Source organism: Lissotriton helveticus, chromosome 2_1, assembly GCF_964261635.1.
Source record: "Lissotriton helveticus chromosome 2_1, aLisHel1.1, whole genome shotgun sequence".
Taxonomy (NCBI): domain Eukaryota; kingdom Metazoa; phylum Chordata; class Amphibia; order Caudata; family Salamandridae; genus Lissotriton; species Lissotriton helveticus.
Genome location: NC_136059.1, coordinates 504,767,790 through 505,920,178, shown reverse-complemented (window position 1 = coordinate 505,920,178; position 1,152,389 = coordinate 504,767,790). Strand labels below are relative to the sequence as shown.

The 1,152,389-nt window shown below is 46.5% G+C and overlaps 1 protein-coding gene and 1 long non-coding RNA gene across 3 annotated transcripts; one reads left to right on the top strand and one right to left on the bottom strand.

The window, feature by feature from the left end:
- Positions 1-180,812: 180,812 nt before the first annotated feature.
- On the bottom strand, positions 180,813-312,617 carry LOC144818092 (uncharacterized). Its single transcript, XR_013607041.1, has 3 exons — positions 312,499-312,617; positions 252,762-252,823; positions 180,813-181,196 (listed from the first exon to the last, which is right to left on the bottom strand). It is a non-coding gene; the product is annotated as an uncharacterized LOC144818092 (long non-coding RNA).
- On the top strand, positions 312,221-1,112,082 carry LOC144818091 (mannosylglucosyl-3-phosphoglycerate phosphatase-like). Of its 2 annotated transcripts, none has more exons than XM_078675141.1 (8): positions 312,221-312,363; positions 374,115-374,266; positions 571,624-572,204; positions 582,040-582,187; positions 751,248-751,413; positions 894,730-894,877; positions 957,741-957,924; positions 1,111,695-1,112,082. In XM_078675141.1, the coding sequence occupies exons 2-8, from the start codon at positions 374,221-374,223 to the stop codon at positions 1,111,901-1,111,903; spliced, it is 1,482 nt and encodes a 493-aa protein (XP_078531267.1). In that variant the 5' UTR covers positions 312,221-312,363; positions 374,115-374,220; the 3' UTR covers positions 1,111,904-1,112,082. The 2 variants fall into 2 exon arrangements, with proteins under 2 accessions (XP_078531267.1, XP_078531268.1); XM_078675142.1 differs by lacking the exon at positions 312,221-312,363 and adding an exon at positions 312,587-312,956.
- The last annotated feature ends 40,307 nt before the right edge of the window (positions 1,112,083-1,152,389 follow it).

The window sequence follows — 1,152,389 nt, the reverse complement described above, 5'->3', positions numbered from 1 at the left end:
CGTTCGGGAACCAAAGAACATGCAATTACCGGCATCAATTAATTACCAACAACAGGTAGGGAATGATATAGGACTTGTACCGACCATCCCTACCGATATGTCTAAAATCATGGCCAACCCCCGACAAGAGTAAAGTTGACACTGACCTTAACGTCTTGAGCTGGAACGTAGCAGGTCTTGAATCAAGGCTAAGCGATGAGAATTGGCTGCGCACGGTATCCATCCAAGATGTTATAATGTTTCAAGAAACATGGGCTACACATGACCTACAAATAGAAGGTTTTCATTGTTTTAGTTTACCTGCACCTAAGCCCAAATTTGGTCATGCATCTGGGGGTTTATTTATTGGGATTAGTAGAGCCTCTGGAGGGAGTATCAAGGTTATACCGACTGACAGTTGCAACATCCAAATACTGAGATATAAAAGGAGAGTCCCTTTCTATTTGATTAACTTTTATAATAACGATTTTTATTCCATTCCGAATAGGAATTTTATTGAGCTTTTTACCAATATTTCCAATTTAGTCAGACAGCAAGGTTCAGATGGGGCTATTGGTATCCTTCTAGGTGGGGATTTTAATGCTAAATTTGCATCCAAACCGTATGGTGCGGATACATTATATGCGGATCACGCCTTACGCAGGGGCGCGGAACTGGATATTTTCCTGAGTCAACACATCCTTATTAACATTATGAACGTCATGGGCATTACATCTGTTCCTTCCCCTACAAATCAGTAGGTACCCACATTTAGAGGAAGGAATTGCGCCTCAACTATTGATTTTATTTTTGTCTCCCCTTGCCTTGCAGCCGTCTATTGGCTGCTAAGGTTTGTGCTACAGATTACGGGGATCATAACCCCCTCAAAATAACCTTGAGATTAGCATCCCGCCCTGTGTATACCACTCAATGCAGGGCAAGGGACATAACACCTACAACCGATAAACTAAGATTAAAATGGAGGGGGGTTGCCAGTGGTAAATTACTTCAGATATTAGTAGAGGGGCACATGCATCTAATCATCTTTTGTTTATCGACCGAAGGACCACACTCAAGGGTGATTGAGGATTTTACTAAACTCTGTTTGACAATTAAATCCCTCTTGTTAGTACCAAATTCCCAGGTAGAAAAAGAACCAAGGTGGTTTGACCATGAGTGTTTGGAGGCTAACAGGAATTTATGTAAGGTCTTAACTTTTGAACCCAGGTGCATCGCAGATGTAAGAACAGCTAGGAGGAGGTATAATATCGCGATAAGCGAGCGCAAGGGTGTTCTCCTTAATAATCGCTGGGAAGTATTTTCCGAGACAGCCGGCACAAAGAAGGGAAATATATTTTGTTCTGCTGTTAGGGATTTGCGTAATATGGGTCAGCTACTAACACCGGTTAGCTGTACCATCTCTAGAAAGTCATGGGAGAGTCATTTTTCCAAAATTCATGCCACTCTCCCACATGGATCAGATCAATACAAACCTGGTCAATTATCCAGCTTGCAAATTACTTTGTCAGAGGTGGAAGAGGCAATTGAACAGAGCCTGGACAACAAGGCTCCTGGCCCAGATGGGTATCCTATAGATTTAATCAAATGGAAACCAGAGTTCTGGGCCCAACTCCTCCTAAATGTTTGTAATAATTTACCCTATGCTCCTATGCCAAGTACCTGGGCTACGAGCATCATTGTCCCAATTTTTAAAAAAGGGGACAGAACAGAACCTATTAGCTATAGACCCATTTCTTTGCTCGATAATACCTTAAAGATATTGGGTCGAGTCATATACAATAGGGTCTTAAAATGGACAGAAGAAAGCTGTATATTAGAGCAATATCAACTGGGCTTCTGTAGTAAGGTTGGGACGACCGAACAGTGTTTTGCCCGATCTTCCCCAGTTTAGTTGGCTTTTATGGATTTATCAACTGCCTTTGATTTAGTTTATAGGGACAAACTCTGGTCTATTTTATTGGATTATGGATTGGATGAGCCATTGGTACATTTCTTGGCACATCTCCATACAGATCTTAAGGCTCAGGTTAGGATTTGCGGTGGTGGCGACGTTTCGGGAGCTATTGGGGTGGGTAGGGAAGTTAGACAGGGGTGTATTTTAGCACCCCTGCTTTTTATCATTTATATTAACGGACTGAGTAATTCCCTGAAACTGTCAACTCCAGACGTCCCTATAATCAATGGCAAATTGCTACCAGTACTTTTATACACAGATGATGCGGTCCTCATAGGCCGCACACCAAACTCTCTGCGTATTTTGGTTAAGACCTTTGTTGATTATATGGAAAGTGTGGACCTACGTGTTAATTAAAAAAAATCTTTTATTATGTCATGCGGACCAGGGAGACGTCAGCTTAACTCTATATCTGTAGGGAATGATAAACTAACATCCACCTGCACTTTTCCCTATCTTGGGATGGTCTTTGCTGCGAACGGCTCGTGGACTGGGCATTTGGCCCACTCCACGAGCAAGTTCTCAAAGGCCATCAATTCCATCCTTAGTCTCCCCCGGCCAAAGAAAACAGGTGCTATTTTAGCCATTTAATTTGTTTTTTAAACTACAATGCATTCCAGTAGCTACGTATGGGGCTGAGATATGGGGGACTGCGAACAGTGATTGCATCTAGCAGGAAGAAAATAGGTTTTGTAGAAAGCTGCTGGGTGTTCCAATTTCTACCTCCCAATATATCTGCCATAAGGAACTTAACTAACATTTTATTAGCGATTTTATTAACGCTCACCCTGCTCTATTTTGGCTTTCAGTCTGGAGGAATGAATCTGCGTTCCTATCAAGAGAAATCATAAGTGACTGTCTTAAATGTGAGAGAGGAATGGATATTCCTTGGCTCTCAGGGGTCTATCAGAGTCTATGTAGTATAGACAAAGGTAGCCTCTTTTTAGACTCGAGTACAGCCGACAAATTTCATAAAAATGAGTTGAAAAATGCTTTTTATACACTCAATAACTCTGAAAGGATTAGTATGGAATCTAAGAAATCCTCCGTACTAAGTTATGTGAGTTCTGAACTGCCCAGGCATCCCCTACCAATTTATCCTACTTTGGTTATGACTTATTGGGAAAGGAGTCTTTTATTTCGCCTGAGAGCAGGGACTGTAAAATTCTTGTTATGCTGCCCTCTTGGCTATCAGCCCAACCTTGAATATACACTATGCCCCTGTAATGGGGTGAGCGTACTGACTGATTTGCATTTCTTGTTTTTTTTGTAATTATTACCTAAAGTATGTAAAGTGGTTTTTAACTCCATTTAAAAAAAAAACAGAGACCCATTCTCTTGGACAAAGCCCATCAGATGCTGCTTTCTTTAGAAAATGAAGAATTTGTTTTTCGCACTTGCACTTTTTTAAATTCGCCACTTGAGCTCGTAAGATGATGTCCAACCCTTGAACTTTTAACTTTGTATGGAAACCTTGCCAAACTTTGTATGAAAACCTTGCTAAATCGATTGATGAATTGTTAATGGTGTATCAAATGAACTGTCTAACACTTTCTTTTTTATATGGATTCTACTACCTTGTTGGAAAATTGTTTGTTTGTGCTTTTATGGATACTTGGAATCCGAATGAAGTTATTCTGAACTGAACTATGGACACTTTGCTTTTTTATCAGCTGTGCGCCATCTGCAAGGAGTTGCATTCAACGTTTACCCAGCCCCCTCCATTAATGCCTGCCCTCGATTTTATATATACATCCTCCTCTCCTTGTAAATTGGTGACTAAATTATATGCCCTCACGTTATCATCCACCTCCATCTCTACTGACTGAGCACGCTTGGCTTAGGGGGAAGACTTGGGCATCGATATTGCCCAGGCAGACTGGCTCTATTGCTGCAACCAGACGAAGAAATTATCACCTAATTATCGTCTTCATCTAATACATTTTAAATACTTGCATAGGCTATACCGCACTCCTGCTCAGCTCCATAAACTGGGACCCATACCTAACGATAGTTGCATGCACAGCGTTGCCCCTGCTACAGATTTTGCACATCTGGCATGGTTGTGCCCAAAAGTGTCGGAGTGTCGGAGTTATGGCTGGCGATCTGTGCCACCATTTCTGAGATTGTCTCTGATCGGTACAACCGGACCCACCGTTGTGCCTGCTGGGCTTTGTCAAATTTTTCCGGACTCTTCTCAAAGCCTAATTGCAATGCTGCTTGTTCTGGCTAGGCGCAGGGTGGCTATGTGTTGGGGCCATAGACGGGCGCCTCAGTTCTCCCATTGGCTTCATGACGCCTCGAGATGTCAGACCTTGTTATCAGAATTTTGGGACTTATTGTCTGCGCGATCCCGCCCAAAAGACGTATGGGGCCTCCTGGTGACATACCTCCTCCCCCGACTCCACTTGAGCCGTGCCACCTCCTCCGTGCTCCCCACAGGCACTTCGTCCATGGCGGCCACCGGTGTTGTTCAGTGACTGCTCCCCCTCATGTCCCTACATCCCCCTGAGGCAGTGCCTGCCGCTATCTTTACAGTGGTGTTGTAGTCTCCTTTAGTATTGTGATCTTTGTGGTGCCCTTTCCATGCTGCACAGAACTAGGCTTGATACTCTGTCAATGACCTGCTGAGCACAATGTTCTGATTTGATACTGTGCAATTTGTATATGTAAACTTTGTCAATAAAGGTTTTTGAAAATCAAAAAAAAATGATATGCAGTTGTACATGTAAAGGCACACAGGAGCGTTAGCCTTTTGATAGTAAAGTAATAAGCAATATGGCACTGCTATGTTTATATTTGCTTTTTCAGGGACCATCTTTTATCAGTATGTTATGTAACACATATTGATACCAAATGGATTCCAATGCTATTGCAGTTACATCGTTTTTTGGACATAATAGATACTAGTCACAACTACAAACTTCCACAAAGCCTCAAGGGTGTAGCCAGAAACATAAAGTACCCCTCACTTTGAAATATATGGCAGCCACTGAATGAGTGAGCAAAACGTGCAATCCTGAGCCTTTCAAAGAAGATCCCTAGGTATTGTTTCTTCAGATAAAGTTTCCTTACATCTTTCTTCCTTTTCTTTTCTCCTTTCCATTTTTTAGGTCGAGCTTGGGCAGCACTTGCGCTGCTGTGAGGCATCCAATAGTAAAGTGTATGGCTTTGAAGTCCCACCCACTCTCCACCCATATTTTTAATTGGCTTGTGTCATTGCCCTTTGTAAACGCTGGCTTCCAAGTCGTTATTAGGCTTGTTAGTCCATCCTTGGTACCACCTTGCCTGCATTTGTTACCTCCCATAACGACTGGAGCTTTTACAGGTGTTGTTACATGGTCTGTTTTAAAAGTTGGTGAGCACTATTTTATTTAATTCTCTTCCCCTCACTTTTATTTTAATTTTCACTAGTGGTGGTCCGCTTTATCCATAGCGGACGCATTTTTTATTTATCTATTTTAGCAGCGCAGTCCGCATTTAGCGGCTGCGCTTACTTATTTATTTTGTTTACTAGCGCCCATGCGGCACTTTCACATTCATAGCGGCCGCGCCCCTTTCTTTACACAAACGGCGTCTAAAGAAAGGTACGCAGCCGATGGGCGCTTTTACCCAAAAACAACATCTGTTTGCCAACTTGACAATCAGCCGCTTTTTTCTGTCAAAGCCCCAATGTGGCAGTTTCACTTTAATGTCAGACGCACCCCTTTCTTTAGACACAACTTGTTTAAAGAAAGGGGCGCGGCCTTCATGGATATGAAAGGGCTGCATAGGCGCTAGTAAAAAAAAGATATTTGCAATGCAATAGGTCTTGCATTTGGGAGAGTTTAAGCTATTGCATTGCCAATAGCTTAAGCTATTGCATTGCCAATAGCTTAAACTCTCGTTAATGCGAGACGTATTGCATTGCAAATGCTTGTTTTCTAGGGCCATTATTGTTTTTCAGGCCTTTTCAGGCCATTTCAGGCGCTTATAATCTATTGTATAGATCACTTTAATTGATGGGGCTGGTGTACCCATGTGTACCTCTATTCTTTGAGAAACATGATCACTTTCACATCTTTGCTGATTTTAATATGATGTTGGGTACGTAAAGAAGGAGAGGGATGTATTTATAAGTTATTATTGTATTTATTGTGCCTGAGTAATGGGTTAATGCTGGAAGAATATCAGTTTGGAATTTCCCATTTGCTATTCTTTTTTGATAATCAAGTGTATTGATTCTGAAAACAAACCACAAATTTACATTGGCAGCGAAATGAAGCACGGTATCTAGATAATATACAGTCGTACGATAGAAGACAGAACCTAGTACATCATTCTTCAGGTTAGAGTCTTGCAGGAGGTTATCATTAATCATAAAAAACACACACACCTCCTTTAGGATACTAGGTTAAACTATTTACCCCAAATCTTTGTAAAAGGTCAGGACATCCCCGGGCTTCAAAGAGGGATTCCTCTTGAGTTCCGCACCAGTACCAGTCAAACCCACATCTCCATTTCCGTATATTAGGGGACTTGGCCTGAGACCAGAGTGCTGTTATATCTCGCCACCGCTGTTCCAAGGAAGCGCTTATCAGCCCGGGAGCCGTCCAGGCCATCAAACACACCCAAAATCAAGCGCAACGGGTCATGGGGTACCGTCCACCCCAGGGTCAGCGTGAGTTCCAGCTCCACTTCCACCCAGAATGGTGCAACGACAGGGCATTGCCAAAATGTGGTAAAAGTCTGCAGGGGCGTGATCGCATTGCGTGCAGGTCAGGGAGGGCCGCAATCGGGCGCTGTAGAGACGCGCATAGGCGAGGTATGCTGTATGTTAGTAATAGAGTTGGACTAGCCGCAACTTGGAGGAGGTCGTCAGTGTCTTGGTGGCCATGAGAGCGTCCCTCCAATCCGCATCTTCTAGGGAGCCCAGCCAACCATCCCAGTGGTCACGCAGCGAGTCTATGGATGCAGGGCCATTGTTCACGAGGGAGCGATAGATCCGTGACACCCCACCTCTACCCAGATTCCCCATCATCACTTGGGCCTCGAGGGAACTAAATTCAGGGAGGGAGGTGGGGGACGGAATGTGCACTCGAAGGGCATGTCTAAGTTGTAAATATTTGAAAAAGTGGAGGGAATAGAGCTGTTGCAAGTCCGCAAAGGTTCTGATAGGATCCTCAACCCAGACGTCTCCAAGAAGCGAGATTCCAATGTGATCCCATCGACGAAAGTCCAGGAGAGACAAGGCCTCTCTCAGCCATGTGCCACACCACAAGGGCGTCAGTTTGGTAAGTTTCCTGTCCCATTTCGTGTGGCGCAGCGCAGTACGCCAGGCCAAGAGAGTCGTGTTAGTGATGGGAGGGAGGCCCTGCCGTATGGGGACCCTGTACAAGTAGGCTTGGAGTTGCGGGAAGTCCATCGATCGAAGTTCCACCCAATACGCTGGGTCAGACCAGCCACCCGCAAACCAGTCGTGGACCACAATGAGTCTCGTGGCCAGGTAGTAGAGGTGAAGGTTGGTTACTCCCATGCCCCCATCATAAGGAGGTATGCGGCAGTGTGCCAGAGACATTTGCGGTATCCTACTCCCCCATAAAAAACGGTCGAGGATATCGTCAATCTCACGAAACCAACACCCCAGGAGGTGAAAGGTAACATTTTGTAGAATATATTAAAAGAGGGGGAGCGCCATCATTTTGAAAAGGGCATTCCCTTCAAGGGGGGTTGAGAGGGAGGGATTGCCATCTCTTGAGGTCCCCTCTGGCCTTGGTTACCAGGGGTGTAATATTCAGGTCCCATTTGTGTTCTGGAAGCAGGGCGATCCAAACCCCCAGATACTTGAAAGATTGCCTGCGCTGGGGAATGGTCATCTGCCAATCAAAGCAGGCACAGGACGGGTGGAGAGGAACCAGAGTGCACTTCACCGGATTGAGCCGAAGGCCCAAGACCCGTTCAACGGCAGACAGGGCGTCCAGGCACTGCGGGCCGGAGCTCTCGGGGTCCGCCAGAAAAAGGAGTACCTCATCAGCGTAAAGGGCGACCTTGTCAACCTGAAAGGGGTCCCAAGCCCAACCGCGGATGCCGGGAGAGAGGCCAGGGGTGACATTGCTAGCGCAAATAAGAGTGGCGAGAGTGGACAGCTTTGGCGAGTGCCCCTCCGAATGGTTAACCCCGTTAACTAAGACCTTCGCTGTAAGACTGGAATGTAGAACACGGATGAGGCGCCGGAATGGAAGGCTGAATCCCAACACTTCCAGCACATCCTCCAGATAGCTCCAGTCAACCGTATCAAACGCTTTTTCAAAATCAATGAAAAGCAAGGCCAGATACGGAGTGAGACGCAGAGCCAAGACAGTGGCAAAGATTTTCACCTCGGTGTTGATGAGGGAAATGGGGCGGTAGTCCGCGGAGGCAAGGGAGGGCAGTTGTGTCTTTGGGAGAACCACAATGGTGGCTATGTCTGTTTCAGGGGGAAAGGACCCCGTGTCCACCACATGTTGGAACAACATCACTAAACGTGGGACCAATTTGTTTGCAGTAAGTCGCATAGTATTCCTGGGGTTAGCCATCTGGCCCTGACGTCTTACCAGAATGTAGGAGCGAAATAACCCCATGTATCTCCTCCTCTGGGGAGAGGGGGGGTCCAGAGTCTCTGAGGCCCCCTGGGGAAGTCAGGGCAGTTGGGTCCCGGCGGGCCTCCAGTTGTGCAAGGCCGGCGGCCTGAGTCGAGTATTTTGCGTGGACTAAGCCCCTAGCCACCCCTCGATAGTGGCCTTGGCGGCCTCCCACAACGTACCCGGCGAGGAGACCGATCCTGTATTGATCAGAAAATATAGCCTTAGTTCATGCTCGAGGGATTCAACGAACTCCTTATCTTGCACAAACCAAGCGTTCACATGTCACAAGTGGCACAAACGCCATCCGAAGGAATCCCGAAGCGGAGGGAGACTGGGGAGTGGTCCGAGATACCTTGGGGCAGGATAGTAACCCCGGACACCAACTGACAATCGGGGGCCGGCAACAGGAGCAGATCGATACGGGAGTGAGTATGGTGGGCCGCCGCAGTGTGGGTGTATTAGTCCTGATGGGGATGCCACATCCTCCAAGCATCGCAGAGGATCAATCAGAAAGAAGCTTAGCAGAGGCAAGACGGGATGCAGAGGGGAGCGCCTGTTGTGTCGCGTGGCAGTTGCATAACGGCGTTGAAGTCGCCCCCAATAACCGCCAGACCCTGAGGGAAAGTGGAGATTACGTTCGTGAGGTGCCGAAGGGTAGAGGGCAATGTGGCAGGGGGTATATACACACAGGAGATTAATAGGATGCCCCTCGCTCCTGCCGGTCAGGGCCCCATAGCGGCCTTGTGTGTCCGTCTCGGCCTGTGTCAAGGAAAAGGGGAGACCCTTACGAATCAGTATGGCCACATCCTGGGAGCCCCGTGTGAAACCAGAATGCAAGACCCTGTTGAACGCATAGCGGACGAGGAAGGTGCATTGGGTACCCAAAAGATGCATCTCCTGTAGAAAAAGAATATCCGGTGCTTGGCATTGGGCACTGCGAAAAACAGCAGTTCGCTTAATGCGGTCTAAGGTCATTGACGTTCCAAGACAGGATATGGAGGGGTCTACTAAAGGTGAACATCATTGGAACGGGTAGTGTGTGCAAGGGACAGTGCAGGGAGACCCGGGTCACAAGGGAGGTAACGTCCCATTACCGGAGCACGGGGTTGTAGTACATACCGCGTGGTAAGGCTCATGTCGTCATCGGTGGAATATGTGCACCGAAAGCTGCCAGGAGTAACAAAGAACAGCGGCGCATAGGCAGCCAAAAACAATAAACAATCGGGAGACAACGGTCCGCCCGCCGTCCCATGCCCACCAACACCCCACCCTACACTACTGAAAATGAAGTATCTGTCGCCCTGAAAAAGAAACAACAACGAAAACACCAACATAAAGGAATCTGAGTGCTAAACTAAACCGGTTAGTGGAACATGAGCGTGGCAGAGTTGGACCCCCTCGATGTAGGCGGATGTGAGAATCGTTATCACCTGTAAGAAAAATTAGAACAAATAAACAACAGAGGAAGACAAAGAAGTCTAGGCATTTAGGTAAAGCAGTCAACAGAACACGGTCCCTGCAGAGATGAACCTTTCCGCATGCGTGGAAAATATAGCGACCCCAGCTGTAGAAGCATTGTGAGGAACAATATATGAATCTCATGTCTGAGGGCCCCGAGTTCAGACCCCCTTGTCGTCCCCAGTTCCATGAAGCGCAGGGCTCCTTGACCCCATTTGGTATTCTTAGTCCCAGCTGGGCTACCTATGTACTGGCCTAAAAAAATTATTAAAATGTTACTAGAACTGCAGTTCTAGGACCTTGAATAATCTAATCAACCTAACTGTAATGTACTTGACCCATAAAATGGTCTTATTATGTTACCCTAGGCAAATGTCTTATTTTACAAATCCACCTTTTTCTTCATAATCACATGAGAGCACCTTCCAATACGTGAGTTCAACATTCCTGCTGTACAATTTTTTTTATTTGGTTTGATTTAATAGACTATGATTCTATTTTATTTATTACGTTTTTGGCTCTCAAAAGAGGGCCACATAAAAGTGTACAAACTTCTACACACAGCAAATACATTTACAAAAAGGAAGAGAGAAGCAAGCACAAAACATATACCGTTTAAAAAAACCTAGGATAAATACAATACTGACATGTGAACAAAAACTACACAAAGTCGGAACGTCAAAACATCTCCCGGAACATATTAATAAATAACTAGGAAGCCTTTAAAAAAATTTAAAATATGAAAGCAGAACATTTCATTGGGAGGACAATAAAGTGCAGAGAGGAAGCCATTCAATGTGACAATGCCCAGACGAAGACAGATAGTTTTTAACCATCTGAAGCGCAATTTACGAAGCGCAGGGCAGATCAGTAACACATGCATACAGTCCTGAATATTCACTTTACATAAATTGCACAGAGGAGATGAACCATTCCATTTAGATAACAATCGATTAAGAGGTATTAAATCGTAGCGTAGAAGAAACCAAAATCTACGTATACCATGCGGTAGGGACCATAAAACATAGGGTTGAGGTTGTTTCAACTGATAAGAATCAAGGAGAAGATCTACATTCCTTTTTTCACAAATTGATTTTTTATCAGATAGAAAACATAGGTCCCATGAGGCTGCTTTCAACACCGACTTTAACTGTAATGAAGAGTACAGGAAAAGAGTAGTTTCATCTAGATTTAACAAAGTTACAGCTTTTCTGAAATTACAAACAAGTTGAGAGAACTCATTAAAATTACCCAACAATTCATTTCGGAGGAGAGCTCTCATTGTCCCTACTTCAGCTCTAGCAAGGCAAGCCACCCATCTTACAAGGGCACATAATCCCTGGACCCAACTACTCCTAAGACCAAAGTCGAGCCTACAGGCTGCCAGCGAGCACGCAGAATTTAAGGAAGTGAGAGATCTTAGGAGCTTCCCCTCAATCTTATGGCAAAAGTCCCATTTTTTCACCTCAATAAGTTCGATACCATACAGTATTGTAGCGGGGATTTTGGATCTATATACTTCCAATAAGCTCGGAAAGTGCCGTTTCCCCGTTGCATGGTATAGGGAATTTAAACCTTTGCCATGGGCAATAGCTTTGCGTGTACAATGCTCTATATGGAGCTTCTCACTCAAGTTAGCTGTAACAATTTTCCCTAAAAAAGTATAGGACTTTACCACCTCTAGTTTTTGATCCCCAATAAACCAACCATAATCTACAGATCGGCACCTCTTCCTGCCAGCTATACACATGACTTTACTTTTGGTAATGTTAATCTTCATGGCATGGGCTGCCGCAAAAGAATGCAAAGCATGAAGCCGATTCGCTAATCCCTTAGGAGTTAAGTCAAGGATGAGGACATCATCGGCATACATCATGCAGGAGATCGGTGCCCCCCCCACCACCGGGGCAATGCCCTCACCGGCAGCCAAGGCGGCAGGTAAGTCTGCCGTATATAAGGAGAACAAAAGGGGAGCCAATAAACAGCCTTGTTTAAGGCCATTCGAAGTTAAAATTGTATCAGATAACCCCCTTTCGCCCCCCAACAAGACCCTGCACCAGGTCTCTGTGTGTAAAGCCTTCACCAACTCCAACAAATAGAGTGGGAGCCCAAGCACTGCCAATTTTCTCCACAGCGTTCCACGATCAACTTTGTCGAACGCTGTGGAAAAATCAATAAAGGCGGCATACACAAACCCTCCTCTCACCTGCACATACTTATCTGTAACCACATGAAGGGCTGTAAGGTTATCTAACGTACCGTGGTTCCTACGGAAACCGGTCTGTTCTATTGGCAGAATATTGTTTTCCTCAACCCACTCGGAGAGGGATGTTAAAATACATTTCGCAAATACCTTTCCGATAGAGTCGAGGAGCGCAATCAGACGGTAGTTACTAGGACTATCCCTAGTACCCTTCTTAAAAATAGGGACCAAGATACTTCCCCTCCAAGAGGCAGGTACCATTTTAGACAAAAAACAGGCTCTATACAGCGGATACAAGATTTTACTCCACCTTGCAGGATCAGATTTCAAAACCGTCATTGGGAGTTCATCAGGGCCCATTGCCCCTGAGACACGCATGGTTTTTATAGCCATCTCGATTTCTTTTTCAGCGGGGTAATTAATAAGACCCACTGAAGTGGCACCGCTGTCAGTATCATTACCAATGGTAGCACCGTTGGTAATATCATCAATTAAACTCCCATTCCCTGAGTAGAGATCCCGAATATAGGTAGTCCATACCTCTTCCGCTATAGGGATAGGAGATGGGCTTACTCTAGAGCCACACCCCCTGCCGATTATTGCCCAAAATTCTCTGATCCTGCCGTGAACAACTGCTTCCCTCAGGCTAATCCATACCTTATCCTCCCGTTCCTTTTTTATTTTTTGCCGGAGTCTACTTCTCTTTCTTTTTAGCCTGGAAATTTCTTTTCCGCGTTCCATGACTCTGTCGAGATATTGTTCACGGACTAATTTGTTTATTTCCCCATTCAGGCTACGCAAAATACTGGGGACCACCACTCCGTTTTTGGGTCGGGGAGTTTTTTTTGCATAAGAAGTAATTTTTCGCATAAATTCTACAAAGTAAACCATTTAATTCCCACGCCACTCATCTAAAACTAATAGGGTATCGGATAAAAAATCCTGCACCCCATTAATGGCTGAAGGATTCCAAAAGCACCTTCCAGAAGAAACATGGAAGGCCACATCACTGCCGTGCATAGACCAAGGTGCAATTGTCAAAGGATTTAAAGAAATGGTTACACACAATATGCTATGATCACTCATAGAGGTAGCTATGACCTTAAGGTCCAGAATAGAAGGAAACAAACCATAGTCTGTGATTACATAATCTAGGATAGAAGACCCAAAGGGAGACTTGTGAGTAAATTTAGCAGGCACATCCGACGGAAATCTCCCATTTAATATGAGTCCGTCGACGACCGCTAGTTCATTTAGCAAAATCTTCCCACGTTTATTTGTCACTAATTTATCAGGGAAGAGTGATTGAGGAATAAAATAAGCCTCTTCCTTAGGTTTATTCCTAAAGTGTTCCAAACTAACATTGGAGATTTTGCAATTCAAGTCTCCCACCAGCATAATTTCCGGAGGAGATGGGACATTCTTGATTGAAACAATATATTGAAATACCTGCTTTAAAATCACATTAAAACACTCCTCAGGAGGAATATAAACATTCAAAATCACAATAGGGGACTTTATGCCGTTATTAAACAAATTATCAATGGTTATAGCATGGAACAATTTGCTTGGATCAATATAATGGGAAAATCTCCATTGCATTTTGTTTGATAGTAAACACGCAATACCCCCCCTAGCATGACCTTTCTTGGAAGGGACAGCAGGCACTTCCAGGGCATAATAGTCCTTAGAAACCTTCAACGTATTAATACACCACGTTTCCTGTAAACAGATCACGTCAGCTCCCAGGGAATATAAAAAATCAAATTTCTCTGGGCTACTGTGAATCCCTGCCGCGTTCCAGGAAATGATATTTAATGAGGTGTTAAAGATGTTGAAACAGTCTGGGATTATCTTTAGTTCTTGTAGATAAGGCACTTTGCAGCCAGTTCCACCGATTATTGTCCTCTAAAATAGAGGAATTCTGAGTCAGCGGAAGTGGCTTCACTTGGGAGACCGAGCGTTTTCCCTTGGATACCCAAATCCTCAGGTCTCTAAGGGGAGAGGCTGCACCATTTTGCTCCTCTCCTCTGAATACCTCCCCAGAAAACAGGTTTGTATTACCAAACTTGAAAATCGGAAGAATATCAATACCTGTACGTTGAAAGTGCTCAGCTTGCTGCAATATCAAATTTACAATGATAGGTGAATAGAATTTAACCCTTATACTCGTTACCTTAACTTCACCAAATAGGGAAACTAACTCAATGTCCCTAGTTTGGATATGACGGAGACTTTCTATCTCACTAAAACGTTTAAGGAGCCAAGCTCTATTTAAGGGCAAGTCCCCGTCAAAAAGAGGTAAGAAGTCTAACTCAAGAGTTTCCACTGGAGCTTTTAAAGCTGTTACGGGGCGATCCGGAAAATGGCGATCACCCCTCTCAGCAACTACTAAGAAAGGAGAGGCCAAAGGATTAAGAGCCCCCGATTGATATTGAATTGAACCTCCAGTCGCTGTCGGCAGAAAGAGACTAGGGAGGGGGCCCCCCCTTTGTGGGATACCATCCAAAGATGTTGACGGACACAATTCACTTTCTACCTTAAAAAAGTAGAAATGGGGGGGTTCACTTCCATATCAATATCCGCATTTGCGGGTATAGAAGAAGGATCTGAAACTATCACTTCATTCTCCAGTGTGGTCAGAGAATTTTGAAAAATTATCCGACGCTGCCTTTTCTTCTTGTATTTTCTTAAAGGTTTCTTTTTATTCCCCTTATTCTTTCTGAGTTTACCATTTTTTTCCTTTATCTCCTGTTTATCATTGATAGGTTCTTTGTTATTTTCAGACATGAAGATGGGAAAAAGATCTTGAGCTGCTTTAAGGCCAGATGTGGATTTATCTTCCACCACAATCTCAAGAACTGAGTTGTTAATACAGTTGGGCACTGCAGTTTGGGGCATAGCTACAGTGTGTGATATCAAGACCGGTGTCCCCACTTTCCTGTCAGGATCCACTGGAGCCACATTTATTTCCCTCAATGACACACCATGTTTAATCATAGTGGGGGGGACACTTCTCGTTTCAGATGACTTTTGTAACAAGGACTTCAGTATTTGGGTGACAGACTCCAAAATACAATCCGAGTTACCAACAAATTTCCCTAAAAGAGATAAAATAGAGGCTAGTAATTGTTCCAAAGCAATCATAGATTCAGAAATTGGTTTTTCACATGCTACCCCTGGCCGGCAAATACCTGATAGGTCAAGACCCGGGGGCCCAGAAGCGATTAACAAATCGGACATATCCTGACCATTCGACGAGGGGGTACTACTATACAACAATAGTCCGGATGGAGTAGCACCCCCCGAGGATTTGATAGGGGCCAGAGACTCCACTTTCCCTGTACTTACATAACGGCCGCAAAGATCAAAGTCAATGGATAGTGGTGACGAATCTCCACCCAACTGATCCTTCGGCGGGGTTTGGGACGCAGATGGTAAATTAGATGGTAAATGAGTGAGTTCCCTGTCAAGTACTGGGAAGGCGAACTCACTCTCATCATTCCCTTCCGAAAGGACACGGGGAGGTGACACCACTGGCACAGACTGTTGTAGTACAGGCTGCACGCGAGAGGGCAGCGGGGATGTAGTGGCTTGACTATGGACCCCTAAAGCCATGGCACAGGCACCTTTTTTTGCAGATAAATTAGCGGTCTTGGGGGAGGGCAAATCCCAAAACTCGAAGAGTTGGCATTGGCCCTTCAAAGGGGGGTTATTTACAGATTTATTTCTGGTGCGATTAATATCTTTGTTCACAACAGATATACCACCCACTTCCCTACCAGACCGCAATTTCTTAGACATCTTCTAAACAAATATATCCACAAAATAATCTTATAAGAATAAAATTACTCCTGAAGGGTAAAACACACAATGATATGGTCCTCCTAAAATAAAAAATATAGTCCAGGAGATGCAAAAATGACTGCCCGACGATGAAGGCCGAGAAAGTTACAGAACAGTCTCAATAAAAAGTTACTTTCTCCAACAGACAGGCGTATTTCCCATAGGCGAATGAACACAGAATGTAAATCACTATCGATGAAAATAACTGGGCCCAGCCCGGCCTACCTCGGCCACTGAGGGCCACAGAGGGCCCGCCCTTGTCCCGGGCTTCTCCCGGCGCCCTCCCGCGCGCTCCCGCGCAGCGGGGCCCTTCGACTTCTGATAAGCTATTAGAGCTAAGGGGGAAGGAGCCGGCAGGGAGAGCGCCCCAGCTGGTGTCGATTTAATAGACTAAACATTTGCTCCATGAAGAGAATCTAGCCCACATCTAGGGTACCCATGACTTCTGACTTGCCTCTTAGTTCACTAATAGCATTGCCATCAGGGCAGGGCAGGAATGATTCTCAGTTCATCTTAAAAAACTAATTTTGAATAACTATATTACTAAAACATGAGATGGCAGTGCGCTGTCATTTACAGACAGCACTTTCTCCATTGAAATGGCTAAAACATTCCCACTAGCATGCAGTTTTACTTATAAAACGATATAGTGTATGAACAACCTGTGGAAATTGGGTTTCAGCAAACATATTTATCACTTTGCATCACCAAGTAAAGTGCTCTGATTTGTTTTCATCCTATTAAAATATTTTTTTCATCACCTACAATTATAAAACAAGGGCTTTCATAACTACTGAAATGTATTTTGAAATGTTTGAACAGTTCACTTTTTAGCTATTTAAATGTGTTAGAATAAAACATGAAATCCTACAAGCGTTTATTTCACACTTTGTGCATAGCATGTTTGTCAGACAGTTCACTTAACAAAATCCTCAAACTTTGCAGTCCGAGAAAGAAAATTAATTGCAGATGTAAACTGACTTTTGTCTTCTGTCTCTGAACACAGAATAAATGAGACAAGATAAAAACAAGAGTTAAAGGCATCTTTAATACTCCTCTACTTTGTAAGTGAGCAGAACACCTGTTGTTTGTCAGCTCCCCAGAAGGGTCGTGTAGGCCCTAAATGTATCTCGCCCTGATAAAATCTGACTTGCCATAGAGAGTGGGTGAGTTGATTTGTTGAGTCTTGCAGCGACAAGGTTCATCCCTTTTTTGTCAGCTTGGATTTGACGTTACTTTTACTCTCCCAGTGGTTGGACTGTCCACATTTGGTCTATGATTAGTTGCTGTTATTCTGACTGTGACATAGTTCCTTCTCCTGTCCCTATGTCTGCTGCTTTTAATGGAAGAGGTTTATCCTCTATTATTGATTTTATTTTGGTTTCATTCACATTTACCTCAAGTTTGTTATCTTTCGATGTAGGGACTGTTGTTTTGAGTGACCACTACCCGCTTTGCCTTAAGTTTCATCTGCAAGCTTTTGGGTCTTTGAGGAATAAAAACGTTAAAAGTACGGTGGGCCCATTAGAATTGAACAGAATCAATGGATATGCCATCCGCTGGTCGAACGTAGATCCCCAGGTATTGACCATGCGGCTTATTTCTTCCCATAAAATTGGTTTTTGATATCTGCCTCAGTGAGTCCTCTATCCCGGAAGAAATAACTCCCTCTTTCAATAAGATAACTAATGAGGTTAAGAAGTTACTGTCCGCCCAATGTGGTTCTGCCCCTAAAACATCTGGTTGGTTTAACAGCGCCTGTTCTAAAGCGTATTCCAATCTTAAACTGGAACTTCATATACGGAACGCAGTGGCACGAATTACAGAGGCGGAATCTAGAATTTCGGTGGTGGAGGACGATGTCGGTTCCCTGAAAAAGAAAATGGCGGCAATGGAAAATATTCAGAGGGGCCTGGCACTCCGCGTGGAAGATGCAGAAGGGCGCGCACGCAGAAATAACCTCCGCTTTATTGGCTTTCCGGAGAGATGTGAGAAGGGGAATATGGAACAGTTTCTCTCACAGTGGCTGGAGAGCTGGCTGCCCCCGGGGGTTCTCTCTAACTGTTTTGTCATTGAGCGTGCCCATCGAGCCCTAACACAGAGGCCACCGGAGGGTGAGCGGCCCAGGGCAGTGATAGCTAGACTTTTGAATTATCATGATCGGGACGCCATTTTGAAGGAAGCGAGGACCAGGGATTCCATTTTGTTTGAAAATCAAAAGATCATGATTTTTCCAGATTATACTAGGCTTGTGCAGCAACAGCGCCATTCCTTCATAGCCGCCAAGGCAAAGCTGCGAGGCTTGAAAATCCAGTATTCCCTGCTGTATCCGGCCCGCCCGCGGGTGGTTTTCCAATCGCGTACGCTCTTCTTTGACACCCCGGAGGATGTGTTTAAATGGACGGACGAAACTGTGAGACTCAGGCCGAATGCCCAACCGGGACTAAACTCCGGCTCTTCCAGAGGATCATCGCAGGAACGTGGTGACCAGACAGCCAGGAGCAGGAGGAACCGGAGGTCCAGATCACGGAAGCGATCTGCTTCTGTCAATGGGACACAAGAAAGTAGGACAGTGGACTCGTATCAATCTGGAAAGGATCATTGAAGGCCTTGGGAGTACTCTGCTTCTCAGTTGCCGATACAAGCTCCTCTTAATGGGAGCTGCATGGCCGGGTTCTATAGTTTGGATGCATGACCAAGGCCTCTGTTGTTGATGGAGAATGACTTATTGAACATGTGTGGGATTGTGGGGTGGGGTTCGGGTGGCTGCTTATTAGGGGCTGCCATTCTCCTACTAGTGTGGGAGTTGTCTTGGGGGGGGGGATGTTTCTACTGTTTTCCGGGGAGTTGGGATCCATTGGCATGGTTGGTCTTGGGTCCTCTGTTTTGGGCCCGAGGCTGCCCATGCCGCGACAGGTACTTCAGAGTTCTATGAGGTATAGGGGAGGGGGGCGTGGGGTGAAGATGGAGAAGAAAAGGGGGGTAGAGTTGGGGTTGGGTGGGGTCAAAGTGGGTGGGGGGTCTGTTGCTGTGGGGGGGACGTGAGGTAGGTGGGGGGGACAACACTTGAGTCTTTCTGATATGTTGGTGTCGTTGCTAGGTGTGTGGGTGTGGCGTAGAGGGCCTGATTGGGTGGTACCCCTTGATTATGGCTGAAGCGTCCTCAAGGCTCCCTAGTGAGTCCATGCGCGTAGTTACTTGGAATGTCAGGGGGATGCTCGATAAGATCAAACGTGGAGCGATCTTGCGATGGGGGAAGAGGGAAGCTGTGGATGTGCTATTATTGCAAGAAACGCACATGATGGGGACGAAAGTGCTCAGTTTACAGCGGTTTGGCTACCAACAAGTCTATCATGCCGGATTTGCCAGGGGGTCTAGGGGGGTGGCCGTCTTGGTGCACCGCAGGTTGGCCTATGTCCACGAGAAACAATGGGCGGATCCACAGGGTCGTTACATCTTTATCAAAGGTATGGTGGGTACAGAACCGGTGGTCTTTGGCAGTGTATACGCCCCCCCCTATGCAGTGGTCCTTGTCTGAGTGGCTGTTTACTGTGTGGGACGATATTCCAGAGTCCATGGCAGTGGTGGGAGGTGATTGGAACGAGGTGATGGATGTAAGCATGGATCGCCTGCGACTGCGGGAGACGATAGTGACTGCCCCCCCTTCCCGATTGAATGCGATGGTGGATGGGATGGGCTGGGTGGATGTGTGGCGCCATATGCATCCTAAGGTGCGAGAATACACGTATGTTTCCGCGGTGCATGGCTCCTTCTCGAGGCTGGATTATGTGTTTGTACCCGGTGTGTACCTGAACAGAGTGCGGGAGGCCGAAATTTTGCCGAGAGGGCTATCTGACCACTCCCCATTGGGGGTCAGAGTTGATATGCTTAAAAAACGACAGCCTTTCAGGTGGAGGATGTCCTCGTGGCACCTCCAGCAGCAGGACTACGTCCAGCATCTACGTGGTGCGATTGCCCACTATTGGGAAGAAAACCTAGTGAATGACATAGACGCGGTGGTGGTTTGGGAGGCAATGAAGCCCACCATACGGGGCATTGACATTGCGTGGTGTGCGGCAGCCCGCAGACGACACCGAGAAACCATTGCTGAGGCGGCCGCGCTTGTGGAGTCCTTGGAACAGCGGTGCCAGAGAGGGGGCGATGAAATAGCGGTGAGATTGCTCCTGCAGGCACAACAGACTTATGCGTCGGTGCTGTTGGACGAGGCTCGACAGGCATGGCTGGCCACGCGGAGTAGAGTATATCAATGGGGAGATAAGTCCTGCACGATGCTTCATAGGCTGTGTCAGCGTACCTTCCAGCCACTTACACTGCCGGGCCTCACTGCTGAAGACGGGACAGCGATTACTGACCCGGGTGAGCTGGCGGCGAGCTTTGCCCACTATTTCGAGGTGCAATATACACCGCAGGATAGTCTGACTGCGGAGGAGGTCACCAAATTCATCGACAACTTACCGCCGAGGGCGGTCTCGGATGAGACCAAGGTAGCACTGGATCTTCCCCTTACGGCGGAGGAGCTGGGCGACGCACTGGGGCAGCTCAACACTGGGAAGGCACCTGGGCCAAGTGGCTTCCCGAGCGAATTTTATAAGAAATTCCACCTCCAACTAGGGTCCCATTTCCGAAATGCGTTGGAAGCGGTGCGCACACGAGGTAGGCTGCCCCCTGACTGGCGTCATGCAGAAGTGGTGGTTTTTCAGAAACCAGGCAGACCTCCGGACAGTCACGACTCCTATCGTCCGATCTCATTGCTCAACATAGAGGCCAAAATACTTGCCAAGGCGTTGGCGAACCGCCTGCTCCCGTATGTGATGGATCTGGTGCACCCCAACCAGGCCGGCTTCATGCCACATAGGGCGTCCACACCACTTGGAGTCAAGCTAGCCGGGCTGAAGAGAGGTGTTACCTCGAAACCGGTCCGGTCCTCGGATGCTTGATTCCGGTCTGGGAAAGATATGGCTGTTGTAGTTCGGACTGGACTGTTCCCATGGGGCAACAGGGTCAGAGCTGATTTGCATAAAGCCATTATCTGACCCAGGGTGGTGTGGAGTGCAAAAAAACGATGGATTTGGGCCCAGATCTTTTGACTGGGGGAGTGTGTGACATTGATCCACATTCAGTCCATCACTTGTTGTTTTTTACATAGGGCGACGCGGCATAACATCAGACGGGCGCAGGCAGCGGTTGATGCTATGGGTGCCACGGGTGAACGGGCAGCGTTGCTGCTGGCGGACATTGACAGAGCGTTCGACTCAGTTAGCTGGGCGTATCTATTTGCACTTCTGCCCCGTCTCAATCTGGGCCCGGTGTTTGTTTCCTACGTCAAATTACTATATACAGATATCACTGCTTCGGTGCGGGTCTCCGGGGCGGTCTCCAAAAAATTTCCAATTGGCCGGGGGACCCGACAAGGGTGTCCACTCTCCCCATACCTCTTTGCTCTAGCTATGGAGCCTCTGGCCTCTTGGGTGCGCATTGACGCCCAGATGCGGGGCTTTGAGTGGGGTGGGAACCTTACTGATAGAATCGCGCTATACGCAGACGACGTCCTATTCTTTCTTACGGATCTCCCTAGGTCGGGACCCCGAGTCTTGGACATCATGCGTATTTTTGGGGAGGTATCGGGCCTTCATTTGAACCCACGCAAGTCTACTCTGTGGGTGTTGGGTGGTGGTGCTGCAGCAGGTCCCTGGGCGTCGGCCTTGCAGATGGCGGCCGGGGGGTTAAAATACCTAGGAGTGTTCCTCTCTGAATCAGTGGATATTGTATGGGAACGGAACATAGTGCCAGTATGGGAAAAGGTCCAGACGGATGTGAAAACATGGTCGCGGATGCCCCTAACCATTTTCGGTAGGTCGGCGATATTCAAAATGGTTGCGCTTCCGCGCCTCCTCTGTCAGCTGCAAAGCTACCCACATCCAATTAACCCCCGGTGGTTTCGACAGGTCAACTCAGTTCTGGGCCGCTTCCTCTGGGCTGGAGGGGCGGCCAGGGTAGCGCTGCGAACATGCTTCCTGTCTACGTACTGTGGTGGATTAGCCACGTCAGACCTCTTATCCTACTATCAGGCCTCCCAGCTGCTGGTACTCAATGACTGGTGGTATGGAGACAGGGGAGACCCGGCGTATGCCCTGGAGCATTTGCTAATGGGGAATAACACCCTCCATACGATCTTATACTCGGCTAGGCTAAGGCGGGCATTGCCGTGTGCTACGCGAGTTGTCTTTGAGGTGTGGCGACAGGCACTGCGTCGTATGGGCTGGTGGAGTCGATTAACGGCAGAGACTCCGTTATGGCACAATGGGCGACTGCCCGCACTGGCTACATTGACGGGATTTGATGGCTGGGATGCAATCGGGATCTCGTCGTTGGGCCACGTCATGACAGGGGTTACCCTCAAGTCGTTCCAGGAGCTCAGTAAAGAGTTCCACATGCCCAAGACCCAATTCTTCCGATACCTTCAATTTCGCCATGCGCTGACGCCTACCCTTACGAACCTGGAGTCACTCCCGGAATTCAGCCCAATCGAAGCGAAGGTATTCATGGGAGACCTTGGAGATAAGAAAGTGTCCCGAATTTATCAAACACTGGTTACTCACTGCTCAACCAACCTACTCTCACTCAAGGAGGCCTGGGAGGAAGATGTTGGTCTCCTAGATGACGATGATTGGAGGGAGGCCCTGGAGTCCCCGCGTGAGGCCGCCATCGCCATACGGCTCCAGCTCATTCAGTTCAAGTACTTACACAGGGCGTACTACACCCGAGAGAGGCTGTGGAAGGCGGGATTGATTGGGTCACCAGAGTGTCTGCGCTGCGGAGCTGAGAAAGGTACGCTATTGCATACAGTATGGTCGTGTGCTGGATTGGTCAGGTTCTGGAGGGGCGTTTGGAGTTGCCTGTCAGAGGTATTAGGATGGGATCTTCCCCGCACTCCTAGATTAGGGCTGCTCCATGTATTGGAGGGAGTCGGTGGAAATATATATAAACGCCATTTATTGTTGTTGGGGCTTGTGGTTGCCAAAAGGGACCTAGCGCGAGCGTGGAAGGGACAGCGAGCCCCCCCCCTGTGTGCGTGGAAAGCTGGATTAGATTACTTCATAGGACTGGAACGCCCGGTGTTTGAGGCGAGAGGGTGCCCCCGGAAGCACTTTAAGATCTGGAAGCGATGGGCGGAGTATAGGGGATTGCTACTGGATCCCCCATGGGAACGAGAGGCCGAAATACAGGTAGAGGATGCGGTACAGGCCTAGGCGGTGCGTCATGCCTATCACAAAGCGACCGAATACAGATTGTCTGGTATACTCACGTGTTAGGGGTTAGGGAGGGATAAGGGGTGGGTAGTAGGGGGGTTGGGTGGTTGGGGTTTGTGGGTGGAGGAGGGGGAGGGGGGTGTTCTGTTATTCGGCTTTTCTTGCGTGAAATATGCATTACAGATAAAAATGTGTCATGATGCTTGGTGGTGATCTCCAGACTGTGGGGAGCCACGTATTTCTTTTTTACCTACCTGCTCAATAAATTTTGTTGTGAAAAAAAAAACTGGAACTTCATAAACAACCCAGATCCCAAAGGGAGGTAAGGAGGGCTAGAGCCATCTATAGGAAGGCAATGGCTGACAGAAAGAGATCATTGGGGGAGGAAACGTGGGGGAAGTTACATGAGGCCGCCCAAAAAAAGGACTCTGCGGCTTTTTGGAAAATCTTAAGAACTCCACCCTTGATAGGGGACGGGAGACCTACCATTGAACTGGCTATTTCAGAAACGCACTGGATAAGCCATTACTCTGCCTTATATAATGGTCCACCCCTTAACAAGTATTCACTTCCGCAGTCTCCGTGTACATATAAGGGCAACCTACACGTTACCCTGGATGAAACAATTTTAGCCCTTGAGCAAAGCAAGGAGGGCAAGGCCCCTGGTCCCGATGGGGTCCCAGTTGACCTGTTTAAGTCAAACGTTTTGTTATGGGCCCCTCATTTAACACAGCTGATTATTGCCAGTGACTGTTCCACCTTTCCTAAAACGTGGTCTGAATCAATCATTGTGCCAATTTTCAAGAAGGGAGAACGTCAAGATCCTGTATGCTATAGACCAATCTCCCTTCTTGATTCTATGGTAAAGGTGGTAGGTCGTGTCATCTTGCAACGGCTACAGGATTGGGCAACAGAATCCAATGTTCTATCTGACCTGCAGTATGGGTTCCGGGAGGGCCTGGGTACCCTTGAACAAAGTCTTAACCTGGCTATGATCACCGGGAAATATACGCGAGCAAAAAACGGGAAACTTTATTTAGTTTTCGTTGACTTGACTGCAGTCTTCGATTCTGTTGTCCATGTGAGGCTATGGGAGACACTCGTTGATCTTGGAGTGGATCATGGCTTAATCGCTTTCCTGCTTGCTTCTATGAGAGAGCTTCAGCTAGCGTTAGATTTGGGACGAAGGGGCAATGTACTTCGGGATTTCCTGTCAGAAGAGGGGTCCGCCAGGGCTGTGTGTTGGCCCCTTTTCTTTTTAATTTATATATAAATGGTATGGCTGACGCACTTCTTAAGGGTGGCTCGGATTTTCCACAAGTTGGTGGGAGAGGAATTCCTGCTCTCCTTTATGCTGACGATGCGGTTCTTATGGCGCGAACAGGTAATGGTCTACAAAAAGCTCTGACCAATTTTAGTGCTTTTATGGGAATCTCTCCAAGACCTTCACAATGAACTGTGTTTCTGGGTCCCGGAGCACCACTGGTCGAAACATATTTTTGGAAGGAAGTAAGCTAGCTACCACAAGGACCTTCTCATATCTTGGTGTCCTTTTCAGTAAAAACGATACTTAGACCCAAGCAATCGCCCAGAAAATAATTTCTTTTAATAGGTCCACCAGTGCCTTGGCTACCTTTACTAAGAGATTAGGGAGGAAGCCCCCCAATTAACTTATACATATATACAAGGCATAGTGTATTTCTGCTGCGGTATATGGGGATGGGGTCTGGGGCATTTCCAATCCCTCATCTTTGCAAACAGTAGAAAATTCCTTTCTTCGTTATATTCTTAATGTTCCACCTGGTACGTCTTCTTTTGTTTGCCATGAGGATTTGGGCCTTTCGTATATTACGGATCTTATTAAACTTGAGCCCATACTTCTCTGGCACAGAAATTGGGTTAGCGAACAGACCCAATTAAATCGTGACATCCTGCATGATTGCATGAAGCTAGATGGAGCATTGAAAATTCCTTGGCTCAGGTATATATTTCAATTTGTTAAAGACCTGGTCATCCTGAGTATTATTTAAACCCGAATGTAATGTCCCAAATTTCAAGGAAATCTCTGAAGAAAGACTGTTTGGATATACTGGGATCTGCTAGATTGGCGGTTGAAGTCCCCAAACCCACAGTCATTTATCATCAGCTAAGGCTTACAACCTTTGCCATGGAACCGTATCTAAATTTTGTTCCTAAAGGCCATGATAGAATGTTATTAACAAGATTTCGACTAGGAATAGTCCATAGAATTTTGTCTATTCCGTTAATGAATGATTGGTCATGAGAACGCCCTCGGTGTTTTTGTGACTTTACATCGGAACAGTCTCCCATCCACTTCCTTTTCTTTTGTAAGTTTTTTTAATTAACTAAGGAAATTTTGGATACTTCCCATTTTAAGATTCTTTGGCCGAAGGCAATGCCGTCCAGCCCTCGTGCGGCTGCAATACCTAGAGAATGAATTTGTGGCTTGGACGGTTTCCAGTTTCCTGAAGAAAGCTGTGTGGCTGAGGAAAAGTATGTCTTTTGAACCCTGATGGGTTTTTTCTCCTTTTAAATTTATTTGTATAAATATTTTAAAATGTATTGTTTTATCATCCTTTTTCGACCTGTATCTTTATACTGTGACTTATTTATTTTTTAGAATTTGATGTCTGCTTTTATGATTATATGTATATGATCGAATAAAGCTTGATTTGATTTAGTTAGTGGACTGTGAGTGGTGGGGTTAATTCATATTGAAGACCCCTGTGATTACAAGATGAATCGTGCCCGGGTGTTTTTTTAATTCCATTATTAGTGCTACTAGTTTATCTGATACATTTTGCTTTGAAGAAGATTTAGGTGTAGATATATATTTATCTTTGCAAAGGTTGTTCCTTATTGCCGATTCCAGTTTTCCATTAGTACCGCCAATATTCCAGGATCTTCAGACTGAATAGTTTGGCTAATGTGAGTTACCAGCCCTCCTTTCGGGTGTCCTTTCCATAGTGATTTTTGTACGGGGTTTGTAATTTCTATGAAGCCAGGGAGTGGAATAGGCCCTGCTGACCATGTTTATTGCATCATAATTATGTGAAACCCTTTCCAATAATTTACTACATCCATGTTATGGATTTTGTTTGGTTGAAGTCCAATATTCCATGAGCACATTAGGGGTTGCTTATGGGTGTTCATCAAATCAATTAGCTACACTACCTCGTTTTAAACCTTGAATGGTTGAAGCACATATGGAGCCATAATCACTTGTGTCAGGGTTTTTAGATTCAAGGGGAAACTGGGCGCTCTGCTCTATATTTAGCGCAAATGTATTGGTGAACAGTTGTTGGATAGTGGTGCAATTGGGTGAGGGGATAAGCCCTATAACCCCCCCAAAAATTGTATGTCGTATAAGCAACACACAAGGAAATGAAACAGATACAAGGAAATGGCACGGGAATATACAACAAAGGTAAAAAGGTTACATGTTCGCAGTGCGACATCGTTTCAATGGTGCCAACAACACAATGCACACCGTGAACGTGTAATAGGGCCATGGAGTGTGGAAACAAAAAGGTGGACCTGATCACTTAAGAGAAAACAGAAGGTTGTTGGGAAAACACTGTGCTAAGGTGCTTGTGATAATCACGCCTGCAAAGAAGAGGGATACTGTGCAAATGACTAGGAAATCATCAGAAAGAGTGTTTCATAGAAGAGATTAAACATGATGGTAACCATGGTCTCGTGCAGACAACATGTAACAGTCCATAATCCATGCACTGTGTGGCGTGAACAGAAATTCAAAAACATGCTAGTGCTACATATTCCAGGTATTTGTCAGAGTGGAAAAAGAAAAATACACGTCATACCTGTATGGTTTAAAAAACAAGATAATGAGGTGTAAAAATTGAAAAGGGAAAAAGAGAGGAAAACGGGACAAGGATCAGAAAGAGAAGGTAACAGGATAAAAAGTATAGAGCCAGAACGAGGAAAGGGGGGAAGGAAAAAGGCGCTCACTGTTTAGCCGGTGATACTTCTGACCCGGCCAGGCTCGGGACCAAGGTGGGTGTCCGTGGACTGTGGTTGGGACACTCTCGTCTGTTTCAAAAGAATCAAAAATTGAAAAAAGGGGGGGCGGGAGATGATGAGGGGGGATCAGTAAATGAAATGAAAACAAAAAAGTGTAACAGGGAAGGCAAAGGGAGGTAAGTGGGTGAGTGAAATCTCACCAAAAGGAGAAACCCGGGTAAGAGTTTCTTGTAGTCTCAATCCTTGTAGAAAGAATCAGCGCAGGGGTCCCGGTAGGCCTTTCAGTATCAATACAACGCTGTGGAGTTAAAAAAGGACAAAGCCATGGTTCTTAGGAAAATTGAACCAGATATGCAGCCCCCCACTCGTTAGAGAGAGTGACAGAGGTGATTAAAATTAAGGAAATTACCAGTCAGTAAGCTTGTGGTAGAGGAAGTCCCGTAGGTTGGAACCGAAATGTGGGGAGAGTGAGTAAACTGTGGGGCGCGCCACCCTGGGGGGGCGTGGATGGGTTCCCAGGGGGGCGCAAAGGCCTCTGCCAGCACATGTAAATGAAGACGCCTGGAAGTGCAGCCAGCGATGTTTATTTGTTGCATTTCCAGGCTGTCTTCATTTACTCCGAAGCCTTAGAGTGCCGTGGGGCCAGAGGTCAGTGGGTTTTCTGCTGTGGATCGCTCGGCAGTGTCTGGAGTCTTAAGATTCCAGCACAGCCGAGTTTTTCACAGGTCTTTAAAGACCATTTGCATTCATTTGGAAACTGGTTACCTAAGCTTAGTGTTTTTTTTCTTTTTCCAGTACCCCCTGGGCCCTGACTCTGCCTATTCCTTAAATTTGCATTTTAAACTTACTGCTGTAGTGTGAAAATGCATTTCATGAAAAGGAATACAAAAAGGGTTGCCAATAGAACAAAATGCCAGCCATGTATGTTTAAAGAGCCTGCAAAGACCTTGCTTTGACACTAAATAGGGTCTTAAATAAAAAAAAGTATGTATTCATTTGTAATGTGACTTTCTGTCTGTTCCTTTTATTTTCAGTCATGAATCATTCAGGCAGCCCTAGAACACATTTAAAAGTACTTTATATTTGCTTTTCAAAGTACGCACAGATAAGTGCTGAAAATAGGGCTTTAGGTGACTGTTAATTTTTGTGCCGTCTGCAACATCAAAATAATGAGCTGGCAACCCTAATCATAAGACTGGAAGTTTGTTGCAGGATCAGCACATTATTTATTTCCTTCACCCTCGATTCCCTGATTAATTCCATAATAGCAATAGTTTAACTTATATCTGAATCCCTGCGTCCCGAAAATAACATGCTGATTAACTTCAAGTGTCTGGGAATTCACCATGCATTCAGACAACTCCTTCCTCATTCTCACCCTTCACTTTCACGCTCACCCTGCACATAGTTATGGTTTTCCCACATTTGCCACATAATCCATCGTCTGCTGCATAATTTGCAGATTAAAAAATACAGCAACACATGTTACCTTACAGTGGAAGTCCCTTTCTAAAGGTTGACTGGTCACCTTTCTGTTGCTTATTGCTATATGTGGGTCTTAATGTGATACTTATGAGGGGCAATAAAGGCCAGCCAATGTTAACAAGTGTAAAAATAGCAAAATAGTGCAGTAATGCTATCACAAAATATGCAGCATAATTCACCTTTGCTTGCTGCAGAATTTAGTCAACCATGCTGCATAATTTGTCTTTCTCCTGCCGCATAATCCCAATGGCCCTGTTTATAGTGCTATGAAGTCCCAGCCTGTGGCAGAAAGCACTGTTAATATGTAAGTCGTTATTTTAAAACAGTATTTACATACTCTAAGCTAGACTGCTGCAAAATGATACATTGATTGAGATAAAACAAGTTCTTACAAAATATACTTTTTAGTAATAAGTAATCAAACTGTATCCAATGCAGACATTTTTGTAAGTGTCTCCACTATTCCAGATCCCAGCTGATAACTATGTTACATTACATCTTAAAAAGAATAGATCTTTGCCACCATAAAGCTTTAAGCAGATCCACTGGAATTATTCAGCAGAAAAGAACAAAATTATGCAGCAAGTTTGACTAAATTATCCAGCAAGAAAAGGTAAATTATGCGGCACAATGCACCACATTTTGTATTTAGCATTACTTCATTATTTTGTCATTTTAACTCACGGTAACGCTGTCAGGGGAAATATTTCACCTCATTAGTACCAGTTTAACACCCAAATACAGCAGTAAGCAAATACAAGATTACCAGTCTTTGCAGGGCCTTCCACTGCTCCGGAACACTTTGTCACGCTTTAAGTAACTTTTGTTCCGTTTGAGCTAGAATCAAGTTTTTTGTCATTGAAATCTGGAGATTATGTGGCAAATGCAGTAAACTGTATGTGGAAAGCGCTGCTGCTGCAGAAACTCATAATTCCAGTGACCCTGGCTTTAAGTGACTCAATCAATTAATGGCTGGTAAGAAGACCGGTTTCTTTCTTAACTTTCTACACTACCACCACCCACTTCCATTTCAGACACAGGCATGTCGAAGTCCGTATTAACCATTCAGTGGAAGTTTTTTGTCTGAACGCTGAGTCCATGGGGTGGCTGGTAGAAGGCCAGCAGGGTTGCATTCAGATGCAGAGCCCTAATCCACTCGATCCTTGGGGCCTCACAGAAATGGTCTAGGAGACAGGGGAAAGGATCGAGATTCATAGATATTGTCAAAGAGAAGGCCCAGAATAGTGAGCACTCTATGCAAACTCATTTTCAGGTTTACAAATGGCCAGAGACCGCTTCTTTAGAGAGCTACCCCAAAGAAGGGGACGATATACGTTTTTTTTTTTTTTAAAGGGACATTAGTGAAGCTGGTACTGCTGCCAAGTGTGTAAGTGGCCACTGCTGGTTATCGTAAAGGAGTAGATACAGATGCAGAAGGACTTGGGCCCAGGAATTTGGGGGGCCCACTGCATCACAATTATGACTGACTACCTTTAACAAAAGGGGCATCCAAGCGTATTGTCCTTTCAAGCATTAGGACAGAGGTGATGATCCATCATGGTGGGGAAGAGGTAAAAGAGACAGAGGAGATAGCCTGCTACTCAGGACTGCAGTTATCATTAGTGCAGCAAGTATAGTTGCATTGGGGTCAAAGAGTGTGAGGGGCTCACAACACCCCAATTATGGGGAGCAGTTTGTTTGGGATATCTGTTTTTGTTTGATGCATTTGCCGTTTTATAAGTTTCATTTTTGATGCGGTTCATAAGCTATAGAAAAAGTATTCCTGAAATCATCTCATAAGCCCCGCTCCCTGCACGCAGCCATGTCCCTCCCGCTCCCCCAATCCTAGCCATAAAGTTTTGGAGGGGGGCCCGACCTCCAAACATATTTCTTAGGGGGGGCTCAGAGTAAAAAAGTTTGAAGACCTCTGTGGTAGAGGAAGTCCCGCAGGTCGGAACCGAAATGTGGGGAGAGTGAGTAAACTCTCAATCCTCGAAATTCCTACGATAAAATCAGAGAGAGGACCATGTCAATATCGATCGTATTCGGTATGAGCCTCGGTGAAATATCCGAAAATTACATCTAGTGCATCGTGGCGGTATGTGAAACTTACTAGGTCTGAAGAGTGTGTGGTCTTGTTCGTCCTGCGGGTAGCCGTCTTCGAGTGTGGATACGTGACTCAGGACCCGAAGCGCTTAAGTAGTGCTGCCGGTATTTCAAAGAGCAAGGGGAAGAAAAGACTAGAGCGCGTATGCTCAATGTCTGCGTGAAGTTACGGTGAACTCCGCGGCGTGTGTATACAGCTAGTAGTACATGTCCTCGATCATGGAGGACGTAAAACTAACCCTGAACCTTTCTCTCGTACGTGCGTTCGAAAAAGATTTAGATGCAGAATTGAGGACAGAAGCATGAAAAGATGTGAAGAAAGAACGTTCATAAGATTGTATAGAACCGTGCGTGTGGCAAACCCATATTGTGATTCATAGTACCATGTTGCGACATAGAACATAAACTTGCGGTACATTCTTTGGATAACCATGAGTACAAAAAACAATTGTGCAGTCAATAGTTATGTCGCCAGGAGATACGATGACTAGCATAATAGTCATCCTCGCAACAGTAGTTAGTGATCATAACGTTGAGTAAACTTTGAAGCAACTGCCATTTGGCCAGAAAGCATGGTAACTGAAAAGGGGACCTCCTCATTTTGATAGTAAAATCATAAGTTGAGCATAAGAGGGAAGTGTTTATTGATCCTTTTGCGGAACCAGCTTGTAATGTCGAGGATATGCATTAAACAAATCTATCAGTAATTGTGAAGCCCGATACAAACGACTGTTCAGGCTCTAAACACCACATACCTTGTAGAGAAATGATACAATTCGTGAAGTTCATAGAAATTATAATACAGAAAACAAGCATTAAAACACTGCAAATTACCTATATCTCAGGAAAAATAATGTCTTAACTAATAACACACTCATGCAAGTGATATGCGTCTGTGTAAGCGCACATCCCTAATGCCTGAATTATCTCTGACGTGGACACTGGTTGTTGGAAAACACAGGAGAGGGAGATCCGTGCATAGTTAATACTGGAACTAATCTCCCAAAAAATACTGAAGCTCCTGATCAAAATTGAGACCCTGTTCCACCATACAGAGACGCATTACCCCCATGGCTTCTAGGCGTCTAAGCCTAAGCTCCCTGTTGCCACCCCGTACGTTAGGTGGTGCGGTGTCAATTCCAAAGAAAACAACCCTTTTATCCATATTCTGTTCATGGAATGCAGCGGCATGAAAAGCAACAGGATATTTGGGGTCTTGTTTATGGATAGCCCTCATGTGTTCCGCTATCCTATCCATGAGTGGCCGGATTGTGCTACCCACGTAGGACTTGCCACAAATGCATTCTATAATGTAGACCACAAATCGTGTTGTGCAGTTGATGTTAGTTCTAATCACATATAGGTCCCCATTGGCACTATAGAATTGTTTGGTGCTATGTTTAGCCCATCTGCACATAGAGCAGAAACCACATTTGTAGAAACCCAAGTTGTGTGGTGTAAGCCAGGTAGTGGTCGTGGCACTGTGTGGAATGGTGGAGCTGAGTCTATTCTCAAGGTTCTCCCTCTCCTGTACGTGATCTGTGGGTGTTCTGTAATGTATTCTTGAATGCTCTTGTCTGCTCGTAAGATGCCCCAATGTCTGGTGAAGCTCTTATGGATGGAATGATGTAGACTGTTAAAGTCAGTAATCATCCGCACTGTTTTGTCTTCTTGTTGTATTTTGACATGTGAATTGAGTGTGTCTGACCTCCTGAATGGTCCCTGTTTGCCATTGTAGGTCAGAAAGTGTGCTAAGTATGTGCTTCGTATCTTGAATGTATGACGGAAGGTTACGTACCAGGGGCCCCAGGAAGAGATCCACGTATTCTGCAAGTCTCTCCCTGGGTCCACCCATGCCTGATATGATCGGCCTACCCGGGGGAAAGGGCAGATGTTTATGCACCTTAGGCAGTGTGTACAACCATGGGTATGCAGGTCTAAAAACTTTTAAGTAGAAAAATTCTTCTTCACTAAGTAGACCTGCCTCCTTCCATAGACCCGATTTCTTGTGAATGTCAATAGTGAGCGTGCCCATGGGGTTGTGATCAAGACGTTCATACCACATGGTGTCACCTAGTTGGTCAAAATCTCACCATGGTAGTCCCTTTTGTTCATGACCACCATGTTGCCACCCTTATCAGCTTCTCATTATTATGTCATGATCTTTACTCAGTAAGCTGAGCGCCACCTGTTCACCCTGTGTAAGATTGTCCTTATACTTGAAAGTATTATGGTCTTTTTTGTTATCCAGTCTCTCAATGTTTTCTAAGATCCGTTTGTGGAAATTGTCGATTGCATTGCCTCCGGGTAAAGTTGGAATCCACTTGGATTTAGACCTGAGCCCACTAACAATACTGTAGTCTGACTCTATATTGAGTTCCTCCAAGAGTCTCTCCATGTCTTGTGGTGTTTGTTCTAGATAGGTAAGTGAAAGTAGTAACTGTGTAGCGTGTATGTCATTAATTGAAAGAACATCAGATTCGAGATGCTTAGGGATGTTTTTAGATGCTTTATTGATGCGACTACTGCATGCAAAGTGTTTCTTCAGTTTAAAATTACGAATGAACTTAAACACATCAATCTTGAGTTTACAAATATCGGTAATAGCATAGGGATTGAAATTGAGTCCCTTACTAAGGAGAGTAGTCATGTCAGGGGTGAGGGTTTTAGAGGAGAGGATGATGACCTGTACCTCACTCTAATGTGTGCTTGTTAGATCTTAATGGCCCCAGATCTGAGTTTCCTCTTGTATTCTTCTGTCCTTACCCCTCCTGCCCCTGCGGGTTTTGGATCTGGGTTTCTGTTGCCTCTTCTGATGCGTTGGATTTCGCATAAAAAAGAGGATTTTTCTTGTCCTGTATTCTCTGATAAGTCAGTCTCGCTGCCACTAACGCTGATTGCGCTAATTGAGGTGTTGCTGGAAGAGATAGAAGACGGTCCCACTTCCATCATTTTATTTTTGTCTGTCTGGGATGGTTTACGGACCATATAGTCATACTTTGAAGCATAGGTGAAGACCCTACCCTCTTTATAAACAGTTTCATCTCTTTTTAACTGCCTAGCTTTGCAATTTTTGATTTCGTTCTGATGTTTAAGTAAAATCTCATCAAGAATGGTGTAATTCTTCACAGTGGCCTCAGGAAGATTTAACTCTTTAATTTCCTGTTCAAGTGTTAAGATGTCTGATTGCAGTTTTGTAACTTTGCGATCTGCACATTCTATGAGGATGTCCATAAGAGTGTTTGAATTGTTAATGAGTGCCTCCTCCCATTTTCCTAATAGATCAACGTCTAGATCATCATAGGTAGAAAACATTTGGGCTCTGAGCCCTCTAGGTATGCGTTTGAGTCTCATATATTGTTTCAATGTGGTGCCGTCCCACCACTTGGAGTTCTCTTGTTTTTTTAGTTTCTCTAGTTTAACAAATTTATCTTTACGTCCTTCCTTTTTTGGTGGGTTCCCACTAGTGGTTGCATTTTGTGTAGACATGCCCTTGGCTAGATTTTTGAACATTTCCTCTGCGGCCTTGTCTCTATTCATATTAGGCGGAGGTTAGGAGTGCCTCACCCCGTGTTGTCAAGAAAATTGCGCAGCGGCTGCCCCCGCTTGTTAACAAACAGAATTACTTGTGTCAGGGTTTTTAGATTCAAGGGGAAACTTGGCGCTCTGCTCTATATTTAGCACAAAAGTATTGGTGAACAGTTGTTGGCTAGTGGTGCAATTGGGCGAGGGGATAAGCCCTATAATCCCCCCAAAAATTGTATGTCGTATAAACAACACACGAGGAAATGAAACAGCGTAATGCCCACTGCACACAACACAAAGAATAAAGCAAATTAGTGTCCCGGTGGACACTTCAGCATTCAGATAATAGCTGTCAGACAAGAACCACAATGTCTTTAGAAGTATAAAGCCTTCATTTAATTCTCTTGGAGAGCCAGCCGACACGTGTTTCGTCGCAAAGGAATGTCAATTCCGCAACTCCTCAGGGCTGGAAAAGATACAAGGAAATGGCAATGGAATATACAACAAAGGTAAAAATGCAAAAGGCTTCATGTTCGCAGTGCGACATCGTTTCAATGGTGCCAACAACACCATGCACACCTTGAACGTGTACTAGGGCCATGGAGTGTGGAAACAAAAAGGTGGACCTGATCATTTAAGAGAAAACAGAAGGTGGTAGGGAAACCCCAGTCCACGGACACCCACCTTGGTCCCGAGCCCGGCCGGGTCGGAAGTATCACCGGCTAAGCGGTGATCACCTTTTTCCTTCCCCCCTTTCCTCGTTCTGGCTCTATACTTTTTATCCTGTTACCTTCTCTTTCTGATCCTTGTCCCGTTTTCCTCTCTTTTTCCCTTTTCAATTTTTAGACCTCATTATCTTGTTTTTTAAACCATACAGGTATGACGTGTATTTTTCTTTTTCCACTCTGACAAATACCTGGAATATGTAGCTCTAGCATGTTTTTGAATTTCAGTTCACGCCACACAGTCCATGGATTATGGACTGTTACATGTTGTCTGCACGAGACCATGGTTACCATCATGTTTAATCTCTTATATGAAACACTTTTTCCGACGATTTCCTAGTCATTTGTACAGTATCCCTCTTCTTTGCAGGCGTGATTATCACAAGCACCTTAGCACAGTGTTTTCCCTACCACCTTCTGTTTTCTCTTAAATGATCAGGTCCACCTTTTTGTTTCCACACTCCATGGCCCTAGTACACGTTCACGGTGTGCATGGTGTTGTTGGCACCATTGAAACAATGTCGCACTGCGAACATGTAACTTTTTGAATTTTTACCTTTGTTGTATATGCCATTGCCATTTCCTTGTATCTTTTCCAGCCCTGAGGAGTCGCGGAATTGATATTCCTTTGCGACGAAACACGTGTCGGCTGGCTCTCCAAGAGAATTAAATGAAGGCTTTATACTTCCAAAGACATTGTGGTTCTTGTCTGACCGCTATTATCTGATTGCTGAAGTGTCCACCGGGACACTAATTTGCTTTATTCTTTGTGTTGTGTGCAGTGGGCATTAAGCTGTTTCACATATGGAGCCATACCCAGTGTGAAGTGTTTGCATTGTTTTCATCACTTATTGCACTTGAGGCCTCTTGGTGTATTTGGCTTTTTGCAGGGATTGGTTTTCCCACTGCGTTCCAAAGTACTGAATAGACCATCCTCTCTTTGGGGTGTATGGATTTCTCTTCAAGTACTGACCAGTCTTCTAATAAGAGGGAGTAACCTGGTACTACATACCAGTTAATTTTATGCCCCATGGTTTACTTTTTTTCCCTACTGCCAGGATCTCTCTGGCCATCCTTGCTAATGCCCGGGTTCCTAGGGTCACGAATTACTGTATATCTGCCTGTGGTGGCTGAAACTCTATCGTTACTATATCGCTCGAAGAAATATTTATTGATATTTCTTTAATTGCAGAAGTCTTAGAATGTTTCCACGGTTTATGAATTCATGCATACCCCTTGACTGATATTCCGGGATTAGTCTGCCTCCCTGACACTTTTTTGTGTGGTACTGCCAGAACCCAGCCCGGTATGGCTTATCAGTTTCTACAAACTTTTGCATCCTATTATGTTGTTTTTGCCCTTCTTGACATTCAGTGGCGATGGGGGAGACTTCCATCTCATTCCTCGGTTCTCAGGTCAGCTGGGGTTGTCTTCCTCACCCATCCTCGTGCTGGTCTGCGAACAGCTAGTTGTCCTGGACCGTTTGACTATTCGTTCCCATCAGGGGCATTGTGCTTGTTGTGGTGTAACTGCCTTCTGGGCCCTGTGCCGCTGGGTCCTGTGTGTCTTCTTGTCCTTCCGGAAGTGGTACTCCCTCCTGTCAGTGGTTATCTGTTTTTTCTTTAATCGGGCATTCAGCCCTTAAATGGGCTGCTCCTGTTGTTGGTATTCTTTTAAACTTTCCAGCGTGGCTGCTGTTTTCTTTTCTTCTTCTCTATCGCTGTCTCTTTCAGAGCTTTCTACTTCTTCAAAAATTGGCAACATTTTTCTTGCCTGCTATTTGCTTACAGCATAATTTGTTTTCTTGTGTCAGACTTTCCTTTGCCTCTTTCGCTGTCTTTTTGTCATGTCCTTGGCATAAGTCTCCCATTGGCGAGTCCTCTCTGAGCTCGTATGTGTAATATCTTACGTTTTTAAATTCAAACTACTTTCGCTTTAAGTTACGCAGTGGTGAATGTCCGCTTTATATGCTGTAGTCTTATTCCATTTTTTGCATTTGTGATTTTACTGGTAATTTGTGCATCACGGGAGGTTCTAAATCAAGTTTGTCAGGTCCATTAGTGTGGTCTGCGGTAGTTGTGAGTCCTGCTATGTATCCGGGTGCTGCTGTGTACTCAGGGTCAAATTCTGTCCAGGGCCTGTTCTCACAAGCCTAGCAAGTCCTGGCCCCGTCTGTTTTTGTTTTTAGAACTGCTGAAAAGCTACAGAGTTTGTCTATTATTGGTGAGCACTGGCAGTTTACTTTCTGGTACTCATTTTACCATGTTAATCAGGTTGTCCAATTTACTGTCTATCTCTGAAGCAAATACTGCCAGTATATTTAGCAGATCTGCTTTGCAGATCTAGGTTTTTTGATTAGTAGGTAGTCCACCGCTGATTGGAAGCTTTTTAATAGGACTGCCCATGTGTCTGCATTACCATTCCCTATTTTATTCACCTGTCCAGAAGTGATAGTATACTCACATTCAAATTGTGCTCTGCCTGGGTCTTATATTGCGGCAGTTGGATTGTTCAGAGGTTTATCTGTACGTTCCCATTCCTGGCTGAGTCAGGACTCCTTTCCTGACTGTTCCAACTTTCCATCCAGTTTCGACCTCGACCTGCCCTGCCCTTGTTAGTAGTAGTTCCTTGAGGTTATAGATGCCTTCGTGTCCATCACCTCTTTGTTCTCTTCCTTGGAGGTCTGCTAAGCTCTGTCTGCCAGTTTATTTCCTAGGTTGACATCATCCGTGGCCTTGTATAATTCCACTGTGTGGTCTGATCGATCTGCTATATACAAGGTCTCTCCTCTATGGGGGTTATTTGTGCTTGAATACTTTACTTCTGGCGTTAGCAGGTGTGCTGCATCAGTTGTAGTGAGCCCCTGGTTCAATCGGGTAAAGGTGATTTGTGTGCAAGATTGCTGTCTTTCATCAAATCATCACTGCTGTTGAGTGACTGCTCGCTCTCTCGATGTCCCGTTGGAGTATTGTACCTTGCCCCATCTTTGAGAGTTCTAATACTGCTTTGAGTTGGAGTCACTGGCGATGAGAGGCATACTCTTTGAGACTGTAATGAGAAGGCAAGATCCTTGTCCATGTTGAAACTCTTATTGTTTCTTGAACATTTGGAGCAGCGAGGGTATTGGTTACAGCACTTCTTCTGTCCATGTTCGCTGCTCATCGTTCTTCATACCCCAGCTTGTTTCCATCTGTTCTCTTTTCTGTTTGGTTAGACTTAGTTTGGGTGTTACTCTGGTCTTCTCTGACCTAATTTTCTACTGCTTTTCTGATGTCTTTAAAAGTTTTTGAAGTTGCTGGTGAGGATTATTCAAGTTGCGGCACTGCAGGGTATTAAGTTGAGTGAGCTTGCTTGTGCTGTTAAATTGGTGAGCTGTCTCTAACTGATTTTCTTGTGGCAGCAGGAGAGCAGCAGGATAGGCGGTGGACATAGGTGGTGGTGGGGTAGCAGATGGATGCGGCAGCTTGCAACTCTGCTCACGGTGGTCCACGGTGGCGCACTGAAGTACTGGGTTTTTCAGAACCGGTACTGAACCGGTAACCCAGCGGTGCCAGGGACAACACCCTAAGACTTCGGGTCCTTCCTGTTTCAGACTACAGAAACACAGAGTCTTCTAGGTGAAGTCAAGGATCGAATTTATTGGCTGCAACCAAGTAACAGGTATCCTAGAAGTACAACACGGTGTATATTCTCAGGAGACTGCTCAAACTTACAAAGCCAGCCTTCTCTTTTTATACAAAATATTACGCTTTAGGCAAACATTCTTTGTTTTACAGTTGATCATTCACATATTTCCACTACAAAGAAAAAGCAGAGTCATGATGACAAGCCCATATTTCAGTTTGTTCAGCCCACAATCAATTACCCGGCAAGGCCCAGTATTTTCATTAGATATCGACGGATCCCCAATAAAAACGGGCACCTCCTCCTCGTAAAGCAAGTCATAAAGTAGGAAACAGGGACAGGTGTGTGCAAGATTAGAAAGGGCTTGTGTGCGATGAAAGGTTTATGACATGTTGTGCCCTGATACTATCTCGTTCGGCCACTGGGAGAGGAACTGACCGAACAGGTTTGGCCTTGGGCAGTGGAGTCAGCTTGCCCAGGTCGTAGAGAAGTCAGGAAAGGTGTTCGTGTCCTTCAGGATCGGGTTTGGCCTTAATCATTGGCCTATATGAGGGTAACCCACAAAATGGCTGACGTACACAAAATGGAACCCGAGGGTTCAGGACGAAAACTGCAATTTCAAGGTGAAATCGTCACTCGAATATGACTAAAATGCTTGTGCATAGTGTACTAGCCATTCTCGGTCTTCTGATATCAAAATCGTCATGATACGATGATGTTTATAACATGGGTCCAGAATTTCAAGTACTACAGACCCTCCTTTTGCCCTTACATAGGCAATAACCTATACTCATGCTAATCTGAGTCCAGGTCTATATTCGTAAAGTCATTGAGATGTTGCTGTAGCATCATCCTATTACTTAGCTCGTCCCTCGATACAGGCTTCCTTACACAGGATGTAGCACAGAGGCCACATATAGCAGGAGCACACTGTACGCACAGACAGAACAGGAAAATGATGGCTAAGACCATCCCAATGACCATCAGAATTTTCCATCCCCAGCCGGATACCAGTTCCCAGAACCATCCCATTAACGACCAATCTCCTTTGTCTACATGAATAGATTCGGAAATCTTATGCAGTTTGGAGATGGCCTGGTACACTGTTGGAGCGTTATCTGGAATGAAAACACAGCAACTCGATTGGATCACTCTACATACCCCACCTCGGTCTGCAAGGATGACGTCTAACGCGACCCTGTTCTGAAGGGTCATAAGATGATCCGACAGGAGCTCAGCAGTCAAGTTACTAAGGGCACCGGCAGTTTCAACTACGGTGGACTCAACCACCCTTGTCAATTGCCTTATGTTCCTGCTGTTAACCATGGGTCCCCAGAATGGCAGAAAACCCCTCACGAAGTCTCCAAATTCTTGTTCTGCAGTGTCCTCTTCACTGAAGACACCTCTAACTATCCTTGTCTTATGGTAATCTGCCGCAGCTGTGTAGGTGAGAGGCAACAGGAACGAAACAAAGCATGTGCCCGAAAAGTGAGGGGGCAACCATGTATAGGCTCTATCATGGCAGATGAAATAGGTACCTCTAGCTGCTAGGAACGAAGGGGAAGTCTGGGACGCAAAAACATACGTCTCAGTACAGATACTCTTCCCTAACTGAGCTCTGGGATTCTTACCAATACCCTGCAGACATAAGTGACCCTGATGGGGTACAATCCAAATCGGGGAAGATCTCTTAGCTTGCTGTTTCTCACTCAGAGTAACTCTATATCCGGTCACGTTCCATCCTATATATACTAGTGTCTCATCTCTCGGGATAGTCTCATAGGAGATATCTTCCTTAATCATATCTACTATACCCTTGACTAGAGCACTATTCTTAGGATTGTCTGTCACAGAACGTAGGGGGTAGGTCTCATGTGCGTAGATGAACATTGTTCTGTATGCCCACACAGAACCATTATGGCTGAAAGGCAGAACCAGATAAGGGATACCTTTATCCGTTGTGTGAGGCATAAGACCACACACCCAACAGTTAGTCGTGTTCATTACTAGTTGGTGTTGGTGCAAAAGCTGAATGAAGGAGTTATTAATAAACTCTAATCTCCTAGCGGATTCATGTTCAGGAAGAGGTTGAAAAGAATGTGAGGAAATAGTAGTAGGAGGAGGTATGGGCGATGAAGTGGGTGCAAATGTCACTCGAAAAGAGAATAAAACATATCCTATAAAAAACATCATTACACTGAACAACATGAAAATACATAATATCAAAAAACGCTTCTTGGTCATCATTCTGCAAATTGTAGTCTTAAAGTTCATTTGTTTGGCAGGTCTCTCCATCTCGAAAAACTCCATCCTCTCTAAAATGCTGCTCGCAATGGTAGGGTGTTCTATGCTAAAGGGTGCTTCTGTCAGTCCAGGGCAACTCCCTTAGACCAACCAGAACTGTCGACCTAACGTCTTCAGCTGCACCCCAAAGACTTGGGCAACCGTGACCCTAAAGCTGAACCCGGATGGTGGTTCGAAAAACAAAAATAAAAAAGTTTCTCAGATGAGAGAGCTGCACTTTCAAAATTTAGCAAAGAAAAGGAATTTTTTTTTTATTTGTTCATAGTTCTCGGCCTCAGATTATAACGTTTCTTCCCAGGTACTGTCTGGTCTTGAAACAGGAGTTCAGGCTCTGTAGTGTCCAATCGATTTGATGGTGGCACAGCTTCTTGCAAGAGATTGTCACTTTCTTTTTCAGTAATTGTTCCTTTTACACGTGCATCACTGAAAGGCAGAAATCGAGGCACAGTTTCAGTCTCTGAGTCAGCGACACCCTCCTGGACCCACCGGTCGTACGGTAGAGGCAGAGGCACCCTCTTGCAGTATACACCGTGGATCCAGTGCTTCTTCCCTTCCACTCGGACGGCTGATCTCGTTGAGAGAAGGACTAGGTGAGGGCCGGTCCACCGGGGCTGGTCATTCTTTGTTCGCTGGAAATTCTTGACCAGCATCCAGGATCGATCAGATGTCCTGGAGCTTCAGAGACCTGAGGCAGAGTATCGTGAACCTGTTGGTGTAAAACACGCAATTTAGCCATCAATTCATACAAGTAGTTAAGCAGTACAGGGTGTTCGATCTCACTGAATTTTGTTGGCCTTGGCACTCCCCATATGTTGGCCGGACGGCCAAACACTATTTCGTACGGACTAAGTCCCACTCGCGAGTGCACAGTCATTCTGGTTGATAGGAGTGCTAAAGGCAGAGCGTCAGGCCATTTAAGACCAGAGCTCGCTTGAATTTTGGCCAATTTTAGCTTTAACGTGCCATTGTAACATTCTACTAGTCCAGCTGATTGGGGGTGATTTGCAGCGTGAAATTTTTGTTGGATGCCTAGCCCTTCACATACTTTCTTCATCACTCGACCCACAAATTCCCTCCCATTGTCACTCCAGACCATTCCCGGCATTCCAAACCTAGGGAAAAATTCCTTGACAAGGGCTTTAGCTGTGGATAAGGCAGTGTTGTCCTTTAGGGGATACGCTTCTACCCATCTTGAAAAGGCACAAACAACAACGAGTACGTATTTCAGATTGTTGCACCTTTCCATGTGGATGAAATCTAGCTGCAAAACCTCGAACGGATACGTAGGAGGCGCAAAATGACCAGCTGGAGTTGGGGTTCCCCTACCAGGATTGTATTTCAGACACACCATGCAATTCCTGACCACATTCTCTGCACACCTAGGAATTCCAGCATTTTGCCATACTGGAGCCAACAACTTACAAATCCCTTTCACACTGATGTGAGCCATTCCATGAGCCATTGTAACAACTGCAGGCACATACGCATCGGGTAACAACCATCTCTGATGTTCTGACAATTCAACCCAACAACCATTCACATCCAATTTACCCGTCCTTTCTCTCCACACACTCAATTCTTTCTCTGTAGCTTCAGCTTGAATAGACTTCACACTCTCTATCGTGTCTTCACACATTCCCACGTCACCAATCCATCTTGCAGGGCCTGCAACATACATTCGACTCATCACATCCCTCGCTGTTTCTTTTGCGACTTCGTCAGCAAATGCATTTCCACGACCAACATCATCAGTCACCTTCTTGTGTGCACTGCATTTTACAATTGCGACTTGCAACGGCAAGGTAAGTGATTCAAGGAGCTCATTCACCAATTGACCATGCTGAATCTTACTTCCATGCGAAGTCAGGAACCCACGTTCTTTCCACAATCGTCCAAAATTGTGAGCCACACCGAATGCATACTGGCTGTCAGTATATATGTTCACTTTCATTCCTTTCGACAACACACACGCTCTTGTAAGTGCAATCAACTCTGCTGCTTGAGCTGAACTATGTGGGATACGTGCAGCTTCAACAATCGTATGCAAAGTCGTAAAAGCATATGCCGCAGTCGTATCTCCATTCGGAAGCTTGAAGCATGAACCATCCACCCATAAGGTACCATCACACTTTGCAAGAGGAGTGTCACTAAGATCTATTCTCCCTTTCGTTTCTTCTTCTGTTCTGAGAAAACAATCATGCTGTTCAGAAGTATCTAACTCTGTTTCAATCGGCAACAACGTAGCTGGATTCAACGTGTTGCATCTTTTTATGTGCACATGACTCGCTAACAGTGTTAACTCGTAACCTGACAATCGAGCACTAGTTAAGTGCTGTGTCTTGGTCCTGTTTAACAAAGTGTCCACTGCATGTGGAACCATCACAATCAATGTATTATTAATCACTAAACCAGCAGACTGTCGAATAGAAACAGCTGCTGCCGCTGTGGCTCTTAAGCAACTCGGCAACGCTTTAGCTACCGGGTCTAAAGTCGACGAAAAATACGCACATGGACGCTGCCTGTTTCCGAACAACTGTGTCAACACTGATAATGCACAACCTTCTTTCTCATGGACATACAATGTAAAGGGCTTACTGTAGTCGGGGGTACCCAACACAGGAGCCGAACATAATGCATTGCGCAATTCGGAAAAACTTTTCTGACACTCTTCAGACCATGGAAGGGGATTCGGTGTGTCTTTACAAGTTAATGCTACCAAAGGTTTGGCCAACAAAGAAAAATTCGGTATCCATTGTCTGCAATATGATGTAATACCCAAGAAAGCACGCACTTCTCTCTGTGTCTTTGGCACACTCAGTTTTGCAATTGCCTGAATTCTTTCTGGGGTCAGTTTCCTTCCCTCTTTCGATAAGAGATGACCTAAGTAGGTCACTTCTTGTCGACAATATTGCAATTTCGAAAGGGACACTTTGTGATGTAAATCAGACAAATGACGCAACAATGACAACTGCAGCAACAAGCAGATCATCAACGTACTGAATAAGGGTAGCGCCATCAGGTAAAACAATCATATCAAGTTGTGTTTTCAGAGCCTGACTATATATTGATGGACTTTCACAGTAGCCCTGGGGAGCGCGTTTGAAGCGGAAGCTTCAACCTCCTAAACTGAAGCCGAAAATATCCCTACTCTCTTCGGCAATCGGGATGCTGAAGAACGCATTCTTCAAGTCAATCACCGAGAACCAAGTCGCGGAAGCTGGAATCATAGTCAATAGGGCAGTGATATCAGGAACAACTGGAAATTGTGGCACAACGATTTTATTCACCTCTCTAAGATCAATCACAAATCTGTAAACAGGTGGCTGAGAAGGATCAGTACGCTTTAAAACAGGCAGAACAGGACTATTGCAAACGTTGCCTCTTGTCTCTTCAATTACATCTTTTTCAATCAAATCGTAAATGATCGCTAGCAACGCTTTTTCACCTTCACTAGAAATCTTATATTGGGGAATGCGTGGCATTTTAACATTGGCTTTCAATGTCACAACATATGGCGGTATTTCCAAAAGACCCACATCATTAGGACCAGTAGCCCAAAGAATATCAGGAAGAAGCGACAACTCTGTCGGAAGTTTTTCCTTTGACAAATACATTGGGGAGACCACTTTCTTACCTAGTGTAAGTTGCACTCCTGAAGGAGAACAATACAATGTTGCATACAATCTTTTCAACAGATCCAATCCTAACAAATGTTCACCACAACCTGTTGTCAGAATAAGGGGTGCTTCGAATTCGCAAGGTCCAACAGAAAGGTACATAGGACTAGAAATTGGGTTCCTAACCGGGGCACCAGAAAAACCTACTGAAACATTCATTTTGCCAGACAAAGGTGCGTCAGGGAGTTTAGAGTACATAATAGAACTCTTTGTAGCACCAGTATCCGACAGAAAAGGCTTTGACACACCTGATGTAATCACCTCAACATAAGGTCCACTCCGATCTACTGGAACTGAAACAACTCCCTCTCTTTGTCTATGGCTGTCCTAGCAATCATTACCTTCCATATGCTCATCTTCTGCATAGTAGTCATCAGCATAGTACTGAGCTGTCCTACTAGACGCGTTATTCTGCTGATCAAACCTATTCATTGAATTTTGAGGCGGAAAGGAACGCGCGTTCTGGGTGAAATTTCCACGTCCTCTACCTCTAGGTGCTTGTGAAATACCTCGACCTCTTACGCTAGAAACACCATTCATACGCTGTAATAAAGCAGGGCAGCTACTTTTAAAATGGCCCTCCTCTTTACAATATGCACACTGATTAGGGCCTACAGGAAAATGTTGTTGAGGATATTCGGTCCTTTGCGTGTTTCTCTGAAACTGCTGAGGCTGCTGATAGTTACTCTGACCACCACGAGGCGGGTACGCCTGCTGTAAAAGAACCTTTGTTTTTAACTCTTTCGTTTTCTTGTCTGCTCTATCTTTCTCATCTTTATCTCTATTTTCATAATACTGTGAAGTAGCCAATATCTGTGCTGAAGAGGAAACGGCCCAAGAACTCTCTGAATCTTTCAATTTCTTTTTTTTTTTTTTTTAATATTTTTATCCAGTTTTTCTCCCCCCCAACAAATTTTCTGTAAAATCCATTACACTTTTTTCCATTGCAATTTTTTCCCCCCAGTACAGTTTTTTCTCCCCAGTACAGATTTGTTTTTACCAAATTATACATATAACAAAGACAAAAATAAGGAAGATAGATCAACTCAAACACTGATGTAGCCCAAAAATAAAAGAAAACAGAAAAACGTACTGTTAATTCCTTCTGCTCTTCCATTGTTCAATGGGAAGCCAGATCCTACACCCCAAGGCCCTTGCCCTTCTACCTTTTCTATCATAAATGGCTTTCTCTAAGTTGTGTGTGGAAAGTAGCCTTGCTATCCAGGTCTGAAACGTCGGTGCAGATTTCTCCTTCCAGGCTTTTGCAACAATTATCCTAAACACTGCTATAGCCATAAACAAAAATTCTGAATGCATGTTATTGTCTCCTATACTTATACCTAATATTATCAATTCATCAGTTAGTTTAGTTTTTAACCCCAACGATTTTTCCAAGAACTCCTCTATTGCCAATTTTAAAGTATACAATTGCGGGCATTGTGAAAACATATGGGTAATGTTGGCACCTGTTGAATTGCATCGTGGACAAGTTATTCCAGTGCTACCCCCCCCATTGGGCAATTCTAGCAGGTGTATGATATAACGAATAGACTGTTTTGTAATGTTGGGTTTGTAGAGTGGCTGAGCACAGGATAGTTCGACCAAAGTCTAATGAGGCTTGCAGGGCTTCAGGATGAGCTCTCACCTGTTCCACCCATTTGTTGCCATATCTTTCTCTGTCATCTGTTTTGTATACCTGTAACTCTGCATACAACTGCCTAATTGAACACAATATATTACTCCCCAAATAATCCATTATCCTACAGCTTGTCATTCCTCCTACTCCCCCTTGTTTTGTATAAAAGTAACTCCTCACTTGTAAGTATTTAAAAAAATTATTCCCAGCTATTTTAAATCTGTATTGTATATCTTGGAACAGTAAGAACCTTCCTTCTGTGTCCAATAAATCTCCTAGTTTCTTAATCCCGCTGCCGTCCCACTCTTTCATGACTGCATCCCTAAAAATCTCTGCTGGGAGATCATCATTCATGTATAGTCTCAGATATCTATTATATCTACCCAGTCCTAATTTTTTCTTAATTGCCCTCCAAATTTTGTATATTGCGCTCAGGGTCTTGAACCTTGTGTGTTTAAAATAGGCATAGTCTACAGTTGTGACTAGGGCATTCTCTGCCGCCTTTCCCAAGAGTGCTTCATAGACGTTCGCTGGGCATGCTCTCTCATCCTGCTGATCGCTTCCTCCTAATAGCCCTTTAGAATATTGTAGAACTGTCGCCCAATAGTAAGTTTTAAAATCCGGTGCCCCCCAGCCCCCCCTCTCTCTTGATAATGTCAAAAAGCGGTATGCCCTACGTGTCTTCCCCTGTGCCCAAATTAATTTATTCACTGTTGATTCTATTCTGTTGAACCATGTACCTTCAAAGTATAGGGGGATTGCTCTAAACAAATATAAAAATTTTGGGAAAGTGACCATTTTGATAAAATTAATACGGCCCATTAGTGTCAAATGCAAATTGTTAACCCTCCCCATGTTTCTTTTGACCTTTCCTAATAGTGGTTCCATGTTAATCTCCACTAGTTTCTCTAAATCCGCAGTCACCCTGACTCCCAAGTATCTTGTTTCTGGGACTATTCTTGTGTCTACAAATGTTGTGTATCTATTCTGTATTACTTGCGTCTTTCCTCTGTTTATTAGGTACCCTGACACTACACCGAAATTCCTTGCCTCCTGTTCTATTTCGATCAATGAGCCCTCTGGTGTCGGTGTTATAATGGCCACATCGTCTGCATAAGCGAATAATTTGTAGTCCTTCTCATGCAGTGTGACTGGAGGAATCTTGATATTTTGTGTAAGTCTTCTTAAAAACGGATCCAAATATATGGCAAACAATAGAGGTGAGGCTGGGCATCCCTGCCTAGTCCCCCGTCTAATCTGTACCGCATTTGAATAAGATTTATTGATTCTTATCCTAGCAGTGGGATGTTTATAAAGCGCCTGAATTGCAGTTATATATCCCCTACCTATGCCTGCCCACTCCATGGCCTTCCATAAGTATGCCCAGGAGACCCTGTCAAAAGCCTTCTCGGCATCCAGAAAAATAGCAGCGACAGGGTCTCCTGAAACCTCTGCTGCATCTATGATGGTAATCAGCTGTCGAGTATGTTGGGTAGTCCCTTTGCCAGGTATGAAGCCGTGTTGTGCTCGGGAAACCACCCTTTCTATTACCTTACTCAGTCTGTTAGCCAGCGATTTGGAAAATATCTTTGCGTCGGCATTTAACAATGTAATCGGCCTATAGGAGCCTGGTTCTGTTGGAGGTTTATCTTTTTTCAGGATCACTATTATATCCGCACCAGCCCAAGATTGTGGGACTATTCTGCCCCCCTGTGCCAAACAACAAATTGCCCAAATATCCTTAGCTAACACATCCCAAAAGGTTTTGTAGAACTCTACAGGTATCTGGTCTTGTCCTGTTGCTTTGCCAGCTGGTAGACTAAATACCGCATCTCTTATCTCCTGGACTGTTAGTTGCCCATCTAGCTTGTCCCTCTCTTCTGTACTCAACCCTACCTGTGGCCCTTGTAAGAGATATTCCATACTTTCTGCCTCTATATTTCCGTTATTTATATCTTGTTCATATAGAACCTCGTAGAACCTTCTAAACACCTCCTGTACCTCCTCCACCTTGTTGACAATTGCCCCAGTATTATCCTTGATTTCTTTTATCTCTCCTGCTGCTAAAGTTTGTCTGGTCCTGACTGCGAGCAAGTGACCAACCCTCTCATTAAATTCGTAGCATTTCTCTTTTTTTGCTAAATAATTCCTTGCTGTTTTCTGCGCCAGTGTAACGCCAGTTTCTGCCTTCTGTACTTCCAGAGCCACTAGGATCTGTTTGATGGGTTCTTGTCTACCTATTGCATCCACTAGCATCTCTTCTAGTCCCACTATAGTTCTGATCTCCTCTTCCACCTTCTCCTTTTCCTTTTTACTTCTTACCAGAGTGTAGCTTAATGTCTCTCCCCTAACTCCTGCTTTAAAGCTATCCCACACCATATCCGCTGAAGCTGAGTACCTATTCATGTCCCAAAATTGAGTTATCCATTCTTGCATTCTTATAATGTACTCCTCCTCTCTCAGCAACCCTCTTTCAAATGTCCATGTAGATCTTATCCTTTCCAACTTTTGGGGCACTGATAAGCTTAAGACCAGTGGACTGTGGTCTGACATTATTCGGGGAAGACATTCTATTCTGGCTCTGCTTACGAGTGCGCTAGATATAAAGAAATAATCCAATCTGGCTATTGTTTTATGTGGAGCAGAGTAAAAAGTGCTACCTGTACCTAACGGATTCAGTTCCGCCCACATATCCACCAACGCATTATGTTGAACAAGGTTTTGTACAGCTTTAAATATCTTTTTTTTCCTCCCTTGATATCTGCCCCCCTTCTTGTCTATTAGGCCGTCCAAGCCATTGATGTTAAAGTCCCCACAGCATATCACAGGTTCTGGCCACAATGCTAATTCATCATCAATGAGTTCAATTAATTCAGGTTCATCCTCATTTGGGCCATACAGTGAGGTCAGTGTACATCTTCCTGCGGCAGTTTCTATATCTAGCATTACCCATCTCCCATCGTGATCCTCCTTTTTCTTTTTAATTTCTACAGTACCTTTTCTAGCCAAAACTGCCACCCCCTTGTTTCTCCCTTCCTGTCCCGTGTAAGCAAGAACCTCAAATCCCATTTGATCCAACATAAACTTATCTTTAACTGCTACATGCGTTTCCTGTAAACAAATTATATCAATTCTCCAAAATCGTAACAATGCAGAAAGCTTCTGTCTTTTCTCCCCATTGTTTAAACCACAAATATTCATCGTAATTATCCTAACTGTCATGACTCCAGTTTTATTCTTACCATCTTTTCAACTACCCTCTTGACTTTATCTGTACATTTTCTTTCTTCTTCCTTATATATTTTACAAATCTGTACTGTATTGCAACACCAACCTTCACCAGTGCCTCTGTCCCTCCCGCCACCCCCCCTATTTATCCCCCCCCTCCCAAGCTGCTGACCCACCCCCCCTGTGACAGGCAAATAGGTCACTCCTGACCTATGCGTGTCCACTGAGCGTTGCAGCGTCGCACCCCTCTCCTCCCCTCAGCAAATCTGCCTAACTGTCAGGCTCAATACGTTAACCATCTTTTCTCATTTATACTTTCATTATATAGTTTCTTTTTCTTTTTTGCTTCCTATTTCCTTCTAGCTCCCCCTTGCTCTGTTAGCTCTGCCAGAAACTCTCCTGCTTTTATCTCGGAGAAAAACATTCTTGTTCGACCTGCAGAAATAACCTTTAGCTTTGCTGGGAACATTAAATAAGCCTCTGCTCCTTGGGTCTGAAATGCAGTAATCAATTGTCTGAGTCTCCATCGCCGTTCCACAGTTACATGGCAAAAGTCTGGCCTAGCAAAGAATGTTATTCCTTCGACCGTCTTTCTAGAATCAGGTCTGGCTTTCTCCATCAGTTCTTGTCTCGCTAAGAAGTTTCCAAAGAATACTAAAATAGCCCTTGGCAATATACCTGTACCCTCATCTCTTCTTTTCTTTACAGTGAGCGGGAACCTGTGGGCTCTCTGTACTTCTTGCTCCCAAAGCCATGGTACCTCCGGGACTAGGGAGGCAAGATGGCCGCTGAAGCATTGTAGGTGCTAGTCGCATTTCGACCCCTCTCCAACCCATGGTTAGCACCAGGCACCTGATGGGCTTTTGAAGACAGTATGCTGCTGAGTCTTTGGAACCAACTTGAGTGCGATAATAGGCTGAGATCAAAGAAACAAAGCGGCGGTTTCTACACCTTTAAACGTGTTTTTACAAAAGCGAAGTCTCTGATCGCCACATTCCTAAAGGTCATTGAGGCAGAGATGGCAAATCGCGGGAAGGATAAACAGCCCACGCTTAGCGGCTTAACTAAAGAAACAAGCCAGAAGGATTTGGGGAGGACCGGCACCATTCCGAAAATAAAAATGCCACCCCCCGGCAAACGTTCAACACCTACAATATCTACGGCGTCTAAAGCCCAGCAGCGGAAAATGGAGAAAGCCAGCGAGAAAGACAAAGAGCTCAAGTTGAGCAAAGACACTTGTAGCGGCAACAACAATCAAGCGGGAAGAGATTTTCCGGATAAAAAGAAAAATGATCCCACTTACCGTCAGCCCTCAATGTCAGAAGTCTTCAGCGCCAAGGCATCCCCGGGGGCTTTAGGAGCTGGCACGGCAATCCTGAAAAACACAGCAACCCCTCCACCCGACGGTACCGGCAGCAGCGTCCTCGAGGACGCAAGCGGAGGCGTTGCTAGGCAACCAGGCCAAACAGCTCTAACGCTTCCCGCGGAGCGCCCGTCGGCAAGCTGGTCGAATGCCGCTGGGAGAGATCCGGAGCAGGGGGGCCAGGGGAGCTACGAAGCGCGCTCAGATGCAGGAAAAGAGGTGAGAGAGACCGCTGGCGGGGCTGGAATGACGGAGGCTTTGTGCACTGGGCAAATGTTAGAAGCTCTTCAAGAGGTGGAGGCTGAGATCTTAGAGGGGCAAGCCCAACTCGTAAGAGATATACAAAGAGACAGCGCTATGAGTCCCAGACCACAGAGAGGGCAAAATGAGCTGGCAGATCCTGACTTTACAGAGGGAGCTGAGGGAGATAGGTTTTTCTCTGTCCCCGAAGAGTCAGAATCCATGATGACAAGCAGCAAAGAGGAAAGAGTTTCATCAGACTCATGTTCAAGCTCCGGCAAAACTGGTGGCTCCAAGGGGAGAGGTACGCAAAAAAGGCGCAAGTTGACATCTAGGAAAACAGGCTCCCCTCTGAGCTCATTTAAGCATACTCATAAAAAACTGCTATGGGACTATTCTGCTACCTCCAATATGTACAAAGAAGATGGGCAAGATGTTCAAAGTGAAGGTGGGAAGCTGGATATAATGTTTGCTACACTAAAGCAAATGCAAACAGAAGCCAGAGCTGAAAGTCGGAGGGCTAGGCACGACACCCAAAAAATTCAAGCATCAATCAGGAAAATAAACAAAAAGTTTGAGGAAGTGGACGAGAGAGTCATAGGTGTTGAAGAGAGAACGGGCAGACTAGAGGATGAAGTTACAGACTGGCAGACAACTAGAGATGAGCAGACGAAGATCGTCGAGGATCTACAATTGAAGGTGGAGGATCTGGAGAATCGCCAGAGGCGCAATAACGCTAGACTCCTTGGAATTGAGGAAGGGGCAGAGGGGCAAGACCCCAGAGGCTTCGTCATTAAGTTGCTAAAAGGAATCTTTCAATTTCTTGCACAATTCGGGAAGCAAATTGTGTACAAACTTGTCAACGAACAACCGTTGACCACCTTCTGTACTCATATCTTGACCGCTGTGGTCGACAAACGTCTCTTCAAACCTAGTGAAGAAATCAGACACTGTTTCATCTTTCTTCTGCTTACACGCAGACAACTTGTCCCAATTCACTCGCATCGCAGGCATTAAAGTCTTCATGTAATTAATGATCCTACCAGGGAGATCTGCTACTAAAGGCTCGGGTTTAGCACCACCAACTTGTCGGTCATTTGCAGCACTAATATTAGCCCATGAGTCACCTAACTATTGATCATGATCCGCATGACGAATCTTTCCCCATAAAGGCTGTGGAACAACATCTCCAAACAACATGTCTATGTCGGCTAAATTCATAATACAGGAGCCTGCAGTCTGTGACAATTCCTTGTAATATCCTGCAGGATTTTTACGGGGATCAGGCAATGTCTGCTTAAGGGCCAATACTTCAGCTCTTTTCCATGGAACATGTACCCAAACACGCTGAAAATGTGGCGGAATGGCTGGATTAGCATTTGGGTCCCCTTCTCTCCATTGTGGGGGAACTTCTCTCATGGGATATTGTCTCACCTTCTTTCTAACAGACAAATCAGGCTCGAACAACTGCTGGGAAATAGCTTCGCTACTAAATGATAATAATGTCGCAACCGCTTTCTCAACATCAGAACCCACAATCGTGCCCTTTGCAAACTCGAACCGTACACGGCACAACTCAGGCGGATTAGGCTCTAAATCATTTTCCTCTAAATCCTCACAAAGAAAAGTACACATTTTCTCAAAAACATATCTCTGCTTCGGTGCTTCCCATTGTCGGAAGACATCCATAACAGATTCTAACTCATATCTTGTCGGGTCGGTAACCCATTTACGCGCGATACGGTCAAACATTTCTCTTTCTCGAGAATCAGGCAGTTGACTACGCAACTGTTTACGCTCCGAATCAGGGGTCACGCCAGATGACCCAAAGAGAGGAAATATAAGACTAGCAACGGTGTCAGTCATTCTGTCGAACAGAAGGAGAAGTCGACCGGACGGGAGATAAAGCAGACTGAGAAAAGGTCAACGTAGGAACAGTAGCAGAGGTAGTAAGAACAGGTGGAGAAGTTACAGAAGCTGAAGGCGGAGCAGGTAGCGGAGCAGGTAGCGAAGTCAGTGGCCCTTGAGAAGGCTGGGCCAGAAGAGTAGGAGCCAACTGAAGGGGTGCTGGCGGTTGTGGAGGAGCAGGAGGCACAACAACTGGGGTTTGCGCAGCTAAAGGTTGCGGAGGTGCTGTAGCACTCTGCGCATAGGGGGGTGGCGAACTCAATAAATGTGACATGAGGGGATCTTTTTCAAGTTCTTTTGCTGCATCTTGCTGAAGAGGCGGCAAAACTGGATAACATTTATCGATTACCATTTTACGTTGCCTGTGCAATGCTCGCTCATCTGTTCTTCTTCGTTATCTTTAAACTGCATAGCAGCTTGCATTATCGAGATACCCTTTTCTTTCTTATTTCTCTTCTCTAATTTAATTTCCTTCAGTTTGGCTTCCTTTCGCCATAGGCGGAAAGAGTCAAACATCGCCGGACGGGCTTTCTTCTTAAAAAGTTTCACCTCGAGATTATCTAAAACCTCCGTGTCAAAGCTACCATATTGGGGCCATTTTAAAACACCATCCTTTCTGGTGTATTTGATCCATACTTCATTATATGTGATGGGGCCTACTCAATGTTTCACATACAGTTCATAGGTTGGAGTTCCAACCGGAGGAACCGGACACGAGTCCTCCAATCGGGAATCCCTAACTATTACAACCAAGACAACACAAATTTCCAAGTCTGCTAAGACCAGGCATCTTCGCTCTCTAGTCTAGCTTCAAACTTCAAAGGATTATCGATTACGATAGTCTCGTGAATACACGAGTCCCTCGGCTTTGGTACTTGCAAGTTCCAAATCAAAGATCCCAAGGGGATACCTAAACTAAGGACTGGGAGACGCTCCACTTATACTTAACTGAGGTATCGATGACGTCACCAGAAGACTCGTCTATCGTTTCGCTCTACCAATCATCAAGGGTCCAAAACAGGGAGATAGTCAGGGCAGCAGTCCTTCATAGCCGTCGGTAAGCGGGGAATCTCGCAGCAAAGACTTTCGGACCACGTCGACATGCAGGGGTCGATGAAGTGGCGGCCTTCCTCCAGAATTTTCACACGAAGCTCCTCACGAACCTCTGGGCGCCAACTGAAGTACTGGGTTTTTCAGAACCGGTACTGAACCGGTAACCCAGCGGTGCCAGGGACAGCACCCTAAGACTTCGGGTCCTTCCTGTTTCAGACTACAGAAACACAGAGTCTTCTAGGTGAAGTCAAGGATCGAATTTATTGGCTGCAACCAAGTAACAGGTATCCTAGAAGTACAACACGGTGTATATTCTCAGGAGACTGCTCAAACTTACAAAGCCAGCCTTCTCTTTTTATACAAAATATTACGCTTTAGGCAAACATTCTTTGTTTTACAGTTGATCATTCACATATTTCCACTACAAAGAAAAAGCAGAGTCATGATGACAAGCCCATATTTCAGTTTGTTCAGCCCACAATCAATTACCCGGCAAGGCCCAGTATTTTCATCAGATATCGACGGATCCCCAATAAAAACGGGCACCTCCTCCTCGTAAAGCAAGTCATAAAGTAGGAAACAGGGACAGGTGTGTGCAAGATTAGAAAGGGCTTGTGTGCGATGAAAGGTTTATGACATGTTGTGCCCTGATACTATCTCGTTCGGCCACTGGGAGAGGAACTGACCGAACAGGTTTGGCCTTGGGCAGTGGAGTCAGCTTGCCCAGGTCGTAGAGAAGTCAGAAAAGGTGTTCGTGTCCTTCAGGATCGGGTTTGGCCTTAATCATTGGCCTATGTGAGGGCAACTCACAAAATGGCTGCCGTACACAAAATGGAACCCGAGGGTTCAGGACGAAAACTGCGATTTCAAGGTGAAATCGTCACTCGAATATGACGAAAATGCTTGTGCATAGTGTACTAGCCATTCTCGGTCTTCTGATATCAAAATCGTCATGATACGATGATGTTTATAACATGGGTCCAGAATTTCAAGTACTACAGAACTCTCGGCATACTCTTACAGCGCTTGCTCGCGGCTCAATTGGTCGGTAGCAGATTGGCTGGGATTGCCTCCTTCACACGGTCGTGCTTTCCGAATTCCAATACGTTGCCCTGGATTAGTCTCAGTTCGCGGCCTGGCAATGACGTCATAGAGGCCAAATGTGATTTAGGTTCTGGGTCTAAGACGTTTGAGCTGGGGGTCTGATCCTTTTGAAGTGCCCACTCCTCATTTCTGCCCTTCCTCCAGAGAACAGTCTGTCACATCAGGAGCGACTCTAAATCAAATAGACCCACAACACAGGCTATTAGAGTGACTAGAGGTTCACACCTAGATGTCAGCCACAGTGTTATGGGCATCAAAAGATTCCCCCTAAGTCCCAGCTTTACTCTTCTAATTCTATTTTCAGACCCAACTTTTTCCTAAGATGTGCCCAAACAACTTTTTAGTGACCTCTTTCAGAATCAAAGAGCACATTTTGAAGTGTACCAAAGAGCCTGATTCTTCCTTCCTCCTGGGTGTGTCCACCCAGCTCTCAGGAAAGCATCAAACAAAAAATGTGGTCCTCCTCCTTTGAGGAGTAGTGGGAGAGTGTTGATTGGTAAGCGAGGCAAGAAGGACCCATTTATGAGGCCTGGGGCTGCCCTCGGAAGCACAAGAAGATATGGTGGGGATGGTGTACCCACTATGGGCTGTCTCTGTAAGGCTATAATTTGGTTGGAGGACTGTCGGTGTTCAACAATCAGATCCCGGGGAATGATATTCTTTGAGTGTATTTAAATGTGTTTGAAGCTTAGTATTACTAAATTCAATAAAATGTGGCATTGGCTGTGTCATAACGCTTTTTTTCCTTTTTTTAATAAACACCTTAACCCATGTTGCACAGCAGCTCACGAGCTGGGGTCGTATGAGTGTTAGGTTTTATAATACAAAGATTTCCCCAATATTTCTCACTTCCAGTCATTAAAAGCGTGTTTCAGTAATGAAAAGATCACCACCTCACCTGACATAAACTTCAAGTTAGTGTTTACTGCACTCCTCATATTTAGCCTAGATGCCTTTATTTATATAACTGGCTTAGGACATCGGCACCACAGCTCTTTGCTGATTCTTCTAGGCACTCTCATCCACGGACACTCAAGCACATGCCTCACAACCAACATGCTACACACACATTTCAATTGAACACACAAACGCTTTTCGCTGATTTGCATATGGCCATGTCTGAACTGGGGTGGTGTGGAGTGCAAAAACCCGATGGATTTAGGCCCAGATCTCTGTACTGGGGTGAATGTATGACATTGTTCTGCATTCTGTCCACCAACTGTTGGTTTTGCATTGGTCACCCCGAGTGGGATGGGTATGCTCAGACGTGAGTCCCATGCTCTCCACACCACTGGAGTCAAGCTATCCTGGCTGAAGACGGCTGATAGCCAGGAACCGGTCCTAGGATGCTTGATTCCGGTCCAGAAAAGACATGACTTGGCAGTTCGGGCTGGACTGTTCCCATGAGGCACAGGGTCTAGGCTGATTTGCATATGGCCATGTCTGAACTGGGGTGGTGTGGAGTGCAAAAAAACGATGGATTTAGGCCCAGATCTCTGTACTGGGGTGAATGTATGACATTGTTCTGCATTCTGTCCATCAACTGTTGGTTTTGCATTGGTCACCTTGAGTGGGATGGGTATGCTCAGACGTGAGTCCCATGCTCTCCATACCACTGGAGTCAAGCTATCCTGGCTGAAGACGGCTGATAGCCAGAAACCGGTCCTAGGATGCTTGATTCCGGTCCAGGAAAGACATGACTTGGCAGTTCGGGCTGGACTGTTCCCATGAGGCACAGGGTCTAGGCTGATTTGCATATGGCCATGTCTGAACTGGGGTGGTGCGGAGTGCAAAAAACGATGGATTTAGACCCAGATCTCTGTACTGGGGTGAATGTTTGACATTGTTCTGCATTCTGTCCATCAACTGTTGGTTTTGCATTGGTCACCCCGAGTGGGATGGGTATCCTCAAATGTGAGTCCCATGCTCTCCACACCACTGGAGTCAAGCTATTCGGGCTGAAGATGGCTGATAGCCAGAAACCGGTCCTAGGATGCTTGATTCCGGTCCAGGAAAGACATGACTTGGCAGTTCGGGCTGGACTGTTCCCATGAGGCACAGGATTAAGGCTGATTTGCATATGGCCATGTCTGAACTGGGGTGGTGTGGAGTGCAAAAAAACGATGGATTTATACCCAGATCTCTGTACTGGGGTGAATGTATGACATTGTTCTGCATTCTGTCCATCAACTGTTGGTTTTGCATTGGTCACCCCGAGTGGGATGGGTATGCTCAGACGTGAGTCCCATGCTCTCCATACCACTGGAGTCAAGCTATCCTGGCTGAAGACGGCTGATAGCCAGGAACCGGTCCTCAGATGCTTGATTCCGGTCCAGGAAAGACATGACTTGGCAGTTCGGGCTGGACTGTTCCCATGAGGCACAGGGTCTAGGCTGATTTGCATATGGCCATGTCTGAACTGGGGTGGTGTGGAGTGCAAAAAAACGATGGATTTAGGCCCAGATCTCTGTACTGGGGTGAATGTATGACATTGTTCTGCATTCTGTCCATCAACTGTTGGTTTTGCATTGGTCACCTCGAGTGGGATGGGTATGCTCAGACGTGAGTCCCATGCTCTCCATACCACTGGAGTCAAGCTATCCTGGCTGAAGACGGCTGATAGCCAGAAACCGGTCCTAGGATGCTTGATTCCGGTCCAGGAAAGACATGACTTGGCAGTTCGGGCTGGACTGTTCCCATGAGGCACAGGGTCTAGGCTGATTTGCATATGGCCATGTCTGAACTGGGGTGGTGCGGAGTACAAAAAACGATGGATTTAGACCCAGATCTCTGTACTGGGGTGAATGTTTGACATTGTTCTGCATTCTGTCCATCAACTGTTGGTTTTGCATTGGTCACCCCGAGTGGGATGGGTATCCTCAAATGTGAGTCCCATGCTCTCCACACCACTGGAGTCAAGCTATTCGGGCTGAAGATGGCTGATAGCCAGAAACCGGTCCTAGGATGCTTGATTCCGGTCCAGGAAAGACATGACTTGGTAGTTAGGGCTGGACTGTTCCCATGAGGCACAGGGTGTCATGATTCCCGTTCCTCACTAGCCTTACATGCACATATATGCAGGCGTAGTTTTCCCACTCTAAAAACCCACCCCTGTCCCGTGCAACCAGCACGCCAGTGATATTTTAGTGTATGATTGTGTAACACTCTAAATGTGTATTGTTACAGTGATTTGTGCTCTTAATGATATATTTGTATTTTCATGGTTTCATTTGTTTTTACCAAGTGCTTGTTGGAATCATTGCCGAGTTTATAGAATTATGAGCCAAGCAGAGATGTACAATATGGCCTGAGAGTTGTAGGTAAGAATGCAGAGAAAGTCAGCAGACTTGTGGTCGAGACGGGAGAGAGCTCAGAAAGAGACCGGAGATGCCGGTTCAGCGCGCACGCTGGAAAAAACGGCACGCATGTATTTGGCGCGCGATGCGCCAACCTTCCTTGGGTGTGGCTGGGTGTGGCTTCACTATAAAGGCCACACCCAACGTAAACCGGCGCTTTGCCTTCTGCCTTCGCCGCCCTTCAGAGGTGTCCCCTGGAGGATCCTAGAATCCAAAGACGACGGCCTACACTTCGGAGTTCGAAGGTCTTCATCCTTCGCGCGCACCACCTGAAAAGAAGAAGAGAGACTTTTAAAAGCTAAGTTACAGTTATCTTCTTGTTTGTATTATCTGGCGCCCAACGCAAGCAAGCTACCAGTGAATTATCGAACTAAAGACTTACCTGGAAAGAATTCAAGTTTTTGAACTCTGTAGAAATTTTAAAGGAAAAGAGCAAAGTTACAAGGACTTCTGGAAAAGGGATTTAGAGACTTTGAGAATTATCAAAGAGAAAGAGTAAATGTTATTGTTGTTTGCCAAATTGTCTTTTTGTTTTAACATTGTACATACTAGGGAGTGAAGGCGAAGAACGGCATGGTGAGAAGTCAGAGTAAGTGAAAGATAGTTTAAGGGGAGGCATTGAGTAATGCAAACAATATAGCAAGACAGTAACTCATCATTCCTCTTTAAATAATTGTTTTACAGAGAACAAACACTGATCAAGCAATCTTCTGCATCATCACTGACCTTGCCCAGCCTACCCCCTTCACGACGACAACACGGACGCGACGCCACATCTTAACCAGTCGCAGGTAGGACTCTTCTAAAGCACAGTTAAACCTTTAGAAACCTGATAGGGGTAAATAGACAGTATTAGAAATCAGTTTTTACAAAAGTTCTCCTTATTGCTTCGCAGGTCGACAATCAAGGAAGCAGGTAGCGTCCACGATCCGGCCTACCTCCCTGATTTCTATTTAATTACCTCAGTGTTATAAAACAGTCACTAGGTGTTGCCTAGAATTTGGGGAAGTTGGTCCATAACGTCTCTGCGAAACCTTCTACAAGCAACCTACAGGTAAGGGTGCTTGTAACCTTGTCAGAAGGCAAAGCCCACGACGATATTTTCGCCCAGACGTTATGGATCCTTCCATCACAAGTTCCTTGCAAGACATAACAACCTTGTTAATGGCTATTCAAGCCGAAAACGCAGCCCTTCGTAGGGATATCACAGATATTCAGAGTAATATGCAATCTAGTTCAAGCCAGTGGGGCTTTCCCCCAACACAAAAATCAGTACTGAAACCAGCTAGGTTTCAGCCAGGGTTTCAAACCTTGCACTCTGGTCCCAGTTCTTCCACCACTCCAACTCAAATTCAGGTAGTGACTCCAGTGACAGTACCTTTAGCACCTCCCGAACGCTTTTTGGGAGATAGTAATAAGTTCTCGATCTTCTTAAATCAATGCCATTTGCATTTTATAGCTAAGCCAGCAGCATTCCCAGATGACTCCTCTAAGGTAGCCTTTATTCTGTCATACCTAGGGGGGGACGCAGCCCTTTGGTCTGTGCCAATTGTAGAGCGCGATGACCCGATGCTATATAACCTTAGACTTTTTAACAACACGATGAAAAAGTTATTTGCCAAGCACGTTTTTGTCCAGTCCGCAGACCATGAATTATTACATCTCAAACAAGGGTCTTCGGATTTATTACATTACATTTCCCAATTCAATAGACTCGTTATTGAGTCCCGCTGGCCTGAAGAAAAAAGAGTTTCCCTTTTTTACAAGGGGCTTAGAGACGAGCTAAAAGACATGGTCACACAGATCTTAGACCCACCAGACGCCATCGAAGATTTCATTGACTTAGTAGTTAAGTTAAATCATCGGCTTTTAGAACGCAGAGGAGAAAAAGGTAAAACAGAAATTAAAGTGTTCTCTTTTAAGGAAAGATACAACAGTGTTAAGCCTGAAAGCTCGTCAAAATTGGATTCTGCAGTAGAACCTATGCAAATAGGCACAATTAAAGGGCCCCTGAGTAAGGAGGAGAGGGACAAGAGAAGAAAATTGAATCAGTGTTTATATTGCGGCAAATCAGGTCATTTCGTCAAGGAATGTCCAGTTCGCCCAAATAAACCTAAAAGTAAGAATTCTGAGGTATCTTTAGTACAGCAGTCGGAAAACTAACAGGCTCGACTAATCAGGAGGTCAGATTGTCGAGTGAGTTATCTAGCTTGGCCTCAATAACCCCTGAGATAGCTTCCCATCATCTTAGTATAACTGTTACTTTGCAATCTGGAACAGAAAAGGGGAAGGAATGGACTGTTGATGCTTTGGTTGATTCAGGAGCTACAGGCAATTTCATAGATACCATGTTTTTGAAGAGGTTAGAGTTTAAAACCAAGGCCAAACAACACCCAGAAGTGGTCAAAGCAGTAGATGGTAAGGAGTTATCATCGGGACTGATCCAATTTCACACCGAAACTCTGTTAATGACCTGTTTACATAAACACAAGGAGGACATAACCTTTGACGTCATAGATGCCCCTCAATTCCGCTTAATTTTAGGCATACCTTGGTTAGTCAAGCATAATCCTAAGATAGATTGGGTGGAAAGAACTCTGTTATTTGACTCAGAGCATTGTGTATCTTCTTGTCTGACGACACCAGATTCCAAAGTGTTGATCCTAGGAAATAATTTTCCCCTGACTTCAAAGAGCATACTTTTGCTGGAAGGAATTCCAGAAGAATATTCTGATCTCCATGATGTGTTTGACAAAAAAAAAGGCCAACACTCTACCCCCTCACCGGGATTTCGATTGTCGAATAGATTTGGTACTGGGGGCTACATTGCCATGTAGTAGAATTTATGCTCTCACCGAGAAAGAAAACGAGCACCTAAGAGAGTACTTAGATGAATATCTGGCCAATGGATTTATCCGACATTCGAAATCTCCAGTATCCTCCCCCCTCTTTTTTATTCCAAAAAAGGGAGGTGAGTTGAGGACATGCATCGACTATAGAGCCTTAAACAATGTTACCATCAAAAATAGATATCCTCTTCCTTTGATCCCGACACTTTTGGACCAATTAAAAGATGCCACGATATACACTAAATTGGATTTGCGAGGAGCTTATCATTTGGTTAGAGTTCGCAGTGGAGACGAATGGAAGACGGCATTTCGTACTAAATTTGGTTTATATGAATACCAGGTCATGCCATTCGGGCTCTGTAACGCTCCCGCAGCTTTTCAATTTTTTATAAACGAGGTTTTGAGAGACTTTTTGGATATCTGTTGCATAGTGTACATAGATGACATTCTCATCTATTCTAAAAACACCACAGAACATGTACAACAAGTAAGAGCTATTCTTCGAAAACTACTCGACAACTCCTTGTACATTAAGCTGGAAAAGAGTGTCTTTCACACCACCAAAGTGGACTTCTTAGGATATGTCCTGAGCCCAGATGGTATAGAGATGGATCCTAAGAAAATTCAGGCAGTTTTAGATTGGACCAGCCCTTCTTCAGTCAAACAGGTACAAAGTTTCTTGGGGTTTGCTAACTTTTATAGACGCTTTATATGTAATTTTTCGCAATTGGTAACCCCAATCACTAAGTTGTTGAAGAAGAACACAAAATTTGACTGGAATAGTGATGCTGAAGAAGCCTTTCAAAATTTAAAGAATCATTTCACTTCGGCACCTGTATTAATGCACCCTGACCCTTCCAATCCATTCATTGTAGAGGCGGATGCTTCACAGTTTGCTATTGGAGGCATTTTGTCTCAAAGACACAAAGAAACTGGTCAAATGCATCCAATCGCATACTACTCAAGGAAGCTAACTCCTACTGAACAGAATTATGCCATAGCTGACAAGGAATTGTTAGCCATAAAAGCAGTCTTCGAAGAATGGCGCCATTACTTGTTAGGGGCAAGACATCCAATAACAATTTATACAGACCACAGGAATCTACAATTTTTACGTTCAGTGAAAGCTCTCACTGCTAGACAGTTAAGGTGGACAATGTTCTTCAATGATTACAATTTTGTAATTACTTATCGTCCCGGAAGGGAAAATCTAAAGGCAGATGCATTGCCACGTTTGGGGTCTGTAGAGGAGAAGGAGAGTTCTCTTAAAGAAGTTCGACCTGTATTACCTGAGGCTTGTTTCAAGGTGGGAGTGGTGGTTACTGATGTAGTAGAAGACATTAAACAAAGAGTTCAGGAAAAGACTTTTCAAGAATGGAAAATTTTGTATCCTTTAATGCAAGTTAAAGAAGGTTTAATGTATTTGAATGAACAAATTGTTGTACCAATGCTGGAACTGCAAAAAAAGGTGATACAATTACATCATGATCCTCTTATGTGTGCACATCCAGGAGTTGCTAAAACCAGTCAGTTAATCAAAAGAAAATTTTGGTGGCCTACCTTGTTGAATGATGTAAAAGATTATATTGAGACTTGTGTGGTTTGCATTCAACATAAAACACAACATCAAGCACCTAGTGGTCTTTTACTTCCCCTCCCAATTTCGCCCCAGCCTTGGCACACGATATCGCTGGACTTTATCGTGGAACTTCCTGAGACCAAAGAGGGGTATAACACTATTTTGACAGTGGTAGACCATTTTTCTCGAATGGCTCATTTTATTCCGTTAAAAAACATCCCTTCTGCAAGAGATTTGACTCAAATCTTCTCTAAAGAAATAATTAGGTTGCATGGAATTCCCTCTGTAATTATTTCTGACAGAGGTCCACAATTTGTCTCTCACTTTTGGCAAAATTTAGGAGAAACTTTGAACATGGACATTCGCATGTCCTCAGGTTACCATCCTCAGACGGATGGTTTAACTGAAAGAACGAATCAAACCATAGAACAGTTTCTTAGGTGTGCTTTGGCAGAAGATGAAAGAGAGTGGTCGGATATTTTGTGGGTTTTAGAATTCGCTTTCAATAACTTAGACAATTCCTCCACCAGTCTGTTACCTTTCTTTTGTACTTATGGTTTCCACCCTAAAAATGTCCCAGAAAAAGTATGTATCCCTTCAGTCATACCATCATTGGAGGAACACATTACTAGATTGGTTCATGTTCAGAAGCAGGCTCAATATCACTTAGCTCAAGCGAAAGAAAGCCAAAAAGAATCAGCAGATTTACATAGAAAACCATCACCAGAATATTCAATCGGAGATAAAGTTTGGTTATCTACAAAGAATTTGAGAATGACTATTTGTAAAAAATTACGTCCCAAATTCATTGGCCCATTTGTGGTAAAAAAGATAATAAATCCTGTCAGTATTAAACTCACCTTACCCAGTAGGTATAAGTTTCATCCGGTGTTTCATGTGTCATTGATCAAACCTTGTAATCCAATGACTAGATTTAAAAAAAATCCACCACCCATTCTTATTGATGGTGTCCCTGAATTTGAAGTTCAAAAGATTGTAGATGCAAAGAGAGTCCGAGGGAAATTGTTTTACTTAATACATTGGAAAGGTTATGGTCCTGAAGAACGAACATGGGAACCTCTTTCCAACGTCCAAAATTCTGCTCGATTGATCAGAAATTTTCATCTTCGTTATCCAAATAAACCGAAACCTGTTCCACAGATTTTGGGAGGGATCTTGAGAGGGGAGTACTGTCATGATTCCCGTTCCTCACTAGCCTTACATGCACATATATGCAGGCGTAGTTTTCCCACTCTAAAAACCCACCCCTGTCCCGTGCAACCAGCACGCCAGTGATATTTTAGTGTATGATTGTGTAACACTCTAAATGTGTATTGTTACAGTGATTTGTGCTCTTAATGATATATTTGTATTTTCATGGTTTCATTTGTTTTTACCAAGTGCTTGTTGGAATCATTGCCGAGTTTATAGAATTATGAGCCAAGCAGAGATGTACAATATGGCCTGAGAGTTGTAGGTAAGAATGCAGAGAAAGTCAGCAGACTTGTGGTCGAGACGGGAGAGAGCTCAGAAAGAGACCGGAGATGCCGGTTCAGCGCGCACGCTGGAAAAAACGGCACGCATGTATTTGGCGCGCGATGCGCCAACCTTCCTTGGGTGTGGCTGGGTGTGGCTTCACTATAAAGGCCACACCCAACATAAACCGGCGCTTTGCCTTCTGCCTTCGCCGCCCTTCAGAGGTGTCCCCTGGAGGATCCTAGAATCCAAAGACGACGGCCTACACTTCGGAGTTCGAAGGTCTTCATCCTTCGCGCGCACCACCTGAAAAGAAGAAGAGAGACTTTTAAAAGCTAAGTTACAGTTATCTTCTTGTTTGTATTATCTGGCGCCCAACGCAAGCAAGCTACCAGTGAATTATCGAACTAAAGACTTACCTGGAAAGAATTCAAGTTTTTGAACTCTGTAGAAATTTTAAAGGAAAAGAGCAAAGTTACAAGGAATTCTGGAAAAGGGATTTAGAGACTTTGAGAATTATCAAAGAGAAAGAGTAAATGTTATTGTTGTTTGCCAAATTGTCTTTTTGTTTTAACATTGTACATACTAGGGAGTGAAGGCGAAGAACGGCATGGTGAGAAGTCAGAGTAAGTGAAAGATAGTTTAAGGGGAGGCATTGAGTAATGCAAACAATATAGCAAGACAGTAACTCATCATTCCTCTTTAAATAATTGTTTTACAGAGAACAAACACTGATCAAGCAATCTTCTGCATCATCACTGACCTTGCCCAGCCTACCCCCTTCACGACGACAACACGGACGCGACGCCACATCTTAACCAGTCGCAGGTAGGACTCTTCTAAAGCACAGTTAAACCTTTAGAAACCTGATAGGGGTAAATAGACAGTATTAGAAATCAGTTTTTACAAAAGTTCTCCTTATCGCTTCGCAGGTCGACAATCAAGGAAGCAGGTAGCGTCCACGATCCGGCCTACCTCCCTGATTTCTATTTAATTACCTCAGTGTTATAAAACAGTCACTAGGTGTTGCCTAGAATTTGGGGAAGTTGGTCCATAACGTCTCTGCGAAACCTTCTACAAGCAACCTACAGGTAAGGGTGCTTGTAACCTTGTCACAGGGTCTAGGCTGATTTGCATATGGCCATGTCTGAACTGGGGTGGTGTGGAGTGCAAAAAAAAGATGGATTTAGGCCCAGATCTCTGTACTGGGGTGAATGTATGACATTGTTCTGCATTCTGTCCATCAACTATTGGTTTTGCATTGGTCACCCCGAGTTGGATGGGTATGCTTAGACGTGAGTCCCATGCTCTCCACACCACTGGAGTCAAGCTATCCTGGCTGAAGACGGCTCATAGCCAGAAACCGGTCCTAGGATGCTTGATTCCAGTCCAGGAAAGACATGACTTGGCAGTTCGGGCTGGACTGTTCCCATGAGGCACAGGGTCCAGGCTGATTTGCATATGGCCATGTCTGAACCGGGGTGGTGTGGAGTGCAAAAAAACGATGGATTTAGGCCCAGATCTCTGTACTGTGGTGAATGTATGACATTGTTCTGCATTCTGTCCATCAACTGTTGGTTTTGCATTGGTCACTCCGAGTGGGATGGGTATGCTCAGACGTGAGTCCCATGCTCTCCACACCACTGGAGTCAAGCTATCCTGGCTGAAGACGGCTGATAGCCGGAAACCGGTCCTAGGATGCTTGATTCCGGTCCAGGAAAGACATGACTTGGCAGTTCGGGCTGGACTGTTCCCATGAGGCACAGGATTAAGGCTGATTTGCATATGGCCATGTCTGAACTGGGGTGGTGTGGAGTGCAAAAAAACGATGGATTTATACCCAGATCTCTGTACTGGGGTGAATGTATGACATTGTTCTGCATTCTGTCCATTAACTGTTGGTTTTGCATTGCTCACCCCGAGTGGGATGGGTATGCTCAGACGTGAGTCCCATGCTCTCCACACCACTGGAGTCAAACTATCCTGGCTGAAGGCGGCTGATAGCCAGAAACCGTCCCTAGGGTGCTTGATTCCGGTCCAGGAAAGACATGACTTGGCAGTTCGGGCTGGACTGTTCCCATGAGGCACAGGGTCTAGGCTGATTTGCATATGGCCATGTCTGAACTGGGGTGGTGTGGAGTGCAAAAAAACGATGGATTTAGGCCCAGATCTCTGCACTGGGGTGAATGTATGACATTGTTCTGCATTCTGTCCATCAACTGTTGGTTTTGCATTGGTCACCCCGAGTGGGATGGGTATGCTCAGACGTGAGTCCCATGCTCTCCACACCACTGGAGTCAAGCTATCCTGGCTGAAGACGGCTGATAGCCAGAAACCGGTCCTAGGATGCTTGATTCCGGTCCAGAAAAGACATGACTTGGCAGTTCGGGCTGGACTGTTCCCATGAGGCACAGGGTCTAGGCTGATTTGCATATGGCCATGTCTGAACTGGGGTGGTGTGGAGTGCAAAAAAACGATGGATTTAGGCCCAGATCTCTGTACTGGGGTGAATGTATGACATTGTTCTGCATTCTGTCCATCAACTGTTGGTTTTGCATTGGTCACCCCGAGTGGGATGGGTATGCTCAGACGTGAGTCCCATGCTCTCCACACCACTGGAGTCAAGCTATCCTGGCTGAAGGCGGCTGATAGCCAGAAACCGTCCCTAGGATGCTTGATTCCGGTCCAGGAAAGACATGACTTGGCAGTTCGGGCTGGACTGTTCCCATGAGGCACAGGGTCTAGGCTGATTTGCATATGGCCATGTCTGAACTGGGGTGGTGTGGAGTGCAAAAAAACGATGGATTTAGGCCCAGATCTCTGCACTGGGGTGAATGTATGACATTGTTCTGCATTCTGTCCATCAACTGTTGGTTTTGCATTGGTCACCCCGAGTGGGATGGGTATGCTCAGACGTGAGTCCCATGCTCTCCACACCACTGGAGTCAAGCTATCCTGGCTGAAGACGGCTGATAGCCAGAAACCGGTCCTAGGATGCTTGATTCCGGTCCAGAAAAGACATGACTTGGCAGTTCGGGCTGGACTGTTCCCATGAGGCACAGGGTCTAGGCTGATTTGCATATGGCCATGTCTGAACTGGGGTGGTGTGGAGTGCAAGAAAACGATAGATTTAGGCCCAGATCTCTGTACTGGGGTGAATGTATGACATTGTTCTGCATTCTGTCCATCAACTGTTGGTTTTGCATTGGTCACCCCGAGTGGGATGGGTATGCTCAGACGTGAGTCCCATGCTCTCCACACCACTGGAGTCAAGCTGTCCTGGCATGAAGACGGCTGGTAGCCAGAAACCGGTCCTAGGATGCTTGATTCCGGTCCAGGAAAGACATGACTTGGCATTTCGGGCTGGACTGTTCCCATGAGGCAGAGGGTCCATGCTGATTTGCATATGGCCATGTCTGAACTGGGATGGTGTGGAGTGCAATAAAATGATGGATTTTGGCCCAGATCTCTGTACTGGGGTGAATGTATGACATTGTTCTGCATTCTGTCCATTAACTGTTGGTTTTGCATTGGTCACCCCGAGAGGGATGGGTATGCTCAGACGTGAGTCCCATGCTCTCCACACCACTGGAGTCAAGCTATCCTGGCTGAAGACGGCTGATAGCCAGAAACCGGTCCTAGGATGCTTGATTCCGGTCCAGGAAAGACATGACTTGGCAGTTCGGGCTGGACTGTTCCCATGAGGCACAGGGTCTAGGCTGATTTGCATATGGCCATGTCTGAACTGGGATGGTGCGGAGTGCAAAAAAACGATGGATTTAGACCCAGATCTCTGCACTGTGGTGAATGTATGACATTGTTCTGCATTCTGTCCATCAACTGTTGGTTTTGCATTGGTCACCCCGAGTTGGATGGGTATGCTTAGACGTGAGTCCCATGCTCTCCACACCACTGGAGTCACGCTATCCTGGCTGAAGACGGCTGATAGCCAGAAACCGGTCCTAGGATGCTCGATTCCGGTCCAGGAAAGACATGACTTGGCAGTTCGGGCTGGACTGTTCCCATGAGGCACAGGGTCCAGGCAGATTTGCATATGGCCATGTCTGAACCCGGGTGGTGTGGAGTGCAAAAAAACGATGGTTTTAGGCCCAGATCTCTGTAGTGTGGTGAATGTATGACATTGTTCTGCATTCTGTCCATCAACTGTTGGTTTTGCATTGGTCACCCCGAGTGGGATGGGTATGCTCAGACGTGAGTCCCATGCTCTCCACACCACTGGAGGCAAGCTATCCTGGCTGAAGACGGCTGATAGCCAGAAACCGGTCCTAGGATGCTTGATTCCGGTCCAGGAAAGACATGACTTGGCAGTCGGGCTGGACTGTTCCCATGAGGCACAGGATCAAGGCTGATTTGCATATGGCCATGTCTGAACTGGGGTGGTGTGGAGTGCAAAAAAACGATGGATTTATACCCAGATCTCTGTACTGGGGTGAATGTATGACATTGTTCTGCATTCTGTCCATCAACTGTTGGTTTTGCATTGGTCACCCCGAGTGGGATGGGTATGCTCAGACGTGAGTCCCATGCTCTCCACACCACTGGAGTCAAGCTATCCTGGCTGAAGACGGCTGATAGCCAGAAACCGGTCCTAGGATGCTTGATTCCAGTCCAGGAAAGACGTGACTTGGCAGTTCGGGCTGGACTGTTCCCATGAGGCACAGGGTCTAGGCTGATTTGCACATGGCCATGTCTGAACTGGGGTGGTGTGGAGTGCAACAAAATGATGGATTTAGGCCCAGATCTCTGTACTGGGGTGAATATATGACATTGTTCTGCATTCTGTCCATCAACTGTTGGTTTTGCATTGGTCACCCCGAGTTGGATGGGTATGCTCAGACGTGAGTCCCATGCTCTCCACACCACTGGAGTCAAGCTATCCTGGCTGAAGACGGCTGATAGCCAGAAACCGGTCCTAGGATGCTTGATTCCGGCAGAGGAAAGACATGACTTGGCAGTTCGGGATGGACTGTTCCCATGAGCCACAGGGTCTAGGCTGATTTGCCTATGGCCATGTCTGAACTGGGGTGGTGTGGAGTGCAAAAAAAAATGATGGATTTAGGCCCGGATCTCTGTACTGGGGTGAATGTATGACATTGTTCTGCATTCTGTCCATCAACTGTTGGTTTTGCATTGGTCACCCCGAGTGGGATAGGTATGCTCAGACGTGAGTTCCATGCTTTCCACACCACTGGAGTCAAGCTATCCTGGCTGAAGACGGCTGATAGCCAGAAACCGGTCCTAGGATGCTTGATTCCGGTCCAGGAAAGACATGACTTGGCAGTTCGGGCTGGACTGTTCCCATGAGGCACAGGGTCTAGGCTGATTTGCATATGGCCATGTCTGAACTGTGGTGGTGTGGAGTGCAAAAAAACGATGGATTTAGGCCCAGATCTCTGTACTGGGGTGAATGTATGACATTGTTCTGCATTCTGTCCATCAACTGTTGGTTTTGCATTGGTCACCTCGAGTGGGATGGGTATGCTCAGACGTGAGTCCCATGCTCTCCACACCACTGGAGTCAAGCTATCCTGGCTGAAGACGGCTGATAGCCAGAAACCGGTCCTAGGATGCTTGATTCTGGTCCAGGAAAGACATGACTTGGCAGTTCTGGCTGGACTGTTCCCATGAGGCACAGGGTCAAGGCTGATTTGCATATGGCCATGTCTGAACTGGGGTGGTGTGGAGTGCAAAAAAACGATGGATTTAGGCCCAGATCTCTGTACTGGGGTGAATGTATGACATTGTTCTGCATTCTGTCCATCAACTGTTGGTTTTGCATTGGTCACCCCGAGTGGGATAGGTATACTCAGACGTGAGTCCCATGCTCTCCACACCACTGGAGTCAAGCTATCCTGGCTAAAGACGGCTGATAGCCAGAAACCGGTCCTAGGATACTTGATTCCGGTCCAGGAAAGACATGACTTGGCAGTTCCGGCTGGACTGTTCCCATGAGGCACAGGGTCTAGGCTGATTTGAATATGCCCATGTCTGAACTGGGAAGGTGTGGAGTGCAAAAAAAGATAGATTTAGGCCCAGATCTCTGTTTTGGGGTGAATGTATGACATTGTTCTGCATTCTGCCAATCAACTGTTGGTTTTGCACACAAACACTTGACACATGATATCAAGTTCCTACCCATTTGTAGGTTTACATGCGTAAGCCAATAAGCACTGGGGTGTTGAGTAAAACTGAAACCAAGCTCTAACAGACCTAGCCAATTATGGAAAAGTAGAAGGAATAAGTAGCTTTTCAGCCAGTTAAGAGTGGCGCTGCTCATCTATACTGTGAAATGGTTCATTATAACTGACAAATAGGTGTTCTCTTTTAGAGGTACTATAAGGCTGTTATTAGTTCTGGAATGCATCCATTAAATGGAGACCTATAAAAAAAGGTTCCTACTAGGCGCAGTATGATTGCTTCTTACAAAAAATAAAACATTTTAAAGCTCTGTAAGCACTTAAACACTGAATTCTTTTGCATATTTTGCGTCAATTTATCTTTTACTATCTTATAAAGGGTGTAATACATTTCTACTGTTTATGGCTATATGACCACTCTTAGTGAAAAGGATGTTTAACTCTGTCTCACAGCTTGTGGCATGTTTCATCATTGATTGTTCTTCTATGCTGAAATAAGCATGTAGTAAAATGTCATGTTGGTTTAAAAGATGGATAATTTCAAAAAGGGAAAAATGGAGAATATTACTAAAGCAAACCTTAATTACCCCAATGCAAAATAAAAATCCCGAAACACAGAACAAGGAGTGCTTGATGTGAGCTAGATTATTACAGCAGCCATATGAGATAAATGTGGGTGAACTGTAATCATAGGACGTTGTGAAAACCCAGGATGGCCAGCGCAATCTTGGACTTCCACTGGTCTCCCCACACTTTACATTTTCCCGTTGTCTCTTCAGTTGATTTTGCCGGCTTAAGATGAAAATGTTGTAGTGAGGTTTACACATTGTAGGAAAGTGGATTTTTGAGGCAGTACTCCCCCCCCACCACACATACGTTTTGTCTGGCTTGTGATGCAACTTTGACTGGACTGGGACTGGACTGGATTGGGTCCCTGCTAATGAGGTTCCGAGTGCCAGTGTTCTTTCCCCAAAACTGTACAATTGTTACCACAATTTGCACACAACTGGCTCACAAATAAGTCTCTTGTGAAAGGTACTCATGGTACCAAGGGCCTTGTGACCAGATAGGGTCTTTAAGGGCAGCAGCACGTATTATGCCACCCTAAGCGACCATCACCAAACACAGGCATACTGCCACAGCACCTTGTGTGTTTTGGTGCAGATGTAAGTGAGGAGTCGACCAGGCACACATCCCTGTGTGCCAGGCCTACCAGCACTGCAAGAGGCATAGGTAAGTGACCACTACAGCAGGCCTTACAGCCCTAATGCAGGGTGCCCTATACCTCCTGTGAGGTCATAACTGCATGAGCAGATATGCCCCTATAGTGTCTAAGTTCATTCTTAGACAATATAAGCACACAGTGAAGCCATATTGAGTACATGGGCTCGGAGCTTGTCATTATGAGTTCCACAGCTACCTTGATGGCTTCACCAAATTCCACGATGTTTAGTACCAAACATCTCAGCTTAATAAATCCACACTGGTGCCAGTGTTGGATTTATTAAGAAATGCACCTACAGGGCACCTCAGATGTGCCCCCTGAAATCCTACTAGCTGGCTAGTGTGTCCTCACCAGCCTGCTACCTCTAGACATATTTCTGACCCCTGAGCTGGGAGCCTTTTGTTCTCATGAGTCAGAAACAAAGCATAGAAAGGTAGTTAAACTTAAAGGCTTCCCATCCTTTGTTATGCTGACCAGGGTCTCTCCAGCTAGTGGATATCCTCGTCCTCTGACCAAGACACATTTTTTGCAGCAAGGTCAGCAGGAAAATTATTAAGCAAGAAAGGTGTGTCCCCTCTCGACCAGAGCCACCGCTAACGTGCCCTGAGCTGAAGTGACCCCCTCCCTGCAGAATTCTCCATATGGTTTTGGAGGACTCTAACCAATAGGGTTAGGAATATGCCCTCCCCCAGAAGGAGTTGACATACAAAGGGTCTAGTCACCCTAAAGGTAAGGAGCCCATTGGCTACTACCTTCTGACCCCTGTAACACCCCTAAAAGTTAGTATTTAGGGGCACCCCTGAGCCTTACTCCTCAGAATACCGACAACCTACGAGGAAAAGGACAAAGAAGAGCCATGCAGAATCGATAACTGAAGACATCAACTGACTTGGCCCTAGTCCTACCGGCCTTTCAGCAACCCTCAAAGACCCTGCTAAAGAAGATAAACTCATCTCGCAGACCAATGACCTCCAGAACCCTGAGAGGGCTGCCTGCCTTACTAAATAGACCTATTCCCCCGCAGACAGCGGATCTGTCCAGAAGAAAATCAACTTTAAAGACAAAGTTCTCTGCCTGCAAATCGCAAGACCAACCACATCTGCACCCAATGCCCACAGCCTGAGTCCAAGTGGCCCACTGGTCCAGCAAACGTTCCCCAATGCTCCTGAGCAGGAGTCCACTACAAGGGAACCCTTGCCAGACTCCACGTAAATGTCTGCAGCCTCTGCATGATGATCCCCCCCAAAAGCGGCGCTCCTGAGCAAGACTCCACTGCTGGTGAACCCTTGCCAGACTCCACGTTAACATCTGCAGCCTCTGCACGATGATCCCCTCAACTGCAACCTGCACAGGTAAGCTGTTTTCCGACATCAAAGGACACCCCTTCACCCGGAGCCCCTGGGCTTTGGAGATATCAACCGACTGTGTCCCAATGCTCCAGCACATCCCAGCAGACTTGTGCAGCTGTAAGTTTCAATCGATAGGCCTCCTGGCCTGAACCTTCAGCCTTGTCCAAGTTTGAGATTCTCCATTGGTTTGCATTGGCCGCGTTACACTGTGTTGGCACTCTGCACCCGGCCTCCCCTGTGCCGCTGGAGGTGTAAGTTTGGTGCTGTCTTGTGGCCCCCGGTGCTTACATTAACCGCTAGTGTTTGGGTTACCAAAAAGTGCTACTTTCCTGCAAGTAGTACAAATTCGATTGCCCCTTTCTCCATTAGGTATCATTAGCACCAAATCCTGAGTTTGACTTCTGCACCCGGCCGCCCTAGCGCCACGAGTGGTGCAGTTTTATCACTTACCTGAACCTTACCTGATACTGATTCTTCATCCAGAAACTCAATATCGTAAATCGTTTACTTACCTGCATATTGCTGACTGTTTTTCTCCCATTGGATTGTAGTATGGCCTAAGGCCTGCTTTGCGCGCATGTTATGTTAGCATGGCTTATTAGAAGTTTAAACGCCATTTTACCTTTTTGCTGCTTTTGCACATGACACTGCATAGCTGTTTTTGTAAGTCAGCCTTCACAAAGGTCTACACATGAGAAAAGGTTTTGTTTTCGACATCATTAGACTTACATCGTGCCCTTAGTCTGCACAGTGAGTGCTGAAGCCGTCAAGGTTATCAAAATACGTTAGCTGTTATTCGACTTGTTCGAGTAACGCTTTCTAGACACAACAGTTTGGCAGCTGTGAGCCAACTAAGATTCTGGTGCCCTTATTATCACACACTTGCCATGATTTCACACACTTGGAAGATTTTCTGTTTCCAGGGATACAGAGAGCTTTGGCTGATCCGAATATGATTTACTCTTACTGAGCGGAAAGGTAATGGGGTCCCCCTAACAAGCCTAAGAGACCTTCTTTAGTTTATAATACATAGTTCCTATATAGGGAGGTTGTTGAAACTAGGTGCTATTAGACCTGTTTTCACCATCATTGTAATATGATTTCTCCTTTTGTATTTTATGAAATTGTAACAATGCCGACCATGTTAGTTTTAATCATGTGTCTGCTTATGTTGGCTAAGATACTGCATTTGAGATCACGTCGTTAAAATAAATATTTTAACCTTACCCGTGTCTCTACTTTACTCCTGTTGTGGACTGGTATGAGAGTGTAACGAAAGAGTGTTCTCACTTCCCACCATTCCTGCCTTTGTACTAAGTCGCATGTTCTAGGTTGTCTAATCATTGGTTACTTTGCTATAGGACGAAGAGCTAATGTGACACTGATGCTAGCTGGTTGGGGGTTTTCTAGGTTCTGAGGTGAGTTTCTGGTACAACACAATTCACTTATGTCCTAGGTCTCTGTGCACAGTTCTGTGTATGAGCAGGATCCTTGCAACATGGTGCCACCAACAATGTGGTCTTATTGTGAGACTCTTAAGTAGTGCTTGTATCAGTCCACGACCCCCTCACTATTGTTTCCGGTTGGCAGTGGTGATGGATAAAATCTACCTATAGTTACATAGGTCTTTTCAAGCTTGATAATATAAAAACGAGTTTCTATTCAATTACTACCCAGTTGTGCTTTTTATATTGCATTGTACTTATCTTTCACTGGGTCGATATGACTGCGTCTGATATCTGTTGGAAAGCGGGTTATTGGTAGGGACCAATGTAGGTCTGCCACTTGCAATAAGGCCACTAACACATGATAGGACTCAGCATAGGTCTTAGAAAATTATTCCTTTGCTCAACCCTTGGTAAAGTATCTACAAAATCTTGTACGTCCCTATCGCCCATCTCGGACCCTTCGATCAGCAACGGCTAATCATTTTGTAATCCCTAAAATTAAGATGTAGCGCATGGGTGGCAAATCCTTTTAGTTTCTTGGACCCTCACTCTGGAACACTCTACCACACACATTACGGAATGAGACGAGTTACATGAAATTCAGGAAAGCCTTAAAAACCTGGCTGTTCAACATCTAAAAGACCTGCTTCAAATCAAACTACTGGATCCTTAGCGCCAGGAAACCCTTTGTTGGGTAGCTGTTGCGCTATATAAATGAACTAAATAAATAAATACTAGGTACTTCAGCACCCTGTCAATGGCCGTCCTGCCCTCCCTCATTAAGCGTGTTCAGGATGAACACGGGCCGGAGGCGGCTGTGGAATTGGGAATGCGACTCGTGGGAGCGTTTGACATGGTTCGCGATCTCGTCCTTGCAAATGTTAAGGGGGATGCGGTAAGTTTCCAGGTGTCTAATGCTTTGCGCGATGTCCCCGATGCCAACAAACCCCGTCAGTTACAGAGAATTATTACTAAGGCTTATAAGACCGTTGCCATCATAGTTTGGGTGTTAAGCCATTTGCTAAAAAACAAACACAGCAGCAAACTCAGCAGGCGTCATCTGATAAAGATGCCCGCCCAAAAGTATCAGAAACAAAAGTGGAAACAGCAATAGAAACAGGGTTCCTGTCCGGCTTCACCTACACCTGCCTCTACTGAGCGTACATATGAGTTGCGCAACCGCACTACAATTAAGTCACCTGATAGATTTTAAGTTCCTGAACAACGTTCTCCTCGCTCTTTGCAGGAAACATCGGTCTCACCCACCGGTGGAGGAAGCGGCGGCAGAGGTCGAAGTGCCCAGGAGAGCCGTGAGCAGCCTCGCAAGGCTGATGGAAAAGGCAGGCAAGACGAGTCACCGCGACAAATACCCCAGTTTCAAAAGAAGAAAGTTTCTGCGGTAACAGCGAGATATGCCACAGATATTGAGAACGCAGCTGAGAAATCAGACATGGTCGCTGACACTGTTGGACAGCGCGGCGGAGATTACCATAGTGCGAGAGGCCCTGCGTCCAATACCGAAGGTGACAGCGACTGACACCTTTGTTGTCGTTGAGACAGCTGACACTAGAGTGGCACACCCTGACAGGCTTTATCAATCAATCAATCACAACATTTGTAAAGCGCACTACTCACCAGTGAGGGTCTCAAGGCGCTGGGGTGGGGAATGCTGCTACTGCTCGAAAAGCCAGGTCTTGAGGAGTTTTCTGAAGGTCAGCAGGTCTTGGGTCTGCCATAGGTGGATGGGGAGGGTGTTCCAGGTCTTGGCGGCAAGGTGGGAGAACAATCTGCCACCGGAGGTCGCTCTTCGGAAGCAGGGGACTGTGGCGAGGGCGAGGTCGGCGGAGCAGAGCTGGTGGGTGGGGGTGTAGAAGGTGAGTCGTCTGTTGAGGTACGTTGGTCCGGTGTTGTGGCGTGCCTTGAGTGCATGGGTGAGGAGTTTGAAGGTTATCCTCTTGTTGACCGAGAGCCAGTGCAGGTCTCTCAGGTGGGGTGTGATGTGGCTGTGGTGAGGTATGTCGAGGATCAGGCATGCAGAGGTGTTCTGGATGCGTTGGAGCCGTCTCAGGAGTTTGGCTGAGGCTCCTGCGTAGAGAGCGTTTCCGTAGTCCAACCTGATGCTGACGAGGGCCTCTGTGACCGTTCTTCTCGTTTCAGTGGGGATCAACTTGTAGATCCTGCAGAGCATGCGGAGGGTGTTGAAGCAGGAGGAGGAGACAGCGGTGACCTGTTTAGTCATGGAGAGGGTTGAGTCGAGGATGACCCCTAGGTTGCGTGCGTTGTTGGTGGGTGTGGATCGATTCCCAGTGCAGTCGGCCACCAGGAGTCATCCCAGACCGAAGGGGTGGATCCGAGGATGAGGACCTCCGTCTTGTCCGAGTTCAGCTTCAGTCGGCTGTTCCTCATCCATTCAGCGACGGCCTTCATTCCTTCGTGAAGGTTGGTTTTGGCAGTGTAGGGGTCCTTGGTGAGGGACAGGACCAGCCGGGTGTCATCAGCATAGAAGATGATGTTGAGGTTGTGCCGACGGGTGACGTGGGCGAGCGATGCCATGTAGATGTTAAATAGAGTTGGGCTGAGGGATGAGCCCTGGGGTACGCCGCAGATGATCTCGTGGCTTCAGAGAAGAAGGGGGAAGGCAAATGCTCTGTGTTCTGCCGGAGAGGAAGGAGGTGGTCCAGTCCAGGGCCTTCTCTTGAATCCTGGCGTTGTGGAGGCGTGTTCGTAGTGTGTGGTGGCAGACCGTGTCAAAGGCGGCTGACAGGTCCAGGAGGATGAGGGCCGCCGTTTCTCCGTTGTCCAGCAGGGACTTGATGTTATCGGTGTCGTCGATGAGGGCAGTCTCGAAGCTGTGGTTGCTGCGGAACCCAGACTGGGAAGGGGCCAGGATGTTGTTCTCCTCGAGGTAGCGGGTCAGTTGTTCGTTGAAGGTCTTCTCGATGACCTTTGCCGGGAACGGGAGCAGGGAGATGGGCCGGAAGTTCTTGAGGCACTTGGGGTCTGCCTTGGGGTTCTTGAGTAAGGCGGTGATCTCGGCGTTCTTCCAGCTCTCCGGGAGGTTGATGTCTTGATGGAGGTGTTGATGACTTTCCGGAGATGGGGATGCGATGGATGTGCTGGCTTTGTTGAAGATGTGGTGTGGGCACGGGTCTGATGGAGATCCGGAGTGGATGGTGTTCATGATCTTGATGGTGTCGTCGTCATTGATGTTGGTCCAGGAGAGCAGGCGGTTGGTGTGGATGGTAGTCGTGGGGGTGGAGGTCTCAGTGGTTGTCGGGTTGGTCGTGGCGTTGAAGCTGTTGTGGATGTCTGCAATCTTGCGGTGAAAGAAGGTGGCCAGCGAATAGCCCAGGTCTTGCGAGGGTGGGACGTCGTTGGTGTTGGAGCTGGGGTTGGAGAGTTCCTTCACGATGTTGAAGAGCTCTTTGCTGTTGTGCGCGTTGTTGTCTAGGCGGTCTTTGAAGGAGGCCCTTTTGGCGGATCTGATGAGGTGATGGTGTCTGCGGGTGGCGTTCTTGTGGGCTGCGTGGCTCTACGGTGTTCGTTCACGGAGCCAGATCTTCTCCAGCTTTCGGCAGGTTTGCTTGGAGGCCTGGAGGTCTTTAGTGAACCAGCTGGCTTTCTTGTTGGTGTGACTGTTGGAGGGTTTCTTGATCAGGGCGAGGGTGTTGGCGCAGTCATTGATCCACTGTCTGAGATTGCGGGCGGCGGTGTCGGTGGGGTCGGCTGGTGGGCTTTGGGCAAGGGTGGTGGTTAGCTGGTCTTCGGTGACTTTGCTCCAGCAGCGGCGAGGCTTCTGTTGGGTGCGGTGGTGCATGGTGGGTTTCTTGAAGGTGAAGTGAATGCAGCGATGGTCAGTCCAGTGGAGGTCGGTGGTGACGAGTTGTCTGAGTCTGAGGTTGTCTAGGTTGTCGATCAGGGTGGTGGAGTTGGTGTTGTTGTTGTTCTCAAGGTGGAATATCAGGTCCCCGAGGAGGATGTAGTTCGTGGAGGCGAGGGCGTGTGTGCTGACGAAGTCGGCGACGGAGTCGCTGAACTGTGGTCAGGGTCCGGGGGGTCTGTAGATAAGGGTTCCTCTGAGAGTGATGTTGGGGTCGGTGTGGATCTGGAAGTGCAGGTGTTCGACGGTGCTGAGGGTGCCGTCGGTGTTGGTCGAGACTCTGAGAGTGTTCCTGTGGACGATGGCGATTCCTCCTCCTGCTCCGTTGGTGCGGTCCCTGCGGGTGATCTTGTAGCCTTCCGGGACGGCTATGGCTATGTCGGGTGCCGAGGTGGGGTTCAGCCAGGTCTCCTTCAGGAAGGCTATGTCTGGGGAGGTTGAGTTGAGTAGGTCCCAGAGTTCAACGGCGTGCTTGCGGGCGGAGCGGGTGTTGAGAAGGATGCATCTGAGGTGGTTGAGTTCTTTGCTAGTTGGCAGCATGGTGGGGCGAATGCTTGTGAAGCTGCAGTTCCAGCAGGTGAAAGTTCCGTGGGTGTACTTCGGGGCGGCCAGGAAGCAGGTGTGTGATGGTCCAGTGTTGAGTGCGTGGAGGGTTCTGGCATTGTAGCGGTGTCGGGCGTCGTGGCGTTCGGGGGGGTCTAGGGGTCCTGGCGCGGTCCAGGCACGGACAGGTGCAGACGGGCTTGCCTTAGGTGTGCCTTCAGGCTTTCCAGCGGTGCACCCACTGCGCGCAGCCGCTGCGCGGCCTCCATATGAGAGGATGTGGGTGGGAGGAGCAGCTGGGAGGCGGGAGCGGGGCGTAGAATGGGATTGCAGGGGAGCGGGGCTGCAGGGACGCAGCGGCAGGAAAAAAACGGGCGGGCCGCGGGATAACTGGGTACAGGAAGGAAAAACAAGTTTAGGCAAGAAAACAAGTACAGGCACAGGGGAATAAAAACAAGTCTGGTCAAGAAAGCTAGTACAGGCACAGTGAAATAAAAACAAGTCTGGGCAAGAAAGCAAGTACAGGCACAGGGGAGTAAAAACAAGTTTGGGCAAGAAAGCAAGTATAGGCACAGGGGAATAAAAACAAGTCTGGGCAAGAAAGCAAGTTAGGCACAGGTGAAAAATAAAAGATTAGGCAAAAACAATGCAGGCAGAGCCATGCAGCAGCGTGGGTAGCAACCTGCCTGCGAGCAGGGTCAGAGGTCATTGTCCTTATAAGTGAAGGTGACATAGAACGTACCATAAAAGGTTTTTTGGGGAAAATCTAACTACTAACTATGATATTTTGTTGGCGGAGGTCGACCAGCCCCCACCCTTTGTCTTAGCTGCTCCCCAAGGGGAGGAGGTCATCCTCCCTAGTTTCGCGCACACAGTGCCGAAAGAGCAGGTGCTGTATTTTGCAGAAGATTGGGCTAAGGCGCTTGTGCCGGCTTTGTACCGTACTCACTGTGGGTGGGACAAATTTTCCCCTGGACATGAGATTCCTTTGCGATCAATGCCACAGCCTCAACCCCAATACCCCATGCGGCGAGAAGCAAAAGCTTCCGTTGCGGAAATCCTTGAACAAATGGAATATCAAGGTGTAATTGAAACGTCTGTGTCTCCGATGAATGACCCTCTTTTTACTGTGACCAAGCAAGATGGCTCGTGCCATTTGGTATTGGATTACCGCCACTTAAATTCACATTGTCGTATGTGCGCGGTGCAGAATACTCACAGTTCTGCTCTTGTGGATAGTCTTGTGCGTGAAAGGTTGAAAACCACACTTGACATTTCCAATGTTTTTTTTGCCCACAATCTGTCCCCTCTTAGTAGTCAATGGACAGCTCTTACCAGTGGTGGCAAACAGCACCAATTTTGCCATTTGGCTATGGGCTATAAGAACAGTCCTGGCGTCTTTGCCGCCCGCGTTGTCTCTCTCTTGGAGGGGATCGACACAGATGCATGTTCGTATTTGGATGATATCTATCTCACAGATGACGAATTATGGCTGCATCTGTGCCGCATAATTTGCAATTTTGCGGATTTTGGCTACAAATTTAACTTTGCAAAATCTCACATTGCAGAGTACACAGTGTTGTTCCTGGGCTACGAGGTCAACAATGAAGGTAGAGCTTTGGCTCCTCACTTCCTGGAGAAATGCGCACTTTCGCGAGCCCCCACAACACTGAAAAAACTACACTCTTTACTGGGCTTTTTGAATTTCGGACGTACCTACATTCCCGAATATGCCCAGCGTATCAAGCCTCTTTACGCCTTGATACAACCTTCTTTTTCCAAATCGTACTGGCTGCCTGAACACTCAGCCATCTTACAATCCTTGCAGGCTGATCTTCTTGAATCTAAATTCTTGTTGACCCGTGATAACCACACCAACCTGGTGATAAGAATCGGGCCAGGGGCGGTGGGTTTCACGTACCTCACTTTTAATGAGGGTGACACAGTCCCTATCGCTTACAAGTCACACTTCTACACTTCGGCTGAGTTGCGGTTTTCCACTTTGGAAAAAGTTTCGACAGCAGTGCAAATGGCGATTCTTAAGAAACGTGCACTGTTCGAGGGAAAGCGCATTTTGGTTGTTACTACGTATCCTGCCTTGGAGGCAGTGACGAAAGCCAGTGTACCAAATTTGAAAGCTTTGCACCCGCTGTGGATACAATGGGCCACGTCCTTGACATCTCTGGATGTCACGTTCATTTTTGATTCCTCACTGCAGACTCAAGAGTTCTTGCAGTATGAATTTGTTCATCCTGCTCCTCTGACTATGCGCCCACTTGAGGATTTCCGTTGTATCATTTACACTGAATCAAGCGCACAAGCGGCTACGGGTTCAAAGCACGCATATTCTTCGGCCTGCGCAATTGTGGTTGGTACTATGGTGGATGGTGAATTTAAGTCCGATGTCGTCCATACACAGACATTAGGGGACTGTACCGCCCAATTGGCAGAGCTCCATGCTCTGATGCTTGCATTGGAGTACACGGACCCCAGTGTGACTACTCTTATTGTAAGTGACTCTTACACTGTGTTCAATCATATAATGACAATCTCCCCTTTTGGACTCAAAATGATTACTGTGACTCCAAGGGTCGCACTATAAACATAAAATGATCTGGGTTCGAGTGGCTGAGCTTAAAGAAAGGCTGCCACTTGTCTTTGTAATTCATACTCTGGATCACCAGCGTGTTGGAGTTCACGCTGTTGGCAACTGTCTCGCGGATGAAGCTGCGAAGACAGCAGTTGCAACATATGCAGTGGCAGTAGTTACACGTTCCAAAAGTAAGATTGATGATGACTTCTTAGCAGCTATTGCCACAACAGAGTAGGGAGGTAATTACCCTAGAGGTTTCACTTCTAAATACTCTTATCATTTAAGTCCTGATAAAGTTCCTTATGTGAGAATTAACAGCGTTGGTGACAGGTTAATACCCAACGCGGACCGTAGGCAGACTTTGATTACAGCAGCCCATGCTGGGATGGCCTCATCACATGCCGGCGTGTCAGCTACTGTTTCTCTTCTCCTGCAACGATATTGGTGGCGGGGTTTGTACAAACAAACGCGTGAATATGTCCTTCAATGTGGCATTTGTCAGCAAATTAAACCTTCTACTGCTGCACGCCAGCTCCAAACTCAGTTGTACATATCTAATAAACCACTTGCGTTTGTTTATTTGGATCACTGCGGTCCTTTCTCATCAGATACTGCATATAAGTACATCTTAGTAGCAGTTGACTCTTGCACGTGCTTTGTGTGGTTGTGGCCTCAAAGGAGTGCTGATTCCAGAACTGTTGTAAGGGATTTGCGTGTCTTTGTGGGAATTTTTGCGTGTGGTGCCTTCCATTCGGACCAGGGTCCAGCGTTTGCCTCTAAGGCATACAAGGATGCCATGGCTTCATTGGAGGTCCAGGTCAAATTTTCGTCTCCATACCGACCTGATGGTAATAGTGTTGTGGAGAGGATGAACCGTGACTTAAAGCAATCCTTGACAGCTAAGGTATTAGGTACTGGCAGAGACTGGCTTAACCACCTCAATAGCGTACAGCGTGCAATAAATAATCTCCCTAGAAGGTCCCTGGGTGGGCGGACCCCATACGAAACGCTCTTTGGCATCAAAATGATTGTCCCGGACCTTGATGGTCTAGACATGGCGGCGGTAGCCACATCCTTTGACGTAGATGAAAATTCTAATGTTTTACAGAACCTACAAAAGACCAGAGACAGTCTTGCAAAGGAACACTTGCCCTCCACATCAGATGCTGTGTTGCAGATTCCGGTAGTCGGCTGGCTACCCCAAGTTGGAGAACTGGTCCGAGAGAAGATTGAGAACAAGAAGGAATTTGGTCCCTCCTATCGAGCTCCAGTTCCTGTGCTTGGCGTGCAGGGTACAAGAACAGTCATTATACCTCCTCTTCCTGGGCAAAAGGGGAACAGGTACATCTCCATTGACAATGTCAAACTACACAGGGTGGCCGATTCTTCATAGTATGACTCTTGCCGGTTTGTGTCCAGCAATGGTGCGACACTCTGTTTTGGTCCCGTATCCTGCCTGATATTGCCATTGAGATGAATACAGTTGCGAATCCTTTATTGAATTCAACTGCTGGTGATCCTCTTAATGATACTGAATATACTTACCCCACTGACTTGTCTATGCCTGATTTGGAGACTCGTGTGACTAATCAATCCCTTTTTTCATTTGACACTGGCTCTACAACATCTAATGCCCCTTCAAAAGTTTCGATTTTTGCTACCTGGTTTAAAAAACATTTTTTGATTCCCCCTTGGACTTACATTTGGCTGGTGTTTTAAAAAAAATTTTTTTTCATATCCATCGGATTTGTGGTGTATTTTTTTTGTTTTATTAATGGACACTACGTTCAGAAAAGAACTTCAATTAGACTCATTGATGGAACTTTGGCCCCCCACTCCTCGTCGCACATCATGAAGAGGGACCAGACATTTGTGAATATAACTGCTTGGCCCGTTTTAGATGGGATTGTAAGGGATGCTGATGCCCACAGAGGTTATTAATGTTCCGCGGGGCTCGGGTATTTTCGCTGTCCCGCCTGAAGATTAGCGTCCCAGTTCCGGTTTTGCCGCTAGTTCCTCCCCCAGCTCACATATAACCACCGATGCAATGACCGCGCAGCGGTCAAAGGCAAGCCCGTCTGTGCCCGTCAGTGCCCGGACTGCGCCATGTGCCAGAACCCCTGGTCATTGTCAAAGGATTACATACGCGAAAAATGGCCTTTTAAAATTAAATACAGGTATGTGTGTCCGTCATAATATCTTGTTACCCGCTGGGTCCTGCTGCTGTAAATCCTGCGATTGGGCAACTACGGAGGGGCACAACAACATGTCCCGGTCACCAAAGGGTCACCCAACGCAGAACAGTGATATACAACGTCAATGATAACAGTGAGATCTTCAACTGCATGCTTCTTAACGTTCGATCCATGGCCAAACACAAATACCAACTAGAAGGCTTAATACAGACCGAAGACCTGGACGCACTATTCTTAAAAGAGACATGGGCTAATGACAGCAGCGACCCTGACTGGAACACCGCTATCCTTCTGGATACACGGTTGCTAATGTCAACCGAGCGGAAGGAAGGGGTAGAGGCTTAGCTATAATCTATAGATCCTCTCTTACCCTCCGGACGATGGCAGAGACTCTCGAGGGCGCTGAAGCAATGAGATGTACCCTGAAATCTAACAACATTTCTTCTTTTTCTGGCCTATTATTATATAGACCTCCTAGTGCTAGACCTCCTTTCTCAGCTGCTATTCAAACTTATTTAGAGACATGATTTGAGTATGACTATTATACTGTATTAGGAGACTTTAATTACCATCTTGAGGATAAAAATAACCAGGATACGGCTAATCTTCTAGATGTATTTACGTGTCATAATCTGGAGCAAATTGTCAGGGAACCGACACATAAGGCAGGCCATACTTTGGATGGCATTTGCTCTAACCATCCCAACATTGCACTAAGCAAAATTACACCTATCCCATGGTCTGACCACTGCGCAGTGTATTCCTCCATTACACTTAGTACTATCACTCACAGAAGGAGACTTAGGTCCCCCCTCAGGAAATACCGCGCCTGGAAGTCAGTTACAAGGTCTAACCTGATTGGGGCTCTTGAGGACAGTTTAACGGCTTGGACTGATGCAAACCAGGCTGCCATGGCTCTGCAAGACAGTCTTAATAGAACTGCTAATAAAGTAGCGCCGGAATGATCATTTAAACTGTGGCAAAAAAGGGTGTCTTTATTCAGCAGAATTAAAAACGGCTAAAATCAATTGTAGACAGAAAGAGCGTGCCTGGAGAGCACACTATGATGTAGCACACAAGAAGACTTACTGTGCGGCACTTGAGGATTACAAGAATCTAATAATTCAAGCCAAAACTATCTATTACTCAAGGAAGATACAGGACGCCCCGAACTCTGGCAGAGAACTGTTTTCTACAGTTAATGCCCTGCTTAACTGCCCACGTGACGCTAACTTTATACCTGACCAAGCTTTTACGGATAAGTTGGCCTCCTACTGTCAAGTTAAAGTACAATCCGTCTATAATGACCTGGCAATTGCAGCCAACTACACAGAGAGTATGCAAGATAGGCAAGCTGCTATAAGCAGCACCCAGGGAAGTCTATCTCAGTTTTCTCTACTTGCTGAGAAACTGTGGCAGATCCGCTGCTAAAAACCAAGTCTGGCTCACCCATGGATCCATGCCCTTCCCATGTACTGCATCTGGGGCCTACAGAGATCAGTGCTCTAGTATTGCCGGTTTTGAATCAAGCCCTGATCTCAGGAGTTTTTCCACTAGTATGGAAAAAGGCGTGCATCCTGCTGCTACTAAAAAAGACAAACCTTGACCCCACGGATGAAAAAAACTATCACCCTATCTCCCCTTGCCATCTAAATTACTGGAGAAAGCCATGAACCTGGAGCTATTATCCCATCTCGAGACGAACAACATCCTCGATAACACCCAACATGGCTTCCGTGCTAAACATTCCATGGAAACAGCACTAATAATGGCTGCAGAGGAGATAAGAAAGGGCATGGACGAGGGAAGTAGAGTCACTTTGGTCTTGCAGGATCTAACTGCGGCCTTAGACACCGTAAACCACGAGGTTCTCATTTAAAGGCTCAGGGACTCGGGTGTCAAGGGCATATCACTGGATCTTCTGACCTCCTTCTTGTCCGATAGAGAACAAGTTATCTTCTGGAATGGGTATCAATCAGAAAAATGTACCCTCCCTGGAGGAGTTCCTCAGGGATCCGCGTTGTCGGCCACCTTGTTTAATATCTATGTGGCCCCCCTGGCGAAATTAATTAAAGAACAAGGCTTTAAGCTGGTGTCATATGCAGATGACACTCAGCGGATCGTGTCAGTCTCCCATTCTGTGGAATCCAAGGCAGCCGACTTTTCCCTCTGTATGTTGAAGGTCATGCTGTGGATGAACCAGAACTTCTTAAAGCTAAATGCGGGAAAAACGGAAGTGCTTGAGTTCGGCTAAAAAACATCTATCTGGAATCAGCTCTGGTGGCCCACCTCAGCAGGGGCCTGTCCGGCCCCAGTGGTCAAAGTTAAGAACCTCGGTATAATGTTTGTTAAAGACATGTCCTGGAGGCCACAGATTAACCAAGTGGTCTCAGCATGCTTTTTCACGCTTAAAGGGCTGAGAAAGATCTTGCCGTTTATCCCTTTCTGCCTCAGAAAAACTGTTATAATTGCTACTATCTTCTCCAGAATTGACTACGGCAATGCCATCTATCTTGGAGCTGGCATTGCACAAATGGCGAAGCTGCAATCAGTCCAAAACGCAGCTGCGAGACTGCTTCTTAATCTGCCTAAGTACCACCCCACCTCTCGTTCAATTAGGCAGTTACACTGGCTCCCAGTGCAACGGCGGGTGGACTTTAAAGCATTATGCTTGGTCCACAAGGCACTGTCCGGAGATGGTGCCTCCTACCCTATTTATTTATTTATTTATTTGTGGGTTTATACCGCGCTAGAATCGACTCCCGAAGGAGTATCTCTGCGCCCAAACACCAGTAGCAGTTGGAAGAGAGCAATCATTTTAGAGATGGGCTAATTCTGGACCAGGAAAGTTTTCAGCTTTTTCCTGAAAGTATGGTGGTCCGAACACTGCCTGAGCATAAGAGGAAGATTATTCCATAGTACAGGGCCAACCACTGACAGAGCTTTGCTGCCCTGTCTTGTCTTTTTTACAATAGGCACTCGGAGGAAGAGCTGGTTGCTAGACCTAAGGGTATGGACTGGATTATATGGCACATTCTTAAGAAACGTGCACTGTTCGAGGGAAAGCGCATTTTGGTTGTTACTATGTATCCTGCCTTGGAGGCAGTGACGAAAGCCAGTGTACCAAATTTGAAAGCTTTGCACCCGCTGTGGATACAATGGGCCACGTCCTTGACATCTCTGGATGTCACGTTCATTTTTGATTCCTCACTGCAGACTCAAGAGTTCTTGCAGTATGAATTTGTTCATCCTGCTCCTCTGACTATGCGCCCACTTGAGGATTTCCGTTGTATCATTTACACTGAATCAAGCGCACAAGCGGCTACGGGTTCAAAGCACGCATATTCTTCGGCCTGCGCAATTGTGGTTGGTACTATGGTGGATGGTGAATTTAAGTCCGATGTCGTCCATACACAGACATTAGGGGACTGTACCGCCCAATTGGCAGAGCTCCATGCTCTGATGCTTGCATTGGAGTACACGGACCCCAGTGTGACTACTCTTATTGTAAGTGACTCTTACACTGTGTTCAATCATATAATGACAATCTACCCTTTTGGACTCAAAATGATTACTGTGACTCCAAGGGTCGCACTATAAACATAAAATGATCTGGGTTCGAGTGGCTGAGCTTAAAGAAAGGCTGCCACTTGTCTTTGTAATTCATACTCTGGATCACCAGCGTGTTGGAGTTCACGCTGTTGGCAACTGTCTCGCGGATGAAGCTGCGAAGACAGCAGTTGCAACATATGCAGTGGCAGTAGTTACACGTTCCAAAAGTAAGATTGATGATGACTTCTTAGCAGCTATTGCCACAACAGAGTAGGGAGGTAATTACCCTAGAGGTTTCACTTCTAAATACTCTTATCATTTAAGTCCTGATAAAGTTCCTTATGTGAGAATTAACAGCGTTGGTGACAGGTTAATACCCAACGCGGACCGTAGGCAGACTTTGATTACAACAGCCCATGCTGGGATGGCCTCATCACATGCCGGCGTGTCAGCTACTGTTTCTCTTCTCCAGCAACGATATTGGTGGCGGGATTTGTACAAACAAACGCGTGAATATGTCCTTCAATGTGGCATTTGTCAGCAAATTAAACCTTCTACTGCTGCACGCCAGCTCCAAACTCAGTTGTACATATCTAATAAACCACTTGCGTTTGTTTATTTGGATCACTGCGGTCCTTTCTCATCAGATACTGCATATAAGTACATCTTAGTAGCAGTTGACTCTTGCACGTGCTTTGTGTGGTTGTGGCCTCAAAGGAGTGCTGATTCCAGAACTGTTGTAAGGGATTTGCGTGTCTTTGTGGGAATTTTTGTGTGTGGTGCCTTCCATTCGGACCAGGGTCCAGCGTTTGCCTCTAAGGCATACGAGGATGCCATGGCTTCATTGGAGGTCCAGGTCAAATTTTCGTCTCCATACCGACCTGATGGTAATAGTGTTGTGGAGAGGATGAACCGTGACTTAAAGCAATCCTTGACAGCTAAGGTATTAGGTACTGGCAGAGACTGGCTTAACCACCTCAATAGCGTACAGCGTGCAATAAATAATCTCCCTAGAAGGTCCCTGGGTGGGCGGACCCCATACGAAACGCTCTTTGGCATCAAAATGTTTGTCCCGGACCTTGATGGTCTAGACATGGCGGCGGCAGCCACATCCTTTGACGTAGATGAACATTCTAATGTTTTACAGAACCTACAAAAGACCAGAGACAGTCTTGCAAAGGAACACTTGCCCTCCACATCAGATGCTGTGTTGCAGATTCCGGTAGTCGGCTGGCTACCCCAAGTTGGAGAACTGGTCCGAGAGAAGATTGAGAACAAGAAGGAATTTGGTCCCTCCTATCGAGCTCCAGTTCCTGTGCTTGGCGTGCAGGGTACAAGAACAGTCATTATACCTCCTCTTCCTGGGCAAAAGGGGAACAGGTACATCTCCATTGACAATGTCAAACTACACAGGGTGGCCGATTCTTCATAGTATGACTCTTGCCGGTTTGTGTCCAGCAATGGTGCGACACTCTGTTTTGGTCCCGTATCCTGCCTGATATTGCCATTGAGATGAATACAGTTGCGAATCCTTTATTGAATTCAACTGCTTGTGATCCTCTTAATGATACTGAATATACTTACCCCACTGACTTGTCTATGCCTGATTTGGAGACTCGTGTGACTAATCAATCCCTTTTTTCATTTGACACTGGCTCTACAACATCTAATGCCCCTTCAAAAGTTTCGATTTTTGCTACCTGGTTTAAAAAACATTTTTTGATTCCCCCTTGGACTTACATTTGGCTGGTGTTTTAAAAAAAAAATTTTTTCATGTCCATCGGATTTGTGGTGTATTTTTTTTGTTTTATTAATGGACACTACGTTCAGAAAAGAACTTCAATTAGACTCATTGATGGAACTTTGGCCCCCCACTCCTCTTCGCACATCATGAAGAGGGACCAGACATTTGTGAATATAACTGCTTGGCCCGTTTTAGATGGGATGCCCATAACTCCATTTACTCCTACCTTCCATGGAAGAGGTGCTGAAACATTAATAGACTATATTTTAGTGTTCAATAACAAAGCCTCGCGCATAAAGTCCTTCGAAGTGGACGATATTCCACTCAGCGACCACTTCCCACTAAGACTGACGGATCTAGAACCCGACCACCGCAACGATACAGCTAAGGCTTATCCTGGTCTGCTCCAACAGGAAGCCTGAACATTAGATAGATTAAATGGTTATACTCTTAGATGGGGCAACGTAGATCAAGAAGCAACCACGGCAACAATAATTAAAAAATGTAGAACTGAAATCGATAAATGTTTGGACTCTCTATCAACTCCTACAGAGGTAATGAAAAGCTATCAGGCAATAGTGAAAGCCATAAGTAACGAACTAACTAAATGTAGTAAACGAAACAATGTACGACAAAAGGGATGGTTTGACACTAACTGCACAAAGGCATGCTCTGAACTCAAGAAAGCCCTAGCACAAAAAGAAAGAAACAGAGAAGAGGTAACTAAACTTAGAAAATCCTACACACTGGCAATCAAACAAAGAAAAACGGAGTTACGAGCTAACCTTTGGACCCAATTGTTAAATAGCAGCACCCTAAGAGACAGCACTGCCTTTTGGAAAACAGTCAAGAGCCCCTTTCTAACAGAAAACAACGATGGACCTTCTCTGGATGTAGCCATAAATGCGGAGGACTGGGTGCAACATTTTTCAGGGGTCTTTGGAGACCTTGAATCAGGGACATCAACTCCACCTATCCCCCTTCCATTGGTGAAATATCCTATAGAAATCCAGTTTACCATCAAAGAAACAGAGAAAGCAATAAAAATCGCAAAAAACGGCAAAGCACCTGGACCAGACTCAGTCCCTATGGACTTCTACAAATACTTACCAGACTTATGGTCCCCTCTTTTAACAAATGTACTAAACGCAGCAAAGGAGACCGAACTTCCTAATTCCTGGTCAACATCGATCCTAGTGCCCATTTTTAAAAAGGGCTGTAGAGACAATCCCTCCTACTATCGTCCTATCTCCCTTCTGGACTCAGTCGGAAAGATGGCAGGGAGGATATTACTTGATCGACTCCAGGAATGGTCAAAGGAACACGGAGTATTATCAGACCTACAATACGGGTTCAGGGAAGGCCTGAGCACCGTAGATCAAGTCTTAAATTTAACATTACTGGCTGGTAAATATGTTACAGTAAAAAAAACTGGCCTACACATGGTTTACGTCGACCTCTCTGCAGCATTCGACTGTGTGGACCACTCGAAACTCTGGGCAATAATGCTGCAAATGGGGATCGAAACCCCAATAATCGACTTTCTGCGAGAATTATACACCGGAGCCAAGGGGAAAGTGCGATTCGGGACAGCCGGACAATTAACAAACAGCTTTCCAATACAGAAGGGGGTCAGACAAGGGTGCGTGCTGGCCCCTTTTTTATTTACGCTTTAAACTAATGGCCTTGAAGCCGCAATGTTACAGGGCTTAAAAGATCTCCCAGAAGTTGGCCGCCGTCAGATCCCAGCATTATTATACGCTGACGATGCGGTAATTCTCGCACGAACCCCGGTCCAGCTTCAGCGGGCATTAAATAATTACTGTACCTTTATGACAAATTTAAACCTAAAAGTGAACATAAAAAAAACCTTTGTGATGCATGCTGGCTGTAAGGGAAGTAAAGTGAAGAAAATGTATGTGGACAACCTACCCCTCGAAAGATCTAAAACGTATCCCTATCTAGGGATTACCATCGACGAGGCTTTTAAATGGAATGATGCACTCACATCCCGAAAGTTATCTCTGTTAAGAACAGTTGGTGCTCTAAAAGCCTTCTCGCTCCGGCTTGGCAAAAAAAAACCCATGGAGATGATTAAAATCTATAATGCAAAATGCATTAGCACAGCTACCTTCAGTGCGGGAGTATGGGGAACAACAAACGTCGATCAATTGCAGATAGTTGAAAACGCTTTTCTAAAATTCCTGCTGGCAGTTCCAAAGAGTACAACAACATTCGGATGCCATCTAGAACTTGGGCTGGACCACATTGCTGATATCATCAAGATCCAGCACATCATGCTATGGCGCAGAATATGGGTTACGGACGAATGCCAGCTCACAAGAGCAATAATCCAGGACTGCATGAAACTAGAGAATATGTTAAAGATACGATGGCTGGGATACGTACAATCTTTCCTTTCAGATATTGGTCTCCAAAGATTCTTTGATGAACCACTGTCAGTGACAGATATAACTAAAAAAGAACTAAAAACTCTCTGTCTGTCACATCTTTCCCAACTGCGGATGCTGAATGAAATCGGAAAGCCAACAGTCCAACACTGTCTATTAATACAGCAGGTTCCAACTATTCAACCGTATCTGCAATACGACTTGTCACAATTTGAAAAACTACTCCTTACTCACCTCAGGTTTAACATCTATCACTATATGGTTTTATTTCCCACCCAGAATGTCTGGTCACACACTGTACCAGTATGTCCCTGCGACTCAACTTCGTCACAGTCCACACTGCATGTTCTTTTTTTCTGCAAATTTTATGACTCACTACGCAGTAGGTGGATACTACCTGTATTGAAAGTCCTGAAAGTTCGTAGATGCCGCCCTGCCTATTTGGCATTACAACTCCTGGAAAATAATCTAATGACAAAATCAGTGGCACAGTATTTAAAACAATGTCTTAGACATCGCTCGAACTTACAAAATAATAACGATTTTGCAGTGTAAAATGCATTCTTTCTGCAAAACGTTTTACTTTTAACTAAGATTTTAGTAATGGACCGAACTTAATGTTTTTCTTTAAATGTTTATTGTATTTTGCTCTTTTATGGTTTTTCTAAAAACTTGAAACCGAATAAAGATGATTTGAATTTGAATTTGAAATGGGATTGTAAGGGATGCTGATGCCCACAGAGGTTATTAATGTTCCGCGGGGCTCGGGTATTTTCGCTGTCCCGCCTGAAGATTAGCGTCCCAGTTCCGGTTTTGCCGCTAGTTCCTCCCCCAGCTCACATATAACCACCGATGCAATGACCGCGCAGCGGTCAAAGGCAAGCTCGTCTGTGCCCGTCAGTGCCCGGACTGCGCCATGTGCCAGAACCCCTGGTCATTGTAAAAGGATTACATACGCGAAAAATGGTCTTTTAAAATTAAATACAGGTATGTGTGTCCGTCATAATATCTTGTTACCCGCTGGGTCCTGCTGCTGTAAATCCTGCGATTGGGCAACTACGGAGGGGCACAACAACATGTCCCGGTCACCAAAGGGTCACCCAACGCAGAACAGTGATATACAACGTCAATGATAACAGTGAGATCTTCAACTGCATGCTTCTTAACGTTCGATCCATGGCCAAACACAAATACCAACTAGAAGGCTTAATACAGACCGAAGACCTGGACGCACTATTCTTAACAGAGACATGGGCTAATGACAGCAGCGACCCTGACTGGAACACCGCTATCCTTCTGGATACACGGTTGCTAATGTCAACCGAGCGGAAGGAAGGGGTAGAGGCTTAGCTATAATCTATAGATCCTCTCTTACCCTCCGGACGATGGTAGAGACTCTCGAGGGCGCTGAAGCAATGAGATGTACCCTGAAATCTAACAACATTTCTTCTTTTTCTGGCCTATTATTATATAGACCTCCTAGTGCTAGACCTCCTATCTCAGCTGCTATTCAAACTTATTTAGAGACATGCTTTGAGTATGACTATTATACTGTGTTAGGAGACTTTAATTACCATCTTGAGGATAAAAATAACCAGGATACGGCTAATCTTCTAGATGTATTTACGTGTCATAATCTGGAGCAAATTGTCAGGGAACCGACACATAAGGCAGGCCATACTTTGGATGGCATTTGCTCTAACCATCCCAACATTGCACTAAGCAAAATTACACCTATCCCATGGTCTGACCACTGCGCAGTGTATTCCTCCATTACACTTAGTACTATCACTCACAGAAGGAGACTTAGGTCCCCCCTCAGGAAATACCGCGCCTGGAAGTCAGTTACAAGGTCTAACCTGATTGGGGCTCTTGAGGACAGTTTAACGGCTTGGACTGATGCAAACCAGGCTGCCATGGCTCTGCAAGACAGTCTTAATAGAACTGCTAATAAAGTAGCGCCGGAATGATCATTTAAACTGTGGCAAAAAAGGGTGTCTTTATTCAGCAGAATTAAAAACGGCTAAAATCAATTGTAGACAGAAAGAGCGTGCCTGGAGAGCACACTATGATGTAGCACACAAGAAGACTTACTGTGCGGCACTTGAGGATTACAAGAATCTAATAATTCAAGCCAAAACTATCTATTACTCAAGGAAGATACAGGACGCCGCGAACTCTGGCAGAGAACTGTTTTCTACAGTTAATGCCCTGCTTAACTGCCCACGTGACGCTAACTTTATACCTGACCAAGCTTTTACGGATAAGTTGGCCTCCTACTGTCAAGTTTAAGTACAATCCGTCTATAATGACCTGGCAATTGCAGCCAACTACACAGAGAGTATGCAAGATAGGCAAGCTGCTATAAGCAGCACCCAGGGAAGTCTATCTCAGTTTTCTCTACTTGCTGAGAAACTGTGGCAGATCCGCTGCTAAAAACCAAGTCTGGCTCACCCATGGATCAATGCCCTTCCCATGTACTGCATCTGGCGCCTACAGAGATCAGTGCTCTAGTATTGCCGGTTTTGAATCAAGCCCTGATCTCAGGAGTTTTTCCACTAGTATGGAAAAAGGCGTGCATCCTGCTGCTACTAAAAAAGACAAACCTTGACCCTACGGATGAAAAAAACTATCACCCTATCTCCTGTCTGCCCTTGCCATCTAAATTACTGGAGAAAGCCATGAACCTGGAGCTATTATCCCATCTCGAGACGAACAACATCCTCGATAACACCCAACATGGCTTCCGTGCTAAACATTCCATGGAAACAGCACTAATAATGGCTGCAGAGGAGATAAGAAAGGGCATGGACGAGGAAAGTAGAGTCACTTTGGTCTTGCTGGATCTAACTGCCGCCTTTGACACCGTAAACCACAAGGTTCTCATTTAAAGGCTCAGGGACTCGGGTGTCAAGGGCATATCACTGGATCTCCTGACCTCCTTCTTGTCCGATAGAGAACAAGTTATCTTCTGGAATGGGTATCAATCAGAAAAATTTACCCTCCCTGGAGGAGTTCCTCAGGGATCTGCGTTGTCGCCCACCTTGTTTAATATCTATGTGGCACCCCTGGCGAAATTAATTAAAGAACAAGGCTTTAAGCTGGTGTCATATGCAGATGACACTCAGCGGATCGTGTCAGTCTCCCATTCTGTGGAATCCAAGGCAGCCGACTTTTCCCTCTGTATGTTGAAGGTCATGCTGTGGATGAACCAGAACTTCTTAAAGCTAAATACGGGAAAAACGGAAGTGCTTGAGTTCGGCCAAAAAGCATCTATCTGGAATCAGCTCTGGTGGCCCACCTCAGCAGGGGCCTGTCCAGCCCCAGTGGTCAAAGTTAAGAACCTCGGTATAATGTTTGTTAAAGACATGTCCTGGAGGCCACAGATTAACCAAGTGGTCTCAGCATGCTTTTTCACGCTTAAAGGGCTGAGAAAGATCTTGCCGTTTATCCCTTTCTGCCTCAGAAAAACTGTTATAATTGCTACTATCTTCTCCAGAATTGACTACGGCAATGCCATCTATCTTGGAGCTGGCATTGCACAAATGGCGAAGCTGCAATCAGTCCAAAACGCAGCCGCGAGACTGCTTCTTAATCTGCCTAAGTACCACCCCACCTCTCGTTCAATTAGGCAGTTACACTGGCTCCCAGTGCAACGGCGGGTGGACTTTAAAGCATTATGCTTGGTCCACAAGGCACTGTCCGGAGATGGTGCCTCCTACCCTATTTATTTATTTATTTATTTGTGGGTTTATACCGAGCTAGAATCGACTCCCGAAGGAGTATCTCTGCGCCCAAACACCAGTAGCAGTTGGAAGAGAGCAATCATTTTAGAGATGGGCTAATTCTGGACCAGGAAAGTTTTCAGCTTTTTCCTGAAAGTATGGTGGTCCGAACACTGCCTGAGCATAAGAGGAAGATTATTCCATAGTACAGGGCCAACCACTGACAGAGCTTTGCTGCCCTGTCTTGTCTTTTTTACAATAGGCACTCGGAGGAAGAGCTGGTTGCTAGACCTAAGGGTATGGACTGGATTATATGGCACATTCTTAAGAAACGTGCACTGTTCGAGGGAAAGCGCATTTTGGTTGTTACTACGTATCCTGCCTTGGAGGCAGTGACGAAAGCCAGTGTACCAAATTTGAAAGCTTTGCACCCGCTGTGGATACAATGGGCCACGTCCTTGACATCTCTGGATGTCACGTTCATTTTTGATTCCTCACTGCAGACTCAAGAGTTCTTGCAGTATGAATTTGTTCATCCTGCTCCTCTGACTATGCGCCCACTTGAGGATTTCCGTTGTATCATTTACACTGAATCAAGCGCACAAGCGGCTACGGGTTCAAAGCACGCATATTCTTCGGCCTGCGCAATTGTGGTTGGTACTATGGTGGATGGTGAATTTAGGTCCGATGTCGTCCATACACAGACATTAGGGGACTGTACCGCCCAATTGGCAGAGCTCCATGCTCTGATGCTTGCATTGGAGTACACGGACCCCAGTGTGACTACTCTTATTGTAAGTGACTCTTACACTGTGTTCAATCATATAATGACAATCTACCCTTTTGGACTCAAAATGATTACTGTGACTCCAAGGGTCGCACTATAAACATAAAATGATCTGGGTTCGAGTGGCTGAGCTTAAAGAAAGGCTGCCACTTGTCTTTGTAATTCATACTCTGGATCACCAGCGTGTTGGAGTTCACGCTGTTGGCAACTGTCTCGCGGATGAAGCTGCGAAGACAGCAGTTGCAACATATGCAGTGGCAGTAGTTACACGTTCCAAAAGTAAGATTGATGATGACTTCTTAGCAGCTATTGCCACAACAGAGTAGGGAGGTAATTACCCTAGAGGTTTCACTTCTAAATACTCTTATCATTTAAGTCCTGATAAAGTTCCTTATGTGAGAATTAACAGCGTTGGTGACAAGTTAATACCCAACGCGGACCGTAGGCAGACTTTGATTACAGCAGCCCATGCTGGGATGGCCTCATCACATGCCGGCGTGTCAGCTACTGTTTCTCTTCTCCAGCAACGATATTGGTGGCGGGGTTTGTACAAACAAACGCGTGAATATGTCCTTCAATGTGGCATTTGTCAGCAAATTAAACCTTCTACTGCTGCACGCCAGCTCCAAACTCAGTTGTACATATCTAATAAACCACTTGCGTTTGTTTATTTGGATCACTGCGGTCCTTTCCCATCAGATACTGCATATAAGTACATCTTAGTAGCAGTTGACTCTTGCACGTGCTTTGTGTGGTTGTGGCCTCAAAGGAGTGCTGATTCCAGAACTGTTGTAAGGGATTTGCGTGTCTTTGTGGGAATTTTTGCGTGTGGTGCCTTCCATTCGGACCAGGGTCCAGCGTTTGCCTCTAAGGCATACGAGGATGCCATGGCTTCATTGGAGGTCCAGGTCAAATTTTCGTCTCCATACCGACCTGATGGTAATAGTGTTGTGGAGAGGATGAACCGTGACTTAAAGCAATCCTTGACAGCTAAGGTATTAGGTACTGGCAGAGACTGGCTTAACCACCTCAATACCGTACAGCGTGCAATAAATAATCTCCCTAGAAGGTCCCTGGGTGGGCGGACCCCATACGAAACGCTCTTTGGCATCAAAATGTTTGTCCCGGACCTTGATGGTCTAGACATGGCGGCGGCAGCCACATCCTTTGACGTAGATGAACATTCTAATGTTTTACAGAACCTACAAAAGACCAGAGACAGTCTTGCAAAGGAACACTTGCCCTCCACATCAGATGCTGTGTTGCAGATTCCGGTAGTCGGCTGGCTACCCCAAGTTGGAGAACTGGTCCGAGAGAAGATTGAGAACAAGAAGGAATTTGGTCCCTCCTATCGAGCTCCAGTTCCTGTGCTTGGCGTGCAGGGTACAAGAACAGTCATTATACCTCCTCTTCCTGGGCAAAAGGGGAACAGGTACATCTCCATTGACAATGTCAAACTACACAGGGTGGCCGATTCTTCATAGTATGACTCTTGCCGGTTTGTGTCCAGCAATGGTGCGACACTCTGTTTTGGTCCCGTATCCTGCCTGATATTGCCATTGAGATGAATACAGTTGCGAATCCTTTATTGAATTCAACTGCTGGTGATCCTCTTAATGATACTGAATATACTTACCCCACTGACTTGTCTATGCCTGATTTGGAGACTCGTGTGACTAATCAATCCCTTTTTTCATTTGACACTGGCTCTACAACATCTAATGCCCCTTCAAAAGTTTCGATTTTTGCTACCTGGTTTAAAAAACATTTTTTGATTCCCCCTTGGACTTACATTTGGCTGGTGTTTTAAAAAAAAAAAATTTTCATGTCCATCGGATTTGTGGTGTATTTTTTTTGTTTTATTAATGGACACTACGTTCAGAAAAGAACTTCAATTAGACTCATTGATGGAACTTTGGCCCCCCACTCCTCTTCGCACATCATGAAGAGGGACCAGACATTTGTGAATATAACTGCTTGGCCCGTTTTAGATGGGATTGTAAGGGATGCTGATGCCCGCAGAGGTTATTAATGTTCCGCGGGGCTCGGGTATTTTCGCTGTCCCGCCTGAAGATTAGTGTCCCAGTTCCGGTTTTGCCGCTAGTTCCTCCCCCAGCTCACATATAACCACCGATGCAATGACCGCGCAGCGGTCAAAGGCAAGCCCGTCTGTGCCCGCCAGTGCCCGGACTGCGCCATGTGCCAGAACCCCTGGTCATTGTAAAAGGATTACATACGCGAAAAATGGTCTTTTAAAATTAAATACAGGTATGTGTGTCCGTCATAATATCTTGTTACCCGCTGGGTTCTGCTGCTGTAAATCCTGCGATTGCGCAACTACGGAGGGGCACAACAACATGTCCCGGTCACCAAAGGGTCACCCAACGCAGAACAGTGATATACAATGTCAATGATAACAGTGAGATCTTCAACTGCATGCTTCTTAACGTTCGATCCATGGCCAAACACAAATACCAACTAGAAGGCTTAATACAGACCGAAGACCTGGACGCACTATTCTTAACAGAGACATGGGCTAATGACAGCAGCGACCCTGACTGGAACACCGCTATCCTTCTGGATACACGGTTGCTAATGTCAACCGAGCGGAAGGAAGGGGTAGAGGCTTAGCTATAATCTATAGATCCTCTCTTACCCTCCGGACGATGGCAGAGACTCTCGAGGGCGCTGAAGCAATGAGATGTACCCTGAAATCTAACAACATTTCTTCTTTTTCTGGCCTATTATTATATAGACCTCCTAGTGCTAGACCTCCTTTCTCAGCTGCTATTCAAACTTATTTAGAGACATGCTTTGAGTATGACTATTATACTGTTTAGGAGACTTTAATTACCATCTTGAGGATAAAAATAACCAGGATACGGCTAATCTTCTAGATGTATTTACGTGTCATAATCTGGAGCAAATTGTCAGGGAACCGACACATAAGGCAGGCCATACTTTGGATGGCATTTGCTCTAACCATCCCAACATTGCACTAAGCAAAATTACACCTATCCCATGGTCTGACCACTGCGCAGTGTATTCCTCCATTACACTTAGTACTATCACTCACAGAAGGAGACTTAGGTCCCCCCTCAGGAAATACCTCGCCTGGAAGTCAGTTACAAGGTCTAACCTGATTGGGGCTCTTGAGGACAGTTTAACGGCTTGGACTGATGCAAACCAGGCTGCCATGGCTCTGCAAGACAGTCTTAATAGAACTGCTAATAAAGTAGCGCCGGAACGATCATTTAAACTGTGGCAAAAAAGGGTGTCTTTATTCAGCAGAATTAAAAACGGCTAAAATCAATTGTAGACAGAAAGAGCGTGCCTAGAGAGCACACTATGATGTAGCACACAAGAAGACTTACTGTGCGGCTCTTGAGGATTACAAGAATCTAATAATTCAAGCCAAAACTATCTATTACTCAAGGAAGATACAGGACGCCGCGAACTCTGGCAGAGAACTGTTTTCTACAGTTAATGCCCTGCTTAATTGCCCACGTGACGCTAACTTTATACCTGACCAAGCTTTTACGGATAAGTTGGCCTCCTACTGTCAAGTTAAAGTACAATCCGTCTATAATGACCTGGCAATTGCAGCCAACTACACAGAGAGTATGCAAGATAGGCAAGCTGCTATAAGCAGCACCCAGGGAAGTCTATCTCAGTTTTCTCTACTTGCTGAGAAACTGTGGCAGATCCGCTGCTAAAAACCAAGTCTGGCTCACCCATGGATCCATGCCCTTCCCATGTACTGCATCTGGCGCCTACAGAGATCAGTGCTCTAGTATTGCCGGTTTTGAATCAAGCCCTGATCTCAGGAGTTTTTCCACTAGTATGGAAAAAGGCGTGCATCCTGCTGCTACTAAAAAAGACAAACCTTGACCCCACGGATGAAAAAAACTATCACCCTATCTCCTGTCTGCCCTTGCCATCTAAATTACTGGAGAAAGCCATGAACCTGGAGCTATTATCCCATCTCGAGACGAACAACATCCTCGATAACACCCAACATGGCTTCCGTGAAAAACATTCCATGGAAACAGCACTAATAATGGCTGCAGAGGAGATAAGAAAGGGCATGGACGAGGGAAGTAGAGTCACTTTGGTCTTGCTGGATCTAACTGCGGCCTTTGACACCGTAAACCACGAGGTTCTCATTTAAAGGCTCAGGGACTCCAGTGTCAAGGGCATATCACTGGATCTCCTGACCTCCTTCTTGTCCGATAGAGAACAAGTTATCTTCTGGAATGGGTATCAATCAGAAAAATTTACCCTCCCTGGAGGAGTTCCTCAGGGATCTGCGTTGTCGCCCACCTTGTTTAATATCTATGTGGCACCCCTGGGGAAATTAATTAAAGAACAAGGCTTTAAGCTGGTGTCATATGCAGATGACACTCAGCGGATCGTGTCAGTCTCCCATTCTGTGGAATCCAAGGCAGCCGACTTTTCCCTCTGTATGTTGAAGGTCATGCTGTGGATGAACCAGAACTTCTTAAAGCTAAATACGGGAAAAACGGAAGTGCTTGAGTTCGGCCAAAAAGCATCTATCTGGAATCAGCTCTGGTGGCCCACCTCAGCAGGGGCCTGTCCGGCCCCAGTGGTCAAAGTTAAGAACCTCGGTATAATGTTTGTTAAAGACATGTCCTGGAGGCCACAGATTAACCAAGTGGTCTCAGCATGCTTTTTCACGCTTAAAGGGCTGAGAAAGATCTTGCCGTTTATCCCTTTCTGCCTCAGAAAAACTGTTATAATTGCTACTATCTTCTCCAGAATTGACTACGGCAATGCCATCTATCTTGGAGCTGGCATTGCACAAATGGCGAAGCTGCAATCAGTCCAAAACGCAGCCGTGAGACTGCTTCTTAATCTGCCTAAGTACCACCCCACCTCTCGTTCAATTAGGCAGTTACACTGGCTCCCAGTGCAACGGCGGGTGGACTTTAAAGCATTATGCTTGGTCCACAAGGCACTGTCCGGAGATGGTGCCTCCTACCTTATTTATTTATTTATTTATTTGTGGGTTTATACCGCGCTAGAATCGACTCCCGAAGGAGTATCTCTGCGCCCAAACACCAGTAGCAGTGGGAAGAGAGCAATCATTTTAGAGATGGGCTCATTCTGGAACAGGAAAGTTTTCAGCTTTTTCCTGAAAGTATGGTGGTCCGAACACTGCCTGAGCATAAGAGGAAGATTATTCCATAGTACAGGGCCAACCACTGACAGAGCTTTGCTGCCCTGTCTTGTCTTTTTTACAATAGGCACTCGGAGGAAGAGCTGGTTGCTAGACCTAAGGGTATGGACTGGATTATATGGCACATTCTTAAGAAACGTGCACTGTTCGAGGGAAAGCGATTTTGGTTGTTACTACGTATCCTGCCTTGGAGGAAGTGACGAAAGCCAGTGTACCATATTTGAAAGCTTTGCACCCGCTGTGGATACAATGGGCCACGTCCTTGACATCTCTGGATGTCACGTTCATTTTTGATTCCTCACTGCAGACTCAAGAGTTCTTGCAGTATGAATTTGTTCATCCTGCTCCTCTGACTATGCGCCCACTTGAGGATTTCCGTTGTATCATTTACACTGAATCAAGCGCACAAGCGGCTACGGGTTCAAAGCACGCATATTCTTCGGCAAGCGCAATTGTGGTTGGTACTATGGTGGATGGTGAATTTAAGTCCGATGTCGTCCATACACAGACATTAGGGGACTGTACCGCCCAATTGGCAGAGCTCCATGCTCTGATGCTAGCATTGGAGTACACGGACCCCAGTGTGACTACTCTTATTGTAAGTGACTCTTACACTGTGTTCAATCATATAATGACAATCTACCCTTTTGGACTCAAAATGATTACTGTGACTCCAAGGGTCGCACTATAAACATAAAATGATCTGGGTTCGAGTGGCTGAGCTTAAAGAAAGGCTGCCACTTGTCTTTGTAATTCATACTCTGGATCACCAGCGTGTTGGAGTTCACGCTGTTGGCAACTGTCTCGCGGATGAAGCTGCGAAGACAGCAGTTGCAACATATGCAGTGGCAGTAGTTACACGTTCCAAAAGTAAGATTGATGATGACTTCTTAGCAGCTATTGCCACAACAAAGTAGGGAGGTAATTACCCTAGAGGTTTCACTTCTAAATACTCTTATCATTTAAGTCCTGATAAAGTTCCTTATGTGAGAATTAACAGCGTTGGTGACAAGTTAATTCCCAACGCGGACCGTAGGCAGACTTTGATTACAGCAGCCCATGCTGGGATGGCCTCATCACATGCCGGCGTGTCAGCTACTGTTTCTCTTCTCCAGCAACGATATTGGTGGCGGGGTTTGTACAAACAAACGCGTGAATATGTCCTTCAATGTGGCATTTGTCAGCAAATTAAACCTTCTACTGCTGCACGCCAGCTCCAAACTCAGTTGTACATATCTAATAAACCACTTGCGTTTGTTTATTTGGATCACTGCGGTCCTTTCTCATCAGATACTGCATATAAGTACATCTTAGTAGCAGTTGACTCTTGCACGTGCTTTGTGTGGTTGTGGCCTCAAAGGAGTACTGATTCCAGAACTGTTGTAAGGGATTTGTGTGTCTTTGTGGGAATTTTTGCGTGTGGTGCCTTCCATTCGGACCAGGGTCCAGCGTTTGCCTCTAAGGCATACGAGGATGCCATGGCTTCATTGGAGGTCCAGGTCAAATTTTCGTCTCCATACCGACCTGATGGTAATAGTGTTGTGGAGAGGATGAACCGTGACTTAAAGCAATCCTTGACAGCTAAGGTATTAGGTACTGGCAGAGACTGGCTTAACCACCTCAATAGCGTACAGCGTGCAATAAATAATCTCCCTAGAAGGTCCCTGGGTGGGCGGACCCCATACGAAACGCTCTTTGGCATCAAAATGTTTGTCCCGGACCTTGATGGTCTAGACATGGCGGCGGCAGCCACATCCTTTGACGTAGATGAACATTCTAATGTTTTACAGAACCTACAAAAGACCAGAGACAGTCTTGCAAAGGAACACTTGCCCTCCACATCAGATGCTGTGTTGCAGATTCCGGTAGTCGGCTGGCTACCCCAAGTTGGAGAACTGGTCCGAGAGAAGATTGAGAACAAGAAGGAATTTGGTCCCTCCTATCGAGCTCCAGTTCCTGTGCTTGGCGTGCAGGGTACAAGAACAGTCATTATATCTCCTCTTCCTGGGCAAAAGGGGAACAGGTACATCTCCATTGACAATGTCAAACTACACAGGGTGGCCGATTCTTCATAGTATGACTCTTGCCGGTTTGTGTCCAGCAATGGTGCGACACTCTGTTTTGGTCCCGTATCCTGCCTGATATTGCCATTGAGATGAATACAGTTGCGAATCCTTTATTGAATTCAACTGCTGGTGATCCTCTTAATGATACTGAATATACTTACCCCACTGACTTGTCTATGCCTGATTTGGAGACTCGTGTGACTAATCAATCCCTTTTTTCATTTGACACTGGCTCTACAACATCTAATGCCCCTTCAAAAGTTTCGATTTTTGCTACCTGGTTTAAAAAAAATTTTTTGATCCCCCCTTGGACTTACATTTGGCTGGTGTTTTAAAAAAAAAAAAAATTCATGTCCATCGGATTTGTGGTGTATTGTTTTTGTTTTATTAATGGACACTACGTTCAGAAAAGAACTTCAATTAGACTCATTGATGGAACTTTGGCCCCCCACTCCTCTTTGCACATCATGAAGAGGGACCAGACATTTGTGAATATAACTGCTTGGCCCGTTTTAGATGGGATTGTAAGGGATGCTGATGCCCACAGAGGTTATTAATGTTCCGCGGGGCTCGGGTATTTTCGCTGTCCCGCCTGAAGATTAGCGTCCCAGTTCCGGTTTTGCCGCTAGTTCCTCCCCCAGCTCACATATAACCACCGATGCAATGACCGCGCAGCGGTCAAAGGCAAACCCGTCTGTGCCCGTCAGTGCCCGGACTGCGCCATGTGCCAGAACCCCTGGTCATTGTAAAAGGATTACATACGCGAAAAATGGTCTTTTAAAATTAAATACAGGTATGTGTGTCCGTCATAATATCTTGTTACCCGCTGGGTCCTGCTGCTGTAAATCCTGCGATTGGGCAACTACGGAGGGGCACAACAACATGTCCCGGTCACCAAAGGGTCACCCAACGCAGAACAGTGATATACAACGTCAATGATAACAGTGAGATCTTCAACTGCATGCTTCTTAAGGTTCGATCCATGGCCAAACACAAATACCAACTAGAAGGCTTAATACAGACCGAAGACCTGGACGCACTATTCTTAACAGAGACATGGGCTAATGACAGCAGCGACCCTGACTGGAACACCGCTATCCTTCTGGATACACGGTTGCTAATGTCAACCGAGCGGAAGGAAGGGGTAGAGGCTTAGCTATAATCTATAGATCCTCTCTTACCCTCCGGACGATGGTAGAGACTCTCGAGGGCGCTGAAGCAATGAGATGTACCCTGAAATCTAACAACATTTCTTCTTTTTCTGGCCTATTATTATATAGACCTCCTAGTGCTAGACCTCCTTTCTCAGCTGCTATTCAAACTTATTTAGAGACATGCTTTGAGTATGACTATTATACTGTGTTAGGAGACTTTAATTACCATCTTGAGGATAAAAATAACCAGGATACGGCTAATCTTCTAGATGTATTTACGTGTCATAATCTGGAGCAAATTGTCAGGGAACCGACACATAAGGCAGGCCATACTTTGGATGGCATTTGCTCTAACCATCCCAACATTGCACTAAGCAAAATTACACCTATCCCATGGTCTGACCACTGCGCAGTGTATTCCTCCATTACACTTAGTACTATCACTCACAGAAGGAGACTTAGGTCCCCCCTCAGGAAATACCGCGCCTGGAAGTCAGTTACAAGGTCTAACCTGATTGGGGCTCTTGAGGACAGTTTAACGGCTTGGACTGATGCAAACCAGGCTGCCATGGCTCTGCAAGACAGTCTTAATAGAACTGCTAATAAAGTAGCGCCGGAATGATCATTTAAACTGTGGCAAAAAAGGGTGTCTTTATTCAGCAGAATTAAAAACGGCTAAAATCAATTGTAGACAGAAAGAGCGTGCCTGGAGAGCACACTATGATGTAGCACACAAGAAGACTTACTGTGCGGCACTTGAGGATTACAAGAATCTAATAATTCAAGCCAAAACTATCTATTACTCAAGGAAGATACAGGACGCTGCGAACTCTGGCAGAGAACTGTTTTCTACAGTTAATGCCCTGCTTAACTGCCCACGTGACGCTAACTTTATACCTGACCAAGCTTTTACGGATAAGTTGGCCTCCTACTGTCAAGTTTAAGTACAATCCGTCTATAATGACCTGGCAATTGCAGCCAACTACACAGAGAGTATGCAAGATAGGCAAGCTGCTATAAGCAGCACCCAGGGAAGTCTATCTCAGTTTTCTCTACTTGCTGAGAAACTGTGGCAGATCCGCTGCTAAAAACCAAGTCTGGCTCACCCATGGATCCAAGCCCTTCCCATGTACTGCATCTGGCGCCTACAGAGATCAGTGCTCTAGTATTGCCGGTTTTGAATCAAGCCCTGATCTCAGGAGTTTTTCCACTAGTATGGAAAAAGGCGTGCATCCTGCTGCTACTAAAAAAGACAAACCTTGACCCCACGGATGAAAAAAACTATCACCCTATCTCCTGTCTGCCCTTGCCATCTAAATTACTGGAGAAAGCCATGAACCTGGAGCTATTATCCCATCTCGAGACGAACAACATCCTCGATAACACCCAACATGGCTTCCGTGCTAAACATTCCATGGAAACAGCACTAATAATGGCTGCAGAGGAGATAAGAAAGGGCATGGACGAGGGAAGTAGAGTCACTTTGGTCTTGCTGGATCTAACTGCGGCCTTTGACACCGTAAACCACGAGGTTCTCATTTAAAGGCTCAGGGACTCGGGTGTCAAGGGCATATCACTGGATCTCCTGACCTCCTTCTTGTCCGATAGAGAACAAGTTATCTTCTGGAATGGGTATCAATCAGAAAAATTTACCCTCCCTGGAGGAGTTCCTCAGGGATCTGCGTTGTCGCCCACCTTGTTTAATATCTATGTGGCACCCCTGGCGAAATTAATTAAAGAACAAGGCTTTAAGCTGGTGTCATATACAGATGACACTCAGCGGATCGTGTCAGTCTCCCATTCTGTGGAATCCAAGGCAGCCGACTTTTCCCTCTGTATGTTGAAGGTCATGCTGTGGATGAACCAGAACTTCTTAAAGCTAAATACGGGAAAAACGGAAGTGCTTGAGTTCGGCCAAAAAGCATCTATCTGGAATCAGCTCTGGTGGCCCACCTCAGCAGGGGCCTGTCCGGCCCCAGTGGTCAAAGTTAAGAACCTCGGTATAATGTTTGTTAAAGACATGTCCTGGAGGCCACAGATTAACCAAGTGGTCTCAGCATGCTTTTTCACGCTTAAAGGGCTGAGAAAGATCTTGCCGTTTATCCCTTTCTGCCTCAGAAAAACTGTTATAATTGCTACTATCTTCTCCAGAATTGACTACGGCAATGCCATCTATCTTGGAGCTGGCATTGCACAAATGGCGAAGCTGCAATCAGTCCAAAACGCAGCCGCGAGACTGCTTCTTAATCTGCCTAAGTACCACCCCACCTCTCGTTCAATTAGGCAGTTACACTGGCTCCCAGTGCAACGGCGGGTGGACTTTAAAGCATTATGCTTGGTCCACAAGGCACTGTCCGGAGATGGTGCCTCCTACCTTATTTATTTATTTATTTATTTGTGGGTTTATACCGCGCTAGAATCGACTCCCGAAGGAGTATCTCTGCGCCCAAACACCAGTAGCAGTGGGAAGAGAGCAATCATTTTAGAGATGGGCTCATTCTGGAACAGGAAAGTTTTCAGCTTTTTCCTGAAAGTATGGTGGTCCGAACACTGCCTGAGCATAAGAGGAAGATTATTCCATAGTACAGGGCCAACCACTGACAGAGCTTTGCTGCCCTGTCTGGTCTTTTTTACAATAGGCACTCGGAGGAAGAGCTGGTTGCTAGACCTAAGGGTATGGACTGGATTATATGGCACATTCTTAAGAAACGTGCACTGTTCGAGGGAAAGCGCATTTTGGTTGTTACTACGTATCCTGCCTTGGAGGCAGTGACGAAAGCCAGTGTACCAAATTTGAAAGCTTTGCACCCGCTGTGGATACAATGGGCCACGTCCTTGACATCTCTGGATGTCACGTTCATTTTTGATTCCTCACTGCAGACTCAAGAGTTCTTGCAGTATGAATTTGTTCATCCTGCTCCTCTGACTATGCGCCCACTTGAGGATTTCCGTTGTATCATTTACACTGAATCAAGCGCACAAGCGGCTACGGGTTCAAAGCACGCATATTCTTCGGCCTGCGCAATTGTGGTTGGTACTATGGTGGATGGTGAATTTAAGTCCGATGTCGTCCATACACAGACATTAGGGGACTGTACCGCCCAATTGGCAGAGCTCCATGCTCTGATGCTTGCATTGGAGTACACGGACCCCAGTGTGACTACTCTTATTGTAAGTGACTCTTACACTGTGTTCAATCATATAATGACAATCTACCCTTTTGGACTCAAAATGATTACTGTGACTCCAAGGGTCGCACTATAAACATAAAATGATCTGGGTTCGAGTGGCTGAGCTTAAAGAAAGGCTGCCACTTGTCTTTGTAATTCATACTCTGGATCACCAGCGTGTTGGAGTTCACGCTGTTGGCAACTGTCTCGCGGATGAAGCTGCGAAGACAGCAGTTGCAACATATGCAGTGGCAGTAGTTACACGTTCCAAAAGTAAGATTGATGATGACTTCTTAGCAGCTATTGCCACAACAGAGTAGGGAGGTAATTACCCTAGAGGTTTCACTTCTAAATACTCTTATCATTTAAGTCCTGATAAAGTTCCTTATGTGAGAATTAACAGCGTTGGTGACAAGTTAATACCCAACGCGGACCGTAGGCAGACTTTGATTACAGCAGCCCATGCTGGGATGGCCTCATCACATGCCGGCGTGTCAGCTACTGTTTCTCTTCTCCAGCAACGATATTGGTGGCGGGGTTTGTACAAACAAACACGTGAATATGTCCTTCAATGTGGCATTTGTCAGCAAATTAAACCTTCTACTGCTGCACGCCAGCTCCAAACTCAGTTGTACATATCTAATAAACCACTTGCGTTTGTTTATTTGGATCACTGCGGTCCTTTCTCATCAGATACTGCATATAAGTACATCTTAGTAGCAGTTGACTCTTGCACGTGCTTTGTGTGGTTGTGGCCTCAAAGGAGTGCTGATTCCAGAACTGTTGTAAGGGATTTGCGTGTCTTTGTGGGAATTTTTGCGTGTGGTGACTTCCATTCGGACCAGGGTCCAGCGTTTGCCTCTAAGGCATACGAGGATGCCATGGCTTCATTGGAGGTCCAGGTCAAATTTTCGTCTCCATACCGACCTGATGGTAATAGTGTTGTGGAGAGGATGAACCGTGACTTAAAGCAATCCTTGACAGCTAAGGTATTAGGTACTGGCAGAGACTGGCTTAACCACCTCAATAGCGTACAGCGTGCAATAAATAATCTCCCTAGAAGGTCCCTGGGTGGGCGGACCCCATACGAAACGCTCTTTGGCATCAAAATGTTTGTCCCGGACCTTGATGGTTTAGACATGGCGGCGGCAGCCACATCCTTTGACGTAGATGAACATTCTAATGTTTTACAGAACCTACAAAAAACCAGAGACAGTCTTGCAAAGGAACACTTGCCCTCCACATCAGATGCTGTGTTGCAGATTCCGATAGTCGGCTGGCTACCCCAAGTTGGAGAACTGGTCTGAGAGAAGATTGAGAACAAGAAGGAATTTGGTCCCTCCTATCGAGCTCCAGTTCCTGTGCTTGGCGTGCAGGGTACAAGAACAGTCATTATACCTCCTCTTCCTGGGCAAAAGGGGAACAGGTACATCTCCATTGACAATGTCAAACTACACAGGGTGGCCGATTCTTCATAGTATGACTCTTGCCGGTTTGTGTCCAGCAATGGTGCGACACTCTGTTTTGGTCCCGTATCCTGCCTGATATTGCCATTGAGATGAATACAGTTGCGAATCCTTTATTGAATTCAACTGCTGGTGATCCTCTTAATGATACTGAATATACTTACCCCACTGACTTGTCTATGCCTGATTTGGAGACTCGTGTGACTAATCAATCCCTTTTTTCATTTGACACTGGCTCTACAACATCTAATGCCCCTTCAAAAGTTTCGATTTTTGCCACCTGGTTTAAAAAACATTTTTTGATTCCCCCTTGGACTTACATTTGGCTGGTGTTTTAAAAAAAGTTTTTTTTCATGTCCATCGGATTTGTGGTGTATTTTTTTTGTTTTATTAATGGACACTACGTTCAGAAAAGAACTTCAATTAGACTCATTGATGGAACTTTGTGTAAAGGATACACGAAGATTCTGCAGGAGCGTCAGGAATCCGAAGTATAATCCACAGCCTTCCCCTGCAGCCTTCCGGCTCTATCAAGCACTAGAGCACAGGAGGCCAAAACAGGGGAAAACAGGGGGAGAAAACAAGGAAAGGTTGGGGGTAACACGTGGGTGTTGAGGATCTTCAGACTGGTCGTCTCAACCTTCTTGTGGGCTTGGCAATCAAGAGAGACTGTAATGAAAAGGATTATATTCTTATATCTGCAGAGGACAATCACATTCCCAATTATACAACATAACCTTTCATACCTAGCTACATGTATGTGAATGTTCCTGAATGGATATGAGAGGACCTCTGGACAGGGATACAACTGGAGCTGCAGTGAAGAAAACAATACCTTCATAAGTTGAAGGACCTCAAGTATACTCGTATATGGCGTGAAAAACAAGATATACTGCTCACTCTGATCTTCAGTCTAAACTGCCACGAAGCACACCCCAAAGGATTACTTGAATCATAAGAATTCGGTTGTCATATCCTGGGTAGTGGAAACAACATCTACAACAAACAAAACAGGGAATCATACACTGCAATACTGTAGTACTAATACCAATTACAAAGGGCAGCGCAAGAATGCGCTGTTACCGTGTTTCTGGAACATGTAGCTGTAGCCCATTCCTCTCTGGTCCACGCAAGATGTCAAGTCCAAAAAAGGTGAAGAAAGCACCAGAGCTGAATTACCCACAAAGTAATATGTGATGGAAGAGAATGAAGCCCTAACTAACTAAGGGCAGCACACCTGTAGTAACCCGGCTGCCAACGGAGCAGAACCCGGCCGGCAGCGGGGCAAATCTGGTGTGGTAGGAAGGAGGAAAGGTGAAGGAGTGCCCGGCCCGTCAGCGGAGCTAAACCCGGCTGACCAGCGGAGCGGGAAATGAGGCCAATGACAAGGAGAGGACGCCCGGCCCGTCAGCGGAGCAAAACCCGGCTGACCGGCGGAGCGGCAAGGAAGCAAAGGTAGGGAGAGGAGATCCCGCCGGAATGGCGGAGTCAAACCCGGCCGCCGGGCGGGACTCCAGAACACTGCACAGCAGCAGAAAATAGGAAAAAGACACGGAACGTGTCAAATTGCACAAGCGCGGTGGGGAGGCGCTTTGTGCACAAGAGAGACGGCCCGCAAAGATTCTTAAACCGAACCACAGAGCCGAGGTCACTCTCACAGCGAGAGAACGCCAGGACGAAGAAGAAACCGGAAGTCAGGCACAGGAAGTCAGGCACAGAAACGAACCCAACGGAGCTAGACGCTAGAACGTGAAGCGTCGCTCCCTGGGTCACGAATACCTATATAGCGCAGAATTAAAGGGCTAGCGCACCGGGGAGGGGGCTTGAGGCATGACAGTACACTCCCCCCACAACACCCCCACCTGGTCTTGGCTTGTCAGGGTATCTGTTATGGAATGCCTTTAACAGTCTGGGAGCATGGATATTGGAAAAGGGTTCCCATGTACGCTCTTCCACACCGTATCCCTTCCAATGGACCAAATACTGGACCGTACCCCTCACTCTACGGGAATCTAGGATAGTCTCTACCTCGTATTCCTCCGAGTCCTGCAGAGTGAACGGAGTAGGTCTTGCTGGCAGTGTAGTCCCAGGCTCAACCGGCTTTATTAGGGAAACATGAAAGACCGGATGAATCCTGAATGAAGGCGGAAGTTGCAATCTTATGGCAACGGGATTGATGATTTTGTCCACCTTATAGGGACCTATGTATTTGGGATTGAACTTGCGTGGACCTCCAAGAGTAATGTATTTGGTGGAAAGCCAAACCTCATCCCCTGGTGTGTATATGGGTTCCAATCTTCTGTGTAGATTCGCCCCCTCTGTGTACCTCACCTTGGCCATCTCTAGACTCTCCAATGCCTTCTTCTGTATTTCAAGCAACGTCCTAACTCTATCTGCAGCAGCAGGGGTTGGACAGTCCACATCACAAACAGAGGGCAACAACTTAGGGTGATATCCATACAAACAAAAGAATGGAGAGACCTTGATAGAGGAATGTGTGCTGTTGTTATATGAGATTTCTGCTACCCAAACCAATTCATCCCAGTCCACTGGAGACTGCAACACCTGATTCCTTATGTATTGTTCAAAACACTGATTGACTCTCTCCGTCTGTCCATCTGACTGTGGATGGTGACTTGAGGACAGACGGACGTCTATCTGGAGCAAAGAACACAAACTCTTCCAGAACCGTGACACAAATTGGGCTCCTCTGTCGGAGACCAAAGCAGAAGGGAAACCATGAAGTCTCACTATGTGTTGCATATATATGGAGGCTAATTCAACCGCTGTGGGTAGACGTTGTAACGGTACAAAATGAGCCATTTTGGTGAACATATCCACCACCACCAGCAACGTATTGTTCTTTGCCTTGGTGAGCGGCAGTTCTACTATAAAATCAAGGGACACCGTATGCCAGGGACCAGGAGGAGAAGGCAATGGCATGAGAAGGCCTACAGGGTTGAGGCGAGAAACCTTAGTTTGTGCACACACATAGCAGGTCTTAACAAAGTGTTCTATGTCTGCTAACATAGTAGGCCACCAATAACGGTCACGCACAGTGCTAATGGTTTTCTTAATCCCTGGATGACCCGCTATGGGATGTGTATGATACCACTGCATGACCTGATCTTGGAGGTTCTTTGTCGGTATAACCACTCCTCCTTGTACACACACGAGGTCTCCCTTCTTGGACGTGTCTTGTGAACCCACTATAGCCTGCATGTCTGCTGACGCTTGACTACACTTGACCTGTGTCAGGAATACATCCTCTGATCTAGTTCCTCCTACAATATTCATTCTAGGGATGATTGGTGTAGGCTCAATGGGATCAATAGGCGTATCGAAACCCAACCGCGACAGGGCATCTGCCTTTCCATTACGTCTGCCTGGTCTGTACTGGACAGTGAAGTCGAACTCACTAAAGAACTGAGCCCAACGCAGTTGCCTCATGGAAAGTGCCTTTGCAGACTTAAGATATTGGAGGTTGCGATGATCGGTGTATACAACCGCGGGATGTCTAGCACCTAGGAGATACTGCCGCCACTCTTCGAATGCCTTCTTGATAGCCAGGAGTTCCTTGTCCCCTACCGCATAATTGTATTCCGCAGGGGAGAGTTTATGAGAGTAATATGCCACTGGATGACTCTCACCGGACACTGCATCCGCCTGAGATAGAACACCTCCCACTGCCACTTGTGAGGCGTCTACCTCCACCACAAAGGGCAGAGCAGGGTCGGGATGATGTAGCACCGGGGCACTGGTGAAAGCATTCTTTAGCTTCCGGAAGGAATGCTCTGCCTCACTGGACCAGACGAAAGGAACCCCCTTCTTCAACAAAGAAGTAATGGGCGATACCAAGTCCGAGAAATTGCGAATGAATCTCCTATAGAAATTGGCCAGCCCTATAAAACTCTGGACCTCCTTGATGGTCCGCAGAGCCGGCCATGCCAAAACAGCCTCCACCTTGGAGGGATCCATGCGCAGGCCACTAGGGGAAACGATGTATCCCAGGAAAGGAACCTCCTGCGTGTGGAAAGTACATTTTTCCAACTTGCAATACAATTGATTGTTAAGTAACCGCTCTAACACGTGACGGACATGCTGTTGGTGTATCTCCAAAGTAGATGAAAAGATCAGCAGGTCATCAATGTAGGCGATTACGTAATCATCAAGAATGTCTTTCAAAACTTCATTTATGAAGAATTGAAACGCCGCTGGGGCATTACAGAGCCCAAAGGGCATTACAAGGTACTCGAAGAGACCATACTTAGTGCAGAATGCCGTCTTCCACTCGTCTCCCTCCTTGACTCGTACCAGGTGATAAGCGCCCCGCAAGTCCAACTTGGTGAAATATTGGGCATTGCGAATTCTGTCAAGGAGAGAGGCTATGAGAGGAAGAGGATAACGGTTTTTGATGGTCACTTCATTGAGCTTCCTGTAATCGATACAACATCGCAGGCCCCCTTCCCGTTTAGGAATAAAAAACAAGGACGAAGAGGCTGGGGATCGCGATGGTCTGATGAATCCCTTCTCGAGCATAGAGTCGAGATATTCTCGTAAATATACATTCTCCTTCTCAGTGAGTGCATACACTCTGCTACAGGGTATTCTGGCTCCTGCCTCGAGATCAATACGGCAGTCATAGACGCGGTGCGGCGGAAGAACTTCCGCTTCATGTACATCAAAGACTGCTTGCAATTCACGGTAACAGGATGGTAGAACAGGACAGACCTCCTTATCTTCCGTGGCTGTGTGTGCCTCTCTATTAGAAACCCCTACAACAGGCCCCAGAGCCACCGGAGGAAAGGATATAGTGGATGTTTCCCAATTGATGACAGGATTTTGCGTTCTTAACCATGGAATACCCAGAAGCACCGGGAACTGTGGGGAACTGATTAAATCAAACCTTAAATCCTCATGATGATCAGGTGCTATAACCATGTGCATCAGGTTGGTGTGATGAGTAACTGGACCAGAAAGAAGGGGACTGCCATCGATGGTAGTGACATTACTGGCAATCTCCTTTTTAGTGTCAGTTATCATATTCTCCCTAGCCCATTCTCTGTCCATGTAATTTCCAGAAGCCCCAGAGTCTACCATTATCAAAACGTGCAAACCAAGAGTGCCTTGTGTGAGATGTGCTGATATGTACAAATGGTTAGTAGGAGCGTACGTGTAATCGGAAGAAGAGACTGTTAGCCCGGACCTACCTGAGTTCCTCGTCTCACAAGAACTCAGGCTGACTAGTTTCCCGACACCTTGGACTGAGCGGGTTTAACTGGGCATTCTCTTAGGAAATGACCCGCTTTCCCACAATACAAACATAACCGAAGAGTTCTTCTTCTCTGTCTTTCCTCGGACGTCAGAGGGCCTCGGACTATGCCTATCTGCATGGGTTCACTATCTTCCGTGGCTTTTTCTGGGGCACTCTTTTTCTCCTTCAGAGCAACATACCGATATTCATGTTTCCCTTTCTCTTTCTTTCGTTCATGCAAACGATGGTCTATCTTCACTACCAAATCTATGAGAGCATTACAGGAGGTAGGAAGATCGACTATCTGGGACAAGGCGTCTTTCAGTTCTTCCCTCAATCCCCTGTAAAACATGGTACTTCGTTTTTCTTCCGGCCAGTCAGACTCAATCACCAACCGGCGAAATTTGGTAATATAGACCACCAGATCCTGAGTGCCCTGTCTCAATTCTAACAATTCGGTATCGGCAGAATGTGTATACATGTGTCGATCGAAGAGTTTACGGAATTCCCGTCGAAATGCTGCATAATTATGTAGTAGGGGGTCATCTCTGTCTACTAAGGGAATAGCCCAATCAGCCGCAGAACCACTGAGGTAAGATATTACAAACGCAACCTTAGCCTGATCAGAGGGGAAACATTGAGCCTTGCAAGAGAAGTGTAGTTGGCACTGACTAAGGAAAGCCGCGCACCGCGCTGTTTCTCCTGCAAAACGCTCAGGGGGTGCCAGAGGTATTGAATGTGGAGTGGTCACCTGCACAACCGAGGTCCCTCCTCCTGTAGCACCAGAAGCCTGCTGTCTCTGCAGGGTGTCCATTCTGGCCATCAATGTCTGAGTCTCAACCTGCAGGTTACCTAACATACCTGCCACATCCGCCAATGTGACCGCTTCGAGATCCATGACGCTCGGGCAGAACGAACCTCTTGGGCTTCACGTTCTGTAAAGGATACACGAAGATTCTGCAGGAGCGTCAGGAATCCGAAGTATAATCCACAGCCTTCCCCTGCAGCCTTCCGGCTCTATCAAGCACTAGAGCACAGGAGGCCAAAACAGGGGAAAACAGGGGGAGAAAACAAGGAAAGGTTGGGGGTAACAAGTGGGTGTTGAGGATCTTCAGACTGGTCGTCTCAACCTTCTTGTGGGCTTGGCAATCAAGAGAGACTGTAATGAAAAGGATTATATTCTTATATCTGCAGAGGACAATCACATTCCCAATTATACAACATAACCTTTCATACCTAGCTACATGTATGTGAATGTTCCTGAATGGATATGAGAGGACCTCTGGACAGGGATACAACTGGAGCTGCAGTGAAGAAAACAATACCTTCATAAGTTGAAGGACCTCAAGTATACTCGTATATGGCGTGAAAAACAAGATATACTGCTCACTCTGATCTTCAGTCTAAACTGCCACGAAGCACACCCCAAAGGATTACTTGAATCATAAGAATTCGGTTGTCATATCCTGGGTAGTGGAAACAACATCTACAACAAACAAAACAGGGAATCATACACTGCAATACTGTAGTACTAATACCAATTACAAAGGGCAGCGCAAGAATGCGCTGTTACCGTGTTTCTGGAACATGTAGCTGTAGCCCATTCCTCTCTGGTCCACGCAAGATGTCAAGTCCAAAAAAGGTGAAGAAAGCACCAGAGCTGAATTACCCACAAAGTAATATGTGATGGAAGAGAATGAAGCCCTAACTAACTAAGGGCAGCACACCTGTAGTAACCCGGCTGCCAACGGAGCAGAACCCGGCCGGCAGCGGGGCAAATCTGGTGTGGTAGGAAGGAGGAAAGGTGAAGGAGTGCCCGGCCCGTCAGCGGAGCTAAACCCGGCTGACCAGCGGAGCGGGAAATGAGGCCAATGACAAGGAGAGGACGCCCGGCCCGTCAGCGGAGCAAAACCCGGCTGACCGGCGGAGCGGCAAGGAAGCAAAGGTAGGGAGAGGAGATCCCGCCGGAATGGCGGAGTCAAACCCGGCCGCCGGGCGGGACTCCAGAACACTGCACAGCAGCAGAAAATAGGAAAAAGACACGGAACGTGTCAAATTGCACAAGCGCGGTGGGGAGGCGCTTTGTGCACAAGAGAGACGGCCCGCAAAGATTCTTAAACCGAACCACAGAGCCGAGGTCACTCTCACAGTGAGAGAACGCCAGGACGAAGAAGAAACCGGAAGTCAGGCACAGGAAGTCAGGCACAGAAACGAACCCAACGGAGCTAGACGCTAGAACGTGAAGCGTCGCTCCCTGGGTCACGAATACCTATATAGCGCAGAATTAAAGGGCTAGCGCACCGGGGAGGGGGCTTGAGGCATGACACTTTGGCCCCCCACTCCTCTTCGCACATCATGAAGAGGGACCAGACATTTGTGAATATAACTGCTTGGCCCGTTTTAGATGGGATTGTAAGGGATGCTGATGCCCACAGAGGTTATTAATGTTCCGCGGGGCTCGGGTATTTTCGCTGTCCCGCCTGAAGATTAGCGTCCCAGTTCCGGTTTTGCCGCTAGTTCCTCTCCCAGCTCACATATAACCACCGATGCAATGACCGCGCAGCGGTCAAAGGCAAGCCCGTCTGTGCCCGTCAGTGCCCGGACTGCGCCATGTGCCAGAACCCCTGGTCATTGTAAAAGGATTACATACGCGAAAAATGGTCTTTTAAAATTAAATACAGGTATGTGTGTCCGTCATAATATCTTGTTACCCGCTGGGTCCTGCTGCTGTAAATCCTGCGATTGGGCAACTACGGAGGGGCACAACAACATGTCCCGGTCACCAAAGGGTCACCCAACGCAGAACAGTGATATACAACGTCAATGATAACAGTGAGATCTTCAACTGCATGCTTCTTAACGTTCGATCCATGGCCAAACACAAATACCAACTAGAAGGCTTAATACAGACCGAAGACCTGGACGCACTATTCTTAACAGAGACATGGGCTAATGACAGCAGCAACCCTGACTGGAACACCGCTATCCTTCTGGATACACGGTTGCTAATGTCAACCGAGCGGAAGGAAGGGGTAGAGGCTTAGCTATAATCTATAGATCCTCTCTTACCCTCCGGACGATGGCAGAGACTCTCGAGGGCGCTGAAGCAATGAGATGTACCCTGAAATCTAACAACATTTCTTCTTTTTCTGGCCTATTATTATATAGACCTCCTAGTGCTAGACCTCCTTTCTCAGCTGCTATTCAAACTTATTTAGAGACATGCTTTGAGTATGACTATTATACTGTGTTAGGAGACTTTAATTACCATCTTGAGGATAAAAATAACCAGGATACGGCTAATCTTCTAGATGTATTTACGTGTCATAATCTGGAGCAAATTGTCAGGGAACCGACACATAAGGCAGGCCATACTTTGGATGGCATTTGCTCTAACCATCCCAACATTGCACTAAGCAAAATTACACCTATCCCATGGTCTGACCACTGCGCAGTGTATTCCTCCATTACACTTAGTACTATCACTCACAGAAGGAGACTTAGGTCCCCCCTCAGGAAATACCGCGCCTGGAAGTCAGTTACAAGGTCTAACCTGATTGGGGCTCTTGAGGACAGTTTAACGGCTTGGACTGATGCAAACCAGGCTGCCATGGCTCTGCAAGACAGTCTTAATAGAACTGCTAATAAAGTAGCGCCGGAATGATCATTTAAACTGTGGCAAAAAAGGGTGTCTTTATTCAGCAGAATTAAAAACGGCTAAAATCAATTGTAGACAGAAAGAGCGTGCCTGGAGAGCACACTATGATGTAGCACACAAGAAGACTTACTGTGCGGCACTTGAGGATTACAAGAATCTAATAATTCAAGCCAAAACTATCTATTACTCAAGGAAGATACAGGACGCCGCGAACTCTGGCAGAGAACTGTTTTCTACAGTTAATGCCCTGCTTAACTGCCCACGTGACGCTAACTTTATACCTGACCAAGCTTTTACGGATAAATTGGCCTCCTACTGTCAAGTTAAAGTACAATCCGTCTATAATGACCTGGCAATTGCAGCCAACTACACAGAGAGTATGCAAGATAGGGAAGCTGCTATAAGCAGCACCCAGGGAAGTCTATCTCAGTTTTCTCTACTTGCTGAGAAACTGTGGCAGATCCGCTGCTAAAAACCAAGTCTGGCTCACCCATGGATCCATGCCCTTCCCATGTACTGCATCTGGCGCCTACAGAGATCAGTGCTCTAGTATTGCCGGTTTTGAATCAAGCCCTGATCTCAGGAGTTTTTCCACTAGTATGGAAAAAGGCATGCATCCTGCTGCTACTAAAAAAGACAAACCTTGACCCCACGGATGAAAAAAACTATCACCCTATCTCCTGTCTGACCTTGCCATCTAAATTACTGGAGAAAGCCATGAACCTGGAGCTATTATCCCATCTCGAGACTAACAACATCCTCGATAACACCCAACATGGCTTCCGTGCTAAACATTCCATGCAAACCGCACTAATAATGGCTGCAGAGGAGATAAGAAAGGGCATGGACGAGGGAAGTAGAGTCACTTTGGTCTTGCTGGATCTAACTGCGGCCTTTGACATCGTAAACCACGAGGTTCTCATTTAAAGGCTCAGGGACTCGGGTGTCAAGGGCATATCACTGGATCTCCTGACCTCCTTCTTGTCCGATAGAGAACAAGTTATCTTCTGGAATGGGTATCAATCAGAAAAATTTACCCTCCCTGGAGGAGTTCCTCAGGGATCTGCGTTGTCGCCCACCTTGTTTAATATCTATGTGGCCCCCCTGGCGAAATTAATTAAAGAACAAGGCTTTAAGCTGGTGTCATATGCAGATGACACTCAGTGGATCGTGTCAGTCTCCCATTCTGTGGAATCCAAGGCAGCCGACTTTTCCCTCTGTATGTTGAAGGTCATGCTGTGGATGAACCAGAACTTCTTAAAGCTAAATACGGGAAAAACGGAAGTGCTTGAGTTCGGCCAAAAAGCATCTATCTGGAATCAGCTCTGGTGTCCCACCTCAGCAGGGGCCTGTCCGGCCCCAGTGGTCAAAGTTAAGAACCTCGGTATAATGTTTGTTAAAGACATGACCTGGAGGCCACAGATTAACCAAGTGGTCTCAGCATGCTTTTTCACGCTTAAAGGGCTGAGAAAGATCTTGCCGTTTATCCCTTTCTGCCTCAGAAAAACTGTTATAATTGCTACTATCTTCTCCAGAATTGACTACGGCAATGCCATCTATCTTGGAGCTGGCATTGCACAAATGGCGAAGCTGCAATCAGTCCAAAACGCAGCCGCGAGACTGCTTCTTAATCTGCCTAAGTACCACCCCACCTCTCGTTCAATTAGGCAGTTACACTGGCTCCCAGTGCAACGGCGGGTGGACTTTAAAGCATTATGCTTGGTCCACAAGGCACTGTCCGGAGATGGTGCCTCCTACCTTATTTATTTATTTATTTATTTGTGGGTTTATACCGCGCTAGAATCGACTCCCGAAGGAGTATCTCTGCGCCCAAACACCAGTAGCAGTTGGAAGAGAGCAATCATTTTAGAGATGGGCTAATTCTGGAACAGGAAAGTTTTCAGCTTTTTCCTGAAAGTATGGTGGTCCGAACACTGCCTGAGCATAAGAGGAAGATTATTCCATAGTACAGGGCCAACCACTGACAGAGCTTTGCTGCCCTGTCTTGTCTTTTTTACAATAGGCACTCGGAAGAAGAGCTGGTTGCTAGACCTAAGGGTATGGACTTGTCATGTTCCCGGTTTGCGAACTACATATCCCGGCATGCTCCGGGGAAAAAACTACTGTTCCCATGATCCTCTGCGACGCGCTGCATTCCCGCGAGGATCTCGTTTAAAAGAATGGCAGCCGGGGGATCGGTGTCGGGAATTCCTGTCCGGATACGTCTCAGAGGTGGATTCTTCGTTCTGGTGCGGTAAGGGTGCCTGGCACCACGGGGCTTCTTAGCCGTATGCTACTCTCGACTGGTGTTCCTGTTTAGCTTCTCTAGAATGCGATACTGGGCTATCGTGTGTCAGGAGCTGTGCTTTAAGTAACTTTGGATTTGGCTCGGTTGGTATTGTCGGCCAACGGTGGTGGTTTTGTGTGTGCTATCAGACATTGGATAGCATATGTCCCAGTTCTGTTTATTTTGCCTTGAGGAATTGGATTAAGTCAGTTAACCAACTAAGAATTATTAGCTGGTGTATTGAACTTCAGGAGTTCCTGTGGAGCCTTGTGGGGGAACATAATGTGTGGAGAAACACTGTTTGATTGAATTGGATTAAGGTGTTAACTGTATATTGGCTCTTCTATTAACAGGGGTTCTGGAGGTGTGGTCTACACTCTTCCCCTGTGAGGTTTAGTGGAGTCACTTATTAGGTATGTCCTATGTCATGTATGGTTGGATTGATATGTGAAAGCCAGAATTCCATTCCCTGGGATCTCTCATATGCTTTGTATTTTGTACCTTCTTTAGTTACACCGTACCAAACCCCTATGTGGCCTCTACACATCTACAAGGCATTATTCTTCTTTTTTCAGGTATAGCTTGTTATAGTATTGTTTAGAGCTGCATCATGTTTCTAACATAGCAACTAGTCTTATGTGTGTATTCTGGTTGTGTCTTTCAGATCTCCCTCCCTGCTGTCCCCTTCCTTTCCTTCCTTTCCTTCCCGTTCTTTTCTTTTATCCCCTCACTTAATCCAGTCAACGCTCTGTGCCATTACGGCTATTCAAGCATTGGCTGGATTTAGAGGTGGGCTTACCTATCAACAAACCGATCCTGAGGACTGATTTGTAACAGGACTGGATTATATGGCAAAACTTTTTCTGCCAGATATGAAGGTCCTAGTCCGTGTAGACTCTTATGGATAACGCAACAGGTCTTAAATTTTACCCTTTGGCTAACTGACAGCCAATGTAGTTTATCCACAAGAGGTTTTGAGGGAGATCTGGGAGGGGCATTTAGGACCAACCTAGCAGCGGTGTTTTGTACCACTTGGAGTTTAGTTAATACTCTGTCGTTGGCCGATGCCAACAGCCCGTTGCAATAGTCGAGGCGACTAAGCACCAGGGCCTGCACCAAGGTTTTTCTGGTGAAATCGGGGAGTAGGGTGAACACTTTACGGAGGAGACCTATAACATGATAACAAGATCCCACTATGTTGTTTCCATGCTGCTTTAGGGATAGCTCCTGGTCCAATCGTACCCCCAGATTCTTCACCACCTCTTTGGGGTCGGGAACCGGGCCTAGGTCTGGCGGCCACCAATCAGGGGTCCATAAGATTTTGGCCTCCCCGAAGAGCATGACCTCAGTCTTACCTACATTACATTGTAGGAAGTTCGAGGACATCCACTGGGCGACTGCCTTCATGCCTTCGGAGAAGGATGTTTTAACCTCGGGGTAAGAGATTTAAACGGAAAAAGGAGCTGTGTGTCATCCGCGTATGACACCGGGATGAAACCAAAAGCTCTCATGATCCTAGCCAGGGGGCAACATAGATATTAACAAGAGTGGGGCTCAAACAAGAGCCCTGTGGCACCCCCATTGTGATCTCTACCTCCGCTGAACGGAACACACCCATGTTAACACATTGAGTGCGATCGGATAGGAAGCTCCTCAACCAGGCCAGTGCCATACTCTCAAGGCCGATCTCTGCAAGACGTCCGAGCAAGATGTTATGAGATATAGTATAGAACGCAGACGATAGATCTAACAGTACCAGAACCACCGAGTGACCCTTGTCCTGGTACATGTGAAGGTCGTCCATAACTGACAGCAATGCTGACTCAGTACTGTAATTCGGCCTGAAGGCGGACTGAGAGTAGTCCTGGCTACCAGATTGTATGATAAAATTCGAAAGATGTTTAGTCACATGCTTCTCTGTGATTTTTCCCAAGTATGGAAGCAAAGATATAGGTCTGAGGTTGGACAAATCCATCCAAGGAATAGAGGGGTTTTTCCAAATAGGTCTTACCAATGTCTTTTTCCACTCCAGTGGGACACGGCCTTCGGCAAGCGAGAGATTGACAAGGCACTGGATCCCAGGACCGAGCGCCTTGCCAACCACCGGCATGATTCTGGCTGGAATAAGGTCAGATAGACAGCCACTCTTGATTTGGCTTGCTAGGTCTTCTACCTCTTTTAAAGAGATGGCAGGAAACATAGTAAGAACCCCGGAGTTCACTCCCTTCACTCCCTTCACGACCTGGGGCAGTACTACAGGCCGACTTATAGATAGATTGGAGTTGGTAATTTTCTCATAGATCCTATCTATCTTGTTTGTAAAGTAAAGGGAAATATTGTCACTCTCGCAGGCTGCTGGTTTTACGAAGGTCTACAGAATCTGATACAAAACCTTAGGAGCATTACCGGCTGCTGAAAGTTGGGAAGCAATGTAATTCTTGCGGGCTGCTCTGATAGCTTTATGATAGATGGTTAGGGCCATCCAGTAGCAGTTCCTGTCAGCATCCAAATGGGATGATCTCCACACCTTTTCAAGCTTCCTGCAAGCTTGTTTAAGAGACCGTAAATGCTCAGAGAACCATACGTCCTGCTTTTGTGCAGGGCGTGGTTTATAAAGTTTCAGAGGAGCAATGGTGTCTACCGCTGTATGGATTGCCAGTTTATATTTGGTTAAAGCCACCTCAATATTCTCGACGGGAGCGATGTAAGGCTCTACAAACCTCTCCTTAAAAACCTCTTGGGTCATATTATGCCATTGTCTCCGCCTGATAGGTAGCAACAATGGTTGGTGGGGTGGCTTGCGAGAATTAGGTATAGTAAATTCCAAAATAAAATGGTCTGTCCAGTTAACCTGCCTGGGAGGAAGACATTCGATTGTGGGAAAGTTGGAAAAGATTAAGTCCAAAGTATGCCCTGCCTGATGGGTGGGGCCGATGTTTTGCTGTGTTAGACCTAATAATGAGAGATCTGTCAGTAAAGACTGGGCCTCCACACAATCCTGCAATTCACTGTGGACATTAAAATCTCCAAGGAGTATGAAATCACTGCCTGCGTTAACATGTGGGACCAGCGCCTCCACTAAAGAAATGGAACCATTCGCACAATGGCCAGGGGGGCGGTACACCAGAGCCCCTTTCCAGCTGACCCTTGCTGAAATATTGATCTTAAAGATCAATAGTTCCAGATCCGAGGTACAACATTGGTCTAATATGGAGATAGCTATACCACTCCTATGTACTATAGCTATACCACTTCCTGTCTTAATGGGACGATCTAATCTGACTATTTTATATCCATCAGGGATCCCTAGAGTGATGGCGGGAACCGAGTGGGGTTTAAGCCATGTTTCTGTTAAGAAACATAGGTCAGGTTGTAGAGATGAAATAAGGTCCCAAACCTCTGTATAATGCTTAGGCAATGATCTAATATTACAGAGCAAGTTTTTCCATCCTAGTTGCGTGTTAGGGCCAGCCCCCGGTGAGGATGCTTGATGGTAAGAAGCATGATCATCGTATTGTGCCTGGAACTGACAATGACGACATGAAAATGGCCCCTCGGGAGAGACTCCACCTCCCTCATACAACCCGACTGAGGAGTTCTCTGTAAATCTAAAAGAGCTTACGGAGAATAGCTTATCCATTTAATAGGATGACAGCCTATATTAGCAGTGGTTAGGGCCATGGCCCCATGCCTCGTCCGGTACCGGACGGGCGCAGACGGGCTTCTCTTTGGCTTGTCTTAGGCACGTCCTTAGGCGTTCCCCTGCACGGGACCGCTGTGCGCTCAGTGCGACGAGATGGCTAAGTAGCCCTTCCTGTCAGAGAGCTAGAGCGCTAACCGCTCGTGTAGGCGAAAGTGCCTGGCTCTTCCTGTCCCGCCCTCCGCTCAACGGTACTGGTTACCGAGTCACACCGGGGCGGGCAGGCTGTAAGATCGAGCACAGGCTTCCCTGAGTGAGAATGAGCCCCGAATTCCCCTTGTGGCACCAGGAATATTAAGTGGCCAACAGTGAAGTGAGTACAATTAAAATTAGATCGGCAATAGAGTTAAAATCCAGCAACTTTGTAATAATTATTCTGGGCTTCAAAGCATCCAAAACACATCAATGCAATGTATTGCGCTCACAAATTAGCTTACTAGGCGCCAAGCGGGTCGGGGAGACTCTGCCACCGTCCTCCCCACCGCAATCAGCCCGCAGCTCCTCGCCGCCTAAGTAGCCCTTCCTGTCGAAGAGCTAGAGTGCTAACCGCTCGTGTAGGCGGAAGTGCCTGGCTCTTCCTGTCCCGCCCTCCGCTCAACGGTACTGGTTACCGAGTCGGACCGGGGCGGGCAGGCTGTAAGATCGAGCACAGGCTTCCCTGTGTGAGAATGAGCCCTAAATTCCCCTTGTGGCACCAGGAATGTTAAGTGGCCAACAGTGAAGTGAGTACAATTAAAATTAGATCGGCGATAGGGTTAAAATCCAGCAACTTTGTAAAAATTATTCTGGGCTTCAAAGCATCCAAAATACATCAATGCAATGTATTGTGCTCACAAATTAGCTTACTAGGTGCCAAGCGGGTAGGGGAGACTCTGCCAGCGTCCTCCCTACCGCAATCAGCCCGCAGCTCCTCGCCGCCTAAGTAGCCCTTCCTGTCGGAGAGCTAGAGCGCTAACCGCTCGTGTAGGCGGAAGTGCCTGGCTCTTTCTGCCCCGCCCTCCGCTCAACGGTACTGGTTACCGAGTCGGACCGGGACGGGCAGGCTGTAAGATCGAGCACAGGCTTCCCTGAGTGAGAATGAGCCCCAAATTCCCCTTGTGGCACCAGGAATGTTAAGTGGCCAACAGTGAAGTGAGTACAATTAAAATTAGATCGGCGATAGAGTTAAAATTCAGCAACTTTGTAAAACAATTTCTGGGCTTCAAAGCATCCAAAACACATCAATGCAATGTATTGCGCTCACAAATTAGCTTACTAGGCGCCAACCGGGTCGGGGAGACTCTGCCACCGTCCTCCCTACCGCAATCAGCCCGCAGCTCCTCGCCGCCTAAGTAGTCCTTCCTGTCGGAGAGCTAGAGCGCTAACCGCTCGTGTAGGCGGAAGTTCCTGGCTCTTCCTGTCCCGCCCTCCGCTCAACGGTACTGGTTACCGAGTCGGACCGGGCGGGCAGGCTGTAAGATCGAGCACAGGCTTCCCTGAGTGAGAATGAGCCCCAAATTCCCCTTGTGGCACCAGGAATGTTAAGTGGCCAACAGTGAAGTGAGTACAATTAAAATTAGATCGGCGATAGAGTTAAAATCCAGCAACTTTATAAAAATTATTCTGGGCTTCTATTCACTATATATCATCCAACGCGCCTTCCTAGGTCTGCTATGCAGGGCTTGGTCACTGTCCCTAAGTTCAAAAGACAACGTTGGGGAGGCAAGGGTTTTTCCCATCTGGCCTCGAGGTTATGGAACTCAATCCCATCACAGCTTACACAGTTCTCCAACCGGAGGTTGTTCAGGAAGGAAATCAAGACATGGCTTTTTACACAATGATATATTGGCTAGTCCTTGCTCAGTTATCTTACACAGCGCAAAGACGCCTCGGCAATAGTGCGCTTTAGAAATACCATCAGTCAGTCAGTCAATGTACTCCGTGTTTCTATGGGTGATGTGGTTAAACAAAATATTCGCTCTGATGATTGGGATGTGCAGGCCGTAGAGGCTTTATTTTCTGATTTGACACATTATGCTGCCTTCGATGCTGAAGATTTATATTTAGGGTCTGCAAACTATGGTGATTTGTACTGTTACCAGCATTTTGGCAATCACTTTCTACATAAGACTAATTCATTTAGAAATGTGTTTAACTACACACAGTGGGAACACTGCCCCGCACCTGTTGAAGGCAGCTCCAAAACACTTTTGAAAAAGTTTTCTTACTATACTGATTTTAATCAATCAAACCCTAATGCATTTTATTTTAAGATGACTGAGAAGTCCTCTTCCAAGGTTACACTTACTCACACAAAATTACTGTATTCAAAGTGCTTTATTGACCAGTTGGCAGTTGAGGGCTATGAGCTGTGGAAAGATACCATTGATCTTAAATCTATTTGGGGTTCTAAAAGTTGGCAAGTGCAAGGCACAGAGGCTTTGCATCGTGCATGTCTCATCCTGAACCATATGTTGTTTCTGAATGCCATTATTTCACAAACCACCTGCTTTGGATTGGCTACTTCTAAAAAATTAAATGCTCCTTCATTTCCTGATTAGGGTGAATAGCCCCATTGGAATAATTACACCGGTAATTCCCTTAGTGATTTACAAGCTCTGTTGTGTAATTTCTCTTTTATTGTTTCCAACATTAATCACAAAGACTGTTTGCTATGGCAAAAAAGTGCAGATTCCTACCAACACCGTTTTCTGGGCCTGACCCCTGGCTATACAGAGGTTAAAGTAGATCCCCGTTTTCAGAGTCAACATTCAGTCACTACCTATTCTGTAGGCAAATTGTGTCAGAATTGGCTCAGACACTGAACCTTAGCGTCAGTTAAGTTGCATTTGTCCAAACTAACTGATGCAGTTGATTTGAATGATTTTGTAAAAGGTCCTGCTGCAGGCAGATCGAAAAGATGGATATATGCTGCTTAGAACAAAGTTTGGAAACTGTCCCAGATTGAAGCTGCTTCTAGGCTTAGAGCTATTGATCAGGCCAATTTAGAAAAAGTGCTTGCTGTTGTAGATAATAGCATTAACACCCTTTCTTCCCGTATTTACACATTGGATAATATTGTTTCGTCTGTTGTTGATATTGTACAAGATGATGTTGCAGTTCTGTACCATGGACAAAATCAATTGCGTTCTATAATGCAGTTTGCTTTGACTCTTCAAACGTTAAAATCTGGGAAGAAGCCTTGGGATTACATGAACACGACAACGTTATTCTTGCCTTTTTTATTTGACTGTTAAACAATAATTTATGTCAATGAAAGATGCCATGTTTTCACTGTTGAATATTGAAAAATTGGAACGGTTATCGTTGTCAGTGGCTGAGTCGAATTTTGCAGTTTGGCTCATCCATGGGTTAATAACTCTACCTTTCCCCCTGTTTACATTTGAGTCATGCATGAAGCACTATGCCATAGGCAGATTTGAACCTTTAGATAGTGCCTTTTATACATGAAGTGTGCAATCTCCCATTTACATATAGGTGCTTGAGGGAGGAAAAAGAGGTTTATCTAAAAGGTGAAGATTGCACTTCCACACCAGTACACTCTTTAGTCTGTAGAAACCTGCAATTGCACGGTTCTTGTAATGTTACAGCACTGAATCATGCGTGTGTTTTGAAAGGCACCCCCACCCTGGGTATTACATCAACTTTCGCATTACTTGCAAAAGGTAGTTATTTGTTATTAAATAATGAAGATTGCTGTGGTATGCTTGCTGGTATTCCATATATTGTTAGGGTTTCCCAACGTGTAGTTTGCTGTAAGAATGTCCTGTTCCTTCCTCCCCATGGGAGGCTAGATGTTTTCATCTGACCTTCTATTCCGACCTTGAAAGCAGAGTTCAACAAGATGAGTTGAATAAGAGCTCTTTTGTCCCAGAAGGAGGTCCCCCTTAAATCTGCGCGTGAGACATTCCCCCTTCACATTGCAAATACTCTTACTGAGGTGAATGCCTTATTAAACACAGACCTGCCTCTGCATTTTGGTGCTTTGATTCACACAATCTTTAATGCCTCGTCAACCACAGGCCTGGCACACTTTTTTAAAGTAGTAAGTTCAGGCCTTGTGACCTCGTTTTAAACTATATATGGTGTGATCCCAGCATTTTTTCATTTGATTTTTTGAGTGTCTTCGACGTTTTCCCGTTAATTCTCGCTTTAGGAGTGGGTGTGCTGCTGTTAATTTGTTTACTTCAGAATGGATGCGCATTCTGTGCCCCACGACGATCTGTCCCGGCTGCTCCAGCTTTGTAACCGGATGCTAGAATACTATGGATCGCTACCTCTGGCGACTCTGATTGTGGCGTATGGTTTAACTTCCTGGTTTTCCTACTTTACTTGCTTGCTGCCTGTTTTCCATTGCCTGGATTGTGGATTTGAATGGGCCCTGTATTTGTGTCTCTGCAACACGGTGTCTCCTGACCTGAATTTTAATCTACTAATGAGTCCCTTAGTTGTTCATGAAATAGATTGTTCTGGTTTCGGGATTATGGCCTGCGCAGCGGCTCATAGCGGCTTCTAGGCAATTGGAACATATTGGCTGCGGCCAATGACTTTCTGGCACGCAGTTAATTAGAGGAAACCCTGAGTTGTTCTCTGATGGTACTAGAGGCCCCGGTGGTTGAGGAGCATGTATATTTATTTCCGTTACTTAATTGGATGGCTGAAACGTTCATGGATGATGACAACAACTTCCTATTGGAGGCGGTTGCAATGTACAGTGCATATACGCTGTTGGATTGAAGTGCGATTTTTTCTGCTTCATAGACACGTATTGAACTGAGAATTTTTTTTTCTATAATGCCTTGATGTTTTTCTTAGTTTTTGAGGTCTTTTTCACACCATGGCCACCCGTGATTGTTTTCACTGACTTGGTTCATTTTTAATTCAGATTTTTACTCCCAATTGTCAAGTTTGGCAAAATTCCACAAACTTGGTTCTGTCTCATTCGAACTTGAACTCTGAATTCTATAAATCTTGCCCCCTTTATTGTGCGTTACCCAATCAAGGGAGGGTGTAGTACGACCTAAGGCCTGCTTTGCGTGCATGTTATGTTAGCATGGCTTATTAGAAGTTTAAACGCCATTTTACCTTTTTGCTGCTTTTGCACACAACAGTGCTTAGCTGTTTTTGTAAGTTAGCCTTCACGAAGGTCTACACATGAGAAAAGGTTTGGTTTTCGACATCACTAGACTTACATCGTGCCCTTAGTCTGCACAGTGAGTGCTGAAGCCGTCAAGGTTATCAAAACATGTTAGCTGTTATTCGACATGTTTGAGTAACGTTTTCTAGACACAACAATTTGGCAGCTGTGAGCCAACTAAGATTCTGGCGCCCTTATTATCACACACTTGCCATGATTTCACACACTTGGAAGATTTTCCGTTTCCAGGGACGCAGAGAGCTTTGGCTGATCCGAATGTGATTTACTCTTACTGAGCGAAAAGCCTAAGAGACCTTCTTTAGTTTATAATACATAGTTCCTATATAGGGAGGGTGTTAAAACTAGGCGCTATAAGACCTGATTTCACCATCATTGTAATATGATTTCTCCTTTTGTATTTTATGGAATTGTAACAATGCTGACCATATTATTTTTAATCATATGTCTGCTTGTGTTGGCTAAGATACTGCATTTGAGATCACGTCGTTAAAATAAATATTTTAACCTTACCCGTGTCTCTAATTTACTCCTGTTTTGGACTGGTATGAGAGTATAACAAAAGAGTGTTCTCACTTCCCACCATTCCTGAGTTTGTACTAAGTCACATGTTCTAGGTTGTCTAATCATTGGTTACTTTGCTATAGGACGAAGAGCTAATGTGACACTGATGCTAGCTGGTTGGGGTTTTTCTAGGTATTGAGGTGAGTTTCTGGTACACCACAATTCACTGATGCCCTAGGTCTCTGTGCACAGTTCTGTGTATGAGCAGGATCCTTGCAACAGGATAACATTGTACTGTTGAAAAATGTACTGTGTCCACTTTTTACACTGAAAAGCATTGATATTGAAAAACGTATTTACATACATAAAAGTATCTTTGGCTCTATAAAATAAAAATACTAAAAGTAATATCTTTACAAACTACTGGTCTTGGATTTAGTTATTGAGTGTGTGTATACATTTATTGCCTGTGTGTGTACAACAAATGCTTAGCACTGCCCTCTGATGAGCCTAACTGCTCACCCACACTAATACAAAAAAGAGAGTGCTATCTATAGCCTCTGAGGATCCACTGGACTCTGTGCACACTATACCGTACTTTGCTACATCATATACAGTGTCAGCTTCCTAAACCCATTTCGATCCCACCATCTTTCCCGGAGTGCAGTCAGTGTCTCACATTTATTTTTTCTGGAGCACCACACAAGAGGATGTAATGTATAAAAAAAAATTTAAAAAAAATGTATAAAGCGCAACTTACACCCAGCGGTTTCTTGGCACTAAAGCAAAGGAAAGACAGACAGTCCGTAGGGCGAGAAGCATTAGTTGTAGGCATTACAAAACAAGTGGGTTTTATGGATGGTATTAAGGATGGTTTTGATGAAATCATTGCATTTTTAATACTGAACGATTTTTTCTCCTTGCAGCTCTTTTACAGGTGTTACCCACTGTTGTGCTTTCAACTGCTGAGCAGAAAGTTTATCATAAAGATTACCGGCCCTCCCCGAGACTAAGAAGTGCCCTCCTGGGCCAGCAGTGTGATTACTACAGCAGGAATACCGAGGATGCTGCTGATGGCCTCCCTGGGAGGTGGTTAAGTCTAGAAATAACTCCCTTTGGGGTATTATATCTGCATATCAACCATACATCCACCATACACATGCCACTCAAACATCCACGGGTCCATTTATCAGTTGCCAGTAAGTCAATTCTTAATCCAGTTTTTTTTTTTAAATAGACGTTTTAATTTTATTGAGTTGGTTCAAGAAGTAATATATAAAAACACCTATTCACATTAGGAGTAATGCATCATAATGCACATTAAAAACACATGAAATAAAAAAAATATAATAAAATATAATTTGCACAGAGTCCAAAAATCCAAGTTCATAAGAACAAGACCACAATAATGTACAATAGTGCATTCAACACTGCATCTTTAAATTTTGTCACACAATACAAAAGAACATATATAAGTAGGTCAAGAACAAGTGGCGAGTTTCGGAGGGTTTACACTGGTCCAACCTCCTTCTTCAGGCTTCTCAATACTAGGTTATGTTGGCAGTATCTATATACAAAAAAATATTTTTTACGAATGCTACAATATTATTACATAAACCATTATAAAACATGGACCAACCATCTGATATCATCCTATATATTTCCATTATTTTTGCAAAATATTATTATAACAGTCCTAGATAGTTTAAAAAAATACCCATAAACAAACATCAATCATTGAGTTGCTGGCACTGTACATTCTTAAAGACACTTCATACATCCTGCTAATTGAATCCAATTCACATGGAACCATCTAGTTCACTCCACATTGCTCACAAAAATCCTATCACTCACTGGATAAAAACAATTCAATTTTATGCTGGATGGGCTAATTACACTCCATCCTGACTGCCTACAGACCCTTATGTGGGACAGGCATATCCATGCACCTATTTGCCTAGAAAGTGCTGCTGAGTAGAATCTATTCAGTACAACTAAGGATGCTACCTTAACATTCCATAGTGGAAGTTCGTACAGACCAGTTTATGACTACATGCTCTTGAATACATAATATACTTCTCTCTCACTAAATCAAAGAAAAGTAATCTAATAAGGTACGGTGGGCTAGGTGTGGCCAGCCAGCTATCATGGCGGACGTGAGTCTTTAGTGCTCCGTCTGTTAACCCCTGATTATCCTGTCAATTCTCCTGCTGAAGTGCGCTCAAATCCTGTAGCGAGCGGGACCGGCATGGGGACACAGTGGAGAGCCGATGTAGCCCAGTAGCTCCCCACGCATGCAGTGCTTAGTGGAGATCTGAGGCCCGGAGGCAGCGCGGCGCAGGGGTTGAAAAGTGCACAAACTGCTCCGGAGGATAATGGCCGCTGTTGGGGCCCGAGACGCAGTTGCGGAACTGCCGGGGGAGCCCATACGATCTGCCCTTGTGCTGCTCTGTGCAATACGGCACTTCAGTGGGACTATGCCAGATGTTAGCCGCCGCGATCTGCCAAGCATCTGAGTCCCCTGCTGCCTGCCGCCGCCAGTGGACCCTGCGGCGAGAAGTGGAAGCGGGCCTGTGGTGGTGCGCCCTGAGACACTGGCTGCGGACGTCCCTGCAAGAGGCGGGCACTTGCGGTCCAAGACAACGCTATCAGCCGGACATAAAGGGGAAGCGACAGGCAGGGTGAGCAAAGAGGCCCAGGAATGAAAACTGTGCCCTGGGCCCTGGACAGCAACAACTGCTCCCGCGGCCTGTAATTGTGGTGAGAGACTGCTGGAGCCGGGAAGAGGGATCAAGCCCTGGGTCAGCCTTGTGCTGCATGAGGACCCTGGAGTGTCTGTGCGAGTGGCGGGATCCTGAGGCCCACGATGATCTGAAGGCCGTGGGGGTTAGCGCAGCCATTGGGCGGTGTGACAAAAAGCGGGACCTTACCACACCACAGGCCTGGGACAGCAGTAGAGTGCCTGCCCTATGCCGTGGGGGAAATACTGCTGTGGACACTGTCAGGAGCAGCGAGCACCTACCGGCAGCCCCCGCGAAGAGCGGACTGGTGCGCTGGGAGTGGGACATTGACAACGGAGTGAGCAGTCGTGACATCCCGCCAGCAAGTAAGTGGGGGATCCCTTGCGCCGGGCAGGATAACTTAGTAGCAGTCACCCAGTGTGAGGGGCACCGAGAGCGGCTGTACCTGGAGTGCCCAGAGGAGTGGGAAGCTGCAATGATCAGGACCGGGAATGTCCGCCGCCAGGGCCTAGGACGTTGCGAGCTGGTGAATTAGGGAGCGAGAGCCATTTTGGGGGCAGCGCCATTTTGCGTGAGACGGTGACAAGAGTGTTGTGCCCTGGGCACAAAGGCCACGTCTGGCATAGGGAAGGCCTCGGACGATAAGAGGTCTCGCAGGGAGGCTGTGCCCCAAGGCCCCTGTGAGCTCAAAGTGAACGCCTGACAGGAGTGCCTGTAGGGGCCGTGCCAAGTCTGCCGGAAGGGTGCGGGCAGTGGTGTGGCGCCTTGGGCAGGTGGGATGAAACCCGGGCACCCTTATGCTGTAAAGGGCAGACGAACTACATGGAGGTACCGGTAGCCAACGCAGGAAGGCTGGCCTCCCCGACAACGGGGGCAGGAAGTCGGACTATCACAGACCAGACTGTGGGCACTGGGTTGACACCTGCAGAGGGGAGCCCCCCTGCTGACAGTTCTGATAACGGGGTGTCGCGGCTGACTCTTCAACTGGCAGCAAGAAGAGGTCCGGGCACTGGTGGCCTGCATGCCCGCTCACACGGAGGACCGCCTGCGGATGCCAACGGCACAGCAGCTAGCGATGGGCCGGTTGCAGGACAAGTCGCAGCATAGACAGTCGAGGACGGAAGGCCGAGACCCTTTGCAAGGGCACCAGAGTGGAAGTATCGAACCGCAGGCGGCGGCCCTCGCTGCCAAAATGGACACTGTGCTCGGGGCGGTGGAGAGGATTGGCACCACCCTGGAGCAAACCAAGGAGTCCCTAGAGGTGCGGATCGACAAGGTCATGTTGGATTTCACTCTCCTCCACGTGGACCACCGTAAGTTAGCCGAGCAGGTTGCAACGCATAGTCAAACATTTCAAGAGACTCAGCCTGTTGTTCAAAACCACACTATAGCACTACAGGACATGATCGACCGGGTCCATGCTCTTGAAGACCGAATAGAAGATGCAGAAGGGTGCTCCAGGCGCAACAATGATTGCTTGGTGAGTCTTCCGGAGGGCGAAGAGGGCAGAAGTCCGGAGCAGTACGTAGAGCGCTGGCTACGAGATCTCCTGCCTCAAGGGGCACTGTCACAGCAGTTTGTTGTGGCAAGAGCGCACAGAGTGCCAGCACAGAAGCCCAGGCCGGGAGCTAGACCCCGCCCGTTCCTCTTTAAAATTCTTAATTAACGCGACAGAGATGTGGTGCTGCGTGAAACCAGAAAATCAGGCGACTTCCCGTGCAGAGACAGAGAAGCAACTATATAGAAGTGAAGCATCAACTAAGGGAGCTGGAGTTGCCCTACTCTCTGCTGTTCCCGTCCCATCTAAGAGTGGTCACGAAGGAGGAAGCTCGTTTCTTCGACTCCCCGTCGGAAGTATGGGACTGGCTGGAGGAGTCGGGACAGTGGACTGGAACAAGGCTCCCAGGCTCGGAGGATGATGGCCAGCCGGAGAGGAGGTCTAGACGGCGTAGACGGCGGGGGGTACACCACACTGCGAGGCTGGGCCCAGTTGCACCCAGCCCGGAGAAAATCATGATGGAATGCCAGGAAGCCCTCGAAGCGGTGGCCACCCTTGGAACAGTGCACCACAACGGCCGCATGGAGACCCACTAATGCAGTGAACCGGGCAGCAGTGGCCCGTCATCCCCATCCACCATGATCTCCGAAGACTCGAACCTGCCTGTGGTTACGCCCCAGACTTCTGACCAGCTTATGTGATACCACAATGTTATGTTGCTTCTCCACATGGCTTACTAACATATACTCGCTGCAAACCGTTTTGTCCTATCTGTGTCCCCGCTTATGTTGTTACACTGTGCAGTGCATTGAAGACGTTCTTGAAAGTTAGCGAGGCGCATGCGCACGACCAGGGGACGGCCTGCTGCGCGGGGGCAGGACACACAGTGCAGATATTGTATTTGCAAGCTCCACATCGCTGTGACTCGCACTGGGACAGCGCGTTAAGATAGACCGTGACATACTGCGCACCTCCCGCATGTACAGGAGGCCTAAGAAAGGGAAAAGCACAGACAAGTCATTGTCACTACACACACACACCCCACCAGGCACTGCACAGGAATAGCTCACCACTACCTGTGTGTCTTTTCTTTGAGGTTTGAACAAATGCCCCTTTGGGGATCCGCCCCATTAGTTATATCGTTCATAGTTGTTATCTTGTTTGAAAAGCAGCACACCGATATGATCCTCTCGGACCTAGACCCAAACCCCCCCTCTGGTGAGGTCCCTTTGTCCGGTGATGCAATAAACTACCCAGATACATGATAACACATATTAACATAGTGACCTGGAACATACGTGGTATGCACAGCCCGTCAAATCATTACTCCATTTTCTCCTATCTGCAGCGGCACTCTGTTGGGGTTGCCCTTCTGCAGGAAACTCACATGACCCAGACAGAGCTTGACAAGCTTCACAGGTGTTGGAGGGGGCAAATTTATGGTACTGTCTTCTCGGCGCACGCGCGGGTAACATTGATCTGGGTGCGGGCGGGAACTCCCTTTATTTGTGAAGAAGTGAAGGTGGATAGTGAGGGCAGGTATAAACTTGTGAGGGGGAAATTGAACGGTCAGGTAATGCTGCTGGGATCATTGTATGCCCCCAACGTGGACCAGCTGTCCTTTTTAGCGCAGCTGACTCAGGTCCTCCACCCCTATGCCGGGCTCCCCTGGTTACTCGGGGGGATTTTAATATGGTACTAGACGTTCAGCTAGACAGGTCCTTTCCCCCCCTGCGCGCAGCAGTGGTGGCAACCAATGCGCAGGGACTTCAGGACTGGCTTTTGCACTGGGCGCTACAGGACCTGTGGCGCATACTACACCTAGCAGACAGAATTTACTCCTACCTCCGCAGTCCATGACTGGCATATCCGGTTAGACAGGATAGTGGATTCCCTGTCTTTGCTCCCGCTTCTTACACAATCAGAGTACCTGGGGAAGACTCATTCTGATCACAACCCCCTGTGGTTTCAGATCAGTTGGGCGGCGTATGGCCCACCTGTGCCCACGTGGCGACTTCAGCCTAGTGCGCTAGAAGACTCCGAGTTTTGCTCGTCCCTAGGCATGGCTGTCCTCGCGTTTTTTTATATTAACGAAGGGATGGCGAGTAATGCCATGATAGAGTGGGACACCCATAAAGTAGCAGTCCGGGGGCATTGCTTGGGGGCCACGTGGAACATAGGCAAGATGCTCTCCATCTCCCTTACACGCCTAGAAGCTGAACTACTACATTATGAGCGAGAAGGAGAGGGAACAGGTAGGCATTCACGCAGGTTGGGGGACCTTCGCACCCAACATGCGGAGCGATTGAGATGCCACAACTATGCGGCGCACACGGCCAGAACGCACGCCAAGGCAGATAGAGCGGCCTGCCTACTGGCCTGGTTGATATGACAGGAGGAGCGGTGTGCCCCGATAGGAGCGCTCCGCACAGAAAGTGGAACGTTGGTGAATACGCAGCGTGAAATCCATTGTGCCCTAACAGACCATTGCAAGCAGTTATATAGGACCAAGGGTATTGGCCCTGGACACCTCCTAGTCGAGTTCCTGGACTCTATCCGTCTGCCCACGGCCTCTCAGGAGCAGAAGGAGTCGCTTAACGTGCCTCTTTCATTAGAGGAAATTGGGGAGGCGATCCAGTCTATGGCCTCTGGGAAAACTCCGGGACTGGATGGCTTGCCCACCGAGTACTATAAAGCTTACAGTGAATCCCTGGCGCCACTACTTCATAGATTATACTCTGCGGCGATGGAGGAAGGTTCATTGCCCCCTTCTATGTTGGAGGCGTTCCTGGTCTCCCTGCCTAAACCTGACAGGGACCCCATGGCACTAGGCTCATATAGACCCCTGGCAATGCTTAACGTGGACTACAAGATCTTCGCAAAGATGCTGGCGGAATGGCTGGTGCCGGTGGTCCCCCAGCTAGTCCACGCTGACCAGAATGGGTTCATCTCTGCGAGATCCCCGTCATTGAATCTCAGGAGGTATTTTAGGGTGGCAGCTGGACCTGGAGAAGGCGTTTGATTGCCTTGAATGGGGCTACCTGTCGGCAGTGCTGTTGCGCTATGGGCTGGACATGGGATTCCTCCATATGGTCGACCTCCTATACAAGAAGCCCACAGTCTGGGTGCGGCTGGGCCCCTACATCTCTGAAGCAGTGGCGGTGAGCAGGGGCACCCGACAGGGGTGTCCCCTGTCCCCGTTGGCAATCGAGCCCGTAGACGTGGCTATACGGGAGACACTTGGTGATCGGATAACAATGGGAGACGCGGTCCACCAAGTATGCTGATGACCTTCTGGTGTTTGTGAGGGACATGGAACACATACCCAAGCAACTGACCCAGCTGCTACATGCCTTTGCCGATATCTCAGGGATCGGCGTGAATGCTGGTAAATTCTGCCTTTACGCTTTCAGTGCAGGGAACGCGGTCCTGGGATACTGTATCGGGGGCACACGGGTCCAGTGAAAAGGAGACACCTTCCGATATCTGGGGGTACAGATCTACCGCCACCCAGCCGATCTGTTTGATGGGAATCTGGGGAGGGCAGTTGCGGCGCTTAGGTCACAGGTACGCTTCGAGTGCACACTCCCATTGACGACCACGGGTAGAGTGGCGCTTGCCAAAGTGGTCATGCTTCCCTGCCTCCTGTACTACTTTGTCAATATGCCAGTTTTTATTCCGGCCCCCTTTTTTACCATGCTCAATAAGATACTATGGGGCACCTCTAGACACAGGCTGGCGCTGGCGAAGCTATATCTACCGACAGACCAGGGAGGCCTGGCTGCTCCTTGTTTTGATCACAACTACCCAGCCCCTCAGATGCAATGGGTTGCTCGTTGCTTGGCCTATAGAGGTAGGGACGACACAGCCACAACGCTGCCGCCATATTCACTAGAGCAGATAACCAGACTCTTCCATCCCATTGCTGCGATTGTGCGCCCAACACCACTCCTCCTAGCAGTGGCATACAAGTGCTATCGAAGGGCTCCCTTATGCGCCGGCCATACCACTGGAGGGCTCTCCTGGTGGCGGAGGGGTACTCGCGGCTTCTATGCTCACGGAATGGTGGGATGCTGACATTCATACGCTCGGAGACTTATACTGGGATGGGCAGCTCTCGACATATGAGATCTTAGTAACAGAGGAGGGGATTCCACCAGGGCGGTTTTTAATGCACCGTTCCCTGATAGCGAAGCTGACAGCGAGGTGGGGAGATGTGACCACAGAGCCTAGCCAGCACTTAACTATGCAGTACTTGCAAGTAATGGGGAGAGGCAGACATCTGGTTCGCTGGTTTGCGGCATCACTGAGGGAGCATGCGGCTGTTAGCTTGGGCCCACTTAGGTGTAAATGGGAACTAGATCTGGGGCGGCCACTAGGGGACAAGGAGTGGGAAAGGGTACTTAAAAGCCCCGTGGCGCATCCCCAGAAACATGCGCTTCCGCCAAATCCAGCTCTTCATTGTTCACAGAGCTTCATTATTGTTCTAACTGTGATGTAGAAAAAGTTACTTGTGTGCCCTGTGTTGAAAGTTATATGAGAGGAAGCGCACACCTTTTTTAACAGTGGTATTCAATTATCTAACAAAATAAAACTATACAATACAATGGTGCCACAGTGGAACCCTTGCTGTCTGGCAAGAGTGGTACAATAAAGTTTTTTAAACGCTGCAACACTGTGCACTGTGCAGTATGGTCGCCAATGGACCCTTATAATATCTCAGCAGAATCAACGTTGCATATCGAAAGAATGCAAAACATAAACACAGGTATACTTGTAAATATAATTTGACACAGAATATGTTTTTTAATATAGTTTTTTTTTTAATTGAACTTTTTATTGAAAGAAGGAAAAACGAAGTACAAGGCAAAAAGAAAACAGTATACATGGACATGTGTTCACATAGGAGGACACCTAGGCACGATATTACACAACAGATCAATAGTACATATTGTGGGGAGGGGGCCAGCGGGGAAACAAATTTAAGGATAACAAAAAGCACACAAGACATGGAATGCCGGATCAGGGGGACAGAGGGACTTCGGGGTTGTCCACAAACGGAGGCGCACATAGATTTCCACGGTACACGTTCCATTGGCTCCAGATACTATTCCATTTTCTGGGTTTGCCCCGCGCCACATACACAGTCTTCTCTCTGAACATACACCAGTCCATATTCTCCTTGCACACCGATACCGTGGGCGGGCGCTGGGAACCCCACAACTGCGCTACATCTCTTTTGACAATCATATTCCCCAGGGTCGCCCACTGCGTCTGGGCCACACTATAATCATTCGGCTTCAACACATTCAACAGGCACCGCCTGGCTTCGGGCTGCAGCACCACCCCCGTGACTCTACCCATCACTGCATGCACATTATTCCAGAACTGCACCACCTCCGGACACTCCCAAAGTATATGGAGGAAAGTACCAAGCATCCCACAACCACGCTTACATAACCCGTCCGAGGAATAACCCATGCGAATCAAGTGCGGACCAGTGATATATACACGATGTAAGATCTTGAGCTGAACGAAACGGAGACAGGCAGGGATCGCGACTTCCTTAGGCGAGGATAATGCAGCTTGCCAATCCTCGTCGTCCAGCTCCAAACCATCGCCGGTCCAGACCTCCCTAAGACGCATTAACAGATCCACTCGGGTGTTGATCAACTTCTTATATATCAGGGAAATGGTACTATCGGGGACGTGGCCGTCAAGGAGCCTATCTTCAAGGGGGGAGGACTCGGGGACGACAGTACCTGCAGGGAGAACCAAACTCAAGGCATGGTGAATCTGTGTGTATCGGAAGAATTCCCTGTCACTCAATTCATATTCTGACTGTAGTCTTGATTTTGCCCTTGACCCAAAGATCGCCCACGCAGCTAATACCAATCATATCCCATTTTTCAAACCCTTTCGTTTTACAGAGACATCCCAACCTTTCAGAAGCATACAAGGGGGTCGCACGAGTCAATCGATCTTCCCAACCCACAGACGCATTCGCAGCACGCCACACTCGTACAGCAACCTTGGTAGGTCCAGATAAATCCTTGCCCGCCGCCTTGGAGTAGAGTGCCCTCCTGTAGTCCCCGCCCGGTAGCAAATACTTATCCATCTCAAACGCCGGGTTAGGAGCAGGCGCGTATGTCGCATGATTGATCGCACTCAGTTGCGAGGCCCAATAGTAACGCCTAATATCCGGCAACGCTATACCCCCATCATACCAGGGAAGAGTGAGTTTAGCGAGGGAAATACGCGAACGTCCATCCCAAATTAACCGTCTCTGCAGGCTCTCAACCTCCCTAAAGTAGCTCGCCGGAATAATATCGAACGTATTCTGCAGCGCGTACAAAAACCTCGGCAGGGCCATCATTTTAAAAAGGGCTGCGCGCCCGAGCGGCGAAAGCGGCAACCCGCGCCAGCGCTCAACGTCAAGTCTCAATCGTTGAAGGGGGGGGGAGCAGATTATGTGCGTAGCGTGCCGCAGGGTCTAAAGTTATAAAGATCCCCAGGTATTTGAAGCCCGTCGGAGAGACCCGAATGGGGCATCTGCGAGGCAGGGGAGGGGGACCGCCCGAGAGCACGTATACACAGGATTTAGCCCAGTTGATAACAAGGCCCGAATGTTTCCCAAACGAAGTGAGCACATCGAACAAAACATTAAGAGATTTTCGAGGGGACGTAAGGTACAATAAAATATCATCCGCATAAAGCGAGACGCGATCCTCAAAGTCCGGGGACAACCGGATCCCCTTAAGCGAGGGCTCCCAGCGCAACCAGACAGCCAGCGGCTCAAGGGGGAGAGCGAAAAGCAGTGGTGACAATGGGCAGCCCTGTCGCGTGCCCCTCCCGAGAACAAAAGACGCTGAGACCCGACCATTCACAACCACCTGCGCCAGCGGCTCCGCATACAAAAGTTTCACCCAGCCGATGAACCCGGGGCCGAATCCGAATTTCACAAGAGCGGCCAGAGATAAGGCCACTCAAGAGTATCAAAAGCCATCGTAGCATCCAAAGAAGCAAAGATGGCCGGTTCATGGAGTGACGCCACCCTCGCGAGAACACCGTGCAAGCGCCGCAGGTTAAGCGCCGTATTGCGGTGCGGGATAAAACCGGACTGATCCGGATGGACCAGGTCGCTGATAACATTCGTCAGGCGGTTAGCTAATACCTTAGCCAGAATTTTCGGTTCAGCGTTTAGAAGCGAGATCGGTCTATAAGAAGAACAGCAATCCCGTGGCTTCCCTTCCTTGTGGATCACTACGATAGTAGCGAGATGCTGGTCACGTGTAAGGGAGCCAGAGTCACGGGACTCTAGAAACATATCACGAAGATATGGAGCCAGTTTGTCTGGGCACAGTTTATACAGTTCAATGGGCAGACCATTAGGGCCCAAGGCCTTGCCAGAGCGGATTGAACGAATGGCAGTAGCCACCTCATCAGCCGACAGCACCGCGTCCATCAGGTCTCTGTCAGCCGCAGACAGGCAGGGCAAAGTAATATCGCGAAGCAACAAATGAGAGTCAGCCTCCGGTCTGTCAGAGACCGGAGCATACACGGTTCGGAAGTGTTCCGCAAAGCATTCAACAATCGCAGCCGGGTCAGTCACGCACACTCCATCAAGATTCTCAATCACAGGAACTACACGACTCGCCCTTTCTTTCTTGTCCAGCCACGCAATCAATTCACGTATCACAGTCTTAAACGCCTCCCACAACGATACAGAAGATGACACAGATCCCACATTTTCTACAAAATAATGATCAAGGGATATCACCAATTCGGAACGGGTCTTGGGATTGCGAAGAAACCAGGGGTTTATAGGTGCGACCCGACCCTCATTACTCATGGTAGTATCCATGCTAAGCCAGACTGGGGAGTGGTCGGATATGCCCCGGGCGAGGTGCCTCACCTCCCCAACGGAGGAGGACAGCGCCGCCGGCAACAGAATATAGTCGAGTCTGGACATACTGCCATGGGCTCCAGAGTGAAAGGTGTATTGCGCCTGATTCGGGTGCAGCAACCTCCAACAGTCCACCAGACCAGGGGCCAGATGTAGGTAGGCTTTTACCGGTCTGTAACAGCCGAAAATACCGATTTTCGGACGTTACCGACCGGTATTGAGGTATCGGTATGTAGGTGAAAGAAAATAGGCCGAATCTGTAAATTTACCAAATCGGTAAACTTACCGATCGGTAAAATACCGAATTGGAAAAATTACCGATCGGTAAACGTACCGATCGGTAAACTTACCGATCGGTAAAATACCGAATCGGTAATTAAGAATAGTTAAAGTTGAAGATTGAGATGTAGGGAGGCTCTGAAATACCGAATTTGCACCAAAATCGGTATTTAAGAGTCGGTATTTACCATGGATTCAAATCAGGTGGTAACCAGGTGCAGCCTATAAAAATGGACCCAAAATGCAATTCTGTTTGCACAATGGCGGCATTTTATGTCATTGCAAGACGGCTACGGCTACAGGAGGAAGGAGAGAGGGAATGGCTGAGACAGGAGCAGGTTTACAGGCAGAGGGTGACCCTGTTCATGCTCACAGAGGAAGAGATACTGCAAAGGTACAGGTTGGCTCCAGACACCATCTTGGAGCTCATCAGGGGCCTAAAACCACTGTTGGAGCACCCCACCCCAAGGGCACATGCAATCCCAACACATGTACAGGTGCTGTGCAGCATCCACCTGCTGGCGTCAGGGAGCTACCAGAGCGTGGTTGCTGCGGTGGGAGGGGTGAGCCAGAGCAGCCTCTCAAGGTTTTTTCACAATTTCCTTGACGCCAATGTTGCATAGGATGGAGCATTACATTTCTTTTCCATCCACCCATGCTGAACTGGTCCAAACCAAATCTGACTTCTACCAGATGGCAAGACTTCCCCATATCATCGGATGCATTGATGGCACGCACATCCCCATTTGTACCCCTGCTGCCACAGAATACATTTACCGCAATAGGAAGTCAAGCCACACCATCAACGTGCAGGTGATTTGCAATGCAAAGAACTTCATCACAGACCTTGTTGCAAAATTCCCGGGAAGTACCCACAACTCATATATATTTCAAAACAGTGGCATCTATGCATGCCTGACTGCAGGGGAATTTGGTGAAGGCTACCTCCTAGGTAAGAGACAGTGTGCAACACCTATTACACCTATTGCAATAAGCAGTACATGTATGCATGTGAGTAAATAATTCCCTTTTCATTTTAGGAGAAAGTGCATATGCCCTCCGCTCATTCATACTCACCCCCTACCTCAACCCCTCAACATCCAGCCAAAGGAGATTCAACCGGGCACACAAGAGCACATGCAATGTTGTTGAGAGAACATTTGGTATCTGGAAAAGCAGGTTTAGATGCTTGCACAAGAGCGGCGGTGCAAGGCAGTATACCCCCATCACCTGCTGTAAGATCATTGCTGCCTGTGCTATGTTGCACAATCTGGCTGTTAAGAAGGGGACTGAGGTGGAGTTATCTGACTATGAGGATCATGACGACAACATTGCTGTGCCTGAAAGACAACCTGCTGGAGTGTCAACACCAAGTGATGGCAGATACAGACGTGATGACATAACACGCAATTATTTCTGAGTAAGTGAAGACACTGAGCTATAGTGAAAGCACAAGCTTCTGTTTAATTAGATTTTTTAAAGATATGTTAAAGAACAAAAGTGCAACAGTAAGCATTTGACAGCAATGCTCACAGTGAGCAAACACACTCAGACAGGTGTTGAATCCACCCACCGTAGTTGTACATTGTCACTAGGCAGGTTGAAATGGCACAAATGTGCAAATGAAGCTTTATTAACTATGAATCAAATGTCCAATGGCAGTAGGCCATAGTTACAACTGTTTATTTTCGGCCACGCTTTGCACTGGCAGGTGTCTGTGGCTCAGCCTGTTCACTGGGCGTTTGGCCTGTAGCCTCACCCTGTCGCCTGCTGCTCCTCCTTGGCTCTACGCCATGGGGGCTTGCTGTGCTGCTCCTACTGGTGCTAGCTTCAGTGTCCGGCACGTCAATAGCAGAACTTTGTGCACTTTGTGCATTGAGCAGGGCCTCCAGCGCACCGGTCATTCCAGCTATGCCCCTTGTCAACTGGTTGCTATTATGAGTCAGGACTTCCTGACTATTGATGCTACGCCTGCATAGCAGGGATGTGGCTGTTGCCAGGCGGTGTATGGATTTCTCTGTTCTCTCTGCGCGCTGCTTGTCCCTGCGCCTTGCAGTAATTTGAGAGTCAAGTTTAGTGCACAGTTGCTGTATGCCTGTTGCCATGCTCTTGTTCACTTCCACCAGCTCTTTTATGCCCTTGCCAATTTCATGCATGTTGATGTTCAGGTTTCGCATTTGTCTTTGACAGGCCATGATGCCCTTGCCCTGCATCCTCTGAATCCTGACCATGGATCCCTCCAGGCCTTGGAAGACACTGGACCCCTCCCCACGTGCACCTACACCCCTTCCTTGTACTGTGTGCCTTCTAGTGGTACTTGGTACAGGCTCTGTGCTGGGCTGCAGTGTGGCAGTGATGTCAGCTTGAGACAAGTTCTGTGAGTCTTCACCCACCATTTCATCAGCACCTGTCTCCATTTCCAGCAGTGGGGAAACGACATGCCTCCTGCTAGGGTGTGCAACAGGTGTTACTACTACAAGGGATGCAGGCATTTCTGGTGATGAGACCAATAGTGGTGACTGTGAAGGAATTGGAGAGCCCTGCATTTCTTCATTGATGTCAGTTTCTTGGGAGAGTGGCTGCCCACTCGGAACACCTGTGTCCTGGGATGCACTGGGCCCTGGCTCCTGACTGTCATCCCTCTGGGGTGCCGTGCCTTCTGCCTCCTCGGACTGCCTTCTGGATGTGTGACCTGTGGACATATGAGCACATATCAGCTAGGTGCAAATGTGTCACAGCCACTACAATTAAACATATGACATTGCACTTTGTACATGCTGCCTGCCCTTCATTTTGTCTGCATTCATTTAAATAACTTGTTGGTTACAGTGCTGTGTGACATGGTCTTTCAATAACTGACTACGTGTACCATGATGCATTGCTACAGTTTTGCACAAACACCATGGGACTGGGGTAACTTAGCTGCAAGGGGTGAGGGATGGATGGGGGTGGGAGGGGGATTGCTGTGCATGCATCTTACCTTTTTTTTTTGAAGATTGCGCCGAGCTGTCCACTTCTCCCAGTCCATGGACACTTTCAGCCTCCAGGGTTGTGGCTACCAGCTCCTCCAGGTCGGTGAGGGGGGGTGCAGTGTTCTTTCCTCCACCTGTTTTCTGTGACTGTTTGTGGCGGTCAGCCAATTTTTTCTTTGTGAGGCTCCTTAGGTCATAGAACCTCTTCTTTAAATCTTCAGTGACTCTGGTGGTCTCTCCCACTGCATTAACTTTATCTAAGATTTCCAGCCATATTTTCCTTTTTGTTGATTCTGGCACAGTGAGGGACTGCTTTCCAAAAAGTCTGTGGTGTACCTTTACCACCTCCTCAACAAGGACCTGTAGCTCCATACTACTGAATTTAAGCTTTCTTTTCCTGTCAGCCTGCTCAGTGTCCCTGCTGCTTTCCATGTTCAAGTTTTCAAAAATCACAAGCTCTGTCTGCTGCTGCTGCTGCTCCCAGTCTCTCTGCTCCAACTGCCTTTCCAGAACCTTCTAATTAGTTGCAGCTGCCTGTGTACCCACTTCCTGGTAGGAAGGGGGAGGGTGGTTGCACCTGATTGGCTGTTGTGTTAAGTTTCACTTTTGTTTGCTGTCCGATTCGGAAAATACCGATTCGGTATTTACTGATCGGTATTTACCGATCGGTATTTACCGATCGGTATTTCCAATGCATTCCTATGGGTCTTTTGGCCCATAGGAATGCATTGGACATACCGATCGGTAAATACCGATTCGGTAAATACCGAATCGGTATTTTCCGAAACTCAGAAACCGATTTTTACCGATTCGGTAATAAATAACGATTTTTCCTCTACATCTCAATTACCGATTTTTAAATACCGAATCGGTAAAATTCGGTATTTAAGAATCGGTAAAATCTGATTACCTACATCTAGCCCCAAGTGTCTCCAGGAACCCACTTAGCCAGGATTGCGACTTGGGGAGAACCCTGGGGGGGGTAGCGATCTATGTCACCGGAGACTACCGAATTGAAGTCTCCGCCTATCACCAAAATGCCCTCAGGGAGCCCCAGCACTACACGCCCAAGATCAGCAAAAGTCGAGGCCTGTAGACCCGGTGGAACATAGACAGTGACAAGTGAGACCGTCCTCCCCTCCCACCTACCAGTGAGAGAGGCATAGCGCCCCCTATCGTCAAGAAGCACAGCATCAATTGCCAAGGGGAGGGAGGACCTGACGAGGATACCCACACCCCTAGAACCAGAGGTGAAGCCAGAATGTGCCACCAGACGATACCCTCTCTGATTCATGGCATGGCACGTGTTCCCAACCAGATGCGTTTCCTGCAACAACACAATATCGGGGGAGGGGCGCCGCAGTAGCTGCAACACCACACCCCGTTTTATCCTATCCCCCAACCCATTGACATTCCAACACATTAGTTTCAACCCACTAACCCCATCCCAAAAAGATGTGTAGAGTCCACCCCACAACGAACACAATGACCTAATCAAGCAGAAATACGATACGTTGCCTTGAAAAAACGCCACAAACACCCAAGAACCCCCCGCCGTCTCCCAACGAGAACCCGTTACAACGCCCCCCACCCTGCACCCCTGTGTTAGACTCAAAAGCCACCCCAACTTGCAGTGTGCCTGTCGCCCCATCATTAAACTAGTCTACGAAAAGAAACCCCTGAGGAGGAAAGAGTCCCACTCCCCCCGCCACCCCCGGGTACATAGCAATAGGACATAGTAATAGAAGAAATATCGAACCCAGCCGAATAGTACGTGAATGTTCAGAAATCAGGCAACATAATGTCACTCTCGTTCCGATACGCCGCCCTCGGCTCCATCCGGATGCCCGGTTGAGTCAGTCTGTTTGGGGAGGGTATCCAGCCAGTCACTAACTCCGTCAGGACGATCAAAGAAGAAAGTCCGGTCTTCATATTCGACACGCAGCCTGGTTGGAAAGAGCATTGCGTATTTCAGGCCCAAGTCTCTCAGCCTTCGTTTCACTCCCTGAAACCCCATCCTTTGTCTCTGAACAAGCTGCGTGAAGTCCGGGTAGAAACTCACCGTCGTGTTCTCAAATTTGACGGGGCCACTTACTCTCGAGGCCTGTAGGATGGTGTCTCTGTCCCTAAAATTGAAGATCCTGGCGATGATAGGTCTCGGCGTGGCGCCTGACTTCGGCTTTCCGCCCGGCACTCGACGGGCACGCTCCACAGCAAAGAATTTACTCAGGCCTGTGGGGGCCAGATGATTCACGACGATGTCCTCCACGAGAAGATCAGTTGCCGAAGCACCAGAGGTTTCAGGGACCCTGACAAGGCGTATGTTGTTGTGCCGGGCCCTATTTTCAAAATCCTCCAGGCGATGGACCATGAGATCGTTGGAGGAGCGCAAACGTCCCACTTCCGTCTGCAGATCAGAGACATCGGTCGTGAGGCTAGAAGTCTTCAGGTCCAGAGACTTGACCCTTTCATTGGTCTTCGACAAATCAGCTCTGATCAAAGTAACATCAACTGCTACAGTGTCTATTTTGAGAGCGAGAGCCTCATATTGCTGACCAATGGAAGTCTGCATGTTGGCAATGGCGCCCATGACGTCCTGCAAAGTCAATTCGGCCATCGTAGGCGGATCATCAGTGGGGCCCTCAAAAGCTCGACTGGCACCACCGGGGGACCCCTTGGGTTGGGTATAGCGATCCATGACGTTGGTTTGAATCGGTCCCCCGCGTAGAGGCGTCTTAGTCTTCCGCTTCTCGTTGTCAGGCCTGGTGGTCATGTTGAATGGTGAGCCCCGAGGGGGCCCGCGAGACCTGGTGAAAATGGCCGCTCACCCACCGACCACTGCAAATAACGAAGGTGGGCTGAAAGGGCAGAAGCAGCAGCTCAGCCCAACACCCGGACCCTCAGAACAGTTGGCGTATAGTCAGGCAGCAAAGTTAGGCTGGACCCCGATGGAGGAGCGAGGCAATCACGCAGTCGGAGAAGGCAGCGGCCCAGAAACTAAACCGAAAGTCAACTCAGGGCAACAGGGGAAACCCCTCAGGCCGCTGTTGTTCAATTACTCCCCAGCGTCTTGGTGTGCCAGCTCCCGGTGTTGCCATGGGGCGGGCCTCCAAAACTCCGGTCGGCGTATCTGCGGTTCCCGAAGTCCAAATGAAATTTTGAAAACAGCTTAGGTATCAGCTGAGGTACATCTGCAAGAACCCGTAGTCAATGTCAGGATATCTTTCAGGATATATGCGGAGGGCAGCGAGGGACTCGGGAGCCCTGTGCCTAAGCGGCCATCCTGGATGCGCGCGTAGCTCCTCCTCTCAACATAGGGTTTTTTAAACGCTGCCGAACACGGCAGCAACACTGTGCACTGTGCAGTATGGTCGCCAATGGACCCTTATAATATCTCAGCAGAATCAACGTTGTATATCGAAAGAATGCAAAACATAAACACAGGTATACTTGTAAATATATAGCTTTACAGGTACTTGTAAGCAAACGAAACACAAGTGATTAAGTGCATAACAAACATATTTCCATGTGTTTTCAGAAGCCAAATAGTGTCATTACAATATGACCTTGCTATAATTCATATGTATAAATCCAATCACATGTTAACAAAAATTCTTGTAACAGCCCAATGTATTTCGGGACTAATGTGTCCCTTCTTCAGGGGCCATTCTGTAGAGAAAAAAGGATAATGCATATTTAACTGATAAATCTATGTTGTCACAGCAGACACACACTAGTGGTAAATCATAAAAATATTTTTATGATTTACCACTGTGTTAAAAAACATTCTGTGTCAAATTAGATTTAACAGGGCACATAAACATGTGCATGACTCATTACAATCTACACAAATAAAAATCTAATCCCCGGGAGGCACCATGATGCTATTACGCCACATCCTCTCCTGCATTTGCATTTCTATACAGTGATGATGTTTATGTCAGACGTCAGAATAGTGTCTTTACACTGTCCCTATTTCACATCCACTTATTTGGGCTCGTTCAATTTTATGCTAATCTGTTTCTCTAGAACATCATCAGTGGGACAGTTCCTGAGCCTTACAGACACAAATCAGAGACACCACTCTCCTCCCTCCAACTGCTAGAATGGCAGAAGCAGCAGATGGGCACTTTTGTCACTGTCACAATGCATTTTATGACTGCCAAATGGCTGAATTACAGGATATCTTGGCATGGGAATAACATGGAGTCCATCAAACTTCATGTTCGAAGGTAGGTGTAATGCAAATGAGAGAATGCAACCCTGTTATCTATGCACATCTGTTCACTGCGCCACAGGCTACTCTTTATGGCTCCTCAGGGTGCCGGGGCACACAGATTGGGAACGCTGGTTATGTGCATTATATTTTCCATTGGTTTAAATGCAAGTGTAAGGCCAATCAAACAATTGTAGAATATTCAGCTCTTTTTGACATACACCTCTGACCCCACTCCAACTGGACCCGGCCACAGTTTACATATTTTTGTTATGCACTTCGAAGGCTGTGCTTAAAATCTTCTCCTCTCTAACATGTTTCAAAGAGTTTACTACTGGCATACGGAGTAGTGTGAAACTTGGTGAGGGAGAGAAGCACATCAGTGATGATGATAGGAAACGTGGGAAAAGTGAGAATGAAAAACAGTGAAAGAGAGTGAACCCACGTAGGTGTATCTAGCTTAGTACACTGCCACAGTGGCTCGGTGCTGACTCTTCTAGGCGCTCTCATTATTATTATTATTATTATTGAGTGCTTATATAGCAACTGTGGAGAATGTTACAGTTAAACCCCGCATTTCACAACGGAGATGAGGTTTTATATGGGTTAGTGCGTTCAAAATGTCTTTTCGTGCATGTGGGAGCGACTTGCTGGGCACTTGCCCATGAGATTTTCAGGACTGTTCACGGGCGCCACAAGATTTGCTAGCCGGCTACATGCTCCATCGAGATTTTACTGTGGCCAGCATGTCATTCGGGTGCACCAGCGGCTTCCGTGTGATGTTTTCTGCCATACACAATTCTCTCCTCAAGAAATATCAAAATCTTCCCAAAATGACAATTTGGAGTTCAAACCTCCTCAAATTTACGCCTTTATGCCTGCTGCATATCTCATTGGATTTAAGGGCTTTGTATTTGAGATTTTACAAGTAAGTTGAAAAAACTGGTGGTATTTGTTTGATTGGGACCATGTACCTGTATTTATTTGTACTTTTAATGGATTTTTTAAATTTACTGTGGTGGGTTTCCAGTTGATTCAGTAGGGGTCTAGTGATTTCTTTACATTTCATTTTTCTTCTTTTCTGAAGGAAAATTGTTTCATAGTTTACAAAATGTTCACCATTTTTAAATACATTTGCAATATTGATTTAATTCACTATGTGGCCTACCCTTCCAATTTACCTCCAGCATGTAGGCCCAGAGCTAGTAATGGGTGCATGAAACAACAGTTTCTGTGGTGTTTGTTGAATTTGAAACAGCATTTAGGCTATGGTTTTGGATTGAAATATGTGGGGCCAGATGTAGGTAATCCCAATTTACCTATTCTTAAATACCAAATTTTACCGATTCGGTATTTAAGAATAGGTAAATGGGATGTAGATACATTTTCGGTAAAAATTACCGAATCGGTAAGATTTGGTATTTACCGAATTGGTATTTACCGATTCTGTAAAATGGGGGACACATTCAAGGGTGCCAGGGTGTCACTCTGACACCTTGTTGCACCCCTGAATCGTGCTTGTGTGCAGATGTGACACACATACATGCCGTAAGGGCATGTATGTCTGCCACATGGCACAGTTGAAAATGCACAGATTTGCATTTTCAAAGGTATTCCTTATTTACCACCAACTTATAGTAATTTACCGATTCCTTAAAATACCGAATTGGTAAATTACCGAATTTGCAATTTAGGCCACCTACTTCCCAAATGCCCAATACCGGCCGGTAACGGATGACATTCTGTAATTTCGTCCATTACCAACCGGTATTGGACCACCTACATCTGGCCCAAAATGTGGTATTTCACATTTTTTTCCCTGCAAACAGTGTATAGGACTAGGTGGGGTGATGCCTTTGAAGGATGTGTGTTGTTGTAAACATATTTATTTTAGCCCTGTTAATTTTTGTTTTTGGTATTGCTGAATTAATGCTGTGTTCTCTCTTTTACCATGCCACCTTTGTCTGGCCATTGTGGGTGTGTGTGTTTGCCATATGCCACCATTTGCCTTTGTTCCACATGCCACAAGCCATTTTGTATAGTCGGTGGACTGTACATAGGCCTGAATGTGCTCTTTATTTTACATGGCTTCTGCCTCATGTTGTGAGTGACCATGTGGCTGGTGATCATTTTGTGTATCCAGCCAGTGCCAGTGTATTTATTTATTTATTTAGTGCGCTTTTGCCATAGGCCTGCCTGTCTTCTTTGTTGTGGTCATGCTTTCTTGCTGGTTGTTGTGACCACATGGCTGGCAGCCATTTTGTGTAGGCAGCCAGTGTGCTTTTGCCATAGTCCTGCATGCGTTCTTTGTTTTCTAAACCTCCTGTAGCTTGTGACCATGTGGCTGGTGGCCATTTTGCATATACAGTCAGTGTGTGTTTGCCATAACCTTGCATTCGTTTTTTGTTTGTGGCCATACCTCCTTGCTGGTTGATGTTGTTATGCATGTAATTTTTCCTACTGTATTCAGGAAAAATGGTACACAGTTTAGTACATTTTCTCCATGTTTCCCAATACATGTGCAATATTTTTTTAGTTTAATTCACTATGTGGCCTAGTCTGCCAATGGGCTTTCTAGCCTCTAGGCCCAGTACTAGTCATCGGTGCATGAAGCAACTGTTTCTGCGTTGTCTGTTGGATGAAATAGCGTTTTTAGGCCACAGATGGATTTGGATTGAAATACAAAATGTGTTTTTTTCTGTGGTATTTCATGTTTTTTCCCATGCACACGCTTTATAGGTGGGGTAATTAATTTGGAGGATGTGTGTTGTAAACACGTTTAGCCCTGTTTATTTTTGTTTGTGGCATTGCTGACTTAATGCTTTTTTCTCTGTTTTACCATGCCTCCTTTGTCTGGCCAGTGTATATATGTGTGTGTATTTGTCATAGGCTTCTATTTACCTTTGTTCCACATGTCATGTGGCCAGGGGCCACTTTTTACAGTCAGCGTCCATCAGCCTGCATGTGTTCTTTGTTTTCCAGGCCTTGCCCTCCTGTCTCTTGTTTTTGTGACCATGTGCCTGGCGGCCATTTTATGTTGCCACTAGCCAGCCAGTGTGATTTTCCCATAGACCAGCATGTGTTCTCTTGTGACCATGTGGTCGGGGGCTATTTAGTGTTGGCAGCCAGTGTGCTTTCCCTATAGGATGCACAGCTTCTCTTTGTTCCCAATGCCTTCCAGCTCAGTGTTGTTTTTGATGACAATGTGGCACTGGCTGGCAGCCATTTTATGTGTCCAGCCAGTGTGGCCCTTGCCATAGACTGCATAGATTGTTGAGCAATGAGATAGCAGTTTAATAAATTATTATTATATCTCTGAGGATAACTTCACTTACGTTTAATTTTTTTAATTTCTTCAATTTTTTTATTAATTGTTATATCATATTTTTTTCATATCATTTTCCACTACATCTAGCATCAATCAACCCCATGTCTGCTTAAGGTGCACAACAGCATTCATTGTCTAGGGATTATTCCTTCCATTCTCATTTGTCAGCTGCACATCACACGAGTGAAGTCATGTGACACACATAAAGCAAACAGTTTCATCTGTATGTTGTTGTTTTTGCTCTCTCCTATCCTTCCTGAGTGTAGAGTCAGTCACTATGAAAGTTTATGTTGGTGTGGTTTTCCGTTTTATGGAAACACTATATTGTTAAATATTTATAATAGGGAGTAACCAGTGACCACACTAAATTATATTGTGTTTGTTTGTACTACTAATTGAACTGCAACAATGCCATGTTTCACTGATATCTTTCTTTACTTTTAGGTGCACAAGAGACAACATCACCCACATTACTGCCAGAAAGAAGGCCTGTGCATAGTGTGACGTGTGAGTGACCCACACATCATAGACATCCCTTCAACTTGTGAAGCTTCAAGATGGCCCAAAGAAAGGTGCTACCTAGAAGGTGGCCAGTGAGAAGAGGAAGGAGTTTACCACCACCACCACTGGTATGTCGCCCCAGATCTTTTTTGGAGAAAAAGACTGTGCCTCCCGCACCAACCTCAGTGGACCCACCCCAATCTAGGCGCAAGCCCATGTCGTTCACAGAGGCAGCCAGTCCAATCATGGCAACGCTGATGAGCAATGATGTTGAAATTGCCTTATCGCAGAGAAGTACCCAATCATTGCAGGAAACTCAGAGAAGTGGACAACAACATCAGCCACAACCACCAATAGCAGTTCCTCCCGAAGTAGGAGCAGTTCAAGAGATTGAGCTTCATGCTGAGGAAATAGGGCAATCTGCTCTTTCAGAAGATTCACTGTATTCCATATCTCTAGCTAGAAAAAGGAGGATTGGTGGTGCATCATCTTCTTCTTCAAGCCCCCCTTCTGATGATCTAGACACCACTTGGATCTCGCCTCAGTCCGAGAGTGAGACACGCCACGAGACGAGGCTAGGAAAAAGGAAGGATCCAGATAGCCTTAGAGTTATGGAGACAGATGTAGAAGAGGATGACGATGAGCCAGTCATCATAGATGTTAGCCCAGCCCCAGTGGAGAACGACGTTACCACATCCCAACTTCCTGGGGGTGGAAGGTGAAGAGGAAGTTGTCTTTGTTACGCAAAGCAGCCCTCTCCCCAGCAGTGCAGTAGTATTGCCCACATCAGCAACATCGTAATGGCACATGACTCAGGTTGAGATACCAAGGCAACAGAGGACAGTGACTGCTCCTTTGAAAAGCACATTGAGCCTACCACCGCCTGCTCTCAAGAAGTGACCTGCATCAGTGTCATCAGGAAAGAAAACAATCCAGGCTACTATTCCTGCCATGGTTAGGCTGGATGGGCAGTGTGAGCACAACCTCCAAACGGCACATTTGTGATACGCAAAGCTGGCTAAAATGGTAGCAATGGACCTCCCCCCTTTTCCTTTTGTGGAAGGGGTGGGCTTTCCTGAATTTGTGGCAGCCTGAAATGGAAGGTTCCCAGCCATTCCTATTTTGCCAGAGTGACTGTTACAGCACTACATGACGATATGCTGGAATTGCCTGAACAAGCTTTGCAGCAGAGTGCTGTTCACAGTATCGACCTGACAACAGACGTGCCACTAATTACATGTGCATCAATGTACACGGGATCTCTTTTTTTTGTTGTCAAATCTGTTTTTATTTCACCCCCATGTCTGGGAGCGGCAATAAGGTGACTAGTAAACAGCGTTAAGCCTACAACCCATCAGGGCAAGCCGCGTGGTGGCATAAGAAAGTGAAGCAACATTGACAATGCTTGACCAGGGTTTTATACACAGCGTTTCACCTACGACCCAACAGGGCCGGTCGCGTTATATTCAAGCAACAGTCTCTGTGTAGTCACCGCTTAAGATGATCTGGTCTCAGGACCATCTGTAACAACAAAACCAGTAAGGTAAAACCCACAGGAACAGGCGGGTCAAAACCTTAATAGGATGACAGGAGAGGAGACAGTAGAGTAAAGAGGACAGTAGGAATAGGCAAAGGAGGAGTCCATAAGAGGGAAGGGCCATAGAGCACCGAGGAGGGGACAGAGGGGGTAAAAAAGGGACAGGCACCGCACCCCGCGCCAGCCAGCTGAGCGGTTTATCTCTTCAACATTATGCAAGGGCTCGCAAACCTAAGTCTCACGCCAACAGTCTATCTGGGTTAGGGGGAACCACTGCATCCTCCACCAAGCGCAGCGCCCGGAGTTTGGGGGGCATGTGACGCGCGCGTTCTACTGCGCATAGATACTTCAACAAGGGTTGCCACACTGTTTTGAAGCGCGCATCTCGGGCCTGTAGCCGAGCTGTGAGGAGTTCCATCGTCAGAACATGCCAGAGGCGCACAAACCACGCAGCTATGGGCCGGGCTTCCGGCTTCTTCCAGTACAGAGCATTAAGCTGCCTAGCAGCTCCCAGCATTTGAAGTGTCAGCATCCAGTCACTCCGGGTGAGGGCCCTCAATCCTACAGGCTTAATACCCAGTAGCAGTGTGCAGGTGGCATCAGGCAGAGGAAACCCCAGTACCCCCCTGATGTGGCTCAAGACCTCCTTCCAGAAGAGGGTTAGCAAGAGACAGGTCCACCATATGTGCAGGAAATCCCCAGTCGCTGATCGGCACCTCCAACACATGGGGGACGTGGTCGGAAACATTTTGTGTAGCCGCTGCGGCGTATAGTACCACTGTGTCATTATTTTATATGCATTCTCTTGTTGCGAAATACTATGATAGATTCGGGGTATATCACGCCACAGTCTGGACCACTGCGCCGGAGTGATATCTACACCCGAAAGGGAGTGCCAGCGTTGCTGATATGTCTGGGAGGGCGGGGTGTGTGGGTGCTGTAGAATCTGATACATTTTCGAGATCAGTCCCTTCGTTTCGGTGAAGGAGCGAGCTAGTCGCTCAAACGGGGTAAAGGCGCGTGTAGCCGCCTGATATGTGTCGTCTGCCAGCAACCAATGTTTCAGTTGAGCATATTGTAATCCGGCCTCAGGCGGCACTCGAAATTCCTCACTGCAGTCCTGGAAGTTCTTAAGCGCGCCTCCATCGAATAGATCCGCAAGTACCCTACAGTTGCCCTGAGGCCACCTACGGAAGGTCCCGGTCCGATGCGCCGGAGGAAAACTCGGATTCCCTACAATAGGGGTGTGTGGGGACGGAAAGGTCGTAAGGCCCTTGCGCACCGCTATTCTGTCCGAAATCTCTAGCACCGTTTTCGTAGGCACCGCCAAGTATGCGCTCGGAGACCGCCCCGCCCTAGGTTTTCACGCCAGGTCCCATATGGTGCGCCCAGTCACGGCTCTGTCCATGTGGAGCCATCCCTTCTCGCTCTCCGTCACACCCCATTCCACTACATACCTAAGGTGTGCCGCCCAATAGTACTCTACCAGGTTGGGACAGCCCAGAACCACCCAATCCCGAGGCGCCATCAGGAGAGCCTGAGAGAAGCGGGGCCGCTTCCCCCCCCATATGAAGTTGGTGAGGTTGCGCTGTAGGCCATGTATGTTGTGCAGCGGCATAGAGGTAGGAAGACACTGAAACAAGTACAGGATCTTAGGCAGGATGGACATCTTGGCGGCATTGATTCTGCCCAACCAGGATGGCACAAGTGGTCTCCACCGCCGCAAGTCCTCGAGGATCGATCGCCGACACTCCCTCCAGTTGGCTTGCGTCCAACCATCTAACGAGGGGGTCAGTTGCAGGCCCAGGTATCGGATGTGTTGGGTCGACCATTTATAGGGAGCGAGCCGCTCCAAGTCGGGGATTTCAGAGTGCGGGATAGTGAGGTTGAGTGCCCAGGACTTACTATGATTAATTTTCAGGCCATAAGCACGTTCGAAAAGGCATAACGCTTTATGCACTGCCGGCAGGGACTCCTGGGGCTTTGCAAGCGCAAGGATGAGGTCGTCTGCAAAGAGCGCTACTTTGTTGTACTGGCCGCCTAGAGGGATGCCATGAATATTGGGGTCCCTCCGTATCATATCCGCTAGGGGCTCCACTGCCAGCGCAAATAAAAGGGGCGAAAGCGGGCAGCCCTGCCTGGTTCCCCTCCCGATGGGAATCGGTTCCGTAAGCTGTTCATTGACACGTATCCTGGCTCGCGGCACAAGGTACGGGGCCATGATCCTAGTGACCATCAGCGGGCCGAGTCCCACCCTGTACAGCACTGACCGCAGGAAGGACCAGTCCACCCGATCGAACGCCTTCTCTGCGTCCAGCGAGAGAAGGCAGGCAGGGATCTTCCAGTGGTGGGCTTTCCCCACAAGGTGAGCAATCCTGCGGATATTGTCTGCCCCCTGACGATCGTGGATGAAGCCCACTTGATCGGGGTCTATCAGGCCCGGCATGTTAGGACCCAATCGCTGCGCTAGCAGCTTGGTGTAGATTTTAAAATCTGTATTCAGTAGGGCGATCGGGCGATATGACGCGCACCGTGTCAGGTCCTTCCCGGGTTTCGGAATTAAGGCAATTTCGGCCAGCCCCATGTCAGGGAACGGTCCCACCTCCTCTGTAAAGGAGTTAAACAGGCGCAAGAGGTAAGGGCCGAGCTGCGTCTGAAACATGCGATGGAAGGATAGAGGGAGCCCATCCGGCCCCGGCGTTTTCCCCAGGGGAAGCTCTCGGATCGCCGACGCTATCTCCTCCTGCACTATCGGTTCCTCCAGTTCCTTCGCATAGTGAGGGTGCAATGTCGCTCCCCCGTAACGCCCCAGCACCTCCTCTACCAGCTCCGGAGGGGGCTTCTCCTCCGTGTACAGAGCCGTATAATAGTCTCTAAAGGCCCGACACTTATCCTTAGCCGCCATGACCCTGGACCCATCCGGCAGTTGAACATTCGCTATATGTGCTTTCGCAGCACGGGCTCTTAGTCTTCTTGCCAGCAACTTTCCAACCTTGCCTCCCCCTTCAAAATACTGTTGCTTCAGTGCCAGGAGGGACTTCTCTGCCCTATTTGCGCGCGGTTCGCAAGTTGTCGCCGCGATCTCCGAGTAGAGCAACCCTGGTCTTGCCTTTCTGCCGTCTTTAGGTCTCCCGTAAGCCTGCCCTCCAGTGCTCGTGCCTCGCGTGCCCGTGCAATTGAGAGGGAGGTGATATGCCCCCGTATGGTGGCTTTGAAGGCGTCCCAGACCACCAGAAAGGGTGTTTCAGGAAGATCGTTATTCTCAAAATAAGAGACAATGGCCCCCCTAATGTTCTCAACATCCACCGCATCCCGAAGGATACTCGGCGGGAGGCACCATCTCCGTTCCCGGGCAGGGCATGCAGCCGGATCCTGCAGCAGCAGCTCAACGTGGGCGTGGTCAGAGAGAGAGATGTCAGATAACTCAACCCCTAATGTGTCGCGGAGAAGGTCATTGGAGGCAAACAAATAATCTATGCGAGAGTAGGACCGGTGAACATGCGAGTAGTACGAATACTCCCTCTTGTCCGGAGAGAAGTACCTCCAGGCACGAACAGCCCAAGGTCAGCCAATTGCTTGCATAAGGCCGCTGACATTTCCCCCGCACCGCTGGAAGAGTTCACACTTCGGTCCATCACCGGATCCCATACCAGGTTAAAGTCTCCCACCACGATGAGCGATGAGCCGTCCTGCGGCACCCGCCCTCCTAGGAGGTCTCGAAGGTAGCGATCCTGCACTTGGTTAGGGGCATATACATTGCACAGCGTGATACGACGTCGCCCGATCTCCCCACCCACTCGAAGGAAGCGTCCGTCACCACCCCAGAAGGGCCTGTCGTTCCCCCACCCGATGCCAGCTCTGCACAAGATCGCCACTCCTGCTGTCTTGGTGTCCGCTGCAGACCAAAATTGAAGCGGGTAGCTAGGATGTGCCATGCGCGCAGTGTCAGTCTGTAAGAGGTGAGTTTCTTGGAGAAATATGATGTCGGGGTGCTGTCGAAGAAGGTAGTGCCATACCTGCTTACGTTTGTTGGGCGAATTAAGGCCCTTCACGTTAAGCGTCAGGATCCTCAAGGGACTAGGTGTGTTTACTGCCATATCAAGATCTTATCGCTGACCAGCCATACTCTCGCCATACACACTCCGTATATCCCATGCGCACCCCAGTCACTCAGTTTCTCAATCGCATCCCAAGCCCCCAACCGGTGCCCCCGCCCCACACCCTCCGGGAAAGGGAGAAGAGGGAAGGCAGTGAGTAGCAAGAAACAAGAAAAGTAGGAAAAGGGAAAAGAAGGAAGGTGCAGCCAGTGGGGCCACTCATCGGTAAACAACAACTGCGGCCAACAGGGCCTCGGTACACTGTCCCCGGTACAGAGCATCCTACGCCCGCAGGTTTGGACGCGCTCTGGGATGTAACTCCCTGAGGGACAGACTAAGGGGGGTTGTGACGGTCGTAGAAAGTCAATACCCAAGGAGCTCCCGCAGCCACTCTACCCTGCGCGTCAGGAGCCAGGGTAGTGTGAAAGGAGCCGCTGATCCTAGGTGTGGGACCCCATATTGCATGAGGAGAAGGGGGAACAGATAATGCCCCGTAGTTCAGGGTGTCGGGGAGCGTCCGTCGTGACCTTCTTTGTCACCCTCGAGGGAGCGAATATGGGCAATGATGTCCTACTTAGCCTGTGAGGGTGAACGTTCAGCATCAGACGATGTGCGGTGTTGCCGGCGCACTGTAGTTCAGGACGGCGCGGCCACTTTCCTTTCCCATCTAGTCGACAGGGTTGGGCTCGCCGGTGGGGTCGTCTGCAGTCGGATGAGTTGCGCTGCTTTCGTGTACGTCCGTATGACTCTACGCTTGGATTCCCACTGAAATATGAGTGCAAACGGGTGACCCCATTGGTATGCGATTCCCATACTGCGCAGTTTTTCGGTTACCGGCCGGAACGGCCGTCTCCTCTTCAGGGTATTTGGTGCCAAGTCTTGAAAGATCTGGATGTTGTGACCTTTGTAGCGGAGGTCCGGCTTTTCCCGCGCGGCTTTCCAGATTGCCTCTTTCTCGGTAAAGAACTGGACCCTCGTCAGGATGTCCGGCAGGAGTCTTGGGCGGCCCGCCAGGCCAGGCACGCGGTGCGCCCTATCTAAAGCCGGAGGCAAAGCGTTTTCGTCCCCCCAGACTTCATGAAGAAGCTTCGTCACATATCCCATGATGTCTTCCCCCTCTTCTCCAAGAGGAATTCCTCGAATTCGGAGGTTGTTGCGACGACTTCTGTTCTCCAAATCGTCTTGCTTTACCTGGAGTTCAATGTTTTGTTCCTCCAGAGCAGCCAGGCGTTGCCATAGGAGTTCCTGGTCTTCCGTGCGCACATCCATCGTTTTCTCTAGCCCATCAACACGGTCCCCGAGCTCCGTGACCTCCCTCCGTAGTTCCTTCACGCACGTGTGCACTTCAGTCCGCTGCAAACCTATCTCCGTTTTCAATTCGGACATGAATGCCTGAGTGACCGGCGGGGATTCCTCAACAGTCCGCGAGGAGCCTTCCACGGCAGCCGATGCCCCCATCTTCCCCCACATCGCCACGACAGTATTATCCTTGGGGGCCGCAGACGACTCGGCTTTGTTCCCTTTGTTGGAGCATGTCATTGCAAAATATAGCCGCTCTCAGCTGAGAGACATAGGTAGTTCCCACTGCGTCGCGGAGGTCAGGTGGAAGCACAGAAGGCCGTGGGGAGGTTGAGGCAAGGGTCCGCACCCGCTCCCTCTACTGCACACCAGTCCGTTAAATCCTCCCCTCCATCCGCAAGGCACAAATCCACAACACACAGACACCAGTGCCACACTTCGGGGTCTAGGGGGAACAGAGTCAAAGGAGGGGCCCGGTCAATCACCACCCCAGCAGGGAAAGTCACGAGCAATATCCCCTACAAGGGTCGTCCTGGCAGTGGGTGTCACCCGCCTATGTCTGCCCCGGAGGCCCTGCCGCTACGCCTCCAGGCGCTCCAGTGTCCAGCGCCCCAGGCTCCCCACTGGCCAGCCACCCACCTATAGGGCCAGAGTCCTGCGAGCAGAGGGCGGGGGACAATCAGGCGCTGAACACCTCCACTCAACCCCCGGGCCCACACTGCTCACCTCGCTGGTCAGTGTCGCCTCAGGCCGTGCCCAGTGGTTATGACCTGGCCCCTCCGCAGTCGTCGCTCGCCGCTGCAGGCCTCTCCACCTCCGTTTAGGGCCCCACGGAGCCGTACACTCTGCAGGCCTCCCAGGAGTCCTACGGCTTGCTGAGCAACTGCCACTCCAGTCACCAGGCCCCACCAGCAGAGGCCCACATCGCAGGGTATCCAAACTGCGCCCTCAACAGCTCCGCTGCCGCCAGCTCCCCATATCACGCCTCAGCATCGCCTCCAGACTTCGCCACAGTACAGGGGAGAGTGCCTTAATCACCACAAAGCCCCAGGTGTGCAGGCTCGCACCACACGTGTGTAGGGTCACGAAATGGCAGACCGCGACACCCGCTCCCGTTCATACACCACAGCAAGAGGTTCCAGACCTCAGGGCCAGGATCGGACCTCCGCCAGCAAGGAGGTTCCACAGTCAGTCCAGAGCCTCCGCTCCACTCCGCCGCTCAGAGGAGAGCTCCACTTCCCTCAGGCCTCCACTCCTCACCTGACTCACAAAATGGCGGGTCGCGGCCCTGCCGTCCCCCTCACCAGCCAGCCTCTCAGCCCCAGTCCGGAGGAACCACCGCGCAGCCGCGCCACTCGGGGCTGCCTCACAGTCACCACCTCCGCACCTCCACGACCTGCAGGGCGGGGGGGAAGCCGGTCGGGTAGGCTCTCTCACTCCGGACCGACAGGGAAGGGTCTCAGGCCGGAGCTCCAGGTGCCGCTCCGCTCCGTCTCATAGGGCAAACGTCAGCAGAGACCCCAGAGGCGCTTCAGCAGGAGTCACGCCTCTGCAAGTAATCCCTGGGCACACTACCCGCAAGCAGCCCCTCGAGTCGTCTCAACAGGCAGGGGCCAGTATAGTCTGGAGGCGGGAGAAATGGCGGGCTCCGCTCCGAGCCGCAGGACAACCCCGGCCAGGCAGCTACCACACCGCGGGGGGCGCTAGGTCTTCTTGCCTCCCCGCCGCAGGGTCTCCACTCCGGGCCCTCACCTCTGGGTCGCACACCAGTGTCTGGCGGGCCAGCCACTCGTCTCCTCTGCACTGGACCAAGAGGGCTTAAGATTGGATTTGTTGCCATGGACTATAAAGGTAATATAGTTAAGGCCATGGCCGTAGGTGGCTATTTCAGGGTCCTGTGATTGACCCAAGGCATCAACATCATTGTACAGGACATTGTAAAGGACTTTTAAAAAAAAAACAGCAGGAAATTAGAGGCCCACTCCTCCATGGCAGCCTTCAAGTTCAGAGCCTGAGGGCAGTGCTGTTGGCTCACAGCAGCCAAAACCAACATGAACACAATCAACATTAAGAACAGGAGCAATGACACCCAAAATCTACAACTGAGTGGTTTCTACTGGCAGGGCTTAAGTTCAGTGCAGAAGCCAAGTCAAGAGATCAAGCAAAATGGCGCACCAGAAATGAACATAGAGGAATGGTCCAGGCCTATCTGGATGACGCAACAGAGTTCTACCTTGATCAAAACCCATTGGATTATTGGTATGGGAAGAGGTGCCAGTGCTCAGCCGTCTGGCAATAAACTGTCTAGCTTTCCCAGAGCCAGTGTCTCCTCTGAGTGTGCTTTCAGTGCTGCTGGTACCGTTGTCACAGTGAGAAGGACCAGTCTCACCCCAAAGCGTGCAGATATTAACCATGATCAAAATGATTCAGAACTTTACACTATTGATTACTACATACCTGAAGTACCAGAGGAGGAAGATGAGGAAGATTCAGGTCATGGACGTAGTGTTTTTGATGACCTTTTGAGGATGAGCTCTACTTCCCTGACTGATAATAATTCTGACTACTAGACCTGGGCCAACAACAACCATAGAACTGTCTCGCTCAGTCGCTAGTCTAGCGCTGATCTGCTTTCTTTCTTTGACGCCCAAAAGAAAAGATATAGCTACAATGGAACATTATTATTTACTTTATTATTTGTTTGTGTCTGGTTGACTAATTCATCCCCACGTCTTATTCTTAGACACATTTTATTATCTGATTGGAGTTGCAACTGTGTGCAATGAAGAAGACCCAATTCCCCCCCACACCCATTTCTCTCAAGGGCATTGGTTGGGGAATACAAATGTGTGCCTGCCTCCGACCCTCGGCCATGACTATCTATCCTTTCCTACGTTAGAGGAACTGCACAACTTGTGACATTATATTTTGATTTACACTGGCCATTCTCTGCTTCATGAACAAATGGATCTGCATTCTGTACCACAAATTATTCACATTGAGCAAACCGGAAGCACAGGTAAATGGCATGCATTGCATGCTGAGTGATTGTTTTTTGTTGTGGACTTGTGATGCATGTTGAGAGATGATTCATGTGGTGACAGGCAGTGGGACCCTGGGTGTTTATCTATAACTAATACACTTAAAATGTGCTTGTGATGATTTACTGTATTGGTGGCCTACCAATGGCTGATCAATTTTCCCCTGTAGTTCAGTTATTTTCCTTTCCTTTCCTTTTAAGAGACAACAAGATTCCTTTACCGGGTCCACTCCACAGTCTACACTGCTTTATTTTATTGTTCTCTACGTTATACTCCTCAAAGAGTTATACACCACCAGTCCTTTAGATAATGCAAATAGTCTACCCAAAAAATTATTAAATCTTTCCTCTCTTGTTGCGCCACAACAAAATTGTATTATAGGCTGAACTACTGCAATTGAGTTGAGACTCTGAACACAGGTGGTAAGGAGTTGGACACCATACTTGGAGTCAGACTCAGAAGGATCAGAGATGATGGAATGACTCAGGGCGTGGGAGTGACTACTTCGAGAACTGCCACAAGAAGAAGATGGACGTTTTCAAATTCACTGAAACCAACCAATTTGGTGATGACTTTGAAATGGCCTAGAGATGAACAACAGACCTACACAACTCTATGAAGTGGTGGTGAGTGACAGTGGTGCGTTGATTTTACTTGATTGGGAAAATGTTATGTTGCTGGGTGTGTGTGCGTGCTCAGTGCTGTCTGGCTCAATTTCAAAGATAGGCGGGGTTTGGGTGAGGGCCTGTTGTTGAAGGTAACTGGAAACAGACAGTTAGCCATGCTGCCTCTGAGACTTCTCAGTTCACTCCTTATGCAGTTTTTATTTTCACCTTGATTCTTCAATATCCTTTTTGTTTTTCAATCTACAAGCCCTATTCCCCTGCGCCATGCTGGAAAAACAATATAAAATCCTCAAACTTACCTTACCGAACCACATCCACGAGACACCCAAGATTAACAGACAGTCTAAGAAGAATGCAGTTGCAATTCCCAATTTGGCAATACAGAATAATTCTCTTCTTTTTAAACATTAGAACTGTGTGTGTTGTTTTTGTTTACTTGACTCCTACAGATATGTTCTGTTAGACGGCGACCTCAGGGGCGAACAGGAAGTGTACCTGACCACCCTGGGGCCCCCCTTTCCTAAGTACAAAGACGAGCACTGGCGGGAGACTTCTCAGGGGGAGAGTCTCGAATCTAGGATCGTACACACTATACCAGCACCACACGACAAAGAGACACCACACCGTAGCTTCTTAAGAACGTTTCCTTTATCTCGTGATTCAAAAGGATCTTTATGATCGGCAAAGGCAGGTAGTTACAAACAGGGCAAGGGCCCATAGAGTCTCGGTCAGGGTAGGGGTAGCGGGACAGTCTTATGGGTCAATGTCAATATCGGTGCGTATCCGGCGCACAGCTCTCAATCCTCGAGCCGGGGGATACGATGCGATCTTTGGGGTCCAGCCGGACCAGGAGAGTCAGAGAGCCGCGAGTCACTCAGCAGGGCTCAAGCAAGGGCGGAGGTCTTACGATCTTCAGGGGAGCCGCGAGTCAGCAGGGCTCAGACAAGGTCGGAGGTCTTACGATCTTCAGGGGACCCGCGAGTCACTCCGCAGGGCTCAGAGGTTCCAAAGTTGCAGGGGAGCCGCGAGTCACTCAGCAGGGCTCAGGTGGTTCCAGCAGAAGTCCTTCTCTGCCAGGCCAGCCGCGACCACGTCAGCAGGGCTCTCGTCGTTCCAGAGTCGAATCTGCCGATAGTCCCGGAGCATCCCCAGTTATAGGACTGCTCCTCTTTGATCTCCGGAGTTCTGGTATCCCGGGGTCTTGGCACCTGGGGGCCGCTTGTTGGGGTTTCCTGCCACGCGGCCCTTTGATCCATTCATGTCAGGTTCGGGGGGAGTCCCAGACACACAGCAGGCGTGGAGCCAGCCCTCAGGGTGGCCGGAGGGGCGATCGAAACCCATCTCTCGAGGGGAGGTCGGAGGTGTGAGAGAAACTGCTCCTCCCTCTCTCACTCAAGGGGAGCGCACTGTCCTCCAGCCAGGGTGGCGCCTCTCGGCCTAGGCCACACCGGATCGGGCGGCCATCTTAGATGCCGGAAAGTGGGCACACAGGGCCTGCGGGCCGGGAAGATGGAGGCGCGGACGGGGCAGCCCGGGGACGGGTGTGTGTGACATGGAGGGAAGGGTTGGCTAAGGGTCAGGGAGGACAACGCCACGAGGCCGGGTCTAACATGCGTCCCCCCCAGCTGAAAGTCGGGGAGAACTACCCATCCTCTTGGGGGTTCTCTTCGCTGAGGCGGAAAAACCTGGAGAGGCCGTCAGCGTTGGCGTGGTTGGTACCAGGTCGATGCTCTACAGTGAAATCCATCCCCTGGAGGGAGATCGACCATCGCACTAGTTTGGGGTTCTCGCCCCTCATCTGCATCAACCACCGCAATGGTCGATGATCCGTCTGGGCTCGGAAATGGGTTCCGAACAAGTAGGGCCGTAACTTCTTTAGGGCCCAGACTACTGCGAACGCTTCTCGTTCGATGGTGCTCCACCTCTGCTCTCTGGGGAGTAGCCGCCGGCTAATGAAGGCTATCGGTTGGTCTAGACCTTCCTCATTCATTTGGGATAGTACGGCCCCAATGCCGTGTTCCGAAGCATCAGTCTGTACCACAAATTCTTTGGAGTAGTCAGGGGCTCGTAGCACGGGGGCAGTACACATGGCTTTCTTGAGGGCGTCAAACGCCCCTTGGCAGGCTGGGGTCCACTGCACCTTCTTGGGCTGCTTTTTGAACGTTAGTTCTGTGAGGGGACCTACGAGGCTGCCGTAACTCCTGATGAACCTCCGGTAGTAGCCGGTGAGGCCCAGGAAGGCTCGGACCTCGGTTTGGGTGGTTGGTGGTTCCCAGGCTAAGATGGCGTCGATCTTAGGCTGTAAAGGGGTGACTTGCCCGCTTCCGACCTGGTGTCCCAGGTAGACCACCGATCCTTGCCCAATCTGGCATTTGCTAGCTTTCACTGTGAGGCCTGCCTGGCGCAGGGCCATCAGCACCCTCCGGAGGTGCTGGAGGAGCTCACTCCATGCCAAACTGAAAACCGCGATATCGTCCAGATATGCGGCACTGAACTCTTCCAACCCGGCCAGGACTCTGTTTACCAGTCTCTGAAAAGTGGCCGGGGCATTTTTCATCCCGAAGGGCATCACGCGAAAGCGATAGTGCACATCCGGGGTGGAGAAGGCGGACCGCTCCATGGCTCCCTCTGTGAGCGCAATTTGCCAGTATCCGCAGGTCAAGTCAAGGGTGCTGAGGAAATGAGCAGACCCGAGACGAGCGTCGGCTCGGGTGATGGCATTGAGCCCCCGGTAGTCCACGCAGAACCTCAGTTCAGGGGCGACACCCGGGGCAGCGGCTTTCGGGACCAGCACCACTGGGCTGGCCCAGGGGCTGTCTGAGGGTTCGACCACCCCCAAGGACAACATCTTCGAGACCTCGGCCTGGATGCAGGACCGGACTCGATCGGGGACTCGGTAGGCTCGGTGTCGCACCGGCTGGCTGTCTCCTTTGTCCACGTCATGGACACACCAGTCGGTGACTTTGGGGATGAGGGAAAACAGGTCAGAGAACTGCCCCAAGAGCTGGCGGCAGTCTTCTCGTTGTCGGAGGGTGAGGGAGGGAGAGAGGTTCACTCCGTCCACGGGCCATCTTTCTCTTTGGTGCACAGGAGGTCAGGGAGAGGCTCTGTTTCCTCTTCCGCCCCGTCATCTGTGGCCAACAGTAAACTCAGCTCCGTCCGCACGAAGTGAGACTTGAGGTGGTTCACGTGTAGGACCCGCAGGGGGTTCCGGGGGGACTGGACGTCCACCAAGTACGTGACTTGGCTTTTCCGCTCGATCACCTTGAAGGGCCCCGTCCACTTATCTTGGAGGGTGCAAGGTTTTCCTGGGGCCATGACCCATACCTGCTGGCCCGGCTGGAACTCGACCAGAGTGGCATTCTGGTCGTACCAGCGCTTCATTTCTTCTTGGCTCGCTGCCAGGGTGGCCTCGGCCAGCTCCCGGAACTTCCGAGTCTGGTTTCGGAGGGTCAGAATGTACCGGAACACCTCCTGAGGGGGGTCTCGGGGTGCCGTCTCCCAACCTTCTCTGACTAAGCTGAGGGGCCCCCGGACAGGGTGTCCGTACAGTAATTCAAACGGGCTGAACCCCAAGGATTTCTGGGGGATTTCCCGGTAGGCGAACAAGAGGCAGGGGAGCAGGACGTCCCACTTACGCCGGAGGGGCTCCTCTAGGCCCATGATCATCCCCTTTAGAGTCCGGTTAAACCGCTCTACTAGGCCATTTCCTTGGGGGTGGTACGGAGTGGTGAACCGATAGGACACTCCGTATTGCTGCCAAAGAGACGTCATGTATCGGGAGATAAAGTTCGTCCCGCGGTCACTCACAACTTCTCCGGGAAATCCTACACGGGAAAAGATTCCCATCAGCGCCCGGCCCACCACGGGGGCCGTGACGGTGCGTAGGGGTATGGCTTTAGGGCGTCGAGTGGCATGGTCCACTAGGACGAGGATGAAGCGGTGACCTTGAGAGGTCTTGGGGTCCAGTGGCCCCACAATGTCGATTCCCACCCTCTCAAAGGGGGTACTTACGATGGGGAAGGGTTGGAGAGGAGCCTTGTGCTTTCCTCCGCTTATTCCACTCGCCTGACATGTGGGACAGGACTTGCAGTGGGCCTCTACGTTCGCTTTTATCTTGGGCCAATAGAAGTGTGTGACCAGGCGGCTATACGTCTTATTTTGGCCCAAGTGGCCGGCTAGGGGTACATCGTGGGCCAAGCCCAGGAGGAAGTCTCGGAAGCGTAGGGGTACCACCAGCACTCGGGCTGACCCTAGCTCCGCTGACTTCTGTTCGCTGTAAAGGAGGTAATTCTCCCAGTACAGCCAATGTGTTCGGATTGGTCGCCCGCGGCCTGGGCTTGGGCCTGTTGCCTGGGTATGACCAGGGAAGGACAGGTAGCTTGCTCCCGGCAGAACTCCTCTCGGGAGGGGCCCCCCTCGTGGCGCCACTGCGCCAATTCGGGCAGATAACCCAGCTCGGTGATCTGTGCGGGATCGGGGTGTATGGGTTCGTTATCAGCGACATCTTCTCCTCGTGGGGAGAGGTCGGAGGTCTCGGCTGGATCGGCCCTGTCGTCATCCACACGGGGGAGGCTGGCAGTTTCGTCCTCGACTTCCCCGTCGGGGGGCAGTCAGGCTGCCATAGATCGGGTGGTGGCGCACAACCACTCGGGGAGACCCATTATCCTGAGGTGGGTTCGTTGCTCGCCTGCTTCCATGGAGAACTTTCGAGGTCGTTCCCCAGGAGGCAGTCGACCGGCTGGGAGGTCCGTACTGCTACTTTCAATTTACCTGCTACTCCTTCCCACTCGAATGGTATCAGGGCTACCTTACACAAGCTCTCAACGTTATCTGCTGAAATTGCAGGGCACAGGACGTGGGGAGGATCTGGTCTTTTCGTACTAAATGGCTAAGGACACCTGTGAAGCTGGCTCCGGTGTCTCGGAGGGCCTCCACTCGGTGGCCATTCACTGTTACTAACTGGCGGTACTTCTTGGTGTTTGTAGGGAGGGCATTCCCGGGGACCATCTCCCTATCTCCCAGGGATACTAGGGTCATGGCAGTAGGTTCCCATCCCTCGGTGTCCTCAAGTTCCTCCCCTAGTGCTACATTCGCTATCTGCCTAGCCGGGGGAGTTGTGGTCGGGATACGTGGGGTCATGGGGCACTGGGGATCGCTGGCGTAGTGCCCGGGCTTTTGACATCTCCAACATGTGATGGTCACTCGGTGCTGTCTCCCTGGGGGACCGGCAGCAGCTGGTGGAGGTGCGTGGAAACTCGGCGGTGGGTTTCTCGGGGGGCTACGCTGGGGACCGGACTGGGCGTCCCTGGGTCCTCCTGGGTTTCCCCCCCCTCTCTGGCGGGGTGGTCCTTGATTGTTGCGGGAGTAGTCACCTACGGGGCCCCGGGTGACCCAGGTGTTCACCCAGCGATCCGCCTCGACGGCCAGCTTCCCCGGATCTGCGAGCTTGCTGTCGAGCAGATGCTGGCGTAGCTCCACAAAACAATTTGTGGCCGCTCGTGTGAGAGACGCTGCTGTTGTCCTGCTCGCATCGCCCTCGCTACAGGAGTAGCTCAACATTCTCTCTTTGTGCTGCTGGACCGGGTAGGAAGTCTACCGAACACCTCGTGGCCGCAGAGGAGGGAGAGGCGCTGGCCCCGGGACTGCGAGGACCAGCATACTACACCTTCAGCTGGTCCTCTTCCCGCGTGAGCTGCGCCCCCTCCCAGTGCCACGCCCCCAGCCAAGCCCAATAACTTCTCCCGCCCCCCGCTTCGCGGGAGCCGCTCGTGTGAGAGACGCTGCTGTTGTCCTGCTCGCATCGCCCTCGCTACAGGAGTAGCTCATCATTCTCTCTTTGTGCTGCTGGACCGGGTAGGAAGTCTACCGAACACCTTGTGGCCGCAGAGGAGGGAGAGGCGCTGGCCCCGGGACTGCGAGGACCAGCATACTACACCTTCAGCTGGTCCTCTTCCCGTGTGAGCCGCGCCCCCTCCCAGTGCCACGCCCCCAGCCAAGCCCAATAACTTCTCGCGCCCCCCGCTTCGCGGGAGCCGCTCGTGTGAGAGACGCTGCTGTTGTCCTGCTCGCATCGCCCTCGCTACAGGAGTAGCTCATCATTCTCTCTTTGTGCTGCTGGACCGGGTAGGAAGTCTACCGAACACCTCGTGGCCGCAGAGGAGGGAGAGGCGCTGGCCCCGGGACTGCGAGGACCAGCATACTACACCTTCAGCTGGTCCTCTTCCCGCGTGAGCCGTGCCCCCTCCCAGTGCCACGCCCCCAGCCAAGCCCAATAACTTTTCGCGGCCCCCGCTTCGCGGGAGCCGCTCGTGTGAGAGACGCTGCTGTTGTCCTGCTCGCATCGCCCTCGCTACAGGAGTAGCTCATCATTCTCTCTTTGTGCTGCTGGACCGGGTAGGAAGTCTACCGAACACCTTGTGGCCGCAGAGGAGGGAGAGGCGCTGGCCCCGGGACTGCGAGGACCAGCATACTACACCTTCAGCTGGTCCTCTTCCCGCGTGAGCCGCGCCCCCTCCCAGTGCCACGCCCCCAGCCAAGCCCAATAACTTCTCCCGCCCCCCGCTTCGCGGGTGCCGCTCGTGTGAGAGACGCTGCTGTTGTCCTGCTCGCATCGCCCTCGCTACAGGAGTAGCTCATCATTCTCTCTTTGTGCTGCTGGACCGGGTAGGAAGTCTACCGAACACCTTGTGGCCGCAGAGGAGGGAGAGGCGCTGGCCCCGGGACTGCGAGGACCAGCATACTACACCTTCAGCTGGTCCTCTTCCCGCGTGAGCCGCGCCCCCTCCCAGTGCCACGCCCCCAGCCAAGCCCAATAACTTCTCCCGCCCCCCGCTTCGCGGGTGCCGCTCGTGTGAGAGACGCTGCTGTTGTCCTGCTCGCATCGCCCTCGCTACAGGAGTAGCTCATCATTCTCTCTTTGTGCTGCTGGACCGGGTAGGAAGTCTACCGAACACCTCGTGGCCTCAGAGGAGGGAGAGGCGCTGGCCCCGGGACTGCGAGGACCAGCATACTACACCTTCAGCTGGTCCTCTTCCCGCGTGAGCCGCGCCCCCTCCCAGTGCCACGCCCCCAGCCAAGCACAATAACTTCTCGCGGCCCCCGCTTCGCGGGAGCCGCTCGTGTGAGAGACGCTGCTGTTGTCCTGCTCGCATCGCCCTCGCTACAGGAGTAGCTCATCATTCTCTCTTTGTGCTGCTGGACCGGGTAGGAAGTCTACCGAACACCTCGTGGCCGCAGAGGAGGGAGAGGCGCTGGCCCCGGGACTGCGAGGACCAGCATACTACACCTTCAGCTGGTCCTCTTCCCGCGTGAGCCGCGCCCCCTCCCAGTGCCACGCCCCCAGCCAAGCCCAATAACTTCTCCCGCCCCCCGCTTCGCGGGTGCCGCTCGTGTGAGAGACGCTGCTGTTGTCCTGCTCGCATCACCCTCGCTACAGGAGTAGCTCATCATTCTCTCTTTGTGCTGCTGGACCGGGTAGGAAGTCTACCGAACACCTCGTGGCCGCAGAGGAGGGAGAGGCGCTGGCCCCGGGACTGCGAGGACCAGCATACTACACCTTCAGCTGGTCCTCTTCCCGCGTGAGCCGCGCCCCCTCCCAGTGCCACGCCCCCAGCCAAGCCCAATAACTTCTCGCGGCCCCCGCTTCGCGGGAGCCGCTCGTGTGAGAGACGCTGCTGTTGTCCTGCTCGCATCGCCCTCGCTACAGGAGTAGCTCATCATTCTCTCTTTGTGCTGCTGGACCGGGTAGGAAGTCTACCGAACACCTCGTGGCCGCAGAGGAGGGAGAGGCGCTGGCCCCGGGACTGCGAGGACCAGCATACTACACCTTCAGCTGGTCCCCTTCCCGCGTGAGCCGCGCCCCCTCCCAGTGCCACGCCCCTACAACCGGTCACACTATTTAATCAAACCGCGGGACGCGCGCGGGTCGGAGCACGGGGCGAAGACCATGCAAAGAGCGGGCCGTTTGAGGCCGTTCGAGGACCTGAGAGACTGGACTGGGCCACTCCCTTTGTAAGTAACCATTTAATCTCCCCATACACCCGTCATTATAACATTGTTGTAGTCCTAGTACCATCTACACTATTTTGATCTCCAACTCTGTACTATGGTAGTCACAAGAGGAAAAAAGACACTGGCTCCGGGGAGCGTTGGAAACCTATTGGGCCCCATGGACGACTTTATTACAAAAGCAAACTCGTTCATTGACCAAAGTATTTCCCTAATGGAGAACAGGGTCTCACTGGACTTAGACTTCGCTAAAAGATCATCTCTGGGAAATCTTGCTGAAGCAAGAACACCTGTCCAGAATACCAACAAAGAAGCACTAAGACCTGTGGGCGAGGGTAGACGTAGCCTCCCAAATAATGTAGATCTGTCTGTATCCGAGCTCGTTGATTCTCCCTTAGGCTCAGAACTAGAAAAAACTCCTGAGCTACCCCCTCAATCTCCCACTCAAACAATACCCACGGAGGATACCCAAGCTAGAGGAAGGAGGGAAGGAGCAATTAGCAAAAACAAGATTACCCAAATAAACCCTAACATACCTAAAATTGTTCCCCCTCCCAACGCTCCACACATCCCACTGCTAAGACTAGACCAACAAGTCGCCACTGTATTGGTACATCATGACCACCAGGAAGGCGCTACCCCCATACTACTGGACTCACCAATCCAAATATCTACAGGTAAGGCCCAGATAGACCAAGACAATCCTATTACGCTAAATAACCTAGCCGAACTCTTTAAACAATTTCTACAACCCGTAGAACAAAAACTAGCAAAGTTGGAGACCCAGATTTTGAAGCTCATTACTATGTCACAACACAACCAGGGGCTTGCTCCACAGAAAAAAGGGGCCATAAATCCTCTCCATATCTCTCTCCCGAATCCTTTGGGTGCCATTGCAAAATCCACAACTCCCCAAACAATCACCCCAAAGACAGGAGTATCAATAGTATCGTCCCCTATCCCAACACCCCCAGTTACGTCTATCTTAAACACATTAAGTCCTACTACCACTGCACCAACCACATCAAAACAAGGTAACATTGTGGCATCAACAACTACCTCGTCACAACCAGCACCAAGAAAAACTGCACCCCCTAAGACCTCGGCACATAATTCCTTTTTCCAACCAACCCAAAGAAATACATCAAGAGGGCCTGGAGATGTTAGAGCTCATTTTGAGCTACCCCCCGAGGCTGCCCCATATGTAGCGGTTATGACTGGCGTACCTGAGCTAGCTCCCAACACGGTGGAACCCCCCTGGTCCTTAAAAAATAAAGTACACCATTGGTTACAGACAAATCGTCCCATGCCACCAAATTGCCACGGAAGGATTTCCTCACTACGTAGGACCCCCTGGGTGGGAAAAGGTAGCAAACAGTTTTCAGGGGACTGTATTGTCATCACCTTTGAGGATTTCTGGGTGGCAGACTACATCAGCTCCTGGGATCAATCTAATGTAAACGGAGGAATCAGAATCAAACCACTTTCCTTCTTTTATCCCATTATTCAAACTAACAATAACAATTTTTTTGAGGACCCTGTTCTTCCCTGGGTTGAACCACCCTTTTGCCAGGCTACATTTTATGATAACAGACAATACGGAGCCCCTCATTTCCGAGAGCAGGAGAACCCTTGGCATATAGTAAAACCACACCATCAGGGAGCGAATTGGGGGGAATGGGGACATCAACAGCAGAGGATGGTCCATAGAGAACCCCCCCGATGGGACCCCTGGTATAACATCCCACTAGCAAATAGACACAGTGCCTTAGAAATGGTCGATTGACCACCAAGGGATATAGAACATCCTAACTCTAACTCGCTACATTCCCCTCCCCTAAGTGATCATATGACGAAGGCTCCACTAACATTAGTCCCAAAAGCTAACACTCAAATTGTACCTCTTCTATTCTGGAACGTGGCAGGTCTACGAACAAAGATCGAAGACCCTGTGGCAGTGAACTTTTTAGAACAAGGCGAAATAATCTGCCTTCAAGAGACCTGGGCAACATCAGAGCTTCATCTTCTGGGGTATAAAACCTATTCATCCCCAGCTACTTGTAGCTCAATAGGTAGACCCAAAGGAGGGCTAACAACTTATATTGCTAATACCCTATCCCTCTTAAAAGTGTCTAATCTATTCACTGACCCTAACTGCCAGATATTATCTCTCTCCTTTGCAAATAAAGACATTATTATTTTAGTTAACTCATACAACAATCTAGTGGAAAACGATTTTTTGATCTTCGTTGGTAACATGCAGGAGAGATTGAGAAGCCTACTGCAGCGGGAGGACAACTCCAGAATGACTCATCTCCTATGGGGAGGCGACTTCAATCTTCACCCATGCCCTATGATAGATTCTCAACACTGTGGGTTTGTGGACGAATACGAGGTTCCACTAGCCCACTTCGTCCACAACAAATCCAGTATGAACAACATACTATCAGATTTCGACTTAGTAATCGCTAATTCCCCAAAGGCGGAGAAAAATCTGTTTAACCCAACCTATGTGGGCAGAGGCCACCAAACAACAGTGGACTACATTCTGCTGTCTCCAGGACTACCTACGATGGCCAAAGATTATCAAGTTATGGTTAACACACTAAGCGATCACTTTGCACTAAAGATGGAACTTCATATGCCAGAAACTAAATCTAAGGCCACTGATATAGTAAATGCCCTCAACCAAGACAGACTAGCAATAGGAAAACACAATGGTTTCTCTATAAAATGGGGAAAGATTGACCCGCAAAAACTCACAAAAAAACTAGTGAACCAGACTTACCCAAACATAATTAACTGCCTGGATCCAGCGCTAAATCATGCAGAGGTACTGACTAACTTTGTACAAATCTTGGAAGTAGCTAAGGGACTGCTTACAGGGAAAACAACAAACAAACATCCAGCGAGGAAAGGATGGTTCGACCACAATTGCACGAGAGCCCTAACAGACCTAAAATCTGCCCTTCATAACAAGCCAAGAGATGCGGGCCTTATTCAACTCCTGAGACGAAAATACATAAAGGAACGTAAGCTAAGAGTACAACAAATGAAAGAGAAACTCTGGGAAGATCTAGAGAAGAGCTCTCTCTCGAAAAACAGTAAGGACTTTTGGAGAATGGTCAGATCCCCATTTCTCACAGATAATAATTCCCCCAAGATAGAGGTGGCCATAGATGAGGATACTTGGGTAGCCCACTTCGAAAACATCTTCAAAAACCAAGGGACTGCAGACCATCCATTGAACACTCACAATGAGGTACAATACCCAATTCCACTGTCTTTTGACATCTCTGAAATCTTGGTGGCTTTGGAAAAAAGCAAGACAGGAAAAGCCCCCGGTCCAGACGGCGTCCCTGTTGACCTCTTCAAATTTAACCAGGATCTCTGGGCACCTATTCTCACAAGAGTATGTGCAGCTGCAGCCAGTGAGGGTATTTTAGATTCCTGGACTAGATCAATTATGGTCCCCATTTTCAAGAAAGGGGACCGCCAGGATGTGAAATGCTACCGCCCCATCTCACTCCTGGACTCGCTCGGCAAAGTGGTGGGGAGGGTCATTTTGGAGAGACTTCAACAGTGGAGCGAGGAAAGAGCCATTATCTCGGACCTACAATTTGGGTTCCGAGAAGGCTTTGGGACAGTAGAGCAGGCACTCAACCTTAGTCTAATAATGGCCAAATATATGCATGCAAAGAAAAGCACGGTATACATGGTCTATGTGGACCTGTCTGCCGCATTTGACTGTGTCTCACACTCCAAACTCTGGACTGTCCTAAGACAAATGGACGTGGACCCCTCCCTGCTAGATCTTCTGAGAGAGTTGTATTCAGGGGCTTCGGCGAAAGTCCGCTTCGGAAAGAATGGCGAGATGACGGCGTTATTCGGAGTGGAGCGGGGAGTCAGGCAGGGCTGCGTCCTGGCCCCCTTTCTCTTCTCACTCTATACCAACGGCCTGGAGGGGGAGATGTTGAGGGGGGCCCAGGACCTCCCAAAAGTAAAGCAGCGACCGATTCCAGCACTGCTTTATGCGGATGACGCTGTCATCCTGGCCCGAACTCCGCGCGAACTCCAGTACTCGCTAAATAGATACACGACTTTCATGAACGCCTTGGATTTAAAGGTTAATGTAAAAAAAACGTTTGTCATGATCACGGGGGGGGCGAAGAAAGGCACAAAAAACATCTTTCTCGATAAACAAGCACTTTAGATCACCACACAATATCCATACCTCGGGATCATGGTAGACGATAGGCTAACATGGAAACCAGCAGTGGAAACGAGATGCCATCTATTTAAGCGATCGATAGCGGCCTTGCAGACTTTCTCACGGAAACTGGGGAGGAGGCCTCCAGTAGAGCTGCTGAAAATCTACAACGCCAAGTGCCAGGCCATTGCTCTTTACGGAGCAGGAGTGTGGGGGTACACAGACGTTGGAGCCCTACAGATAATTGAAAATACATTTATAAGATTCCTTCTCCTACACCAAAAGGTTCATCAACTTACGCCTCCCACATGGAACTGGGAATTCCCTACCTACAGGATCTTCTTAAAATCCAGCCATTGATGTTGTGGAGGCGTATCTGGACATCCGACAAGAACACACTAACACAGTCGATAGTGGCTGATACAATGTCACTTGACCACTCCATTAGACTGAAGTGGCTCCGCTATATTAGAAATTTTCTCACCGATCTTGGTCTTGAGAAATACTATCTCCAACCTGAGACGATAGTCGGCCTGTCAAAAAAGGAGCTCAAGGAACTAGCCCTACGACACCTGGAAACATTAAGATTGTCAACTGATGCTGCAAAACCCTCAGTTATTCAAGCGAATATAGTCCAGCTAACATTTGGTATTCAACCATATCTTACCCTGCAGACTAAAATATATGAGAGGATGCTGTTGACTAGGCTTAGACTGGACCTTTTTTTCAGACTGGTTGTTTTCCCAATGAATAAGGCCTGGGAATCAAGCATGCTCCCATGTCCCTGTGACGGGAAATCAACACAATCTAATATGCACGTGATTATGTTTTGTAAATTTTACCATCCCCACAGAAAACGTTGGATTCTTCCGATATGTAGGCGGTGGGGCCTTAGACAGTGCCGACCGGCCTTTTACCGACTGCAATCTCTAGAGTCTGAAGAAGTGTGCTACTTAGTCCTAAATTTTTTGAAGTGCATCATGAACCACAGAAGAAATCTTTAGTAATGTATTCACGAAAAAATAATGATTCTCTAAATGTAATACTTTTTTCTTATAATATGTTCGTTTTTTATTCATCGTATAAAGCCTTTTATGAAATGGTTTTTTTTTCTCATAAGCTGTATGGATTTCGCTTCTGACTGTGTCTTTTATGGTTTTCTTTGTGATAAACCGAATAAAGAATTATTATTATTAATTTGTGGACAAATGTTCCCACAGCATGAGGTCAGTCAGTTCTTCCATGGGGGTCACTTTGCTGCCCTTGACCCACCCTTCGAATGCTCTGCTAAAAAAGTTAACGTATTGCACCCAGGTGGTGCCTGGAATCTTTTTGCAATCCCGGAACCTGGGGTGAGGCCGTATCTCGTCAGGAGGGCCTCCTTCATGTGGCTGTAGGAAGTCTGCTCGGAGGATGGGAGATCGAGCAGGGTGTCTCTCCCTTCGCTCAGGAATCGACCCCACAATCCGGCCCCCCAATCTTTCTGTGGGACTCGGTGGGAGGTCATGGCAACTTCGTAGGCCTTGAACCATTGCAGGATGTCGTCATTTTTGTAGTATTCTTTGACCACCTCTTTGGGGATGTGGACCATCGTCTCTGCCGGGAGTCCGGTCTCTCGGTTCCCCGGGGGCCGGTTCTCTTCGTTCCTCGCCTTGAGCTCGAGCTCCTTCAAGCTTCGCTTGTGCTCCAGCTGAAGTCTCTTCCCTTCATGCTCCCGCTGGAGTTTCTTCTCCTCCAATTCTCCTTGTACTTTCATTTGCTCGATCGCAAGCTTCTTTTCTGCCAATTTTATTTCGCCTTCGATCTTCAGTTTGGCCATCTCAAGCTCATGGTGGCGACTTCTTTCTCGATCCGCAAGCGCTTCCGGGGAAAGGCCCCCGTCTGGCACGATGCTTTGTACCTGGCTGCTGCTTTCTGTCAGGGGGAGTCCCGGTTCGTCTGGCTGCGCCGCCGCTCCTTCTGTGCGGGGGACTCCGGACTCCACCCAAGCTTTCAATGCTTTCTGCATGTCTTCCTTTGTTTTGAGGCCAGTGGTAGCGATTCCCAGTTCTTTGCAAAATTCCTTTAGTTCTTTGTGCGAGTACTTCTCCAGTTGTTCTACACGGAATGCGGTACTCGCGTCGACTTCAATGGTACTCATGATGGTTTCTTCTGCCATCTTTGCTCGGTAGTGCGTTAGTCGTGTACTGTACGATCTCTAGATTGTGGCTCGTATCCCGTCGCTTGCCACCAATGTTAGACGGCGACCTCAGGGGCAAACAGGAAGTGTACCTGACCACCCTGGGGCCCCCCTTTCCTAAGTACAAAGACGAGCACTGGCGGGAGACTTCTCAGGGGTAGAGTCTTGAATCTAGGATCGTACACACTATACCAGCACCACACGACAAAGAGACAGCACACCGTAGCTTCTTAAGAACGTTTCCTTTATCTCGTGATTCAAAAGGATCTTTATGATCGGCAAAGGCAGGTAGTTACAAACAGGGCAAGGGCCCATAGAGTCTCGGTCAGGGTAGGGGTAGCGGGACAGTCTTATGGGTCAATGTCAATATCGGTGTGTATCCGGCACACAGCTCTCAATCCTTGAGCCGGGGGATACGATGCGATCTTTGGGGTCCAGCCGGACCAGGAGAGTCAGGGAGCCGCGAGTCACTCAGCAGGGCTCAAGCAAGGTCGGAGGTCTTACGATCTTCAGGGGAGCCGCGAGTCACTCAGCAGGGCTCAGAAAAGGTCAGAGGTCTTACGATCTTCAGGGGAGCCGCGAGTCACTCAGCAGGGCTCAGAGGTTCCCAAGTTGCAGGGGAGCCGCGAGTCACTCAGCAGGGCTCAGGTGGTTCCAGCAGAAGTCCTTCTCTGCCAGGCGAGCCGCGACCACGTCAGCAGGGCTCTCGTCGTTCCAGAGTCGAATCTGCAGATAGTCCCGGAGCATCCCCAGTTATAGGACTGCTCCTCTTTGATCTCCGGAGTTCTGGTATGCCGGGGTCTTGGCACCTGGGGGCCGCTTGTTGGGGTTTCCTGCCACGCGGCCCTTTGATCCATTCATGTCAGGTTCGGGGGAAGTCCCAGACACACAGCAGGAGTGGAGCCAGCCCTTAGGGTGGCCGGAGGGGGGATCGAAACCCATCTCTCGAGGGGAGGTCGGAGGTGTGAGAGAAACTGCTCCTCCCTCTCTCACTCAAGGGGAGCGCGCTGTCCTCCAGCCAGGGTGGCGCCTCTCGGCCTAGGCCACACCGGATCGGGCGGCCATCTTAAATGCCAGAAAGTGGGCACACAGGGCCTGCGGGCCGGGAAGATGGAGGCGCGGACGGGGCAGCCCGGGGACGGGTGTGTGTGACATGGAGGGAAGGGTTGGCTAAGGGTCAGGGAGGACCACGCCACGAGGCCGGGTCTAACATGTTCATTTTATTTGCTAAACTTTCAAAGCTCGGTGATACAGAACATAATGTAACTTGAGTCTCTCTGGGGGCAGACAGACAATTAGATTTAGCTCACCTGTCCTACTCATCATCATTCCTCCATTTTGTTTTCCTCCCATAACAGATTTATGTTGGGCAGCTGCCAAGATGAACGTTCTCCTTGTGTAGTGTTTGTCTTTATCAAACCTTTCCCTCAAATCCCTCTTTCCATCCATTCATTGAAACCCTATTCCTCTTCCTGTGCGCTGTGTGATTTATTGAGGTGTGACTGCATTACATTTTCACCATTAATTGATCACACAGTTGGTGTAGTGGATGTGATGAAAGCTACACCAGTGCAGGGCGAGGAGCTTCTTCAGCACTAAGTAGTATAGCCCACACTGGCAATATTATATTTAGATTAGCCACACACATACAGTATTCAATATTTAACATTTTTTTCAGAGGAACATAACTGTCAACATCATCTTTCAGGTACTGTATTGCGTGAAAGGTTACGCTTGTCCACATCGACGCTTGAGTCGACTTCATTTTGTAACTTTAACTAGCTCACCATTCTGATTTTTTTAATTTAGGATTGCATATCATATTTATTCTATTGTCTCTCTTTTTCTTGTGTACTAGTAGTCTAGTCGCTGGTGACTGTCTAATTTTGTTGTAAAGCTTGCTCACAATAACGGCATTAGCTCTGTTTTTATTTCAAATTTAATTAGTTCCCTGCAATGAATATTCCTTATCCTACAGTTTGAGTTCGGCTAGGAGGGAGTGGGACCACGCTTCTGGATCTGGTGCTTTCACTGTTCGACTAGTGCGCTAGCATGTTGCTACTACAACCAACATAGCACCTTGGGAAACCATGCAGCCATCGCTTCACCTAATCAGGTAAGAGAAGAACTGTGGAGAATTCATTGCTGAACTGCAATAATCTATACACAATGGAAATTCCCCCCCCCCCGCCGAGTCCTTAGGGGTTAATATAGATGCCGATACTAGGAGAAGAGAATAATAGGACAAGTGAGGGTACTGCATAACTATTTTGTTGTTGTTACATTATCAACCAATTTTAAAAACTGGCTGCGGGCCTGCGGCAAGGCAGCCATGCAAAGTAAAGCAGTAACCTGCCAAAAAAGATTTAAATCATATGTACAACTATAAAAAAAATATTTCCCTAACAAATATAAACATACTAAACCCACTACAATGGGACCCTCCCCTGTCCCTAACCCCAACCAATATCCAAAGTAAAAGTCCAAAAACAAAAGTGTTGATAATAAGAAAACCCCCAAATTGCCCCAACTCCCACACTCCCACCCTTCCCTTTTTCCAACAAGTCCTACCCACCAAAAAAAAGATTAAAAATGGGCCAAAAGCGGCAGGCTAGGAGCTTCCTCTCCAAGGTGTCCAGACGCTCCTCCATCCTAGCTTCCATGTGTGCCAGCTTCTGCAGAATGGGGCACTGAAAGGCTCTAAAATAGGGGGAGCAGCAGTGGTGCATGAGCAGCAGTGGTGCATTTGCAGCAGGCGGCTGCCTTGTGACCGCAGCGACGGACTACTGGAGGCACTTGGACTTGGCTATGAGCACGGGGCATTTGAAGCTTCTGCTGCCTCCTCTTCCTTGACCACCAGCCGCTGGTATTCGGCCCTGATGGCCTCCAGCTTCCTTTGCCAGGTCCTGCCTGCTACCTCCTGCATGTTGGGTTGTGTCGGATTGGCAGGGGTAGCTATATCAAGAAAGAAAAAAAAGACAAATTGTAACCAATACTCTTAGCAAAACATATAAAATTATATAGTGACATAGAAGTACTAGCAATTTTTGCTGGTATCCTCGGGCCATTTGATTTTTCTGTGATTAGAGTTTCCGGCATTTTGCACTATGGAGTATACAAGTATTCTTCTCTCTCTTGTTGAGCTAAATGTATGTAGGCAGGCCAGCTCAGCTTGCGCCCTAGACAGACATAAGTGTGTCATGTTACTTTGCTACTGTCTGCAAGTTGGGCAGCTGTACTACACAATTATCTTTTTTCTTATCATGGCCAAGCTCTCTTAAATGCCTTTATTTCACCCTGACTTCAACAAGGCAGATGAATAGTTACTATGAATGATATACATAACGTAAGGTACTACAAACTAGGTATAAAGAAGACAAGTATGCATCTGCCTGTCTAACCATGGGAAAAGCAATACACTCCACTCCAGGGAAAAGATTAAGGAACATATTGTATTTGGCACGTTCATCACAGACTATCCCATCTAAAAAATGCAAAGCCACCGAGCCTTACATCCCACTTTACTCCCTGGCCTAACCCTCCGTCACTACATTTGAAATTACTTGTTCCCAACAAACTAGGTTTGCTTGGCAGTAAGAAAATATTTATTAACTTAGTCGACTGCAGGTAAGTTAGAGGAAATAGGTCGGATAGGTAGATGCTTCACTGATCATCATCATCAAGTGCCTAAGCTTTTGCTAGAGGTGAATCACTTTGTTTGGTAATTGTTGGAATGCAAAAATTTGAACTGACGTAATCTGTTATGGAAGAAGTAATCAAATATATCACTTGGCCAGAGGAAAGTGGTGCATGCAAAGAATGTTTTTTTCCCACATTTTATGGAAGGCTGGGACAGAATAAGGACTTTAAGAAAGGAGTTACTTATTTACTAGGAAGTTAATGAGCACTGGGATTGAAGGGAAACACAACTATGTATTTTTCGCATTGCCATGATATTTGTAAAGAGGCCTACATATTAACTGAAGCAGACACACATTGCACAGCCAACAATGCGCTGCAGCCGATGTAACCAACCATGCAGCCGATAGGTCACTTATTGCCATCACTGGTGAAATGCAGTGGATAGGGACTCGGATGGAGGTGATTCATGATGATGATGATGGGCGGGTACTAGGAAGGATACATAACATATGTTGTGCTTGAAAACTACTGTGAGTCAACGAAGTAGTCTGAAATACCACCTTAATCCTTTGAACCAAAAATTCTTCTTCCCAGGGATTTTTACATTCATCATTGCATCGTTCTTCTAGTATTCTTATTCTTTACCCTTGGCTTTGCTTCTCCGTCACCGTTTAAGTTTTACCTTCTCTTCATCCAGTCTTCACCTATGACTAAAATCCATCCAATCATGGCTCTCATTCTCAACAAACCTTTCACCAAAATGCATTTGTCATTTAACCACACATGCGTCCCTCAAACCCCCCAAAGGATTACTTTGACCCGTGACAGTAAATGGACCGAAACATACTGTGGGGACTTAAAAATGATCGACCACAAAAAGACTTGGTTTTGCGAGGGAAACACCTGCGTTTTTTGTCTTGGACTCGGTGGGCATCTAGAGAAACTTACCAAACCCAGACATTTCCGAAAACTAGACAGCCGGGGAAGTCCAGGGAGGTGTGACTTGCATGGATTCCCCAACATTTTCCTACCCAGAATGTCCTGCAAACCTCGAATTTAGCTGAATAAATGAAATGTTTCTCACATTTCTGTGTGGGAAAGTTGTGGAATCACAGGGCTGACACAAATTTCTTACCACCCAGCGTTTCCCCAGGTCTCCCAATAAAATGGTACCTCACTTGTGTGGATGGGCAAAGACCCCATGGCAGGGAAGCGCCCAAAACCTATTGTGGAGGCATCAAAATTATCTTTCACAAAACTACCTGGTTTTGCAAGGGTGCCACCTGCGTTTTTGGTCCCAGGTTAGACGGCCATCTAGGGAAACCTACCAAACCCAGACATTTCTGAAAACTAGACACCAGGGGAAGTTCATGGGGGTATGGATTCCTGTCCAGAATCCCCTGCAAACCTCAAATTTAGCAACCACAAAAAATACCAAATTTTCCTCATATTTCTGCCTTGGATCACCGCGCCGGCACTAATGTCCTACCAACCAGCATTCCTCTTGGCCTCCTGATAAAAAGGATACCTAATTTGGGTGGGTGTCTAATGCAGAGTCAGCCTAAAAATGCATATTAAAAAAATATAGCACTTCGAGCTTGCTGTGCTATGCCCTCAAATCCTATGTTTTCGCCCCTTTTGGCCCACCCACACAAGTGAGGTATCATTTTACTCAGGAGACCTGGAGAAACGCTAGGTGGTAGGTATTCCGAGCCAGCACAGTGATTCCAGACAGAAATGTGAGGAAAATGTTATTTTTTAGCTAAATTTGAGGTTTGCAGGGGGTTTCTGGGTAAACCCCCTGCAAACAGCTCACCTCCCTGGACTCACCTGGGTGTGTAGTTTTCAGAAATGCCTGGGTTTGGTTGGTTTCTCTAGATGGCTGCTGCACCAGGTACCTAAAACACAGGTCCCCCTTGCAAAACCAGGTTGTTTTTTGATAGATAGGGGTCATCTGCGTTTTTGGTACCGGGCTCGGCGGCCATCTCGGGAAATCTACCAAACCCAGACATTTCTGAAAACGAGACACCTGTGGCAGTACCGGAATGTGGCTTGCGTGAATGCCCCAACATTTCTTACACATCATCACCTGCAACCCTCAAATTTAGCTGTAAAAAAATCTAATTTATCTCACATTTCTATGTGGGAAAGTTGTGGAATCACAGAGCTGACACAAATGTCCTACCACCCAGGGTTCCCCCAGATCTCCTGATAAAAATGGTACCTCACTTGCATGGATTAGCCAAGCACCCGCGGCAGGGAAGGGCCCAAAATATTTTGTGGACACATCAAAGATTATCTATCACAAAATGACCTGGTTTTGCAAGAGGGTCACCTGTGTTTTTGGTCCTGGGCTCGTTGGCCATCTAGAGAAACCTACCAAACATAGACATTTCTGAAAACTAGACACCCAGGGGAGTCCAGGGAGGTGGGACATGCGTGGATCCCCAAGCATTTTCCTACACGGAATCCCCTGCAAACCTCAAATTTAGCTGAAAGAATCAAATTTGATCACATTTCTGTGTGGGCTCACCGGGCTGACACAAAATATCGAACACCCAGCGTTCCCCTCGGTCTCCCAAGAAAAATGGCGAATAATATGACCAAGAAGGCCACTGCTGGGGAGCTCACGGAGGTAGCTTCTGGGGTTTGGGATTATCGACTGATATTTATCCAAGTCTAACCTGGCCATACAAGACCCCTTCTCTTATCCTTGGAAAGCAGATTACATGAGGATCTTAATGAGACATTCAGTTTCAATAATCACATGCTGGATCTTGTTGTTTTCTCGTCTTCATGGGTAACCAGCACCCTTGTCCATGCTGAAACCTGGGCTGACGATCCCCAGTCCTCATCTCGCTGACCACTCGCATGAAGCTTGACAGAGTGGCACTTTGCAAGGAGAGATCGCTGGTCTGCCGCCTCAACTCGATGGAAAGGACCGGATACCCAGGTTGCAGTCGGGTTGAACTGTGTTTCAGGTGAGTCCCCCCGCCTCTGTGAGCAGTCCTCTCGTTTTCCAACACAAACGGTATTCACGTGGACTCTTTGTTCTTGCCTGCTGTATTTCCCCAGTTATTCACTGAATGTAGCTTTATCGCTGCATCTGGCTGTGAAATCCGGGATCGTCCGCATTAGTCATGGATGGTTCCAGTTAGACCTGCAGCTACCTGCCCTCCACTTTAACGACAATTACAAATGATATCAGCATCGTGGAAGGCTCTCATGAGTCTCGCTGGCTCTCTCCCTTACACCATCAGATCGCTTCTGAGTCCCATCGTATGCCCGTGTTTTACCTGGGGACCACGCATAAGTTCCATTTGTAGACCGATCTCCTTGTTTCACCACAGTTGGGAAGCGCCGCAATCCTTTGCTCCTCAGCCACGTGTAAGCAGAGACCCAGGACACGTTTGGTACCAGTGGGGGTGCCCTTGTTGCTTTATCTGGACATAATTGTTAAATCCTTCATTTTGGGAATTACATCCTCACCGATTCGACAGGCTTTCAGAAGATGGCACCTCGTCTCCTGAAAAGACACCAGAGTGCAAGTTGAAACAAAGCAGGACTACCTTCTACCGACACTCTACCCAACAATAATGGTCAGTAAGTCGCAGGCAACTGGCACAGACAGTCAAAGATGGCCAACAATAATGGTGGCCATCTTTGACTGTCTGTGCCAGTTGCCTGCGACTTACTGATCCTTATTTTTTTTGTTGTTGTCATTATTGAGAAGGTTATCACATTCAAGACAATCCAGTACCCCTTCCTTCAGACAGAATAGTATTCATCTCTTCGATTCTATTTGTATTATAACTTTATATTAGCACTCTGCATTAGCACAAAACTAGTTACTGAAAAAGGTAGCTTCATGTTGATACTAACGTGGCGGCTATCTTGATGGAAGCTATGAGTCACTCACAAGCATTATAATCCTCATTCACGCATTGCATCTATTGGCACAGTATTCCTGTTTCCTTGGATTGTTTTTAATGACCAGTCCTGATCCCGAGCAAAGGATCATTTAGAAGGACCTTATTAATCCTCAACCCTGATCAACGAATAACCTAATTTCGCAAAGAGGATCCCCCTTGTTATGTTCATCTCTGCCTACTCACCTAAGAGCTCTTAATTTTTGCTCCCTACTTCTAAAGATCCTCAACTTGGCCCTCCTCAAGAATGGATACAAGGCTTGTCCCCACTGGTCGATATGCCTTCATGATCATCTACCTTCCAAACCTCTCTAAAAATGCGACCAAAAAGCACATTAAGTCCAACCCAAAACACTTATTTCTGATCTTTACTTCTGTGCCAACAAGGGTACACTAACTAATGACCTTCTCTTCTACTGCAGGAAATGGGCATGTTGGAGGAATGTCTTCTATTCCATGCTTCATATAACGGGTGCCAGGAAAACTCTGTATGGCCTCAAACTGTCAGCTTTGCCCTCGACCTTTTACAATGCTCATCCCGTCATCTACCTTTATAATAATGGTATTATCCTCGAATTGACAATCTAGTTAAGATGGATATTATCTTCCCCACCCTCAAGACGGTGGTGAATTCTAAGTATCCTCATCCCTGCTTAATCCCTCCGATTCCAAATGATTTCACATGGACACCTCTCCTCACGGCCGATGTGACACCAACGGCACATATCCCTCCTGTCACCTTAGGCGAGCGCTGTGCCACTCAGTTCCCTGACTTAGTATCTCCAGAGCCGACAATATCCTCAATATCAGTGAATCAATCGACTTTGGGACCCACATCGTCACTCGCTTCCCCTAACTCCACAGGGTTACATGATGGGACCATGCTGGGGAATCTTCTCTCACTCCAATGCTCTATCTCTCTCCCAGTTAACTTCATTGCTTGATCCTCTCTAACTCCTCCTGCCCTCCCTGGGACCCTATCCACCCAACCCACTTTACCTCGCTTCCTCCACATGCCATCTACCCCACTTAAACCCTACCACCTGCCTTACACCCACGGCTCCTCGCTAATTGGTTATCCACAATTCCACATTGACTCACCTGCTTCCTCTGACTATCTCATGACCACTCCAGCCCCTCAGCTATCCCTCGAAACCACCCCTCCGGAACACCCCACACAACCCCTACCCAACACTCAACTCTTAAAAAAGGGCTCACGTCTGGAAGTGATGGCCAGCCACCTGCATCTTCTCACGATGGAACTCCAGGATTTGAAATACATCACTATCAAACACTTCCCTCTACTTAGATCCCTTAGCACTTTAGAGAATTGACCACTCTTCTTGTCTGGTGCAATTTCTGCACTGGTCACGCAAACCTGTCATCATACTGCAAGAACTCTTCCTCTCCCAAATGCCCCCTCCTGCACAAGAAGACTGTAGGCCGATCTCTCGACCAGTGAGATCCGGCATCTACTCCTCTCGTACTTCCAATCACTAGACCCTAACAAGTACTGAACAGGGTAAATCCAAGCCATCCACGCTAACCCTTACAGAGAATCCTCCCACAACATGAGAGGAATAAATATATATTGACAACCTCTAGCGGATCAATATCCTTCTGGCTTCCACGTCACATTCGACTGACCAATTGAAATGCGTACTTCTCAACTGCAGATCAGCGAATAAACATGCATCTGACATCTATGATCTCTACCTAACTAACTAGCTTGGTATTATCCTCATGGATACCTGGCTAACCCCTATCCTTGACCTTTTAGTCCCGCCTAGCCATGACATAATTCGTATGCACAGATCTATGAAACAGGGTGGAGGAATAGCCTGTATACACCGAAATACACTCTCGATTTTACACTTAGATTCCACCATGCCAACTTCCAGCGAATATCTATGCCTCAATATTTCCAGCAAAAATAGTCCTGTCTGCAAACTACACACATTCTACCACCCCCTAGTGCCAATCTTTCCTTCATTGAGCAATTAATTGAAATCATCTCATCCAATGACGACCCTCTAGTGTCCCAAATCTTCTTGGCAGATTTCAATTTCCACTGTTCTAACCCAAACGATCATTCAGAGAAACTGTCTTAAATCCTTCTTATTGGATCATTAGCTGACACAATTCTGTGATAGTCCAACCCACAACAAGGGATACATTCTGGATATCATCATATCCAAAGGTAACACTATCTCGCTGGACTCCATTATTGCTTGCAGCTGGTCTGACCACCATTGCATCTTCTCTATTAACCGTGAGGTGACCATGAAGGGCGATCAACCGAAGAAAACGAAGCAATGGAAAAGGAACCTCAGAAATATCAACACTGAAGGGCTAGCATTCAGCTGGTCAAAGGCTTGGTTTCCCCACTCAGAAATGAAGGATGTCCTCACAGATTTCTATAATGCCTCTATCACCGGTATCATGGTTGCCGTAGCCCCTTTTCAACAAAACAATGCCTCCTTGTTTGTTGTATTGGAGCAGAACCAGGCTAAAATACAAGCAGCTTGTGAGGGCTTGGAGGAGAGGATGGCAGATATCTCGGAACGACTTCTTGCTATTATGGAATCCTCTCTGGGATCACTGCAAGAGGCAGATAAAATAAATCAAACGGAAATAACTACATCGAAGGCAGGAGAGAAGGAGCGGAGGGATAAAATTGAGGTGACGGAAAACAACTCCAGAAGGAATAACCTAAGGATTCTAGGTGTTCCAGAAGGCATGGAGGGAGGAAATTTAAAGAATTTAGTTATAGATTTATTTGCAGAATTCTTCCCGGAAACAGCAAAACTAGACCTACAAAATGACATCCAGAGGATACATCGGGACCTGTTTAGGAAAACTCCGGAAAAGGTGAAACCTAGAAAAATTCTGATCTATTTCAAAACTTATACAACCAAAGAGCTAATTCTCTCTATGGCCCTTAGAGGGAAGCAGTTCAAAAAACAAGACTGGTCCTTTACGATTAGGTCAGACATTTCAAAAGCCACGCAAACTCGCCAATGGGAATTAGGGAAGTACATTCAAGATTTGAAGAACCTAGGGGCAAATGCACAGTTAAAATTCCCGGCAACCCTCAGAGTGATGTGGAACAACAGAATGTACAATATGAGAGAAGGGGTGGAGGTAGAGAACTTAATTGCCAAAATCAAGACGCATAAAGATTCCTAAACTTGCTTTAAGTTACTGTATAAGGTGGAGGCACAAGCTCAAATTGGGAATGTTGAAATACTCAAATAAGACACAGGGAGGGTTCCCTAGGGTGGGTGGGAGGGCACACAGGCATTATTGCGCTTTTTTGTTTATTTGTGCACAGGGTGGGGAGCAGATAGGGAAAAAATCTAAAAAATATGGTCCTCATTAGAGCAATGAGACAGGTCTTTAGGAGTGAGAGAAGAGCTTGAAGGGTGGCACTGTATAGGGAGTGGGAAGGAATAAGCAAAGAATATGGCTAATAATCTAAGAATAATGTCCTGGAATGTAAATGGCTTAAGGGCGGTTCCCAGGCAAAGGAGAAGTTTGGAATTTCTTAAGCTTTCCGATGCTGATAACATCTTATTGCAAGAGACACATCTACGCCACAAAGAGTGGCCAGAAATCTTAAAGAGGAATAGATGGATTTCGCACCTGGTGTGTACCAACCAGACTAATGTGAAGGGAGTGGCAGTTATATATATAACAAATTGGCCCAGTTTAGGATAGAGGGCTCGAAGGTGGACTCTGGGGGTAAATGATGGGCGATAAATTTTGCTAAAATTCATAATATAGGTGTCCTATTATGGTCCAAATATTGACGATCCAGCATCTCTTAAGGAACTATATCAACACCTTCTTGAGACAAAATATCATATTATTTTGGGTGGAGATTTTAATATCCTGCTGGACCCGTCCCTGGATAAATCAACTTCTAGGTCAGCAGTAAACTCCCCACAAATGAGGGAGTTTGCTCATTTTTTGATGAAAAAGCTAGCATTGGTAGACATTTGGAGACTAAAAGCAGGACAGGAGAGAGGATACACTTTTCAAAATAAAAAACTGGCCCAGTCATCGAGAATTGATTTTTTTTTTAATAGACCATAAACTCAACAACTCCCTTAAGATAACCCATCAACCTTTGCATTTATCTGATCATGCAGCAGTCTATTTGGTAATATCAGTTAAATTACCGCCTGCGCAGACTAGATGGACTTTAGATAGAACCTTATTGCGAGACCCAGAGATTGTAAAATCTTTGAAAGAGGAAACATTGTTTTTCTTTCAGCAGAAGGTTGGCGCAGCCCTACTACATATTGTATGGGATGCTTTTAATGCGTTCCTGCGGTGGAAACTAATTAATCTAGCCGTTTATAAGCACAAAATGGGGAAGAGTAAAATAAGGGAATTTGAACAAAATATTAGCCAGATTCAGCGTGAAATAGCAGAAAGGGAACCTTCTCAAGTCTCTATAATAGAGCGTCTGCAAAGTAAGTTGATGGAAGCAAAGAGCATTGTATCTGATTATTTAGAAGAATTAGTGAAACAGAGATAGGAGGCAAGCCGGCTAGCGAACTACAAATTTGGGGAAGGTAGCGGGAAGATGTTAGCAATGAAAGCCAGGCAGGACCGGGTTAGGAATGAGATAAAAGAAGTAATAAACAAGGAAGGATCCAAGTGTACGGAATCTGAGATACTTGGAGAAGTTTTTGTAAACTTCTTTCAAGATTTATACAATGATGATGCAGAAGGAACATTAGCAGAACTAGGTGATTGGTTAAAACAGGATAATCTTCCCTTCCTAGACACAATTCAGCAGGCAGCTCTTAATCAAGAAATCTCAAGGGAAGAAATAGCAGGAGCTATCAAGAAATTAAAGAATGGAAAAGCCTCGGGACCTGACAGTCTACCAAATGAAGTATACAAAATTTGGGAAATGGAAATCACCCCGTTCTTTAAAGAAATGCTTAACTATATATTTTTAAGTCAGACGCAGATTCCTGCCACTTGGAGCGAAGCAGTAATTACTTGAATTCTTAAGCTGGACAAGGACGCAAAAGTATGTGAATCTTACAGGCCTATGTCGCTCCTAAACGCAGATTACAAAATATACTCACAGATTTTGGCCAGACGATTAGATAAAATTTCCGGAGATAGAATAGGCATAAATCAAAAGGGGTTTATGAAAGGAAGACTGCTCTCAGACCTTACACAAGATCTGGTCTGTGCAATAGATGTTGCCTCAGTAACAGGGACTCCTCTAACTATGATCATGGTCGATGCCGCCAACACATTTGACAGAGTGAGTTGGCCCTATCTGTACGAGGTGCTTAAACAAAATAGCTTGGGAGGAAACTTCCTTCAAGCTATTCAAGGTATATATGCTTCCCCCACAGCAAAATTGTTGCTTAACGGTCACTCAACTCCTTACTTTCAGATAAGGAGAGGCACTCGACAAGGTTGCCCACTTTCGGCGCTTCTATTTAACTTATGTTTGGAATCTCTGGCAAGGAAAATAAGAGCAGATCCAAGAACCCTTCCTTTTCAATATGGGGAGGGGCAGATAAAATAAGCTCTCTACGCAGATGATCTGGTAGTTTATACAGCTAATCTGGAAATAGTCTTGCCAGCAGTAATGGAGTTAGCAGGAAATTTTGGGTGAATCTCGGGCTATTTAATCAATGAAGACAAGACTAAGACTATGTCATGGAACACCTTAGACATTTAGATGGGACTGAGCTTAGATGTCTAGGTGTGCGAGTATCAAAAGATCTGGATCACATGGCTTTGGTAAACTTCAATCGACTTATGCACGAAACTAAAAAGCTTTTTAAAAGCTGGGATCTCCTGCCACTTTCTTTTCTAGGAAGAGCAAATTTAAAAAAAATGACAATCCTCCCCAAATTTACATTTATGTTTAACACTCTCCCTCTATTTTTTAAGCCTGCCTGGTTTAAAAATCTTCATGGGCAACTTAGCAGTTTCATATGAAAGAATAACTGTGTGAGAATATCCTGGAAAAAACTTAGGAAGAAAAAGATGGAGGGAGGCATAGCACTCCCTGATTTTCAACTGTATTACTGGGCTTTCTTTTTGAAAAACTCTCGGCGATTATTGATGACTCCTAAGGATATGCCAATGAGATATAGATCTATAATATGAAACCTAGTAGAAGGAGGCAAAGGTTTTTTATTTAAATTTGCCCATGTTAAATTCTTTAAAAAAATTAAGACACTAACAGCAGCCTGTAAAGTTTCTATTCGGGTATACGCAGGTCTTTTAAGATAGGGCCAATTAATGGAGGAAGGCACAATATTAACTTGGGCCAAACTAAGCCAGAAAACGGATTTTAAGTTTTCTAGATTTAAGTATTACCAGTTGTTCAGCTGGTCACGAATACAGCCAAGCCTTGGGATGGAGTGAAAGGCAGAAAAATTCTTATTCAAAACAGAAAACTACAAGAAGGAGGTCTCCAAGAGGTACTGGGTACTAGCTCAAGAAGATGATAACGCTGGGACCCTAGCCAAAGAAATCTGGAAGCTGGACATGCCGGGCTGTGAATTCCAAAATCTATGGCAAGTATCAGCTGCTATACTTTGAGCCTCAGTAATTTTGGCTCCACTTAGGAGGTATCACTTGTTAACCCTTTACAGTGCCTACTGGTCCCCCAAGAAATTGGCCAAGATGGGAGGCACAAGAAGAAGATGCTATCCAAAATGCCAATTGGAAAAAGCAGACAATTTACATCTTTTTTGGCACTGTCCAGCCATTCAGATCTTCTGGTAAGAAGTGGGTAATGAATTAGCAAAAATGCTGGGCTGCAATTTTGAGGTAAGCCTTCCCTTGGTTATATTTGGGGTGGATAAAAACAAATGGGGGAATAACATCAGCTCTCTATTATTTATCTTAATGACAATAGCGTGCAGGAAAATCTCTGTGAGATGGGTCTCTGAACTTCCCCACACATGTGTGGGCTGGATAAACTTTGCAAGACATAGAGCGAGGCTAGACTGCCAACTAGGGTCAGCTAAGAATGAAAAAGTGTGCCCCCCCCCCCCTTGCTTCTCTTGATTCTGGCTATTCATATGCATGACATCATTGTTTTCATTTTTTTATCATTTTTTTTTTTTCCGTTTTGTTGTCCAAGGATTAAGACCAGCTTAATGGGTTGACGAGATCGGTGGTGGATGCCACCAGTTTCTTTATCAACTGTGAGTGGAAAGGGCCTTAGCATAGATCTTAGAAGGTACCTGGTGCCCAGATCTCACAGACCTTCAGGAAGATCTCGCTTATAGCCTTTGTCAAATATGAGGACTAAAAATTAAATATGTGTATATATATATATATATATATATATATATATATATTGCAACAACAATTTCGCCCTTTCTTCGTGAGCCGAAAGTAGAAAGCACTCAGGTCATCCGTTTCAAAAAGTGATTTATTGGCAGACCCCCTGCCCCTCCAACAGACGCGTTTCGCCTCACTGCTTCGTCGGTGTTGGTGAGTGTGACCAAAGGAAACCATTATATTATCCACCATTCACATGTCGTTCTAATAGACAGTGAGAGCGGACTTCAACTCTATGTTCCAAAACGGTGGCCATCTTTTAGTGTGTTACAGTTTGGGACATAGTGAGTTTTTTGTCTTGGTTATAACGGTTTCAAAAGTGCAAGTGCAGTGTTTAAAAACAGATTCACAGTACAATTCATAGTATATATATAATTATACAAAATCTAAAAGGGGGGAAAGGAAAAAGTATACAAAAAAGAGGAAATATCTTTACATTCTATAGCAGCAGTAGTAATTCATATTTTCCTAGAACAAGTATTCTCTTATTCAAGTTGTTCAGTTAATTTGAGACATTTTCACATCTCCTTTGGTATGGAAATAATTGTTAATGCCTATAAATAGGCAACTGCCGTCCCTCAAGATGTATATGAATTCTTCCATTATTCCCCTATTTGTTATTTTATCATGCCCTGTATGGGCTTGCTCTGTTGTTGTATATAAAAATGCCTCCTCTAAAAACTCCAAACCGTGGTTCAATAACATCCTAAACTCTGAACTGCGTATTCTAAGGGCAGCGGAAAGATCCTGGAGATCCATACCATCTACCGATCACCTAAACCCCCTTAGAGCAGTCAGGATCACTTACAACAACAAAAAACAAGAGTGCAAAAGCCAACGTCTTCAGATCTCAACTTAATCAAGCCAAAAACCGCCCCAAGAAACTATCTGAAATTGTTAGTCAACAATCGCTCAAAGCTCCCATCCACCCTGACTCTGGCAAAGCACTACAACGTGCGACGATTTGGCTGCCTTCTTTGTCAAAAAAACTTCAAGCATCAATATCGATCTAGGATCAAAGAGGGCTCTTCTAACAATTGCTGGGTGCACTGCGCCACTTGACCATCAGGAGCTGCTCCTCCCCCTAGCTGTAGACCGAAGAACAATGCCTCTTGGCACACCTTTAAACCCCTTAGTGAAAGCGACATTTACAACACTCTTCTTGTGATCAAACCATCCAGCCACTTCGACGACCATCTACCTCCTCCCATATTCAAAGAAATAAAGGCTGCCATCATCCCCATCTGGGCAAAGATTGTTAACGCTTCCCTATTGCAAGGCACGATACCCCGCTGTCTAAAAGCAGGGCAAGAATCCCCCATTCTAAAAAAAATCTGATCTGAATAAATTCGGTCCTATTTCCAACATCCCCATGCTGGCAAAACTTTTATAAAAGTGTGTGCAATCTCAACTCTGTTCTCACATTGAGAAATTCCAATTGTTGGATCAACATCAATAGGGCTTTCAGAGAGTCCACAGCACAGAATCTGCACTCAGGCACATCATGGACAACATTTTAATGTTGCTAGACCAAAATGAATCCTGCCTCCTGAGATTCCTTGACCTATCTTCTGCCTTCGGCAGGGCTACCAACAGCAACCTACTATCCATGGTAGAACACAGGATGCAACTATCAGGTTTGGTATTGCAATGGTTCACTTCCTTCCTCCATAACCGATCTCAGAGTCAAAGTGAATCAAACCTTATCTCAGCCGTCTACAGTATCAATGGGGGGTTTCAAAAGGGTCCACCCTTTCACCCATTCTATTCAATTTATTCTTGAAACCATTAGTTAATGCCCTGAATACCACAAACATTCTTTTTCATATGTATGCGGATGACACTGAACTTTATCTGAAAGTCTCCACCCCGGAAGACCTCATCTCACTCAATTCCATCCTGATGAACACTCAAAACTGGCTCACTGAAATTTACCTCATGCTCAACACCTCCACAACAAAATTCCTTCTTATCGCTCCCCCTAACCACACCCCCAAGATTGACCTCTGAATGCTACATCTTTCAGCCTTCAATTGCTCCCTGCACATTGCAGAGTCTACTAAATCTCTAGGAATCATTCTAGATAGGTACCTGAACATGCAGAAGCATATCAGCAATGTTACCAAGGGTGATAAAAACCAAATGAGGTTACTTAGGAATCTCAAACCATTCCTTCCACAGGAAGATTTCAAATGGGCAATTCAAGCTTTAGTATTGCCAAGGTTAGACTATGGTAGTTCCACACTCTGTCGTCTTCCCAAACTTGGCCCCACTTAGGGCATCCATTAATGCCACAGCAAGATTGATTACTGGTACAAAAAAGAAATAATCACATATCACCAGCCTTGAAATACTCAAACTGGATACCTTTCGAAGCTAGAATACAACTAAAGATCACTTACATGATTCACAAAGCCCTGCACTTCAAGACCCCATCTAGCTGGCTCACAAATTGGAATTATCAGGGTGTGGCCGTCTCGAAGTGCAAAATCACTGCTCCTGAAACCAGTTTCCCACATAAAGAGAACCAGGAACAGAGCTTTCTCTGGCATGGCCCCTAAGATTTGGAACTCCCTACCACCGGAAGTCCTTCTAATCTCATCCACCGGTCCTTTCGAAAAGAAGTGAAACAAATCTTCATGCTGAAGTTCCAACCCTAAAGAACTTGGCTGTGCTGCTTTACTACTGCCCTCTTCTCTGATGCTCTGTCTATTACACATTGATACTCCTGGGATTAACAGTGTTAGCAGGCCATTGCACATTTTGTATTGTATTTATGGAATGTTCTCCCCCCATTCCTGATAGTTGTCTATTTACATGTGTGTAATCCAGTATAGGTATAGGTTATATTACCCGCTCCTCTCCCATTATGGGATCCGTAAGACCATGATTGTTTAAGTGCTCTGAATCATGCCGATGTCATGCTCGCGCCTTGAACCTATTTGTAACGGTAAACATCCTTTACAACGCATGCGTTACAATGCATGCCCTTACCCCACATTTCTTACTCCGCAAAATCTTTTACTATGCAGGGCTTTACACCGCAAACCATTACAACGCATTCCCCAAAGTAACACCCCGGTGGAGTTAGAGTAGTAAATTGTGTTGTAATGGGGAATGCGTTGTAATAGATTGCATTGTAAAAGATTTTGCGGAGTAAAAAATGCAGAGTAATAGCACGCATTGTAAAAGCTTGTGGGGTAAAGTGTCCTAATCATTTGTAACGATTGCTCTTGTCCAACTTTTGAGTCCTACCTACCCTAACTGTGAAGCGCTTTGATAACCACCAGCGTCATGGTCGCGCTATACAAAACTTCATAAATAAATAAAAATAAATAAACAATAAATCACTTGTTTGGGTGGGCCAAGGGCCAGTGACTGGGAAGAGCCAAAAACATAGGGATTGAGGGGTTAGCACAGCGAACTCTAAATGCTATATTCTTTTTTTTAAATATGTTTCTAGGGGATTCTGCATTGGACACCCATACAAGTGAGGAATAATTTTTACTGAGAGAGCAAGGGGAATGCTGGGTGGTAGGACAATTGTGCCGGTGCGATGATCCCACACAGAAATGTACAGAAAATGTGATTTGTTTAGCTAAATTTGAGGTTTGCAGGGGATTCTTGGTAGGAAAACGTAGGGGGATCCACGCAAGCCACACATCCCTCAACTCCCCTGGGTGTCTAGTTTTCAGAAACGTGTGGGTTTGGTAGGTTACCCTAGATGGCTGATGAGCCCGGTACATTTTGGGCCCTTGCCTTTTGTGGGTACTGGGCCCACCCACACAAGTGAGGTACCATTTTTATAGGGAGACCAGGGGGAGCGCTGAGTGGTAGGAAATTTGTGTCAGCCCAGTGATCCCACAATGTTCCTACACAGAAGAGATTGGCACGGAAGCTGTAATATAAAAACAGGGTATTTAATATTCACTCATGAGTGGGACTACATTGATACATCACCCTCAGGCACTGTATGAGGTAGTACAAGGAGTACAGAAGCCATGGGTCTTTTATATGCATTTGTTGCTTGGTCACCATGAGACCAAGGGGAGGTACTGGCACATACAAGAATAGTTGTTGACTAACATGGGCATACAAATATGTATTAGTCAGCAAAGTAGGAGGGGAGACATTTGCATTTGCATCAGTAAAAACAGCCTGACAGTTACACACTAAGACAGATGCATTCTGGCAGCCACATGCCTTTCTGACCCGCGCAAGGCTCTGGCTCAGTGCTGAGGGAGTTAATTATAGTTCATGACTCAAGCAAAATACAAGAGCAGGCAAAGTGAAGATGGGAGAAGCACATGATGAGCACATGGCTGACTAAAATGGATGCCACAAACAAAATGGCTTCAGCTTATGCTAATGATAATTTCTGCAGTTTCCACAGACGGTCCTTTTAGCATTAGCTGGAGACATCACTAATGCATGTCTTTCTCCAGTAATAATCTGTATCTATTATAATAGTGATTGCCAGTATTTATAGATGTATTCCATTGACTCCATCATTTGTGCTTTCTGTTACTCTTATGTGCCATGTTTTTGTGCTGTTTCTTAATGCACAGTTTTCTACAGGTGCACGTCTTATTTTACATGTCACTACACGTTGAATATCATGTTGTATATCTGTATGGCTTCAAGTACAACTATGTGATGTGCTGAATGGGAAAAAAATTAAGTAACGCCACATTTATTTCAGCTTATGCTTTGAGATGTATATAGTTTATAATTTCGATAAACCCCCTTTTTTGTGTGAATACGTACATTACATGCTTTTGATATTTTTAATATTGCTCGTATTGAAAACTCACTTACATCAAATGTGTTTCAAAACAAACGTTGTTACACAATGTACATGATGAGATGCTCCTCTCCCCTTGTGTGACTCTATATTGTGCTATATCACCCTGACTGTCTCTTTCTTTGCCCTAATATAGGCTCCATTCCTAATGGGATGATCTTAGGAGTGAGGTTCGCACACTCCCAAGTAGCTCAACGTTGTCATTTATTAATCCAGCATTGTCACAATTTCGCATTAGATTGTCTAATTTTGGCCAATTACTAATTGCCATTTGTCAGCCACCAGTTGTAGGGCTCTTTTATTATTCCGAACTCAGGATTATTATATATTTCTTTAATCAAATTTTGTGGTTAGATTTTGGGGTCATATATATTACATCTATACCTTTCCAAAATGGCGGCTCCTTTTTCGGGTTTTGCTACTATCACTAGCTGTTCAACTTTGGTGTGGTTCCTCTTTTATCTCTAATGCGTGCAGACGCTTCGGTGAGGGATCACGCTGTCGGCTATCTGTTGATCATTTAAGCCGGCGTTTGGACACAACACTGTTTTCTCGGTCGCGTTATCATGAGGACCTCTGTGCTCGTCTCCAGGTAAGCCATGAGCTGTTCTATACGCTCCCCCAGCCCATTTATTTAGCCGTTTTAAGGTCATCTGTTCCAATACAGTCACTTTAATTTTTTCAGCCTTTAGATACTCTGTGGCTTCGCTTCAGGTAAGCCCATAGCTGTATTAAGTGTCTCTTCAGCTCACGTGGTTTTCTCTTCAAGAGTTCACTATGTCTAACACAGCTATTTCATTGTTTTAGCCCGTAGATACTCTGCAGCTTGTTTCTTTCAAAGTACTGACTTAGACTGACACCAGCTCCCTATGTGTGGCTGATGCCCTTCCTATTCCTTGTCGGGGTATGTGACAACCATGTTTTGGCCCCATTTTTTATTACAATTTTAATGCAATCATAAATGTTGTGGTTCAGATGTTTACAGTTGTCTATTTCAATTCTAGGCTCTTGTTTTATCACTTCTCTGGTTCATAATACCACATTTCGGTTTTGCTACTTCAATCATGTATTATTTTGGTGAGTATTATGTAGCTCCGAGTAATGAAACTCTTCTACTCGTGCTACACTCTGGGATATCATGGACACATTTCCATTATATTATATCATTAAGAATGTATTTCGAATATCTGCTTATATGAATATGACTTGTTAAACCATAGTCATGTACTACACAGCTTTCTGCGTGTGTTCTTAGACTGACTGTTTCTACTCGAGTATTTTCATTAATCGGTGACCATTGTGGCTTTATATATTCAGATCGCCTGTTTCATGAATGGCTTTTTAATTAGGCAATTTTAAATTCTACATGTTTTTTGCTACTATATCTGGTTCGTTTTTCATATTCTAACAATGTGACGTGTGTTTTACAGTTCACGTATGTGTGATGGATAGGGATTCTTATCGTTTATATTTATGGCCACTGTTATATGTTTATTTGCCCCATCTAGCGTCACTTTATATTAAGTGTCTTGTAATTTGTAACAACTCATTCAGCTCGATTAGCGCTATTGGCAACTACTTACCTTGTTCTAATTGTATCCATTCTTTATCCATAGTGGATTAATACCAGTCCACATCTACAACTTAGTCGGTTACACCAGACGGGGTGGGACTGTCTTCTTTCAAGACAACTGTGTCCGAGGTCTGACTATTCTTAGGAGACAGTGTTCCGGTGCTCATCTTCACTATACACAACTTTGGTGAGCATTCTCTATATACATATGCCCCCACCTCGGCCGAATCGGGTTGTGATTAGGGGTAACAAAAAGAATTCCTCTTGCCAGTTTTTTTTCGCCCTTTTCATATATTTACCATTCTGCTTCTAGTCGTATGTGATGCATTTATATTCAGCTTGTGCATACACTGTGTTTTTATAAAATCTATACTCTTTGGGCTTTGTTACATTGATATCATTTTACTCTTTGATATTAGGTTTATGACACCAGAGTCATATTTTTATTCTACATAGAAAGCCTCGACTTATGACGGTCACTATCATCGGTTTAGGAAAGTTTGCTTTGTTTAATTCGAATGTCCAAGTCATTTAATTAGAATAGTGTTCTACCTTTAGACCCTTGCAATTTTTATAGTTTGGGTCTAAGGATCGCTTTCCATTGTGGGCATGCGTACACTGTAGTCTTTTTTATCTTTCTAGCACAGACTCTCTTTTCTCTCTGGTCACATATCAAGGTGAATTTCACTTTTTGTTGTTTGTATATGTTTCCACACTTGGGATTCCTCGCTCTTTCTTTCTGATTTTTGTGTTCGCTATTTATAGGCCTGTAACATTATTTGAATTTATTTCTATTATGTTCCTGTATGTATAGTCACTTATGGATTATATTTTGTTTCTATTCCACAGCCTTGAGAAAGTCATGTTACTGATTGGTTGTACCGACGAAACACGTGTTGGCTGTTTCTGGTTGATGCTCTAACTATTGTCATGACGGATTTTTGAATAAATGAAATTACAATATGAACTTTTTGTTCTGTTATCCTGTCGAAGCATGAAGACTCCATGACATTTGGAATTGGACTTATGTTACTATTTGCTGTATAAACTGTAGTGATTAATAAGTCGCTTATTTTTACTTGTTCTTAGGATTGTGCTCTTCTTGACCCCCTCTCTTTCATGCAATAAAGAACACTTGAAAATTATCTTCAATATTAATTAACATCAACTGGCTAATTTCTTGATCAGTTACTGATTGGGCATTTACTTGCGGCACATTACGTTTAACTGGTATACAGGATGTGCAGGTAGAAATACATAGGGAACAGAGCATTAGGCCACATTGAATACACAGGCAGCAGGAACAAATAAGTGCAATAAATATACATAAGGCAGATAATATTTTCCAGCCTCAAGCTGCAGAAGAGAGTCCATAACCAACCAGTCCAAGTCCGTGTCCCTCAATCAGGGTGGATTTTAGTGGCTATTTTGTTTAGCTCAGAAATTGCTTCAGAAACAGAAGGGGCATGGTCTGGGATGTACACACAGCAGCTGCTCCCAATGATGCGGCATGCTCCTCCACGGTCAGCTAGGATCACATCGAGGACCATCCTATTTTGTAAGTTCCACAATTCTCGCAATTTGTAGTTCTTCTGTGATATTTCCAAATGCTATAGCTGCCTGATTCGTTCCAGCCTCCACAACACGTGTCAAGCGCCTGATTTTTCTGCTGTTTAAAGCAGCACCCACAAAGAAGAATAGCCCCAAATTGAAGTCAACATATTGCTGTAGAGCAGTATCAGTTTGATCCACCTCATCATGATTTATTGTCCTCTTATATCAGTTCTTAGAAATGTCATCATACAGTTTAGTCTTTATGGTAGGATGCAGGAGCCAAAAACAAAGGTGGTAACAAAAAGGACACATAGCAGCTACCTGACCACCCAATAGGTAGGTCCCTTTACTTCCACAGATAAAATAGGTATTGTGTGATGACAAAACACTACTATTATTTATTCCAGTTATGTTTAGTGTTTTAGCGCAATCACTTTTCCCCACAGGAATTCTACCAATATTGCTCACACATAAATCTGCTCGAGCTCTAGTAACAGCTAGAACAGGAGGTCCATTTCCTTTCATTGTTCGAGTGTTTGAGAAAACATAACGTGTGGTGGAGTTTCCTCTGTGATACTCTTCTATTTCCCATACAGTCCCTTTAGCCTGTTGATCTCCTTCCGCATCAGGATAACACACCTTGTTTAGCTGAAGATTTAATCTTCCTACATCAGCACCAGCCAATAACAAGGCAAACCAAGTCTGACAAGAACCATTGTGTGAAAACGGTAGAGGAATGAAAGGTGTTCCTCCCTTTTTCTGATGAGCTGGCATCATTCCACACACCCAACAGTTGGCGACATTCGTAGCATTATGGGTGTGGTGCAACATTTGAATAAACGTGTTATTAAGGTAGGATTGTTGGTGCTTCTGCTCATGATAAGGAAGAGTATAATAATGGTGCTCAATGGGAACAGGAGTAGTGACAGTCAACAAATTTCGAGCAGGAGTTACTCCCTCTATTACCCATGTTATCGTAGCAATGATGATTACAATGGAAGTGAGTCCAACAATAAACATAGTCTTTCTACCACAAACTCTCGCAGCAGTCGATCTCTTTTCTGCAGACATTTTCACTTCGATGTTGAAAAATAAAACAGATGGAGTCCTAAGGTCCTGGGCAGCCGTTGATTTCTTCACTGAGGGTTGAGACGAGTTCTCCTCTTTTGTCGCTCAGCCTTTCACCAACCCAGGACGACTACTTAACCAGTGTTTTTCAGCAAAGCAGTCTTTGTTTTTCGGGTCGCAGCTGATATCGAAATGCTCCAGGGATCGTATGGTCCAGGAAGACTTCCTCAGGTTCTGTAGGTGATGCAGCGTGGCCTCTCTCTGTTTCAAGGATGTTGCGATGATCCTCCAGCGTAGCAGGTTCCACCAAGGCAGACGGCACCTTCTCACAATGCGTGGAATGCACCCAATGTTTTCGGTTGGTCACTTGGACTGCAGTTCTGGTGGCCAGGAAGATTTGCTCGGGTCCACGCCACCTGGGTTCTAGGCTGCTCGACAGCAGGAACATTTTGACCATCACATGGTTGCCGGGCCGTAGATCATGACCATCACATTGCGACCTGTCAGGAAGAGCTTTTCGGACCTGTTAATGAATAGAAAGCAAGCTGTCAGTCAACTGAGACAAGTAGTAGCTCATCAACACATAAGGTACATCATGTATAGGGTGTGGCTTAGGAATCCCCCAAATATTCATTGTCCTCACAAATACCACCTCTTATGGTGTGAGGCAAGATAGTGTATGTGGTATAGATCTGATGGTAAGCAAAGCCAAGGGCAGTGCATCAGGCCATTTCAAAGAGGTGTAAGCCAGAATTTTAGCAAGTTTCAATTTCAACGTGGAGTTGTAACATTCCACCAAACTTGCTGACTGGGGATAAAAAGCTGCATGAAACTTTTGCTTAATCCCCAATCCTTTCAAGACATACTCAACAACTTGCCCAATGGAACGAGGTCCGTTGTCACTCTGCAGAACTTGACAAACGCCAAATCTGGGGAAGAACTCCTTTAGGAGCACCTTTGCTGTAGTAAGAGCTGTATTATCATTCGTAGCGTATGCCTCGATCCATTTACTAAAGGCAGCACAGACCACCACTAAGACATACTTCAGATTATTACAGCGTTCTAGCTGGATGTAATCCATTTGCAGAACCTCAAAGGGTGCAGTTGGTGTGGCAAACACTCCTGTTGGAGTTTGTGTTCCCTTTCCAGGATTATACTGGAGACAAATCAGACAAGACTGGACTAACTTTTTAGCTGTGCCGGCAATATATGGATGGTCCCAAACCTGCCTAAGTAGCTTTGCTATTGAGGATGTTCCAACATGTGCCAGCCCATGTGCCATGTGAACCGTAGGCTATGGGCAATCCCGACTTAGTCATGTCTTTATTCCTCCAACAGCCCTCATCAATCAATGTTCCCTCCTTAGACCATTGATCTAATTCTTCAGCAGAGGCAGATCGCTGCATGTCCAGGACCTCTTGCCTGGCATCATGCCAACGTTCAGCCTGTGACTTAACCACTTACATAGATGTAGTGCTTCGCTGCATTGCAGTCTCACAGGCTGTGTGATCCGCAAAGGCATTGCCCTGTCCTATTTTATCAGTCCCTTTTTTGTGTGCACTACACTTAACAATCGCTATTTTTCTAGGATATTTCAAAGCAGTCAAGAGATTATGCACTAGCTCTCAATGCACTATGTCCCGTGTGATGTAAGGAAGCCTCTTTCCTTCCAAAGTAGCCCATAATCGTGAACCACCCCAAAGGCATACCGGCTATCAGTCTAGATATTAACAGACAAATCAGTGCTAAGTTCACATGCTCTTGTGAGTGCTATCAGCTCAGCTGCCTGAGCAGACGTCTGTGGCATTTGAGCTGTCTCAAATACAGTCAATTGCATAAGCAGCAGATGCTGTGCCATTGGGCAATTTCAAGCAAGACCCGTCAACCCACAGTTCTCCATTAACACTAGAAAGGGACGTATCTTGTAGGTCAACACAACCCTTTGTTTGCTCTTCAGTAAGAAATATACAATCATGTGATTCTTGTGACTGAGGCGGAGTAGCTGCAAATGGCAATAATGTAGCAGGGTTTAGAGTCGAACATCTTTTCAATGTGATATGAGGGGCCAAAAAGTGTCAATTCGTAACCTGTCAAGTGAGCACTAGTTAAGTGTTGTGTTTTTGTTTGGTTCAGAAGGGCATCAACAGCATGGGGCACTAATACAAGCAATCTGTGACACAAGATTAATCCCTCACTCTGACGTATGGACATAGCTGTCGCCGCTACAGCTCGAAAACACCCAGGCAACGCACAAGCTCAAGATCAAGGACAGCTGAAAAATAGGCACAAGGACGCTGCCTGGGTTAGGACCGAGAGAGCGCAACCGTCCCTCTCGTGTACATAGAATGTGAAGGCCTTAGTTTAGTCTGGAGTTCCTAATACTGGTACAGAGCAAAGAGCTTGACGTAACTGCTGAAAAGCATTCTGACATTCAGTAGTCCATGGGAGGGGCATCGGGGTGTCTTTAGTCAAAAGGGCCAACAAAGGTTTAACGATGTGAGAAAAGCTAGGAATCCACTGCCTACAGAAAGAAGTAAGGCCAATCAGTGCACGAACATCCTTCTGAGTACAGGGCACAGGCGTATCTAAAATAGCTTGAATGTGATCTGGTGTGAGTGCACGTCCCTCCTTAGACAAGAGGTGACCTAAGTAGGTAATCTGCTGTCTACAATACTGCAATTTCTTTTGAGAAACCTTGTGATTAGGGGTGCAAGAAATGAAAGTAATAACAGTCTTCCTTCTTCACACTGTTCAGGGGTATCAGCTGCCAACAAGATGTCATCGACATATTGAATAAGAGCCACCCCTTTTGGTACAGGGAAAAAAATCAAGCTGTGCCTTTCAATGCCTGGTTATAAATGCTAGGACTTTCTGTATACCTCCGTGGAGCTCTACAAAATCTGAAGGATCGATTATTCAAAGTGAAGCCGAACAAGTAACGCCTGTCAGGATGAATAGGTATCAAGAAGGAAGCATTCTTCAAATCGATCACACTGAATGCAGTTGCAGTAGGAGGAACCATAGTAAGAAATGTCGTAATGTCAGAGACAACCGGGTATTGGGGTACTACGATCTTACTAACTTCTCGAAGGTCAATGATAAATCTATAAACCTTAGAATTTTCAAAATGGGAAAAAAAGGGCTATTAAAGATATTATAGGGAACTTCTTACACAACCCCAACTCCAATCAATTCCTGCACAATGTGTATCAATCCTTCATCACCTTCTCAAGAGATTTTATATTGGGATAATCGAGGCAATGAAGCACCTTCTTTTACTTGAATATGCACTGGACGGATAACCATTTGTCCCACATCGGTATCAGATGTAGCCCACAAAAGGCTAGGGACCGATTCCAGAGCAACATCCTCCTTAGAGACAAGACCTCTCAACCATGGGATAGTTGTCATTCAAAATCACTCGCATACCTTCTGGGAAACAACGTGTTGTAGCACAAAAATGTTTAAGCATATTGATTCCCACAATGTTATCCGGGGTGGTAGGGGAAAGCAGAAATGGACATGTTGCAGTGAATTTATCAAGACTAAATGCAAGTGGCTGTGATAGTGGGTAAGGGAAGGTGTCCCATCGAATCCTATCGATGTTGTCATTGCTCCATACAGGGGAATCCTTGGAACTAATTCTTTAGACAGAACACTACGAGTAGCTCCAGTATCGACCAGAAAGTGATCAGTAGAACCCAAGATGTTTGCATAGACATAGAGACCCCTCTGATCTACTGGGACTCCAACCGGTTCCTTACCCCATCCTAGGCATTCCTATGCATATTCTGAATCCTTAGGGCCATCAGCCAAATAATCAGACATTTGGTATTGGTTTCGTCTGTCAAAAGCATTAAAAGAAGTAGGATTACCTCCAGCTGGCTCATTTCTGATACGATTATCCATGTCTCCCCTATTTCCAATATTCCCTGGGCGGCTTCTCATACTCCCTCTACTTCGCTGATACTGCTGACACTGCAAAAGGGGAAACCCTGAATGCCAATGTCCAAACTCCTTACAATACACACATTGATCAGAAGACAAAGTTTTTTGAGGGAAAGGGGGTACACCAGGACCATACATCGCTCGTCCACCTCTCGCATTACCTCTAAATGGTGGACCATAGACTTGAGCCAACATAACTTTCGATTTCAAATCCTTAACCTTTTGATCCTCCTTGCCTTTTGCTTCCAATTCTTAACCCCATAATACTGGGCCATAGTCAAAAGGGAGACTGGGGAACACGTAGTCCATGAACTCTCACTGGCCTTTAGGCGACTAGCTATTTCTGGCAACATGTTCGCGGCAAATTTGTCGACGAACAGATGCTTACCCGTGTCATCTGTCAATGACTGCCCACTAAAGCCATGGAATGTCTCTTCGAATCGTGTAAAGAAATCAGAAACCGATTCATCCATTTTCTGCTTACAAGACGCTAATGTAGTCCAATCTATTTCCTTGGGGGGTATAAGAGTTTTCAACTTAGTTACACTAGCTTTGGGAAGATCTAATATTACCTGTTGTGGTTTCTGCGCAGGCTCTCTAGCAATATCCATTCCCTCTAAATTCACCCAAGTATCACCATAAGCTACATTATCATCTATCTTCTGAATTGATCTCCACATGCCAGGGGGTAAAATAAGTCCCAAAAACATATCAATATCAGGCAATGTCATAGTACAAGAACTAATAGCTCCTTCTACCTCTTCATAAAAAGTAGCTGGATTTTTGCGTGGATCAGGCAAAGCAGCTTTAAGAGCCATAACGTCTGCCCTACTCTAAAGAGTATAGACCTAATTATAAATAAAATATCTCTTTGCATCATCTGAAGTTGTATCGTCACTCGTTCCTGCACCCTTTGGAGGAACATACAAGGGCGCAGCTTCACATATGAGTTTTATAGTGACTACAGGATTACTAGTATCTGTTTCTGTCCCTACAGCTCCTTCTCAGCATACTGGGATCTGAAGTATTTGCTCGGCTGCTGCTTTCTCAGCTGCCTTTTGCTCCTCTCGGAATTGAAATACCTCAGTGCACAACTTAACCACTCGCCTAATTAGATCGGACACTTGTGAAGGAAGAAAGGTGCCATCATATAACTTTTTATAATCAGCATTAATATCAGCAGGTTCTACAGTATCAGAATATTTTCTTTATCTAACTAATATCTTGCAAGTAGATGTTTCTGAAAAATATACGTGCTCTAGATCTGACCATTGCTGAATCGTTGCATGAATCTCTGCAACTGAGTCATGCCCATAAGCTACTTTACGGGCAGCGGATCTAAGAGTGGCCTTACGATCAGTGGTCAAAGTAGAGCGAGTTGACTGCCCGTCAAATTTATCCATATCTTTCTTGTCTGCAGACAATTGCTCGTCATCGGAAACTTCAGTCTCAGGAGCACTAGGGAATTTATACAGGGCGGGGGTCTATCTAACAAACTAGAATCATCTTGTGGTTTATTGAGCATGGGATAAAGGGGGCACCGAATTGGGGACTGGCCAGTTACCTCTAAATGACACTCCCTTTCTTCTTTCTCTTTAATTTCCCTCATGTCTTAATTTTTAAATTCCGAGGCGTTCTGGAAGATTGTCTTGCACTGTTCTTTTTCTGCTATAGCTTCTTCTCTCCTCGCTCTCATTCACCTCTTTCACCCACATTTGTACACACTCAAACATAGCCTGACGGCTTTTCTTCTTTGCCAAACACTGCTCGACATGCTGAATCTTTTTAAGGTTAAACGACCCATTTACTGGCCATCATAGATCAGGATCCTTTTTGGTGTATCTGTTCCACAATGTACTATACATTATGGAAGAAATACCGTATTTAATGTACATAAACCTATTAGGCGTTCCCTCATAGGGGAGCCGGCTGAGTACTTTCTAAATCCATATTGGTACCACCATGACAGCAACACACTCTACAAAGTGCGCTAGGAGCAGGCATGCCAAAAATATTACAATGCGATATAATATCATAGTCAAAGCGTATTTATCCTGATAATTATCCAAAAGTAGAGAAAAATCTCCTCATTACCTGCCTTTATTTGCTTCAGCAAACATACAAACAAACCAGAACCTTGGCTAATCCATACCAAGAGTGTCGCTACAACGACCTTACCAAACCTAAGTCTCTAACCTCCACCTGCCAAGCTCTGTGTGTGTGTGTGTGTGTGTGTGTGTGCCAAAGGAGATCTCAGTCGGGACCGGCCATCACTTAGAGGGTCAGATCAGGAAAGCAGGAGAAGCACGTTGGTCTGCAAAGACAAAGTGTCTCCTCGTGCAGTGTTCCTCCTCAGTGGATTCCTGCCCTTTGTCACGACCACACTCTCGGATGGCCGCTTCTCCGATGAGTTCCTGTTCGGGTGCCAACTTGTGGAATAAAAAGTCTTTTTAGGGGCTCACTGATGCCCTGGTCCTAAAACCAACAAAGAAGAGATTGGCACAGAAGCTTGAATATAAAAGCGTATTTAATATTCACTCATGAGTGGGACTACATAGATACATCACCCTCGGGCACTGTATGAAGTAGTACAAGGAGTACAGAAACCAGTGGTCTTTTATATGCATTTGTTGCGTGATCAGCATGAGACCAAGGGGAGGTACTGGCACATACAAGAATAGTTGTTGACTAACATGGGCATACAAATATGTCTTAGTCAGCACAGTAGGAGGGGAGACATTTGTATTTGCATCAGAAAAAACTGCCTGACAGTTATTCCCTAAGACAGATACATCCTGGCAGCTACTGGCCTTTATGAGTATGCACAAGGCTCTGGATCAGTGCTAAAGGAGTTAATTATAGTTCATGACTCTAGCAAAATACAAGAGCAGGCAACAGTGAAGAAAGAAGAAGCACATGGCTGACTAAAATGGATGCCACGAACAAAATCGCTTCAGCTTATGCTAACGATAATTTCTGCAGTTTCCACATGGGTACCTTGGGTTCTTTATGAACCTACAAGTCCTATATATATCCCTGCAACCAGAAGGGTCTAGCGGACTCAAAGGTATACTGTTTAAAAAAATCTGCCATACTAAGAAGAAGTTACAGGTGAAAACCTCGGCAAAAAGGTCTGTTTTTTCCACTCAATTTCAATATTTTTTCATTTGGATTGTTAGTTTCCATAGAAAAACCTTGAAGGAGCTACACAAATGACCCCTTTTTGAATTCAGAATTTGGTCTACATTTCAGAAATGTACAGTTATCCTGGTCCATTATTGATTTCATACCCATTTCTACCACTAACTGGAAAGGGGTTGAAAGTACAGAAAATTTGGAAAAATAGACTATGTCCCAGTAAAATGCCAAAACACTGTAGAAACGTTTCGTTTTCTGACAGAAGTCTGCTGTTCCTGAAAGCTGGGACGATGGTGATGATTTTAGCACCACAAACCCTTTGTTGATACCTTTTGCAGGAAGAAAAAAAACAGACGCTTTCTTCTGCAGTACTTTTCCTCCATTTTTCCTATAAACAAAAAAGAAACTGCTGTATTTTGACCAATTTCTCATTCCCCTCCAGAAGAATCCACCAACCCTGGATACCTTTAGAATCCTCTAGATGTTGGAAGAAAAGGATGCAAATTTGGCGTGGATTCCTTATGTGGACAAAAAGTTATAGGGGCCTAGGCGCAAACTATCACCAGACAGTCAAAAAAAGGTTTAGCACGGGGAGGCCTAGCAGCGAAGGGGTTAAAAAAGGATCACAAAATGGGTCCCAGCACCACAGAGTAAGAAACAAGATGGCCGCACCCATGCGTGATCGTTTGGTGAGGTTCACGTGATATTTTTGCCCGAACATGCAATACGTGTTACCAAACGGCTGAAATGTCACGTGACCGGCTCGCGGAACTCCACCCTCTCGCGGAACTCTGAATATTACAGTGGAGTGTTTCTGCGGCTTTGCTGAGTTTTGCGGGGTGCTGCTATGTTACCTCTTCCCACTCTTAGTTTAAGTAGGCCAGTCTGAAGGAGCTGAAAGAGCAAAGTCTTTAATTCTTTGCATAAATTAGGATGGGAGGCGCAGCATCTCAGGGACTCTGGAAGGGAGTTCCATAATCGAAGGCCAAAGAAGGAAATGGATCAGCCACCCATTCTGGTGAGTTTGACTCTTGGAACTACAAAATGAGATTGACTGCTTGAGTGTAAAGTACGAGCGGGATGGTAAAGAGACGCCAGGTTTTGCAAATATTGCGGTCCTGAACAGGCATTTTTTACATGAGAGATTTTAAATGTATTCACTTATCCACTGAAGCCAGTGTATTTGGCAAAGAAGCCTAGATGCTGAGGAATATTTAGGTAGTCAAAACAAGAGCCTAGTGGCGAAGTTCTGGACCATCTGCAAGCGTATCGACATTGCCTTGTCAGCCCCTATGTACAGGATGTTGCCATAATCGTGTCTGGATAATATCATGGCCTGGATGCCTGTTCTATGGGCAGAGAAAGGAAGTATCCAAAAATCTTCTTAAGCCATTTCATGATAGCAAAGCATGTGGAGGCTACTCTGGCCACTTGGGCTTCATAGACAAGGTGGAATTGAACGATAAGCCAAGGTTCTTCACATTAGTAGTGGGAGTAGGTGGTGTTCCCAACAAGGCAGGCCAATGCTGTGGCCCCCAAAGCTGAGGAGTCCTCCTTAGTACCATCACCTCTGTCGTTTTACCATCTAATTTCAGAGAGTTTGTAATTATACAGTGGAGACAAGGCTAAGGCAGACGTTTAGGTCCCTCGAGTTAACTTGCCGCCCGGACAACAGCAAGAAATTAATCTGGGTGTGGTCTGCGTACGAGTACAAAGTTAGCCCGCAGCCTTCCACCAGGTCCGCCGGATGACGGACATAAATGTTGAAAAGCATAGGGCTAAGGGCGGAGCCCCGTAGGAACTCCAGAGGTCAGCGTTCGACGAGAAGATCTGAAATATACGATTAATCTCTTCTCTCTTTGTCAGGAGAGAAGAGAGCCATGCCAGTGCCATGTCTTAAAAGCTCAGTTGGGTCAGTGTGTCAGTGAGAATTTTGTGTGACAGTGTTGAGATACATAAGGATCAGTACAGCTGTGCTGTCTGCATCTAGGAGTCACCTCAGATGCTCTGTGACTCCTAGTAGGGCGGTTTTGGTGCTGTGCCCAGCTCTGAAGCTTGACTGAGGGGTGAAGGGCACGTTGTGTTTCCGCAAATAAGGTAAGTTGAGTATTACATGTTTTTTCCAATATCTTGGACAAAATGGGTAGTAAAGAGATGGGTTTAAAATTGGACACACTGTCTTGGTCCATGTATGCTTTCTTTAGCAGGGGGATGCTTCTTCTGTAATGAAGAGTTTAAAAGATCCAGCACCAACTGCGTAAACTGTGGGCTCATGGTGTTCAATGTAGCAGGTGGGAGGGGATCGCGAGGAGATCCGGACTTGATTGACAGCAGTAAGTCCATAAGACGAGGATAGTCCAATGGGAGTACACACTGATGACTTGTAGACACGTATCACTGTCGGCTTTTCAATCCTAATTGGGGGTATAGTCAGAGAAGGGCTATCTATCCTCGTTGTAGCCAGGGTGGGCCTAATATTTGTCACCTTCTTAAGGAAAAAGTCAGAAAGCTCCGGACATTGAGCCTGCGACAGTGAGGGAGCAGGGCAGATGTTGATTGGATCTGATAGGTCTTAAACCATTTTAAAAAGTGTTTTGGGACAGTTTTGTGCTTGAGAAACTGTTTCTAAATAAAAAAGAGCATGTACCTTCTTGCAGTGCGAATGATACTGGTTCAGTGCCAGTTTATATTTACTCTTTGAGTCTGTATTATATAGTTTCCTCCATGTCCTTTCAAGGAGCTTGAACAATGTCTTTTCTGCCTGTGGTGACTCGTTGAACCTGGGGGAGGAAGGGTGTTGCCCAAGCACAGATTTTGGCTTAGCTGGTAACCTTATCTCTTTTTTTAAATATGTCATTATTGGTATTTTCGATTATATTGCAATAGGTGTGTAGTGTGGTTTATGGGCCTCTTTCTGCATGCATGTTAAGTTAGCATGGCTTATTAGGAGTTTAAACGCCATTTTCCCTTTTGCTGCTTTTTTGCACACAACACTGCTGAGCTATTTTTGCAGAGTTAGCTTTCACGAAGGTCTATACATGAGAAAAGGTTTGTTTTTCGACATCTCTAGACATACATCGTGCCCCCAGTCTGTACAGTGAGTGCTGAGCCACCAAGGTTCTCATAACGTGCGAACCTGTTTATCGGCATGTCCGTGTAACACATTCTAGACACAACAATTTGGCAGCTGCAAGCCGAGTAGGATTCTGGCGCCTTTATCATAGCACACTTGCCAGAATTGAACACACTTGGAATATTCCAGGCATGCAGAGAGACTAACCGATCCTGATGCAATTCACACTTACTGAGCGGACAGGTAAATGGGGTCCCCCTAAGAAAGCTCAAGAGACCTTCTATAGTTTTATAATACATAGTTCTTAGATAGGGAGGGTGCTTCAAAACGGTGCTTTTATCACCTGTTTGCACTACCATTGTATTAAGATTTCTCATTTTGTATTTTATGGAATTGTAACCATGCTGACAGTATTATTCTTAATCATATGTATGCTTATGTTGATTAAAATACTGCGCTTGAGATCACGTCGTTAAAATAAACATTTTAACCTTACTATGTCTCTATTTTACTCCTGTTGTGGCTGGTATGAACGTATAACAAAAGAGTGTTCTCACTTCCCACCATTCCTGAGATGGTCCTAAGTCGCATGTTCTAGGTTCTCTAACCATTGGTTTCTTTGCTATAGGACGAAGAGCTAATGTGACACTGATTGCTAGTCTGGTAGGGAACTTTGGGTACTAAGGTGAGTTTTGGCACACCCTAATTCACTGAGGTCCTAAGTCTCTATGCACAGTTCTGTGTCTGAGCAGAATCCCTGTAAAATGGCACTGCCAATGAGTGTGGTCTTATTGTGAGACACTTTAGTAGTGCTTATATCAGTCTACGACGCCCTCACTATCGTTTCCAGTTGACGGTAGTGACGGATAAAAAACCTACCTATATTTACATAGGTTGTTTCAAGCTTGATACTTCTCAAAGGTGTCTTGTTTGAATTACTACCCAGTTGTGTGTTATAGTATTGTATTGTACTTCTCTGTTACTGTTTCGATATGGCTGCAGTTGATATCCCGGCACACAGTCGTGTAGCTGTGCGTAATCATTTTCAGGAATATCCTGTATCTCTAGAGGGACAGGCGGTGGTTTTTGTAGTCTCTGCTGACGTGGCATACTCGTTTGAGTTGTATTACTCATGGGTCACATTTCCCGCGGTGGATGCTAATTCCGGTGTTTTTCACACTTACACCCCCGTTGATGCTCCTGCAGTGTACGCTCCATATCGGACGGTAGAAATTCCGATTTCTGTTTGGCAGCATGCCGTTTGGTTTAATGGCGCCCTCCCACACGTTTTTACAGCAGTCAGACAAGGACCGTTGTCCATTCCAGGCGCTACTTGGCCTGTGTTGGCTGCTTACACCCCGCATCCCCAGGCGGGTGCTATGACAGCCCAACAACTGCGACCCCTATATGCCTCTTCGGTAGTAGTTATTAGGGGTCTGGTTCACTACATTACTCGCAACCTCCCGTGTGGAGCCCCGGGTGGTGCGGCGCATCCAGTTGGCGGACTCAAACTTAGTCCCGTCATGGTTAATGCGGACATGGGCAAGGGTCCCCAGGATAAGGAAGAAATGCCTTTTTTGGCTTGCCGAGAACTTTGACCAACTGGAAGCCGTGTTCCCAAATACTAGTCCTGTTGAGAAACACAGGATTCTCACCGTGAGTTTGCAGAAAGACTTAGTGCCTGATGTAACTGAGTGTGCCACTTGGGGGGTGATTTTTGCGGATGTCTATACTAGGTGCTTTGGCACCCCGTCAATGACTGTTTTCCCCTCTTGATCAAGCGTGTTCAGGATGAGCATGGACCAGAGGCGGCAGTGGAGTTGGGAATGCAACTCATGGAAGCAATTGATATGGTACGCTATCTCGTCGTTGCAAATGTCAAGGGGGATGCTGTAAGTTTCCAGGTCTCTAATGCTCTGCGCGAGGTTCCCGACAAACCCCGTCAGTTGCCGAAAATTATTACGGAGGCTTATAAGACCGTGGGCCGTAATAGTTTGGGTGTTAAGCTTTTCGCGAAAAAAGAAAAGCAACAGCAAACTCAGCAAGTGTCGTCTGATAAGGATGACCGCCCAAAGGGTCAGAAACAAAATTGGAGTAAGAACAAAAAACATGGAATGCAGCAGCAGCAGAAACAGGATTCCCATCCCGCTTCACCTACACCTGCCCCTGTTGAGCGTAAATATGATTTGCGCGACCGCAGTACTATTAAGTTGCCTGATAGGTTTCAGGTTCCTGAACAACGTTCTCCTCGCTCTTCGCAGGAAACATCGGTAACAGCCACCGGTGGAGGAGGCGGAGGCAGATGTCGAGGTGCCCAACAGAGCCGTGAGCAGCCTCGTAAGGCTGACGGAAAAGGCAAGCAGGACGAGTCACCACGTCAAAGACCCCAGTTTCAGAAGAAGAAAGTTGCTGCTGTAACAGCGAGAAAAGCCACAGATAGTGAGAACGCAGCTTCGGAATCTGACATGGGCTCTGACCCTGCTGGACAGCACGGCGGAGATTACCATCGTTCGTGAGGCGCTGCCGCCAATACTGAAGGTGACAGCGACGGACACCTTTGTTGTAGTGGAAACAGCTGACACTGGAGTGGCTCCCCCTGAAAGACTTTTTGAAATTGTCCTTGTAATTGAAGGTGACATAGAACGTACCATAAAAGGTTTTTTGGGGGGAAAGTCTAACGACTACTTTTGATCTTTTGTTGCGGAGGTCGACTGGCCCCCACCTTTTGTCCTGGCCGCTCCACAAGGGGAGGAGGTGATCCTCCCCGCTTTCGCGCACACTGTGCCGCAGGAGCAGGCACTGCAATTTGCAGAAGATTGGGCTAAGGCGCTTGCACCGGCGTTGTACCGTACTCACTGCGGATGGGACAAATTTCCCCCTCAACATGAGATCCCTTTGCGGTCCATGCCACAGCCACAACCCCAATACCCCATACGGCGTGGGGTGAATGCCTCTGTGGCCGAAATCCTTGAACAATTGGAATTTGAAGGTGTAATTGAAACGTCTGTGTCTCCAATGAATAACCCACTTTTTACTGTGACCAAGCCAGATGGCTCATACCGCTTGGTATTAGATTACCGCCACTTAAACTCACATTGTCGTACGTATGCGGTGCAGAATACTCACAGCTCTGCTCTAGTGGATAGTCTTGTGCGTAGGTTCAAAACCACGCCTGACATTTCCAATGGCTTCTTTCAGAACAGTCAAGGCGTTTTTGTTGCCCGAATAGTCTCTCTGCTTGAGAGGCTCGACGCAGATGCATGTTCATATGTGGATGACATTTATCTCACAGACGAATTATGGCCGCATCTGTGCCGTGTTGACCGCATCAAATACCGTTTTGCGGACTTTGCCTATAAATTCAACTTTGCGAAATCACATATTGCAGAGTACACAGTGTTGTTCCTGGACTACGAGCTCAACAATGAAGGTAGAGACTTGGCTCCTCACTTCTTGGAAAAATGTGCACTTTTGTGCGCTCCCACAACTCTGAAAAAGCTACAATCTTTACTGAGCTTTTTGAATTTCGGACGTACATACATTCCGGAATATGCCCAGCGTATCAAGTCGCTCTATGCATTGATACAACCTACTTTTCCTAAATCGTGCTGGCTGCCAGAACATTCAGCCATCTTACAATTTTTGCAGGCTGACCTACTAGAATCTAAGTTCTTGTCGACTCGTGATAACCACACCAACCTGGTAATAAGAATCGTACAAGGGGCGGTGGGTTTCACGTACCTCACTTTTAATGAGGGAGACACAGTTTCTTTTGCTTACAAGTCACACTTGTACACTTCGGCCGAGTTGCAGTTTTCCACTTTGGAAAAAGTTGACCGCAGTGCAAATGGCGATTCTTAAGGAACGTGCACCGTCGCAGGGAAAATGCATTGTGGTTGTTACTCCGTATCCTGCCTTGGAGTCAGCGACGAAGGCCAGTGTACCAAATTCCAAGGTTTTGCACCCTAAGTGGATACAATGGGCTACATCCTTGACATCCCCGGATGTAACGACGTTCATTTTCGAATCCTCTTTGCAGACTCAAGAGTTTTTGCAGTATGAGTTTGTTTATCCTGCTCCTCTGACTATGCGCCCACTTGAGGATTTTCGTTGTATCATTTACACTGATGGGAGTGCACAAGCGGCTACAGGTTCTAGACTGTGCAATTGTGGTTGGTACGATGGTGAATTCAAGTCCGATGTCGTGCATACACAGACATTAGGGGACTGTACCGCCCAGTTGGCAGAACTACGTGCTCTGATGCTTGCATTGGAGTACGCGGACCCCAGTGTGACTACTCTTATTGTGAGTGATTCTTACTACTGTGTACAGTCTTTCAATGACAATCTACCCTTTTGGACTCAAAATGATTATCGTGACTCCAAAGGACGCACAATAAAAAATAAAATGATCTGGGTTCGAGTGGCGGAGCTAAAAGAACGACTCCCACTTGTTTTTGTAATTCATACTCTGGGTCATCAGCGCGTTGGAGTTCACGCTGTTGGCAACTGTCTCGCGGACGAGGCTGCGAAGACAGCAGTAGCAACATTTGCAGTGACAGCGGTTACACGTTCCAAAAGTAAGATTGATGATGAAATCTTGGCAGCTATTGCCACAACTGAGAAGGGAGGTAATTATCCTAAGTGTTTCCCTTTGAAGTACTCTTATCACTTAAGTCCTGATAAAGTTCCTTATGTGAGAATTAACGACGTTGGTGACAGACTGATTCCCAACGCGGAGCGCAGACAGGTTTTGATTACAGCAGCCCACATAGGGATGGCTTCGGCGCATTCCGGCGTGTCAGCTACTGTATCTCTCCTCCAGCAGCGGTATTGGTGGCAGGGTTTGTACAAACAGACACATGATTTTGTCCTTCAATGTGGCATTTGTCAGCAAATTAAACCTTCTGCTGCACGCCTGCCCCAAACTCAGTTGTACATATCTAATAAGCCACTTGCGTGTGTTTATTTGGATCACTGCGGTCCTTTCTCCTCTGATACTACGTACAAGTACATCTTAGTTGCAGTTGACTCCTGCACGCGCTTTGTCTGGGTGTGGCCGTAAGGGATTTGCGTGTCTTTGGGGGAATTTTTGGGTGTAGCACCTTCCATTCGGACCAGGGCCCAGCATTTGCCTCTAAGGCGTACAAGGATGCCATGGCTTCATTGGGGGTCCAAGTCAAATTTTCGTCTCCATACAGGCCTGAGGGCAATAGTGTTGTGGAGCTGATGAACCGAGATTTAAAGCAATCCTTGACAACAAAGGTTTTAGGTGCTGGCAGAGAATGGCTTACCCACCTGAATAGCGCACAACGTGCACTTAATAATCTCCCTAGAAGGTCTCTGTGTGGGCGGACCCCATACGAAATGCTCTTTGTCATCAAGGTGTTTGTTCCGGACCTTGACGGACTAGACATGGCGGCAGGAGCCGCATCCTTTGACGTAGACGAACATTCTAATGTTTTACAGAACCTACAAAAGACCAGAGAAGGTCTTGCAAAGGAACACTTGCCCTCCACGTCTGAAGCTGCGTTGCAGATTCCCGTAGTCGGCTGGCTACCCCAGGTTGGAGAACTGGTCTGAGAGAAGATCGACAACAAGAAAGAATTTGGTCCTTCCTATCGAGCTCCAGTTGCCGTGCTTGGTGTACAGGGTATAAAAACAGTCATTTTACCTCTTTTTTCCTGGACGAAAGGGGAACCGGTATATTTCAATTGACCATGTCAAACCACACAGGGTGGCCGATACTCTATAGTATGACGCCTGCGGTTTCGTGTCCAGCAATGGTACGACACTGTTTTGGCCCCGGATCCTGCCATCGGGCTAGACATTGCCATTGAAATTAGTCCACTTACGAATCCTTTCTTGAATCAACCTGCTGGTGATCCTCTTAATGACACTGAATATACTTACCCAACTGATTTGTCTATGCCTGATTTGGAGACCCGTGTGGCTAATCAATCCTGTTTTTCATTTGACACTGGCTCATCCACGTCAAAGATCCCTTCAAAAGTTTCGATTTTTGCTACCTGGTTTAAAAAACATTTTTTTATCCCACATTGGATTTACATTTGGCTGGTGCTGATTGCAATTTTTTTGTTCATGTCCATAGGATTTGTGGTATATTTTTTTCGTTTTATCAATGGACACTATGTTGCAGAAAGAACATCAATACGAGTGATTGATGGCTCCCCACACCTCTTCGCACATGATGAAGAGGGCCCAGACTTTTGTTAATATAACTGCTTGGCCTGTTTTAGATGGGATTGTATGAGATGCTGTAAAGTTTCAGATTCATGGTCCCACAGAGGTCATTAATGTTCGCAATGTACTCAGTGTTTCAATGGGGGATGTGGTTACACAAAATATTCGCTCTGATGATTGGGATGTTAAAGCTGTAGAAGCTTTATTTACTGATTTGAAATACTATGCTGCCTTCGATGCTGAAGATTTATATTTGGAGTTTGCGAACTATAGTGACTGTTACCAACATTTTAGCAATTACTTTCTGCATAAAACTAGCTTTTTTAGAAATATGGTTAATTTCACACAGTGGGAACATTGTCCCGCGCAAATGGAGGGCAGCTCAAAAACGTTTTTGAAAAGCTTTTCCTATTTTACTGATTTTGGTCAATTAAACCCTAATGCATTTTATTTTAAGTTGGCTGGAGAGTCAGTTTCCAAGGTTAGACTTACCCACACCAAACTGCTTTATTTGAAGTCCTTTATTGACCAGTTGGCTGTTGGGGGCTATAAACTGGAGAGATACTATTGATCTTAAATCTGTTTGGGGTTCTAAAAGTTGGCAGATGCAAGGAACTGAGGTTTTGCATCGTGCATGTCTCATCCCGAACCATATGTTGTTTCTGAATAACACTATTTCACAAACCACATGCTTTGGATTGGCTACTTCTAAAAAATGAAATACTCCTTTATTTCCTGATTTAGGTGAGTTTCCCCATTGGAGTAATTATACCAGTACTTTCCTGAGTGAAATACATGCACTGTTTAGCAATTCCTCTTTTAATGTTTCCAGCATTAATCCAGAAGGCTGGTTGCTACGGCAAAAAAGTGCAGATTCCTGCCAGCAACGTTTTCTGGGTCTGGCCCCTGGCTATACAGAGGTTAGAGTTGATCCCCATTTTCAAACTCACCACTCAGTCACCACCTATTCTGTGGGCAAATTGTGCCAGAGTTGGCTCAGACATTCATCTTTAGCGTCTGTTAAGTCACATTTGTCCAATGTCCAAACTCACTGACATTGTCGATTTAAATGATTTTGTGAAAGGCCCTGCCGGTGGCAGATCGAAAAAATGGATATATGCTGCTTGCAATGAGGTTTGGAAACTGTCTCAAATTGAAGCTGCTTCTAGGCTTAGAGCTATTGATAAGGCCAATTTAGAAAAAGTGCTTGCCGTTGTAGATAATAGCATTAACATCCTTTCTTCCCGAATTTACACTCTAGACAATATAGTGTCAACTTTGGTTGATATTGTACAAGAAGATGTTGCTGTGTTGTATCATGGGCAAAATCAATTGCGTTCTGTTATGCAGTTTGCCTGGACTTTGCAAACGTTAAAGAATGGTCGCGTTCTATGGGATTACATGAACACAAGCTTGTTATTTCTGCCTTTTAATTTGACTATGAAACAGCAATTTATGTCAATGAAGGATGCCACGTTTTCCCTGTTGCATATTGAAAAGTTAGAACCTTTGCTTTTTTCTGTAGCAGAAGGCAATTCGGCAGTTTGGCTTATACACGGGTTAATAACCTTTCCCTTCTCTCTTTTCAAATTCGAGGCTTGCATGAAACACTATGCTATAGGCAGATTTAGGCCCCTGGGTGGAGCATATCTTCATGAAGTTTGGAATCTCCCATTCACAAACAGATGTTTGAGGGATGGTAAAGAAGTTTTTTTGAATGGCGAAGATTGCATCACTACACCAGATCATTCATTAACATGCAGAAATCTTCAATTGCACGGCTCATGTAATGTACTTGAACCAAATTTAGCGTGTGTTTTAAAAGCCACTCCAGTTCCGGCCATTACACCGATATTCACATTGCTTGCTAATGGTAGTTATTTATTATTAAATAATGAAGAGTGTTGTGGGATGCACGCCGGTATTGCTTATATCATTACCGTTTCCCAGCGTGTAACTTGCTGCAAGAATGTGTTGTTCCCTCCTCCGCATGGCAGGCTTGATGTTTCCATCTGGCCCTCGATTCCGACCTTGAAAGCAGAGTTTAACAAGATGAGCAGAATAAGGGCTCTTTTGTCCCAGAAGGAAGTTCCCTTTACATCTGCGTGTTAGACGTTCGTCCTTCACGTTGCAAATACTCGTACTGAGATTATTGCCTTATTAAACACGGACTTGCCCTTGCACTTTGGTGCTTTGAACCACCCAATATTAAATGCCTTGACGACTACTGGCCTGGCACATTTTTTTTAAGTAGTATGCTCTGGCCTTGTAACCTCATTTCAGACTATATTCGGTGTGATCCCTGCATTTTTTCATTCAATTTTTTCAAGTGTCTATGGAGGTTTCCCCTTGCTCCTGGCTTTGGGCGCCTGCATTCTGCTATTATTTTGTTTATTACAAAATGGATGCACAGTTTGTGCCCCACAACTTACAGTCCCGGCTGCTCCACCTGTGTAACCGGATGCTAAAATACTATGGAGCGCTGCCTTTGGCGACTTTAAGTGTGGCGTATGGTTTATCCTTCCGGTTCTCTTACTTCACTTGCGTGCAGCCTGTTTTCCATTCCCTGGATTGTGATTTTGAATGGGCCCTGGATTTGTGTCTCTGCAACACGGTGTCTCCTGATCTGGGTTTTAATCTACTAATGAGTCCCTTAGTTGCTCATGAAATAGACTGTTCTAGTACCGGGATTATGGCCTGCGCAGCGGCACATGGGATTCTAGGCAATTGGAACATTTGGACTGCGGCCAATGACTTTCTGGATCGCAGTTATCTTGAAATAAGCCCGAGTTCTCCTCTGATGATGCTAGAGGCTCCGGCAATCGAGGAACATGTATGTTCTTTCCCTTTGGTTAATTGGATGGCTGAAATGTTCATGGATGAAAACAACAACTTCTTGTTGAAAGCAGTTGCAACATTTGGTGCTTACACTTTGTTGGACTGAAGTATGGATTAAATTTTTTCTTCATAGACACGTGCTGAACTCGTGAATATTTTTAATTTTTTGTCTTGAGCTTTCCTTACATATTTGAGGTCTTTTCACACTTCATGGCTACGTGTGTTTGTATTCACTGATATGGCTTTTTGAATTTCCATTCCTAAACTTCAACTTTGGCAATATTTCTGAACTTGGTTCTGTCTGTTTCAGACTTGAACTCTGCGTTCTATGATGTTTGCCCTGTGTGCTGTGTGTTCCCCGAACATGGGGGGTGTAGTGTGGTTTATGGGCCTCTTTCTGCGTGCATGTTAAGTTAGCATGGCTTATTAGGAGTTTAAACGCCATTTTCCCTTTTGCTGCTTTTTTGCACACAACACTGCTGAGCTATTTTTGCAGAGTTAGCTTTCACGAAGGTCTGTACATGATAAAAGGTTTGTTTTTCGACATCTCTAGACATACATCGTGCCCCCAGTCTGTACAGAGAGTGCGGAGTCGACAAAGGTTATTATAACGTGCAAGCTTGTTTATCGGCGTGTCCGTGTAACACATTCTAGATACAACAATTTGGCAGCTGCAAGCCGAGTAGGATTCTGGCGCCTTTATCATAGCACACGTGCCAGAATTAAACACACTTGGAAGATTCCAGGCATGCAGAGATGATGTAATTTACACTTACTGCGCAGACAGATAAATATAGTTTTATAATACATAGTTCCTAGATAGGGAGGGTGCTTCAAATAGGCGCTTTTATCACTTGTTTGCACTATCATTGTAATATGATTCCTCCATTTGTATTTTATGGAATTGTAACCATGCTGACCGTATTATTCTTAATCATATGTATGCTTATGTTGATTAAAATACTGCGCTTGAGATCACGTTGTTAAAATAAACATTTTAACCTTATCATGTCTCTATTTTACTCCTGTTGTGGACTCGTATGAACGTATAACAAAAGAGTGTTCTCACTTCCCACCATTCCTGAGATGGTCCTAAATCGCATGTTCTAAGTTGTCTAATCAGTTGTCTAGACGAAGAGCTAATGTGACACTCTTTGATAGTCTGGTAGGGGATTTTGGGTACTAAGGTGAGTTTTGGCACACCTTAATTAACTGAGGTTTTAAGTCTCTATGCACAGTTCTGTGTTTGAGCAGAATCCCTGTAACAGGTGTACAGAAGGGGAGGGCATTCATCAAACTGGAGTCAGCATGTTTCTTAACAGCAATCATACATTCACTTTTCAGAACCACATACAGTATGCCACCAAATTCATTATATAAATAGTTTGCTGCAATACATGTTATTATCATCATTTCTCCGATAATCACTAGGCCTGGGCAGTAAATTTCGTTACGCTCGCAGAATTTGCGATATTTTGACATTTTGCGTTTCGCGGAGAGTGCGAAAATGTCAAAACTTTTGCAATCTGCCGCGATACGACAGTTTTTTCTTGTTTGCGCTTTAAAAATGTGTTCTTGCGCGCGCGCGGTAGCGACTTACGGGGTCCCTGCGTTCGCCGACGAGTTTTCCTATCCGTTCGCCGCGAGATGTTGGATTGTTGATAACCGGTCACGCTATCCTGCGCGAGTTTGCAATCGCGAACACGTCATTCGACCCGGAAGAGGAAATAAGAATCGCGAGCAAGATAGCCACGCCCATTAGCGACCACATGGGAAAGTTAGAGGTACATTTCCCCGCGAGCACGCAAAAACACATCGCGAACGGGCGGGAAAAGCAATCTCCACATCTTTGCGAAAGTTCCGCATGCTCGCGGAGATTTTGAGCAATTTCGCGATAGTTTGCGAAAGTCAATTTTGCAAATTCCGCCCACCCTTAATAATCACTCCCCTACCTATCAGGGTGTTCACTGGGGAGTCTCAAAGATTCTCACATCACATAGACATATATTACTAACAATACAAAGTCTAGGAGTCCCAAACTCTGGGAAACCGTGTAACTATGCATTGTCCCATGGGTTCTCACATTTCAGTTAAATGTACAAGCTGTTGTTGTCTCCAGGGGAGGGGGGTCTACGTTGTCCCATAGGGGGAATCTTCTACAATGTACAGGGGGGAGGAAAAAGGAGGGGGAAAACCACCAATCGATCTGCGCCTCTATCTGTCATGTCTCTCGTCTTCCCTGCTGGGTTTCAGTAGGCACTTTCTACGATCTCTGTTTCCACTCTCCTTTCACCTAATAGCCCTTCTTACCTATTATCCCATGCTCTCAGCACTTCCTTCCACAGGTCTGCTACATGAAACAATGAACCCCTCGGGCATCCTCCCGCTGGTGCGTCCTCTCCTCTGCGTTGGCCTACATATCTACGTTCTTTTTCCAGGCTGCCACTATAGGACCCACTGCCATCTTCCACGTCAGCACTAGCTATCAGCCTAAGCGCTAGGACCAGGGTTAGATCAGCAAATCTGGAATCCACCTTTCTCTTCTTAGATCGGGGGAACAGACCAAGGAGGCAGACCTCTGCTGAGCAGGTGAGCGTGAGCCAATGTTTTATTTATACTATCCATTACCGATTTACAAACTCCATGTAGCTTTACACAGCCCCATGTCATATGGGCAAACCCCACATCTCGTTCTCTGCATCTAGGGCAGTATAATGTGTAGCCTGTGTTGTGGTGTCAGATAAACCATATTGTTGTAATCTTCCTATATTTAGTATATATTATTACTACCTGTATTGTCTGTCTCCTGTTCCATTCCCCACAACTTGGTTCCACCCCCCACCCCCCTTTCCCTTTAGCATTGGAATCTCCTGCCTGGAGCTCACATTAGAATGTTGCAATTATTGTGATTCTAGGAGAGTGGATGACTGGAATAAAGAACAGTTTCTCTCATCTCGTGTGGATTCTCCTTATTCCCTCTAACTTCAACACAGATGTATGTAGTTAAATTGAATGAGCTTAAGTATGGTGTTTCGGGACTCTCGTTTCGGGCTCCCAAGGACCAGGCTCCATTTCTTGTCCGGCAGGTCTCTCCCCAATAGCGCATTCCACTTATCACACGTTTGGTCCATTGATTTCATGACCATCCCCAGGTGTGCTCTATAAAGCCACTTCACTAAGTGTTGAGTGGCCTCTAACGGTATCTGCGCCTGGAGGACCTCATGCGTTTTTGGTTCATGCCAGCCATTCTGCCAGAAGGCCCCAAATTTTTGCACTACAGAGTGAAAAGTCAGGAACTGCACACGGGGTCGGTCATATTGGGACAGAAAATAGAATACTCCATGTTGGAAGCAGTCGCCCACTGTGACAACTCCAGCAGATATTCACAGTGACAACTGGAGAAACTGGCGAGCGGGGCACCATGTGGGAGCCTGACCGAAGGCAAGTCCAGGGCATAGTGAGGAACCACAGCTGTGCGCCGGAGGCACCTCTTTCAAAAGTGCAATGCCTTCTGCAAGAGCACCCAGGGTTCCGGAGAAACCACCATTGGGCGTAAGAGTTTAGACAGCAACAATCCCTGGTTATCAACTAAACCTATCGAGCCCAGCATCTCCAGATGTTTTCTGTCCAACCACTGGGCCTGCCACGGGAGTTGGGCAGCCAGGTAGTACAATTCGAACTCCGTGCGCCCAATCCCCCCTCTGCTGGTGTCCTCCACAACCCAGCCAAGGAGACCCTGTTCTTCCACAGTCCCATATCAGTACCCGTAACAATGCATCAAGGTCTGAGAACCAGGAGTGGGGAATCCCCACGTGCAGATTTACAAAATGATAAAGAAGTCTGGGGAGCATAAACATCTTCGAGAGCGCTACGTGAGCCATCAGGGGCAGCTCCAGCGAGCACCAAAACTTGACAAACATCCTAAGGGATCTCACTACCAGCTTCGGTTGCCATCTCGCAGGTCGTCCGCATTGTGAAAATCAGTAGAAAGATTTCGCCTTATTCAGTTTAAGGCCCGCAAGAGCAGAATACCGTCCTAGCCGTTCAGTGTCTGCATCACTCCCTTGCTCCCGTCACCCAAATATAACAATAAGTCATCGGCATGAAGGGATATAATATGGTCGCACCCTCCGATAAGCATGTCATGGACGCATCCCTGCTGTCAAAAAAGTTCTGCCAATGGTTCAATGGCCAAGGCGAACAAGAGCGGGTACAGCTGGCATCCCCTCTGTGAATGTTATACGAGTTGGAGATCATCCTGCCTGTTCTGACCCGTGCCGTAAAGAGCGAGTATAAAAGTCTCACCCATTTGATCCATCCACTCCATTGTTGCATATATCAAATGCTTTTTCCAAGTTGACCGACATTAAAAGCCCCCCTGGATAGCTGTTTTTATCCAGGTGATACATGACATGAAAGAGCCTACGAAGACTACCAGAGTTAGATCTGGTCAGTATAAAACCATCTTGGTCTTCGTGGACAAGGTGCGACATATAGACAGAAGCCTCATTGCCACGTCTTTGCTCAATATTTTATAGTCTGTGTTCAACATGGATACAGGGTGGAATTCTGAGGTACGTGCCTCCGGGGACGTCATTATCAGAAGAGAGATAACCAAAGTGTCCCTGGTGGAAGCGTGCAACACACCTGTGGCCAATGCCTCAGCATACAGAGTCTCTAATTGAGGGGGCCAAGGACGGTTTAGAACTCTATCGGTAAACCATCCGATCCTGGGGTCTTCCCGGTTGCCATTTCCTGGATAGCTGCCCCTATCTTGTGAGCTGTCACCTGGACACCCAATCCCTCTCCTAATGCAGAGTCCATTTTTCTCAGTGTCAGAGGCACTAGGAACTCAATATGGCTTCTGCTGGTTGCAGCCATAGTTCCCCATAGGTAAACAATGTTTATCACAAATCTTTCTCCCCGCAGGGAATCACAACGCGGTCGTTCTAACGACTGCGTTGTGATTCCGCATACCATTACTCCGCAAGTCGGAACAATGACTTGCGGAGGGGGGAAGGTGTCGGATTTAAAATCCAACACCTTCCCTATTATCTGCACAGACTGGAGTTGGAATAGTAAATTATACTATTCCAACATCCAGGGCCCCCCCCTCCGCAAGTCGTTGTTCTGACTTGCGGAGTAATGGTATGCGGAATCACAACGCAGTCGTTGTAACGACCGCGTTGTGATTCCCTGCGGGGAGAAATACAGCGGGATAATAACATACATTCTTCCCATACAATGTCTCGTAATATGTGGAAAATGCTTTGTTTATGTCCCTGAGTGATTGTATCACTGTCCCCTCTGCCAATGTAATTCGGGTGATGGGTGAGCCCCTAGATTCAGGGCGACTGGCCATGTCAGCAGCCCCCCCCCCTATGTGCAGCGCCTGGTATTCCCACAGATCCAGGCACCTTAACCATTCTAGGGCCCAGTTATACACACTCATGTCTTCTAGTTGCTCCTAACCGATTATCAATTACAGGTCGGTCTAGCTCAACCCTCTAGGTTAACTGAGGTAAAGTCCTCGGTAGGCATGCGATGAAGGCGGGACTAGCAAATTTGGACCAATTTTTCGCCAATGGTTTTGGGCTTAGTTGCCAACAGAGGCAATGAAAATTGGAGGGATATAGAAAAGGGTACTGCAAGATGATCAGACCACAGTATCAGAATAAGTAGGTCTGTGATGAGACTTGGAATATTAGAAAAAAATGGGTTCCAGCATTTGACCTGATTTATGAGTGGGGAGAGAATTCATTAGGTTAAGATTCAGAGCGTTCAAATTTGCAATTAGTGTTTGACTTAGAATGCAGGTGGCATCCTCTAAACCAGATTGTATATTTAGGTGTAAGTTGGAGAGAGGAAAGCAGAGCTTTGCAAGCCGGTATAGAAAGCTCCTCTATCTTGCACTCACAGACATCTTTAAAAAAACAATCGCTATGCCACCTCAGTCCTTGTCTTTGCGATCCTTTCTGAGAATACAGTAATTGGGTGAGAGAGTTGAAATGGTGCCAGGAAGAGATGTTTTGTGTAGGCAGTTCTCTGTCAAAAATATGGCAACTGGAGCCCTGTCTACCAGAATGCCACAAATGTGAATTTGATTGCTAGCCAGAGAGCAGCAGTTTATGCTCAAAAAGCGAAAGTTACCAAAAGTCTACTGTCTCTGAGGTAAGATCTGCATGTACTTATGCTCAGAGATAGGTGTAGTTTTAATGTTACTACAGATACCTATCCACGGGCCTAAACAAACACAACAATAAACAAGAGAAAATCTAAAGAAGCAAAAGTCTCCCTACACTCAAAGGAAAGATTATTAATGTCCTAAAGCAATTGGAAGTCCTAATCACAAGGACGGACACCCATCAGTCACCAATGGTGCCATGCTACATCATCATTTGGGTCTCCTCCTAGTGTCACTTTAGTGACTCTAAGGGCTACGCCCCTTTCAAAGAAAAGGCGAGGTAACCCGCAATTGTTAGAAATTAAGAACGGTTGATTATGTTTAGGCTTTCTTGTTTTCAGTTTCTATTTTTGGTAAATTCTGGTGGTGTTTTTTCAGTGTTTTCCAGTGATTTCCATACCTAAAAAAAAAGTGCTTTTCAGTGTTTACTCATTTTCGCGCCATAAAAAACAACTGAAACAGTGCTTTGCCAATGTTTATGGAACGCTTTGCTTTTATGATTGCTTTTTTAATTTTTCTTCAGAAAGTGTATACTGCTCTACATTTCAGAAGTTTAATAAAGTTATGAAATACTTTCCATTGTCCTTTGATTCTGCAGCTCAGATTTAACAAGCATTTGCAATGCAATAGGTCTCGCATTTATGCGAGTTTAAGCTATTGGCATTGTAAATGACAAAGCCTTTTATTTATGTTTTAAAAATGAAAACAAAAATAAAAGGCATCAGTATGATGGGGAGGAAAAGGCAGTGTATTACCATATTAGTTTACAGTTAATGCAGAGATGCATGCAGAACATGTAGATGTTTGTAGGATTTTGAACTGTGTGTAATTCCTCATCGATTGTTAATTCTACAGCAATACAATGAAAGCGGATGGATTTTCAAAATTCTCGTGGAATTAGCTTTGGCACCTGCTGCCCATTTGTACACCCTCACCAATTTTGTCTACCTCCGCACACCTCTTCGCCCTAAGACTCGAAAGACTTGTTTTAGAGGGTGAGCACACTGAAATCATGGAGGATGGACTAATTTATGTAATGTGCGGAAGGTTACCAGGTCAGGTGAGGTCAATGAAATTGATGGGCGTCATTTTGCTCGTTTTGGATGGCGAAGATGAATCCAAGAAGGGGGATTCCCTCCAAAAGAGGGTGGGAGTTGCTTAGTATTTTCTACAGTTCAGCATAGAAGTGTAATTCCCACAGAAATGCTGCGTCGCAGACTCTGAAAAGCTGCACAGCCACTACACAAATAAAAAAACAATTATCCAAGACCATAAACCCTAAAAACGGTCAAAGGTAAAACCAATTTTCTCCAAAGAAGCTCCTTTTCACATGTATTCTCCTAAAACAATATTAACCAAAAAGGACTATATGTGTGTGCACAAAACACACTGAATTGTCTTCTTGCCCTTTATTAATAACATTACTCGACGCAATAGTTAGGTTGGCCCTGCAGCAATACATACCTCTTTGTCACCACGTTTCTCTGAAAGCGGCGCTCAACCTGCTGAGGTGCTCAAGAATGCACCCGTTGTTCCTGTGAATTGGTATCAATAGTAAAGCTTTGAACTCTGACCCCGCGAGGTATCTCCCCATTAGTTTTAAAGGAAAGACGCTACAGCCTAGTCCTCTATAACTGGCCTAAGGCTGTGCTCCCCTCGCCTTGTACTTTCTGTCCACGGTACAAACCACACTCCCCTGCCCACAGGTCACTGTTTACACAGGGTTAGAGTGTGGCTCGTGAGACATCTGTATTTTTTCAGGGGGGTTTGTGTAAATGTGTATGCCCAGAATGTACAGTGCAGGAAGATGTCAGATAGCTGTTTATAGTCACCAAGCTGAACAGTCCAGGTATTGTTTCAACCACCGAGCTAGGGACGTGACTATTTATAGTGTAGTGTTCACATAATTTAAACAAACACGGCCAAGATCGCGCAAGCAAACGGTTTTATGACTCGAGGTCAGCCTGTCAATGGGAGAAGAGAAATCAAATGCACTGAGGAAAAAAACGCTGCGATTACATAACTGCGGGGAATGTGTTGCATACATAGAGTGCCTCCTTAAACAAATATATGCATATCAAAATCTAACAAAAAGAACAAGGGAAATAGATTTTGCTCTTTTGATTTTAAGAAAAGTTTACAAATAAGGCCTCTTTTAATGATAGCGAAAAAACAAAAACTTGCCATGACGTTTTAAGATTCCAGCAACATCTATACTACACGTTTACTACTGCATAGCAGCAGCAGGCGCTCACGGGGTTTCAGCCCCTCCCCGACCCTCACCGTCGCGTGTCAGCCCGGGGGGAGGGGGGGGCAGCTTCGCGGGTTGGCTAGCTTTAAATTGCAGCCGCACCTGAGTACTTAACAGGTCTTTCAAAGACCATTTACTTGTAAATGAGGCTGATTTACTTGCAAATGAGGCTTCTTACAGCCACTCTGTCTGTGGTGGAAGAATCAGCCCCCCACCCCCCCGAAATATTTTCAAGCCCCCCCCGAAATTTGGCTCTAGTTGCCAGCCTGAGCAGCAGTGCCGGTAGCAGGTAGAATTAAGAAGGATGGGTCAGTAAACAAAGTTCATTGTTTCCTCGCACAAATCAGACAATCGTTGTCAGTGCCTGCAGAACCCTAGAGTTTGGTCTTTATTTCTCCTAAGTACCTACACATGTGCATCAGTTAACTGGCTGCTCAGATGCACCTTTGGTTGGGGTCTAAGCTGTAAACCATTAAAAACGGAGCACAACTTATTGAAATGTGTAGAAATTGCTTTTGGAGGAGGTTCTCTCATTGTGGTGTACAACAATAACTTAGATCCCTAAAAAAACAACAAAAAAGGAAAAACACGTTTCGATTCAATAGGAAGTCACAACACTTCTACTTCTTATTTGTAAGGAATTCCTTCTGCCCCTTCTCGCCAAATCTGCGAACCCTGTAAATGGTCTCCAGCTGTTTCTCAATTGTTTTAATAATGTCCACCTCATCGGGAATGTGAACATAGCGGACGTTCCGGCCTCTCACAAACAGGTCATCCAGCTCGGAAACACGCTCCTTCCGGTCTGTGTAGGTCGCCTCCGCGAGGCTGAAGTTCATGAAGGCGTCCACATTGATGACGCGTCCCTTTGCGGTGCTCTCGTCCCATAGCTCCACAGTGGTGACAAGCCCGTGAATGCCTTGCAGCAGTATTATCAGGCTGTTCTCTGCAATAGTCCGTTCCTTGATGGAGTGAGTGACTTCCATTGTAGGGCAGCAAAGCTCACTTGCCCTGAGCTGGCGGTATCAGCCCTGGTGGGGTTTCAAGATCGCTCACCCATCAGTCTCTCTTCTTCCTCCAAGGAATGAGCTTGCAGCATGGTCGTAAAAATATGCCGATATGACTAACACTGCCAGATCCCGACTTCTCAGAAAGAACAAATCCGTATCCCGCGCCACCATTATTTATAGGCAGAGTATGTCATTGAAGCTCGAATTTGGAGATAATAGCAAACACACAGCACGTTTAAACAAGAAACGTGGGTGCCACCTCTTTCTCCAGTGCCCGTGCCCCGGCGCCCACTCCTTTATTAACATCTTGTTAAGTAAATGGTCTTTTTAAAGACCTGTGAAGTACTCGGGTGCGGTCCTATAAGACAGACGGCAGACCACAACAGCTCCTCTCCCCCCCCCCCATGTGAGCCAAGCAGGGGGCCTGGTGTAGCACCATATATATGCATGTCATTATTTATTCCCAATCTGGGCAACACAGGATTACATTCTGAGACTGTCTGATTATTCAGTCATGTGCACTGGTCACATTAACTGACTGAGCAGATATTCCAGATGTTATTTTTTTAAATTGCATGTACTTTTCATTTTCGGTATTTGTTTTAAATGTTTTACCTAGAAGTGAAAGGGTAAGAAAATAGCTGTGCAATATTTTCTTGTGTCCTTTCCCGCTTGGATGCTGACGCTGACTTTGCACTGAAAATGTGTAATTTAACAGGTGCTGAGTTTTGCGTCTGATAATGTTTATGAAGCGCTGACTCGACCTAAAGGTATTGGAGTGCCACCAGTTACATTGCACAAGGCCACACACATTTTTGTGATTTTTAGGCACGGGGAAATTAACTAATTTGCCTGGAATCACAGTATGATGAGGGGGCGCCGAGATTGAAACCTGATTTCCTGCTACAAAGAATGAAGTTCTGGCCGTTACACCACACATCCTCTCTCATTCCTGCTGTGGAACGCTGGTTGTTTTCTTCTAGTGAGGCTGCTCATCCTCGGAGGGAATATCCGAATTTCAAAGTGGAATCTCTGCAATTTAGAGAGACCTGCTCCTGCTTTGCCTTCATCGGATCGCTTTCTAAAGTGTCTCTGTTTACCACCTGGTGTTGCTCTCGCCCTTGGGCCATTCACACCTCGGCTCCCCGGGGTGCAGAAGCAGTGAAGCAGTGTTTTCCCCTGACACCTCCGTGCCAGGCGACCACAGGCAGGCCAATGCTTGTAATGCTTTGGCGCCATCAAGTGGCCAAGTGGCCAACAACTAGGAAAATCAGTGACACTCGGTTTCAAACGAGTCAGCTGATTTTCCTCCGGTAGTGTACTGTCAGTTACAGTCGGTTTAAACCGAATTCCGGACAGCCTAATTATGTTCTTAACACAGTGCGGGTTATTACTTGACCTGTAGATGTGAGCAACTATTAACCATGATGGGAAAAATGCAGTGTGAAAAAAATATATTTACAAAACGTGAGTTAAAATTTGGCAAAGAGAGAAAAGACTTTAATTAATATCTCTCCATGCTCAAATCTTAAAACAGTGCAAAATAGACAGCTTTCAACAAATGACTGTCATGATGATTAACTGGGTCGACATGTTTCAGCAATGTGAGGAAAACACTCATCCTCTGCCTTCTTCAGGACCAGTGAAAAATAATAATAATACAACAAATTGGATTAAACAGGTTGGAATCAATACAAACATGTCACCTGGAATCCTAGATGTGAACCAAGTCCTCTGCAAATGGCGTGATGCAAACGGCCACTGTGACATAAAACAAATCAAATCTTAGGACTATCCTAAGCTAAGCTTTCCAAATCAGGATTCTGAACATCATAAATCGACTTCGTACATTATGTTTCTGGCACTGATGTATTTCATCATGATATACCTAATTATTAAATAAACAAGCATTGCATGCTTACCCATAATGCATGAGGATCAAACCTCACCTCACCGGGCTGCGGCTCAGGGAAAGGAGGCACTGCTCTATGGAAACACAAGAAATGAACAGGACCACACCCATTACAGTGGCCGGTTGCATCACGCCATTTGTAGAGGATTTGGTTCACATCTAGGATTCCAGGTGACATGGTTGTATTGACTCCAACCTGTTTAATCCCCTTTGTTGTATTAATAATATTTTTCACTATGCAGTAGCAATGCGATTGAGGTCCTGAAGAAGGCAGAGGATGAGTGTTTTCCTCACATTGCTGAAACATGTCGATCCAGTTAATCATCATGACAGTCATTTGTTGAAAGCTGTCCATTTTGCAGTTTTTAGATTTGAGCATTGAGAGATTTTAGTTAAAGTCTTTTCATCTCTGTGCCCAATTTTAACTCACGTTTTGTAAATATATTTTTTTGGCACTGCATTTTTCTCGTCATTATCAATAGTTGCACACATCTACAGGTCAATTAATAACCTGCACTGTGTTAAGAACATAATCAACAGTTCTTAATTTCTAACAATTGCGGGTTACCTAGCCTTTTCTTTGAAAGGGGCTTAGCCCTTAGAGTCACTAAAGTGACACTAGGAGGAGACCCAAATGATGATGTAGCATGGCACCATTGGTGACTGATGGGTATCCGTTCTTGTGATTAGGACTTCCAATTGCTTTAGGACATTAATAAGCTTTGCTTTGAGAGTAGGGAGACTTTTGCTTCTTTAGATTCTCTTGTTTATTGTTGTGTTGGTTTAGACCCGTGGATAGGTATGTGTAGTATCTGTTCTATATGAGGAGTATATCCATGCTAGGTCTTTAAACATTCCCTGAGACCCTTTTCTAATTGGTGTATGGTTTGTAGTTTTAATGTTGCCAGCACCAGTCGTGCAGTCTAAAGGTTTGCAGAAAAAAAGGCATTGTTTGTCCCTATAAACAAAAGGGTTGATTGATGACACCCTTCTGGGCAGGCTGGACGCAGAGTTTTTAAAACATCTGGTGAGAAGACTATTCTGTCTGTCCTCAATCGGACAGAGTCTCTGGCCCCTGGTCCAGTTCAGGCACGGAAATACGCAGACGGGCTCTCAACCACGAACACTCAAGCACACACCTCACAACCAACATGCATCATACACATTTCAATTGAACACACAATTGCTTGACTAATGGAGCTGAGTTCAAACCCATTTGTAGGTTTACAACTGTAAGCGAATAAACACAGGGGTGTTGAGTAAAACAGAAACCAAACACTTACTGACCTGCATAATTAGGGAGAAGTAAATGGAATAGATAGCTTTTCAGCCAGTTAGGAGTGGCGCAGCTCATTTATACTGTCATGAGAGAGTTCTAGTTTCTGCATTTAAACAATGAGTTTAAAAAAAAAGTGTGATAGAAATAGGATGGCTGGCGCTACATTGAAACGCTTAACTGTGCGTTCCAAAGGAGTGCCAGCCATCTTATATGCTGATTGTTTTAAAATCATATTTATTGAGCAGAAAAAAAGACAATCAGCTCAAAGGAAAATTCATCTATAAATAATCAACATCATGGTACAAGCTTAAAAAAACACACTTCGTAATAGAAAGAGTGCATACTACATCATACAAAAAATAGCATACATTCATAATACATATCCAGTGCCACCTATACCCCCCTAAACAACCAGGGGACGCCCTTACCTGCTTTCTGCCACTGACTTTGTCGACCCCTTGTGGGAGCTGCCTCCTTGCTCCAAGGACCCCTGACGCTGCCGGCCACAACTGCGGAATCTTCCCTCTGCCACTGCCTGCCCCTGTTTGGACGCGGACCGCGGGCTGCTGCACTGCATTTCCCACCGGGCAGCGCGGTGAGGTCTCGCGTGAGGAGGGAGGGCCAGGCATACAAAATCGAGGGAGGGCCAGGCATACAAAATCAACGGAGGGCTCTCGCGGCGCGGGACGCCCTTACCTGCTTTCTGCCACTTACTTTGTTGACCCCTTGTGGGAGCTGCCTCCTTGCTCCAAGGATCCCTGACGCTGCTGGCCACAACTGCAGAATCTTCCCTCTGCCACTGCCTGCCCCTGTTTGGACGCGGACCGCCAGCTGCTGCACTGCATATCCCACCGGGCGGCGCGGCGAGGTCTCGCGTGAGGAGGGGGGCCAGGCATACAAAATCAACGGAGGGCTCCCGCGGGACGCACGCGGGCCAAGGGCGGGCCCGTCCTTGCCCGTCAGTGCCCGACTGAAGCCGGGCCGGGCGAATCCCCTTGGTTTTGTTTCTTCTTTCCATTCTTGGTACAATCCTTTAATAATTAAGCTTATAATTATTACTGCTGGAAATTTCTTCTAAATTAAAAGTAGATCCTACTCTAAGTAAGTAAAGTGCACCCAAGTATTACCAACAAGAGCAGGTTCCTACTTATAAGCTGAAGTGATGGGCAAAAGGAAGCATGCTAGCCCCAAATCTAATGGAGGAGGGAGGGCAACTATGGACTCGCAACAAACATTGTTGAGCTGTAAAGGGCGCGATGGGAGCTTTAGATAACCAGATAAGCTCAGCAGAGGAACTGATTAAGGCTAACTCCTTGGAGTCTAACCGTTCAGCTCCTCTACCGAGCGCTAGACAGACAGTACCAAAGGAAAGCGCCACGAATGGCTGCGTTCAGCATATCGCAGATAGAATTACCCTAGTGATGCTGGTGGGTACTCTCACATGTAAATTATCAGGAACGAACTCTGGTGAAGCCTGTGCTGGGAACTCTGGTCGGAACCTGGAGGTGAAAGTTATGTGTTAGATATTGGCTGCGTAGTACCCCTCTGGGCCGAAGAAATGTATATTGTACACCAGTTTTCTCTTTGATCATTTTCATGGATACTGAAAGATGCATTTCAGTAATGTATTGCCACTGCCACTGATATATTTGATGTTAATATTGCTGTGCTTTTACATACGAACTGTGTATTAAATAATTAAAAATGCCAATAAAAATGCTTTAAAAGAAAATGAGTTGTTAAAAACAATGTATGCAGTCTAAGAGCGGTGTAATACACCAGACACCTAGACAAAAAAGACATTCTTTTGAAATTGGCCACCCTCAAAGCCTTATTCCCAAATTCACACAATGACTGCCATTCCTTATTATTAAAACGACAATTTGTTTCCTGGGCAATTTTTGGGAGCATCTCGTCGACAATTTTGCAGGCCCCTGTCTGGGTCCTTAGTTTACTCATTAGAGCAGGGGTACTCAAAGAACGGCCCGCGGGCCAGTAGCGGCCCGGCAAGCCTTCAGTGGCGGCCCGCGGAGCTTGAGACATCGCATCTGTGTGTGTTTTTTTTTTTAACTTAGGAAACACCTTGGGGAGCAGCAGTGCGAGTCAGAGACACTGCTCTGTGGGGGCCCGGTGATTACAGCCACAGTCAAGAGTGGAGCTGCAGGGGCGCTAAGAGGTGAACAAAGCCTCATTAACAAACAAATGGTTGTTTAAAGACGTGTTAAGTACTGGGGTGCCCGGGAGGCTGTGTCAGCCAGGCTGACGCACAGGGGAGAGGGGGTGGGAGGGGGGAGGGGAGAGGACAGCAGGAACTGAGAGCTGGGTGAGGTGGGAGGGCAGTGCAGGGAGTGAGAGCCCGGGTGAGGGAGGTGGAGGGCAGCAGGGAGTGAGAGCCCGGGTGAGGGAGGTGGAGGGCAGAGCAGCGAGTGAGAGTCGGGTGAGGGAGGTGGAGGGCAGAGCAGGGAGTGAGAGCCCGGGTGAGGGAGGTGGAGGGCAGCAGGGAGTGAGAGTCGGGTGAGGAGGTGGAGGGCAGCAGGGAGTGAGAGCCCGGGTGAGGGAGGTGGAGGGCAGAGCAGGGAGTGAGAGCCCAGGTGAGGGAGGTGGAGGCCAGCAGGGAGTGAGAGCCCAGGTGAGGGAGGTGGAGGTCAGCAGGGAGTGAGTCGGGTGAGGGAGGTGGAGGGCAGCATGGAGTGAGAGCCCGGGTGAGGGAGGTGGAGGGCAGAGCAGCGAGTGAGAGTCGGGTGAGGGAGGTGGAGGGCAGAGCAGGGAGTGAGAGCCCGGGTGAGGGAGGTGGAGGGCAGCAGGGAGTGAGAGTCGGGTGAGGGAGGTGGAGGGCAGCAGGGAGTGAGAGCCCGGGTGAGGGAGGCGGAGGGCAGAGCAGGGAGTGAGAGCCCAGGTGAGGGAGGTGGAGGCCAGCAGGGAGTGAGAGCCCGGGTGAGGGAGGTGGAGGTCAGCAGGGAGTGAGAGTCGGGTGAGGGAGGTGGAGGGCAGCATGGAGTGAGAGCCCGGGTGAGGGAGGTGGACGGCAGAGCAGGGAGTGAGAGCCCGGGTGAGGGAGGTGGAGGGCAGAGCAGGGAGTGAGAGCCCGGGTGAGGGAGGTGGAGGGCAGCAGGGAGTGAGAGCCCGGGTGAGGGAGGTGGAGGGCAGCAGGGAGTGAGAGCCCGGGTGAGGGAGGTGGAGGGCAGAGCAGGGAGTGAGAGCCCGGGTGAGGGAGGTGGAGGGCAGCAGGGAGTGAGAGCCCGGGTGAGGGAGGTGGAGGGCAGAGCAGGGAGGAGTGAGGGCCCGGGTGAGGGAGGTTGAGGGCAGAGCAGGGAGTGAGAGCCCAGGTGAGGGAGGTGGAGGGCAGAGCAGAGCAGGGAGTGAGAGCCCGGGTGAGGGAGGTGGAGGGCAGAGCAGGGCGTGAAAGCCCGGGTGAGGGAGGTGGAGGGCAGAGCAGGGAGTGAGAGCCCGGGTGAGGGAGGTGGAGGGCAGCAGGGAGTGAGAGCCGGGTGAGGTGACAGAGGGCAGCAGGGAGTGAGAGCCCGGGTGAGGGAGGTGGAGGGCAGAGCAGGGAGTGAGAGCCGGGTGAGGGAGGTGGAGGGCAGAGCAGGGAGTGAGAGCCTAGGTGAGGGAGGTGGGAGGGCAGCAGGGAGTGAGAGCCCGAGTGAGGGAGGTGGGAGGGCAGCAGGGAGTGAGAGCCGGGGTGAGGTGGGAGGGCAGCAGGGAGTGAGAGCCGGGGTGAGGTGGGAGGGCAGCAGGGAGTGAGAGCCCGGGTGAGGTGACAGAGGGCAGCAGGGAGTGAGAGCCCGGGTGAGGTGGGAGGGCAGAGCAGGGAGTGAGAGCCCGAGTGAGGTGGAGGGCAGCAGGGAGTGAGAGCCCGGGTGAGGGAGGTGGGAGGGCAGCAGGGAGTCAGAGTCTGGGTGAGGGAGGTGGGAGGGCAGCAGGGAGTGAGAGCCGGGTGAGGTGGGAGCAGAGCAGGGAGTCAGAGCCCTGTGAGGTGGGAGGGCAGAGCAGGGAGTGAGAGCCCGGGTGAGGGAGGTGGGAGGGCAGAGCATGGAGTGAGTGCCCGGGTGCGGGAGGTGGGAGGGCAGAGCAGGGAGTGAGAGCCGGGGTGAGGTGGGAGGGCAGCAGGGAGTGAGAGCCGGGGTGAGGTGGGAGGGCAGCAGGGAGTGAGAGCCGGGGTGAGGTGACAGAGGGCAGCAGGGAGTGAGAGCCCGGGTGAGGTGGGAGGGCAGCAGGGATGAGAGCCCGGGTGAGGTGGGACGGCAGAGCAGAGAGTGAGAGCCCGGGTGAGGGAGGTGGGAGGGCAGCAGGGAGTCAGAGTCTGGGTGAGGGAGGTGGGAGGGCAGCAGGGAGTGAGAGCCGGGTGAGGTGGGAGCAGAGCAGGGAGTCAGAGCCCTGTGAGGTGGGAGGGCAGAGCAGGGAGTGAGAGCCCGGGTGAGGGAGGTGGGAGGGCAGAGCATGGAGTGAGTGCCCGGGTGCGGGAGGTGGGAGGGCAGAGCAGGGAGCGTGAGCCCAGGTGAGGTGGGAGGGCAGAGCAGGGAGTGAGAGCCCTGTGAGGTGGGTGGGCAGAGCAGAGCCCGGGTAAGGGAGGTGGGAGGGCAGAGCAGGGAGTGAGGGCCCGGGTGAGGGAGGTGGAGGGCAGAGCAGGGAGTGAGAGCCCTGTGAGGTGGGAGGGCAGAGCAGAGCCCGGGTAAGGGAGGTGGGAGGGCAGAGCAGGGAGTGAGAGCCCCGGTGAGGGAGGTGGAGGGCAGAGCAGGGAGTGAGAGCCCGGGTGAGGGAGGTGGAGGGCAGCAGGGAGTGAGAGCCGGGTGAGGTGACAGAGGGCAGCAGGGAGTGAGAGCCCGGGTGAGGGAGGTGGAGGGCAGAGTAGGGAGTGAGAGCCGGGTGAGGGAGGTGGAGGGCAGAGCAGGGAGTGAGAGCCTAGGTGAGGGAGGTGGGAGGGCAGCAGGGAGTGAGAGCCCGAGTGAGGGAGGTGGGAGGGCAGCAGGGAGTGAGAGCCCGGGTGAGGGAGGTGGGAGGGCAGCAGGGAGTCAGAGTCTGGGTGAGGGAGGTGGGAGGGCAGCAGGGAGTGAGAGCCGGGTGAGGTGGGAGCAGAGCAGGGAGTCAGAGCCCTGTGAGGTGGGAGGGCAGAGCAGGGAGTGAGAGCCCGGGTGAGGGAGGTGGGAGGGCAGAGCATGGAGTGAGTGCCCGGGTGCGGGAGGTGGGAGGGCAGAGCAGGGAGTGAGAGCCGGGGTGAGGTGGGAGGGCAGCAGGGAGTGAGAGCCGGGGTGAGGTGGGAGGGCAGCAGGGAGTGAGAGCCCGGGTGAGGTGACAGAGGGCAGCAGGGAGTGAGAGCCCGGGTGAGGTGGGAGGGCAGCAGGGATGAGAGCCCGGGTGAGGTGGGACGGCAGAGCAGAGAGTGAGAGCCCGGGTGAGGGAGGTGGGAGGGCAGCAGGGAGTCAGAGTCTGGGTGAGGGAGGTGGGAGGGCAGCAGGGAGTGAGAGCCGGGTGAGGTGGGAGCAGAGCAGGGAGTCAGAGCCCTGTGAGGTGGGAGGGCAGAGCAGGGAGTGAGAGCCCGGGTGAGGGAGGTGGGAGGGCAGAGCATGGAGTGAGTGCCCGGGTGCGGGAGGTGGGAGGGCAGAGCAGGGAGCGTGAGCCCAGGTGAGGTGGGAGGGCAGAGCAGGGAGTGAGAGCCCTGTGAGGTGGGTGGGCAGAGCAGAGCAGAGCCCGGGTAAGGGAGGTGGGAGGGCAGAGCAGGGAGTGAGGGCCCGGGTGAGGGAGGTGGAGGGCAGAGCAGGGAGTGAGAGCCCTGTGAGGTGGGAGGGCAGAGCAGAGCCCGGGTAAGGGAGGTGGGAGGGCAGAGCAGGGAGTGAGAGCCCGGGTGAGGGAGGTGGAGGGCAGAGCAGGGAGTGAGAGCCCGGGTGAGGGAGGTGGAGGGCAGCAGGGAGTGAGAGCCGGGTGAGGTGACAGAGGGCAGCAGGGAGTGAGAGCCCGGGTGAGGGAGGTGGAGGGCAGAGCAGGGAGTGAGAGCCGGGTGAGGGAGGTGGAGGGCAGAGCAGGGAGTGAGAGCCTAGGTGAGGGAGGTGGGAGGGCAGCAGGGAGTGAGAGCCCGAGTGAGGGAGGTGGGAGGGCAGTAGGGAGTGAGAGCCCGGGTGAGGGAGGTGGAGGGCAGCAGGGAGTGAGAGCCGGGTGAGGTGAGACAGATAGAGATAGAGACAGATAAATACATATAGAGACAGATAGAGGTAGAGACAGGGACAGACGGAGCTAGATAGGGTCAGAGACTGGGACAGCCAGAGACAGATAGAGGCAGAGACAGACAGCAATAGAGACAGACAGAGATAGATTGACAGACAGAGAGAGACAGAGGGAGAGCGGGAGACAGACATAGGAAGGGATGGAGACAGACAGAGAGACAGACAGAGGGAGACAGACAGAGGGAGAGAGGGAGACAGACAGAGGAAGAGAGGGAGACAGACAGAGGGAGAGAGGGAGACAGACAGAGGGAGACAGACAGAGGGAGGGAGACAGAGGGAGGGAGACAGACAGAGGGAGGGAGGGAGACAGACAGAGGGAGGGAGGTAGACAGACAGAGGGAGGGAAACAGAGAGGGAGATAGACAGAGGGAGGGAGACATACAGAGGGAGACAGACAGACAGAGGGAGGGATGGAGACAGACAGAGGGAGGGAGGCAGAGGGAGACAGACAGAGGGAGGGAGGCAGAGGGAGACAGACAGAGGGAGGGAGGGAGACAGACAGAGGGAGGGAGGCAGAGGGAGACAGACAGAGGGAGGGAGGGAGACAGACAGAGGGAGGGAGGGAGACAGACAGAGGGAGGGAGGGAGGGAGGGAGACAGACAGAGGGAGACAGAGGGAGGGAGGGAGACAGACAGAGGCAATGAGGGAGGGAGGGAGACAGAGGGAAGGAGGGAGGGAGAGAGACAGAGGGAGGGAGGGAGGGAGTGAGGGAGACAGAGGGAGGGAGGGAGTGAGGGAGACAGAGGGAGGCAGAGGGATAGAGGGAGACAGACAGAGGGAGATAGACAGAGAGAGGGAGACAGAGGTAGAGAGGGAGGGAGACAGAGGGAGACAAACAGAGGGAGACAACACAGACAGACAGACCGACAGAGACAGACAGACAGGGAGACAGAACGACAGAGGGAGGGAGACAGACAGAGGGAGGGAGACAGAAAGACAGAGGGAGACAGACAGAGGGAGGGAGGGAGACAGACAGAGGGAGGTAGACAGAAAGACAGAGTCAGACAGAGGGAGGGAAACAGACAGAGGGATGGAGGGAGACAGAGGGAGGAAGGGAGACAGAGGGAGTGAGGGAAACAGTGGGAGGGAGGGAGGGAGACAGACAGAGGGAGGGAAACAGAGGGAGGGATGGAGACAGGCAGAGGGAGACAGACAGCCAGACAGAGGGAGGGAGGCAGAGGGAGACAGACAGAGACAGACAGACAGAGGGAGGGAGACAGACAGACAGAGGGAGGGAGGGCGACAGAGGGAGGGAGGGAGACGGAGGGAGGACAGACGGAGGGAGGGAGACAGAGGGAGATGGACAGTGGGACACAGATAGAGGGAGACAGATGGAGTGAGACGGAGAGAGGGAAGGAAAGAGAGGGAGGGAGGGAGACAGAGAAAGAGAGGTAAGACAGAGAGAGACAGGAGAGAGACAGAGGGAAACAGAGAGAGAGGGAAGGAGGAAGCGAGAGAGAGAGATAGAAGGAGGGAGACAGAGGGAGGGAGAGATAGGGAGAGAGAGAGAGAGAGAGAGAGAGGTAGGTAAAGAGAGATGCGTGTGAATGCTGGTCTGTTGGCTCAGTGGATGAACGCGTCAGCTGCAGGGGCCTGTGTTCAACTTCATGGTCACAGTTTTTTTCTTTCTAGCCCCTTCCCCCTCCCCCACTGACCCTGCCTCCACCGGTGCGGCCCTCGGCCACAAACCACACTGTAAATTTGGCCCCGAGAGAAAGTTTGTGAGTACCCATGCATTAGAGTGTTAAAGTCGGCTTATAAACTAAGGTTTAGATTGCTTTTTTTCATTGCCGATAAAGGTACAAGAAGCACAAGCACTTCTTTTTAAAATATATTGTTAGCACTTAATGGAGTGCTTTTTTTCTCTATGCTTGCTTAAGATGGAGGTTAAGTAGCATGGAGGGGGAGAGTACAGAGACGTGTGATTAGGCGCCAAGTCAAGGCGCCCTTGATTGTTGGTAGATGATTCAGAAAAGGGGGTGGTGATGAACAGAGTGTCTGAATTAAGCAGACCACTCTTACCCAGTCCAAAGATCAGGGCTTGATCCATCACCGTTATTTAGCTCACTGCCCCATTCCAGCTCAGAACCTGGCTATATGCAAATTAGTTTAGCTCACTGCCCCATCCCAGCTCAGAACCTGGCTATATGCAAATTAGAATTGATTGTTGGTAGGGCTGAGGAGGAGAGTTAAGGGCCACTCCCTACCTCAGGGGGGTTTTGGAGGGGGGCATGGGGATGCGGGGTAAAGCAGTTAAAAAAGGGCAGAAACACAGCAGGACATAGTTGGGTAAGGTACAAGATTAAGTGCAGGGGTTGAGGAGCAAGTTGTGCTAGATACGTCAGAAAAGGGTTCCGGTCATCTTCAAAGTTATATGAAAGGGGGTGTATGAATCTGTGCCATGGTTAATTTTGAAGAATGTCTCAATAACTAAAAACAATTTCATGCAATGTTAATGGCTTTTTGAACGTTCGTAAAAGAGGGGAAGTGTTGAAATGGTTGGGCTCTTTCTCCCTACAGGTGATTTTTTTGCAGGAGACACATCTAAAGACTAATACCCCTAATTTTCTTCTCCCAGGAAGTATCCACCAGCCTATTTCGCCTCAGCCAATAGGGCAGTACTAGGAGTGGGTATTTTATTCTCATCTGCACTTGATTGGGAGGTGAGAAAAGTGATCCGTGATGAGGAAGCAAGATCGATTTGGATCAAGGTTTTAGTCACCGGGATTTGTCTTATTTTCATAAACTATTATGGAACAATTTTTGACGATATTAAAGCCTTAAAACAGATATACGATATGCTAATACATGCTCGTGGTCCCATAGTTATGGGGTGGATTTTAACTTTATACAAACCAAGGATTAGATACCTCAAATAAGGCTAAGCAACAACTAAAACCAAAGACAACAACATTATTAAAAGTTATGAAAGAAGATTTTGCCTTAATTGATCCTTGGAGGGTAGATCACCCAGGGTTGACACAGTTTACCTGCTACTCCGCTAGGTTTAAAACAGCTTCTCGACCAGACTTCTTTCTGGTAAATAAGCAGCTTGTAAGAGGAGAGTCTGATATTTTTGACAATTCCTTTTTGGACCATTCAATAGTCTCCTTGGTGATGTAACCCCACAAAGAATTAAAACCAGGTGGCATCTCCATAAAGCATTGCTCTCAGATTTAGTATGGATCACAGAAACTCTAGAATTTATACAGTGTTTTGTTAAAGAGAATATTAACTCGGCCCCAGGTTTTGTGGTATGGGGAAGCTATTCGCTTCAGGAGCTGGGAAAGTCTGTCAGTGAAGTTTCCATCTCTAGGAGAGGGTGCATACTCAACTGGTCTCGTAGTTAAGGAGCGTTAGTGAGCTTCACTATAGGGAGGGCCTGTGTCATTGAGGTTGGAGATGCGGATATTTTGTGAGAGCTGAGGAGGGTCAGCATTAGTAGAACAGGGTGAGCCCATGGTGAGTGGTCTGGTGTCAACGGGTTCTGGGTGTATGTCTGTGAATTTTGTTATTGTTAGTTTGTTGGTTGGGGTGAGTGCCATTGAAGTCAATCTAGTAATTACTGCGTGTGTGAGAGAGGGTTCAACAAAGGAGCGTAACAAGTCAGTGGAGTCAGCAGGGCGCGAAGGTTCAGGTTTGGCAGTAAGAGGTAGAAGGGAGAGGGAAGATTGGGGCACAAGGCCGTGTTGTGATAATGTAGCGAGAAGGGACAGGAAGTGCCGGTCAAAGATGGTGAGGTTATGGTGTGTAGCTTGTATAATTATGTTCCTTGTCCTAAAGATAGAAATGGAGACTTCCCCTCTGAAGGTTAGGGAAGGGGATGTGGCGAGTTTAGTAGGGTAGGGTATTTTGATAGATTTGGTGACTATTAGGTGAAAAGGGAAGATACTGACTGCACCGTCTGGCCTCCTGGTCTTTGCCTGTCACACTCATGGCAGAGCCTGACGTCAGCTGCCCTGTTACACAGAATGTGCAGCCAGGCTTCTCCCATGCTGGCTGCTGCATAATTCATACCTGTCATGCTGACCGTGGTGCCTGGCACCTGTCACACTGGCAGGCCTCGTAGTCTCTGTCTGTCACACCGACTACCTGTGGGCCCTCATGGTCTGTCATTATTAACCCCTTCGCTGTTAGTCCTTTTCCCCTCCTGTGCTAAGCCATTTTTGGGCGATTTGGGTCAGTGCGCGCTTAGGCCCCTGTAACTTTTTAACCACATAAGGTATCCATGCCAAATTTGCGTCCTTTTCTTCCAACATCATGGGGATTTTAAAGATACCCAGGGTTTGTGGATTCCCTTGGAGGGGTCCCAGAAATTAACCAAAATACAGTAACATTTTTGTTTTTTTCTGAAAAATGGGGAAAACGGGTTGCAAATGAAAGCCTTTGGGTTTTTCCCTGCAAATGTTATCAAAAAAGGGGTTTGAGGTCTGAAATCAGCATTTTCTCAGCTTTTAGGAAATGACAGTCTTTTGTCAGAGAACCAACATTTTTCACACAGTTTTGGCATTTTTCTGGGACATAGCCTATTTTTGCTATTTTTAGTGCTTTCAACCTCCTTCCAGTTAATGGTAGAAATGAGTTCAAAAGCAATAATGGATCCTGGAAAGCTATACATTTTAGAAAAGTAGACAAAATTCTGAATTCAGAAAGGGGTCATTTGTGTAAATCCATGAAGGTTTCTTTATAGAAACTAACAGTTAAATATTGACATAGAGCATACTATACCAGGGAGAGACTGTGGAGGGCAGGCCTCATTCCCGCTCCGGAATGCTTGCGCTGTGGTACTGAACAGGGAACGCTGTTGCACACGGTGTGGTCTTGTGTGGGTCTGACCCGATTTTGGAGTGGGGTGTGGAATTGTCTGTCGGAAGTGTTGGGGTGGGATCTCCCCCGTACACCCAGGCTGGCCCTCCTTCATGTCCTGGAGAATGTTGGTGGTAACATTTATAAACGCCATCTACTGTTCCTGGGTTTGGTGGTAGCAAAGCGAGATCTGGCGAGAGCTTGGAAGAGTGACCGTGCCCCCCCACTTACCGCCTGGAAGGCGGGCTTAGACTTTCTTATGGGATTGGAACTGCCGGTGTTTGAAGCCAGGGGGTGCCCCCGGAAACATTATAAGATCTGGAAGCGGTGGGCGGCATACAGGGGACTGACTCTGGAACCCCCAGCTGATACGGAGGATGTGCCGCCTCTGGAAGGGGACCTTGGGCCCTAGGCCGATACCCGATACCTACTTTGCCTTACCTGTATATTTGGTGACCTGTGAACACGTGCACGGGGTTAGGGTGGGATAAGGGGTGGATAGATGGAGTTGGGATGTGTTCTTGGGGGTGGATGGGACGTGGGACGGGGAGGGGGTAATTTCACTTTTAGGCTCTCTGTGCATCCTGCTATATGTTTACTGTGGACGGTATCCTCCTGTTTGTGGAGAACTGTACCTATGCTCTGCCTAACATTTAAATAAAGACGGTTGTGAAAAAAAAAAATATTGGACAAATTGAAATTTAGTTGAAAAAAACAGCCTTTTGTCTCAACGTTTTCACCTGTAACGTCTTGTAATTTTGTCTGCTCTTTGAAAGCAATATACCGTTACATCCGTTAGAACTTCCTGGTTGTGGGGATATACAGGACGTGTAGTTTCGCCAAGAACCCGACGATCCCAGAGACAAAAACTGAGCAGCAACTTGCAATGTTTTTTTATTATGTACCGGGTATAGAGCAATTATTCTGGGAAAATGTATACACGGAAAAATCGGTATGAAAGACACCTATGTATTTCTGATTTGGGTACAAATTATAGAGTTTAAAAACAGTATATATTTCCACATTTTCAAAATTGGGAATACTCATACTAGCATGAGAATTATTGGTCATTTTTCAAAATGATTTTTTTTTTACACAATGTCTTTCATTTTGAAGGGAGAAATGCATGAAAACTCAATAGGTAATAACAGTTGATTTACAAATCTAAATTACCCTAAGTCTCCCGATAAAAACGGTACCTCATTTGTGTGGGTCGGCCTTTGGCCAGCGACAGGAAACGGGGCAAAATGCAATGTGGTCATACCTCAATTTTGCAGTTAAAAATTGACCCTTTTTTGGCAAAGTGCCTACCTGTAGTTTTTGCACCCTAGCTCTGCCGGCACCTAGGGAAACCTAGCAAACCTATACATTTTTTAAGAGTAGACACCCTGGGGAATCCATGGTGGGGTGACTTGACTGCTTCCCACCAGGTTCTGTTACCCAGAATTCCTTGCAAACCTAAAAAAAGTGTACAAAAAACCACATTTTCCCCACATTTCTGTGGTGGAACTTCTGGAATCTGAGTGGATCAACAAATTTCCACCCACCCCGCGTTCCCCAAAGTCTTCTGAGAAAAATGGTACCTCACTTGCGTGAGTCTGCCTAGTGCCTGCCTCAGGAAATGGCGCAAAACGCAACGTGGTCGCACCTCAATTTTGCAGTGAAAACTGGCCCTTTTTTGGCAAAGTGCCTACCAGTAGTTTTTGAACCCTAGCTCTGCCGGCACCTAGGGAAACCTAGCACACCTATATATTTTTAAAAACTAGACACCCAGAGGAATTCAGGATGGGGTGACTCGACTGCCTCCCTCCAGGTTCTGTTACCCAGAATCCCTTGCAAAGCTAAATAATTGGCAAAAAACCCACATTTTCCTCACATTTCTGTGGTGGAAAGTTCTGGAATCTGCGTGGATAAACAAATTTCCACCCACCCCGCGTTACCCAAAGTCTTATGAGAAAGATGGTACCTCACTTGCCTGGGTCTGCCTAGTGCCTGCGACAGGAAACGGCGCAAAACGCAATGTGGTCGCACCTCAATTTCGCAGTGAAAACTGGCCCTTTTTTGGCAAAGTGCCTACCCGTAGTTTTTGATCCCTAGCTCTGCCGGCTCCTAGGGAAACCTATACATTTTTCAAACCTAGACACCCAGGGGAATTCAGGATGGGGTGACTCCACTGCCTCCCACCAGGTTCTGTTACCCAGAATTCCTTGTAAACCTAAACAATTGTGAAACAAACGCATTTTCCTCACATTTCTGTGGTGGAAAGTTCTGGAATCTGCGTGGATCAACAAATTTACACCCGCCCCGTGTTACCGAACGTCTTATGAGAAAAATGATACCTCACTTGCCTAGGGCTGCCTAGTGCCTGCGACAGGAAACGGCGCAAAACGCAACCTTTTTTGGCAAAGTGTCTACCTGTAGTTTTTTAACCCAAGCTCTGCCGGCACCTAGGGAAACCTAGCAACCCTATACATTTTTTAAAACTAGACACCCAGGGAAATTCAGGATTGGGTGACTCGACTGCCTCCCACCAAGGTCTGTTACCCAGAATCCCTTGCAAAGCTAAAAAATTGGGGGAAAAACACATTTTCCTCACATTTCTGTGGTGGAAAGTTCTGGAATATGTGTGGATCAACAAATTTCCACCCACCCCGCGTTCCCCAAAGTCTTATGAGAAAAATGGTACCTCACTTGCCTGGGTCTGCCTAGTGCCTGCGACAGGAATCGGCGCAAAACGCAATGTGATCGCACCTCAATTTCGCAGTGAAAACTGGCCCTTTTTTGGCAAAGTGCCTACCTGTAGTTTTTTAACCTTAGCTCTGCCGGCACCTAGGGAAACCTAGCAAACCTATAAATATTTGAAAGCTAGACACCCTCGGGAATTCAGGATGGGGTGACTCCACTGCCTCCCACCAGGTTCTGCTACCCAGAATCCCATGCAAACCTAAAACATTTGGAAAAAACACATTTTCCTCACATTTCTGTGGTAGACAGTTCTGGAATCTGGGTGGATCAACAAATTTCCACCCACCCATGCAAGCCATACCTCGCAGGAGTCCCCCGGGTGTCTAGTTACCAGAAATGTATGGGTTAGGTAGGTTTCCCTACATGGCCGCCGAGCCCCGGGCCAAAAACTCATGGGAACCCCCTTGCAAAACCAGGTTGCTTTGTGATCGGTAATTTTGATGTTGCCTCATTAGGTTTTGGGTACTTGCCTGTTGCAGGTCCTTGAATCACCCACGCAAGTGAGGTACCATCTTTATCGGGAGACCTGGGGGAACGCTGGGAGGGTGGAAATTTGTGTGAGCCCAGTGATGCCACACTTTTACACACAAAAATGTGTGAAAAAACAATTTTTTTCAGCTACATTTAAGGTTTGCTAGGGATTCTGGGAAAAGGAATGTTGGAGAATCCACGCAAGCCATACCCCCTTGAAAGCCCCCGGGTGTCTACTTTCCAAAAATGTGTGGGTTTGCTACGTTTTCCTAGATGGCGACTGAGGAAGGAGTGAAAAACCCATGTGACCCCCCTAGCTAAACCAATTCGTTTTCAAAAAATTAGTTGTTTATTTGTGCAGCGTGAAAATGTGGGCGCAATATGGCAAGGAAAATATGACGGACATTGTGAGTTGTGCAGGATATTGTGGATAAAATTAATTGTTAGATTTCACCAGAGACACATCACCATGTAGTCCCATGGGTTTTCAACAATATCTACAATTGGTAGGTTATTCGTAGGTGGAATGTACACCTTGGCAAAGAGACTAAAAAAAACAAGATCCCTGCACAGCCATCTATCCCACAAACACACACACATACTGGTTGGATTTGGCATGAGGGCGAGTGATGGTTCAGTATATATAATTTTATTAACAAGAGATTTCACAAAAATGAAATGCACTGTCAATTACATGGACAAAAAAACTGAACCAATGACTCGCAGCTCGTGAGCTGTAAAACCACTTCAAGGCACCAACCGCTTTACAGGCCATTCACACACCTTTCATACCTGACACACAGAAGACCCTTCACACCACCAGGCACAAAATCAACACATCACAACATTTACAAAAAAGTGAAAAGGTGCGCCCTGCTTAAAAAAAAAAAAAAAAAAATACTACACAGACATCAAGTCCTCAAACACACACACATACTGGTTGGATTTGGCACAAGGGTGAGTGACGGTTCAGTATATACCATTGTATTAGCAAGTGACTTCACAAAAAATGAAATACACTGTTAATAATGGAAAGGACGAGAAACTGAACCATTGACTCAGCTCGTGAGCTGTAAAGCCACGACAAGGCACCAACCTCTATACAGGCCATTGATACACCTTTCATATATGTGACACATACAAAACATTCACACCGCCAGCCACGGACCCTTCATATTACTACACTTCCACCAGCAGACAACGCCAATCAAGGGCCCATCACTTTCACACGTCCACATTCCTGACACAGCAACTACACAAACTGATGGATTGCATGGAGTGGCGCTCAGCTAGCACTGTGTGTAGTATCCAGCATAAAGTCACTTCACACACACCGCCAGCCGAGCACCAGTCCACGCACACCACCAGCCAAGCACCAGACCACACACACAGCCAGTCAAGCACCAGACCACGCACACCGCCAGCCAAGCACCACTCCACACACACCGCCAGCCAAGCACCAGTCCAGGCACACCACCAGCCAAGCACCAATCCAAACACACCACCAGGCAAGCGCAAGACCACGCACACCGCCAACAAAATACCAGACCACGCACACCGCCAGCAAAGCACCAGTCCACACACACAGCCATCTAAGCACCAGTCCACAGACACCGCCAGCCAAGCACCAGTCCAGGCACACCACCAGCCAAGCACCAATCCAAACACACCACCAGGCAAGCGCAAGACCAGGCATACCGCCAACCAAACACCAGACCAAGCACACCACCAGCCAAGCACCAGTCCACACACACCACCAGCCAAGTACCAATTCCAACACACCACCAGGCAAGCGCAAGACCACGCACACCACCAACCAAGCACCAGACCACGCACACCACCAGCCAAGCACCAGTCCACACACACCGTCAGGCAAGCGCCACTCCACACACACCACCAGGCAAGCGCCACTCCACACACACCACCAGGCAAGCGCCACTCCACACACACCACCAGCCAAGCACCAGTCCACAGACACCGCCAGCCAAGCACCAGTCGACAGACACCGCCAGCCAAGCGCCAGACCATGCACACCGTCAGACAATCGACACTACATGCAACATCATACTTTAGGTTTTTTTCAATATAAATAAAAAACAAAAACAAATTGAAAATTGATACAAATCTACTAACACAACAACTAAAACTAAATACACTACACAAATGCAAACTTTGAAACTGAACAAAAAGTTTTAAAGAATAGAGACCAGGCAGTTCACTTTACCACTCATGGATGCTCCCAAAAATTCTTTTGCGTGTGGTACATTCTAAAACAAGCAGGTACACACAGCCCAGGGTTATAAGGACAGTCGGGGCAGTACATACAAACCTCCTTCCGCAAACCTCTTCGCCAACAGACTCTACATCTCCGACTGGGAAAGTCTTTTAAGGTTGTAGGAGGAATTTGATCAGGAAAGTGGCGATCTTTCAATCTGGCAACATCCTCCACCACTCCAACTCTAGGAACACTTGCCTGTTCCACTAAAACAAGGCTGCATATTACAGACTCCTGAAACTTTACAAAAGCATTCTTTGACTCAGGACAAGACTGCTGGAACACAACAAAAGCATTAAAGGTTGCCAAGTGGAAAAGATGGATAGCCAACTTCTTGTACCAAATGTAAGCCTTACGAAGAGCAGCATACGGTTCCAACCTCTGATCTACTCTGTTAACACCACCCATGTGCCTATTATAGTCTAAAATGCACACAGGTTTGCGCGCTTCTGCAACCTGACCCCAAACAGTCACCGGTTCAGTGCTTGCATCATGTATGGAAGTCAACATGTAGACATCTCTCCTGTCTGAAAACTTCACTGCTAGAAGCTCCTCACAACGCAATGCACTGCACTGTCCCCGAGCAAGCTTTTGACAAACAAGTTCTTTTGGGAAAACCTTTACGGTTAGAGCAGATTGTGCCACAAGCAACAGTGTCCACTTTGGCCAATTCCCTGAACACCCGCACACCAGTGTAGAAGCTATCTACATATAAATGATGGCCTTTGTTAAAAAATCCTCTACCAAGTTCCCACATAATTTTCTCAGTCACTCCAAAAGTAGACGGACAACCAGGGGGGTTAATCCTGGATTCCTTACCGGTGTTCACCCTGAAATTAGAGACATATCCAGTCCGACTGTCACACAGCATATAAAGCTTAATTCCATAGCGTGCCCTCTTACTAGGAATGTATTGCCTAAATACCAAGCGGCCCTTGAACAACACCAAAGACTCATCCACTGCAATTTCTTTCCCAGGAGCAAAGATCTCAGGAAATCGATTAACAAAAGGATCAATGACAGGCCGAATCTTGAAAAGACGGTCACAATCAGGGTGATCTCGTGGCAAAGCTAAACCATTATCAACAAAATGCATCATCCGAAGCAGAAGCAAATACCTATCACAACTCATGACTGCCGCAAATATAGCTGTTGCCATCAAGGGACTAGTAGACCAATATGAAGCCATTGATGGTTTCCTAAGGAAGCCCATCAAAAAAGTTAAACCCAAAAACTTTTTCATCTCCTCCAAATTTGTGGGAGTCCACCGGGTAGCTCTAGCGTGGGGCTTAAGGCTGGCACTGTTCTCCCTCAAAAACTGTTCTGCATACAAATTAGTCTGCTCAACAATCTCTGCCAAAAACACATCATCCATAAACAACTGAAAAAAAAAATAATCGGCAAAAAGTTTTCAGTGTTCACCCTACACCCTGGAACACCAATAAAGTCTGGCAATGCCGGCTGCACCATGCCTGGGGCAACCCAGAGGTCAGAACTTTCAACTGGAAGACTTGCAACCCCCTGCTGCTGCCCAGCTGCCTCTTGCCTCACTGTACCAACAGGAAGTCTTACAGCCCCAGGCTGCCGCTCAGCTGCCTCTTGTCTCACTATACCAACGTGAAGTCTAGCAGTCCCAGGCTGCACCCCAGATGTCTCTTGCCGCACTATCGGCACAGCAATGTCTTCCTCTAACACAGGCACTTCATCCACGCCAAAAGTAGCTTCATCAGCACTCAGAGTATCTTCATCATCAGACGATGCCATGAGGAGAGAAAACTCACTACCAGAATCTTCACCTCCCACCTCTGCCTCAGAATCAAAGCCAGTCTCAGCACCATGGTCAGAGGAAGAATCAAAAAGCATTCCAACAACTTGCTGAGCAGTAATCCGGCGGCTAGCCATTTTCCTCACTAAGAACGGAGACTGCACAAACAACTCAACAACCAACACTGTGCAAAGTAGGTAAAAAAATTTAAGCCTTTATCACAAAGATCTACAAACTGAAAAACTATACAATTCACTTACAAAATACAGCCACACTCACCAGCACCTACTCTGCAAAGACACAACAAATAGTCAACGATATCCCACTAGAAAGAAGAAAAAAAAATCAAATCTACAAAAAGCGAAATACACATCAAGCACAAATGCAAAACATGTTTCACAATCACAAAAAACAGAAATCAAACATACTCGTATTACTACACACTTTGCAAAAACAACATTAACAATAAAGTTGTACAAAAAAAGGTCTCTTACCAAACACATGCAACTCCACAAACAGCAGAACCACCAGTAACGAAACCGAACACTGCAACAGTCTAAAGAGAAAAGAAAGCATTACACTTTACAAAACAAAAACAATACACATTACAACAGGCTATGTCACAGGGTATGTCACAAATGGGGTGTCTGTCCCAAAGGGGGGCAGAATATAAATGTTTTTGAATTTGGGCCCCCTGGAAGCAACCCTGCCCAAGGGGTCGCTTCCATTTAAAAAAAAAAGATTTCCCAGGTGTCTAGTAGTGTTTTTTGCTCCCTCCTGAGGGCAGAAAGGCCAAATTAAGGGGCAGAATATATTCAATAAAAACTATGTGCCAAAGGAAGAGACCCTTGGCCAAGGGGTCGCTTCCTTTGCAAAAACAAACCAATCCCTGGTGTCTAGTGGGCTTTTCTACCCCCTGGGTCCAGATTCGGCAAAAAAAGGGCCAAGCTGCCCCCAGGGGGGGGCAGAAAAGTCTAAAATAATAATTTTGCCCCCCCGGAAGCGACCCTTGCCCAAGGGGTCACTTCCTTTTTGTAAAATAAACAATCCCTGGTGTCTAGTGGGCTTTTCTGCCCCCCCTGGCTCCAGATTCGGCAAAAAAACGCCCGATCTGCCCCCATGGGGGGGAGAAAAGTCTAAAATAATATATACCCAAGAGGAAGCGACCCTTGCCCAAGGGGTCGCTTCCTTTCTTATAAAAAAAGACATGCCTGGTGTCTAGTGGGGGCATTCCTGGTGCAGGATCGCGACGCTGTGCGCGATCCTGCACCAGGAATGCCCTGCATTGGGACATCAGGGGAGAGGAAACAGTGTTTCCTCCCCCCCGATGCCTCAGGGCACCGAGAAACGGCCCCCCTGCCCCACCGGAGAGCACAAACCTGACTTGTTCGCTGGAAAGAAATGGCTTCCAGCGCGTCCAGCGCTTCCTGATGACGTCGGCGTGCTCTGAGCGTGCTGACATCACCAGGAAGCGTGGGGGGCCCGGGGGTGGCAACGGAAAGTCTTCCGCTGCCACCCCTTCTAAATAACTCACGATCAATGCCAGCGCTCCCCCCGAGGGCTGTGCCGATGACGGAGCGGTTCCGTCATCAGCACAGCCCAACCGATGCTGATGACGGAACCGCTCCGTCATCAGCATCGAAGGGGTTAAAGAAGCTCGTAAAGCATCTCTGCGTCCATGGATATGACATCATCTCCGTATCTATATTAACCGCCCAGACGCTGTCCAATTTAATAAAGAGTTGAAGACACACCTCTTTAACTAACACTACATCACAATATAATAGCCAGCTACCTGGCCACATCTGGACTATCCTAACCTCTTAGCCTATCCAGTTCTCCCATGCATTTTTGGCTCAGTTCATGCTATGGACTATATAGATACAGAGTATTGTGCTTGTTAGAAATGGGGGTCTCTAGTTGGCAATGGTTTGCACCTTTGTTCAAATAGGGACCCTTGCTTCTAGTCAGGGAGGGGGGATAAAGTCCAAAAATAACCTCTGCTCACCCCCTTGTTAGCTTGGCACGAGCAGTAAGGCTTAACTCAGAGGCAGTGTGTAAAGCATTTGTGAACACATACAGTAACATAGTGAAAACACTACAAATGGACACCACACCAGTTTAGACAAATAAGTATTCTTTATCTAAACAAGACCAAACAGCAAAAATCCACAATACAGTATCAAAAATAGGCTCTTCAATAGCAGAAATGGTTTAGTTCAATGCAAGTTGTAAATGCAACGTTTTCCAACAAAGTACCTTAGATGCGTCACACAAAACAAAAAAAGGGTCAAAGGGAAATCGATGCGTAAGTTCCTTGCTTCGGGGGAGGCTTCGCACGTGTTCCTTACTGCAGCGCAGGGGAGGTGATGCGCCTGTTCCTTACCGGAGAGGAGGGGATGCGTCAGTTTCTTACTGCGTTTCACTTACAATGCGACAAAATGGCGCCTTGATGCGTGCCGACAATCCAGTGGCAGCTTGATGTGATGTGTCAATACGGTCGATGCGTGAACGGTTGCAGCCGCACTGCAGGTGCTGCAACGGTTTTCTCGGCGATGCGTTGGGACCCGGTGTGGATGCAGCGCGGTTCTTCTCCGTGGCTCAGCAATGTGTCGGGACCAGGTGAGGATGCGGCACGCGTCTTCTCCGTGACTCAGCGATATGTCGGGATCGGTGCGGATGCGACACGCTTCTTCCTCGTTGCTTCGATCTTCCAGCTCCCAACAACAAACAGTCTCTAAGGGTCCTAAACAGCAGCAGGCACCTCTTTGCAGGTTGGAACTCCCAACAAGGGAATTCAGGGTGGCTGGGGGTAAAGTCTTTGTATCCCTGAGACTGCAGACAGGAGGCAAGCTCAGTTTCAAGCCTTTGGAGATCTTTTCTTCAAGCAGGTGACAAAGCAAACAGCAAAGTTATTTTTCTCCTTTCCTTGGCAGCAGGATATCACTGCAGGCCAACCCAAAGCAGCGAACAGCTCAGGGGCAGTAATCCTGCTTCAGCTTCTCCGGTTGTTCTCCTTGGCAAAGGTTACTCTTGATTTCAGAGAAGTGACCTAAAGTTCTGGAGTCTGGGTCCACCTTTTTATAGACCGAGTTGTCGGATAAGGAACCTAGCAGAAAAAAGGGATGGTGTTTTTGCCAAGTCTGAGTCGGAAAATAAGCAGGAAAGAAAAGACTTTATTTCTTGAGTCCCCTCACTCACCAGGGTTTCCCCACAGTGACATGCTTCATCATAGGGTCCACTCAATCCACTGCGGATTGAGGCGTGCTACGACTTGCGGCAGTATGTAGGAGCACTATATAGTGAGTAACTATGTGTACTGCAGTGGTGTTGTGGAGTGGAGTGAGTAACAATACCTAACTAGTGGGCAAACTTTTATTCTTGCTCCTAGTCGGTATGTTAAAAACGGGGTGAGTTCCTAGGAGGCCTAGCTATAATGAGTTAGGGGTCTCTAGTCAATGTCAACATGTTTTGAGCCTCCCCTGAGCTCTTCTTCAGGACAAACACAGGGTCCAGCCCTGTGTGTACCACTCCTTACATGAACTAAAGTGAGATACAATTTGTGGAATTAAGAAAAATGCTGCAACTAATAAGCAAACGTCAGTAATACATACGATAAACCAATATTCACGTAGTATCTTTGAAATAGAAATAAGAACAGCGTTATCAGTGACAGCCTCCCCCAAATAGGGTCGGTAAATATATCAAATAACTAATCAAGGAGTCACTAATCCATATAGCAATTTATACTAGGGAGCACTTTCACTTTGGCACTGAACAGCAGTGGCAAAGTGTCCAAAGCATCTAGACCAGCAAAAACAGATGAGGCAACAGCAAAAAGTGGAAGGGAGACTCACGCCAACGGGGCCAAGTCGAACAATGCTACTCGCCGAAAAAGCACTTCAACACCTTATCAGGGGTAGCAAGCGCTATTTAAGGGAAACCTTTTTCCCTCTTCTACCCCTTAGCTATCCTTCTCACTCCAAATAACTGACTAACATATCCACCACTTAAATTACTTAAATATTTTCACTACACTAATTCACCACTAATCATCTATGGCTTACAGAGTAGCGTCCTACTCGCCGAAAAAGTGCTTGGATGCCTCGTCAGGGGTAGTAAGCGCTATATAAATGCAATTACAATACAATAAAATGTTTCTCCCCTTTGCAGGGTGTTTAGAGTAGAAGACAAAGTCAACTTTCTTGTTGCCATTGCTCACGCTGTAGTAGGTATCAGCTATAAATTTTTCCAGAAGTTGTTTGAGAAGGCTATGTTTTAACCTCTTTATTGCACTGTTAGAGAGATTATTAGGATATCTGATGCTCCATGAGTTGGGGCCATAGCACTCAAGAGCAGTGTCAAGGGATTTGGGGAGGAAGGAACATAGTTAGAGTAAAATTCAGAATGTCTGGTAATCCAGAAAAGCTAGTAGAGGTAAGGATGTGCTGATGGTTGCGGGCTGATCAGGGTACTATGAGGGAGTTGCCTCACAGGTTTGGGAACAGCTTTCTAATTAAATGCGTTTAGAAGAAGAATAAAAGTTCCAACAACTAACATTTATGGGAATGTATAGTTAGGCCAGGGGAAACTAAGAGAAAGAGAAAAGAGGGAGCAGCCTACAACCAATAGAAACAGAGAAAAGTAAACTGGCAAGCATACAGACCAATAAAAAGAGAAGGCAGTATGTAAGACCCTTTTAAGTTATATTAAAAACAATAGATTTCACAAGCACAGCGCAAGCGATGTTGCAGGAGAAACCTCAAAAAGTCCTGTTCACTTCTATTGATCACTACACGGTATGCTACCATCAATGTGCTGGTGCTACTTAACTCCTGGTGAAGGTAGTAAACTTTAAAACCTAAGAGTGTAGCGCTTTGGGTCGCTCTCCCAGACCAACATAACCATAATCCACGAAACAGGCCTAATTCATGGCTAACAAAACGATGATCCATGTTCGCCCATCACTTTGAAATTCAGTACCATAGATTCAGATATTTTTAGGTCTCGGGTAGCGTTTCAGCGCATGCGCTAGCATCGCTTTGCGAGACATGGTGTATATACTTTAGCGGGGAAGCTTCGCGTAAGCTCCGCCCACTCTCCGCCCATTTTTTTATCTAGCTTACAGCCTAAATGCAGCCTCTTGGTTGGTTGGTTTCCGTCTACTTCGTCCCTCCTCCTGACGACCATGGCGTAATTTGTACGCTTCGGAGGCTATTGGCCCCTTTACTAAACAGTATTTTTTCCCCTGTGTCTCCACACCCCGCCCCCTCACGCAGTCCGTGATTCTTCGCCAATCCTTTACCCCCCTCTCGTTCGTACCTTTTTTAACAGCTGCACTCATTTCCAATACAATACGTCTCGCGTAAATGCAAGTCGTATTGCATTGCAAATGCTTGTTTAAAATAGTGTGCCTTAACATGCGCACGATGCCTTAAATTCTACACGTGCGCCAAAAGTCCTGACTCACCCGGAAGCTGCCTGCACTCTGTACTCTGTTACTATGCACAAGCTGTGGTGTTGCATATGCTTATTTTCTCCCGCCCATTCCCTTGTCCCTCCTCCTCTCCCCTTCCTGTGTTCATGATAGGAGCAGCGCGCTGTTCTCATCGCGCAAGAAATCACTGTCCACACTTCTTCAAGGAGCAAGAAAGGCCACTTTAATTTAAGACAGGTGCATAATACATTTCCTGAACACATTCATTATTTATTTATTTAATGACATTTCAATCTACACAGTATGCCTAAAAATCCCTACCTAACAGAAACCCGAAACTAACTCTTGCCTAATACCCCCAGGATTACCCAACTAGCTACCCTTCAGGATGGCCAACCCGCTCCAGGCTGCCCACCCCACTAACAAATCCGCCTACTACAATCACAGACACACCTGCCTTAAGAGTGGCAAAGCCAGAAGACCAGAGCAGCGCCTAGAGCACCGCAAAGAAAAAACCTAACTAAAGGAATACAGGGAGGGTGGGTGGGGCAAAAAAGGAAACCTCCCTTCCCTTGCCTCGCTACGCAGTTCCTTAATTAACCGCCCGCCTTCCCTTTATACCTTCCCCTAATCAACCCCACCTGCTCCCAGATCCCTCGCGCGAACGCACCCAGGGAAAGACCAGCTCGCGCCTGGCTCTCCTGGGTCCCCCCTCGCGCAAGAAATCACTGTCCACACTTCTTCAAGGAGCAAGAAAGGCCACTTTAATTTAAGACAGGTGCATAATACATTTCCTGAACACATTCATTATTTATTTATTTAATGACATTTCAATCTACACAGTATGCCTAAAAATCCCTACCTAACAGAAACCCGAAACGAACTCTTGCCTAATACCCCCAGGATTACCCAACTAGCTACCCTTCAGGATGGCCAACCCGCTCCAGGCTGCCCACCCCACTAACAAATCCGCCACCCAGGAAAACCTTTAGCGTTTTCCTGCCCCACCCAAAGGAGAAATAGAAGGAGTACACCATAACTGCACCTGTAGCACTTTAGCAATCAAGTCTCTAAGCTCCAGAAGATAAAAGAAATCCCTAAAGTAGACAGAAGGACCCCATCCTCACAAAATAAATGGGTCTCTGAAACTTTCAAATGGTGATGAGCCAAATTGTATATACATAAATGATCACAAAACAGTCTCATTGCTCTATGCACTTTGCGTCTTGCCTGCTCCACAGCTTATTAGCTCCTTGCCCCATTCCAGTTTAATCGAGGAACAAACTCAGTCCATATCACCATGGTGCTCACCCATGCGGTCTTGATGGCTTCTAGGACTTGTTGCATTAATTTTAACAGAGTCAAACCAGAGAGAGAAACTGAGTCGCTTTCCCCAAGATGCAACACCAGGAGATCCGGAGGGCCCCCCAAACCTTTTGAAATTAGAGAAGCCAAGGCGGGAAAGAGACCGCCCCAGCGCATGCCCCCTGTGCCATGCCAGGAGACTTCATGCGTCAGGCTACTTAAACCAAGAGATCTCCCACAAAGCTGACGTGCAGCGGCCACAGCGGCCCTTTAACAAAAGAGTGCCCCAGGATCCACACCCTCCGTTTGCATCCAGCGACTGAGGGCCAAGGACCTAGGAGAAAAAGAAATGTTAGGCAAAGCAAAGGAGGACTACTTTCATACATATTTCTCACAACATCTTGAGCGCCAACGCCCAATGCGACGAATCTGGGACCAATCCCACCCCAGCCTGGCGGCCTCTGTCGCCGCCCCAATCCCGAATGAATGAGTGCCGAACTGGAAAGGATCCCTCCCCAGGCCCAACAACACCGTGCGGAGGACCGCCAACAACGGAGAAACAAGAATGGGGCTTCCATCACCATGACAAAAAATTGCCCCCGGGGCAAAATGTGGAGAGGACACAAAAACCTCCCATTCCCCCACAGGGCAGCAAGCAGGCCCTCCACTCCTACACAGAAACACCCACCTTCCCCTCCCCATCTGATCAGTTTTGGACATCCGTAACCACAAACGCACCCTGACATGCTCCACCACCACCACGCTACTGGTCATACCCACCCTACCCCTCAAACCCAGCAATTCAGATGCCGGAATGCACCAAAGAAGAACCAAACAAACACAAACGAAACGTGTGGCACTCAAAAGCGTCATAGCAGCACACAGCCAACTGCGAAACCAGCAGCTGAAGTAAATCAAAGGTCACAGGCTGCCGCAACTTTTGCCCACCGGCTTGTAGCCTACCCAACCCCTTAAGAACCTTACGAACCAACACCCCCCCAACAGGAGCCCTCCCCCACCAAAGCTGACCATAAAAAGACACCCCAGCTAACTTGCCAGAAATGGTCGTGTGGGATAGGCCTCTGACCGCTAAATGCAAAACAAACTGCAATAAGACTCGTTCCTCAGATAAACCAGCCCGAACCGTACCCCCCAGCTCCTCACCAAACTGTAAAAACTCCTGCCAGGCCTTCAAATAGCTCCGCCGTGTAGAGGCAGCCACTGAATGTTCAACCAACTGATGTACCCTCAATCCCCAAGTCCCATACGTACTGTGGGATCGCCGTCGGTTCCAGGTCCGCCCCAGGAGCCAATTTGCGGAAGTCGGACCACTGAAAGCGAGATAAAGAATCAGCAATGCAATTAGAGGCCCCAGGAACATGCCTAGCCTTAAAGACAATATTCAGCTGTAGACACCTCAACATGAAGGCTCGCAGTAGCCGTAATACCCGCAAATCGCGGGCCCTCTGTCTATTAACCAAGTCCACAACTGCCATGTTGTCCACATGGAACAATACAGAACGATTCTGAAATTCCAGTCCCCAGATAAACAGAGCAACCAACAACGGGAAGAGTTCCAGAAACGCAATACTGCGACCCTGATCTTTCCAATGTTGTGGCCAGCCTGCCGCGCACCAACGACCCTCCCAAAAGAGGCCGAAGCCGTGCGCTCCCGATGCATCCGGGAAAAGCTGCACCTGCCACACCATGTCCTCATCCGCAAAAAACAAGGACACGCCATTGAAATCTTGCAGGAAACTCAACCAGATAGTCAAATCAGCACGGACAGCAGTTGTAATGCGCACCCGATGATGAGGCAGGCTGGCGCCGGACATCGAGAGGCCCAGACGTCGACAAAAAGTCCGACCTGCCCGTACAACCCGACAAGCAAAATTGAGATACCCCAAAAGCTTCTGGACGCTACGCAGTTCTACTTTGCGCTCACCCAAAACCCACCTGAGGAAATCAGACATCTCTTGCACTTTAGCAGCAGGCAGCCGTGCCATCATAACTGTAGTATCAATTTCAATCCCTAAGAAAGTCAGGGAGGTACACGGGCCTTCAGTTGTATCCGGCGCCAAAGTGACGCCCAATTCCGAAGGCATATCTTGAAAAGTTGACAAAGCCGACTGACACTGCCCAGAATGACCCTCACCAATGAAAAGAAAGTCATCAAGGTAATGGCAGACCAGAGCATGGCCGCTGATAAAAGTGAATCGCCACTGCAAAAATGTACTGAAGGTCTCAAATAGGGAACAGGAAATCGAGCAGCCCATAAGGAACACTTGATCGACATAAAAACAGCCACCAAAATGCATGCCTAAGAGACCAAAATCCCAGGGGTGAATGGGCAGGAGCCGGAAAGCTGACTGAATGTCACTCTTTGCCAGCAAAGCCCCAAATCCCGCCGTGCGAACAAGCCACAAGGCGTCATCCACGGAAGCATACCACCTGAGGACACTCCTTCGCAGACTGCAGATTGTCAGACCACCTGCCCACCCGAGGCCTCACCCCAGGAACGCCCTGGGAACACACTCATCGAGCCCAGAACTCCTCGTCGTACGACAACCATGCAAAAAAAAACCAAAATAACCATGGGCCTTACGGATGACGTCCGCATATTTAAACATGTCCACTGCCTTATCCGGATAACGCGGACTATACACGCTGGCATAAATTAGAAAGGCCGAAGTCCAATTCTCAATAGACCTCGGAACTCGAGGCCTCCGAGCCAACTCCAACTCCTCCTCCTTCGACCCCTCCTTAACTTGTATATCTCTACGGAGAAGCCGAAAAACATCCACATATTCACCAGTCCATATGAGAGTTTTGGTTTTCTCAGACAAAGGAGACCCCAAAGGCATCCCCACTCCAGAATAAGGCAACTTCTTTGGCAGGATACTATCCTCCGAAACTTTCTGGGGAACTGCCACCCCATCCCCCTCCTTAGAAACTTCCCCCATAACTTGTACATCAGAAACATGCAGATGCACCGGCCGCTCAAGCCTCGGTGCCAGAGCGACTCGCTCAGGAACAACCCCCATCCCCTGTACCTATTGATCAGGTACGCTTCACCGGGAGACTCTCCCTTGGTTGACATTCAGATGCACCGGCCGCTCAAGCCTCGGTGCCAGAGCGACTCGCTCAGGAACAACCCCCATCCCCTGTACCTATTGATCAGGTACGCTTCACCGGGAGACTCTCCCTTGGTTGACATTCAGATGCACCGGCCGCTCAAGCCTCGGTGCCAGAGCGACTCGCTCAGTAACAACCCCATCCCCTGTACCTATTGATCTGGTACGCTTCACCGGGAGACTCTCCCTTGGTTGCCACACGGCCCACCAACTATCCTTACCTCTTGGCAATGGTGCCGAATTCTGCTGAACTTCAACAGGAGCCCCTCGAGACGGTCGAGTCCTTGCTGACTCCCGTACCGCTGCATGGCCCGCACATGACTCCTGCAAAATACGAGAAACAGAGGGGAGCTCCGTCCCACCGCTCTGGGCCCGTGCTGCCAAAAGCCCAACTTCCTTGTCCCGCAAGTCCCCTTCTTCCAATTCATCATCTTGTACAGTTACATGTGAAACATCCCCAGAAAATGAAAACTCTGCACTGCCACTTGGCAGCGCCCCATCACCAAATCCCCCATAATAAAACTGCCAGTCAACGTCATGAAAGCTCCGCGCGCGCAACGCTGCAGAAGAGAGATCCGCTCCAGATAACTCTCCCGTAATCCTGCTACCGGAAACAGCCGTAGGGACAGTTCCCGAGCCCGCCGAACCGGCCAACAGCCGCCCAGCTGTAGACGCGACATGAAAACTGCGGCCGCTCAAGCCAGATTGCGAAGAACCTGCAAACCTGCCACTCCCCAAAGAGCCAAGTGAAGCCTGCGCCAAAGAACCGTCCACCGACGCAAAACCGGGGGCACCAGCGAAACCGGGGGCCGAGCGAACATGCGGAGCAGTGGGCATCTCACGCGAAACAGGGTAAAGAAACTGGCTGGGAGCAATGGCCACCCCCAAACCGCCCGAATCCATCCCACCATACACCTGAGACAGCTGGGGGTCAGGACAGGAGTCAGCAAAACCGGGGAACGGGGACCCATGTGTCCGTGGGGCTGGCGGGGGGGGGGGGAGTCAGTGAGCAGTACAGTCCCGTGGGCGACGGAAGTCCCCCGAGGGGGTGCACAATCCGAGGGAACAGCAGAGGGGACCCCCACAACAGGGCAACCCACAACCCCAGCACCAGGCAGGGGGGGGGGGTTGGGCCAGCCCCAACTCAGCAGGCGCAGGGAACAGAAGGGAGCAGCGGCCGTTCACCCACAAGCAAGGAGGGGCCCCCTCAATACCGCCAGAAACCGGGTTGGAAGGTCCCCCGGGCACCTCGGCCTGATCAGGAACCCGGGGGAGGCTCATAAGGACGAGACTCCTCCCCCGGCGAGTACCCGGCCCCACCGAAGGCTTCATAGCCTTCCCCGGTGGGGCCCCGCCCAAACGCTGCTTCGCCCGACCCGCGGAGCGCCCCCTCCCCCCCCCGGGCGCCCCACGCAAGCCAGCACATTGCAAAGGTAGAACACATACCTGCTGGTGGGCGCCCGGGTCAACCGACGGGAACTCCAACACTGCGGGGGGCAGGACCGGCAAGAGCTGCGCCGCCGGCATGGCAGCATCTCCGTCTTCCTCCTGCGATACTTCCGGGCCGGGTGACTGACACGCAGACACCGCCCGCGACACTCCCCTTGAAGCCTTGCGAGGCGGGGGGCGGGCCAACCCTACCCACGCCTCCGCCGGAACCCCCGGCCGTAACAGGTCCTCTCGTCCCGCCGCACACAGGGTCTGGACAGCCCGACGGACCTCCGCCGCTTCCTCCATGGTCCCCATAAGGTACGCGCGCCAAAGGAGCAGCAAAAAAGGAAACCTCCCTTCCCTCGCTACGCAGTTCCTTAATTAACCGCCCGCCTTCCCTTTATACCTTCCCCTAATCAACCCCACCTGCTCCCAGATCCCTCGCGCGAACGCACCCAGGGAAAGACCAGCTCGCGCCTGGCTCTCCCTGGGTCCCCCCCTTAGAAAACTCACAACGTCTTCGGGAAACTTGGCCCATCTACCCTCGCATACCGGCTTTCTTCCCTCTGCTCTAGTTACTGGCAGTGTCGCCTTACACAGCTGCAGATAAAAGCAGCTCTATACAGGTGTTTGGTAATTTAAGTGCGCATGAGGCAGCTCATGCGCTTGCCACGTTTATTTTGATATATGCTGTTCATGAGTTTTGGTTTTGTATTGCCTGAGCAGCAGACATGGGAGGCGTGTGTCGTTTGCAGCCCAGACTGTCCCAAGGCAGCCCCGAAAAGGCCAACAACCGGCAGTGCAGGACGGATGCGCCCCAGCTGGGTTGGCAAACTGCCACAAGTCTCTGCGTGGCCCTCATCGCACTGCCCTTCTTTTTTTGAGCCAGCCTGCAGATGCCAAGTGAGCTCCTGGACTCTGCAAACTAAGGGCTGCACGCTTCCGGCCTACAGCCGTGCACCCTCGTTTCACCGCTTTGTAGTAGGGACCCTGCCTGTGAAACACTGCAGCGCGGGCTGCTTCTTCCCTCTTGTGCCTGCTGCAACGTGTCACGTTAAAAAATAAGTTTAAAAAAACATGCCAGCAAAACACAGCATCCCCCGCAAACAAGCAGGCGGTGACGTGTATAATGATCAGCTGTGAAACATGCCCATAATTAAAGAGGAATCAGAAGCAGGGGTTATTTATTTGCACACAAAAGCGTAGCGCCTCCAACACTTCTCAATATAGAGAATGGCCTGTCGTTAACTCTGACATTGAAGCAACTTGGGTAGCTGTGCCTCGCATGTTGATTTTCAATATTTCAGGGACTGTTAACAAACGGGTACAATTCTGAGCGCGCTCTTCGACAGTTGGCATCAGTTTTTCATGTCTCCAGGAGTGGGGGAAGGGCAGAGCCTGAGACTGGCTCCGGACCTTTCCACATTCAGATAGAAATCCATGATTTAGGGTCATACTGCAGCCGTTAGTACTTGTCTGAAGAGCTAGTTTTATAAAACATATGAATATGGTTTTCACAGAATTATTCAAAGCCAGCTGCGTATTATTTGTTCATGGTCTTGGACTGCCGGCCACCTCCCCCCTTGAACACCGACTGAATTACCCAATTCAACCAGTCAACACATGGGGGTCTTTGGAAGTCAAGGGGGGGTACGGGCCCCCCCCCTGGCCGTATTTATTAAAATATAAAAACAAATCAAAAATTTTAATCAAATAAACATTTCTGACAATTATTAAAATGCACACTTTTCAGAATATTAGATTGACATCCGTTTCGACATGGTATGATGGGCTAACCTTAACAAATAGCTAATACAGCGTGTCTCCTAACGTAATCTAATCATCCTGAAAATTAAACTGCATTCTAATATTTTTAATACTTTTAATAACTTTAATAAAGTCCTACGGCAAGGTCGCCAACCGGTGTCAGATCCTTTTACAGCTGCGCTCTCACGTTGAAGATGCGCATGCGCAACCCAGGGCACGTTACACCCACGTGCGCTCCCCGAACTCCATTTAACCATAACAGGAGGGCCCAGACACTCGCGCACCTTAGTGACGTCATAGTGTTGTGAGGGGTGGCTACCAGCCTGAGGAAAGCGTAGACTCCCTCCCCCGCACCCTTTAAATTAATGGAGATCATATCCTGCCCCTGAAGTTCTGAGAGAGACCAAATGGCCCCTCCCGCGGGCGGCCCCTTTCGTGAATGGGTCCGCCCCCCCCGTAAGGACCTTAAAATGCTGCTCACCGATTAATGACCTTACCGCCAGACACACATAATAAATACGACATTGCTATTCTAAAAGGAAAAAAGGCCTAAGGATAAAATTGTTAACACACAGCAAAGCACAAACATCTACATATATAGTTACTCCTGTAAGCGGGAAAAAAGGGCCTAAGGAAAGAATTAGTTAAATATCACGGCACTGCACCAAAAGTTTACATTCTGTTCTTCCTTCCAGTAAACAGGAAATTCAAGGCCTACTGGATCAAGCCCCCCTTACATCTATGTTCCGGCACATTGACAAACCTGATACTCACCATTTGCCAAGCCCCAAGGTCTGCTAATAAGGGATGGAGGGTGGGGAAAATTAAACGGCCCCACGGTGGGGCGAGGAGCGAGCCTGGGAGCGCGGGCACAAAGAGGCCGCTTCCCGCGCTCCCCAGGCTTTTAACCCTTTCGCCGCCGCGACCCCGCCCCCTCGCCCCGGAAGCACACCAGTACTTCCGGGGCGAGGGGGCGGGGCAAGCGGCCCCGAAAGGGACGGGGTGTGGGAGGGGCCGGGCCCCGCCATGCTTGCGTGGGGGCCTATTGGCCCCCCCTTGTATCATGGTCTTGGACTGCCGGCCACCTCCCCCCTTGAACACCGACTGAATTACCCAATTCAACCAGTCAACACATGGGGGTCTTTGGAAGTCAAGGGGGGGTACGGGCCCCCCCCCCTGGCCGTATTTATTAAAATATAAAAACAAATCAAAAATTTTAATCAAATAAACATTTCTGACAATTATTAAAATGCACACTTTTCAGAATATTAGATTGACATCCGTTTCGACATGGTATGATGGGCTAACCTTAACAAATAGCTAATACAGCGTGTCTCCTAACGTAATCTAATCATCCTGAAAATTAAACTGCATTCTAATATTTTTAATACTTTTAATAACTTTAATAAAGTCCTACGGCAAGGTCGCCAACCGGTGTCAGATCCTTTTACAGCTGCGCTCTCACGTTGAAGATGCGCATGCGCAACCCAGGGCACGTTACACCCACGTGCGCTCCCCGAACTCCATTTAACCATAACAGGAGGGCCCAGACACTCGCGCACCTTAGTGACGTCATAGTGTTGTGAGGGGTGGCTACCAGCCTGAGGAAAGCGTAGACTCCCTCCCCCGCACCCTTTAAATTAATGGAGATCATATCCTGCCCCTGAAGTTCTGAGAGAGACCAAATGGCCCCTCCCGCGGGCGGCCCCTTTCGTGAATGGGTCCGCCCCCCCCGTAAGGACCTTAAAATGCTGCTCACCGATTAATGACCTTACCGCCACAGGCCAGGTAGTTAACCGACTATCTGGCCCCCCCCCCAGAACACCCCCCTTCTAGAAAGGTCATACTCTTCCTGCAAAAACTTCCACCCATGCCAGGATGTTTCTTATAAAAAGGGCATTCCCCTCCTCTGTTAAGTGAACCCCGTCCCGCAGGTAGAAGTGTTCCCCCCAAATGCAACCGTGAGGGATGGTCTGTAAGACCGGAGTCCTAAATAACCTGTCCAGCTTGTTGTTGACCCTCTTTAACGAGCTATTCAACGCGCTGACTGAGTTTCCCCCCCTCCATTGCATCCTTGGTATCAGTTGTGACCATACTACAACACTACCTGGTAACCGCTTTGCTAGCCAACCCGCTGCAGATATAATTTCTTCAAGGAGGACCCTTCTGCCCAGACCTGCCAGATCATTCCCCCCTAAATGAAGTATTACCGCCGAGGGTGGTGTAGTATGTCGCGCTAGTAAGTCCGACATATAGTCCCTGAACTGATTGAGGCGGAGCCCCCCCTGCCATGGAAGGAGACCCCGCACCCCCTACTTTCCACCCTTTGTTTGCCTGAACCTGCAAGAAAAATTTGGTTAGCACGTTTGACATATGAATGCCCCACTACCCAAATGACTACGGTCTTCTGTCTGTCCTCCTGGTTCCTCCATGCTGTAGTAAAGTTGCCTTGATGATCCATGGGTAGTTTCCGTCCTGCGTCACAGGCCCGTGAAACTGTAAATAACCAGAAAAACAGCAGGTATTAGCAATACTCCACATGGCGGCAGCTCTCACAACATGTGCAACCGCACGTAGCGTTTATAAGCGCTTGAGGACCATCTCCCAATTCTTTGCACACTATTTGTGGTCAAACCCCTGGCTGTTGCTTCTGTGGCTGCCCCTATCCGGAAGGAGTGTGTCCCAAACTCTTTGTGGTTATAACCAGCTTTTGCCATGCTCATGGCTAGTACCCTCTGGAACTGAAATCTGGTAAGAGGAGTCCCATCCCCATGCATTAGCAGTGACCCCACACACTCCTGTGCCCGCTGTCTTATCAGTTCCTCCACATGTGTCACCGGGCAGCAGGGATTGTTCCTTGCCCGATGTAAGGCCAAACTTTGGCCCCTAGCGTCTTGATCAGTTTTAGATTTCCTGATGCTGATCCACATAGTGTCGCCCCTTATGCTGATATCCCGCAGCTGAAGGCCGCCTATCTTATCACCTTTGTTGGCCGCCACGAGTTCACCTACCCTGAATGCCCCATAGAAGGCTAAAGAGAAAGCAGCTTTAAATAGGCCCACCTCAGATGTAGAGCTACATGTGTCTGGTAGCGCGAGGAGAACAGCTGATAGACGTTCAAAACCTATGGGTTTCCTAGAATCTATGGAGGGGGGCTGCATGCGCCGCCATCCTTTTAATGCCCTCTGGGCCTGGAAGCTGTGCGTAGGGTCCCTGCCCCCTCGTGCCCGTGCGAAAAAGGAGATAGCGGCCTTGTGCCTGTTGGCTGTTGCCACCGTGCGCCCTTCCTTGTGTAGGCTGCCTAAATACCCATTGAAGCTAGCCTCCATAGTCCAACTACTCTCCCAGCCCTGTCCCAGAAAGTGACAGTAAGACCTGAACGCCCCTTCGTATGCCGTCCTTGTCTTGGGTGCTAGGCTGGCTGCCACGAGGTCATGTAGTTGGGGGCACCAATTTGCCAAAGAATCGCCGGGAATTGAGCTGGCGTTGTCTCTGCCTCCGGCAAGTGATCCCTGAACACCTGCATCTTAAAGCGAGAAAGGGCATCAGCTGCATTGTTTAACACCCCTGGGACATGTTTTGCTCTGAAAAGTACATTCCTCGTCATGCAACACAGCACAATCTCTTTGATCAAGCGTAAAATGAGTGGACACCTTGCAGCTTGTTGGTTGATGCATTCAACCACTGACATATTGTCTGACCAGAATATTACCGATCTGTTGGCCAACTCCTCGGGCCAGACTTTCAGTGCCACCCAGATTGGGAAGAGCTCGAGGAAACCAATGTTCACCGTCAGCCCGCTCTCCTCCCACCAGGCGGGCCACTTCTGCGCCACCCATTTCTTGCCAAGGATGGCACCAAACCCAACACTGCCCGCCGCATCGGTCCATAAACCAATGTCCTCCGAAGACACCGTGGGTGCACCCCACAGCACTCTTCCATTGAAATCCGCCAGGAATGCCATCCATATCCGCATGTCCTGGCGCACCTCAGCAGACAGCCGTGTCCGGTGATGTTTTTCACGAAGACCCCTCATGGCCTGTGCAATTGAGCGTGAAAATGGGCGAGCCATAGGAATTACTCTCAACGCAAAATTCAACTGCCCCACTGTCTGCTGCAACAGTCCTAAATTCACCTTCTTCGCTTGTAAGCACAGTCCTAGAGTCTGTTTGAATTTTTGGATCTTTTCTGATGGTAATCTAAAACAACCCTCAACAGAATCCAGTTCAATGCCTAAAAATTCCAGGCATGTTACTGGTCCAACTGTCTTCCCCTGTGGCAACGGGACCCCGAAAGAGCGCATGAGCACGCAAAATTCCTGCAATGCTGACGCACACTCCCGTGAACCCGCCGGGCCCAGAAAAAGAAAGTCATCCAGGTAGTGCATAACCCACTGGTGACCCGTACGTTGTCTTAATGCCCATTCCAAAAAGGAGCTAAACTGTTCAAAATAAGCACATGAAATTGAGCAACCCATGGGCATACACTTATCCATGTAGTACTTCCCCTTAAAGGAGAAACCCAGCAGGTGCTGGTCCTCTGGGTGAACCGGGAGTAGTCTAAAGGCTGACTCAATGTCTGACTTAGCCATCAGTGTTCCCGCGCCCAAACTCCTCAGCATGTCCGCTGCCTGATCGAAGGACGCATACTTCACAGAGCAAATTGTATCATCAATAGCATCATTCAATGATGTCCCCCTCGGTGCGGACAAGTTGTGGATGAGCCTAAATTCCCCTTGTTCTTTCTTAGGCACCACCCCCAGAGGAGAGCACACAAAATTCTGCGTGGGAATGACGTGAAATGGTCCCGCTACCCTCCCCAACCGCACTTCTTTAGCTATTTTTGTTGACACCACGGTTGGATTGGCAAGGACTGACAGCTGATTTCTACACTGTGGTCTCCCGACATACCCCCCAGCAGGAATTCGAAAACCATGTGTGAAACCCTCTTGTAATAACCTAGCAGACGTGTGATTAGGGTACCTGTTCAACCAGGGGATCAACGCTGACAACTGAATGGGTGAATGTGCTATTAGAGGGTGGATCTTACTATTCAGGTTTCCTCCTACCCCTGTTTCCTGCACCACTATTTTTATTTCGGCATGTTGTTTCGGGGTGGGAAGGGTGCCCACATACGCTGCATGCGTGCCTGAACTTACAGGTACCTGGTGCCCTGTTGCATGTCCGCCTATTGAAATCCCAACATACCCCCTTCGCCCCTCCATTTGCTCTCTGCTTTTGGGCCGTCTCCCCTCCCGGTGCTGATCGAAAGGGCTGTTGGAACGGCTGCTGCGGCCTGGGGAAATAACCTCTACCCGCATTTGTGCTAGTGCTTGCCCCCTGACCCTTCTCGAATTGATTGTGCCATGAGATAGAATCCACCTTGTCCCATGACAACGTTTTATCAAATTCTTTGGACTTTCTGAAAGCGACATCATATTCCTTCCATACATCCCCTGCATGATTCTCATGGAACATTGTTATCCTACTTTGATAGCAGTTCATGGCTGGTTACATTCCCTTAAAACGTTCGCCCATTACTGCGCCGAACACTGCAAAAGCCCTCAGCCAGTTGATGAGGTTTTCTTCTACCCTAAACTTGTACAACTTCGCTCTCCATTCACTGGGCAACAACATCTCCTTCTGTGATTTTGCATATTCCCATTCCCTGTTATCTATCAGCAATGAAAACATGTTCACATACTTGTCAGCCCATATCATTTCCTTTACACTCTGTGACACATGCTGTGCTAAGCACTCACCCCTAGAGGGCAATGTTCCTTCGCCCAGCAAAGGCAGGGCAATCTCCTTACCATTACCATTGTCGTTGGGTAACGTTGCCTCCGCGGTCTTGGCACTGCCTCCATCATTCGCTGGACCTGTTTGGGGAGAAACTGGTGCAGGCGGCGTGGCGCCCCTACCACTAGCCAACAATATCTGAGTCACCAATGTTTGTTGCTCCGTTGTAAGGGCTGTATTGACTGGCAACGCCCCCCCCCTAACCATGGGAGAATAGCCGCCACCTGCGCTGCAAGGTCTATTGGCATTGGCCCCGACGCGGGGATGGGAGTAGGGGCCGCACTTAGGGGCACCGGAGCATGTGGTGGCACGGCGGGTGGCGCTGGCGCTGCCACCGGGATTACTGGCACGATTGGTACTGCCACTGGTATCTGGGGCACCGGGCCTGGGACGGCCAACGGGACCTGGGGTGTCGGGATTGGGACAACCAGGGGTACCTGGGGTGGCGGGATTGGTGCAACAGGAGGTAAACTTGGGCTAGTACCCTGTGGCTGACCCCCCACCCTCTGCTTTCTTGCCCGCCTGGGTGACGTCACAAAGACGCCCCTTGGCTTGGGCGGTACTATCGTCCGCTTCGGTCTGCCCGATGGGCCGGCCTGGGCATCCACCTTAGCCCCCAACTCCGCCACAGTCTTATTCAATTTATCAAACTTGTCCCACCGCTTATCCATTGCAGACATTCTGCGCATCATTCTTTGGAACATTAACCCCACATTTGCACTTCCATTCCCCCTTCTTTGTGACATTTTTATGAGCACACTGTGCTCCGTACCTGACCCGGTTGAAAGGTGCCCGAGCTGGATTACACGGAGCTTGATCCTAAGCTTGTTTTCCTGAAAATAGAAAACACGTTATATCCAATCCAGCAAGCAATAAGCACGGTCAGGTCACCTTCCCCACAGCATAAGCACACTTAAATGCGTAACTTAGCGACACTTTGGTCTGAAAAAGTAATATATGAGCACTATCCTTGTTATCAAAACCTAGGACCCAACCTTAACTGGCTGGGCACCTTCAGCGTATTAAATTGGTTAAATTGTATAGCAAATCAACTCTTGAACCGTGTCAGGCAATAATTACCACATAAACAGCATTGCACATTTAGCGCGCAAGTTCAGATAGCATATACTAGCAGTGATATGCAGCAATAAAACGCACAGTCCACCTGCTGAGCACCTTTTAGCGTGCTAATTCAGTGATACTATCGACACTAGTCAACTCTAGTACTGTGGTGCAATTGTCTTTTACTAAAAAAGGGATTTCCGGCAACAAATCACCACCTAGACATTCAGGGCAATTTGTAGCGTGTAGCCTCTAATATATTCTAAAACACGTGATATGACGAGAAATCCCCACCAGAAACAGGGCAGGGCACCTTTATCGTGTTAATTTAATAAATATAAACCCCCATACAAATCAAGCACTCTGCTGGTATCTCTTTGCACTAAAAAAGGGATTCTTGGTCTCCCATCCGGCTTGTGCCCTAGCTGTCCCTGCTTCGCTCGGCTTTGAATATTGCAGCGTTAAATTGCAACCCGCCTGCAACCGGCAATCAGCACACTGTTCGCTGGGGCTCGCGTACACTTCACGAACGTAAATCACGAACAACGCGCATACAATGCTGTGAGCCGACCCCCCAAAAACGATTCAGGATACCAACAAGTCAACGATACTGCTTGCCTTATGAAAGTATCCCCCTCCAACAAGCCAGCACTCGCAGCGCTGCGCCGGGCTGTTAACTAACCGGCTGCTTAATACGCCGGGCGCCAAACCTTCCTTCCGCTGTCCCCGCCCCGCAAAATACCTCGTGTCCTTGAGCTCTCTTAACGGTGGCACGGCAGCACGACTCCTCTCGCTCCTTGACCCGCTCTCCCGGATTACCGCCTCCGATTCACACGAGGGCGCCGGTCTGAGTTCCACAACCGCTTGCTCCGCAGCAACCAGGCGCCACACCTCCGCCTCGGCAAACTCCGATCCACGCGGCGTTCTGGGCTCCCGGAGGCTCCGAAGTCGCACAGCTCCAAATTCCTGAAGGCACCTGAAATAAAGATAAGAAAATTAAACGGCCCCACGGTGGGGCGAGGAGCGAGCCTGGGAGCGCGGGCACAAAGAGGCCGCTTCCCGCGCTCCCCAGGCTTTTAACCCTTTCGCCGCCGCGACCCCGCCCCCTCGCCCCGGAAGCACACCAGTACTTCCGGGGCGAGGGGGCGGGGCAAGCGGCCCCGAAAGGGACGGGGTGTGGGAGGGACCGGGCCCCGCCATGCTTGCGTGGGGGCCTATTGGCCCCCCCTTGTATGTCTGCGTGAGATTTGGGCGATTAAAACGGCAGTGCATTTGAGTTCAGAAATTAGCAGATTTAAGGATCACTGAATCTAAGTTCATGAGACATAGCCTGCCTTTTAAAGTAAGACAATTGTATAATTTAAAAACAATGTCGTATGTCAAGAGTTGATAATCTAACCCAGGTCCTGCAAAATCTGAAAGATGTGCTGTGTTGTTTCATACAGGTTTCCTGGCTAACTGCACTTGGTAAAGTGTCACTCATAGGCGCAGTCCAAACATAAAAATGTCACTCATACATATGCTGATAAGTTGGCAGCTATGAGAATGAACATACGACACGGGCTATGAGTAAACAATTAGCATACTACAGATCATCAAAAGCAGGTGATATTTCCACAGTATGAAACGAAGGTACCACCATTGACACAAGCGTCACATCTAGTAAACATATCTTTTTCCTGCGCCACACAACCAATACATACATGCCAACATTTAAGGACCAGGAAGTGGGAGATTTAAAAGAAAAAATTGGGAGAATGAAAATTCCCCATTGATTTCTGATGTAGAAAATGCAATTTCAGGCGGGAGACAGCTAAAATAAAGCCATTTTTGGCTTTTAAAATCGGTAGTCTCCCGCCTGAATCGGGTCTGTTGGCATGTATGCATAAAGCAACTCAGGCTTCCATTCCCATACTTCACTGCACATTTAACAGATTAACATAAAGTCACAGATTCCTTTCCACTTTCTTGGATGGATTTCGTCAGCTGGTCAGTGGACAGTAAACAATTGTAAAATGCCAAAGGGTTGTTTTCCACATTCAATATGTAAACGTGAATAAATTAAATGAATACAAAAATAGATAGTGGGCAGAATTGTTTTATAAATACCTCATACATTATGTTTTTCAGTTTAAAAAAAAAATATAGCACAAACTCACCCAGAGGTTTTTGGAGCGCTATATATGCGAACCAGTTGCATTACACAAGGTCACCTTTATTTTGTTTTTGTAGGCACGGGAGCTTTATCCAGAATCCCAGGATGGGAGCCTGTAGTCCTGCACCCATTCCATGCTTTGTGCACATTAGAACAGTAAATGTTGCTGTACCCACAATAATGTTCTGCATATGTAACTACATATAAGGTGCAAATGCTTGTTTTAACTGGTGGCACTTGCAGCCGGGGTGCACGGCTGTCTCCATGCGAGGGACTTTTACGCTGGCAACAGCAACAGTTGCCACCAACAAAACATTGGGACCTTAGTAATTGGACATTGTAGTGTCCGGAGACACGGGACAAGGGAATGCCTAGGCCGCAAAGTGGGGCCTAACTATAACGGATAATGAATGACGCAACACTGGCTAACAGTTAGGGCCAAAGACCTCGAGCGACCTTATGACCGTTTATTTAACCTCAGGGGCTGCCCCGCCCCCAAGGCGTATGCGTGCGTGCGTGCGTATGTGTGCGGGCCGGGTGGCTCCATTACTACATCCCTCCAAACTCACAGATCAATAGTCCCGGCCATGAGATGTCTTGAGTCAGTTCATATTCCATGCATAGTCCTTTAATCGTTGGTTGGGGGTCGGATTGGGTCGCAGGTGATATCGTTGGCTTTGACGACTTTCCAGACCTCCTGTCTCCACTGGTTGCTCAGGGCGAAGTTGATCATTGCTCGATGAGTTTCCAGGGCTGATGTTGTCGGCTGGTTCGGGTCTCTGTGAAGTCGATCTTTCTTCTTCTTGTGGGGACGTGGGTGACTCCATGCGCGCTGGCTCCAGGTCTCCGTCTTCCGCTTCCTCAGATGCAGAGCCGGCGTGTCCACTTTCACGAGAGACACGCTTAAACCATGACACGTTTCGAGTCACGGCTCGTGTGCCTCTGGATGCAGACACCATGGTGCCGTGCACATTCACGATCTCCCACACTTCTGGTTCAAAGGCTGAGTCATATTTTGAATGTCGGTGTCGGTTCTTGAGGACCACTTTGTCTCCAACTACTAATGACCTAGCTTGGGCTCTCCTGGCTTGACTGGCTTTGTCGTTTGTGCGCCTCCGTCGATCTTGGGTGGCTTCGTGGTTTATTTCCGGGGGGCACCAGGTAGGTGTAGCTGGCACGCAGTCTCTGGGTACCTTCTTGAATACTAGGTGCGCGGGAGCGCAGCGGGTGGTCGAGTGGGGTGTCTGTCGATATGCGCTGAGGAACTGTGACAGGCACTCTTCGGCGTCCTCCCTTCTTTCCACGCCAATTTGCAGCGCGCGGTTCAGAGTCCGCATAAATCTCTCGACTTCCCCGTTTGCCTGGGGCCATTGTGGAGTGATTTTTCTGTGGTGGATGCCCCGGGCGGCGAGGTATGCCTGGAAGTCTTTCCCCTGAAAAGGAGGGCCATTGTCCGACCTCACTTCATCTGGCAGGCCTACCATGGCGAATACTCTCTCCAGGGCCTTCTTGACATGGTGGAACGATGTGGAGGGTACAATTTCCACTATTGGAAAATGGGAGTAGGAGTCGATTAAGACAAGGGTGTGCCGTCCATCTGGGAATGATCCAAAATCCACACTTATTTTTGACCATGGCTCTTTACAGGGATCTTCCGTGATCACAGGGTGAGGAGCAGGTTCCCGACCTGTGATTGTGCACGAATGGCAGTTGCCAACCTCTTTCTCTACTGCTGCGTCCATGCCGGCGAACCACACTTTGTTGCGCAGGCGTCCTTTTGTTTTTGACACCCCTTGGTGGCCTTGGTGCGCGAGGCGTACGACTTCTCCTTGCAACCTTGCAGGTACCACAATCGCTGTCCCTCGGAGGATCACACCATGGGGTCCGACGCTCAGCTCGCTCTGAGCCCTCCACAGTTGTTGCCTTGCCAGCTGTTCCTGGGGCATGAGAGCGCTGACTCCATCCAGAAAATTTTTCCAGTTTCTATTTGCCAGCGTTGCTTTTACTTTGATGAGGCACTCGTCCTCATCTGTGGCCTTTCCGATGTCTTCCAGCGTCAGGGCTACTGGGCAAGCGTCTTGAGAGATCATTCGGACGTATTCCTCAACGTCGTCTTCATCACTTCCAGTTTGGACTACATTTGAGGAGCCGGGGTGTCTTGATAGGAAGTCCGCAGGGTTGTCGGCTCCAGGCCGATAGATGACCTCGAACCGGTATTTTTGGAGTTGCACAGCCCATCTTTCAATCCTGGGCGGGGCGAGCCTAGCGGTTCCTGCAAACAAAGGCACAAGGGGCTTGTGGTCAGACACTACTTTGAACTCATGTCCAAACAGATAGAGGTGAAAATGCTGGCACGCCCATTTGATGGCCAGTGCTTCACGTTCAATTTGGGCGTACCGCATCTCCGTCGCGGTCAGTGCTCTGCTAGCGTAGGCTGTCGGCACCCATTCATGGGCTTCTGTCTCCTGCATGAATCAGGCTTGAGTCTATAGCAAGGAGAGGGCATCATTTAAATCACAGGCAAGTCCAAACATAACACTTTTTTTATGATTGTCATTTGTAGACAAACGGTTAAAGATAAAACGACTAAATCTATTATAAGCTTCAGAATGATTGCCTGATTGCGTTTTACCTGCAATAAATGTTTCCATCCGTGGTATTTAGGGCCGGCGCTAGGCATGGGCAGTGTGGGCAGCTGCCCAGGGCCTCGCACTCAGCCCACCAGCATGGGGCCCCGCACTAGTGGTGTGTCCTCTTGTTTCCCTGGTGTCCATTTTAAAGAAAAGTGTTGCCTTGCAATTAAGGTCCATGGGAGGGGCCCCCCTCCCCGGGCCTCATAGGGATGGGAACAACACAACGGAGCCTTGCCTATTGAAGATACCTACATGGATAGACCCACGAGGATTTGATACCCAATAATTTTTCTAAATCCCATCAATGTGTACATTAGCACTAATCCCTGAGGTCAAGGTGTATTTTCCATAAAAACGTTACAACCGGTCACATCTCACTCAGACTACAGAGAAAGTGAACAAAGAGAGAGTACCTCACGGTAACACTATCCGAGGGGGTTCCTGGCTGACAATTACCAGTTTACCCGCTTCTCATCATCGGCCCCTCTCTCTTTGTAGTGTGTATAAAAGAAAGAAAAAATGTGCCGTATTCCTAAATAATAATAGTGCAGTGCAGCAATAGTGAACGTGACCAAAGCATACACCATTCAGCCACTATATGTGTGTGTGTGCACCACGAACCCCGAAGAGAACCAGTGCATACGGTTCCCAAAGTTAAAAACTGGTGAGGCTTGCTGGCTATTGGACTTTATTCCACTGCTGCAAGCCTTCCCAACTAAAAATGGTTAATAATACACCATACCCATTTTCTTAACGCCAACATGTTTCGTTGCTCAACATTCCAGCAACTTCGTCAGGGCAAAATGGGGTTCAATTTTCTTAATCTTCACACTCATTCATTCACAAGACCTGTGGTAACATTAAAAACAAGAGACAGCAGTGAATCGCCAAAGTGCCTTAATAAAAAGACTTTGGTTGAGAACATGTTTAGACACCACAAAGACTGTTTTTAAACACATCAATCTACATTGAGGTTGCCCGGTCACTGCATACCAGCAACCATGTGATATGTCGGACACCGTGTCACAAGATCACGTGTCCACCAGTGGCTCATTCTGTTTTAAGCCCCCTGCATGACAGAAAAAATACATACAATACTGTCCGTGAGGCACACCTTAATATATGGAGACTACAATGATCCCCCTTCTGCATATGGCCGCATCACACGGTATTCCTTATTAACCCACGCATCCTCTCAGGATAGTATTAGTGCCTCTATCAATGCCCAAACAGTAAATAGCAACCACAACCTTTCCCGATAGTCATACATCAACTAAAAACATGCTGCAATTAGTGCGCTTGCACAGACACACTCAGCCTGTCTCTATGTACTTTCTATGTCTCCCAGGCATACGTTCCAAAAACCTTACTGTTGCAGAGTCCCGCCGGCACTTCTGGAGATCCCTCGCACTGCCCGCTGCCGTACTCGGACTATAACCTGGCCTCCGGCAACACCCCTTCCGCCGCGTGACACCTAGCGTCACAGCTACATGGGGCGGCCATTTTGGGTAGGGATTGAAATAACGAAAAAACGGAGCCCGATTCATCATTGGCGTTCAATGCCAGTGCCAATGTGTGGCACCTGCCGGGGTAAATTAAACCACTGAAGCACCATAAAATAGTTACATCTTAAAACGGAGTTATGTGACTAAAAACGCAAGGTGGCATCCTTACTCACATTTGCTCTCAATCCAAAGTTTCATTAACGTGGCATGCATCTAAATTCCTTAAATGATTTCCAGGTAGTATTGATATAACCGCAGACAAAGTAATTGGATATTGCTACAATATGCACCTGGTAATTCACAATTCAAATCGCATAGATTTCATAAGTGCATGTGTGCCTTTCGCAAAAAGGGACCGTTCCCGCATCCCACCTAAACGCGGGAGCCAGACACCCCAGGTGTACCAGCACAAGAGGGAGTGGACATGCAGCTAGCAACCAGTCATAGGCAGGTCCTCCTGAATCAAAACACGCTGATCGGGTGTAAAGGGGCTCTATATAAACAGGGGTGCAGAACAAAGAAATCCCAGTACCCAATAAGGATTGTGAGTGAAAACACGGGATGGGCAACAGGGATTGTGATGCAATACAAAGACTGTTAATACTGAATCAGTCCCGGTACCAGCCCCCGCCCCTTCAACATCTGCTCACTTTGTTCCACTCAATATTTTCGTTGAGTCCTTCGCGATCTGCCTTTTCTGAAAAAATCTATTTTGCCCCTTTCCTTGCTAAAATGGCTTCAAGATTATGTGTGCCGCCTACACCTTCTCAAGGACAGTCCATTTCAAATCTCTATGGTTATGTCCTTTCTCAGTGAAATGTTGCACCAAGCGTGTAGTCAATTTTTTGGCCCTAATTGTACTTAGGTGTTCTTGTATCCGGATCTTCACTTTGCGGGAGGTGAGTCCAATGTAATACAGCCCACAGCTACACGTGAGTCTGTAAATAACATGTGAAGTGTTACAATTACTGAAGCGGTTTAAGAACCACGTTCGTACATCATGTAAGACAACACTTTTAGCCACCGCATTTAAATCACAGAAAGAGCAACCTCCACAGGGATAATGTCCTGTTGGCAGAGTGCTCGTCTGTGGCAGGGTGAAACAGCGAGTGTGGACCAGTTTATCTCTTAGATTGGGAGCCAGGAACCCCCTCGGGCGGTGTTACCATGAGGTACTCTCTCTTTGTTCACTTTCTCTGTAGTCTGAGTAAGATTTGACCTGTTGTAACGTTTTTATGGAAAATACACCTTGACCTCAGGGGTTAGTGCTAATTTACACACCCATGGGATTTAGAAAAATTATTGGGTATCAAATCCTCGTTGTGGGTCTATCCATGTAGGTGTCTTCAATAGGTAAGGCGTGTTGTTACTTGGTTGAGTGGGGGGCAGCCTTACCTTGTTTTTTCCCCCTGATACTCCTATTGATTGACTCCCTCATGGGTATGGTGTCTGAAGGTCTAGGGGAGGGTGAACTTCCTCTTGTCCCAATTGCAAGGAGACCATTCAGAGACACTGCAGGACGCTCATTGCCCAGCATGTTAGCGCCTCTATAGTTTTAACGTTTAGCCCACAAGAAATTCTCACACCTATTGGACTGAAGGTGTGAAAATTGCTTGTGGGCTATGTTAGAACTGTGGAGGCGCAAAGTTGTTGGACAATGGGCGTCCCACAGTATCTGTGAATGGTCTCCTTTAAGGGGCCACTTATCTAAATTAGAGGTGTCACGCACATGCCCTTTTAGCCCAGGGCCTCGCAAATCCTAGAACCGTCCCTGGTGGTATTAGCTCGCATGCTGCTGTCAAACCATTTGACTCTAAAATGAAAGGGATAACAGACGTTTAGAACGGTGAGCCAGTTAAGGTGGATTGGGGGGGGGGGCAGTTTTTTTGGAGCGTGTCACAGTATTAGAAAGAGGATGACGCAATTGAAGTCTGTGGAGGTGTACTATCGAGCTGTGTACCCTATCAATCTCTGTACCCCCTACGCTTTGCGCATGCGTGTTTCGCTTGATGTTGTGTGCTCAGGCGCATTATTCGTCCGACCATCGGGTGTGTATCCCCTGTTCGCACATTTACGTAAGTGTGGGCGGGGCCAGTTGTTCTACGTTGCCAGGTGTAAACACTTTATTCATTGGCTCATCAACTGCTAGTCAGCGTAACTGCTTTATCACCTTACCGAACATGGCAGCCACTCTTTGTGGAGCTCAGCCACCTCTGCCTTCATCATGACGTGGATATGGAGCCCATGTGCCAATGAGGGCCGCGACCCAGTGACACCCACAGGGTGCTGACCAGAGCAGGTGAGCTGGAGGCTTCCGAGGAGGGAGCCGGTCGCTGGGAGAACCAAGCCCCATGGAGTGGAGGCATCGGCAGACCCTTCTTTATCTGTGAAGGAGTTAGGTTATTTGGGGACAGACTTCATAAGCGGGAGAAGGGTGAAAACGGGGGGTGGGGTTGGGAGGGTCACTGTAGCTCAGTAATTTATATAGATCGGGGATCGTTGGGTATGGGGGGGGCAGCGAGGAGGATTTCAGTGGTAAACTTGTCTATCCAATGGTCGATGAAGCGGTCTATGTCTGTGATAGATTTAATTAAAAGTGCTATTTAAAAAAATGTGTCTCCACACTTCCGAACGCTCTTAAAAGCTACACGTGCACAGAAAACGCACAACCTCCAACCCAGCTGCTGAATTCAGGAGAGCAGAGCCAACATCAGTAAAGCACTGCAACCCTCCCACCTCCAGACCTACGCTCTCCCCGTAGGGCCAGTCTCCACCCTGCGGCACTACGCATCACAGGCACCAATATTAGGCAAACCACACAGGTTCATCCCTAGAAGGGCCCTCAGGTCAGGCACTCACAAGCCTTGCACTACTGCAGTGGTACTGCCCCCTCCTGAAGACGGTATCCAGACTTGGACATCCCCAGAGCTCCAGCAGTGAAGTGGTACAGCGCCCCTCCTCCCCCCTCAGCAACTTCCACCAGTGGTACAGCCCATCCTCCATAGGACCACTAGGTCTGGAAACCCTTGCACCCCCGACCCCAGTCCCTCCTCTGCAGCGCCACAATCCACATTTGTAAAGCACCACTCTGTCACCCCTAGAGTTTTCGGTGCACTGGTCTGAACACCTGCAGCTTGCACCAGTAGTGGTACAGCCCCCTTCTCTGCAGACCACCTGCGACCAGACCTGCCCATCAAGGCCCTGGTGCAGTCCCTTCCTCTGCAGGACCCCCAGGTCTGTAGATTCTTGTGGCTCCCATCGTGGCCTTGGTACGGTCCCTGCCTCTGCAGGGCCCCCATGGCTGGAGAGTCCTGCAGCTCCCACCATGGCCATGATACAGTCCCTTCCTCTGCAGGGCCCCAGGGCTGGAGAGTCCTGTGGCTCCCATCGTGGCCCTGGTACAGTCCCTTACTCTGCAGGGCCCCCAGGTCTGGAGAGTCCTGCAGCTCCCACAATGGCCTGGTACAGTGTTTACCTCTGCAGGGCCCCCATGGCTGGAGAGTCCTGCAGCTCCCACCCACTCTACCACCCTCACTCTCTCACACTACCGCCCTCACTCTCTCACTCTACCGCCCTCACTCTCTCACTCTACCGCCCTCACTCTCTCACTCTACCGCCCTCACACTCTCACACTACCGCCCTCACTCTCTCACCCTACCGCCCTCACTCTCTCACTCTACCGCCCTCACTCTCTCACTCTACTGCCCTCACTCTCTCACTCTACCGCCCTCACTCTCACTCTACTGCCCTCACTCTACCGCCCTCTCTACCGCCCACTCTACCGCCCTCACTCTACCGCCCTCACTCTCTCACTCTACCACCCTCACTCTCTCACACTACCGCCCTCACTCCCTCACTCTACCGCCCTCACTCTCTCTACTGCCCTCAATCTCTCTCTACCGCCCTCGCTCTACCGCCCTCACTCTCACTCTATCGCCCTCACTCTACCGCCCTCTCTCTCTATCTATCGCCCTCACTCTACCGCCCTCTACTGCAGAGGTCTTCAAACTTTTTGATGCCGAGACCCCCTTGTAAAACCTTTTTAGGCGTAAGAACCCCCTTCCGACAAAGGTTTCTAGAAACTGGTACTCCTTATCATCAACTTTTGACAACCATAAATGCCTCGGTTAGATCTCATCACATCCATCCATCCATCATTCATCCATCCACCCTTTCATCCTTCCATCCATACATCCATCTTTTACCCATCCATCCTTCCATCCATCCATCATTCATCCACCCACCTTTTCACACATCCATCATTCATCCATGCAACCTTTTATCCATCTATACATCCATCCTTCCTCCATCCTCCCTTTCATCCATACATCCATCCTTCATCCACCCACCCTTTCATCCATCCATCCACCCATCATTCATCCCCCACCTTTTCACACATCCATCCATGCATCATTCTTCCATGCAACCTTTTATCCATCCATACATCCATCCTTCATCCCTCCACCCTTTCATCCTTCCATCCAACTATCCTTCATCCGTCCACCCTTTCATCCTTCCATACATCCATCCTTCATCCATCCACCCTTTCATCATTCCATCCAACCATCCTTCATCTATCCACCCTTTCATCCATCCATTCACCCATCATTCATCCACCCACCTTTTCACACATCTATCCATCTTTCATTCAGCCATGCAACCTTTTATCCATCCATACATCCATCTACCCTTTCATCCTTCCTTCCATCCATACATACATCCTTCATCCATCCCCCCTTTCATCCATCCATCCACCCTTTTATCCATCCATCCATCTATCCACTCATCATTCATCAACCCACCGTTTCACACAACCATCCATCCATCCTTCATCCATCCACCCTTTCATCGTTCCATCTATCCATCCATCCATCCTTCATCCGTCCACCCTTTCATCCTTCTATCCATACATCCATCCATCCACCTTTTCATCCTATTTTTGAGGTTGGCTTATGGGATATTTTTACTCCGCTGGTATATGGTGCAGTGAATCACTCCCATTATCTGTTCTGCTCTTCAAAGGAGACCATTGCTCTGCCCCCCAATTGCTCTGGTCAGGCAATATACTAGAACGTAACTTACTAAAGGTGTAGCTAGTGAACACGTGTTTTCTCAACTTGTAACTTCTGGCCACAATGAGCGGATCTGTAACTTCTTGGGTGCCATGAAAGAGACTCATCAGTTCCAGGGCCTTCGTCAGTGGACTAAACTTTTTTTTTCTTCAGAACAAAATGTTATTATTTTTATGTTGTTGAAGGATTACAAAGAGGGCACTGCTCTCCGGGAGCCAGAGGAGCAGTGTGCAGATAAGTAACCATCACTTTCAAGCAGTTCAATCAACATTTGATATAAATGACCATCCCTGAACTCCCTTCCCCCCAACACCCTCCCCTTTGTCCCCCCCGTCCAGAACCCACCCCCATCCCCGCACAGTGTCTACGTGGTCCAAAAGTAAAAGCATAACAAAAACATATTCAGTGTGTGTACCGTTTCACCCAGGGTCAACAAGCAATTGTCCTGCATCAGCATCTCGTTGCGCTGGCGGCTCCAGCCACAGCCCTCTATAGTCCATCCATCTCTTCCATATTTTAAAATGTTTTCGGGGGCAGCCCCTGGCCTCGAAAACCGGGCGCTCCAGCCCCATACAAAAATCCAAACCCCTCTTCCACACCCCTACCAAGGGAGCCCTGGGGTCCTTCCAGGCCCGGGCTATATCTCTTTTGGTCGCCGTGAGGCCCAGGAGCAGCAGATGACGTTTGTAGATATTTGCTCCCACCTGTTCCATAACATGAAGAAGGCCCAGCTTCGGCGAGCGGGGAAGGTCCCATCCCAACACCTCAGACAGGCAATCCCATACACCGGTCCAAAATCTCATCAATTTATCACACGCCCACACCGTATGTATGAAAGTGCCCACCGCGCGACCACACCGCAGGCAATCAGGGGAGGCAATCAGACCAGCTTTCCACAATCGGTCCCTAGTATAGTAGGCTCTATATAAGTACTTGAATTGCATAAAGCGCAGGCGCACCGCAATTGCCGCCCCCCTCGGGGCCTCCAGGGCTTCTCTCCAGTCTTCCTCTTCCAAGTCACCTATGTCTCCCTCCCATGCGGATCGTAACCTGTCTAGGGAAGAGGAACAGTGCGTAACTAGTGTCTGATATATATTAGATATTTTCTTCGTTTCGAATTCCCCCATGAACACCTTAGCTTCCAGGGAGCTAAATTCGGGCAAGGAGTCCAGGCCGACCAAGGAGGGAGATAAAGCGTGTCGGAGCTGCAGGTATCTGAAAAACTGAGTTCGGGGCATATCATATTCCTCTCTTAATGCTTGGAACGATTTAAGGGTCGTGCCCTTCATGACGTGGCCCAACGCCGATATTCCAATCGCGTCCCAGCCGCGGAAGCCCTGTAGGGACGCCAGTGCCGGAAACCGCCCATTTTGCCACAATGGGGTTTCCCTCGTCAATTTGTTCCACCACCCCATACGGCGTAGAGCTCCACGCCACACCCGTAAAACCACCTGGGTAACCACTGGGAGCCTCTTTCTTATGGCCGCCGAGTACAAAATGGTGTGCAGCGTGTCTGGGTCCATTATGTATCTCTCAAGGGCATAGGCCGGGTCGCCCCGGTCCCCATACCACCATTCGGTTAGTATCAAGAGATGAGACGCCTGATAATAGGACAAAATGTCTGATGTGGCTAAGCCCCCACAATAAGTGGAGAGGAAGCAAGTGCGGAGCGCCACTCTCGCCTCCCCACCTGCCCAAAGGAACTGGCTCAACGCCGAGTTCACCTGTCTGAACCACTGTGGTGGAATAGGATAGGGATGATTTTGCAGCTGGTAGAGGAGACGCGGGAGAGCCACCATCTTGAATATGGCCGAACGGCCATAGACGTTCAGGGGCATTCTGGACCATGTTTTCATGTCTGAACGTACGCGGTCCCAAACAGGCATACATTGCGTGCCCAAGAGACCCCAAGAGACATCCGTCAGGAATACTCCGAGGTATTTAACGCCTCCAGCTGCCTCTTGCAATGCTGACGCGCAGGATCCTAGGCCCCCGCGCTCTCCCAGCACCCACAGCGAAGATTTCCGTAAGTTTAAGTGAAGGCCGGACACCTCACCGAATATCCGCATTATTTCGAGGACCCTGGGCCCTGATCTATTCAGTTCTGTGAGGAAGAAAAGGACGTCATCGGCGTAGAGCGCGATTCTATCGGACGGTCCCGCTTCCCATTCAACGCCTCGCAACTGTGCGTCCATTCGCACCCACGCTGCCAGCGGCTCCATTGCCAGGGTGAATAAATAGGGTGAAAGGGGGCAGCCCTGCCGGGTGCCCCGGCCTATAGGGAATGGGCTGGACACTGCTCCCGCCACTCTCACAGATGCCGTCAGATCCGTGTACAGCAGCTGCAGGTATGAAAGGAAATGAGGTCCAAGGTTCAGGCGAGACAGGAGCGCACGGATATAGACCCAACTCAGAGAGTCGAATGTTCTGTCAATGTCTGCCAGGAGGAGTGCCGCCGGAATCTTGGCAGCCCGAACCGCCTCCACCACCACCTGCGCGCGTCTGATATTGTGCCTCGTCGCCCTGTGGGGCATGAACCCGGCCTGGTCTGGGTGGACCAAGTCAGTAATGTATGGGAGAAGACGATTGGCCAGGGCTTTCGCCAGTATTTTCGCTTCAACATTTAGGAGCGATATCGGCCTATATGATTCATGCTGTTCAGGAGGCCTCCCAGGTTTACAAAAGACCACGATTTCCGCGTGTCGCCAGTCCGCCGGAAGGCGACCACATTCCCTGGCCGCCTCCAGTGCCCGTCTGTAATGCGTCCCTAATTGGAGCTGAAATGTCTTCATGAATTAACATGGGAAGCCATTGGGCCCGGGGGCCTTACCAGTGTTTAGTTCTCAGAGTGCCACGTCCAGCTCCTCAGCCGACAGCGGGAGCTCAAGTCGAGCACGCCCCTCACCTGAAAGCGCTCGTGGCGGGAGGTCCGCAAGGAATTTGTCTACATCTTCCGCTGGAATAGACTCCCGAGGGGCATATTGGGCCGCATAGTATTGCGCAAAGCTGGCAGCCAGAGCTGCTGGGGCCATCACCGGATCCCCTACCTCATCACAAAGTCCCGGTAGGGATTGCGCCTGGAAGGTACCCTGACAAAGCCTATAAAGCATTGTGCTGGATTTATCTCCCCATTGATAGATTCTACTTTGTGTAGCCAACCATAACTGGCGAGCCTCATCCAGAAGCAGAGAAGTATATGAATGTTGCATCAGCAGCAGCTGCCCTACGGCATCTGCATCTCCCCCCGTGCTGCTCTCCTCCTCCAGGTCCCGGACCCGATTTGCTGCCTCCTCTATATCCCCCCTACGGGTCACACGGGCTGCGGCACACCAGGCAATATCCACGCCGCGGAGCACGGGCTTTAGAGCTTCCCAAAGGGTCATATCATCGGTTTCGGGCCTATCATTGTTGTCCCAATACTGAGCTATGGCCTCCCTCATATGCGACTGATAACTGTCTGGTTGCAGATGCCACGTGGATAGGCGTCACCTGAAAGGCTGCCGTCTCCTATCTAGACGCAAGTCCATCGTTATTGGGGAATGATCTGACAGGCCGCGTGGGAGCATGGACGTGGAGTCCACCCTCCCTATCCAGGTTTGGGGAATAAACAGGTAGTCAATTCTAGAAAAGGACCTATGAACCGCAGAGACATAGGTGTATTCGCGGCTATGTATATGTTGGTATCGCCATGCATCTATCCAGCCCATCCCCTGCACCATTCTGCTCAATTTAGTGGGGGTATCCGCTATTAGACCCCCTCCAGGTCTACAACGATCCATACGCCCATTCATTACAGTCACCGCCCACTATCGCCATCACATTCGGGATTTCAGCCCACACATCAAACAATTTTTCTATGAGAGCCTCTTGCAGCGGGGGCGGGGCATACACACTACCAAAGACCATGGGTTCATCTCCCACCGTTTCCCTTAATGAAAACATATCTGCCGTGGGTATCGACCCATTGTGTCTCATGTACATAGGTCAATCTGCGATGGATTAAGACTGCGACCCCCCGTGACCCCTTCACAAAGCCAGCATGAAATACCTGCTGGTAACCATACCGTTGCAAGCTAAGAGTTTTGGTTCCTAGGAGGTGTGTCTCCTGTAAGAATAGCACGTCCGCCTTTTCCCTCTTCCTTAGCCGCAAGACTGTGCCCCTCTTTATTTTATCAAGCATCCCCCGCACATTCCAACTCACAACACGCAGTGACGCCCGTGGAAGCCTGTCTCGTGGGTGTTAACCGCCATCGATGGGCAGATAGGTCAGGGCCCTAGGTGTCGGGGACCACACACACATATAGAATTCTAACCGGACTCGAATGGACTCTGTGCCGATACAAACTGCCCGAACCCCCCTCCAACCCCCTCCCCCCCAACAGCCCCCCTACCCTTCCCTCGCCCCAAGCCATGCACACAACTTCCCCACCCCCTCCACATCATACCTCAGCAACATTGAAGTACCTGTCGCGGTATAGAGTATCTCCAGCCCCCAACGGGAGGCTAAAGACCTACTATTCCAATGGATCCCCACCAACTACCCACCCAATCCTAACCTACCCCTTACCCAACTAACTTTGCTAACCCCGGGGGTTATGTCCGCCCTCCCTCAGGCATCCCCGACCCATGTCCACCCTCTATACATTTACTGTTAAGCAAAGGTTCTGGTGTGAGTCTCAAGAATAATCTTCGTCCCCTGTACAATCATGGTCCGTCAGCAGCCATCCGGGGCCTTGTGCCAAAGAATCGCAGAGTAGCACGGGGCCTCAGGCTCCAGAGTTTGAGTGTCAGCAGCATTGGTGTCCCCCGTCGCCACATCGCGGGGAGGTGGGCGCTTCTGAGAACGCGATCTCCAGTTGCTCCTGCTTCGCGACCTCCGGGGAGTTCTCGGGGGTCCCGCCGTGAAGGACGAGTCGGAATTGCGACCCGGAGGGGTATGTACTCTGATTTAGACTGTCTCGTCTGTCCAAGCAAAAACCTCCTCCGGAGAGTTAAAGAACTGTGTCCGGGACTGGAATACCACTCGTAGGCGGGCCGGATAAAGCAGGGCGTATTGGATTTTAAGGTCTCGCAGTCGCGCCTTAGCTGCAGTAAAGGATTGTCGTTGTTGCTGTACCAGCTTAGTATAGTCCGGGAATATCAGAATTTTGTGGTTCTCATACATTAGGGGCTCCTTTGCGCGAGCTTGTCTCAGGATATGTCTCGGTCATGATAATTGAGCAGTCTGACTATCACTGGTCGAGGGCGAGCACCCACCGGCGGCTTTGGGAGAAGTGCTCGGTGCGCTCGCTCAATTACAAAGCAGCGCGAGAGGGACTCCGGGGTGAGCCACCCCTCCAGCCACTGGGTCAGGAATGCCTCCATGTTGCCTTTCTCACTGTCCTCCGGAAATCCCACAAACCGCAGGTTGTTTCTCCGGGCCCGCCCTTCCGCGTCTTCAGCCCAGAGCGCAAGGCCCTTCTGAATCCCTTCCATGGTGTCCACTTTCTTCTTGAGGATCGCCACATCATCCTCCAACCCCATGATTCTGGTTTCAGTTTCAGTGATACGGGCAACAGCATTACGCAAATCCTGTCGGAGCAAGGTGATATCAGCCGCAACGGCCCCAATTTTTGCATCTAGCATGTCTCTAGATTGCGTTATAGCTGCCATTAGGGCCGCATTATCCGGTCCCGGTCCCTGTTTACCTCCGGAGGCCCCCGCTCCACCACTCGGCCCTGTAAATTTGTCAATTGGGCCTTGTTTCGTAGTGCCGCCACTGTTGCCGCCCCTCGTCATGATGAGCTACCGGCACGAATATAGAGTTCAAGTAGGCAGTGGGGCCGCCGGGCAGTCGCTCTTTCCGCTCCGGGTAGGAGCCTCTGATAGGATCTCTCCCGCTCTCTCGGATTCAGTGGGGCGTCGTGTCCTAGCTTCCCAGGAGGCCTGTGTGCCTATTCACAGTGTTACACCATCTCACTCCACCACGGCGACACCCCCAGTTATTGCCGCCATTTTCAATATTATGTCCCCCAGCACCTCCGTCGAAGAGCTGATGGCCGTTCTGCAGAGTTGTGCGCCCCCTGTTAAGGGCTTGCACCGCAGAGTCGTGGAGGCACACGCGCCCGACTAGCCCCACACGTCGTCGTCCAGATGTCGGTTACCAAGTACTCACAGTCCCCGGGGGGGGGGGGGAGGTCCGCTACGCGGCCCGACCTAGCCGCCGAACGAGGGGCACCCGTATGTGTAGTGCAGCGGCTTACAGCCCGGACAGGGCTCACACTAAGCCGCCACCTCCAGCAGCAACACACCTTGTCCCGGCACCCAGGCCTCTGCCGGGCGGGGGGGGAGGAGGGGTGGTCGGGGGGGAAGAAGACAGGAGCCCCCAATACTCCCGGGCTCCCGCGGTCCGACTCGACCGCCGAATGGAATCGGCCCGTTCTGAGGGAGTGACTCCTCTCCCCTTAAAGCCGCTCGCCTCGCAATGGCAGCTTACCCCGCATCTGCTGGTGCCCCAACTCCAGGACGGCGCCGGGACCCTTCCGCAGCCCTTTGTTGCGTGTCGTTCCCCCGCCGGGGTCTGCGGCCCCGGATCTTCTGTGGCCGAAAATGGAAGCGGGCACACCACTCTCCGCCGACCCCAGCGCCGCCGCACTTCCTGCCGGACCTCACCAAACTTGAGGTCCCGGCTTCCGCGTGCGGCGCAGGCCTCACCGTCGCAGGACTCAGATCGCCAGATTTTGCGCTCCGAGGTTGCCCAAATCGCCACAGGGGCTCCCCCTCCGCCTCCAACAGTCAGTTACCCAGCCTGGGCTTCTTTGGATTGGGGCGATGCAGGATAGTTACGAGGATATTGCGCCGGCGGGACGGAGCTTGCTTAGATTGGGTCCGCCATGCTTGCCGCCTTAGCCATGCCCCCGACTAAACTTTGATTAATATAAAAGCTACTCTAGAATCTGGATCACATTTATAGAGCGTTTGTCCTGATGCATTGCAATGTTTGATTCTAACACTTCATAATCCATTCTCCCAGGATTGCGTTTACTTGTTCCTTTTTCAAATTTCAGACATTTGAAGAAAATTACATTGTAGCTCACCTGGAAAGTACTGCTCACCAGGAAACATTGGATCATATACAGAAGCAAACCAAATTCGACAAAGTTGTGATGTCCTTTTTGCATGTAAGTGCTGGTGTTCTGCATAGTGACATTTCAGACCGTCATTCTTTTTTGGTTTTGCTTGACGTGCATTATGCTTAGAGTTTTTTTTAACTAGTGTACTTCTGGGTATCCCATTATTTATATCTATGCTATAATGGTTTTCAAATGTCATGTTGGCAATCCTAATTATACGTCTACCGTGCCTTAAACTGCCCCTGCATCTTTCAGGAATGCATGGTCAATAAGTTTAAGAAGACCTCTCTATGTTAAGCGCAGACTAACCAGACTGAGGCCGCAAAAACACTAGAAAAAGATCTACTGGAAGGTGAAGATTTTAAAGCTATTTGAACTGCGTCTTTTTTCAGATTGTGAAGATTTGTGGGGTTTGTGTCGGGTTCTCAAATTATACAATAAGTTAAGGTTGTCCCATTCCCTTTGGCTGCGTTTCCCGAAGTTATTGAGAATTCCCTTGAAGGGTTGAACCACTAAAATATACTTTGGTGAAGTTTCATGCATCCACCATTGCGCTACAAGCCTACTTTTTTTTTTTGTATCTAGGTGTTTCTGCTGATGATCATATGATGAAAGTTGAGACTGTACATTGCAGTGCTTGCAGTGTCTATGTTCCTGCTTTACATAGTTCTGTGGAGCAACATGTAAAATCATCTGATCACGCAAAAAGCAAGTTGGTAAGTTTATTTAAATGTCTTACCTCATTGACATTTTGGTTTATTCCATGTATATGCAGATTTATTTCAGTGTTTTGACATCTTGTGTAGTATTTTCTGTTCTTGTAACCTCCCACGAGGAGACCCCCCAGACCCCTGTTACATGTTTCTCAGTAGGTTTTAATTGCAGCCCCCAAGCACGATTTTCTTAAAGGGCAGGCAGGATGCAACAGTTGGTTACTTTTTTTTAACTAGCATCGCACGCCTCCACACTAAAGATGGCCCGCTTTAGTTTTTGATCCTGGAGAGCGTCCAACTCGGCTATATGCCTCTTAATATACTTTTTTTTTTTCTTCTACAATCTCAGCAGCCGCACTTTATTTCAGGTGCTGCCATTGTAACAAATCTAAACAAATATAAAAAAGGTATGCAGCCGCCATTTTTTTCTATATCTTTGCTTTTGAAGCAATTGCAGCTTCTCGTTTTTATCTTACGATGTTTACAGCTAAAGCACGAGTGCCTCAATGGTCTCGCATTTGAGAGAGTTTGATCCATTTGCATTGTAAATGACAATGCTTTTTATTTGTGTTAAAAAAATCTGCCAGAGGTGTTTCCAACCATTCAATCAGAGTCGGTGTAACCCGTTGCCTTGCAGTCTGCCTTGGAGTCCTGCTCGCCGTGACTCTTTGCCGTGCTCTTTTCCATTGAGGGTTTCAGGTCACGGCCTGCTTGGTGGGGTTTGATTGCTTGCTTGTGGAGGGAGCGAGATTGCAGGTCATTCCCTAGTAAGAGTCCCTGGTGTTTTTTAAACGCTTATCTGGCACACCCTGGTGGCAGAGTAGTTTCTAAAGGGTTTCTGTCCACATTGAATGCCTTCTCTTCTAGGTTGCAACCAAGTTATTGTATTTGAACAAGCAATATGTGTATAAATTAACGTTTATTTATCCAAAAAAATTCCAGGCTTACAAGGAACATATAAAAAGGTCGAGCGTACTCACTGCTACAAGTATCCTAAACAATCCAATAGTCAAGTCCCGGTACGAACAGCATGCAAAGGTAAGATTTTTAGGAGCCAAATCTGAAGACATTTAACCTATTGCCTCAAGTTGAATAATTGCTTGGCCAGTTACATCAGCAGTCCAACTTGAACTATGAGAGCTACCACAATGGTGAGTGACCATACCTTGCAGAATTATTGTTCTGACTACCCAGATGTATGTCACACTTAAAGTTTTACAATCCACTGAAAAAGCCAAAGGTTACAGGGACGTTAGTTTCATTTTTACCCACACAACCATAGAAAATTCAGCACTTAAAGTTTTAATAATTTAAAAAAAAAATATGTGTGGCCTAAAGTTACTTAAGGGCACAAGTTCTAGTTCTAGATAAGTATAACTGCTGAATTTCTATTGTTTTTTGTAGGTAAAACATCAATATATGTCAGTGTAAAACCCCTAAAACATTTTGAGCAATAAGCCATGAGGGGGTCCCTCCATGTGTCCTATAGGGTTAGGATACCTGTATCCTGACTCGTGTTTTCACACTGTCAAACCCCCAATCTTCCAGGGTATTGGTGAGCTGCCAGTAGATTCAGAGCTATCCGTTGGAGATGTCTGCTTTAAATATCAATGTAATCCAGCTAATTCTTTATTGGTATTTCTAGTAAGTATATTTCTGTTGCAGTCTTGTATTCAACCAAATATGGCCATTCTGCAGTTCTACTTAAAAGCAAATTTCACGCCACACATGGGTACCCCTTCAGCCCCAGGCATAAAAGCATCTGCTCGACCCTACTTGCTCAACCTCACCTCCTCACTTTCTCACTTCTGGTCACTGCCTCCTTTCGCCGCCTCCGACACCAGCAGCCACGACCACGGCCTCACTCTGGCTCTGGCTTCACACTTGTGATGCACGCGATGCTCACTCTGCAAATATTGAGTGACAATGGAGGCCGGGAAGGATTGGTAGTATTCAGATACATTAAACTGCGAAAATCTATGTCTATCCATCCCCGTCCTGTTGGTCTTTCTACCTAGATATGCCACCCGGAGGCAAGAACCCAAGAATACTCGATCGAATCGCAGATCCCCAGGGGACACACCAGGTGGGGGCCTCTGTTGAGAATATACATTCATTGTTAGAGAACGGGAACTGGTGCCTCTGTGTTCCAAAGAGTCAGGTTGCGAGAATGAGCTTACCAAACTAAGGGGCTGATTAGGATGACGGGCAGACGAGCGGTGCTGGGACTGGCCGCCAGACGAGCGGCTATCCCGCAACACTGATTTGGATGCGAACGTCACTTTGGCGTTTGCATTCTGTATTTACAACATTGCCGTCGATGCTGCTTACCGCAGCACCCGCTGCATTACCTTCTCTTTCAATAAAACTTCTCAATCTGCCCAATCAACCTTCTCTTTAGGAATGCTGGAAATCTCACGCTGGATGGAAAGCAATTTCCTCCAGCTGAACGCCGGAAAAACAGAGGTTCTGCTCTTTGGAGATGCCCCCCTCCTCTGGTCACCTTCCTGGTGGCCCCCAGAACTAGGCACACCCCGACCCAGGTAACCACAGTCAAAAATCTCGGTGTTCACCTTGAAAAGTCCCTAAACATGAAGAAACATGTTACTCACACAGTCTGATCCTGCTTCGACACCCTTGGCTTACTAAGGAAAGCTTTTCCTTATCTCCCCGACACAACAAGGAAAACCCTAACACAGGCCCTGGTACTAAGCAAGCTGGACTATTGCAACGCCTTATTGATCGCAGCAAATTAGTCCTCCTTAAACCGATTGCAAATTATACAGAACACAGCCACATGCACGGTTCTGAATGCTCCCCCAGATCCGCTTTCTCTCCCCTCCTTCATCAGCTACACTGGCTGCCCATACGACAACGCGTGAAATTCAAGATCTGCTGTCTCACACACAAAGCTATCTGGGGCAATGGGCCTCCCTATCTTGTAGAGAAACTTCGCTGCTATTACCCGGCTCGGACTTTGCGCTCCAGCTCCCAATCGCTCCTCAAAACCCCAACCATAAAGACTAGATCCGGAGGCAGGTCCTTCTCGTCCCCTTCATCTGGAATCAACTACAGCTGGCCCTAAGACAGTGTCCTGACCATCTTAGAAGACTCCTGAAAACTGCCCTGTTCTAACCCCCCTCTAACTACCCATGCTGCGCTTCCAAGCGCTGAGATACCCCCCCCCCCCCAGAGGTGATTCAAGCGCTATACAATTTAAATCTAATCATTAATTAAATCAAACAGGTACACATGCTGCAAACAATTTGCTGTAGATGCACTTGCACCCTTCCTGCCACCAGGGCATGTGTGCTCAGGCGGCATATAGAACGTTCAGGTCGGTTTACTCCCTCCTCAGCTTTGAAAATAACACTTCTTCCGTACTGAGTTTCACCCAAAAAATTGTAGTTTCGCAGGAAATGAATTTCTTGGAAATGTGATGCCCACCCTCAATATTCCAGTAATCGCCCCCTCTGTACAAGGACTCCTCTGAGCTCATGGGCGTTCATAGACCTGGCATGGATTTTTCCATCCTATGGTCTGTCTGGACATACTCTAAACTTTTAAAGTCCTTGTTGGACTTGGCCCTTAACGCAGGTTCACCCCTAGACTTTTTGCTTTTAATGGTGACCTGGTGATGGTGATTTTTGGGTTCTGCGCACTTTCACTGTGTCCCAGTGGAAAGTGCGTGCGCACTTTGAGTGCATGTGATGAGCTAGGCCTGCCCTCCCATAGGAATGCATGGGGAATGTATGTGTCCCTGGTAGTTCCTGATGCGTGGGGTGTACAGGCTCAAGTCTGGTATGTGCGAACTCGTGAGAGTGAATGCTGCGCAACGGTATGTGCGGCTTGTATGTGTCTAGTGGGGAAGTGCCACTTCTAGACATGGCTGTGTGTGTGCAGTGAGGGTGCTGGAGCGTGATTGGCTGGAGCTGGCTGGCATGCCAGGCTCCAGGAAGGCTGGATGGGTCTGCCCGGTGGTGAGTGGGAGATTAGCATGCTGATGGCTGGGGAGGAGTGTACCTGTGTCCTGAATGAGGCTGGGTTTTCCCCAGACAATGCTGAATCCGCCCCCCCTGTGGTGCGTCTAACGACCCTAGCCTCCCCAGTGAATGAAAGGGGTGGTTGGGCCCACCAAGGGTGCTCCAAAACCAGCTGCGACTGGTTTCTCCCCCACCCTGCACCTACAGACAAAGGAATGTGGTGTATAAAAATGGGGCTGTGTCCCCACAGAATCTGTTCTCTTCCAGGATCCTGAGGGGGCTGCTGCTGTTGCTGGGCCAGAGGACCGCCACTTGGACTGTCTCCCTGCCTGGAGACCCAGTGAGCTGGCTCTGGGCCCAGCCTTGCCCCCCTATCTTCTTTCTGCATTTCTCTACCTTGTCCCTTGACTTTTGGGACATCTGCAGCCTGCTGGCGCTTGGGAGCACTGTGGTCACCTTTCTAGCGCAAGGAGCGCTTTATTTTGTCCCCATAGCGCCTGGGGGCGCTTTTCCTGTGCTGCTAAGTGCTTGGGAGCGCTTGGTGCTCCAAGCCGGTGCCCACCCGGCATTTGCCCCGAATTGCCGCGGATTTCCATTTGTAGCGAGTGTCACCTCGCTTTATATTTAAATTCTGGAGGGAGCCTACCCCTCGTGTGTCCCCCCCGCATCACGGGACAAACCGAGCATTGCCGCCGGCCCGCGACCAGGAAGTCAGGCAGGCCGGGGGCGGGACATCCCGTGACCTCATTCCCCGGGCCGCGCTCTGATTGGCTGCCGGCCCAGGACAGGAAGGAGGAAGCCGGAAGCTACCGGGAGCCGACCCCGGGATCCGGTGCACTCTCCCTGGAAAGAGAAGCCTTCTGTCCAGCAGCGGGCCCCCGTGGTGTGGGGAGAGCCCCGCAGCTGCCGAGGGAGAGAAGTAGCCGGGAGACCCGAGGAGCGGCCGCCAGAAACCGGTGAGTGGGGCTCCGGTGCAGCTTGGAGGAGAGGGGGGCGTCGGGGCACATTGCCGGTGCCCGCCCCTCCCCTTCAGCGCGAGGATATTGTTTTACAGCCGCTGAGGCTCTTGTTGGCATTTTTCTTGAATCTCGAGTCCCCCAAAGAAGGGGGGGGACTCCACTGACGGGGGCAGTTGGTTCTCCAGAGTTCCCCAGAGTTACCAGAGCGGGACTCCAACGTCTGCCCACATCGTCCTAGAGCCTGCGAGGCTCATGGGGGGGGCAGTTGGTTGTGTCGAGTCTCCCGTGAGAGACTCCAACGATTGCAAGAGCTGTCTTCTTTCTCCCCCAAGCGGCCCCATGTGTTGATGAGCCCCAGAAGGCTCAAGGGGGCATTTTGGTTACTGGGAGCCCACGAGGGGCTCAGGCGCCACCAGTATCTTTGAGAGCCTAGACAGGCTCAGGGGGGCATTTTGTTTCTGCAGAGCCTGTGAGGCTCCCCCATCGTGTTGGCCCCATCATTGTTCTTTCAGCTGCCCAGCACTTCGTGGGCAGCTGCCACGTTTAGGCCCCCTGACTTTGGGACACAGGGCGTCCTAGCCCCAACAAGGCCAGTTGGCCTAGGGACAGTCACAGGTGGTGACTTATGTGAGTTTGGCGCAATTGTTCATTTTCTGCACCTCTGAATGTGTTTTTATGCGTCATGTGCCTTGTTCTTAGACCTCTGAATGTATTGTTGATGCATCATGTGTTTTCCTTCCTTACACCGCTAAATGTATGTTATGCCTCATGTGTTATGTGCTTACACCCCTACAGGTATTGTGATACTTAGGTGGTTGTTTTTCTCCTAGTGCAGGTGGTGCTAGTGAGGTCCTGGTTACCAGTAGTTACTGGTTGTGTGCTACAGTGATTTTACATTCTATGTTCAATGTTCTAAGTGCTATTTCTAAAAGTGTTACTTCTAAAAGTGCTGATTCCTGACAGTGGTCCAGGTGGCCCTGTCTTGTACATATCCCCTGCAAATTCTGCCCGTGCCTCTGGCACATTGTAAAGTGTGTGTTTTTATCTAATGTGTTTTGGTGTAATACAAAGGCTATTTTTATATAACTTTGTGTGGAGTTTCCTTTGTGGTGGGCCTTTGGGTGTTGTTGCTGGGATGCGTGCGCAAATACTTAACTCACATCGCCTCCAAGTTTAGCCTTGCTGCTCGCGCCACGTTACCTAGAGGGTGAGCAGGGGTTATCTTGGCGTGTAACTCCCTTGCCCTGACTTAGGAGTGGTGGTCTCTGACTGACTTTGGCGAAAGCCCTGGCCAGCCAGGGATCCCATTTCTAACAGTCCTGCATCTGTTTTCCCCATTGTAAGATGCCTTTTCTAATAATATATTATTTCTGCTTTTTTGTGATCTGAAATCTGAGTTCTTTACTTGCACTGTACACAAGACTTTTGCTGTTACTTTTGTAATAGTTAGTGTGCATTTGTTCTGGAGAATTTTGCTAAAGATGGTTTAAAACTTGTGTTTACTTTTAGGGTGAGAATCCCTTTGAAATCGTTGAACAAACGGGAGAATTGGTAGTTGAGGAAACAACTGATACGAATGATGAAGATGCTGCTGAGGATGCGGATGATGCTGCTGACCCAAATGATTACTCTGGAGACTTAACCACCACTGATGAAAACTAGTTGAGAAACTGCCCTGAAATACCAAACACTTTAGCACACTGCATTGGTGGACTTAAAGAACGTTTTGCGCAAAGTTGAGCCGTTCGTTCACCCTGCATGCATTCCACTTCTGTTTTAATTGCCTATGGGCAAACCGGTTTTAAGTTTTGTTTTTTTAGTAAACTAAAGCTTTTATTAAACACAGCAAATGCTTCAGTATTCTTCCAGTGTAAATTGATTTGTTCATGGTTACGTTTTGAGTAATTTTGAGCAGTTGGGGTTCTAAACATTACAATGTGATTTTTGCAGTTTTTAGCGCCCAATGTAGTGTTGTATATAATTCAAGCTGTTGTAGCAAAGAAACCCTGTTTATGTCCTGCAGTAATAAAGGTTTACAACAAGATTATACACTTATTTTGCACCTCTCCTATATGGTACTGTCTACCTCAAAGAACGGGTACACTCAAGGTGGTGTATAATGTGCAATGTCTGGTGGCGGTACCACCACACAGAGTGGGCAAGGGAAGATAAAATGATGGATTGTATGTGCTTGGACTATGGTGAGAATACACTGGAGGAGGACCAGGTCAAGTGCAGAGATTTAATAGATAAGGCATAGCAAAGGAGGTGGCAACAAAGTGCAGGAGGGTCCATGAGTGGTGGAGGCTGGGTTTCTTAATCTGTGTCCTACCTACTGTGTTGCAAGTCTCAGACACAGTGACGACCAGAGCCCCTTACTTTGTCTCCCCCCGCTTACATTGTCAATTAGGGTGGAGGGAGGGAATGGAAAGGAGTAAAATCCAGGTCTACAGATGTACTGGTATGTTCAGGACACTGGATCAATCACTGAAGAACCAAGGTCAGATATAAAAGAAGATACACAAAAGAAGGCTGCACAAATAGGACGGCGGATCTTGTACACAAACTGGTAAGTCAGCAAAAGAACAACAAGGCTAAGAACACTGGAACGGACGCTACGCTGTGGAACAGATTGCGATGAAAGGTTGAAAGAAACTAAAAAAAGCGGAGTTAAAATAAAATAAGCATTTGCAATGCAATAGGTCTCGTATTAGGAAAGCTTGAGCTATTGGTATTGTAAATGACACATTTTGTTATGTATGTGTTGGTTTTGAAAATAGCTAAATTATTAGCTTTGACATTTACAATGCCAATAGTTATAACTTTTGCAAATGTGACACCTATAGCATTTGTAATGCAATGTGTTGTATTGACGTGACTTAGATGTATTAATATTACAAATAACAATGGCTTTTCATTTTTGTTTAATAATTAATACTTAAATAAAAGTTATTGTAATTTATAATGGCAATAGCTTAAACTTTTGTAAATAACTTTTGTGAAGATTATGCTCGGTGTATTTTATTGTGACGAAAATCCAAGAAGAGAAGAGTAATATTAACATCTTTTTGTGACATTTATAATAAAGCTTGAAACATTGAGAGAACATATTTGAACCAGTTGTTGAATGGTTGCACAGATTGATGATGTGGTGGCGCTGAGTGATGTTGTGGTGGCGACGGGTGATGCTGTGGCATTCAGTGAGGCTGTGGCATTCAGTGATGGTGTGGTAGCGCATAGTGATGTTGTGGTGCCCCTGACTGATGCTGTGGTGGTGCTGAGTGATGCTGTGGTGATGCGATAGATAGATAGAGTCAGTGCGATAGATAAAGTGAGGGCGGTAGATAGATAGTGAGGGCGGTAGATAGATAGTGAGGGCGGTAGATAGATAGTGAGGGCGGTAGATAGAGAGAGGTCGATAGATGGATAGATAGACTGAGGGTGATAGATGAGTGAGGGTGATAGATATAGTGAGGGCGATAGATAGAGTGAGTGAGGGCGATAGATAGAGTGAGGACGATAGATAGAGGGCAATAGATAGATAAGAGTGAGGGGCAATATATAAGAGTGAGAGGCAATAGAGTGAGGGCGATAGTGTAATTATGTGGCGTGTAATTATGTGGCAATGAGTGGTATTTAGAGTGTTGGATTGAGTGCAGTGTTATTATGTGGCGTGTAATTATGTGGCAAAGAGTGGTATTTGGAGTGTATGTTGCATTGAGTGCAGTGTAATTATGTGGAGTGTAATTATGTGGCAATGAGTGGTATTTGGAGTGTTGGATTGAGTGCAGTGTTATTATATGGCGTGTAATTATGTGGCACTGAGTGGTATTTGGAGTGTATGTGCATTGAGTGCAGTGTAATTATGTAGCATATAATTATGTGGCACTGAGTGGTATGTGTGGAGTGTGTATTGCATTCAGGAGAGTGAAATTATGTGGCGTGTAATTATGTGGCACTGAGTGGTATTTGGAGTGTGTTGCATTGAGTGCAGTGTAATTATGTGGCGTGTAACTATGTGGCACTGAGTGGTATTTGGAGTGTATGTTGCATGGAGTGCAGTGTAATTATGTGGTGTGTATTTATGTGGCACTGAGTGGTATTTGAAGTGTGTTGCATTGAGTGCAGTGTAATTATGTGGCAATGAGTGGTATTTGGAGTGTATGTTGCCTTGAGTGCAGTGTAATTGTGTGGCGTGTAATTATGTGGCACTGAGTGGTATTGTTGGAGTGTATGTGGGATGTTGGGGAGGGGGCTGGGGGTGAGGGGGGCACCTGGTTCCCTTCCATATTGCTGGAATAGTGTAGGGGCAGGGGGCTGCCTCCCTGGCCTGCTCTTCTCACTCTGGAAACTGCTGGCTGTATTGTGTGCACAGTTACCTACAGCCCACCTTGGGGTGTAACTGGGAATCGGACATTCTCAGAAACTGCCCACAATGTGTAGGCCAATTCTGAAGGGGGTGGGGGCTTAGTCTAATGTGGGAGAGGATGTGGTGCTACGGCCAGAGCTGTTCACTTTGGAAATGGGAATCGGGTTCCAATCTCGGCGTCAGCTCAACATCCTGTGATTCTGGGCAAATCACTTTATCTCCCCTTGCCTATAAAAATAATAATAACATAAAATGAATGTGAATGTAATGGGTGTTCTTCCGGTCCAGCTCGCGCTCCATAAAGCTGCCCCCAGTCCAGCTCACTCTGCCTGTGCAGCGTCGGGTGAGATAAGCTAGTGACGTCACCGGAGTGGAAAGTGCTAGCTGTAGCGCTCTACGGTCCCGGAGGCGCTGTCTGTGCGGAGACAGTGTATGTTCCAGGCTGCGGTTTGCAGTGCTATACTTCAAAGCTTTGGGTCTTTTATGGCCGGAGGTAGCGCCTCAGGGGGGAGCACTGGTCTGTTCAATGCTGATTAAAGGCTCTTTGGTGAGGTGTGAGATTGGAGAGGGGGCCGGGGGTTTTCTGGGGGACGAGGTGTCACTGTAAGGCCTAGTAGCTGCTGGATAATCAGCAGAGCTGGGGATGGCAAGAAACATCCGCTCTGCCTATGGGGGCCTTGTGACACCAGCTGGGTGACTCACCAATCGAGGTGTTCCTTTCTTGCTATAAAGAGTTCGATTTTTCTTGTTTGTTTTTTCTGCACTTTTATTTAGCGCAAACTCTATCGGAAGGTATTGCAGCGCTTTAAATGAACACTAGTTACATCACACAAGGTCACTTTTTAACAAGAAAAACAAGCATTTTCGGAAATTATGTAGAATATTCCATTTGTGGAGTGCTGCAGTCGGGCAGGAGCTGAAGTTTAATCAGAGGGGGACTGCAGTGATGGACTGCAGTGAGTCTGCTGTTATACCAATGGCATAAATCACGGTGAGCCCGACTGCGCTCGCAGGCACCAGCTCCCGACTGTCAGGGCGGTCGGGAGACAGTGGGAAAGGTCGGAGGTGCCAGGGAGAGGGGGCTGGACACGGACAGGAACGGAGGAACCGAGGAAGCAAGAAAGAGTGGGGAAGACGAGGGAGGAAAGGAGAGGAGGAAGAAAATAAGATGATAAGGAAGGAGGAGGGGCGAAGAGAGGGATAAAAGGAGGAGTGTGTTATGAGGGAGGAGAACAGAAGTGGGTTGACAGAATAAAGACTAAGGAAATAAAGCGCGAAAACGAAGGAAGCAGTAGAGGCAGGCATGCAGGGTGGAAGGAATAAAGGGGAAAGACTGAGAAAGGCAGAAGCACAGAGAGAAAGAAAGACTGAAGAGGATGGGGCAATATTGCAAAGAACGAGGAATGAGGTAAGAAAGAGAAAACAGGAGCGAGAACAAGGAAGGTGGAATAAAGAAGAGGAAATCAAATAAGGAAGGCAGTAATAAAGAAGATATGAGAATACAGGTGGTAAAGTTGTTGAAAATATGGAGGAAGGGGAAGAAACGAGAAAGTACACAAAAGCATGTAAGAAAATAAAAGATGCATCGAAGATGAAGAATGGTAGACAGGGAGATTGACAAAGAGGAATACACGAAGGAGGAGACTGAGAGAAGGAGATAGAAATGGAAGGAAAGTGAACAAGTCAGTGTAAAGTGGTAGGTGGAATGCGGCCGGGCCGCAAAGAACACACAAAAAAGCGAGAAAAACAAGCTCTGGCATTGCGCGGAGGGGGGCGGGGGAGCGGCTTCCTTTGAAGTCTGATGCCGAGGCATGGTGTGGGATGTGGCTGTCGATGTGCACGCGCCTGGCTCACATGAACTGTATCGAATCCGCAGTTTGGGGAGACTTTTCGGAAGCCTTACTATAATCTCGCCGAACAATGCTTACGCATAGGTTCAGCGACCCCTAAATTTAATGTGTCCATCTGTAACACAACTGGTGCTCGTGTAAAGCGCTCTAATGCCTTCAGGTCTAGTTCGCGCTATATAAAACTCCCCCCCTCCCAAATTTTTTTTTATAAACTTCACACAGGATGACTTCCTTCAGGAAGTCTTGCACTGCTGCAAGCGCCTTCTCAGTCCAGGTCGGCACCTCTGAAACTCAATTCCTGCAAGAAGAATTGACAACCACCTCAAATTTTGAAAGCCTTCAAACCTGGTTGCTTATAGTTCCTTGAAGCTGTGAGACAGCACGCTGCTAAAGCACAGGGGGCACGGGTTTGCACTCACAGAGGTGTAGTTTGGTCAGTAAGATTGAGGGTGTGAGCTTCATATTTCCCAACAATTGCGCTGGCATTTAATGTAATAATACATTATACAACAAGCAGGGTGCATGAGAGGGGCTAAAGTGGCAGTGGAAAGGGAGACAAATGAGGATGGGTAGCGGTACTAAGTGAGAGGAAACACAATATTTCGTAAAATAACCAACATTTATGAAGACTTTTAAAACAGAGAGGGAGACAGTGTATTTTTTGTCTGCGTGTATGCAAACATTCCTGGTGAAATCCGACAGACACCTCACCATACCCAACTTAAAGCATCTGTACCCAACTATTTACCAGAAAATGCATTTATTAGGGGGTTGTAGCACCACAAACACCCCGCCTCCCGAAGGTACGTCCCTGTGCACTCACATGCACGACCCCATCTGTACTCACATCTTTCTCCACCATTTCAGATTTAAGGGCAGGTATATATTTGCCGCACAATGATTTTACAATGTCTCTGATTCTCACACAAATCACGCTCAGTACTTCCCATGAAAGCCAGATTACATCCCACATTCTTTCAGCCATGCACACCGAAAGAGCCTCCCTAGACCCTGTTGGGAATCAGAGAGCACCTTACATCATCGCCAGTGGTATAAAATCAAGTCAAGTGACCAATAACTGTCCGAGGCAGAGGGATAGGGGCAGAGAAAGAACAAGAACACAAGAAAAAGCAGAGAGACAGCCAGATAAGCAAAGACAGAGAAACTGAAAGGTGGAGTAGAGCAAGAGAGATAAGCGAAAGGGAGAGGCAGAGAGAAACAAAGTGAGAGGGGTGAGTGTGAGGCAGTGAGAGAAAGAGTGAGGGAATAAAGAGATAGCGGCAGAAAGAGAGAAAAGCAGTGTGAAAAGAGAGTGTGCGAGGAAGATAGTGCCTTACATCCCTGCCAGGGGTATACAGTGCATTATTAATTCTGCACTACCGAACAAATCAAGTCAAGTAACCAATAACTGTCCGAAGCAGAGGGATGGGGGAGAAAAAAAACGGGAACAAGAGAGAAGGCAGAGAGACAGCCAAAGAAGCAGAGAGAAAAACTGAGAGGTGGGGTCGAGCAAGAGAGGGAAGCGAAAGGGAGATGCAGAGAGAGAAACAAAGTGGGAGGGGTGAGTTTTTGACTTAGGGGGTACACAAAACCAAGGGAAGCAGAAATACTACCTGCTCACCATGAACGCCAGCCGAACCCTAGCCAACGCACACTAAAAACCTAGAACAGGCCTGTATAAGCTCCCTTTTGACTTAGGGGGTACACAAAACCACTGGGAGCAGCAATACTACTTGCTCATCATCAACGCCAGCCGAACCCTAGCCAACGCACACTAAATACCTAGAACAGGTTTTGAGGCCGGACACAGACAGGATGTTGATCTCAAAGCACACAGGTCTAGTTATGGACTATACCCTTACAGGGCTTACGGTACAGCCACCGGGTTATAGCATGGGAAACCTAGGACAGTTAAATTATAGCTGATCACTATTTAAATGGAAATGACCACACTTGTGTTCCACACAGTTACTTTGTTTGTTTTCTTGGTTACGAAAATGGGAAGTCAAAGACCACTTATCTCTTGTGAATTGCGATTAATTACCACGCCCTACCATTGAGACACGTATACTGTATTCTGCATTGAGGGATAGCCCTTTGATTTCACTGTACTGTTATATTGACGACTCAAATGCACTATAGCGGCCGGCCCATCGGGTTGTAGGCGTTCCGCAGTGTACTGTAAATGATGCAATGAAAGTTTTTGCTTCCCAATAAAAAAAAATAAAAAAAAATACCTAGAACAGGCCTGTATAAGCTCCCTTTTGACTTAGGGGGTACACAAAACCACGGGGAGCAGAAATACTACCTGCTCACCATCAACGCCAGCCGAACCCTAGCCAACGCACACTAAAAATCTAGAACAGGCATGTATAAGCTCCCATTTAACTTAGGGGGTACACAAAACCACGGGGAGGAGAAATACTACCTGCTCACCATACGCGTCAGCTGAACCCTAGCGAACGCACACTAAAAACCTAGAACAGGCCTGTATAAGCTCCCTTTTGACTTAGGGGGTACACAAAACCACTGGAAGCAGAAATACTACCTGCTCACCATCAACGCCAGCCGAACCATAGCCAACGCACGCTAAAAACCTAGAACAGGCCTGTATAAGCTCTCTTTTGACTTAGGGGGTACACAAAACCACGGGGAGCAGAAATACTACCTGCTCACCATCAACGCTGTAGAGAGCCACCCGGGCTCTCACACACAATGTATCTTTCCCCCACGCATGCACGCACAACCTCGGGGCGGGCTCGCGCCGAGGTATAAATAAACATGCGGAAGACCGCTCGAGGTCTTTCCGGCTAACAGATAATCAGAGTCAGTGTCCTTCATTAGTGTGCAGTGCCCACGTGGTAGGCCTTACCTTGCCCCTTTACATTGGCGACGAGGCCGGTTCGTGTTCCCACGTGTGCCCAGTGCCTCCGGCCTGCTGTGCTGCCTGCCTCCTGCCGCGGTGCCCACCCGCCGTGGTGTGCCGGTCCCCCCTCCATCCGAGACCCGCCCACGCGTCTCCCGTGAGGGAGCGCCTTCAGCTGGCGGGACTCGTGGGGTCGGCGTGCGGCGAGGAGATCCTGCGGGTGAGTGTGCCGTCTGCCCCGCCTGCGCGGTCCCCGCCTTGCTTCCTCTCGCCAGCCAGCACGGAGGAGGTGCGCCTGCCGGCCGCAGGCTTTCCAGGACGCCCGGAGACGCACCACGTGACGGCAGCCTGCAGCGGCCCCGCCTTCCCTCCAAGAGAAGCCGCGCGATCAGCGCCCCTACCGCGGTGTTTGCTGTGCACCGCGCCAGGCCCCTCCCGCTCCGCATCTGCCCTCGTTGCATGCCTGTCACCTCTGCAACGCGGCGAGAGAGGCTGCCTGCTGCCATTTAAAGCGGACAACTAAGGAATCAAGGAAAAAAAATAAATTTTATGGAGGGAAAGGGAGAGCAACTCGTCTGAGTGCAACAAGCACTGGCAAACGCAAGGACTTTTGCCAAGAACCTGCCACCAATAGGGGTTCCCAGTGCCCCGCCTACATCATAGCTGCCTCCTTCGTGCCAGCCCTCACAGCGCCTCAACACGTGGCGCGCCCAAGCGCCTCGGCCCTGTTTTACGCAACGCCACGAATCCGGAAAGCACCTGCACAGCCTGCGTGACGCCAAGCCATGAGCCAGAACGGGACAGGAGCAGCCCAAGACGGGACTGGCCAACCCCCGCAGCAGGCGATCCAGCCACCGCCAGTTGTGCCCGCAGCACCGCCACTGGTTCAAGCCCAAGCAGGAGCCCAGGCCCCAGTGGGACCTCCCATACCAGCGCCTCACGCTTATCAGCAAGCCGGCGCAGCGCCCATCCCGCCGTTCAGCGAATCTGCGGACCCGGCGACAGCTGCGCTCCGTTGGAGAGCATGGGTCGGACGCCTAAATCTGTACTTCAAGGGCACTAGAGAAACGGATGGGACGGTGAAGAGGTCGCTCCTCATTCTATATGGAGGTCAAGAGATTTATGATCTGTTCGAGTCGCTCCCTAACACTGGGCCCGAGGACAACTATGATGCCGCTGTCGCGGCCCTCAACGCACATTTCGATCCCCAGCTTAACAATGACTTTGAAAAGTTTAAGTTCAAACGTGCCTGGCAGATGGACTCCGAATCGGTCGACATGTACTACGCTCGACTCCGGCGACTTGCGAGCACATGCCCGTTTGCCAACCCCCGGGAAGAAATCAGGGATCAAATCATAGTCGGGTGCAAGTCAAAGCTGCTGAGGAAGCTGATCCTCAGGCAACCTGGGATTTCGCGCGACGAGATTCTCATCCTGGCTAGATCGCCCCACCCGCTGCAAGAGCCCCAACCATCAAAGAAGAACGGGTGGATGCGATCCACAGACGATTCCCGCCAGCGAAGCAGCGAGGTGGCCCGCCACGAGGCAACCAATGCGGATATTGCGGTGACGATCACCCTGCCACGGCCACGTGTGGCGCCAAAGGCAAGACGTGCCTCAAGTGCGGGCGCCTGAATCATTTTGCCGCCGTCTGCCGGGGAGGGAAGTTCCGATCAGCAGGCCCGCGCGCCAGGACAGTAACACAGCGTGTCCGACGGCTGTCACTCGACCAGGAGAGGGCCCCTCCTGACACTGAAGCGCAAGACCGCCGGCCCAGGTACGAAGACGATGAAGACGACGAAGTGTATGTCATCTCCTATGTGAGCCGAGCATCCACGAAAAGAAGACCGCCACCCATGTGTTCCATATCTGTGGATGGGACGAATGTCAACGCGCTGATTGATACCGGAGCGTCCGTGAATGTCATGGACTCGGACCAGTACGAGAGGATGTCCCCGAAGCCGACATTGACACCGTCCGCAGCAAGAATCTACACCTATGGAGGGACTGAACCTCTGCCTCTTCGAGGAGTGATCCAAACCACCGTAGTCAACGGAGAGTACTCCACAGAAACCAAATTTCACATCACCGAAGGAAAGAAGGGCACCCTCCTGAGCTGCCACACGGCGGAAGACCTGGGACTGGTATTCTTCGCCAATCAGGTGCACCAAGCGCACGCAGATTTCATGTTAAAAGACTTCCCTGAACTGTTCAAGGGCCTTGGCAAGCTCAAAGGAAAGAGGTTCAAGCTGCACATCGACGCAACCGTCAAACCCGTCGCACTCAGGCACCGGCGGGTGCCTTTCAACCTCAGGCCACAAGTGGAGGAGGAGCTTCGCAAACTTGAAGAACTGGGAGTAATCGAGAAAGTGTCGGGCCTGACACCCTGGGTCTCCCCACTGATGGTCGCCCCCAAGCCGAAGCAGCCTGGGGCCATTCGTCTGTGCGTGGACATGAGGCTCCCCAACACCGCTGTCAAGCGCGAAAGGCATATCACCCCTACTATGGACGATATCATAGCGGACCTCGACGGGGCGAAGTGGTTCTCAAAGCTGGACCTCAACTCAGGATACCACCAGCTCGAGTTGGAGCCAGCTAGCAGATACATCACCACTTTTTCGACGCACGTGGGGCTGCGTCGCTACACCCGGCTCAGCTTCGGTGTCTCATCGGCAGCCGAAGTCTTTCAAAACGCCATTCGCGAGGTGCTATCTGGCCTACGAGGGGTAATCAACCTGAGCGATGACATTCTTGTGTACTCCACAACCCTCGAAGAACACCATGCCAATTTAAGGGCGACCCTGCAACGGCTCGCCGACAGCGGCCTGACTCTACACCGAGCCATGTGTGCATTCTATCAAGAGTCGGTGGACTTCTTTGGCTACACATTCACGAGGGAGGGCCTGAAAGTCGATCCCAAGAAGGCGGAAGCCATCAAAGCAGCCAGCACCCCACGGAGTCAAACTGAAGTGCGCAGCTTCTTAGGCATGGCCACAGTGGTTCATCCCGAATCTGGCTGCCATTGCAGAACCCCTCCGAGCCCTCACCCGTGCTGATCAGAAATGGGACTGGACTGCAGCCGCGAACAAAGCGTTCCAGGCCATCAAGACCAGCCTCCTGGACAATACCACTATGGCCTATATCCAACCGCGCAGGCGGACCGAATTGATCGTCGACGCCAGTCCAGTAGGGTTGGGAGCCGTTCTGTCACAGGAATACGGGCCAGAAGAGTGGAAACCGGTTGCCTACGCCAGCAAGGCCCTGTCGGACACCGAGACCAGGTATGCCCAAATTGAAAGAGAACTATAGAATACAATTTTGCTCCCCTCACACTTTTTTTTGTTGCGTTAATTTGCAAATACATTAATCAGGACTATTTCTGATTATGTGGGTTTATTTAGTTTCACCCTTTACTTATGAATTCCAAATACAAAAAAGTTCATCATTACATGTATAAGAAAAAACACGATACATATAGACATTTAAACAAATTTGTAAACGATAAATGACCAAAAAGACTTCTCCAATTTAAATTATGAAACAATACATTGCACATTAATTAGACATTACAACATTTTGTTCAAAAATACTTAATATCATGAACAAATTATTAATGAAAAAGATTATTTTCTCATAGACAAGTTGAAGGACAAAGAGTCTGAAAAAAGGCTAATACGATACAAATCAATAAATCTGCATAGCAATTAGTCCGGTTTGTTTTTGAGCCTTCTTGTAAGCCGACGCGTTTCGATCCCGTTAATTCATTAAGCGGGGTCTCATCAGGGCCTTGTCACTTCTAATGGCTGTAGCTTTGCTTTTGGGCCGGGTTCAACAGCCTTCTGGCTGTCTGACTGTCTTTAGGGAATCTGTTATTGGCACCGCGTTCGTGAAGACTTTTCTTCATGTGCTCCTTTCGGATTTTGGATTTTGGGTCGTCTGTTTCTGTGCTTAGAGGCTCCCTTTAAGGGAGAACGTCCCTCGGCGAGCGTGAATCTGCTCGCAGATAGATCATCCGTTTTTCTTCAATCTTTAGTCATAAATCGTGGAGCGCGCTATTCGGGGGTTCTGTCAGTCTCCGGAGCTCGGCTATTCTCTATTAAGGTCCAGCCCCCCCCACGTCCCGGGACCTAACTCCTTATACCTTGGCAAATTGAAAGAGAAGCCCTGGCCATCAAGTGGGCGTGCCAGCACTTTCATCTCTACCTCTGTGGGCAGGAATTCACGGTGGTCACAGACCACAAGCCTCTTCTGCTCCTCTTCGCGGGAACGTCACAACTGGCTCCCCCGCGCATCGAACGATGGGCGGTCCAGCTGCAGGGCTACAGATTCAAAGTGGTATTCCGGCCAGGAGCACACAACCCCGCCGATTACCTGTCACGACACCCGGATGTCATCCCACCGCAGCCCCTCGCCGAGGACGGAGAAGAAGTGGAAGAAATCGTCCACATGGTCACGCAGGCCGCATGCCCTGAGAACATGTCGATCAAGGAAATCGGAGACGCCACTGCAGGGGATGAGACTCTGATGAAAGTCCGACAGGCCCTCGAGGGAAACCGCTGGGCCCATTTTCTCGACGGCGCCTCCTGCCTCAGACCGGAAGTGAGTCACGCCAGACAACAGCTATGGCAAGTACGCAGTGAACTAAGTGTAGGAGATGATGGAGTGGTGTTACGAGGACATCTCATTGTCATGCCGGAAAGCCTCCAACAACGAGCACTGAGCTTAGCACATGTAGGACACCAAGGCATGGCCAAGACGAAAGCCCGCCTGAGGAGTAAGGTGTGGTTTCCAGCGATGGACAGCCAAGTGGAAGCTATGATACGGTCCTGCCATGCCTGCACAATCACTGGAGGAGAGCCTGTCCCAGCACCCGTACTCACTGAAGAAGCACCCCAGGCGCCTTGGGCTCAACTCAGCATAGACTTTGGCAGCTTCCCGGACGGGCGGCACATGCTGGTGTTAGTTGATTCCTTCTCAAAGTTCCCAATCGTGGAAGTCATAGCGTCCACTGCATTCCCGCAGGTCAAGAAGGTCTTAAACCGCGTGTTCGCCACGATGGGGCTCCCCGAAGAAATCAAGTCCGACAACGGACCTCCCTTTCAAGGGAGAGAGTTCCAGGCGTACCTAGAGGCTCTCCGGATCAGGCACAGAAAGATCACCCCGCTGTGGCCCCAGGCCAACGGGGAAGTGGAGAGGCTGATGCGAACCTTAAATAGAGCTCTCTGGATAGCAGTAGACCATGGTGAAGACCCAGAGACTGCCGTGGACCAATTCCTCGGAGCCTACCGTCAGACACCTCACTCAACGACCAAATGTGCCCCCTCACATGTACTGTTCAAACGAGCTCCGAGGGACGGCATCCCCACTGCAAGCACGTGGGTGCCGGAAGAGAGGGACGCAGAGGCCACCCAGGCCCGAAGACAAGCTACTAACATCAAAGCAAGTGTGCACCGTCACGCCAAAGAACCAACCATCCGAGAAGGGGACGCGGTCGTTGTCAAAGATCGTCACCCAGGGTGGAAGTTCCGAACTCCCTTTGAGCCCGAAGTGTGGATAGTGGACCGAATGCAAGGAACCATGATTACAGCAAGGAGAAACGACCAAACTGTGACGAGAAATGTATCATGCTTCAAGAAGGTGACCGACACAGCCGCTGAACATCAGAGAGCAGGGAGAATGGAACCCGGAGACCCGGAATATGTGGACTTCGACAGTTTTCCGAGTCCGGCTCCTGCCCCGCCACGAGGGGACACTCCGCCACGGCCAATGCCACCAGGCCCCGACATCGGGCGGAGTCAGCCAAGGGCCGAAGAGGCGAGCGAAGGTCCAGGGACAACCCCGGCCGGGGTTGTCGAACTGCCATGGACCCGGAGCCACCGCTACAGACCCCAATCCGAGGCCTAGCCAGCGGCTGATGGACTTTGCCTGGTCATCCCCCTGAACACGAGTCTGAGAGTGTGCCGGCTGAAAAGGACTAAAATAAAGGAGGGATGTAGAGAGCCACCCGGGCTCTCACACACAATGTATCTTTCCCCCACGCACGCACGCACAACCTCGGGGCGGGCTCGCGCCGAGGTATAAATAAACATGCGGAAGACCGCTCGAGGTCTTTCCGGCTAACAGATAATCAGAGTCAGTGTCCTTCATTAGTGTGCAGTGCCCACGTGGTAGGCCTTACCTTGCCCCTTTACAAACGCCAGCCGAACCCTAGCCAATGCACACTAAAAACGTAGAACAGGCCTGTATAAGCTCCCGTTTGAGTTAGGGGGTACACAAAACCACGGGGAACAGAAATACTACCTGCTCCCCATCAACGCCAGCCAAACCCTAGTCAATGCACACTGGCAAACTAGAATAGGCCTATATAAGCTCCCTTTTGACAAAAAAATATCATAAATATTATGTTACATGGATATGTATATTATATAATTATATATTATAACATTTATTATACATTGCATAATATATTATAATATATATCTATATAATATTATAAATTATATATTATACAATAAATATTTAAAAAAACATGTTTGTCAACCTTTAAATAGTTAAAAACAACGATTAGGACAATATATAAAAAAAGAACTTCCTTTAGAACATGCATATACCAAGTTACCAAAATTAGTTCCATTAAATAAAAAGAATTGCTGGCGTAAAAAAATTTTTGGCAAAAAATCGCGGACGTGTGTAAGCACAGGGACCGTCTGTCAGAAGCTACAACGAACTGTGAACATCTCCTCCCCGTGACGTAGGGGGTACAGAGCTCGATGAGGGAGCGACGGCAGATAAGCCAATTCTGTGGAATTCTGCACCCCCGTGACGCTGGGGGTACAGAGCTTTATGGGGGTACCGCGCTCCTCGGAACAGAGGCATTTTGATTGTGGCGGGCGAAGGGGGTATGTATTGGAGAAATCGATGGGTGACAAAGACGGATCAAATAGGGGTGAGTTAACGGGTAAGCTTGTTTGTATAAAGAGCCAGAGTAGCAATGTAGACAGGAACAGGAGAGAAATAACTGAATTGTAATCCATAATCACGCCGTACAAAGTAAAGTAAATCCCAGGAAAGGGAGCACCACCTTGGAGTACGCGGGACTCGGCTGTAAACACACAAACAACATCCTGGGAGTCCTCCACGGAAAAGTCTGCGCGGGGCCGCTACCGAGTGGAATTGTGGGAGTTGCGGAGACCGCGTAAGATTTCCGGAAGCAGAGGATTTAGCGGGAAGGTTTTTTTTAAATTTAGGCCCCATCTGCGTCGCTTTCATGAACATGTCTGAGGAGAGGACCTCACCATTGTCTCTAAAAGCCGTTGAGTCGTCTCCTACGCCACCGTCTTCTATTGTCTCTCCAACCCAAACGCCATCGTCGTCTCAGACTCCACAGGCTTCGTCCTCTACCGTGTTGTCTCCTGAGCCAGATATGCATTCGACTGAGGAGGAGCCGCAGGGCGCGCTGTACGACTTTACCATCTTACACTTCAACGACGTGTATGAAGTGGAGCCAAGACGAGAGGATCCTGTTGGAGGAGCGGCGAGGTGAGCGTTTGCCAGCGTGCCGTTCTCGATAACCACTCGGCCCTTTTCTGTGTGACAGCGCACAGCAGCATTGGTTAGCACCATATGCCTCCTTATTCCCCTTTCCCTACGTTCTATCGATACTTTCCTTTTCTATGACCATGACCCAGTCTCTAAATCTCGTCATCCTTTGTTTGTACCTTGTTCTGTTTTTTTTTTTTTGCAGTTATAAGTGCTTTTGTTACGTACTACAGGTGTCTTTATCTGACAGTTATCTCCTTTCAGCTGCCCGTGCCTGTATTGTTATACATATGTTGGACCTCTCCAATAAAAATGTGTTCAAATAACAAAAATCTGTTACAGTTATTTGCAAACATTACGACTCCAGTTATGATATTTTATAAGCCAAAATAATATATTTGCATTGGCTATGCTTTTTTACCCAAGCTACCTACCGTGCCTTTCGGAAATTGAGTGTAGAAATTGGAGGGGCTGCTCTCTTTGCGCACTTATACTGGCACCGTTTCTGAATTTTGAGGGCTGTAATTACTTTTTTTTCACAAGTTCACATTAATTTATGTTTGGACCAGGATGATTAATGCATTGAGAGCCCCTCTCTGATAAAGATGAAGGAGTCTCTTTGAAATCAAATAGTCTCCCAGGGTTATACAATCAACCAGGGAAGCCGGGATCGATCCCTGGTTTTCTTGTTTCACATTGCGCAGTTTAGCCACTAAATGGCGTTCACGTTTTTCTGTTTTAAATCTTAGATTAGAGCTTTGTCTTTAGTTTTCTGTGCAGTATATTAAAACAGTGGTTGATAGGCAGCAGCCATATTGTTGTTTTGGGCTTGAGGGTCCAATTGTGGCGTAACTTAGGCCTCCGCAGCCCCTGCGGTGCGGGGGAGGTGGGGGTCAACTACAAGAACCCCACTCAGCACAGTACTCTTTGCCCTGAGAGCTTCTGAATGGACCCAGAGGGGGGACCCTCCATGTAACTTACTGGGGGCGGCGGGCTCAAGTTTCGTTATGCCACTTGGTCCAAGAGGACCTATAGCTGAGCCAGAGTTAGGCATCTGACACGAGCTTTCGGTAGCTTGACCACCTCTTCCTGTACCTGCATTAGAACATACACTTGTGTAGGCTAGAGGTCTGCTGTTCATTCAGTTTGCTTATGTTGCAGCAGGGATGGAATTTGCACCATGTAAATTGTTGGTGCACACTCAAGTACAAGCTGCACTCGAGTGGGTGGCCCTTAACCCCTTCGCTGCTAGGCCTTTTCCCCTCCTGTGCTAAGCCTTTTTTTGGCGATTTGGGGTAGTGGCGCTTAGGCCCCTGTAACCTTTTAACCACATAAGATATCCACGCCAAATTTGCGTCCTTTTCTTCCAACATCATGTGGATTCTAAAGGTGCCCAGGGTTTGTGGATTCCCTTGGAGGGGTCCCAGAAATTAAGCAAAATACAGTAAAATGTTTGTGTTTTTTTTCAGAAAAACAGGCTGCAAATGAAAGCTTCTGGGTTTTCCCCTGCAAATGTTATCAAAAAAGGGTTTTGTGGGGCTGAAATTTCCATTTTCTCAGCTTTTAGGGAATGACAGTCTTTTGTCAGAGAACCAACACTTTTCACACAGTTTTGGCATTTTTCTGGGACATAGCCTATTTTTGCTATTTTTAGAGCTTTCAACCTCCTTCCAGTTAATGGTAGAAATGAGTTTGAAAGCAATAATGGATCCTGGAAAGCTATACATTTTGGAAAAATAGACAAAATTCAGAAAGGGGTCATTTGTCTAAATCCATCAAGGTTTCTTTATAGAAACCCAACAGTTAAATATTGGAATAATTGAAAATTTGTTGAAAAAAACAGCCTTTTGTCTCAACGTTTTCACCTGTAACTTCTTGTAATTTTGACAGCTCTTTGAAAGCAATATACCGTTACATCCGTTTGACCTTCCTGGTTGTGGGGATATATAGGACTTTTCACCAAGAACCCGACGAACCCAGAGCCAAAAACTGAGCAGCAACTTGCAATGGTATTTTATTATTTACCGGGTATAGAGCACTTATTCTTGGAAAATGTACACATGGAAAAATCGGTATGAAAGACACCTATGTATTTCTGAATTAGGTAGAAATTATAGAGTTTAGAAACAGTATATATTTGCACATTTTCATAATTGGGAATACTCATACTAGCATGAGAATTGGTCATTTTTCAAAATGATTGTTTTTTTACACAATGTCTTTCATTGGGAAGGGAGAAATGAATGAAAACTCAATAGGTAATAGTTGATTTACAAATCTGAATTACCCTAAGTCTCCCGTTAAAAACGGTACCTCACTAGTGTGGGTCGGACTTGTGCCTGCGACAGGAAACGGCGCAAAATGCAACGTGGTCACACCTCAATTTTGCAGTTAAAAATTGACCCTTTTATGGCAAAGTGCCTAGCTGTAGTTTTTGCACCCTAGCTCTGCCGACACCTAGGGAAACCTAGCAAACCTATACATTTTTGAAAACTAGACACCCAGGGGAATTCAGGATGGGGTGACTCGACTGCCTCCCACCAGGTTCTGTTACCCAGAATCCCTTGCAAAGCTAAAAAATTGGGGGAAAAACGCATTTTGATCACATTTCTGTGGTGGAAAGTTCTGGAATCTGCGTGGATCAACACATTTCAACCCACCCAGCGTTCCCCCATGTCTCCTGAAAAAAATGGTACTTCACTTGCCTGGGTCTGCCTAGTGCCTGCGACAGGAAATGGCGCAAAACGCAACGTGGTCGCACCTCAATTCGCAGTGAAAACTGGCCCATTTTTGGCAAAGTGCCTACCTGTAGTTTTTGAACCCTAGCTCTGCCGGCACCTAGGGAAACCTAGCAAACCTATACATTTTTGAAAACTAGACACCCAGGGGAATTCAGGATGGGGCGACTCGACTGCCTCCCACCAGGTTCTGTTACCCAAAATCCCTTGCAAACCTTAAAAATTAGGAAAAAAATACATTTTCCTCACATTTCTGTGGTGGAAAGTTCTGGAATCTGCGTGGATCAACACATTTCCACCCACCCAGCGTTCCCCCAGGTCTCCCGAGAAAAATGGTACCTCACTTGCGTGGGTAGGCATAGTGGCTGCAACAGGAAAATGCCCAAATCATACGATGGAGACTTAAAAATAACCTATAGCAAAACTACCTTATTTTTTGGGGGTGGGGGGGGGGCACCTGAGTTTTTGGCCCGGTGCTCGGCGGCAAACTTGGGAAACTACCAAATCCAAACAGTTCTGAAAACTAGACACCCGGGGAGTCCAGGGAGGTATGGCATGCGTGGGTCCCCCAACGTTTTCCTACCCAGAATTCCCTGCAAACCTTAAAATTAGGTTAAAAAACACTTTCCCATACATTTTTGCGTGGGATCTCCGTGCCGGCACAAATGTCCTACCACCCAGCGTTCCCCTTGTTCTCCCGAGTAAAATGATACCTCACTTTTGTGAGTGTCCAAAGCAGAACAGGCTAAAAATGTATTTTTAAGAAATTGTAGCGTTCAGGATTGACAAATAAAGCACAGACAATTCTACTGTTTTGGGGTCGTCCTAGTCACAGGCCTTTGGCCCACCCACATAAGTGAGGTGAGGACAGCATCACTCCACACACACTGCCAGCCAAGCACCAGCCCAGGCTCACCACCAGCCAAGCTCCAATCTCAACACACCACCAGGCAAGCGCAAGACCACGCACACCGCCAGCCAAGCACCAGACCACGCACACCGCCAGCCAAGCACCAGACCACGCACACCGCCAGCCAAGCACCAGACCACGCACACCGCCAGCCAAGCACCAGACCACGCACACCGCCAGCCAAGCACCAGACCACGCACACCGCCAGCCAAGCACCAGACCACGCACACCGCCAGCCAAGCACCAGACCACGCACACCGCCAGCCAAGCACCAGACCACGCACACCGCCAGCCAAGCACCAGACCACGCACACCGCCAGCCAAGCACCAGACCACGCACACCGCCAGCCAAGCACCAGACCACGCACACCGCCAGCCAAGCACCAGTCCACAGACACCGCCAGCCAAGCACCAGTCCACAGACCCCGCCAGCCAAGCACCAGTCCACAGACCCCGCCAGCCAAGCACCAGTCCACAGACACCGCCAGCCAAGCACCAGTCCACAGACACCGCCAGCCAAGCACCAGTCCACAGACCCCGCCAGTCAAGCACCAGTCCACAGACACTGCCAGCCAAGCACCAGTCCACAGACACTGCCAGCCAAGCACCAGTCCACAGACACCGCCAGCCAAGCGCCAAACCATGCACACCGTCAGACAATGGACACTACACGCAAACCAACATCATACTTTAGTTTTTTTTCAATACAAATAAAAAACAAATTGCAAATTGATACAAATCTACTAACACAACAACTAAATCTAAATACACTACACAAATGCCTACTTTGAAACTGAACAATAAGTTTTAAAGAATAGAGCCCAGCCAGTTCACTTTACCACTCATGGATGCTCCCAAAAATTCTTTTGCGTGTGGTACATTCTAAAACAAGCAGGTACACACAGCCCAGGGTTATAAGGACAGTCGGGGCAGTACATACAAACTTCCTTCCGCAAACCTCTTTGCCAACAGACTCTACATCTCCGACTGGGAAAGTCTTTTGAGGTTGTAGGAGGAATTTGATCAGGAAAGTGGCGATCTTTCAATCAGGCAATATCCTCCACCACTCCAACTCTAGGAAGACTTGCCTGTTCCACTAAAACAAGGCTGCCTATTACAGACTCCTGAAACTTTACAAAAGTCATCTTTGACTGAGGACAAGATTTCTGGAACACAACAAAAGCATTAAAGGTTGCCAAGTGGAAAAGATGGATAGCCAACTTCTTGTACCAAATGTAAGCCTTACGAAGAGCAGCATACGGTTCCAACCTCTGATCTACTCTGTTAACACCACCCATGTGCCTATTATAGTCTAAAATGCACACAGGTTTGCGCGCTTCTGCAACCTGACCCCAAACAGTCACCGGTTCAGGGCTTTCATCATGTATGGAAGTCAACATGTAGACATCTCTCCTGGCTGAAAACTTCACAGCTAGAAGCTCCTCACAACGCAATGCACTGCACTGTCCCCGAGCAAGCTTTTGACAAACAAGTTCTTTTGGGAAACCTTTACGGTTAGAGCGGATTGTGCCACAAGCAACTGTGTCCACTTTGGCCAATTCCCTGAACAACCGCACACCAGTGTAGAAGTTATCTACATATAAATGATGGCCTTTGTTAAAAAATCCTCGACCAAGTTCCTACACAATTTTCACAGTCACTCCAAAAGTCGACGGACATCCAGGGGGGTTAATCCTGGATTTCTTACCGGTGTACACCCTGAAATTAGAGACATATCCAGTCCGACTGTCACACAGCATATAAAGCTTAGTTCCATAGCGTGCCCTCTTACTAGGAATGTATTGCCTAAATACCAAGCGGCCCTTGAACAACACCAAAGACTCATCCACTGCAATTTCTTTCCCAGGAGCAAAGATCTCAGGAAATCGATCAACAAAATGATCAATGACAGGCCGAATCTTGAAAAGACGGTCACAATCAGGGTGATCTCGTGGCAAAGCTAAACCATTATCAACAAAATGCATCATTCGAAGCAGAAGCAAATACCTACTACGACTCATGACTGCCGGAAATATAGCTGTTGCCATCAAGGGACTAGTAGACCAATATGAAGCCATTGATGGTTTCCTAAGCAAGCCCATCAAAAAAGTTAAACCCAAAAACTTTTTTATCTCCTCCAAATTTGTGGGAGTCCACCGGGTAGCTCTAGCATGGGGCTTAAGGCTGGCACTGTTCTCCCTCAAAAACTGTTCTGCATACAAATTAGTCCGCTCTACAATCTCTGCCAAAAACACATCATCCATAAACAACTTGAAAAAATCGATTGGCAAAAATTTTTCAGTGTTCACCCTACACCCTGGAACACCAGTAAATTCAGGCAATGCCGGCTGCACCATGCCTGGGGTAACCCAGAGTTCAGAACTTTCAACGACAAGTCTTGCACCCTCAGGCTGCCTCTTGTCTCACTACACCAACTGGAAGTCTAGCAGCCCCAGGCTGCAGCCCAGATGCCTCTTGCTGCACTATCGGCACAGCAATGTCCTCCGCAACCACAGGCACTTCATCCACACCAAAAGTAGCTTCATCAGCACTCAGTATCTTCATCATCAGATGAAGCCATGTGTAGAGAAAACTCACTACCTGAATCTTCACCTCCCACCTCTGAATCAGAGTCAGTCTCTGGACCATGGTCAGAGGAAGAATCAAAAAGCATTCCAACAACTTGCTGAGCAGTAATCCGGCGGCTAGCCATTATCCTCACTAAGAAACGAGTCTGCACAAACAACTCAACAACCAACACTGTGCAAAGTAAGTAAAAAAATGTAAGCCTTTATCACAAAGATCTATATACTGAAAAAATATACAATTCACTTACAAGAGACAGCTACACTCACCAGCACCTACTCTGCAAAGGCACAGCAAATAGGCAACGATATCCCACTAGAAAGAAGAAAAAAAACTTACATCTACAGAAGTACACATCAAGAACAAATGCAAAACATGTTTTACAATCACAAAAAACAGAAACCAAACATACTCGTATTATTACACACTTTGCAAAAAAAACAATTACATTAAAATTGAAAAAAAAGGTCTCTTACCAAACACATGCAACTACACAAACAGTAGAACCACCAGTAACGGAACCGCACACTGCAACAATCTAAAGAGAAAATAAAACAATACATATTAGAAGAAAAAAAAAACAATACACATTACAACAGGCTATGTCACAGGGTATGTCACAAATGGGGTGTCTGTCCCCATGGGGGGCAGAATATGAATCTTTTTAAATTTGGGCCCCCTGGAAGCAACCCTTGCCCAAGGGGTTGCTTCCATTCTGAAAAAAAAGATTTCCCTGGTGTCTAGTGTTTTTTTTGCTCCCTCCAGAGGGCAGAAATGCCAAATTAAGACACTTGAGGGGGCAGAATATATTTAAAAAAAAATATGGGCCCAAGGAAGCAACCCTTGGCCAAGGGGTCGCTTCCTATACAAACAAAAAACAATCCCTGGTGTCTAGTGGGCTGTTCTACCCCCCCACCCCCGGGTCCACAATCAGAAAAAAAACAGCCGATCTGCCCCCAGGAGGGGCAGAAAAGTCTAAAATATTTATATTGCCCCCTGGAAGCGACCCTTGCCCAAGGGGTCGCTTCCTTTAAAAAAAAAAAACAATCCCTGGTGTCTAGTGGGCTTTTCTACCCCCCCCCCCGGGTCCAGATTCGGCCCAAAAAACGGCCGATCTGCCCCGGGGGGGGGGGGGGGTGTCAGAAAAGTCTAAAATATTTTTTAGCCCCCTGGAAGCGACCCTTGCCCAAGGGGTCACTTCCTATACAAAAAAAACAATCCCTGGTGTCTAGTGGGCTTTTCTACCCCCCCCCTGTGTCCAGAATCGGAAAAAAATGGCTGATCTGCCCCCAGGGGGGGGGGGGGGGTGGGGCAGAAAAGTCTAAAATAAATGTTTATTCCCCTGGAAGCGACCCTTGCCCAGGGGGTCGCTTCCTTTGCAATAAAAAAATAATCCCTGGTATCTAGTGTTTTTTTTGCTCCCTCCAGAGGGCAGAAATGCCAAATTAAGACACTTGAGGGGGCAGAATATATTTAAAAAAAAATATGGGCCCAAGGAAGCAACCCTTGGCCAAGGGGTCGCTTCCTATACAAACAAAAAACAATCCCTGGTGTCTAGTGGGCTGTTCTACCCCCCCACCCCCGGGTCCACAATCAGAAAAAAAACAGCCGATCTGCCCCCAGGAGGGGCAGAAAAGTCTAAAATATTTATATTGCCCCCTGGAAGCGACCCTTGCCCAAGGGGTCGCTTCCTTTAAAAAAAAAAAACAATCCCTGGTGTCTAGTGGGCTTTTCTACCCCCCCCCCCCGGGTCCAGATTCGGCCCAAAAAACGGCCGATCTGCCCCGGGGGGGGGGGGGGGGGGTCAGAAAAGTCTAAAATATTTTTTAGCCCCCTGGAAGCGACCCTTGCCCAAGGGGTCACTTCCTATACAAAAAAAACAATCCCTGGTGTCTAGTGGGCTTTTCTACCCCCCCCCTGTGTCCAGAATCGGAAAAAAATGGCTGATCTGCCCCCAGGGGGGGGGGGGGGGGGTGGGGCAGAAAAGTCTAAAATAAATGTTTATTCCCCTGGAAGCGACCCTTGCCCAGGGGGTCGCTTCCTTTGCAATAAAAAAATAATCCCTGGTATCTAGTGAGCTTAATATGCTAAGCTAAGGAAAATCGGGAAGATTCAAGAGGGCAGTAAAGCAGAAGTTGACAGTAAGTGAAGCCTATAAAAGGCAGAATCAAATAAAGAACCAGTCTGGTAAGTGAGTAAATTTGCTCAGGTGTCTAACTCATTGAGCAGGAGCAGAGAAGTCTCTTCTAGGAGAGTATTTTATTTATTCATTTGGAACATTTATTGAGCACACAGCTACCTCCAGCGGAGGTGTCCCGGCGCTAAGGCTGCAGAGAAACAGAACCGCATAGGACGGGCTAGGTGCGGTTGAATAGCCAGGTCTTCAAAGCTTTCCTGAAAGCGGATTCGGGTTCCGGTTTACAGATATGTAAAGGCATGGTATTCCAGACCTTCGTGGTTCTGACCACAAATGCTCTGCCGCCTCTCCTGGCCGTACGAACACTGGGAGTAGTGAGGAGATTTAAGTGGTTGGATCTCAGGACCTGGTCATGCTGGTAGCTTCATAATCTGAGTTTCAAATATGTCGGTCCGACTCATGGCGGCTCTGTATGCCAAAGTGAGTGCCTTAAATTCAGTTCTTCTACTGACGGGCAGCTAGTGAAGATTTTGCAAGTGGGGCGAGATAGAATGACGGAAAGGCACCTTGCAGATCAATCTAGCCGCTGCATTCTGAACCATTTGTAATCTGCGGATCAACTATGCTATGAGACCTAAGTAAAGGCTGTTAGAGTAGTCCAGGCAAGATGTAACCAAGGCTTGAACTACAGTCCTCCTACAATCCAACGGGAGAAAGTGGAGGAATTTCCTCAAGGTTTGCAGCTTCCAGAAACATGTGGAGGAGACCTGACTGGAGAGAGCATTATCGAATTTGAAACCCAGATTCCTTACCAACTCCACTGGAACAGGAGGGGGATTCAGTTCTGGCGGCCACCAAAGCATGGAAGGAGGCTGGACCGGTTAGTTGAAGAAAAGCACCTCCGTTTTCTCTGTGTTCAACTTTAGGTAGTTTTGAGCCATCCATGCCGAGATGTTGCTCAGGCACCGTCTAAAGTTGACAAAAGCAGCCTACAAATGTTCTTTAAAAGAGAAACAAAGGGGCACAGATAAACCTGTGTGCGGTTCTCCCGGAAAGTCCGGAGCCAGGATAAAACCGTAGCCCGAACTCCCAAATGTTTAAGTCTCAGGAGAATCGGATGGGCCACAGTATCAAAAGCTGCGGACAGGTTGAGCAGCACCAGCATAGCTGCGTTTCCCAGAAGTATGGTTTCGCGAACGCTTTCCGCAACTTCCAGGAGTGCCATCTCTGTACTTTATCCTTCTCTAAAGTCGGATTGAGAGTCATGGAAACGGTTATTAAATTCCAGAAATTCAGAGAGTTGACTCTGAACTACCTGCTCAAGAATGTTTGCCGGTGCTGGCAGAAGAGAGATGGATCTGAAGTTTTAATGTTCTGCAGGGTCGGCATCCGGCTTCTTGAGGATAGGCAATAAAAATGCTTGTTTCCATGTCTCTGGATATATACCTAACTTCAGAGAAGAGTTCCAGATTTGGTTCAAGGGGGCATTAAAACAATGGGCCAACATGCTGAAGAAACCAGCCGGGCAAGAATCGCCCCGAGAGCCAGATTTACAGCTCTGTAGTTTGTTAAGGAAAACATCAAGAGGGTGAAACTTTGACCAGGTGTCAATACATTCTGAAACGGGATTAAGCTCATGCAGGGACATGTTAGACGGGAAAGTGGTGTAGATTGATTGGATTTTCTTCTGAAAGAATTCCGAGAGGCCGTTGCAGAGGGTAGAGGAAGGAGTCGCAGAACTATAAAGAGCTGCTGGTTTAGTGAAGCACTGAGCAATTTTAGATAATGCTTTGACTGAGTTGTCGGCCAACTTGATCTTGTGTGAAAAATAGTCTTGCATAGCATTACGATTGAGTCTGTGGAACTTTTTTTAGGGCTTTTCTATATGAACACTTGGCTGCGGGGTCTTATGCGTGTCGCCAAAAGCATTCCAGTTTCTTACAAAGACTTTTCTCTGCCTGAAGTTCCATAGAAAACCATGGGTGGAGTGTTTTTTTTCCTGGAGGATGTTATAGATCTAGGAGGTGCCACCTTATCTAAGTTGTTGGTAACCCAGCTATTGAAGCTGGATATATCTTCATTGGGGTTCCCAGTCAAGTGGAGGGTGGTATTTTGAAGTAAAGGAGTCATAGAAGCAGTATTGACCTTCCTTAAATTTCTCCTTATCTCTGGAATATGCTTAGGGCGATTTGCTGCGGTGTGTAACATGAAAGCTGAATGGGATAAGTAGATGATCCGTCCAAGTCAAAAGTATAGGGGCCTCAACTACAAGGTAGGGGTCATTCGAAAAGATGAGGTCCAGTATGTGGCCAGCGTCATGAGTGGGGGCAGTGACTCTGTGTGTCAAATTAGCTGGAGGGCTTTAGTAAATTTTTCATTGTCCATATGGATGTTAAAATCGCTTAGGATGGTGAGGCTGGCGTATTTCAATGAGAGATCAGCGGCTATGTCACAGAATTCTGATAAATGGCAGCCTGGAGTATTGGGGGGTCTGTACACCAGTATCCCGACCACCGATAGGGAGGTTGAGTTTCTGATACAGAAAGACATAGCCTCTATGATTCATATATGTTCAACCCTTCTACAGGAGATTTTCCAACCCTCCCTCAGAACGATATCCACACTGCCTCCAGTCTTATTGCCACCCCTATTGGCACAAGTCATATCGAAGCCCGCAGGTATCGCTAGCATCAGGTCAGGGTTGAAACTCTCCCTGAGCCATGTTTCAGTGAGAAACAATAAGTCCCAAAAGTTGGATTCCAGGGCAAGCCAAATATTCTCTGCGTGTTCAGGGAGGGACCTCCAGTTAAACATGCCTTGATATAGGAATCCCCGGCCCGGACATGTTTCGTGGGAGGCTCTGGTGTCGATAAACAATCGATAGGCTTCCCGAAGCTCGCCCCAAATTTAAAAGGACAGGAGTTGCAACCAGCTCCAAGATTGGCTAATTCGGAGTCAATCTGTAATTTATTAACACATGTCTTATTATTCATTTTAAGCAATTGCTCTCTAGACCAAGCAATGAGACCCACGGACGTAAAGCGGACAGCGTGGCTGGCGCCCGCCGCGGTCCAGATGCTGACGGGCGCAGATGCGCTTTCCTTTGGCGCGTCAGCGGCGCAGCCCAGCTTTTTTGTTTCCCCATGGCTGAGAAGCTAGAGCGCTAACCCACAAATACGCAGCTTCCGGTAACTCAGTGACTTCCTGACGTGCAGGAACACTGACTTGGAGTATGGTGGTTTCCCTCCCAATGAAGTAAAGAGTAAGGTGAGTCGGCTATAATCGATGCTAGTGGTTTTAAAATCCGAGCAGAGAGAAATTCAAATTCAAAACAGCGATATCTAGTAACTTTCACAACGTTAAAATTCACAGAGCTAAAAATAAAATGCACAAGTGCCAAATGGCAGCCTTCTAGAGAGTAGAAAGGGACATCTGAATCTAACTAGCTCAGCAATGCAAAATTAAAGCATACAATTTTCAACAAAGAACAACACTTCCCACAGCTCTCACGGAGAGGTAACCAATCAGGATCATTCATTTCACGTTAAGATGGCTGTACCCTTCTTAGCATTTCCATCCCTAGCCCTTCTGTCATCTGACATGTCTATGCACTTACTTTTGTGCCAAAATACAATTGCCCCATCAGCAAAACAGACCACACAATTTTTTGTGGGAAAACTGTTGCTAGTTTATTCATACTCTGTTATGCAGTACACAGGTAGGGTTACCTTACAGGTGATCATGCAAGTGCAGCACAGTTTAGGATTAACCGCAGACACCCATCCTGAAACAGTCACCTGCCACCAGGCTTTACATTGCTGTCTTATCATTCATCCAGTGCTGTATATTTCGCATTAGGACTGTGGTCCAAGGATTTTAATGGTTGCTGCAGCCGTGCCACTATGGAGTGAGGGTAAGGCCAACCCCCAGCTGTCAGGATACCAGCTGTCCCTTACGGGATGAAGGGGTCACCGTCGCGTTCTACTCATGGCCCCCTATGGCCTGAGGATCTCCTATTTAGCAGCCACATCTCCACCTGATGGTGTATTTATTACTTTTTATGTGTAAAAAACAAGGACCCCCTGAACACAGATAAAAATTCCTAGGACAGGGAAATAATATAATGTAACAATTCCTAGGCAATTAGAATAAAAACAAAGGGAACTAGTATATGGAGAGGGAGGACATTCAAACCAAATCTTATTCCAATCAAATAATATTTAATATACAGTTAATGAAAAATCACATTTATTTCAATTTAAAATACACAAAATTATTAGACATAAATCGACAACAATTCATAAAACATAAAAATAGTGGCAAGAGAATATTTCTCGACGCGCGTTTCGGCGTGTACAACAACGCCTTCTTCAGGAGCCACAAAAAATGCTGTAACATAACAACAAAAAAGAAAATCTTATTATAAAATTAATAAAACATAATTAAGTTTGCAAAATAATACGGTTCCTACATATACAATTAAACATGTCCTCCACAGTAAAAATACTAGTCCCTAATTATACAATATGTCGAAGAAAAACACCAAGATGCAGCTGGGAAAAAAACTGATATAAGAACTCTGATATTAGCAAGATCTTAAACTACCACAGAATGTACTGACTAACACAGTCTGTCATACAGTAACACATAGCATAAATTCACCGTAGATTATACTACAAAACTATCTCCATTTAATTTTTAAAGGCATGACACTAATTGATAACATAGAAAGTGAATAGTTCCTATGATTAATAGTATACAATACCAGTACATACAAAATGAGCATGCATGCAACATAATGGTCATAGATAAAAGACAACATTGCAGTATGTAATTCTCACATAAGGTTCCTATAGATACCTATAACTAGAAATGTCTGGTAACATAAAGAATGAATGCTTCCTATGATTAATAGTATACAATACCAGTACATACAAATGAGAGTGCATGCAACATCATAGTCATAGATAAAAGACAACATTGCAAAATATAATTTTCACATAAGGTTCCTATAGATACCTATAACTGGAAATGCCTATATCAAGACTCTAACTAAAATAGGTCTCTTATCAGTATTATCGTAAAGGCTACATACAGGGATACAATTACGGACTAACCTAAACTAAAGGATAATTATATCAGGCTTTAAATAAAAAAGGGGCCTCTTATAAGCTATATCATGAACCCTAGATACAGAAATGTAAATACGAGCAGACTTACTTAAAAAGGCAGAATTACATCAGTCAGTGGATTTTTGGACGATTTGTAGAGAGTCCAGAACGTATTACTGCAAGGTTGCCAGAAAGATAAAAACTAACTATTAATACCAAAAAATAAACATAGAAATGATCGTTCATTATTGTTAGTCCAGGAAAGGGAGGAACAAAGAGGATAACACAGTTACCTCACCTTCGTTTCACACAGATGTGTTCTTTAAAGGATTCAATAATGGGGAACTTTTCACAGAGGAACGACCCCAGTCAAGGTAACGTTTCAAACGGGCGGAATGTGCCGGTATTAGAACAGCATATTTACCTACATGTAAAGGAAACATAGTCCCAAGTAAATGTTACTATATATCCCAGAACCGATTAAGGGTAAAAGGCTAACTAAATGACAAATGACTCACCAATAATGGAGAGAACGGGTGGAGTTCTCAAACGAGAAATAGGGTTAAAAGCGGTATTAAAAAACGGGATCCTCCGGTTGATAGCGGGAAAGATGCTGCCGCTTATCTTGATCGCGTGTAATTACTTCAATCTGCACAATGCGCGAAGAAAGGAAAGAAAAACAAACAAAGATACAGTTTGTTTTTAATACGTTCGCGGACGGCAAGGCAAACTCATAGACATGCCGGGGAAGATTTATCGGCACACAAAACACTCACCGAGAATAAAAATACCAAGACGAAATGGCTCAAGATGGCTGGTGGCGTCCAACGTCCGTTGCAGTAATAGCAATTGGGACACGCCTTGCAGCGACTCAAATAGTTTCCGGTCAGAGATCACGTGTAACATGAGTTCAGTTAAATTAAAGGCACAATAACCAACCAAAATGTAAAAAGCATACGCAACTCAAAATAAAAAATATACTATCAATCACGAGTCACGTATCAGATGTGAATTAGATAGCACAAAGGAGGATCAAAAATACAACCAGGCAATGATTCCAAAGGTTGGGAGTACACTAAAAGTAGTAGAGCACCCAACAGATCAGTAAAGGTACAGTTTGAAAGATGATGCCATAGTTGGTATCAAAAAAGCTGGAGCATAATCAATTATTCAAAAAAGGGCATTCTCCCATGGGATTTCAGAATTTAATCCTTTGGAAAAGGTATTAAAAACAAAAATCCAATAGACTTCGCGCTTCTTGCGAATAGCGCAACCGCCTTTACTGTCTGGCACTCTTATTTTCTCAAGGATGCGACACTGGAACTCGTCGGATTTGTGATTTTTTTCCAAGAAATGTTTTACTAATGGTGCCACGACTTTACCAGTTTTGATGGCAGATCTATGCTCGTATTTATTACTTTTTGCATTAGGATCACCCGTAATATGCGCCGTGGCTCAGGTGGCCTACCGTGACCCTTAGTCCCCCTCCTGTGTAGCTCTAGGGTTCATTCATCTCCACTAAATAGCTTTAAAATAGATGGGTTTTAATGAGGCTGTTCTGGCTATTCTGTCCGCTAGGGTGACATGGAAGCTCTAGCCAACTGACTTACCCATTTTTCTTTCTGTTTAGCCCACTTGAATCCATTACAAACCAACATTATTCTCTTTACTAAGCAGATAAAGCTCCTGCTGTCACTCCCCTACAGGTTGAAAATGTATACAGTCGGTAAAATGTGCCACCAAGCGTGTCCGATGGTTGGGCCATGTTACTGTTGTTACTTCAAGTGTATATCTCTACATGCACTCTAGGCCACCTTCTGGTTGTAGATCCAGCCTCTGATATACTATTATTGGTTCTATTATGAAGCAATCCCTGTTACTGTTGTTGCACATTAGGACTTTTAAGGGGCCAGGCCCACTCTGTAGCCTCTGAAATGGTGCACTCTGCCTTTCGCTGTCCTGATAACCCACTTCCGCCCGGAAAATCTTGTGGTCATATCCTTCCGTACTTCCACTTTCTATACTTGTAGTTCGAAGGTATAGTGACCTTCGCGCGTGGACTTGCTAAGATGGGTACCTGTGAAATTCGATGTTGGTCCGTGGTGCGTGGATGGGACACATTCTTGCATGGCTGTGACCTCACCTATGTGACTTATCTATGTGTCAATCTGTGCAGACCTCTTGCAACTCTGTTCTTTCTCCTCTGTGACTAGGCCCCATAACCTGGCCTGCGTTGGTTTTTCAAAAGTGACCGTGGAGGAAGCAGCCATGTGGGGACATTTATTACCCCTAGCTTATTTATTGCACTACTATGTTGACCCTCTTCATACGCCCATCATCAGTGCTTCCTCAGTGTTTTTGTATTTAAAACTTATTACAAGCTATCATCTCTTTTGGGGTTGTATGTTGTCACCGCCCTAAGTGTGAAACAAGTATACCTACTATGTGTTGCTATTTAGCTCATAACTGCAGATACCCACCGTTTTTTTTTTTTTTTGGGCCTTGTGGGGTTGGATGATCAGCTCATGGGGCTACCACAGTGTCCATTGCTAACTTGTGAGGTCAGGACTATTGCAGCCTCGAACGGTGTGACTGCCATAATATCTGGAATGTGAAATTCTGTAGTTGGCTGTCTACACATGCCTACACTTAAGGAGTTCTACTGCTGGCTTTTATTCCAAGACCATGGATCCTGTGTGGCCCACAGTGCGGACCTGTCTACATGTGATTCATAGAACTCAATCTGCATGCCCTACCGTTGTTATGATACTCCTAACAATATCTGCATATTTGGTGCAAATCACTTCAGTTCTGTTTGCAGGTCAGGTTTTTCAATCCCTGTTATGCATCCGGGCGAACTCCTTTTAAAGAGTCTTTGGACCAGGTCAAATGCAAAACAGTCCATCTCCCCAAGAGCAAAATGATAGCACTCTGGAGTTGTGGACTAAAACGCAATGTGTATACCCAAGTCGAGGAGGGGGAGAAGGGTAAAAATGTTGTTACCTCTCTGGCACTGTGTATTAACGTATGGGATCCCAACGACAAATGACTCCTCTGCCAAACTGAGTTGCGGTTGGACTGACTGGATGCACATTGAAAGAAATTATGGTTGTTCGCTTCATGGATGGAACCATGCACACTGACCCAATGTGACATCAAGCATATAACTTCATAACTTCCTTTTTAGGTCTCGCCTAGGCAGCGCGCATGCGCTGTCTCTCTGAGACATCCAGTAATCCATATAGCGAGAGTAATCCAGCCTGCTGCTTGTCTGCTTCTTGCAATTGGATATCAATGTTTCAGTCTGCACTTCCGCCCTCCCTTTTAGTTGCAGCTCCGATTTGTCTCTTTCATTTTTATCGGAAGCAGCACCGACCAACTACAGTTTCATTTAGTTGCAACTGTAGGTATGCGATGTTTAGGGACTACTTGTTATTATGTAGTATGGCTTCCGTTTCAGTCGCAGGCACATAACTCAGCATTTTTAAATCATCATTGTTTTAACACAGGGTTCACGTATTTGTTGGCGATAGGCTGTTGCCTGCGGCCACGCTCATGGTTTCTGGATCAGGGACCACTCTGCATGAATCTTTAATTCATATTCATGCATTAGGAATGTATTGTGCACATCGGGTGTGACTTAGGCTTTATTTTCATGTTTGTTTACTTATTTTACTTACTGAACGTGCTTTCAGTGCTTCAACACCCATCAACTCAGCTTCAGACGCACAGCGCCTGCGAAGCTCCACCCGCTCCTCTCCTTAATGCCATAGATGTTTTTCACAATTTTGTTTCCGCCTCACTTCAGACTCACATCGCCTGCCCCAAGATTAGTGTAGCTACAAAGAACCACCCGCTTCTCCCCTCAATGCAATAAAAGTTTCACACTTTTGTTTCTGACTTACTTCAGACTCACAGCGTCTGCCCCGTGATTAGTGTGCCTATGAAGCTCCTTCCTTCAATGCCATAGATGTATCATACATTTTTTTACCTACTGAACGTGCTTTCTGTGCTCTGACACCCATCAACTCAGCTCCAGAAACACAGTGCCTACGAACCTCCTTCCGCTCCTCCCCCTTAATGCCATAGATGTTTTTCTCAATTTGTTTCCGCCTCACTTCAGACGCACAGCGCCTGCCCCACGGTTAGTGTAGCTACAAACAACCACCTGCTCCTACCCTCAATGCAATTGATGTTTCACACTTTGTTTTTGACTGAACGCGCTTGGCTCTCAGAGGTAGCACAGTTTGAGCTGTCCCATGTTTCTTGGGGTGGGAGGTAGACACGTGGGTGAACCCAGGCTCACAACTCAAAATGCGTGCAGCAGCAATAAATGATTGTCCAGTCATACTTACTTTTATGATTGTGGAAAAATAAGTATTTATATAATACCACAAAGTAAAATACGATATTCACAATCAATATATTCAGTCCCCTGAGCTCAGGACTCTAGTGTTTTATAAGTGGGTCCCTGAGACCCATTCCCTTCCATCTAGCTGTAGTGGTTATTCCCCATTCACTATAGCTGACATTCAGGTTAAACCGAACTAGTAGTCATTCTCCGGAGTCCCACTCTGACTCTCAATTAAAGTCAGAAGTGTTCCAGTGTCATAGCGCTATCTGACAAGCAAGTTCCCCATGGGCCATCTGGCCCGAAAATGAGTCTTACCCACACCAGCAGGATCTGAGTGATTGGAATCTCTAAGTGCACGTCCTTCACGGGCACTGAAGCTGCAGCGGCTGCCTCCAGTAAGTTTTTCACACACGGATAAGAAGAACTGTGGTGGGATGTCCTCGAGTTCCTTACACGATGTCCTGCAGTGGCTGAGTGATTCTCTATGCTCCTCTGAAGCTTGGTAAGTTCCTCCGGTTCCGTCATATGGGTAGAGGGCATGGGGGTTTAATGAATTTGGTGCTGGTCCTCTGTCACGGCCTGGGCCCGCTCGTGTCACAAGGGCGGCCTCCTTCCTCCATTGCTGGCCTTTGTCCTACCAATCTTCTTGCTTTGTCCGGGTGGCCTCCCTGGCATACGGAGCCACAGTTTTTCCACATGGGCTACAACCCGACAAACTTCACAGCGGCTCCACCTTGTATATGGGGTCACAGACTTGATACCGCACACAGGCTACGGCCTGATAGGCACAGCAGCAATCTTGATGGTGTCCCTACCTTGAGTGCGGGGTCACTGACTAGGGAATGTTCACAGGCAATGACCCGTTCAGTGAATCAACGATCACAGCTCACTTCAAGGCGGCCCTCGTCTGGCATACGAGGGTAGACAGGTTTTCCGTGTGCACTGGGAATTACCCGAACTGTGCAGTAGCTGTTTCCTCATATCTTGCTTTGGGGATCCTCTACCCAGGATTCCTCCACTAGACTTCTATCCTTCAAACACTCTCCTCTCTCATATATTTACACTGGTCTTGGTAAGCAGGCAGTGCTGGTGCTCGATGCTACTGAGGCATGTGGTCTTTGATTCCCTTGGTGATGTCCCCTCACCCAGCTGGGAGACTAGCAGGCCTTGGCCCCCCTGTCCTGGTCAGTCAGAAGTCTTGCAGAGCTTCTCCTCCTTGCACAGATCGACTGGCTGCTTGATGGTTGACCATTTATTTATAGTCCATTTCCAGACATCAAATGTGTGTTAAAGTCTGAGTCTTTGAAGTTTCTGTTGGGGGTCGGCTCTCTTTTTAAGTGTTTTATTTATCCTGTGTTCTCTTTTCCTCCAGAAAGCAGTGTGTCACAGCAGCAGTGGCTCCAAATCTGATAGTCCAACAGAATGCCATGGGAGGGACTAGAGGTTCGCAACCGGACGTCAGCCTCCCGTTCACTGATAGAATATCGATGCCCAAATATCCCCATACACAAATATTGATGTAAAAATATCAATGTCAAAAATATCGACATCCTATATTTAAAATTGTAAGTACAAAAATATTGAAACAAAAATATCAATGTAAAAAAATATAGATATACAAAATATAAATTTTTTTAAATTAATGTTAAATATATTAAAAAAATTAACTTGAAAAAATTATTTACATTTAATATACATTTTAACAAATATAATAAAATGAATGTAATTAAAAAATATTTAAACATACATAAAATGTAATATATATGTATTTCCTTTAAAACAATTAATAAACGGTTAATTTTAATTTATTTTATAATGTTATAAATATATACAAATTTACAAATAAATGTATATATTTATATACACTTATAACATAAAATCTAATAAACATTGTTATAAATTAAAACATTAAAATATTTAATAGTCTCTAAAATTACATTTTGCACTCCACTGAGTTGAGTAGGGGGCTGGCAGGAAGTCCTATCAAACAGCGACACATCACTTCCCTGCCCCTGCTCCCTCCTTCTTGTCCAGCCTCTGGGTTTGTTCAGAATGGCGTTGTCCAGTGTCCCTGGCCACATGGCCTCTGAAACCCAACTTCTTCCCCCCTCACTGCCCTCACTGTGGTTCAGCTTGGTGCCTGGCACCCAGCGACAGCAGTTGATGAATTGGCTTGTAGTTCCACCTATCTTTTCTCCTTGGAGGGAAGATCGTCGCTCTGGGAGGAAAGGTCATCAATCTAACCTGCCAGGGCCAGACCCCAGCCAGGGACTCGGAGAAATATGACATTTCTGGACGACCCAAAAGCAGTACAAATATGACTTGGGACTCTGCAGAATACTTCTTTTCACATCTTCTACACTGGCCTTAAGTGTGTGTCTGGAATCTGAAGGCATGTGGAAGTTACTCTAGCCATGGGTTCCACCTCCCCATAAGGGAATAATGAAGTGAAAAACACAGTAAAATACACTGACTTTCCCTGGCATGTTTCCTTCCAGTGTATAAAGCCTATTCCATATCACCACCCAATTCTGCGTAAGTCCTGCCACACCATTCACTCTGTAGCTGCTCCTGGACTGCGCACGCTCGGAATAACCCATGCGCAGCCCCTACACGTGTGCACACGCATGTACACATGTGCCTGCATGTAACCAGCGTGGTGCCCCATACTCCAGCTGTTGCGCAGCGGCCTAGTCAAGCAAGGGGGACACCAGTAAAATCTCCATGCAGTCTACTTCATTATGAGTTCACTGTGGGTGAGTCCCAGATTATGAGGCTCCCCCATAGTAAAAGCTCAACAATTAGGTGCTTAAAAAGATAAAAATCCGGGCGGCCCCTAGTGTCAGAACCACCTTCTAACAGTCACCTGACCGGTGTTTTGATGGAAGCTTAAGTAAAATGTGAAATATAAAGGAAACTAAATCACCCATAAGGGATACTTTACCATTTTTACATTAATTGTTTAGAAATAGATCACTGTTAAATGCAAGAATATAGGGCCAGGCGGAGGCCCGCTTTAATGCCCGTTTTTAATTACCTGGGTTCTGAGTCCCGGCCCACTTAAAGCCCTGCATGTGCTTACTATCTTACATGGACCCCCTGGAAATAGCAGGGTTCTGGAAAAAGCCATTAGCAGGACATGTAAAAAATACTTTGAAGGCAATGTAGTGTGGCAACTCTTGTGAAAACGCTAAGAAATTATAAGCAACCAGCACGCAGATTATAAAGGTAAAGTACTGGGACTTCAGACTAATGACCTCGGCTAGCAGTACCCATGCTGGAGCCCACTTTCAAAATGATGAAAAGGTGAAACACCCCCTGAACTAGAACTGCATCCAGATGCAATCAATCCTGATAACATCATACTGAAGCCATTACACTGCCTTGGTGGCCGGACGCCCCGGCCTGATGCAGCTTGGCGTCCATGGCGTTTGGCTGGGAGCCACCTTGCAACAATCCAAGTATCTGCTGGCACATAGAATACTTTTCTTCACGTACCAATGACTCTGCCCCCTTTTTTTACTTATTCCCCTGATGTCGCTGCTTAGTAGCCCAGTATTCAGGGGTGTGGAATTTATTAAAATATCTACTTGTCCATGGGGCAGGTTGCTTCATAAATCTACTTGTCCTGTAACAAAATCCACTTGTCCCTTTGGTGCCATGTAGTGCGGCGACAAATTATGGCAGCAAACTCATTATATAAGATCTCTTATATAGCCCCTCAGATAATGCCAGGGCTCATACCATAGTAGTGTTTGAATACTAGCAATCCCTTTATGTTGCCACTTTTCTGCAGATCTACATACTGGGACTGAAGGTAGTGGTAAGCAATAGTTCCAGTGATGGAATGTCCTTTTGAGTATGTGCAAACCTACTAACTTGCATGTTTTAAAGGTTTTCAACAACTCTTCTCTAATCTTTTCCCATACTGAGAAATGTTGGAAATTTACTCCTGACAATGGCAGACGTAAACCTTCCAGAGTTGGGGGAAAAAGTGTTGGAGGGAAATAAACTTGCAAACACTCAGGTTTTCGCATGAGCAAATCTACACATGCATATTTGCTCATGCTAAAATGCAGTTCACAAAGATATTCTAGGAGTACCATTTCTTGCCATACTTATGTAAATTCTTGGGAATTCATGAAAGCTGTATAGCTGCACTTAATGCAAGGACATATACCATGGGTGCACTTTTGAGACTTTCTTTAATAATTGGGCCCCTAATTTGGTCTGGCGTTAACCATAACCTTTTGTGTTTATTGAAATTCTCTCTCTCTGTATCGGCTGACTTCACTGTGAGTGACAGCATTCTGCTCTTTTTCCAAGGAGCATATCGGCACACAGAGTAGTTTTGTTCAGTGCCAGTAACTAATGTGGCAGTGTGTGCTTTTTTGAGACCAAAAATAATTGTTGCTTTTGCCAATGTTTGTTATAATGTTGAGGGCCTTGCAGCTCTCGCATCAATAAGGTTTTATAAAAAATCATGCCTAAACAAGTCACTCATTGCCAAAACTAAAGGCTGACCACCATTTCAGACCTACTGGCTTTGCCAATGCTTGTTTATTTTTGTTTCTCAAAATCTTATTGAAACTGGTTACACTGATTCTCCAATATGAATATTTTTGGGAAATACTAGCATGCATCAACCCATTTTAATAAATGATGCTGCAAAGAAATGGTACCTGAAATTTTACAGTAGTTAAGCAAAATGTTTTTTTTCCTACTTTTATTTTTTAGGAACATTTTATATTGAAAGGAAAGAATCATTAATCTTGCTTTCAACCTTCTGCAAATATTTGCATCTAATTAGAGAGCATTCTGGGAGCATTAAACTTTGAAACCGTGTGTACACATTTTTATACTGGAACCTCTGTCAGTAGTGCAGTCAGAGCTTAAATTTACTTAGAGGCCTCACCCTAAAAATAAAGGCTTTCAATTAATGAACCATAAATACAAGTTCGTATAGCATTAACATATGCACACAAATATTAACTTAACTGCAGGAAGTGCCTTTCTCTGATGCTTAATGTGGTACTGTAAACTGGCAGCCAAAGGGTTTGTGCTGCAGGGGGCCTACTTGTCCCAAGGACAAAATACACATTAAAACTTGTTGCCCTTGACCCCAAACAATATGTCCTGGGCTTCGGGCTATATGAATTCCACATCCCTGAGTATTAATCTGCTCCTGTGCGCCCCTTTCGGAGGCATGGCTGTAAGGGTGTCCGGGCCGAGCACACCAGGAGCAGACACACTGGGTGCGGTCACCAACAGCACAGACACCATGGATCACTCGCAAGAATACCGGAAGACAGTAGGTACATCAAGATGTAGCCTTGGCACACAGACTTATACCTCTGTCACCCTGCACATCGGCCGGATCACTGTTTCAAATCACGACAAGTCTAACTCAGCCCTTCATCTCTTCGAGGTCAGCAAATTGTTTAGTGGGAAACGTGTTCATTATAGCGCTTAGAGGCAGTAAACTTTGATATGTATGTATAATAGCAATATTAAATTAAAGTAATTTTATAAAACATGAACACACTAGGTGATCACTTTTCCAACTTCCCTGCGCTTCCCTCGACTCAGTGCCTTAGAAAAAGTTGGTCGGTGGGCAGCGCTAGACAAAATAGATCAAAGTTGTGGGTACTAAAAACGACAAAATAAGCCACACGCATATTTACAGTACTGCTGTTTCCTCCGCTTGGCGTAAAAAACAAACTATGCTGAAAATACAAAACTATCACCTATGTGTCTTCGTGAAGACTGGATCATAGAACGGTATGAGTGAAATGCCTTGATGTGCATGGATTCGCTCGTCCTTCCGTTGCTTCCCTGGGAAATCGATCCAAAAATAAACAATCCCGCGAGTGGTGCGCGCGCACCACAGGAGACGTGCTTTCAATTATCGCGCCCATGTCTGTGCACGATAATTGAAACCACACGGCCTATTGGTGTCTAATAGAGACCAATAGGCCATGGGTTGAGCAAAGCGCCTGCCTTTGGCCAATTGTGTGCAGTCTTTTACAAAAAGATGCATGCAAAGGCCAATAGTTGCCCACAAAAGGAAAAGCACACGCACAAGCGTGTGCGATTCCTAGGGCAGCTTCCAAACCCCGTTTTTCACCTACTAAAGGGCTCGAGCTGCAAGCACTGCTGTGCAGTGCAACGCAGGGCGCGAACCCTAAAAACATGGAAATATGAAACTTCTCAAGGTCCTGCATGTGGTAACCCATGAAGGGAGGGTATAGCATCAAGGACTTGAACGACCAAGTCCCTGGGCCTCTCCCCACCCAGATCGCTTATAAAATGGAATTCCAGGATCAGGCCATGCCAATGCAGTATACTTGATGTATAAGGGTCTATTCAAATCTCTAGCTTTTCATATAATGACAGAGTGCTCTACATGGTCAAAGGCAAGCTTAAAGTCGGTGAGTAACCGAGGAAGTTGAGTTGTGATTGGTTAATGCTTTGTGATGTCTTATTCTTCATAGAGCTGAGTCTTCAACTCTTTCCTAAATTGGAGCAGAGAATTATTCTAGCGCCTGCGCACATATATAGAAAAGGCCTACGGTCTTGGTTTTTCTTTTTTACACTTCTTAGTCTGCAGTCTGATGTTGCCATGGCTGCTGGTGTATCCAGAACTACCAGAGTTGAGATTAGACAGAACTACCAGAGTTGAGATTAGACAGATGGCTCATGTCCTGATGAGACCGGAGTATTAAGTACACAGGGTGGAAATGTTGAGAAGATTCCACGGGTATAGTTGGAAATATCGTTGATTAAAAAAAAAAAAACAGAATGGACTTTGATACACTTAAAAATACTAGGGTATCTCAATAATTATTCTACATCAGAGTACACAATTTAACATTTGTCACATTCGTGTACTGCACAGTCTGCACTAATGTTGAATATATACATTAGTATGATAATGCAATATTCCAACCCAATGATTTTTAAATAGTGCTCTTAGTTTTACTGTGAAAATAATTCAGACAGGTTAGATTACCTGTATTGAAGACAATCCCACAGAACACCTATATATTATTTGGTTCATGTACAACAACGTGCATTCAACTATTGGCTTGTGTGAAATAGGAAAGAGCAACCATATATCTGCCCAAGTAAGCTTTACTTTTGCTTCTCTGAGGTGGCCTTGCCCTATCCCATGGCAAGTTTAGGGAAAAGTAATGGGCCAATAGAAGTTACTTTCTGCATTTCCTAAATTAAAAAAATACAGTAGATGGGGCGGAGTCGCCCCAACAGGTTCATTGGCGTACATAACCTTCCTCTGTCAGGGAAAATGATAGCCCGCTGTAGGAGGTGACAAGATCTGCCACCCACTGCCCAAGCTTTTTCGGTGACTACACTAATGCCTTAATGGAGGTGCCGTGCACCCGCGCGGCTTAGCAGCCCCCTTCCGTTTGTGGGCCGCATACAGTTGGAGCCTTTTTCAGCCATCAGAGGATGTCTCAAGATGACAAGGATGCGGATGGAGACCCTGGTGCAAGATCGAGCTCCCAAGAGCCCTAACTCTTTACCCCGCCACTGAGGAATAAAGCCGGCTGCATCTGGAAAATGCACACTGCAGCTTTATGGAAGCTGAGGCGTGAGCTTTCCTTTCACCAGCACTCACTCCTGGCACTAAACTGGCCCCACAGTGTCTCAGCCCAGCCCCTTCCGGCCCCAGGAATGTGACCCCATCTTGATAAAGCCCAATCCACACCCCTCCTCGCCTCTTTGCCTCTTCCCCTCAGGAGACACCTATCATGGGACATTGCACTTAATCCTGCATGGGACCGTTCACACTGGGCTGAAGGAACTGGAGTGCTATGTTTGTTTGCCCCAATTGGACTCCCTCAACTGCCATTCTTATTCAAGGCTTTTGATCGGTAGGCTATGTCTCCCCAATCATCCCACAAGAGACGCAGGCATTTAGGAGATAAGGGGAAGCTGGCCAATAACCTCTTAGGCTTTCAGTATAGATCTGACCAGATCCCTTTCCACAACAATGGCAGTGACTAGTTGAAGTCCTCATCAGCCCATATTCAGTGTTAATTGCTACAAAAAGGTCACCAGCATCTACAGAACAGACTCATCAGTCTCCTATCTCTACCACCAACGAGTTATCAGGCTGTCTTAATGGTTAAAGTTAGCTGATTAGAGTGGCCCACCTCAGACTTCATGGTCTTTCTCCTCAACCACAGCATTTTCTTGTGACTTCTTAAGCGTGCACATCACGTCAGGGGACCTGACTGATAGCGACCTGAGGCCCCACCAGTGCCCTCTTGCTCCCTTTCTTCAGAGCATGCCACGGCAAGTGTCACAAAGTATCTTTCTGTCACCCCTTGTAGCCCCACCCCCCGAATACGTACTGATTGCTGATAATGGCCAGCGCCAAAGCCAAAAGGTCATCCCTGTATACAGAACTGGTGGGGGGCACTAAACCACAAGGCACCTCAACTACGACCCCGCAAGAAGCCTCCATTGAACTCATCCTGAAAGCGATATCGGTGGTGTTAACACAAAGATGCATGGGCACGCAGATCGCAGAACTGAAACAGAAATGAAGCACCTACAAACAAACATGGGCTCCTTTGAAACCAAAGTGAATGGCCTGAACAAGTTAACCACTTTGTTGGAAGAATTATTGGACAATTCAGACTCTTGTGTCACGGACATCTGGCACTTCAAACAGAAAGTTTTCGATTTTGATGACAGGGCGAGATGAGATATTGTCAGATTCTGTGGAATCCTGGGATAGATGAAAGCAAACAATGACATGAAGAGCTTACTGCTGTGTCTACTTGAAATGACTTTTGCCCACCCTCTGGAACTACAAAGGGCAAACAGGGTTTGCTCCAGAGTTCCACCCATACATAATGTGACCAGATAGAGACCGATCATAGTTTGCTGCCCACATGCAAGCAGGCCTACCTGATTTTAACAGAAGCCCAGAAATATGTCCCTTTTTACCTTTATGGCCTCAGAATCCGTATAGCTGCAGATTTTTCAGTAGAAACTCACACCAAATGGAAACCTTTTCTACAGCACAGACTGAGACTCTGACAATGAGACATTAAGTTTGGTTCGGATTGAGAGACTACACTGAGCTGGACAACTTGATCTGCTTCTTGAACAGTGTGGATGAACCACAAATGGGCCTCACTCCATCACCACCCCAGATCTAATGACTCCTGACCAACAGCCCCCCACCTCAGAAAGGATCAACCATTTATCATGCTGGTAGACTACAGGATCATTATTCTAAAAAGCAGAGAAATAGGGCAGACGTTATCCACTGTATGGAGCAACTCGCCCAAGACCACACCAGGGACAAATCGAGATCACCCCTAAAACCATCTCAACTGACCAATAAAGAAAATGATGAGTGACCCTCCGTGACTGTCTGATCGAAGAAGAGTAGTATATTCAGAGACTATTAAAACTGGCATGTTGCCACTGGTGCCTTGTTCTGTCTACATCACTTATACACTTCTGCACCCTGCCCTCTGTTCCATTCGACATGTGAACTTGCAGACTGTGATGTTTACCTAAGCATCACCCTCCCCTTTCCTACCCCTCCATGTGACACCAACTTATCTGGAATCGGCCTAGCCTACTCTAGGTGTATTTCATTGGTGTCATCGCAGCAGACGGAAGCCCATTCAGTGAATGGGGTACCAGTTTACCACTCTGCAAGGTACCAGGGGCTATATCAGAATCTTTACCCAGTTGCTGGAGAAGACCAGCCCATTGCGGGGAGATAGTTCTGCGGTGGTTCCCCCGGATCTCCTCATTATGAAGTGTGTCCTCATTCGCTGTGCCCCATTTACATTGGGCGCCCCTCCAGGCCTCTATCTGCGGGGCTACCAGTGAGTGCGGTGTAGGGTAGTTGTGCACTTTTCCAGCAGCAGTAGTGCAAGGGCAGCATACCGTGTTTGCACTTTGTGGTGCTCCCTTCTGTGTAAAAGGCAGAAGGAGCATGCCTCCCATGAGGTTATGTCTGAGAGCCCGGTGACCTCCCGGAACACCTCATGTATGGAACACCAGTAATCCTGAAGGGCAAGATATGACCATAGCATGTGCATAAGTGTCACGTCCACAGTGTGGCAGCGGGGGCTTTCAAACTGCGTGTCCGAGAAGTATTGGTGCAATTGGCTGGGTGTGAGGTATGCCCTGTGTAGTTTAAAGAACTGTATGTTTTTAGATCTGGCATTGCGGGAAATGTTCTTTGGGAATTCGAGAGCACGTTCCCACTCTTTCTCATGGAGGGCACGTACAAATTCCTGCTGAGGGAGAGGAGCGAGGTAGCCGTGAGGCCAAGTATGGTTTATACAGCTAGGTGATGAGGTGGAGACCCAGTCCCATGGTCAGTATGGTCTGTCTGACTGAGTAGGTCTTATGTTTTCCCCGAGATATCCCAAAGGGTCCCACACCCGTGAAGGATCTGCCGGTGAAGAAGGAACTGTCCCTGTGGTAGCCCCCTTTCCTCAGACAGTTGGGGGAAAAGGGAGAGGGTGACGTTCCGCAAAGAAGAGGTCTCCCACCTCAAGGAAAGAATGGTGTAAGAGTTTCGCCCACGGGGCAGGCCGATGAGGGGAGGGCAGGAGTGTATAATGGGACCGCCCAAGAGAGACGATCGATCCTGGACATGCATATCCGTGCCACCGCCACCTGCAGGGGCCAGGTGGATGCAGGGCGGGAGCCCAGGAGTAGTCGCCGGAGAGCAGGAGTCTGTGACCCGCCTCTGCTGAAGCTTCACCAAGGCAGAGCCTAGCTGTCCAGCAGGACAGCCATTCTATCTGCGTCTCTAAAAAATATGCCTCGGAGGACAGCACCCCAAGACCCCCTGTTCAGGCGGTAGTTGCAATTTGAATAGAGCCACTCGCCGGCAGCCAGATACCCAAATGAGGGAGCCGAGGAGGGATTCCAACTCCTTAAAAATGGACCGGGGAGGATTCACCGGGAGGTTCTCAAAGTGATAGAGGAGGCGAGACAATGCCACCATTTTCACTAGGGCTATTCTACCTCTGGGAGCCAGAGGTGAGGTGCTCCAGAAATTTATCTGGGCCTGGATGCTCGCCAGTTCCCTTCGCAGATTCCCTTTGTAGAGATCGTTAGCAGAGTGGTAAAGGTGGATTCTCAAATAACGGAAGTGCCTGGCACTGCCAGTGGAGGCGGGCGGTGCCAAGAGTCCCCTCTCTCGGGATCTGTTTGGGATGGAGCAGATATATGACCAGCTGACCCAAAACCCCGCCACTAAGGCAAACTCCGCCAGTGTGTCCCGAATTGGCTTAAGATCTATTGCTATATCTTGCACATAGAGGAGTAACTCGTCCATGTATAGAGATGATATCGTGTGAGTCCTGCCCACCAGTGCGATCCCCGGCCCTCTCTGCGCAGGTGTATGGCAAGTGGCCCCATACCGAGCGTGAATGGTAAGGAGGATAACAGGCATCCCTGACTCGTCCCGATGCATTGAGAACAGGGCCGAAATAAGGCAGCCCAGCCGCATGCAAGAGACTGGATCGGAGTATAACAGTTTAGTTAATCCAGGAGCCTTGGCCCTATCCCCAAGCGGACAAGGACAGCAAATAGATAGCGCCAGCAGAAGGTGTAGATCGCCTTCTCCAAGTCTAGAATAAGGCACACCACCCGGGGGAACTTTCCACATATGTGGTCCTGTATAGGAAAAACACAGCTGAGATTTTGTGGGGTACTTCGGCTCGGGGTGAACCTGTTCTGGTCAGAATGTACCAAGCCTGGAAGGATCTGATGCGTATGGGGCAGCTAGGGTCTTGCCTAGTATCTTGGAATCAGCCCCAAATATGGTAATGGATCTATAAGAGGCAAGTCGTGTGGGATCTCTATCTGGCTTTGGGATGGTAACCAAAAGGGATTCACACAAGGAGTGTGGGAGTATCACTTCTTCCACTGCTGCTTCATACATGCCTGCCAATTTAGGTGACCAGAGGTCCAACAACGTGGGGTAGTACTCTAGGTGCAGCCCATCGAGGCTGGGTGTTTTACTTGTGGTGACATGGATTCGGAGGAATGGGACACTTGACAGAAAGCTATTTGGGCAGACTGTGCTATACACCGACGGAAGGCTTGCATAATAATGTTGGCTTGCAATCGGAGTGTGGCACCCCTTTGCGATACAATTTCGGTGAAAGGTTGGGTTTCTGTGTCCTAACGAGCAAGCAATGCCAAGAATCGGCCAGGTCGGTTTCCCTCCCACTGCATGCTTGCCGCAAAGGCTACAAAGTTGTTTGTAGCCTTTGTTTTCCTTCCCGCACCCCCAGCAGAAAAGTCACATTACCTGAGCCTCTTGCGCAGGATGTTATAGTTTTAAGCCTGCTGGGCCCAGTCCCTCCTAAACCCCTGCATCAGCCTGGACAGAGCTTGTTGACAAAACAGTCAACTTCTCAGCCCCTGCCGTGCCCTCTGAACATGTGTACTTTCGTGAACCGGAGGCACAGTATTGGTCTTGTCACTTGATCCTGGGACTTGATTGTCGTCAGAGCAGCACACAAGTGTTTACGTGCGACCAGCAGAGGTAGGAGGCGTTTTTAAAAACAAGCTTATAATCCATATTTTCAGACATTCTCTTTGTATGATCTGGGTTTAAAGCAATAATCGCTTATATACTTCAAAACACTTTGTTTTGGAAATAATCTGCTTTGCTACACTTTTCGAATCATCGTCGTTTAACTAGTCTCACCGTCAATGAACCTTGTTTACCTCTCAAAGACAAAAATAATTCTTGGAAAATGGACTTCGGAAGATTCAGATTGTTACCCAACCATTACCTCAGCTACCACCTTCTCCACAATGATGGGGCGCCGCTTTCTTACTGCTTTGTCACACTGTAGCTGCTGCTGAGAGCACCTCATTTCAGGGGTCAAGAATTAGGTTTTTATGGAAAGGGAATGGGATTGGTAAATCCAAGTGTACGTGATTCAGGACCCCAAGTCTAAAAAGTAGAGCTTATATTAGAATACTCTGCATGCTGCACAGAGAAGGGAATTAAACATCTTTCAGCAATAGAAAGAAAATGCAGCTCTGCCTGTGTTTTTTCCCCTCACTGCCAATTAAACTATGTCCATCAGATTCCCTTTCTTTTCTGACTACAAGCACAAACATTTTTTGGTAGTGACTCTGTCCTATCATGTTGATTCACCTCATGCACTCTAGCTCAGCCATTCTAGTAGCGAGATGATCATTAACCCTCGAAGTAGTTTGCTTACTTCCTAAAAGCGACTATAAACAATGGGGGAGTGATTCAATTATGGAAGTCGGAGGCTAGAATCATTGAAACTGATTTTGAACCAAAGAATGCCTCGGACACCATTGATTGAGTTTATATTTTTTCTCAGAAGTCTTTTTAATTGACTCTGGATTCTCTATTCGTATTCTTCTCTTTTTGTACATATTTTTTACATTCGGGGTTCCTATCACTGATTATTTGAACATACCCTTGGTATTTTCTTAAAGCAAAGCAATATTTACAACATTTACATGTTTAAAGACATTAACAATGCAAAAAATATATTTTCATGGACAAACACATCTTTACAATCAAAAGCACGGTACAAATACATTCACTTTGTTAGAGGAGTGTTGTTTTTTACTTCGTGGTCCTACTTATCTTATCTGCTATTGGTAAACCTTGTTTTTTTGTCCTCAATATACATTATTTTTCTAGGTCCAGTGGGGGTCAGAGGCTAATCACGCATTACTAGCTTGAGTTTAACTTTTTAGCTCAAGAGAACAGACATTTGGCATGATTTTATTAATGTGTACTCTTGACCTCCTTGTATATATTTGCCAATGCGTTTCGACCTTCGTAGTGTTTGGACTGGAACGTTATGTTTAGATGAAGGTCTTCATCAGGGCGGGGCTATTTTCGGGTAGGACATCTAGTACCTGTGTTGAATGGAAATGATTGTACTGTCAGACTTTGCTTTTTTATTGTAGTCCATATTTAGAGCTAGATGTAGGTAAATCAGATTTACCGATTCATAAATACCGAATTTTACCGATTTGGTATTCATGAATCGGTAAATCTGATGTAGGTAATTATTCGGTAACAAATACCGAATCGGTAGGATTCGGTAATTACCGATTCGGTAATTACCAAATTGGTATTTGCCATTGATTCCTATGGGCCTTGAAGCCCATAGGAATCAATGGCAAATACCGATTCGGTAATTACCGAATCGGTAAAAATACCGAATTGCCAAGGGGGACAGGGTGTCACTTTGACACCCTGTTGCACCCCTGTTTCTGGCTTATGTGCCATGTGACACACAGACATGCCCTTAGGGCATGTCTGTGTGCCACATGGCACAGGTGTACATGCACAGATGTGCATGTACACAGGAATTAGTTATTTACCATGCAATAGTATTACATGGTAAATAACAAATTCTTAGGGGCCTGTGGCACTGTTTACTGTGCCACCTACATATTGATTTACAGAATCGGTAAATTTTGTCAGTGAGATCCTTTTTTTACTTGCAGTTTATAAGTCACAATCCTAAAATAGAACAGTGAGCTACTAACGGTCATCTAAGAGCTGCATGCTTCCCCAGTCTGATTTTCCTAATGTTGCAAAAAGGGTTCATTTGAATAGAAATCAATTCTGGTTATTAAAGAGAACCCCCAATCATGGTGTTACAGTCTAATTTCAGTGTGTTTTTTCCAGACCAATCACTATTAAACAATACAGCCTACTAGTATGGATGTCATGTGACTTCTACACCTTGTAGTTCTTTGTCTTATGTAACATTTCGTATACAGAGTTTTACACACATATGATTAATTGTCTCTGTGTAATGAGCGTGATATAAAGTCATGTGACATCCTACACTGGTATGATTGGCGCTGTAAATCAAGTTAAATTCATCTGAGCGAGAGTATGGCTATGGGGGCTTGAGGGGCACTGTTAAAGAGTGCTAGTGAGGGAATCATTGGCGGAGGGAGTCATTGAGGGGGCACCAACAAACATTGTTGCACAGAGCTCCACCAGCTCTAAAGCCGGCCCTCACCCTTGAGGCCAGGCCGCCTCACCCATTGGTCCCTCCATTGGCCTTGTTTCAGCAGTCGTAGCTATAACTCACCAGGGGTAGGCAATGCAGGATTTGCAAGCACAACAAACTAAGTTCACAAACTTCACAGTCTCTCATTCATGCACTAGCTCTTTTAACATGTGCTGCCTGCTTTGGGGCCACTGGAATTATGCAGCAATGAGGACAAAAGTATGCTGCAGTGTTGACTAAATTATGCAGTAAAAAAGAGGCTGCAGTGTAATGCAATATATTTTCTGATACTTTATTATTTTGACATCTTTACAGATGCTGACAGTCTCTGGAAAAATGTTGCGTTATAAGTACAAGTGTAACATGCAAATCCAGCAGTGACAAAGGGGATCGGTCAACCTTTGCAAAGGGTCGTCCACTTTGCAGAAACACAAGTCACATTTTTTTAATAACATTTGATTCGTTTGAGCTACAAACAATTTATTAGTTTACATCGACAAATTATGCAGCAGATGATGCATTATGTAGTAACAATTGCAGAACCAGAATTATATAGAAAACATTTGCAAACTAGTATATTTTGCCATTCATGCTTGAACTGCTCTTGTGGAAAAAGGGAGAAGCTGATGACAGAAGCTGCATGGCTCGGAGTCAAATGGTTTCAGTCCTGCCAAGTACCACCCATCAGGCATTAGACTAACGCATTTCAGTGTGGTACTCCGCATTACCGCACTGAAATACATTGTGTCGCATATGCATAGTTAGCGTTTCAGCATCTGTCACTGTACTGAAGGCTGCCTAAAAGTGTGGCAGCTCGCAGCACGCCTACCGTGGTGTGCGCAGGCAGGCTTGGAGCTCGCCTGGAGGCTAACACTCACTGCTACAGTGTAGCAGAAATCATTCTTCATACTGTGTCTCGGAGCCACAGGGAGGACTTCACATTCTGCTGCCAGCAGGAGTTGAGTTTGTTGAAAGGGGCTGGCAATGCAGGCGGCGCTAAATTCAAGCATGGCGCTCGCAGCATCGTGCGGCCTACTGCAGCTTGCACCAGCCCGGGCCACAGCACGCTTACTGTCAGCTCCCCCTCGAATTCAATTATTCATTGCCGCAGCCAAGGAAGACCAAGAGGAGTGAGTGACACGGGTGAAGAGGCCGCCTTGACAGCCCCGCCACTGAGCAGCCCTTTAGCCCTGCTACGTCGTTGGCAGTGCTCCTCTCGCGTCGCCTATACAGTCCTGCATTACACGCAGGAGCCGAACTGGAGACCAAATACTGCAGTGCTGCAGGATAACCAGCTGAGGACCCTGCTGGCTGAGGTACATCACACATATGTGTCTGATGTCATGTGCGTGCCCCCTTCTTACTTAAGGCGCTTGCCAGTCTGCCGGCTTGTATTATGGTGCTCATTGGGTGCTGGCAGGAGGTGTGTATTCAAGCTGGTGTGCAAATATTGCAAAACAGGCATGCGGTTACTGCAGGGTGTCCCGCTAATTGCACAGTGTGATATGGCTAATGATTTGGAGATCGCGGCATGGTTATGACTGCCTGTGAGTTGTGGGACTTACTGTCCAACTTGGACGACACTGGAGGCGGGCTGGGGACGGCGGTTATTCTGAACTGCCATGGCAGCAGTGGCTCGGGCCTGAGCCTGTCAGTACCTCCAGCCTCCTGACCAGCCTTGGCAGAGTCTGCATCACTGCCTCCAATGGAGCAGCACCACCACGCAGTCCGAACTGACTCCCATCTGCGCCGCAGCATAATTAAGTTAAAGTATCTAGCCTGTATGTGGCAGAGTGCGATCAGGCAGCTGCAGCCTGCGGTGCCTCCTGGTGTTAATGCTCAGAAGGTGACATAGGTGGCTCAACTGGCACCCTGTAATGTGTGTAACTGAGTGTTTCATGTTGTTGGCGCCTCTCTGACATCGGTTCCCTGTTTGCAGGTAACTCACGTAACATCAGAGAGCCCCAGACCCTAAGCTCTACTGATTTTGCTGGGAAGGAGGGACCCACCACAAAGGCTGACATTCTCAGTTTGGCAAAGACTGGAAGCACAATCCTCAAACCAACACACAACCGGAAAAAACAGCTTCTGAACTTTTGCGGAACGCCTTGTTTTAATATATTGCAAAGGAACTCTCTGATATTTGTGTGATTCTAAGTATATGACTTAGACATAACTCTGATGAATGGAAGTCATTTAACAATTATTTCTTACGCTGTGCACCAGTTAATTCAGAGTTTCCCATTCCTTAAATTTCTCATATTGGTTCCCTCATCTTCATAGCTTGATTTTGCTTGTGAGAAAGTATCACTCATACTCGTTAAAATGTCACTCATAATTACTCTGAAATTATGAAAATGTCAAAATGGCAATCTGAAATCTGGGCAGCTATGTGGTTTGCACTTCCACTTTAAGCATATGCACCTGGAAGCAAATGCCACGTTTGTAGGCTTCCTGAATTTCTTATCTTAATAGAGTGCAGCTGTGGGGTGATTGTGTGCCATTGTTAACGTTTTCATGTTATTGGCAACGCCCTTCATGAGCTGCAATTAACATGAAAACTTTAAAAAAGGTACAGTCACCCCGCAGCCCAGCTCTATTAACCCCATCGCTGCTAGGCCTTTTCCTCCCGTGCTAAGCCTTTTTTTCTCTATTTGGGGTAGTTCGTGCTTAGGCCCCTGTAACTCTTTGATCACATAAGTTATCCACGCCAAATTTGCATCCTTTTCTTCCAACATCATGGGGATTTTAAAGGTACCCAGGGTTTGTGGAGTCCCCTGGAGGGGGTTACAGCTACATCCACTTTTTTTGATTTGCTCATCAACATTTGAGGTTTGCAGGGGATTCTGGGTAGGGAAATGTTGGGGGAGCTACCAAGCCATACTTTGCTGGACTCCCCGGGTGTCTAGTTTTCAGAAATGTGTGGGTTTGGTAGGTTTCCCTAGATAGCCGCCGACCCCGGGGGTCAAAAACTCATGGGCCACCCGTTGCAAAACAAGGTTGTTTTGTGATAGGTAATTTTGATGTCGCCTCAATAGGTTTTGGGCGCTTGCCTGTTGCGGGTACTTTACCCACCCTCACAAGTGAGGTACCATTTTTCTCGGAAGACTTTGGGGATTGCGGGGTGGGTGAATTTTGTGGATCCACGCAGATTCCAGAACTTTCCACCACAGAAATGTGAGGAAAATGTGTTTGTTTTGACAAATGTTTAGGTTTGCAAGGGATTCTGGGTAACAGAACCTGGTGAGAGCCAGACAAGTCACCCCATCCTGGATTCCTCTGGATGTCTAGTTTTCAAGGTTTTGCTAGGTGCCGGCAGAGTTAGGGTTCAAAATCTACAGCTAGGCACTTTGCAAAAAAAGGGTCAGTTTTCACTGTGAAAATGTGGTGTTCACGTTGCGTTGTGGGACGTTTCCTGTTGCGGGCACCTGGCCTACCCACACAAGTGAGGTACCATTTTTCTCGGAAGACTTTGGGAAACGCGAGGTGGGTGGAATTTTGTGGATCCATGCAGATTCCAGAACTTTCCAACACAGAAATGTGAGGAGAATTTATTTTTTGGGACAATGTTTGAGGTTTGCAAGGGATTCTGGGTCACAGAACCTGTCAAGTAACCTCATACTGGATACCCCTGGGTGTCTAGTTTTCATAAATGTATAGGTTTGCTAGGTTTCCCTAGGTTTCGGCAGAGCTAGGGTACAGCTAGGCACTTTGCCAAAAAAGGGGCCATTTTCACTGTGCAAATGTGGCGTGTCCATGTTGCGTTTTGGCTCGTTTCCTGTCGCAGGCACTAGGCCTACCCACACAAGCGAGGTACCATGTTTCTCGGAAGGCTTTGGGGAACGCGGGGTAGGTGGAATTTTGTGGATCCAAGCAGATTCCAGAAATTTCCACCACAGAAATGTGAGGAAAATATATATATATTTTTTTAAACTAATTTTTAGGTTTGCAAGGGATTCTGGGTAACAGAACCTAGTGAGAGCCACACAAGTCACCCCATCCTGTATTCCCCTCAGTGTCTAGTTTTCAAAAATATATAGGCTTGCTATGTTTCCCTAGGTAGTAAATGTCAAAAGAAGGGTTTTAGTCCGGGTCAAGAGCATGGGCGCACAGCTAAGTATTACCGCAGAATTATTAGGTGTGTCCAAATAGTGCTGTGAGGTGCAAAAACAGGTTGAGGGGATGAGCCCTGTAACCCCTAAAAATAGTGTCAGCAAATGCTGACACTATGTACACATGAAAGACAAAAACCTATGCACACTCTAGTTGTAGACTGAGAAGCCGGTTCTCCACGCTGTGTCACGGGTATGGTCACCTTACCCAGGACACAGCGTGGAGAACGGCTTCTCAGATGCACCCGTCTGCTTTTCTGAGGCGTTTTCCTCAGGATCACTACTGATCCTTCGACCATACCGTATCTCCACAAAAAATTCTTACATCGAATTCTCCAGTTTCTTGTTTACCTACATGTCTAGAGAGTGGTCTTCTACGAATTGCATTGTTATTTGACTCTTTTGGAACCTTATTGTAATTTATTTAGATTTCTCCGATCACAGCATCTTTACTCAGTCCTGGGACCTGTCTGATCGGAAGTATCACCGACGGAGCCACTCTACATACGTCACATCATATATCGTTAGCCCTGAAGAGTCACGGGAAGATTGTCCCACACACGCGACGAAACACATGCCGGCTGGTTCTGATAAACATTAAAGACACTATCGACCAATTGACTACAAGAAATCTGTGTTCTTTTGATTAATACAACGCTTTGTCTCTATTGGTTGAATTTTGTTTACCAAGACAACTTTGTTTTACAACTAGAGTGTGCATAGGTTTTTGTCTTTCGTATGTTTCGCTAGTTGCCTGCTGCTCTAGGACCCAAAATCCACAGGGAAGCACATTGTGAAAAAAGTCAGTGCCTAGTGGGCTTTCTGGCCCCCAGGGGGGCAGATCAGAGGCTATTGCCCCCATCTGCCGCCTGGGGGGGGGGGGGCAGAAAGTTTTTTGTTTTCTTTAAGGGTTAGTCTAGGGACATTTGCATGCCCATTCTGGGCAGCCCCCACCCTGGGTCTACACAAAAAAATAATCCTTGGCATCTAGGGTGATTTCTGTTCCCCTGGGGGGCAGAAAAACTGGAATTTTATAGGGGAGGAGAGGTGGAGAATTGGCCCCTAAATTTTGGGGGAGAAAAAAAAACCTGGTGTCTAGTGGGCTTTCTGCCCCCCCCAGGGGGGGGGGGCATATTGGATGCTCCTGTCCCGATCTGCTCCCCAGGCGGGACAAAAAGACTGTAGATTTGCGACGGAGGTTTGGGGGCAGTGGCATGCCCATATTGGGCAACCTCACCCCTAATTATAATTTAAAAAAATATCCCTGGCATCTAGTGGGCTTTCTACCCCCATCTGCCCCCCAAAGGGGGCAGAAAGACTGTAAGTAAGTTTGTGGCCAGGGGTGGGGGCAATGGCATGCCCATATTGGGCACCACCACCCCTAATTATGTAAAGAAAAATCCCTGGTGTCTAGTGGGTTTTCTGCCCCCCTGGGTGTAAATTGGGGGCTCCTGGGGCGCTCCCCAAGCAGGGATCCACAGGGGAGGGGTACCATTGGAAAGGGTCGATTCTCCCCTTTCCAACGATACCTCTCCCGTCATTCTACGTGCTCAGGGGGCCGAGATAGCCCCCTGAGCACGTGGAAAGGGAAACAGAAATGAGCCTCTTGGCTCATTTCAGTTTCGGTTTCACTGAAATGACTTCAGTGCGACATGTGCGCTGATCCTCATTTCAGGGAAACCCTGGAGGGGGGAGGGGGAGGGGGGTGGGGGGGCTCAGGAGCTGGGGAAGCTCTTCCCCCCAGATCTCGAGGCTCTTGGGGCAAAGGATATCCCACTGGTGCCCGGACAAGAGGAATTCCCAGTGCCATGGCGTCGGACGTGCGGGAGCCCTCCGACGCACATGAGCACTGATGCGTCAGACTGCACCCGCGCGTCCGACGCGTCGCAGGGGGTTAAGAGAAGAGCGTCTACAAACACAGTGTGCTTTTAGGTGATTCTAAAAGCACACGCTGTGTTTGTTGCTGCATTTCTTGTGTTCTCCAGAGTGTGGCTGCAGGGCAGATTGTGTGTTTTTGTTTAAAGCATTTGTGTTTATCGCAGCTCGTGCGCTCTGTATTTAACACAAATACTTAAACAAAAGCACACAATGAGCCCCACTACCGCACTCTAGAAAACAAAAGAAATGTAGCAAGTGCTCCCTCACTGGGTTGTAGCACTTGTTAACTGCCTCTTCCTCAGCAAGTTAGAAATGCCTGTTTTTCATGCTGCTTCGGCAGCGCTAATGCTCTCTGAGATGTGTGTGCGCACCACGCACACAGCAGTGCGCGCTCGGGGGCACTGAGGTGTGTGGGCTATTCGGGTCAAGTTTGGGCTATATAAAACTCTGTAAAATAAAATAAAAATAAACCTAAACCTTGCCTCCTCAGATCCGAGGAAGAAAGAAAGAGGACACCTATTGCTTTGGCCCCAGCCCTACCAGCCTGTCCTGACTTTAACCTGCCTACAGCAAGAACCTCTGCGAGTGCAGCAGCCTCCCAGAGCCTGGCGGACCTGCCCTGCACTCATCTAACATAAACTGTCTCCTGTGAGGACTGGATTAGCTTAAGTAAGGACTCAACCACAGAATCCGGATCCAGGAAGCTCTGCGATTTTGCACCGACAGACAGGGCCCGAGTTCGAATGGCCCAACCCCACGAGGAGGACTCCCTAGCGATCCTAACCTGGGATATGGTGATCCCTGACCTCCCTCAAGCTTCAAGACGACGTCTGCGGCCTCAACCTGAAGGGTCTCCCCGACTGTGACCAGAGTTGGTAAGAAGACCTGATGCCAAAAGACACCCCTGGATCTCACGCCCCACGACCTTGGGTGGCCTAAATGACAGTGTCCAGGCAACCCCCAAGAACCCAACTTACTTCTCCAGCTGGTGGTCGCCTTCAGGAAGTCTCCCCGCCGAGCTAGCAGCCTCTTTGCTGAACTGAAGTTCTCCATTGGAATCCATAGTGTCCCAGACGTCTCCTTGGCACCCTGCACTCGTCTACCCCACATGCCGCTGGTGGTGCCGCTCCTGTGTTGATTGTTGACCCCTGAAGTGCTGACCTTAACTCCAGTAGCTTTGCTCTCACACCCGAGTAGCCTGCTCGTAAGAGGCCCCTGACCGAAGGCCCCCTTAGCCTTATTGGCTAACCTTGGGCCCTGCACTCTGCACCCGGCCGCCCCAGTGTTGCTGGTGGTGCAATTTGAGTGCCTCCCTAGACCTTGGGGAACCTTCGTCCTAACCCCCTAAACTCCACTTGTTAGTCGTTTACTTACCTGTGAACCGTTAATCCCTTTTCTCCCATAGGAACCAATGTTACGAGTTTTGCTCTAAACATGTTCTAAGTGTTAAGTTGACCTTTTGCATGAAAACAAAGTAACTGTGCTTTAAGATCAAGAAAAGTCTTACCTGCCTTGTATTGTGAGATCCCCGGTGTAGTATCTAGGCATACCACTATGAGTGGTTGTTCAAACTTACCTAATTTAGCCTCTGCTATTCCTCTGGGGACTCCCTGGACTCTGTGCACACTATTTCTTACTTTGTGATAGTATATACAGAGTCAGCTTCCTACACGGACCCACACCAGTGCCCTCTAAGTGTAAACTGAGTAAGTTGTGTTGCAAAATATACCGCCTCGCACCTGCGCAGGTGGTCGAGTTCCCTCGCAGTTAACCTTCTTACAGGAGATTAACTGCGCCTTCTGTCTCTTGAAATGAGTAAACAGCAATGCGCTTTCTAGCAGTGTGCATGCCACAAGTGTTGAAGGTAAGGTATCCAATGTCAGAGGTTGGGGTCATGTCTTATCTGAAGCGGTGTGTGCCAGCAGGCGGTGATATCTGGAGTGCAGTATCTCGGGTACCATGCAGTGTTTGCCCCCCAGTGCGGTGGGGTGATGTGGGAAACAAATGCAGGGAAACACTTCTGTTACTGGATAGGGATAGAACTCCAAAACTGAGAGCCCTTCGCAAATGGCGATTTGTCCAAACCGCAGTTCTACTGTGTACTTTAGAGTACTGTGGAGGTTAGAAAGAAGATAAGAAACCATGTCTGGGCTCGTAGAGCTACTAAGAACCCATCAAAGTCTAATATAAAGTTATCAGCCATTGAGATGAACTTCAAACATTAGTATTCCAGCCGACTTTCGCTCTAGATGGGGTGCTTTGGTGAAGAGCCTAGATGAGGGTATCCACTGTCTGGGGAGTTACAGTCAGCGGTTGTTGTGAGTCGCCACAGGAATCGTCGGAGTGGAGAGATTCCTCCTCAGAGGAGATCAGGTGTAGGCTCCTGTCATCGGCAGAGTTCGCTGGGTGGGGGCTCAAATTTGCTGCCGCCTGGATACTCTTCCCATCTGTTCCAGATTGGGGGAACCGGTGGCCGAGATCCAGGATGGAGGCTCCGTCAGGCTCCTACCTGTCTTTTTCTCGTCCTCCAACCTCCTCTCTGACGGACTCACAGGCCCTCCGAGTGCTCAGCCAGACCCGCCACAGGTCTACCCAATTGCTGCTCTGCCCAATCCCATGCTTCTAGGGACAGTGAAAAACACAGTGGTCCCGTCAAGATATTTTGCGCTGGGCGGGGAATAGCAGTGACTATTGCACTCCTTGTTGTCGGAGAGGGCGCTTGACTTCTAGGAAGGAGAAGCACTGGCAGTGGACGGCATGGGCATAATATGGACACAACATAACAACCTTGTCCTCCACACAGAGGTCCAGCTGTTCTGGCCGCTCGGAGACGGAGACCGGGCCTCGGAGGTTGACCACAGCCTCCCCATCTTGCTGGTGACGGCTGGGTCCGAGCAATAGGTTCCAACGGTAGCAGGGGCGAAGGGCTAGCAAAAGAGTCTACCGACACCCACTGCAGCGCCCCAACAGGAAGTCTTAATCCATGGCACCCCGTTTCTGTTTGAAGACTGGGGCAAGGGACCCAGAGGTGCCACCCTGGAGCCGCGCAACATTGTGGCTGCTCTAATACCCTATGGGCCTTAAGGGAAGCCCTTTTCTGACCGTCCAACTGTGCAGGGGGGACTAACCGGAGCCCATCACTTGTAAGGCCTTGTCCAGGGCCTCCCTGCAGTGCAGTCTCGGGTAAGGAGGGTGCACGCCTCGATTGTGGCACCTGTGCACCACTCAGTGGAAGCGTGTGGCAAGTGAGGGTTCTCCTTAGGTTCCCTGCTGGCCACCCAGGTCCCAGGTAAAGTTGCAGTCAGGTGGGAAAAACCAAGTGGGGCCTCTCACTGTTAACTAGGCACACAGGGCCTCACAACAGCACTGGCATCACCCCCCAGCACCCTCTCGTGCATGCCTCGATTTTTGGAGCCAGTGTACCACTCCGAGGAGGGGTGTGGCAAGCAGTGGTTCTCCCCAGAACCCCCTGCCGGCCCAGCAGTTCCAAGGTAAAGTTGCTGCCAGGTGGGAGAAAATAACGTAAAGTCCAGCCGGGCCTCCTGCTGTTAATTTGGCCCAAATGTGTGCTAGGAGGATCGGGCGGCGAGGGGGGGGATTACTATATTTGTGCAGCCTGTTTACCTTGCATGCCCGCACCGCCTCTCACCTCGTCCCATTGTCTTCACTGTGTCCCAAGGCAGCTCGCAGCTGCTTCTACACGCCTCTCTCGACTTCTCTTCTGAGTCATCAGCCCGCTGCCTCCCTACGCAGAGGAACAGCAGCAGCCCGGGACATGGAACTTCAGCCCCAGTGGTCCCTGCTCACCCGGTAAGTCGCACCAGATACTCCCAATTGTCCAGACCTCGGGCCAGCACTGCCAACGAGACTTGAGTCTACAGATATGAGGGCACCGGGAGTGGCCTCTTTGTCCGTAAGGGTTTGTCATTTTTTGCCCCGACTCAGATGGGTTGGACCGCCCTTTCGATTCACACCCCACCTCTTCTCAGTCCCAGGGACTCAGGCCGCCAAGCTCCCAGCGGTTGGGTGCGAGCCATGAGGTCCGCTGGGGGTCGAGCCCTCTACAGAGGCTTAGAGGTCCGTCTCCATTGATGTGCCCCTGGTGCCCAGGTACCCCACACCTCACCTCGGCCTCCTATGCCAGTGCCATGCTAAACACATTCGCCACTATCACCAGGCGCCAGGTCGCTGTGTTGATCACCCCCATTCTTCATGTGGCTTGTCTTGGAGCGGCCCAAAAGGGACCATCAATGCCTTTGCGCCAACAAACTGTTGTATGGCACAGATGAATGCCAATTGCCGGGCTGGGCTGCGGAGCACTACTGAGTCACATCCACCATCTTGGCTGGCCAAGCCATGATAGTTTGACCAACTGTATTCAAAGGAAGAGAGTTCTCTCCTACTTAGCCTCCAAGCAGGCAAACATTGCCCCCATACAGGAAACACACCTGTCCTGCGTGGAAGCCTCAAAGCTCAAACGCAACTGGGTGGGCCAAATGCTCTTCAGCTTTGGGAGCCTCATACTCTCAGGCACCGGATGACTTAGTGGCACACTCAATCAACATCAAGGAAGTGTGGAGTAGTCATCCTGATACTGAAATCACTGGAATTAAAGATTCCACACTCCTGGGCAGATGAGGATAGAGGATAGGGGCATTGTTGTTGGGATGGGCTCTGGCTGCGTCCCCACAGTGAGAAAATAACCTTTAATCCTCCATCTAAATACAGTCCTGACAGAAATGGGAACCTAACTAATTATCTTGGAGGGAGGGCAGACTGGAACCTCACCCCAGATGTAATCCTGGACAGGAGTGGCCAAATGGACACGCCCATGTTGGAGACAAAGCCACACTAAGGGCCAGATGTAGGAAGGCAAATACCGGTCGGTAACGGCCGATTTCGGCCGTTACCGACCGGTATTTGGAGTTTGGGATGTAGGGGCATGTTAAAATACAGATTCGGTAATTTTACCGAATCGGTAAAATACCGAATCGGTATAATTACCGAATCTGTATTTTGACATGTGGGTAGCACTGTAATCAGTGCTACAGGGGTTTAAGAATTCTTAATTTACCACCAACTAGAAGTTGGTGGTAAATTATGAAAACCCATTAAAAAGCATTTCTTTTGTTTTTGAAACAGTGCCACAATTGAGGGGTGCAACAGGGTGTCAAAGTGACACCCTGCCACCCTTCAATGTTTCCCCCAATTACCGAATTGGTATTTACCGATTCGGTAATTGACATTCATTCCTATGGGCCTCCAGGCCCATAGGAATGAATGGCAATTACCGAATCGGTAAATACCGAATCATACCGATTCGGTAATTAAATCGGTAAAATTACCTACATCCCGATTGCCAGTTCTTAAATACCGAATCGGTATGATTCGGTATTTAAGAATCGGTAATCTGGGATTACCTACATCTGGCCCTAAGTGACATAAGGGAAGATCATTGCCTGACCGACATATGGCATCTCCTACACCCCTCAAATAAGGAGAATATTTCCTCATATCACATGCTGTCACACCACGGGTCCTTGACAGTGATAGCCTAGAGATTGTGATGTCGGACCACTCCCCGATTAGCCTAACAATTGACTTGGGCCTGACACGACTCCATAGGAAATCACGGCCACACAGCATATCCCAACATAAATGCCCACATAGAGCACAATTGAAGTTGCCCGTAATCACCTATCTGAAAAACAATAAAGACTCAGTAAAATCCCAGCAAATACTGTGGGTGGGTGCGAAAGCCACAGTAGTGGACGAACTATGAGAGACTCAGCGCTTATCAATAGACGCTGGGCTAATCAGCAGAGGGCCTTAATAGGAAATGTCAAATTTCATACACTTAACGATTTCAATTTAGTCCGGTGCTCAGGCGGGGCCTCAAGGCAGTTAGCCTACCAGCGGGGATCACACACGCGCAGCCCTCGCCAGCACGCTGCTACGCACTGCACTGTCAGCGTACACGGATTAACGTTGGACAGAACGCTCTTGGGAATTCTATAACCAACATACGCCACAGCACCCACAAGCTGCAAACGTTACCGCTGAGGACGCACATATCACGAAGGATCATCAAAAACGTTACAGCTGAGGAGGCACATATAACGAACGATCTTCCTAACACTGCATGCACAAGCGGACAAACAAATTGCACAGAAATTACCAACTACACAAGACTGGTAAAAGACAACGTGCAAGATCAATGTTAAACAACGCATAAAAAACCCTTATGGATGCATAACTATTGTGCCACTTCAGCCATTTAAACGTCAGCATTACCTACTTTCAAACGCTGCTATATTTCATCCCCGAACAACGTCGGGACGGGCTGCTAGTTAGCAATAAAAGCCAACAATACATGTAAATGTAAATGGGTTTTTATAACGCGCGGCTATCACTCCAAGGAGCATCTTGGCGCTGAAAAACCAGAAAAGATGAAAAGTCTGGTCAGGCTGTTTTCATTAGTAAGGCCAGGGTACTCATATTAAAGCTTTACAGCACGTATCAGGAAGACTAAATATCCAAGTCTTCAGTGCTTTCCTGAACTCTGGCTCCAAGACCATAGCACGGAGATGTGGGGGGAGCCTATTCCATGCCTTGGATCCTAGAACTGCCAGGGATTTCCCTCCCTTCGAGATGAGTCTAAAGTTAGGGATGGCCAACAAATTCGCATTCGAGGATCTAAGGTTGCGTAATGGATGATAACGCAAGAACCTCTTTTGTAGGTACTTTGGTCCTCGTGAGTGAAAAACCCTAAAGGTGATCACTAAGACTTTAAACAGTACCAGTTTATGAATTGGTAGCCACTGGAGCGTGTCCAATGCAGCTGAAGCCGACGATTTCCTAGACCACTTCAGCACAAGCCTGGCCGCTGCATGCTGTACCATCTGCAACTTGTGTATGACTACCTTGTTCGTTCCAGTATACAAGCTGTTGCAGTAGTCGAGTCTTGATGCTATAAGGGCAACCGCTACCATTTTTCTAGCTGATAGAGGGAGCAAATCAAAAAAATTTCCTTAAGCCCTTTATAACATTAAAACAGGTACCTGCTACTGCCAGAGCCTGTTTGAAAGACAGGGAGGCGTCAAACTTAATGCCTAGATTTCGTGCTGCATTGATCGTGTTTGAAGGCACCTCCGCATCTTCCGGCCACCATTGTTTGGGAACAACGTAATTTTGTGGGCCCAACGGCAAAATTTCAGTTTTTCCCGCATTACATTTCAAATGGTTCCTACTCATCCACTCAAAGGTGGCTGATAGGCAGCTCCTAAAATTTTCTTCCCAGTCCTTAGTGTTTTTGTCCAGGACTAGGATAAGCTGCGTATTGTCCACATAAGAGATTGAGTCAATCCTAAAGGACGATATCAGCCTAATCAGGGGGGCTGTGTAAACATTAAAAAGCGTTGGACTCAGGCTAGATCCCAGAGGGACTCCTGACGTAAGGGCTTTTTCTTCTGAACAAAAGTCCCCAAGAGTGACCACTTGACGTCTGTCACTCAAAGTTTTTAATCCACTCTAGTACGTCTCCTGCTATGCCAGATGTTACTAAACGGTCTATAAGGATGGCATGTGAGACCGTGTCGAAGGCTGCAGACAGGTCTAATAATATCAAAACAGCCTTCTTTCCCTGATCCATAGCAGCGCGTATGGTATCTGTGGTAAACAGGAGAGCCGATTCAGTGGAGTGCTGAGCTCTAAAACCCGATTGATTCGGGTGCCAGGCATTGTTTTCCTCCAGGAAATTTGTGAGTTGTCTAATCACAGATGTTTCCATTAACTTGCATAGCGCAGGGAGAAGCGAGATAGGCCGGAGATTAGTCAAAGTGGTAGGATCTGCCAATTGTTTTTTTCTGTAAAGGTTTTACCGCTGCAAGTTTCCACTCCGTTGGGATCATTGCGGTACCCAATGAAGCGTTTACAATATTATTAATAATGGGGTTGACTGTGTCCACAAGGTCCTGTAGAAGAGTAGGGGGACAAGGGTCAAACGGAGATCCCGACTTAATCGACAAAATGGCCTGGCGGGTTTCCTCCAGACAAATAGGCCGAAAAGTCTTCATACAGACCATGTCTGTACCTGCCAGGCTCCCTTTATCTGGTATCTGGGCGTTAGGCAGGGAGAAGTCTTTAGTGAGTACCTGCACTTTTTGTTCAAAGAAATCCGCTATGGTGTTACAAAGGTCCTGAGAAGGGGGAATTTCCTGCGACAATATTTTTGGATTATTAAATACATTCACAGTCTTAAAAATCGCTTTTAGTTTATTATTAGCCGCTTCTATTGCTGCCGTATAAAAAATTAGTTTTGGCCGCCTTAATCAGTGCATGATAGTGTCTCCTTGCCGATTTATAGATGCTGAGCTCCTCATTTTCATAGTTTTTGCGCCATCTATGTTCTAAAGCCCGCACCTCTCCTTGCTTTTCTTTTAGCAGGTGTGTAAACCAGGGGGCAGATGGTCTGTTATAATTTAGCCTATTCCTAACTCTAACATGACCAGACTTCTCCTTTAATGTAAGCATCCATTCCCCAAAATGTTTATTATCTGTTAACGGATTTCCTGTCATTATAGGTCTACATTCACTAGCTATCGTGACCAGATCAGGGCCGTCCGATGATTGTTTTCCAACCCGATTTACCTGACTGCGAGATTTTCCCTAAACTTTTGCCTATGGGACCCCCATCAACCGAGAAGTTAAAGGAAATCAGTGAGTGGTCCGACCATGTCTGAACAATAGGATGGTTTACTTTAAGCGTATCTAGATTTGAACAAATACAGTCCAAAATATGGCCTGCCCTATGTGTTGTATGTATCCCATGTAAGTAATGGCAGGCCAAGTACACTTGTATCTTTAAAAGAGGTTGCACCCGGATCAGTGGGGGAGTCCAAATGAAGATTAATATCGCCGAGTAGTGTAAAATTAGAAAATCTTAGGGCCAAGTTACTAAGTACTTCTCCAATGTTTTCCAAAAACTCCTTATGCTGGCCTGACGGACGATAAACTAATGCTCCCGCAAAGGTAACCGAGTCATTAATCTTGATGCGGAATCCAACACTTTCTGCTCCTTTGATGTCCGGGAGCTCATCTATAATACAATTCAAGGTATCTCGATAGATAATTGCGAGGCCCCCGCCCCGTTGCTCCAGTCTGTCAGCCCTTTGAATAAGATAACCGGGGGGAAGGGCGTGAACAATATCTGGATTACTCCAGGTTTTAAGCCAGGTCTCAGTAATAAAAAGGCAATCCAGATCACTCTCGCTTATTAAATCAAAAATATGCAACGCATGTTTACACATAGACCGTGCGTTTATAAGCCCCTCACGCAGCCCTTTAAGGGGGCCTTTAATCGATGTGTGACGTAGGGGTCGGGGAAGGGAGGACTCAACCCAAAACGTGTAGTCCACAAGCTCTTTATTGCTAACTGAAAACAGAAGGGGCTTGGCCCAGGGCAAAGTCAATATACACTCAAGGGTTCCTTATCGCCTGTAGGACGTCTTCTTCAGACAAGATGCACCTCAAGGTCACTTTTCTCTCTTCCTGTGGCTCCACGGCTCCGGATATCAACAGGGAGGAAAGAGACACAGGAGAGCCTCGTTAGTGGCGTGGACAGGGGGCACGTAGGAAAGAGGGGAAGGGCAAGTGAGGGATCACCAGGTTCCACCACCGTGTGTACAGCTTCGCTATGAACAGTGCGTGCAGGGCCCCGTGGTTACCCTCGATCTATCCGGTCCCACCCCGTGCAGTAAACAACCCCTGTAGACGCCCTCGTACCTTGGTCAGCCACACTTCTCCCCTGGAAGTGTGGCAGGGCGGCTCGTGGGTCCGGTGGCCTCCTGGCTTGTCGCGTCTCTCCTCAGGTGTAACCGGCGACGTTGCTTCACTCCGTCCGTCGTCCTCTATGTCGGCGTCTTCCTCGCGGGTCGGCGTCTTCCCGTCAGGCAGCGCGCCAGGGTTCATGCCCAGCACTTCCTTATTCTCCGCAGGCCCTGCTGATAGGTCCGTTGGCGATGACGATGTTGCACCGGATAGGCTGACCGGCGGAAGAGACAGGGGACTCCCCCCTGACGTCAGAGCGGGGAGGGCCAACAGCGTAGGCAGCGAAGGAAACTCGGAGCCGCTCCAAGCCACATCACGGGGATCCTGCGGACGGGGCGGAAACGGACACAAGTTAGAAGGTATGTCCCGCCCGTCCAAGTCAGGGGACACGTCCTCGTGACACGATGGTACTTGAGTGAAAGCAAACTATCTTTTACAATGATAGCAACTAACCGGCCCCTCCCAAGTGGCTGCATCTAGTGAATGACGGCATGCCTGGGATTTTTTATTTAATGATAGTATAAGATCCCTACTATAGGGTTGGAATATTCCTGGACAAGCATTGTTGTTGGTCCTAGGCCCGGCCGCTGCGCAGACGGGCTTGCCTTTGGCGCGCCCGCTGCGCGCGTCTACTGCGTGTCGGCGCCATAGGGGCTTTAAGTTGGAGGCTGGGCTCGGTCCTAGTGCAAGACTAGACTGTCAACCTCAGCCAAGATGGCCTCCTGTAATGTGCCCCCGGAAGTGAGTACAATCACTCCCTGTGTGCTGCGCTATCTGTCTCCCTCCACACAAACAGCACCAGCTGCGGTGGACCGGGGAGAGAAGCGGCGCCTATCCGGTAAGAATTGCCAACAAATTGCCGATAAAGATTTGTGAGCGTTTAAAATGAACAGGTAAGAGAATTTTTTTTAAAAGCATGCTACTCTGCATTATAACTCATTCAGGCAGCGTAAGTCAAAATAACTGTTACACAATTTTAAAATGAGTCTATGTATATAGAAACATAATTACATACATTCTAAAACCATAAATACTTATAAGTACCAAGGATAGCAGTAACACATAGGAATACATTAGAAGACAAAAGCACTGCCATAACATATCCAAGCCATTATGTTAGTCCAAACTACAGCCAATCAGGCGCAAGCACCCCTCTAGAACCTTCTCCTCAGAGGCTCAGGCCCTCAGATTTTCTACCGCACGTCGTGTGAAGGGAGTCTCCCTGAGCTCTGCTCAGTTTTCAACTTCCTTGTGGATTTCTTCTGTGGGAAGTTGCAGCTCTTCTCTGAGGACCCTCACAAGAAGTGTATTTATTGCCTCTATCCAGAGCATGAGGTAGGCAAATGTAAAATTTGCAGGACTTTCTCCACCAAGACCCTTAAGGACAGGGAGGGGCGTCTTCTCCTTTGGTTGGAGAGGTTGAAGGAGAAGGATTCACCTCTTCTGATGCAGAAAGCCTTGCGTCAGTTGGGTCTAGAGCCACCTCGAAACGTAGCAGTGTGCAGGATATGCCATCTCCATTCCTGAAGAAGAAGAAACTTGAACTCCAGAAGGCTCCTGCTGTGTCTTCTCCTCTTCCTGCTACGCCTACGGGATCTGACTCTCAGGCGTCCACGGCTCCTTCTACACATGTTTCCCTTAAAAAACATGCAAAATCGTTGACGAGACTGTCGATGGTCGTTCCGATGACGAAATCTGCCGTCTCTACCTCTCTAACGACGACAGTGACGACGACTTGTGCCAGAGGGTCGTCGACGGAGGCTGCGTCGACGACGTCAGTGTCGACGATGGTGTGTGTAAGCTTCAAGTCTGTCTCGTTGACAATTCCAATCTCCTCGTCGACGTTGAAGAAGGGATTCTCGTCGACATTAAAATCTTCGGCGACGCCTTCTGTGAAGAGAGCCTCTTCGTTGGCGGTTGCTCTGTTAACGACGGCTCCATTGATGACTAGTTCGGCGACGGCGGCTCTGTCGACACCGGCTTCGTCAACGGCTGTAGATTTGCCGTTGTCTGCTTCATCAGCATCTTCTTCGACGGTAGTTGTCCCGTCGACGGTGTTACCATCGTCGACGTCTTCTTTTGCATCACTGCCTCTGGTGCCATTTTCATCATCAAGTTCAGGGGCTCCTGCTGTTTACCCTCTGCACCACCGTCGGCATGTACCTTTGGATCAGCTTCCCATTCCACGTCACTCTCAACCTCCATCACCTCTTTTTGCCACTGCTTCGGAGCATGAATCTGATTCTGAATGTGAGAAGTTAGCCTGGCATATGATGTCCACTATTCTAGTGGGCACCTTGCACCAGTCTAATCGACCCTTATTGATGGTGGTTGTAAAGTCAACCTTATAGACAAGCTATCCTAGTGGTAGCATGGACCAGCAGTCTTAGGCTAAGACTTCAGAGAGCATGTGAAGCAAGCTGTTTTATCAAATATAATCCCTTGAATACCAAATGAAAGGACACCACACAAGATGTATATCAAATATATATGTATTTATTCTAAACACAACCCCTCTGCACTCTTTATGAGGTCAGAGATCGAAGTACATCACAAGTTACTCAATTAGCATACGATGAGTTGCACAAATACAGTTATGCCCTAGAGGCCTCACAAACTGTATACTAAAGAAGTGGTATAAGAACCACGTGAGAGTTAGACAGCAGGCCTACGGCCTGTGGAATCGCTGGGACTACACTAAACAACCAAAGGTTAGGAAGTAGGAGGCCCACGGGAGACGCGTGCAGTGTCTAAACACAGCAGCGAGTTACTATTGACTTATAATGGGATACGAAGAAATTACAAAGTTACTGTTTAAGGACACTTCCGGATGGACTACGATAAAACCCCTTTAGACTAGGACACTTCGAGGGTCCAGACCCATGGGAGCACCGGAGTACTCGTGTTACCTCACCCAGGGAAGCCGGGTGTATAGGTGCCTTTTGGTGCCGGGTTTTGTCGCTGTTTTCTATGGAGAGCTGCAAAGAAGTGCTGCAGGCAACCAGAGGAAAAGTGTCCGTGTGGATCCAAGGGTGGATCGGTGAAGTGAAGAACCTGAAAGCAAAGGGGACAGAGTCTGGGACACTAGCCAGTGACCAGGAAGGAACCAGGCGATGTCACGTGCTTGAAGGTGAAGAAGGTGAGCTTGTCTCTTCAGCCACTAGGTCCAGGAGGCATCGACTATGACCAAGAGCTGGATATGAGCTGTCCCACTATGGATCTAGTTGACTGCTGAGTCGGTATCCGGATTGGACCCAACAAGCCTTGGCAACCGCAACCCACGCAGGATGTCGAGATTGGCTCTGTTGCAGACCAGCCAGGTCTGTGGCGCTTCTCCTTTGAAGGGAAGCTGGAGCAAGCCTGGAGCAACCAGGAAAGCAGTTTAGTTCAAAAAAGTCTTCAGGGGGCTCACTAGCCAACGGGCAAGGAACCAGGAAGATGCGCCGAGCTGAAATGCAAGAGCAGGCCTCACCCGGCACTCGTGGAATGTGGAGGGCTGAGCTTAGGTGCAAATGGTGCTCGGTGTGGGGCTTCTCGTACCCCAATGCACAACTGCGAGGGTACCTCAGTAGTTGAGCTGTTATCAAAATGCAGGATGTCCAGGGTGTCCGGTCCCACGTCTCTCGTGTCCGCCACGGGTTTCAGCTTTGCTGTGGATGTGGGTCAGTTCCTGTGTCGCTGAGTCTTCGGGTTCCGGCGGGAGCGTCGTCAAAGCAGACCGGCAAGTTACTGGTGGTGCCTGTTTGCACAGGGTAGTCACTCCTTGACCACAAGGGAGATGTCTGCCGTCTTCTAGTCAGGATAGAATGTCGAAGGTCCAAGAGTTCTGTATCAAAGTTTCTTTCCAGGATAATCTAAAGTCCTGGGGACCCTGCTCCTATACGTATACTAAGCTAAGGGGCTGGATTACCTGTCTAGGTCCTTCCTATGGATGGACCTGAGAAGGGGGTGGTTACACCCCTTTCCCTTTGTCCAGTTTCGCGCCCGAGCTGGGGCTGGAGTACCCCAGCAACTGGTTTGCACCGGGCTATGCATGGAGCACCTTGTGTGCCCCAGGCAATGTCTAGATGCATTCACTGAATGCAGCCCTCCCTGCCCCAATACATGTAACCCCTGTCTGGGGAGGTGCTGGCACCTCCCTGGACAGGAAACCTATTGTCCAGGCCGCCCTTGCCGGAGTTTCTCCCAGCACCAGGTGGTCAGACTCGTGTCTGTGGCAGCAGCATCCATTTTGTGATGCTGAGGCTCCGTTTAACTTTAACCGGGTAAAGCAGTAACATACATGTCTTTTCCCTCTAGAAGGGTGGAATGCTACCCCCGCCGCCAAAATTGGCAGGGGGTAGTATTCCAAAGTGTTTGACACTTTACACGACATGTTTTGATAAAGCCAAACCAAAGTTAGCATTAACCACGAGGATTATAATGCACTTAAGAGTATATGGTATGGCTTTATCATAGAACAGCTATAAGGAGATGGTTCCGAAAGCTGCAGAGGGGTTCAGCTCATGCTAGGGCACCCTCTCACATAAAACCAAGCACTCTGCCTCCAGGATTGTCGAGGCCTACCATAGGAGTGACTTATAGGTGTCTATATGTAAAGGTAGATATAGGTATACAATATCTAAGTAAGGGGTGATTACACCACCTTACCCAAGCTGAGTGATCAGTCTGTGGTGTTAGTTTGGAGGGCCAGCCAGGGGTGGCATAATACATACTGCAGCCCCTGGTAGGCCTTGGTTGCACCTATGCCCTGGGTACCTATGGTACACTACCCAGGGCCTCACAGAGGTGACCCAATACCCAATCTGGTATGTACCTTAAGTACATGGAGTCCATTTAATATGGAAAACAGATAGCTGGCCTGAGATCCTGCTATTCAGGGCACCAGGCTAAGTCAAAAACCAGCAAAACACTAGGCAAAAAGTTGGGGTAACCATATAGTCAGATATCCACCTTCCTACACTGAAGAGGAGGTAGATGATACATTCCGGGCAGCTCGAAGTCCTTTGCAACTGGTTATAAAATGTCAGGACTATGAAGATGATCAGGAAGATCCTTACTATCATGAGGAGGAACCTTCTGCTCAGGTTCCCACAGCGCAAATGCCACTCTCCCTCATTTCTAATCTCCAATATATGCTGGAGGATTAGAATAGGCGATTTCCACCTTCTCACCAGGGGTCTCCTCATCCTACAGTGCCTGCAACGACAGCGGCTCCTCCCTCTTCTGCAATGACCGAGCCGTCTGCATCTTCTGCACCACCTACAACCTCTATTCAGGTTCGCCCAGATCGGGAAGACTGCGAAGTTGATGATGATGATGATGATGATGATGATGATGATGATGATGATGAACATGGCTGATTGGGACGATTATTAATTCCAGACGCCATCGCCGCCAACTTCGGGTCCAGGGGATTCCCCTCCTGTGGATATAGCGGGTTTTCACTAACTTATGGAACGAGCGGCGCTGCGCTTCAAGCTCCCTATGGTTCTGAAAGATTAGGACTGTTTTCTTTATGACTTCAAGAGTCAACCATTTAAACCGGTCCGGGTAGTGCCTAATTGACTTAATCTGGAATGAGGGTGTCAAACTGATGCAGACGCCGAATTCTATCCCGGCGCTTCTTCCTCGTTTGGACGAGACATATAGGGTGCCCCAGGGTTCTCCAGCCTGCCTGGTAGCGCAACCTAAACCGGATTCCGTCATTACCCAGGCCGCACAACGACGTTCCAGGAATCAGTCTTCTCCTATTACCGACCCTCCTGACCGTGAGGGACGTCGTCTTTATGCCATTGGACGAAAATTCTCCACTATGGCTTCTACCACTGTGAGGGCTGCAAATTCTCTGGCCATTCTGGGGCGCTATGACTGCCAAATGTGGTCGGATATGTCTTCTTTTATCGACCTCATTCCTGAGCCCTCCAGAACAGAGGCTCTCAAGATTCTTCAGGAGGGAGAGAGCACGACATCTGAAATCATCGACTGCTCTGTGGACATTGCATGCACTAGTTTTCGTCAGCTTGCGGGGTCGGACGTTTTGCTTCCTCAGGGCTGGCTTCATTCCACCTCTTTTCGCTAGGAGGTTCAGGCGAAGATCCTCAACATGCCCTATGACTGCGAATCGCTCTTTGGCCAGCATGTGGACGACGCTTTTCAGACCAAAAAAAGGACACTGAGACGGCTCGTGCCCTGGGCACTTTGCAGTTTCGCAAGCAGCCTTTTCGTGGTGCACGTGTACGCGGTACCTCCTCTTCTTTTCGCGGCAGATCCAACTAGTACCGCTCCTACGGCCAAGGAAATCAGAGGTATTTCTCCCAGTCACAGCAGTCCTATCGACAGCAGTCTTCAAAATCCTCCTGAGAAAAATCTTCCTACAGAGGCTCCGCTTCTAAGACGCAATGACTTGCCTTCCCCCTCAAAGTTGGAGGTCGAATCTCCCTCTTCTTTTCCAATTGGTCTTTAATCACCTCAGACTGTTGGGTGCTGGACATTGTATCAAAGGGCCATGCTTTGGAGTTTTTCAAATTCCCTCCAAACACTCCTCCATCTGGTCCGCCTCCGGCACACCTCAAGGAGTTTTTCCTCGTCCTGAAGAAGTCCGGCGAATGGCGTCCGATCCTCGACTTACGAGCCTTAAACAAGTACCTGAAATGCCAATCCTTCCGCATGCTCACGCTCGTGGAAATTCTCCCCCTTCTCTTGAAGGACGATTTCATGTCCACCATCGATCTCCAGGACGCTTATTTCCACGTGCCGATACTTTCCAAGACACCAGAAGTACTTACGCTTTCGGGTGGGGCTCAGAGACGTTCAATTCAAGGTTCTGCCTTTCGGCCTTCGCTCAGCCCCTTGCGTCTTCACAAAAGTCCTGGCTCCGGTGGTAGCATATCTACGTTTGAAGGGCGTTCAAATCTTTCCCTACTTGGACGACTGTCACATCAAGTCGCAATCTCGTCACCAGGCGTCTCTGGACACACTATTCTGTCTGACTCTATTCCACTCTCTCGGTCTGTCCATCAACACCGAAAGTCTCAGGTCGATCCAGCTCCCTGCAGGACTTTTCTAGGCGCCACTCTGAATACTTCGCTGGCGAAGGCATTAGTGTCTCACAAGCGTCCGCTGCGGATTTTACGCCTAGTGGCTCTCATCCGTTCAAAAGGGTCCGTTTCAGTTCGTGTATTGAAATCCTTTCTCGGGATGGTGTCCTCCTGCATCTCCCTGATCCCAAAGTGTGGGCTCAAGAGTCGCCCAATTCAGGAGGAATTGGACAAGCACTGGCGTCAGGTCACCGGCTCTTTCAACGATCTGGTTCTGGTGTCCGCTCTCTTATGGTGGGCTCAACCGTCAAACATCGCTGCCGGTACTTCTTTCCTAACCGTCGCTCCGGAGCTCATCCTTACCACGGATGCCTCCCTGGAAGGCTGGGGCGCACATCTTCAGGGCTATCCATAAGGGCAAATGGACCCTTTCTCAACGTTCCTGGCACATCAACAGACTGGAACTCATTGCCATTTTCCTGGCGTTCAAGTCTTTCCATCTTCTGCTCCAGGGAGAATCTGTGCTCATTCAAACAGAAAATACCACCAGTATGCACTATGTGAACAAACATGGCGGCACCAAGTCACCGCTCCTTTCTCAGCCGGCATAGAGCATCTGGGACTGGGCGCTCCGTCACCAAATAACCCTGACAGCGGTTCACCTACCAGGCATCTCCAACATCCTAGCGGACTCCATCCGCAGGTCCGCGTCCTCGACCCACGAGTGGGAGTTGCATCAGCCAACTCCGGACTTCATCTTTCGGTTGTGGGTTCGCCCAAACATGGATCTGTTTGCGAGTCTTGTGAACCGGAAATGCCCGTCTTATGCAAGTTGGCTTCCCCTTCAAGGGTCATGCGGGAATGCCCTTTTGATGGACTTGTGCAATCTATTTGCTTACGCTTTTCCGCCGATTCCGCTGGTTCCTTGAGTGTTGTGGAAAATGCGGAGACAGCCGTGCCACATTCTCCTGATCGCTCCCAGATGACCTCGACAAGCTTGGTTCTCGGAGCTGCTGCTTCTTTCACAGTGCGAACCCATCCTCCTTCGTCCTCGAGCGGATCTCCTCACAATGGACAAGGGTCAGATCTGTCATCCGGACCCCTCCTCTCTCAAATTATCGACCTGGAACCTGAACACCTTGAGTTTGCCCACTTGAATATTTCACCAGCATGTAGAGCCGTTCTTGCCAATGCGAGAGCTCCGTCCACTGTAAAGACTTACAAGCTAAAGTGGAAAAGGTTTTGTCACTGGTGTGCCTCTGCCAGCATCCATCCCGTGCACTCCTCTCCTGCTTTGCTTCTGCCGTTCTTTCTGCAGTTGGCTCAATCAGGACACTCCACTCCAGGATTTTCCCACTCCACTTTGAAGGTCTTCCTAGCGGCAATCTCTCGTTTCCGGCAGGATGGGTCTTCTTCACTCTACTCTTCCAGAGTCATTTGACAGTTCTTCAAAGGACTATTCAGGATGTTCCCGCCCATTCGGCGTCCTCCTCCTACCTGGCATCTCAATGTTGTTTTGGCGCAATTGATGAAGGCACCTTTTGAGCCCATTCACAAAGCGGATTTGAAAATTTTGACCTGGAAGGTGGCCCTTCTTCTTGCCTTGACCTCCTCACGTCACGTGAGTGATATCCATGCCTTTACCATTCAGCCTCCTTTTCTTCAATTCAAATCGGACTGTGTCGTACTTCGCACCAACCCGGCATTCATGCCTAAGGTGCCGAATGATTTTCACCTCAATGAACCAGTGTTCTTAAAGACTTTATTCGCTTATCCTCAACCTCCAGCGGAGCAACGTTTGCATTCATTGGACGTTAAAAGATGCCTTAAATTCTACATCGACAGGACAGTGCCCTTTCGTAAGTCTGATCAACTGTTTGTTGCTTACGGACACATGCGCAAGGGGCGTTCTGTTACCAAGCCAACTATTGCACGTTGGATTTCCTCAGCAATTTCATTTTGTCATCCGAAGACCGGCAAGCCTCTTCAATCTACAGTTCACGCTCATTCCACCAGGGCGATGTCTTCCTCTACTACCCTGTTTGCGGGTGTGCCGATTCACCAATTATGCTGAGCAGCCACTTGGTCCAGCAGGTATACTTTTACAAAGCACTACTGCCTCGAGACGATCAACGAAGCTGATTCAGCAGTGGGCCAAGCTTCATAATCTTTTTAAATAAGGTGAGCCTCTTTCACTCCCTCCGCCTATATGAGTAATTTATCTGTCTGGCAGCATTATGTGATTTCATTGCATTGTATGCTTATGCACTGCCCTTTTGCCTTGTGGCCAGCTATGACTGTTCACTATTCTATTCAAGCATGTTAATCTATGAAAGACACCCCAATACTGGAGAAGAACAATTGTTAATTACCTGTAAACGGTGGTTCTCCAGTATTGGTGTTTTTCATAGATTCACATGCGACCCACCCACCTCCCCCCAGAGGCTCGCTTCTCCTCTTAGACTCTTTTGTCACTCTGGTGCTACGAAAATCTGAGGGCCTGAGCCTCTGAGGAGAAGGTTCTAGGAGGGTGCTTGCGCCTGATTGGCTGTAGTTTGGACTAACATAATGACTTGGATATGTTATGGAAGTGCTTTTTTCTTCTAATGTATTCCTATGTGTTACTGCTATCCTTGGCACTTATAGTATTTATGGTTTTAGAATGTATGTAATTATGTTTCTATATACATATATTGTTGGTGTTTATTGCTAATTTATTTACCGTGGGGCTCCCACTTCGACGACGGGGAATATTCAAGCATGTGAATCTATGAAAGACACCAATACTGGAGAACCACCGTTTACAGGTAAGTAACAATTGTTCTTATTGTTACTGTTATTAGTATTGCCATTTTTTGCTCATATCCACAATGTTACAGGCAATACTTTCAGATTTTATTTTTTCCTTTGGGTTACCCTAATCTAAAATGCGTTTTATGATCCATGCGGCGACCTGACCTGAACTGAAAGGTACTGTGCTTCCCGACCCAGGGTGACTCAGACCCCGCACAAACCTTTGGCACTCCTTATGTTATTGTATCTGATTTCACTTGTTTTATCTTGTTTTATGATACTTTGTTATAACTTGCTATGTCACACACTCCTTTTATCCCTCACCTCCCTCTTTTTCTACCCATTCCTTGCTCCCCCCCCACACCCCTCCAAACAAGGACATGACCCTGCTTCTGGTTATGTTTCCTCTCCTTCTCTAGCCTACTGACCACCCTTCTTTTATAATGTTATATATTTGGAAACGAGGGAGATCTCCTTTTATATTGCAATGTCATATTCAGGGTCGGCTTGGGATCACAATTTGGCCCGGGCACTGACGAAAAAAGTGGCCCACATTTGCGGGGCGTGGCCCACGTTTGCGGGGCGTGGCCCACATTTGCGGGGCGTGGCCCACATTTGCGTGGCGTGGCCCACATTTGCGTGGCGTGGCCCACATTCAAGGGCGTAGCCCACATTCGCGGCCATGCCCTTTCACGAAACACACAAGGAATGTAAGTGGGAGGATATTGTTCTTGGGAAGGATACAGGGCCAAAGTGACAATGTCCTACAAGCTGAGCACCTGAAAATCAGACAGGCCCCTTTCTAGTACCAAATTATTCCCAGCCCCTCCAGTGCAGGAGCATCTGAAAACAGCATGCCCCCTTTCTATTACAAAATTATTCTCCAGCCCTCCAGCGCAGGAGCACCTGAAAACAGCAAGGCCCCTTTCTCTTAAAAAATTATTCCCCAGCCCTCCAGCGCAGGAGCATCTTAAAAACAGCAAGGCCCCTTTCTGTTAAAAAAATATTCCCAGCCCTCCAGCACAGGAGCACCTGAAAACAGCGAGGCCCCTTTCTATTAAAAAAATTATTCCCCAGCCCTCCAGCAGGAGCATCTGAAAACAGCAAGGCCCCTTTCTGTTAAAAAATTATTCCCAGCCCTCCAGCACAGGAGCACCTGAAAACAGCGAGGCCCCTTTCTCTTAAAAAATTATTCCCCAGCCCTCCAGCCTGGAGCATCTGAAAACAGCAAGGCCCCTTTTTATTAAAAAATTATTCCCAGCCCTCCAGCACAGGAGCATCTGAAAACAGGCCCCTTTCTATTACAAAATTATTTCCCAGCCCTCCAGCGCAGGAGCACCTGAAAACAGCGAGGCCCCAGTTATTTGTAAATTACTCAACCCTCCGCAGCCCTTCACTGCCTCTGGGCAATGGCTTGGCAGGAGAGGGGCTAAAGCAAAAACATAGCTTCTGGGCCATCCATGGGGCTGGGGAGGGGGGCTAAGGTGAAGATGGAGCAGTTCCCACATCACCTGGCCCCCATAGTGAGACCCATTCTTCCTCGCCCATAATGCCCTGAATGAAGGGCTGTGGGAGGTGTTAAAACAAACACTGTTTCTGGGCTGTGTGGGCCTCAGGGGGCCGAGGGGAAAATTGCTCATAGGCCTGAGCACACAATCACCCCTCCCCAGCCCACCATCAGCGTGATTGCTTGGCAGGGCAGGGGGTCCTGGAGAGGCCACAGCTGATCATCACTGACTGGCCAACGTCTAAGTAGATGATCTCCCCCATCGGTGTGGTCTCCCCGTACTCATAGGGGAGCTTAAAAATACAGCTTTAGGCTAAGTTGATGCTCTCCCTGTCTTCTTGGTCCCCCTCTACAGGGGTTATGAGAAGTGGGAGATCATCCCGATGGGGAGATTAAAATGACGGAACACCGCGAAGCTGCTTTCCTCTCCCTGTCGGTGCTCTCTGTGGACTGGTGAAGGGGGAAAAACCGGCCTACAGAGTGCACTGAGACACCGGCCCTTCGGCCCATGCCCGAGTGCCCGCAGTGCCAAACCGCCCCTGTGTCATAATGCTTTCTTTTATATCATCTCTCTAACAAAACCGGTTATTTCGTACTGCTGATATATATTCATGCTTCACACGTACCAGCACGGTGAACTTGTGGACTGGTGCTGACAATATGGGGGTGCTCCTGCATATCCAATTATTGCTCCAAAATCGACGAAGGCTGGTGCCGAAAAGCGTCTGTGCCTGTGGTTCATGAATAAACTGTGGAACCTGCCCCCGTGAGTACTGTCTTCCTTGATAACGTTAGGAGGATTTTGGAGCGATAATTAAATTAAAAAATATATATTATATATATATATATATATACCTTTCAATAAAAATACAAACAAAAAAAGTACAATACAAAAGTCGAAATATCAATGTATACTTTGTGAGATTTTTCTTAAAATCTGCTGCTCGGTACTTAATTGTATTTTATACAGTGATCAATTTTAAATCTGGCAATTTGTTTATAACATACAAGACATGACACTCAGTTATGAGAGCTTGCATTTTTGTCAACCTTTTTTTATCTGTAACTGAATTTATTTTCTGTAATGGCAAACTAATTATTTCATTCATGATAGGTTTGCAACAGCTGTGAAAAAATTCAGTTCTCAGAATCCGCTCATTATCTTCAGCGGAGATTGTTTAAATCCATCGGTTGTGAGTACGATAACGAAAGGTAGACACATGATTTCCATCCTCAACTCAATTGGAGTACATTTTGCAGTGTTTGGTAAGTACATATGTATCACAATTGAAATTAGTTACAAGGCAAGTTGAATATGTTGCGTACTAAATATGACCCATGTTTATAGAGTTCTCACACTGCCACTTATAGTGGCTTTTTCGAACTGAGGCAGCAGTATGGATTGTGTGTTAGTGGGCACACATACAAACTGAATATGTGGGACATCTGGTAGCCAAGTGGGTAGAAGATCCCGGTAGGTCCTTACATTTGGCTTAAGATTTGCAGTTGCAGTTCTTTGTTTTACTTACCGATTTTGCTATGTAGGAAGGTTGGGAAACAAAGGCAGTACCAGAGGGATGAACATTGAGAATGTATTGATACCCCCTACCCACCTAACTGTTTTATCGCAGTGGCTTGCACAGTAACGTTTGGGGGGGTTGCAAACAGTAGCTGTCTAGTCAGGTGGCATGAAATCACCAAACTCGCTAAGCAACCCGAGGATGAGCATGTAGAGTCTTTATAAAGCATAGTATTTTGTATTTATCTACACCAGTGGAACGCCTTAGGCATGATGGTTTGAGACCGACTATTAAGAAAGTCACATATTTCTGTACCTATTGGAGTTTCCCATGATCTTACACGGAAATTTGCCATGAATTGGATTGCAGTAGTCCACTCTAGAGATGACAATTATGAGTAAAGGTAGGCACGAGATAAGCTGATGAAAGATTGCATTTGGGTCCATTGTTTATCTGTGGGCAAAACTAGAAGACAATTGACATACATTCTCCAATCATGAGAAATGGGCTGTGTACATTATGGTCCTTGTCCGGCAAGGATGCAAAAATGACCTGCTGTGTAACGTTAACTAGAAAAAACTGCTTTTTAATTGTTGGAATATTTTAAAGGGGGGTTTAGTATTTATAATGTGACCGAGGTTTGTTTGTAGAGAATAGTACTGGCAGATAACTTTACCATGTTGATGAACTTGTTTGTAGATTTAGTTGTAGGCACAACTGACAGTGCAACAAGGCCTGATCAATTGCCATTATGCTCGATGTAGGCTGGAAGTTGAACATGGCGAAAGTTATACAGCTTAGAAGTCTCTTTTCAATAGGATATTGCCCCTTCTATGTCCATAGTCTGCATCATCAGCAACAGTAGCCAGTGTGAACATAGTGGGCTGGTACATTTGATCACGTGAGTACTCTGAGTAGCAGAAGAAGCAACACAGCAAGGACATGAATGTGGCTTCTCTGATGCAGTATAAGTGATACCGTAATTCACTATTAGAACACTAAAATGAGCTGTGGAGAAAAGCTGCTGTTGCAATATAGGATATATGTTAGATGGATGCTGATGACAGTTGATGGAAACAGATGCATGTTAACTCTTTTATTAACAGACCAAATCTATCATTAATAAGAGGATGAGCTGGTGGGTTCGTACATACACCACAGATGACTAATCTTCATTTAACATGAGATTTCTGTTCAAGTTGTACTTAAGGTACCAATCCAAGCATCACTACTAGTAGTGTTAATTCAGAACGATGTCCACTGTATAAATTCCTCAATGGTCTCCATCAAGAAAGGACTCTACCACTGACTTTCAGCAGTCCATTTTACTGCCAAATCTACTTTAGTTCTATTTCTGATTGAACCTGTGTGCAGACGAAGTAACACATTATGAACAAATGCACAACTGCTTCATACCCTTCCTTGTTGCATCCAAGTATGTATTATATGAATGAGTCCCTACGTAAAAGACTCAACTTTGCCTGCCTTTTAACCATACTTTTTTTAGCCTGTACCCTTTACATGGCTACACTTAAACAGACCTCTATCCGAGAGATATCAGGTGTATCTGTATTGCTGAAAGTCTGGCACCACACTGTCCTTATATGTCACCTTTTTTCTTTTCTTTGATCGTGTTGATTTTATGTTTTTTTCCCTTAAAAACAAAAGACCTTTAGCAGCATTGCTATGTTTTCACTGGGTTATTATATCCTTCTCAAGCTTGGTTTTTGGAGTTACAATAGCCATGATGTTCCAGACATTGTGACCCACAACTCCTGGTTAAGAAATAGGGATTAAATATATGGATCAGTGTGCCTTGCTTTTATGGGTTTATGAATGACCGTGGCTGGAGGTTTTGTTTACCACTGTGTATGGTAAATGTGCGTGAAAGTGGTATTCCAAATCTGCTCATGCTGGCCCCATTTAAGCAAAGGAAAGGTTGGCAGTCATCTCTCAGCTGGTGCTGAAGCTTTACGCATGCTTATGACACCGCACTGTAGTGTACTGCCAATGAACTCTAATCCTAGCAGGAAAAAAAAAAAAACCCGGAGGCCCGAGTGGCTTTTCATCTCCACTGACTAACAGATTCCAAAAAGCAAGGCTCCGAGAGCTGCCAGATCTAGCTGTGTCCACCCTTGATGTTTCGTAGAGCGATGCCAGCCAATCTGCGTGGGTTGGTGGGTTGGAGTCGACCCAGTGTTTACATATTTGCCGTCTTGCCAGGAGGATTGCGTAGAACAGAAAAGTCCTTGCCAACCCCGTAATGTTGTCTTCCAGACCAAATATAATTAAGGCCAAGCTGAGGGAAATCGGTATTTTAAGGATTGACTCCAAGGTAGCCTTAACTTCTTCCCAATACGCCATGATACCGGGGCAGTCCCAAAACATATGAATATCAGAGGCTGCTGGGAGGAGGCACTTGTTGCAACACTTTCCTGGCTGGAATTTAGAAAGCCTTTGGGGGGAAAGATATGCTCGGTGCACAGTAAACAGTTGGTTACGTCTTAACCATGCTGGCTTGACAATTTTGTAGAGGAGACTAAAAGATCTAAACCATAGGTCCTCACCCTGTGCCCCCATGTCACTTCCCCACAACTCTGACGGGAGATTAAATTCGCCATCTGCCTCCTCCATGATGGACCAGTACCAAAAGGTCACCTCTTTACCCCCCGTTTGCCTTTCTACCAGATGTTTTTCTAGAAAACTGTACCTCCCAACCTGAACATTTTTTCTTGACTGCTCCCGGGACCAGCTGACCAGTTGTAAATATTTGAATCTAGATAGGGCTGGGCCGACCCTCTCGGAGAGCACCTCCCATTCTACCCAAGAACCTCCTGCCATCAACTCTTCCCATCTTAGAACCCCTGCCTCTAGTAGGGGTACTGCGAGGCTATCTTTTAGACAGGGGGGAGCCCCGGGGAATCCCAGATTGGGGCGAGGTTGGAAAAGTATGCCAACCCAACTCTGGCTTTTATTTGAACCCATTCTCTCACCAATAATTGTAAAATCTTTTGTCTCACCTTTTTAAAGAACCTCTGGTGTCCAAACTTAAACAGAAAACCGTCAACTGGAAGATTAGCCCCAGTTAACATGGCCTTAAACATTTTCCCATTTGAGTTGTCTTCAGGGGTCTTCAGCAACATCCTGGAGTGGGACAGCTGAAATGCCCAGGCATTGTACTCTAGGTCTGGCAATGCAAGCCCTCCCTTCTCCCTCCTCCTCCTCCTTAATTTTTTCCATGCCAGCCTTACTGTTTTATAACTCCAAATAAAAGAATTAATTTCCTGCTGACATTTATGGAGCTGTTTGGGGTCAAATGCTAGTGGAATGGAATTGAAGATGAACGTAAATTTAGGGAGGATAGACATTTTCACTAGGTTTGTTTTCCCATACACAGTCAGAGGGAGAAAGGACCAGGCTCTCAATAGTGCCTTAGACTCACGAAAGACCCGATCTAAATTGGTGTGAGCCAGCGTACCGATGTCATGGGTGATTTTAACTCCCAGATAACGAATTGAGGGGGTCACTGGAAGATGTAAGTTATCAATATTCCAGGTCATAAGCTCACTTTTCCCCGCATTAATTTCATACCCGGAGACCCGCCCAAAATCCTCCGCCCTCCTTACAACCAATGGGAAAGCCTGGACAGGGTCTGTGGTGTATATTAGGATATCATCGGCATAAAGTCCGACCTTCTTCTCCGAACCACAGAATTTAAAGGACGGGATGCTACGTTCATCTCTCAGGATCTGGACGAAGGGTTCAACATAAATATTAAATAGGAGGGGGAGAGCGGACAGCCCTGTCTAGTGCCCCTCATGATTTGAAAGGGCTCAGTGCGGGTACCATTGACCAGGAGACTAGCCCTGGGATCTCTATATAGATGATTGATTGCACGGTTAGAACTTGGCCCCGAGTTGAAACTTCCTCATTACTGCGGCCAGATCGGGCCAGTTGACCCTATCGAATGCTTTAGTAGCATCAAGGGTCATAATGGCCAGAGGAAGGGCGAAGGTTGAGGCGATATCCATCGCACCTACCAGGTCATGGGTTAGATCTGCTAACTGGCGCCCCCGTATGAAGCCCCCGTATGAAGCCCTTTTGATCTTGATGGATAATCGTGCCGATCTCACTCCCAAGCCGAGCCGACAAAATAGCGGTAAAGATCTTATAATCATTGTTTAGGAGCAAAATCGGCCGATAGGACCCACAGTCCACCGGGTCCTTACCTGGTTTTAGGATCAGAGCGATGTCTGCCGCGCCCCACGACTCGGGTGGCAACGCTCCATTTAATAGGATGTCGTTGAAAAGGCCAGTCAAGATTGGGACAATGGCTAAGCCCAGAGCACGGTAGAGCTCGCCAGGGATACCACCTGGCCCAGCGGCCTTCCCCAGCTTCAGTTGTTTGATGGCGTTGCTGACTTCTGCATCTGTTATTTCCTTGTCCAGACGATCGCCCTGTTCCAAGGAAAGCGCAGGAAGACCAACCTTCTCTAACCACGCGTCCCTGGCCATTGGGTCAACTATAGTCTCTTCTTTATAAATTTTCTGGAAGAACTCCTGGAAGGCTTTTCCTATGTCTGTATTTGAGGTCCTAGGCGTAACTTCCCCATCCCCTCTCACTTCCCTGATATACTTTTTGGCCTGATCTGATTTGATTTTCCAGGCTAAAACTTTACCTGCGGCCTCTCCATACTCGAAGTGTGAGAGCTTGCTGGCCTCCCACCTCTTTGCCACCCTTCTTTGTAGTATATTATCCAGCTTTGCTATTAGCTCCTTCCGTCTCTCTTGATCTACTAAGGGTATAGTACCAGAGCCTAGCTTCAGGTCTAGGAGTGTCCGCTCCCGCTCTATGCTTGATATCCCTTCTCTGTATTGCTTCCTTCTGTATGAGGATCGGTTGATGATACATCCTCTTAGGTAGGCCTTAAACGCATCCCACACGATAGCCAAGGAGGCAGAGTTTAGATTACATTCTAGGATAGAGGTAGACTCTCCTAAAAGGAAGTCCGTCTCTTCTTCCTCAAGCAGAATGGTCCGGTCAAAAGACCAGGAGGTGTGTTTAGTCTGCTGATCCAGTGTTAGTGAGAAGAGAATAGCCGAATGATCGGACAAATGGGAGGGGAGGTAGACCAACTCCTTCAGGACATCCTTAAGACTATAGCTGAAGAGAGCGTAATCGATTCGGGATTTATGCTTGTATTTGAGGTTGTGAAAAGACACCCCCAACGTAGTGCCCGCTCTCTCCCTCCAAAGATCCGCTAACCCCAAGTTTGTCATGCATGCTAAACTTGGAGAGGGGTTAGGCTAATCTGTCGTATAACATGACAGGGCTTTTCATGGTATGTGGTTTTTTAACCATGCTAGCGATATTTTGGCTATCCATTTGTTTTCTAATTGTGGAGCAAATACTGCATCATAGAGGACAATAGTTTAAATATTCTTAACGTCCTCCATGTCTCTTGTTTATCTTCCTGTGGACAAGTATTGGTGAGAGAGGAAAATAGTGTGTCCTGTTACTGCGACTCCAGAGAGGGTCACAAGTGTTATGTTCTGGTCTGCCAATTCACGTGTTTATCTGGAAGGATTGGGAGGGCTAGTGAGTCCCTATAATTAGTCAGACTCTGTCTCATAGACACTGAGATAGTATTGGGATTCAGTTCCTACATGCCGGTGTTCTACGGTCCCAAGCATAGTTCTGTTCCTGAGCAGAATCCCTGCGATAGACTGAGAAGTGTATTCCAAGAGTCGGTTGACTGACATCCTGTTAAGCTACTGGTACACAAATTCTGCAAGATGACCACTTTCTTGAAGAGCTGAACTAACCAGTTCTAACTGGGCCTGCCCTGTTTTAGTGCTGGTGGCATCTGCTGGAGTGAGTTCTGACTCCTAAGTGGTGTCCTTTACGGTCTTTCGCAGAAATTGGGTGAATCACTGGTAATGACTCTATTGTGTGGGCAGGGCTTTGATCCTCCTGCTGGAGAGCAGAGTAATTAACTTGACCCAGTAGGGGGAACAAAGGCCTGGAATCAGCTTATGAGCTGAGCCTGGAATATATGACAATTTTTAGTGTCTTAAGGAAGATAGATATGAAGTAAGGGACTGTGGATCTGCACTCAAGTTGAATGTTTACCCTTAAATTGATTCCAAGCTGGACCTTTTTGGCCTAAGTAGAGCAAAACTGTACTTTAGTGCAATTTTCGCCTATAATATGTATTACAGTTTAAACACCAAAGACCTTCAGTAAGCACAACAGACCTGCACTATGAATGCCTAATCACATTATAAGGTGTGCACCATTTTAGTATCAATCCCTGTTGGTTCCCTCCCGTGACAAGCTACCTGTGTGTAGATTCCACGCGTATGTTAACATGAAACCATCCCAGAGCCCTTTCGACTAACTGTGCAACAGCGTCCTTTGCTTAAAAGGTGGACACTGGAGGGAGAACTCCTTTACTCTGCTGGATTCCTGGTCGCTGGAGCGAAGCCTGCATCTCCTAATCTTGGAGCAACGTGCCTACATTGATTTCCTGCAAAGCGCTAGCTGACAGCGCTGGTGAAAAACTGCTCGCGTTTCCCGCTGCGCGGGAAACACTCGTGTGAGGAGTGAAGGCGACGGGCGGTGGCTGGTCAGTGTGAAACTACAAAGCCCACAAACCCATCGGGGCCAAGAACAACTCCCCGCCACGCCCCCCTCACCTGGCTACAATTGTGCAGAGGGTCTGCTGTGGAGCGGAGAACTCCTTTACTCTGCTGGATTCCTGGTCGCTGGAGCGAAGCCTGCATCTCCTAATCTTGGAGCAACGTGCCTACATTGATTTCCTGCAAAGCGCTAGCTGACAGCGCTGGTGAAAAACTGCTCGCGTTTCCCGCTGCGCGGGAAACACTCGTGTGAGGAGTGAAGGCGACGGGCGGTGGCTGGTCAGTGTGAAACTACAAAGCCCACAAACCCATCGGGGCCAAGAACAACTCCCCGCCACGCCCCCCTCACCTGGCTACAATTGTGCAGAGGGTCCGCGCATCGCGGGACGCGCGCGGGCGACGCCGGGCGAAGCCCGGGCAAAGGGCGGGCCCTCTGTGGCCCTCAGTGACCGAGGTAGGCCGGGCCGGGCCCGCTCTCTTATATTTTATATTTTACACTGCTATCATCTATCCGCTTCTGTGTTCATCTGAGTGGGAGGATATTCCCATGCGAGAACTGTGATAGCTACACTGAACCCTGGTCTTACCTGCTTTGCCCGGGTCGGTCCTAATTCCAGACTTTTATACGTTTAATATTGTTATTTATCTATTTTTATATTATTGTGGAAAAATGTCTAAAACTTTACGTTCAGGAAAGGTAGTGGGAGAAAAACCTGTCCGGAAAGTAACTACCATTCGGACAAGAAACAAGTCAGTAAACAACCCACCTTTGAAAGGTCAATGTCAGTTATCTGAACTCTGGGATTTGTCTGGTATAAAAAAACCTCAAGGTACAACTTTACATAATCCAGATATTAAAGCTCCGGAAGTACGCTTACCAGCTACCCCTGAGGTTCGATCTCCCCTGGTTCAGCAGGGGGCTCCCCAAACAATGGTAGGAGGGTCTTCCACCCGGGATCCTACAGATGGGAAGCCGAGGATTATAAGTGAGCCAGTGCACATACCATCGATCCATGAGGTACTCCTGAATGACAGGCCGGAGGTTGACTTGTCTGCATCATTCACTGATTTGGAACTATGGGGTCGCTACGTAAGCCCTGCAAAAATGGAATCTCTGGAGAAATGTAAAGCTCAGGGGGGCGCCACCCCATCAGGGTTAATGCTGTACAGTAGCACCCCGTCGCTAAACAGACATGAATTATCTGACTTACTAAACTCCTCCAAGAGCCCTGACCTCAATCTCCTAGATAATATCTGCACTGCGGAAGCACGAGAAAAGCCGATCTCTGAGTTCATGATCGCGCTGGAACAACTTCTTGCTTCTATCTTGCAGCTTTTGGGGAAATTTGTTGGCAGCTCTGACTGTATCCTTGAATCAGTTACTCAAATCCTAAAGTTACTGCTGCAGAAAATGCCGGATTTGAGTATGCCCTCCCCCCGCGAGCCTGGACTATCTGTACCCGAGGGGAACGGTATTGCTATTAGAAGTGAACTAGTCAAGAAAAATGAAGAGCCTGATATGGTGCCTCTTAAGGAGAGGCCTCATACTGCAGCATCAAACTGCATCAAGAATATAGTCCTGGAGATAGAGGAGGAGGATAAGGTTCCGCCTGGCCTCAAAACGGCTCAGGAGTTATTTCCTATCTTTGTCCCGGATGGTGAAAAAGATCTCCCGGCCAATAAACTTGAGGTCAATGAAGAAAAAAGAAAACATGGTAAACAAAAAAGTACCAAAGCCACTAAGAGGAAGCCAATTCGAAAATATAGAAAAAAGAAGCAACGGAGGATCATCTTCCAAAAATGCACAGAGGCAAGGGAGAATGAAACAAGGAATGGGGAATCCTTATCTACTTCCCTAAAAGTGGACATGGATGTGAACTTAACCACTTCAACCTCAGTGGAGGAGGAAAATGAACAAGACAGCCTGCCCTCTCAGGAAGATCTTCCACAAATTGGGGGCTTTCCCCCAGGCTCACCTTTTCGGAGTGCACTGGGAGGCTTAATTCCCCATCCATCCGGGAATTTAAACCCTTTTGCCCCCCCCTTCGTGGTAACAATTGACTCTGAAAATTCTTGCCCTTTGGCTCCTCCCGTAAGTAGGCCAAAGGCCCCCGTGGATGTGCGTGTACTAGATTTTGTTCCATTATTTGATACTGACCTCTTGTTAAATAGAGCCTGGCTTCTTAAGCGTTTCAGTGAAGTCGAATGTTTCTATCACATTCAGTCTAGAGACATAGACCTGGTGACTCTGCTGGGTGGAAGTCGGGTTTCGAGTATTCGGGTGAAATTTTATTCCCCCATTATATCAAATCTGATATTAGAGCAGGCTGAAAATTTCCAACGCTTGGGTATTGATATTCTCCCTATTTCTACCCTTGGCAAGCTAAACGCTTCTGATAAACAGGGGTTGAGGGGCGGTGAGCAAAATGGGGTTTCCTCTCCTCTGAGAGACCTGAAAATTTGGGTATCCAGAGGAAAACGTTCTGTATCGCACGTGAAGCCTCTTCCACTAGTTGAGAATTCCACACTCAATGATGACAATAACCGGTGGAATTGGCTGCATAGTGCATTATCAACAAAAAATAAGGATAACCCCAAATTGTTCCAACATCTTTAACCCAGCCTTAAACATAATTTCCTGGAACGCGGCCGGTTTCCATAGCAGCCCGGAGAAAATGACCCTATTATCCACTCTGGAGGCTGATATATTGTGTATCCAGGAAACATGGTGCATAGACAGGTTAATGCCATTAAAAGATTATTATGTTTTGGAAATACCGGCTGCGCCCTCTAAGAAAGGGCATGCTAGGGGGGGCCTCGCCTGTTTACTGTCAAATAAGTTTCAATGGAGATTTTCCCATTACATTGATTCCAGTAGACTTTTCCACACAATAACTTTAGAAAATATATTTTTTGATAATGCACAATACCCTTTGGTAATTTTTAATGTGTATATTCCGCCTGAGGAACGCTTTAATGACAACTTGCAGCGGGTTCTCCAGTATATGGATAAGATAAAAAATTCACCTCCTTTTCCCACAATTTTACTTATTGGTGATTTGAATTGTAAAGTATCAAATGCTAGTCTAAAACTCTTCAGGGATAAAGCAAAGGAGGAAGCATATTGCATCCCCCAGACACTTTTCCCGGAAGATTTAAAGACAAATAAAAGGGGGAAGATCCTGTTAAAAGAACTAGCGATCGGGGATGGTATCATCTTAAACGGAAGATTTCCATCTGACGTCCCCGCAAATTATACCCATAAATCCCCCTTTGGGTCATCAATTTTGGACTACGCCATCGCCAGTTATGGTCTGTTTCCCCAGATTCTTGACTTACAGATCATCCCCACGACCCTGAGCGACCATAGTATATTATTAATATCAATCTCACTAAACTCTTTGAATTCGGCACCCTGGTCGCTAAATGGCAAGGAGGTCACCTTCCTCCCAACAACCGGAAGATGCTTCTGGAATTATGCTGCCATTAATGGAGAACAGGAACTACTGACCGATACCCTTAAGGAAATAGAAGAGTGGAACGGAAATGAAATAGTTTGTTTTGAGGAATTCATGTTAAAGATTCTTTTGAATGCTAAAAAAACTGTCCCCCCTAGGAAAAAAGGAGAGGTAGTCCCTCTGACTCTCCGTAATTTAAATAGGGATTTAAACAAACTGATCCGTGCACAGTACGTTGAAAGGGTACCAGAACGAGGGAAAAATATTGCTAGGTTAAGAAGAAAGAGAAGCAGACTCAAGCTAAAAATCAAACGGGACAGGGAGGATGAAGTATGGATCAAACTTAGGGAATCTGCTGCATATGGCAACATTAAAGACTTTTGGGCAATAATCGGGAAAGGATGTGGTACACGCCACGCCCCTATTCCCATAGCTATACCTGAGGATATATGGTCCTCTCATATCCGGGAATTATATGCAGGGAATGGGACCACAAGTACGGATAACATCATGTATGCCACCCCTGATGACTCGGTTTTCTTTCCCTCTGAGAAGGAAATCGAGTTGGCTATAAAAAATATGCGTTCCTCTGGGGCCATGGGACCGGATGAGCTTCCGATGACGGTCCTAAAAAAGGATCCATTAACCTGGAGCAAAATCTTATATCCCCTGTTTAGGGCATGCCATCTCTCCAATCGTGTTCCTGCATCGTGGAGAGGAAGCATTCTGGTCCCTATCTTTAAGAAAGGGGCACGGGACAGCCCCTGCAACTATCGCATGATTGCGCTCCTTGACTCCATCGGAAAGGTCTTTGCGAAATGCCTCCTGAGTTCCCTTTCTGATTGGGTCGAGGAGCGTAATATCTTGCCGTTGGAACAGACTGGCTTCCGAAGGGAACATGGTACTCTGGACAACCTGACTGCTCTTCAGGTTGTCACTGACAAATATGTCGAGGTGAGAGGGGGTGTCGTATACGCCGCCTTCATTGATTTCTCCACAGCGTTCGACAAAGTAGATCGGGGAACGCTGTGGAGAAAATTGGCGTTACTGGGCGTCCCTACTCCCCTGTTGGAATTGGTGCGGGCTCTGCACACTGGGACCTGGTGCAGGGTCTTAATGGGGGGTGAGAGGGGACTTTCGGCCAAAATACCATCCCAGAATGGCCTTAAACAGGGCTGCTTATTGGCGCCCCTGTTGTTCTCCCTATATACTACTGACCTCCCTGCTGTTGTGTCCCACAGTGAGGGGATCGCACCGTTGATAGGAGGGATGCCAATCGCCTGCCTGATGTATGCCGACGATGTGTTATTGCTTGACTTAACTCCCGTAGGTCTGGCAAATCGGCTTCAGGCTCTTCAGGACTTTGCTGGGGAGCATCATATGAAGATTAATATCAATAAAAGTAAGGTGATGTGTATAGCTGGCAGGAAGAAATGCCGCTCGACAAATTTTGGCTGGGCCATTGGAGCTCATAGACTGGAGGTCGTAACTTGTTACACATTTTTAGGGAAAATAGTCTCGGCCAACATGAGCGAGAATCCCCATATAGAGCATTGCTCTCGCAAAGCTCTTGCCCATGGCAATGGATTAAAGTCCCTATACCTGGCAACGGGGAAAAGACATTTCTCTAGCCTTCTTGAAGTATTTAGAGCTAAAATCCCCGCAACCATCTTGTACGGTATAGAAATAATAGAGATAAAACTTTGGGACTTTTGCCACAAGATCGAGGGAAAACTCCTAAGATCCCTCTCGACTTTAAACAATGCCTGTCCTCTGGCCGCCTGCAGGTTGGATTTTGGACTCAGAAGTGCCTGGGTTCAGGGGCTGTGTGCCTTAATAAGGTGGGTAGCCAGTTTGGCCAGAGCAAGAGAGGGAACCCTGCGAGCTTTACTCAAAAATGAACTATTGGGCAATTTTAAGGAATTCTCCAAACTTGTTAGTAATTTTAGAAGGGCTGTCAAAATCCTTAGACTGGATGAAAGTGCGCTCTTCTCCTACTCTCCCATGCTGTTAAAGCAGGTCCTTAAGGAGGCTTCGTGGGAGTATTGTTTTTTATCTGATAAAAAAACAATCGGAGATAAAAGGAATGTGGTGCCACTCATCTCTTCCTATAGATTGAAACAGCCTCAACCGTATGCCCTGTGGAATTTACCACACGGGATTCGTAGGTTTTGGTTTTTGTTACGGTATGACTTAATCCCCCTTAATGTGCTGCTATCCAAATGGCATGGTACTTCACCGTTGTGCAATTTATGTAAATTGAATAACCAGGACTGTATGCATGTACTACTGATTTGTCCTATGTTACGTAGCTTGCGCAATCGATGGCTTAAAGTAATTTGCCTACGCCTCAGCATTGTCACTTTACAAGATTTCCTGAATGCACTTTATTGCCCACCGAATGAAATGTTTTGTGCTCATGTTTTTAATTTTTTTAAAGGATTTTTAGCTATTTATTAATGTTTCTGGAAGATTGTGCCGACCCGGCCTCGTGGGACTGAGGGTCTGTAGTGTTGATGTTACGGTTCGAATATCATGTTTTTATTACTCTTGCACTTGTGATGTTTTCTGCTGCTTTGTTTGTACATGTTTTTATGTGGCCCTCTTCGAGAGCCAAAACATAATAAATAAATTTGTGTTTGAGTGGAGGGTAGGACTCAGTCCATTTACCATGAGTGAGACTTGCATAGTAAGCCTCACTTAAAGTAAAAGTCCAAAAACCAGGTTTCAAAAGCAAAGAATCCTGGGGATTATGTTAACAAAACCCCTTTGCAACAATATGAATATAGTAAATGAATCCATAATTCTTTCATTTAAATTACTTGTATGATACTACCATCTTACTCCTTTTAGTGTGTAGGTCACCATATCTCCTCAATGGCTGCAATTTATGACCCAAACTCGGAACCAATGTCACTCCCAGCCCTATAATAAGTATAACAAAAGGTTAATTCACCAAATGTAAGTTCAGGGTAAAAGCCCACAGTCCCTCCACTTTAGCAAGCATAATTGGGTCAGTCCTAGGCTCAGGTCACTTTACTGTTTGGACAGGACTGTCTGGCATTTCTATTATTCAGCTATAATGAATCAAAATTAATTCAGTAGTAATTTTAGCCTCTGTGGCAGGTCATTACATAGCTGATTGGCATCAAGTCTCCAAGAGCAGCAAAGACGGTGCAGAAACAGACCATTTCCAGATGAGCTGTGCTTTGCAGCAAAATCTGCTACGCACTTGCAAGAAGCAATCTCCTGATTACCTCATTCCACTAGAGCTAAAGCTGCAACCATTGTGTTAGCATGCAGAGTTCTGGTCCTAGACATCTGCCAGGCAGCAACCTAGGCTTATGTATCAAGAAGGAGGTACTCTGAGCGCATAAAGGTCCAACATACATGCTCCAGGTAACTAGTCAAGGTCAGAAGGGTATGCAGTTCCTAATGAGATGGGTCCGTCTACTCAGGTCAGTCCAGTTCCATGGAGTCCGCTGGGCGCACAACTCTACAGGTACAAATGCCCTCACACACCTAGATATGTGTAATGCTTCATCATTGGGCTTTTGCTTCACGTCTGGCCGGCGCTGCAATGCCCGACGGGCACCCTCAGATGGGGCTCTTTACCGGCGATCTTTTCATAAGCCGTTTGGTGAAGTGTGGGTGTGTGAGTCTAGATGTAGATTGGTGTATTCAGTGTATAGGTGCAAATGTGAGGTTACAAATACGACGGGGTACTCCTCAGGATACATTTTAATGACCGAGTCCTCCTGCCCAAGCTAAAATGAGTGGAGCTGTCTGCTAGAATGTATTATCTAAATTAGCTGTAGGTCGAAATGTTTCAAGCCTAATTTAGTCATGTAGATGATCTAGCAGCTTCTCTTCAGGACCAGTGTCACCTAATTACGTTGTGACCGGAGTTTCAATGTATAGATTCATATGTCTACTCCCAACCACACATACCTCTCTGGGCATCAGTTTTAAAATCTATTTTGGAGGTGACCTGTAGTGTAAAGGCAATTAACATAATCAGATTACATTTAATTGTGACACAACTTGGAAAATGAGATACCAATGCATGCTTCGCGTTCTTTCATGCTCCATCTCTAGCGTGTCCCATGTATTAAAACGTGAACGTGAGAAACACCACAAGGAAGACGTAACCTATATTATTGAAAATTCAATACACTCTGTTGATCGCGGAAACCACTCACCCAACTTGGGTATTGCTCAAGACTCCTTGAGTCCTGCGTGGCAGCACGCTAATGTGCTTGCTTAAAAACATGAGGCTTGTAGGTCACTAGACCTGTGTTTCATAACTTGTGGGAGAGTGGTAGAAATTCACCTTCTCTCCTATGCTTAAAGAAACCAGCAATGCCGTACTTACAGAATGCTGTGGGCCAGCGCACTGGAAGTCCTACCATCGCCAGTGGGCTCTGAGGTGCTGGGCGCAGTTGGTCTCCAGTATTTAGCCTGTTTCGCAATTGGTTAAACGGGAGCAGGTGTTTGGATTGTGTAAATGCCCAGATGTAACTACTAGAGCGGGAAGGTTAATCACGGGAAAGTATATCCTTTTGTCATTCTGGATGAGAGGGAAAGTCTCTCTCTCTTGTGTAAATAAAAACATGGCAGTGTTAGAAATGGGGTTTCTGGTTGGCTAAGGTATGCACCTAAGCCAGGCAGAACCCACCACTCTAGTCAGGGTAAGGGAGTTACACACTGAGATAACCCTTCTCACACCCTTGGTAGCTTGGCAGAGCACTTTTCCGGTAAGAAGGGGTAGGTGACTGGGCTCCGCTGTTACGACAGAATGGACACCACGTTACGGATGTCCTCTTACTTCGCCGGACACCAATTGGAGTGACTCCCTCAATGTAGAGAGGTCATTGGAAGACACTACAGGATAATTTGACTTTATAGTGTGAACACGTGGTAGGTAGTACTTAGACCCCACCACGCTGTGTAGATAGATTCACTAAGTAGGTCCTTAAGAATTGCCATGGATCAATCTTACCAATAGGCATGAAACATGTTGACCTGTAGGGTAGCTGCACAATCAGACACAACTATGTCCTTCGCAGGAATGCACTGTTCGAAATGGCCCCAGTGCCAAGGTGCCTAGCCCGTGTCTTTTACTAAATGTACATATATATATCAATACTTTCATTTACACCATCAGTGTCTTCAACAAAATCTTCATACATAGACACATGCCAAACTTATTTTCAAAAATTTCACGTTTTTACTTTTTCAAAATGCTGTGATTCTCATATTTCATTTTGTAAGCCTTTTTAACATGTTCACAATTGATTTTCATTGAGAATATCATGCTAACTGCTATACTTTTTCAAAACTCATGATCCATCTTATATTCATGTAATACATATAATACAATGGATGTATCACAACAGACGGTGACTCTCTCCCAATGCATTTCGATGCCGCAGCATCTTTGTCAGGGGAATAACTGTGTAAAAAAATTCCATATAAGATATCAGAAACGTTACTTTTTCTTTACTTTACAGTCTTAGTATTCGTGCTTTACATGCTATGTTTTATTCTATTTCCATGCAATTCATCATTTTAAACATAATCCAAGCCTACTAGCTGCTCGAGCAATATTTCAACAATATCGTGGTGTTCCCTATACATGCAATTCAATGTTTTGATTAACGCACCCCAAATTCGTGAACCAGTACAACAAGGCTCCCAAGATACCTCCACCACACTCTGCTATGTTTGTTACCAACGTGATAAGCGGTTCACACAAAAAATTATGCCTGCCGTATGCTCTTGACACCAACTTTTTCCGTGCTACTAAACAACATGCAAGCGAAAAGTGCATACCGGTTTGTCCGGTCACGTCCATCACCCAAATCCATTACCACTTTATATAAGCCGACTTACTTCTAGATTTTATCGCGTACCACACAAAAACCGATACTGCAGCACCTGCACAGTCTGCAAAACGAAACACACGTTTTAGCCCACTCGTCGTCGAACAGCGAGTTCAATATAACACCGCTCCCATTGACCCTTACCGTGCCCTAGTCACACCGATCCTCTACTATTCCTCTTCCTGAAAGTCTGCCGGATGTCGGCTGTGCGTGACGAGATGTACTTTAAATATCCGTCATGAACATAGGACTAGTGCCCCTCCCACCTTACTTGAACACTCCTAGTCATATACGCGACCAGCTTACCAGTCCAAAGTCGTTTTTCAATACACCTACGAGTTTTGGATCACATGAATATTTTAAATGTGCCAATTACAGGATGTTTTTAAGTGATTATACGTTTACCAACGCTATGAAACCACGTAATGAGCATAAAAAGAGGACTGTCACACTCGCAACTTTATTTACACCCAAAACCTAAACATGCCTACAATCCCTGATTTAATATCGTTAATGACTCAATTATGCCTAAAAAGTGCATAGCGACTCCATGGCTCCCAACCATACAGACTCCTATCCCTAGTAATGTGCTGAAAAGAAATTGCACAGTAAAAATTACAAAGTGAAAATTACAAAGAAAAGAATAGTGTTCTGGGAGTGTGTGATACTTTTATCAACAAAAGTTTGGTGCGCTTCTCAAAAGATCAAATCCTGTATTAACAACTTATTAATCACCACTGAGACACATATCTATGCAAAAATATATGACTGTTCAGCACTCATAGATAACAAGCAAATTCTATTTTGTCGTTCAGCCCCCCGGGTTTAACGGTCTGAAGGTACCTCATCCAAAAAGTTTCTCTTTGTGCAATTCTCACATTCGGGTCCACATGGGGCTCAACCAATACCTGCTCTAGTACAGTAAATCTAAGTTGAGGAATGGTGTGTCGCCTCTCTTTCCAGTGTTGGGCAAGACTGGATTTTTCATTACCAAGCCTGATATTTGACTTATGTTCGGTGATCCTGATTTTGATTTTTCTCGTTGTGCGGCCCACATACACTAGGCCACACGGACATTTGATTGCATATATCACAGAACAAGTGTTACAATCTGAAGTGTGTCTCAGTATGATCTGTCTTCCTGTGTGTGGGTATGTGAATACCTCTCCAACTAGTACATTACCACAATGACCACAATTAAAACATTTTTGCATTCCTTTAGTTTTGACCTGCCCTTGCTTGGACTTTTTATTTTTCAACAGTTCTTTAAGATTCTTGGATCTCGACAGTGCAAAAATTGGAGTTTCAAAAAAGACTGTTTTAAAATCTTCTTCTTGCTCATGGAGTTCCCATCTTCTCAATATGCATCTTTTGATCTTAGGTGTGATTGTTGAATGCTTCAAAACACAGACCTCTCTTTTTGATGTTGATTTTTTTACTTTTTCAAGTAAAGTTTCTCGTGTCTTCATCGACACTTTCGTTTTTGCCTCTGTTAAAACTTGCTCTGGATAGCCCCTCTGGCTATACTGTTGTGACAAGTCTTCTATGTCTGCTGTAGCCTGTGCTTCATTGCTACTGATCCTCTTAATTCTAATGAACTGCGAAAATGGCAAGTGGTTCTTCAGACTCTGTGAGTGGAAACTGGAATAGTGTAGTGCATTGTTTCTGTCAGTTGGTTTCTTGAATAATTTTGTGGTCAGTTGATTTCCCAGTTTTGAAATGGTGATATCCAAAAAGTTTATGGTGTTCTGATCAATGGTGTGGGTAAATTTAATGTTAGGATGACATTCGTTCAAAATCTCTATTGACTTTTCCAACTGTGCTTTAGATCCCTGCCACAAATCAGAATGTCGTCTATATAACGTACGTACAATTTCAAATGTTCGGTCCAGTCAGGGTTCTCTAGTATGTGTGAGTGTTCAAACTTGGCCATGAAGCTATTCGCGTACGTGGGCGCCCCCGTAAACCCCATGGATGTACCTGTCTTCTGTAAATAAAACTGCGATTGCCATGAAAAGTACCCATGATAGAGACAGAATTGTAAAATCTCTAGTAAAAAGATACTTAGTGATTCCTCATACTCACTCCTCAACAGCATCCATTCCACCGCTTCTATACCTTCCCCGTGGGGGATGGACGTATAAAGGGCGGTTACATCAATCGTGGCTAGCCATGTTTCACTTCCAATTGCCATTTGTAGGCCTGCCAGTTTCTTTAGACAGTCTGTGGTATCCTGAACGTACGAGACCCACTGTTGCACCAGTGGTTGCAAGTAATAGTCTAGGAATTTTCCTATTGGCTCGTGAATTGAGCCGCATCCTGCCACGATTGGACGAAAAGGTGGGTCCTTCGCATTTTTATGCAGTTTAGGCAGCATGTAAATATGAGGTCTTTTGGGATATTCAGTCACTAGATATTTGTAGGTCTTGTCGTTAATCCATCCTAGGTCTTTTGCTTTCTTTAAGATGTCAATAAGTACAGTTTGAAACATCACTGTGGGGTCTGTATCCAGAGCAATGTACGTATCGGTTTCGTCCACATGTGCTGAAACTTTTTGATTATAATAAGTGGTGTCCATCACCACCAGGGCACCTCCCTTATCAGCTGCTTGAAACGTGAGATCCTGATTTTCACCCAATGTTTTTAATGTTGTCCATTCTTTCTTGGTCAAATTGGTATTCATGGGTTCTTTCTTGTGTATGTCCACCAGATCCTTTTTCACGAGTAGTTCGAATAGATCCAAGGTTTTATGTGAAGTGGGAGGAATGAAAGTGCTTTTAGGCTTAAAAGCTGACGTCGTTGTGTCCTTCTCTGGAAATTGGGGTAGATTGTGAAAAAACCATCTGAGTCGAAGTTTCCTTGTGAACTTATACAGTGCTATCTCAGTTTCCAGTGGATTGGTCTTATACGTGGGTACGAAAGACATTCCTTTGTTCAAAATAGCCATTTGGCTATCCGTGAGGTTTGTGCTTGAGATGTTTACCACCAGATCTCCTATCGGTTTTTCCCCCTGGGTTTGGGCTTCTTTTGCTCTTGTTGAGCCTTGTCCCCTTCTGACCCTTTTGTTCTGCTTGCCCTGTCCTCTTGAGGTGGGTGGTCGCTCCTCTGGCCTGCCTCTAAAAAAGGCTCCCTGACAGTACCACTGGTGGATGCTTCATGCTCTGTCATGGACGTGGGACTCATCGTTGGTGCTGGGGGTCTATTGGGTCGGGGGTCTTGCTCCGTCGCTACACTTTCCTCTGATGAAGCTTGTGTTTTCCTGAACGGGCGTCTCTGGGCGTATACCTCAGCCCAGGTATACACCTCATCCAGTTTGTAGTCAATCGTATCCCTACGAAATTTCCTCAGCTTTCTCTCGTGAACCTCTTTCTCGTGTGCTTCTATGGTCTCATTAATGTCCTTCATTGCTTGATCCAACTCCTCCTTTGTCATGCGTGAATCCAAATCGGTTTGCAGATCTTGAATTTCAGTGGCCAATTCTTTCAAAATGTCCGCTAATTCCTCTATTATTAAGAGTATTAAGTCCAGGGAACACTTATTCAGGATTGAATACCATTTAACCATGAAGGGTTTATTAAATTTAAAAAGCATCGGTTTCAATGCAATCCTCAATCCTCGTGGGATTCGTTTAACCCGGTGGTACTGAATCAATGTAGAGGCGTGTAGCCTCTGGTTAACCTCTTTTCTAAGAGTATATTGAAGTTGCTTGAGTGCTTTGCTAGTTGAGCCTGGAGCTGCTTGAAAAGCCTTAGCTTCCTTAATCAGTGAGTATATACTAGTAGCCTCATCATCTGTGTAACCTTTTACCTCAGCCTGATTGGCTGTTAAATGAGATATTTCTTCAAAATTCATGATAATTCCTTTTGTGGGTGCTGGTCACAAGTGGGGGTGAAAAGTCATATACTAAAAATATTTGAGTGACCTGCACACCTATTCTATATTTATCAGTGTGTTAACTTTTGCTCATCGGGGATTGAGGATTGCATTGAAACCGATGCTTTTTAAATTTAATAAACCCTTCATGGTTAAATGGTATTCAATCCTGAATAAGTGTTCCCTGGACTTAATACTCTTAATAATAGAGGAATTAGCGGACATTTTGAAAGAATTGGCCACTGAAATTCAAGATCTGCAAACCGATTTGGATTCACGCATGACAAAGGAGGAGTTGGATCAAGCAATGAAGGACATTAATGAGACCATAGAAGCACACGAGAAAGAGGTTCACGAGAGAAAGCTGAGGAAATTTCGTAGGGATACGATTGACTACAAACTGGATGAGGTGTATACCTGGGCTGAGGTATACGCCCGGAGACGCCCGTTCAGGAAAACACAAGCTTCATCAGAGGAAAGTGTAGCGACGGAGCAAGACACCCGACCCAATAGACCCCCAGCACCAACGATGAGTCCCACGTCCATGACAGAGCATGAAGCATCCACCAGTGGTACTGTCAGGGAGCCTTTTTTAGAGGCAGGCCAGAGGAGCGACCACCCACCTCAAGAGGACAGGGCAAGCAGAACAAAAGGGTCAGAAGGGGACAAGGCTCAACAAGAGCAAAAGAAGCCCAAACCCAGGGGGAAAAACCGATAGGAGATCTGGTGGTAAACATCTCAAGCACAAACCTCACGGATAGCCAAATGGCTATTTTGAACAAAGGAATGTCTTCCGTACCCACGTATAAGACCAATCCACTGGAAACTGAGATAGCACTGTATAAGTTCACAAGGAAACTTCGACTCAGATGGTTTTTTCACAATCTACCCCAATTTCCAGAGAAGGACACAACGACGTCAGCTTTTAAGCCTAAAAGCACTTTCATTCCTCCCACTTCACATAAAACCTTGGATCTATTCGAACTACTCGTGAAAAAGGATCTGGTGGACATACACAAGAAAGAACCCAGGAATACCAATTTGACCAAGAAAGAATGGACAACATTAAAAACATTGGGTGAAAATCAGGATCTCACGTTTCAAGCAGCTGATAAGGGAGGTGCCCTGGTGGTGATGGACACCACTTATTATAATCAAAAAGTTTCAGCACATGTGGACGACACCGATACGTACATTGCTCTGGATACAGACCCCACAGTGATGTTTCAAACTGTACTTATTGACATCTTAAAGAAAGCAAAAGACCTAGGATGGATTAATGACAAGACCTACAAATATCTAGTGACTGAATATCCCAAAAGACCTCATATTTACATGCTGCCTAAACTGCATAAAAATGCGAAGGACCCACCTTTTCGTCCAATCGTGGCAGGATGCGGCTCAATTCACGAGCCAATAGGAAAATTCCTAGACTATTACTTGCAACCACTGGTGCAACAGTGGGTCTCGTACGTTCAGGATACCACAGACTGTCTAAAGAAACTGGCAGGCCTACAAATGGCAATTGGAAGTGAAACATGGCTAGCCACGATTGATGTAACCGCCCTTTATACGTCCATCCCCCACGGGGAAGGTATAGAAGCGGTGGAATGGATGCTGTTGAGGAGTGAGTATGAGGAATCACTAAGTATCTTTTTACTAGAGATTTTACAATTCTGTCTCTATCATGGGTACTTTTCATGGCAATCGCAGTTTTATTTACAGAAGACAGGTACATCCATGGGGTTTACGGGGGCGCCCACGTACGCGAATATCTTCATGGCCAAGTTTGAACACTCACACATACTAGAGAACCCTGACTGGACCGAACATTTTGAAATTGTACGTACGTTATATAGACGACATTCTGATTTGTGGCAGGGATCTAAAGCACAGTTGGAAAAGTCAATAGAGATTTTGAACGAATGTCATCCTAACATTAAATTTACCCACACCATTGATCAGAACACCATAAACTTTTTGGATATCACCATTTCAAAACTGGGAAATCAACTGACCACAAAATTATTCAAGAAACCAACTGACAGAAACAATGCACTACACTATTCCAGTTTCCACTCAGAGTCTGAAGAACCACTTGCCATTTTCGCAGTTCATTAGAATTAAGAGGATCAGTAGCAATGAAGCACAGGCTACAGCAGACATAGAAGACTTGTCACAACAGTATAGCCAGAGGGGCTATCCAGAGCAAGTTTTAACAGAGGCAAAAACGAAAGTGTCGATGAAGACACGAGAAACTTTACTTGTAAAAGTACAAAAATCAACATCAAAAAGAGAGGTCTGTGTTTTGAAGCATTCAACAATCACACCTAAGATCAAAAGATGCATATTGAGAAGATGGGAACTCATTGAGCAAGAAGAAGATTTTAAAACAGTTTTTTTTGAAACTCCAATTTTTGCACTGTCGAGATCCAAGAATCTTAAAGAACTGTTGAAAAATAAAAAGTCCAAGCAAGGGCAGGTCAAAACTAAAGGAATGCAAAAATGTTTTAATTGTGGTCATTGTGGTAATGTACTAGTTGGAGAGGTATTCACATACCCACACACAGGAAGACAGATCATACTGAGACACACTTCAGATTGTAACACTTGTTCTCTGATATATGCAATCAAATGTCCGTGTGGCCTAGTGTATGTGGGCCGCACAACGAGAAAAATCAAAATCAGGATCACCGAACATAAGTCAAATATCAGGCTTGGTAATGAAAAATCCAGTCTTGCCCAACACTGGAAAGAGAGGCGACACACCATTCCTCAACTTAGATTTACTGTACTAGAGCAGGTATTGGTTGAGCCCCATGTGGACCCGAATGTGAGAATTGCACAAAGAGAAACTTTTTGGATGAGGTACCTTCAGACCGTTAAACCCGGGGGGCTGAACGACAAAATAGAATTTGCTTGTTATCTATGAGTGCTGAACAGTCATATATTTTTGCATAGATATGTGTCTCAGTGGTGATTAATAAGTTGTTAATACAGGATTTGATCTTTTGAGAAGCGCACCAAACTTTTGTTGATAAAAGTATCACACACTCCCAGAACACTATTCTTTTCTTTGTAATTTTCACTTTGTAATTTTTACTGTGCAATTTCTTTTCAGCACATTACTAGGGATAGGAGTCTGTATGGTTGGGAGCCATGGAGTCGCTATGCACTTTTTAGGCATAATTGAGTCATTAACGATATTAAATCAGGGATTGTAGGCATGTTTAGGTTTTGGGTGTAAATAAAGTTGCGAGTGTGACAGTCCTCTTTTTATGCTCATTACGTGGTTTCATAGCGTTGGTAAACGTATAATCACTTAAAAACATCCTGTAATTGGCACATTTAAAATATTCATGTGATCCAAAACTCGTAGGTGTATTGAAAAACGACTTTGGACTGGTAAGCTGGTCGCGTATATGACTAGGAGTGTTCAAGTAAGGTGGGAGGGGCACTAGTCCTATGTTCATGACGGATATTTAAAGTACATCTCGTCACGCACAGCCGACATCCGGCAGACTTTCAGGAAGAGGAATAGTAGAGGATCGGTGTGACTAGGGCACGGTAAGGGTCAATGGGAGCGGTGTTATATTGAACTCGCTGTTCGACGACGAGTGGGCTAAAACGTGTGTTTCGTTTTGCAGACTGTGCAGGTGCTGCAGTATCGGTTTTTGTGTGGTACGCGATAAAATCTAGAAGTAAGTCGGCTTATATAAAGTGGTAATGGATTTGGGTGATGGACGTGACCGGACAAACCGGTATGCACTTTTCGCTTGCATGTTGTTTAGTAGCACGGAAAAAGTTGGTGTCAAGAGCATACGGCAGGCATAATTTTTTGTGTGAACCGCTTATCACGTTGGTAACAAACATAGCAGAGTGTGGTGGAGGTATCTTGGGAGCCTTGTTGTACTGGTTCACGAATTTGGGGTGCGTTAATCAAAACATTGAATTGCATGTATAGGGAACACCACGATATTGTTGAAATATTGCTCGAGCAGCTAGTAGGCTTGGATTATGTTTAAAATGATGAATTGCATGGAAATAGAATAAAACATATAGCATGTAAAGCACGAATACTAAGACTGTAAAGTAAAGAAAAAGTAACGTTTCTGATATCTTATATGGAATTTTTTTACACAGTTATTCCCCTGACGAAGATGCTGCGGCATCGAAATGCATTGGGAGAGAGTCACCGTCTGTTGTGATACATCCATTGTATTATATGTATTACATGAATATAAGATGGATCATGAGTTTTGAAAAAGTATAGCAGTTAGCATGATATTCTCAATGAAAATCAATTGTGAACATGTTAAAAAGGCTTACAAAATGAAATATGAGAATCACAGCATTTTGAAAAAGTAAAAACGTGAAATTTTTGAAAATAAGTTTGGCATGTGTCTATGTATGAAGATTTTGTTGAAGACACTGATGGTGTAAATGAAAGTATTGATATATATATATATATGTACATTTAGTAAAAGACACGGGCTAGGCACCTTGGCACTGGGGCCATTTCGAACAGTGCATTCCTGCGAAGGACATAGTTGTGTCTGATTGTGCAGTTATCATTGAAACCTGACAGGGGTAGTCAGGCAGCAGGTCTGCACCGATGAGCAAAAGTTAACACACTGATAAATATAGAATAGGTGTGCAGGTCACTCAAATATTTTTAGACCTGTAGGGTAGAGCATATTCTAAAATAAAACCTTAGAGTTAGATAAGCTGGCACTCTTTTTATTTTAACAAGGTAGATAGCCAGCCAGAATAAAAGTTTTATTTGGACTATCCTACTTTTTTTAAATCACCACTGCACAATATCTACATGCTTTGACCCACACCGCATCATACAGCAAGGAACAGAAGATCTCTGCTAAAGAGCCCCTTCACAGGTGCCCGTTGGGTATTGCAGCGCCGACCCAACGAGGAGCAGGCCCATATGATGAAGCATGGCACCTAGCTTGCTGGGTGTGTGAGGACCCTAGTTTCGAAAGAAGGAATTGCCCCACTCTTCTCCCCACATCTAACAACCACAAGTTTGTAATTACAAACAAGGGTGGTTTGGATCACTTAGCCTCCTAGGCACCACTATAATAGGAACTTCATACCTTTTAGATAACAGTATCTGACTGGGCATTTATGTTGGACTTCTATAAAAAGCCCCAAGTCACCCTTTGGTTGATTGATAGCTTGGCAGAGCAGTCAGGCTTATCCCAGAGACAATGTGTAAAACGTTTGCGCTATACACTCACACAGCAGTGACACACTAGACACACCACAAAAAAACTCTACACAATGTTATATAAAATATCCTTTGTATTATACATAAAAACACATTAGAACACAATCACATATATTACTGTGCCACTAGGCACTTGTCGTGACTTCACGGGGATTACATAAATCACTTAGCTAAACGGGCCACTGTCATAAACATTATAGTAAAGCTCACCAGTAACTACTGGCAGGATTACCTTTAGCATAAAAACATTAGGCATAACCAACATCAGCAGTGCGTTATAGTAACACTTGTAGAGTGCACACCTCCTACATAACTTCTGTGTAATGTAACACCACTTTACATCAAGGCATCAACTGTCGGGTATTGCACATGAATCATAAGAAGGCCAAGAAATGCAGCAAGGAGTTACAATACAACACCAAAAGGCAGAGGGTGCAGCGTCTCTACACTCCTATTATAGGTTATGCGGACACTGTTTCAGAGATCCTTTCTACTTTGGGGGGTCAGGGGCCTCCCTCGAGGTTTCACCTCATTCTCGCCGACAAAGATTGTCCCCAATGACCAGCGCACCAAATCAGGGGGTGGGGGTGCAACAGACACCCAGTCTCTACCCATTCCCTCTCAGGGAACCATTAATGCCACTAAAGAAGACGTCCGATAGGACCTCAGCTGCCTGGTCCACCAAGCAAGGAAGACCTCACTGGTATCTCCAGGCCTACAGCTGCCCCCAAATTTGTGGAGCCGGACGGGTACAAGATCATCAGGAGGGACCGCATCAACCAGACCGGAGGTGGCATCGCCATCGTCCACAGGAACACCATCCGCATCACGACCGACGCCAACGACTCCTTTGCCACAGCCGAACATCTCCACTTCCAGATTCACACCGACCCTAAGACGACCCTCAGAGGCACCCTCGTCTACAGACCCCCGGGACCACGCACACAATTCAGCGAAGACATCACAGACTTCATCAGCCCGCACGCCCTCCCCTCCACTGACTACATCCTCCTCTGGGACCTCAACTTCCACCTGGAGAACAACAAGGACCGCAACACCACCGCCCTGCTGGAAAACCTCGCCAACCTCAGACTCAAGCAACTGGTCAACACCCCCACCCACTACGCCGGCCACACGCTTGATCCCGTCTTCTCTTCCAGCAAGTACATCACCTTCAGCCACGCCACCGGACTCCACTGGACCGACCACAGCTGCGTCCACTTCAGCTTCAAAAGATCCACGACCCACCACCACCCGCAACAGGTACCTCACAGGAATTGGAGCAAGATCACCGCAGACCAGCTCACCACCTCCCTCAGCCAGAGCCCACCCGCCAACACAACGGACCCCAACGAAGCAGCCCGCAACTTCACACAGTGGCTGACCGCCTGCGCCAACGACCTCGCGCCACTAAAGAACCCTCCCAGCAGACCCAGAAGCAAGAAGGCATCCTGGTTCACCGACGACCTCAAGGACTCCAAGAAGACCTGCCGCACCCTCGAGAAAGCCTGGCTCCTCGACCGGACCACTGACAACATGACCGCCCTCAAACACGCTACCCGCAAGCACCACCAGCTCATCCGCACCACCAAGAAGAAATCCCTGAAGGAACGACTGGACAACGCCCACGACAGCAAAGAGCTCTTCACTATCGTCAAGGAGTTCTCCAACCCCAGCACCCGCACCAACGACATCACTCCGTCACAAGACCACTGCGACTCCCTCGCCTCGTTCTTCCACCGCAAGATCGCCGACATCCACAACAGCTTCGGCGCCCCACCCACGCACCCAACCGTCGGACCAATGCCCCCCACCGCCACCCTTCTCACCTGGACCACGGTGACCACCGAAGACACAGCCCGCACGATGAACACCATCCACTCCGGATCACCGACCGACCCCTGCCCACACCATGTCTTCAACAAGGCCAACTCCACCATCGCACCCCAACTCCGGAACATCATCAACGCCTCCTTCAACACCGCCACCTTCCCGGAGAGCTGGAAGCACGCCGAGATCAGCGCCCTCCTGAAGAAACCTACAGCGGACCCCACCGATCTCAAAAACTTCCGCCCCATCTCGCTCCTCCCTTTTCCTGCTAAAGTCATCGAGATGATCGTCAACAGACAGCTGACCGCCTTCCTCGAGACAAACGGATCCCTCGACCCCTCTCAGTCCGGCTTCAGAGCCAACCACAGCACCGAGACCGCCCTCATCGCAGCCACCGATGACATCCGGACCCTGCTCGACAAGGGGGAAACCGTGGCCCTCATCCTCCTGGACCTCTCCGCTGCGTTCGACACGGTCTGCCACCGCACCCTAGTCCAGCGCCTCAGCAACATCAGTATCCAAGAGAAGGTACTGGAGTGGATCATCTCGTTCCTCGCCGGAAGAACACAAAGAGTCCGCCTCCCCCCGTTTCGCTCCGAGGCCACCGAAGTCATCTGCGGCGTCCCGCAAGGATCTTCACTCAGCCCCACCCTCTTCAACATCTACATGAAACCTCTCGCAGCCATCGCACGCCAGCACAACCTCAACATCATCTCTTACGCCGACGACACCCAGCTGATCCTCTCCCTCACCAGAGACCCCGACACCGCCAGAACCTGCCTACACGAAGGGATGAAAGACGTCGCCGAGTGGATGAAGGACAGCCGCCTGAAACTGAACTCGGACAAGACGGAAGTCCTCATCCTGGGATCTTCGCCCTCCGCCTGGGACGACTCCTGGTGGCCCCCAGCCCTGGGCACCGCACCCAAGCCAACCGACCACGCACGCAACCTGGGCTTCATCCTGGACCCCTCCCTCTCGATGACCAGACAAGTCAACGCCGCCTCCTCATCGTGCTTCAACACCCTGCGTATGCTTTGCAAGATCTTCCGCTGGATCCCGACCGAGACCAGGAAGACTGTCACCCAGGCACTCGTCACCAGCCGACTGGACTACGGAAACGCCCTCTACGCCGGAACCACAGCCAAGCTACAGAAAAGACTCCAGCGCATCCAGAACGCCTCCGCCCGACTCATCCTGGATGTCCCCCGACGCAGCCACATCTCCAGCCACCTGAGGAACCTGCACTGGCTCCCCGTCGACAAGAGGATCACGTTCCGGCTCCTCACCCACGCACACAAGTCTCTCCACGACCTGGGCCCCAAGTACCTCAACGACCGCCTGATCTTCTACACGCCCACCCGCCAGCTACGGTCCACCAGCCTCGCCCTCGCAGCCGTACCACGCATCCGAAGATCCACCGCCGGAGGAAGATCCTTCTCCTACCTGGCTGCCAAGACTTGGAACTCCCTCCCCATCCACCTTCGGCTGACCCAGGACCATCTCGCCTTCAGGAAACAACTCAAGACCAGGCTGTTCGAGCAGTAGCATACCCCTCCCCCCAAGCGCCTTGAGACCCTCCCGGTGAGTAGTGCGCTATACAAATGGCATGATTGATTGATTGATTGATTGATTGATTGGAGCAGCTCCTGCAAAAATAGCTCAATGTGAAAGTCGAGCCGGCCAGTGGGCGACTCTTACTGGGGTGCCGGCTTCCGTGGAATGCCCTTACCAGCGGTGTTCCGTGGAGTAACTCCCCGTGGCTGATCGATACCTGAACTCGGCAGACACGAAGGTTGCCCTGGCAACCTGGGGGCGGTGCCAGACTCCTTTTCAGCTCCCTTTGCTGGGGTCACTACTGGACCTAGAGGAAACTGCTGGAGTAAAGGTGCTGTTCTGAAGGACTGCCACTCTGCTGTAACTGACGGTTCTAGGGAATTGCTTCCCTGCTTTGTTGAGCTGCCCTGCTGCCTGCTGATCTCTGCCCTGCCCTGCTGCCTGCTGATCTCTGCCCTGCTGAAGGACCAAGGACTAAGCCCCAGAGTGACTCCAAGGGCTTGTTGGTTTGCCCCCTATTCTCCTCGAGGTCTCAGGGACATAAAGACACTGCCATCTGTTTCTTGATTTCACCACTGCAGATGTTGTTCTGCCCGAACCAATATTCCACTTTGGGAATACCAAGATCTGCATTAGCGCTTCCCAGTTGCCGCAGGTTCAGCGTGCCATAATTTTCCCAGCAAAGCCTTGTGGGTTGAAGTCTACTGTGGAGGCCGTCCTGCGATCTGTGCCAAGAACGAAATCAGCGCCTGTATCTGAGCACCAAAGACCTCGAAAACGTCATTGCCGCCCCAGCTGCAGTCAGCTAAGTTGAGCGACTCACAGTAGCACCGTCACCACTCTAAGAGCACCATCAGAGACTTTTCCCGCTGCCTCACTGAAGGTATATGCTTTGCCTACATCCAGATCCGAGCAGTCTCTGTACAATGGCGCTGCGCTCCCCGAAGTTAAGTGCACATACTTTGGTCTGCCAACAATCGGAACTAAACAGTCCCTGTATTATTGTGCTGTGCTCCATGCAGCTGAGTGCACATATTTCAACTTTGTCTTCACCCGCTATTTGGATTCATTACGAGCTGTTCTGTGAGGAGTGTGATTGGATCCCCAGCGAGACCTTATGTTCTCTAATAGAAGCGCACAGGCTCTTCTAGAGTAGCAGTGCTTCATGTACGTTGAAAACACTTGTAAATTGTAAAGCACTGATTTTATTTTACTTCCTTTAAAAGGGATCTTTCTTGATCCATTAAATGGATTTTTGCCGTTTTGGTCGTATTTAATTCAAATAAATACCTCCTATTTTTTTAAACCTGTGTGAAGTCTTTTTGTGGTGTATTTATTGTGTTACTGTGTGTGTGCTGCACACATATTTTTCACATTGCCTCTTATAATAAGCCTGCCTGCTCTGCTCCACGCTACCAGAGGGTGAACACAGGTTATCCTGGGTGTGTATCCAGCTTACCCTGCTAGAATGGTTGGTTCTGTCTGGCTCAGGTGTATACCCTAGCTAACCAGAAACCCCATTTTTCACACTCTTACTGAGTTATGCTGTAGTAGGTGGGAGTGTTTGGAGTTGGATGAGCCTGTCAGAGAATCTCTTCTGCAGCTGGCATATACAGAGCACACCCTGTACATCAAAATCAGTATGCACACACAATGGTTAGTATTTCACACTACATATTTATATATTTTAAATAATTCATATACAAATCATGTTCATTAAAATAATTGTGAATATTATAAACAACCCAGCAATAATTGTCCGTATCAAGAGCAAAGGTTAGATAACCAACAGCCATATTTCATGGAACATCCTTATCATTTTAATCTAAACCTGCCTAAATTGCACCCACTTATGTAACAGCATAGTCCAATTCGAATTGGTGTATCGTACTATGCAAAGCCATGTAAGGCCTCCCCACATTATTGTGCTTTAGGTCTGAAATAAAAACTTTGTATTTCAGCATCCCTTTCCGTAGCTGTTCGAATCTCACCATGCCCCTACACAGGTATCTTAGGAGACAAAAAATACAATATCATCTCTCCTTGTAGCCATATTTGAGTTGCTGCGCTCTTGAGCAGTGCTTGCATCAGACAATGGACATTTTCCTTCTCTACCTAGTTGGTTTGAGCTTAAAGAAAACATGGCATGCAAGCACAAATTGTCTTAACTGCACTATTCAAGCAAGTTAGTCTGCTTTGAAGATTCTGTGATTTTCTCCACTCAGTCACTGCATTTCAGTTGCACACTGTAACCAAATTAGCATACAACTAGGCCACATTCCAAATATGTTGCCACTGTTGCGGTTGTGGTATGAAAACACAAAGGTCCCCATCTTGCATGCATACTAGCACCTTAATTTATTTTTAATATCTGCATAAACTGTGTTGTAGCATTAAATGTCCAAATGTTATGTGTAAGAGTACAGAATCCTCAGGGTGCTTTCACTATCATTTTTGTTTCTATGCTTCAAACCATGATTTATTCTTGGTTTTATTCGTTGGTGATTCAGTGGAGCGCTATATATCTTATTTTGGTGCACTTTTCTAGAACAGTAATTCTTGGTTCAGAAATGCTGAGATGCATGGCAATTTCTTCGTAGTATTGATACTTTTGCAGTTCATCTATTTTTCAAGAGTTGTTCTTAACCTGACTTCCTCTTTCGAATCACACTTGGAACACTTTCTTCATTCTACTGAAAACATGCATTTCTTCCATCATCAGTATTGCAATGGATGCTGCTCCTTCCACAAGTATTATTGTGTGTTTTTTAGGCTGATCCTGTCTTGCTTCGTACTTCCGGATAATGAAAATACCACTCTCCCACACGGTGACTCAAACACGGCGAAGCATACACACGCCTTTAGCATTACACACACTCCTGAGGCGGAAAGCCGGGAGGTTAGCTTGTTTTTATAATTGTGCTCTGTTACCTTGTGTTTTTGTGCATTTACCCCCTGACTTCTCGACGCTTTAAGCAAAGCGGACTTGGGGCTCTCTGTCATCCGGCCTGGAACGCTGCTTGCCAGCGCCTCGCCCAGCCCGCAGGCCACGCCCCTTTCAGAGGCCACGCCCACCGCCCATCTTTCTCCCGGTCATAAATTATGTGTCTTCCTCGGAAGCGCAGCGGACGAGCGCAGCGGGCGCGACGTTGGCGCGCCGAAGGCGCGCCGAAGGCGCGCCAAAGGAAAGCCCGTCTGCGCCCGTCCGCGACCGACCGGGACTAGGGGCACTTCATAATACCCAAACCACCCATTACTCCAGGGCAGACCTTTTGGATTGTAATAAAAATAAAGATCATTTACTCCTATCAAAGGATACACTCCATCAGCTCTGTAAGCATGGTATCCTGAGCCAAGGTTGTCACCTTTCCACTCGTGCAGTATGTCTGGCACCGCCTAATCTACCCCCCAACTCGCTTGCTATCCTGTACCTCAACACTCGTTCCCTTGTTAAGCACCAGATGGACATCTTCCTGCTATTAGACATGGAGAAGCCAGACATTCTCCTACTAGCAGAAACATGGCTAACTCCTACCTCAGTACCCGATATAATAGCAGCTCTGCCACCCGACTACTACATTATTCAGGCAGATCGCGCGACCGGGAAAGGAGGAGGTGGAGTCGCGGCGATTATCCACTCTAGCCTGGATGTCACTACTCTTATCTGTTTGACACTAGCCAACACAGACAACCTTGTATTAAAAATTACTACTCCCCACATGACTATGGCATGCGTCCTCTTGTATAGGCCGCCCACTTCAATGCCATTGTTTCCCATGGCTTTTAGTGAGCAAGTTGCTAACCTGGCTTTGGATCATGCCAGGGTCATGTTAGTAGGCGATTTTAATTATTGGTACAAAGACCCTTCAGAGGGCTCTCAATCGGCAGAATTGACTGACCTTCTGTCTAACCTTAACTTTAAGCAACTGGTGCTCTCTCCCACTCATGGCAAAGGACACATACTGGACCAGGTGTGGTCTAATACCACATGCGTGACCTCCCCGCTAATCCTGCCTTGCCTATGGTCAGACCATCTTATTCTTAAATTTAAGATCTGTGTTACTCCAATCAGAACCACTGTGCCAATCGTTGGCAGGTTGGCCAGAAATTGGAACGCAATGGATAAGACCGCTTTTCTACAGTCATTAGCCAATGATGTCCCCTCCCTGGACAACGACATAAACTTGTCAGTTTCCACTCTCACTGACTGGCTACAAGCGGCTAGCAATCTTCATGCCCCTTACAAAAGAATTAGACTAGCACGGCGCACGGATGCCAACAGATAGTTTTCTGCCGACTTGAAAATTAGGAAACTGGCCCTCCGGCATCTTGAACGCCTGTGGCGCCGTGATTATGACACTGAGGAAAAAATCAAATATACTAGGGCGAGGAAGGAATATATGAATGCCATCTCTGCAGCAAAGGCAGAGTATTTTTCCTCTCGTATCCTAGATTCATCAAACAAATCTAAAGATATCTTCTCTGTCTTTAATGAACTGACCAATTTGGAGAATGTCCGTCCCAAAGTAATCCCTACCGAGTGTCTGTGTGACTCACTTAACACTTATTTTAGTGACAAAATCACAGACATAAACACTAGCATTCCCCAATCAAAGACTCCAATCACGATCGGCATGGCAATCAAGATCGGTTCTGCCACACTTACCAATTTTCAACCGATAACCTACGGCCAGCTTTCGGAACTAATGATGAGAGTCAAATCTGGCTCCCCACTGGACATTTGCCCCCCTCGCATCTTGAAAGAATGCTTTTCCACCTACCCAACCCCTGTTCTTGCCCTCCTAAATAACTCCCTCTTATCGGGCATAGTCCCGTCGGCTTTTAAAGAAGCCACGGTCATACCTCTATTAAAAAAAACCGGGGCTGACCCTGCATGTAAGGCAAACTACAGGCCCATCTCCCTATTGCCTTACCTGGCAAAAATCCTAGAGGCACACGTGGCGAAAATTCTCTCTAATTTTCTGGAGGAGTCCTCCTGCTTTGACCCCCATCAGGCTGGATTCCGGCCTGCACACTCAACGGAGGCAGTGGTCACTGCAGTTCTGGACACACTTCGAGACTGCGCAGATAGACGTTCTCCCCAGGCTCTGGTGCTCCTGGACCTGTCGGCCGCGTTCGACACGGTCGACCACAACATCTTGGTCGATCCTGTCGGACAGGCCGGCATACAGGGCGCGGCGGCCTGCTGGCTAAAGTCCTTCTTAGAGGATCGCTCCCAAGCGGTGCGCCTGGGGGACCTTACCGGCGTTAAACAGCCTATCCCATGCGGAGTGCCACAGGGCTCCTCCCTGTCACCTCATCTCTTTAATATATACATACTCCCTCTTATACAAACCTTGAGGGACAAACAGGTGAGAGTATTTAACTATGCAGATGACCTGCAGCTACTCTTCACCATTGACAACTCCGAAAAATCCATTAGTCACTTCCAGTCAACCATGAGGTTTATTAAATCCTGGATGGATCAAAATCAGTTGAAATTAAATCCAGGTAAAACCGAACTGGTCTTGACTGGGGACAGTGCTAAGCACTGGGGTCCCCATTATTGGCCATCAGATCTGGGTCAAGTTCCGCAACCATCATCATCGGCTAAAACGCTTGGAGTTATTGTGGACAGTGACCTTTCATTAAAAGCACAAGTGGGCCAGGTGGTTTCCAAATGCTTCTACCAGCTAAACAAAATCAGGAAGGTCCGGCGACTACTAACGCCAGAAGCTATCACCCAGGTTGTGATCGCCTCTGTTCTGTCCCATCTGGATTACGCGAATGCCATCTACTTGGGTCTTCCAAGCTATCTACTCAAGCGTCTCCAGATGGTGCAGAACTATGCTGCTAGGTTGATCCTGAAGCAACCAAGGTGGCAGGCAGCGACTCCCCTTCTCATCAAACTGCACTGGCTTCCGGTCACACAACGCTGTACCTTCAAAGCAGGCTGTATGATTTTTAAGTCGCTGCACGGTAAAAGCCCTAAATTCATTAATCAATTAATTACCAGATATGTTCCCTCCCGCAACCTCCGTTCACTCCACCTAGGCCTTCTCCAGACCCCCCCCTTCAAACCTAAACGCTCTGGTGGTCGTAGGTTTGCAACACTTGCCCCTTGCTTATGGAACACCTTTCCCTTGGAAATCCGGTTCTGTCAAGATCTCCTACCTTTCCGGAAAGCGCTGAAGACCTGGCTTTTTAGACAAGCTTTTTAACCTACCCTCTCCTCACCTCCGATTGTGTTATTGTTAATTTTTAGCGCCAAGAAACTAATCCGTGTTAGTGCGCTCAATAAATGATTTAATAACATAACATAACATTACACAATTCCCTAGAAAGGGATTTCACTTTATAAAATGAAGCACAGCAAAGACTGTTTTTAGAGTAAGGCTTGGGGTTATATTTATGTAATGCTCTCTAACAGAAAGGCTTTCCCAGATGTCAAATGAATAACAGTCGTGTGTGTGTGTACACCACTCCACAGAAAGGCTCCAAACACACGGACCCAGGGCGCTTCTTATCTCAGTGCGGATTTCCTCGGCAGAGCCACGCCGATAATTATCTTCCACAGTTCCTTTTTCCAGGAAATGAAAACACACTCCCAGAATTCAGCTTTTCTCAGATTCCTTTAGGAATCTGGGAAACGCTGAATTATTTGAGTGCGTTTTCATTTCCTGGAAAAAGGAACTGTGGATGATATATATAATATGTAAAAAATGGAATCTGCCCTGCCATCCCCCTCTCGACGATCTCAAAGAGCACAACCTCCTCTTGCCTTGCAAATATTTTATTCACCGACCCAATATGCCATAACACGTTTCGGTCAACAAGTGACCTTGCTCACATAGTAAGACGCTGTACGTTAGCACATCCAAGAAGTGTTGGCAGCCATCTTGGGACAAATATACATGATAGCACCTCATTAAAAAGCATTGCAGTTAATAGAAGGTTTTAAGACTTTAGTTACATTATAAATCATTTGTTGATGGTACCATACTCATTTTAGGAATTGTGGTGTGTTCTAAGGTTATTTTAACCATGTGAAAAAGCCTTCTGCTGGGATATCATGAATCATATTTGAGAGAAAACAATGTTCTCATGCTTTTCCCACAGAGGTTTGGAAGGTGATCTATAAGCTAAACTGAGAGCATATTTTCTGTAAATTCATTATCTTTCTCAGTCATGTGAGAATGAAGTCTGACATTCTCAGTAAAACATGTAAATCCAACAAGGGCAGAAACTGTCAGTTGATTCCTATGTGTTCTACTGCAGCTTCCCAGAGTGTTCTAAAGAACAACTAGAGTGCTAACAGCCTTACTTATGACAAAAGTATAGCACACCTGAAGTCATCTTGATTGGAATAAAGTGGTGACTCTTAAAACATTAAATTAAAAAGGAACAAAATGAGGGGGGTCATTTTCTCATAGACAGTATGATTAGTGCTGCAGAAAGAAAAAATTAGGGCACATTTTGAGTGACTTCTCAGATCCTCTTCTATTTCATTAAAACAAAAATTCTGACATGCAGACTGAAACATGTACTTTCAATACCAGCAGCAGACTTCCCTGGTGAGCAGTAGCTTTACTACAGTGATCTAATGAGCAACTAGAGTGCTGACATTCAGAATATATGGCAAATTGTGACACATCTGAATGCCTTCTTGATGGAATCAATGTAAAACACTGAAAGTATTTCCTACTGAGGAGACTGTAGTAAATGAGGAAATTAGGAGACTTCATAACAAATAAGTCTCCCAAGATGGCCACCAGAGACAAAAGAGCACAAATGTAGCACAAATATCACCCAGATGTAGCCCAAGTATAGCCCAATTACAGAATGTCCCAGATTGTTCTACAGAACAACTAGAGCGCTAACAGTCTTACTAATGACAAAAGTATGGAACACCTGAAGCCATCTTGATTCAATAAAGTGGTAACACTTTAAACATTTAATTTGCAAAGCAACAAAATGAGGGGCCTCATTTTGCCATAGAAATTATGATTAGTGTTGCAGAAAGAAAAATTAGGGCACATTTTTACTTCTCAAATCCTCTTCTATTTCATGAAAATATTCTAACATGCAGACTGAAACACCCACTTTGAATACCAGCAGCAGACTTCCCTGGTGAGCAGTAGCTTTACTACAGTGATCTAATGAGCAACTAGAGTGCTAACATTCAGAATTTATGGCAAATGTGTGACAAATCTGAATGCCCTCTCGATGGAACCAAAGCAAACAAGCATTGAAAATGCAATAGGCCTTGCCCTCGTTTAAGTTAAAGCAATTCTGTTTGTAATTAGGCGGCTTTTTAGCTTTGCTTTTATTAGTGTTTCTTTCATGTACATAACATGCATATGTATGTGTATATGTATGCATACATTTATATTTGTATTTATATAGATATACAGATTATATATATATATGTGTGTGTGTATATATATATATATATATATATATATATATATACACATACATATATATAAATGCATATATATATGTGCATGTGTGTGTGTAGAGAGGTAGAGGTGTAGAGGTAGAGAGTGAGTAGTAGAGAGTGAGTAGTAGCGAGTAGTATAGAGTGAGTAGTAGAGTAGTAGAGAGTGAGTAGCAGAGAGTGAGTAGTAGAGAGTAAGTAGTAGAGTGAGTAGTAGAGAGTCGTAGAGTAGTAGAGAGAGTAGTAGAGTATCAGTGAGTAGTGAAGTAGTAGAGTGTAAGTAGTAGAGAACAGTAAAGTGAGTAGTAGAGTGAGTAGTCGAGAGTAGTAAAAAGTGAGTAGTAAAAAGTGAGTAGTAGAGAGCGAGTAGTAGAGAGCGAGTAGTAGAGAGCGAGTAGTAGAGAGCGAGCAGTAGAGAGCGAGCAGTAGAGAGTGCAGTAGGGAGTGAGCAGTAGGGAGTGAGCAGTAGAGAGCGAGCAGTAGAGAGTGAGCAGTAGAGAGTGAGCAGTAGAGAGTGAGCAGTAGGGAGTGAGCAGTAGGGAGTGAGCAGTAGGGAGTGAGCAGTAGGGAGTGAGTAGTAGGGAGTGAGTAGTAGGGAGTGAGTAGTAGAGCAGTAGAGAGAGTAGTAGAGATTGAGTAGTAGAGAGTGAGTAGTAGAGAGTGAGTAGTAGAGAGTGAGTAGTAGAGAGCGAATAGTAGAGAGTGAGTAGTAGAGTAGTAGAGAGTGAGTAGTAGAGAGTGAGCAGTAGTGAGTAGTAGAGGGTAGTAGAGTGAGTAGTAGGGAGTGAGTAGTAGGGAGTGAGTAGTAGGGAGCGAGTAGTAGGGAGCGAGTAGTAGAGAGTGAGTAGTAGAGAGTGAGTAGTAGAGAGTGAGTAGTAGAGGGAGAGTAGTAGAGGGAGAGTAGTAGAGGGAGAGTAGTAGAGGGAGAGTAGTAGAGGGAGAGTGTAGTAGAGGGAGAGTAGTAGAGAGTGAGTGGTAGAGGGTAGTAGAGAGTAGTGGAGAGTGACTAGAAGGTAGAGTAGTAGAGAGCGAGTAGTAGAGAGCGAGTAGTAGAGAGCGAGTAGTAGAGAGCGAGTAGTAGAGAGCGAGTAGTAGAGAGCGAGTAGTAGAGAGCGAGTAGTAGAGAGCAGGTAGTAGAGAGTGAGTAGTAGAGAGTGAGTAGTAGAGAGTGAGTAGTAGAGAGTGAGTAGTAGAGAGTGAGTAGTAGAGAGTGAGTAGTAGAGAGTGAGTAGTGGAGAGTGAGTAGAGAGTAGTAGAGCGAGTAGTAGAGCGAGTAGTAGAGCGAGAAGTAGAGCGAGAAGTAGAGCGAGAAGTAGAGCGAGAAGTAGAGCGAGAAGTAGAGCGAGAAGTAGAGCGAGTAGTAGAGTGAGTAGTAGAGTGAGTAGTAGAGCGAGTAGTAGAGCGAGTAGTAGAGAGCGAGTAGTAGAGAGCGAGTAGTAGAGAGCGAGTAGTAGAGAGCGAGTAGTAGAGAGCGAGTAGTAGAGAGCGAGTAGTAGAGAGCGAGTAGTAGAGAGCGAGTAGTAGAGAGCGAGTAGTAGAGAGTAGGTAGTAGAGAGTGAGTAGTAGAGAGTGAGTAGTAGAGAGTGAGTAGTAGAGAGTGAGTAGTAGAGAGTGAGTAGTAGAGAGTGAGTAGTAGAGAGTGAGTAGTGGAGAGTGAGTAGAGAGTAGTAGAGCGAGTAGTAGAGTGAGTAGTAAAGTAGTAGAGAGTGAGTGGTGATAGTAGGGAGTGAGTAGTAGAGAGTAGTGGAGAGCGAGTAGTAGAGAGCGAGTAGTAGAGAGTGAGTAGTAGAGCGTGTTGTAGAGAGTGAGTAGTAGAGAGTAGTAAAGTAGTAGAGAGTGAGTAGTGGAGAGTGAGTAGTGGAGAGTGAGTAGTGGAGAGTGAGTAGTGGAGAGTGAGTAGTGGAGAGTGAGTAGTGGAGAGCGAGTAGTGGAGAGCGAGTAGTGGAGAGCGAGTAGTGGAGAGCGAGTAGTAGAGAGCGAGTAGTAGAGAGCGAGTAGTAGAGAGTGAGTAGTAGAGAGTGAGTAGTAGAGAGTGAGTAGTAGAGAGTGAGTAGTAGAGTGAGTAGTAGAGTGAGTAGTAGAGTGAGTAGTAGAGTGAGTAGTAGAGAGTGAGTAGTAGAGAGTGAGTAGTGGAGAGTGAGTAGAGAGTAGTAGAGCGAGAAGTAGAGCGAGAAGTAGAGCGAGTAGTAGAGCGAGTAGTAGAGCGAGTAGTAGAGCGAGTAGTAGAGAGAGTAGTAGAGAGAGTAGTAGAGTGAGTAGTAAAGTAGTAGAGAGTGAGTGGTGATAGTAGGGAGTGAGTAGTAGACAGTAGTGGCGAGCGAGTAGTAGAGAGCGAGTAGTAGAGCGTGTTGTAGGGAGTGAGTAGTAGAGAGTAGTAAAGTAGTAGAGAGTGAGTAGTGGAGAGTGAGTAGTGGAGAGTGAGTAGTGGAGAGTGAGTAGTGGAGAGTGAGTAGTGGAGAGTGAGTAGTGGAGAGCGAGTAGTGGAGAGCGAGTAGTGGAGAGCGAGTAGTAGAGAGCGAGTAGTAGAGTAGTAGTGAATGGTAGAGCGTAGTGGAGTGAGTAGTGGAGAGTGAGTAGAAGAGACATTAGTAGAAAATGAGTAGTAGAGCGAGTAGTAGAGCGAGTAGTAGAGCGAGTAGTAGAGCGAGTAGTAGAGAGTGAGTTGTAGAGTGAGTAGTAGAGAGTGAGTAGTAAAGTAGTGGAGAGTGAGTAGTGGAGAGTGTCATAGAGAGTGTGTCGTAGAGAGTGTGTCGTAGAGAGTGTGTCGTAGAGAGTGTGTCGTAGAGAGTGTGTCGTAGAGAGTGTGTCGTAGAGAGTGTGTCGTAGAGAGTGTGTCGTAGAGAGTGTGTCGTAGAGAGTGTGTCGTAGAGAGTAGTGGAGATAGTCGTAGAGATTAGTGGAGATAGTCGTAGAGAGTAGTGGAGATAGTCGTAGAGAGTAGTGGAGATAGTCGTAGAGAGTAGTGGAGATAGTCGTAGAGAGTAGTGGAGTGAGTAGTAGTCAGTGTCAGTCAGTGTCAGTCAGTGTCAGTCAGTGTCAGTCAGTGTCAGTCAGTGTCAGTCAGTGTCAGCTAGTGCAGCTCTGCTGACCTGGTTCTCCGGCTCTAAAGCAGCTCCGCTGACCAGGTTCTCTCCCTCTAAAGTAGCTCCGCTGACCAGGTTCTCTCCCTCTAAAGTAGCTCCGCTGACCAGGTTCTCTCCCTCTAAAGTAGCTCCGCTGACCTGGTTTCTCTGGCTCTACAGCATGTCTGCTGACCTGGTTCTCTGGCTCTAAAGCAGCTCTGCTGACCCGTTTCTATGGCTCTAAAGCAGCTCTGCTGACATGGTTCCCTGGCTCTAAAGCAGCTCTGCTGACATGGTTCCCTGGCTCTAAAGCAGTTCTGCTGACATGGTTCCCTGGCTCTAAAGCAGTTCTGCTGACATGGTTCCCTGGCTCTAAAGCAGTTCTGCTGACCTGGTTCTCTCCCTCTAGGGCAGCTCTGCTGACCTGGTTCTCTCCCTCTAAAGCAGCTCTACTGGCCTGGTTTTGATGGCTCTACAGCAACTCTGCTGACCTGGTTCTCTGGCTATAAAGCAACTCTGCTGACCTGGTTCTCTGGCTCTAAAGCAGCTCTGCTGTCCTGGTTCTCTCCCTCTAAAGCAGCTATGCTTTCCTGGTGTCTCTGGCTCTAGAGCAGCTATGCTGACCTGCTTCTCTGGCTCTAAAGCAGCTCTGCTGACCTGGTTCTCTCCCTCTAAAGCAGATCTGCTGACCTGTTCTTTGCCTCTAGAGCTACTCTGCTGACCTAGTTCTCTGGCTCTAAAGCAGCTCTGCTAACCTGGTTCTATGGCTCTAGAGTAGCTCTACTGACCTGGTTCGTGTAGAGTTGTTTAAGTTGGATTGTACACTTGTTGCTATGGAATTGGAATGTTGTGATTGAAAGCAAAGTATTTGATGCTAACTCTAATAAAGAAGACTATCTTACATATGTGTGGAGTTCATCTTTACATTGGCGACGAGGGAAACTGGAACATATTCTACGCAAAGGGCACATTGCTGTACCTTCACCCTTGGATTATCAATACTTATCAAAAAAACCATAGTCTACATTGTGAGTACATTGATTACATTTGTTTGTGACTGATTGGAAATGATAACTGGATCATAAGACTGGGAGCATACTATCCTGAGGAGAGTTTTATTACTATATTAACATTTTGATTGAAATATATGGAAAGTGCCTTGTGTGAGCACAAAACTCCGACTGCGGCACGATATAAACAAGCAAATTTTAAGACCACTAGATGATAACACTCCGATTTGTTTTTTTGAACTGTTCAAGTTGAATTGTAATTACTATTAAATGTACGAGGAAAATTGGCGCCATAGCGTACTTTTAAAAGATGCGTTACTGCAAGCGAGGCTAAGTGCGATGTGAAATCTTACCGGACTTTCCAAAGACGCGCTCTTGCTTAAAACCTTGTGAGTGAGTATGAGCGCGAACTCCCAGGGAGTGCCAAGTCTAAGCAGTGGAATTGAATTTGACGCTTCAATGTTCTTCTGCCAAGGCCAACTTCCTTTGGAAATCGGGCGGAAACGACGCAACGTGGCGGCCATCTTATAACCTTGGGAAGACTTCCATTAGATAACATTGAACAAGCTGGGAACTTCAAAGTACTAGCCGCGATCTCACTTCCTAGAAATCATCGGTTGCAAACAACTGTTGATGAGAGAAGACCGCTTTAAATCGGTCTGAAGAGGAGAACAACTCTACAAGGTTTTTATTTTAATTTATTGTATTAGTTCATTTTTTTTACTAACATTATTTTATTTACAGGAGAACTTTTGATAAGTGTAAGTACTGCATATATCTATAATACTACAAACATTCAAGACATCACAGTTAATGGCTGATCAAGGGTTAAGTGCACCACCTTCTTTTTTACCAACTCCTGGAGACTCTGTAATTCCATGGAAATAATGGAAACATAGTTTTTAACATATATCTTAGCTACAGGTGCAGCCAAATATAGTCCTGTATGTAAACAAGCCATATTATTACATAATCTAGGGGTAGAAGGGCATCGTTTATACAAAAACCTTCCTGAAGTTTCGCTTTGGGTTGGAGATGGTGAGCCTAGTAATGTATATGATATGAGCTTACAGATGTTAGAAGCAAGATTCGCTACTAAGATAAATGTAGTTCTTGAAAGACATAAATTATTTTGTAGAGTTCAAAAAGGTGATGAAGACATTGCAACTTACGTTGCTGCCTTAAGAGGATTGTCTTTAACCTGTCAGTTTGAAAAGTTAGCAGATTCACTTATACGTGACCAGATAGTAAGGTGTACAAACAATAAAAGAGTGAACTACTTATAAAGGATTCAACCTTAGAAGAAGCTATAAAATAGCTAAAGGGTTAGAACATATTGACATGTGGATCAAAGAGATGGATAAATGTACTAATTCTGTTACAGTTAAAGAATCTGATTCTAAAGTTGTGGCATCCAAGGCCTCCGAGATTCAAGCATGTGTTGAAGAGACCAAAGTAATGAAATCAGTTGTCAAATCTCAACATAAACCTATTAGTAAGAATTTTGATAAAGGCAACGATTCTCTTCAAACCAACAAACCCCTTCCTAAATTTGGAATACGACCTATTAAGTGTTATCGGTGTGGTGCACCAGGGCACATGGCTTCCAGCACACAATGTATGGGTAGAAATGCCATTTGTAGAGTATGTGGTAAAAGAGGTCACCTTGCTAAAGCATGTAGAACAAAAATGCCTTTTGTACAAGAAATTGATGATTATTGCGAGGATATTTATGAAATAATACCTTGTATTGACAATGTTGTCATTTCTCAAGTAGGTTCTTGCAACATCATACCCAATAACAATGATTATAGTGTTATTGTTGCTGAAAGCACGGATAAGTTAAGAGACACCCTCTTGTGTCATCAACTTAAACACAAAGGGTGTGAGAATGTTAATTGATTCTGGAGTCTATATACATTGTTGTCCAAAGAAATGTATTTTGAGACATGGGGTGCATCAACTTATGAAGAAGATTGGGATGCTCCTGATATCAAGGCAGTAGGCTATGGTGGGAAGACAATAGACATCCTAGGTCTTAAATGGATGGTGATTGAGTTTGAAAGCAAAAAAGTATATAGTTGTGTCTATTTAACTAAACAAGGATTACATTTGTTAGGATGGCGTCACCAAAAAGACTTGGGGATAATATTGAATCCTAATGCTTCTGAACCTGTAAGTTCTATTGTAGTACAGAATGTTGAAAATTACGATTCTCTGATAATGGACAAATATCCTGATGTCTTTTCTGAAGAATTGGGGAAACTAAAAAACTTCTCTTACAGAATCATACTTAAACAAAAATGCAACACCTGTCATCCATAAAGTGAGGTCAGTACCACATCTTATGAGCGGTCCTCTGCAAGAGGAGCTTAATAAATTAATTAAATTGAAGGTAATTGAGCCAATAGAAGCTTCAGAATGGTTGGCACCCATTGTTGTTGCATCTAAAGATGGCGGAAAGAAGATTCGTTTGTGCATCGAATTGCGCGATTTAAACAAATATATATGGGTTGATCGCCAGCCATTGCCAAATATTTCAGAAATGTTGACTGCCCTGGGTGGTTGGTAGCGTATTCAGCGTAATTGACATGTCTGCAGCCTACCACCAAATTGATCTCAATGAAGACTCTAGGCACCTCACATCATTTGTAACACTGTTGGGGGCATTCCACTACTGCAGAATGCCATTTGGGCTAGCGTCTGCCTCAGCGGTGTTTCAAAGGGTGATGCAAAAGGTTCTCTTGGGAATAAAAGATGTTCTTTGTTTCCAAGACGATGTGCTGGTTGTTGGAAAAGATCATGAACATCATGACAAAGTGATGAATGCAGTTCTAATTCGCATGTGTGAACATGGGTTGACTATAAAGAAAGAGAAATGCCAATTAAGGAAGGATAATGTAAATTATCTAGTGCAAGAGATATCCAGAGAAGGAATTAAACCAAAGAAAAGTAATGTTGATGCAATAAAAAATGCTCCTGCTCCTATTCCTATAAATAAGGATCAACTCAAAAGTTTTTTAGGTCTGGCAGAGTATTGCTCAAAATTTGTCAGAGGGTTCACTGAAATAGTTGAACTGTTACGGGCACTAATGAAATCTGGTATGAATTTTGTATGGTGTGATGTGTGTGAGAAAGCATTCAAGAGAGTCAAAGATGGCATTTTGTGTGCACCTAGTCTTGGGCACTTTGATGTCAATGCTAAAACCTTCATTACAATAGATGCCTGTGCGTTTGGAATTGGCGCAGTTCTGACACAAGTTATTAATGATGAGGAAAGGATTATTGGATTTGCGTCCAGGAGATTATAAGGTGCAGAAATGTCATATTATGTGATAGAGAAAGAGGCACTGGCATGCTGCTGGGGAATTAAACATTTCAGATACTTCGTTTGGAGTTTGCCATATAAGCTTCGGACTGATCATAAACCACTTGTCCACTTGTTTAAAGGAGGAAAGGGATTGGAAGGAAGGGTGATTCCAAGAACTTCGAGGTGGATTTTATCTGTAGTTGAATATAATTTTGAAGTTGAATATGGGAAGGGACTTAAAAATCTATTGGCAGAATGTTTATCCAGAATGCCCATTACTGTGAATGAAGCGGAACCTGAAGTTGAAGTTGATGTGATAAAATATAGTGAGGAACAAACTTTTGACAAGGAAGAATGGGACGTTGCTATGAGGAATGATGAAGTGTTACAAAAAGTCATACAAGGTGTGTCTACTGGCTGGGGTGGTGATCTCATTCAAGACTTGCGTTTTAAAGCATTTAACAATATTGAGTCCGAGCTGAGCGTCAGAGAAGAGAAATTATTGAGAAGGGACAAGTTAGTACCACCAGAGAGTCTGAGATCTAAGATTGTCAATATTGCCCATGAAGGACATTTGGGCAGAAACATGACCAAAAGACGTGTTCGTCAATCGTTTTGGTGGCCTGGATTAGATAAAGATGTTGAAGGTGTTGTTGGGGAATGCTATGCTTGTGCCACTAGTGATAAAACCAAGATTGTGCGTCAGCCTCCTCTTGCCTGTGTAAAATTTGCTGTTCGCCCCTGGGAGAAGGTGGCAATAGATTTTCTTGGACCAATTTCCAGATTAGGTTCAAATTGTAAGTTTTTGATGGTCTTAGTCGATTACCAGTCTAAATGGTTTGTTGTTCAAACAACTGACAACCTTGTCACGGATAAGGTTATTAAGTTTCTTGATAAAGTCTTTATGAATGAAGGAAGTCCTAAAATACTTGTGTCAGATAATGGACCCCAATTAGTTTCTTTTGAACATGGGTGTGAAGCATGAAAGAGTTGCTATGTTTAGACCTCAAGCCAATGGTTTAGTGGAAAGGACAATCCGGTTGAATATGGATAATATACAACTTTCATTATCCAATGGATTGTCATGGACGGATGAGCTTAAGAAGTTAATGTGGTCTTATGGAGTGACACCTTATTCCGTAACATTCGTTTCCCTTAAAGGGCGTGAACAAGGTCTAAAAGAATTACCAGGAAAGGACAGAAATTGTATGTGGGTGGATCGTGAAACAATTGTTAAGGATGTCATTGAGCGGCAAGCTGTTGCTTCAAGCTATTACAATTGTGTGAAAGGAGTCAAATTTCCTAGTATAAAGATTGGTGAATGGGTGGTTGTAAAACATGGTGGTGTTGTCACAAAAGGTGACAGCAAGTTTTCCAAATCTCATCAGGTAAAGAATATAAAGAAGAGTGTTGTTATATTGGATGATGGATCAGCTTGGTGTTTTGGAAATATTGACAAATGTTGCACTCCTCAACCATCAATAAGTGATTAAAGGATTGTGCCACTCAAATACTAATAAGTAATTCACAACCATTAATTAGTGATTAATGTTCATGATCCTTTATTTTATGAAAATTGTTTGCAAATTTGTATTATAATCTCTATTTATACTGTCCTCTAATTCTTAGTTGTTATGAATTTAATATATCATATAAATGACATAATGTATATAGGGGGAAGATGTGTAGAGTTGCTATGGAATTGGAATGTTCTGATTGAAAGCAAATTAGTTGAGCTGTGAAGCTGATGGAGGATGGAGCTGGAGGTACTTGATGCTAACTTTTTTTTTGATAATCAATTTTTATTAAAGTTTCAATACAAAACCGGTTCATTCGTAGCGAGTCAAATATTCTATTAAAACCCCCATGCCCCCCTCCTCCATATCACAGAGCATATCAACAGTGGCAGGAGAAATCGCTGGTACCCACCGAACACATTGACATATCAAGTTCTTCATTATGGTAACAAGCCAAACCATTTGCCCCATACTTTATGGAAGAACTCCGGGCAGCCTCGGGCCTCAAAGACACTTTCCTCCTGTGTCCCACACCAGTCCACCCCCCTCCTCCATTTCCTCAGTGCAGGTGCCTCCATCTGAGACCATTTGGCTGCAAAGTCCCGTTTCGCCACCGCCAGAGCCGGTCCCAAGAAGCGCTTATCGGCTCGGGAGCCGTCCATCCCAGCAAACACTCCTATAAGCAGATGTCTTGGGTCATGAGGAACCACCCAGCCCAATGTACTCATAAGTTCTTCTTCCACCCCTCTCCAGAACGGCTCCAAGGCCGGGCACAGCCACACCATATGGTAAAAATCGGCCGGGGTGCCGGCGCACCGGGCACAGGCCGGGGAGGATCTTGCACCTGATCGGAAGAGACGGGCCGGCGCCAAATAGGCCGTGTGAAGGAAGTAAAGCTGCACCGGGCGTAATTTCGAAGATGTGGTTAGGGTCTTGGGCGCCATAAGGGCATCGCGCCAGTCAGCGTCATCCAAGGGGCTCACCCATCTCTCCCATCGCTCCCTAAGACGATCTAGGGATGTGGGGGAATTATTAATCAAGGCTTGGTATATTCTGGAAACCCCTCCCCTCCCCAGATCTCCCATCATGACTTGGGCCTCCAGGGGACTAAACTCTGGAAGGGAAGTAGGTATGGGGAGGTGGGCGTGGCAGAGCTGTAAGTATTTATAAAATTGGGAGTGTAGGAGTGAGTGTCGCTGCTGCAGGTCAGAGAAGGAACGTACGTGGTCTCCCACCCACACGTCTCCTAGTAGGGATATTCCCACCAGGTCCCATTGGCGGAACCCCTCCAGGGCAGAGGCCTCCCTCAGCCAGGTGCCACACCAGAGGGGCGTTTGTCGAGTCAGTTTCCGGTCCCAGCGCACCAGACGAAGTGCGGCACGCCAGGCCAGAAGGACCGATCTGGTGATGGAGGGCATGTCTTGTGGCACCGGGGAACCATAGAGTAATCCCTGCAGTCGTGGGAACTCGAGAACATTGAGTTCGACTCGGTAGGCGGGGTCAGACAAGCCACCCGCGAACCAGTCGTGGATCACAATGAGTTTGGTGGCTAGGTAATGGGCGTAAAGCTTGGTGACTCCCATACCACCGTCAAAGGGGGTAATTCGGCAGTGGGCCAGGGACAGTCGTGAGCCTCCCCCCATAGAAACCAGATAAACACGCTGTCTAATTCAAGGAACCAGCTGCTTGTGAGGGGGATAGAAGTGTTTTGCAAAATATAGAGGAAGCGGGGCAGGATCGTCATTTTAAAAAGGGCGCTTCGGCCTAGCGAGTTCAAGGGAAGGGACTGCCAGTTTCGAAGATCCGTTTTCATCCGGGTAACTAGGGAGGCAATGTTGAGTGTCCACTCTAGTTCATTCAGGAGGGTCACCCACACACCCAGACACTTAAAGGACAGGAGCCGGAGGGGGATCACCGCCTGCCAGTCAAAGCAGGCGCATGAGGAGTGGAGGGGGACCAACGTGGACTTTGCCGGGTTGAGGCGGAGACCAGAGACTAGCTCAAAGGCCGGACTGTTCCGGGTCCTCCAAATAGAGCAGCACGTCATCTGCATACAAGGCAATTTTGTCCACGTGGCTCCGATCCCACTGCCACCCTCGATCAAGGGGTCTTGGCGTATGAGCGCCGCCAGGGGCTCCATCGCTAGCACGAATAGGAGTGGGGAGAGAGGGCAGCCCTGGTGGGTGCCCCTACGGATCGGGAACGGATCGGAGAGTCTGCCGTTAACAAGGGAATCCATCCGGCTAAGGCGTTTTGCCGGAGTGTAACAGGGTGATGGCCCCTTGCATTTCCTACAGAGTGAGCGGGCCATCAAGGGTATCCGCCATCTCTTTAGGAAGGCAGGGCAAACATATTCCCGATTCCACCATCAAGTCCGTGAGGGAGGCGCCGGGGCGGCGTGCGCTATAAAGGGCCTCGTAATATTGCGCAAAGGTTTGCGCAATGGCCTGAGAGGTCATCTGGCAAGTCCCATGGGCCATGCGGATCTCAGGGATAATACGATGGGGCCCTAATGTAGGAGATCAGATTGTGGAGCAGTTTCCCGTTCTTGTCGCCCCATCCGTAGATACGGGCAACCGAGGATCACCAGAGCATTTGGGCCGATTCTAGGGAAATCCGCCGGATCTCGTCCCGGATCACAGCCAGTTGTCTGGAGGAATCAGCCGCGTCGGCCTCTAGCTGGGCCCGTTCTAAGCGGACGGCTCTGGACTCCAGCTGTGTCAACTGGGCCGACTGGGCCACGCGTTTGGCATGCACGAGCCCTCTGGCGACCCCCCGGAGCACTGCCTTGCCCGCCTCCCAGAGCGTTCCCTGTGAAGGGACCGACCCGACATTAGCAAAGAAGTAATGTCGGAGTTCATGGCCAAGAGAGTCTACAAGGTTGGGGTCCTGTAGGTACCACGCGTTGAGGCGCCAAGTAAGCCGGAGGCCAGTGGATGGGGATCCAATGCGAACCACGACAGGGGAGTGATCGGAGATTCCTCGGGCTAGAATTTCGGCCCCGGACACCAGCTGACAGTCCGTGGCAGGCATCAGAATCAAGTCGTTAAAGTCGCCCCGACAATTATGAGGCCTTGGGGAAGGGAGGAAACCACATGTGTAAGGTGTTGAAGAGTGGAGGACATGAGTGCCGGGGGCACATAGGCACAAAGGAGGTTCAGGGGGTTGCCCACAACCAGCCCCGACACAGCCTCGTACGTGCCTTGTGTATCAGTGACGGCATGGGTCATGGTGAAAGGGAGCCCTCGCCGCAGAAGAATGGCCACCCCCCGGGAGCCCCTGGCAAAGCCGGAGTTCCAGACCCGGTCAAACCCATATCGTGCTAGGAAGTGGCACTGGGATCTCCTGGAGGAGCAGGGCATCAGGCATGTGGCGGTGGGCTGCACGCAGCACCGCAGTTTGTTTGATGCGGTCAAAGAGGCCATTCACATTCCAAGAGAGGATGCGGAGAGGTGTGTCAGAGATGTGGGCCATGTGTAGGAGCGGGATTTGGTGTGAAGCAAGTGTGACTCAAGGGTCCCCTCCCATCTGGGGGAGGGATCCAGCAGTGTCTGGGGCTCTGGGGCCCGGGCAGGGAAGACAGGGACATATGTGACCATTGCTGAGGACAGTGGAACATGTGACTACACACAAAAACAGAACAAGGCAGCCCGGAGGCGGCCTGTAACAACCAAACTACGAGAGACAACGGTCTCTCCCCCCACCCTCTTCTCCCAACTCCCCCCACCCTATACTTCAGAACAGGAAGCATCTGTCGCCCTAGAACAAACACTAGTGCCTCACAAGGAGGCGTACAGCTAAGCTAAAACGTTTAGCGACTACGGGGTCGGGAGGTGGCTAAGTCTGACCCCCTCCATGTATATGGGTGAAGTAGTACCAGCAATTTAGAGAAGTTAAGAGGACAAACAAGTGTGGATCAAGGCCTTGCAAGACAGAAGTACGTTGGCGCAAATATCCCTCTCAACCAGGCCGGCAGGCAGTGAGGGTCCGCAGGTGCCGGTCAGAGTACAAGGGTCCATGGATAAATCCAGAGTGGAGCCGCTGGCCCCGGCGTCAGCATCAGTCAGTGGTCAGCCTCGACGTCTGAGCCGCGGACCACAGGGCTTCCGGAGAGATCAGAGTCTGACACGGCTCGCCTCAGAGTCCGACACGGCTCGCCTCAGAGTCCCATCGGGGCCGGGGACACTGCCCATGTCGATTAGGGAGGAGGCCGATGGTTGGGGAGCGGGTCCCTGCTCCCGGGGTTGTGGCGGGGAGCTCTGGGGCCGCGTCGTCTGTGATCGGGAGCCTCCACCCGGGCGACCGGCCCTCCTCCAAGATCCGGTCCTGGGTCGCGACCCGGCCCCGACCAGTCGCTCCGGGGCCCGCTGAGACGGCGGGGAAGAGGCTCCCGGCAGAAGGAGCCGCTCCTCCGTGAGCCAAGTCCAGGCAAACTGGGGGGAATCTAAGAAGAAGGTTTTGTTCTGGAAGAGTACCTTTAGTCGAGCCGGGAAGAGGAGACCATAGCGTAGTCCGAGTGCCCTCCATTTCTGTTTGACCTCATATGATTTGCGCTGTGATTGGACTTCTCTCGAGTAGTCCGGAAAGACCATGATCTTGGAGGCCTCGTGATGCAGCGGTCCCAGCTCTCTGGCGGCCCCCAACACGGCGTCTCCATCACGAAAGTTAAAGACGTGGAGGATCATGGGGCGGGTTGGGACAGCAGGTGGCGGTTTAGGGGGCGAGGGAGTGATGGGCCCGCTCAACCACAAACCAAGGGGAGAGTCTGCCCCCCGGCATCCAGGAGCAGATCCAGGTTTCGATAAAGGTGGCGGCGTTGGTCTTCTCCACCCCTTCGGGAAACCCCAGGAGGCGCAGGTTGTTGCGGCGCTCCCCGTTTTCGGCATCCTCAGCCCGAAGGTGGAGCTCCGAGGTCTGCGATCGAAGACGGGCCATTTGCGACTTGAGGGAGTTGACGCCATCTTCTACTGTGGAGAGGCGGGATTTGGCTTCTGTGATGCGCTCTGTGGCCTTGCGAAGGTCCAGTTGAATGAGAGCCATGTCAATCCGGACCTCACCTATCTTGTTCTCCACGGACACCTGGGACGCGTTGATTGCCTGCAAGATGGTCGAGAGGTCTCCACAGTCCGGGGCCGAGCCGCCTGCCACCTCTCCGCCGGGTCTCCGTTCCGGCGTTGCAAACTGGTCCATCTTTGTTTGGGTCGTGGATCTGGAGACCGGGGGGGCACGGGGTTTGCCCATGGTTGTCGGTGGCCCGCCACTCGACGCCGGGGGGGGTGGGCAGGCGGGAGGTGAGGCAATGTCTTATCCACCCGGGTCAGCGGTCAGGCGCCACTCCAGGTCCCAGTCACCGCAGAATAGAGTCTCTCAGACTGGACATCGCAGAGGGAAGGGGGGCAGCCTCTAAGGTGCCTGGCAGTCCGCCCGGGCCAGGTAGCACCTGGACGCCTCACCGCAGGTATGATTACGTCCAAAGACGGGCCCAGAATCGGGACGCCCAAGGCGTCTCGGGAGAAGTGGCAGGCCGAAGATTCAGGTCAGCCAAGGCCCCGGGAGGACCCTCCAAGCGCTCCTCTTGACTCGGGCCCCGGGTAGCCCCCCCGGGCTGCAGTCTCCCAGGGAAGAAAGGGTCGCAGGGCCCTGGTGCTCGGCCCCAACGCGATCCTTCACCCCCAAGGGCTCAGTCACAGGACCCGGCCAAGGCTCGGGCCAGGGGGCACGTCAGTGTAGACAGCTGGGGCGCAAAATCCAGGCTTCCCCTGGCCGCCGGTGTGCCGCGCAGAAAGGAGACGCCCAGGTTGAGTCCACATCTACAGCGCCGCCATCTCCCAGTAGCGTAGGGGGCCAGACACCGCCGCCACCTTCAACAGGCCCACGCAGGTGAATGCGAGGGGCCCAGGGTCGCATCCCGCGGACCCCCGGCCAACTGCAGTCCTCCCAGGGACACCCAAGGCCCATCCAGGCAAGGTGCGGGAGGGCCCCAAAGCGCTCACGGGGCTCAGGGCCCCTCATCTCAGCGTTGGAGCCCGCGCCGTACAGGACCGCTATATTAACAACAACAAGGGACCCCAATTCAGTCAGCAGGGGACCTCGGGGAACATACTTTTTAGAACAACAGCGGTCCCATGCATTCAAGAATATACGAGACAATAAATATAGACAGAATCAAATCTATATTTGGAGCGACATGTCCAGCCGGACAGAGGTCTTTTAAGTTTACTCAATGAACAAATAATCCATACAGAAAGAATACCTTCAACAATTCACCAGTGTGGTACACAAGCCTGTGCCCAGACACTTCTATGGGCGCTATTTTTGCCCCAACCCTGACGATCCTTTATATGGACTGGTTGGAGGTTAACACGATTCTCTCCATCAGCAACCCATTCCATCAGGGGTTGCATACCTGGAAGCGTTACATAGACGATATTTTCCTCATATGGGGTGGGTCAATGGTTGATTCCCCGGGACTCTTACACTGGCTCAATAACAATTGCAACAGCCTCACATTCACCGTAACCCATAGCAAGACTAGCATTTCCTTCCTAGATCTCACTATTCAACATCAAGATGGGGTACTGTATACATCCCTCTTCTGCACACCGACGGAAAGGAACACCCTGCTTAGCTATGGCAGCTGTCACCCCAGGGCCCTGAGGGACAGCCTGCCATACTCCCAATTCCTCAGATTAAGGAGAAATTGCTTTAAGAAGGAGGACTATTTTAGTGAGGCCAATACCCTATTTGACAAACTTAGAACTAAAGGCTATCCAAGGCGCCTAGTTAAAAACTCAATGAAAGGGGCCTGGTACTGCCCCCGTGAGACCCTTTTGGAGCCAAAACCTAAACAAAACTCTGACTAAATGGTATGTGTCACTACCTTTTCTACCATCTCCAATCGCGTCAAACAAAGCATAAAAAGGAATTGGCACATACTAAACTCAGGCCCACTTAACTGGGAAACTCCCCCCTTTGCATTTAGAAAAAGCAAAAATCTTAAAGATCAGCTGGTAAGGGCAGCCCTACCCTCTCTAAACGCAAAAAATACCACACTCCACGACCATTGGACGTTACCACCCCTTCGAGGTCACTCTAAGTGTGGGTCATGCGTTGTGTGTGATTTTTCAATAGACTGCAAAGAGTTTGTATACAAAGAAGTAAAGAATGAATTAAGAACCTTTACTAACAAGGAGGAGCTTCGCGCGCACCCAAGATGGTCGCGTGAGCACAGGGCTCCCGGACCCTCGCCACCTCCATCGACTATCCTGTACTTTATCCTGGTTCAGACGACGGGTGTTTATTGGCACGGTTCTACTGCTCATTTATTTGTTTCAGCGAACTTTTTTGGACTTCGGGGTCCAGAGCCACAGACTGTCGCAGTTTTCTGGCCTGCTCCATGGTGACGCCCCGCACTATCTTGTCTCGCTTGCCGTCCAAGAAGTGAACAACAACGGACTGCCAGACTTGCGTGGGCTGGCGACCGGTTTCGGTTTCGATTCCTGTCCGGAGCTCAACCTGACTTTGTCGGCTCAGTGGATGGCCGGACGCTCCCACACCCTTGGTCTCTCCGCTCCTACTGCCGATCTGTAGCGGCTTCCAGGTCTGAGACTGGCACCACCTTCGCCCTTTTGGTCCTACATTTGCCACCGCAGTCACCATTTTTACCCGTCAACAGGCGACCCGTACGGGTCCAGGATCCAAGATGGCCACCAAGCCTGAGGGTGGGAAGCGCTGGCCTAAACCGGGCGTTCGAGGGAGTGCCCTGCAAACGAACATTATGGACCGGTACACTCTAGCTAAGGGATCGCCGGGAGCCGCAGCTAAACCCTCGACGACAATGCCGGAGGACTCATCGATTGAGGACGAGCCCTCGCTGCGAGATCTCATGGGCGCCATCACCGGTATGAAGGCCTCATTGGGGCAACAATATGAGGCCTTGACTCACAAGCTGGATACGGTGTCGATTGATGTCAATTTGATCAGGGCGGACTTGGCGAAGACGAATGAAAAGGTCAAATCCCTGGATCTTAAGACCTCTAGCCTGGTCACCGACGTCTCTGACTAGCAAGCTGAAGTCGGGAATCTGAGGAAGGCCAATGATTATTACTCTGGGCGCCTAGAGGACTATGAAAGTCGTGCCAGGCGCAATAACATCCGCCTGATTGGGGTCCCGGAATCATCGACTGCTGCCTCGACGGACCTATTGGTGGAAGACCTGGTGCTGAATCACCTGGCGCCCAAGGGTCTCAGCAAGTTTTTCGCTGTCGAACGTGCACATAGGATCCCCGGCGGCACACCTAAATCGGGTGCTAACCCTCGACCCATCATTGCGAGGATCTTTCATTTCCGGGACAGAGACGCTATCCTGCAGGCCTCGCGGCAGTCTGGTCCCATTGCCTTTGAGAACTCTACTGTCAGCTTCTATCCGGACTTTACACAACAGGTCCAGAAACAGAGGCTGGGGTTTCAAGGGGTCAAGAAGAGACTCCGGGAAAGGTCTATGAAGTATGCCATGCTCTTTCCGGCCCGTTTGCGAGTGGTACATAGAGATCGTACTTTTTTCTTCGACCATCCTGGGGTTGTGAGTGACTGGCTCGACACGCTGCCTACGGATCCTGAACCTTTTGAGGACTCTGGCAAGTCGGATCGGGCGGAGGGTGGCCCGACGGAGCAAGAGTAACTGTTGACTTTGACCCCGTACCCTTCCCGTTGGCTTTGAACTGTGCTATGCTGTGTTCTTAATGTTTGCAAGTCACAGTCTTTTTGGGGGTGGGTGGGGGGTGAACGGGTCCTTTCTCCTCCTGGGTTTTCTTTTCGTAGATTAGTTGGGTGGTTGGGCGACAGGCACACTGCGAGTTTATGGGGCTCTTTGGTCTTCAGCAGGGGTGCGGGGTGGGGGGTATAGTTGTTTTGACTTTGTTGGGGGAACTGGGTTGTTTGTTTGAATTTTATTGTTACTTGCAAGGCGAGGGAAAGGCGCACTCCTGTTTTTTGCAGTTGCTCTGGGTGTGGGGCGGGGGAGGGGCTGAACATGGGGATGGGGGTAGGGGACTTCGGTTATTGTGTTGGAACGTGAACGGGTTGGGGGATGGGATTAAGCGGAGGGTGGTGTTGCAATTGCTGCAACGTTTGACTCCAGATGTTGTTTTACTGCAGGAGACTCATTTGCTCGGCAACAAGTGCCACGCTTTGAATAGGCGGGGTTATCGCCTTGTGGCGCACTCGGGTTTCACCTCGGGCTCTAGGGGGGCGGGCATTCTGGTTCGGACCTCCCTCCCCTTGGCCATTGATGATGTCATATTGGATGATAAGGGACGATACGCCGCCATTGTGGGGCGCTGGGAGGGGAAGGTTCTTATTCTGATTTCCGTGTACGTGCCTCCGGGCCTCCAGGCCACCACATTTGCTGATCTGAGTGGACTTATCCTGGGTCTCCCCGAGGGTCTGCTTTTGGTTGGGGGTGACTTTAATGCGGTGGTCTCGGGGATGCATGATCGTCACCCTCCCAGGGAACTGCCGAAGGCCCAGACTTGGTTGAGAGACTTCCTGGAGACGCTGGGGCTCACTGATTGCTGGCGGTTGCTTCACCCGGGACAGTTGCAATATACCTATCATTCTGGTGCTCATGGTAGTCTCTCGAGGTTAGATCACGTATTACTGCCCTCGGCCCATGCATCCCTCATACGGGAAGTTAAACATCTGGCACGGGGTATTTCGGACCATTCTCCGCTTTGGCTGGTGGTTGATGCACGGCAGAGTTCGGCGGGCCGAGTGGCTCCGATCAACCCCTGGTATTTGAAGGACCCCAGGGTCAGGGATGAGCTGGTTAAAGCACACGATTGTTACTTTGAGGAAAATGTGGGCTCTGTGTCCTCCCCTAGTTTACTTTGGGAAGCTTACAAGACGGTCATTCGTGGCCAGGCCCTCTCATTGATTGGTAGCGTGAAGTTGGCCAACCGTGCTGAGATGGTTCGACTTGAGGGGGAGGTCACGGCCCTGGAGGAGAGCTTGGAATCTGGGGTTACCGCTGAGGGGTTACATCTACTGGAGTTGAAACAACATGAATACAGGGCTCTGGTCACTGAAGCTGCCAAGGAAATGGGGAGGGAACAGCAGGGACGCCTGTATGATGTGGGTGATAAGGCTGGGAAACTGCTTGCTTGGGTGGACAAGAGGGAGAATGCAAGTCGTGTCGTCCCTGTGATTGTTGCGGAGAATGGTGAGTGTTGTACAGACCCTGTTGATATTGTTGCATGCTTTGCCGATTATTTCCGCGAGGTGTACACCCAGGTGTCTGATCGATCGGAGCAGGACTCCCGCCTGTTATTGCGCGATATTGCACTTCCCCGATTGTCTGACATTGATAGAGATGCTCTGGATGCTCCGCCTACTGTGGACGAGATTGCCGCTGCTGTCCATTCGGTCCGATCCGGCAAGGCCTCGGGCCCTAATTGGCTCCCCGTTGAGCTATATAAACTGCGCCCGGATTCGCTAGCTCCTCATCTGCGCTCTATGTTTCTTGAGTCTTTGGAGGTGGGGTCTCTCCCGCCCGACCAGAGACTGGCCACTATTGTTGTCATCCACAAGGATGGTAAGCCTCGGGATCGCTGCGCCTCTTTTAGACCCATTTCATTGATTAATGCGGAACCTAAAATCTTGGCCAAGCTGCTGGCGACACGTTTGGCGACCGTTATTGGGGACCTGGTTCACCCGGATCAATCCGGCTTTATACCGCATCGTAATACGGCGCTTAACCTCCGACGGTTGCATGGCGTCCTGGCACGGGCCGAGACGCTGCGTGAGCCCGCCGTCTTGGCGTCCTTGGACGCTACGATGGCGTTTGATACAATAGAATGGCCGTATTTGTGGGCGGTTCTTGCTAAGTTTGGTTTCGGTTCGGAATTCGTTCGGTGGGTCAAATTGCTTTACGCCGGTCCCATGGCTCAGGTGGTGGTCAATGGTCGGGTCTCTGCGCCCTTTGCACTGAGCAGAGGGACGCGACAGGGCTGTCCCCTGTCCCCCTTGTTGTTTGCTCTTGCCTTGGAACCGCTGGCGGCCTGGTTGCGGTGGGAACCGTCCCTGAAGGGCATTAGATGGAATTCGGAGTTTGAGGACCGTGTATCTCTCTACGCTGACGATATTCTGCTTTATCTTACATCACCCCGTAAATCCCTCATTGTGTTGTTTGATGTCTTAACATCCTTCCGCAAAAACTCGGGTCTTGTCATCAACTGGTCGAAGTCCTGTGTATACGTCCTGTCGGGTGCCGCCCCCCTTCTGCCCAGTGGTTGTCCTATCGCGATTGTGGAAGACAGATTTAAATATCTAGGCATCTTTATCACGCTGAGCCCTGCACTCCGGTTCGACCGTAATTTACTGCCCCCTCTTCAGCGCCTTCGGGCAGATGTGGTCGCCTGGGAGAAACTTCCTCTTTCTCCCCTGGGTAGAGCGGCATTGTTTAAGATGATGTCACTGCCCCGCTTCCTCTACGCATTGCAAAACACACTTGACGTTGTCCCGGCTACATATTTCCGTGAGGTTGAGAGTTTACAGAGACGACTGGTGTGGGGGGGTAGGCCCCGGATCGCCATTGCTAAATTGTCGCTCCTGTGGTACGACGGTGGAATTGCTTTGCCTGATATCCGTCGCTATTATTGGGCGTCTCAACTGGGGGCCATAAATCATTGCATGTATGGCCCTTTGCCAAATCCGGCCTTTGAGATGGACAAGTGGTTGTTACCGGGGGGTGACTACAATAGAGCCCTCTACTCGAAACTCACCCCTCGCAACGTGACGGGCCCCACCAGGGCGGCCGTCCAGGTGTGGCGACATGCTTCCATGGCGCTTGGGTGGACTAATAAATTGACTCGCGCCACCCCCCTGTACGCGTCTGATAGACTTGGCTCACTTTGGCAGTCCCGGGGGTTTGATAGGTGGGACTTGATTGGTATCAGCAGGATTGATGATGTTTGGACCAAGGAGAGAATGAAGACGTTTGAGGAATTGAAAACCGAGTACGCTTTGGACGATCGCGAAATTTTTCGTTATGCACAGGTCCGACACGCGGTGCTCTCGGTCTTCCCTTCGGGTGAGGAGATTCCGGAGTCGTCCCCGCTTGAGGACAGGGTACTGGACGGACATGTTCCTGACAGTACGATTTCGCTTATCTATAAAAAATTAATCAACTCCAGGTCTGATCTCCTGTTTCGCCTTAGAGAGGTCTGGACTGGTGATGGGCTGGAGTTGGACGATGAGGACTGGCAGGCGGCGATCTCTTCCCCTAAAGAGGTAGCCATCCAGGCGCGCCTTAGATTTGTGCAACTTAAAATCCTGCATAGAGTGTATGTAACTGGTCCCCGTTTGGTACACATGGGCTTTTCTGTGGATGGTTTGTGTCGGCGTGGCTGCGGTCTTCTGGGCACCTTTTTGCATATCATCTGGGAGTGCCCTGAGATAGTGCGATTCTGGACCCGTGTGCATGAGGTGATGAGTGAGGTTACCGGGGTGCAATCGATGCCGGAAGCAAGGAGATGCCTGCTGAACGTATGGGAACCGAATGATTACTCCGTGTCGCAGCTTCGGTGGGTGACCTTGGGCAACATGATTGCCAAAAGAGACATTGCGCAATTGTGGGGCGCTCAGGGCCCGCCCGGAATTCGGAAATGGAAACAAAACATGGACTGGTGCATGTTTAGAGAAAAAACTGTATATGTTTCTCGAGGTACCCCCCGAAAATGGGGGAAGATATGGACTCAGTGGAACACTTACCGTGGCGATATATGTGCCCCTCCTTTTCCTGACCCAGATGTTGCACCTACGTCCCCGTAACCCGAGGGTTCCTCCACATACTATTGTAAACTGTTTGCAATTTGTTTCTTCTGCCCCCCCCCCCCCCCTTGTGGGACTCTTTCTCGATAGAACAAACGCTCATTGGATTGTCCTTCCCGCTCCAACACCATGTACTGCAATGTTGTGTATACTGATGTCTCTTTTTCTTCACTCCTTGCAAGTTGTTTGTGTTTGTGTTATAAAATCAATAAAAAGTTTAAAAAAAAAAAAGAAAAAAAAAGAACCTTTACTAACTGTAATAGTTGCAACATCTTTTGTCCTTGTGGGCCAGACCAAGCAGAAAATCAAGCTGCGGATATCTCAACATCAAAGTCGAATCCGGTGCAAAACACCTAATGCTCCTTTGGTCGAACATTTTATAAATAAAGGGCACACGGAAAATGAAATCCGCTGGACTGTGATTACTCAAGTCCTCATCCCACCCAGGGGAGGTGACCTGACTCGAATGCTCAACAGAGAAGAGCTTAAATGGATATTGAAAACGGACAGTTTGAACTCACCTTCAAGAGGAATGGACTGCCCTCATTTGAAATCTGAGCCGCAATCTTAACCCCGAAAATTCTGCCCTGGTCTAAGAATCGCTTACATTGTTTCTCTTGTGTAACTTTTTCGCCCAATTGTAATTATCGTGGTTTTTAACTTGTCACTCACTCTGCACTATGCACCAACTCCTAGGTTAAGTGCAACTTGTCTCAACTAGTATGGCTGCCCAGTTACGTGGCCGTCGTTTATTTTTATGCCCAGGCACGCCTCACGACCACAGACCAATCGGCTTCACTCCACCCACTCTTCACTCCCTTCCTGCCTCACCCGAGCACGCCAGGGAACAGACTGAACTACCGACTAACCCGGTAAGTCCCAAGCAGCTTGCAGTTCCTCTACATCGCCATTGCTTAATACCGCAATTTTCTGATGTATCGTGTTTTCCGACAGGCAGTATCCTGGCACCGTCGGATTACGTTATTGTAACGCGGTCTAAAACGCACCTGATTCTGGTAAGAAGTTGCTCACGGCCAACCGCGGTCACTCGATTACATTTTTGTTCTCCGTCTTCTAATTACCTTCCCACTTACAGGGCTGCCGAACCGAATACAGGCTACACTTCCCTGCCGGTCATGTACCAGTGCACTGCCCTGGTAAGCCTGATCTAAACTCCCCGACGCTAATCATGCCGTGTAAACTACCCCTGCTTCTTTGACGCTCGTTAAGCGCTCCTGGCTTCACTCCAACAGCCATTCTCGCTTCGCCTCCCACCATATAGGCACGATCAAGTATTTCTCACTTCTCGTAGCAACGCAAGTCAATCCTTTTTACTGCTCGCACTGGCCGTTCGTGTTCCTGACATCACTTTAATAGCCTGCACCACGTAATAGGAATGACTGAGGAATATCGTCCTCGTTTTGCCTGAACACCGGCACTTGCAGTGAAAACACTCCTTGCCTGATCACCACATCGGCACCACTCCTGCCGCCTTGCACAATATCTGGACAATCGAAGTCACTTCCTTAAGCAACACCACCACTGTATACCTTCACTTGACTATGATCAAAAAAGCGACCTAATTCACGTGCAAATAAAGCGATTAGGTGCACTTTTCACCTCCAGTCACTTGATCAAGTATATAGATTACTGTGTACCTAAATGTATATATTTTTTTCCCTATTTTCTTTCTTAGGCAATTAGAGGCTAAATAACGTTAAGGCATTAATTGAATGTCCTGATGATGGTCCCCATGATTAAGTAGGGGGACCGAAGCGCCGTCGACCTGTCTAGCACCTTATACAAAACTTGATTTCTATGTAATGTAATGGTGCTTTATTGACACTTCTGTACAATTGAATTTTTAAACAGAAAACGTTTGTTTGCCTTAAAAAGCCCTTCTATGTTCGTAATCTACCTTCTGTATTTGATCTGTTAGTGTCTGGGCACAGGCTTGTGTACCACACTGGTGAATTGTTGAAGGTATTCTTTCTGTATGGATCATTTGTTCTTTGAGTAAACCTAAGACCTCTGTCCGGCTGGACATGTCGCTCCAAATATAGATTTGATTCGGTCTATATTTATTGTCTCGTATATTTTTGAATGCATGGGACCGCTGTTGTTCTAAAAAAAGTACAGGACCGCAGCGTCAGTTCCAGGTCCTCAGGAAGTCTGCACACTTCAGCGGTCACCGCCGCCGCCAGGCCATCGCGCCCGCCGCCAACCAGGCCCGGGCCGCGTGGGGCACAGACAGCGTCCGCAGCCACCCTCACACAGCAGCCCCGGGCTCCACAGCAGGCAGCGGAAGGATAGCAGGTCTTCGGATCCCCAGGCTCTGCTTTCTGCCGCCGAGAGAAAGCAGCGGGCCTCCAGTGGGTTAGACGCACTGATTCAGCAGCGCCATACGGAGGCCGCTATCTTGAGGAGAATCGGCCGAGCGCAGCCGGGAGCAGAGGTACCGCAAAACAGGGTGAAGGCGGCCTCCAACAGCATCAAGGGCGCAGCAGACGGCCATGAGGCGATGGCTGGAGACCAGGTAGGCTGGGCAAGACGGATGGCAGGTGGATGACCGAGGGGGTCTCGGAGCACTCTTAGAGTGCGACCGCCGTCTTGACACCGCTAGCCATGCCCCTCTGATGCTAACTCTTAATAAAGAAGACTATCTTACATATGTGTGTAGTTCATCTTTACAGTTCTCTGGCTCTAAAGCAGCTTTGCTGACCTGGTTCTCTCCCTCCTACAATCATCCTGACAGAAGCATGTCCTTATCTAATAACTCTGCTGAAACATAAGTGTTTATAAACATATCCTGCTGTCAACTATTCGCACTCTAGGAACCCAGTCACTGTCTATGCACTTGCAGAATGACTGGAATCACACTTTGAGTCTGTGTCCACTACTACAATCATCCTGACAGAAGTATATCCTTATCTATATCCTTATCTAATCCCTCTGCTGAAACATAAGCGCTTATAAACATATCTTGCTGTCAACTACTAGCACTCTAGGAACCCAGTCACTGTCTATGCACTTGCAGAATGACTCTGGCATTGAGACAATACCTAAGCACTTATAAATTAACTGATCACTTGGTTTGCAGCACTGTCATCATCCCAGTTACTAGTGATGTTCTTATAGAATGACCTAGGCACCAACACAAGTACACGTACAATATTCTGTGCACAATCCCTACAAACCTCTAAGCAGATACATACTATTGGTACACTCCACTAAATGCTGAAGTAGTGCTCATGCAGCCTAGGATACCTCCTGTCAGTCTCATGCAGTTCGTCAATCAGCCATCCAGCACTATGTTCTTATTGTATCACTTTGCCAATACCTAACTACTTATGGGACAGATTTACAAGCCCCCTGCGCCACCAGTACATCACTTTTTGTAACGTAGTGTTGGCGCAGGGGACTCCTCCATATTTACAAGGAGAGGAAAAGCCACCATGCGTGGCTTTTCCTCTCCTTGAAAATACGACCCATTCAAACGCAGCACTTTGCGTTGAAGGGGCATTCCATGGGTTTTGCTGTGTCTATTCCCACACAACACCCATGGAATAACACATCTCAAGACTTACGAGAAAGTGTAAATCTGTAGATACGTGTGAATGGTGCGCCACCCTAGAATTGGTGTAGCGTGGCACAACACGGAGAAATGTTTTCATTTCTCCTTGTTTTTTCCTCTTTCAATGCATGCTGCATTCCACAGCACACATTGAAGGAGGAAAATGCCTTTAGTGATTGTTTTTGTGCAGGAAGTAGTACCTTCCTGCACAAAAACAATCTCCCCACGACACAGATATCCTTGCACCATGGTGCAAGGGTGCCTGCGTCACTGCATGGCTGCAGTTTGTGTGCTAGCGCAGAGGAAGCACAGAATTGTGATATATTCATGTAAATATTAGGGGTGGGTGGAATTTGCATAATCGCGTTACGCAAATCTCCGCAAAACGGTAAAAAATCTCTGTGAACACGCAGAAATTCCGCGGAATTGCTTGTTCCCGATGCTTTTTTACTGTTCGCGATCGCTGTTTGCGTGCTCGGGGAAAATATTTCGCGAACACGCATTTTGAGAATGCAAACAACCCAAAAATTTCGCGAACTCGCGGAACACAGAATTTTGGGCAATTTCGCATTCTCCGCGGAACGCGAAATTACCTAAATTCCGCAAGCGGAACGGAATTTGCTGCCCAGGCCTAGTAAATATGTAACATCCCTGTGCTTCAGAAGTGCCGCAGCGTGGGGGAGCTAAAGGGTTTGCAGTGTCATGCTGCAGCACTTCCTCACAGATCTGCCCCTAAAAATTCACCATACAGTACTAATGCATTCTCTCAGTCAATCATGCTCTACACATACCAAACTTTCAGACATTACCATGCAATTATAGTTCTTTTTTCAACCAGATTAGGTAGTTCTGAACTTTTTTTTTTCTTCTGTTTTCTGTTTTCTATTTTTTTTGTAGTTTTTTTAACAATTTTGTTCTTTTTTTTGTTTTTTAAAAATTGAACAAAAAAGGAACCAAGTAATTAGTTAGCTTTTGGAATTCAACATCATTCCAAAAACAAAAAAATAAATAAATTGCATTTGTTGTTCCGTTGAGCTGCACAAATAGCGTCCACTGACTGTTCACCATAACAGATGATGGTTTTGCACTTAGTGCAGTGCTGCTGCAGAAAAGCAAATTCTGGGCGAATGTCTACTGGTGATGCTGAAGTGGACGCTCTGGAGCTGCTAGCAATGGCTGGTGGTGGATTTTTTGCTGCACGCCTCATTTTTTCTCGAGCCAGATTCTTCAGGTGAATGGTCCTCAGATGTTTATGTTCCACAGGAGTATTTCTTGTCACTGCCTCACGATAGGACTCTGTCACACAGATAGCATGTGACTTTTCTTGCGTTGACCTTTTAATCTCCGACAGGAAAGGTGAAAAATTTCCATACCACTGATTCAGGCCATTGCTTGGGTGGATCTTCTTCCAAGATATCTTCATCTGAAGAATGATGAGGAGCTTGCGAACCAGATGCCAATTCCAAAACCAGCTCTGGATGAAGAAGAGATTTCTCTCATCAACTGCTCCAAACTGAATAATTAGAATGGGTGGGGTCCTTCAATAGTTACAGTGGGAAATGTTATGAACCAATCAAATCTATTTTTTGAGGTCACTTGGGAACCGCGCATCTTGCGCTCACGAAGCGCGCACCCGATGCAACTTCGCAAAAATACAATAAAAAATAATATACGTTTATTAAAAGTAGAAATATATTATTTTTATGAATACCTTAGATAATGTTTTGTCCTAATATGTACATTAAAGACACGTACATTTCATTTTAGAACATAAAGAATTTCGCGGGAGTCGCGCACCCAGCACGCCCCAGTATGTATATGACGTCACATGGGACCCGCCACCGCGCATGCGTCGTGTACCGTCATACGCATGTGTCGCAAATGCGCGGGAGCAGGAGTTGCGGACCGGTTGCATACCAGTCGTGCACACCACGTAACGTACGTATATGACGTAACTTAAAAAGTTGCTCACCATACGCGGATCCTTCACGACTTTTCCAAAATGGCAGCTAGAATATGCGGACCCGCTGCGGTAGGTATGCTTTTGGTGTGCAACTCCCCAAAAAATGTTGAACACAATTTTTAAAAAGAAAATTATATAAATATATTAAAATAAAAAAACTAAATAAATATAAATATTTCAGTTTTAAATGTTTTATTTTTTTTTTGCAATTTTTAGAAAAACAATGTTTAATAAATAAAAATGTTTATAAATAAACTGTTAAACTATAGAAATTCACTGAAAAAAGGTATAACTACTATTGCACTTAAAAATTAGCATTTCAAAAACCTTTGAAATTCACTGAAAAAAATAGGTTTCAGAGACGATATAGTTATGAATTAGCTTTTAAAAAACCTTTGAAATTCACTGAAAAAAAACAGGTTTCATGAGTGTTATAGTACAAAACCATAGTGATGTCGCTAACCATGTCATGAATGATGTAATATGTGACATCATCAGCAGTGCATTACGGGCGCGCGAGTTATAGTTAGCACAACTAACTATAACAATGGAATTTCTATGGTTTTGTACAAGTGAAATGTCCAGCTAACTAGAACACTTGTGAAACCTATGGTTTTTTCAGGGCTCAATTCTGTGAATTAAGTGTCTTAAACGCCCATACAGGGCTTGATTGTTTAGTTATTAATTCTTTTCTTCAGATATTATTTTCATGACTGACTCAATATACGACTTGTAAATATGGCAGGATAATCACTTATGATTGCAATAATGGTTATTTAGGCATCAAGTATTATGTACACCACTCTAAAATGACCGCCACAGTCGTAACATAGAATTTGTCTGTCTTTCATGTTTATGCATTCACATGAAAAAAATGTGTAATTGATTTTGCAATGCAAGCTTAAATGGCGGCAACGCTTGTTGCACAGGTTGACACAGAGGAAAAAGGCACGTCTGCCGAAACGCGTCCTGTTGTTTGTGCAATAAAATAACTTTCAAATTCCACGCTGCTTCCTTCCCTGGCTGGGGAGGGGGATTTTGGAGCTGAATATATATATATATTTTTACTATTAGGAGTGAGTTCCACCATCAGGGCATGGTTTCAAATGTAAATATTTATGTTTTTAACTTTTATATTGTCCTTTTGAGCTTTTTATCAATTAATGAGTAACCATTGTGATTTGATGGGTATATATGAAATTTTGGTAGTAGGGACTCCTCAAGTAGCAATTAATGTGCGGTGACAACTTGTATGTTGTATTTTGTATTTTACAATTACTCGGACAGATAACAATTGACATTTGTTTGGGCTTGTGCAATAGTGTGCAAATGAACAGCATTTACGCTGCAATTTAGAAAGACAAACTTGAGTTAACTTACAAGATTATAGTAACTCTTCTATGTTTGTATCATGTGATGGCTATTTTGCACTTTATAAGGGTGGCCAGCCCTCGTGACGTTGTCATGTGAACAAGGCTACGTTTAGCCGAAACGCGTCGTGGCGGACTGGTGCTGGGTTTTGAAATAATAAAATAACTTTGCACCACATCTTGGGTCTCGTTGGTTCCTGTTCGTGTGTGTGGCAGATTGCAGCGCTAGTGGACGAAGGAACTTGACATACCTCATATATATATATATATATATATATATATATATATCTATATATATATCTATCACACTTGGCAAATGCAAAAGTTAAATGCATGTATAATAATAATAAACAAGCAGCAGATAATACTGGACGTCCTGCGAAATCACAAAAATATATACACTAAATACATCAGATTAATAAATTGGATGTGTACTCAGACTCACTCACACATCCCTACGTAAATACTCCAAGAAAACACCTCAGATGATTATAGTCACTGGAAAGTGAAGGTGTACACTGACAGTCACGCATCACATTGAATGTTATAGCCACTGGAAACTGAATATGTACACAAACAGCCACACATTATAATGGCAACAATCAAAAATCAAACATTTCATCTGGGGAAATCTTCATCCTGGCCCACTCCAGACTGTGGGACTCAAAGCCAAAGTCAGGAGGCTGAGCAACTAGATGCCTGCACTGACGATGCATCCTCCATTCAGGCTCCAATCCCGGTTTCTAAGTCAACAAACTCAGCTTTATAGTCTCAAAACACACTAGAAGGTTCCGAGAGAGGCCTTCCCTCTGCCAAGGAAACTTACTGGAATTGGCCACTTTCCATGCAAGCAATCCGAAGGCAAAAGGAGTTCCCACGTTCCTTCTACATTCTCACATGTTCCAGCCGTTATCTTAGCGAAGTCTTTGGCGGTACATTCAACAATCTTCTCTCCAAGAACAATGCAACCTTGAGCGTGAATAAACTAAGCAACTTGAGTAATCTGGGAAAGCCTGCCTGTGTGCACAAAAATCTCAAGCAAGACAGTCAGAATTCAAGATGACATGAGGGCACGTCAAAGCCAATAGTAAGAACTTCATAATACTTCCCAATATACAACACAATGCAGATGTGTGCACTACTGCCTATTGCATTCACATATGTCATCTCTCAATGTACAACAAATGCACATTTGAGCCCCACTGCTCATAACACTGCACTCTGCCAACTTCTATGATTTGGCAGTGTGAATCTTTGGGCAGGGCCACCTCCAATTCGCCACGACTCCATTTGGAGAGCTCGTCGGATCAGGTCGTCTCACCCGGCAGAGTCAGCCACAGACAGGGGCAGCTCGGATTGTTGTGGGCCCACCCAGTGTTATTTTGAGGTCAGGCATCGTCTGGTGGGTCCCCCCAGTTTGCTGTTTGTAGAGATATGGGGTGGGTCGAGGGGGCCCATGGTCTCCCTTCTCTCCGCAAACATGTGTGTGTGCTCCCACCTGAGCTGTGATGATGTCAGATGGCCGCTCTCTGTTGCGGCCTCCCAGGTCTTGGCTGCTCGCCTGGAGTCTCAGCTCAGGGTCAGCGGCATCTCCGGTCCAATTCCTCTCCTGCTCCGCCGCCACTGTGGGTCAAGTCGGCGCAGCGGATCAGGAAGCGAGCATCCGCCAGCACTCACAATCATGCACAACTCGGATTGCCCAAGCAGATAACACCACGAGGTGCGCAGCAGCCATCTTGTTGACTCCCCGTGTCTCCTCTCCGGCCCGGGTCACTCCGATGTTGCCAATCCTCTAGCTGGTCATCTCCAGCTGCAAAGTGTCCGCTAACTACAGTACGCCCCGCGCTTGTCGTGTGTCATTTGGCATGCTGTAGGACCCTTGATTGTGGGGCGAGGCTCGGGCCTAGCCTAGCCGGAACCCGTCCATGTGGCCATGATGGTTGGCTATGCCCCATTCCCACTTTATTTTTTCCTCGCTATCTGTTGGTCTGTGGGAAAAGAAAAAAGTAAAAAATTATGTGCAGTGATTTGAATGTTATTGTTGACATTTGTAACATTAAATGTTATGAGCAATGAACTGTTGCTTTTTGTATTAATTATGCTTGTGTATGATTATTGTTCCTCTTGTGTTAAAGATGGGAGAAATAAAATTAAATAAAATATAGATATATTTTTTTAAAACAAATTGGACAGCGGGTGTAAATAATGGACCTTTAGACCCAACTCTTCAGTACACCTCTGGACTTGTGGAAAACTTGGAAGGACTTGTGTGCTGCTCTGCAAGAAGGACTGCTACTTTGCTGCCCTGCTGCCTGAGAAAGGACTGGACCTGCATCTTGATCCGAGGCACACCACAGGGAATAGAATTAGTTGGGTTGCATCCTGATCAGAGGTTCAGAGGCCGAAAAGGCCTCAACCACCTTGAACCCAGTACATGGACTCTCTCTGCTGTGAGTGTCCGCCCCCTCCCCCCTAGTTATGTCACCCCAGTCCTGGACCCTTGGAAGTGGGCCTGAAGACCCTCTGCCAGCTCAACTGTGATCTTGTGAGGAGAACCGACTCCGAGCGCTTCGGCACCTCCACAGCCTGACACATCCCCTACGCAGGTTTTCACATTGCAGCCTCCTTTGAACAACTCAGCACTCCTCATCGCAGCCCCTCTGAACCGCCTATACTCAACACATCCTCTACTCAGGATCTCACAGCGCTCTACATCCAGGATTTATAGTACTCTGTTCTGAGGGAGCAAGTTGGATCCTGTATTTGTTCACACTCCATAATGGTCGTCCTAACTTTGTTCGGGTCTAGCACAACCAGATTACCGCAGTTGGTGCTTTGTGTTTCTAGGTACCATTCTTACATAAATCTTTGTAATTTCATATCTCTAGTTCTACTAATTGGATTTTTGTCATTTGGTCTGAAATAATGTATTAAATGTTACTCTGTTGGTGTAAATTGGTGTGTTTTTCTTGTGTTGTGTTTTCACATTATTACTGGTTGAAGCACTGCATAAATACTTTACACGTTGCCTCAAAGTTAAGCCTGATTGGTTTGTACCAGAGGCTTAAGCACAGGAAATTTCGGGTTACCTGTGACTTCACCCTATCAGAAATTGTATTTCCTGCTTGAGCAGGGTTTCACTCAATTTCCGAACTTTCTAAAAGAAAGCCGCAAGAGCATCACAATGTCAGTTAGTCTCCCTCTGGACCTTCAGTTGTGGCGCGGAGTCCTTACTTGGTCCCAGTGTGCCCCAAGTTTCCCAGGCTCTCAGAGATGCAGCTTCAGATGGAAGCCTTTAAGGAGCCCATCTTGTGGATATTTGGCATTCTTACGGCTACCTCTGGCGTGTCTTTAGGCCCCAACCATCCGCAGGTGCTATCAGTTGCATTACTGCCAGCGGGTTCAATCCTCTGCACAGTCTGACCCCCTGAACTTGTCATAGACTTTGTACCAGCTCCAGTACAGACTTCCAGCCTGGTGCCACCACCTACTGCTGAGCATTCCATGCTGACACCGGTATGCTGGAGCCAGTGGTGGATCTGGTGCTGGTTCCCATGTCTGGCCCCAAACTAACTTCGGCACGATACCGACTAATGTCTCAGTAGGGAATTACTAAAGTGCAACAGGTCACCATACAGTGCGATTCCAATCTTTTACCGATACCAGAGTGGGGTCGCCCTCTGTGGTTCCAGTATCTTTTCATCCCCATTTCTGACTAAAGCTTGTCACCACCCAGAGATGATGATGGTGGGGATGGGGATGATTTACCCTCTCATTATGAAGATAATATTTACATGGAATTACAAGAGGCAAGGAGCTTGATTCTTTCCCGTCACAGGGTTAAGATCGCCATTTGAACCTCCAACAGAAGAGTGTTCCATTTGCAGTGGAACTTCAACTTGAAGTTGAGGTCTTGGACCTACAAGTACCCTCCATTGAGGTTAAGACAAATGTCATTACAGAAATCTTACATCCTGGGTTAGCCACATCTGAGCCTAGGCCATTCCCCCCCCCCACCCCCCCCTTCCTGTGCTACCTTTTTGGGCTATTTGGGGTAGTTTGCGCATAGGTCCCTGTAACGTTTTGACCACATAAGGTATCCACACCAAATTTGCGTCCTTTTCTTCCAACATCATGGGGATTCTAAAGGTACTCAGGGTTTGTGGATTCCCCTGGAGGGGACCCAGAAAGTAGCCAAAATACAGCTAAATATTTTTTGGGGGGGTAAAATGGGAAAAAAGGGCTACAGATGAAAGCGTTTTTTTTTCATGCAAATAGTATCAAAAAGGGGTCTTCCCAGCTTTCAGGGGCAAGCAGACTTTTGTCAGAAAACCAAAATATTTTACACAGTTTTTTGCATTTTTCTGTGACGTAGCCTATTTTTGCTATTTTTTGTGCTTTCAACCTCCTTCCAGTTAATGGTAGAAATGGGTATGAAAGCAATAATGGATCCTGGAAAGCTATACATTTTAGAAAAGTAGACAACATTCTGGATTCAGAAAGGGGTCATTTGTGTAGATCCTTTAATGTTTATTTATAGAAACTAACTGTTGAAAATAGGAAAAATTGAAAATTAGTTGGAAAAAAACAGCCATTTGTGTCAACATTTTCACCTGTCACTTCTAATTATGACAGCTGTTTGAAAGCAATATAACGTTATATCCGCTGGACCTTTCTGCTTGTGGGGATATATAGGACTTGTAGGTTCACCAAGAACCCAACGAACCCAAAGCCAATAACTGAGCAGCGTCTTTTCAATGTTTTTTTATTATGTACTGGGTATACAGCAATTATTTTGGGAAAATGTATACATGGGAAAAATTGGTAGGAAAGACACCTATGTATTTCTGAAATGGAAACACGATATAGAGTTTAGAAATAGTAGATATTTGCACATTTCCGAAATTAGGAGTACCCATACTAGCATGTGAATTATAGGTCATTTTTCAAAATGACTTCTTTTTGACACATTGTCTTTCATTTGGAAGGCAGAAATGCATTGAAAGTCAATATGTAATAACAGTTGTTCTACAATTCTGTGTTACCCTAAGTCTCCCGATTAAAATGGTACCTCGCTTGTGTAGGTAGACCTTGTGCCCACGACAGGAAACGGCTCAAAACGGAACGTGGACACACCACATTTTCACAATGAAATATTACCCTTTTTTTTGCAAAGTGCCTAGCTGTGGTTTTTGAACCCTAGCTCTGCCTGCACCTTGGAAACACTAGCAAACCTATACATTTTTGAAAACTAGCCACCCAGGGAAATCCAGGATGGGGTGATTCGACTGGCTGTCACCAGTTCAGTTACCCAGAATCCCTTGCAAATCTAAGAAAATTGTCAAAAAAACACATTTTCCTCACATTTCTGTGGTGGAAAGTTCTGGAATCTTCATGTATCCACAAGATTTCACCCACCCCGCGTTTCCCAAAGTCTTCAGAGAAAAATGGTACCTCACTTGTATAGTTAGGCCTAGTGCCCGCGACCGGAAACTGCTCAAAATGCAAGGTGGACACACCACATTTTCACAGTGAAAAATGACCCTTTTTTTTTTACAAAGTGCCTACCTGTAGTTTTGTAATCCTAGCTCTGCCGGCACCTAGGGATACTTAGCAAACCTATACATTTTTTAACACTAAACACCCAGGGGATTCCAGGATGGGGTGACTTGACTGGCTCTCACCAGGTTCTGTTACCCAAAATAACTTGCAAACCTAAAAAATTGCCAAAAAAACACATTTTCCTCACATTTCTGTGGTGGAAAGTTCTGGAATCTGCGTGTATCCATATAATTCCACCCACCCCGCATTCCCCAAAGTCTTCCAAGAACAATGGTACCTCACTTGTGTAGGTAGGCTTAGTGGCTGCGACAGGAAACGGCCCAAAACGCAAGGTGGACACACCACATTTTTACAATGAAAAATGACCCTTTTTTTGCAAAGTGCCTAGCTGTAGTTTTTTTACCCTAGCTCTGCCGGCACCTAAGGAAAGTTAGCAAACCTAATCATTTTTGAAGACCAGACACCCGGGCGATGCTAGGGAGGTATGACTTGCGTGGATCCTTTAACGTTTTCTTACCCAGAATCCAATGCAAATCTCAAATTTAGCTGAAAAAAAGCACTTTTTTCACACATTTGTGTGAGAAAGTTATGGCATCACCGGGCTGACACAAATTTCCTACCAGCCAGCGTTCCCCGAGCCTCCCGATAAAAATGGTGCCTCACTCGTGTGGGAGGCCCAAATACCTGAGACAGGCATGGGCCCAAAACGTATTGAGGCAACATCAAAATGACCTGGTTTTGCAGGGGTACACCTGGGTAGTTGGCCCCGTGCTCGGCGGCCAGCTAGGGAAACCTACCAAACCCATATATTTCTGAAAACTAAGACACCCGGGGAAATTTACGGAGGTATGGCTTGCGTGGATCCCCTAACGTTTTCTTACCCAGAATCCTCTGCAAACCTCAAATTTAGTTGAAAAAATCACTTTTTTCACACATTTTTGTTGTGGCATCACCGGGCTGACACACATTTCCTACCACCCAGCATTCCCCCGGGTCTTCCGATAAAAATGGTGCCTCACTCGTGTAGGAGGCCCAAGTACCCGTGACAGGCAAGGGCCCAAAACATATTAAGGCAACATCAATATTGCCTATCACAAAATAACCTTGTCCAAACTGGGGTGGCGTAGTGGGCAAAAGAACGATGGATTTAATCCAGATGTTTTGACTGAGGGAGAATGTTTGCATTGTCAGCATTCTGTCCATCATTTGTTTGCTGTAACACTTTTTGCCCTAAGTGGGATGGGTATGCCCAGACGTGGGTCCCTTGCTCACTGTGCCACTGGATTCAAGCTAGCGTGGCTGAAGAAGGGTGACATGCCCGGGAAACCAGTGCCTGGATGCTTGTTTCCGGTCCAGAGAGGTCCTGGCCTGGCAGTTCGGTCTGGACTGTTCCCATGAGGCACAGGGTCAAGACTGATTTGCATGTGGCTGGGTCCAAACTGGGGTGACGTAGTGAGCAAAATGAATTTAACCCAGGTCTTTTGACTGAGGGAGAATGTTTGCATTGTCAGCATTCTGTCCATCTTTTGTTTTGCTGTAACATTCCTGACTCAGCAACCACACCAGCTCACAGATTGCGTGGATTGGCGTTTAGCTAGCAATGTGTGTAGTGACCAGCAGCAAGTCACTTTTCACACACCACCAGCCAAGCGCCCGTCCACGCACACCACCAGCCAAGCACCAATCCACGCACACAGCCAGCCTAACGCCAGTCCACTCACCGCCAGCCAAGTGCCAGTCCACGCAACCCGTCATAATTTATTTTTAAAACAAAATAGAAAACACAAACCAATTGCAATTAAATACAAAGCTATAACTAAGAAAACAGCAGTAATTAAAGACCTCATTCTATTGCTAAACTATATAAAACCATACAGACCAGGCAGTACACTATTAGACTCATGGTTGCTCCCAAAAACTCTTTTGAGTGTGATACAATATGAAACACGTGGGCACACACAGCCCAGGATTAGAAGGACAATCGGCACAGTGCATACGACTCTCCTTCCGCACAGCTCTTTGCAAGTAGACTCTACATTTCTTACCGAGATTGTTTTTTTGTGGGCTTGGGAGGAATTAAATTAGGAAAGTGGTGATCTTTCAATCTAGCCACATCCTCCACCACTCCAATTCTAGGAACACTTGCCTGTTCCACAACAACAAGGCTGCCTATCACCGACTCCTGAAACTGAACAAAAGTCAACTTTGACGTAGGAGAACACTCCTTGTACACAACAAAAGCATTGAAAGTAGCTAAATTGAAGAGATGGATGGTCAAATTTTTATACCAAATGTAAGCCTTACAAATAGCAGTGTAAGGTTCCAACCTCTGATCTACTCTATCAACACAACCCATGTGCTTATTGTAGTCTAAAATGCACACAGGTTTGTGCACTTCAGCAATCTGACCCCAAGCAGCCACAGGTTAAGTACTCTCATCATGGATGGTAGTCAGCATGTACACATCCCTCCTGTCCACAAATTCCACAGCTAGTAGTTCATCGCTATTTGTATTTGTATTGTGTATTTGTAAAGCGCAACTATCACTCCGAAAGGAGCATCCTGGCGCTAGAAAAACAGTGTGCAAACAATTACAGTTACAAAAACTAGATAGCGGCCATTACATAGTCCTCTGGAAGGTTGAAGATCCAGGTTTTAAGTTGGTTCCTAAACTGGCTTTCCTGATTTAGGAATCTGAGGTTCTTGGGCATTGCATTCCAGGCTTTAGAGGACAAGAAGGCTAAAGTCTTACCCCCCTTGGTTTTGTAGTTAAATTTAAACAACTTAATCAGGTTATCACCTGAAGATCGTAACGTCCTAGAAGGGTTATAGTGGGGGTATCGCCTGATAAGATACTTCGGGCCTGTGCCGTTAAATGCACGAAAGGCGATCACCAGAGTTTTAAACAATATTCTCTATGCAGAGGTAGCCAAAGAAGGGTCTTCAGAGCGGCCGAAGCTGAAGATTTCCTCGGTAATTTTAATACGAGTCTGGCTGCTGCATGTTGCACGTCTTGGAGTTTTTTCAACGTGACCTTTTTAACATCTGCCATCAGGCCATTACAATAATCAAGGCGGGCGAGGATTAAAGCCACTGCCACCACCTTTCTTGAGTCTGTGGGAAGGAAGTCAAGAAACTTCTTTAGAGATTTGATGATATTAAAACAACTTCCTGCCACATTCCTCACATGCTGATCAAATTATAGCTCTGCGTCAAATAGGACGCCCAGATTTCTGGCTGACACCACGGCCTGTGGAGGCACAGGGGAATCCTCCGGCCACCATTTGCTAGGACAGAATTGGGGATTTTTTCCCATAGGAAGAATCTTTATCTTATTGGCATTGCATTTTAAATGGTCATTTTCCATCCAAAGGAAAACATCCTTAAGGCAGTTCTTTAAATTTTGCTCGGCATTGGTGGAGTTCCTATCAAGGGGTACAATGAGTTGAGTATCATCGGCGTACAATGTCACAAGTATGCCGTATGACTCAATTAGGGAAATGAGGGGAACCATATGAATATTAAATAATAATGGGCTCAAAATAGAGCCCTGAGGAACTCCAGACAACAAATTTTTTTCCTTGGAGAGGAAAGGACCCAATGCAATGGTTTGAGCTCTATCTGTCAGAAACGAGATTATCCAAGCCAGTACTACATCTGAAATTCCGATGTCTCTTAGTCTACCTATCAGTATTGAGTGGGAGATGGTGTCGAACGCCGCTGTGAGGTCTAATAAGATCAAAACGGCGTTCTTCCCTTCATCCTGTAGTAATTTTATGGAGTCGGTGAGTTCAATCAGGGCCGTTTCCGTACAATATTGTGAACGGAAACCTGATTGCTGGGGATGAAGGATATTATAGGTTTCGACATGGCTTTTTAGCTCTTTATAAACCATCTGTTCGGTTATCTTACCCAGAACTGGGAGGAGTGAGATAGGACGTAAATTGGCGAGATCTGTGGTGGATTTGTTACGTTTTTTCATGAGAGGTTTCACGATCGCTTGTTTCCATTCTCCTGAAACTACACTGGTGCTAAGGGAAGCGTTTACAATCCCATTTATAATGGGATTGACCACATCAATTAACTGATGGAGAATTCGTGGGGGGCATGAATCGGAAGGGGCGCCAGATTTACACGCCAGGATCACTTCACGAGTTTGGGATAGTATAACCGGTGTAAAGACTCTAATACTACCAGTCATGGTCTCTTCACAGTCAGGGAGGCCGGATACCTGGGATACTCGAGGGGCCGGAAAGTCCTTATGTATTAAATCAATTTTTTTTCTCAAAGAAGTCCGTAATTTGGTTGCAGAATTCTGAGGATGGTGGGATTTCCGGCTGTAAGGCTCTTGGATGTGTAAAGGCCTTCACAATGGAGAACACCGTTTTTTGTTTTTGCTTCGCTTCTTTGATGGCGTTAATGTAGTATTCCTTCTTAGCGATTTTGATACTGCAAAGATATAGTTTCCTCTGCTGGGTGTAAAGGCTTCTATCTGCAGGATCGTATGTTTTGCGCCAGTTGCGTTCACTTTTCTTGCATAGTAGATGGGATTTGGCTAGCTCTAGTGTGAACCAGGGGGCATTTATCTTCCCTCTTTTCTCCTTTTCCGGGGGGTGTTTGGGTAGGGCACGTTCTTTAATCTCTTGCTGCATCCAAATGTGAAAACATTTAGAGTCCTGTTCTACGTCTCCGGACATGCCGGGGATCTGTGTCTGAGTGATTGGTTTGAGCTTGAAGCCATCCTCAACCACTGTCCAGTTAACATAGTTCACTGGATGTTGAGTAGACTTTACTAAGTTCTGAAGGCGCGGTACACGGATGCAAAAAGGAATTAGGCTATGGTCTGTCCAAATTTGTGGGACGGGTGTCTGGATCTCCAGAAGGGGAAAATTAGAGCATACCCCATCCAGAGTGTGTCTTGCTTGATGTGTAGGCTGTGTTACCCTTTGCTGTAAGTTAAAGATCTCTAAGGTCTGATGAAAATTAAGTGCCTGCACATCAGATTTGGACTCAAGCTGCAAATTAAAATCTCCCAGCAATGTAAAGTGAGGGTAACGAAGAAGGAGCTGCCCTAAAGAGTCACTTAGTGATTCTAAAAAAATAGTTGCACTATGCAAGGAACTGCACTGTCCCCTCTGAAGTTTTTTGCAAACAAGCTCTTTGGTTACATTTTACGGTTAGAGCAGATTCTGCCACAAGCAAAAGTGTCTACTTTGAACAATTCCACAGCAGTGTAGAAGTTATCAAGGTACAAATGGTGGCCTCCGTTAAACAGTCCTCTAGCAAGATCCCACACAATTTTCTCTGAAACTCCAAAAGTGGACGGACAACCAGGGGGGGTCAATAGTGGAATCCCTACCAGTGCACACCTGGAAATTACAGATTTATCCTGTCCTACTCTCAGACAACATATACAGCTTAATTCCATAGCGTGCCCTCTTGCTAGGGATGCACTGCCTAAAAAACAAACGACCCTTGAACAAAACCAAAGGCTAATCAATAGATATTTCTTTCCCTGGAGTATAGATCTCTGAAAATCGATCTACAAAACGATCAAGAACAGGCCAACTCTTTAAAAGATGGTCACAGTCCAGGTTATCTCGTGGCAACACCAAAGTATTATCAACAAAATACAGCATCCGAAGCAAAAGTAAATAACGATCATGAATCATAATTGCAGGAAATTTGGCCGTTGCCATCAAGGGACTCGTAGACCTATATGAAGCCATGGATGGCCTTATCAAGCCCATCTAAAAAGTCGGGAAACAACCATTACGACGCGGTCATAACACCGCAGTACCATTACAACACGGATTTTAGAACGCAAGTCGTTACGACGACTTCCGCTGGAGGGCGCTCTTGAATAAGGAATAGTGTGATTTACTATTCCAACACCTTCCCTACTGTACGTAGGCTGGAGTTGGAATAGTAAATCATACTGTTCTTAAGTCCAGCACCCTACAGCGCAAGTCGTGGTAACGACTGGCGTTGTAAAAGCTGCGTTGTGATGATACTGCGGTGTTATGTACCGCGTTGTACCATCATACATCCAAAAAGTCAAACCCTAAATCTTCTTCATCTCTTCCAGATTTGTGGGAGTCCACTGGGTAGCTCTAGAGTGGGGCCTAAGTCTGGCACGGTTGTCCCTCAAAAACTGTTCAGCATACAAATTAGTCTGCTCAACAATCTCATCCAAAAATACATCAACCATAAACAACTGAAAAAACTGTATAGGCAAAAACATTTCACAATCCACTCTACACCCTGCATCCACACTAAATGCAGGCAACACAGGCTGCACCATGTTTAGATCAACCCAGAGTCCAGCACTTCCAGTAGGAAGCTTAATGTCTCTTGCCTCCCCATCGGCACATCAATGTCACCCTCTAAAACAGGCACTTCATCCGCACTGAGAGTAGCTTGAGCTGCACTGAGAGTAGCTTCATCATCCGATGATTCCATGTGGAGAGAAAACTCACTGCTGGAATCCAGTGAATGAATGAATAAATGAATTTTTATTGTTGGTTACTAAAAACCATTACATAAAACCAAAGATACAAAAGGCACAACATTACAAAATTTAAAAACCAGAGAGTTTCAAACAGATCAAGTTATCTAATTGCCCTGAGAGTACTGAGAAGCAAAGAAAAAGGTTCATGGGCCGGCGAAGGGCTCTATGATCCGACCGGTGGAAGCCTTCAGCATTGTCTGTGCCTGAAAGATAAACTTCCCAAAGGCGGCCATGTGCTTTACCGTGGACAGGGTATAGAGATGAAAGATCCCATCCTTTGCAGAGCGTAACCCTGAATGTCTTAATAATGGCCTACGGTAAAGACTGCGGGGCCAACGCAGGGCCGGGCAACAGAAGAGAAGATGGGCCAATGACTCCCGTTTATAACTGCACAGCCTGCATTCCTGTGCTCCTGGGCTTTCCTTGCCGCACTGGTATAGTTCTTTGAGGGGCAACCGGTGTAATCTGTAAGCCAAGATCTTATGAAGGGCTGCACTGCCCACTGCCTGCGTGAGATGCTGTTTAGGAGTGTGCTGGGTGTGCGGGAAACACAGGGTCTCATGCAAGTCTTTTCTTCACCTGAGGGACTCCAAATCCAGTTCCCGTGATCGAACACGCACTTGTTTTTTAATCACGTTTTTGATGGCAGAGTATGTAACATATTCTGGGTTCCAGGACTCCATGGCAAGGTTGAGATGAACCTTAGCCGCTTCGAGAGTGGGCGACCAGGGGTTCCCTGGCTCTCTGAAGATACATTTCAAGACTGCCTTCAGTGTGTTCTCTTGAGCCGCCGTTGTTAAAAAATAATATTTACTTAAGGCGGCCAACTCTTCCAGGTTTTGCTGGTTGAGTGAGAACTCCAGGCGGACGAGAGTGTTTCTGGTGCAGCTTGGGAGGTGGAAAAGTCTCTTGTATGCCCGGCAATGAATTTTTTCTAATTCATTGCTCAATTTGCCCGGGAATGCCTGGAGGGCAAAGTTAAGTGCCGGCATAAGCTTAGCTTTAAGTACTCTCTTGATGGCCGTAGTAGACGGTCTGTATAAGGAGGCTTGCAGCTTACAAATGGCATAGGTGATGGATTTACCTTTGGCCTGGATTGACTTGAGTTGGGCACTTGAGAGCCCCGATTCCTGAAAACAGATGCCCAAATAGATGTACCGCTGTGTGCTTTCCAGCAAAAGGTTGCCTAGCCTCCATTTCAAAGATTTTTTCCTTGGGTAGTGCCCAAATATTATTACCTATGATTTAGTTCGATTAGCTACAAGCCTATTTTTGTCATTATATGCGGCAAGTGCCGTCAGCACCTTTTGCAGCCCCATTCTCGTGTGATCCAAGAGGACCAAATCATCAGCATATTGAATAAAATGTATTTTGCGCCCGGCAATTTTTGGGGTGGCCAGGGCAGCCCCGGTCAAAGCCCTCTCCATGTCTGCAGTGTATAAGTTGAATAATAATGGGGCTAGCACACAACCTTGTTTTAGGCCTTTATCTTTGTTGATCTTAGCAGAAGCATGGTCCCTTGAGAGTTTGATACGCACCCAAGTTTTTTGATACAGGGACTGTATCGCTCTTAGCAGCCCCGGATTGATGTTCCATTGGACCAGCTTGTGCCACAGAATTGCGCGGTCGACCCCATCAAACGCCGCCGAGTAGTCACTGCTGGAATCTTCCCCTCCCTCCTCTCCCTCAGACGCACTGTCAGTGTCATAATCCTGCTCAGAGGAAGATTCAAGAAGCATACCAACCACCTGCTGAGCAGTAATTCTACGGCTAGCCATAATGCTTACTTATAAAGGTAACTTGTCAAACAAGTCAACAACAACAAACCCTTTGTAAAAAAATAAATAAACAAAATGTAGCTTTATCACAAAGACCTATATACTCCAACACTTTACCACTCACTTGCCAGAAATAGCTAGACTGACCACCACCTGCGCTGCACAGACACAGTAAGGATAAAGAATAACCCACTAAAAAGAAAAGAAAATTACACATAAGACAATGCAAAACACATCGCAAAGAATTTCATTCTCAAACCACTATCTAAATATGCTGCCATTATGACACTACTAACAAAAGAATTCTTTCATGCATGTCAATAGTACTCATTTTGGAGTAAATACAACAAAAATGTTTTTCTTACTAAAAAAATGCAAATACGCAAAACTGCAGAACAACCACTGTTGAAACCGCAAAGAGGAATCAAAAGCTTTACACTAGTATAAAAAGGAGAAAAAACCCCATTACAATCACATATGCAAATAATGCACCAGTCCACACACAATCCATCAGCTAAGCTAAGGGGTAGGTGGGCCTAAGAGTATAAATAAAATATTCACCCCCATAAAAGGGGAGCAACCCTTGCCCTTGAGGCCACTCCCCAACACAGAAATGTAAAGCCCCCTGTTGTCTAGTGGCTTCTGCCCCCCCATGGGGGCAGATGGGCCTAAAACATACTGCTAATTTGCCACCCAAAGAGGACAGAAATGGCCACAATCATCCCTAGTGGCCATACAAAAAAAAAATTACGATATGCCCCCAGGGGTGCAGAAATGTCCAAATTAATGCTCCCCTAAGGGGAGCAGCCCTTGCACAAGGGACCACTCCCCACAAACAAATCCCTGGTGGTCTAGTGGGCCCAAAGGTGGCAAGACACAACCCCCAAAGGAGAGTGACCCTTGCCCAAAGGGTCACTCCCCCCCAAAAACAAATCCCTGGTTGCCTTGTGGGCCCTGGATAAAAAAAAGGTGATATCTGCCCCCTTGGGGGGGGGGGGGGGGCAGACAAAGCCAAAAAACATTGCCCCCATAAGGGGAGTGACCCTTGTCCAAGAGGCCACTCCTCACAAACAAACCCCTGGGGGTCTAGTGGGCAAAATATTGCGAGACACAGCCCCCAAAGGAGAACTACCCTTGTCCAAGGGGTCACTATTCCAAAAAGAAATCCCTGGTTGCCTACTGGGCCCTTGCTTAAAGAAAGGCGAGATCTGCCCTCCCTATGGGGACAGCCAGCCAAAATCATAGCCCCCAAAGGGGAGTGACCCTTGCCCAAGGGGCCGCGCCCCACAAAGTATTCCCTGATAGTCCAGTGGGCCACTTTCCCAAAAATTATGGCGAAATCTGCCCCCCAGGAGGGCAGACAAAGCCAATAAATAATGCCCTGTAAGGGGAGCGACCCTAAGCCTAAGGGGCCGCTCCCCCAAACAGTAAATCAATTTCCCAATTAAAAAAAAATAAAATCCCTGAGTCTAGTTGCCATTCCTGCTGCACGATCGTGCAGCAGGAATGCACAAAAGAGGCATCAGGGGAAAGGAAAACACTTTCCTTTCCCCATGTCTCTTTTTTTAAATCTCCCCCTCCCACGAGGAGAAACTTACCTCCTCTTCTCTCTGGCACGCTGGAAGCAATGACTTTCAGTGTGTCGGGAATCCTTTAATGACATGGAGGGGTGGGCGGGGGGAGGCAGGGGAAGGGCTTCTCCTGCCTTCCCCGGTGGGGGCACGTAGATGTGCGTCCCATGGGGGTTAGAGCCAGTGCTTCCCCCGTGGATGGTTGCTAGGAGGCAAAACTTCTCAGCTAAGTTGCTTGTTAAATTAGGGTCCATTTTCACACCAAAAATAATTACTTCTTTTCATCATAAGCAAGAAATAATGGTACCTTCTTTTTTCCAGCATCTATTACTACTTCTGAAGAAGAAGCCTTCTCCAGTATTGTATCTTTTATAGATTCACATGTTTGAATCTTCCCCGTCATCATGGTTGGAGTCCCACGGGAACAGTAATAAAAGTAATGCTAAAGCATTATCATTAAACGCCATTGAAAAAAACGGTAGTAGTTAGTAGCCAATTCACATTAATTTAATACACCCAAACTACAGCCAATCAGAGCAGAGACCTTGGAGTACTAATTTCCTACAGAACCATCATACCTCAGATTTCATACCACATGTCGTGTTTTAGGGAGTCTCCCTGAGCTCTGCTCAGTCACAGAGGTTCACTGTTACCCTAATGATCTGCAGTTTCCAGTTCATCTCTTAACCTCATATTACCATCTAAGGTACATTTGGGAATGGTGTTTGGCTGTGCTTTCTCTCATAATTTCTGAGTCTAAAAAGGCTTTTTAGGCCCTGCAAGACTTGTGGAAAATCAAGGCTATTCTCCGAGGATTCACATAAAGAATGTTTGTATTGCCTATATCTTGATCATAGGCCCAGAGAATGCAAGTACTGCTGTACTTTTTCTGCAAAAACCCTCAAAGAATGGAAGGATAGATTGTTTCTATGGCTACAGGAAAAGAAGGCCGCCAAGGACTCAGGCTTTGAGTGTGAGGAGAGAGCTTATACCTCTAGAAAAAGGAAAGAAGGGAAACTGTCCTCTTCTCACAGAGATTCTAAAAATCTAAGTCTCAAAGCAGAGAACCTTCTGAGGAAAAAGATTAAAAAAAGGAGCTGGCTGGCCCTTCTTCCTTGCTTCAAAGATCATCACCTCCTTCTGCTCCTCACAGTCCCTTAAAGGAGTCCTCTGTAAAAAAAAGTCCATCCGTGAATGGCCCAGTCGACGAAGCACTCGCTATCATCATCCTCTATGTCTCCAGGATCAGGTGAACCATCAACGGTCTTCTTGATGCCTTCAACTATGTTGACGACTGTTTTTTTATTGCGGAAGAAGGTTATAAGGACACTGTCATCGACATGGCCTTCTCCGATGACAAAGATTTCCTCGCCGATTACCTCCCTGTCTATGGCTGTGCTCACAGCTGCTCTACAGACTAAGCTTCCTCCTCATACGGCATCATCAGTGTTGCAAACAACGATGACATCGGCGATTCCGTTGGCGGACCATGTTGACACCTCCCTTGACTGGGGAAAAAGAAGTTGCGCTTCTTACATCAAAAGGGTCCACCCCATCTCTGCTTCAGGATTTTTCCACAATTTCTCCATTGTCCCCATTTCGCTTCATGTGTTTCCATCAATCGGAAGTTGAAGGTCCATTTGGCCCTTGATACAGCCCTTCACAATTAAGAGTCAAATGTCAGGAGTCAGGGGAAGATGAGGTGGAGGACGTCCTGTCAGCTTACCTGAGGGTGACTACTCCTTCTCTGATAGGGAGCATCCCTCTGCTCAGCACTTTAATACCTTCCAGGGAATTACCCTTACGAAGACCAAGAAGATTAGCACCATCAAATCCAAGAACCTTCCATTGATGTTCTAATTTCTTTCATCACAGACTTACGTTTCATGCTAAATGATTACTACAAATGCTTCCCTGATGCCAACTCTGCTCAGTGGCCTCCACCTAGGCAGGTAGTCCCTATTACCACTCCTGCTCCACAAAGGGTTCGCTTAGACGGCAAAAAGATAAAAATATACCTCCCCAATTGGAAGCAATTGGAAGATTGTGAGCTCCAGACAGATTGTGATGATCGTAATGAATGGGATGAGTAATTTGCACAAATGCCACCCTCTCATACTGTACCAGTTGATTTGCTGCCTGCTAATTTCCAATTCGGACCAATGAGCACCTCTTTGGTGCTCTCAGGTAGTATTCCTGCGCCACGAGCTTCTGCGAAGAATGATACCAGCTTGGGGGCTAGGTCCCCACTGTATGCTGCATAAAACTCCTCTGGTATCCCGTCTGTGCCCGGGGTATTATGCACCATGTGCTTGATTGTCACTTGTACTTCCTGTTGAATGATGTTTGTCCCATTCCTTCTGCCTCCTAAGGTTAAACTTGGGGCAGCTGCAGTCCCCCCAAGTATTCCCGGATTTCTGCACTGTCACAGGATGTTGTACTGCAATATAAAATAGAATATTATGTGAAAACTTAATAGATCTTCTCCTGTGCATATTGTCAACAGCCCTCGGTGTCGTCCATCTCTACTATTAAGGAGCCCCTGCTAACTGGGTTGGCAAGCCATGCCATGAGGGATTCCGTTTTGTCCCTTTCCTTGTGTGTGCAGCCTAAGTATTGTTTATAATCAATGCACCTAAGCCTCTCAGTCTGTTGTGCTGCTTCTTCTCAGGCGACTTGCATTTCCTGTTGTAGCTCAGGCTGTCCCGGTCTCCTCTGCTCCAATTCCCTAAGGCTGTTTTCAGCATGCTTTGTTCTAGTAAAAGTGTGCACCTAACGCCTGTGCTTTCTGCTAATCATTGCCCCCTCAGAACTACCTTTAAGGCATCACACTCTGTCATCAGAGAGGTGGCTGCCCCTTGGTTGTCCCCTAGGTACTGACTGATCCTCCCTCTATTTACCTCCCTCAACACCTGATCCTCTAGCACTTCAGGGCAGAATCTCCTGGTAGGAACTGCAGGACTAGGGTGCGTCCATCTTAGGCCTAAGGGAGTCAGGTTATGGTCTGAGATTGTCTGAGAGAGATATTCAACTGTGCATACTAAGCGCTGTACATCTGTTGTGCAAAGGAAGGTGTCTAGGTGTGCATGGACTTAATGTATGGCTGAGAAAAAGGAGTAGTCACAGTAGGTGGGATGGAGAGTTCTCTAGGAGTCCAGTAACCCCCAGTGGCGCTGCCAGTCACTAAATTCTCGTGGTGCTCAGGCTGTTGATGAGTCTCGTGGTGGCGGGTGGGATCTGTCCACGTATGTATATGTCAGCTACGCTGTTAAAGTATCCCCCCAGTAGCGTGGCACTGGTCCGGTATGGGGCTAAACAAAGGGACAAGCTCACAAAAAAGGAGGTCTGGTCAATGTTAGTGGCATATATGCTTACTATGCTCAGTTCTTGCCCTTCTAAGCATCCTCAAACTAGTACATAGCTGCCCTGCAGGTCAACCACGGAGTAATTTAGCTGAAAGGGTACCCCTGCTTGTATCCCTATCAGGACCTCTCTCGCTTAAGCTGAGTATGGTATGTAGTAAACTTGGCCTCTCCATAGTCTCTGTAGTGCTACCCCTTTTTTTTTTTTGGGTGAGATGGTTTTCAGGTACAGGAATTCCTTCTATCTCTTTGACATTGAGTTCATCCCCCTTATGTTCCAGGTGATGCATTTATATGCCTTTGTACCTGCCATTTGGTATTTTGACATTGGGCGCTTGTCCATTCTCCCCCTCTGTTCTCACTAGCTCACCAGCTGCGAGTTTCCCAATATGAGAGGATAAGGGCTTTAAGAGGTGCGACTCAGACCACTCCCCCACAATTGCGAAAGCAAACAAACTCCTCAACTCCCTCTCCCCAGGAAAAGTAGGTGGTTGTCTCCCATCTAAACCATGGTTTTGATTCTACCAGCAAAGTGCTCACAGATCAGTCAGTAAAAGGAGGGGGTTAGCCCAGTACTCCACCAGTCTTTGTACCTGCCACCCAGCTCAATAATAGCAGAGGTTCTTGTTGGGTCCACCCCCTCAATATGTCACTGTATCCCCTGGCTAGCTCCGTGGCATCTTACTGTCTCTCATTCACTCAGTGCTTCATGGGATCTTTCAGCTGATTTCGTCAGCTTTTGCAGCATCACCTTCGGGAGCTCTATACTCTGGGTGGCAGATGTACTCGATCCCTGTTCTGAGTCCGACTCCAGCGTTGTTCCACTACTTTCTAGCAGTGGCTGTCCTGTCTCTTTTCTGCTTATCAGGACCACTACCTTCATCGCGTTTTGCCGCTCTTTTTGCGCTTTATCTTGTGAGGGAGCTAACTCATCTTTCTTGGCCAGCCTATTGCTTGACCTGCCACTGCGTATTCTCCACCTCCTGGCTTTCTGCAACGGAGCTTCGCCACTACAGAGTTCCAGCAAGTCCTAAGCTTCTTGTGGATCGTGGAAGAACTCAGCTCCTTCTGGTGTAGATACACAAAGCCTAGCAGGGTAAAGAATGGCGTATTTGTAATCCAGCTGACGGAGTTTCTTCTTTACTGTCTGGAATGATCCTTGCTGCTTCTGTACTTCACTGGAGAAATCAGGGACGATGCACACCACCACATTATTCACTCCGAGGTCTCCTTTTTGCCGGGCCTGTGCTGGGATGTGATCCCTATCTCTGTAGTGCAGGAGCCTCGCCACCACTGCTCTGGGGGGGCCCCGGGGTGCGGCGGCCGCCGGCACTTGGTGAGCTCTCTCTATTGCATAGAATGCCGACAGTCCTTCTTGTGCCACTGCTGTTCTTAGCCAATATTCCAGGGAGTCCACCATCTGGGTCTCTTCTACCTGCTCAGGAAGACCCACCACCCTGATATTAGTTCTGCGGGGCCTGTTTTCGGCATCCTCTGCTTGCATCTCTAGTGTGCATATTTTTGTTTCCAGTGCTGCAAGCTATTTTTCCATTTGCATGAATGCAGGGATCGTCTCTAAAAGCTGGCGTTCGCTTGCTGATACTCGTTCAATTAAGCGTCTTTGATCGCCCCGGAGGACTCCCAGGTTCGTACCTATAGTATCTATTTTAGCCTCTAGCCGTTCACTAGAGGCAGGTATTGCCTGCAGGATGTGCTGTAATGTAGGGTCTTGAGGACGTTCTATTTGGGTGGGAGGTACCTCAGTCTCGTCTTGTGTGCTTTCCGGCAGATCCCCCTCTGTTTTTCCCCATGGCGCTTCTCTCCCCTAGTAGATGTCACCTTGTGTGTCCCTTGGGAGGTCTTCACTTCCGTTCCTCCGGGCTGAACGTTGGCAGTCCTCAGCCACTCCTGTGCCTTGTGAGGTCGTCGCTCTTTGGTCTGAGGCTCCTTATCCGGTGAAGCTTATTGTGGTGGACTTGGGTTCAGCCTCTGTCCACTTTGCCCACAGTGTTCGTGTTCTTAAGCCCCTGAAGTGTGTCTCTGCAAGTGCGGGAGACCGGGGTCTACCTCCTTTGGCTACGTGCTCCTCCGCATGCTCTCAGAGCTTGAGCTCCTTTCAACTTCCCAGTTTGCGCGCCTCTTCCCTGTTCCCCTGCTGCATCGTTAATGGGCTGTTCACGCAATGGGCTCCAGACCTTGCCCCCACTGTTATCTGCCCCCTCAGGGAAGCTTCTCTACAGTGGGCCTTGATCTATTGTGAAGGGTGGTTGGCCCGCCCTTTCACTTCACCCGGCAAGGCCTCACAGCAGGTTTGTGCTCTGTTTGTCCGCCTGGGTGCCCGGGCAAGGTGCCCCACCCAGCCGCAACACAGTGTAGTGCTCTCCGACTCCTTTTGTGCAGGCCGCAAGTGTCGTCTCCTTCAGGCTGACACCTCTGCCTTGTGCAGACAGTCCTTCAACGCTGCTGCTATTGTCTTCAGTACTCGCTCAGCACTGTCACCGCCTACCTTCTGTCAGCGCAGGTTGGTGCTCCTGCCCAGGTTCACAATGTGAGGGCCAACTCGGGTCGCAAGCAGATCAGACTTCAACGCCAAGGACCCGGTGTCTCTCCAGCTCCACTGCTAAATGACCTTTGTCAGCCAGGGTCTCCTGCAATAGGCAATGAAGAGCTCTCCCTCTCCTTTCAGTGCCCAGGGCACTTTCCTCTGTCCTCAGTTACACTCCGCTTCCCTCAGGGGCCCAGCAGTCATTCTTCTCCTCCTTGCCTCATCGCCTCCGGGCGGCCATTTTGTGACATAGGGAGGCTCACTTCTATGCCTGGTGTGCACTCACGGAAAAGCCAGTTTGTCTCTGCGGGGTGTCTTTCGCAGACCACAGCAGCAGCAGCTCCATCTTCTCTCTGCCGACCACAGTGCAGAGTTGCCCTGCTCAGCAGTTTGCTCTTCGCCGTAGCGTTTATGTGCTGCTGGGCGCCGCCGTCACTGGGTGATTCGCAAGAGCAGCCAGTGGCGTAGCAAGGTCAGGTGGTACCCGGTGCAGAAAATTTCTTGTCACCCCGGCTTGACAAAATGGCAAAAATATGTGTTTAAAACATATTTCTGCCATTTTGTCACCCCCCTCAGTGATGACACCTGGGGTGGCCCGCACCCACCGCACCCCTTCCTACACCACTTAGAGCTGCGAGGCAGTTCTCCTGCTGTGTCTGGCACTCTCCCAGCCCACTGCCTCACTGTCTCTAACTAGCCCTTCTTATCTGAGCCACATGGGTGTGGCCCTCGAGGGCCGGATTTTTCCCATGGATGATCAGAATGGAGCCAGATGGCAGCCGGCCGGTCGAGTTCCTGAGCAACGATGCCCGCTCCATCGGCGTCAGGCCACACCCCCGCTAATGTGAGAACTTGTTTGTAAATTATGGGTTTTTTTCATCATGCACAAACGACTTCAACTCAGACCTTGAGAAACTGGATTAGGATGTTGATTTCCATTACTCGTGCTTCCCAGGGACAGCCTTGCCAGGTAGAGAGCAAGGCAGGTCTGCTTGAGGAATGGCTGCCTTCTGGGCTGAGACCGTTGGGGTGTCTAGTTAATATTAATGGAGATCTGTCACTTACGCTATCCCATTTACATTTGTTTCTCATTATAGATTGGAAAGAAAATTCATGGATTAAAAATGTCAGAGTATTGGCATTTGCTATACCCTGAGCATTTGTATCACCTAATTTTGATTTAAAGAATTTGTTTGCATTTTTGTGAAATTTGCTTTTTTGTATCCGGTAAATCAGATTGTGGTTAATAGCTCTGATAATTCAGAACTCTATTTACTTATCCGTTCATGCTACTCCTGCCAATGATCTATTGCAGTGATACTAAAAGTAAGGCCCTCGGTTGAATAGCAGTACTAGGCTGCTGTTTACGTTTCAAAGCACTAACATTCATAAATATATTAAATGGCAATCATTTATATATATGTATATAGGCAAAATGAAGTAAAAAAATAAAAAGACACACAGCAGGTGTCCTGTACCACTTACCTTTAATAACACCTTTATTTTAAGGCCATCTTGCAACAATGTGTGTATATATGATGTAGTCCCTTCAAAGTAAAAAAAAAGTGTATTTCATTAACCTGCACACGCAAAGTGTTTCACTTTAGTACATTAGATATAAATCAGTGCATTGGCATTTTTTTTTCTTTAAATTGACAGTTTATAAACAAATTTAGAAACATTCATGCCCCCCCCCCCCCCCCCTGACAACAATGACAATAGTAAACTAAGAGGCAAGTCAGTTATGTGCACTCTCTGGCTATCCTGGGTTGCTATTATATATGGACAACTATATAGTTTATTTAATCAAACCGAAGAGAAGATTTTGCACAGGGCACATTCTAAAGTCATGTATTTTGGCGTCCTCTTATATGTGATAATGAAGAAAAAAGAAGCAAAGTGAAATAAAACAATGGCATAGGATCACACAATTTCGCCAAGTGGGGAAGCAGGGATTGTTTCCAGATGCAATTCAACCACTAGATGTACATGTGTCACTTCCTCTGTGCCTATGTTACACCTCCCCTGACCGCCACACTGCTAGCATCAATGCGGCCCGCGGTCACACCACAGGCCACACATTTTGGCCCTTTTAAAAAGTGTTTTTTTTTTTGCAACAAATTTTGTTATGTCAAAGATTTAATACAGTGCAGAGCTCCTTAACCCAGGAAACATCTGCCATATTAGACATTGCAGATTATTGCCATTGACATGTAGTTTGTACATTATCCTTATCATGGTTATGCAAAACAATACAACATAAACATATTGAACCCTCCATTGCACATTCCACTTTTCATATGCCACCTCATCGCCCACCCCAACAAATACATTTCATTACTATATAATTGGTCCCTCACCCAAGAGGCCCGCATGACAACATAGATACAGATGCATCCACTGGGGGCACTGGGTCCAGATAGAGGCCCCAGTAGTCTACCCATCTTTTCCAGATCATGGGGTGCTTTTGCAGACATCCCCTGGCCTTGAAAATTGGGATCTCCAATCCCATACAAAAGTCCAGCCCATTTTTCCATGCCGAGAGAGAAGGTGGGGCTGATGCCTTCCACAGCCTTGCTATATCCCTTTTAGCCAAAGTCAGCCCCAGCAATAACAGGTGCCTCTATTATATATTACCTCCTATACCCTCCATGATATGTAAAATTACTAATCTTGGTGAGGAGGGGAACTCCCTCCCCAGCACCTCTGCAAAACAGCCCAGAACCCCTTGCCAGAATCTTGTGAGTGCTGTACAATGCCAGATTGTATGTATTAAGGATCCCTCCTCCCGGCCAGACCGCAGGCTTATTGGGGAGGACACTAGCCCCGTCCTCCACAACCTGAGCCTTGTATAATAAACTGGCGAAGCTATTTAAATTGGATAAGACGGAGCCGCGTTGCTATCGCTGCTCCCTGAAGGGAGGCCAGTTCATCCATCCAATCATCTCTGTCTATTTGGCCAAGATCAGCCACCCATGCGTCTCTAAGTTTATCTAATGTAGTAGGGGTGTTGGTCACCAGTGACTGATAGACTTTTGAGTTTTATGGCCCTGCAAATCGCCCTTAAACACTTTGGCTTCAATAGGACTGAATTCGGGGAGAACATCTAATTCCAAAATAATAGGGTAAATGGTGTGCTGAAATTGGAGGTATTTATAAATTTTAGTTTTCGGCTTCTGATACTCTTGTTGAAGATCTTGGAATTATTCCAGCACAGAGCCTCACATCACGTTTCCTAATGTAGATATTCCTATGTTATCCCACCCACGAAATCCGGGCAACTCAGCAAGCTATGGCAATCGGCCATTGTGCCACAGTGGGGTTTCCCCAGTCACTTGTTCCACCAACCAATCCTGCAGAGAAACTGTTTCCACACCTGGAATACCACACAAGTGGGCGGCGTTAAAGAGTTGCGTAGGGGTGCCGAATACAATATGGTATGGATGATAGACTCTCCCATACACCTTCGTTCCACTGGTGGGGTCCCCGTACCACCGTTCATTCAGCACTAGTAGGTGCGATGCCATATAATACGATTGGACATCTGACGTAGCCAACCCACCGCAATACGTCGATGGACAGCAAGTCCGCAGCGCAACTCTGAACACCCCCCTGCCCACAAAAACTGGCACAGCACCGTGTTAACCTGGCGGAACCACGTAGGGGGTATTGGGTCTGCAGTTGGTTGAGCAGGCGAAGCAACAACACCATTTTAAAAATAGCCAATCTATCATAAATGGAAAGGGGCATGTACGACCAAGTTTTCAGCTCCTCGTGAACCCGTGCCCATATCGGGACAATATTTCTGCCCTATGCCACCCTCTGCAGATCTGACAGGAAAACTCCCAGGTATTTCACTCCCTCAGTAGTCTCCTGAACTGCCGAGGCCCAAGGCCCTAGTCCAGCGGTTCCCCCCAGCACCCGCAGAGTGGATTTACGCGGATTCATGAATAGGCCCGAGGATTCCCCAACAATTTGCATAATGCGAGCAGCGTCGGTCCTGTCTTGTTGTTGTCCGTTAAAAATAGGACATCATCTGCATATAATGCAGTGCGATCCGAGAGCCCATGAGCCCACTCAAAGCCTGCCACTTGTGCATCTATCCGCACCCACGCCGCCAAGGGCTCCATTGCTAATGCAAAGAGATATGGTGACAAGGGACATCCCTGATGGGTGCCTTTACCAATTGGAAATGTGACAGTGGAGGAACACGCACTGACGCTGTGAGGTCTGTATATAACAATATTAAAAATGTCAAAAGTTGCGGACCCAAGTTAAGACGGTCTAAGAGTGCAAACAAGTACACCCAGCTAAGGGAGTCAATCGCCCTATCCATGTCTACCAGCAAAAGGGTGGCTCCCACTCCCAATCTCGGAATGGTGGCTATGGGAGTATGCGCTTGTCGAATGTTGTAATGCATGGTTCTCTGGGGCATAATCCAGCCTGGTCTGGATGGATCAGAATGGTGATATGGGGTTGGAGGCGATTAGCCAATGCTTTGGCCATAATTTTGGCCTCAACATTCAACAATGAGATGGGGCGATATTAGGTTTATGAAATACAACCACTTCTGCATGTCTCCAATCTCGTGGAAGACGACTTCGCTTCGTCCACGACTCGGAGAAAATGAGGCCCCGATTTAGTGAAGTTTTTCTTTAAAAAAAATTCGCATGAGAATCCATTCGGACCCGGTGCCTTTCCAGAATTCAAATCTCGCAGCGCTGTGCAAATCTCCTCCACAGTAAGCGAAAGGTCAAGATCTTCTTGTGCCTCGTCCGAGAGGACGTGGGCTGTAAGTCATCTGTAAAACGGTGTATCATGCCTTCCTGTTGTAGTTCCTTAGGGGTAAACAAACAAACTAAATCAGGACTGCACCACTTCAAAGAGAACAGATTGTTACAAATAGTTATAATCGAATGAGCCTCAAGTCGAAAACGTTTCTTCTTTATTATTTTGTTCTTTAAAAGCCACAGCCAACACGTTTCTCCCTGTCATGCAGGACTTCTTCATGGCTGTTAGTTAAAAACATAAATAGAAATAACGTATACAATACATTGAAATGTACATGACATACATAACATAAATATATATATGTACATATATTAAAACATATAATTCAAAATGCAACACAATCCCTAGACACAATACATGCAATAGACAAAAACACTATGATGTGTACATATAAAATTAAGATAAAGACCAACCCCAAAAGACTAACACATGTGCACAATATTATTTGTTAATCCAACGAGATAAATCACAACCTCTACAAGAGATTGGATATCAAGACAATATGGACATTTGACAAAGTAAATAGAGCAACGAGGGAGAAGGAATGAAATTATGATAGGTGAAAGAGTGGCAACAGAGAGGGTTATTGCAAAAAACAAAGTGGTTAAATAGCACCAAAGATGAAGTGGTCTGTTGATAATCCACACCAGGACCCATCTTAATCTGGATCATATATTTACGCTCAGTACCATCAACGAAGTGATGATCCCAATGGATCTCATAATTACAGGTCACACTATGTGAAATAACACAACCTAATACAAATTAGTTAAAAACCGAGTGCGATTTAACCTCTAGATCTATCCTCATCTTTTAAACACAACGACAACAGAAACATAATGTGCACCCTCACACCATAATACAAAAAAATGACCAAAAACGTTTCCAGTGACCCAAGTGAATAGATATGTGCCACCATATCAAAGAATCTAGAGATAAGGAGGCGGAAACATACCATTCGAGAATCGCAGTTAGCGAGAGAAGGTTGGTAGTAACCTTATAAAGTTGTCTCCACACAATATTGCCGGCAATCTGTATGGGGCAAAGGGATCCCATATGAAACAAAAGTTGCATAATGAGCAAAGTGGTATACCATATCCAAAAAATGGGTATACACCATATTTATCCTAGAATTCACTTATGCCGACCTCATCTGTATTTAGGAGTATACATCCTTAATTCGAGTCACATCATAAATCCATCAAGTTTCAATTAAGAGTGGGATGAAGGTAACATCTGTAGAAAGACGTGATATGATGATCACAATGATTTGAACCAAGTGCTGGTACATTAAAAACGATTCAGAAAAGGGGGTGGTGATGAACAGAGTGCCTGAATTAAGCAGACCACTCTTACCCAGTCCAAAGATCAGGGCTAGATCCATCACCGTTTTTTAGCTCACTGCACCATCCCAGCTCAGAACTTGGCTATATGCAAATTAGTCTGTTCCTGTCCCAGTGCATGATGGGAACAGGGCAAACCAAACTACCAAGCCAATTCTTGTACTGGGAAGGAAACAAGCTTCCGGGGACCGGTTTCTGCCATTTCAGGCGTCGTCGGCCCGGCTTGCTTGAATCCTGATGGTGCAATGAGCAAGGGACTCACATCTGAGTATACCCTTCCACTCTTATGGTGGACAAAATGATTCAGAAAAGGGGGTGGTGATGAACAGAGTGCCTGAATTAAGCAGACCACTCTAACCCAGTCCAAAGATCAGGGCTAGATCCATCACCGTTTTTTAGCTCACTGCACCATCCCAGCTCAGAACTTGGCTATATGCAAATTAGTCTGTTCCTGTCCCAGTGCATGACGGGAACAGGGCAAACCAAACTACCAAGCCAATTCTTGTACTGGGAAGGAAACAAGCTTCCGGGGACCGGTTTCTGCCATTTCAGGCGTCGTCGGCCCGGCTTGCTTGAATCCTGATGGAGCAGTGAGCAAGGGACTCATGTCTGAGTATACCCTGCCACACCTATAGTGGCCAAAAACGATTCAGAAAAGGGGGTGGTGATGAACAGAGTGTCTGAATTAAGCAGACCACTCTTACCCAGTCCAAAGATCATCACCCCCCCCTTTTCTGAATCGTTTTTGGCCACTATAGGTGTGGCAGGGTATACTCAGACATGAGTCCCTTGCTCACTGCTCCATCAGGATTCAAGCAAGCCGGGCCGACGAGGCTGAAATGCCAGAAACCGGTCCCCGGTAGCTTGTCTCCTTTCTGGTGAAGAATTGGCTTGGTAGTTTGGTCTGCCCTGTTCCCATGATGCACTGGGCCAGGGACAGACTAATTTGCATATAGCCAGGTTCTGAGCTGGGATGGGGCAGTGAGCTAAATAACGGTGATGGATCAAGCCCTGATCTTTGGACTGGGTAAGAGTGGTCTGCTTAATTCAGACACTCTGTTCATCACCACCCCCTTTTCTGAATCGTTTTTGGCCACTATAGGTGTGGCAGGGTATACTCAGACATGAGTCCCTTGCTCACTGCTCCATCAGGATTCAAGCAAGCCGGGCCGACGAGGCTGAAATGCCAGAAATCGGTCCCCGGTAGCTTGTCTCCTTTCTGGTGAAGAATTGGCTTGGTAGTTTGGTCTGCCCTGTTCCCATGATGCACTGGGCCAGGGACAGACTAATTTGCATATAGCCAGGTTCTGAGCTGGGATGGGGCAGTGAGCTAAATAACGGTGATGGATCAAGCCCTGATCTTTGGACTGGGTAAGAGTGGTCTGCTTAATTCAGACACTCTGTTCATCACCACCCCCTTTTCTGAATCGTTTTTGGCCACTATAGGTGTGGCAGGGTATACTCAAACATGAGTCCCTTGCTCACTGCTCTATCAGGATTCAAGCAAGCCGGGCCGACGAGGCTGAAATGCCAGAAACCGGTCCCCGGTAGCTTGTCTCCTTTCTGGTGAAGAATTGGCTTGGTAGTTTGGTCTGCCCTGTTCCCATGATGCACTGGGCCAGGGACAGACTAATTTGCATATAGCCAGGTTCTGAGCTGGGATGGGGCAGTGAGCTAAATAACGGTGATGGATCAAGCCCTGATCTTTGGACTGGGTAAGAGTGGTCTGCTTAATTCAGACACTCTGTTCATCACCACCCCCTTTTCTGAATCGTTTTTGGCCACTATAGGTGTGGCAGGGTATACTCAGACATGAGTCCCTTGCTCACTGCTTCATCAGGATTCAAGCAAGCCGGGCCGACGAGGCTGAAATGCCAGAAACCGGTCCCCGGTAGCTTGTCTCCTTTCTGGTGAAGAATTGGCTTGGTAGTTTGGTCTGCCCTGTTCCCATGATGCACTGGGCCAGGGACAGACTAATTTGCATATAGCCAGGTTCTGAGCTGGGATGGGGCAGTGAGCTAAATAACGGTGATGGATCAAGCCCTGATCTTTGGACTGGGTAAGAGTGGTCTGCTTAATTCAGACACTCTGTTCATCACCACCCCCTTTTCTGAATCGTTTTTGGCCACCATAGGTGTGGCAGGGTATACTCAGACATGAGTCCCTTGCTCACTGCTCCATCAGGATTCAAGCAAGCCGGGCCGACGAGGCTGAAATGCCAGAAACCGGTCCCCGGTAGCTTGTCTCCTTTCTGGTGAAGAATTGGCTTGGTAGTTTGGTCTGCCCTGTTCCCATGATGCACTGGGCCAGGGACAGACTAATTTGCATATAGCCAGGTTCTGAGCTGGGATGGGGCAGTGAGCTAAATAACGGTGATGGATCAAGCCCTGATCTTTGGACTGGGTAAGAGTGGTCTGCTTAATTCAGACACTCTGTTCATCACCACCCCCTTTTCTGAATCGTTTTTGGCCACTATAGGTGTGGCAGGGTATACTCAGACATGAGTCCCTTGCTCACTGCTTTATCAGGATTCAAGCAAGCCGGGCCGACGAGGCTGGAATGCCAGAAACCGGTCCCGGTAGCTTGTCTCCTTTCTGGTGAAGAATTGGCTTGGTAGTTTGGTCTGCCCTGTTCCCATGATGCACTGGGCCAGGGACAGACTAATTTGCATATAGCCAGGTTCTCAGCTGGGATGGGGCAGTGAGCTAAATAACGGTGATGGATCAAGCCCTGATCTTTGGACTGGGTAAGAGGGGTCTGCTTAATTCAGACACCCTGTTCATCACCACCCTCTTTTCTGAATCGTTTTTGGCCACTATAGGTGTGGCAGGGTATACTCAGACATGAGTCCCTTGCTCACTACTCCATCAGGATTCAAGCAAGCCGGGCCGACGAGGCTGAAATGCCAGAAACCGGTCCCCGGTAGCTTGTCTCCTTTCTGGTGAAGAATTGGCTTGGTAGTTTGGTCTGCCCTCTTCCCATGATGCAATGGGCCAGGGACAGACTAATTTGCATATAGCCAGGTTCTGAGCTGGGATGGGGCAGTGAGCTAAATAACGGTGATGGATCAAGCCCTGATCTTTGGACTGGGTAAGAGTGGTCTGCTTAATTCAGACACTCTGTTCATCACCACCCCCTTTTCTGAATCGTTTTTGGCCACTATAGGTGTGGCAGGGTATACTCAGACATGAGTCCCTTGCTCACTGCTCCATCAGGATTCAAGCAAGCCGGGCTGACAAGGCTGAAATGCCAGAAACCGGTCCCCGGTAGCTTGTCTCCTTTCTGGTGAAGAATTGGCTTTGTAGTTTGGTCTGCCCTGTTCCCATGATGCACTGGGCCAGGGACAGACTAATTTGCATATAGCCAGGTTCTGAGCTGGGATGGGGCAGTGAGCTAAATAACGGTGATGGATCAAGCCCTGATCTTTGGACTGGGTAAGAGTGGTCTGCTTAATTCAGACACTCTGTTCATCACCACCCCCTTTTTTGAATCGTTTTTGGCCACTATAGGTGTGGCAGGGTATACTCAGACATGAGTCCCTTGCTCACTGCTCCATCAGGATTCAAGCAAGCCGGGCCGACGAGGCTGAAATGCCAGAAACCGGTCCCCGGTAGCTTGTCTCCTTTCTGGTGAAGAATTGGCTTGGTAGTTTGGTCTGCCCTGTTCCCATGATGCACTGGGCCAGGGACAGACTAATTTGCATATAGCCAGGTTCTGAGCTGGGATGGGGCAGTGAGCTAAATAACAATGATGGATCAAGCCCTGATCTTTGGACTGGGTAAGAGTGGTCTGCTTAATTCAGACACTCTGTTCATCACCACCCCCTTTTCTGAATCGGTACATTAAAAACAGCACATGTTATACCTGTGAGGGGCAAGAAAGAACGAATAAATACCAACTTATATTGAGAAGACCTGTACAATTACAATAATTAACTCCATAAGATAACCCGATTTCGCATGGGGACTCTCATCCATAACGGAGGCGTCGTACTGTGTGCCCGTTAGTATTACTTGTTGTATATCGGGGTGAACCTAAGGCTTCCCCTATGTGAGGGTAAAGATTGTGACAAATATCCCCACTGCTCAGACACCCCGTTTTACTATCATGTGGGCGTCGGGTGAATACCACGCATGTGAAAATCGTGGTACAATACTGCAAACCCCAAGTATAAACTACAATGGGATCTCCCGCTGATACAGAATCCTAAAAATAGCATGGGGCGCACAGTGATTCATGGGCACTCCTTGATCGCCAATCACTATGAAGGATGACCCCAAGCACGCCACATTACACCCCTCCACAAAAGACCAGCCTTGCGTCGTAATGGCTATCCAGCCCGACGTGATGTATATCAGCCTGCTCCCGCCTGTGGTTTCCACGCTAAGTGGTATCGCGGCATGCCTAAAGATGAAAATGAACACATCATCAACACGCGCATACGATCCAGAGCACAGGGGGCGATTATGTTAAATGAGAAACCCAGACCACCATATTATAACGTGGTTATCAGCAGTTCGAATGCCTTGATTCTGCATGAGAATCCATTTGGACGCAGTGCCTTTCCAGAATTCAAATCTCGCAGCGCTGTGCAAATCTCCTCTTCAGTGAGCGGAAGGTCAAGAGCTGCTCGTGCCTCGTCCGAGAGGGCGCGGGGCGGTAAGTCGTCTATAAAACGGTGTATCATGCCTTCCTGTAATAGTTGTTTAGGGGTGTACAGTTCTGCAAAGTAACTTGCAAAACTCTCTGCTATGAGGGAGGGGGCGCTAAGAGTCCTCCCCTCTAGACCTGGTATACTGGGAAGAACTTAAGGATGCATGACCCCTTGACACAGTCTATGAAGTAGTTTACTGGACTTGTCGCCCCATTGGTAAATTTTGCTGCGGGACCCTAGCCACGCTAGACGAGCCTCATCCAGCAGGGTGTTGGCATGAGAATGGCGCACCAGCTGCTGGCGCACCAGATTCCCTCTCTTCCCCCTGCTGTTCCGCTCTAGTACCATGATATGGACCTCTGATCGTAAAAGCAATTCCCCCCGAGCTCGACGTACTGTCACGCAGAATGAAATGTCCACTCCCCGTATGGTTGGCTTCATGGCCTCCCACAGGATTTCAGCCTCTGCTACCGTCCCCACATTTATATCCAGGTATTGCTCGATTGACTGCCCTATGTGCTCCCGATATTTCTCATACTGCAGATGCCACTGGGAGAGACGCCAATGAAAGGGCTGTTTCTCAGGACCCATTGCACCAGAAGAACGACTGGGGAGTGATCGGACAAACCCCTTGGGAGGATCGCAACTGCCCTCACCCTGCTGACGGCACCTAACAGTACAAATAAATAATCAAGGCAGGAGTGAGAATCATGCGGCGTTGATAAATAAGTGTACCCCGACTCCTCACCATGCAGCCAGTGCCATGGATCCGCCCAGCCCAATCCTGTGGCCAGGGAGTTCCGTTTGGTAACTTGATGCACATTGAAATATCCCCCTGCTCTCCATCTATCTTTGGCCATATCCATCATGTCGTTTCAACCCCCCCTAATATTGCCATCCCTTCCGGTATATCCCCTCTCAGGCTTGTGAGGCGCTCGACTAGTGCCAATGACAGCGGTGGGGGGGGGGGGCATATACACAGCACAGTACCACCTGTTCCTCATAAATGGTACCCCTAACAAATATGTATCTCCCCTGGATGTCTGCATGGTACTGTTTAGCTGTTGGAGAATGGCCCCTCTTTTAACTTTATCTAGCGCCCCTCTGATGTTCCAACTCACTATACAGAGGTTTCCCGCTTGGAGTCGCGCCCTATCCATATGGACTGCCTTCTAAGGGTCTCCGGACTGCAGTATGTGGGAAAACTATCATCTAGTGTGCGAATAGTGGTCATGTGTAGCGGTGACGCAGTGCAAACATACTACATATGTACCCCAACTTCCCCCCACCCTCCCTATACCTCAAAACTGCTGAAGTATCTGTCACGGCAGAGGTGGCTTGCGGACCCAAACGGGAGGCCCCGCCCGCCCCGCCAATGGTTTCCTAGTAACCAGCCCATATTCAACGGGTATTCCCCTCATCTATTGAGAGTCTAACAAAGGTACTAGCCCCCGCTCATGCTTCGTCGGTCTAAGCAAATGTCACCAATAGTCCCCCATCCGGGAGAGTCCTCTGATGTGACTATGAAGCCGAAGTCCCTTGCCGGATCACCAAAGTGGATCTGTTGGGGTCGCTGCAGGATTTAGATCAGTGTCTAGATCTCGACCTCCTAGTTCCTTTGAATTTGGGCTTGGGTGGCTTGCGGACAACATCACTGGTCGAGGAATCTGATTCCATCATCGGCACATGCGGTGCCATATCTTTACTGTTTCATCCATCCAGCTGAAGACATCTTCTGGCGACTCAAGGAATAGCGTGCGGGACTGGAACACCACCCTCAGTCTGGCGGGATACAGCAGCAAATAAGGAAGTTTCATCTTGCGAAGGCGGGCCTTAGCAGCCTTGAATGACTGTCGGTTCTGCTGGACTAGTCTAGTATAGTGTGGAAATATGAGAATGCAGGTGTTTTTTCGAATGTCAGGGGTTCTTTAATTCTGGCTTGCTTTAAAATCGTGTCCCTGTCGTGGTAGTTTAAAATCTTTGCGATGACAGGCCTTGGTCTGGCTCCCAAGGGCGGCTTCAGCATCATGGCCCTATGCGCCCTTTCAACAAGAAGCAATAGGACAGCTACTCCAGAGGAAGCCAGCTTGCGAGCCACGTAGTCAGGAACTGTTCCATGTCTCCCCCTTCACAACCTTCAGGGAATCCCACAAAGGGTAGGTTTTTTCTCCTGGCCCTCCCCTCTGCGTCCTCCACCCTCGAAGCCAGGTCTCTGGTGACCATCTCCAATGACGCAACTTTTTTCTGCACTTTAGTGACTGAATCCTCCACTTCCGAGACCCCCTTCTCAGCCTCTGTAAGGCACTCCACCGCATTTCGCAGATCTTGCCATAGGAGCATGACGCCAGAGCCTACCTCACTAATCTTTGCTTCCAAGGTGTCCCTGGACTGTGTGATGGCCGTCATGAGTGCAGCATTGTCCGGGATGCCACCTTGTGCACCTCCTTGTTTTGTTGCCGAGGCCACTGTTCCATTGTAGCGGTCCATCGTGCTCTGCTTAGCAGATCCTCCTGCCGTTTTGTCCTTTGTCATGATGTAGTCTGGACACTAATCCAACAAGATGGTGGTTCTGTAGTACCCCAGACGGGCCTCCAGGACAAACCATGCCTGTAGATCCTGTGGTGTAGCGGTCTTCATCCTTAGCGGTTCCAGCTTTCAATATCTGTGTCTGTTTTAGACCGCCTGAAGTATCGGGACTCGGACGGAGACTTCCTGCCCACAAGCCGCACAGAGTACTAAACGGGCACCTTCTGCAGACAGGTGTGTCCCCCTCTTACCGGCTGTCCCACTGTCCACCTAGGCGCTGCCTCCAGCTGTCCAAAGTAATGCCCCTCACGTCCCGCACCTGGTTCCTCACTATGTATGAGGCATAGGCCCGGCCCGGCCCTTCACCAAGTAGAATTCAGTGTCTCGTGTGATCCAGCAGTCACAAAGCCTGCCTCCACAGTGTAAGCCCACTCTGCCACTGCCGGGGGAAATGTAAATGTACGTGCAGGGCTGTTCACCGCTGATCGGGGCTCAGTTCAGCTCCCTGGACCCACTTCAGCCAGCGGCCCCTTTTCCGGCTCCGCTCCCCCACGCCTCCAATAATCCTCTTCTCCTGCAATTAAGGGTAATGTATCCCAGGACTCAGGCCTAAATACTGCGATGCATAAAATGTCTGCGGCGTCCCTCCACTGCATGGATATCAACGACCTGTGGGGCCCAAATGCTCCCGCGCCAGCCCTCACGCCGCAGGCCCACACACCAGAGCAGCCGGTGAGTATAGTAGTGTGGACCGGCCCGTGGATGTCCATCTGTCGCGCTGCACAATCCTGAGGGCCCCACCCTGGGCAGCCCGGACCCCAGCTGGCGCAGCTCTCAACTCTGACCCTAGGCGAGTCCACCAGAGACCCTCCATGCGGCCCGATCCGACCTCTTGGATTAAGGGAGGAAGCGGGGAGGGGGAATAACAAAGGCACTCACCGGGCTGCCTCCGGAGATCTCCCGGCCACACAGATGCTGTAACTTACACAACATACGCTCCGAGCCAGCTTCCAGGAGCCGATTCAGTGGTAGGCCAGCCCTTCCGCGCTCGGAGCACTTTGGAGCTGCTGCGCTCATCGTTCTCAGCTCCAGCCGCCGCTCAGAGGACTCCACCTCAGTCTCGCCCGTTAGGCCTCCAGGGCCGCACATCATCGTTGCTGCCTCAAGCTCTCCAGTCCTGGCACACTTGTGGGCTCAACTGCCACCTCCCGGTTCCACCACAGCTGCAGGAGACCTAAAATTGTAATTTGTCTAATGAAACAGGATAAATGAAGAATTTTAAATACGGGCTAAGCAGATCTCGCCTAATGCGCCATGCTGGATCGCTAGGCCACGCTCCCCTTTTAAAAATATTTGAAAGTACCCATGTTCTATTTACTTGGTGTTTGTATTTCACTTGCTGATGCTGTTTTTCTGACATTTACGCTGCTCACATCCTGGGCTCTGTCATTGGTATTTGCCAGACGCTGTACCGCTCGGCCTTTACCATGTTGGGTAAAGTCGGACTTACATTTTGTCCAATGATTGTTCACTTTCTGATAATTACCACGAAGTAACGCCTTTTGAACCACAGCTAACTGTTAATTGTTTAAATAGAAGTGTTTCCTTATATAATGATCTCCAATGTTTCATAGATTACAATTTTCATCTGTTCTACTATAACCCCTTCGGTGCTCATGACGAGCTCAGCTCGTCATGAGGTACACCTCTCGTGTGCTCATGACGAGCTGAGCTTGTCATGACCACACCCATTTCTATTATGGCCCAGCACAGCAGAGGAACATCTCAAGCAGCCAAGGTGTTAATGGACTCTGGTTCTCATAGTAGAGGTCATTCCAACAATTGAGCATTGGAATTGGAGGAGTAGTTAAAAATATTTGGTATACTTATTGGATACCTGTTTGACAGCCTGTATAATGTCCTCAACAATAACATCTGTGTCTTTTAACAAAGGTACTTCTGTAGCTAAAGAACTGTGTGACAAATTAACTCCTTTTGCTGGTAGTAGTAGGTCATATTTATACCTTGATGTTTCACAAGTACTTAGTGAGAATTTTGTTACTTATAATGGATCTCAGTCGAGGCACCAGAGAGATGGGATGCAAGATGGAGGCCTTACGCTGAGGTTCTACCTGCCGAGTCAGTAATCCGAGAATTATCCTGCCAGGTGATGCCCAATCCAGCATTCTAGACATGGGGAAAGCTGCTGGGCAGCCATGACTTCAAGGGGAACATTCTTAACCCCTGTTAACCATCCCTTCATTGCCTGGTAGCCTGCACTCTGAGCTACGGCCCGGGATGCAAAATGGCCATGGTGAACGCCTAAGCCCTGTGTGTGATGGGTCAGGCCTGCACTGCTGTCTCCCGACACACACCTATGGTGGAGGGGAGGGGCTAAGTGAGGCTGCCTACCTTTTGTGGGCCTGCTCTGCTGCACAGATTGTCACCCTTGCGGCTGGGGGAGCCTGGGGGGAGTGAATCTTGAGGTTGGCAGTAGAGGAGGAACTGACCATTGACTGGCGTCAGTGCTCCCAGCTGGATTGGGGCCCTGGGCGGATACTGCTGGAGGCTCCACAGAGGTCATGGCATGATGATTTGGAGGTGAGAAGGAAGCGGTGCCTGCAGGGGTGGGGTGGGATTGGTCCATGGCACCCACCTCTGGACTGAGGAATCCGGCTTGCTGGTGGTTTCACCTTTGAGACTCTCTGTCATGCCCAGAGTATATACCATTGCCACTGTTAAGGTGCTCCGTGGTTTATAAGCCGTGGTGTGTGGCGTGACCCTACTCTCTTCCCTGAAATCAGGGCCTGCTGCTCCCCGATTTTTATGGCAACACCTTCCTTGGATGAGGCCTTGTCTCTTATACCCTGGATATCTCTGCTCACCTGAGCTCCGTTAGTTGATCCATCGCTCCAGAGGGAGATTGTCCAGAATCCTAGCCCTGCTGCCAGTCTACAAGCTTGAAATTCAACCTCATTCTTTGATGCCTGTACCAGCCACTCCCCAAGGGCTGGCTTAAACCCCAACCCACACCCATCCATCATAGGCATCACTGGACATGTGACCCGGACAATAAAAGGGGCCGGGCTCATGTGTCCTGGGCCAGTTCTACCAACTACCTAAGTATGTTTATGTGCTTCCTATTTATGCATGGGGGACTAGGGCCCACAATGTTGGCAACGATGGGGCTGTGCCTGTGCATGCAGCTGCCCAGAAGATTGGCGACAGGGGAAGTAATGCCTCTGCGAGTAGGCGCAGGACGTGCCTGATGGCCCGCAGGGTGTGTGAAGAGCCCCGGGGGTGAAGGAGGTGATCGGGAGACTACCACGCACCTGATGCGCCCGTGAAGGTATGCCAGCACCCGACTGCAGAAGGAACTGTGAGGTGAGGGCGAGAGGCCATAGCGAAAGGCTTGATGAGGCTGCAGCTGGAGAGCGAGTGGGGGCCATACTGCCAAGACGCTGGCCCACCGCAGCACCCAGTGTGTTTATGTGCTTCCTATTTATGCATGGGGGCCTAGGGCCCACAATGTTGGCAACGATGGGGCTGTGCCTGTGTATGCAGCAGCCCAGAAGATTGGCGACAGGGGAAGTAATGCCTCTGCGAGTAGGCGCAGGACGCGCCTGATGGCCCGCAGGGTGTGTGGAGAGCCCCGGGGTGAAGGAGGTGATTGGGAGACTACCACGCACCTGATGCGCCCATGAAGGTATGCCGACTGCAGAAGGAACTGTGAGGTGAGGGCGAGAGGCCATAGCGAAAGGCTTGCTGAGGCTCCAACTGGAGAGCTAGTGGGGACCATACTGCCGAGACGCTGGCCCACCGCAGAACCCAGTGGTGAAGGAGGAGTAGGCCCGCGCAGGTATCGGGTAAAAGGTGAGCCCTGATAGTGAGGCTGAAGGCAACTGAAAGTGAATGGCCCTGGGCGTGAAGATCACCCACGAAGAACAACCTGCTATATAGAAGGGTGAGGGGCCTGGAGTGTGTCCCTGTGGGTGGCAGGCTGACGATTAGCTGCCCGGTGTATCTCAGAGCCCAGTCGGAGATGTCTCAAGGGAGAGCAGTGGCACCCGCCAGGGACGATGACCCAGCCGGTAAAGCAGCCACATGGCTGCTATGGTGCCTGTGGGCAGAGGTGCCCAGCAGCGTGAGGGAGTGGCTAGCAGCTTAAAAAGGAAACAGAATGCACCCACGAGCTTCCCGCTGCCGGCCGTTGGTGTGCAGGGTAGTCAGGCGGCATAGGAGAGCCCCGGGGAGGATGGAACATGGGGCGGGAATAAATGATAAGCAGCGGGGCCCGCAGTGTGATGGGAGCCGCTGCAGCTGCTTGGAGCAAGCTGAGTCTCCAAGTGTCCCTACTGCCTTCAAGTCGAAATACCGACTGCCCGCGAGAGAAGGAAGGAAAGACTGGGCATGTTTCACAACCTAGCACCCCAGCCGTGGCATGAGGACAGCGTTTTCACTCACCTGCCGTGTAAAGGGACGCCTGCCAATGCTTCTGCATGCAGAGAAGAATGGAGTTGGCAACCGCAGGGGGAGCTGTGCTGCAGGCCTCCTCGGCCTGAAATGGAGAGGGGGCAGCCCTGGTTGGGCCCCACTGTCGGCTAGTAAAGGAAAGCAAGTGCAAAGAGGCCCGCAGCAATGTGGAAGCTGTTTGAGGCTCAGTAAAAAGAGCAGCTCCACCTAGTGGCCATTTAGCTGTACCGCACCCGCTAGGCAAATAAAGTGCAACATAAACGGGACACCGAAAAAGATTGACTGGGGCACACAAATGTTGCTCAGGTTGCCAGGTTTATAACTGGATTGGGCTATTGTATGCACAACCCACTCCCGGTCTGCAGATAAACAGGGCTGTGACCCGTGCATACCCGTTTGCCAGAGGCATCAAACAAGGGTGCTTTTAGTTGTTCCTTCTATTTGTGATTGCCATGGAACACCTGACAGTCAAGTTACACCAACACTAGTCCATGAAAGGGCTAAACCTCATGGCTAGGCGCTTAGTCATGCCCATGTATGCTGACAAAGTCACACTGTACATAAAACCCATTAGTCAATGCCTCTCTGACACTGGTGGGTTCATCAAATCTGATTGCCTCACAGGCATAACCATCAGTTGATCCAAATCAGTTATCTCTACCCTCACACCTGCCAGATATACATGAATTCCTATTTGTTGGACTTTGTCCTTTCTGCAGTATCATACCCAACGTTTTTGCCTGTACCTTCCTGTTTTCTGAACCCGTTTTTTGTTGGCTTGTAGGACTCTGCACGCTTTACTACTTATAACCAGTGCTAAAGGGCTTGTTCTCTCTCCTATAAACATGGTAGGATTGGCTAACACTCAATTGGCACATTTAATTTACTTTGTAACCCCCTAGTGAAGTGGTACTACGGGACACATCCATCACAACGAAAGCATTATATCGTAATGCCTTTACAACACAACTATTACAACACAGGCGACTTAACATCGCATGCCATTACAACGAATGTACCATTAAAATGGTTGGCATTACAACGCATTGTAAGGTAAGTAATAGTTGTAGTTGAGGTAAGTTGTTATTTTTGATTTTTTAAAATATTTTTTAATAGGAAAGTAATAGTTAATAGGAATAGTATTATTTTACACATTTTTAAATAGTTAAAAAATATTTTTAAAGAGTTTTAAAAATATGTATCATATTATGTATTTAAATTATATAGTTCAATTTTAGATGAACTACGTGCGCTAAAACCGTTCATGAACACCGCATATGAAAAACTGCAACTGATTGAGGACCGATGCATCAAAATGGTAAGATGCCAGAAATGGAACAACGTATAAGTAATCTTCAAGATGTGGCTACTGAGGTATCCCTACTGGAGCAAGAAATTTATAAGCTTAAACTCCATACTGAGGATTTAGAAAATCGCAACAGAAGGAGTAATATTCGGCTGCATGGACTACCTGAGAATGTTCAGGGCCTGGATCTTCTTTCTTTTTTAAAGAAATTTTCGTCTGACCTTCTCAACCTCGATCTTCGATTCCCCTCAATATCCAGCTAGCACACCGTCTTGGTTGTCCTCAATCTAACAAACAACGCGGCATTATTATGCTTTTTCTTAAATTCATCAACCTAATGCATGTATTAAAAGTTGCCAGAGAAAAGCACCGTCTTGTTTGGTCAGGCCATAACATCTTCATCTCACAGGATATTTCTAATGCTACCAATGATCGACGTAAAGAATTCCTAGCTCTCTGTCCACAGTTGGGATCTATGAACATCCATTATGGTATCCTACATCCTTGTCTCTGCAAAATTACCCATGAAGGTGTATCTCGTTCATTCGAAGATCCTTCTAAATTAAAACAGTTTTTGCATTCTATCAGTAGAATACCTATGGACACAAATGTTCAGTGTTCCTTAAAATGCTCAATGTTCCTAAATTGTTAAACTGTTATTGCTTCTCAGCTCATCACTATCTCTTGATACGGTCTTTTTTGTTCTTTATATTTTCATGATGGCTTATGCGGTCTAAATATATTATCTTATATCTTACTTTCTCTATACCTTATGTTATCTTACTTTCTGTATTTTTCCCATCTTCTTCAGTTCCATCTCTCCCTTGTTGCTCTTATCCTTGTGTGCAGACATGCCCGGTTCTTGTTTCTTCTTCTTCATATTACAGATCTGGCTTTCTGTCCTTGATCTGTCCCTGATCTTATTTTGTTCTTCTATTCTCTTTTCAGTTCTTCTTTTCCTGTATCCTCTTTTTCATTTCCTCCTTCTTTGCTTGTTTCCCTACTCCTCTTCTTATATTTGTACGATTATTTATTTCATTTGCTTCTGTATGTTCTTATTAATTTTATCATGTTGCACTAACTTTTATGACCAGCGTCTTTTGTCTTAATTGTTGTCTTTTGCAGTTCATCATCATTTTGATTATTTCCCTGTCTATTAAACATTGACATGTTTAATGTTGTATCGTGGAACGTTTGTAGTCTGGGCCATCCTGTTAAGCGTTAAAATGTACTTTCTCATTTATCAATGCTTGATTGTCAGATCGCTTTTTTACAGGAAACCCACTGTATTGATGTTGAATCTCTTAAACTCAAGCGTCAATGGATGGGCAAGGTTGTTTTTTCTCCTGCTGTTAATCGTAAAGGTGGTGTTGCCATCCTTTGTCATAAATCTTTGAAATTACAGATTATATCAACTGAAAATGATACGAGTGGACGATGGGTAATACTTCATGCCATGATCTATAATAAACTTGTCATCTTTTTCAACATCTATGGGCCATTTAAATCTGATTCAATTACTAACCTTAATATTATTGTTGCTGGAGATTTTATTAATTGGCTCCACCCCTTTTCCAACAGGAAATCTGATTGTAAATTTAAACCAGATAAATCTCATAAAGCATTTCAATCTGCTATTGCCTCTCGTCCACTCTATGATGCTTGGAGGACTAGTAATCCTGATAATTATGAATTTATGTTCTATTCTAATGTTCCCCACACAATGTCCAGCACTGATTATGTTTTAATTTCAAAACCTTTACTTCCCTCTCTCCAAATTTCTGAGATTGGCTCCATCTTTGTTTCTGACCACGCCCCAGTTTCAGTTCCACTTGATTTGTCCCTTGCTACTCCCAAACAGGCTAGATGGAGATTCAATAATTCCTTGTCATCTGACCAAACTTATATTTTAAATGCTACTTCCTTTATACAAGAATTTTTTCAATTTAACAAATCAAGTGACACCTCTGTACATAACAACTGGGATGCCTTTAACGCCTCGCTCAGAGCTTTTACCATCGCCTACACTGCTAGAAAGAAAACGTTATTGAACTCCCAGTACCTCTCCACCCTCAGTCATATTAAAACCCTCAAACACTTTTTTTACATTTCCATATCCCCTGTTCATCTCCAGGACCTAATCAAGGCTAAATTCGACCTAAACAAATTGGCTAAAATTGAAGCCTGTAACATTCTACTTAAAATAAAGTCTGAATATCATGGGAGACAAAACAAAGCGGGTAGTAAGTTGGCTAATTATTTAAAAGTCAAATCAGAAAGGAAAAACATTGGCCCTATTCGTAATACTCTTACTAACTCCCTAGTAGACTCTGATTCAGACATTGTTGAAGCATTTCAGACTCATTACCATTCACTATATACGGAAGACACAAATTCCACCGTAACTGACACTCAGTTATTCTTCGATGGTCTCCCATCTCCCTGCCCTATTCCGGATGCCATGTCCCTCCTGGAAAAAGATATAACTCTTCGGGAGAGTTCAGATGCTATTCAATCTTTAAAGAGAGCTAAGGCTCCTGGTCCTGATGGCTTCTCTGTTGAACTTATAGCCTCTTTTCCATCCATTTTTGCTCCGCACTTTCTTGAGCTCTTTACCTATTTCCATTGCATTCTAAGCCTGAAGGTTCTTTTCTTGATGCTCTCATTGTTATTCTCCCTAAACCTGACAAAAGTCTCTCCCTTTGTCAAAATTATCACCCAATCTCAATAATTAATTATGATTTGAAAATGTTTCGCAAAAATTCTTGCCTCTAGATTGTAAGTAATATATAAGTAAGTAATAATAAGTTTATTTTGCAGTTAATTAAAACCATTACAATGATTGACCCTCTCTTATAAACAATAAAACTTCAGTTTTAAAAAAAGGCTGATAGCCATAGTTAAAAAACACACGTTAAGATTGCAAAGAAAATCCACACCCCCGGCCTTGGTGATCCATAATCTTGTTTCTTCATTTCGGTCGGTAAATATTAGTAGCAGTCCGTGAGATAGAAGTACCCCCCTTATTAAAGTCTTGGCTGCAGAATGATGACAAGCCGAGAGGCGCCGATTTAAAGTGCATAGTGCCTCGGCTTCCGTTGGTTTGTGCAAAGTATGTCATATAGTTAGCATTTCGATGGTTTCCTTTGAGGCTTAGGTGTGCAAAAAGGCTTGACATTAAATGCTTAAAACACTGTTACGGTTGTGTGCACTTTATTTTTATCAAAACGTAGGTCAGCTGCAATTAAAAACTTTACCAGACAACAGCTTAGTTGAGTGTCTTGGCCAGAGAAGCTTGCAAGCACCGCTTGTCTGCACAACCGTATTTGGTTTTTGTTGAAGATGGGTCTGAGTAGTAGCCGGCGCTCCTCAATCAACTCACGGCAAATAGTTATAATGTGGACTATGTCCTCCTCTCCTTCCCCACAAAGACGGCACATTGCTGGCTTTGGGGGGCGCAGCCAGGGGGGCAGATGGTATACTGTCGGTTACAGGCCTAACCGAAATTTCAGAAACTTCTCTTTGATGGTTCTGGAGAAGTTAGAGAGGAGGTAAACTTGAGGAGTCGCTTTACTGTAGGATTGTATAGTGAGCCAGCCATGCAAACGTTCAGTCAAGGCCGATTTGTCTTGTAAGATGGACTATTTTTTTGCAATGTTATTTACGATTTTCTTGAAGCTTGCCATGGTCCCAGGCGTTGCCCAGAGTTGCCGTAACCCCAAGTGGTCCAGTGCAGTGTCCAAGAAAAGTCTGGCTGGGCAAGTTTCTTTCGTTTCTACTTCTCTCCACAAGTAGAAATTTAAAGTTTCTGGTTGCCCTTTTTTGATCTTGTATCAGGTTTTAACCAAGGCTCCTTTTCTGGCTAGCTCCTGTTTTTGTATCCCAAATTCCAGCCTCATTTGCGCTGGAGATGTGTATCCAGGCAGCCCGTATATAATTCTTAGCGCTCTCGCGATGGTGCCATTTAGTGTTTCCGCATCCCTCCCTCTCATGGCTTCACTTCCATAGGTGATAGGTGGTATGAGTTTGGCCTGTATCACCTTGGTCAGAGGGAGAAAGCTCGGGCCCGCGGTTATGTTTTTCAGGTTTCTTAGTGCTACTGCTGTCATTAGCCCCCTCTTTTTTATTGCCTCAAATTGTGCTTTGTAATTGCCTTGACTATCGATCCTAACCCCCAGATATTTGTAGTCTTGTACAACTTCAAGCTTGCATTTTGCCAAGTTCCAGTTGTATTTTGTTTTTGTTTTCCGATAATTTATACACATGACTTTTGTTTTGTCTTGGTTGATGCTTAGTTTGTTGGTATCTGAGTATTGAGATGTAATGTCCAGCAGGCGTTGTAATCCTATGGGTGTCCGACTGATGAGTACTAAATCGTCTGCATATATGAGGTTAGATAGCTGGTGACCACCCAACTTCGGGGCATGCGCGTTGCTTCCATTAAGTTGAACTGAAAGCTCGGCCATAAATAGATTGAATGGTGTTGGGGCTAACACACACCCTTGTTTTAGTCCTGAGGTTGTATTAATCTTTTTCGATAGATGGTCACCTGCCCCCAGCTTTACTTGTATCCAGGTGTTACTGTGCAGAAGGTTTAGTTGTCTTAGGAGCAATGATGGAATACCTAATATTTTTAATTTTTGCCACAGAATATTTCTGTTTATGTGGTCAAATGCTGAACTGTAGTCGATAAAGCAGATGTACAGAGGCTGTTTAATTATAAGTGCTGCGTCTATCATTAGTGAGAGGGCAGAGATGTTCGTGGCAGTGCCCATGTCTCTACAGAAGCCGGTTTGATTGTAGGGTATTGCTTTAATTTCCGTGGCCCATGTTGTTAATTCTTGAAGAAGTACTCCGGCATAATATTTAGCTTCGTTATCCAAAAGAGTTACCAGACGATATCTCTTTGGATCGTTCCTGTTGCCTTTTTTGTAAATGGGAGAGATTATTGAGCCTCTCCATGATGATGGTAATGTTGACGTCTGCAGGATTCTTTCAAAGATCGGTTTTAGAACTGTAGCCCAAAATGCAGGGTCTTGTTTGAATAATATGGGCGGAATCCCGTTGGGGCCAGGAGCTCCTTCTCGTCTGCCTTTCAAGATTCTTTTGTGAACTTGGGGTGTTTGTGAAGTTCTGTCCAAGATCTGCATTGAGATTTTCCTGGAACGGTCGAAGTTCCATACTAGGCTCATGGGTATTTACCCCGATTTGGAGGGTCTGATCTTTGTTAAAATAGGGTTCGAGGTGGGTTACCCATGCTTCTTCTGTGACATTGGAGCTGATGCGCTGACCTTGCGGGTTTGATAGGGCATTTATCTTCTTCCAAAATTGTGCACTATTGTTGTTCTTGACATCATACAGGAGTCTGGCCCAAAGAGATTCTTCAGTTTCCTTTTTGTTTTGCCAAATCAGTTTTTTGCTAGTAGCTTTTAGCAGCCCCAGCTCTTGTAATGCAGAGGGATCTTTCTTCAGCCTCCGCAATGTGAAATTTATCCGCGTTTTTAGCTTTTTTAATTTGGCTCTATTCCGTAGATTGGAACCAGGCTGTGGATTTTGCTGGCACTTTATTCTCCCATTTCCAGAGTGGCCCTTTGTATCTCCGTAACTTTTATGTAGGGCGTTTGTAAATGCCTCCCAGCCTCCAATTATGTCGGGGATAGCTGCTTTCCCTTCTTCCCAGAGTTGTTTTGCTCGAGCGAGTAGTCCTTCAGGATCGTTGGTGCTACATTTTACTCTTCTCTTCTGATTATATTTGCTGGGGGCAATTTATATAATGATGGCTCATCTACCGTGATTTCCTGGGGTAAGTGGTCGCTGCATTCTTCGCTCCCAATGCAATAGTTTTTTACTTTTGTGAACATGCAGCAAGAGCAGAAGGTGTAGTCAATTGTTGACCTCTTTGCTGCATTATTAAATGTAGCTGTTTGCAGGCGATCTCCCGGGAATCTGCCGTTTAATGCACGTGCACTCAGTTGCTCTAAGAACGACAATAGAGTTTTTGAGGTGTTTGTGAGTCTTCCGTCTGTATTAATGTCTTGGGGCGTGTCCTCCCATGCAAATGGGTCCTCCTCTGTGTTGATGTCATCAGTTTGTCTCCTCAGTTGAAGTCTCCTGTGATTATTCAATTATTTGTTTTCTCATCTGTTATTATTTTCACCAACTCCTCCTTTAGTTGATGACTCCCTTTATTTTTATAGCGTGGGTGCAGATAGAGGTTTACCAGTATTATGTATTCCTTGCTTATCTTCCTGTGTAGGGTGATTCGGCTTACCTACATTTCGTTTGGTGGCGCTAAGTTGTATGGTAAAAGTTCTGTTGCGTAAATGCTGCTTATGGAGGTGTATGTAACTAGACCTCCCTTGTTGTGGCCAAATTTGGCGCTTCTGATTGCTGCTAGGTAGAGCATGTTAAAGCCGTGCAGTGCCGTTGGTAGTACGCTCCATGTTTCCTGGAGTGAAATTATATCAAATTTCTGCAGATAAGTTAGCAGTTCCGGGTCCGAGGTCTTGTCTCCCAGCCCATTGATGTTCCAGGAGCAGATTTTTGCCACTAGATTGGGAAAAGTTATTCTCCTACTCATTAAGCCCGATCAGTTTGGCTTTATTAAAGCTAGGCTTTCCTCAGATAATGCTAGAATGTTCTCTAACATTCTCATTTTGGGGAAAAAATTATCCTGATCCTTTAGCTGCACAAGCCCTTGATGCTGAAAAAGCTTTTCATTGCATAAATTGGCACTTTATGTTTAAAACTCTACAGTGGTTCGGTTTCGGCCCCAAATTTATTTAATATATTAAATTACTATACTCTGATCCCAGTGCATGTGTATCTGTGAATGGTTTCTTATGCCCTTATTTTAACCTACACTTCGGTAAAATGGCAAGGTTGTCCCCTTTCTCCTGTTTTATTTCTTTTATGTCTCAAACCCTTTCTTGAACACATCCGATATAATCCCTCGATAACTGGTTTCCTTCACAATTCCCACAAAATTAAATTGTCTGCTTATGCAGATGATATCCTGATCTACCTTTCTAAATCATTAACCTCCTCATCCCCTTTCTTGCAGGAAATCGACTTATACTCTAAAACATCTGGTTATAAATTGAACTTTTCGAAAACTGAAATCTTACCCTTAAATTCAATATGCTACCAATTCATGTTTTCTGATACTAATTTTAAATAGTGTCCATCTAAAATTAGGTACCTTGGTGTATGGTTTTCCTGTACCATCTCTCAAACTCTTACCCATAATTTTAATGGTTTGAAATTTCAAAACTCACTATCCTCATGGTCCCCACTACATTTATCCTGCTGGGGTAGATTCGATACCATTAAAATGATGATTGTTCCGCTCGTTCTATTCCTACTCTCTATGTTACCCTGTAAAATCCCTAATTACTATTTTAATCAAATCAATTCCATTTGTACTAAATTTCTTTGGAATAACAAACTGCCTGTATTGCTTTAACTAAAATTAACTAAATTAGTCAACCCAAAATACAAAGGGGTGGTACAATTACCTAACCTTTAATTGTATCACACTGCTTTTTTAATCAGACAAGTATATGCATTAAACAGACATTACCACGATGAAGCATTTCTCAATGAGATTCCGACTGTTCAAGTACGATGCATACTTCCTAGGCGCCAAGCGAGTTGCCACTTCCAACACATCAGAGCATCCGGAATGTGATTATAACTGCTCCGATTCGCGCAAAAACAGGATTCCTGGAATCGAGATGTGTAGCCATGTATCCGATCGCGTATGTCATCCCTATACTCCATGTCTACAGAAGATTCCAAAACCCAAAATGACAAGCTCGATGAAGAAGGTAAGTCCGCTCCCCAACCAACACAGAAATTCTACTACCCCTTGAAAGGAAACATAATACACAGGCTGTGATCAAGCACAGTCACTATTGCGGTGGGTGAACTCCTGCAGCATTGTCTAGCCTGTAGGGGTGCATGCCTAACACTACCAGCATTGTCTAGCCTATAGTGGGTGCATTCCTAACACTCACCAGCATTCTCTAGCCCATGGGGGGTGCATGCCTAACACTCCAGCATTCTCTAGCCTATAAGGGGTGCATTCCTAACACTCACCAGCATTATCTAGCCTATAGGGGGTGCATGCCTAATACTCCCAGCATTATCTAGCATATAGGAGGTGCATGCCTAACACTCCCAGCTTTCTCTAGCTTATAGGGGGGCATGACTAACACTCCCAACATTGTCTAGCCTATAGGGATGCATGCATAACACTCACCAGCATTGTATAGCCTATAGGGGATGCATGCCTACCACTCCCAGCATTCTCTAGCCTATAGGGGGTGAATGCATGCCACTCACCTCATTGTCTTGCCCATAGGTGGTGCATGCCTAACACCCCCAGCATTCAATAGCACATAGGGGGTGGGGGTAGCACATAGAAGCCCTGGGGTTTGAAATAATATCGTACGCCGATGACACCCAGCTGCTTTTTAACATCGGCCAACATCCAGAAGCTGACAGAATCCGCTTTGCTAAAGGGATCTTGGCAATCGCCAAGTGGATGACTTCCAACTGTTTACAAATTAAACCCAGCAAGACGGAAGTCATGCTTTTCGGGAAGGCTGAAGCGGTCTGGACAAATGACTGGTGGCCGTCACAACTGGGCCCCCCTCCCATTCCGAAGCCATGTGTAAACAATCTGGGCATAAAACTTAATCAGTCCATGTCAATGCAAGACCAGGTGGCCGCAATATCAGGGGCATGTAACTACAGACTGAGGCTACTGCGAAAGATCCTGCCTTTTATCCCCACGGAACATCGAAGAACCATAACCCAAGCCTTAGTCATGAGCCGTATAGATTATGGCAATGCTCTGCTGGCTGATGTGGGAGCCACAGCCCTGCAAAAACTGCAGGTCATTCAGAACACGGCAGTAAGGCTGGTCCTGAACATGCCGGCAGGCACCCCCTCTCGACCTCTGCTACGTCAGCTGCACTGGCTGCCGATCAAACAAAGGGCGTTTTTCAAGATCTGCTGCCTCACTTTCGGCGCGCTTCAGGGTCAAGGCCCTCGGTATCTTCAGGAAAAACTAGTAAGATACACTCCATCTCGCCTGTTAAGATCTGGTTCATTGCAGATACTTCAGGTGCCCCGCATTAGACAACCGCGATCAGGAGGCATGGCATTCTCGTACATCGCCCCTAAATACTGGAACAGCCTCCCTCAACCGCTACGAGAAATCCCTTCATATCTAAATTTTCGGAAACACCTAAAAGCGTTTTTGTTTTAAACAAGCTCCTGCTCTCCGATAACTCCGCCAATGAGGTGACCTAGAGTAAAGCGCCGAGATGCCCCCCGGTGATTCGAGCGCTATAAATGAGAGAATAACATGACATAACATGCATAACACTCCCAGCATTGTTAAGGTTAAAATGTTGTGGGGTGGGAAACCCCCTGAAATGTAGAGTCCGTGTGGGGGGGAGGGGCTAACCCCCCAATCGATATGGAGCTAATCTTTGAGTTTGTGGTCAAACCACCAGCAATGTAGAGGCTGTTGAGGGTGGAAACATCACCACAGCAATGTGTAGCCAATCTGTGTTTTGTGGGGCTAACACTCCCATCAATGTGTAATTGGCCAATGTCACATGTGGGAATGCAAAAAGCATAATTACCCATCTTTTGAGTACAAGCTGCTGCAATTACAAAATTATCTAAGCCAAATGTCTCCTTGAATGAACAGCTGCTCTAAATTGTGGCAGCAACGTCAACTGCCAAGCTTGAGGAAGGGGCAGAGTGGGGATGTAGGAGGGCCAGGGTGATTACAGAAAAACAATACATAAGGCACCATCCACTCTATGAGACTCAAACACAGGTGAAATACACGGGTGCTGTTGCAAATAGATGACAGACCAGCCAGCCACAGAAGACCCATTAAAACATGTCTGTAGAAGCTGGGTCAGCCTGGGATTACACACACAATGGTGGGACATCAATTACACAGAGCTATATGTGTGTTTAGTATAATCAGGAGGGGGCCTGTATAGGCCCTGGATTGGCAATGTGGACAGTCAGCCATTTTTAGATGAGCGGATGCACCAGGGTCATCTGTGGGCCAAGTTTGTGTGTGCCTCCCAAAGCCACTAAAGCACTGACTCACTTCCCCAGTCCCCACCCGGACACAGCACTGTATGGCCAGTATCTGGTTAGCTGCACTGCTGTGCTGCAAATGGAGCATGGGACCCACACTTTGGAGCTGTCTTACTGTTGTGACGTGTGTTACGTCCCTTGCAAGTATCAGTGTCCTCTCACACAACCAGAACTGACTTACAGGGCATGGCAGGTGCAGGGAGCCTGTTTTGGAGATAGGGACCTTGCAGGGAGCCAAGTCATCTTATGCCAGACTCCAGCCCAAACCCCTCTTGATCTGCACCATTGTTCCTCATTGAAAACACCAATGCCAGGTGACATTGCTGGGGCCACCATGATTCTGAAAATCACAGGATGTATAGCAATAACTCCAGGAGTGTACAGGCATCACTGTGACACCAGTCCGAACATGGTTTCATTGCATGCTGTGTATGAGCAATGAGGGAATGTCGGCATAAGGTAGTTAAACACAGCCCGCTACATTCTAGGAGAAAGACATATTTTGCGGGGGAACAGGAAGTGTAAGACCCACACATATGTATGTAACACATACTCAAAGCATCCGTCTACCACTCACACACTCCAACCTCGCAGGGCAACAGTAGTACATATACTCACTGAAGGATGACATTGTGAATAGTCTGTGTATGACGCACAGAGGATACCAGCCTCTATAGCACACAAGTACACAAACACTCAGAACAGATCTGTTAGCCTACCACTTCAAGAAACCAGAAGTCTTTGTGTCACAGTTGTCAGTGCCACATCTGTAGACTACATTCCTACTTGCAATGGAGAAAATCATGTAACAACAACAATGTTGGAGATAGTGGCCAACGCACACAACTCAAAATCTGAACATGCACACTGGTAACTTGGTTGCATGACAATCACAGCAAGTCAGCACCGAACTCTAAAAGATTAAGCATGTGCAGCTAATGACCAATGTCTCCTTGATCATGCTGATAGTTCACTGCTGAAGAGTTGTGTGACACGAGTCTCTGGACAGGGGATACACCAACAGTGTTGTGAGTCTCAAATGCACACCCTTATGTGTTAGAGGATCTTCCGGCACTGGTGACAACGCCCGGGATGGGTGCGCAATCTGTGGATCACCAACACAATCTACGTAGCTACACATATTCAATGGGAAATGGTGACATCCTGTTGGGAGGGAGGGCATGTGCATAATGTAACGTGAATTGTGCACATTTTACACAACACCATTTTTCTTTTAAAAACAAGAAATCCTTCAGGAAGACCGACAACAAAGCCATATTGCCCTCAGGCTCCAGGCCAGGGTGTAATGTACAGATTGGGAGCACTCATGGACAACTACAAGGGCCACACAAGCAAAAACAGATGACTTATTCCACACATTTGTCACTGCAAACACCTATGGAACTTGTTGACTCCTTCCAGTGTCACGTTTGATCTCAGTGAAGAGTGTTGTTATCAGCACAACAAGGGATGTCATCACAATTAGTTCACTACCCTGGTGCAACCACGCCTTGACCAGTCAAAGTCACAATGCCATTAATACCCATGTGTGTGTAGTCTACTGGGAAGCGTCGGGATGTGTATCTGGACTAGTCATAGCACTGGTGGCATAACAACACACATCCTAGCCCATACACACACTTGACGAACAAATAACCCCCCAAGCAATGGACTACCAGCCAATGTTGCACCATCATGACTCAACATCTGAAGCAAGCTCACCCTCCATCCAAGGTCATCAACCAAGGGCATTCATGATCATACATTGACCACTACTACTTACAAAGGACAACTTCACAATCATGTCCACTCATAACTCACACAAGCCAAGGCTAGCTGGAGCATAGCTGTCCTGTGATGCCAATTGGTATAGCACACCGTGGCCATCACAACAAGCATCCATGAGCACACATTGTCACACAATAAGCTTCAGCAAACATGTAACACTGCTGCAGATACACTCAGGTAACTCCTACTGCCCACTCACATACACATGATCCACACATATGCACATGTCAACTTCCCCACAAGGCCTACATCAACTAAACACATGGAGGTATCACCCATACAACATCCATGTCACAGTACATGTTCACCTCTCATCACTAACAGACCCACAAACACGTCATAAGCCACCCTGGTGCAGCTAGATGGCAAAGCATTTCTGCCCCATGAGCTCCAGACCAAGACACCCACCAATACAAACAAAGTCAAACAAACTCACATGGACACTGACCTCATCACATCCACACCTACACTCGAGGCACCACTCACCATCACCATGTACACAACATCAGTCAGATACATGACAAGCACACAATGTACAGTACCCATTCCATCCGCAGCAGATGACAAACTAAACATGTCTGATGTACCACTCTCATCAGCAGTCGCACACTCAGTGATGTCTTGGACTGCACTAATGCAAAAACATGCATCACAGCCCACCCTGACGTGCACATTCCACACATCACTACATTTCACAACACACATACATAGTGCAATGTATGTGTACCCAGTCATTTGCACATCACCCCATTCCCCCCAAACTCAATTGTCATCGGAGAAAAATATGCATCCACAGATTCAAACCCAACATACTACTACTCTGAACACATCACATCTCATCATTCAGCACACATGAACACACCACTGGTGTCCATACCTTCACAGTCACCAATACAATCTGTCCTATATGACTAGTCAAAAATTGTCTCAATGTGGCCCTGCAACATACTCATATGACTTCCATCACCAATGACCAAATGAACTTATGCCTAGTACCAACAAACATCACTCAACAATAATTGGACTTTTACAGTCAAATCACATTACACTGCCACAGACCACAGCTCCCATCACATGCCACAACCCAAACATGTCCATCCGTGTATCCCCCTATTACATATACACATTTAAAACATACCTTGTGCAGGGTGGAAGCCCCAAATCAAGCTCACATCCTCAGAATCACAGCCCTGCATGTCAAGCACATACATCGTGCTAATGTGGACATTCCATGTCCCATACACAGGAAATGACAATTAATCTTAAGTAACAAACCACACCTTCTGACACCATCACAATCAGTCCTTCCGCCATCACCTAGGAGTGTACACTCCCTGAAATCGTACTATAAACCATTCTCCATCACCTACACTCTTGTGTGTGACAGTTCATCATATGCAACATGATGTGCTTCATGGCTCACCTCATGATTCAACTATCGTCAAAAAACATTTCACATGAATCATGTCTTATGTGCAAGGGAACATTACACTGGCAACTAGCATGCTACCTTGCCAAACACACCTGCAGCTGGGCTGCACTGACTAATTTCATGATACTTCCCTGTGTGGTAATGAAGAGCATGGATGAGACACAGGATCCAGTGGCATCGGCATGGCAGACCAACACACTACACAGCTGGTCACAGACACTCCACGCTGCTCAACACATGTAGCACAGGGACAAAAAACATAAATCACTGCACCCCTAGGTTAGCTCGTTGTGACCATGCCCAGCATCATGCATTGCACAAAAGGATAACATTATCATGCTAGCACAAATCACAACCCACACACTTATCACATTCCCAATTACAAAGGGTGTGTCGGTGGATACATGCAGTTAGAGCTTACAGAGACGAACACTGTATGCAACATAATGCTGCCAGACAAAAGCTGGATGGCACAACTCACATTGGGATGAGGAAGTACTGGAATAGTAAGACAACAGAAACCTTGCAAAACAGGAACATCTGCATTAACTTTCGTCCTTTGAGGCAACTGTGTCTGAAGATTGGGATATTCATGCTCACCTCACACACACCATGGCCTCAGGATATGTCACAGATGAACATACAGCCATGAGTGAAATTACCTACAGTGTAACTCCATCTGTGTCACGTTTGTCATTGGCAGAGGTCTGCCATCTCAGAAGGAGAGCTACACATGGCTTAGACACTTCCAAAACACATAGCAGTTTTGCCCCATTACCCTGTGTACAAGTCTGGGTCCCAAGTCTCCACCGCGTAGTCAAACCCCAATGTGTACCCTGGTGTACTGATTAGACAGGTGACTTGCTGCACATCACAGACCAAAAATGCATTACCATAATAAACGTTTGAACATATAAAGACTTACACAATGTCAACATGTGGCAGCATGACCGATGTGCAAAACTGTAAGTGAAACATGGCGGCTTGCCATATACATGTGACACTCATTGGCCAAAACAAGGATGCGGATGACACCCTGCAAATGTAGGCATTGATGACTCGTATTAATACTGTAATAAGTCACATACTCCATGGACCACATGCAGTCCCTGACTTGACACCAGCATTGTATAGCCACATCAGGAAACGTACAGATATTACATTTGACCCATTACCAACTTGGGGGACACGGAAATCTACATGAAAAGTTAACACATGTTTTAATGAGCACTAATGAATATTGGAATAAAAATCAAACACAAGGCCAATGGCCAGTCCATCATGTCAAGTCCTGGAGGGGCTAATGCAATTCACCCTCACTCATTTACCTGCCCTTCAATTGCAAGGGTGCACCTTTAGATTTTGGGGACCATGAGGATCTACTGGGGGGCTCTGGACTCTTCTTCTTGGGGGTGGGGGCAAGTTTGTCTTTGCTTTCACTCGTGGGGGTACGCCTCTTCCTCACCAGAGGGGGAACAGATGGGTCAGTGGGGAAGAGATCAAACTCTGAGAGGAATTGCTGCTCGGAAGAGGGGGTTGCGGTAGAGTCTAGGGTAGGAGTTGTGGATACAGAGGGAACTGAGGTTTGCGGACTGCCTGTGGTTGCATGTTTGTCTTGTTTGTGACTCTCCCTGGTGTGTGCTGTCAGTCCCCTGAGTGTGTGTGTGTGTCTGTTTAGCCCTGTGTTTGTGTTTTGGATGTGTCTGTGTGTGCTGGTTTGAGTGTGCTTGGGTCAGGTAGGGCAGTGGGTTCTTTGGATTTGGCAGAGGAAGGAGGGGGTAGGTACCTTTGGAGGAGGGACACTGCTGCCGTCAGTGATGAGGCCATTGCCTGATTAGATCTTTGTAGGGCAGACCTGTCCAAGGAAATATCCTCCAGGAATGCAACCATCTGATTGAAGTGTGTGGTATGCACATGGAGGACATTAAGCACAGCTGTCTGCCCCACAGAGATGTGCTTCAGCAGGTCCACTGACTCAGCACTGAGGGCACCAGGGGGTCAGAGGCAGGGGGTGCGGTGCCTGCCCCGAAGGAGACATGCTCACCAAAACGTGAGCGGACACAGACAGTTGTAATAGGAGCAGCTGGGAGGGAGGAGGTGGTGGTGGGGGCTGACTCAGATGTTGCGGCAGCCTTTCCGTGGCTCAGCCCCCACCACAAGGGAGTCTTCACTGGAGCTGGAGTAGTGCTCAGATGTAGTTGTAGGCTCCGACCTGCCCTCAATGAGGCTCCCATCACCCTCCATGCCACTGGGTTCCTCATCCTTCTCCGCACTGGACCCAGTCAGGCAAGCCACTTCACCTTTGTCCGTGCCAAGTCTGCATGTCCCTTACGTGGCAGAATCAAATTGTCCACTTTGACTAGCTGACAGTTCTCCAGTTACCCATCAGAGTTTGTGAGCTAACAGATGACTTTCTATGGACATTTAACATGTGTAGCCCGGTATCAAACAGTAACCACCTGTGTATGACAAAGATTGGCACATGTCTTCACTGTCACAGAGTTTGACACATCGATTGGGTCATTTGAATGGTAAAAGTTGCATCTCCCACACAAACATGTGATAGGCCAGTGTCTCATATGGCATGATTTGGTATACCTGTACTAGGGGGGTATATATGAGAGGTACCCCTTAACTGAACATCAAGGGAAATAGGGTTGTCTAACCAGTGATTTGTGTGGGAGATGCAACTTTCACCATTCAAATGACCCAATCGATGTGTCAAACTCTGCGACAGTGAAGACATGTGCCAATCTTTGTCATACACAGGTGGTTACTGTTTTTTCTGTCTTTGTGATTCAATCTTGCTGGCCGAAATTGAAACCCCTTTTTATTGTTTTAATATTGTTTTAATTTTGCTGAGTGGACTCCAATCTTTGGGACCACTCTCCTTTTAACATTTGTATGTTTCAATAAATTGTAAGAATTCTTCATATATATTTGTATTGTGGTATTGTTTTTCCTTGACCCCTTGTTGGCCTCTTTTAATCATTCTCACTCGGGGGAATATTTCTAGTTCACTGATACCTGTACTAGGCCCATGGGATACATTTGATAAAACAGAGCACTATGGATGAGCACTAAGACATCATGTGCAATGATGAAGCAACATTGGTATCACCTGCTGGACAGATGTGTCACATTGTATACGCACACCTGTGCTCCATTTGTTTGTACCACACTGAGTACAGGTCCTACATCAGTTACTGTGCTGACATGTCAGCCATTTGCCTCACTCATGATCAATTCCATGCACATGTTGTAGATTGTGCTGTTCACATGGAAATGGGACTACATCCACTAACCAGGACATAAGGCACACATATGTCACAGATTGAACAGGGCACAACTGGGTGTCTAATGAACATGGGGCATAGACCCCTTCTGAGACATAAGGTTTGTTATGACTGACTGACATCCTGTGAGAAGGCCAGCAGGCTGAGGGCAACATGCATGTTAAACATAGGTGAGCGACATGGCACATACTCACCCTCACCTTGCTGCCATCTGGTCTTCAACACTGCATCAAGGTCAGGGAAGACCACCTCCAGAATCCGTTGCAGTTCGGGGGGCAGGGTCCGTTGTCTGCCCCTCTTGCGTAGAGGTGACAGGCCCAGCTTTACTCTTGCAACCCTCTGTGCCAAGGCCCGGAGGTCCTGCCACCTCTTTTGGCAGTTGTGGATGCTGCGTTTGTAGACCCCAACTGCGCTGACAGCCCGGATGATGCTCTGCCACAGCTCAGCCGTCTGATGTGAGTTGAGCTGTAAGGATGACATGGTGATAGGCCATTAATCCACATGCTACTTGTTTCAAACTCACACACTTGTACACATCGGTCATGGTCACAATGGCAACAATGGCTATGGTCTAGACAAGTGGCATCATGGGCAGTTGTCCTATGTAAAAATATCAGTCAATAACATTAGTACAGTGTAGAGAAATCAAGAACAGTACATGAACTTCTACAGCAGTGTACCTGCCTAGAACACAAATCCACACAATGCAAAAAATTCCATGTACCCTTTTAGCACACTTGCACTTGGGAATCACAATGCTAGTAGTGCCTGGTATTACACTTGGCCCAAGTAAAGGAGTTGGGATCATCACTCACATGCTCCTCTTGTGTGCCATACAGCTGTCTGTACATCAGTGAAATCGGGGGCCTCACCACTGTACGCACATGGTTGCTCCCAGAGGAGGTCGAGACAGCAGCAGAGCGATGGGTAGGTGCATAAAAGATGCAGGTAGTGCAGGCAAGTGAGAACTGTAGGGAACAGAAAGACATATCTGTGCAGCTGAGGTTGTCTCAGTTCCATGCCTCCAAAGTGATAGGTCCGACTCGTTCGTATTATCCGAATCTGACCAATCCATTACAGTGCCTGCATCTGACACGCCAAAAGTGACGTTCATGCAATTGACTTGGATATATTGGTGATGTAAGATTAACGATTCGGATTGAACGCCGAATCGGACAGAAAACGAAACGTGCGTCTGTTACCATGATGGCCAACAGCCAATGCTTGCGTCCGACTCGATTGGGAAGCGGCGCCTGCTGCATTTGAATACTCACCCGCATTGTTCACCATGACGACCAACAGCCAATGCCTGCGTCCGACTCGACTCGGAAGCGGCACCTGTGAAATTTTAATACTTACCCACGTCCTTCACCATGACGAAAAACAGCCAATGCTTGCGTCCGACTTGATTCGCAAGTGGCGCTTGCGGCATTTGAATACTCACCCGCGTCGTTCACCATGACGATTAAGAGCCAATGCTGGCATCCGACTCGATTTGGAAGCGGCGCATGCGCCCTTCCAGTAATCGGTCAGCAGGGCAGACAGTAGTGAAAAATTACATGTTGTTGTGCATTACCTGTTTGGGGACAGTTATAAAACTGAAATACTGCACATAGGACTTGAAAGCTCCCACTCCTGAGACAAGCTTGAGGGTCACACAAAACAATGATTGTGAGACCCATCACAGCATTGAATGTACACTTCACAGGGTACACTCCTAGGCTTGGACACAGTCACCAGGGTTAATTTGAGGAGACATGCTGAGGCCACACAAAATGTTCCCTGCTTGGGTGGATTGTGTGGCCCATTGTGCAATTTTGTGCATTGATGTCTGTAACTCCACTGTGTCTTACTCCTGTACTACGCTGTTACTGTAGGATGTGTGTTACGTGATGTCTATCTGCCACATCAGCTTGTGGCTGTCATGTGAGTAGCTGTTGTGTCTTCGTGTCCCAGGCATACGTGGCATTATACAAAATGCATGTCCGCCTCACATTTGATGTCATGTGTATGTGATAGTACATGTATGTCAAACATGACATCCTGACAGTGCCCACCCTGTGAGAGAGTTGTGCATTGTTAGCATGTTGACCTGCTGACTGCATCCAGTGTCCCATACATCTGGCATTACAGGATCCAGATGTGTGTACCTTTCAGAACTGTGATATTTTCCATTACACTGTATCTCGGTTCATTAGTATTGGGACTGTGGAGTATGTGATGTTTGCTCACTGTTAGAAATGGGGGTCTCTATTTGGCAATTGTATACACCTTTGTCCAAATAGGGACCCTTGCTTCTAGTCAGGGTAAGGGGCTACACTTCTCAAATAACCCCTGCTCACCCCCTTGGTAGCTTGGCACGAGTAGACAGGCTTATCTCAGAGGCAGTGTGTAAAGCATTTTTGAACACATACAGTAATACAGTGAAAATACTACAAATGGACACCACACCAGTTTAGAAAAATAAATTATCTTTACTAGACTTAGCACAAGACCAAACTACAAAAATCCACAATACTGTAATAAAAATATGACTTTTAAATGGTAGAAATAGCTTAGTTCACCTTAGATTGTAAATGCAACACTTTACTCTCAAAGTACCTGTGGTGCGTAACGCAAAACAAACGGGTCACTGGGAAGGTGATGCACCGTTCCTTACAGTCAGGGGAGTGGATGCGTTGTTTCCTTACTGCTGCGCAGGGGAGTTGAGGCTCGCTTCCTTACTGTGTGGGGAGTTATTGCGCCGGTTTCTTACTGCGATCCGATTACGCTCCGGTGCGATGCGACAAAATGGCGTCTTGGTTACGGTGCAGCAACGTAAATGTGAGGTGTGCACGCCCGACTGCCGTGCGGCGACTCGGTGAACTTCTGAGCCCCGGCAGGCCCTGTGACACGCTTCTCCGGCGGTGCAACGACTACCTCTGCGGCGGCACGCTTCTCCGGTGATGCGACGCGCCGCGGTGATGCGATGGCGAAAGCGGAGGCACGCTTACTTGCCGATGCAACGACAGCTGCTGTGGCGGTGACACGCTTGTTCTTTGTTGAGTCACGCTTCCAGCAACACAACGTCTCTTAGAAGGCCCAGCACAACAGCAGGCACTTCAAATCCAAGCAAGGGAATTCAGGGGGGAGCTGGTGGTGAAGTCTTGAATCCCTGAGACTTCAGGCAGAAGGCAAGCACAGTTCAAGCCCTTGGAGATTCTTCTTCAAGATGATTAAAGCACACTCAGTCCTTTTTCTCCTTTCTTTGGCAATGAAGCAACCACTGCAGGCCAACCCCCAAACAGCACACATCACAGGGGTAGTCTCCTCCTTCAATTTCCTGGTTCTTCTCCTCAGCAAAGGTTTGTCTTGATTCCCAGACGTGATCTAAAGTTCTGGGGTCTGGGTACCTCATTTTGGACACACAAATGATTTGTCTCTGAAGGCTGAGAGTGTCTGTAACTAGTCCAAACCAGTTCTGGGTGCATTCTGCCAGTGCACAACTTCTTTCTTTGTCAGTGTGGGCCAGGGTCATCCGACGCACCACAGCAGGTGGAGCCAGCATTGTGGAAGGCAGGCACAGCCCTATTCAGGCCCAGGTGCTACGCTCCCAATGCAGATAGGTCTATTCAGCCTAGTGCTGACTCACCCTGACTCCTGGAGCGACCTCAGCCCCTGTCACTCACAAACCAGGCATGGAATACACAAACCTAGCAGAGGCAGACTGGATGGTTAGGCAAGAAAATACCTATTTATTAAAAGTGGTATTTTCAAACACAGAATGTAGAACCAACTTCACTAAAAGATGTATTTTTTTCCATTCTGAGTTCAGGCATACTAAATTCGTTTTTCTACCATGTTCCCTGGGTCAGTTAGGATTATAAGATGTTATAATCAAACTGCCCATTCTGGCCTACGGAAGAGGTAGGTAGCCTTGCAATAGTGAAAAAAACGAAATTGGCAATAATTCACTATCAGGACATGCCAAACACATCAGGGCATGTCCTACCTTTCACATGCACTGCACCCTGCCCACAGGCGTACCTTCGGCCTACCTTACGAGTGGCTAACATGTAGAAAAGGGAAGGTTTGGGGACTGGCAAGTGTGTACACTGGCCAAGTCGACATGGCAGTCCCAGACTGCACACAGGCTCTGCGATGGCAGGCCTGGCCATAGTTTACAAGCTGCTCCGGTAGGTGACTTAATCAGTACTGCAAGCCCACCAGCAGCATTTGATTTACAGGACCTGGGCACACGCGGTGCCTGTACAAGGGTCTGACAAGTAAACCAAATAAGCCAATCCTGGAGTTATAATCCACTACAATACTCTACAATAGAGAGCGCTTGAAGTTTGCCACTGATTAGCAATGGCAAAGTGCCCAAAGCATTTAGACCAGCAAAAACATAGCAAAAATCCAGGAGGCAACAGCAAAAAAATGGAAGGGAGACCCACGCCACTCGTGCCAGGTCTAACAATCACATGTACAGTGACATACACCAGTGACTATTTACAGTGCAGCACTGTACTTGCAGGGAAACCATACTTGAGGGCATGTCTGTAAAGGTTTACATTGCTGTGCCATAAATCCAGGCACAACCATTGTCCTGTTACTTCATTGTGTCCATATTTCATGTTCCGTGTGTGTCTTTGCGTGTATCTTCATACATATAAAATTGACATACAATGTGTTCACACTTGTAACGTTGTCATTGCAGGAGACCTACAGTCCAAAGGCCATTTCCCGACCTCCAGACCATAGAAGAAAGGGACAGCATCAGAAGATACCACTTCACAAGACCACTCATTGTCGATTTGGCAGGCCAGTTGGCCCCACATCAGGACGCACATCCCTCTGCGCTGACCCCCAAGGTGAAGCTGATGGCAGTCCTACATTTCTTCACCATTGGATACAACCAGTATACTGTGGCTGCTGCTGGTGGAATGTCACAGACAATGTTTAGCCATGTTCTTCGTGATGTGTTGGAGGCTATGTTACATTTCCTGTACCTATACATCAGGTTCCCAACACCTAGCCAGTTAGCTGACATCAAGAGTGACTTTAATGCTTTGGGATGGTTGCCAAATGTCATTGGCTCCATGGATGGTACACATGTGGGTCTGATGGCACCACAGTCCAAAGAACAAACATCAGGAATCGCAAACATTACCACTCAATAAATGCCCTGGTGGTATATCTGTCTGACATGACGCTCTCACATGTCTGTGCGCGTTTCCCGGGATCAGCACACAACGCCTACATAATGAGAAACAGTAGGATCCCACAGATGATGTCTCATCTGCAAAATGATCGTGTCTGGCTTGTTGGTTGGTTATGTTGTCTGTTTACGTTGTGTGTTGCTTGTATGTCAAGTTGTACGCTGTTTTAAGACACCTGAAGTTTTTACTGCCTTCAATTTAGGAGACTCTGGATACCCCAACATGCTGTGGTTGCTGACACCAATACGGAACCCTGTCACCCCTGCTGAGGTACGTTTTAATGAGGCAAATGGGCAGACCAGGCGAGTGATTGAGCGAACATTTAGACTACTGAAGACTAGATTTTGCTGCATGCACTGAACAGGAGGATTCCTCCAGTATGCACCTGTGAAGGTGTGTAAGATCATCATTGTGTGTTGCATGCTGCACAACCTGGCAGTGAGGAATGAGCTACCTGTCATACAAGATGACGAAGAGCAGCAGCCTCTAGCAGGGGAGGATCCAGGCCTGGGACATGTTGCCTGTGATGATGATGAGGAAGACGATGTTTGGAGACAGCTCATCAACAACTTCTTCTCATTATTGTAAGTATGCAATGGTGATTTGAGAAAGGAATTTCTTAGTGTTGTACATATTCTTTGTATACATGTGGGTGTCTGATACTTCACCTGATCCTTTGAGTTGTTTGATGTCTATTTAGTTAGTATGGTCACCAGTACAGTAGTGACATGACTCCTAGCTAGTGTTCACTGGCTCACAATTAGACGTTTTAAGTGTCTCTTTGAGATGTCTGCAAAAATGTTGGTATGTAAATACTTATTTATGTCTCTCATTCTCAGGGTCCTATGGTTGTTGTATGAAGACATGTGACCTCCCAGACACACAATGCAGTTAACAGCTTGCAAGTGTTCTTGGTGTCAGAAATCTGTGCCACACACTCACTTCTGATTTTATGACAAATTGTAGTATGATTTGTACTCAGTATGATTTTATTGCATTTGTTCTGGAGGCAACATGTTGTTGTTTCCACACATTCAACATTCATTTACATACTGTACATGTGCCCTGTTGTGCAGTTTATTGGACAATGGTTATTGTTTGTGCATATAAATGTTGCTTCATTTAAGATTAGTGGAGACAATGAGGATCTATGACATGTAGTATGCATGTTGTGATGAGCTTGTTGTGTGTATCTCTCATATGTTTCATGTTACATTTACTCACAAGACAGTTGGTAGATTGATGTGATTGTGTTTCAGCCAATGTCATTGTCATTCCATTCCTAGCGTTTTTAGATCGCCATCTATCTGAAAACAGTTTGGCATTCGCAACAGAAGCAAGTATTGTGTAAATATTGATTTATTGCAGTGCCTGTGTGAAATGTTACAAGAAAGGTATAGTGCTGTTGAAAGGTTGGAAGTCCAAATTACACAGATGAGTTGGTAGTGCCAATAGATGAAATTTTCAGAGCCAAGTCCACACTCATTTGAGAAATTGGGCCAACTTTGACCCTCCATCCCATGTGGGAAAGTTCTGTGACAGTCAACAAAGTGAACGCTTAGCACACAATGGAGGATATCAGGAGCAGGTTGTCACTTCCTGGGGGGATGCATCGCCATCTGTCTCTCATTTCTACTTCCTCGCTTCTTTTTTTCAGGGGGACCCTCAGGTGCAGGCTTCTGCGGTGCATGGGACACTCCATCTGAGTCCTTATCCCTCCCTGTGGCAGCTGCAGATGTAGAAGCAACAGATGTAGTGGACAAACAAGGAGGTGGGGTCATGTTGGCAGCAATCTGGCGGAGGCAGGAGTGTATGTCCCTGCGCACCGCAGACAGGTCATCAATTTTGCCGATTTTGGACTCCATCATTGCCATGTGTTGGTCCATTTTGGCACGATGGGCAGCCTGCTGTTCTTGCATGTCCCTAAGGATCCCAACTACCTGGTCAAAGTCTCTGGTGCAATCTCCGTATGCATGGAGAATATGTGTCAACTGTGGATCATCTTGATCATCAGAACCAGCTGCCTGATGTAACCTCTCCCCACGACCCCTCCCACCACCCCTATACACACGAGCAGGATGTGTTGTTGCGGGCACAGATAACACTGAGCCTCCATCATTGACAGTGGTGTTGTTGTCCACCAACTCCAGAGTGCCCTGTGATGCTGTGCTCTCGGTGTCTTGTTGCCTTTGTGTGTCTGTGTGGGTAGCGGTCATCTGGGTGTTGACAGATGTTGCGGGAGTGGTCACAGGTGGTGCTGATGCCACAGCTGCTGGTGTTGCATGCTGACCCACACCAGAGGGGCCAGCTATGTCCTCCTCATCCGAGGAGGGCTGAGAGACTTCCACACAGGAGAGTGTGGAACTCTGGTCAACCAGAGTCTGGGACTGGGATTCCTCTTCTGTTCTTGCAGTGTCCCCAGCAGGCCCTGTGGGTAGATGAGAGATACATTGTTTGTTGTGTTTTTGCACAGGTCATAATATCATGCCCATAACACTTTACTATAGTACATTATGATGAGTTTATGTACATTAGATATTCCTCTATCGTCACAGACCCAGGGCCACATTTTTCAGAGAACATTGTGATTTTAACAAGAAGTGTATTGCTGAGCATGTCCTGCTCTGTGCATAAATGGGCATGTTTTAGTTAGTCTACTGCATATGGAGTGGACTGGCAAGTGACACCCTGTGCATGACACAGGTGTGTTGTTATTTCTGTGCTTTCACAATGGTATACGTACTCTTCTTCCTACAATATGTTTACAGAATTGCGCATGTGTGCTGGTATTTGTGCATGTTGTTTGCTGTCACATTGGTGTTGCTACCTACAGACTCACAGTCCAGGATGAATGTGTGCATTTTGTTCATGGTAATTAATTGAATGTGTTCATACTTCCCATCTCATTGCATACATGTGCATAGCTGTCAGTAGCAAGTAGTGTTGCTGATTTGCTCCTGATCACATGATATATATTGTACTTGTCCTCCATGGGCAGATGAGTAGACAAATGCAGCTTTATTGATTTTTGGCATTTAGAGCTGTGAGGTACAGAGGTTTTAGTGTTTTTGTTATAGTGCTTTAAGTTGTACCCCTTGTCCCACCCAGACCAGCTTACTCCTCGTGGACAAAGTAGCAATCACAGTAATGTGAGTGTAGTGGCAATGATGCTGACAGCACTGCATGATGTAGTATTTTGATCCAACTCCCAACAATTTGTGCACATGACACCATGCAACAGTGTCAGCCATCTTACTGTGGGCCTTACATTCACTGTCAGGTATCCATTGTCACTGATGATCAGGTTGATTTATGTGTAGGTAGTGATGTGTGCTATGACTGCAACTCACACCATGTCCTGTCCTCCACACACCTTCCCAGCCAGCCCAGGGAGCAGACCTGGGACTAAGCATTCTCACACAGTGAGTGAAAATGCACGTCAAGCTGGCTGACAGTGGGGACTGGTGTGAGAGGACCAATGCCTGGATGTTCCTTGTGTCCAAATCATACATAGGGCCCATGTGTCAGCCATCTTTCCAGTACATTTCCTTTCAGTTTCAGGGACTGCCACAAGAGTACTATTTGTTATGGCTGAGAAGGTGTGTGTAGGGCATAGCATGATGGTATTTGCAGTCACTGCTAATGATCCTCCTACCACATAAACCAACTAGACAACCTTGTACTAGGCTTTCCTTGCAGTGAATGGAAATGTACTGTCAAAGTTGTCTGAGAGTGGTGCCTGGTGTCTGTTTGCCCACATCTCCCATCAGGGCCTTGTGTTCCAGACACCTGAGACCAGTGTCAGCCATCTTGACAGTACTTTTCTACTCCATGTGAGCGAAGCATAGTTCAAGGTGTGCTTGTTGGGCCATGTGGGTGGAGGATTGTTACCTGTGATTTCAAATCACATCATGCTTTTTGACACACCCACCTTCTCAATCAAATCTGACACCCTTCTTGTGACTCAGGTTTTCTGTGAGTGAGTGAAACAGTGCGGTCAAGATGGCTGACAATGGTGGCTGCTGTTTTGACCACCAGACCTTGATAATCTTAAGCAAAAGTTAGTACGTCATGAAATAGTTACATGTTACTCTGAGATTGCATGTATTTTGTATGTCAGAATGGCCTACTGTTATACCCGGAAGGTCCCAGGGACCCCCGCCTCCGTCGCGGTTGCTTGACGCGAGGCAGGAAGGCACTCTGGAAGCTATGTGTGAATGTGCAGCACACACTCACACTGACTCAGTAATGTACACGCAATGAACAGACACCACTCCAGGTTCATTAGTGAAAACAAGTATCTTTATCTCTCCTTGGACAGGATTAGAAAACACAAAACTCGCTCAGGGTGCAGAATAGACAATTTCCTCCAACTACTGGTTATTACAGATAACATTTCTAGTACATGAGTTCCCTAACAGTAACACTTCTCATATTCCGGGTCAACATAGGCAACATCCCTTATGCAGCCATCAACAAAGGCAACATCTCTTAGGTATATGCTCATTAAAGGCAACCTTACTGATGCACATATTCATGCAATTGAACATTCTCTCATAGCTGGGAAATTCAGGTAACCAATCTAGGGCTGGCTTATGCAACTGGGCAAGGACTATACACTCTGGAACGCTACAGATTTATGAACATTCGCTTATCCCATTCCCTTCAGGGGAAGGCCTGTATGTAGTACACTAAAGGAATGTGCGCGGCTCATATTTGCCATATAAAATCAATTGGCGTAGGGCAACCGCATGACCTCTCACTCCGTGCTGCCCCACCGCCCCCCAGCAATACCGTCCCACAACAGCGGGTCCGTCTATAAGTACCCACTGCACCATACCCCATCTCCGCTGCCCCCAGTACTACTTCATTATCCATATTTCGTGCCAGGAGGTATGCCACCAAGGGGCCCCAGATGTCCCTGGGTCGCGACTTAAGAGGGAGTTGCTCTGCATAGATGTGTAGTTGTTCCTGCCTGTCAAGCTTGTAAATATGGTTGCTTTGGAAACACCATGGAATTGAAGCACTGTCCACAACTCCCCCTCACCGATTCACTCTGCTCCAACTTTGTATATACTGGTAGCAATAAGTGATGCCTGTGTGGGGAAAGCAGGGAAACAAAACAAGGTAAGGAGGGGAACACACAGAGTCTTCGTATACAGTATGTAGGATCGTCTGGTTGCGGGACAGTGAATTTTCTGGTAATCTTTATCTAAAGAAAACAAAGCATGTAAGTAAATAACAAATCTTACAGGTCTTATTGTAAGTGAGTGTGCAAAGATGTAAGTGACTACCTGTGCAGAATCTGTAGGGGAGTAGAGATCACCAATGTCTTGTTCTTCACAATGCAGGGAAAATGGGCAAACCTATACAAGAAACACCTATTGGTAAGTATCTATCTGAATCCCGTTATATAGTAACTGCACCACTCACACATTATAAGAGTGCTATAGATACCTTAAGGACGGGTATCTATGTTTCTCCTGTTAGTTTCACAAGAGAAGGAATAGGGCGGTGGAACTGTAGATACTCTATAATAGAGAATGCAATACATCAATGTAAATAATCACCTATACCAAGGCTTTCAGATAAGTGAGACTAACATAACTCCATACCTGTGTGGAGATGCTAATTTACTTCAAAGATAATCCCGGAACTCAGAAACCTCTGAGTTAAGTACAAAAAGAATATAGAGAGCAACCGCTCCCTCCAATGACTTTACCAGTCCTAGAAAATAAATACTAGATCCAAAACTCGGAGCTGGTACTTTGAAATGTGCAGAAAGACTAAACGGCAAGGGCCGTACGAAAAAGACTAACTATATGCCAGGTCAAGGAACAACAATACCAGAATCAGCCAGGAGAATCAGGAGCTACGTAGAACAGGAGAGCCGATCACCAAACCCGACGAGGAACCGCAACGCCACCACCGTGACCCGGAAGAGAATCTGGACTCCAGTACCCGGAAGGAACGCAAAGCGCTCTACCAACAGTGAGGAAGGACTTTATACATGTTGTACGCATGCGCCGATCTTCGCGCATGCGTTTGGCGTCTCCCAGACGCTATGCCAACCATTCATCTTATCGGAACCGCCAATCACGTCACTGCCGCTTGCACAGGCACGACACTACCATGTTGATAAATCACATATCCACTCCTTAAATGTAGGCGCCCGCCTCCGTCCCCATCGGCATGCCACCCTCCGTTTGGCAATCAGAAGTCCCATAGCGAGAAATTTCTTGTGCACTGTCTGTACCGTGTGAGTCAGTCCTAGGAGGCCCATGAGTGGGGATGCAACTATCTGTACACCTAACATCTCGGACAACCCCCCAAAGACCTCCGCCCAGTAGGTTTCCACTCTAGGACATTGCCATGCTAGGTGTATGAAGTCGGCGTTCTCCCTACCACATCGTTCGCATCTGTCGTGCTCCCGAAGGCCGAAACGATGTAGGGGTATGATACATGCGGTGCAGGAATTTGTAGTGTATGAGTCGCAACCGATTACTGCCAGTGACCGCCTCTGTCTGTGTACAGCTCCACTCCCATTGGTCATCCATCAGCGGTACGTCCAGATCCATGTCCCACTCCGCCCTAGCTCACAAGGGCCCTTGAGGGATGCCCAAGCTGACCTGTCTATAGAGCAGGGAGATGACGTGTGTGGGTGCCTCAGGCTGTAGTAGCATATGCAGTGGTGCAAATGTATCGGGCTCTGTTGGAAATGCTGGGGTTACTGCTCTAATATTCTGCCTAAGTCGTGTGTACAGGAACATGTCCATACTGGTGGGCGTGCAGTCTCCAAAGAACTGCTCAGTAGTGCGGAACCGCCCCCCCTGTGTATAGGTCACCCCAAGTAGTGTATCTCAGTACGCGCAGCATTCTGCAGCCAAGGCCCTCACATGTAACCCGCAGCAATGGGTTACGTAGCAATGCAAGTCGAAGGGAGTACATTAGGGTAGTCTCCATCTTGTGCGCCATCCATCTCCATGCCGCCACCGTACAATCTACCGTGGAGGGGTCTTGACTATGGTCCGTTACCTGCATAAGTAAATACCCTTCCGGGGGTGTGGGGGCCATATAACCGTCCTCCACAGCGAGATGCGCCATAAACAGAGGCGGGTGCAGCCAGTACACAGCAAAATGTGCCTGTGCACTATAATAATATTGCTTGAAATTAGTTACATCGTATCCGCCCCGGTGATAAGGCAGCATCAAGGTTTGCTAAAGACAGCCTTGCCTGCTTCACTCCCCAGATGAGCCGAAGCAGCTGTGTTTTAAGAGTGCAGAAGAAGAAAGTACCCGGGCAGTACGGTATATGGATAAATAAATAAAGGAATTTGGGTAAGATCGTCATTTTGATGAGGGATATCCGACCTGCCATCAAAAGGGGCAGTTTCACCCATTTTGTTATGCTATCCGTGACCCTGTCTATAGCTCCAACTTGACAATCATCCTGCAGACAGCATCCAGTGGTTAGTGCTCGAGTCCCAACCAGCCATGTCCAGGCAGGCACTGTTTAGGCTGGAACAGAGATGGGTGCACCGCCTTCAGCTTGACACAGTAGGGCTTAACGATGCAGTCCCCTGGGCCACCGTCTCTAGATGACCATCTAGCTAGCCCCTGTACCCATTCAGCCTATTCACTACATACACCGGAGCTTTGGCCCCGGCCATTGCATCACAGAGGGTCTATGTCCTACCCTTGATGATTCCCAAACGAGTTATCTCTACACGATGTCCCTCCAAGTACCTGACTGACCCGCTTTGTCTCTACCACGAGCACAATATCCCAGTGTCCATCATGGAGTGTACTCTATTCCCGAGATCTAATGACTGGTCAAAAAAAAAATCCTGCCCCCAGCAGTCGCTCGGCCCCGCCTCACGATAGGTTACCTTTATTAAGATCCAACACCCGCATAATATCCAGCTTGAGCAGCAACCCAGCGCCACTCTAACCCCCAGCAGACTGTACATCCGACCTCTGCCAGCACCAGCGACCTTTCCAACATGGCCGCCACGTTTGCCATCATTGCCTATCAACAGCTCCAGATCCTGGGCTCCCTGTGCGCATGCGCATGATGCGCGATAGGCGCCACCGTACTCGCGGCGCCTGGGGGAACTAGCGTTCAGCCTTCTTATAGACGGACACCACCGGGACACACTACCAGTTGCTCCGCACCCTGACCAGGTGCCGCGAGCGTGAGGGGTAGGTGTCTCCGCGGTCCCAGCGTCTGCACAGAGGTAAGCTCTCTCTCTCCCTCTGCCCTCGTGACCTGAGGCTCGCCTCAAACGCTGGCAGCACTTCAGCCCAGGCGGTTGAGGGGGTGGCCCTCAGCCCCGTCCGGGCTTCCCGTCCATTTGCCACATTGCGGCCGGCGGTTCAGAGGAGGTGGGGAGCGCCCTCCTGTCCCTGGTCCTACTCACGCTCCTGAGGCTGCACTCTGGGGGTTGTTTCTTGCGCGGTGCCCCGCTGCACTTCGGCGCTGTCAAGACTTGCGCTCACGGCTTGTGAGCATACAGTGTGGCATGCTGGGTGTGCGAGCTGTGCCCCGCGCTGGGAGCTCCTTTGAGATGCAGACGCCCCACCCGGACAGAGGCTCCGTTTCCCTGCCTACCCGATGACTGCTCCCGTGGTATTGGGCCTATTAACCCTGGAGTGCCACTGAGTGTTCACCCCTGTGCCCTCCACGTGGCTTTACTCTGGCTTGAGCCCGGTCCTCCCCATTCCCCCATTGGGGGAGCCTCGACTACCAGGCACTAGTCCACTACCCTGTATCCTGCTATACATAATTCATTCCTTCCCTTCCATACCCTGTAGGTACACCCACCAGACAGCGCTGGCCTCACGGGAGCATACTGCGAGGCCCGTGTTACTCTCCCTTAGGGTAAGAACCTTCCTTTTCTTCTCCCAGGAATGGGTGCTGCATGGATAGATTCGGCTAGACACTTTAGATAAGTGTTTTCACTGCACTCCGGTTTCTCCAATGAGGGATAATAGTCGCACCATACCCAGACCGATTATGAAGAAAAAAAATTCATCCACCCAGTGCTCGGTATGAATGTTTTCCCTGCACACACACCCCCCACACCCCCTATAGTGTGGAGAGCATTGACTACAAGTCACCCTACATTATCTCAATGTATATTCACAATTTCGAGATATGACTTGACTAGCTTTCTTTTAATCCTTTTTTTCCTTCTACCTTTAGGTCGCCTAACTAGAGCAGGACCCCCTGGCCCTCTTTGTACCCGACCCAGTGAGGTTGTATTTGCTTTTTACTTTGTGAATGAGCATTGTATCACCTTTTTTTACGTGTAGTACCCTATTTTGGTCCTGACGAATCGCCGGTTGGCGAGAAACATGTTGACCACACCAGGGGGTTGAGTTAGTTTTCTGTACCCTCACACAGTCTCTAGCTCCCCTCTCACCCCTTTTAATCAGGGAATCAGCCACGTCAATAAAACCCATTGTGGACTGTTTACCCTGTTTTAATATACACTCACTCTGCACCGACTACACTTCCTCTCTTTTTCACTCACACACACCATCGGCAAGGAACAAAAGAACTCCACCAAAAGGGTGCCTTCCGGCACTCCGTCAGACATTGCAGCGCCGGTCTGACGAGGAGCAGTGAGCCGATGATGAAACTGGACATCCTACAGTCAGGGTTTGTTTCACACCTAACGCTCTGGGTGTGTGAGGCTCTCTAGTTCCGACAAAGGAACCTCCCTCGTTCCTTGACTCTGCACGTCTTATTCCCTCTCCACACTGTAATACTCTCTTCCCTGGGGAACTTTGTCTCCTTCTGTGTGCCCCTGTCTATAGCTCTGCCATAGTTAGTACGCATTAGCTTATCTTTGTTTCTAGTGACATGGATACCTAAGTATTTAAAATCCTCCATCTCCCATTGCAACGGGTAGTCTAGCTGGTGTTGTTCTGTCTTATTGGTCAATGGGAACACTGCAGATTTAGCCCAGTTGATCTGGACTCCCAAGATAGCCGCAAATTTCGTGATTTCCCTCAGCACTGGGTTTAGGATTTTCTCGGGATTTGTGGATGTATAACGTTATATCATCCGCGTATAGGGGGATCAATAATTGTCTAGCGGGATATATCAGGGCTCTGCGTTTATGATGCTGTCTCACTTTCGCAGCAAGGGGTTCCTTTGCTAGCGCGGAAAGGACCGGGGACAGCGGGCACCCCTGCCACATTCCTTTTGAGATGGGGAAACTGTCTGAACTGGCGCCATTCAGTAACACTGAGGCTCGCGGATTGCAATATAACAGTTTCACCCAATTGAGGAAAGTGTTCGGCATTCCCATATAACTAAGTGTGCCAATGAGGTAATCCCACTCAACAGAGTCAAAGGCTTTGGTGGCGTCAAGAAAGACTGCCATCGCAGCACTATTAGGATCAATGTCTTGCAATACTGCCATCAAAGTCCTGAGATTATGGGCCGTTGCCCTGTTGGGAACAAAGCCTGCCTAGTCAGGCAACACAAGCCTCTCCATCAGGAGATTGAGGTGCGTAGCTAACACCTTAGCCAGAATTTTAGTGTCGCAGTTGAGAAGCGACAAATGCCGGTAGGAATCACAAGATGTCGGGGCCTTCCCTGGCTTTAGTAATGCGATCTCTGGGCTTTCCTCATATGCCCCGAGTAGCTCGTTACATGTGTCTTATAAAATTCCACTGGCAACCTGTCGGTTCCCGGCGCCCGCCCATTCTTCATATGCATTATGGCCTCAGTGATCTCGTCAACCTCGAGATCCAGATCAAGGAACTTACGCTGGGTATCGCCCAGCCACGCTAGGGCAGTATCCTCAAAGTAGCTCTGCAAATCTAAAGGCGACCCCCTCTGGGATGTATAGAGCGCCATTTAAAAAGTCCACAAATGTGCGTAATTGGTCTGGCTGGTTCCTATGTGATGACCCTGCCCATCTTGGATTTACACCACGTAGTTTGCAAACTTGGGGGGCCGCACAGCATTTGCTAACGCCTTCCCCTGCCGGTCTCCTTCTACAAACAGATGTGCCCTGTGAACTTTCCCTCGAAACTTACATTCCCTATCGGCTGCTTCTTCAAATTCAGATAGCTTAGTGTGCAGCGCTGCTCTGATAGTCCCGGTCTCGCCCCCCTCCGACAACTCCCTATCAAGGGATTTGAGTTCCCCTTCCAACTTTCCTAAGCTCCTGCGTAAGTCTTTCAGGATGCCACCCCCTTTAGAGATGCACCAGCCACGTACTGTCACTTTAAATGCCTCCCAAACAATGGTCAAGCTAGACACAGAGTTCACATTGCGCTAAAAAAAATGCCGGATTTCCTGCTCTATTTCGACTCTAAATACGGGGTCCTGTAGATGCTGGGGATTAAGGCGCCAGTGAATGTAGGGGGACTGGTCCACTGGGGGCTGCAACGTAATCTCAACTGGTGAGAGGTCCGAGAAAGTGCGGGCTAGGTGGGATGCCTTCTCTGACCAGTGCGCCCTGCCCACCGTCACCAGCACATAGTCAAGCCTTGCCCAGGACTCGTGCACCGCGGAGTAGTGTGTTCCTTCCCTAAGTGTGGGGTGTTTGTACCTCCAAGCATCAAGCAGGCAATGGGTGGATATGATATTCTGAAGTGTCCTTTGTGTATTGGTGTAATGCATGGGGCTGGGGCGGGATCTGTCGATACCAGGGTTTGACACGTGTTGAAGTCCCCCCAGACCACGTACGTAGTGCCTATTGTCTGGATCTTGCCCCATAAATCAAGCAGGGTGTGTGGGTCTTCTGAATTGGGTTCGTAGTAATTGGCGAATGTAACGTCATGAGAGGTCAGTCTCCCCCATAGCAAACAATACCACCCATTCACGTCCACCTCCTCTCCCCCCGCACAAAGGGTACGCCATGTTTAATCAGGATAGCCACTCCTCGTGAGTAACTCGAGTAGGAGTCAAAGTATCGCTGGGAAGCCCACCGGGCAGCAAACTGGGGCTGACCTCTCGAGCCCAAATGCGTCTCCTGGAACATGGCCACTTGGACACCGTGCCTATCCATATAACTCAGCGCCTGCCTCCTCTTCCTAGGGTCATTCAGCCCACGCACATTCCATGATAAGATAGTGATACCTCTTACAGTCTTTGGTCCTTCGCCCGTCATTCCAAAGTCCGCTGACAGATAGTCATTGACTGTCTTGCCCATTGTCCATTACTGCAAAGAAGGACATCGCCATACCCCAACCTTCCCCCCACCCTCTGCGGCTCCCCAAACATGCCAAGCAATAACTCCCTCCCACTCCCCAACTGTGCACCCTAACCCTCCCTTGTACATCCCCTGGCAAAAGCAATAAAGGGGTATGCCCTTCTACTGGGGTCACTAGGGGCTCACACCTTGCCCACTCAACCCCCCTATTACACCCGCCTGCCGCTCCGCTTAACTAAGCAGGCAACATTAGCGGGACAGAGGTGAGCATCCGGGCGGAACACGGCATAACAGGTATAAACAAAGTAAGTACATCACCAACTCGGCATGGGTCCCAAACAGTCTGGTAGTCCAGCAGATTCTCACATAGTATACTGTGTGATCATGGCCTCATCCTGGTTCCGACGTGGGGGACTGCGATCTGGACCTTCTGCGAGCAGTCGAGTCGCGGGCTGCCTCCTTGCGCGTATGCTTGAGGTATTCCTCCACTTGCTGGAGATAATCAAAGAAATGTTGCTTTCCCAGGTGGGTGACCTTCAGCTTTGCAGGGTACAGCATGGCATACGAGAGGTCCTGCGATTGAAGCTTTTTCTTGACTGCTGCGAATTTGCGCCGGGCCTCCTGTACTGCTTGCGTGAAGTCGGGATAAAAGGCTAGGGTGGCATTCTCATATCGCACTTGTCTGATCTCACGGGCCAAACGCAACACAGTGTCTCTGTCGCGGTAATTCAAGAAACGGACAATTACTAGATGCAGCGACGCTCCTGGGGGTGGGCGCACGGCCAGAGATCGATGGGCCCGCTCGATCGTCATATGTGCCGAGAAGGAGTCCTTGCCGAACAAATTTGTGACTAGTTTTTCCATAAAGTCCTCCATTCTACCTGTATTCGTGGATTCGGCCAGGCCCAAAACACGTACGTTATTCCTAAGTGAGCGAGCCTCCAACTCCTTATTTTTGTTCGCTATCACTTTTAGTAACTTGTCCATTTGAAGCACATGTTTCTTACTGGCTGCCGCCCAATCCTCCAGTTCCGACACCCTATGTTCCGCCTCCTTAATCCTCTGATCATGCTGGTCCAGTTTGGTGACCACCACGTCCAGTCTGGTATTCATGACATACATTTTGGCGTCTATGGAGGAGAGACTCTGCTTCATTCCCAGTAATGAGGTATTTCTAAATAAAGCTTGAAGTGCGAAATAATTTTTTTTCCAAAAGGTGTAATGTTTTAAAAGTTAGAAAACATGTTTATTCAAACCTCCCTCTGGGTTACATTCTACGTACAAAATATTTGTTAAAAACATCATTAAACATACACAATTGATTAACCGCATGCGTGCGGCGGCTTTTCCCGCTGTGTGCGTCATTTTTAAAATTACCGCGATACATGACGAGCTCAGCTCGTCATCCGCGTACGGCCGGTAACGCTGATGACGTGCTGAGCTTGTCTTCAGCATAGAAGGGGTTAAAAAACAACTTGATTAAAAAACAATCACAAAGTACAGTCGACGCGGCGTTTCAGTGTTTGTGAATCTTATCACCTTCATCAGGACAAAATTATTCTACGATGTAAAATCTAGAAATAGAAACAATTTTTTAGATGACTATATAGTACAGTATACACTATTCATTTTCTAATAGTTGTTGACCCTGATGCTTTTTATCTAGTGAATGAAAACACGTTATTTTGTCAGCAGTAGTGGCAATAGATCCAACCCCTTTCTCTCAGTAAAGACGCTTGTGAGTTTACACTCAGTATCTATACCTTCACATCACTTATTGTCCATATAGATAGACAGTAGGACTTAATATTAAGTTTCGAGTGACTAGTCTGGTCTGAATCTATAGCCACATAGACATAAGTACCTTATGGGATTGGATTCCTCAGTTTGACCCTCTTCTTTTTTTGGAAGGGTTTGGCTTATTAATTTCTCCAATTTGTCTTCAGGTTTCTTCTAACACGTTATGATTTGTGCCTTATAGAAACAAAGATCTGCAATTAGGTACTATTGTCATAAAGTCTCTTGGATCCATGTCCAGTGTGTCAAAGATTTAATTACCTTAAGAGATGGATTTATTTACTCTCTTCGGTCCGTTGGAACCACCACAAGGTTATGTGGGTACATCTATATAGATGTGAGGTGCTCTTTATTCAATGAGAGTACCTAGTAAAATACATAAAAATATATCTATTGTCTTTTATTGGCGTTGTCTTATTAACCTTCTTTCTCTTTTGAATGCCTATACTCACCCCCTATTTGATGCAGGGTCGATATGAGTGCAGAAAATTGAAATAAAAACAACTGCATCTCCTGAAATGAGAATACGGAAATGCCATCAGAGTTCATCTTGCTGATCTTACTCTTATATTAAGTAGATATCATCGTTATCTGGTTATACATCACAGTATATGTTTAGAATTTTAACTGCTTGTCAAGCGTTAGTTTAGGTATGCATCTTCGTTTTACATACTCAGAAACAGATTTGCCGTTGTATTAGTGTTTAGGTTAATAAAGTTAATAAAGTTACAAAATGCTTAATCCTGAGTTACCATCCAGGTATATACTGCATCGGGTGACTATCGGGTTTTGTTTAAACTGGAGACATTCGGGCATAATACAACAGGCGTCTAAGTTTTTTATGTTGTCCGACAGATTTTAGATACCGATGTATTATTATCATAATAGCCGCGCTTCTTCAGAATTATAGTTAAGAGTGTGGCGGTCTGAACGTACCTTTTAATTAAAATGCGCCCTCCCTGTTCGAACGTCCCGGGGTTCTGCTTCCGTGATAATGGCCCTAGATTCATGCCGTGTTTAAATACTGACATTCCCCGTTTTGACCCGGAAGTCAAAAAACGGGTTTCCGCGTTCAGTATCTTTTAATGTTGGATTTAGTTATATTTAATAGTTTGGGTTGGTGTATGATCATAGAGTATTATAGTCATATTCTTTGACCTTTTATCCCCTATTTTCGCAAGCTATTGAAAAACGACATTCCGAAATTGACCCAGAAGTGATGAAAAATACTCTCCGGTCTACTCAGAATTAATTGTTCTATTTTTGTCAGTTCGATACTTTGAGACTCATCTTTAAGTTTCTATACGTTGCTTGTCGTGAAGATACATATAGAGCACCTCGATTTCGCGATATATCGAGTGTTTTATAGTGTGCAATACATGGTGGCCATCTTAAGAAAGTAGTTTGTTATGAGGAGGTTAGTGTCGGCCATATTGGACTAGTCTGCTAGTTTGCTTTGTATGATGTTCCGAAATGATTTAAACATCTCCAAGGTTACTAAAGCATATATAAACAATTTGGCACATTCGGCATACTGTTATTATCCTGTTTCTTATCTGACCACAGTTCCAGATTCATAGGTCACTGTATTTGTTTACAATTTGTATACAACACATATAGACAATTTGGCATATTGATCATGACATTTATCTCCTATTTTCTATCTGCCAACAATTCTGGTGTAATAGCTCCCTGTCTTTGTTTACAAATTATGCACACCATATATCCGATCCTAAGACACTGGTAAACAGATGAAAAAATACATCCAAGGATAACTCTCATTTATCTGTGTCATATCTATACAGTACAGGACAAGTATGTAATCACAGGCATATCCATGCTGATGCTTATGTGCAGTACTTTTATGTTTTATCAAATATGTATCAAAGTATAACACCAGCTAACATTTTATTATTTTTATACAGTGCGGCGTTCAATGTATAATACATATATTGTGGGGGTTTGTATACTGAGCTAATTTAAGTTAATATAATCAGATTATAAGTCTTTCCCATTCCTCTTTGTTGTTTAGTCCGGTTCTATACGTATTGAAGAGAGACATGAAAATTTGCTCTCTCTTCTTTCTTTTGATTTGTGAATTTCCCCCTGTAATGCTGTGTTGGATTACCTCAATTCCACACCATTTAAGATCCTCTATTTTGTGGTTATGGCTTATCGGCGGGCAATGTGCTTGTGCCCTGCTATTGCCACGCGAAGAATGCTTTTTCCAGCCCACCGCCGCTCCAGCTCTCCACCTCACCTTGTGCGTCGCCCCGGGCCCAGGTCTCAGCCGGCAGGAACCGTGCCGCAGGAACCCCATGGGTCCGCCACAGCGCCCATTGCTCAGATCACTCGAGGGCAGCCCCGCCGCGATCTCCAGACTCTCCCAGCACTGCGTACACCCACGTCGGTAGCACCTCTCCGCCCGCGTGGACGCCACAGGTCTCCGATGCAGTGAGACACCCTCCTCCGCTAGGCCGCAGGGGCAGTGGTCTCTCGTAGCTCCTCCCGCCGGCACGGCACACCAGGTCAGCTCCAGCGCATCACGCAGCCAAATGTCCCAGCTCGCCTGTGCAGCCTGCCACGTCGTTCGCACACGCAAAAGTTACTGCTGGACTCAGGGTTGTCTCCGCCGTCCGATGGTGCACATTAGAGACCGGTGGGAGACTCACTGGTGCGCGGCCATCACCGTCATGCGTCACCTAGTGCCCCGCGTGGACAGTGTTTATTCGTGTGGTGTGGGGTTAGAGTAAGTCTTAGACCCCCGGGGCCTCCTCCGTGGGGTTGGTGGGCCTGTCCCCTTTTTGTGGTTAGAAGCAGGGTCACACAGTGATAGGTCTGGCCAGCAGGGAGTTAAGGTCCGTTACCTCTGCCTTGCACAGACCTTACTTGGTATTAGGGCAGTCACGGGGCTGCCACTCCGTGTCTGTCTTGTCCCCCGGCAGCCCTGCTTCTGATATTGCACTCGCCTCCCTCCCCAGGATGTTACCTTGCTCAAGGGGGAAGAGGCAACACTCCTAACGCGGCTCCATATCTTTGGCCAGTCAGGTGGAGGTCAGGGGCTCCCCGCTCCTCCTCGGCGCCCTCTCCTCCCGGCCTGGGCGATCTCTCTCCTCCATACGACTCTGGGGCCCAGGAGCCAATGAGGGCACAGCTCTCAGGGGGCGCGGCCGCAGGAGCCAATGGGGGCTTGGCAATCCTCTTCTTGTGCAAAGGGCCTAGCGTGGCCCCTGCTGAAGCCGCGGCGGCCCTGCCAGAACCTTGGGGCCGCGGCAGCGAGCGCTTCCAGAGCGCCTCCTCTTCTCTCGGTGCAGCAAGGTCAGTGCGGTTCTCACAGACACCGCGGCGCCCCTCCCTTCACTACGGGGGACACAGCGGGATTCCTGGTCATGCGGCCATTTTCCACCTCAAAACCTGGGCGGCGGCGGTGATTCCGGCACGGCGCCACCTCCTCTCTTGGCAAGGGGGGCTGCAGCGGAATTCACAGGCAGTCCGTTTTCATCCACAGGCTCAGCGCTTGCCCACGGGTCCCCGGGTGGCGGCGGTGATCGGGCCCACAGCGCTTTGTCAGGCACAGCGCTGAGTCTCAGGTACCTGGGCAGCGGCAGTGATCTGGGGCATACAGCGCTTCGGTAATAATGGCACATGCATGCCCGGAGTACACTCAGCAGCAGCGCCAGCAGGCAGCAGCAGAGGGGGCACAGCCTGTGCTCTCACAGGACACAGCGGATTCCTTCAGGGCAGCGCTAATTAGCACAGCGCTAGCGGGAAGCAGCAAATTCTTCCAGTCTTGCGCTTAGGTAGCCCAGCGCTAGCATATGGTGGCAAGTTCCTTCAATATAGCGCTTATTGAGCGCAGCGCTGGTAGGAGGAAGCAAGCTCTTGAAATGAAGTGCTTGGCTGATACTGCGCTTACCTTGGGGGTTCCCTGCGCTTCCCAGACTTGGCACTGGCTGAAGATGGCAGGTGGTAGTTGTAGAAGGTAGTTGCAGAAGGGGGGATATGTTGGTAGTCCCGGTTAAGCCCACTGGAGTTGGTCTCCCTGGTTCCCCTCACACTGGGCAAGGTCAGCAGGCTGGCAGGATCACTCAGCTATCTTGGGGTTCAGCAAGGCCTAAGCTCAGTCATCCTCAGTAATGTAGTCTCCCCATAGCTCAGCAGCCTATACTCCGGCAGAGGGTCCCCAGGTCCAGTAGTGCACAACTAACTGTCAGGTTTTCCCTCCTTTACCTTTATACCCCTAGGTCAGATGACCCTGCAAAAAGGCGGCAAATTCTGGTGCCAACCTGGGGGGTTGGAAAATTGCAGAAGGCTTTCAGGACTTTGCGGTGGCTTCTCTGGTGACAAGGGGCGGGACACTCAGGATTACAGTATCATAGTGTCCCAGCCTGTCCCCAACTACTAGCGTGCAGATGTGACAGCGGCCACTCCGCAGTAGAAGGGACCTTTGCCAACCATATTGTTAGGAGAGAGCACCTGCACATCAGCACTGTTCAGCAGCAGTAAGGCGCCCAGAGTCCTGGGTTCAACCCAAAAATGGTGGTAAAAATGGAGGCAGAAAGGGAAAAAAATGCGGAGTAAAACCACCATAGAGCTGACAGGTCTAACACGCTCCCCCCCCCCCTGCCGAAAGTGGGGAGAGCTACTCAACCTCTAGGGAGTTCTCATCACTAAGGCGGAAGAACCGAGAGAGACCATCAGCGTTGGCGTGGTCTACTCCGGGTCGGTATTCCATCCGAAAATCCATACCCTGGAGGGAAATGGACCACCTCAGCAATTTAGGGTTTTCGGCCCTCATCTGCATGCGCCAGCGAATTGGCCGGTGGTCGGTCTGAATCAGGAAATGAGAGCCAAAGAGATATGGCCTCAGCTTCTTCAAGGCCCAAACCACAGCAAACGCTTCTCGTTCGATGGTACTCCACCGCTGTTCCCGGGGGAGTAGCCTCCCAGATATGAAGGCCACAGGTTGGTCTCGGCCCTCCTCGTCAAGTTCTGCCCCAATGCCATGCTCAGAGGCGTCTGTTTGAAAAATGAATTCCTTGGTGAAGTCTGGAGCTCTCAGCACCGGAGCAGTGCAGCCAGCCTGTTTGAGGGTGTCGAAGGCTTTTTGGCAACCGTCTATCCAGATTACTTTCCGGGGTTGCTTCTTCGAGGTGAGTTCGGTCAGGGGGGCCCCGATGGTACCATAGCCCATAACAAACCGGCGGTAGTAACCCATGAGGCCCAGGAAAGCCCTGACCTCCGTCCGGGTTTTAGGGGGCTCCCAGGCCAGGATGGTCTCGATTTTGACCTGGAGGGGCTGCACCTTATCCCCGCCCACCAGGTGCCCCAGGTAGACGACAGATCCCTGTCCAATCTGGCATTTGCTGGCCTTGATGGTTAGGTCAGCCCGCTGCAAGGCCTGCAGCACCTTCTGGAGATGCTCCAGATGGTCCTCCCAGCTGCTGCTGAAGACAGCTATGTCATCCGGGTAGGCCGCTGAGAAGGCCTCTAAGCCAGAAAATACCTGGTTTACCAACCGCTGGAAATTGGCAGGAGCATTTTTCAACCCAAAGGGCATCACTCGAAATTGGAAGTGGCCCTGGGGTGGAGAACGCAGTCTACTCCTTGACTGCGTCCGCCATGGCGATCTGCCAGTATCCTGACGTAAGATCGAAAGTGCTTAAGTACCGAGCCGCCCCTAGCCGGTCAATGAGCTCATCCGCCCTAGGGATTTGGTGAGCGTCCGTTTTGGTCACGGAGTTGAGGCCTCGATAGTCCACACAGAACCGAAGTTCAGGTGTGGTGCCCGGTTTGGCTGCTTTCGGCACCAACACCACCGGACTAGTCCTGGGGCTGCTGGAAGTCTCGATCACACCCAGATCCAGCATCCTGGTGACTTCGCGCTGGATGCTGGTCTTCACTTTGTCGGACAGCCGGTACGATTTGGTCTTAAAAGGGGGGCTGTCTCCTGTGTCCACGTCATTGGTACACAGGTGGGTGATTCCAGGAGTGAAGGAAAACAAGGAGGCACACTGCTCCAATACCTTGCGGCAGTCCTTTCGTTGCTCCAGCGTCAGGGACGGGGAGAGGAACACTCCCTCCACCAATCCATCTTTCTTTTGGGACGCCAGAAGGTCCGGCAAAGGCTCGCTCTCTTCCTCCTCGCTCCCATCAGTCACCATCAGGAGGGTAAGTTCCGATCTCTCGTGGTGCGGCTTGAGGCGGTTAACATGCAGCACCTGGTGGGGTTGCCGTGGGGTCTTCAGATCCACCATGTACATAGCTGGGCCCTTCTTCTCCAGTATCTCGTACGGCCCAGTCCACCGGTCCTGGAGGGCGCTAAGCTCTCCGGGCTCCATAACCCACACCTTCTGTCCAGCTTCCAATTCTACCAGATGGGCACTCCGGTCATACCACTCCTTCATGACGGCTTGACTGGCCTTCAGGTTGTCGGATGCCAGCATGTAACTTACCACATCCCGGGGAAGCCTCTTAGGAGTCTTCTCCCACCAGTCCTTCACGAGACTGAGGGGTCCCCTGACAGGGTGTCCATACAGAAGTTTGAAGGGGCTAAAGCCGACCCCCTTCTGTGGCACCTCCCTGTAGGAGAACAACAGATAGGGTAAGAGGACGTCCCACTTCCTCCGCATGTCCACAGGCAAACTCTGGATCATACCTTTCAGCGTCTTATTGAAACGTTCCATGAGCCTGTTGGTCTGGGGGTGGTAAGGGGTGGAGAACTTATAAGTCACCCCACACTCCTTCCACATGGCCTGCATGTAGGCAGACATGATGTTGGTACCCCGGTCCGACAGCACGACCTTGGGGAAACCCACCTGGGTAAAAATCCCCATCAGGGCCCGCACCACTGCAGGTGCAGTAATGGTCCTCAGAGGGATGAACTGATGTCCAGAGGTGGTCAGTGGATCCAGAGGCCCGACCACGTTGATACCTACCCGCTCAAATGGGGTTCCGACGACCGGTAGTGGTTCCAGGGGGACCTTCAACTTGGTCCCTGTCTTCCCACTAGCCTGGCAAGTCACGCAAGACTTACAGAAGGTGTCAGAGGCGACTCTCATCCTGGGCCAATAAAAGCGTGGGCCCAGACGGGTAAATGTTTTATCCTGGCCCAGGTATCCCGCTAGGGGAATCTCATGCGCCAATTCCAATTCGAAAGGCTACGTAGCATTGGGGACCACTAAGGCCCTCGAGGACCAATGCACCAGTGCCTTGGGCTCCCTGTTAAGAAGGCCATCCTCCCAGTAGATATGGTAATTCCCGGCAGCATTTCCCGCTGCTTGGGCTTTGGCCGCATGCCCTCAAGGGTGGGGCACTCCCTCTGCGCCTGACAGAATTCTTCCCAGGTAGGCCCTCCCTCCACCTACCACTCTGCAGGGGTCGGTAAGTCCCCTATGGGACCAGCGTCCTCCTCCATGGACTCCGGAGCCACCGCAGCGGGTGCTCCATCCATCTCACGAGGTGCATCTTCCACGGCATCTACCTGCACAGCAGTGGGCTGGGCCATTGTTCCAGGCTCCAGCCCTGGTTGATCCCCTTGCCGGGAGCCATGGACCATGTGACTGCACAGGTCCATCCTGGTAATCCCAGCATTTCGGTGTGGGCTTGAAACTCCACCTCCTTCCAGGCGGTATGCTCCAGGTCGTTTCCTAACAAACAATCCACTGGCATGGCAGGGGTCACCGTGACTCAACAGGCCCGAGACCCCTCCCACTCAAAGGGAACCTGGGCCACAGGGCAGTGACCCACACTGTTGTCAGCCATCACAACCGGGTGGAATACGTCCGGAACCACCTGCTCCGGGGACACCAGCTGTCTCCCTACCATCGTCCTGCTGGCACCCGTGTCCCTCAGAGCCTCCACCTCCTGCCCGTTAACCAGGACCCTCTGCCGGTACTTGGCAGTATTTGAGGGTACCTGAGTCTGTGGTACCATCTCCTGTCCACCCCTCTGGGAGTCCCCCCAGATCCCTTGTGGGGCACCCGGGTACTGACCCAGTTATCTGCCTCCTCCGCAATCTCCCTCGGGTCGGTCAACTTGCGGTCCACCAGGTGTTGGCACAGCTCCGGCAAACACTTATCAAGAAGATGCTCTCTTAAAAACAGATCCTACAGCCCTTCGTAGTCGGTCACCTCACTGCCATGCATCCAACCTTCTAATGCTTTGCAGGCATAGTCGAGGAAATCTACCCAGTTCTGGGTGGGAAGCTTGTGGCTATTTCAGAATTTCTGTCGGTATTCTGGCCCTGGAACGTCTTCCTGGTAACACATTGTCACTAGCATTTATGTGCAGTAGGTCCAGCTCTCCAATGCCCATTCTCTCAAGCTCTTCTGAAGCTCCTTTCTCTTGGCGCCTCGCTTGAAGTACACCCCCTTCACCTGACAGAGCTCCCTAAGCTGCGCCAATGTGTACATTTCTAGGTTGGCAAGTTCGAACTCCATCCTGCTAGATGGGGCCACGGACTATACCAGGGAATACCACTAGGACAAAGGTAACAGATTTAACACAAGAGCATTCACAATCCGGCAATTAGGGAGGATTTTTAGCTTGCAGAAAACCAGGTGTCAAATTGTGGCGCACACTGAATCAATGTAGGGTGCTGCACAAGCACACGTCCTAATCCCACCGCTGAACACCAGTGTTAGACCCAGAAGGGCCCAGGGACCCCAGACTCTGTCGCGGTAGCTTGACGCGAGGCGGTAAGGCTCTCATAGCTGGGAAATTCAGGTAACCAATCTAGGGCTGGACTTAGCTTTTTACAGGTTCAAGGAAGTCACTCCCACTAGGGGCAGGGCCCGGACAGTGTTTATTCGTGTGGTGTAAATCTTAGGCCCCCGGAGCCTCCTCCGTGGGGTTGGTGAGCATATGCCCCTTTTGCGGGGGTTTGCGGTTAGAAGCGGGGTCACACAGTGACAGGTCTGGCCAGCAGGGAGTTAAGGTCCGTTTCCTCTGCCTGGCAAAGGCCTTGCTTGGTATTAGGGCGGTCACGGGGCTGCTACTCCGCGCCTGTCTTGTCCCCCGGCAGCCTCACTTCAGATATTGTACTCGCCTCCCTCCCCAGGATGTTACCTGGCTCAAGGGAGAAGAGGCGACACTCCTAACGCGGCTCCTTATCTTCGGCCCCGTCCAGTGGAGGTCAGGGGCTCCTGCGCTCCTCCTCAGAGCCCTCTCCTCCCGGCCTGGGCGATCTCCGGCCTCCCTACGACTCCGGGGCTAATGAGGGCGCGTCTCTCAGGGGGCGCGGCCGCAGGAGCCAATGGGGGCGCAACTTCTAGAAAGGCATGGCCGATGACTCGGCCGGCGCCCCAGCCGCTTGGCAACACTCTTCTTGCTCACGGGGCCTAGCACGGCCCGATATCCTCCATTTTGTGCAGGCCAGGTGCTTGAGCGTTCACTCTGTTGACAATCCTCTCCCACACCTTGGTTCATGGGACAAGGGAGTCTTTTGGACTAAGGTCCCAAATAAATTTGGCTCAACGCTCAGAATTTCATCTACCATAACTTCCAACTCCTTTTCTGTGAACTTTCGATTCTTCTTTGGGGGCTGTAGTGTAGTTCCTATTGTACCCTATTGTACCCTTCATGCAGGACCTGTGCTGTTAACGGATAACATATACTGTGGGTCTGGTGGTAGACTGACTCTGTACACCCCGCCGAATATGTTAGCCTATGTTTTTGCATTAGCTAGCTCGCAGTGCCACTAGAATCTCCTATTATCAGAGAGATTCGTTTTTGGCAACCTTAGAACACAACAAACCCTGATTCCTCAGACTTGTGGAAACAATATACTACTTTCTACCCAGTCACTCATGCTTGCTTGTTTTGCTCTCAGAGAGGTACACAGAAGAAACAGTTGGGCGTGTTTGCAATAAGAATGTATTGTACCGTTGTTCCTCTGATGTAAAACAAATGTGCTGCTACAACTGTAACACAGTAGCAGAGATCTAGAACCAGCAGTAGAGTGAATAAAAAGGAATAGTATTGTTCTACCATTTTGCAATAGTCATGAACACATTCATCAATATAAATTGCATTTATAAAATAAAGTGCATACTCCTAAGATGCCTGTCTAAATGTACCTAAATGTACCTAGCATGTGTGTATGTGCGAAAAGAGTCTAAGAGCCTAAGAGTCTAAGAGCCAAGAATCCCACTAGGATTTTGTCGAACCCCATTACCTGAATAGTGAGAGTTTGGGACTTCATCCTGGACTTGTGTTGGACACCACGCAAGGGATAGTCAGACCACTGCCAGCGGGTGCGTTCGCATGTCGGAGCCGCAGCGTCTCTGGTTAGTGTGTCGGCCTTGAAGTCTCAGTTCCCTCCTGACTACTGATAGCAAGAGGTGCTGTATTTATACAGTCTATGTGCGTGTGTTACCCATTGTTCAGTATGAAGATGACGTTGGGGATTAAACCTTGTGCGTCGATGGGAGAGGTGAAATATACCTCCTGGAGAGTGTGCTCATGAATTATTCATATCTGCTAACGATGACGTCTTAGCAATATCGATTGGGAAAAACTCACCCTCTGCATGGAACTTGGTGAAAGGTTTAGTCCATAAAAGGCTGCAGTCCTTATAAGGCGTTATGTCCCTATAAGGCATTCTGTCCTTATTTGGAGTTATGTCCTTATAAGGCTCATTCATATGAAATGACGGGGAGATGATGTAGGGAAAGTGTACAATGTTCCCTGGACCTATATCAGGGTACCGATATGAAATATAACAGGGCATGGTGATGGGTGGTGGTGGAGATGAATGAGTGGGGGAGTGTGAAGGTGAGCGTCAGTGTGTATGAAGAAATGTGTGTGTGTTAGTGAGTGTAGTGATGAACAGGTGCTACTAGTGTACAGGTTGTGTGGTGGATGAGTTGTGTGGGTATGTATCAATGCAATGTAATGGCGGTATGTGCACGCAGTTCTGTTGAGGTAGCAAAGGATCATGGAAAAGATTTAGGCCCTTTATATAGGTTGAGTTGAGAGTGTGGCTTATTTTGAATCTCCTTTTTTTTCTTTAAAAAAATGTTTTACATTGACAATGCTTGTGTTGACCTATTCTGTCTAGTTATATTGTATTTTTTAGAGCCTAACCGAAACGTTCCGTTGACCACACCGGATGTGTGTTCATGTATTAGCAGGGTGGTCTGAGTCTGTCACATTGACTCAACACTATGTTGCAGCATTTGCGTATGAGTCGGTTGTGTACTGCTCTTTTCCCGACTAATCGTTCACACAGAATCATTTCCGTACGAGTCGATCTCCAAAATTGTTCTCAGTGTGATTCGTTTGTATTTTACACGCATTGCATCGTACTCAGCCATTCGGACAGCGTGTGTACGAGTCAGTTGGAAAACATTCCCGATTCTGTTGGTCAGAAAGGTTTCCGATTGAGGTTGGAATTGGGCCCAAAGTGTTGAAATTGAAGCTGCTTGACCTTTTTATTGCTCTTGCATTTAGAGTTATTCTTACTTGCTGGAAGGATAATTCCAAAATATGTATGTTAACATGGTCGAATCTTATTTGTGACGAACGTAGAATTTCTATTGCTTCATCTTCATCTGTTCCTCAAAAAATCACATCTGATTTATTTTGTTTACCTTTTACTACTTTTCTTTCTACATACTCCTCATTACACTAATACTTATTCAGCAGTTTCTCTCTCTCCTTTCCTGTCTCTTTCCTTATTTCTTTTCCTTCTCTTTGTCTTCTTTTCTTCCCTCTCTTATTTTCATTCTAAAATTATTTAGATAATTAATAATCTAGATTGTACCTTACTCTTACTTCTTTTTAACTTGTTACATAAGGCTGTACTTCAGTTTTTTTCTCCTTCGTGCATACTATCTTAGCTTCATTTTACTCTATAATTCAATTTGTTAGGCTCTTTCTTATGTCGTTTGTAAACCTGGTACCTGCTTATTTACGCAATAAAAATGATTTAAAAAAAATAAATAGATTAAGGGTGGTATAGTATATTGTGAGGGAGGTAATAAGAACTAGGAAAGTTGTATTTTGATGTTATTGTGTGTTTGAGCTTCCGTAACACTTATTGTTTAATAGGATTACTTAAAAAAGTTACATAATTTTTTCTTTTAAACAATAATGTTATGAAAGTAATCTTATTTGGGAAATTTTTGTCTTGCAATGGGTTTTTTCATTTTGTACTTGCGCCATCGCGGTTTTCCGGATAGGGCGAAGGAACATGGAGAAAGACTTTGTGTGTTAAACCATTGCTTTAAGGATTTTGGGACTTCTGCTCGACTTTGGTTGAGAGAGGATTTCAATAATGGATTTTTGAGTTGTGATTTTTTTTGAAACTATTACTTTTCATGTTTTTTTTTTACTTGAATTCAAGCGAGAGAGGAATGCATTGATGGAATCTTGTTGCATTTTTTGCCAAACAAGAATTCTTTTTGGGGTGCCTTTTTTGTAGGTGTGCACAGTATAATTCACAGCTCAATTTTTTGCTGTTTTCTGCTCAAGACTCTTGGTGAAAGGCTGGATTGTACGTAAGTCCAAGAGTTGAAAAGAGAAGACAACTGAAGGTAAGAAACCCGACTTTTTTAAAATAAATTAAAAAAAATTGTAAAATGCCAATTTAATTAGGGTTATTCTTTGTCAAAAACAGGCAAGTAAAGTGGTTTAGGAGTTAGTGTAGATTAGAAATGTAGGATATGTGCAATATTATCACGGTGGTCTGAATCCACCATCAAAGAAAATTGTTGAATTACACCCAATAGTCTCTCGGACATTTCTTTTGTTCTTTTAGAGATTCATAGGTTCAGACCACCAGTTAATGATTGCGAAACTCTAATTTCTTGGAAACTGCTCATTCTTCAAAATTTCCAAGAAATGATAGAAGTTAGGATGTAGTTTAGCAATAGATTTGTTGAAGGAGTTGTGCCATCCCTCTATGGCATTTTTTGTTTTTGCTCCTCCCCCTAAGCATGTCGAGTAGCAGTTCCACCACTTTATATGGAAACGTGGTTTCCTCCTGCGGCCTGACCTGCTTAGATGGCCAATCCACATGTCTTCAAAGTAATTTAGAAGGAGTGCCAATTTGTCCTTGTTTGCAGTAAAGTAGTCCCATTCAGTAATAGATGTGTAGTATTCATCTACACTGCCAGGAGGAACAAAGCAAAGTGCAGTTAGCTCCTTTAATTAGAATTGTAGTTTGCTGTTTGATATATAAACCTCAACTAAGGATGTTTTTAAAAATTTTCGCCTGTATGCCTGTGAAAAGTTAAAAAAACATCCTTGAATTTGGGTATCCGTGTACAGTTTGGTAATTGTGTTTATCATAGGTAATCGAAGTCAATTAACACTTTTCTAGGACTTTTGTTCACGGTTTCAGCTTTTATCACTGATAAAAATTCAGTGTATGTTGAGGATTGATTATCTGGGAGTAAACTGTACACTAAGGGCGCTACTGTTTAATTAATGTAGCCATGAATAGTGTTTATTTGGATGAATTGATTGAGGTGTGGATTTAAACGTCCCATCCATCATCCAACTATCAATACTCTCCAACTTAACAAGATTATGAGGTGTGCTAAAGATTAGTATTCTTTTAAGAGGGTTTTTGTTGTCATGCAAAAGAAAGGGTTCATTAGTAACAGTTACAGAATGTTCAGGTGGAATGTTAACCACTTGGATGCTAAGGCCCTGGAAAGATTTACAACCACTTTCCATTGAAATCAATGGAAACTCCATGACGAGTTACCCTTGTCATTAGCACTGAAGGGGTTAATGTCAGAAAAGGTTTGGGGGTGTTACACGCAGGGGGTTACTTGTCAGTTTGTTATGCTGACTAATTCTGCGTTGGTTACGGATTGTGGGCATTCCACTTGCTACATGTGATGGAATGTTTTGAGACACCTCCCTCAAAAGTGAGCCACAGGGTTCATTGAAGGTGGATGCCAGGGCTTTAACCGCTTCGATGCGGTGCACATTTCCCCGCTGTGCAGCCGAATTCTATGCGTGCGCAAATCCGACGGCCCCAGCCATCCGACGCACACGCCCACCGTGATGTCAGACGGCTGGGGGCCCTCCGACGCACAGAAGACGTTAATTTCATTCATATTCTCTCTTACTTCTATCTCCATTGGAGAGGCAGAGTGGTTATGCTTGGTGTTCCTTTCAACAGTGTCACCAAGAGTAACCGCTCTGCCTGTGTAATGGGATGAGTAATAATGCACACACCTCAAATGACACCTGGGCTCAGTTAATCTCTCCTTACAATAAACATCACTGTGACTTAACGGTCTATTCCCACAGCTTGATTGTATATATTTGTCTTCTTTTCTTGCTGCCATTCTCTGTAGAAACAAGAAATATAGAAAAGGATTGATTTAGTTATTTTATGTGTGGTTGTTTTAAAAACAAATTTTCCTGTAAGTGAAAAGTTAGTACACTGTGTTTATTTTACAGCTCTAACTTTTTGCAAAATTGTACCAGGTTTTAATTGCATTGCTTTGATGTTTTGTTGGAATTGCTTCCTGCTTTTGTTCCTTGGGTGGAAAAAAGGTTAATTTTGGTTAGAATTTACAGAATGGTAAAGGTTACTGTTGTCTTGCTGAAAAGACCTGGTGTATTTGCTGGTTTACTTGGAATTTTTGTTGCAGTTCTAAACAATGTTTTGTTTGGATTCTTTGGTTCTGTTAAAAGTGGAGAAATGTTTATAGTTTGTTATTTTTTTTGTTTGTTTTGGAATTAGGCATTTTGCTGTTGTATAAGAGGCAGACATTTTTAATGCAATGATACTTTTCAAAATAAATTGATTCTGTACTTAAAACCTGCAAAAAAAGGCATTATGTTGTTTTTTTTAAATATATTTGCCTTGCATGCTTTGGCTTCTCCAGTGGTGATGGGCTTTTGAATTTACTTTGATTGAGGAATGTGTTCCTCTATTCTTGCTGATTTTTATGGTTTAACCTGTTGAGAAATTAAGATAAAATAAAAATGTTTGACTGTATTCTTGACAAATAACTGAAAAGAAAATAGGAAATTTCCTGTTAAAAATTTAATTTTTTCCATTAAGTAGAATCAATTTTCTCATAACACCATCCAGCACTTTCCCTGAGGCAAGCACAGGTCGGAGTAGGAATAGTAAATTTACCCCCCACCACCATCCAACACTTTCCCTGAGGCTAGCATAGGTCAGAGTAGGAACAGTAAATTTGCCCCTACCACCATCCAACACTTTCCCTGAGGCCAGCACAGGTCTGAGTAGAAATAGTACATTTGCCCCCACCAGCATCCAACACTTCCCCTGAGGCCAGCACAGGTCGAAGTAGGAATAGTACATTGGCCCCCACCACCACCACCACCCAGCACTTTCCCTGAGGCAAGCACCTGTTGGAGTAGGAATAGTAAATTGGCCCCTACCACCATCCAGTACTTTCCCTGAGGCAAGCACCTGTTGGAGTAGCCATAGTAAATTTGCCCCAAAACGATCCAGCACTTTCCCTAAGGAAAGCACAGGTCAGAGTAGGAATAGTAAATTTGCCCCCACCACCATCCAGCACTTGCCCTGAGGCCAGCACAGGTCGGAGTAGGAATAGTACATTCGTCCCACCACTATCCAGCACTTTCCCTGAGGCCAGCACAAGTCGGAGTAGGAATAGTAAATGTGCCCCCACCACCAATCAGCACTTTCCATGAGGCCAGCACAGGTGGGAGTAGGAATAGTAAATTTGCCCCCCCCCCCCACCATCCAACACTTTTCCTGAGGCAAGCACAAGTCGGAGTAGGAATAGTAAATTTGCCCCCATTATCCAACTCTTTCCCTCAGCCTGTTTCCTGAGGTAAAAACATGAAATAGTTAAATTAGTAACATTTTAAATATAATTCCGATCTTTGTCTGCCAATGTTTTTTTTCTGGGATCAATACTTTTTTTGTTTGTTTATTGTTCAGATTTTAGTTAACAGTTTACTTACATTTTATTCCGTAAAGGTTATTTCTTTCTGTTTGGTATTTGGTGTTAATTCATGTCCAAACTCTGTTAATTTCTAGAGTAAAATGTAATTATATTTTTTATCTACCTTATGGCCTTTTTAAATTTATGTAAATTTTTTTCATTTAATCACTTACTTTTTAATGTTAAGATAATTTGTCGAATATTTGCTTAAGATTGTTGGCTGCTTTTCAAAATATGTATATCCTGTAAATATAAAATTATATTGTGAGTATTTGTGATTTATCTGTTAATATTTTGATGCTGTTTTATTGTAAACGTACACTTACTTCTGTCTGTAGATGGCAATGTTCAATTTGATAAACTGCAATATTCTCCAGCTGCTCCTGCTATGTGTGGTCACCTCGGAAGTCAGTTTACCACTGAGCACAAAATGGTGGTCGGCTTCTTTTACACGTTTTTTAAGGGAAAACAGCAGTTTACAAGACAATATGTATTGGAAACAGTATTTTCGTGCGATTCCAGGGATGTGGAATTCCTATAGCCCGACGCCCGGGACATTATGTTTAGGGTCAACGGCAACAAGTTATTATGTGTATTTTGTCCTTGGGACAAGTAGGCCCAACCCCCTGCAGTCAAATCCTTTGGCTGCCAGTTTGCAGTACCACATTGTGGATCAGGGAAGGGCACTGTCTGCAGTTAACAACTTGCATGCTAATGACAAGGTGAACTCGTCATGAGGCACACTGAAGCTGTGCTCATGACAAGGTCAACTCGTCATGTATAATGGGAAACATAAATCTGCAGCACGGGAGGGAAAAACCCCTTAGCAGCCAAGTGGTTAATGTAATATTTGTGTTCATGTGATAATGTTATTCAAACTTGTATTGAATGGTTCAATAATGCAAAGTCTTCATTATTAGGGTGAGCACTTTAAGTAAATGTTGTATGCTCAGAGTGCACTACTGACAGTTGTTCCATTATAAAAATGTGGACACACGTTTTCAATGTTTAGCAATATGAGGGTATATATAGTGCTCCCAGAATGCTCTCTGATTGGATGCAAATATTTGCATAAGCTTGAAAGCAGCATTGATAAGTCTTTGCTTTCAAAATAAAATGTTCACAAAAAAATGCAAAAACATTTCGCTAAACTACTGTATGATTTTAGGTGCCATTTATTTGCAGCATCATTTTGTAAATTGTGTTGATGTATGCTAGTATTTCCCAAAAATATTTATAATGGGAAATCAGTGTAACCAGTTTTAATAAGATTATCGGAAACACAAATAAACAAGCATTGGTAAAGCCAGTTGGTCTGAGATTGTGGGTCAGGTTTTTGGTTTTGTCAATAGGTGACTTGTTTTGGCATGGTTTCTGTAAAACCTTAATGGTGTGCGAGCTGCTGGGCCTTCACCCTCATAACACACATTGGCAAAAACTAAAATTGTTTTTGTCTCAAAAATCACACATTGCCACAGTAGTTCCTGCCACTGAACAAAACGACAGAATGCTGTTGCCCACAGGTAAACTAGGAGAGAGAGAGAGAGAGAGAAAAACAATAAGAATTTTAATAAACACAAAAGGTCATGGTTAACACCAGGCCTAATTAGGGGTCCAACTATTATGTAAAGCCTCAAAAGTGCACCCATGTCCTTGCATTAAGTGCAGATATACGGCTTTCGTGAATTCACAATAATTTACAGATGTAGGCAAGAAATCGTACCCCTAGAAAATATTTGGGAACTACATTTTAGCATGAGCAAATATGCAGGTGTAAATTTACTCTTGCGAAAATCTGAGTATTTGCAAGTTCACTTTCCCTTCAACCTCTTTTTCCCCAACCCTGGAAGAAGTTTTATGTCTGCCATTGCCAAGAGTACATTTCCAACCTTTCTCAGTATGGGGAAAGATTAGAGAAGAGTTGTCGAAAACCCTTAAAACATGCAAGTTATTAGGTTTGCACAGACTCAAAAGAGCATTCCAACCCTGGAACTGCTGCTTACCATTTCCTTCAGCCACAGTATGTAGATCTGCGGAAACGTGGCAACATTAGGGAATTGCTAGTATTCAGACCCTACTATGGAAGGAGCCCTGGCATAATCAGATAGGCTGTTTCAGAGCTCTCATATAATGAGATAGCTGCCATTGTTTTTCATGGCATTGCATGACACTAAAAGGACAAGTGGATTTTGTTACAGGACAAGAAGATTTATTAAGCAACCTGCCCAATCGACATGTAGATATTTTATTAAATTCCACACCCCTGGATTCGCAACCTGACAGAATGTATATTTATTTTGTCATGTGTAAAAATGTTCGTTTATACGTTCCTTCTCGGAATGTCAGCCATTTTGTGTAGTTGCTGGCAGAGGGAGTGTAACGAAAATAGTTGAAGGACTTATGTTTTATGTTCTTTCAAGAAGATTGTATGTGTAATCTGTTTTTGACTCTGATGGTAGTTTTTTTAGTTAAATGTTTAAGATGTATGCTTCTTTTTCCTCGTCTTTTTGAACATTCTTTTAGATATTTTTAATTAATACTCAGGTATTTTACTGGAAAGGTACTTTAAAAAAGTACTCAAGTGTTAGCATTTAAATGAATACCTGTGTATTCATAATCTCCCCCACCCAAACCCCTATTTCCCTTGCATCCCGACCCAAGGGATAGTTAGGAAAAAAAAAAACCTACTTTATAATTTGTTTTTTTAATAGTATGTGTTGTAATGGTATGCATAGTAATAGTATGCATTGTCATGCAATGCGTTGTAATGGTAGTTGTAATGTATCTCAATGTACATGCATTGTAATGGTTTGCATTGTAAAAACATGCAATGTAATAGTATTTGCGTTGTAAAACCTGCAATGTAAAAGCATGCATTGTAATGGTATGCGTTGTAACGTCATATATTTGGTACTACTTGTACCCAGGGCCTGTAAATTAAATGTTTCTGGTGTGTCTTTTCAGCGTTCATTATGCCTCCCACTTAAGTAGCCTTTTAAACATGTCTCCGGCCTGCCATTGCCACCTGTGTGCAGTTTTTACCTGGCAAAATAAACCTTTTTGGCTATGCCTTTCTTTTTAGTACATATAAGTTACCCATAGGGTAAGCCCTAAACTACCCAGAGGACAGAATGTAGTGTATTTAAAAAGTAAGAACAATAGTTATTAAGTTTTACATGTCCTGGGAGTGGAAAACTCTTACATTTGTTATTCACTACTTCAAGCCCTACCTCTCCCATAGGATAGATTTAGGTTAACGTATTACATTTAATTAGTGATAACTTTGATTAGGGAGCAGGTAGAAATCTTAAGTTTGTTATCTACAGAATTGTGTAATTTAAAACGTTCTGTAATGGTTAAGTCAGATTTTAAGTCACAATTCTAAAAATGCCACTTTTAGAAAGTTGGTATTTTCCTGCCCTAACTATTTGGTGCCTGCAGCCTGGTGTTGGGTCACATGACTGGGTGTAGATGGCAGTTAGACATTATTTATTCCTTCCAGACAGCCACACAATAGAGGAAGTAGATGTACCTGGATTGGCTATTAACTGGCAGGATCAGGAGCAGTGCTGCATACAGCCTTACTTGCAACTAAACTGACTGTGCCCTGCCTTCACACAACAGAGTTGTGTTCATGCAGCCAGCTTGGAGCCAGGACAGGAGAGTCAGGAAACTTCAAGGACCTCAGAGGGAATTTTCTAGAAACTTCCCCTTACTTTAAAGTGGGCCCCAGGTGCAAATATTGGACTCTCAGACCCAACTCTTAAGCACACTCCTGGACCTGTGGATACTACAGATGGACAGCTGTGCTGCGTTTTTGCAGAAGGACTGCCACACTTCTGAATCTGTTGCTCTTCTGCCCTTCTTTCTGTGAAGGAAGACTGGACATACATCCCAGGCTGAAGTGACTTCAAGGGTTAGCTGACTGATTTTACTTTTCTGAGCTCCAAAGGCTCCCTGAAACTTTCCCAGATGACCTGCTGCTTGAACATGCAACTGGACTTGCCTGAGCCCTTCTGGCTTCTACTGCAGTGAGTTTCTTCACCCCCCCAAGAGGTGTGCCCCTCCAGTGCTTGAAAAATAATAAAGATTTCACTAGACCTGTAGGTAACTTAAAACATCTACTCAACCTAACTGTAATGCACTTGACTTCTGTCTCTGAAAGCCAGCAAATGTGACAAGTTAACAAGATTTAAAGGTTTTTATATTGCTCATTCACTTTGTGAGCAATAAAGATGCCTTTCAATCTTGCCATCTTGTCACATTTGCTCTGCTTTCAGAGGCAAAGGTCAAAAGTCAGTTTGCCTTCCTACTCGCCAGAAAGGGCGAATAGGGCCTAAAAATAGCACGTCATAATTAAATCTGGCTCCCAAATGCGAGCAAGCCAGTGGATTTTTCGAGCCATGCCCTCAGGTCCTGGACCCTTGATGTGGTGTCAGTTGATCTCTCGCCTCAAGAAAAGGAGAAGTCCTGAAGTTCTGGACTCTTCATGACTGCAAACTGATCTGTTTGTGCCAAGATCTTGCTGCCTGCCAATGCGAAGTGCCGGTGAACCTGACTCTTCAAAACACTGCAACTGCCAATGACGCCTGGCAACTCGAGATGTGTACTTTGTGCTTCAGTATCCACATTCACATCCTCTCCCTGCTCTTCGTGGCCCCCTCCACTGCAAATTGAACGATTTGCACTGGACTTTAGAAGGTAACTCTTTCCGCAGGACTAACCTGGTCCCTGTATCCAGCCCACGCTACATCGCGGTTGGCCTGACTTTAACCCTGTCTTACAGGACCAAATAAACACCAGGGGTTCCTGTGCTTTTAGGTGCTTTCCTTGCCTGAACTCTTTAAAATTGCATATTTCTGGTTCTACAGAATGGGTTTTTATTGTTTTGCTTGCAAACAATTTGTTTCATTTTCCTCTATTGTTCTAAACTGGTGCAGAGGCCATATAAAATGATTACAATAATGATGACTATACTTATGATAATGATGCAGATGAGTTTATTGGCATTTGTACATTTGTATAAGGCAACATACACCATGAGGTACCTCGGTGCTAGCAGAAATACCAATATTTAACCCTGCAAGGCAATACCCTTCGGACCTTCATGGCGACTTGTTGCTGCAGTACTTTGGACTGCCGACATTGGATTTTTCGTGCACTAAGGATTATACAAGAACCCTGGGATTGACCCCCATGAGTAAAAGATAGGACAACGCAAGAAATAGTAGGCGTCTGTCGACATAGCGGGTGGCTTTGCCACCGCGGAGTTCAAGTTTGTTTCCCCCTACTTTTGTCCCCATGTCCTGAGGAGTCCTAATTCTTTGGAAGGCCGAAACGCGACTGCGTCGACACTTTCCCATTGGAGGAGTCCTGTTGTTTTCAATTTACTTGTGAAAGATACTTCACTGGACACATGTGAAGAGTGGGGTTCCACAAGGTTTTTGTTTGGAACCGGTGTGTCTGACTACCTCCCAGTGTACCACCTAGATTTAATAGGAGGACACTTTTGTAGTACTGTTCCATAGGGTGAAAGATAGGAAGTAATTAACAGAGATATATATATAAATTATACCCTTCCCTTTCTTTGTCATATATTTTTTCTGTTATATGTTCTTGCTGTATAAAGTGTACATGTTGTTCCATTGTGTATATTTGTTGTATATAGTTATGTACATAGGTAGGCTTATTTGTTGTGTATAATGCATATATTTGTTTTGAGAGGATTTAGTGCTTGTGTTTTGTGATATATATAAAAGAAATGAGAAAAGTATATTTTGAACAGATTACAATAAATAAAAATGTGTAATCATATCCTCCTGTGGGTGTGATGATATTAGAAAACATTTGAATAATTTCGCAGTGGACGTTAGCCACAGGACCAATAGGAGAATTTATTGTCATCTATTGTGAAAATTTGTTTATATCTGTTCCTCCTTTTGCCAACTTTCCTTTTCTATATGCAGATGAGTTTATTGGCATTTGTACATTTGTATAAGGCAACATACACCATGAGGTACCTCGGTGCGAGCAGAAATCCCAATATTTAACCCTGCAAGGCAATACCCTTAACGTGTTAACAACCATGTCTTCAGTCATTTCCTAAAATTGAAAATGTTGGGTTTCTTCTTTATTTTCAGAGGGAGACTGTTCCAATACTTGGCCACAACCACTGAGAAAGCAGATCTTTCGAATTTTGCACATCCAATAATAGCTTATTGGGTTAGCTCACATTACTTTTGGGCTTGTACTAGGAAAACCTTTTGGATAAAGGGTTGGATTTTATTTTTTACCTAAGATAACTTTTATGTGCCAAACGGAGCATTTCAGCTTCACCTTTTTTATCACCTGTAACAAATGAAGTTCCAACAGCCCTTGTGAAATTGAATCATATTTTTAATGCTGAATACCAGTCACCTTGGGGCATTTTTAGCAAGTTGGAGTTTGTTCAAAGATCCAGCTGCTAATTCTAGATAGTTGACGTTGCAATATACTAATGTGGATAACAGTTGCAGTTGGAAGAAACAGGATTGCACTACTGAGTTTATCTGTTTGTTTAATGTAAGGTTAGTATCCAGTTTAATGCCAAGATTCTTTACTGATCTCACAGTTTTGAGCTTTTGTCCTGATGTAGATAACCAGAAGTTTAGGTTCCTTGCTGATGTCTCTCGAAAAGGGAAAAGAACCAGATTTACCGCCATAATGTGTTTTGGTGTCATCGAGTGTTGGACCCCTGACATATGTGAGTTGAAATGTATGGATTCAGCACTCTGCTCCTTGTTGGTGGTAAAAGGAATTTGCATGTTCAACTGCGTACATCAAAGCTGTCAGATAAAATGATTACATTAGATTTCCTGATGGGATAACGTGTATATTAAACAGTAGCTGTGACAAAACAAACCCTTGAGGGACACCTCAAGATAATGATTCTCCTACATTTCAAATTGGATCTGTCTATGCTTGACAAAACTATGAAATTATCTCCAGGCTATTCTTTCTGTGCCCAGTTCATCTAACCAGTTCAACAGCAGCTGATGGTCTACAGTGTCAAACACAGCTGTGATGTCAAGTAGGACCAGCACTGCTGGGATATCATTACCAGCTTGCTGTCAAAAATCATCCAATATAGCAGCCACCATGTTTTAAATTGAACTAGCTGTTTTCAGAGTGTTAGGATGTGGATGTTAATTTAGGTGGGAAGTTCCAGATAAGTCAATTATTGGCTTACTGATGTGGGAGCTCTATGTTTTTCTGTTCTTTCCAATAAACTGTTGGCTTACTTGGAAATGAGCAACTAGTTCTTTACAGAATTGGTGATGAGCACCAGCAGACACGGAAAGACAGTGTGTGGAGCTGAATCCTGTATGCATTGGCAATGAGTTGATGGGAGAGGAACATGAAATTGCATTGGAAAGGGCTAGCCTATGATTACTGGCTGTTTTGATTGTCGGAAATGATTTGCCCGTGATTGTAAGCGATTTCAACTTTTGGGAAAGCTTGTGTGAGGCAAGAAATTATTTATTATATAATTTAAAATCGTACCTTTGGGTGTGGTGTGGTTTAAGATGGGACTGGGCAATTCAGCTCGTTGAGCTTCCTTGTGCTGCTCTGTTCAGCTTGCAGGTCGCTTGCCCAACTATTGCGCATTCTATCTTGTGAGCGTGTCGCAATGATCTCTGCCACTGTTCTGTTTTTGGCTTTGCGTCTTATGCTTCACATTTCATTACAATTGAATTATATAGCAAGGAGGCACTTATGGGATTTACACATGCCAAGTTTCTGTATGCCCCTCGTTTACGGTAGCCCTTCCCACACAAGTGGCCACTCCCACATAAACCCTCGATACAAAGAAAGGACTATCTTGTGCTTGGAGGAGTAGAAAGAGGACTTTGTGATAGCACTTTCAGCTCACTATTTATGCTATGGAGTCTACCAAAATGTCTGCATTATTTCTCCACCATTGTTCTTAACACAACCAGGAAATCTACTCATTGTTTTGGAGGGATGGGTGGATATGTTTGAAAATTATCTAGAGGTGCAAGATAAACAGGAGTTGAGGCTCCCTAGGAAAAAACTATTCTTTTACGCACTTTAGCTCAAGAAGGACAATATATTTTTCAGTACATACCGGTTACTTTTGATCAGGAAGGCCAACAGTTTGAGGATATTTACAAAGAATGCAAAAAATAATAATTTGGTAATTCGATTTTCTAAAGAAACTAATGTTGCTATTTTGAGGTTAAAATGTTATACTCGACCTCAAAAAGTTGATCAAAGTGCTAATGAATTTGTCTCTAGACTTCGGGAGCTGTCTATCAAGTTCCAGTGTGGGTCTATGACTGATGAGTTAATACGTGATCAACTAATCTTTCAATGTAGGAGCAAGAAAATGCAGGAAAGACTTTGGGGAGAAAAAATCCATCATTCTTTTACATCATTGTACAACCCACAGTCAAATGGGATGCTTGAGAGAATCAATCGTATAGTGAAGGCCGCCATTTACATGGCCATGAATAGTAGAAAAGATGTCATACTATAGTTATGGATGTGGTTTGTGCTTATCGTACCACAGAAAATGGTGTCGAAGTAATGATAGTTTGACCTTATGAGAGGAAGAAAGGCTAGTACAAAGGTATTTCGTGGTTGGATGTCACCTTTAGTGCAGGTTGAAGGTGTAGATCCTGACCCAGAAAAGTTGTGGGAAAGTAATATTAAAGTGGGAGATTTGATGATGGTAAAATGTGGACGAGTTGAAGGTGGTCTCAAGACATTTCGGGGGCCCTCATGATTAGAGAGGTGCATGAATTCTACAAAATGGTGTAAAATGGTATCAAAGAAGAGGTGGCTTTATATGGTAAGATGGGTAGACCGTGCGATGATGAAAACAGCAAGTGTAGTTGGTTTCTGCTAAGGAGTGATGATGAGGTGTTGGGAAGGAGAATGAGTGAATCTGGAATGGCTCAGAGAGATGTTATAATAGGAGCATATGGAGGAGACAACAGAGAACAAGCGGTGACGATGCAAGATGTCACACAGGACATTTGTGGCAGAGAAAGACCTCCTGATTATGTAAGATAGTTTTTTTTGTTCAAGATTTGTGTCATTGTGTAAAATGGCAATCCATGTAGATTTTCTTTACATTCAAATATGCTTTTTTGCAGTAATTTAAGTATGTGTTTTCTTATTTCTCATCTATTATTTTTTCATTTCTTTTCCTAGCTTTTGTTCTCCTTTATCTTTGTGTTGATTTTTTATTTCTTTGTTTCCTTGTTTTATAAAGGAGGCGTATGTGTTGTAACTTGACCAGTTGCTCTCAGAATGTTAGGATGTGAATATTCTTTTAGGTGGAGAGTTCCAGAGAAGTCCGTTATCGGGAGGCTGGTGTGAGAGCTCCATGTTTTGCTGTTCTTTCCAATAAAGTGTTGGCTTACTCAGAAATGGTCAACTAGTTCTTTACAAACTACCACATGTTCAGTGCTGCACCTGGTAAAAAAAAAACCTGCTTGCATCTGCTGTAAGAGCATATAAATTGGTTAGAAACTACCTTCTTGGGCAATTTTACCGGCTACAGTAGTTGTGAGACTGGTCTGAAGTTTTCTAGTGCATTGTGGTCTAATTATAAGCTTCATAGTTACGGGTCTTATCATGCAAGATCATCTGCAGCGTACCCCAAGGATCATCCCTCAGCCCGACACTGTTCAACTTCCACATGGCCCGCTCTCCCACGTCGCCAGACTGCACAACCTCAACATCATTTCCTACGCCGACGACACACAGCGGATTCTCTCCCTCACCAAAGACCCCCTCACCACCAAGACCAACCTCCACGAAGGAATGAAAGCCTTCGCCGAATGGATGAAGAGCAGCCTGAAGCTAAACTCGGACAAGATAGAGGTCCTCATCCTCAGCTCCACCCCCTCGGCCTGGGACGACTCCTGGTGGCCGACCACCCTGGGAGCAGCAACAACGCCCACCGACCACGCACGCAACCTGGGGTTCGTCCTTGACGCTACACTCTCCATGACCAAGCAAGTCAACAACGTCTCATCCTCCTGCTTCAACACCCTTTGCATGCTCCGCAAGATCTACAGGTGGATCCCCACTGACACAAGAAAAATGGTCACCCATTGCCCTTGTCAGCAGCAGGCTGGACTACTGTAACGCCCTCTATGCTGGAGCCCCGGCCAAACTGCTGAAACGACTACAACGCATACAGAACGCACCGGCCTGCCTGATCCTTGACATTCCGCGACACAGCCGCATCACACCCCACCTGAGAGACCTGCACGGGCTGCCCGTCAACAAGAGGATCACCTTCAATCTCCTCACCCACGCACACAAGGCACTCCACAACACTGGACCAACATACCTCAACAGTCGCCTCACCTTTTACACCCCGAACCGTCAGCTACGCTCCGCCAACCGTGCCCTCCCCACCATCCACCGCATCCAAAGAGCGACCACTGGTGGCCGATCGTTCTCCTACCTCGCCGCCAAGACCTGGAACACCCTCCCCATCCTCCTACGGCAGACCCAAGACCTACTAACCTTCAGGAGGCTACTCAAGACCTGGCTGTTCGAGCAGTAGAACCCCCCCAGCGCCTTGAGACCCTCACGGGTGAGAAGTGCGCTTTACAAATGTCTTGATTGATAGTTATGGGTCGTATCATGCTTCTTCGGTCTCGCCTACGCACCACGTATGCGCTGCATAGGAGACCTTTAGCCGTCGTGCATCTCTTTTTGGAAGCACATACTTGTGCTTGTGGCAGCATACGCCTTGCGGTAGCGGCAGGAGCACGCCACAAGCACGAGTATGTGCTTCCAAAAAGAACAGACTGCTCTACCCAGCGCGCGTGCACCACTTGCAATTAACTGGTGCGGCTGCAGGACTGCGCTTGTGTTTCAGTGCTTGTTTTTCATCTTGAATTCTGCTGGAACAAGCTGCGTTGGTTGTTTGGATGGAGCCAGTTACATAATTATTGCCCGTCCTCCTCTCTCTGAGAGTAATTCGTTCTGAAGCATGGTCATACCTGGAGTGTGAGGCATGAAACAGTAGAGGTTTTAGCAGCCAATTACACGCTGACATATTTCCCCGCTTCACCATGAAGATGGCTACGGGAGCCCTGCGTTTGATTAAACGTTTAAAGGATGTCAGGGCTAATCCCATTTAGTTCCTGTCGATGCGTAACCTCCATTTCGCGTCTGCAGAGGTTTATTTTCTCAGAGGCAGCGGCCGACAACAATCTGAAGAGAGGGACGTCGAGACGAGTGGATTGGCTGCCGACTTGCAGCGGGCCACACACCAGCACATGTGCAAAAAATCCCGGCACGCCGCCTGACTTGGGCACCGCTCCCTTTTGATTTGCTTCGGCCCTACGGCCGCAATTAGGTATCGGGTCTTGTAAACATTTAGAGTTGCTCATGCTTACAGGAGCTTTCCTGTGACATGGGCATCCAGAAGCAATCTGTCCGTGCTCAACGCGCTTCCGTCTGGGGCATGGCGCGTGGTGGCACTGAAGCTTCCGGGCATGTCGGCTTCAAACACATGCAGATGCAATAACTGGTCTTGTTTTCACTGTGTTTGATATTTCTTGTTAGGCCTTGCTTCACTGATCAACATCCTCTTTAAATATGGCACCACATGTCCCTGTTGTGCATAAACGCTGCCATCGAAAATTCATTTTTATAGTAAACTATTCCTACTCTCGCAAAAGGCATCACGGTGCATCATTAGTGTCTTTATAGACCATGGTGCTTCTGTTAGTGCTGATAATTTTATCTATTAAAGCATCAGTGTTGTACAAGCCTGGCTGGCACTGAACGGTGGGTAGCTTGAAAGGGGCTGTGTGTGGGCTAGTTTTTTTGTGCTGTGGGCCCTGACTAGACCAAGAAAAAACAAGCATTGGCGTAGCCAATAGGTCTCGCCTTTGGCACCTTATAAGTATTTAGTTATGCAGCACAATATCCTTACTGCAACAATATTAACTGTTGCATGGCTAAACACTTATAAGGTCCCAAAGGCGAGATCTATTGACTATGCCAATGCTGGTTTCAAGTTGTCCGGGACAATTCTTGTGTTTAAAGAAGCATTGTGCAATTTCCCATATAGAATGTCATTTCCATAGCCTAAGAGTTTACTCCTACTAATTAATTTACTGCATTCCTCATCCTCTATTAGTCTCAGATGGGTACGTTTTGAGACACATATTTTTGTTCCATTTTTTCTAGTCTCTAGTATTTGTGAAAGTACCTGATGCTAGACGGGATTTAATCTTATTTATTTTATCTGTGAAAAAGTTGACAAATTGACTACATCTGGTCACTGAGTGTTCCCTCAAATTCTTTCCTTCGGTTAATTTACTGTTGAAATAACACTTTGCTACATTAGGAGTTTTCAGAATTTTATAATGTAGCTTTAGTTTTCTTTAAAGCTTTTTTATACTTATTTTTCATTTTAAGCCAGTACAGCTTCAACACTGGTGCATAATCCCTTCTTTTCAGCTGTCTAAGTTTTCTTTCCCATGTTTATCTTTCACAATACTAATCTGTAGTTTAATATATTCAATGACTTTAAAGATAGATTATCAATTATGATTTCTAGTAAAAGTTGCAGTTTGATTTGCCTGTGCTAATTTTATGGACAGCCTGTCCAACATCCTATTTATTCGGATTGGTTTTCTCCTGGTCACGTGGATGAATATTTTAAAAGTAAATTGACAGCCCATAGACAAATGGTTGCCAGACTTTTCAATGCCACATCCTCCTCATCGAGACCTCCAGAATAACTAACATATTTTCTCTCAATACGTCTATAAAATGAGCTACTGCGCACATCTTGAAAATTCAAACATTACAGTTATCCTTTGTTATTCATTTTAACAATGCAATCAAATGCATGATTGCTAGTATTCTATTAGCAGCCCAGCCCCCATAAATGTGTGAAAGTGCCAACAGTATATGGGTCTTTGGGGTTATATGGATCTCTCCCCTCCCCACTTTGACACAGATTGGACATGACTGCAATAAAAGATTATTAACATTAACCGAGTGTCCCAGTGCTACTCTATTTTCTAAAACACAGCACTTTTTTGAACATTTTGTTTGTTAGGTTCCCCAGGTGCATAGTAAATGATCCTCTTGATCGGAGCCTGGAACCCCCCTCTGGCTTGCCCTCTGTGATTAATTCAGGCCCCCTTCCAGGGTTCTTGCCTCTCAGGCTGAAGACCTCTGCTACCGACTAATCTGTCTGACATAAAATGAGGACCGAGTATCCCAGACCCACCAAAACAGACAAGTTTGCATTTACTCTGACCGTTGATCTAACAATTGTAACATACTTAATTAAAAAGTGGACATGACCCAATAAACGGTAGCAATATAGCTTGGATATCTTGTCAGGATAAACTCCTATAAATAGTTGGTCCCCTTACTAAGATTCTAATGATAGCTGAACAATCTAAGGCATCAAGGTATGTGGTTGATCCTGAAAATCTCCCTAATTGGCTAAGAGTATTTTGTGTTGTCTTGGTAATGCCAGGGTGTTTATCTTGTTGGAGAGACTGAAGGAATTAAACAATAAAGATAGATTTAAAACTTTGTAAATTGTCAAGTTCAGACTTCAGCACAAAACACAGTGTTTTCTCTTCATGGATCCATTCATAACGGAGATGGAAAAGTGTGTGTGTCTCGGCTTTCTCATTTCTGGATAAAGCTCAGTCTTCATTGACATATGTTTAGCAGATATATTTAGCCAGAACCAGTAAATACAGGATTGAATTTTTGTCCAATTTGCCATTGACAACTGTGTCCAGTGGAGTGCCTAGTGTTCCCCACGACCAGCAGCCTATATTTTTCTCACTGAGGAAAAGAAGACGTTATCTGTCCTTGTAGCAGAGGACAAAGGACAGTTAAAATTTGGTAAGAGTAGTTCCTTCTTCCACAGTATGGCTGGCAAATAGCTTCTTTTATTCAATTAGTAAACAATATTAGGAAATATCAGAAGATTCCTAGGACTTCTGGAGCTTTCAAACCAAATTTGTAGCTTTGTAGCTTGTCCATTTGAGGACTCTCTCCCGCAGCCAGTACATTGCCCAACAGATGAAGTAAGTTTGATATCAAGGGAGGTGAAAGATGTCTTATCAAAAGGAGCTATAGAGAATTGTGTTCTTCATTTTTCTAGTATTTGTGAGTAATCTCTTTAGTCAAAAAGAAAAACAAGGGTACCTTCAGCCACATAATATGGGAATGTGATCAGATACAAAGGTTTTGACGAGAAATACATGAGGTGATGGAGGAGGTGCTACATAAAACCATTCGTCTGGAGGCTAAACAATGTCTTCTAAACATGTGGGGTCCCACTGATTTAACGAGTATGGAGAGGCTCTGGACTACATTGGGGGCAATGGTGGCCAAACGAGATATAGCCCGACAGTGGGGAGCGGCTGCTCCACCTACCCTGGCCTCCTGGGAGAGGAGTCTAGACTGGTGTATGTTCAGGGAAAAGACTGTATATGTAGCACGAGGATGCCCCAGAAACTGGTCCGCGGTGTGGTCTGGGTGGAACGATTATAGGGGAGGAATCTGTGTAGCCCCAGTGCATTCCTCGGAGGAGAAACTAATATTCCCTCAAAAGATTAATTGTCACCATTTGAATCATGTGGATTGTTTTACTGCTATCACCATTGTGTTGTCCCATCATCACTGTGCATTGCCGACGGTTTCTGTATTTGTTTTTTCTTGTATAAAACAATAAAAAGATATTTTAAAAAAAAGAATAGAAAAACAAGTTACATGTACAGTCATTAAGTTGAGAAAATGCAATATAATTTTCCTTTATCATCATTTCAAAATGGAGAGAATTGTACATCTCAGAGATGTTTTCCTCCCAGGATAATAGACGGTATGGATGTTTCTGAAAATTATCCGTATTCTGGTTCCAGTTCGTGATGACTGGATGCAATGGACAGGTTGACTTACCTTCAATTTTGTCAACCCTTCTCTCCTCGATGTATCGTCAATCTCCTAAATCCCATGGTGTCACACTCATAGCTAAAGGTTTCTGCATATTTGGTTCATATAGAGGATATGATCTCCTTAGTACAAGGTCACACATTGCTAGAAAACAGATATAAAGTTGGCGTACAGCTAATTCATGACATGGCATGTTTAGTAAGTTGGAGAAGTACTCTCTGGCACAATTCCAACAGATGGAATATGTGTTTCTTTATTAATTCCAAGACAGATATCTTAAACTGATCAAGAAGGAGCTGAAAAGGTCAATCGTTTGGTAATATTTGTCTGTAGGCTTTTTAGCTTCTTCCATGAATGCTACATTTCTAGGTCACTTTGGTTATCAAGCCCTCAGACCTCATTCCTTCAGCCAACGAAACTTGGAAAGAAGATCTTTTTATGAAAACTAAAAGAAAACAGCTTCATACACCACAGTTTGATATAATTTTGTGTCACTGGATACCAAAGAAACTGCAGAACTCAATGGACATGTTACTTCCCATTCACACCCCTTCTCCTTAACCAGTGGTTCAACAATGCAGTGTTGAGCATGAAGTCAAGTCGCACTATGTGTCAGAAGGGAAGCGTAGAACCCACCACCCCCAATAATCATTCCATTTACTCCAGAAGGTCTCCCATTTCTTGGGGCAACCTCTGATCTTATAGACCACCTTTTTGGCCACCATGCACCAGTCCATGTCTTGTTTCCACTCTCTCAGGCAATGTGCTATCTCTGCCCTTCCTCCCCCCTAGTGATGAGTAATATTACGCTTAGCTGGTGAACAGCGTTTACAACGCAACTTTTTCAACTAACTACCTTTACCACGCAACGTTTACAACGACTTGCGCTGGGGGGCGCTCTAGGATAGGGAATAGTTTAATTGACTATCCAACACCTTCCCTACTATCCACGGGGACTGGAGTTGGAATAGTAAATTAAACTATTCACTATCCAGCGCCCCCCAACGCAAGTCGTTGTAATGACTTGCGTTGTAAAAGTTGCTTGGTAAAGGCATGCGTTGTAAAAGCATGCGTGCTAACGATATACATCCCGCTTAGCTACTGCTAGTCCCACGGTCATCCAAGTCCAGTCCATACGGTTCAGATCAGTGATGTCCCAAATATTGAGCAAGCACCATTTAGCAGAGAATGACATTTCACTGCCGCACATGTTGTTCATAGAAGTCACCACAGATTCCCACTATCGCTGCACAGCCAGGCAATCCCATATTATATGGAAAAATGTCCCCCTCTGGCCACACTTTTAGCGGCAGCTTTATTCTGTCGATTCAGCCATTTTCACCATAGTGGTGCATGCATAATAGGATCTATGCAATATCTTAAGCTACAGTAATCAAAACCCTGGTCTGATTGCTATTCCTCAGAGGGAGGCTAGGGCCTCCAGCCACTCATCATCCTCCAAACCTCCCAGATCGAGGTGCCATTTCTCCTGTAATCGTAGAAGTGTGTCTGGTGTGTTGTTAATTAGTTTGCGATATGTGAGAGAGGTCGCCTTGCAGGACATATAGTCATCAAGCAATCTGCCCTTCACTCATACATGACACAGTGCTGGTGTCGCCCTGCTGCTGTGTGGGGGGAAGACCAGGATCATTTACTGCATTCCAGGGCCATGGCACAGAATTGGTACTGAAGCTTCATGCCGTCCCCTTGCAGCTTGTCAGTTAGGGACCTAGCTACAGGTATCTCGGCCCCACTTCTTCCTTCTGGTCTCCCCTCTATTCTGCTGCGTGAGAGGGTATGCAAAACCGGATTGGGTACAGATATTCGGGAGTCTATGCCTCATAGTCAGAAGCTCCGAATTTATATGGCAATCTTCATGCTTTGCATCTTTGGCACGTTCCCAGCTCCCTGTGGTGTGCCACCGGGCCCCTAGGAGCCCTCCAACTGGGCTTCCGTCAACTGGTTCACCCTTTACAGCCGCATGGGGCCTTTGAACCCATAATGGATTACACACTGGTGCCACTGCCGAATTTCATCCCGGAGTCACAACCCACGCCGGAGTATGGCCCATAACCGTCGATGCCAACACAGGACACACAACCTATAGTTTTGTCCATAACCAAGTGCGCACCACTTCAACTTTGACTAAGGCGTCACTCTGATCCTACTGGGCTGCAGCCTTTTAGTAACCCTTCCAATTCTGACTTGTCTTTGAGCCATGGATGGGCCCTTACCATCTATACTGGCACAGACTCAGATAATGACGCTTATGACGCTGGGGCTGAGCTCACCTAACCACATGCCAAGGACAACTGGTATGAAGAACTCCAGGATGCCAGTGGGTTAGCTACCTCACTTGGCACTGGGCTGCTTTCTGATCCTGGCCTTGCAACTGAGAATAGTACTTATTTTGCAATGGTCAGGTGAAGGGCAGCTGAGGCCCTTGGTCTAAGTCACCGGACTATATAAGTGAAGACTAACGTATTGACTGAAGTCCTCCAACCAGGCCAACACATTCGGAGCCCCTGTTACTGTTTACCCAGGCCCTCATGGACACCCTTATCAGGACTTGTTTCAAAACTCTGGTCTAGACCCTCACTTAATCAGTAGATTGCGAGTCACCATTACCCTGCACCAGGTGGCCCAGGCTTTTTAAACCAGCACCTCACTCCTGCAAGTCTTGACGTGCAGGCTTCAGCTAAGATTCACACCAACTCATCCCGACTACATCACCAGAGAAGGAATCAAAATGGATTGAAACATTTGTGAAATGTGTGTACTCTGCGAGTCTATCTCTTCATTCTGTTAAGGCTAGCTGCCTGTAGGGTTCCTGTTCCCACACAATTTGGGACTCTGTGACACAGGTCTTTACTGTTGTCTTTGGTGATGTTTATTCTACCTTTGCCAATTTCACTGTTCCTTGAGGCTTGCACACCACTGACTCTTTGAGGAGAACCATAAGCACCAGTGTGGCCCTTTGTGGGTGTGCCTGGCTGAGGTCTACAGGCTTCTCCGGCAACGTCTAAGTCAGCCTCATGGATATGACCTTTGATAGCTTCCGGCATTTTGAAGATAGTGCAGACTCATCCCTTGAGCACTTTAAGGGTAGCAGGGCCCTGGCGCACACTTTGGGCCTCTCTTCTGCCTCCACGATAGACCCACCAACAGATTTTCTCCTGCAGCGGCTACCATATGAGTTTCAGTATTGCCAGCAGATGCAACTAGTCCAGCAAACTCCCCATCCTTTTCATGGCCATGACTGAGGTACCCATAGGCCTGTGGATAACAGGGGCAGCGAGCATACACAGTCCTCATCCCCTCCAACTGCTGCTACTACTAAAAAGCTTTATTGTGCCCTTACCGGCACACAGGCACCCTATCAGAAGCAGGATCCGAATTTTTTTGTCACGGTGGCAAACATTCACTTTGAATAATTGGGTTATGCAAATTGTCCAGCGGACACCGAAACCTTCCACCACTATCAGAACAGTTGACAGGGCACCATTTGTACCACTTGCAGCAGGAATTTCAGGCCCTTCTGGCCAAAGGCGCCATTGAGAAGGTGCTCACTTCGGAAGTAGGATGTGGTTGCTATTCCTGATTCTCTCTGGTACCGAAGAAGAACGGAAGCTTTTGCCCTAATTTCGATCTTTGCTCTCCTTATGCCTTCCTGCAGTAGGACAAGTTAAAGGTGCTCACCTGGATCCAAGTCTTCCCTGCCCTCAACCCAGAGACTGGATGGTAGCATGGGACCTGCAGGCCACTTACATCCACATCCCAGTCCTGTAGTTTTGCTTTCGGTCATGGTGTGCCAGGAGCATTTTCAATTCGCTGTGCCCATCTTTGACCTTTCCAGTGCCTGTCGTGTGTTTACATATCTGATGACAGTCGCTACAGCATACTTTCTGAGGTTGGGGATGCCAGTTGTTCTTTACCTTAACGACTGGCTGCTGAAGGCAGGCTCTCTCCACGCAGTGGTCACACATTTCCAGAGTATGGCCAACCTCCTAACCTTTTTGAGGTCATCATCAACATGTGATTCCTTTGCATAAGCTCCCTTTTATCGGAGTCATCCTAGACTCAGTGAAGTTTACCACCTGGCGAAGATAGGCTGAAACAGTGGAATTATAGACCAATTGTCCTGGACTCTCTCCTGGATCTCATTGAGGCTGCGCTCGGAGTGATGGCCTTCTGCATCCTTCTGGTGAAGTATGGGAGGTGGCATACTCTGGCTCTGCAGTGGGATCTGAGGTCTCTGTGGGTACAGCACCGGGGAGCTCTCCGATCATGTCCAGGATTCAGAGGACCATAAAGAATGAAGAGCAAAGGAGCAAAAGTGTACCATAAGTAAATATATACCAAACAACAAATATTTGTTTGTGCAGCACAACAGTGATGTGTGCCAAACTGAGTTACATTGGCTTGCTGCAACCATATATCTTTGTACTCAACCCTTGGAGCATTTTTAGTTTCTTTATAATGCATTTTAGTGTGCTTCAGTAATAGGAAAATTATAAAAATACATACACACATTGTTAGAAATGGGGTCTCCAGTTGGCAGTGGTTTGCACCCTGTCCAAACAGGGACACTCACTCTAGACAGGGTAAGTTACACACCTTTATTTATTTATTCATTTATTTAAGTTTTGTATAGCGCTAGCTAGACCCGAAGGTATCAGTGCGCTTCACATCGGATACAAATAAGCATCAACAAAACAGGTAGGTAGGGAGAGTATGGGTAAACATGGTAGCAAGTAAAAGTCTATACAATATCAGCATGCTCACCCCCTTTGGAACTTGGCAAGAGCAGTGAGGCTTATCCCCAGAGGCAATGTGTAAAGTATTTGCACAGACACACACAGTGAAAACACCTCAGAAGTACTGCACACCAGTTCAGATAAATAGCCACTATTTATCTGTATAAAACAAAATGATAAACATGCACAACTCAAGATATGAATTTCCAAAGATTAAATCCAGGTTAGCTTTTAGAAAACAATAGCTCAAGTAGGGCTATCTGGTGGTGCTTGACGTTGACAACTACTCAAAGTCAGACCGACCTCCGGGAGCCAGTACCGGCATCGGGAGTCACACAGACCCCAGTACAGTCCCATGTAGGGGCCGTAAATCAAAGGCGATGCAAGACGGAGAGGAGGTGAGGCATCGAGTAGGTAAGTGCGGCATCGGTTCCTGAATGCGGTGCAGGTCGTTGGCAATTTCGGCACAGCTCTTCTTCCTGGCAGAATGTCCTTAGTCCGTAAGTGCTCTGAGTATATGGTATCAGAGGTCCAGTACTTATATCCATTTTGGCCTTTGAAGTAGGGAGAATTCAAAGAAAGGTATTTGTAGTGCATGCAATGCTGCCTTTCCTTCCTTGCCCTGGCTCCAGACACACTACAGGAGTAGAGATTTCTTTGTGTGGGTACAGACACAACCCTATTCAGGTGCAAGTGTCAGCTCCTACCACCACTCTAGCTAGGCTCATCAGCCTAGTGATGGGCCATCAGGATGTGCAGGACACACCTTACCTCCCTTTGTATGTGACTTTCTAGAGTGAATTCACAAAACCCAACTGTCATCCAACCCACACGTGTAGTCTAAGGATAAGCAGAGGCACCGACTGGTTACGTAAGAAAATGACAACCTACTAAAAGTGCCATTTTCTGTCCTGCAATTTAAAAACCAACTTCACTAAGAGATGTGCTTTTAAATTGTGAGCCCAAAGGCACCAAACTCCAATTTTCTCTCTTCTCCCAGTTGCCAGATACACTTGTAAGATGGTACAAGGCAGCTCCAGTGCAAACCTATGGGAGAAATAGGCCTTGCTGTAGTGAGAAATGAATTTAGCAGTTTTTCACTGCCAGGACATGTAAAACTTACAAGTATATATCCTACATTTAAAATTCACTGTACCCTCTCCATGGGGCTATCTAGGGCCTAACTTAGGGTTGCCTTACATGTAATATAAGGGAAGGTTTGGACGTGGCAAGTAGGTGAACTTGCCAGGTCGACATGACAGTTCAAAACTGCACACACAGGCTCTGCGATGGCAGGTTTGAGACATGGTTGCAGGGCTACTCATGTGGTGGCACAATCAGCGCTGCAGGCCCACTAGTACCCTTTGATTTACAGGCCCTGGGCACACCTGGTGCACTGTACTAGGGACCTTTTAGTAAATCAAATCGGCTAATCATGGAGAACCAAATACCATTTACCATTACATTTTAGACTTAAAGCACTTGCACTTTAACACTGGTAAAGTACCCAAAGTCCAAAAGCCAGCAAAAACAAAATTCAGCACACAGTCAAAAACAGGAGGTCAGAAGAAAAAAGACAGGGAAACCAAGCCAACAGATATCAGGTCTAACACATATTCAGAAATAAACATTACAAATTTTTACAAACCAATTTACATCTAATCACAAAGAACATAAACACAATCTGTGGTCATTTCTTGCCTATCCCGACCACACGTTTTGGAAACAATAATAAATGGTGCTGATAATGTCCTTCATATAGTCTATATTCCACCCAGAGGTAGTCAGGGCAATGTACACATTTAGTGCCAAATTATGCACTTTTGTAGTGTAGAAAATTAACAAAATTCATCCTTTTTTTAGCTCCTTCAAAGAATAATTGGTTGACGCATCTCAGTCTTTATAGAATTACAGGCCTCATCTGGACCGGCGATTGATAGGTGACCAATAACTCTCAAATAAAAAAAGATACTGTATATAACATACTTATTTCAACCCTGTATTGCAACGCAACCTAACGTAAAAAACGTAAGTAGACCATTAGTCCCCGGAAGAAGAAAAACTGTGCTGTTTACATGCACTTAAAAAGTCTGCAGACACCAGAGGGATTTCTTTTTTTCCAAAACACCCTGAGGAACTGGGGAACTTTTCCAGCTCCCGAGGCTGTCCTGGGTTTTCAGTGAAATGACAATCAGCGCGCAAGGCGCGTTGACATAATTTCACTGAAAACGGAATTGAAATGTAAATGTCCAGTATTTGTAAAGCGCACAGCTACCTCCGGAGAGGTGTCCCAGCGCTGGAGGCCGTCAGGAAGATTAAGCGAGCTATTGCCCAGAGTCACATGGTGCTGGGCTGATCTGCCGACGGGACTGGGGATCGAACCCTGAGCCCCAGGATCCAGAGGCAGTCGCCCTGGCCGCTGCGCCACTCCTCTTCAATGTGCTGATCGGCCCATTTCACTTTCACTGCTTACGTGTTTGTTGGGTTTTCTCAGCGCCTCGAGCACCTAGGCAGATGGGAGGGGTATCACTGGAAAGGGGAGAATCACTCCTTTCTAATGGTACACCTCCCAAGTGGATCTCTGCTTGGGGATCACCGCAGGATGCTGATCCCCAAGCAGGGATCCACAACTAGATACCGGGGATGGGGGGAGTAGCCCACTGGGCAAGGGCTTTTGCTCCCCATTATATTTTGGAATGATTTAGTCTTAGGGGTGGTAGATGGGGCATTAGCTCTGGGGTGGGGGCAGAAAGCCCACTAGTCACCAGGGTTTGTTTTTCTTTTTTATCCGTAGGGGTGGTGACTGCCCAAAAATGGGAATGCCAATGCCCTCATCCCACCAATTGGTTAGCCTTTCTGCCCCAGGGGGGCAGATCAGGGGTCAATACCCCTGCTCTACCCCCCTGGAAGGCAGAAAGCCTACTAGGCACCAGCGAATATGGTTTATTTTATACATAGGGGTGGTGGCAGGCTAAAATGGACATGCCAATGCCCCCAACCACTAAAATAAAAAATTGCAATAGCCCCTGATCTTCCCTCCGGGGGGAGGGGGGGCAGGGTATAAAGCCAATTAGGCACCAGGGATTATGTGTTTTTGTAATACGCGGGATGGGGCTACCCAAAATGGACATGCCAATGCCCCGCCCCCAAATACAAATCGGACAGTCTGTCTGCCTCTCTTGGGGGCCAAATGAGGGTTAGTAGTCCTCCAATAGCCAATGAGGGGCAGAAAGCCAACTAGACACCAGGGATTTTTTTTGTTTTATAAAAGTGGGGCGGGGGCTCCCCACAATGGGCATGACGCATAACTATATCCCCACACCACGTAAATGGGGACCCAAGTCTTTCTGCCTCCCCCATGGGGAAGGCCCCCCCGGGGGGGTAGAAAGCCCACTGGGCACTAGGGACTATTTTTTTGCTTTATGTAGGAGTGGGTGCTGCTCAGAATGGGCATGCTTATGACCCGCCCCCCAAAAATGGTGGGCAGAAAGCACACTTGGCACCAGGGATATGTTTATGGGCATGTCACAGAGCAGCCCCATAGGCAAGGGTCACTCCCCTTTTTTTAGGGACACATTTTGGCTGTTTCTACCATTTTGAGGCTCATATGACTTCCAACGGGGGAAGAAAACCACTAAATACCAGGGAAAGTTTTGTGTGTGTGTGTGTGTGAACTGAAGTTCGGCTGACTGTCAGCATGGGGAAATGGCCTTAACAACGCGGTCAAAACACCGCAATACATTTACATTGCTGCTTTTACAACGCAAGTCTTTACCAAGATTTGCACTGGAGGGCGCTATAGACTAAGGAATAGTGTGATTTACTATTTAAACACCTTCCCATCTGTACATAGGCTGGAGTTGGAATAGTAAATCATACTATTCTTAAGTCCAGCGCCATACAGCGCAAGTCGTTGTAATGACTTGCGTTGTGAAAACAGCAATGTAATGTACCGCGATTTAAATGAGCGCATTGTAACATCATACATCCGTCTGCATGTACTGGCAATTGGATGGCTGTGTGTGTACTGGCATTTTGCTGGTGGCGTGTGTGGACTTGCACTTGGCTGGTGGTGTGTGTCAGCTTGCGCTTGGTGGCGGTGTGTGTAGACTGGCGCTTGGCTGGTGGTGTGGGTGGACTGCCGCTTGGCTGGCGATGTGCGTGGACTGGTGCTTGGCTGACAGTGTACATGAATGGTGCTTAGCTGATGGTGTGCGAGGATGGCGCTAGGCTAGCAGTGTGCATGAATGTCGCTTGTCTGGCGGTGTGCATGGATGCCGCTTGGCTGGTGGTGTGTGTGTACTGGTACATGGCTGTCGGTGTGCGTGGACTGTCGCTTGGCTGACGGTGTGCGTGGACTGTTGCTTTCCTGGCGGTGTGCATGGGATCGGATGGTGCTTGGCAGGCGGTGTGGCTTGCTTGTAACCCCACCTTTTTTTCTTTTTACCCTTAATCCCATGTAAACCTCTTTTAGCTAAAAAGTCATATGTTCCTCACATTTCTGTGTGAGAAAGTTGTAGGATCACCACACTCCCCTCAGTCTCTTGATAAAATTAATACCTCACTTGTGTGGGTGCACAAAGCAGAGTCAGCCTAAAACGTATAAAAAAAACATTTGGACCAGCTTTAGTTCCTCCTCAATCTTTACAGGTTTTTGGCTCTTCCCCATCGCAGACACTTGGCCCACCCATACAAGTGAGGTGTAATTTTTATCGGGAGACCCAGTGGAATGCCGAGTGGTAGGAAATTCGTAGCATCACTGTGATCGCAACACCTTCTCATTCAAAAATTTGAGGGAAATGTGACTTTTTTGCTAAATTTGAGGTTTGCCGGGGTTCTGGGTAAGAAAATGTTGGAGGATCCTTGCAAGCCCGACTTCCCTGGACTCCCTTGGGAGTCAAGTTTTCAAAAATGTCTGAGTTTGGTTGGTTTCCCTATATGGCTGTAAAGGTGTCATTTGCGTTTTTGGTCCCGGGCTCGCCGGCCATCTAGAGAACCCTACCAAACCCAGACAGTTTTGAAAACTAGACACCCGGGGAAGCCAGGGAGGTGTATAGTTTTTTAAAAATATACAGGTTGTCTAGGTTTCTCTAGGTGCCAGTTGAGCTAGGGTGCACAATCCAGAGCTAGGGAAAATTGCAAAAAAAAGGGTCAGTTTTCAGTGGAAAAATGTGATGTGATGTTGCGCTTTGGGCCGTTTCCTTTCACTGGCACTCAGCCCACCCACACAAGAGAGGTACCATTTTTATCGCGCTACTTGGGGGGAATGCTGGGTGGGTGAAAGTTTGTGGTTCCCTGCAGATTCCAGAACTTTCCATCACAGAAATGTGAGGAAAATGTGTTTTCGTTTACAAAGTTTGGGGTTTGCAAGGGTTCCTGGGTTTCAGAACCTGGCGAGAGCCACACAAGTCACCCCATCCTGGATATCCCTGGGTGTCTTCTTTTAAAAAATGTACAGTTTTGCTAGGTTTCCCTAGGTGCCGGCAAAGCTAGGATTCAAAATCCACGGCTAGGCACATTGTGAAAAAAGGGGCAGATTTCACAGGAAAAATGTGATGTGTCCACGTTGCATTTTGGGCCTTTCCCTGTCACAGGCACTAAGCCTACCTACACAAGTAAGATGCCTTTGTTATCGGGAGACTTGGGGGAACACAATAGTAGAACAAGTGTTATTACCAATTGAATTTCTATGCAATCCTTCCTTCCAAATGTAAGACACTGTGTAACAAAGAAGTCCTTTTAAAAATATCCCTCTAATTCACATGCTAGTATGGCTACCTACAAATTCGGAGATGTACAAATAACTGTGATAGAGTCCTGTGCGGCTACTCCTCGTGGGAGGTCTCGGTCAAAGCTTTTTAACTCCAGACTTAGAAACTTTTCTGAAGCTTTTCTTCAAGGGGTTCCTCGAAGCTTTCAGCCAGTCCTGATTCGGTGAGGGTTCACCGGCTTGCCTTTCGACAAACTCCCTGTCAAACTTGTAGAAGTCTGACCTCTAGGGCTTTTCAGCAGGACAAACCAGAGATCCAAGGTGGCTTGCGGTTGAAGGTGGGCAGCTTGACTCTTGCGGCCGGTCCCAGTCACCTTTTCTACGTTTGGACTTAGAAATATTTACTGAGCTTTTTCTCACGTGGTGTCTTGATGCTCTTCACCAGGCCGGTTTCGGCGAGGGTTCACTGGCTTGGGTTTTCACCTACTCCGGTCAAACTCTGGAAATGGGACTTCCGGACCTTTTCAGCTGGATGAACCTGGACGGCAGGCCGGCTCACGGTTGTATGTTGTTACAATGCATTCCGTTGCAAAGCATGCCTTTATCACGCATGCGTTACAACAGAATGCTATTTGCACGCATATCCTTTACCACAAATATTCCTTTACCACGCATACCTTTACAACGATTTTTGTTGTAACTTTATGCATGGTAAGGGCTTACTCTTGGTAAAGGTTATACCCCTCCCCTGTACCCTTATGTGTCCCCCCCAGCCCCCAATCCTTCTTATAATTACCCCTGCCCTGAACCCTCAATCCTTATATATATATATTTTTTAACCTAAAATTCCCCTTACCTCTTCACGTCGTCTCCTCTCCTTTATCTTCCTTGGTGACGTCATAAAGAGGAAGTGAAAGTTTCTTTCCATTTCCTCTCAAACGACGCCGATTGCCTCCACTTCGCGACGTGACATCATGGTGGTTTTTGGGGGGGGGGGGTGGGGACCCTCCAAGCCCCCTTTTTTCCCATGCTTTTTATTTTATTTTTGGGGGGAGACCCCCCAAAACCCCTTTTTCTAATTTTATCCTTTACCACACATGCCTTTACTACGTATCTCGTAGTAAAGGTATGCTTGGTAAAGGCTTTCGTGGTAACCACGCATGCGTTGGAATGCATGCGTGGTTAAGGTTTGCGTGGAAAGGCTGCGTTATAGTGGCCGTTTCCCCTGGCTCACAGTTGAGGGTTGCCAGCTTGGTTGGCCGGGTTATTGGTCCACTTCCGGAGCTTTTTCCCAAAGTTGCTCCAAACTTCTGGAACTTCTTCTTGAAGTTCCTTTCAGGGTCCCATCGTGTCAAAAACTTACTCCAAGGGTCTGAAAGCTCTAAGATGATCCCTGAAAGTTTGGGACTTCAATTCCCACTATCCACTTGGAAAAACCCCTTACAAATCAACTTGTAATACTTCAGACGGGAGACAGCCATGACAACGCGGGCTTTACACCGCGCTGCCATTACAACTCAAGTCATTACAGCGACTTGCGCTGGATGGTGCTAGAGACTAAGGAATAGTAGATTTACTATTCCAACACCTTCCCTACTGTTGCGTAGGCTGGAGTTGGAATAGTAAATCATACTATTCCAAAATCCAGCGCCTACAGCGCAAGTCATTGTAGCGACTTGCGTTGTAATGGATGCGTCGTAATAGCAGCGCGGTCCTTTTGAAGCAGGGTTGGTCCACAGGGCTATCGGTCCAGATTGTGCAGCAGGCGTTGTCAGTCAGAGTGCAGGGTCTGGTTGGTGCAAATCAAACTTCCAGCATTGAACCTTCTTCTGTAGATTCAAGCAGCAGATCTGAGAGGCACTGCCCCTTTCAGATACTTATTCATTGTTCTCTATGGTCACACAGGAGGGCTCTCCTGTCCAATGAGGTGTAGGACAACACTCAGGAGCATGTCCATTTCCTCCAAAGTGTGGCAAAACTGTCTCCCAGAAAGCACTATTTCTCCAAAATTCAGTATGGTCGAAGTCCCAGCAAAGAGGCATGAGCTGTCTAAACCAACCTCCAGGATCGGTAATCTCCATATTCTCCCTCTCCCCTGGCCTTGCACATTCCTTCCTTATACCTGCCATCAGGCTGGGTTCTTAGAGTGAGGGTGTAAATGAAACTGGTTTCTCCTGGCCGTCTCCTCCTTCTATAGAAGATTGTTTACGACCCCTCCCCCTGTCTCTGGTATTCCTAGGGAACAAAAATCTCTCCTCCCAGAATGGCTCTTTAACCCCAGGGGCTATTTAATACCTCATCAAAACAGTCTGGCTAATCCACTTAACTTATGCCAATCAGGACAGAACACTGGAAGGCTGAATTTAGGCTTACAGACAAGAAAGTCTTATAACTTCTTGTCTGTACATTTTAGGATAAATTCAACAACAGTATATTGTTGGATTTATCAATACTATTCTAGTGAATCATTGAATTATATTTTTTGGATTCTCCTGGCAGGAATTTTTAAAGAATAACTTCTTGCCATGTAAACCAATGTGGCTGGGGGCAGGACCCGGCACCCTTGGGATACCTAGGGAAGACTTTAGGGGTTCTGAATATGTAAAAATATTACAGAATATCAGTCCACAGTGCTCTTAGCACAAAAGTCGATTTTGGGAAGCACTTTACTACAATGTGGTAAGTGAAATGTGCAATTTCACAAAACCCTGGGCATAAAAAGACTATTTTTTAAGGTTCCTGACCCCCCAACACTGGGACACTTAGGGGAAACCCTGGGGGTACCTAATATGCTACAATTCTGTTGTTTATTCATTTTTAAGCGCCCCAAACATCAAAGTCGAGTGTGGGCGCTATGTGCATTTTAAAAGCAGTTCTGCAACACAGGGCCGCTTTTAAACTGACCTCAGACCTCAGCAGTGCACACATGCAAGTACAGAAATGGCTGCTGTCCTCTAAACTGCCATGCCCTATTATATACTAGGGACTTACAGGTATTTTTGATCCACCCTGCCCTTATTATGTACTAGGGCCTTGAAGGGAAGGTCATGCCAATCATAGGAGTACCATAACCCATAGTGTACTATGGTGTATTTAGGTGTTTTCACTGTATTCTAAGTGTCTTTTCAGTGTAGCACTGGCCCTGGGCCTGGTTAGGCAGAGCCCCGGGACAGTCTGAGTCAGTTACCACCAGTATCTGTCAGCAAAAAATGAGGGGTGCCCAGGGCACTAGGATAACTTTGCAACATAGGTGCAGCTCAGGTATTGGTTCTGGGTACCTCTGTTTCTTGGTGAACTTACAAGTCCTATTTATCCTCGCAACCAGAAGGGTCCAGCGAAAGTAATGGTATATTGCTTTCAAATTTCTGCCATACTTAAAAGAAGTCACAGGTGAAAAGTAGGCACACATTTTTTCCAACTCTATTTAAATATTTTGTTTTATTTGAACTGTTAATTCCTACAGGAAAACCTTGACGGATCTACAAATGACCCCTTGCTGAATGTAGAATTTCGTCTTACTTTTCAGACATGTACAGCTTTCTGGGATCAATTACTGGTTTCACACCCATTCTACGTCTAACTGAAAGGAGGTTGAAAGCATGAAAAAGGAAACATAGGGTATGTCCTTGTAATATGGCGAAACTGTGTAGAAAAATCTGGTTTTCCTGAAAACGTCTGCATGTTCTTGAAAGCTGGGAAGATGGTGGCTTTAGCACTGCAAACCCTGTGTTGATACCATTTGCAGGTAAAACATCACACTTTTTTCTCCCCCAAAAACAAAATGTAGCTGTATTTTGGCTAATTTATTGGTCCACAAACCCTGGGTACCTTTAGAATCCTCAGGATGTTGGAAGAAAAGGTCGCACGTTTGGCATGGATACCTTATGTGGACAAAAAGTTACGGGGCCTCAGTGCAAACTACCCCAAATAACAAAAAAATGGCTTCGTACAGGGAGGAAAAAGGCCTCGCGGTAAAGGGCACCCCTTCTTTTTTCAAACGGGTTTTAGAGGACACTATAAGAGATCTGCAGTGTAGCGTAAAGCCCCTAAAGTCTGACTCCTATTTATGAGTAGGCCCGACTCCATTTGAGGTAACTGTAGTTGCTATGTTTTTCAATTCATGCTGAATCATTGTCATATCTTCAATTAATGCAGATGTCATCTGACCTTATTGTTCCAAGAGCTGTGAAAGTGTCCAGCCATTCGGACAATGATATAGATATAACACCTGATGCAACATCAGTCTGGAACAAGTGTCTAGTTATCAGAATGTTGAAGTCAAATAAGAGCAAACACACACATGTAGTCAAAACACTGTAGTCCGAATTGACGTCTATTTGCCCTATATGATAATCAGGATATGTCTGGGACATATACCTTGATGTACTTAATTTATGTCAGACATTTTGGGAACGTATGTCAGAAATTCCAATCCTTAAGTATAAAAGGCCTGCCACTTGTCAAGAGAGGTCCTTCTCCCAGATTATCGCACAAGATACTGCCAGAGACAGCTTTGACTGCTGACAGCACACCAAGAAGTTGCTACATCGCTCCTGATGCAGAGAAAGAGCTGAAGCCAGGTGAAAGGATGCTGCTGCGTCGTGTTTTTTCCTTTTGCAGGGAATACTGCCTTCACGCCTCTCTGATAACCACAGCTTTTGCTGTCAACAATGTATGCTCTGCGTTTCTTCTCCCTAAGAAAGTCTAGATCAGGTGTCCTCACTCAGTCGATTGTGAACTACCAGTAGCTCACAGACACCATCAGAGTAGCTCACAGCCTTGAGTTCATTTTTAAATAAGCACAGGGTCACATTTTCCTTTTAAATTAAGGGAAGTTTGTGTTAATTTTGCATGATTATCTTCAGGCTGCAGACAGCAGGGTCAGATAATGAGCAGTGCTGGAGTCAGATGTATGACCCAGAGCACAGAGGAGAAGAACTGAAGCACGTACCTGCCTAAGGGCATGTATGTGCGCCACATGGCACCTTCACAATTGCCAAAAAGTGCATTTGTGAAAGAAATTGCAAAATGCCACCAACTTGAAGTTGGTGGTAATTTGCGATTTCTTAAGGAGAAATCGCAAAACTTGAGTGCTTGTTGCATAGCATTTAAGGAATCGCAATTTGCGATTCCTTAAATGCTTACGCAAAATGAAGGAATCGCAAATTTTGCGATTCCTTCATTTTGCAATGCGATTTTCCTAGTACATCCCTTTTTCTGAATTTTTAGTCTGCTTTTTTGCGATTCGCAGCGTTTGCGACTAAAAATTCAGTTCATACATATGCCCCACAGTGTCTTATTTATAGCTGAAAAATGCAGCAATTTTCTTAAGTGGGAAACATTTAAAGTGCAGAACTTTTTTGCATATTATGAACTTTTTTTTACAGATAATTTTTCTACACTTTAAAATTCTCCCACTTAAAAAAGTTTTTTATACATGTAACCGTGCCACACATGGCGAAAGGTATGTCCTGTTTCACAAGTAGATTCACGTATATGCCATTCATATGCACGCATGTTCATACATCCCAAAAACCACACTCTCACTGACCCACATGACAGTCCTGTCATAGTGCCCTTAGTCAAAGTATTTTGTTCAAACCATACTCTTTGTCTCTGTGGACATCGGGTTAAATTCTGTGAAACTGGTTGGGGGGTCTCTGGTAACATTGTGCGAGTGGCTTGGCCTTCAGTAGCTCTGATTTTCACTGATCAAAAGTAGCTCTCACTACAGAAAAAGTTGGAGAGACCTTTTTAAGGTAATACGTTTTAAATAACATTTTAAATATGTTAGACATTTTTATTTTATCCTCCTTTTTCATAATGTGTATTTTTGGTGATTTTATGATATTCTGTGTTGTTATTTTAGATGTGCTGAGAAACTGGTTCACCCTGTTGCAATAAATGCCTTTAGTTAAAAATGTCGATTCTTCTTAGTAGAATTTGTGTATGTGATGTTGTAAGGAGTAAAATAGGTTTGTTTTTGGCACCACTGTGCCCCAGATCCTAGTTTAGGGATTGTTAAAACCCAAAAGCATGGATTCCACGTTAACAATGGTTTGGGTGGGGTTCTACGGGGCTGCAATAGCCTGTCTTTCACACTCAGCTTTGGTGCATTGATCCAAGTTTACCCATGTCACCCATGGGTGGGAAAAGAATCCCTGTAGAACTACGCCAGAGGCATAGTTTGCGCAACAAGTGATAGCTGCTGGACCACGATTGTGTCAGCGACAGACCCCTCTCCCTATCCCACCCAGAACTGATAGTGGTTACCGATGCATCAGTTCTTGGTTGAAGAGGCCATTCTGTGGAGGTGGGCATCACAGGCATAATAATAATAATAAATAATAATAGTTGCATTTATAAAGCGCCTGGTTACACTGAGCCAGTGTGTCCCCGCGCTGCAGTGGCAGTAAAGAACAGAAGCACCTATCACAACAGATTAGGACGCAGGGAAAAGGTAGGTCTTCGAACCTTTCCGAAAGATCGTATCGGAGTTTTCCAGACGGAGTGTCTGCGGGAGCGAATTCCACAATTGGGCAGCCAAGTATCGAAACGATCGCCCACCCATCCTGGCTCTCTTAACTTTGGGGACATGTACAGTACCTTTCCCGCCGGACTTTAAGAGTCTGGTCGGTACATAGGGTATAAGAAGATTGTGAAGATATGAGGGGCCCTTTCTTTGTAAGATCCGATGACTCACGCACAAGGCCTTGAACTTAACCCTCTCCCTAATGGGGAGCCAGGGCATTTGGTTTTCGGGGGGGCTTGTCCTCCACATCCTCTTTCTGGAATAGCGAGCTATTCACTTGTTGTTGAAAGCTTTCATCCATCAAAGGGAGGCCGGTACAGGTACTCACAGACAACACTGCTGCCATATTGTACTGCAACAAGCATAGTTGGGTGGGGTCATGGACTTTGTGCAAGGATGCTCCGTGCCGCTGGAAGTGCCTGGAACACTTAGGGATTTTTCTGGTGGTGCATCACCTAGCGGGATCTCTAAATGCAATGAAGTACAAACTAATTAATCAATGCCTACTGGATCACGAATTGTGGTTATATCCGAAGGTGGCACAGGGTATGTTCCTTGAATTTGGAGACCCCTGGTTCAATCTTTTTGCTACCACAGAGGACCCAAAATGTCATCACTTTTGCATGTTGGACTTTCAAGGTTTCTCCCTGGTAGACCTGTCATCCTTAGGGTTTTCTTCTCCCAACTTTTTGGCTGCTTACCTTCACTTTTTGCTGTATATTTTTGTTGGCCTTAGCCTCTGAACGCTTTTTCACCGCTGACCGGTGTTAAAGTGTATGTGCTTATCCACTAAACATGTTGACATAGGTGTATACCTGATTTGCATATTAAGTGTACGTGTAAGTCCCTTGTAAAGTGGTATACCATATACCCAGGGCCTGTAATCTAAATACTACTAGTGGGCCTCCAGTACTGGTTGCATCAACCACACAAGTAGCCTTTCAAACCTGTCTCAGGCCTGCCATTGCAGGGCCTTGTGTACAGTTTACTGCCACTTCTCATTCAAAACCACTTGCCAAACCTTAAAATCTCATTTTGGTACACATAGGTCACCCCCTTAATGTAGGCCCTAGGTATCCCTATGGGCAAGTTGCTGTGTAACTAAAAGTTTGAGCATGTACTTTTAAGTTTTTCATGTCCTGGTAGTGATAAAAAGCTGAATTCTTTTTCACTACTGTGAGGCCTACTTCTCTCATAGGCTAGCATTGAGGATTCCTTAAAGCACATTTTAAGCTGTAATTCCTGATCAGAAAGGAGTAGCTACATCATGTTTCATGTTTTTTTTTAATGTTGGTGAGAAATCCTCTTTAATGGTAAAGTTGGATTTGACATTACCATTTTAGAAATGCCGCTTTTAGAACATGGACATTTCTCTGCTCTTAACTTTGCTCTGTGTGTCTGCAGACTGTCTCCAATACACGTATGGGATGGGTGACAGCTATGCTTTGTGCATCCCCTCTAGACAGCCACAAACACAGGAAGGGCTGGGTGTGACAGAAGACTCCTCTTTATTCATCTGCATTCTTTTAGCCTTTGCTGAGCAGGAAGGGAGAGAGGTAGCTCACACTTGCATCCAAATAGGCTGTGTCTTGTCCTCACACAAAGGGCTGTATACCCCCTACAGATAGACTGGCAGACAGGACTGTGTTGAAAGGGACCCTTGGATGCTTCAGAGGGCTCCTTTAAAGTCCCCCTCTACAGCAAAGACACTTAAATCAGTACACTACTGGACCTAGGGAAGAACTCTGCTTGAGTAAAGACTGCTGTGGTTTAAGGATTCCTAATCAACCACACCAGTAATTCAACATTTTGTCTATATGTTGTTGTAATTTAAAATTACGATTTAATTTTTGTAAATTCTGTATTGAATACTGTTACAATTCATGTTGTGTTGATTTTGTTAATTTCTTTTGTCAATTTGATTATGTAGCAGCCATAGATAACATGATACATTCAAGTGATATATTAATGTGATTTTAAGTATACTATGTGTGTGGTGTACCTTTGACTTATTCTTCAATTTTGAATTACTGATGGGACCCAACATAACAGATTGTAGTACTTATCTACTATACCCAGGTTCTGAGGGAAACAGGGTTGCACCATTAGACTTAAAGGTGCTATAAGGATTGTCACTCTGCCTAGACAGGCTGTCCTGAGGAGCTGCTTCTCTGCTTTGCTGAGCTGGCCTGCTGCCTGCTGATCTCTGCTATACTGAGGACAAGGACTGGACCCCTCACACTTGAACCCATAGTGACTCCAAGGACTTGCTGGCTTGCCTCCTGTTTTCTGAAGTCTCAGGGACACAAAAGAAATCCTGCTGGTTCTGCCAGACACTGCCATCTGCTGGTCCTACCCTTACCTAAGGTACCCCCTTCAGTCCTGGGCCTCAGATGTGGGGTTTGCAGCTGATTTCTGCTTAACTGACACATTGCTTTGACTACATGAGAAATTTAGCTGCATTCGCTCTTCTACGCAGACACAGCAGCCGCTCTGCAGCATTAGATCCACAGCCTGCATGGATCGACAATGACTCTCAGCGCAGCTTATCGACGATGCATAACACTCATTTCAGCGGAGTTCCACAATGATGTGGAACCCCCATTTTGCGTGCTCAACGACGACGCAGTAGGTTCTCCACATCGACAAAAGCTGCATCCAAGTTATTTCTTCAGCAGGACCTGTCTTAGTCCTGTAGTCGGCCTGCCGTCAATCGCAGTCGGCCTGAAATTTGAATTTGCACCGGTCCCTCACAGCCTCAAGTACCCTATTGACCGCTAGTGAATTCTAAGCTCTCTTTTCACATTTAGGGGCCCATTAGGATCACGGGCAGATCGCCACTGCCCGCATAGCCATGGCGATCCGCCCGTGATCTGACGCCGCCCGCCACCCAATTCCCCCCGCCATATTACTATGGCGGGGGGGATCGCGTCAGACAGAAAGACCGCCTGCCGCTTTTCTGCCCGGTCAACTCGTTGACCGGGCGGATGCAGGCGGGGACACATTGCCGCCATTGAAAGGCATGCGGTGTTTGACATTGGGGGCCCGCAACTCTGGGGGGTGCACTTGGGGCAGTTCCATGCACAACATGGTAGGCACCGCGTGGTGCCTGCCATGTTGTGCATGGAAGTGCACAACATGCCTTCCTGGCATTGTGGCGGGCGGTGCGGAGTGCACTGCCCGCCACAATGACAGGAATGCAGGATGCGCCTGCCACTGTGGCGGGCGCATCCTAATTGCCCCCACGGGACCCCCACCCTTATGGCGGGCGGTCCCGTTTTCCGATAGGGTGGTGGGCGGGCAAAGCCTGCCCGCCATCCTAAGGACCCCCTTAATCTTTAGAAATTCATATCTTGACTTCTACTTATTGCATTTTTGTCCTGTTGATCTTGCTTTACTCAGATAAATGTTCTCTAATTTAATTTTCTAAACCTGTGTGGAGTCTTTTTGTGGTGTTTTCATTGAGTTATTGTAATTGAAGTGTTGCACCAATACATTACACAGTGCCTCTTAAAGACCTGACTGCTCTGTGCCAAGCTACCAGAGAGTGAGCACAGGGCAATTTAGGGTGTGTATCTGACTTACTCTGACTAGGGTGGTAGTCCCTACATGGACAGGGTGCAAACTTCTTCCAACTAGAGACCCAATTTCTAACATTTCCGCTTGGAGATTCCTCGTAGAATGGAGCTCGGGACTCCTGTATACCTTTCTGCAGATATAGGTCCTATCCAGAGTTCTAAATGAGGTCAAGAACGATTGGGTCCAAGTCATCCTAGTGACCCCTGATTGGGAAAGAGTATAGTTTCAAGAACTCTTGGACAGGAACATCTGTCCTCTAATCAGGCTTCCCTTTCGGGAAGATCTCCTGTTGCAGCCTGTGCATGCTCCACCTCCATGCTTGGAATTTGAATGTTGGCAGTTGACAGCCTTTGACCTTCCTCTCGAAGTTATCAGTGTCATCTTGGCAGCCAGGCATCCCTCAACTAAATCTGTGTTCACCTGGAGTTGGGGCAATTTTGAGGCTTGGTGCGGAGTCCACCAGAATGACCCACTTCAGGTTAACCTTCATGCTTTTGCATTGTCCCTAGCCCAGCAAGTCCCTAGCCCAGCAAGGCTTTGCTTTGGGCACAGTTAAAGGATACTTGTTGGCTCTTTCAGCATGTTTGAGTTTGCCAGATCAGCCTTCTTTGTTTCAGTCACCTGTTGTGATCTGGTTTCTAAAAGGCTTGCAACATATGTTGTCTCCTTCTCCTTTCGTTATGCCCTAGTGGGACCTGAACTTAGTTCTAAAGGGCCTTATGAGTACTTCCTTTGAACCTATGAACAACTGTCCTCTACCGCTACTGACCCACAAGACAGTTTTCCCTGTTGCAGTAAAATTGGCACATCAGGTAAACAAGCTGCAGGCCCTCTCTGTCAACCCTCCATACACCATGTTCCACCAAGACAAACTGGTCTTGAGGACCCGGGCCTCCTTTCGTCCGAAAGTGAGGACTCCTATTCTTGTCGGGCAAAACATCCCCCTCCTGACATTCTTCGGTCCACTTCACCCCTCTAAGGAGGAGGAGAGACTCCATTGCTCATCTTTGAAAAGAGCCCTTAGTTTTTACTTCCATCATACAAGGGCACAAGTGTGAACGATTAGCTCTTTATTGGATTCTCTGGAGCAAAGAGGGCAAGGCAGTGCCGAAGATGGCCAATGTCTTGGATTGTACTCTGCATTTAAATCTGCTAGGCATTGGCAAAAGTAGCCTCCAGCGGGATTTTGTGGTCTTTTACTCGCTACGCTAAGGCTGATACCCTATGCTGGCATATGGTTTGCCTCTTCTGGACACTTCCCAGGCTGCTATGTGGGCGTCACACCATATGTGCATGAAGTACTATTGACAGCCAGGTTCGGCGAGATTGACATTTTGCCTCCTTTATCCTGCAGGACTTTTTTGTTTGAACCAGTTTTTTGATCCACCTCCTGGATGATAGTGCTTTTTTTATCTGTTCAAAAGGTGAAGAATCTGTGATTAGAAGTCTCTACCCCAAGAACAAGTTACTTATCATTGGCAATGCCTCCTTTGGCAGAGAGTTCATCTAACCGAAGATTCCCTACCAACCCACCCATCCTCCCAGTTTGTTGAACTGGGTACCTTTCCACCTTCAAAGTTCCCACTTTAGAGATCTCCACACTTGTCCAAGACTATCTGCGATAGGCCTGTGCATCTGAGGGTGTGGATAGCTCAGAAAGCTACTGACCTCAATGTGCATTTGGACTTCTCTATATGACTCTGTATGTCACTGCTGGAGTGGTAGGGCATCGCTGCGGTGCTGCACAGCGCTGCCTACCCCCTCACAGGGGTTTTCCGGATCCATTCTGACACCTCGAGGAGTATTCAAAAGGTATAGAACCTTTGGTTAGATAGTCTGTACCAGAAAAGGCATTGATTGAAAGGGGAGTGAAAAGCACTGGATACACATGGATAGAGCGGTGGCCTGCAGGCCACTGTGGGACCTTGCCTGGCTGCCTAAACACTCCCGACCACGCAGTGCCTATGCCGCTACCCCGACCCGCACATTGTTGGAGATCTGGGACAAACTGGCTACAAGACGCGGATTGACCACATTCCTATCGCCACATACCCCATACATCAGAACCCCAAATTCTCTTCCGCTCTCCCAGAATGGGTGATGGGCAAATGTAGGCTCCTACAAGATCTCTTTCAAGGCCCGGCCATCGAGGCCGTTGAGCAATGCAAGTGGGACTTCCAGCTGTCTGAAACTGCTCGTCACCAATATTCCCTGCTTTGACACTGGGCTCTCCATTCCTCCAATGCAGAGGCTACTACCTGCCAACTCACGCTCTTCGAACAACTTGTTCGCAACTATACCAGTTCCCTGGGATTGGTATCTAAAACATATGCAGTCCTGCAACAATAGCTTCTTCCCCGCCATCCATATCAATGGAATTGATCAATGGATGACTCACCAGTTATCATCCAAAAATAGTGGAAGCTGCTTTGGCAAGACATCCCACGCATACACAGAAGCATTCCTCAACAGGAGGCAGCCTACAAGAGCATATTTCAATTGTATTACACCCCCACCCATATACATGCCATGCGTCCTACAGACCCTGCCTCCTGCTGGTGCTGTGAGGCCCCGCGAGATGACTTCCATTACATATGGTGTATGTGCCCTACCCTGAACACCTTTTGGAAGGAGATCTTGAGCCACATCAAGGGCACTCTGGGATATTCAATACCAGATGACTATCACACAGTTATCCTAGATGATCGCCCTATATCCCTGACCTCAATGACCAATGCAGACTGGTACCTGTGCTGCACATGACTGGTGCAGCTAAGCAGCTTATACCGCGATTGTGGCGCTCCCTGCTCCTCCCCCTCCGCCCCCCCGTGGCTTCCTGGTTCACAAGCTTTGGCACATCATTGCACTGGAGCCGATGATGCACAAGCTTACCTACACTGACAAGAAATTCCAGCGACTCTGGTCACCCCTTATCCACTTCCTATCTCACCTGGAATACACATGTTTTCAAGCCCCTATGTTAAGGGCTCTCCATCTTTTCGATGCCTAGATATGGAGTACCCCTTCCTTTCTTCACGGCTCTGACTTAGCAGACTCGGCATGCCACTATTTTGCAAAACAATGGCCTCCCTCCTCCCCCTTCTGGTATCATATACCACTTAAGGCCTCAAAGACCTTGCTGGGAAGCACTGGCCTCCTCTGATTCCCTCTTAGCCCCCCTTCTCCCTTTCATTTCTCCCAGGTTTATTCCCTCCTCCTCGCACAGTTTGGTGTCCACAGTGCTCCTAAACCCTGACATAGTGCCCTAGCGGGCTGGACCATGCCTCTCCTATGTTTCTCCTATGGGTCCTTTCAAATAGATACGTCAATATTGCCTGTACGTGCTGTTGCGGCAATGTGTCTGCTTATTGAACGATTTTTCTGTATGTAACGACCACCTAATTGTTGTGCTGTTTTCCCCTATTGGATGTATAACTCAAACAGAATTGGAGCACAAAAAAATCATGTGGCTTTATAAAATATCCCATGCCAGCAGAAAACTGAAAAAGGATTTGCCATACTTCTAAAAATGGTCTGCAGTATGGTATAATGTACTGTCTAATATGAGGACCTCCTCCTTCAGAAGGCTGTCATGCTATCTAGAGTAAGTTACTGAAACATAGCTAGCAAGTGCTTGTAGTATGTACACTTGAAGTTATTTGTCTCTTAGCTCGACAATCACAACTTAGTGCAGCAAGCATTTTTAAAATACCAAGTAAAATGTTTTACAGCGGGATACTTAAGCTGCATAAATATTGTGCTGTATACGTGTATTAAACATGTTGATAAGGATTTCTGTGTTATAAATTCTCAATTTATTTTCTTTTTCAGGAAACCATGAATTTGATTTTGGTGTGGATCTTTTGCAGGATGTCGTACAAGAAATGCAGTGCCAGTGGTTCCTTAGCAACGTGTTTGACACATTTACTTCACAACCACTAGGACACGGCCTTGTACAAAAAATACTAGAATGGAATAAATTAAAAATTGGGTTGATGGGACTAGTGGAAGAAGACTGGCTAAGTACCTTGGGAACCGTCGATAAAGCAAACCTGCAATACATAGATTATGTTGCAGTTGCGAACCAGTTAGCTGTAGATCTTCGAGCTCAAGGAGCTGAATTTGTTATAGCAATGACTCATATGAAGTGGGATAATGATTTCAGGCTTGCCCAAAACTGTCAAGGAGTGGACCTTGTTCTTGGTGGCCATGATCATGAATATGGAGTAAAAAAAGTAAAAAATACTTGGATTGTCAAAAGTGGATCTGATTTTAAAAACTTGACCGAAATAAAAATAAAAAACAACAGCGGATCTTTAGAATATGAATTTCAGAAAATAGATATAATGCAAACTTTGCATGAAGATGAGTTTGTAAAAGCAATAGTGCAGGAAAGTACGCTCAATCTACAGGTATGTTCACATTTTATTGTATTCATTTTGTATGTTAGACACTGTCGCCAGATGTTTTTCCAAAAATTGCCACGTTCTTCCATAGCATGCATCTGTAAAGGGAAACACAGATAAATGGAAACCGATCGTATATCTGAATTTCCTCCAAGACGGTTCTTGTTTCTATTTTCTCTGCAACAGTGAGAGTCGGTGTTTTAAGTGCTTTCAGTTGTTGATGAATAGCCTACTTTCGCAGGGTGTTCTATATAATTTGGCTAATTGCTTTTGATTTACCCTCCATTTAATTTGCCCTAGGCCCCATTTCTATCCTATAAATAATGTGTTTTAGTGACTGTATGAGCATGCATACATGCAACAGTTCATTTGTATGGTGTTCTGCGTTCAATTCCCACCACATCAGGTATAATAAAGTTTTTGGGGTATATTATGAATCTTTTTAAAACTATTTGCAAGTATCTCTTAAGGCCTTTTAACCAGCCATCCCCAAGACTTGCTACGGTACCATTATCATCCATTGTTGAATGTTCGTGGCCAGTATAGTTTCCTCAAAATCAGAGTTTACTATCCCCTTTTAAAGATGACCCCACCAGGAAGATTTATCTTTTGTGGCCCTCCTATCAATGTCACAGTGCTTAAAGTCCTATCTTGCTGAATCAGAACCTAAATTGGACTTTGGTGATTGATCCCCTGACAGTCCTACTGCTCACACCCACTCTCTGAGAATAGGTTATAACTATTCATTGGTTCTCATTGAGATGCAAGAGAAACATGGGGATTGGAAAAACACAGGAGAACGTTGTGAGCATGAGCCGGCTCAGTCACAGAGTCTTTTTTCATAGAGTCTTCAGATAAGAGATAAAAGAATGCTTGTAGGAAGGTAGGATCTGTTTTCATGGTCACCCCCACTTTTTTTCTGGTGTAATTATGTTTTCTGACTAGTCTGTCTGGAATCCTGCTAATCAGGTCCCCAGTCTCTATGCTTCTTCCCTAAATTGGACATGGTGAATACCTGGGTACACCCCAGATTGGCTACTGATATACCCTTGTAAGTCCCTAGTATATGGTAATAAGGTAACAGGGCATAGGTACACGAGGGGTCCCCCATGGGCTGAAGCATTTATTATGCCACCCATAGGAGACCCCTCAAATCGTGACTACAGGCCTGCCATTGCAGCCTGCGTAAATTGGTGCGAGCAGCACTTAAAACAGATACAAACTTCCTTATATCTGAGGTCACTGCATTTAAAATCTATAAATCACCCCTAAGGCAGGCCTCTCAATCCTGAAGGCAGGGTGCTCGGTTAGAAGTGTGGGGGTGCTCCTGCATGGGCAGGCGACCCCTACAATCCACAAAGTCCATTCTCCTAGGTTGTAAGTGCATCAGCCATTACGATATATAGAGTGGCCAGCGTCATTACACGATTACTAACTCTAAACTGGCTGTAACAAACCCTGCCGTGTTTGGTATCAAACATTCTGGAATCATACTCCAACACCGTAAACAGTGTTGGAGGTACTATTCCATGTACTGTAAAGGTCCTCCAGGAGGCCCTCAGTGCTCCCAGTACCAGTCTTCTAGACCCAGATAGCAAACTATGGCTGCTGCCGACCAGATATATAATTCTGTCAAGCTAGAGCAGGGGAAGGAATTACAATATGTTTCCTGTCACAGGGAGATGTGACCACCTCCCAGACAGGACTTAGTGTATTAGGCCAGGATGGAGGTGCTTGCCAGTGCCTCTAGACTGCCTTTAAGAGCACATTTGGTGCCCTTCTTGTATACTCCAGTTGGAACCAGTTCAGGGAGCCACTGGCTCTCGCTCAGGCCCGAAACTGGACAAAGGTCATGGGAGTATCCTCCCCAGTGTCCAACCCCTCCTGTGTGAGGGACCCCTGAATTGTCCCAACTCTTTCCTTAGGGTACTTAAGGGCTTACTTGTGGGTGGTTCCTTAGATTCGTCATGGGACAAGATTCAGATCTGAAACCACTTCATCTTCAACCCTCTGGCCACTTTGGACTTTGCTGGACTTTGCTTTGTGTACCGAGACTGCAACTGGGAAGACTCCTGTTGCTCCTGGTCTTGTCGTCCTGCAAATCTTCTGCGTTGTCTGTGCCTGTGCTACATACAGGTTCTTCTACAGGCCTGTGGATATCCAAGACACCCGAAGGAATCCCCACTTGAAGTGAAGGAATCACTTCCCTGCATCTGCAGGTACCGTAACGAAGCTGACAGGTCTGCTGCTCTTGAGTTTATACAGACTCCGAGAGGTTCAGCAACACAGGTGGTGGTTCTGCAACTCCCTTGAGGCCTACACTGTCTTCACAGTAAGTTTGAAGCCAGTATCCCTCGTCGGAGCCGCTGGAGCAGTACCCTTGTGCACCGCGTCTACTTGGGTTACTAAGGCTTGTTGACTCTCTTCAACAGAGATCTTCGGTTTCCAAGAAGGTCCAGCCTCAAACATCTCCTGCACTGCATCCTCTGCACTGTGGGCCTTTGGTGAGCTGCTTGAGGTCCTCTTGCAGCACCTGTGCCTTTGGCCTGTGGGTCCTGTTAAGGCTCCCCTGCTTGCTCGGGCCTGCACTGACTTACCTGCTCGTGGTGACTCACTTGGACCTTGCTGGTCCCGACACTGCACCTTTTTCGACTACTACGTTGGTTGCCGTTGCCAAGGCTTGTTGGTGCCCTTGCCGGACACTAACCCCCATGCTCTTGACATTCGACATGGGACAGCCTGTGAATGGGTCCTGGGCTTCTACAGCGTTGCCTGGTCCGCATAGCTGCAACTTCAAGGGCAACGTCAACTCACCTGCAGCTCTGACATCGGTGGGCTTTCGTCTTCCGTGCCTCCTGGTCCATAGACACTGTCCCCTCTGCTTGCAGGAACCTCCCATTTTTAATCCACCTTTAGGTTCCACCGGACTCTTTCACCTTCTTCTCCAGCCGCATCTTCACTGAAGTTCTCCATTGTGGCCTATGGCGGTTTCCGAAGTCACTTCGCACCTATGCACCCGGCTTCCCTAGTGTAGGTATCCCGGTTCCTTAGGTAAACACGGGTGGGGTGACTCTCCAACCTTGCATCTTCCACAGTGTTTCCTCAGGGTCCGCTTGGAAGGGTCATTCTTCTTAAAAACTGCTACCGCGACATACCCATTGACTTGTATTGAGTCTGCGGTCATGTCCCTCTCTGCATACGGCCTCCGTGGGGTTCCTGGGTACTTACCATGGGTGGTTCCTTGGGTTCCTGACTCTTCTACGTCTTCTGGGTCCAGTCTCGACTTAGGTCATGGTTCGCATTCCACTATTTTAGTATATGGTTAGGTCTCCCCCTGGAGATGACTGTGTATTTGTGCTACTTACTGGTTCTATGGTCACAGTATTGTGTGTATTGTTGTTATATCTCCTGTTAGGAGATATTGCAATGTGTTAGTGAGTGATTATAGTAAATACTTATTTTTTATGACTACACAGTGTAGTTCTTTTTCACTTAACCTACACTATAAAATTAAGTACTGGTAAAACAAGCTGCTTTACAGTCCTTCTGGACTAAGCCTGAAGGCTTCTCTCCACAGCTGCTACTTAGAGAGCTTTATAAGGTTGTCTAAGACCACTAACATCCCCTTAAGGGTTTTCTTGATTGGTGCAGTGTGCTACACTTACATAAGTGAGTACCATATATCAAGCAATCCTTTTGCAAAGGTACTTTGTGCAACTGGCCTAACAGCTTAACTTCAGCCAGCCCGTGCTCCATTGAGGTCGGCCTGAACTTGTGGCTTCGTCCATGTCGGGAAGGAACAAATACCCACAGGTGCCGCTTTCTGCTTTTTGGTTCTATTTTGACCTCAAACTTTAAAATTGAAAAGCTATGGTTTTACTGATTGGAGTTTTGTCGATTTGGTCTTGTTTTATTTATTAAATTAAGCTCTATTTTCCTAACCTGGTGTGGCATCTATTTGTGTGGTATTTTCACAGTTTTACTGTTTGAAGTGTTGCACAAATACTTTACACTTTGTCTCTAAGTTACACCTGACTGCTTTGTTTGATAGGAGGAATTGAGCACAGGTTAATTTGAGGTTTACTTGTGCGTTACCCTGAATAGTATTGTGGTTGCTGCTTATCCGGAGCTCACATCACAGTCAACTAGTCACCCATTTCTAACAATAGTGATAAGTATTATTGCAGGGTCTAAGAGCCATACTTGAAAGTTGGTCTATCAGCAGGGTTAGGAACTTCTTGATGGCTGTGTCATGGGAAAAGTCAGCCATTATATAGATCACTTGACTTTTCTTTACAGCTTACAAAATCATGCACAGTTGATGGTGTCATAGTAGACATGCTATAATTTCCGAGTTTGTTGGAGGCTGCTTGTGAGCCTAAAGGATGGAGCCTCTGCACTCATTGGATTTCTAGTGGAGTGTTGAAGTGAATATCCAGTACCTTAGGCAACAGAGACAGTAGAAAGGTTGTCCTATCTTGTATCTTGTCGTCCTTCTGCACTACATGAACGCTAATATTGGTCCACCGAGAGCTATCTTCAAAATCCTTGACCTTTTGTTTGAGCCACCATATCTCTGTTTCCCAATCTGGTTGCTGGTGCTTTTGTCTGTCAGGGTCCTCTAAACTCCTGTCTAGCACATCCAGGCGCTTATGAACAAATGTAATATGAGATCTCATAGAATGCATTCAGCACAAAGTTCTTAACTTCCAGTATGTGAAAAGTTTAAACTCACAAGTTTCTCAGTGGAAGTCACCCACCCTAGGATTTTTGGAAGTGTCAGAAAAGCAATGCACCACTGAAAACCCTTTTCTTACTTTACTACTCCTAAATGCCTTTTGTGAATACCGAAAGTTGTAAAGTTAGGATTTTTCTTAGTTTAGGAGTAGTAAAATTAGGAATCCTAACTTTACTACTCCTAAATGCCTTTTGTAATTACTGAAAGTCGAAAAGTTAGGATTTTGTCTCAGATTACTTTTGTGAATTGGGCCCAAAAATAGGCTTTTTTGTGGACACAGTGATGGCCTTGGGTCGATGGATATTTCTGCTTTGATTTTCAAGATCTTGTTTTTGAAGAACAACATCTGTTTTTTTCATAGTCAGGTCAGAAATAGCAGGGACATCTTTGACCATATCCGGTTCTGCCACTTTCTTGGAAAATCGTATATAATGCTGTATTTTGGTTTGATGCTTGTTTGAGCCTATTTACAAAATTCTGGATTGCTCTATGGTATTGTTTAATGTGTTTTCTCACAATTCATTGCAAATTGCCACAGAGGTTTCCTTCAATGTCTTCCCTATTTTCATGTCTGCTACTTGTGCATGTGTGCACAGCTCATATTGGCACTCGTGTAGTTTCTGTTTATTTTCCATGGGTGTGGGTACTAAGTAGGTGTCTGTGTGAGTGTTTGTGTGCGCATGTTTACACCATATGTGGTAATTCGGCAATGGTGTTTGAGCTGGAAAATCAAACTTCAAGTAATCAGTTATGCGTTATCACAGGGCATGTCAGAGCATCTAAAGTGTCCGTGTCTTCTGCTGTAATTGCATAGCCACATTTCTCCTGTGCGAAATGATTGAACTGTTTATGTCTCACCTTGTTGCTTTTCATTTCAAAGGTGGGACTCTATTTATTCACATTTTTCCTGTTGGTACACTTTCTTTTCTCTTCAAAGAAGCCAGGGTGAGTATTGATGTCATCAAGGTCTGCCTGCCCCTCCCCATCCATGGTTAAAGTAGTCCTTTTAATGTGGATGCCAATACAGTGTATTTCCTCAAGTTCACTACTGTAAAGCAGCCTACACTTTCTGTTTTTTTAAGCAGTTTTATATAATGCCATTACCACCCAAAGGTAGTGAAGCACTGTTCATTAGCACCAGTTCCTTTACACAAGGACACATTCATTTTTTTAGGCATAGGGCGATTAAGTGATTTGCCCAGAATCAAGTATGTTAAGCTGATGCTGAAACTCAAACCTGGTTTCCCAGCTCCATAGTCGGCAGCTGTGGCCCTTATACCACATCCTTATCCAAGAGGACGCCACATCGTCTCCCCAGACTAGGCTTCTGTTCTACATTTTATGATTAGAACCAAATCACCTAATCTCCCCGTTACAGCTCGCATTTGTTGTTGGTTGCCCGTCTACCTTTCTCCCGTCGCTGCTTGCCCTGCTAAACTCCGTTGCACAGATCTCCTCCCCGACTCTGTTGTCACTTTTTTCCGTGCAGTTTTATATAGCACCAACACAACACGACGATATTGAAGCGCTTTATATTAGCACCAGTTACTTTTTTGTGCAGTTTTTTATAGAGCCCACACCACCCAAAGGTTTTGAAGTGCTTTACATAAACACCAGTTACTTTTCAGGAGGGCCCCGTAAACTTAGGCAAATAACGTAAATTCCCTGTGGCAGCCCGCATTTGCTGTAGCTTGCCCTTAAACATCCTTCCTGTCGCTGCTTGCCCACGCTGAACTCCCGATCCATAGATCCCCTCTTCCACCAGATCCCCTCCTCACCGACTCTGCTTTTTGAATTTTTTTTGTGTATAGTTTTATGTAGCATACCAAGGGATTGGAGAGCTTTACATAAGCACCGGTTACTTTTACTTTTGCAGTTTTATATAGCACTAAACACCACCTGAAGCACTTTATGTTAGCAGCAGCTACTTTACACAAGGACACATTGATTTTTGTAGGCATTGGTAGATTAAGTGATTTGCTCAGAATCAAGAATGTTAAGCCGATGTGAAACTCAAACTGGTTTCCCACCTGCATAGTTGACAGCTCTGGTCCTTGCGCAACATTCTCTTCCTAGAGGATGCCACATCATCTCCCTAGCCTCTGCATCAGTTCCACATTTCATGATTACGGGCAAATCATTAAATTTCCCTGTGGCTGCCAGCATTTGCTGTTGGTTGCCAGTCCACCTCCTGCCTGTCACTGCTTGCCCCGACTGAACTCTGTTGCACAGATCACCTCCTCCACCAACTTTTCAAATTTGTTTCTGCAGTTTTATGCAGCATAAACACCACCACAAATGTATTGGAGCTCTTTACATTAGCACCAGTTACTTTTGTGTGTCTAGTTTTATATAGTGCCAACACAGGACATGTTCGTTTTTTTATGCACGGCGAGATAAAGTGATTTGCTCAAAATCAAGGATGTTAAGCCGACAACAAAACTCGAACCTGGTTTACCAGCTCCATAGTCGGTAGCTCTGGCCTCTACGGCACATCTTCTCCCGAAAGGAAGCCTTATCATCTCCCTAGCCTTGGCCTCAGTTACACATTTTGTGATTACAGATAAGTCACTTAATCTCCCTGTTTCTAAACACAACCATCATTGGCAAAGCCAGTAGGTTTCGTCTGGGTGAAATCTATTGTTTTTAAGTTTTGGCTAGACAGTGCATGCGCTGCTTAGCTAATCAGCGCTTGCACTGTCTCGAAAAGGCATGTTGTTGTCCTGTCTGTGGGCTTACAGGCCACCCATCTCCTGCCATGGGTAAACTTCAGCATCACCCTCATTTTCTTTGATGCCATTTGTCATGGTATGTGGGCGCCAAGCCCTCTTCTTGTGTTTGGCCTCCCATAGCACTTGGACCAAGTAATCTCTCCTTACACTGCTCCTGGTTTGCGCAGCTATTTATATTTTTGTTTTCAAGCACTCCAAAGGAGTACTACTGTTTTCAGGCCATCTCCCTTGTACACATAAAAACATACCACTAAAATGCATGTGCGTGTACAAAAACAAAGGCATTTCTTAAAAAGTTTTTAAAGTACAAACAGTGCATGTTGTATTGTTTTTTGCACAATCCGATGGTATTGGGGTGCTCAATCTGTCCTTCATCTTGCCATAGCGCAAACACGAGCCAGTGGTATTGGAAGGCATTAAATGCTCACCAGTTACATGCCACAATGACACATTCATTTTTGTTGCTGATCCTACTTCAATTAAGGAATTATTTTTACCCCTTCATTATTGCTTCCTCCCACCCTTTCCTGCCTTTGCTTGCCCATCTCATCATTCTCCCCTGCTTGACCCGTCCCCCACTACCTCCCTCATCGCTGCTTCTCTTATTATTCTTTTTTGTACGATCTGATGGTATTTGAGCACTTGTTACGTCCTCAGTCTTGCCATAGTCTTCCTTGTAAACAGACCACTAACATGCATACATGTGTACATAAACAAATGCATTTCTTAAAAAATTGTTAAAACATGAACAGCACATGTTTTTTGTTTTTTTGATGTAGCCTAACGGCCAGGGCGGTAGATCTCAAATCTGGAAAACCGGGTTCATGTCTGGGCTATGACGCTCAACATCCTGTGATTCTGGGCAAATAACTTAATCCCCCGGTGTCTAACAAACATGAATGTGTGCTTTTGTAAGCAGCTGGTGCTCATGTAAAGCGTTTTGATACCCGATACTTTCATTTAAAAAAACCTCCGGAATGGTATTGGAGCACTCCCTCTGTTCTCTGTCCTGCCATATCGCGAACACTAGCCAAAGGTGTTGGATTGCTCTAAGTGTTAACCTGTTGCATTTCACAGTGACACATCTTTGTTGCTGATCCTTCTTCAACTAAGGTATTTTTTTCCCCTTCATTGTTGCTTTCTCCTAGCCCTCTCCCGTTGTTGCTTGCCCATCTCCCCATCCCCTCCTGCTTCCCTGCTTGACCCATACCCCTACTACTCCCCTTGTCGCTGCTTGTATTTTTTCTTTTGCTCAATCCAATGGTATTGAAGCGCTTATTCCTTTCTCCATCTTGCCATAGTGCTGACACCAGCCAGTGATATTGGGATGCTTTAAGTGCTTATCGGTTACATTACACAATGACACATTCATTGTGGTATGCAGGGGAAGCATAAGTAATTTGCCCAGAATCACAAACTGTTCACCCAACCCCGAGATTCGAACCAGGTCCCATGTCTGCAGCTCTGGCCGTTACGCTATATCCTCGCTTCACTCCAAAGATCCTCAACGTTTTCTCACTATCATTTCCACATTTGCTCAGCAAGATCCGCCAACACCGAATAAGCATTGGCAAGCCAATAGATCTCCGCAACGCCCAAGCTATTGGTCTTGTCAATGTAAATGTCTTTTAGCCATGTTGTCTAGCATGGCTTAAAGTGACTGAAAAAAGTGCTATGATGCGACCAGCACAGGCCACGTTATAGCGCTTTTTGTGTTAGGAGGATCGGGACAATAAGCTCGACATCGAGGGGGGGCGAAGAGACTCTACATCTTGTGATTCTGGGCTTTCAGTGACTTTCAGCCAATATTACAATCCTCCCCTTCTTGTAGGTCATAAAATCACGGTGAATTTTGAGCAGACCTTAATTTATGCCAGTCTTAACTGAATCACATTTAATGTTTATAGGCTCGTTTTTAAACAAAGAAACTCTATCCTTTTAACGAAGTAGTATTTCAGCTAGGCCCCCAGTGGATTCACTTTCGCGTTTAGAATTCAGTCTATGGATTGTAAAAGGAAGACTTAATATCCAAATAATAAAAAATATAGGTAAGTAAATTGACAATTCACTCTCTCAATAACATGAGATGGCATAATATAAAGAAGTGGTTACATTGGCATCCTATTGCAGTTGACAGTACTTGTTTTAAAGTCCCCGTTCTGACGTCATTTAAGAAATGTTTGAGGCTTAACTCAATAGCTATCCGAAAAAAGATTACTTTGAAATCATTGTATTAGAACGTGTTATCAATCATTTTATGTCACAGCGTTTATTTTCCTCTTTTGGGATGTATTTCAGTATGAGCTTTGAAAGCAATGGATCAGACCTATTACCTTAATATATTTAATGATGGATTGTATCTGTTTTGCAGTACATGCTAAAAGAAGTGCTCTGCACAACTGATACAGATTTAGATGGACGTTTTATCACAGTACGAAGAGCAGAGAGTAACCTGGGAAATCTAATCACAAATGCAATGTTAGAGGCTACTCATGCAGATGTAGCATTGCTGAACTCAGGTAGAGTATGTTACTTCATTAAATGTAATATCCTTCAATGGTGGCTTGTCTAGTAAATATTATATTCAGCCACAATACAGCAGGGGCTAATGAGCAATTTGTTAAAACCGGCATAATTTAATTATACAGTGCACTCTATTTGCTCAGTTTAGACTTGTAAAGACGCAATCCAAGGGTTTGAAGTAAAACAGGAATCTTTATTCCAGCAGTAAGAGTACAGGTCAGACGGGCCCAGTGAATCAGCATCAACTGAAGTTGAAGTTCTAAGACACTGTACCCACACATTCTAATACAGTATAATACTAAGCAGAGGGACAGAACAATCCCAGCATTCCGTACCACAAGTAATGCAATAGGAGAGCACAAAAAGAGCATTTACATTAATACATAGAACACCACACATCTCCCTTCTTAATAAAAAAAAAAAAAGAAGAGAGAATTAAAATAAAAAATAATTAGTCAAGCAGTTTGCTTGGCACTCTTCTAATCCTGGACCAGAAGAAAGTAAAGGTTGCAAATTGGGCGCATTGCCAGTTCGGGTGACCTTGGCTAGACGGGAAACACTCCACCACTGACCATTATCAAGACGAACAGCGTGACCTTTCATTTCATTGTGAGTATCTAAATTTTGATGCACCTATATGTAGTATTAGGAGATCTTTAACCCTAACCAAGTCACCAACAGTAAATCTAATTACCTTTCTTTTCCCAGATGGACACAGCTTATCAAATCTGAGACAATTGAAATTGTCAGAGAAAACCTTAACCTTAGAGGCTTCAGAAGAAACGGAACAATGATCATCAAATGCCTTGAGTTTCCAAAAAGGGCACATAGAGGAGGAAACCTTTCTACCTCTCATTAATTCAAAAGGAATAGCCCCGATACGGAATGAGGAGTTGTCCTGAATGCCCAAATCATATTGCGTACACACGTCTCACAATCACTATGACTTTTGAGGGTACTTTGCACACACTCACCAGGACCCTGTTAAACCTCTCAACTTTACCATTCGATTGGGGATGATACAGGGGAGTGCGCAGGTGTTTAACTCCTAGTTTGGCTAGAAATTCTTGCATGAAGATCGAAGTGAATTGCGCACCATTATCAGTTAATATCTCCTCTGAGACACCCTCTTTGGAAAAAACATCCTGCGAAAAACGAATGACAGCTTTGGCATTAGTATCAGAAACACCCCTTATCACCACCCACCTGGAAAGATGGTCCACAGGTACAATGAAGTACTTCATGCAATTAGGCAAGACATGAAAGGGACCAAGAAGATCAACTGAAACTCTTTGCCAAACCCTTGCTGGACATGGTACAGGTTTGGGAATGGGAGTGCTGGTAGTGAGATGTTTGTCACTGTAACAACACTGAACACAATTCTTGACCAAATTGTCAATATCCAGCTCCATGCTGGGCCACCAGAAATATTCTACGCTTGGTAACATTCATTCCCAGATGACCAGAGTGAGCGGTTTCCATTATTCTCAACCTAAAGACATCAGGAGGAATAAGCTTGCCATCTCTAACCAGTAAACCATTCTCAATGGAGAGTTCATTTGAAATATTGCAATATGGCTTTAAATCAATTGAAAGAGATCTTTCTTTGGGCCATCCTTTGACAACCAAGTCCATCACCTGCCTAGAGATAGGATCATTAGAAAGAGCATCTTGCCAAATTGACATGTCAGGACAAATAACAGTGTCAGCCACATTTCAATTATACAGTCCTCAATATCATCTTGACTATAGGAACAACATTGGGGATTGTCAACAGGGAGTCTGGACAGAAAGTCCGCCTTGACATTCTTGCCCCCAGCAATATGATGAACAGAAAAATTGAACTCCAGAAGTTTGGTGGACAATCTAGCCAACCTGGCTGTAGATATTTTGATTTTTGAACCGGATAAAATGTCAACTAAGGGCTTATGATCTGTCCTAAGCCAAAACTTCCATACCCAGACGTAGGATTTAAACTTTTTAACACCCCACACACAGGCAGCATCTCTTTTTCTTTAACTGTGTACCTCAGTTCAACATCTCTCAATCTACTGGATGCAAATCCTACAGTTACTTCCTTTCCACCATCCACCTGGGATAAAACAGCCCCCAATCCATAGGTCCTGGAGTCCACAGTAATAAAGGTGTCACGACCTTCCACATAGGGCTGAAGAGCTGGAGCAGACAAAATACATTCTTTGATTAAAACAAAGTGTTCCTGACATGTGGCAGTCAAAATTAAATCTGACCCCTTTTACAACAAATTTCTGAAACACTCAGTTAGACTGGCAAAATTCTTAATGAACTTCGAATAAAACTCGCAAAGACCAAGAAATGAATGAAGTTGGTCTCTCTCAATAGGGTGAGGAGTATTGATGATACTATTAGAAGGTGTGGGTACAGTGGCTTAGAACTTCAACTTCAGTTGATGCTGATTCACTGGGCCCATCTGACCTGTACTCTTACTGCTGGCATAAAGATTCCTGTTTTACTTCAAACCCTTCGATTGCGTCTTTACAAGTGGCGACTTACATGGGATCTGGACTTCCCTGCATCATGAGTATTTTTTCTGGTCAAGCTTCTTTTGTGCCAAGCTATTAAGGTATTGTGTTGCTTCTTTTACATTTCCAACAGGCCCAGGGATCTTTTTTTATCATTCTTCCCACTCCATAAATCTTTCCACTGTTTGAGCTGTCCCTCAGTTTATATTTGAGGAGGCCCTGCGCTTTTAATTGACTTCCACAAATCTTACTGTGGGCTTCTGCTCAAACGCTTTTCCTCGCACTCCTTCTTCACATTTGTTTGGTTTCCCTGGACACAGCACAATACCTGGTTGTCCCTGGATACCGGGCAGGCTGCTACACTGCATCTAAGCTATGGGAGACTACTTCAGCTTGGATATTTGATACTGGCTGCCTTCTGTGGGTATGATACTTAGGCTGTGGGAAACCGCTCCAGTCTAATACACAATGTACTTATTTTTTTGCTGCTTTCTCCTCCATGCCAGTTGTAAGAGACTGGTTCAGCACCCATCTCTGTGTGCCAGCTGTGGCTGTCTTCTGTGGGTCTGATACTTAGGCTGTCGGAAACCGCTCCAGTCTAAGACATGGCTTTCTCGTTTTTTTTGCTGCTTTCTACTCCATGCCAGGTGTGAGCGACTGCTTCAGCACCCACCTCTGTGTGCCAGCTGTGCCATTCTTCACTCTGTACTTGTCCGGTTTCGAGCTTTGTCGTGCACTGCATTGCTGCATCAACTCATTTGTGGAATCGTGGGATTTCGTTCCGGTTCCTTTCGTCACGTTGTGACTTTACTTCCTGTTTCGGCGTATTCCTAGTACCAGCACGTCAATCTTTGTTTTTAGTGGATTCTGTGTACCACATTCATCCTGATGAGTGCGTGTGCACCTGCACTGACATACAATTTTTTCTCTCAGTGGTTCCTGTGACATTTACTTTTACTAATGTTCATCTCTAATTTCTGTACACACTCTAGTTAATCTCACAACCTGTGGATTCAGTGATCCACACACTTATTCCAACTTCTGGGTTTCTTTTTTTGTGACTACAGTATTGTTATTTATATACCATGCAAACTGTTACTCCTCTTAACTATTTTTTACAGGATCCAGGTGAACAACCTTTAAAATGGCGTTTGTGGTTCCGGTTGTTTAATGCCTATTTAGGAGCCATTGATAGTACAAAGTTTAAACCTGGCAGGAAACGCAGTCTTCTTTACTATTATTTAGGTGTAGAAGGTCAAAATGTATATGACCATGTTAAGAACGCCAATACTAATTATATGCTTGAAGTCCTTTATTATGAGCCAGCACATGTGCTCCTACAACAGTTGGAGCGGAACTGTCATCAGATCGGCGGTCAGCTGGGAACTGTCCACCGGCACAGCATCCCAGCTGATGACCTCACTGTGGACGGTGTCCTCGCAGGGACACAGCGCAAACATGAATGTACGGTGTCCCATGGTGGACACCAGTGTGTTAAACACAACACATCCTCCTCCTGTAGGGAGAAACAGAACACAATACTGAAACAAGGAAAAGCTCCCTTAATCACATATATAATCTTTTAGAATAGCAGGCGGTCCCAATAGTCTGCCTGCCCTGCTCCTGACGATGGGTTGCGCAGGTTCGCACACCGGGACGGGGTTAACCTGCGTCTTGTACCTACAGGCAAGGTTGGAACGATCGTGCTATCCTCAGGCGGTTTGTCTCCACGCTCCCCTACATCACTCCGTTCTCTTTGGTGAGCTGGAATGTCAAGGTCGGATTCACTGTCTGAAAAACACTGTGAGGCAAAGCCACCCTTCCGCGTTCCTGTACTCTCATGCTTGGGTGCAGAAGACGTGTCATCTTCCATCTCTTCCACCAAATGTTTGTGGGGAGACAGTGTGGAGAAATGCCAAACCTTCCCGTCACTTAGTTGCGCCGAATTGCAAAATACCTCTAGCACGACCAGTGGTTTGGTGTATCTCTCTAGGCCCTTTCCGATGTGACCACTTTTCTTTACCTTCACGGTGTGTCCTGCCTTGATCACCACTTCCTTGCATCCGTGCTTGTTGTCGTAGGTACTCTTGCTCTTTAATTGTGCTTTGGTTAGTCTCTCCATCACTGTTTTGGATGACCAGTGTACTCTGCGGGCTGCCTTGACCCAACCCACATTGTCCTTTGTGAGTGGAGTTCGTCCACGCATCAGTTCGAATGGACTGTGACCTGTAGACTCACAGGGTGTAATCCTGTAGGCCCATACAGTTTTCATTATTTCTTTCTTCCAGTCCAGTTGGTTTGTTTTTGCTATCTGAATAATACCTTTCAGTACTCTGTTGAACCTTTCAACCGCTCCGTTGCCAGCTGGATGGTACAGTGAAGTTGTTTTATGTTCAATGTTATGCTTATTCATGTATTCCTTAAACAAATCAGAGCTAAATTGCACGCCATTGTCACTTACTACTTTTTTTGGTAGTCAGGTCAAGTCAAAACCACTTTATTCGATTAATAAAAATCATAAAAGTATGCTATACAATTTTGTTTCTATTAAAAATAGTATCAAAACATAAAATTCCATTAAAAACAGTAGAAAAACACTTTCATTGTAAAGATTATTTATTTATTTTGTAGTTTGTAGAGCGCACAGCTACCTCCAACGGAGGTGTCCCGGCGCTGAAGATATACCCCCACAAAGGGTCAGTGGGAAGATGCGGGGTTTAGAAATTTAGACAAGGGAGAAAAGCAAGGTCTTGAGTTTTTTTGGGAATAGAGGCTCCGACGTCAAGAATTTTAGTTCTATGGGAAGTTGGTTCCACAGTTTGGCGGTGGTCACTGCAAAGCCTCTACCTCCCGTGCGGGCCAGGCGAAAGCGGGGGCAGAGCGTGAGGCGGAGATGGTTGGATCTAAGGTTTCGGGAGGCTTGTGAGTGTTTAATTCTGTGGTGCAGGTAAAGCGGGCCTCGATCATTCATCGCTCTAAAGGCCAGATTTAAGGCTTTAAATTGGATGCAGAGTCTTACTGGTAGCCAATGAAGTTTGATCAAATGGGGGGAGATAGAGTGGCGATAGGGGATATTGCAGATCAGCCTGGCCGCTGCGTTCTGGACTCTCTAAAGTTGGTTTATGAGATACGTCTGGGCACCTACGTATAGACTATTTGCATAGTCCAAGTGAGCTGTGATGAGAGAGTGGACAACTGTTTTACGAGAGTCTATTCGCAGGTATGGGATGATTTTTTTTATCATGCGTAGCTTTCCAAAGCACGCTGAGGTAACTTTATTAATTTGCGTCTTACAGGAGAGGGCAGTGGTAAATTGGAAGCCCAGATTACGGGCTGTTTGAACTGGGTCCGGGGGGGTGTTTAGCTCAGTCGGCCACCAGCGGGTGGAAGGTATGGGGGATTTTTTATTAAAAAATAGGACCTCAGTCTTGTCCGTATTAAGCTTTAAATTGTTAGCCGACATCCAAGAGGCAATATTCATCATGCATTGGCGAAAGTTATGAAATGATTTTTCGGAGTGGTCTTTGAAGGAGAACACCAGTTGGGTGTCGTCGGCGTAAAAGGTTGCTTTGACGCCCCATGATTCAATCACTTTTGCCAAAGGTTTTAAATATACATTGAATAAAAGCGGGCTGAGAGCAGAACCTTGCGGAACGCCCCAGATCAGTGGTTTCTTGGAAGAGAGGAAAGGGCCCAGCATCACCTGTTGGAACCTGTTAGTGAGGAAAGATTTGATTCAGGTGAGGGGAGTTCCGCTTATACCGACCTCTTGCAGACGAAACAGTAATATGTCATGGGAGATGGTATCGAATGCTGCCGATAGGTCGAGGAGAACCAGCATGGCCTCCTCTCCCCTATCCGTGCGTTCTCGAATCAACTCAGATACCTCAAGAAGAGCTGACTCTGTACTGAAATCCGGTCTGAATCCGGATTGACAATCATGAAGCAGAGAGTTGGATTCAAGGTAATGGGAAAGTTGCTCTTGGACTGCTTTTTCAAGCACCTTAGCGGGCTTGGGCAGGAGTGAAATTGGCCGATAATTGCTTAAGCATGCGGGGTCAATGCCAGTTTTTTTTGGATCGGGATAAGCATGGCATGTTTCCAAGCGGAGGGGACTATACCTGAAAGTAGGGAAGAGTTCCATATTTCAAGGAGGGGGTCAAGAATTAGAGGGGCAATTTCGTTCATGATTGAGGCCGGGACTGGATCCAGAGGAGAGCCAGATTTACATTTCACTAGTAGGTTCAGGGCATACTCCTTAGTAAGACGGTTGAAAACGGTGAATGCATGCTTACTGATGATGACAGGTTCCTTGGTAGTATTGGTGGCGTTCTGAAAAAATGGTTTCCGCGATGTTGGATATTTTTTTTCCGAAAAAGTCTGATAGGTTTTCACTCAGTGCTTGGGAAGGGGGGACAGAGGTGGACATAGCATTGGGATTAGTAAAATCTTTAACGATATTAAAAAGGGCTTTGGAAGAGTTTTTTGCATTTGCAATGGTGTCTGCGAAATATGTGCTCATGGAGTTGCGTTTAAGTTTACGAAATTGTTTGAGAGTTTGTCTGTAGAGCGCTTTGGCTTCTGGGTCATAGGTCTGCCGCCACTGTCGTTCTATCTTTTTACATTTACTTCTGTGTTCTCTTAGTTCCTGAGTGAACCAGGGAGCTGACGGTTTTTGTCTGTGGGAGGTGAGGGTTTGTAGCGGAGCTAATTTCTCGATAGCAATTGTGAGATCATTGCTAAATGTGTGAACCGCTTCATTTAGATCGTCAGGAAACGGATTGAGGCTGTTATGATAATTTTTTTTCTAAGTTAGAACATGATATCTTATGCCATTTCCTGCCTTGTGTTCTGATGGCAGAGTCCTTATTGACAATTTGAGTTGAGGATACCTAAAATGGAATTAGAAAATGGTCTGACCATGTCAGAGGCAGACTTTGAAGAATTTTTTTTTTTTTCGTGGTTTGAAAAAATAAGGTCAAGGGTGTGTCCTGCAGTAAGATCAGTTAATCACTGTCATTAAAATTATATAAGCTAGTTTTCCGTCTCCTGTTGTGCTACCAGTCTGATCCTCCTAGTTCTAATAGACGCGACAAGAAAACTTGCAACACCAAACATGGTTACAGGGGATTCCATTAATTGTAAAAACAATAAGGCAGGTTTAGACTGTATAAATGCATTCTCTTTCAATACTGGAAAGATAAACCTTTTTCTAGCTTCATGATACAGGGGACAAAAAAGCATAAAATGCATGGTATCCTGAGGGGAGAAATCATCACATTTACAGACAGCCATATCCTCAGGCCTACTCCAACCCTTTGAATCACCCAATACCAAATGAATCTGGTTGAAACGAAATTTTGTCAGTAGCCATCTATGAAAAGGGATCGTAACAATAGAAAGATACGATTGCCTAGCTAATGACGAGATGAGCAAGAAGTGAGCCCTGACTGTGGGTTTAGTTAACTCTTCAGATTCCCGCTCTAGCTCACTGAGCTTGATGAAGTTTACTTTAACCCATTTGAGGTCAGCTTTACATAGACCTTCAGGATTGGAGAAAATCTCTGGGCGCCCCAATTTCCTTGTTATCATTTTAATATAGGACAGCCAACGGATATCCCTCGTTTTATCTAAATTCATACAATCCTTCAGGATCTTATGATTCAGTGTAAGGTTTGAATTCAACCAGATTCTAATCCAGAGCAGTATTGGGGCCATGTTTATTATGTCTAAAATGTAGCCTACCCCCAACTCAAGGTGGACCAAATGGGTCGCTGTCGATTGTGGAAGGCCGAGGAGGGCACAAAGAAATGTGTTTTCTTCTCTTTGAATAAGGTCAGATTTGATATAACCCCATATTGCGGCTGCGTACCTAGCAATTGATATTGTTTTTGCTTTGTATATTGCTAGGATAGCTTCGCACGGTTTCCCGCCCAATCTTTTGGCAAAACCTAGTATTGCCGCTGAGGAGCTTCTCACAGCTTTGACTTTAGTTGAGAGTTGCGGTGTCCAAAGACCTTTGTCGTCAAAGACGACACCCAGGTAAGTAAACACTTTCACTCTTGAGATTGCTTCCTTTTTGCAATAAAAGGATTTGATGTTATTTTTCCTCTTGCCTAGAGACATGATATGAGATTTAACGTTATTAATCACAAGGTCCAGTGATTGCATAAAATCCCCGAAAGAGTCTAATAGTCTTTGTAAGCCAAGGGGATTCCCTGCCAGTAGAACGGCTTCCTCCGCGTATAGGAGTACAGGGATGGGCGTTCCTCCCATACGCAGAATATCTAATGACGCCGTTAACAGGTTTTCTTCCAGGGCATTTATATATAAGGTAAATAACATGGGGGTCAAGATACATCCCTGACGCACCCCTCTGCCTGATTTAAAGCTTGCAGTGCATTTCCCCTCCTGCGTCATCCTTATTGACGCTCTCAAGTCTCTATGTAGCTCGGCTAGAAAGTACACCAGAGGCCGGTCAAGTCCGAGGTCCAGCAACATGGTCCACAGTCTTGATCTATTGACTAGATCAAAGGCTGTGGACAGATACATAAAGCCCAGAAAGATTGAACCCTCAGCTGCCTTCGTGTATTTAGAAACAATTAGAAGTAAATTCAAACATTGGTCCTCCGTCCCCCTCCCAGATCTAAAGCCATACTGGGTTACATAAGATGTCTTTCTCCGTAGCCCAGTCTGTGATTTTTGCTAGGATAAACTTCCCTAAGATTTTAATTGAGGAATCTATTAAAGATATTGGTCTATAAAATCTGGGATCTCCCCTTTGGCCCTTCTTAAATACGGGGATTATAATTGATCGTGACCATGATTTTGGGAACCCTGTGGCGGCCGATGTGTTGAAAACATTTGTCAATATTTTTGCCCAGTATTTGGGATTAGTCTTATACATATCCGAAGGCACGCCATCAGGGCCTGGTGCCTTGCCCTCTGCCGTTCCCTCTATCTCTTTCTCAACCTCCGTCGTATTAAAGCTGATAGGTGACAGCGGTGGATCAGAAATTGGTACCTCAAAGGATTCCAGCTCAATGTTACTCCCATAGATTTTTTCAAAGTGGGTTAACCAAGCCTCCTCTGAGATGTTGACTTCTAATATGGAGATCTGGGTACCACTAAACTGAGGATTGTTGACAATTGCCCAAAACTTAGTACTATCTTTCATAGTTGCTTTTTCCATTAATGCTGCCCAAGCATCTTGTTTAATTTCATTTTTTCGAGCCTGGACTATTTGTGAGTACTCTTTCCTTAGCTGAGCTACCAGACTTTTATTCCTAGGTGATTTGTTAAGAGCCTCTTTAAGTAGATTATGTGCTTTAGTGCATTTGTGATCGAACCAGCCAACGGCGGATTTAGTTTTAACTCGGGTATTAATTGTAAGTTCTTTAGCCACTTGCTGGCAGATAGTTTCATATGAAGCTATTACATCCCCCCCAAAAATGAGAGGGTCAGCACATAGGTTTAGTTCCAACTCAACCTTTGTCGTAATTGTGTGAAGAAAATCTTCAGGAGTAACCTTACTCCATTTGAGGTTCAGATTGCTTTTATAACCGAGTCCTGGACAGATGCAGCATCAGGCCCAGACATCGTCACTGCCACGCCCCCGGATTACGTCTGTCACACGCTGAACAGAGAAAGGAAGAAAGGCGGAGGGCTGGCTATTATATATCATAAATCACTCAGAGGGATAGTGAAGCCGGGGCTAACTAATCTAGATGAAGCGCTGGTTTTCAACTTCATCCTCTCTGACCATCAAATCCTTAGAGGCTGCCTACTCTATAGGCCGCCCGGGGCCAAAGCACCCTTCCTCTCAGCCTTGAGTAGTTTGCTAGAAGAAGCTATCTGTGCCAACTCCTTCACGCTACTAGGGGATTTTAATTTTCACCTAGAGAACGGCTCCGATCCAGACACGCAGGATCTCCTGGAACTGTTACATGGGGTGGAGCTGAAACAATTGGTCAGCGGCCCAACTCATAAGGCAGGGCATACCCTGGACGGGATTTTTTCAAATCACCCTAACCTAGAGGTTACAACAGTTCAGCCGGTCTCCTGGTCGGACCATGCGGCAGTCCATTTCAACATCAACATAGCCCCCCCTACCAGACCCAGTAAGGCCAAAAAAAACCCTAAGAGGATCAGGAAATGGAGAAACATAGATGGCAAGACACTGGAGGGCCTTCTGAAATCCTCTTTAATGCCTACCTCAGGCAATGTGGAGGAAGCAGCTACAGATTACACAAACTGGCTAGATGCCGCCTGCGTGCAACTCGCGCCCCCAACCATCCACCATTCCACTCGTATAAGCCCCTCTGCTCCGTGGTTCTCAGAACAAATTAGGAACCACAAAACCCTCTGCAAAAACCTACGTGGTTGTCCTAACTAATGTCCCGCCTCCAGATCACCACTCTGCTCAGTCACAGGAGGAACCACACGAATCTTTAAAAAACAAAACAGTGGCATGGTTGAATATGAGGTGCGGCTTCCCAATTAAATTTTCCGACCAAATATTGTCCACAAGAAGGGCAAACTGGGTTGGCCCGTCCAGGAAGACTTGTAGTGGGGACTGCATTATTGTAAATTTTAAATACCCTCAACATGCCGCTACAGTTTTGTTAAGGGCAGCCTCTTTTGGTTTATGATTCAAATAGTATTTGTGTGCGACCACTAGGCTACTTTTACACGCATTACACTAAAGCTCCTCCTAATCCCGGGAGATCCAGACCTTTTACTCCTACTGTGCCTCAGGCCCCTATAGTTTCACACTTCTATAATGCTGAAAATCCCTGTAGGGAAGGGCCCAATGTCATGACACAAAATAGATTCGATTTACTCTCGGGTCTAGAGGCGTGTGATTGACGCGAGGTCTATGAGGTCTGTGAAGAACAGGGAGGGGAGAGACCGGCTAATCAGGGATGCACGGAATCTGTGCAAGTAAAAATGTCCTATAATAATACCCAATCTAAATGTGCTGGCATCACTGAGGGCGTGGCGGAAAAGGTAAAAATGATAAGCTGGAATATTGCTGGCCTTCGGTCCAAAAGGGATGATAATGTCTGGGTAAATTTGGTGAAACAATATGACATTGTCGCACTTCAAGAGACTTGGGTTAAAGATTGTGACTTTTGGATTATTGGTTTTACATCTTACTATGTACCTGCCTTGAGCTCGTCAGCAGGGAGAGATAGAGGGGGGCTTATGTTTCTGGTCTCAGTAAACATAACAAGAAGTGTTAAAGAGGTCGACTGTACCTCCTCTAATGATCTAATATTAGAAATAAGTCTGGTAAATAACACTAAACTAATTCTCATCAATTGTTACAATTCACTGCAAGGGGAGTCCCCAAACGAGCACTTGCATTCGTTGTCAAATTTTTTAACTACTTATATGGAGAATCAAACCACTTTTGTTCCATATATCCTGATGGGTGATTTTAATGTACATTTATGTAATCTAAACTGCCAATATAGTGACAGTGATGCCCCTGCTTTCTCAACCCCTCAACATTTTGAACATAGCTCCAAAGGGGAAGCATTGGAGGCTCTTTTGTCCAATAATGATTTGTTTGAGGCGGGGTTTATTGATGAGAATAACCGTGTTCCAACATACAGAGCTAGGGACTGTGAATCTATAATAGATTACATATTCCTATCCCCAGGACTTTTAAACTACGTTATTTTTTATAATGCTATTCCCTCTTCTTTTAGCGACCACAATCCGGTTGTGATCGAACTGGATAATGGTCTTTCCATCCTGAATAAAACACCACTGGTACTAGTGCAAGTTGACCTAAAAGTAAAAGATCAAGGGAGAAGATTAAAATGTATTTATTTATTTATTTTTGACATTTTTATAGCGCGCTGCTACCCAGAGGTGTCCTGGCGCTGAATGATCACTAGCGGGTGTGGATAGGGGGGTTAGCGGGTAAAGAGCAGGGTTTTGAATGCTTTCCTAAATTTAAGCAGATCGGGAATCTGTCTGAGGCTGGAAGGCAACGCATTCCACGCCTGAGCGGCTCCCAGGGATAGGCTTCTGCCTCCCCAGCGGGCTTTCCTTACTCTCGGGACTACGGCCAGCCCCTGCTCGGCTGATCTTAGAGCACGTACTGGCTTGTACCACTGGAAAAGAGGGATCATACATTGGGGGCCCATGCCGTGCAATGCCTTGAATATCATGCAGAGTGATTTAAACATGATTCTCTTGCGAACTGGCAACCAATGGAGCTTTACTAGGTCCTGAGAACCTGAGGCAAACTTGGGGGTGCCCGTAATCAAGCGTGCTGCTGCATTCTGCAGGATTTGAAGTTTATCTAAAAGTCCCTGCTGGGCATTCAGTAGTAGAGCATTACAGTAATCCAACCGCGACATTGCAAGCCCAGTCACTACTGTCTTCTTGTGTTCCACTGGCAGAAATGGCAGAACTTTCCGGATAGTTTTGAGCACATAATGGGTGGATGAAGACAGAGCATTGATTTGTGGCCTAAAGGACAGGGAGTCGTCTATCAAAACTCCCAGATTTTTTACCTTTGTCACCGGAGAGGGAGGAGACCCCATTTCCTCCGGCCACCAACGCGGGGACCAGAAATTGTCTCTTGCTCCAAACAGCAGCACTTCTGTTTTAGCAGAGTTGAGCTTGAGGCAGTTTCCTGCCATCCAATTGCTCACCTCCCGCATGCAGCATCTAAACCGATCTGCTGTGCTGTCCAGTTCTCCCGGACGCAGCGACACCACAATCTGTGTGTCGTCAGCGTAGGATGTAAGATCAAATCCGAAGGATCTAATCACTGGCGCCAGGGTGGAGACATAGACATTAAAAAGAGTCGGACTCACGGATGAACTGCATGGGCGCCTAAATAGCTCGGACTCGAAATCCCCGAGGGCCACCGACTGAGTCCCCCCTGGAGAGGAAGGCTTTCAAGATGTCAAGTGCCTTTCCCTGAATCACGCTGGCCCTCAATCGGTCCACCAATAATGTGTGGTGGACCATATCGAAGGCTGCTGATAGATCCAGCAGGATCCGGGCGGCTCTGCCCCCGCATCCAGCACCCTTCGAATGTCTTTGGCTGATTTAGTCAACGCCGATTCCGTGCTATGTCCCACCCTGAATCCGTGTTGAGAGGGGTCCAGCTTATCTCCTGCTCCCAGGAAGGCGCTAAGCTGTTTGTTTAGAATGCCCTCCATGATTTTAGCTGGGAGGGGTAGTCTGGCAATGGGACGGAAGTTGTTCAAGTCGGCTATGTCTAAGTTGGGCTTTTTTAAAAGGGGCAAAATAGAGGCTTGTTTCCAGCACAGGGGAAATTCTCCTCTGTCCAGCATGACATTGAACAGAGGGGTGAGACCTGAAGCAATGGTGGCGGGAGCTAGTTTAGCAATAGCGGCAGGGCAGGGGTCATGAGGGGAGCCTGATTTTATCCTCATTAGCTGACTTGATACCTCCTCCTCACTAATAGGGCAGAAATGTTCTATTGTATCACGTTTCCTATTAGTCTCTGAATGAGTATCGGTAGTGTGGTCTGAGGCGTTAATCTCTTGAAGTGCGACAATGTCATATTGTTTCACCAAATTTAACCAGACATTATCATCCCTTTTGGACCGAAGGCCAGCAATATTCCAGCTTATCATTTTTACCTTTTCCGCCACGCCCTCAGTGATGCCAGCACATTTAGATTGGGTATTATAGGACATTTTTACTTGCACAGATTCCGTACATCCCTGATTAGCTGGTCTCTCCCCTCCCTGAGTAAATCGAATCTATTTTGTGTCATGACATTGGGCCCTTCCCTACAGGGATTTTCAGCATTATAGAAGTGTGAAACTATAGGGGCCTGAGGCACAGTAGGAGTAAAAGGTCTGGATCTCCTGGGATTAGGAGGAGCTTTAGTGTAATGCGTGTAAAAGTAGCCTAGTGGTCGCACACAAATACTTTTTGAATCATAAACCAAAGAGGCTGCCCTTAACAAAACTGTAGCGGCATGTTGAGGGTATTTAAAATTTACAATAATGCAGTCCCCACTACAAGTCTTCCTGGACGGGCCAACCCAGTTTGCCCTTCTGGTGGACAATATTTGGTCGGAAAATTTAATTGGGAAGCCGCATCTCCTATTCAACCATGCCACTGTTTTGTTTTTTAAAGATTTGTGTGGTTCCTCCTGTGACTGAGCAGAGTGGTGATCTGGAGGCGGGACATTAGTTAGGACAACCACGTAGGGTGCACAATCAGGAGGAAAATGTGAGAAACGACTTTTCTTTGGCTGTCTAAATCCCAATGTACTATCTGGCCCTGGAAGATGTTGTTTAGTAGTACAAGATATTGGAGTAGGGACAGGGGGAGAAACTACCCTTGCAGTTGTTTGCTGGCTTTGTTGCTGCATGTTAACTTTACTAATTCCCTGTGCCACATCAACAGGACCCTTAACAACTTCCTTCACTCTCTCGACCGAGGCCAAGTGTGTTGCTAACAAACCTCCTAGTCTCTTAACTTCTGCGGTGACGGAATCTAATTTGAGCACTAGGGGGTTGATGATGTCTTCCATCTTAGCCTCAATTTTAGCTTCTATAGTGCAGACCAGTAAAGCAAACTGCTCTGAGCTAATGTTAAAAGTGGCTGCACTATTTCCTTCCTGTAGGTCGGTACCAACAACACGACCATTTTGAACTGATTGGGAAGTTTCTGCTCTTTTTTTACTAAGCTTACCCCCACGTTTGGGTTGTGATTTTCTGCAGGATCTCACTGGTCTAGGAGCTGGCGGAACCTCCTCTATCTCTTCAATGGAAATATCAGGTAATTCCTCCTGCAACTCGGAATGAACCTGAACTTCAGCCCTTACCACCACCCGATTGCTCAAATCAAACGTATCATCAGTTAGGGTTTCACCTGGGGGGTTAAGGATATCTTGGGGTAAAACAGGTGGGCTCCCTAGACTTAACAAGGCTCTCCTGTCTGTGTTGATTTTATCCACCATTTTTACCAGGTAATTATCCATTGTGCCTACACCAGGTACAGCCTTATCAGGTTTAGCTTTAGACATGGTCAAGACTTAAAAATAATAATGCCTTTGTGTAGGATGAAAAGTCCAAGAGTGCAAGAAGGAGTGATATGCCCTGGTACAAGGTTGCATGTATATCCAATATGTCCAGTATGTTAACTAGAATAGTACCTATAATCTCAACCAAGTTCAAAAAGAGGATACAAAGTCTCACTTGTGCCAGAGTATCCTGTGTCGCAGGACCAAGATCCGTGGCCCTGCCCGGCCTCCTTCGGCCCCGGACGGCCACAGACTGTCCCGCCCTTGTCCCGGGCTTCTCCCGGCGCGGACCCGCGCGCGTCCAGCGGGACGATGGACCGAGGGAGCCTTTATGCGCCTCCTGGCGCTTGCCTCTGACGTCCGCTGCAGGTGGGAGGGGCCCGGCGGAGCCAAGCCCGGCCGGGAGAACAAGCGGAGCAAAGCCAGCCCTTGAGTGCTGGAGCTGCAGGGATCGGCGGAGCCAAGCCGGCCGAATGGAAGTGGCGGAGCTGTGCCCGGCCCTCAGTAACAGCTAAGAACATCAGGTGAGACTCCCCCCGGACTCCGCACCGAGGGAGCCTTTATGCGCCTCCTGGCGCTTGCCTCTGACGTCCGCTGCAGGTGGGAGGGGCCCGGCGGAGCCAAGCCCGGCCGGGAGAACAAGCGGAGCAAAGCCCGGCCGAATGGAACTGGCGGAGTTGTGCCCGGCCCTCAGGAACAGCTCACATTAGTAGGTTCAACAATTCACCCTGTAAAAGATCCACCTTTTCCTCGTCCTCTGATTCTGCCACCTCATACTTTGTTTGGTAGTCCTTCTCGTGTAAACGTGTCCTCTAAAAATTGGACAATGTGCTGTGAATCTGCCTTTCTTGTGACCTTTATTTCTGGCCACTTCGTGTAGTGATCGATTAGGACTATGATATACTGCTGTTCGTACTCATCGGTCACTGGTCCCATTATGTCGATCCCGATCCTTTCCCAAGGTATGGCCGGGCACTGAATTGGCTGCAGAGGAGGTCTGAAAGTCACTTGAGTTTTGTCTGCCTCCACACATAACCTACAATTTCTCACTGTTCTTTCTACATCCCGGCTGACTCCTGGCCACCAATACATGTTTTTAACTCTATTCTTGCTTTTTGCTATGCCCAAGTGTCCCTCATGGCATATTTCCAATATTTTTTTCCTTATATCCATCGGTGGTACATACTGTCCGCTTCTCATAAGTAGTCCATCCTCCATGGACAATTCATCCTTCACTTCCCAGAAAGGTTTAATTTCTTCTCTCAATTTATTTTTGCTGGACCAACCTTCTTTGGTCATTCGAATTACCATTTCAATGTCTTGATCCTTCATCTGTTCTTCTAACCCTTCATCCTTCGATATTCCGCTCAAACATTTCCACAGATTTGCTATGCACAACTCATCTGTTTCATTAGTCTCAGTCTTGCTGTTTGTCTTGATGGGCATCCTGCTTAAAAAGTCAGCCACCACATTCTGTAAACCCGGGACATAATGTATGTCGTACATGTAGTCGAAAAGTCGCATTGAGATTCTCGCAAGACGTGATGAGGCTGTGTGTAGGCCTTTTGTAGTGAGCACCTTCGTTAGGGGTTTGTGATCTGTGCATAGTTTTATTTTTCTGCCCCAGATGTACTGCCTGAAGTGTTCGAGTGCCCAGACACAGGCTAATACTTCTCGTTCAATTACTGCATATTTTTCTTCGGCTGGTGTCAAGGAACGTGAAGCAAATGCGATTGTGTATTCCGTCCCCTTTGCATCTTTCTCCGTTAATACTGCTCCTATGCCCTTGTTGCTTGCATCTGTTGTAACGTAGTTCTCTAGGGCAGGATCAAATCCCTGTAGGGGTAGTGTCTTGCACATATCTCTCTTAAGGTCCTAGAATGTTTGCTCACATTCGCCAGTCCATTCAAATTTGTTTTTGATTTTAAGTTGTTGTCTTAAAGCGTATGTTTTAGCGGAAAACCTTCTTATGAATTTGGAGTAGTACTCCACCAATCCGAGGAATGATCTTACCTCATCTCTGTTGGTGGGTACAGGTGCATCTTTAATGGCTTGGATTAATTCATTTTTTGGACTTATGCATCACCTGTTATCTGATGACCCAGATAACTGACAGATTTGTATGCGAATTTGCATTTAGAATGTTCAGCCGTCAGCCCCTTCCTGTTCAAAATTTCAAGGACTTGCTCGACCCGTCTGTCATGTTCCTCTTTCGTTTTACCCATTACCAGTATATCGTCCTGGAATAACAATATTCCTGTGACACCTTCGAACATGTTGGTCATCAACCTTTGAAACATGGCAGCTGCTGAGGCTAACCCAAATGGTACTCGGGTGAACCTGAAACAGCCGAATGGTGTCACAAACGTGGTCAATGATTTGCTCTCCCGGTGTAATTGGACCTGGTGATATGCTGATTTCAGGTCGATGGTGGTAAACCATTTTACTCCTTTTGTGGAGGACAGCATCTCATTTATTTTTGGGAGCGGGTACTGCTCTACTACAATGTTTTGGTTTAAATCACGAAGAGCAATGCAGAGTCTCAGCTTCTCATTGGGCCGTTTCGCCACGACAAGTGGTGCGACCCACTCAGATGCCTCCACCCTCTCTATTATTTCGTCAGCGAGTAATTTCTCAAGTTGATTCTTAACGTCCTCCTTTATTGCGAATGGTATATTCCTTGCTTTGTGCATGGTGGGTGTGGAGATCGGTTTCAATTTTATCTTATGCTGGTATCCTTTTAGTACCCCCACTCCGCCACTGAATACCTCGGGGAATTTTGCAAGAACTTTGCCAGCATAATCGTCGTCATCTGACATGCTAAGCACTGGTTCTCTGCTGTTGGGATCTAGTTGTATTCCCAGTCTTCCCTGGTCCATCCACCCAAGTACAGATGGTCCCACTTTCGATACATAAAGTTTACATTGGGCCTCCTTACTTTTGAATATGAACCTTAGACGTCTGTATCCAAGTATTTCTATAGGTGTCTCATTGTACGATTTAATACAAATGTCTGGTTTATTGAGTCTTTCACCGATCACCTCTTTAAATTTTGCTTGACAGACTTTTTCATTCACAATAGTGTACGGTGAGCCAGAATCCGTCACTATGTTTATCTCCACCCCGCCAATCGTCATTGTACATACTGTTTTTTTTGTCATAGCTCTCTTTTCTGACTTCTTGTCACCCTCTTGTTCATCATTTATGTTAAGGATGTACATGTTGATGTCTTCATCCGTGTCATCATCCAATTCATCTTACTCATCAACCACTGCCTTTACTTTCTGTGGTTTTCTCCGATTGCATGCCTTGCTAAAATGTCCTATTAATCCACAGTATGTGCATTTTGCTTTACGGGCAGGGCATTTAAAGTCATACGCCATGTGTGCAGTGCTCAGGCATCGGTAACAATATCTTTTGCCCCACTTCTCCTGTCTTCTTTCTTGGTGCATAGTGTCTTTTTTCTTTTCAGTTTGTTTGCCACTTTTCCAGTTCTTCTGCTCAGACACTCTGCTGACGTGGTCACTCTCTTTCTTTACTTTCTCTTCTTTTAGCACTGCTTTCGCGCATCTACCTGTGAGTTCTGCCTTCCTGGCGATGTCTATAATGTTCTGCAAGGGGTACTCCCCCTTGGCCCGCAGGTTATCTTGAATACTTTCATTGGATCCTTGCATAACGATTTGATCCCTAATAAGTTCATCGTGTAGTTGACCAAAACGACAATTTATAGCCAAGTTTTTAAGAGCTGAGACATAGTCGTCAATAGACTCATCCTTACCTTGTCTCCTTTTGAAGAATTTATACCTGTCCACACCGACGCAGACCGTCGGTTTATAATATGTGTTTAGGTCATCTATAGCATTAGTGAATGCATCACCCTCATTTTCTCCTCTTACCTTCTTGTTTATGGATTTATACACCTTTATTCCCCCTGCTCCTAAGCTATGCATGAGCATTTTGTATTTCTTCTCTGGCTTTATTTCTGCATCTTCCTCAAGAGTGGAGATATAGTTAAGGAAATATTCCCTCCACTCTTCCCATTTTAATACTGGTTCACCACCAGCTCGTAGGAATGTCTCAGGGGGAGAAAGGTTCCAAATACAGTCTGTGGCTAATTCACTCATTGTTTGTTATGTTTAATTTGACTCTAGGTTATTCTACTGCAATTCCTGGTGTTATTTCTTTGAGTACCCGGTGTGTAAACTTCTTTTCCTAGTCACTGTTACACTATTGGACCCGGCCCTTTTTGGCAGGTTCACCCCGAAACTTTTTGCTTTTGACTAGCCTGTTTCTGCACACTTTTTCACTGTGGTACAGTGTAAAGTGCGTGAGCTCTCTGTGTATGGGTGGTGAGTGACCTGCCCTCCCATAGGAATGCATGGGGAATCTGTGTGACCATGGTAGCTCCTGATGTGTGGGGAGTGCAGGGTCGAGTTTGGTATGTGCGAACTCGTGAGATTAAATGCTGCTTAATGATGTATGTGGCATGTATGTGTCTAGTGCGGAAGTGCCACTTCTAGACATGGGTGTGCGTGTGTAGTGAGTCTGCTGGCACATGATTGGCTGGCGCCTGGCTCTAGGAGTGCCTGGGCCTGCTTGTGGATTGACTGTCTGGTTTGAGGGTGACAGGGGCTGGGGATCCCCCAGGAGGTTGTCTGAGTCAGCCCTTGGTTGAATGACTGCATCTGCAACTAGAGTGGTGGGAGGAGATAGCACCTGGGAGTGAATAGGGCTGTGCCTGCCTGCCACAATGCTGGCTCCACCTCCTGCTGGGCTGCTGTCGCCTCTGCCCCTCACACTGAAGGGAGTTCCCCATAACCAGTTGTAGCTGGTTCTTACATTGCCTACACCCTGCTAGACAAAGGGATGTTTGTGTATAAAAAGGGTGCTGTGACACTCTGAAAATGTTCTTGTTTCTGACTTTAATCCTGCCAGGGGCGTGCTGCTGCTTGGGCCCAGGGGAAGGCTTGCCTCCCTGGGCCCTGCCCAGTCCCTGGATACCTGATGGCCCTGGATGCTGGATGGACTTTGTTTTAGGGACCCTTCTGCTTTGCTTGGGGGCTGAAGGACTTCCTTTTGACCCTCCTGCCCTCTGCTCCTAGGAGGGCCTTGTTGCTGGGTCCCTGGTTTCAGAAGGGGGCAATTCTGAGGAGCCTCGTGCTGTCTGTGCCCCTCAGCGCTTAGAAGCGCTGTAATTTGTGCTTTAGCGCTGAAGAGTGCTTTATTCTTGCTTCAAGCGCCTGAAAGCGCTGCAATTAGCTGCTAAGCGCCTGGGAGCGCTTTTAACTTCCACAAAGCGCTGGGGAGCGCTTTCCGTTCACTGCGGCTGCCCACGCCGCCTACGTGCCCTTTGTTTATATTATTTTATTCACGGGAGCCCACCCTGTATCGTGGAGAGACTTCACCGCCGCAGCCCAGGAGTGTGTGCAGCCCCCGCCGGGCCGCCGCGCTGCCTGCGACGACCCGGAAGAGGATGGCCGGCCAGCAAATCCCAGCGCGGCCTGGCCGGAAGTCCTGCCCCCACCGAAGCCACGAGACGAGGGAAGGAAGCTGCCTGCCGAGTCCCCCGGGGCTCCCCAGTGTAGGGAGAGCCCCGGAGGTTTTGCTGGAAGGAGAACGGCTGAGAGTGCAGGTGGGGCTCCGGTGTTGAAGAGGAGCCCCGCGCTGCCTGATGGAAGAGACCGGCAGTGTTTCCCGCCCCCCGCAGCACCAGCGAGGACCCGGTGAGTGCGGGGGCAGTTTCTTCTTTCTTTTCAGAGCGACCCCGGTTGCCAGAGGGCCGCTCCCACGAGTGGGGCATTGGTTGCGAGCCCTGAGAGGCTCAGGGCCCAGATTGTGTGTAGAGCCCCGAGGGCTCTGGGGGCCATTGTCTCTTGAGTCCCCCGAGAGGGACTCCAACGATTGGGCATGATTGTTTAAGAGCCAGAGAGGCTATGGGGCATTGTTTGTTTTGAGCCCTGCAAGGCTCCAACGGCGGGCCATTTTGTGTTTAGAGCCACGGAGGCTCTAGGGGGCACATTGTTGATTAGGAGCCCAGAGAGGCTTGTGGCTGCATTTCTTTGCTTGGAGCCCAGAGAGGCTCTTGGGGGACACGAGTGCTTTGTTCAGAGCCTGGAAGGCTCCAACGTTGGCCCCATCACTGTCTTCTCAGCGGCCCAGCAATTTGTGGGCAGCTGCCACGTTTAGGCCCCTGACTTTTGGACACAGGGCGTCCTAGCCCCATCAAGGCCAGTTGGCCTAGGACTTGCCACAGGTGGTGGCTTATGTAGTTTTTGCGCAATGTGATGTGGTGCTAGGAAATGTAATGTATTTAATATGATTACGCACCTTGATCCTACACCTCTGAATGTTTTTTAGGCATCGTGTGTTTTTGCGCTATTGAGTTGTGGTCTGGCACCTCTGAATGTTTTTATGCATCATGTGTCTTCCTTGTTCTTACACCTCTGAATGTGTTGTTTATACATCATGTGTTTTGTTCTTGCCTACACCCCTAAATGTATTTTATTCTTAGGTGGTTGTTCTTTCCAGTACAGGTGGTCCTAGTGAGGTCCTGGTTCCCTGCGTGACATTCTCCTAAGGTGGTTAGGGTTGCGTACGTGGTACTTACCTGTTACCTGTAGTTACTGGTTGTGTGCTATACTTGCTAATTTGTGCTACAGTGATTTTATATCCTATATTCTATGATCTACAAAGTGCTATTTCTACTAAGTGTTGATTCTGACAGTGGCCCACGTGGCCCTGTCCTGTAAATAATCCCTTGTGAATATTGCCCGTGCCAGTTGGCACAACGTACATGTGTGATTTCTATCTGATGTGTTTTGACAATACAGAAGTTATTTTCATATAACCTGGTGTGCCTAGGATGTTGTTGTTGTTGTGTGCTTGCGCAAATTCTTTACACATTGCCTCCGGGATAAGCCTGTCTGCTCGTGCCAAGCTACCAAGAGGGTGAGCAGGGGTTATCTTGGCGTGTGACTCCCTTGCCCTGACTAGAATGGTGGTTTCGGCCTGGCTTTGGCGTCAGCCTTAGCCTACCAGAAATCCCAGTTCTAACATACACTTTTTTTTATCCTGTTACTTTCATAAAATCCAATAGTGTTAAATGTTCTTTTTCTTTTTTTTAGCCTTATGCGTTTCCCATATCTTTAAATACCGTTTTTTATCCGGTTCTTCTTCCCTGTAAATGTGCCTTCTGCTGCGCAGCATGTCTCACACTTGCCGATGCACCAGCAGCGCAGCGCGTCTCAGACTCTCTTCCGACGCGTTCGTCAGCGTCCTTCCTCTCTTTTTACTCCCCTCATAAACTAGACTGCACACGCTAGTTTTTTTCCTTCCAAAATGGCCGCCACGTTGTTTACGTTGGGGCGCGATGACGTTGGGGCCGGCTGTTTCACCTCAGCTGTTGCGAAGCCGGTAACTTGACAGTTGGTTCTTGACAGTTTGTACCGTTATCTCCCCCGAATCTTCCAAACACGCTATATCTTTTTAACTCTCCAACAGTCCGTTTTCGCTTAATCTTTGGTAGATTCTTGTGCAGTTAACTCTACTGCCGAATACATTCCATTTTTAATTTACCTCATGTGCACATGCTCGCTCGTTTTTCTTGTGCTTGCTTCGTTTTCTTTTTTCTTCCTTTATTTCTTCTTCACCAAATCTTTGCTTTTCTCTTTTACCCCAGGTGTCCAATTTTTCTTCCTTTATTTCTCTTTGACACACGCCGCAAAAGTTGATGTTCATTTTTTTTTTTTGCACTGACAAGTTTGCCGTCATGGGTTCTGCGCTGGCTCCTCGTCGCCACTGTTAAGAACGCCAATACTAATTATACGCTTGAAGTCCTTTATTATGAGCCAGCACATGTGCTCCTACAACAGTTGGAGCGGAACTGTCATCAGATCGGCGATCAGCTGGGAACTGTCCACCGGCACAGCATCCCAGCTGATGACCTCACTGTGGACGGTGTCCTCGCAGGGACACAGCGCAAACATGAATGTACGGTGTTCCATGGTGGACACCAGTGTGTTAAACACAACAGACCATTTTACCCATTTACACTGATCTTGACAGTGGTGACATGGATGAATACCAACTGGCTCTCAAACGTTTAAGTACTTACTTTGAAGGGAGAGTCAATTTAGTTGTCCACAGGCACAATTTGTTTACTCACGTTCAGTCTCCAAGCGAATCCATAGACACTTATGTCACTGCTTTAAAGGTTCTGTCCAGTTATTGAGATTTTGATGACTTTACTTCTCAGCTTATCCGAGACCAAATTGTTTGCAGGTGGCACTCCAAAAGAATTCAACAGAAATTTCTTTCTTGTAAAAATTCTTCATTAGATGAAACCATCGCTATTGCTAAAAGTATTGAGTGGTCAGAGTTGGATTCTAAACAGTTGGAGTCTAATGCTTGCTCCATGGTAGCTGCCACCAGTTCTTCTTCTGTTCCTCCACAATTTTCCAACAATGCCAAGTTAATAAAAGGCAAAGAAGTTCCAGACAAGAACACATTTGTCGTTTTCCTTCTCCTGGTCTTCAATGTTATAGATGTAGGCCGCCTTCACATCTTTCAAACTTTAAAAATTGCCCAGCTATTTCCCAAGAATGTTATAAATGTAAAAAGCTTGGCCATTTTAGCAAAGTATGCAGAGATGGCAAACGCTTTCCAGTTAGGAGTGTTCAAGATCTTACTCCTAATGATTCTCCAGATGTATTGCATAATAGAGTCGAAGAATTGTCTCTTTCTGTGGTTACCGTTGAATACATGAACATTAACAATATACATATTGATAAAAAGTATGGGGATCCTTTAGTCCAAGTTTCTATTCAGTCCCACGATATCTCCCTACTTATTGACTCTGGGGCCAGAATATCCATCTTTTCTATTGATGAGAGCATATACAGTTATACATAGAACACCACAAGACCTTCTAGGCCAGCGAGTAATTTTGCCTGGAAAATATCTCTAATCTGGGTTACAATTTCCCCGGAAGTGTATACCCACACTGTTCAATCAAAATAGTTTTAAAATAATTCCATTCCTTACTAATTTGTATGTTACCACAGAGAGAATTATGCATAACTTGTTTTTATATATTTTTATGATTTAGTAATTGTTATTGTGGTTAAACAAAATAGCGACAAATATAGACAAACGGCATAACACAACCCCCATTACACCAAAATGAGCTTTTTTTACTATATCTCTCCAAAAGTAAACAACATGTAGCATCACTTCCACGAGTTAATAGTTAATAGATAGAACATGGGTGAGGGGAAGAGAAGAATAAAAAGTGAGTCAAAACAAAGACAGCAAAGTAAGTGTACATCGTGTAAACCTATATTCATAATTGGTTAATGACAGAGTATCAACAGTTTATTTAGCCACATAAGCAACCCACTTGTAAATCACACAGTCTAGGTACACCAACCCCACATCTTTCCTTCTCGCCTCCAGAAAATCCTCCACGGTTTCCAGAAATCTAAGGTGTGGCAATTTCCCACACACTAAATCCTGTGGTTTGTGGGGTGCCATGCAGTTGCTTCCATTACCAGGGCAAGTATTCTTTCTTTATAGGTTACATTCCTCGCCTTCATCCTTAAACCATTTGTAATCCTGGAAAATGAAATTAATTTTATTGTCACTAGGCACATCCCCTCATATTTTAGCCTCATGCAGGTTTAATATGTGCATTGACTAAACACTAATTATGTCCACTAAGTACCTTGTCTCTCTACCCTTTCACGTAAATTGGAAGCTTTATGCTGTTGATGCTGATGAACCACAATAACTGTAGTGACGCTCAAGCAAAGGTAATGGAGAGGAGAAGAAGAAAACATTAAAACACCTGTCCCTAAATATCAACATGCTCCAACCTTGAAGAATAACCTGTCTGATCTACTAGAGGCATGTACCAAAGTCACAGTTCTTCATTCAGCGCCTGGTGGTGGTGTCTCCTGTGTTGAGCAAGAGACTTTGGGCAAGCACAGCAGTGTTTCTCCTGAAAAGCTGCACCTCTGCTCCACAGACCGCTCTCCTGAATGTTTCTTGAGCAAGACACTGCTCTGCAACCAGAAATTAAAAGGAGGTTTAGTAGTGCAATGTTGACCTCAACGCCGGAAAGTCTTAGATCAGTAGCACCCAGACCTGGGAACTCTTAGAGACAGCCATTAGTGTGGACTATCCTTCAGATGCCCTGCAAACAGCTAAAGGCCAGGAACCTGCCGAGTTGGCTACAACCCAAACTACATGACTCTCTGGCAGCATCAGTTCAGGATAGGTGCATCCTCCCAAACTGGTCCTGGATTTATGCCAGCAGAGTAAAAAGCATTGTCAAAGGCAATAGGTCTCGCCTATGCAACAGTTATTAACTTTGCCAATGGATTTTAGCCATGTTGTAAACCAATGTGGCTGCTGTTTTGCATGGCTAAAAGTTAGCGGCTTGGAGGAGAGTGGAATCGAGTGTCGTAGAGTGGAGCCTAATAGAGTGGCGTAAAAGTGTTGTGGAGTAGCTTAACCCTTTGGATGTGTCGGACGGCTCCCGGCCGTCCGACGCTACGGGTGGCATGTGCGTCGGACGGCAGGGAGCCATCCGAATTGCGTACGTGCAAAAACAGGAATATTTCGCGCGCATCCAAAGGGTTCAAGTGGAGTGGAGTCGTGTGGAGCAGAACATAGAGTGGTGTGTCGTGAATTGGCATAGAGTGCTGTGGAGGGGTTTGGAGTGCGAGGAAGGAGTAGAGTGGAATGGCGCAGAGTGAAGGGATGTAGTGTGGCGTAGATCGGATTGGCATGGAGTGGAGTGTCATAGAGTAGAGTGCAGTTATGAAGAGTTGAGTAAAGAACTAGAGGGAGTTGAGTAGTGAAGTAGAGTGTTATGGCAAATTCAATAGTGGAAATTATGACCTCAAGATATGAATTAGTGTATTCACGCTTGTGGAAAGGAATCATGGTAACTTCGTCAGGATTATAACCCCAGTATCAGGGTATTGGGTAAGTTCCTGTCCCGGCTTGAGATCTATATAAATTACATGCCAATTAGTTATAAATAAACCCAGGTTGCCGAGAATTAAAAAAACAGCCAATATTGGGGCAAAAGAGAAAGAGAAAAACATCACACATTGCATGTAGTTTGTGCACGGTAATCATCGGTAATATTCCAATAGATAAACGCACCAGATGCTACAAAGTACAGTTAAAAAGGTGTATAAACCAACATCATCCAGTGTATGGCCGTATATGTCTATAAGGACAAAGCACAATTCTAAACCTCATCCACAATTCAAGCAAATGTGAAAAATAAAGAACTTGAGATTGATCTGCCATAACAGATAAATGAGATGGAAACATGGAGACAAGTGCCCAACCGATAAACCGATACCCCAATTTGAATGGTTACACTAAAGAAGTGCCACATGTTCTTAATCTTTCCACATTTGAGGATTTAAGTGAAGAGTTGCTAAGGGAGCGGGAAAGCAACTTAGAATGTGCTACGCAAGTTATGATGCAAATTTTGGTAAAGCATGCCAGAGGGAAGGCTCCTAGCAGAGATTGAGGCTACAGAGAAAGAGATTAATGAGATTGATGTAAAGGATCTCATGGAGAAAACCGATGCCATTCTCAAAAAGGTAATCGACAATCACCAACAATATTTGAAGGAGAAAAAGCTTAGAAAAATCAAACGAGATGATAGAGATTATTGCGATGGGCGTATATACACCTTCCCCAAGAAGTTTGATAACATCCAGAGCATTGAGGACTAGAAGTAAGAAGTGATGTGAAAAAAAGTACACTCTACTGCATTCTTAGATTTTTACAGGAAAACATCACGGCTGTAGTGGGCGTAATCAAAAAACTAGAGTCTGAAAACACCCTTGTCTACCAAGTGTTCAGCGTAATTTGTGTAGAAGGGAAACATCTCCTTGAGAGTAGGTGACAATTTTAGTGACTTCGGCACTGCAACATGCTCCATGTTAGAATTCTTGTCACTTGGTAAGCAAAGAAATGTTGACTAGCAATTCAGGAAATGTTATTTTCAAGTGCATGAGAAATGGCTTGCAATGATGCATAGAAATGTCCCTTCACCAACCATGGCATTTGAAGTCAATGAAGCTTCACTGCAGTACTCCGCACAAGTTCCAGGGCCATATGTATCAAGCCTTTTTCCTGTTTGCAAACGGGCCGATTCTCAGAAACGGCCTGTTTGCGAATTGGAAAAAGCCTTTTGGGATGTATCATCCCAAAAGGCCCTCGCAAAATATAGATTTGCAAAATTTACTATTCTCTATTTTGCGAATGCAATTAAGGAATTGCAAATTGCGATTCCTTAAATGCAATTCTGGAAGCAGCAGAAATTTGCTATTTTGCCTTAAGGAATTGCAAATTACCACCAACTTTGGGTTGATGGTAATTTGCGATTTTCTTTAAAAAAACACTTTTTTGTTTTTTGAAAAGTGGCATTCGTTGAACATACATGCCCTTAGGGCATGTATGTGTGCAAAATATGCAAACATGCATATTTCAGGGGTGCCACAGGGTATCTTTTTGGCACCCTTACAACCTTGAAATTGAATTCTCAATTTGCGATTCTCTAATTGATAATCTCAAATTGAGAATGCCTTCCCATTCATTCCTATGGGCCTCCCAGCCAATAGGAATGAATGGGAAGGTATTCCTTAATTGCGACTCTCAATTTGTGATTTGCAAATAAAGAATATGTAGGATTCGCAAAATATTTTGCCAATCCTACATACATTACATTTTGCAATTCTTTAATTGTGATTATCTTAAAATCGCAGTTTGAGAATCCCAAAACTCTTTTTTGATACATATGGCCCCTAGATCCCAACCGTAAAGGGGAATTTTCTCTGAACTTTTAAAAGTACTGCTTCATTTCTGCCCGCTTCAATAACTGAGGGCATATGCGTCCGGTTCATCGCATATGTTGCAGAAACTGTCCTAGAGAATCGCAATCTTCAGGTGCACCAGTATTGGCATGGAAAGCTATGTCAGTGGCCAGAGTTAGCAAATTGTGTACTGGCTGTTTTGGCGTTGCCTGTCTCAAGTGCCAATGTTGATGGGGTTTTTTCACAGATAAAAGTTAACATAGGAAGAAAGAGAGAGCGAGCATTTCCAAAGACTCACTAAAGAAGTATTGCATGATGTACTACAATAAATTTGATTTGTAAAAATGTATTTGGACCTCATATACCCTGTACAGCCACTGTCTATACACATGCGCTATAAGCGAAGAAAGCAAGCAATAATAAAAGCAAAACATTCCGGAAAAAAACTGTTTCTGTTTTTAATGGTGCGAACATGTGTAACCACTGATAACCTCTGTTTTATTAAGGTATAGAAAACACTGAAAACCCCCCACCAGAATTAACCAAAAATAAAAACTGAAAACAGGAAAGCCTATCTATGTCATGTAGTAGAGTGGAGTAAATTGGCATGGAGTGGCGTAGAGGGAATTGCGTAGAGTGTTGTGGAGTGGCATAGAATAGAGTATAGTGGTAGAGCGTAGAGTGTCATAGAGCAGAGTGAGGTGGGGTGGAGTAGAGTAGAGTGGAGTGGCATAGCCTAGAGTGGAATGTCGTAGAGTGGAGTATTGAGAAGTGTTGTGTACAGTGAAGGGGCGTTTCTTAGAGTGACATAGAGTGGAGTGGCGTAAAATAGAGTGGAGTAGCAGGTTATAGAGTGGCATAACGTAGAGTGTCTTAGAGTGGAGGGGTGTTGAGTGTCATAGAGTGAGTGGCATGTCATAGAGTGGAGTGTCGTGTCGTAGAGTGGAGTCACGTGTCAGAGTGATATGTCGTAGAGTATCATGGAATGTCATAGAGTGGAGTGGTGTGACGTAGATTGGAGGGGCATAGAGTAGAGTATAGAGTTGTAAAGTGGAGGGGTGTAGAATGGAGTGCCGTAATTTGAAGTATGCATGGTGTGGTAGAGTACTGCCATTACAGACAACACATTTTCAATTGAAATGACCATTATATTTGCAGAGACATGCAGGTTTCTACTGATAAAATTATACAGTGCACAAACAGTAATGTGTGAAAGTCATCACTTAGTGTATTGATTTGTTTTGTTGAGTGGCTCAAGAATGTAAAGCGTCTATTATCCGATATAGGGTTGGAGGGTTACTGAGAAAATAGGTACTAAGCCTCACTTCCTTCTAAAGCCCATATTAAAATGCAATACTTGGGTTGGGTAGCCCAGACAGCAGTTGCCAATCCTAACAAGGGTCGGTTCACTTCAGAATTCACAGATCATAAATCTATTGCCTCCCTTGAACCATATTTAGAAATAATTCAAAAGCCTAGCGGTAGAAAACTATACATGCAGTTTAGATTTGGCACGCTTCCCCTTAATGCCATCACCAGTTCTTGGACCACCACCCTGACGCCATCTCGGTCCTGTCCTCTTTGCAACGCTAGTGCAGAATCTCCAGCACATGCCGTATTTGCCTGCCCAGCCTATTTACTCCCAAGAGCTATGTGTCTCACAGCAATATGGAGGCAGATGGGAACGCGTAATCATGCTGAGGCATTGCGAATATTCCGATCAGACCCCAGAACAGTGGTAGCTTGTGCAGTGCATATTTATGATACGTTTTAAAGTTTTTAACAATATATAATTTTTATGAATGAGCTGAACTCCATATTGCACCTACAGATCTGATGTCTATGATGTGTTTTTAAAAGTTTTTATTAATTTATAACTTTTTATGTATCAGCCGAATCCACTTCATACCTAGAGGTCTTTGCTATGCAATGTTTGCCCGACTAATATATCAAAATTCTATGTAAGAGTTATATTATACATTGCACTTTTATGGCTGAATGACCAAAATAAAATTTTATAACATTAGTGTTGATCATTTTAAAATATGGTTCCACCTCACTTCAGAATGTCAAAAAAGTGCTTCATTTGTGCTTTCCTAATTTTGAAATATTTTGAAATATCTTCACAGTTCATTGACAGACATTTACATTTTGTTGCATGAATAAAAAAAACTTTGTTTTCACATTGTCACATATATCCTCCACTTTGAAGTCAGAGAAAGAAATGTTAACACCAAATCCCTCTGCTGTACTCCAAAGACAAGCTGGACAGCCTAAAACAAATAAAGCCAGCAAATGGAAAGCAAGCAAATGTGAGCTGCAAACCACAAAGCAAATGGTACGTAATGGGCGGATTCTATTCCCAGAGAAGCTTTTAGATGTCCTCAAAATGACAAGGGCAAACCAGACAGCCGGACTGTCTGGTAGTCTTCAACCTAAAAACCTTCAGTGAAAGGTAATAAAGGACAGAAGAAAAGCTACCAAGTATAGCTTGTTATGTTACAGCAATTTGTTACGTGCACTTCTACTCTGATTTGTCTAGGTGCTGACTACTACTAAGCAGGAAAGGAGCCTAATTGTTAAAGAGCCATGTTTTTAGTTCCTTCCTAAAGGAGATCAGCGTGGGTATTGCTCTAATATAGGGAGCAAATTGTTCCAGAGTTTTGTGAGTCCAACAACAAAGCTTCCTCCTCCCCAGCTGGCTTTGCGGATTCTGGGAGTTGTCATTAAATGCGCCCTTAGAGAATGGAGTTGTGTGCTAGGGACGTACCTCTTAAAGTAGTACTTCAGGAACTCAGGGCCAGTTTTATGTAATGCGTTGTAGGCTATGCACAGGGCCTTAAATCTGATACAGCTTCTTACTGGAAGCAAATGCAATTGGAAAATTTCCTTAGCCACCGATTTGAATGTGGAAGTCTCAAAAAGAAGCCTGCGGCAGAATTCTGCACCATCTGTAGCTTGTAAAAGTTTTTATCCTACATATCAACATAAAGACCATTGCAGTAATCCAATTTTGAAAGGACTAACGCTGTGGTTCTCTTCCAGGGGATACTCATTAATAGTCATAAGCACTGAATAATCTCCGCCCATGAGCGGGAACCCGTAACATATAACAAAATGCATATATATGTGTAAATATATAATAAGAGTACATAGTACTAAACAAATTATACACATATACATGTATACACTAATAATATGCAGCCCAACCATAACCTATAGGCTAATAAAGCCATAATTACGTATTTTCTGCAGAATGAAAATAAACCATAGAAAACAATGCAAGAAAAAGGCAGGAGCCTAAAATGCATTCCACAGACAGAAAAACCTTTTATTTTCATCAATGAAACTGTAATAAAAGGCAATTAGCCTATGTAGGCTGCATAAAGAAATAACATCCCTGTACAGAAAATCAGACTGGCACCTCGCCTTTAAGGCCTCAGAGAATCTGAACACTTTGCCTTTAAGGCCTCCAGGGGGAACTCTGCTCCCATCATGCCCCACAGGTGACAGTTAGGTCAGTTCTTTTTTCCGGCTTGTTCTGTGAGGAACCTGGAACTTGAGCTCTGCTGAATTTGATTGTTTTTCAGTCAGAATTTGTTTTTTTCCTGTCTTTTGACAGTATTTGTTGCTGGTGGTAATATTCTATCTTTTCTGACTCATTCTAGAATTTTTTGGTCAGTTATGCCAAACTTATTCTACAAATGTCCTTCCTGTGGGAATAAAATGTCAAAAACAGATCCCCATTCTGTTTGTGTGGTTTGTCTACCTTCCACACATGATGTGAGCATTTTTTATCATTGCCTCAAGCTTTCCAGAAGAACTTTAAAGGAAAGAGAGAAGATTCGACTTTTGGGACTTCTGGAGAGGGAAAGGCAGGATGAAAAGGGGGCAAGAAGTGAGTGGTCACCTGGAAGACCCCCCCTTCGTCAAAACGTCGAAGGTCTGCTTCTCCTGAAGCAAAAGCAAGAAAAAACGACTTCAGGAAGCATCGACGTCGAAAAAAGTGAGTTTGACGTCGAGACCAGTGGAAAGAAGTACATCGACATCGAAGTTATCGCCGCTAAGGCACAAGTCGGCGTCGAAGCAGAGGTCGAGGTCGCCGTCGAGAAGCTTGTCAACGTCGAGGCGTTTGGTGTTGATTGCTGTGAGGACGATGTCGAGAGTGAGACGATCGACGTCGAGAGAGAAAGTGAGGTCGACGTCGAGAGGAAGAGTGAGATCGACGTCGAGAGGAAGAGTGAGATCGACATTGAGAGAGAAAGCGAGATCGACGTCGAGAGGTAGAGCTACGACGTCGAGACCTGGAAAAAGAAGATCACGGTCGCCGTCGAGACATGGGTCGACGTCGAGACATGCCTCGGGCTCGATGTTTGACTGGGCTCTGTCGATGTTGAAGAAGCAAACGACATCGAGGAAATCGACGTCGAGGTCTCCGCCACCTGCCTCACGGTAGGCGTCGAGACACTCTGGATCGCCCTCTTGGACTTCTCATAGGTGTTTGTCGAGGTCGGGGTCGGCGTTGAGGGCTTTGGCTGACCCTCCAAGGTCTACGTCGAAAGACCTGACGTCGAGGACATCTGTGGACAGGTCTTCAGTAATCAGAGCCTCTCCGCATAAAGAATCCTCTATTGTGGCACATTCTGGCTCGACGTCGGGGAATTCAACGTCAAGGGACAGGCAATTGGTTCCCAGAGAGGCTCCTTCAAGATCTTCGCAGTCTATTCGGAGTTCTTCTCCAGCATCTTCTTCCTCAATGGGAATTCAGATTGTGCAGGTTACCCCGGAGGGCTCTCCGGTGCGTAGAACACCTTCTACGAACATATCTCCTAGATGGCTGGAAAGCATACGCCATTGGAAGATGCAGCCAGGGCCTAATGACAGGCCTCTTACATTGGCAGCTTTAAGGACACCGGCTGGTGTTTCTCCAAGAAGATCTAGATCTCCGGTGCGGGGGCGTTTGCATTCTAGGGAGCGCAGTAGGTCTCATCGGTCTCCTACTCCTAGGAGAAGGCATAGATCTCCTGCCTCTTCCTCTTCATCGAGATCATCTTACAGAGACTATTCGCCCATGATCTCATCAACACCACCATCCAGGATATCTCCAGTGGATGATCTGGGAACTTTTATTGAGGTATTATTCAATAAGTTGTCTGCTAGACCTCTTCTTCCGTTGGTGCCTGGTTTGTTGGAACCTGCAATGAAGACCTTCTTGACGCCAGCTACGGTGGGCTCCGGGCCTTCAAGAATTGCAAAAAAGTATAAAGCACCAGATCAGGATCCTCTTTTCCTGCGTACAGATCCACCTCCTGATTCTCTAATAGTGGAGGCGGCCAGGAAGGCACACTCGGCTACATCTGTCTCATCTGCTCCGCCAGGCAAAGTCAATAAAAACATGGACTCCTTGGGGCGGAGGATGTGTAACACAGCTGGATCAGTCATGAGAGTGGCCAGTGCTGCGGCTTTGCTGGGTCGCTATGATCTTCTCTTATGGGACTATATGTCTAGATTTGCCGAGAAGCTACCTAAGGAAGATCAGAAGGATTTCATTGAGATTGTGGGAGAAGGTGGTTTGGTTGCAAACCAGAGTATAAGTGCGGCGGCTGATTCTGCGGATCTTGCAGCACATGGGTATGCCCACGGCATATGCTCCAGGAGGTCGGCATGGCTGCGCCTCACAGGCCTTAAGCCAGATGCCTAAAGGAAAATAGTTAATCTGCCATTCAATGGGTCAACATTATTTGGATCTCATGCGGATGATGAGATGGCCAAAATTAAAGCGGAGCTTGATACTCTAAAGGTGGTTGGCCTAGAGAAGAAGAAGGAGTTCTGACGTCGTTTTCGCCCCTACGACAAGAGGTCGTTTCAACAACATGGGCAAACATCCAACTGGTCGTCGCAAAGCCAGGGGCAGTCTCAGCAGAGGTGGCAGTTTCAACAGCGCAGGCCTGGGCGAGGCAGAGGAGGAAATAGACAGCAGTCCTCTGCGGCGAAACAACCTCAGAAGAAATGAGAAAGAACTTCCTCCACAGCTGTGGTCCACTCCGGTTGCTCTATACTTGGATGAGTGGAGAAAATTGACAAAGGACAGATGGGTCATCGGCATAATCCAAAATGGTTATCTCCTCAAATTCAAATCACCTCCTCCGGCCATACGTCCAAAGAGAGTTTTTCATCAAAGTCAAAAAGAAGCAAACATCCTTTTGTGCAAAAAAGCCATAGAGGAAGTTCCTTTTTCACAGAGAAACCAAGGTCTGTACTCCTGCTTCTTCTTGGTGAGAAAGAAAGGTCCCAATGCAGAATTCAGACCTATACTGGATTTAAGGTTGTTGAACAGATTTATTCGAAGGGAGAAATTTCGGATGTTAGCGCTCCATCAAATATTTCCCCAGTTACATCAGGGGGACTGGATGTGTTCCATCGACCTGAAGGATGCATATTTTCATGTTCCAATCTCAAAGAGGCATCGCAAATTTCTCAGATTTCAAGTGTCTGTTCATCACTACCAGTATGCAGTACTTCCGTTTGGCTAAAGTCAGCTCCCTGAACATTTTCGAAGTGTATGGCGGTGGTAGTTGCCTTCCTTCGGAGACAGAGGATTTTCATATATCCCTACTTAGACGACTGGCTCCTGAAAAGTTCGTCCCTATCTCTTCTGGAAGTTCATCTTTCAAGATGCCTTCACCTCATGCACAAATTGGGTCTTCAGGCCAATCTCAAGAAATCGATAATGAACCCAACCCAGCAAATCCACTATCTGGGAGCTCTTTTGGACACAGAAAAAGATAACGTGTGTCCTTCGGAGGAAAGGTGGTTATCAATCAGGACAAAATGTCAACTTCTTGTTCAAACCACGTTCCCGACGGTTCGCCAAGTATCCTCTCTTCTGGGTTCGATGGCGTCGTGCATCTTCATAGTTCCAAACGCAAGATTGCACATGCGTCCTCTGCAACAGTGTTTAGAGGATCAGTGGAGACAGAGGACGGGGTGCTGGGAGGATCGAATACTCCTTCGTCAGTCTGCCAAAGACTCCATCCGGTGGTGGATGAAGAGGTCCCACTTAATGCAAGGAGTGGCATTTCATCAAGATCCCCCTACTCAGACTCTGATCACGGACGCCTCACTCCAGGGTTGGGCCCTCTGCAAGTACAAGGGCTATGGTCAGATTCCGAGAAGGGCTATCACATCAACCTGATGGACTATCTACTTGATTCCCCCAAACGTTTTTCCTCACTTTCTCTTTACAGTTTTTTTTCCTCGAATCAAGGAGAAGAACACCTTTTTATATCAAATTACAAGTTTGTGATTTTGGCACTACGAAATCCAGGGCTGGGTACACCTTAGGGTGTGTACACCACCCAGATTTCTGTACACTGGTTCTGACGAAAACCTCACAAATACACATAGGTTGAAACATGTGGACCAAAAATATTTTTTTTTCTTCTTCATCTTAGCACACGACTTCACTGACACCAACAGCCTACCTAATCAGGCAAGGGTGTCCCACTATATTTTAACCGTTGCCCAATCACTCTGGAATAAAGTCCATGAGTGAGTAGCATTGGACAACTTTTAACACACTTATTTTAAACCTATTTGCACATATGATCTTCAAAAAACCAGCTCCACTGTAGTCAGGTGTCGCAGAACACCCAGATGGCACTCGGCTGTCTGGGTGGGACCCCAATGATGAAGCATGTCACCAACTAGGTTGGTGTGTGAGGGGTCTTCTAAGGACAAAGGTTGTCCCTAATCTGGGATACAATATTTGCACTTTATAGAACAGAGGTTGTAACGAACCTCAAGGGGACACTCCTCTATTTTGTTTGCGAGAATCCAAAGATGTCATCAAGCAGTATTTCTTTCACTGTTTATTGATTTTTCAAAAAATTCCCAGCACACGACATGTGTTTTGTCTATAATTAGACGTTTTCAAGGCACAACGGGAATGTTAAATTTATATAATCCTGTATGGACAGTCCCAAGGCAAACATCTGTTAGCGCGCCTCATGGCCAAAATTTCCTGTTTCGGTAACACGGCAGTCAAGACAAGTGTAGTTGGGCACAAGAAAAACAGGTGTATCTGGTTCCAAATAGTAGCAGGCAGGTCGTTGAATTATTGACCCTATTGTAAAATCAGAATGTCAAATTGATTTGCATGGGCCATGTGGCACATCCCATTACATATTCAAAATAGCTGTGATCCAATGACAAAAGTAGGAGGAGGAATCCCTGATAAGTTTCCTACCTGAAGGAGACTAAATCACCACATGAAGAGGCATGTAATTGCTCAAAGTGTTGGTAAACCTACACCGCGAGCGGTTACACGCCTCTTTTATTTTTTCTTGTGCCCAACTACACTTGTCTCGACTGCTGTGTTACCATACAGGAAATTTTGGCCACCAAGCACGCTAACGGACATTAGCTTTGGGACTGTCCATACAGGATTATATCATTTCAACATTCCCATTGTTCCTTGAAAAATGTGTGTGCTGGAAATGTTCTGAAAAATTGATAAAAAGTGAAAGAAATACTGCTTAATGACATCTTTGTATTCTTTACATGTTCCACACATCTGTTGTCTCATTGAACTGTTCGCACCAACATATATCTAGGAATGCATATGATTCCAGATTGTGTTTATTATTTGTCTGAATCTTGATTGTTATAGATATCAAAGGGTGTGCTGTAACTGCTTTGTTTCAGTGTATTTACATGCATATTAGTTTCTAATGTGCTAATAGCACTTCCAGGTAGTAGGTGTATTAAGCTACTCTAGCACCCCGTCCTAATTATTGCAACATATTTATTCGCGCGCAACCATTGTCAATTACTAATACGTTGTTCACATAGATGTGCGGTTCTCCCTAGTAGGGACCACTACTACCTGATAGTGTTAGTACGATCTCCTCTGCTGACATTGGGCTTTGTAAACTGGTTAGTTGGAACATAGCTGGTTCTTGATCAAAGAGGGACGATGCTGCCTGGACTGGGTACATCAGCACCCATGACATTATAGCATGCCAAGAAACCTTGGATACCTCTCCAAACTTCTGGCTGGATGTTTTTACCACATTTGCAATCCCAGCTGTTCCGAGTACAGCGGGTAGACCAAAGGGAGGTCTATACCTCCTTTTTTCACTGAATCTTAAGGGCACTTTTAAGATGATTTGAATTGTGCATACATACAGGTGAATGCATCCCTGGGTGAGGCACTCCTTTAGGTTCCGAAAAACTACTCCACTGTTAATCAATGTTTTGAAAGTTTATATGTGGTATTGAATTCCAATATCTTCCAATATATTAAACTTTTCAACTTGTACGATATAATGATAATAATCTCATTGATCATTGAGTCGATACAAACTCCAATTCCGATGCATTTCGGGCGGGTTGGCCCTTTATCAAGGAGTACTGTGAAAGACGAAGAAGATATAATGAATCAAGCGGAAAGTAGTGTTCAAATCAAGGTAATGCGAAACTAAGAAAGTTACATGCAGGTGATGTGATCAATAGCCTGCACCAACGTGACATATAGCTGAATGAGTGAACGTGCATAGATCTCATGTTGATGTAAAAATCAAATGCGGCGATAAAAACTGTGTGAGTGATCAAGTGTGAAATACGCTAACAAGTGCGGGGACTAACACCGGGAAGGTCCCACGTTACACCATGTGTAGTGACGGAGTGATAGTCAACAGTCACGAGTGTGTCACACAAGGATAAACACATGTATCGAAAACGTGCAAGGGGTAGGGAAAACCACTTACGTTCACTCGAATGAAAGGATTAAGCCTAGCTGCGAAAAAAGATAACGGGACATCAGGATCCCTACGCGCAAAGACAACGCTTCTATAAAAGTTGCGTGTAAACGTGAAGTGACTTACGTTTTAGGGGTTAGTAGAAGCTTGCATGCTGGAGTTCCGAGCACAACGGTAACTCGTCCGGCGTAAACGCGGAAGTGAGGCTATGTGTGGTTTTTATGGTGCAAAGCGGTAGTGACATATTGGTGAAAAAATAAGTGATGGACTAACACGGCGACCATCTTGGGTGAAGCGGGTACAAAAGTACGGGATTGCAGGGAATCTGTGAGAAGGCATAGTGTAAGAACCATCAGTGGGAATAGGACTAATGAATCAGTACATGTCTGAATACATATAACAACACAAAAATCAAAAGATATAAGGTACAAAAAATATAGGGTACAAAAAAGCTATACATAATCAGATGGCTAAGTAACTAGACTCAATGGGTAACAAGCCGCTGCAAAGTGTCAGTGTCAGTGGACCACGAGGCGTGGTTCAAAATACAGGCAGTTATAAATAGCAACTAAATTCAGTTCTGTCATTTAATCCTAGGGGCTTCATAGTTTGTAGATGATAAATCCATGTCATTTCACGTTGCAATAGGAATTTACGATTGTCTCTTCCTTCAACTTTAGGGATGGTTTCAAGGACCATGAATTTCACTTGGGCAACTGTGTGTCTATGTTCGTTGAAGTGAACAGCAACGGCAGATTTTTAATTTTTAGTTCTTACATTGGATTTGTGCTCATTTATTCGTACTTTTATTTTTCTCTCTGTTTTCCCCACATAGATTTTACCACATGGGCATTTGAGAGCGTAGATTAGATTCATGGAATCGCAAGTGGCACTCACATGGAGTTTGATATTGTTTCCTTTCATAGGGTGGGTGATGAAATTCCCTCTAATGATATTGTTGCAGTTGCTGCAATTCATGCAGGGACGTGTGCCTTTGTTTTCTGAGTGGATAACTCGAGGTTTTTCAAGAATTTCCTTGATGTTGTGGCTTCTTGAGTACGCAAATATGGGTGGTTTATTAAACATGTCTTTAAAGTCGGGTTCAAGTTCCAAGATCGGCCAATGTTTAAGGATGATTTTCTTGTAGGAGCGGCTCATAGTGAAAAATTTTGATACAAGAACCATTCTGTTATCTGGTGGTTTTGTGGATTTCCTTAAGGCTTCTTCTCTGCTGGTAGATAGAGCTCGTGTTTTCGCGTTTTCAAGTATGGATTCGGGGTATCCTCTTTCTGTGAATCGTTTGCTTATTTCATCAATGCTTTGTTCAGCTAGTTGATCGTCAGATGTTATGCGTCTAGCACGCAGCATTTGGGAAAATGGTAAGTGTTTTTTAAGTGCACCCTGGTGGAAACTGGAGTGGTCGAGAGTGTTGTTGCGGTCAGTAGGTTTGCGGTACAAATCGGTTTTGAATCCATAAGGAGTTCTGGTTATAGCCACATCCAAAAAATGAATGGTTTTGTTGCTCATTTGCCATGTAAATTGAATTCTGTCATTTTTAGTGTTCAAATCATCCAGTGCTCTTTGTAGATTTATTTCAGAATGTTTCCATAGGATGAACAGGTCATCGATGTAACGTATAAATAGCTTGATGTTCTTGTTGAATTCATCAATTCCATAAATATGTAGCTCCTCGTACTCTTTCATGTATATGTTTGCGTATGTGGGAGCTGCACAGTTTCCCATGGACATTCCAGACATTTGAAGATACCAGTTTTCTTCATGTTCAAAATAACTGTGATACAAAGTGAAAATCATAAGTTGCATCAAAAACTCTTGCATGGGTACATCAATGTCATTATGTAGAATAGTTTTTTCAATCGCTTCAATGCCGCCATCATGGGGGATGGAGGTATACAATGCACTAACATCCGCAGTGCATAATATTAACTGTTCATCGGGTAGGATGGAAACTTCCGAAAGCTTTTGTAAAAATTCAGTGGTATCCCTCACGTAGCTTTTCATTTCAATGACTGAAGGTTGGAGATATCTATCTAAAAATTTCCCAACAGGTTCATGTAGGGATCCTTTGGTGGAAACAATTGGACTAAAGGGTGGATCTACAATGTTCTTATGAATTTTAGGTGTCATATGTATTGATGGGCTCCTTGGGTGTTCTTGAAGTAAAAACTTTTTAGTGCGATCGTCAATGATTCCTGATTCATATGCCTTGGTGACGATGTTTAGGAGTGTTTCTTTGAATTGGTTGGTGGGGTTGTTTGGCAATTTCATGTATGTGTTCACATCATTGATGTGTTCGGAAACATTATCGTTATACATACGAGTGTTGACGATGACTAAAGCCCCACCTTTATCTGCTTTTAAGCATTTTATGTCTTTGTTATTAGCGATCTTATAGAAGGTATCCTGATCTTTTTGTGTAATGTTTATAGTGACTCTTTTCCTAAAATTTAATTTCGTGACATCACGTTTCACCAAGTTTTCAAATAGGTCGATGCATTTGTGGCTGCACCGAGCTTGATATGTGCTGTGGGGACGCAGTCCCATGAGTTGGTCCGGTTTGGTTGATGTCGTTGGTGTTAGGACGTTGTCAAAGAAATGACGTAATCTTAATTTGCGTGTGAATTTGAAAGTACTCACTTCAAGTTCTAGTAAATTAGTTGTCGTGGTAGGGATAAAAGATGTACCTTTCTCAAGTAATTTCATTTCATGGGGTGTTAACTGGGTATCTGAGATGTTGATGACTAGGTGTTCTTTTTGGGTTTGTTGTCTTTCTTCAGGATCGTGCTTCGCTTTTGTGGGGGCCCCTTTTCTTTTTCTTTTATTTTTGCTTCTCCTAAGTCTCCTGTTTCGTCCTGGCCGGACTCTAAAAAATGAACCGAGGTAGATGGGTCATCTCGAAGTGTAGGGGTTTCAACGTTCTCCGTGGTTAATTGTTGATTTTGTCTGGCTGTGGCCAGAGTAGAGAAGTTGGTTTTTCTGAATGTTCTGGATGACGAGTCACTACCAGAGGATGAGGTGTCGGTTTGATCTTTGTATGGTTTGTTTCTACGCCTTTGGGCGTACACGTCCGCCCACGTATAAACTTCGTTGAGTTTATAATCAAGAGTGTCCCTTCTATATTTCCTGACTTTCCTCTCATTGATTTCCTTGGTGTGCTTGTCAAGTTGTAAGTTGATGTCTTCCAAGATTTTAGACCATTCATCTTGGAAGACATCAACTTACAACTTAGGTGATTTTAATGTTCATCCATGTGGCGACCAGTGTTTTTTAGGTGAACAGGAGGGTCGGCCAGGAATAGGGATCCCCCATTTTGAGCATACTAAGTCGGGGGAGGCCCTTGAGGAGTTGCTTGCCAGTTATAATTTGTATGAAGCCTGTATCTCAGAGGGAGGGATAAGAACTGTTATGTTTAAAGGTTCTGACCCCGGCACCATTTTGGATTATGTCTTCATGACCCCGGGAATATTACATAGGGCTGTGTTCTACAAAGCCATAGTTTCAATCTACAGCGACCACAACCCGGTCTTGCTTAAGCTATTTTGGGAAGACCACATGGGATTTAAATCTCGTCCCGACATTCCGGGGCATGCCTTACGCCCTGTAGACCAAGAGAGAAGACTTAAATGGGCCAATGTGGTGCCGGGGAACTTTATGGACGACTTACTTCCCACTAACGAGGGGTATATAACAACTTGCCAGGACCGCTGCGCATCTGCCCCAGAGATTATGGGGGCTTTTGAGCGTATCTGTGTCCAAATCTCGGGATGGCGGATAAGAAACACAGAAGGTTTGACACAAAATGCTCCAAAGCACATAAGGCGTTAATGGTAGCCCTAAAAACCTCCCCGAGAGACAGGCTAATGGTAGCCTTGTTCAGAAAGGAATATAAGGTAATAATCAATGAGAGGAAAAAGGACATAAAAAATCTGGCCTGGGAAAAACTAATGTCTACTGACACACTTCGCGACAGCTCCCAGTTTTGGGCCATAGTTAATCAATCAATCAATCAATCAATCAATCAGAGCATTTATATAGCGCACTACTCACCCGGAGGGTCTCAAGGCGCTGGGGGGAGGGGGTCTGCTACTGCTCGAACAGCCAGGTCTTGAGCTGCTTCCTGAAGGCGAGGTGGTCCTGGGTCAGGCGGAGGTGGGTCGGAAGGGGAGTTCTAAGTCTTGGCGGCCAGGTAGGAGAAGGACCCCTCTTCTCAGATGTGGACAACACGGTCCTGGATTGTGTTGTTCCAGACGATAAGTGGATTAGACACTTTAGAGAGGTATATGGGGATAACGACCCTGGCGCCCCCAAAACGCCATGGACGGCCTTGGAGTGCGCTTCCCCTGACTTTTAACTTTTAACCAAGCGGAGGTCGAGAGAGCTATCTTGGAGACCTCAAAAAACAAAGCTCCAGGGCCGGACGGGGTCCCAGCTGACTTTTACATGTATTCCCCTAAATTCTGGGCTAAGGTTTTAACCCATGTCTTTACAGCTGCAAATGAAAACATCTTCCCTAGTAGTTGGTCCACCTCAATTATTGTGCCCATTTTCAAAAAGGGCCAACGCAATGACCCGGGGTGTTATAGGCCCATTTCCATCCTAGACTCTGCAGTTAAGATCTTAGGCAGAGTCTTGTTATCCAAACTTAGAGGCAACATCGAGGGGTGTGGGGGCACATCAAATATCCAGTACGGTTTCAGGGCAAAAAGAGGCACCTTGGACCAGTGTTCCAACCTTCACCTGTTAATATCCAAGTACACGGTTGCCAAGGAGGGGTCCTTGTTCTTGGCCTTCATGGACCTCTCCTCGGCATTCGACTTGGTGAACAGGTCAAAACTATGGGAAATCTTACTGGTATCCGGTATTGACATATCACTTGTGAATTTCATGGCATCATTGCACCAGTGCGGGTTACGAAGGAAGGCAGGTGCACCGATCGTTTCAAATCAGAGAGAGGTGTCCGCCAGGGCTGCATCCTGGCACCCCTCCTCTTTACCATCTATATAAACGGTCTGGGCAAACATCTCGAGGACATGGAGGGGGACGTCCTGCGTGTAGGAGAAGTTAACATCCCGGCTCTTCTATACGCGTATGATGCAGTCCTGATAGTTCGCACTGGGGTGGGCCTTCAGCGCTTACTGGCATCCTTTGGGGCCTTCATGGAACATCTTGATTTAAAAATTAACGAGAAGAAGTCCCACACGATGGTGGTGGGCCGCCACAGACTTAGGAGTAAGCCTATATCCTTTTTCTGTAAGGGTGAGGTAGTGTCCAGGGTGACAGTTTTCCCTTATCTTGGGGTTAGTTTTGATGACAGGGGCACATGGGGACCTCAAATTAAAATCAAAAGTTTATCCCTGGCGAGAGCCTCTTCAGCCCTCCTAGGATTTGCAAACAGGTTAGGGGCCAGGCCCATGGAGGCACTTTTAAAAATTTACAATTCTAAGTGCATATCTGTTGTTATGTATGGGTCTCCATTGTGGGGGTACGTTTCACAGGACACAATACAAACAGTGGAAAACAAGTTCCTGAGACGTCTCCTCTCTGTCCCTCAGTCTACCCCTACCTTTTCCATCCATGGGGAGGTGGGCCTAGACTATGTCACCGATAAACTTAGACTGGCACCTTTATTATTTTGGTTAAAGACCTGGCTAAATGATGAACTAACCCTTAACCATGCTATTTTACAAGATGTTATGACATTGGATCACGTAAATAGAATAGCCTGGCTGGAGTACGTGAGACATACTTTCTTACAGCTAGGGCGCCCGGATCTCTTTAATTCTCCTTCCTGTATCAAGAGGGAGGATATTAAATGGACTAAAGCAATCTTTATGGATAGGGCCAGATTGGCTCGGGAGGAGCAAGAACTGAATGAACCCACCGTTAGATCACACTATTTGTTGCTGAGTTCCCCTTCCCTTAAGCCCTATCTCAAAATTGTAACCAAGCCCTTCCATAGACATTTGTTAATGAAATTTAGATTTAATTTAATCCATTATTCCCTAGGCAGTTACCCGTCCTGGAGTAAACCAGAAGAGGGCCCTCGGTGTAAATGCAATGATTTTTCCGACCAGGACACCATGCATTTTACTATGTTTTGCAGTTTATACTCGGATGCTAGGAAAAAATACTTGGCCCCAATTCTAAGAGAAGCCGGCTTTGTACAAGTTAGGCTGGCTCTAGTTTACTTAATGTCCTTGGGCAGCACTACCATCATATTCGGAGTAGCCAGCTTTTTGGTGGCGGCTCACAGAACGAAAACAAATCTGGTGGTATTGGGGGACCTTACCTAGCTCTTTAAACTACACCTCAATCAGCATTCATTTGCATTGTCTTGTGTCCTAGTGTTGTACATAATGTTTGTTGCCTGGTCGTTGTAAATTTATGTATCCTGTAATTTTGTAAATTTGTATATAAATGTTTTAAAGTCTTTTATGATTTTTAACAAATCGAATAAAGTGAACTTGACTGACTGACACTACTACCTATCAGTCATTTTTACTGTAACATAAATGTTAAACAGAGTTGGGCTAATAGATGAACCCTGCGGGACTCCACACAAGAAAGAAAAAGAAGCTGATTCGTAATTACCCAGTTCTATTGTAGTCTCCATTAGACCACATGAAAGCGAAGTTCCCCAGCCAGACTTGGAGATTAGCGAGACACTGCCGTGAGTGGTATGCCCATAGCAAGGCACACGCATTTCCCTGCCATGAGGGCGGAGCATTTAATACCAACATCTTAGAACTCACCAACATTTTTGATCAAACCAGACATAAGGACCTAGAGAGAGACATGCATATGGCCCTGCTGAGAATGTGAGCTGACCAAGGGGTGCCCCCAACTCTCACCATATACAACCACAAAACTAGCAGCATTGAAGAGGAAGGCTCCAACTCCTCAAAGTCCAACAGCAAAGGCGAGAACGAGGCCTGCCAACCCAGGGGACAGAGAGGGAGTACTCTCCAAAACCCACCCAAGCGCATAAGAACATGTTCTATTCGTCCTCCTTGACCAATGTACTAGGACTGGACCTATTGTCCAAACTGAGGATATCCATCCAGTTCACTGAGGATGGGAATATAGCCTTCTCCTTCCCCTAAGACTCCCCCTTGGAGCCCAGACATATACCATCCACCCTCAAGAATATTAGTCATGACAATCTTGGACCGTCGAGGGCTCCTCGAGGGAGCAGTACAGGGTTATATTGGAAACCTCCTAAACTTGTACAAACTAGCATGACAATGGCCCTGCTTCACACATCACTGCTTGGTAGACACGGCCAAAGCAGTAGCATGTAGGGAACACAGGGAACCGGGGACCCTGGATCACAAAATGCACAGGACCATCATACCCCAAGGCACAGGGTAGACTGGCTCAGGGTTGCCTGGTTCGGCTTCCGCCACCATCCTGGTGCCTCTTTGAAGGATGAGGCATCCCAGCGAAGTGGTACCTGGCCAAGGGGCGTGTTTCCCACACTGGGAGCCTCCTCCTTGTTACCCGATAAAGGGCCAAGACAAATGACCACGGCAGGGAAGAAGACTTGCCTGATCATCAGTACACGGCCTCAGGGAATTGTTCCTGCAGTAGGGAACACTCAAAACCTTTAATTTAACTAACAGTAGGGAACACACAATACCTTTAATTTAATTAACACTAGGCAACACTCACAACCTTTAATTTAACAAACAGAAAGGAACACTTAAAACCTTTAATTTAACAAACAGGAGGGAACACTCAAATCCTTTAATTTAATGAACAGTACGGAGTGTTCAAAACGTTTAATTCAACAGGTGGGATGATTCAAAAACAGGAAAACCTCAGCACGACCATGCTATGCCGATCAGGACTAAACGCTAAAGTCCTCTAGCTGGGTGCCTCCGGAGGCCCAGGGCTCCCTCGGCTGTTGAGCCCCCTCGGCTGGTTGGCTGACGGTGCCCGAGGGGAAGACAGTCTGACAAGGGAGCAGGACAGCCCTCACTGGTGCATAAAAACAGGCTTCCAGATCCTTGTGCCCTTGCCACCAGGGCGTACCACAGATCAAAAGTAGCCCACTCTCCAATGTCTTTCAGGCCTCCTCCAAATGGTGGCCGGCCTATAGTTCCAAAACTGGCCGAATGCTCCAGAGATGGATGCCAGACCGCCCAGGCTTTTGGAGAAGCAGAGCTGAAAGAAACCTAGAGCTCCACAGGCCTCGCAGCAATCCAGCACTGAATCTGTAGATAAATCCATCAGCGACCAGCTGTTTCAGTTTGCTTACTCACCAAGGAATAAGTCCACAACTGCAGACCAGACTCCCCGCTGGGGGCAGAACGTTCAACTGCGCCCTTCTCACCCCAAAATGCTTCCAAAACCTTCTTAGGTTGACCTATTGGATCACACCTCACCAGAAGCAATAGATATGGAACATTCAAGGTCTGGGGGAGAGGGGTATGGCAGTAGGTAAAGGGTCTCCACCAATAACCTTCTGAGCCTGTGTCCGGGCTACTGGTTAGGCACATCAACCATGCCTAGCTGGTCAAATGACACTCACGAGGCTCCAGGGACGGATCCTTAAAGCTAAGAACAAAGAGCCCTGCTCACAAGCCTCATTGATTCGGAAAGTCCACCAAGTTTGTTAACGATACCTCCATCAGGCCAGACACCTAAAGTCCCAGTGGGACCCTTGACTCTTGCTGAGAAAACACTGCAGGCAAACATAGTCCCAGCCATTTTTCCCACTGCAGGTCCCCAACAAGGGGTGTACACATGACCCTCCAACCACCTCCAGTATCCTTGTTAGAAGTGGCAACGCCCAAGCATAGGCAACTGTCCACCAGGACCTACACAAAAGAGCCAAAATATACTCAACCCCTCCAGAAGACGGGCGGGTTCCGGAAATTCTGCCAAATAGGAGAAACCTTGTTCCACAACACGTGCAAAGACCCAAGGGGCACGCACATGTCAGTTGAAACTTGAAACCTAAAAAGTAAACATCTGTCTCTCTTCACAATCGCACGCAGCCCAGATAGGTCAAAGAAGTACACCTCAACTAAAACGTCGCTCTCTGAACAGAATAGCCCCGCTTTAGCAAATAGAGGGAAAACCCCATAATACGAAATGCATTCAAATTAGTTTAAAAATCCCCGGTCAGCCCCAAAATCCTTAATGCATTAACATTTGTTTAGAAATTCCTGGTCCTCCCCAAAATTGTAACGCTCACCGAAATTAGTTTAGAAACATCAGCAATACATTAGAAACCTCAGCAATACATTGAAAAGCCTATCACCTCCGTCCAATCCTGATAGGAAAATTCGCTCCGCAGTAAAAACCATATAGCCCCCATCAAAACCATATAGCAGGATCGTCTTTCAAATGAAACGGGAATATTCCAATAAATTGCCTAACAAATTTAATTTTCCAATTTAATCTATGACACATAGCTCTTACCAGACAGGTCAGTTATCGAACTATAAGTGCACCAATGTTGCCCTAACCCCGCCATTGCTTTAATCTGGACTCCTTAAATGACTTTCAAAAGACCAGTTGCTCAAGTATTTCACAATTCAATTTAATTTTTACCTTCATTTTTAAGTAACTCTTTCTACACTGCACCAAGACGAAAACACCCCTGGGCGCCCAGACAACAACCTCCATTCACCAAAGCACAGACATCATCCACCCGGCACCGGACCACTGACAACGCATAACAATAGACAGGCCCAGGCGACAGACATCTCTCGCATAGACCATTCTACAAATGCTTTCTAAGTTACGTTCCCTTGTATTTTTGTACACACTCTCCTTATCCGGGGTACTTTTGAGCCCCTTAGGAACCAAAAATGTACATGATTTTGTAAGCTCTACTTCTGCATTCTTGCGATGCATGCACAGAGACCTCTCTCACCTCACATACACCTACACTGAACCAAACGCAACTATTCCACTACACAGCGCACACCACCACAACAAATGGGACCAACTTCTGTCCAAGGTAGGCACACAAACTACGAATAGATCATGTTACATCTGTTCATTGATAGCTCACGCTGTAGGTGCAAACTTTATTTAGTGCAAGGGAGTTCTTGAAAGATCAAAATGGCTTGTCCATCTGTATTTCTGTAGGATCAAGGCAAAAATCCAACCCAATAGAGTAGAACCCCATAGGACATTAGTACACATCACCCGGTATGAGACCAACCCCACTGAACTATACCTCTTCACTAAGCAGAATGACATCCAATCCATGGTAGACATGTTGTGCAGAAAGGACACCACAAGGGAGGACACTATTTGGCCCCAGGACTTTGTTATGTTATGTTATGTTAATGGTTTTTGTACCGCGCACAGCTTCCCCAGCAAAGGGGCGTCCTGGCGCCAAGAAAGAAAACACAACATCACAAAATGCAACAGAATCAGGGATTTTTATTGAAAAGAAAGGTTTTGATGGCACGTCTGAACTGGAATAAATCTTCCAGAGCTCGAACTTCACTTGGAAGGGCGTTCCATAATTTGGCGGCTACTACTCGAAAGGAGCGGCCTCCAGTCCTGCTCAATCGAAAGCGTGGAACAGCTGACAAATTCTGGCCCATCGATCTCAATGATCGAGAGGGAACATATGGGGTCAGTAAGTTCATCAGAATAGGTGGGGCCGTGCCTTTCAAAATTTTGAAAGCCAGGCAGAGCACCTTAAACTCGATCCGCCGAGCAACAGGTAACCAATGGAGCGTTTGTAATGCTTTAGACGCTGAAGAACGTCTAGGCAGCCCTAATACCGCTCTTGCGGCGGCATTCTGCACTTGTTGCAGCCGCATAAGTTCTGCCTTATTCGTACCTGCTAGCAGGGCACTGGCATAATCTATCCTGGATAGTACAGAGGCCTGGACCACAAGCTGTCTGGTAGGGGCATCGAAGAATTTAAGCACCGGCCTGATACCCCTGATAATTCCAAAACAGGAGGCCGCCACCCTCTTAGTCTGGCAGATAAAACTAAGAGTGGGGTCCAGCCAGACCCCGAGGTTTTTTATCTCCATAGCGGGAGAAGGGATGATTCCTAGCTCGGGGGGCCACCAGTTGTCATTCCACCATCCAGGTTGCTTCCCAACCACCATCACCTCTGTCTTCTTTGTGTTCAATTGGAGACAGTTTTGATTCATCCAATTGGCCACCGCACGTAACCCCTCACAAAAGTTGAGGGCGTCCACAGCTGAGTCCCCACTTAGTGTGACCGCCAGCTGCGTGTCATCCGCATAGGACACCATTGTCAGGTCCCAGCGTTTGACTACCGCAGTCAGCGGACTCACATATAGATTAAATAAGGTGGGGCTCAAAGATGATCCCTGTGGAACCCCCATGGTGAGCGGGTAAGAGGTGGATTTGGCGGGTGGTATCGCAACCTGAAAAGATCTGTTGGAAAGGAAGGAGCGGAACCACCCCAAAGCCAAACCCCTAACCCCAGCTTCCTCTAACCGCCGCAACAGGATCTCGTGGGACACCGTATCGAAGGCGGCACTCAGGTCTAGCAACAAGAGTGCTGCTGTTCGTCCGGTGTCCAGCACGGAGCGCAGATGTTCGACCATGTATAACAAGGCAGTCTCCGTGCTGTGACCTGCTCGAAATCCATTTTGCGTAGGATCCAAGATGTTAACTTTGGCAAGATGGTCGGCCAGGATCCTATTCACGTGGGCTTCGGTGACTTTAGCAGCCCACGGAAGCAGTGAGATGGGTCGATAGTTCTCGGGTTTTATAGGATCTAGGGTAGGCTTTTTTAGGATGGGTGTAACTACCGCTTGCTTCCACTTGGTGGGTACACTCCCTGAGGCCAGTGACAAGTTTATAAGGGCCAACAAGGGTGAGCGGCATATTGCCTGCATGTTTTTAAACTGGGCTGGTATGAGAGGGTCTGCAGGGGAGCCGGATTTGATTTTTAGGCTCAATAGATCAAAACCCTCCTCAGAAAGGGGGGCCAGCATATCCAAGGTCATATCGTTGCCCTTTGGACAGACACCTAAGTCCAAGCGGTGCATGATAGTTGGAAAGGTGCGATAGATTACTTGCACCTTTTGAACAAAGAAAGAGGCCAGTCTTTCGCAATGGAGGTCAGTGCAAATTTCTGCTGCAGAAGCCCTCTTAGTCATAAGGTCCTTTAGGACCTTGAAGATTAGTTTAGAGGGGTTAGGGCTGTTCCGAAACTCCTGCGCATAGTATGCAGCACGTGTTCGACAGACCGCTCTATGATACGCCTTGGATAAAGTGAGGTAGCAGGTTTTGAGCACAGGGTCATAGGCTTTCCTCCATCGCCTTTCTGCTTGCCTACACTCTCTCTTAAGAGACGCCAAGGTCTCGTCGTACCACGGGCTATGGGGCTTAGTCCGGCACTTGGAACGTACCAGGGGAATAAGAGAATCCAGGACCTTGACAATCCAGGTGCAGAATGTGTCATACCCACAGTCAACATCCGAAAAGGGAAGTAAGGGTGTCTTTTCTAGAAGAGAGTAGAAATCTTCTAGTTTTAATTTACTCCACTGACGAGAGAGAGAGGTTCTATGCTGTGTTACAAAAAGAGGATCTACCACGGGAATAGCTGCTTTCACCAGCATGTGATCCGTCCATGTCAGCTGAACAGGTGGGCATATAGTTATGTCCTCTAGGGTGGTAAAGAACGGGTCCAGTATGTGCCCACCTAAATGGGTGGGGGATGACACTCTTTGTAGGAGCTGCAAGGCTTCTAGATCGGCTAAACAACTCTTGATAGAGGGTGAGAATGTGCAATCAAAATGTAGGTTAAGATCGCCTACCACGTTAAAATTTGCACAACCAAGAGTTTCTGTGCTGATGACGTCCGGGAGAGCGGCCCTGAAGGCAGCATCGCAGCCCGGAGGCCGGTATATTAGGAGACCTGAGAGGCTGTAACAGTGGGAAAGTGAGATTCTAAAGCGGGCACATTCGCAGCCCTGAAGCTTTAGTTCTTTCCATTCATAGGAAAAACGCCGTTTTACTGCCATTGCAATTCCACCCCCTCTCGAGCCGCGATTAAGAGTAGCTACGGTATAATCAGGGGGGAAAGCAAGGTTTAGGATGGCAGTATCCGCATCCTGTAACCAGGTCTCGGTCATGAAGAACACATCCGGGGAGTCTTTAGTAACAATGTCAAAGATCTCCGCCTGATGTTTGACCAGAGATCTGACATTTAAGCTGTATATACTGACAGTATTCACCCCAGACACGTTAATCTGCCGGGAGGAAGTTTCTAGGGAACGGATGCGGGAAGGTGGAGGCAGGCGCCAGCAGCAGCAAGTGCACCGATAAGGACCCCTTAGCGGCGCTACAAGCGGAAGAGGACAGAAGGAAAGACGTTTTCGTAAGGCCAATAAGTCTGCTCTACTGTACCTGGTGGTAGAAGAGGACATGATGTAGAGGATAGAGTTCTGCCGCACCCCGCACTTCCTTGGCGCTGACGGGCGCAGACGGGCAGACTCTGGCTTGACTCAGGCGCGAGTCAGGCACTACCTCTGCGCGTCACCGCTGCGCGGGAAAAGTGAGCTTTAAGTACAGCCTCACCTGGTCTCCAAACGGAGCACTAGAGCGCTGCTTCAGGTGGCGCGCTGAGAACCAGCACCCCCAACATGGCGGCCAAGCGCCACAAGTAAGTGGAAGTAGATATCCGAAGGACTCCGCTCTACAAGCGGTGGGGGGCCCAATTATGGTGCAAGTCTGTGGGCAATTATATCCAAGCTAAAAACAAGGGCTAAGAAATGATAGCAACCGAAAAGCACAAAACGCGGTAAATGTTAAAATATCAAAAGCGCTGCGCGCTTAATAAGCAGGAGTCAGGGAGCGCGATTGTAAATGCGAGGTAATCTTTCTTATTATTAATCTTTGTAGAGAAAAGGTTCTTGGAGGCAGCACGAGCACCACACCAGTGCACAAAAAGGTCTGCTCCCGCCTCCATCTGGGTTCCTGGGACGGCCCTTAACATCTTTGGGGCCACCTTCTTTAACAATCAGTGGACCCCGGACATCGATCCCCAGTGCTGGTCCGCTCATCTCAATCACACAGAGGGAAATGAGTCCCATGGGAGGGGGCCCAATACCAGCATAGACACTCCAGTGCCAGGAAATCTGGAATAGCGAGATCAATAGGTAAACCTGATTGGGAGGTAAGGGGCAACCCCTACTTGTACAGAAGCTTATGTTGTACTCTGTGTTTCAGAGGCAAAGGAACCATGCCATTGGACAGCAACCAGAGCTGTGGCACGATACTGCATGTACCGGATCTGCAATGGGGCACCTCCATGCTGATGGATATCTAGTGGCAATACAGTGACCTTGCCTACACCCAGCTCGTCCCTGGATGGCTGGGCATCGGCACCCACCTGACCATACACACCCCAACCCTGGTCCTTCCTGGAGAAGATCAATCCGAGTTGCCTCAACATCCATTACAGAAGAAAACAACTGCATCAGGCTCGAAGAAGAACTGCTGATTATTCTGGTTGGGCTCAGTACAAGGACGTTCCAAAAAAATGCAGACTATTCACAGAAGCTCAAGTAAACGCTGGAGCGTTCATGCCCTTCTTCACCATGCAAAAAAAGCCAACACCCACTGGTTACAAAGAAACCATATGGAAGCTAATGCGAATATATGCGATAAATAATACTGAGCTTGGCCTAAACGCTATCAAGGAAGAACTGCGAGCCATCCACCCTATAGAGTTGCAACATCGGTATATGTCGGACTTCATGACAGCGATGGAGGACGAGGTGTGTGCCAAAATTGGGGCTTCCTGTTGTACTTTTATTCCTGGAAATAATATAACAATGGGAGAATAGCTTGTGTCATCCAAGATCTGCGTATTCTACAAGCCAATATGAAGAAGGATGGAGGTGCCCTGGAGCAGGACTAGTTGCATAGTATTATTTTGTGGATTCCCTTATGGGTATCCAAGCTACTGACATCTCTGATCCCTATTTTCCTTCCTGTACGTCTGGTATGTGGTTTCCTGCAAGAGGTGGTTTCTTGCTGTAAAAAAGTGCAGTCCTCTAATTGGGTAGTATGTACTTAGGGAAAAACCAACCAGCAGTACACACACACATCCACACACTTTCAAATAACATAATTGTCAAGGCATACGTGGCAGATTGAGTAGTTGACTCAACTAGAGGGTGGAATGTTGGGATGGGTGAATACGATGTCAATGAATATCATGATATATGCAGGCCCGACAACAGCATTATCAGTAAATACAATGTGAACCTATGCCACAGCCTGTGCCCACACAATCTCATCTATGCAATGTCAATGTATACCGTGACTTGTGCCCGCACAGCAGTGCTGATATCTGCAATAATAATACCAATTTATGTCATAAACCATGCTTGTACGGTAATATTATTGTTGCTAATAAGACCAATGTCAATGTATATTTCCACCAAAGCAAACATACCTTTGATAACACCGGTAAGAACAATGTTAGTGTGCAAGATGACAACTGTATGCACCATGTTAGTAATGTTGAAAAAATTGGTGCAAGTGGCTGCCATATTATTTTTAGGAGCACCACTGAACTCAGATCATTGCTGTCGTATTCACCCATGGCGACCTCTCCATCAACCCTGAGCCAGAGATACATTGTCAGGCAGGTCCTGGTACCCATGCCCATGCTTATCGAGTAACAAGTCACAGGTGTGGTCCCCTATAAATCTCAGGCAAACCCTCACCCCGGGAAAACCCTGATTGATTCCACGGATAGATAGTTGCACCAGAAACAAGTCTGTGCTAAGTGGCCCCCCAAAAAAAAGTTTGGCCAAAGACTTGCATTCCCCAGAAATACCACAAAGCTAGATGCCACATGTAGATTTGTATCCTCAACCAATCAGGCACAACCTGCACACCACATGCAGCGATCATGCACTCCTCATACCGGACATCTGGTCACATACACATTGGCCCACAATAGCTTTGTCTGAGGTCGAGAGCCATCTTAATCCTTATAAGATGCGCGCATGTGATTGATTTATGACTAATCTGCTCTTTTGGAATGTAGATGACAAATTATTGTACCTCATGAACTGCATAAATTGACGGCCAAAACGTTGTAAGAGATTTTGAGCGGATGCATTCTGTTCAAACTCTCCCTGCTGTAGCATTTAATGAAACCAGATTGTTCCTGTTTTGCCAAATGCCTCTTGTCGTTTCATTAATTTAAGATAAATTCATATTTGAGCAACATTAGCACACAGTTTTTAACTTCTGCCAATCATGCAAACAGAGCAGCAGGCGGCTGGGGGAAAAGATGAGGAAACTTGGAAACGGATGTATAACGTTACAATGCATACTTTTACCACGCATACCTTTACAACGCGGTTTTTACCACGCATACCATTACAACGCATAGCGCTTAGAGGTGCTGGATAGTGGTAAGTATAATTTTCTATTCCAACTCCAGTCCCCGTGGACACAAGGGAAGGTGTTGGATAGAAAATTAAACTTATTCCCTATCCTAGAGCGCCCCCCAGCGCAATGCGTTGTAATAGTATGCGTGGTAATACCTGCGTTGTAATGGTAGTGCGTTGTAAAGATTTCGTTGTAAACGTTGCATACCCTTGGAAACTTCAGCTGACTGAGCAGCTACACCTGGGTACTGCGTTTGGGGTCGATAAGCTGCCTCAGCTACTGATACATGAGGCTGAGGGCAGATCAGAACTCTACCTGCCATATTTGACTACCCCCACTGCAGGGATCTGAAAAAGAGTGGTACAGAAGGTCATTCGAAGGGCACCCTTTAGTAGAGAGCTGAAACAATGGGATCTAGCGCTCTTCAGATACATTGACCCAACCATGTCTATGGTACAATGGAGGCGGGAGCATGCCTGGAAGTGGGGGACCTTTTAATCTGGGGACACTTATATATCATTCCAAGGAACGCAGGTCTCCTTTAGGTTGTGCTTGGCTCATTTTCTTCATTATGCTAAGATGGAAAGCATGGCCAAAGACATCTGGGTGGACTTCCCGGTGGCTCCGCAGCCATCGACAGTCCTAGGCAGCCTCATATGTTGGGGGGAGAGGCATCAACTCATCACTCATTTTTATAAAGCCCTCAAAAGAGCCCTGCAACCACAGCAGTAACATGTGCGCACCCCTTGTGAAAGGGACAGCGCATCTATATCACTCCATACACCATTAACAAAATAGACCCTGCGTGGATGCTGCATATACACGTTACAGACTGGTTGGGGCCATCTTCTTCCATTTAGCCTGGGAGGGCATTCCAGCCTAGTCTTATTCGACATTGGTGATACCTCACATAGAGGCACCCATGGCGATTAGTGTTCCCTTGACTCCACTTGCTTGTCTTCTGGGGATGGTGGCCCGACCTAGGGGCAGTAAAATAACCTACAAGCTAGCCCAGCTTGACTTACTATTCGCAAAAACACAGGTGGCAATCGGGTGGATGGGGGTGAAGGCCACGTTATCTTATTGGCTGAAAGATCTAATGGAATTGGAGTCTGCAGACGAACAACATATGCACCTGTCACATGCTGATGAAGGGGCAACCGAGGCTATCCTACAATTGGCACAACGTCTGGGTATGTTCAGTGAGGATGGGGAGCAACCCACAGAGAATGGATTAGAGGAGGGTTGAAGGACATTACCAATGTTTCTCAGATTTTTTTTTAAATCCTATTTTGTATCCTGTGGATTTTATGCCGATGAAATAGGTATAGCAATGTTCCTGAGTGATATGGGGATTGTTGCCTTGGTCCTCTTTTTAACTGTTTTGGAATACCTTTGGACATATTAATATTTCAGATGTGTAATGTATATTGTATTGGATTGTACATGTCTGACAATTAATCCCGTCTGGATTTGCCAACCTGCACTGTATGTTTGTTGTTGGTGAAAAAATCAATAAAATACAGTTTAAAAAATAAAAACTGACTGAGTCCCTTGCATTTTTAGCCGAATTGGATCCATGAAAGCATAATGAATCGGAGTCCAGTATCAAATTTGAATTCTCATTAGACAGCCTGGATACCTCATTAACACTGCCGACAGCATCATAGAGGGCAACCTAATCAACAGAAAGGACTCAACAAAAAGGATATTATGGCACCACTGAAGTATATCGTGGCAGCTGGCAGCAGTTTAATATTAAGTAGGATAGTGCAAGGAAAGAAGTTCAGATCAGAAGTAACCTGGAAACTATCAATGATGAAATGAAGGGATTTTTTAAATGTGTGTTCGATATCGAAGAAAAAAATAAGACCCTGGAAACCATTTATTACATTGTGTGGTGTGAATAGAAACCAGTCTTTAGGCAATTCAAAAACAAAAGTAAACTGGGTACCTGGAAGACCAAACAAGAAATCCTTTGTTTTGGCAACCTTGATTAGGCCAAAGATGATACACCAATCAAGACTTTATTGAGCATCTGATCAGAGAATGTCATCTAAATGGCTCATCTAATTGTCTGCTATGTGATAAATGCTAGGGCTCACTAATCTCCTTCCAGAACCCTAAGCCTTGGTTCCATCTCAACGGCAATTGTTTATTTTATTGGTTTTCACATTATCTCTGTCCTAGCTATTGATATTTCTCAGGGAGGAAAAAATTATTAGAATGTAATCCCAGAATTTAAGGCTGCAAAGGTGCAAGTTCAATTTGAGCAGCAATCTAAAATTTTGAAAGATGATTTTCAATTGTTTGAGAAGGTTGAAACCTCACAGATATTCTTGGCTATGATTTTGCTTACAAAGGAATGAAGACCTTTTTAACTTAGTGGGGCAGTGTTAGAATAATTGTAGGATATGAGCTGACAATCCGCCTTTTCTTGTTTTTACTATTAGCAAGATGACCAGCTTGGCCTGTGTTTGGGGGGGAGGGGATGGAAGAGGAGGAGGAGATGCGAGCTAAGGCTATGTTCTTTTTATTCCGTATGTGTTAAGTTTTCAGTATCAGACTATATGAATTGGTTAGATGGTTTGCTGAAAAATCTCCTCAGCATCTGAATACTGGTTTTGCCCACTCCTGTTTTTGGTAGTGGTGATCCCAGGGCCAAAGGACCTATTGGGGAAGAGGGATTGGATCGTGTACATGGGTGCAAGAGGGATGGATATACATTTATGTGGATATTACCAGTTGAAAAATAGGAGGTAAAGTAGTTAATTGCGAATATTTAAAATAAATTCTGTTAATGTAATTAGACTATCAAAGAAATGTAAATGTGTAGCCTATTTAACGTTGTTTGGAAAAGGAATTTAATCCATCTGTAATCCTACTGTTTGTAACCCACTTACCTGTAGTAGGCTACGTTAGGTCTTTGAAGTTTCTGTCTCTAACATTTCTGACTGTCCTGGTGTCCTGGTGTCCTGGTGTCATTGTAGGACATTGTGTGAAAACAGCAGGAACAGTAGGAAAATGTAAGTGGTGGTATTTGCCCTATGCTTCATTAAATGCCAAGGGTTGTACATTGGTAAGCTACCATGGGCCAATACTGAATGAACCACATCCTCTGGGAAGGTTGTACCGAGAGTATGCTACATTTCCATACCAAAAATGGTAGGAGATTTTAATGTTACCGTAACTTCTTCAGATATGGTGTCTAAAATAGTTTCAGCTAAACACCTTCATAAAAAGGGAATGGAAATGAGAGCTCTGCTTGATGTTTGGTGACTGATTTATATTCATGATACAGGCTTTACTTATTCTAGAAAGCAATGCAAAAGCCTGGGCAAGCTTCACTTTTTCCTAGCTCGCTGTCACTCAGACCAGTTCCCAATATACAAATGTAGGAAATCATCCTTTTCTGCGTAGCCCCCCTGAAACTTTTGCATTTGCTAGACCCAATTGTAGGAGCCTGGCTCTTTCTATATCCCTTGCGCAGCGTCCAGGGGTTCCCCAAAATTTTACAGGGCTCAATGTAAAACCCATATTGCTCTATTTATTGTAGTGTGGTCGAGCAGTCTTAGGCCTAACGCAGAGGACTGTAGGACTTTTAGTGCACAACTGTGATCAATAATGGACACACGACTCAATAAGGAGATTCAGACCAATTTTAGAAAAATTATACTTTGTTTGTATTATATTTTAAGACCAAGACCTTGTTGCTAACTAGGTACATTTCAATTAAAGGTACTTTTCACGTTTAAAAGTCAGCAGTGCAGGATTCAAACGGGTCGAGAATCCTGTGGAGGAAATCAATTTAGGGATGTATCAAGCGAGCATGCAACTTTCAGTTCCAGTCTTTGGGTGGTCAGACTAACACTGAGTGCAGGGTCAGACGCTGGGGACTGGGGCACCCGTAAGGTGCGAATTTAGGTATCTTCGCCGGGGTGGTTGATTCCGGCAATGATTTTTACCCTTGCGGTTGGCGGGCAATGAGCAGGATAGATTTCAGCAAGCGGCCAAAACTGTTACTGATGCGATTGGTGGCTGTAGATAAGATGGGGGTTTGTTGTCATTGGATTGTCCTAGGGAGATTGCAGTCGGGCTGGTGGCGCACGTGGCAACTGACAGGGCCACTTGCAGGAGGGTACTGGTTCTCAGGCCTGCAGCTGTGGGCAACTCGGGTCATGGGACTGAGAGGATACCTCGCGGTCATGGAGGTCATCCAGTTGCGGCACTTGGCTAGAGTCGAGTTGACACAAGTACCTGTCCTCTACCACTGCGGTCTTTGGGAGATCTGTGGTAGCAGTGAGTCACATTAACACCAGTATCGGTCCTCAACTGTGGTAGTTCTTGGGGTTCTTTTGTAGCAGGGAGTCGCGTCGACAAGTGTTGGTCCTCCCTGTGGGTGTTCTTGGAGTTTGTATCTTCTTGGACAATCTCCGTGGGAGATTGGAGTCTTTGTCAAAAGGCAGTAGTCCTCCCAGGGTTTCAGAGGACGCTGTCTACACGACGAGTCGCAAGTTCGTAGAAGCTGGAGACTGGCCAGTAGGGCTGGGGCCAAGCAGTCGTTTGTCTTCAGTCTTTTCTGAAGGGTCATCTTCTTGCTTCTTAGGTTGTCGCAGATCTGAGGGCCAGGCATGGAGGAGCTACCTAAACCCTACATTTAGGAGACATTTTAGGGGAGTAGCAGGTAGGGCCAATAGGCACCTTACCTGGGGTTACTACACCCTCTAGTATGCCACATTCCTGTAGGAGGGGTCATAGACCTTGCACTGATTAGAGGTATCGCCCATCCTCAAGATGGCGGGGACTGAAAGTGGTGCTTTACCTCGCTTCCCCCTACCTTAGGGGTGGGGTTGGCAGAGGTGTATACACCTCCTTTCTTTTTGAATTTTCCAGCAGTTTTTCTCACTCCAAAGTGGGGGTTAAACCAGGGACTGCCATCTGCCGCAAGCACGGACGATGGGGGGTCATACTGCAAAGGCGGCAGGCCCTAGAAGCTCCCCTCTTAGGGCACTGGCCCATCCTGGAGGAACTGGCATGACACCTTGGCCCAGGATGTGCATTGTTTAGGGTCCCAGAGAGCAGGGGCTCTCTACTCAGGGGTTCAGCAACATGTCTGGCGGTGGCTGGCTGCCTACCGCTGGTCAGAGACCACACCTTGGTTGAAAGGGATTCAGGGAGCACCTCTGAGGGGCCCTATGGGTACATGGTACAATTAATCTTACCGCCATCGTCAGACAGCATGGGCTCAGCAAAGTATCCTATGTCGACGACACCCAGCTCATCCTCTCCCTCACGAAGAACCCAGAAGACTCAGGAAGGAATAAAAAATGTTGCAGCCTGGATGAGCAACAGCTCAACTCGGAGAAAACCGAGGTCCTCTTCCTTAGACTCTCCCCAACCGCTTGCGACAACACATGGTGGCCCCTTAGAAACCCACCCACCTGATGGACCACGCCCAGACCTTTGGCATCTTTCTAGACTCCTCCCTCTCCATGACTCACCAGATCAACACCGTCCCCTCCAGCTGCATCATCTCCCTCTGCAAGACTTTCAAGTGGATCCCCCCTCGAAGCCAGAAAGCCGTCACCCACGCACTCATAACCAGCAGACTGGCCCACGGTAACGCCCACTACGCTGGAATCAACAAATCCCTGCTACACAAACTCCAGACCATCTAGAACACTGCAGCCAGACTCGTCCTTGACACCCCACGACGTGAGCACATGACCTAACACCTACGAGACCTCCACTGGCTCAGAGTGGCTCTGGTCGAGAAGAGAGTAACCTTCAAGCTACTCACCATGCCTACAAATGCCTCCACAACATCGAACCCAAATACCTCATCAAATGAATCTTTCCACGTACCCAAAAGAAACCTCCGCTCCACCGACCTCGCCCTTGCAGAGACCCTACGTATCTACATCACTACATTTGATACCACATCAAAACCTTAACAAAAAGTGGGGGGCTAACCATGCAAAAGAGGTACTTTCTCACATGACTCCCCCCTCCCCCAATGAAAGAGGATGAAGCTAACCTTCCCCTGGAGATTCTTCATCTTCTAAGTGTAAGAACCTGGAAAGGCCATCTGCATTGGCACTGCGAAGTCCATTCCCTGTAGGGATGTGGACCACCTTAGCAGTTTGGGGTTTTCAACTTTCATCTGTTGTAGCCACCTAAGAGGCCTGTGCTCTATCTGAACTAGGAAGTGAGTGCCAAACAGATGTGGCCTCAACTTCTTCAGGGCCCAGACCACAGCAAAGGCTTCCCTCTCTATAGCACTCCAACGCTGTTCTTTAGGGAGTAGTCTTCTGTTTATGAAAGCAACAGGTTTGTCATGTCCCTCATTGTTTGTTTGGGCTAGGACTGCACTTATCCCATGCTCAGAGGCATGGACTTCTTGGTATAGCCTGGAGCCTTCAGGACTGGGGCAGAGCACATTGCATCCAAGTGTCAAAAGCCTTTTGACAGCCCACAGTCCAGTTTATTTTCTTTGGTATCCTTTTGGAGGTAAGTTCTGTGAGGGAAGTCACTATGGACCCATAGTACTTCACATACCTCCTATACTACCCAGTCAATCCAAGGACTTCCCTGACTTGGGTCTGGGTTGTGGAAGCTACCCAGACCAGAATTGTCTTGGGTTGGAGAGGCTGAAATTGGTGTTCACCTACTAGGTGAACCAACTATGCAACCTTTCCCTGCCCTTTCTGGCACTTGCTTGCCTTGATAGTGAGGCCTGCACTTCTCAGACCCTTCAGGACTTTGCCTAGTTGGATCAGATGATCCTGCCAGGAGGAGTTGTAGATAGCAATATCGTCAAAATAATCTGCACTGAAGAATTGCAAACCAGCAAGGACTTTGTTCACCAACCATTGGAAGGTGGCAGGGGCACTAAGATACTTGGCGGCCTCTAACCTGTCAATTAGTTAATCTGCTCCAGGAATTGGGTGAGCATGAGTTTTTGTCACAGCACTGAGACCTCTATAGTCGACACAAAACGTAATTTCCTCCTTTTCACCCTTTGCGTGAGGTTTGGTGACTGAGGCAACGGGGCTGGCCCAGGGGCTGTCTGAGGGTGCAATGACACCTAATTCCAGCATCTTGCTGACTTCAGCTTGGATGCTCTCTCTGACATTATCAGACTGCCTGTAAACTTTTTTTTGACTGGTAGGCTGTCACCAGTATCCACATCTTGGGTACACCAGCTAGTCTGACCAAGGGTCAGAGAGAAGAGCTCAGTATACTGACCCAGGACTAGCCTGCAGTTAACTTGCTCTTGGTCAGTGAGGGTGTCTGGAAAGACTACTCTATCAACTTGGGGGTTGCTGGAGAGATAATCAGGGAGAGGTTCACTCTAATTTTCCTGTCCCTCATTTGTGACCATGATCGTGGTCATGTTCGCTCTCTCATAATAGTGCTTCAGGCGGTTGACATGTCTTACCGTTTGCAACTGCCGGGTCCACCAGGTAGGTGACCTCCCCTTTTCTTTCAAGGACAGGGTAGGGCCCACTCCACTTATCTTGGAGAATCCTAGCGGCCACAGGCTCCAATGCCCATACCTTCTGCCCTGGCTTTAATTCTACCAGAGAATTCTTTTGGTCATACCCCTGCTTTTGCAGTTCTTGGCTGGCCTGAAGGTTTTGGCTTGCTTTCTCCATGTACTCAGCCATCCTGGAATGAAGGCGAAGCACATAGTCCACTATGTCTTGTTTTGGTTCATTTCGAGGTTTTCCCAACCTTCTCTTACCAGACATAGAGGGCCTCTAACAAGGTGCCCAAACAAAAGTTCAAAGGGTAAAAACCCCACTCACTACTGTGACACTTCCCTGTGGGCAAAAAGCAGGCATGGAAGTACGACATCCTATCTCCCTCTGAGTTTTCAGGGAGCCCACAAATCATGCTCTTCAATGTCTTGTTGAATCTCTCCACCAGGCCATTGTTCGGGGATGACAGGGTGTGGTTAATAATCAGTTCACTCCACACTCACCCCACATGTGTTTTAGATATGTAGACATGAAGTTTGTACCTCTGTCTGATACCACCTCCTTTGGGAAACCCACCCTGGTAAACACAGCAAGAAGGGTTTTTGCCACCACTGGAGCAGTCGCGGCCATTAGGGAAATAGCTTTAGGATACTTGGTGGCATGATCCACTAGCACCAGAATATTCTTGTTCCCTGAGGCTGTTGGGGGGTCAAGGGGGGCAACAATGTAGAACCCTGCCCTTTCAAAGGTACCCCAACCACTGGAAGTAGAGTTATGGGGCCTTTTAGTGACCTTGTGACTTGCCACTGGCTTGACAGGTGACACAGAACTGACAAATGTCCTTCACCTTCGAAGTCATCCCTGGACAGTAGAAGTTGTTAACTAACAAGTTTTATCCCGGCCAAGGTGCCCAGCTAATGGGATATCTTGGGCTAAAGTAAGGAGGAACTTTCTTAACCTCTGAGGCACTACCACTCTCCTGTTGGTACCGGGTTTGGGGTATCTGGCCTCAGTGTGTAGGAGCCCATCCTCCCATTAGACCCTGTGGGTGCCACTGATATCACTCTTTTCCTGTGAGGCAGCTTGCTGCCTCAGGCTTTCAAGATTGGGACAGGCTCTGACACAGATCCCTCCTAGAGGGTCCCCCTGTGCCCAAGAGATCTGCCTGGTAAGGCCCAATCTCTTCAAGCCTTGTACCCTCTGAGAATACAAAGTCCTCTTCCTGAGAAGAGAGTTTCTGACTTAGGTTCTGAGTAGAAGCTGGCCCCCCAGTTTTCTTGCCCTCTCTCGTGGATAACTGGTCTAGTCTTCCAGGATCCAGCACATCTTTTTCACTCAGAGCTCTGCTCTGCTCTGTGCTGTGGTTGTAACACAACCTCATCCTGTGAGACCAACAATCCTGGCATGGGTCCTTAGTTCAACTTCAGTCCTAGGAGAAGTATTCAAGTCACTTTCAAGCAGACAATCTACAGGAACATCAGGGGACACCACCACCTCTTTCTGCCCAACTACTCTTCCCCTCCCCTAGTCCAAAGTGACCATAGCCATGGGATGGACTCGGGTGACATTGTTAGCATTGGTGACAGGATAATACCTTCCAATCAGGTACTGATCTGAGTGAACGAGCTGCAGAGTCACCTTTGTCACACTAGTCCCAGTATCCCTTAAGGCATCTATCCTGGACCCATTCATCTTGGGAAACCACCAGCATTTCTTCATGTTATGTGGCCAGGCAGCACAGACTAAGTCTATTTCTCCCTCAAAGACTAATGTTGCCTTAGAGGGGTTACTGACAGGGTAAGGCCACACCTTTAAGGCCACACCTGGGATCTCATCTAGATGTTAGCAACTGCAGGTGGACTAGAGGCATTTATCTTGTTTTTACAGCTAAGATCTCCAGTTCGATGTCCCAGTTCTTACCCTGGTACCCACCCTTACCCTATGTAGAGACTCTGGGTTCACCCTCCTGAGCAGGTTTTAGGTTGCCTGTAGAAGACTCATAGTTATTTTTAGGGTTACCCTCTTTCCTTGGGGGGAGGGGTTTGGCCTTTTTCTTTTGGTCTCCCCCACCAGTGTTAGTTTTGGTGACCCTTGCCCTGAACCAGGTGTCTGCATTCTTCCCCAGTTCTTGAGGAGAAAATGGACCTAGGTCTATCAGAAATAAGGCAGTTTATTTTGGTGACAATTAATTAAAAGGTGCTCCTTCATAACTAAATTATATAGCCCTTCATAATCATGTACATTGTTACCACTCAACCAACCTCCCAGTGTTTTCACTGAGTAATCGACAAAATCTACCTAGGGTTGGCCTTGGGCTTTCGTGGCCTCCTTGAGCTTGGTCCTATATTCCTCAGTGCTTAATCTAAAGCCCTCAATCAGGGTATCCTTCCTGAGGTCATAGGATGTAGCAACTTTCTCATTGAGTGTCAGGAGTCTATCCCTGCACTTTCCTGAGAATTTCCCACAGGATAGCACTCCACAGCTTCCAGTGGACATGTCTACTAAAACAGGCGGAATCAAAAGCAATGAACCACTTAGTGATAGCATTACCCTCAAAATATTTAGAGACAATCCCTTTTTGTGTAATGTAATGTAAATATAGCTTTATTCGATTTTCATATAAAATCATAAAAGCACAGCACATATATCAAGTCATAATCACAATTAATATATACTTACATATGCACATACAAGATAAAAACAAGTGTGATAGTCGGACAAGTAAAAGAATTTCAGATGCTAAACATTTTAAAGTGCAATATCTGGTGACTGAAACGAAGAGCAGGATAGGACCCACAAGAGGGATGCTTTACCACATGGATTTCCGCAACTTAATGACAGTTAGAAAGCTGGCCTGCAATTTCTTATACCCCAGCGATTTAGGAGAGGTTTCAAGAAAAATGTTCTGGGGTTAGGATAAAAAGTGCAAAAGAACATTATGTGCAGATTTAAACTGTACTGCGATATTGTCGCATGTGCAGGACAGCTTAGTGGTTGACCAATTGTTCATATCTGGTAACGTTACCATGCGATTAAAAAAAAAAAAAAAACCCAAGGCGGAAACGGGACAAGCGCATTCTATGATACGGACTAGGAATAGACACAGTAAAAAACAGTAAAAAACCATCATTCAACAATTATTGTGCAAGATTCAGTTACCATTAAAAGCTTAGAAGTTAGTCCTATGTAATGTAAGGGGAACTCGGGTAAAAATCATACAGATCCCAAATGCGAATTGAGCCTTGTCTTTCTTTGGGGGTACAAACTCGTAAAAAGGGGGCAACATTGGTGTTTTTAAATTTAATTAGAACCAGATCCCCAGCAGTGCATTTGGGCAGCGTCCCTAACCATCCCACCCTCCTGACACTCAAGATACCCCCGTCTAGCCCCGGCGGCAAGGGTCTATTCTTTTTTAGCCAATAGATGGCTTTATTTAGCAGATCCTGCTGGGATTCGCGTGTACCCTGGGTGAGGGCAGGAACCCCAGAGAGGACAGACACATACGGGGCGGCCTCAGGGGGCAGGTTGATATGTGGCATTCTTGCCAAGGCGGATGTAGCCACTGTATGGGTTTTTGGTGCAGGTTTGACAAATACTTTGGGGTCTATTAGAGTAGGTGTGCATGATGGCTGTATTTGGGTAGCATCCTTGCCAGATTTATACATTTCGGGGGCGATGGTAGGGTTAGGGCAGACGCATGTGGCCATAGTAGCTGGAAGCGGGTGCTTTCTTATTACTGACTCAATATTGGTCAGCCTTTCCCCTAAATCATTCATTTTTGTGACCAAGGGAGAGATGGTAGCAACCAGCAGTTGCTCAATTTTGGCCAGTAAAGTCGTATTTAGAGACAAAAGGGAATCCTCTAATTTGTCCGCGGCCGGGTCCTCGATGAATGCTATTGGATTAGCAGGTGATGGTATAACATTGGTGCACAGTATTTGTTTACTTGTATTGTTCCCAAAGTTAGTTTCGATGTCATGCTTCCATCTATTGTAGGAATCCAGGGGCGCAGCATTTACTTGGTTGTAAGCTATATCAGCAGGGCCATTTGCTTTGAGACAGAAAGAATCCACAGTTGGGAAGGTTATAGGATCAGGGACGTACTTTGTACCACACAGGGCGTTGAGTTCTTCCCATATAGACATCGTGTTTATAATAGTTTACAGAAAGGCAAAAAATAAGTCAAATAATATTGAAGCACGATACCTCCCTCTGTGATGGAACAAAGTGGGGTGGCCCGTCCCGGCCTCCTCAGGCCTCTGAGGGCCACAGAGGGCCCGCCCTTTGCCCGGGCTTAGCCCGGCGCACTCCCGCGCGCGTCCCGCGACGCGGGGGCTCTCGGTGCACTAAGAGCACCTCAGGGGGCGGGATTGGGCGTGCGCGACTTCCGGTCGCAGTGGGGCCGCTGGGGGATGTAGTCCCCGGTCCTCGTAGGGCTGTGAGGGTCAGAATGGCGCTGGAAGGCTGCTGCCCACGACGGGAGAAGAGCGCTGCTCCCTGGCTCTCCCCTGGTACTCCCAGGTCGCCCGGGTAAGTATCAGCAAAGTTCCCCGGGGCTCTCGGTGCACTAAGAGCACCTCCGGGGGGGGGACTGGGCGTGCGTGACTTCCGGTCGCAGTGGGGCCGCTGGGGGATGTAGTCCACGGTCCTCGTAGGGCTGTGAGGGTCAGAATGGCGCTGGAAGGCTGCTGCCCACGACGGGAGAAGAGCGCTGCTCCCTGGCTCTCCCCCGGTACTCCCAGGTCGCCCGGGTAAGTATCAGCAAAGTTCCCTTTTTGTGATTTTTGAGCCTGCAGAATCTGCCTCCCGCTTTATTATTATTATTATTTTTTTAAACATTTTACTGTGTCAAAAGTTGTATATAAATGAGCATGTCGGAGCTTTATCGTATGAACACTTGTACAGTGAGACATCCAGGAAACCAGCATCAGATTTATCCCATTAAAACATAGAAGAACATAACAAATAAACCTGTTGTGCCATGTTAACAGTACTGCCACTTGTAAGGTCTCCCCCTGGCTATCTTAATGGGTCTATCTTTGATTTGTAGCATGGTACGCTCTCCGTATGCCCTAACACCCTTACATTCCTGCTTCTAGTGTCAGGGGTTTGGGGGGGGCAGTGGGCTCCAGATAAAGTCCACCATAATATGTAGTAGGGGTAATCTCGGAGACATGGATACAGAATTTGTGGAGTAGAGTGCCAGGTTGTATGTATAAAAGGGCCCGTGTTGCCACAGCATAGACCTAGTGGGTACACCACCAAATCCACCCACCACAGTTGTGTGAAATATACTCTGTGAAAGTATTTAAATTGTAAAAGCCTTAGGTGCAAAGCTATGGCCGCGCCACGCGGGGACGCCAACGCCTCAGTCCAATCATCATTGTCCATTGAGCCTATATCTGACTTCCACGCGTCTGGAGGTGCATCAAGTGTAGTGGGATTGTTTGTGATAAGTGACTGATAAATCTTTGTGATCTTATGTACCCCAAGGTCCTCCATAAAAACTTTGGCTTCTAAGAGTTGAATTCTGGCAACTACTCCAGGTTTTCTATGTATGGGGACACTGCATGACGAAGTTGAAGATATTTATAAAACTGAGTGTGGGGTATGCTAAATTCTCTCTGGAGCTCCTGGAAGGATTTCAGTGTTGGACCTCGGTGGACCACCCCCTGAACCTGGGTAGTGTGGAAAGTTGGGGAAGCAGGCCATTGTGCCATAGGGAAGTCTCTCCGGTTACCCTACCTCACCACTCCATTTGGCTCAGGGACTGTTTCCAGACCTCAAATATCACTCTAGTCGCCAGTAGCAACGTCTGGAGTTCCGATTTTGTCTAAAGATATGTGTGAAGATCGTACCCCCCATCAGCCAGCGCTCCACCGTGTACGCCGGTTCCCGCCGGTTCCCGACGATATCCATACCACCAGTCGTTGAGGACGATGAAGTGAGATGCAGCATGATATGCCTGGATGTCCTGTGTAGCTATTCCCCCGCATTATGTGGACTGAAAACAGGTTCTCAAGGCCACTTGGGTGGCGCCACTACCACAAAGAAATGGACCTAGGATTGCATTTAGCTGTCAAAAGTGTGTGATTTTTTATTGAAGGGGAGATTTTGCAATTGATAGAGAAGGCGGGGGAGGGGAATCATCTTGAAAATGACGGACCTGCCTATTAGGGACAAAGGTAGGTGGGACCAGGACCGTGTCTCATCTTTGACTTGTTTCCGCAAGGGCGCTAGGTTCCTGTCCCATGACGTAGATTGGGAGGCTGCTAGATGCACACCTAGGTACTTAAATCCCTCTGTAACTACTGTCACGTCTCCTGACCACCCACCCATTTCACTCCCGCTGTGCAGTGGCCACATGATTGATTTACGGGCGTTCACATAGAGACCTGATATTCCTCCAAATATTTCATAATTCTTAGTAGTCTCGGACCAGTCCTGTTTGCATCAGTAAGGAAAAATAGCACATCGTCCGCATAGAGCGCCATTTGGTCTATAATCCCCCGACCTTTCAAAGTCTCTAACATGAGCATCTATCTTGACCCATGCTGCTTTGGCTCCATCACCAACGCAAATAAATATGGGGACAGAAGGCATCTCTGGCGAGTACGCCCAGCCAGGAAATTGTACGAAACCGAGCCTGCCACACGTCCTATGCTGTGAGATCTGTATACAATAGTTGTATGTAAGAGAGAACTCTGGGACCAATGTTCAGTCGTCGCAGCAATGCGAACAGGTATGTCCAGTTTATTAAATCAAAAGCTTTGTTTATATTTGTCAGCATTAGGGTGGCCGGGTTGTCAAGCCGACCCACAGCTGCAATGGCATTATAAACTTGGCGAATATTATGTTGCGTGGCGTGGCGCGGCATGAACTCGGCCTGGTCCAGGTGTATCAAATCTGTGATATATGGTGTGATACGGTTTGCGAGGGCCTTAGCCAGAAGCTTAGCCTTTATGTTCAGGAGAGATATTGGGCGGTATGACTCATTGAGTTCAGGGGGTCTGCCAGGTTTGAGGGACACCACCACTTCAACATGTCGCCTGTCAGGAGAAAGGCCCCCCATGCCAAGGGCAGCACTATGTGCCGCGAGGAAGTGGGCCCCCAGCTTGGGTTGAAGTATTTTGAAAAATTTGCTGGGAAAGCTATTGGCCCGGGGGCTTTGCTGGTGCTCAGGTCCTCCAGGACAGACCTCGGGTCATCCACTGTTAATGGGGCATCTAATTCTGCTCTCGCTGCTTTGGGGAGTGCCTCTGGGGGTAAATCGTCCAGGAAGCGCTGTATCGTTGCTTCGGGTAAGATTTCACGGGGGCATAAAGGTTAGTATAGTACTCTGCGAAGCTAGTCGCAATTTGAGACGGGTCGAACAATATCGTGTCATCTAGGCTACGAATGCCGGGGGGGAAAAGGTTCAACGCTCGCTGACAAAGGCGATGCAGTAGGGTGCTTGACTTATCACCCCACTGATATATTCTGCTGCAAGAGGCCAGCCATAAGACCTTGGCCTTGTCTAGTAATTCCCTAGCGTATAGTTGTTGTCTGTATATTAGTTGGTGGCGTCGCTGGGTCCCATTTTCCCCCTGGCCCTGCCGTTCCAAGTCCTGAAGTTGAGCTTCAAGCTGGGCCAGTCTACTCCTCTGTTGCTTACGCTGCCCTGTACAAAAGGGCAGCTTCCCATAATACCTCAGCTGAGTCTACCGTCCCAAAGTTGTGTATAAGGTAGTCTTCAATCGCTTGATTCATATGTGCTCTATATGATTGGTCTTGCAGGTGCCATGTCGAGAGTTGCCACCGAAATAGGGGGCGTCCGGGCCTATCTGGAGCCGCAGTTTGACTGGGGAATGGTCAGACCGGCCTCTGGGCAGTATCTTCACCTCTGTCTCCCTGTGTGCCCCATCTAACGTCATAAATATGTAGTCTAGTTGGAAGAAAGAATCGTGGAAATGTGAATGGTATGTGTACGCCCGGTGAGTCGGGTCGAGTCTCCTCCATGTATCAACCCAGCCCATCCTGTTCACTAAGGATTTGAGGCGTGAATCCCTCATCACGGTCGGGTTCCCAGTAGCCCACCAACGGTCTCGCATAGGGCATATTACATCATTCCAGTCTCCCCGACCACTGTCAGCCTGCCGAGAACATCTGCCCACGCCATCATCAGGCACTCAATTAAGGTCTTTGTAAGGGGGGGAAGGAGCATATACACTGCCAAGAAGTATCTGCTCCCCATGCACTGTACTTGCCACTATAGTGTTTCCTCCTTGAGGGTCAAGCCACGACCTGGTGTGTACAAATGTAACTCTGGGTGGATCAGTATCGCTGTACCTCATATGGTCTGGGACTACCGTCCACCCCCTCCCTGTCATGTAACACACCACAACCATCCCTAAAGTAATTAGCGATGCAAGGATTTTCTTTGGAAGGCAGGGGGTCTCACGACCCCCCGGCCATATTTATTAAAATATGAAAACAAATTAAAAAGTGTTAAAATAAAACATTATTTACACAATTATTAACATGCAAAATTTGGACATTAGATTTACAGCAATGTAGACAGGTATGAAGGGCTAACCTTAACAAATGTATAATACAACGGGTTCCTAACCGAATCTAACATCCTACGTATGCATTTTGCATACTAACATTTTTGGGCCTACGGCAAGGCCGTTAACCGGTGTCAGATCCTTATTGTCCAGCTACGCCCTCACGTATGAGTGCGCATGCACAACAGGGCCCGGTTACCGGGATAGTACGTCCCTCTCCTGGTTACCCCGTACGCTCCGTGAACTCCATTAAACCAAAAAGGAGGGCCCTTTCACTCACGCCATTTGCTGACGTCATAGTGTATGTGCGGGGTGGCTAATAGCCCAAGGAAAGCGTGACTCCCTCCCCCGCACCCTTCCAACCAAGTGGATATCCTGCCCCTGAAGTTCTAGGAGAGACCATTGGCCCCTCCCCCTGGGCGACCCCATTCGAGAATGGTGCTACCCCCTAAGGACCTTAAATTGCTGCTCACCGATCATGACCTTACCGCCACAGGCCACCATAGTTGACCGACTATCTGGCCCCCCCCAATTCCTACACTGAAAGGTCATACCTACCTCGCAAAACCCTCTAACCATGCCAATATGTTCTTTGTTAGTAAGTCATTGCCTGCATCAGTCAAGTGGACCCCATCCCGTAAGTAGAAATGATCACCCCAGATGGACCCATGTGGAATACTCTGCAATTGAGATGTTCGGAACAGTTTCTCTACCTTGTTGTTGATCCTCTTTACCGAGTGATTCAACGCCCTAACTGAGTCTCCCCCCTCCACTGCAGACTAGGTATCAACTGAGACCATACTATGGTGCAACCCGGGAGCAACTTCGCTAGCCAACCCGCTGCAGAGATTATCTCTTCCAACAGGACCCTTCTGCCCAGTTTTACTAAATCGTTTCCACCCAGGTGTAAGATAAAAACTGAGGGCGGTGGGGCGTGCTTGTTGAGTAATTCTGAAAAGAAACCCCTAAGCTGATTAAGGCATAGCCCCCCTTTACCATGAAAGGAGACCTTGAAACCCCCATGCTCCGCCCTCCGTCTACATTCGCCTGAAAGTAAAACTGGTTTAGCACGTTTAACATAGGAATGACCAACAACCCATACTACAGGAGTCCTCGTCCTCTCTTTTTGCGTTCGCCGTGTTGATGATGGATGTAGATGACCCGGTACCAGTTTCCGCCATGCGTCACAGGCTCGAGAAACTGAAAGATAAACATACAACAAGGGAGGTGTCAGGGTGATTGAACTGCACCTCACAACATGTGCAGCCACACATAACGCTTATAGGCATTGGAAGACCATCTCTCAATCCTCTTTACACTGTTGGCATGCAACCCTCTTGCTGTTGATTCAGTGGCAGCCCCGATACGGAATGAATGTGTCCCAAAATCCTTGGGGTTGAGACCTGCCTTGCTGATCGCCATTGCCAACACTCGTTTGAACTGAAACTTGGTCAATGGGGTACCATCTGCGTGTATGAACAATGTTCCCATTGCCACGCCCACCCTCTGCTTGATAAATGCCTCTACATGTGCCACTGGACAGCACGGATTGGTCGGCGCCCGGTATAATACCAAGCTATCACCCCGGGCCTCCTGGTCAGTTTTTGATTTCCGTATGTTTACCCACATTGACTCACCCTTTATCTTAGTGTCAGCCAGCTGGAGACCACCTAACTTGTCCGATTTGTTGTTAGTCACCAGTTCGCTTACCCGCAATGCCCCATAAAAATCCAGGGAAAATGCGGCTTTAAATAGGAGTACCTCCCATGGGGAGCTACATGTGTCAGATAATGCATCCAATACCGCTGCCAACCGTTCTAAACCTATTGGTTGTCTGGAATCGGCGCTGCTTCCTTGTAGGCGCCGCCATCCCCTCAATGCCTTCCGCACTACAAAACTGTTTGTGGGATCCTTGATACCTTTTAGCTGTGCAAAGAAAGAGACGTCCGCTTTGTGTCTGCTAGCTGTGGCCGCTGAGCGCCCCTCTCTGTGCAGTGTGTCAATATATGAAGTAAAACTCCCCTCCAGCTCCCACTTAGCCTCCCAGTCCTGTCCCAAAAAACAACAGTAAGACATAAACGCCCCTTCGTATGCCGTCCTGGTCCTGGGTGCTAAGCTGGCTGCCACGAGGTTCTGTAGTTGGGGGGAACAAATTTGCCATAGTGTTGTTGGGAAGTGTGCTGGTGTGGCCTCTGCAGATGGAAGGTGTTCTCTGAATACCTGCATCTTAAAGCGAGAAAGTGCGTCAGCTGCGTTGTTCAAGACCCCCGGGACATGTTTGGCCCTAAACTGAATATTCAACTTCAAGCATTTCAGCACAATCTCTTTCATGAGGCGAAGTATAAACTTACACCGCGCCGCCTATTGGTTGATACATTCCACTACAGGCATGTTGTCTGACCAGAAGATCACAGATTGGTTAGACAAGTGTTTAGGCCATACCGATAGTGCAACCCATATTGGAAAGAGCTCCAAGAAACCGATGTTTGCTGTCAAACCGCCTTCCTCCCACCACTCGGGCCACCGTTGAGCCACCCACTTGTTGCCAAGTATGGCACCAAAACCCACACTGCCAGCCGCGTCAGTCCAGAGACCTAACTCAGCCGATGTAGTGGGGGGGCCACACCACACTACTCTGCTGTTGAAATCCTCCAGGAATGCCATCCATATCCGGATGTCCTGGCGAACCTCAACTGACAATCTAGTGCAATGGTGTTTGTGCCGCAGGCCCTTCATGGCCTGCGCGATTGAGCGGGAAAAGGGGCGTACCATCGGCATGACTCTTAGTGCAAAATTCAGCTGCCCCACAGTCTGCTGCAGCTGATGCAGCGTGACCTTCTTTTTGAACAAACATTCTGTAGGGCTGCTCTGAACTTCATGATCTTTTCTTTGGGTAACCTGAAACAACCTTCTACAGAGTCCAGTTCAATGCCTAGGAATTCCAAACATGTCGACGGACCCACCGTTTTTCCAGGTGCGAGCGGGACCCCAAAAACCCGCATGAGCAAGCAAAATTCCTGCAATGCCCACGCACACTCCTGTGAGCCTGCTGCCCCCAGCAAAAGAAAGTCATCTAGGTAGTGCATCACATGTTGATGCCGTTTTCCTTGCCTCATCACCCATTCCAGGACCGAACTGAAAGTCTCAAAATAGGCACATGACACAGAGCAGCCCATGGGTATACACATATCCATGTAGTATTTACCCTGAAATGAGAAACCTAGCAGGTGCTGATCCGAGGGATGAACTGGAAGCAGGCAGAAAGCTGATTCAAAGTCTGATTTCGCCATCAATGCCCCGGGACCCAGAACTCTCAACATCTCTACTGCCTGGTCAAAAGACGCATACTTGACGCTGCAAATACCTTCGTCAATTGCGTCATTCAAAGATGTGCCCTTCGGTGCCGAAAAGTTATGTATGAGCCTAAATTCGCCCTTTTCTTTCTTTGGGACAACCCCGAGGGGTGAGCAGACAAAATTAGGTACAGGGATGTTGGTGAAGGGGCCCGCTATCCTACCCAGTCGCAATTCGTTCTCAATCTTAGACGCCACTACAACCGGGTTGTGTTTGACTGACAGCTGATTCCTACATTCTGCCTTCCCTGTATACCCTCCTGCTGGAATGCGAAAACCAAGTGAGAAACCTTCCTGCAGCATCCTTATGGAAGCATGATCTGGGTACCTGTTCAGCCAAGGGATCATAGCCAGTACGTCAACGGGTGAGTGAGCGACCCTCAATCCTTCCCACCTATTCCTGTTTCCGTCTCCCCCTGTTTCCCCAGGTATTACCTCTCGAACGGCATGTTGTTTCAGGGTGGGAAGCGTGGCAGCATATGGAACATGCAGTCTATTGAAGTCCCAACACACGCCCTTAAGATCCCCACTGCTTCTAGTCTTAGCGGTTGCATCACCCCCTTGCGCTGGCCGAAAGGGCTGCTGGGGTTTGCTGGGATAACTTTTGCTCCCGCTTGCTCCCACACCTGCTGTCTGACCGCCTGAAAACTGTCCATAACATGATACGGAATCTACCTTATCCCAGGCTAAAGATTGATCAAATTCCCTAGCTTTCCTGAAAGCTATGTCATACTCTTTCCATCCATCCCCCCCATGTTTGTCGCTGAACATTGTAATCCTACTCTGATAACAAGCCATCTCCGCCTGTAGGTTGGGTGAGCGTTCTGCGGTGATTGCCATAAATACCGAAAAAGCTCTAATTCAGTTAATCAGAGTCTCCTCCACCCTGAACTTAGCCAATTGAGACCGCCATTCGCTAGAATACATCCGATCTTTTGGTGACTTGGCGTACTCCATCTCTCTGTTATCAATTAGTAATGAAAATATGTTCACTGAGTTTGGAGGTGCCGGCGGCGTGGCTGGAGCCGGTGCCGTCGGTATACTTATCGGGGTTGGCGGAGTTGGTATGGGCACTTCAGGTACTGCGGGCACTCTGTCGGGGACCATCCTGGGTGCTCCCCCTACTAACCTTGACTTGGGGGCCCGAACATAGCTCTTCTTGGCTCTGCCCCGTTTAGGCAACACCTCTAATTCCCCCCTGGGTTGTGGGGGCACTATTACCCGTTTGGGTCTCCCCGATGACCCTGCTTGTGCCTCAAACTTCTGACTCTTTTCTCCGCCACGGTCCTCCCCAACTTGTCCACTTTACCTAATCTCCTGTCCATCGCCGACATTCTGCGCATCATGGTCTGAAACATGAGTTCCATGCGTGAACTTTTCGCACCCTGCCTAGACATTCTTTCTCTGTGCTTCACAAGGCTACACTGCACAAAATAACACAGTTTTGGGCACGATGTGCCTTGTACCTGTACCAACGTTGGAGGCTCACAGGCTGGCCGTATGCACCACGCAACTGTGACCCCAACACACCAGCTAGCCTGGGTGCTTGGGCGAGCGCACTCTAGCCCGGCGGCCCAACAGAAGCAGTGAAATGCAGGCCTGCCCGTGTCCTCGGATCACAACGACCACCGTGCACTCTCCGGCAGCTCCGTCCGCAGCGCCCTCTGAATGTATGCCTACGATGAGAAAGAAGTTAGAAACAAAACCTGGCTCGAAGAGACAGTGCCTTACAGTTATAAGACCACTAACTGGATTCCTATGAACATTCAAAATTCACTGTGATCCTACACACCCCTCTAATTGCCCATTCAACAGGCTCCGTGCGTTAGAATGTCCACAAAAGCAGGTTTTAACATAAGAAAAAACCCTCTGCTATCTACCTTGATGATTTAAGAAATTCACACAATCCAACTGGGAGGCGTTCAGATATGTTCTCCCACCTCAGTGCTAACCAAGGCCCACCCTGTTTCGCTCTGCAATGGCCCACAAGCTAACCTCACTTCAATTCGCAGTCCTAAAGCAGTTGCTGTGAGAAAATTCCCTCCTGTAGTTGTACATATAGAGCTAGCAGAGAGCTTTCAGGACTGGTTTCCCCTCCAAGCACTAACCCGGGCTGGGGGTGCCGGGCCCCGCCATATGTGCGTGGGGGCCGAGCGTCTCCCCCTTTCCCAGATCCTCTGGTGAATACCAAATGGAAAGTTTGGATGAACCCAAAACGGGAGAGGCAGGGTGTTTTCGTGCCCAGGAGATGTGTTTCCTGTATCATTAGGATATCGGCTGCATATCGCTTGGCCTGTCGCAATACAGCGCCTCTTTAAATCTTAACTAGCATGCTTGGGACATTCTATCTGACTGCTCTGAGGCCATTCCCTGGGGTATTTGTCATGTTGGGTATCTTATGGACTGATGTGTGAAGCATATACGTGGGAATCTATACGTGCATGCACCAAGGGATTCCCATTGATATGAATAGCTTACGAACAGGGCACAACTAGCAGAACTAGTGTCCCTTCATCCTACCCTCCCATCCTCCCCTATACGTCAAAACCATGGAAGTATCTATCACGGCCGGGAGGGACCCCAGGCCCAACGGGGGCCAGACTTTCTGCCCAGCCAATGGGTCCCCAATAAACTACCCTTACTCATTTGATTGTCACTTAAACAAAGAAAAGTCCCTATGCAAGGAGTAGCCCAAATGTTTTGCTGCAGCAAAAGAGGTGTCTGTGACCAGCATCAACGCTTAAGTGTTTAGTGAAAGCATTTTCTACTCTCACTGGGTTTCAGTCAGTGGGGTCCTGATTTGCTTCAAGACTTGGATCTACGTGTTGATCTTGATCTGTGGCTCCTTTAATCCTTGAATTTCAAATGTTTGAGGGTTGCGTCACCTGACAACGAGTCCCATGGGACCTCTTTTGGTCACATACGGTACTGCACCCTGCAACATAGCTAGGTAAAAAAACATTGATATTTATAATGCCAATAACTCCAACTTTGCAGGGTGCAGTACTGTATGTGGCCAAAAGAGGTCCCGTGGGACCTCTTTTGGCCACATAGGGTACTGCACCCTGCAACATGGCTAGGTAAAAAACATTGCCACTTATAATGCCAGCGATTCGAACTTTGCAGGGTGGAGTACAATATGTGGGCAAAAGACGTCCCATGGGACCTATTATGACCTCATATGATACTGCACCCTGAAACATGGCTAAGTTAAAAACATTGTCATTTATAATGGCAATAACTCCAATGCAATAAATGAGAGACCGATTGCATTTCCGATGCAATAGGTCTCGCATTTGTTAAAGGTAGAGCTGTTGGCGTTGAAATTGACAATGTTTTTTACTTTTGCTTTTTTATACCATTGGAAATAATGATATAGAAATATAATTACTCCTCTGCAGATAAAAAAGCAAAAGTAAAAAATAAGGCCCTGACACTATTTTTCTATTTTTAAACACTTCGGAAAAAAATCGACAATATTGGGATTTTCTCAGTGAAATCAATGATCAATCATGTGGTACAATAAATGTTAAAGGCTTGTATCTCACTGCTACACCACCAATGGGTTCAATGATAGAATATCTACGCCCAAAATATCCCCATACACAAATACCGAGTCATAAATATCGAGATCCTATATTTATATTGGTAAGTATAAAAATATTTTAAAAACATATATCTGTGTAAAAAAATAGATGTAGATATCGATTTTTTTATACATATAAAAAATAATGTTAAATATATTAAATGATAAAATTAACTTTAAAAAACATATTTGGGTTTAATATACATTTTCCCAAATATCAGAAATACATTTAATTTTAAAAATTGTAAACATACATATATAAAATATTATATATATATATTCAGCAATGTATAGTATACTATTTGTAAATTACTATGTATCCCCCATACGAGCAGTGTTACCTATCCAAGGTATGATATACGGTGAAGATTTAATTTTTAGCCACTGTGGTATCATGTATATAATTGACCATTGTAAGATGGCGCTCACTGGGTGATCTGAAGTCCTCTGTCGATGTCGACTGAGAGGTGTTCCCTTTATACTTTGCAATGTATATTTAATGACCGGTTAACGTGTGTAACTCACACACACTGACGAAGGCCAAGTGCTGAAACGCGTCTGTGGCGAGCTTGTAGTTAATAAACTACTGTGTGACGAGTACCCCTCGAGTGCTGTCTTCTCTTTTCCTGCAATATTGGATTTGAATGAGCGCGATATATATATATATATATATATATATATATATATATTTATTTTAAAACAAATTATTAATTTTAATTTATTTTGAATGTTATTAATAATATAAAAATGTACATATATATATATATATATATATATATGTATATATATTCACTGAAAAAACCATAGGTTATAGACCATATATAGTTAGGAATTAGCATTTACAAAACCTTGAAAATTCACTGAAAAAACCATAGACCTGAAACAATGGAAAATGAAAAATCTAATAGATGATGACGAACTAAAATATCTAACAGTAAATCATCCTATTACAGCTACGATTTATTTTCTGCCAAAGGTGCACAAAGATCATAGGAACCCCCCGGACAGACCCATACTATCTGCAAGAGGCTCTCTACTTGAACCAGTCTCAAATTATATTGATTTCTTTTTAAAACCGTATGTGACACAACTTAGCTCTTACATTCAGGATACCAACGACATGTTAAGAAAATTGGAGAACACCTCGTGGCAAGATACCTACCAGCTCATAACTATGGATGTCATATCCCTATACACAAACATCAACAATGACATTGGGATAAAGGCATGTGATTATTTCTTACAGGATAGAAATATCAAATATCGAAATCACAACCAGATGCTGCATGAAATGATTTCATTATGTTTATCTCAAAACATCTTCTTGTTTGGGGAAGAACTATACCGGCAAAACAATGGAACTGCTATGGGCTTTTCTTTTAGCCCAAACTACGCATGCCTCACAATGGGCTATTGGGAGAAAGAAATCGCATGGGCACCTGAAAATGACGACATGACCAGCAAAATCATGTGCTGGATAAGATTTATTGACGATCTCCTGATTATTTGGGATGGATCCCCAGAGGAATTCAAAGAATACCACACAATAATCAATGGAAGCATGACAGGGATAAATCTAACATATGAGATTAGCAATCAGGAGATAACTTTCCTTGATACGCATATATACATTAAGAACAACCAAATACAATCAACCCTGCACAGAAAATCAACTGCGACCAATGCCACTTTGGAAGCGACGAGCTTCCATCAAAGCTCACTAATTTCAAGCATCCCCTATGGGGAATTCCTCCGAATAAGACGCATATGCAGTGAGGAAACTGAGTGGCAAAAACACAGTGTGGAAACCAAAAGGAGATTCAAAAACCGCAAATACAATCAAGAAAATGTAGAACAATGTTGGAAGAGGGGAAATGCGGAATCCAGAGAAGATTGCCTAAGAAAACAAACCAAAAACAAAGATGAACAAGAACCAATCAGATTAATCATGGATTTTTCAGAAGGCAGCAAAACATTTGTAAATATCCTGAGAAAAAACTGGAAAATATTACATTTGGATGACACAGTTGGCAAATTAGTAGGAAAACATCCAACGGTAACCTACCGAAGAGCTCCCAATTCGAGAGATCATTTGATTCATAGTCACTGTAAAACGCAAAAAGATAACAAAAAGGACTGGCTTAAAACAACTGGCTTTATTAAGTGCTATGGATGCAAAATGTGCCAAATTGCAAAACAAACTAAAGAGGTTAAGATGCCAAACAACAAGACATGGCAGATACGTCAACTAATCACTTGCAAGACGGAATTTATAATCTATGGAATAGAATGTCCATGCCCACTAATGTATGTGGGAAGCACGAAGGGAGAACTAAAGAAACGCATCATGGAGCACGCCAGAGCAACCACGCATAAAGATCGAGCGAACGCAGTCGCCAAGCACATGAAGCAGGCACATAATGGAGACTGGCTCAAACTAAAATTCTTTGGCATCGAAACGATACCAAAACACATACGAGGAGGTGACAGAGAAAAATCCTTAAAACAAAAGGAGTCACGCCACATAATAAATTTCAGAACATTAAGCCCGTTCGGCCTTAATCAATCGGAGGAGTTGTATATTCATCTCTGATAAATAACATGATGGACAAATAAATTTTACAGAGACAGAAAAAGTAAGAATAAAGAGTCACAGGAAAATGGACACATCAGTATTATGAACACTTTTGACACTTAAAAGATGCAAGAGTTAACTAATCCCACTGGAGGGATAGAAATGAGAATGGAAATTTGGGGGTAATGAAATTCCAACCCCGAATAAACAATCAGCTGAAAATAAGGTGTCATTATTTTCTAATGAACTGAAAATATAATTGTCCCAAAGACTGATTTTATATAAAAAAAACTACAATAACCACAATGCCTAGCAAATAAGCAGAGGAAATGATGCAATAATCATGTGAATGCTTTAAAAGTTTTTGAAAAAATGCAGAAAGTTGATCGTGACCAAGATGCTTGCAGCATCGAAACGCGTTGATCAAATGCTTTCTTTTTGCCTTAATAATTTAAAATAAATGAAATTGTGGAAGTTCAAAGGGAGTGCGCCCATTTATCCTTTCTAATCGAAGGAAAAGTGTGATGATGTTGAACGGTGTGGTTCCGCCGTAGGTGCACGCACCCGCGAAGAGCGCTCAATGGCCGGGGACTAGTGAACCAACGTGTGGAGATATATATATATATATATATATATATATATATATATATATATATATATAACTTACAAATGATATAAACGTAATATAATGTTAAAAAGATCAAACAAATACCTAGAAAGATTTTTTTTAGACATTTTAAAATAATTTACAAACAAACTACTTTTTAATAGAAATTATTTACAATCAAAAACATTAATTATTACATACATTTAATAATTTTGATTTCCTACCCTATAATACCACACAATTCACTACACACATCTAAATGTAAAAAAACTACACCTCTTTAATTAGCATAATTTTCAATTAAAGAAATATTAATTAAAAACAATTTAAAACAGATAAAAAATAATGTACTCCCCAAACATTACCCCATAAACCCAAAACCAACACACAAAATAAAAATCAACGATTACCATAAATATTTATGAATTGATGAATTAATATTAATGATCAATTAATTATTAATTAATTAAACATAAATTCTTTCCACCCTTTACGGCAATAAACACCTCAACCCACACCTAAAAGTCATTACACAATTTCCATAACAAATTTTACAATAATACATTAATATCAATTAAAAACAACTTATTAAATAATTCAAAATAATTTACTTCCCTCCCTTTGCCACTATAAACCCCACAACTCACATCTTAAATTAATTATACAATTGCCATATTTACATTTTACTTAATTAATTAGCATTAATTAACATATTTATTGATTCATTATAAATAAATTATCTCCCAAACTATTCCCCTATAAACACCACCAGCTACTAAACAAATAACACAATTAACAGAATTAATTACCAATTAATTAATTATTAATAATTAACACGCAATTAATAACGTATTAATAAATTAGTTCCCACAATTAACACTGTAAAATATAAATTAAATATGAATAAATACAAAATATTAATACGTTTATTATAATTAAATTATTTCCCCCCCTCTATTCCCCTATAAACCTACAACCTGCTCCTAAACAAATGACACAATTAACATAATTACCATTTAATTAATGATAAACAACCAATTAATAATTAATTAATAATAAATGTATTCCCACAATCATCACAATAACATCTAAATTAAATCAATACATATAAATACAAAATAATAAATAATGTATTATAATTAAATTACTTCCCACCCTATTCCCTTAAAAACCCACAACCCGCTACAGAACTAAAAAACGCAAAATGTAATTAAAATAAAATTAATAACTACTAAAAATGTAACACATATATCAAAAAACAAAAACAATACTTATACAAAAAAATAGTTCACATACTTTTAAAATACACACTAAAATACATAATACTAAGTAAAACATCGATATTTTAAACAACTATATTTTTGCAAATGATATTAACGACTGATATTTTCAAAAATTATATTTCTTACCTCCAAGTCAATATACTTGACCACAATATTCTTGCTGTCGATATTTCGGCATCACAATATTTCCAAGCCGATATTTGTGTGTCGACATTTCAAACTCTATATTCTGTCTGTGCACCCCACCAATACATATGATACTGTCACTAGGTGGTAATACATGCACAAAGCCCAGTGGTGTACAGGACTCAATGTAAAACCCAAAGTGCTGTATTTGTGGTAGTGTGTTCAAGCAGCCTTAAGCCTAACACAGTGGAGTGTAGGACATTTATTGCACAACAGTGATCAATAATGGACACATGACAAAGGAGTTCAAGATCAATTTTAGAAAAAATATACTTTGTATTTTTTTTTAAGACCAAGGCCTAATTGCTAAGGTAAGTAAGTTTCAATTAAAGATACTTTTAACATTCAAAAGTCGACAGTGCAATTTTCAAATAGTTCGATATTATCCTGTGGAGAAAATCAATTGAAGGATGTAACAAGCGAATATACAACTTACAGTTCCAGTCTTCGGGTGGTCAGACCAACACTGAGTGCAGGGTTGGTTGTGGGGGACTGGGGTGCTTCTCCTTGCTTTCCCCCACCTTAGGGGTGCGGATTTTGGTTTCTTCGTTGGGCGGTCTATACTGGCAATGATTTTTACCTTCGCGGTTGGTGTGGGCTAAGAGTGGGATAGGTTTCAACAGGCAGCCAACACAGTTACCTTTGTGGTCGGTGGTGGTAGATCAGATGGGGGTCCGCCGTTGTCAGATCGTTCTGCGAAGATTGTGGTAGGGCAGGGGGTGGCGACAAATGTCGGTCCTCCCTGTGGTGGTTCTTGAAGGTCCCCTATCCGTGGGAGATTGGAGTCTTTGTTGAAGTCAGCTGCTCTCCCAGGATTTCAGAGGTCACTGGCTGCAAGACTATTTGTAGAGGCTGGAGAAAGCCCAGTAGGGCTGGGAGCAAGGCAGTAGTTGTCTTAAGTCTTCTCTGCAGCGTTGTGTTCTTGCTTCTTAGATCGTCGCAGATCTGAGGGCCAGGTCTGGAGAACCACCTAATTACTAAATGTAGGGGGCGCTTTAGTGGAGTAGCAGGTAGGGCCAGTGGACACCGTACCTGGGATTACTACACCGTCTATTAGGCCACCCTCCTGTGGGAAGGGGCATAGAACAAGCCCTAATTGGAAGGGTCCGCCCATTCTCAAGATGGCAGGGCCTGAAACTGGTGCTTCTCCTTGCTTTCCCCCACCTTAGGGGTGCGATTGTGAGCACACATATCTTTTTTAATTTTCCTGCCCCAAAGTGGGGATGTAAACCAGGGGCTGCCATCTGCCGCTAGCAGCAGAGGCTGGGGGGCGTATTGCAAAGGTGGTAGGCCTTTGAATCTCCCCTCTTCGGACACTGGTCCATCCTGGAGGAGGAGGCATGACACCTCTGCCCAGGATGTGCATTTTCTCTGGTCCCAGAGAGCAGAGGCTCTCTACCAGCAGTCTGGATGCCTACAGCCGGTCAAAGGCCACACTAGGTTGGTAGGGACTCAAGGGGCACCTCTGAGGGGCTCCCTGGGTACATGGTACAAGGAATCCTACACCGGCATCAGTGTGGGTTCATTGAAAGGAGTTGTTTTGTACCAAACACTTCTACATTCAGTGGCGCCATCATGCAGCAGTGGAACTCGAATTGTCAAGTTTACATCCCATGTACCCTCTATTGCTTCATTGGCATTTACAATATTAGGAAATGTCCAGTATTATAGGGGCGCATCTGCTCATGCAGGTATGCCCTCACCTTGAGTATAATGTACCCTGAATTAGGCCTAGAGGCCGGCTAGAGGGGTGACCTACCTACACCGTCAGCCAGTGCTAGATGGCATGGCACCCAGGAAGGGTGCCATGTCCACTTTGTCTTTCTCCCTCCACGGGCCTGCTGGCTGCCAGGGCAGTGGCATGGTCCCAGTTAGAAGGATCCCAAGAGACTCTCTTCACTTTCCAGGCCCTACGTACCTAGGGTACCATTTTCTAGGGCCTAACAGGAGGCAGACGTGCCAAAAGGGGTTTGTTTTAGGGAAGGAGCACTGGCACAAGGAACCTGGTGGGCAGGGACCCTGTGCACTACATTTAAAATCACATCAAAACCAGGCAAAAAGTGGTTTACTAACCATGCAAAAGAGGCACTTTCTCACACCTATGTTTTGTGCTGCCTTTAGAACTCTGTGCACTTTATCCCTGCTAACTAGTACTAAAGCTCCCATGCTCCCCATTTAAACATGGTCAGATTTGTACTCCTAACACTCCTAATTGGTATATTTAAATCCTAATTGGTATATTTAACTGGCCTCTAACTCTCTAGTTAATAGTATAAAATCTACCTAGGGCCCAGGACGTTAAATGCCACTAGCGGACTGCAGCTCATTAGATAACAGCAGTATGAACATAGTTTCAAGCCTACCACTGTGGCCTAACTTGAACAGTGCCAATGTGCACTGCGACCTGTCAAACGAAACCCTTTTGACGGGTAAAAAGCTTTCTTTTAAATATTAATAACTTACCCCTATGTAGGCCTTGTAGCCCAGAACAGAGGGTGTTTGGTATTTAAAACGCTCCACTTTGTCTAAGTAGGTGCCCTATGATTATCATTCTTCTCTTTTGTCTATTCACTTGTTTGCCACAGTAGGTTTCTGATTGCTGTTACACTGAGCTTATCTATTCTTTTGGTGAAGGTTTCCTTTTTGTTATCTGTCTTCACATGGGGTAATATATTGAGATCATGTATTTTCTCAAGCTCATAAAGTGGGTAGTTATCAATCAGTGCACATTTGGTGCACGTAGGTCTCTTACCCTCATTTGTTGTTCCCGCAGATTTATAACCTGTGAGCTAAGCGATACCACATACCCGGTGGATGCTCCAGTTGTGCAGATGGCCCATGAAAATTCAGCCTCCTAGTTCTCGCCCTGAAGAAGGAACAGATTATATGTTTGTTGTGTGTTCCGAAACTCGCGTAGGCGTTTGTTTATAGTCCAGTCTCTGTTTTTTATTGTTGTTCATTATATTTATATGTATATGGTGTCTTTCATGAGATGATTATCATTGCTCAAATTCCATGTCTATTTTGTGTCAGAGAAATAATGATTTGTACACTATAATTTGTTTTTCCCTTGGGCCACTGTTTTTTGTAATATTCATGCTATTTTAAATATGTTTTTAAGTGTTTATACTAATAAAATGTGAACTGAATATCAAGTTGTAATGTGCTATAATCTGCAGGACAACTGACCATTGTGTGGACTAGTTACCCATTAGCATTTAACCTGTTGGAGGAAGATCTTGTTCTTTGCCTGCCAGAATCCACCGCCATTTCCAAAATGGAGACTTTCATTGACGGCCTGCTGCGCGAACTATTTGGCTCTGTGTTATCAACAGTAATGATTGTGGAAATAGCGCATCGATCTTTGGGCCCTAGACCTAAACCGGGTGCACCACCGCGCCCAATAATTGCGCGCCTACGGAACTATGCTGACAGGGAAAGAATTTTGAGGGAGTCCAAGGCTATGAGCCTCATCAATTATAAAGGAGACAACCTGTCCTTTTTTCAAGACTATACCCCTGCGGGCAGCACGTAGGGAGTTTGTGTCGGTGAAGAAGCTGCTGCAGACTGCCTCTGTACCATATGCAACGCTGTACCCTGCTAAATTAAACATTTCTCATGAGGGCAAAGCGCATTTCTTCACGGACTCGAAGTCAGCCTTGAAATTTTCAAAACATATCTGCAAATCTAGGCCCGACAGGGAGGGCTGGGCAGCCCGTCAGTCTCACCGAATCTAGAGGACACAGATTAGTATTGGTGACATTGTCTTTTTGATGGACGAGGGTGGATTTATGATGTGGTTGCGGGTGGCTGATTTTGTTTGTTTGAACTGCTGTAGTTGCGTAACGGTTCCCCCTATTTTTCCACATGTTTTACATGTAGTTGTTTTGCATTACACTGGTTCAGCGTCCTGGATGTTGAATACGCTCATGGTTGATGGCGCACAGGTGTGCCACACAGGTAAAGTCTGGCAAAACTCACCATGTAGTGAGTGTTCACTGCCGTTCCCTCCCCCCGAGCGGCTGTTCCCCTTTTGACGAGTTGTATGGAAGACGGGGTAAATGTGAGGGAGGAGGAATGGAGTTGGTCCTGACCTAATTGGGAGGTTGGAGTGGGTGGTGGGTGGTACGATGGGGGTATGTGTTGTTTTTTTTGTGTGATTGCTGCATTTTTGTCAGTTGGAATGAGAGCTGGTATGTATGGTAAGTTGGACGCATATGGCACTGGAACTGCCCTTCTATTGTTGATCGCATTGATTGTTAGGCTGTCAGGGGTCACCAAGCTACATTATGGGTGAGCGATATAGATTATTGACTTGGAATGTGAGGGGTCTCAATTCCCCAAAGAAAGTACACCCGGTGCTGGCTTATCTGACTCGCCATGACATACATATCGCTCTGTTGCAGGAAACACATTTAACAAAGCATACGGAGCAAGGTATTGCTGGAAGATGGGCGGGATTTATACTGGCATCTTCTTATTGATCGTATAACAGAGGATCGCTGATTCTGGTTAGACGGGGCTTCGCATTTATGCCTGCCCGGACCTATGTAGATGAGGAGGGGAGATGCGCAATGGTACAGGGGAAGCTGGGAGGCTCATTGGTATCTATAGTCAGCATGTACAGGCCTATTGTAGATGACCCGGAGTGTTTTTTACGAATGTATGCCACATTGAGGGTATGGCCGGAAGCTGATATTCTGTGGGGAGGTGATTTAAACACATACTTGTACCCTGATAAGTCTAATCCAATGTCGCACCGGACTCCCAGAGTGGCCCAGTGTGTAAAAGGTGTTTTGCTAGAATTTGGATTGAGTTATGTGTGGAGGGTGCGGAATGCCCTAGTGAAAGAGGGAACGCATGCGACACCGATACACAACAGTTGGTCGCGATTAGACTATTGGCTGCTGGGTGGAGATGCGCTTGAATGGGTACTGGAGGTCGCGAACTTGCTGCGCACTTTATCTGTTCACAATCCGGTACAATTAGATATAAAGATTCCGACGGCCATGCATCGCCCCTTTACGTGGCGGCTGTGCTCTGAGGCGCTACTTGATCTGGTGTATGAAGCTGTGGTGCGGGATGCCATAGAACAGTACTTTTTACTCAATAAGGATTCAGTGGATAGCGCCTCAACCTTGTGGGAGGCTTTTAAAGCCACGATTCTGGGGGTGTGCATAGGTACCGCGGCGGGTATATTGAAAGATATTAGAGAGCAGCTTCTCAAAGTTGTACCTGACCAATCCACATCACACAATCTCCGGACTATATTTTCCATGTTTCATTTCTTGGAGCCATGCATGTCAGCTGCGGCGGTAATTCTGGCGCGGCTAAGGCGTTCGATTCGGTCAAGTGGAAATATATGTTTTATATCCTTCAGCGTATGGGATTTCCGACTATATTTATACAGTGGATAAGGGTGCTATATGTGTGGATCCATCGGCTAGGGTGCGTGTCAGCGGTTTGACGTCAGACCCATTTGATATCAAGAGGGGCACTCGGCAGGGCTGTCCTCTATCTCCACTGCCTTTTGCGAATATTTTGGAGCCTCCGGTGTGCGTTATCAGGCAGAGACACAGGGAAATCGCTAAATTTGAACTATCGTCCAGTTGCCATCTCGCTATATGTTGATGATATAGTGCTTTTTGTTTGTGAACCTTTGCGGAACTTGGCACAGCTGCTGTGGGAGTATGTAAGCTTTGGTCGTTTGTCGGGACTAGTTGTGAATTGAGAAAAATCCGTCGTTATTCCTCTGATGGAGTCCACGGTACAACTGGACATGGATTTTGCGTTGGTGTGGTCTGTAGTCCCAATAAAATACCTTGGAGTCTGGATTCACCGAGATCCGGATAGGGTGATACGCGAGAATTATGGACGGGCATACACCAAACTGGACCAGCAGGTGGATATATGGGTAACCTTAACGCTTTCTTTGGCTGACTGTATTCCATTAATTAAGATGTTGGTCCTACGGCGATGATAAATGCAGGAGACACGACAGGAGATAGGGCGTCAGGCGCGTAAGCTGCCGTTGTACGCGCCAGCCTTTCACATAGAACATCATGCAGCACTGTCAGTGACCCATGAGGAACCATCGATGCTGCTGTTTAAAGAGGCAGGTCTTCCGCTGATGCAGGATATCTATCCAGAAGGGTTGTTTCTTACACTGGACACCCTGCAATATATAAGTAATTCTACGTTGTTGTTTAGAGTCGCGCTGCACAGATTTAGACACGTGATTAGGGCTCACTACGACACCTACCCTCTAGAACCCCCTACATTGATGTCTTTACAATTCGTGCTTACTACTCCCACTAATAAAAAACTGATCTCCAGGCTATATAGGTTGATAAAGGAAGAATCCATGAGTCAGCCGGACAGAAGTTAGGAGGGATGGAATACCTGTTTACTTGCGCCAATATCGGAGAAAGATTGGAAGTATGTATGCGAATTAACGGGTACACTTATCATGAATGGGAACCTACGAATTATACATTTTAAATATATACGCCAGGCGTATTATACGCCTGCATGGTTGTATCGATTTGGGTTGCATGTGCGCGATGCGTACAATTAGACGCTGACTTTCTGCATCTCGCTTGGGGATGTAGGAAGGGAACTGAGTTCTGGACACTTGTAGTGAGAGACTTAAAGGTCATGGCCGGTGTGGAGCTACAGTGCACTCCACCTGCCTGTTTGTTGTGCTGTGTGGCCCATTTCAAGGTAGTGAGTGGTATATTTGTACGACTGGCACTGCTTATGGCTGAATGGAGAATGGCAATTACGTGGGGTGGGAGGCGTATACCGAAAGTAGTTCACCGGATCAAGGACTTGGTCTACTGCAAAGATAACATGGAGACATATGCGGAAGAATTACCTGCGATATCAAGGCCAAAGGACATTTGGGAGCCAGTGAGACTCTTTCTTCTGAGAAAGGCAGCTGAAGCAGAGCGGGGTGACGCGAGCTAGTAGTTACAGTGTGGGGTAGTGTGTGGCTTGGAAGTGCGGTATGTGTGAATGGAAGGTTAATGCTCTATTATTCCAACACAACTTTGTAATAATAGCTCAGGAATTATTATTTTTTTTGTCTTGGTATAATAATTTGGTGTCTTTATGTATTTTGTTGCATTTGTGGGACAAGTTTTATCTATGATTAATCACACATAATGATGATATGCTACATGAATATGTTGTTTTGTTGTATATGTTTTGTGATGTCTTTTTGAAAATAAAAATGTAATAAAAAAAAAAAGATTGCACCTACACCTGCAAAGAAAAATATGCTCACTAATACGAAACAGATATACTCTCCTTCCTTTATTTCCGAGTTGTCTTTACTGGGTTTCGACTTTTGGAGGGACACCATTGACACAAAATCTGTCTGGGAGTCTAAAGATTGACAGGTTCAATGAACTGAGGCATTATTTAGAGCATGTCTCATGCCACAGCAGATGATCTTCCTGAACAACACAGTGCAACAGATTTTCTGTCTTGTACTAGCCAAGATCAAGGACTTGAACACACCTTAGATTCCCTTGCTTTCATACTTTGAGGGATGGTTGGCTACGATTCTGCAGACCCCAATTGGAAGGGATGGTTGGTTTGGCCTATCGACACAAATGAGTGTCAGTCAAGAATCAAGGGTACCACCAAAGAGTTTTGTATCCATAGGCCTGACCAACGCTATGTACAAAGAGAACATCCGTGGGTGGTGACCAATGCTCCCTCTAATTTTTTTCCTCTGTGTGCGGCAGTGTAAGGTCTATGTGCTCTGCAACCAAGGCTATGTGTGCCAATAACTAGACCGCGCATGTGGATGCAGCGCCAAATATCACTCCAAACTTTTGCATAAAAAAGTGAAAAGTCAGTGCATTTCCTCACATACAGCGCCACGTGAACCGTGTTAAGGCAGGTTTGAAACCGTCCCACATAGCAATTTGAAACCTTGGGAGCTATGTTGCTGTATTTCTTTTCTTAATAGAGCTGGGCTGCGGGGTGATTGTGTGCATTTGTTAAAGTTTTCATGTTAATTGCAGCTTATGACGGGCGCTGTGATTAACATGAAAACTTTAACAAATGCTCTCTTAGAGGAGGAAAAATACAATTATAATAATTTAGTTATTATATTTTTTTTCTCTCGCAGTTTCAGGGCTGAGTTAGGGTAGGGCCGCATCAGGCATTAGACTAACCCATTTTAATGCTGGTGTCCGCATTAAAATGCATTAGTCACGCATTCTAGCGCCCCTCTGACAATTCTGCAATTGAGGTGCACTGCCAATGAGGCAGCACCAGCATGCTAAAATTGTCTAACATATATGAGCATGCAACTGTGCCTTCAAATTTAAAATGCTATGGGGCCCATTAGGATGGCAGTCGGAAAATCACCCCGACTGCCATGGAAGTGGAAAATAACCGTCCGCCGGGACCGTGGAAAAACAGGCGGTCAAATTAGGATCATCCGCCAAAAAAAAACGACCGCAGCGGAACCGGCCCAAGAAAACCCACCCGTAACCGGCAGTGATGTCCAAAATCCGACCGCGGAGGTTGGCGGCACGGGAAATTAGGATATCCCCGATGGTCCCGCGGTACGTACCCCTGTTTCCGACTGCTGTGGTTGAACATGGGAATGAAAGGTAGAACCAGCGGAAGAGCTGCAGCACAGCCACCGCTGTGGACAATCCGTAGAAAACATGGCGGACGATGCAAAAACCCCTCAATAAGACCAAACATTGCACAAACCAAAGTAGCCATGCCCCCCAAATCACATCTCAATGAAACAAACACATGCCAAAAATAAATATACAATTCCCAGCACAACACCCACAACACACCTGACAGGAATCCCCCATTTGGACACACCCACAAAGCTCAGTATAAAACCAGCCCCTTCCTTGACCACAATCCTTTGCAATACTCCACAAGAGAAGGGCATTCACCAGATCTGAGAGGAGAGGCAAAAGAACACAGCACACACATCACCACCACCATCACCATCACAGCAGCACCACCAACCCCCAGCACATAACACACCACACATATAACCACCACTCACACTCATGCACCCACAAACACTTTGTACACCACACACTATGTCCACACATAAAATGCCCAAATTCACAGAGAGTGAGTTGACAGTCATGGTAAATGAAATAGTCAGAGTGGAACCACAATTGTTTGGTAGCCTGGTCCAACAGACACCATTAGCCACAAGGACTCAAATGTGGGAAAGGATAGTCCAAAGGGTCAATGCAGTAGGGACCACCTCGCGATCCAAGAAGGAGATCATGAAGTGGTGGCATGATCTGAAGAGGGTTGTCAAAGAGGAGGAGCAAGAACTGGGAGCTGGCTAACCGGACTGCCAGTGGCCCTCCCATTCCACAAAAACCATTTACACCATGGGAGGGGAAGGTGCTTGCCATACTGCATCCCGAGAGTCTCACAGGACTATCTGGGGGAGTGGAGACTGGTAAGTACAAACAAATGATTACCACCACACTGATATGTACTGTCTTGCACAACTACATATATAAAAATACCAACACAGGTTCTCCCGTGATGATTGACGGGGTAAAATCAACTTTTATTGAATTTGGTGAATTTGGCCCCCCATCAACAGAGGAAGTGGTAAGATACATAAGGAATGCTAGAACCTCCGGCGCTCAAGGGCCAGATGGAATTCCAATTGTATTAATCAAAAAGGACGTCAATATAATAGGAGCCAAGGGGGAAATAGGAAAGAGGCTGCCCCCCACTCAGAACAAAATATACAAAGTGTGGCCTCGCCCTCAAGACACTGAATCTTTATTTTCTGTGACAAAAATGCAGGTTTGCTAAAATGTTCACAGTACCCTACATGTATGCAATCCAATTGTTTATTTAAGTCACAGTGTCACTTTTTCATTGGAAGTGTAAAACAGTGCAAAATATGTCATCTACCATCCAGGCACCCCACCTTTCATCCAGTGAAATATGTGGGAGAAGAGAGAGAGTCCCTCACGGTAGAACCGCCAACGGGGTTGCTGGCTGACAATTGCCAGTGTACCCACTTCTCATCATAGGCAACTCTCTCTCTTTAAGTGAAAAAAAATTGAGAAAAAAGGGAAAAAAAAGACAGTACAACATAAAACAGTGCTTTTTCTCCTTCATGACAACCAAAAATAGTGATGGTCACTCGTGTAATAGTAAGCCAAGACAGACAACACTTACTATTGTGTATACACATATACCTACAGAACCCCAGTGAGAAAAAAATAAATGTGATTCTCACCATTAAAATTGCAGAGCTTACTGGCCACTCACACTTTATTCTGGTCTGCAAGCTCTCCAAATTAAAAATGGTTCAAATTAAACTAATTCTAGTGTTTTATTGCTGTCGCCAACATGTTTTGTTGCTGTATTTTGCGCAACTTCATCAGGGCTAACAGGGGTTCATCTTCTCATTTTTTCATTTTTACATTTACAACACCTGTGATGGTAGAAAATGACATAAAAACATTGCTGAGCCAATTTATATAAACTATCCTGTGCCAACAGCCCAGGCTTATCGAGTGGTAATACAAAATAGTGGCACTTAGATCGTTTGAAGCATAATTACCTAGGGGTTGTGAAGTTACAGCTTACCTGCACCCCTTTTCCTTGGGTCAAACGTGTCAAACGATCACGTGTCCCTATGAAAACCAACTGCAGTCTGGTCTTCTGTGGATATACACGGAGACAGTGTATGAATGTTACATGTAAAGTGCATCCTTCACAACTAAGCATATAACTGCCCCGTGTTTTATACTGACACATCACAATATCGTGTCTATTCTCATTCTCCTCAGTCGGCTAATACCACAACGTGCATTCAAATGTCAAGCAGCCAATGGCGCAATTTTCAAATCTCATATTGTGCCAAAGAACGGGGGCTAACAATCCTTCAAAACCGCCCCGCAAGCACACTTTAACAAACATCCAATTCTCCACCACTCTTACCGACCAGTATAGAGCCGCTTACCACTGCCGAGTCCCACCGGCGTTGTATAGTAAACTCCGACTCAGAGCTCCTGGTGACTGTGTATTTAACTCTCCGTGTCGACCGCCCACCTCAAACGAACGGGTCACATGATGTTAGGCGTCAGGGGCGGCAAGCGCATATGGCGGCCTTCTTAAAGTGGAACACAACCATATTGATTCCATATCTTAGGCTTCTATAATCTATTTACTACACGTAGAAAATCAAAGCGCAGTGATGACCATGCCCCAATATTTATTAGTGAACCATGTCTAGGTTGGATGTATCGTTCTCATTGCCGGCAAGTAGCGCGAGCGAAACAGTGGCACGTACCCCATCAAACACTGACCACGGCAGGGGACGGGTGCGGCGCCCATCATTGAATACCGCAAAACCCTGTGGATTCAATCACTTAAAATTCCATTCTCTCCACATTGCGTATAGGAACATCCGCACAAGAAACAATTTATATTAAACGCTTGATACATGAATCAGTGTATATGTTATGAGTCAATCTTTTTATCAACAGTCAATCAACGATCAAATGCGGCAGAAGCCGCATCGCTCACCACATTATTACTGCGACAATTCCACACCACACAGCCATTGCTGTGCACATATGCATGCATATTAAATGTGTGGAAAAGTACACGTGTCGAATGAGTGCGACCATTACAGCTATGCCGACCAAGCTTGTCACATGGTATTGTCGGCCATATTGGAACAGGGTCACAGCATGAATAAAGTTTTCAACAATCCATTGCACATTCCACCAAATGGTGGATGTAACTCGGTGTTGAAACTTCCATTATTAACAGACACTAAAGTGTCTACAAAGATCTCCTGGGTCCAATGAATAATCACAACCAGCATTATATACGTGGAAAATGCTGGGCAAAGGCAGAACCGCGGTCAGCTAAGCCATTCCGTGTTTCTCGAATCCCTAAATGACCTGCTCCATGTGCCTGGGAGGAAGGCTATAAAGAGGCATGCCCATCATTCACCCAGGGAGAGTGGCCACTAATGTCCACCATAAGGAAACTGACAGGAACTCGTTGCTCAACTACTGGTCATTCCATCCCTGAGCTTTAAAGGATAATCTCCCTGTAGGGCAATTTTTGCGCTATCGGCGCAATTGTTCGACCACTGAATCCTTCATGGAACAATCTGAGGAACTTGTGAACAAACTGGCAGAGAGAGCGTATCCGATAAGAGCAGTTAAACAAGCCCGCAAGCGAGCGCTTAACACTCCCCGTGAGGCACTCCTGGAAATGAATGCCAAGGTAAAGCAAGATTGCACACCAGTGGTGATGACTTTTGATCCCCTTTCAACCAAGATGAGTCAAATTGTGAGAAAACACTGGTCTATTCTTGATACCACCACCAGTAAGATGCCACCCCCACGTTTTGCTTTTAAAAGAACCCCCAATCTTAAGGACAAGCTGGTCCATACCCGGACACCCACAGCTCCTTATGTAAGTACTCTTCTAGCCGGGCACCATCCGTGTACTAGCTGTTCAGTATGCAGTCTGACCCAAACAACAAAGGTGATTACTTTGAGAGATGGGAGAACCTGGCACCTTACTAAATTTAGTAACTGCAACACAGTTAATGTGATTTATAGATTTTCTTGTAGCTGTGGACTTCATTATATTGGTTTGACATCAAGAAAAGTGAAGGTTCGAAGACAGGAACATCTCAGCACCATAAAAGCGAAAAAACTGACTACACGCTTGGTACAACATTTCAGCGATAAGGGACATGATCCTAGGGATCTCAAGTGGGTGGTCCTAGAGAGGGTGCTGGGTGAAACCCATAACATTGAAAGCATACTGGCCAGGAAAGAGGCAAGATGGATTTATCAAGAACAAGTTGAAAGGGACGGATTGAATGATTCCATTGAATGGAACAAGATCAGTAAGCGCTGAATTCGATAGATAATACAGTTCATGATCAACATTGTATCACTCTCCCTGGGTGAATGATGGGCATGCCTCTTTATACCCTTCCTCCCAGGCACATGGAGCAGGTCATTTAGGGATTCGAGAAACACGGAATGGCTTAGCTGACCGCGGTTCTGCCTTTGCCCAGCATTCTCCACATATATTATGCTGGTTGTGATTATTCATTGGACCCAGGAGATCTTTGTAGACACTTTTTAGGTTCTGTTAATAATGGAAGGTTCAACACCGAGTTGCATCCACCATTTGGTGGAATGTGCAATGGACCAAGATCAGGGTCAATTTGTGAAGCTGTGTTGATTGTTGAAAACTTTATTCATGCTGTGACCCTGTTCCAATATGGCCGACAATACCATGTGACAAGTTTGGTCGGCATAGCTGTAATGGTCGCACTCATTCGACACGTGTACACTTCCACACATTTATTATGCATGCATATGTGCACAGCAATGGCCGTGTGGTGTGGAATTGTCGCAGTAATAATGTGGTGAGCGATGTGGCACCTGCCGCATTTGATCGTTGATTGACTGTTGATAAAGAGATTGACTCATAACATATACACTGATTCATTTATCATAATTGAATATAGATTGTTTGTTGTGCGGATGTTCCTATACGCAATGTAGAGAGAATGGAATTTTAAGTGATTGAATCCACAGGGTTTTGTGGTATTCAATGATGGCCGCCGCACCCGTCCCCTGCCGTGGTCAGTGTGTGATGGGGTACGTGCCACTGTTTCGCTCCCTCTACTTGCTGGCAACGAGAACAATACATCCAACCTAGACTTAGTTCACTAATAAATATTGGGGCATGGTCATCACTGCGCGCTGATTTTGTACGTGTAGTAAACAGATTATAGAAGCCTAACATATGGAATCAATATGGTTGTGTTCCACTTTAAAATGGCCGCCATATGCGCTCACCGCCCCTGACGCCTAACATCATGTGACCCGTTCGTTTGAGGTGGGTGGTCGACATGGAGAGTTAAATACACGAGTCACCGGAAGCTCCGAGTCGGAGTTTACTATACAACGATGGTGGGAGTCTGCAGTGATAAGCGGCTCTATACTGGTCGGTAAGAGTTGGTGGAGAATTGGATGTTTGTTACAGTGAGCTTGCGGGCGGTTTTGAAGGATTGTTAGTCCCCGTTCTTTGGCACAATATGGGATTTGAAAATTGCGCCATTGGCTGCTTGACATCTTGAATGCACGTTGTGGTATTAGCCGACTGAGGAGAATGAGAATAGACTCGATATTGTGATGTGTCAGTATAAAACACGGGGCAGTTATATGCATAGTTGTGAAGGATGCACTTTACATGTAACATTCATACACTGTCTCCATGTATATCCACAGAAGACCAGACTGCAGTTGGTTTTCATAGGGACACGTGATCGATTGACACGTTTGACGCAAGGAAAAGGGGTGCAGGTACGCTGTAACGTCGCAACCCCTAGGTAATTATGCTTCAAACGATCTAAGTGCCACTATATTGTATTACCATTCGATAAGCCTGGGCTGTTGGCACAGGATGGTTTATATAAATTGGCTCAGCAAGTTTTTTATGTCATTTTCTACCATCACAGGTGTTGTAAATATAAAAGTGAAAGAATGAGAAGATGAACCCCTGTTAGCCCTGATGAAGTAAAATACAGCAACGAAAAATGTTGGCAACAGCAATAAAACACTAGAATTGGTTTAGTTTGAACCATTTTTAATTTGGAGAGCTTGCAGCCCAGAATAACATGTGAGTGGCCAGTAAGCTCTGCAATTTTAATGATGAGAATCACATTTATTTTTTTCTCACTGGGGTTATGTAGATATATGTGTATACACAATAGTAAGTGTTGTCTGTCTTGGCTTACTTTTACACGAGTGACTATCACTATTTTTGGTTTTCGTGAAGGAGAAAAAGCACTGTTTTATGTTGTACTGTATTTTTCTTTCCTTTTTTCTCATTTTTCTTTTCACTTAAAGAGAGAGAGTTGCCTATGATGAGAAGTGGGTGCACTGGCAATTGTCATCCAGAAACCCTGTTGGCGGTTCTACCTTGAGGGACTCTCTCTCTCTTCTCCCACATATTTTCACTGGATGAAAGGTGGGGTGTCTGGATGGTAGTTGACATATTTTGCACTATTTTACACTCCAATGAAAAAGTGACACTGTGACTTAAATAAACAATTGGATTGCATACATGTGGGGTATTGTGAAAGTTTTAGCACACCTGCATTTTTGTCACAGAAAATAAAGATTCAGTGTCTTGAGGGCGAGGCTACACTTTGTATATTTTAATCAAAAAGGAGCCAGATGCATGGGGTGATTTTTTAGAGCCATTGTATAACTATTGTTTTATTATGAATACAATACCCCTTTCTTGGAAGTGGAGTATTATAGTCCCTTTGTATAAAAAGGGACCTAAAACCCTGCCGGGCAGTTTTAGACAGATTGCCCTGTTGGATGCCTCAGGTAAACTATTCACAAAAAGTATATTATGTCATCTTCAACAATGGGCGTCTGATCAGAATATTCTACCTCCGGAACAAGCAGGTTTTAGAAAGAATCATGGCACCCTGGACCATATAGCAGTCGTACGTTGGCTCTCTATTATACGCAGATGATGTGGCAATATTTGATTTAATGCCTGTTGGCTTGCAACGTCGTCTGTATGCCCTAAGTAAATATGCAGAGGCCCATTTCCTGAAAATTAATAATACAAAGAGCAAGATTCTGGTCTTTCGTAAGAAGGGGCTTAGAATAAAGAGATGTCTAAAATGGATGCTTGGCTTTGAAAAATTGGAATTAGTCGACTCGTACTTATATTTGGGGAAAGTTTTTTCAAAAAGAGGCCGAGACTTGGAGCACATTAAACACTGTGTTAGTAAGGCTGTCTCCCAGGCGAGTGCAATAATTACATTTTACAAAACTTGCGGGAGACGCCATTTCGGCCATGTTTTATCAGTTTTTAAGGTAAAAGTCCATCCCTCACTAATATATGCTGCCGAGGTATTAGATATGAATTACTGGCTCTCCTTTGATAAGGCCGAAGGACAAATCTTGAGTCAAATTTGTAATTTAAATTCTTTGGCTGCTTCACATGCACTGCGTCTCGAATTTGGTTTAGTTTCGTCTTTTGATTTTTCCTTGGCAGGGACTCTGCAGTGGGGAAATTCCCTCTTCTGGGGAGAGGAGGGTACACTTAAGGCTGCCCTGAGAACAGAGATTTTTGACACATTAAAAGATCAATCAATGTTTTTGGGATCTTTTGTTGTTGCAAATGAAACATTTGGTCTTGGTTTGAACCCTGCTTCTCCTATGCCCAAGTCTGTTTTGAAACAGATTTTAAAGAAGTCTATTCCCTTTATCAGTTTGACTAGGGATGTCACTTTAAGTCTGTCCATGCCCAGTAATGAGGTGGTCAGTAAGAGTGCCTTGGGGAATAAAAGACAACCTTATCCATCTTGGAATATGCCTCATCGGACTAGACGGCTGATACTCCTGCAGAGACTTAATTTGATGCCTCTAAGAGAAGTTACCGGTATCTGGGAAAAAATACCAAGAGAGAAAAGAATCTGTGAAATGTGCCATTCACAAATTCAAGTCTAAATCATGTTTTATTTGTATGAACAAAATTGCAAAGATCTAGGCGATTGTTCTTAAAGCCATTTTTTTAATCAAATTTAATATTCACTCTTCCCAGGAAGCGCGATCTCTGGTTATGTCTCCCCCAAATGAAATGGTTTGCCATAAGATATATAAATTTTTTAAAACATTTTTGTCTATTTATTAGGAAAAAGATTTTATTCCAATGTTATATTATGTGAGCTGGTCGGATTCTTGATTGTCTTATCTATTTATTGTACTATTTGCACATTATACAGTACGCCCGATATAAGAATTACCCTTGGGATGTAGCGATGTATAAGAAATAATTTTGTACTATATGTAAAGTTTGTTTAGTTTTTAAATTTATTGATATGTTTTTGTGGACCTCCGTAGGAGTTCCGAACCAAAATAAACAAATTGAATTGCCTGTCTCTACAAAGCTACACCACCTAGGACAAATCCCATCCATCTGCACCATACACCCACAACAACCTGTCTCACAGATCCAACATTCACTCACTCCCATGTACCCTAAACGTAGCTAGCAATATTACCATGGGGGCATGTGTACAGGCAGCCAGCAATACAACTCACTCCAGGCACCCTTGTCCCACACCCCATCAGGACGGAGCACTCCCCCACGACAAGCACTTGGAAGCCATTGCAGTACATCAAATGACCTAACAGCCAGGTAGCCATCTTCACTGGGAGGGGTGTGTGTGTGTGTGTGTGTGGGAGGTCTACACTGTAACTCCCAACAGTCCCCCTTTCCCACCCCTGAGCAGGATGGAGCACTGCCCCACCCAGAAGCATGTGGCATCCATTGCATTGTTCACCTTCACCTAACAGGTAGATACCCATCTTTCCAGGAAGGGGTGTGTGTGTGTGTGAGAGGCCTGCACAGCAACTCCCAACAGTCCCCCTTTCCCACCCCTGAGCAGGATGGATCACTCCCCCCACCCTGAGGCATGTGGCATCCATTGCATTGTTCACCTTCACCTAACAGGTAGGTAGCCATCTTTCCAGGAAGATGTGTCTGTGTGTGGGAGGCCTGCACTGCAACTCACAACAGTTCCCCTTTCCCACCCCTGAGCAGGATGGAGCACTGCCCCACCCACAATCACTTTGAAGCCATTGCAGTACACCAAACAACCTAAGAGCTAGGTAGCCATCTTCCCTGGGAGGGTGTGTGTGGGAGGCCTGCACCACTACTCCCAGCATGCCCACTGTCCCACACTCCAGCAGGATGGAGCACTCCCCCACCCAGAAGCACTTGGAAGCCATTGCAGTACTCCAAACGACCTACCAGCCAGGTAGCCATCTTCACTGGGAGGGGTGTGTGTGTGTGTGTGTGTGTGTGTGTGTGTGTGTGTGTGTGTGTGTGTGTGTGTGTAAGGCCTGCACTGCAACTCCCAACAGTACCCCTTCCCACCCCTGAGCAGGGTGGAGCACTCCCCCACAAGCACTTGGAGGCCATTGCAGTACACCAAACAACCTAACAGGTAGGTAGACATCTTCCCTGGGCTGGCTGTTTGGGTGGGAGGCCTGCAATACTACTCCCAGCATGCCCCCTTGTTCCTCAGCTGTGCAAGATGGAGCACCCCCCACCCACAAGCACTTGGAAGCCATTGCAGTACACCAAACTGCCTTATCTCCCAGATACAGCCATCAAAACTCTGGTTAGTTCCTTAGTCCTGTCCACTTTGGACTATTGTAACGGATTATTCCTCAACGCACAATCAAGAGTCATAGGGAAACTTCAATCCATTCAAAATGCGGCAGCTCGCCTACTTGCGAGAAAAACAAAGTTTGAGCCCACATCAAAAGTCATAAAGGAATATCACTGGCTTACAATCAAGAACAGAATACATTTCAAATCCCTGTGCATAGTTTATAAGGCTCTGAACGATCAAGGTCCATACTTCCTAAAAGAGCAACTCCAACTCTATAAACCAGGTAGACCGCTCCGATCAGCCATTCTCCAGCAGTTAACCGTTCCTCGGGCCAGAACAGTTGCTTGGGGCGATCGCCGTTTTCTGGTGGCTGCCCCGAAACTGTGGAATACTCTTCCCCGACATATTAGGCAAAGCCCTTCTCTCATCCAGTTTCGCAAACAACTAAAGACTTGGCTCTTTGAGCAGTAGCCTTCCTACAACGTTGCCCAGCTATCCCAATGACAAAATCTGCAGTTTAGCGCCAAGACGCCCAAGGGTAAATGTTGCGCTTTAGAAATGTCAACAAATAAATAAATAAATAAACAAACTAACAGGTAGGTAGACATCTTCCCTGGGCTGGCTGTTTGGGGGTGGGAGGCCTGCAATACTACTCTCAGCATGCTCCCTTCCTCCCCGGTACAGCAAGATGGAGCACTCCATACCACACAGATGCATATGTCATATAATGAACCTCCTCAAGCAAATTACTAGGTAGGTAGACATATTATTCTGTCTCATGACACCACTGAGCAGAATGTAATCCTCCTTCACGCACACACAGATGTGCCATGTCACAAAGCCAAATGTGAGCAGGTAACAGGTAAGTAGACAGTACATGCACCCACACATTTGTCCCAAAAGAAATGGTGTCATATGGCAAAAAACCAGCCCAAATATGCACAGCGACCCGCTTGCCTCGCACAGTGTGCACACAGGAAAGCAAAGGGAACTGTCACAGCTATCAAAGTGTGACACACCAATGCACATGCACAAGGAAGACTGGGCACAATCATGCACAACACTCACTAATTAGTGCATTGCCATGGGCCCAACCAACATGGACCATTTCAAAAATGAGAAAGCATGTGTGGGGTCATAAATCAAGATATGCACATGACAAGACAAAGGTATGCAGGAGAATACAATGACTAGTCCATGGCCAGATGTGACGTCTGCCAGGTCAGACAAATGAAACCATGTTGTGCTGGTCCCTACTTGGCAACAGGTCCCTGTGAACATGATTTTTGCATGAGTTGCATGGTATGCATTGATACCTCACACCAGTAATGCATGTACCGCTGCATCATGTCAGGATGCACAGTAGTGCACATAGAAAACGATGTCAACATCAGTCAATTGTGTAATGTACAGAAAGTGAATGACACACAGCTAACACAAAGCTTGCAGAGGGCACTACAATGACCATTTCCCATTTAATCCACAGGTGACCAATAACTTACTGCAGCGGACAACACCAGCAACCTGCAGAGCCAATCTCCCTCCCGGTACATGGACTCTCGGATGTAGACTCCCAGGATTCTGAGGATGATGAGCTCGAGGACGGCCCATCTGGTGTTCCGGGGAGCAACGGGTCCCAGGAACCCATTCTCCTCACCATCACATCTACTGCAACACCAACTGCACAGCAGACCCCTGCTGTTACGGCCTGTGCGTCCACCGCCACCACCAGTGCCACCTGCAACACCCTCCCTGTCCCAGAGGATGAGCACCCCACACCACCAACTGAGGACGGCAGGGAGAGTGTACGAGGACCCACAGTGGCGAGGAGACACCAGGAGGCTGGGACCCCATCCCTGGAACACATCACCAGAGTTCTTGGGGCATACCAACAGGCCCAGGGACAAAGTGGCTGGTCGGACGACCTGTTACGCGAGCTCATCCTGCTGAAGATCCCCATCGACACCCGCATTGGACAAATGGTGGACCTCATGGGCCAGCAAGTGGCGTTACTGAGGGACAGGCCTGCGCCACAACCAACACCTCCACCTCCCTCTGGTGGGCCGCAGGATGACCGTTCACCATCCTCCCCTGCGGCCACAGAGAGGGGTGAGTCCTCAGACGACGCTGGCACCACAGCAGGGCCCTCACCTGCCAAGCGACCAAGGGGCCGTCCTAAGAAGAGCCTGGGAGTCTCTGGAGGCAAAGCACCTGCTAAATGCCAGTCACGGAGCCAGCCATGATGGCAACCTTCTTCCCCACTGCATTGACTGTTTGGACTGTCCTTCCCCACACTGCCTTGAGAATGGCATCTGTCTGTTGGACTGGGTCGCCACATCAATGTGGTAACAACTCTTTCATCTCATATACCATGACTGTCAACTCACTGCTCCACCACCACCTCAATGTAAATGTATATCCACCCCTTATGTCAACTTTGAAAATAAAATACCTTACACACATTTTTTTTGAGTCCCCTCTGTCTTTAGTGCAGGATGTACAGTCTTCAACATGTCCAAAATGTATCAGGAGTATGTACTGTATGTAGGCAAGGATAAGTTCCTAGCGAAACCCAACAGAACAATCACTGGTGTGAGTGTGGCATCACAGACATTACACAACACCTACCATCTACATATGCCAACATGCAGAGGTCACAATGGGCAACAAGTGTCAACATACACGTCCTGTATACGTTCACAAATGACACGTCACAGTAACATAGCCACCCACAGCTGAGTTTACAACTGGCTGTTGTTACTATTCGCACATAGCCCTTCACGACAACAGCAATGTCACCAGTGTCTTTCACGCCACTAACATCAGTCAAGGCCCGAAACTACTACCCTCCTTAACCTATGCAAGTAGAGTGTTAAATGGCAAAGATGGTAAACTCCTAGACTTTCTGCAAACAAAGACCTATAAAAAAGTCTTTAATCTAGCTCAGACAGCAGGTCCGACTGGAATCGGCCTTATTAAGCAGGAGATAGGGAGAAAATATGCTGTGATTAAAACTTGGTATAAACTTTGGCAGAATCAATCCAATATATTAAATAGCGCCCTGTGCCAAGCCCAGGAAGACGATCCAAATTCAAGCTACGGCAAATTCTTGAAAATGGCATTGAAGGATACCGAGATAAAGGAACTATGGGTGCAGAACCCTTCCTTCCAAATCTTCCGTAGCATATCAAATAAAGCGGCGAAGCTACATCCATTACTGGAAAACAAAGCTACCTTAGCAAAAAAATCTCACGTCTGGATGGTTCTCTAATCCTATATATCACTCCGACCGGCGGAGTATCTCGGCACAACATACTCGCCTCACATGAAACACAAGCTAATAGCCACCAGATTTGGGATATTACCAAGCCTGGCAGATCAACCCGCATGGAAGAATATAGGCATTAAATCTTGTAGCTTGGGTGGTGCAGCATGGCAAGACTTTATCTACCTCATATGTGTCTGCCCCAGCTTAAAATCAAAACACGTTTCGTAACTAAAACAAGCTTTTAATGATAGAGGAATTTAAACTTGTAGGTCTGCTATCATAAGAGGACTTGGTACAAAAGATACTCAGTTGACCTGCAAAATGATGAAATTTCTATTATTTTATGAGAAAAACCACGAGGCACGGTCAATATAGTAATGTCCAGGATTTCTTATTGCAATTTTTAAAATGCGTCTAAAAGATTTTCAATGTCATTCTTTGCTAAAATCTTAACTTGACTACAATCTGACGTTACAGAATTATGAATATATTTTAATTTTTTTCATGATAAGGACACTATTCCCGGTTTTCATGACTAAACAATCAACACGTTTTTTGCTTTTTATACACTTTTAAATCATTTTATATTGATACCTTATCTATAGTAAGACATTGTTATGGTTTTAATTAACTTAAACAATAAAGAATTGAATTGGTGAATTGGTGCAGACAATGGGTATGTTGTACATTGACACCCACCTTCAAGTGAAGTAGCGGGTGATGAGCTGTTGATGCATGTCATCACTTTCGTCCTCTCCACTGTCCTCATCAAAAGACTCAGGTTGTTGTGCAGGCGGGGGCCTTGGGTCCTCATCATCATCCAGGAGCAGGGGAATCTCCTTGCGAATGGCCAGGTTGTGGAGCATGCAGCATGCCACTACGATCTGACACACCTTCCTGGGCGAATATGCCAGTGCACCTCCGGTTTTGTCCAGGCAGCGGAAATGTGACTTCAGCAGACAAAAATTACGCTCCACCATACGACGTGTCCTCCCATGGGCCTCTTTGTAGCGGACATCAGCCGGGGTCCCGGGAGTCTGCAGTGGGCTCAGCAGCCATGGACAGTTGGGATATGCAGAGTCACCTAGGTATGACAAATAGACATTGCAATGTTGCACAGGCAGAGGGTAGCAGGTCACACACCAAGCACGCCATACGACTAGGCATATTCACCCACAATCCATGCACGCTCGGGAAGCAGATTAGCCATCAGCCGGGGCACGATGCTGTTCCACAGGATGTAGAAGTCATGGGCTGAGCCGGGGAATCTAGCACACACATGCGAGATGATCATATCTGCCAGGCAAACCACTTGCACATTAATGGAGTGGTAATGCTGTACTCACTTGCCTGTGGTGGCACAATACCGACATGTGTGCAATCAATGGCACCAACAACATGGGGATGTGCCCAAGGGGATAGAAGTCTCCCTTCACAGCTGGCAATTCAGCACTCCTGGGGACATGGATATATCTGTCCTTGTATATCATCATGGCGAACAGAACATCACGCAGCACCATGCTGAACATCGGTTGAGACATCCCACCAGCCCTGGCCACTGTCTCCTGGAACGATCCAGTGGCAAAAAAATGGAGGGCTGCCATCACTTTATGAGTTGGGGTGAAAGCTGTTGGATATGTCCGGCGAGGCTGCAGGTGGGGCTCCAACATATCACAAAGTATTTTCAGGGTGGCTCTATCAAGACGGAATTTGCGAATGATCGCCACATCCTCCATATCCTCCAGCACTGTCAAGTGACGAATCAGATTTGGCCTCCTCCTAGTTGAGATGAAAGTGCACACATGTCAATACAATCCATCATGAGATGGGCACAGCATATCACGTGCTGGATGACACGGCAAAAACAAAGACTGAATTAATAATTGAGTGACACACCAGCTTACATGTGTGGACGTTTGAGCTACACAAAGGGCACACCTCTCTATTTACAATACACAAAGACCTCAAACACCACATAGGTCAATGTGAATGCACATAGTGATATGGCCACATTTCACATGTGCACGCCTGGAAGCATGGCATCCAGCCAATGTGTAACAAATCAACAACATTGGCTCATACTTAGCTTCTGTACCTGTCACAGTTTAATGCATCATTTCAACTTGGCCCACATCCACAACACAATGACCACAGTTGGCGCTGAACTGACAATTGCGTGTATGAGCAGACAAAAGAGCACATGTAAGTAACTACATCATACAGTGAGACAAGCATTGCCGTGATTATCACTGCAGCTCAACACATTGACTTGTGTTCACATTGTAGAGTCTACTACAACACTGTCCTGCCTCATCGACCATCTAATTCATAAGTGACATCTGAGGGAGTACAGACCAATCTACGACATACATACACAAACATGGCATGTGTAGTCGGTAAACAACCTTTACCACAAAGTTTTTACCACGCGGTACCTTTACCACGCGGCCGTTATAACGCAAGTCGTTACCACGACTTGCGCTGGAGGGCGCTGTGGGATAAGGAATTTTATAAATTTATATTCCAACACCTTCCCTACTGTTACGGGGACTGGTGTTGGAATATAAAATTATAAAAATCCTAAATCCGCGCCCTCCAACGCAAGTCGTGGTAACGACTTGCGTTGTAGCAGCCGCGTGGTAAAGGTATGCGTTGTTACAACCTGCGTTGTAACATCGTACATCCGTGTAGTCACCAGTTGAGTCAATGGAACATTGGCAGTGTGTGCTCGATGATGTGCCCTTGACCATGTGGCCACTGTGCACTGTTGAAATGTGCCAGATGGCCATTGCCATTGTATGGCCCCAAAATCGCGGTTGTTCCCGCCTGTCACCAGCACCCCCCATTCACACAAGTGCTGGGGTCTTAGCCATATACACATGGCAGTTGGCATGCTTCGCCACAGAAATCGCGGTACCTTATGTCACTGTATGGCCCCAAAATCGCGGTAGCTCTCTCCTGGCCCCGGCGGTGTGTCACCAGCACCCCCCATTCACACAAGGGCTGGAGTCATAGCCATATACACATGCCCAAATGGCGGTTGGCATGCTCCGCCACACAAATCACGGTGCCTTATGTCATTGTATGGCCCCAAAATCGCGGTAGCTCCCGCCTGGGCCCGGCGGTGTGGCACCAGCACCCACCATTCACACAAGTGCTGGAGTCATAGCTATATACACATGCCCAAATGGCGGTTGGCATGCTCCGCCACACAAATCACGGTACCTTATGTCATTGTATTGCCCCAAAATTGCGGTAGCTCCCGTCTAGCACTGGAGGTGTATCACCGCCTTGGAGCATGCCCTAGAGCCAATGGGAACGATGACTGCGGTGGCATGATGCAATTTTGAAAATCGCGGTAAGCGTGCTCCGCCACCACGGAGGCAGTCATTGGATGCTTTTGAAAGATGCACAATCGGGGTAGCTCCCGCCTGGCACCAGCGGTGTATCACCGCCATGGAGCATGCCTTAGAGCCAATGGGAACGATGACTGCGGGGGCATAATGCAATTTTGAAAAGCGCGGTAGGCGTGCTCCGCCACTGTGGAGGCGGTCATTGGATGCTTTTGAAAATGCACCATCATGGTAGCGCACACCGGGCCCCTGCGGTGTATCACCACCATGGAGCATGCCTTAGAGCCAATAGAAACGATGACTGCGGTGGCATGATGCAATTTTGAAAATCGCGGTAGGCCTGCTCCGCCACCGCGGAGGCAGTCATTGGATGCTTTTGAATGAGGCAGACCTGGACCACCAATTGCTGCAGCTTGGCACCTTAGAAACGACCACAGGGGGCTATATATGTGTGGGAGGGAGTCTCACATTTCTACTGCTCACAGAACCTGCTGCCAGAGACCTCTGACCTGCTGCTGCCTCCAGGGACTGCTGCCTGAGACCCCTCATCTGCTGCTGCCTCCAGGGACTGCTGCCTGAGACCCCTCATCTGCTACTGCCTCTAGGGACTGCTGCCTGAGACCCCTAACCACCCAATTCCATCACAGTTGTTCCATATCCACAGGGATGGCAAGGACAGAGAAGATCCGTGCCAGTCAATTCACAAGCGAGGAGCTGGAGGTACTGGTGGATGAGGTGCTGACACAGTACCCAAAGCTGTATGGTGCCCCAAATGTCGTGGTAAGTCATCAAAAGCAGAGGTGTAGGGCAGGGGGGCACAAATGTAGTTGGACTGATGCAGTATATGCATGAGGGTGACATGCTGTCTCCAGCAGGAAAGGAGTATGTGTCCCAATGTCATAGGTTTCCCTGCCTGCATTTGTAGGTCTGAGTGCAGTGTGTTGCATTGTCAGCCATACAGTGACACAGTATGTTGGTCATGCACGTGCCAGGACAGTGATTGCTTGGCTGAATGGATGTGTGTGCTCCCGTTGTCCATCTCAGTATGAGCCCAGATCGTCAGCACAGTGCAAGGTCACATCACTTCACTTACTGTGTCCCTACTAGTTTTTTCACATTGCACTCCAGCTATGCACCATCTCAGTCCTGTAGATTGCACACGACCGGACTTGTGTTGAGGTATTTTTTGTTTGTGAGTCCATGTCCCTCAATGCCACACACATGGCATACTCATTTATTTACAGGGCATGGACATTGAGTGCTGCACAGTCTTGGACACAGTGAGTCCACCCCCAAGACACAGGTTAATATGTGATGTATGTGATGCCCAGACATGCAAAGGGCTGGAGATGTGTGCAAGCCATATAGGGGTTTCAGTGCTGACATCCTGCATGTGTGTGAGATGTGCAGGGACTGTGTTTCCCCTCACAACTGCATGCAATCACATCAGCTTATCCCATGCAGAGTGCCCATGTGAGATGTACCATAGTGTGGGATGGACAGATGATAACATTTGTAATGAGTTTGTATCTTGCTACTATACTGATAGATGTTGGTGCATGACACTGTGTCACTGATCATTTCCCCCTCTTGTCTCCCATGCCTGCAGCTCAAGGTACACCAGCGTAAGCCATTGCAGCAAAGGTTCGAGTTCTGGTGGTATCTAACCGACGGCGCAACCACTGCCACAAGAGGTGGGACGACATCAGCCTGCTGGCAAAGAACGTGGCAGAGATGATCTTGGGGCTGCTTCCTCGCACGGGTCGGTTGGAACGGCGCAGCATGACACCACTGATGGGCCGCATCTTGCCGGTGACTCAGCCTGAGGTGAATGCACATCTGAAGGAGCATCAGCAGCAAGGCAGGGGTGAGTCTTTGGGGAGGGTGACTTTGGCTGGGAGCGGCTGCATGTGTACAGGGCCTGTGACAGCCCTGGCCTATGTGATGTTGGTGGAGTGGTGCAGTGTCATGTAATGGGCTGCAGGGCTGGGTGCCAGTGTCATGCATTTGCCCAAACTGTTCTTACAAAGGTAAACATCCATGCTGTGCATTCCCATTGCAGTCTGAGGTGTGCTCTTCATGTTTCTTCAGCATTGGGGTAGTCTGTGGAACCAAATTGGGAGTGAACATCAGTGTCCCCATTCTGAGTGTGACTTCATCAATGTGTCCAGTGCATGCACCCAGAATGTTGAGGTCTAGACATATGACAACAATGTGCACTAGTCTTTTGGCCCCAGAGTACAACATGGTGGTTGGCATGGGCCCCTTGCCATTGTGGACTGCCATGTTGTAATCGGTGTCTGTGTTGTCCCCTCCTGTTCCATCCAGGTCTGTCAGAGGCAACAAGTGGTGTTCCCCCATCGTGTCCCTAGGTGTGCACAGAGCTAGTTGTGTGTCTGGTACACTACAGCCACACGCAGGGTGTTATGCTGTGTGCCCATCACATGGCACGGTCATGACAGATAATCAGGGTTACACGCACTGTTGGGGTCTATGTAGTGAATTGCCGCAATGTGATTGCAGAGGGTGGTGTGCAACATGTCGATTTGGTCCTCTTTTGTACTGCATTGATTGCATTGGTTTGTTCTGTTGCTGCCACGAACCTGACCCTGCATCTCTCTCTCATGCAGATTCACCAGGGATCACGGAGGGACAGGAGCCGGACACCTGTGGGGGTGAGACTAGCACTACAGCTGCACAGGAGCCCAGTGACACAGATGTCACCAGCGCCTCAGAGGGGAACCTGAGTCTGCAGGAGGAATCCCAGCCTGAGACACAGAGTACCACATCATCTGATGCCTGCGGGATGCATCCATGTTGGCGGGCACAGGAAATGGAGACTCTGCATCATCTTCTACCACACAGCGGCCAGTGCCCACCCTTCCATCGACTTCCTCTGGTGCTGCCCATGTTGTGTCAGTAAGATGGGACGAGTTTCATTCACACCTGGCACCGCTGCACCTGCCCCTGTCCCCCCTGCTGCCCTCAGTGCTGAGTCTGTGGAGCTTTTGTGCCAGCTTTGTGTGGGCCAGACAGCTCTCCTCCTGGCTTTGTTGCTCTTTGCTGTGTTGGACTATTTCCTGTGCAGCCTCTCATGTAATTGCTCTGCACTTTGCCCTGGACACTGACCTTGTTGTTATGCCCTTGCCTATGCAGCCTCTCATGTACTCGCTCTGTACTTTGCAGTGGACACTGGCCTTCCTGTTTTGCCCTTGCCTGTGCAGATTCTCATGGACATGCTCTGCACTTTGCCCTGGACACTGGCCTTGTTGCTGTCTGCTGTGTTGGACTATTCCCTGTGCAGCCTCTCATGTACTCGCTCTGCACTTTGCCCTGGACACTGGCTGTGTTGCTCTTTGCTGTGTTGGACTATTTTCTGTGCAGCCTCTCGTGTAATTGCTCTGCACTTTGCCCTGGACACTGACCTTGTTGTTATGACCTTGCCCGTGCAGCCTCTCATGTACTCACTCTGCACTTTGCCCTGGACACTGGCCTTCCTGTTTTGCCCTTGCCTGTGCAGCTTCTCATGTACTCACTGTGCACCCTGAACTGGCCACTGGCGTTCTTGTTTTACCCTTGCCTGTGCGGATTCTCAGGGGCATGCTCTGCACTTTGCCCTGGACACTGGCCTTGTTGCTCTTTGCTGTGTTGGACTATTCCCTGTGCAGCCTCTCATGTACTCGCTCTGCACTTTGCCCTGGACACTGGCCTTGTTGCTCTTTGCTGTGTTGAACTATTCCCTGTGCAGCCTCTCATGTACTAGCTCTGCACTTTGCCCTGGACATTAGCCTTGTTGCTCTTTGCTGTGTTGGACTATTCCCTGTTCAGCCTCTCATGTACTCGCTCTGCACTTTGCCCTGGACACTGGCTTTGTTGCTCTTTGCTGTGTTGGACTATTTCCTGTGCAGCCTCTCATGTAATTGCTCTGCACTTTGCGCTGGACACTGACCTTGTTGTTATGCCCTTGCCTGTGCAGCCTCTCATGTACTCGCTCTGTACTTTGCAGTGGACACTGGCCTTCCTGTTTTGCCCTTGCCTGTGCAGATTCTTATGGACATGCTCTGCACTTTGCCCTGGACACTGGCCTTGTTGCTGTCTGCTGTGTTGGACTATTCCCTGTGCAGCCTCTCATGTACTCGCTCTGCACTTTGCCCTGGACACTGGCTTTGCTGCTCTTTGCTGTGTTGGACTATTTCCTGTGCAGCCTCTCGTGGAATTGCTCTGCACTTTGCCCTGGACACTGACCTTGTTGTTATGACCTTGCCTGTGCAGCCTCTCATGTACTCACTCTGCACTTTGCCCTGGCCACTGGCCTTCCTGTTTTGCCCTTGCCTGTGCAGCTTCTCATGTACTCACTGTGCACCCAGAACTGGCCACTGGCCTTCTTGTTTTACCCTTGCCTGTGTGGATTCTCAGGGGCATGCTCTGCACTTTGCCCTGGACACTGGCCTTGTTGCTCTTTGCTGTGTTGGACTATTCCCTGTGTAGCCTCTCATGTACTAGCTCTGCACTTTGCCCAGGACATTAGCCTTGTTGCTCTTTGCTGTGTTGGACTATTCCCTGTTCAGCCTCTCATGTACTCGCTCTGCACTTTGCCCTGGACACTGGCTTTGTTGCTCTTTGCTGTGTTGGACTATTTCCTGTGCAGCCTCTCCTGTAATTGCTCTGCACTTTGCCCTGGACACTGACCTTGTTGTTATGCCCTTGCCTGTGCAGCCTCTCATGTACTCACTCTGTACTTTGCAGTGGACACTGGCTTCCTCTTTTGCTCTTGCCTCTGCAGCTTCTCATCTACTCACTCTGCAAACTGAATTGGCCACTGGCCTTCCTGTTTTGCCCTTGCCTGTGCAGATTCTCATGGACATGCTCTGCACTTTGCCCTGGACACTGGCCTTGTTGCTGTCTGCTGTGTTGGACTATTCCCTGTGCAGCCTCTCATGTACTCGCTCTGCACTTTGCCCTGGACACTGGCTTTGTTGCTCTTTGCTGTGTTGGACTATTTCCTGTGCAGCCTCTCGTGTAATTGCTCTGCACTTTGCCCTGGACACTGACCTTGTTGTTATGGCCTTGCCTGTGCAGCCTCTCATGTACTCACTCTGCACTTTGCCCTGTACACTGGCCTTCCTGTTTTCCCTTGCCTGTGCAGCTTCTCATGTACTCACTCTGCACCCTAAACTGGCCACTGGCCTTCCTGTTTTATCATTCCCTGTGCAGCCTCTCATGTACTAGCTGTGCACTTTGCCCTGGACATTAGCCTTGTTGCTCTTTGCTGTGTTGCACTATTCCCTGTTCAGCCTCTCATGTACTCGCTCTGCACTTTGCCCTGGACACTGGCTTTGTTGCTCTTTGCTGTGTTGGACTATTTCCTGTGCAGCCTCTCATGTAATTGCTCTGCACTTTGCCCTGGACACTGACCTTGTTGTTATGCCCTTGCCTGTGCAGCCTCTCATGTACTCACTCTGTACTTTGCAGTGGACACTGGCCTTCCTGTTTTGCCCTTGCCTGTGCAAATTCTCATGGACATGCTCTGCACTTTGCCCTGGACACTGGCCTTGTTGCTGTCTGCTGTGTTGGACTATTCCCTGTGCAGCCTCTCATGTACTCGCTCTGCACTTTGCCCTGGACACTGGCTTTGTTGCTCTTTGCTGTGTTGGACTATTTTCTGTGCAGCCTCTCGTGTAATTGCTCTGCACTTTGCCCTGGACACTGACCTTGTTGTTATGACCTTGCCCGTGCAGCCTCTCATGTACTCACTCTGCACTTTGCCCTGGACACTGGCCTTCCTGTTTTGCCCTTGCCTGTGCAGCTTCTCATGTACTCACTGTGCACCCTGAACTGGCCACTGGCGTTCTTGTTTTACCCTTGCCTGTGCGGATTCTCAGGGGCATGCTCTGCACTTTGCCCTGGACACTGGCCTTTTTGCTCTTTGCTGTGTTGGACTATTCCCTGTGCAGCCTCTCATGTACTCGCTCTGCACTTTGCCCTGGACACTGGCCTTGTTGCTCTTTGCTGTGTTGAACTATTCCCTGTGCAGCCTCTCATGTACTAGCTCTGCACTTTGCCCTGGACATTAGCCTTGTTGCTCTTTGCTGTGTTGGACTATTCCCTGTTCAGCCTCTCATGTACTCGCTCTGCACTTTGCCCTGGACACTGGCTTTGTTGCTCTTTGCTGTGTTGGACTATTTCCTGTGCAGCCTCTCATGTAATTGCTCTGCACTTTGCGCTGGACACTGACCTTGTTGTTATGCCCTTGCCTGTGCAGCCTCTCATGTACTCGCTCTGTACTTTGCAGTGGACACTGGCCTTCCTGTTTTGCCCTTGCCTGTGCAGATTCTTATGGACATGCTCTGCACTTTGCCCTGGACACTGGCCTTGTTGCTGTCTGCTGTGTTGGACTATTCCCTGTGCAGCCTCTCATGTACTCGCTCTGCACTTTGCCCTGGACACTGACCTTGTTGTTATGACCTTGCCTGTGCAGCCTCTCATGTACTCACTCTGCACTTTGCCCTGGCCACTGGCCTTCCTGTTTTGCCCTTGCCTGTGCAGCTTCTCATGTACTCACTGTGCACCCTGAACTGGCCACTGGCCTTCTTGTTTTACCCTTGCCTGTGCGGATTCTCAGGGGCATGCTCTGCACTTTGCCCTGGACACTGGCCTTGTTGCTCTTTGCTGTGTTGGACTATTCCCTGTGCAGCATGTTGGACAGGCCTCGTGGCCAGGCTGTCCCCTCCCCGCATGGCGGGTCCCGGACCCCTGCTCCTCCTGCTCCCCGGACAAGAACCACCCCCGCAGCCCGCCGGGGCAACCTCCGGCCCTTCCCCGACGGAACCCTGGCTCCTGAACACCACCGTATCGGCTGGCCCGGGTCCTTTCCAGAACCCCTGTCCCCGGCCCAGCCGCCATTTTGGACACTACTCGACCAGGCCTCGTGGCCTCGGGTCGACCTCGGCCTCGGGCCCCGCCAGGCCCCGACATCGAGGCACCACCATCCACCCAGGGGGTAAAGAGACCACTTGGCAGGTCAATGGGAGAAGGAGTGTCAACGGCTCCCCTCCGCCAGGTGTCGATCACCCCAGCCTCCCTGGGCGCTGGCTCCACCCCCCTGCTGGCTGTCTGGACTCCCTCATCCCGGACCCCCCGACCTCCAAGTGCGAGGGTCCGGACATCAAAGGGCGCCAGGCCTATAACTGGGGCAGCTCCAGAGCAGGAAGGGAGTTGGATCCTGGAGTCGAGAGACACCGAGACGAACTCATCTTGAAGGCCTGCTGGCGCTGCCGCGGCTCATCCTTTCGTGAACTATCTTGAAGGCCTGCTGGCGCTGCCGCGGCTCATCCTTTCGTGAACCATCTTGAAGGCCTGCTGGCGCTGCCGCGGCTCATCCTTTCGTGAACCATCTTGAAGGCCTGCTGGCGCTGCCGCGGCCCATCCTTTCGTGAACCATCTTGAAGGCCTGCTGGCGCTGCCGCGGCTCATCCTTTCGTGAACCATCCCGAAGGCCTGCTGGCACTGCCGCGGCCCCTACTTGCGAACCATCAGCTCGAGGATTGTGAGCTCCACACCTGCTACCCCCGTACCGGTCCGGTACTGAGACTGTCCCGCTACCCTTCCCCCCAAAGAGACTAGAATTGACAGGGTCCTCGTATCCTGGTCCTGCTGTACCGTCAATTACCTTGCTCTTAAGAAATATAAAAGTGTGAAGAACGCGTCCCTGTGTGGTGTCTATCTGTGGGGGGGAAGTTACCTTTCTGTACGAATTACCGGGGAGAACCCTCACCGGAGGCCTCTCCCCCCTGTACTCGGCCGACCCTCCGGGTCCCCGTCTAACATTGGTGGCCAGCGGCGCGATCCGAGCCGACGCATAATCGTACAGAGAGTAACTCACCCCACGACACACTGCAACCATGACGACAAAGGAGAGTGGAACAACGGAAAAATTTCAGATGGAAAAGCTGGAAGAATACAGCCACAAAGAACTAAAGCAATTTTGCATAGAGCTGGGCATTGCTACCACGGGACTGAGCACGAAAGATGACCTCAAGCACGCCTTAGAAGCTTGGGTGGAGACGGAAACATCCCCACCCCAAAATCAAAGCCTCGAGACCACCGAAACAAGTACCACCCCTGCAGACGAAAGAAGATCGGGCCTCTCGTCCGAAGAGGCCCGAGAACGGGAGAAAAGCCGGCTCCACGAATTGGAGCTGGCTCGACTCCGCTTAGATGGAGAACTCAAATTGGCAGAGAAAAAAATAACACTCGAACACTTACGGCTCAGGGAAGAACGAGAAGAGAAAAAGAGCCAGAGGGAGCTGGAAGAAAAAAGACTAGCATACGAGCATGAGCGCAACTTGAAGGAGCTAGAAATTCGACGGCAGAACAAAGACCTCGGCGTCTCCGGGCACCCAAGCCCCACTGCTCCGACAGACCCCAAGGTCTACATCCCCAAGGACGTCGTCCGGGAATACTACCGGAACGATGATATCCAGCAATGGTTTAAAGCCTACGAGGTAGCAATGACCTCCCACCGAATTCCACGGAGCGACTGGGGAGCCGGGCTATGGGGTAAATTCGTTAACGAAGGAAGAGACGCCCTGCTGCAACTCCCCGACCACCAGATGACATCCTATGACCACATGAAGGCCGCCCTCCTCACTCGCTATGGGCTCACGCCCGAGATGTACCGGCAGAGATTTCGGGACTGCAAACGGATCCCTGGTACAACTTGGGTTGAGTATGTGAACTTTTTTAGCCGAGCCTTTGAGGGATGGATCAAGGGCAGCCAGGTCACCACCTACGAGCAATTATTCAACCTGATTGTATGGGAGCACCTCTCCAATAATTGCTTTGTCGAACTAAGACAGCACCTCCTTGATAGTAAACTGACGGAACCTCGGAAACTCGCCATCGAAGCAGACCGATGGGAAAGCACCCGAGTCCCTCGAAACTGGCCCAGCGAGCAAAACAGAGCCTCACAAGGGCCCCACCGGCCACGGGGAGGAGGAGGAGGCCAGGGTCGGGGCCGGGACACCGTCACCGTGCCCTCCACTAGCAACCCCCCGCCCCCGGCCGGAAGAGGTAGCCCTCCAACGCGACCAGGTTTCCGCGCCAACGTTACCTGCCACAAGTGCCAGCGACCCGGCCACTACGCCAATGATCCCAACTGCCCGAAAAATCAGAGTCCCATGAACCGCCAGATCACCGCCGCCGCTCTGGGAGAAGAGCTAGGCCAGGAAGACGCCGAAGAGTACGAGCCGTACCAGCCCGAGTGGGAACCAGCTGCCATGTCCCTGGTCTGTCTAGGAGAGAGGGACATGGTCCCGCGGGCGCCCATCCCCGCCAACACGCAGAAATACAGCCAGTGGGTCACAATCAATGGACGCCGGGCGGAAGCCCTCCGTGACACAGGGGCTAGTGTGACCGCAGTCCGCTGCCACCTGGTGACCCCTGACCAGATCCTACCAAATGTACTTTGTCCAGTGCTGTCGGCAGACAACTCCGAAAGCCTTGCCAGATGGCCCGCATCCCCTTCGAGTGGGGGGGGGGGTGTCCGGCATGCTAAAAGTAACTGTCCGCGACGATGCACCGGTGGACTGCCTTCTGGGGAACGACCTCAAAAGCTCCCCCTGGTCAGCCGTTGAACGGAGGGAGCACCTGGGGATGCTTGGTCTCCCTGAATGGGTCTGCGTAACGACCTGATCCATGGCTGCCCGCGCCATCCCCCGCCAAGAGGAACCAGAGTGGCCCGAGCCTCCCCCACCGATTGTCACCGAAGAAACCACCCCTGAGCCTGGTCCTCCGGGGTCCGACAACGAAGAACGGGATCAGCCCCCAGACCTCCCGGAGCTGGCCCAGTGGCGCCAAGAAGGTGGCCCCACTCAGGAACAGTTCCGCCAGGAACAAAGAGCGTGTCCCTCCCTCGAGGGCCTCCGACAACAAGCCATAGCCCAGAGCGCAGGGGATACATCGGGGACCCACTGGATCTACTGGGACAACGAGCTGCTCTACAGTGAGCAAAAGATTGCCGAACTTGGAGCCAGCCGGGTGCTGGTGGTCCCCCTCCGATTCAGAGACGTCCTATTGAACTTGGCACACGATGTGCCTCTTGCCGGGCACCTGGGGCAGGACAAGACGTACAGCCGCCTGGTGACCCACTTCTACTGGCCGAAGATGCGGAACGATGTAGCGAACCACTGCCGGGCCTGCCCCACCTGCCAGGCCAGCGGGAAAAGCGGTCAAAAACTGAAGGTGCCCCTGCAACCCTTTCCCATCGTCACCACCCCCTTTGAGCGGGTGGGAATAGACATTGTGGGGCCCCTGGAGCCCCGGACAGCACAGGGACACCGGTTCATCCTTGTCCTGGTGGACCATGCCACCCGCTATCCCGAGGCCATACCTCTCCGGACCGTGACGGCGCCCGTGGTGGGCCGAGCCCTGATGGGGGTCTTCTCGCGGGTGGGCTTCCCCCGAGAAGTCGTCAGTGACAGGGGCACGAACTTTATCTCCAAGTACATGAAGTCCCTATGGCAACAGTGCGGGGTCACCTACAAATTCACGACCCCCTATCACCCGCAAGGGAACGGACTAGTAGAACGATTCAACCGCACCCTCAAAGGGATGATCATGGGCCTGGAAGAACCCTTACGTCGCCAATGGGACGTGCTACTCCCGTGCCTCCTGTTCGCTTACAGGGAGGTCCCCCAGAAATCCCTGGGCTTCAGCCCGTTCGAACTCTTGTATGGACACCCCGTCCGGGGCCCCCTCAGCCTAGTCAAAGAAGGATGGGAGGTGGCCCCTCAGAAGACTCCCCCTGATGTATACAAGTACCTCTTGACTCTCCGTAACCAGACCCGGCGGTTCAGGGAACTCGCCAAAGCCAACCTCGAAGCCAGCCAAGAGGACATGAAGCGCTGGTATGATCAGAATGCCTCATCCATCGAGTTCGAGCCGGGACAACAGGTCTGGGTGATGTCCCCGGTTGAACCTTGCGCCCTCCAGGACAAATGGACAGGACCCTTCAAAGTGGTGGAGCGCAAGGGCCCCGTCACCTACCTGGTGGACCTGGAGTCCCCCCGAAACCCCCTGCGGGTCCTCCACGCCAACAGACTCAAGCCCCACTTTGTACGCTCTGAACTTAGCCTCCTGATGGCTACCGACAGTGGGGCTGAAGAAGACTCCGAGCCCCTCCCAGACCTCCTGAACACGCTCGAGGAAGACGGCTCCGTGGAGGGAGTCCACCTTTCCGAGGCCCTGTCCCCAGCACAACGCCAAGACTGCAGAGAACTGCTTCTACAGTTTGCCGACCTGTTCTCCCTCATCCCTGGGGTCACCCCCTGGTGCCTCCACGACGTTGACACCAGGGATAGCCCCCCTATCCGACACAGGGCGTACAGGGTGCCTGATCGAGTACGCGCCTGCATCCAGTCGGAAGTCTCCAAGATGCTAGCTCTGGGAGTGATCGAGCCGTCCGACAGCCCCTGGGCCAGCCCCGTCGTGTTGGTCCCCAAGGCCGCCGCCCCGGGCGTCGCCCCCGAGCTCAGGTTCTGTGTAGACTATCGGGGTCTGAACGCCGTCACCAGGACCGACGCTCACCCCCTTCCCCTGGCAGATGAGCTGATCGACCGCATGGGGGCCGCCCGCTACCTGAGCATCTTCGATTTAACAGCGGGCTATTGGCAGATCGGCCTCACTCCAGGTGCCCAGGAGCGATCCGTCTTCTCCACCCCGGACGGCCACTACCACTTCAAGGTGATGCCATTCGGAATGAAAAACGCACCCGCCACCTTCCAGAGACTCGTGAACAAAGTCTTGGCGGGTCTGGAGGAATTCAGCGCCGCCTATTTGGACGATATTGCTGTGTACAGCCGCCACTGGGCAGAACACCTCCACCACCTCCGGGAGGTCCTGAACGCCCTCCGGCAGGCCGGGCTAACCATCAAGGCCAGCAAGTGCCAGATCGGCCAAGGGTCCGTGACCTACCTGGGACACCAGGTGGGAAGTGGCCTGGTGGCCCCCCTCCAGCTCAAGATTGCCGCCATCCAAGCCTGGGAGCCCCCGATCACCCAGACAGAGGTCCGAGCCTTCCTGGGGCTCACCGGGTACTACCGGCGCTTCGTAAAAGACTATGGCAGCATTGTAGGGCCCCTCACAGAACTCAATTCCAAAAAGAACCCCCAGAAAGTCAACTGGACGCCGGAATGTCAGACGGCCTTTGAGAACCTGAAGTCCGCCATGTGCACCGCCCCCGTACTCCAAGCCCCCGACTACAGCCGGAAATTCATAGTGCAGACGGACGCCTCAGATCATGGCATAGGGGCCGTCCTCTCCCAACTCAACACCGAGGGGGTCGATCAGCCAGTGGTCTTCATCAGCCGACGCCTGCTGGCCCGAGAATAGCGCTGGAGCACCATCGAGCGGGAGGCCTTCGCCGTAGTATGGGCCCTCAAGAAGCTCCGGCCCTATCTCTTCGGTACCCACTTCCGGGTACAAACAGATCACGACCCCTGCAATGGCTGATGCAGATGCGGGGAGAAAACCCGAAGCTGTTGCGTTGGTCCATTTCCCTGCAGGGAATGGACTTCACTGTGGAGCACCGCCCAGGCCAAGATCACGCCAACGCAGACGGCCTGTCCCGCTTCTTCCGCCTCGGCGAGGAGAGTACCCAAGCGGATGGCTGACTCTCCCTGCCTTCAGCTGGGGGGGACGCATGTTGGACAGGCCTCGTGGCCAGGCTGTCCCCTCCCCGCATGGCGGGTCGCGGACCCCTGCTCCTCCTGCTCCCCGGACAAGAACCACCCCCGCAGCCCGCCGGGGCAACCTCCGGCCCTTCACCGACGGAACCCTGGCTCCTGAACACCACCGTATCGGATGGCCCGGGTCCTTTCCAGAACCCCTGTCCCCGGCCCAGCCGCCATTTTGGACACTACTCGACCAGGCCTCGTGGCCTCGGGTCGACCTCGGCCTCGGGCCCCGCCAGGCCCCGACATCGAGGCACCACCATCCACCCAGGGGGTAAAGAGACCACTTGGCAGGTCAATGGGAGAAGGAGTGTCAACGGCTCCCCTCGCCAGGTGTCGATCGCCCCAGCCTCCCTGGGCGCTGGCTCCACCCCCCTGCTGGGTGTCTGGACTCCCTCATCCCGGACCCCCCGACCTCCAAGTGCGAGGGTCCGGACATCAAAGGGCGCCAGGCCTATAACTGGGGCAGCTCCAGAGCAGGAAGGGAGTTGGATCCTGGAGTCGAGAGACACCGAGACGAACTCATCTTGAAGGCCTGCTGGCGCTGCCGCGGCTCATCCTTTCGTGAACCATCTTGAAGGCCTGCTGGCGCTGCCGCGGCTCATCCTTTCGTGAACCATCTTGAAGGCCTGCTGGCGCTGCCGCGGCTCATCCTTTCGTGAACCATCTTGAAGGCCTGCTGGCGCTGCCGCGGCCCATCCTTTCGTGAACCATCTTGAAGGCCTGCTGGCGCTGCCGCGGCTCATCCTTTCGTGAACCATCCCGAAGGCCTGCTGGCACTGCCGCGGCCCCTACTTGCGAACCATCAGCTCGAGGATTGTGAGCTCCACACCTGCTACCCCCGTACCTGTCCGGTACTGAGACTGTCCCGCTACCCTTCCCCCCAAAGAGACTAGAATTGACAGGGTCCTCGTATCCTGGTCCTGCTGTACCGTCAATTACCTTGCTCTTAAGAAATATAAAAGTGTGAAGAACGCGTCCCTGTGTGGTGTCTATCTGTGGGGGGGAAGTTACCTGTCTGTACGAATTACCGGGGAGAACCCTCACCGGAGGCCTCTCCCCCCTGTACTCGGCCGACCCTCCGGGTCCCCGTCTAACACAGCCTCTCATGTACTCGCTCTGCACTTTGCCCTGGAACTGGCCTTGTTGCTCTTTGCTGTGTTGGACTATTCCCTGTGCAGCCTCTCATGTACTAGCTGTGCACTTTGCCCTGGACATTAGCCTTGTTGCTCTTTGCTGTGTTGCACTATTCCCTGTTCAGCCTCTCATGTACTCGCTCTGCACTTTGCCCTGGACACTGGCTTTGTTGCTCTTTGCTGTGTTGGACTATTTCCTGTGCAGCCTCTCATGTAATTGCTCTGCACTTTGCCCTGGACACTGACCTTGTTGTTATGCCCTTGCCTGTGCAGCCTCTCATGTACTCACTCTGTACTTTGCAGTGGACACTGGCCTTCCTGTTTTGCCCTTGCCTGTGCAGATTCTCATGGACATGCTCTGCACTTTGCCCTGGACACTGGCCTTGTTGCTGTCTGCTGTGTTGGACTATTCCCTGTGCAGCCTCTCATGTACTCGCTCTGCACTTTGCCCTGGACACTGGCTTTGTTGCTCTTTGCTGTGTTGGACTATTTTCTGTGCAGCCTCTCGTGTAATTGCTCTGCACTTTGCCCTGGACACTGACCTTGTTGGTATGACCTTGCCCGTGCAGCCTCTCATGTACTCACTCTGCACTTTGCCCTGGACACTGGCCTCCCTGTTTTGCCCTTGCCTGTGCAGCTTCTCATGTACTCACTGTGCACCCTGAACTGGCCACTGGCGTTCTTGTTTTACCCTTGCCTGTGCGGATTCTCAGGGGCATGCTCTGCACTTTGCCCTGGACACTGGCCTTGTTGCTCTTTGCTGTGTTGGACTATTCCCTGTGCAGCCTCTCATGTACTCGCTCTGCACTTTGCCCTGGACACTGGCCTTGTTGCTCTTTGCTGTGTTGAACTATTCCCTGTGCAGCCTCTCATGTACTAGCTCTGCACTTTGCCCTGGACATTAGCCTTGTTGCTCTTTGCTGTGTTGGACTATTCCCTGTTCAGCCTCTCATGTACTCGCTCTGCACTTTGCCCTGGACACTGGCTTTGTTGCTCTTTGCTGTGTTGGACTATTTCCTGTGCAGCCTCTCATGTAATTGCTCTGCACTTTGCGCTGGACACTGACCTTGTTGTTATGCCCTTGCCTGTGCAGCCTCTCATGTACTCGCTCTGTACTTTGCAGTGGACACTGGCCTTCCTGTTTTGCCCTTGCCTGTGCAGATTCTTATGGACATGGTCTGCACTTTGCCCTGGACACTGGCCTTGTTGCTGTCTGCTGTGTTGGACTATTCCCTGTGCAGCCTCTCATGTACTCGCTCTGCACTTTGCCCTGGACACTGGCTTTGCTGCTCTTTGCTGTGTTGGACTATTTCCTGTGCAGCCTCTCGTGGAATTGCTCTGCACTTTGCCCTGGACACTGACCTTGTTGTTATGACCTTGCCTGTGCAGCCTCTCATGTACTCACTCTGCACTTTGCCCTGGCCACTGGTCTTCCTGTTTTGCCCTTGCCTGTGCAGCTTCTCATGTACTCACTGTGCACCCAGAACTGGCCACTGGCCTTCTTGTTTTACCCTTGCCTGTGCGGATTCTCAGGGGCATTGTGGAAAAGTAAATTTTGCCATGTTCTGTGTCACTACGTGTCATCCATCATATGTTGTGTGTGCATGATTAAATATGCATATGCATTCCCCATGTTCGATTAATGACGCAATTACAGTTGTGTCCACCTCTAGTATGCCAGTTTTCAGTCCTCGTGAATAATACGATTATCAGGCCTATGTAAAGCTACGTTGCCACGTTTCTCAGTGTGCACGTTATTCCATTGTAAAGTCCCCGTTTCTAGGCCTCAAAAGGCCTGGACACCAGATTCAGCTCCTGTCTCCTGAAGCCCTCGCTGAGGAGCGATACAGCCCCCACCTGTATCCTCGACCCTTCACTTACTTCCTGCCTCGCAGTGCCCGGTCCAGCCTGGCTCAGTCTCTGAGTCTGCCAAGAATATGTTATGATTCCAGTTATCAGTTCAGCCCTCCTTCTCTGCATTCCTAAGCTACTGAACTGCATCAATAGTTTCCGTCATTGTCTAGCCTTCACGTCTCCACGTTAGAGAAATACTGCATTTAATGGTCATTTAATATTCTTCATCACGCACTACATGTAGAATAATGCATGGTCCAGTCTTAGAATCAAGTTAGCCTTTCCCCTCTTGACTTCTAGTTCCTATCAACATGTTCCCTAAACATCAGATACTAGATAGGGTTTAGGTACATGTCGCTCCAACCCTCCAGACTTCAGTCTCTGCTCCTAGCACAGAGTTCATAGCCCCCAGCTTCTCCTAGTAATACGTCATTGCCAGTTTGCGCGCACCACTAGGTTAGAGGTCCCGGCTCCTTAGGTAGCCCCCTCCATGGTTTCCGCCCCATTCATGACATATCCTGTTACGTTTGCATCACATGTCTATGTATACGCCCAGTTACACCTACTTTTCCCCCTTATCTTTCGTGACTGCTACGCGTCACACCTACTGCTCCACCCACTGCTACGCCTACTGCAATGTAATGCTATGTGTTTGCGTTATGTATATATGCTCATGTATTGTTATTAAAAGTCAGCGCGCTCATCCCAGACCGAGCCCCAGCAGCTGCTGGGCCCTGTCATCCTATTCCTATGCAGGTTGTCCTGTTCCTGTCCTTATGCTGTATTAAACCTGCAAAACTCCTACTACCTCGAATCTTGACTCTTATTTATTGAGCTATCTGTTATGATATATGTCTAGTCAAAAATAGGGTATTATTTATTTATTTACCACATAATGGCGCCCGAATAGGGACTTGCCCTTTCCCCACGCGTCGGTGAAGCCACGCCGACCCCCTGACCCTCTGCAGTCGTGACGGAACTCTTCTGCGCAGTGGCAGATATTTCTGCTCAAGTATCCCTCAGGCCCACGGAGGAGACGGAGGAGGCGGTCCAGCATCCAGACGAGACGGTGGAGGAACGCGGCGAGTCCCGACCAGAGCCCAAGCCAAGAGTCCAAGGTCCGAGGTATCCGGAGGTCCACCCGTAACTGAAGTCCGAAGTTCGAAGTTCGTCGTCCGTCATCGTAGCAGTCCAGTCCAGTCTGAGGCCTTCCGTTCTTGCTGCCCGGTGAGTACCGTTACTGGGGTGGTATCTAGACAGGGTCAATTTAATTGACTCTGGTCTGTGGGTTGGTGGTACACAGTCCCACAAACGAAGTGTTCACTTCGGTGGATACGGGTCCTGACGTGTCTCTTTATGAGACCGGTAAGTTTCGTACTGTTTCAGCAGTGCATCTAGTTTCTGTTCTAGTCAGTTTCTGTTCTCGAGAAAATTTCTGTTCTCAATATTTCCAGGTAGTATTCTGTTCGAACTGTTATTTTAAATGTTTTTCATGTATTTCAATGTCGTGGTATGAATGGAGAATAAGTATCGTGTTCATTGTGTATTGTATTGTGTCTAGATTACAGTTCAGTCATGCCCATATTTTCCAAGTTACGTCAGTTAAAAACTAGAAAGGGTCTGCTGGAAGCAGCAGTTCCCGTCCCGCCCAGGGACAGTCCAGGTCACTTTATGTATCAGAAACATGGCATAAGTGCCATATTGTATCTAGATTTATGGGTAGAGTATACCAAACAGTTAGAAGAAAAGTATAGATGGCCCGTATCGGGTACATGGGATGCCGAATGCATCATGCGAGTAGAAGAAGCATTATGGAAAAAGAAAGCCAGACAGTCGCAGAAAGATGCCATCGAGTTATGGCGTAAAGAAGCTCATAAAAGAACTGAAAAAGAAATCAGAAAATCAGAATTAAGTAGAGAAACCCAAGAACGAGCCCAAGAAAGAGAATTAATCGAGATAGGTGAACGAGTTAGAACTGAGCAATCAGACAGACAGAGGAATGCCCTCATTAAGGGTATGTATCCTCTTCTTGCCGAGGGCTTGCCAAAAGCGACCCCGGAGGCATCCAGTAATTTCCCGCCACCACTAGTTCCGACCAAGCTACGTCACAAACCAACCGCAGCCAATATTTTTATTTCGTCCTATCTGGACGACACAGTCCCTGAACATGCAAATCCTGTTCGCGCTCCGCCAGTCCCAGTAAATCAGGCACATCCTGCTTCTCCAGACACCGGGGCACCCCATGCAGTACCTGCTACGGTACCCCCGGTCCAGCCAGCATTTCAATTTCCCGCTCCGCCACGAAGAATATCAGTCGACGATTCTAGCCTAGGGGCCGCAGGAGGAGGTCCTCCTCAAACCCCGCCGCCATACAAGCGTTTATCAGCACTCGAATTACATGCTCAAGCATCACAGCGTACTCCCAAGAGTAATAAGTCTGTCGCAGAAATCAGGCAAGCCCTTGGCGAATGTGCCTATGACCCAGTCCCAGGCGAGAATAATATGGTTTTATATTCAGTACGCGTAAGGAGGGTGACCGAGTATCTAGTCACCCTACCCAATATGAAAGAAGATCTAGACAGAATCTATCGTTTCATCCGTACAGGGGATGATCCAGAAAGTATTAGTGATGCCATGTCTCAAAGGAAAGCTGAGATCCAGCGTATGATATTAAAGTTTTTAATTAACTGTCTAATAAGAGAACAAGATTACCCGTCTAAAGATCCGGCCGAAATGAAAACCCTGACAAAGTGGAGTGATAATATAGCCGAAGGAAAGCACAATACCATTAGTGCCATGGAGAGTATGTACAAGAAAATCCGTAGAGAAATAATAAAGATACACGAACAACGTAAAGCAGCACAAGTAAGCGAGAAAGAAAGTAACTCTGATCCTGAAGAGGAAGAGGACGAGAATCCCGCCAGAATAGCGTATGTAGGAAAATCTAGATTTCCAGATCGCCATTTACGCCTAGAACACAAGCCAACTTCCCATCATTCAGCACCAGAACAAGGTTCCCTAGAACAAGTATTCCAAGCTACCGATCACATTCTGAAATCACGAATCGGTTATAGTGAGTTAAGTACTATGCATGAACAAGAAATAGTTCGGTCAGCAGTCCGATGGATTACTGATTCTACCACTTTTCCAGACGAAATAGTGGCACAAATGTTTCTGAAATTGCCCCCAGCCGAGCAGCGACTGGTGGGTATGTATATGATCCAGCACCTCATTACCTTGTATGAGGGTCAGCACTCTGATCCAGGTCCGTTACACGATGTCCTGAACGAGTTACTCCAGTATAGATGGAGAGGTCTAGGTACCGATTTAATTAGTGTCATTCTAGAACAGCGCCACAAATATAGAACGTTTCTGAACCCGCATTTTGTTCATGTCTCACCCCCAGAAAGTAAACCATTTTACATAGAAAGACAGAACCCGTTACGAGAAGTGCATCCAGTTAAGACAGAGGACGGGGAAATGCAACGAGTGTTTGTTTACACCCCGATTACAAAGATGGAACTCCTCGAAATGAAGAAATTAATTCCCTGTCATGACAAAGATCCAGCAGGGTTCCATAGAGAATTAAAAGACATGCTCCGTATGGGAGAATACACTTACCCAGATATCATTAAAATGTTAAAGGTCCTGTTGCCCGCAGGGGTGTATGAAAAGCTAAAGGAAAAAGAATGGGAGGTGGGAGAGAAAAAGATCGATTGGGCAGTTCTAGAAGCTGAAGACAAGGCACGAGTACCAGGTACTGGTCTAGGAGAGAAATGTAAAGAATTACCAGAATTATTGATTCAAGTTTTACCCAGATTATTGACAACTCGAAAAGAAGACTGGGATGCAATCTCAGCCTATAAACAGAAGCAAGACGAAGATATTAGTGATTTTTATTCTAGGTTTGAGAAATGTTTTAGTATCAACAGTGGTCTCAAGACAAGTAGTGAGTCATACCCTCACCTTTTTGTTACTAAATTAGTCGAGAATTCAAGCCCACAAGTTAAAAATCGAGTTTTGAAAGTCGAAAGCACCTGGCAAGCTAATACTCCGTCCCAGATGCTCCAGATGCTCCAGTACCACCAGAATAGAATCAGGGAAGAGCAAGAACACGAGAGAAAACGTATGAAAGACACGAAAATGAAAGTACTAGTTGCACAATCTGTTCCTCAAGACAGTCAGAAGAGGGGTCCGAATCAAGCCAGTCATCCTGCAGCTCCCGTTAAAGGGAACTGCAACTATTGTAAACAGCCAGGTCATTTTATAAATGAGTGTGCAGTTCTGAAACATAACATAGCTACTGGTAAGACTAAAGAAAGACCACGTCCGCCTAGACAAGAACAAGTTTCACAGATTCCTCAGTCACAGAATGCACCACAGACAGTTACAGCACCGCAGCCTATTGCTGCAACACAGCACGTTAAATCGCAGATGTACCAGTATGCACAGTCTGAGTATCCAGAGTACCAGCAGTATTCATGAAACAGCCTAGAGAGGGAGGTAGGCTTGCCTCTCATCGAGATACCTGTAGATCAAGAAGGTCCCTATGTTCACAGTCAAGTATTAGGGAAAGACAGAAAGTTCTTAATTGATACAGGGGCAAGTAGGACCACAATTAGTCATGCCGAAGTTCCAGGGGCTCCGCTCTCAGGCTCAAGAAATGTTTCCCTTGGATTTTCAGGAAAACCTATCGTAAATGAGATTTCAAAGCCAGTTAATCTAGAAGTAGGTCCATTGTCCCGCACTACTGATCTGTTACTTACTAAGTCATGTCCAGAAAATCTATTAGGCATTAAAACACTGAAAGAGTTAGGTGCAGTTATATGTTGTTCCCCAGAGGGAATACGATTGTTCCTACGTGACTTTAAGGGTCACTATGTATTACGAGATTTTGATTCAAGACTGTCTAATGTTCCACAGCATCTATGGGCGCAAGGTCCAACTGATGTAGGTTACATGCAAATCACACCTTATCGTGTGACTCTCAAGCCAGGTGTAGTGTTACCACGAATCAGACAGTACAGATTGCCACCCGAGGCTGTAGCAGCCTTATCCAAAATTATTGACGAGCTCATGGCTCAAGGAGTGGTTGTAGAAACTGACTCCAATGTATGTAATTCTCCGATCATTCCAGTTATGAAACGTACTGATCCAAATGCACCCCCAGTATATCGATTAGTGATCGACCTACGAGAGCTTAATAAATGTATTATTCCTCAGTACCCAGTTGTCCCAGACATCTCTTCCCTATTAACAGCCATTGATTCCGAAGCCACGTTCTTCACTGTCATAGACCTCAAGAACGCATTTTTCAGTGTCCCTATTCATCCAGACAGCCAGTTCCTTTTCGGATTTTGTTTAAATGGAAGGAGCTATATGTTTACACGAGCTCCTCAAGGTTTCACAGAAAGTCCTAGTATTTACAGTCAAGCACTTAAGAGACAACTAGACAACATTCACATGCCAACTGACACTGCCCTGCTCCAGTATGCCGATGATCTACTGATCACAGCCCGTTCTGAACGTGACTGCGAGCGAGCGTCACTGACGGTTCTGTATTTCCTAGCCGAGATGGGGCACAAGGTGTCCCCTTCTAAGCTTCAATTCTGTGTCCAGCAAGTGGTATACTTAGGACACTTGCTGTCCAAGAGGGGTAGGCAGTTGACACCAGACCGTATCCAGTTAATAGCGAGTCTTCCTCAGCCCAAGACCCAGAAAGAGGTACGTGCCTTTATCGGCCTTACTTCCTATTGCCGACAATGGATTCCTCAGTATGCATTTCTAGCCAAGCCACTGATACAGTTAACGACACAGGAGGCAGCCGTATCGACTGTCCTCCCTTGGACATCTGAACATACACTTAGTTTCAACGAGTTAAAGAAAGCTTTATGCCAAGCTCCAGTTCTAGCCACACCGAACTACAGTAAGCCTTTTACACTTTTCGTTACTGAACGTGAAGGTACAGCATTATCTGTTCTCACACAAGATCAAGCAGGACAATACAAGCCCTGTGCTTATTTTTCTAGCACACTAGATCCAGTCGCCCAGGCTCTGCCTGCGTGCCTCAAGTCAGTTGCAGCCACAGCACTAGCTATCAGACAAAGTGATTCCATAGTCTTAGGACATACTCTGACAGTACAAGTCCCACACTCTGTGGAAGTTCTTTTAAACCGAACACAAACTCAGCACTTGACAATTGCACGTTTAACAGGTTATGAATTGACACTGTTCCAGCCACACATAGAAATCAGACGCTGCAACATCCTGAATCCTGCTACACTGTTACCATCAGTTAATTCAAATCCAGCCACACATGATTGCGTGGAAGTAGTTAACATTACGACAAAGCCAAGACAAGATCTGACAGATATTCCGTTACCAGATCCCGACCTGACACTTTATGTGGACGGTTCATGTATGAGAACTAGTACAGGAGAACTAGTCACCGCGTATGCAGTGACTACTGACACTGAAGTTATTGAGACACACCGCATTGACACTCTGTCCGCTCAAGCAGCAGAGCTAGTTGCTCTGACACAAGCCTGTATACACGCCAAGAACTTGAAAGTTAATGTTTACACAGATTCACGCTACGCATTTGGAGTCGTACACGACTTTGGAGTGCTCTGGCAGGAGAGAGGTTTCATGACTTCTCATGGAACCAAGATTCAGCATGGTCTCCTTATTCAAGCTCTGTTAGATGCCATACATTTACCGACATCTATCGCTATCATGAAATGCAAAGCACATACGAAAGTTACTGACATTATTTCCCAAGGTAATGATCTAGCAGATCGCACAGCCAAGCTTACAGCACAGACTCCAGACATTCAAGTTAACATGACACACACTCCAGATCCGACTACATGTATGACAGTTAAGGACCCTACTCAAGATGTCATAGATATCCAGTTACATGCTACTCCCGATGAAATCAAGAAATGGTCCGAACAAGGAGGGGTCCAGACAGATCAAGGATGGGTAACAAAGGGTAGAGCCACATGGTTTCTCCCCGACTCTATGGTTCAAGTCATTATTAATACCGCACATAGTCCAGCACATTTAGGAGAAAAAGCTATGTTAGACAGTATCCAGAACATTTGGTTCAACAAGCATTTACGAGCTGCAGCCAAGCAGAAAGTCCGTATCTGTATGATATGTTGTCAGTTTAATCCAGGTAAAAGTGTCCCGGTGGAACAAGGTGGTTTCCAGCCCCCTGACCACCCTTTTGAAGTCCTCCAGATGGATTATATTCAGATGGAGCGATGTCGAGGTTTCAAGTATGTCCTTGTAGTTGTATGCGCTTTGTCCAGGTGGACAGAAGCATATCCAGTTCCAGATTACACAGCCGCGACCACTGCCAAGCAGTTGGTTCGTGAGTTCTTCCCTCGTTATGGACTCCCTAGAGTCGTATATTCTGATAACGGCCAGCCATTCTCCTCAGAGTTAATGAAGCACGTTTCCCTTTTGCTAGGGTACCAGTGGAAGTTCCATTGTGTACGCCATCCTGAAGCAGCCGGTCTCGTAGAGAGACATAACCAGACCCTGAAAATCCGAATCGCCAAAGTATGTAAAGAAAAAGGTGTGGACTGGCTAGTAGCTCTGCCAGTCGCTTTGTTTTATATGCGCATGGTCGCACATTCCAGATCAGGTCTGTCCCCGTATGAGGTCGTATTCGGCCGCCCCCCTAACATGTGGGGTACTCCTAGACCCCGAAGTATTACTGATGTTTCATGTAATATGCTGACAGATTACCTAGCTTCCTTGATGTCTGCCCTCAACTCATGTCGTTCACAGGTTGCTGCCGCATTTCCAGACAATACCGAGGTGGCACCGCATGAAATCGTTCCAGGATCCATGGTGATGGTCCGCAACTTTGACAGATCAAGTCCGCTGGAGCCTCGTTGGAAAGAGCCCCGACAGGTCCTCCTCACCACCCGTACAGCCGTGAAATTGGAAGGACGCAAGGGCTGGGTGCACCTTTCTCATGTTAAACTTTTTAAAGGACTGAAACCCGTCTTTAAGAACATTTCCCAGGATTCGAAGGATTGCCAGAATATTGCTCTCAAGGACTGTCCCGCAAATGACATTGTTACAACCCCTCCCCTATTAGAGAAAACTCCGCAGCAGGAGTATAAACAGAAACTACGGTCTAGTAAATTAAGTCAGCCAGTTTGATCGTCTAAGTCCTCCCCTAGGTGAAACGGTTAGACTGTTTCTGACATGTATAAAATAGACCCCCATAGTGAGAGAGTTAGTCAAAACTCAATCCGATGTATCATTTTTCTATGTTTCATATTGTTTTTCAGCCTTATGATTTCCTGCACCAGTTATGCATTTTACCTATGTTTCCCAGTTTCACATGTAAATAAGTCTGCTAATGCTACAGTAGAGCACACGTTTAGTGATCTGCCCCCTCATGAACTTTCCTACCGCCTCGCTATGCGTAATAACTCATTTATCCGCATGTTACATTACTCACACCAGACCAGCAATGCCACTAATTGTTGGGTGTGTGGTCGACTCCCCCCTTTCCAGACCCCGAAGGGAGTTCTGCCACTTTTTCCTTATCCATTCTCACATAATGGTTCGTGTGGGGCATGGTCCACGTTAACGTCATCCTCAACAGATATGTCTTTTCTTAACAGTACATGTTTCCCAGACAAGCAAGGTCTCCCCCACAGAACCGGGTTAGATCTAGAAAATGAAGTGTATAATTTAGGTAATTATTCGTCGAATTTCATGGTCCTGAATGTTCAGTCTGATACTACTCCAGACTTACCTGCTATTTCAGTACTACCAGTCAAAGGCGAATTATGTGTCCGAAATAATGGTTCCGTACATGTAGGACATAGTGATTGTACTACTGTTGTCAAGTATAGTGACAGTGGGAAATCTATTTTCAAAGCTTCACGTCATTCATATTTTATTTGTGGTCAGACCGCATATATTCGTCTGCCCCTCGATTGGGAGGGAACCTGTTACATTGCCTTCCTACTGCCACCTGTTTTTTTAGCCCCACCTGACTACCATAGGAATTCCTACCTAGTACATACTAGACACAAGAGAAATCTCCCGATTGTCGATTATACTGAAACTGCTGCAGAGCAATTCATTGATATTGATAAAGGTGTTTTCCCTTATTTAGGCACAGTTGTAAATAGTAAGCTAATCCGTAGATTAACAAGAACCCTTGAAGCTGTAGTAAATGAGACTGCCTCTGCTCTAGGTAACTTAACCGAAGAGCAATCTGCTATGAGATTTGTCGTTTTGCAGAATCGTCTCGTCCTTGACGTCATACTGGCCGATAGGGGCGGGGCCTGTAGAGTCATCGGATCTAGTTGCTGCATTTTCATTCCAAATAACGCGCCGTCTGTTTATTCAGCTATAACCAGACTCCATAAAATTGCCCATCTGTTACACCAAGATCCAGGCACCTGGACATGGTCCGGTTGGTTCTGGAATATAATTTCTGCATGGGGATGGAAAGTCTTGTCCTTTCTAGGTATTGCAGTAGCGATCATGTTCAGCTGCTGCCTCTGTATACAATGTGGCCCTGCGATTTGCGGCATTTGTGCTACCTCTTGTATTCCTAGTCCCAAGCCCCGTTCTAAATCCCGTTCCAGGATAATTCAAAACGAGCAAATGATACTGTATGAAATGATAGATGGTATCATGAATATTGATGTTTCCTGATGGAAACGTAGTGACAAGGAGGGAATGTGGAAAAGTAAATTTTGCCATGTTCTGTGTCACTACGTGTCATCCATCATATGTTGTGTGTGCATGATTAAATATGCATATGCATTCCCCATGTTCGATTAATGACGCAATTACAGTTGTGTCCACCTCTAGTATGCCAGTTTTCAGTCCTCGTGAATAATACGATTATCAGGCCTATGTAAAGCTACGTTGCCACGTTTCTCAGTGTGCACGTTATTCCATTGTAAAGTCCCCGTTTCTAGGCCTCAAAAGGGCCTGGACACCAGATTCAGCTCCTGTCTCCTGAAGCCCTCGCTGAGGAGCGATACAGCCCCCACCTGTATCCTCGACCCTTCACTTACTTCCTGCCTCGCAGTGCCCGGTCCAGCCTGGCTCAGTCTCTGAGTCTGCCAAGAATATGTTATGATTCCAGTTATCAGTTCAGCCCTCCTTCTCTGCATTCCTAAGCTACTGAACTGCATCAATAGTTTCCGTCATTGTCTAGCCTTCACGTCTCCACGTTAGAGAAATACTGCATTTAATGGTCATTTAATATTCTTCATCACGCACTACATGTAGAATAATGCATGGTCCAGTCTTAGAATCAAGTTAGCCTTTCCCCTCTTGACTTCTAGTTCCTATCAACATGTTCCCTAAACATCAGATACTAGATAGGGTTTAGGTACATGTCGCTCCAACCCTCCAGACTTCAGTCTCTGCTCCTAGCACAGAGTTCATAGCCCCCAGCTTCTCCTAGTAATACGTCATTGCCAGTTTGCGCGCACCACTAGGTTAGAGGTCCCGGCTCCTTAGGTAGCCCCCTCCATGGTTTCCGCCCCATTCATGACATATCCTGTTACGTTTGCATCACATGTCTATGTATACGCCCAGTTACACCTACTTTTCCCCCTTATCTTTCGCGACTGCTACGCGTCACACCTACTGCTCCACCCACTGCTACGCCTACTGCAATGTAATGCTATGTGTTTGCGTTATGTATATATGCTCATGTATTGTTATTAAAAGTCAGCGCGCTCATCCCAGACCGAGCCCCAGCAGCTGCTGGGCCCTGTCATCCTATTCCTATGCAGGTTGTCCTGTTCCTGTCCTTATGCTGTATTAAACCTGCAAAACTCCTACTACCTCGAATCTTGACTCTTATTTATTGAGCTATCTGTTATGATATATGTCTAGTCAAAAATAGGGTATTATTTATTTATTTACCACAGCATGCTCTGCACTTTGCCCTGGACACTGGCCTTGTTGCTCTTTGCTGTGTTGGACTATTCCCTGTGCAGCCTCTCATGTACTCGCTCTGCACTTTGCCCTGGAACTGGCCTTGTTGCTCTTTGCTGTGTTGGACTATTCCCTGTGCAGCCTCTCATGTACTAGCTGTGCACTTTGCCCTGGACATTAGCCTTGTTGCTCTTTGCTGTGTTGGACTATTCCCTGTTCAGCCTCTCATGTACTCGCTCTGCACTTTGCCCTGGACACTGGCTTTGTTGCTCTTTGCTGTGTTGGACTATTTCCTGTGCAGCCTCTCATGTAATTGCTCTGCAGTTTGCCCTGGACACTGACCTTGTTGTTATACCCTTCCCTGTGCAGCCTCTCATGTACTCACTCTGTACTTTGCAGTGGACACTGGCCTTCCTGTTTTGCCCTTGCCTGTACAGATTCTCATGGACATGCTCTGCACTTTGCCCTGGACACTGGCCTTGTTGCTGTCTGCTGTGTCGTATCCTGGTCCTGCTGTACCATCAATTACCTTGCTCTTAAGAAATATAAAAGTGTGAAGAACGCGTCCCTGTGTGGTGTCTATCTGTGGGGGGGAAGTTACCTGTCTGTACGAATTACCGGGGAGAACCCTCACCGGAGGCCTCTCCCCCTGTACTCGGCCGACCCTCCGGGTCCCCGTCTAACACAGCCTCTCATGTACTCGCTCTGCACTTTGCCCTGGAACTGGCCTTGTTGCTCTTTGCTGTGTTGGACTATTCCCTGTGCAGCCTCTCATGTACTAGCTGTGCACTTTGCCCTGGACATTAGCCTTGTTGCTCTTTGCTGTGTTGGACTATTCCCTGTGCAGCCTCTCATGTACTCGCTCTGCACTTTGCCCTGGACACTGGCTTTGTTGCTCTTTGCTGTGTTGGACTATTTCCTGTGCAGCCTCTCGTGTAATTGCTCTGCACTTTGCCCTGGACACTGACCTTGTTGTTATGACCTTGCCTGTGCAGCCTCTCATGTACTCACTCTGCACTTTGCCCTGGACACTGGCCTTCCTGTTTTCCCTTGCCTGTTTAGCTTCTCATGTACTCACTCTGCACCCTAAACTGGCCACTGGCCTTCCTGTTTTATCATTGCCTGTGCAGCCTCTCATGTACTCGCTCTGCACTTTGCCCTGGACACTGGCCTTCCTGTTTTGCCCTTGCCTGTGCAGATTCTCATGGACATGCTCTGTACTTTGCCCTGGACACTGGCCTTGTTGCTGTCTGCTGTGTTGGACTATTCCCTGTGCAGCCTCTCATGTACTCGCTCTGCACTTTGCCCTGGACACTGGCTTTGTTGCTCTTTGCTGTGTTGGACTATTTCCTGTGCAGCCTCTCGTGTAATTGCTCTGCACTTTGCCCTGGACACTGACCTTGTTGTTATGACCTTGCCTGTGCAGCCTCTTATGTACTCACTCTGCACCCTAAACTGGCCACTGGCCTTCCATTTTTTGTGCGTTTCTGCCCTCTGTTCCACTCGTTTTTCCCTCGTTTTTTGTGCCCTTCTGCCCTCTGTTCCAGTAGTTTTTTGTGCCCTTCTGCCCTCTGTGCCACTCGTTTTTCCCTTGTTTTTTGTGCCCTTTTGCCCTCTGTTCCACTCGCTTTTTTGTGCCCTTATGCCCTCAGTGCCACTCGTTTTTCCCTCATTTTTTGTGCCTTTCTGCCCTCTATTCCACTAGTTTTCCCTCATTTTTTGTGCCCTTCTGCCCTCTGTTCCGCTCGTTTTTTTGTGCCCTTCTTCCCTCTGTGCCACTCGTTTTTCCCTCATTTTTTGTGCGTTTCTGCCCTCTGTTCCACTTGTTTTTCCATCGTTTTTTGTGCCCTTGTGCCCTCTGTTCTAGTAGTTTTTTTGTTCCCTTCTGCCCTCTGTGCCACTCGTTTCCCCCTCGTTTTTTGTGCCCTTTTGCCCTCTGTTCCACTCGCTTTTTTGTGCCCTTATGCCCTCTGTGCCACTCATTTCCCCCTCATTTTTTTTGCCTTTCTGCCCTCTGTTACACTTGTTTTCCCTCGTTTTTTGTGCCCTTCTGCCCTCTGTTCCACTCAGTTTTCCCTAGTTTTTTTAGCCTTTCTGCCCTCTGTTCCACTTGTTTTTCCCTCGCTTTTTTGTGCCCTTATGCCCTCTGTGCCACTCATTTCCCCCTCATTTTTTGTGCCTTTCTGCCCTCTGTTACACTTGTTTTCCCTAGTTTTTTGTGCCCTTCTGCCCTCTGTTCCACTCAGTTTTCCCTAGTTTTTTTTAGCCTTTCTGCCCTCTGTTCCACTTGTTTTTCCCTCGTTTTTTGTGCCTTTCTGCCATCTGTTCCACTAGTTTTTCCCTAGTTTTTTGTGCCTTTCTGCCCTCTGTTCCACTCGTTTTTCCCTCGTTTGTTGTGCCTTTCTGCCCTCTGTTCCACTCGTTTTCTCCTCGTTTTTTGTACCTTTTTGCCCTTTGTTCCACACCCAGCTGTGCCTCCTGCAGCCCCCCCCTGACTGTCCACTGCCCATTCGCTGCTCCCGCCTCTCAGCTGCTCCTCCCTCCCACCTCCCCATATAGGCTGGCCGCTGCACGATGAGGAGAGCGGCCCTTGACCCCACCAGGTAGGTCGCCCCCCCTCCGCACAGCACCGCCTGTGCCTCCCTGTCCTAGCTGCCGCTGCTGAGGAAGTTCGAGGCCCTCCACCACCCGCAGACTACCACCTGCGCCTCATCCCTGGGGGCCAGTGGTAGGCCATAGGTAGGTTTGTTCATCCTCCGCTTTAGCCCTCTGTGCCACTTGTTTTTGTGCCCCTTTTGCCATCTGTTCGACTAATTTTTTGTGCCCTTCTGCCCTCCGTTCCACTTGTTTTTGTGCCCTACTGTCCTCTGTGCCACTCGTTGTTCCCTCGTTTCTGTGCCCCTTTTGCCTTCTGTTCCACTTGTTTTTTTGTGCCCTTGTGCCTTCTGTGCCACTCTTTTTACCCTCGATTTTTGTGGCCCTTTTCCTTCTGTTACCTTCGTTGTCCCTCACCGCCCTCGCCACTGTGTCCCGTGCGGCCCTGCCCCCTGACTGCCCACTGCCCATTCGCTGCCCCCGCCTCCCAGCTGCTCCTCCCTCCCACCTCCCCATATATGCCAGCCGCTGCACGGCCATGCCGCTGGCGCGCTGAAGGCGCGCGTAAGGCGAGCCCGTCTGCGCCCGTCCGCGCCTGGACCGTGCCCAGCGCTAGAACCCCTGCACCCGCCACGACGACTACCGCCACTACGACGCCAGCACTCTGCACGCTCTCAACTCCGGACGGAGCCACACCTGCTTCAAGGCCGCCCCAAAACGCACACACTGCCCCTTCACCTGCCGGAACTGCAGCTACACCAGCCTCAAAGCCGACGAACCACCTGCCAAGAAAGACCCCAACCACCTCCGATGCATACTACTGAACACCCGCTCCGCACGCAAGCATGCCGGCGAGCTCTGGGACCTGCTCGACACAACATCCCCGGACGTCGCCTTCCTGATAAAGACCTGGTTTAACGACTCCTCTGCACTCGACATCGCAATAGCCATCCCAGACAGCCGCGGAGACCACACCAATGGAGTCGGAGGAGAAATCGCCATCGTCCACATGAACAGCACCAGGGTCTCCACTAGCACCGACGACACACTCAACACCGCCAAACACATGCATTCCAGATCCACAGAGACCCTAATTCTACCCTCAGATGCACCCTCGTCAACCGACCCCCCAGACTCCGCCCCCAGTTCAGCGACTCTATCGCCGAGTTGATCCGCACGCACGCCCTGACCTCCACCGACTACATCCTCTTTGGAGACCTGAACTTGACAACAACAATGACAACAACTCCACAACCCTGATCGATAACCTCGCCAACCTCAGACTGAAACAACTCGTCACAATGCCCACCCACTCCACCGGCCACACGCTCGACCCAGTCTTCTACTCAAGCCTGTACGTCTCCATCAGCCACACCACCGAACTCCTCTGGACCGACCACCGCTGCATCCACTTCGCCTTCCAGAAACCCACCACACACCACCGCACCCAACAGATCCCCCTCCGCTGCTGGAGCAAAATCACCGAAGACCAAGTACACGCAAACCTCGCTCTCAGCCCACCCACCGAACGCTCCAACACCGACGACTCTGCCCACAGCCTCAGACGCTGGATCGAGTACTGCGCCAACACCCTCGTCCGCTGAAGAAACACCCCCACAGAGACACCAGCAAGAGGGCCAGCTGGTTCACCCTAGAGCTTCTAGCCTCCAAGCAAGCTTGCCGGAAACTAGAGAATAAATGGCACAGTGAACAAACTCCGGACAGCCACGCAGCACACAAGGACGCCATCCGCAACCACTACCACCTCATCAGGGCGGTCAAGAGGACCTCCTTCAAAGACCACCTGGACAACAACGCACACAATAGCAAGGAGCTCTTCAACATCATGAAAGAACTCTCCAACCGCAGCTCCAACACCAACGACATCCCCCTGTCGCAAGCCCTGTGCGACTCCCTCGCCACCTTCTTCCACGGGAAGATAGCAGACATCCACGTCAGCTTCAACACCCAGACAGCCCCAACAGACAGCAACACAACAGACCCTCCGTACACCATCGACCATGACCCCCTGCTAGCCTGGACCAGCGTGAGCATCGATGACACCATCAAGACCTTGCGCTCAATCCACTCCGGCTTTCCGTCGGACCCATTCCCGCACCACGCCTTCAACAGAGCAAGCAGCTCCATCGCACCCCACCTGCGCAACGTCATCAATCTCTCCCTTCAGACCGCGACCTTCCCAGAGATCTGGAAACACGCCGGGATCAACACCCTACTAAAAAAACCTAAGGCAGACCCAAGAGACATCAAGAAATTCTGGCCCATCTCTCTGCTCCCCTTCCCTGCCAAGGTCATCGAGAAAACCGTCAACAGACAACAGAATCCTGGACCGTTCCCAGTCAGGGTTCTGCAGCAACCACAGCACCGAGACTGCCCTCATCGCCGCCACCGATGACATCAGGACCCTGCTGGACAACGGCGAGACCGCAGCACTCATCCTCCTAGACCTCTCTGCCGCCTTCAACACCTTCTGCCACCACACACTATGCAAACGCCTCCACGCCGCAGGGATCCGAGACAAGGCACTGGATTGGACCACCTCCTTCCTCTCTGGCAGAACCCAAGGCGTCCGCCTCTCCCCATTCCGTTCCAAAGCCTCCGAGATCATCTGCAGCGTACCCCAGGGATCCTCCCTCAGCCCGACGCTGTTCAACATTTACATGGCCCCGCTCGCATACGTAGCACGACAGCACGACCTCAACATAATCTTCTATGCCGACGACACTCAGCTGATCCTCTCCCTCACCAAGGACCCCATCACAGGCAAAGCCAACCTCCACGAAGGAATGAAGGCCGTCGCTGACTGAATGAAGACCAGCCGTCTGAAGCTGAACTATGACAAGACGGAGGTCCTCATGCTCGGCTCCATCCCTTCAGTCTGGGACGACTCCTAGTGGCCGCCGGTACTGGGGGAAGCCCTGACACCCACCGACCACGCACGCAACCTGGGAATCATCCTCGACTCAACGCACTCAATGACCAAGCAACTCAACGCCGTCTCCTCCTCCTGCATCAACACCCTCCGCATGCACCGCAAGATCTACAGATGGATCCCAACAGGTACAAGAAAGACAGTCACCCCGGCCCTTGTCAGCAGCAGACTAGACTACGGAAACGCCCTCTATGTGGGAGCCCCGACCAAGCTCATCAAACGACTACAACGCATCCAAAACGCCTCGGCAAGTCTGATCCTCGACGTACCACACCACGGCCACATCACCGCCCACCTGAGAAACACGCACTGACTCCCCGTCAACAAGAGGATATCCTTCAAGCTCCTCACCCAGGCACACAAGGCACTCCACAAGACTGGCCCAGCCTACCTCAACAGACGGCTCTCCTTCTACATCCCCAACCGCCAGCTACGCTCCGCCGACCTCTCACTCGCCACCGTCTCACGCATCTGAAGAACAACCACCAGTGGAAGATCCTTCTCCCACCTCGCCGCCAAGACATGGAACACCCTCTCACTGAGCCCTACGACATACCCAAGACCTGCTGACCCTCAGCAGGATACTCAAGACCTGGCTGTTCGATCAGTAGCACCGCAACCCCTCCCCCGCGCCTTGAGACCCTCGCCGGGTATGTAGTGCGCTTTACAAATTATTGATTGATTGATTGATTGTGGTATCTGTGATATCAATTTTACCTGTAATCCAGTTGTCATTTTCATGGTTTGTAAATGTTGGCTACATTCTTCACATGTCAGGTTGGGGGACATTGCCAGCACAGAGTGTGATTCTGTGCGCAGGTTTGAATGCAGGCTGGGCAATGTCATCATGTATGTCTGTTATTCCTTTATGTGTGCCCAGCTGTGTATGTGTATGGTCATCGGGTGATGGCCTGTCATCCTGGTCCCATGGCCTACCTGAGATGTGTGCTCTTTGGTAGTCAAGAAGTGTGCAGTGTGAAGGGTGTGACTTTGTAGGGAGTGTTGATGTGTGTGTGCCCCTGCATTGTCAACCGCACACATGTATCACCCAGGAGTTTTGTGCCTGTTGTTTTGATTGTTCAGCCCTGTGCATATGGTTGTATGCACATGTGTGAGTTGTATGCTGTGCACTGTGCAGTGTGTTGGTGTGTCCATGCAGTTCTGTCTGACTCATACTTGTTGTTTTTGTCACTTGTGAGTGTGCAGAGTGTGTGACTGGCACATCAGTGTTGTGATTGTTTGATCGTCCATGTGTCTTGATTCTGTTTGTGTAGATTGTGCAGACCTGCGGCTCCACACTGCCATTGTAGTTGTGTTTCTCATGCATTGCAGACATGTGGTGCCTTTTTGCCTCCTGTATGGCATGGTGTGTGTGGTGTAATGCCATCCTCTATGTGTGCTTCTTATGCCTACCCATTGTGGGCCAGGACTCCCTATGATTGTGTTTGGTGCACTCCTGCCATGCCCACTACTGACGTGCAGTACACTTCACTTGTGACATTGTGCTGTGTGGTGCATTTCTTTGGCCTAGAGCTATGTGCCACTCAGATATTTCCCTAATTGTTTATTTGTGATGTTCTTGTGCTGTTATTCAGTCATGGTTGATCATCTGCTGTTCAGCTGTGTGTGCTGCCTAGTGCTCTGGTCCAGTTGATTCCACATTTGTATCCCAGATTTGTGCATCTGTTGTTGTTGTTGTGTTGGATGTATGTGTGTTGGCTGTGGTATTGCTTCACTTCCTAGGTGTGATGTTGTGTTTGTGCTGTGCTGATTTGTGTTGTGTGGGTTGATGTTATGTCAAAAAATCAATGGAGAATGGATCACTTGTAGACTACAGCACCAGGGTTTTTTGGGCGCCCTTCTCAAAAAACCCTCATACACGCACGTTCTTCGGTAAGGTGGTATATCTTGATTCTCCACCAAGCAACGTAGCGTGGGTGCATCATCATAGGGATCTTTTTTGTATATGCAACCTCCACCAGGAGGTACCCACTGGTATTGTAGCAGGGTTCCAGAAATAGTGCTCCAAATAAGTGTAAAGTTTAAAAATCTTGTGATCTAAAAAATAAATTTATTAAGGATATAGATCAAAAGATACTAAAAGAAGTTTTAACTGTAGTGAAAGGTCGAGTTACTGAACCTTTTATACATGAAAGGTGGTCAACATGTTTCAGCCCCACTGTGCCCAGCCGGGTCTAGGGGGCCTTCGTCAGGACCGGGATGGAATATATTAAAATATTAATAATACTTGCACGACTTGTGTAGTATCACTGTGGAGCAGTTCCCCACGTGTTTGTTCTACAAGGTCAGTAGTACCTGTGAATAAAAGAAATAACTAATAGTTATCTTGTAGTGCATATTGCCCTATGATAGTAACTAACAGGACTCTTGTATGTGAATTCTTTTATAGGGAGAAGATTTAGGAGTGTCTTGGTGAACTTGGTATCGAGGCGTAACAAGTTTGATCTGAATTCACTAATAACATTTTATCTGGATGAACAGTGCATGTGTCTTCATTTCTTATCGAAAGGAACATATGATGTAATCTAAGTTGTCACTTATTTCAAAATGCAAATTCGCGGTTTCTGATACCGATGACTCTATATTTGCTCTCCTGAACGGATTGCAAATGGAGGACAGCGCATTTCATATCTACAATAGATAAACATCAAATTAATGACTCAAGATACCTTTTTAGCTCTTGTTGCTGCCAGACGCCACGAATTCTCTGCTGACCCTCGCTGCTTGCCGCAGACCCGCCCGCCTGTCTCCCGCTGCCCTGCCGCTCTCTTTCCACCTGGAGCGGGGCCGCCGAGTGGAGACCGGCGAGGGGCAGACTACGTTTCCCAGACGCCCTAGCGGTGAGCCGCATCACCTGTGAGCGCCAGGAGGCGCTTAAAAGAGTCACCAACCCCATTGTGAGGGGAATACCTTTTTAGCTCTTGTTGCTGCCAGACGCCACGAATTCCCTGCTGACCCTCGCTGCTTGCCGCGGACCCGCCCGCCTGTCTCCCGCTGCCCTGCCGCTCTCTTTCCACCTGGAGCGGGCCACCGAGTGGAGACCGGCGAGGGGCGGACTACGTTTCCCAGACGGCCTAGCGGTGAGCCGCATCACCTGTGAGCGCCAGGAGGCGCTTAAAAGAGTCACCAGACCCATCTCGCGGGACGCCGGGCGAAGCCCGGGCCAAGGGCGGGCCCGTTAACGACCGGGTAAGACTGGACTGGGCCACCCTATTGACATTTGCACACTCGTATTACTCTATCTGTCATATCATCATTGTCAATTTGTAGTTATTCAGTAATCTCCATATTTAGGTCCCACTATTTTGAGCATGTCACCTAGAGGGACCAGGAGTACTAAGGCACTACGTGCCGCTCAAACAACTGGCCCAATTGATCAGTGTATTGCTAGAGCAAATGATGCTATTAATCAAGGCGTACTTTCACTGGAACGGAGGGTTTCACAGGAATTGACTGCGGCTAAACGCTCCTCGTTGGGCTTATTGGCCGCAGCCAAAACTCCCTTGCATCCCTTAGAATCCGGCGCATTATCGGATGAACACGCTGACTCTCAAACTGTTCCAGGTACTGTGGACCTGTCAGTATCTTTAGAGCTTTCAGCCTCACAGTCATCACAGTTATCCTTGTCTTTGGTTAGAACTCCAGCTCTTTTTACTAGCCCGAGTAGGGACGACTCCACCCCAATTACAAATCGGGGTTTAAGGGAGGGAGCGATACCGAAGGGAAAAAAAAAACCCCAACAAAAAGAATCCCGTAAACAACCTGAAACCATGATACAATCCAATCAACAATCCTTACCTACCATTCAGTCTCCCAGTCAAGCTCCTCCTCCTCAGCAAGAGCAAAACCCCACACCCGCAGAAATAATTAACCTTTCCACCACCACGGCCAACATAAGTGTCAACAGTGAGGTGGGCGGAGGGAGTGAATCCTGCGGCTTAAATAATCAACTATTGACCAGATTAGGGGTAATAATTAAATCTTATGTGCAACCTATTGAACTCACTTTGTTAAAAATCGAAAAGCAGATAGAAGAGCTGACCATAGCCCTAAAAACCAATAAGGGATCTGTTTCCGATCATACTCTGGCCCATAAACCTAAGCCCAAGCCCAAAAACACCAAAGAAGGGGTGATAGCAACAAAATCGGCTACCACAGCAGTGGCTGTACAGCAAAAACCTACACTCTTAGTGGTGAAGAAAGGCCCTGCTTTAACCAAAGTTCCAGTTCCCCCATCCACTAAGGCTCCTATTCAAACAAGGACATCGGGGATTCAAAATTCCACCTATAAGTCCACGAGGAAGGGTGGTCATTCTATCTATCTACCTCCAGAAGCCACCCCGTATGTTGTCATTATGACCGCGGTCCCCGAGTTGAATACAAATTCGGAGGAACCGGGCTGGTCCCTAAGAAATAAAGTATTACATTGGCTATCTGCCAATAGGCCTCTTCCCCCCTATTCTGATAACAGAGTCACAATGGTCCGCAGGGTCCCCTGGATAGGTAAAGAACCAAAATCTATCCAGGGTGACTGTGTCATGGTCAATTTTGAGGATCCCCACACCGTGGAGCATATTTGCTCGTGGGACACCCAACTTACATCTGACGGGATAGGCACTAAAAGACTCTCGTATTTCTACCCTCCAGCACATCACTATAATACTGGTCCAGAATGGAACTGGACTCAGGTTGGAAACTGGAATAGAAGACTCGACTGGGCTGATTGGCCGGGTCACGGGGGCAGAGACGCTGCTCCAATCTTTGGATGGAGAGACGTCCCATTGACAAACAGATATGACTGCTTGGAAATGGTGGATTGACCATCACCTGGCAGTAACCAGGAATCTATAGTCCCCCCTTCCCCTGGGTTCAATTCACCGAAACCATTCCACTGTTCTCCGATCTTATTCCCTACAGATGGTACCCTAGTTACAGCGGAAGTACCCATCCCATTATCCACAACAGCACAGACCTATTTTCCAAAGAAAGACGACCCTATTGCAACTGATCCTATTGCCCCATTAATACTTACCCCTCCCTCTCCAGGAATTCCATCCACTGATGTCTCGTTGAGCATCAGAAATTCAACTTCTTCTATCCAGACGCTTTCTGTATTATTCTGGAATGTAGCGGGTCTCCGCTCAAAGTTAAATCTTAAATCATGGTCAGATATAGTGAACGTACACCAAATAGTCTGTTTCCAGGAAACCTGGGCCATTGAGCCCATACATATCCCGGGCTATAAAACATTTCATTCCCCAGCTAGCACTACCACTCATGGCAGATCCAAGGGAGGCCTAGTAGTGTATATTTCAAATAACTTATTTTTAACGAAAACAACTGTTCTATATACCACTACGAATTTTCAAATAATAATGGTTGTATTTAGCAATCGTACGTTACATTTTCTTATTAATTTTTATAATAATCTTCTCCCTATTGAATGTGCTAAAACTGTAATCGAAATTTCCTCACTTATAAATGAACAACGAAATAAGCACTCTTTACTTGTTTGCTATGTGATCTGGGGGGGGGGATTTCAATGTTCCTCTGTGTACCAACTATAAGAAAGGCATTTGTGGTCTTTTAGATGAAAACGACTGCCCTCTGACTCATTTTACCCACACGCATTTAGGCAATGCTTTGAATGATAGTCTTTTCTCTTTGGAATTGGAATATGCGAATGATCTTGTGGATCCACCAGTTGATTTTAAACCCACTTTCCATGGTAGGGGCTTGTCAAGCACTATTGATTACATCCTATGCTCACAAATATTAAAGGGCAAACTCTAACAGTTTAACACAGGTTCCGATATCTCAAGTGACCATTTTCCAAATAGAATCACCTTGTCAATTGACACTGCTATTCTCCATCCTACTAGGTCTAGCCTATTAACCCAGCAATCATTGGCCATGGATAAAGTCAATGGCTTTTCCGTGAAATGGTCCAAAGTTGACCCTGTAGTAATCACTTGCAACGTTATATCCAAAGCCCTTCCCTGGATAAATAATTGTCTGGCAGAGGAGTCCCCACCTCAGCTGATTTTATCTAGTTTCTTGGAGATTTTAAAAGTTATGCGGGCTGAATTACTCCGCCACCATAAACCTGGAATCCAGGAATCTCCACGGTGGTTTAATCCAGCCTGTCGTAAAGCCCTATCCGCCTTAAAAAAGGCATTACACAACCCAAATAGAGATACAGTCGAGATAGTCAAGCTCAGAAAGGAATACAAAATGGCACAACAAAACTGTAAAAAGGAAATAAAGAAAAATCTATGGGCCCAATTACACGAGAGCTGCTTAAGCAAAAACAGCTCCCAGTTTTGGCGCGCAGTTAAATCACCCTTTTTGGTCGATCCCAAAACTCCCCAGCACTTAGACGTGGCCGTGACGGCCGACGAGTGGGTGTCCCACTTCTCAAAGATCTTTGGCGGGTTGTTACCACAAAAACGGCCAAGCCGGTAAATAATTCTATCAAGGCACAAGTATATCCCATCGAACTTCATTTCAGCTTAAGCGAGGTCATTTACGCCCTAATGTCCTCCAAAACCGGTAAGGCTCCTGGTCCTGATGGAGTCCCACTCGACATCTTTGTAAATAACATAGAATTATGGTCCCCCATCGTCGCCCAGGTGATGGCGGCAGTCTCTAAAATTGGTCTAATAGACTCCTGGTCCTCCTCCATCCTGCTCCCTATCTTTAAAAAGGGGGAACGTAACAACCCAGGCTGTTACAGGCCCATCTCCCTCCTGGACTCCCTGGGGAAAGTTGCAGGACGATTGATCCTGGAACGTCTCCAGGATTGGGCGTCAGGGAACAGCGTCTTGACCGACCTTCAGTATGGATTCCAGGAGGGACTTGGCACTGTTGAACAGGCATTAAATTTAACCCTTATAACAGGCAAGTATGTTGGGGCTAAAGGAGGCAACTTATACTTAGTGTACGTCGACCTTAGCGCGGCATTTGACTGCGTGATACACTCCAGGCTGTGGTCCATTCTTAGCGAGCTGGGGGTTGATCCTCCTCTCATTAAATTCCTTCGTGAGCTTTATTCCGACGCTACAGCGTGTGTGAGATACGGGATTGGCGGTGAATTATCGCCCTCATTCTCAGTTAACAAGGGAGTTAGACAGGGCTGTGTCCTGGCCCCCTTCTTGTTTAACCTTTATACGAACGGGCTGGAATCTGCCATGTTAGAAGGGAGCCAGGACCTTCCATCTATCAATCATTGCCCCATTCCCGCTTTACTTTATGCGGACGACTTCGTTATTCTAGCAAGGACACTAATCCAGCTGCAAAAACAATTAGACAAATATTGCCAGTTCATGCTCTCTTTGGGGTTAAAAGTAAACAAAAGTAAAACCTTTGTCATGCACATCGGTCCTAAGGCAAAGAACCCGAAACCGGTCTTTATAGAACAAATTAGACTGTAACGTGCCAGGGAATATCCTTATCTAGGAATCTTAATGGTGCGCAGTTATCATGGAAACAAGCTGTGGCAAGCAAAAAATTGCTCTACCAGAGAGCAACTTCAGCCCTTGTTTCCTTCTCAAGAAAATTGGGTAAACCAGCCCCAACTGAGTTGCTTAAAATATATCACGCTAAATGCCACAGCGTAGCAACCTATGGCGCTGGCGTCTGGGGCTATGTTCCCGCAGACGATTTACAAAAGGTCCAAAATGGGTTTATAAAATACATTCTGGCACTTCCCCAAAGTGCTCCAACATACGGTTGCCACATCGAGCTAGGTATCGATTATCTAACTGACAACATCAGATGCCAGCCGATCCTCTTATGGCACCGTATTTGGACCAAACCCCAATGCCATTTAACCCGTTCTCTAATATCTGATTGTTTATCCTTGGCGAGTTGGAAAAAAATACCCTGGTTACTGTACGTTTCCAACTTCCTAAAAGATTTGAACTGCACCTCTTACTTCACTGAGCCCCTTTCAACATCTGATATTAGTAGAAGCGCTTTGAAAAATCTCTGTTTAACCCATCTTAGAGATTTACGCCTCGCCCATGAAGTATTAAAGCTAACAAATGTGCAGATCCTAATGGTCCAAACTTCCCCTGGTATCCAGCCTTATTTAACATTCTTCTTATCCAATCACGAAAAATTTGTTCTAACTAGGTTTCGTTTCAATTCTTTTTTCCGCCTTGTTACCTTCCCCAAAGAGCAAAATTGGTCTCATGACCTGACTAAATGTCCATGTGATGGTGTATCTTCCCAATCGACCATCCACTTAACTTTGTTCTGTCACTATTATGAGCAACCTCGCAAGCGCTGGATTGTTCCACTTCTTCGATTAATGGGGTTGAGAACCTGTAGGCCAGCTTTTCTGGCACTTCAGTCGCTAGATTCACAACATGTAGCTAAATGTATAGCTATTTTCTTAAAATCGTGTGAAAATACGCTGTAAAATTGGGTTACTGTCTCCTTGAATCTAAGTACATTTGAATCAACTTGTAATTTAGTTTTATCAAATGTTTTTAAACAGCATTTAGTTTTTATCTGTATTATAATACTGTGTTTTTTTAAATAACTCATTGGAATTTTATGATGTACTTTTTATGATTTACTAAATGTCAATCGAATAAAAGTTTTTGAAAGAAAGACTCAAGATATTGTTCAATTTCCGCTAATCGATGTCTAAAACACATTAGTAAGACTGCTTGGTAAGTGGATTAAATGAAGCCAATAACGCGTGTTTGACCAAGTGCGCGTTATTTACTTATAAGACTCATACCTTGGTTTTCATGAATTAAGTTTTCATCGGGGATGCAAGAGACGTTTAGTTCCTCACCTGTAGTGTGGAGCAAGAAGGTTAGAATATAGAACAATCTTACTAGACGGAATAACGATGACTCTGTCGGCGTGGCGGATCTCACCGGCTCTGCGGGATTTCCTCGCTGGTCCCCGGAGGGCAGAGACAGCACCAGCGAGGAAATCCAACAGAGTCATCGTTATTATAAGTTCACCAAGACACTCCTAAATCTTCTCCCTATAAAATAATTCACATACAAGAGTCCTGTTAGTTACTATCAAAGGGCAATATGCAATACAAGATAACTATTAGTTATTTCTTTTATTCACAGGTACTACTGACCTTGTAGAACAAACACGCGGGGAACTGCTCCACAGTGATACTACAAAAGTCGTGCAAGTATTATTAATATTTTAATATATTCCATCCCGGTCCTGACGAAGGCCCCCTAGACCCGACTGGGCACAGTGGGGCTGAAACACGTTGACCACCTTTCATGTATAAAAGGTTCAGTAACTCGAGCTTTCACTACAGTTAAAACTTCTTTTAGTATCTTTTGATCTATATCCTTAATAAATTAATTTTTTAGATCACAAGATTTTTAAACTTTTTCACTTATTTGGGGCACTATTTATGGAACACTGCTACAATACCAGTGGGTACCTCCTGGTGGATGTTGCATATACAAAAAAGAACCCTATGATGATGCACCAACGCTACGTTGCTTGGTGGAGAATCAAGATATACCACCTTACCGAAGAACGTGCGTGTATGAGGGTTTTTTAAGAAGGGCGCCCCAAAAAACCCTGGTGCTGTAGTCTACAAGTGATCCATTATCCATTGATTTTTTGATATATAGAGTGGAAGTTGAATGGATCAATACTTCTACCTCCCTCAACCTTGACTCATGTCTGTGTGTGACTGGAATGCTTGGTGTGCATGCACTGCTTGTTGTGCGCACAGTGCTGTGTGTATATAGCCTTGTCATTGCCTGATGTGCATCCCCTGATGTCCTGCAGTGTTTGTTCAGTTTTTTATGCCTATGCATTTGTAGTTTGTTTGATGTGGCTGTGTTGTTCTGTGATGGTGCACTTCTTATGTGTGTTGTGGTATGTTGTGTGTGCTTTGTTCCTGAGTGATGAGGTTGTGCACTCCTTTTGTGTCTGTGCTCCCATTGCCTTGTCACAGTTTGACTGACAGGGTATGTCTGTTTTTGTTGTGGTTCTGTGTGTGTTTCAGTTGTGTAATGTGTTTGTGTGTTGTTTTATGCAGACATTTGCTGTGGCATCCCTGTGTGTGTGTGTGATGTTTGTGGCTACACCCACGGTGTGTGTTTGTTTGTGTGTGTATGGACAGGCAAGTATTGCCATCCTTCAGTGTGTTAGGCACTGGTGTTGTGTGATGCTGGTTTGAGGGGGGTATGTGTGCACATTCCACCTGGTGTTTGGAGGTCATGGAGTGAGTCAATGGGCCCTGTGTGTTGTGCTGCTGGTGTACTCCTGTGAGGTTGCTGTATGCACGTTTGGCTGTTCCCAATTTGACTTCCAGGCCTTCCTTTCATCCATGTGCCTACACCTGATGTGCCTTGCTGTCTCCCTGTGTTGTTGCACTGTGGTGCCTGTGGTTTGACTTCACTGAGTGTACCAGCCATGTGTTGTTTGATGGTCTGAGGGGGCTGTTCTGTGTTCCTTGTCTTGCATGTGATGTGCACATGCTTGTTGTGTGTCTCCATGGCCTTCCATTTGTGTGCCTCACACTTTGGCTTTCCTATTAGTTGTGCTCCATTGCTGTTGGGATTTTGGGTGTGTATGTGTCTGTGTGTCAGTGTGTGGTATGTATGTGTGACTATGCAGGCTGTGTGTCCATTTGTATGTTTGTTCCTTGTATGTGTTTATTTGGTGCTTGTACTCATGTTTGTTTCCATGAGTGTGGTGGAGTTGTGGTGTGTGTTTCCCTGGCCGTGTGCTACTGTGGTGTGTGTTGTGTTTTCCTGTGCAGCCACTCTTGCTGTGACTGTCTCCCTTGTTGTTTGTTGTGTGGTGCAGGGTGTGGTTTGACATGGCTTGTTGTTGTGCATGGGAGTGCACAGGATGGGCACATCGCATGTTCCTTCATGGGGTGTGCTAATGTGTGGTGGGAGGAGGTGTGGCCCTGTGGTCTTTGTGCCCTGCCCATGACTTGGAATGGACCTGCCTTCTGCATTGTGCGCATGTGTTCCCTTGTGTTCTCCACTGCGGTGACGTGACCGGGACATTGCTGCAAGATCGCGGTGGAGATGTATCCTGGATGCGGAGGGGTGACTTGGTGGCTGGTGGGTCATGTGTGCGTGCCCTTGTGGATGTGCTCCCGTCCCCAGCAGGGTGTCTGATGTGGATTTGGACCCTGTCTCAGCCCATGTGTTGTGTAGTTGTGTACCTGTGGCGGTGTCTGCGGCGGTACATGTGTTGCTGGTGATGTAGCAGGTACAGCACCTGAAAAACGTGTAGAGCAGTGTCCATGGCAGTCGTAACCGGGTGGGGAGGACCGGGACTCTAGTTTCGCGCTCCGCTGTCGAGCTTCCACTGTCTCTGGTTGGGCAGTGTCTCCGCTGCGGTGTGTCTGCTTCTTTGGGGCATCCTAATTTGTGGAGCAGGCGGATGTCATTCCGCACAGCAGTGAGTCTCCATTGGCTCCCACCGGGCGCACTTTGATGGCGGTGCAAGCCGCACCGCGGCAGACGGGAATTGGTCTATGTTGGGCCATACTAATATGGCGGACGTGAGTACCGCTGCTCGCAGGTGGAAAATGCTTTTTTCCGCACCAACGGCACTGCGGTGGTGCCACTGCCCGACATCCTAATGGACCCCTATGTGTCGGAGATAGAATATTCATGAACAGCGCTCAGCAGGCAGGCCAGAGTTTACCAGCTCAATTAGCCGTGCCCCAACCAGCCTTCCTGTGAATCTACTCTGGGACTACCAGCCATCACATAGGTGATCCACGGGGCGGGTCTTGCCTGCTGTTTTCCCACAATCACACCACCCTTTTGGTGACCAGAAGCACACACATGCTTTGAAGATGGGACACACTGGCGGGTGGTAGCTTTATTTTTTCCTGCTGCACCCACCAGCAAAGAAGTCACATTACCTGAGCCTCTTCCGCAGGATGTTATAGTTTTACAGACTGCTGGGCCCATTCCCTCCTAAGCCCCCGCGTCAGCCTAGATATTGTTGACAAAACAGTCAACTTCTCAGCCCCTGCCATGCCCTCCAGAGACGTTTACTTTCGGGAACCGGAGGCACAGTATGGGTCATGTCATTTGATCCCGGGTACTTGATTGTCGTCAGAGCGGCACACAAGTGTTTAAGTTCGACCGGCAGAGCTAGGAGTGGTTTTTAAAAACAAGCTTATAATCCATATTTTCTGACATTCTGTTTGTATGATCTGGGTTTAAAGCAATAATTGCTTATATACTTCCAAACACTTTGTTTTGAAAATATTCTGCTTTGCCACACTTCTCGAATCATCACAGTTTAGCTAATGCCACCGTCAATGAAACTTTCTTTACCTCCCAAAAAGACAATTTTTTTTCTTCAAAAATGGACTTTGTAAGATTTAGGTTGTTACCCAACTTTTACCTCAGCTACCACCTTCATCCCAAAGATGGGGCGCTGCAGTCTTACTGCCTTGTCACATGGTAGCTGCTGCTGAGGGCACATTATTTCAGGGGTCAAGAATTAGATTTTCAGGGAAAGGGAATGGTAATTCCAAGTGTATGTGATTCAGGACCCCAAGAGTAAAAAGTAGAGCTTTCATTAGAATACTCTGCATGCTGTACAGAGAAGGGAATTCAACATCTTTCAGCAATAGAATGAAAATGCAGCTCTGCCGCGGTTTTCTCCCCTTACTGCCAATTGGATTCCCTTTCTTTTCTGACTCCAAGCACATACATTTTTTTGTAGTGACTGTCCAATCATGTTGATTCACCTCATGCACTCTAGCTCAGCCATTCTAGTAGCAAGGGATCATTAACCCTCAAAGTAGTCTGCTTGCTTCCTAAAAGCACCGCACATGCAGTGGTCGTAGTGGGCGGGATCGGCAGGGCTCAGTGTACCCCTACTTCTTTAATAGATTCTATTCCCCAGATTTTTTATTTTAAACATGCATGATGCTCGCCATTTGTGGCAGTTCGGACCGGGATGGGTAGAGAAGGAAAAGGACTCTTGTCTCTTCCTTCTTGCCCAGAGAAGACTAGGACAGTGTCCACTTCTGCTCTGCCGCTTGCAAAAGCACTCTGAATAATGAGTGTAAAAGTGTTAAGGTAACCATGTTGGTCCTGCGTACATTTCACATGCTTTACTCAAGCTTGCATTCCCTATCAGTGTTTGCTTTTTCCAGGATGTTGATACTTTCTTTTTTTTAGGCAGCATATTACTCTTGTCTAATGCGTAATTTCAATTGAGTCGCATCCAGGTGTTTATAGCGGGCCACAATTGGGTTGTAGATGAAGGCAGTGCAAGGTTCCCTCAGTGGGGCAGTATGGTGTTCAGTGGAAGAGAGGATGTGGCACTATGGTCAGAGCTGCCGAATTTGGAACTGGGGAACTAGGTTCAGCCTTCATGACCAGTCCACCAGACCACTCTCCTGAGGGAGCACATTCCCTTGCTTGACTTTAGAAGACCCCGCTAGACCTTAGCAGCCCTGGTGTCTTAGCACCAGTACGTGGACCCTAACAGTGGCAATTGTGGGTTAACTTTAAATTAAAGGCCTGTCAACCACAATCCATACTAAAGTTCCCCTCCAGTCTTGCGGGCAGGCCAATGAAGCTGCACCCCTAGCGCGACAGTGACTATCACTGAAGTCTCAGGACCCTTGAGCAGGGTGGCTCAAGGGCGATGCGATCGCACCCGGGCGCTGACTTTGGGTGGGGTGTCATGCTTGCAACTATATTATGTTTCTAAAAGCACTTGCTGCCTCCTTCCCGAATTTCAGCAATTTTAGGCAACAATAAAAATGTCATAATAACTCTGGTAATTAATGTTCTTCCTAGAGAGAGAGATGGAGTTTTGTCAAGTGGAAATTTTGACTCATGGAAAGGTAGCGCAGAGGGCTAGTTTGCCTGCTGCAGAGAATATGTACCATCCAGATCACAAAGTGCACATAATGTACATAGGTCAGTGGGTTACTGCTTTTGTTACTTGCAATTTATAAGTCAAAATCCTAACATAGATCAGTGAGCTATTAACTATCATCTAAGAGCTGCATGTTTTTCCCCAGTCTGATTATCATAATGTTGCAAAAACTGTTAATTTGAATACAAATCAATTCTGGTTATTAAAGAGAACCCCCAATCATGGTATTATATTCTAAATACAGAGCTTGTGTTTCTCCAGACCAATTACTATGGAACTATACTGCCTACGAGTATGGATGTCATGTGGGTCCTACACCTTGTAGACCTTCCTCTTATGTACCATTTCCTATACAGAGATTTACACACATATGATCTGTTACTTGCAATTTATAAGTCAAAATCCTAATATAGAACAGTGAGTTATTAACTGTCATCTAAGTGCTGCATGTTGTTTCCCCAGTCTGTTAATCATAATGTTGCACAAACGGTTCATTTGAATACAAATCAATTCTGGTTATTAAAGAGAACCCCCATTCATGGTACTCTATTCTAAATTCAGAGTTTGTGTTTCTCCAGACCAATCGCTATGAAACTATACTGCCTACGAGTATGGATGTCATGTGACTCCTACACCTTATAGACCTTCCTCTTATGTACCATTTCCTATACAGAGATTTATACACATATGATCTGTTACTTGCAATTTATAAGTCAAAATCCTAACATAGAACAGTGAGTTATTAACTGTCATCTAAGAGCTGCATGTTTTCCCCCCAGTCTGATTATCATAATGTTGCAAAAACGGTTCATTTGAATACAAATCAATTCTGGTTATTAACGAGAACCCCCAATCATGGTATTACATTCTAAATTCAGAGTTTGTGTTTCTCCAGACCAATCGCTATGAAACTATACTGCCTACTAGTTTGGATGTCATGTGACTCCTACACCTTGTAGACCCGATCTTCTTATGTACCATTTCCTATATAGAGATTTACACACATATGATTAATTATCTCTGTGTATGAGTGTGATGTAAAGTGCTCTGACTGCCCTACACTGGTATCAGTGGTGCTGTAAATCAAGATAAATTAATCTGAGCAAGAGTGTTGTTATGGAGACTTGAGGGACACTGTTAAAGGGTGGTAGTGAGGGAGTTAGTGGTGGAGGGAGTCATTAGGGGGCACCAACAAACATTGTTGCATAAGGCTCCACCAGTGCTAGATCCGGCCCTGCACTTGAGGCCACGCCGCCTCACCCATTGGTCCCTCCGTTGTCCTTGATTCAGAAGCAGTAGCTGTAACTCACCAGGGGTAGTCAATGCAGGATTTGCACGCACACCAAACTAAATTCGCAAACTTCACGGTCTCTCTGCTTCATGCACAAGCATTTTTAACATGTGCTGCCTACTTTGGGGCCACTGGAATTATGCAGCGATGGAGGACACAATTATGCAGCAAAAAAAAGGCTGCAGCATAATGCAGTATATTTGTAAATACTTTAATATTTTGACATTTTTACACATGCTTACAGTCTCTGCAAAGATTTTGCCTTATCAGTATCAGTGTAACATTCAAATCCAGCAGTGAGAAAGGTGATCAGTCAACCTTTGCAAAGGGCCGTCCACTTCGCAGAAACACAAATCACATTTTTTAGTAACTTTTGATCCGTTTGAGCTACAAACAATTTATTTGTTAAATTCGTCAAATTATGCAGCAGATTATGCATTTTGCGGCAAATATTGCAGAAGCAGAATTATATAGAAAACATTTGCAAACTAGGATATTTTGCCATTCATGCTTGAACTGCTCTCGTGGAAAAAGGGACGAGAAGTGCTGATGACAGAAACTCCATGGCTTAGAGACATATGGTTTGTGCTTCCACTTTTAAGGGTATTTGGGACATTCTGTGATTTGAAATGAATCCCACTTTGTGAATGTTTTTTAATGTCAATAAATCATATTAAACCTTAACTAATTTGTGTATTCATTGGTTGAATTAAATAACTTAAGCTGTAACTGGGTAGTGAAATGTGTGCATTGAATCACCCTGCAGCCCAGCTTTATTAAGAAAAGAAAATGCAGCAAGTCTACAAACATGGCGTGTGTGTTCAGAGTCACATGAAAGCACACCCCATGTTTGTATGCTTGCTGTATTTCTTTTCGTAATAGAGCGCAGCTGCGGGGTGATTGTGTGCCTTTGTTAAACTTTTCATGTTAATCGCAGCACCAATCATGACCTGCAATTAACATGAAAACTTTAAAAAAGGCTCACAATCACCCTGCAGCACTGCTCTATAACAAAAGAAATGCAGCAAGTCTACGAACACAGCGTGTCCTTTCAAGGGATTCTGAAAGCACACGCCATGTTTGGTGCTGCATTTCTTTTGTTACTAAAGCATAGCTGCAGGGCAGATTGTGTGCTTTTGTCTAAAGTATTCATGTTAATCGCAGCTCATGACGGGTGCTGCAATTAACATGAATACTTAAACAAAAGCACACAATGTGCATAGCAGACGCACTCTAGAAAACAAAAGAAATTGAGCAAGTGCTCCCTCCTTGTTACCACAGGCTGCTTCCTCTGCAACCTGGGAATGCCAGTTTTTTGTGCCGCTCACCTTTTAAAAGCGGTACAAAAGGGGGTGGTGATGGACGGAGCATCTGAACCAAGCAAACACTCACACCCAGTCAACAGATCTGGGTTTAATCCATCACCGTTCTTTAGCCCAATCTGCCACCCCAGTTCGTACATGGCCATATGCAAATCAGTCTGACCCTGTGCCTCATGGGAACAGTCCAGCCCGAACTGCCAAGCCATGCCGACCCTGGACCGGCAACAAGCTTCCTAGGACCGGTTTCTGGCATTACAGCCGTCTTCAGCCAGGCTTGCTTGAATCCAGTGGCAAAGTGAGCAAGGGACTCACGTCTGCGCATACCCTGCCAACTTATGGCGAACAAAGCGGTACAAAAGGGGCGGTGATGGACGGAGCATCTGAACCAATCAAACACTCACACCCAGTCAACAGATCTGGGTTTAATCCATCACCGTTCTTTAGCCCACTCTGCCACCCCAGTTCGGACATGGCCATATGCAAATCAGTCTCACCCTGTGCCTCATGGGAACAGTTCAGCCCGAACTGCCAAGCCATGCCTTCCCTGGACCGGAAACAAGCTTCATAGGACCGGTTTCCGGCATTACAGCCGTCTTCAGCCAGGCTTGCTTGAATTCTACTTTTCATTTACTCTGTTTGTGCTTGTTATTGTATATATCTGTTTCTGCCTAATGGCTGTTGCAGTACACATATTTTAAACTAGAATGACGCTGGTTCAATAAATGCTTATTGAAAACATCCCCACCATTTATTCTGTGTATCTCTCGGAGAGCAAGGGAGCACGAGTGACTAAGGAAAAGTACTTTACTGTTTCCACGATCCCTGAGGGGTTAGGGTTGTCATATTTGATAGTTGCCCGAAATTATTCACTCGTTGGTAAGGTTGGGGGTCTTATAGTGGCACTGTGAACTAGGTGGTCCACAGACAAACATATCCTTTGGGGGTGTCTGGAATCAGTCTGGACACCAAGCCCTTAGTTTATGTTGTCTGAACGCGCAGATCCTATATAGATTTGTAGGAACTACGCAACAGGAACTATGCGTTTAGACAACATAAACTAAGGGTTTGGTGTCCAGACTGATTCCAGACACCCCCAAAGGATGTGGTGTGCGAGGTTTTGCACGTTGGATGAGTAGGGGCTGAGGCCACAGGTGAAGGGGGAAGTGTAGGAAAAATGTCAGGTGGCACAGGAAAATGCCTCTTCGCTGTCGAATGGCAAGACCCTGCAGCAGCACTGGGAGATGCATCTGGTGTTAGGGGCTTGGTGGACTGCCAAGAATTAGTGACGTGAGCTGCACATGACATGAATAGGAGGGGGTCCTGGCACAGGCAGAGTGCAGGCAAGGTGTCAGTGGGCTTACCTTAGGCGTGACCACTGTGTCCACACTGCAGCCTCTATTAAGAAGAAGGAGGGAGTGCAATGTACAGGGCTGAGGCAAGAGCAGTGAAGAAGGAGGGAGGGCAGTGAGGGAGAAGAAGCAGGAAAGAACCCTGTGGAGGGAAAGGAGTACCAAGGGGAGCTGAAGAAAAGGGAGTGGTAAGAGCGGCTGCAAGAGACAAAAGCTGGCAAAGCAGAGGCAAATGGATAAAGAGAGACTCAAAGCAGGTAAAGAGCAGCAGAAGGACCTAAAATAGGGGAAAAAAATCAAAGTGGCAAAGAATGAGTGAGAGAGCAGAAGGTCAAAAGTAGGAAAGAATCGACAGTGAGAGCAAAATCTAAATGTTCAAAAGAGACAAAGAGTGAGAGACCAAGAGTCAAAGTGACAAATAGGGAAGCATAGGAGTGAGTGAGGAAGCAATAAGATAAAAAAACACAAGGTCAAAGTGTAAGAAAGCAAAGAAAGTGGAGGAACAAGTGGGAGAGCAGGGGTGCAAGAGAGTGGAGAGAAAGGCACAGGAGATAGAGGCAAAGAGCCTCGGAACAGCACCAAAGTTGGGTACAAAATGTACATTTTTAACTGTACTCCTGTATGTCATGCTAGTAGGTATTTTAATTGAGGACTACAGTTTTATTTGTAAATCAATCTATTCTGTATGTTTTACTTTTATGGCTTTCTAGTGTCATGGAGGTAGTGTATCTGTTCTGTTGGGTCCCAACATTTCGACCTCTACTGGTGAGTGGTCAGATATACCCCTCGCTCTGTGTATTTACCCTTTAAAGATTGCGTTAATAAGTAATCTAATTGGGAAAAACCCCCGTGTGGTGCAGAAAAGAAGGTGAATTGTTCTGCAAGGGCATTGTGCTCCATCCTGAGGTCCACTAACCCTAGAGTGTCACCAAACATTGTCAGGGCGTCTGACCCTATCTCTCTCCCTGCTTTCGATATCCTGTCTATCTGGGTCCATTACTGCATTCCAGTCCCCACCCAAAACTAACGTTCCCTGTGGGAGCTCTATGAGCAATGAGCTTAAGTCGGGCATTGTCGTAGCATACATTCTGGGTGGTATACAGACTGAACCCTCCCACACCCCTTTAAGGGCCACATATCTGCCCAATTGGTCCGCCATATTGTTCTAGGCACAAAAGCTGTGTTGGCTTTAGCGAGTATCCCCACTACCCAAGACCCTGTGGTAAATCCTGCATGTGCTTGTGATTTGTATCCGAATCTGTCTGACGCTCTACAGGGGCGGCCAATCAAGTGTGTCTCCTGCAGCAGAACTATGTCAGGTGCTTGCCTCTGAATATATTGCATTACCATTGTACGTTTTAATTTGTTGTCTAGCCCATTCATGTTCCAGGTCATGATTCTCACCACTCGTGTACCCGGGGCAAGTTGAGTAATCTGAGTCTGTCTGTATGTGTCATGGGTCTGTGAAGTCATATTTATTTAGTAGTGTCCCTGTTCGTTTCTCTGTTATCTTATTGGACGTGCATTGAGGTGTGTTCCTGACCCTTCCCAGTTACCCCATGTATATCAGATCTGAACATCCGTTGACCAAAGGAGTAACACCTCCTAACATGTGAACTTTAAACCTAACCCCACAGAACCCCCCCTCCCTGCTACCCTGCATGGTGGTACTGAAACCTCCGACCACCCAATCTGTAGAGCGCCTGTCGCCTCAAAACTGACACACCAAACATAAGGGTGGGCTTAATCCAAACATGAGCTCGTCGGCCCACCTGCCTGTCCCTCCCCCGAAGAACTGTTCTGTCTTTTGATTTATCAAACAACTTAGGCATTCTGTGTATTATGGAAAGTTAGCCCACAGTCTTATCTGAGCATCCAGATATCAGCTGGCTTTCCCTCTCCAGAGGTTGGGATTTAGTTTCAGTTCCATGGTCATTCATGAATCTGCTCTGTGTCACACACCGATCCTGCACTGTTTCACTGCCTCTCCTCCATTCTCTCTAGTGACTGGAGAGCCAGTTTGCTGAGATGGTTCAGGGTCGAGGCTCGGCGCCACTTCGGTCCCATTTTCTGACCCTGTGCCGGTGCCTCTAAGTATGCGTCACTGTTTTACCACAGTTCGCCACCCATTCAACCAGTCCCAGGCCTCCTCTGGGGTGGTGACCTTCCACACCTTTACATCGGCACTCACTCGAAGTGTTTATGGAAAGAGCTTGGAGTATTTATTCTTCTTTGCCCAAAGGGCTTTTTTCAACTTCCAGAAAGGTCCGTCTTGCTTGTTGCACTTTTATAGTGAAGTCAGGAAAAAAGGTGACTGCTGTGTTTTCCACTTTGAGCTGTGGGCCACCCCAGGCGACTTGGAGGATCACATCCCTGTCACGATAATTGAAGATACAGGCAATAATTGGTCTCAGAGGGGTCCCTGGTCGTGGCTGTGTGCCTGGGACTCTATGGGCCCTTTCTACTGAGAAATAGTTTGACAGACCTCTTGGTTGAAGCGATTTCAGTATAAGGTCTTCCACTTACAGGTCTACCACTGGGCCCTCTGCCATCTCCGGAACCCCAATATTGCAAACTTTATTACAGCATGAGTAACACTCCTGATCTTCTAGCTTGGCCTCTAGCACTTTGGTTCCAGTGGTGAGCTCTTGTACTTTCTTTTGCAGTGTTTTTGTGTCAGTTACCAGGGTATTCGTGACTTCCTCAATTTCCTTTACTCGGGAGCCCAGGTTTCGCAGTCTGCTCTTAGCAGTGAGACTTCAGATGGCACAGTGTCGACTCTCCCATCGAGATCTGTTCGTACTCCCTGTAGGGCCACCATAACTTCCTGCAATGTGGGCTCTGTGGCCGCCAAGAGAGCGGGTGGCCCCAAGTCTGTTCAGCCTCCTTGTGCCTCACCGCTGATTCTGTAGGGAGTGTGTACTTGTGTAATTTTGTTTGTTGTCCGCCCCGTGATCCCCTGCCCCAGTCATGGCTCTCCTCCACCAGACCTGTGGTCAGGGGCACTCTCTCAAGGGGGGGGGGGGGGCTCAGGCGGACACCCGACAGCGTTCCCCGTTACCTGCCCAGGTAAGTACTTTGTGTCTGGCAGCCTGTGGGGGCTCTCGCCTCTCAGCCCCAATCGACTCCTCTTGCTCTTCACCAGTACGATCGTGCTTATCGCCCAGTCGCAGTGTCCCCGTGATCAGCTTGTGCTCCGGATTCCTCCCAATGTCATATGCCAGTGTCCTGGATCCACTGGTACCCCCGCAGTACAAGTCTATTGGTGTTTCTGTCACACCTCCTCATCTCCCATGTAGGTCTCTCTATTGTTTTTGAATGCAGATTGCTTTGGAGGCATTTGTTTCATCAGACCCAATGCCTTTTGTGTTGGTCTGGCGCACACCGGCAGTTTCTGTCTCCTTACGGCCACAACGTTATGCACTGGGGTGAGTTTTTCTTCAGTTTTAAGTGCAGGTACGCCTTTCTCAGTCCACCCCTTGCCCCGCTTCGTCGGATTTGGGCCTTCCTTCCGTTGGCTTCGGCAGTCACAAAGGCCCGCCCCGGGCCCCTCTGCTCGCTCTCCCACTGGGCTCTCGGGTATTTCCTCCGATTGTTCGATTGGGCAAACCCTGCCCCTCAGCCCACGGCTCAGGTACGAGCTACGCGGGGCCACTGCTCCAGGACCTGCTCTCTTCGCGGCTGGTGCACTGTTGTTACGGGTCAAGCACGACCTGTCAAGGTGTTGTTGGCTCCGGGTCGTGTTGCTGCGTTATTCTTACCTGCTATTTCTCTGGTTACGGATCGGTTTTGGATGGACAGGGGGATTAACAGGGATGGCTCAGCAGAGCTACTCTATTCGGCTGCCATTCTGCATCGCAGCAAGTCACGCCCCCCAAGGTGAATTAGTTTCACACGGCGGGCGAATGTGACAGTAATGTACCTTTTTAAATTCCAGGAAGGAGTCATTCTTCAGCATCTGTTAAGTTATTCTACCCATTTATAAAGCCAGTGACTTGCTATTTGTGGGTAAGCATGGAAAATGGGGCACCCAGCAGATCTGAGTCAGAAATTAACTGTACAGATGATTACCAAGCATGAGTTGATCACAAACTTACTGTAAGACCCCTACTATGGGCAGTACATTGGTGCAATGCCACTCCAGTTTTATGGTCACCGTGATGTTGTTACATAACCTATTGAGCAGTAGTACCCGGAAGTTACAAGCAGTACCCTGATCAAAAAACAACACCCATTCTGCTGCAGTCTTTGGTGTGAATTTATACCTGCATGCTACACCAACGCACTGCAGAAAGGTTGTTAAACTTTTGAAAAACACAGGGGACCCCTACTTATAATGCATTTGCTACATGTAGGGAATAGTAAACATTTGTGAAAACAAGAAATGTAGCAAACAAATTATTTTTTATATGCCATTTCCTATAAGGTGGACTACAAAACTGTACACACAAACATGAAAAAACACATAATATCTAGCTAGTTTGTTGTAAAAATATATGTTCTATTTATTTTTTCATATTTTTATCATTTTATAAATGTATTTGATATCATTTTCAACTTAGAGTAATCAATAACAAATAAAGAAAAACTATACAGAAAAAACCACACAAATCAATATCAAATGACTAGTTGGTACTAGGACTATTGACGTTGGCAGTGCGGTGAGTTGGAACACTACGCGCGGTTCGGCCACAGCCTTCATCAGGAGACCGTCATTTTCCACCAAACAAAAAGAAGAAACAACTAAAAAAATACAAACAATATGTCAAAAAGGTTTTTAAACTGTGTACACTCTAATCATATCAAATATATCATACAATTAAAAACCACCTGTAGACATGGTCAAATCTTTTAAACAACAACATAAAAGTTATAAATCTTTTTTTCTGACAACAGCTAAATTAATCCTGGTCCATATTAAGATTGATACTCATTTTTAGGACTAGTCATTCGTTTATAACATGATTCCTTTATCTGTAGACAGTACAGATTTAGTGATGTTTCATATTTACACTTTTCCAATACAAAAAGAGAATTTCTAATAACTTTCATGCACATAAAAAACATAACAGAAAACCATCGTTATTCAGAGCATCCGGACAGTTAGCCCTGAACAGAAAAATGCTAGAAGGGATAGACAGACGAAGGAAAAATGAAAAGGCAATAGTCATAGTGAATTAATCCCTATTTACTTCGCTTATTTATTCTATATATTTTGGGAGAGGAATGTTTATATTTGTGTAAAATATACATATTCAAACTTGCAAAATATGGGGGTAGTACAGGTCCACACATCGCCTCGCAAAACCATATTCGTTTGTACCAAGAGATAGTTTAGCTGTACATCGTTAAAGCACAAGGATGCCCTACACAAACAGTAGAAAATGACATGCATAAACTTACTTGTATTTTGCATCAAAGGCGTACAGATTTGTAAAAGGATATAGAATATAATATTCGGAGTGCGAGGGCTTCTTCTTCTATTCGCTTGATCTGACTACATGAAATATCTAGAAAAAATATATATATCATCCTAATTAGCAATCTATTTATATGCCTAGTTTACGCATTTAATCTATTACATAGTTTATTAGGAGATGGAGGGATTTACCAGTGCGATGTTTCTTTGCCCTCAGGTAAACATTTAATTACCAGGTCGAATAGTTACGTGTCCAGATTTTTTCCCCCGACTTATTGCTAACAAGGTTGATTTCCTAAATAGAAGTGACATAAAGAACTGTCAACCCAGATGGTGTAGAAAAGTGTCTTTATCAAGAAACATAAGACCAAAAATAGGGCAAGGGCATCCACAGCGGATTGATCTGGATATATACCTGAGATATCTAGAAGATATAATCCAAAGTCACTGGTATTTTTCGATGCGATAAATCAAGCAGATTAAAACAATATTCGGTGATCAAATGATGTATTTGAAAACCTATATGGATGACAGACATGAAAAAATACCGATGTTAGAATAAACTGGTATTACATAGATGTTGTCGTAAATAAACAAGCAACAATGCCCAATTACCTGATGCTAAAAAATAGTCTACGCTGAAACGGAGCTCCCTCTAGGGGTTGATTAAAGAAACATCTTTATAAGATATGGCTATCTTCTGTATCATAGGGCTCTAAATATCAAACAATAGAAAAAGAGACTGAGTATTTTCGAAAAAAGCGTTAAAACGACTACGTTTGAGAGAAAGCTGATGTCAGTGCTCTTACCTACGAATAAAATACAAAGTTCGATGTAGTCGGGATTCTGTGTAAGGGACGCCGCCATCCGCGTGCGAAAGAGGATGCGGGCAGCAATGCAAAAACACGCTATTTATACACGTTCGTAGATGAACTGATTGAATAATTGAATCCCGGTGTGAATCAAAATTCAAATTTATTTAGTCGCCTTTGTTATTGCGTAGGACAATGCGTCCGATATACCAGGGGAATCGGCACACAGGAAAAGAAGGACTATTAGTAGTTCTTCGTAGTTTTTATATGTCAATATTTTTACTTAGCCTAAAGATAAAGTTGTTAACTTATCTAAACTCCATATATATATCTACGTCCATTTAGAAGTAATTATTATATCTCCGATGACAGGGCTCTTAGGTTGATCAGTGAGTAATAAATAGTGATTGTCTTTGATACAAAAGACGGACTAGGGATTATAAACGCCATATTGGAATTAGTGAAGAAAAACAATGCATTACCAATAGAATACAGACTATGTAAATAGATAGCAAAAGAAGACTTAGTCAAGGGAACTAAATCTTCATTTTGTTTAAAAGATGGAAAGAGTAGATTTTTCAAGATTAGAGACTAAAGTATAATTGCCATAATAGATAAAGAAATAATCAAAAAAATCTAAAAAATGGATATGAAGAGTGGATGCGTATATATAGTAAATATATGGAACATTTTGAACGTAAATGTTCATACTATACAAAACGGTCAATGAAAAGGAGCCAAATATTAATCACCAATCTTACATTAATTCTCTGAATCTCAAACAAAAAAAAAAGAGATGGAGACGCAGGTATTAAATAACTGCCTGTTCCCATGGAATATCTGAGTTTAATCCATTCTTTACTGTATCCAAAACAAATATCCAATAAACTTCTCGTTTTTTTTCGGATTTTGTCTGGGCAGAGTCCTTCTCTGGTTTGTATATTTTCTAAAACAAACCACTGTAATTCTTCAGGTAAGTGACCATTTTCAATGAAATGAGACACTATGGGAGGATTTATTTTTTGAGTCCCTATAGCAGATTTGTGTTCCGTGACTCTTTTACTAATGGCACGTGAAGTTTCACCTACATATCCCTTGTTACAGGGACAAATAAGTAGGTAAACTACGTTCTGTGTCTTACAATTAGTCATGGATGTACACCTAATTTTTACATTGTTGAATGTCAGATCACTGCCTTCTTTTGCTTGTGGACATGTTTTACACGTGCCACATTTGTAATTTCCAAATACAGGGTTAATTCCTGTGATACTCCTCTGTAAAAAGTTCGTAGGGCCTGGCATTCTGGACCTTACCACTAAATCTTTTATGTTTTTATTCCTTCTATAAGCAAAAAGCGGCTTAGGGATAGATTCTTGGTCAGATCTATTTACATTAAGCAAATGCCAGTTGGAGTAGATAATCTGGCGTATTCAACAATGAATGTCTAGTCACAAAGACTAAATGAACGTCATTTTTTGATTGATTACCCTGAAGAAGATGTTGGTGATCAAAAAATCTAGCCCGTTCGAAAGATTCACGAACAAGTCTATGAGGATAACCACGTTCCTCGAATTTCTCTTTCATAGATATAGCTCGCTCATCAAAATCTTTAAGCTTCGTACAGTTACGTCGCAGTCTTAAAAATTGACTAAACGGAATACTGTTTTTCTGAGTGGATGGATGAAAGCTTTGATAATGAAATAACCTCTTTACGGGAGGTCGGTTTCACATATAGGTCTGTGTAAAGATGGCCTTGATCATGTTTAATTTTGATATCGAGAAATTCCATTCCTTCATTACTGATGTGGGATGCAAACCTAAGATTAATGTCACAAGCATTAAGCCAATATATAAATTCACTTAACATGTCTTCATTACCATCCCAAACAAAAATCACATCATCAATATAATGTGACCAATAAAAAATGGATTCAAAAAAAGAAGCTATCTCATTGAAAATATGAATATGTTCGAAATGTGCAACATAAATATTAGCAATGGTGGGTGCACAAGACGCGCCCTTACTAACCCCTTTGATTTGTCTGTAGAGCGTCCCTCTAAACTCAAAGATGTTATCTTCTAAGACTATCCTGAGACATGCGAAGATGAAGTTGACATTGCAGTCAATCTCAAAGGTGTCAATAAACCATTGAGTTGCAATTATGGCACCATCATAAGGAATGTTTGTATATAGGCTTTCGACAGCTAGTGTCACTAGCCATTGTCTGTTTTGTTGAAAAGGCGTCCTTTCAAGTTGGTTTATAATATGTCCTGTATCTTTTACATACCCCGGTATAGCGGATATGTGTGGCCTTAGGATTGCGTCCAGATACTTTGATACAGGCTCTGTTACACTACCTATGGTGGTCACGATGGGACGAAAAGGAGGGTCAACTTCATTTTTATGTACTTTCGGGAGGCCGTATAGGCTTGCCATTCTTGGGTTGTCAATATTCATATAATCAAATTCTTTATTACAAATGTCTCCATCCCTTAGTGCTTTGGAGGTCAATTTAAGTATTTTCTGTTTAATCCTAGTAGTTGTATCTTTAGTGATTTTAGAGTAAAAAGTGGTATCACTTAACATTTCCTCAATCTTCTCTATATACACAGAAGTTTCTAGAATAGCGATTCCTCCCCCTTTATCACATCCTTTGATAGTGGTTACTGTAGACTCTTTCAATTCTTTTAAAGCTTCATACTCTTTGGTAGTAATATTAAACGGAGTATTAGGTATGTATTTAGTAGCTATTTCAAGTTTTTTAGTAACCACTTGCTCGAAAATACGGATTTCAGGTGATACTTGGTCTAGGGTAGGAGTAAAGACTGATTTTGGTGCAAGACCAGATTTGTTTATTTCTAGCATATTGTTGTTGTCAATATTAGAGAAGAAATTCTTCAGCCGTATTTTTCTGAAGAATGCCATCAAATCATTAAAGAGTTCGAACTTATTAAGTCCTGAATGAGGCACATAAGTTAAGCCTTTAGATAGTAATGAATAAACCGCACTATTGGTCTCATGTTTACTAAGATTGAAAATTGGTATAGTTTTCATTCCCTCCAATAACGGGCATTCCGTGTTTCCAAGTATCTGTTCTGATTGAAAGGTTGATGTTCCTGGAATTGAGGTTGGTATTGAGGTTGGTATTGGGGTTGGTAGTGTGGTTGATATTGACCACGGGGCTGATATGTCTGGCGAGGTTGATACTGAGATTGGTACTGGGATCTGTACTGTGGCCGGTATTGTGACGCCAGTTCCCTCGATTCTGTTGGCGCCTTCCTAAAAAAGATCTAGATTTTTGATTATACCTATTGCCTTGGTTTTTATATATTTTATATGATTAGAGTGTACACAGTTTAAAAACCTTTTTGACATATTGTTTGTATTTTTTTAGTTGTTTCTTCTTTTTGTTTGGTGGAAAATGACGGTCTCCTGATGAAGGCTGTGGCCGAAACGCGCGTAGTGTTCCAACTCACCGCACTGCCAACGTCAATAGTTCTAGTACCAACTAGTCATTTGATGATGATTTTTGTGTTTTTTTCTGTATAGTCTTTCTTTATTTGTTATGGATTACTCTAAGTTGAAAATGATATCAAATACATTTATAAAATGATAAAAATATGAACAAATAAATAGAACATGTATTTTTACAACAAACTAGCTAGATATTATGTGTTTTTTCATGTTTGTGTGTACAGTTTTGTAGTCCACCTCATAGGAAATGGCATATAAAAAATAATTTGTTTGCTACATTTCTTTTTTTCAGAAAGGTTGTTAAACAGCATCAAATACAGCGGACTGGTCCAGCTATCCATAGCTGTCCATGTTATCCATGGGTGACAACGCCATCTATGTCGATGTTCATGTTTGAGTAGTCCCAGATAGAGGTGAGGGCAGATTTGTCACCTCTCCCATTACACTAGCCCGTTTGGAGCCTTGATTGTTTTCACCCATGAATTTAAAGAGATGAATGAAGGCTGCTATTTGAATAAGTTTTCCTTATAATGGACCATTGGAGAACTGTTTGTTGTTCGCTAGGTCTAATGTTCAAGCTTCTTGTTAGTTATTGGCCTTATGTATGAGGTCGTGAGAAGATATGCAATTGAACAGGTTGCGTTTGCATTTAAAGGCTTATGAAAGACAAGATGTCAACTTTTTCGCCATAGGCCTTGAACAGTTCCTTGGGAGGAGGAGAGCTGCCTGATATATTTTAGCACAGTTCATATTCAGTTTGATAGGTTTAACATATTAATGTCACTATATCTCATGTTCATTTCGATGAATGTCCTAATAATAAATGTATTTTTCTTATTTATTTGTCCATGTTTTATATTCACTTTAAGTTTGATTCATTTCAGGTTTTATCAGATCTATTCAATGTGACATTTGTTTCAAAGCATGAAATTCTTTTAATACATGCCATGTATTTCAACATGGGCTATGATAATTACAAAATCAAACGTCATTTCCTCTTGTAATGTTAATTTCAACATGTTATATTCTTTTCAACATGTTCTTATATTAATTTTAGACTTTATTAAATTCATCATTTTAATTTCAATGTAGGTTGAATTGATTAGAGCATGTCATTCTTTTTGGGATATCTGTGTCACGTTATTTTTAATGCATACCTTATTCATTCCATTGCTTACTCTATTTCTTTACGGCGACGGCCATATTCATTTCATTGTGGTTATCTATCTCATTAAACGAGTATCATATCCATTCCGTGGTCATACTGGGTTTGATGCATGCTTTATTTACTCTGTTGAATATATAGTTTCTATGTACCTGATTACGTTGTCATTTGGAAACTGTATCGAACAAATCAGTTCTGGACTGGTTTTCAAATGAATTGGGTCCTGTGAGTCCGGACGACCGATTACGATGCTTCCCGACATTGTTCGGTTGGACTCGCATTGCCTTCAAAGGGAGCTTGTTTTCCGAACGCGAACACAGGCTCCCATTGACAAGAGGGGTGGTTGGGGAAAACCTTGCACCCTGTGGAGGGCACCCCATGGTGCCTGCCACATTGTGCATGGTTGGGAATTGGGATCCCTTGGGTACCCCCACAGGCTACATGTGTACGCCTCCGGGTAAAAGGGGGCCCGCAACGGGCCTCCAGAGACCAATTCTGAAAGCTGTTTCATCTCAGGCAAACCAAATTGGAACGGCTGTCCGAAACGGTCATCGTAATCGCTCGTCCGGAAACCATGTTCATAGAGCTGTACGATTCGGATCCAAAAGACTCGGACTGTTCCAATGCCTTTCGGAACCAAATTTGGACTGCTCGAACAGTTTCTGGGCATCGTAATTGGTTGTTGGGAAATCTGGACGATTCGGTCGGGAACAAGGGTTCCACATCGGATTCTGCAATACCGAATCCCATCCAGAGCCCTTCCTAATGACATCATAATCAGTCAGACTCAATGTGTTAAATTTACTTCTAGTGTATGCTTTGTCTCCAATGCACTGCAGGAAGCGTTAATCTGCAACTTTTATATGCATAATGTCCTATAAAAAAATCACAATGAATATCTTTTAATTTAGAACTGACCTTTTGTTTTGCATTTAAAAAAGATTTGGGCAAAATTGAATAATGCCATTGAGCTACTTTCTCTTAGTGTGTTATATTTAGAGGCAATTTTGATTTCCATAAATGCATGTAAAGTAATTCAATTAGAAACACTATGTTAAACCTTTGTTATATTTGGTAGAAAAAACTGAACAATATATTATTATCCCAAGGTACTCTTCGTTCAGATCGTGTACATCCAGCTGGAAATTTTACATTGCATGATCTTATGAGTATCCTTCCGCTTGTGGATCCAGTCCTGGTAGTCAAAATAAGAGGAGATGTCCTATTGAAAGCTCTGGAAAATGGAGTCTGTCAGTTCCCAGCTCTTGATGGAAGGTATGTTATTTTTCTCCTCCAGAAAAATCGGATCACAGTGTAAAACAGAGATCTATATTAAAACACTTCATCCCCGGGCAATTTTATAACATTATCTACTTTTCTCCACTGCAACAAAATTTATTGTAATGCACCTTGAAGGTTGAGGAACTCTAATCAGGCAAGGTGTTTGTTTACGCCCTTCTCATCTATTCTGAAGACAGAATAATGACCGCTTTGGTGTTGCAACGTTATCATAACGTAATGGCTAATTTCAGTACTTCTGGGATGGATGGATGATGAAAATTAAATTTTTGTGTCCATATTGCCACTTCATTTCCAAAATCTTTTAACTCTCACTGGCAAGGAAATCAACTAGAAAAAGAAGAACAAATTCACTGAGGCCATGGGTTTGATCCATTCTCTGATAAAATCACGTCTACGAAGCTAGGTTAATCAAATTCTAAATTATACATGTAAATCTTTAAATATGTCTCCGAGCATTTTTTCGTCTATCCATCGATACATCTATCCCTCAATTCCATCCTGTTGTAAAGTAGAAAGCCTAACTAAGGACTGCAATAGGCATGGGGGTTGATTGAGCCTGGAGGAGCGCAGTGGGTGCTACTTGTCAAAAGGTAATACATACCTTGTTAGAACATGAAATATTCAATGGAGTAAAATCAGGCTTTCCTCCAAGGCCTTTTATTCTATCTAATTTGGAGAAGTGTTTGGGGACATACTATATTCTCAGACAATAGTTTTATTGCTCTGCCATAATCTTTTTTCGGTGAATCCATGATCTTATTGGCATCAGAATTCTGGAATTGTTGGTCATTGCATGTTGCTACACTCCTGCATTATGAGGATTGTATTGGATTGTATTAATGGACTTTTGAGCTTAAAAATTTCATTGAAATTATAAACATTACAATAATTCTCCTCATCAGGTGGCGACTCTAGATAATTGGATTAACATGTCATTCAAAGTGGGGATATCGTCTATTTATGAGATTCTCAAGTAGGAATCTGTAAAAGTTGCTGATGTTAAAGAAGACAACGAGTCATCAGAATGGGAGAATACTGTGGAAGATCTTTATGGAGACGCCCTTTGCCTACATCATACATAGGTTAATTGAAATCTGAATCCCTGTTAGTACTATCAAAGGGGCGTCTCGGATGTACCCTTACTTATAGAAAGCAGATGTATGTAATAAAACTTGCACTGGTGTTGGAGCAGGAGTCACGGCAACATGTTGTAAATCCTCTTATACCGACTATTCGGCAGGTATATTGAAACATGGAGATCTAATAGGTTCTAGAGATTCAATATGTGATGGTGAAAGCCTTAGACTCATCCTGGGAGTCTGTTCAGCAGAGCTTTGGCGACTTTGCATTACTTGTTGGAGGTTTAAGCTTGTGTCATGCCATCAATATCAATAATTATGCTGTCTTTGATGGCAAGCATGTTAGCACCATTCCTTTTACTGAATCCAAGGCCCTAGATTGACAGGAATGTTGATGATTAGGACAATGTTTTTTACCTTTTTTCAATTTTCTCTCCCTTGATCTCCCTCCATAGAAGCTGTGAGCGGAGCAGGAGCAAAACAGTAACACTGGAAGCTTCCTTGGAGGTATTAACTGTGTACTTTTTTTCCTTGGTCCTTCCAAATTCCCCCGCAGTCTGGTACCTTTTCTTTTTTATCAAAATTCACACATTTTGAAAGAATGTGAGACCACACAGACCTTATGAGGGTCTGTAACAGCTTTGTCAACGGACTTCTGCTTTAAATGTGAGCATCGGAGCAGAAAGGAGGGAGAAATCAGGCATCAGTAGTCATGAAGGAGTTAATCTAGTTGAGGATAGTGCCCTGAATGCCTGTCAATTCCATACTCCAAAGGAGCGTGGATGACGAACCATATCAAAGCCAGTAGACACACCAAAAAGCAGGAGTGCTGCTACTCTCTCAAATTTGCAGTACCTTGATGTCGCCATGTATTGAGATTAACACTGATTCTCAGTTCTTAAATGGACAGGATACTGTTTGGATGCCAGAGATCAAATTATTCTGTTAATAATGATGATAATTGAATGTAGACAGTTCTTTGAGTCACTGTGCCTAAAGGAGAGCTATTCCAGATTGGCTGGGACTATTGGGTCAGAGCCTTTTTTGTTTTTGTTAAGAAATAGCTTGATGTATGTAGTTTTAAATTCTTCTTGGAACTTGCCAGACTCCAGCGATGGGTTGATAGCTGTGGCTGGGATAGCAGCTTACTGGGTTCTGACTGTGATCTCCAAGCACCACAGTCTTAGGTGAGATTTGTGAAGTCATCAGTAAATGCTGGTTTGAAGGATAGCCTAAGGGAGGCATGGTTCCCAAACATTGGATCTTTCATACGTTGCATGCTGGAATCCTTCCCCGTTGTCAGGCTGGTTATCCCTGGTAATCTCAACTACCAGTAAACAGTTTTAAAATGGCCATTGGTCTCAACAACCATGTTTGTTTAGTAGCATATCCAACTAATTTGAAACAACCCAAGCTTCAGCTAATGAGGTGCAAGTGCCAGCTCTCCTACTTCTCCCAGAGGCCACCATTGCTCAGATATTTACTGACACCCAAGGCATGGAACGAATTACCATTGTCCCTGAGATCGGCCCCTTGTCTTCTTACCTTCAGAAAGGACTTGAAGACATGGCTTTTTAGGTAATAGTCCCTTTATTCCTTCTCTTCTCTGTTGTGTGGTTGCTTTTTATGCTGTTCCTTTCTTTGCCAAAGCGCCGGGATGCTCCTCTGGAGTTGCCGTGCGTTATAAAAGAATTAAAGTAACATAACATAACATAACATTGTTAGATTTGGGGGTTTCTCGTTGGCACAGGTAGGTACTTGTGACAAATAGGGACCCTTGCATCTAGTCAGGGTAAGGGGGACAGTTGTGCCCTATGAAGGTATACACCAGGAGCCAGGATGTATATTAAGTCTGCTTTTTTATCTCTCAGTCCAAGTTACATTTGTTTTGACTTCAGCGAGCCTAGTGTGGTACCAGCCCCACCAGGAGCAGCCTGCCTAGCTGCTCAGCCCTTCTCTAACTGCCAACACTCATCCACTCAGACACCCAGGCATTCCACGCATCACAGGCACACCAACATTCCATGACCAACTCACACTCTGGCTGAGCAGCTAGGAGCAGCAGGGCTCGAATTCAAGTAATAACAACTAAGTAGGGTATAACATTCATTGGCACACAGTGTACGTGTGCTGATGATGAGTCCATCTCGTCATGGGCCCCATCCTCAGGGAAGCGTTGGCGCACCCCCCGCAGATGTCCGATTTCGCCCCCACAAAGGGGAATGGCAGCGGAAGAGCTTCCGCTGCCACCCCCGACCCCCCATGGGAATCCCATGACGTCAGCACCCACAGCACGCATTGACGTCCTCAGGGAGTCCCCGACGCTCGGGAAGCCATTTGCTTCCTGAGCGTCGTGGAGTCAGGTAGGTGTCTTCGTTCCTGGGGGGGTTTTGGGGCCGCAAGAAGGCATCAGGGGAGAGGAAAGAGATTTTCCTCTCCCCTGATGTCTCTTTGCAGGGCATTTCTGCCTCACGATCGCGCACAGCGTCGCGATCGTGCGGCGGAAATGCCCCCACTAGCACCAGGGATTTAATTTTAGAATGTAGGAAGCGACCCCTTGGGCAAGGGTCGCTTCCAGGTGGGGGCCAAGTTAATTTTTTATTTTCTGCCCTCTCTGGGGGCAAATCAGCCTGTTTTGGCCCCAGGGGGGGGCAGAAAATCACCACTAGCACCAGGGATATTTATGGGGGCATTTTTTATGCAATGGAAGCGACCCCTTGGGCAAGGGTCGCTTCCATGTGGGGGCCATATTATAATTTGATTTTCTGCCCCCCCCGGGGGCAAATTGGCCTGTTTTTTGGCCGTTTTGCCCCCAGGGTCGGCAGAAAATCGCCACTAGCACCAGGGATTTCATTTTAGAAAGTAGGAAACGACCCCTTGGGCAAGGGTCGCTTCCAGGTGGGGGCCAAATTTAGATTTTGATTTTCTGCCCCCCCCTCCCCCCTGGGGACAAATCGGCCCATTTTTTCAGCCGTTTTGCACCGGGGGGGGGCAGAAAAACACTACGAGGCACCAGGGATTTTTTTTTGACAATTTCAATAGAATAGAAGCGACCCCTTGGGCAAGGGTCGCTTGCAGGTGGGGGCCCATATATATATTTTGATTTTCTGCCCCCCCCTGAGGGGAAATAGGCCTGTTTTCTTTGTTGTTTTGCCCCCAGGGGGGGGGGGGCAGAAAATGCCACTAGGCATCAGGGATTGTTTAGGGGCCATTATGTTTGTAATGGAAGTGACCCCTTGGGCAAGGGTTGCTTCCTAGAGGGGACATTTTTTAGGAATGTTTTTCTGCTCCCCCCTGGGTGCGAATCTGCCCATTTGTTTGGCTGTTTATTGGCCTTTCTGGCCCACTAGTCCCTAGGGATTGTGTTTTGTAGTGTGTGGAAGTGAGCCCTTGGGCAAGGTTCGCTTCCAAAGGTGGTTATATTTTTGAATGTTTTTTTCTACCCGCCCCCCTTGGTGCCAGTCGGTCTTATTTTGTCCTTACTGCCCCCCGGTGAGGGGGTACAGTAAGGACAAAAAGAAGCTCGACTGGCACCAATGGGGGCGGGCAGAAAAAAACATCCAAAAATATAACCAGTGTTTTGGTGGAAAACCTCACCTAATCCCCATTGGTCTCAGCCCTATTTGAAGGCCCATCTGGCCGAATGTCCATTTGGGTAGCGACATTGTGTGTTATAATTTTAATTGTTATATTGTTTGTGAAATGTAATAGTAATTTTTTTATTTCTCTTTTTCATTCTAGTTCAAGGCTTTTGCTGTTTGGATTGTTGAAGGTTGCGGTTTTGTTATTGCTAGTTTTACAGCTTGTGTAGTTGCATGTGCTTGGTAAGTGAATGTATTTTGTACTATTTACTCTATAGTAGTTTAAATTCCCTAGATGAATGTGTTTTTGTAAATGGTGTAGTAATAGCAGTTTGTTTGGCTTCTGTGTTTTGATTGTCAAAATCTTTTTTGCATTAGTGCTTGATATGTACTTTGTTGTCTAAAGTGTAATTGTTTTTTTTTCTTTCTAGTGGGATATCATTGCTTTTTGCTGTGTCTCTGCAGAGTAGTTGCTGGTGAGTGTAGCTATCTTTGGTAAGAGTTATATTGTTTTGGAGTGTATAGATCTTTGTGTTAAAGCCTTACCTTGTTTGCTACTTACTTTGCACAGTGTTGGTTGTTGTTAACTTGTTTGTGCAGTCTCCTTTTTTAGTAAGGATAATGGCTAGCCACAGGATTACTGCTCAGCAGGTTGTTGGTATGCTTTTTGAGTCTTCCTCTGACCTTGGTTCTCAGACTGACACCGATTCTGAGGCAGAGGTAGGAGGGGAAGATTCAGGCAGTGAGTTTTCTCTTCACATGGAATCATCGGATGATGAAGCTTCTTCTAGTGCTGATGAAGTACCTATGTTAGAGGAGGACATTGATGTGCCGGTAGTGCGCCAAGGGGCATCTGGGCTGCAGCCTAGGGCTGCAAGGTTTCCCTTTGGTGTACGTCGGCAAGAGGCATCTGGGCTGCAGGCTGCGGCTACAAGGCTTCACGTTGCTGTGGTGCGGCAAGAGGCATCTGGTGCTGCTAGGCTTCCTGTTGGTGTAGTGCGGCAAGAGGCATCTGGGGCTGCTAGGCTTCCCGTTGGTGTAGTGCGGCAAGAGACATCTGAGGCTGCTAGGTTTCACGTTGGTGTAGTGCAGCAAGAAGCATCTGAGGCTGCTAGGCTTCCCGTTGGTGTAGTGCCGCAAGAGGCATCTGGGGCTGCTAGGTTTCCCGTTGGTGTTGTGCAGCAAGAAGCATCTGAGGCTGCTAGGCTTTCCGTTGGTGTTGTGCGGCAAGAGGCATCTGGGCTGCATGCTGGGGCTGCTGCACTTCCTGTTGATAGTGTTGGCCTCAGGGTTGCTCCAGGCATGGTGCAGCCGGCATTGCCAGACTTTACTGGTGTTCCAGGGTGTAGAGTGACTACTGAGAATTTTTTGCCAACACATTTTTTCAGTTGTTTAGGGACGATGTGTTTTTGGCAGAGATTGTAGAGCAGACTAATTTGTATGCAGAACAGTTTTTGAGGGACAACAGTGCCAGCCTTAAGCCCCATTCTAGAGCTACCCGGTGGACTCCCAAAAATCTTGAAGAGATGAAGAAGTTTTTGGGATTAACTTTTTTGATGGGCTTGCTAAGGAAGCCATCAATGTCTTCATATTGGTCCACTAGTCCCTTGATGGCAACGGCTATATTTCCAGCAGTCATGAGTCGTGATCGGTATTTGCTTCTGCTTCGGATGATGTATTTTGTCGATAATGGTTTAGCGTTGCCACGAGATCACCCTGATTGTGACCGTCTGTTTAAGATTCGGCCTGTCCTTGATCACTTTGTTGATCGTTTTTCTGAGATCTATGCTCCTGGTAAAGAAATAGCAGTGGATGAGTCTTTGGTGTTGTTCAAGGGCCGCTTGGTTTTTAGGCAATACATTCCTAGTAAGAGGGCATGCTATGGAATTAAACTGTATATGCTGTGTGACAGTGGGACTGGATATGTCCCTAATTTCAGGGTGTACACCGGTAAGGAGTCCAGCATTAACCCCCCTGGTTGTCCTTCCACTTTTGGAGTGACTGAGAAAATTGTGTCAGAACTAGGTAGAGGATTATTTAACAAGGGCCACCATTTATATGTAGATAACTTCTACACTGGTGTGCGGTTGTTTAAGGAATTGGCCAAAGTGGGCACTGTTGCTTGTGGCACATTGCGCTGTAACCGTAAAGGTTTTTCAAAAGAACTTGTTTGCCAAAGGCTTGTGCGGGGACAGTGTAGTGCGTTGCGATGTGAGGAGCTTCTAGCTGTGAAGTTTTCAGACAGGAGAGATGTGTACATGCTGACTACCATCCATGATGAAAGCACTGCACCTGTGACTGTTTGGGGGTCAGGCTGCTGAAGTGCGCAAACCTGTGTGCATTTTAGACTATAATAGGCACATGGGTGGTGTTGACAGAGTAGATCAGAGGTTGGAACCTTATGCTGCTCTTCGTAAGGCTTACATTTGGTATAAGAAGTTGGCTATTCATCTTTTCCACTTAGCAACCTTTAATGCTTTTGTTGTGTTCCAGAATTCTTGTCCTGAGTCAAAGATGCCTTTTGTTAAGTTTCAGGAGTCTACAATAGGCAGCCTTGTTCTAGTGGAACAGGAAAGTCTTCCTAGAGTTCGAGTGGTGGAGGATGTGGCTAGACTGAAAGATCGCCACTTTCCTGAATACATTCCTTCCTCAACCTCAAAAGATTTTCCCACTAGGAGATGTAGAGTCTCTTGGCGAAGAGGCGTGCGGAGGGAGACTCGTATGTACTGCCCGACTGTCCTTCTAAACCTGGTTTGTGTGCGTCAGCTTGTTTTAAATCGTACCACACGCATAAGAATTTTTGGGAGTATCCATGAGTGGTAAAGTGAACTGCCTGGTCTGTATTGTTTAATATTTTGTATTATGTTTCAAGGTTGGCATTAGTGCAATTTATTTAGTTTCATATTTTGTGTTAGTAGATTTGTATGTATTTGTAATTGATTTGTGTGTTTTTCCTAAATTGAGGTGGTGTGTGCTGGCTGGTGCTTGGAAGGTGGTGTGCGTGGACTGGCGCTTGGCTGGCGGTGTGGGTGGATTGTGGCTTGGCTGGCGGTGTGCGTGGACTGGCGCTTGGCTGGCCATGTGCGTGAACTGGCACATGGCTGGCGGTGTGCTTGGACTGGCGCTTGGCTGGCGGTGTCCGTGGACTGGCGCTTGGCTGATGGTGTGCGTGGACTGACACTTGGCTGGCGGTGTGCGTGGAATGGCACTTGGCTGGTGGTGTGCGTGGAATGGCCCTTGGCTGGCGGTGTGTGTGGACTGGCGCTTGGGTGGCCAGTGTGCATGGACTGGGGCTTGGCTGGTGGTATGCGTGGACTGACACTTGGCTGGCGGTGTGCGTGGAATGGCACTTGGCTGGCGGTGTGTGTGGAATGACCCTTGGCTGGCGGCGTGCGTGAACTGGCGCTTGGGTGGCGGAGTGCATGGTTTGGTGATTAGCTGGCAATGTTCGTGGACTGGCACTTGGCTGGCGGTGTGTGTGGACTGGCGCTTGGCTGGCAGTGTGCGTGGACTGGTGCTTGGCTGGCGGAGTGCAAGGATTGGTGCTTGGCTGGCAGTGTGCGTGGACTGGCGCTTGGCTGGGGGAGTGTAAGGATTGGTGCTTGGCTGGCGATGTGCGTGGACTGGCGCTTGGCTGGCAGAGTGTGTGTATTGGTGCTTGGCTGGCGGAGTGTGTGGATTGGTGCTTGGCTGGCGGTGTGTGTGGATTGGTGCTTGGCTGGCGGTGTGTGTGGACTGGTGCTTGGATGGTGGTGTGGGTGGACTGGCGCTCAGCTGGCGGTGTGTGAGTAGTTACTTTCTGTTGGTCACTACACACACTGCTAGCTGAGCACCACTCCACGCAGTCCATCATTTTGTGTAGTTGATGTGTCAGGAAATGTGGGCGTGTGAAAGTGATGGACCCTTGAATGGCGCTGTCTGCTGGTGTGAGTGTTGTAATGTGATGGGCCAGCGGCTGGCGGTGTGAATGTTTTGTATGTGTCACATGTATGAAAGGTGTATGAATGGCCTGTAAAGAGGTTGGTGGCTTGACGTGGCTTTACAGCTCACGAGCTGTGAGTCAATGGTTCAGTTTCTTGTCCTTTGAATTATTAACAGTGCATTTATTTTTTGTGAAATGACTTGCTAATACAATTGTACATACTGAATCATCACTCACCCTCATGCCAAATCCAACCAATATGTGTGTGTGCTTGAGGATTAGATGGCTGTGCTTTATTAGTTGTCTTTTTCTCTTTCTGAAGCAGGGTGTACCTTGTCCCTTTTTTGTGAATGTTGTAATGTGTTGGTTTGGTGCCTGGTGGTGTGAATGGTCTTGTGTGTATCAGGTATGAAAGATGCGTGAATGGCCTGTAAAGCTGTTGGTGCCTTGTCGTGGCTTTACAGCTCACGAGTTGTGAGTCACTGGTTCGGTTTTAATGCATTTAATTATTGACAGTGCATTTCATTTTTTTGAAATCTCTTGTTAATAAAATGTTATGTACTGAACCATCACTCGCCCTCGTGCTAAATCCAACCAGTATGTGTGTGTGCTTGAGGAATAGATAGCTGTGCTGGAATGTTTGTCTTGTGAGTCTCTCTATCAAGGTGTACATTCCATCAATGAATAACCTACCAAATGTAGATATTATTGTTAACCCATGGTAGTACATGGTGATGTCCCTTTTGTGAATTTCAACTTATTTTTTTGTCTACAATGTCCTGCAAACTTAAAAATGTGTCACAATTTCCATGTAATATTGTGCCAAAAATATCATGCTACAGAAATGAACACATAATTATGTCAAAACAATTTTGTTTTGCAAGGAAGGCTACCTGGATTTTTGGTCCCGTGCTCGACAGCCATCTAGGGAAACTTACTAAACCCACACACTTCTGAAAAGTAGACACCTCGGGGCTTTCAAGGTGGTATGGCTTGCATTGATCCCCCAATGTTCTCCAGTATTAGGGGTGTCTTTCATAGATTCACATGCCTGAATCATTCCCCGTCGTCGGAGTGGGAGTCCCACGGTATATATAAAAGCAATAAATGCCATAAAACTTATAGCAAATATCAGCGATACCAAACCAGGAAGTAAAGTAGCACCAGCTACAGTAGAAAAAACTTCCACATTAGTGACTATCCTAGTCGTAATGTATTAGTCCAAACTGCGGCCAATCAGGCGACAGCACCCACCAGAATGTCCTCCCCAGAGGCTCAGGCTCTCAGATTTTTTACCGCACGTCGTGTGAAGGGAGTCTCCCTGAGCTCTGCTCAGTTTCTTCATTTACTTCATTTATATTAAATTTTGTGATGTCTTCTTACATGAAGTCTGTTTGTTGACCCTGTGTCACTTGTGGAAAGCTGAGACCCTTTCCGGTTATCTTCACGAATATATGGATCATTTTCTCTGCCTGTCGCTGACATGGTAGGATGAGAAGGGGATGTTCTTGTGATTTGGCTACCCCCCTTCTGATGTGGGAGGATTTTCTTTATTTATATGGCGCCTTTATGTTGCAGTGATGTTTTTGGCTTTACTTCACCAGCTGAGGTTGCTTCAAAAGTAAAGGGTCTTTGACCTACTCTGAGTCTGCCTCCCACATCTACGCCCACGAGATTTACTCTCAGGCGTTTAGACTCGTTCTGCGCACTTTTCTTCTGAGAACGTGCCAGCTGGTTGACAAGACGCTCTTTGTATTCTACGACGACAATATCTGCCGTCACTGGTGCTCTACGGTGTCACAGGGCTACAGGATCCTGTTGACAGTGCCCTCGTATGCACTGGTTGTAAGTCGCAGGGAGCTGCGCAACCGACAAGGAGCTTCGTCGACAAACAGCCTCATAACCGAGTGCAATTTTGCCTCGTTGATGGTGAGCCTCGTCGACGACGAGTTTAGCCTCGTCGACGACAAGCCTCGTCGACCGTGATGGTGGCATCGTCGACGGGAAGCATCGTCGACGGCGAGGGGGCTTCGTCGACGACGAGCCTCGTCGACGACGAGGGAGCTCCGTCGACGACGGACCTCGTTGACGGTGCAGGGTGTCCCTCGTCGACGCTGAAGAGCATTCGTCGACGGTGAAGAGCAATCGTCGACGGTGAGGAGCCTCGTCGACGGTGAGATGCCTCGTCGACGGTGAGGTGCCTCGTCGACGGTGAAGAGTCTCGTCGACGGTGAGGTGCCTCGTCGACGGTGAAGAGTCTCGTCGACGTTCGAGAGCCTATTCAGCTGAAATAGTCAACTGAAGGCTTTGGCGACGGTTGGCTCAATACCAGTGGGCCACTGACAGTGGCCCTTCTGACATGTGGTCCATCGGCAGTTGGCCATTGGCACCCAGCATCTCTTGGCTGTCAACAGTGGACCTATAAACAGTGCAGTTGGGGCCATTAACAGTGGGCACATCGGCAGTTGGCCCGCAGGCTTTAGGTCCGTAAACAGTTGGCCCATTGACGACAGTTCAGCTTAGTCAATAGCAGGCTCGTCGGCAACATTCTAAGTCGACAAAATGCTCTGTTCATCAAACATCCTCAGTGATGGTGAGTTTTATTGTTGAATGTTGCCCAAGTTAAGGATCAGTTTCGTGGACAACAAGTAGTACGTCTACGGAGGGTTTGTAGACTGACAGCGTCAGCGGTCACATCCATAGTAGTTTAAGTCTGCAACAGTTTTCCTATGCGGACACTGAGGGTCACATTTTGGTTGACCTCTCTGATGCTGTACCCAGTCCATGGTTAGGTTCGTCGACACTTGATTCAGTTGGGGTTTATGTACAGTGTTCCTTTAGCCTACTTATTAGTCATAGCCTCCTTCCAGCAAGATCCTCCGGATGAAGTGATGTCTTTTTACTCGACGCCATATTTTCTTGGAATGGCTTAAGACTTAGCCAGACTCTTAGCCTTGGTTTCTTTGGGATGCCATGTCCTGTCCTTTGACGAGATCTTGCATGAATCTTTATTATTCTATCCTCCGGCGGATTTTGACGGATTTACCCTCCTCATGTAAGGAACGGTGACGCGCTTTCGTCAAGCCCTTGTCACCAGGATAGAGGCGGAAGGTTTTTTCTCTTTTAATTTTATATTGGCAGAGATTTTGAGCTCTGCTTAAGCCAAAGATCGGCACTGGTGGCTCTCTGGCAATCTTTTAGCTCTCTGGACACGATCAATTTTGACATAGGGGCACAGAATGCGCGTATCCATGAATACCCCTAAACTGACGCTTCTAGAATTTTTAACAAAAAGAATGGAAGGAGATCATCGTCAACAAGACAACGTGCAGTGCACATTGCATCCCCAAGTTTTGCAGTATTGTGTTGCGAAGTTAGGGTTGGAAGAACCCTTGGTTCCTCGCCCACAAGTTCAAACTGAGATAATGGCCGTACCTTTTTATAGATGTTACTTCTGGGCCATCATATTGGCCAGACAATACCGCGCCTTCGGTTCTCTACAGTACGGGGATCAACCCTTTCGTGGTGCCCGAGGACAGTTTTCACATTTTATTCCAAGAAGTTCCACCCAGTATCTGGTATACAACTGTATTATTCGACTCTAAATCGTATACAGGAAGTCGTTTTTCCAGGAAACTACGACTTACTTTAGAGCCCACCCATAGTCCATTCCAAGTGGGATAAGGGTGGAATATCTCTGGGATTTAATTTGGTCACCGATGCCATTTATCTGTGGGGAATTCTAATTGTGATGCCATAAGGGCATGCTCTAGAATTTGGCTATTTCTTTTCTGCTACGCCTTCATAGTGACCGCATTCACCTCATCTACGTGAGTCATTCTCAAATTGACTTATGGATACATCAGGGACCGTCGGAGTGGTTCTGAATCTAATAAGGAGTTAGGTTTTTTCCTCTCAGTTCCTCATCAACTAGCTGGTCAGAAATGTAGCGCCGGATTTTTGTCATCTCTGCGCAGAATTTTTCAAATGTTGTACCTCAAAAGGTTTTTTAAATGTTACTGCCAGAGGACCTGACAAGTGCACTCGACCTCCAGAGTGTCAAGGTTCAGGTGCCAATCCTTCCACAGCACGGGACGTGGCTGCTCTTTCCTCTAAGTTATAATCATTTTCTATCACAGGCCTATCTTTTTAGGACTCTCGGTCCACTCCACGTGATTCTTATCTAGATTCTGGCAGCCTATCTGTGTCTGCAATACATACGCATTCATCATTTCTGAGACAAGTTTATTTAAGAAGGATCACTCTTCTTAATAAGCAATCCAGTGCTTCCAGACTTTGCAGTCACTGTTTCAATGCCTGGTTTTTATCAATATACCATGTCAAGTCCTAATTATTCCTAGTTACGACACAGGATTTTCTAGGAACAACAATCAATGCAAATCCAGCAAGGGTGTTTTGTCTCTTGCGAATGAGAAGCCTGCAGCTCTTTCTTGCTGTTTCTTTTACGTACATTACAGCCTATTTCATTAGATTCTCGAAATTTTAACTGGCCATGACCTCCACCTGCATCCTGTTGGTGTCCTTCTGCACAGGATAAAGCTGCTAGAGCAACTGCATAAGCAGTGGTTTCAGGTCTCTGATTCATCTGAGGATCTCATTACAATCACTCCTCGATGCGAGAGGTTTTTTCTTGGGTGAATCCAAGACAGAAATTTGTACACAAGGTGTGTTTGTTCCTTCAAAAAGTTTTACATTGCACAATCACCATAGACGCATCCATCTGGAATTGGGGAGCACTCTTTTAGGGGCTGAAGGTCTACGGGAAATGGAGCCCTCATATAAGGGGCTTGGTACATCACTTTGCTGAGCGAAGAGCCATATTCCTTGTCCTCCAATTTTGTTACGCAATAATTTCAAGGAGACAACTGTACTGTGGCGCATAGACAATACAACTGGTATGCACTATGTCACTAAACACAAGGGGCTAGATCAGCTTTGTTGCCTCAGGAAGCCTGTGATCTATGGGCATGAGCGATACAACGCACACTCAACTTTCTGGCGATTGCATGTTCCTGGTACAAGAAACAGTCTGGCCGGCACTCTCAGCAGGACGACAATTTCCACTCTCGAGTGAGTTTTCTTCTACGGACGGTGGATTCAAATTTCGGCAGAGGGGTGCATCCAGATCTGGTCTTTTCGCGACCAAGAGGAACAGCACATACTGGTTCTTTTCAAGTTGGCATCCCCACAAGGATTTACAGGGATATGCGTTTGTCGTCCAACTGATCTCAATCTGCTTCCATTTTCCACCGATACCTTTGGGTCTCAAAGTTCTGCGGTAGAACAAGATAGAGTGGTGTTGAGGGTTCCTCTTTACCCCTGATGGCTTCGCCAAGACTGGTTTACTGAGTTTCTCTTTTTTCCAGTCGGAGTGCGAATCAATTCGGTCGTGTCCACCTCCGGATCTATTTTTCTTTCAGAGCGGCCAGGTTTATCACCCGGAACAGCCATTTTTGAGGTCAGCGGCCTGATTACCTTTGGTTCGCCCATCTAAACATCCCTGCGGTTTGCAAGGAAGTGTTAGCCATAACAGGGACAAGGTCTCAAATGGAAATGTTTTTTGCGGTATCTGATATTGTTCGGTTGTACTTCATCCTTTTACTAGGATTGCCTCATGCAACTCTACTAGTTTTTTACTGGCAGCAGCTCCAGATGCCGACGAGATGGGACCACATCTTTTTATTCTTCAAAAAATATAAATCAATCCTTCAAAGGAATTTTCAGAATGTTTTTTCTACGCCAGTTCGTCCATTACCATCGAGACATCTCAATGTGGTCATAGCGCAGTTCATGTGCTATCCTTTGAACCTATCCTCAGTGATGATCTAAGATGACTTAGAAAGGTGTCATTTTCTTTTTTATTGGCTTTGACATTCCTCTATTAGAGTCAGTTAGGTTCAGGTCTTATCGATTCTTTAGCCTTTTCATACAGTTCACGATAACTCTGTGCGGATTATACAGCAATTCTTCAAAGGATTGTTTCGTATGTTTCCGCCGGTGCGGAAACCTCCTCCTACATGGCATCTGAATGTCGTACTAACTCAGCTCATGCGTCACCCTTTCGAGCCGATCCATAAGGTGGACCTGAAATTTGTAACATGGAAAGTGTCATTGTTACTAGCTTTAACATCTGCTAGAAGGGTTAGCGATATTCAGGCATTCACATCTAAATCGCCTTTCATCCAATTTACCACTGACTCGGTAGTACTACGTACTAATCCAACGTACATGCCAAAAGTGCCTTTGGATTTTCATCTGAATGAGCCGGTTGTTCTCAAGACATTCTTTCCAACCCCACAGTCTCCGGCTGAACGAGCACTGCATTCGTTGGATATTAAGAGATGCCTCAAGTTTTACCTATCAAGAACCTCTACCATCCGCAAGACAGACCAGCTGTTCGTGGCTTATGGGCGGCAACGCCAGGGCTGTGCAGTTTCAAAACAGACCATTGCTAGATGGGTCTCCTCTACAATTGGACTTTATCATCAGCAGGCTGGTAGACCCTTACAGGCCTTGCCTAGAGCACATTCTACAAGGGCGGTTAGCTCTTCCACTGCCCTTTTTGCTGGTGTGCCTCTTCGACAGATCTGCAGAGCTGCTACGTGGTCTAGCAGGCACACCTTTACTAGATACTACTGTCTAGATTCAACAGACGACGCAGATGCTTCGGTTGGAAGAGCAGTGCTGCGTTATCTTTTCAAATAAGGTGAGCCTCTGTTTCCTCCTCCTCCTATATGCTCTTTAGACGTTCTTTCAGATTCGATGCTTATGGTATAACTGGTATTCTGTTATATATATATGTATATATATCTGCATTTGATACTCTGACGTCTACGAGCCTTATGTTAGGAGTACTGCTTACTATTCTGATTCAGGCATGTGAGTCTATGAAAGACACCCCTAATACTGGAGAAGAACAATAGTTACTTACCTGTAAACAGGTGGTTCTCCAGTATTGGTGTCTTTCATAGATTCACATGCAACCCGCCCGCCTCCCCCCAGAGACTCACTCAGGCATTTTAGGGTTTCACTCCCGTGCGAGAAAATCTGAGAGCCTGAGCCTCTGGGGAGGACATTCTGGTGGGTGCTGTCGCCTGATTGGCCGCAGTTTGGACTAATACATAACGACTAGGATAGTCACTAATGTGGAAGTTTTTTCTACTGTAGCTGGTGCTACTTTACTTCCTGGTGTGGTATCTCTGATATTTGCTATAAGTTTTATGGCATTTATTGCTTTTATATATACCGTGGGACTCCCACTCCGACGACGGGGAATGATTCAGGCATGTGAATCTATGAAAGACACCAATACTGGAGAACCACCTGTTTACAGGTAAGTAACTATTGTTCTCTTCCAGGGGGTCCTCATCAATAGTCATAAGCATTAGAATATTCCCGCCCATGCGCGGGACCCCGGAAACAATATATTATATGTGCCCCACATATATATAGACATATATATATAAATATATATATATAAAAATAAGCAATTGCAGCCAAATAAAACAATAGAGCTGGAATATGCTGTGAAGAATTTCCACAATACAGTGTATTTTGCATTAGAAACATGAGAAACAACACCAATGCTTGTTTAGAAACTGTTTTAATGCTTAGAAAACAGTAGAAATTCTCATAACACACTGTAAGCATATACAGCTCCCAGGCTGCATTGCAAAATCCCAGTCTAAAAAGACTGAAAAGCTAACCTGTAGCTGAATGTACTAAAACTGACGCTGTGCCTTTAAGGCACCTCAGCCCCTAGCTTCCCATCATGCCTCAGGGGTTACAGTTAGGTCAGTTGTTCTTTCCGGCTCCTTCAGGAAGGACCCTGGATACTCAGCTCCACATTTTTCTGCCTTTTTCAGTCAGAAAATCTTCAAAAGAACAATTTTTTGATTTACTTTGACTTTTCACATCAGAGTCAAGTAAATTACTGCTTAGCAGTCAATTTTTTGTGAGGTTTTCCTTTCAGGATGCCCTCATTATTTGATGATTGCCCTTCTTGTGGCCACAAGAAGGCAAAAACGGACTCTCATGAGGTCTGTATTTTATGCTTGCCAGAGGATCATGATCCTAAAGACTGTTCTCATTGTAAAAATCTGTCTGACAGAACTCTTAAAGACAGAGAGAGGAACAGGCTCTATGGTCTGGCCCAGAGATCCATGAGAGGAAGATCTGCAGAGAGGAAGAGTTCAAAGAGACCCAGAACTCCCTCCAAAGGCAAGTCAGAGCGTCCATCAACCTCAGCACCGGACTCGGCGCTGAAAAAACGACATCTGATGGACAGTTCGAGAGAAAAAGCTCCGTCGACGTCGAGATCGGCGTCGATGAGAAAATCGTCGTCGAAAAGAGGTTCGCCGTCGTCGAAGAAAGCTCCGCCGTCGTCAACTAGGCGACGATCGGCGTCGAGAGAAGCCACGAGATCGCCGTCGATGAGAGGTTCGACGTCAAGACATAAGTCAACTCCGCCGCCGTCAACCAGGCGACGGTCGGCGTCGAGAGACAGATCACACTCGCTGTCGTCTCGACGTCGACAGGCTTCGAAGAGTGTGACACCTCCGCCGACGTCTCCACGGAGGCGCTCGGCGTCGAGGAGCAAGAGCCCCCTCCGACGATCGTCGTTGATGAAGGTGTCATCGAAGGCACGTCGGCGCTCGTCGTCGAGGATGTCCGATCCTCTGCCGTCGCCACATGCCAGGTCGATGACATCTCCGTCGCCGACACATCAACGTCGGCCGACGTCGAGAGCTCCGTCGACGGCAGGGCTATGCCGTTCGACGTCGAGACCTCCGTCGACGGCAGGACAACGCCATTCGACGTCGAGACCTCCGTCGACGGCAGGACAACACCGTTCGACGTCGAGGGAAAAGACTCCGCCGTCGGCGCATCATCGCCGATCGTCGTCGAGGGACCGCAGATCATCGTCAAAGCATTCAACGCCGAAGGTTATCACCCCGTCGACGCCGCAGAGGCGTTCGACGTCGAGGGAAAGGCTTTTGAGACGTCCTCCAACACCGGTGAGACGGAGATCTCCTTCGGTGCCTTCGACAGTCCTAGTGACACAATCTGCTTCACTCCATTCCTCCTCAAGTGCCTCGGGTTCAACGGGGTCATCTTCTAGGAGTAGGAGTCCGGTTCAGAAGAATCCCCAGCGGGGTTACACTTCACATATAAGACTCTCGCCAAGATGGTATGCTCCTTTGAGTAATTGGAAGGATTCTAAGGCACCAGAGAGACTTCAAAGGTACTTGAGTCCAGTCCACGGGTCTCCTCTTCAGCAAGCAGAAGAGGCAGATGGGCAGAGTCCTGACATTCACCGATCACGCTCACGAGAGAGAAGAGCGGACAGGTCGCATGCCCCTAGGGTCTCCCGATCGCCAAGGAGGGAGCAACCCAAATCTCGAACACCGAGAAAGGAGGTACGGACTGAGAGATCGAGATCTCCAGTACATCAGAGGGTATCACGTTCTCCTCGAAGGGAGGAACGACCTAGGAGATCACCGGTGAGGAAGGAGCATTTTCACCACAGGAGAAGAAGAACTCCATCATCCTCCCCTCCATCTTCGCCTAGATCTTCTAAAGGGGACTACTCTCCGACGCTGGCAGACAGCCCTCGCTCAAGAGCTTCCCCTCTTGACGACGTCAACACGTATCTGGACGTTTTGCAAAGGGGTGCTCACAAGCTGAATATAGAAATGACCACTCCAGAGGTGTCCACTACTGTGATTTTTGAGACTCTTCATCAAAAATCATATACACGGCCGTTGCTCCCATTAGTTCCAGGAATAATGGACCCAATCAAAGAGGTTTTCCTCACGCCAGCAACGATCAGGGCAGTACCGGCACGTATCCAGAAAAAATATAGGCCGGCTGACTCAGATCCTATCTTTGTTAAAGGTGAGCCTGCGGCGGACTCAGTTATTGTAGCCTCAGCTAGGAAGAATCACACCGTCGCTCCTTCTTCGTCAGTTCCTCCTGACAAAGACAGCAAGACGCAAGATTCTTGGGGACGCAAGGTATGCAGCACAGCAGCTTCATCCCTGAAAGTCTCTAGTGCATCACCCCTTCTGGGAAGGTACGATAGAGCCCTATGGGACTCCATGGAACGATTCAAAGGGAAATTGCCCAAGGAGGACCAGAAGGACTTTGAGGAGACCGTGACGGAGGGCTGTTTGGTGGCAAACCAAATGATTAGTTCATCAGCAGATAACGCCCTTCTAGCTGGACATAACTACTCACATGGGATATGTGCGAGGAGATCCTCTTGGCTGCGTTTAACTGGGCTCAAACCAGATGCCCAGCAGCACATCCTCAATCTGCCTTTTTCCGGATCTTCACTCTTCGGGGAGCATGCCGATCAGGAAATGGCCCGTATGAAGACTGAGTTAGACACAGTAAAGGCAGTAGGTCTGGAAAAACAGAAAGCACCGTTCAAACGACGCTTCAAGACCAACAAGAACCGGGGAGGCCAACAGAGGGTTCAAACCCCTCAATGGTCTCAAAACAAGCCGCAAGGAAAGCCACAATACAGAGGAGGAAGGTCAAGCAGAGGTAGAGGCGGACATCATCAGTCCTCTACCACACCTAGAGGAGGCAAGGCCTGAGCAGTGGCTTCCTCTGACGCCGTTACCCACTCCAGTGGGAGGAAGTGCTGCACAACATCTGGCAGAGTGGGTCAGCATCACGAAAGATCGGTGGGTGCTGAATATACTGCGCAATGGATATGCGCTACGTTTCAGGAAGAAACCACAACCGGCTCCTCCAAAAAAGTCTCGCTCGTACCAACTAGAGCTCCTCAAAAAGGAAGTGAGCGTCCTCTTAAAGAAAAACGCAATCGAAGTGGTACCCCTATCCCAAAGGGGGAAAGGAGTGTACTCAAGATATTTCCTTGTCCCCAAAAAAGACCAAGAAGGCAAATTCAGACCAATTTTGGATCTTCGACTCCTCAAGAAAGTGGTGGTCAAAGAGAAGTTTCGCATGTTGGCACTCCACCAAATATGTCCTCATCTACAGATCGGAGATTGGATGTGTTCGGTAGATTTACAAGACGCGTACTTCCACATTCCTATTACACCAGGTCATCGAAAGTACTTGAGGTTCCTGGTAGGGTCCAAGCATTACCAGTTCAAAGTGCTTCCTTTCGGACTCAAATCCGCACCAAGGGTCTTCACCAAGTGCATGGCAGTGGTAGCGGCGTGTCTACACAAAAAAGGTCTCTTTGTGTACCCATATCTAGACGACTGGCTCCTGAAGAGTCCGTCGCCTCGACAAGCCACCAAAGACTGTCACCTGTGTCTCCAACAGCTACACAGGCTCGGCCTCCATGTAAACTCAGAAAAATCGATCCTGCAGCCCACACAAACTATCCACTATCTGGGAGCAGTTCTAGACACAAAGTTAGGAAGAGCGTTTCCTTTGCAAGAGAGACTTTCTTCCATGGGACAAAAATGCAAAAAGTTACTTCAGGTTCCTCGTCCAAAGGTGCGAGACGTAGCGTCTCTGTTGGGCTCCATGGCGTCCTGCATCTTCCTAATACCGAACGCCAGGTTGAGGATGCGGCCTCTACAAGAGTCGGTGGAGGATCAATGGGACCAAGCGACTGGAGATTGGGAGGATCGAATCATCCTGTCTCAAGCAGCACTGACCTCAATACGGTGGTGGACTCGCCCTCGGAATGTCCTGCAGGGAGTCCCTTTTCAGCAACCTCTTCCTTCGCTGTCTGTGGTAACGGACGCATCTCTAGAAGGCTGGGGTGCTCACATGGGTCATCTTCAGATTCAGGGTCGCTGGTCGACCAACCTTCAGACATACCACATCAACATGCTGGAACTTCGAGCAGTTCATCTGGCGCTCAAAGCGTTCTTTCCAGCAATAACAACGGACAAAGTCCTGGTTCAGACGGACAACACTACAACTATGTTCTATCTGAACAAGCAGGGAGGAACTCGATCTCGCCCTCTGTCTCTGGAGGCCCAGACAATTTGGCACTGGCTTCTGGCTCGGGGACTGTCGGTGGTGGCCGTACACCTTCCAGGCGAGCTAAACACAAAAGCGGACGCACTCAGCAGGCACTTCGAAGATCAGCCAGACTGGGTGCTACACGACGAAGTAGTCGAAGAACTCTTCCGTTGCTGGGGTCGTCCAGACATAGACTTATTTGCGGACGACGAAAACGCCAAATGCCACGCCTTCGCGTCCAGGTTCCACCGGCCAGGGACGCAAGGGAACGCTCTCCTGCTGGAGTGGACAGGAATGTTCGCTTATGCTTTTCCCCCTCTGGCACTGATTCCGAAGGTGGTGGCCAAGCTCATCAGATCGAGCATGGACATGATCCTAATTGCTCCGGATTGGCCGCGACAATGGTGGTATCCAGACCTGTTACATCTGTCGCTGTGTCCACACAGACGTCTTCCGTGCAGGCCAGACCTGCTGAGCAAGATGAACGGGAGGATCCTGCATCCCAACCTCCCGTCGCTGAACCTGACTGCATGGCTCCTGAGGTCTTGCAATATGGACACTTAAATCTGCCTCCGGAATGTATGAATATTTTAAGAGAGGCAAAGAGACCTTCCACAAGGGCGTCTTATGCGTTCAAGTGGAAACGTTTTTTCATTTGGTGTAAGGACCATGGCTTTGATCCCACCAAAGGACAAGAAGAGGTAGTTCTTCCATACCTCCTATACTTAGCGACATCAGGTTTGAAATACGCTTCTATTAGGGTTCATCTATCCGCCATAGTAGCGTACAGAAAATCACCTGCACAAACATCGTTTTTTCAAGTCCCAGTGGTGAAAGATTTCCTTCAGGGATTAAAGAAGGTCTATCCCCCTGTGAGAAATCCTTCTCCTCCCTGGGAGTTGAACCTGGTTCTCTCCAGGCTGATGTCTACACCGTTTGAGCCTATACACAAGGCCTCCTTGCAGCATCTCACTTGGAAGGCGGCCTTCTTGGTGGCAATAACCTCTGCGCGCAGGGTTAGCGAGATACAAGCACTCTGCACCAAGGAACCTTACACTGTGTTTCACCACAACAGAGTAGTAATGAGGGCTCACCCATCTTTTCTTCCAAAGGTGGTATCGGATTTTCATATAAATCAAACGATTACCCTTCCTTCGTTCTTTCCTAACCCATCGACCCCAGCTGAGAGGTCGTTGCACTCGTTAGATCTTAAACGGGTGCTCAAGTTTTACCTAGAAAAAACTAAGGACACCAGAAAGACAGACCAACTCTTTGTCAATTATGGTGCTATGAGGACCGGGTTTGCAGCAGCCAAAAGATCCATCTCCAGATGGATTGTCTCTTGTATCAAACTAGCATACCAGCTGGCTGGCAAACCTTTGTTGCAATCACCCAAAGCTCATTCCACTAGAGGGAAAGCAGCCCCAATAGCTTTTTTGCATGACATTCCTATGTCAGAAATATGCAAGGCTGCGACATGGAAATCAGTCCATACCTTTACAAGGCATTATTGCCTAGAGTCTGATTCCAGAGCGGATTCTCAAGTAGGGCAAGCCTCCTTGAGAAACCTATTTGGGTAGAATAAGGCCTATTTTTGGGCCTACGGATATGAATGTTATCTGTTGATTCCTTTGCCCGCAGGGATGAGGTGAGGCTCGCTACTCTATTCTAATGCTTATGACTATTGATGAGGATCCCCTGGAAGAGAAGGATTAGTTACTTACCTGTAATCCTAGTTCTCTTCCAGGGGTATCCTCATCAAAGTCATAAGCAACCCTCCCGCCTCCCCGGGCAAAGGACTTTGTTTATTACATAGGAGATGGTTTTTAACCTGTTATTACCATGGTTTGGTTTTCAGTCTCCGAAAAGAACAACTGACCTAACTGTAACCCCTGAGGCATGATGGGAAGCTAGGGGCTGAGGTGCCTTAAAGGCACAGCGTCAGTTTTAGTACATTCAGCTACAGGTTAGCTTTTCAGTCTTTTTAGACTGGGATTTTGCAATGCAGCCTGGGAGCTGTATATGCTTACAGTGTGTTATGAGAATTTCTACTGTTTTCTAAGCATTAAAACAGTTTCTAAACAAGCATTGGTGTTGTTTCTCATGTTTCTAATGCAAAATACACTGTATTGTGGAAATTCTTCACAGCATATTCCAGCTCTATTGTTTTATTTGGCTGCAATTGCTTATTTTTATATATATATATTTATTTTTGGGGTCCGTGTCTTCTTTATGCAAGGATTGAAGATTTGGTGTTTATATTTATATATATATGTCTATATATATGTGGGGCACATATAATATATTGTTTCCGGGGTCCCGCGCATGGGCGGGAATATTCTAATGCTTATGACTTTGATGAGGATACCCCTGGAAGAGAACTAGGATTACAGGTAAGTAACTAATCCTTCTTCCCTTACCCAGAATCCCTTGCAAATCTCAATTGTAGCTAATAAGAAATCAGTTTTTCATACATTTTCGTGTGGGATAGTGTGGCATCACCGGGCTCACACAAATTTCCTACCACCCAGCGATCCCCCAGGTCTCCCGATAAAAATGGTGCCTCACTTGTGTGGGAGGCCCAAGTACCCGCGACAGGCAAGGGCCCCAAACGTAGTGAGGCGACATCAAAATTGGCTATGTCAAAACCACCTGGGTTTTTGGCCCCGTGCTCGACGGCCATCTAGGGAAACCTACCAAACCCATACATTTCTGAAAAATGGACACCCTGGGGATTCCAAGGAGGTATAGCTAGCGTGGATCCCCCAACGTTCCCTTACCCAGAATCCCTTGCAAACCTCAAATTTAGCTGGAAAAAACAATTTTTTCACACTTTTTCATGCGGGGAAAGTGTGGCATCACCGGGGTTCACACAAATTTCCTACCACCCAGCGATCCCCCAGGTCTCCCGATAAAAATGGTGCCTCACTTGTGTGGGAGGCCCAAGTACCCGCGACAGGCAAGGGCCCCAAACGTAGTGAGGCGACATCAAAATTACCTATGTCAAAACCACCTGCTTTTGCAAGGGGGTCACCTGGGTTTTTGGCCCCGTGCTCGATGGCCATCTAGGGAAACATACCAAACCCACACATTTCTGGAAAGTAGACACCCGGGGCTTCCAAGGAGGTATGGTTTGCGTGGATACCCCAATGTTTCCTTACCCAAAATCCCTTGAAAACCTCAATTTTAGCTGGAAAAATCAGTTTTTCCACACATTTCTGTGTGGGAAAGCATGGCATCACTGGGTTCCCCCAGGTCTCCAGATCAAAATGGTGCCTCACTTGTGTGGGAGGCCCAAGTACCCGCGAGAGGCAAGGGCCCAAAACATTTTGAGACAACATTGACATTGCCAATCAAAAACAATTCAGAATTTTGTCTACTTTGCAAAAATGTATAGCTTTCCAGGATCCAATATTGCTTTTATACTCATTTTTACCATTAACTGGAAGGAGTTTTAAAGCACTAAAAATAGCAAAAATAGGCTATGTCCCAGAAAAATGCCAAAACTGTGTGAAAAATGTTGGTTCTCTGACAAAAGACTATCATTCCCTAAAAGCTGGGAAAATTGTGATTTCAGCCCCACAAACCCTTTTTTGATAACATTTGCAGGGAAACACCCAGAGGCTTTCATTTGCAGCCGGTTTTTCCCATTTTTCTGAAAAAAAACAAAAATGTTACTGTATTTTGCTTAATTTCTGGGACCCCTCCAAGGGAATCCACAAACCCTGGGTACCGTTAGAATCCCCATGATGTTGGAAGAAAAGGACGCAAAATTGGCGTGGATAATTTATGTGGTCAAAAAGTTACAGGGGCCTAAGCGCGCACTACCCCAAATAGCCAAAAAAGGCTTAGCACAGGAGGGGAAAAGGCCTAGCAGCGAAGGGGTTAAGCAGAAGCAAAAGGAAACAAAATAAAACAATGGGAGAACTATACACAGATAAAGTAAGTAATAGTAGGAATCTCAAAGATGCAGCCAAAAAGACAGAACATCAAAGAAGAGAGAACCATTAAAACAAGTAAGAAGGGTAAAATACAGCATCATAACAGCATCATAAGATTGAGCAACAATATCCACCATCCTCCCCCATGCTAAAATATGAAAACTATTTGAAGAGTCAGCAAATAATGCAATTCTGTAAGAAGATAAAATGTAACATTCGAAGTAAACACTGTAAGCAAATGCATACAGACGCAAAGGGCAAAACACCCTGCAACGACAATCCCAAATGTAAGGAAACAAAAATGTATATGGGTCGTCACCCATAGAAACACCCGTGTAGGGATGTACCTTGGTACTGCGCGCAACTTTAAATGGAGACTAAGTACCAGTGAATGGAATCTCTTGGTTTCTCTTGAAGTTTCTTTGTTTCTGTGCTGCACCAAGAGTCTCTAGGGTCCAAGTCCGCTCGTCGCCAAAATATGTTGTGCCCTATGAAGGTAGACCCCAGGAGCCAGGATGTATATTTAAGTCTTCTTTATTATCTCTCAGTCCAAGTTACATCAGTCATGACTCCAGCCAGCCTAGTGTGGTACCAGCCCCACCAGGAGCAGCCTTCATAGCTGCTCTGTCCATCTCTAACTGCCAACACTCATCCACTCAGACACCAAGGCATTCCACGCATCACAGGCACACCAACATTCCATGACCAACTCACACTCTGGCTGAGCAACTAGGAGCAGCAGGGCTGGAATACAAGTAATAACAACTAAGTAGGGTATAACGGGTACACTCCTAAAATAACCCCTGCTCACCCCCTTGGTAGCTTGGCACAAGCAGACAGGCTTATCTCAGAGGCAGTGTGTAAAGCATTTGTGAACACATACAGTAACCAAGTGACAACACCACAGATGGACACCACACAAGTTGTATATTAAAAATAAGTATCTTTGGAGAGGCGTGGCGAAGCAGCATGGCTGACAGGACGTGAGCTCCTTCGGCTCCCGACCAGCCAGCCGCATAAATCCTTTTATAATCCTTTTTGCAGAGCTTGAACCAGACCCGTGGATCGGCCCTGGACCCTACAGGCGGGGGTAAACACCCGGTAGTGAGGAGAGACTGGTTCACGGCCTGGAAGCGGCCGTCGCAGCGGTGGGCCCCTGAGACTCCTGGGCCGAACCTACGCGAGGCCGGGGATGCGGCCTGTAAAACCCGGGCGAGACCTGGTGATGGCGACTGCTGCGGACCTGGTGGACTGATCTGGGCACCTGGCTGCTGTACGTGAGGCGTCCGCTTTCATCGGAGGCCTCCTACGGGGGCCAGAACCTCTGCATAACATCTGGCCCCTACAATTGGATGCTGGGCTGTTTTGAGTGTCACAAGTAGCCTGAGGACAGCAGCGGCGCTTCTGCGGCCTAGAGCGGGCCATCTGATCGCCAAGTGCTCCAGTGAATTCCCCCGGGGTGCGACGGAGTGCAAGTTGTGGCGGCGCCCTATCAAGAGGCGGGCTGCCCTGCAGCTGGGGGCCCGGAGCTGTGCCTGCATGAGGCCGGGGATGCGGCCTGCATCAGAGCGGGTGTGACCCGCCCCCTGGGCCTGTCGCATACCCGGCAGACCGGCTTGGACATCTCATCATCATTGCTGGGGGAGCACCCATATTCATCTGGTGCCTGTCGCGTGGGCCGGGCTTCTGCCTTGCCCCTGGCCTCTGAGTGTGGGAGGTGGCTTGCGCGGAGGTCCACGAGGTGCCCAGGACGGAGGGGAGCATAAGCGGCATATTGTGGTTGGGCCGGGCTCTTCCTTTGAGAGACTGATGCTGTGCCTCCTCTGGCTCGCTGACGGGGCAGGAATATTGTGGGCAGTGGACCTGAGACGCTGAACCTTGCGGATCCCGTAGTGACCCCCACAGGCTGGCAGGATGGGCAAGGACTGGCTGGCCCGCGCCTCTCAACCCAACACCATTACGCAATACACCACGCAGCGCCTCCCCTCGCAGCGGATTACGAGTGACCAGGCTGACGAGCCCTCCCGGGCGAAGCTCCTGCAGGCGATACAGGGCTCCCGCACCGCCCTGGAGAAGCAGATAGAGACAGTCTCCATTGATGTGAACCTGTTGCGGGCAGACCTGAGGAAAGTAGCTGATAAGGTCTCCACTGCGAAGGGGGATATCGTCCAACCGCAGGGTGAGGTAGCTTCCCTGAAGAAAACGGTTTCGTGGCTCACCTCCACGACAGGGGAACTGGAGCGCAGAGCGGATTAGGCGGAAGGGAGGGCATGTCTTGAACATCAGGGTCCTGGGTGTTCCAGAACGCTCGGAATGGGGCAATACGGAACGATTCCTGGAGAACTGGATACGCACGAAACTCTGCCCCACGGGTTTGTCTGAGGTCTTCGTGATAGAGCGAGCCCACAGGGCGCTGGTCCCACCACCGCTGCCGGACGCTCCCGGAGGGCCCTTATTGCTAAAATCCTGAATTATCAGGATGGAGGCTGTATCCTGAAAGCGGCCAGAGAAATGGTGAACCTCACCTTTGAAAATGCTAAGGTGTCTATCTACCCGGACTACACCCGCCAAGTACAGGAACAGAGGAAATCCTTCCTCTCTGTTAAGCAGAAACTCAGGGACCTCAACATGCAGTACATGTTACTCTACCCTGCCAAGCTCAAGGTCCTATTCCAGGGAAAGGCGCATTTCTTTGATACCCTGGAGGAGGTGTGGGAGTGAATTGAGATTAGGGGAAATGCCCTCCCGCAGGGTGAACGCGGGGGAGCCCAAGGTGTTTGGGAGTCCAGGCCGCCGAGGAGGCGCGGCAGCAGGCGCAGGAGTCGATCAACAGATGCCACCCAGGAAGGGGTTCTGACTAATCTCTCCAGCACATGTAGCTGGCAGGGGGGATAATACATAGAGAGGTGGGATGCTGTTGCCCTGAGTCGGGGAGGTTTCGCTGCCAGTGCATTGCCCTGGGGGCTCTAGGCACCTTCCCCATGGATTTCTGAGGCAATGAGATATGCATTGTGGTGGCTGCATTGGGAGGGGGCTAGCCCAGTGGGGGGACTTAATGGTACCTTAGATGCTTATTTAGTTGGCTCGAGACTCTGCATAATGACTGGGGGCGGCTGGCATGTGTCGGGCGCTGGACTTGGGGAAGAGGGGTTGTCTTCTCCACCTGTTGGGTACTTTGGCCTGGTTGGGCTCATGGGTTGGCTGTGCACGTCCTGGCACCAACACGGGAAAGGCTTTTCTGCATGTTTTGTTGTAGTCAGTAAATTGCTTGTGGGAGGGGATTCGCGGGGGAGGTTTTTGGTTTTTTCCAGGCATCGTCTATACTGCATTTCGGGGGATCACTGAAATATTATCGACGGACACATTATCGACTTACCAAAATATCGTTGACAAATTATCGAGAACAAAAATATCGACTTACTATACTTATTACACAAACTACAAAAATATCGACTAAAAAATATCGAGTACTAACTATATCGAAAACATAAATATCGCTTAAAAAAATATCGACTACAATTATATCGTTGGACATGAAATTAGCCCTAACACTACAAAAATATCGACTACAAAAATATAGACTACCACAATATCGTTAAAAAAATAATATCGAGTTCATGTTTGCACACTTTTCTTTCTAAAATACCATCTTTATCATCAATAAAAGTCATTTCTCTGTAAAAAAAACTTTTCACATATAATACCTGTTTCTTACATAAAATTACTATTAATCCACATTTACTATACATTCTATTACATGCATTTTATCATTTTCTATTATTCTTTGCATTTAACTAACATTTTCATTACTTATTTTCACATATAAATATATTTCATTTAAACACGAACCTGCTTTAATGCGGGAACAACCACATACCACCATTCTCACATCAACAAATACTCCAATTAACTTAAAAAAATTCAAACTAGCCTATACTATGCTTCCTTACATCCTACAACCAATCAAATCAAAGCACACATAACACATATACTATAAAAGGGCTACATGCATTCTACCATTTGTTGCTGCTACCTATCTGGAAAGTAGATGCCAACACTTTGAAGATTTTGTTGCAGAATAAACATCTTTAAAGATCCAGCTTACTAGCTAATTAATCAAGTAAGTAACACAGCATTTTAGTAGAAAACTACATTAGAAGTGCACTATTTTCCTTACATCTCCTAACTCTTAGACTTATTTTATTTTCATGTCTTCCTACTTTTCTGATAGAAACTACTCCAACACAATTCCTATTACATGGTCATATTTCTTCATGTGCAAAATCAGATAGTAAGTATATAATAATTCTCTGTTACACACCAACTGCTTTGTTTAAACACTAATTTACAAGAGTATTTATTTTTCATTGACATTATATTTACAGATATACAGAAATGGTGCTATTTCTACAGCAAAAACAATAAAACTAACCTAATTACACATGTAAGTATAGATGTGTTTGTTATAAAACGGCCAATTTCATTAATGCACATTTTTAAACAACATATCTTGCTTTTTACATCTTCCCTATAGATCATTTGAAAAATCCAAGATCAACTATAGCAAAACACAAAAATTACCCTTCAGAAAAAAGTAAGTATAATTGTTATTTGCTAAAATGTTGGCACAAAAAACGCTAACTATATTCTTAACACCATGTTATTTATTTTAAATTGCCTCTACAGATATTCAGAAAACATCATACATCTATTCTACATATCATATGAAAACATACTACACAAAATATACCAATATAGAAGAATCGCCTTGTAAAAAATGTAAGTATATTTATCATTTTTCTAAAACTGCCTAAAATAACACAGTCTATGTTCTTAACAACATCTTATCTATTTTATATTTCCTCTACAGATATTCTGAATACATCATACAGCTATTCTACCTACAACAAAGAAAACGACATATTTAGAAGTTAGTATACGTTTAAATCTGTTACATTTCCAAACGGTTCAGTATTAAAATTATAATATTTTGCTTTTATTTCTTCTATCTACTCTACAGATCATACCTGTACTAAATTGATGAACTCCAGCAATTACTACTATTCTACTATTTAAACAAGTAAGTATATGTAATGTTTACATCAAATGCACTAGTAGACAAAAATGACAACTGCTTTTGAGTAGGAAATACATTTGTTATATATAAACATTAACGTTGTTTTTCTATATTTTCATACCAACAGCAAATAAAGACATACATACAAGAACATCATTCAAAAGACATTTCTGCTTCTGTGACTACTACTTTGATTAACTGTAAGTATAAATGCATCACTAATGATGTTAGCACCACATAAGTAAAAAAATGTGTACTGATTTTGTTTCTTTCTACTCTTTCCTAGAACAGGTAAATCAAAATGACTGAAGGTGCAGAATTTGTCATGTCTCAGAAAAATAAATTGCTATTATGCTACATGGGTTATGTGTATAATCAGGAGAGACAAAGTGGTAGAAAGGTTTTTTGGAAGTGTACACAATATTACTCCAACAAATGTTATGGGAGGGCCACTACCAAGGAAACTAATGTGCTATTTACTAGAGAACATAATCATCCCCCAAATGTCACCGAAATTGAAATTAGAGATGCCTTAGAAAGTATTAAAAGTGCTAGCACACAAAGTGACAAACCCACCACCCAAATACTTAAAGAAGAACCGGTAAAAATCCCTAACCATGCTTCAGGGCAACTACCCTCTATTGATTCCCTGAAACGCACAATTGCACGCACCAAACGACTCACTAGCACAACCCAACCCAACCCAACTTGTTTTGAAGAAATTATTATTTCACCCGAAATGGCCATCACACACAATAAAGATAAATTTATTCTTTTTGATAATGAAAGCAGTACAAACAGAATAATTATGTTTGCAACTGCAAGTAATTTACGAAAAATCCAACAGTGTCCCCAATGGATGATGGATGGAACATTTAAACCCTGCCCAAAACCTTTTTACCAACTGTATTCCATCCACGGTTTATACCATCATTCTAATATACCTTTCATTTACTGTTTGCTACCCAACAAACAGCAAACAACCTACACCGAAATTTTAAATGTTCTCAAAACGGAAATCAATAATTATTTTCCCGAAAAAATAATTATTGATTTCGAATTAGCTATGATAAATAGCATTTTGAGAACATTTCCCCACACAGCAATCCAGGGTTGCTATTATCATTTTAATCAGAGTATATGGAGGCATCTCCAAAAATCTACTTTAAGTGTACTATACTCTACAGATAGCACCTTTGCCTATCAAGTTAAAAAGTTAATAGCCCTGGCCTACGTCCCTGTTACAGATGTTGCTGAACATTACAATTTATTAATTGACAGCGCATATTATAAGAGGAATGAGGATAAGCTAACACCATTGCTAGACTATTTTGAAGACACTTGGGTGGGAAGGTTGCACAGATCAGGACATCGACGCCAGCCCAAATTCCAAATCCCTTGGTGGAATGTCTATCTCAGTACTTTAAACCAAGAGGCGAAAACCAACAACAGTGTTGAAGGGTGGCATAATGCTTTCCAAGCAACTACAAACAGAGGCAAACCCACATTCCACAACCTTCTTGAAGCTTTGAAAAAAGAACAAAGCTATCAGGAACTAAGAATGGAACAATCAGTGTCACAAATAGGGCCCAAACTCACTAAACAAACCCAACAAATGTTCCGACTACTTCAAAGTCAAGTCACATTATACCCTACAACTAGAGGTTTAGAATACCTGGCAATAATAGCAAAAAGTCTTCTATAAAAATGTCAAGTAAATATACGAATGTCTTCTTACAATACTAATAAAAATCACATGTCATAAACATATATAATGAATTATAAATAAAACATATTTGTTTGACAAACTTTTAAAAAATATGTAAAAAAATTCGTAACAAATATGCAATGTTTATAATTTTTTATAACATACACATAACATTAGAAATCGACATTTCCCACCCAATCAAAATTGTAAAATAAATACAAAAAATTTTTGGAATTAAGAGACGCAATCAAGGAAAAATCAATCCATACAATCCAATCCAATATCTTACTATTCCAATATGGGAAACCCTCAAAAACCCGAAAATAAATTGTAAAACGTAAAAAAACGCTCCAGGAAATCCCGAAAACAGTAGTGTGTACACGTTAGGATTTAAAGTTATATACACACAATTTTAAAAAAACGGTCACGCATATCAAAGTATCAATCCGATTCGAAACCCTCCAAAAAACCCGAAAAAGGTTTAAAAAGTGAAAAAACCGCTCCAGGCAAACACGAAAAATAGGAGATAAAAGTCAAAATATAAGCATAATAACTTAAACATTTGTTTCTCCGTTAAAAAACACGCTTCCTTCCATGTAGTTTTCATGCGAGGAACCGAAACCTGTAAAATAACATACATAACGAAAGCCACCCACAAATACCCCCTTCACATTAGTAAATATACTAACAATTAACATTAACCATGTAAGAAGACATTTCCGAACAATTAAAATTAGACTTGAAGGAAAAAAAGCACGACACATCTATAACGCAGACTTTTCACCCAAACGCTACTTAAACTAATAATACATACACCAAAAAACACTACAGAGTTTGATTACACCCTCAAACATGACCACTTACTTATAATTAGTATTACAAAATAACCTTACCTCTCTCCAAGCGAAGCAACTCCCAACCGCGAGCTTCTCCAGTCCTGAATGGAGCGCAATAACCTTACGCGGTAAAAAAGTAGTCCCCTTAACCCATTTGTGTAAAAGGATAATAGAATAAACAATGTGAAATAAAAAATATATAATACATACACATGTATAATGTAACAAATTAATACACTATACTCATGACAATTTTCCTTTATTAACAAAAAATAATATATTTAATATTAATTAATATATAATATGTATTATATATTAATAATATAAAATAATTATGTAAAACTTTGAATAAAAGATGTAAATATTTAGTTATTCTGTATATTTATAAGAATAATTTTGTGTATAATTTTTATAAAACATTATAAATGTTTATGGGAATAATTAATAATAATAAATAATATAACTTATTTATTGTTATTAATATAACAAGTAGAACCATTTAGTATATAAAGAATGCCCTGAAAAAAGTCTCTATTTTATCTGTGAATATATATATTTTTGTTAATAATCAATGAATGTTTATGTTTATTAATTAATAATAATAATAATTATTAAAATAATAATTATTTTTATTAATTATTAAAAAAATATTATATAATTATTTCTAATTATAACAAAATTATATAATTGCTTTACTAATATTTGATAAATACCAGATATTATAATTAAACATATTGTTTCCCTATACAATTATAAACTTTACAACCAAAGCGATTTATATGTTTTATGTAAAAACAACATTGTGTGAAATATACACCAAGAAAATTTATTTTGGTATTTCAATTTATCCTAAGAAATGTAATAATAGTCATGTTACTTGTTACAAAGAAATATGTATTATATATTTTATTATATTAATATTTAATATTAACATTATTAAATATTAATGTAAGAAATATATAACAAATCATTGTTTAATGTATTTCTATATAAATACTTTAAATTGTAAATGACTGATGGGAATATGTAAAATTTACTGAAAGAATCTAGTAATCCAAATTATTGTTTACATTGACCACATGTATATAAATGTAAAGATGTTATTGTGTGAATAATAAAAGTTAAAAAAAATGTGATGTTATATTTGTTTTGATTTTATTGTAGTACACAATAAAAAAATTAAAAATTGTTTAATAAACTGATTTGAAAACATCTATGTTGCATAATTTTTTATTATTAAAATACAGTAATGAACAAATGTATACAAATGTGCTGCACACTGACCAATTTTATATGTATTGTTACTACTCCAGTCAATCTAAAATCATAGAAGCTGCAGGACACTAGCAAAAATTATTTTACTATTCCTACTACACTCAAGGTAATACCATAAAATGTGGTGGAGACTAACCAATGTATTTTTATTAATCCAACTCCAGTGTTGGTAATATTACTGATGGTGCTGGACACCAACCAATTAATAATTAGAATTCCAACTCCACTCTAGCTACTGTCTGGAAACATGCTAATACATAAATAGTTTTTATCTAAATAAAGTGTACTAATGTAAAGTTATAATAATATCTATTTTCGTGTGATAAATTTAATGTATCACTGTTAAGTTAAACTATACATCAGCACTCTAAAATACCCAAAACTGTCCCAAAACACTAAAAAGACCCCTTGACCCTAAAGGCCAAAACTGACCCAGAACACTACAAATACCCCTTTATCAACAAACTGAAAACTGACCCTGAACCCTACAAATACCCCTTTACCCACAAACTGAAAACTGACCCTGAACCCTACAAATACCCCTTTACCCACAAACTGAAAACTGACCCTGAACCCTACAAATACCCCTTTACCCACAAACTAAAAACTGACCCAGAACCCTACAAATACTCCTTTACCCACAAACTGAAAACTGACCCTGAACCCTACAAATACCCCTTTACCCACAAACTAAAAACTGACCCTGAACCCTACAAATACTCCTTTCCCAACAAACTGAAAACTGACCCTGAACCCTACAAATACTCCTTTCCCAACAAACTGAAAACTGACCCTGAACTCTACAAATACCCCTTTACCCACAAACTGAAAACTGACCCTGAACCCTACAAATACCCCTTTACCCACAAACTAAAAACTGACCCTGAACCCTACAAATACTCCTTTCCCAACAAACTGAAAACTGACCCTGAACCCTACAAATACTCCTTTCCCAACAAACTGAAAACTGACCCTGAACTCTACAAATACCCCTTTACCCACAAACTGAAAACTGACCCAGAACCCTACAAATACCCCTACAACCACAAACTGAAAACTGACCCTGAACTCTACAAATACCCCTTTACCCACAAACTGAAAACTGACCCTGAACCCTACAAATACCCCTACAACCACAAACTGAAAACTGACCCTGAACCCTACAAATACTCCTTTCCCAACAAACTGAAAACTGACCCTGAACCCTACAAATACCCCTACACCCACAAACTGAAAACTGACCCTGAACCCTACAAATACTCCTTTCCCAACAAACTGAAAACTGACCCAGAACCCTACAAATACCCCTTTACCCACAAACTGAAAACTAACCCTGAACACTACAAATACCCCTTTACCCACAAACTGAAAACTGACCCTGAACCCTACAAATAGCCCTTCACCCACAAACTGAAAACTGACCCTGAACCCTACAAATACTCCTTTTCCCACAAACTGAAAACTGACCCTGAACTCTACAAATAGCCCTTTACACAAGAACAGAAAACTGACCCTCAACCTCAAAAATACCCATTTACCCACAAACTTAAAAAATTCCCAAATCCCACTAAATACACCTTCACTCACGACTACCAAAATTACCCTGAACCCTAAACAATTAACCTATAACAAAAAATATGAAACTAAGCCAGAACACTATAAATAATAATGAACACAACATTAAACATAAATATATAAAAAAAACAAATTTTTTTCAAAAAACTATTATAAAATATATTATCACATTACCTATAATAATAATTTAGATTAATTAATATTGTTTAATTCCAATTAATTAATTAACATCAACATTAATTAACACATTACATTTAAATGTATACAATTAATGTAATTAAGTCATTATTATAAATTAATTACCAATTAATTTATTTAAATGATATGCAATATATTAATGACATCATTAACTAATTATAATTAATGTGTTAGCAATTAATAAATGTAAATAATATACTAATTCTTAATACAATAAATCACTAATTATTATTAATTAATAACCAATGTATCAATGAAAATCATATACAAAATATTTTGTAAAATATTAATTAATAATAATCAATTAATCAATTAATCAATTAAATTATATGCTAATTAATCAATTAAACAATTAACTAATTAATAATAATTAATTACCAATTACAATCTAATTAAAACAATTACCACACATATATTAACTAATTAATTATTAATAAATTACTTCCCACCCTATTCCCCTATAAACCCACAACCCGCTCCTAAACATTAATACAATAAATCACTAATTATTATTAATTAATAACCAATGTATCAATGAAAATCATATACAAAAATTTTTTAAAAATATTAATTATTAATAATCAATTAATCAATTAAATTATATGCTAATTAATCAATTAAACAATTAACTAATTAATATTAATTAATTACCAATTACAATCTAATTAAAACAATTACCACACATATATTAACTAATTAATTATTATTAAATTACTTCCCACCCTATTCCCCTATAAACCCACAACCCGCTCCTAAACATTTGGTACTATTTATTTATATATTATATATATATTATTTTATAAAATCAATATTTTCTAACATTTTCTCGATATTTTTTACTTTCACTATATTTCGATATTTTGTCTAGTCGATATTTTTAAGTCGATATTTTTGTATTCGATATTTTTGGGTCATTTTTGCAGTCGATATTTTTTTCAACGATATTCCTATAGTCGATATTTTGTTAATGTCGATATTTTTCCGTCGATATTTTGTCCATTCGATATTATGTAGTCGATATTATGTCCAGTTACCCATTTCGGGCACGGGGCGGGGTGGCTGCATGGAACATGGACTACGGCATGATGGGTTATTTCGCCTTACATGGGGCATAAATTCCTGAGTTGGAAAGTGAGAGGGCTGGGTACGTGCACCAAGAGATATAGGATCCTGTCCTCCCTTCGCAGGCACAAGGTCTCTCCTTGCTGGTCTGCAACGAAGCCAATCTTGTCATCTTGGTTGGGTTGCTGTTGCCAAGGCTTGTTGGGTCCAATCTTGATTCCGACGCCGCAGTCAGCTAGATCCTTTGTGGGACAGCTCGAATCCAGCTCCTGGTTGTCGTCGACGCCTCGTGGCTGAAGAGTCAAGCTTCACCTCTCCGGTGCTCCCGTGGGTCTTGACTCTCGAAGTGTCCTAGTCTAAAAGGGTTCCATCGTAGTTCACCTCTAAGTGCCCTTAATCTTTAAAATTGTAACTTGTTCATTCTCCAGAGAAAGTCAATGGTGATCCGTGGCTGTGTTTAGACACTGCATGCGTCCCCCGTGGGCCTCCTACATCCTAACCTTGGGTGGTTCCTGGTAGCCTCAGCGGTTCTACAGGCCATAGATCTGCTTTCTAACTCTCACATGGTTCTTATACCACTATTTTAGTATATGGTTTGTGAGGCCCCTAGGGCATAACATATGCTGTGCAACTTATTGTATGCTAATTATGTTCCTTGTATTGTACTTTTACCTCTGACCTCATAAAGAGTCCAGAGGGGTTGTGTTTAGAATAAATACATATATATTCGATATATACCTTGTGTGGTGTGCTTTCATTTGTTCATTCAAGAGATTATAATTGGTAAAACAACTAGCTTAACTCGCCTCTAAGTCTTAGCCTGAAGGCTGATCTCCACAGTTACCACTAGGGTAGCTTTCTATAAAGGTTGACTTTAAACCTACCATCAATAAGGGTTGTTTGGACTAGTGCAAGGTGCCCACTAGAATAGTGGACATCATATGCCAGGCCAACTTCTCACAGTATCCAAATTAGTAAAATGTCATCAATGTACCTGCTGTATTGGACGAGTCCTGTGGTCCAATTGGTGTTAGTCAGTATGTAATCATTTTCGAATTTTGGCATAAAGATGTAAGCATATGCCGGAGCACCAGAAAAACCCATTGATGTACCAGTAAGTTGACCAAAGAAGGTATCGTGCCATTGAAAATAACTGCTGTGAAGACAAAAAAAAAGAAGTGAGTAAAAAGATGCTAACTTCTTCTGGCAACTCCATTGTTAGTAACGCCCATTCTGTTGCTTCAATTTCTTCTGAATGATCTATAGATGTATAAAGCGCTGTGACATCAATGGTGTAACGTTACCAGTTGTCTTGAAAAAAAAGGTTCAATGATCTGCAGTTTCTTTAAAAACTCTGTGGTGTCTTTTATGTATGTACACCAACTTTGCACAAACTTTTGTAAAAGATTATCCAGATATTTACCTAATGGATCAAAGATAGAACTACATCCAGAAACAATCGGCCAAAATGGTGGATCAGTAGGATGTTTGTGAATTTTTGGTGTCATATAAATTTTGGGTTGCCAAGGATTCCTGATGGTAAGATAAGATTCCAATTATGAGTCTATAATGCCCATTTGCTCTGCTTGATCAAGGATTTCTAAAAGAATGTTTTGTAGGGTGGTGGTAGGATCTGTCGCAAGAACCAAATATGTTGCAGTGTCCATTACATGCTCGTTTACTTTTTGTACATAGAAGGTGGTATCCATAACAACCAAGGCTCCTCCTTTGTCTTATGGTTACAAGGTAAGCTCTTTGTTATTAGCTATTGATCGATTGGTGCGTTTTTCGTGTTCAGTGAAATTAGAGACTCTGGGTTTTTTGTAGTTCAACTTCACACAATCGTGTTTAACTATATTTTCAAAAGTGTCCAGAATCTTGTGTGAGACAGGAGCCTGATAGTTGCTTTTTGGCTTCAACTTAGTTGAAATATCTTCTTGCGATTCTCTTGATTCTTGCAAAATGTTTGAAAAATAGTGACGTAAACGCAGCTTGCGCATACATTTGTAGAGAGCACACCATCTGTGTCTAATCTTGTGGTGGTTGTGGTGGGCACGAATGACATACCTTTGTTTAGTGTTCTTATTTGTTTACTAGACAAAGTCGTAGTTAGATATTAATATTCAAACTACTCTCTTGTAACGGCGCAGAGTTTTACCCCCCTTGTCCTCTACTGGTTTTGTGGTGGTTTCCCCGTTGCTAAGAAGTTGGCTAATTGTGGTTGCCCCTGGTCTAGCATCTGGGTCCACAATTTCCTTGTGGGACTGGGGTGGGTATTTTGCCCCGCGTAACGCAGATCTCCAGGGGATTATTGTCGGAGAAGGTCTTTGCTAGATATGTGGCATGAGTCATTTGTGCAGGGATATTAAGGGAGCATAGCATTCTATTGATACGTGTGTGTAGTTGGTGGACTGCTGAGTAAAATGAGTATGTCTTACTCGCTGGGTTCATCATTCTACATACATCCCCCAGTGCCCACCCAGTTGCAGAACGCCTCAGCTTGCCTTATAGTTCCCACTCCATTTAGGGGACGGTGTGACCTATCTAGCAATATATCCATCACTGAGTTGCAATCACCTCCCAGAAACCATGGGTATATGTCCCATCCAGCCAGTACCGTGCTCATTCTACTGATCAAAGTTTGGGGCATAAATATTACCTAGCACCACTGTTGCTCCATCTAGTGTCCCACGCAGCAGTATATATTTACCTTGGTCATCAGCGCGCCGTTCCGGTTCAGTAAATGAAACCCCTGTCTAATCCCCTTGCAAAGGCCAAGTAGTTAGCAGAGAATATCTGTCCCCTCCATGTCTTGTGAACCTTTCCGGCTTTTGACTCAATGAGGTGTGACTCGTGCAGGAACACTATCTGCGCCTTTTGACTAAGTAGCTGTGCATGTAAACTGTGCCTGTTATGCACAGATCTGAGCCCCTTCACATTCCAAGTTATTAAGCTATAGGAACCTAGCATATTGGATTTGTAATGCGTATAACAGTAGTGTGAGTGCTGTGCTCCCTTGCTTGGAGCCAATCCCTTGTTGTAGGCCAGAACCCCCGAATCCTCTTTGAACAATTAATACACGGCTCAGCCATTGAACTATGCTGGGCTAAACAAAGAACTTAACTATACAAATATTTCTACATCTATACGGTGCGTACGCTTTGTGGGGGTGGTCGCTATCACCTGCCATGTTTCTTACATACAAGTATTAGGTTTGTGAGCTCTACAGAACCCAGGGAAGATTTTATTTTATTTTTAAACTTTTTTTTATTGAAGTTCTTGGTAACAATTTAATCAAAACATAAAGAACATACTTACGAAAGAGGATACAAACAGGCCTTCACATTCTTGTCAACAAAAAACAAAAAAAAGAGAAGAAAAATAAATAAATTATTTTTCCCTTTTTTCCCCTCCTTATACACCGATTAGTCAAAATACAATCCCCAAATGTTTTCGAACTTTTTTATCCCCCCAATTCTCTGAGCATAAAGTTGTTCGCTTTTTCTAACTTTCTTCATTTTTTGCAACCATTCCTGGGGACCTGAGTTGAGCGCCAATTCTGCAGTAATAACGACCTAGCCACTGCCATTATAATGTATAGCAATTCTACGGGATAATCTGAGGATTTAACATCCGGGTCAAAGCCATACAACATTAGTTTAACATTCCAGAAAATCTTAATTTTATAATATAATTGAAGAAAAGCAAAAATTTTATTCCAAAATAGCTTAATTTTATGGCAGTGAACCATTGTATGAGACCAGTTGGCTGGGTCATAATTAGGGCTCCCGGTTTCATGGTATTTATTTTTTTAACATTTCCGTCTGTATTTATCCATATTTATTTTTTGGTAATTTTTTCAGTATTTATCCATATTTATTTTGTCGGGAGCAAAAAAAAGACGCTGTAGCTAGTATTTATTCACATTTATTTAAAAAGGCAATGCGCGCTCGGTAGTTTTAGGTTCAGATAGATTTATGCAGATGGGCAAATGGGTTACAGCTTTTAACAAAGAGATCCTTTTGTTACTTGTTGTTAATAAATTGCAAACCTTCTAATATAAGACAATGAGCTATGAAGGGTCTTGTAAGCCTCGCTGTCTTATGTAACACATCCTATGCATTTATTTGCACATGATTTATTGTATTGTAATTGCATTTATATAGCGCTTACTACCCTTGAAAAGCCATTGAAGAGCTTTTTTATCCAGTATCACGCTACTCCGGAAATAACTAAAAAAATCAGGGATTGTGTATAGCATGACTTTCTGTGGTGGTCACATATTAGTCAGGAAAATAATATTATTTGAGTAGAGGTGAAAGAATTATGTTTTAGACTGAATAAAATCATTATTTGCCATTGGTACGCATGCATATTGTTTTGTCACTGACCTAGTAGTGCTAAAATAAATGCCTCCCCAGACTGAAAATGCTGCGGTACTCTGCAGTAAATACAGTGCTGTGCAGAGCTCCCTGTGAAAGTCACGCTACACACTGGAGTGAGCCGTGGGAGAGCTATGATGCAAGGAGAACCTGACCCGAAGCACCCTGTGAAATCATATTGTATTCCAGCCACAGTCTCAGCAAGCCAGACAAGCATATATTGAAGCCGCATAAGAATCCCTGAGAGCATTTCATCTTTTTCGTGAAACAGAAACCATTCACCCTTGTAGCAGACCACCTTTCTCTGCTTTTAATCTGCAGAAATCCTAAAATGAAACTTCCCCTCACAATAGAAAGGCGGTGCCTCTGTCTACAGGACTAGAAATAATTCACAGGTTCCACTTGGCAAATGACTACACCGTACTCTCAGTGGCTGAAATTTCCTGAAAAATACCCGAGCTATGTAGTCAAGCCGGTCAAACCCGTGCACTCAGCAAGGACGTGTTAATCCAAGCATCAATTAGTGGTCCAGCGCAGCAGCCATCCTCTCCGCTACTAGATCATGAGCACTGGGGGGCTCAGAGTGCTCCCACAGGCAGCTCTTGCAGACCCGTGTCACAGCTCAAGTTCTTCAGGCACCCACGGACAGGACTGGCCAGCAGCCGCCATGGACTCATTGTGAGAGAACACACATCTCCTACAACATCAGGCAGAGGAGCCAGGCCGTGACAGCCGCCGAGGGAGAGTGGCAACAAAACTTCCAGTACACCAGAAAGTATGGGTTCCTGCTCTAAGATGCCCATCATGGCAAAAAATGTGGGTGAATGTCACAAGTGCCAAAAACTGAGCAAGACTCTTGCACCAGAGACCTGCAAATGCCCGGCCTGACTCATGTGCTGAGAGGGCCTTGCAGCTCACCCCCCCATCCCCTGCCCCACGGAGAATGGCGGTGGGGGAGCGAGCTGCACAAAGCTAATCACTTCACAGATACTCTCAAATATCTGTGAAGTTATTAGCTTTGTGCATTTGTTTTACCTTCATTTCTTTTAAGTGTGCATCCAGCCGCACCTCTGCTCCCGCCAGGACAGCTCCAAGTCAGGATACTTAAACCAAAGGAGGCCCTAATAGCCCCTTAACATAGACCTTTCTATTAATTCAGCTGAAATCCGTGACGCCCTCTCCCTGCCTGCGCTTGGACAGACTTGTCTTCGAGACCAATTTATTGGCATTTTTCCGTTTTTACATATAGATGCAGACAAAGGAAAAATATTTTTCCTTCTGTATTTATATGTAAAAATCTGTTTAAACGGAAAACCGGGAGCCTTAGTCATAATGTAGACATCTGAAGCAATTGGAGGAAGTATTTGTATACATTTTGGGAATGGCCACCGGGGTACGATATAAAAGCCATTTGCTAAAGAAAAGCATTCAGCGCCAGTTGGCTCCCCTCAATAAACTGAAATTAAATTTATTAATGGTCTTCCAGGTGTTAAGGGATAGCCCATGGTTCTCCTGTTTCTGCCATTTTTAATTGCTTTAGAGCTCAGATCTCCTTCCTTACTCTGTGCTAAACAGCGTTTCCATTCCCTCGGTTTCTTTATCCGTATATCCAGAAAAAGATCCTTAGTCAATTGTGTAGGATTGCTAATATGTAATGGGTCTATTTGTACCAGATTTTTGTAGATCAGATTGTAGGAGCCTATCAACAAGAAATTCCCCTCAATAAAGCATGCCATTTCTGCTAAGGATATCCAGGATCCATTCCTAATAAAATCTGAGAGTATGGTAAACCCAGCACGCTCCCAATATGCAACTATTACTGAACCGATTTTAGTCCCTATAAATGAAAAAACACTCATCAGGGCAATTTTTGAATTAAGAAAGGGAAGAGAATATCTTTTGAGCATAGCGTCGCGTCTTTTAAAAAACCAATTTGAAGTCTTGTAGCGAACAAATTTGGGTGATTTGGGGACCTGAAGTGTCGCTATTGCGATTCGAGGTGTCTTTTTAGCCCACACAAAGCCTGAAAACATGGATTCTACTTTTGAGAAAAAAGCACCGGGCAAAAAACAGGAGATGGTAGAAAATAAAAAATTAAATAGGGGAAGTATGGACATTTTTATCAGTGCGACCCGACCAACGATTGATAATGGCAACGGGTTCCACCGTGCAAACATTAAGCTCACCTTCTGAAGAAGAGGGACAAAATTAAGAATATATAGATCGTGAACTGAAGCGGAAAAAAAGACCCCCAAATATCTTTAGGTCTTTGATTAATGCAGCCACCTATATCAGGATGTAGTATTGGGTCCCCCCCCCCCCCACAGATCAGAATTTCCGTCTTTTTTTTGTTAATCCGATAGCCCCCTAAGGCCTCAAATTCTTCAAAAATCTTTAAGACCTGCGTTTGTGATTGCATGTCGGGTTTGATTAGTAGCATAATATCGTCAGCAAATAATTTAATTTTTGCCATGGAGGGAATGGGGGGGCGACACTCAGACAATTCCGAATTGCGGCTGCTAGCGGCTCGATGAAAAAAGCAAAAAGAGTAGATGACAAGGGGCAACCTTGTCTTGTACCCCGTTTGACTGGAACTGATCCTACCATGGCTGCATTGATTACTACGTTGGCTTTAGCACCGGTATAAAGATTCTGAATTAAATTAATGATTTGTTGTGGGATCCCAAAATGCTGCAAAATAATAAAGAGTGTTGCCCAGACCATTAAATCAAATGCTTTTTCCGCATCAAATAATAAAATTAAAGCCGGAACTCCCCGTGTCTCAAAAAATTCTAGGGCCTCCGTCAAATAATATGTGTTTGTAACTAATTGTCGACCTGTGATGAAACCGTTTTGATCAGGGTGAATCAAATCTGCGGCAATATTATTAAAACATATCGATAGTAATTTTGTAGTAATTTTGTAATCGAAGTTTAATAATGTACTATATGAATTGGGGTCCTTAGATTCTTTCCCTCTCTTCAAAAAGCTCACTACGGTGCCTTCCTGAAAAGATTCTGGGATTTTGCCGCCGCCCAATAAAGAATTTAATAATAAAAGCAAAAAATCAGAAAAAGAGCTGAAAAAGACCTTAAAAAACTCGGCGGGAAGCCCATCCGGGCTACAAGCCTTGCCATTTGAGAGGCCCATCACCACCAACTCCAATTCTTCCTTAGAAAATGGGCTCGCCATTATCACTTGGTCTACTTGTGTAAGAGTGGGCAATGCGTGTCTGCCTAAAAAATCGAGTAATTTTTGAAGATCAATAATATGGTGCTTATCATAAATCGTTTGATAGTGAGAGAGCATTATTGAGCCAAATTCTGTCGACTCTGATGTCTCTCTATGTGTTATTGGGCATTTTAATGAACGTATCAAATCTGCCGCGGCTTGCTCTTTAGCCTGCCAAGCTAAGAATTTACCTGTAAAGTTACTTTCTTCATAGATTTTTTGTGTTTGTCTCTGAAAAATGTCTTCGCTTTGGGCGAAGAAATTGCCACTGAGTTCCTTCTTAGCTTCATTTAATTGATTTTGGACGCTACTTGAGGGATTACATTGTCGTTGCACATTTAAAACCTGAATTTTTTGTTGTAATACATTTCTTTTCTCTCTAACGGAAGACCAATCTGCTGCATCTTTCCCTATAATTACCCCCCCGAATAAAGGCTTTCATGGAATCCCAGATATTATGGAGAGGAGCCGTGCCGATGTTGCGAGCAATGAAATCTATAATCTCTGTTTTTAGTAAAGCAACCCAGGTTTCATCTTGTAAATGTGACTTATTAAATACCCATCGTTTAGGAACTTTGATGTTTTTCCCCAGATCAAACTCGATAACAGGCAACGCATGGTCAGAAAAACCATTATAAAGAAACTTCTGATATAAAAAATTAAGTTGCCTGGAGACAAGAAAAAAGTAAATGCAGGAGGAGCACTTAAATGTCCCAGACCAACAAGTAAAGTCTTTTTTTTGTGGATTTCGTGTTCGCCAGGGGTCACACAGGTCAAGTATTGTCATATTATTAGCTATAGATTTAAATGATTTAGGTTTAAGCAGTTTTTTTGAAAGAGTAGTGGAATCTAATTTAGTACTCATAAGAATATTAAAATCCCCTCCAATGACAATATCTCCTCCCACCATTAGCAAAGACTGAAACAGATCATCATAGATCTGGGAATTATCATCAACTGGGGCATAAAAACGAACAAAAGGGATCGGCCTTTGTCTATTTTTCACCTGACATGTGGCCCAGCACCAACGACCGGAGCCACAGTCTTCAGTCTGTAAAATGTCAACACCCATATTTTTATTTAGAAAAAGATCAACTCCCTGCTGGGATGTTGTAAACGAGGAGAAGCCCCGATATGAGGTCCATGATTTAAACATAGAGAAATCGTCTATTTTAGCAACTGGAATGTGAGTCTCTTGTAGCAATATTACTGCAGGATTTTCAGTTTTCATCCATGTCTCTATAGCTCGCATTTTTTTCTTATTATTTACTCCGTTGACATTAAAGAAGATTATTTTAAGACCCCTATTAGTAGACATTCAAGATTATAAGAATAAACATTTCTCAGAGATGATGCACATCTTCTATTCTGTCTCTTTTCCTTATGTTGCATATATCTGGCCAACAAAACCATAACACAAAAAAACCAAACAGCACCAAACAGCGAAAAGCACCTAAAACTTCAAAACTGTTTTCAACCCCTCCACCCGTGTTCCCCCACCCCCTCTTACCCTCACCCTGTGGCCCATCTCCCACTCCTGTTTTACTACCCCACGCCGGCCACAGAGCCTTAACCCCTAACATTGAGGTGTCTTGTTATTATACCCCTTAACCCCCTGAACACCCTTCCCCCATCCCGACCCCCCCAAAAATAGAAAGAAAGAGAAGAAAGGCACATTCAGAAATAAACCCAGCATTTTGGAATTAGGTAAAGTAAAGTCAAATCAAGTCCTTCTAGTCACACGACATCTTATTAAGCAGCTCCTGTGCTTCATCGACATCTGTCAACATGTAAAATTTGCCTTTGACTAGAACTTTTAATTTTGACTGCTGAGCAATCGTCGCTTGGGCGCCCTTGGCTCTAAACAGCTGAAGGATTTTTACGAATTCCTTCCTTCTCTGTGCCGCAGCAGCGGACAGGTCCGAAAAAATTCGACACATTGTAGTGGCATTAGCGGGGAACTGCCTCTGTTTAATGGCTTTGGATAGAATCGTCTCTTTCACTCGGACATCCGCAAAGTTCATCAAAATAGTACGGGGAGCATAGAATTGGTTTCTAAAGCCTTAGAGGTTTTGGACACGATTTTAACTTCCCTCTTAATCTCCGTCGTTTGATCCTCGAGACAAGAAATTCTGCCCGCAGCCTCTTGTAGGCGAGCGGGAAAAGTGGACACCAGGTCCTCAATTTTGTCCAGTCTTTGATGTATCACGGTCAGCTCAGCTTTTTGAGACCGTTTCAATTCCCTCACCTCGTCTAGAATCAGATTCAGCATGTCTTTGACTGTCATCTGAGTCTCAGTATCCATTTCTAAGATTGAACTAAATGGATCCACAGCACCCGCAGATTTGAGGTCGAGTTGCGTTACTGCGGGATTTACCAAAACATTTTCTCCTTTACCTTCAGATGATGAGCTTTTTTCAACAGAAGGTGAGAAATTAAATGATATTGTATCAGCTGACTTGGATGTTAAACCTAGTATTTCAGGAGGAGCAATAGCTGTAGGTGTTGTAGGTACTTCTAAAATATGGCTTGAGCCCGTAAAAACTATGGGTTGTAGCGGGCTGCTGGGTGCCACCATGCTGGACTTCTTTTCAAACAGAGGGAATTGCTTTGGGATTTTAAGTGCCACAGGCGTCTGAACTTTTCTATCTTCTTTCAGGTCTTTTTGGATGGATAACCCAATCTGAACCACCTCAGAAACAGTATGATTGTCCAGTACCTCCGCAGGCTCCCCTGAGATCATATCGCCTGAGTTGGTAGGAGCCGGTGCAGGTATATATTTAAGAGGTTCGTCCAATTAACCTGAGCTCTCAGAGGAATGAACGGAAACCTCGTCCTTATCCGCATCTTTATCTGTCTGTTTAGTTACTTCGGCTTCAGCTGCTTCTCTTGCTTGTTGTCGACGAGCTCTTGCTTTAGTACGTGCGTTTAAGAGTTTGCCCATAATGTATTAAGTTCTCTGGGAATACTCTCAAGTGATATCTCTGGACTAACAAAAAAAAAAAAAAACCTCATCCAAAAGCGTCGGATGGTTTTAGGAGCAGAGGAGAGAAAAAAAAGAAAAAAGGAAGCCTCAAATCTGCTGTCAGCAGTTTCAAATCAGTAGTCAGCTAATCTTAAAAATCACGAATGCTGTGACTGGTACTTGAAAACTTGAATACTTGAGTGCTTGTATGCTCCCTGACCTTTCATGAAGCACCCGAGAAATACACCAGGCGTCTCGTTGATGCTGGATGCCGAGCGCGTGGAGGATCGTTACCCCAACTCAAAGGCTGCGCCAGATGACAAGGGGCTTGCGGCGGCAGAGAGGAAACCGGCTTTACGCAAAAAAATAAGAAATAGCAGCAGCTTCCAGGTGAAGTTCAAATAATCTTTCTTTCCAAAAGAAGAACCAATTCCTGATTTAACTTCATCAGGTTATCAGTTTCCAGCTATCGTCGTTAATAGGCTTTTCATCAGTGTCTTTTCGTGGGTAAACCAACGGTACTCACCGCAGGCACAGCAGGATTTATTCCATAATCTTCCCCCCTCGAGTGGCCGTGGCTCCCGTATAACCCTCCAAAAGACGAAGCTTTCCGCTAGCCTCCTGCCGCTTGGAACGCTGGAACCAGTAGTCCCCCCCACACAGCGGCCGCGCCTGATGGCAAAAAGGCTTACGGCGGCAGGGGGGAGCAGCTCCAATACTGGGAGTGAAGAGGTAGCGAAATAGTCGAAAGTTCCAGGTGGGTCTATATTCTCCCACGTAACGATGTTTTCAAAACATCGTTACGTGGGAGAATATAGACCCACCTGGAACTTTCGACTATTTCGCTACCTCTTCACCCAGGGAATATCTTGTTACTCTCTTATTATTGAACGCCATCAGTGCTATATGTAAGAGAGGATATATTAGTCCATATAATCATATATCGGGCACCAACTGCTGCAGTGCCTTGATCATGGTCATCTGATATGTTCTGTACATGCAGTTGCTGGTTCCGTGGGCTCTACAAAGCCCGGGAGATATTACCTTGACCTTACTTTAACAGTTAACATTTTGATAGTGTGTAAAAGAAAGGATATATTCGCTCGCAAAAGAACTTATTGAGCATTATCTGCTGCTGCGTCTTAATGTCTGATACTGTGATCTGTACAGTATAGTTTATCCAAGCAAGTCGTCTGCTGTTTATGGTGTCACCGAGGGGAACAATGTGATACTTCGCTCTGAGTCAGAGTGTATGGTACTGTCCTCTGATGAGTTATTTGTTATCTGGAGGTTATCTTCCCTAGAGGAGTTCGCGGCTGCTAATGCCTCCTTCCTGCTAGTCTGGGCTTGCTCATATGTAGGGCTAAGTGTTTGCAGCTTATGCACTCCTTTGGCAGTGCGACGTGACCTTTGGTCTTGAGTTTGTTTTGGACTGTTGGGCAGGTTGCGGGATGTGGCTCCGGCGTTTGATGCTGGCTCTATCACTTTGATCCACTTCTCTGCATCTTCTGGGCTAACAAAGAAATAAGTTTCTTTCTTGTGGATAATTTTTAGGAGGGCAGGGAATAACAGTGCATATTTTAAAGTCAAGGTGCACAGTTTCTTTTTTACTGTTTGGAAAGAAGACCTTCAGTGCTGTACCATTATGGTATAGTCAGGATACAGTGATATCCGATGGTTTTCAAATTGAATCAGTGTTCGCTCACGCGCCTTCTGCGGTAGCACATCCCGATCCCTGTAGTTTAGTATCTTGGCTATTAAGGGCCGCAGCGGCATTCCAACTTTTGGTTTGCCAGTAGGATCCAGTGGGCTCTGTCCATGCAAAAGAAGGACAACAGTTCTTCCGGAGCCGGATATTCTTGAAGCCATTGCTCCATGAAGCTGGCAGCATTGAGGCCCTCGCTGCGTTCCAGTCCGGAAATCCGATGACTCGCACGCTGTTCCTGCGGTTCCTGCCTTCCGCATCTTTGATCCTGTCCTGCAGGCCATTTACTTGATGTTGCAACTGCTGAATTGTGTTGCATGCTCCCTAACTTGGGGTTTGATCTTGTTCAGGGTTATCCCATGCAATTTAATGGGTCTGCTAGCTTGGCATGGTCCTTTGCAGACAGAGAGGCCATAGAACGCAACACGCTGGGAGCAATGAACAGACTAACGCATTAAAGAATTATTTTCACTGTATCAATCCCCCAGACGCCTACGGGCAGACCTCTAAGGAGGCGGTGTTAATCACACAACGGATTGAGGCAATTATAAACCCTAATGAAACCATGAACTTTCCTCCTGGTTTCCCAGCACACTAGGCGCGTTTTGATACCCTGTTCCCCCCATCCTGATGAAGACCCGTAGCAGAGGATCTTACTAACCCCCCAATTGCGCCAGGGTCGAAACGTCAACGAACCCCCCACATTAGGTCTACACCCAACCGCGATCCCCCAATACAGAAATCACAGATGTGGCTACACTGTGACAACGAATGAATATTACTACTGTGTAAAATATATTGTACCTAATGCATAGGGGTAGGCCTGATCTTTTGAAAGGGAGACCATTTTTGTGTTAAACATTTTACAGCGTCACTTTAACTCGAATTTATTTCGAATTTCTCCCTGTGAACTCCTTTCACTTCCTTCCATTTCTATTCACTTGAGCACAATTTTTCACACTCCTTCTTTTCCTGATGATAACCGCCGAATGCATGTATAAGTGTATAGCATGCGATTGAGACTTTTGATTTAAGTACGATTTTTCTATTTAAAACTAAAATAAATGGAATATAATTCTGTCATCTTGAAGTAGCCTATTGCCGTGTTTTTCCCATGTTTTTTCCCATGTGTGCCTCTTCTGAATGACGTTTATACGCATCCATACTAAGTGATATTTTGAAATAGGAACTGTCTAGGACCACTGTTTGCTGTACCGATCAATACCCAGGTCCTCTGACATGTACTGGGTCACCCCATTGCTTATAATAGCTTGGCATGGTCGGCCTTGAGTAGCGTGAAATCCGCTGTGAGCGATCAATCTGTTGCTCGATAGCCTTTTGGGAGTCCCTAACTTCCTGTAAGATTAAGTCCAGTTTGTCTTGGGGTGCCTCTGCGTTAGTAGGGGGGATGGAATTTGGTGATAATGGCAATGTAGGGTTATGTGGGTCCTCCGCAAGATGGGTAGTAGTAGTGGTTGTTGATTCCAAGTTTTTCCCCTTAGGCTGCCCAATTGCTTGTGCGTGTGTGCGTCCTCCCTTCTAAGTATGAGTATTCACATGCGAGGGTGGCGACGAGATGTGCGGCTGGAGTGCCTCAAGAGGTGCACGCGTTTCCTCTGGGGAGTGTGTATCCAGGCTACTAGGGTGTGGTATACATTAGCTAGGCAAGTCTTTGCGATGCACAATCAGAGCTCCTGTAATGGGTCTGATTATCCTGTATAGCTTGGTTTTGGCAGTGTTGCATCTTCTAGCCTCCGGAATGTAAGCTCAATCCGGGCTCATGTCCAATATGATCAGCCTTCAGCTAGCTGCGGTGTGGGGGTCACTCTGGCTAGGCGCAATCTGGTTCTAGACCTGCATCACTGACCCTAGGTGTCGGGCCCCCCTTCAGTTTTATTCACAACGGTACCTGTTAGGGCTGGCTATACCATCTGCCATGTCCGGATAGTACAGCCAGTGAATTGCTGCAGGCGGGCTCTCAATCAGTGTCTTTAGGCTATTTATAGCCCCTTCAGGATTCAGGTGAGGCACAGTGGGGTCTTTGGCCGTGTGTGTGTTTCCCCCAGGCTCCCGGCTTAGCGCCGGCTCAGGCTGGGGTCATGATCAGGCAGGATGGCAGGGGGGGAGCGGTACTGTAGGCCAGCAGGCCTGCACATCCACAGCACCCGAGGCTACTTGTGGAGCGGTGTCTTCCCTCAGCGCTCCTACCCAGCGGGGATTACAGGTTCATGCCTCGCCCTGAGAAGTTTTACCTCATGTTCGTGATAGAGGTCGGACCGGATCCAGCTCTGCCGTGCCTCAGAGATCGTGCAATATGGTAAGGGAGAGCAGTATTATAGGCCAGCCGGCCTACACATCCACAGCGCCTGGAGCTCCCTGGTGAGCAGTGTCCTCACCCAGCACTCCCACCCGACAGCAGTCACGGGTTAATGACTCGCCCTGGGGTGCTCCACCTTGCGTTCATAGTCGAGGCCAGCGGGCCGGACCCTGCCCTGTGGTGCCTCCGGTCCCACCCGCACCGCTCCACTCTCCCGGCAGGTCTACCGCCTCAATCAAGCCTTCCACGCAGGCAGATTACCTGCTATTCTCCCTGCGTAGTGTGCTGGGAGTCAGTCCATTAGGGATGGGGCCACCACCTGGTTTAGCCAAATATTAACCGCCGCTTTGGGTGATATCCGTCTGTGGACGTTGTCAGCGGGCACGCGCCAATTTGCTCTCGCGGTTCAGAAGTGATTCAAGACGCCGTGTGATACGACTCAGTGCGCACAACAAGTTAAGAGTCTCTGTGGTCTAGTTGGAAAGACGCTCCGGTAGAAACACTCAGCCTGGTTGGATGCCGTCAAAGTCAAAACCGGGAACCCCCTGTCCGGTCACAACGTTGATCAGAACATTTGGACAAAACCACAACACCCCTCACATGAGATACCAATCATAGGATTGATAAGAAACCTTTTGGTCCTGAGGAGAATCCCACAATAGGAGATTCGAAACGCGTCAACCTCTTTTGGCCTTTTGTCACTATTAAAGAGTATAAGGACTGTGTTAGGAGATTACAGGAATGATTCCAACTGATTTTGTTTTCATTATATTAATTCTATGATTAAGCAAGTAGGGTTCACAAATGTATATAATGAAGCACTTTTGTTGACAAAGGGCCATACCTTAGAGGTATAGACTGTATGGATGTGAATGTGAGTTGAATGCTTGGAGTGAGAAAGGGTTTTTTGTGGATGTGATGTCATTTTGTAAATTTGTAGAGATCTTGTGTGTCATTGTAAAAATTGTATGGATTTGTATATAATGTATATATGCACCAAAAAATGTCTTTGAAAAATAATGAAAAATAATCGGACTAGTGACTATAAATGATTAAAATAAACTAGTGACGTAAGTGATAACGGACTGGTATGTTTCATTCGTATCAGGTCTTTGCATAAAAGGAACTAATTAGAGTCCAGCACTGGCATTTGTGTTGTCGATTACGTTCATTTGACTTAGCCTTGCTGGTTAGGAGTCTAGACCCTGTGTTGTTGTTCAAATAATGAGACAACGGCACATATTCTCTGGGTTTGTGATGTCTATGCTGCCCCACGGCGGGCTTGGTTGTTACCTATCTGTAAGCTTCTGGGTACCAGGGCAGCGGCGGAGGCTGATCGAATTTTGCGCACAGATACATCGCTACCGATTGCACTGGCTATGGCCAAAATTATAGGCTGGGCTTGGATCTTGAGGGCACGCCAAATTGCACTTTGTCCCTGATTTGATTTAACTATTTTTATATTGTACATATATAATGTTGATAAATCCAATGTTTTAACTTTTTAACCTGTGGTTTTATTGATTTAAAATCTTCTCTTTTTTATTGGGTTTTATATGAATTCATGCCAGACATCTGTTTTAACCTGTAATCCTGATGTATTGCTGGTTGTATGTGCTTTTATGATTGTAAAAAATCGAATAAAGCTTTTTTTTTTTATGTAATATGCGACATCATCAGCAGTGGATTCCGGGCGCGTGAGTTATAGTTAGTTCAACTAACTAAAACGGAGGAATTTCAATGGTTTTGTACGAGTGAAATGTCCAGCTAAACACCCCTAAAACCTATGGTTTTTTCAGTGAATTTCTAAGGTTTTTTAAATGCTAACTCCTAACTATAACATGTCTGAAACATATGGTTTTTTCAGTGAATATATATATATATATATATATATATATATATATTCACTGAAAAAACCATAGGTTATAGACCATATATAGTTAGGAATTAGCATTTACAAAACCTTGAAAATTCACTGAAAAAACCATAGGTTATAGACCATATATAGTTAGGAATTAGCATTTACAAAACCTTATTTTACTCACACAAAACCATTGAAATTCGCATATATAGTTAGTTGCACTAACTATATATCGCGCACCCGCAATCCACTGCTGATCATGTCACATATTACATCATTCATGACATGGTCAGTGACATCACTGATGACATCACTGATGACATCTCAAATGACATCACTGATGACATCACTGATGACATCTCAAATGACATCACTGATGACATCTCAAATGACATCACTGATGACATCACTGATGACATCTCAAATGACATCACTGATGACATCACTGATGACATCTCAAATGACATCACTGATGACAACACTGATGACATCTCATTTAACATTACTGATCACATCACTGATGACATAATTCATGTGATAATACGATGAACCTCTTCAGACTCTAATATAACCTTAGATACACTCAGTGTAAACAGACACTCACAGACTGTCACTCATCCATGGAGTTACTCACACACCTAGTCAGTCATGCAAAGAATCAATCACACCTCCATTTCCTCAACTATACAGTTATACACACCTTACTTATTCAAACATATACTAACACATATTTACTCTCTTATACAATCCCTGATACAAGTTCACAATGATCCATACAGCCACTCACACATTCACTGGCTCTTATGCACAGTTATTTATATATGTCAACTCTCATATGTACTGTGTTTTACATATGTACTTACTTTGACATGTAGCACTGAGATATCCATTCACTCACCAATACACTCATGCACACAGTCAACCGCCCATACAGCTGTTTCCACATGCACTTTTGAACCCATACATCTAGTGAATCAACTGCTCACACATCTATGCACAGAGTCATACACCTCCCAGCCACCCACACACACACTCAGTCTCCCATACAAATACTTGGGCAACCAATCAATAACCCATATAGTTACTCATATAGCTACTGATCAACACATGCAGCAGTTTACAGAACAACAGACATAATGATGCACAAATTAAGACAGTTTAGTCACTAACCCATGCACTCAGTGAGACACATTTAATCACTCACTCATACAGTCAGTCATGCACCTACTAAATCCTTCATCCAGACACTTATACATCCACTCATTCTTCAATATGTAAGACATATTTTAACTTTACAGAAACATACAGTCACTGGATGTTGTCATCAGTGATGTCATCAGTGATGTCATTTGAGATGTCATCAGTGATGTCATCAGTGATGTTACTGACCATGTCATGAATGAATGATGTAATATGTGACATGATCAGCAGTGGATTGCGGGTGCGCGATATATAGTTAGTGCAACTAACTATATATGCGAATTTCAATGGTTTTGTGTGAGTAAAATAAGGTTTTGTAAATGCTAATTCCTAACTATATATGGTCTATAACCTATGGTTTTTTCAGTGAATTTTCAAGGTTTTGTAAATGCTAACTATATATACCTACTGGCGACCTCCAGTAGGTAATATATATATATTTATATGTGAGCAAGGGCGGATGCCCGAAACGAGTCAGATTGTTTGGTTCAACTCGTAAATAAATCTGTGCCTGTAAAAAAAGCTGCATTGGATCTGCGTGATTTCCTGGGTCGCTACGGTTGGAGCCTGGGAGGTTGCACTTGTTGGATATATATATATATATATATATATATATATATATATATATATATATATTATATTTATGTGTGTGTGTGTGTGTGTATATATTTATATATATATATATATATTTGTTTTTGTTATTTTTTTCTTATTTGCGCCATTTTGATTGGCTATATTTGGATGGAACATAATGCAATTTGGTTCTGCTTATAATTGAAACCTGTTTGTCTATGCACTACAGCCTGGCCAAGCGGAGTGTGTAATGTGGTCGGTAGAGTCATTGTCGAATTATTTAAGTTAGCATGAGCCGAGTAGCCATTATGCTGCTTTTGCGCACGTTACTACATGTCTTTATTTTTGCAAACCTCTGTTTATATGTTATGGAGTTTGGTCTGAACATTGTGAGCAAGGTCGATAAACACTGCCTCTTGGTATTCTGTTCTGGTCAGGCCCTAGCACTTAAACAAAACATACCAATGCAGCTGTTTTTGCTAGTGACTCGTACTTTGATATTATGCGGATGCATGCTTAGAAAACGGACACTTTGAGAGGGACCTTTCCAGGGAGAAGAGCTACCCGCACCTGTGATCTAGAAATACGATCTATGACCTGAGGTATGGGGTCTGCTGACAAAGCCCGGAGATCTTCTCACATATGATAATACTTCTGCTTACCAAGTGGAGGGTGGTTAGGCCTTATAGTCCTTTATCCACTATCTTTATAAAATTACATCTCCCTTGATGAGATATGGCCTTGCTGTTATGCTAACTGTATTGATATTATGCATTTTGCTGCTGATGGTGGCTCGTATACTGCATTTTGGAGCACGTTAGTTAAAATAAATATTTTAAACTATTTGCATGTCTCTGTCGGATCTTATTGTGGACAAGTACGAGAGTGTGAGCGAAAAGGTGTGTCTTTTTACCGCACTTTCCGAGGGATCCGGGAGTGTTGTGTTCTGGGGTGTTTCTCCTTTTGTGAGTAGGAGAGCGAGTGAGACACTATAGCTCATCGGTCCTGGGCTTGTGGGCACTAAGGCGGTAGGAAAGCTTAGCCCTATACACTGAGGTCCCATAATCATGTTCATTGTTCTGTGTATATGCAGAATCCCCGCAACAATAGGGACATTGTCAACATCACTAAGTTTATTTATTTATTTAGTGTGTTTTATATAGCGCACAGCTACCCCAACGGGGTGTCCCGGCGCTTCTGCAGGTGTGCTGTCTCGAACAACAGTGATTCTTAACAAAAGAGGAAAGTCTTCAGTCTTTCCGGAAGGGCATCTCTTCCTGAATCATCCGGAGGGAGAGTGGAAGTTTATTCCATTGAGAGGAGGCGCATACCTGGAATGTTTTTCCTCCTGAGCGCGCCTTTCTGAACCTCGGGGTAGCAATCAGATTTTTTGAGTTGGACCGGAGGTGTCCGGCGTTGCTATAGGGGCGGAGACAGGAATAAGGGTAGGTAGAGCCTTTCCCCTTGATAGCGCGATTGGCCAGGGTAAGGGCCTTGAACTCGGCCCTTTTTTGGATGGGGAGCCAGTGAAGTCTACGACGGTGAGGAGAAATGTGTTCTTGGAGAGAGACACCACAGACCAGTCGGACTGTCGCATTCTGGACTGTCTGCAGTCGGTGACACAATCCGGAGGCGAGCCCTAAGTACAGGCCATTAGCATAGTCCAGGTGTGAAGTTATTAATGCCAGCTCTATGGTTTTCCTGGTGTTGCATGGAAGGAAATTAATGAATTTCTTTATCATCCGGATTTTTGAGAAACAAGCGGCGGACACAGTCTGCACTTGTTTGTGGAATGAAAGGTGGGAGTCCCATCTCACCCCCAGGTTTTTCACTGATTCTTTAGGGAAGGGGAGAAGGCTCAGATCAAAGGGCCACCAGAGGTTAGAGTCTAGCGGGGAGGGTTGGTGGAAGAAAAGGACCTCTGTTTTCCCGGCGTTTAGGCGCAGGAAGTTATCGTCCATCCAACGGGCGATATTTCTTAGGCAGTTTTTTAGTGGGCCGAACGTGGAGTGAGTGGGGGTATCGTAGGAAAATAAGAGCTGAATATCGTCAGCGTAAGAGGTGGCCTTTATTCCTGACTGGGATATCAATTCAGCAAGAGTTATCAGGGCTCGTGCAACCATGATGCTGATTTCGAGCACGTTACCACATAACTTTATTTTTGCAATACTCTGTTTTCACGTGAGAACTGTCTACTGTTTTCGTTCTCTGCTTGTTCCTGGAGTTTAATCTGAACATTACGAGCAAGGTCAATAAACAATGCCCCTTGGTATTCTGTTCTGGTTAGACCCTAGCACCTTGACAAAACATACAAACATACCACTGCATCTGCAGCTGGAGACTCATGCTTTGATATTACGGGGGTACAGGTTTTAGGTGACACACACTTGAAGAGTGACCTTTCCAGGGAGAAGAGCAATAGCCGCCTTCGATGTAGACATCCCATCTATGTTCTAAGGTATGAGGTCTGCTAACAAAAACCAGAGATCTTCTATTACATAATAATACATATTCTGTCCAAGGGGAGGGAGGTTAGGCACTATTGTCCTTTCTCCATTGTCTTTAAAATATGACATCTCCCTTCATAATTTATGGACTGGCTGCGATGCTAACTGTATTTCTGTTATGCATTTTTTGACTTGTTGTGGCACGTAAACTGCATGTTAGAGCATGTTAGTTAAAATAAACTTTTTAAAGTATATTCTTGTCTCGGTCAGATCTTATTGTGGACAGGTGCGAGAGTGTAAGCGAAAAGGTGTGTCTTGTCACCCCGATTCCTGAGAGATCAGGGAGTATTGTGTTCTGGGTTATCTAATCATTTGCTTCTCCGTGTTTGGGTAGCAGAGCAAGTGAGACACTATAGCTCGTCGGTCCTGGGCTTGTGGGTTCTAAGGTGGTAGGAAGGCTTAGCCCCAATACACCAAGGTCCCATATTCCTTTGCATAGTTCTGTGTAAGTGCAGAATCCCTGCAACACGGCCTGCTTACCGCAGACAGGTCTCCTCCTTTCCAATTCCTCTATATTCCTTGCATCAGCATGACTCGTGCAGGCAAAAAAAAGGACTAACATTAAAAGAAGGCTGACAACAAGAAAAAAAAACCTCTAGTGTCTTTCATCAAGAAGCTGGAGCTACGGTAGAGATGAGCCTATTACTGGGCAGAGGAGGTTGAGAAAAGGACACCTATGCAGGAAGCAGGAAGAGTGAGAAGGAGTAGGGAACGGAGATAGGAACTAAAGAGATTGTTGAGAGACCGGACAGGACACCATCCAGTACAGACGGTGTGCTGGAGGAAGCCACGGATCGGGAAGAGGCTCCCGGCTACTGGTACGAGGAGTGGTGGACACCACCGGAGGAGGCTGAAGAGCCGCTGCAACTCTGGAGAGTTGTCGAGTAGCGGGTGAGTGATAGTGGATAAACGGTATTCGGGTTGGGGTGGGAATAAGGGAAGACAGGTCACTGTGAAGGGGTAACAAGGAGCTAGCACTAATTTTAAATACGCAGTAATAAAGGTTTTAGGACAATCCTTTATTCATTTCTTGAGACTGCCTGTTGCATCATATTGTGTATTTGGGGATAACTGGCGAGACCCTTTTGGGAGAGGCAACGGGGATTAGAGAAAGCACAGAACTCGGGCGTGGTCAAACCTGAGTACACAAAACCTGAAAGTAAGGGGAGAGAGGTTAGCACTGGATGAGACAGGAAAACATAACCCCCCTTTTATTTGTCCTATCTGGTGCATGTTGTGGTTATTTTTACCCCCTGGCACTAAGGGTCCCAAAAACCCCTTCGACCCCAACAGTACATCACTAAGAGGGTGGTGACCGTTTAGGAAAGATGTATTTACTGGACCACTAATTACCGCTGCTATTTCCATTTATTTTGAGCCTCCAGGTAAAGCCATCTTGAAGCAAGAATCATCTAGAAGACAGAAGGAAACATACTGATTACAAAAGGACGTCCATTTTGGCATCTCGTTTTCTCTATATTTTTTATACCATATCCAGACCTAATAAATATCAAGATAAAGAAATATATCTAGCATCCGCACTTATATATCTACCTAGCCCTCCAAAAATAGTGTTACAACTATGTCCACCCAAGTCAGGTGTGCATCCAAGTCATCATCAGTAGGATAGATATCATCAATGTATGACAATACCCTGGGATCGTATTGTAAGATCTCTGTAATGCACACTGAGAATAAGCCAGGATATTCTTATAGCCCATAAGCAAACGTTGAAATGACAACTGCACCTCATCAATCCTGAAGGGCGGTTAGATGTTCACTTTCAGGTACTATGTTGTGACTGAAAAACCAGTTAGAGATGTCAAGGGTTATTTTATATTTTATCCTCACCAGGTTAATCATTAAACCTGTGCTATGCATGTTTTGCACTGCCTATGTTCTCGTATGTACCTTTAAATTCCTGTAGTCTAAAACTATCATATAGGACCCAGCAGATTTGGAGAAGGGGGGAAAAAGGGTGTGCTCCCTTGTATAAAGCTAGGTGCTATTTGCCCTGGCACTGCAACTGGTCTAATATTCATTTAACAGCATGCTTTGCTTCTGCTTTTAAAGGGTATTGAGATTGTGCATGAGGTTGGCTGCGTAAGGTAATGATAAATGGAACTAAATGCTTATCCCACCCTCTTGGTTTCGGTATAAGGCTGGAGCCTGTCTTACAACCCATTTACTGGTGTAAATTTTGCTGAAGTCTTCAGGTGCTATGGGAGTAAAGGCTACCATTATTACTTCCTCCGTCAGGGCTCTTTCCTAATAAATACTGCAGGTGTGTCTTCTCTACCACAGCAAAAACGATGTTATAATCTTCTGATAAATATTCCCAGAAGTCAGCTTTTTTAGAGTGTGGTTTCTCCCCTTCAATTTGTATTTCTAAATCATTTACCCTATCTGTAGGACTTAAATGTTTGTCCGGAGTCTCAACTCGTATGAACTCATCAGTTGGACTCGGCACTAGAAACTTCAGAGGTGTCTGCTGAACTATTGTGACTTCTGCTGCGCTTTCTAAGCGCGCCCTTGTACAAGACAAGTTTTTCAAAACAATCCGTAATTGGATCTGCATGTTTCTTAGAAAGTCCCGCTACTTTCTACTCCTTAACGAAAGTCCAATCATTTCTCTTCTTTCTTCACGCTGACTGCAGCCTTTTGTTCTGTGTCACCTTTTCTGCTATGCTCCTCTTTTCTTCGGTACTCAAATTAACTCCCCGTCTCTGCTTGATTACTGTTAGAGTCCTGAAAAGAGCATGGAGAGGGGATATAAGAATACTGATACCATTCTGCTTTTTTACATTTTCTCATGGTACCTTAAATTATAACCACTCCTTCCAGAAACCTGAGATGCTGGAGATACAGTCCGCCTTTGTTCTCTACTCCTGTTTCTTTCTGCCTTTAATTGCAGAGTTCTCTTTAATGAAACCCTCAAACTCACTTTTATGTTTAAAATGTGGCTTAATGGTTTAAGAACCTAAGGTATCATGACCCACAGAGGTGTAAACTTCAGATATTATTTTTGGTAGTTCCCGTTCACGATCTGGAACTGCTTCCAGTCTCTCGCATATAGCCAGAACCGATTTTCTCCTTTAATGTTTCATTCTTACTTTCAAAGCTGTTGCTGCTCCTTGCTTGTTCTGTACTTGATTCAGTACCTCAAGGAGAACTGCTAATGAAGATGGGCCATGCGTGCTGTTGTAAATGCATGCAAATATACTTCCCCCGGTGTTAAATTCCTCTTCTGGTGGTGACATCCCTAGAGGGAGAAACATAGTCAATATTCTATTTTTGTTTTGGGGTATCGTAAAGTGAAAAACCTCTTCTAACTGGTTGGCCTTCCCAGTAACCCAAAAGGGTATCTCTTCGTGCTTTGCGGGCATTTTTCCCATGATAGCGGTCATTGTCTGCTCACTGTTGGAATGTATTTGTGCCGGAGCTGCCGAGCCCACTGCAAGAGAAGTTTTTTTTAAACAATAGAACAAAATTAGATGAACATCCTATTTACAAAATGAGCCCTTATTTTAGAAAATGAATATCTACAGTGGACTTTTTTTAGAAAAGGAAAAATGTTAATCATTTAGAAAAAAAGAAAGACCATTTACACCATCCTCAAACTCAATCATTCCGTGTTACTTTCCTTCTTGGTCCTTAGGAGAACCCCCAAAACGAAGGGGTTTTGAAACGTGTCGACCTTCTGTTTTTCTAGGCCAATCTGTCACTTAGTCTTCTTTGTAATATAAGAATGTAATATAATATAAAAAAAGCTGGATGGCCGTTGTTTTGTGATTTAGACTGTTTTATGTAAAATAGGTAGCAAATAGTACCCCATCCCTCCAAAAAATATAGAACTAAGGGGCATATTACCAAGCAATAGCGATAATTATCGCTATTGCTTGGTTAGAGACAAAAATTTACCGCTGAGCTGCGGCGATTTTTATCGCAAATAAACCTTGGTATTACCAAGGTTTATCGCAAATGCGATAAAAATCGGCCGCAATGCATGAATATCGCTGAAAAGTCAGCGATATTCATGCATTACCGAGCTAATGCTCTTAGCCATGTTATCCACCTCCCATTGGATAACATGGCTAAGAACTGCTCAGGGCAGGTGTTAGCTTTTGGAGATAATCGCGATTAGCGCGAATATCTCCATAAGTTGGTAATAGGAGATAGCGATGTTAGCGACTGTTTCCAGTCGCTAACATCTTGGCACGCCCACTTTGCATGTCATTAGTGATAAATATCACTGACATGCAAAGTGGGGCCCAAGATGGTCGCTATCTCCTACTAGCTGTCTCTAACTGGTGTTAGCGACAGCTAGGTAATAGGGAGATAATTTTATGTCCGCTTTCTTGGCTTTTAAAGCCAAAAAAGCGGAGATAAACCCCCTTGATAATATGCCCCATAATCTTCTAGGTGAGGTACTCCTTTCTAATTTCCTTTCCTTTTCAAGTGTGAGTGGATGACTGAGGTATGTGTATGATAGCAACACGAATGATTGAGTTTGAGGATGGTGTAAATGGTCCTTCCTTTTTTTCTAAAAAATTCTAATTTTTCCTTTTCTAAAAAAAGTCCACTGTAGATATTCCTTTTCTAAAATAAGGGCTCATTTTGTAAATAGGATGTTCGTCTAATTTTGTTCTATTGTTTAAAAAAAAACCTTCTCTAAAAATGTTTTGATAAAATTAAAATAATTTGATTGAAAGATTCATACAGACTGAACTAGTGGTCTATACAGGACAATTGTTTTATTCATTGTATTGTGTGATTTATGAAACCATTGCGCGGCACTGGCATATTGTTTTGTTGATTCTCATAGTGGCGTGGCCTTGCTGCGCTATAGCCAAACCCTTGTTGTTTTTGAGCCCACTGCAAAAGCAGGCCTAGCGTTTATGGTATGTAGAACAAACTGTACTAGTCTCATGTGTAATGTGACTGTATAATTTAAAACCCTACCAGAGGGCTATCTGGGATGGCATGAAGTCCTTTATGGAGGATTTGTCAAATCATCGCCAACAGGATTAATGGTCAAGGTGGGCTTCCTAGTGGCAAATCAAACAAGTAGTTCTGCAGTGGACACTGATTAACTTTCTTCGACCTGCTAATGTCATGGCATATCATCAAAAGCCCTTTTGCCTAAGATTACCATCTCAAAAGCCAGAAAGAAGCTCAACCAAAATAGAAAATTGTCCCTTTTTGTGCATATCCTTATTTGGCCAACATAATGAAGAAATGCTTTGAATGAAAAGTTAGGGTGAGAACCTCAAAGTACTCGTCAAGAGGCACAAAAAAGATTTTGCAATATAGGTCTAATGAGCTGTGTTATTTCCAGCAGATGGTGTAACACCAAAAAATGGCCTTCTTAACCATAATGGAACCAAAATCGGAAATCTCAATACCAAACGAGATATCAAAAGAGAAAAACAATACCCCCAAACTATCCACATACAAGAGGAAGACATTCCTCGGGAAGAAAGACAATGATGCCTCAACACCCCTCCCACCCCACCCTGACAGTTCCCCCTCCCGATGAAAAATCTGGAAGAGTGGAAATTAATAACATCCGACTACTACATTTGCTTCAGGACTTTTACACCTTGTGTTCCTCTGAAACAAACATTGAATTCTCAGGTCAACACCCTACAATGGGAAACCCATCTCCAATTAGTCAAAAACACAATGCAAACTGTCCCACTTCATCAAGAAAATATCGGGGGTATACTCAAGATGTTTTCCTAGTAAAGAAAAAGTAATCCCATACAGGACAGCTCATTTTAGACCTGGATCTTCTCAACAATTTCATCCTAAAGAGAAAGGTTCATGATCCTAGATTCCCATCACATTTATCCTAATAGCAGAAAAAAACAATTGGCTATGTTCAGTAGATCTCCAAGACACATATTTTTACTGTCAAATTGAAACCCAACACAGAAAATATCTGAGATTTCTAGTAGGAAATTATCATTTTCAATACACTGTTCTGCCATTTGGACTAAAATCTGGAAGGACAATCTCAAAATGTGTGGCATTAATCGCAGCTTATTTGGGAAGAAATACATTTTAAAAACAAATACTCATTCAAATGCAAAAAAGACTTCCAATTCATTCTGAACAGTCTGGTATCAATGTCAACATGCAAAAATCAACAAAGAAGCCAGTGCATGTTCCAGCGAACTTGTAAACACTTATTAACACAAAGACAGGAAGAATCACCCACAGTCACAGATCTGGGTCGAATCCATCATCATTCTTTAGCTCAGTTCGCCAATGGTATAAAAAAGCAAAAGTAAAAAACATTTTCAATTTCAGATGTTTTTATTAGAAATAGCATGAAAAACCAATGATTTCGTCATGGGCTCCCACACAGGGGAGAAGAAGGCACTAATAAAATCGATAAAATTAGCACGGTGCAGCAGGCACAAGAAATCAGCTCTGACGCCTACGTAGAAAGCCAAATGAAGGGTACAGTTGCTTAACAGACAGAGGATTTCCATAATACGGGGCCAGTTAATCGTGTGTCCAGGCCACAACCCCAGCAACAAAACTGGCGATTTAGCTGCAAACGCCTCCTAAGACCATGACAACATCAACTCCAGAGAGTCTCTCCAGAGTGCCATAGAGGGATGAATGTAGCGCAATAGGGCGTGTTCCAATTTAGGGTCCCTCTCCAGTGTGGTGTGCCACAGGGCTCATCGTTGAGCCCCACATTGTTCAACATTTATATGGCCCCACTGGAGAGTGTGGTACTTCCACTGGGTATTAAGATCATCAGCTATGCTGATGATACCCAGCTGGTGGTAGGGCTCCCCCAGTCGGCGAATCAACCCGACCAGCTGCATGCATGTTTGGCCAAGATCTTCACCTGGATGTGCAACTCAGCACTTAAACTCAACGGTTCAAAAACCGAACTGATGATGTTGGGGAACTCCCCTCCCTCTTTGCCCCTAAGTAGCTGGCCTAGCTGTCTGGGAGTGCCACCCACCCCTAAACAGGAGATTAAGAGCTTGGGGGTGTGGCTGGAGCAGGACCTTTCTTTTAAGTCACACGCTAAAAAGACCGCAGGCGTGTGTTTTGGCCTGCTCTGGTCAGCCCGGAAGATCCTACCCCTCCTCCCGATGGCCACCAGGAGGCTATTAATCCAGGGGCTCATCATCTCCCGGCTGGATTACAGCAATGCGCTGTTTCTGGGGGCGCCAGAATCAACTTTGAACAAATTGCAGCAAGTACAAAACGCTGCTGCCAGGCTCTTGACGGACCTTCCCAGGCTGCAATCAGCCCGTCCGGCGCTGAAGGCGCTTCACTGGCTCCCTGTCAGAGAGAGGGTGAAGTTTAAGGCACTCTGTATGGCCCACAAAATCTTGCAGGGGAAAGGGCCACCTATCCTCCGGGGTATGGTTCATTCTTATAAGGCCCCCCGTGCCCTTCGCTCAGACCACCAACATCTCCTGCAAGTCGCGAGAGTAAGAAAGGCCAGGACTGGCGGTAGAAGATTCTCCGTTAACGTGGCTGTTTTGTGGAATTCCCTTCCGCTTGCCCTGCGCTCCGAAACTGGCACTTTACGATTTCGCAATCTTTTAAAGACCTACCTGTTCCCTGCCTAATGAGCTGTCTTTGTTATGGTGTGTTCTCTGGATAAGCGCTGGGATGCCCAAGGGTAACCATGCGCGATATAAAACTCATTAATAATAATAATAATAATAATAATGTGATGGAAACTATACGACAACCAAGAAAACAAAAAGCAAAAAAGAAAACAAACCCCCCCTCTTTACCCTCCCCCACCCTCGAGTGGTGGCGGCACTGAACAAAGTGTCAAGCAACTGGATGATGTTTCGGACAGTATCAATAATGAAACAGATGAAGGGCTCTGATGGAAGGGGGACAAACTGCGGAGGGGAGACCCCGCAAAAGGAAGGAAAACAGAGAATTCAATGTTCTTATAGTCGTCTCTGAATATGTCAGCCATACGTTCCAGGCTAAGCAATCTCCAGAGCCGAGAGTGCCAAAGGGAAATCGCCGGGGCCTCCCTCCTCTTCCATGCGGCAGCGAGAGTGGTCTTGGCCGCGCCAATACAGAGCCACAGAATCTTTTGGTCAGCTCGGGTCTGGTTTTCCAGAGCGGGGTCACGGAGTCCCAGAAGGATCCCTGCTATAGTATTGGGGACAGGGTAGCCGAGCATTTCCTTCATTTGGGCAAGAATTTCTTCTCAAAAGCGGCGAATAGTTGGGCAGTCCCACCAAATGTGTCGGAAGTCACCCAGTAGCCCACAACCCCGCCAACATCCGTCCGAAGATGTGAGGAAAATCTGTTGAAGTTTGGAGGGGTGTAAATACCAGTCCATCATAATCTTGAGGTGGACCTCTCTAAGGTCAGTGGAGTGGTTGAAGCGGGAGATGTCGGTCCAGAGGCGCGACCACTCCTCCTCAGAAATGGGACGCTGGACCAGGTCTTCCCACATGGCCATATAACGAGGGTATGGAGCAAGCACAGTCTCAAGCAGGAGATTATAAATAAAAGAAATCCCCCTTTCATAGAGGACGTTTTGGAGAGGAAGGCTTCAAATTTGGTGAGGGGACGAGTAGCAGCCTCCCGGAGACAAGGAGTGAGGGCCCAGTGTATCAGCTGTGTGTAGTGATACCATTCAGTGTTACCTAAATCAAATTCCCTTTTACACTCTTCGAAAGTAAGGAGTTCAAAGTTGCGAAAAAAGTGTATTAGAGCGAGACACCCTCCTTTTTCCCATGCCTCAAAAGGCCCCTCATGGTGGGCCAGGAGGAACGCTGTTTTGAAATATATTGGGGTAAAGGGTGACGGGAAAGTGGTCCACCTATCGTCGCCCGAGACAGTATCCCATACTTTCAGAGTTGTCCTTGTAGTAGTACTAATATACGTGTTTGGGGGTCTGTCCATACGAGGGCGCCAAACCAAGTCCCAGATAATCCTGCCCGTCACACTACGGTCCATATTTAGCCAATGCTTCTCAGAATCATGCTGGGACCACTCAACCCAAACCCTAAGTTGGGCCACCCTGTAATATAGATGGATATCTGGCAAGCCAACCACCCCAGAAGCCCGGGGACGACGCTGCAAAGAATAAGAGAAACGGGCTCAGCCACCCTGCCATACAAAGCGCAGGATCATGGACTTCATTCTCTGAAAGAAATCACGCTCCAGCTCAATAGGTAAGGCCTGAAAAAGATAAAGAAGCTTGGGCAGGAGGGTCATCTTCACCGCGTGAATGCGACCTAGCCATGATAAGAAGAGCGGCTTCCATTTGGCGAGCTCCGCTTGGATGCGCGTGAGGAGCGGAGGGAAATTAGCCACGTAAAGCCCGTGAACATTCGGCGTCAATTGAACCCCCAAATACTGAATAGCTGTGGAGGCCCAGGCCAGCGGTGTAAGGGATCATAGATTAAGGACCGCCTCTGGTGAGAGAGTAAGGTTCCGTATAAATGATTTGCCAGCATTAATTTTAAAACCCGATACCCGCTCATAGCGCTCAAGTTCCGCTTGTAAATCCGGAAGAGAGGTTTCTGGCTCCGTCAGGGACAAGAGCACATCGTCTGCAAATAAGCATATTTTATGAGGTTCCCCTGTGAATGGTATCCCCTGAATAGCTGTGTTGTTCCTGACAGCGAGCGCCATGGGTTCAATACTTAAAGCAAAAAGCAGAGGGTAGAGGGGGCAGCCCTGCCTGGTTCATCTTGAGTGTAGAAAAGAAGGCGAAGGTACTCCATTAACGACCACCTTGGAGCTTGGGAGGCGATAGTTAGCTCTAATCATGTTAAGGAATTTGGGGGCGAAGCCGAATGCCGTGTGTGTGTTGAAAAGGAAAGCCCAGTCGACCCTGTCAAAGGCCTTCTCAGCGTCCAGGCCTACCAGAATCTCTGGAATGTGACGCCTATTAACCTTCTCTATAAGGTGAATGATCCTACGGGTGTTGTCGTGTGTCTGGCGGCCTTTAATAAAACCTGACTGGTCCGGATGGATAAGAATGGGCATAAGGTCATTAAGGCGCTTGGCAATAATAGAGGAGTAGAGCTTCGCGTCTAAGTTTAAAAGGGCTATAGGTCTATAGGAGGCACAGGATTGCGGGTCCTTCCCTGGCTTGGGGATAACTGAAATCACGGCTTCTAGCATAGTACCAGAGGTCATACCGTCTTCTGCCATCTTGTTAAAGAGCGTGACAAGACAGGGAGAAAGGTCAGGTGCAAAAGTCTTATAAAAAAGAGCCGTGAAGCCATCAGGCCCGGGTGCTTTATTGGGCTTCAGGGCTTTGATAGCGGATGGGTGATGGGGGCGGTGAGTACTTCAGTCCAGACTTCTGAAACCTGCGGCAGAGAGAGCGATTGGAGGTACTCCTGTTGAGCCGCCTCCTCTAAGGGGTCTCCTGATTAAAGATCCCGGTAAAAAGACCCGAAAAGAGCAGCCTTGTCATTGTCTTTATGCACTACTCTCCCAAGAGGATCCAAAATGCCTCCAATGTATTCCTTGTCGTGTTTATTCCTCAGCTGTCGAGCTAGATGTCTACCCACTTTGTTACCTTGGGTGTAGGAGAGATGGCGCAGTTTAAGAAGGGTGAATTCCGCGCTGTTAGTGTAGATGGGCCGCAATTTACCCCACACCGCCGTAAGCTGATGTTGTGTTTGCCTCATGGGGTTGGCTTTATGGAGCTGCTCGAAGGTGGATAATTCTGTTTCCAGTGCCTCTCGCTCTAGCACGCTGTATGTTCAGGGCAGCAGTGAGGGCAATACATTCCCCCTTGGACAGCATTCAGAGCATCCCAAGTTGTAAACTCTGAGGTGCCTTCTGGAGGATTAGCCTTAAAGAATTCAGTGATGGTGGATCGAAGCTTGGTGCATAAGTCCCTGTCGCGAGTGAGGGAGGGAGGAAAATACCATTTGGGAACAGCCGGCGCATTACCCCGCCATTGAAGGCAAATAGAATACAAGCTATAGTCAGAAACTGAAAGAGGGAATATCTTAGCGTCTTGCAGATCGCCCTGCAGGGACTGGCTAACGAAAATGTAATCCTTCCGGGAGTAGGTGCGGTGAACATGGGAGAAAAATGTGTAGTCCCGTGAATGCGGGTACAGTACGCGCCACGTATCCAGAAGGCCCAGGTCTCGTATTGTCTACTGCGTGTCCCCTGAGAAGGCGCCTGCGTCTGCGCGTTGTGAGTGGGAGCTATCCAGATCTTTCTGCCATACTAGGTTGAAGTCGCCCATTAGAATCAGCTGGCCTTCTACAAAGTCTGTGAGTTTCCCCAGAAGTGTGTGCAAGAAAGTCGACTGGCCTACATTAGGGGCATATAAGGCTGCAAAGGTGCAAAGGCGTCCCCTCAAGCGCCCCTTGACCATGACCCACCGGCCGTCCTTATCAGATTGAACCCCCAGAGGTTGGAATTGAATAGCAGCACGAAACATTATGGCCACCCCCCGGTGTTTAGTGTGTGCCGATGATCTGTAATATTAGCAGGTAGAGTTTGTGCTTGATACGGGAGTCATCAGACCTAGCTAAATGAGTCTCCTGCAGGGCTACGACATCTAAATGGTGGTCTGCGATGTATTTCCAGACCTTAAGACGTTTCTGTGGCGAATTAAGGCCCTTGACGTTCCAGGTTGCCATGGTGACCGGCATCATGACAACAGGAAAAGGACAACTATCCTTCTAAACCTAGTGAAACCCCTCATCTCTCGACCCAAAGAAGCCCCCAGGCCTGTGTCTACTGTACCGATACAGAAAGCAAAAAAGCCCTCAATTGACATCGTTAAAAAGCCGCCACCACGACCCTTCCCAAAACCCCTACAAAAACAGAAACAAGAGTGGGACTAGGACTCCCCCGCATGGATCAGGGGGAACAACAGGTCCAGGGACCCAGTCCGCGCCCTATCCCGGCAATCTCTCAGAAAGGAATCATCGTGCCTACGACATATCAAGGGTCTACCTGAAGCGCCCAAGCAGGAAAGCAAGGAGAGCCGGCCTTCTTCTTAACGAACGAGACAGGCAGTCATTATGCCAATAACAACATGAATCTAGAGCACCCCAGATTATTGGCCAGTCAACCCCCCAGGTTAACAACACCAATGATAAGGCGTAAATCTCACGTATGGAGTCATCCAAGCTCCCAGTGCACCCATAGTTCCAGAAGAGGCCCGTGCCCCCCTAAAGTGGGAGCCAAGTGGAAGTCTGAGGGTGTATCTCTACTGTCATAAAGAGTACAAAATCTCACCACCTTCGACCAACTCTGCGGACAGGTTGACTCGGGGCAGAGCAGGACATATCCAGTGAGGTCAAGTGGTCTTGCTTCCATGGAAATGCCTCCCGCAGGCTATCATCGACGCCCTCTACGTGAGCCAGTCGCCCAAGCAGAAGTGGATGGTGCACCCTGGGTGGAGTCCCCAGACGTACCGGGACTGGGGACACCCTCCTCCGGTGGGAGGCCCAAGATTTCCAAGCCCTCCTTCAGCTTGATGATGTGTCGCCACTTGTTCCGATATTCAAAACTGAGCCCAAAGGGGTATGTCCACCGGTACCTGATGCCTTCCGCTTGCAGCTTGGTAGTGACCGACCGCAGTGTTTGTCTGCGTGCCAATATAGAGGGAGCGATATCCTGATAGATGGTACAGGAATGGTTCTGAAAGGAGATGGAGTCCTTCGCTCTAGCCGCCTGTAGCACAGACTCTTTGACCTTATAGGAATGAAACTTTGCCGAAACATCGCGGGGCCTCCTCCTATCGCCATTCTGCAAGGGACCCACTCGATGAACCCTTCAAGCTTTATCTGGAGCTTCTGGGGGCTCAGGATCTCTGCGAAGAGTCCTTCTACAAAAGCTTCCAGGTCCGGCCCCTCCGCGCCTTCCTCCAGGTCCTTGATCCGAATGTTCTCCCTCCTAGCACGATTTTTAAGATCCTCCGCCTTAAGTTGCGTGTGCTGCAGTTGTTCCTTAAGGACGCGGACATCCTCACGTAACACATCGGTATGTTGCCTATGTTCTTGATGTTGCGTCTCCAAATCCAAAACTCTAGTGCCCACTGAGTCCACGTTCTGTTGGAGAGAGGTCAGCCGGTCAGTCAGATCCGCTCGCAATTGATCTATGGAGAACTTGATGTCCTGACAGAGTTCGGTTCGGATTTAAATTCTTTAAGCACGGTCATCAGGTCCGATTTCGAAAGAGCCATGGTTGCCTTGTCTGTATCCCCCTTGAGGGTCGGGCACTTGTCAATGGCGGAGAAGAAGTCCGATACTTTGCTGGACGTTTTATTGGTCCCTTTTTTCGGCGGCATATGGAGGAGGTCCCACGCGGCCCTGCATCTCTGAACACTGTAGACTCGCTCCTCTGTGTCGCGTCTCAACCACAGGAGAAGGCGTGCGTAGAGTCTCACCCTGAAGCCAGGCTCACCCCCGGGTCAATAAAGGGGCCACTCCGAGGTCTCCACGGGTGCCGGTGGACAGAACGTCTTCACAGTCACCAGGTTAGAAAGTGGACGCCACGTGTTGAGGAGGAAGCATGGACAACCGTCGGTGACGGGCTGAATCCGGTCCAGAGAGGCGTGTCCAAAGAGCCTTTGTCCCCGGATGGTGCAGAGGGCCTCAGTCGTACTCTGATGGCATGGGTCAGCTCCACGGGGCCCAGAAGTGAAAGCTCCGCGCCAGCGCGTCTGCAGGTAGACTCCCCAGGGGGTCGCATGTGCCGAAGGGTATGGAAGAGGAGGACTCCCCGCCCCAGAGTCCACCGTTATTCTGACAGCCGCGTTATGGCTAACAGAACGGGCAAATCGCCATATCTCCTCTCAGACATGCTCTCCCATGCTCAGGCATTTACTTGCAGGAAAGGAAGATGCTTAGGGGGACGCGCCGCCATGAAGAGGTCTCGCGGCCACCATGTCAGAGACAGGCAAGAAAGGGCAGGGCGTCCCGCAGAAGCCGCGGAGTCAAAAGTCCCACCGTACTCGATCTGGAGCTCACCACCAGTTCCCCCAGTGATCTGATGCAACAATCAGGCCTTCGCGGAGTACGCGGCGATCCCGGGAAGCCGCCCGCTGCTGCTCTTCGCCGAACTCAGGCCGTCATCTTAGTTCACACGGTATCACCCTCCGGGAGCTGGGACAGTCGTGCGAGCACCTCGGAGGCTTGCGGAGGGCAGCAGAACTTCCCCCACCGATGCCTCACATCTTCAGCCATCTGAAGGTGCCGCTTACTGACGATTGTGTCTCAGGAATGCGCCAAGAATCGCCGCAGGACAGCGCGCGTACCGGGAGCCGAGGTGAGTTACGTCCGCTCGGTGATCTTGCCCGGCGACGCCCCAGCTCTACCTTTAACAAATGTGGGACCTATTGTATTGGAAATGCAACCGGTCTTGCATTGATTGGAATTGGGGTTATTGGCATTATAAATGACAATGTGTTTTACTTAGCCATGTTGCAGGGTGCAGTATCATATGAGGCCAAAAGAGGTTCCATGGCACGTCTTTTGCCCACATATAGTACTCCACCCTTCAAAGTTCGAGTTGCTGGCATTATAAATGGCAATGTTTTTTACATAGCCATGTTGCAGGGAGCTGTACCTTATATGGCCAAAAGAGGTCCCGTGGGACCTCTTTTGGACACATATAGTACTGCAACCTGCAAAGTTGGAGTTATTGGCATTATAAATGTCACTGTTTTTATACCTAACCATGTTGCAAGGTGCAGTACCATATGTGACCAAAAGAGGTACCATGGGACCTCTTTTGGTCACATATGGTACTGCACCCTGCAGAAGATATGGTAAATCCAAACACAAGGAGATGATGGACAGAGCGCTGAAAGTTTTCAGACACTCTACTCCAGTCACATATCTGGGTTGAATCCATCATCGTTCTTTAGCTCACTTAGCCTCCTCAGTTCAGACCCAGCTATATGCTAATTAGTCTAGTGCCTCATGGGAAAAGTCCAGCCTGAACTACAAAGCCAGGTCTTCCCTGAACTGGAAACAAGCATCCTGGGACCGGTTTCCGAGTAGCACCCTTCATCAGCCAGGCTAGCTTGAATCCAGTGGCAAAGTGAGCAAGGGACCCACATCTGGGCATACCCTGCCAACTTAGGGCGAACAAAGCAAACAGAAGCAGATGATGGACGGAGCGCTGAAACTTTTCAGACACTCCCCCCCAGTGGCAAAGTGAGCAAGGGAACCACATCTGGGCATACCCTCCCAACCGGGCCCAGGATGCCACGCTGTTGCTGCTGTTCTAGAACCCCTGCTGCCTGCTAACAATTTTAGGAGCATTTTGCTCGTTTTTAAAATGTTGTTCGTTTTTAACATTGATTGTATTTTGGTGACATATTGTATGCTGGGATAACCTACAATTGTGCCCCACGCTCCCCCTATGTTTGTACTGCTCAGAAATTAACAAGACCCGACAGGACTCACTATTTTGGGTAAACTCGGCGCCGCCTCACTCCCGACTGCCATTTTGGGTGTGGGCTCAGAAGCGCTTCAGGGGCTAGCGCTCTAGTGTTTGCAAATACCTTTTTGCCACACACTATTTAAAGATCAGTATGCTAACGCGCAGCGTCGCGCCGGAGGAGCGCCAGAGGAAAGCCCGTCTGTGCCCGTCCGTGCGTCGGACAGGCTCAGGGCTAATTCCGCTGCTGGTTGCATGTACTCCAAGGACGAGCTATTGGCCATAGGTAATAGGGTAGAGGGAACATCTCAAAATGCCCTACCACAGCCCCCTGTAATGTTGGATTGCGGGCTGATCAATAGCAGATCCCTGGTGAAACATCACCAGGAAGTATTTGAGCTGCTAAATGATATGGACCTAGATGCCCTATTCATCACGGAGACGTGGACCAGTGTGGACACCTCTGTAGAGTTGGGTTTTTCTTGCCCGGAAGGGTATCAGCTATTCCACAAACTAGGCCAGTGGGAAGAGGTGGGGGGCTTGGAGTGATTCATAAAGATAAGTGGGACTTTTCCACCCTGCAGATCGATGAGGTGGCGGGGGTGGAACTACTGGGGTTCTCCTTGCAAGAACCTAAAGGTAGGATCCTGACTGGATTGATATGTTATAGACCACCCAGTGCGGATACACAATACCAGGCACTGTTTGACACCATTGCTGCTCTTGCCCTGACCCACTCCAGACTGCTGATTCTGGGAGATCTTAACCTATGGGACAATGGGTCCCTGGGGAGTCATCTGAGGGATCTGAAGGACATATGTGGAAACTGGGGTTTGGATCAGCTGGTACTGAAACCAACTCACTCAGGGGGACACATCCTTGATATGGTCTTCGCCAAACAGACTGAGACTAGGATGATTGAAATCTTACCTCAGCGCTGGACCGACCACTCCTTAATCCACTTCCAGATCTCCTTACCCATGGAGGGCAATGGAAGTGAGTGCCCGGTGACTTACAGGAAGGGACGGATTTGGTCTAAATTACCAAAGGATAAAACAAAGCCTACTTTTACTGGCAACATATCCTATGATCCAGTGGAATCGGTTGACGTGAACTATCAAAAGTATTGTAATCACATCATAAATACCCTGGATAGATTTGCCCCTTTGACAAATATAAAGAATAAAAGGAAACCATCAGCCCCCTGGTTTAATGAGGAGCTGAAATCCCTACATAATGCATGCCGAGAGGCAGAAAGGAAATGGCGTAGAGGCTATTTAGAGCCGGATAAAATATCACTTAAAGTGGAACAGGCCAAATATAAAGGAGCCATTGCCAAAGCCAAGGCACTCTTCTATGCCACTACTATTCTTCAGTCCCCTAACAGCACTAAAACCCTTTTTAATATCATAAGGGATCTCTCGCACCCCACCTGTATGGGTAATAAGGTGGTTGCAACTCAAGAACTATGCGATGATATTGCGATCTATTTTGAGGAAAAGATTGCCAAACTTGTGGGGGGGCTGAAGGAGGAAAGGACCAGCTGTAAAGATGTAGTGGTGCAGACAGAAGAAGAGGAATCTCTACTAATATTGTCATCATTGGAAGATTTCACCCCTCTTACAGAGGAGCTCTTTTATAGTCTGGCCCACAATGTGGCATCAGGGTCGCCTCTAGACCCCCTCCCGCACAGGATCTGGAAGGAATATGGGCCAGAGTTGTTTCCTTGGATGCATCGGATCTGTCGCCAATCCCTCGAGGAAGGCATAGTGCCGGAAGCATGGAAGCAGGCGGTGGTTACCCCCCTGCTTAAAAAGCCTTCGTTGGACCCTACTATTCCGGCGCACTTTAGGCCTATATCCCTCCTGCCCTACCTGATAAAAATAGTGGAAAAGGTGGTCAGTAAATCCCTGTCAGGATATCTGGAAGACAATGGCTTATTGGACAGGGACCAATTTGGCTTCCGCCCAGGCCACGGAACAGAAACTGCATTGGCAACCATGCTGGATACCCTTCGAATGCGAGCCGACAATGGTAATTCCTCAGTCCTGGTGCTGTTGGACATGTCGGCCGCATTCGATACGGTTAGCCATGCGGTTCTGTTAAGTAGATTGGAAAAACTGGGCGTGAAGGGCAAGGCCCTGAGGTGGATACAATCTTACCTAACAGACAGACAACAGGTGGTGACCTTAGCACCCTTCTCATCTTCCAAGTCCAAGGTTTGTCATGGAGTTCCTCAGGGCTCCTCGATCAGCCCTATTCTTTTTAACCTTTATTTACAGCCTCTGATCCCCATGATCAAATCCTATGGAATTGATTTAATAAACTACGCCGATGACACCCAATTGGTGTTCTCCCTAGAAGGAAAACAGGCAGTGACCATGGAGACCTTTCAGGACTGCATGAGTAGGGTCTCCAGGTGGCTGAAAATAAACTCCCTCCAATTTAACGAAGGGAAGACGGAGGTGGTCTATTGTTCGTCAGCCAAACTGAGTCACCAACCTTCTTGCGAGATCAGGCTTGCGCCGGGAGCTGATCCTTGCATCCCAGTGAAGACTGTGCGTAACTTAGGGGTACTGTTTGATGCGGATCTCCAAATGACCTCCCAGACCAATAAAACCATCAGTGTCTGTTTTGGATTGTTGAAAGCACTCAGACAGATTTTGCCCCTTTTGCCTGATGAGTCTAGACCGCTAGTGGTCAGGAGTGTGATCCTGGCCAGACTGGACTATTGTAACTCTCTATATCTAGGGGCCCCCTATACATCTTACAGGGGCTCCAGAGGGTCCAGTCTATAGCGGCTAAGCTGGCTCTCAATAGACCTCGTAGTTCTTCCACTACGTTGGCGCTTAGAGATTTACATTGGCTGCCAATCAGGAGCAGAATCGCTTTTAAGTCCCTATGTATTGTGTATATAGCCCTGCACAACATGGGACCTATTCCCTTACAGGAAAGGCTCACCTGGTATAAGCCTACAAGGTCCCTGCGCTCCTCCAGCCTGGGTCTGGCAGCAACTACCAGGATTAGGAGATCAAGGATGGGAGGCAGAGCTTTCTGCACTTCTGCATCTAGGCTGTGGAAGGAGCTCACCCAGAATATCAGGCAAATGGACACCCTGCTGGGGTTCAGAAAGAGCCTGAAAACATGGCTGTTTGTCAAAATTTGATTTTTCTTGAGTCCATCTAACAGTCCAGGCAGTTTGTTTTTGTATGACATGACAGCCAGTGTATTGTCTGTTTCCATCTGACTATTTCCTGTTGGCGCCAGGATACCCGTAGGGTGACAGTTGCGCGTTATAAATAATAAATACAATACAATACAATAAAATGCTTGATGGCGAATTGAGCTAAAGAATGATGATGGGTTCAACCCAGATCTGTGACTGGGGATGAGTATCTGAAAAGTTCCCAGTTCTTAAAAACTTTCTGGAAGATCTCAAGAAAGTTTTTGCACCTATCAGAAACCCATCCCCATCCTGGGAACTAAACCTAGTACTCACTAAACTATTATGCTCTTTATACCGATCTATAAGACCACATTACAGCATCTTTCATAGAAAACTGCCTTTTTAATTGCTATTCATATCAGCAAGGAGAGATAGTGAACTTTGGGCTGCACTGTCAATAGAACCTTTTACAGTCTTTCATATTAATAGGTTGTTTTACAAATACAGCGCTCCTTCTTACCTAAAGTAGTATATAATTTTCGCATAAATCAAACCATTACCTTACCTATATTCCTTCCTAATCCACAAATATGCAAAAGTCAGTTCATTCTCTTCATATTAGATGTTTTTACTTAGATAAAGGAAGGACATAAGAAAGATAAAACAACTTTTTTTCAATTATAGTCACATTAGGCAAGTTTTAGATACTTCGAAACCATTTCTAGAGGAATATTAGTTTGTATTTTATGATGTTACCAACTTTCAAACAAACCAGGTAAACCTAAAGCTTATTCCACAAGAGGTGAAGCTTACAGCTGCATGGTCTAAGAGTGTTCTTATCACAGACATTTGTAAAACCGCAACATGGATATCAACTCACCCATTCACTAAACATTATTGTTTAGATACTGATACTCAAGCTGAAGCTAGGGTGGAACGGGAGACTCTCAGAAATCTCTTTAAATAATTATACATATATTGATTTGCCAGCTGCTGCTTTACTGTTTCTTAAGCTTGCTTCTTTATTTAGAGTTTATGACTACCAATAAAGATCCTACACTGCAGATGAAAAGGTTACATACCAGTAGGCCTGGTTTGGCATGGTAGGAATCTTTCTCGTAGTCATAAGTGACCCACCTTCCTCCTCGGCTGCAGAAGTAGTTAGCGCATGTCGATTAATAAAATAACACATATTTTTTCTCTTCTTTGCCTTTTAAAAGGAAGAACTACCAACTGCCAGTACAAGGCATCCTTGCTTAGGACCTCTTCCAGGTTCCTAAAAGGACCATTTTTTTTCTATTCAGTCTCCTAGATGAAAGCCAACAGGCTGCATTTTTACATTTATGTTCTCTAATTAAAACTCTCATTGTGCTATGTTTTCTAAGAAAAGAAGCTGCAATATACTATTAGGAGTACATTTGCCAGGTTTTTGACTATTGTATGTTCACGAAAGATGACATTCTTTAGGTTTCCATTCAACAGATTTATTCATATCTTTTCCTGGACAAAGACATTATTTGTTTCCATGAGAATCCACTATGTAATGGTGTTCTGGGATCCGCAAAAAAGGTGGGGAATTATTCAAGCATCTATAACTTCAATGAAGATTCCTTTGATGTCAGTCGATCAATCAGTCTTGTATAGCGCGGGGGGGGGGGGGGCTCTCCAAGAACTTGGGTTCTGTGAGCCTTGGCTTAAAAGCCATGTCTTGAGCTTCTTCCAGAAGTCTTCCAGTGAAGGGGCGGTTCGCAGGTGTACGGGGAGGTCGTTTCAGGACTTGGCGGCTAGGTAGGAGAAGGAACGACCTCCGACGGATGTGGCGAATGTGAGCCAAGGCGAGAGAGGCAGAGCAGAGCTCCTTGGTAGGTCAGTTGAGCATTAGGCGATGGTTGATGTAGGCCGGCCCAGAGTTGTGGAGGGCTTTGTAGGCATGTGTCGGGAGTTTGAAGAGGCATCTTTTTTTTACAGGAGCCAGTGCAGACTTTTGAGGTGGGGGTGTTGCTAGTCCTTCTGGGGAGTTTGAGGATGAGTTACTGCAGTGTTGTGGACGATCTGGAGGCAGTTGAGGGGCTGTTTGGTGGCACCACCGTAAAGTGTGTTGCTGTAGTCAAGGCGGCTGGATAGGAGGGCTGTGGTGACAGTTTTGCTGGTGGAGGTGAGGATCCATCTGAAGATCTTGCGGAGCATGCAGGAAGAGGATAAGTCATTGACCTTCTGCTTTATAGTCAGTTGGCTGTCCAGGATGATTCTGAGGTTGCGTTCGTGGTCGGTGGGGTTTGGTGTGGCGCCGAATTTGGTCGGCCACTAGGTGTCATCCCAGTGAGAGGTCTTATTCCCGAAGATGAGCACTTCCTTTTTGTCCGAGTTGAGCTTTAGGCAGTTGGACTTCTTCAAGGTGGCGACGTTGGACATGGTGTTTCGGAAGTTGGTTCTGGTGGTGTTGGGGTATTATGCAAGGGAGAGGATGAGCTGCATATCGTCGGCGTATGAGATGATGTTGATGGGAGGAGGGAGGAGCCCTGGGGTACGCTGCTGATGAGGTTTTTGTACACAAAGTAGAGGGGAGGTAGATGGATCCTCTGGGTTTGGCCGGTGGGGAAGGAGGAGATCCAGTTGTGGGCGTTGCCTTGGAGGCCAATGTGGTGGAGTCTGGTGATAAAGGTATGGTGGGAGATGGTGTTGAAGGCCTCCGAGAGGACGAGAAGGATGAGTGTTGCTGTGTCACCTTGGTCAAGGAGGCGTCTGATTTCGTCTGATGTGGCAACCAGAGTGGTCTCAGCACTGTGATTGGATTGGAAGCCATATTGGGAGCGATTGGGAGGTTTTTTTCCTCTAGGTACTCTGCGAGCTGGCAGTTGATAGCTTTCTCCAAGACCTTGGCGGGGAAAGAGATTAGTGAGATAGGGCAGTGATTCTTGATCTCATAGGGTCGGCGTAGAGTTTCTTCAGGAGCGGCTTTACCTCCGTGTGCTTTCATTCGTCGGGCGGTGGCTGTGGTGATAGTAGAGATAAGGAGCTCTGTGAGGCTGGTGCTGATTTCTTTCCTTCCTAGGTTGTAGATGTGGTGTGGGCAGGGGTCCGTGGGCACCCTGGATTGGCTTGAGTTCATGATGGAAGTGGTGTCTTGGATTGAGAGCTGTTTCCAGTCGGTAAACTGGTGGCTGAAGGTGGCGTTGGTTGGATTGTGGGGTCGTTGCGATCGGTGGTTTGTGGTTCAAAGTTGCTGTAGATGTCTGTGATCTTATGGTGGAAGGAGTCCCCCAGGCTGTTGCAGAGAGACTGGGTTGGGTGGCTCATGTTCTCTGTGGCAGCTGGGGAGTAGAACTCTCTAAGGGTGAATAAGAGTTCTTTGGCATGGTTCGCGCTCAACTTGATGTGGTTGTGTGAGCAGAAGGTGGCGTTGGTTGGTGTGTGGGGGTGGTTGAGGTCGATGGGTTGTGGGTCAAAGTTGCTGTAGATGCCTGTGATCTTAAGTCGAAATAGTCCACAAGGCTGTCGCAGAGGGCCTGGGAGGGGTGGATTGTGTTCTCTGTGGCGGCTGGGGAGGAGAACTTTCAGAGGATGCTGAAGAGTTCATTGGCATGGTTCACGCTCGCTATAATGTGGTTGGTGCAGGCATCCTTTTGGGGTTCCCTGAGGTGGTGGTGGTAGTTGTTGAGGGCAGACCTAAAGAGCTGAGGTCAGTGGGGTTTTTGTTGGAGCGGCTGCCTCTGCTGTGTGCAACAGAAACTTTCCCGGTGGTATATCATAAATATCAGAGAGCTCTTCATAGGACAGCAAATTGCCATCCTAAAAGCGGTCTCCCACCCTGGTCAGCCCCATCCCACCCAATCTGTTAACCTTCCCAGTGATTCCGTGTAAGTTAGCGCTGTTAGGCACTAATGGTAGATCCAGAGCATAAGGCAAGGGGGACCAGGTGCGACACAGGTAACGCCTCTAGACATGTCTTACCACTTTCAGCTCACTTTTGCTGCCTGGCATATGGCCCCCCGGGGTCAAGAGGATCCGGTAAAGGAAGTGTAACTCTGATGCTGGTACTTGTTTTTTGTAGGTGTAGCCGATCGTACAGCCATTGGTTATACCACTGTAGTTGGGTATCTAAATAATAGGCTTCTATGCATGATTCTCACAGCCCCCCATCGGATGAAAGGTGTTGCAGTTTAGCCAAGGTCACTCTGTACCGTCCCTTCCCCATATAAGTTTAAGAACGAGTTCACCTCTGAAAATGTCTTGCTGGGAATAATGAGCGGCTGTGTCGAGAAATAGTACAGTAGTCAAGGCAATGCCACAATTTTGGCCACCGCCACCCACCCTGCTACAGACAGAGGGAGTGTCCCCCAAAAGTTAATCTGGCATTGAGCACTCAAACCGCTGTTAGGATGTTACCATCAAGTATCTTGTTAAGTTTGTGCTGTATTCTGACCCCCAGATAGGTCATACATGAGTTTCCTAGGTGAGTCTGTATAATTCAGGTGGGACAGGGGGAATATTAACAATTTTTGCCAGTTGATGCACAGGCCTGAATTAGCGCCAAATTGTCTCAGCAGTGATACCGCCCCTGGTGAGTCCTCTCCCACATTGCTGAGAAAGAGAAGTATGACATCTGCATACAATGCAATTTTAAAGCTGATACCATGGCGTTCTAATCCCCTGTAGTCCTTCCCCTGCGCGACTCACTAGCAAGGGGTTCCATAGTGAAAGCAAACATTATTGAGGCTAGAGGGCAGCCCTGCATAGTACCCTGCCCACACTGTAAGAATGGAAGATCATTTCCCCCCGTGCAAACTCGCACTGTTGGGTTGGCATAGAGAAGTTTGGTCCATTTTGTGAAGCAGCCCTACCCCCATCTTGTCTAGTACACAAGAGATGTAATTCCAACTGAGGATATTGAATGCTTTTTCGATATTGATGGAAATAATTGCAGTAGAATCATCTCCCGGCCTAGGTGCCTCCATTATGGACAGAAGGCGGCAAATGTTTACTGCTGATCTCTGTGGACCAGCCTAGGCATATTGGGAAGTAGACAAGTTGCCAACATTCAACTTAAGAATTTGTAAACCATGTTTAGCATAGATAATAGACAATAAAAGCAGACATTTTGAGGGGGCCTGTTCGGTTTCAGCAGTGTGATGACTAACACCTCCCGGGTGGTGGGCCGGAAGTGACCTGCATTCTTTTCTTTTGGAGGCTTGTGGTTGTGGCCGTGTGATGCGGGACTCTGGACTCGGAGCCCCAGCATTCAGCAGGACTAGGCGGCGGCAGGAGGAGGAGCCTGCCATCAGTTGAGCCGTGCCGCTTGCAGTAAAAGGGCTCCTCATCTCCTGCGGAGTCCCGGTGTGGGACACCGCAGGCTGCACACAGGCGTATCCCAGAGACCGGAGGAGGCTGCCCCCTCTTGTTTCTCCCACTCCGGCAGATTTGGCTGCAAGGAGGGATTGGGGGAGTGGCCGACCGAAGGGACGTGACAGGGCCGTCGCTGCCTGCACTTCCCCCCAAGCGCCCGCGGACATCCCCGGTAAGCAGGAGGGGTCGCTCGCGGGTCAAAACAGTGGTGCTGGCTTGCGGGCGGGGGAATCAGGTGTGTCGGGTGAGGCGGGACTAGGAGCGGGAAGGTGAGGCCTGCGGCACGTGGAGGTTCGCTGGTGCTGGGGGTTTGTGATCCTCCGGCGTCGGCAGGGCCGTGACACACCCTTTCCGTCCCCGCTGTGAGAGGGAAGCAGGAGGTAGGTCACGCAGCGTTTTCCTCTGCTGCAGTTCCTGGATGACGGGTGGGCGCCGGGGGCAGCGGGGCACGGGGGGAACAGGAAGGGTGTTTTGCGAGAGGGAGGGGGCTCTAGCAGCTGAGAGGCGGGCGGGCGGGGTGGGTTTCTCGGCCACATCTTGCATTCCAGGCGGGTCGATAGTGCCTGGCAGCGCTGAGGGGGGGGGGTCTGCAACATTCGGCCTCGGCTCCACAGGTACTTGGGGGGGACAGCCAACCCTCGGGGCACGCAGGCGGGGAGGACATTTTTGAGGGGAGGGAGACGGTCATTGCGGGGGGTCCCATATCTAACATCCTTCTTTTTTCGCCGCCCCTGTCTTGTAGGGGGGATGTTGCTTCGGTTGGAGGGAGTTCTCTGGGGGAGGGGGAATGGGCACAGGTGGAGCAGTGTACGGGTTTTACCCCCTGGTAGGGACCAGGGAGGGGTTGGTTCGGGTCCTCAGGGGTGGGAGAGGGGGCCTGGGGGGCCAACTTGGGGTTTCTCGGAGGGAGGCTTTATGGGGGTCTGGTGGGTGAAGGGATGGTGGAGTTGGATCCGGCTGCGAGGGCCCAACTTGGGAGGGCCTTGATATCTTCCCTTCTTGGGTAGAAGGGGTGTGGGATGGGCGTGCGGAGGGGCGTGCGGATGGGTACCCCCTAGGGGGAGTTGTGGCAAATCTGGAGGGGCCAGGGGGCAATTCGCGGGGGTGGCGGCTTGAGACTGGGTGCTCGGGGGTACTATGGGGGGACCGAGGCAGATTCGGGATGGGGCCCTTCTTCAGTGATTGTTCAAGCGCTGATGGAGGAGAGTGGTGAGGAGGACAGGGGGATACCCCCCAGGTGCGTACAGGCGGGTCCGGGCGGGTCGGCGTGGGCAGGCTTGGGAGAGCGTGTCTATTCGGCGGCCAGGGGGGGTCTGCCAGTTTTATGGGTCCCAGCACACCAGTCCAACCTTTTGCTTTGCAGGTCAGGGAGCATGGCGATCTGGCTGACTCGGTAGGGTGGGGTGCAACCCACTTACGCCGAAGGGAAGGGAGGGTAGAGCCCTGCACGGCTCAACCTGTACCGGCGGAGGATCCCGTCACGGCCAGCACACGAAGGTCGTGCATGACCTCGCTGGCCCCAACCACGTGCACCACAAGGTGGGCACCCCGTCGGAAGAGCTGGATTGTCAGAGGCGTCAACGCACGGGGAGTACCGGCGGGTACAGCCGGCTCCCCCGCATGGAAGTCAGGAAGGGACCGGTCAGGCCGGGGCAGGGAGAGTGGGGCTCGGTAAGGCCCAGGTGTGAATTTTGCCACTGAAGGGTTTCAGGCGGAGGAGTCTTTGGTCCTCGATTACGATGAGGACAGCCCAGAGGAAGGGAAAGTGAGGGACAAGGAGAGGGAGGTCCTCTCATGTTTGTTGTAGTGTTTTGCCCGTGCACCCTCCTTAGAGCCAGTTGAGGACACTAGACCACGGGCCAAACCAAAAATGGTGTCTGTGGGGACGGGAGATGAGGGCAGTGGGGGAATGACCAAGGGACGACTGCATAAGGGGACATATGTCAAGGACTCAGGTGTGGGGACGGGGGGTGGAGGTGCAGATAAGGGCGATAAGGTGGAGTGTGGGACCAATACAGAGGCTGTTGGGGGAGGTAAGGAGCCGTTGCAGAGTAAGGAGCTGAAGATTAAAAAACTGCCGTATATGGGAGTGACAAAGCCATCGGGGGCTCATTTAATGCTGGCTACCAAGGAGCGTATATGGAAGGGGGAATACGTGGAACTCCTGAAGCTATTGCACCGGTCGGTGAGGTCCAAGGAGGGCTCTAAGGAGGAAGAATAAGAGATGGCAAAGAGGCCTAATGCGCCGGTGACAATAGAAAACTGGACAGCAGCATTTTAATATACGCCAGTGTGTATTATGAAAAGTTCCCTGAGTTCTACGTGGCTTTGTTTAAGTACATGGATGCCATTCGGAAGGCGCAGCTCACAGGGGGATGATATGCTTGGTCACAATACGATGAGGAGTTTCGGGCGCGCATGGTGTGGGACCCAGAGGCGAAGTAGGGAGAGCTGGACATGGATTTGTGGCAACACACAATGGGGTCAGCCACGGGCGGGAAGACGGTGTTTACGGCTAGCGGTTTACCACTTGTGTACCACCCCTTTCAGGGGAAGCCCACCCGGGGTGGGGTGGGAGGCACAGAGTCAATGCAATTTGTGGCGGGAGCGTGCTGGGACTTTAACAAGTGGTAGGTTTTTATGGGGTGGGACCCAAGTAAAAACTACCCGACCTTGGTCAAGTGTACGGTACGTTTGCAGAAGGTGACAGAGTAGTTAATGGATATGCTAAGCATACATTGTAGTGTAGTATGCAACAACATATCACCATTACCATTATTGGATTTGACATCAATTATTTAATTTTTACAAACCATATTCAATGCAATTCTTTAGTCAGAGCATCAAAAGGGATTAAGGTGCTCAAAGACGTGGGTGACACTGAATGGAGGTAGGGAAGGTAAAAGTGGTTGGGTAGGTGAAGGACAGGGTAAAGGTGTTTGTGACATGGAAACAATACACAATATATACAAATAAGCCTTTACAGTCTGTGAAGTTCTAATTGTTCCTATATACATTGCTCATGGGTACACTTTTAGCGAATATATTGTCGTCCCTGAGTATGTAGGTTTGGTAAAGACAGTCGACGTTTTGACCCCTGGTAGCGATGAGGGTTATTCGTAGCCTCTTAATGGGGTCTTCATCAGGACAGGTGAGCACTTGGATTAGGATGTTCTAGATACGGTTAGATCCTGAGCGGGCTATCATGAAGCTGCGGATTCGTTGTTTGTCATTTTAAGTGAGCATGGGGAACATCTCTCCCAGTGCTGGTGCTGATAAGTCAGATCAAAAATCTGCCGTCTCGTATCTCGTCGGCTGGTATGATGACTTTAACAAGGGCCTGTGCATGAGGGAGTACTGTAAGTTTCGCCATGAGTGCTCCAAATGTGGGAAACGCCACCCCCTCATTAAATGTTGGGGGGTCAAGCCACAGGGAAATCAGCAGTCTCAGTAGGGAGGTAGCAACACCCACAATCCGGGACAACAATCTCAGAGCGGTAGAGGAGGCAAGGTGTTGCAGGGGGCTCGGCCCAAAGGCTCTCACGCCAGTTAGACTGGCGAAGTTAGGGGAGGCATTGCAGGGGTACGGGGATTTGGGGGCACAGCGAGTTCTGATGGAGGGTTTTCAGTGGGGATTTCTTCTGGCGTACAAGGGTCCAAGACAGAGGCAGTGGGCGGACAGTTTGAAGTCGGCATCTGAACATAAGGTGGTGGTGCAAGAAAAACTGGGCAAGGAGGTATGCAAGGGAAGGATGGCAGGCCCTTTCATGGACTGGCCAACAGAGAATCTGATCATATCACTGATCGGTGTGGTGCCCAAAAAGGAGGAAGGACAGTATAGGTTGATACAGCACCTTCTTGGCCTGAGGGGTCCTCGGTTAACGATTTCATTGACGAGGAGGCGGCCTCGGTCTCCTATTCCTCAGTTGATGTGGCCATGTCACTAGTTGTGACCGCGGGCGCGACTGCAGAAATGGCTAAGTGTGACATAAAGTCGGCGTTCCTGTTGCTACCGGTTCATCCGGATGATTGGAACTTATTGGGTATCCAATTTGAGGGACAATGGTATGTAAACAAGGCTTTGCCGATGGATTGCTATATGTCATGTGCTTTGTTCGAATGCTTTAGCACTTTTTTTGCAGTGGCACTTCACGAGACACACTGGGCACACGTTGGTGACGCATTACCTGGTCGATTTCTTCTTTGTCGGGTCACCAGGCTCCACGGAGTGCCGGGTAGCCCTGGATAACTTCCATGAGCTCATGGATGACCTGGGGGTGCCGCTGGCACCTGAGAAGACAATGGGTCCCTGCACGGCCATGTCCTTCCTAGGAATTGAAATTGACTCTGTGGCTATGCGGGCTCGCTTGCTGAAGGACAAAAGAGAAAAAATTATGCAGTTGTTGGCCAGTATGCTGTCAAAACAGAAGGTGACGGTGAGGGACATTCAGGTGTTGTTGGGTCACCTTAACTTTGCCTGCAGGGTGGTCAGAGCAGGGAGGACGTTTTGCAGGCGGTTGGGGCGGGTGTTGGCAGGAAGGCATCTACCGCATCATCATGTGCGTTTGTCTGCAGGCGTGAGGGAGGACTTGGCAAGGGAGGAGGATGTCCAGTGAGATGTTAAAATTTTCTCGGATGCAGCAGGTGGCGAAGGATTTGGAGTCTACTGGCAGGGCAGATGGTGCCCGAAACAGTGGCCGCGGCAGTGGAAAAATGGGGGTCGAAGCATAACGTTACTAGAACTTTTCCCATTACTGGTGGCCTTGACATTGTGGGGTGGACGATTGGCACACTAGAAGGTGTTGTTTCGAGTGGACAATATGTCGGTAGTGGAGATCATTAACAGAGGATCCACCAGAGATGAACAGATTCTGAAATTGTTGTGGGTTTTTGTGCTAGGCTGCCTCAGACACGACATTGCTTTCAGGGCATTGCACATACCAGATGTTGACAATGACATAGCGGATGCCTTGTATCGTTTGCAATGGGAGAGATTCTGTGGGCTGGCCAAGGAGGTGGACAGGATACCGAGGCCGATGCCGGAGCACCTGCGGTCTGTAGGAAACGTCGGGTGCTACAACTAGTGGTAGGCTCTTTGTCAGCTTCTACTTGGGCGGCGTATCAACTAGCCTGGAAGGATTTTCTGGCATCTGGGACTTGTAAACCGGCAGAGGTTTGGCGTCGGGCTGAGGATGTAATACAGTTTATTCTGGCACTCATAGACAGGGGCCTCACGAAAGTTACCATTGCTGGAAAGGTGGCTGGCATTGCTTTTATGGAGAAACTGCTGTGGGGATACACTCCGTCGGCGGGAGAAGTAGGGAGGAGGATGTTGGAGGGGTGGCCTAGGGAGAGGGGAGGGGAAAGTGCTGCACGTTGCCCACTTTCATGGCAAAAATTGGTACTCATATTGGACACACTACCAGCGGTATGTAGGGATGAGTTTGAAACCTGTCTGTTTTCTACCCTGATGGTGTGGATGTTTTTCGGTGCATTCAGGGTGTCGGAACTGCTGGGCACCAAGGTCAGGAATGGCGTGCGCCGGGAGGATGTGTACGTGGGGGAGGACGGTATACATGTGTGGCTGGCCAGTACCAAAATGGACCAGAAGGAGCTGGGCAAAAGGGGTGAGGCTGGCAGCGGCTGCACCAGCTGCAACGTGCCCCCTTAGGTGGGCCCAGCGTTGGAAGGTTGTGTCGGGAAGCTTGGGGCCAGAGGCGGTTTTCAGGCACGCTAATGGGAAAAGAGTGTCAGGCTACCAGCTGCGCATGGTGTTGAGGAAAGCTTTGGTTGGCACGGGGATTAATGGGGCGGAATATGGAACACACTCCTTCAGGATTGGAGCGGCGACAGCAGCGCATAACAGGGGCTGGTCGCAGGAGGACATAATGAAGCTGGGGCGCTGGTCTTCTAATTTTTACCATCGCTATATACTGCAGAATGCAGAGGAGGCGCCTGCGTCATCCTTTTTTGTGTGAATCTCATTTATTTTTCTCATTACAGGTTCGGTGGCTGTGCCCCAGGCGAAGGCACTGACCATTTGGATTGTGGGGCTTTCGTTTGTAATTCAATGTTATTTTGGGCCATTGTTGGGCTTTAATGATCGCCTATTTAATATCGTCTGGAAAGGTAAAGGGGGGTTGCGATGGAAGGAGTTGCTGCCAAACCTTAATAAATGGATGGTGCAGGGGCAGTGCCCGGATGTATTATTGATCCATTTGGGGGAGAACGACCTGTGCGAGGCGAAGGGCGTGGTTCTTATGAGGGCCATGAAGAATGACTTGGCGAGGTTGAAGGGGTGGTGGGCTGGGTGCCACGTGTTGTGTGGAGGGTTGCTTTGAACCCAAAGGCCGTTGACAGGGCTCGAAGATAGGTGAATTTGGAAATGTCCCGTTTTTGTCTGCACTTGAGCTTTGGCAGTGGTCCATAGGGAGTTGCGTTTTGAGGCGGTGGAGTTTTTCCGAGGTGATGGCGTGCATTTGTCAAGGATTGGCATGGTTCTGTACTTGTTGGAGATCAGGGGGGTTTTGGCGAGATGTTTGAAAGTGCGGGCGCAGTCTGGTTAGGAGACAGCAGGTGTCCTAGTTGGGAGGGGCAGAAACGGGGTGGTAGTTTCACTCCCACCCTGGCTTTCTGGGTGGTGGGGATTATGGAGAGGTTTTTTTCAAAGTGGACAGAGGTTGTTGGGTTACTATTATTTGAGCTAGGTTATAGGCTTGGAAAGGGTAGCCAAGTTCAATCATGTTGGTTCAGGTTTTGATGGGAGTAAAAAGGAGGCAAGGAAATGGTGGGGCGGTTGAGTTGAAGTTAAAGTGTTATGTTTTGATGAGTTAATGGAATATGGTAATGTTGTAATGTTGAAATGTATGGGTGGGGGCGGATTCATGAAAAATGTAGGGGCGGGACAATGTTAGGGGCCAGGAGGTGATTATTTAGTGAGGTCTAGTTTTGTAAGGCATTTGCCGAGGAATTTTGAATGTGATGTGCACCTGTTTCAAAAAAGCAGCCTTTTACACACAGCAAGGAGTTTGTGGTCTGCTCCCTCCCGCCCACCACTCCTTCCCAAGCTTCCACTTTGCACAGTCAAAATTAAAATAAAATGTCACAGGAGACCCTTGGAACTATTAGAGGTGGTCATATCTGGATTGCCTCTTGAAGGATCCTGAATGTTTTGGATTTGGATTGGATTGGGCACTGGCTAGGCACCCTCAGGTGCAGGTAGTGGAGTCTATCTACTTGTTTTAATTTGGTATTTCTTTTTTTTTTTAATTCTTGAGGAGAGCTGGTCTTGTGTTTGTTGGGGCCTGTCAGATGTTGAGAACTGCCGCAAGGTGGTCTGAATCTTCTTGTTTCTATGATGCCGACTACCTGTGACTGTTAGGCATATCCTTTATCCCTTAGAGTCATTGTCACCTTAGATGCTCTACTCTCTTTTTGAGAACACAGCCATCTATTTTGTTAGACAAAGCTGGACTAAGTTGGGGGTCAATTTTAAGGGTTGTTTTGGGTTATTGTTATGGGGAGACGTTGGCCTGTGGGACCCCTTTCCAAGGAGCCTTTGAACACCACGTCAACCATGGACGCTTTCCTGCAGTGGGACGTAGGGGTGCTGGACAAGGAAATCTAATTGGTCTCACATCGACTCTCTCGCTCACCAGTTTTTCTCCCCTCCCACAGCTTCCCTGTACTTCCCGCACCTTCACGCCCAGTATCTCCAGCACAAATTTCCTCTTCTGGCCCAGCGGATTTGGCCCCTACTGTGAATGGGAGTGTTTGCCTGTTTTGGCCGGCGAACTCTTGACTGGAACGTGTCCAGTTAACAGCTCCATGGACAGAGCACGTAGCCCCTGGTGTGGGTCTAGGATTTGGAAAGGGAGCATGGGCAAAGAGGAAGTGCCCCTCGATTGGAAGCCATGCTAAGTGCCGAAAGAGCACTAGCACGCACCTTAGGCCCCCCGGATTCCATTGCTACATCCAGCCCAGATGTGATGATTCAGGTCGATTCACTTAAGGCATCCTTGCCAGCAGCCTTGGATCGTAAATTAGATCCCATCCTACACCGTCTATCAGCAATTCAGAATGTTGTCCTCATTATTGCAAGGCGACTGTCTCCCATTTCCCACCAGTTCTACATCCCCAAGAGCCCCGCCTCTTAGTAATCACCACAACACGCAGGAGCCCGGCTTGAAGATTGTACCTAAGATAGCGACTGGGCGTGCAATTCAGCGCTTGTGCCTCCAGCATGTTCATCTACATCGGCCCCAATTTTGAATAGGTCACCGTCAGTGGCAATCACCTCTAACGACGGGAGACCTTCATGTCTTAAGAAGCAACAGACCTAGAACCAATGCAGCTGGGTCTATCATAATAACCAATGGAAGGACAGGTGGTACAAACTTTGGGGCACCTAGTAACTTCAACCAGAGCTCTTGCTCTTAACTCCTGCCACCTGAGTCAACTCATCTTAAAGTGGTTTTAGCTAACATCCCTCGACTGGCTCCGGCAGCAAAGAAAGATTTTGATCAACTGAACAATAAAGTTGTGCACTGGTTAAACTCCAATATTGCCACAGGGCTAGGAGTAGAAAGTCATATCATTATGCTCTGCAGAACATCTTGGGTAGGAAAAGTTAAGAAAAACTTGGACGGGGATTGTGTTACCATCAATTTTAATAGCCCTTATGTGGCAAATAGCATCTTAAGCGTGGCCTCTCAACTTTATCCTAGGGATTGTAACTCGGCCATGGTAGCCCTTCCATTGAGCTACTTTTACAAGTCTTCGACCCACCCACTGTTCCTACCCAGATAATGCCAAGGGCGGTCCCTAGATTTGGGCCAGGTGAACCAGGAGGTGGCCATTCCAGGCAGAGCCATATCTAACAGGTTTGCTCCCGAGTTCATCAGAATGCTGTGATTGACTGAGTGTAGTCTCTCCAAAGATAGATGCCCCTTTAACACAGTACCTGGAAGAGATGTGTAATACAGATCAAAAAGGTGCAATTTTATCTCTTGGAATATAGCAGGGCGGGCGAAAATGTTTGATGATCCAGATTGGGCATGCTTTTTAAGAAGGTTTGATGTAGTCTGCCTGCAGGAGACTTGGTCTATTGAAAATAGATATAATCTGGAAGGTTATAAAACCTTCTTTGTGCCAACTACTCCCTCCATTGCAGGAAGAGCGAAGGGGGCCTGGTTAGTGTTGTCTCTTTAGCAGTCCTAGGTAGTGCCGCTGTGTTGCCCCACACCTCTCCTACTTTACAGGTGTTGTCATTATCTAGTGGAACTAGCAAGCTATTGCTTTAAAAATTTTACAACGTGGTAGCTGCCTCGCCGGATGCATGTAATATCACAAGGCTGGGCTCTTTCTTGAGTAATATGTCCCAGAGAGAGCAGACGTATTCTAATGTTCTCATGTCAAGAGATTTTAACGACCATATGTGTGAGGATCCCAAACTCAGGCGGGATAAAAGACATAGGATGTGCACACCTTTCTCACTTGCTTATGGCAGACACCCATAAGGGTTCCTTTCTCAATACTTTTATGTCTGACTTTGACCTTATGTCCGCTATAAACAAGTTATCTCCGTACAAGACAGACATTGCCCCCACTTTTACTGGGAGAGGGTGTGAGTCCTTCATTGATTTTGTTTTTGTCTACACTCCTTTATTCATTTATATTTGGAACTTCACCATTAGGGAAAACATGTACAGCAATCATAACCTGGTGTGTGTTTTGACTGGATGGTGTCAGGTAGCGAAGCCAATTAAGGACGGAGAAAGGGTGCCCATGGCGGCTGTGGAAGGGGGAGGAGACTCAAGTGGGGTTAGATCATACTGGACTAGTTTTATGAGTCCCTGTTATGTCAGTGTAATAGAGACTTTGTCACCTGCTTAGACAGCGTGGCAAACTTGTCTGATATCTCGGGTGGGCGTTCTTCACTTTCAGACCTGAGATGGTTTGACAGAGAATGTTCTTGCGCCTCCAGGAGACTGATGGAGGTCTTGAGCGTCATACCAAGAACTCCCCTGGCCGTCAAGAGATTTTGTAGACAATAAATGGCCGCCTTGGCAAAGGGAAGGTCGGTCTTGAAGATAGAGGGCTGGTCAGAGCTGGTAGAGTCCGGCACCCTGGGTAATAGCTCCAAGTTTTGTAGCATTATTAATAGCCCCTTCCAGGCAGGAGATTGTGCTAATTTATTGGACTCCCATATCTCTGAGGATGATTGGGTAAGCCATTTCAAGGGTATGTTTCAGTCTGATCCCATCCCGAGGGAAGCCCAGGTAATTGCTGCGGGTAAATCTGAGGCCATATTCTAAGTACAGGAAGTGAGAGCAGGTACTTTGGGGTTGTCTAAAAACAAGGCACCTGGACCTGAAAAGATTGCCCCAGATCTCTATATTTCAAAACTGGATAGCTGAGTGCCTATACTTACCACAATTATCAATGCCTCAGTAAAAATCCGACGCCGGGCTACCTGGGCTTAATGCACCATTGTGCCTGTCTTCAAAAAAGGAGACCGGGACAGCACTCAATGCTACAGGCCCATCTCCCTCTTGGACTCTGTGGTAAAGGTGGTGGGTCGTATGGTATTAGATAGGATAGTGAGTTGGACAGCAGATAATAACATCCTGGCTGAGGGCTAATACAGCTTTCGCCGTGGATGGTCAATGGTGCACCAGTGTTTGAATTTATATATGGTTTGGAATAAATACCCCGTTGCCCTCACAGGTACCATCTACCTAGCTTTTATGGATCTGTCCTCTGCGTTTGATCGCGTCAACAGATCTCAGCTCTGGCAGATGATGCTTTCCATTGGTATCAACAAAGATATTGTCTTGTTTTGTCTCCACAGTGATACTAAAGTTGTAGTCCATTACTCTAAATACCTAAATGTGACCTGCGAGTTCCCCATCCAGAGGGAGGTGTGTTGGGTGTATTTTGCCCCCCTTTCTTTTTAATTTGTATGTTAATAATTTGGAGCAGGTCCTTCTCAATTTAAAAACTGACTATCCTCAAGTGGGCAAGAGAAGTCTGCTAGTCTTTTTGTATGCTGATGACACTGTACTCATGGCAAGGACAGTGAGGGGATTACAACTTCTGTCGAACTCCTTTGTACATTTCATGGAGGACCTGGATCTGTTGGTCAATCACAGCAAATCATGCGTAATGTAGGTGGGTCCTAAACCAGCCATATCCTGTACTTTCATAATTGGGGCCACGCAGATTCCCAAGACTGATGTTTTTTCTTACCTGGGGTAGTGTTTTACGCTGCTTTGGACTGGGCTCTTTGATAAGTCGAAAGAAAGGGGATTTGGCTAGCTCGACCAGCGCTGTTTTTAACATTGCTACTAGACTAGGAAGCAGACTAACTGGGGCACTCCTACAGATTTACAAAGCTAAATGCATCTTGAAGGTCACCTATGGAAGTGAGATCTGGGGCTATACTGAGCAGGGTGCATTATAACCTGTCGGAAATACTTTCCTGAGACGGAGACTCTGCTTACTAAAGAGCATTCCATCTTTTGGAGTGCACGAAGACCTAGGGTTGGGCTTTCTCTCTGATGTGTTGTCTTTTCGCCCCAAATCGCTGTGGATGAAAATTTGAACCAAGAGGGAAAACGCCCTTAGTAAGGAAATCTTGAGAGACTGTATTTCCCTTGGTCATACTAACCGCTACTTTTGGCTCAAGTATGTCAGAGAATGTTTCATCAGTATGAGTAGGGCAGACTTAATTGAGTGCCCAGAGGAAACTTGCTGCAGGATTTGATCTGGGTGAAGGCAATTTACTTTTAAAACCATAGGTGGGCCCGAGAAGAAGTGGAGCTGAGGAAGTGTAGTGTGCGTAGGTACTTTTTATTGAGAACTGTGTCATCTACTTAACCTCATTTTGTTAGGCTTAAAAGTATTCATGACTGTTTTCTATTGACAAGTTTTCGATTGGACCTCTTTCACTATCTTTTGGCCCAACCTCGTGGTGCACATAGGGGGCTGTGCCTCCCACCGTGTGGCTACGATGGAAAATCGTTTCCACCAAAAAACGAACAGACCCTTCAGTCATCAAGTCCACTTGTGGCTTTATACCACCTTACTATGTAAGTCTACCTTTGCTGAGGAATTGCTCAGGTTACTACCCGATTCCAATATTTTGGATCAGCACCAGAGTGTGCTAAAAAATGTACAGGATGGACTCACACACCTCCCAGGTGTCAGGCTCCATCATCGGCCATAACACATTCACCAAAGAATCCTCTAATGGCGAACACGCCCATATTATGGGCGGTAGTATCACTATTAGTAGAAAACGAAGTAAAAAAGACAAGAAAGAAAAAAAAGAGGGGGGTTAAGTAAATATCCCTACCATCTGCCAGTTATTTCTACAATCATTATTTGTTGGTGACAGAGGGATAATAAAAGCACGAGATTTAGGACAATACAACCCGGTTATGGTGCTAATTGTCCACTGGGTCGACATTTTCAGCCCTATCGCAGCCCCAATCAGGGTCCTGGGATTTCTTCAGGATCGTATTGACCTTAACACTGTTCCTATGATACATCCATATACGCAGCGTACAATTAACACACATACAATGCCGATTGACACTTTGTCTACATCAGGTTTCTTCCCTATTTGTGGGAACTTTATCCTCACTGTTTAGTAATAATACCTCATGGAGGGGTAGGTGAGGGAGTCCTACAGTCACACCTTTTTCAAGGTACTACCTCTCCGAGAACCTAATGTATATCCTTGTTCTCCTCCCAACAGGCACTGTCAGAGAAGGAGTACCAAAGGCAGGTAACTTCAGTCCACAGACATGTTGCACACCAGAAGTTACTTGGCTTGTAATCCTACCACAGGAACCAGATATGGCACCCCCCCCCCTAACATACACGATCATCAGTTGGAATGTCAGAGGCTTAAATATTGAGGCCAAACGGTATAAAGTACATGCTTACCCTAAGAGAAGGGGGGCACAGATTGCCATTCTCCAAGAAACACATCTCACTGGCCCTGAACGGGATACATTGCACAAGAGGTGGCGAGGACAGTTGTTTGTCACTACATACGTGGCGTTTGCCAGGGATGTATTGATCTGGGTTTATCTAGGGGTACCATTTCAGAAAACATGTGAGCTAGTAGATCCAAATGGGAGATATGTCCTGGTGTCGGGCAGGCTAGCAGGGTGTGTTCTGGCACTGATGAGACTTTATGACCCTAATTCACACCTTAAAAATCCCATTATGGTAAGTGAGGATTTCAACCGCATAGCTGACCCGGCAATGGACCGCTCTCACACTCTAGTATGGGATTCGCTGATGATGAGAATGTCGCTCGTTTTCCAAGACTGGCAGCAGTAGTGGGGTCTCGTAGATGCCTGGCACCATAGGCACCTGGGAGCTAGGGACTATTCTTTTTTCTCGGGATGCATGATCTTCATGTCCGACTGAACACCTTTCTTTGCCCCCCCCCCCGCCTCCGAGGCACAGGGACGCATACGTCACTCTGAATATCTATGTCGCATGATATCTGACCATAACCCCATAATGGTCATGTTGGAATGGTATGGGGAGGGCTGTGATCCCGGACTTGCTTCCTAAAGTAGAGACTTTAGAGGACCCAGTATTTCAGCAGATAATTGGGGACAACATTCGGGACTATTTTGCAGACAATGCCCAGACTAGGGCCTCTTTCCTGACAGCATGGGATGCTTTCAAGGTGGTCATTCGGGATAGGTGCCCTTCTGAGGTGGTAGGAGTTTGGCTCACTCTACTAGCAGAAGTGCAGGCCCAAGAGGACGTGGTGTGGGAATTGGAAGGTCGACAACAGGAACAACCAGACCTGCAGCACCATCTCCTGGAGGCTAGGGAGATATTGACGGCCAGAGAGCATGCAGAGCGAGACAAGGCGGGGGTGCTGCTGGGTTAACTACCCAGTCCAATACCCAGAAGTTTCCATATACTAGAAATAGAAGCGGAAATCAATACCAGATTTCAGAACTACTGTACAACACTATATGTTACCCTCCCCCTGGGTTATTACTGGAGGGGTCCTTGGACTACATAGAGCTTCTGTGACTGGATGTGGAGGCTGCAGAGGAGTTGGGGGGTCCAGTGATGCTGCAAGAATTTTGAGCGGTGATCAAGTCCATGGCAACAGCCCGTGTTACCCAAATAGTCGGTCTCTGTGTAGTATCCCCACCTCCTTCATTGGAGCCTATTGACCCTCATGTTACACCTCACCGAGTATTTTGCCTTCAGATCAGTTTGTCTGCGGTTCCCCGTTTGACTTGTGGGAGCGAAGTGGTGGTCACGCAGGAGTAGAGTGAGTCATGATCAGTGTCTGCATCTACCCTATTCACTTCATCTTGGTCTGAGTGAGGGTTCGACCAGAGTCCGCTCATTTCTGCTATTGCAGCAACTGCGTCTTGGCTAGGTGCTCCTGCAACACCTGGGCCTGGGAAGGCACCATTAACACGCTGCACTTCGCCTTCTTCATTGGTGGTACTCGGCGTCGCAGTGTCTTCTCTGCATCGTTGGGCACGTTTTCCCAGAGTAAGTTTTCGATCCAATTCCAGACCTGCACTGGCTTTGTGAAGAAATGCGTGGTGTCTTCAGGAGTGACCCTGAGACTTGCTGGAAATAACATTGTATAAGTTATACAGATGCTTCTGAGTCACTTTTTCTCTTCTTTAAAGTATGATGGTTGGCGCGTGTAAATTCAGCTCAAATGACCTCCTAAATGCGTGCTTGAGCCAAGTTGTGGTGCCAGTCTTTAGAGTGAAGTAGTTTGGCAACTACAGGACGAGGGCCAACCCCCGACTGTGGAGGATGGGCAGGTACCCGGTGGGCCCTCTCCAGTGCAAAAAAGGGTGAGAGTCTCCCTGAGGCTATTTCCATGTAGATTGTTTTTTCCAGTTAGTAGGGCATGTCTGAGCTTGGTCCTTTGATGCGCATATGTTACTCTCTCTGCCCCTTTTTCCACGTCCTCTGCGCGTATTTCCAATGGCTGCACTCTACGCGCCATTGTGGTCATTTGCTTCATCATTGCTGTCCAGTCTGCAGCTACTTTTTCCAGGGTGCGCTCAGATTTAGTTACAGGCTCTGCAAACTTTCTGTGGTCATCTCTTTAGAGGCCGTGGACAATTTCAAGTTTATCAAATCTCAGTTCAAACGCTTCTCGTGATGTTGTGACAGCTTGCAGTATTGTGTCCAGCGTGCCGCTCATGTGCTCAGCCTGTGGCGTGTAATCTATCGCCATCTCTGCTATAGATGTGGAAGAGGTGGTCTCCTGGGATACACATGTGTTTTCAACGTCCTTTTTCTGGTGTATTTACCCATCATGGACTCCGTGAAGGTTGGGTCCCTCACTGGTGCAACACCCAACTTGGTCTGCTAGTGCTCCTCTCTCAAGTATCTTAGAAATAATCAAACTAAATGTCGAGTACTGTTCCCTCACAGGCATGTCAATTTATTAAGTCCTGAAGATGATCCCATGGTTTTCTGCCCTAGGGATCGAAACGTCGTCGACACTCCATGTTTTAAAACACTGTGGACTATATTGTACAATGGTACTTTAATGTGATTCAAGTCTGCTAAACTGTATGATATGCAGTCCCCCCTCTTTCCCTGTCTGAAAAACCTTCGCTTATTTTGTTGTTGGATACAGACTGTGTCCCACTAAAAATTTCACATAAATTTACTTTTATGCACTTATCTGATTATTAAAACTCTGTCCGGCTGGACAAAGAACATATAGTCTATTTAGCTTATGTTTATTATTTACTTGAAATTCGTAATTGTCTAGTGGCCACTGTCTTTAGTAATAGCTCACGCACCCAAGGTCCCTGATGTACTGCCTTTGGGTTCCCTGGTTGTTTAAAATACAGACGGTGACCAGCGCCACTGACCCAGGTCCTCTGCCCCCCCCCCTGCTATGACTCAGCAACCCTTTACGCACTCAACCCCGAAAGTAACAACAACTGCCAGCTGTCGACGCTGAATTCCACCCAAGGCCAGTTCTCCTGCTGACACTGCCGCCACACTTTCCCCCACCTCCGGACCCTCACAGCTACCACCATCCCACTGGACGCAAGCGCGCTCAAACCACAAACCCCTGAGCTGCATCCTCCTCAAAGTACACTCCCTATATAGACACACAGTAGAAATCTAAGACCTCCTCAACACTCTCTCGCCCAACTTCGCCTTCCTCACAGAGACCTGGACCAACACCAGCGCTGCAACCAACATCGCAACCGCCATCCCCGATGGATACAAGATCCAAAGGAAAGACCACCCCAATAACCCTGGAGGTGGCCTCTCCATCGTAGACAAATTCTCCCTCCGACTCACAACCGCCATCTCAAACGACTCCTCGGCCCCCATGGAACTCCTCCACTTCCAGATCCAGATCAACCCCAGATCGACTCTACACGGAACGCTCGCCTACTGACCTCCCGGACCCCACGCCCTGTTCACAAACACCATCACAGACCTCATTGCGCACCACAGCCCTGCCTCCACAGACTTCGCACTGCTCGGAGACCTGAAATTTCACTGCAACAACCTCAGCGACACCCAACTCCAGCACCCTCCTGGACAACCTTGCCAACATCGGACTGAAGCAGCTCATCACCACCCCCACCCACAAGGCAGGACACACCCTCGACTCCATCTTCGCAGGAGGAAACAACATTTGCTTCAGCAATACCACACAGCCCCTCTGGACGGACCACCACTGCGTCCCCTTCTTCTTGAAACCCACCGCACACAAGCCTACACCACGCCCCATGCAGAAACTGGAGGAAGATCACCGAAACATACCTCAACTTTGCCCTCAGCCACACTCCTTCACCCATCACGACTGATGCCAACTCTGCAGCCAGCTAACTCGACAGATGGATCGCCAACTGTGCAAACACGCTCGCCCCCCTCCGGAACTCCGACAGACAACGCACCACGAAAGCTACCTGGTTTACCACAGACCTCTGAGAATCCTAGCGCACGTGCCGATGACTCGAGAAGGCATGGAGGAACAGCAAAACATCGGAAGCACGTGCCGCATACATGACCGCCATGACAGAACACCACCAACTCATCAGCTCCACGAAGAGGAACTTCATCCAGGACTTTGCCCTCAGCCACACTCCTTCACCCATCACGACTGATGCCAACTCTGCAGCCAGCTAACTCGACAGATGGATCGCCAACTGTGCAAACACGCTCGCCCCCCTCCGAAACTCCGACAGACAACGCACCACGAAAGCTACCTGGTTTACCACAGACCTCTGAGAATCCTAGCGCACGTGCCGATGACTCGAGAAGGCATGGAGGAACAGCAAAACATCGGAAGCACGTGCCGCATACAGGACCGCCATGACAGAACACCACCAACTCATCAGCTCCACGAAGAGGAACTTCATCCAGGACAAAAGCCTCTCCAACTCCTGCAACTCTAAGGAACTCTTAAGCATCATACAAGAATTCACCAAACCCCCCAGCGAAACCTCTGACGTCCCTCCCTCCCAGGATCTCTGCAACAAACTTGGCTCCTTCTTCCATCATAAGTTCAGGAGTCTCTATGACAACTTCTACAAACAGAACCAAGTCACCGACACAACACCGGCCACCAGCAACGCCACCCAGACGACCATCACCGCCTGGACCCCGTTCACTACACCCAAAGACCATACACTCCGGAGCTCCCACTGATGCCTACCCACCACACATCTTCCACAGAGCCGCCTCCGCCATAGCACCTAAACTACGACATACAATCAACTGCACCCTCGAAACAGGCACATTCCCCGACGACTAGAAACACGCAGAAGTCAAACTCCACCTCATGAAGCCCTCTGCAGACCCGACGGGCCTCAAGAACTAGAGACACATCTCTCACCTCCCCTTCCTTGCCAAAGTCACAGAGAAGATTGTCAACTGTCAATGTTCCTAGAATCCAACTCGATCCTCGACACTTCTTGTTAGACCTGGCACCTTGACGTGGGTCTCCCTACCATTTTCTGCTGTTGCCTCATTTGTTTTTGCTGGTTATTGATGCTTTGGGGATTGTGTCACTGCTCTCCAGTGCCACAGTGCAAGTGCTCCCTATGGTAAATTGATGTATGGATCAGTGATTCCATGATTGGTTGGTTTGGTTTACTTGTCAGACCCTAGTACAGTGCACAAAGTCTGCCCAGGGCTTGTAAACCAAATGCTGCTGGTGGGCTTGCAGCACTGGTTGTGCCACCCACAGAAGCAGCCTGTAAAAGTGGGGGTCAGCAGTCTGGTACTGCCATGTTGACTGGGCAAGTGCATCCACTTGCCAGTCCCTAAACCTTTCATTTTCTGCATATTTAGTCACCCCTATGGTAGGCCCAAGGGCAGGGTGCATTGTAGGTAAAAGGTAGCACAAGCCCTGCTGTGTGTGGCATGTCCTAATAGGGAATTACAGGCATTTTCGTTTTTCACTATTGCAAGGCTACCTGTTCCCCATAGGCCAGAATGGGCAGTTTGATTATTACATCTTATAATCCTAACTGACTCAGGGAACTAGGCAAAAATACGAGTTTAGTATGCCTGAACTCAGAATGATAAAATACACCTTTTAGTGAAGTTGGTTTTAACATTCTGTGTTTGAAAATACCACTTTTAGAAAGTAGATATTTTCTTGTCTAACAATCCAAGCCTGCCTCTGCTAGGCAAAGAGCTTGCCTCTGGCTGAAGTCTCAGGGACAACCCACTTCACCCACCATCTCCCCAAGAGTTCTTTAGAAGTGCCTGCAGTTGTGTTGGTTTTTCTGAAGGACTGCATGTCGCAATGAGCTGGAAGCGCGACTCATGAAGGAGAAGCGTATCACCGAACTGCTGCAGTCCCTTCATAACGCGAAAGCACCTCGCATCGTCGGAGAACAGGATTGGTGTCGCACCAGATGCTGCCGCATCATTGGAGAAGCGTGTCGTCGTCGCTGCCGTTGCATCACTGGGAAAGCGTGTCGCCACTGCAAGCTGTTGCATCGTTGCCGAAGCACCTCGCATCGCCAGGGAAGAGGATTGATGTCGCATCAGACGCCGCCGCATCACCGGGAAACGTGTCGCAGGGCCTGTCGCGGCTCAGAAGAATCGTTGAGTTGCCGCACGGCCGTCGGGTGTGCACGCATAGTGTCGCATCCAAGAGAAGACGCCATCTTTGTTTCATTGCACCGGATCTTCATCGCATCACGGCGTTGCGGGCTGAATCGCCATGGAAGCGCAGTAAGAAACCGACGCATCAACTCCCCTCGCAGAGTAGAACTGACGCATACCCCAAGCATCAGTAGGGATCTGACGCATCACTGTTCTTGCGTGTACGGAACCGACGCATCACCTTCTCTGCAACACTTTTGTTGTGTAGCGTTACGCATCCTAAGGTACATTGACTCAAACTGTCACATTTTACATCTTAAGAGAACTAAGCTATTTCTACCATTTTTAAAGTACAGTATTGTGGATTTTTGTTGTTTGTGGTCTTGTGTTAAGTCTGCATAAAAATACTTATTTTGATACTACAAATTGTGTGGTGTCCATCTGTAGTGTTGTCACTGTTGTCTGCTCGTGCCAAGCTACCAAGGGGGTGAGCAGGGGTTATTTTAGGAATGTACCCCCTTGCCCTGACTAGACGCAAGGGTCCCTATTTGGTCAAAGGTACCTACCTCTGCCAACCAGAGACCCCCAAATCTAACACTCCTAAATCGGACTTCTGCAGCAATCACAGCACTGAGACCGCCCTACTAGCCGCCATGGAAGACATCCGCACTCTCCTCGACCTAGGCCACACAGCAGCCCTCATTCTACTAGACCTCTCAGCAGCCTTCGACTCCCACTGCACACTAGCCGCCAGACTCCCCCTTTTGTACCGCTTTTGGCCGCCATAAGTGTGGCAGGGTATGCTCAGATGTGAGTCCCTTGCTCACTTTGCCACTGGATTCAAGCAAGCCGGGCTGAAGACGGCTGGAATGCCAGAAACCGGTCCTCGGAAGCTTGTTTCCGGTCCAGGGAAGACATGGCTTGGCAGTTCGGGCAGGACTGTTCCCATGAGGCACAGGGTCAGACTGATTTGCATATAACCATGTCTGAACTGGGGTGGCAGAGTGGGCTAAAGAACGGTGATGGATTAAACCCAGATCTTTTGACTGGGTGTGAGTGTTTGATTGATTCAGATGCTCCGTCCATCACCACCCCCTTTTGTACCGCTTTTGGCCGCCATAAGTGTGGCAGGGTATGCTCAGACGTGAGTCCCTTGCTCACTTTGCCACTGGATTCAAGCAAGCCGGGCTGAAGACGGCTGGAATTCCAGAAACCGGTCCTCGGAAGCTTGTTTCCGGTCCAGGGAAGACATGGCTTGGCAGTTTGGGCTGGACTGTTCCCATGAGGCACAGGGTCAGACTGATTTGCATATAGCCATGTCTGAACTGGGGTGGCAGAGTGGGCTAAAGAACGGTGATGGATTAAACCCAGATCTTTTGACTGGGTGTGAGTGTTTGATTGATTCAGATGCTCCGTCCATCACCACCCCCTTTTGTACCGCTTTTGGCCGCCATAAGTGTGGCAGGGTATGCTCAGACGTGAGTCCCTTGCTCACTTTGCCACTGGATTCACGCAAGCCGGGCTGAAGACGGCTGGAATGCCAGAAACCGGTCCTCGGAAGCTTGTTTGGGGTCCAGGGAAGACATAGCTTGGCAGTTCGGGCTGGACTGTTCCCATGAGGCACAGGGTCAGACTGATTTGCATATAGCCATGTCTGAACTGGGGTGGCAGAGTGGGCTAAAGAACGGTGATGGATTAAACCCAGATCTTTTGACTGGGTGTGAGTGTTTGATTGATTCAGATGCTCCGTCCATCACCACCCCCTTTTGTACCGCTTTTGGCCGCCATAAGTGTGGCAGGGTATGCTCAGACGTGAGTCCCTTGCTCACTTTGCCACTGGATTCAAGCAAGCCGGGCTGAAGACGGCTGGAATGCCAGAAACCGGTCCTCGGAAGCTTGTTTCCGGTCCAGGGAAGACATGGCTTGGCAGTTCGGGCTGGACTGTTCCCATGAGGCACAGGGTCAGACTGATTTGCATATAGCCATGTCTGAACTGGGGTGGCAGAGTGGGCTAAAGTACGGTGATGGATTAAACCCAGATCTTTTGACTGGGTGTGAGGGTTTGATTGATTCAGATGCTCCGTCAATCACCACCCCCTTTTGTACCGCTTTTGGCCGCCATAAGTGTGGCAGGGTATGCTCAGACGTGAGTCCCTTGCTCACTTTGCCACTGGATTCAAGCAAGCTGGGCTGAAGACGGCTGGAATGCCAGAAACCGGACCTCGGAAGCTTGTTTCCGGTCCAGGGAAGACATGGCTTGGCAGTTCGGGCTGGACTGTTCCCATGAGGCACAGGGTCAGACTGATTTGCATATAGCCATGTCTGAACTGGGGTGGCAGAGTGGGCTAAAGAACGGTGATGGATTAAACCCAGATCTTTTGACTGGGTGTGAGTGTTTGATTGATTCAGATGCTCCGTCCATCACCACCCCATTTTGTACCGCTTTTGGCCGCCATAAGTGTGGCAGGGTATGCTCAGACGTGAGTCCCTTGCTCACTTTGCCACCGGATTCAAGCAAGCCGGGCTAAAGACGGCTGGAATGCCAGAAACCGGTCCTCGGAAGTTTGTTTCCGGTCCAGGGAAGACATGGCTTGGCAGTTCGGGCTGGACTGTTCCCATGAGGCACAGGGTCAGACTGATTTGCATATAGCCATGTCTGAACTGGGGTGGCAGAGTGGGCTAAAGAACGGTGATGGATTAAACCCAGATCTTTTGACTGGGTGTGAGTGTTTGATTGATTCAATGCCGATTGACACTTTGTCTACATCAGGTTTCTTCCCTATTTGTGGGAACTTTATCCTCACTGTTTAGTAATAATACCTCATGGAGGGGTAGGTGAGGGAGTCCTACAGTCACACCTTTTTCAAGGTACTCCCTCTCCGAGAACCTAATGTATATCCGTGTTCTCCTCCCAACAGGCACTGTCAGAGAAGGAGTACCAAAGGCAGGTAACTTCAGTCCACAGACATGTTGCACACCAGAAGTTACTTGGCTTGTAATCCTACCACAGGAACCAGATATGGCACCCCCCCCCTAACATACACGATCATCAGTTGGAATGTCAGAGGCTTAAATATTGAGGCCAAACGGTATAAAGTACATGCTTACCCTAAGAGAAGGGGGGCACAGATTGCCATTCTCCAAGAAACACATCTCACTGGCCCTGAACGGGATACATTGCACAAGAGGTGGCGAGGACAGTTGTTTGTCACTACATACGTGGCGTTTGCCAGGGATGTATTGATCTGGGTTTATCTAGGGGTACCATTTCAGAAAACATGTGAGCTAGTAGATCCAAATGGGAGATATGTCCTGGTGTCGGGCAGGCTAGCAGGGTGTGTTCTGGCACTGATGAGACTTTATGACCCTAATTCACACCTTAAAAATCCCATTATGGTAAGTGAGGATTTCAACCGCATAGCTGACCCGGCAATGGACCGCTCTCACACTCTAGTATGGGATTCGCTGATGATGAGAATGTCGCTCGTTTTCCAAGACTGGCAGCAGCAGTGGGGTCTCGTAGATGCCTGGCACCATAGGCACCTGGGAGCTAGGGACTATTCTTTTTTCTCGGGATGCATGATCTTCATGTCCGACTGAACACCTTCCTTTGCCCCCCCCGCCTCCGAGGCACAGGGACACATACGTCACTCTGAATATCTATGTCGCATGATATCTGACCATAACCCCATAATGGTCATGTTGGAATGGTATGGAGAGGGCTGTGATCCCGGACTTGCTTCCTAAAGTAGAGACTTTAGAGGACCCAGTATTTCAGCAGATAATTGGGGACAACATTCGGGACTATTTTGCAGACAATGCCCAGACTAGGGCCTCTTTCCTGACAGCATGGGATGCTTTCAAGGTGGTCATTCGGGATAGGTGCCTTTCTGAGGTGGTAGGAGTTTGGCTCACTCTACTAGCAGAAGTGCCAGGCCCAAGAGGACGTGGTGTGGGAATTGGAAGGTCGACAACAGGAACAACCAGACCTGCAGCACCATCTCCTGGAGGCTAGGGAGATATTGACGGCCAGAGAGCATGCAGAGCGAGACAAGGCGGGGGTGCTGCTGGGTTAACTACCCAGTCCAATACCCAGAAGTTTCCATATACTAGAAATAGAAGCGGAAATCAATACCAGATTTCAGAACTACTGTACAACACTATATGTTACCCTCCCCCTGGGTTATTACTGGAGGGGTCTTTGGACTACATAGAGCTTCTGTGACTGGATGTGGAGGCTGCAGAGGAGTTGGGGGGTCCAGTGATGCTGCAAGAATTTTGAGCGGTAATCAAGTCCATGGCAACAGCCCGTGTTACCCAAATAGTCGGTCTCTGTGTAGTATCCCCACCTCCTTCCTTGGAGCCTCTTGACCCTCATGTTACACCTCACCGAGTATTTTGCCTTCAGATCAGTTTGTCTGCGGTTCCCCGTTTGATTTGTGGGAGCGAAGTGGTGGTCACGCAGGAGGAGAGTGAGTCATGATCAGTGTCTGCATCTACCCTATTCACTTCATCTTGGTCTGAGTGAGGGTTCGACCAGAGTCCGCTCATTTCTGCTATTGCAGCAACTGCGTCTTGGCTAGGTGCTCCTGCAACACCTGGGCCTGGGAAGGCACCATTAACACGCTGCTCTTCGCCTTCTTCATTGGTGGTACTCGGCGTCGCAGTGTCTTCTCTGCATCGTTGGGCACGTTTTCCCAGAGTACGTTTTCGATCCAATTCCAGACCTGCACTGGCTTTGTGAAGAAATGCGTGGTGTCTTCAGGAGTGACCCTGAGACTTGCTGGAAATAACATTGTATAAGTTATACAGATGCTTCTGAGTCACTTTTTCTCTTCTTTAAAGGATGATGGTTGGCGCGTGTAAATTCAGCGAAGATCATCAATGTTTTGTTTTCAGCTCAAATGACCTCCTAAATGCGTGCTTGAGCCAAGTTGTGGTGCCAGTCTTTATAGTGAAGTAGTTTGGCAACCACAGGACGAGGGCCAACCCCCGACTGTGGAGGATGGGCAGGTACCCGGTGGGCCCTCTCCAGTGCAAAAAAGGGTGAGAGTCTCCCTGAGGCTATTTCCATGTAGATTGTTTTTTCCAGTTAGTAGGGCATGTCTGAGCTTGGTCCTTTGATGCGCATATGTTACTCTCTCTGCCCCTTTTTCCACGTCCTCTGCGCGTATTTCCAATGGCTGCACTCTACGCGCCATTGTGGTCATTTGCTTCATCATTGCTGTCCAGTCTGGAGCTACTTTTTCCAGGGTGCGCTCAGATTTAGTTACAGGCTCTGCAAACTTTCTGTGGTCATCTCTTTAGAGGCCGTGGACAATTTCAAGTTTATCAAATCTAAGTTCAAACGCTTCTCGTGATGTTGTGACAGCTTGCAGTATTGTGTCCAGCGTGCCGCTCATGTGCTCAGCCTGTGGCGTGTAATCTATCGCCATCTCTGCTATAGATGTGGAAGAGGTGGTCTCCTGGGATACACATGTGTTTTCAACGTCCTTTTTCTGGTGTATTTACCCATCATGGACTCCGTGAAGGTTGGGTCCCTCACTGGTGCAACACCCAACTTGGTCTGCTAGTGCTCCTCTCTCAAGTATTTTAGAAATGATCAAACTAAATGTCGAGTACTGTTCCCTTACAGGCATGTCAATTTATTAAGTCCTGAAGATGATCCCATGGTTTTCTGCCCCAGGGATCGAAACGTCGTCGACACTCCATGTTTTAAAACACTGTGGACTAAATTGTACAATGGTACTTTAATGTGATTCGAGTCTGCTAAACTGTATGATATGCAGACCCCCCTCTTTCCCTGTCTGAAAAACCTTCGCTTATTTTGTTGTTGGATACACACATAAATTTACTTTTATGCACTTATCTGATTATTAAAACTCTGTCCGGCTGGACAAAGAACATATAGTCTATTTAGCTTATGTTTATTATTTACTTGAAATTCGTAATTGTCTAGTGGCCACTGTCTTTAGTAATAGCTCACGCACCCAAGGTCCCTGATGTACTGCCTTTGGGTTCCCTGGTTGTTTAAAATACAGACGGTGACCAGCGCCACTGACCCAGGTCCTCTGACCCCCCCCTACTATGACTCAGCAACCCTTTACGCACTCAACCCCTAAAGTAACAACAACTGCCAGCTGTCGACGCTGAATTCCACCCAAGGCCAGTTCTCCTGCTGACACTGCCGCCGCACTTTCCCCCACCTCTGGACCCTCACAGCTACGACCATCCCACTGGACGCAAGCGCGCTCAAACCACAAACCCCTGAGCTGCATCCTCCTCAAAGTACACTCCCTATATAGACACACAGTAGAAATCTAAGACCTCCTCAACACTCTCTCGCCCGACTTCGCCTTCCTCACAGAGACCTGGACCAACACCAGCGCTGCAACCAACATCGCAACCGCCATCCCCGATGGATAAAGATCCAAAGGAAAGACCACCCCAACAACCCTGGAGGTGGCCTCTCCATCGTAGACAAATTCTCCCTCCGACTCACAACCGCCATCTCAAACGCCTCCTCGCCCCCCATGGAACTCCTCCACTTCCAGATCCAGATCAACCCCAGATCGACTCTACAAGGAACGCTCGCCTACTGACCTCCCGGACCCCACGCCCTGTTCACAAACACCATTACAGACCTCATTGCGCACCACAGCCCTGCCTCCACAGACTTCGCACTGCTCGGAGACCTGAAATTTCACTGCAACAACCTCAGCGACACCCAACTCCAGCACCCTCCTGGACAACCTTGCCAACATCGGACTGAAGCAGCTCATCACCACCCCCACCCACAAGGCAGGACACACCCTCGACTCCATCTTCGCAGGAGGAAACAACATTTGCTTCAGCAACACCACACAGCCCCTCTGGACGGACCACCACTGCGTCCCCTTCTTCTTGAAACCCACCGCACACAAGCCTACACCACGCCACATGCAGAAACTGGAGGAAGATCACCGAAACATACCTCAACTTTGCCCTCAGCCACACTCCTTCACCCATCACGACTGATGCCAACTCTGCAGCCAGCTAACTCGACAGATGGATCGCCAACTGTGCAAACACGCTCGCCCCCCTCCGGAACTCCGACAGACAACGCACCACGAAAGCTACCTGGTTTACCACAGACCTCTGAGAATCCTAGCGCACGTGCCGATGACTCAAGAAGGCATGGAGGAACAGCAAAACATCGGAAGCACGTGCCGCATACATGACCGCCATGACAGAACACCACCAACTCATCAGCTCCACGAAGAGGAACTTCATCCAGGACTTTGCCCTCAGCCACACTCCTTCACCCATCACGACTGATGCCAACTCTGCAGCCAGCTAACTCGACAGATGGATCGCCAATTGTGCAAACACGCTCGCCCCCCTCCAGAACTCCGACAGACAACGCACCACGAAAGCTACCTGGTTTACCACAGACCTCTGAGAATCCTAGCGCACGTGCCGATGACTCGAGAAGGCATGGAGGAACAGCAAAACATCGGAAGCACGTGCCGCATACAGGACCGCCATGACAGAACACCACCAACTCATCAGCTCCACGAAGAGGAACTTCATCCAGGACAAAAGCCTCTCCAACTCCTGAAACTCTAAGGAACTCTTAAGCATCATACAAGAATTCACCAAACCCCCCAGCGAAACCTCTGACGTCCCTCCCTCCCAGGATCTCTGCAACAAACTTGGCTCCTTCTTCCATCATAAGTTCAGGAGTCTCTATGACAACTTCTACAAACAGAACCAAGTCACCGACACAACACCGGCCACCAGCAACGCCACCCAGACGACCATCACCGCCTGGACCCCGTTCACTACACCCAAAGACCATACACTCCGGAGCTCCTGTGATGTATTCCTATAGGTTCTGAATCGATCCCCCTATTCCTGACCCTATTCTGGTTAGTAAACTAACAAGTTAACTAGTAATCAGCCCATGAGGCAGAAAATCCCCATGATGCAGATACCGTTATCTGACGCAGTCACACTACGGCACAGGAACGTGTTATCTGATTAGGTCATAACGCTTGCGATCTAATTAGACAAGCGATATTCCTCCAGCCCCTGATAAGGCATACGGAGTTCTCATAACAAATCAAACCTATGACAACCTGGGCAAAACCCTGCGGCCATTGTTTTGATTTCACCGAGAACTTCAGTAAAAGAATGTGCTAACGAGCAAGTCGTATGACATCCTTATTGACGTATCTATGTCCATCCTTACGTCAATCTCGGCACCTTAAAGGTATAAATATTACCGATCTTGCCCTATGCAAACACACGCGTGGTGACGAGACGGAGCAGCCATACTTGCCGAAGCCAAGAGCAGAGCAGACCCCGCTGGCAGCAGCCCCGCCTTCCTGACAGATACAGCAGACCAACCAGTGGAAATTGCCAGAATCATAGAAAAATCCTATGAGGAACTAGGTAGAGATAGTTTAGGTGGAATACCAGTAAAACCGCAACTGATTGAAAGTCCAGAAAAAATATTTTTTAATAATAATTTTACATCACCAAAAAAGAACTGGGATGGAAACAAACAATCCAATCCTAAAGAAAAGAAATTCCAGTCCCGAGGAAGGTCTCCTAGGCGAAGAGAAAAATCTCCGAACCAAAGACACAGGTCACCCCAGAGTGACCCCTCTGGGAAAAGATATAACCTTAGAAATAGGGATAATATTAAAAAGCCTGATAGATATCAAGACATTGATACACGTCCCTCTCAATCTTTTCAGACTTCCTCGCAGAAATCGGAAAGAAGAGGACGATCAGAACAAAGGGAAGAGCACGCCAAGTCCAAAGACAAGGAACCTGCTCAGCTAAAAAAGAAATTACAATTTCCAAAAAAGAAGGTAGCCAGTATCAAGGTAGTTAACAATGCCGAGAATACTGAGGACACAACTGAAAAACGGAGAATGGGCTCAGACAATGCTAGACAGCGCAGCAGAAGTGAGCATAGCTCGCAAAGTCCTTATGAATCATCTGGAGACAGTGGACACGAATGAATATCTTCAAGTGGAAACTGCGGACACCAGAGTTAGCAAACCTCACAAGATATACGAAATAACATTGCGTATAGAGGGAGATAAGACTAGGAAAATAAGGGGACTATTTTGGGATAATCTCTCCAAGGGCTATGATATCCTTCTAGCTGAAAAAGACTGGCCACCAGAGTTTGTCAGGGAGTGCCCTTATGGCGAAGAAGTAATTATGCCTGCCTTCTCAAATCATATCCCAATTCATAAAAAATACACACTTGCTAGAAAGTGGGCAGTGGCTTTAGCTCCTGCTTTATATAAAAATCACGTGGGATGGGATGAGGATTCTCCTCCTCACAAAATCCAGTTAAAATCACAACCTACTGCACAAAGGCAGTACCCAATTAAGCAAGAAGCTAAAAAACAGGTAAATGAAATACTAGATCAGCTAGAATACCAGGGGGTGATTGAAACTTGCACCTCACAAATGAACAACCCTTTGTTTCCGGTCTCCAAACCAGACAATTCATATCGTCTAGTTTTGGATTACCGACACCTTAACACATGTTGCAAAACTTTTGCAGTGCAAAACTCACACAGTGCTGCACTAATGAATAACATAGTGCGCAAAAAATACAAAACAACCTTAGACATCTCTAATGGATTCTTTTGTCAAAACATAGCACCAGAGAACAGATATTTAACTGCGTTCTCAATAAATGGCACTCAAAAACAATTCTGTCGGTTAGCCCAGGGGTACAAGAACAGCCCGGGGGCATTCTCAGCGAGAGTAACCGAACTACTACAAATATATGATGATGAAGCATTATCTTATGTCGATGATATTTACTTAACAGATGATGACTTGGAGACTCACTTGAAAAGAGTGAACACCACAATACTTGGGTTCGCTGCAGAGGGTTACAAATTCAACTTTAAAAAATCCAGAATTGCCCATCTGACAGTCCTGTTCTTAGGATATGAATTATCAAGTGTAGCCTGGCTGACAATTTTCCAGAACTAGAAGAATTAAAAAATCTAGAATATGAAAAAACATATCCTCTGCCAATCGATATTCTGCCTTTACGATCATTACGGCTGTATAATATATACAGACGGATCAGCACAACCCGCAGTCGGGGGTAAACAAGCTTATAGTGCTGCGTGCGCGATTGTTAAAGGTCGCTGGCACGAAGGGAAATTTAAACCAACCCTCACTAAAACGCAATCTCTAGGAGATTGCACAGCTCAGCGAGCTGAACTACTGGCATTTAAGATGGCGCTTGAAAATACCGATCGAGAATTCCCCACGCTCATAGTGTGCGATTCGTATTATTGCGTTCAGTCTTATAATGAATACTTGCAGATCTGGCTTCAAAATGGTTTTAAGGATGCAAAAGGAGGCACAATCAAGCATAAAATGCTCTGGGAACAAGTAGTTCTTTTACAAAAAGAACTACCAAAGACTCACGTGATACACACACTGAGTCATCAACGTGATGGCGTTCACGTTGCAGGGAATTCATTGGCCGATGAGGCCGCGAAGGCAGCTGTGCAAACGGCTTCCGTAGCTGCCATCACCCGGTCAAAAACAAAAATAGACAGCGAAATATTACAAGCTGTCAGCGCTTCAGAAAAGGATTCGATAGAAACACTCCCGAAAGGCTTTCCAGTAAAGTACTCATACATAACTGATGCAAACAATGTTCCTTTTGCTCGACTCCCTGGAGTGGGGGATAGGGCAATTCCAAACATGGAACATAGGTTAGGACTAATAATAGCGGCACACGAAGGGATTGCTTCCATCCATGCTGGCGTCTCAGCCACAGTATCATTATTAAAACAGAGATACTGGTGGCCACAAATGAGAAGACAAACAAGGAACTATGTTCTAGAATGTGAAATATGTCAAAAAATGAAAGTATCAACGGTGAGACGTCCAGCTCAGACGCCCCTTCTAATCTCGGATAAACCATTAGCCTGTGTTTATCTAGATCACTGCGGTCCCTTACAAAGGGACGGTAACTATAAATATATCTTGGTCGCAGTGGATTCATGCACGAGATTCATATGGATGTGGCCCCAGCGAACGGCTGACGCCGGAACTGTTATAAAAGATTTGCGGGTCTTTATCGGCACATACGCAATTGGCATGCTGCATTCGGACCACGGTCCTGCTTTTAGCTCTAGAGCTTATAAGGAGGCCATGGTCAGCATGGGCGTGGCATTGCGGTACTCTTGTCCATTTCACCCTGAGGGGAACGGAATTGTTGAAAGAAAAAACCGTGACATAAAGCAATCTATAACGGCAAAGGTATTAGGTTCGGGAGCTGGGTGGGTCAAACATCTAATAAGTGTCCAACGTAGTCTCAATAACTTGCCAAGAAATTCTCTGAAGGGATTCAGTGCGTACGAATTATTATTTGGAACTAGGATGTTGATCTCTGACATTGATAGTCAGACTTCAGTGGTAGAAGAAAAAAGCTTTGATATCAAAGACCGTTTGGCTATTTTGCAGGACTTAAACAAAACAAGAAAAGACCTGAGCAACATAAAGTTGAAACAACAGCCAACAACCACTGAAGAACCACCACCTGTCCCAGCAAGACCTGTCTGGATTCCAAAAGTCGGGGATCTAGTCAGGGAGAAGATCGCGGTAAAGAAGGAATTTGGGCCTTCTTACAGAAAAGCAGTTCCTGTCTTGTCTGTCAACGGGACAAGATCAGTTGTACTACCGCCACTTGCTGGTAAAAAGGAGAACCGAGTTGTATCCATCGACCTGGTAAAACCACAATCATGTGGCCGATAACAAACAGTAGGCCAAGTGGACTCCCAATAAGTAGCAGAACACCAAGGTTTGCTACCAGTACAGAGGTCCTAACAAAGAGGCTCATCACATTCGAAACGCCTACAGAAGAACAACATGGACTATGCAACAATGCAATAGAACTACGACCTCTGAAATCCCAAATAAAAACATTTAGCAGAGACACACCAATCTATAATGAAGTACCAAGTGAAAATGCAAGAAACATTAATCCTGAAGCAATTGGAACGATTGACAGAACAGCATCCGGCTACTTCATAAACTTCGATGATTCCTCTGAAGGCTTCAGTGAATCAAAGACACAGCCATCATCAAAAACCTTTAAAGATAAAGCTAAAGAACTTTTGAAACAACTGAAAGAAACATATCTGATTTCCCCATGGATTGAATTTTGGGTGGGTTTTGGTGCATTTATCCTCATACTTTGGCTCATCATGGTACTAACTTTGGGACGCTTCATTGAGGGAAAATATGCTAAAATGGACACAGCAAGTCAGAAAATCACCTTGATCCTCAAACCACACACATCTTCACACGTCGAGAAAAGAGAACTTTCTTCAGCCAATTTCACAGCCAATCCGATACCGGGTGGGGTAGCCTGGGACAACACTGACTATGAAATTTATGGTCCGGTCGAGATCCTGAAATATCCACACCAAATTAAGATCTCCTAGAGTGACTTTGTAAAACCAAGCTCATTTGCTGATGATTGGGACTTCGAAAGCATTAATAACATGATGTATGACCTAGTAATGTCTGCTAAATTTACCAAACATGATTATTTGCAGGGTTCTACAAATTATGATAGTATGTACTGTTATAACCACTATGGTAACCATTTTTTACATAGATCTGCACAACCTAGAAATGTTTTAAATTATAATCAATGGGAACATTGTGCAACACCTCCAACAGGGAGCTCAAGAACCGTTTACGACAAATACTCATATTTTTCAGGTTTTAACACAAGTAATGCTGAAACATTTTATTTTAAATTGTCAAACAAAACAGGGACCAAGACCATGATAACCAACACAAAATTGTTATATTCAGACTCATTCTTTGAAAAAATGAATACTTTTGGGTTTGATTATTGGGACACAAATGTTGAATTGAAAAGTGTTTGCGGTACAAAAGAATGGCAAGTACAGGGTATAGAAGCTTTGTTTAGAGCCTGCATGATCCCAGAACAAATGATATTTTTAAATGACACTGTTCAACAAACCACCTGTCTTGGCCTAGCCAAAATCAAAGATTTAAATAAACCGTCTATTCCGAAGCCAACAATGTTTAGCAACACTTCTACAGATGAAGAGATAGACGTAAATTATGTATTAAACCAAAACAGAACACATCCTGATTGGAAACAGTGGTTGATCTGGCCCACAGATACGAATAACTGTCAAGATAGATTCCTGAACAAAACACAGGGGTTCAATATGACCAGGCCAGACCCTAGATATCCTCAAAGACATCACCCAGGGATAATAACAACCTACAGTGTGGGCAAATTATGCCTTCAATGGCTACAAACTTCCACACTGGCAGAAATTAAGCAACACCTAACTTTACTTACTGATGGTGCTGACTTGCGTGATTTCACTTTGGGACCACGCAAACAGCGTCAAAAGCGTTTCATAGCAGCCTCTGTATATGCAGCATACAATGAGGCCTGGAAGGTTACTCAAATTGAAACAGCAGAGAGAATACGGGAAATTGACCGTATTAATTTGGAAAAATCACTTTCTGTAGTGGACAATGGGTTAATGACTCTGTCCTCCAGAATTTTTTCTTTGGACAGCATTGTGTCTTCAGCAATCGACATATTATCGCAGGACTTACTGTTATTACAACACGGTCAGTCACAATTGCGTTCTATTGTACAGCTTGGCTGGACGTTACAAAATCTGCGTTCAGGCTATGTGCCTTGGCGTTTAATCAACACAACGTCACTATTCCAAATCTTTAACCTTACTGATAGACAAGTCAGTATGGCGCAAAAGGGTGCTGATTATACAATCTTGAGCATTGAAAAACTCGAAAGATTACCAGTGACAATGTCAGAACGACCTGTCAGTGAATGGATAATACATGGGATAATAAATATTCCAATCTCAACCTTCAGGTTTCAATACTGCCAAAAATATATACAGGCTGGCATGTACGAGAAATTGGGAAAAGGATACCTTAAAACAACATGGAACCTGCCCTATTCACATGCATGTGTCAGTAATAAAGGACAGAAAGTGTTTCTTAGTGGCAACAATTGTGCGATGTCACTAAGTGGCACACTTCTGTGTAACGGAATTAGTTTGCATGGAGCCTGTGAAGGGAATTCATACAACCTTTCATGTCACCAGCAAGGCGCACCTGCAACAGAAATAGAACCATTCTTTCAAAGACTCTATAATGGGAGTTACATTCTTATTGTAGACCGCAAATGTTGTAGTCTTATGCCCGGGACTCCTTATCTAGCAACTACGACTGCGAAGGTCAAGTGCTGTGGACGCTCATTGTTCCCCAGCTCCTTCCCAGACAGGGAGGCAAGGGCATGGCCCGATTTGAAAATTACTTCTATTCGAATAGATACTTTAAGCAGAATGAAAACAGTGCTTCTTCAGACGCCTACCAGGCTCTCGTCATCAAAAGAAACGTATGATCTACAAGTCGCAAGGACGACTGCAGAGATACATACATTATTATCAACTAATTCCCCCGTACATTTCGCGGAAATCCTGAATGAAATCTTAAATATTTCTGATACCAATGGGGTCTCAAAGGTATTTAAGACAGTATTTTCGATGGCATTAACACCATTCAAAGCCATACTGGGTATTTTTCCAGATTTCGTCCATTCGATTTTTGGCGGACTTCCCCTGATCCTGGGACTAATTGCAGGAATCCTATTTTTAGTCCTTATTTTTCAATATGGCAACCCATGTCACAGACAAAACTCTTGCGACAAGGGAAGAAACAATCCTAGCCATTGGATACCGGGACCGGATATCAAAAATCCTGGGACTCTCCCGGCTTAGAGACCTAAACATGACTTGGTTTCTATCATTTCGACCAATGTGGCAAAGATGTGTTTTACCTGTATTGAGGTGTCTGCTATGCGGAGAAGAATGCGTGTTAGACACCTGTCTGACGCTACAATCGGATGCGCCGATGGATGCAGAAACATTGTTGAGCCCGATCAAGGTTCATGCTTTGTGCTGCCCTCAAAGGCTACCAATCCTGATGACGGCATTCGTGGAAGCTTCACCACTACGATTGATGGGTAGTGAAGTTCAAGATGAAAGCAGCATCGAACAGGTACGACCTTCTGTCAGTAATGCAAATTAGAATGTCAATGGAGACAATCATGCGCAAGAATGCATGATTTCACCTATTTCCGAGTTAGTGGAACTTTCCCAGGAAGCTGTTGACAGTTTTTTCGAAAGCCTGAATGATATGATGTTCTCTCCAGAACAGAAATAGAGACTTTTGAGCAGGCTCGCACACGGCGTTCCCTGAATTCGGCCTTCAACTTTAAAAATAAAGTCACATGAACAATTTTCCCTCCAGTTCACGGACAGCAATTTTTCAGCAGCCCCAAATATTTTTGCCTATTTTTCGGGACACTATCTTCTGCTTAAAGTAAGAACTATTCTTAAAGAACTAAGGTTTCTAAATTTTAGATAGCTTATAGACATTAGCTGCCCGCTGATACGTTCATAAATATTTTATTCTGTGATGGAATGGTCTCGAACTTTTTTTCTGTATTTAGAGCCATTTCATGTGTAATTCTCATATACCAGATAAGCAATAATGTATACAAATGCGATTACTTTGGCATTTTTCTACAGCTTGGGTGCATACAATACATATGTCTGCAATTTTTCCGTATATTTGAAAAATTTCAAAATGCATTTATGTATTTTGGGGTGGTAAGGTATACACTATACTCTATAGTATGTTGTACTATGTTATACTATGCATAGATTAGTAAATATGTACATAGTTAGCGTGGAGTGGGTGTGATGTATTCCTATAGGTTCTGAATCGATCCCCCTATTCCTGACCCTATTCTGGTTAGTAAACTAACAAGTTAACTAGTAATCAGCCCATGAGGCAGAAAATCCCCATGATGCAGATACCGTTATCTGACGCAGTCACACTACGGCACAGGAACGTGTTATCTGATTAGGTCATAACGCTTGCGATCTAATTAGACAAGCGATATTCCTCCAGCCCCTGATAAGGCATACGGAGTTCTCATAACAAATCAAACCTATGACAACCTGGGCAAAACCCTGCGGCCATTGTTTTGATTTCACCGAGAACTTCAGTAAAAGAATGTGCTAACGAGCAAGTCGTATGACATCCTTATTGACGCATCTATGTCCATCCTTACGTCAATCTCGGCACCTTAAAGGTATAAATATTACCGATCTTGCCCTATGCAAACACACGCGTGGTGACGAGACGGAGCAGCCATACTTGCCGAAGCCAAGAGCAGAGCAGACCCCGCTGGCAGCAGCCCCGCCTTCCTGACGCGCTGAGAGACGCGCTGACTTCTCCTGCCGAGAAATCCAGCCCGGCGTTTCTGGGTAGCCCTCGCAGGCAGCCTGGAATATCGAGACCAGAGAGAGAGATACCATTCCTCATTCATCCTAACTTCCAGGTACAGAACTGAATAACCCCTCACAGAGAATTCTTTAGTTATTCACTTGGCAAAAACAAACTTAACTTAAACTGTAACTTTCTATTCCCGCCCACGTATTAGGCTTAAGTCAGGTACACGGGGTAGGCGTATCTAGAAACACCAGTTGAGTACGTTTAGTCAAATGTATATGTGTATGTAATATATTTTATTCATTTTAAACATCTTATGGCTTAGAAACCATATCAATGTTTTTACAGTATTATTTTATACTATTGCTTTTAACGTATGCACTTTACTTAACTATAAGTATTGCAATAATATCGATCCATTTCTCTTGTACGAGAAAAGAGACTGATCAATAAATAACACCTTTTTATTGAACACGCCCGTCTCTTCCTTTTCTCTACATTCTGATGAGACTAAGAATGCACGTACTGACTGAGTAAAATAAATTGCCTTTTGTTCACACGACTCTCGAGATATACTCTTGATTAGGGGAGAGCAAAGTTGTCATGTTCTATGGTTGTCAGAAACTAAATCCCTTCTTGTCTAATCAGGGGAGTTAATTCTTTCCTGAACATTCGAGAAAGTTTCTAGTGAACTCTGAGCTAAGCTGGCAAACCCAAAACTTTAAGTCTAGTATCGACAGTAGTAGACCTAGTTAACGTCTGGTCTAGGCCTTTACTGCTGTAGGTATTATTCCAATGCGCAGAGCCTATTGGGATGATAGGAACTACACTACACTCCCACTGATGCCTACCCACCACACATCTTCCACAGAGCCGCCTCCGCCATAGCACCTAAACTACGACATACAATCAACTGCACCCTCGAAACAGGCACATTCCCCGACGACTAGAAACACGCAGAAGTCAAACTCCACCTCATGAAGCCCTCTGCAGACCCGACGGGCCTCAAGAACTAGAGACACATCTCTCACCTCCCCTTCCTTGCCAAAGTCACAGAGAAGATTGTCAACTGTCAATGTTCCTAGAATCCAACTCGATCCTCGACACTTCTTGTTAGACCTGGCACCTTGACGTGGGTCTCCCTACCGTTTTCTGCTGTTGCCTCATTTGTTTTTGCTGGTTATTGATGCTTTGGAGATTGTGTCACTGCTCTCCAGTGCCACAGTGCAAGTGCTCCCTATGGTAAATTGTTGTATGGATCAGTGATTCCATGATTGGTTGGTTTGGTTTACTTGTCAGACCCTAGTACAGTGCACAAAGTCTGCCCAGGGCTTGTAAACCAAATGCTGCTGGTGGGCTTGCAGCACTGGTTGTGGCACCCACAGAAGCAGCCTGTAAAAGTGGGGGTCAGCAGTCTGGTACTGCCATGTTGACTGGGCAAGTGCATCCACTTGCCAGTCCCTAAACCTTTCATTTTCTGCATATTTAGTCACCCCTATGGTAGGCCCAAGGGCAGGGTGCATTGTAGGTAAAAGGTAGCACAAGCCCTGCTGTGTGTGGCATGTCCTAATAGGGAATTACAGGCATTTTCGTTTTTCACTATTGCAAGGCTACCTGTTCCCCATAGGCCAGAATGGGCAGTTCGATTATTATATCTTATAATCCTAACTGACTCAGGGAACTAGGCAAAAATACGAGTTTAGTATGCCCGAACTCAGAATGATAAAATACACCTTTTAGTGAAGTTGGTTTTAACATTCTGTGTTTGAAAATACCACTTTTAGAAAGTAGATATTTTCTTGTCTAACAATCCAAGCCTGCCTCTGCTAGGCAAAGAGCTTGCCTCTTGCTGAAGTCTCAGGGACAACCCACTTCACCCACCAGCTCCCCAAGAGTTCTTTAGAAGTGCCTGCAGTTGTGTTAGTTTTTCTGAAGGACTGCATGTCGCAATGAGCTGGAAGCGCGACTCATGAAGGAGAAGCGTATCACCGAACTGCTGCAGTCCCTTCATAACGCGAAAGCACCTCGCATCGTCGGAGAACAGGATTGGTGTCGCACCAGATGCTGCCGCATCATTGGAGAAGCGTGTCGTCGTCGCTGCCGTTGCATCACTGGGAAAGCGTGTCGCCACTGCAAGCTGTTGCATCGTTGCCGAAGCACCTCGCATCGCCAGGGAAGAGGATTGATGTCGCATCAGACGCCGCCGCATCACCGGGAAACGTGTCGCAGGGCCTGTCGCGGCTCAGAAGAATCGTTGAGTTGCCGCACGGCCGTCGGGTGTGCACGCATAGTGTCGCATCCAAGAGAAGACGCCATCTTTGTTTCATTGCACCGGATCTTCATCGCATCACGGCGTTGCGGGCTGAATCGCCATGGAAGCGCAGTAAGAAACCGACGCATCAACTCCCCTCGCAGAGTAGAACTGACGCATACCCCAAGCATCAGTAGGGATCTGACGCATCACTGTTCTTGCGTGTACGGAACCGACGCATCACCTTCTCTGCAACACTTTTGTTGTGTAGCGTTACGCATCCTAAGGTACATTGACTCAAACTGTCACATTTTACATCTTAAGAGAACTAAGCTATTTCTACCATTTTTAAAGTACAGTATTGTGGATTTTTGTTGTTTGTGGTCTTGTGTTAAGTCTACATAAAAATACTTATTTTGATACTACAAATTGTGTGGTGTCCATCTGTAGTGTTGTCACTGTTGTCTGCTCGTGCCAAGCTACCAAGGGGGTGAGCAGGGGTTATTTTAGGAATGTACCCCCTTGCCCTGACTAGACGCAAGGGTCCCTATTTGGTCAAAGGTACCTACCTCTGCCAACTAGAGACCCCCAAATCTAACACTCCTAAATCTGACTTCTGCAGCAATCACAGCACTGAGACCGCCCTACTAGCCGCCATGGACGACATCCGCACTCTCCTCGACCTAGGCCACACAGCAGCCCTCATTCTACTAGACCTCTCAGCAGCCTTCGACTCCCACTGCACACTAGCCGCCAGACTCCCCCTTTTGTACCGCTTTTGGCCGCCATAAGTGTGGCAGGGTATGCTCAGATGTGAGTCCCTTGCTCACTTTGCCACTGGATTCAAGCAAGCCGGGCTGAAGACGGCTGGAATGCCAGAAACCGGTCCTCGGAAGCTTGTTTCCGGTCCAGGGAAGACATGGCTTGGCAGTTCGGGCAGGACTGTTCCCATGAGGCACAGGGTCAGACTGATTTGCATATAGCCATGTCTGAACTGGGGTGGCAGAGTGGGCTAAAGAACGGTGATGGATTAAACCCAGATCTTTTGACTGGGTGTGAGTGTTTGATTGATTCAGATGCTCCGTCCATCACCACCCCCTTTTGTACCGCTTTTGGCCGCCATAAGTGTGGCAGGGTATGCTCAAACGTGAGTCCCTTGCTCACTTTGCCACTGGATTCAAGCAAGCCAGGCTGAAGACGGCTGGAATGTCAGAAACCGGTCCTCGGAAGCTTGTTTCCGGTCCAGGGAAGACATGGCTTGGCAGTTCGGGCTGGACTGTTCCCATGAGGCACAGGGTCAGACTGATTTGCATATAGCCATGTCTGAACTGTGGTGGCAGAGTGGGCTAAAGATCGGTGATGGATTAAACCCAGATCTTTTGACTGGGTGTGAGTGTTTGATTGATTCAGATGCTCCGTCCATCACCACCCCCTTTTGTACCGCTTTTGGCCGCCATAAGTGTGGCAGGGTATGCTCAGACGTGAGTCCCTTGCTCACTTTGCCACTGGATTCAAGCAAGCCGGGCTGAAGACGGCTGGAATGCCAGAAACCGGTCCTCGGAAGCTTGTTTCCGGTCCAGGGAAGACATGGCTTGGCAGTTCGGGCTGGACTGTTCCCATGAGGCACAGGGTCAGACTGATTTGCATATAGCCATGTCTGAACTGGGGTGGCAGAGTGGGCTAAAGTACGGTGATGGATTAAACCCAGATCTTTTGACTGGGTGTGAGTGTTTGATTGATTCAGATGCTCCGTCAATCACCACCCCCTTTTGTACCGCTTTTGGCCGCCATAAGTGTGGCAGGGTATGCTCAGACGTGAGTCCCTTGCTCACTTTGCCACTGGATTCAAGCAAGCCGGGCTGAAGACGGCTGGAATGCCAGAAACCGGACCTCGGAAGCTTGTTTCCGGTCCAGGGAAGACATGGCTTGGCAGTTCGGGCTGGACTGTTCCCATGAGGCACAGGGTCAGACTGATTTGCATATAGCCATGTCTGAACTGGGGTGGCAGAGTGGGCTAAAGAATGGTGATGGATTAAACCCAGATCTTTTGACTGGGTGTGAGTGTTTGATTGATTCAGATGCTCCGTCCATCACCACCCCGTTTTGTACCGCTTTTGGCCGCCATAAGTGTGGCAGGGTATGCTCAGACGTGAGTCCCTTGCTCACTTTGCCACCGGATTCAAGCAAGCCGGGCTAAAGACGGCTGGAATGCCAGAAACCGGTCCTCGGAAGCTTGTTTCCGGTCCAGGGAAGACATGGCTTGGCAGTTCGGGCTGGACTGTTCCCATGAGGCACAGGGTCAGACTGATTTGCATATAGCCATGTCTGAACTGGGGTGGCAGAGTGGGCTAAAGAACGGTGATGGATTAAACCCAGATCTTTTGACTGGGTGTGAGTGTTTGATTGATTCAGATGCTCCGTCCATCACCACCCCCTTTTGTACCACTCCACGAAGCCAGCATACAGGGAACTGCCCTAGACTTGATCCACTCCTTCCTCCCCTGCCGAACTGAAAGGATCAGACTCCCGCTCGTCCTCTCCGAATCCTCAGAGATCTGATGCGGAATACCCCAAAGATCCTCCCTCAGCCCCACCATCTTCAACATCTACATGGCCCCACTAGCAACCATCGTCAGAAAACATGGACTCAGCATAGTATCCTCTACTGATGACACCCAGCTCTTCCTCTCCCTTACCAAGCAACCCGACATCACCAGACACCGTTTCCAGGAAGGAATGAAGGACGTTGCATCCTGGATGAGGAGCAGCTGCCTGAAGCTCAACTCAGAGAAAATGGAAGTCTTCATCTTCGGATCAACCCCTCCGCGTGGGATGACACCTGGTGCCCCTGCCCTCAGCAACCCTCCCACACCCATGGGACCACATCCGCAATGTTGGCATCATACTCGACTCCTCTCTCACCATGAACCCACAGATCGACGCTGTAGCTTCCACATGCTTCAACACCCTCTGCATACTGTGCAGGACCTTCAAATGGATCTCTCCCAAGTCCAGAAATACCATCACTCACGCAGTCATAACCAGCAGACTGGACTACGGGAGCGCCCTCCACGCCGGAATCAACAAATCTCTACTCCACAAACTCCAGACCATCCAGAACACCACAGCCAGACTCGTCCTCAGCATCCCACAACAAGACTACATCACCCAGCACCTACGAGACCTCCACTGACTCCCCGTCGAAAAGAGAGTGACTTTCGAGCTGCTCACACAGGCCTACAAAAGCCCTCCACAACAATGGACCCTAATACCTCAATGAAAGAATCTCCTACGCCCCCAAGAGGAACCTCTGTTCTGCCAACCCTGCTCGGGCCGAAATTCCACGTATCCGCAGAGAAGGAAGATCCTTCTCCTACATCGTGGCCAAGACCTGGAATGAACTCCCCCTCAGCATCAAACAAACTCCCACACTGCAAGCATTCAGGAAGACCTGGCTCTTCGGATGAGCCGGAGCTGCCCGAAATCCTTTCTTCCTCCTTCCCAAGCTCCTTGAGAGCCCCATGGGTGAGTAGTGCGCTCTACAAATCCCTGATTGATTGAATGCTCCTCCTTTTGACATTCCCCCTCATCTACTTTGGCTTTGTGGTTAGGAAGTTCTGGGTAGCCAAGTGGCTATGACATGGCATGGGTATGGGAGGCCTGCATTAGAGATATTTCCCAGAGATAAAAAACACACAGCCTCCCTTAGATTTTTTTTTACTTGAGGCTAGCGGTGGCCAAAGGACTTGTCACACGTCGATGGAAAGCTGTAAAACCCCTACACTTGAAGCCTGGTCGCAGTCTTTGCTGAACTGGACTAAGGCTGAGGCTGTCTCGCTGATAAGGGAGGACATGCAGGGATTGCGTAAGCACCCCATGTCCGCAGCTTGGAATGCAATCCTGACGGTGCTCCCAGTAGCAATAACCCTGGATTATTCTCCAAGACATCCCTTATACTGATTAACCTACCTTGCACATGTATCATAGTCTGGCCTATTGATGGTGTGATCTGGAGCATGCAACTCACACTGTGCATACTCCCCAAGCATGCAGATCTATGATCCTAAAACAGATGCTTATTTACCGGTGAAAATGGCAGCATTATAGTAGCTATTGACCATCTTTCTTCACCTTTGCCTACTATACCCCCGCCCTTACCCACTTTTTGTGTTTTTATTTTCTTTTGACTTATCGTTATAAGTCTATATTGTTATGCATATCGTGGTTTGATCATTAATCTTGGTTCCACAGTATAAACGAAAGGAGTCATGCGAAATACACGTTAGAACAAAATGGTATTGGAACCAAATTATTGTACTTGGTTATTTCATGGAAATAATAACCTGTATTGATAGAAATGATTTCATTGATGTATTGAATGTGAATTATGTTGTACAGATTCTAGGTAGCATGACAATTTTTTCTGCTTTCGTATACTGTCTAGAAACTGTGATATCTATTTATGCTTACTGGTTCTGTAGATAAGCAGTATAATGTAACATGTAACATCTATATACCAAACCTAATAAACAGATCAAACAAAAAAAAAATACATGGCATGGGTATTTTTAAACATGCTATTCGTAGGAAGTAATTCATTATTGGGGTGTACTTTTTGGTTAACAGATGTTTAGAACTATGAAAAGGTACCATCATATGTCAAATATTACTATTTATGATAAGCTATCAGATTGTGTAAACGTACTGCCAATAAAAATATATTTGGGGAAAAAAACTGATGAGTAGAAATGTTTCATAAGAAGGTACGTTAGTGCCCAATCTTCTAAATGGCGCAAAGAGTCATATCCTTTAATTGCTTATTTTTCTTTCTTTTTTTTCCCTTCAATCACATTATGGAATGACCAAGTTTCAACGAAACACATAGGGCACGCAAGTGCTAAATTGCAAGATTAGCTAGTAAATGAACATGCTTCACACAATGCAATGAATATACGTACAAAGGCACATTGAAGGCAGGTGCTCACCATGATTCGTCCCCTGATGCTCTTCCCATAGTGTTCCTATTGAGGATCCAGGTGGTACTGGTGCCCCTTTAACTGTTTGAAAAAGATTCTTCATACATTTGTCCCTGTGCAATAGTTTATAGAAACACGGAGTTTGCTGTAATGCGGGAGGGCATATTGGGAAACAATATTCTGTTCTGGAGAGTGCCCTTTCAATGAGCTTGGACTTTCTTTCCGTAAAGTATGCACTCACTTAAGCTAGCCAAGAGGAGAGGTATCATGTGTGGGGCTGAGGGACATGGCTAGGGATTGACAGAAAATATAACGTAAGCTCGTATTGACCGTTATCATGATATCTGTTTGTGTTCACATTTCTATTAATGCCTTCTTGTGCTACTGTTTTCCTTGTTTTTCAACTATTACATGTCATATTTTAGATAGAAAATGTAGAATAATAAAGAATTCTAACTATATGATGGTGGTAGTCTTTTACATCTCAGAACCAGGTATGGAGAAGTTTCAGTACTGACTGTTTCACTGCCATTTTGCCCATGGAAGTTCAACGAGACCTGTGTCTGTTGTCTAAGGGAATCTCTGTGGACCTTTAGGATATCTACCAAGGCTCAAGGGACATAGGGCGGAAATCTCCATTAACTCATTGCATAATATTCATACTCCTCAACTATAATGGCTCGTTCATCAACTATATCACTATAGCATTCTCAAATCTCCTATTAAAGACTGGCTTAAAGAAACCGAGATTGACGTCTTCTCCTCTTTAGCAACACACATTTCCATAGCTCCCCACTATGGAAGTGTAGATTGATGTATTATGGAGCCCCTGTTACCCTTCAATAAGGCCCTTATGGATACCCTTTTGGGTACTCGGTCAAAACTATGTTCAGGTCTGTCTTGTAATCGGCAAAAAATCTGACGCCAGAGAGCCTGGTGGTAAAGGTGTTCTCAAGGAAAGTGAACTCCAACGCTTTACCCTGTATCAATTTTCAATTTTATTTATTATGTTTTGGCACTCGAAAGAGGGCCACATAAGACAAAATACATCAAATACAAATACACATTTCTCTAAATAAAATGACAACTACAACATTTACCACTAAACAAGAAAATCAGCGTCACAGACCTCCATATTTCATCAATAAATAGCTAACAAAACATTAAAAAAAGTTAAAAATATTGAAGCAAAACATTTCATTTGGGGGAGTATATAGGGCCTGTACTCCACCTGCTGAGAATTTAAAGGAATAGAGAAATTCGAGAAACACATTGCCCCCTCTATAAACCTTCCACTAAGGGCTTTGAATGCCAACTAACTTCTAAGCCCTAGTCTTAAGCTCTTTGCAGTACAGTGGCAGACGTTTTACTGACTGTTCCAGGTGACCATCAGGCATCTCTTAGGCTATTCAGGACTGTTGCTTTGCTGCGTTTGTCATGCATTCTGGCTTGAACACGATCAACTGTTTAGGTCGAGCAATTGACTCTAGTGAGCCTCTTAAAATTTCTTCCTGAATAAGGACTAGGGTCTTCGCTGGGGATTGCCAAGCATTATTACTGCTGTTTGACTGCTCTCGCCTTCTTGCTGGGAAAGAGGGCATGGCCTTGGATCAGTTCAAGGAGAGCCAAGCCACAGCATACTCCTTGGGTCTTCCTGCTCCCACAAGACAATTCCAGCAACAGAGTTTTTATTTTCACCAGCACCAGGCTTCTGCAGCAGGCCTTCCACCCCTTTTGTGACTGAGGCTTTGCTTCTCAGGACAGCAGGAACAACATGCAGTTCAGTCCCATCCCACTCCAGCAACCACAGCCACAAAACCACTTTAGAGTGTCCGTGCATGTGCTCAGTCACCCAATCCGAGTCTGAATCAGATATTTCCTCTGAGGGTGGCAGACCATCATTTCAGACAAATGAGTTCCCTAAATTGCCCATTGGGGCTATGCGCCCCCATTTCACTCAAGCCTTCCGCACCTTCCTCCACCATCAGGGTAGCTGATGGAGCACCCCTGCCCATCTTGCAACAAGAGGTGGAGGCCTTTTTGGCCAAGAGGCCTTATAGAGGGTTCTGGCCTCTGAAGTAGGAACTGGCTGTTCCTCCTGCTACTTACTTAGACCAGATAAGCTTTTGACCTATTTTGGATCTTTGATTTCTCAACACATTTGAGCCAAAGGACACATTCAAGGTACTCATGCTAGCCCAGGTCCTGTCAGCCCGGACCAATGCCACCATCCCATAGAATGGGCGGTGGCATTGTCCTGCTGGATGATTATATCCATATTCCTGTTCCACAAGCCCACAGACACTACCTGATGTTAGCTGCAGGCCAGGAGCATTTTCATTTTGCAGTGCTCTTGTGTGGCCTCACCAGCGTTCCTTAGATGTTCACAAAATTGATGGTGGCGGTTGCAGCACACATTTGGGGATTGGGGTACCAGTATTCCCCAAGTGCCAAAGTCACACAGAGTGCTGCACAGATGCTCCCATTTATCTGAGCTGTTCTGGATACAGTATGGTTTAGTGCCTTTGGTACGAAACAGAGAGTCCAGGAAAGGCATGTTATGATCTCGATATTTCAGTCTCTGCCCTGTATCACAGTGCAGATGACTCTGAGACTCATGAAGTTCTGGCCTCCTGCATTTTGCTGGCGAAACATATCAGACTGACATGCAGGCTCTGCAATAGGATCTCAAAAGATCTGCAGTGGTGGCTACTAGACTGCGATCGGCTCAGTGGCAGGTCCCTCTCCCCACCCGGAGGTGACGTATTCGCAGCTATATCACTACTGGGTTGGTGAGGCCATCTGGGAGAGGAGGGAATAAAAGGCCTCTGATTTCCAGAGGAGTCTCGACTCTACACCAATTTGTTGGAGTTGAGGGTGAATTGCTTGGCATTGAAGGCCTTCCTGCCCACTGTCAGAGAAAGGCTGGTGCAGGTATTCCTGGACAACACCACCTCCATGTGGTACTGCAACAAGCAGGACAGAGTGGGATCTTGGGTCCTGTCAGGAAGCTCTTGGACACTGGAAGTGGCTGGACCACCAAGGAATTTCTCTGGTGGTAAACCACCTGTCAAGATCTTTTAATGCCAGGGCAAAGAAACTCAGCCAGGGGTGCCTAGCAGATCGCGAATGACAGTTGCACCCGAGGTGGCACAGGTTATCATCCAGCAATGAGGATAACCCTATCTAGATTTTTCCACTACCTCTGAGAATGCACAATGTCGCCATGTTTGCGTGTTGGAGTTTCGAAAGGATCTCCCTGACACGCTTCCATTTAGAGTGGAGTTCGATGCTCCTGTATGCCTCCCCTCCACAGCCTCTCCTGCCTGGAGTTCTGAAGAAGACCAGGAATGACTAGGCTTAAGTCATCAAGTGGCACTGGATTAGGTCAGGTGAATGTGGTACTCGGGCCCCCTGGGCATGAGCTTCTTTCCTCAGATCGAGCTGCCACAACAGGAGAATCTTCTGCTGCAGTAGGGCAGGGTACTGCACCCAGGACTGCAGAATTGTATCCATTCTAGGAGATTGAGTGGCGGCAGTCCCTCCACACAATCTTTGTATGCCAGTTGTTGGGACCGGTTTCTGGATTGATGCAGCATTTGGCAAACTGACCCATGCCAAGCAAATTTGTTTGCAGTTTTATTGTTGTTTTGTCCCTGGCCCAGAACGGACTCGCTTTGGGCACTGTAAAGGACTAATTATTGTCTATTTCAGATAAGCTGGCGTTAAGCACCCAAGCTTCCTTTTTGCTGAAAGTGGTTACTCCATTTCCTGTGGAGCAGGCTATCACCTTCTCACATACTTTGCTCCACCTCATCCCTCTAAGGAGGAAGAGAGACTCCATCATTTTAACTCTAACAGGGCACTGAGTTTTTTTAATGCACTAAAGAGAATCTGATGGATGATCAGCTCTTTGTAAGGTGCCCTGGAGCAAAGAAGGGTAAGGCAGTGCTAAAACAGACCATCTCAATGTAATGTTTTCTACATAGTTCCCGTTCAAAAATTTGTATAGCGCGCTACTCACCCAGAGGGTCTCAAGGCGCTTGAGGGAGGGAAGTGCTTTACTTATCGAATATCCAAGTTTTTAGTTGTTTTCTGAAGGAGAGGTGATTCTGTGTAAGGCGGAGGTGGGTGGGGAGAGAATTCCAGGTTTTGGCCGCTAAGTAGGAGAAGGATCTTCCCCCCATGGTGGATCTGTGGATGCGCGGAATTGTGGCGAGGGCTTGATTGGACGATCGTAGTTGGCGGGGGGGTAGTGTAGAAGGATAGTCGCGTGTTGAGGCATTCGGGTCCTAGGTCGTAGAGGGCTTTGTGTGCGTGGGTATGGAGACGGAACGTTATTCTCTTCTTGACAGGGAGCCAATGGAGGTCTTTCAGGTGGCCGGATATGTGGGTTTGCCGAGGAATGTCCAATATGAGTCTGGCAGAGGCGTTTTGGATGCGTTGGAGTTTTTTCTGTAGTTTGACAGTGGTTCCGGCGTAAAGGGTATTTCCGTAGCCTAGTCGGCTTGTGACCAGTGCGTGGGTGACTGTCTTTCTTGTTTCGGTGGGGATCCAACGGAAGATTTTTTTGAGCATGCGTAGGATGTTGAAGCATGATGATGAGACGGCGTTGACTTGTCTGTTCATCGAGAGGGAGGAGCCCAGGATGAAGCCTAGGTTACGTGCGTGGTCCATAGGTATGGGTGCGGTACCCAGGGCCGGTGGCCACCATGAGTCGTCCCAGGCAGAGGGGGATGATCCTAAGATGAGGACTTCCGTTTGTCTGAGTTTAGTTTTAATCGGCTGTTCTTCATCCACTCGGCTACTTCTTTCATTCCTTCGTGTAAGTTGGTTTTGGCGGTGTTTGGGTCTTTGGTGAGGGAGAGTATCAGCTGGGTGTCATCTGCGTAGGAGATGATGTTGAGGTTGTGTTGTCGTGCGATGGATGCGAGGGGACTCATGTATACGTTGAAGAGGGTGGGACTGAGTGATGATCCTTGTGGTACGCCGCAGATGACTTCGGTGGCCTCTGATTTGAAAGGGGGGAGGCGGACTCTCTGGGTTCTTCCGGTGAGGAATGAGATGATCCAGTCCAATGCTTTTCCTTGTATTCCGACGTTGCTGAGGCGTTGTATGAGGGTGCTATGACAGACTGTGTCAAAGGCTGCGGAGAGGTCAAGTAAGATGAGAGCAACTGTTTCTCCGTTGTCCAGTAGAGTTCGGATATCGTCTGTTGCTGAGATGAGGGCGGTTTCGGTGCTGTGTTTGGCTCGGAAGCCGGACTGTGAAGGGTCGAGGGATTTGTTGGATTCGCGGAAGGCGGCGAGCTGACTGTTGACGGCTTTCTCAATGACTTTGGCAGGGAATGGGAGGAGCGAGATGGGGCGGTAGTTCTTAAGTTCGGTGGGGTCTGCTGTGGGTTTCTTCAGAAGGGCGCTGAGTTCGGCATGTTTCCAGTTTTCCGGGAAGGTAGCAGAGTTGAAAGAACAGTTGATGACATCGCGGAGATGGGGAGCGATGATGGAGTCTGCTTTGTTGAAAATGTGGTGGGGACATGGGTCGGTTGGCGATCCTGAGTGGATGAAGTTCATCAGGCGGATGGTGTCTTCGGTGTTGATTGGGTTCCAGGTGCAAAGGTTGTTAGATTGCGGTTTTGGTTCGGAGGTGGGTGGAGTGGACTGGTCTTCGGACTGGTTTTCAAAGCTGTTGTGTATTTCGGCGATTTTGTTGTGGAAGAATGAGGATAGAGAGTCGCAGAGGTCTTGGGAGGGGGTGATGTCGTTGGTGCCGGCAGTGGGGTTAGTAAATTCTTTGACGATATTGAATAGTTCCTTGCTGTTTTGGGCATTGTTGTCAAGTCGATCCTTGAATGCTGATTTCTTGGTGGATCGGATCAGTTGGTGGTGTTTGCGGGTGGCGTTCTTGAAGGTGGATTTCTTAAGGTCCTCGTTGAACCAGGGGGCTTTTTTGGTACCTTGCTTGATTAGATGGTTTTTCAAGGGTGCTAGTTCGTCGGCGCTGTGGGTGATCCATTGTGTGAGGTTGGTGGCTGCTTGGTTTGGGTCCGATGATTTGGCAGGGGGTTTTTGGTGAAGCGATGTGAAGAGCTGGTCGGTGGTGATTTTGTTCCAATTTCTTTGAGGAATGGGTTGTGGGGGGTTGTGGGTCGTGGTCTTTTTGTAGTTGAAGTGAACGCAGCTGTGGTCCGTCCATTGGAGAGCTGTGGTGTTGTCGAAGGAGACGTGCTTGCTGGAGGTAAAGATAGGGTCAAGCGTGTGTCTGGCAAAGTGGGTGGGGGTGTTAACGAGTTGTTTGAGTCTGAGATTGGCCAGGTTGTCCAGAAGGGTGGTGGTGTTGCTGTCGTTTTTCTTTTCCAGGTGGAAGTTGAGGTCTCCCAGTAGAATGTAGTTCTCGGAGGGGAGGGCATGTGGGCTGATGAAGTCAGTGATGTCTTCGTTGAATTGTGTGCGGGGTCCTGGTGGTCTGTAGATGAGGGTGCCTCTGAGTGTGGTTTTGGGGTCGGTGTGAATCTGGAAGTGAAGGTGTTCGGCGGTAACGAGGTTATGGTCGGAACTAGTCGTGATGCGGATGGTGTTCTTATGGACAATGGCGATGCCTCCTCCTGTTTGGTTGGTGCGATCTTTTCGGATGATCTTGTATGCGTCCGGGATGGCTATGGCGATGTCGGGCGCTGATGAGGCGTTCATCCATGTTTCTGTAAGGAAGGCGACGTCCGGCGATGTAGTGTCAAGCAGGTTCCAGAGTTCAATGGAGTGTCTGTGGACTGAGCGGGTGTTGAGCAGGATGCACTTTGGGTGGTTAGTGTCGGAGCTCTGTTTGGAGTTTGTGGATTTGGTTTGGGTCATGGTGCAGTCGAACTTGCAGGAGTGGCAGGTGAAGGGTCCATGGGTGTGTCCTGGGGCGGCTTGGTAGCAGTTTGAGGGATGGCCGGGGTTATGGGCTGAGAGGGTTGCGGCGTCGTAAGTTATGCGGTTGGAGTGGTTTTACGGGGGCAGGGGGTCTGGCACTGGGCGCGGTCCAGGCGCGGACGGGCGTAGACGGGCTTACCTTTGCATAGGGCGCGTCCGCTGCGCGTGGACGCTGCGCGCGAAGGCATCTGTCATATGCGGATAGTGGAGGGGGAGGGGCGAGGGAGGAGCAGCTGGGAGGCGGGAGCGGGGTGGAGAGCCGGGCAGGGAGGCAACAACAACAACAAAATGGCAGCGAGCCAAAAGCGAAACAGGATTGGGGCACAGTCAGAATAAATGCGATGCAAATGGCAGTGGCACCGGCACAATCAGGCACAAATGAATTCTACAGGCAGCACAGCACAATTGAAAAGATCGTTAAAGCGCACTTTGGCAATTACAATCTAGCGCTACGATACAGTTATAATAAGCAATTAATAAACAATCAGGCAATCTAGCGCAACGATATAATTGTGATAAGAAATCAGGCAATAGCAGTTGTGGGAGCAAGGCGAGGTAGCAGACAGCAGTCTGGCGGTATAGCGCTACGATACCAGGCGGTAGGCAGAGCAGGGAGCAGCGTGAGGAGCGACCGCTTCTGATGAGATCAGGACGGTCACAGCGCTACAACGGGAGAGCGGAGCATAGGCTAACAGTGGGAGGGAGGAGCAGCTGGTAGGCGGGAGCGGGGTGGAGAGCCGGGCAGGGAGGCAACAACAACAACAAAATGGCAGCGAGCCAAAAGCGAGGTAGCAGACAGCAGTCTGGCGGTATAGCGCTACGATACAAGGCGGTAGGCAGAGCAGGGAGCAGCGTGAGGAGCGACCGCTTCTGATGAGATCAGGAAGAGCTGCAACGCACTGGTGAAGAAGCAGCCGCCAGAGGGCTCTGGTGTGCATTCCACTGTGCTAGAACATGGAACACCTATGCTGGACATTTGTCAAACGGCAACATGGAAGTTTTTTCACACGTTCACAAAGCACTACCCGTCTAGGCTGTCAGGTCCGTCAAGAGTGGCATTTTAACCGCTTGATCCTGCAGGACTTTTGAGCCAGTTCACACACACCCCACCTGGAGAGGTACTTCTCTTGTATCTGTTAACAAAATTAGGAATTTGAGGTTAAAAGTATCCATCAGAAGAACAAGTTGCTTACCTTCGGTAATGATCTGTCTGGTGAATGCTTGATCTAACTACAGATTCCTCACTGACACTCCTGCCTCCCCATTCTGTTAACTGGACGCTTTTACCTTCTAAAAAGATTTGAATTAAGAGATCTGCTTGGTGGTTGTGCATATCTGCCAATGGGCGCCACGCCTGGGGGCGCAGATAGCCTAGAAAGCAGGTGATGTCCGCTTGCATAGGCGTCACTTATTTGTGGCTCTGCTTGTCACTCCCGGAGTAGAACAGCATTGGCTCAGAGTTGCACAGCACCACCTAGCGGCTTGCAGGAGTGCCGCTTGAAAGTTTTAGATCCAGTCTGTCATCTATGGAATAATCTCAAATTAAAGAATCTGCGGTTAGATAGAGAACCAGAAACATCAATACCAAAGGTATGTAACTTGTTTAACTGGACTAAATAGCTGAAAAGGAACCCTCTATGGCCACATCTGAATCAGATCAAATCTGATGAGGCATGAGATCCTAAAGGCGAGAAAATCAATAAATGGTTCATCTGATTCTCCAGTATTACATCTTTCATAGATTCACATGCTTGTATCTTCCCCATCGTCATGGTGGGAGTCTCACGGTAACAGAATGACCAAAGCAGTATCATAGAGAAGAAAACTGCATAGAAAAGCCCATAGGGACTGTATTATTTGGTAACCAGACCTCCTCATTGTTTGGTCCAAAAGTCAGCCAATCAGCATTGCTGCCCTGCCCTCACACTCCCCAGCAGAACCTTCCTGCCTCAGATTTCCAACCGCCTTCGTGTGAGAAAAGAGTCTCCCTGCGCTCTGCTCAGTTTGCTGTTCCTGTGTGAACTATTGACCTTTGTTTTTCAACTGTCTTATCTTCTGGATTAAGGTATTGTGTGTACCTATTTCTTTTATGATGGCTGAAAGCTCTAAAAAGAGGCTTTTCAGGCCTTGCAGATCCTGTGGAAAGGCTAGGCTTTTCTCTGAAGACCCTCACAAGGACTGCTTATATTTTCTTCATCCGAAGCATGTGGCCAAGGATTGTAAATATTGTAGAACCTTCTCTGCTAAAACTCTGAGGGACAGAAGAAAAAGGCCACATCTGATTCAGATTCTGGTGAGGAGTCTACTAGTTTAACACCTAAAAAGAAAGAGTCCTCACATTCTGAGGAAATGGTGGAGCCTAAGAAGGTTAAATCTAAGGGGAAGGAGGCCTCATCTCTCCCTCCTACTCCCATCAAGAGGTCAGAAGGGGGCAGGGTCTGCTCCGTCGACCAGCTCCCTGGTTTCTACTGTAAAATCTGTGGCAAAGACTTCAGCTCCGTCGACGACGACTGTTTCGACGACGACAGCTGCGTCGACGACGGGAACTAAGAGTGTCTAGCCGACGACTACGTCGATGAGTTTGATCATACCGTCGATGAGGAAACCGTCGACGATGAGATAAGTGACGAAGTCGTAGACGGAGACCCCGTCATCGACGGTTCCGTCGACGATGGCTTTAGTGACGACGGCTCCGTCGACGATGACTATGTCAATGACGACTCCGTCGACGAAGAGTGTAATTTCAACAGCAAAGGCGTTTAAATCACCACAATTTAAGACTTTGATCTCCATTCGCTCATTTCAGTCGTCTAGGGGTTCGGCGACCATAAGCAAATCTGCAGAATTCACGACGTGGACGCAGATTTCGACTCTACCCCCATCTTCTTTGCTGGAGCAGGATACAGAAGGGGAGGAGTCGTCTGGAGTGGCCTACAGTCCTTCGCAACTTAAGATAAAGAGCCAGGACACAGATGATGAGGAGGTGTTTTCCTTTAAGGAGAGAGCTCAGTCTCAGTCTGCAAGATACGAATCTTTCCAGGGGACTTGCGACTATGGTGAGGAAGATGAGCAACAGGAAGAGTTGCGAGAGGAGTCGCGAGAAGAGTCAGTCTCCATACCTGTAGATCTGGTTTCTGACCTGATGTTCATGATTAACGACTATTATCGTCATTTTCCAGAGGCGAATAAGCTTACACCATCTACGCCAGTACCTGCAACACAGCCTCCGAGAACCCATTCTACTCCTCACACGCAGTCTGTGAGATCACCTCCAGTGATCACAATCAGGGATGATCTAACAGACACTGATGATGAGCAACCTGAGGAAGGTGAAATTATACAAGATTCTATGGGAGGTCAGGAATGGAATGAGTACATTTTGCCGTCGGCCCCTTCACCTACTCCGCCGCCAACCACTTCTCCTCCTCAGGATATTGGAGGATTCCATGACATTATGGAAAAAGCAGCCAAGAGATTTGATCTGGAAACGGAGGTTAAAGAAACTGAATGTTTCTTATATGATTTCAAAGGATGACGCCAGAAAGTCTGCTCGCTCAATCCCGATTATTCCTCACCTTTGGGAGGAGGGACTAAAAATTTTGAAGACACCGGCCTCCATCGCGGTTTCAGTTCCTAGAATCGAAAAGAAATATAGAGCACCAGAGTCTTCTCCGGCATCTCTGATAGGACACCCGAGACCGGAGTCGGTGGTGACGCAAGCAGCTCAGAGGAATTCCAAGAATCCAGTTGCTACTTCGATGGTGCCGCCAGACAAAGAGGGACGGAGGATGGATGGAGCCGGGAAAAGGTTTGCGGTCATGGCAGCCTCTACTATTAAAGCAGCCAATGCGATGGCCCTGATTAGCTGTTTTAACAGGCAAATGTGGTCGGATTTGGCACCCATTATGGCTGCACTCCCGGAGGATAAGAAAGAGGAGGCATCTGCTATGGGGCAAAGTCGGCCTCGGAATCCATTGACGTTGCCATGGATGTCTCCTCTATGGCCTTCAGGCAGATGGCAGGAGCAGTTTCACTTCGGAGACAGGGTTGGCTGAAGGCTACATCCTTTCGTCCGGAGGTGCAGGCGAAGATTGTCGACATGGCATTCGATGGCGAAAATCCTTTTGGCAAACATGTAGACGAGGCGCTGCAGGGCATCAAGTCAGATAGTGACACGGCTAGGGCGCTAGGATCCCTTCAGCAAGGAAGGTTACAGTCCTTTCGTAAAAGAGGTGCAAGGGGTCAATTTAATCAGAGATCTTCTTCTTCGACAATTGGATGTCCATAACATCGGACAAATGGGTTTTGGATGTAATAAGCAGAGGCCATACCCTAGAGTTTGTACAAATGCCACCAGATCATCCCCCGGTGCTCAGACATCATCAACATCATCAGGAGCTGAAAAAGGAGGTCCATTCACTCTTGCAGAAGGGGGCTATAGAGGAAGTACCTCGACAACACAGAGGGAAGGGCTTCTATTCGCATTTATTCCTCATCAAAAAGAAGCAAACTACGAAGTGGAGACAGGTATTGGATTTGAGGGATCTAAATCAATACATAAAGAAAATTCCCTTTGAATGCTCTCATTACAAGAGATCCTCCTAATGTTAAAGAGGAAAGACTTAATGGCTTCGTTGGATCTCATGGATGCATACTTCCATATTCCAATCCATCGGAAGCACAGGAAATATTTAAGATTTGCCGTGGAGAGTCGCCATTTCCAATTCAAAGTGTTGCTATTTGGCCTCAAATTGGCCCCAAGGGTGTTTACCAAATGCATGGCCCCGGTGGCGGCCCACTTAAGGTTGAAGGGACATTGCATTTACCCATATCTCGTCGATTGGCTGGTGACAGGACCATCATTCACAAGAGCCAAGAGGTCTCTTCAGTGCTGCATCCGCCTTTTCCATCGGTTAGGACTAAGAACCAACTTGGAAAAGTCTTCACTGATTCCAGCTCAGGGCATTCAATTCCTAGGGGCATGGATATGCACCAAGGAAACGAAAGCATACCCTTCCGAGGAAAGGATGAGGAAAATAATAGGCCTCGCAACATCCCTTCAAGCAAAAAGGTTCACTTCTGTGCAGATGTACAAATCCTTGTTGGGGAGGATGTCCTCTTGCATCCCACTGGTTCCAAACTGCCGTCTTCGAATGAGACCCTTGCAGGAACATCTAGACGAGCAGTGGGTTCAGTCCAAAGGAACCTTCGAAGATCGGATTACCATCACTCACCGTATGAAAGTGGCCATGTCATGGTGGAAGGTTCAGAAGAACTTGAATCAGGGTCTGAATTTTGTACCTCAGAATCACAAATACGTGATGACGACAGACGCTTCTTTGCAAGGATGGGGCGCCCACCTCCAGGAGCTGGAGATCCAGGGCCCCTGGTCAGAGTGGGAAGCACAGCTTCACATAAATATGTTGGACCTCAAAGCGGTGTTTCTGGGACTTCAAGCTTTCCTGCCCAGAATCCAGAACTCGTCGGTGCTCATTCAGACAGACAGCACCACGACTATATTTTATCTTCTGAAGCAAGGGGGAACAAGATCCAAACAACTTTCTGCGCTGGCGCAAAGGAATTGTAAATGGATGATCAGTCACAACATTTCTATTCAGGTGCAGCATATACAGGGCATCCTCAACACACGGGCAGGCATCCTCAACACACGGGCAGATGTCCTAAGTCGCACGACGAGTGTGTTGCACGAGTGGGAACTGAACGACACTCAGCTTCGCAGAGTGTTTCAAAGATGCGGCACACCAACGTTCGACTTGTTCGCAACCGGGGACAATTCGAAATGCGATCAGTTTGCGTCCAGGTACCCTCAGCGGGATTCCAAAGGAAATGCGTTTCACATGGACTGGACGGGAATGTTCGCTTACGTGTTCCCACCAATTCCTTTAATACCGCGAGTGATTAATACCGCGAGTGATTCGCAAGATGAGATCAGAACCATGTCATGTCATTCTGATAGCACCAGCTTGGCCGAGACAAGCATGGTTTTCAGGTCTGCTACAGATGTCAAAAGGCAACAAAATACAATTCCCGACTTTCCAGAGCCTCATATTGATGAGCAACGGCCAAATTCTGCATCCGGACTTAGCATCGCTAAAATTATCTGCATGGAACCTCATGAGCGGGAATTCCAAGCCATGAGCATTCCGCAGGACTGCAGACAAATACTATCGCAATCTAGGACTATGTCGACCAACAAGGCTTACAAAGCAAAATGGACACGCTTCTGTCACTGGTGTGCCAGTCAAAGTCTACATCCGTTGACGGTACCCCCAGAAGGTATTCTGCCTTACCTGTTGTTGTTATCAAAAGCAGGTCAGTCACATGCCTCGTTGAAAGTGCATTTGGAGGCAATATCAAGATTCAGGAGAATGCCGGATGAGCCGTCTCTCTGGTCTCACAGACTGATAAAGGAGTTTGTCAGAGGGCTCTTTAGAGCTTTTCCACCCATCCAACGGCCGCCAATACCCTGGCATCTCAATACAGTTTTGGCGCAACTTATGAGGCCACCATTCGAGCCTATACATAAGACAGACTTACAATTCCTTTTATGGAAGACAGCCCTGCTGTTAGCTCTCACCTCAGCGAGGAGACTTAGCGAAATTCAAGCTTTTTCAGTGGAAGAGCCTTTTCTTCAATTTCGGAAAGACAGTTATACTACGGACAAATCCTACTTTTATACCCAAAGTTCCTACTTCTTTTCACCTTAATGAACCAATTATTTTGCCTACTTTCGTCAGCGATCCCTCATCTGAAGCAGAAAGGGCTTTACATTCTTTGGACATAGCTAGATGTTTGAAATTCTACTTTGAGCGAACAAGAACATTCCGCAAATCTAAACAGTTATTTATTGCATTTGAAGGACAGAGGAAAGGCCTCCCTCTGTCAAGACTGAGTATCGCCAGATGGATATCATCAGCTATCATTAAATGTCATGAAAAAGCTGGAAAGCCGCTTCATTCCAGAGTGAATGCTCATTCCACAAGAAACATGGCGACATTGATGGCCTTGTTTGCAGGAGTGTCTCAACCTGACATCTGCAGAGCGGCGACGTGGAAAATGTGCATTCTTTTACCAAGCACTACTGTCTGAACACTGCGTGGAAGGAGGACACGGCAGTGGGACTAGCTGTTCTGAGGCGTCTTTTTCAATAAGGTGTTCTTTTGTTCTCTGTTAATACTTTATACAGTATATATATATATATATATATATATACATACATATATATATATATATATATATATATATATATATATATATGAACCAAAACACCTAACTCCCACAGAAGTTCCATGGAAAAGCAGGCACGGACACGAAGTGGCATTGGAATCGGCATTTATTTCTTAGTGCAGGACGCCCTCAATCACGAGCACGAGAAGAGACGCGTTTCAGCCTTCAAGAGGCCTTTGTCAATCAAGTTTGGCAATGCATAACTATTGAGTTAAATAGCCCATCCCACTGACCCAATTAGTAAACATGGAAAACATACTATAGCGTGTGGATTCCTATTACAGCATAAATGCAACATGCTCACATTGCCTGAGGCTCTTCATAAACATACATGCAGGTAAAATACAGCCTACTGATATATAGTGCACAATGCAATTACCAAAGTGGCAATGTTACCAGTAAAGCAGACAAAATTGATATGGTGAGGCATGTATAACAAATAAAACACAGCTCAGTGGGAAGCATGCGGGCACTAGAACAGTTCTGCCAAACTCGCATCCTGTGTTGCCTATATATTATAAAAAATTATCACAAAATAATAATAATAATAAAACTGCTGCCGCGTATACTCGTAGGAGTCCTTAAAGACTATATATATATATATATATATATATATATATATTACCTACTGGCGATAGCCAGTAGGTATAAATAGTTAGGATTGTTTTCCATAGGGAAATCGCAACATTCTATTGGGAATAACTTTGGCGCCGGTTGAGGAATCTTCCTGAAACGTTCCCTAACTTTGCCTCGCGGCGCTCCGCTCCTTCCCTGAAAGTTTGGGGGGGATTCGTCAAGTGGGGGCCGAGATAAAAGGGGGGTCCCAAAACGTGTTTTCCCCATGTTAATTTCCATAGGGCGGTTGGACTCACTTTTAGCCCGAACGGCTGAATGGTTTTCCACCAAACTTGGCACAATTGTAGGGACTGGTAGCCCGATGTGCCTTTGCTATGTCTCAAGATATGTGCTCCAGTGGTTTTTACGAAAATTAACTTTGAAAAAATATATATTGGGCTACATTGGGCTATATATATATGTTAGAGCCCAAATGTAGCCCAATGTAGCCCAAAGATGGCCACCATAGATTAAAAAAAACAAATGTAGCCCAAATATCAGCCAGATGTAGCCCAACTATAGCCAAATGACAGAATGTCCCAGAGTGTTCTAAAGAACAACTAGAGCGCTAACAGTCTTACTTATGACAAAAGTATGGCACACCTGAAGTCATCTTGATTGGAATAAAGTGTTAACACTTAAAACATTTAATTTGCAAAGGAACAAAATGAGGGGGTTCATTTTGCCATAGAAATTATGATTAGTGCTGAAGAAAGAAAAATTAGGGCACATTTTGAGTGACTTCTCAAATCCTCTTATATTTCATTAAAAAAATTCTGATATGCAGTCTCCCAAGATGGCCACCAGAGACAAAAGAGTCCAAATGTAGCCAAATATCAGCCAGATGTAGCCCAACTATAGCCCAATGACAGAATGTCCCAGAGTGTTCTAAAGAACAACTAGAACGCTAACAGTCTTACTTATGACAAAAGTATGGCACACCTGAAGTCATCTTGATTGGAATAAAGTGGTAACACTTAATACATTTAATTTGAAAAGGAACAAAATGAGGGGTTTAATTTTGCCATAGAAATTTTATATATATATATATATATTCACTGAAAAAACCATAGGTTACACACCAGTTATAGTTAGGAATTAGCATTTAAAAAACCTTTGAAATTCACAGAAAAAACCATAGGTTTCACACCAGTTATAGTTAGCTGGAAATTTTACTCGCATAAAACCATTGAAATTCCCACGTTTTAGTTAGTTGGACTCACTATAACTTGCACGTCTGCAATGCACTGCTGATGACGTCACATATTACATCACTCATGCATATATTTAAATATTTAAACATTACTCGCTAATATATGTATTCACTAAGATACACTTAATAAGCCAGTTAACCAATCAATTTTTTTTTTAAAAACACTGAAAAAACCATAGGTTTCAGGCCTTATATAGTTAGGATTAAGCATTTAAAAAACCTTTGAAATTTATTGAAAAAACCATAGGTTTCAGGCCTTATATAGTTAGAAATTAGCATTTAAAAAACCTTTGAAATTCACTGAAAAAACCATAGGTTTCAGGCCTTATATAGTTAGGAATCAGCATTTAAAAAACCTTTGAAATTCACTGAAAAAACCATAGGTTTCAGGCCTTATATAGTTAGGAATTAGCATTTAAAAAAACCTTTGAAATTCACTGAAAAAACCATAGGTTTCAGGAGTTATATAGTTAGGAATTAGTTTTAAAAAACCTTTGAAATTCACTCAAAAAACTATAAGTTTTAGTGGTGGTATAGTTAGCTGGACATTTTACTCATACAAAACCAATGAAATTGCTCCTATATAGTTAGTTGTACTAACTATATTTCGCGCACCCGCAATCCACTGCTGATGATGTCACATATTAGATCATTCATGACATGGTCAGTGACATCACTGATGACATCTCAAATGACATCACTGATGACATCATCCACGTGACAATCACATACACCTTTTCATACACTATTACAATTTTTCATCACTGTTTGTAAAATACAGAGTATCATATTTAAATCCATTGTCACAGCAATACAAGTATCTAAAAATCTACTCAGTGATTCATAGATGTATACACACATCTAATCACTCATACATGCTGTCAATGAACAATAGAACACTATCAAAAATACTTATACATCTATATCGACATTCAACGCATCCTATTCACATATGAAGTCATCCTACTCACTCATGCAAACAATGGATCATACTTACATATTTACTTAGCAAAACACTTATACAAACACCACTTCTTCTATTCATTTAGATAGTTAGTCATACTTAGTGAATTATAAAATCATTATTACAAGTATACAGTTATCCATACAGTCACTCACACAATCATTGTGTCTTATGTATACTTATTTATATACAACAACTGACACATACACTGCCTTTTATTTTTCTAGTTTGTTGGACCTGTACCGTTGAGAAATATATTTGCTCATCACCACACCCATAAAGAGAGTCCCTCACCCAAACTGTTATAACATGTAGTTTTAACTTCATATATCTACTGAATCAACTATTCACACATCTTTGGACAGTCACACACCCCCCACCGAACCACACACACTTTCACACTCCCATTCAAATACTCAGTTAACTAATCAATAACTAATATAGACTTTCACATAGCTAGTAACCAACTGGAGAACCTGTTTACACAACAACTGACAAAGTGATACAGATATTCACACAGTTTAGTCACTATCCACTATATTTAATGAGACATTATAAATTGGTCAAGTAAACAGTCAATTACACTGCTACTAAATCCTCCATCCAAATATTTATTTATATATATCCACTCATTCTTCAATGTAAATTGCTATATATATAATGCATATTTAAATAACGAAGCAAACCACATTCACTGGATGATGTCATCAGTGATGTCATTTGAGATGTCATCAGTGATGTCACTGACCATGTCATGAATGTTCTAATATGTGACATCATCAGCAGTGGATTGCGGGTGCGCGAAATATAGTTAGTACAACTAACTATATAGGAGCAATTTCATTGGTTTTGTATGAGTAAAATGTCCAGCTAACTATAACACCACTAAAACTTATAGTTTTTTGAGTGAATTTCAAAGTTTTTTTAAAAACTAATTCCTAACTATATAACTCCTGAAACCTATGTTTTTTCAGTGAATTGCAAAGGTTTTTTTAAATGCTAATTCCTAACTATAAAAGGCCTGAAACCTATGGTTTTTTCAGTGAATTTCAAAGTTTTTTAAATGCTGATTCCTAACTATATAAGGCCTGAAACCTATGGTTTTTTCAGTGAATATATATATATATATATAGTCTGTTGTTGTTATAGAGGGTTTAATACATTTCTTTCAAGAGTTTGCACTGTATGCTATAAAGGGGTATTTGGTTGCTTATTACTATCTGCTCTGTGTATTTTCAGATCATGTACTAACGATATTTCAGCTGCAGAACTTCCTTCTAGGTTCTATCCTGGAAACGCTGCAGGCTTTGTGGGTACTACTTACTACTCTGATACAAGCATGTGAATATATGAAAGATGTAATACTGGAGAAGGAATTAGTTACTTACCTGTACACTATAGTTCTCCAGTAATATCTTTCATAGATTCACATGCGCCCGCCCACCTCCCCGTTTCTCAGGCAGAACCTGTTCTCTCGGTATTTATCCATGTCTCCCACTTGGGGCCGGAAATCTGAGGCAGGAAGGTTCTGCTGGGGAGTGTGAGGGCAGGGCAGCAATGCTGATTGGTTGACTTTTGGACCAAACAATGAGGAGGTCTGGTTACCAAATAATACAGTCCCTATGGGCTTTTCTATGCAGTTTTCTTCTCTATGATACTGCTTTGGTCATTCTGTTACCGTGAGACTCCCACCATGATTTCGGGGAAGATGCAAGCATGTGAATCTATGAAAGATAATACTGGAGAACTATAGTGTACAGGTAAGTAACTAATTCCTTCTGCCTTCACACACCTGACCCCTAAGACAAACTCCTATCCATTCCCTTCTCCCTTTGCTTCCGCGCCGGTCTGACCTTCCCACCCTGTTCATCGATGGGACCTCTGGTCTGTGTGTATAAATGTTAGTTTCTGCCCAAGGTGATGTTATTTCCTCCATGCTTGGAATCGCTGTTGGATTGATATTAAGTGCTGAAGTCCACTACCTTGACCCACTACGACATTAAAGACACTACATAGACCTATCACTATATATATTAGATAGGTATAGGTATAAAGGTACTAGAGGTAATACTGTCTCTTTCTCTTTAGGTAATAAAGGTACTAAATGTGGTCTGCATTGTCAGTTATAAAAAACACAGGCATTGACCCCAACCCATTTACCCTAAGCCTACCACCTTACCTGTATCCTAAATCCACCCCTCTTCATTAGCTTACCCCTTTTTCATACCATGAACCTAGGCATAAGACTAACACTTGCCCTAAATCTCATCCTTGCTGCAACCTTAATCCTGAACCATACCATAATCCTACATTTCAACTTAGAAAAAATGATAGACCTTATCATACACTAAAACATAATCATTGTCCTATCCCTGTTTCTGTATCTTACCCTAAGTCATCACTACCCATAACCCTAGAATTACATCCTAATGCTTATCTTCATTAATGTAGCGTCATTCTCAGTAGTACTGTTGTTGTGGTACTTATGATGTAGTGTAGGTAAATGTAGTGAATTTGAATTAGTAGGGGTGCATTGCTGAGTTATGCAAGGCCCTCTTCTGCTTTCAAGGGATATGCTTACGTGATAAAATTACTACAAACAAAACTTTATCAAAAGTAAAAGAAAAAGTTGTTAGTGGTCTATAATGTATCCATGTAAAACAGTTAAATGTTGATTTTAAAGTACTTAATTTTTTTCAGTGCATGGTCTGATACCAGTCATTGACAACAGTATTTTGTGTTCAATTTCAGATATCTTCAAGTGGCAGGAATTGAATTTGGATTCTATCCAAAGGCAGAGCCTGGGTGTCGGATTGTTGAAGGATCTGTAAAGGTTCAAGGAGAGGACATCGATAAAAATAAATCTTATTTGATTGCCATTAAAGAATATCTAGCACATGTAAGTATTGGTGACATTTCTCACAAATGTGTGCCCAACTCCATGGCTTATAACAAGTTAAACAAGATGTTGCAGTTAATTTATAAATCAGTGTCCATTTTGACATTAATTTGTTCTTGTTGTTTTGATCTTATTTTTTAAATGTGTTCATCATTCATAGCAGTCCATCTAACACATTCGCTAACCAGTCTATTCACCCTCCCTTTGCTTTAGAAATCATAAATGCTGTACTTTGTGTACATTGCCTCTATTTTGGCAAGAAAAGTTTACATCGCCTTTGAAATTAATTACCCTCCTCTGCATTTGTTTGCTCCCATTTACCTCACCTCAATCCCTATTTGGACCTATAGTCTGTAAGCAAAGTGGCCTACTTCTAAGTTTGAGGTAATACATGAAACGGTCCTAAAAGATCGATTCCTACACATTTTCACACCTCTTTCTAAAACTCCACCTCAACCATGCTTTGCAATCTATAATTCAAGCCTTTGACAGCAGAGACACAAAACATCTTTTCTCTTGATAGCTCTTACATATTCTGCTTCACCAATAGTTTTCCTGTATGTTCTCTTTGTTAAATGTCATTCTCAAATGACCTTGGTGCAACAACCTTGCTCTAATCTCCATCAATAGAAGTAGCATCACAAATTCGTTAGAAAGCTTTGCTTCTTCTTCTCTATATGGTTGCAAAGTTACATAAAGCTTTCCTTCCCTAAGCCAATCCTTCCATATCAATTATGTTCCACATTTCTACTTAAAGTGTTCTCTGACACCCAAATTATGTGGACAACTTGAAATTTGTTATTATGTTCCACCACAATATATCAATTATTTTCTGTTTGCACAGTGCCCTTTGACAAGCAGTCGACACTCCTACTTGTTAAACCTCAAATGTAAACTACAATATTCTGATGGATACTTCTAACTGTAGATTCCTCACCCTAAGAATATCCCCAGATGCCAGACTGAATCAGCAAGATTTAAATTGCAGTGCTCCCGAATGCCAATAGGTGGCGCCCATGTGGCTCTGTGTTGACTTCGTTCCACCCTGAAAGTGGCGATGGAGCCACATAAAAGTGCCACCCCTGCACATAGACGTCAGTTCCTTTCTTTCTGTGCTTTTGCATGTGGATCCAGAACTTACACCCTACTTTTTTCTTGTCAGTTTTCTAAAAACTCAGCTTTTTCCAGTGTGTAAGGGAACAATGTCCCTTCCTAAAATCAGTACCTGTCCTGCAGCCACATAGACGCTACTTCGCGACTGAAACGACTGAAAATCTGGAGCGACTGGAGCATTTTTGCGTGCCCCCCTTCGACCTCTCCTGTGCCCCTCGGGTATTCACAAAAGTAATGTTGGTGTTCACAGCATACCTTTAAATGTTGGTGATTCCAGTTTTCCCCTACCTTGATGGCTGACTTTTGAATGCTGGCTCGCCACAGTCAGTTTAGACCACCTCAAGATGATGGCACTATCTATGTGCCAAAGTCACACCTGACTCGTTTGTAGTAATTTCTTTTCATCTGAGCCATTCTGGAGATGGTACGGTTGCATTCATTTCTACTAGAGGGGAGACTTCCGGACATTTAGGCTATGATTCTTAAGTTTAAGCCTTTGACCTGGGTTTGTCTGAGAGTAGCTCTGAGGCTTTTGACCTAATTGGCATCCCTTGTCCTGCTTCTTGACTATGGCAGGTGGCATATGTAGACCCTAAATTGGTACATGAGGTCTCAGTGAGTCCAGTAAAGGGTACCCTGGCAGATTCTGGCCAGACAAAGGAGACTGTAAAAGACCTGCAGTGGTGGCTTCTTGGCCGCAGTTCGCCCAGCTACAGACCCCTTTGACTGTCCCACCCAGAGCTGACGGTGATGACTGAAGCATCATTGATGGAATCAGGAGGTCATCTGGGAGATGCAGAGACTGTGGTCTCTATCGGGATCTGTCTCTTCATTAACTTTGTTGGAGTTGCAGGCCATTGGCCTGGCACTGAAAGCCTTCTTACCATCCATTAGGGAGCTGTCATTAATATTGGTGACCTCAAGTGCCTGAATTAAAGTGTGAATTTTTAATGTTATTATCTTGGTGTAAAATATTGTTACTAACTGATCCCTAACTGCTTTTGAGGTAACACTTTCAAACTCTCATCTTACCTCCTGAAACTCTCAAAGAAGCCACATACATGTTTGCTTTATTAAAACACAAATATTTGATGCAGCACCACCAAGTTTGGTGGCTTCCTGAAAATATTTGATTTTCAAGTCTTGATATTGTCTCCTGGAACTCATCAAGTTGTTAGTATCCGTGAGGTGTATACATTGTCAAATAGTTTAATATCTCCAGAGCTTCCATAACTAGTTAAGCCTAGTAAGCGCCCCCTTCTACCTACCTTGAATGCAAATCCATCAGTGTCACCCAGATAGGAATGATATGCCATGAACCTTTTGGCCCACCTTATTAGTGTTTCACCAGGGTATTGTAGTGTCATATAGCTCCTGTATATCCTTATATCGTGTTAGGTTAGCATAGGTACATTTGAGGTTTAAACGCCATTTTTCTTTCTTGCAACTTCTGCACACGACACTTAATTGTTGACTTAGCTTTCAACCTAGTAGTTTGCCGTGGTGTATGTGAGAATAATATGTTATTGCTCTGATATCAGCTTTGCTTATTAAACTATGTCTGCACGAAGAGTGCTGAAGTTTCAGGAACAACACGATATGGAATTGTTATGAGGTCTGATCTCCACGCCTTCATAGTCATAACACAAGTGCAGCCTTTGCCAACTCTGGCTTCAGGCGGGATTGATATTGCTTTGCACGAGGCACATAGAACACACTTGATGCGGTGCACATGCAGAGAGAGCTGGTGTATGCTGATGTGATTCCTTCATGCTAGGACACTAAGGTATGGGCCCGCCCTAAAACAACCCAAAGAGACCTTCTTAGCTAATAATATAATATATGTGTTAGGGAGGGTGAGATATAAGTGTTGTTAACTCTTATTCATTACAGTATGTTGACATGCTGTCACCATTCGCTTTTTATGTCTTAGTAACTATGCTGGTAATTTTGCTACTGATAATAAGTATACTTGTATTATCTAAGATACTGCGCCTGAGAAGACGGCATTAGTAAATAAACATTTCAAATGCACAGGTGTCTTCTTTACTCCATGTTCTGGTTTATAATGATAATATAACGAAAGAGTGTTCATGAGTTCCACGTACCCTGAGGTACAGTAAGTTCATGTTCTGGTTTGTCTAAACATTGGGGGTTTGATATGTCCAGTGAGACACTGTAGCTAGCTCGGTAAGGGGTGAGTTGGGTACTAAGGTGTGTTTTGGGTCACCCTAATTCACCGAGGTTCCACTCCTCTGTGCACAGTTCTGTGTGAGAACAGAAACCCTGCGACATGGCGCCCAACGGTTTCGGTGGTCTTATATCATGACACTCGAGTAGTATATCGTTCAAACCTTAACCCCTTCACCTCCGTTTCCGGAAAGCGGGGTGTCGGTGAAACCTACCTATTTTTTGAAATAGGTCTTATTCAAGCTTGATTCTACCTTAAACGGTTTCTTTGAATTACTACCCAGTTGTGCTACAAAGTTTTCTTTGTATTTTCTTGATTCCAGTGTTGTCATGGCGGCGGTGGCCATTGCGCAGCATAGTCGCGTGGCGGTGCGCAACCATCTTCAGACGTACCAAGTCCCGGTGGATGGGATGGCTGTGATTTTCGTGGTGTGTGCAGATCCGGCGTTCCCTTTCGAGTTGTTTTACTCTTGGGTTACGTTTCCGGCTGTGGACGCTAATTCTGGTTTGTTCCACTCCTACACCGCCTCGGCTGTCCCGGCTGAATATACACCGTACAGGGCACTGGAAATACCTATTGATCATTGGCAGCATCGAGTTTGGTTTGATGGCGCCCTCCCCCACTCTTTGTCCGCTGCGAGGTTAGGTCCACTCTCGATTCCAGGTACAAACTGGCCTGCGTTGGGTGGTTTTACCCCGCACCCGAATCACGGCGCTTGTACCCTGCAGGAAATTCGCAGGTTGCATGTTGTGTCTATTTCCGTGATTCGAGCATTAGTGCAATACATCGGTCGCCATCTTCCTGGTGGTCCCCAGGGGGGTGCGGCCGTTCCCATCGATAGAGGCGGTATGCGTCTCAATCCAGTAATGGTAAATTCGGTTTTTGGTGCACGTCCAGTTGACAACGATGACTTCCCGTTCTGGCTAGCAGAGAAGTTTGATCAACTGGAGGCGGTTTTTCCGAATTCTACTCCTGCTGATAAGCATAGAATGTTGACGATCACTTTACCGAAGGATTTAACTCCTGAACTTGTTGACTGTGAAAGCTGGGGGAAAACATTTGCTGCCGTTTATACGAGGTGCTTCGGCACCCCGTCTATGACTGCCCTGCCTGACATCATTAAACGTGTTCAGAATGATCACGGCCCTGAGGCAGCGGTTGAATTGGGTATGCGCCTGTGTGGTTCTTTTGAGATTGTAAGTGATCTCATAATCTCCAATGTTAAAGGAGATGCGGTGAACTTTCAGGTGTCGAATGCTTTGGCTGCTCTGCCCGATGCCGATAAACCCCGTCAGTTAGCAAAGATCGTTGTGGCCGCTTATAAGACAATTGGCCGCACAAGTAGAGGTCTGAAATATTTTTCAGTGAAGGAGAAAAAACAACCTCAGGGACAATCTGCAGTTGCAGATGTCCAACCCAAGTCCAAAAAACAGAATTGGCCTAAGAAACAGACACAGGGGAAGCAAAATAAGCAGACTCAGGATTCTTTTCCTGCGCTACCAGCTCCTGCGCCGACAGAGAAAGTTTATGATTTGCGCGATCGCGCGATGATTAAATCACCTGATCGATTTCAGGGTTCTGATCAACGCTCTCCTCGTTCCTTTCAGGAAACATCGGCCCCGAAAACCGGTGGAGGAGGGGGTGGACGTGGACGTGGTGGCCAACAAGGACGTGGTCAGTCCCGCCAGACGGACGGCGCAGTGAAGCAGGAGGATTCTCTGCCTAAGCGACCGCAGTTTGCAAAAAAGAAAGTCGCAGCCTTGACAGCGCATAGATATGCCACAGATAGTGAGAACGCGGCTTCGGAATCTGACGTGGGCTCTGACCTTGCTGGACAGCGCGGCGGAGATTACCATAGTCAGAGAGGCGCTCCGTCCACTACTGAGGGTGACAGCGACTGAAATGTTCGTTGTAATTGAAACAGCCGATACGAGACTAGCTCCCCCTGAAAGACTTTTTGAAATTGTCCTGTTAATTGAAGGTGACATACAGCGTACTGTAAGAGGGGTATTTTGGGAGAACCTATCGTCTACGTACGACATTTTACTTTCCGAGGCTGACTGGCCCCCACCTTTTGTGCTCGCGGCGCCGCGAGGGGAGGAGGTAATCCTTCCCAGTTTCGCGCACACTGTCTCAACTGAGCATGCGCAGCATTTTGCAGAAGAGTGGGCTCGGGCTCTTGCGCCGGCTCTGTACCGCAACCAATGTGGTTGGGACAAATTGTCCCCTTGCCACGAAATTCCTTTGCGGTCTGAGCCGCAGCCTCAGCCTCAATATCCCATACGGCAGGAAGCTAAAGCTGCCGTCGCAGAAATCCTTGAACAATTGGAATATCAGGGAGTTATTGAAACGTGTGTGTCACCGATGAATAATCCCCTTTTTACTGTGAACAAGCCTGACGGATCATATCGTTTGGTATTGGATTACCGGCATTTGAACTCGCATTGCCGTAACTGTGCAGTACAGAATACTCACGGCTCTGCGCTAGTGGATAGTCTAGTGCGTAAGCTTTTCAAGACAACGCTTGACATATCCAACGGTTTTTATGCCCACAGACTGGATAGCTTTAGCTCCCAATGGACAAGTTTTACGTCCGCTGGTGTGCAAAAACGCTTCCGGCGACTCCCGATGGGCTACAAAAATAGTCCTGGAGTCTTCACCTCAAGAATAGTCACTCTATTAGAGAATATCGATCCGGATGCATGTTCTTATGTGGATGACATTTATCTCACAGACGACCAAATTTGGATGCATCTGTGTCGAGTGAATTCAATAATTTGTAATTTTGCAGATATGGGTTACAAGTTTAATTTAGCAAAATCGCACATTGCAGAACACACTGTGTTGTTCCTCGGCTATGAGCTGAACAATGAAGGTCGAGGATTGGCTCCTCACTTCCTGGAGAAATGCGCACAGTTGCGCGCTCCTACAACACTGAAAAAATTACAGTCTTTGCTGGGCTTCTTAAATTTTGGCAGAACTTATGTTCCGGAATATGCCCAGCGTATCAAGCCTTTGTATGCTTTGATACAACCAACTTTTTCAAAATCATGCTGGCTGCCTGAGCATTCGGCCATTTTGCAATCTTTGCAGGCTGATCTGCTCGCTTCTAAATACTTACTGACTCGTGCTAATCACACCAACCTGGTGATAAGAATAATTCCAGGGGCGGTGGGTTTCACGTACCTGACTTTTAATGAAGGAGACACAGTACCTATTGCTTACAAGTCACACTTGTACACTTCGGCTGAATTGCGGTTTCCCACTGTGGAGAAAGTTTTAACTGCTGTACAGATGGCGATTCTTAAAGAACGAGCTCTGTCACAGGGGAAGCGCATGTTAGTGGTAACACCCTGTCCTCATTTGGAGGCAGTCACAAAAGCCAGTGTACCAAATTCAAAAGCTTTGCACCCACGGTGGATTCAGTGGGCTGCGTCATTGACGTCCACGGATGTCACGTTTATTTTTGACGCCTCTTTACGGTCGCAAGAGTACTTGCAGTATGAGTTCGTTCATCCTGCTCCTCTGGCTATGCGACCTTTGGAGGACTTCCATTGCATCATCTACACTGATGGGTCGGCGCAGGTTGCGCATGGCTCTAAACATGCCTACGTTTCCGCATGCGCTATTGTGGTTGGTGCTATGTTGAACGATGAATTCATTTCCAGGGAGGTACACACGTTGCCCCTGGGCGATTGCACTGCACAATTAGCTGAGCTTCGTGCTCTTTTACTAGCGTTGGAGCACGCAGATCCAAGTGTTACTACTCTGATTGTAAGTGATTCTTACTACTGTGTCCAGTCTTACAATGAGAACTTGTTCTTTTGGATTCAAAATGATTTTCATGATTCCAAGGGTAGCACAATAAAACATAAAATGATCTGGGTTCGAGTGGCAGAGCTTAAGGCTATGTTGCCTCTCGTTTATGTGATTCATACTCTCGGTCATCAGCGCGTAGGAGTTCACGCTGTTGGCAACTCGCTTGCTGATGAAGCGGCGAAATCAGCAGTATCTACATACTTAGTTGCAGCGGTTACTAGATCGAAAACCAAGATTGATAGCGACATATTGGCGGCAGTTGCTGCCTCTGAGAAGGGAAGTAAACATCCTGCGGGATTCCCTTCGTAGTACAAATACCACTTAAGTCCCGAAAAGGTTCCTTTTGTGACAATTCCTGACGTTGGGGAACGGCTGATTCCCTACTCGGATCGCAGAGCAGACTTGATTACAGCGGCACATGAAGGTGTGGCGTCTGCGCATGCGGGCGTCTCGGCCACTGTTACTCAATTACAACAACGGTTCTGGTGGCGGGGACTGTACAAACAGACGCGTGATTATGTCCTTCTTTGTGACATATGCCAGCAGATTAAACCTTCAACTGCTACGCGTCCGCCACAGACTCAGTTGTACATTTCTAATAAACCGCTAGGTTGTGTTTATTTAGATCACTGCGGTCCTTTTTCATCTGATACTGCGTATAAGTACATCTTAGTAGCAGTTGACTCATGCACACGCTTTGTGTGGGTATGGCCACATCGCAGCGCTGATTCACGGACTGTCATTAGAGATTTGCGTGTCTTTATAGGGATTTTTGCCTGTGGTACCTTCCATTCGGATCAGGGTCCGGCTTTCGCCTCTAAGGCGTATAAGGATGCCATGACTTCGTTGGGGGTCCAAGTCAAGTTTTCGTCTCCCTACAGACCTGAGGGTAACAGTGTAGTTGAGCGAATGAACCGTGATTTAAAGCAATCTTTGACAGCCCGAGTTATAGGCACTGGCAGAAACTGGCTGGCTCACCTCTATGGCGTGCAGCGTGCTCTTAATAATCTCCCTAGAAGGTCTCTGGGTGGGCGGACCCCATACGAAATGCTCTTTGGCATCAAGATGTACGTCCCTGACCTTGACGGTCTAGACTTGGTGGTTCGCACCACTTGCTTTGACGCAGATGAACATTGCAATGTTTTACAGAATCTACAAAAGACCAGAGACAGTCTTGCAAAGGAACATTTGCCCTCCACGTCGGATGATGCGTTGCAGATCCCGGTAGTTGGCTGGCTACCCCGAGTTGGCGAACTGGTTCGAGAGAAGATCGATAATAAGAAAGAATTTGGTCCTTCCTATCGAGCTCCGGTTCCAGTCCTTGGAGTGAAGGGCACAAGAACAGTCATTTTACCACCACTTCCTGGTCGTAAGGAAAACAGGTTTATTTCAGTTGACAATGTCAAGATACACAGAGTGGCCGATTCTTCTTAGCATGACACCGGCTGTTTCCTGTCCTTCCATTGTGAGAAATTCAGTTATGCCCACTGCTTCTAATATTGAACCTGAAGTGGCCATCGAGTTACCTGCTGTTTCCAGTCCGTTATTAAATAATTTACCCGGAACTAACATTGATGAGATAGACTATACCTACCCCACTGATTTGTCCATGCCTGACCTGCAAGCACGTTTAGCCACGGAATCCAGATTTTCTTTTGACTCTGCTTCCCTTGCCTCGAAGAAACCCTCTCGAATTGCAGTTTATGCTAGCCTGTTTAAAAAACATTTTTTGATTCCCCCTTGGACATACATTTGGCTGGTCCTTTTTTCAGTTTACCTTTTTATGTCAATTGGTTTTGTGTTTTATTTTTTTCGAATCATGAATGGACACTATGTCGAGGAGAGAACTTGCGTTACTCATCTGAATGGAACTTTGGCCCCGCTTTCCTCGTCCCATTCTACACACAGATTTAAAAGAGACTTGACTTTGGTTAACATCACAGCATGGCCTGTCCTTGATGGAATCGTGTGGGATGCAGTTCGGTTTCAGATTCATGGCCCAACGGAAGTCGTTAATGTCCCTAATGTACTTAGAGTGAATATGGGGGATGTGGTGAAACAAAACATTCGTTCTGATGACTGGGATGTCAATGCTGTAGAAAGTTTATTTTCTGATTTACAGTACTATGCTGCATTTGATGCTGAGGATTTATATTTAGAATCTGCTAATTATGGAGAATTCTGTTATCAACATTATGGCAATCACTTCTTACACAAAACATCTTCCAGAAGGGATACTGTTAACTTTACTCAGTGGGAACATTGCCCAGCACCTCAAGAGGGGAGTTCTGAAACGTTTCTAAAGAAGTATACTTACTTTACTGACTTTAACCAGTCCAATCCCGAGTCCTTTTATTTTAAATTTCGGAAAATGCCTATTTCCAAGGTTAGACTTACCGATACTAAATTGTTGTATTCGAAGGCCTTCCTTGATCGATTAGGTACTGGAGGCTATGAGTTATGGAAGGATACAATAGACCTTAAATCGGTTTGGGGTTCAAGAGCCTGGCAGGTACAAGGCACTGAGGCTTTGCACCGTGCATGTCTCATACCAAATCATATGTTGTTTTTAAATGAAACGATTTCCCAGACCACATGCTTTGGATTGGCTACTTCTAAAAAATTAAACACCCCTACTATCCCAGATTTAGAGGAATATGATGGTTGGAGTAATTTTACTCAGTTGTCGATTAGAGAATTACAGGCCCTAATTCTTAATTCTTCCTTTAACATTTCCAGTATGGATCCTAAAGGTTGGCTGCTTTGGCACCGTAGTGCTGATTCTTGCCAACATCGATTTTTAGGTTTATCTGACGGTTTTACATGTGTTAGATCAGATCCCCGTTTTGAATTGGTCCACACTGTCACAACTTATTCTGTAGGCAAATTATGTCAAAATTGGCTGAAACATTCAACTTTACCTGCAGTTAAAAGTCACCTATCTAAACTGAATGCAGACGTGGACTTGAATGATTTCATTAAAGGCCCGGCTAGTGGCAGGTCGAAAAGGTGGTTATATGGGGTTTACAATGAAATTTGGAAGCTATCACAGATTGAGGCTGCTACACGCCTTAGGGCTATTGATCAGGCAAATCTTGAGAAAGTGCTTGCAGTTGTTGACAATAGCATTAATGTGCTTTCCTCTAGAATTTACACATTGGATAATATTGTGTCTTCAGTCGTCGATATTGTACATGATGAGGTGTCAGTATTATACCATGGTCAAAATCAATTACGATCAATCATGCAGTTTGCATGGACCCTTCAAACACTAAAAATGGGTAAAGTTCCCTGGGGGTACATGAACGTTTCTTCTTTATTTGCACCGTTTAATTTGACTGACAAACAACGCTTACTTTCAATGCGTGATGCTTCCTTTTCTATGTTACATATTGAAAGGTTAGAATCTTTACCTTTTTCCGTGGCTGAAGCCACTGCTGCAACGTGGCTTATCCACGGTTTAATAACGCTGCCTTTTGCTTTATATAAATTTTCAAATTGCATGAAATATGTACCCATAGGTCGTTATGAACCTTTAGGTAGCGGTTTCCTTCATGAAGTCTGGTCACTCCCATACACATACAGATGTTTTAAGGATGACCAGGAAGTTTATCTGACAGGGGAGGAGTGCACTGAGACGCCAGATCATTCTTTAATGTGTAGACACGTACAGTTGCACGGTTCATGTAACAAGGACCGACCGAATATGGCTTGCGTTTTGCAAGGCACGCCAGTTCCTGCTATCATCCTCACGTTTAAATTATTAGAGAATGGTAGTTATTTAATGCTCAATAATGAAAACTGTTGTGGGTTAATTAAAGGTATACCTTTCATAGTAACAGTAAGTGAGCGGGTTATTTGCTGCAGAAATGTGCTTTATCCTCCCACACGTGATCATAGGGAGTCTTCCATCTGGCCACAGATACCAACCTTGGGAGCAGAATTCAGCGGCATGGCTAGAATAAGGGCTCTTTTGTCCCAGAAAGAGGTGGCCTTGAGCTCGGCCCGTGAAACTTTCGTGCTTCACATTGCAAACACCCGTACAGAGGTTCAGGCTCTTTTGAATACTGATTTGCCTTTGCATTTTGGAGCGATGGTTCGAACTATCTTTAACGCATCCTCCACAAAAGGCCTTGCACATTTTTTTAAAGTTGTTAGCAGTGGTCTCGTGACTTCATTTGAAAAGATTTTTGGAGTCATCCCTGCTTTCTTCCATTCTATTTTTTCGTCCTTGTTTGGAGGGTTCCCATTTTTACTTGCATTAGCAGCTGGCGCGCTAGTGGTTTTTTGTCTCTTTAAATATGGATGTCCTTCCTGTGCAAGACCCCGCGCAACAGCTACTGACGCGGTTTCGCAACCGCATGCTTGAATATTATGGCACACTGCCGTTGGCGACATTGAGCACGGCATATGGATTATCTTTTCGATTCTCCTACTTCACCTGTGTCCAGCCTGTATTTCACTGCCTGACCTGTGATTTCCATTGGGCCATTGATTTGTGTCTCTGCGGACCGGTTTCTCCTGACGTCGATTTTAATCAGCTGATGAGTCCTATCATTGCTCACGAGTTGGTTTGTTCTGACGAGAGGATTATGGCCTTAGCAGTGGCGCATGGACTAATGGGTCCCTGGGATATATTGTCGGCAGCACAGACTTTCATGGAACTAAGTTGTCTTGAAAACCCACCGAGCTGTCCTCTGATGGTTATAGAGGATCCGGTGCTGGGAGAACACGTATGTTCCTTTCATCTTTTAAATTGGATGGCTGAACTATTTTCGGATGAGGACAGTGATTTCCTATTAGAGGCAGTTGCTGCTTACTTTTCATATACAGTTTTATCATAGACTGCCTCGGATTGACGCGCTGATTAATAGCATTTCATTGATTTTATTGACTTATTTGTCAAGAAATTTTTTATTTTACTTGCCTATTGGCTTGAGCCACGTTATATTTTTGGGCTATTTTTTAGCATTACTTTTTAAAGTTTGGTTTCGTTTGATGCTCGTTTACTGTTGAGTTCTGCTCTCATGTGATGGCACTTCTGTTATCATATTTAGTCCGTTCTCGGATCATGGGGGGGTGTCATATAGCTCCTGTATATCCTTATATCGTGTTAGGTTAGCATAGGTACATTTGAGGTTTAAACGCCATTTTTCTTTCTTGCAACTTCTGCACACGACACTTAATTGTTGACTTAGCTTTCAACCTAGTAGTTTGCCGTGGTGTATGTGAGAATAATATGTTATTGCTCTGATATCAGCTTTGCTTATTAAACTATGTCTGCACGAAGAGTGCTGAAGTTTCAGGAACAACACGATATGGAATTGTTATGAGGTCTGATCTCCACGCCTTCATAGTCATAACACAAGTGCAGCCTTTGCCAACTCTGGCTTCAGGCGGAATTGATATTGCTTTGCACGAGGCACATAGAACACACTTGATGCGGTGCACATGCAGAGAGAGCTGGTGTATGCTGATGTGATTCCTTCATGCTAGGACACTAAGGTATGGGCCCGCCCTAAAACAACCCAAAGAGACCTTCTTAGCTAATAATATAATATATGTGTTAGGGAGGGTGAGATATAAGTGTTGTTAACTCTTATTCATTACAGTATGTTGACATGCTGTCACCATTCGCTTTGTATGTCTTAGTAACTATGCTGGTAATTTTGCTACTGATAATAAGTATACTTGTATTATCTAAGATACTGCGCCTGAGAAGACGGCATTAGTAAATAAACATTTCAAATGCACAGGTGTCTTCTTTACTCCATGTTCTGGTTTATAATGATAATATAACGAAAGAGTGTTCATGAGTTCCACGTACCCTGAGGTACAGTAAGTTCATGTTCTGGTTTGTCTAAACATTGGGGGTTTGATATGTCCAGTGAGACACTGTAGCTAGCTCGGTAAGGGGTGAGTTGGGTACTAAGGTGTGTTTTGGGTCACCCTAATTCACCGAGGTTCCACTCCTCTGTGCACAGTTCTGTGTGAGAACAGAAACCCTGCGACAGTAGAACTTTTGGTAGTGGAGTCACTGCTTGAATATTGTTATAGTATAAGCAGTACGGTAATGGAAGTAATTATTGAGTTACTCTCAACTGCTGGGAGTATCAGATGGAGCTGTATAAGATGCTAGATGAAAATGTAAGAAAAATGTAAGAATGTAAGAAGTGACAATGTTGTTGATCAGTGAGAATGTTCAAATCTTCTCCAGATTCAAGAGACGGGCATCATAGCAGAATGTGTTGGAAATATGAATTCATCACAGGCAGGTGGCCCAGGTGGGTTACCGTCTATACTCTATAAGAAAAACTCATCATGGTGGGCAAATGTTCTAAGCCCTCTTTTTAAATAGGTGATAGGAAATGGTATAATACCAGATTCTTGGTGGTGGGCTATAATTAAATCCATATATAAGAAGGGATCCTATGATGACCCTGAAAATTATCTGCTGATGTCCCTGCTCTATGTGGTATCCAGGATTTATGCCCAAACACTACTGATTGCTCTAAAAGCCTGGGCATTCAGCAGTGGATGTATCCCAAAAGAGCAAGTGGGTTTCAGGCCAGGCTATACCACAAATAATCACAGTTTTGCTCTGTGGGGTGGTGAGCATTTGGTTCAGGGGGGGAAACTATGTTGCAGTTTTGTGGAGTTCAGGACCTCTTTCGATAGAGTTAATTGTGGGCTCCTATTGGATAAGCTGGCATGTTGGGGCATTGACTGAGATCTTTTGGAAATGATATAGCAACTGCATGAGAATAATTGGATACTGGTTGATTTGCATGGCCTAGGCTTAGTCCCAGTGAATAATGGATTGAGGCAAGGTTGCGTGCTAACCCCCTTGTCATTTAGCCTTTTCAACACAGATCTTCCTGAGATGCGAGGCAGTTCAAATTACTTCTCCCCAAAAATAGGCGGGATCAATACCCATTGTCTGTATGTAGACAACTTGGTCCTGCTACACTACACCCAAATTGGGTTGAAGAGAAAGCTAGAAACCTTACACACTTATTGCAAAATGAACTTCCTCAAAATAAACACGGAGAAAAATAAAACTGGGATTTTTTTCAAAGCGGAAGGTGGAGTTTGCTTACTTTTTGGATAATGCCCCACTAGAGCAGGTTGAAGATTTTAAATAGTTTGGGATTACTTTTGCTTGGAACCAGAGGTGGGATAGCTATATGAAGAGGGTAAACACTGAATTTCTAAGTACGGTAATTGCACTAAGAAGGTTGGATTTGAGGTGCAGTGGTCTATCAGTAGAACCTTTAAAGAAGGCGATGGTACTGAAATGTATACCGCAGGCTTTTTAAGGAGCAGAGTTGTTGGCTTTAGATTGCAGTGGTTGTCCCAAGTCACTAGAGGGCCCTTTTTGTAAGGGCCCTCCTGTGTCTCTCAGAAACAATGATTATACAGGCTCTTAGGCTGAAGTTACCATAAGATTTGTGCACAGCATAATGCATGAAGTTACCAATGACAACATTTCTTGAGCAATGATACAAGACATTGGGCAGTCCTCAACTCAGTTATCAAGATCTTTTCTAGTATCAGTGGAAAAAATGGGAATGAGCCTCAGTACACCCTTGTTTGAAATTACTCTCAGGGTAAATGTCCTGAGAAGACTCCTCGAAATAAAGCCAAGCTAGTTTCTACAATAGCCTATAGGCATTATCTACCCTCCAAAAGCTCAGTAGTCCATTCTTTGGAAGTCCTAAGAACAGAAACCTAATTGCTGTATTTGTCCTACGTTCCAGAAAGGCGGTTGCGATGTACTGGTCTTCAGCTTCCAGTAGGTATTGACCATGACCAGAGTATAGATGGTCATAGTCTTGGGTGATAACGGCTACTGTTTCTGCACTTTAAAAATTAAGTATTCTGTTGTCCATTTGTTGTTAGATTGTCCCGTCTTTCTAAGTGAAAGGAAAAAGAACTAATGCCCTCTTTTCTAAGGCCTGCAGTTAGATCACGTAGCAAAGCACTTTGCACTTGATTTGGAATGAACCAGTTTGATTTTGTGGTTTCAATTGCTCGATACATTTAACTACAAAAATAGAATTTGTAAAGTCTTGTGTATATTGATGTGGATTATATTTAAGGGTTCCCGGTTTTATGGTATTTATATTTTTGTCATTTCCATCAGTATTTATCCATATTTATTTTTTGCTAATTTTATCCGTATTTATCCCTATTTATTTTAGGTTTTGTGAAAAATGAAGCTGAAATGTGCATATTTCTGCATGTATTTAACTAGTTAATGTGCAGAGCCACTCCCCTGTTCATTGCCTCTATAATGCCTAGAATTAAAACAAAGACAAAGCGAAAGAATTTGCCCCCAAAAGCCCAAGGGGCCGCACCCCGAACGCACAAACACAAAAAAAAATCCCTGGTGCTAGTGGGCATTCCTGCTGCCCGATCGCACGATCGTGCAGCAGGAATGCTCTAAAGAGGCATCGAGGGAAAGGAAAACCCTTTCCTTTCCCCGATGCCTCTTTAGATTAAATCCCCCCGCCCCAGCCCCCAAACTTACCTGTTTCTCCTCCGACGCGCAGGAAGCAAGACCTTTGGAGTTCTAGGCACTGGCCATCTGAGTTAGGCCCCCTTCCATCTCCTTCTAAGCACGTCCTAAACCTGGGAGTGATCAAAGATAACGGTTTAACTATGTAATGTCAGGCCAATAAAGTGGCTGCCATTTGCTTCACTATTCTGCGATGGTTGAGGAAAATTTTGTGGATGTTGCCAACTGATACCCAGATGTCTGTAATAAACGCTTTGATAACCTCTCGGTTGGACTATGGTAACATACTTTACCTAGGGGCCACCAAGGCAGTCACGAGACGCCTCCAATTAGTCCAGAATGCTGCTGCACGCTTGCTCTGCGGCTGTCATAAAACTGAGCATATCACGGGACGCCTCCGAGACCTTCACTGGCTTAAAGTAGAGAGCCGAGTGAAATTTAAAGCCTTGGGTTACATGCATAAAATCAAGACTGGGAGTGCTCCCAGCTACTTACAATCTCTTGTCAAAATTTATGCTCCTGCACGTTCTCTTCGTTCTTCTTCGCAAATTCTATTTTGGGTACCCAAGCTTAGACTGTCTAGAATGGGAGGCAGGTACTTTTCATTTCTAGGCCCCAGACTTTGGAATTCCCTCCCCCTTGACATCTGTTCTGAGAACAGCTACGTTAATTTCCGTAAAGCCATTAAGACTTGGTTATTCAATCGATAACTCATTAGCACTCTGTGTCCTACGGCTCTTTGTCTCTTTTAGCGCCGGGAAACCCTTTTGGATAGCTGTCAGGCTCTACAAGCTCAATAAATAAATAAATAAATAAAGAAGCAAATGGCTTCCCTGCGCGTCGGAGGAGAAAGGGAACCTCCAATGACGTGGTGGGGCTCATGATGAGCTGAGCTCGTCATGAGCACCCGAGCACTGTATGAGCATACAAGGGGTTAAATGCTTAGATAGTGCTTGAAAGTCACTAGCAGTTAAAACCTTACCTAAGGTCGCAAGGGACCGGTACAAATACAAATACAAAGTTCATGCCGACCGCGATGGATGTCAGGCTGGCTACAGAACCCATGCAGGGTCCACTGAAAAAGTACCTGGTGTGGAGCAAAGCATCGGCAATGAGAACACAATATTTTCCATGCAGGTTGGTCACTGCGTCGGGGATGTGCCTTTCAGACACTGTCAAAGGTTTGGCACTGCATCATAGTGTCTTAAGTATCAGTGCTGCGTCGTCTCGAACCCGCAGTTGGTACTCACATTGTTGTCGAATCGCCACTGCATCGGTTCCGATCAGCTCAAAGGGGCCACTGTGTCGATTTGTTAGGAAAACAGCTGTAGAAACCACTTTTGAGTCCCAGGACAAGAGGAGGCACCTCAAGCAAGGGTAGACTTAAAAATGGCAGAGTACAGCAGCACCAGCAGAGTTGCAAGAAGTCTTTTGTGTCCCAGTCCCTCTCACTCCCAGACAAGAAACAGCAGGCAACAGGCCAACACAGGAGAGCAGGTCGCAAAGTGACAGTCCCCCCCTACAACACAGCAATCAGCAGGCCAACACAGCAATGCAGTTAGCAAAGTGGCAGTCGCTGCTACAGCACAGCAGCTCTTCTTCCAGGCAGAGCGTCCTTGGTTCCAGTAGAGTTCTGATTTAGTGGTGTCAGGGGTCCAGGACTAATACTTAAAAGTGCCTTTGAAATAGGGGAGACTTCACTGGCTCCAGACTCACTTCAGGAAGGTATGCAGCTCTTTGTGTCGGGACAGGCACAGCCCTATTCAGGTGCAAGTGCAGCTCCTCCCTTCCAATGTACTTCAGGAAGGCCTAATGATTGGCCATCAGGATGGATATGTCACACCCCTGCTCCCTTTGTGTGACTGTCTAGAGGGGCTGCACCAAGCCCAGCTGTCATCCAACCCAGGCGTGTTTTCAGAGACCGACAGAGACAGAGAATGGTTAAAGTAAGAAAATGCCAACTTTCTAAAAATGAATTTTCGCATTTCACCAAGAGGGATAAGGGTGGGGCAGTGGTCGTAAAAGACCGTAAGTTTTATGAAGACAAAATAGAGGCCATTCTACAAGACACGTCACGTACTTACCTTTAACTGAAGATCCCACTGAATCATTTCAAATCTTACTGACTTCCATTTTGTCTCATGCATTGGAGATTAAATGGGTTACTGAGAAAACCAGACATTTCTTGCCAACCCATTTTCCCTGTAGACTGGGGTTATACATGTTACCCAAAGTACACAAAAATCTATTGGATCAGGTTGTGGTTCTATTCATGAACTATTGGGACATTATCTGGATGAGTTCCTCCAACTGATAGTGCAAGCAGGCCCCTCGTACTTACAACATACCACACATTTGTTGAACATTCTCAATGAGGTTCAGATTCCTGAGACTGGAGAAATTTGGTTGTGTACATTAGATGTGGTGGCTTTATACACCTCGATTCCTCAACTTGAAGGCTTTGCATCTATTGAGTGGGCACTTTTGCAACATGAGGGGTTACAAGCCAATAAGGTGTTTCTTCTTGAACTTTTACAATTCTGTCTGTTCCACAGCTATTTTAAATGGAAAGATCAATTCTTTTTTCTTCAAGCCAATGTTACGTCCATGGGCTTTTCAGGAGCCACCAGATACGCAAATATTTTCATGTTACAATTTAAGACTGAACACATTCCCTCGGATATAAATTGGACCAGACACATGATTGTTTACCTTCGTTTCATAGATGATAACTTAATCATCTGGCATGGGTCACACGGGAAATGAATAATAAAAATCACAGAATGCAGTTCACTTTCAATATTGACTCCCAGAGCATAGAATTTTTGGATGTAAGGTTAAAACTCTCAGGCACTATTATCAACACTAGTTTAGGGGTTAATGAGTGTGTACTCCATAGACGATCTCAAAAGCTTTTCCAAGATTAATATCCGGCTGGGATTTAACCCGAGAACCGCTTTCGACGTTGGAGAATTAGGAGCAGGGACCGAAGAGGGCATTAGCCCAACAACCTTGAGAAAGCCCCGGCGCAAATCGCCATGAGGGGGCGAAACACGTGTCGGCTGTCCATGTCCTATGGAAAACAATAAAGAAAACCTTTTTGCAGTGAAAAACAGCTCTGTCCTTTGTACCACAATTCAAAAGAACGGATATTAATCTTGGAAAAGCTTTTGAGATTGTCTATGGAGTACACACTCATTAACCCCTAAACTTGTCTTTCTATATGAAGCCCAAGAGGTCCAGAGCTTCGAGTGTGTCTCCATCCACCAACAAATATAGCTTATTTAAGCGTTGTCTAAGCCTTGGAATTCTTGGACTTTATCCACAACTATTATCAACACTAGTGTTTTCAAGAAACCCACTGACCGTAACAATGCTCTGGCATATCAGAGCTTTTACCCTTGGTCCCTTACATGACATCTTCCATTTTCTCAGTTTACCAGAATAAGGCGCATAACCTCAGATGCGGATTTAGGCAACCAGACTATTCTAGAGTACAAACAACATTTTTTAGCAAGGGGTTATCCTCAAGAGGTGGTTGATTTAGCTGAGAATCGGGCACTAGCTCTGGACCATAAAAATCTTTTGAAAAAACATTCAAGAGTCATACTTCACCCAGAGAGGTGTTTGTTTCAACCTATTCGACTCATTCCCGTCTGATCAAAAAGATTATATTACAAAGGTGGAATTTGCTTCAATCGGAACCTGATTTTAAATTATTTTTTCGATCCCTCCATTGTTCGCTTATAAAAGATCACAATATTTGAATTTTTGATTTGACTAAACCAATAGTTACTGTTTGCGTCCCGTGCAAAGGGATGTCTAAATGCATAAACTGTTCGCATTTCAATAATGTTATCCCAGATAGATGCTTCTCAGATCCACGATCAGGCAAAAAGATACTGCTCAACCTCAACGCCAATTGTAACAGTCATCATGACATATATGTGATTAAATGTCCGTGTGACTTACATTATGTTGGTATAACAGAGATCTCTACAGACTCGAAATACTGAACACAAGAGTAAAATCAGGACAAAAACTTTGAGTTCACCATTAGCCCAGCACTAGTCATCACACCAGCACATGATTGCACAATTAAGATTCAGTGTTCTAGAAGTGGTAGACATTCACCCTTATAGAGATATGATAGAGATATGTACTTTCTCAACACGAGACACATTGGATTTGGTTCATGGAAAACATGTCTCCAAAAGGATTAAATGACAAATTTGAACTTTCATGTTTTTTGCGAAGGTTTTCAGTAGCAGTATACCTCATTCACGTACATTAGACTTTATTGTTGTGAATAGCATTTTGGGTTATCATGGTTGGATTTGAGCACATCACATAATATCATTTTGATTCTATGTCAGGACCGGAGGCTTCAGATTATGCTTTTTCCTTCTTCGCTGTTTATTTAACTCAACACACAGCAGCCAAAAAGCAATAACACGAGCCCTAAACCTCCAAACAAAGGTAAAAGGGCTAGAACATCAACAAAAAATGTCATCAGAAACTACAAGTCCCATGACAGCAAGTCAGGCAGTCCACAGCTTAGTCCTTCCTCAATGTCCATACAGGCTAGAAAGGACGTCCTCTCTGTGACTACTTCCTCTTTCTTCGCTGCTTCGCAGCCAGTTAAGTGTTTCTCCTTATCTCCTCATTTGTGTGGAAGTTGGAGTTGTTGGATATTGTTGTTCTGCTTGATTAATTGCTATTTGCAACTGTATTATCTATGCTTGTTGCTCTGTTTCTTTTTCAGAGCCCTTCATAGTCGCGGGGACATTCGCGGTCCCTTACGCGACTATCACCCAGTTCGTGGCATCCTCCGGCCGCTAGGGGGCGCAGGAGCGTCTCGCTGGTCCCGGCGCGGTTTTTCTCCTCAGGAAAACCGCGCTGGGGAGAGCGAGCCGCCGGAGCCCCTGATACCACCTCACCGCTACGCCCAGGTCCTTCCTGGGTCAGTACTCTGCCCTAATTCCTTTGTGACGCCCCGCTGGGGTCTGTAAAGCGGTTATTACCGCGTTGCCGCCTACGGGCGCTTTTTCTGTGGGGACACTGTTGAAAACCCTGCTTCCCCTTACCGCAAGCACGCAGGGAGGTGGTTGGACCCAGTTCTTGTAAGGGTCGGCGCGCTTTGGGGTCTGTGTCCCCCCCCCCTCCGGTTACACCGGGGCCAAAAGCTGCAGATTCGATCTGCGCCACAGTTTGCGCAGGTGCTGCCTGCTGCCCTGATCTTGTACCTCACAGTTTTCCTTCTAGTTGGGTCTGAAATTCCCAGTCATGGATCAGGAGGAATATTATGAGGAGGAAGGTTCCCATCAATACTTGAATGATGAGGAATTCTATAGCGCAGTAGACAGCTCTATTTACCGGTGTGTGCAGGAGATTGTAGGCCCTATGGAGGACCGCCTATCTGCCCGCATTATACAGGAGTGTGAGAGGGTAACTCAGGCCCATCTAGGGGTCGCAGACCCGTCGGCAGCCCCTGCAAGCAGTGTCCCGCCTGCCCCTAAGAAGATTTGTAGGGAAGGGGTTTCTGTGGCGGCGCAGGGTGTGGACAGGGACGCCTTTGAGCGCTTGCGTGACGCTTTTCTGGCCAAGGCAACCGCGCCTACCCCTGCGCCTCCACCAACCCCGGGCCCTTCGGGGTCCATAGTCACGGCTCCTTCTGTAGTGTAGTTCCTATATTCCCAATAGGCTCTGCGCATTGGAATAATATCTTCAGTAGAAAAGACGTAGGACAGAGATTAACTAGGTCTTCTACTGACGATATTAGACTTAAGTTTTGTGTGGCAGCTAGCTCAGAGTTCACTAGAAACTTTCTCGAATAGGCGAGGAGGAGTTTAACCTCCCTGGATAGACAAGAAGGGATTTAGTTTCTGACAACCATAGAACATGACAACTTTGCTCTCCCTAATCAAGAGTATATCTCCAGAGTCATGTGAAAACAAAAGACAGCTATTTTACTCAGTCAATACGTGCATACTTAGTTCCACCAGTTCGTAGAGAAAGAAGAGATGGGCGTGTTCAATAAAAGATGTTATTTATTGATCAGTCTCTTTTTCTCATACAAGAGAAATGAATCGCTACAGTTGCAATACTTAAGGTTAAGTAAAGTGCATACAGTAAAAGCAGGATTATAAAATAATACTGTAAAAGCATTGATATGGTTTCTTAGCCATATGATACTTTAAAATGGATAAAAGATGTACATACATATATACATTGACTAATCGTACTCAACTGGTGCTTCTAACTACGCCTACCCCGGTGTACCTGACCTAAGCCTAATACATGGGAGGGAGTAAGTAAGTAGCAGTTTAAGTTAAGTTTGTTTTGCCAAGAATCTGACTCAAGAATTCTCTGTAAGGGGTTAGTCAGTCCAGTACCTGGGATTTAGAAGGCAGGAGGGCTGGTATCTCTCTCTCAGGACTCGATATCCCAGTTACCCGCGAAGGTAAGCTGGAAACGCCGGAGGCTGGATTTCTCGGCAGGAGAAAAGACAGCGTCTCTCTCAGCGCGTCAAAAAGGGAGGGGCAGCGTCCGTGGGCTTCCTGCATCAGCTGGGCTCTCCGGCAAGTAGCGCTGCTCCAAGCTCATCACCACCGTGTCTTTGCTTAGGGCAGCGTCAGTATATTTATACCTGAAAGGTGCCGTGTTTGACGTAAGGATGGACATAATACGTCAGTAAGGATGTCATAAGAACTGGTCGTTCTTGCATTCTTTACAGGAGTTCTCGAACGAAATCAAAACAATAGCTACGGGGGATTTCCCAGGTCTGCTAATGGGTTGGTTTGTTTTGAGAACTCGGTGTGCGTTCTAGGGGGCTGGAGGAATAGTGCTTGCTTAATGTGACAGCATGCGCTATGACCTAATCTGAAAACGGGTTTCTGTGCCGTTGTATGGACACTAGTGAATTAATAACCGGACAAGGGTCAGAAATAGGAGTATCAATATAGGTACCTAGATAAACACACTACACCCACTCCACGCTTTTATGTCCATATTTACTAACTAAGCAATAGTAAACATAACTAATAGTGCATGTGTATACCGAACCACCCCAAAATACATTTTTTGGATTTGAAAATAGGCATATTCGAAATACACGAAAAATGAGTATAGGTACTGTATGCATTCAAGCAGTGTAATCATTCAAAAAAAGGATGCACAATTTATCTCAGCATGAATGATTTGCGAAAATTACACATGAAATGGCTCTTAATACAGAAAAAAGGTGCGAGACCATCTCATCACATATAAATACAATTACTTGTACATAAGCTAGAGGTTGAGGTAACATATTGTCCCTAGAGTTCCTAAAAATAGAAGCTCTGTTCTCTAAGAATAGTTCTACTTTAAGCAGAAGATAAGTGCCAAAAGGTAAATATTTTGGGTTTGGGAAAAAGTTTTTGTTTTTCAGTGAAGAAGGAAAAAAAATGTTGTCAGTAGATTTGTTTTTAAAGCCGAAGGCCAAATTCAGAGTTCAGGGAACGCTGTGTGCAATCTGGATGTATGACGGTACCACGCGTACTTTTACAACGCGTACCGTTACAACGCTACTTTTACCACGCAAGTCGTTACAACGACTTGAGTGGAGGGGCGCTGGATAGTAAATTTTTTATTTTACTATTCCAACTCCAGTCCCCGTGGACTCTAGGGAAAGGAGTTGGATAGTAAATTAAACTATTTACTATCCTGGAGCGCCCCCCAGCGCAAGTCGTGGTAACGACTTGCGTGGTAAAAGTAGCGCGGTATCGGTACCGCGTTGTAAAAAATGCGTGGTTACCGTTGTATACCGTGCAATCTTGCTTAAAGTCCTTCTCTGTTCTGGTGAAAACATCATTTCAGACAGACTCTCGAAAAAACAGTCTACCGCTTCTGGTGAAAGTTCGACCAAGTTGGAAAATGTCGCTACCATGCAGTCATGCGCATGTTCGCTTTCAGTGATGTTTAGACCAGTACTGCTTACAGAAGGTCGTACCTGGTTGATGCTGCTCTCATCCTGTACTTCACTACCCTTCAATCGTAGTGGTGAAGTCTCCACGAATGCGGTCATCAGGATAGGTAGCCGCTGTGGACAGCACAATGCATGAGCCTTTACTGGACCCAACAAAGTATCTGCATCCAATGGTACTTCTGATTGTAGTGTAAGACAGGTGTCCAACACGCATTCTTCGCCGCATAGCATGCATCATACAGGTAAGACACAATTCTGCCATATGGGTCTGAACGAAAGAAACCAGGTCATATTTAGATCTCTTAGCCGGGCTAATCCAAGGACTTTAGTTATGCGGTCCCGGTAGCGTAAAGCTAGGATCGTTTCTTCCATTGTTGCTGGAGTCTTGTCTGTGACATGGCTTGCCATAACGAAGCAAGAGTAGCAAAAATAAAATGCCTGCTTCGAGTCCCAACAGGAGTGGAAGATAGAATGGACGAAATTTGGATAAATACCCAGGACTGCTTTGAATGGGGTTAACAGTCCCGAAAAAACTGTCCTAAATACACTTGCGATACCACTTGTATCAGAAATATTTAAGATTTCGTTTAGCATTTCTGCGAAGTGTAGGGGGCAATTTGTTGATAGCAATGCATGTATCTCTCCCGTTGTCCTTCCAACTTGGAGATCATACGTTTCTTTTGATGACGTCAAATGGGTTGGCGTCTGTAGGAGCACAGTCTTCATTCTGCTTAAAGTATCAATTCGAATAGAAGAGATATTCAAACTCGGCCAAATTTATCCCTCCCTGTCTGGAGTGTCATTTGGAAACAATACTCGCTCACAGCAAATGACCATGGAAGTCACGCTTACTAGATAAGGTTTTCCTGGCAGCAAGCCACAACATCAGTGATCTACAATTAGAATGTAACTCCCGTTAGAAAGTCTTCTAAAGAATGGTTCTATTCGTGCTGCAGGTGTGCGGAGTTGGTGGCATGAAAGGTTATTTGAAGTCCCCTCGCAGGCCCCATGTAAACCTATGCCCTGACACAGAAGTATACCACTTAGTGATTTTTCACAATTGTTACCACTAAGAAATACACTCTGTCCTTATCACTGTAACATGTGTGTGTATAAGGTAAGTTCCATGTTGACTTAATGAATCCTTTACCCAACCTTTCATACTGGCCTGCCTGTATATATTTTTGACAGTATCGAAACTGGAAAGTTGTTATCGGAATAGTTATTATCCCATGTACTATCCATTCAATGACAGGTCGCCCTGACATTGTCAATGGTAATCTCTCAATGCTCAGAATTGTATACTCTGCACCCTTTTGTGCCAAACTGATTTGTGTATCAGTAAGGTTAAAGATACTGAATAATGACGTTGTGTTGATTAAACGCCAAGGCATGTAGCCTGAACGCAGATTTTGTAACGTCCAGCCAAGCTGTACAATAGAACGCAATTGGGACTGACCGTGTTGTAACATCAGTAAGTCTTGTTCTATTATATCGATTGCAGATGATACAATACTGTCCAGTGAATATATTCTGGAAGACAGAGTCATTAACCCATTGTCCACAACAGAAAGTGATTTTTCCAAATTAACACGGTCAATTTCCGGTATTTTCTCTGCTGTTTCAATTTGAGTTACTTTCCAAGCTTCATTGTAAGCTGCATATATAGAGGCCGCTATGAAACGTTTTTGACGCTGTTTGCGTGGTCCCATAATGAAATCACGCAAGTCAGCACCTTCTTTAAGTTAAGTCAAGTGTTGCTTAATTTCAACCAGTGTGGATGTTTGTGGCCATTCGAGGCAGAGTTTCCCTACACTGTAAGTAGTTACAATCCCTGGATGTTGTCTCTGGGAGTATCTAGGGTCGGGCCTGGTCAATGTGAACCCCTGTTTTTTGTTCAGGAATCTATCTTGACAGTTATTTGTGTCTGTGGGCCAGATCAACCATTTCTTCCAATCAGGATGTGTTCTGTTTTGGTTTAAAATATGGGACACGTCTATCTCAACATCTGTAGTGCTATTACTGTCGGGTGTTGGTTTTGGAATAGACGGTTTGTTTAAGTCTTTAATTTTGGCTAGGCCATGACAGGTTGTCTGTTGAATTGTATCATTCAAAAATATAATTTGTTCTGGGATCATGCAGGCTCTAAATAATGATTCTAAACCTTGCACTTGCCAATCTCTGGTACCCCAGATTGTCTTAGTTTCAATATTTTTGTTCCAAAAATCATAACCAAATGTTTTCATTTTTTCAAAAAATGTCTCTGAATAGATCAATTTTGTGTTTGTAAGCATGGTTTTCATTCCTGTCTTATTTAACAGTTTAAAATAAAACGTTTCTGCATCACTTGTGTTAAACCCTGAGAAGTATGAAAATCTATCATAAAATGTTTTTGAACTGCCTTTTGGTGGAGTAGCACAATGTTCCCATTGGTTGTAATTTAAAACATTTCTAGGTTGAGCAGATTTATGCAGAAAATGGTTACCATAGTGGTTATAACAATACATCTGGTCATAATTAGATGAACCTTGTAAATAATCATGTCCGGTAAATTTAGCTGACATCACTAGATCTGACATCATATCATTAATACTTTTAAAGTCCCAATCATCAGAGAATGTGCTTGGTTTTACAAAGTCACTCAATGAAATCTTGAATTGATTTCGTAATCAGTTTTGTCCCATGCTACCCCACCGGGTATAGGATTGGCTGTGAAGTTTACGGAAGAAAGATCTCTTTTCTCGATGTGTGAAGACTTGTGTGGTTTCAGGACCAAGTTGATATTCTGACTTGCTGTGTCCATTATAACATATTTTCCCTCAATGAAATGTCCCAAGCATAGTACCATGATGAGCCAAAGTATGAGGATGAATACTCCTAGTGCCACCCAAAGTTCAATCCATGGAGAAATCAGATAAGTTTCTTTTAGTTGATGAATGAGTTCCTTTGCTTTGTTTTTAAAAGATTTTTTGTCGGCTGTTCTCCATGTTCACTTGGATCTTCAGAAAAATCATCGAAGTTGATGAAGTAGCCTGATGCTGTCCTGTCAATTGTTTCAATTGCTTCTGGATTCTTTTTTGCTTTTTGAATTTTCTTTGTTTCATTAGCATAGTCTGTGGTTACATCATTGTAGACTGGTGTTTCTTGATTTAAGATTTTAATTTGGGTTTCAAGAGGTTTAAGTTCCATGGCTTTGTTGCATAGTCCTTGTTGTTTCACTGTAGGTTTATCAATTGTGATTAGTCTCTCAGTTTGAACCTCTGTATTTTTAGCAAACTTTGGTGTTCTACTACTTCTTGGGAGTCCACTTGGCCTACTACTTGTTATCGGCCACATGATTGTGGTTTAACCAGGTCGAGGGATACAACTCGGTTCTCCTTTTTACCAGCAAGAGGCGGTAATACTACTGATCTTGTCCCGTTGACAGACAAGATAGGTACTGCTTTTCTGTAAGAAGGCCCAAATTCCTTCATTACCGCGATCTTCTCTCTGACCAGATCCCCGATTTTTGGAATCCAGACAGGCCTTGCTGGGACAGGTGGTTTTTCTTCAGTGGCTGTTGGTTGTTGCTTCAACTTTATGTTGCTCAGGTCTTTTCTCTTTTAAGTCCTGTAAAATAGCCAAACGATCTTTGATATCAAAGCATTTTTCTTTAACCACTGAAGTTTGACTGTCGAGGTCCTGGATTAACATTCTAGTCCCAAACAATAGTTCGTACGGACTGAGACCTTTCAGAGAATTTCTTGGTAGATTGTTAAGACTACGTTGGACACTTATTAAATGTTTGACCCTCCCAGCTCCCGAACCTAATACCTTTGCCGTTATAGATTGCTCTATGCCTTGGTTTTTTCTTTACACCATCCCGTTTCCCTCAGGAAGGACGTGATAAGAGTCCCGCAATGCAATGCCCATGCTGGCCATATACCCCCCATAAGCTCCTTGAGCTAAAAGCAGGGCAATGGTCAGAATGTAGCATGCCAGAAACCGGTCCCCGGAAGCTTGTTTCCTTCCCAGTATAAGAATTGGCTTGGTAGTTTGGTTTGCCCTGTTCCCATCATGCACTGGGACACGAACAGACTAATTTGCATATAGCCAGGTTCTGAGCTGGGATGGTGCAGTGAGCTAAAAAACGGTGATGGATCAAAACCATGATCTCTTGACCTGGTAGGAGTATTCTGCATCCTTCAGAAACTCTGTCCATCACCACCCCCTTTTCCAAAATCGATTTTATCCACACTATATGTGTGGGAGGGTATACTCAGACGTGAGTCCCTTGCTCATTGCACCATCAGGATTCAAGCAAGCCGGGCCGACGAAGGCTGTGATGCCAGAAACCGGTCCCCAGAAGCTTGTTTCCTTCCCAGTATAAGAATTGGCTTGGTAGTTTGGTTTGCCCTGTTCCCATCATGCACTGGGACAGGAACAGACTAATTTGCATTTAGCCAGGTTCTGAGCTGGGATGGTGCAGTGAGCTAAAAAACGGTGATGGATCAAAACCATGATCTCTTGACTTGGTAGGAGTATTCTGCATCCTTCAGAAACTCTGTCCATCACCACCCCCTTTTCCAAAATCGATTTTATCCACACTATGTGTGGGAGGGTATACTCAGACGTGAGTCCCTTGCTCATTGCACCATCAGGATTCAAGCAAGCCGGGCCGACGAAGGCTGTGATGCCAGAAACCGGTCCCCGGAAGCTTGTTTCCTTCCCAGTATAAGAATTGGCTTGGTAGTTTGGTTTGCCCTGTTCCCATCATGCACTGGGACAGGAACAGACTAATTTGCATATAGCCAGTTTCTGAGCTGGGATGGTGCAGTGAGCTAAAAAACGGTGATGAATCAAAACCATGATCTCTTGACTTGGTAGGAGTATTCTGCATCCTTCAGAAACTCTGTCCATCACCACCCCCTTTTCCAAAACAGAATGTAGCATGCCCCATGCGTATATGCCATTATAGACTCGCAAATCTTTTTATAACAGTTCAGATGTCAGCCGAGAGCTGGGGTCTACATTTTAAGTGATGATAGTCTCTATATGTTAATTTTGCGCATTAATCCTACTGGGTTTTATATATTTATTGTTTAATCCCGTCTTGAGCGAACCGCCATGGTAAAACAACGTCTCGGTCGCCACTGCGATCTCTGTTGCAGTTTGGACAGTTTTTTGCAAATATGTGATGTTGCAGGCTCATTCCTGGCCACCAGTATGTGGATTGCAATTCTTCCAGTGAATCTTTTAGTTTGAGGTGTCTAAGACCCTCACCCATATGTGCGTCTGCTATTAACAAGCCTCTCCTGTTCGTGTTTGGAATTACTCTATCCCCCACTCCAGGGGATTGAGCAAAAGGAACGGAGTTCGCATCGATTATGTATGTATAATTGAGTGGATAGTTGATGGGTAGCGCTGAGCAGTCGCCTTTTGATGACGTTTTCCCCGCCAGTAGTGTTTCCCCGTCAATGTATTTTCCTGAACGCTTTTTTGTAGCTACGGGAGCCGATTTAGTTGCTTCCACTGTGGCTGTCTTAGCCAATAAATTCCCTGCAGCGTGAACGCCATCACGCTGATGACTCAATGAATGTATCACGTGAGTCTTTGGTAGTTCTTTCTGTAAAAGAACTACTTGTTCCCAAAGCGATTTTTGCTTTATTGTGGCATCTGTGTCATCTTTGTAACCGTTTTGAACCCATTTCTGCAAGTCTTCGTTGTATGATTTGACGCAGTAATACGAATCGCACACTATTAGTGTCGGGAATTCGTGATCGGCATTATCTAGCGCCATTTTTAACGCTATTATTTCAGTCTGTTGTTCTGAATTATTTTCCACTGAGTGTGTTTTTGTAAACAGTGGTCTTAATTTACTTCCTCGCCACACGTCTTTTACAATCTCGCATGTAGCACTGTAAGCTTGTTTTCCCCAAACTGAGGGTTCTGCATAACTGTTTGTGTATATTACGCAGGCGTAAAGTTGTATGGGCAGAATGTCGCTAGGCAGAGGATATTCTCTTTCATATTCTAGATTTTTTAATTTTTTCATTTCCGGGTCAAAATAGTATTTCACTCTGTCTGTAGCAAGAGAATCTTCCCATTGTATCCATTTTGGATTTAGTGCCATAGTAGGTAGATTACATGGGCTTGTTAATGCCTCAAAGGCCGATTCTGCTGTTCTGACTGTAATCCGTCTGCCGTCAGCTTGGTATCTTTCTCTTGCTACAGCTGTTTGAACCGCATGAACAATGTTTTCCTTAATGCTGAATGTCTTTTCAGCTTCTGTGTAAAAAAGTGATTTGTATGCTATTGGTACCGTTTCTCCCTCATTAGAGGTTAGGTATGTGAATCCGCATCTTCCTGGGATGACCTGAATCACAAGGTTGCGTGTGTTGTCGCGTGTTTGTAGTTTCGTTTTAACTAACATGTCTGTTTGTAAAGATCTCAAAATTTCTGTGTGTTCTTGAGTCCAATTGATTCTTTTAAAATCTGGTTTTATTAAGTCATAGAGAGGTATAACCCTCTCCGCGTAATTTATAATGTAAGTTCTTCCGAAATTCAGGAAACCTAGTATTGATTGTAAGTTTTTCAGCGTTCTTGGTGCTTGGATTATAGCAAATTTTTCCAGGAAATTGTCTGCCAGGCTTTTGCCTTCACTTGATAATTCATATCCTAAAAATACGACAGTCAGATGGGCAATTCTTGACTTCTTGAAGTTGAATTTGTAACCCTCTGCTGCGAACCCAAGTATTATGGTGTTCACTCTTTTCAAGTGAGTATCCAAGTCATCATCTGTTAGATAGATGTCATCGACATAAGATAATGCCTCGTCATCATACATTTGTAGTAACTCTGTTACTCTCGCTGAGAATAATCCTGGGCTGTTCTTGAACCCCTGGGGCAAATGACAGAAATTTACTGTGAGCCATTTATTGAGAAAGCGGTCAAATATCTGCTTTCAGGTGCTATATTTTGACAAAAGAATCCATTAGAGATGTCTAATGTTGTTTTGTATTTTTTGCGCACTATGCTATTCATTAGTGCTGCACTGTGTGAGTTTTGTACTGCAAAAGTTTTGCAACATGAGTTAAGGTGTCTGTAGTCCAAAACTAGACGATATGAATCATCTGGTTTGGATACAGGAAACAAAGGATTGTTCATTTGTGAGGTGCATGTTTCAATCACCCCCTGGTATTCAAGTTGATCTAAGATCTCCCTGACCTGTTTTTTAGCTTCTTGCTTAATTGGGTACTGCCTTTGTGCAGTTGGTTGAGATTTTTACTGGATTTTGTGAGGAGGTGAGTCCTCATCCCATCCTACGTGGTTTTTATATAATGCAGGAGCTTGGGCTACTGCCCACTTTTTTGCAAGTGTATATTTTTTATGTATTGGAATGTGATTTGAGAAGGCAGGCATAATCATTTCTTCGCCATGAGGGCACTCCCTGACAAACTCTGGTGGCCAGTCTTTTTCAGCTAAAAGGATGTCATAGCCTTTGGAGAGGTTATCCCAAAATAGACCCCTTATTTTCCTAGTCTTATCTCCCTCTATACGTAAGGTTATTTCATATATTTTATGAGGTTTGCTAACTCTGGTATCTGCAGTTTCCACCTGAATGTACTCTTTCGTGTCCACTGTCTCCAGATGATTCATCAGGATCTTGCGAGCTATGCTCACTTCTGCTGCGCTGTCAAGCATTGTCTGAGCCCACTCTCCGTTTTTCAGCTGTGTCCTCAGGATCCTCGGCATGTTTGATTACTTTAATACTGGCTACCTTCTTCTTTGGGAATTGGAAATTTTTATTTTGATGAGCAGGTTCCTTGTCTTTGGACTTGACGTGCTCTTCCCTGTGTTCTGACCGTCCTCTTCTTTCCGATTTCTGTGAGGAAGTCTGAAAAGATCGAGATGGACGTGTATCAATATCTTGATATCTATCAGGTTTCTTCAAATTATCCCTATTTCTAAGGTTGTATTTTTTCTCAGGGGGCTCCCTCTGGGTAGACTTGTGTCCTTGGTCTGGAGATCTTTCTCTCCGCCGAGGAGACCTTCCTCTGGACTGGAATTTCTTCTCTTTGGGAGTGGATTGTTTATTTCCATCCCAGTTCTTTTTTGGAGTGTTTAGAGTATTTTTAATAAATACCTTTTCAGGATTTTCAATTAGTTGGGGTTTCACTGGTTTCCCACCCAAACTATCTCTTCCTAGTTCTTCATAGGTTTTTTCTATGATTCTGGCAAGTGGTTGTTCTGCTATATCTGTTTCCTTCAACCTTTGGCGGATTGCCACATTAGCCGCTTCCCCCTTTATGTTGGCTAATAATATTGCCGAGACCTGCTTAAAGTCTTTCAGTAATTTCATACCCAGAGTTAAAGCAGGTTCCGGACCGTATTCATTTTGAATCTGCTTTAGCACCTCTGGTATTACCGACATGGACAGAACACCATGTGTTTTTGTGTAAATGGAAGCAAAGACTGTACCCCAAGTGTCACAGTCCTCCACATGTGGTGCGATCCCCATTGGAAGACAGATAGTCAGAATTCTGTGTTTCTCAGTAGGGGTAGTATCCGGGAATACTGCCTCTATTTGAGTGATTTTCTGTGCTAACCAGAATGGAATTTGTTCCCTTTTAATGGGTACTTTACCTAGACAGGACTGTATGTTCTGTGGTGTGATTTTATTTGTGTTCCCCTGATGAGGGGTCAGCTGTGGAATTTTAATAGCTGTTTGGACTGTTGAAGTCCGCATTACATATTGGACTAATTGTCTGTGTATTTTAATCAGTTGTTTTAACTGTGCTAAAAGTTCTGGTATTGACATTTTTTCAATATCTGGATGTGGTGTGTAGCTGGCTAGAACCGGCCACATTGCTCCTGGTCTACCTAGTGGACCGAGCCTGGTGATGTGATCATTATGTTTTAGGGCGCCTTTAAACCAGAGCAGGTGCTCTTGGTATTTGAGTGGTATTTCCACCTCCTCGAAAGGAGTGTACTCATCCGGTGGTTCCTCTATTTTGTAATAGTGGAACTCCTTTGTTACAGCGTTTGCTGCTGGAAAGTTTATCCATGAATAGAATACCTCTGTCTGCCGATATTCATGTGCCTCAATTACAAATATGACTGTACCACCTCTTGATGTAAGTCAATTTTCTATAAGTTTTAAAGTTATAGTTTTTCTTATGCTGACCGGGATGAGTATTGCCTCCGGGTCTTGCTGTAGGAGACTTGTGTCATCCGCTAGGAGTTGAGCTGCTAATCTAGCTGTCTCCCTATCTCCTTCACCGTCTGACATTTTACTGACAGGAAGGTTTTTTATTGCAGATCAGGTTTCCACGGAAACAAAGATTAGATGCACAATGTTTTGGAACAGTGTATCCTTCAACGTTGAATAAACCAAAAACTATACATAGGAGTCTCCTCCTACTAAGTTTGGCGGATTTTAACCTTTGACCCACTCCAGACGTCTTTGGAGTTTTATGCGAGAAAGGGTCTGTGTGGAAAAGCACGACTGAGTTACTCTAATGCCTTGCGTTAGTTTTATCGCCTTACCAAACGTTGGGCGCCATGTAGTGTAGTTCCTATATTCCCAATAGGCTCTGCGCATTGGAATAATATCTTCAATAGTATAGACGTAGGACAGAGGTTAACTAGGTCTTCTACTGACGATATTAGACTTAAGTTTTGTGTGCCAGCTAGCTCAGAGTTCACTAGAAACTTTCTCGATTAGGCGAGGAGGAGTTTAACCTCCCTGGATAGACAAGAAGGGATTTAGTTTCTGACAACCATAGAACATGACAACTTTGCTCTCCCTAATCAAGAGTATATCCCCAGAGTCGTGTGAAAACAAAAGACAGCTATTTTACTCAGTCAATACGTGCATACTTAGTTCCACCAGTTCGTAGAGAAAGAAGAGATGGGCGTGTTCAATAAAAGATGTTATTTATTGATCAGTCTCTTTTTCTCATACAAGAGAAATGAATCGCTACAGTTGCAATACTTAAGGTTAAGTAAAGTGCATACAGTAAAAGCAGGATTATAAAATAATACTGTAAAAGCATTGATATGGTTTCTTAGCCATATGATACTTTAAAATGGATAAAAGATATACATACATATATACATTGACTAATCGTACTCAACTGGTGCTTCTAACTACGCCTACCCCGGTGTACCTGACCTAAGCCTAACACATGGGAGGGAGTAAGTAAGTAGCAGTTTAAGTTAAGTTTGTTTTGCCAAGAATCTGACTCAAGAATTCTCTGTAAGGGATCAGTCAGTTCAGTACCTGGGATTTAGAAGGCAGGAGGGCTGGTATCTCTCTCTCAGGACTCGATATCCCAGTTACCCGCGAAGGTAAGCTGGAAACGCCAGAGGCTGGATTTCTCGGCAGGAGAAAAGGCAGCGTCTCTCTCAGCACGTCAAAATGGGAGGGGCAGCGTCCGTGGGCTTCCTGCATCAGCTGGGCTCTCCGGCAAGTGGCGCTGCTCCAAGCTCATCACCACCGTGTCTTTGCTTAGGGCAGCGTCAGTATATTTATACCTGAAAGGTGCCGTATTTGACGTAAGGATGGACATAATACGTCAGTAAGAATGTCATAAGAACTGGTCGTTCTTGCATTCTTTACAGGAGTTCTCGAACGAAATCAAAACAATAGCTACGGGGGATTTCAAAGGTCTGCTGATGGGTTGGTTTGTTTTGAGAACTCGGCGTGCGTTCTAGGGGGCTGGAGGAATAGTGCTTGCTTAATGTGACAGCATGCGCTATGACCTAATCTGAAAACGGGTTTCTGTGCCGTTGTATGGACACTAGTGAATTAATAACCGGACAAGGGTCAGAAATAGGAGTATCAATATAGGTACCTAGATAAACACACTACACTTCATCCCCGGGTGGTATGTCACCAGCAGACACAGATGACGAGGATGGGTCTGTGCGTTCTTGGCGCCCTTCGGGCTCCGCCGCCGACTTGCCCCAGGATAGTTCGGGCATGCTAGACCCGGATGAAATAATGCATCTGCGGTCGGCTGCCTGGACCCCAGGCGAGAAAGTGGTGAAGTTCGTCGCAGGACGCCTCCGCAAGCCCCTGGAGAAGGAAGCGAGGAGTTGTCTGCGGGGAGAGTGTCCCAGGCCTACGTTGGAGGGCAAAGTGGCCCTTACACCAGAATTAGACCCTAAGATGGCCACCTTTCTTGCGAAGTTCGTTAAAGATCCTCGCAAGGGGATTGATTGGTCCTGGCGTTCCTGCCAGGACAAGATTTTGGACGCCATAGGGCCTATCACGAAAATATTGGACATGGCTGAGGAGGCTAAAGTGTCAGGGGCGACCATTTCTCCAGACGTGCTGTCTAATTGGGGTCAGAGAGTGGTAGTTTTCCTGGGGAATGCAAATTGTGCACTCTCGACCGAGCGTCGTAGGTCCCTCTTAATAAAATTTGACCCGAAGCTGGGCGACTTGGCCTCTTCTGAGGCCCCCCGCCTCAGAAGTGGCCCAAGGGGGACTCTTTGGGGACCCTTTCATAAAGGAGCTGGGGAAGTTCGTTTCCACCTTTACGTCCCTGGACAGGGCTCAATCAAGGTTTTTCAACAGCGTTTCTCCCGGGGGGCTGGTCGCGGTGGGGGCCGCGCGACCGGCTGTGGCGGTCAGCAGCAGGCTGGCAACAGGAATCAAGGCTCCGGACGAGGTCAATTTAACGCCTCCTCCAACTACAACACCTTCTACCCCACCAGGGGCCAGCGCTTCTTCCGAGGCAGAGGTGGTTTCAAGAACACCGCTGGAAACAATTCAAACGGTGAGTGTCATTCCGGCGGATCAAGTCCGCATTGGGGGGAGATTAGCCTTGTTTTCGGAGGCCTGGGCCGCGATCACATCGGACTCATGGGTCCTGCAGACCGTCCGAGGTTTTCGCATAGACTTTTACGATCGGCCCTACCAGCGAAGGCCTCCACATCCTATAGTTTTTTCTCACGCAGATGCGCAGTTGGTCGACAAAGAGATCTCCGACTTGCTGAACAAGGGGGCCATTTGTCTTTCGACACAACACCCTGCCGGTTTTCTGAGCAATCTATTCCTAGTGGAAAAGACGGATGGGGGCAAGCGACCGGTAATCAACCTCAAGGAGTTCAACGGATGGTTGGTTTACCGACATTTCAAGATGGAGGGTATCCATCTGTTACGGGACGTGTTGCTTCCCCGCGATTGGATGGTCCGGCTGGACCTCAAAGACGAATATCTGGTGGTGCCCATTCACCCCCCGCATCGTCGCTTTCTTCAATTCCGGTGGATGGGCCAGGTTTTCGAGTTTACCGCCCTTCCATTCGGGCTTTCCTCGTCGCCTTGGTGCTTCACCAAGCTACTCCACCCGGTGGTGGAACACTTGCGGAGCCAAGGGGTACGGATGATCGTCTATTTGGACGACATCTTGGTGATGGCGCAATGTGCCAAGAAACTACTGCTTCAACTTCGGCAGGCAGTGTCCCTGCTCCAAGGGCTGGGGTTTGTCGTGAACGAGGAAAAGTCAGTTCTCTCTCCTTCTCAGACGGTGGTGTTCCTGGGTTTTACCGTGGACTCGGTGCAGTGCACCCTGAGCTTACCTTCCAGGAAGATAGGGAAGATCCGTCACATATTGCGTCAGAGGATCTCAAGGTCCCACACATCCCTCCGCCAGATTGCCCGGGTGGTGGGGTTACTTTCTTCATCCATCCAGGCAATCTTCCCGGGTCCCCTCCACTATCGGGCCCTTCAGCGCTTCAAGGCGCACCATCTACGTCGGGGTTTGACCTACGATCAGGTAGTCCCCCTCTCCGCCGAAGTGAAGAAGAAAATGGCATGGTGGCTCGCCCATATGGAGGCCTGGAACGGTCGGGCGATTTTCGGTCCGGTTCCGGACTTGGTGATAGAGTCCGACTCCAGCAGAGCCGGTTGGGGCGCCCGTTGCGGAGAGTTTTCTACAGGCGGCGCCTGGTCGTCCGAGGAGCAGGAACTGCATATCAACTGCTTAGAGCTGTTGGCGGAGTCATTCGCAGTACGCTGTTGGACCAAAGACTCAGTTCGTTCCTGTGTCCTGCTTCGGATGGACAACATTTCTGCTGTCAGCTACGTCAACCATCTGGGTGGTCCTCGCTCCAAAGCCCTAGCGGATCTAGCGAAGGATTTCTGGGATTATTGCCTGGCACACCACGTCTCAGTGACGGCGGAATACTTGCCGGGTCAAGCCAATCAAGTAGCGGTCTGGCACTCCCGGCACTTGAGGGACTCCAGTCAGTGGAAACTGGACCCACAGGTCTTCAGGCGGCTGGACAATGTTTGGGGCCAGTTCTCGGTGGATCTCTTTGCATCCCGTCTGGACCATCAGCTGCCGCGGTTCTTCAGCTGGAGGCCGGACCCTCTCGCGGAGGCCACGGACGCTTTCCTCCAGGACTGGGGTCCAGAGAGGTCGTACGCTTTCCCTCCGTTTTCAATGATACTGAGGGCGGCGGCCCAGCTTCGCCGCCAGCGAGCGGAGGTAGTCACGGTGACCCCCTGGTGGAGATCTCAAGTTTGGTTTCCAGTTCTTCTGGAACTTTCTTGGGATTCTCCAATCCTACTCCCCCGGTTTCCGCATCTTCTTCTCAACGCGGACGGGGACCCCCATCCTCTGGTGATACAGAGCTCTCTCCATCTCATGGCGTGGAGGCTTTCGGGCGACACTGGTCGCTCCCAGGCCTTTCGGGACCAGCTGAGACTTTCCTCTCCAGGGCCTGGGCCGGTAGCACAGCGAAACGATACCGCTCGGCCTGGAATAAGTGGCCTCGTTGGTGTCTTCGACGGGGTCTGGATCCCATGGTCGCAGGCGTCGTGCCAGTTCTAAATTTTCTGGCGGACTTGGCTTCGGCCGGCCTGGCATATCGCACTGTCAACGCAATGCATTCGGCGATCTCAGCAGGCCACCACCCGGTGGAAGGTGCACCGATTGGGACACATCCTTTTGTCTGTAGGCTTTTGAGGGGTATTCGTCTTTCCTTGCCCCCTGAACCGCGTTATTCGGTTCTCTGGGACGTCAACCTTGTGTTGAATCTTTTTTTGTCTTGGCAGCAGAATAGGTATTTGTCCTTGAAAGAGCTCTCAGCTAAATTAGAGATGCTTTTGTGCCTGATTTCATGCAGGCGAGTTTCGGATGTGCGAGCTCTGGATGTGTTTCAGCGGGGATTTTTTTCCCCTGATGGGGTCGTCTTCACTTCGGGGCGCCGTACAAAATGTGGGTCGAGAACGATTTCCTACCCGTATTTCGTCGACGTCCCCAAACTCTGTGTGGTGCAATGCTTGAAAGCATATGAGGAGGCGACCCTGGAACTTCACCCTGCGGGCGAGCGACAGCTCCTGATTGTGTTGCGAAAACCGCACAAGGCTGTCTCATCACCCACCATTGCTTGATGGGTACGGTGGATCATGCAGAAAGCAGGTATTGATACGAAGCAGTTTGGTGCACATTCGGCCAGAGGGGCCATGGCTTCGAAAGCCTTTTCGTTGGGAGCCCGCTAGGAGGACCTAATGCGCGCGGCGGACTGGTCCTCGGATTCCACTTTTAAACGGTTCTACTTTAAACCGGTGGTGGATATCGCACAATTGGTGGTAAGTAAGCTTTGAACTAGCATAATCTGAAGCCTCCGGTCCTGACATAGAATCGAAATTTGCATAGCATAGTAACGGTAAGTTTCAATTCTATTAAGGACACGGATGCGAGGATTATCCCTCCCGGGCCTTCGGTGGAAGCAGTTTCCCTCCCGTTCTGCAGTAAGTACTCAGTTTTCCTCTACTGTGTGGTTATAACCTTCACTGTTCTCACAGTCATATGTTTTCCTGATGGTGTACATAGGGATTCTTATCCTTGCACCGCTGACTCTTTGTGTATTTTTCTTGCTAGGAAATGATGGTGCGAAACAAGACCAGTGATGCTATGGCGTGACTCGCGCGAAGAAAGAGGAAGTAGTCACAGAGAGGACGTCCTTTCTAGCCTGTATGGACATTGAGGAAGGACTAAGCTGTGGACTGCCTGACTTGCTGTCATGGGACTTGTAGTTTCTGATGAAATTTTTTGTTGATGTTCTAGCCCTTTTACCTTTGTTTGGAGGTTTAGGGCTCGTGTTATTGCTTTTTGGCTGCTGTGTGTTGAGTTAAATAAACAGCGAAGAAGGAAAAAGCATAATCCTCGCCTCCGTGTCCTTAATAGAATTGAAACTTACCGTTACTATGCTAGGCAAATTTCGATTCACATTCATTAGTGAGGATATTTTATGTAATAGATTAGAGTTTCCATCTACCAGAGCATGGTTTGATTCAGTAATGGTTAACTGGGTTCTCTGTATTTATGTCGTCACCTTTTTTCCTGGATATTATTGCGTTGATTTAAATATGTGAGAAGTTTTTTATGTTTTTTTTAATGTTTATCTAATGTTTAATGCACATTTATCATTTGTTAATCTGTTAATTTCCAAACATTAGAATAAGCTTGTCGTAGTGCTGTAACAGGGAGTGTCCACCCATTTCTCATTTCTCATTTTTCATTCGATTTTCGGTTTGCATTCGGTCATTTCGTACCTTTCAGCTGTTTGTACGTCACTGTGAGAATACCAAGGTTAGTCCTATTTCCATGATCATGGCGGACGCATAATACGTCCCGGTTTAGAAGGCAGATATACATAGCACAACGCTCGTACCACACTCGCTGTTGCCGTTCGATTCTTGCGGATGCATTTGAGTGGTGATGCCTCTTTGGTAGCACATAACACCTAGGTGAGTGGATGAGAGAGCACTTTCACGTTTACATTACGCTGCAGTGAGTGAGTTGGTGTTCTTGGTTATGGTAGTTGATGCAGTCTCCGTTTTATAGGTTTGGACGATTGGATCGGAGCGTTCCACAGTTTTGCTCGTACTAGAGCTGTTGGAACGATTCGATTCAAGTGGAGAGCACTTCATAGGATCCATTCGGTTTGTGTCCATTAACAAGTGATTCATTAATTTTTTTTCTCTCTGTCCTAGCGGTTCTTTGACGATCCAATCGGCATTGAGTGTTGCGTTTGATTAATTTAATTATTTTTAGGTATACTTGACATACACATTTTCTTTTTTTTGTGTAAATTCATTACGGCTCACATTTGTTCATATGATGCATTTATTTTGCGTACGTGTTAGCTTGTGACACTTCGTTTATTTCACTCTTTAAGAGCATGTTTTACGTAGTTTTGAGCACCTATGATTTTGGTTGGTGGGTCTACTAAAGCACCTTTCTGATTTTCAACACAGAGAAGAGCTTGAGGTTTAATACTGTTATTCTTATTCATCAGATCTCTATTGCCCTGTTCTTTATTGAGCCCTGCAGACAATTTTTGTTATCTTTGATAAAGTTTTGCAACTGCCATAAGATGTGACAATTTAGTTTATTAATTCCTTACAGATTCCCCTGATGAAGGGCTCATTTTATAGCCCGAAATGCATTGGGAAAGGGAAAATATTATGTTGTCACAGTTGCTGCTGATTTTAAAGCTTCTATGATTTTCTTTATGAATTTATATTCATCTGCAACTATCAAGAATAAAGCGGATTGAACAACACTTCAAGATTGTAGAATCATTTGTAATTCTGGATGCATTGATTCTTGTTGCTTTATATACTGAAGAACGGTTAAACATTTGCATCACTATAATGTTGTAAAAATTGCGCTAGAAATTGTGTACACTTATTATAAGTGATTTGTATGTAGTGCACTTGGCCTTCCTGGGTACATATCTGGGTTTCCTTATTTTCAATTTTGAAACAGGAGGCAGACAGAGCCCATAACCAGGTGCACATGTTATTTTGATTAACCTGTTTACTGGGAATAATTTGATTTATCTAGTATAATTGAGTGCATTCCACCTGCGAACATTATTTTTGTAACTTTCTAAAAGTGGCATTTTTAGCCATGCAATTTAAAATCCAAATACTAAATTGTGAATTTAAATTGTGAGTCCAGAGATACCAAACTCCAAATCTCTCTCCTTTCTCAATTGGAAATTACACTTAAAAGATGTCTTAAGGCAATCCCAATATTAACGTATGGGAGAGCTAGGCCTTGCAGTAATGGAAAACGAATTTAAGAGTACATTTCCAAATTTTTAAATACACTGGGGTTGCCTTAGGGGTGACTTACATGTAGTAAAAAGAAATGTTTGGGTCTGACAAGTAGGTTAACTTCTCAATACAGCCAACTTTTTAGACTCTTTGGACCCCATGAGCAATGCTGAATGAATATATCAATAATATAAAACAAACTTGACAATAATCTTGACCAAAAACGACTTTTGTTTTACGTTATGAATTTTTCGATTCATGTATGAAAAACATTTTGATCTTCAATAAACTAATACTCAATCCACTCCTAACAATAACATATACAAAACATTAAATTAATAAATACCATAAAGCTCCAGATTTCCAATGTCAAAGACAGCAGGATCCAATAGACCAATCGGATGCTCTCCCTTCTTCAGGGGCTAGAACATTTTGGCTAAGGAAAATAAATAAACATAAACCCAGAGTGGAATAAAGTCTAATATATAGCTCTACATATTTAAGTTATTAAGAAAATGACAGTGAGGAGTTATTTTGAAACTAAAAAAATAATAATGTGTGCAAGGAATAACAATAATCGCCCTGTGGAAAAAATAATTCTACATGCTAAGCCCCAAAACCATCTTGTTGAATGAATTATGTATAAACTGCACTGTGAGTTCTGTATAACTGAGAAATCTACTGACACCTGAAAATATAGCTGCTCCAATATCTATGGTACCGAAAACAGTAAAGCATATCCTCCATGAGTACCTACCCACATTCAAGCCTCATAATGTGTTGAGAAATTCACATTATAAAAACTCAAACCTACCGGTCACCAAAAAGATGCTGGCACTAGAGCCCACAATCTCAAAAACATACTGTACCGAACGTAGATGTAAGCAGCTATGCAATCAATTCAAAATAGTGCAACTGTAAACAAACAAGAAACTTAATGTTAGCTACCTCAAGCTGCATCTTAAAAGTTCAATCAATCGGATGGCTCATGCAGCATATTTCACCTATTTCTCAGGTAATGTGAGTTGTTCATAACAAGACGCGAGTTACCTGTATTCCGCTGCGTTCGTTTTTTAACCTCCTAGAGCTACTCAACACTGAAAAAGGACTCAACTTGTGTTGGGCGTGTACCGCGCCTGTGATGAGAAAATGCAGTCCCTATGTTCGACAAGAATGAAACTGTGTTGAAAGACAAACATGCTATCTTCTAAATCTGTTTTGATGCCAATACCCTATGCAAAGATCAAACAGTACTACTCCGTGTGGGACTAGTTTTGATTCAAAGAGTGCAAGCCTTTGGTGCCACAATACCGATCTCGCTGAAAACAAAAGTGTCCGCCCTTTTGAACTGGGTCAAAATTTGTATAGACTATCAGGCAGATGCATCAAGGTAGGATTTTGCGAGTCCTTAATTGCGATAATTAAGGAATCACAATGAAGGACTCACAAAAGCCTATGCATGTGTGAATCGCTATAAAAATAGCGATTCCTACACATTCCTTATTTGAGACTCGCAAATTGTGAGTCGCAAATAAGGAATGGCTTCCCATTCATTCCTATTGGCCCACAGGAATGAATGGGAAATTGCATGCGCAATTTCAGGGTGCAAGGGTGTCAAAAGGACACCCTGTTGCACCCCTGAAATTGATCTATGCACATATGTTGCGCACACACATGCCCTAAGGGCATGTGTGTGCGCAACATGAAACTTTGAAAAATACACAAAAGTGCATTTTTCAAAGTTTTTGCAAATTACCATGAAGTTCAACTTCATGGTAATTTGTGCCCCCTATTAGCGAAATCGCTATTCTCAAGTGGTTCTTCCATTGCATTTATAGAATCGCAAATTGCAATTCCTTAAATGCAATTGCAATTTAAAAACTCGCAAACAAGTTGTTTCATGCATCGCAAAATCTAATTTTGCAATCGCAAACTGCAGAGTTTTGCGATTCGCACCGTTTGCAATCGCAAATAGCTTTGATGCATGTGCCTGTAAATGCTGGCTTCCAACTTTATTGAGACCCTCATCTCCCGACACATAGAGATTCAACATCTACAGTAGATGACGGCGCGTCGCCACATGCTCATTAATTCTTTTAATGGTGGGTTAAAAAAAATGTAATTAGGGAAAAGTGCTTCATATTGAAAGAGTCAACACATGAAGTTTTTCTATATTGAAACACCTATAGTGGGATGAAACATTTGGCTAACATTGAACTACCTTTTCTCTCAGCTAAAACCTGTCCTATTAGCGTATATTCAAGTAGAACCCTCTATTACAAGGCAAATTGCTCCGTCTGAATAAGTATCCAATCAATGATATTCCTCAGACCGAATATAACCCTAAAAAAAGGGAAAACTGCAACCCGTCTAATACAAACTACCAAATAAAACTCCAAAATGTGCAAGGAAAAGACCCATAGCTCCACGAAATAGAAAATCATAAATCAGATGTGAAATCAGAAATAGTTGACAAGTGGGTTTCTCATGGTTTTTTTTTAGATTATAGATTCCATCTGGAGGGAGAGACAACATGCGAGAGCTTTCGCCAGTTTTTTGTAATCGGGGTTTAGTAGCGAGAGCGGACGGTGGGAGCTGCATAATAATGGATCCTTTTCCAGCTCAGGGAGGAGAATTAAGACTGCCTTGCGCAAGGTAGGAGGTAAAACTTGCCTCTCCAGGGCTTCGGCATACACCTCCGAGAGGTGTGGGATCAGTAGATCCTTAAATTCCTTGTTATATTCGCCCTTGAAACCGTCAAGGACACGGGCTGTGGAGGGCTTAAGGGCAGTGATGGCTTTGTCTATACTATCCGCAGAGATAGGCACCACCAAGAACTCCTGCATATACTTCTCTAGGTATACCAAAGCGATCTCTGATAAGTAGTTTCCCTGCTCACTTTGATTCTGTCCTAATTTAGTAGTATACAATGTTTTAAAATTCCATCTGGATATCTAGTGGGTCTTTGATTCGCTGCCCCAATGAGGTGTGTAATTCGGGGATATATGCCTTACTGTAAGGGGGTCTGATCATTTGAGTCAATACCCTACCCGGACGGTCACCTTCTCCGTAGGTCTTGGCGTTGTAATATTTCCTCATAAAAAGGATCTCCCTCTCTGCAGTATCCCTATATTCCAGGAGTAAGGCTGCGCGTTGTTTGTCCGATTGAGAGTCATTCGCCAGCTGTTGTCTAGCGTCCCTGGAGCCCAGATCTTTTTCCGAGCGGGCTAGAGTGCTGCGTAATTCCCGCAACACTCCGGCACTCTTGGAAATACATGCACCTCTCATGTAAGCTTTAAAGCCCTCCCACGACATTGCTGCAGAGTCAACCGATCCCGTGTTTATGGTAAAATAATCCTCAATTGCCTCTCGCAGTTCTTGTCTGAATACCTCGTCATCCAGAACGTGACTGGGGAATCTCCACTGTCTCTCAAAGACTTCGGGTCTAGGAAATTTCAGCGTCAGTAGCAGTGGGGAGTGGTCGGAGTAGGTTCTGGGGAGTGTCTGGATCTTATGGAACCAACATGATATTTCTGGGGAGGTCAGCCAATAATCTATTCTCGTCCACGTGTCATGAGAGCTAGTGTAGTGCGTGTAGTTGGTGTGTTGTGGAGCATGTGTGTGACTCACATCCATTAAAGCGAGCTGTTCCTTCAGTGCATACAAGGCCTTACGCGCCCTAGGTTTGGGGTCTGGTGCAGTCGAGGTGCTGTCAAGTGTTCGACTGAGGGCAATATTGAAGGCGCCACCCATGAGCAGGGGCACAGAGCCGAGCTGAAACAATTTGGAGAGTAATGAATAATAGAAATCTGAGTCAGTATTGGGGCCATATACACATACCAGCGCCACTTTTTGGCTCATTAGCGTACCTACAACAAGTACATACCTGCCCTTGTCATTGCATGTCACAGAGTGACAACTAAATGGAATCCTTTGTTGGATTAGAATGGCCGTGCCTCTAGCATAGCTACTGAAGTTGGCAAAATATCTATGCGGTCCCCAGTTTGTGGCGAAACGAGTCTGGTCACTTTTGGGCAAGTGAGTTTCCTGTAAGAAAGCTAAGTCGACCCGGTGTCTGAGTAAGTAATGAACTATCTGTCTCTTCTTTCCAGTGTCATTTAGACCACGGTCATTCCATGTGGCGAAAGTCACCTCAGAAGGGCCATAGTTGAGACCTAATTGGGCCATGTTAGCGACATAAGTTGGAACTGAAAAAATAACAATTGCGTGTACTTGAAGGTTGTGCCTATATGCATACGTAAAATCGGCTCAGTGCAATGCAATGAATCCCAATCCCCTCCCGCCACCCCCCACCCAGCCTCCTCACCCATCCGGAGAGGCAACACCAGTTCTGTCCAAACATAGCATAGTACCACTGGGATCCTCAACATAGTGAAAAACAACCAAAGTAGGTACCTTCTGGCTACACCAACCTGTTAAACTAAGTGAGAACACCAAAGGGGGGGGGCGGCAATGCTCTCTCAGCCGTGCGGCGTACACAGGATAATTTAAACAGTGTACCGATTCCCAGCATTAGCAAAGAACTACATAACAAAAAGTAAGGCCTAAAGGACTGAAAATGACGCTGGTCAGACGGGACCTGACCCAGGGAACAGTTCCATACTTGCGTCTGAACCACTTTGCGAAGGGGATCGTAGGTAGGACTGTCAAAGTTACGTGCCCATCCATTTACCTCTGCCCGCATCCGGGCAGGGTATAGCATTCCGTACTTCAGTCCAAGATTCCGTATTGTTGCCTTGACTCCCAGTTATTTCCGCCGTGCTTCCTGGACTATAATGGTAAAGTCAGAGTATGATGTCAAGTTAGAGCTGTGCCACAGGATCTCGCCCTTTTCGTGTGATAGTCGTAGAGCAGTGTCTTGGTCTCTGAAGTTCATAACGCAGGCAATGATGGGCCGAGGTGGGCATCCTGGATTGGGTCTGGGACCCAGTGACCCATGGGCGCGTTGTATCACAAAGCCCAGAGTGAAAGAGCCTCTCCCAAACACATCTATCAGTATTGTCTCCACTAAAGTGTCCATGCGTCCAGCCACTGTAGATTCCGGAACTCCCAAAATGCGAATGTTGTTTCGGGCGACTGCACGCTTCCAAATCTTCATTCTTTATTGCAACGCCTTTAAGGATACGTTCCATGCATTCCAACCTCTTTAATGACTGCGCAATGCCATCTTCCAGGTCCGAGGTGCGGGACTCTACCACTTCGAGGCGCCTGTCGTGTGCTTGGACCTTAGTCCCCAGCTCTGCCATGTGTTTATCCAGCGAATCAAATCACACGTCCAATGCTTTAAACCCCGCCCTCATCTCCTGCAGGAGCGAACCCAACTGGCCAGTGCTGTCCTCGGACGTAGGAGCCGTCTGACCACCCTCTGTCATGTCACTGCGTTGATCTTGAGTGGCCTCTGGGACCGTTTCAAAAGGGAGCAGGGTTGATTGGGGTCCTTGTGGCCCATGCCGCAGTTGTACCGAAAGATCAAAAACAGGGCCCCTGAGTCTAGGCCCTCAACTGCTAAAGCGGGGTGAATATGATAAAATGGAGTGCCAGTTGACAATTTAATTGAGCGGTGGTTCACCCAAGGACACGGTCTCAGTTGCCCAGTGTATGGTTAGCGCAGTGACCGGGGAGGGGGCCTTCTGGTTGTGGCGGTCCACAGGTGAAGAGGCTGAAGCAGCATCTGTGTAAGCTGTGCAGTTATGATGCAATTATCTGCTGGGGCAGTGGGTTCCAGCGATGGTCCTGCGGGGCAGTCTCTGAAAAGTATGGGCCAGTCCCGTGTATGCACTCCCCGCCAAGATTTCCCAGTCATGGGGGCCCAGCCGTGCCGACAATGGGCAGAGGAAGGGGAATGGTAGGGGGCGGGTCCAGGCGCTGGCTCAAGGCAGTCACTGTGTCCCCAGGAGCACCGGTCAGGCCACTGTGTATGCGGCCGTGGCCTATACTGTAAGGTGCAAGCGGGCCCTGTCCCCGCTAGTTTTGGTGTTCGCGTCTGAGGGGAAACACAATGCTCACCGAGCGAGAGGCCTAACAGACCACCCGCTGGTGAAGCGCCGACTCGCCTACAGTGTAGCTGCCCAGCGCCTGCAAACGCAACCCGCCACTCACCACATCCGTTGTGGCCGGGGCTCAACTCCGCTCGTCCCCACTGCCGCAGCTCCCGGAGTCTGTCTGCAGCGTTTGTGCCGCCATCTTGGTTTTCGCTCCGGCCGAGCGTTCAGGCGACTCCTTCCGATCTGCTGCCCCCAGTTACTCCAAATTGGCACTGCCAACTCCTATATGCCTCCACATCGCTCACCCGCTCTGTACATAGCTGTGGGCTGTGCTGGAATCAGGGAAAGGTTCGGCAGTGCCACTACGGCCTGGAGAGCTCTAGCGCGGTGCGGCCATCTTGGCTCTCGGCTTGGCCATGCCCCCTGGGTTTCTCATGTTAATTGTCCTAATCATTCTATGTATGATCACATTATCACTTCAAATGCTGCCTGGATATAAATACATTATAGAAAGCACACCATAGCAACCTGGTCCTTAAGGCCTCTTGGCGTTAATGTGTCTAGTCGTTTAATCCAATAGATTTCACGTTGTGCAAGTGACTGGAAATTATTGTAGCCTGAACATGTCTCGATATTTGCTTACACCAAATCAAAGAATCTCAAAGAACAACTGAAGGCTACAAAAGCAATTTCAACTGAGAGGATGACTAGTATGCATTGTTGATATAACTGCAAGCACTGTAACAATGTGATTTTCGGCTATAAATTGTGCATCCTCAATCAGGTGAAGTTATTAAATTGCGCCACTCAGCAACCTGCGACACACACAGTGTAATACATAGCATCAAATGTCTATGTGGATTGTTATATATAGGCAAAACCGAACGGAAGATAAAAATCCGCATTACCGAGCATAAGAGCATGATTCGAAACAAGAATAAAAATTCCAACTTAGTGGTTCATTGGTTAGAGTTTCAACATGTGATAGCTCAGCTAAGGTTTCAAATCATTGAGAAGGTAGAGACACGTTCAGGCTACAATAATTTCCAGTCACTTGCACAACGTGAAATCTATTGGATTTACAGTAAGATAGTGCTGTAAGACCTAGAAGAGAAAGGGCCATTCCAGGGAGTCAAATGCTTTTTCCAGATCCCGCACCATACAGCCTGATTGTGGTCAAGGCTTTGCTATTACCTTCATTGAGGGCTGGTTGCGGGTATGTCCCCATGACGTTTCCCCCATGTATACTGTGGAGCGGGCACACTGAGGCCCGGCTCATTCACCCGCCCCCACAGGAGGCCCAATGTAGCGAAACTCCTAAACTTCAAGATCCGCTGTCTTCTCCTCAACGCAGCCAGGACAGCAGAGTCCATGATGGTGGATAACTTCCAGGTGTGCAATTCTGGAACTTTAGCGTGGCAGTGCCATGCCAAAGGCCCTCCTTTTGGGGTCAGAGATGATTGAGAGAGCCTGACCTGAATTATGCTCTGCTTTTCCCAGCAAATCTCATAGTGATAGCAAACTAAGACATTCATTTCTTTCTCATGCCAGACCATGTAAAAAGTTCAATCGGGTCGGGGACAATCGATATTTGCCCGGCGGTATTGCCTCTGTGACCCTCTAGTTATTTAAATCAATGAAGAGGCAGGCGCTGGAGACTGAAAAGCAGGAAACAAGGTTTTTTTATTCTCTCCGGAGGAGAACACAACGAAACGGACAGAAGGTATCGTTCTGAGGTGCTCTAACTGCATCCCCGAGGCCTGGCCTCTTATACACAAGTTTATCTCTTTATTACATGTAACACATTCTCGTTGATACTTTGATGTACGGAAAGACATCCTCAGAATCCCCCCTTCCCAGCCCATTCCCATGCAAGGCTACAGTGGAAGTCCCCGCCCCGTTCACAACAGGTGATGATCATTGCGCAGCTGGGTATTCCGCCGATTCACGGAGTGTGCAGGTTTCGATCGGATCTCGTGGGGTGGGGGGCTTTGATCAACCCGGGGATTCTTTGATGGGGGAAGCTTTCTATTGTACGGGGAGGGGCAAGGGTGGTATCGGCAGAGCTGGGTGTCGGCTTGGGAACGGGGAGGAAAAAACGGGCACACGGGGAAAAAGGGGGTTTGCATCTAAGGGCCGGAGATCATGAAAGGAAAGCAGGGAGGTGTCGCGCTGGGAACAGGATGAGGGCCTGGGGCAGAGCAGCGCCGAAGAGGGGTTTATGACTCAAGGCAGGTGCAAGCAGGGGGTGGTCAGCGTGCAGGCTTAGCGAAGGCAAAGGGCTATGTCAGGGGCCAGCGGCATGCAAAAGGGTTTGTTCTGATCGGGGCATCTTAAAATGGCGGGCGCGCACGACAAAAGTGTGGCATCAGGGAAGAGGCAAGATGGCGCAGATAATGTTCACCAAAACGCACTAATTTTCCACAGTCCTCCCTTTAACATATTCAAGACATCTTGCTGGTTCATTTTCTATTCGGTTCTACTGTGGTGGGCATGAGAAAGAAAACGGTAGGAACCCTAGATGGAAAAGAGTTGTAAACAATACATTTTGAGGTTTCTAGTTTATTTTTTTTGGAGGTGCACCTATTTGATAATGCAGGAAAGTCATAGGAATGAAATACAAAAACGGCGAGCAGCAAGTACATATCATAACGTGAACTGGCAGGTTAATACATGTTTCAGATTCGGATTGGAGCAGGATCAATACAATGGCGGCTGGGAGAGAAATGAGGCGTAGCAAAACGGTGGTTGAAGATGTCGAATGTTCGAAGTTTTATGAGTTCTCATTGTTCTTTGTGGTCTTTCGTTGGCGCTGTTGAGCACCGGCGGTGGAGCTACAAGTCCAGCTCTGTTCTAAGTTCTGCGTTGCAGGGCACGACCCTTTCCTCGCGTTTCTGGTCGGAAAGGTCCTTTTCGCCCTGTGTCCTTTGAGGTGATTGTCAGAAAGTTCCGATGGAAGAAGAGCGTTCAAAACAGTCCATAGGGTAGGTCAGAGGAAAAAGGGGGATGGAGCAAGGCCAAATTGGGAACAAACTAGGGGAACGAGAGACTTCAAATGGGCGGGCGTGCGACGGAATTCAGAGAGCGGGGACTTGTCGACAGGCACTGGACGTCGAGCAGGGGCATCAGGTCGACCCTTTCTTTTCATGCTGCCGAAAACAGTGCCTCGTCCTGCAGCTCCTTTCAGTCGTGGTCTCGCCTTGGCTAATGTCGCAGGTGTCCCTTAGTCTGCAGTCGGGCCTCGTGCTCCCACATCCGGTCCTTCTCTCCTCCAACAGCAGTACCCTTAAACAAGTTTGAAAAGACAGTCTTTAGAAAATTTGCAGATGAAGATAATCAAAAAGTCTATTTCTCTCCCAGCTCCAGGCAAAGAATGAAAATGTCCGTTATATTTAATGTTCACAACTGGCATATGAATGACCGGTGGCGGACCTGTTGGATTTACTACGACTTTCCTTCATAATCATTTATTACAGGCATGACAGTTCATCTGATGGTAACCCACCTTCGGGAGACAAATCTGGCAAAGATATGCCGTTCTCTAGAGTTTCACATTTACAAAAGGGTACAGTGAGTCGTCAACATGGTACTACACAGGTATTTTGCTGAGAGACGAACAGGGCTAAACATTTCCTTTCTATCGGTGCATCCTGTTTTTCAACTACTGCGGGGTTCATTTTGATGATTTCTTTACCTTGGTCTAGTCTGTTAACCTTGTAAAACATCATTCTGGGTCCTACGTAACCTTTTACAGCCCGGTTACTTAACTAGGAAGGACAGGGGTTTTATGGGAAACAACCAGGGACATAGACAGGGGAGGTAACGGGGGTGATCGTTTTTCTGGTTTGGGTATTGCGACGATTCGGGGAGGGGAGGGTCGCGTATTCTGAGGTCCTTGTTTTATACTATAGGAGCCGTTGACATGTAGTTCCCTTATTTCGGGCCAGATTAGGGAACCTCTGTCGTCTTACCTGTCCTTTCCCTTACGGCCCAACCTGGGTTCATTGACTTCTAGCGGAAAAGGAGAGGTAATGACGCGGCCTCAGGATGATTGTATTAAAGACAAGCGTTTGTGCAAATACTGACGGTATTTGAAGCCAATTAGGTGGTGTGCTAGGGGTGGCAATCTGCCAATTTCGGGGCTAACCACTCGGAAGAGTGGTAGTGCAAAAATAGAGAGAGAGAGAGAGAGAGAGAGAGAGAGAGAGAGAGAGAGAGAGAGAGAGAGAGAGAGAGAGAGAGAGAGAGAGAGAGAGAGAGGGAGAGAGTGCAACGGCAGGCTAAATAGTACACGTGCAACAGAGAGGGCGGCAGTGCATTCAAGAAAGGCTATTTAGTGCATTACACAGTAAAGGGTATTCACGAGTCCGCGTTAGAATCTTGTAATCATGCAGTTTGAGCATTAGACAGGGTAGAGGGGACGTGCTTTGAGAAAAGGAAAGAAGAAAAAAGGAGGTACCATTTTGTCGCACTTTCTCGCATTCTCGGTCCTTTGACCAGTTGGGTCAACGCCTCAGTCACACACACACATTCCCTCACAGTTTCGCATCATACGTGACATGGGTTCATTCGTCCGGTCTGGTTTAAGGGTGATCACTTTTTATCAGGTTGTGCTAATTTTTCGGGTTTGTTCGATACGTGAGTAGTTTGCAGGCGTGCTTAGACACCACCCTGCGGCGCTAGTCCGTTTCGTGTATTTAGACATGGCAAGGTCTCAGATCTTCGCCACACCTTGGCTGTAATCTCTGATGTAACCTGCAGAGGAAGGAAAAAAGGGGGGGGTGGGGGAGACAGCATTCGCGCGCATTCAAATACATGGATTCATAAGTCCTTTACTTACCTCTTACTCGTCTTTCCTCCTTGGGGCAGGGTCCCCGGGGATATGGTTTTCGGAGCCGAGGGGGGGTAGTGTGTTCATGTAGGGCGTGTGCGGGGAAACACAAAAAGGAAACCAGAGGTGCCTAGTGCGAGGTATCTAGTCAAAGGATATATCTCACTATCGGGATCCTTAAACCTCTTTCAACGCCGTGGCGTTCTAAAGTTCTTCGGTTCTTGGGTCCCTGCTACTTTGGAACGTTGTACTTTACAATATTTACATTATTTCATTTCACCCTCCTTTTACATTCCCTCATTTACACCATTCGTTTTACCCATCCTTGGAAGTCACGGTCTTCCTCTACGCGAGAGTTCATGAGTCAGTCGCGTACTTTTAAGGCGGAGTGTCGTGTTGTCGATCCGATCCGTCCTCCAGGGCTGGGCAACCATCTTCCTTTAACCTTAAAGAGAGAGCAGAGTAGGGTGCACAGAAAAAGAACTTTCCTACCCATCCCATATTGTTTTAAAATAAAGCATGCAATACCCGTCCATAGTTTCAAAGACTTTATTTTGCAAATTCATTTCACCATATGGATTAGGAGGGTGTGGTCGTATTTGGTCGGTCGTGGCAATGGCTAAAGTGCGTACAGTGGGGGGTGTTGTTTGCAACAATAAAAACATCGGAAAGTTTTACTCATTCATTTGTAAGAGACTAAAACGTCTATTAATTGGCTGGGGGTTCGGGGGCATATATTTCATAATTCAGAAGCATAATCACAATAGTTGTAATCAGATTTCCTATATGCATACCGTACGTGTGCGTCGTAAATGGGGTTTACATCGGTTATAAAAATATAATACAGTGTACATTTGTAATCAACATTTGTAATGGGGATTCTTTCATACTGTTCGTCGAGTGAGCTCTCCTTGTCTTTTCTAGCCAAGTGTACAAAGGATCACAAAAATCTCAGAACATCAAGTTTATATTAGTGCGAAGGAACACCACGAGGTGTTCGTAAGTTCCGATTGATACCAGCGCCATTTTGGGCGGGGCCGGCACAGTCCGGAAGCAGCATCAGGGGGAAATGTTTCCATTACTGGCAGTTTGGACCAGAGTCCTTTTCGGCAGTTCTAGAATTCACGCTAACAGAAGGTGTGGCAATGTCATGTTAGTTTCGTTGGCGATCGAGGCAGCCGTCCCTTACCGGAAACCTGCAAAGGCCGAAGGCTCCGCCGGGGACCTTTGTATGATCTTCAAGGCTGCGGAGATGCTGTCGGAGATGGGGGCTCGTGCTCCATGGGACAAATGTTCGAGTTATACGGCTGGCCAAAGTTACTCTAGTGGCCGGGGCCCGCCTTCCAGCGGATCCAGACGCCATTTTGAGGCCCTACAGGGGCCACTCTCGTCGAGTTTGCAAGAATGGAAGAGACCCTTCGGAGTGAAAGGAAGAGGTCCCTGTTTTGTGAGAGCGGGACGTCCAGCTGGGGTGCAGCTGTGATGCCCCCACCTGGGGGGGCGAGGGAGACTCGTTCACATCGTCTCCTTCTCCCGGTGCACTCCATGCCGTTCCTTTTCATCGCCCCGCATGAAGGCCTCTCCACATCCGGTGTTCCCCAAGTGCCACCATTGTACGTTCGGTGCTGCGCAAATACTGGGGTGCCACCATTGTACGTTCGGTGCTGCGCAAGTACTGGGGTGCCACCATGGTGTGTCCGGTGCTGTGGAAGTATGGGCACCATCGCCTGACTGGGGGTGTTCGGCGTCGGGCTGGGGGCTGGGAAACCTCCTACCGGTGGAGGTGGGAGAGGCTCGTCCGCGTCGCCTCTCCCTCCCAGCCCAACTTGGACAAATTGTTGTGGAGGTACGTGCAGGACATCCCGCCGTCCAGGACTGCTGCGGCTGTGACGGAAGAGAAAAGGAAGAGGTGCCTCGCTCTCCTCTTGACATGTGGCGGGACTACCTTAGTCTTTCCAGGCCCGTTGCGGCCGGCCAAGGAGACATGTGGCGGGACTACCTGCAAATGCCCAGGCTGCGGGCTCCTGCCTCTCCTCCGGCTCCCCCATACGTTAAGATTTCCTGACCAAGAGTTGGCGGCGGGGCTCGCCTTATATGGGTTGCCGTTGGTTGGGCGTAGCCGTAACCCTGCCCTACTTTGGAAGGTTCCAGAATGGGGGGGGGGGGGGCGAATGTTCTGTTTGACTTTCATTTTCTACAGTTTATCGTTATTATTCCTTGTTTGTTGTGTTAAATTAAAAGTTCAAGTTTATTAATGGTCTACGGATTTTGTTTTATCATTTCTTTCTTTCCAGGTTGCTTTTATGCTAAGTTTCTGCTAACAGGGGTCGAGTAACACGGAAACACGTGTAGAGGGATGACGCAGATTTGTACATTACATACACACGAACTCAGACGGGGGACAGTACAAGTACGACATACAAAGACCCAAGACAAATATAAAAACAGTTATTGGTCATAATTATCTCTTTCCGTCTGTGAATTTAAAACGAGGCTGGGTTCCCGTCTTGACATTGCCCGACCTAGGAGAACTTGAGCATGCCGCTGAGATTTTCCTGGCGAAATCTGTGCCATCGGGCATAATCAAACGTGGTGGTTCTGTCTGGTCTGTCTATGTAAGTCGGGTTCTTCTCTGTCTCGCGCCTTTTCTCGTACTGTCGGTCTGTCGTTCTTGTCGGCCCTTTGCCTTTACTCACGCTCAGTAGAGTCGGGCATTGGGCTTTCCAGTGTCCGACATACCTACAAAAAGCGCATTGGTCTGACCCTAAGTCTGGTCGTCCTTTGCATAGTGTCGGGGGATAAGTTGTGGGTAGCGGTGTCCTGGGGTTGTCCTGTCGGTATATTTCCCTACTTGGTTTATCCTCGTCTTTTCTCTGTCGTTTCGTAGCCTCTCTGCGCCACATACCGAGACTGTCGAGCATAATTGGCGTCGTCTTATTATTTCGAAGGGCTATTTCTAACGTTTCTATTTTATCAAGGTCAAAGGATCCTGCCAGTGGCCACTGTTTGTCTTGGCTATCTTCGGTATACCTGTGCCATAATTTATTATAAGCTATGGTGACTAACCCATAGTTTATGAACATGTCCTTATTAGGGGTGCCTTCTAGTGGAGCTATATGGTCCACCTCTAACACCCGGTCCGGGCTAAACAGGCTATTTATCAGTGGGGAGAAGACAGACATGACGGCTCGTAACGAGGGACTAAAAAGTCAGCACTGCCTATCTTATCACTAGGTGCAAAGACTAGACAGAATATTTCTATTCTACGTTGTTTGCAGGTAGTGAATACCTCATGGATCAAAAAAATATATAAAACCAAACGACCAATAAATAACAATGGGGAGAATGAGTAGGACCGCAAAGATCTGCGTTACCTACCCTTTTCACTATCTGCAAAAAGGGTGGTCTCTTCCCTGCTTGCAGACAGGGAATCTCCAGGAAACAATAGTTTGTGAACAACAGTTCAGTTTCAAGCAATTATTGAGTGGGGGAGAAAAAGAACAAGCACGGCTGCTACCCTACCTATCCTCCACTGCTTGCAAAGGGAGAGGGAGCCTGTTGTTTCTCCGTTTGCAGACAGTGAATCTCTAAATAAAAAAAAACAGAGCAATACTAGTATTTTGAACAATCAAGCAATCAAAACAAATTTCGCAACTTGTCGTGGCAACACGACCTTACCCGGACCATGTGGACAGTTTCTTGTCTTCCGAATCCAGCGCCCGATCGTCCTCTTTTTCTCGTATTTCTCACGGCACTCCTGATGGTTCCCAGTCAGGACCGTAGATCACTCGAGAGAGGTCTGTTCGGAACTAGTGAAGTTCGGATGATCGGCTGCCAGACGAGGGTCTATTGGGCAAGAGCTCTCCCGATCGTTGCAGTCGTTCACTCTGTCGTCGGGACCTCTCCCACTGGATCCACGAGTCGCTGATGGGCCCCACGCTTGGGACGCCAATTGTAAAAAGTTCAATCGGGTCGGGGACAATCGATATTTGCCCGGCGGTATTGCCTCTGTGACCCTCTAGTTATTTAAATCAATGAAGAGGCAGGCGCTGGAGACTGAAAAGCAGGAAACAAGGTTTTTTTATTCTCTCCGGAGGAGAACACAACGAAACGGACAGAAGGTATCGTTCTGAGGTGCTCTAACTGCATCCCCGAGGCCTGGCCTCTTATACACAAGTTTATCTCTTTATTACATGTAACACATTCTCGTTGATACTTTGATGTACGGAAAGACATCCTCAGAATCCCCCCTTCCCAGCCCATTCCCATGCAAGGCTACAGTGGAAGTCCCCGCCCCGTTCACAACAGGTGATGATCATTGCGCAGCTGGGTATTCCGCCGATTCACGGAGTGTGCAGGTTTCGATCGGATCTCGTGGGGTGGGGGGCTTTGATCAACCCGGGGATTCTTTGATGGGGGAAGCTTTCTATTGTACGGGGAGGGGCAAGGGTGGTATCGGCAGAGCTGGGTGTCGGCTTGGGAACGGGGAGGAAAAAACGGGCACACGGGGAAAAAGGGGGTTTGCATCTAAGGGCCGGAGATCATGAAAGGAAAGCAGGGAGGTGTCGCGCTGGGAACAGGATGAGGGCCTGGGGCAGAGCAGCGCCGAAGAGGGGTTTATGACTCAAGGCAGGTGCAAGCAGGGGGTGGTCAGCGTGCAGGCTTAGCGAAGGCAAAGGGCTATGTCAGGGGCCAGCGGCATGCAAAAGGGTTTGTTCTGATCGGGGCATCTTAAAATGGCGGGCGCGCACGACAAAAGTGTGGCATCAGGGAAGAGGCAAGATGGCGCAGATAATGTTCACCAAAACGCACTAATTTTCCACAGACCAGGCCTGGGATTGGATTGGCCATTCCCAAGCAGGTTAGGGGGACAGGAGGGTGGTTTCACATAGTTCCAGATGGCGTCAAGTGGGATTTCATAGTGCCGGAAGGAGGAGATTCATAGGGTGACCCCGACACCGCAGGAAATTAAAGAATACAGAACGGGAGCTGTGGGCATGCAAGAGACTGTTCTGACTCAATGAAGAGCAAAGCCTCCATTATTCTGCCCGGCGTGACCCCACAGCTGGTAATGAACTGGTGTAGTACCATTTCCGGGAACTCGTGCTGTGCGGACTCTGACACTCAGTGCCCCAATTCTTCTTTAGCAGGATGTCCAGGCTCTAGGCCCATTCAAACCCCCCCCCCCCATCTGGGATGGGGTGCACATGCTGCCGACACTGGGGCTGCTTGTTTCTAGTCCAGCTAGATCGGCCTAACGCTTACCTAATGTTGGTCATCTCTAGTGCCAACACACCTCAGAATGTGCAGCGTAAATTCCTCTGATTCACACTACACAAATGTTTGCTGTCCCCAATGGTTTGGACAGGCTTGTTGTTTTGTTTTTGTCTGGCATTATTTTCTTGCCAGACCGGGAGTTGTTGAAGAATGTTAAGTTATAGGCACTTGGATGGAGAGTAATATTGATGTCCCTGGTATTCCCCCCTTAGAAACTGCACTCCTTTATGATTCGCAGTTGGTGTCACAGGCCACCCTTTGGCCTGCCATCGGCTTCCCATCTGTTGGTATGACACACCCAGGTAAATATACCTCTGTGACATGGAATGTGCGGGGTGGGGACAGCGCGCAAATGCTCTGGGATAAAGTCGCTGCTGTAACGGAGGGGAGTCCATATAGTTTTTATGCAGGAGACCCATCTGACGAGTGGGTAGGTGGATAAACTGTGATGTAAATGGCATGGACAGTTATATCACACTACATAATTTGCATATGCAAGAGGTGGGTGCAGCCAAATGGTGGAAATCAAATGTTCCATTTCACGTGGAAGAAGAGCACATAGACCAGCAGGGACTGTTTGTCCTACTAAAAGGCTGATTAGATGGTTTCCCACTGGTATTAGGCATTATTTATAACCCAAATGTCGACCAGCCGGTCTTCTTGGTGTTGCAAAACCTGGTGGACTGGGTGTGCTTACCATGGCTCCTGGGGGCAAACTTTAACTCCGTATATAACATGAAGGAAGGTCAATCACACCTCCCACTACTTTGTGCCCCTGCTTGTCGCTATGCCAAGGCTCTGTGCTTGTGGGTATGTAATTGGGCTTTAGCAGACTACTGGAGGGTCCGGAATCCAGGAGTAAAAGAATACCTGTTTTATTCACTCCCGCATAGACTGCATGCTTGATTAGACTATATTTTCCACCCGCCATGGACTAGGAATAAATCACCCACGCCTCAAAGGGAAAATACTCACAGACCACACACCCCTGGAGGTCATGTTTTGATGAGGGGCAAGTGCTGACCCCGATCCCCAGTTGGAAACTTCAGCCACAATGGCTAGAGGGTCCGATGACCCGCGATTCCCTGCAAAACGCGATTAAGGGTGCCTGCCTACGCACCACTGTAGTAGTCCAGTGAGTCCTGTTGACAGAGTTTAAGACCCTGGAGGCCTCCTGGTTATTCCTTGAGCAGACATCGGCACATCCTTCTATCACTATTACCAGGCACTCTACTCGGACCCCGGCCCACAGATGCGGAGACAATAGCTGCTTCATTGGTGAATATGCCGCATCCGATGATACCTGCGCACCTTTTAGAAAGTCTAACTGCCAATCAATGAACAGGACATCAGGGAGGCAACCTAACAATTACCAACAGGTGAATCACTGGGTACCGGCGGCCTCCCACCCGAGTTCTACACTGCCTTTGGCGCACAATTGGTCGCTGTGGTGACCGGATTTTTTGTTCTATTTTCTGAATGGTGGTGACTGTGGTCTACTACCATCTTAGTATAGTGGATAGATCCCTATTCTTAGCCTATTCTTAGGGTTTTCCTATTGACTTTGACATAATTTAGTGCCCCTTTCATTGTTTTTGGGCCTGAAGGCTTATATTAGGAGGTAGATGCTTTATTCCTGACTCAATATTACCTATTGGTAGGGCTTGCCTATGTACTTTGACAGAGCTATGCGTCTTTTTCATCTTTTTCGGGCCAGCAAGGCCCAAACGAGAGAGACTCCATTTTCCTTTCTGCCTCAGCTGCCCGAGGCGCTTGTAGGTCAAAAGTAATATTTTAGTTATGAGCTGTTGTTCGCTGGAGAAGAACCGGTCAGAGCTGGCCCTTATCGGAAGAATGTAAACGGAGCTCGGGTTTAAGACGCAACAACAGGTGGCCACTGTGGGAGCGTCGAGAGCCCGGGGCCTGGTACAGAAGTCTGGTGGGCGGCAGGTTACTGTCTGGAAATTTCCACAAACAAAGGACTCTCTATATTATCGAAATGTAGCAAGGTAGAGGAGGCAGACGATCTTTGGGAGAGAAACGAGGCAGATGATTCTTGGTAGAGGAGGCAGACGATCTTTGGAAGAGAAGAGACAGAGACGATTCTTAGACACACAGATGATCCTGTGGAGAGACCGAAGTTACATCAATCGGTCTGTTAGAGCAGTTGGAGTTAGTTTGTAACCAGAATTGGCATAATCAGAGTGAAGAAGTTAGTTGACGGATGGTTCTCAGAATAGTAGAAACTATACTATTAGAGTGAAGCTTGGAGGTGAAGACAGTTCGTGGGAGAGAGGAGAAGTCAGTGCAGATTGGACGGTGCAGAGCTGAGAGACAGAGACGAAGACCAGAGAAGGGTTCCAGTGCTTTTGAGGGGTGACGGAGGTGAAGGTGCATAGCGGTGCAGACGTGTATCCATGGGTGCAGAGCAGAGTCTGAGATGAGCCGAGGCACAGATGAGAGAGGGACCCAGACGACAGCCAGAACCGGACTACGTTAATGTAAGGTGAAGTCTGTCCTGCTATTATAGTGCACAAATATTTTAACTCTTTCCTTTACTTTTCAGGCTATGCTTAGATTGCTAGGTGCTACTATGAATGCAATGTTTATTTTTATTGTTTAATAAAGGGACCCCAGTTCTTAATAAATGCATCTGAGTATTGTTTCCATGATAGAGTTAACCTTTCTTTTTAGCCAGGTGCTGACGAACAGAAGGATGGGACATCCCCTTCTGAGAAGGTAACTGATGACAGGGGAGAGTGTAAGTCATATCAGGGAATAATTCTTGAATGTAATAATTCGGCAGTTCTTGTGTGTGAGGATCGGATCTCCTATCCAGTACACGAGGGATAATAATAAGTCATGTGAGATAGATACTTCCAGTAGATATTAGGTACTTAGGAAATTCCCAATAGAGAGCAGGAGGTATTAATAGGACAATGGGAACACTTTAAAGGGAGATCGCTCAGCATAGGGCGTTATATACTAGAGCTGCTCCCTGAGGAGCGAGGGGGTAGAGAAGTCCAGTCCGGATAGTCGTGGGGCTACAAGTGGGGACACTTAAAAGGGAGATCGCTCAGGATAGGGCGTTATACACTGGAGCTGCTCTCCGACACGAGAGGGAGAGTAGATTAGCCCGAGCCAGATTGTTGTGAGGCTATAAGGTGAGATCATAGGATGTAAGATGGAATTCCGTAGTTTCTCTAGGATTTAGTGGTATATTAGCTGTATAAGCTTGTATATATTGTGGGTTCCCCATTCCCAGGTAAGTACCCCAGGTACTGTTGTAAATAGGGTCTGGGAAGGGATGAAGTTACGTGATGACTGGGTTTGTGGTGTTTGGGTGAGCTGATAACTTGGTCAGAAAATCCGGTCATTACAGTCGCCTAGCTTAAAAAACCGTACAAGGCGGCCTTGGATACTGGTAGTCTCCCTAGCACAACCAATAAGGGTATAATGACATCGCTACTAAAACAGGGATGACCGCCAGTTGCCCTTTCGTCTTACCGCCCAATCTGCCTTCTAAATACCGACTATAAAATACTGAGTACAATTCTGCTGTTTAGACTTCTCACAGCCCTTCCCTCGTTGATCCATAGTGACCAGAACGGGTTCATCACAGGGAGGAGCACATCTCTGAAAATGAGGAGGTTTTTTATCAAGGTATGGAAAGGCCTCTGAGGTGTGGCCGCGATCAGCATGCGTTGTCCTTGACCTCCAACAAGCGTTGAGGAGATTTGGAATACCGCACCTCATGCTTAAATGGTTCAGACTCCTGTAAGAGGCACTTGCAACCAGGGCAAAGACAGGACAATATATATATGGCTTCATATAAAATCTTGAGAGGTACGAGACAGGGCTGCCCACTATCTCCTAGCCTATTTGCACTTGTCGTCGAACCCCTATCTATGTGGCTGAGGTGCGACAGCCCAACTTGAGGATTGCAGTTGCGAATCACCACCATGCAGTGTCGCTTTATGCAGACAATATGCTAGTGTATATCATGGATGTGAAGGCTGAGTTTACTCACATCTCTGGGGGGGCTTGAAGGTTTCGGAAGTATCTCAGTGTCAAAAGTCAACCTCGCATAGTCTCCGATCTTCCAGTTGAAACCTAGAGCACTGAAAAGAACAATCAGGTTTGAGTTACGGGGCCTGCACTTTGCATCCACCACCTTTTAATATTTGGGGATAAATATCTCCTAGACGGTAATCTAGGGAGAGCTGTGAGCTCTCTATGCTTCCAGATTGCATTTTAGACTACTTTATCGAAATCCGCCCTGGGCCACCTAGCTATCTCTAAGATATGTTGAACCTGGAGAAGCTAAAACTGCGGCCAGATAAGGGAGGATGTGCGGCTGTGGCTGTTACTTGGCGGCCCCTCTTTAGTGGCAGACCAGATGGCTGATTGAAATCCACCTACAAAAATCAGGATACTCAACCACTCAAATACAAGATGGGATACTGAATTTGTAGTTTCTTCGAGGGAACAGGAGCAATGACTGGACCCTGCTCCTAGTCGCTAATGCCACCGTTTTATGCACTAAAGGCTTTGGCTATACAGGTTCAGCACTCTCATTTGCCACCGCTCTGCCACTGCGCGGGTTGCCTGTCGGGCTGAGGACACTTTCCATTTGAGAATGTGTGTCGTACGAGGAGGCGGGTCTCCTAAAATTGGGAGACTTATATCTGGAGGGAGTGCTTATGGACCGCCATATGCTGCATGAACAGTTTGACCTCCCTCACAGCCTGTTCCTTTGGTACAGAAGAATTAGAGAATACTTTCAACGGTGATGGAACGTAACCTTCATTATATCTCCAACTAATGCCCTGCTTCACGGACTTCACACCATGGTGCATGGCCGTGGACTAATACCCTGGCTATATAGAGCAATTCGAGAGCATACCAGCATATCTCTGAAGCTCCTCAGCGAGTCATAGGAGGACATCTATGGGAGGACATTTCATGACAAAGAAGAAAGGGCCCAGGAATATCCCCAAAAAGGTCTCCCCAGTGCAAACCTTTGCTTCATGCAGCTAAACATTCACAAAAGGCTTATCTAAAGCCTGAGAAAATAGGTAGCCTCTTACCGGGGTTACACACTGATTGCGTGTGCTGCCATTATTCCTAGCAAACTTTCAGGATGTCCTGTGAGACTCTTGCTTAGGTAATATTGGGGTAACGAACCACAATCGATGACTATTGTAGTCTGTCTGATAAGCACCTCTTTGACCCCTCCAGAACTAAGGTAACAATGAGGTTCTCTAATCTCCATTTCTCCTGGCTAAGTGATGCATCACCATGAAATGGAACTCAGCATTCCCACTGTCAAGCGAGATCTGGCACACAGAATACCAGTATTGGGCTGAAGTGAAGGGCAGCGCGAATCGCAGGGAGTAGAACAGAGGTCTACGTGGTTGTACCATAGCTGATCAATGGGTACTTGCTAGTAACAAACATGAAGATGGGGATAAAAGACCTCGATGTCCTGTACAATACGAAGAAACATCCCTTGGAAGCCACTGATACTGCACTCACATCAAGCTAGGTATCCTAGAAGAAGACAATTCCCCTATAAAAATATGTCTCACTGAGGCAGTGGTGGCCATTGTCCGGGCATGCCACCCCCCTTTCCAAAAATCCTAACCCCCTGCATATACAGCCAAAGATACATGGACTGGGAGAGGGATTACTTGGGAAGTCAAAGAAGTTGCTTTCAGCTTGTTCATCCAGGTAATTTGGGGAGAGAGGGAGTGGAGAGTTACATCGGGTATATCATGGTTTACTAGCCAGAGTTCTTTGAGTAGACACTGTACACTATCTGTGCACTATGCATCTTCCAATGAATGTATGGCTGAAAGGCAATTTATACTGCTCTTTTACAGGATATATATGGCATTTGTTTGTATATCTTACCGGAAGCTTTTTGCAAAAGCCCAATAAAGTTTGTTTAAATAAATGTGTTGATAAATTATTGCCTTAATACTTGCAAACATGCTTAGAAATATTTTTTGCATTTTGTAATTATATAATTTTATCGAGTTTGACTTTGTAGTCTGTTTTGACTTTTTTCAGGGAAGAGACGGCTATTCAATGTTTCCAAGTTGCCCAAGAATGTTTAATGTGGAAACTGCACAGATATTATCCACTATTGTCATAAATCATTTTGAATCAGTTAAAATTGCACAAGGAATGAAAAAGTGCATCTCAGGCCATCGAATGAGCTTAATTACGGTATCACAACATGCATCAGTAACAGGTTATTCTTTTTAAATTAAAAATATGACCACGTTTCCTTGCTTTTTGCTCTTAGTAATTCTGTAATTGCTTTCACTATTCTTATTTCCTTACATCTGTTATATTCAAATGTTCTACAGCGGTACTCCTCTCCATGAGTATTTTGAAAATCTTATGGAGCGATTGTGATCTCTGTTTAAACTTTTGACAATTTGGCAAGATGACAGGCATATTTTTTCAATTGCAAAGTTTATTGTGTGATTACTTAAAATCATTACAATTTACGAAGAAATAAAATATCATGAAATGCTCAACGAAAATAGTCACTGAACCATAACAATCAATGTTCACGAGGCAGTGCCAGACAACATATGATTAATAAAATACCAACAGTATAAAATGGAATACACAAAAGGGCTTTGGGCTAAAGTACTGACTGCTGTACCGCAGGCGACAGTTCGTCTGAGTACTTCAAGTATCATGTTAGTGCTTCCTGTACAGACACGCATGTCTTTCTGAGTGCCATATAGCATTATAGGAATTCTTAAACAGCAGCCGTCAGCGTTCGCTGCTTAATGAAGCTTAGTCAGCACAGTTAATCTGAAGATGTTGCAGTGACTCAAGCCATTTATTTAAAGTGCTGAAGTGCCTTGAAGAATTGGGCCTGTAAAGTGTAAGCTACCACAATGATGCTTATGTCTATCTGTATTTAAAAACTTTAAAACAGGAAGTTCAGAGCGTTTGGTAGTTAATAAAAATGTTAGTCATACTTCAAGATCCTGCTGTAAGTTTTATTCAGTTTAAAAGTTGTAGCTGGTACCCTTGCATACGTGAATGTATAAAGGGCAACAGAATTTGGACCATTCCCCGTTCCTGAAGCTGGTCTATCTTCCAGTTTTTCTCTGAGTCTGCTTGCCGCAGAAGTTTCCTTAGTTCCGCAAAATATTTTACGCCTGGCAGGACAAAATGATTGAGGAACCTTCCATCTAGCTTATCACTGCTTGCCGGCATGTGGGGATGTTCAACTCGTTAAAAATGGGTTTTAAAAGCAGTTTCCTCAAATCCTTGACTGCAGGCGATGCACATAACAAATGAGTTATTGTTTCGTTAGGGTAGCCACATAATCAACAGTGTGCTGCTGCTCGTTTGTCTTCACGTCTTCAGGAATATGACTTCGAGATCATGTATGTTCCTGGGAAAAGCAATGTGACTGCAGATTTTTTGTCCAGGTTACCATGCAGTGTTGATAAGGTTTCTACCATTGACCAGGATGTTGATGTTGTTGCTTCTATTGATGATTGTATATCTCAGGAGTTTTCCACTTTATCCGAGGAGGAATGGTTTAAAGAAATGGGAAAAGATTCTGTTTGTCAACAAATCTTAGACTTTGTGAAGGGTGGATGGCCTAATGTTAAATCCATTCCCTCTGATTTGGCTTCCTTTTCCCAAGTTGCTTCGGAAATTGAGGAATTTGGTGGCTTTCTGTTCAAGACTGGTAAATTAATTCCCCCTGCTTCATTGCAAGAGAAGATTTTGTTGTTAGCTCACCAAGGCCACATTGGCATGTCATCCATGAAACGCCTGGTTAGAGAAAACTTTTGGTGGCCTGGCATTGACAAAATGGTTGATAGGATGGTTAGGGAATGTTCTCAGTGTATCAGCAGCGACAAAATGCTTCATTTGTCTTCGGCTCCCCTTAAACCTGTGGCTTGGCCCAAATTTCCTTGGCAAAAGGTGGCTTTTGACATCTCAGGCCCCTTTAAACAGTTACCTTCCAATGCCCGCTTTGCCCTCGTTTTGGTTGATTACCATTCTAAATGGCCGGAAGTTAAGTTTGTAAATAGCATTTCTTCTCAAGTTGTTTTAATTTTTTTGAAAGAGACCTTTGCCAGGGAAGGTTTTCCAGAGACCTTTGTCACTGATAACGGTACACAACTCATCTCCTCTGAGGTTAAACAGTTTCTTGACTGCTGTGGTATTAAACATCATACTGTATCTTTGTACGAACCTAGGGAGAATGGTCAGGTGGAACGTTTTAATCGTGTCCTCAAAGATTGTATTTCTGGGATTGGTTCTTCTGATGATTCTTGGTTGGATGTTGTCAGGAAAAGACTTTGGGTCTACCGCATCACGCCTCATTCTGTCACTGGTGTGAGCCCTTTCAAACTCTTGAAGGGTAGAGAACCATCGTCTGTCATTTGCCCTTGGTGGGTCAAAAAGCTTAACAGAAATGACCCTAGGGTTGATATTGAAAGTGTGGCCAAACGTGTTGAAGATAAACAACAGTGTATGAAAGTGGCTTTTGATTCTAAAATGAATGTTAAACTTCATGATTTTGTTGTTGGGGAATGGGTGAGAGTAAAGAAACCTGGTTTTTTGGTTAAAGGCTTCTCCAAGTTTTTTCCTCCTATTAAAGTGGTCAAAGTATTTAAAAACTGTGTTGCCACACAAGATGGGAGGGTTTGGAACGTTCGTAGGGTTGCAAGATGTCCTGTTTCTTCTACCTCTCTTCCACCACCATCACAAGCGCAGATCAATATGCCTTCTCCCGCACATACCAATGTTTCTCCTCATGTGCAAGTTAATGTACCACTCCAGAGTTTTACTCGTAATGATTTGTCTGTTGCTTCTAGGGTTAAATCTGATGTTAGACCCAAGAGAACTCCTAGCAGGTATCTGTGTTAATTTTCTTCTTTATTGGGGTAAGATGTGTAGCATCCTTGCCTTTCCACTGCTTGTTTTTTACTGTGATTACCATTGTGCTGGAACCTGGAATGTGTGATGCGTGCCTGCATCTTACATCCTTGGTTCCAGATTCTGTCCCAACTGTTATTATTACCTTGTACTTGTTACCTAACGGATGTGCTGTGCTTCCCTCTATTTAACTTGAAATAAATTACCTTTTTTTATACAAAGAGGCTACTTACATTTTTACACTTGGTCTTTACTTTTCCGCGATGGCTGTAGATCCTTTGGGTCGTGCATTCCTAAGCAATGATGAGCAAAGCTCTTTTTTATCTCAATGCTGAAATGCGCTGATAGATAAGCTTGAGGCTTTATATGAGTGTAGGAATTAATCGCTGTCCATGTGTGACGTCGTTTGGACAATGTTTTTCTGTCTTCCAAGAGAGATTTTTTCTTTGATGAATTGTTACTGGATTTGTTAAAGTTTACTTGTTTTACCCTGCTGTCCCATACTGGTTGGATATTGAGTTCGGTCAAGGATTTTCTTAGCTAGGCTCCCCATGTATTTGATGTTTCTTGATCCATCTGGCCTTTGATCTCTTCCAAGAATAAACTGTTCAATGTGCCGGGCTCAGATGATCTAAATTTATGGCACAGCTTCGCAAAGGAATTCATGCCCTGGAATTTCTGTTCTGGAGGCCAAATTCCAGCTGTACCTGTGCGGGGGATGCAGACTTAGGGAGATTGAAAACTGCCTTATAGACCTCTGTCTGGAGCTAATTTAATAATTCAGACTCCTTTCCACACCTTGGGGCCCATTAGGATGTCGAGCGGATTGCCCCCGCCAGGCTGGCGGTAGCCACTGCCGGCCTGGCGTGGGCAATCTGCCCGACATCCTCTCCTGAATTCCCCCCGCCATATTAGAATGGCGGGGGGGACCGCGGCGGACGGAAAGACCGCCCGCCCCTTTTCCGCCCCGGTCGCCTTGCGGCCGGGGAGGAAAAGGATTAATATGGTGGCGGTGTCTCATGGACACCGCCAGCCATATTATGATGGGCCCAAAGAGATGCCTTTCCGTGGCGGCGATGCCGTCACGGAAAGCCATGCGGTCTTCACTCCGGGGGCCCCCTGCGGGCCCCCAGGGTGAAGGAGAGGTGGGGTCTGCACACGCGGGGGGGGGCGGGTACCTGTGGTACCCCCCTTCATTTGCATGAACATAGCAGCAGGCACCGCGCCGCGCGGTGCCTGCCGCTTTGTTTATGCAAATGCATTGATACATGTATAGCATTGTGGCGGGCGGTGCAGAGAGCACTGCCTGCCACAATGCTATAAATGCAAGATGTGCCCGCCACTGTGGCGGGCACATCCTAATACCCCCCACAGGACCCCCGCCCTAATGGCGGGCGGTCCCGAATTCCGACAGGATGGCGGGCGGACAAAGTCCACCCGTCATCCTAATGCCCCCCCATGTCTCTAGGCCATATGACAGGGTCGATAGGGTTTGAGCTGCCATCACTTTTAAAAAGGCGGTTGTGGGCCGGGCAGCCCAGTTTTTTTTTAGTTGTCTGTAGGGGAAGATTAACAATTGGGCTTTAGCTCTTAAGTCCATTTTTTTGTTCCTTATGGGAAGTTTCCCACCCCAGTTTTAGGCCAAGATATTTATAAGATGCTTGCTCTTCAATTGGCACCCCTTTAACATACCATTTAAACTTAGTTTGTTTGGGGTCCACTAGGCGTACCACCTTGGTTTTCTTTTTGTTCAACTCAAGGGTTTCCTGGTCAAGGTAAATTGCTAGGTTGTTTATTGCAGGCCAATCGGACTTCGACTCAACACCACAATGTCGCGTGTGTACTGTAAAAAGGGAATTTGTTCTTTGGCCAAATTTGGCGGGTGACACTTGGCCGATTGCATGTGTTTAGTTATGTCCGCGAGAAACAGATTGAATAGACTTGGAGCCAGGACGCAGCCTTGTTTTAGGCCATGCTCTGTTTTTATGCTGGCTGTTACTCTACTCCCGTCACCTAATTTTACTCTTGCCCAGGTTTTGCTATATAGAGGTATCATTGCTACCAGTAATTTGCTCGGTAACCCCCAGGTTTTTCGTTTTTCGCAAAGTTGGTTTCTGGTCACTCTATTGAACGCTGATTTCAGGTCGATAAAGCACGCATATAGTCGAGTTTTCCTTTTTGCTTCTTTTTCTATTAAGAGTGCCAGAATTGCTAGATTTGTGGTTGTTCCCATTCCATGCCAAAGCCTGTTTGAAACTTTGGAATTTGTTCTTTTCGTCTATCCAGTCTCGAAGATGAACTAGGAGACATGATGCTTATAGTTTAGCCTCCACATCGATCAAGGATATCAATCTGTAATTTTCTGGCTTATCGTGGTTTCCTTGTTAAAATATAAGATGCATTATGTTCCCTTTCCAGGAATGGGGGACCTTATTCTGGCTATAGATGTAGTTAAAGAGGAGCGGAAGATAGTCTGCCCAAAAATCTGGAGCTTTCTCGAAAAGTGCGTTGGGGAGCCCGTTTGGTCCCGCTGGCCCCTCCGTTTTAAGTTTTTTAAATATTCCTCCTAATTGTTTGGTGTCAGTTAGGTTGTTTTGTTCGTTGCTACTTAGCTCTTGTTCTTTTTGATTGCATTCTTCCTCAGGCGGGGGAGTGATTTTTTCTGCACTGGGTGTTTCCGAAACCACTGTTGCTTTGGCACATGTTTTGTGCCTTACCTTGTACATGTTTTGTACGTGTCGTGTCCAGGTCTCTTCACCAATTCCTGCTTCTTGCCGGAGTCTTAGTCCCTTGGTCAATTTATTTATGATTCCCTAGAATTCCCCACTATTTGGCAATTTGTTTGCCCACAGTAATTTATTCCAGATAGTTTCTTTGTACTCTTTTTTTGCATCCCCTAATTTATTCTTTTCTATTTTTCGCATTTCCTTGAGATTACCATTGTCTCTTTTCTTTCCAATTCTCGCTGCCACTGCTTGGAGTTGCACCTGTCTTGTGATCCTTGATCTCATAGTTCAATATTAAACCACGGCTCCCCTCGGGTTTCTATTTTCTTTTGGTGTCTGGGAATGACTGGAAATTTTTTGATAAGAACTTGGCCCAAGTGCTCCCAGTTTTGTTTTTTACAAAATCTTCTTTTTTCTCTGTCCCTGTTTGGTTCACGTTATACCGGATTGTATCCATTATTATCTTCGTGTCTGATCCTCGCCACTTCAATCTCCTGAGATTCTACTTTTCTGGATATTGTAGTAAGGATTTTAATTTTTGTGCCTGTGCCAATTTGATGTTGATGTTTGTGATAGTGGTCGCTTTCTAGGCATGGGAAAACTTGAAATGAATCTATTATTGGGATAAGATTACTGCTGGTGATGGTGAAGTCTATGGTTGACTGACTTTTTCCGCTCAAGTGCATGATGGCCGCTGGTCTATCTCCGGTTACGTTGCCGTTTAGGATAGTCAGGCCTTGGGAATCCAACTCACGAATTACAGTTTGGTTTCCCTGGTCTTCCTGCCTCTTTCTTTTTTTCTGTTTATTTAATATGAGAATGCTATTGAAGTCTCCAGAGATAATCAGATAACTTTGTTCATGAGTCCTTTAAAGTACCTTTATCAGGTTAATTAGTGTTAGGGATTTTTCCTTCTGCGTCTTTTTTTCCGGATGGATATAGACATTAATTCATATTAGTTGCCAACTTGACGTATTAGAGTGAAGCTTACCAGTAAGTTTTAAAACTTGCAACCAATTTTCTCCAGCATCTAGTTCTTCTGTTAGCCAGCCATATTTTACCGTTGCATAAGTTGATAGTCCTCCCCTGGCACCCGAAGTTTGAGAATTTTTCGGCAAGAATATGATGTTCTATATATCCCGCAATTGGAACGGGTTTCATGTTCCATGTTTCTTGAAGCAAGATGAGATCTTGTTTTTGCAAGAAGGACAGGGTTTCATGGTCTTGGCCCATTTATTGGTAGCCGTGGACATTCCATGAACAGATCTTGATAGATTCTCGACCAGAAACTCCAGAATCACGGTTGTTCCTAGTGCCATTCTTAAATTCCTCCCCGTTGTTCCAGCCTGGATGCACCCGCATGGTGTCATTTGTCTTTAGGTTTTCATCTGGTATGTTTTATGCTCTGGGTAAATGGCACCCAAGACCAGTCCAAACTGTTACCTGTCTGATGTTCAGAAATAATGGACTTGCTGTAACGTTGTCCTGTGTTGAATTGTTTTGATTGAGCGGTGTGGTGTTCCGAGCGCCGCTTAGACACATTTTTTGGCCCTTACCGGTGGTTTGTTCCATTTTTGGAATTGCGGTACTTTTTAAGAGGGGATATGGGTACTTTGAAGGTTTCTGAAGCCTCAAAGTAATTCCCCAGGCTTCAAATATTGTTCTGGTTCCGTAGATCCTGTCCACTAGTTCCTTAGATGTCCAAGTTGTCAAGGACTCTCAAATGTCTGGTGACGATGCTGTTGGCCGGAATTCTACAGCTAGAAGATCAGTTTTTTCTTTTTTCGCAAAACTTTCTCTATAGAATATTAGACGTTCCAACATTACAATCTCGTTATTGTCCATGCTAGTATCACAATTATACCTGTAACTTACATCGAGCTATTCGCAAGGGCAGTTTCTAGACATTCTCAGCTATCTTCTGCAGACATCATACATTACCGATACATTACAGATACATATTGCACAAAATGCTTAGTGACATATCCTATACTCCATTACCCTCCCACCACCTGAAGAAGAAAAGCAGAAGGTAAAAAGGAAAATAAACCAAACATAAAAGAAAAGAAAAATAAACCCTCAGCAAGAGGTACATGTGCAAGGTAGTACAACATGTTTACACAAGTGGTTTTTGCATATACTAGTCTGGCTCCACTTGGTCACACACCAATACAACTGCCTTTGGCTATCATCTTCTGAGTCTCGATTAAAACTGAAATAAATGTAATGCACATGTGCGGGTTGGGCAAGCAGACAGGAGTAGCCCTCGAGAGAGGAAATTAACCGTAGGACCTCATGTGTGTTCAGAGTTCTTGAGTGTATCAGAGAGGATATCTGTCCTTCGATCCAGGGTCAATGCCTGCCACAATCGAGCATGCCGTTGTGTTATAGAGGGACCCTCTACCTTCTTCCACACTCCAGTCACTGCCATCTTTGCTGCCCCCAGACAGAGCCACAGGATTAATCTATTGCCCATTGTTTGATATTTTAGAGCATCATCACATAATACCAAGAGTACAAAGCCTGGGTCTTCTGGCATGGGGTATCCTAACAGTTCCTTAATTTGTGTCAGAATTTCAGCCTAGACGGGTTTGATTGAGGGGCAGCCCCACCATATGTGCAGGAAATCCTCTAGCATCCTGCAACCCCTCCAGCACATTTCTGTGGATGTAGGAAATATTTTCTTCACTTTGGTCGGATAAAGGTACCAGTCGGACATCACTTTGTAATGGGCTTCTCTGATTCCAATGGAATGGTTACATTTAGTTATGCCCCTCCATAACTTCCCCACTGGGCCTTGGGAATGTCCTTATCTAGTGTCTGCTCCCAGACAGTGATATATCTTGGGCGGGAGTGATCAAGTGTTGTGAGTAATAGAGAATATAAGAAAGAGATCCCTCCACTCATCGAATGCCCCCATATGCAGTGCTGGCGGGAAGGACGAGTTATAGTGTATTGGGGTGTATGGGGGGGGGGGAACATAGTCCAGGCTTATCTACGGTTGGCCGTCGTCACACACTTGGAGTGCTGTTCTTGTAGGGGTTCTCAGATAAGTGTTCACCGGGCAATCTTTTTGTGGCTTCCAGAGAAGGTCCCACAAACATCTTCCTGCAATCTTTCGGTCCATATGGAGCGAATGTTTATCTGAAGCTCTGGTGGACCATTCTTTAATCACTCTCAACTGTGAGACTTTATAATAAAGGTGTAGGTCTGGCAACACCAATCCCCCTATAGTCTTTGGTAGACAGAGTTGTGTATAAGGGAGGCGAGCTCTTTACTCTTGCCTAATAAAGCGAATAACATGGAGTGCTAATCCATGCTAATGGAAACGCGCGATCTAGATTGAATGGCAGTCCCTGAAATAAATATATTAATCTCGGAAGAGAGGTGTGGCGCAGCAGTCAAGGCAGCTGACTCCAAAGCACGGGCCTCACAGTTCGATTCCCAGCACCGGCAGCAGCTCTGCCCAGCACCATGTGACTCTAGGCAATAGCTCACTTACTCTCCCTGATGGCCCCCAGCACCTTGAGACCCTTAGGGGTGATTAGTTTACGGTTTACTAATTCCGGGAAGTACATTCATTTTTATAGCGTGAATGCGACACAGCCAAGACAGGTACAGTGGGGCCAGCGTACAGTGCAATAAAGTATATACCAGGTCAGCAAATGCTACTGTTTCTTTGCTGAACAGAAGTAAAGCAAGCTGTTTTTTTTAAATGCTCTATGCCCCCAACAAAGTAATTATTTGGTGGCTGACTACTAGATTTGAAAGCCTAATACCAGATTTGAAAGCCAGACTTAAAACACTAAAAATTGTAACAATCAGACTTTGTCACCTGACTGAGACGCTGGATAGACAAAATGCTTGTTTGAATATAGAGGAAAGACATGTTTCGGACCTTGAAGATAGCTGCACTGACAATACTAGCCAACTCTTAGAAAAGGCAGTAGCGACAACAGTGGCAGTGATGTCCGAATTATTGAACTGGTAGAGTCAGCAAGTATTGCCAAGTCTGAACTGTTTGAGATTTTGCTTTCAGATATGTATGGCCACAACAGCTTAACATTCACCTTGTTCAGAGAGCCCACGGCTTTGTGGCTCCCCTGCCGGTGTCCGGGGCTACACTACGGTCCATAATCATTTATTTGCTTAACTATTACAACAGGGATACCATACTGTTCATTACTAGAGAGAAAGGTCCCCTGCAGTATTCAAGTTCCAGCACCGCCTTTTTCCAGGCTTTACTGCAGCAGTTCAAGATGGCTGACAAAAATTCCTAAAACAAAGGGCCAGATGTACAAAGCTTTCTTGAGGTCACAAACAACTTTCATTGCAGTTTAAGGCCATTTGGGACCCCAAACATGCATTTTTCAACGTACAAAAGCCAAATTGTGATTTGTAGCTTGTTACCGAACCGCAATTTGGGTGTGCAATTCGGTATTCAGAATGGGCGTGTTTACGTGTTTAAAAGCAATCACAGACATGGTGGTCTGCTGAACCCAGCTGCCACCATCCCTGTGTTAGCTATCATTCCTAATGGGTAGCAAACAGTAACCTAGCTCATTAATATTGAGTTAGATCGATTTGTGACCCACTAGGAATCGCTATTTTACAAATTAAACTGTCATGAAATTCAGTTTTCCAAACTGTGATTCGGTAAAAATCGCAGAATTAGAAAACGCAGTTCCTAATGTTGATACATCTGGCCCTTATAGTCCTGTGCCAAAATGCGTGTGGAAATTTTTTCTGACCGTTAAGCTGATCTGAAATTTATGAACCAGTGGAACTCATGGCAAACAACATGGATCAGTAGAGATTCTATAGTATGGTGTGTAGCGAGGCTGAGACCCATGCAATGGTCAGCAGTGTAGAATAACATAGTGGCCCTCACTGAGGAGTGTGTGCTACATGAATATTATATGGACATGATGGTCATGTATGCTGTTATAGCTTTGTACTGCTGATTTTCTGTTGTATTTTTTTATGAAAAAGATTGTATATATTCTTCCTTTTAAAACCCTGATGGTGATGTGGTGATGCTGCACTCACATATATGTAGCACAGAGACATTGCAATATGTATTTGGTTCTCGCATTGGTGGTTGAAATGGGATCCCTGATAGAGATGTCTGTTGGAATCTGGCTGAAGTGGGTAGCTGGGTTTGTTATCTAACGGCACAAAAACTTCATACAACAGTGTTGATAAGTGGTAAAGTGAACCAGAAGCAGCTCCCTTTTATCTTGGAATGTTGAAGAGTTGAATACCCACCAAAAGACAAGGCACATTATGGAGTATCTGGAAAGATATAACATCGATCTGACAGTGCTCCAGGAGACACACTGACCTCTGGTAGTCCTTTTTTGAGAGGTATGTGTATTCCTGTACTTAAGTTGTTGGATTTCCAGCTAGTCAAGCAAGATTTAGGACTAAGATATATTGTATCGCAGGAATACATGCTGGGCTGAGGGTTACACTTATTAATACCCCAGTGTCGACTCAGACACTCTTTTTGAACATATACTAAATGTATGCCATAGATCAGAAGCAAATAACATCATATGGAGTCGAGATATGAACACCACTTTAGACCCATGGCTAGAAAGGTTTAAGCCTGCTGTTGGCTACCATTCTTAGTCCAGGCAGGCATTAATGGGTGCACCTGGTATCTTACACTTGAAAGGCATTTGGAAAGTGAGGAGGGGGACTGAAAAAGCATATTCACATTATTTCACAATTCACAATACATTTTCACATATAGATTATTGGTTTGTATCTCGAAAAATCATTCCATGGGATCTAAATTGATAAATCTCTTCCACACGCTCTCAGAACCCCTTGTCCAACTAACTCTAGCTGTACCTGTCAGTGAATCCCGAAAACGCAATTGGAGTTTCCCTGTAGTCATTCTGCTGTAGTGTCAACCATGTCTTTGGCCACCGAGAGTCAAGTGAAATATGCATAAGCTGAGCATAAGCTGAGCTCAGAGAATTGTTGATTTTGGAAGTGACCCTTACGTTAGGTATGGGTGGGCCTCTGTTGTTATGCCTTTCACAAATAGGTTACATGATTTCTAATATCTTCATTTCACTTAGTTGGAGCCAGTTGTCTTCTCGAGGCCTGAATGAATGAGTGTTTTTTTTGTGGCTGCTATGAGCCAGCCAGCTGCAATCTGCTTGTTACAGGCTGAGTAAATTCTCTGTGGTCCCTACATACAATGTTTCAGCATAGTTCAAAGTGCCCATCACCTCAAAATCATATTCTGTGCAGACGACACCCTTAGTGTTGACTGTAGAGTTAAGTCTACAATCTGCACTGAGGGGAGCGCAAATTGTGGACTGCATGTACCATGATGCAAAGGAGCAAACTTTTCTGGGATATCATTTAGTGTCCAGCCACACCCTTTTTGCTGGCCAAACTGATTTTCATGACCTCCATTTATTGCACGTTCCTAACATTTCTTTTTGTAAAAATTTTATTTTGGCCCATTGATTACACTTCATCCGGCCAGAGCCGTGAGTACGGGCCAAGCTGGAGATTCCGGCCTGAATGCGGATGTAAAGATACGACTCGTAAATGATCTGTTAGGGAAGGCTTCTTACTTATACACTAGGTGTAAAATACTCTTCTAGAACATCTGAGTCCCTACTAAGGAAGGGTGTAGCTAGGCCATAATGTAGGGAGCTACAGGCTTAAAACTTAAGACATCTACTCTGAAGATTGACTGAGGTAGTTGCACTCCTAGCGACCTTTGTGGCTAATTATGCATCCAGCCTACATCCAGACTTAAATCTGACATACCTAAGTTGATAAGCAGACAGACACTGAAACACCCAGTTAGGTTGTTCGAAAAGCACCTAAACATTCACTCAGACAGGCACAGCTGATATGTATGTTGTGCTAATGGAGGCAGTGTTACACCCACTTAAATAACCCAATACTCACTAATACACCCAGGAGGCAATGTATGCAGGCATTTACAGACATATTTAGAGAACCATATATCGGACAAAAAGAGGCAGTGATTTTGTAGCAAATTTACATACACATGGATTTACAGCTCTAGATAGGAACTGAAACACTAATTCAGATATCTGCTAAGCAACTGACTCCTTCAAATTTACTATGCAGAGAAGTAGCCCTTGGATAATGTCTCATACCTGCTGTAGTTAAGCCCGTGCATGCAGTTTTACAGCAAGGCCAACCTTCACATTTAAAAGTCCTAGTGAAAGCATAAACTGCTCGTTTACCATGTATAACTGTCCTGCTTTGCCTTTCAGATAATACAGAATCTCCCACACAGTGGCTCAAACACGGCCAAGCAAAACGTAAAACACAACAACACCTTTAGAAAAGGGTTTTATTTACACAATGCAAAGACTCTGTTTAGAATAAGGCTTGGGGTTTATTTATACAATGCTCTCTAACAGAAAGGCTTTCTCAGATGCCAGAATAAATCACTTTCAAATGCACATATATATATATATATATATATATATATATATATATATATATATATATAAGATATATTACCTACTGGCGGTCGCCAGTAGGTATATATAGTTAGGATTTTTTCTCTATGGGATTTTTGAAAATTCTATGTCTAATAAGTTTGGTGTTTGTGGACGGAATTGGCTGAAATTTGCAGGAAAATGGAACATTTTGTTTCTGAGCAGCCACTGAAAATTTGGGGGGGTTTCGTCAAGGGGGGGCCGAGAAAAAAGGGGGGTCCCAAAACGCATTTTTCCCATGTTAATTTCCATAGGGCGGTTGGCCTCACTTTTAGCCCGAACGGCTGAATGGATTTGCACGAAACTTGGCAAAATTGTAGGGACTGTTAGCCTGATGTGCCTTTGCTAGGTCTCAAGATATGTGCTCCAGTGGATTCTGAGAAATTAACGTTCAAAAAAAGATATATATCTGTAAGCGCGCTCCGGGTAGCGCCCCGGTTCGCGTACTTGACGCGTAACGGAACTTCGCGGAGCGAAGCTGATTGGCTCTCCGGTGTCTGTCAACATTCTAAACAGTCCGGAGCGGCCGCCATCTTGTCTCTCGGTAGGATCGAGAGACAAGAGGAGGCCAAAACAAAGGGGGAAATGACCATAAGGGGGCATAGTAGATCCTCCCTGTCCCCCTAGGTTTGATGTGGAGGCTTTAAAAGGGCCCCACGGGGCAAAAAAAATAATATTTTTTTTCTTTGTTTTTGCGTGGGGAGCGCCCGGTACGCGCACCGGGAAGCGGTCCGAGGAGCGTACTATGAGGAAAAAAGAAAGACAGGGTATAAAAATTTGGGCAATTTTGTTATAAATGGAAGGTAGTTCTGAAAAGAACTGTTTTTTTATTCTTTTTATTTTTTTTATTTTTTTTATTAATTTTCTGAACAATTTTTTGATTTTTTTTTGATTTTTGAAAACTATTTTGTGTTTTTTTGTGTTTTTTTAGAGGAAATAACAAAAAAGCAGGGTTTGAACATGTCTCAACAGGAGCAAAAAAAAATAAAAAGGATTCATTGTTTTCTCATCTTGATGCATTTATGATTTTCTCCAGCTCGGTTAATCAAAGTAATACTCTTCTCTCTATAACAAATAGTTCCTCCACAATATATACAAACTATTTTGTAGTGTTCAAAAGGAGCTTGAATATTGTCTGGTCCGGCGAATGAGCTTTGTCCACTGGAGGTGCTGGGGATGACATTTGGGGGATTGGCAGCAAGATGGCTCTGCCTTGGTGTTTCTGGCAGGAACTGCCTTACTTGCTCTTCCTCCTCCTCCTCCTCTTCGTCCTCATTATCTTCCTCTCTACCAAAGTCCAGTGTTGGAGGTGGTCCTTTTGGTGGTGGTGGTGGTGGTGGTGGTTGCTGAGAAGCACCAGCTGCAGCTATTACAGAAGCCATTGTGAAAAATAGGTCTTGCTCTCTGGAAGTAGAAAGTAAGAATGAGGTAAAAACAAGGAGGGGTTTTCATCATTTGGGAAAAAAAATAGTTCTAAACCAATGAAAAGTGTTATTTTTAGGTCACATGACCTAGCCTAACAACATTAGGAAACCAAAAGTGAAATGAACCAATGAAAAGTGTTATTAACAAGTCACATGACAAATCACATGACCTGTTATGCTTACGGTACGCGCTCCGCGCCGCGCCCCGGATCGCTTCCGGGAAGCTGCGCTTCGCTTCGCGGACCGGAGCGCTTCCGGGTGCGCTGAAGCGCCGCGTCATATGACGCATTACGCAACAACGCGATACTTCGCGATTACGCGATGCGTCACGATGTTGTTTTCGAACGTGGCAGTTGCGCAAACGGAACGTTTACCGGTTCGCGGACCAGGTCGCGGCAAGAAATTGAGCTAACGGGAAGCTACCCGGTTCGCGGACCGGAAGCGAAACAAAAAAATATATAAAAAAAAATACATTAAAAAATTGTATTAAAAACATAAAATATATATTTCGATTTAAAGAAGAATACATTTTAAAGCTTTTGATATTTGCTATTAAAAAACCATTGAAATTCACTGAAAAAACCATAGGTTATACACCATATATAGTTAGGAATTAGCATTTACAAAACCTTGAAAATTCACTGAAAAAACCATAGGTTATAGACCATATATAGTTAGGAATTAGCATTTACAAAACCTTATTTTACTCACACAAAACCATTGAAATTCCATATATAGTTAGTTGCACTAACTATATATCGCGCACCCGCAATCCACTGCTGATGATGTCACATATTACATCATTCATGACATGGTCAGTGACATCACTGATGACATCACTGATGACATCTCAAATGACATCTCAAATGACATCACTGATGACATCACTGATGACATCTCATTTGACATCTCAAATGACATCACTGATAACATCATCCAGTGACTGTGTGTTTCTGTAAAGTTTAAATATGTTTGATATATTGAAGAATGAGTGGATGTATAAGTGTCTGGATGAAGGATTTAGTAGGTGCGTGACTGACTGTATGAGTGAGTGAATAAATGTGTCGTACTAAATGCATGGGTTAGTGACTAAACTGTCTGAATGTGTGCATCAGTATGTCTGTTGTGATGTAAACTGCTGCATGTGTTGATCATTAGCTATACGAGAGGCTATATGTGTTATTGATTGGTTGCCCAAGTATTTGTATGGGAGATTGAGTTTATGTGGGGGTGGCTGGGAGGTGTGTGACTCTGTGCATAGAAGTGTGAGCAGTTGATTCACTAGGTGTATGAGTTCAAGAGTGCATGTGGAAACACCTGTATGGGCGGTTGACTGTGTGCATGAGTGTATTGGTGAGTGAATGGATATCTCAGTGCTACATGTCAAAGTAAGTACATATGTAAAACAAAGTACATGTGAGAGTTGGCATATATAAATAACTGTGCATGAGAGCTAGTGAATGTGTGAGTGGCTGTATGGATCATTGTGAACTTGTATCAGGGATTGTATAAGAGAGTAAATATGTGTTAATATATGTTTGAATAAGTAAGGTGTGTATAACTGTATAGTTGAGGAAATGGAGGTGAGATTTTTTCTTTGCATGACTGACTAGGTGTGTGAGTAACTCCATGGATGAGTGACAGTGTGTGAGTGTCTGTATACACTGAGTGTATCTAAGGTTATATTAGAGTCTGAAGAGGTTTATCGTATTAGCACAAGAATGATGTCAAATGAGATGTCATCAGTGATGTCATCAGTGATGTCATTTGAGATGTCATTTGAGATGTCATCAGTGATGTCATCAGTGATGTCACTGACCATGTCATGAATGATGTAATATGTGACATCATCAGCAGTGGATTGCGGGTGCGTGATATATAGTTAGTGCAACTAACTATATATGGAATTTCAATGGTTTTGTGTGAGTAAAATAAGGTTTTGTAAATGCTAATTCCTAACTATATATGGTCTATAACCTATGGTTTTTTCAGTGAATTTTCAAGGTTTTGTAAAAGCTAATTCCTAACTATATATGGTGTATAACCTATGGTTTTTTCAGTGAATATATATATATATATATATATATATATATATTTATATGCAAGCAATAATAAAACACTTGATAGATGCAACAGTTAATTGCATGGATAATACTTATGAATAAACAAGCAGTAAATAATATGAGATAGGACTCAAGTGAATATACTATACGTCCTGCAAGAGATCAGAAAGATATATATATACACTAGATACATCAAATTATGACTTTGGATGTGCACCTCACTCAATTACACATCGCAAAGAAAACACCTCAAATGATCAATGCCACTGGCCACACATCACAATGGCAATAATCAAAACTCAACACTTCAAATGACCACAGCCACTGGAACCACGCACCACAATGGGACTAGTGAGAAACAAATCACCTCACCCGATCGTTTACTCGACATCCTTACCACTTCATGCTGGGGGGGGTTCACAGCTGGGTTTTAAAATCTCGCCCAGGACTCAGGTTCCGTTTGTCTTACAGCAGTACGTCTACTCTGTAAGTGAGCTCCCAACTCAGCTGTCAACAAACCTCTGCTTTATAGTCTCAAAACACACACTAGAAGATTTGAGAGTCTTCCTCCCTGCACAAGGAAACTTACTAGGAATGGCTAGCTTCCAAGCAAGCACTTCATGGCAGGAAAGAGTTTCCACGTCCCCTCTACATTCTTGCATGTTCCAGCCTTTATCTTGAGGAAGCTCACAAAAGCCTTCCAGGGTACATTAAACAATCTCTTATACAAACAATCCTTGAACGTGATTAACCCAAACAATTTGCGAGCCTGGCTGTGCGCACAGAAAACACCTCAAACAAGGCAGAGTCAGAATTCAGGATGATATGAGTCCATGTCAAAGCCAATAGTAAGACATTAATAATACTTCCCAGTGTACAACACAGTGCACATTTGTGCACCACTGCTTATAGCATCACATACTTCATCTCTCAATGTACATCACAGTGCACATGTGTGCACCACTGCTCATAACACTGCACTTCTAGACAAAAAAGTACATTCCACACCTTTCTCTATCATGCTTTCAAATGCACATCCCACACATTCTGTTCTTGGCAAGGCGGTCCTACTCTGTGACAGCTCCCACTGAAAGACTGCAAGATTACAAGAAAGAAACCTTTTAGAGAAACAAGGCAAATGCAGGACGTCGTACATTCAGGCTAGGATAAAATAAAACACCACAGTCAATTAAAATAATGGTAGTCAAAGGTCATCAAAGGGTGTCAGACCGCAAGAGTGCCTCTAGCACTACAATAACTCACCACTGAGATAGGCTACAGCTGCGTAATATTGCAGGGTGTTACATGTTTAAAAAGTTTACACATATACTCTGAAGATTTAGTGAGCTATAGGCAATCCTAGAGACCAATGTGCCCAATTATATATCCACCCTGCCACTTCGATCTGATATACCCAAGTAGAAAAGTCGACAGAGACTAAAACAACCATACAGACTGTGACAGAAGTATGTAAACGTTCACTTACACTGACAGGCACAACTGTTATGTATCTAGCGCTGATGGAGGTAGTTGCGTACACTCTTAAATTACCCAGAAGTAGCCTTTGGATCATGTCACTGGCTTGGTACACTTGAGCCTGTGCATGCAGTTTTATGGCTAGGCTAACCTTTACATGTAAAAGTCCTAGGATAGGCATACAGTAGTCTTTTACCATCTATAAGTCAGCACTGATGTAGGTCATAGGTTAGAGTAGTATATGCTTAAACTTTAGCACATGTACTGTGAAGGTTAGTGTGGTATATGCACTTCTAGAGACTTCTGTGCCCGTCCAATTATATATCCAGCCTGCTACCCAGATTTCAATCTAAGATATCTGAGTAGAAAAGCAGAGAAACACTAAAACACTCAGTGAGGTAGTAAGAGAACCGCCTTAATCCTCACTTACACCGACAGGCTGAACTGATGTGTATTTAGTGGTAATGGAGCCAGCTGTACACATATTTAAAAAACAAAATAGTCACTAAAACACCCAGGAGGCAATCCATGCAGTCCCTTACAGGCACACTTAGAGATTCAAACTTGTCACAAAGAGAGGCAGTGATTTAGCAACAGACATATATACATGCAATCAGAGCTCCAAACAGGAACTGGCACACTCATTCAAATATTTACTAAAGAACTGACACTTTCATCTCTACCAGACAGAGAAGTAGGCCTTGTGTCATGTCTTAAGCCTACTACACTTGAGCAGGTACATGCACCTTTCTTGCTGGGTGGGTTTTCAAATTGAAAAGACCTACAAAGGTATAAAATACTCATTTACCACTTTTACTCTCCAATGAGATAGGCTGCACGTAAGCCTTAGGGCAGGCTAGTATGTGCTTACAAATTATTTTTGTTTTAAACATTTTATTGGGGTTTTTGATAGAACATATAATATCAATCACATTTACATTGTAATTTCAAAAGTACTCATATATCATATCTATCCAGCCATTGCTTAAGTCAAATCAACTGTTATAGCTCCCATGTATTGCTAGTAATACTGCACTTCCCCTTACCTATCTTAAATCCCAACTTCCATCTTCCTACCTCCCTTGAAGATCTCCATCAGCCAGACTTTTTTTAAACAAAACAATTAGTTGCTTAGCACTCCCGGACCCTCCCCACTCCCCTGCTTAGCACTCTGCCCCTCCCACTCTGCCCTGAGGGCACAATGAGTCCCCATCCTCTGGAACATGTCCTACTTCCCCCCTCTCCCAGCCCAGATCTGGGTTTCTCTGTGGGGACTCCCCCACTGGGGATATCTCCTCAGATGCTAACTCAGGTTCCTTTAGGCTATTGACTAAAGCTTCCCAAGCCCTAGCTGGCTCCTAGTAGAAATAGCCCTTTTGCCATTTCGAAGGAGTACCTTCCCCTCACAGGTTGCCCATTTGTCTAACTCAGCCTTCCATGTGGAAATCTTTGGGCCTACAGGGGATTTCCAGTGTCGCGTGATCTCACGCTTAGCCAGGAGCAGGGCCAGGTCTTGAAACTGACTAGTGACCAAACTCTTGGCATTATGTGGGAACAACCCCAGGAGACAATGTGCAAGGGTGCTTGGGTTGAGCGCTCTATTAGCCCCCCTATGGTGGCAATGATTGCTGTCCAGTAATTCTGAATTTAAGGGCTTGCCCACATCATATGTAGTAGTTCCGCCCCCACCTCTCAGCATAGCGGGCATTTCGCATTGTTCCTCTGAAAAAACATATTGATCCGCCCCGGAGTGAGGTAAGCCCTGTGCAATATGAAAAAATTAATGAGTCTGAATCGGGTATTTTTCGAGGATCTGGGCATCCTCATCAATTCATTCTCCCACGATTTGTCATCTAGAGGGTCATTCAGATCCTCCGCACAGCTATTGCGTAGCTTGGACAGTGGTTGTGTTGTGTCTCTACTCAGGGCTCTGTAACAACAACAGCAGCATTTGTATAGCGCGCTAGCTACATACCCGTGAGGGTCTCAAGGTGCTAGAGGGGGGGCTGCTACTGATCGAAGAGCCAGGTCTTGAGAAGTCCTCTAAAGGCCAGCGGGTCCTGGGTCTGTCGTAGGTCGGTAGGGAGAGTGTTCCAGGTCTTGGCGGCGAGGTAGGAGAAGGATCTGCCGCCGCCGGTGGTTTTCGGATGCGAGGAACTGTGGCGAGGGCGAGGCTGGTCGAGTGGAGGCTGCGGGTGAGGGTGTAGAAGCTGAGTCAGTCGTTGAGGTATCCTGGTCCGGTGTTGTGGAGGGTCTTGTGTGCTTGGATGAGGAGCTTGAAGGTGATCCTCTTGTTGACGGGGAGCCAGTGCAGGTCTCTCAGGTGTGGGGTGATGTGGCTGCGTCGTGGGACGTCGAGGATCAGTCGAGCCGCGGCGTTCTGGATGCGTTGGAGCCGTCTCAGGAGCTTGGTTGTTGATCCTGCGTAGAGGGCGTTCCCGTAGTCCCGTCTGCTGGTGACGAGGGCGTGGTTGACGGTCTTTCTCGTGTCGGAGGGGATCCATTTGAAGATTCTGCGGAGCATTTGGAGGGTGTTGAAGCAGGACAAGGAGACTGAGTTAACTTGCTTGGTCATGGAGAGGGCGGAGTCGAGGATGATCCCTAGGTTGCATGCGTGGTCGGTGGGTTCTGGGGCTGTTCCCATCAATGTATGCCACCAGGAGCCGTCCCAGGCTGAGGGGGTGGAGCCGAGGATGAGGACCTCCGTCTTGTCTGAGTTCAGCTTCAGTCTGTTGTGCTTCATCCATTCGGCGCCGGCCCTCATTCCTCTGTGGAGGTTGGCTTTGGCGGTGTGGGGGTCTTCGGTGAGGGATATGATCAGCTGGGTGTCGTCGGCGTAGGAGATGATGTTGAGGTTATGTTGTCGTGCGACGCGGGCGAGTGGTGCCATGAACAGTGTCGGGCTGAGGGAGGATCCCTGTGGGACGCGGCAGATGATCTCGGTGGTCTTGGAGCGGAAGGGTGGGAGGCAGACGCTCTGGGGTCTGCCGGAGAGGAAGGATGTGGTCCAGGCCAGGGCCTTCTCTTGGATTCCGGGCTCATGGAGGCGTGCTGTTAGGGTGCGGTGGCAGACTGTGTCGAAGGCTGCTCATAGGTCCAGAAGGATGAGGGCGGCTGTTTCTTCTTTGTCCATCAGGATCCTGATGTCATCGGTGGCGGCGATGAGGGTGGTCTCCGTGCTGTGGTTGCTGCGGAATCCGGATTGGGATGGGTCCAGGATGTTGTTGTCTTCGAGGTAGCGGGTCAGCTGTCTGTTGACAATCTTCTCCATGACTTTCTCTGGGAAGGGGAGCAGGGAGATGGGCCAGAAGTTCTTGGGGTCCGCCTTGGGTTTCTTCAGCAGGGCGTTGACCTCAGCGTGCTTCCAGCTTTCCAGGAAGGTTGCTGTCTCGAAGGAGGCGTTGATTGTTTTCCGGAGTTGGGTTGCGATGGCTGTGCTGGCTTTGTTGAAGACGTGGTGGGGCAAGGGTCTGAAGGGGATCCGGAGTGGATGGAGTTCATGGTCTTGATGGTGTCTTCGTCGCTGACGTTGGACCAGGTGGTCAGGCGACTGGTGCAGATGGAAGTCTTAGGGGTGTTGGTCTCAATGGTAGGTGTGGGGGTGTGGGTGTTGAAGCTGTCGTGGATGTCGGTGGTCTTGTGGTAAAAAAAGGTGGCCAGTGAGTCGCATAGGTCTTGTGAAGGTGGGATGTTGTTGGTGTTAGAGCTGAGGTTGGAGAGTTCTTTCACAATGCTGAAGAGCTCTTTGGAGTTGTGTGCGTTGTTGTCTAGGCGGTGCTTGGAGATCCGGAGGTCTTCGGTGAACCATGCGGCTTTCTTGTTGGTGTGATTGGTTGTGGAGGTCTTGAGTGGGGCGAGGTGTCGGCGCAGTTGTTGATCCACTGTTTGAGGGTGGTGGCGGCGGTGTTGGGGTCGGTGGGGTCGGCGGGTGGTCTCAGGGCGAGGGTGGTGGTCAGTTGGTCTTCGGTGGTTTTGCCCAAGCAGCGGCGCGGCAACTGTTGGGTGGTGTGGTGTGTGGTGGGTTTCCTGAAGGTGAAGTGGACGCATCTATGGTCGGTCCTGTGGGGTTCGGTGGTGTGTGTGAAGGAGACGTGGAGACTTGCGGAGAAGATGGGGTCCAGTGTGTGTCCGGCAGCGTGGGTGGGTGTTGTCACAAGCTGTTTGAGTCCGAGGTTGGCGAGATTTTAGATCAGGGTTGTGGAGTTGGTGTTGTTGTTGTCTTTGAGGTGGTAGTCCAGGTCCCCGAGGAGGATGGAGTCCGTGGAGGCGAGAGCGTGGGTGCTGATGAGGTCGGCGATGGCGTCGCTAAACTGTGTTCGTGGTCCGGGTGGTCTGTAGACGAGTGTTCCTCTGAGGGTTGTGTTGGAGTCGGTGTGGATCTGGAAGTGCATGTGCTCGGCAGTGGTGAGGGTGTCGTTGGTGTTGGTCGAGACTCTGAGGGTGTCTTTGTGGATGATGGCGATTCCTCCTCCCACTCCGTTGGTGCGGTCTCTGCGAGAGATCTTGTAGGCCTCCAGGACGGCTGTGGCGATGTCTGGTGCCGAGGTGGCGTTCAGCCAGGTCTCCGTCAGGAAGGCAACGTCCGGGGTGGTTGAGTCTAGGAGGTCCCAGAGTTCGATGGCGTGCTTGCGAGCAGAGCGGGTGTTGAGGAGGATGCATCGGAGGTGGTTGGGTTCCCTGGTTCTTGGTGTGGCGGGCTGGATGCTGGTGAAGCTGCATCTAAATTAATCAAACACTCACACCCAGTCAAAAGATCTGGGTTTAATCCATCACCGTTCTTTAGCCCACTCTGCCACCCCAGTTCAGACACGGCTATATGCAAATCAGTCTGACCCTGTGCCTCATGGGAACAGTACAGCCCGAACTGCCAAGCCATGTCTTCCCTGGACCGGAAACAAGCTTCCGAGGACCGGTTTCTGGCATTCCAACCGTCTTCAGCCCGGCTTGCTTGAATCCAGTGGCAAAGTGAGCAAGGGACTCACGTCTGAGCATACCCTGCCACACTTATGGCGGCCAAAAGCGGTACAAAAGGGGGTGGTGATGGACGGAGCATCTGAATCAATCAAACACTCGCACCCAGTCAAAATATCTGGGTTTAATCCATCACCGTTCTTTAGCCCACTCTGCCACCCCAGTTCAGTTCAGTTCGAACTCAGGTCAGAGCGGCAGCAGCAGCGAGGGAAGCACGCACAGGTGGTGCTGTGGTGGTGGGAGCGGCCCGATCCTTGAGCAGGGTCGAAGGTCACCCTGTCTAGTCCCCAGCGGCCACCATAAGAGGCGAGGAGGGAGGGAGGAGCAGGGGCGGCGAGGGAGCGTGGCCGCGGGTGAGGCAGCGGGAAAGTGGACACAGAAAGCAAGAGCTGGTGGGAGGAGGGGGGTGCTAAGGGAACCACGAAAGCAAACAGAGGCAAAAAGGAAGACAAGCAGAGAACGAATAAGTAAACAGCAGTTAAGTAAGTTACGTGGGAAGCAAACCACAGGGCAGATCTGGGCACAGGTGGCTCGAACGCAGGTCAGAGCGGCAGCAGCAGCGGGGGAAGCATGCACAGGTGGAGCTGTGGCGGCCGAAGCGTCCTGATCCTTGAGCAGGCTCGAAGGCATGTGACTGCCTTTATTCTACCTCCTCTTGTGCTCTTGTGCAACTGCAGGTTGCGTGTTGTGGAGGTTCAGCAGATCCCAATCCTCAATGTGCTTTAATAGCCGCGAAATCCCTGCATGTAGTAGGATGTGCCCCTGGGGCAAGTCATACCCCTCTCTAAAATCTTCGAATGGTCTCAGTTCCCCGCCACTGTATGAGTCTCTTATTCTTATCGCCCCTGCCGCTTCCAAATCTTCAAGGCCCACCAAGGCTGCTCCATGAGGAAACACCCTGAGTATGGTTATGGGTAAATCAGGTGGGTATGAGAATCTGATGTCTGTCTTTTGGAGAACTCGTCTCCAAAAGCGCCTGGCCAATAGTATCGTATCAGGATCCTCAGGTGTAACCCTGTCTCTATCCAGTAGTAGCTTCCATAACGCTTCTAAGCTTGGCGAAAGCGGATCTACCACCCGTATCTTGCACTGAAGGCCTCCAACCCATCTCGCCACCCACTGCAACTGAGCAGCTAGGTAGTATTGCTGGAAATCAGGGACCGCTAGTCCGTCCTCCCAAGTTGAATGCTGCATTGCTCTCATGGCTACCCATCTACGACCTGTGCCCCACTAAAAGGGCGTCATTATAGAGCGTAAATCCGTTTGCCATTTGGTGGAACTGCATATTGGGAATAGTCTTGGTAACGCCACCATCTTTAGGAGGGCCACTCTCCCTGTCAGTGATAGAGGAGGCCCCTCCAAAACTCCATGTTAGTCTATAAGAACCTCAGGGTTGTACCTTCATTACCGTCAAATATGTCAGCTTGGGAATTATATATATTTACCCCTAAATATTCTAGGCAGTGGGGCTCCCCTGTAAGATAACCCAGCTCTGCCCTAGGGGCACCATTGGGCGTCAGCTGAAACAGCTTGTATTTCTGCCAATTAATTTTCAATCCGGACATCTCCCCAAACTCCCCCATCAAATGCTTTCACCCCTGTTAATCTTCGTCTATGTTCCCAAGGAAGAGCAGTAAATCATCTGCATAAAGGGCAATTTAGTGTGTATTATTCCCTAGTCTTATCCCTTGATATCGTCCTCCAGTGCGTGCTAGGGAAGCCAAAGGCTCCATAGCAAGGGCAAAGAAGAGTGCAGAGAGGGGCATCCCTGCCAAGTCCCCGCTAAACATCACAGCTCTCTGAAATCTCCTTCCTGATCTGATTCTCACTACTGGTCTCGTGTAGAGTAGCCTAACCCAATCAGAGAAGCCCTGTCCCATCCCCATTTTATCTAGGACACCATATAAAAACTTTCATTCAAGACTATCAAAGCCCTTTTAAATTCAGTTCAGTTTCTTTATTTTGATCACTTAAGACCACAAAAGACAGTAACAACAATACACGCAACATGTCCATTAGAAGAAAAATGAACCCTAGTCCAAAGATAATTTGTATATAGACAAGATTATTTATCATTTCTAATCAAGGGTTGTGGAACCATATATAAAATAGAGAGAGCACTAAAAACATTAAAAACATCATGTTAAAACCACACATATTATTCTTAAACTACTTTTAAAAAATGTGTCACATTCCTAAAAATATCATTAAAATGTACGATTAATATAACAAGAGCACATACGTCCTCATATGACTGTGAAGTGATCGATATTGGGACTGTCAATAATACAATAAACATTTTGAAACCACTTAATTTTTACATGAGGTGTCAGCTTCCCAAACATCTTTTAGGGCAGTGGCATGGTGCGATAGCTTGGGGGTGGTCCATAATCTGCGCCAAAACACTATTGGGCGAAACGTAGCAATTTCTTCCAATATATTACAACCCAAATTATAGAATATTGGCATGAGTGGGGTATTTTGGGGTAAACTGGTGACATTTCCCACAAATTTGTTTTGGGCTAAAACTAGTGACATTAAGTTATCAAAACCCCAGAGTTGTGCACCGTATAATACGGAAACTATGACTTTGGTGTTGTAGATCTTAAGAACTGGGAGTATAGGCTTGGTTAATGAAAACTTGTGTTCTTTCAAAAATGCACCAGCTAGGTGACGGTGTTTTAATGTCAATAATTCTAGCTGGGACTTCCAATTGAGTTTTTTTCCAAGCGTGATCCCTAGATAACTAAAAATGTCTGTTTGGTTGAGGTATTCATTATTTAGAGACACCCTTCCCTTGATAGCCCGATGTTTATGGAGTATCATAAATTTGGTTTTATCTGTGTTTATCACCAGACCACGAGCTTTGCAGAAACCTTCAAACCTCGTTAATGCCCGTTGCAAACCACTCTGTATTTTTGAGATGACAAGAGTATCATCTGCAAACATAAGTATATAGGTATTTTTGTGCCAGCAAGAGATGGTGCATCTGTCGGGAATGAAGAAAAATAGTTGACAACCCCATTAATAAATAGTGAAAACAAAGTCGGGCCAAGACACACCCTTGGTGGATCCCTTTGGATACCGGGAATCAATTAGTGATGTTACCCTGAGTACTCCAACGAACCTTGGCAAAATTCCCCATATGAAGACTCACCTTAACAGATAATTGTTCCAAAGAAATCCCTAAGTCCTTGAAGACCCAACAAAGTTTGTTACGGGGGACCAGGTGGAAAGCGGATTTTAGGTCCACAAGAGCGGCTTAGATGGTGCCGCCCACCAGCAATACAACACGCCAGTAAATTAGTACAAAGTGAAAGACCAGGTCTACCGTACTCACAAGGGAACGGAATCCTGCCTGCAGTGGGGTCAATATGCCTTTGTCGTTAATCCAATCTTGGATTCTATTTAATACCATTCTTGCTATTATTTTTTGCATAGCATCTATGAGGCTAATTGGCCTGTAGTTACCTGGGCATGAACGATCACCTTTTTTTATAGATAGGCAAAATCTCAGCACCCCTCAAGGAGTTGGGCGCAGACGCCACACTGGCTATTGCATTTGCTAGCAGGAGTATATACACTTACCAGATATCCCTATCATATAAGAACTGATATGTTGGGACACCGTCGGGGCCTGGGGCTGTTCCGCTGGTGGTAACTGAACCCAATGCTATTTCAACCTCCCCTAAGTCAAAGTGCAATACTGTATCACATGGCAGTGTTTGACACGGGTGTTCAATTTCACCCTCTGCCTCTAAAGTAAATTGTTTAGCAAAATGGGAGATCCATGTTTCAGGGGCTACATGTTCGAGCGCCAAAGGTGCTCTCCCCCATTTTAGCAGCTGCCAAAAAAATGGCAAGGTTCTCCCTTGGCTGGCCTGGTAGAGGTCTAAACATCTCAATTCATCCCAGTCCTTTTTAGCTTTGTACATTGTGGATTTATACTTCTGACGGGTTAACTTGACTGTGGCCGAATCTTTCTGTGTTATGGCAGCCGCCAATGACTTGTAGGCTACCCTACAATCCTTGTTATACCACTTCGCATCTTTACCCTTCTGCTTGGTCGCGCGACTAACTGGTTTTAAAAAATAGGTTTTGATTTTATCAAATAGATCTTCATGAACCCTTGTAACATTTTTGTTTATTTAGGACTCGGTGGTAACAACTTGTAGCTCTGCCAGTGTGTTAGTGACATCAGTCCTAATACCTATGAGTGTTTGTTCTCTTTCCACAAGCTTATCCCATTTCTCTCTCCTCATCTCATTACAGAGCAGGGCGTCACTAGTGGAACAGAGTGTTGTTGGGGTTGGCAGCAAACTAGGTCCTGGGACCTTCATTTTTAATAAAAGGGGATCGTGATCACTTTCAACTCTCTCCTGAACCTCCATGTCACTAATGGAAGACCAATGCTTCAGATTAATGAGTATGTAATCAATTCTGCTCGAACTCACGCCATTATTATAGATGTGGGTGCCCTGCTTATCAGAAGGTGTTCGCCCATTAACTGCCCTAAGTCCCCTCTCCATACAAAGAGCTTTAAGTTGTAATGCTGCCTCAGACCATCCCTTAATTGGGGGCAGCTCTAAGATGGGGATACTCCATTGTACATCTTCTTCTTGGGTAAGTTTACAATCCTCATGGTCAAGGGGTTCGAAGGTGGTATTAAAATCCCCTGCAATTACTAGGTCATGGACACCAGTCATCCCTTCCAAACAGTCCTCTAAGATGTCAACTTTATTAGACAGTCTTCCACCTGTGAGACCCCTGGCATAAATATTGACAACTATTATCTTGGTGTTGGAATTAATCTGAAGAAAAAATGGCCATACTATCTTGTTTGTCATTGGGGACTTCACGTATTCTAAAACAAATGTGTTTTACCCAAATTGTTAGCCCTCCTGATGGTCTTGGATTGTTGGTTTATAAAACTTAAGATATCCTAATCGATGTAATGGGTTTCTGGACCATGTCTTCTGGAATACACAGATATCTTGGTTTTCGATTAATTCTAACCAATCACGGGACTCTGGTTTCAACTGTAGCCCCTCAATGCTCCATGAAATGTAAGATACCTGAACTGATTTTGGAAAAGTTACCAGGTCTATGTTGCTTGTTAATTCATGTGGGGTGGGATCCTTACTATCCTTGTTCGGGTAGGGAGCTTGATGGTTAATTGACCCATTATTGCTTGGGTGGCCCGATATTCACAGGGATTTAGTCAGTCACATTCTTCCAGACCACTAAGGGGGGGCAACTCTGTTCACTAGGTTACTCCTATGTTGCCTACACTGCATTGTATGTCATATATTGAGTAGTCCTCACCCGTATATACACTGGTTTCACTAACCCTCATATGGGGGTGCCTACAGAAAAACACATACGGTAATGCTCTGATTTGAGTACCATTAATTGGGTTCCAACATAAATTATCTAAAAGAAATTTCGGAATATAACAATTATTAAAATTTAAAACCACTCAATCACCTTCCAATGTTTTCTGAGCCGGTCCTAACCACTCTACCCTTCTGGCCATTATAACTTGATATGCCAGTGGGGCCTCCCTCATCTCCTTACTGAAAGGCCTTTTCCATATCTACAGCAAAGACCATCTCTTCACGCATCCTTGTGTCCCCTCTTGTCATAAGTGCCATGAGTTGTCTAATGTTAAGAGCTGCATTGCACCCCAAGATAAATCCTGCCTGGTCCTAGTGTATGACGTTAGTCATGAACGGTTGGAGCCGTGGCCAATTTCTTACTTAATATTTTAAAATCTAGATTTAACATTGTTAATGGTCAGTAAGCTTCACATTCCATGGGGGTCTTACCATGCTTAAGTGGTGGGACAATCAGTGCTTTCCGGATAGAGCTTGGGAGCTGGCCCTCTCTAGAGCCGCCTCATATAACTCCACTAATCTAGCGGCCAATCCTTCAGCATTTGCAACATAAAGCTCTATGGGCATCCCATTTGTTCTGGGTGTTTTACCTCTAGTCAATCCCTTAATTGCCACCTGTATTTCCTGTACATTTATGTGGGCTCCCAAGGTATCTGCTTCCTCAGCATCCAGGGTGGGAAGCGGAATCTCAGTCAGGTACTCTCTGATCGTGTTGTCTCCCAGTCTCGACCGTGATCTATATAAGGCGTTATAATACTCAGTGAATCTACTATTTATGTCCTCCTGACTATATAATACATACCCTTCTGTGTCCCCAACAGCCTCTCCGGGCCGGGTTGGTCAGCAAAGATCCAGTTCTATCCTTCTCTGCATGTGTGCATTCCATGTACCGCTTATAATCATAACTACGCAGCCTCTCCGTTTGTTTGGCCAGTTCCTCCTTAGCATCTAATAGGGCTGGACACAACTCTGGGTGTCCCGGCTGTTGTATCTCTAGTGTGCGCAGTGCCCTGTCGGCGGACTCAAGGTCAGCCTCAAGGGAGCATCTTACTCCGATAGAGGTTGCTATATATTTGCCCCGAAGCATCACCTTTTTAAAAAAAGAAATCTTTGTATTCAGTTTTCACATTTACATTAGCCGCAATATACCTGGTTGCAAATACAATGCTCTTTCAGTTACATTACCCTTTACATTATTTCATGTTCATATGAGGTTCAATGGAGCTATCCGATGTCAGCCTGTCTTGCATTTACTTGTTCTCTGATCACATAATGGGTTCATCTTGCGAGCACGTAGTTGTTAACTCAGTGTCTTTAACAGTTGGTGTTCCGTTCAAGGGAGCCTGTTGCTCAACATCAAACTAGGGCAGGGGACGGGAGGGGGAAATCCGAGGGGAAAACAGGGGAGGAAGAATTGTTCAATATGCGCTTATTGACCTGATATTCTACAATGGGTCTCGTTATTCACTCTCAGTGGCGTAATGAACCTTGAAGGGGCCCCCCTGCAGGGTACGTGAAGGAGCCCCCTCTGGACTCAATCTAGAGCTCTCCAGAAGAAGTGCGGTGCTGACGGGGCCCCCTGGAGGGTGAGGGCCCCCCTGCACCGCGGGGGCTGCAGGGGCCTGTGTTACGCCCCTGTTCACTCTACAACCATTTATAACAAGTATCGTGGCTATTCACTTGTGACCAAGGCTTGTGGAGTGGGCTCATCTGTTGAATGTGCACTGATATATAGTTGCAGGGTTCCCAAATATCTTTAGTTCGAGATTGAGTTGGTATTAGCTCCCAAACAGCAGACAGCTGTTCTTGGCAAAACGCCGCATCCTTGAGCCATGTCTCTTTATTGGGGGGCCTGTCCTGCCCCATGTCATTGCTATGCGCTGCTTTGGCGACCAGCAGCAGTAATGCACTGGGCCTGCTGCTCCCTGCAGGCATGTCTTTAACATATCCCAGTAACGCAGTCAGAGGGGATCTGGTAATGGGTGTACCCGTCATCTCATCTATTGCATCAAAGACGTTCACCCAGTATGCGCGTGACTGAGGTCAGTCTCACGCTAGGTGTAGAGAGATTGCGTCTGGTGTCCTACATCGCTGGCAGCGCACCTCTGAGATCAGTCCTAGTCGCCACAGCATTCTATATTTATGGTGCAAGAAATTTAAATGTATGAGGCGCAGTCTATAATTCGGGGATAGAGATCACGCCTGTGTGCAGCAAAACGTCCACTGCTCCTGTGGGATAGGTATGCCCAAGGCTGTCTCCCACTCCTGCTGGGCCAGTGGTGTGCATACCGGTGCTATGTTTTGCATATCTGTTTAAAGGGGTGTAATTAATTTTTGAGAAATTTCTCCAAGACTTGGAAAGTAACTGGCACATCAGGAAAGGAGGGGTGATAGGCATGGAGCGCGGCTCGCAGCTGGAATTATGTCATTTGTTCCAGCACAGTGAGCTCCCGTCCCTCCCTAATCTGGTGCATGTCTAAGAAGGTGCCGTTCGGATAGACATCTCCCATTTTTATAAGCTTTATTTCTATCAGTCTGGTGTAGGGGCTGGGCTCTGCAAGGAAGGATAAGCATGGATGCTTCACCAAGGGGACCAGGGTGGAATGCATAATATCAAGTTGCGCCCTATTTCGCATGTTTAGCCAGGCTCTCACTGTGCACCCCACTATGTCTATCTCCTTTCTAGGTCTGGGCCTTGGTTGATATAGAGTTGCAGAGAGGGGAACCGGAGACACCTGATCTTGTTCCTGCGCAGTATGAGCCATGAACTGATTTGGGTATATCCAGTGGAATGCAAATTGCCCCTGCGCGCACCAATAATACAGGTTGAAATCCTGTGCCCAAGCCCACCTTGTTCAAACAGGAGTGTGAGCACCTCCCATGCCACTCGGGGCAGTTTGTCCACCCATGCTAACTCTATCACATTTGAGAGCAGCCGCTTTTGAAGCAAAATGTGAGGGGGGAGTGGGATGTTGGTGAAGAGATAGAGGAGCTTGGGAAGCACAACCATCTTGGCTACGGCCACCCTCCCGGAAAGGGAGATGGGCAGCATGATCCATTTTTTTTCGCTGTTCCAGCCAGTCAATGAAATTCCCATAATTGGAGCGCCACAGCTCTCCGGGGTCGCGGCTGATCCATATGCCCAGATATTTCACCGAGTCTTGCATCCACTGTAGAGGAAACTCCGTCTGTGTCTGCGTAGTGGCCTCAGTGAGGGGGAATATCACTGATTTGGACCAGTTAATAACTATCCCTGAAAGACCTCCGAAGCACACAAATTGTCTAATCAGGGGGTCCAGGTTATCGCTGGGGTCCTTGACATATAATATGACATCATCCACGTATAATGAGACCAGCACCACACGGGAGGTGAATGCAAGGCCTCTGCAAGCATGATGCTGCCGCAACATGGGTGCCAAGGGCTCCATGGTTATTGCAAAAAGGAGGGGCGACAAAGGGCACCCCTGCCGCTTGCTGCAAGAAATCAGAATCTGGTCATTATCACACTGTTAATCCTGATGCGGGCCGTGGGGAGCGAATAAAGCAGGGTAATTAAATGGATGATTTTAGGGCTGAGTCATATCCATTTGAGCAGAGTGAATAGATAAGGCCATTCGAGGGAGTCAAACACCTTAGTGGCGTCTTGAAGTATACCTGCTGCTTGCTGTTGTGGGTTCACCAACTGCATCGGAGCAAAGAGGGTGCAAAGATTGTGGGCAGTGGATCTGCCGGGGACAAACCTGCATTGGTCCGCACGGACCCTAGGGAGCAATGGGAGGGGGCGCGCTGCTATCAATTTTGCCAAGATTGTATTGTCCACATTTATCATGGAGAGTGGGCGGTATGAGTCACGCCTAAACAGATCCTTGCTACGTTTAAGAATTGTAATGATAAGAGCTTCCCGGAGTGACGGAAGCAGCACCCCGCGCTCCACTGAGTCTTGGTACGTGTCAATCAGGCATGGTGCCAGCGGGTCTGTATACTCTTTATAGAAGGCAGCGGGGAGGCCATCAAGGCCTGGTGTCTTCCCGGCCGGGAGGGCCCGAATAGCACCAACCACCTCCTCTACTATAAAGGGTTAGTCGAGGTAGGCTCTATGGCCCACCTCAAGCCATAATATCTGCCGGGTGACAAGAAATTCCTCCACCCCAGAGGCATCTGGGTTTGGCTGGGTGCGGTATAAAGCTTTGTAAAAGGAGGAAATGGGAGGTGGATCTAGGCAAGGAGATCCCCGAGAAAACATGGGCTCAAATAGTCAGGAGAGCATGGAAAAGTACCAGGAACACAAGATTCCAGCTGGTTCACTTCTTTATATTACACAGGGCATATCTTACTCCTGCTAAGATCAATAGGTATTTTAAAATAGACACTGCCCAGTGTCCAGGCTGTACTTTAGAGGGGGCGAAGTTTCATCATATGAAACGCAGCTGTCCACAACTGGGTACTTATTGGGAGGAGGTAGTGGACCTGCTCTGCGAAGTTGCGGAGCGATGAATTGAACCTGACATGGGTACCTGTTTACTGCACTGGTTTCCAGACACCCAAAACAGAGGTAACAAGTATGTTTTTGGACCTGGGATTGCTGTTGGTTAAAAGAGATATCACAGCGTACTGGAAGTCAGGGGGAGGGCCCAGCTTTGAGAGGTGGAGAGCAGAACTAGTTAAATGGGTGACAAGTGAAAGTACATTTCAGCTTCAGCATGCCAAGCGGACTAATAATGATAAGGCGCTAGAGACCGCAAGGGCATCGGAGGCCCTAGTTATGTCACTACAAGCACCAGAGGCAGATTCAGAAGCAAACTTGGTCCTGAATGCACAGACAGGACCGCCCTGAAATATAAGGGCAGTAAGGAATACCCTTGTGAAACTTTAATGTGCAAGCACTGCAACGGAGCGAATAGAGGTCAAGAAGTACTGTATTACTGTTACTACATGAAGTACTGCTGAGAGAATTGTTTCTCTGGGCTGTATAGACAATTAGTAGTTGGGACACACAGGTGGAAGAGGGTGGGGTCAGCTTATTCATTTATTTATTTATTTTGTGATATTACTCAGTTACCACGGACCGGGCACACCTTGATTGCTAGCAAGGGTTGGGCCTCTCTCCGACTGTTGTACGATATAATAGTATGGGACTAGCGAGATATAGCCTCATGATCATGATGATAGTGTGCATAGAGACTCCCGACTTGAGGGGCTGTAGTTATGATGAGTACTGAGTATTGGTAATGCTGTACTAATTGTTTGTTGCTTTGTGGAAAAACCAATAAAAACATATTAAAAAAATATATATTCTCCTGTTGTTGGGTTTTGTGGTATTAAAAATACTCTTGAATTATTGTTTCGTTCTTTTTGGTGGCTGTCGGTAAGAAAGGATACAGACACCTATACTTCCTCCTGTCCCATCTGTGCTCAGTCCAAGACACTTCAAACTAAACCAGTGGGGGTACTTCAGCCCTTACCTGTTCACTGACTCCATGGCATACCATATCCACTGATTTAATATCCTCTCAGCCGCCTTCTGCAGGTAACCAAGTTATTATGGTGACAGTAGACTCCTTTTCCAAGATGGCACATTTCACTGCTTTAAGGAAGGTATCTACTGCCAAAGAACTTGGAAAAATCTTCATACAAGAGATTTACCATCTTCATGGTCTTCCACGGATCATTATATCTGACTGAGGTCCTCAGTATATATCACATTTCAGGAAATATTTTTGCAAATCCCTTTATATTGAAGTAGCCTTATCCTTAGGGTTTCATCCCCAGACTAACAGTGAACCTGAATGCCTTAATCAGGGACTGGAGGAATACCTCTGTTGTTTTTGCAACTCTACCCAAAGTCATTGGTCCTCATATCTATCATTTGCAGAATATTCCTATATCAACACATTCCATAGTGCTTCCAAGACCACCCCATTTTTCAGCTTGTATGGTTACCATCCTCGGACCTTTCCATCTGTTTTACATGATGCCACTTCAATTTCTGCAGCAGCCTCTTTTATACGACATATCCGAGAGGTCCGACAAAAAGTACATGTTAATCTTCTGGCAGCCAAGAAGAAAATGAAAGACACTGATGACGTCCTTGGACGTCAATCTCCATCATTCCAGACTGGTAGTAAAGTTTGGCTTTCCTCAAAGTTCTTACTTCATAACTTGTCACACAGCAAATTCAAACCACAATTTTATGGATCATTCAAAATCTCTCAAGTGGTGAACTCTGTGTCTTTCAGCCTACTGCTATGACGTGCATGGAAGATACACCCTGTTTTTCATACTTCACAGATGAAACTCTATGTTTCAGATCCGTACACAAGGGTTTTTTCTCGCCAACCTCCTGTTTTGGTTGACAGTATTCCAGGAAATCTATGACTTCTGTGTTTTTAGAAACTGCCTGCAATTCCTTATCTATTGGAAAGTCTATCCTCCTAGTGATAGCTCCTGAGAGGATGCTGACTCAGTCCACGCTCCTGTACTTGTCTGCCGTTTTTTTTGGCTTTTACCTAACAAACCCGGGTCTTCAGGAGGGGGACTAACTGTTGCACTGCGGACTGTGATCTGGCCCGCAGTGCTGGCTGCTTATTCCTCACGGGGTGCAATACAACCCACGCTGCCTCCCTCTTTTCTTCAGGTACACTGCATTGCTGCACGGCGGCCCACTCCACCACAGCAAAACCTTCCCTACTAGTGACCCATGCATGGTGGCACATGCGGGCTCTGCAGTGGAACCTGAAGTTCCAATGGACACAGTATCGAGTAAATCTCACCAACCTGGTTCAGATTTCAGAGGGCACTATGAGAGACCTGCAGTGGTGGCTAACAGACCACAATTAGTTCAAGGGCAGACCCCTCTCCATTCCCCACCCAGATCTCACAGTAGTCACAGATGCTTCCCTTGGAATTTGGAATTTAAAACATTTGTAGAGCGCAGCGTTCACCATACGGTTTCTTGGCGCTATAGTGGTAGGTCCAGCAACTGAGGGCGGAGTGAACCAGGCGCAAAGAAAATGGGCAGGTTACAAGGGAAAAGCCTGTCGAAACAAGAACGTTTTTAAATCTTTGCGGAAGGATGAATATTGTGTGGCCGAGCGTAGGTGATCAGGGAGGGAGTTCCAGAAAGTGGGAGCCAAAGTTGAAAAATTGGCTCCACCCCACTTTTTACGCTTAAAACGTGGAATTTGCAGGAGGGATTTAGAGGAGGAGCGAAGCTCTCTGATCGGGACATAATCGTGGATCAGAGAGGAAATAAAGGCGGGGGCAGTGCCCTGGCGAGCCTGAAAAACCATACAGCCGGTTTTGAAAAGGGAACGTTCCTTAACAGGAAGCCAATGAAGCTCCTTTAGGAGTGGTGTGGAATGGTGAAAACGGGGGAGACCGTACACCAACCGGGCCGCTTGGTTCTGGATCATCTGGAGCTTCCGCAGGCTGTATGCAGGGATGCCGTTGTATATGGCATTGGCATAGTCCAGCCGCGAAATCACCAATGCGGACATGATCAGCTTAAGTGCTTGGGGGGAAAAGAAACGGGAAACAGTGCGAATGGTTCGAAGAGTGAGAAAACAGGAAGAGACAACTGAACTGATTTGTGAGTGTAGAGTGAGTTGGTTATTCATTTTGACACCCAAGGTTTTGACTGTGGAAGAAGGAGTGGGGGAAGTACCAAAAGAAGAAGGCCAGAAGAGAGCATTCCAGGGACTGGAAGAACCACCAGTGAGAACCAACTCGGTTTTATCCGGGTTCAGTTTGAGATGGTTGTGGTTCATCCAGTCCCTGATGAAAATCATAATAGATTGGAAGTTTAGGATAGAGAGGGGTGAGGAAGAAAGATTGAAGATGAGCTGGAGGTCATCCGCGTAATTGTACACGGTGACCTCCAGCTGCTGAAGTGCAAAGATTAGAGGAAAGATATAAAGGTTAAACAATAAGGGAGAAAGAGAAGAACCCTGAGGGACACCACAAGTGACTTGTAGAGGTGTGGTAGTGAAATCCCCCAGCCGAACCGCCTGGGTGCGGTCCCTCAGGAAGGAGGAGAGCCAGACCAGGGCTGAGCCCTCTATTCCCGCCGCCCTGACACGTGAAAGTAGGATGGTATGGTCCACCGTGTCAAAGGCGGCGGAGAGGTCGAGGAGCACCAGCGCCTGGCGATTGTCATGATCCATGCCCTCCCTGAGGTTGTCCAGGACCGACACCACAACCGATTCGGTAGAGTGCCTGGGACGGAAGCCGGCCTGTCGAGAAGCTAAGCCTCCATTTGCTTCTACGTGGGCGCTGAGTACCGAGGTGACATGGCGCTCAAGCACCTTGCGCAGGTAGGGTAACAAAGAGATGGGGCGGTAGTTTGCTAAAATAGAGGGGTCAGCGCCGGGCTTCTTTAAAATGGGCACTATTGTGGCTGATTTAAGAGCGGAAATCACCACTCCCTGAGTAAGAGAGCTATTAAGGAAAGTGATGGGGGGCTGGGGACAGGCAGAGTAAATCTGTTGTAGGATTCTTGCCGGGCAGATATCTGCCGGAGAACCCGATTTAACTTTAGAGAGTGTCACTAAGAATGCTTCCTCAGTAATGGGGGGAATGACATTAAGATGGCTTTGAACAGTGGGGGGGGAAGGATCAGCAAAGGTAGAGGAGGGGAGGGGGATGTTGGCTTTGATGGTTACGATTTTGTCCACAAAATAGGTATTTAATTGGTCACAGAGGAACTGGGTAGGGGGGATTTGGGGTGAGACTCTATCGGAGAAGGCTAGGTCGTTCACTATGCCAAAGATCTCCCTAGGTTTATTTTCCGCTGTCATTATTTTTGTTGAAAAATAGATGGTTTTGGCAGCTATAATTGCTTTTTTATACTCCGTAAGAGATGTTAGATAGTGAGTTTTCAATGAGGGGCAGTAGTTTCTTCTCCATTGCCTCTCTGCTTGCCGTACGGTCAGTTTTAGATCTTTTAGGTGGTCAGTGAACCACCTGTTGGAATCCTTGGGTCGACGGGTGGAAATACGGCGTAGAGGAGCGACTGAATCGCAACCTCCAGCCAGCCAGGTATTAATAGCAATGGCTTGAGAGTTGGATGAAAGACCAGAGAGGGTCGGACAGGAATTCCGAAGCAGGGAGGTCAAGGAGAGAAGATCAACTCGGTTCCAATTCCGCGCCCAGGTGTTTTTGGCATGTGGAACCTTGGACACCGAGTTGAGAGAGATGGAAAAGGAGATAAAGGCATGATCGGACCAGGGACAGGGAGATACAGACACCAGGGAAACAGGAAGATTGAGGGACCAGACCTGGTCAAGTATATGACCGTGAGAGTGTGTGGGGACGGAAATGTGAGGGACAAAGTTAAGGGAAAGGAGAGATTCGGTAAATTCTTTAGATGCGGTGCACTCTAAAGGGTCCGAAGGCCAGTAGTTAAAATCGCCTAGCACTAAGACCGAGGCGTAGTTGACCGCCAGAGTGGCTAGTAAGTCTTGAAATGCTGGCAAAAACAGAGATGAAGGCTGGGGTGGACGATACATCAATAGGCATGTGATAGGAGGGGAAAAAGAAAGGGAACGGACTACAAGGAATTCGGTAGGGGGGATTGGAGGGAAGGAAAGAGATTGAAAATTAAAATCAGACCGAGCAATTAAAGCCACACCACCACCTATCCTGCCTGCAGGGCGGTCAGCGCGCAGAGCAACATAGGAAGGGGGGAGGGCAGCCAACAATGCAGGAAGGGAAGAATCACAAAACCAGGTTTCGGTCAGGAGAAGTATGTCAGGCTTCTCGGAATCAAGAAGGACAAACAACTCATGGTGGTGTTTGACCGCCGACCTGGTGTTGAGCAAAAGAACAGATAATGAGGGAGCAGGGGAAGAGGGGTCAGGCATAGGAGATCATAGCGGCAGAGAGGCCGGTGGGGATATCGTCGGTGTAGGCATAGATGGAGGGACAAGCCCTAATGAGGCAGTGTGACTGCGGACAGGCTCAGAGAGTGGCCAGCGGCCCTGGAGGGTGGTAAGCTCCTCAAAAGAGTACGATGTGAATTTGGCATGGAGACGTGCCCCTCGCCCCGTCCGGCCGCGGACGGGCGCAGACGGGCTTGCCTTAGGCGCGCCTTCGGCGCGCAAACGGCGCGCCCGCTGCGCACGCCCGCTGCGCGTTCTGGGGTTGCACATTTAAATAGAAGACCGTAAGGGCGGGAAGGGGGCGTGGCCTAGAAGTGGGCGTGGCCAGCAGCGATGGGAGCCGGTAGAGGGTGTCACGTGACAGCGCTAGGTCCGCTGCACGGCGCCCTAAAGTGCTACAGTGCTAAGATTTAAAAGTTGACAGTTTTAAAAACACAAATTCAAGAACAAATGCGGCAACTCCCGGCTTTTCGCCTCAGGAGACAGGAACCAGCTGAGCGTTAGTGATTCCGCGCTATAAGTAGGGCGGGAAGGGGGCGTGGCCTAGAAGTGGGCGTGGCCAGCGGCGATGGGAGCCGGTAGAGGGTGTCACGTGACAGCGCTAGGTCCGCTGCACGGCGCCCTAAAGTGCTACAGTGCTAAGATTTAAAAGTTGACAGTTTTAAAAACACAAATTCAAGAACAAATGCGGCAACTCCCGGCATTTCGCCTCAGGAGACAGGAACCCTTCTGTGATGGGGCGTCATCATAGTTTGAAGCTGGATATGAGTGGGTGACGTTTGCCGAATGAAACGTGCTCAATAAAGTATTGCCATTTCCCAGTTGCGATATAAACATTGTGATAACCAAAGGGTTATCAAGTCCATTATCAAGGTTTTCCCTCCCCTTAGTTAAATGTTTTATTTTTAAAGGTACTACAAGACCTCAACGCAGCAAAGGACTAATATGTCACTTTGCAACACCTTCCTACCAGAATAAGTGATCCTTATAGATGGTATTTTAAGTCACTTCACATGGTCCTGAAGAAAGCCCACATGACCAAAACTGGCAATCTAGGGCTGAAACATGTTGACCTTTCTTACCACGAAAATTGAGTGCATATGACCCCTTAAAATTTGATTTATGAACATCTAAACATTTTCAGACAAACTGCTCGAATCCAGAAAAATAAAATATAAGTCTGGCTGTCCGAGATTTTACATTTTTTTCACTTACCACTTATCACTGCTCACTACTGCTTTTAACCAAGGGTATATACCTCCGGGTGGAGGTTGCATAACAACTAACCCAATGATTATGCAGTTACGTGTATGAATAGCAGAGAACTAAGATATACCGCTACTTCGATCCATCCCACACGTGCATGAGGGTTTTTTATTTTAGGTCTAACACAAACGTTTCCTGTATACCCAGGTTATGCAGGACAAGTGATCCTTCCTCTAATGATTTATGAGACGTCACCACAACGACATAAATGATGCTGACAATGTCACGCGGAGTCGACCAACGCCATCTATTGGCGCAGGGCTACTGCTAAGAAAAATCTTCCTGATCCAGCCTGACGCCTAGAAATTCAAAGGTAAGGAATCTGCAGCTAGATCTTGATTCTACCAGATAAGGTATTACCAAAGGTAAGTAACTTTTCCTATCAGTCCATAGAAGAGGATGAGGGGGTTCACAAGATAAGGATGGAGAATTAGTAATTATTTGATCAAGGATGTCGCCTGTGATATGCATAGGTTCTTCGACTATTTGCTTGGGGCCAAGTTTGGAATGGTCGGGGAGGAGTTGCATTGCTTCTTAATTTAAGGGATCTTCACCATGGAAGTTAAAAGCGCCCAGAAGGAGAAACTATTTGGATGTTAGAGCATGAGTGGCAATGAGTTCAGTAAGCTGAAGACTAAAATCTCCTTTGGGTCCAGGGGCGAGGTATACAAGAGCGCCTCCCCAACAATCGTGATGGGAGAGCTCAACCTTGAAAACACATATCTCAGCCCAGTCCTCTGAAAGGGTCTTAATAAGCAAGACTTTCAATATGTCTACAAAAATAATTGCCATTCCGCCCTCAGTCCTGCCGTCCCTGTCCAATCTCAGCATGCGATAGTTATCTGGGAGAGCTATCGCAATGGAAGGAGCCATTGTAGGGTTTAACCATGTCTCATTGGAAATCTAATTTCAGGTGACATTGAGGACTGCGAATCTCAAAATTCAATTGCATGTTTAGATAGTGATTTTGCATTGCATAAAAATCCCTTACAGGCCCTAGAGGACAGAAAGAGACGGTAAGAGGGGGCAGAGTTAGGTAAGTCACGGGAGGTATTCAAGGGTATGGTATTTATGGTTGTCTTTTGGTAAACTAAGAGTGTGCCTGTCTTTACGATCAACCATGAGAGTTTGAAAATGACATTTTAGACAGGTTACAGGACCTTCTCAGTGAGATGGAAATCTACCTCTGCAACAATTTTCCGTGAGGATAGAACCCTTAACTTGGTTACCTATATAGATTAGCTCCTCAGTAGAATAGTTAAATCCAATTGAGTATCTGTTATCTATAGTAGAAGGAGCAGGGATTTAGGCTCCTGGTGACGGTTGGGTGCAGACAGGCGCAGGCTTGGTTACCTTTGGCGCACCTTCAGCGTGCGTCCTCCGTGCATCAACACCGGCATCTGTTTTAAATTGGAACCTGGGAACGCAGCTAGACTGCTGACCCCGTAGCTCCCAGCACGAATGAGTAAAATAGGCAGCTCTGTCCACAACAAACTGTAAAAGCTGCGGTGGAAAAGAGAGCAATTAGTGATGCAGATAACAATAGACAAGGAACACTATTAGTGCAGTGCAGGTGCAGACAAATACATGGTTCTTAAAATAAAGAAAGCCTTTCAATAGGACAAGGTTTGAAAATGCTTGCGAGAGGACTAATAAGTGCACCTGGATGCCGACATCTGATTTAAATGGGAACCTGGGAAGCACAACTAGACTGCTGATCCTGTAGGCCCCAGCAGGAAGGGAATAAAATAGGCAACTCTCTCCACAATAAACTTTTAAAAAAATGGAACGGGGAGCAATTAGCAACACAGATAAAAATAGATAAGGAACACTATCAGTCCAGTGCAGTGCAGATGTAGAGAAATAAACAGTTTTTAAAACAGAAAATCTTTCAACAGGACAGGGTTTAAAAATGCTTGTCTGAGGACTAATAAGTCCAGTCACAGATCTACGTTATCCATCGGTTTTTTTACATGCCACACCATTCCAGTTTAAACCCAGCCATATGCAAATCAGTCTTGACCCTTCTCCCCATGGCTAGCTTGAAACTGGTGGTGTAGCAAGCGCGGGACCCACATCTGGGCCTACCCTTCCTACTTAGAGTGAGTAATGCAATAAGAGCAAACTATGGACAGAATGCTGAACCAATCAGACATCCACCCCCAGTCACAGATCTGGGTTAAATCCATCATTTATGTTGCATGCCACGCCATTTCAGTTTAGGACCAGCCATTTGCAAATCAGTCTTGACCCTGCTTCCCATGGGAACTGTCCAGCCCGAGCTGCCAGTGTAGGTCCTCCCTGGACCAGAAACAACATCCTGGCACCAGTTTCAGATATCACCCCTCATCAGCCAGACCAGCTTGAATATGGTGGTGTAGCGAGCACAGGACCAACTTCTGGGCATAACGTTCCCACTTAGGGCCACAAATGCAAAAAGAACAGATGATGGACGGAATGCTGAACCAATCAAACATTACCCCCAGTCAAAGATCTGGGTTAAATCCATTGTTTTTTTGCATGCCACGCCATTCCAATTTAGACTGAGCCATATGCAAATCAGTCTTGACCCCGTTCCAAATGGGGGCTACGCCATTCCAGTCCAGCCAGGACTGCCAGGCGTGGTCCTCCCTGGACCACAAACAAGCATCCTGGGACCGGTTTTGGGATATCATCCCTCATCAGCCAGGCAAGCTTGAATCTGTGCAGGCCCTTGCATCCCTTGTCGACGGCAGCTTTGCAGTTCCTCTGAACCGCCCCATCTGCACGGTACATCATCAACCCTGGACTTTGCATCACAAGCCTTGGTCGATGGCATTCTCGAATACAACGCAGGGCCTCATACAGCAGCCTTGCCGCATCTCAGAGCAGATACATCACTTGGAGGGCGCAACACATATTTAAAGCAGCTCACAGCAACATTCCGCAAACCAGGATTTAAGGTACTCTGATGAGCAGGCCTAACTGGGCCAAAGTAGCTGCCCTTTGGACCATTGTGGTTGGCCGGAACTTTGTCCTGGTTCGGTGACCCAATATCCACAGGTGGCGCTAAAGTCTTTAAAATGGAATATCTCTGGTTTTACTGATTGGACTTTTGTTGTTTTGGTTTTGTTTATTTATTAAAAGTTACTATAACTCTGTTGTGGGCTCCTTTTATGATGTGTTTTCACTGTTACTGTTTGAATTGTTGCACAAATGCTTCACACATTACCTCTGAGTTAAGCTTGCCTGCTCTGTGACAAGCTACCTGAGGTTTGCTTGTGACTTCACCCTGAGAAGAATTGTGGTTCTGCTTGAGAAAGGTTTCTCCCCCTCAGCCAGTAACCCAATTACTCACATTCCTGTTAAAATAGGATCAATGGAGAATAATCAACAGTTCATATTGTGTGATTTAAGTCCTTTTAATTTGTTGAGCAGAAACGTGCTTTGCAAGATGAACTATGTGACTTATTGGAGAACAGATTTTGTTGCAGTTTCAGATGCAATTGCAGATTTTAAACTATCACAAGATTCAAGAGATCAGTTGTTCCCAGTTCTTAATAAAGATGATTTGCCTCTGGATTTAAGATGTACTATTAAAGAAGAGGTATGGAATTTCACAGGAAAAGAGATAGGACTAATAACAATTGCAAAGTCTGTAAAGATACATGTAAAACCAAATGCAGTTTTCCCTAGAAAGAAACAATTCAAACTTTCAAAAGAGGCAGAAGAAGGAATGAAGCCTATCATTGACAAAATTATTCAACAATGTTTTTTGCAGGAAGTGCTTGGTAGTTCTTGCAATTCTCCTGTGACGGGTATTAAAAATTGAGCGGCAAAGACAGAATCATGCAGGACCACTGATTGGACTTTTGTTGTTTTGGTTTTGTTTATTTATTAAAAGTTACTATAACTCTGTTGTGGGCTCCTTTTATGATGTGTTTTCACTGTTACTGTTTGAATTGTTGCACAAATGCTTCACACATTACCTCTGAGTTAAGCTTGCCTGCTCTGTGACAAGCTACCTGAGGTTTGCTTGTGACTTCACCCTGAGAAGAATTGTGGTTCTGCTTGAGAAAGGTTTCTCCCCCTCAGCCAGTAACCCAATTACTCACATTCCTGTTAAAATAGGATCAATGGAGAATAATCAACAGTTCATATTGTGTGATTTAAGTCCTTTTAATTTGTTGAGCAGAAACGTGCTTTGCAAGATGAACTATGTGACTTATTGGAGAACAGATTTTGTTGCAGTTTCAGATGCAATTGCAGATTTTAAACTATCACAAGATTCAAGAGATCAGTTGTTCCCAGTTCTTAATAAAGATGATTTGCCTCTGGATTTAAGATGTACTATTAAAGAAGAGGTATGGAATTTCACAGGAAAAGAGATAGGACTAATAACAATTGCAAAGTCTGTAAAGATACATGTAAAACCAAATGCAGTTTTCCCTAGAAAGAAACAATTCAAACTTTCAAAAGAGGCAGAAGAAGGAATGAAGCCTATCATTGACAAAATTATTCAACAATGTTTTTTGCAGGAAGTGCTTGGTAGTTCTTGCAATTCTCCTGTGACGGGTATTAAAAATTGAGCGGCAAAGACAGAATCATGCAGGACCATTGAAAAATAAATAAAATAGTGATTACATGATGTCCAGTTGTACTGAATCTTTTAATAACTTTGTTCAAGATTGTAACAGATGCAAAATGGTATATAGTCATCGATTTATGCCAAGCAATCTTCTCCATTCCACTGCATAAGGATACTCAATTCCTTGTTGTGTTCTAGTTCTAAAATAAAGTTCTTGTTTGGTGTTGAATCCCTTAGTGGTACACTGAAAGTTATTTGATTTGTAGCCAGATTTTAAAGAAAGGTTTAGAACATTTGCAGCTGCCTTTTAATCTAGTCCTGGTTCAATATATAGATGAGAGAAACACAAAAATGGAGCTAGTTGAGGTTTAGAGACCAGCAAGGGTTAACTCTCCTTACTCAATTAATCAGAAAAACAAGAGCCCCCCTGAATAGAGAAGTAAGGCTAACGGAGAACGCACCAAATTCTAAGGAAAGTCGTCCCTTTATGGGACGGTTTCCCTCACCCACCAAAGGTGGCATGCTTCATCATTCAGGAACCTCCTCGCACCATGAAACCTAGTCATGGTACGGGCTACAGCCACCTCTCTGAGAGGGAGGAGCTCGGGGATGTTTCAGTTGCTAGGAGGGTATCTACTAAGTATCAAATGTGAGCCGAAAGGAGTGATGAGGGGTACAGTGCAGCAAGTGAGTGAGTAAAGCGAGCTGCACTGTTCGCCTTATAACTTTATCTAGGCAACTACGTGCTAGGATAAAAAACAAAGGCAGACAAAGCATGGCTGGGAATATTAGACCTGCTTGTGTTGCTTAGAGATCTGGTTAGTACTGCTGCAATGAAAGTAAGGTGTTAATTAAAAAGTGCAGAACTTTTTTTATATACAAAACCAGTGATCCATTGATTTCGAAGTGTTGGATTCAGCGGTAGTACCTGTTGAAGAACATGAGAGAATTATTTAAAGGTGACTTACTCTTTAGCAGAATAAATGTGCTATCTCAAAGGCCTAAACTTCAAAAGTGTGATAGAAACAACCATTACAACATGTACTTCTCTGAGTCTCTAAAGAAGCAAAAGAACACGAAGTTTAACTCTAGCGATACCCACAACCCAACATGTGTGGAGACCAATGTAGACTACTACTTGGGATATCTACAGAGAGACACTTACCCACCTTAGTTAGGGATCAGTCCTAGGCATTAGTCCTGAAAGAGCAGTCCGGTATCCGTCATGCGGGATAGTCAAGGAAGACATACTTATAATCTCGCAGGATGAAAAAGTGTGGCAAAAGGATATAGTAACAGTGAGTACCATAGCTCTGTCAGTTACAATCAATTAAAAGGTCAGGTAAATGATAGTTGTAAGCAACATGATACTCTGTCATCAAAAGAAATGGCAAAGAGCACTAGGTCTTGATGTTAAATCAGTTCATGAGCTCCCGCTTCTATATGCCAAGTATAGCAATGTATGAGGTGGCAAGAATATCAATTCTGTGTAGCCCAGTTGTTATTAACACGAGGCCAGCCATTCATTAGCAGGATCATAGTCGTGTAGTTAAACACTGTCGTCGAGTATGATTAGACAAAAAAATATATATCTTTAGGTGCTTTTAACCCTGCTTGAGCCTCACATATGGGCTACACTTCAGAGAAACTAGTTTAACACGGGTAGCGAGTATATCATTAATAGGATAATTGACTCACCAAAGTTGAACCCGGCCTTCGGCTATCCATACCAAAAGAGCAGAAGCCGCTGTGCCGGGCGTTTGCGAATTGGTATTATGCTTTATCCCGGTCGATGAGGACGTAACTGCTTCCTGTATGGAGGAGGCATGCTGGGAGATGTAGATGTTGTTAGTTATGAAGCCCTGCGTCACATTTATGCCGCTGTTGTGCCACTTTTTGTGACACAGCGGCAGTGTAAATAATGCGCCACGTTGCTCCATATTCACTCCGTAAACCCCTGCGCTACTGCATACCAACGTCAGGGGTATACACCCGTTACGACGCAACTTTTACTCCGCACTACCATTACAACGCGGGCATTACAACGCATGGCATTACAACGCATTGCGCTGGGGGGCGCTCTAGGATAAGAGGTAAGTTTAATTTACTATCCAACACCTTCCCTAGGGTCCACGGGGACTGGAGTTAGAATAGTAAATTATACTTACCACTATCCAGCACCCCAAAGCGCTATGCGTTGTAACGGTATTCGTTGTAAATACCGCGTTGTAATGGTACGCGGAGTAAAAGTATGCGTTGTAACGTCATACATCCAACGTCAGGTATAATGTATGCAGGGTGCGCGTTCCCCCCGCATTAAAGCCTCGTAGAAGGGGCGCATTGAAATCTGTATGATTTCAGTGCGCCACTTCTAGGACGCCATTGCGTCAAAACCTTACACCTGCCTCATGGCAGGCGTAAGGGTGACGCAGACAAGTCCCACTTGAAAGGACACATTGCTGGAGTTGCCTCTGTTTTCAGGCACATCCCCAGCAATGTGTCACTTTTGCGACTACGGATAGGTCAATAATACTGACTTATCTGTGACTCCTTGCCACATGATGCACTGTACTGTAAATACAGCGTAAACATGGTGTCGCAATGAGGGCACACTGAGAAGTGTTGCATCGCTGCTTTGTCTCAGTGATGCAACCCTTCTCATAAATCAGCCCCCTACTGGTGTGGATGTTAGTAGAGTAGTTGGATCTGATATTGCCGGGATGTGTTAATGTGGTGAGGTGCAATGGTGAATAATTATGGTGATTGGCATGGATAAAAGTTGTTAAAATTGAAAGCCCTGGTGAAAGCCCTGGTAAGGTCTGACTGTGGCTTACAGAGAAATGTAAAGGACTGGTGGGTTGTGATGATGAATGATGATGAGGAAAAGGCAAGGCCTTATGAGGTCAAATTAGGAATGATGTTGAGAAGTGAAACCCTTTTTGGGTTTGACTGGTGGACGTGAACCTGAAAGCCCTGGTGAGATGTGGTGATGATTGATTGTGAACTGGAAACCCCTGGTGAGATGTGTTGATGATTGATTGTGAACTGGAGAGCCATGGTGAGATGTGGTGATGATAGATTGTGACGTGAAAAGAGCTGGAGAGATGTGATGATGATGATGAAAAGGCAAAGTCTAGTGAGGTCAGATTAGGAATGATGGTGAAAGGAGAGCCCTTGGTGGAAAGAAAGCGCTGGAGAGATGTAATAACGATTGTGACCTGGAAAGCCGTTGTGAGTGAATGGTGAAAAGCAAAGCTGTGGTAAGTTGATGGTGACTGATTTTGGAAATGTAAAACCTGGGGAGATATGATGATGATTGATTGTGCACTTGAAAACCGTGGTGAGATGTGGTGATGACAGATTGTGAACTGGGAAGCTCTGATGAGCTGTGATGATGGTAATGAAAAGGCTAAGTCTGGTGAGGTCAGGTTAGGAATGATGTTGAAAAGGGAAGCCCTTGAGTGATTTGACTGATGTACATGCAATGGGAACACTGTATACATTCAGCAGTTAGTTAAATAGCTGAATGTGCATTCCACATAAAAATATATGTGTGAAATCTGATGATCCTGCTCTAGGTTGTCAGCAGGTTTGAGTGCTTTAGTGAACTGAATGCTCACCACCATGCATTGATCTATAGGTCACACGTTTGACTCGTAGGTGGGACTGATTTAGGCTACAGTCCTTTTGAGGTGCGTAAATTGAAAATGATTATGTTGGCCAACATTAAATGCACAATTTACTGCACATAGAAAACAAAACATGTATATGGGTATTAATATATCTACCGTACATATTGTGAACTATGATATTACTTTGTGTTATAAAGGACACTGGAAAGCCACAACGTCCCTTAAAATGGCTATGTCTGAATTTTACACCAAGGAGTTCTTGGACTACCCAATTTTAAATTGTATAACTAGGCAGCCCTAGGTAATAGAATATTAAAAGCCTCAAATACTAAAGGAAATATGACACTATCACCAGCATAGGTAAACTCAATATACACATTATTGATATTAATATTCAAGTTAATGCTCTTTAAAATGAATACACCCATGTTTTGTGTTTTTTTAATCTCTTTTTTAGGAAAGTCAAATTGAAGGTCAGAAAAGCCTTGCTTTCTTTATAGGCAGCCTTTGTAGAGAGACAAATAGATCAGATATATAATATGCACCCATATGGTCCAATCCCGCTTTACCAGATATTCCTAATAACCTAATCTTGCAGTAATGGGCTCATCTAGGTATTTGAGTCACAAACAATTTGCTGGGGAGTATCAGGGTTTTAATGATTTACACGTGTTCCTTTGATAAAGGCTGACAGCTCTGAGCCACAGCTACATCCTCCCCCCACCTTCTAAAGCTCCTGGGACCCCATCCCAAGGGGACGGGCATTTTTTAAAAGGTGAAGGGGGCTGCATGCCCCCTGAGCCTTATTAGGCCCCAGAGACCCCATCGCCCGGGACCGTATTGCATTTAAAAGGGGAGGGGCCTGGGCAGCAACCCACCCTGAGTCTTCATAGTCCCCAGAGCCACAAGGCCACCCTACCCAAGTCTTATTCGGCCCCAGGGACCCAATCCCCTGGGGCCGTGTGCTTTCTTTAAAGGGAGGGGGCGCACAGCCCCCTCTCCCCAAGCCTTCTCAGGACCCGGGGACCCATCCCCTGGGACCGTATTGTATTTAAAAGGGGAGGGGCCTGGGCAGCAACCCACCCTGAGTCTTCATAGTCCCCAGAGCCACAAGGCCACCCTACCCAAGTCTTTTTCCGCCCCGGGACCCAATCCCCCGGGGCCGTGTGTTTTCCCCAAGCCTTCTCAGGACCTGGGGACCCTTCCCCTGGGACCTCCAATTGTTTATAGGTGGGTGCCCTGGGGAGCTCCCACTAAGCACAACGTTGGGGGCTGCCCCAGGACCCCTGCGGGCCCCAACTCGTTACCTGCATGGTGCGGGAGCCTGAACTGCTCCTGCCAGCAGGGAGCAGCTGCTTTTTACATGTTTCTTCCAGATGTGAGTAGTATGTGTTCTGTCCCCAGAACACAAGTCTGCTCCCAATCGGCGGGAGCAGCTGCTTTTTGCATGTTCCCTCCAGGCGGGAGCAGTATGTACTCTGTGCTGCCCCCCTCCCTTTTTTTCTACACTTTGGCCATGGGAGATGGGGTTCCAAGGCCCAAGTAGACTCACAGTGGGAACACCGCACAGGCCCTCAATCTTTAATAAAAAAAATGCAACCTGAGGGAGGGGTCCCCGGGGCCCTCAAAGGCTCGGGAGGGGACTGCCCTTCCCTTAAAAATACCCAGCCCTGTGGGATGGAGTCCCTGGGGCCCTAAATGGGCTGCAGAGGGAGACCCTACTGATGACCCATTCCCATATATATTTAGATAATGACAGCCACCATAAAAAAAAAATAATAATCATAAAAGTGCTGCGATCCAGCAGACTCTGGAGGGATCGTGGCAAAATATAGCAACTGAGTTTTTACATTTTTGCCCGGAGGGAGCCCTCTTGGTGTCTCCCATGGAGCTCAGGAGAGCAGCACCCAGCCCCATTATATCATTTTTTTTCAAGTCAGAAGAGGGCACCAGGGGCCATTTGTACGAAATTCCCTTTTTACATTTCCTAAATAGCCAATCCTAAGAAATCGCTACTTAAGAAATGCAAATTGGAATATACAAAATTTGTGATTTCCTAATAGCAATTCCCATGCAGTCGCGTTCGCTATTAGGAAATTGCAAATTAGGAAACACCAAACCATTTGTACCTATGGACCTCAGGTTTGGTATTTCCAAATATGCTATTTCCTAATAGGAAATCGCTAATTGAAACAAGAAAATAATTCTTACCAGTTGGCCTAAGGCCATGCTTAAATCAAAGGGAATAATGCTTAGCTCATGTACAGCGCTAAGATGCCCTTGGGGCATGTGGACGCATTATGGCCCTGAAAAATTTGCAATGCATTTTGGTTGCATTTTTTAAAAATTGCACCTGGTTACCATCAGATTGGATTTAATGGTAATAGCATTTCCTAAATGCCCATTTCGTATTTAGGAAATGCTATGTACATGGGGTTAGGAAATCGCAAATAGGAAATCTCCATTTGCTATGTCCTATATTGGGAATTGCAAAATGCGATTTCTACATGTTAGAAATCGCATTTTGCCAGGACGTTTCTCCTCTTGTACATATAGTACGGCTATTTAGCATTTCTTAATGGCCTGAAATAGCGATTCGGTCTGTTAAGAAATGCTTAATTGCTTCATACATATGGATCCTGTAATGGGTGCCAGAAACATTTTTCTCATGCTGCTAGCAGCCAATCAGACTGTTCACTCAGCAGTAGTCTGACTCCTGTGGGAACGAGATGGCTCAAAGGGAAAATCTCCCTGGGCCAATCAAAACGCTCCATTTTTTAATCGGTGCTCATTCAAGACTTTAAAAGACCCAATGGTCCAGATATACAAATATTTTGAAACCTTAATTTCTCAAAAAACTATTGAATGTATTTACATCAAGTCATAAAAAGCATAATCTGTGAACCAAGATCTAGGTTCCTGACAAATTTGGTGTAGTTCGGTTCAGCACTTTTTGCGGTAGCTCTGCTTAAAGAAGTCTATGGAAAATGCGTGAGAAAATTTACTTTTATTTACCTCCATTTTTTTCTCTGCCCCTGCTTAACGGAGCACCCCGGAACTTTCTAGGAAGAAGCTGAGGTGATTTTGCTTTTTTTTGGTAAAATTTGGGAAGATTAGTCTAAAGGCGAAAAAGCTATTAGCAAGACAAAAATGCCTTGTCTAAATAATAAACACAATCCTTGTCAGAGTGAATTACAAAAGTCACAAAACTAATTTGTGCTTAGCCTTATGGTAGCTTGGCACCAACGTTGTCAGTTGCAGGATTCACTCTGGAAGGTTGCTTTGTCCCTGGAGCTCAAACTGGAGGTCAGTCAACTGACACTTTGAGTCAGTTGTGGGGTCCTGAGTTCAAGGCAAGCAGGTCCAGTCTTCCTTTAGCTACTTCAGTCAGCAGGGAAGTCCTTCTTCTGATACTTCACTCTTCCATGAGTATTCTGAGAAGGTTACATGGGATGTCCATTTTATACCCAATGCTAGCTTGTGTGTGGGGTAAACTCCTGGCCACTCCTTAACCAATGGGGTAAACGTTCCCAGGAGTAACCATACACAGTATTGCAGCACTTCATGTGTGTTTTACTGTAAACTATCCAACAGTGCCCTTGTCTAACTAAATCCAACATGGCAGAAACATTCTTCCTATGGTCAGAGCTCTCAGTGCCAACTCAGAGGTGTAGCTTTGATAATGGGCAAACCCTCCCTTATGATTACTCCAAACCGGTTCAGGGGCAGCCAGAAGCACCCCTGGGTTTGGAGCAAGTGGACTAGATAAACAAAGGGACCAGGCCTAGGTGTGAGCTACATCTGCCAGTGACAGGTTAAGCACCCTTTGAAGCGCAGGAAGGTGCTGGGCACAACTCCCAGGTCATCCTGCACAAGAAAGAAATAACACCTCTTCACACACAAGCTGTTTGTCCACTGTCTGGGGAGAAATACATATAATACCACAGGAGAGCCATTAAAAGTCATTTGACACTGGCAGAAAGGCACACTTGGCATAAGCGGAGAAATTAGAACTTTCTAAAAGTGTTATTTTCAAAAAAGTAATATAAAACTGAATATACTATTAAGCTGGGTTTTACCTTGCTTTTCAAATAAATCCTCGAATCATGTTTCTAGCTATTCCCAAACTAAAATTAAGCATTATAAATTGTTAAAATGTAACACAGTATCTTCCTATAAGAGGACCAACCTTGCAACAGTGAAAAACAACTTAGGTTTTTCACTGCCAGGGCCTGTAAAAATGTACATGCCCTACTTTTTAAATACCATGCACCCTGTCTTTTGGACATTTAGGGCCAGATGTAGGTAATCCCCGATTACCGATTCTTAAATACCGAATCATACCGATTCGGTATTTAAGAACAGGCAATCGGGATGTAGGTATTTTTACCGAATCAATTACCGAATCGGTAAGATTCGTAATTACCGAATCGTATTTACCGATTCGGTAATTGCCATTGATTCCTATGGGCCTTGAGGTAAAATTACCGAATTTACAAGGGGACAGGGTGTCACTTTGACACCCTGTTGCACCCCTGATTCTGGCTTGTGTGCAATGTGACACACATACATGCCCTTAGGGCATGTATGTGTGCCACATGGCACAGATGTACATGCACAGATGTGCATGTACACAGGAATTCGTTATTTACCATGAGATAGTATTTCATGGTAAATAACGAATTCTTAAGAGCCTGTGGCACTATTTTAAGTGCCACCTACATCTGGAATTACCGATTCGGTAAATATACCGAGTCTGTATTCTACCGATTCTGTAAATTTACAGAATCGGTAAATTTACAGATTCGGTAAAATCCGGGCCCCCTACATCTCAAAAACCAATTACCGGTCGGTAACGGCCGAAATCGGCCGTTACCGACCGGTAATTGGCGACCTACATCTGGCCCTTAGGGCCTACCTTAGAGATGACTTATATGTATTAAAAAGGAAGGTTTAGGCCTGGTAAAAAGTGTATTTTGCCAGGTTGAAGTGGGAGTTTAAAACTGCACACACAAGCTGCAAGGGCACGCCTGAATACATGTTTCTGATAGATACATCTGCCGTGTGGATTCCTCACCTTGTGAATATCCCCTTGCGTCAGCAACATTCGGAAATTCTTTTTGTAGCTTCGCGCCGACGTGGATCCGGACGTCACAGAGGCACGGCACCGCTCGCGACTCCGCTGACGTCACCGACGCCTATAACAGGCCCACGCCGGCGTGATGACATCAGTTCCCTTTTTTCCGCGTCGTCGACGCTAACGGTTTTCAGGGATCGTACTGTAGCTTTACAGTAACTTTGTTACTAATATCACTCTATTGTGTCTATCTCTATACTCTTTGAAATGTCATCGAAGAAGACTGGATTTAAAGCTTGCGGCGAATGTGGCAAGACTATGTCTATCACCGATCCTCACGAATGCTGTGTTTGGTGTTTAAGCTCCGACCATGACGTCGAGGACTGTCCTTGCTGCAAGAAGATGACTCCGAAGGCTTTAAGAGAAAGAGAGACGAAACTCCTCGTGGCGAAACTTAAAAGTAAGAAAGTTAAGAAATCTTCGAAGTCTCGACCTCGTCGGTCGAGATCGAGGTCGAGGTCTCGTTCGAGGTCACGCTCGGAGTCGTCTTCGGCTCACGCTTCGAAGTCTTCGAGGAAGAAACACAAGAAGAGGAGCCATGAGCCTACTCCCGGTATTCCCTGATCCCCAAGAAAGATGGCAGGCTTCGGGCCAATCCTGGACCTCAGGATTTTGAACCTTTACCTGAAACAGGAAAAGTTCAAGATGCTCACTCTTGCACAGGTTCTTCAAGCGCTGCTGAAAGAAGATTGGATGGTGTCGATCGACTTGCAGGATGCGTATTTTCATATTCCCATCTTGAAGTCGCACAGAAAGTATCTCCGTTTTACGGTTGGGTCACAACACTACCAGTTTGTGGTCCTTCCGTTTGGTCTTACTACTGCGCCTCGAGTCTTCACCAAGGTGATGGCAGTGGTGGCAGCTCATCTCAGGAGAACGGGGATACATGTGTTTCCGTATCTAGACGACTGGCTGATCAAGGCGGAGTCGCAGGAGAAGGTGCTCCATCATCTGCAAGAGACAACTCAGTTGTTACACAGGTTGGGTTTTTTGATAAATGTACCCAAGTCTCACCTGGTGCCCTCACAGCGCAACCTGTTCATAGGTGCGGTACTGGACACTACTGTGTGTCGTGCATTCCCTCCTCGTCAAAGGATTCAAGACATACAGGAGATGATTCCTTTGTTTTACAATGGAGCGGTCGTTCCAGTCCTGAAGGTCCTTCGCCTGCTCGGTCTGATGGCTTCTTGCATTCTGTTGGTAAACCATGCACGCTGGCATATGAGGGCGCTCCAGTGGTGCCACCGCAGGCAGTGGTATCAGCACAACGGAGATCTCAGGGAGTCAGTGAGGATCTCCAGGGAAACTGCAACGGATCTGTCTTGGTGGAGGGTGGAAGGCAATCTGTCTCAAGGGAAGCCCTTTCAGTTGCCTCCTCCGGTGGCCACAGTGATAACGGATGCATCCACTCTAGGGTGGGGTGCTCATCTGGGGGACCTGGAGGTCAAGGGTCTTTGGTCTCCAGAGGAAAGGTTGCTTCACATCAACCTTCTAGAATTGCGGGCGATACGTCTGGCGCTCAAGGCCGTCCTCCCTTCCCTTCGCGGTCAGTCTGTTCAGGTCTTGACGGACAACACGACCGCGATGTGGTACATCAACAAGCAGGGAGGAGTAGGGTCGAAGTGTCTCTGCAGAGAGGCTCTGCGTCTCTGGTCCTGGGTTCAGGACCATCAGATTTGTCTGATGGCAAATCATCTGGCCGGGGTTCAGAACGTTCGTGCAGACAGTCTCAGTTGGCAGTTCTCTGCCGATCACGAGTGGAGGCTCCATCCAGAGGTAGTTCGCGACATCTTTCAGATGTGGGGGACTCCTCGGGTGGACCTGTTCGCCACTCACGAGAATGCTCACTGCCTGTCATTCTGCAGTCTCCAGTATCCGATGCAAGGAGCCTTGGGGGACGCGTTTCAGTTGAGTTGGGGAAATCAACTCCTTTACGCGTTTCCTCCCATACCTTTGATTCCTCGGGTTCTGAGGAAAATTCGCCAAGACCGGGCCCAAGTCATATTGATCGCCCCGGATTGGCCAAGAAGGGTGTGGTATTCAGACCTTCTCCACCTCTCCTCTCACCCGCCGCTCCGTCTCCCTCTCAGGGCAGACCTCCTCTCTCAGATGGAGGGGCAGCTTCTACACCCCCACCTCCAGACCTTACACCTTCATGCCTGGAGATTGAACGGGGCAACCTGATTTCTTTTTCTCTCCCTCACGATGTGGTGGATGTCATTTTGTCAGCCAGGCGTGACTCCACTAAGTCCATCTATTCTTATAGGTGGTCTAAATTTGTTGCTTGGTGCAGGGAGAGGTCTATAGACCCTTTGAGGGCCCATTTATCGGATGTGCTCCAGTTTGCCCTTTCTCTGGCTCAGCAGGGGCTTGCTGTTGCCACGGTGAAGGGTTATCTTTCTGCGCTGTCGGCTTTTATCTGCTTGCCTGACCAGCCCTCTCTTTTTAAATCTCCTATTGTTTTAAGGTTTTTGAAGGGCCTTACTAATAAGTTCCCTCCTACCCCTTTTATTGTGGGGATTTGAATCTAGTTTTGACATTTTTAATCGGTGCTCCTTTTGATCCTCTTCACAAATTTCCCATGAGGCTTCTGACTTTTAAAACGGTTTTCCTCGTTGCAATAACCTCGGCAAGGAGGGTAAGTGAGCTTCAAGCTCTTTGTTCCAAGCCCCCATTCCTGACCATTCATGCTGAACGAATGGTTCTTAGCACCAGGGCTGCTTTTCTGCCAAAGGTGGTGACTCCTTTCCACCTTGGTCAATCCATTACCCTTCCTACCTTTTATCCTCCCCCTCACCCTTCCAAGGAGGAGGAGAGATTACACCGTCTTGACCCCAAGAGGGCGGTGTCTTTTTACTTGGACAGGACTAAAGACTGTCGAGTGGACGACCAGCTCTTCATTGGCTTTGCTGGCTGCAAGAAAGGAAGAGCGGTCCATAAGAGGACTTTGTCGAGATGGATCGTCCTCTGCATTAAGATCTGCTACTCTTTGGCCGGTAAGGAACCACCAGAGGGTATAAGGGCTCATTCTACTAGAGCTAAGTCTTCGACCTCTGCATTGGCTAGAGGTGTGCCTGTAGAAGATATTTGTAGAGCGGCAACTTGGTCTTCCCTCCACACTTTCGCGAAGCATTACTGCTTGGATTCTGAGGTGAGGAGGGACGGTTACTTTGCCCGCTCTGTCCTCCAGGATTTCTTGGCCCAGAAGAGTGGACACCCTCCTCCGGGAGTGGGGACTGCTGTGGGACTCTATTCACAAGGTGAGGAATCCACACGGCAGATGTATCTATCAGAAGAACAAGTTACTTACCTTCGGTAACGCTTTTTCTGGTAGATACAATATCTGCCTGTGGATTCCTCACTGACCCACCCGCCTCCCCGTTGTCCACTCTTCTATACCAGAGTTTTCTATAATGTATTATTTTATTGTCAAGGAGTTGTTTATTTCAAATGTTTTTTTGCATTTGCTTCACACTGTGTGTGTTACCTTGATTTCTATACTGCGTATACTGTGTATATGTCTACTGTCATCGGTCCGTCCGTGTGCCTCGAAGGCACGGAAAAAAGGGCGGAACTGATGTCATCACGCCGGCGTGGGCCTGTTATAGGCGTCGGTGATGTCAGTGGAGTCGCAAGCGGTGCCGTGCCTCTGTGACGTCCGGATCCACGTCGGCGCGAAGCTACAAAAAGAATTTCCGAATGTTGCTGACGCAAGGGGATATTCACAAGGTGAGGAATCCACAGGCAGATATTGTATCTACCAGAAAAAGCGTTACCGAAGGTAAGTAACTTGTTCTTTACAGTGCTACTCTAATAGGTGGCACAATAAGTGCTGCAGTCCACTTGTAGTTCCATATGCTAGGAACTTATAAATAAATAAAATGAGCCAATTAGGTGTATGCTTTGCTGGCCTTGATAGTTAGGTCTACCTGTTGCAGTGCCTGAAGCACTGCCCGGAGGTGATGCAGGTGGTCGTCCCAGCTGGAGCTAAAAACAGAAATGTCATCTAAGTAGTTGGCACTGAAGTTTTCTAGCCCGGCCAGGGCCCTGTTTTTTGGGGGGTTTTATTTAAAAAAAATGTAAGTCCTCATTTGTCAAATCAATATATAAGTGGAGATAGAAAAGGAATTTGGTCTGTCTCGATTTAATAACGGGAAATACCCAGTCACTCCATAAAAGGAGGGGATGGATCACATCCCGGGTTTCCAATACCTTGCCGCCCAACCTTTTACTCCGATTATACAGGTGCTTGCAGATTATGCCCCAGAGAGGATGCCATTCATTCTTTAGCAATTCCCTGTAATCTAAAAAAAAACGGTATTTCTGATTGATAATCATTGGACTAAGTATAAACCATAATTAAATAGATTGAAAAAAAGTTACAATACAAATTTTAGACCTTTGATAAGAAAAAAACGCAAAAGAAAGGAGAATGTAGAGAGGCATCTAATTTAGGGATGGGCTGTCTTATACCAATTATCCCACAAGCTCTAAAATGTTCTTTTCGTATTCTGAGTTGCTTGATCCAGTTTAGCTATTCTTTGTACCGAGATTACCCATTCTCTTTCGAGAGGAGGAATAGATCAAATCCATTTAATACACAGCTCTCTACGCGCCAAAAGAACTAAAGTAAAATTAAGCGCATTATATGCGTTAGACAATATCCTATTGCATTCCTCGACCAGTTTTACCCCAAAAATAACCAATGCCAGGCTCACCTTGACTTATTGACCCACAATTCCCAAAAGCGTCATACTCACTTTCTGCCGGAAGATCTGGTTGGAAGGACACTGCCAGAACATATGTGCATCGTCTTCGTTTACTTCTCCGCACTTTGGACAGTTCCTCACACCTTGAGACCCTATTTTTGTCAATCTCCGAGGTGTCCAATATGCCTTGTGGATCCTATAAAGGTGATTTTTTCTTAGTGGGGCATATTTCACACAGGACCATAGGAAGGATAAAGATACTTGCCATAGTAAGTCGAAGTCGTACGCCGGTAGTTCCTTCATCCAGATCGCTTTTAACAGGGCTTGTGTGTTTTCCATGGACTGTATCAGCATCCAGTACCTTTCTGATACCTCATTTCGCACAGGGGGGCGCAAGAAGATTTTGGATTCCCAGAACTGGTTGCCCATTCCCCCTTTTCTTGGCATTTTGGCCCAACTTAGTAATTGATAATACTTCAATTTAGAAACAGATCCCTCTGAGACCTCCTGCTTTCTTTGCCAATGGATTGGTTCCGCACCTTCAAAAAATTGACCCCATCTAAGAATTCCTCTTTCTTTCATAGGTACTGTTAACTCTCTGGTGTAACAGGTGATTTCCAGATAGGCGCATATTGGCTATAATACGGTATCTGTAGCAAAACTCTTATTTGATGCCAAATTTTACATGCCCCCTGAAGGATCTTTAGTCTCACTTTTTCAAAGTATTTGGGGTCACCAAATTTGAAAAGGAAAAAACTAGATAAATCTGGTGGGCCAAATGTAAGTGCATGAAAGAGTGGTGAAAGGTCAGGAGTATCCTTCAACAATTGCCTGAAAACTTTTAAGTGAAAGCTCTTTGATATTGGAGGAGGTCTGGGCATGCTATACCGCCATTTTCCTTTTTCTGGCTGAGCTTTTCCAGGCAATTCTGGGTCTTTTATTCCCCCATATAAAGCTAGAAAAAAAGGCCTTATACTTTCTTTATCCACTCCTTCTTAGATTCTAAAGGGATAGTATTGAATAAGAAAGTATATTTTGGAAGAATGGACATTTTTAAAAGGTTTGATTTACCTAAAAAGCATAAGGGTAAGGAATCCCAGATCTGAAGTTATTTCTTTACTCTAGAAGTGACCGTATCAAAATTCACTTTTGCTAGATTTTCCATGTTTTGGACAACTTGAGTCCCTAAATATCTGATATCTTGTCTAATTAGAACGCCCTGGTAGTTTGTATTCCATTGCATGATCTCGGTTTTCTGTTGATTAACAGCATAACCAGATATTTTACCAAAGCTCTCTACAGTTCCCCATACAGCTGTTAACAGGTGGTGTCCCGTAAAAATCTTCAAATTATCAGCGTAAAGCCTTATCTTCTTTTCCCAACCATTACATGAAAAAGAAATTATGGTCCTGAATGCTCTTAATTTTCTAGCCAATGGTTCAATGTAAAGATTAAAAAGCAGTGGAGAAAGAGGACATCCCTTTCTAGTACCCCAACCGATATGTAATTGTTTAGAGAGGTTCCCATTGACCAGCACTCTAGCCATCAGGTCTTATAAACAGCGTTAATTGCTGATACAAAAGTTTGTCCCAGATTAAAACACTGGATCATCTCTTGGAGAAAAGGCCAGCTGACCCTATCAAAGTCTTTAGCGGCGTCACATGTCATAACCGTCCAGGGTTTGCCATATTCTGTGGCCAGATCTATTGTGCCGAGTAACTTATGCGTCAGGTCATGTAATTGCCTCCCCTTCATGAAGCCCTTTTGGTCACTGTGTATCAAAGAGCCTACCAGCTGATCTAACCTTTTAGTGAGAATCTGAGTATATACCTTATAATCACTATCAAGGAGTGAAATCGGTCTATACGATTCATAGACCATCGGGTTCTTATTAGGTTTGAGAAGAATTAGTATGGTGACAAGGTTTCAAGAAGGAGGAAGGTCCTGGTTTAAAGTAAAAACTGAGTTAAAAAGCTTAAGCAAAATTGGGGCCAATTCATCTTTCAGTAAAGTATAGATTTCATTGGGGAGGGCATCCGGCCCTCCAGCCTTCCCTTTTTTAAAGCTGTTTATTATGTTGTAAACTTCTGCTATTGTAATAGGGGCATTTAACTTCACTTTTAGTTTCTTCATTAAGGAAAGGAACGTCCAAATCCCGAAGGAACACTTTTATCTGCTCCTTACTTCTGTATATAACTCCAGGAAAAACTGGACAAATGCGGGTTCAATCTCCCCATCCTCAGCGACAATATTCCCTGTTACTTGGCACTTTAGCTCTTTGAGAGAATTTCTAGCCTGGTTAGCTTTAATCTACCAAGCCAAAAGTTTACCACACCCTTCCCCGTATTCATTGTTGGCAAGTCTGATGGCTTCCCACTTTCTTTTTACCATGGCTTCCAGATAATTTGCTAAACTAGCCTTTGCCTTTATCAGCTCACCTTCTAACCGTGATTTAATTGTTGGGTTTGAAGTATACATTATGGTGCCTTGTAATGTTTTGATTGCGACTTCTAAGGTTTTGATTTCCTCCTTGACTTTTTTGTTTTGTGATACACTTAGACTGGATAGAATACCTGCTAGACATCTGAGAAACCGCGGCCCTCATCCTCCTCGACCTGTCAGCCGCCTTCAACACGGTCTGCCACCGCACACTACGAACACGCCTCTACGATGCCGGAATCCAAGAGAAGGCCCTGACCTCCTCCTTCCTCTCCGGCAGAACACAAAGCGTCAGCCTCCTCCCCTTCCGCCCCGAAGCCACCTGGATCATCTGCGGCGTACCCCAAGGCTCATTCCTCAGCCCAACGCTGTTCAACGTCTACATGGCACCGCTCGCCTACGTTGCACGACGGGACGACTTCAACATCATCTCCTGCGCCAGCGACACCCAGCTGATCCTCTCCCTCACCAAGGACCCCACACCGCCAAAACCAACCTCTACGAAGGAATGAAGGTCTTCAAGTGGATCCCCACCGAAAGGAGAACGGTCACCCAGGCCCTCGTCAGCAGGACTGGACTACGGAAACGCTCTCTACGTAGGAGCCTCGGCCAAACGCCTGAAACGGCTCCAATGCATCCAGAATGCCTCCGCACGTCTGATCCTCGACATCCCTCGCCACAGCCACATCACACCCCACCTGAGAGACCTGCACTGGCTCCCTGTCAACAAGAGGATAACCTTCAAACTCCTCACCCATGCACACAAGGCACTCCACAACACCGGACCAGCGTACCTCAACAGCCGACTCAGCCTCTACACCCCCACCCGCCAGCTCCGCTCTGCAGACCGCGCCCTCGCCACCGTCCCCCGCATCCAAGAGAGTGACCGCTGGCGGCAGATCATTCTCCCACCTCGCCGTCAAGACATGGAACACCCTCCCCATCCGCCTACGGCAGACCGAAGACCTTCTGACCTTCAGAAGACTTCTCAAGACCTGGCTCTTCGAACAGTAGCAGAGCCAGGTCTTGCCCCCCCCCTAGCGCCTTGAGACCCTCATGGGTATGCAGTGCGCTTTACAAATGCCATGATTGATTGATTGATTAAAATAGGGTTTGTATGTATCCCACACCTTGTTTATGGGAGCAGAATCGAGGTTAAAAGAAAAATACTCATTTGTTGATTTTTTCAGATTATCAACTAGAGAAATATCTGAAAGTAAGGTTCGGTTCAAAGTCCAGCGCCGCACAAGTGCATTATCTTTAAACGGAATCTCAATTGAGGCCTCAGAATGATCGGATAGATGTTCTGGATATAAGTGACTTTCTTGGTATTGTTGCTAATGGCAGGGTCTACCAGAAAAAAATCAATCCTGGATTGATGTCCATGTTTTTTATTATGAAAAGAGAATTTTCCTTCCTCTGCCCCGTTCTTAGGGCCCATAAATTTCCAGATGTCAATGATGCCTTAGATTCAGTGTTTCAAAGCTTTCCTCATTTTTGATGCAGCTACAGATGCCTTCTTAGAGGTTGTGTCATGTGCTAGATCTAAAAAGACATTAAAGTCACCTCCCAAAATAATAAGTTCATTTAAGTCTAATAAGTGCAAGAATAAGGTGCGAAAGGCGTAGGGTCATCTACATTTGCGCCATAGTAACCAACAAAGGCAAGCTATACGCCTTGAATTTTTGCCTTAGCAATTAACCATCTACCTAAGGGTTCGACCACGATATCGACTAATAAGGCTTGAGAGGATTTTTTGAATAAAATACCCACACCTTTAACTGTGTAAGATTGCGAGTACATATACAATGGTCAATCAAGTGTTGACTTTTTAGGATTTCAGACAGTTTTTCTTTAAGAAGATGGGAATCCTGAATAAGCATAACCTGAGAATCGCTTAGCTTCAAATATTCTAAGATCTTCCTCCTTCTCGAAGATACCCTAAGTCCATTGACATTCCACGTTAATATCTTTAGAGGCCTAGGTTTATCGGTCCAACCATAAAAGGAGTTGGTGTGCCAAGAAAGACCAGGGTAACTCAGCCAGTCATGAAGAAAAAGCAAGCAACACACAAAAAAACATAACTAATAACGACAAAAGAGGACTCTTTTATTTATTTTCTCCCACATGTTCCCCCACCCAATGTGATTCTCTTTCTTTTGTTTTGTTTTTTACGATTGCATTTTTTACGAGTGTGGGGGGGAACCCTCCCTACTAACTAAAAGTATACTGTTGATTAGTCATGTGAACCCTCCTTCAGCATGGCGGTTGGTTTTAGGTACATATTATACAAATTGCGCCTTCATCTGCTCTATGAAGTCCCTCACCTCATTTGGATCTCTGAAGTTATACAGTTTGTTTTGTTCTCATGACCCTCAGAGATGCCGGAAATCCTATATTTGCAGTGGTGCCCAAATCTCTTAGTTCCTGGATAAATCTGCAGAGTTCCCACTGCGTATCCAGGGTAGTACGGGAGATATCGGACCTGATACGAAAAGACCAATAATTTTTTTTTATATGTTCCAGCCTTTGTAGCTCCAGAAAGGATTCTTGCTTTCAGAGAGTATGTTTTAAAGTTCACTAGAATCCTTTTTGGTGTTTTTCTGGGTGAACAACCGTTACAACGAAACTATTACAACGCACTACCATTACAACGCGGTCATTACATCGCAAACCATTACAACGCATTGCGCTGGGGGGCGCTCTAGGATAGGGAATACGTTTAATTTTCTATCCAACACCTTCCCTAGTGTCCACGGGGACTGGAGTTGGATTAGAAATTTATACTTACCACTATCCAGCACCTCTAAGCGCTATGCGTTGTAAAGGTTTGCGATGTAAAAACCGCGTTGTAAAGGCAGGCGATGTAATAGCCTGCGTTGTAACGTCATACATCCGTTTTTCTGCCACAGCGATTCCCAAAAGGATCACGATGGACTCTTTATATATCTTCTTCTAGTGTAGTTTGATCGAGATCTAAATTATATTCCTTTAGAAGGGTTCTTACAAAGGCCTTAATGTCCCCCCCTTCAAGGCCCTCGGGAACATTTAGAATTCAAATATTATTCCTTTTTGCGTTGTTTTCAAGGGATTCTAGTTTTTCTCTAAGGTCCTTTTCGCTGTTCTAAAGCTTCTTAATCTCTTCCTGGTTACTATCAACTTTTGTAGAAGTATCCTTATATGCGGTTTCCATGGCCCCCACTCTATCTACCAAACTGTTAATTTTCTCCTCAATAACTTCGCAATAACCTTGTATTTTCTGTTGGTTAAGTTCTAAGGTTGCAAATTTCTCTCTGACTTCTGTTAGTAGAGTGGACATTAAGTTTTCCAGACCGGGGGGATTAGTTAGAACCATGCCCAGAGAAGGGTTGCCTGTATTTTCCTGAGACTGGGTTTCTGCGAGAACTGAATTAGAACTGGAACTTTGAGTGGAGCTAGAGCGAATGTTAGCTGGGCTCGGGGCTAGATTCTCTTCCGCTAAAGGATTGAACCTGTTTTCTAATTGAATATGATCAGTCTTTGCCATACTCTCTCCCCCTTGATTATATAGTATATTCTTGTGGGGTTGAGAGGAAGATTTGGGATTGGTTTGAGAGTCTACTGAGACAGAGGCTCCTTGTGCCTGTACTTTTAAATAAGAATGTAGGGAGGGAGTAATTTTTATATTTTCTGACTTTTTCTTTGCGTACTTTATATTTGTTTATTGTCCAGTTTTTACTGCGGGCAATTTTTTTGATTTAGAGGAACGCAAATTACACACAGTTTGCTCTCTCAGTGTGGGTGGTGAGACTACAGGAACCCTTGGGGGAATATCCCTGGAAGTGAGTGAAGTTAGAGCCAATTTACCCTTTTCCCAAACACCTATACTTCTTAAGGTGTACCTATTCACACCACTCACAGTTCCCACTGAGTAACTTAATCTCCCTCTTTCCTCATTGTTTACCGGGAACGTTGCTTTCTGCCTGGCGTTTTCAATATTAGTGCTGGTATCGAGACAGCCTTCCGGTAAAACCCGCTCCCTCCTCCTTACCGGGGTCATACGGTGATCTCCAAAAACATCTCCTGCTGCTTTAAAAGGGAAGTTTCAATTATGAACTTCCCCACACCCGTAATGTCGGAGACCTGACACTTACTGATCTCGCTCGCAGGGAAACCGATCCTAGCAGCAGCGCGGCGGCTCCAGCCCACACGCCTCCCAGTGTTCCCGGGCGTTGTTTTCTGAGTTAGGCAACAGAAACCACCGAAGGTGCCGAAATGGAATCCTTTAAACAAAGAATTTCAGTCCCCAGCCCGTTCGTGACCCCTGCTCCACACTCCTCACATTCCAAAAAACATTCAGAAAGGCACAGGTGAGTTCATGAATTCCTCCGATACCACCAGCCTAGGAGAGCTTGTTACTGAAGCTAACTAGCGCCTGCTATGTTCCCCCAGGACCCTGTTGACCAAACTCTGGAAAGCGGCAGGGGCCTTCCTTAATCCAAAGGTCATATCTTTAAACTGAAAGTGCTTGTCCGGAATAGAGAATGCACACTTCTCCTTGACCCCCTTAGTCAGGGCGATCTATCAATACCAAGACATCAAGTCATATGTATTGAGGAATTTGGTAGCCCCCAACTGATGAATGAGCTCATCAGCTTCGGGGATATGGTGAGCATCAGCCTTGGTGATTGAATTGAGGCCCCTGGATTCCAAATAGAACTTAAGTTGTAGGGTGGTGTCTGGTGGGGCAGCCTTAGGTACCGGTACCACTAGACTGGACCAGGGACTACAGGAGGACTCAATCACCCCCAAATCTAACATTTTGGATACCTTATCATTTATGATGGCTTTCACTTTATCACACATTCTATAAATGTTGTTCTTGTAGGGCATGCTGTCCCTGTGTCTATATCATGGGTACTGCAATCAGTGAGCCTCGAGAAAAGTGAGAAGAGAGAGACTAACTGCTGAATCAAGTGGTAACGGTCCCTCTGTTGCTCTGGGGTCGAGACGACAACTCCTTCCACTCTTTGGAATACAGGAGGTGTAAGAGAAGTTCACTCTCCTCCTTCTCACAAACTTATGTCACCAAAAGTATAGTGACTTCATACCTCTCGAAGGGGGCCTTGAGGCGGTTCACATGCAGTACTCTTAAGGGCTTCCTGGATGTCTTGAGGCCCACCATGCTAGTGACCTTCCTTTTTTGTTTCTTTACCTCATAAGGCCTGGTCCACTCGTCCTTTAAGGCCTGGGGCTCCACAGGTTATAACACCCGTACCCTTTGGTCAGACTGATACTACACCACTGTGGCCTTCCAGCCATACCAGTATATCATGACTTCTGGTTTGCCTCCAGGTTCGCAGTTCCCCCTTTCTAGAAACACTTCATTTGAGACCTGAGGGCCAACATGTAGCTGATTACAACTTGAGGGATTTTCTTGGGAGCTTGCTCCCATCCCTCCCTTCACAACACTGAGAGGTCCAGGTACAGGGTGGCAAATCAGAGGTTCAAAGGAACTGAACCCAATCTCCGTTCTGAGGCACCTCCCTGTAGGAAAATAACGGATGTGGTAGCAAGATATCCCACTTACACCTGATAGGTTCTATAATCATGCCTTTCATGGTCTAGTTGAACCTTTTAATAAGCCCATTGGTCAGGGAGAGTTATTGAATTGAGAACTTGTAGGTTACCCCTCACTCTTCCCACATGGACTTAATAGAAGCAGACATGAAGTTGGTGCCCCTGACAGACACATTCTCTTTGGGAAATCCCACACTGGTAAATATCCCCCATTAATGTGTTGCCCACCGCTTGTGCAGTCACCAGCTTCAGAGATATGGCCTCTAGGCACCTTGTGGCCTTGTCCACCAAGACCAGGGTGAACCTGTTGCCTCAAGCAGTCTTGGGTTCAGACCCCCAACAATGTCAATACCCACCCCGTTCGAAGGGAGTTCCAACTACAAGGAATGGAAACAGGGGGGCCTTTTGCTTTACCCCTGACTTCCCATTGGCCTGGTAGTTTAAGCAGGATCTGCAGAATACTTCTGACTGCATCCTCATCCTGGGTTAATACAAATGAGCGACCAGTTGGCCAGAGGTTTTGGCCTGCCTCAGATGTCCTGCACGGTGGATATTATGAGTCAGATGGATATTATGAGCCAACTCCAGTAGGAAGGACCAGTACCACTGGGGGACCACCAACACAAAGATTGCTCCAGGCTCACTGACTATAAGAAATTGGTTACTGGTGGAGGGGCACGACACCCTACTGGTCAAGATGAAACACAAGCAAATACCAAATTAACCCTTGCTCAACCCTCTGGTAGCTTGGCACAAAATCAGTTCTAGTGATGTCCTTTGTGGGCCCACTTTGGTTCTTCCTGATTTTAGTGTATTAGATATTCTAGACTGCTTCTGCTTGCACATCCTGTTTTGTTATTCAGTGACTCTTTTTGGGATACTGTCTGCACATTTTCAGAGGCGTCTGTGGTGTTGGGGATTTATCCTCCACAATATTTTAGGAGGCACCTAATATTTACTGTTGGTTGTTCAAGCTTGAAGCTTTAAAAGGATACCCATATTAGTGTTCGTATTTTGTTTCCATTACTGTTCTATATGTGGCGCAGCCACAGCCTATACTAATTGCTGACAATTGCAGACCTTCAGTCCATGCACATTTAAATTTATATGGCATTGGCAGCGTAGGCAGTGACATAATCTTTGTGGTTGAAACCCACGATGTCTATCGTTTAGAAGTCTTATATTTTTGGAACAATTTTCCAGCTGTGGATGCTAACATAGGCAAATTTCATGAATACACTAACGGTGCAACAACGCAAGCATACAGAGCATACCAACTCTTAGAAATTCCACTTTCACTTTGGGAACATCACAATTGGTTCTGAGGCACCCTTGTACACATACTTGCTCCCATATGCACAGGTCCTCTTAGTAATGAAGGTGACACCTAGCCAGCTTTGGTTGGTTATACACCATTCCCTAACCTACAGAGTCTCAATGTTAATGCGCTACAGCAATTACACACTAGTCAAGTTAGACTATATAGACACTTACCTCAGTATGTTTCGTGCAACTTGATGACTGTCCCAGTGAGGGCAGGCCTAGCAGGACAACCACAGTTGCCTGCAATACCTACAATAAGTACTATAATTATTCATTCAAATATAGGCTTAGATTATTGCAAACAGTGAGGAAATTCCTTTTGGATAGCCCACAAAAATAGATCAGATTGAAGCTTTGTTTCCCCTTACTGGGTCACAAGACAAGCACTGGATATTGACTTTGTGCTTACCCCATGGTATGGTTCTCCAAATAGGTGACTGTAACACTTGGGGTGCAGTATTTGCAGCTGTCTATACCATCGTCCATGTCAGTCTTGTTGGAGGTGTTAAAATCAATACAGAATGAACATGGGGCAGTTGCTGCCCTGGATTTTGGGATGAAATTACTGGGAAACTTTCCTGTGGTCTCCTCAATGATTCTGTCTAAAATTAAAAGTGAAGCAGCTTCTCTGGCTATATGCCTGTGGCTCATGCTGGTTGTGCCAGTCAACCAGACTATAATCATTGCAGCAGTGTATACTTCTATATGTCACAATGATTTGGGAACCATACCAAGTAAACCACAACTTGGCAAACCTAATTCTGACAGGACAATGCTAAGCAGAACCCAGAGTTTGTTAAAAAGCAATGGTACAAACCCAAACCTAAAGAAAAGGTTAGGTCTAGAGGAGGTTTGCCGCCACGGGAGCCCTCTTACATATGCTACAACTAGCCTGACAGCACACAATTGAAAGCACCTGATAAGTATCGGCTTTCTGATACTTATCCTTATTGTTCCTTTCTGGGCTCATCTGGTTCATCTGAAGTGAAGATAAAGAAGGAGGAGACACCTTCTCAGTTTAAGCCCCATTGTCGGGAAAAAAATGTTGCAGGTTTAATCGCGAAGCATGCCACTCTCCTACTGAACAGAAGGTGGGTGGTGACTCTCCTCAGCAGTGTGGCAGAGGTTACTGTAGTGCGCTGGAATCTCCAGGAGTTTCTGGCAGCGAAAGCAACTGATCAATATGTAACAGTTGATACCCCAGACAGATGCGTAGCCCCTCCAGGCAGATTATATGATTTGGACATACAAATTGAGGGTGACATACAGCACACTATCCATGTAATATTGGGGGAAAATATAACTTTATCATATGACATTCCCTTAGTGGAGGTTGATTGGCCCCCGGAGTTTGTACGAACATCCCCACAAGGTGAAAATGTAATAATGACATCTTTTTTTGCGCTTTTCCCTTATGAAGTCAAACAAGCTTACACCGCAGAGTGGGCTCTTTCATTAACCCCAGCTTTATATCACAGTCATGTGGGCTGGGATAAGGATTCTCCATATCATATGATACCCGTAAGGTCCAGCCCACAAGTGTAACCACAATACCCAATAAAACAGTGTTGGAACCGGAGGTCTCTGGTTGGCCCAGGTATGCACTTGTGACAAGCAGGGACCCTCACTTCCAGTCAGGGCAAGGGAACTACTCCTTCGAATAACCCCTGCTCACCCTCTAGGTAGTGTGGCGCGAGCAGACAAGGCTAATCCTCAGGGCGATAGTAAGTTAAGCATTTATGATCACGCACAGTAAACCCACTGACCCACCACAATTGGACACCAGTCGTAAGGTTGTATCAAAAATATGTATACTTTATCTAAAAGGTATATTCAAAAGCAGGATATATAACGTTTAGCGATTTGAGGCCACCAGATTTCAATAGGCAATTAGTCTTTAAATGTTCGTTGCTCAGAAAGGTACGATGACAGGGAAATAAGAACGTTGCGGACCCTGGATCCGATATGAACTCGAGACGGAGTTCAAGGGTACCTTGCTTGTGGAAGTCCGAGGCGTTTCAGGCGCGGCTACTGGTGAGGGCGGACCCGGGACGAGGCCGACGGTTCTCCAGAGGATCTCTCCGGCTCGATCCCCCTCGAGGTGCGAGGCGGGGGAGCAGGACTGTGGAGGGTTGCGGCGATCCTGGGTCGATGCAGCTCACGGGGCGAGGCGCAGTTCAGGCCTGCGGGACGTACTACTTCTTAGCACGCCGGGTCGTACTCGTGGATCTGTGAGGGGCGTCGTGTTCTTGGGCAGACGGGTGCAGCACCAGGCTTCCGGTACCACTGTACGGGGAGGCCTTTCTTGCGGTGCGGCACGAGCCTTGGTATGCAGGAGGGTAAAGCGAGACAGTTGGGTACGTTTACGGCGTACGGACCGTCCGAGGCTATGGAATGCGCTCCGTGCAGATTCTAGCTGGAGAAGATGAGAGGCGCACAACGCGCTCCGTTAGCAGGCGAGGTGACAGGAGAGCGGGCGGCCCGGCACTGAAGCGAAGAGCGGCTCAGGGATGAGCGGGGCTCTCTGCGGCGGGGCGACCAGGCTCCGAGCTGTCACGACCTTGGGAGGGGCGAAGGCACCCGGGTCACAACTCTGGCGGGAGAATAAGAACTAAGGCCCAACAGCAGACGGGCACAAGCAGAATAGAACCCAATTGTAATGGGGTTCCGTTCAGGGGGCAAGCTCTCGATCAAGCCCTTGGAGATCGTTTCAGGCACAAGTCTACAAAGTCCTCTCTGGTCCTTTCCTCGCCGTTCTCAGCAAGGCACCACTGCAGGCCAGTCTTACAGGATACAGACTGGTTTCCGTCCTTCAGCTTCTCTTGGTCCTTCTAGTCAGGCAGAGGTTCATCGTGGTCAAAACTGGATCTGATTTGTAAGGAGCGGAGCTCCTATATTTATACTGCGTTTCTTTTGTCTTTGCAGGCCAGGGGGCCTGAGCCTAGTTCAACTCGGTTTTGGAGTACTCTATTGACAGGACTCTGCCGTCTTCTTTCAGGGCGCAGGGCAGGGACATCAGACGCTCCGCAGGAGGTGGAGCCAGCATTGTGGTGGTGGAGCACAACCCTATTCAGAGTCAAGGACTACTCCGCCCACCCATCCTGGAGTAAGCACCCTATTCACCACCTGGAGCCCCAGACTGTCCCCGGGAATCTCCCATCCCCGTCACTCACACAAACCCAGACAGCAGATACACATCCTGGCAGAGGCGGGCTGAAACAGTTAGGCCAGCAAAGGCTAACTTTCTAAAAGCATTTGCAAACCCAGGATATTAAAATAATCCTTGCTAAAGAAAGTTTTTTATTATTCTGAGTTCAGGCATACTAAACTCGACGTGCTACCGTGTTCCCTGAGCCTGCCGGGACTATAGCGTGTAATAATTCCGGCAGCTCATCTTGGCCTAAGAGAACAGGTAGCCCTTCAATAGTGAAGAACGAAAAGGGCGGTAATTCACTACTAGGACATGCCACACTCTAGGCTTGTTCTACCTTATGCTTACAATGCACCCTGCCCGTGGGCCTACCATAGGGGTGACTGATACGAAGGTTAGGGAAGGTTCAGTATGAGACCGTACGCGGGGTCTGCAATGGCGGACCTGAGACACATCTTCAGAGGCTGCTTCTGTGGGTGGCGCAACCAGCGCTGCAGGCCCATTAGCAGCATTTGTATCTACAAGCCCCGGCACTCCTCGTGCACTTTACTGGGGACTGACAGTAAACCAAAGAAGCCAATCGTGGAAATCAATTACATATACACTTGCACTGCGGCACGGATTGGCCATGGCACAGTGCCCTGAGCATCGAATACCAGCAAAACATCTGAGGTACATCAGCAAAAAGTGGAAGGGAGACTCACGCTAAGGTGCCAGATCTAACAAACAGGATGCTAAAGCACCTGTTAGATACATACTCTCTCAATTGGGGTACCAGATGGTAATTAAACCCTGTATATCTCAAATGAATATTCTTCTTTATCTGATAGATACTTCTAGCTGCAGATTCCTTACCTCTGAATTTCGCAGGCTTCAGCTGGGTCCGGAAACTTCTGCCGAGCAAAACCCCTTGCTCGCGAATACCCCATTCGCCTCTGCGTGACATCGTCGGTAGCATCAGTTATGGCGTTGCAGTACCTGTATAGGTGCCACCCAGACGTGCAGATGTCAGTTCTTTTTATTCCGTGCCAGTTAAGCGCCGATCCGGGAAGAGCTACTGCTCTGTCGCTTTTTGACAGGCTTTTCCTAAAAAATTCTTTCAGGTGCGAGGATGTCTTCGAGTATAACAGGGTTCAAGCCATGCGGTAATCGTCATGATGTTAGTTACCAACACCCACCTCGTCTGCCTCTGGTGTCTTGAGTGTGACCATGATTCGAAGTCATGCTCGGACTGCCGGGCTAAGGTAGTGTTGGAACTGCAAGATGCATATTTTCACATCCCCATCCTCCCGGGGCACAGGCGTTACCTGCGGTTCAAGGTAGACCGCCAGCATATTCAGTTTACGATGCTCCCCTTCCTCCTTACCAGTGCCCCTCAGGTGTTCACCAAGGTGATGGCGATAGTTGCAGCTCATCTACGCAGGTTAGGGGTATCAGTCTTTCCCTACTTCAACTGGTTGTTGAAGGTGTCATTGCCCCAGACTGTCGGGTCCTACCTCAGACTACGGCGGACCTTTTGCATTCGCTGGGGTTCTCTATAAATGTCTCAAAGTCACACCTGACTCCTTCTCAAATGCTCCCTTTCATCAGAGCTGTTCTGGACCCGGTGCACTTTTGTGCCTATCCTTCTGAGCAGCGAGTTCAGGATATTCAGGTTATAATTCTGATGTTTCAGCCTCTATTCTGGATTTCGGTGAGACTAACTCTGAGGCTGTTGGAACTCATGGCCTCCTGCATCCTGTTGGTAAAGCATGCCAGGTGGAGTATGCGGGCTCTGCAGTGGGACCTGAGGCTCCAGTGGTCACAGTATTGAGGAGATCTCACCACCATGGTCCAGATCTTGGAAGGAACGGTGAGAGATCTGCAGTGGTGGTTGACGAACCGCGATAGGTAGGGTCAATGGCAGACCCCTCTCCCATCCCCAACCAGAGCGCATAGTCGTGACAGATGCGTCACTTCCGAGATGGGTGGCCATCTGGGAGAGGTGGAGATCAGGGGACACTGATTCTGGCAGAGTCGGGGCTCCACATCAACTTGTTGGAGTTTCGATTGATTCGGTTGGCATTGAAGGCATTTCTTCCCTCTTTCATCGGGAAGTTAGTGCAGGTGTTTTCGGACAACACCTCTGCCATGTGGTACTGCAACAAGCAGGGCGGGGTGGGGTAGTGGACCCTTTGTGAAGAGGCCCTGTATCTCTGGACATGGGTGGAACAGCAGGGCATAACCCATGGTGGTTCAACATCTGGCAGGTTCTCTGAATGCCAGGGTGGACAAACTCCCCCGTTAATGCCTAGCGGATCACGTATGACGTCTCCAGTCAGAGGTGGCGCAAGGTCTCTTTCATCAGTGGGGAGAACCTTGGTTAGCTTTGTTTGCCTCCGAAGAGAACATGCGGGTTCAGCATTGCTGCGCGTGGGAGTTTCCAAGGGGGCTATCGCTCGGCGATGCCTTTTGTTGTGAGCGGAGCTCAGGCCTGCTGGCTGCCTTTCCTTCTATACACTTCCTGCCTAGGGTTCTGTAGAAGATCAGGAGCGACCGGGCCCAAGTCATCCCTGTGGCTCCAGACTGGGCAAGGAGAGTCTGATATCCAGAGCTTCTGAAGATTAGTATCGATCCTTCGATCAGGATGCCCCTGTGGGAGGATTTTCTGTCGTAGCAGCAGGGAAGGGTTCTCCACCCGAACCAGTCAACTCTATGCCTCCACCCGTGAAGATTGAGCAGCGGCAGTTGATGGCTTCTGATCTTCCTCCCGAAGAATATGTTATTTTGGCGGCCAGGTGGCCATCCACTAAGACGTTATTCGATTGCCGTTGGTAGCAATGTATATTATACTGTACAGAAAGGTCTATTGACCCTCTTTCTGCTTCTTGTTCCACAGTTCTATTATTCATTCTAACCCTTGCCCATCAGAGCTGTGCTTTGGGAACTCTTAAGGGTTATCTTTCTTCTCTGTCTACTTTTTTGCAGCTGCCAGAACAAGCCTCTCTCTCGGCTCGGGGTTTCCCAGTCCTTGACATCTGTTAGGCGGCAAAGTGGGCTTGCTTGCACACATCTGCTAAGCACTACTGTGTTGTATTGTCATAGACTATGGACATTCAATAAGTCATACACGCACATTTGCAATACAAAATACACTTAATACGGCACTTATAAATAACATAGTCCATAAAAAGTACAAAACAGCCTTGGATATTTCCAATTATTTTTTCTGCCATCTTGAAAGCAGAGACTGGACTGCCTTCCCTGCGCTAGACTTTCAACATCGCTTTTCCCGACTCCCCATGGGGTATAAGAACAGTCCAAGACAGTTTTCTGCCCACATTGTGTCAATTCTACATGATATTGACCCAGACGCACATTTGACATGGGTGGATTGATTTATATTGGAATTTAACGAATCTGGCTACAAGTTCAACTTCAAGAAATCTAATATTGCATTTCTAAGTGTACTATTTTTATGATACAATCTTACCCATGAGGGAAAAAGCCTTGCACCACAGTTCTTGGAGAATTGAGCTCTACTACAACCACCAAACACCCATAGGAAATTACAATCCTTATTAGGATTCCTTAATTTTGGCTAAGCATACATATCGAATTATGTACAATGCATAAAATGATTATATGACTTAATCCACCCTGATTTTTTTCAGTAACATTGGACATTAGAACATATTGAAAAATTGAGATCACAACAATCTAACTTTTTTGTGGCACATCACTTGCATACACGTGTGAATATTACAAATCTGGTCATCCGTATAGTCGCGGGTACCATTATCTTTACCTATGTCACCTTTAACCCCTTCGCTGCCAGGCCCCCCTGTGTTAAACCTTTTTGGGGTAGTTCGCGCTTAGGCCCCTGTATCTTTTCTACCACATAAGGTATCCACACCAAATCTGCGTCCTTTTCTTCCAACATCATGGGGATTTTAAAGATACCCAGAGTTTGTTGATTCCCTTGGTGGGGACCCAGAAATGAGCCAAAATACAGCCACATATTATTTTTGGGGAGAAAAATTGGGAAAAAGTGCTGCAGATGAAAGCTTCTGTTTTTTTCCCTGCAAATGGTATCAACAAAGGATTTGTGGTGCTGAAATCACCATCTTCCCCGCTATCAGGGATAGACAGACTTTGAGAAAAACACATTTTTTACACAATTTTGGCATTTTACTGGGACATAGCCTATTTTTGCTATTTTTTGTGCTTTCAAGCTCCTTCCAGTTAATGGTAGAAATGGGTATGAAAGCAATAATGGATCTTGGAAAGCTATACATTTAAAAAAAAAAGTTGACAAAGTTCTGAATTCAGAAAGGGATCATTTGTGTAGATCCTTCAAGGTTTTTTTTTATAGAAACGAACAGTTGAAAATAGGAAAAATTGAAAATTTGTTGAAAAAAACAGCCATTTATGCCAATGTTTTTACCTTAACCTTCTTGTAAGTTTGACAGATGTTTGAAAGCAATATACTGTTACATCCGCTGGACCCTTCTGGTTGTGGGGATATATATAGGACTTGTAGGTTCACCAAGAACCCGACGAACCCGGAGCTAATAATTGAGCTGCGTCTTGCAATGGTTTTTTATTGTGTACCGAATATATAGCAATTCATTTGGCAAAATATAAACAGTGAAAAATTGATATGAAAAGCACCTATGTATTTATGAAATGGGAAAAAAATATAGAGTTCAGAAACAGTAGCTATTTGCACATCTACGAAATTGTGGGTAACCATACTAGCATGTGAATTATAGGACAATTTTCAAATTGATTTCGTTCTTACACATTGCCGTACGTTTGGAAGGCAGAAATGCATCGAAAGTCAATAGGTAATACCATTTGCTCTACAATTCTGTGATCCTCAAAGTCTTCCCGTAAAAATGGTACCTCACTTGTGTGGATGGGGCTAGGGCCCACGACAGGAAACGGCCCAACATGCAACGTGGACACCACATTTTTACAGTGATTTTTTCAGCTAAATTTGAAGTTTGCAGGGGATTCTGGGTAAGAAAACGTTGGGGGATCCACGCAAGCCATACCTCACTGAACTCCCAGGGTGTCTAGTTTTCAGAAATGTGTAGGTCTGGTAGGATTCCCTACATTGCTGCTGAGCCCGGGGCCAAAAAAACAGCCCCACCTGCAAAACCAGGTGGTTTTATGATAGGTAATTTTGACGTCTCCACAGTTCGATTTGGGCCATTTCCTGTTGCAGCCACTATGCCGACCACATGAGTGAGGTAGAAATTTAATTGGGAGACCTGGGGGAAGCTGGGTGGTAGGAAATTTGTGTCATCCCAGTGATCCTACAACTTTTCCACACAAAACGTTTAGAAAAGTTAGATTTTTTTAGCAAAATTTGAGGTTTGCAGGGAATTCTGGGTAGGATAAACGTTGGAGGATCCACGCAAGTCATACGACACTGGACTCCCCAGGGTGTCTAGTTTTCTAAAATATGTGGGTTTAGTAGGTTTCCCAAGATGGTCGCCGAGTCCGAGGCCTAAAAACTCAGGTAAACCCATTTCAAAACCAGGTCGTTTCAAAATAGGTCATTTTGTTGCCCCACCATACGTTTTGGGCCCTTCCCTTCCACGGGTACAATTTTTATCAGGAGACTTGGGGAAATGCTGGGTGGTAGGACATTTTTTGTTTCTTTTTGAAGCATGAACATTTTGGCACAGTAATGCAAGGAAAATGTGACAGTCACATTTTGAGGTTTGCAGGACATTATGGGTAAGGTAACTTGTTGGGATCTGTTAGACCTGACATCATTGACGTGAGTCTCCCTTTCATTTTTTGATGGATTGCCTCCTCTGTTTTGAAATGTTTTTGCTGGATTTATGCTTTGGGCACTGTGCCACTGCTAATCAGTGCCACAGTGCAAGTGCTCCCTATGTTAAATTGATGTACTGATTGGTTATTCCACAATTGGGTTATTTGATTTACTGTCAGCCCCTAGTACAGTGCACCATGTGGGCCCAGGGCTTGTAGATCAAATACTGCTGGTGGGCTTGCAGCACTGGTTGTGCCACCCACAGAAGCACCTTGTCAAGTATGTCTCAGGCCTGCCATTGCAAGGCCTGTGTGCAGTCTAGCACTGCCATGTTGACGTTTCTGCCAAGGAGAAGAACCAAGGAAGCTGCAGGAGTTTGGACTGCCCCTCTGCCAGTGTGCTGTTTGCTGGGTTGGCCTGTAGTGGTTGCTTCATTGCCAAAGGGAAAGGAGAAGGAACTTTTAAGGACTTTCATTTATCTACAGAATATTCTCCAAGGGCTTGAACGGTGCTTGCCTCCTGCTGAAGTCTCAGGGCCAAAAGACTTCACCTCCAGCTCCCTCCTGAATTTCCTTGCTGGGAATTCTGACTCCAGTCACTTGCGTGCCGCTGGGAGTTGGAAGCGCGATGCATCGAGAAGAAGCGTGTTGCCGCCGCAGCTGAAATCATCCCAACGGCGGAAAAGCGAGCCTTCGTCGCATCTCCCTGGAAGCGTGTGTTCATCAAAGCTGTCTGCTGTCGCATCACCGGAGATGCGTGACGCCAATAGTGAGAGTCGCCATCGCATCACCGGAGAAGCATGTCGCAGGGCCTGTCGTGGCTCCAAAGTACAGAGTCGTCGCAAGACTGCCAGGCGTCATCGCATCATCATCACATTGCCGCATCAAGGGCGCCATCTTCTCGCATCGCAACTGGATCATTGCATCGCATCAAGGTGACATCTTGCACACCGCAACGGGCCCGCAAGCCGAGAATTTACGCATCACCTCCGCCGGTACGGCTCACGACGAGTCCCCTACTCTGCGCAAGCATTGAGGCAGGACGCAACCGTTCCCCCAGATCACGGAACCCACGCATCTCCCCTTTTGCGAGCCCTTTCGTTCACTTTGCGTTACCCATCCAGGTACTTTGTTGACAACTTTGTCGCATTAAACAGAACCGTGATTTAAGAGACTTTAATCATCTTTTAAGTAACCTTAAGTGTAGTATTGTGGAATTTTGTTGTTTGTGGTCTTGTGTTTAAGTCTATATAAAGAATACTTATTTTTATAAAACCTGTGTTGTGTCCATCTGTAGTGTTATCACTGTAATACTGTGTATATTCACAAATGATTAACACACTGCCTCTGAGAAAAGCCTGTCTGCTCGTACCAAGCTACCAAGGGGGTGAGCAGAGGTTATTAAGGAGTCCCCTTATCCTGACTTAGAAGTAAGGGTCCCTATTTCGACAAAGGTGAATACCATTGCCAACTAGAGACCCCCAGATCTAACATTGGTGGTCAGCGGTGAGGATTTGGACTTTGCATTTGTGTTTCATATACAGTGATTGGTGTACACTACTAGTGAGTGCAGACCAAACGCGACCACATACTTTTTTTTAGATAGAATCTTTTTCCTTGGAACTGTTATTTTTTCTGAAGACTCCCAATTCTTACTACCATAAGTAAACCAGCATCTGTTGCATCTATGGATCTTGATTTTGAGGAAGAGAGGTTGGAAACCTACAATGTGAAACAGCTCAAGTATCTCTGCAGGAAATTGAAAGTTGCTACAACAGGCATTTCTAAAAAGGAAGACTACCAAAAGGCGCTGAGGACCTGGGTAGAAGCCAGAAATGTCCCTAATCTTGTTGTGGAGCTTGTTGGGGATGCAGATGGGCAACTTGATGGGCCAGAATTTCCAGCCAGGGGAGAGGTGCCGGCCCCTCCTGGCAGCAGCATCTCCTCCAAAGACCTGTCCCCCAGACAGCTGGAAGATAGGGAGAGAAATAGGGCACTGAAGCTGGAGTTGGCTAAGCTTAAGATGGAGGGTCAGAGGGAAACAGAGAATAACAGGTTGTCTTTGGAAAGAGAGAGAATGAGAATGGAGCATGAGAGGATGTTGAGGGAGTTAGAAATCAACCCCTATGGTGGCAGGGCACCATCTGTGCCTTCAGATGACAGTGTACATAGTCCCAAGGATGTCATAAAAGATTTTCACAAAGGGGAAGATATTGGTCAGTGGTTTGCAGCCTATGAGATAGCAATGTTGGCCCACCTGGTCCCTGAAAAGGATTGGGGAGCGGGGTTGTGGGGCTACTTTCTGACTGAGGGGAGGGATACTTTCTTATACCTACCCAGTGAGCATAGGATGTCTTATCACCACATGAAAGCAGCACTGATGACAAGGTATGGGTTAACTCCAGAACTCTATAGACAGAGGTTCAGGAATTGTAAGAAACTGGAGGGAACCACTTGGGTAGAATATGTGTCTTTCTTTTGCAGAGATATGGATGGTTGGGTGAGGGGTAGCAATATTGATAATTTTCAAGCGCTCTATGATTTGATTGCTAGGGAGCACTTGTCTGCTAATTGTTTTCCAGAGCTACGCCAGCACCTTATTGATAGCAAGTTGACTAACCCTAGAAAGCTTGCTGAAGAGGCGGACCGCTGGGTCAGTACCAGGGTCCACAAGGGTCTTGTGGGAGACTTCGCCAAAGTTGGTCAGGGTCCCAAGCAGAAGAGTGGGGGGACAATGGTAAACAGAGGGAGTTCCAAAAAGGTCCCCAAAGTAATTCCCAAGGGAACCAAGGTAAGGGTTCCCAGCCTCCCCCTGAAAAGAAGTCAGGATCTCCGACAGGTAAACCTGTTCATAGGGGGCCTGTTACCTGCTTTCAGTGTAAGCAGGTGGGACACCGTTGGTATGATCCCCATTGTCCTCAGGAAGGACAGTATGTGCCACCCCGTGCACCACCCCGTCAGATGGCCAGTGTAGCCCTGGGTGGGGAGGAGATGGGTGCCAAAGGTGGATGGGGTCCCGCAGAAATGTTCCTTGTCTCATTAGGAGACTTTGAGGTGGTCCCTAACACTCAGCTGCCTGAGAACCCTAACAAATACAGGCAGTGGGTGACCATCAATGGCTATAGAGTGGAGGCTCTCAGAGACACAGGAGCAAGTGTGACAGCTGTCAAGTGTCACTTGGTCTCTGAAGAGCAGGTAGTCCCTCATGCATTCTTCCCAGTTGTTGCCGCTGACAACACAGAGAGCCATTGCAAGGTGGCTCAAGTTCCCTATGAGTGGGGGGAGGAGGGGTCTTGGGTACTCTTCAAGTAGCTGTGAGGCCATCCATGCCTGTTGATTGTCTGTTAGGGAATGATTTAGAAAACTCCCCTTGGATGAAGGTGAAGAGGAAGGCGCATTTAGAGATGTTGGGTCTGCCTGAGTGGGCATGTGTGACCACTCGCGGTACAAAAGGGGGTGGCATCAGAACCAATCAAACACTCACACCCAGTCAAAAGATCTGGGTTTGATCCATCACCGTTCTTTAGCCCACACTGCCACCCCAGTTCAGACATGGCTATATGCAAATCAGTCTGACCCTGTGCCTCATGGGAACAGTCCAGCCCGAACTGCCAAGCAATGCCTTCCCTGGACCGGAAACAAGCTTACGAGGACCTGTTTCTGGCATTCCAGCGATCTTCAGCCCGGCTTGCTTGAATCCAGTGGCAAAGTGAGCAAGGGACTCACGTCTGAGCATACCCTGCCACACTTATGGCGGCCAAAAGCGGTACAAAAGGGGGTGCTGATGGACGGAGCATCAGAACCAATCAAACACTCACACCCAGTCAAAAGATCTGGGTTTGATCCATCACCGTTCTTTAGCCCACTCTGCCACCCCAGTTCAGACATGGCTATATGCAAATCAGTCTGACCCTGTGCCTCATGGGAACAGTCCAGCCCGAACTGCCAAGCCATGCCTTCCCTGGACCGGAAACAAGCTTCCGAGGACCGGTTTCTGGCATTCCAGCCATCTTCAGCCCCGCTTGCTTGAATCCAGTGGCAAAGTGAGCAAGGGACTCACGTCTGAGCATACCCTGCCACACTTATGGCGGCCAAAAGCGGTACAAAAGGGGGTGGTGATGGACGGAGCATCAGAACCAATCAAACACTCACACCCAGTCAAAAGATCTGGGTTTAATCCATCACCGTTCTTTAGCCCACTCTGCCACCCCAGTTCAGACATGGCTATATGCAAATCAGTCTGACCCTGTGCCTCATGGGAACAGTCCAGCCCGAACTGCCAAGCCATGCCTTCCCTGGACCGGAAACAAGCTTCCGAGGACCAGTTTCTGGCATTCCAGCCATATTCAGCCCGGCTTGCTTGAATCCAGTGGCAAAGTGAGCAAGGGACTCACGTCTGAGCATACCCTGCCACACTTATGGCGGCCAAAAGCGGTACAAAAGGGGGTGGTGATGGACGGAGCATCAGAACCAATCAAACACTCACACCCAGTCAAAAGATCTGGGTTTGATCCATCACCGTTCTTTAGCCCACTCTGCCACATCAGTTCAGACATGGCTATATGCAAATCAGTCTGACCCTGTGCCTCATGGGAACAGTCCAGCCCGAACTGCCAAGCCATGCCTTCCCTGGACCGGAAACAAGCTTCCGAGGACCGGTTTCTGGCATTCCAGCCATCTTCAGCCCGGCTTGCTTGAATCCAGTGGCAAAGTGAGCAAGGGACTCACGTCTGAGCATACCCTGCCACACTTATGGCGGCCAAAAGCGGTACAAAAGGGGGTGGTGATGGACGGAGCATCAGAACCAATCAAACACTCACACCCAGTCAAAAGATCTGGGTTTGATCCATCACCGTTCTTTAGCCCACTCTGCCACATCAGTTCAGACATGGCTATATGCAAATCAGTCTGACCCTGTGCCTCATGGGAACAGTCCAGCCCGAACTGCCAAGCCATGCCTTCCCTGGACCGGAAACAAGCTTCCGAGGACCGGTTTCTGGCATTCCAGCCATCTTCAGCCCGGCTTGCTTGAATCCAGTGGCAAAGTGAGCAAGGGACTCACGTCTGAGCATACCCTGCCACACTTATGGCGGCCAAAAGCGGTACAAAAGGGGGTGGTGATGGACGGAGCATCAGAACCAATCAAACACTCACACCCAGTCAAAAGATCTGGGTTTGATCCATCACCGTTCTTTAGCCCACTCTGCCACCCCAGTTCAGACATGGCTATATGCAAATCAGTCTGACCCTGTGCCTCATGGGAACAGTCCAGCCCGAACTGCCAAGCCATGCCTTCCCTGGACCGCAAACAAGCTTCCGAGGACCGGTTTCTGGCATTCCAGCCATCTTCAGCCCGGCTTGCTTGAATCCAGTGGCAAAGTGAGCAAGGGACTCACGTCTGAGTATACCCTGCCACACTTATGGTGGCCAAAAGCGGTACAAAAGGGGGTGGTGATGGACGGAGCATCAGAACCAATCAAACACTCACACCCAGTCAAAAGATCTGGGTTTGATCCATCACCGTTCTTTAGCCCACTCTGCCACCCCAGTTTAGACATGGCTATATGCAAATCAGTCTGACCCTGTGCCTCATGGGAACAGTCCAGCCCGAACTGCCAAGCCATGCCTTCCCTGGACCGGAAACAAGCTTCCGAGGACCGGTTTCTGGCATTCCAGCCATCTTCAGCCCGGCTTGCTTGAATCCAGTGGCAAAGTGAGCAAGGGACTCACGTCTGAGCATACCCTGCCACACTTATGGCGGCCAAAAGCGGTACAAAAGGGGGTGGTAATGGGCGGAGCATCAGAACCAATCAAACACTCACACCCAGTCAACAGATCTGGGTTTGATCCATCACCGTTCTTTAGCCCACTCTGCCACCCCAGTTCAGACATGGCTATATGCAAATCAGTCTGACCCTGTGCCTCATGGGAACAGTCCAGCCCGAACTGCCAATCCATGCCTTCCCTGGACCGGAAACAAGCTTCCGAGGACCGGTTTCTGGCATTCCAGCCATCGTCAGCCCGGCTTGCTTGAATCCAGTGGCAAAGTGAGCAAGGGACTCACGTCTGAGCATACCCTGCCACACTTATGGCGGCCAAAAGCGGTACAAAAGGGGGTGGTGATGGACGGAGCATCAGAACCAATCAAACACTCACACCCAGTCAAAAGATCTGGGTTTGATCCATCACCGTTCTTTAGCCCACTCTGCCTCCCCAGTTCAGACATGGCTATATGCAAATCAGTCTGACCCTGTGCCTCATGGGAACAGTCCAGCCCGAACTGCCAAGCCATGCCTTCCCTGGACCGGAAACAAGCTTCCGAGGACCGGTTTCTGGCATTCCAGCCATCTTCAGCCCGGCTTGCTTGAATCCAGTGAAAAAGTGAGCAAGGGACTCACGTCTGAGCATACCCTGCCACACTTATGGCGGCCAAAAGCGGTACAAAAGGGGGTGGTGATGGACGGAGCATCAGAACCAATCAAACACTCACACCCAGTCAAAAGATCTGGGTTTGATCCATCACCGTTCTTTATCCCACTCTGCCACCCCAGTTCAGACATGGCTATATGCAAATCAGTCTGACCCTGTGCCTCATGGGAACAGTCCAGCCCGAACTGCCAAGCCATGCCTTCCCTGGACCGCAAACAAGCTTCCGAGGACCGGTTTCTGGCATTCCAGCCATCTTCAGCCCGGCTTGCTTGAATCCAGTGGCAAAATGAGCAAGGGACTCACGTCTGAGCATATCCTGCCACACTTATGGCGGCCAAAAGCGGTACAAAAGCAGGTGGTGATGGACGGAGCATCAGAACCAATCAAACACTCACACCCAGTCAAAAGATCTGGGTTTGATCCATCACCGTTCTTTAGCCCACTCTGCCACCCCAGTTCAGACATGGCTATATGCAAATCAGTCTGACCCTGTGCCTCATGGGAACAGTCCAGCCCGAACTGACCACTCGGTCTATGGCAGCTAAGGGTGTTCAAGAGACCCTGGAGCCTGAAAATATGGCCCAGGGACCTGCCTTAAAGAGAAGAGGTAAGGGGCGCGGGAAACCAGCCTCTATTGTTCCCACGGTCCAGGAGGAAGCAGACCTTGAGGGGGATGCCCTGGAACCCACTGGTGAGCAAGTTTCTGAACTGGGAAACCTACCTTGGGGCACAGGGTCAAGACTGAATTGCATATGGCTGGGTTCAACCTGGAATGGCATGGTGAGTAAAAAAACGATGGATTTAGGGCCAGATCTCTGTGCTGGGGTGAATGTATGACATTGTTCTGCATTCTGTCCATCAACTGTTGTTTTTGCATTTGTCACCGCGAGTGGGACGTGTATGCTCAGACGTGAGTCCCGTGCTCTCCATGCCACTGGAATCAAGATATCCAGGCTGATGAGGGCTGAAATCCCGAAACCGGTCCTGGATGCTTGTTTCCAGTCCAGGGAGGACCTCGCTTGGCCATTCGGGCTGGACTGTTCCCATGGGGCACAGGGTCAAGACTGATTTGCATATGGCTGGGTTCAAACTGGAATGGCATGGTGAGCAAAATAATGATGGATTTAGGCCCAGATATCTGTACTGGGGTGAATGTAGGACATTGTTCTGCATTCTGTCCATCAACTGTTGCTTTTGCATTTGTCACCCCGAGTGGGACGGGTATGCTCAGACGTGAGTCCCGTGCTCTCCATGCCACGGGAATCAAGCTATCCAGGCTGATGAGGGCTGAAAGCCCGAAACCGGTCCTTGTATGCTTGTTTCCAGTCCAGGGAGGACCTGGCTTGGTAGTTCGGGCTGGACTGTTCCCATGGGGCACAGGGTCAAGACTGATTTGCATATGGCTGGGTTTAAACTGGAATGGCATGGTGAGCAGAAAACGATGGATTTACGCCCATCAACTGTTGTTTTTGCATTTGGGGAACCTACCTGAGCTGACCCATTGGCAGCAAGAAGGGGGTCCCTCCAGGGAAGAATCTTTTGAAGAGCAGCAGAAGTGCCCTTCTCTTGTGGGTTTGAGGCAACAGGCCACAAACCTGGCAGCAGGTGATCAGTCTGGATCACATTGGATCTACTGGGAGAATGGTCTCCTGTGGAGGAAGAAGGCGGGAGGAGAAAAACCCCGATGGCACTGGATTGGGAGGTCATGCTACTAGAATTAGATAGTATGGATCGGCCAATGTCCCAGGGCACCTGAGCACACTGAGACCCTGAGGAATTACTGTAGTAGCTACCGAGTACTGAGGCGGGACAGAGGTGGTTTATTGAGCTTCTATTGTATAATCCTGGCAGAGAGTGGTCAGCGCTGGGGAGCTGGAATGGAACAGTTAGGAGGAATTGGACACCTGAGTTGGTTGGGTGGGGGAGGGATAGTTGGGGAGACTGTGGGCGGGTATGGGAACATGTTTTGATAATAATGGAGAACTCTAATAATGTGTATAATACTGTACGGAACTGTCCTGGAAGATGAGTCTCTACCCTTTGTTTACGAACTGGGAGTGAATTGAAAAGCGTGATGTATAGCATGTCTGCTGCCATAACAATATATATATGTGATGAATATACATTCACGAATAAAGTTTTGAAAAAAAAAGAGAATGGTCTCCTGTATAGCGAGCATAAGGTTGCTGAGCCTGGGTCAGCCCGTGTGCAGGTGGTACCCCAGCGCTTCAGAGCCTTCCTACTGGGTTTGGCTCATGATGTTCCTTTAGCTGGTCATCTGGGGCAGAACAAGACCTTTGAAAGGCTTGTCTCCCACCGTTATTGGCCCCAGAAGAGGAAGAGTTCAGATACTCATTGTAGGACCTGTCAAACTTGCCAGGCAAGTGGGAAAAGTGGAAGGAGGCACAAGGCCCCTCTCCAACCTTTCCCTGTAGTCAGTACCCCCTTTGAACGGGTGGGCATTGACATTGTGGGGCCACTGGACCCCAAGACAGCCATGGGCTACAGATTTATCCTGGTCTTGGTGGACCATGCTACCCGGTACCCAGAAGCCATTCCGATCAGGACAGTGACAGCCCCTGTGGTGGGACGTGCACTGTTGGGGATCTTCTCCCGTGTGGGGTTCCCCAGAGAGGTTGTGTCTGACCGAGGTACAAACTTCATTTCTAATTATATGAAGTCTTTGTGGAAGGAGTGTGGTGTTACCTACAAGTTCACCACTCCTTACCACCCACAAGGGAATGGGCTGGTTGAAAGATTCAACCAGACCCTTAAGGGCATGATCAAGGGTCGTGAAGAACCAATGAGGCGTAAGTGGGACATCCTCTTGCCATGCCTTCTGTTTGCCTACAGAGAGGTGCCACAAACGTCTCTAGGGTTCAGGCCCTAAGAGGGCCTTTAAGTCTGATAAAGGAAGGCTGGGAGCAATCTCCCAGGAAACCTCCCCAGGATGTATATAGGTACATGCTGGCCTTCAGAAACCAGACTCGGCGTTTCAGGGATCTCGCTCAGGCGAATCTGGAAGCCAGCCAGGAAGAGATGAAGCGGTGGTATGATCAGAATGCCACTTTGATTGAGCTTCAACCTGGACAGAAAGTTTGGGTCATGGCCCCTGTGGAGCCTTGTGCGCTCCAGGACAGGTGGACCGGTCCATACAAGGTGGTGGAGCGCAAGAGTGATGTCACCTATCTGGTGAACTTGCGGTCTCCAAGGAACCCTTTGAGGGTCCTTCATGTTAACCTGTTGAAACTAGTACGGTTTGGTGAACATTATCTGCGCCATCTTGCCTCTTCCCCTGATGCCACACTTTTGTCGTGCGCACCCGCCATTTAAAGATGCCCTGATCAGAACGAACCCTCTTGCATGCCGCTGGCCCCTGACATAGCCCTTCACCCTCACCAAGCCCGCACGCTGACCAAACCCCCTGCTTGCACCTGCCTTGAATCATAAACCCCTCTTCAGCGCTGCTCTGCCCCAGGCCCTCATCCTGTTCCCAGCGCGACACCTCCCTTCTTCCCTTTCATGATCCCCGGCCCTTAGATGCAAACCCCCTTTTTCCCCGTGTGCCCGTTTGTCTTCCTCGTTCCCAGGCCGACACCCAGCTCTGCCGATACTGTTCCTTGCCCCTCCCCGTACAATAGAAAGCTTCCCCCATCAAGGGATCCCCTGGTTGATCAAAGCCCCCACCCCATGAGATCCGATCGAACCCCGCATTCCATGAATTGACGGAATATCCAGCTGCGCGATACTCATCACCTGTTGTGACCAGGATGGGGACCTCTACTGTAAATATGTGTGGGAACGGGCCCGGAGGGGGGTTTCCGGGAATGTCTTTCCGTACATCAAAGCTTTATCATGAGTGTGTAAACTGTAATAAAAACCGCAAACACTGTATATAAGGGGCCAGGCCTCAAACATAAGTTAGAGCACCTCAGAACGATACCTGCTGTCCGTTTTGCTGTGTTCTCCTCCGGAGAGAATAAAAACCTTGTTTCCTGCTTTCCAGTCTCCAGCGCCTGCCTCTTCATTTATTAAATAATTCGAGGGTCACAGAGGCAATACCGCCGGGCAAATATCGATTGTCCCCGACTCAAACCTTTAATTTAACAATTGGCGTCCCAAGCGTGGGGCCCATCAGCGACTCGTGGATCCAGTGGGAGAGGTCCCGACGACAGAGTGAATGACTGCAACGATCGGGAGAGCTCTTGCCCAATAGACCCTCGTCTGGCAGCCGATCATCCGAACTTCACTAGTTCCGAACAGACCTCTCTCGAGTGATCTACGGTCCTGACTGGGGACCATTAGGAGTGCCGTGAGAAATACAAGAAAAAGAGGACGAACGGGCGCTGGATTCGGAAGACAAGAAACTGTCCATACGGTCCGGGTAAGGTCGTGTAAACACGACGGATTGCGAAAATAATTGATTGCTTGATTGTTTACAAAAAAATATACTAGTATTACTCTTTGTTTGACCTATTTGGAGATTCACTGTCTGCACACGGAGAAACAGTAGGCTCCTTCTCTTTTGCAAACAGTGAAGGATAGGTAACGTAACCGTCGCGCCTATTTTTTCCCCCACTGACTCTATTATTTCTTAACGGTTTTTGGGAGACTCCCTCTCCCTCACTGATTAACTGGGTTCTTTGACCCCGAACTACTGTTCGCAGATTGTCTTCTGGAGATTCTCTGTCTGCAAACCGGAAACAACAGATTCCTCTTTGCGGATAGTGAAAGGGTAGAGGACGCAGACTTTTGCGCCCTACTTACTCTCCCCATTGATCTTACTCTATCTTATTTATTTATTGATTGTTTGATTGTTCCTCGTTATTTGTTACTTTTTGTTCATGAGGTATTCACTGCCTGCAAACAACGCAGAATAGGAATATTCTGTCTAGTCTTTGCACCTAGTGATAAGATAGGCAGTGCTGACTTTTTAGTCCCTCGTTACGAGCCGTCATGTCTGTCTTCTCCCCATTGATTGATAATTGGTTCAGCCCGGACCGTGTATTAGAGGTGGACCATATAGCTCCATTAGAAGGCACCCCTAATAAGGACATGTTTATAAACTATGGATTAGTTACCATAGCCTATAATAAATTGTGGCACAGGTATACCAAAGAAAGTCAAGACAAACAGTGGCCACTGGCAGGATCCTTTGACCTTGATAAAATAGAAACGTTGGAAATAGCCCTTCGCAATAATAAGACAACGCCTATTATGCTCGACAGTCTCGGTATGTGGCGCAGAGAGGCTATGCAACGACAGAGAAAAGATGAGGACAAACCAGGTAGAGAAATATACCGACAGGACAACCCCGGGACACCACAGCCCAAAAGTTATCCCCCGACACTACGCAAAAGACGGCCAGACTTAGGGCAAGACCAATGCGCTTTTTGTAGATATGTCGGACACTGGAAAGCCCAATGCCCGACTCTACTGAGCGTGAGTAAGGGTAAAGGGCCGACAGGAATGACAGGCCAGCAGAATGAGAAAAAGCGCGAGACAAAGAAAAATCCGACTCGCACGGACAGACCAGACAGAACCACCGCGTTTGATTATGCCCGATGGCACAGGTTCCGCCAGAACGATTTCAGCGACATGTTCGAGTTTTCCTAGGTCGGACAATATAAAAACGGGAACCCAGCCTAGCTCTAAATTAACAGACGGAAAAAGATAATTTTGGCCAAATAATCACTGTTTTATGTTTGTCTTTGGATCTTGTGTGTCATACTTCTCTATTACCCCCGCCCGTCTGAGTTTATGTGTACGTAAATCTGCGTCATCCCCCTGCACGTGCTTCCATGTTACATAAACTATGTTAATAGAAATTTTAGCATAAAACAACCTGGAAAGAAAGAAATGGGAAACGAAATCAGTAAGCCACTGATAAACACGAACTTTTATTTTAACATAACAGGCAAAGAAAAACACAATAACGCTAGAAAAACAAGAACGGTAAACTGTAGAACTTGAAAATCAACAGAACATTCGTCCCCCCCCCACCTTCTGGAACCTTCCAAAGCAGGGTAGGGTTACGGCTACGCCCAACCGGCGGCAACCCATATAAGGCGGGCCTTGCTGCCAACTCTTGGTCAGGAAATCTTAACGTATTGGGGAGCCGGAGGAGAGGAAGGGGCCAGCGGCCTGGGCAGTTACAGGTAGTCCCGCCACATGTCTCCTCGGCCAGCCGCAACGGGCCTGGATAGTCTCAGGTAGTCCCGCCACATGTCCCGAGAAGAACGAGACACCTCTTCCTTTTCCCTTCCGTAACAGCCGCAGCAGCTCTGGACGGCGGGATGTCCTGCACGTACCTCCGCAACAATTTGTCCAAGTTGGGCTGGAAGGGAGAGGCGACGCGGACGAGCCTCTCCCACCTCCACGGATAGGAGGTCTCCCAGCCCCCGGCCCAACGCCGAACACCCCCAACCAGGCGATGGTGCCCCAATACTTGCGCAGCACCGAACGTGCAATGGTGCCCATATTTTCGGAACACCGAACCTGCAATGACTGCACCGATACTCGTGCCGCGCCGAATGCGCGCCACAGGTGGCCATACTCCCACAGCACTGAGCACACGACTTGGGGAGCACCGGATGGGGAGAGACCTTCGTGCGGGCCGGTGAAAAAGAGCAGCATGGGGTGCACCGGAAGAAGGAGACGGCGCGAACGAGTCTCCCTCGCCCCCCCCCGGCGGGGGCATCACAGCTGCACCCCAGCCGAACGTCCCGCTTTCACAAAACAGAGCCCTCTTCCTTTCACTCCGAAGGATCTCTTCCACTCTTGCAAACTCGACGAGAGTGGCCCCTGTAGGGCCCCAAAATGGCGTCTGGGTCCGCTGGAAGGCGGGCCTCGGCCGCTAGAGTAACTTTGACCAGCAATATAACTCGGTGGCTCGCCCACCGGAGCACGAGCCCCCACCTCCGACAACATCTCCACAGCCTTGAAGATTCTACAAAGGTCCCCGAAGGAGCCCTCGGCCACTGCAGGCCTCCGGTAAGGGGCAACTGCCTTGATCGCCAACGAAATAAACATGACATTGCCACTCCTTCTGTTAGCATGAATTCTAGAACTGCCGAAAAGGACTCTGGTCCAACTGCCGGTTGTAGGAAACATTTTTCCCTGATGCTACTTCCGGACTAACCCGGCCCCGCCCAAAATGGCGCTGGTATCAATAGGAACTTACGAACACCTCGTGGTGTCCCTTTTTCACTATACAAACTTAATGTTCTGATACATATATGACCCTTTGTACACTTGACGAGAAGAACGGAGAGCTCACTCGAGGAACATGTAAAAGGATCGCGTTAAAAAATGATGATTATAAATGTACAATGTATTATATTTTTATAGCCGATGTATATCCTCGCTTATGATGCACGCGCACGGTATGCATATAGGAAATCTGATTGCAACTAGTATGACTATGCTTCTAAATTATGAAATAAACGCCCCCGAACCCCCCGGCCAACTGATAGACGTTCTGGTTTGCTACAAATGAATTGCTAAAACTTTCAGATGTTTTTTTATTGCTGCCAAACGACACCCCCCACTGTACGCACTTTAGCCATTGCCGTGCCCGGCCAAATACAACTGCACCCTTACGAATCCACATACTATGATCTCGCAAAAATAAAGGTCCTTTTTTTCAAAATGATGAACGGGTATTGCTTGCTTTATTTAAAATGTGGGATGGGCGGGAGAGTTCTTTTCTGTGCACCCTACTATGCTCTCTCTTTAAGGCTATTAAGAAGATGGCTGCCCAGCCCTGGAGGACGGATCGGATCGACAACACGACGCCCTGCCTTCAAAGTACGCGACTGACTCATGAACTCTCGCATGGAGGAAGACCTCGACTTCCAAGGATGGGTAAAACGAACGGTATAAATGAGGGAATGTAAAAGAAGGTTAAAATAAAACGATGTAAATGTTATAAAGTACGACGTTCAAAGGTATTAGGGAACAGAGCTGACCCAAGAACCAAAGAACCTTAGAACGTCACAGCGCTGAAGGAGGTTTAAGGATCCCGATAGTGAGATACATCTTTCGACTAGATACCCCCGCACTAGACACCTCTGGTTCCCTTTTCACGTTTCCCCGCACACGACCTATAAGGACACACTGCCCCCCCCCCCGACTCCAGAAACGATACCCCCGGGGATTCTACCCCGAGGAGGAAAGACGAGTATGAGGTAAGTAAAGGACTTTCGAATCCATGTATTGGATGTGCGCGAATGTTGTCCCCCTCCCCTCCCCTCTTTTTTCCCTCCCTCTACAGGGTACATCAGGGGCCGCAACCAAGGTATGGCGAAGATCTGAAGCCTTGCCATGTCTAATACACGAAACAGACCAGCGCTGCAAGGTGGCACCTAAGCACGCCTGCAAACTACTCACGTAGCAAACAAACCTGTAGAACTAGTATGATCTGATGAAAAGTGATCACTCTTAACCCAGGCTGCGCGAATGAAACTATGTCACAGATGAATCAAAACTATGAGAGAATGTGCATGTGTGACTGAAGCATTGACTCAACGGGTCGAAGGACCGAGAATGCAAGAAAGTGCGACACAATGGTACTTCCCTTTTCTTTTTCCTTTTTCTCGAAGCATGTCCCCTCTACCCTGTCTAATGCTCAAACTGCATGATTTCAAGATTCTAACGCAGACCCGTGAATGTCCTTTACTGTGTAATGCACTAAATAGCCTTCCTTAAATACACTGCCACTCTCTCTGTCGCACGTGTACTATTTAGCCTGCAGTTGCACTCTCTCTCTCTCCCTCTCTCTCTCTCTCTCTCTCTCTCTCACTCTCTCTCTCTCTCTCTCTCTCTCTCTCTCTCTCTCTTTTTCACACTCCCACTCTTCCGAGCGATTAGCCCCGAAATTGACAGACTGCCACCCCTAGCACACCACCCAATTGGCTTCAAATACCGCCGGTATTTGCTCAAAACTTGTCTTTAATAAAATCACCCTAATACTGTGTCACCACCTCTCCTTTCCGGAAATGTTTTGATGAAATCGAGAATTGGTCAAAAAGGAAAGGACAGGTAAGCTGACTGAGGTTCCCTAAATCTGACCCGAAATGAGGGAACTACATGTCAGCGGCTACTACTATGGAATAAAAGTGCCTCAGATAACGCGCCCCTCCCCGTCCCAAATTGTCGCGATACCCAAAACCATAAAGGTAACCGAAACCCCCCATCTTCTCAGGACGCTCCCAGTATTGCGTTCAGTTGCCCCCCCCCCCCATCAACGTTTTCTATGTACCTAGGTGTCTTCCGACGAGACCCCTGTCTTCTCTAATTTAGTAATCTGGCCGCGAGAGGCTGCATAGGGACCAGAATGATGTGTTGCAAAGTTAAAGATTAGACCGGAGCAAAGAAAACCATTACACTGAGCCTTGTCGAAAGTGAAACTGTTTAGTTAAGGGGCAGAAGGCATTGAAGGTTTAGCCTATGTTCGTCCCTCAGCGAGAAGCCTATTAGTACCATGCGGTTAGCTCACACCACTTTTTATTAGCATTGCCCGGCTTACATTACAGAGGTGGGCCCCCATCAGATGACCTGTCGTGACTATATTAAACAGTTGTGAAGGAAAGCCATAGTAAACCCAGCAGGTCCACCATCGATCATTTATATGTATAGCGAACGTTCCTATCTTCATTTGCCTTGAGCTGGGAGAGAAATAGACTTATGTGGTTACTTTCCTCTACCAAATCTCTAAAAACTGTCTTTTCGAACTCCTTCAAGGGTACGGCTGTTGGAGGAAAGAAGGACCGGATGTGGGAGCACGTGGCCTGACTACGGACTGTGGAACGCCTGTGACATAGGCCAAGGCGAGACCGCGACAGAACAGAGCTACAGGACGAGGCACTACCTCCAACAAAGTGAGAAGAAAGGGCTAACCTGATGCCCCCGCTCTATGTTCGAATGTGTGCCGAAAGGTCCCCGCTCTCTAGACTCGGTCATGAGCCCACCTATCTGAAGTCTCTCGTTCCCCTAGTTTGTTCCTGATTTGGCCTTGCTCCATCCCCCTTTTTCTCCGACCTACCCTATGGACTATTTTGTACACTCTTCTTCCACCTGAACTTTTGACTATTGATCCCAAAGGACACCGGGCGAGAAAGACCCTTTTTCTGATCAGAAACGCGAGGAAAGGGTCGTGCCCTGCAACACGGAACTTAGAATAGAGCTGGACTCGTAGCTCCACCGCCGGTGCTCCACAGTGCCAACGGAAGACGAAGAATTGCCGAAAGCTTACTAAACCTCGAACATTCTGCCACGTCTCGTTTCTCTCCCAGCCAACATTGTATTGATTATGTAACAATCCATCAGTTCGCCTTATGAAATGTACTCACTGCTCTGCATTGCATTACTATGACTTTCCTGCTAAACAAGTTTATCAAAGTTTATCAAATAGGTCCGCCTCCTAAAAACTAGAAATCTCAAATGTATTGTTTACAACTCTTTCATCCAGGGTTCCTACCGTCTTCTTTCTCATGCCCACCACAATAGAACCAAGTAGAAAATGAACCAGCAAGATGTCTTAAATATGTTAAAGGGAGGACTGTTGAAACTAGTACGGTTTGGTGAACATTATCTGCGCCATCTTGCCTCTTCCCCTGATGCCACACTTTTGTCGTGCGCACCCGCCATTTAAAGATGCCCTGATCAGAACGAACCCTCTTGCATGCCGCTGGCCCCTGACATAGCCCTTCACCCTCACCAAGCCCGCACGCTGACCAACCCCCCTGCTTGCACCTGCCTTGAATCATAAACCCCTCTTCAGCGCTGCTCTGCCCCAGGCCCTCATCCTGTTCCCAGCGCGACACCTCCCTTCTTCCCTTTCATGATCCCCGGCCCTTAGATGCAAACCCCCTTTTTCCCCGTGTGCCCGTTTGTCTTCCTCGTTCCCAGGCCGACACCCAGCTCTGCCGATACTGTTCCTTGCCCCTCCCCGTACAATAGAAAGCTTCCCCCATCAAGGGATCCCCTGGTTGATCAAAGCCCCCACCCCATGAGATCCGATCGAACCCCGCATTCCATGAATTGACGGAATATCCAGCTGCGCGATACTCATCACCTGTTGTGACCAGGATGGGGACCTCTACTGTAAATATGTGTGGGAACGGGCCCGGAGGGGGGTTTCCGGGAATGTCTTTCCGTACATCAAAGCTTTATCATGAGTGTGTAAACTGTAATAAAAACCGCAAACACTGTATATAAGGGGCCAGGCCTCAAACATAAGTTAGAGCACCTCAGAACGATACCTGCTGTCCGTTTTGCTGTGTTCTCCTCCGGAGAGAATAAAAACCTTGTTTCCTGCTTTCCAGTCTCCAGCGCCTGCCTCTTCATTTATTAAATAATTTGAGGGTCACAGAGGCAATACCGCCGGGCAAATATCGATTGTCCCCGACTCAAACCTTTAATTTAACAAACCGCCTGAAGCCCCACTTAGAAAGGTCCGAAGTAAGCATGCTCCTAGCGACAGATGATGGAATGGAGGAGGACACTGAGCCTCTTCCTGACCTCCTGTCTGCAACAGAGCAAGATGGGTCAGTGGATGGTGTCAGCCTCTCTGCCACACTGACCCCTGATCAGCAGCAAGATTGTCGCCAACAGTTGGGGCAATTCTCTGATCTATTTTCCTTGGTTCCTGGTGTCACAGAGTGGTGCATCGATGATGTGGACACTGGCGACCGTCCTCCTGTGAAACACAAGGCTTACAGAGTGACTGACAAGGTTAGGGCTTACATTAAGGAGGAAATCTCCAAGATGTTTGCTTTGGGGTCATTGAGTCCTCCAACAGTCCTTGGGCCAGCCCAGTAGTCTTGGTCCCAAACGCTGCCTCGCCGGGTGCCACACCTGAACTCCGGTTCTGTGTGGACTACAGAGGGCTCAATTTAGTCACCAGGACTGATGCCCACCCCATCCCCAGAGCTGATGAGCCCATTGATCGGTTAGGGGCTGCACGGTACCTCAGTATGTTTGATTTGACGTCTGGGTACTGGCAGATCGCCTTGACTGATGGGGCTAAGGAAAGGTCAGCATTCTCCACACCAGATGGGCACTACCAATTCCGGGTTATGCCCTTTGGGTTGAAGAATGCACCTGCCACCTTTCAGAGGTTGGTCAACCAGGCGTTGGCTGGGCTGGAGGATTTCAGTGCCGCTCACCTGGATGACATTGCAGTGTTCAGCGCCGGTTGGAAAGAACACTTGCAGCACCTCTGGGAAGTGTTGATGGCACTGCGCAAGGCAGGCCTCACGATCAAGGCAAGTAAGTGTCAGATCGGGCAGGTCTCCGTTGTGTACTTGGGTCCCCATGTAGGAAGCGATCTGAAAGAGACACGTTAGTGATAGATTCCATACCTTAGAATATCCCCAGGCGTCAGACTGGATCCGGAATCTTTTTGCGTAGCAGTACCCTTGCGCGTCGGTAGGCGTCGTCTGCGGCTCTGCGTCCGTCATCGGCGTCGTGGGCGCCGTGATGACGTCGTCGGAGTACTTAGACGCCGCCTCCGCGTGCTGACGTCAGTTCTTCTTTTTTCCACGCAGCAGCGCAGATACGGAAAAAGTGGTACCTTAGTCACTTTTTGACTAAAACTTTTTGATCTTTTGATCATCCTTTTTCGAAGTCTTCGACGGTGCCGGTAGGGATGCCAGGTTTTAAGCCCTGTGAGGATTGCGACCGACTAATGTCGGTCACCGACCCTCACCGTCGGTGTCTCCACTGTCTGGGCGTCGACCATGACGACAAGACCTGATCCGACTGCCAGGCCCTGACTTCAAAGGCTAGACGGGAGCGGTCTCGTAAGCGGCTCGAACTCCGGCAGTCGGCCCCGCGCCAAGAGAGGTCCCGGTCCGGACGGAGGTCGAGGGACCGGTCGCGGGAGAGGAGCCATCGGAGCTCCAGGAGTCGACATCACTCCTCAGGGTCGAAGTCGTCAGGTAAGCACAAGAAGTCAAAGAGACATCATCGCTCTTCCAACTCCCCCCGACGCTCGCGCGACGCGGCCGGGGGTTCAGGTGACCCCGCCCACGCGGCTCCGTCGGAGTCGCAGGCCACATGCCCTCCGGTCCCTGGGCCTAACACGGCGCCGGAGGAGATCGAGCGGTTCCTCATGGCTAGGCTGTGGGGTTTTAGGTTTAAACCTATAATAACTGATAAAACCCCACTGAAAGAAAAATAGCCCTCACCGGTGAAAACATATAAACACTGAAAAAACACCTGCACAACCACAAACTAAATGCCATTCAAAGAAAGGAAAAAAAAAGTGAAAGAGTCATTTTGTTCTTACTGAAGGGGTCAATAAAATGTAACTTTGTTATACAAGCTGGCAGTAGGAAAGACTGGCTAACATTATTCTGCTTGAGTTTTGTTCTTTAGGGATGCCACCAAAATATTGTTTCTTCTTCTTTTTACTTTTTCAGTTTTATGGCCTTTGGTCTAAAGATGCAGGGTTTAGTTTCACGTTTTAGGTTTAGTTTAATTATTTTATAAACTGTAGAGAATCAGGACATATCAAACTCACATTTGATATTTTGGCTGCATTTGATTCTTTCACTGATAGGTAAAATGGCTATTTTCATAAAAATCTTTCATAAAATGTGTCATCACATTTACCCACAGAGAATGGGTAAAAACCCTTAATACATCAGACCATAGTTTCTAGTGGGTCAGTATTGATAATAGGCGAATTGCCAACACCTCAGGCTTTAAACATTAATTGCAAGGTATAGTGACAAATATATATATCACCAACCATCTGGGATAGTGGTGAAAACGTGACACCAGACTTTTGGAAAACATGGAACGCAGTGTCACTTGTTATGCTCTGCAAAAAAGGTTCTTTCCAAGTTCAACAAAGATTGGAGTGCTATTGTTTGTATTTGTAGTGATTCAGCTACGTATATAAAACATTTGTGTGATGACCTGTCAAAATTGATACCCGAGCTGAAGTGATTCCCTGTAGGAGATCCTTGCCACTTGTTAGATGGTATGCTGAAAGCATCTTTAGTCTTCAGAGTTAATGAGGGATGCTATTGACTTTTTAGTCCATTCTGGTGCACTGTTTTCTTATGCCCAGGAACTAAAACCCAAATATTTATCATTTTGTGCTTTATGTGGCATCAAAGAAAGAGTCATCCCAACTGTGTCCCTTAGCTGATGGTTCTCAGCCCAAGGGGCTATGAATGCTGAGAGGGCCTTTTCACAGACGTTTACATGGGAAGGAAAGCACGAGTGCACATGTCCAAAGACTCACTGAAGAAGTATTGTATGGTGTACTACAAGAAGATTAATTTGCAAAAATCTCTTTGGACCTCATATACACTATATGTACACTGTCTATATACCATGTTCTTTCAGTGCAGAAAGCAAGCAATGATAAAAGCAAAACGTTCCATAAACACCGGAAAAACACTTTTTCTGTTGTTTTTAGTGGCGTGAAAATGTGTAACCACTGATAACAACTGTTTTTTAAGATATTGAAAACACTGAAAAAACCCCACCAGAATTTATCAAAAATAGAAACTGAAAACAGGACATCCTACTCATGGCCGGCCATGAGGTCCCTCTCTCCTCCGACGGGCTCCGCGGCGCCTTCGGGCCCAGCGGACCCGTCTGGGGCTCCTAGCGGGTCGGGGGCTTCGGCCCCGACGCCGTCGGGTGCTTCGGCTCTGACGCCGCCGCCGCCTTCGGGCCCAGCGCCGCAGGGCCCGCTGGATCCGGTTCCGGATCCGGGTCATCGCCGGTGGACTTAACGTCCCCAATGCCTCCCTCGACCTGGTTCCGGCGCAGGAGCGGCGCCGCGCCAGGCGCCGTTCGGAGAGTTCACTTTCCATGAATCGGCCCCATCCTTTGCTAACCCTGAGTACCAGGAGATGGGTGATGAGGAGGATTGGGAGGGGTCTGAGGACCCTCTGGCACGTGAATGCCAGTCTCAGGAGGACTGGGCAGGTGAACTTGGGGAGACCAGTGGTATAGACACTTTGCCTGACACTGGCTTTGTCTCACCTCCTACCGTGGCTACGGAGGAGGGGGCAACCTATAGTGTGGTGTTGATGAGGGCAGCCAAGGCCTTGGTCCTTGAGCTCCCCGTCGCGGCCGTGAGGACTAACCTCCTCACTGAGGTACTTAAGCCGCAGTCATGCTCACCCGAGCCTCTGCTGCCGTTAAACGAGGCCTTAACCGACGTTCTTTTGGGCACTTGGTCCAGGCCCGCTACAGGTTCGCCTGTAGATAGGAACGTGGCCAGACGCCACCGCCCGGCCCCGGGCGACCCTTGTTTCCTGTCCACCCACCCCACCCCTGAGAGCCTCTTGATCCAGACCTCAAATTCCCAGACCGCATTCCCGTCGGCGCCGCCTGACAGGGAATCCAAGCGGTACGAGCAATACAGCAAGAAGGTATTCTCCTCCCTGAGTCTGGGACTGCGGTCTTCCAAACCGCGTGCCTCTTGGGCCGTTACACCCACTCTCTGTGGGATACGGTCGCGGGCGTGCTGCCAGAATGCCCGTTTGAGGTACGGGCTAAACTCGGCCAAGCCCTTGTGGAGGGCCGAGATGCGGCACGTTATTCGATCCGGTGTGGACTGGATACCACCGACTCTCTGGGCAGAGCGATGGCAACGACGGTGGCGATTCGTCGCCACGCCTGGTTGAGGTCCGCCAACTTCTCGGCTGATGTTCAGAATACACTCATGGACATGCCGTTTGATGGCCGTCGCCTTTTTGGCGACAAGGCAGACCATGCGCTTGAGCGCTTTAAGGACTCCAGGGCTACGGCCAAGTCCTTGGGCCTCTCGGCCCCGCGCCAGCAATCGGCTGCCTTTCACTCTTTTCGTGGCCACAGAAGGGGTGTACCCACACGTGCTGCCAGCCACGCTCCGCAGGGTAATACCTAACGCGGTGGCGGCCATGGAAACCGCTGTGGCGGCGGTCAGGGACAACGGCGAGGTCAGTCCACACCTTCCCCCGCAGCATCCGCCTCAAAACCCTCCTAGTCTGTGCTTTCAGGCCCATGTGACGCCAGTGGGGGGCAGGGTTCACCATCACCTCCTCCACTGGCGCACTGTCACGTCGGACAGGTGGGTGCTGCAGATCGTCCGAAGGGGCTACTCCCTCCCCTTCGAGGCGACTCCTCCAGCCATGCCACCGCAGAACCACCGTGTATCGGGGGATCATTTGCGACTTCTGCAGGAGGAAGTTACGGCCCTCTTGGCCAAGGGGGCCATCCAGCGCGTTCTTGGGCCAGAAGTAGGGTGTGGTTGCTACTCCCACTACTTTCTGGTACCCAAGAAGGGCAAAGGGGGCCTACGCCCTATCTTGGACCTACGGAACGTCAACGGCTTCCTCCAGAAGGAGAAGTTCAAAATGCTGACACTGGCTCAGGTCTTAGCTGCCCTAGACCTAGGAGACTGGATGGTAGCATTGGACTTGCAGGCCGCTTATTTCCACATCCCCTTCCTGCCAGCCCACCGGCGCTACCTGCGGTTCACGGTTGGCCACGAGCACTTTCAGTATACCGTGCTCCCCTTCGGCCTTACCAGCGCCCCACGGGTGTTCACAAAGGTGATGGCGGTGGTCGCAGCTCATCTGCGCAGGTTAGGGGTTTCAGTCTTCCCCTACCTCGACGACTGGTTGTTGAAGGCGGCTCGCCCCAGACAGTCGTCAGCCACCTCCAGACTACGGCAGATCTCCTGCACCAGCTGGGGTTCTCCATCAATGTGCCAAAGTCACACCTGTGCCCCTCTCAGAAGCTCCTCTTCATCGGAGCGGTTCTCGACTCGGCACGGTTTCGGGTTTATCCACCCGAACAGCGGGTCCGGGATATTCAGGCTCTGATTCCCATCTTTCAGCCGTTATACCGGGTCTCGTCAGGTTGACGCTGCGGCTTCTGGGGCTGATGGCCTCCTGCATCCTACTGGTGCATCACTCCAGGTGGCGGATGCGGGCTCTGCAGTGGGACCTGAAGTTTCAGTGGGCCCTGCATCAGGGCAACCTGTCCAACCACGTCCTGATCTCGAGGGCACTGCGAGACAGCTGCAGTGGTGGCTCACGGACCGCGATTGGGTCAGCGGCAGATCCCTCTCCCTTCCCCAACTGGAGCACGTAGTTGTGACGGACGCGTCCCTCCAGGGCTGGGGAGGCCACATGGGAGAGGCGGAGATCAGAGGCCTCTGGTCTCCGGCGGAGGCCCGGCTCCACATCAACCTGTTGGAGTTGCGGTGATTCGTTTAGCACTGAAGGCATTCCTCCCCTCTGTCCGGGGGAGTGTAGTGCAGGTGTTCACGGACAACACCACCGCCATGTGGTACGGCAACAAACAGGGTGGGGTGGGGTCGTGGACCCTTTGCCAGGAGGCTCTGCGCATTTGGCAGTGGCTGAAACGCCAGGGCGTGACCCTGGTGGCTCAACACCTGGCAGGTTCTCTGAACGCCAGGGGGGACGAGCTCAGCCGTCGGTGCATGATGGATCACGAATGGCGTCTGAACTCGGACGTGGCGCAAGGCCTCTTTCAGCAATGGGGAGAGCCTTGGTTAGATCTATTCGCCACCGAAGAGAACGTGCAATGTCATCAGTTCTGCGCGTTGGAATTTCCAAGGCGGCACTCGCTCGGAGACGCTTTTCGTCGCGAGTGGAGTTGCGGTCTATTGTACGCCTTTCCGCCTATACCACTTCTGCCCAGAGTGCTGAAGAAGATCAAGCGCGACCGGGCCCAAGTCATCCTTGTGGCTCCGGACTGGGCATGAAAGTTCTGGTATCCAGAGCTACTCAGTATGTCAGTCGATCCCCCGGTTCGTCTGCCTCTTCGGGAGGACCTTCTGTCGCAGCAGCAGGGGACGGTCCTCCACCCGAACCTGTCCAGTCTCCACCTCCATGCTTGGAGATTGAGCGGCGACAGTTGAGGCCAATTGACTTGCCTCCTAAAGTCTGGCAGCCAGGCGTCCCTCCACAAAGTCGGTATACGCCTGCAGGTGGAACAGATTTGTGGCATGGTGCACAGCAAAGGCTCTAGATCCTCTTGCTGCCCCTCTCTCTGAGGTTCTTCTCTTCCTTCTTTCTCTTGCCCAGCAGGGCTCTGCTCTGGGCACTATCAAGGGCTACCTTTCTGCCCTTTCAGCCTTTCTGAGGCTGCCTGATCAACCTTCTTTGTTCAAGTCCCCTATTGTAAATCGTTTTCTAAAGGGCATCACACACACGTTTCCTCCTGTTCCGTTTGTGATGCCTCAGTGGGACTTGAACCTTCAATCAATCAATCAAGACATTTATAGAGCGCACTACTCACCCGAAGGGTCTCAAGGCGCTAGGGGGGGGGGGTGTCGTTACTGCTCGAACAGCCAGGTCTTGAGCTTCTTCCTGAAGGAGAGGTGGTCTTGGGTCAGGCGCAGGTCAGTCGGGAGGGAGTTCCAGGTCTTGGCGGCCAGGTAGGAGAAGGACCTTCCTCCTGTTGTCGCTCTTCGGATGCGGGGGACGGCGGCGAGGGCGTGGCTGGTTGATCTGAGGTGGCGCTTGGGAGCGTAGAAGTTGATTCGGTTGTTGAGGTAGCTCGGGCCTTGATCGTGTAGGGCTTTGTGTGCGTGGGTGAGGAGACGGAAGGTGATTCTTTTGTTGACGGGGAGCCAGTGCAGGTCTCTCAGATGTCCGGAGATGTGGCTGTTTTGTGGGATGTCGAGGATGAGTCTGGCTGAGGCGTTCTGGATCCGCTGGAGTCTCTTCTGGAGCTTGGCGGTGGTTCCGGCGTAGAGGGCGTTGCCGTAGTCCAGTCGGCTGGTGACGAGGGCCTGGGTGACAGTCTTCCTGGTCTCGGTGGGGATCCACCAAAAGATCTTCCGTAGCATGCGCAGGATGTTGAAGCATGACGAGGAGACGGCGTTGACTTGTCTGGTCATGGAGAGGGAGAAGTCCAGGATGAAGCCCAGGTTGCGTGCGTGGTCCGTCGGTTTGGGTGCGGTGCCCAGGGCGGGGGGCCACCAGGAGTCGTCCCAGGCGGAGGGCGAGGAGCCCAGGATGAGGACCTCCGTCTTGTCTGAGTTCAGTTTCAGGCGGCTGGTCGTCATCCACTCGGCTACATCTTTCATCCCTTCGTGCAGGTTGGCTCTGGCGGCGGCGGGGTCGTTGGTCAGGGAGAGGATCAGCTGGGTGTCGTCGGCGTAGGAGATTATGTTGAGGTTGTGTTGGCGTGCGATGGCCGCGAGGGGGCTCATGTAGACGTTGAAGAGGGTGGGACTCAGCGAGGATCCTTGAGGGACGCCGCAGATGACTTTGGTGGCCTCTGACTTGTACGGTGGTAGGCGGACTCTCTGTGTTCTTCCGTCGAGGAAGGAGGTGATCCATTCCAGTGCCTTCTCCTGGATTCCGATGTTGCCGAGGCGCTGCACTAGGGTGCGGTGGCAGACAGTGTCGAATGCCGCGGAGAGGTCCAGGAGGATGAGGGCCGCTGTTTCTCCGTTGTCCATCAGGGCTCGGATGTCATCGGTGGCAGTGATGAGGGCGGTCTCGGTGCTGTGGTTGGCTCGGAAGCCAGACTGTGAGGGGTCGAGGGATCCATTCGTCTCGAGGAAGGCGGCCAGCTGTTTGTTGACGGTCTTTTCGATGACTTTGGCCGGGAACGGGAGGAGCGAGATGGGACGGTAATTCTTGAGTTCGGTGGGGTCCACTGTAGGTTTCTTGAGTAGAGCGCTGAGTTCGGCGTGCTTCCAGCTCTCAGGGAAGGTGGCGGTGTCGAAGGAGGTGTTGATAATGTCCCGTAGGTGGGGTGCGATGACAACGTCGGCCTTGTTGAAGACGTGGTGAGGGCAGGGGTCGGTCGGAGATCCGGAGTGGACGGAGTTCATTGTGCGGACGGTGTCTTCGGTGCTGATCGGAGTCCAGGCGCGGAGGGTGGTGGTGGGCGGCGTTGCTTTGGTCGTTGTGTGCGATGGTTGAATGCTGAAGCTGTTGTGTATGTCCGCGATCTTGTTGTGGAAGTAGGAGGCGAGGGAGTTGCAGAGGTCTCGCGATGGGGTGATGTCGTTGTTTCCGGCGTTGGGGTTGGAGAGCTCTTTCACGATGTTGAAGAGTTCCTTGCAGTTGTGTGCGTTGTTGTCCAGCCGGTCCTTGTATGCATTTTTCTTGGTGGCGCGGATCAGTTGGTGGTGTTTCCGGGTGGCGAGCTTGAGGGTGGTCATGTTGTCCATTGTTGGTTCCCTTCTCCATACTTTCTCGAGGGCTCGGCAGTTCTTCTTGGAGCTCTTGAGTTCGTCGGTGAACCATGGGGCTTTTCTGCTGCTGGGTCTGCTGGGCGGGGTCCTCAGAGGGGCGAGTTCGTCCGCGCAGTTGCTGATCCACTTCGTGAGGTTGTCGGCGGCCTGGCTGGGGTTCGCTGAGCCGGCAGGAGGGTGCTGGCTCAGGGAAGCGGTGAGCTGGTCGGCTGTGATCTTGTTCCAGCTTCTTCGGGCAACCTGTTGCTGGTGGTGGTGGATCGTCGTTCTTTTGAAGGTGAAGTGGACACAGCTGTGGTCCGTCCAGTGGAGTCCTGTTGCGTGGCTGAAGGCGATGTCTTTGCTGGATGAGAAGACGGCGTCGAGTGTGTGTCCGGCGAGGTGGGTGGGGGTGGACACCAGCTGCTTGAGTCCGAGGTTGGCGAGGTTGTCGAGCAGGGTGATGGTGTTTCGGTCGCTGTTGTTCTCCAGGTGGAAGTTGAGGTCCCCCAGGAGGATGTAGTCGGCGGAGGGGAGGGCATGGGGGCTGATGAAGTCGGCGATGTCCTCGCTGAATCGTGTGCGTGGTCCCGGGGGTCGGTAGATCAGGGTGCCTCTGAGGGTGGTCTTCGGGTCGGTGTGGATCTGGAAGTGCAGGTGTTCGGCGGTGGTTAGGGTGTCGTCGGTGTTGGTCGTGATGCGGATGGTGTCCCTGTGGATGATGGCGATGCCTCCTCCCATCTGGTTGGCGGTGCGGTCCCTCCGGGTGATCTTGTAGCCCTCTGGGATGGCGATGGCGATGTCGGGCGCTGAGGAGGCGTTCATCCAGGTCTCCGTGAGGAAGGCGATGTCAGGGGCTGTGGTGTCGAGGAGGTTCCAGAGTTCGATGGCGTGTCTGTGGACGGAGCGGGTGTTGAGCAGGATGCACTTGAGGTGGTTGCTGCTGGTGTTCGGCTTGGCGGGTGCTGGTGCAGGGAAGGTCCGGATGCAGGTGAACTTGCAGGCGTGGCAGCTGAAGGGTCCGTGGGTGTGCTTCGGGGTGGCTCGGTGACATCCCGGGATGCCGCCGGTGTTGAGTGCGATGAGTTCGGCGGCGTTGTAGGATCGTCGGGTCGGCCTCCGTCGGTGGGGGCCAGGGGTCCTGGCACTGGGCGCGGTCCAGGCGCGGACGGGCGCAGACGGGCTTACCTTTGGCGCGCCTTCGGCGCACAATCGGCGCGCCCGCTGCGCGTCAACGCTGTGTGTTCGCACGGTCGCCATATATGGCGAAGTGCGCGGGGGGCGGAGCAGCTGGGAGGCGGGAGCGGGGAGGGTACAGAAGGAAAAAAGGGGCGGGGTTAGCGGCGGTGGCGGGAAGCAGGGAGGGAAGACGGAGGGCAGCTACTGACAGCAAACAGCAAACAGCAAAACAGGCAATACAGAGGTAAAAATTAAACAATTTACAACAATTCTAACAACGATGACACCAGGGAGAGAAGCGGCGAGCACGGACCACGCCGCTCGATGGAGGGGGCGTGGTCACGCGGCGGCAGCCGGGCGGCGAGGCAGTAAGGCAGGGAGGCGCACGCAGCAGCTGGTGGCCGTGCGGCGCGGGGGTGTCCTAGAACTAGGTCACACTCACCTGTGTCGCACGGTCGCCATATATGGCCAAGTGCGCGGGGGGGCGGAGCAGCTGGGAGGCGGGAGCGGGGAGGGTACAGAAGGAAAAAAGGGGCGGGGTTAGCTGCGGTGGCGGGAAGCGGGGAGCGGGGAGGGAAGACGGAGGGCAGCTACTGACAGCAAACAGCAAACAGCAAAACAGGCAATACAGAGGTAAAAATTAAACAATTTACAACAATTCTAACAACGATGACACCAGGGAGAGAAGCGGCGAGCACGGAACCTTGTTCTTACGTTTCTGATGTGCGCTCCCTTTGAGCCACTTCACAACTGTCCTCTCCGCCTTCTTACTCTGAAGACTGCTTTCCTGGTTGCCATCACCTCTGCCATGAGAGTGAGTGAGCTCCAGGGCCTTTCTTGTACTCCACCTTTCCTTTCTGTCCATCCGGACAAAGTTGTGTTGCGTACTAAGCCATCTTTCCTGCCCAAAGTTGTCACAGCCTTCCACATCGGGCAGTCTATCACCTTGCCAACCTTCTTTCCGCCACCGCATCCCTCTAAAGAGGAAGAGCGGCTCCACCGTCTGGACCCAAAACGTGCGCTATCATTCTATTTGGATCGCACACGCCAGTTCCGGGTGGATGACCAACTCTTTGTTGGTTACGTGGGCGCTAAGAAGGGGAAAGGGGTGCACAAGAGGACCATCTTCCGGTTGATCATCTTGTGTATCCAGGCATGTTACTCCTTGGCTAAAAAGGAGCCCCCTGTTGGATTGCGGGCTCATTCCACCCGAGCCACGGCGACTACAACTGCCACGGGCCGGGGAGTGCCCTTACAAGACATCTGTCAGGCAGCTACGTGGGCATCGCTGCACACGTTTGCATGACACTACTGTCTGGACAGCCAAGTCCGGAGGGATGGCTTCTTTGGCCGTTCTGTCCTCTAGGACTTTCTGGTGTGATTATTGGTTCGCAGACCCACCACCGGGGTTGGTATTGCTGGGGTATCTATTCTAAGGTAAGGAATCTATCACTAACGTGTCTCTTTCAGATGCACAAGTTACTACTTGTGTAATGATATATCTGTAAGAGACATTAGTTAGTGATAGAGTCCTTACCGACCCACCCATCCTCCCCGTTCTGCGAACCGATATCTAGGGTTAGGGTTATCCCCTTTCAGGGCCCTAGTTTCAATTGCACCAGTGTTGGTTTTTAACATGGCTGAGCACTTCTGGCGCGGCAAAGCTGTGTCTAATAACTGACGAAAGCACGCGGAGGCAGCGTCTAAGTACTCCGACGACGTCATCACGGCACCCACGACGCCGACGACGGTACTGCTATGCAAAAAAATTCCGGATCCAGTCTGACGCATGGGGATATTCTAAGGTAAGGAATCTATCACTAACTAATGTCTCTTACAGATATATCGTTACATAAGTAGTAACTTGTGCGCCAGGTGGCGCCCCTCCAACCCAAGATTGACACCATCCTGGCATGGGAACCCCAAAGACTCAGACACAGGTGGGAGCCTTTTTAGGACTTACGGGGTACTACAGGAGGTTTGTCAATGAGTATGGAAACATTGTTGCACCCTTGACTGAGCTGACTTTCCGGAAGCAGCCCAAGAAAGTGAACTGGACTGACACCTGTCAGAAGGCTTTTGATGCCCTGAAGATTGCCATGTGCACAGCACCCGTGCTTCAGGCACCCAACTTCTCAAAAGAATTCATTGTACAGACAAACGCTTCAGAGCATGGTGTGGGGGCTGTTCTATCACAGACGGCTAAAGAGGGCTTTGACCAACCTGTAGCCTTCATCAGTAGGAGGTTACTTCCACGGGAACAGAGGTGGAGTGCAATTGAGCGTGAAGCATTTGCTGTGGTCTGGGCACTGAAGAAGTTGAGACCATACTTGTTTGGGACTCACTTCCGGGTTCAGACCGACCACAGGCCCCTCAGATGGCTGATGCAGATGAGGGGTGAGAACCCAAAGTTGTTGAGGTGGTCCATCTCCCTACAGGGTATGGACTTTACGGTGGAACACCGCCCTGGTACAGAACACGCCAATGCTGATGGTCTGTCCAAGTTTTTCCGCCTTAGTGAAAAGAACTCCCAAGGGGAAGGGTAGTTCTCCCCACATTTCAGCTGGAGGGGACATGTGTTAGACCTGACATCATTGGCGTGAGTCTCCCTTCCATTTTTTGACGGATTGCCTCCTCTGTTTTGATATGTTTTTGCTGGATTTATGCTTTGGGCACTGTGCCACTTCTAATCAGTGCCACAGTGCAAGTTCTCTCTATGTTAAATTGATGTACTGATTGGTTATTCCACAATTGGGTTATTTGATTTACTGTCAGCCCCTAGTACAGTGCACCATGTGGGCCCAGGGCTTGTAGATCAAATACTGCTGGTGGGCTTGCAGCACTGGTTGTGCCACCCACAGATGCAGCTTGTCAAGTATGTCTCAGGCCTGCCATTGCAAGGCCTTTGTGCATTCTAGCACTGCCATGTCGACTTGGCCAAGTGCACCCAATTGCCAGTCCCTAAAGCTTCCCTTTGCTTCATATTAGGCACCCCTAGGTAGGCCCAAGGGCAGGGTGCATTGTAAGTATAAGGTAGGAAATGCTCCGATGTGTGTAGCATGTTTTAATAGTAAATTACAGCCATTTTCGTTTTTCACTATTGAAGTCTACCTTTTCTCATAGGCCAGAATGGGCAGTTAAGATTGTTACATTCTTACAATCCTAACTGACTCAGGGAACATGGTAGAAATTCGAATTTAGTATGCCTGAACTCAGCATAATAAAATACATATTTTAGTAAAGTTTATTTTAATATCCTGTGTTTGCAAATACCACTTTTAGAAAGCAGGTATTTGCTTGACTAACCATTTAAGCCCGCCTCTGCTGAGTTGTGTATTCCTTGTCTGGGTTTGTGTGTGACAGGGCTGGGGAAATTCCAGGAGACAGTCTGGGACAGCCCAGTGGTGAATAGGGAGATTTACATCCAGATTTGAGGGAGGAGTGCACCTGAGACCTGAATAGGGCTGGGCCTTCCCTCCTCAATTCTGGCTCCGCCCCCTGTGCCCTGCATAGTGAAAGGAGAAGAGGAATCCTGTCAACAGAGTGCTCCAGAGCTGTATCTTCCCTCCCCTGTGCTGGCTCCACCTCCTGTGGAGCGGCTTATGTCTCTGCCCTGCACAGTGAAACGAAGAAGAGAGTCATGTCAACAAAGTGCTCAGGAACTGGTTTGACCTAGGCCTCTCTGCCTTCAGAGAACAAAGGATTTTGGGGTATAAATATTGGGACCCAGTCCCACAGACTTTAGATCACTTCTGGAACAAGAAACCTTTCTGCCAAGGAGAAGAACCAAGGAAGCTGCAAGAGTTTGGACTGCCCCTCTGCCAGTGTGCTGTTTGCTGGGTTGGCCTGCAGTGGTTGCTTCATTGCCAAGTGAAAGGAGAAGGAACTTTTAAGGACCTTCATTTATCTACAGAATATTCTCCAAGGGCTTGAACTGTGCTTGTCTCCTGCTGAAGTCTCAGGGCCAAAAGACTTCACCTCCAGCTCCCTCCTGAATTTCCTTGCTGGGAATTCTGACTCCAGTGACTTGCGTGCCGCTGGGAGCTGGAAGCGCGACACATCGAGAAGAAGCGAGATGCCACCGCAGCTGAAATCATCGCAACGCCGGAGAAGCGAGCCTTCGTCGCATCTCCCTGGAAGCGTGTGTTCATCAGAGCTGTCTGCTGTCGCATCACCGGAGAAGCGTGACGCCATCGTGAGAGTCGCCATCGCATCACCGGAGAAGCATGTCGCAGGGCATGTCGTGGCTCCAAAGTACAGAGTCGTCGCAAGACTGCCAGGGCGTCATCACATCATCATCACATTGCCGCATCAAGGGCGCCATCTTCTCGCATTGCAACTGGATCATTGCATCGCATCAAGGCGCCATCTTGCGCACGGCAACGGGCCCGCAAGCCGAGAATTTACGCATCACCTCCGCCGGTACGGCTCACGACGAGTCCCCTACTCTGCGCAAGCAGTGAGGCAGGACGCAACCGTTCCCCCAGATCACGGAACCGACGAATCTCCCCTTTTGTGAGCCCTTTCGTTCACTTTGCGTTACCCATCCAGGTACTTTGTTGAGAACTTTGTCGCATTTAACGGCAAAGTGATTTAAGAGACTTTAATCATCTTTTAAGTAAACTTAAGTGTAGTATTGTGGAGTTTTTGTCGTTTGTGGTCTTGTGTTTAAGTCTATATAAAGAATACTTATTTTTATAAAACCTGTGTTGTGTCCATGTGTAGTGTTATCACTGTATTACTGTGTATATTCACAAATGCTTAACACACTGCCTCTGAGATAAGCCTGTCTACTCATGCCAAGCTACCAAGGGGGTGAGCAGGGGTTATTAGGGAGTGTAATCCCCTTATCCTGACTTAGAAGTAAGGGTCCCTATTTGGACAAAGGTGAATACCATTGCCAACTAGAGACCCCCAGATCTAACTGGATCCACAAGAGAGACATCACCATGTACTCCCATGGGTGTTTAGTTTATGAGAATATTTAGAGTTGGTAAGTTTTTCTTAGATGGAATGTACACCATGGCAGAGAAAGACAAAAAAGGCAAATATTAGTGCACAACCATCTATTCCTCAAGCACACACACATACTGGTTGGATTTGGCACGAGGGATGGTTCAGTATATAACATTTTATTAACAAGAGATTTCACAAAAATGAAATGCACTGTCAATAATTGAAAGGACAAAAAACTGAACAAGTGACTCATGGCTCGTGTGCTGTAAAGCCGCATCAAGGCCCCAACCGCTTTACAGGCCATTCACACACCTTTCGTATGTGATACACACAAGACCATTCACACCATCAGGCACGGAACCAACACATTACAACATTCACAAAAAGAGACAAGGTACACTCTGCTTGAGAAAGACAGTAAAGACAAATATTACTGCACAACCATCTATTCTTCAAGCACACATACATAACGGTTGGATTCAGCATGAGGGTGAGTGATGGTTCAGTATATACAATATGTTTAACAAGAGATTTCCCTAAAATGAAATGCACTGTTAATAATTGAAAGGACAAGAAACTGAACCATTGACTCACAGCTCGTGAGCTGTAAAGCCACGAAAGGCAGGGGGCGTGGCTTGGAGCTCGGCAAGATGGCCGCACGGTAGTGTAGCTCTGCCAGCCACCGTCACTTATCCTGCAATTATCCTTTCCCCAGCCCAGCAATTTCGGCGTTTTTTCTGGGGGACCGCATTGCTGAACTCCGGAGCTGCCTGCTCATACTTGGCGGCACCAGATCCGAGCTGAAACACCGGATTGCTGGAGACCACGTGGCCGCCGGTGGGCTGCAAGTAATGGCGGCCGCGATTAGCCTGCGACTCACTACGGACGCCAGGAGTGCCCCATTGGACCACGAGACCGGCGGACCAGTCTCCCAAAGACCGAAGTAGTCGCGGAGAAACCCCACCGAGGTACCATCGCTGTGCGTGAATGTGCCTGCGAGTCGGGGGCGGAAGCTGCGGAGACTGCGGGAGCGGGCCGGGAGGGCAGACTTACGCAAGCACCCGGCGCTGAAGCATGGAATAGACCGCAGCGCAACGCTACGCTGGGCGGCCTAGCAGCGTTCCACCCCCGCCGCTTCCCCAACCGCCCTTCACCTCGCCTCTCGCTTCGACCACGGTGCCCCTGGGGGACTATTGCTGCGGGCGCTTCTGGGCCCATTCCGGGACACTTTCCTGCCCTAACGCCGAGTGGAGGAGAGCAGCGCCGCATAGTACGCTAGCTGTGGCCGGGCCCAAGCCAAGAGACGCTCCAAGGCCCACAACGCAAGAGCTCGGACTTCCACACCTGCCCAGACTTAGAGGGCCCGCGCCGGACACTTACCAGTACCTCGCTGACCCCTGCTGCGTGGCGATCACTGTATTACTAGTGAGTAATAACAAATTGAGAGAGAGGGAAAAAGTCCACTCTTGGTCCCCCTGGTCAATCTTGTAAATCAACAAGAGTGTCGTGAAAGAAGTGTGTAAGCACTAGACACAGAGAAGAAATCACCCTGAAGAAGTCACATTGGAAATCAGCGGGTTTTTTTTAGGAAGCCCTCACTCACCACCCTGGGTGGTGACATGCTTCATCATCGGGCCCACCAGGAGAAGCCGAATGCCTCCCTGGTGTGCTACAACGCCAGATTACTGCGGAGCAGCTTCTTTGTGGCAAAGGTGTCAAAAAGAAATGTGAATTAAAAATGTCAGAAACTGTACCATGCAAAATTTTTATTCAATGGTCAGTTTGACATAAGTAAAATATGTGTGGGAAACTTACCAGTTAATGACTTGGTTGTTTCCACTTAAAGTGGGGTCAACATGTTTCTGCCCATCTATATGTCATTTACTGGGCTTTCATCAGGACCGTCAGTGGTGTACCTCGGCGGTATGGGCGCGCTAAGGCCCACCCTTACCAGAGGACGTGAAAGTTAAAAACAAGTGTGTAAAATAAAGTGCAAAAACCAAACAAAAAATGGGATGGGATACCTTCAATTTGAGGTCCCTGTACCGTCTGAAAGAAAAGGACATACATACACAAAAGACAAACAACACATAGTTAGTGCAATCCATCTCAAGGGTGTTTTTGCAGCGTAAAAACTCTGTGTGGACGTGCTTGAGACTACTGAGAAAGTGATCACGGTGCCATAAACACTATTTTAGTGCAAGAAAACGCCGTCCTATAGGTGGGAACAGCGTAGAAACATGCACTATGTCACGTAGAAATGGCCGTTGGACAGATCGGCCGATAACACAACACTCGTGGTTAGGCGATCAAGCTGCCCTGAAATGGGGCAAAAGGTGATGTAAGGTATGGCGTCAAAAAAAGGATTATTGATGAATACTGGACAGGGTTCTCACTTGTAATGCACAAGATCCACACCCCATGGGTCTCAGGAAGGGGGGGAAAGCGACAATGGCACACCCTGTGGAGGGATAATAAGAACGGCGAAAACGGAGTTAGAAAAGGGAAAAGGGTGTTTGCAGATTACTTATCTGATTGGTAGTGAGGGTAGTCTGGAGATCTTACGCCCGCAACGCCTGCCACCCGTTTATCACCTAGCATCTTTTGTTAACGGACCCCGTGGATGTGGGGCTGTGGTCAAAGAACGCTAAAGTGTGGTGCTGACGGGGGCGTGCCCAAAATGCACAAAAACAAATTCCCTCCACCGGGCAGACCTATTGTGTCGGGTATCGGCTCTGTGCTCGAACCTCTTTCCACTTTTTGTGATCACTACCTTAAACCACTCATACAAAATACATCTACGTACCTGAAAGATACAATAAACCTCTTACAATTACTAGAACAAATCACCTTCGCTGAAGGTTCCATCACCTTGGCTACTCTTGACATCGAGAGCCCTTACACAAGTATCCCACAGGACGAGACCTTTAGAGTCATAGGAACAGCTTTAGACTCTATCCCTGGGAATACCAAACGCCCAAAGAATTCATATTGCAATGTGCAACCATGGCTCTGAAAGAAAATTACTTCGAGTACCAAGGAAAGCTTTTTCTTCAGTCTACTGGAACTTCCATGGGCAGTACCTTTGCTCCTAGTGTAGCGGGGCTTTATGTCTACAATTTTGAGACTAAACATATACTGCCCACCAATAATCCCTTTATCTCCTCCATAGGATTATGGAGGAGGTATATCGATGACATCATCCTTATCTGGAAAGGGGACGAGAGAGAACTTGAAGAGTTCTTCAAGTGGATCAATACACTTGATCCTTACCTGAAGTTCACACACTGCTCAAGTAAACAGTCAGTGGTATTTTTGGATGTGGTTATCACAGTACAAGGAACGCTTCTAAAAACTAGAACTCACTATAAACCATCTGCAAAGAACAACCTACTTGAGTTCTCCAGTCATCACCCCAGACCTCTCAGAGAAAACCTGCCCCATGGGCAGTATCTTCGGATACGCAGGAATTGTAGCGACATCAAAGACTACAAAATACAAGCTGGGGATCTCACAAACAAACTTAGAGCAAGAGGCTATCCCAACAAGATCCTTGAGAAAGGAAACAAACGTGCGAGGAACCAACCACGCGAAGCACTTCTGGAGGACAACATCAGGGAACCAACAGAGATTCCCCTTACTTGTGTGACAACTTACAGTTGTTTATCAGATCCCATGAAAAAGTCCATCAATAAACACTGGAAGATAGTGACAAGCAACAAGAGGACCTGGGACAAACCCCTCTTTTCGTTCAAAAAAGGCAGAAGTCTTAAAGACTCCTTGGTGCACACACGTCCGAAAGGACCAGTGTCAAACTCTCACGTTGAGAGATCCGTCACAAGCGTGTGGAGGCTACTACCTATTGTCGGGCATTATCCCTGTTCCAACTACAGTGTGTGTCACTTGACCACACACACTAAAGAACTCTCCTTAGAACCAGGCAAGATTTGGACACAAAGGACACACACTAACTGTAATTCCACCAACGTTGTCTATTTGATCACGTGTCCCTGTCCAAAAAGATATGTGGGCATGACCACTCGCAAGGTAAAACAACGAATCTGCGAGCATCGCAGCAACATCAGATGTCGCAAAATCACCACAAGGATGAGTGAGCACTTTCTCCAACATAATCACACTCCAAATGATCTACATTGGACCATAATAGAACAAATCACAACAGAAAGAAACACTGCCAACATCCTTTTTGAGAAGGAACAACGCTGGGTCTATAGATTGGGTACCCATCGTGATGGCCTTAATGATCAAATTCCTTGGAGCTCAGTACTGAAGCGGTAATAATCATGATGGGCTAAACAACCACCTTGCTTGCCCATCTCTGTTATTGAGGCATCTTTACAAAACACTGAACGCTTTGCCCTGCAATTCGATAAGCAGCCACCTTGCTTACCTCTTTCTGGTATTGAGGTACCCTTACTCAGTACTGAACTATTTGCCCTGCATTTCGTTTTTAATATTTTAATTAATTTTTTGCCAGTTCCATTTTTTGCATCCGTAATATGGCGCTGTGTAATTCCACCTTTACCAGTCAATAAAGCATCTAAATACTTTTCTCCCGCTCTTAAAAAAGCCAATGAAGTTTTTTTCAATCTAATAAAGTTAATGAAGTTCATTTCCACCCTGAGTTCCAAGCCTCCTCTTGGCCGGACTCTCTGATAGGTCCTTACGACTCACATTTTTACTATCCAAGCCTCGCAGTGAAGCTTCAACCTGATTGGCTGCCTTTTCCAAGCCTCACTTGCAGCCCTTACAGGGATTGGCTATTCCGCCTGGGCCAGCAGCCGCCGCCCCCATCAACACCACACTTTAGCGTTCTTTGACCACAGCCCCACATCCACGGGGTCCGGTAACAGGAGAGGCTAGGTGCTAAACGGGTGGCAGGCGTTGCGGGCGTAAGATCTCCAGACTACCCTCACTACCAATCAGATAAGTAATCTGCAAACACCCTTTTCCCTTTTCTAACCCCGTTTTCGCCTTTCTTATTATCCCTCCACAGGGTGTGCCATTGTCGCTTTCCCCCCCCTCCCGAGACCCATGGGGTGTGGATCTTGTGCATTACAAGTGAGAACCCTGTCCAGTATTCGTCAATAATACTTTTTTTGACGCCATACCTTACATCACCTTTTGCCCCATTTCAGGGCAGCTTGATCCCCTAACCACGAGTGTTGTGTTATCGGCCGATCTGTCCAACGGCCATTTCTACGTGACATAGTGCATGTTTCTACGCTGTTCCCACCTATAGGACGGCGTTTTCTTGCACTAAAATAGCGTTTATGGCACCGTGATCACTTTCTCAGTAGTCTCAAGCACGTCCACACAGAGTTTTTAAGCTGCAAAAAACCCTTGAGATGGATCGCACTAACTATGTGTTGTTTGTCTTTTGTGTATGTATGTCCTTTTCTTTCAGACAGTACAGGGACCTCAAATTGAAGGTATCCCATCACATTTTTTGTTTGGTTTTTGCACTTTATTTTACACGCTTGTTTTTAACTTTCACGTCCTCTGGTAAGGGTGCGCCTTAGCGCGCCCATACCGCCGAGGTACACCACCTGACGGTCCTGATGAAAGCCCAGTAAGTGACACATAGATGGGCAGAAACATGTTGACCCCACTTTAAGTGGAAACAACCAAGTCATTAACTGGTAAGTTTCCCACACATATTTTACTTATGTCAAACTGACCATTGAATAACATTTTTGTATGGTACAGTTTATGACATTTTTAATTCACATTTCTTTTTGACACCTTTGCCACAAAGTACCTGCTCCGCAGTAATCTGGCGTTGTAGCACACCAGGGAGGCATTCGGCTTCTCCTGGTGGGCCTGATGATGAAGCATGTCACCACCCAGGGTGGTGAGTGAGGGCTTCCTAAAAAAACCCCGCTGATTTCCAATGTGACTTCTTCAGGGTGATTTCTTCTCTGTGTCTAGTGCTTACACACTTCTTTCACAACACTCTTTTGTTGTTTTACAAGATTGACCAGGGGGACCAAGAGTGCCCTTTTTCCCTCTCTCTCAATTTGTTATTACTGATTAAGCAGCGGACAGCTGTGAGAGTTACCTTTATTCTTATTTTTTCACTCCTTTCCAACTATCAAACATGGCGAACTTCGGACTTACATACTCAGAGGAAGAGGTAGATGCACTACTTGCAGATCCAAATCTTTTTGCTGATCCAGCAATATCACAAGCCATTTCCCACACTTCAGAATGGGAGAAACTGACGGAGCAAAAACGTGAACGGATTAGGACAATCCTACATGGAACCATTTTAAAACAATACCTATCAACCAACACTGCACCAAAAGGCCTGCTGGTTACAAATGCCCCACTAATCTTTCTTAATGATGCCACATTCCGTAAAGAATGGGCCATGATCGCATGGCATTGTACGCGTGTTTGGTTGGTTTTAATCATAAAAACGGCATTACGCCTATCTGAAGCGCTCATGGTGGAAATCCAACAGAGTCACACTTTAAGACAACCATTACCGGCTATAAAAAGAAACTTGAGGAAATTAATAAGGAGCTTGCTGAATACAAGGATTCACTAATGCAAGCAAAGGTCACCAAATTTCAAAAAGACCTTAAGAAATGTGAATACAAACAAGTGTATCCCTACTCAGATCCGGACTACACTGCTCCACGCAGAGACGCTAATAGATCAGACGATTCAGATAGTAACTCCTCAAACAGCAGTACATCTAGCAACTATGGCCAAAAACAGAAAGGGCGACGAGGAGGCAGAGGTAGATCAAACTACCAAAACCAACAACCGAGATGGCCACAATATGGGGCACCCAACAATGGCCGTCCCCCCTTTTCTTCCAACCACGGCCACCATTTCCAATGATGGGCTGGAACCCATTTATGCAGCCCCAATATCCCCAAAATCAACACCAAATGCCTTTTTTAGAGAGAGGCGGGAGGGGAAGAGGAAGGAGAAGAGGCAACAGCCAAGTAACCTGGGAAGTGGAGGATCCTGTGGGGAACCATACCCGGAGCAAGTCATCAGCACCAGGCACGAGTGCGCAGGAAGTCTAATAACTAATCACTCGGATAAAACCCTGAGCCCGTCGCAAACCAAGGTTCTAGAGAAAGGCCTCGGATTCGTACCAACTTCAAGACCGGATAAGTTTAAACTTCATTGTGAACTATCAGAGTTCTTCAGGAAATTGAAACTCAAGGCCTTCTTTGAGTCTACTGCGGACTCAACAAATGACATTACACCTAGCGCAGATACCAACTTAAGATTGAAATCAACGTTTGTTCCACCTCCGCACACAGTCCCTGCCGAAATAACAGCATTTGAACAGGCAGTATTCATTGACATGGAAACTTTACCCACACCCACTCCCTTTAGGAATTTCTCAACTTCAGAGTACCAGGCGCTCGAAGACCTCAAAAATGACAAATCAATAACAATTAAACCAGCGGACAAGGGAGGTGGCTTGGTGATCCAAAACACCCAGGATTATGACAAAATGTGTCGGGACCTCCTAGATAATAGGACTAATTACACCCCACTCTCAACAGACCCCACCCCGGAACTGAAAGAACGCATCCATAACTTGATCAAGGATGCGGAAGAGAATGAACAGATTTCCAGACACGAGGCGGCATATCTCACGGCAGGAGGCAGTACCATCCCATATTTCTATACTCTGCCCAAAACGCACAAAAACAAAATCCCTCCACCGGGCAGACCTATTGTGTCAGGTATCAGCTCTGTGCTCGAACCTCTTTTCACTTTTTGTGATCACTACCTTAAACCACTCATACAAAATACATCTACGTACCTGAAAGATACAAAAAACCTCTTACAATTACTAGAACAAATCACCTTCGCTGAAGGTTCCATCACCTTGGCTACTCTTGACATTGAGAACCTTTACACAAGTATCCCACAGGACAACACCCTTAGAGTCATAGGAACAGCTTTAGACTCTATCCCCTAGGAATACCAAACGCCCAAAGAATTCATATTGCAATGTGCGACCATGGCTCTGAAAGAAAATTACTTCGAGTACTAAGGAAAGCTTTTTCCTCAGTCTACTGGAACTTCCATGGGCAGTACCTTTGCTCCTAGTGTAGCGGGGCTTTATGTCTACAATTTTGAGACTAAACATATACTGCCCACCAATAATCCCTTTATCTCCTCCATAGGATTATGGAGGAGGTATATCGATGACATCATCCTTATCTGGAAAGGGGACTAGAGAGAACTTGAAGAGTTCTTCAAGTGGATCAATACACTTGATCCTTACCTGAAGTTCACACACTGCTCAAGTAAACAGTCAGTGGTATTTTTGGATGTGGTTATCACAGTACAAGGAACGCTTCTAAAAACTAGAACTCACTATAAACCATCTGCAAAGAACAACCTACTTGAGTTCTCCAGTCATCACCCCAGATCTCTCAGAGAAAACCTGCCCTACGGGCAGTATCTTCGGATACGCAGGAATTGTAGCGACATCAAAGACTACAAAATACAAGCTGGGGATCTCACAAACAAACTTAGAGCAAGAGGCTATCCCAACAAGATCCTTGAGAAAGGAAACAAACGTGCGAGGAACCAACCACGCGAAGCACTTCTGGAGGACAACATCAGGAAACCAACAGAGATGCCCCTTACTTGTGTGACAACTTACAGTTGTTTATCAGATGCCATGAAAAAGTCCATCAATAAACACTGGAAGATAGTGACAAGCAACAAGAGGACCTGGGACAAACCCCTCTTTTCGTTCAAAAAATGCAGAAGTCTTAAAGACTCCTTGGTGCACACACGTCCGAAAGGACCAGTGTCAAACTCTCACGTTGAGAGATCCATCACAAGCGTGTGGAGGCTACCACCTATTGTCGGGCATTATCCCTGTTCCAACTGCAGTGTGTGTCACTTGACCACACACACTAAAGAACTCTCCTTAGAACCAGGCAAGATTTGGATACAAAGGACACACACTAACTGTAATTCCACCAACGTAGTCTATTTGATCATGTGTCCCTGTCCAAAAAGATATGTGGGCATGACCACTCGCAAGGTAAAACAACGAATCTGCGAGCATCGCAGCAACATCAGATGTCGCAAAATCACGACAAAGATGAGTGAGCACTTTCTCCAACATAATCACACTCCAAATGATCTACATTGGACCATAATAGAACAAATCACAACAGAAAGAAACACTGCCAGCATCCTTTTTGAGAAGGAACAACGCTGGGTGTATAGATTGGGTACCCATCGTGATGGCCTTAATGATCAAATTCCTTGGAGCTCAGTACTGAAGCGGTAATAATCATGATGGGCTAAACAACCACCTTGCTTGCCCATCTCTGTTATTGAGGCATCTTTACAAAACACTGAACGCTTTGCCCTGCAATTCGCTAAGCAGCCACCTTGCTTACCTCTTTCTGGTATTGAGGTACCCTTACTCAGTACTGAACTATTTGCCCTGCATTTCGTTTTTAATATTTTAATTAATTTTTTGCCAGTTCAATTTTTTGCATCCGTAATATGGCGCAGTGTAATTCCACCTTTACCAGTCAATAAAGCATCTAAATACTTTTCTCCCGATCTTAAAAAAGCCAATGAGTTTTTTTCGATCGAATAAAGTAAATGAAGTTCATTTCCATCCTAAGTTCCAAGCCTCCTCTTGGCCGGACTCTCTGATAGGTCCTTACGACTCACATGTTTACTATCCAAGCCTCGCAGTGAAGCTTCAACCTGATTGGCTGCCTTTTCCAAGCCTCACTTGCAGCCCTTACAGGGATTGGCTATTCCGCCTGGGCCAGCAGCCGCCGCCCCTGTCAGCACCACACTTTAGCGTTCTTTGACCACAGCCCCACATCCACGGGGTCCGGTAACAGGAGACGCTAGGTGCTAAACGGGTGGCAGGCGTTGCGGGCGTAAGATCTCCAGACTACCCTCACTACCAATCAGATAAGTAATCTGCAAACACCCTTTTCCCTTTTCTAACCCCGTTTTCGCCTTTCTTATTATCCCTCCACAGGGTGTGCCATTGTCGCTTTCCCCCCCCCCCTCCCGGGACCCATCGGGTGTGGATCTTGTGTATTACAAGTGAGAACCCTGTCCAGTATTCGTCAATAATCCTTTTTTTGACGCCATACCTTGGATCACCTTTTGCCCCATTTCAGGGCAGCTTGATCGCCTAACCACGAGTGTTGTGTTATCGGCCGATCTGTCCAACGGCCATTTCTACGTGACATAGTGCATGTTTCTACGCTGTTCCCACCTATGGGACGGCGTTTTCCTGCACTAAAATAGCGTTTATGGCACCGTGATCACTTTCTCAGTAGTCTCAAGCACATCCACACAGAGGGGCCGATTAGGATGGCGGACGGACTTGCGTTGGACGACCGTCTGCATGGGCAGCGGCGGTCCCTCCATAGCAATTAGGATGTGACCGCCACCCTGGCGGTCACATCCTGTATGTTTTACATTGCGGCGGATGCTGCTTGAAGCAGCATCCGCCGCAATGCAAATAACGAAAGGTGTGCATTTGCATGCACAAAGCGGCAGGCACCGCGCGGTGCCTGCCGCTTCGTGCACGCAAGGGCAGGGGGGTACCATAGGTACCCCCCATGTGCACCCCCCACGCAACCTGATAGACACCGCCAGCCATGTTATTGCTTTTCCGCCGTGGTCGCCTTCCGACTGCGGCGGAAAAGCGGCGGACGGATTGGGAGACCCACCAGCCATCCTGATTTGGCGGTGGGTCTTTCAGGCCTCCTCGGCGGATTTCCCGCATACTCCGGGCCGGCGGTGGCTTCCGCCGGCCCGGAGTATGCGGGAAATCCGCCATCCTAATGACCCCCAGAGTTTTTACGCTGCAAAAAACCCTTGAGATGGATTGCACTAACTATGTGTTGTTTGTCTTTTGTGTATGTATGCCCTTTTCTTTCAGACAGTACAAGGACCTCAAATTGAAGGTATCCCATCACATTTTTTATTTGGTTTTTGTACTTTATTTTACACACTTGTTTTTAACTTTCACGTCCTCTGGTAAGGGTGGGCCTTAGCGCGCCCATACCGCCGAGGTACACCACTGACGGTCCTGATGAAAGCCCAGTAAATGACATATAGATGGGCAGAAACATGTTGACCCCACTTTAAGTGGAAACAACCAAGTCATTAACTGGTAAGTTTCCCACACATATTTTACTTATGTCAAACTGACCATTGAATAACACTTTTGCATGGTACAGTTTCTGACATTTTTAATTCACATTTCTTTTTGACACCTTTGCCACAAAGAACCTGCTCTGCAGTAATCTGGCGTTGTAGCACACCAGGGAGGCATTCGGCTTCTCCTGGTGGGCCCGATGATGAAGCATTTCACCACCCAGGGTGGTGAGTGAGGGCTTCCTAAAAAAAAAACGCTGATTTCCAATGTGACTTCTTCAGGGTGATTTCTTCTCTGTGTCTAGTGCTTACACACTTCTTTCACAACACTCTTTTGTTGTTTTACAAGATCACTGTATTACGTCACAGTGGGCAAGATACGCTTTTCCACCACCTGGGCATGTGGTGACACTTGGAAGAGCGGGCACACCGAACTGTGTTGCACCATTGGTGATCCAGGGTTGAGCACCCGAGGGTAGCATCAACAGCACCGTTCGCACCAACTGCCCCCCCCCCCGCTCTGCCAGTGGGAGACGCAGGGCGCAGCACTTCTGGGTCAGCACCCGCACGGACAATGGGGAAACCTGACAGAAACCAACCCCTCTTGACTTTTGAATTACGGAAAGGGAATAAGCCGGGACACACCGCGGCTTCTGACTCCGAGCTTGATGCGCCGACACATCCCCCCACGGCAATTGAGAAGGCACTGGCCGCCATTCAAGCAAGTCTTCAAGGCATAGAAGGGAAGATAGAGGCGTTGAATGGCAGAATGGATCAGTTCTCGACGAAGCTTGACAAACATGCGGCGCGCATTGGAGAAGCGGAACAGCGCATTACGGATGCGGAAGAAGGCCTCCAACAGGTGGCGGAGAAGATGTCTGACCTTACTAAATTACTGGCAGTTATTCAAGCCAAAAACGAAGACTTCGAGGCGACTTCACGCCAAAACCATATACGCATTTTAGGGCTGCCAGAATCAACGAATGTGGGGCGACTGGAGGATTATCTAGAGGCGATGCTTCAGGAAGTCTGTGGGAAAGACGAACTCTCTCCTCTATTTGCCATCGAAAGGGCGCACAGATCACTTGCGGCGCCCCCCTGCCAGGAACCCCTCCGAGGCGCATCATAGCCCGCCTGCTCAATTTCAGAGATCGAGACACGGTACTTCGCATCACTAGACTCAAGGGCTCGATTAACTATCAAGGTAATGCGCTGTCTTTTTATCCGGATTTTATCACAAATGTACAAGCGGCCCGTAAGGAATTCCAGACCGTCAAAAAGTTTCTGCAAAAGGAGCAGATGCCTTATGCAATGTTGTATCCTGCACGTTTGTGAGTTGTCACCATGGTGAACGGAAACATTTTCACAAATCCAAAGCACGCCATGGAACATGCGAAGACCCTGCGGCGCCAAAGACAACACTCATCTGCTTCCCCGATGTCTAATGTCGATGAATGAACAGTAAGTGGGGTACATGTAAGACTACTGGGAGACATGCATGGCTGACTGCCGGAGAGTGGGAGCCGGGCGATACTGTGATGAGGGCACTTTCCTGGTAATGTTGAATGCTATCTCTTACACTATTCCGCATGCTCTTGTGTGATGCCTGATTACGCTGGGCTGGTGGGGACGTTGACATATCGGTGGCTCCTCTCCCTCTGTTATCTGGGAGTGGCTGTAGCTGCCGCAGCCCCCGAAGGGTGATCCCAGATGAAAATTGAGTTTAATTTTGTTGGGGTTTTTGGGGATGTTACGTTTGGGTAAAGTCTTTGGCAGGTTGGGAATGCCGAATTTGTTTATTGTTTGCCAAAGGTCTTCAATACCGGGAGTGTTGCACTGTACTATTCCAGATGTTGGAAGCGATTGTATGTTGGTATGTATGACACGCGCTGTTGCATGGCACTGCCATACGACACATGACAGGGAACACTTATAATTGTATCACGGGGAACGTCTGAGGACTTAACACACCGCAAAAAGTCAGGCAAGTTGGACAGCCACAATATAAAACTTGCACTACTGCAGGAAACACATCTAACTAACAGAGAATAGAGTGGCCAAACGATGGGCGCCATATCGCCTGGCGTCTTATTCCTCCTATGCAAGGGGAGTTCTCATATTAGTAAAAAAAGTGTGAGATTTACGGCTCTCCAAACTAACCCGGACCACGAAGGCCGCTGGGCAATGGTGATGGGGAAACTGGGTAATGTCCTGGTAACAATTGTCAATGTCTACGGCCCGGTGGTGGATGACCTGGCCGCCTACCATAACATGTTCAGGGAATTACGCATCTGGCCTGAGACTGAGCTCCTAATGGGGGGAGACCTCAACACCCACTTAGATCCCACATTAGATAAATCTAATCCACAGGGAGCTCGAATGGTTAAGGTCGCCAAATGTGTAAGGGACGGTATGCTGGAGTTTGGATTGGTGGATGCATGGCGGCAAAGGAATATAGATGTAATGGCGGGAACACACATTACACCTGCGACTAATGGCTGGTCCAGACTAGACTATTGGCTATTAAGCGGGGTGGCATACGCATGGGTCTCAGATGTCCGTAACCTCCAGAGGACACTGTCGGATCATAATCCGGTATTCCTTTCTCTGAACGCCCCCCACACCCCACACAAGCCCTTCACGTGGCGCTTTCGTGCCAAGTCACTCCTCGACCCAATATATGCTGACACCATAAAAACTGCCATCATACAATACTTTGAAGTCAATGTGGGTTCAGTGGACAGCCAGGAAACATTGTGGGAGGCCTTCAAAGCTACAATCCAAGGTACTTGCATTAGCACTTCTGCGGGAATACTGCGGGACATAAGGGGTAGGCTATCTACCATTGAGAGACTGCTGCGAGAGCTAGAAACCCAATATGACAATACTTCCTCGAAAGCCATTCTCGCCCGCATACACAAACTCATTGACGATTACAACACCCTAGTGGTGACGGAGGTAAAATATCTCTCCAAGTGCCACGTAGCTAGGCGTTACGGCGAAGGTGGGCGGCCTGGTAGGATATTGGCTGGGCGACTACAGAGCATGGCGAGTTACCTTCCAGTGGAGCACATTATAGGCACGGACGGGCAAACCCACTTTTCTACCTCTGCCATAGTGGAGCAATTCCGCCAATTTTACGCCACGCTTTACACTTCCAAAGTAGGGATGGACGAACAGGCCACAAACGATTATCTAGATGATGTGGCTTGCGTGGTTGTCAGATGTACATCGAAAGTACCTTAGTCTCCCACTAGATGTAGAGGACGTAGTGGACGCCATTAAATCGTCCCCGAATGGAAAAGCCCCCGGGCCGGATGGGCTGACTGCCGAATTCTACAAAGCGCATGCTGACATTTTAGCTCCCCACCTATTGGGAATGTATGCGGAAGCGTATGAGTCTGGCAGCCTCCCTCCCTCCCTTCGACAGGCACTGATCATTACCTGATTATTGTGAGTCATACCGTCCTTTGTTCCTTATTAACTTAGATGCTAAGACACTGGCACAAAATTACAGCCGCTTATGCCATTGTCTACATCCCTCAATCTGCGTACCATTTTTGCCATGCTTCATGTCCTGAATCCAGATCTGCCTGCCGTTGCTGTCCTCCTTGATGCCGCCTAGGCGTTTGACTCAATCGAGTGGAGGTACATGCTGCACATATTCCGTAGAATGGGCTTCCCCTCAATTTCTATACGCTGGATCCAGATACTTTATGCAGAACCATCGGCGAGAGTCAGAGTAGGAGGAGATACGTCTGAACCATTTGAGATTGGCCGTGGCACACGCCAGGGGTGCCCTCTCTCCCCACTCATATTTGCTATTGTGCTGGAACCACTGGCTTGTAAAATACGGCAGGCACACAGGGCGGCGGCTCTCAATTTTCATAACCGGCCCGTAGGGATTTCAATGTATGCGGACGATATGGTCCTATATATCCGCGAACCCAACCAGTACTTGTCCCCTATCCTTCGCGAGTATGTAACATTTGGCCTGCCTTCCGGTCTTAATATCAACTGGGACAAATCTGTAATTATCCCCCTGATGGCGGCAACTACACCTCCCACAGTCGAATACCCACTGGTCTGGTCTGCGGACCCAGTTAAGTATTTAGGCGTGTGGATACATAGGGACCCAAAAAACGTAGTCACTGAAAATTACGGTGTGGCATACACGGCGTTAGTCTCGCACAGGTGGGTATGCCTTCCACTGTCCCTGGCGGACCGAATCTCAATCATAAAGATGATAGTGCTGCCCAAATTTTTATATCTATTCTGCAATGTACCGGTTCCGCTTACCAAGCATTTTTTTAAAACTCTGCAAACTCAGCTGTTGAGACTTGTCTGGGGCGCAAAGCAACCAAGGATCAGTTGGCGTACAATGTCGCTCACATACGAAAGAGGCGGATTTAATGCACCAGATTTATATGTTTATTACCTCTGTTGCCAGGCCCACTAGGCCTATTACTGGTACAAACCACATGACTTCATACCGCATGTCGCGGTGGAGGAGGGAGACGCATACCCTGTCCCCCTGCGAGGTGTTCTGACACACACTCGCAAGCACACATCCAGAGTGGAGATTAACACACTGGATGTCACAGTAGCAGCCTGGAAGGCGATAGGTCACCGCACACGAAAGCTTCTCCTATACGTGCCCGCGTTACCCATAGAAGGCCACGCAGCGCTATCAGTAGCCCAAGATCAGGGGTCTGTTAAGGCACTCAGAGAAGCGGGCATCACGTATATGAGTGATTTATTCCCGGAGGGTACAAACCTAACAGGGGACAATCTATCATACATCCTTAACCCTACATTATTGTTTCAATTCACATGTTATAGGTTGTGTCGAGCGAATAAGGACCACTATCCAAGCTTACCGGCTGAGCCAGAGACCCTTTCAGCATTGCAACTGGCAATAACGGCTCCTACAAAAAGAAAGTTGGTCACCAAGCTCTATAGGGCCGTGCAGAAAGACACGCCACACGATTCTGCCCCATGCTTGACACGATGGAATGCTGGCATAGACCCCCCTTTAACAGAAGAGGATTGGATGAAGATATGCTCAATAACAGGGCGCCTAACGTCCAACAGCAATCTTCGTATAATACACCTTAAATTCCTTCATCAAACTTATCACTCCCCACACAGATTATGGAGAGCTGGCCTCAGGGCAACTGATGAATGTAAGCGGTGTGGAATGGGGGTGGCTGGCTGTATACACTTGGCGTGGCAGTGTCAGCGCGTCTTTCAATATTGGGTGAAGGTTATAGCTCTTATTAATGACATGACAGGTCTTAATTTGTGTAACACTCCATTGCTATGTTTGCTGGGTCATGGACCGCAACTACAAGGGAGAATTGGGAAATTTGTACAAAAAGCCTTGCTGTTGGCGAAGAGGAGCATCCTGTTCACTTGGGACAGTCGGCGATGCCCAAAAACAGATAGCTGGCTCAAAGATATGGTGTACTGTCGAGATCAGTTAGAGACTTATGCAGAAGAACTGCCAAGGTTGTCACGGCCCACATATATCTGGCCTCCTTTGCGGGAGTATTTGCTGTTTTGTGATGATTCAACTTCAGACTGACACTGTCCATTCAGAACTTTTGATGTCATGAACCCGCATTACCTCGGACATTGTGATTATGCTCTGGTGTGTTGGGGGTGGGGATATTATGCAACATGCAGTTGCCCATTTCGGACTGCTTCACGTATGGTGCGAATACTGTTCTATTACACACTATGACCTTTGGCACTGTTGTTATTATTCATAGTTCCATGAGCACTAAGCTGATGTTAACTCCCGACCAAGCTATGCATCTGATGTATGTATACTGATTGCTCAATGAAAATTTCAATAAAATAAAACAAAATAAAAAAGCCACGAAAGGCACCAACCTATTTACAGGCCATTCATTTACCTTTCATATGTGTGATTCCAGTCACAACGCCAGCCATGGGCCTATCACATTACAACACTCCCATCAGCAGACATCGCCATTCAAGGGCCCACATGCCTGACACAGCAACCATACCAGCTAACGGGTTGCGTGGACTGGTGTTTGGCTGCCAGTGCGTGTAGTGACAAGAAGTAAGTCACTACTCACACACCGCCAGCCAAGCGCCAGTTCCACACACAGTGCCAGCCAAGCGCCAGTTCACGCACACTGCCAGCCAAGCACCAGTCTATGCACACCACCAGCAAAGATCCAGCCTACACACACCGCCATCACGTTTAGGGTTTTTTTATACAAAAAAGAAAACACAAACAAATTGTAAATACATACAAATCTACTAACACAAACTCCGAAACTAAATTCATTGCACTAATGCCAACCTTGAAACTGAACAAACATTTTTAAACAATACAGACCAGGCAGTTCACTTTGCACTCATGGATGCTCCCAATTTTTTTTTTGCGTGTGGTACATTTTAAAACAAGCAGGCACACACAGCGTAGGGTTAGAAGTACACTTGGGCAAGTACATACGAGTTTCCTTCCGCGTACCTCTTCGCCAACGCACTCTACCTCTCCTACTGGGAAAATCTTTTGAGGGCGTGGGAGGAATGTGATCAGGAATGTGGCCAACTTTCAATCACAAGTACTTCACCTCGGATTACTGTTCGTTATACGATCTCTATTTTTATAACTACTTGCACGTTTCAACCCATAGATCTAAGTCTCTGGATTTCTTGTTGTAACATCACGCCACTCCACACCCTTCAGAAATTCCGTGCACAGCCTGTTTCTTTTAGTTACCCCCCCACTCTTTTACCTGTAATATAATTCAGCTCCGTTTGTATTTTTACTTTTTAAAAAAAACTTTACTGCTAGTAACCCCCAATCTGTACTTATATATGTACTAGTCTCCTGTATTTGCAGCGCCCTACATCTCTTGTTTCTTTACCATTTAGATTCCCCCTGAAGAAGTGCAATCTATGCACGAAATGCATTGGGGATCATTTAACCCATGGAGTTAACTACCTTTATGACTTTTGGATTTATGTTTTGATGCACAACGTCACCATATGATGAAATATGGAACATGATTGAAATGTTGAACTGTAATATCATAGACAAATATTTGAAGTAAATCTTTGAAACACCGTGACTACAGACATTCATTTTAAACAACGTTTATAACTTGTGTTACGCACTTTCGTGCATGCCAGAGTGCCCAGGAATCTGTCCTTACTACCTGTAAGGCTTCATTGTTCTCAGATTTGCAGCACCTTTTGGACCCAGAAGGGGTTTTCCTGCGCACCTATTACCATTTAAGAGTATTTACCCTTGGATAACATTATCTACCCCGGAGTGCAGCGGTCCACAAACCTTCAACTTTCAATCTAGCCACATCCTCCATCACTCCAACTTTAGGAACACTTGCCTGTTCCACTACAACAAAGCTGCCTATTACAGACTCTTGAAACTTAGCAAAAGTCATCTTTGACTCAAGACAGCAATCCTTAAATACAACAAAAGCATTAAAGGTTGCCAAGTGGAAAAGATGGATAGGCAACTTCTTATACCAAATGTAAGCCTTACGAAGAGCATGTAAGGTTCTAATCTACTCTATCAACACCACCTATGTGCCTATTGTAGTCTAAAATGCACACTTCAGCAACCTAACCCCAAACAGTCACAGGAGAAGTGCTTTCATCATGGAAGGTAGTCAGCATGTAGACATCTCTCCTGCCTGTAAACTTTACAGCTAGAAGTTCCTCGCTATGCAACGCACTGCACTGTCCCCGCACAAGCTTTTGACAAAGAAGTTATTTTGGGAAACCTTTACAGTTAGAGCAGATTGTGCCACAAGCAACATTATCCACTTTGGCCAATTGCCTGAAAAATTGCACACCAGTGTAGAAGTTATCAACATATAAATGATGACCTTTGTTAAAAAGTTCTCTACCAAGTTCCCACACAATTTTCTCAGTCACTCCAAAAGTGAACGGGCAACCAGGAGGGGTTAATTCTGGAATCCCTACCAGTGTACACCGTGAAATTAGAGACATATCTAGTCCTACTGAAACACAGCATATGCATCTTAATTCCATAGCGTGCCCTCTTGCTAGGAATGTATTGCCTAAAAACCAACCAGGCCTTGAACAAGAGCAAAGACTAATCCACAGCTATTTCTTTCCCTGGAGCATAGATTGCAGAAAATCGATCTACAAAGTGATCAATGATAGGCCGAATCTTAAAAAGACGGTCACAATCAGAGTGATTTTGTGGCAACGCTAAACCATTATTGACAAAATGCAGCATCTGAAGCAGAAGCAAATACCGATCACGACTCAACACTGCCCGAAATATAGCCGTTGCCATCAAGTGACTAGTAGACCAATATGAAGAAATCAATGGCTTCCTTAGGAAGCCCATCAAAAAAGTTAAACCTAAGAACTTCTTAATCTCTTCCAGATTTGTGAGAGTCCACCGTGTAGCTCTAAAGTGAGGCCTAAGGCTAGCACCGTTGTCCCTCAAATAATGTTCCGCATACAAATTCGTCTGTTCAACAATCTCTGCCAAAAATACATCGTCCATAAACAACTGAAAAAAGTTTATAAGCAAAAAGTTTTCAGTAGCCACTCTACATCCTGGAACACCAGTAAAGTCTGGCAATGTTGGCTGCATCGAGCCTGGGGCAACCCAGAGGTCAGCAGTTCAAATGGGAGGCCCTGAAGCCCCAGGCTGCAACCCAGATGCCTCTTGCTGCACTCTTGGCACATCAATGCCCCCTCTAAGACAGGCACTTCATCTGCACTGAGAGTGTCTTTATCATCCGATGATTCCTCGTGGACAGAAAACTCACAGCCAGAATCTTCCTATGCCTCAGGTGCAGAGTCTGTCTCTGAACCTTGGTCAGAGGAAGACTCAAAAAGCAAACCAACAACCTGCTGATCAGTAATTATGCTGTTAGCCATAATCCTTACAAAGAAAGGAAATTTCACAAACAAGACAACCAAAAACTAACACTGTGCAAAATAAGTAATAAACAAAGTGTGACTTTATCACAAAGATCTATATTCTCAAAAACAAAATGACTGACTTCCCAAAAATAGCTACACTCACCAGCACCTACTCTGCAGAGACATGCAAAAAGCAACGATATCCCACTAGAAAGAAAAAACAAAACCACTGACTCACAAGTCAACAAAATACACATCGAGCACAAATGCAAAAAGATTTTGACACTCCAAAAACAGAAGCCAAAAATACTGCTATTATTAAACCATTTGCAAAAAACACCTTCATGCAGGGAAATTAAACTCTTTTAGAGTAAATAGTACAACAACAAAAAATTCTCTTTCCAAACACATGCAACTACACAAACTGCAGAACCACCAGAAACAAAACCGCAACCTGGAACAGTCTAAAGAGCAAAAGCCTGGAACTAGAATAAAAAGAAGAAATGAAACATTACAATTACAGTTCACAAGAAATAAAACAATTAACATTATAACACGCTATGTCACCACCCAAATGGTCAATCTTTCAGATGGGCCTTCAAATAGGGCCAAGAAAAAGGAGGGCTGATCTTGCCCAAGGGATCGTGTGGAGTTTTCTGGCAGGCCGATCTGCCAGTCAGAAATGTGCTCCCCTTGCAAAAGAAATACATTCCTGTTGCATAGTAGGGTTTTCTGCCTCCCCCTCCCGCCTAGGGGCAGAAAGGCCAAAAAAAGGAGCAGATCTGCCCCCAGGAGGAGCAGAAAAATAAAAACGAAATTTCACCCCCTTGGAAGCAACCCTTGCCCAAGAGGATGCTTCCATTACTCACAAAACAAAATCCCTGGTGTCTATTGGGGTTTTCTGCCGCCCCCGGGGGCAGAAAGGACAAAAAAAGGACGATTTGCCCCGGATAGGGGGGGGGGGGGCAGAAAAACATGCACTTAAATTGACTCCCTTGGAAGTGACCCTCTCTCAAGGGGTCGCTTCCAGTACACAAAAAAAGGAAATCCCTGGTACCTAGTGCGGTTTAAGGGCCTATCCTTAACCGGGGGGGGGGGGGGGCTGAAAAACATGCACATTAAATCACCCCCTAGGAAGCAACCCTTGCCCAAGCGGTCGCTTCCAATACACAATAAAACAAATCCCTGGTGCCTTGTGGGGTTTTCTGCAGGCCATAAAAATGGGCCGATCTGCCCCCAGGGGGTGGGGCAGAAAAAACAAACACATCAAATCAGACCCTTTGAAGCAACCCTTGCCCAAGGGGTTGCTTCCATTACATGAAAAATAAAGTCCCTGGCGCCTAGTGGGGGTTTTTGCCCGGCCTAAAAAAGGACCGATCTGCCCCCGGGGGGGACGTGGGGGGGGGCTGGGACAGAAAAAACAAGCACATAAAATCAGCCCCTTTGAAGCAACCCTTGCCCAAGGGGTCGCTTCCATAACATTAAAAATAAGGTCTCTGGTGCCTAGTTGGGTTTTCCCCCCTGAGGGCAGAAAGGCCAAAATAATGGACCGATCTGCCCCTGGGGGGTGGCAGAAAAAACATGCACAAAGTTCCCCCCCTTTGGAAGCGGCCCTTGCCCAAGGTGTTGCTTCCAGTACACAATTAAAAAAATCCCTGGTGCCTAGTGAGGTTTTCTGCAGGCCAAAAAAAGGGCCGATATGCCCCAAGGGGGTGGGGAGAGGGGCAGATAAAACAAACACATAAAATCAGACCCCTGGAAACGAACCTTGCCCAAGGGGTCGCTTCCATTGCATGAAAAATAAAGTCCCTGGCGCCTAGTGGGGTTTTCTGCCCGGCCTAAAAAAGGACCGATCTGCCCCCCGGGGGAGGACAGAAAAAACATGCACATAAAATCATCCCCTTGGAAGCGACCCTTGCGCAAGGGGTCGCTTCCATTACATTAAAAATAAAGTCCCTCGTGCCTAGTGAGGAGAAAGGCCAAGATAATGGACCGATCTGCCCCTAGGGGAGGCAGAAAAATCATGCACAAAGTTTCCGCCCTTTGGAAGCGACCTTTGCCCAATTACAATGAAAAAACTCCCTGGTGCCTAGATGCCCTGTACAGAGACATCAGGGGAAAGGAAAAACTCTTTCCTCTCCCCTGATGCCTCTGTGCATGCAGGAACCTCCCCCTTCACCCCCCCCCCCCAGGAGCAAGGAAACCTACCTTCTCCGTCGTACGCCTGGAAGCAAATGGCTTCCAGGGCGTCCGGGGCTTCCTGATGATGTTGGCGCGCTCTGTGCACGCTGATGTCATTGGATTCCCATGGGGGTGGTCGGGGGTCACTGTATTCCTGTTGTGGGAAGTGCCAGTGCTTCCCCCATGGGTGGGTGCTATGACGGAGCATTCCGTCATGAGCACACGCCCACCGTGTCTCATGACGGAACCGCTCTATCATAAGCATGGAAGGGGTGAATGATGTTAGACAGTGCCAATTGCATATAAATTGCATTTATATTCCAAAACAGAAATGCCTTTTGCATCCACTGAAAAAATACTGAATAGCGTAGATGGCTATACCAAAAGAAATGCCACTTACACAAGGGAAATGCATCATTGTCTTAACTCCCATTCCAGCCTGAGAGGCTGTCACAAAAGCAATTGTTCCCTAATGCTAAAGCTGTCCATCCTAGATGGATACAGCTGGCAATATCCTTAATGTCTGTTGATGTAGACTTTGTCTTGGACCCGTCCTTACAGACACATGAATTTCTTCAAATTATTCCATGCCCACTAATCTTTTGCCTCTTCAGCAGTATAAGTATATTATACATACTGCTGGATAAGCCCAACCTGCTTTAGGTACCAGGGCTCGACAAATCCACTCGCCCGCTCGCATTTGCGAGAGGGGGAATGGATGAGGACGAGCTATTTTTAGGTCCTACTCGCCCTTTCTGGCGAGTAGGAAATTAAACTAACTTTTGTCTTCTGTCTTTAAAAACAGAGCAAAAGTGACAAGATAACACGATTTAAAGGCATTTTTATTGCTCACAAAGGAAATGAGCAATAAACATGCCTTTAAATCTTGTTATCTTGTCACTTTTGCTCCGTTTTCAGAGACGGAGGTCAAGTGGGTTGGAGTCAGGTCGAGGGGATTTTCCATGGTACTAGACCTGCAGGATTAGTACCATTTTTCGGATTTGTCGAGCCCTGGGTACTAAGCAACAATATTTAGCGGCGTGTGCCAACTTTCTTGGAATGATATTGGATGGAAAATTGCAATCACAAAAAATGTGTGCACAGTCCTTAGGGGATTGTACTGCACAGTTGGATGTACTGAAGCTTTACTTTTTGCACTAGAACATACGGATCCTGCACTCCCCACACTCCTAGTCTATTTTCTCTGTAAGGTGCGAAGGTGTGCATGCACCCTACTGTTTGAAGGACAGCGGGGCCTCTGCTGAAACGCGCATCAAGACAAAGACTTCCTGATCGTTTTCAATCATTATTGCTGAAGGAAGCTTTCTCTTGGTGCTCACTATTAATCAATCAATCAGACTTTTGTAAATGCACTACTCACCCGTGAGGGTCTCAAGGGGGTGAGGGGAGGGGGCTGCAGCTACTACTTGAACAGCCAGGTCTTGAGAAGTCTCCTGAAGATCAACAGGTCCTGGGTCTGTCGCAGCTGTATGGGGAGGGTGCTCCATGTCTTGGTGGCAAGATAGGAGAAGGATCTGCCACCGGTGGAGGTCCTGTGTATGCATGGGATGTGGGACGGTGGCGAGGTCGGCGGAGCGGAGCTGGCGGTTCGGGGTGTAGAGGGTGAGATGTTTGTTGAGGTATGCTGGTCTGATGTTGTGGAGCGCTTTGTGAGCGTAAGTGAGGAGCTTGAACGTAAGCCTCTTGTTGACTGGGAGCCAGTGCAAGTCTTTTAGGTGGGTGGTGATGTGGGTGTGGCAGGGAATGTCGAGGATGAGGCTTGGCGAGGCGTTCTGTATGTGTTGTAGTCTTTTCTGGAGTTTGGCCGTGGTTCCTGCGTAGAGGGCATTGCCGTAGTCCAGTCTGCTGCCCACGAGGGCCTGGGTGACCGTCCTTTTGGTTCCGGTGGGGATCCATCTGTAGATCACACGGAGCATGTGGAGGGTGTTGAAGCAGGAGGAGGAGACAGCATTGACTTGCTGGGTCATTGAGAGCGATGAATCCAGGATGAACCCCAGGTTGCGTGCATGGTTGATGGGTGTGGGTGCAGCTCCCATGGTGGCCACCAAGAGTTGTTCCAGGCGGAAGGGGTGGGGCCGAGGATGAGGACCTCTGTCTTGTCTGAGTTGAGTTTCAGGCGACTATTCTGCATCCAGTAGGCAACGGCCTTCATTCCTTCATGGAGGTTGGTTTTGGCAGTGGCGGGGTTCTTAGTGAGTGAGAGGATCAGCTGAGTCTCGTCGGCATAAGAATCGATGTTGAGGCAGTGCGAGCGGACGATGTTGGTGAGCGGTGCCATGTAGACGTTGAAAAGAGTAGGGCTGAGGGATAATCCTTGGGGCACGCCGCAGATGATCTTGGTGGCTTCAGAAAGGAATGGGGGAGGCAGACCCTCTGGGTTCTGTCGGTGAGGAAGGAGGTGGTCCAGTCCAGGGCATTGTCGCATATTCCTGTGTCATGTAGGCGTGTGCATAGGGTGTGGTGGCAGACGGTGTCGAAGGCGGCCGAGAGGTCCAGGAGGATGAGGGCCGTGGTTTTGCCATTGTTCAGTATGGTCCTGATTTCGTCTGTGGCAGCGATGAGGCCAGTTTCGGTGCTGTGATTGCTGCGGAATCCCGATTAGGATGGGTCCAGGATGTTGTTCTCCTTGAGGAAGTGGGTCTGTTGCCTGTTGACGATCTTTTCGATGACTTTCACCCGGAAAGGAAGCAGGGAGATGGGCCGGAAGTTCTTGAGGTCCATTGTGTTTTTTTTTATTAGGGCGTTGATCTCGGTGTGCTTCCAGCTTTCCAGAAAGGTGGCGGTCTCGAAGTTGTTGATGATCTTCCGGATTTGGGGTGAGTTGATGCTGTTTGCTTTGTTGTAGATGTGGTGAGGGCAGGGGTCGGATGGTGTTCATGGTCTTGATGGTCTCGTTGAAGTGGGTCCAGGAGAGCAGGCGGTTGGTGATTCTGGGGGTGGGGAGTCTTTGGTGTCGGCAGCTGTAGTGGCAGTCTGGGCGTTGAAGCTGTCGTGGATTTCTGCAATCTTGTGGTGAAAGAAGGTGGCTCAGGAGTCTCATAGGTCTTGCTACGGCGGAATGTCGTTGGAGCTGCGGTTGGAGAGTTCTTTGCTGTTGTGTGCGTTGTTGTCAATGCATTGCTTGAAGGAGGTCCTTTTGGTGGCTCGGATGATTTGGTGGGGCTTGCATGAGTAATAAAGGGGTTGGCCCTTAAGTACTCGGGGACCTGGGTCCATGAAGCAGTACAGGGAAAATTGGATCCGAGTAATGATTACTTAATGTCAAATAACACTTAAAACTATGTTTTTAGCACACAATCACCATTAACTTTAAATCAATTGAAAGAGAATTCTTATGCAAAATTTCTTAAAAAAACTCTCATCGTATTTATTCATGCAGGGTTATGAGTTGATCATTTTACGATTAGTTTTTCATCACGTGTAACCAAGTTACTTCAATGTAATTGTTGAGTCATTACATTTTAGAGTGCTCTCGTGAGGAAGGGAAAGGATGTGTGTAGGGAGTGAGGGACAGGGTAAAGGTGCTGTGACATATTGAAAACATCATATTAAAATCCAAGAACGCCTTTACAGTCAAATTTATGAGAGAAAGTTCCCGAATAACATCACACATAGGTTTATATCAATTTCATTCGTTGGGCCCTATGGTGTGTGGAATTGGCGTAGTTCTACGTTTCGACCCCCGTAAAAGTTAAAGGGTTAGTTCAAGCCTCATGCTGGGGTCTTCATCAGGAAAGTAACTGGGAGAGCCTAAAAATAATAATAATACAAAGACTGGTTTCAGTTCATGAGGTGATTGTCAAAATAGAACCTGAGAGGTAAGGGGGATTGTTACCTACATCAATAGACGATAGCTGTCTGTACCGTCTTCATAAAAAGGGCCGTGGTGAGCTCCACAGGTTTCTGTAACAAATTAAAGGAAGTCTCAGAGGACTCAAAATGGACTTTAAGCCTAGATTAGGGCAGAAAAGGGAGAGGGACTTACTTGAGCGGTATTCTTCTTGGCCAGTTATGGAGCATTCTCAATGTGGAAATTAAGGTCTCCGAGGAGGATATAGTCTGTGGCCAGGGTCCGGGGGATCTGTAGACAAGTGTTCCTCTGGGAGTGGTGTTGGGATCCGTGTGGATCTGGTAGTGCAGGTATTCTGCAGTGCTGGAGGTGTCTGTTGTGCAGGTCGAGACTCTGAGGGTGTTTCTGTAGACGATGGCGATTCCTGCCCCTGGTTTGTTGGTGCGGTTCCTTGTGGTGATCTTGTAGCCATCAGGGATGGCTATGGCGATGTCGGGTGCCGAGGTGGGGTTCATCCAGGTCTCTGTTAGGAAGGCGACGTCTGGGGAGACCACGTCAAGTAGGTCCCAGAGTTCGATGGCGTGCTTGTGGACGGAGCGGGTGTTGAGAAGTATGCATTTGAGGTGGTTGCGTTCTGCTCTGCTGGTGGAGTAGGATGTGCAGCTTCGGCAGGTGAAGGGTCCGTGGTGAGTTTCGGACTGGCCTGGAAGCAGTTTGATGATAGGCCGGTGTTGAGTTTGCGGAGGGTGTTGGCCTCGTAGCGGCGTGGGCGTTTGTGGGGGCCAGGGGGTCTGGTGCTGGGCGCGGTCCGGGTGCTGACAGGCGCAGATGGGCTTGCCATAGGCGCGCCAGTGGCGCGACCGCACAGCGGCCGCCATTATGTAGGGAAGGACGTGCAGCTGGGAGGCGGGAGCAGGGCCGTAGGGGAGGGGTCACGGAACATCGGTGGCGGGAAACGGAGGGGGAATGAAGGGAACAGCACAGGCCAGGGGAATAATAGCAGCAAAAGGAAGAGAGTAATACCAGTGCAAAGCAAGAGAAAAGTAACAGCACAAGCCAGAGAAATAAAATTTACTGGCAGAAAAATAATTAGAGGACCAGAGGGCGCAAATGGAGCAGAAAAACTAAATTACAGAGCCAGAAGCCCAAAACTGAAAAACAGATCAGGGTAGTCTCGAACCCTACACTGGTGGGATTTGCAATGCGAAGCCGAGCACAGCAGAGTGGCCGGGGAGAGTGTGAGCCTAGGACCAAGGTCTGAGGTCTCACTGTTATACTATATACTATTATTACTATTAAGGGAGCAGTACACCTGCTCTCCCATAGCTGTTCTGATGGGGGCCTCTGGAAGGGGAAAGTATGACTTTAGAGGCAAGCAACTGTTACCATTGCTGTCTGCTCGCCTGCTGGGGTGAATGGCATTCTTATGTAGATGCACTTCCTTCAAACCCAATTCCTGGTCAACATGCTTCAATTTGGCTTCAGCTGCATTTTGGCCAGAGCTGCTGACGTTTGAGCTGATGAACCAGGGTTGATTCTTGACAGCGCTCAACGTCCTGTGATTCTGGGCAGATCAATTAATCTTTCTAGGCAATGTAACTGGTGCTCTTGTAAAATGCCTTGCGCTAAATAAAAACAGCCGAAAAATGCACAATGGAGTAAAATCAAAGCATTGGTATAAAACTGTAAAGACAAATTGATGCACGTTTAGTAGCTGACTTGTACAAAGTAAAGCCTGCTGAAATCATATCTTCCCTACTTAACTTGTGTGATCTTAGGCAAATATTTTATTTTACCATCAGGTGAACAACTTTTTGTTCACCTGATTCTGGGGCTTATCCAAGGTGCCCAATATATAGCCATATAACATGCAAATGATGATGTTTGAACAACATTTTGTCATCCGTTATTGATATTATGTAAAATGATGTATTTATTAAACAATGGGCAATATCAGCTTAGATCTATGATGCAGTTCCTCAATCCTCAAGAATGGCCATGGCTTTGCCTTAATTAAGCACAGTTATTCTTGCGTTTCAATCTGACACATAACCAGCAACTGCAGGCTAGAACAAGCATTAGAAATGCAATCGGGCTCAGATTTATTTGAGTTTGAGCTAATGCCATTGTAAATGGCAATGTCTTTTCGCCATGTGAATGGAGTGTGTGCATGTGGTGTGTAGTGGTATTATGTTGGTTGAATTGTAATTTTACCAATGGTGGCATGCTGTGCTTTATATGAATATGTTTAAAAGTAAAGTGTACCATACTGCGATTGCTTGGTGGAAAAGTGCACTGCCGGCTGGAGGTGTGTGTGCCTGGTGGAAGGGTGCACTGACGACTGGTGGGTGTGTGTTTGGTAAAAGCGTGCACAGATGGCTGATGGTTGTTGGTGTTTGTGCATGGTGAAAGCATTCATTGACGGCTGGGGGTGTGTTGTTGTGTGTTTTCTTTTCTGTGTACTGGTGAGTGTGTGGTGGTGAGTCTGTGGGGGTGCGTCTGTGGGGGTGAGCCTGGGGAGTGAGTGTGGTGGTGAGTGTCTTGTGTTGAGTGGTGACGAGTGTGTGGTGTTGAGAGACTGAGGTGTGTGGTTTGTGTGTGCGTTATGTGTGTGTGGTGTGTGTGTGGGGTGTATGTGTGTATGGTGTGTGTGTGTGGTATGTGTGTGTGGTGTTTTCTGCACACTCACACACTACCCCTACACATTCACACACTGCTCACCCACACACTCCCAATGTCCACTGTTTATCCTGCACACTCATTCTGCACACTCACACAATGTGCACCCTTACACACTGTCTCTGCAGTCACTCTGCACTCACTGTCACTCTGCACTCACGGTCACTCTGCACTCACGGTCACTCTGCACTCACGTTCCCTCTGCACTCACGGTCACTCTGCACTCACGGTCACTCTGCATTCACGGTCACTCTGCACGGATGTATGACGTTACAACGCATACTTTTACTCCGCGTACCATTACAACGCGGTATTTACAACGAATACCGTTACAACGCATAGCGCTTTGGGGTGCTGGATAGTGGTAAGTATAATTTACTATTCTAACTCCAGTCCCCGTGGACCCTAGGGAAGGTGTTGGATAGTAAATTAAACTTACCTCTTATCCTAGAGCGCCCCCCAGCGCAATGCGTTGTAATGCCATGCGTTGTAATGCCCGCGTTGTAATGGTAGTGCGGAGTAAAAGTTGCGTCGTAACGGGTGTATACCCTCTGCACTCACGGTCACTCTGCACTCACGGTCACTCTGCACTCACTGTCACTCTGCACTCACTGTCACTCTGCACTCACTGTCACTCTGCACTCACTGTCACTCTGCAATCACTGTCACTCTGCACTCACTGTCACTCTGCACTCACTCTGCACTCACTCTCACTCTGCACTCACTCTCACTCTGCACTCACTCTGCACTCACTGTCACTCTGCACTCACTCTGCACTCACTGTCCCTCTGCACTCACTGTCACTCTGCACTCACTCTGCACTCCCTGTCACTCTGCACTCACTGTCACTCTGCACTCACTGTCACTCTGCACTCACTGTCACTCTGCACTCATGGTCACTCTGCACTCACTGTCACTCTGCACTCACTGTCACTCTGCACTCACGGTCACTCTGCACTCACTGTCACTCTGCACTCACTGTCACTCTGCACTCACTGTCACTCTGCACTCACTCTGCACTCACTGTCACTCTGCACTCACTGTCACTCTGCACTCACTGTCACTCTGCACTCACTGTCCCTCTGCACTCACTGTCCCTCTGCACTCACTCTGCACTCACTCTGCACTCACTGTCACTCTGCACTCACTGTCACTCTGCACTCACTCTGCACTCACTGTCACTCTGCACGCACTGTCACTCTGCACGCACTGTCACTCTGCACGCACTGTCACTCTGCACGCACTGTCACTCTGCACTCACTCTGCACTCACTGTCACTTTGCACTCACTCTGCACTCACTGTCACTTGCTGTCACTCTGCACTCACTGTCACTCACTGTCACTCTGCACTCACTGTCACTCACTGTCACTCTGCACTCACTGTCACTCTGCACTCACTGTCACTCTGCAATCACTGTCACTCTGCAATCACTGTCACTCTGCACTCACTCTGCACTCACTGTCATTAAAATAATCGGTTAAGATATGTTACCGAAGCAACAAGCAATTGACATGATGCCATTTCTGGGGGCAGTGCGCTGACACTGATTTATTAACATAATACGCCTTTTTTTTTTTTTAGAAATTGTGGCACACTCGTGTGATACTGTTGTGGTCTTAACATTTATTAAAATGCACTTTAAACTAGTTAGTAGAATAGAAATTATTTGAAAAATGAAATAAGACCGCTCAGGCATTAAATGTGGAAATAAATATAGGGGCTTAAGTTACAAAATGTTCAGGTGATTTATAATTGGAACATTCGAGCTAATGATACAAGTTATTCACCAACAATAACCTCAGGGTTTCCAGACATAATCTGCTGGTGTTTATGGCAAAAACAGGGACACCACTACGGGGCACTTTCATAAAACCGTACGAATTTAACCTGCAACCACGTTCTCAACAGAAGTACATCAATTTTACTCAGCAGTGAGGCCGCAGGGCTCTTTTGTATGAGCAGGACTTGGAGCCATCAGCTGGGCTTTAGTCACAAAACCACCAGCGGTTCTTTAGTAACAAACGGATTAGTAATAGGACTTTACACCCACTTGGAGTCAATTTTGTTAGCGAGAGCGTCGAGTACGGCAGAGAATGCGAACGTTAATACAACGTAGTCTAAAATTAAATAGCACAGAATAATTAAAAAAGATTCATTACCTAAAACCATCCTTTCACTTGTGTAAACGCGAGAGTCGCTGGTGCCCTAGAATTTCACATACAAATAATCCCTACTTAAAATCGAATTATTTGTAATCAACAACTTACACGACGCGAACGTGCTGTCGGCGTTTTAATGGAAAATACATCCTGTTGTCAAGGAGGAGGTGTCAATTTTTGTATAACACTTGGAGTCCAGGGGAAAACATTTTTTTTCACATACTGCCTAAAATCTCTGTCCAGCGAGGAATAGTGATCGAAGTTTGCAGATTCATCACCTCTCCCTCGGAGGAAGAGTAAAAACCATCCCGGTGATTCCATTTGAAATGCCACTGATTCGCTATGCCTGTTTGCACGTGAGGAGGACGCGCGTCCGACAAACGCACTGCTCTATGGTGAACGCGCGCACACCATCTGGAATGCATTACACGGCCACCCTGACAGCTCCTAATTAAAATGAATGCACTGCCGAGCACGTAACCGCAGAGAAAATGCCCAAAATGGCGCCCGACAATTACATCTGCCCAATCGCATCAAGACTACTAAAAATACATCACCGCGAGGACCAATCACCATTCAGCTAATAAAAAAAAACTCGCGCACTAAGGAATGTGTCTTTCCAGAGCCCTAAAGAAACTTTTTTTTTTTTTTCTTTAACATTAGGATCTCGGAGCTCCGCCCCGAGCCCTAAAAAATGCTGCTTATACAATGTTCCATATTGAGAGGTTGGAACAATTGCCCTTTACGATAGCTGAAACACCCTTCACTGTAAGGCTAATTCACAGTGTAAAATCTTTGCCAATTTCCACATTCCAAGTCACATCTTGTATGAAACATTTCACGGTAGGTAGATACGAAGCTTGACCACCATTGTGAATGTGCAGTGAGGGAGGTATTCATATCTGGAAAGGAATGCTACTTATCCGTCAGCCACTCACTTATTGGTAAACATGTTACAATCCACGGGGCCAAACAATTTGGCTTGTTTTCTAAAAGGAATACCAGCCCCTTTGATTCTCCCACTTATTACTGTCCTTTCCAAAGGAATTTAATTAATTTTAAGCAATCAAGAAGACTGTTGTGGAATGAAGGCCGGGATCCTGTAAGTACTGTCTGTTTCCCAGATAGTGACCTTTGCAATAACGTGCTTTTCCCACCTGCACATGTGGTGTCTGATAGTTAATTGTGGCCTTCAATTCCACCTTTGAAGGCAGACTTTAACATGCTAAGCCGACTCTAAGTATTACTGTTTCAAAAAGATGTGGCATTAATATCTGCTCAAGAAACCTTTGAACTTCAGGTTGCAAGGACATCAAGCGTCACTTTTAAGCACAAATCTCCCTCAGCATTTTAGTGAGCTTGTGCAATGCATCTTAAATGCTTGCAATACGACTCGTATCATGCACTGTTTTAAGGTAATTGGAACTGACTTAGTCAATACCTTTCAAATAATCTTCGGAGTATTACTGGCATTTATACATTCCCTGTTTTCAAGTATTTTTGGAGGCACACCCTTGTTGGTATTCCTCATTTGCAGTATTTTGTTTCTATTTTTGCTACTCTGCAATCAATGTTCTGTTTTGAAGCCCACTGGTAAAGGAACTACCACCGGCCGAACTGTGACGTTTGTGCATGCTATGTCTCTTTAGAATCCTGTTGTTCCATTAACTGAATGCTGAATGGTCACTGTCATTTTGAGCTACATGGCTTACCTGCATACAGGCTGTGTTTCAGTGCCTGAGGCGTCCCTTCTAGTGGGCACTTGACGTCTGCCTTGTACTGCAGTTACCTGTTCGAGCAGACATGAACCAGTTTATGAGTTCGATAAAAACTCATTTTCGGAGTTGTCCCATGACCTTGCAGCTGCTGCAAGAGGCATGGTATGAGCGGCTCCCTATTGGGGAGATGGATGCTTCTGCACCAGGATTTCCAAACTTTGGCTCTAATAATACGGATGCAGGACTACATACTACTTCCTCAGCATCGGCTGATAATGAGCATTATGCCTGCTCTTTGGAGCTTTTTAACGTGGCTCTTCAGGAAACATCGTCTGTGGAGACTGAATTCGTTCTGGATTCGCTAAACATTGATCTTGTGGAAGAACTCTTGGGAGACCCGTCCTCAATCTGAATATTAGCACTTTGGCTTGTGTACTCTATTCCAGAAAGCAGCCCTAGGCACACTAGAGTTAGCTGCCTCCTACAAAGGGAGGAACATCAACAAATCTGCATATTATTGCGGTTTTTGCGTTCACTTTTGAGGGAATGTGACTTAGCAGTTGAGGCTTGACTTACCTACCCTTTCAGTCCTACAGGCACTCAGGCATTAATTAACACGAACATTCTTGAATATTAACACCAGATCTATTAGCCTTGCCAATGCTTTTTTGAATTACAGCTTTTCTTTTGATATGATCTTTGATACAGTTTAGGGGTGGAATGATTTTCAAAGAGGCGAAGCACTTTCAGCTTTAACACAATTTATTACGCAAATTGAAATTAAAAATACAGTGCAATAATGGGACAATAACAATGGATTAGCCTTCAGAGTTTGCACACTGTGCCATCTAAAGAAGTAGTATTAGGACTTCAAAATCTACCACTGCATTTTATTTTCAGTTAGTCAGGTGAAAAGTATCAATATCAGCACGATTTGAATTGTTAGACTGAAATATCATTGTATGTATCCTTTTTTATCCATAACTCAGAGATACAAGGGACATTTTAGGTTTCATGTTTTCTATAGGTGTTAGGCACTTGGGGGCAGATGTATCAAAATACTTATTTGCGATTCTCAAATAGCGATTTTTTGAAAATCGCTATTTGAGAATTGCAAAATGGTATGTATCTAAAATATCGCAATTTTTTTGAGATTTCTTAATATTCCTTATTTGCGAATAGCAAATTGTGAATTCGCAATTAAGGAACAATTTACCATTCATTTCTATGGGCCAGAAGGCTCATAGGAATGAATGGGAAGTTATTCTCAATTTGCGATTCTCAATTTGCGAATCGCAAATTGAGAATAATTTCAAGGGTGCAAGGGTGTCATGAGGACACCCTGATGAACCCCTGAAATTTACATGTGTGCACATATGGCGCACATACATGCCCCAAGGGCATGTATGTGCGCCACATGTCACCTTCACCAATGGCAAAAAGTGCATTTGTAAAAGAAATCGCAAATTACCACCAACCTCAAGTTGGTGGTAATTTGCGATTTCTTAATTAGGAATCACACAACTTGGGTGCTTCAAAATGCTGATGCAAAGTTAAGGAATCGTACATTTTGCGATTCCTTAATTTTGCGATGCGATTTCAATAATACATCGCATTTTCTGATTTTTTTGACACAAACGCTGCTATTTTGCGAATGGCAGCATTTGCGACAAAAAAATCGTTTGATACATCTGCCCCTTGGTCTTTTTGTAGTTTAGTGTTAGGTTTTTCAGCAGTTCTAGGTAAGTTGTGGTGAAGTAAACAATGTAACATCTGTTCATTTTCTGATCAGCTGAGCAATTTGTTTTATTTTTCTCAGTCTTAATATGGTTTCAAATGAAGCCACTTTGTTCTTTGCAATACTATGTTTTTATCTAAATGCAATTTCTCAAATTGTAGTAAGGGTGTATCACTAAACAACATTTTAAGGAGTAATATGTCAAATATTCACCTCCATTTTCCTTTGTCCACAAAAGTGGACCGGTGATTCTCCAGTACTGAACGTTTCACCTACAAATCATTGATTTCAGGTGTGTTAGTCTCATTGGTGCAATGGAAGCAAAATGAGACTACAACACCCAGAATGCATTACACCATAACACTAACGTCAGGACTGAGAACAGTGTAATTAATGACCTAAAGGGAGATTGTTACCATATTTTTCTTTTTGGCAACCGTTTATGGTTTCCCAGATCATGAAAGGCCTCTCAAACTGCAAATTTGTGCTCCTCACAGACCTGAGACCCCCGTGCTTTAAGAGGGGATATTCTTCATATCTGCATTCTGCATTGTCAGTATATTAGCCCCCTTGATCACGTCTGCACCAATCCTGGCTGGTAGCAACATGTAAATTACATTCAGTAAAGTCTGACTAAAAGTATTTGTGTGCTACAGAATTTTGAATGTTTGCGAACTTCATGAGAACAATTGTTTGCAGTATTGATTGCAACCATTGAAACTAGTGCATACTGTAATGCTTTGGAAAAAGTATTGGTGCCCCTGTTCTTTTGGTAAGAATGATGTTGCAATGGATGATGTCTAAACAGTCCAGTCCATTGCCAATGTCTTGTCTACTGTTCTTTTCTTGACTGGATGGTCCTTTTGTATCTGGAGGAAGCACTGACTTTGATTGGTATTTTGTCATAAACAACTGCATGGGCTTGAACATAGACGCTTCCCTCTACCTTGTTGAACATCAATTGGATACAGACCAGCCCTAACCCTGCTCCTATTGCTACTTTCAGAACATGAAGGTGAGAACTGGCCCGTTCCTCCTGACTAGGAACAAGCCTAAATGCCCCTCTGTAGATTTACTGGCCTGCCTTGCTGCTGCTACTGACCTTGCCTCCGTTAAATCCACTAACTTGCAAGCCCAAGGAAAACAGAGCAGCATTTAGATACCTTGAACACCTCTCTTGCACTGACTGGCAAGCATATTCCCTCCTTGCATCACCTTTGTTAATTTTGCAATGGTCCAGAACCTTGCTGGTTCCCCAGCTAGAGACAGACCCTGTGTCTTTGTGCATGTTGTCTTACATTCCTTTATTGTCATTGTTGATGTTGCCTCCTGAGTGAGAAGCTGCTGACCTGGAGCTCCTAGGGCCTTAAGATTCAGGTCACTCTAGTTTTAAGTTACCAACATCGCTAACAGGGAGGAGTTACAGCCCGCGAATGATCAGACAGACTGTGTGAACTCTCAAACATTGTCTTTTTAGATTTCAAATTACGCTGTACTATTGCCTTTATGCTAGCCTTCGTTTTGCTTGTTTTTAGTATTTACAAGCACTAGGGTTGTGATCACACGGGTTTACCACTTACAAAGAATCTCAGTTTTAGCAGCAGATTGCAATCCTCTTTTTCACGTTCTCGTCGTTATAATTAGTTAGAGATCATCATCAATATATTTGTGCATACATTCGTGAACCATTGCAAAATCCCTTTACCTGCCTTACCGTGATATTATCTTTTGCGTTTGTGTTGGTGATCGCAATTTTTGAGTAATCTCTATCAGCATATAGCGTGCATAGCTTGGGGGACTGGCTGTGCTACTATACTCTGTTAGATTTCTCTTTTTGGGAGTTGATTTATTTGTACTGTTATGTGTTTGTGAAGGGGCAGAGCCTACCTCCAGGTCGCAGCGATCCCGTACGAACGCCCATAGGGGCGACAACACTAACCTGCCGCCCAAACCGGCTACACCTCTCTCTGTCTCCCTGCAGGTACCGTCAGCATCGCCGGCGCCCAGCGGACCGGAAACGACCTGGAATGACCCCGGAAGTGCAACGGCCACTAAAGGACCGGAAGTGACCCTGCATGACCCCGGAAGCCTTTCCTCAGCGACCCGAGGGGATCGTATAAAGACCAGCAACACAGAGGTGGATGGATCCCCAGCGGTGGACTCGTGGCAGGAGTTGGCGAGACGCGAAGGACCAGCGACGGAGGCTGTAGGAGAGCGGACGCGAGGAGAGAGCGAAGAAGAGGAAGAACTGTGGTGCGAGGATTGGTGGCATCCTCAGGAGGTGGCTGGAAAGCGGCCGTAACTCGGATGAGAGTTGCGGCGGGGCACGTGAGTAATCTGTTATCATTCTCCGTGTTTTCCCCACCTTGTGTAATTAGTGTAAATAGTGTAAATCTTGTACAGATATCACGCGCACCCGCACTGTGTAATATAGTCACCCCCGCACTGTATGATACCTACCACCCCCCCCCCTCCCTTCACGACAACCACTCTATTCCGACACCTCCCTTTTCTTTCCCGTCTTACCCTACCCTGTCCTCCTCCCTCACCGTCTATTTCCGTCCCTACACTCCCGGTGCCGGTGACAGTCATCTAAGTTCCGTGTGCTTTGGAACTAACTGCCCTGTGTCTTTCTCACTTACCTCCGAGGGACACCCCAACGCCCGCCAGCAGGAAGGAGATCCCCAGCCCGGCGGAGGAAGACCTACCTGTGTTCCCCTCTTCGGACCCCCTCTCGAGGACCCGGAACAGGACCAGCAAGCAGTATACCCGGACACCGTGCCCAAGGCTTTGACTTCCTCTGTATCTAATAAAATCCTTGCTAACCATAGCACACTACATTCGGCCTCCACGCCTGTTATTCCGGCCCGCACACCCCCACACCCCACAAGTGGTGTCAGAAGTGGGATCGCCCGGGAGCATGGAGGCCGCCGTCAAACAGCTGGCCGAGGGCCAGGAACTCCTCGGCAAACTGATGGAGAGGTTTTTGAAAACCGCAGAAGATGACAGGGGCCAATTGCACGACGTCCTGAAGGGACAGGGCACAGCCCAGGACCAGGCCCTGGAAAAATTGACCACCGTCATGGGGCAGCAGAGACCAATGGCATCGTTACCCTCGGTAGTCCTGCAGAAGTATGTGGCTGGCGAAGATCCAGACTTTTTCTTCACCAACTTCGAACGGCTTGCTCAGGCCGCTGCCTGGCCCGCAGATCGATGGGGCCATTACCTAGGTCCCCTACTAACAGGGGAACTGCAAGCAGCCTATCAGCAGGCCAACATCCAGGGACAGACTCCCTATGCGGATATAAAAAAATGCATCCTGGAACGTCTGGGGATAGATGACGAAACCTACAGGGTTAGACTCCGCCAGGCCGAGAAGGGACCCCAAGAGAATCCCCGGGCATTGTCGTTCAGGATACAAGACTTGGCCGACCGATGGCTCAAACCTGCAACCTCAAGTAAGGCTGAAATAATGGCCAAGATATACCTCGAACAATATCTGGCTTCCCTACATCCCGCTACGCAGAAGTGGGTACGCCAACATGCCCATTTGACTCTTGACAGTGCTGTCGAAATAGCCAGTGCCTATAATCGAGCACAGGAAGGCCAGCGGGCGAGGGAAGAACACCCACCCCACCCAGGTCGGGGCAACCATCCCAGGCCAACAAGACCACCTCCGGTGCAAAGAAAACCAGAATTAGCCCCACTGATGCCTTACCCGGTCATGCCCAGACCACCGCCCCAGGACCACAATGTTACCATTGTGGTGGTTATGGACACATTGCCCGCATATGCCCTCAGAAAGAGGAACCCATGGAGATAGGCTTGACGAGAAATTATGTGTGTCTCACCACCGAAACAACCCCTCCACCCTTCAGGTGTCCCGTACAGATTGACGGACAAAGGATGATGGCACTTGCGGATACCGGATGTCGCCACAGTGTTCTGCGTCCCCAGGAGCTACCTCACGCCGTGGGACCCGTGACCGGGTCAGTGGCCATCAAATGTGTCCACGGAGACACCAAATGTTACCCGACCACACAAGTCCGCGTACAACATCCTACGGACCCAGGAAGCTTGTTGACAGTCGGTTTGGTTCCCAATCTACCCGAACAGGCAATTCTGGGGAGCGACTATAGTGGTCTTCCGCATCTCCTCCAAGACACCACAGACTCCTTGAAGAAATGGTGGGCAGAGGCTCCCTTTTTCCGTGATTCCCCTGCTGCCGCCGAGACACCCAAACCCTGGAAGACCAAGGCCCGAAGGAAAAAGGAAAAGAGGGGGTTCGCTCTGGCCTGCCCAGCACAGGTGGACCCACATCCGTGGGAAACCGATCGGGAATTCAGAGCTGCCCAACAAGAAGATCCAGTGTTGCAGGATGCTTGGGGTCGGGCCCTCCCCGATGAAGACCCCTTACACGTAGGTCCCTACTTCTTCATACGGAATGGACTCTTGTATCGCAAAGGAGGAGCCCAGGCCAATACTCAACTGGTTATCCCGGGGTTGTTCCGTGAGAAAGTTCTGTTTCTGGCGCACAGTCATCTGTTGGGGGGGCATTTCAGTGATGAAAAGACAGGAGAAGCGATCCTAGAGAAGTTCTACTGGCCCGGTGTGTACGCGCAGATTAAACGCTATTGTCGGGAATGCCCGGTGTGCCAGAAAACCAGCCGGTACCGACCACCGAGAGCTCCCCTACACCCCCTCCCTCTGATAGATATCCCCTTCACTAGGGTGGGGATGGACATTATAGGCCCCCTGTTACCCTCCAAAAGTGGCTGTAGGTATGCCTTAGTAGTAGTGGACTACGCCACCCGATTCCCTGAAGCAGTGCCTCTCCGTCAACCAACCACCCAGAACATAGCCAAAGCGCTTATCGCCTTATTCTCCAGGGTGGGGTTTCCCCGCGAGATTCTAACCGATCAAGGCACCCCCTTTGTCTCCTCCCTCATGCGCCAAGTCTGTTCCAAACTGGGGATCAAACAGATAAGAACATCAGCATACCACCCCCAGACGGACGGCTTGGTGGAACGCTACAACGCCACGCTAAAGACCACCCTGAAAAAACTTTTGGGTCTCGAGAGCAAAAGATGGGAGGAAATGTTACCTTTGGCCCTTTTTGCCATCCGGTGCAAGGCACAAAGTAGCACGGGCTATTCGCCCTACGAACTGCTCTATGGTCGCGCCCCCCGAACTCTTTTGGACATGGCTCGTGAGGCCTGGGACGCCGAACCCGATCGGACCCGTCCTCTCCCCGAATACGTCAACAACCTGAAGACCCATTTAGGAGAGATCCGAGAGATTGTGAGACAGAATCTACTGGCCGCTCAAACGTCTCAAAAACAACAATACAACAAAGGAACCAAACTCCGGTCCTTTGTTCCCGGGGAGTTGGTCCTGTTGCTCCTTCCCTCCTCGGACCATAAGTTGCTAGGACAATGGCAGGGTCCATTCACCGTCACCAGACAAGTGACTCCCGTGACATACGAAGTCCAAATAGACGTCACCAGGGGGTCCACCCAGATATACCATGTCAACCTCCTAAAGAAGTGGGAGGGTCCTCGACCCGGCTTGACTGGTGTTAGCCCCCTCCCCTTTGAATGCTGCTTTGATACAGAGCTATCCGAGAGCAAGAAACGAGACCTCTGCCAGACCCTGTCCTCCGTGCAAACCGTGTTTTCCTCCCTCCCAGGACACACTACAGTAGTGGAGCATGCCATCCATACCGAACCGGGAAAAATAGTCAGGCAGCGTCCGTATCGCGTCCCAGAAGCACGAAGAGCAGTCATACAAGAGGAAACCAATCAAATGTTAAAGATGGGCATCATTGAACCTTCCCGTAGCGACTGGAATTCGCCCATAGTCCTAGTACCAAAGCCCGATGGTTCTACCAGGTTTTGTATCGATTTTAGGGAGGTAAACAAAATCTCAGCCTTCGATTCCTACCCCCTACCTCGGGTAGACGAGATGGTAGAGCGCATCGGAAGGGCCCAGTATATAAGCACCCTCGACCTCTGCAAAGGATACTGGCAGATTCCCTTGAGAGCCGAGGACAAACACAAAACAGCATTTTCCACCCCAGAGGGACTGTTCCAGTTTAGAGTTATGCCCTTTGGCCTTCATGGAGCCCCAGCAACATTTCAACGGGCCATGAATCAGGTTCTACAGCCCCACTCCCACTACTCGGGTGCGTACCTAGACGACATAGTCATCTACAGTGACACCTGGGAGCAACATCTGTCTCATGTACGAGCAATCGTAACCTCCCTAGGTGCCTCTGGCTTCACCATAAATCCCTCTAAGACCACGTTAGCTGCCCAAAGCGTAAAGTACCTGGGATACCTGCTGGGGGAGGGACATATTCGGCCACAAGACAGCAAGATCAGGACCATCCAGGACATTCCCTTTCCCCCAACTCGTAAAGATCTCCGAGCGTTCCTGGGTATGCTGGGATATTACAGGAGATTTATACCTAACTTCTCCCATACGGCAGCCCCCTTGACGGATCTCCTAAAGAAAGCAACGAAAACGGAGGAGATCCTCAAACAACCAACCCCCTTGTTGTTACAGGCCTTTCATCTCCTCAAACATTCCCTGACCTCAGAACCCGTGCTGATGAGCCCTGACTATTCCAAGCCCTTTATATTGCAGACCGATGCGTCAGATCAAGGGTTGGGGGCAGTGTTGTCTCAAAAGGACGAATCAGGGGCGGAAAAACCCGTTCTATACCTAAGCAGGAAGTTATTTCCCCGTGAGACCAATTATTCAGTGGTAGAAAAAGAAGCCCTCGCCATTAAGTGGGCAATCGAAAGCCTCCGGTATTACTTGGAGGGGCGGGAATTCATTCTATACACAGATCATGCCCCTCTTGAATGGATGGCGCGTAACCGGGGTAACAATGATAGAGTACTCAGGTGGTTCCTCTCTCTCCAACCTTTTCGCTTCCGAACCTTACATCGGAAAGGGCAAGAACAGGGTAACGCGGACTATCTCTCCCGGTACCCACCAAACCCAACCCCTACAAGAAACAATCCTAGGGAAAGGGGATGTGAAGGGGCAGAGCCTACCTCCAGGTCGCAGCGATCCCGTACGAACGCCCATAGGGGCGACAACACTAACCTGCCGCCCAAACCGGCTACACCTCTCTCTGTCTCCCTGCAGGTACCGTCAGCATCGCCGGCGCCCAGCGGACCGGAAACGACCTGGAATGACCCCGGAAGTGCAACGGCCACTAAAGGACCGGAAGTGACCCTGCATGACCCCGGAAGCCTTTCCTCAGCGACCCGAGGGGATCGTATAAAGACCAGCAACACAGAGGTGGATGGATCCCCAGCGGTGGACTCGTGGCAGGAGTTGGCGAGACGCGAAGGACCAGCGACGGAGGCTGTAGGAGAGCGGACGCGAGGAGAGAGCGAAGAAGAGGAAGAACTGTGGTGCGAGGATTGGTGGCATCCTCAGGAGGTGGCTGGAAAGCGGCCGTAACTCGGATGAGAGTTGCGGCGGGGCACGTGAGTAATCTGTTATCATTCTCCGTGTTTTCCCCACCTTGTGTAATTAGTGTAAATAGTGTAAATCTTGTACAGATATCACGCGCACCCGCACTGTGTAATATAGTCACCCCCGCACTGTATGATACCTACCACCCCCCCCCTCCCTTCACGACAACCACTCTATTCCGACACCTCCCTTTTCTTTCCCGTCTTACCCTACCCTGTCCTCCTCCCTCACCGTCTATTTCCGTCCCTACACTCCCGGTGCCGGTGACAGTCATCTAAGTTCCGTGTGCTTCGGAACTAACTGCCCTGTGTCTTTCTCACTTACCTCCGAGGGACACCCCAACGCCCGCCAGCAGGAAGGAGATCCCCAGCCCGGCGGAGGAAGACCTACCTGTGTTCCCCTCTTCGGACCCCCTCTCGAGGACCCGGAACAGGACCAGCAAGCAGTATACCCGGACACCGTGCCCAAGGCTTTGACTTCCTCTGTATCTAATAAAATCCTTGCTAACCATAGCACACTACATTCGGCCTCCACGCCTGTTATTCCGGCCCGCACACCCCCACACCCCACAGTGTTCACTTCTGATTTTATGCTGTAAATATATTTATATATTTTGAGAACCTTTGTTGTGTAATGACAACTCTAGGTGGACATTCATAGCAACTGTTGTATTTATGTTGTACTGTACCGAGACTTGCCCCACACCACCATCCTATATATAGGTCTTTACTGCTCATTGATACCGGCAGTTCAAGGTGGGTTGGGAGGTCAGCTGTCTGCTTTTTGTTATTATTAACAAGGAACACGTGCACTCTCACTTTTGGTAGAGTTGGATGTCTCTGTAGACAAATACCTTACAGTGCGCACCTAAAATGTCTTGAATTTGTTCTGCATTAGGAATTCTGTAGTTGTGAAGCACATTTTATTTTCACTCTTCTTGTATCTAGCATATACAATGCATTTGCTTTTACTAATTGTGTTCTATCTGTTCTATCCAACCTCTCCTTTCGAATCTCTTAATGACTATTTCTTGCTCCAGTTCCAAATGGCTCTTTTTGTACAGTTCTATTCTGGCCTTGCTATTTGACCATAGAGCATGCTCAATTTCTAAGCTTAGAGATTGAACCGTTTGCATGCATAGTAATAATTGTTTCCTGTTGACCTCCTAAATGTGGTCATACATGTTATGCAAACTTCAAGAATCCATTGAACTGGCTGGCTTCAATCATTTGGTTGCCATTGCTTATAGTTCTAAGTGCTTCAATAACAGTTAGTGAGAAGGGAGACAATTTCGAAGAAGGCAAACAGTTAGTGTTAGGATTAAGGTAAATAAAGGATATGAATGAGGTTTAGGGTAGAGTTCGAGATAAAGTGAAGGTTGGGATCAGAGTGAGGGATAAGGGCGGAAAAACAGTGTGGATAAGTCCTACATTTACAGTTTGGTTTCGTTTGAGAGTTGGATTAGGGTGAAGAATAGAATCGGGTATAATGGGAGAGTTATAGAATGATCTTTGATGAGAGCTACAGTTAGGTTGATAGATACAGTTAGGGTTAGGGATAGTTAAGTTTATAAGAAGATTCGGATTTGAGAAAATATCAGTATTTAGTTGCAATGCAAGGGAAATAAAATAAAATTTGAACTAAGTGTATGTTTTAACTCATTCCAACTAAAATTACTATTAACTGCAATGGCCATTTGTAAAAGTACCTTTTAATTAGAACTGAAAGCCTGGCCTACAAAGACGATGTTGCGAAGTAGTAGGCATTTTTATAGACTGGTTTGTGAACTAATCTTAACTTTTTTAAATCCCCCCTCTTCCTTTAGAGAAAGAGGGGTTGCTTTAAGAAATTATGTTGCCATTCAGTGAAGGGCATGGGGGAAGGAGTGGTCTTGGGCTGCTTGTTTGCAACTCAGTGCTGACAACCTACATTCACAGATAGGAAGCTGTACCTTAGGAGTTCTTCTGCATTGTAAATGTATTACTACTACAGATCTGTGGTTGCCACCCCCAATTGCAGTCATACATGATTGACACATTGCATATTGGCTTACAAATGAGAGGGACATCCATTACATGCCTTCTGTCCTTTGCGACCTGGTATGGTTTAAATTCACATCTCCCGCTCTCAAAGTGCACTTGGTATGTAATAACTTACTGCTTACGGAAGCAAGCATGTGAATTTCCAAATTTCAGGTTTTTACCGCAAATAGTACATCTGACCCAAAATGATTTTCTCACGAATTCATATATACTGTTCACATAGCATCAGGAACTAATAAAAATGAAAATTCTTTTATCGGTTGGATTACCTTTGAATTATCCTTCATTATTAGATATTACCTACGCCATCCCCGATAAGTTCATCTATGAACCATATCCATGAGATGCCATACTTGTGATACGTTTTTCAGTCCTCCCTAAAGTTTGTTCCCCCTCAAAGAGACCCATGTGGTGGTTCTGGGGTGAAGAAAGGCGATGATATACAGAAATGCTACAAAACTAAAATAGGCTGTACTGTGAGTAACTCATGTCTTAAGCAGAGGAATCAATTGCTGCCACCTTGGGACGATAATCGTTAAATTGTCCCTACCTCAATACAGCGGCGTCTCCTCTGCAATGGCGAGGAGCTTCGCCCCTCTGGCTCGGGAGCCAGCAGCTGAAAAACAAAACAATATTTTATTGTTGTTATATTTTTCAGCTGCTGGTTGAGCCAGTGTGTTGAGGGAGGGGCGGTGCCGGCCATGGGAGGGAGGATGATGAAGCGGTATATGCACTTTTAAGTGCGTATGTCTGTTTGGCTACCATCTTAGGCCGGCCAAACAGACATGCACAGTTAGAGTTCTCCAACCCAGCTATATTGCACACAGCCTGGTTGGAAAACAACACAATGCCCGAGCGAGTGTAAAGCAGCCTGGTCAGGCCAATCCTTGCGCTGCTCTCATGCTATTGATATTAGCATGAGAGCAGCGTGGGAATTGCACAGGGAGTCTCTGATGCTGTCCTGGTGTCTGCTGGGACCAGGAAGCAGAGAAATACCGAGGTGGGGGAGAATCCATCCGCTTCAGGTAAATCCGTGCCCCCTCCACCCGCTCCTCCACTTTTTGTGTCGTCTGCGGCCGCCTCACATTTTTTCTAGCCTTTCAATCACAGCTTTCTGTGTTATTCCTGGTACCAGATAGATTCAGATGACTTTCCTCCAGTAGCATACTCTATCATGCCCACATTTTGAGTATAACCATTTTCAAATCCTCCAGCAAAGGTGCATTGATAGAAAGGGGCTTTGAGTGTTTTGCTAGGACGTGTATTTAATTTCCTGTCCACAAGGGCGTAGCTTTAAGACTAGCGCAAGATCCTAACCTTCGTTCAATTAAACATCTTTGGTTATTTACTTTTCAGACCCTCACTTGCTGCTTGTATAAATAAACTATACTAAATACTAGTTCTTTCTTGTTTAATTTTATGTTAGATTCACAATTCATCTATTTCATATATTTTTCATCACCAGCCTTTGAGAAAAAAACTGTCGATAACTTGCCAATAACGGCAGTGCCTGACGTCGAAGGCCGGATTTATCACGTTTCAGAGGAAATGAAAGCATCCTTACAAGACCTGAGAGCTGCCAAGGAGGAAGGCCTGAGCACCATTTCGAACTTATTCAAGAAAGAAGAAATCAGCTCGGTAGCAGGCGGAGGGACAATGACTTCACTGCAATAGACTGACTGACTATCAGGAAAGCAGCACTGCAATAATTAATAATAATAAGTAATTAGCTGAGTGACATTTACATATCTATATGGTATATTAACTAGTACAAACTGATGACTGCATTCTTGTGGAAGGGTGTTACTTTGCTTTTCTTTAACATAAAAAGTGCACGGATATTGAAAAGCAAACTTGTGTTTATGTTTTGTGAAACTAGTCGGATTTTGTCATTATGAGATAGGACGCCTTAGCTCATGTTAGTGGATTGGGAGGAAGGGGCGCAGCACTAAACAACTGACCACCTAAATTGTGTGAAAAAGGCCACTTTATTGAAACAGGTGCACATCACAAATTTTCCTGGCAGACCGCCTTAAAAAACTAAAACCTCGCTATACATCAAGTGAACTAAACAATGTCCCCACCCCTGCGGTTCCCCCCACAGACCCACACTGCGGCTAACTCCTTAAAATGTATTGCATTTCAACATTACCAACTACATCTTATCCTGCCTGCAGGGGCGGTGCATCCATTGGGGCATTGCCCCCCCCCACCCGCAGCTGCTCCCTCTCCGTCTCTGAACTTAAGTACACTCTCAGTTTACCTAAGTTCAGAGATGTGAGGGAGAACTGACAATCATGTCAGTCAGCATGACGTCGGACCGCCCACCCTGTAGGCGGTCCGGCGTCATGTTGACTGACATGCATTGTCAGTCAGACGTCACCAGGGGCATGCAGCAGCACAAGTGCGAATGAGTGGGGACGGAGGGCGAATTTCTGCGCCGTGCCCACTCATGCGCACTTGTGCCTGCTCTGTCTTGCGCATGCCCATTAGGAGAGCAAGGGTTGAGCAAAGGCTCAAACCTCGGTCTCCTAATGGGCAGGCGGGCGGAGAGTAACTGTGCCCTCAGTCAATCCTGTTTGAGTGAAGGCGCCAACGAACGGACCAGAGGCGGCGCGGAACTGCTCAGGTAGGATTTTTACTATGTTTGTCTTCAGTTTATATTTGGACATCCCGCGCGCTAAAGAAAGTTGTTTTGGAAAATGTACAGCCCTTCTCTACAACGAGCCATGGGAACTTGGCATTCCACAGTTAAACCGGTCTCCGGGATGCTCTCTGCTTGGGAAAGGGTGGCGGGTCAGGGCTCGAGCGACAGGGCCGCTCTCAGTTTGGGAGGGCAATAGTCAGACCGGTTACAACCAGGCCTCACAAGCGCTCCTGTTGCCCCAGGGTAATACTCAGATTGGGGTCTAAGGACCAGAGTCAACCTTATTCTTGGTACTAACTAAGGGACATACTTGTAGTGTTACTCAGTACCTACAGCCAGATGTCCTTACACCTCTTGTCACCATAGGACAACAATACTCAGGGTTGCTTGACTAACAGGGTGCAACAACAGTCAGGACAGTTTCAGCATCAAAGAGCCGACCTCAGGCCGGTTCTTCAGACGGAAACACGGTTTGCAACTGTGAGTCACGGATGGAGCTAGAAGTGAAAGCAGCACAGGATTTCCTTCAGTATCGAGTTAAAAAAAACAATCAGGTGGGATGATTCCATCCACTTCGCTCGAGTCTCTGAAGAGACATGTAATTTACGGTCCCGTCTGTAATTTTCAATAAAGGGGTCTCGCAGCTGTGAAGGTGCTTTCACTCAGTCAACAGCATACGTGCCTCTTTAGCCCCTCTTCTGAAACATCTGCTGCTGCCTCATAAACAGACCTCGTGAGGGTGCTTACTGCTCAGGAGGGGTCGAGGGACGCAGGACAGCGCTCAGTGTGAGCCTCAGACCTCAATACCGCAGGAGGTCAGTGAGGGCACAGGCTGGGAGTGGAGCTTGTAAGCCACAGACTGCAAACCCGATCACCTGTGCGTGTGTGCGTGTGCGTGTGTGTGTGATATCATCTTCTGTGGCATCACTCAGTGTAAGCCTCAGACATCAATCCCACATAAAGACAATGAGGGTACAGCCTCCGGAGTTGGTGCTTGTGAAGAGAACGATGCAAACGTAATCACCTGTGTGTATGTGTTTGAATGTGTCTCCGTGCATGTATGTATGTGTGTGTATAAAATAATCACATGTGTGTGTGTATGTAAAACAATCACGGGTGTGTGTAAGGGATCTCATTTTCTGTAACATTACTCAATGTGAGCCTCAGACCTTAATCCCACAAGAGGTCAATTAGGACACAAAGTAAAGTAAAGTAAAGTCCACATTTGTAAAGCGCACAATCACCCGTAAGGGTCTCTAGGCGCTGGGGGCCGTCGGGAAGATTAAGCGAGCTATTGCCCAGAGTCACATGGTGCTGGGCTAACCTGCCGCCGGAGCCGGGGATCGAACCGTGGTCCCCAGATTCCAGCGTCAGTCGCCCTGACCGCGGCGCCACACCTCTCCCTCACAGGCTGGGATGCGGTGGCTTGTAAGGCACAGGCTCCAAACTCAATCATCTCTCTGTGTGTGCATGTGTGTGTCTGTGTGTATGTACGAAAGAACAACAAATATGTGTGTAAAAGAATCACACCTGTGTCTATGTGTGCGTATGTATGACCTCGTCTTCTATTTGTGACATCACTCGGTGTTTGCCTCAGACCTACGGTTACGCAGCTTCCTGGATTTGGCATGACAGTCCTGTAAAGCACTTCAACACCCGTTCAAGGGTAGTAAGCACTATATAAATGCAATTACACATTTATGAGTCTTAACTCAACTTACAGTGCTGCAAATGTGTCTCAATGTAGAACTGAGATATATGTATATCAACGTCCAAATAATAAATTTCTACTTTTCAAATATACAAAACAATCCGGAAATTGTTGTGGCACAATAACCTTTAAAATCTCTGTAGCAGTTATTCATTTAAATCATCCACATCTCTGCACTAAGTGGAATTTAAATGTCAATTTTAGATTAGCACTATTTGCTATTATTGCACGTAGTAAACAAAGAGGGAGGGAAAGCAAAGCGAGACGGTGAGAGTTTGAGGTAAAGAAGAAGGCGAGGACACAACAGAAGGGGAGAGCAAAAAAGAGATGAGAGGGACAAGGGACGAAGTGGGGTTGGGATAAGATGGAGGAGGGAAGGGGTGACAGATAAACTGGAAGGAGAACATGTGTAAATAAAGAAGGTAGGAAGAAATGCACAAGGAAGTAAGCAAATAAATGGACTATGGTGGGAAAGAAGGGCGAAGGAAAGAAAAAGGTAAAGAGATATAGATGGAGGAAGGGGTGTAAACGAGAAAGTTGTGAAAGAAAAGGAACAGAAAGAAGGGAACAGGGAAACAAAAACAAAGAAGGGGGAATAGAAGTAAGGGAAAGAGAGAATAGTAAAGATGGGATGAAGAAAATGAAGTGAAAGAAAGGGTAGTGAGAAAGAGATGGGACAGGTATGATGCAAGAAAGGAGGGAAGAAAGAAAAAGCAAGAAAGAACGCAAGACAGAAAAATAAATCATCTGAATTAGGGCGCAGAGAAAGTAAACAAAGCACATATGTAACTAAAGAGAAAGTTGGAAATCAATAAAGAAAAGTAGCATAGAAAGAGGATGCCAGGAGAGAAAAGTAAAGGAACTGAGCTCTAGGTGATGAAATTGACAAATGGAAGCGAGGGAAAAAAACACAGATAGAGACAGTGTAGAGGACAAAGGGAGAGGGGAAGAAAGAGTCAACAATAGGCTTAGGAAAAAACAACCATTCTGAGAGCACCTACAGTCAAGATCCTTCACCTTGTACATCAGTTAGAAGGCCTTAAGTCTACCTACAACTGTTAACATATCACTACATCTTTGGGAACACATAGTCTCAGGTGAAGGATCTTGACTGTAGGTGTCCTCAGAATGGTTGGTTTTTCCTAAGCCTATTGTTGACTGAACATTATGTGCTCTTGGCCATAGTACTTAGTGTGTACATCTTATCTTAAGCAACATTTCACCACTCCTTGTTTTGGAATACCTTCTACTCGATTTAAATGTATTTTCTGTATTCCTGGTATGAATGGCTCCAAACTAAATGGCCAATAATTACTTCTGGTGTTGGAATATGCAGAGGGATTCAGGTTTGTGCAGTAGACTGTGATGAGTTTTCAACTTCCAGAGAAAATATAGAGAGGACATGAGATGAGAGAACTCTCTTAAGGGCATTCTTTTTGAGGAGGCCCTCTGCTTTGATTGCAGTGGCTCAGTTTATTTGGTGATTCACAATTCCAATCATGGGTAAAACATGGCTTGTTGAACATAGATGAGATGTACTTGCAAATGGTTGGATTCTTTTTGAGGAGGCTCTCTGCTTTGATTGCAGTGGCTCAGTTTATTTGGTGATTCACAATTCCAATCATGGGTAAAACATGGCTTGTTGAACATAGATGAGATGTACTTGCAAATGGTTGGATTGCGTATTGCATTTCAGGTTTTCAGTTTGACCAATCTTTTGACTTCTTACCAACGAAATATGAGTGTCTTCCTGGTCGAGGACCACACTGGTTTTTCCCTTGTCTGTCTTGTATCAAGACCCTGCTGGACTATGGTGTGAAAGAAAGCTTGAATAAGCAGCTACCTATGTTAAATGACATCTCTTTATTAATGTAATAACTGCACTTTCACAATTGCTTTATTAACCTTCCTGCTTTCTAAAATTTGCTTGAAAATGCACCATTTTTCCACTCTTTTTTCAAAATGTTCTCGGGGGACAACCCCCTGAACTCCCCTTAGGTTCTTCGGGCTTGCAAGCTACTGTCGCTCGCTGCGGTGCAGTATGCTAATCATTTTACGCCCACCACTTTCAAATGTCACCAGCCACCCCTGCCTGCCTGTATGAACCAAAGTAACCAAATGTCCTAAAATGAACTTTGAACTCCCTACCTAACCTCCTTTTGCACATGGCTCACCAACTGGCAACGGCAACCAAACTCCTGCCAACTCCTGGCACACTTTCCATGCCACAGCAGAGCACCAGTTCCAAGCAACAACATACACGATTGAACTCTGCACACCTGTCTCAACAACGGAGCCCCAAAGAAAAATTCACCCTCAAACAGACTCTCCTTCCAGCCAAATCTAAGGGGATGGGCAGGCGGGGACAAAAGTAACCAGACAGTACCTGCCACCAGCCACCAGGTCCCTGAACCTAAAATGGTGGCAGGGAGCCCACATTTTCTCCATAAATATTATTTGGCTACACTGAGCTGCACATGTACCAACAAACAAAATAGCAGTCGATGAACTCCACCACACTCCCAATCTGCCTGGGAGGCAGTCCTCCCTGTGGTCAGCTGCCCCCCAAACCTCTTTTTGGAGAGAAGGGTGCAGCACATAAGAACTGACCACATATATTGTGTGACAAAGGCGGCTTTATTGAAACAGGTGCACATCACAAAATTTCCTGCCAATCTGAATTACAAAACTAAAAGGATTAAAGGAATTTTTTTCAATCTGGCTGTACTATTTTTTTTACAAAAACCCTTGCTGTGAGATTCACCACGAAACCCCTTGATTACTGATCACTACTGCTCTAACCAGGGGAATACCTCTGGGTGGAGGAAGCATAACTACTAACCCGATGATGATGCTGTCGCGTTCCTAAGGAGTAATACGGAGAATCAAGATATACCGCCACCACCAACCTCCGTACGTGAATGAGGGTTTTTTATCCCTACACAAACACCAGCATTAGCTTATGTACCTGAGTGTCCCTGGCAGATTGTTGAATCACTACTTCCACCACTTACATATTGTCGACTCGAAAACACATCCTCCTGTGTGCTAACTCTTCACCTCACAGTGCAATAACTTCATTCATTTTTTTTCTACTGTCAAAGGAAACAATTCCTTTACAATCAGTTGTATTCTCTGTTGTGCTAGTCACGCCTTGCCTCGCCACAGACCAGGAGAATCGAGAATCGAGCGCCGAGCACCAAACAGCTAACGGAGCATTGTGCAGGACGCCGGACGCTCAGCAAAAGTACCCCGGAGCGAAGACGCCGAGGACGCCGAAGGAGGGTAACAAATACCCGTCGCGAGACACCCCCGAGACCCGCTCTAGCCCCCCTGCTACGCGGAAGCGCAGAACACGAAGCGCGTAGTGTGGGGCTGGGCAGGGGGGTCACAAGCCGATAGGGAGGAAGGACATCGGCAAACCGCGGTGAGCGCGTCTGCTGGCGGCCAAAAGCAAAAGCCAGCTGCTTCTAACCCTCCCGCCCCCGCGTTGCCAGTGAGCAGCAGAGGCACATTAACAGCCGGTCAGGAACAGGAGGGGCAGGTTGCTTCTAGACTACCAGTATCTGGACAATTTGTATTTGGATTACCTGGATGAGTCAGTAAGAGTGACCAAAGCATCAAATAAACACCTATGGCACCTGTGGCACCTGAATAAGCAAGGAGCCAAGAACTGAAGCCGTGAGCGTGAGCCCAGAATCCTGCCCGCAGAACCCACAAAGCACACGGAGTGTAAGCATAGGGAAAAGCCTGAGGGGTCTCTGGAAGAGAGGACAACAAGTGCGACAAGGCAGGCAGGCGGTCAAAAGGCACAACAGAGGTAAGTGGAAAGCTCTAAGTATTTTTTAATAAAAAGTTTTATTAAATAAAAACAGAGAAGCTAACAACAGCAGTACTACAGTTTTAATAATATAACTAAAGAAATGGCACCGAAAAGAGGGCAAAAATTGCGCTCAGAGGACGGGCCAGAGAAGAGCAAACAATTGGAGGGCTCAATATCACTGGAAGAGAGCCAAGAACGCCAGGCCTCAATTATGGACAACAGTAAGGGACGACGCAAGAAAAGGAAAGTTAAACGGGCAACCAAAAACACCCAACAGGCCAAAAGGGGATGTAACCTAACAACCGCCAATCAGAAAGACAACATGTCAGCGTCTAAATCTATAAAGGATTTTGTAGGGAAACACTACAAACCGATAGAGCCAGTAATAAATCTGGACCAAGAGGGAGACATGGAGGAAGATGGCTTGAAGGGCGGAGGAAAGACAGGGGCAGCTGTTACTAGTCAGATAAGTAAAGATATGGAAGAACTTCCCGAAGAAGAACCCCCAGAAAGAGAGGAAGGAAGGGAGGACCCCATATCGATAAACCTAACGCTCCTGAGTCAAAATCTACACATATCAGCGCCGCGTCTCTCATCATCCCCAAAAATGTTCTCGTTACAATCATCGGGAAATGAAGAGATAAGGGGGAACGAAAGCCAGAGCCAGAGCTACGTCTGGGGGGGCGCGCCAGACCAATCCCTGCAGCACCAAAAGAACCTTATCCCCCAACCACAGCAAGAAAGCATAAGAACCAGTCAGCAAATAAACCCAGAAAGAAGTAATGCACAGGATTCTGACCTCTCCGTAACGCCCACGCCATAATTGGTGGACTTAATATTGATGTTACAGAAGATACTACAAGGAATCCTAGAAGTAACACTTTCAAATAACGGAGTGATGAAAGCTCAGAAACTGTACTTAAAAAAGATTGAAGAGGAACTTGTTGAGATAAAAAACCAAATGCCAAATATGATAAGGCCAACAGGGACAACATCACCCACGGATGGAAACACAGAGAACGCACCGGCAGAAGCAATTGTAGTAAACCTTGCAAGGACGCCTCACCCCATGGAACAAAGCAGAATAAACGAATCTGCTGAAGTACTAGAAAACGTATACATCTCTAGACGTCCAATGTTGATAAAAAGGAGAGGGGTGTATGCAGTGGCTACCGCCAGGAATAGGGCTGGAAAGAAGCGTGCAACAAATCCATCAGCAAAGAGAAAAGGGAAGATAATAGAAGGGGAGGCACAGTCAGGTCTAAATCCCCTAGCCCCGTTATACGTCCCAAAAAGTCTCTTGCAATCGGAACCTAAACCAACAAAGACCCTGACGGTACCAAGTAAAAATGGGAGAAGCAAGGTGGTAAAAGAGAAACCGGAACATCTCATACTGTGAAACAGAAAGTAAGGATAGCCGCAGAACAATCCAGTAATGGTTGTAGTCCTGATAGCTCTCAGAGACAGGCTCCAACCGGTGCAGGAAGCAAAGGGTGGGAGATAGGAAGAACAAAGGCTAGACAGCAAAAATTTGAAACCCCCAAGAAAGTACAAGTGGTAGACAATAATAAATGGGTATACTTGGATCAGATATGTAAAAAGGGAAAGTCGGAAAGAAAAATGAACCCCCTAAACAGGGCACAGATACTTTTCGCCTTTGCCAAATGCAGTAGCTTGAGTGGGATCAGTACAAACGATCTTCGGCAAATCGGTTTTGTAGAGAATAGAAATGGGAAAGAAATAATAAAAATGTCACTCCACTCAGACCTGGTAAAAAAGGCAATCCTGAGAGCCACAAATGAGATAAATCAACAGGGAATAAAGATAATCCCAGAGAGAGAAGTAATGGCCCCTACTGATAACATATTTCTAAAACATCATGCAGGTCTAGGGAGGAGGCAAGTGAAACTATACAGAGAAAATGAAGGAAACCGTAGTCGCCTGAATATAGTAATAGATAACACAGGAAATGATGCTCCCTGGGACAACTGGTCCCTAAACAGTAGCCCTGTGGGAGTCGATAACGTGAGCTATATGGAGGAAGAAGCACAAGAGGATGGCTTGAGCGAGGTTGAATAGGACGGGGGGGTGCCGCAAAGTCTAGGTCTCATAACCTGGAACGTGAATGGGCTAGGCAATGAACTAAAGAGAGAATATATAAAGGAAATAGTAAATAATGTGGACATTGCCTGCCTACAAGAGACCTGGACATGCGACGAAACCCCAATCTTTGAGGGATATCTACAAGTAAGTCACCCGGCCACAAAAAAAAGCTTAGGCCGCTCCTCGGGGGGACTGATGACACTGGTCTCAACAAAAGTACTGAGAGAAGTTACACCGATGAAAACGAAATGAAAATGGGTCCAAGCATGCAGAATAGAACTACTGTCAGTGGAAAGGAAGTATAAAATGTTGACTGTGATAAATGTATACATGCAGTGGGATAATAGAGCAGAGTATGAAAATGAGTTGAGGTCTTTTAAGGAGGACGTAGATACTATACTAGAAAAATATTCATCGGACATACTGATAATAATGGGGGATTTTAACCACAAATTAGATCCAAAGAAGGCTGACCTTTGAAATAGAGAACTGTTAGAGGCGTATGGAATAAACCCCGCTATCTTCCCAGTAGGAGAGATTTCAAAACAGGAATCAGAACTAGTACATGTCCTAGGAGGTAGGGGTTTCCAATGTGTGAATGGTAGATTGAAGACAGATTGCCCTGCAGGGAAGACCTTTAAATTAGGCTCACAGAACTGCCCAATAGACTACATGTTTCTACAAGCCTGGAAATTCCCCCTAGTCCGAGATTTTAGGATAGAGCAAAAAGAGGTTAGTGATCAAAATCTACTAAGCCTAACATTATCTGGGGGAAGCAAAACGCTTAGAGACCAAGTGATCCCCCAGGAGGTCGAGTACCCAAAACGGGTGTCGACACGATTGACGGAGGAATATCAAGAAAAACTGAAGTCAATGCAAATTAAGGTTGAGCCCGGAAACCTAGAGAATAAAAACCTGGAATGGTTCATAGAAAAGTTAGAAGAGGTGGTCCAGTGCCTAAGAATAGAATTAAAAAGGAACAAACATTCTAAGGTAAAACCGCACAGTCGAGTAAAATGGTTCTCCGCTGAGTGCCAATCTAAAAAAAGGGAGATACGAGCAGCACAAAGAAGGCAAAAAAAGAGCTTCACACATGAGAGACAGGTACAGATAAACAAGTTGAAAAGAGAATTTAAAAAAATGGCAGACAATGCGAAAAGGACATATAAAGAGAAATGTTGTTTAAACCTGTTAGAAGCAATTGAAGAAAAAAACCTTAGACAATTTTGGAAATTGGTAAAGGCAGCAATCGGCCCAATAGATGGTGAACTAAAATGTGTAGTTAGCGAGGCAGTATGGGAGGAGTACATAAGGAAATTGTACGGGCTAAGAGCTCCTAGAGATCACGAATATAACGAAAAATGGCAAGAAATTTCAGAAGATCTCAAAGCAAAGTTTAAAGAAAAACAGGTAGAGCATACAATAAGAGAACTAAAGTTAACCCGTGCGGCAGGACCCGACAACCTTCCTGCAATAATATTAAAATCGGAAGTAAATTGGTGGGCAAGATTTTTTGCACAGATGTTCCATATAATCCTCACTGAAGGGATAATGCCACCGAACTGGAAGGGCGCAATAATTAGGCCAATCCATAAAAAAGGGAGTATGGAGGCACCACAAAACTACCGATTGATTAACCTCCTTGACATAGGAGAGAAAGTCTTCTCAAAAATTGTATTTAACCAACTTAACTCATGGGTCAAGGAGTTCCAAATTGTACCCATAGAACAGGGAGGATTTAGGGAGGGGCACTCCACGATTGATCACAGATTTGCTCTGTGGGCTATGGCCAAGAAGTCGACGGAACAAAATGGCAAGTTATGCTGTTGTTTCGTCGACTTCCGAGCAGCCTTCGATTCAGTTGATCCGGTCTGCTCATGGGAAACCTTAATGAAGGTAAATATCCCTAAAGACCTTCTGATCATAATAAAGGAATTACATAGAGGAAACTGGGCGCAAGTTATCAAGGATACCGAGGGGTCTCTGACGGAAAAAATACCCATTGACAATGGTCTAAGACAGGGTTGCGTCTTGGCCCCACAGCTATTCTCTATATTCCTGTCAGATCTCCCAGCCTATTTAGAGGTCGAGGGTAGTGCAAGTCCGAGAATGGATGGAAAACAAGGTGCCCTGTTTACTCTATGCAGACGATCTGGTAATAGTGGACCAGACCGAGAGAGGCCTCCAAAGAAAGCTAAATGCTTTCAGTGCATACTGTGCCAGTAAATTCCTAACAGTTAACCAAGATAAAACAAAAATACTATGATTTGGGAAAAAGACATGCAGGTTTAACTGGTACCTAGGGGAGCTTAAACTAGAGACGGTAAACGAATACCGATACCTAGGTATATGGTTCGATAAGACATTGAACTGGTGCACCCATTTGGAATCACAAAAAGCAAAAGCACAGGCATCTATTTGTGGACAAAAAATGTTTAATAGGGACTATGGAGAAATGTCACATCGACCTATGCTAAGAGCTTTTGAGGCAATGATCCCGCCCCAAGTCCTATATGGAGCGGAAATCCTTTATTTGAGCGGTAAGGGAGCCTGGGACTTGGTGGGAGGGGAAATGTCTAAAAAGCCTTTTATCTCTCCCACAATTGTCTATGATCCAAGCCATAAGAATTGAAATAGGCACAAAGTCTTGGGAGATACAAACACAAATGGCACCAATTAGACTTTGGAACCGATTTGAAGATTCAGAAGGGCAAAAAGTTGCACAATGGTGCAGGAGAGAAATACAAAAGAGTGACCTAAAATGGGCAAAAGCATGTAGGGAAAGACTGTTGCAAACCTGTAAAGGGTTAAAAGTGGAGGTGTCCCAGGAAACACTCCAAGTATCATGTACTAAGAGTGAGTTGAAATTAAATGGGAAGGAAGAAAAAAAAAAAAAAAGAAAAGGAAGCATCTAGAACCACTGATATGGGATACTTAGGGAAGAAGAAATCAGTATCACACATGATGAATGCCTGGTCAAATGAAAATTGGTTTCCCTACCTAGACATTCTTCCCAACCGTGGCTACAGGTAGGAGATATTAAGGCTGCGGATTGGGATACACCCATGGTTAATGTATAAAGACCTGAAAGCAAAAATGCTAGATCAGGCAGGGCGTTGCAGGTGTAGTCTAGGATGCAAAGGAGACCTGGTACGCATTTTACTTGATTGTCTGTCATTTTTAGAACAGCGGAAAATGTGGCTGCGACCCGTGTTTGTAAAACACGACATAAGAACAAGGGCGCAGGCAACAAATCTACTATTTGAAATTCCAACTATTGACATTGCAATTGCCCTGGGGAAATATATAAAGTTAATATTAAGTGCATTAAGAAATCAGGAATAATCTGTAGCACTGCATGAACTTTTATATGAAGGAAACGATATTAGAACTATAGGAAAGAAACGTGTTTTAAATGCAAGAATAAGTTTTATCTCAAGATGCAAATTTTAGCAAATTTTAGCGAAGATGATAAACGTAAAAAGGATGTAAGAGCTTTATTTTGATATTGGACCATTTTACACTATTTTATGGGTTTTATGTGAATATTTTAAACTTGTAATATTGCCTCTTGCTCTTGTTTAAAGACTATGGTCATAATAAACATAACCTTGACTTGACTTGAAACAATTCCAAGAAGGCAATGCTTCTGCGTCTGTTGCTCCAGTGCTCGGGCCATGGCTCTGCGCACCATCTACCCTTCCAGTATAGACTGAAACCTATGTCCCTGGCTGCATCCTAGAAGATCTGAACATCCCAGTCCAAGGCATACTGCCAGGCCAGAGGAATGCTGTTGAATAACTGCAAGAATAACCATCACATTCTAAGGTCCTTCTTGACCCTGAATAAAAGCCTAGATGGTGATGAGGTAGAGTAAATCCAGAGAGCGCACACCCCAGCCGTCTGGAGAAGATCTACCCTGCCCTTAATACCCTGCACACAAAGTACAGGTGACCCAACAGTACTTGCACCTCCCTCAGTTTTACCTTCTCCCTTGCTAGCATGCTAGTCATTAGTGAGAGCATCTTCTCTTTCTTCTGCCGCGGCAACCTTGCCTCCATATTTTCTGGATCAATTTCAATGCCCAAAAATAATAGCTCTGTTTGTGGAACCACTGGTTTTTCAGGTGCCAAAGGTACCTCTAGGCCACCCATGAACTCTTGGAACCTTACCAGGGGAGCCTGGCAATTCGCCGAACCAGGTGCCACAAAAAAGAAGTCACCTAAGTAGCGGGTTACCAGCTGATGGCCCATATTCCATGTAAATAACCACTGCAAACACAAGGTGAAGCATTCAAACAGAGCGTAGGATATGGAGCATCCAATTGGTGATGCCTTGTCCACATACCACTTGCCTTCAAATTGCATGCCTAAGAGCTGAAATTCAACAGGATGCACAGGAAGGAGCTGAAAAGCTGACTTCAAGTCACACTTCCCCATCAATGTCCCCGGGCCAGCTGTCACTACCAGTGACATGGCCACTTCGATGGAGTAGTATGTCACCAATGCTACTTCCTTTGCAATGAAATCGTTCACTGACACTCCTTCTGGCCAGGACGAACGCTGTTTGAAACAAATGTGTCCTTTCTTCTTTTTGGGCACCACCCGAATGGGTGAAATGATCATGTCTTCCATTGGCCTATCATGAAAGGGTCCTGCCATCCTGCCTTATGAGGCACCTTTCTCCAGTTTTTTGAACCGCCTGTCTGTGCTCCTTTGCCGAGTACAAATTGTTTGCCCACCTCCAAACCTGAGGACTCTTGTACACTAAATGTAAACCCCAATGAAACCCCTCCTGTAACATTGATGCTACTTCCAGACACCTATAAAACCCCAGCAAATTGTTGTTTTTGCATTTGTCACCCCGAGTTGGATGGGTATGCTCAGAGGTGAGTCCCATGCTCTCCACACCACTGGAGTCAAGCTATCCAGGCTGATGACGGCTGATAGCCAGAAACCGGTCCTTTGATGCTTGATTCCGGTCCGGGAAAGACATGGCTTGGCAGTTCGGGCTGGACTGTTCCCATGAGGCACAGGGTCAAGGCTGATTTGCATTTGGCCATGTCTGACCTGGGGTGGTGTGGAGTGCAAAACAACGATGGATTTAGGCCCAGATCTCTGTACTGGGGTGAATGTATGACATTGTTCTTGCATTCTGTCCATCAATTGTTGTTTTTGCATCGTGCCTTATGAGGCACCTTTCTCCAGTTTTTTGAACCACCTGTCTGTGCTTCTTTGCCAAGTACAAATTGTTTGCCCACCTCCAAACCTGAGGACTCTTGTACACTAAATGTAAACCCCAATGAAACCCCTCCTGTAACATTGATGCTACTTCCAGACACCTATAAAACCCCAGCCAATACGCCAACCTGACCTGGTTAACCGGAGTACGAGCCTTTTGCCCCAGAAACAGGAGCTCCCTTCCCTCCTCGGGCACCCAAAAATTGCAGTTGCGTCCCTTGCCTTCCCCCATGCTGTTGCCACTGCTTTGCCCTCTGCTGGTAGCCACTACCCGTTCCGAAGCAATTGACGAGGGAGTGGTGGCCCGTGTATTTTGAGCACTCACGGCAAAATGTACAATATTTCTCAGTGCAAAATATCTTATTGAAATCCCAGCAGTTGCCCTCTTACCCTGGCTGTGCCTTGCTGCCAACCCCACCCCTCCCCGGGTGGGATGGCCCTGATATACAATTGGCAGACTGCTAGCTGTAACAATGGTTTTGCCCAGTTTTGCGGTCCCCTTGGTGTACTGCCAGAGATCGGAATCCAGTTCCCCCCATTTTGCCTCTGGATCCCAGAGCAAGCGAACTCCGAATTATTCATTATATTGGGCCTTTGCATATCCTCCCCTGTGATTTGCAGCTTCCGAATGACGACCATGTGCTTACACATGGCCATGCAGCACTCCTGATATTTTTTGCAATATGCACTGGGATATATAAAAAAATCAAAAATATCAAAAAAGGGAGTGAAGAGGTGGTGCAACAAGGCACCGCGGTGGGCTAATCCTCCTCTTATGAACGCTTAAATAATCAACAGAGACCACCTGAAACAAATATACAATACATATTCCGATGGTGTTGGAATACACTCAGTGTGTTAAAATACCCCTCACACACCAAAAGGGCCCTTGGTGTCATGCTTCATCATCGGGGTCTTCCCGCCCCCGCTGCGGGACGGGGCAGTGCTGCGACAAGCGGCTACGCCGGAGCACCTTTTAATTGTGAGTACTATGTGAGTGATGATGGAGTGAGTGTCAGTGAGGTCAGGAGTGATAGACAGTGAAATTAAAAGATACCTGGCCTGGTGTTTAGAAAAAATTATTTAATAGGCACTGGCTGGTATCGTTAAAAGGGGTGAGGCGGAGGGCAAGATCGGGTTACTAGTCTTGCTCTCCTGTGTGGGTCAACATGTTTCGGGGCGACATGCCCCTTCGTCAGGACCGGGTTGTATAGATCCCCCTGTCACTCACTAATGTGCTCCCACAGATAGAGAGTGTTGTGTTTGATCAATGTGTATAAATAACTTAAATACACGTGAAAAAAGCTCGGTCAGAAATACTGATGATGTAAGCTTATTGAATGAGGAGACAATGCCCCATGAGCCAAGCTGGGCGAAGGGTATAGAGGGTCCAATCAACCCCCACACCTCAGTGCTTCCTCCTTCGTCAGTGGCTTCCGTGATAATCCGTCAGTGGCTTCCGTGATAATCACGGAAGCCACTGACGAAGGAGGAAGCACTGAGGTGTGGGGGTTGATTGGACCCTCTATACCCTTCGCCCAGCTTGGCTCATGGGGCATTGTCTCCTCATTCAATAAGCTTACATCATCAGTATTTCTGACCGAGCTTTTTTCACGTGTATTTAAGTTATTTATACACATTGATCAAACACAACACTCTCTATCTGTGGGAGCACATTAGTGAGTGACAGGGGGATCTATACAACCCGGTCCTGACGAAGGGGCATGTCGCCCCGAAACATGTTGACCCACACAGGAGAGCAAGACTAGTAACCCGATCTTGCCCTCCGCCTCACCCCTTTTAACGATACCAGCCAGTGCCTATTAAATAATTTTTTCTAAACACCAGGCCAGGTATCTTTTAATTTCACTGTCTATCACTCCTGACCTCACTGACACTCACTCCATCATCACTCACATAGTACTCACAATTAAAAGGTGCTCCGGCGTAGCCGCTTGTCGCAGCACTGCCCCGTCCCGCAGCGGGGGCGGGAAGACCCCGATGATGAAGCATGACACCAAGGGCCCTTTTGGTGTGTGAGGGGTATTTTAACACACTGAGTGTATTCCAACACCATCGGAATATGTATTGTATATTTGTTTCAGGTGGTATATAAAAAAATGCCATGGTCCAGTTCTCTATTGTGAGAAGTACCTTTTCCAACTCATATTTTTCTTCCTTGAACCCTCCTTGAAGTGCACTTCTCTTTGTAGTAATTTAATCTCCACATACTCCCCCTTCCAAATAATCTCTTTCATAGCCAGCATGAGATGAACACCCAACAGTTTAGTGACACGCATGTATGGCATCCTCTTTATCTTTAGCCCCCTACTTTCTGAACCATCCCACTTCTCCCCACCTCCTTTTACCCCCACTACCCGTTCTCATGCCTGCTGCTTCCTCTGTCTTGTTCGCTCCGCTTTGCTTACCCTGGGTACTGTCTCACACATCCGTGCCCACACCCACATACAGCACATAATTTCCTTTGCATAAATGTTCCCTACCCCAGCAGGCCCCCAGCATCCACACCTGTGGATACCCTCTTTGGTTCCGCTGTTAGTTCCTCTGCCTTACCTGTCGCCAAGGTCAGTGCCCGTGCAGTCTGCCTCTCCAGTGGTCTCGCCGTCATCTACTCCATGCGATCCCGTAAAACACTCAACATCTGATTAGTTGAGGCCCCCCAACTCCTAGGCTCTTCTGCCCTTAATTTGCCTTCCTCCATACTATACTCTTTGTAATCCAACACTGTGACCCTTTCGGGTCTACCATCTTGCCCCAACTGGGGCCAGAACATAGATCCACCTTAGAAACCGCCTTAAAAGCCACAGCCCCAGTGTGACATGGAGCTTCCAGGTGGGGGGGTGGAAGTAACCCGTCCCCGCCGCTCTGCTGATGAAACACTCTTGCCCACAAGCGGGAGGCCATCCTAGCCCTAGCAGCTGCTGGGGCCAACGAGGTTGTGCTGGACCTTCTTAGCCAGCCACGTAGTGATCCCCCACTGGTTTGGGCGTACCCTCCTGGGCCTAGCCCTCTCTTCCCCTTGGCGTTTTGAGCTGCTCTCAGCTCTGCTGAGTCTGGATACCTGCGTCGCTCCTGTACCCCCTACACCACAGACGCCGCTCACCATTTCTGCAGCGGCGAACAAGCAACTAACACCTATGCTACACTTGCTGATGCCTCAGGTACTGGGTGTGCTGCCGACATTGCAGCCTTCCCTCTGACGACAAGGTTAATCTTCCCGGCCTCCAGAGGAAGCTGCAAGGCCTCAATCACGTGGGCATTGGATGACATTGCACTAATCTTTACTAAATTGTACACCTCACTTATAGCACTAATGGACAAAAGTAACCAGCCACCAGGCCACCTGAACCAAAAATGATGGCAGGGAGCCCAAATTTTCCTGTTAAATAAAATTGGGCTATATTGGGCTACACATGTAACCCAAAACAAAAGGGAAGTCAATGGACTGCACCAGTGGCAGTCCTCCCGGTGGTCGGCTGACCCCAGATTCTCACTTGTCCAGTACAAATAAAATCATTACTGCGTGCAGCGTGGCATCACATTACTGCTATGGTGTTGGGATTTCACACTCATAAAAGGATATTAATTGGACAAGGAGAACACTCATAAAAGGATATTAATTGGACAGGGAGAACACTTATTTACAGCCTAATATCAGTGCTCAAGTGAGCTTATCGACAGAAATTGCAACAACCAGATAGCCCCATATTTAAATATTGCTCAGTCTTTGTGGTGAAAATCAGTTTTGAGGATTACTTTCCTCATGAGTTTTTAATGACGAATAGATTTCCAGAAAAATACCATTATGAATGACTCTTGGCCTGTGACAGAAACAGTACAGTTATGTGACAATAAGGAAAGGTGTGCCCGTCAGGACTTATAATTATTACTTTCACAAAAGGGGGCCGATTCCAATTCGAGAAAAACTGCTCCGAATAGCCGTTCGGAGCGTTTTTCCCGTACGAATCATACCCTGCAACGACCCCCGTACGTACGACAAAGTACGATTCGTGCCAGGAGCCGTACTCCGTACCTGGTCGTACAGAGACTGTACGACTCTAATCTCCGTACGATTCTCCCTCGGAACCCGCTGTACGCGACATCTGTACGATTCGCGGCTGGTTTTTACGACCCAGCAAGTACGATACATGTCGGGTACGTACCGTACGACCCTTTTTCTACGGGAGATGAAAACAGCCGTAAAAGCAGAGTTTGCGCCGAAACAAGTACGGAACGCCCCCCCGGGTATGGTACGTACCCCCCATGATCGCAGGGGTATGCACCGTTGTGTGTTTGTCCAGTTTTCCACCTCTTTCCCTTCAGGAACTGGATGTTCTCTTGAGTAAGACCAGGTCTGGGTCTCCCCTTGATCCCTGCCCACTTAAACTTCTTAAACAGTGTAAGGAAACTCTCTTGCCCCCATTACTGGACATTATGAACAGGGCAATGCGGGATGGCATTTTTCCCTCTCAGTGGAAGAGGGCGGTGGTTAAGCCCCTTTTGAAAAAGCCTACCCTAGACCCGGAGGTTCTTAAAAACGTTCGCCCAATTTCGCTGCTCCCAGCTCCTGCAAAGATGCTGGAAACCCATCTCAACCAGCATCTTGCAACATTTCTGGAAACCTCCGGTCTTTTGGATCATTCGCAGCATGGATTTCGAAGGGATCATAGCACGGAGTCGGCCCTTACCATAGTGCTTGATAACATCCGCACCAGAGCTGATAAGGGCCAGACTTCCCTCCTCATCCTGTTAGATCTTACGGCTGCTTTCGATACCCTGTCCCCCTCGGTGTTAATATCTCGGCTGAGGGAGATAGGGGTGGAGGGGCCAGCACTCAGTTTGCTGGCCTCCTTCCTTGACCAGAGGGAACAGAGAGTCAAGTTGGGGGAGTTCCTATCTCCATCCAATCCTGTGCAGTGTGGGGTCCCACAGGGGTCGGCATTAAGCCCGACCCTTTTCAACATCTATGTGACCCTGTAGTGTAGTTCCTATATTCCCAATAGGCTCTGCGCATTGGAATAATATATTCAGCAGTGTAGACGTAGGACTGAGGTTATCTAGGTCTCTACTGACTATATTAGACTTAAGGTTTGCCAGCTAGCTCAGAGGTCACTAGAAACTTTCTCGAATAAACGAGGAGGAGTTTAACCTCCCTGGATAGACAAGAAGGGATTAGCTTCTGACAACCATAAAACATGACAACTTTGCTCTCCCTGAATAAGAGTGTATCTCTAGAGTCGTGTGAAAACAAAAGACAGCTATTTCACTCAGTCAAATGTGCGTACTTAGTTTCACCAGAATGCAGAGAAAAGAGAGACGGGCGTTTTCAATAAAAGGTGTTATTTATTGAGCAGTCTTCTTCCTCATACAAGAGAAATGAATTGCCACGATTGTAATGCTCATGGTAAAGTAAAGTGCGTACAGTAAAAGGAGGATTATAAAATAATACTGTAAAAGCATTGATATGGTTTCTTAGCCATATGATACTTTAAAATAGATAAAATATATACATACATATATACATTGACTAATCGTACTCAACTGGTGCTTCTAAATACGCCTACCCCGGTGTACCTGACCTAAGCCTAATACATGGGAGGGAGTAAGTAAGTAGCAGTTTAAGTTAAGTTTGTTTTGCCAAGAATCTGACTCAAGAATTCTCTGTAAGGGTTTAGTCAGTTTCGTACCTGGGTAATAGAAAGCAGGAGGTCTGGTATCTCTCTCTCAGGACTCGATATCCCAGAAACCCGCAAGGGTAGGCTGGAAACGCCGGAGCTGGATTTCTCGGCAAGAGAAAAGACAGCGTCTTTCTCAGCGCATCAAAGAGGAGGGGCAGCGTCCGTGGGCTCTCGCATCAGCTGGGCTTTCGGGCAAGTAGATAGCTGCTCTGCTCCAGATTCACCACCGTGTGTTTGCTTAAGGCAACGTTGGTATATTTATACCTGAAAGGTGCCTGGGTTTGACGTAAGGTTGGACATAAGACGTCAATAAAGATGTCACTAAGAACTGGCCGTTCTTACAGTGCTTTACAGGAGTTCTAGGACGAAATCAAAACAAAAGCAAGGGGGATTTCCCAGGTTGCTGGAGGCTTGGTTTTGTTTAGAGAACTCGGTGTGCTTACTAGGGGGCCGGAGAAGTAGCCTTGCTTAATGTGACAGCATGTGCTACGACTGAATTATGGATATGGTTATTATGCCGTTGTATGGATATTACAATACTAAACATAAAAGGTGCATGTGTATACCAACCCACCCCAAAATACATTTTTGCATTTGAAATGGTGTATGCGAAACACATGAAAATGATTATAGGTACTGTACGCTTTTCAAGCAGTGTAATCATTCACTAAAAAGGATGCATAGATATATCGGCATGAATGATTTGCGAAATTTACACATGAAATGGCTCTTAATACAGAAAAAAGGGTCGAGACCATTCCATCACATATAAATACAGTTGCTGTAAAAGTGCTAGAGGCTGACGTGATATATTGTCTTTAGAGTTCCTAAAATAGAAGCTCTGTTCTCTAAGAATAGTTCTACTTCAAGCAGAGTACATGTGCCAAAAAAAGGTAAATATTTTGGAATTGGAAAAAAAAAAATTTGCTTTCAGGGGAGAGAGAAAAAAATATAGTTCCAAATATGTTCAGTAGCTTTTGTTTATCAAAGCCGAAGGCCGAATTCAGAGTTCAGGGAACATTGTGTACTAGTTTGCTTAAAAGTTATTCTTTTTGTTCGGGGGAAAACATAATTTCAGACAGACTTTCAAAAAAGTGGTTTACCGCTTCAGGTGAAAGTTCAACCAAGTTGGAAAATGCCGCAACTGTGCAGTCGTGAGCATGATTGCTATCATCGATGACAGGATCAGCAGTGCTCACAGAAGGTCGTACCTGGGTGATGTTGCTCTCATCTCGTACTTCACTACCCTTCAATCGCAGTGGTGAAGTCTCAACGAATGCCGTCATCAGGATTGGTAACCGCTGGGGACAACACGATGCATGAGCCGTTACAGGACTTAGCAAAGTATCTGTATCCAATGGTACTGCTGTTTGTAGTGTAAGACAGACGTCCAACACGCATTCTTCTCCGCATAGCATACATCGAAGCACAGGTAAGATACAATTCTTCCAGATGGGTCTGAATGAAAGAAACCAGGTCATATTCAGATCTCTTAGCCGGGCTAATTCAAGGACTTTAGTTATGCGGTCCCGATAGCGTATAGCTAGGATCGTTTCTTCCATTGTTGCAGGAGTCTTGTCTGCGTTTTGGCTTGCCATAACGAAGCAGAAGTATCAAAAATAGAATGCCTGCTACGAGTCCCAACAGGAGTGGTAGTCCGCCAAAGACAGAATGGACAAAATTAGGAAAAATGCCCAGAACTGTTGTGAAGGGTGTTAACAGTCCCGAAAAAACTGCCTTAAATATATGTGGGATACCGCCAGTTTTGGACATATTTAGGATTTGGCTTAACATTTCTGCGAATTGTAGGGGGCAATTTGCTGATAAAAGGCTATGTATCTCTGCCGTTGTCCTTGCGACTTGCAGATCATACATTTCTTTTGATGACGTCAAGGGCACAGTTGTCTGCAAAAAGACAGACTTCATTCTGCTTTAAGTATCAATTCGAATAGAAGAGATATTCAAAAATGGCCAAATGTTTTCCTCCCTGTCTGGAGTGCTGTTTGGAAACAATACTTGCATACAGCAAGTGACCATGGAACTAACGCCAACTAGATAAGCTTTTCCTGGCACCATGCCACAACATCTGTGGTCCACTATTAAAATATAACTCCCGTTAGAAAGCCGTCTAAAGAATGGCTCTATTCGAGTTGCAGGTGTGCCATGCTGGTGACATGAAAGGTTATTTGAAGTCCCCTCACAGGCCCCATGCAAGTTAATACCTTGACACAGAAGTATACCACTTAGTGATCTTTTACAATTATTACCACTAAGAAATACATTCTGTTCCTTTTCACTATAACATGTGTGTGTGTAAGGTAATTTCCATGATGACTTAATGTATCCTTTACCCAACCTTTCATACTGGCCTGCTGGTATATATTCTTGACAGAATTTAAACTTGAAAGTTGTTATCCGAATAGTTATTATTCTGTGTATTATCCATTCAATGACAGGTCGTTCTGACATTGTCAATGGTAATCTCTCAAGTTTGTCAATGCTCAGAATTGTATATTCTGCTCCTTTCTGTGCCAAGCTGATTTGTGTATCAGTAAGGTTAAAGATAGAGAATAATGACGTTGTGTTGATTAAACGCCAAGGCACGTAGCCTGAACGCAGATTTTGTAACGTCCAGCCAAGCTGTACAATAGAACGTAATTGGGACTGACTGTGTTGTAACATAAGCAAGTCCTGTTCTATTATATCTATAGCAGATGATACAATACTGTCCAGTGAATATATTCTGGAAGACAGAGTCATTAACCCATTGTCCACAACAGAAAGTGATTTTTCCAAATTAATACGGTCAATTTCCCGTATTTTTTCTGCTGTTTCAATTTGCATTATTTTCCAAGCTTCGTTGTAAGCTACATATATACCGGCCGCTATGAAACGTTTTTGACGCTGTTTGCGTGGTCCCATTATGAAATCACGCAAGTCAGCACCATCTTTAAGTAAAGTCAAGTGTTGCTTAATTTCTGCCAGTGTGGATTTCTGTAGCCATTCGAGGCAGAGTTTTCCTACACTGTATGTTGTAACTATCCCTGGATGTTGTCTCTGGGAGTATCTAAGGTCTGGCCTTGTCAATTTGAACCCCTGTATTTTGTTCAGGAATCTATCTTGACATTTATTTGTGTCTGTGGGCCAGATCAACCATTTTTTTCAATCAGGATGTGTTCTGTTTTGGTTAAAAATATGGGATACGTCTATCTCAACATCTGTAGTGCTATTATTGTCAGGTGTTGGCTTTGGAATAGACGGTTTGTTCAAGTCTTTAATTTTGGCTAGGCCAAGACAGGTTGTCTGTTGAATGGTATCATTCAAGAATATAATTTGTTCTGGGATCATGCAGGCTCTAAATAATGATTCTATACCTTGGACCTGCCAATCTTTGGTACCCCAGATGGTTTTTGTTTCAATATTGTTTTTCCAAAAATCAAAACCAAATGTAGTCATTTGTTCATAAAATGCTTCTAAATAGATTAATTTAGTGTTTGTCAGCATTGTTTTCATTCCTGTCTTATTTAACATTTTGAAATAAAAGGCTTCTGCTTCACTTGTGTTAAACCCTGAGAAGTATGGGAATTTTTCATGAAATGTTTTTGAACTGCCTTTTGGTGGAGTTGCACAATGTTCCCATTGATTATAATTTAAAACATTTCTAGGTTGAGCAGATTTATGCAAATAGTGATGTGCAAAGTGGTTGTAGCAGTACAATTCTTCATAATTAGATGAACCCTGCAAGTACTCATGTTCTGTAAATTTTGCTGACATTACTAAATCTGACATCATATCATTAATACTTTCAAAGTCCCAATCATCAGAGAATGTGCTCGGTTTTACAAAGTCACTCAATGAAATCTTAAACTGGTGTGGATACTTCAAGAGCTCGACCGGGCCATAAATATCGTAATCTGTTTTGTCCCAAGCTACCCCACGGGGTATTGGATTGGCTGTGACATTCACGGATGATAGTTCTCTTTTCTCGATGTGAGATGACTTGTGTGGCTTTAGGACCAAGTTGATGTTCTGACTTGCTGTGTCCATTGTACTATATTTTCCCTCAATGAATTTTCCCAAACAAAGAACCATGATGAGCCAAAGCAGGAGGAAAAGTACACCTAACACAATCCAAAATTCAATCCATGGAGAAATCAGATAGGTTTCTTTCAGTTCATGAAAGAGTTCTGTTACTTTGTCTTTAAAAGATTTAGTTGTTGGCTGTTCTTCAGGCTCGCTTGGATCCTCAGAAAAGTCATCGAAATTGATGAAGTAGCCGGATGCAGTTCTGTCAATTGTTGGAATCGCTTCAGGATTTTTATTTGCTTTTGGAATTTTCTTTGTTTCATTAGCATAGTCTGTGGCTACATCGTTGTAGACTGGTGTTTCTTGATGAACTGTTTCAATTTGGGCTTCAAGAGGCACAAGTTCCATGGCATTATTGCATAGTCCCTTTTTAATCACTGCAGGTTTTTCAAATGTGATTAGTCTCTCAGTTTGAACCTCTTGGATTGTAGCAAGATTTGGTCTTCTGCTATTTCTTGGGAGTCCACTGGGCCTAATACTTATTATCGGCCACATGATTGTGGTTTTACCAGGTCGATGGATACAACTCGGTTCTCCTTTTTACCAGCAAGGGGCGGTAGTACAACTGATCTTGTTCCGTTGACAGCTAAGACAGGTACTGCTTTTCTGTAAGAAGGCCCAAATTCCTTCTTCACCGCGATCTTCTCTCTGACCAGATCCCCAATCTTTGGAATCCAGACAGGCCTTGCTGGGACAGGTGGTTTCTCTTCAGTGGCTGTTGGCTGGTGTTTTAGCTTTACGTTGCTCAGGTCTTTTCTTGTTTCATTTAAGTCCTGTAAAATAGCCAAACGATCTTTGATATCAAAGCATTTTTCTTCTACCACTGAAGTCTGACTATCTAAGTCCTGAATATGCATTCTAGTACCGAACAATAGTTCATACGGACTGAAACCTTTTAGAGAATTTCTTGGCAGATTGTTAAGACTACGTTGGACACTTGTTAAATGTTGGACCCACCCAGTACCCGTACCTAATACCCTCGCCGTTATAGATTGCTTTATGTCTCAGTTTTTTCTTTCCACAATCCCGTTTCCCTCAGGATGGAAGGGACAAGAATACCGCAATGCCCATGCTGGTCATGGCTTCCTTATAAGCTCGAGAGCTAAAAGCAGGACCATGGTCAGAATGTAGCATTCCAATTGCGTTTATGCCGATATAGACTCGCAAATCTTTTATAACAGTTCTGGCGTCAGCCGAGCGCTGGGGTCTACATTTTAAGTGAATCTAGTCTTAAATAATATACATAGGGACGCATGTTTCCTGTTTAATCATGCGTATAGATCGCCTTATGCTTTCTATTAGGTGTTCTGGCACTACTTCAGCCGGTTCGCCACTGCGATCTCTGTTGCAGTTTTCACAATTTTTTGCAAATTTGTGATTATCCACGCTCATTCCCGGCCACCAGTATTCTGATTGTAATTCTGTCAGAGATTCCTTGATCCTTCGGTGCCCTAGACCTTCACCCATGTGTGCGTCTGCTGTTAGCAAGACTCTCCTGTTCGTGTTTGGAATTACTCTATCCCCCACTCCAGGGATTCGAGCAAAAGGAACGGAGTTTGCATCGATTATGTATGTATAATTGAGTGGATAATTCACGGGTAATGCTGTACAGTCGCCTTTTAAAGACGTTTTTACTGCCAGCATGGTTTCCCCGTCTATGTATTTTTCTGAACGCTTTTTTGTGGCTACGGAAGCCGGATTAGTTGCTTCCGCTGTGGTTGTCTCAGCCAATGAATTCCCTGCAGCGTGAACGCCATCACGCTGATGACTCAGTGCATGTATCACGTGAGTCTTTTGTAGTTCTTTCTTTACAAGAACTACTTGTTCCCAAAGCGATGTTTGCTTAATTGTGGCACCTGTGTCATCTTTGTAACCGTTTTCAACCCATTTCTGCAAGTCTTCATTGTATGATTTGACGCAGGAATGCGAATCGCACACTATTAGTGTCGGGAATTCGCGATCGGCAATGTCGAGCGCCATATTTAATGCTATTAATTCAGTTTGTTGACCTGAATTGTCTTTTACAGATTGTGACATTTTTACCAGTGGTCTCAATTTACCTCCGCGCCACCGGCATTTGACAACCTCGCACGTAGGGTTATAAGCTTGTTTTCCCCAAACTGAGGGTTCTGCATAACTGTTTGTGTATATTACGCAGGCGTAAAGTTGTATTGGCAGAATGTCGTCAGGCAGAGGATATTCTTTTTCATATGTTAGATATTTCAGTTTTTTCATTTCCGGGTCAAAATAGTATTTCACTTTTTCTGTAGCAAGAGAATTTTCCCATTGTATCCATTTTGGATCTAATGCCACGGTAGTTAAATTACATGGGCTTGTTAATGCCTCGAAGGCTGATTCTGCTATTAAAACAGTAATCCGTCTGCCTTGGGCCTGGGCTCTTTCTTTTGCTACAGCTGTTTGAACCGCATTTACAAACTTTTTCGCAAGACTGAAAGTTTTTTTCAGCTTGTGAGTACAAGTGTGATTTGTATGCTATTGGTACCTTTTCTCCCTCATTAGAGGTCAGGTACGTGAATCCGCATCTTCCTGGGAGGACTCGGATTACAAGGTTGCGTGTATTGTCGCGAGTTTGCAATTTTGTTTTTGCTAACATGTCTGTTTGCAATGATCTCAAAATTTCTGTGTGTTTTTGAGTCCAATTGATTGGTTTAAAATCAAGTTTTATTAATTCATAGAGAGGTTTAACCCTCTCTGCATAATTTAGAATGTATGTTCTTCGGAAATTCAGGAAACCTAGTATTGATTGTAAGTTCCTCAGCGTTTTTGGTGCTTGGAGTACAGCACACTTCTCTAAGAAATAGTCTGCTAGGCTCTTGCCTTCACTTGATAATTCATATCCTAAAAACAGGACAGTTAGATGGGCAATTCATGACTTTTTAAAGTTGAATTTGTAACCCTCTGCTGCGAACCCAAGTATTATGGTGTTCACTCTTTTCAAGTGAGTATCCAAGTCATCATCTGTTAGATAGATGTCATCGACATAAGATAATGCCTCATCATCATACATTTGTAGTAACTCTGTTACCCTTGATGAGAATAATCCTGGGATATTCTTGAACCCCTGTGGGAGTCGACAGAAATTTTTCTGCGAGCCCGTTATTGAGAAAGCGGTCAAATACCTGCTTTCAGGTGCAATGTTTTGACAAAAGAATCCATTAGAGATGTCTAATGTTGTTTTGTATTTTTTGCGCACAATGTTATTCATTAGTGCGGCACTGTGTGAGTTTTGTACTGCAAATGTCTTGCAACATGAGTTAAGGTGTCTGTAGTCCAAAACTAGGCGATATGAATCGTCTGGCTTGGAGACAGGAAACAAAGGATTGTTCATTTGTGAGGTGCATGTTTCAATCACCCCCTGGTATTCAAGTTGATCTAAGATCTCCCTGATCTGTTTTTTAGCTTCTTGCTTAATTGGGTACTGCCTTTGTGCAGTTGGTTGACATTTTAATTGGATTTTGTGAGGAGGAGAGTCCTCATCCCATCCTACATGATTTTTATATAATGCAGGAGCTTGGGCTACTGCCCACTTTCTTGCAAGTGTATATTTTTTATGAATTGGAATGTGATTTGAGAAGGCAGGCATAATCATTTCTTCGCCATGAGGGCACTCCCTGACAAACTTTAGTGGCCAGTCCTTTTCAGCTAAAAGGATGTCATAGCCTTTGGAAAGGTTATCCCAAAATAGACCCCTTACTTTCCTAGTCTTATCTCCCTCTATACGTAATGTTATCTCGTATATTTTATGAGGTTTGCTAACTGCTGTCTGCAGTTTCCACTTGAATGTATTCATTTGTGTCCACTGTCTCCAGATGATTCATCAGGATCTTGCGAGCTATGGTCACTTCTGCTGCGCTGTCTAGCACTGTCTGGGCCCACTCTCCGTTTTTCAGCTGTGTCCTCAGTATCCTCGGCATGTTTGACTATTTTAATGCTGGCTACCTTCTTTCTTGGAAATTGTAATTTTTTACTTTGATGAGCAGATTCTTTGTCTTTGGACTTGACGTGCTCTTCCCTTTGTTCTGATAGTCCTCTTCTTTCCGATTTCTGCGAGGAAGTCTGAAAAGATCGAGAGGGACGTGTATCAATATCTTGATATCTATCAGGTTTCTTTAGATTATCCCTATTTCTAAGGTTGTATCTTTTCTCAGAGGGCTCCCTCTGGGGAGACTTGTTTCCTTGGTCCGGAGATCTTTCTCTCCGCCGAGGAGACCTTCCTCTGGACTGGAATCTTTTTTCTTTGGGAGTGGATTGTTTATTTCCATCCCAGCTCTTTTTTGGAGTGTTTAGATTATTTTTAATAAATATCTTTTCAGGATTTTCAGTTAGTTGGGGTTTTACGGGCTTCCCACCCAAACTATCTCTTCCTAGTTCTTCATAGGATTTTTCTATGATTCTGGCAAGTTCAAATGGTTGTTCTGCTATATCTTTTTCTTTCAATTTCTGGAGGAAAGTTATATCCTCCGTTGCCAATTGAACCAACTCTCTATATGCCTGTGTTAATTCTTTTATTTTAACTAAGAGTTCTTCACTTGACATTTTTTCAATGTCTTGATGTGGTGTGTAGCTGGCTAGAACCGGCCACGTTGCTCCTGGTCTACCTAGTGGACCGAGCCTGGTGATGTGATTATTATGTTTTAGGGGCGCCTTTAAACCAGAGCAGGTGCTCTTGGTATTTTAATGGGATTTCCACCTCCTCGAAAGGAGTGTACTCTTCCGGAGGTTCCTCTATTTTGTAATAGTGGAATTCGTGTGTGACAGCGTTTGCTGCTGGAAAGTTTACCCATGAATAGAATACCTCTGTCTGTTGATATTCATGTGCCTCAATTACGAATACGACTATACCACCTCTCGATGTTAGTCCATTCTCTATTAGTTTAAAAGTTATAGTTTTTCTTATATTGACCGGAATGAGTATTGCATTCGGGTCGGTCTGCAGGAGACTATTGTCATCCTCTAGGAGTCGAGCTGCTATTCTAGCTGTCTCCCTTTCTTCTTCACTTTCTGTCATTTTTACTGACAGAAAGGTTTTTTGTTGCAGATCAGGTTTCAAGGAAACAAAGATTAGGTGCACAATATTTTTGGAACACTGTATCCTTTAACGGTGACTAAACCAAAAACTATACATAGAAATCTCTTCCTAGTAAGTTCCGGCGGATTTTTAACCTTTTACCCACTCCAGACGTCTTTTGGAGTATTTACGGGAAAAGGGTCTGTGTGAAAAAGCACGACTGAGTTACTCTAACGTCTTGCGTTAGATTTATCGCCTTACCAAACGTTGGGCGCCATGTAGTGTAGTTCCTATATTCCCAATAGGCTCTGCGCATTGGAATAATATATTCAGCAGTGTAGACGTAGGATTGAGGTTATCTAGGTCTCTACTGACTATATTAGACTTAAGGTTTGCCAGCTAGCTCAGAGGTCACTAGAAACTTTCTCGAATAAACGAGGAGGAGTTTAACCTCCCTGGATAGACGAGAAGGGATTAGCTTCTGACAACCATAAAACATGACAACTTTGCTCTCCCTGAATAAGAGTGTATCTCTAGAGTCGTGTGAAAACAAAAGACAGCTATTTCACTCAAATGTGCGTACTTAGTTTCACCAGAATGCAGAGAAAAGAGAGACGGGCGTTTTCAATAAAAGGTGTTATTTATTGAGCAGTCTTCTTCCTCATACAAGAGAAATGAATTGCCATGATTGTAATGCTCATGGTAAAGTAAAGTGCGTACAGTAAAAGGAGGATTATAAAATAATACTGTAAAAGCATTGATATGGTTTGTTAGCCATATGATACTTTAAAATAGATAAAGTATATACATACATATATACATTGACTAATCGTACTCAACTGGTGCTTCTAAATACGCCTACCCCGGTGTACCTGACCTAAGCCTAATACATGGGAGGGAGTAAGTAAGTAGCAGTTTAAGTTAAGTTTGTTTTGCCAAGAATCTGACTCAAGAATTCTCTGTAAAGGTTTAGTCAGTTCCGTACCTGGGTAATAGAAAGCAGGAGGTCTGGTATCTCTCTCTCAGGACTCGATATCCCAGCAACCCGCAAGGGTAGGCTGGAAACGCCGGAGCTGGATTTCTCGGCAAGAAAAAAGACAGCGTCTTTCTCAGCGCGTCAAAGAGGAGGGGCAGCGTCCGTGGGCTCTCGCATCAGCTGGGCTTTCGGGCAAGTAGATAGCTGCTCTGCTCCAGATTCACCACCGTGTGTTTGCTTAAGGCAACGTTGGTATATTTATACCTGAAAGGTGCCTGGGTTTGACATAAGGTTGGACATAAGACGTCAATAAAGATGTCACTAAGAACTGGCCGTTCTTACAGTGCTTTACAGGAGTTCTAGGACGAAATCAAAACAAAAGCAAGGGGGATTTCCCAGGTTGCAGGAGGCTTGGTTTTGTTTAGAGAACTCGGTGTGCTTACTAGGGGGCCGGAGAAGTAGCCTTGCTTAATGTGACAGCATGTGCTACGACTGAATTATGGATATGGTTATTATGCCGTTGTATGGATATTATTGATTATAGCCGGACAAGGGCATAAAATAGGAATATCGATTCAGGTTTCCTAGATAAAACACTACAACCCCACTTGCCAGGCTCATTAGATCATTTGGGATGGAGGTAGTCTCCTACGCTGATGACACTCAGATCTTGGTGTCTCTCGCCCAGTCCGTCAGCTCCTCTGCCTCCAATTTTAGACACTGTATGGAGGCAGTTGCTCAATGGATGATTGACAACTCATTGAGGTTGAACGGCGAGAAGACAGAGATCCTAGTGTTCGGTGGGAAGGGGGACATCTGGTCCGCGGAATAGTGGCCTTCATCCCTGGGAGCTTGCCCTGTACCCACGGCCCTGGCTCGGAACCTGGGAGTCTTGATCGATCCGGCCCTTGCGATGGGTCAACAAGTGAACAGGACAATATCCACTTGTTGGGGTATTATCAAGATCCTGCGGAAGATCAAACATTATCTGTCCCTGCAAGCCCGCAAGCAAATTGTGGTTGCATTAATAGCTTCCCGGCTCGATTACTGTAATGCCTTATATGCAGCAATAAACAAGGGCCTGTTACAGCGACTACAAATTGTGCAGAATGCTGTGGCTAAGTTTGTGCTGGACGTGCCCAGGCGTTCGTCAGCCACTGCCGCTAGGAAATCCCTGCATTGGCTTCCGATTGAAGCCAGGATTTCCTTTAAGGTTTTCTGTTTGATCTATGGTGCTCTGAACAGGAATGGGACGGGAGGAATAAGAGACCTGCTGGTTCCGTATGCCCCCTCCAGAAACCTTCGTTCCTCCAAAAAGTTCTTGTTATCCGTCCCCCGCGTTCGAAGAGCTAAGTGGGCAGGCAGGGCTTTCTCTAGCCTTGCTCCGAAATTGTGGAACACTCTGCTCTGTGAAATCAAGTCCCTGCCATCTTTGCAAGCCTTTAGAAGGGCTCTGAAGACATGGCTCTTTGCCAAAGCCTACCCTTAGTTTTGGGATCTGCCTTTTTTGTGTTTTTTTTTTTTCTTGATAGGCGCCTCGATGCCTCCGGGCTAAGTAGCGCTATATAAGTTCTCATTCATTTCATTTGCGATCATGGGGTGTACGAGCCGTACCCCATGTACGAAGGGTGTATGAGCCGTACTCCATGTACAATGGGTGTACGAGTCATACCCCATGTACGATGGGTATATGAGCCGTACCCCATGTACAATGGGTGTACGAGCCGTACCCCATGTACGATGGGTGTACCCATCGTACATGGGGTACGGCTCGTACACCCATCGTACATGGGGTATGGCTCGTACACCCCATGATCGCAGGGGTACGGTGCGTACCCCTGCGATCATGGGGGGTACGGACCGTACGGTTTGTATGTGTTTGTGTGCTTTTCCGTATGACTCGCCCTTACCTGACGTGGACCGTAAGAATCGCGTTCTCATACCCCGGTCCGGATCGTACTCGTCAGGTCGTACGGCATGTGTACGAGTCGTACGGCATGTGTACGAGTCGTACGGTTCACGGTTTCAGCCTTGCAACACGTACGGATCGCGACGATTCGGACGGATTCACGGAATACGGATCGTACTACCTGACTCGGACGGACCGGTACGATTCGTACGGAAAGGGCTCCGGATACAAATCGTACGGAAGTTTTTTTTCCCGAATTGGAATCGACCCCGTTGTCTTTACAGACATCCCAGCATATTGCGTCATGGAAATTTGGCGGCACAAAAATTGAAATTTTGCAGCAATTTTGCGGCACCTATGCTAGTGACATTGCGTAGTTATGTAACCTTTTACCTTGTGATGAATGGTGAACTGCATATATGGTGTGCATCTTATTTAAAAAAAGGTATAGAGGACTGAGCAGATGTGACAGCAGGTGGTTACATTTTATAATGATGGGGAACTGGGACTGGCGGCACAAAAATTGAAATTTTGCAGCACCTAGGCTAGTGACATTGAGTAGTTATGTAATCTTTTACCTTGTGATGAATGGTGAACTGCCTAGATGGTTTGCATTTTATTAAAAAAAGGTATAGAGGACTGAGCAGATGTGACAGCAGGTGGGTACATTTTATAATGATGGGGAACTGGGTCTGGTGGCTTAGTGGACTGATGCTGCCCCTGTAGGGGCCTGCGCTTGATCTCATGGCTACATGTGCAATCTGGGGGTCCACTCACCCTTTCATCCTTCTGAGGTCAGTAAAATGAGTATGTTAGAAACGGGTAGCGTGGTGCGGAGCGGGCGGGCCAAACTCTGGAGGAAATGTGTAAAGCATCCGCGCTGCACACACAGGCGACACACAAGGCACACTACAAAAAGAGACTCCACACCAGGTTAGGTGAAAACCAGTATGTGTATTGTAAAATAAACGCATCAGAAGGGAATCACAGGTTCAGATAAACTGTGCCAACCGGCACCGGTGAATAATTCACAGGGGGATTATATACAGGGCAGCGCCAATCAGGCCGCTGCCAGAACCAGCACAAGTCCAAGGATAACTGAAAGTCCATAAGTAATAACGTCTCACTGGCCGTACCTACTGGTGAGTAGACATGCACTTGGCATAAATCACTTTAGGCTTTTGTCAAGGTAGGCCTAAACATGAAACCAGCCACATAGGCATTAGTGAAAAACAGTAGCATAAAGGCATTAATCATGAAAACACATTATGTATAACTTCAGGCATAAATCATCGTTGCAGTAGCCTGGAATGGGAACCTCAGGTTAGGCATAGTATGCAGAACACCAGCATTGCAGCCTTAGGGGAAAAGAAACGGATCACTGACATAATATAAAATGCCAAAATATCGACCTACCAAAATATTGAGGTAATAATGTAGAATACCAAAATATCGACCTCCTATCTCCAAACAGGTAAGTACAAAAATATCGATTCAAAATATAGTTAGTCAAAATATCGAATTTTTAAAAATGCTTTAAATTAATTAAAAATTAATGAAATAATAAATAAAATTAACTTAAAAATACTTAAAATACTTAAATAACCTTAAAATTATTAAATAATTAATGTAAGTAAAAAAATAAACAATACAAATTGATTTGTTAATACACATATATATATAAACGCAATATTAATAAAAAATGTACAATATTTTTACCGTAGGATAGCGGAAAGGGTAAAATTGACTATTCCCACTCCAGAGAGTGCAACAGTAGGGAAAGCGTTGGATAGCGTAGGGATAACAATTACTATTTCCACTCCAGAGAGTACAACAGTAGGGAAAGCGTTGGATAGCGGCAGGGTAAAATTTACTATTCCCACTCGAAAGAGTGCAACAGTAGGGAAAGCGTTGGATAGCGTAGGGGTAAAAATTACCATTCCCACTCCAGAGAATGCAACAGTAGGGAAAGCGTTGGATAGCGTAGGGGAAAAAATTACTATTCCCACTCCAGTGAGTGCAACAGTAGGGAAAGCGTTGGATAGTATAGAGGTAAAAATTACTATTCCCACTCCAGAGAATGCAACAGTAGGGAAAGCGTTGGATAGCGTAGGGGTAAAAATTACTATTCCCACTCCAGTGAGTGCAACGGTAGGGAAAGCGTTGGATAGCGTAGGGGTAAAAATTACTATTCCCACTCCAGAGGGTGCAACAGTAGGGAAAGCGTTGGATAGCGGGAGAGTTAAAATTACTATTCCCACTCCAAAGAGTGCAACAGTATGGAAAGCACTGGATAGCGTAGGGGTAAAAATTACTATTCCCAATCCAGAAAGTGCAACAGTAGGGAAAGCGTTGGATAGCAGGAGAGTTAAAATTACTATTCCCACTCCAAAGAGTGCAACAGTAGGGAAAGCATTGGATAGCGAAGGGGTAAAAATTATTATTCCCAATCCAGAAAGTGCAACAGTAGGGAAAGCGTTGGATAGCGGGAGGGTTAAAATTACTATTCCCACTCCAAAGAGTGCAACAGTAGAGAAAGTGTTGGATAGAGTAGGAGTAAAAATTACTATTCCCACTCCAGAGAGTGCAACAGTAGGGAAAGCGTTGGATAGCGTGAGAGTTAAAATTACTATTCCCATTCCAAAGAGTGCAACAGTAGAGAAAGCGTTGGATAGCGTAGGGGTAAAAATTACTATTCCCACTCCAGAGAGTGCAACAGTAGGGAAAGTGTTGGATAGCGTAGGGGTAAAAATTACTATTCCCACTCCAAAGAGTGCAACAGTAGGGAAAGCATTGGATAGCGTAGGGGTAAAATTTACTATTCCCACTCCAAAGAGTGCAACAGTAGGAAAAGCATTGGATAGCGTAGGGGTAAAAATTACTATTCCCAATCCAGAAAGTGCAACAGTAGGGAAAGCGTTGGATAGCGGGAGGGTTAAAATTACTATTCCCACTCCAGAGAGTGCAACAGTAGGGAAAGTGTTGGATAGCGTAGGGGTAAAAATTACTGCTCCCACTCCAAAGAGTGCAACAGTAGGGAAAGCATTGGATAGCGTAGGGGTAAAAAGAACTATTCCCACTCCAAAGAGTGCAACAGTAGGGAAAGTGTTGGATAGCGTAGGGGTAAAAATTACTATTCACACTCCAGAGAGTGCAACAGTAGGAAAAGTAAATACTTCATATATGAATAAAAATAAATTAAATAATAATACCAAATACAAATTAATTAAAACAATTTTATATAATATAATAATTAATAAATTAAAAATACAAAAACAAATATTACAAATAATTACCTATTAATACAAATTATTTACCAATTACCAATTAATTAATTAACAATTAAAAAAGTATTAAAAATTACAACAAAACAAAACCAATAAATAAATAACAATATTTAATTACTTACAATTAAATTACTTCCCACCCTTTTCCCTATAAACCCACAACACACTACAGAAAATACATTAATAAAATGTACATAATTATCAATTAATTAAAATTAATTACCAATTATATTTTAATTAATTACCAATTAAAAATTTAAATATCAATGAATTCAAAATAAATACCAATAAATACATTTAAAAATGTAAATAATTATATTTAAATTACTTCCCACCCTATTCCCCTATAAATCCACAACCCGCTATCGAAAATACATTAATAAAGTTAACATAATTAACATAATAATCAATTAATTAAAAAATTACCAATTAAATTTTAATTAATTACCAATTAATTATTATTTGACAATTAATTCAAAATAAATACCCCAAAATAAATTTACATATTTAATTAATTATAATTTAATTACTTCCCAACCTATTTCCCTATAAACCCACAACCCGCTACAGAAAATACATTAATAAAATTAACATAATTATCAATTAATCAATTAATTAAAATAATTACCAATTATATTGTAATTAATTACCAATTAATTATTTATTAACAATTCATTCAAAATAAATACCAATAAATGAATTAACATATTTAATTAATTATAATTAAATTACTTCCCACCCTATTCCCCTATAAACCCACAACCCGCTACAGAATTATATTACGCAAAAATGAAATACCATAAAAGTAATTAACTCTAATAAATTATAAAATAAATATACACTTTTCACACATATACTAACATAAAAAATACTTAAAAAAATTAATATTAACTTACTTACCTCAAATTCGATATTTTTATTGTCTATATTCTGTCCATTCTAGATTTTTGTTGTCTATATTCTGTCATTCTATATTTTTGTTTTCTATTACCTGTCATTCTATATTTTTGTTGCCTATATTCTGTCCATTCGATATTATGTCGATTCTATATTTTTTGATTCGATATTAATGCTATCCTATTCGATATTTTCGTAGTCTATATTCTGTCCAGTCGATATTGTGTCCATTCTATATTTTTTTATCGATATTAATGCATATCGATATTAAAAACTCGATATTTTGACTCTATACCAAAAGAAACCATTAGCACTAGGCATAAAACACACAGTGGTCAGGCATAAAGCCTGAATCAACACATTAGGGCAGTGGTTCCCAAACTTTTGGCATATATAATTTTGTACAATTTATACAAATCAACTTTACAGTTACCATTTATTTCTCAAACCTATACAATATTTACAAGACATTTTACACAACACAGAACATATTCTAATATATCTGCGTATGATTTTTAATGGAAAATGATTGTTCTCGAATAAGATAAATCTTTGATTGTTTGTAACTCTCAAATTGATGACAAGATTAGTTCCAAAATAAAACTATAAATCTCTCTTCTTTGATAGAGAGTAAAACAAACTGGTACTGCATTGGATGTACTTAAAGAGGAGACTTATTCGATCTATAAGGAACCAAGAAATACGATACTTTTCGGTAAGGAATGCTAACTTTCATTTTGTGCTACCATATTAAAAACCACCATCACATTATATAATCTCTAAAAACCACCAGACCGTAAAAAGTGAAGGAATGAACTAGAAAGGAAAAGGAGAATCTCCCTATCGAGCTCTATCCTACTTTAGAAATTAGATAGAGTGTGAATATACTTGTCAGCAAAATGCTTCAGTGGAATCGCAGATATATTAGAATATGTTCTGGGATAGGTCTGTGTTGTGTAAAATGTCTTGTAAATATTGTATAGGTTTGAGAAATGAATGGTAACTGTAAAGTTGATTTGTATAAATTGTACAAAATTATATATGTCTAGTTTGTAAATAATTTGTATATATGTCATTTGTAGCCCTGAAGAAGTCCTTGTAGGACGAAACGCGTTGGCTACGGTCTGTTTTTTATTGAACAAAATCTTGATGGAATAAATAAAGAAGTTACTACGAACAACAACTCCACTGAAGATTCATCATTTGTTGTGAAGCAGATGTACCTGTAACTGAAATGTTTTTTGTTATATAGACTGTAATTATTTTGTAGAGTGCTGGACTAATGGATATTTTGTTTTATAAATGCATTATGCAACAATATTATGCAAGAAATCATATGGGGCAATAGGCCACGCCAGCATAAACACAGTCCGCCCCAATCAAGGGGACAACACTCTGAAACTGGCCCCAGGCCAACTAGCCTCTCTCCGGGGCTCAAATGCCCTATGTCCCGCAAAGTCAGGGCTGGCTGCAAAAACAGCAAAAGCAAAGAGCGCAAAGCACTGGGGCAGGGCAGGAGTGTATCTCACTCCTCTTCTCCTGAGGAGTACAATGCCCCCCAATACATTGCAGCTGCCCACTGTCAACCAAGCAGGCAGGGGGGAATCCCACACGCGGGGATCCCCTCGTAGTGCTTTACAATCCCGGCGCTGCAGACGTGCGCTCCTCTTCTCCTGGGCATAGTTGTAGCGCCTTGGCAGCAAGCAGAGCACAGTCAATGCAAATATGGCACTCTGGCAGCACCCCAATGCAGCACACATGCAGGGGAATTGAAATATAGCGCTTTGACAGCACAGCATTGGCACCTTGAATATAGTGCTTGAGAGGCACTAGGTCCCACTAGAAGCTTCAGGCACAGAAGATAGTGTACCTCTTCTGGTAATCAGGAAAACAGTGCCCACAAGGTGTTAGAGTGCAGGCAGAACAGCACAGTCACTTCAAATATGGCGCTCACCAGACGCTAGGTGACTCACAGTTCCCGGGGTCCCACCCGTGGGAGTAGCGCCCACGATCCTCACCTCCTTGGAGTGCAGGCAGTCAAAGTATACCACTCACGAGGCGCTAGGGCAGCAGAGCAGGCAGGCCAGGCTGGGCAAGATCAGCAGACAGTGGGCACTCATCAGTACAGGACAGCAGCTCCTAGAAGCAGTCATTTCCCATAAAGTGGCACTGCTCCTGACACAGCAGTCTTCACTCCAGCAAAGGCTCTCATTGGCCCTGTGGACAGCAGAGGGGTACAGATGGGCTCAGTGGCCAGCACACAGGCCCATGCGGCGGTACCTCCTTGCAGAGTGTTCCCTTTCATTCCAGTCTATCCTCTGTCTGAGCACATGGCATCTCTACTGCTCTACATATACACTCCTCCTCCCACCTACCAGAAAGAGCTGGGAGCTTCTAGAAGGTCCCTGGCAGTTCCAGCCTCACTGTCACTGGGGGAAGTGTAGAGCACCTTGTCACTTCAAACACTAGACCGCCAACCCACCTCAGGCAGGCGGCACAAGCAGACAGAAATGGCGTCCATTTTAAAAGTGACATTTCTGCAATGGTGAAAATAAAGGTGCATACACCATTACACAGCATTTATTATTTTCCTCTCACACCACACATGGCATATACATTTCCTACTATGGGGGAGATGGCCCCTAAAAGGGGGGGGGTTCCTAATATACTTATGTAAGGCAGAAAGCACATACACTTTGCACTGCTAACCAGCGCCAAAGTGCCCAACATCCTGAACTTACCAATTCCTGCAAGCAGGGCTGAGTCCAACAGAGTACCATTGAGTTGAGTAACAATTATTGTTTGTTATTCAGTGCCAAGATGCCCTCAGGTGAATGTGTGCTTTACAAATACGTATGTTATAATAATTCTACAATTGTCTCACACCAACACACACTTCCAATGACCAGCTTTTGCAAGTAAAACCTCATAAGCAATATGCCTTCTAGCCAGGGTGCCTGCATCTGAAAGAAATGTAAATGTTTTCGATTTGTTAATCTGAAAATGTAAAGGATATTTGGGAGCCAGTATTGAGCTTTAACTTAACTGGTGCAGTCATTTGAGGCTTCTTGATGACAAAACATATTTTTTTTTAGCATTGATGTCAGTTGAGTTCCAGAGATGTCCATCTAATAGAAAACAACTTCTGTAAAAAGAATAGACTGATTGCATATTCTTAAAATATATATTTTGAAAGGTCTTGTTTTATCTAAATAGTAAGAGCCGGATATATATATATATATATATGTATATTACCTACTGGCGGTCGCCAGTAGGTATATATAGTTAGGATTTTTTCTCTATGGGTTTTTTGAAAATTCTATGTCTAATAACTTTGGCGTTTGTGGACGGAATTGGCTGAAATTTTCAGGAAAATGGCACATTTTGTTTCTGAGCAGCCCTTGAAAATTTGGGGGGGGTTCGTCCAGTGGGGGCCGAGAAAAAAGGGGGGTCCCAAAACGTGTTTTTAACATTGAGTTTTCCATAGGGCGGTTGGCCTCACTTTTAGCCCGAACGGCTGAATGGATTTGCACGAAACTTGGCAAAATTGTAGGGACTGGTAGCCCGATGTGCCTTTTGTAGGTCTCAATATATGTGCTCCAGTGGATTTTGAGAAATTAACGTTTAAAAAAAGATATATATCTGTAACAGCGGACCGGGCAGCGCTCTGGTTCGCGGACTTTTCGCGCAACGGAGCTTTGTGAAGCGAAGCTGATTGGTTCTCCGGCGTCTGTCAACATTCCAAACAGTCCGTAGCGGCCGCCATCTTGTCTCTCGGTAGGATCGAGAGACAAGAGGAGGCCGAAGCGAAGGGGCAAATGACCATAAGGGGGCATAGTACATTGTCGCTCACCCCCTAGGTTTGATGTGGAGGTTTTAAAAGGGCCCCGCGGGGCAAAAAAATAAATAAATAATAATAATCGAACAGCTGAATGGATTTGCACGAAACTTGGCAAAATTGTAGGGACTGGTAGCCCGATGTGCCTTTGCTAGATCTCAATATATGTGCTCCAGTGGATTTTGAGAAATTAACGTTCAAAAAAAGGTATATATCTGTAACAGCGCACCGCTTCGCGTACTTTTCGCGTTACGGAGCTTTGCGAAGCGAAGCTGATTGGCTCTCCGGTGTCTGTAAACATTCCAAACAGTCCGTAGCGGCCGCCATCTTGTCTCTCGGTAGGATCGAACAGCTGAATGGATTTGCACGAAACTTGGCAAAATTGTAGGGACTGGTAGCCCGATGTGCCTTTGCTAGGTCTCAATATATGTGCTTCAGTGCATTTTGAGAAATTAACGTTCAGAAACAAGATATATATCTGTAACAGCGCTCCGCTTCGCGGAGATAAAATTATATGTGTATTACCTAGCTGTTGCTAACACCAGTTAGCGACGGCTAGTAGAAGATAGCGACCATCTTGGGCCCCACTTTGCATGTGAGTGATATTTATCACTAATGACATGCAAAGTGGGCATGCCAAGATGTTAGCGACTGGAAACAGTCGCTAACATCGCTATCTCCTATTATCAACTTTTGGAAATATTCGAGATAAGGGCGAATATCTCTAAAAGCTACCACCTGCCCTGAGCAGTTCTTAGCCATGTTATCCAATGGGAGGTGGATAACATGGCTAAGAGCATTAGCTCGGTAATGCATGAATATCGCTGAGTTTTCAGCGATATTAATGCATTGCGGTCGTTTTTTATCGTATTTCCGATAAACCTTGATAATAGCAAGGTTTATCTGCGATAATTT

What these genes read in the sequence shown, in the direction of transcription:
- LOC144818091 (XM_078675142.1), top strand. Translation starts at nt 312,685, where the DNA reads ATGAACATGTCTGAGGAGAGGACCTCACCATTGTCTCTAAAAGCCGTT. An exon ending in CCTGTTGGAGGAGCGGCGAG is followed by an intron (nt 312,957 to 374,114) that starts GTGAGCGTTTGC and finishes CATTCATGATAG; the next exon opens with GTTTGCAACAGCTGTGAAAA. An exon ending in TGTAGCATTGCTGAACTCAG is followed by an intron (nt 582,188 to 751,247) that starts GTAGAGTATGTT and finishes TATTATCCCAAG; the next exon opens with GTACTCTTCGTTCAGATCGT.